Raw genomic sequence first — 1,153,433 nt, forward strand, 5'->3', positions numbered from 1 at the left:
ATCAGAGCAGCAGATGAAGAGAAAGAAGCTCATGGTCACAGGAACAGCACGAGGATTGCGCTCGTGAAAGTCAAGGATACAAAGGCCTCTATCCAGCATCACAGCTGATTTTCGACGGTAGATTTGGGAAGAAGGCACACCTGCCCAGCCTCGACGACGCTCACAATTGTTTTTGGGCTGATGAATGAGTCACTGAATTTGAGCTTCAACTAGTTCCAGCGACCATGTGTGTGTTACTATGCAATCGCCCCGAAGAATGCAGGGGTCCCTTGAGTGAGCTGTCCATCATAGTGGGTAAATGGCGGGAAGACGGTGCACACCGCGAGTGTGTGAGCGGGGCCAAACGGGCGGGGCTTCCATGCGAGTTCACATGCCTCTTGTGTGTATAAAAGGTCAGAGACGGATCAGAGCAGCAGATCAAGAGAAAGAAGCTCCTGGTCACAGGAACCGCAGGAGGATTGCGCTCGTGAAAGTCAAGGATATAAAGGCCTCTATCCAGCATCACAGCTGATTTTCGACGGTAGATTTGGGAAGAAGGCACACCTGCCCAGCCTCGACGACGCTCACGATTGTTTTTGGGCTGATGAATGAGTCACTGAATTTGAGCTTCAACTAGTTCCAGCGGCCATGTGTGTCTTACTATGCACACCGATGTGCGCAGGGGTCCCTTGAGTGAGCTGTCCATCCATCATCCTGTAACTATTTTAGGATGGTGCCGGCAAGCTGCCAGCGCCATCCTAAAATAGTTACTAAATTAGCTTCACTAATAGATATAATAAAGCAGGTGCTCGAGCACCTGCTTTATTTTATCTATTAGTGTTCCTGTGCTTCCTGTTGAAGCTGACTTAGTAACTATTTTAGGATGGCGTTGGCAGCTTGCCGGCGCCATCCTAAAATAGTTACAACAACAACTTCAAGCTTGAAGGCTTAAACTTTTTCCCCCCGAATCCGCCACTCGCGGATTCGCGGATTTTCGGTAAATTTGCGGGAGTTCACGGATTGCGGAGTTACCGAAAATCAGTGGAATCCGCGAGCGGAACGGATTTTGCACTCACGCTTAGTGCACATGGGGGGTACCTATGGTACCCTCCTGCATTTCAAGGAACGTGGCAGGCACCGCGCGGTGCCTGTCACGTTGTGCTTTGAAATGCACAAGATGTATTCTTAGCATTGTTGCGGGCATTGCTTTCAGCACCGCCCGCCACAATGCTAAGAATACGGGATGCGCCCGCCACAGTCTAATACCCCCCACGGGACCCCCGCCACTAATGGCGGACGGTCCCTTCACACGATGGGATGGCGGGCGGACTAAGTCCGCCATTCATCCTAATGGACCCCAAAGTTTGAGCCCTTCTATTGCTGGTGCAGCAGTTTTAAGCTCTTCTTAGAGTTTTTTGTTGCTTAAATGCGCGTAATATCTGTTATTTATATGTTTCCCTGGTTTTCATTGCTTGTTTTTGCTTGAAAAAAGTGTCACTCCAAGTTTCAGACATAAGGGGCAGGGTAGGGATACTCTTTTCCCAAAGGCCACATGAGGGGGACCCACAGGGACCCACCTTGGGGCCAAAATGAAAAACAAAATTGCAAAAAATGCCACAATCCCTCAAGACTCTGGATGGATTGGAAAAGAAAGGTAGCCAGACCGCTTTTAGTAACCGTATGTTCCGGGAAGTCCACCCCGGGGCTGTGTTCATAAAGTGGAGGGGAGTTGCATGGCCCCCTCCATGAGCCTCCAGAGGCCCTGGTGAGCCAACCCCGAAATTACTTTATATGGGTAGAAGGGCTGAACGGCCCCCTCCCAGAGACTCCAGAGGCCTACGACAACCCACCCCTAGGGCCGGAATTTCTTTATACATGGGCCACGCTGCCCCCTTTTCCAAAACTCTAAAGGCCCCAGTGTGCCTACACCTGGCGCTGAAACTGTACAAAATGGGGATGGGTCCGCGTGGCCACCTTTCCCAAGCCTCAAATGGCCCCGGGAGCCTACACCTGGGGCCGAAATGTAATAAAAGGGGAGAGGGGCCATGTGGCTCCCCTCTTTGAGCCTCAAAGGGCCCTGGGGAGCCCATCCCTGGGGGATGATTATTTTAAAGGAGGGGAGCAGCCAGACCCCCTACCTGAGCAATGAATGGCCTGGGGTCTGCTCGCATGCTATGTCCCAGGACGCCCAAACCAGGGACATAGCGGTTTCCCTGCCTACGCTGGTGCGGGCAAGGAACCCTGTGTGTGCTCTTGCTTGTTGGGAGCATTTTTGAAGTTCAAGCAGAAGTAAACACCAAGTCTGCTCCAGAGGGGGCAAGAGTTTAAAAAATGCTATCACCTACTGAGAGCAGACTTTTAATCTGTTTCCCTGCCAGCACTGAAGAGGGCAGGGAAACATATCAAAAGAGTGCTTCCACCTGAATGGAGAAGCATTAGGCGCTCCTCCCTCTGGGCGGGCTCCTGCTGTATGCAGAGAGGTGGTTAGGACCATGGGGGTCTTGGGGTTCCCCTCGCAGTCCCCAACGAGAGTGTGGTGGATGCCTTGGGTCAGCACCAGGGCACCTACCTTTTATTGTCCAGGGACCCGGTTGATGTGGGGCTGAAATCAGCATGGGGATATGTGCTGCTTCCCCCCCTCATCCTCAAAATCACACTTGACCCCTGGGGATGGAGTCCCCAGGTTGAAATCGGCCCGGGTTTGGGGCCACGCGCTCCATCTCAAACTAAAAAGAATGCTGGGCCATGGGATTGGGGTCTCCTGGGCAGAAAACAGTACAGGGAAGGCCAGGCTCGGCGGCCAACCCCCGCTGTGCAGGACCAAAGGCCCTGAACAGTGTGGGATTGGCTGCCTTTATGCGGGTTGGACTTATGCCCCTGCCCCAAAACCCTAGAAATGTACTGAAAAAGATTAAAGTAATTTTATAGTTAGGTATGATAAAAAGATCTGTTACGTCTAAAAAAAACCTTACCAACTCACTTAAAAATCTAAAGGTTAAAGTAATGTTATAATTAGGTGAATTTGTCAGTGACAACCTTAATGTTGTGTGCACAAAAACACAGAAATTCACTGGTTGTGTTTAGTAGAGCTAACTATAACTTGTGTCTCTGCCATGCCTTGCTCATGACCGTTTAAAGAGAAATGTGTACAAAAGAAGTTTGGATGATATCAACAGGGATGCCATCAATTATGTCATTTGAGATGTCATCAGTGATGTTATAAATGATGTCATAGAACATGTCATGAGTGATGCCATCTATGAGGCCATAAGCAGTGCACAAGTTTTAGTTAGCTCCCCTAATTATTACTGGTGCATTTATGTGATGTTTTCTGTATAGAACATTAATGTTGTCACTGACAAATTCACCTAACTATATTGTTACTTTAACCTTTGTTTTTTTCAGTGAATCTCTAAGGTTTTTTTTAAACAAAACAGATCTTTTTATCACACCTAACTATAACGTTACTTTAATCTTTTTTTTTCCAGTGAAATCTATCTATCTATCTATCTATCTATCTATCTATCTATCTATCTATCTATCTATCTATCTATCTATCTATCTATACTACTATTATAAAGCGAGAACTGGGAACCTTTGAGGCGGGTAAACTTCAGAAGTACACCATCAATCACAACACCCAATACAGTGTTGGAAAGGGGAGGTCCAGGAGATGGACATAGGCTATAAATTTCTACAACATATACATTACGAAGGGCAAACAACATTCGGGAGAAAGTAGTTCCTTGTGGGCGTTGTTCACATAGGCGTGTGAAACTAATGTGGGCGGTAACATTGGCAGAGGGGTATGTCCCAAAATACATCACATTCAATTAGTTACAGCAAACACAGCCCCTTCAAGCACTCAAGCAAACACAAAACACAGCTTCAGCAAGCACACACAAGGAAACACAGCCCCTTCAAGCACTCAAGCACACACAAAACACAGCTTCTGCAAGCACACACAAAACACAGCGACTTCAGCAAGCAAGGTCTAAGTGGACACATAAACACCGTTTAATACACGTCGACTTCAGGAGCATTACGGTTCACAGTGGTGAAATAAACAGCGTTTTTCGCATCTGTGCAAATAAAGAAGTCGCTAACTTTGGCCTGTGCAATGGGCAAAGTACTCACTGAATACGCGATACATTCATCACGGATTGGAGCCAACATAAACAAAGGGGCGCGGCAGGGGCGTGGCTTCGGGAGGAAAAGGATACTCCGGGCCGCGCCTTCCACAAACAACCAATGGCGAGACACGCATTAACCAAACAACCAATCACACAGCATTACATTCAACTAACACATTAAATCAAAAGAAACGTATGTAAAACCTTCTGCCATTCGTCAATCGCGGACGTGATACATTAAAATAAACACTTCTACAATTATTGCTGTCGGAGCTACAAACGCGGTCAAAGAACTGAGCAGTACAGGGAGAAACACATTATCAAAGGGCAGGGTAAAAAATAACATGCTGAATTCCACAAGCCTCTTTAGCATTCCAGAACGAGGCATGATGTACGGATTTTGAGGCTGATTTCCACATTAACAAACACACTTCAAAAGACACTTCTTACGTGGTTGCAAGGGGCTGCACAAAATACAGACAATTCAACAAGCCTCTTTTACATTACAGAAGGAGGCATGAGAGACGCTAATTGACGGCGCTTTTCACACGTCGAACGTCAATCTCCATATTAGAAAGAAGACATAGCCTGGCATGTGACCTCTGTAATTGAAACGCAGTAAACATGACAAGAAAAACACAGAATTTAAAGGCTTCTTCATTTATTGCTTGGACTTTCACGACCCAGCAAAAATCGTAGTGTAAAACTTACCAAAGAAGACCGCAGGGTGACATCTGCCATGTAGATGGCATCTTTTCTCTGGGGTTCAACGTTCATAACATGGACAATATGCTTGATCATTTAATACACTATACTCAAATTGAATTGTATTCAGATTGTTGAGTGGCCCAACCACTTTCTGTCAGTACCCACCTAATTCAGACTTCCTGGCTTCTCCCATAGGCTCACTATGGTCAGCTGTGAGTGCACAGCGCGAGAGAGTTAGGAATGATCTACGATTGTGACTGAGATGCTTGGTGATCTGCTATTGACTCAAACGGTCTGTGGCTGTGTGGAGGAGGTGACAACAAGCCTTGGGGCCACGGAGATAGAGTGTTGCTACTGTCTGTCTTGCGACGGGGTGTATTTTACTATTCTCTGAGATCTGCACCCTCCTCGGCATAGGGTGCAGTCGGTGTGTCTCTTCCTTTTTGGATCTGGATCAGTGGAGTGGAGCACAGGGATTTCTATGGGGTTGTTGTGTTGCATGCCATCTGTGGTACTTATGAGGTGGATGGGATCTCCCATCTGGCATGTTCCCTCTGCATCTTATTGCAATCTGGGTTTTACCGTTCCGTCTTCTGGCATTGCTTTCCCATTTCCCATATGTGCTCTGCCATATCTGGGCTTCAAATGCAGGGCCCAGGAACAAGCTGTGCTCGGACCAAGCTTCATTTACATTACAGAAGAAGGCATTACACACACTAATTGACGGCGCTTTTCACACGTCCAACGTTGTTGCAGGGGCCAGGAAAAAGATGTGCTAGGACCACACGCTGTCATTGGAAAAAGTACGGCCACATAGCGCTTTACACACGTGTAACGTTGTTGCAGAGGGAAACTAAAAGACGTGCTCGGAGCCCTCACTCTAATTTATACTACTATAATAAAGGAAGAACTTTCAGCCTTTGAGGTGGGTAAACTCGGGAACCACAGCACCAATCCACAAACCGGATACACTGTTGGAATCGTCAGGGTGTGTAGATGGTTATAGGCTATATAAATAAAAAAAAACGTTATTTAAAAAAATTTACAGTAAAAAAAAAGTAGTCCCTCCGAAGCAGCGCCGGCCGTGACGTGCGTGCTCACGTCAGGAGTGCAAGGAGGAGCGGCGTCCAGGAGCGCGACGAGGAGCGGAGGACATGGCGCGGGGGAGGAGGGGTGACGTGAGGACCAGCGGACAGGCCAGCGGCGGTGCGAGCAGCGGACAGGCTGGAGGAGCGGCGGCTGGGGTAAGGGAGCGGCGGACATGGAGCGGAGGAGGAGGGTTGACGTGAGGAGCAGCGGACAGGCCAGCGGCGGTGCGAGCAGCGGACAGGCGAGAGGAGCGGCAGCTGAGGTAAGGGGACCCATGTCGGGGCAGGCGGGGGACAGGCTGGGCGGGGGCCCGGGCTGCAGGAGAAAAGAGAATGATCCCGTGTTTTTATGGTGAAACAGCAATCATTAACACACCTCTAGGCCAAAAAGATTAGCTATGATGTAAGCTTTCCCAGCCAATGTACACTCTGTAGAACAGATTGGTCAGCTGTACACCTCTGCAAAGAAGAACAGACATATTTAAAGCAGTATATCAGCAGCGGACAGGCGGGAGGAGCAGCGGCTGAGCTAAGGGGACCCATGTCGGGCAGGCGGGGGTAGGGGCAGGCGGGGGTCCGGGCAGGCGGGGGACGGGCCGGCCGGGGGGCCCGGGCTGCTGGACAATGTTGGGGCGGGCGGGGGGCGGGGAAGCCTGTTGCTCCCGGAAAAGGTCGGGACGGACTGCTAGTCTATCTATAAAGCACAAATAAATAAAAATACTGGATCACCACCTTAAGGAGTTAAGCGTACCCCTATTAAGGTGGCTCTGCACATGTGATCAGGCAAAATGCTGTCACTCACAATGCAAGCCAGCAATAGATGAAGTGGGCTTGCCCATTGTACCATGCTTTATACTGTGGTGGGTGGAAGAAAAATGTGAATGACACTTGAACAGACCAATTACTGAAGAGAGATGATCAAAAGCCCCAATATGTGTGTATATATGTGGTGGAGTGCGGATTTCTGAACCTCAGTCTCTTAGAGAAATCATCAAATATATTTCCCCATTGGTCATATGGACCTTTGTTAGCCGACTTGAATTGTTGTAAAGGAGGAAACATCAGAAATACATTTCCAATTTGTGAAGCCAAATATTACTCCACAATGAAGACCAAGAATCAATTAATTAAATTATAAGGGTTTATTTGAGAACATTTATCCACCCAGTACTTATGCAAAACAGGAATAAATGTAGAAGATAAAGTAATACGATTTGAAGACCAAAATGTTACAGTAAATTAAGTTGTAATAAAATGAGATACAAGATAGTAACAGCCTCAATGTAAAGAACACAGATTGTTGCAATCAGGTGGTCCATAAAGAAGCTTTCCTTTTCTAATTTAAACATAGGTCAGGGCCAAAGTTCTCTAAGGATAATGCCTACAAAGGAGCATAGAAGGTGCCAGCATAAAGACGAGTTTCAGTAGAAGTTTGGGAACTAGGAAGAGTGTTCAGCATGGAGCTTACACTCAGGAAAACAAAGCAACAAGATCTGTTCCCTCTCAGAGTCAGAATAAAAGTTTGTCGAACTAACTATGATAAACCAATTAAAAACACAGACAGTAGTTTCTGTAACATCCATATCTCACTCCCACCACTGAAAGCCAAGCCAGTAGCCTAATTTAAGGGACGTCAATATACTCCCTAAGTTCCCATCTCCACGTAATTAGATACGCAGCTGTTAACTTTGAATGTTGCATCTTCTTGGTGCACCCTGGACAGGAGGACAGTCTCCCTTACAATTTGTTGCCAACTTTCTCCTCCCAGGCCTCACTATCAATAGTCTAATCCAGAAAATAAGCCTTTCACTAGTTAAAAAGACTTATGATAACGCAACTGCAGAAGAAGGAAACAGCATACTAGCAGCGTTAAAACAAACATTCTCAGTCAAGGCCTAATGTCAAGCTAAGTTAGTTCGAGAGCCAAAATGAATGCATGTTATCTCCCGAGGTGCTGGTGCGACCGGAGGATTGGTGTGGTTTCGGGTGACAACATACGCCTGGAATCTTACCAATGGACCGTACCATGGTCAGATGTAGAGTATAAGATAATTGGATCGGGAGGGACATCCCCTGTGCCAAACAGATTGAAGCATCTATCCGAGGGTCGTGATACTTTGTTAATAATATATGATTCCATCAGTGCAGGTACTCTATGAAGGTTGATGTGACCATCTGTCAGAATATTTTAAAATCAAGCCCTGAAGAAGTCCCAAGAGGGATGAAACGCGTTGGCGGCAGGCAATTATGTAATGTTTTAAAGAATTTTGAATAATAAAGAATAAAATAAACCTTGAATCAAGTTTCTGGAAATGCTTATCTTTGGGAAGTCATCCACAGTTGTATTGTGCTGTTTTTTGAGATTTTTTTGTATTACAACATTGACATAGATAATATATGTATGTACTTTGGTGTGGGTCATCTTTTGTCTTTTTCTCATTGCGAGTGGTCGCATATGCTCATGAAACTACCAGTCCGCGTTGAGAAAGCTGCTGCTCGAGTAAAAATCAACTTGAGCGGCAGAAAACGACAGCTCGCACTGTGCAAGATGCTTGCACAGTGTGGACAGGCATCCGGCACTTTGCAATCATCGCGAACAGCGCGCTACGCAGTTCACGTAGCGCTACGCATATCTCCCGTATTGCAACGTGCGCTTTGCGTAGCTACGCGTAGCGCCACTTGGCGACCTACGCCCAGGGTTAAATAAAAGCAAAAAAATTGAATGATTGCATACTAATACATTGTTTAAATATGTCTCACATTTTAGTGAAGTTAGACCACACTTTGAATATAGAATTCGTATATAGGCACATAAATGTATATATATGGCATATACAGGGTGGAGCCTAAATTAGGCTGCTCCATTTGTAAATATATATATATATTTTTTTTTTTTTACTTTTTAGAAAACATGAGGCTGGCGAGACAGCTAAGGCTGGTTCTAGGCCAGACCTAAGAAGGGTATTTCATGTCTATGCAAGAATTTTTTGGATGTTTTTTATCTAGACTGAAAATATGTATAAAATATGTATATGCTGAAAAAGTTTACAAGCAGTACAAAATTCTTATTTCAGATTAGACAAGAGGCTCTTTATTGATTAGTTGCTAGAGCTTTGCGTGTCATTTGCAAGCATGGATATGGGTTTGACAGATGCAGTGATGCAGTCTACTGGAAGTGCTCAGACTAGGTTCCAGTTAACTGGCAAGCCCAGAGCTGCTGTTGAGCACTAGAACGGATCGTCTGAAGACCAGCATGCACCACGGTACACAACCACCGGATGCTCAGCGGGCACCAATATTCCCACAGATATCCATTTTTTATCACAGCAGTGGAACACACTATGGAGCGAATAACTCATGAGATGGCAGCAAACCATTTGACATCTCACAGAGTTTGTTGTCTCCAGGGAAAGTGTCTATTTCAGTCTTTCCCTTTACTTTGAGGACTATTTCTTCATCTGTAGGTGAAGGGAGTGAAACATTAAATTGAGAACTCACAGGGCAGGCTTGTCTATCTTATGATAAATGTGCATGGGTACATTTTCAGTTTAAATCCCTAGCATGTAGTCCTAAATGCTTTTGGATTACAGCTGCTAGGGGACTTGCTGTCCCAGTCTGCAGCCTGCCATCACCAAGGAGGAGGGGTTGCTGCAGCAGATAGCTCGCGCCATGCCATTGAACATATAGCTCCAACATATAGGTCCAATGAAAACATTTAAGACCCGCCCGACGAAAAATCAGGAGGTGTGGTTTTCAGAGGACCTGAGGTCCATGAAGCGTAGAACTAGAAAATTAGAGAAAACCTGGCGCACATCCCATTTGGAGTCAGATAAATTGGAGTATCAGAGGGCGTTAAAATTATATCACAAAGCTATTCGAACAGCTCGTAAACATCATATTACCTCACAGTTAGAGGCGGTAGGAAATGCACCGAGGATGCTTTACCAAATACTGAACTCCTTCCTGAAGCCGGCAGCATGTGAGAGTGTTGACACTTCATCTCAACAACTTTGTAATGATATTTCTTGCTTCTTTACGAACAAGATGGAAACCATCTATGAGAAGATTCATGCCTCCATTGCGTCCATTGGACATGTTACTCTTCCCACTGTTGTCCCAGCGAGTAAAAAGATCATCGCTTCCACTCTGTCGAACTTTTCTAACATCACCCTGGCTGAAGTGGAGGGACTCATTACAACTATAAAGAGTGGGAGTCCTATGGATCAGCTTCCACCGAGAGTGATGGTTTCAGTAAGGAGCACATTAGCACCAGAAATCCAAAGTTTGGTCAACCTCTCTCTGGACACAGGCCGTGTCCCACTAGAGTGGAAGAGAGCCCAAGTGCGACCCATCCGCAAGAACACCGCCACTACGTGGGCTGACATGACCAATCTGAGACCCATTTCCCTTTTACCATTCATGGGAAAGCTCATAGAAAAGCACGTCAATAAGCACTTGTCTAATCACCTGGAACACACTGGTGCCCTAGATCCATCTCAGTCGGGCTTTAGACCAAAATACAGCACGGAAACAGCATTGCTGTCGATTACCGATGATCTACGCATGCTCCAGGACAAAGGAACATCAGCTGTCCTGGTGCTGCTAGATTTATCGGCAGCTTTTGATACCATCTCACATGAGATTTTGGTCGAGCGTCTGACTGGGAGTGGACTAGGGGGCATGGCACTGGCTTGGCTAAAGAGCTTTCTTTCGGATCGGACCCAATGTGTCACCATGGGCGATTTCCGATCCGAGGAGACCAGGATTACTAAGGGGGTGCCACAGGGCTCCTGTTTGAGCCCTACATTATTCAACATCTATGTGGCCCCCCTGGCTAATATCCTGAGAGCCTTTGGCTTTTGCCCAGTGTCATATGCTGACGATACCCAGCTGCTCTTTCCCTTTGACCATCTAACTCCAGAGGTATTACATTCTTTCTCTGAGGGGATGAGAGCAGTTTCCCAGTGGATGTCTTTGAATATGTTGCAGTGCAATGTCTCAAAGACAGAGGTCATGCTCTTCCGTGAGGCTAAGATCTGCTGGGCTCCTGACTGGTGGCCTTTAGATCTAGGCCCAGTCCCCGAGCCTAAGCAGATAGTCAAGAACCTAGGGGTCCGTCTGGAACAAGAACTCAGCTTGAAGCAGCATGTTACCAACCTTGTTGGGTCTTGCTTTCGGACCATTGGATTGCTGCGCAGAGTTTTTCCATTGCTTCCAGACACCATCAGAAAGACCCTGGTCCAGGCGCTGGTTATCAGCCGTCTTGACTATTGTAATGGTCTCTTGCTGTCAGCTAATGAGGAGGATCTGGATAGGTTACAGGTCGTGCAGAACACCGCAGCCAGGCTAGTTCTAAATGCTCCTCCGAGAACATCTTCAAAACCTCTTCTTGCCAGGCTTCATTGGCTTTCCATCCGCCAGAGAGTTGTTTTTAGGATCTGTTGTACGGTCCACAAAGGACTTCATGGTTTGGGTCCCTCCTATCTGGCTGACAAGTTTGTGCCGTATGTTCCTTCTCGTGCTCTACGGTCCAGTGACCAAATGCTTCTCACGATTCCTAGGATCAAGCGGGTAAGGCAAGGGGGTAAGGCTCTGTCTGTGAGGGGACCGAGGATATGGAATGGTCTCCCTCTCCAGCTTAGGCAGCTTGAAAATCATCTGGCCTTCAGGAAAAAGCTGAAGACGTTCTTGTTCCAGGTCTAACCATACAGTTTAAGAACTAGATTGCAGCCATGTAATTCGATCTCCTGCAGGTTCAGCAGTCAGCTAGCGCGGAGATACTCCTCTGGGAGTTTATTCAAGCGCTCTATAAACACGCAAAATAAATAAATAAAAAAATGCTTCCCCCTGCAGCGTGGGGCACCTTCGGATTATGGCCGCTGCTGGACTTGCTGTCCCAGCCTGCTGTCTGCCATCACCAACGAGGAGGAGTTGCTGCAGCTGATAGCATGTGCCAGCCTACAATGAGTGCCTACCACCTCCTGTTGCGCGGTGCCTGTCAGAGCCCAGAGGAGGCTGGGCCCACCCCCTTGGCTCTAAGTCGGAGCATAGTTGACGGGTTTCATCTTCAAAAGAAGCATGTGCATTGAATGTCTCCACTTCCTTAAAATTGTGATCTGTTTGTGTCATCTGGAGGATCCGGTAGGGCTTGTATTTCTCATTTATTCTCCCTTGCCACTTTACCCTCTGGACGTGCTTTTTGGGCCACTTATCCATTTTAAGCGATATTATTTTATATTGCTTCTGTGGATTGCCATATTTTTATTGCACGGGGCATTGGGGGGTCTATCTCTATCCCATAGCCAATAGGGCGCAAAGTGAGTGCTGTGAAGGCTATCTGACTCTTCACGACCAGCTAGCTGGATATTGTGCTTGTTTTTGGACTCAGGCTAGCCTCTGGACTTCTATGGGGAAGCGCAAATACTCTTTGGTTGCCCCTAAGGCAACTATGCAAACGATTGCCACCATAGATGCCTTCTTGCAGCGTGGCGCTAGGGACCTTGATGAGGAAATAGAGTTGGTCGCTCGTTGACTTTCCTGTTCTTCTCTCCCTCTTTCATCTTCTGGTGCATCCGGCGACCCACTGTCTGTCCCCTCTGTTCAGTGTCCGGGACCATCAATATCACCCCCTGTGCTGGATAATGGTTGGGAGGAATTCATGCCCACAAGATATTTTGGAGACCCTGTTTGCCATGAGTATTGATAGACAAAAACATTCCTTTATCAAGGTCACTAATCACTCCATTATCACACGCAAACCTTACACATGCAACTTTACTTACTCTATCTCTTGATGTTATGTTATGTTATGTTACGCCTTTCTTTTAGAGCGCACGGCTACCCCAGGGGGTGTCCCGGCGCTTTGACAAAGAGGCCTGAAAACCAAGAAACATAAAGGCTGCAAAACGCTACGATCTCAGGATTTAAACAAAAAAGAGCGTGGTCTTTTGCTCCTTCCTGAAAGCTAGGAGGCTATTGGCTTTACGAAGAGTGAGAGGGAGCTCATTCCAACGGCAGGCGGCCACATATTGGAAAGACCGACCACCCATCCGGGCACGTCTAATAGACGGTACATCCATTTTAGCCAACTCAGCTGACCGTAACATCCTCCGCGGCGCATAAAAAGTCATGCGCTTCCTGATATAATTAGGACCAACAGAGTGAAGGGCTTTGAAAGCCAACGTGAGGATTTTAAACATAATTCTTCTAGAAATAGGAAGCCAATGCAACCTATGTAGAAGCTCAGAGGCACTGGCTCTCCTTGGCAGGCCAAATATGGCTCTAGCCGCAGAGTTTTGTACAATTTGCAGTCTAGCCAATAAATACTTGGGCAGTCCTGCATATAGCGCATTAGCATAGTCTAAACGAGACCCTACTAGCGCCTGAACGACAGTCTTTCTATATTGCAGGGAGAGCAATGGAAGAAACTTTCTGAGCATCTTTAAGATGCCGAAACATTTCCCTGATAGCCCCATAATGTGGGGTCGAAAAGAAAGGTCGTCGTCGCACACTACCCCAAGATTTTTAGCTTGGGAGGACACCTTCTCCGGAGGGAACATGTCCTGGGGCCACCACGACTTCCAGCCGGGGTCAGGGGCACAGCCAAAGAAAAGCAGCTCAGACTTATCCGAGTTGCATTTCAGGCTGTGCCGCTGAAACCACGCAAAGACCGCACTCAGACAGTCTTTGATCCTGTCGCCGTCAAAAACCTCTCCTTTCCTGCAAGTAAACAGGAGCTGGGTGTCATCAGCGTATGATATGATCTGGGCCCCGAAAGTCTTCGCTACCACCGCCAGAGGGGCCATATAGATATTGAAAAGGGTGGGGCTCAGAATGGACCCTTGAGGAACCCCCACCTCTAGCGATGGCATTTCAGCAGAGAACGGTGGAGCCCAGATCACCTGTCGACGGCCCGATAAAAAGGATTTAAACCAATCCAACACCGACCCACGCAGTCCGATCTCCCAGAGTCTTAAAAGGAGACCTTCATGTGGGACGGTGTCGAAAGCCGCCTACAGATCCAGCATGACTAACATAGCCTTTCCCCCACGATCGAGCGTCTCCCTGATGGCTTCGGTCACCTCCAAGAGGGCTGTCTCCGTGCTGTAGTTAGCACGGAAACCAGATTGAGAATCATGGAGAATGTTGTTACTCTCAATAAAGTTGGTAAGTGTGTGCTGTACATGTTTCTCAACCACCTTAGCCAGAGCAGGAAGCAGGGAGATAGGTCTATAGTTAGCCTGCATCAAGGGATCTAAAAGAGGTTTTTTGAGCAGCGGCAGAATCAGTGCGTGTTTCCATTCCTGAGGCACCACTCCGGAACTCAGGGACAGATTGAGCAGGGGGTTCAGCAAGCTGTTTACTGCCGACGCCACTCTACCCAAACATTTTGCTGGACATACATCCAGAGGTGAGCCAGATTGAAGCCGGTACAGCAACTCAAGAGATGTTGCACAGGACATCCGTGGAAAGACCGATAGTGTAGGCCCAGGCTCTTCCCCTGAAGATGGTACAGGCCTCCATTTACATGCCCACGCATCAGTGTCCGTGGAGGGGTCCACGGAAGGGAAGGATTCCTGAATAGTTTTGATTTTTGATACAAAAAAGTCAGCGAGCTGCCTAATCCACCCTTCAGTATGGGAATGAGAACGGGCACATGCGGCAGGATCAACAAACTCCTTGACAATTCTAAAAAGTTCCCTACTCATATTATCCGCTTGATCTATTCTGCGCTCAAGATATTCTTTTTTGGCTTCAGAGATAAGTTTATGGTACTGTTTTATGGCATCGCGGTATTTTATTTTCTCCTCTAGATCGTATTTACGACGCCACAGTCTTTCCGCCTTTTTACAATCTTGGCGCATTTTTCGTAATACAGAAGTAAACCAAGGAGCCGACTCGTGGCTGGGGACTGTTCTGGCTGGCTTCACTGGGGCTAACTCCTCAAACCTTGTTTGCAGCCATTTCTGAACCAAAACCAGGTCAGCGTCTAGATCACCTGTAAGTTTACAAGGATGTCGACAGAGGGCATCTGACAGCATATCTGCTGTAACTAAATGAAACGCTCTAGACTGTCGAGTCACACCCTTCTGTACTCTCTGGCTGATGTATTAATAGTTTTCCTGAAATCTTTACACACACATGCAAAATGCCCCATTCATCCTCATTTGTTGTATCCCTTGCCAAAGGCAGGACACTGAGGTGATGAAGCAATATGATTAGAACTTCCACACCAATAGCAGTGTCATGTGGTTTGGTTTTGTCTTTGCACTGCGTTATGTTAGCATGAGCTTATTAGAAGTTTAAACGCCATTTTCCTTTTCTGCAACCTCTGCACACCACACATTTTGTTATTACAGCTTTTCGCCTAGTTGAACATTTTGCTTCACACGAGAATATGTGTGCTTATAAAATCCGCCTTGCTTGGTAAGCTTTGTCTGTACAGTGAGTGCCGAGGCCTTCAAGATTATTTCAACACAGCGCTTGTTGTTCAGTTTGATCAGCGCACTGGCTAGACATAATACATATGCAGCTGTGGCCAAGTTTGGGTTTTAGGTGCGTTTAATAATGCACTGCACAGAGCATGAAACACACTTGATGAATATCCGCATGCAGAGAGTTGGTGCAGAAGAGATGATGTGATCCATTTCTGGTAAAACCAAAGGTATGGGCCCGCCCTTCTGAACCCAAAGAGACCTTCTGTAGATATAATATAATATACTAGCAAGGGAGGGTAAACTGAGGTTCTATTTAGAGCTTTTCCCTTTAGCATTTTAACATACTTTCTCCCTTTGTATTTTATGGAATAGTAACTATGCTGTTAACCTTGTTCCTTATAATATGTTTGCTTGTATTATCTAAGATACTGCGTTTGAGAACACTGCATTAGAAATAAACATTTCAAACTTGCACATGTCCTCATATACTCCTCGTTCTGGATTGATATGTTAGTATAACGAAAGAGTGTTCATGTGTTCCAGGTTACCTGAGGTGTTCTAAGTCTATGTTCTGGGTTGTCTAAACATTGGGGGGTGTAAGAACCAATGACACACCGATTGCTAGTCTGGTAGGGGATTTTGGATACTAAGGTGAGTTTTGGCACACCCTAATTCACTGAGGTTCCGAGTTTCTATGCACAGTTCTGTGTGGGAGCAGAATCCCTGCTACATGGCGCCAGATCGTTAGTGGTCTTATTACACGACATTTGAGTAGTACTTGTATCGGTCCTTAACACCCTTCACTATTGTTTCCGGAAGACAGTGGTGTCGGATAAACCTACCTATACTTACATAGGTCTTTTCAAGCTTGAATCTTTTAAAACGGTTTCCTTGAATTACTACCCAGTTGTTCTACGTAGTTTTGTATGGTATCTTTTCCTTTCTGTGTCACTATGGCTGCGGTGGACATTCCGCAACATAGTCGCATTGCGGTGCACAATCACTTGCAGACTTATAATGTCCCTGTGGATGGCATGGCTGTGATCATGGTAGTGAGTGCGGAAGTAGCTTACCCATACAATTTTTTTTATTCGTGTGTGACCTTCCAGGCTGTGAACTCAAATACTAATGTGTTCGACACATACACTCCCACGGCTGTGCCACAGGAATATGCTCCGTATAGGACACAGGAGGTTCCGATTAACGCTTGGCAGCACCGAGTTTGGTTTAATGGCGCCCTACCCCACTCCTTACAGCACCGAGATTAGGTCCTTTGTCCATTCCAGGCTCTACATGGCCTGTATTGGCTGGATTTACACTGCATCCTCGACATGGAGCGGTTGCCGTTGCTGATACATTACCCGCAATCTCCCGGGAGGGGCCCCAGGTGGTGCGGCGCTTCCAGCCGAACAGGGCGGAATGAAACTTAGTCCTATGATGGTCAACACAGTGATGGGTAAGCGCCCCCAGAATAAGGATGATTTTCCTTTCTGGTTTGCCGAGAAGTTTGACCAGCTGGAAGCGGTATTTCCTAACACGACTCCTGGTGAGAAGCACAGGATTCTGACTATTAGAATACCTAAAGACTTGATCCCAGAAGCTGGTGACTGTGAGTCATGGGGTAAGATCTTTGCGGCAGTGTATACGAGGTGCTTCGGCACACCGTCAATGACTGTCCTTCCGACGGTCGATAAGCGTGTTCAAGATGAGCACGGACCTGAGGCAGTGGTTGAATTGGGTATGCGCCTCTGCGGCAGCTTTGACGTAGTTTCCGATCTCGTTCTTGCGAATCTCAAGGGAGATGCTGTGAGCTTTCAGGTGTCTAATGCTTTGCAGGCTGTACCCGATGCCAACAAACCCGACAGTTACCAAGAATTATTGTGGCGGCTTATAAGACCGTGGGCCGCAATAGTTTGGGAGTCAAGCCATTTTCCACTAAAGAGAAAAAGCAACCCCAAGGGCCGAAGTCAGAGACTGACGAACAGCCCAAGGCTAAAAAGCAAAATAGGCCGAAAAATCAAAAATATGGGTAAACAACAACAGCAGAAACAGGAGTCTCGTCCTGCATCTCCAATGCCTGCGCCTACGGAACGTATTTATGACTTGCGCGATCGCGCAACGATAAAATCACCTGATCGTTTTCAGGTTTCTGAACAACGCTCTCCTCGTTATTTTCAGGACTCATCGGCCTCATCGACCGGTGGTGGCAGAGGTCGGGGTGGCCAGCAGAAACGCGACCAGCCCCGCCCAAAAGACAGTAAAGGCAAGCAGGACGATTCAACACCGAAAAGACCCCAGTTTCAGAAAAAGAAAGTTGCTGCTTTAACAGCGAGATTTGCCACAGATAGTGAGAATGCTGCTTCGGAATCAGACATGGGCTCTAACCTTGCTGGACAGCGCGGCGGAGATTACCATAGTGCGAGAGGCCCTGCGTCCGCTACTGAAGGTGACAGCGACTAACCAATATGTTGTTGTGGAGACAGCTGATACTAGAGTAGCTCCCTCTGATAGACTTCATAACATGGTCCTTTTAATTGAAGGTGACATACAGCGTAACATCAAAGGGGTATTTTGGGAGAATCTTACGACTACCTATGACATTTTGTTAGCGGGGTCTGACTGGCCCCCACCTTTTGTGCTCGCAGCTCCGAGAGGGGAGGAGGTAATCCTCCCTAGTTTTGCGCACAGGGTCTCGAAAGAGCATGCGCTGAATTTTGCAGAAGAGTGGGCTAAGGCTCTTGCGCCGGCTCTGTACCGTACACAGAGTGGTTGGGATAAATTTTCCCCACACCACGAGATTCCTTTGCGGTCTGTGCCACAGCCTCAACCTCAATATCCCATCCGACGTGAAGCTAAGACTTCCGTTGCAGACATCCTTGAACAATTGGAATATCAAGGTGTGATTGAGACTTGTGTGTCACCGATGAATAACCATCTTTTTACTGTGACCAAGCCTGACGGCTCGTACCGTTTGGTATTGGATTACCGGCATTTAAACTTTCACATTTTTATACTTACTGGTGCAGGCCATGAGTGCCCTGACCTTCTATCTCGTGCTTCATAAAATAATGGTTTGGTTGTAGCTTTTTACTAGGCTTAAAAAGAAAGGATAGCAACTATTGCGCTAAAACCTTTAAGTGCAAAATAAATGACATGAAATGTGTATGGTTTCTTACAGTAAATACAGCTGGAGGCCTTGCCCTACAAATTTTGTGATGAACAACAAAAAGTGTTTGCATAAATCATTGAGTATTAAAAGAATAAATATAATTTATATTAATTTGTTCAGTCTCAGTGGGTGAATCCTCTTCCGGTCCCCAGTACATCAACAGGAGCAGTCTGAAGAGAGAATTCATCAACATTTCTCGAACTTTCTACGAGTTTCAGTAACTTTCTTACCATTGAGATCAGGGCTATTTGCAAATGCCAGTTAAAACCGCCATAAGCGCCTACATCATAGGGTATGAAGTGGTATGGTAAATGGGGCTCTACTGCGAGTTTCCCTTACCCTAGAATTTCTGATTGCTAAGTGGGACTGTGGGAATTTTTTTACTGGAAAGCTGTTGGGACTGCCTGGGCTCGCGGGGATAATTCTGTGGGTGTAACTTTGGTGGGGACTTACTGGAATGTAGGGGATTGGAATGTATGCTCTCAATAGTGGGCAGTTAGTCGGTTGCTGGCTGCCCTGCTTGTTGTACAAGACTTACTTGGATTAAACTCCTTAATTCTACCTTGGCTCCTGTCATCTCTGAAGTGGTACATCCCTGCAGTGGCGACAAAGATGCCCAAAGTATGTGTCCTTGAAAAGTGTGCGGAAAGTGAAGGTGAAAGGGGGAGATTGGGTTAGAGTTAGATTGCCTGGTATAATTGCCAAGGGAAATTCGAAGTTTTCTGACCTCAAGAAAGTAGTGTGTGTGAAGGAGCATGTGTTTAACATAGAGGATGGTAAGTGGTAGAACAAGGAGAAATTAGAAGTAACAAGGGATCTAGGGTGCACACACATTTTGCATGATTTAATGGTAGGAGAGAAACAAACCACAGGCAATCGGGTTTGTACTAGAACTCCATGGGAAAGGAAATCATCAAGGTGGTTACAAGATTAAACTCCTCATTTCTACCATGGCTCCTGTCATCTGTGAAGTGGTACACCCCTGCAAAAGTATAAACTGGGTTAGCAGATTATAAACAAACTGGGAGGTTAAATTCCCATTCAATTACATCCTGGCCCCTAGACACCATGGTTTCTGCTAGTTGCAGTGTCCGACTACAACAGCTGCAGATGCATGCACCAGTTCTAATAACTTCTGTACATGCAACGGAAATGGCAGATAGAAACACTGCCAAAGAGAACATTAGGTTGTGGGTTAAATGGTCTACAGTCATTTTCCGCTGCATTGACCAAAGAGACCATCCTGTGAGTCACTAATAATTATGCAAGCCAAAAATCTTGGCTTTGCCAATATTTGCATGGTGCCAGTGTATATTTTGCTCCTGCACAATGAGGTACCGGGTTTTTTTAGGACCCGGTGGTGCCAGGGGAACAACACCCAGAGACCTCTTGAGTTCTTCCTGTTCTGGACCACAGAAACACAGAGTCTTCTAGGTGATGTCAAAGATCGAGTTTTATTGGCTGCAACCAAGTAACAAGCGTCCTAGAAGTACAACAGCACGGGTCGTATATTCTCAGGAGACTGTTCGTTTTTACAGAGCCAGCCTTCTCTTTTTATACACAATATTACACTTCAGGCAAGAATTCTTTGTTTTATGATGCAACCATATACATATTTCTACAACAAAGAAAAAGCAAAGTCATGATGGCCAGCCTACATTTTCGTATGTCCAGTTTGTGATGGATTACCCGGCCAGGCCCAGAACTACCATCAGATATCGATGAAACCCCAATAAAATCGGGCACCACCTCCTCGTAAAACTAACCATGAAGAAGAAACAGGGACAGGTGTGTGTATGATAAGCGTGGTTTGTATGCAGTGAATGGTTTATGACATGTTGTGCCTTGATGTTAATCTCGCTCGGCCAGTGGGTTGGGGACTGCCCGAACAGGTTTGGCTGGAGGCAATGGAGGCAGCTCGCCCAGGTCAGAGAGGAGTCAGCAAAGGTGGACGTGTCCTTTCAGCTCGAATTTGGCCTTGGTCAATTGACTATGTAAGGGCAACCCACAAGATGGATGCCGCTTACAAGATGGAACCTCGAGGGTTCAAGACAGAAACTACTGTTCTAAGGTGATTGCATTGCTCGATCACAACGCAAATGCACAGGTATAATGTCCAAGTCATTACCGGTCTGCCGATACCAAATTCGTCATGATTGGATGATATTTTGTGACACGAGTGTTGGGCCTCGATACCATATCATAGGAGGGTCCATAATTTTCAGAACCACAACAACCTTAAGGGAGTCTTCCATCATCTGCATGGTGGGTGATTTCATGGAGCAAGTGGACAAACGCTGAATCAATTCTATGAGCTCTTTTTCAAAATATAAATGTTCTTGCTCTTCTTCAGTGTGAGACTCTCCTGCCAGCCCCTTCCGACCTTTAGCTCCATACAAGAGTTGTGCTGAAAGTCCGGAGATTTTACAAGACAACTTGAAAAACGTGAATACCAATATATACGCGCTATATTCACCAGCAAGGATTGACATCTTTAAGAGACACGGACTCTAACTGCGCTATACCAAAGACAATGTCCCACTTTGCAAGAAAAAAAGACAAGAAATCTGTCAGTTAGTCCTTATAGAATAGAATAGAAGCCATTTGTAGAGCGCCTGGTTACTCAAAACAGAGTGTCCCCGCGCTGAAAACTGCAAAGGAACCTGGCGGAATGAATACAGGGGAAAAAGAACAGGGCCAGGGGAGATAGAGGGGGATCAGATGCGGGGGAAGAGGAGAGTTTTCAGTTTTCCTCGAAATCTTGTTTCAGAAGGTTCCATCCGCATCTCGATGGGGAGTTCGTTCCAACCTTTGGCAGCCAGGTATCTGAACGAGGAGCCGCCCATCTTGGCTCTGGTTATTTTAGGAATTTTAAATATCATCGTCCCCGAAGATCTAAGATTCCGGGTAGGGCGATGTATTGTAAGTAGACTGTGCAGATAGTCTGGGCCAGTTCCATGGGCGATGCGGTGGGCGAAGCACAGGGCCTTGAATTTAATTCGCTCCTTGATGGGGAGCCAATGGAGTCTAGTTAAGGCCAGTCTCCCTGAGGCTCTTTGAGGTAGCTTGAGCACAAGGCGCGCAGCGGCGTTTTGTGCACATTGGAGCTGGTGTATGCTCTTCTTGCTCAGACCCAGTAACAAGGCGTTCCCATAGTCCAGATGGAGGGTGACTAGGGCATGCATGATTGTCTTTCTTGAGTCTAATGCAAGAAGATCAAGGACCTTCAGAAGAACCCTCAGTATGCTAAAGCATCTTGCTGTGACTTTGTTCACATGAGATTTGTATGACAGGTTGGAATCCAACGTTATGCCCAATTTCCGCACCGAAGCCACAGGGCAAGGTAGACTGCCTAGTTCCGTTGGTCACCACATGTGGGACCATGCGGAGGAGGATTTTCCCACCACCATCAACTCAGTTTTGTCGCCATTGAGGCGGAGGCAGTTGTTGTTCATCCAAGCTGCCACGGAAGAGAGGCAGTTGGAGAAATTGGTGGCGTCCTCCCTGTGGTCGGGCGTGAGTTTGAACATCAGTTGGGTGTCATCAGCGTAGCTAACAATGCCCACCCCATAAGTCTCTACTATGCGAGCCAGGGGCTCCATATAGATATTAAATAGGGTAGGGCTCAAACTTGAGCCCTGAGGGACCCCGTGGCTCGCATTTCTCAGAGAAGACTTGAAGGGGGGGCAGTGTAGCTGAAAGTTTCTGTTGGCCAGAAAAGACTCCAACCACGCAAGGGCTGGCCCCTTAACTCCCATTCCAGACAGCCGAGACAGCAGCGTTGAGTGCAGCACGGTATCAAAAGCTGCACTTAGATATAATAATATCAACGCTGCTGTCTCTCCCTCATCCGCTATGCGCCTAAGACTCTCTGTGGAGAAAAGTAGGGCTGACTCAGTAGAGTATCCGGCTCTAAACCCAGATTGAGTTGGGTGTAAGAGTGAGTGATCTTTCAGATAGCTCATGAGCTGTATGTTCACTACTTTCTCCACAATCTTGGCACAAAAAGGGAGGAGGGATATGGGGCGGAGATTCTGGAATTGGGAGATGTGAATGTTGGCCTTTTTCTTTAAGGGGATAACTTGGGCGATTTTCCAGGTATCTAATACCTTACATTCCTCGAAGGACAGGGATACAATTTGGTGGATGTGGTTGATGACCGTAGACTCCATGACTCCTCTGCAGCGAGTTGGTGGGCATACGTCACTCGGGGAACCAGATTGTATGCTGTTAACAATGCTGAGAAGTTCTTGTTTCTCCGGGGTGATAAAACACGTAAGATCACAGGTCCTCGTGTTGCAGTTGTTAACTTCTGTCGATTCACTAGATCTAGACTCCTCTTTTATAAAGGTGGCATGGATTTTGTCAATCTTGTTGACAAAAAAATCAGCAATGGAGTCACATATCTCCTTCGAATATGTATCCTGAGCTTCCAATCTAGTAGGAATAGTAAGTTCTCTATAGATTGAAAATAACACATCATCTGCCTAGCAGAAAGGCTAAAACAATGCATGACCATGACTGGACTAGCATGAACACAAAAGTTTTTCTCGAACCACAACCAAAACATATGGGTCTGTCTGGATCGAAGTTATCCTCATGATTTACTGTGGCATACTGGAAACGTGCCTATTGTTCAACAACTACATGCACCTCCTGGCTCAGCTTTTTGAGCAATATTAAATGACCTTCAAAATGTACTACAACATTCAAATTTACTTCAGACTGAAAAACACACCTGAGAATCAGGAAAACGTTACTTCATGCCTAACCATGTATTTGTCATGATGAGGGAGGACATTCTCTTCCTGTATCTAAACATGGGAACCAAGTCAAACAACATACGTTTCGGAAAAAAACTTGAAAAGCAAACTTCTCAAACTCACTAAGTCATGGCGGAATATGGAGATAAAATTAGGAATAGCAGGATAAATTCTTACCCCACCAGATCAGAATCTAACCTTCTAAATTCCTTCTAGAGCACACTGTTCTATCACATCGACGTCCAATGCTAGGAAGCATCCAAAAAGCAACCTGTAACGTTTTATAAAACTACAAACTAAATAACTTGTCCTCAGGAAGAGCCCAATATACATTGCTCTACCATAGTCCTGTTATGTGACTGATAAACCTTGTCCAATCCGTCAAGATGCTGCTAAAGTTGTGCTCCTGCTTTCTGGACCAATAAGTGATTAAATAGCGTCCCAACCCTGACATATGGCCTGCCCGATATAGGTAACCCTTGCCATGTGACACTTTTTTAGTCTGACATGTTACTAACCTTGCTCCGTGCCTGCCTCTGACATCGCATATGCTCATTCTCTTAAGTCTTCACTAAAACTATGGAAACACAAATCGTGCTTCTAGGATTGAAGTGGCCTATTTGCGAGCAGCAGTTAGGTGACCAGTTCACATCGATAACCATGTTGTTGGTGTAGTGATGGTAGGGTAAAGTTGGGTAGCACAACGCCTCACCAGAAGTAAAAAAATCTCACTTCAAACCACTCTAAATCCCTATCTGGCACAGTCTCAAAACAATCTATAATATATTACACTTAGTTTATCAAAGCACTAAAAGTATTACATAATGGCACATTATACCAGTCAGCCTGTGACAAGGCTTAGTGTGCAACACAAACCACTTTAAGGCATACCTTTGACGTTTAAACAAGAAAGAAAGAGCCAAGAGTTTCACACATCTATGTATGCCAACTAACTCCTGCAGGCTCATGGCTCTCATAGTTAAAGTGTGCACTTGTTACTGCCATAAATAAAACACCCAGGAAAAGAGGCCAGAGCCCCAGTGAATCATTTGTAGGCTTCCTACATTTCTTATCTTAATAAAGCGCAGCTGTGGGGTGTTTTTTGCGCCTTTGTTAACGTTTTCATGTTAATGGCAGCGTCCATGAGCTGCAATTAACATGAACACTTTAAAAAAAAGAAAGGCACAGAATCACACCCCACAGCCCAGCTCTTTTAAGACAAGAAATGTAGCAAGTCTACAAACACAGCGTTTGCTTTTCGGTGCTTCTAAAAGCACACGCTGTGTTTTGGTGCTGCATTTCTTTTGCTCTCCAGAGTGTGGCTGAACGGCATATCGTGTGCTTTTGTTTAAAGCATTCCTTTTAATGGCAGCTCGTGTTGGGCTCTGCAATTTACACAAATGCTTTAAACAAAAGCACACAATGAGCCCCACAGCCACACTCTAGAAAACAAAAGGAATTTAGCAGGAGGGAGCACTTGCTAAATACCTCTTACTCAGCAAGTTACAAATGCCGGTTTTTCGCGCTGCTTCGGTGGCGCGAATGCTCCAAGAGATGAGTGTGCACGCCACACACACAGCAGTGCGCGCTCAGGGGCACTGATGTGCGCGGGCGCCAGCCACGCGGCTTCCAGGGAACACTGGTCATAAGAGACTTGCGTGTCTTTGTAGGGATTTTTGCCTGTGGTACCTTCCATTTGGATCAGGGTCCGGCTTTCGCCTCTAAGGCGTATAAGGATGCCATGACTTAGTTGGGGGTCCTAGTCAAGTTTTCGTCTCCATACAGACCTGAGGGTGATAGTGTTGTGGAACGGAAGAACCGAGATTTAAAGCAGTCTTTGACGGCTCGAGTCATAGGCACTGGCAGGAACTGGCTGGCCCACCTCAATAGCGTGCAGCATGCTCTTAATAATCTCCCTAGAAGGTCTCTGGGTGGGCTGACCCCATACAAGATGCTCTTTGGTATCAAGATGTATGTCCCGGACCTTGACGGTCTAGACTCGGTGGCTCTGGCTGCCTCCTTTGACTTAGATGAACATTGCAATGTTTTACAGGATCTAGAAAAGACAAGAGACAGTCTTGCCAAGGAACATTTGCCCTCCTCCTCGGATGATGCGTTGAAGATCTCGGTAGTTGGCTGGCTACCCCAAGTTGGAGAACGGGTTCATGAGAAGATCGAAAACAAGAAAGAATTTGGTCCCCCTTCGAGCTACGGTTCCAGTGCTTGGTGTGAAGGGCACAAGAACAGTCATTTTACCACCACTTCCAGGTCGTAAGGAGAACAGGTATATCTCCATTGACAATGTCAAGATATACAGAGTGGTCGATTCTTCTTAGTATGACACCGGCAGTCTCATGTCCATCGATTTTGAGAAATTCTGTTTTGGCCCCGGTTTCCAATCCTGTAGCTGATGTTGCTCTCGAGAGGCCTGCTATTTCCAGTCGTTTATTGAGTATACTGCCTAGTACTCAACATGATGAAACTGACTACACTTACCCAACTGACTTATCGATGCCTGATTTGCAAACCTGTTTAGCTACAGAATCCAGATTTTCATTTGACACTGATTCCCACACATCAAAAAATCCTTCAAAGATTTCTGTTCTGGCAAAACTGTTTAAAAGACATTTTTTGATTCCCCCTTGGATCTATATTTGGATGGTGCTTTTTTCGATTTATCTTTTTATGTCAATTGGTTTTGTGTATTATTTTTTCCGTCTCGTCAATAGACACTATGTCGAGGAGAGAACATGCATTCGACATGTCAATGGAACATTAGCTCCCCATTCCTCATCACACAGATTGAAGAGGGACTTGGCTTTTGTTAATATCACTACTTGGCCTGTCTTAGATGGGATTGTATGGGATGCTGTTCGATTTCAAATCCATGGGCCCACTGAGGTTATAAATGTCCCTAATGTGCTTAGAGTGTCTATCTGGGATGTAGTTAAACAAAATATACGTTCTGATGATTGGGAGGTTCAGCCCGTAGAATCATTCTTTTCTGACTTGAAATATTATGCTGCCTTTGATGCTGAAGATTTGTACTTGGAGTCTGCTAATTACGGTGATTTGTATTGTTATCAACATTTTGGCAATCACTACCTGCATAAAACGAATACTAGGAGGCTCACTGTAAATTACACCCAGTGGGAACACTGTCCGGCTCCTATACAAGGCAGTTTCGCTACCTTTTTGAAAAGGTTCACTTACTTTACGGATTGTAATCAGTCTTATACCAATGCATTTTATTTTAAAATAACTGAAAAGTCCACATCCAAAGTTAGACTTACCGATGCTAAAATATTGTATTCGAAGTCCTTTCTAGACCAGTTAGCTGTTGGGGGCTACGAGTTGTGGAAGGATACAGTTGACCTTAAATCAGTTTGGGGTTCTAAAAGCTGGCAAGTGTAAGGCACTGAGGCTTTGCACCGTGCCTGCCTCATCCCGAACTATATGTTGTTTTTTAATTCTACAATTTCACAGACAACATGCTTTGGATTGGCGACTCCTAAAAGATTAAATGCTCCTTTTTTTCCTGACTTAGAGGAATTTTACGGTTGGAGTAATATTACTAAATTTTCCATGAGAGAGTTACAAACTCTGCTATTGAATTCCTCCTTTAACATATCCAGTTTGGATCTCGAGGGCTGGTTGCTCTGGCACTAAGGTGCTGACTCATGCCAGCATCGTTTTCTGGGTTTAGCTCATGGCTTTACACAGGCCAGGGTAGAACCCCGTTTTGAAAGTGGCCATTCTGTGACTACCTATTCTGTAGGCAAATTATGTCAGAACTGGCTCAGACATTCTGCCTTGGCGTCAGTTAAACTGCATTTATCTAAACTGACTGACGATGTTGATCTGAATGATTTTATAAAAGGCCTGGTTAAAGGTAGATCTAAAAGATGGATATATGCTGTTTATAACGAATTCTGGAAAACATCCCAGATTGAGGCGGCTACCCGCCTTAGAGCTATAGATCAAGCAAATTTAGAAAAAGTGCTAGCAGTTGTAGATAACAGCATTAACACGCTCTCTTCCCGCATTTACACATTAGATAATATTGTGTCATCTGTTGTAGATATTGTGCAAGATGAAGTGCCTGTTTTGTACCATGGTAAAAATCAGTTGCGTTCCGTTATGCAGTTTGCATGGACATTGCAGACCCTTAAGGCAAGTAAAGTGCAGTGGCATTACATGAATACTACATCATTGTTTGCCCCGTTTAATTTGACTGACAAGCAGCGCTTACTGTCGATGATGGATGCTTCTTTTTCCATGTTACACATTGAAAGGTTGGAGCCTTTACCGTTTTCTGTGGCAGAGGCCAATACTGCAACATGGCTTATTCACGGTTTAATAACTCTCCCGTTTCCTTTGTTTGAGTTTAAGAACTGTATGAAGTACTTTACCATTGGTAGATACGAGCCTCTTGGAAGTTCTTATCTCCATGACGCTTGGTCACTTCCGTTTACTTATAGATGCCTTAGGGAGGGGAAGAAAGTTTATTTGAATGGTGAAGAATGCACTGAAACACCGGATCATTCATTAATGTGTAGACATATCCAATTACATGGCTCCTGTAATCAAGACGTGCCTAATTTAGCCTGTGTTTTGAAAGGTACCCCCGTGCCTGCAATCGTTCCCACATTCACATTACTGGCAAATGGGAGTTATTTACTTTAAAACAATGAAGATTGCTGTGGGTTAATAAAAGGAATTGCTTATGTTGTTACCGTCAGTAAGCGCGTAGTTTGCTGCAAGAATGTAATGTATCCTGTAGGAAGGAGGATATCTGACTATGGTTACCCCCAACTTTTTGCCTATTGTTTAGCTGGTTTTCGACTTAGTTGACCTGGGGCCCTGCTATTCAGGACCCAAGGCCCTCTGCTCTCTCTGTTAAAATTGATTCCGTGTACTCTAGGTACATACCAATTGGAACCTGGATCACCTTGTGAGCCCCTGTACATTGTACCCTAGGTACCCAGGGCATAGGTGCATCCAAGGCCTACCAGGGGCTGCAGCACGTATTGTGCCATCCCTGGCCTGGCATTACTATTTGACACAACTGGCTGATCCAGCCCTTCTGCCTGGTTGCTGCTCGCCACGTTGTCTGATCACTTGCCGGCTTGCTAGTGGCCTCCTAGATGACGAACTTTGAAAACTACACCTCTGGTCTGGTTGCTCCAGACTGGCCCTTGCTTCCTTCCAAAAGAGAAGTACCCCGAACCCTCCTGGCCCGCACCAGACGCCATCTTTACTCACTGCGTGGGTTGCCTTTGTCAAGGCCTGTTGACTCCGATCTCAGAACAGATACCGCTGACAGCGAGAGCCTGCATAGGACAGCTGGTGCCTCCATCCTGGTTGTCAAATACACCTTCTGGTTCACGTGGCTGCAGAGTCAAGCGTCACCTCTTCACCTGATCGCGACATCATCCGGTTCTTTCCTGGTTCCACTCCGGTCACTGGCTAGTGACTGTGAACATTGTCCCCTCTGCTTTCAGGTCTCCATCTTCCTCTATCCACCCTTGGATTACTCCGGACATCTTCCTCCTGGTCGCCTGCAGCATCTTTCTCCAAGGCTCCATTGACTTCAACACGGAAACCCGACACACTTTCACCTATGCACCCGCAGCCTGTGGGTGAGGTAACGAGAGCGTTTCGGTGCTCATAGGTAGATTGAGGTAGATTGACTCTCCTTGTGTCCAGGTATCCTGTAGTTTCAGTCTCAACCAGTTGGAACTGTCTTTACTTACCTATTTCGTAATTTGTTCATGCCCATTGACTTTGCATTGAAACCCGCGTGTGTGTTCTAACACTGCACACACGTCCTGTGGGCCTCCTGCTCCTTACCTAAGGTTAGGGTAGTGTAGCCCCAGCGATTCTACAGCCTCTGGGCATCCTCATTTCTTCTATCGTTTTACTTATACCATTTACTTAGTGTATGGTTTGCTGTGCCCCTAGGGCACCATTGTAATTTGTGTGAATTACTGTCTTTTTCTGAAGAGTATTGTCATGTGCTTAGCCCTCTGATCTCATAAGGAGTTCAGAGGTGTTTGTTAGTAATAAATATATTGTTTATTTTCATAACAACCTGTGTGGTGTCCTTTCATCTGGTATTCAAGGGGTTATATGTGGTAAAACAGCTGGCTTCACATGCCAAAAGAGTTTAACCTAAGACTACTTTGTTCATGCTACCATTTGGATAGCTGGTCTATAAGGTTGACTTACAACAAATCCCCATAAGGGTTGTTTGGACTGATACAAGGTGATCACTAGAACTAGTGAGGATCATATATCAGGCCAACTTCTCACATATCCACCCACGCATGGGAAACTAGGGGCCCGATGTAGGTAAAAGTAATTTACCGATTTTTAAATACCGATTTTTACCGAATCGGTATTCAAAAATCGGTAAACGAGATGTAGGAAAAAAAAATCGGAAAAATACCGAAACGGTAAAAATCGGTATCGGGTTTCGTTAGTTACCGATTCGGTATTTACCGCTTCGGTAAATACCGAATCAGTAATGGCAATACAACCCTATGGGGGAATGCATTGGAAATGACGAATCGGCAAGCAAGTAAAAGTGAAACTAATGAAAACAGCCAATCAGGTGGTACCACCCTCCACCCACCCTACCAGGGAGTGGCTACCCAGGCAGCTGCAACTCATTAGAAGTTTCTGGAGAGGCAGTCAGAGCTGAGCAGTGAGACAGAGCAGCAATGAGAGTGTTTGGTGATTTTGAAGACTGTGGAAATGGCAAGCAGCACAAAGAGCCAGAAGGCTGAAAGGAAACACAAACTGAAGTTTAGCAGCATGGAGCTGCGAGTACTGGTGGAGGAGGTGGTGAGGGTCCACAGACAGCTCTTTGGGAGGCAGTCCCTCACAGTTCCAGAGTCTGCCAAAAGGAAACTGTGGACTGCCATAGCAGAGAAGGTGAATGCTGTGGGTGTGACCCCCAGGAGCCTAGAGGACTTAAAGAAAAGGTTGTATGACATCCGCAGCCTCACTAAGAAAAAATTGGCAGAGCTCCACAAGCAGGCTGGTGTTTACGGTGGAGGCAGGAACCCCGTGCCCCCCCTGACTGACCTGGAGGAACTGGTGGCCACAACCATCGAGACGGACAGTGTCGTGGGAGTAGGGGATGTGGACAGCTCAGCCAGAGCTACTACAAAAGGTAAGAGGCTTGCGCAGCATGGCACACCCAAGCAGACACCTCCCCTTTAGCCTCAGTGTACAGCCAAACCCCAGTCCAGTACTGCTAGCACCATACATGAGCAATGCATTGTGGGAAATGTAGTCAGCTAATGTAGGACCATTTGTCAGTGCACATAAATCAGCAAGGCACAGAAAAAAAATCAGAGTAATGAAAGTGATATGTGCAATGCTTTTATTGTAGTGACTGTAAGACATTTGCACTCAGTTTACATACGCTTCTTTATACCTAGGGGCAACATCAGGCAGTGGAGCATCAGCTGCACAAGGGACAGCACCAGCGACGGCGGAGAGTGTGGTGGCAGGGCCAAGCACCATAGATGCCTCGCAGGAGGCGGAAGACAGCAGTGCCATGGTCCATGAGGACGACCCTGTTCATGCCCTCTTGTTTCCCCACTCCCCACAACTATCACAATCCCCCCCATTGGTGTTCTCACCTGAGAACTCCCCGTCACGGTCCCAGCCAGCACCTGCAACATCACCAGCCAGGAGGAGTATTGTGGCCCCAATGACAGTCATGGCGGGAGCTGTGGGTCAGGCACCAGCACCCACACCAGTCACTCCTGTAGCACAGCAGTCCACCCAGCAGGCCAGCACCAATCGCCGCCGCCAACGCACTCCCAGCAGTGCAGGTCCAACAGCAGAGGGCACAGTGTTCCATGGCCTTGATGGGAGCATGGTGCGCATCCAGCGCATGCAGGCTAAATCCATTCTGGCATGCCACCGCCAATTGCGGGCACACAATCTGCAAATGGGAGAAATGGCCAAGGGCATATGTGAGTTGGTGGCAAGCAACAGGGAGGTAGCTAAAACCAACAGCAACATAGCTACTGGAATGGCACGCATGACCACCGCCATCACCCAGCTTTGTGCCAAAATGGAAACAACTGAGCACACAAGGCGCAGGGATGCGTGTGTCCACAACAGGGCAATGAACCGGCTGGCCGCGGCGACTTCCCAGCTATGCCGCAGAGGGGTGTACATGCAAGAGAGCCTGACTCAAAACACCGCAGAGGTGACCAGGGGCATGGCCAGGATCACCAGTGCCATGGAGGCCATGATCATTTCAAATACTGTAGTCAATCCTGCCCTGGACGTGGCTGAGGCTGAGGACAGCAGCAGCCGCAGCAGCCCGGCTAGCGCTGTTTTAGAGCCGCGCAGGAGCACCAGGCGCTCCGCAGAGGCTGCAGGGCATGCTGAAGGGGGTGAGCAGCATCCCAGTGGCACTGTGAAGCGCAGCAGAAAATGACTTTGACAGTGTGGGTGAGGCAACCCGAGGCATTACCAGTCCCCACCTTTAAATTAATGTTTTCATTTGTTGCACATCAGTGCTTGAACGTTGTGGCAACATTAAATTATTTTTTTTCACATCCATAACCTGTCTGTTCATCTGTACTCACTCAGAAATAGTTTTCAGTTATCTCCTCAAGCTGTATCTGCCATCACTTGGTGTAGACACTCCAGCAGGTTGTGTTTGTGGAACAGCAATGTCGTCGTCATGGTCCTCGTAGTCTGACAACTCCACCTCAGTGCCCTTCTTCACCGCAAGGTTGTGCAACATGGCACAGGCAGCAATGATCTTACAGCAGGTGATGGGGGTATACTGCCTTGCACCTCCACTCTTGTGCAAGCATCTGAACCTGCTTTTCCAGATGCCAAAGGTCCGTTCTACTACATTCCTCTTGCTTTTGTGGGCCCGGTTATACCTCCTTTGGCTGGGTGTTGAGGGGTTGAGGTAGGGGGTGAGTATGAATGAGCGGAGGGCATATGCACTGTCGCCTAGAAGGAAAAGGGGTAACATTACTCACATGCATACATGTACTTCACAGTGCTATTTTTGTTATGGGGGTCTGACGATGTGTCTCACCTAGCAGGTATCCTTCACCAAATTCCCCTGCCGTCAGCCGTGCATAGATGCCGCTGTTTTGGAAAATGTAGGAGTCGTGGGTACTCCCTGGGAATTTTGCCACCAGGTCAGTGATGGCGCACTTTGCATTGCAAATCACCTGCACATTGATGGTGTGCGTAGACTTCCTATTGCGGTATATGTATTCGGTGTCAGCAGGGGGGCAAATCGGAATGTGCGTGCCATCAATGCAGCCAATGATGTGGGGGAATCGTGCCATCTGGTCAAAGTCTGCTTTTGTTTGTACCAGTTCCGCATGGGTTGCAGGGAAAGAAATGTATCGGTCCATGCTCTGTATCATGGCGTCAAGGAATTTGTGGAAAAACCTTGACAGGCTGCTCTGGGTCACCCCTCCTACCACAGCAACTACACTTTGATAGCTGCCAGACGCGAGCAGGCGTAGGCTGCATAGCACCTGCACGTGCGGTGGGATAGCGTGTGCCCTTGGGGTGGTGTGCTCCAACAGTGGTTGTAGGTCCCTGATGAGCTACAAAAGGGTGTCTGAGTCCAGCCTGTACCTCTGTAGGTTCTCTGCCTCTGTGAGCATGAACAGGGTGATCCTCTGTCTGTAGACCTGCTCCTCTCTCTGCCATTCCCTCTCTCCTTCCTGCTGTAGCCGTAGCCATCTTGCAATGACATAAAATGCCGCCATTCTGCAAGTTGCATTGCATTTTGGGTCTGATTTTATAGGTTGCAGTTGGTTACCACCTGATTCCAATACATGGTAATTACCGACTCTTGAATACCGATTTTGAGGCTAAATCGGTATTTCTGTGCTTCCCTACATCTCTATCAGAGTTTTTGCCTCATCCTATTGTCCGAATCTGTATTTTACCGATTCGGTAACTGTACCGAATCGCAGACTATTCCGAATCGGTATATTTACCGATTCGGTAACTCTACCGAATCGGTAAATGGTCCGATTCGGTATATTTACCGATTCGGTATGTTAGCGAATCGGTAATTTACCGATGCTGTGTTTTTTCCGAATCGGTATTTTACCGATTCGGTATCTTTACCGATTCGGTGAAATTACCGATTCGGCCGGATTTCGGACTCCTACATCCCGATGGCTCGATACCGCTCGGTAACGGCCGAAAATCGGTATTTTCAGCCGTTACCGATCGGTATTGGGCCACCTACATCGGGCCCTTGATGTTTTCATCTGGCCTAAGATTCCGACCTTGAAAGCAGAGTTCAATAAGATGAGTCGCATAAGAGCTCTATTGTCCCAAAAAGAAGTTGCCCTCACATCTGCTCGTGAAACATTTGTCCTTCACGTGGCTAACACCCGCAAAGAGGTGCATGCCTTATTAAATACTGATTTGCCCTTGCACTCCAGTGAATTAATTCACACAATCTTTAATGCATCCTCCACACCGGGGCTGGCTCACTTTTTTAAAGTTGTAAGCAGTGGCCTGGTGACTTCCTTTCAAATGATTTTCGGAGTCTTTCCAGCTTTCTTCCATTCTGTTTTTTCCAGCCTGTTCGGTGGATTTCCCTTACTACTGGCTCTTGCTGCTGGCGTACTATTGCTGTTTTGTTTATTTCAAAATGGATGCACATCTTGTGTTACAAGACGAGCTGTCTCGGCTAGGGCTGCTTCGGGCCCGGATGCCTGAGTACTATGGAGCACTGCCTCTTGCTACATTGAGTGCAGCTTATGGATTATCGTTTCGATTTTCCTACTTTACATGTGTTTAGCCTGTTTTCCATTGCCTGAGTTGCGACTTCGAATGGGCCCTGGATTTGTGTCTCTGCAATACGGTGTCTCCCGATGCGGATTATAATCAACTTATGAGCCCCTTAGTTGCTCATGAATTGCTTTGTTCTGATGGAGGGATTATGGCCTTTGCAGCGTTGCATGGAATACTGGGTCGTTGGAATGTGTTTGCAGCGGCGCAAGATTTCTTGGCTTGTAGCTTCCTCGAAAACCCACTGAGTTGTCCTCTGATGGTGCAAGAGGCTCCGGTAATTGAAGAACATGTATGTTCTTTCCCTTTGTTAAATTGGATGATTGAATTTTTTTCGGATGATAACAGTGACTTCCTGTTGGAGGCTGTTGCTGCATATTTTGCATATTTATTCTTAGGATGAACTGTGTTTGCAGTCTCGCTTTCTTGACCGACACTTGTCATGGGATAATTGGATTTGTTTTTCTCTAGCAAATTTTTTATTTTTAGCCCTAACCTATTGACTTTATCAATGTCCAAAGGCTAGATTTTTTTCTCTTCACAGTTATGTTTATGTTATCTCTGCTCTTGAGGTACCAAATTGGAGACTTTTGTTCGAACTTTTGATCTTGAACTCTGCATTCCTAAATTTGCCCCTTTTACTTTTCTTATCCGTGCTCGGATCACAGGGAGGGTGTCATGTGGTTTGGTTTTGTCTTTGCACTGTGTTATGTTAGCATGAGATTATTAGAAGTTTAAACTCCATTTCCTTTTCTGCAGCCTCTGCACACAACACATTTTGCTATTAAAGCTTTTCGCCTAGTTGAACATTTTGCTTCACACGAGAATAATATGTGTGCTTATAAAATCCGCCTTGCTTGGTAAGCTATGTCTGTACAGTGAGTGCCGGGGCCTTCAAGGTTATTTCAACACAGCGCTTGTTGTTCAGTTTGATCAGCGCACTGGCTAGACATAATACATATGCAGCTGTGGCCAACTTTGGGTTTTAGGCGCGATTCATAATGCACTGCACAGAGCATGAACTACACACTTGATGAATATTCGCATGCAGAGAGTTGGTGCAGGAGATGATGTGATCCCTATCTGCTAAGACCAGAGGTATGGGCCCGCCCTTCTATACCCAAAGAGACCTTCTGTAGATATAATATAATATACTAGCAAGGGAGGGTAAACTGAGGTTCTCTTTAGACCTTTTCCCTTTAGCATTTTAACATGCTTTCTCCCTTTGTATTTCATGGAATAGTAACTATGCTGCTAACCTTGTTCCTTATAATATGTTTGCTTGTTTTAGCTAAAATACTGCGCTTGAGAACACTGCATTAGAAATAAACATTTCAAACTTGCACATGTCCTCATTTACTCCTCGTTCTGGATTGATATGTTAGTATAACGAAAGAGTGTTCATGTGTTCCACGTTACCTGAGGTGCTCTAACTCCATGTTCTGGGTTGTCTAAACCTTGGGGGTGTGTAAGAACCAATGAGACACTGATTGCGAGTTTGGTTTGGTGGCGCCCTACCCCATTCTTTGACCGCTCCGAGGTTAGGTTCTTTGTCCATTCCAGGCGCGAGTTGGCCTGTTTGGCTGGATTTACTCCTCATCCTCTACATGGCAATTGTAACCTAGCTGAACTTCGTAGACTACATGTAGTCTCTATTACCGTGATTAGAGCCTTAGTGCACTACAAAGGCCGTAATCTTCCGGGTGGGCCCCCGGGGGGTGCGGCGCTTCCGGCCGGACAGGGTAGTTTGAAACTCAGTCCCGTGATGGTCAATGCTGTAATGGGCAAGAAACCCCAGGATAAGGATGATTTTCCTTTCTGGCTTGCCGAGAACTTTGACCAGCTGGAAGCTGTATTTCCTAATACGACTCCTGGTGAAAAACACAGGATTCTGACGCTTAGTTTGCCGAAAGATTTGTCCCCTGAACTCCTTGACTGTGAGACCTGGGGTAAGACTTTTGCAGCAGTCTATGCGAGGTGCTACGGCACTCCGTCTATGGCTGTCTTGCCTACGGTCCTTAAACGTGTTCAAGATGATCACGGACCGGAGTCTGTGGTTGAGTTGGGTATGCGCCTGTGTGGCACCTTTGATGTGGTTTGCGATCTGATCCTTGCTAATGTCAAGGGGGTTGCAGTGAACTTTCAGGTAGCAAACGCTTTGGCTGCGATTCCTGATGCCGAAAAACGCCGACAGTTAGCGAGGATTATTGTGGCGGCTTATAAAACCGTGGGTCGCAATAGTAAGGGTCTTAAGCCTTTTTCTGTTAAGGAGAAAAAGCAACCCCAGGGTCAAGCTTCGGAAACAGACGTTCAGCCCAAGTCCAAGAAACAGAATTAGCCTAAGAAACAAAAACAGGGAAAGCAACAGCAACAACAACACTCACAGGTTTCTCGCCCTGCGTCTCCATTGCCTGCGCAATCGAAACGTGTTTATGACTTGCGCGATCGCGTGACGATTAAATCTCCTGATCGATTTCAGGTTTCTGATCAACGCTCTCCTCGTTCCTTTCAGGACTCATCGGCCTCGACAACCGGTGGTTGAGGGGGCGGCAGGGGTCGACAAGGAAGTGACCAGCCCCGCTCGAAAGACGGTGCAGGAAAGCAGGACGGCTCGACGCCGAAAAGACCACAGTTTGCTAAGAAGAAAGTTGCGGCTTTAACAGCGCATCAATATGCCACAGATAGTGAGAACGTGTCTTCGGAATCTGACGTGGGCTCTGACCTTGCTGGACAGCGCGGCGGAGATTACCATAGTGAGAGGGGCCCTGCGTCCACTACTGAAGGTGACAGCGACTGATATTTATGTTGTGATAGAAACATCTGATACAAGAGTTGCTCCCCGATTGACCCCCTCCCTATCTCAGTATTAAAACTTCTTGACACTTCACAACTTTCTGTGATATGTCAGACCCTAAACTTATCCCTATCCTCAGCGAAGGTTCCATCTTTGTGGAAACACACAATGGTCTCGCCACTGTTAAAAAAAACATCAGCAGACCCCAAAATCTTGGCCAATTTCCGTCCGATATCACTGCTACCTGCCTTCTCCAAAATCCTGGAGACACATGTCCACGGTCACCTTGCCAAATACTCGGAGAAAAACAACTTACTAAATCCTTCCAAATCAGGTTTCTGCCCTGGCTTTTCGACCGAGACTACATTGCTCGGGGTGACGGAAAATCTTCGCCTTTTGGTCGACAGAGGGGAGTCTGCTGCGCTGATCCTTTTGGATCTCAGCGCAGAATTTGACACCATCTCCCACCCTATTTTGCTAAACTCTATCTCGGCCATGGGCATTAGGGTAACTGCATTGGATTGGATTGCATCTTTTCTTACTCTCAGGACTTTTCAGATTGCTTCCAATGCCTCAACCTCAAAAACCCATCATTCCCCCTACGGGGTCCCTCAGGGATCAGTTGTGAGTCCCCTGCTTTTTAATCTGTATGTAACCCCTCTTGCCCAGATTGCGGAGGAAACAGGTCTAAATATGTATACATACGCAGACGACTCTCAGATTATTTTCTCACTTTCGAAAGGTGAACAGGACGCCCCCTCTTGCCTTCAAATTGGCCTCAGAAAGATTGCAACTTGGATGAGCAATAACCTACTCAAGTTGAATGGCAACAAGACGGAGGTTCTAGTCGTGGGTCCAGATCACTACTCGTGGAACCCCAGGCACTGGCCCTCTGAAATGGGCCTTCTACCTACCCCGTCAAACCAAGTACGTAATCTGGGTATCATCATTGACAATAAATTAAACATGGAGCCACAAGTCAACAATGTCACTGCCATCTGCTTCACCATTCTGAGATGGCTCAGAAAAATCATTTGGATGTTGCCAGAAGACACGCAGAAGTCAGTGGTCAATGCTCTGATCACCTCCCGATTAGATTACGGGAACGTCCTGTACCTGGGATCAACACAAGCAGTCAAGAGACGCCTCCAACTCATCCAAAATGCCGCAGCTAGATTACTTTGCAAGTGTCCCAGAAGGGCAAGAATATCTGGACACATCAAGGCGCTCCACTGGTTAAAAATCGAAAACCGCGTGAAATTCAAGACTCTGAGCCTTATGCACAGAATCAAATGGGGGAATGCCCCCAGATATCTACAATCCCTTGTGCAGGCTTATATGCCGGCTCGCTGTCTTAGGTCGGCATCTCAAGGCCTCTTTTGCGACCGAAAGTGCGCAGAGCTATGATCGGAGGAAGGTCTTTTTCACTGCTGGGCCCCAAACTATGGAACACTCTCCCATTGAACTTATGTCTGGAAACTCGCTACGACCACTTTCACAGAGCAACAAAAACGTGGCTTTTTAATCAGTAAATTGCTCTAGCCTCCCCCTCAGAGTTATACATCTTGCTCTGTAATTTAGTGTCTCTCAGCGCCGGGAAACCCTTTTTGGGTAGCTGTCGCGCTTTAGAAAACTAAAAAATAAATAAATAAATAAATAAATATCCCATACGATGTGAAGCCAAAGCTTCCGTCGCGGTAATCCTTGAACAATTGGAATATCAAGGTGTAATTGAAACATGTGTGTCACCGATGAATAATCCTCTTTTTACTGTAAACAAGCCAGATGGTTCGTATCGTTTGGTGTTGGATTACCCGCATTTAAACTCGCATTGCCGTAACTGTGCAGTACAGAATACTCACGGCTCTGCTCTAGTGCATAGTCTTGTGCGTAAGCGGTTTAAAACCACGCTTGACATTTCCAATGGTTTTTATGCCCATAGATTGGATGGTCTAAGTTCCCAATGGACCTCCTTCACGTGCGGCGGTGTCAAAAAACAGTTTCGGCGTTTGCCTATGGGCTATAAGAATAGTCCTGGGATTTTTATTGCCCGCATTGTCTCTCTTTTGGAGAGAATTGACCCGGATGCATGTTCGTATGTGGATGACATATGTGGATCACAGACGACGAACTTTGGGAGCATCTGTGCCGAGTCAACGGAATTACTTGTACCTTTGCAAATATGGGTTACAAATTTAACTTTTCAAAATCGCACATTGCAGAGTACACAGTGTTGTTTCTGGGCTATGAGCTCAACAATGAAGGTAAAGGTTTGGCTCCTCACTTCCTGGAGAAATGCGCACAGCTGCGCGCTCCGACGACACTGAAAAAATTACAATCTTTACTGGGCTTCTTGAATTTCGGAAGGACATACATTCCGGAATATGCCCAGCTTATCAAGCCTTTGTATGCTTTGATACAACCATCTTTTTCCAAATGATGCTGGCTGCCTGAGCATTCTGCTATACTGCAATCTTTGCAAGCTGATCTGCTCACTTCTAAATTCTTACAGACTCGTGATAACCAAACCAACCTGGTGATAAGAATTATCCCTGGGACGGTGGGTTTCACGTACCTAACTTTTAATGAGGGAGACACAGTACCTATTGCTTACAAGTCACACTTGTACACTTTCCACTGTGGAGAAGGTTTTAACGGCTGTGCAGATGGCAATTCTTAAAGAACGTGCCCTGTCACAGGGAAAACGCATGTTGGTTGTTACCCCGTGTCCTGCCTTAAAGGCAGTTACGAAAGCCAGTGTACCAAATTCCAAGGCTTTGCACCCTCGGTGGATTCAATGGGCTGCATCCTTGACGTCCCAGGATGTCATGTTTATTTTTGACGCCTCATTACGGTCGTAGGAGTACTTACAGTATGAATTTGTTCATCCGGCTCCTTTAGCAATGCGACCTTTGGAGGATTTCCATTGCATCATTCACACTGATGGTTCGGCGCAGGTTGCGCATAGCTCTAAACATGCCTACGTTTCCGCATGCGCCATTGTGGTCGGTGTCATGGTGAACGATGAGTTTAAGTCCAGGGTCGTGCACACGCAGACACTAGGGGACTGCACCGCACAATTAGCGGAACTTCGTGCTCTGATGCTTGCATTGGAGTACGCTGAGCCTAGTGTGACGACTTGGATTGTAAGTGATTCTTACTACTGTGTCTAGTCTTACAATGAGAACTTGTTCTTTTGGATTCAGAATGACTTTCGTGATTCCAAGGGTAGCACAGTAAAACATAAGATGATCTGGGTCCGGGTGGCTGAATTTAAGGAGAAGTTGCCACTTGTGTTTGTGATTCATACTTTTGGCCATCAGCGTGTTGGAGTCCACGCTGTCGGTAACTCGCTTGCTGATGAAGAGGCGAAATCAGCGGTATCGAAATATTTAGTTGCAGCAGTTACACGGTCCAAAAGTAAAATAGATGATGACATCTTGGCGGGTGTAGCTGCCACTGAGAAGGGAGGTAAATATCCTGCGGGGTTCCCTTCGAAGTACACATACCACTTAAGTCCCGATAGGGTTCCTTATGTGAAAATACCTGATGTTGGGGAACGTTTGATTCCCAACTTGGATCGCAGGGCTACGTTGATTACAGCGGCGCATGAAGGTGTGGCGTCTGCACATGCAGGCGTCTCGGCCACTGTAACTCAGCTACAACAACGTTTCTGGTGGCGGGGGCTGTACAAACATACGTGCGACTATGTCCTTCAATGTGACATTTGCCAGCAGATTAAACCTTCAACTGCTGCGCGTCCGCCTCAGACACAGTTGTACATATCTAATAAGCCACTGGGTTGAGTTTATTAAGATCACTGCGGTCCTTTTTCTTCTGATACTGCGTATAAGTTCATCTTAGTAGCAGTTGATTCAGGCACACGCTTTGTGTGGTCTGGCCCCATCGCAGCGCTGATTCACGGACTGTCATAAGAGATTTGCGTGTCTTTGTTGGGATTTTTGCCTGTGGTACCTTCCATTCGGATCAGGGTCCGGCTTTCGCCTCTAAGGCGTATAAGGATGCTATGATTTCGTTGGGGGTCCAAGACAAGTTTTCGTCTCCATACAGACCTGAGGGTAATAGTGTAGTGGAACGAATGAACCGTGACTTAAAGCAATCTTTGACAGCACGAGTTATAGGCACTGGCAGAAACTGGTTGGCCCATCTCAATGGCGTGCAGCCTGCTCTTAATAATCTCCCTAGAAGGTCTCTGGGTGGGCGGACCCCGTACGAAATGCTCTTTGTATCAAGATGTATGTCCCTGACTTCGACGGTCTAGACTGCGTGGCCCAAGCCACGGCCTTCGACGTAGATGAACATTGCAATGTTTTACAGGATCTACAAAAGACCAGAGACAGTCTTGCAAAGGAACATTTGCCATCCACATCGGATGATGCGTTGCAGATCCCGGTAGTTGGCTGGCTACCCAAAGTTGGAGAACTGGTTCGAGAGAAGATCGATAACAAGAAAGAATTTGGTCCTTCCTATCGAGCTCCATCTAACGTTCTTGGAGTGAAGGGCACAAGAACAGTCATATTACCACCACTTCCAGGTCGTAAGGAAAACAGGTTTATCTCAATTGACAATGTCAAGATACACAGGGTGGCCGATTCTTCATAGTATGACACTGGCGGTCTCCTGTCCTTCGATTGTGAGAAATTCTGTTTTGGCCACTACTTCTAATGCTGAGCCAGGAGTGGCCTTGAGATGCCTGCTGTTTCCAATCCTTTATTACGTACTTTACCTGTTAATAACATTGATGACCTAGATTACACCTATCCAGCTGATTTATTGATGCCTGATTTGCAAACACGTTTGGCCACAGAATCCAGATTCTCATTTCACTCTGTTTCAGTGAATTCGAAAAAACCCTCATGTTTTGCAGTTTATGCCACTTTATTTAAAAAAAAAAATTTGATCCCACCTTGGACATATGTTTGGCTGGTACTTTTTTCAATATACCTTTGTATGTCAATTGGTTTTGTGTTTTATTTTTTCTGTCTATTCGATGGACACTATGTCGAGGAGAGAACATGAATTCGGCATCTTAATGGAACTTTGGCCCCCCTTTCCTCGTCACATTCAGCACACAGACTGAAGAGAGACTTGAATTTTGTTAATCACTGCTTGGCCTGCTCTTGATGGGATTGTGTGGGATGCGGTTAAATTTCAAATCCATGGCCCTACTGAAGTGGTTAATGTTCCTAATGTGCTCAGGGTGAACATGGGAGATGTGGTGAAACAAAATATATGTTCTGATGATTGGGATATTCAGGCCGTAGAATCATTATTCTCTGATTTGAAATTTTATGCTGCCTTTGATGCTGAAGATTTATATGTAGATTCTGCTAATTATGGTGAATTATTTTGCTTTCAACATTTTGGTAACCATTATCTGCATAAGACGAGTTCCAGAAGGGGTACTGTAAATTATACACAGTGGGAACATTGCCCGGCACCGTTACAAGGCAGCTCTAGTACATTTTTGAGAAAGTACACTTATTTTACCGACTTTAATCAATGAATTCCTGAGTCCTTTTATTTTAAAATGACACAAAAGTCCATGTCCAAAGTTAGACTTACTGATACTAAATTGTTGTATTCGAAGTCCTTTCTAGACAAATTAGCTGTAGAGTGCTACAAGTTATGGAAGGAAACCATTGACCTTAAATCAGTTTGGGGTTCTAAAAGTTGGCAGGTACAAGGCGTTGAGGCTTTGCACCGTGCATGTCTCATCCCAAATCATATGTTGTTTTTAAATTCTACCATTTTCCAGACAACGTGCTTTGGATTGGCTACTTCTAAAAAATTAAATACCCCTTCTTTCCCTGATTTGGAAGAATATTCCGGTTGGAATAATTTTACACAGTTTTCCATTCGAGAATTGCAAACACTGTTGCGCAATTCATCCTTTAATGTATCCAGTTTGGAACCGAAGGGTTGGCTGATGTGGCACAGAAGTTCTGATTCTTGCCAACGTCGCTTTCTGGGTTTAGCTGAAGGATTTACACAAGTCAGGCCTGATCCGCGTTTTGATACTGACCATTCTGTCACCACTTACTCGGTAGGCAAATTGTGTCAGAATTGGCTTCAACATTCTACATTGGCTGCAGTTAAATTACATCTATCCAAGCTGACTGATGATTTGGATTTGAATGATTTCATAAAAGGCCCGGCTAGTGGTAGGTCTAAAAGATGGATTTATGCGATTTACAATGAAATATGGAAAACTTCACAGGTTGAGGCTGCTAAGCGCCTTAGAGCAATTGATCAAGCTAATTTGGAAAAGGTGCTTGCAGTTGTGGATAACAGTATTACCATGCTTTTACACGTTGAATAATATTGTATCTTCTGTTGTTGATATTGTACATGATGAAGTGTCTGTGTTATACCATGGTCAAAATCAATTGCGTTCTATTATGCAATTTGCGTGGACCCTGCAGACACTTAAGGCTGGTAGGGTGCCTTAAAATTACATGAACGTGTCCTCCCTCTTTGCCCCTTTTAATTTGACAGACAAACAAGGCATGCTTTCAATGCGTGATGCATCCTTTTCCATGTTACACATTGAGAGGTTGGAATCTTTACCGTTCTCTATGGCTGAGGCCACTGCTGCAACGTGGCTTATCCACGGGTTAATCACTTTACCATTTGCCTTGTACAAATGTACAAATTGTATGCAATATATTGCGATAGGAAGATATGAACCATTAGGTAGCTCGTTTCTCCATGAGGCATGGTTGCTTCCGTTCACTTATAGGTGCCTGAAAGATGAGAAAGAAGTTTATCTTAAGGGGGAGGAATGCAAAGAGACACCTGATCATTCATTGATATGCAGACACATCCAGTTGCACGGTTCTTGTACCCAGGACCGTCCGAATTTGTTTTGAAGGGTACTCCGGTTCCCACAATCGTTCCAACTTTCACATTACTGGCAAACGGCAGTTATTTACTGTTGAATAACGAAGACTGTTGTGGTTTAATTAAAGGTATCGCTTATGTGGTAACAGTATCATAATGTGTGGTGTGTTACAAAAACGTTCTGTATCCTCCTACACATGGGAATTCAGATGTTTCCATCTGGCCGCGCATCCCAACCTTGAAGGCAGAGTTCAATGGTATGAGTAGAATAAGAGCCCTTTTGTCTCAAAAAGAGGTGGCCCTGAGTTCGGCCCGAGAAACATTTGTCCTTCACATAGCTAACACTCGCACAGTGGTGCAGGCACTTTTAAATACTGATTTGCCATTACATTTCACCGAGCTGGTTCATCAAATCTTTAATGCCTCCTCCACTTCTGGCCTCGCACACTTTTTTAAATTAGTTAGCAGTGGTCTCGTGACTTCCTTCGAGAAAATATTTGGAGCCATCCCTGCATTTTTTCCTTCTATATTTTCAAGCCTGTTTGGTGGCTTCTAAGCATGGGCGGAAAATCCATTACGCTCGCGGATTTTTCAGATTTTCGGTAAATTCATAATCCGCGAGATTCGCGAATTTCCCGCAAAATCCGCAAATTCGCACGCAGCGGATTTTTTTTCTTTGCGGTGTAAGTTCGCAATTGCGAACATGTAGGTGCGGCGGGCAGAAACAATCTCGCACTCGCGAAATTACAAAAATTGCAATTCCGCACAAGAAATCTACTAGCAAGCAGCATAGACCTTCTGAAAATGATTATTTTTATCAGAATAACTCCTCAGGTTGACATTTGCCTGCACTTTTTTAGATTTGAGGCCTTTTGATTTTCTTTGGATAACTTTTGGATTAGAAATCAACTTTCTCATATAAGCTTGGTGGGGCATTAAAGTTGCTGTAATGCTGCTCTGCAGAAAAACGAGTTTTGCAAAAGTGAAAGCAGGTTCAAAAGTTCAAACTCATCATTAGTAACCGTTCCCTGTAGTGCTTCCGGACAAGGGCCCCTCCAAAGTTCAGTTGCTAGTTGCAACAATTGTATGACCCTGCTCTGACCCTCACAGCAGGCTCATAGAATAGCTACAAGTAGGCCACAAAGGTCCTGGAAAAAAAATTGCACTGCAACAGAAAGCAAATTACAGATAAGGATGCAGGTGCCAGACTGGAATTTTAAAACAGTGACACATTAATAAATCAACCCCAAATTAATTAATGTCAGTTGAAGCAGGCAGGTGTGCTTGCTTTTTCCCCCCATAATCTACAGTGATGATGAACCAGAGGGTGGCATAAGGCATTGATGTACCAGAGGGTGGCATGGGTAAAACAGAGGGTGGCAGGGGTGAAACAGAGGGTGCTGGGAACCTATGATGATGAACCAGACGTAGAAACAACATAATCGTGACCGTTGCGAGCCGACATGTAAGTTCGCGATTGTGAACTGTTACAAAACCCTCGCGAACTGTCAGAAATCCTTGCGAACTGGCAAAAATCCTTGCGAACACACTAAAAAAAAAAATCCGCAAATTCGCGAGAATTTGCGGATTTTGCGGATTGCGAGTTCGCAAATTCGCAAAATTCGCGAACGCCAGATTCACAAAATTCGCCCATGCTTAGTGGCTTCCCTGTTTTGCTAGCATTGGCTGCAGGCGGTCTGGTTATATTTTGTTTTATTAAACATGGATGCCCGTCCTGCGTTAGAAGCCGCACAGCCCCTCCTGCCACTGTTTCGCAACCGGATGCTTGATTACTATGGCGTACTGCCGCTTGCGACTTTAAGCACGGCATTTGGATTATCGTTTCGGTTTTACTATTTCACATGTGTCCAGCCTGTGTTTCATTGCCTGAGCTGCGATTTCGACTGGGCCATTGATTTGTGTCTCTGCAAGACGGTGTCTCCTGACATCGATTTTAATCACCTGATGAGTCCCGTAGTTGCTTACGAGTTGATTTGTTCTGGCGAAAGGATTATGGCCTTGGCAGCGATGCATGGACTAATGGGTCATTGGGACATACTCGCAGCAGCGCATGAGTTCTTGGCACAGAGTTTTCTTGAGAACCCACCGAGTTGTCCTCTGATAATGCTAGAGGATCCAGTGCTGGATGAGCACGTATGTTCTTTCCCGTTGATAAATTGGATGGCTGAACTGTTTTCGGATGATGACAGTGATTTCATGCTGGAGGCTGTTGCTGCATATTTTGCATATTCGGTCCTATCCTGAGAGGCCTTCGGAACTTTTGCTAATAGCACATTACTGATTGCATTGTTTTTGGGTCCTTTTTGCGTACAAATTTTTTTCTTCTCCCTCAAACCTCAGCCTATTGACTTGAGTGAAAGTGGAAAAATTTAATTAAAAAAGTTTAGAACTTTTTAGTTTGACCGCTGTAAGGTCATCGCATCTGCTTTTGGAAATTACCTTAGCTCATTATTATTGAACTCTGCTTTCATGTTGTGCCCCTATTCTGGTCTTTCCTTACATTGCCTTGACCATGCTCGGATCATTGGGGGGGGGGTGTCATATAGCTACTTCTTTTCTATATACTGTGTTAAGTTAGCATGAGCTTATTAAATGTTTAAACAACATTTTTCCTTTTGGTTTATTTTGCACACAACACATAATTGTTATTTTAGCTTTCAACCTAGAAGAGCGTTGTGATTTACTTGAGAATAATATGTTATTACTCTGAAATCAGTTTTGCTTGGTACACTGTCTGCACAGTGAGTGCTGAACCCTCCAAGGATAACTCGCACATGTTGTTGTGAGGTCTGATCTTCGCACCTTCCTAGACATAAAACAAAAGCAGCTGCTGCCAAAATCTGGCTTTAAGCGGGTTTTATATTGCTTTGCCAAAAACACATGTAAAACACTTGATGGTGCTTCGCATGCAGAGAGCTGGTGGAAGATGATGTGATCCTCTGCCACTGAGATTTTGAGGTATGGGCCCGCCCTGCTAAAACCCAAAAGAGACCTTAATAGATATAATATAATATGCTAATTAGGGAGGGTGAGAAATAGGTGTTGTTAATTCCTATTAATTTCAGCATCTTAGTATGCTGTCACCGTTCTCTTTTTATGGACTAGTAACTATGCTGGTAACTTTGTTTCTTATAATATGTTTGCTTGTATTATATAAGATACTGCGTTTGAGAACCCTGCATTGGTAAATAAATATTTCAAATATGCACGTGTCCATATTTACTCCACGTTCTGGTTTGAAATGATTATATAGTGAAAAAGTGTTCATGTGTTCCACGATACCTGACGTTCTCTAAGTTCATGTTCTGGTTTGTCTAAACATTGGGAGTTTGTTATGACCAATGAGACACTGTAGCTAGCTCGGTAAGGGGATTTTGGGTACTGAGGTTAGTTTTGGGCCATCCTAATTCACTGAGGTTCCAAATCTCTATGCACAGTTCTGTAGGAGAACGGAATTCCGGCTACAACACTCTATAAGGATAATAGGTTAAAGTGATATAAATACAACATCATCCAATAAAAAAGATGGTGAAGTGGCTGTGCTTCAGGGGAGGCATGAAGAGAAACACCCGCTATCTAATAAGATGCAGATACATGAGAATAGCAATAAATCCAGCAAATGGCATGCAATGCATGGGCCCTAAGCCCATAGTAAGTGTTTGGAATGGTTCACAAGATGTTTTCGCCTACAGACAGCTAAAGGCTGTTTGGAAGGTAAGGCTGAAGCTGGTGACGCTTGAGCTCTCTGTCTCCCTGCTTGCGGGATAGCCAATGAAAATGCAGTCTTATATAAACATATTTTTAAAACAATATCCTTCAGGTGGCATAATATGGGAATGGCATAAGTACCACAACACTTGAGTAATAATTTCCCTATCACAGGTGGGAGCAACTTTAATAACATTGTGCAAACATTGTCTTTTGGCTGTAAAGTTTTGCGAAGTTCCTGATTTTCACTCTAATGTGGCTCCATCACGAAGAGCTGAGCTGTTTCAGCCCAAAGCTGAGGGCCCTTTTTTTGCATTTGAGTTATCCACAGTTAATACATATTACTCATAATTTCCCTGAATTAATGCATATAATGCAGACCTCACAAGTCAGCAATGAGTGCTGACTACTGACATCACAGGAAATGGCATTACATTGTCTAGGACAATCCGGATAATAGGAAAGGGTTACCTGTAGTCTGCCTCATAAGAAATAAATGGAACAGCATAAATGAGTCCGCGCTTCAATGTACTCGCACTACTACATGTCTTCATCAGCACACATGCATGTCAGTCAGTAAATCTGGCCGCATGCGAGACTTGCATTTCAGAACACTGCATGGATTTCAGAGGGTTGCTGGTCCTTCTCCTGATGCTCAAAGAGCTGGGTGGCACCTCTTAACAGATTGAGTCCAAAGCTTCTGCAGCAACCCAAGAGAAGTCATCTAGGCCAGGTAGGCAGAGGACAGATCCCTTGATCGTGTCAAAGGCTAAGACAGCATTGGGCAACGGGGAAGCAGGACCAAGAAAAGCAGCCACTGAAGACCCTCTACAAAAGCGACCCCTTAGTAAGAGGGAAAAGAAAAGACTCCAAAAACAGTGCAATAAGGTCAACCACTCTACCCAAAAAACAACATGCCATCCCTTCCCAATCTTCAAAGGCAAAACAAGATCTTAATCAACTGGTAGTGAAAGTAGCTCCTCACTGCAGCAACCAACCATTAGGCGGATGAAGGTAGTAGCTGAACCACTAGGTGCCACGTCGCAAGTTCAAGTTCAAGTTCAGTAATTTGTATAGCGCACTACTCACCCAGAGGGTCTCAAGGCGCTGGGGGGGGGGTCCTTTATTTATCAAATATCCAAGTTTTTAGTTGCTTTCTGAAGGAGAGGTGGTTTTGTGTAAGGCGGAGGTGGGTGGGGAGAGAGTTCCAGGTTTTGGCCGCTAAGTAGGAGAAGGATCTTCCCCCCATGGTGGATCTATGGAAGTGCGGAATTGCGGCGAGGGCTTGATTGGACAAACGTAATTGGCGGGTGGGGGTGTAAAAGGACAGGCGCGTGTTGAGGCATTCGGGTCCTAGATCGTAGAGGGCTTTGTGTGTGTGGGTGAGGAGACGGAACGTTATTCTCTTGTTGATGGGGAGCCAGTGGTGGTCTTTCAGGTGGTTGGAAATGTGAGCTTGGCGGGGGATGTCTAGTATGAGTCTGGCTGAGGCGTTTTGGATGTGTTGGAGTTTTTTCTGTAGTTTGGCTGTAGTTCCAGCGTAAAGGGTGTTTCCGTAGTCCAGTCGGCTTGTGACTAGTGCGTGGGTGACCGTTTTTCTTTTTTCGGTGGGGATCCAACGGAAGATTTTTTTGAGCATGCGTAGGATGTTGAAGCATGATGAAGAGACGGCGTTGACTTGTCTGGTCATCGACAGGGAGGAGTACAGGATGAAGCCCAGGTTACGTGCGTGGTCCGTAGGTGTGGGTGCGGTTCCCAGGGCCGGTGGCCACCATGAGTCGTCCCAGGCAGAGGGGGATGATCCTAAGATGAGGACTTCCGTTTTGTCCGAGTTCAGTTTTAAACGGCAGTTCTTCATCCACTCGGCTACTTCTTTGATCCCTTCATGTAGGTTGGTCTTGGCGGTGTATGGGTCTTTGGTGAGGGAGAGGATCAGCTGGGTATCGTCTGCGTAGGAGATGATGTTGAGGTTGTGTTGGCAAGCGATAGATGCGAGGGGACTCATGTATACGTTGAAGAGGGTGGGACTGAGTGATGATCCTTGTGGTACGCCGCAAATGACTTCGGTGGCCTCTGATCTAAAAGGGGGGAGGCGGACTCTCTGGGTTCTTCCTGCGAGGAACAAGATGATCCAGTCCAGTGCTTTTCCTTGTATTCCGACGTTGCTGAGGCGTTGTATAAGGGTGTTATGACAGACTGTGTCAAAGGCTGCGGAGAGGTCAAGTAGGATGAGGGCAGCTGTTTCTCCATTATCCAGTACTGTTCGATCGCGTCTGTTGCTGCGATGAGGGCGGTTTCGGTGCTGTGTTTGGCTCGAAAGCCGTTCTGTGAGGGTTCGAGGGATTTGTTGGATTCGAGGAAGGCGGCGAGCTGACTGTTGACGGCTTTCTCAATGACTTTGGCAGGGAATGGAAGGAGCGAGATGGGACAGTAGTTCTTAAGTTCGGTGGGGTCTGCTGTGGGTTTCTTCAGAAGGGCGCTGAGTTCGGCATGTTTCCAGCTTTCCGGGAAGGTCGCGGAGTTGAGGGTGCAGTTGATGACGTCTCGGAGATGGGGTGCGATAATGGAGTCTGCTTTGTTGAAGATGTGGTGGGGACATGGGTCGGTTGGCGAGTGGATGGAGTTCATCAGGTGGATGGTGTCTTCGGTGGTGATTGGGTTCCAGGTGCAAAGGTTGTTAGAGGGGGGTTTTGGTTCAGTGGTGGGTGGGTTGGACTGGTCTCCGGGTTGGTTTTCAAAGCTGTTATGTATGTCGGCGATTTTGTTGTGGAAGAATGAAGCTAGGGAGTCGCAGAGGACTTGAGATGGAGTGATGTCGTTGGTGCCGGCGGTGGGGTTGGTAAATTCTTTGACAATGTTGAATAGTGCTTTGCTGTTATGGGCGTTGTTGTCAAGTCGATCCTTGAATGCTGATTTCTTGGTGGATCGGATCAGTTGGTGGTGTTTGCGGGTGGCGTTCTTGAAGGTGGCCAGGTTATCAGTGGTTGGGTTTTTTCTCCAGACTTTCTCGAGGGTACGACAGGACTTCTTGGATTTCTTAAGGTCATCGTTGAACCAGGGGGCTATTTTGCAAGGGTGCTAGTTCGTCGGCGCTGTGGGTGATCCATTGTGTGAGGTTGATGGCTGCTTGGTTTGGGTATGATGATTTGGCAGGAGTGTTTTTGTGAAGCGATGTGAAGAGCTGGTCGGTGGTAATTTTGTTCCAGTTTCTTCGGGGAATTGGTTGAGGGAGGTTGTGGGTTGTGGTCTTTTTGTAGTTGAAGTGAACGCAGCTGTGGTCCGTCCAATGGAGAGCTGTGGTGTGGTTGAAGGAGATATGCTTGCTGGTGGTGAAGATTGGGTCGAGCGTGTGTCCGGCATAGTCGGTGGGGGTGTTAACTAGTTGTTTGAGTCCGAGATTGGCGAGGTTGTGCAGAAGGGTGGTGGTGTTGCTGTTGTTGTTCTTTTCCAGGTGGAAGTTGAGGTCTCCCAGTAGAATGTAGTCCTCGGAGGGGAGGGCATGTGGGCTGATGAAGTCAGTGATGTCTTCGCTGAATTGTGTGCGGGGTCCTGGTGGCCTGTAGATGAGTGTAGTCTTGGGGTCGGTGTGGATCTGGAAGTGAAGGTGTTCGGCGGATGTGAGTTTGTCGTCGGAATTGGTAGTGTTCTTGTGGACGATGGCGATGCCTCCTCCGGTTTGGTTGATGCGGATTCGGATGATCTTGTATTCTTCCGGGATGGCTATGGCGATGTCGGGCGTGGAAGAGGCGTTCATCCATGTTTCGGTAAGAAAGGCGACGTCCGGCGATGTGGTGTTGAGTAGGTTCCAAAGTTCAATGGCGTGTCTGTGGACCGAGCGGGTGTTGAGTAGGATGCAATTCAGGTGGTTAGTGTTGGAGTTCTGTGTGGAGTCTGTGGGTTTGGTGTGGGTCCTGATGCAGTCGAATTTGCAGGAGTGGCAGGTGAAGGGTCCATGGGTTTGTCCTGGGACGGCTAGGTTGCAGTTTTGGAGTCTGCCGGGATTGAGTGCTGAGAGGGTTGCGGCGTCATACGTTATGCGGGAGGAGTGGATTTTGCGGGAGGCAGGGGGTCTGGCGCTGGGCGTGGTCCAGGCGCGGACGGGCGCAGACGGGCTTACCTTTGGCGCACCTTCAGCGCGCATAGGGCGCGTCCGCTGCGCGCGAACGCTGCGCGCAAAAGCATCTGTCATAAGTGTATGGTGGAGGGGGGAGGGGCGAGGGAGGAGCAGCTGGGAGGCGGGAGCGGGGTGGAGAGCCGGGCAGGGAGGCACAACAACAAACACCAAAATGGCTGCAAGCCAAAAGCGAAACTGGATTGGGGCACAACCTAATAAGCGCTATGTAGTGGGCAGTGGCACCGGCACAATCAGGCACAAAAGAATAATACAGGCAAAGGCAGCAAAGCACAGTTGAATGCTAGTGAATGCGCGCTTCCGCAAAATAGCGCTACGATACAAAAGTCACAGGAAGTAATGACCTACGACACCCCGCAGTCCAAACGGGGGGAGGCTTGGGGGAAAAAACAACACAATTTGATTTCAGCAAAGTCATTTAAAGAAGCCTGATTCCACCACCCCCACATCCATCCAGAGCGGAACAGGACCTCCAACAAGTAATACTGACAAAGGGAGCATGAGTACCTTATGCTCGAGTCCCATCAGAAAACTTGACATAATCTTAACAAAGTACTAAGTAATGATTCAGCACTGTGCCGCATTGACAGCATCTGAATAATGGTCACAAAAGATCTGGTCGATCCGAAAGTGCATGAGGAAGAACCGTCTAAAACGAATCCTTCGCAACATGAGCAACAAGAGGAGTAGAAGCAAGGACCAACAACAGACCCAAGAAGGAAGGAAGAGGTCCTTAGATGGACCAGGGGCAACAATTCAGAGTTTGATCAGGAGTTGATCTCCACAAATGAAATAGCTAGAATAATTTTCATTCCAGAGTACCCCTCTCAAGGTTCCCATGACACCTTAAATAGGGGGAATACACTCAGGCTGTTTAAATCTATCCCTGAACTGTTCAAACTGGAGTCCAGCGACATTGTAGCTATAGAATTTCTACCGCCCAAAGGCCAACAAGCTTCATAGCCCACATCAGTCACACAAGCATTGGTAGCAATTACAGAGCAAATTCTACTTAGAACTGAGCAATTCACCAGGCGGGGAATCAAAATACTCACCCAGAAAGACCCAGGTTATCCCACGGTGCTAGCAAAGCCATTGGTTATTATAAATATCGACAGGAACAATCCATTTACAATCTTAAAAAATGCTCAAGGTCACACTGTCACGGAAACCAAGGTTCAATAGGTGCAGGGCTCAGACCACACGAGAGGCGATTGGGCCTGGCTGTCAGCAGCATTAACCAGAGGAAATCATGACTGGATTAGTTCTCGAACAGATGCTGAAGCTGATACACACTAATTATCCATGTGCTCCTGGAACATTACTGGTCCCATATAGAAATTTTCCTCCAGAAATAAAAATTATCTCATCCACTGCATCCTTCATAAAGGAAGTTGAATCGATCCTCCACTTGAACATAAAACTTTGGAAATACTATTTAACTGTTTCTCTTTCCCCTGTATTACATTGTTTTTGTCTTCTCATATCTATGTAAAGCGCTCTGATATCTGTAAGGATCTTGTTCGCGCTATATAAAACCTTAAAAATAAATAAAAATAAATGAAGTCATACTTTTCTAGGGAACATGGGCTGAGACAAGCCAACCACTAGAAGGCTACCTGGAATCTGCAATGGATAAATGCTCCCCTTGATTACGAATTACTGCATTGCTGTGCAGAGGGAGAGCAAACACCATCCACAAATATTGTCCTAGTCATCTCACCTACCACTTCAAGCAACAGCAAGACCCACAACCTATAGGAAGAATCTCAAAAGCTTAAATGGACAACCTCTACCATAAATACTATCACGACTGTATGCAAGACATCCTTAAGGGAGAACAGTACAAACAACGTATCACCAATGATTGCATGGGAGAGGTTTATAGAACACATGGGGCATATTACCAAGCAATAGCGATAATTATCGCTATTGCTTGGTTAGAGACAAAAATTTATCGCTGAGCTGCGGCGATTTGTACCGCAAATAAACCTTGGTATTACCAAGGTTTATCACAAATGTGATAAAAATCGCCGCAATGCATGAATATCGCTGAAAAGTCCGCAATATTCATGCATTACCGAGCTAATGCTCTTAACCATGTTATCCACCTCCCATTGGATAACATGGCTAAGAACTGCTCAGGGCAGGTGTTAGCTTTTGGAGATATTCGCGCTTAGCGTGATTATCTCCAAAAGTTGGTAATAGGAGATAGCGATGTTAGCGACTGTTTCCAGTCGCTAACATCTTGGCACGCCCACTTTGCATGTCATTAGTGATAAATATCACTGACATGCAAAGTGGGGCCCAAGATGGTCGCTATCTCCTACTAGCTGTCGCTAACTGGTGTTAGCGACAGCTAGGTAATAGGGAGATAATTTTATCTCCGCTTTCTTGGCTTTTTAAAGCCAAAAAAGCGGAGATAAACCCACTTGATAATATGCCCCACATGTTTCTCAAATGTGTTCACTGCACCCTAGGATTTATTAGAGGCAACCAAATTGTTACCACAGCTAAGATCAAGAAACTCAAGAACACATGCAACACAACACTGAGGCGAGTCCGGAGGTGCCCGGGGGCTGAGCTGCTGCTTAACATCTACAAGCAAGTTTAGAGAGCCCTAAGGCAAGCACTCTCTGTAGAGAAATGCAAACGTTCAGAGCAATTTTGGCTAAAACTACTTCATGCCAGTAAGAACCCCAATTCAAAGGGTTCATTGTCTCTTGTGAATAGCAATTGAATGGTCAGAGGGGACAAGGCAGTGCCAACATCCCAGAAGAAGAATGGGAATTGTTTTTAATGAGCCATTTTGAAGCCACAGGTAAGGAGGTCAGTCCTGCTGCCAATGTGGCACAAATGATGCCTTCAACTGAAATACATTCTCTGCATTAATTACAGCCCATCACAGGTACGACTGCTCCGGAGGAAGGAAACTGACACCTGGACAGCACCACCAGGACATTACATACAACAGACAATGAAGTTTCCACCTGACTACGGGACTCACAGTATCTGGTCAATAATGCTCTGGACGTCTTGGCATCTCGAATAGCACACTTTATAACAAACGGATGATCTGATGGGACGCCTGGACCAAACTGGCTACTGCAGGCTCTATACAAACAAGACATCTTGGGGCATATTTCCAAGCGACGATAATTCCATCGCCCCATTACCAAGCTGTCGCTAACACCAGTTAGCGACAGCTTGTAGGCGATAGCGAGCGGTTCGGGGCCCGCTTTGCATGTCAGCGATATTTATCGCTAATGACGTGCAAAGTGGGTGTACCCAACCCGTTAGCGACTGACAGCAGTCGCTAACATCGCTATCGCCTATTACCAAGAAAGGCAAAGCGATAAAAATATTCGCGCTAAGCGCCAATATTGCCAAACGCTAACGCCTGCAAATACCAGTTCTTAGCCATGTTATCCAATGGGAGGTGGATAACATGGCTAACAGCATTTGCACGCTAATGCGTGAACACCGCTGGTTTTCCAGAGATATTCACGCAATTTTATTGCTTTTGAGATAAGCGTTGGTAATAGGATGTTATCTCAGCGATAATATTGGGCAAAGCGCGGCTTTAAAAAAACTAACGCTAAGCTCGTTTAGCGATAAATATCGCTAACTGTTGGTAATATGCCCCCTTGTTCTGGGTGGAACAGTTCGCAATGCTATTTGACTATTGTGAGACCACATCACTGACACCACCATCATGCTATGAGGCTATAATACATCCAATCTATAAAGAGGCACATGATCTGAACCGAAAAAGTACAGGTTGATAGCCCTTCTTGACATCGATGCCAAATACTATGCCAGCCTGTTATGGGAAGATCTGACGCCTTTTACCGGACTGGATTTGTGGCCAAAGAATGAACGCTATCCAATTTACTTACAATATCATTCCTGATGGACAAAGCAGCAGTTGCAAAATCCCTAATACAGTGCTGCTTTGCCGATGTTAAGGCAGTTTTTGATCTTGTGCCAAGGGGGTTACTGTGGTCCCAGCCACAGAAATGGGGGATACCTCGCCCCCTTTTGGAGGCCATCATCCAGCTTCACACCGGCACATGGATCTGCATAAAATTGGGTGAAGGAGCATATATCTTGCGAAAAATACAAACATCACGTGGAGTGAAACAGGGGTGCGTGTTGCCCCTCCTGCTCTTTAATCTCAATGTTGCATTTCTATCACGATCCCTCAATGACATCAATAGTCACTCCCCAAAAATTGGTGGCACCCAGGTCAGTAACCTCCTTTACGCAGATGATCTAGCACTGTTCAGTTACATGAAGGCAGGCCTACAGTGGCTTCTTGCCCAACTATGTACTTACACAACTGCGAATAATCTGGAGGTGAACCTGACGTAAACCACGGTAGTACCTACAGGAGAAGAAAATATCAAGGAGGAGGATGGTTATACAAAGGCCAAAGCATTCAAACGGATCACTCCTACAAATATTTAGGGGTCCATATATTCACAAAACAACGGCAAGAGGTTGGAGCAAAAGCCCTGATGTTACAGGTGGCATTTGCAAAACAAGCTATATATATATATTGGGCCCAAATCTATCTCCATTAATAACAGTCATGAGGACAAAAATGTCCCCCTCCCCAACTCACGGCCAGGAAATCATGTTAGGAAAATATTCCAGCTAGTTGAATAAACTCATTGTAAGAATTTACAAGCGAGCACTTAGACTACCGTAATCCTTATCTCCCACTCACGTCAGACTTGAATTTGTCCTTTTAGATCAGCGGGCGGTAGGCTCTGGTGCTTACCTTAAACTGTGTAAGAAGTTACGAAAGGCCAGAGCAGGCAGCCGGAGGCAATGCTGTGGCTGGAAATAAGCCATAGTCAATCAGGTCAAACACATTGCCGCTTCCTAGAAGACTGTCTGCAGCTCTTCGAAGCAGGGACACTGATCCAATGTAGCAATATTTTAAAACATATATTAAGAGGAGCATACGTCTCTGGTCATTTCACTCGGACAGAGCAACACTGGTAAAACGCCAACATCCCTGGTCAATCCAGCCAGCCAGCTACCATGGCACCCTATTTGCCTTGTACATATGCAGTTTATTGGAAAAAAAGATTTATGGAAATCAGGTTTGAGGAGTGGCCTTACCTTAACAGATTTAGCCAATTGGCGTCGCCCCAGGAACAGTATAACCTGCAGGGGATACGGAACCTGTAAGGAATCACTTGAACATGTAGTATGCCTCTTCCCACCACTGTTTAAAGAATGCAGCATCAACCTACAAGGAGAATTGAACAAACTCAGTGTCCACAGCAGTCGGCAGGCTATCATGTAAATGTAAATGTATGTGTCTTGTAAAGCGCACTGCTGCCCTGAGGCGTCGTGGCGCTGTAGACCGCTGGGGAACCTGTCCTGGCTATCCCTGTGAGATGGTCCCTACTGGGTATCTCCAAGGTGAAACCAGGCATCCCCGGTGAATGTGGGGGGCCATTGTAGAGATGAGGCAAGCTAATGCCCAGAGTTGCAGAGTGTGATCCCTGGTTAGAGGAGGCGAGAATTATCGAGTCCGCTGACCCTGGTCCACGACCATGCCGTGTCGGGATTTGAACCCTGGTCCCGGGCCGTTCTCTGCTTCCGGGTCTGCCGCCTCTAACCAGTGAGCCACACCACTCCACGCGTCCTAGAATCTAGACAATACGGTGCCCAACATTTTGTTCACCAGGTTTGCTATGACCACTGCCAAAAGGTTTCGCTAGCTGGAGGACCAAGACGTTGACCTTTGCAACCCAGACGTGAGCACCTTTCAATCAGCACTTCGAGAAGTCGCCTACCTGTACAAACAAAGCAGTTTCATAGTACTTTGCACTTTATTGTCATCACCCAAGTAAACCTTTGAGTTTGCATTCCTAACAGTTTACAAATTACAGAAACCAGAAGTTTTTTATTACCTAGCACTTTATTGGCATTTCAAACTGACTTGAAGAATTGACCACTTGTAGAAATTAGTAGCTTCACAATACTCTGCACTTTATTGTTATTCCCTGCTGCCATAATCAAACATCCCCAGTTAATATAGGCAAAAGTATTTTTAAACTAGTGGTGGCTACCCTTATCACCTAATCCATGAATCATGTAACAGATTAGAGAGACAGCACTTGCTTTAACCTTGAAATGTACATGGATCACTGTCAGATGTTTATTGGAGACTCCAAAACGTGAGTCGCTTTTTTTTGTTAACTCATTATTAAATATTCTTGATTTTTCTCAGTATTTACAGAAAGATTTTTTAAATATGTTATTTATACCTGCTGTTCGAACATTGGGAAGGTTGCTGAAACCATAAACAATAAAAGATTACTATGCAAATTTAGAACAGGAACAGAATGCAAATTATAAATGTAAAAATGACAGTGTGTGTCTGGTATTACACACTAATATTCCACTTCAATGCAGAAGCTTGCGAATAATAACTTCTCAATTCTTAACACATTAAGATATGTGTTACTTTGAAAGTTGTGCTCTGGTGGGTGCGAAGACCTCTCATCTCAGCACATGCACCTTCTTGTCTTTAGTGAGGAAGGAACTGTATTTTTCACTGGTTGTCCCTCGGTTACCCGGGGATTGGATGGGGGCAGATTCTGTGCTCTTGCGTTTGGTTTTACCACACATGAGTTGTCATCACTTTACTTTGTACACATTCCAGAAATGAAACAGATCCACACATTGTGAAGATCCATTTTAAAGTTTTATTTGTCAAACAACCGTTTTTGTTTTGCATGAAAAAAATAAATAGCAAATACATATATCTATAGATGTATGTACATAGCCCTGATATGCATGTGAGCTACATTCCACAGACACCAGAGTGCATGCAACGAATTAGCATTTTAAATAATGTGTATTTTTTGTACAATCATGAACAGTACGTTTTGTTTGCACCAGCAAGGATAAGCAATCTGTTACTCTATAACCAGAAATTTGTACTATAACTTTTACTTTTCACACCAGTTCTCAAATACTTTAGTATAAGTTCTCACGTTCCCCTTTGAGTGTAATTTGTTTTTACAGAAAAAGCCTTAATAACGAAATACATGTTTGATGAGCTGATGTAGGGAATACATAATTGCTTAAAATCACACGTTATATCGCAGACAATACCTTATAACTCATCCTAGTAAAGTATATTCATCGAATCTAATTGTAAGCCGTCTCCATTCCTCATCTATATGCGATTCCCACACTACCCGAAACATCTTGTTACCCTAACTTGAACCATAACCCATGCTCCAACCTTTTTTGAAACATTTACCTTATGTTTTAAAAAAAAAAGAGTAACTGCAAAATATATGTGTTCATTATTGTAACTTAAAAATTGATTGGAGTTTGCTATTACTCTACATTTATGTATATTTTTATCGAGGTTTGCTTTAATAAAAAGTTCTCTATAATGACTCGCTGAGGTCTTATCTCTTGGATTGGAGCAATCCTGCAACTACAATGGAGACGTATAAAGGGGACAACACTTCTGTGCTGAGGGACATTTGACTTGATGAGTTACAAAGGCTTCTACTGGATACACCTTTGTACATTAGAATTCGAGATTTAACTAGAAGGGAAGGATGGAGCTATGCAGATATCCTAGGCCTTCTGCTTGAGGTGTTAGCCTTGCTAATGAAAAGTGTCCGGTCCTCCATAATATACCCTAACCAAGATGTTGGACTTTGTTATAGTCACTGTCATTCCTACAAAGTGTACTTTGATGCATAAAGAACCAGAAAAGTATAGTAACATAGTGGTAGGACAACATCAAGACAAAAATACCTCCATGTCGGTAAGTGTCACTGGTCTGTGATTGGAAAATTGACAATTTCCTCGAACGTATAATATGTCATTAACATGCATACAAATTCCCCCACCGCTTGGGATCATCAATTTACCTTAACTGTGTTTGGCAATTTGTGTTCATAAGTGGTAATATCGTTGGGTCCTTTGAGACAACTCACATTCAGAGTATAAAGGTCAATGGCTTTGCAGTTCTAAGATGTCTGCAGATCTTTTACAAACACTCTGCTCCTTCTGGGTTCAAACTAACATAGATCTTCAATTTACAACAAATGCACTTACAATTTTCAAACAATCCATCAAGCATACATTTAGAAATTTAAGCACGGTAATGTCCATAGTGCTGAAAGAAGCTGTTACTTAGTTCAAGATTTCAAAAATATATATGTGTTTCATAATCAGAAATATTAACAAAGAAAGCACACCAAGAATTTCAACATTACAAGTGGAATTTTATGTAGATCCACTTTAAGTTAGCAGCACAAAATATTTAGCAAAGCTGACATTTCAATGCGCGGCATTTGTATGGAGAAGATGCTTGCCAAATATCTTTCGAAATAAGTGCATTCTGGGGAAAGTGCATTCCTCAATGGCCAGTGTGAGTCGCGCAGCCATGGAGTAAATCCGACCGCGTAGCAGCAAGCCAAGCATCAAGAGAGACAATAACCTCTTGACATTCTCATTTGTAAATGTAGCATCTAAACTGGTAAAGTGCTTGTTGGACCAGTGAAGAGAGAAGACAGTTGATAGGCAGGTTTATGGGTGCGTGTGACAGGGGTGTTCTCTTACTGTTGGATATAGAATGTGAGTCATTAACATGATTCCTAAATGTAAGGTAACATTTTTATACCAGATTGACTATGGTTGATCCGAACACATTTAACATCGGAAGACCAGAGATAGTGGGAAAGTGAAGTGATATTCGTTTACTCCTGAAAGATTATTAATAATATAACGTTGTATTGTGATTCCAGAGGAAACCAATTTAAATCTCTCAAAATAAAATTAAATGAGATATAGTCTTAAAAAGTCAATATATCTACTTGGGATGTCCTATAGTCTTGTGTCCATTTGCATGATCTCCTGTTTAGCTACTGAGCTGTACAAATCCAAATATCAACATTTTCATGTAATTCGGATTTGTGGGTTGGAATGAAGTGTATTAATGTTTTTTTGTATTTATGTTTAATGATTTTATCATTTATTTCCTTAAAGCATATTGTTTGTATATGCGCAGCAGCATTCAAATCTTTACTGGGATTCAACTCACCGGCAGCACAGTGTTTAATTTTAAAAATCCCACTGACTCTAATTCATGCAATGGACCAATAAATGACTATTGTTTGCTACATTTAAAATATGTAGATAACAAATGACATTTTTTCTTCTATGTCAATGCTCTCATAGAAGAAAGTTTGCTTTTGTATTTATTAGAGATGTACAGCACATATATGCCAAAGGTTCATAGTGCATACATAAAAACAAAACTCAGCAGACAATACAATCATAAAATAACAGAATTAAACTATGAAACTAGCAACAAACAATAGATTTTAGGTCTAGAACAATGAAGGTCCCCAGAGCTAACCTCTTGATAAATGCTTAAAGAAATTAAGCAGAAAGATATAATGGATCCTGGGGGCAATACGTTCCATACTGCCACACAATTCAACTAGAATCCCATCTGGTAGAAACCAAGGGGCACGTTTCACACAACACAGGGCAACAGGCAAAGTTGTTGCACTGCGTTGTTTGAAAGGAAGAGTATAGTAATGTCATATCTATTAAGGTATGGCACACTTGTGCTCCCTTCTTCTGCTGGTGCACTGTGTGCTACCTAGTGCCAATGCACCATGGTGCAAGGGTGTCTGTGTTACAGGCAGGATTGTTTTTGCGCACAAAGGGATATCTTTCAGCACAAAAGCAATCCTTAGAAGCATGTGTCTCTTTCAATTTGTCCTGCAGAATTGAACTAATGTGGAAAGAGGAAAAAACCAAGGGGCATATTACCAAAAACTAGCGATAATTATCGCTATGTTGGTTTAGCGGCGATATTTTTATCGCTGAGCTGCGGCGATTTTTATCGCTTAGAAACCTTGCTATTATCAAGGTTTGTCTCCTAAGCGATAAAAACCGGCCGCAATGCATGAATATCGCTGAAAAGTCAGCGATATTCATGCATTACCGAGCTAATGATCTTAGCCATGTTATCCACCTACCATTGGATAACATGGCTAAGAACTGCTCAGGGCAGGTGTTAGCTTTTGGAGATATTCGCGCTTAGCGCGAATTTCTCCAAAAGTTGGTAATAGGAGATAGCGATGTTAGCAACTGTTTCCAGTCGCTAAAATCTTGTCACGCCCACTTTGCATGTCATTAGTGATAAATATCACTGACATGCAAAGCGGGGTCTAAGATGGTCGCTATCTCCTAGTAGCTGTCGCTAACTGGTGTTAGCGACAGCTAGGTAATAGGGAGATAATTTTATCTCCACTTTCTTGGCTTTTAAAGCCAAAAAAGCAGAGATAAACCCCCTTGATAATATGCCCCCAGGAGATGTAAAGATATTTCTTATCATAACGCCTCTTTGTGGTAAGTGCCGGTTTTGTATAAATTCCAGGTTTACTCTTTTTAATAAATGGGGGATTGTGTTAAATTTCAAGAGTGAATGGATCGGAACGCCAATGCTCCTCCCACAGAATGCTTACCACTGTGAACTCTAACGTGTGGCACTACATTTCTGTACAAAGTCCTGCAAGGCAGGTCAAATCACCCCTCACGTGGCTTTGTAAATCTTTCTCAAGCCTTTGCTTTGTCCTTGCATCACTTGAGTTTCTGGGCAAAGCTGCCCGGTATGTGCTCGGTATGTTTTGTACCCATTCGATACTTAGGGCTCCGAGCATGACACATTTCCAAATAATAAAAACAAAACTCTATAGTGGGAATGTCTCCTTAACCCCTTGCCTGCTGATGACGGAACCGCTCCGTCATCAGCTGCGGTGGCGCTGTGCTGATGACGGAGTGGTTCCGTCATGGCCCGCCCAGCGCTCCTGCGCGGCGCGAATTCCGCGCCTGCGCTGAGCGTTCCATTGAGCGGGGCAGGCCATGACGGAACAGCTCCGTCATAAGCACAGCGCAAACGACGCTGATGACGGAGCGGTTCCGTCACCAGCATGCGGCCGCCACGCGGCCGCCACACCCCCTTAGCACTGCGGCGGAATAGAAGCCGCAGTGAAGGGGTTAATAGGCAATTAGGAAAACGATTTTTCTGACAGATGATTTAGTTTTTTGAGCACACCACCTACGCTAATTGCGCAATTTTGACTAGTAGCTTATTCTAATTGAATTTAGAGTGCTTATATAAATAGCAAAACAATGCAGTCCTCTGCAGAAAATAACAAATAATCAACTATTACAAATAAGATTGCGACTCTTTGATAGACTGAATAGGCGAAAGTGTACAGCTTTAATCACAGCGGTGGTTTAATCACAACGGATAATGTTGTGTCAGCTAATTCTGCTAGGGTCCCAGCTGCCTAAACAGGCTGTGATAGGCCACCGACTTTAGGGGGTCAAAACTCATGTTTTCTTAAAGCCTGACAGTAGAATGTGTATCTTGCTGGTTCAGTCATCTAATGTCTAATTTCTTAGCCATGACGTGAGTTACAAACTATTGAAGAAATCAGCAGGGACGTCCATTAAAATGTGTATATCATTGGCATATATTTGATACCTCGGGCCAAGAGACTTGATCACATTTTCAAGTAAACATTAAATAGTAGGGAGGAGAGAAGAGCCTTGGGGAGCACCATAGGTAAAGACCAGGAGACCATCTGAACACATGTCCCGCTTATTGTGGCAGGAAGTGAACAACAAAACAAACACAAACGTCAGCTCCTGCTTAAACAGCGCTATTGCAGAATTTGGTATAACACCAATCTGGGAAACCACAATTACGTCGGAGAGCTTCAAAAAAACAATAAACAAACTCACTAACTACCTCTCCATGATTATGGATAAAGATATTCTGGTCAAGCGTAGCCACGCATGGTCAATTGTCTCTGGATATAAGAAAAAAAAGGTTCAAACCTATCTAGAAACTGCATGGTCTAAGAAAAATAAACACATTTTTATTAATGCCAGATTTGGCTTCTATCCAGGCACATGCCACTTACCACCATGGAAGAGACCACAAGGAAATAACATATGCAGGCTTTGTAACCTAGGAGAAGAAAACATCTTACACCTATTGTGTCTTTGCCCGGATCTGGAAATTGAAAGAAAAACTACAATTAAAAGAATGTTTAACATGCGTAGTGTAAGGACATGTAGACAGGCACTGATCGCAAGTCTTAACCCAGAAGATTTGCCGATGAGTTCTGCGCTTGTTAAATTCCTTCGTGCGGTACAGAAGAAATTGGATGCTTTTGATTGACCAAACAATAATCTACGTGAATATGGATTTTATACAATGCAGCTTTTTTTCCTTTTTATGTGTATAATATATATCTAACTTTTGAAAACTGATTGAAAATCCAATTGTTTTATAATTTTAAATTTGGTAAAGTTTTATCTGCTTTTTTGTAAGATTTTAATTAATCAAACAAATAAATAAAATACAAAATACATGCAGAAGAACGGATCCTCTTTAGGGGTCTGCCTCTCACGCCCACAGCTGACGTCAGCAGCCCCTCGTCCACAGTAACAAATGCAAGGGATAAATCCAGCAGGTTTAGAACAGCTGAATGGCCGTGATCACTCAGACTGAGGGGCATATTTATGAAACAGTAGAGTAGTGCAGCACAGTGCAGCACGTCACCTTTCTGGGCTGGAGTGCGTCACGGGGAAAGGGCAGGAATACACCATATTTAAGGCATACAACGCATTCCTCCCCCCCCTACGCTGGTGCGCAATGGGCAGCCTCGTGCCAATGCAGGCACCCTCGCACTATGATGCACGGGTGCCTGTGCTGTATGCAGGATTGCTGCTGTGCGCAAAAGCAATCCTGGCAGGCATACATGGAAAGTAGAAGAAATGAGGGGAAATAAAGGTATTTCTCCTCGTTACGCCTCTCCTGGGAAGGTGTATCTTTTTGGTGCATTCCCAGGTTGGCGCGGTCCTGTAAATCTGGGAATGCCGCAAAAAACATGGATGTTGCATGGGAACGCACACGCAATGCCCATGGGACGCCTATCCAGGGCAGAGTAACACAACTCATCGATTTTCGCAGCGTTGCATTACTACCTCCGATTTTTGGATCCTCTCAAAGCCATGCAAAGATGCTTTGCGTGAGTTTACAAATCTGATGTAAAGTATTCGTGGCTCTTGCACCACGTTGCGTGGTGGAAGAGTGACGCATAGCTTGTATCCAGCTCACCTGTTTCATTCCTTCTCAATGAGTACAAAGACTCCGACTGGAACTCAGAGAAAAATGAGTAGATGAATTTGAAATAATTCTGCCATTGCTAAACTAACAGTTTCAGTGATCTTGGTCACAAAAAGAAGAGCTGCGATAGGCCTGTAATTCACTAATGTTTTAAAGTCAAGGGTATTTTTTTAACTATGAGGTCACTACAGCACTTTTTTAAAGGGCACTGATGAGGCCAATAGGGCTGGCCTTTGAAATAATTTACACAATGGAGAAAACAACCTAGGCGGAAGTCTTAGAGTGACTACACAATGGTCACAGGACAAAAACTGAGAAAGGGGCAGTTTCCAATAAAAATTATACTACTTTTATATATACTAAATAGATTATATTTTTAAACAAAACAGTATAAAAATGCATATATTTCAGTACAAAGTAAAATTGCAATTCATAGACAGAAAAAACGCAATAAAAAACACATAAAGATTTCTTTTACAAATTCCAAAAGGGTGGTGTGTCAAGTTGAATGTCAACGCGTTTCGGCGTCCAGCGCCTTTATCAAGACAGAAGACACTCTCTATAGCTGAAAGCAGCTCAGAAACGGCTTGTGAAGCTGATAGTTTCTATATGGATCGTTTAAAATGATGAAAGGAATCTAGTATCTATTTAGTTCTCATCTGTTATACGTCATTGATATATTTTTTCTTTATTTTGGTCCAAACCTGATATTTAAAAACAATGTGACGCCGCCTCCACGGAATATAGCGACTCGAAATGAGTTAAAAACGGGGTCTCTCAGTTGCACCCAAAATATTTAATTCCCGGTTTTTGAGTAGCCAAGGATAAAGGCTCCTCAAGTTGTTGAGATTAATACGATAGTCGAGTTGCTCTGCTCACGGTCCAAAACGGCCAGCACTCGCGAGCAGAATTGCTTCTGAGGCGTTGTCTTGATGTTGACAGACGCTGTGCGGACTGAATTGTTCTCGCTTTGCTTTTTGAAGCGTCGTCTCGTAATTGACGAACGCTAACGCGCCACAATCCGAGAAAACATCGAAAGAATCCGAAGACCCAACGCCTTAGCGTTCGTCAATTACGAGACGACGCTTCAAAAAGCAAAGCGAGAACAATTCAGTCCGCACAGCGTCTGTCAACATCAAGACAACGCCTCAGAAGCAATTCTGCTCGCGAGTGCTGGCCGTTTTGGACCGTGAGCAGAGCAACTCGACTATCGTATTAATCTCAACAACTTGAGGAGCCTTTATCCTTGGCTACTCAAAAAACGGGAATTAAATATTTTGGGTGCAACTGAGAGACCCCGTTTTTAACTCATTTCGAGTCGCTATATTCCGTGGAGGCGGCGTCACATTGTTTTTAAATATCAGGTTTGAACCAAAATAAAGAAAAAATATATCAATGACGTATAACAGATGAGAACTAAATAGATACTAGATTCCTTTCATCATTTTAAACGATCCATATAGAAACTATCAGCTTCACAAGCCGTTTCTGAGCTGCTTTCAGCTATAGAGAGTGTCTTCTGTCCTGATAAAGGCGCTGGACGCCGAAACGCGTTGACATTCAACTTGACACACCACCCTTTTGGAATTTGTAAAAGAAATCTTTATGTGTTTTTTATTGCGTTTTTTCTGTCTATGAATTGCAATTTTACTTTGTACTGAAATATATGCATTTTTATACTGTTTTGTTTAAAAATAAAATCTATTTAGTATATATAAAAGTAGTATCATTTTTATTGGAAACTGCCCCTTTCTCAGTTTTTGTCCTGTGACCATTGTGTAGGCACTCTAAGACTTCCGCCTAGGTTGTTTTCTCCATTGTGTAATTTCCCTGACCTAGGGGTATGTTTCATTTGTGTGTACAGGGAACCCTTGTTTGAAGCAAGTCTTTGAAATAATTTAGCCAACCTTTTGGCCTTGCCATTGCTTGTTACTGATACTGAAGAGTACTGGCAAAAAGAAAACAAGTGATTGTTGCCGGTGCCAAACACTATTAACCACATCGCTGCGGCGGCTATTCCGCTCGGCGGCCGCATGCTAATGCCGGAACCGCTCCGTCATCAGCCGCGGTTGGGCTGTGCTCATGACGGAGCGGTTCCGTCATGGCCCCTCCCGCTCAATAGAACACGCCGCGCAGGCGTGAAATCAGCGCCGCGCAGGCGCGGCGGCAGGGCCATGACGGAACCCCTCCGTCATCAGCACAGCGCCACTGCAGCTGATGACGGAGCGGCTCCGTCATCAGCATAGAAAGGGTTAAAAAAAATGGCTGGTTCCTGCATGATGATGTCACAACACTGTGGGAGCCATTTTTTTTAGCATGGCGATATATACTTGCACATTTGTCACCAAGCATGTACATGTATGAGCTAATCTTTGAGTATTACATTAAAAAATATAAAGTTCATGAGAGTGCAGTAAAAAGAAGGAGTGGCCTAGAAGCAAATTGCCACAATTGGGCCCGTTGGAATAGATGACAAAATACAGAGCCAGGGAGGCGCGCAGTAGAACAAAAGAGTAGAGTTGGCGGCATGGGAAGTGGCGATGGAAGGTATCGATGAGCTAAACGGAAGAGTACCACCCGGAGCGTGAAAGAGCAAGGATATGAGAGGGAAGCAGTACACAGGCGAGAGAGCACGAAAACATATGGATGTCTAGGGAGTACTGAGAGAAAAAGAAAACAAGAGTCCACTGAATGTAAGCAGTGAAAGAATGCACCTCATCCAATTGGAAACACTGTAAAACTGCTATACTCCATGGGAGGGGCCAACACTAGATCAGCGAGGAAAGCAATTGACCAGGAAGCAAGCTAGCGAGACAGTGAGCTAAGATCCTGGCTGTGTAAACAAGCTGTGGTATGCCACATCATTTAAGAGGCCAAAGCTCCACTTCAGTTTGCTTAAACCCTGGCAGTAGAATGTATATCCTGCTGGCATTCATCATGTCTTGTCTGATTTTTCTTTGATTCAATTGGTCATTAGCCATTGACAAGAAACTACTAAAGCTGTCTGTAGGCCAGAAACATCTTCTCTTGAAAGCAGAGATTTCTGTTTATTTACAATAGCTTCCATGCCCTCTTGAAAAATCAAACCACATTTCCTAAACTCTTGTATTGCAGATGTAGTTGGCCTTGGCTTATTTGAGTCTAAGTTTATAACTCTGCCTTTTACTTCACGTAAAACCACTGATTGGACTCTACCAAGTGTGCCAACCGACACGTCAGAAGGAAAAAAATACATGTGATCTGATAACTCCTTGGTGTAGAAATGTCATGCTGAATACTGTGGCTTCCAAATACAGGCCTTGCATCCGTGCTTGTTAACCCTAAGACATTTGAGCCACGCCTTTCTTTTCACATCTTTTGTCGCGGGTGGTGTTCCACCCAAATCGTGGATTTATATCACTCCATTTCCTCTCTATCCTTTTCAATAGATCTGGTGACACATGTTGGCAGGAATCCTCGCTTTGAAACCCAGATGTTTGAGATCACCTTCTCCATGAGAACTGCAGCCCAGGCCACACCCCCATGCAGAGGTGGCAACCCTCACATTCGCCTGCCATACTGTGGATGGCAGTGCACCAGTCTGATGGGACTGCCTTTTGTATAAGGTCTAACGTCTTCACTCGCTTGCTTCAGGTGACAACGATAACTGGACAGTATTGAGCCAAACCTTTAAATAACCAGCTAATGATGCTTTGATTGGAAACAAAGTGAATGTAAACTCCAGTAACATTCCTTCTATCGCCACAATTTACATCAGTGTTGGCTCTCTGGAAGAATCACAACTGACTAGCCTTACGGAGAGGAAACCTTTTTGAAAATTCACATTTATCGCTGCTAGACATAACCCTGTATCCTGAGTACAGACATAGATGCTGTTTTGTGCATTAGGAACCAAAACATGCAATCACAATGTCCTCAGTGCAAGAATGTATGGATGAAGAGGCTCCTTCCCACTGGAGACAGGTGGAGTCATGCCGACGTCCGGCTGTAGGCGGGATGTTGGCGAGGTTGACCATGCATTGTTGATATGCGGAAGTTGCCTCATGAATAAACTGCCTTCTTTGATGGTTATGAGCATAACTGAAGATACTGCCTCTCGGTGACCAATGGCTTAAACGCTGCTCCCGACAGTGCCGCCACTGCTGATGCTGTGGGTCTGGCACTTCAGCGGTCTCATGCTGCTGTCTCGCGGGCTGTAGGCATGCGACAGTCGCCAGCGTTTCCACTTCTTCTGGAACTCCGCCTGAACCTGTGTCAATCGAGAAAGAAGATATGCATGAGGCGCCGCTACCGTAAGAGACTTACCATCATCCAGTGGTTTCTCGTGAATATCCTTGATCAATATGAGTTAGCAATGCATACTTTGAAAATGGGTTTCAGAATCCTGAGTATGCCATATATTGTGCATGCCCATCCTATAAATGGACAATAATGAATATTGAATCAACAATATCGATGGGACAGAACATCAAGAACAAATCATCAAAAATAAAATATCGACAGATATTATCAATATGCCCCATATTGATGGGGCATATTCTCAGAAGCGGTCGCTCCTCACGCTGCTCCCTGCCCTGGTATCGTAGCGCTTACTGCCAGACTGATCATTGCATTTGATTCCAAGTGCGCACTGCTTGCTGCGATTAATTGTGCCTGATTGTATCGTTTCCGTAGCGCTTGACTGCTGGACTGCTGCTCATTTGTTAATCATCTGTGCGCTGCCCGCTTTGCCTATTTTAATTTTGTGTGCCTGATTGTGCCGGTGCCACTGCCCATTTAAATCGAGATTTTCAGGTTGTGCCCCAATCTCGTCCTGTTTCACTTTTCGCTTGCTGACATTTTGTTGTTTATTTGTTGTGCCTCCCAGCCCGGCTCTCCACCCCGCTCCCGCCTCCCAGCTGCTCCTCCCTCGCTCCGCCCCCTCTACGATCCATTTATGACAGATGCACTTACGTGCAGCGTTCACGCGCTGCGGTTGCGCCCTATGCGCGCCGAAGGTGCGCCAAAGGTAAGCCCGTCTACGCCCGTCTGCGCCTGGACCGCGCCCACCGCCAGACCCCCTGCCCCCAACAAAATCCCCTCCTCCCGCATAACGTACGACGCTGCAACCCTCTCAGCCCTTAACCCCGGTCGACCACCAAACTGCCACCAAGCCGCCCCAGGACACACCCATGGACCCTTCACCTGCCACTCCTGCAAGTTCGACTGCATCAAGACCCATACCAAATCCACAAACTCCAAACAGTGCTCCGACACTAACCACCTCAAGTGCATCCTGCTCAACACCCATTCGGTCCACAGACACGCCATTGAACTTTGGAACCTACTCGACACCACATCGCCGGACGTCGCCTTCCTTACAGAAACTTGGATGAACACCTCATCAACGCCCAACATCGCCATAGCCATCCCAGACGGCTACAAGATCATCCGAAAGGACCGCATCAAACAAACAGGAGGAGGAATCGCCATCGTTCATAAGAACACCATCCGCATCACAACCAGCTCCAATGACAACCTCACAACCGCCGAACACCTTCACTTCCAGATTCACACCGACCCTAAGACCACATTCAGAGGCACCCTCATCTATAGACCACCCGGACCCCGCACACAATTCAGCGAAGACATCACTGACTTCATCAGCCCTCACGCCCTACCCTCCGAGGACTACATTCTACTGGGAGACCTCAACTTCCACCTGGAAAAGAACAACAACAGCAACACCACCACCCCCTTGGACAACCTCGCCAATCTCGGACTCAAACAACTTGTTGACCCACTATGCCGGGCACACGCTCAACCCAATCTTCACCTCCAGCAAGCACATCTCCTTCAATCACACCACAACTCTCCATTGGACGGACCACAGCTGCGTTCACTTCAACTACAAAAAGACTACGACCCACAACCAATTCCCCGGAGAAAATGGAACAAATTTACCACCGACCAGCTCTTCACATCGCTTCACCAAAACCCTCCTGCAAAATCATCGGACCCAAACCAAGCAGCCACCAACCTCACACAATGGATCACCCACAGCACTGACGAATTAGCACCCTTGAAAAACCATCAAATCAAGCAAGGCAGCAAAAGAGCCCCCTGGTTTAATGATAACCTTAAGAAATCTAAGAAGACCTGTCGCACCCTCGAAAAAGCGTGGAAAAAAAACCAACCACTGACAACCTGGCCACCTTCAAGAATGCCACCCGCAAACACCACCAACTGATCCGATCCACCAAGAAATCAGCATTCAAGGATTGACTCGACAACAACGCCCACAACAGCAAATAACTATTCAACATCGTCAAAGAGTTCACCAACCCCACCGCCGGCACCAACGATATCACTCCCTCCCAAGACCTCTGTGACTCTCTAGCCTCGTTCTTCCACAACAAAATTGCCGACATACATAACAGCTTTGGAGACCAGTCCACCCCACCCATCTCCGAACCAAAACCCCCCTCCAACAACGTTTGCGCCTGGAACCCAATCACCACTGAAGACACCATCCGCCTGATGAACTCCATCCACTCAGGATCGCCAACCGACCCCTGCCCCCACCACATTTTCAACAAAGCAGACTCCATTATCGCACCCCACCTCTGAGACGTCATCAACTGCTCCCTCAACTCCGCTATTTTCCCGGAAAGCTGGAAACATGCCGAACTGAGTGCCCTCCTGAAGAAACCCACAGCAGACCCCACTGAACTTAAGAACTACCGCCCCATTTCGCTCCTCCCATTCCCCGCCAAAGTCATCGAGAAAGCCGTCAACAGTCAACTCGCCGCCTTCCTCGAATCCAACAAATCCCTCGACCCTTTACAGTCCGGCTTCCGAGCCAAACACAGCACCGAGACCGCCCTCATCGGAGCAACAGACGACATTCGAACTCTACTGGACAACGGAGAAACAGCTGCCCTCATCCTACTTGACCTCTCCGCAGCCTTCGACACAGTCTGTCATAGCACCCTTATACAACGCCTCAGCAACGTCGGGATACAAGGAAAAGCACTGGACTGGATCATCTCGTTCCTCGCCGGAAGAACCCAGAGAGTCCGCCTCCCCCCTTTCACCTCAGAAGCCACCGAAGACATCTGCGGCGTACCACAAGGATCATCACTCAGTCCCACCCTCTTCAACGTATACATGAGTCCCCTCGCATCCATTGCGCGCCAACACAACCTCAACATTATCTCCTACGCGGACGACACCCAGTTGATCCTCTCCCTCACCAAAGACCCAAACACCGCCAAAACCAACCTACACGAAGGGATGAAAGAAGTAGCTGAGTGGATGAAGAACAGCCGTTTAAAACTGAACTCGGATAAAACGGAAGTCCTCATCTTAGGATCATCCCCCTCCGCCTGGGATGACTCATGGTGGCCACCGGCCCTGGGAACCGCACCCATACCAACGGACCACGCACGTAACCTGGGCTTCATTCTGGACTCCTCCCTCACGATGACCAGACAAGTCAACGCCGTCTCATCATCATGCTTCAACATCCTACGTATGCTCAAAAAGATCTTCTGTTGGATCCCCACCAAAACAAGAAAGACGGTCACCCATGCACTGGTCACAAGCCGACTGGACTACGGAAACACCCTTTACGCCGGAACCACAGCCAAACTACAGAAAAAACTCCAACGCATCCAAAACGCCTCAGCCACACTCATCCTAGACATCCCCCGCCAAGCTCACATTTCCGGTCACCTGAGAGACCTCCACTGGCTCCCCGTCAACAAGAGAATAACGTTCCGCCTCCTCACCCACGGACACAAAGCCCTCTATGACCTAGGACCCGAATACCTCAACACGCGCCTGTCCTTTTACACCCCCACCCGTCAACTTCGATCGTCCAATCAAGCCCTCGCTGCAATTCCGCGCATCCAAAGATCCACCATGGGGGGAAGATCCTTCTCCTACTTAGCGGCCAAGACCTGGAATTCTCTCCCCACCTACCTCCGCCATACACAGAACCACCTCTCCTTCAGAAAACAACTAAAAACTTGGATATTTGATAAGTAAAGCTCCCCCCTCCATCAAGCGCCTTGAGACCCTCTGGGTGAGTAGTGCGCTATACAAATTTAAACTTGACTTGACTACATTATCGCCCCTTTTATCGGCAGGAAACTGCCGCTAAAGCGGCGATAATGGGCTTGATAATATGCCGTAGATAATTCTCATAGAAGCCCAGGTTCACACCAGAACCTGGGCTTCTATGGGAATTCCCAAGGACATATTACCAAGCCCATTATCGCCGCTTTAGCAGCAGTTTCCTGCCTATAAAAGCAGCGATAAAGTTGTTGATAATATGGCCCTAGATTTTCTATACCTAACTCCACATCTATGTACCTAAGTGCCACATAACTATTCAAGGTACATAGAGGTGGAGTTAGGAATAGTAAATCTATGCTTCGCTATATTTAGTTACCTTTTAATTTTCCCCTCGATATTCTGTCCTTGATATTAGCGTGTCACGTTACTGTTGGTGTCGATATTCAGTAGTGCAATCAATAATGAGGCATTTACAAGTGTAGCAGCTGCTACCCATGCCTTGCTCCTTGCTACCCATGCCTTGCTCCTTGCTACCCATGCCTTGCTCCTTGCTATCCCATGCCTTGCTCCTTGCTACCCATGCTTTGCTCCTTGCTATCCCATGCCTTGCTCCTTGCTACCCATGCCTTGCTCCTTGCTATCCCATGCCTTGCTCCTTGCTACCCATGCCTTGCTCCTTGCTACCCATGCCTTGCTCCTTGCTACCCACGCTTTGCTCCTTGCTACCCATGCCTTGCTCCTTGCTACCCATGCCTTGCTCCCTGCTACCCATGCCTTGCTCCTTGCTATCCCATGCCTTGCTCCTTGCTACCCATGCTTTGCTCCTTGCTATCCCATGCCTTGCTCCTTGCTACCCATGCCTTGCTCCTTGCTACCCATGCCTTGCTCCTTGCTACCCATGCCTTGCTCCTTGCTATCCCTAGTCGCAGGGATCCTGAAGGCAGCGACAGAAACAGAAAGTGAACAGACCTCTGTAGTTTCCACTCCGTGCCCGACTCAAGCCACGCTGATTCAAGTGGGGATTTGTCATGGGGCTTGATGAGGCTCAACAGGTCAAAAGGCAAAGGTTGCTATCCCTGGAAGTTTTGAGAATCTACAACATTGAGTCTCTACAAAGTATACAAAATACAATTGATGGAATTTGGGGGGAGATTTACAAAAAAGTCACGCAACGCAGCACAGCCCCTGCAAGGCTGTGCTGCGTTGCGTGACAGTGAGGGAGCAGGTGAGCGCCATATCTTCAAAGATATGGCTATCTCCTCCCCTTTCCCTTATGCCGGCGCTGATTACAGCTGCCATGCACCAGGCAAACACCTTAGCGCTGCAGCGCTCGGGTGTGTGCATGAGTCCAGCATAGGCTTTGTACAGGAAAGGTACCCATCCTGTACAAAATACCATCCATGCCAAGTCAAAGTTTCCAAAATAGCAACTATGTAAATTATTTATGTTTAGTGTAATTGTATGTAAATTTATCGCATGGGAATAGAATGGAAATGTGGCATGATCCAGCTCTCGTGGACGAACACTGGACACCTCTGCTTTAGATCACTGGATGTTGTAGGACTCATGTTTTATGGTTAGTACAGACACTGGGCCCGATTCACAGAATGAACTTAAGACTAAATCCTAAACTTACTACTATTTGGTATTCACAGAATGCACTTACTACTTTCGGGATTCACAAAGTGAACCTACTACTTTCGGGATTCACGGAATGAATTTACTACTTTCGGTATTCACAGAATAGATTTAAGACTACTAACTTTACACCCGCACTCGGGCCGGAAATCTAAAATATTCATGATACACTATTCATTCGTTTGGGATCTGGCCCTGGAACCTCCTACCCTCTCACATCCTCCATATGCAGACCTTGTGCAATACTTTTCTAAGTAAGATATACATAAATTAGATATATTTCACTACTGCGTGCTTAAACTACCCAGGACGGAAAAGCACAGCTGGGACCACCACCAAAATGGCCCCAGCACAGTGCTCTGTTTGGTCAGGTCGTTTGTTAAGGACTATGCCTTACCAGACCATTGCGTGGACCTCTTGGATGCTGGGACCACCACCAGCACAGTAGCACCGGTGCGTTGCCTCTGCTTGGTCAGGCCCTCTTTTACTGCTCCTTTATGGACGGCTATGCTTAACCATCTTTCTACGAATGTATGACATTACAGCGCATACATTTACAACGCATGCACTTACAACGCAGTTTTTACATCGCAACATCCACTAAAATACATTCCATTACATCGCATGACACTACATCGCATTTTAAAAAACTACCTTTACAGCGCATTCCATTACAACGCATACTACCTTTACAATGCATACCATTACAATGCATACCATTACATTGCATTTAAGGTAAGTATTGGATAGTAAAGGGGTCAAAATTACTATTCTAACTCCAATGGTATGCGTTGTAATTGTATGAGTTGTAATGCCTGTGTTGCAGTGACATGCGATGTAGTGTCATGCGTTGAAATGGTATGCGTTGTAATGCTTGCATTGTAGTGACATGCGTTGTAAAGGATGTTGCAATGTAATGACTGTGTTGTAAGTGTAATGGTTGCGTTGTAAATGTTGTTTCCCCTTTTTACACACCAGACATGGCGTGGACTTCTCAGATGCTCACACTAGAGTTTCCAATCAGTAAGTAATGGAAGAAGACTGCTTCTATCCCCTGAGTGGCAGCGCGCTCTGATAACTCGATAGCAGAGATGTCAACAAGTGGCACTGCTCAGCGAGTATTAAAAACCCTAGCCTGGAGTGTGTTGTTTATTAAATTAAAATAGTGTTACAACAGGATTTCAAAATCCATCGTGGTGGGTGTGAGATAACACCTGACATCAATAGAATACTGCCTGGAGTCTTAAAAATAATGAAACAATAGCTGGGTTATCAGTCAGAAGTAGGGGAGATGCAGGCGGGCGGTAATGCTGCAAGTGTGTGGCGCGAGAAGGCAGTGAAAGTGTAGAAACCTACATAACAATAAGTACTGACTCCATCGGCTCATATAATGAAAGAGGAAATGCATTATACGTGCAGCCCGAGGACAGTCAGCCTCACAGCCAAGTGTCCGAGTAGCAGAAGTTCCATGCAAACTTTTAAAACGGATGGGTACGGAGAAATCTAGGAATCGTTTATTTGACTTTTGAGTTTTGTATGTACAATGTACTGTTGTTTGTGCAGCATAAATATGTATATATGTTTATAACAAAAAGATTAAAAAGAAATGTGAAAGAATTGCGTGAGACTGCGTGAGACTCCGTGAGTGGGTTAACGTTTTGAAGCTACACTTGGGGCCCCACACAAGGGAATAATAGATTTTTGCCTGAGTTGAAATAATTATTGTATATCCATCCCCAGACATTGTGCCTCTTTTTTTGCTTCTTCTTCTGTCTGCCCAGATGTGCTGGGGTCATTAGGGCATAACCCACGTTTTTGAAGGCATGTGGCTGTGGGGTGGTCATGAGGCAGTCTGGAGGCCGAGTGATAGTGTTGTCTGCCAGGGCCTCTGACCCTGGCAAGGAACTTGCTGTTGGCGGGGGACAGTAGAGATGGGAAATGAGTGGAGAGATGGGGGGCAGGATGTAGAGTCTGGGGGAGTGTCATCAGCTTCCCCTCTGCATGCAGAGGTCAGGCAGGGGTGGGCTGCGCCTCTTCCTGCAGCCTCTGCCCCTGTGCAGCCTGGATTCAGAGTCACACGAGGGTCTGCTTCCAGACCTAGGGGCAAATTTGCAAAAGAAGTGAATAACCGCAGCCTTGTTGGCTACACACCTGCTCCAGGGCCTTGTTGGCTTAATGCCATGCTCCACCACTCCTGAAATGCAGGGCTGCATCGTATTTACAAGAATATGGTTCAGTCATGCGTTTCTTCCTGCGCTGGCGCTAAACTTTGCAGCCTAGCACCAACGCAGGCCCCCTTGCACTATAGTGCAAGGGGGCCTACGTTGAGGGGAAGGATTGATTATGTGCAGGAAGGTGGACCTTCCTGCACATAAACAATCTGAAATGGCATTTTGTAACTTCTATGTGTGCTGCTTTCTGCAACACACACAATTTGCAACTTGTCATATTGTTTAATGATTGTTTATGTGCAGGAAGGGACACCTCCCTGCACATAAACGATCAATGGTGTTTTGCTGTTCATATGTGTGCTGCACAACGCAGCACACATTAAAACAGCAAACATGCAGAGAAATAAAGCATTTCTCCTCGTTTTGCCAGGGTAAGACTAGGTTTTCCCAGGTCTTAATTTTGAAGCTGTCTCATATTTACGCCACCCTTGTAAATATGGGACAGCGTTAAAATCAATGTGTGTTGTAGTGAAACGCCCACCGCAACACCCACTGCCTGCCCCATTCATGTGTGAAAGGGTGCTTTATTTACAAGGCAGTGTTAAGCCACATTTAGTGGCTTAACGCTGCCTTGTAAATAAGGCAAAGCCCATATCGCAACAGGAAGGTCACTAACAGTGATATTCCTGTGGCGATAGGGGCCAGTAAATATGCCCCTTAGAGTTACAGAGGGGCCTAAAGTTACAGGGGGACCTTGAGTTACAGGCGAGTCCAGAGTTACAGGAGGCCTAGAGTTACAGGGAAGTCTAGAGTTAAAGGGGGACCTTGAATTACAGGCGGGGGGTGTAGAGTTACAGAGAGACCTACAGTTACAGCGGACCTAGAGTTACAAGGTGGTCGAGTGTTACAAGGGGACCTAGATTTACATGAGTACCTAAAGTTACAGGAGCACCTGGAGTTACAGTGGGCCTGGAGTTATAGGAGGCCCTAGAGTTACAGGGGGAGGGCTAGAATTATAGCGGGGCATAGAGTTGCAGAGGGGCTAAGAGTTACAAGGGGGGGCCTAGAGTTTCAGGGGGGCTAGAGTAACAGTGGCACCTAGAGTAACAAAAGAGCATAGTAATTTGGATCCGGAAACACAAGCCACTCAGGTACAGGTGGAACAATATCACCCTGCCGATAACTTGGAATAGGGCCCAAGGTATTAATGTTTTATGGGATTAAGTAGCCTACAAACTATTTTATAATATTAACACTTGCCAGGGACAGATCATGCCCTAATTCATTGAACTGGTTGTGGGTTTGCAGCTGATGGTACTGTTGCGGCCCCGCCATGAAGTGGGATCCTGTGACGTGCAAATACGGACCCTGTCCCAAGGCCGAGGACAGCGTGTTTTTTATTACATTTGTGATTACACTAATCTGGAAAACAAGGTGTTTATTAATAATAAAAAATATAATTAAACTCTTGACTCAAACTAAAGGGCACTCATGTGCTTAGCATCCAACTCATCTGCCTGCCTCCACACCACACGCATGCTCTGAAAGAGGTTCAGGTGGCTCCCAGTCAACACCAGAAGGACCCTCAACCAGGTGCTCATCAGCATCAGTCTGACTACGCCAGGCGTTCGGTGTACTCATGTGCGGCGCTTTGCTTCGAGGGCCACTTCTCCTTGAGCAGAACAAAGCAGTGACGTCCGTTCAGATAGATACATTTCAGAGGCTGTCTGCTTTTGGGAAATAGAATGGTCTAGAAATCACCTTAAAGCTACTGGCAAGCTACTGAATGCATTCGGACAGAGACAGATGCGTTTCAAATATTGTTCTTGCTTTAGGACCCCTTGGGAAGTCTTTCTGGTGGTACAGACGTGATACAGTGCCACTCTGCCAGCCTCAGCTAAAGAGAGACTCTCACCTCTGTCACTCCTCTTCGCAAACATTTTCCCCGTTTCTTCTGGCTTTGGACTCTTGCGCACACTGAAATCAGGGAGCAAGACCGCCAGCGACATGAACCATCTGTCTCTGTGTAATATTCTGCACCATCCTAGATTTTTCTGGAAGCATTAACTTTTAAATCCAAAGTCTTTTATGTCACCAGCCTTGAGACAATCCCAGACCACCTCTATTATTTCTCTCAACAGGGCGCCATGCAGCAGGGGTGGGGTTATGAGAGAACAGTATTGACAAGCTTTTAGGTATGTTTGTAATCCAGTTCTCTACTAACAGCTCCACACTCAAACTTTCAGCTCCCAACAGCACCTCAGCCTTTCAAATATTGTTCCGTAGGGACCTTCCCTCAGAGTCTTCAAGGCATACTTGAATTATTTTGGTCTCTGACTGAAGTTTTATCACTGATAAAAGAGCAATTGGGCGACTGACATAAAACCTATGACTGTCTCTTGAGTCTGCCCCACTTTTACGAAGATCAGTCCTTATCAAGGTTAGTTCTATTTTCATGGTATTTATTTTATATTCAAGAACTGTTGTTGGCACTTTCACAGCTAATTGCACCTCTTTGAGCCTGGGTTCTGAGGGTGAGGTAAGAGATTGTTCCACCTTCAGCTGAATTGCTGCAGCAAGTCCTATTTCTCTCATTTGTTTTGTACTGCAGGTTTTACCGTCTTGCTGTGCCCTATAGCCCATTCTCCATCTGCACAGGAAGTGATATCACTGGACTTTTGATCATCTATCTGGACAGGAAGTGACATTGCTGATTTCCCTCTCAAAATTTCTTTAAAAGAAGGAGCCGGCAAGAAGACGAATTTGCAACAGAAGTGACATTACTGGATTTTCCATCATCTAGTTGCACAGGAGGTGACATATTGGTTTTCCCATCATCTATCTGCACAGGAAGTGACATCTTGATATTTCCCATAAACGTTCTCCTGCAATTCCTACAGGTTTACATGCACTCACCCACACATAATGCCCACTGCACCCCCATCAACAGCACCCAACATACCTACTCTCTCACACTCACACATTCCTGCACCCACCCACACAACACTCCACATTTGCGTGTGTGCTTCTCAACACCAGCTCACTCACTAAACACTTCACTGAGAACTGGGGCCCACTGCACAACAATGCCCCAGGTCTACTTTTCCTTACTGAAACATGGCTGAACCCCACATCAGCACCTGACATTGCCACATCCATTCCCTGCCAGCTACAAGATGGCCAGGCAAGACAGACTTCCCAAGCCCTGAGGCAGAAACACAATATTCCACAAGAATGCTATCAGCTATCAGCTTCACCACCTCCATGGACACATCACCCTCCACCATGGAACACCTGTCATTCAAGCTGCACATCACAGTCAACTTCACCTTATGCGGCACTCTTATCTGCAGACAACCTGAACAGCGCACCAACTTCACCCACACCTTCAGGCACTTTGTCGCACACTCTCTTTCTTAGTGCTAGCAATTACATCCTACTTGGAGACCTGAACTTCCACCTGGAAGACCATGCTGACCTCAGCTCAAAAGCTCTCAAAGTCCTTGGAATATTGGGCCTCACTGACTGAGTTAAAGGACCTACCCACTTCGCCGGTCAGCTGTTGGACCCTATTTTCACCATGTTTCACAAACATCACAGTAAACAAGCCCTCACTATTCCCCTGGACAGACCAACCCCTCATCGAAGTTCAACATCCCTGTCCCGGTCCAATGCACATGCACATGCATTACTGCCAGACCAATCCGTCAAATTTGGAACAGAATTACTGGCATGACTAGCACACCGCTCTCAACACCCACTGACCCGAACACAGCAACAAGCTCCCCAAAGCCATCAAGAATTTCAGCAATTGGACCATGTCCTGCGTCGACTTCCTGAGACCCCTCAAACACAGTAGTACAACAAGATCTAGACTTCAGGCAAGTTGGTACACAGAGGAACTCAGACTGATGAAGCACTACTGCAAACAACTGGAGTGCAAATAGAGAATGAGCCAGGACAATGTAGACAGCAGCACATTCAAATCTACCATGAGTTACTGCCACCAAACAATCCAGACCATCAAACATGCCACTCTTTGCCATTGTGAAGGATTTCATCTAACAAGCGCTGCCTTCAGCTCAGTTCATCCCCTTGCAGGACCTTTGCAACAGTCTCTCTCAATTCTTCAGCAACAAAATCAATGCCATTTACAGCAACTTCAACCCACAACTGGACTTGACATACGTCGCCAAACACCTCCCAATCTCATCCAAAGAACAAATGCTAACCACATACAGTGTCATCACCCCAGACAAAACTGTCTCCAAAATGAAGTACATCCAATCAGGGGTCCCATTGGACCCTTTTCCCCAACACGTCTACTGGACTGCAACCCTCCAGCGCCATGGTCATACTCAATCTGAACACCTTCGCCTCTTCCGTGGCCTTGCCAGATGTTTGGAAACAAGCAACAATCCTCTCACTGCTGAAGAAACCCTCCACAAACTCTTCAACGCTTGCTACAGATGGATCTCCCTGATACCATTCCCAGCCAAGGTCTTAGAGAAAAAGAATCAACATATGTCTCACCAGGGGGCGTGGCCAACCGGTAAGCGAGATGGCCGCTCTGTGAGTGAGCTCCGCCGGCTGCATGAAATAATCCTCAATAATCCTACACCATGGCTTCGGAGGGGCCTGCTCCACAGGTGGTTTGACTGCAGACACCTAGCTGATCCTTCGGCTGAATCCTGGCACGAACCGGAGGTGGGGGGAGTGAGATACGGCTTCCGATGATTTGGCCGAGCTGAGAACTTGCGGAAGCCCGCTGCTGCGGAGCCCTGGCTGGGAGCAACATCCGACTACAGCCCGGGGATTGTCGGGCCTCCGGAAGCTAACTGAGTGGGGCGGTGCCGACACCCTAACAGACGCTACGCCCACGAGGTCCGTGCCGGTGATAGCCGCGGCACCGGCGAGAAGATACTGCCATCAGCTGACCGTGACCAAGTGAGTGGCCACGCGCTGGGCTCCCGAGGGCGGAGCTCGGAAAAGCGCCTTAGGCGGAGCCTCCATTTTTCCTCGAAGCCGAGGAGCTGGGCGGGAGACGCAATAAGACCCAGGCTAACAAACTGGGACCCACGGCTGCAATTTACGCTCGTTGAGCCTCCATAGCGAGCTGACCCTGTCAAGGTGAACCGCCCCCTGCCATCGCCTCACACGCTGGGGCGCTGCGACTGCTGATGACACTTTACACTTTGCAGCAGCCGCCTCCAGCAGCAGTACTATCCTAGCGCTACCGGCAGCCAACCATCGGGCGGGAGTCCAACCATCTCTCTGCCACACTCCTGCACACGCAGCTCTTGGGCAGCGCTGATGCGCCTGGTCACTGGCAGGTCCCGCCATTTTTTGAACTGACCCTGTTCGCTGGGCCGTCCTCTGGCTGAAACTCGGTCCTCCCTGGCATCCTCGGTCGCCCTACGCAATTGCCAAGGTGTGCACGGCTCATACTGCTAAGACTGTGCCTGACTAGTGTGGAGGGGTAGCCCTGTTGGGCATTGCAGGAGGACCCATGCTGCGGCTTGCACTGGACACCCCACTGTGTGGCACGCATCTGAATCCAAGATGGGAGGGAAGAACGACGCGAGGCAGCCCAGGCTAAACTTCGAGCAGAAGCAAAAAGCCAAGCAAAGCACGACGGATCCGGAGACGGAGGCACCTTCCTCGCAGGGACCTGCTGCAGACATTGACTTTGGGGCGCTGATGATGGAAGTTAGATCGAGCCTAAAAAGTATAGACACCAAATTGGATGCCATGTCCTCGCAGCTAGAGTCTGTTAAAACCAAGGTGGATGCCCACGAAACTAGATTAGACTGCCTGGAGAATAGGAACACTGAGTGCTGCGAGTTCCAACAACACACCAAACAACATATCACCAACATCGAGAGGGAACTGGAGTCCCTGCGCGCCAAGGCAGATGATTTGGAGGCACGTTCCCGGAGATCGAACATTCGCATTACGGGAATTCCGGAAACGGCGAACACTGGCAAAATGGAGGTGTTTGTGGCAGACCTCCTGCATGAACTCTTTGATCCGGACCTTTCCCAAGTTTTCACGGTTGAAAGGGCGCATAGAGCACTTGGCAAGAAGCCACCGCTGGGCACACCTCCTCGCCCTATACTCGCCAAACTTCTGAATTTCCAGGACAGGGACCTCATCCTGCGACTCGCCAGAGAGAGGGGTAAGATCACCCACAAAGGTAATCATATCTCCTTTTACCCTGACTTTACCCCCCCTAGTTCAAGCGGTCAGAAAAGAATTCATGCCGGCCAAGAAACTGCTAATGCAAGCCGGGGTTCAATACTCGCTCCTGTATCCAGCAAAACTTAAGGTAATGCATGAGCACACCGCGCACTTTTTCACGGATGCGCAATCGGCACTGAAATTCGCTAAGCACATTTGCGGTCCTGGGGCAAGACGGAAATCGCCGAGACTAGGGGATGACTCTGTCAACTAAGTGATAATGACTGAGCATGCTGTGGATACAGACAATGGGATGTCACCTGATCGGGCCCTTCTCATTTGGCCCATGTGAACTGCCTGCCCCTGTCCTTCTAAGTGCTTCGTTTGCCCTGATTTGGTCTGATTGTGGGCACTGAGGGTGGGCACTCTGTTGTATGTGAGGCTTCCGGTTCGTAACAATTTCCCTATGTTCTGCTGGGACGCCTGTGTTCGCCCCGGGGGGCGGGACGCCCTTCGAGTTGTGGAAGTTTCCATTCATGTGCAGCCACCCTGTGCAAACAGGGGTGTATGCTGGGAGCACCACGCCCCCATGGGGTATCTCCCACTGTTTTTGCTTCTAGTTTGCCAGAGCATTATATGGGACTCTGGTAGGGATTTATCACAACCTGATTGGGGGGTTGGTGAGGGCGGGGGGTGGAGGGGGGTGTTGGGATGTTTGCTAGTTTTTATGAAATGGTGCGATAGAGGACGTCATATGTCATATGCTATGTTCAGGGCATTGCTGTGCTTACTCCGAGTTGGAATGCTGATAGATGCGGCGGTGGGTACCGGGCGGGACCTGGCAGCTCTGCAAGAATCCCGAAATGGGGGGAGTTTAATTGTGGACATGGAACATTCGGGGTCTAGGGGACTACAAAAAAGCTAGGCTGATGCATGGGATGCTTGCCAGGCACAATGTGGACATATGTTTTGTACAGGAGACGCACATCAACTCCAACCCCTCGCCTAGGTTGAAGCACTCTCGGTGGTCACACGTGTACTCTGCTATCTACTCTACGCTAGAGGTGTGGCGATACTTATCCGCAGGGGTTTGGATTGGAGGGAACATGCCAGTATACTAGATAAGGAGGGAAGGTATGTTATTGTGCACGGCTCATTGCAAGGTAGGCCGCTGGTACTAGCAGCCATTTACGGCCCAAATGTAGACGATCCGGACTTTTTTCGAAATGTTTGGGCTCAGATCATGTTGCTGGATTGCTCACAAATTGTTTTGGGGGGCGATTTTAATGTGGTACTGAATGATGAGCTGGACCGCAGAGGCGTAGGGAGACCCACGCATACTAAGGCGCGTCAGGCGATTCTTGATGTGATGGATGAGGGCTTGCTGTCTGACGTGTGGAGATCTAGACACCCCGAAGACATGATGGGGACATGCATAACGAGCCATCATGCAGCCTGGTCCCGTTTGGACTACTGGCTTGTATCTCCTGATGTGGCGACTTGGGTGATGCAGGTAGATATACAGGCCAGATCGCTCTCAGACCACGCCCCCTGCCTGCTGGAACTGCGGGTACCCAGTGCTCCTAGGAGGGCATTTTCCTGGCGCCTGCCCCCCCATGCACTCACAGACTCTGCCTTCACTGAAGACATTAGGACAGATATAGTTAAATACTTTGAGGAGAACGAGGGCTCAGCATCATCAGAAGCTATAGTATGGGACGCATTCAAAGCGGTGATTCGAGGCCAATGTATTGCTAGACAGGCCGGGGTGTTGCGGGCTATCCATCATACACTTGCCCAGCTTGAACGAGAGTTAAAAGAACTAGATCTAGCCTTCTGCCGGGACCCTACACTGGAATTAGCAGGACAGATGAAATCCAAACTGATTGCATTTAATGAGGACGCTCAGCGGGAGGTGAAATTCCTGGAGAAGCAGGCGGAGGCCCGCAGATATGGAGAGGGGGACAGGCCGAGTAGGACCCTGGCACGACTGATCTCCCCTCGCTCACAAACACATTACATACACGCCATTCAGAATAGTGCGGGGACCCTGGTCGTTGGTCAGGAGGCTGTACTTGACGCATTCGCCGAGTTTTACACATCCCTATACACCACTAGACAGCCCACGATCCCAGCTTCCCTGGACAGCTTCTTAGATTCCATTGCTATCGTATGGTTCAATGACCTCCACCGCCGGTACATGGATGTCCCCGTCACTGTCCAGGACATAACCCAGGTGATTAAGAGCATGCCCGCGAACAAAGCCCCGGGCCCAGATGGCCTGACGACAGCCTTCTATAAGGCGTACGCTGAAGAACTGGCCCCAAAACTTCACTCTGTGTTTGCCGAGGTCCTGGAGTTGGAGTCCCTTCCGGACTCGATGCGCGAGGCCTTAATTATGACCTTGCTGAAACCAGACAAAGACAGCCAGGTCCTCGACTCGTATCGCCCCCTTTCCCTAATAAATGTTGACGTAAAAATTTATGCCAAGATCATTGCGGATAGACTTCAACCCCTGTTACCTTTGGTGGCACTTCCTGATCAATCCGGGTTTATTCCTGGCCGCGCCACCTCACATAACCTAAGAACGATCTTTTCCATTCTGCATTATCTACATCCCTCTATACAGGCCGCAGTGATTTTTCTAGACGCCACTAAAGCGTTTGATTCGCTCGAATGGCCCTACTTGTTCAGAATTCTAGGCAGAATGGGGTTTAGCCGCAACTTCATAACCCTTATTAGGTTGCTGTACGACGCACCCCGAGCACGAGTCAGCGTGAATGGGCTCATATCTCAACCTTTTGCCATATCTAGAGGGACCAGACAAGGTTGCCCCTTATCCCCACTGCTCTTTGCCATTGCAATGGACCCCCTTGCGGCCAGAGTACGCCAACATCATACTGCGAGAGGGATAGGCTTCAGTTCCCGAAGTCTGCTGATCTCCCTATATGCAGATGACGTCACACTATACGTCAATAACCCTGCTGAGAATTTGAACCCCCTACTGCGCGAATTTGTCCGCTTTGAAGGCTTGGCTGGTGTGTCCATTAACTGGTCCAAATCCGTCGCGTTTCCGTTAACCGACACCACCAGGGAATCACCATCTGACTATCCCCTGCGTTGGGAAACGGACGCAGTTAAGTACCTAGGGATATGGATCAGCCGCGACATACAGGAGCTGTGGACCCTAAATTTTGGCAAAGCAGTCGACTGGCTGGAGGGAAAGGTGGAAATCTGGAATAAACTCCCTCTGTCTCTGGTCGCGAGAATAGCGCTGGCAAAGATGGTGGTCCTCCCAAAATTCTTATATCTGTTTGTAAATATTCCGTTGCCCTTGCCAGCGCACTTTCATGCGCGTGTACGGTCGCTGTTGCTGACACTTGCGTGGGCTGGGGGCCAGGCGAGGACGTCTTGGGCGTTACTCACGCTCCCGCTGCGCCAAGGCGGCCTGGGAGCACCCGACATGAAATTGTACTCGCTGTGTGCGCAAGCACAATTCTTGCATTTCTGGGCCTTTCCCACCCCCTACCAGCCGCATGTCGCGGTGGAGCTGGCCGTAGCAGCCCCATCGCCACTGAGCGTAGCACTGTATGGCAAGGTTTCACGCCCGTCGGAAGACGTGGACACTGTGGACATGCTCCGCTGGTCATGGCGCGAATTACGTAATAGGGCGAGGCTCCCCCTACTCTACGCACCAGCCATTCCGCTACGTGGTAACCCAATGATGCCGTGCTTGCGCGATAGGGGCGGTGCCCTCACACTTCGAGGTCAAAGCCTACACACCTTCGCGGACTTATACCCAAACGGGACCTTCAGAGACCTGGGCTTACGCGCGGAAGGTCAATCTGAGTCATTCTCGGACTTACTCCTGTATCACTCCCTCAAGGAATCCTGTAAGGCATTGTGGCTCCAATTCCCAGAGGAACCACCGCAGCTCCTTGCCCTTCAAAACTTGCTTTCGAGACCCTCTCCTAAGAAGCTTGTGTCTCGGTTGTACAACTGCATGCAAGAGCAATTCCCAATCACTGTGCCCTCCTCTATGCAGGCCTGGAGCGCAGACCTGGAGACGCCCCTAACGGAGGAGCAATGGGAGTACTGTTGCAGACAACTCACTGCGCTATCGCCCAATTACAGATTGAGATTGGTGCACTTCAAATTCCTACATAGGTACTATCGCACGCCACTGTTACTGCACCGCATGGGCATCAGAGAGGACGCCACATGCTGGAAGTGTGGCAGCGCTGATGCATCCTTCCTGCATGTATCATGGAGCTGCCCTAAACTTGAGGAGTATTGGTCCAGCACCTTCACTGCCATTAATCAAATCCTGCACAGAACTGACGAGCCATCCCCACTTCTGGGTCTACTGGGATATGTTCAGGACACTTTGCCCAGGCATAGGAAGTTGCATGCGCTGTTGCTCCTTTATGCCAAGAGACAGGTGGCGGTAAACTGGGGTCGTAGGGTATTGCCTACATTTACTGCGTGGGTACGGGATGTAACATATGGAAACGCGCAGCTTGAGCACTACTGGGAGACGATGCCCACCGCATCCCGGCCTAAAGACATATGGGAGCCATTCACGCAGTGGTCACGGGAGCGTCCAGATTCCACCGCCTCTGGGCACTCGCCTGCAGGGGAGATCTCTGATGATATGGGTTGACATATCTGATACTGCACCTAGGACCTCATGTTGGGGTGGGACCTGAGTATGATAGTACTCCATGGATGTGAGTTGGAATTGACGGTGCCCTGATTGAACCTTTATGTTGATGTGTCTCCACATTTCGCGGTACCCCTCCCCTGGCCAGGTGATCCCTTGCGAGAGTCTGCTCCCCCCCCTCCTCCCCCACACAGTTGAGCGCTGCCGGCCCGTTGTGCTTCCTGCTGCTGCCTGCACTTCTGCAGCGTGGCGTCTTGCCCGGATGCATAGATCCTTCCACGCTAGTACCGCTATGCCCGTTCGATACTCCTCCTCTGCACCTGAGTTGGTTCTGTTGTTGTTTTTTTGGGGGGGGGGAGAGAAAACGGGTCTGTAGATTTAGACTGATCCGCACTGGAGGTTATTTACATCAAATGCCAGTATACATGCCTTGTTGCCTCGCTATTACCTCTCATTCGATAGCGTTCTATTTGTCTATTGACCCCAAAAATGTGAGACAAGTTGCTTAGCTACTGTTACATACGCTTGCTGCACGCTGAACACCGCCATATATAAGGTCACTACAAGGTACATTGAAAGGTGTGACACTTTGTTTATGTAATAATTCAATCTAATAGCGGCCAGCCTCCGGGTTGTTAGCGTGACGCTGTGTAACTTTTATAATCTCTAATAAACGTCTTACACAAAAAAATAAAAATAAACATATGTCTCACCAAATACCTCAAGGACCACCTACTCCTCAACACCAATCAATCTGGTTGCAGACTCAACCACAGCATGGAGACTGTCCTCATCATTGCCATGGATGACATCTGCGTGACTTTGGAAGGAGAAGACACAGCGTTCCTCAATATCCTGGACCTCCTTAAACCTCATGCAAGTGATGCACCAGTGTGTTCCACACAGGCCACAGTACAACCATCACCCTTTGCACCAAGCCCTCAGGCATACAGGAATGCAATGCAAACCGCAGCGCCTCACAGCTCTATCAGTGGGTATGAAGCCAAAGTCCAAAATACAGAAGTAGAGTAGCTACATAACCCCTCTGAAGGGGACCTTACAAGGAGTTGGGAAAGGATAAACAAATACCAATACAATAAAATACAGTGCTGCTAAAAACTACCGATTTTACATCCCTACATGAAGCTGCTGTAAACCTTTGTACACACAGGATCTTACCTCATTGTTGATGAAACAGTAAAGAATGGCAACCATCAGTCCCTGGAATAAAAAAAACAAAAACATGAATTTGCCTCCAGAGCTTCACAGAGAGCTGGAAATAAAATAAAATAGAAATTGGTAAAAAGCATATATTGGAGCTTGAAGTTTGAGTTTAAAGTTAAAACTTTTGGTTACACAGATATCTCTCGGAACCTAAATCTACCTCGGAGTCTGCACCCACGTCTGCCTCAGGGTCTGCTCCCATATCTACCTCGGAGTCTGCACCCATGTCTATCTTGGGATCTGTACCCATATCTACCTCAGGGTCTGCTCCCACATCTACCTCGGAGTCTGCACCCATGTCTATCTCGGGGTCTGCACCCACGTCTGCCTCAGGGTCTGCTCCCACATCTATCTCGAGGTCTGCACCCACGTCTGCCTCAGGGTCTGCTCCCACATCTATCTCGAGGTCTGCACCCATGTCTGCCTCAGGGTCTGGGACTACTTCCATGTCTACCTCAGCGTCTGCACCCAGGTCTACATCAAGGTCTTTTTGAGCATCCTTAGTGAGAGACAAGTATGTAAGAAAGTGTTCTCTTTAATGTGACAATAGGGGCTTGTAAATTTTCCCCTATGACTCTAAGTTGCATACTCAGGAAACATACATGCACTTTTGCAACAGTGAACTGTATGTTCACTGTCGCAAAGCAATCTCAGTGCTCTGGAAAAAAGGAAAAATAATGGACAACCGTTGTGTAAGAAATACCGTTGAGTAAGAAATGCACCTAATACAAATGTAGTACCTGTGATAAAGGAAAATGCAAATACAATAATTGTGAGAAAAGCAAATACCAATACAGTGCTAGTGAATCAAGCAAATGCAGTGTTAGTAATGAAATGTAAGCAAATATAGTAGTTTTGGGAATAGCAAACACAAATACAGTTTAAAAGACTGAAGCAAATTCAGAGTTTGTGATTGAAAGAAAAGCAGTGCTTGTGAGGAGAGCAAATGAAGTGCTTCAGTGTGAAACAAATGCAAATGTGTTACTTGTGAGTGTAGCATGTGTTATGTGCATTTGTAAAGTGCACTATCGCCCGTCAGGGTATCCCGGTGCTGTGCAGGTGTGTGTGCCCAGTCCTGCCTATGATAGATTGGATAATTGAAAAGCCAGGTCTTCAGCTTCTTGCAGAATGCAAGAAGAGAGGAAGGGGCTTTGATGTGAAGTGGGAGGCTGTTTTACACCTTAGCAGCGATGTAATAGAATACCGTTCTCCTGATCTAGTTTTGTGTATGCCTGGGATATGTGTTAGTAAGAGTCCTGCTGAGCGTATGTGTCTGGAGGGTTGGTGGAAGGAGTGGTGCCTGTTCGGCTAGATGGGCCTAAGTTTTGCAGTGCCCTGAGTGTGTGTGTGAGGAGTTTGAAATGAGTGCGTTTGTGTATCCGAGCTTGCTGATGACTAGGGCGGGTGACAGTTTTCCTAGTGTTGCTTGGGAACCATTTACAGATCTTCCTCAGCATCTTCAGAATGTGGAAGCAGAATGCAGTGACGGTGTTGACTTGTTTGGTCATGTCCAGTTTGCAGTTGATGATTAAGTCAAGGTTTTCTGGCTGGGCTGCTGGATGTGGGGCTGGCACAGGCAGGCCACCAGTTGGAGTTCCATGGTGAGGTGTTCTTGCCAAAGATCACAATTTCTGTTTTGTCAGTGTTGAGCTTGAAACAGTTGACTTTCATTCAGTCAGGAATTTCGGTTATGCAGGCTTGTGAGTGAAGCAAATGCAAATATTGTGCTAATTAAGGAGGCACATGTAGCACTTGTGTGAGAAATCCAATCAGTGAAACAAACAAAATGCAATTCTTGTGAGTGAGACAAATACAAGTGCAATGCTTGTGATTGAAGCAAATACGAAAGCAATGCTTGAGAGTGAAACAAAGGCAGCAATTTTAAAATAAATAAATGTAGTGCTTGTGAATGAAAGAACTGCATATGATGTGGTTGTGAGTGGAGGAAATGCACTGCTTATGAATGAAGCAAATGTGTATGAAAACAATAAATGAAAAAGCTTTGCTTGTTGTGAGTGGAGGAAATACAGATTAGGTGTTTGTGAGTACTGAAACTACAAACGTGTTCACAAACACACTTGTCAAAATAATTGACCTTGTCCAGAAAGAGTATGACAGTTCTGAGCATAAATGCAAACAGAAAAAAAGTCTGAGGGGACAGAAAAGGTCGGATTAAAACCTGGTGCATTTTATGGGAAGGCTGAGCAAATCATGATATGAGATTACCAGTGGTGCATTTACTCAGAACGCATAAACTCTGAACATATCTGCAGCATCGGGATCACGAAGCATTAACCCGTAGAGTGCTCATGACGAGCTCAGCTCGTCATGAGGCACGGTTGAGCTGCACTTATGACGAGCTGAGCTCGTCACAGCCGTTGGAACGTTCGCACGCGGGGATAATTTTCCCGCTGTGCTGAACGTTCCAAAACGGGTGTGGTCGCGACAAGCTCAGCTCGTCATGAGGGCAGCCCCGCTGTGCCTCATGATGAGCTGAGCTCGTCACAAGCACAGACACGCAGCGCACGGCCCCCCTCCCCCCGCACAGCGGGGGGAAAACACCCCGCAGTGAAGGGGTTAAAGAGCGGAAACCGAGCTTTGATTCCTTCTGTTTGAGCCAAGCACATATGTTTCGCTACCGAATCTACTTTCCAAAATGTTCATACCGTAAAAGCCTGGTGGGCAGCTACTGAAGCAAGTTATGGAAGACTTCACAACCAAGCACTCCCATCTCTGTCCTAGAACAAACACTGATCAGCATATGTACCGGAGGATTGTGCCGCCAGAACGCCACTATTTCCATCTCCCTGGTGGCACAATGCCCTGCTCCATATTTACCAGGCATATTTACCAGGCAGAATTAAGCCACTTTGGGTGACCTTGTAAATATGGCCCTCCTCTGCACCGTTTTCTGCATGAAAGAAGTGTGCACTGGGTGTTGCTGTGGGTGTTGCAGTGGGTTTCCACCGCAACAACTATTTCTTTTTGATGCTGCCCCAGATTTACAAGGTTATGTAAATCTGAGGCAGCGGCAACAACTAACACCACGCAAAAGCAGGCATCAGATTGGTTCAACCACGAGAAATACTTTTATTTCTCCTCGGTTTTGCTCTTTCTACGTGTGCTGCATTCTGCAGCACACGTAGAAAGTGCAAATCACCGTTAAAGATTGTTTATGTGCAGGAAGGTGTTCCTTCCTGCACTTACAAAATAATTCTCATCAACAAAGTCACCCTTGTACCAAGGTGCAAGGATGTCTGTGTTGCAGACAATCATCCCTGCAACGCAGGTACTCTTGCACTATGGCACAAGGGTATCTATGTTGGCGCTAGGAAGCTATTTTTAGCGCCAACGCAAGGGAAAACACAGGGGTGCGCCGTATTCTTCTGAATACGATTCTTCCCTGCGTTTCTTAAATGATGCACCAAGGCGCTGCAAAATGTGCCGCAGTGCACCAATTCCTTGTGAATGTACCCTGGAGTGTGGCTTAGAAGATAACAGCCCCTTCCACAAGCCTCAATCACAGGAGAAGTCATGGCCATTTCTGCACCACCTGGGAGACCTATCCCTTTGTCTTTTGTTGATCACATCTTTAAATAATGAGCTGGATTTACAAAACTCAGGACAAAGTACAAGGAGGAAGTTTACTACATTATGGTTATGCCCACACCTGGAGTACGCTTCTGACTGTTTTGGAATTTAAAAAGAATTCTAGGAGTACTTCTTGATGGATACATGAGTCGTAAACATAAAAGTACTCAAATAAATATGTAGTTTCCAGTGAAGAATGATAGGTTTACACTTCCATTTCATGAAAAATGAGACAAAGGTGCACCCGTTTTTCGCATCAGACAGAGAAAATGCTTCCCCTCTTTAAAATCCCCACTCCTCCTCCAATCCCTGCCACCAACCCGGATTCGCGATATTCTCATTGGTTTGGAGTGATACCCTTCCATGATTTAGTTGGAAACAAAGTTACTTCTGTCTTTGGAAACTGCAGGTAAATATCCAGAAACGTGTAGCTTGCGGGCCTTCACCTGGTTTCACAGGAACCAAGGGACACTCACAAATATTGGAAATTGCACCATGATTGCAGATACCAATTGTAAGGGCTAATTAACGCCATCAAACAATGAGGAATTGGGAACTAAACATTCATGGGACTCGTTTATAAAAAGTGTTGCAACGCTGCTGTAAAACAGCGATGCAAGACTTTTCAGTGCGCCATCCCTGCGACACCTTGGATGTGCAGTATTTACCGTTAGCCGCTCCATGTTACAAGGATGTACAGAAACCTCAGGAATCTTGATGTAAAAGTGGCGCATTGCTGGGGTGTGTCTGAAAACAGACGCAACTCCAGCAATGTGTCCTTTCACATGGGGCAAGCCCCATCCCATGTGAAAGGGCCTGTGTCAGTCTTACGCCTGCTGCGAAGTAGATGTAAGATATTGACGCATTTGCATCCTAGAAGTGGCGCCGTGAAATCTCATAGATATAACTGCTCCACTTCTACGATGCTTACTTGCGGGGGATGCCCACTCTGCATGCATTAAACCTGATGCAGGTACAATGTAACGCAGGGGTTTACAAAGTGATGCATCTGTCTAGTGTTCATCATTTTGTAAATATGGTGCAACGTAGCGCATGATTTACTTTGCCAGTGCATCAACAAACTGACGGATCGGCGGCATAAAAGTGCTGCACGGGGCTCAGCCCCTTATAAGTTTAAAGGACTTCTAAAGTGCAGTATGTTTTACACTAGGGGTCAAAGGTTACATGGTACGTGAATTTCTCACAGGAATCCATACTGATATAATAGAGAGCCTAAATTTTTGAGGCGGGTAATCTCAGGAACCACAGCACCAATCACAACACCCAATACAGCGTTGGAAAGGGCAGTTGCAGCAGAAGGACATAGGCTATGCAGACGCCCACCATATACATTTAAAATGTAAAAGAAGCGTGCCAGCAAAGTAGTCCCTTGTGGGCGTGTCTGCATTGTGCTGTGGGCGTGTGCTGGGGGCGTGACAAATGCTGGGGGCGTGTGGTTCGTTCCGCCCTTCATGCCATGTATCATATCGTGTGCTGTGGGTGTGTGCTGGGGCGTGGGCGTGTACGGGGCGCGGGATTACGGAAAAAAAAGCGAGCGTTTTGCCCAATATTTCAGTTTTTTCTTCCCAGGTTCTGTACATTCCAGCTCTGGGTGTCCACCCTGCTCCCTTTAAATACCCCTGCACCCTTTAAATACCTCTGCACCCCATAATCATAACCCACCCTTACTCCTTAAAATACCCCAACACCATTAAACACTAACCCATCTTAACCCTATAAATATACCCTGTACTCCAAAACCCAAACCTATCCCTAAACCCTAAAAATACCCCTGTGCCCCAAAAGCCAAACCTAGCCCTGAACCCTATAAATACCCCTGTACCTCAAAACCCAAACCCTGAACCCTAAAAATACCCCTGTACCCCAAAACCCAAACCTACAACTGAACCCTAAAATGCCCCTGTACCCCAAAACCCAAACCTACAACTGAACCCTAAAATACCCCTGTACCCCAAAACCCAAACCTAGCCATGAACCATAAAAATAACCCTGTACCCCAAAACCCAAACCTACCCCTTGAGGTTCCGTGACGATCGTAAGTGGTGTTTTCGACTCGCACAAATATGGTCGAGTCTGGTATCTATGAACCGCAAATGACGAGTTTAGTGGGTGTACGCAGTTTCGCTGTGTTAACCTAAACCGTTCGTTTGTTTCGTGGGTTTCTATCTGTACCCACGGGTTCCATCTTAGATATGGCATCCATTTTGTCTCTTGCCCTCAAGTAGCCAGCGAACAGACGCTGTCCGCTTCGCGACCCTGGGATTCCCAAGACTCTTGCGGAAGACACATTTCCTTTGAAAGTGTCTTTATGACGAGGGGGATGATACTGTAAGGCAGATGGCCCCGCTCGAGGCTCATCTTGCCGTGCCGGACTATTGTCTCAGCCGTGCATCTCATTAGGCACGTCCCTTTGATGCCTGTAGCTCGTGTTTCCCGATACCACCCCTTTTACACCCTTTCCGATCTCCCCACTGTTTCTGCCTTCCTCTGCACCTGTCTCTGTTCCTTCTTCGATCTGTTTACTGCCGATTGGAATGTACTAATGGTGGGAAGATGGGTTTTTACAGTTGGGAACCACCGAATGTTTCTGTACTTATGTTCCGGACCTTGAATACATCAAAGCGACCCCTCTTGGGGATAATGATGGGAACCAAGTTGTAAACCTTTGTGTACCATGTTAACCTATGAGAGAAATGTGTATAAAAAGGAGCGATCCACAGTAGCAAATCGAATCAAATCCCGCGAACATACCTGCTGTGTACTTCACGTGACTTCTGTGTTCCCTGCAGTAAATAAACCTCGAATCTTTGACGCCGAAGGAAGTGTCCCGTGTCTCTGTCATTTGTACGCCGGAACAGGTTACCCACGAAGGTTTCAGGTGTTGTCCCCTGGCACCGCTGGGTCTTAAATAACCCAGTCCTTCAGTTGGCGCCCAACGTGGGGCTGCATCAGTGGTACCGGTCCAAGCCCGACGATCGTGAGGAACTTCGTGTGAAATCTCCGAGGGAAGGTGCACCCCGCTTCATCGATCCTGTTGTCGAAATAAGTGGCCCGACGACTTTTCCCGCGAAGATTCCCGCCTCCTGACGGCTGCGACGGACTGCTGCCCTGACTGTAGACCTGTTTTGGCGCCTGGCGTAGACCTTGGTACAGCGAGACGATTGACGGGCCTTCCTGGTGACGCCATCGATCTTTGAGTTAAGTATTTGTGGGTCGCTCCCAGAGTCCTTGGTTGTGGTTGCTTAGTTGTTGCATGGTTCCATTGCATTTGTGGTTCTTCGTACTTGGTTCTTTGTTGTGATATTTGACGACTGCAGACGCCAAAAACCGAGGGTTTTTGCTTTTTACTGGGACTTGGTAAATCCCGTAACCCTTGAAGTTTGTGAAACTCGGCTAGTGTGCAAGATGCCTGGTCGTAGTAATTTGTTTAGTTGTTTCAGACGTTGTGGTACGGATTCCCGGCTGGAGGACTCATGTCCAATACCTCCGGTTGGAACTCCCACTTATGAGCTCTATAGTAAGCACGGTTTAGGTCCGATTACCTTTAATGAATATTGGATTCGTTACACCAAAAAAGATGGTGTCCTTAGTTGGCCACCTCATGGTAGTTTTGAGACCCCGATTTTAGATAACTTCGAGGCTAAATTGTTCAAGAAAAAGTCAAGGCCGGCCATGTTTGATGCCTTTCGGTTATGGCGCAAAGAAGCCAGACAGAAAGAGATCAGACAGACAAAACGTAATCAGAAAGATGGTGTTGCTACCATTGTAAAGAAAGCAGAGCAGTTTCAGCGTGATAAGGAGGAAAAGGAAAAGGAAGTTTTTGACAGGCTTCAGCGTATGACTATAGATAAATGTTATCCTGCTTTGCCAACGGAGTCGGATAAGAAGGAGGAATTAGTTGAGGATCCTTTAATGTCCTATCTTATGAAGTCACCACCTCCGTACGCACAGGGTACCACAGCTCCTGTGGTTCCCCCTGCCCCTGCTCCTGTGCCTGTTCCCCAACCTGTTCCTCAACCTGTACCCGTTCTTCCGACTGTTCCTACTCCTTTGTCTACTTCTGTTCCTACTGCTCCTCCGCTCGTACTTCCACATACTCCTGCTCCCGCTACTGCTCCTGTTCTACTTACTCCTACTGCTTCTTCTGTTCCTACTCCTTCTCTTGTTACTACTCTATCGTATACTTCTCCAACTACTCGACGTCGTACCCCTTCAATGGCTGCTAATTTTGCTAATTCTCTTGGACCTATTTCTGAATCCGCTGATTCGGACGGTCCACAAAGACGTAGTCAGCTTCCTGGTAATAGGGAACGTGCCGCGATGTATAACATGGCAATGTCATGGATGTTGCATCCTTATAGAAATCCTCCACGTTCGGTGTTGAATACGTTTAGTCAGTTCAATATACCGACGCAGAGGTATGTTTTTGAAGAAATGTGCAAGGTTTTGCGCGATCAAATATCGTCGGATGCATCGGAAGATGTATTAACTGCCTTGACCAACTTACAGCTTCAGTTTTCGAGTGGAATGGTAGTGGGTACCAATGTTCGACGTGCCATCGAGCAATTATTGGCCCTCCGTCCCTCTCCGATACCTCAAGCATTGTTCGTTGAGGATGTTGAGAGACAGTTAGATGCGTCTGGTCAGTATCCCATGCGCGAAGTTCCTCCAGTATGGATGCCAGCTAATCCTCAGGCTCAACCTCCGGTATTGGCACATTTCCAGAGAGTATGGATACATCTCCCATGGAAACGGTCAGAAGTGTTACAGGTGAAGCAATCTTTGCCTGACCCTCGCAAAAATCCTGCAGGGTATTATAAGGAATTGTCGCAGCTCGTAGACGCTACGATAATGAATCTTGCCGATATTGATATGCTGTTTGGCAACGTCGTACCGCAACCGGTATGGGCCAAGATTCGTCACGAAGACCATGCAAACGAATTAGGTGGTGATTGGGCTGCTCTTACTGCGGCAGATGCACGACAAACTGGTGGGGCTAAGCCTGAACAGATTATTGCTGCTCTCCCTCAGAGAATTATTACCCTGATGAAAACGCTTATGCCAGCTATGAGGGTGAACTGGGACAAGTTGTCAGCTTGTAGACAGAAGAAGGACGAGAGTGTCTCTGATTTCTTTACGAGATTTGAGGAGGCATTCATCGATCATAGTGGTCAGGATATGGGTACCGAGGGTGGTCAGCGGTTGTTTGTGGATAAATTTGTCTCAAACTTATTGCCCGACTTGAGCAATAAATTAAAAAATTCTGAGAGTGCGTGGGCTGTCTCTACATCTGCTCAAATATTGGCTACGGCACAGTATTATGAGAATAGGGAGAAAGAAGAGACTGACCGTGCCGATAAAAAGACGAAAGAACTCAAGACTAAGGTGTTGTTGCAGCAAGCGTATCCTCCGCGTTCGAATCAGAATGATTCGCAGCAACGGAATCGATCGCAGTCGCAATCTAATAGGTCGCAATCGCGAAATGACTCTTCTTCGCAAAGATCTTCGTTAGGATACAATCAGTGTGCCTATTGTAGACAGGAGGGTCATCTGAAATTCAACTGTCCTGTTCTAAATAAGCGTAATAGTGGTAACACATCTAGGGGAGGTCGTGGTGGTTCTCAGCAGACATCACGTGGTAGGGGTCGTGGTGCTCCCAATGATCGTTCAGACAATTCGTCAAATTCCAACAATTGTTTTGATCAACGTGGATCATCGCAAGGACGATCTGCGCAGTACAATGTAGATGATTATTACGTCGATCAGGGAACTGACGACGGTAATTACTAGGACAGCCATAGACAAGGAGAGGGAGTAGTATCAGTTCCGGTTGATCAGAGAGGGCCTTCCGTTGCAGTTGCCACATCGGGCGTCGTTGAGCCTTTTCTGTTGGACACTGGTGCAGCGAAAAGTTCCATCATGCACTCGAAACTCCCTGGCGCACCTTTGTCTGGCTTAACCAATGTTTCCGTTGGATTCTCTGGCGCCCCTGTTAGCAATCCGGTTTCGTGCCCTTTGCCACTTACAATTGGGCCTCATGAGCTGAAAGCTCCGTTGATTTTGACCACTGGTTGTGGTGAAAATCTTTTGGGCCTGGATTTGCTAAAACGTTTGTATGCGACTTTGTACTGTTCTCCTGCGGGAGTAAAGCTTACTTTGGGAGAGAGAGTTATCTCTCCAATGTACTTGTCTCTCGATAAACTTCCACCGGAATTGAGTTCTCTTCCTGCATCTTTGTGGGCAACAGGTCCCAATGACGTGGGCCTGCTTGACATCTCCCCTTATGTTGTTCATGTGAAATCTAATGTGCGACTGCCACGTATTCCCCAGTATCGAATCTCTCTTGACGGTGAACGGGCGCTGTTGGCGATCATCTATGATTTGATCGAGAAAGATGTTATTGAGGAGACTCAGGGAAACGTGTGCAACAGCCCTGTACTGCCTATCTTGAAACGTACCGATCCTTCCAAACCACCTGTTTATCGTTTTGTTATCGATTTGCGGGAGGTAAATAAAATTGTGATTCCTCAGTTCCCTGTTGTGCCTGACATCACGGCGTTACTGACTCTAATTCCAGCTTCGGCATCATGGTTTTCAGTGATCGATCTGAAGAATGCGTTCTTCAGTATTCCGATTGCTGAGGAAAGCAGAGACCTGTTCGGTTTCTCTCTTGGTGGTCGTAGCTTCCGGTTCAAACGTGCTCCTCAAGGCTACTGTGAGAGTCCATCGATATACAGTCAAGCCTTGAAGGGCCAACTAGATGCATTTGTGTTGCCGGCTGGTGCGGCCTTAATCCAATACGTTGACGATTTATTGGTGGCCGCAGATACTCAGGACATTTGTAAAATTGCCACGGTGTCGTTGTTGCAACATCTCTGTGACTTACATCACAAGGTGTCACCTTCTAAACTTCAATATTGTTGTCAAGAAGTAACCTATCTAGGTCACTTATTGTCAAAGGAGGGAAGAAGGTTGACCCCAGAGAGAATTGCAGCCATTGCGCGCATATCTGTGCCAACAACCCAAAGAGATGTGCGTGCCTTTCTAGGTATCACGTCATACTGCAGACAGTGGATTCCAAATTTTTCATTGTTAGCGAAACCATTGGTGGCTCTTACGTGCAAGGATGTTTCAACTCCTTTACCATGGACGGAAGAATGTCAGAAAAGTTTTTCTGAACTACGTGATGCATTGTGTTCGGCTCCTGTGTTAGGTACTCCTGACTACAGCAAGCCGTTTACACTATACGTTCACGAGAGGGAAGGTTGTGCGTTGAGTGTTTTAACGCAACCTTTTGGTGATAAGCAGCGTCCATGTGCATATTTTTCCTCGACCTTGGACCCGGTAGCTAGAGCATTACCGAGTTGTTTAAGAGCAACAGCGGCAGCTGCGGTGTCCATCCGACAATCAGCAGGATTGGTCATGGATAATATGCTTACGGTGATGGTGCCACATGCAGTTGACACTCTTTTAAATCGTACGAAAACTCAGCACTTGACGAGTGCGAGGTTGTCTGGGTACGAGTTGACGTTGTTGGCAAGTCATATTCAGATAAAACGTTGCAATGTTTTGAACCCGGCGACTTTGTTGCCAATTAGTGCAGAGTCAGATGAAGTAACAGCGCATGACTGTTACTTAAGGACTGAGGAGGAAACAAAAGGTCGAGTGGACCTTAAAAACACTCCTTTGGAAGATCCCGATGGAACTTTGTATGTGGATGGTTCATGTTTTAAATTGCCAAATGGTGATGTGACTACTGCGTATGCTGTGGTAACGTTGAATACTGTTGTGGAAGCTGCGAGATTGAATCAGAACTCTGCCCAGGCTGCAGAGCTGATTGCTTTAACTAGAGCGTGTGTGTTGGCGAAAGGGAAACGTGTGAATGTGTTTACCGACAGCCAATATGCTTTTGGCGTCGCTCATAGCTTTGGACGATTGTGGAGAGAGAGAGGTTTTATGACGTCGCATGGTACGAAGATTCAGCATGGACAGCTTGTGAATGATCTTTTGGAGGCACTTACGTTGCCTAAGCAGGTAGCGATTGTTAAATGTAGTGCGCATCGTAAGGTGACGGATGATGTTGGTCGTGGTAATGCGTTTGCGGATGAGACTGCTAAGGAGACTGCCCGGAACCTTAGCACTAGAATGTATGTGACGAGTTCGGTTAGGTGGCCTACAGAGACTAGTATGTGTGAGGACACTATCGAGAGTGTGAGAACAATTCAGAATGAGACTGAAAAGACGAAGTGGAAAGAGAGTACGGGAAAGTTGGATGCGAATGGTTGTTGGGTCGATTTGTCGGAGCACAAGAGGTGGATGTTGCCAGATGCGTATGTGCTGGCTGTTGTGACAATGGCACACGGGTTAGCACATATTAGTGCGAAAGGTATTTGTAAGTTGTTGTCTCCTGTGTGGAAGAATGACGGTATTACGAAATGTGCTGAGAGATTGGTGAAGAATTGCATGATATGCATGTTGTACAATCCTGGTAAGGGGACCCCCACACCTCCTGGCCATTTTGCTCCCCCTTCATATCCCTTTGAAGTAATCCAGCTAGACTTCATCCATATGAAGCGATGCAATAATCTGAAATACGTTTTAGTTGTGGTTTGCGCGTTCTCCCGATGGATTGAAGCCTATCCTCTTAAAGACAATACAGCCCTGTCTACTGCGAAAATCCTGCTGAAGGAATACTTTCCTCGGTATGGAATGCCCCGAATTGTATGGTCTGATAACGGAAGTGAGTTTGTAGGGAGTGTGATGAAGAGTGTGTGTAAGGGCCTTGGAATTAATCAAAAATTCCACAGCGCCAATCATCCCCAGTCAGCAGGTTTGGTTGAAGGGTATAATGGCACCCTTAAACTCAAACTGGCTAAGATTCAGGCTACGACTGGTCTTTCGTGGCCTGACGCTTTGCCCCTTGCCTTGTTGTCAACAAGGGCGACAGTACACTCCCGAGTAGGGCTCAGTCCCTATGAAATAGTGTTCGGCCGTCCTGCGAATGTTTGGGGGGTCCCTAGACCAAGTGTATTTTCCAATCTTGAGTATCCAATGTTGATTGATTATCTTCATGATTTGACTGCTAAACTGAGGTTAATTCACCAACAGGTTTACGAAGCACTGCCGACGCAGACGGAGGGTCCAGGCCACCAGCTCCAACCCGGAGATTGGGTGGTTACTCGCAATTTTGCTCGCAAGAAGAATTTGGAACCCCGCTTTACTGGACCCTTCAAGGTCCTCCTTGCCACGAGAACTGCCGTCCGTTTGGAAGGGCGCAAAAATTGGGTGCATGCCACCCATACGAAGAAGGTTCCTATACCTTTACCGGCAGACTCGTGGGTGAGGAAGGGCATTGCTTCATCTGAAACCGAAGGACTACAGACCTTTGTACCCTTTAGCGACGCACAGCCTGCTGGAGAATCCTCAGTGCAGCAGAAAGACATTGTTGAACATTTGCCATCACAAAACTCAAGATCGGAACAATCGACTGATCAGCAGAACTCTGTTCCCTCATCGGATTCTTTGTTTGACGAACAGACACGTCCTGGGAAAACTCGATACTTTTTGCGATCCAGCACCAGAGACTAATAAAAGTTCCCGTTTTGTCCCTCGACATCTACATTATCCCATTTGCCATGAGCAGTCTAAAACACTCGTATAACTGTGATTATTCTTGTAAATATTGAGTTTCGTTCCACATGTGTTTTTACTTCCACAGCTAAGAGACTTTTTGTATATATTTGTAAATAAGATACCTTGCATCCAGGTGTACCGTAGGGCCGCGCGTGTACTTCCTTCTGGTTAGTAGGTCTTGGCGCTAGGTCAAAGACCGTCGGTTCCTGGGAACTCCTAGGGATTGACTACTGCTACACAGAACGAAGTGCGTCAAGAAACGTTGCGGACGGTCGTAGGGGATGGCGTTTTCAAAGCTGATGGACTTGGAAGAAGCTCAGGCGCAAAGATTTAAACTGCAACAGATCACTCGTACCAAATGTTTTATGTTTCAAGTGTTCCTTCTGTTTTTGGTTCTTTCTTCGCTATTGGCGGGTGGGGTGTATTATATGATACCGTATTTCCTACTCTCTGCCTTACCTAATCCTACTCCTGAACCCAAACTTATCTCCACTGCATCCCCTCATTCTTTCCATATCTTACCCGAACACGAACAGGCTAGACGTGCAGAATTCAGAAATAATTCCTTTATTCAGCTCCTTCATCAGCATCAGTTGGTGGTTAACACTACTAATTGTTGGGTGTGTGGGTTAATGCCACATACCACGGATAAGGGAATTCCATATCTGGTCCTACCTTATAGTACCCAGGGTTCAGCTCGAGCATTCCAAACAATGTTTCGAAGCGCACTAGATTCCTACCCCAATCGAGAGCCACGTTCTCCCTACTCTGGTCCTGGCTCGTATCAGAAGCCTTTGTCTATTGCGATAGAGGACTTAGATAGAGATATCTATGAACCGTCGCTCATTCCAGAAGAAGAGGTACAAGCCTATAGGGTCCTGAGTAAGGTCGAGTATAGTGCGCTTACTAGTGAAAAGCAGCTTAGGAGCTCGCCTCCTATATGGGTCGTACCCCACCTTGGTAATTTCTGTCTAATGGGTCGTGGCCGAAGATCGAAAGCTCGTCTTGGAGAGAGTGCTTGCTCCGAGACTTATATCCTGCCGATGGTCTCGTCCCCTGTGTTTCTGGCTGCCAAGGGTACATACTTTGTCTGCCATGATCGTGCGTATACATGGTTGCCCTCCGACTTTGTGGGCTCATGTTTCATCGCAAATCTGTTGCCTCCGACGTTTACTGTAAATGCAGACTATCACAAGACTAGAGTTGTGAGAGGCGTGATTAGCGAAGAGGACACTGCTGGTCAAGAGGCAGGAGACTTTTTCAAGGGTTTCCTCCCGTTTTGGGGACCTATGGTCAATAGTAGGAACCTGAGACAATTGACTCGAGTGGTGGAATCGACAGCTAATATTACTGCCAGTGCCCTTGGTAATATCACCACAGAACTTCAGGCGGATAGGCTTATGACGTTACAAAACCGTATGGTTTTAGACGTGGTCTTAGCAGATCGAGGTGGAGTATGTAAGGTGATCCATTCGAGCTGCTGCATTTTCATTCCAGATAACGCTCCGACTGTCTATCAAGCCATCTCAAAGTTGCATAAGATCTCTGAGTCCATACACGTGGACGTAGGGGATTGGACGTTGCTTGGGTGGTTTTGGGGCCTGATGTCGACTTGGGGTTGGAAGATTCTGATGATCATCGGAGTTGTTGTGGCGTTTCTGTTCACGTGTTGCCTTTGTGTGCAGTGTGGTCCTGCCTTATGTGGCCTCTGTGCTACGACGTGTATAAGACAGCCGCCTGTTACCAAAGGAGCACGGTTGGACAGAGCTATGTTACAGCAACATCTAGATGGTCTGATGAATATCGAGTATGATTCTGACTAGTGCTTGCCTACATGAGGGCAAAAGGAGCGTCTGAGGTTCCGTGACGATCGTAAGTGGTGTTTTCGACTCGCACGAATATGGTCGAGTCTGGTATCTATGAACCGCAAATGACGAGTTTAGTGGGTGTACGCAGTTTCGCTGTGTTAACCTAAACCGTTCGTTTGTTTCGTGGGTTTCTATCTGTACCCACGGGTTCCATCTTAGATATGGCATCCATTTTGTCTCTTGCCCTCAAGTAGCCAGCGAACGGACGCTGTCTGCTTCGCGACCCTGGGATTCCCAAGACTCTTGCGGAAGACACATTTCCTTTGAAAGTGTCTTTATGACGAGGGGGATGATACTGTAAGGCAGATGGCCCCGCTCGAGGCTCATCTTGCCGTGCCGGACTATTGTCTCAGCCGTGCATCTCATTAGGCACGTCCCTTTGATGCCTGTAGCTCGTGTTTCCCGATACCACCCCTTTTACACCCTTTCCGATCTCCCCACTGTTTCTGCCTTCCTCTGCACCTGTCTCTGTTCCTTCTTCGATCTGTTTACTGCCGATTGGAATGTACTAATGGTGGGAAGATGGGTTTTTACAGTTGGGAACCACCGAATGTTTCTGTACTTATGTTCCGGACCTTGAATACATCAAAGCGACCCCTCTTGGGGATAATGATGGGAACCAAGTTGTAAACCTTTGTGTACCATGTTAACCTATGAGAGAAATGTGTATAAAAAGGAGCGATCCACAGTAGCAAATCGAATCAGATCCCGCGAACATACCTGCTGTGTACTTCACGTGACTTCTGTGTTCCCTGCAGTAAATAAACCTCGAATCTTTGACGCCGAAGGAAGTGTCCTGTGTCTCTGTCATTTGTACGCCGGAACAGGTTACCCACGAAGGTTTCAGGTGTTGTCCCCTGGCACCGCTGGGTCTTAAATAACCCAGTCCTTCACCCTGAACCCTAAAATACCCCTGTACCTCAAAACCCAAACCTAGCCCTGAACCCTAAAAATACCCCTGTACTCCAAAACCCAAACCTAGCCCTGAAACTATTAAATTACCCCTGTACCCCAGAACCCAAACGTACACCTGAACCCTAAAAATACCCCTATACCCCAAAACCCAAACGTAGCCCTGAAACCTAAAAATACCCCTGTACCCCAAAAGCAATACCTATCCCTAAACCCTAAAACTACCCCTGTACCCCATAACCAAAAACAATATCTGAACCCTTAAAATACCCAAACACCCCAAAACATATACCTCAGTACCCCAAAACATATACCCCTATACCCATACTTACCTTATCCAAACATTAAAAAAAACATGTTTTTACCATTCATGCATTTACAACGAATTTTGTTGTAAATGTATGCGTGGTAAAAGTATATAAAATGTAATGCCATACGTTATAATGGATTTGCGAGTCATGGTACTTTCGTAATGAAAGTATGCAGAGTGATGGTATGCGGAAAGAAAGTTGCGGAATAATGCGTGTTTACCCTCCCCTGGTAAGTACATTGGTGGCACGGCAGCCCACATCTCCAGCAACATACTCATATTTTTCCACCACCCATTTGAAAAATGCAGAGGTCTCTCTCATTGATGGCCAGCACCGACATACACTTTTAGACACACCTCCCGCCACAAGTTCTAGAATTGCGAACTTTAGAGCTGGGGAGCTACGTTCGAATCTCGGCATCAGCTCAACATCCTGTGATTCCAGGCAAATCGCTTTGCCTCCCCGTGCCTACCACAAATGAATGTGTTCTTCTGTAATGTAAATTGTGCTCATGCCATGTTGTTGAGTTCGCGCTATATAATATTGCAAGGAAAAATAAAGTAGGGAAACTCGAGTTCACACACTACTGAACGCGCACTCTAAAGTGCATCAGCAGTGCACTGTGAATCGGAGCATTTCACAGGCCTGTCACAGATAAGAAATGCTATCAAAATGAAATCCTACAAAACAATATACTACTGGCCGGCAGCAATACCTACCCGGACAACGTCGGGACGGGATGCTGGTTCTAATATAAAGTGAGCTTGGAAATCCATTGCAAAGAGTTTTTGGCTAGTTTTGCAGCTGAGCTGATGCAAACAGTAACTACCCCCTGCTGCAGTGCATTGATGTCTGAATACTCGATGGGAGACTGTGCCATGCCCCCCAGTGGCCCGCAAAGTGATATGTCAAATAAAATCTGTTCATAGGCATGGATGTCAATTAGGGATCACAGCTGAGACCCCTGGCTTCTCCCTTGTGACCCCTGGGACTGTCTTTGTGACCCCAGATCTCAGAGGTGACAAAATCAGTGCCAGGAACGCAGTGGCAGCTCATCCTTATGGGCATCGGTTGGGGCTCCACTCTTTGTGTTTTCTCATATTTTTTATTGCACTAATAGTGAATATTGGGGTGTACAATTCAGTAGCAGCTGCTACCGGGTGGGGGTGGTAGCGCGGGGGTATTTGAATGGAAAAAGAGAGGAAAAAAAGAACATACCTGGAATGGCCGGCTGCCACCCCCTCTCCTCTTCCATCTTCCTTATTCCTCTGCCTCCAGACCTGGCCGGCAACAGGAAGCATCTGGGCACACAGGCTACTCATGGCTAATCTCAACCCTGCAATGCAGCCTTGTGATTGGTCTGAGCTCCATGGTTCAGTGCTCTGGCGGGGACAGGGAGGCTGTTCATGTTCCCTGCCAGGCTGTGTAATGCAGCCTGGTGAGGAAAAGGCAAAGTGCGCATGAACTGTTTTGCCGGTCCAAGAGGTCAGGCCAAGCAGTCATTCCCACTTAGGGAGTGTACACCACTCCTCCCCCTGCTCTGCACAGCTCCTCCCAACCACTGACTGCAAAACGAAAAATAAATGATAATAGTGATATGTTATTATCATTTGATTTTTCCTTTTGAGCAGCGGAGGATCTGCCACTAGTACAATTAGCTACAATATGACCTTCCCCAGCAGCTGCGACAAGTAAAACAAAGAGTTTGAAATGTGTGTTGAGTGCCTGCTTGCGGGCGAGTGCATGTTGTAGTGAGAGTATGTGCAAGTCTGAATGTGTGTGTATGTGTTAGCATGTGTGTGAGAGAAATTAAAGGTCAAGAGGCATCTGATGTCACTTCCACTACCCCTGGCATTTTGGTGAATTGACATTTATGCTCATATGCCAAATGGAGTCTGAGAAAAATGAATCTATGAGAACACAGATTCAACCGGCCAGGGGTTCCCCATCAACATTTAGGGAAGTAAGATCATAGACAGAAGGCAGGACTCAAATATATACCCTACGGCCCTAGCGTCGAGTACTAATCACATGCTTAATTCCTACAACAAACAAAAACAGACACCTAGCCTGAGATCATGGCCACTAGAAAGGATGGGCTTCACACAACAGCTGAAGTCTAAAGGGCCTCATTTATGAAAAGTGACGCATCGCTGCGTGAAAACAGCGATGCGTCACTTTTCATTGCGCCCTCCTTGCGACACCAATGATGCGCCATATTTACAGTATGACACATCATGGCGCAAGGAGATACGTCAGTATTTCTGACGTATCTGTATGGCTCAAACGTGGCGCATTGCTGGAGTGTGTCACAAAAGTGACGCAACTCCAGCAAAGCGTCCTCTCACATAGGGCAAGCCCCATGTGAAAGGGCCTGTGTCAGTCTTACGCCTGCTGTGAGGCAGGCGCAAGAAATTGACGCATTTGTGTCCTAGAAGTGGCGCAGTGAAATCTTATAAATTTCACTGCGTCACTTCTACGATGCTTACTTGTGTCAAAACGCCCCCCTTGCATACATTATACCTGGCGCAGGTATAATGTGGCGCAGGGGTTTACAAAGTGACGCTTCTACCTAGATGCGTCACTTTGTAAATATGGCGCAACATTGCCTTCAACCTTCCGAAAGGACACTGCGTTTGGACTCGGAGACGCAATTTTGGGGATTACATGATCGACCCCGACAGGTAACTACCATAAGGTGACTTTGCATTGGGTCTTGACAAAAGAATAAGAGGTGGGACCACTGGACTGTGCCACGTGTATACGCCATTCTAACAAGGCAAATACGGTGTTGTATACTTAATAAATAAGTGAGAGTCTCACTTGTACAACTGTAAATACACAAGAGCCTGAGCTCACCCTAGCAGGACCATTCGATTAGAGGAAATGGATACAATTTGAAACGACGATCTGGCTTTGAAAATATAAACGCTTGGGGACATCGTTTTCGCCCTGAAGAAGTTCTGCTTGACAGAACGAAACGCGTTGGCTGGTTTCTAAAAATGGATTATTAAAAAGAACTTTGAACTTTTGCAATTACGATTCAGCGTCTCTATAACTGGACAGTTCAACGATTTATTTTCCATACATGGTGGAGACTTATTTCTGAAGCGGTGCTTTTTCAATTTTTGATAAACATGGCGCAACAAGGCGCATTTTTTACGCCACTGGTGCGTCACGAAAAGTGACGCACCGCCGGCGTAAAAGTGAAGCACAGCCTCATAAATGAGGCCCTAAAGAGTTTTGGCTGTGGAAGTTCATCTCAGTTTTCATGTTGCAGAGGCAAGATGCCACCACAACTTCACGTCAGAGATGGGCACAATGATAGTGTCAGCAAAATCAGTGGATCGAGTAGGTAACGGTTACAGTAAGGCGAGATAATACGGTTTAGGTTTTCACAGGTACCCAGGATGTGGAAATGTCCACTACCTTGCCACACTATGTCTGGAAGGATTACTAGCAATGCCACACTCTGGCAGTATGGCCTGTGGTAGTGTAGAACTGCTTCGGGATTGTAGCACATGCCTGAAAGTAGCGTCACTTTAACAACCAACTGCAGTTACATGGCGTCTATCCGAGCTCGGCGGCGATGGGTAGGTCTCCAGAAAGGAACGCAGGCTGTTAGAGCTACATCGTTTACTTACCGCCGAGGACTCATGTAGTACATAATCCCTGACCCTTAGGCATAGGATATGACTACAGAGGTCATTTAAAACCTATATTGCTTGCATTTAACACATGACACTAGCATGATATTAAATGACTGCATATTCCACAATCTCTACACTTTTAAGGTCCTGATGAATCGCGGATAATTCCTTAGGCGAGAAACATGTTGACCAGTTTTTCATCCATCTTCATCTAGTGCCACCATACCTAACTAGGTGGTACCCAGTGAGTTGGATTCACGTTTTTAACCGTAGCGGGAGACAAACAGAATAAAGTAGTACTTTTTGGTACTCCCTACTACATTTTAATCACTCTATAGGCTATTGATTCCATCTTCCCACATACCCGCACTTCACCATAAGGCAGTTGGATTAAAAGATCTCCGATAAAGAGCCTCTCTTAGAGGTGAGCCCGTCGGGGATTGCACCGCCTCCCCGACGAGGAGCAACGCCAATGATGAAGCATGACACCCATTCGGGTGTGTGAGGCAAATACATCCAACAAAATGGATGCCCTAGGGTGCCACATGTACACCCCCGGTCACGCCAAATACACATAACTCTTTTTCAGGAACGGTTTAGCTACCCATTTTGTTACAGTCGTCACTGGTGTGCCATTTCCAAGTGTGCTACAACTGGAGCACACACGTTTACAGCAAATCTCACTTGAGCGCTGTGAGACATAGCTCACCTCTGATGATGAGGCCAGGGCCAAGCAGCCTGAAGTGGCTAATGGACCCTGCTGGTGCACCTCACAAGGGGCTGCCATCGAAGAGCGCACCATCCTTGTGGGCGTCCCTTCCTCCTTGCCAGCTGCGAGTACAAAAGACAATGTACAGGGGGTGCTAGTGAGTGATGCTATGTCCTTGGACGCGTTTGTGAGCATTGAATTAAAAGCAGCAAAACACATGCAAACACAGAGAAGAGGCAATGAGGAAAGGGGAATCAAAAAGACTCAATCAGCTGAACAAATACACAGAAGTTTATTGATTGTTTTTCTCTTTGTATACTGCATTGAATACCCCAAAGAGAGTTGCAGCAGAAACCACTAAATGAATTTCAAAAAGAAGGAATCCGATTAGAGCCAGGTCTGGGTCTGCTGCTTACAAACATAGCAGATACTCCTTGTCCCTGAAGAGAGGAGTGCTTTGAAAATTTATCTTCTCCTGGCATGAAGCTAGTGACGCTTCTGAAAATGGCAAAAACCCGAGCAGGAGCAAAAGTCCACCAGGAATATCCTGGACCATACTGAGCCTTGAAAGACCCTGGTTTGGTTACCAGATGAAGGGGCATATTCTCAAGGACTTATCGCTGAGTTATCTGCAATTTTTCGCAGCCAAAGTGGCAATACATTTTTCGCCCCATTCACAAGCTGCTGCTAACAGCCCATATCACCAGTTTCCCTGCGTTACTAGCTGCAAAAAACATGGCCACAGATGAGCCTGGCAACTATCGCTAATGAGATGCAAAGTCGGTGTTCCCATGCAAAAAGCCGCAACAACACCACTCTGCAAAATTCTCAACGGCCAGCCAGATCGGCGATAAGAACCCAAAAACGGCAAAAAGGCGCATGAGCAGCAGGAATTTAACACCTGCTCTGACCTGGTGTAAAGTCGGATGACAACCTGCACCATAAAAAGGGAGCCCAGGCAAGAGCCACACCTGAAGAACAACAGATGCCATGGAGCTACCGATCATGCAGCTCGGACACCCAAGAGGGCCACAACACCCACCGCCATCACCCCCAGGATCACCTCCCCCAGACAAAGATATGTTATGAAATCATGAACAAAACAATTTGCCTGATGTCACACAAGTACAACAAGTAACATGCATGTGTTGTCACAAAAAGGAGAATCACTCATTCATCTTTGAATTACCCCAAAAAATATTTTATTCAAATAAACTCAATACAACAATTTTGAAGACTCATGACAGGTCTCCTCAGGACAATCTGTAGGTCACAGTCTGCAAGACAAAAATCCAGATAAGAAGGTGTGACATGCGCTCATCAAAGGACAGAGAGAGCGAAATTAAGAGAGAGAGAGAGAGAGAGAGAGAGAGAGAGAGAGAAAGGCGGAAAGAGAGGGGGATAGAGAAAGAAAGAGAGAGAGAAAAACAGAGAGAGAAAGAAAGACGGAAAGAGAGGGAGAGAGAGAGACAGTGAAAAGAAGAGAGGGATAGGAAGAGAGAGTGCCGACACTGAGCACCCAGGCCTCACTGCTCACCTGCTGGCACCGGTGTGTCTCCACCCACCTGCCGGTATGCCCTGCAGTTCACCAGGTCCCTCATCTGAAACAGAGTCCAGATTTATGAATGGCAGAGTGCATAGGATTGCACACGCCATCATAACTTGTCCGCCCCTGCGCACCCAGGCTGCTGCATGCCAGCCCCTCCCGCTGCCCAGCGGTGACTGCCCGCCGCTGCCCTCCCAGGCCTCACTGCTCACCTTCCACCACCGGCGTATCTCCAAGAGGGCCCGCCACGTACCAGTGCAAGCCTGGGGGCCACGAACAAGGCACCTTCCACATCATGTAGCCCCGCTCCACGTGCCACCAGGTCTCACACTTGATTCTGGGTCTTGATTAGGCGATGGCAGAGTTTATATCAGTGCACACGGCATCATCGCAGGCTGCACACCCGTTCAGCCCTTTAGATGGTACTAACTCTGTGACCCGTGAGGCAACGTCACATGGCGGTAGGCCAGCACTGCCTGCTGGCTCAGGCCTACGCTGCGGTCCAGAAGATCTCACACTAATCCTCACCTTTCTGGATTGCCAGGACAGGGCATCATCGCAGTCTGTACACCCGCTCAGCACTTACGGTGCCCCTACCTCAGTGCACCGAAAGTCACGGTCCCGTGGCGGTGTGCCTGTCGCAGTGTATCCGGTGCCACCAAGTCTATGCCCCGCAAGTCATAGGCCATCTATGATTGAATATCATGGTGCAAACGCCATCATGACACCTCCGGCCCTGGGGAATGTGATGTGGCAGGGCCCTAGGCCCTCATGCATATATAATAACCACACAGATACACCCAGAAGGACAGTGGAAATGGCATCAAGCACGTGCACCCAGCCCTTTTTATTGGCAGGGTCACATGTCCGATGTGATGTGGGTGTAAATCAGCCATGAGGGAGTGACTGTGGCATGCTGACAACTAGACCTGTGATAAGCAGATCACTACATGGAAGACCTGGGACATGTAGCATTGTCCCCCCCCCCCTGTGAGCATAAGCAGAGTGGGCTGGCCTGGCATATGCCAGTCCAGCAGAAGGGTGTGAACAATGACCCCAGGGCTCTGGGTGTGGTTCCTTTCTGGGCCGGACAAGGAAGCAACTAATACGTGTGTCACTGTTGTAGTGTGGGCGCCACCCGGACCGCAATCTGCAATGTTTCTCCCTGTGACCCAAGTCTAATGACATGAGCAACATGGACGTAAGGGGAAATCACTGACCCTATATTCATCCATACTTTCACACTTGACAGATCATAGATATGACACATCTGTGTCAATATGAATGTTTAATGCACATTAAGTGGAGTGTTGCAGCTGGAGCAGTACAGGGCCATGCAAAACCCACTACACATTGTTGGAATTTGGAGGGCCAGCCAGCGTCCTTCAGGGAATGACAAGTCCAACGGAAGAGGAAGAGTTAAGTCCGTAATCTGATTGCTGTGTCATTGGTGACCAAACAGAATATGGCAGTCCATGTCGAGGTCCCAGGTGAGTGTTGCAGAGTATATCGGGGGTCAGTGGAAGGTGATGATGCAGAGGGCAGAACCAAGCAGAAGCAGGCCATATGGCAGAGATGAATGCTACCGCGTCCTTCTTACTATGAAGGCAGGTTTATCCGCATCTTCGTCCTCTGTTGTTTCATGTGCCTTACGTGTGGGTGGTGGTGTTCTGTCACCAGCACAGTGCGGCAGTGACACATCAGGGGCCGGAGGTGGAATGTTTGCCGCACTGTGTGGCACTGAGACTTCAGGGGGTGGAGATATGGATGTAGTGGTAGCAGCAGCAGTCATCAGCGCCAGGTCTTGTGGCAGCATTGAGGAACCCAGCTACCTCTCGCTAGTGTGCAGCCATGACAACCGCTCTTTCCGCCTGCGTCCGCTCCATGGTCTCCACTATCCTCCGCATGTGTCCCAACTCCCGGGTGACATCGCTAGAGCCACTCTGACTGGACAGTTGTTCTTGTCTCTGAGTCAGGACTCCAGCAATGTCAGCCATGGTCCATTGGAGAGCATGGAGCAGACTGTGGGTGTCCGTTAGGGACTGTGAGTGGCCCCTGATGGGACTTAGACACCCATGTATGGCATCTAGTTTGGCTGCCATGCGGTCGAACCCCACCTGTACCTGTTGACCCAGCTGCTCCTGGCGTGGAAGGGTAAACTCAGATGTGAGTCCCTTGCTCATTGCACCATCAGGATTCAAGCAAGCCGGGCCGAAGACGGCTGTAATGCCAGAAACCGGTCCCCGGAAGCTTGTTTCCTTCCCAGTATAAGAATTGGCTTGATAGTTTGGTCTGCCCTGTTCCCATGATGAACTGGGCCAGGGACAGACTAATTTGCATGTAGCCAGGTTCTGAGCTGGGATGGTGCAGTGAGCTAAAAAACGGTGATGGAACAAGCCCTGATCTGTTGACTGGGTATGAGTGTTCTGTTTCATTCAGATACTCTGTCCATCACCACCCCCTTTTCTGAATCGTTTTGTCCACCATAAGCGTGGAAGGGTGTACTCAGATGTGAGTCCCTTGCTCATTGCACCATCAGGATTCAAGCAAGCCGGGCCGAAGACGGCTGTAATGCCAGAAACCGGTCCCCGGAAGCTTGTTTCCTTCCCAGTATAAGAATTGGCTTGGTAGTTTGGTCTGCCCTGTTCCCATGATGCACTGGGCCAGGGACAGACTAATTTGCATGTAGCCAGGTTCTGAGCTGGGATGGTGCAGTGAGCTAAAAAACGGTGATGGAACAAGCCCTGATCTGTTGACTGGGTATGAGTGTTCTGTTAAATTCAGATACTCTGTCCATCACCACCCCCTTTTCTGAATCGTTTTGTCCACCATAAGCGTGGAAGGGTATACTCAGATGTGAGTCCCTTGCTCATTGCACCATCAGGATTCAAGCAAGCCGGGCCCAAGACGGCTGTAATGCCAGAAACCGGTCCCCGGAAGCTTGTTTCCTTCCCAGTATAAGAATTGGCTTGGTAGTTTGGTCTGCCCTGTTCCCATGATGCACTGGGCCAGGGACAGACTAATTTGCATCTAGCCAGGTTCTGAGCTGGGATGGTGCAGTGAGCTAAAAAACGGTGATGGAACAAGCCCTGATCTGTTGACTAAGTATGAGTGTTCTGTTTAATTCAGATACTCTGTCCATCACCACCCCCTTTTCTGAATAGTTTTGTCTACCATTAGCGTGGAAGGGTATACTCAGATGTGAGTCCCTTGCTCATTGCACCATCAGGATTCAAGCAAGCCGGGCTGAAGAAGGCTGTAATGCCAGAAACCGGTCACCGGAAGCTTGTTTCATTCCCAGTATAAGAATTGGCTTGGTAGTTTGGTCTGCCCTGTTCCCATGATGCACTGGGCCAGGGACAGACTAACTTGCATCTAGCCAGGTTCTGAGCTGGGATGGTGCAGTGAGCTAAAAAACGGTGATGGAACAAGCCCTGATCTGTTGACTGAGTATGAGTGTTCTGTTTAATTCAGATACTCTGTCCATCACCACCCCCTTTTCTGAATCGTTTTGTCCACCATTAGCGTGGAAGGGTATACTCAGATGTGAGTCCCTTGCTCATTGCACCATCAGGATTCAAGCAAGCCGGGCCGAAGACGGCTGTAATGCCAGAAACCGGTCCCCGGAAGCTTGTTTCCTTCCCAGTATAAGAATTGGCTTGGTAGTTTGGTCTGCCCTGTTCCCATGATGCACTGGGCCAGGGACAGACTAATTTGCATGTAGCCAGGTTCTGAGCTGGGATGGTGCAGTGAGCTAAAAAACGGCGATGGAACAAGCCCTGATCTGTTGACTGGGTATGAGTGTTCTGTTTAATTCAGATACTCTGTCCATCACCACCCCCTTTTCTGAATCGTTTTGTCCACCATTAGCGTGGAAGGGTATACTCAGATGTGAGTCCCTTGCTCATTGCACAATCAGGATTCAAGCAAGCCGGGCCGAAGACGGCTGTAATGCCAGAAACCGGTCCCCGGAAGCTTGTTTCCTTCCCAGTATAAGAATTGGCTTGGTAGTTTGGTCTGCCCTGTTCCCATGATGCACTGGGCCAGGGACAGACTAATTTGCATGTAGCCAGGTTCTGAGCTGGGATGGTGCAGTGAGCTAAAAAACGGTGAAGGAACAAGCCCTGATCTGTTGACTGGGTATGAGTGTTCTGTTTAATTCAGATACTCTGTCCATCACCACCCCCTTTTCTGAATCGTTTTGTCCACCATAAGCGTGGAAGGGTATACTCAGATGTGAGTCCCTTTCTTAATGCACCATCAGGATTCAAGCAAGCCGGGCTGAAGACGGCTGTAATGCCAGAAACCGGTCCCCGGAAGCTTGTTTCCTTCCCAGTATAAGAATTGGCTTGGTAGTTTGGTCTGCCCTGTTCCCATGATGCACTGGGCCAGGGACAGACTAATTTGCATGTAGCCAGGTTCTGAGCTGGGATGGTCAGTGAGCTAAAAAACGGTGATGGAACAAGCCCTGATCTGTTGACTGGGTATGAGTGTTCTGTTAAATTCAGATACTCTGTCCATCACCACCCCCTTTTCTGAATCGTTTTGTCCACCATTAGCGTGGAAGGGTATACTCAGATGTGAGTCCCTTGCTCATTGCACAATCAGGATTCAAGCAAGCCGGGCCGAAGACGGCTGTAATGCCAGAAACCGGTCCCCGGAAGATTATTTCCTTCCCAGTATAAGAATTGGCTTGGTAGTTTGGTCTGCCCTGTTCCCATGATGCACTGGGCCAGGGACAGACTAATTTGCATGTAGCCAGGTTCTGAGCTGGGATGGTCAGTGAGCTAAAAAACGGTGATGGAACAAGCCCTGATCTGTTGACTGGGTATGAGTGTTCTGTTTAATTCAGATACTCTGTCCATCACCACCCCCTTTTCTGAATCGTTTTCTCCACCATAAGCGTGGAAGGGTATACTCAGATGTGAGTCCCTTTCTTAATGCACCATCAGGATTCAAGCAAGCCGGGCTGAAGACGGCTGTAATGCCAGAAACCGGTCCCCGGAAGCTTGTTTCCTTCCCAGTATAAGAATTGGCTTGGTAGTTTGGTCTGCCCTGTTCCCATGATGCACTGGGCCAGGGACAGACTAATTTGCATGTAGCCAGGTTCTGAGCTGGGATGGTCAGTGAGCTAAAAAACGGTGATGGAACAAGCCCTGATCTGTTGACTGGGTATGAGTGTTCTGTTAAATTCAGATACTCTGTCCATCACCACCCCCTTTTCTGAATCGTTTTGTCCACCATTAGCGTGGAAGGGTATACTCAGATGTGAGTCCCTTGCTCATTGCACAATCAGGATTCAAGCAAGCCGGGCCGAAGACGGCTGTAATGCCAGAAACCGGTCCCCGGAAGATTATTTCCTTCCCAGTATAAGAATTGGCTTGGTAGTTTGGTCTGCCCTGTTCCCATGATGCACTGGGCCAGGGACAGACTAATTTGCATGTAGCCAGGTTCTGAGCTGGGATGGTCAGTGAGCTAAAAAACGGTGATGGAACAAGCCCTGATCTGTTGACTGGGTATGAGTGTTCTGTTTAATTCAGATACTCTGTCCATCACCACCCCCTTTTCTGAATCGTTTTGTCCACCATTAGCGTGGAAGGGTATACTCAGATGTGAGTCCCTTGCTCATTGCACAATCAGGATTCAAGCAAGCCGGGCCGAAGACGGCTGTAATGCCAGAAACCGGTCCCCGGAAGCTTGTTTCCTTCCCAGTATAAGAATTGGCTTGGTAGTTTGGTCTGCCCTGTTCCCATGATGCACTGGGCCAGGGACAGACTAATTTGCATGTAGCCAGCTTCTGAGCTGGGATGGTGCAGTGAGCTAAAAAACGGTGAAGGAACAAGCCCTGATCTGTTGACTGGGTATGAGTGTTCTGTTTAATTCAGATACTCTGTCCATCACCACCCCCTTTTCTGAATCGTTTTGTCCACCATTAGCGTGGAAGGGTATACTCAGATGTGAGTCCCTTGCTCATTGCACAATCAGGATTCAAGCAAGCCGGGCCGAAGACGGCTGTAATGCCAGAAACCGGTCCCCGGAAGCTTGTTTCCTTCCCAGTATAAGAATTGGCTTGGTAGTTTGGTCTGCCCTGTTCCCATGATGCACTGGGCCAGGGACAGACTAATTTGCATGTAGCCAGGTTCTGAGCTGGGATGGTGCAGTGAGCTAAAAAACGGTGAAGGAACAAGCCCTGATCTGTTGACTGGGTATGAGTGTTCTGTTAAATTCAGATACTCTGTCCATCACCACCCCCTTTTCTGAATCGTTTTGTCCACCATAAGCGTGGAAGGGTATACTCAGATGTGAGTCCCTTGCTCATTGCACCATCAGGATTCAAGCAAGCCGGGCCGAAGACGGCTGTAATGCCAGAAACCGGTCCCCGGAAGCTTATTTCCTTCCCAGTATAAGAATTGGCTTGGTAGTTTGAGCTGCCCTGTTCCCATGATGCACTGGGCCAGGGACAGACTAATTTGCATGTAGCCAGGTTCTGAGCTGGGATGGTGCAGTGAGCTAAGAAACGGTGATGGAACAAGCCCTGATCTGTTGACTGGGTATGAGTGTTCTGTTTAATTCAGATACTCTGTCCATCACCATACATCTACCTTGTGTTCACCACTTATCTCCTCGTGGCACTTTAGTACAGGGCTCTCAACTCCTTGTCGAGAGGTGTACAGCGGAGTTTAGCGCTGCCGCCATTCCTGGCGTCGATTGAGGCCACGCCCCTTTTGTGAGGCCACGCCCCTTTACCGAAGCAAAACAACAACCTCGGAGCATATATAAGGTCGCTGACTACAAGCGCCGGTTAATTGCTTTTCTAGGTCTCCTGAGGCGGAAGCCGGGAGGGTGTTTCTAATACTATTTTTTAAAACCTTTTAAAACTATTTGAGAGTCACATTTACCTTGTGTTCACCACTTATCTCCTCGTGGCACTTTAGTACAGGGCTCTCAACTCCTTGTCGAGAGGTGTACAGCGGAGTTTAGCGCTGCCGCCATTCCTGGCGTCGATTGAGGCCACGCCCCTTTTGTGAGGCCACGCCCCCTTCACTACATCTCCCGCCACTATAAAATATGTGTATATTCCGGAGGCGCAGCGGACGGGCGCAGCGGGGGCTCCGTTTGCGCGCCGCAGGCGCGCCTAAGGCAAGCCCGTCTGCGCCCGTCCGCGACGGGACCGCGACGGGACCGCGACCAGCGCCAGCCACGCTGTAGGTAAGAGTAGGGACGCTACGCGGATCGTTTGGTCCAGGTCTGCATTACTAGCTCTGAATACAGACAATCACTGTCATGCGCTCAGGTATGACCTGGCCAACGTTACACCACCGCGATCATGTCCAGTGTGCTATAAGACACTTCGGGACGCTCCGCCCCCTAAAACAGCATTTTTAAATTCCAAAACAGGCTCCCCGATTAACCACCCTGATATCACTATTAAAGCCGCCCTACTAAATTGCAGATCCCTCCCTAGGCATGCGGATGATATCTGGCTGCTACTAGAGGACTCCGATTGGGACGCCCTATTTCTTACAGAAACATGGCTGTCTGTGGATAGTGTAGCTTCTATCTCACTGGCTGTCCCACCAGGCTACAAAATGAGCGTCTCAAATAGAGAAAATGATAAAAAGGGCGGTGGGGTAGCGATTATTTTTAAAGACAAATATACACTGTCATCCTCAACGCCTACCTCCATCCCAGGCATTGAGGGGCTTCATTTCTGCTTTCAAATAAACCCCCATTTGTCCCTAGCCGGCCTGATTATCTATCGGCCTCCGGACTGCCATACCAACTATACCGCCGAGCTGATGGACCTTATAGTCCAAAGCTCAATAGTTCACCCCCATTTTATTGCAGTTGGCGATTTTAATGTTCACATTGACAGTCCAGACTGCCCCCTAGCCACCCAACTTATTTCTACACTGGAAGCGGCGAACCTATTCCAAATTATCTCGGAACCAACGCACAAGGCAGGCCACACGTTGGACCTGATATTTTCCAATATCCCAGACTGTTCAGCTAAAACCGCACAACCATTGCTTTGGACGGATCACTTTTTAATCCCTTTTTCTTTCTCCCTCCCCTCCCACCACCAGACAAAAGGGAGACGATCCTATGTTCGCAGAAACTGGGCTAACATATCAGCAGAGACTCTCTGCCCTGCTCTCTCAGCTACTACTCCAACTCTGTCATTAGATGTGAACACGGACGCTGTGGCTCTAAATCTTTGGATAGGCAATACGTTGGATACCATCGCGCCTGCAAAAATCGCTACATCACGCAGAGAATCCCCTTCGGCCCCATGGTTCTCGACTGAGCTATTGGCTGAAAAAAGTCATTGCAAAAAACTAGAGCGTCTCTGGCGTATAAACTATTCCATATCAGCAAAAATTTGCTACAAAGAAGCCCTGCATGTTTTCCACAAATCCATAAAAAAAGCAAAACAATTGTTCTTTGTGTCCTCCATTCAGCAAGCTGAGCAATCTAGCAAAGAAGTTTTTAAAATTGTTCAATCCTTCTTTAAACCTCGGGCAATTGAAACTGAAGTGACTCCGTCGGAGAAACTCTGCGAGGACATCTCGGTCTTCTTTGATAAAAAGATCGAGAAAGTCTACGACACCTTCACCAGTCCCGAGCCCACAATCATGTCCGACACAAATGATAATGTGGCATCCCTCCCCGCCTTAGCTCAATTCCATCCTATTTCCCTCGCCGAGGCCAAAAGGGAACTACAAAAATGTAAATCAGGGGCTCCTGATGACCCATGCCCGCCCAAGCTCTGGAAAATGATGTCGGACTCAATTACCACCTCACTGTTGCATATCTGGAACACATCCATTGCAACAGGTCTATTCCCCGATTGTTGGAAACATGCCACACTCCTGCCTTTAAAAAAGAAACCAAACGGTGCCCCGGATGATCTTAGCAATCTCCGGCCAATCTCCCTGTTGGCAGCCCCCGGCAAAATGCTCGAAAAACTGATACAACGCCAACTAAACAGGTTCATAGAAGAAAGAGACATACTGCATGAAACCCAATCAGGTTTCAGGGCGGGCTTTAGCACCGAGACCGCTCTGATAGAAGTGGCTGAGTTGATCAGGTGGTCTTTAGATTCAGGAGCATCGGCTATGTTGGTGCTCCTGGATCTATCTGCCGCTTTTGATACTGTGGATCATGGGAGGCTAGTGTTAAGGCTAAAAAACACAGGCCTGGAAGATAAGGCTCTGGGCTGGCTACAGTCTTATCTCACTGATCGTACCCAGAAAGTAGCCTTGGGCCCCCTTTCTTCAAAACCCAAACCCCTCTGGTGTGGTGTCCCTCAGGGCTCGGCCCTCAGTCCATTACTTTTTAATATTTATCTGGCTCCACTCTTTTCTCTTATTGCTAAATGGGGCGTCAAGGCGATTTCATACGCCGATGACACACAACTAATTTTCCCCTTCTCGGATGTTTCAGAGGCAGCCTTCAGCAATATGAAGGGATGCTTGCGAGATGTTGCCAATTGGATGAATGCAAACAAACTCAAACTGAATGCGAGTAAGACGGAGGTCATCTTCTTTGGCAAACATACTCGGCCCCCCCCAAGCCTGTGGTGGCCCTCCGAAATGGGTTTCCCTCCTCTACCCAGCACCAATGCGAAAAATCTGGGAGTAAGATGGGATGAGAGTCTTTCCTTCTCTCCACACATACAGCAGGTCTCTGCGTGCTGTCTCCATAAACTAAGAAACCTACGCAAATTTCTGTCCCTTCTGCCTGAAGACTGTCGCAAGACGGTGGTCCATGCTACAGTCACTTCCAGACTGGACTACGCAAACGGCCTCTACCTTGGCCTACCCAAATATCTGGTGCAACGATTGCAGATCGTGCAGAACGCGGCTGCGAGACTGCTAAAAAACATCCCTTTTAAACAGCATGTCTCTCCGCACTTGCGCGATCTGCATTGGCTCCCTGTAGCCTGCAGAATCAAGTTTAAGGCTCTAACTCTGGCATTTAGAGCCCAAAAGGGGACCTGTCCCAACTATTTAAAGCTTAGACTCCCCAGATACTATCAGGAGAGATGCTTGCGCTCTAATTCACGACACCAGCTTTCTATCCCCCGCGCCAGGAGAGCCAGACTCGGAGGCAGATCCTTCTCTGCCTGCACGGCGACACTCTGGAACGCCCTACCGGCCAACATCCAATTGGCTCCAACGGAAGCCAGTTTTAAGAGGCAGCTAAAGACTTGGCTCTTTTCCCAGAATAACTAAACACTCCCTCCCCTTTCTCCGCCCATTCTGCCTGGAAAAATGATCACTCAGCGCCGGGACACCTCCTTGCGAGGTAGCTGTTCGCGCTATATAAATATCGGTATTATTATTATTATTATTATCACCACCCCCTTTTCTGAATCGTTTTGTCCACCATAAGCGTGGAAGGGTATACTCAGATGTGAGTCCCTTGCTCATTGCACCATCAGGATTCAAGCAAGCCGGGCCGAAGACGGCTGTAATGCCAGAAACCGGTCCCCGGAAGCTTGTTTCCTTCCCAGTATAAGAATTGGCTTGGTAGTTTGGTCTGCCCTGTTCCCATGATGCACTGGGCCAGGGACAGACTAATTTGCATGTAGCCAGGTTCTGAGCTGGGATGGTGCAGTGAGCTAAAAAACGGTGATGGAACAATTCCTGATCTGTTGACTGGGTATGAGTTTTCTGTTTAATTCAGATACTCTGTCCATCACCACCCCCTTTTCTGAATCGTTTTGTCCACCATTAGCGTGGAAGGGTATACTCAGATGTGAGTCCCTTGCTCATTGCACCATCAGGATTCAAGCAAGCCGGGCCGAAGACGGCTGTAATGCCAGAAACCGGCCCCGGAAGCTTGTTTCCTTCCCAGTATAAGAATTGGCTTGGTAGTTTGGTCTGTCCTGTTCCCATGATGCACTGGGTCAGGGACAGACTAATTTGCATGTAGCCAGGTTCTGAGCTAGGATGGTGCAGTGAGCTAAAAAACGGTGATGGAACAAGCCCTGATCTGTTGACTGGGTATGAGGGTTCTGTTTAATTCAGATACTCTGTCCATCACCACCCCCTTTTCTGAATCGTTTTGTCCACCATAAGCGTGGAAGGGTATACTCAGATGTGAGTCCCTTGCTCATTGCACCATCAGGATTCAAGCAAGCCGGGCCGAAGACGGCTGTAATGCCAGAAACCGGTCCCCGGAAGCTTGTTTCCTTCCCAGTATAAGAATTGGCTTGGTAGTTTGGTCTACCATGTTCCCATGATGCACTGGGCCAGGGACAGACTAATTTGCATGTAGCCAGGTTCTGAGCTGGGATGGTGCAGTGAGCTAAAAAACGGTGATGGAACAAGCCCTGATCTGTTGACTGGCTATGAGTGTTCTGTTAAATTAATATACTCTGTCCATCACCACCCCCTTTTCAGAATCGTTTTGTCCACCATAAGCGTGGAAGGGTATACTCAGATGTGAGTCCCTTGCTCATTGCACCATCAGGATTCAAGCAAGCCGGGCCGAAGAAGGCTGTAATGCCAGAAACCGGTCCCCGGAAGCTTGTTTCCTTCCCAGTATAAGAATTGGCTTGGTAGTTTGGTCTGCCCTGTTCCCATGATGCACTGGGCCAGGGACAGACTAATTTGCATGTAGCCAGGTTCTGAGCTGGGATGGTGCAGCGAGCTAAAAAACGGATATGGAACAAGCCCTGATCTGTTGACTGGGTATGAGTGTTCTGTTTAATTCAGATACTCTGTCCATCACCACCCCCTTTTCTGAATCGTTTTGTCCACCATAAGCGTGGAAGGGTATACTCAGATGTGAGTCCCTTGCTCATTGCACCATCAGGATTCAAGCAAGCCGGGCCGAAGACGGCTGTAATGCCAGAAACTGGTCCCCGGAAGCTTGTTTCCTTCCCAGTATAAGAATTGGCTTGGTAGTTTGGTCTGCCCTGTTCCCATGATGCACTGGGCCAGGGACAGACTAATTTGCATGTAGCCAGGTTCTGAGCTGGGATGGTGCAGTGAGCTAAAAAACGGTGATGGAACAAGCCCTGATCTGTTGACTGGGTATGAGTGTTCTGTTTAATTCAGATACTCTGTCCATCACCACCCCCTTTTCTGAATCGTTTTGTCCACCATAAGCGTGGAAGGGTATACTCAGATGTGAGTCCCTTGCTCAATGCACCATCAGGATTCAAGCAAGCCGGGCTGAAGACGGCTGTAATGCCAGAAACCGGTCCCCGGAAGCTTGTTTCCTTCCCAGTATAAGAATTGGCTTGGTAGTTTGGTCTGCCCTGTTCCCATGATGCACTGGGCCAGGGACAGACTAATTTGCATGTAGCCAGGTTCTGAGCTGGGATGGTCAGTGAGTTAAAAAACGGTGATGGAACAAGCCCTGATCTGTTGACTGGGTATGAGTGTTCTGTTTAATTCAGATACTCTGTCCATCACCACCCCCTTTTCTGAATCGTTTTGTCCACCATAAGCGTGGAAGGGTATACTCAGATGTGAGTCCCTTGCTCAATGCACCATCAGGATTCAAGCAAGCCGGGCCGAAGACGGCTGTAATGCCAGAAACCGGTCCCCGGAAGCTTGTTTCCTTCCCAGTATAAGAATTGGCTTGGTAGTTTGGTCTGCCCTGTTCCCATGATGCACTGGGCCAGGGACAGACTAATTTGCATGTAGCCAGGTTCTGAGCTGGGATGGTCAGTGAGCTAAAAAACGGTGATGGAACAAGCCCTGATCTGTTGACTGGGTATGAGTGTTCTGTTAAATTCAGATACTCTGTCCATCACCACCCCCTTTTCTGAATCGTTTTGTCCACCATAAGCGTGGAAGGGTATACTCAGATGTGAGTCCCTTGCTCATTGCACCATCAGGATTCAAGCAAGCCGGGCCGAAGACGGCTGTAATGCCAGAAACCGGTCCCTGAAAGCTTGTTTCCTTCCCAGTATAAGAATTGGCTTGGTAGTTTGGTCTTTCCTGTTCCCATGATGCACTGGGCCAGGGACAGACTAATTTGCATGTAGCCAGGTTCTGAGCTGGGATGGTGCAGTGAGCTAAGAAACGGTGATGGAACAAGCCCTGATCTGTTGACTGGGTATGAGTGTTCTGTTTAATTCAGATACTCTGTCCATCACCACTCCCTTTTCTGAATCGTTTTGTCCACCATAAGCGTGGAAGGGTATACTCAGATGTGAGTCCCTTGCTCATTGCACCATCAGGATTCAAGCAAGCCGGGCCGAAGACGGCTGTAATGCCAGAAACCGGTCCCCGGAAGCTTGTTTCCTTCTCAGTATAAGAATTGGCTTGGTAGTTTGGTCTGCCCTGTTCCCATGATGCACTGGGCCAGGGACAGACTAATTTGCATGTAGCCAGGTTCTGAGCTGGGATGGTGCAGTGAGCTAAAAAACGGTGATGGAACAAGCCCTGATCTGTTGACTGGGTATGAGTGTTCTGTTTAATTCAGATACTCTGTCCATCACCACCCCCTTTTCTGAATCGTTTTGTCCACCATAAGCGTGGAAGGGTATACTCAGATGTGAGTCCCTTGCTCATTGCACCATCAGGATTCAAGCAAGCCGGGCCGAAGACGGCTGTAATGCCAGAAACCGGTCCCCGGAAGCTTGTTTCCTTCCCAGTATAAGAATTGGCTTGGTAGTTTGGTCTGCCCTGTTCCCATGATGCACTGGGCCAGGGACAGACTAATTTGCATGTAGCCAGGTTCTGAGCTGGGATGGTGCAGTGAGCTAAAAAAGGGTGATGGAAGAAGCCCTGATCTGTTGACTGGGTATGAGTGTTCTGTTTAATTCAGATACTCTGTCCATCACCACCCCCTTTTCTGAATCGTTTTGTCCACCATAAGCGTGGAAGGGTATACTCAGATGTGAGTCCCTTGCTCATTGCACCATCAGGATTCAAGCAAGCCGGGCCGAAGACGGCTGTAATGCCAGAAACCGGTCCCCGGAAGCTTGTTTCCTTCCCAGTATAAGAATTGGCTTGGTAGTTTGAGCTGCCCTGTTCCCATGATGCACTGGGCCAGGGACAGACTAATTTGCATGTAGCCAGGTTCTGAGCTGGGATGGTGCAGTGAGCTAAAAAACGGTGATGGAACAATTCCTGATCTGTTGACTGGGTATGAGTGTTCTGTTTAATTCAGATACTCTGTCCATCACCACCCCCTTTTCTGAATCGTTTTGTCCACCATTAGCGTGGAAGGGTATACTCAGATGTGAGTCCCTTGCTTATTGCACCATCAGGATTCAAGCAAGCCGGGCCGAAGACGGCTGTAATGCCAGAAACCGGCCCCGGAAGCTTGTTTCCTTCCCAGTATAAGAATTGGCTTGGTAGTTTGGTCTGTCCTGTTCCCATGATGCACTGGGTCAGGGACAGACTAATTTGCATGTAGCCAGGTTCTGAGCTAGGATGGTGCAGTGAGCTAAAAAACGGTGATGGAACAAGCCCTGATCTGTTGACTGGGTATGAGGGTTCTGTTTAATTCAGATACTCTGTCCATCACCACCCCCTTTTCTGAATCGTTTTGTCCACCATAAGCGTGGAAGGGTATACTCAGATGTGAGTCCCTTGCTCATTGCACCATCAGGATTCAAGCAAGCCGGGCCGAAGACGGCTGTAATGCCAGAAACCGGTCCCCGGAAGCTTGTTTCCTTCCCAGTATAAGAATTGGCTTGGTAGTTTGGTCTGCCCTGTTCCCATGATGCACTGGGCCAGGGACAGACTAATTTGCATGTAGCCAGGTTCTGAGCTGGGATGGTGCAGTGAGCTAAAAAACGGTGATGGAACAATTCCTGATCTGTTGACTGGGTATGAGTTTTCTGTTTAATTCAGATACTCTGTCCATCACCACCCCCTTTTCTGAATCGTTTTGTCCACCATTAGCGTGGAAGGGTATACTCAGATGTGAGTCCCTTGCTCATTGCACCATCAGGATTCAAGCAAGCCGGGCCGAAGACGGCTGTAATGCCAGAAACCGGCCCCGGAAGCTTGTTTCCTTCCCAGTATAAGAATTGGCTTGGTAGTTTGGTCTGTCCTGTTCCCATGATGCACTGGGTCAGGGACAGACTAATTTGCATGTAGCCAGGTTCTGAGCTAGGATGGTGCAGTGAGCTAAAAAACGGTGATGGAACAAGCCCTGATCTGTTGACTGGGTATGAGGGTTCTGTTTAATTCAGATACTCTGTCCATCACCACCCCCTTTTCTGAATCGTTTTGTCCACCATAAGCGTGGAAGGGTATACTCAGATGTGAGTCCCTTGCTCATTGCACCATCAGGATTCAAGCAAGCCGGGCCGAAGACGGCTGTAATGCCAGAAACCGGTCCCCGGAAGCTTGTTTCCTTCCCAGTATAAGAATTGGCTTGGTAGTTTGGTCTACCATGTTCCCATGATGCACTGGGCCAGGGACAGACTAATTTGCATGTAGCCAGGTTCTGAGCTGGGATGGTGCAGTGAGCTAAAAAACGGTGATGGAACAAGCCCTGATCTGTTGACTGGGTATGAGTGTTCTGTTAAATTAATATACTCTGTCCATCACCAACCCCTTTTCAGAATCGTTTTGTCCACCATAAGCGTGGAAGGGTATACTCAGATGTGAGTCCCTTGCTCATTGCACCATCAGGATTCAAGCAAGCCGGGCCGAAGAAGGCTGTAATGCCAGAAACCGGTCCCCGGAAGCTTGTTTCCTTCCCAGTATAAGAATTGGCTTGGTAGTTTGGTCTGCCCTGTTCCCATGATGCACTGGGCCAGGGACAGACTAATTTGCATGTAGCCAGGTTCTGAGCTGGGATGGTGCAGCGAGCTAAAAAACGGATATGGAACAAGCCCTGATCTGTTGACTGGGTATGAGTGTTCTGTTTAATTCAGATACTCTGTCCATCACCACCCCCTTTTCTGAATCGTTTTGTCCACCATAAGCGTGGAAGGGTATACTCAGATGTGAGTCCCTTGCTCATTGCACCATCAGGATTCAAGCAAGCCGGGCCGAAGACGGCTGTAATGCCAGAAACTGGTCCCCGGAAGCTTGTTTCCTTCCCAGTATAAGAATTGGCTTGGTAGTTTGGTCTGCCCTGTTCCCATGATGCACTGGGCCAGGGACAGACTAATTTGCATGTAGCCAGGTTCTGAGCTGGGATGGTGCAGTGAGCTAAAAAACGGTGATGGAACAAGCCCTGATCTGTTGACTGGGTATGAGTGTTCTGTTTAATTCAGATACTCTGTCCATCACCACCCCCTTTTCTGCATCGTTTTGTCAACCATGAGCGTGGAAGGGTATACTCAGATGTGAGTCCCTTGCTCATTGCACCATCAGGATTCAAGCAAGCCGGGCCGAAGACAGCTGTAATGCCAGAAACCGGTTCCCGGAAGCTTGTTTCCTTCTCAGTATAAGAATTGGCTTGGTAGTTTGGTCTGCCCTGTTTCCATGATGCACTGGGCCAGGGACAGACTAATTTGCATGTAGCCAGGTTCTGAGCTGGGATGGTGCAGTGAGCTAAAAAACGGTGATGAAACAAGCCCTGATCTGTTGACTGGGTATGAGTGTTCTGTTTAATTCAAATACTCTGTCCATCACCACCCCCTTTTCTGAATCGTTTTGTCCACCATAAGCGTGGAAGGGTATACTCAGATGCGAGTCCCTTGCTCATTGCACCATCAGGATTCAAGCAAGCAGTGGCCGAAGGCGGCTGTAATGCCAGAACCCGGTCCCCGGAAGCTTGTTTCCTTCCCAGTATAAGAATTGGCTTGGTAGTTTGGTCCGCCCTGTTCCCATGATGCACTGGGCCAGGGACAGACTAATTTGCATGTGGCCAGGTTCTGAGCTGGGATGGTGCAGTGAGCTAAAAAACGGTGATGGAACAAGCCCTGATCTGTTGACTGGGTATGAGTGTTCTGTTTAATTCAGATACTCTGTCCATCACCACCCCCTTTCCTGAATCGTTTTGTCCACCATAAGCGTGGAAGGGTATACTCAGATGTGAGTCCCTTGCTCATTGCACCATCAGGATTCAAGCAAGCCGGGCCGAAGACGGCTGTAATGCCAGAAACCGGTCCCCGGAAGCTTGTTTCCTTCCCAGTATAAGAATTGGCTTGGTAGTTTGGTCTGCCTTGTTCCCATGATGCACTGGGCCAGGGACAGACTAATTTTCATGTAGCCAGGTTCTGAGCTGGGATGATGCAGTGAGCTAAAAAACGGTGAAGGAACAAGCCCTGATCTGTTGACTGGGTATGAGTGTTCTGTTTAATTCAGATACTCTGTCCATCACCACCCCCTTTTCTGAATCGTTTTGTCCACCATAAGCGTGGAAGGGTATACTCAGATGTGAGTCCCTTGCTCAATGCACCATCAGGATTCAAGCAAGCCGGGCTGAAGACGGCTGTAATGCCAGAAACCGGTCCCCGGAAGCTTGTTTCCTTCCCAGTATAAGAATTGGCTTGGTAGTTTGGTCTGCCCTGTTCCCATGATGCACTGGGCCAGGGACAGACTAATTTGCATGTAGCCAGGTTCTGAGCTGGGATGGTCAGTGAGTTAAAAAACGGTGATGGAACAAGCCCTGATCTGTTGACTGGGTATGAGTGTTCTGTTTAATTCAGATACTCTGTCCATCACCACCCCCTTTTCTGAATCGTTTTGTCCACTATTAGCGTGGAAGGGTATACTCAGATGTGAGTCCCTTGCTCATTGCACAATCAGGATTCAAGCAAGCCGGGCCGAAGACGGCTGTAATGCCAGAAACCGGTCCCCGGAAGCTTGTTTCCTTCCCAGTATAAGAATTGGCTTGGTAGTTTGGTCTGCCCTGTTCCCATGATGCACTGGGCCAGGGTCAGACTAATTTGCATGTAGCCAGGTTCTGACTGGGATGGTGCAGTGAGCTAAAAAACGGTGAAGGAACAAGCCCTGATCTGTTGACTGGGTATGAGTGTTCTGTTTAATTCAGATACTCTGTCCATCACCACCCCCTTTTCTGAATCGTTTTGTCCACCATAAGCGTGGAAGGGTATACTCAGATGTGAGTCCCTTGCTCAATGCACCATCAGGATTCAAGCAAGCCGGGCCGAAGACGGCTGTAATGCCAGAAACCGGTCCCCGGAAGCTTGTTTCCTTCCCAGTATAAGAATTGGCTTGGTAGTTTGGTCTGCCCTGTTCCCATGATGCACTGGGCCAGGGACAGACTAATTTGCATGTAGCCAGGTTCTGAGCTGGGATGGTCAGTGAGCTAAAAAACGGTGATGGAACAAGCCCTGATCTGTTGACTGGGTATGAGTGTTCTGTTAAATTCAGATACTCTGTCCATCACCACCCCCTTTTCTGAATCGTTTTGTCCACCATAAGCGTGGAAGGGTATACTCAGATGTGAGTCCCTTGCTCATTGCACCATCAGGATTCAAGCAAGCCGGGCCGAAGACGGCTGTAATGCCAGAAACCGGTCCCTGAAAGCTTGTTTCCTTCCCAGTATAAGAATTGGCTTGGTAGTTTGGTCTTTCCTGTTCCCATGATGCACTGGGCCAGGGACAGACTAATTTGCATGTAGCCAGGTTCTGAGCTGGGATGGTGCAGTGAGCTAAGAAACGGTGATGGAACAAGCCCTGATCTGTTGACTGGGTATGAGTGTTCTGTTTAATTCAGATACTCTGTCCATCACCACCCCCTTTTCTGAATCGTTTTGTCCACCATAAGCGTGGAAGGGTATACTCAGATGTGAGTCCCTTGCTCATTGCACCATCAGGATTCAAGCAAGCCGGGCCGAAGACGGCTGTAATGCCAGAAACCGGTCCCCGGAAGCTTGTTTCCTTCTCAGTATAAGAATTGGCTTGGTAGTTTGGTCTGCCCTGTTCCCATGATGCACTGGGCCAGGGACAGACTAATTTGCATGTAGCCAGGTTCTGAGCTGGGATGGTGCAGTGAGCTAAAAAACGGTGATGGAACAAGCCCTGATCTGTTGACTGGGTATGAGTGTTCTGTTTAATTCAGATACTCTGTCCATCACCACCCCCTTTTCTGAATCGTTTTGTCCACCATAAGCGTGGAAGGGTATACTCAGATGTGAGTCCCTTGCTCATTGCACCATCAGGATTCAAGCAAGCCGGGCCGAAGACGGCTGTAATGCCAGAAACCGGTCCCCGGAAGCTTGTTTCCTTCCCAGTATAAGAATTGGCTTGGTAGTTTGGTCTGCCCTGTTCCCATGATGCACTGGGCCAGGGACAGACTAATTTGCATGTAGCCAGGTTCTGAGCTGGGATGGTGCAGTGAGCTAAAAAACGGTGATGGAAGAAGCCCTGATCTGTTGACTGGGTATGAGTGTTCTGTTTAATTCAGATACTCTGTCCATCACCACCCCCTTTTCTGAATCGTTTTGTCCACCATAAGCGTGGAAGGGTATACTCAGATGTGAGTCCCTTGCTCATTGCACCATCAGGATTCAAGCAAGCCGGGCCGAAGACGGCTGTAATGCCAGAAACCGGTCCCCGGAAGCTTGTTTCCTTCCCAGTATAAGAATTGGCTTGGTAGTTTGAGCTGCCCTGTTCCCATGATGCACTGGGCCAGGGACAGACTAATTTGCATGTAGCCAGGTTCTGAGCTGGGATGGTGCAGTGAGCTAAAAAACGGTGATGGAACAATTCCTGATCTGTTGACTGGGTATGAGTGTTCTGTTTAATTCAGATACTCTGTCCATCACCACCCCCTTTTCTGAATCGTTTTGTCCACCATTAGCGTGGAAGGGTATACTCAGATGTGAGTCCCTTGCTTATTGCACCATCAGGATTCAAGCAAGCCGGGCCGAAGACGGCTGTAATGCCAGAAACCGGCCCCGGAAGCTTGTTTCCTTCCCAGTATAAGAATTGGCTTGGTAGTTTGGTCTGTCCTGTTCCCATGATGCACTGGGTCAGGGACAGACTAATTTGCATGTAGCCAGGTTCTGAGCTAGGATGGTGCAGTGAGCTAAAAAACGGTGATGGAACAAGCCCTGATCTGTTGACTGGGTATGAGGGTTCTGTTTAATTCAGATACTCTGTCCATCACCACCCCCTTTTCTGAATCGTTTTGTCCACCATAAGCGTGGAAGGGTATACTCAGATGTGAGTCCCTTGCTCATTGCACCATCAGGATTCAAGCAAGCCGGGCCGAAGACGGCTGTAATGCCAGAAACCGGTCCCCGGAAGCTTGTTTCCTTCCCAGTATAAGAATTGGCTTGGTAGTTTGGTCTACCCTGTTCCCATGATGCACTGGGCCAGGGACAGACTAATTTGCATGTAGCCAGGTTCTGAGCTGGGATGGTGCAGTGAGCTAAAAAACGGTGATGGAACAAGCCCTGATCTGTTGACTGGGTATGAGTGTTCTGTTAAATTAATATACTCTGTCCATCACCACCCCCTTTTCAGAATCGTTTTGTCCACCATAAGCGTGGAAGGGTATACTCAGATGTGAGTCCCTTGCTCATTGCACCATCAGGATTCAAGCAAGCCGGGCCGAAGAAGGCTGTAATGCCAGAAACCGGTCCCCGGAAGCTTGTTTCCTTCCCAGTATAAGAATTGGCTTGGTAGTTTGGTCTGCCCTGTTCCCATGATGCACTGGGCCAGGGACAGACTAATTTGCATGTAGCCAGGTTCTGAGCTGGGATGGTGCAGCGAGCTAAAAAACGGATATGGAACAAGCCCTGATCTGTTGACTGGGTATGAGTGTTCTGTTTAATTCAGATACTCTGTCCATCACCATCCCCTTTTCTGAATCGTTTTGTCCACCATAAGCGTGGAAGGGTATACTCAGATGTGAGTCCCTTGCTCATTGCACCATCAGGATTCAAGCAAGCCGGGCCGAAGACGGCTGTAATGCCAGAAACCGGTCCCCGGAAGCTTGTTTCCTTCCCAGTTTAAGAATTGGCTTGGTAGTTTGGTCTGCCCTGTTCCCATGATGCACTGGGCCAGGGACAGACTAATTTGCATGTAGCCAGGTTCTGAGCTGGGATGGTGCAGTGAGCTAAAAAACGGTGATGGAACAAGCCCTGATCTGTTGACTGGGTATGAGTGTTCTGTTTAATTCAGATACTCTGTCCATCACCACCCCCTTTTCTGCATCGTTTTGTCAACCATGAGCGTGGAAGAGTATACTCAGATGTGAGTCCCTTGCTCATTGCACCATCAGGATTCAAGCAAGCCGGGCCGAAGACGGCTGTAATGCCAGAAACCGGTTCCCGGAAGCTTGTTTCCTTCTCAGTATAAGAATTGGCTTGGTAGTTTGGTCTGCCCTGTTCCCATGATGCACTGGGCCAGGGACAGACTAATTTGCATGTAGCCAGGTTCTGAGCTGGGATGGTGCAATGAGCTAAAAAACGGTGATGAAACAAGCCCTGATCTGTTGACTGGGTATGAGTGTTCTGTTTAATTCAAATACTCTGTCCATCACCACCCCCTTTTCTGAATCGTTTTGTCCACCATAAGCGTGGAAGGGTATACTCAGATGCGAGTCCCTTGCTCATTGCACCATCAGGATTCAAGCAAGCAGTGGCCGAAGGCGGCTGTAATGCCAGAACCCGGTCCCCGGAAGCTTGTTTCCTTCCCAGTATAAGAATTGGCTTGGTAGTTTGGTCCGCCCTGTTCCCATGATGCACTGGGCCAGGGACAGACTAATTTGCATGTGGCCAGGTTCTGAGCTGGGATGGTGCAGTGAGCTAAAAAACGGTGATGGAACAAGCCCTGATCTGTTGACTGGGTATGAGTGTTCTGTTTAATTCAGATACTCTGTCCATCACCACCCCCTTTCCTGAATCGTTTTGTCCACCATAAGCGTGGAAGGGTATACTCAGATGTGAGTCCCTTGCTCATTGCACCATCAGGATTCAAGCAAGCCGGGCCGAAGACGGCTCTAATGCCAGAAACCGGTCCCCGGAAACTTGTTTTCTTCCCAGTATAAGAATTGGCTTTGTAGTTTGGTCTGCCCTGTTCCCATGATGCACTGGGCCAGGGACAGTCTATTTTGCATGTAGCCAGGTTCTGAGCTGGGATGGTGCAGTGAGCTAAAAAACGGTGATAGAACAAGCCCTGATCTGTTGACTTGGTATGAGTGTTCTGTTTAATTCTGATACTCTGTCCATCACCACCCCCTTTTCTGAATCGTTTTGTCCACCATAAGCGTGGAAGGGTATACTCAGATGTGAGTCCCTTGCTCATTGCACCATCAGGATTCAAGCAAGCCGGGCCGAAGACGGCTGTAATGCCAGAAACCGGTCCCCAAAAGCTTGTTTCCTTCCCAGTATAAGAATTGGCTTGGTAGTTTGGTCTGCCCTGTTCCCATGATGCACTGGGCCAGGGACAGACTAATTTGCATGTAGCCAGGTTCTGAGCTGGGATGGTGCAGTGAGCTAAAAAACGGTGATGGAACAAGCCCTGATCTGTTGACTGGGTATGAGTGTTCTGTTTGATTCAAATACTTTGTCCATCACCTCCCCCTTTTCTGAATCGTTTTGTCCACCATAAGCGTCGAAGGGTATACTCAGATGTGAGTCCCTTGCTCATTGCACTATCAGGATTCAAGCAAGCCGGGCCGAAGACGGCTGTAATGCCAGAAACCGGTCCCTGGAAGCTTGTTTCCTTCCCAGTATAAGAATTGGCTTGGTAGTTTGGTCTGCCCTGTTCCCATGATGCACTGGGCCAGGGACAGACTAATTTGCATGTAGCCAGGTTCTGAGCTGGGATGGTGCAGTGAGCTAAAAAACGGTGAAGGAACAAGCCCTGATCTGTTGACTGGGTATGAGTGTTCTGTTTAATTCAGATACTCTGTCCATCACCACCCCCTTTTCTGAATCGTTTTGTCCACCATAAGCGTGGAAGGGTATACTCAGATGTGAGTCCCTTGCTCAATGCACCATCAGGATTCAAGCAAGCCGGGCCGAAGACGGCTGTAATGCCAGAAACCGGTCCCCGGAAGCTTGTTTCCTTCCCAGTATAAGAATTGGCTTGGTAGTTTGGTCTGCCCTATTCCCATGATGCACTGGGCCAGGGACAGACTAATTTGCATGTAGCCAGGTTCTGAGCTGGGATGGTCAGTGAGCTAAAAAACGGTGATGGAACAAGCCCTGATCTGTTGACTGGGTATGAGTGTTCTGTTAAATTCAGATACTCTGTCCATCACCACCCCCTTTTCTGAATCGTTTTGTCCACCATAAGCGTGGAAGGGTATACTCAGATGTGAGTCCCTTGCTCATTGCACCATCAGGATTCAAGCAAGCCGGGCCGAAGACGGCTGTAATGCCAGAAACCGGTCCCTGAAAGCTTGTTTCCTTCCCAGTATAAGAATTGGCTTGGTAGTTTGGTCTTTCCTGTTCCCATGATGCACTGGGCCAGGGACAGACTAATTTGCATGTAGCCAGGTTCTGAGCTGGGATGGTGCAGTGAGCTAAGAAACGGTGATGGAACAAGCCCTGATCTGTTGACTGGGTATGAGTGTTCTGTTTAATTCAGATACTCTGTCCATCACCACCCCCTTTTCTGAATCGTTTTGTCCACCATAAGCGTGGAAGGGTATACTCAGATGTGAGTCCCTTGCTCATTGCACCATCAGGATTCAAGCAAGCCGGGCCGAAGACGGCTGTAATGCCAGAAACCGGTCCCCGGAAGCTTGTTTCCTTCTCAGTATAAGAATTGGCTTGGTAGTTTGGTCTGCCCTGTTCCCATGATGCACTGGGCCAGGGACAGACTAATTTGCATGTAGCCAGGTTCTGAGCTGGGATGGTGCAGTGAGCTAAAAAACGGTGATGGAACAAGCCCTGATCTGTTGACTGGGTATGAGTGTTCTGTTTAATTCAGATACTCTGTCCATCACCACCCCCTTTTCTGAATCGTTTTGTCCACCATAAGCGTGGAAGGGTATACTCAGATGTGAGTCCCTTGCTCATTGCACCATCAGGATTCAAGCAAGCCGGGCCGAAGACGGCTGTAATGCCAGAAACCGGTCCCCGGAAGCTTGTTTCCTTCCCAGTATAAGAATTGGCTTGGTAGTTTGGTCTGCCCTGTTCCCATGATGCACTGGGCCAGGGACAGACTAATTTGCATGTAGCCAGGTTCTGAGCTGGGATGGTGCAGTGAGCTAAAAAACGGTGATGGAAGAAGCCCTGATCTGTTGACTGGGTATGAGTGTTCTGTTTAATTCAGATACTCTGTCCATCACCACCCCCTTTTCTGAATCGTTTTGTCCACCATAAGCGTGGAAGGGTATACTCAGATGTGAGTCCCTTGCTCATTGCACCATCAGGATTCAAGCAAGCCGGGCCGAAGACGGCTGTAATGCCAGAAACCGGTCCCCGGAAGCTTGTTTCCTTCCCAGTATAAGAATTGGCTTGGTAGTTTGAGCTGCCCTGTTCCCATGATGCACTGGGCCAGGGACAGACTAATTTGCATGTAGCCAGGTTCTGAGCTGGGATGGTGCAGTGAGCTAAAAAACGGTGATGGAACAATTCCTGATCTGTTGACTGGGTATGAGTGTTCTGTTTAATTCAGATACTCTGTCCATCACCACCCCCTTTTCTGAATCGTTTTGTCCACCATTAGCGTGGAAGGGTATACTCAGATGTGAGTCCCTTGCTTATTGCACCATCAGGATTCAAGCAAGCCGGGCCGAAGACGGCTGTAATGCCAGAAACCGGCCCCGGAAGCTTGTTTCCTTCCCAGTATAAGAATTGGCTTGGTAGTTTGGTCTGTCCTGTTCCCATGATGCACTGGGTCAGGGACAGACTAATTTGCATGTAGCCAGGTTCTGAGCTAGGATGGTGCAGTGAGCTAAAAAACGGTGATGGAACAAGCCCTGATCTGTTGACTGGGTATGAGGGTTCTGTTTAATTCAGATACTCTGTCCATCACCACCCCCTTTTCTGAATCGTTTTGTCCACCATAAGCGTGGAAGGGTATACTCAGATGTGAGTCCCTTGCTCATTGCACCATCAGGATTCAAGCAAGCCGGGCCGAAGACGGCTGTAATGCCAGAAACCGGTCCCCGGAAGCTTGTTTCCTTCCCAGTATAAGAATTGGCTTGGTAGTTTGGTCTACCCTGTTCCCCTGATGCACTGGGCCAGGGACAGACTAATTTGCATGTAGCCAGGTTCTGAGCTGGGATGGTGCAGTGAGCTAAAAAACGGTGATGGAACAAGCCCTGATCTGTTGACTGGGTATGAGTGTTCTGTTAAATTAATATACTCTGTCCATCACCACCCCCTTTTCAGAATCGTTTTGTCCACCATAAGCGTGGAAGGGTATACTCAGATGTGAGTCCCTTGCTCATTGCACCATCAGGATTCAAGTAGGCGTGGGCGGAAAATCCGTTCCGCTCGCGGATTTTGCGGATTTTCGGGAAATCCGCAATCCGCGAGATTTGCGAATTTCCCGCAAAATCCGCAAATCCGCGAGCAGCGGATTTTGCTCGCACTGCTCGCACTGTTCGCGTGAGTTCGCGCCCCGCGAATAAGTGCAAAATTGCAGAAATACGATCTTAGCAAAACTGAAAGTAACTACTTACCAGGTTCAAAAGTTCAGGCTCATCATTAGTAGCCATTTCCTGGAGTGCTTCCTGAGGGGCCCCTCCAGAGTTCAGTTGCCAGTTGAAACTAGTATGTGACCCTGCTCTGAACCTCAGAATAGTTACACATATGCCACAAAGGTCCTGAATTACAGCTAAGGGAGACAAGCAGGAGCCAGGCTGGAAGTTAAAATCAATTAATCAGCCCCTAATTCATTATTGTCAGTTGGGGCAGGGCAGGTGTTGTAACTAATTTTGCAACAATGAAAGCACTTAGCAAGTGCAAAAGATCACTAATCAGGGCGCACTAAGGAAGCAGGTGCCAGCTAAAAAAATATTCTGTGACACATGAATCAGCCCCAAATTAATTCAGGTCACTTGAGGCAGGGAAGGTGTGCTTTGCTTTGCCGAAAATAATGTACACTGGACAACCAGAGGGTGTGGTGATGAAACAGAGGGTGGCATGGGTGGGCCAGAGGGTGGCATGAGTAGTCAGAGAGTGGCAGTGGTGACAGAGAGTGGCAGTGATGAAGAAGAGTGTCCCAAACAGGCTGGACACGTAGAAACAACAAGTTCGCGAAACTTGCGACCCGACAGGTAAGTTCGCAATTTGCGAAAGTGTACAAAACCCTCGCGAACTGGCAGAAACACGGGCGAACACAAAAAAAAAAAAATCCGCAAATTCGCGGGAATTCGCGGATTTTGCGGATTGCGAATCCGCAAATCCGCAAAATTCGCGAACGCGAGATCCGCAAAATTCGCTCATGCTTAGATTCAAGCAAGCCGGGCCGAAGAAGGCTGTAATGCCAGAAACCGGTCCCCGGAAGCTTGTTTCCTTCCCAGTATAAGAATTGGCTTGGTAGTTTGGTCTGCCCTGTTCCCATGATGCACTGGGCCAGGGACAGACTAATTTGCATGTAGCCAGGTTCTGAGCTGGGATGGTGCAGCGAGCTAAAAAACGGATATGGAACAAGCCCTGATCTGTTGACTGGGTATGAGTGTTCTGTTTAATTCAGATACTCTGTCCATCACCACCCCCTTTTCTGAATCGTTTTGTCCACCATAAGCGTGGAAGGGTATACTCAGATGTGAGTCCCTTGCTCATTGCACCATCAGGATTCAAGCAAGCCGGGCCGAAGACGGCTGTAATGCCAGAAACCGGTCCCCGGAAGCTTGTTTCCTTCCCAGTTTAAGAATTGGCTTGGTAGTTTGGTCTGCCCTGTTCCCATGATGCACTGGGCCAGGGACAGACTACTTTGCATGTAGCCAGGTTCTGAGCTGGGATGGTGCAGTGAGCTAAAAAACGGTGATGGAACAAGCCCTGATCTGTTGACTGGGTATGAGTGTTCTGTTTAATTCAGATACTCTGTCCATCACCACCCCCTTTTCTGCATCGTTTTGTCAACCATGAGCGTGGAAGAGTATACTCAGATGTGAGTCCCTTGCTCATTGCACCATCAGGATTCAAGCAAGCCGGGCCGAAGACGGCTGTAATGCCAGAAACCGGTTCCCGGAAGCTTGTTTCCTTCTCAGTATAAGAATTGGCTTGGTAGTTTGGTCTGCCCTGTTCCCATGATGCACTGGGCCAGGGACAGACTAATTTGCATGTAGCCAGGTTCTGAGCTGGGATGGTGCAATGAGCTAAAAAACGGTGATGAAACAAGCCCTGATCTGTTGACTGGGTATGAGTGTTCTGTTTAATTCAAATACTCTGTCCATCACCACCCCCTTTTCTGAATCGTTTTGTCCACCATAAGCGTGGAAGGGTATACTCAGATGCGAGTCCCTTGCTCATTGCACCATCAGGATTCAAGCAAGCAGTGGCCGAAGGCGGCTGTAATGCCAGAACCCGGTCCCCGGAAGCTTGTTTCCTTCCCAGTATAAGAATTGGCTTGGTAGTTTGGTCCGCCCTGTTCCCATGATGCACTGGGCCAGGGACAGACTAATTTGCATGTGGCCAGGTTCTGAGCTGGGATGGTGCAGTGAGCTAAAAAACGGTGATGGAACAAGCCCTGATCTGTTGACTGGGTATGAGTGTTCTGTTTAATTCAGATACTCTGTCCATCACCACCCCCTTTCCTGAATCGTTTTGTCCACCATAAGCGTGGAAGGGTATACTCAGATGTGAGTCCCTTGCTCATTGCACCATCAGGATTCAAGCAAGCCGGGCCGAAGACGGCTCTAATGCCAGAAACCGGTCCCCGGAAACTTGTTTTCTTCCCAGTATAAGAATTGGCTTTGTAGTTTGGTCTGCCCTGTTCCCATGATGCACTGGGCCAGGGACAGTCTAATTTGCATGTAGCCAGGTTCTGAGCTGGGATGGTGCAGTGAGCTAAAAAACGGTGATAGAACAAGCCCTGATCTGTTGACTTGGTATGAGTGTTCTGTTTAATTCTGATACTCTGTCCATCACCACCCCCTTTTCTGAATCGTTTTGTCCACCATAAGCGTGGAAGGGTATACTCAGATGTGAGTCCCTTGCTCATTGCACCATCAGGATTCAAGCAAGCCGGGCCGAAGACGGCTGTAATGCCAGAAACCGGTCCCCAAAAGCTTGTTTCCTTCCCAGTATAAGAATTGGCTTGGTAGTTTGGTCTGCCCTGTTCCCATGATGCACTGGGCCAGGGACAGACTAATTTGCATGTAGCCAGGTTCTGAGCTGGGATGGTGCAGTGAGCTAAAAAACGGTGATGGAACAAGCCCTGATCTGTTGACTGGGTATGAGTGTTCTGTTTGATTCAAATACTTTGTCCATCACCTCCCCCTTTTCTGAATCGTTTTGTCCACCATAAGCGTCGAAGGGTATACTCAGATGTGAGTCCCTTGCTCATTGCACTATCAGGATTCAAGCAAGCCGGGCCGAAGACGGCTGTAATGCCAGAAACCGGTCCCTGGAAGCTTGTTTCCTTCCCAGTATAAGAATTGGCTTGGTAGTTTGGTCTGCCCTGTTCCCATGATGCACTGGGCCAGGGACAGACTAATTTGCATGTAGCCAGGTTCTGAGCTGGGATGGTGCAGTGAGCTAAAAAACGGTGATGGAACAAGCCCTGATCTGTTGACTGGGTATGAGTGTTCTGTTTAATTCAGATACTCTGTCCATCACCACCCCCTTTTCTGAATCGTTTTGTCCACCATGAGCGTGGAAGGGTATACTCAGATGTGAGCCCCTTGCTCATTGCACCATCAGGATTCAAGCAAGCCGGGCCGAAGAAGGCTTTAATGCCAGAAACCGGTCCCCGGAAGCTTGTTTCCTTCCCAGTATAAGAATTGGCTTGGTAGTTTGGTCTGCCCTGTTCCCATGATGCACTGGGCCAGGGACAGACTAATTTGCATGTAGCCAGGTTCTGAGCTGGGATGGTGCAGCGAGCTAAAAAACGGTGATGGAACAAGCCCTGATCTGTTGACTGGGTATGAGTGTTCTGTTTAATTCAGATACTCTGTCCATCACCACCCCCTTTTCTGAATCGTTTTGTCCACCATAAGCGTGGAAAGGTATACTCAGATGTGAGTCCCTTGCTCATTGCACCATCAGGATTCAAGCAAGCCGGGCCGAAGACGGCTGTAATTCGAGAAACCGGTCCCCGGAAGCTTGTTTCCTTCCCAGTATAAGAATTGGCTTGATAGTTTGGTCTGCCCTGTTCCCATGATGCACTGGGCCAGGGACAGACTAATTTGCATGTAGCCAGGTTCTGAGCTGGGATGGTGCAGTGAGCTAAAAAACGGTGATGGAGCAAGCCCTGATCTGTTGACTGGGTATGAGTGTTCTGTTTAATTCAGATACTCTGTCCATCACCACCCCCTTTTCTGAATCGTTTTGTCCACCATAAGCGTGGAAGGGTATACTCAGATGTGAGTCCCTTGCTCATTGCACCATCAGGATTCAAGCAAGCCGGGCCGAAGAAGGCTGTAATGCCAGAAACCGGTCCCCGGAATCTTGTTTCCTTCCCAGTATAAGAATTGGCTTGGTAGTTTGGTCTGCCCTGTTCCCATGATGCACTGGGCCAGGGACAGACTAATTTGCATGTAGCCAGGTTCTGAGCTGGGATGGTGCAGCGAGCTAAAAAACGGATATGGAACAAGCCCTGATCTGTTGACTGGGTATGAGTGTTCTGTTTAATTCAGATACTCTGTCCATCACCACCCCCTTTTCTGAATCGTTTTGTCCACCATAAGCGTGGAAGGGTATACTCAGATGTGAGTCCCTTGCTCATTGCACCATCAGGATTCAAGCAAGCCGGGCCGAAGACGGCTGTAATGCCAGAAACCGGTCCCCGGAAGCTTGTTTCCTTCCCAGTATAAGAATTGGCTTGGTAGTTTGGTCTGCCCTGTTCCCATGATGCACTGGGCCAGGGACAGACTAATTTGCATGTAGCCAGGTTCAGAGCTGGGATGGTGCAGTGAGCTAAAAAACGGTGATGGAACAAGCCCTGATCTGTTGACTGGGTATGAGTGTTCTGTTTAATTCAGATACTCTGTCCATCACCACCCCCTTTTCTGCATCGTTTTGTCAACCATGAGCGTGGAAGAGTATACTCAGATGTGAGTCCCTTGCTCATTGCACCATCAGGATTCAAGCAAGCCGGGCCGAAGACGGCTGTAATGCCAGAAACCGGTTCCCGGAAGCTTGTTTCCTTCTCAGTATAAGAATTGGCTTGGTAGTTTGGTCTGCCCTGTTCCCATGATGCACTGGGCCAGGGACAGACTAATTTGCATGTAGACAGGTTCTGAGCTGGGATGGTGCAGTGAGCTAAAAAACGGTGATGAAACAAGCCCTGATCTGTTGACTGGGTATGAGTGTTCTATTTAATTCAAATACTCTGTCCATCACCACCCCCCTTTCTGAATCGTTTTGTCCACCATAAGCGTGGAAGGGTATACTCAGATGCGAGTCCCTTGCTCATTGCACCATCAGGATTCAAGCAAGCAGTGGCCGAAGGCGGCTGTAATGCCAGAACCCGGTCCCCGGAAGCTTGTTTCCTTCCCAGTATAAGAATTGGCTTGGTAGTTTGGTCCGCCCTGTTCCCATGATGCACTGGGCCAGGGACAGACTAATTTGCATGTGGCCAGGTTCTGAGCTGGGATGGTGCAGTGAGCTAAAAAACGGTGATGGAACAAGCCCTGATCTGTTGACTGGGTATGAGTGTTCTGTTTAATTCAGATACTCTGTCCATCACCACCCCCTTTCCTGAATCGTTTTGTCCACCATAAGCGTGGAAGGGTATACTCAGATGTGAGTCCCTTGCTCATTGCACCATCAGGATTCAAGCAAGCCGGGCCGAAGACGGCTCTAATGCCAGAAACCGGTCCCCGGAAACTTGTTTTCTTCCCAGTATAAGAATTGGCTTTGTAGTTTGGTCTGCCCTGTTCCCATGATGCACTGGGCCAGGGACAGTCTAATTTGCATGTAGCCAGGTTCTGAGCTGGGATGGTGCAGTGAGCTAAAAAACGGTGATAGAACAAGCCCTGATCTGTTGACTTGGTATGAGTGTTCTGTTTAATTCTGATACTCTGTCCATCACCACCCCCTTTTCTGAATCGTTTTGTCCACCATAAGCGTGGAAGGGTATACTCAGATGTGAGTCCCTTGCTCATTGCACCATCAGGATTCAAGCAAGCCGGGCCGAAGACGGCTGTAATGCCAGAAACCGGTCCCTGGAAGCTTGTTTCCTTCCCAGTATAAGAATTGGCTTGGTAGTTTGGTCTGCCCTGTTCCCATGATGCACTGGGCCAGGGACAGACTAATTTGCATGTAGCTAGGTTCTGAGCTGGGATGGTGCAGTGAGCTAAAAAACGGTGATGGAACAAGCCCTGATCTGTTGACTGGGTATGAGTGTTCTGTTTAATTCAGATACTCTGTCCATCACCACCCCCTTTTCTGAATCGTTTTGTTCACCATGAGCGTGGAAGGGTATACTCAGATGTGAGCCCCTTGCTCATTGCACCATCAGGATTCAAGCAAGCCGGGCCGAAGAAGGCTTTAATGCCAGAAACCGGTCCCCGGAAGCTTGTTTCCTTCCCAGTATAAGAATTGGCTTGGTAGTTTGGTCTGCCCTGTTCCCATGATGCACTGGGCCAGGGACAGACTAATTTGCATGTAGCCAGGTTCTGAGCTGGGATGGTGCAGCGAGCTAAAAAACGGTGATGGAACAAGCCCTGATCTGTTGACTGGGTATGAGTGTTCTGTTTAATTCAGATACTCTGTCCATCACCACCCCCTTTTCTGAATCGTTTTGTCCACCATAAGCGTGGAAAGGTATACTCAGATGTGAGTCCCTTGCTCATTGCACCATCAGGATTCAAGCAAGCCGGGCCGAAGACGGCTGTAATTCGAGAAACCGGTCCCCGGAAGCTTGTTTCCTTCCCAGTATAAGAATTGGCTTGATAGTTTGGTCTGCCCTGTTCCCATGATGCACTGGGCCAGGGACAGACTAATTTGCATGTAGCCAGGTTCTGAGCTGGGATGGTGCAGTGAGCTAAAAAACGGTGATGGAACAAGCCCTGATCTGTTGACTGGGTATGAGTGTTCTGTTTAATTCAGATACTCTGTCCATCACCACCCCCTTTTCTGAATCGTTTTGTCCACCATAAGCGTGGAAGGGTATACTCAGATGTGAGTCCCTTGCTCATTGCACCATCAGGATTCAAGCAAGCCGGGCCGAAGACGGCTGTAATGCCAGAAACCGGTCCCCGGAAGCTTGTTTCCTTCTCAGTAGAAGAATTGGCTTGGTAGTTTGGTCTGCTCTGTTCCCATGATGCACTGGGCCAGGGACAGACTAATTTGCATGTAGCCAGGTTCTGAGCTGGGATGGTGCAGTGAGCTAAAAAACGGTGATGGAACAAGCCCTGATCTGTTGACTGGGTATGAGTGTTCTGTTTAATTCAGATACTCTGTCCATCATTACCCCCTTTTCTGAATCGTTTTGTCCACCATAAGCGTGGAAGGGTATACTCAGATGTGAGTCCCTTGCTCATTGCACCATCAGGATTCAAGCAAGCCGGGCAGAAGACGGCTGTAATGCCAGAAACCGGTCCCCGGAAGCTTGTTTCCTTCCCAGTATAAGAATTGGCTTGGTAGTTTGGTCTGCCCTGTTCCCATGATGCACTGGGCCAGGGACAGACTAATTTGCATGTAGCCAGGTTCTGAGCTGGGATGGTGCAGTGAGCTAAAAAACGGTGATGGAACAAGCCCTGATCTGTTGACTGGGTATGAGTGTTCTGTTTAATTCAGATACTCTGTCCATCACCACCCCCTTTTCTGAATCGTTTTGTCCACCATAAGCGTGGAAGGGTATACTCAGATGTGAGTCCCTTGCTCATTGCACCATCAGGATTCAAGCAAGCCGGGCCGAAGACGGCTGTAATGCCAGAAACCGGTCCCCGGAAGCTTGTTTCCTTCCCAGTATAAGAATTGGCTTGGTAGTTTGGTCTGCCCTGTTCCCATGATGCACTGGGCCAGGGACAGACTAATTTGCATGTAGCCAGGTTCTGAGCTGGGATGGTGCAGTGAGCTAAAAAACGGTGATGAAACAAGCCCTGATCTGTTGACTGGGTATGAGTGTTCTGTTTAATTCAGATACTCTGTCCATCACCACCCCCTTTTCTGAATCGTTTTGTCCACCATAAGCGTGGAAGGGTATACTCAGATGTGAGTCCCTTGCTCATTGCACCATCAGGATTCAAGCAAGCCGGGCCGAAGACGGCTGTGTAATGCCAGAAACCGGTCCCCGGAAGCTTGTTTCCTTCCCAGTATAAGAATTGGCTTGGTAGTTTGGTCTGCCCTGTTCCCATGATGCACTGGGCCAGGGACAGACTAATTTGCATGTGGCCAGGTTCTGAGCTGGGATGTTGCAGTGAGCTAAAAAACGGTGATGGAACAAGCCCTGATCTGTTGACTGGGTATGAGTGTTCTGTTCAATTCAGATACTCTGTCCATCACCACCCCCTTTCCTGTATCGTTTTGTCCACCATAAGCGTGGAAGGGTATACTCAGATGTGAGTCCCTTGCTCATTGCACCATCAGGATTCAAGCAAGCCGGGCCGAAGACGGCTGTAATGCCAGAAACCGGTCCCCGGAAGCTTGTTTCCTTCCCAGTATAAGAATTGGCTTGGTAGTTTGGTCTGCCCTGTTCCCATTATGCACTGGGCCAGGGACAGTCTAATTTGCATGTAGCCAGGTTCTGAGCTGGGATGGTGCAGTGAGCTAAAAAACGGTGATGGAACAAGCCCTGATCTGTTGACTGGGTATGAGTGTTCTGTTTAATTCTGATACTCTGTCCATCACCACCCCCTTTTCTGAATCGTTTTGTCCACCATAAGCGTGGAAGGGTATACTCAGATGTGAGTCCCTTGCTCATTGCACCATCAGGATTCAAGCAAGCCGGGCCGAAGACGGCTGTAATGCCAGAAACCGGTCCCCAAAAGCTTGTTTCATTTTCAGTATAAGAATTGGCTTGGTAGTTTGGTCTGCCCTGTTCCCATGATGCACTGGGCCAGGGACAGACTAATTTGCATGTAGCCAGGTTCTGAGCTGGGATGGTGCAGTGAGCTAAAAAACGGTGATGGAACAAGCCCTGATCTGTTGACTGGGTATGAGTGTTCTGTTTAATTCAGATACTCTGTCCATCACCACCCCCTTTTCTGAATCGTTTTGTCCACCATAAGCGTGGAAGGGTATACTCAGATGTGAGTCCCTTGCTCATTGCACCATCAGGATTCAAGCAAGCCGGGCCGAAGACGGCTGTCATGCCAGAAACCGGCCCCCGGAAGCTTGTTTCCTTCCCAGTATAAGAATTGGCCTGATAGTTTGTTCTGCCCCGTTCCCATGATGCACTGGGCCAGGGACAGACTAATTTGCATGTAGCCAGGTTCTGAACTGGGATGGTGCATTGAGCTAAAAAACGGTGATGGAACAATCCCTGATCTGTTGACTGGGTATGAGTGTTCTGTTTAATTCAGATACTCTGTCCATCACCACCCCCTCTTCTGAATCGTTTTGTCCACCATAAGCGTGGAAGGGTATACTCAGATGTGAGTCCCTTGCTCATTGCACCATCAGGATTCAAGCAAGCTGGGCCGAAGAAGGCTGTAATGCCAGAAACCGGTCCCCGGAAGCTTGTTTCCTTCCCAGTATAAGAATTGGCTTGGTAGTTTGGTCTGCCCTGTTCCCATGATGCACTGGGCCAGGGACAGACTAATTTGCATGTAGCCAGGTTCTGAGCTGGGATGGTGCAGTGAGCTAAAAAACGGTGATGGAACAAGCCCTGATCTGTTAACTGGGTATGATTGTTCTGTTTAATTCAGATACTCTGTCCATCACCACCCCCTTTTCTGAATCGTTTTGTCCACCATAAGCGTGGAAGGGTATACTCAGATGTGAGTCCCTTGCTCATTGCACCATCAGGATTCAAGCAAGCCAGGCCGAAGACGGCTGTAATGCTAGAAACCGGTCCCCGGAAGCTTGTTTCCTTCCCAGTATAGGAATTGGCTTGGTAGTTTGGCCTGCCCTGTTCCCATGGTGCACTGGGCCAGGGACAGACTAATTTGCATGTAGCCAGGTTCTTAGCTGGGATGGTGCAGTGAGCTAAAAAACGGTGATGGAAGAAGCCCTGATCTGTTGACTGGGTATGAGTGTTCTGTTTAATTCAGATACTCTGTCCATCACCACCCCCTTTTCTAAATCGTTTTGTCCACCATAAGCGTGGAAGGGTATACTCAGATGTAAGTCCCTTGCTCATTGCACCATCAGGATTCAAGCAAGCCGAGCCGAAGACGGCTGTAATGCCAGAAACCGGTCCCCGGAAGCTTGTTTCCTTCCCAGTATAAGAATTGGCTTGGTAGTTTGGTCTGCCCTGTTCCCATGATGCACCGGAACAGGGACAGGCTAATTTGCATGTAGCCAGGTTCTGAGCTGGGATGGTGCAGTGAGCTAAAAAACGGTGATGGAACAAGCCCTGATCTGTTGACTGGGTATGAGTGTTCTGTTTAATTCAGATACTCTGTCCATCACCACCCCCTTTTCTGAATCGTTTTTTCCACCATAAGCGTGGAAGGGTATACTCAGATGTGAGTCCCTTGCTCATTGCACCATCAGGGTTCAAGCAAGCCGGGCCGAAGACGGCTGTAATGCCAGAAACCGGTCCCCGGAAGCTTGTTTCCTTCCCAGTATAAGAATTGGCTTGGTAGTTTGGTCTGCCCTGTTCCCATGATGCACTGGGCCAGGGACAGACTAATTTGCATGTAGCCAGGTTCTGAGCTGGGATGGTGCAGTGAGCTAAAAACGGTGATGGAACAAGCCCTGATCTGTTGACTGGGTATGAGTGTTCTGTTTAATTCAGATACTCTGTCCATCACCACCCCCTTTTCTGAATCGTTTTGTCCACCATAAGCATGGAAGGGTATACTCAGATGTGAGTCCCTTGCTCATTGCACCATCAGGATTCAAGCAAGCCGGGCCGAAGACGGCTGTAATGCCAGAAACCGGTCCCCGGAAGCTTGTTTCCTTCCCAGTATAAGAATTGGCTTGGTAGTTTGGTCTGCCCTGTTCCCATGATGCACTGGGCCAGGGACAGACTAATTTGCATGTAGCCAGGTTCTGAGCTGGGATGGTGCAGTGAGCTAAAAAACGTGATGGAACAAGCCCTGATCTGTTGACTGGGTATGAGTGTTCTGTTTAATTCTGATACTCTGTCCATCACCACCCCCTTTTCTGAATCGTTTTGTCCACCATAAGCGTGGAAGGGTATACTCAGATGTGAGTCCCTTGCTCATTGCACCATCAGGATTCAAGCAAGCCGGGCCGAAGACGGCTGTAATGCCAGAAACCGGTCCCCAAAAGCTTGTTTCCTTTTCAGTATAAGAATTGGCTTGGTAGTTTGGTCTGCCCTGTTCCCATGATGCACTGGGCCAGGGACAGACTAATTTGCATGTAGCCAGGTTCTGAGCTGGGATGGTGCAGTGAGCTAAAAAACGGTGATGGAACAAGCCCTGATCTGTTGACTGGGTATGAGTGTTCTGTTTAATTCAGATACTCTGTCCATCACCACCCCCTTTTCTGAATCGTTTAGTCCACCATAAGCGTGGAAGGGTATACTCAGATGTGAGTCCCTTGCTCATTGCACCATCAGGATTCAAGCAAGCCGGGCCGAAGACGGCTGTAATGCCAGAAACCGGCCCCCGGAAGCTTGTTTCCTTCCCAGTATAAGAATTGGCCTGATAGTTTGTTCTGCCCCGTTCCCATGATGCACTGGGCCAGGGACAGACTAATTTGCATGTAGCCAGGTTCTGAACTGGGATGGTGCATTGAGCTAAAAAACGGTGATGGAACAAGCCCTGATCTGTTGACTGGGTATGAGTGTTCTGTTTAATTCAGATACTCTGTCCATCACCACCCCCTTTTCTGAATCGTTTTGTCCACCATAAGCGTGGAAGGGTATACTCAGATGTGAGTCCCTTGCTCATTGCACCATCAGGATTCAAGCAAGCCAGGCCGAAGACGGCTGTAATGCTAGAAACCGGTCCCCGGAAGCTTGTTTCCTTCCCAGTATAGGAATTGGCTTGGTAGTTTGGCCTGCCCTGTTCCCATGATGCACTGGGCCAGGGACAGACTAATTTGCATGTAGCCAGGTTCTTAGCTGGGATGGTGCAGTGAGCTAAAAAACGGTGATGGAAGAAGCCCTGATCTGTTGACTGGGTATGAGTGTTCTGTTTAATTCAGATACTCTGTCCATCACCACCCCCTTTTCTAAATCGTTTTGTCCACCATAAGCGTGGAAGGGTATACTCAGATGTAAGTCCCTTGCTCATTGCACCATCAGGATTCAAGCAAGCCGAGCCGAAGACGGCTGTAATGCCAGAAACCGGTCCCCGGAAGCTTGTTTCCTTCCCAGTATAAGAATTGGCTTGGTAGTTTGGTCTGCCCTGTTCCCATGATGCACCGGAACAGGGACAGGCTAATTTGCATGTAGCCAGGTTCTGAGCTGGGATGGTGCAGTGAGCTAAAAAACGGTGATGGAACAAGCCCTGATCTGTTGACTGGGTATGAGTGTTCTGTTTAATTCAGATACTCTGTCCATCACCACCCCCTTTTCTGAATCGTTTTTTCCACCATAAGCGTGGAAGGGTATACTCAGATGTGAGTCCCTTGCTCATTGCACCATCAGGGTTCAAGCAAGCCGGGCCGAAGACGGCTGTAATGCCAGAAACCGGTCCCTGGAAGCTTGTTTCCTTCCCAGTATAAGAATTGGCTTGGTAGTTTGGTCTGCCCTGTTCCCATGATGCACTGGGCCAGGGACAGACTAATTTGCATGTAGCCAGGTTCTGAGCTGGGATGGTGCAGTGAGCTAAAAACGGTGATGGAACAAGCCCTGATCTGTTGACTGGGTATGAGTGTTCTGTTTAATTCAGATACTCTGTCCATCACCACCCCCTTTTCTGAATCGTTTTGTCCACCATAAGCATGGAAGGGTATACTCAGATGTGAGTCCCTTGCTCATTGCACCATCAGGATTCAAGCAAGCCGGGCCGAAGACGGCTGTAATGCCAGAAACCGGTCCCCGGAAGCTTGTTTCCTTCCCAGTATAAGAATTGGCTTGGTAGTTTGGTCTGCCCTGTTCCCATGATGCACTGGGCCAGGGACAGACTAATTTGCATGTAGCCAGGTTCTGAGCTGGGATGGTGCAGTGAGCTAAAAAACGTGATGGAACAAGCCCTGATCTGTTGACTGGGTATGAGTGTTCTGTTTAATTCTGATACTCTGTCCATCACCACCCCCTTTTCTGAATCGTTTTGTCCACCATAAGCGTGGAAGGGTATACTCAGATGTGAGTCCCTTGCTCATTGCACCATCAGGATTCAAGCAAGCCGGGCCGAAGACGGCTGTAATGCCAGAAACCGGTCCCCAAAAGCTTGTTTCCTTTTCAGTATAAGAATTGGCTTGGTAGTTTGGTCTGCCCTGTTCCCATGATGCACTGGGCCAGGGACAGACTAATTTGCATGTAGCCAGGTTCTGAGCTGGGATGGTGCAGTGAGCTAAAAAACGGTGATGGAACAAGCCCTGATCTGTTGACTGGGTATGAGTGTTCTGTTTAATTCAGATACTCTGTCCATCACCACCCCCTTTTCTGAATCGTTTAGTCCACCATAAGCGTGGAAGGGTATACTCAGATGTGAGTCCCTTGCTCATTGCACCATCAGGATTCAAGCAAGCCGGGCCGAAGACGGCTGTAATGCCAGAAACCGGCCCCCGGAAGCTTGTTTCCTTCCCAGTATAAGAATTGGCCTGATAGTTTGTTCTGCCCCGTTCCCATGATGCACTGGGCCAGGGACAGACTAATTTGTATGTAGCCAGGTTCTGAACTGGGATGGTGCATTGAGCTAAAAAACGGTGATGGAACAAGCCCTGATCTGTTGACTGGGTATGAGTGTTCTGTTTAATTCAGATACTCTGTCCATCACCACCCCCTTTTCTGAATCGTTTTGTCCACCATAAGCGTGGAAGGGTATACTCAGATGTGAGTCCCTTGCTCATTGCACCATCAGGATTCAAGCAAGCTGGGCCGAAGAAGGCTGTAATGCCAGAAACCGGTCCCCGGAAGCTTGTTTCCTTCCCAGTATAAGAATTGGCTTGGTAGTTTGGTCTGCCCTGTTCCCATGATGCACTGGGCCAGGGACAGACTAATTTGCATGTAGCCAGGTTCTGAGCTGGGATGGTGCAGTGAGCTAAAAAACGGTGATGGAACAAGCCCTGATCTGTTAACTGGGTATGATTGTTCTGTTTAATTCAGATACTCTGTCCATCACCACCCCCTTTTCTGAATCGTTTTGTCCACCATAAGCGTGGAAGGGTATACTCAGATGTGAGTCCCTTGCTCATTGCACCATCAGGATTCAAGCAAGCCAGGCCGAAGACGGCTGTAATGCTAGAAACCGGTCCCCGGAAGCTTGTTTCCTTCCCAGTATAGGAATTGGCTTGGTAGTTTGGTCTGCCCTGTTCCCATGATGCACTGGGCCAGGGACAGACTAATTTGCATGTAGCCAGGTTCTTAGCTGGGATGGTGCAGTGAGCTAAAAAACGGTGATGGAAGAAGCCCTGATCTGTTGACTGGGTATGAGTGTTCTGTTTAATTCAGATACTCTGTCCATCACCACCCCCTTTTCTAAATCGTTTTGTCCACCATAAGCGTGGAAGGGTATACTCAGATGTAAGTCCCTTGCTCATTGCACCATCAGGATTCAAGCAAGCCGGGCCGAAGACGGCTGTAATGCCAGAAACCGGTCCCCGGAAGCTTGTTTCCTTCCCAGTATAAGAATTGGCTTGGTAGTTTGGTCTGCCCTGTTCCCATGATGCACCGGAACAGGGACAGGCTAATTTGCATGTAGCCAGGTTCTGAGCTGGGATGGTGCAGTGAGCTAAAAAACGGTGATGGAACAAGCCCTGATCTGTTGACTGGGTATGAGTGTTCTGTTTAATTCAGATACTCTGTCCATCACCACCCCCTTTTCTGAATCGTTTTTTCCACCATAAGCGTGGAAGGGTATACTCAGATGTGAGTCCCTTGCTCATTGCACCATCAGGGTTCAAGCAAGCCGGGCCGAAGACGGCTGTAATGCCAGAAACCGGTCCCCGGAAGCTTGTTTCCTTCCCAGTATAAGAATTGGCTTGGTAGTTTGGTCTGCCCTGTTCCCATGATGCACTGGGCCAGGGACAGACTAATTTGCATGTAGCCAGGTTCTGAGCTGGGATGGTGCAGTGAGCTAAAAACGGTGATGGAACAAGCCCTGATCTGTTGACTGGGTATGAGTGTTCTGTTTAATTCAGATACTCTGTCCATCACCACCCCCTTTTCTGAATCGTTTTGTCCACCATAAGCATGGAAGGGTATACTCAGATGTGAGTCCCTTGCTCATTGCACCATCAGGATTCAAGCAAGCCGGGCCGAAGACGGCTGTAATGCCAGAAACCGGTCCCCGGAAGCTTGTTTCCTTCCCAGTATAAGAATTGGCTTGGTAGTTTGGTCTGCCCTGTTCCCATGATGCACTGGGCCAGGGACAGACTAATTTGCATGTAGCCAGGTTCTGAGCTGGGATGGTGCAGTGAGCGAAAAAACGATGGAACAAGCCCTGATCTGTTGACTGGGTATGAGTGTCATGTTTAATTCAGATACTCTGTCCATCACCACCCCCTTTTCTGAACCCCAACATGAGGCGTTAGAAGGCCATGTGGTCTTCGTGGAGGTCCTGTGAGGCAGCCGTGGTGGTGAGTGCTGCCTGCTGTGTGGTCTGTGCAGGGGTTGTGGTCTCCTTGTAGCAGCTGGGCTGCCCTGCTCCTGGAGGTGAGATGCGGAGGCTGTCCACGAGCTGTTGGAATGATAGGGGCCGAGGTGTCGGGTGCGTGGTGGTCCTCTTCGTCATCAGAGATTTCCCTCTGCAATGTGAAGGGGAGATGCAGTTTAACATTGTGTTCACATGTATGTTGATGCATTGTACATGTTTACATTCAGAATGCATGACAGTGTACATTATGACTGTTTGGGAAGAGCTGCCTATTTGATGCAGGCAGTGGACATTTCGACACCATCACGATGTGTGTTTGTACTTGTAGTCAAGTCAAGTCAAGTCAAAAGATTTGTATAGCGCGCTACATACCCAGAGGGTCTCAAGGCGCTTGAAGAAGGGAGGGGAGTTACTTGTCGAATATCCATGTTTTGAGTTGCTTTCTGAATGCTAGGTGGTTCTGAGTAAGGCGAAGGTGAGTGGGAAGTGAGTTCCAAGTTTTGGCTGCTAGGTAGGAAAAGGATCTACCTCCCATGGTGGTTTAGTTGATGCGAGGTACAGTGGCAAGGGCTTGGATGGAGGATCGTAGCTGGCGGGAGGGGGTGTAGAAGGATAGTCGTGTGTTGAGGCATTCGGGTCCGATTTCGTAGAGTGCTTTGTGTGCGTGGGTTAGGAGCCGGAAAGTGATTCTCTTATTGACGGGGAGCCAGTGGAGGTTTTTCAGGTGATCAGAGATGTGTTCTTTACGCGGGATGTCTAATATGAGCCTGGCTGAGGCAATCTGGATGCGTTGTAGTTTTTTCTGGAGTTTTGCGGTGGTGCCGGCGTAGAGGGTGTTTCCGTAGTCCAGTCGGCTCGTGACCAGAGCGTGGGTGACTGTTTTTCTAGTTTCGGTAGGGATCCAGCGAAATGTTTTTTTGAGCATGCGAAGAATGTTGAAGCAAGATGAAGAGACGGCGTTGACTTGTCTGTTCATCGAGAGTGAGGAATCCAGGATGACGCCCAGGTTCCGTGCGTGGTCCGTCGGGATGGGTGCTTTTCCAAGGGCCTCTGGCCACCAAGAGTCGTCCCAGGCGGAGGGGGAGGTACCTAAGATGAGGACTTCTGTTTTGTCCGAGTTCAGTTTCAGACGGCTGTGCTTCATCCATTCGGCTACTTCTTTCATTCCTTCGTGTAGGTTGGTTTTGGCTGTGTTAGGGTCTCTGGTGAGTGATAGGATCAGTTGAGTGTCGTCGGCGTAGGAGATGATGTTGAGGTTATGTTGGCGTGCGATGGTCGCGAGGGGGCTCATGTAAACGTTGAAGAGGGTGGGACTGAGTGAGGACCCTTGAGGTACGCCGCAGATGACTTCAGTAGCCTCTGACTTGAATGGTGGAAGGCGGACTCTCTGGGTTCTTCCGGTGAGGAACGAGGTGATCCATTCCAGTGCTTTTCCTTGGATTCCGACGTTTCTGAGGCGCTGTAAAAGGGTGCTATGACAGACTGTGTCAAAGGCTGCGGAGAGGTCGAGGAGGATGAGGGCGACTGTGTCTCCATTGTCCAGTAGAGTCCGAATGTCGTCTGTTGCTGCGATGAGGGCGGTTTCGGTGCTGTGCTTGGCTCGGAAGCCGGATTGTGAGGAGTCGAGGGATTTGTTGGTTTCGAGGAAGGCGGCGAGCTGGTTGTTGACAGCTTTCTCGATGACTTTGGCCGGGAATGGAAGGAGTGAGATAGGGCGATAGTTTTTGAGTTCGGTGGGGTCAGCTGTGGGTTTCTTCAGGAGGGCGCTGAGTTCGGCATGTTTCCAACTTTCCGGGAAGGTTGCGGAGTTGAGGGAGCAGTTGATGACGTCTCGGAGGTGCGGTGCAATAATGGAGTCTGCTTTGTTAAAGATGTAGTGAGGGCAAGGGTCTGTGGGGGATCCTGAGTGGATAGAGTTCATCAGACGGATGGTGTCCTCGGTAGAGATTGGCTTCCAGTCATTGAGGATGTTCAAGGGGGGTGGAGGTCCTGCAGAGGGTTGGGTGGGTTGGTCTTCGGGTTGGTTGTCGAAGCTGTTGTGGATGTCTGCGATCTTGTTGTGGAAGAATGAAGCTAGGGAGTTGCAGAGGGCTTGAGAGGGGGTGATGTCGTTGGAGTTGGCTGATGGGTTGGTAAATTCCTTGACGATGTTGAATAATTCCTTGCTGTTGTGGGCGTTGTTATCTAGACGGTCCTTGAAGGCTGCTTTCTTGGCATTTCGGATTAGTTGGTGGTGGATGCGGGTGGCGTTTTTGAAGGCGTCCTTGGTGCTGGTGGTTGGGTCTTTTTTCCAGGCCTTCTCGAGGGAGCGACAGAATTTCTTGGATTTCTTAAGGTCATCGTTGAACCAGGAGGCCTTCTTGCTGCCTAGTTTGATTTGTCGTTTTTTCAGTGGTGCTAGGATGTCGGTGCTGTTGGATAGCCATAGGGTGAGGTTGGTGGCTGCTTGGTCGGGGTTAGAGGATTGGGCGGGGGGCTTTTGAAGAAGCGATGAGGAGATCTGGTCGATGGTGATTTTGTTCCAGTTTCTTTGCAGTGTGGGTCGGGGGTGGTTGTTGGATGTAGGCTTGTTGTAGGTGAAGTGAACGCAGCTGTGGTCAGTCCAAAGGAGAGTTGTGGTGTGGCTGAAGGAAACATGCTTGCTGGAGGTGAAGATGGGGTCGAGTGTGTGACCAGCGATGTGGGTGGGGGTAGTGACAAGTTGTTTAAGTCTGAGGTTTGCGAGGTTGTCCAAAAGGGTGGTGGTGTTGCGGTCGTTGTTCTTTTCAAGGTGAAAGTTGAGGTCTCCCAAAAGGATGTAGTCCTCGGAGGGGAGCGCGTGTGGAGTGATGAAGTCCGTGATGTCTTCACTAAATGGTGCGCGGGGTCCTGGTGGCCTGTAAAGGAGGGTGCCTCTGAGTGTGGTCTTGGGGTCGATGTGGATCTGGAAGTGAAGGTGTTCAGAGTTGGCGAGATTGACGTCTGAGCTGGTTGAGATGCGGATGGATTTCTTATGGACGATAGCGATGCCTCCTCCTGTGTGGCCGGTGCGGTCCTTGCGAATGATCTTATAGCCTTCCGGGATGGCAATGGTGATGTCTGGGGCTGAAGAGGTATTCATCCATGTTTCTGTTAGGAAGGCGACGTCCGGAGAGATGGTGTCGAGTAGATTCCAGAGGTCAATGGCGTGTCTGTGGACCGAGCGGGTGTTGAGCAGGATGCATTGTAGGTGGTTGGGATCGGATATCTGTTGTGTGTTCGTGGATGAGGAGTTGTTCTTGGTGCCGTCGAACTTGCAGGAGTAGCAGGAAAAGGGTCCATGGGTGTGTCCAGGAGCGGCTTGGACGCAGTTGGGGGAATGGCCGGGGTTAAGGGCTAGGAGGGTGGAGGCGTCGTAAGTAATGCGGGAGGGGTGGACAATACGAGGACCAGGGGCTCTGGCGCTGGGCGCGGTCCAGGCGCGGACGGGCGTAGATGGGCTTACCTTTGGCGCACCTTCGGCGCGGCCGTAGCGCGTGGACGCTGCGCGTGGAGGCATTGGTCATAAATGGATGTTGAAGGGGGCGGAGCGTGGGAGGGGCAGCAGCTGGGAGGCGGTAGCGGGGAGGAGGGGCGGGCCAGGGAACTGCAACAAAGAAAATGGAGGGTGAAAGTGAAAGTGAGGCAGGGGCAGCAAATGGACCAGCAGGTCGGTTTACAATCTCTCAAAGAACGAGCTGCCAAGCGGGCTAACACAGCGCTATACAGGGGGAACACAGTTAAAGAGCACAGCGCTAGTCAATTCCCTGCAATGCCAAATGTGATTGGCCAGTTTCTACACACAAGTGTCCTCTGTTCTGTTGTGGACATGTTGCGGTTTGTACAACATTGTTGTCAATGTTGATGTGCTCTGCCTGTTATGTGTGTGTGCGGCATTTTGGGGGAGTCACCCCTGCAGCTCTGATTTTGCTACCCCTTTCATGTGGTGTGCCTTTGACTTCTGTGCTTATGCATATGCAGTGCTGAGATGTTGCATGCTTGGGTACATTGGTATCTTTGTGGGAGTTGGGGGCCTGGGGCATGGTTTGTCCGCAGATGTGCTCCACTTAATTGTGCCTGTGTGCCATTGTGCCCAACTCCCCCCGTCCCCCAGTCCCTGGTTGTTACTCACCCTGGTGCTGTTGTGTCCGGTCATGTCGAGCATTGTCTGGTCCCCCAACTCCTGCCACCGTCCCCCCACTGATGACTGTGGACACCATTTCCTCCATCTGGTCCAGCTCCTCCTGTGGCGCTAGACTCCCACCTTCAGTCTGCATTGCTGCCTTCCGGTTGTTGGCGAGTTCCTGCTTGGTTCTGCGCTTGACATCATTCTAGCGTCTCTTGACCTCTTCCATTGTCCTCTTCAGCACTCCGACTGCATTCCCCTTGTCCACGATGGACTGCCATATTCTATTTTTTGTTGCCAATGACACAGTGGAGGCTACGAACAGTAGTTGATGCTGTTCTATCACCTCTGTTATCAGGATCCTGTTTTCCTGCGGACTGAACCGCGTCTTCCTCTTCTTCTTGTCCTTGTCCTTCTCTGACCCCGAGGTCTCAGGCTGGTCCTCCGGGGGGCTTGTGGGGTTCTGGTTGTCCTCTGTACTTGCTCCGGCTACCTCCATTGTGCTTCGCTGTTGTTTGGCTTTTGTTTGTATGTTTTTTTCTACTTTTATAGTGATCTTTCCTGCCTGATGTGTGTGAATTGCAGGCCTGAGGAAGATTATCGCAGATTTTTTTCATCGACGTTGGGTCCATCGCAACTTTTTTCACGTTGGGTTTTACTTTTTTATCGCCATCCCAGCGACTTTATCACGATCATTTGACGCATTATCGTGAGACTATTGCATTGTACCGCCGTGTTGAGAATACAACGTTGACAGAGCGTTATTTTCCCGCAATGGATTGCGATATGAAGAGTTGCATTAAGCTAATTCTGCGGTAATTATCACACGTTCTTGAGAATATCCCCTGAATAGTATTCTTTTAGTTGGGGGTTTGATGTCTGGGTGGCACCATCTCAAATATCAGGCAGGTTGAAAAAGCCCCTCCTAGGTTTGATGTTTGGATGCAGGACAACTATTTAAAACTCAGTGGAGTTCAAACTGAGGTGCAGCTAGTTGGTAAACCAAGGTATTACTAGTCCTCCAGGTGAAACGTGTCAGCCCACTTCTATCACCAATCATCTACAAAAAAAGAATCTGGGGGTGTCTACTAACAATGTCTGTTTGTTAGGGTCACAATTTTGTGCACTAGTCAAATCCTGGCATGTTCACTGACGGTTCCACTAAGGGGGTCACCCAATGCTGTCTTATCCACATGGGACGTCAGATGCTGCTCAAAGTTCAGTTCCCGCCTTAATTAAATCAAGGGGTTCAAATGCGCAGGGTAAAATGCCAGGAACTGAAAGTACACAGATAACGTGGCAAAATGGAGTGTTCTGGATCAAAGGAAACACAACACTGTGCCCAGTAGGGAAAGGAAGGGGAGAGAGGTTTGTGGCCCAGAGATTGGCAGGTGCCATGAGCCGGTCTCCAAGGGACATACTCTTTGAGCGAAACACAGCACCCGTCCTTTAACCCATCCTGTCCTCAACTGCTCATCTTCAGGAGCCAATAATGTGCACCTAGCCGCACTCCTTGCTGCTTGTGTTATCAAATCAGATGGAATCCATTATCATTGCAAAATTAAAATCATTGCACAATCATCAGTGAAATACGTGGAAGCAGCACCGCCCAGTGTGCAGGAGTAAAAGTTTGTTCAGGTAAGCAAATTGACAGATTTCATTTGGAAACATTTGGGACTAAAATAGAATTCACAGTAGAAGTAACTGCTATACAATATACAATATTCCTGTTCCTATTTGATAAACGTTCAGCAAAACGAAAATGTTTCGGCAGATTTGATAAAATTACTCATTAATGGGCGACAAATATTTGCTTGTTAAAATGTTTAGTAGCTGCAGCAAAGTGTTTCACTAGCCTAGACAGGGCACAAGAAATATCTCAATTAAAACAAAATTGTATTGCTTAACAAAAACGTTCTTGACGCTGCTGAGCCCTCATGACTCCGAAAAAACTTTGTCTAAATGCAAAAATATGTATTTGAAGTGTGGCTCAATGATTAGAGTGGCAGACCCTGATGCAGAGGTCTAGCCCGGGACCAGGGTTCAATTCCCGAGGCGGGTCTTGGGCTCAAAAAAATTCCACGGACCTGATAATTCTTGCCTCGGTGCCTATTCCAATCATGGAGTCCCACTCTGCAACTCTGGGCAATAGCTTGCTTAATCTCCACAACGGCCCCCACAACGCTGAGGATGCCTGGCCTCCACCTTGGGGGTGCCCAGGAGTGGACGCCTCACAGGGAAAGCCAGGATGGGTTACACAGCGGTATTCGTACAAGCGCCTTGAGACCCTTGCGGGTGAGTAGTGCGCTATACAAGTATCAATTAACAATAAAATGCCTGCATTGCCGATATATTCTCTGGAACTACTTTTTTTGTGGAAGCACACCATGTGAAAGAATAGAATGCCTTCACTCGACACTCGCACTGAAGTTAGCCAAAGTCTGAAGGGGCCTGACCCACATCCCCATGCTGTATGCTGTAGAGAAGAAAAATGTAAATGATGCAGCCCAATAAAAGAAGCGGACTCACTGAAAGCCAGCATAAGTAAATATGTTATACATATAATTGTTTTTAAAACAAAAAGGTTGTTGCGAATGCAATGCCTAAAACAAGGCCGTAACCGACACCGTCTTTCATTCTCCAAGGGCTTACAGCTACATAGAATATTCAAAGAGTCTTTTTTGTAGTTTGTCCATCTGTATGTGATACTGTAGCTCCTAAGCTCCGTATTAGGAAGTTGCAGAGACAAGGAGGTGTTATTCTAGGTCCAGTTCACGGCTTATTGTTACCTCAAAATAATGTTGTTGCACCACCTACCTCTTACGCAGAGTACATAAGCCGAATTCAGTCTAATCTTCTAGTTTCAACTTTATTAGCAACTGATTGATTCTTCTTTTTTGTTTTAGTCCAGATATGTTTCACTTTCGCCTGTGTTTGAACTAGGCCTGGGAAAAGCACTACGCTACGCTCGCGTAGTTTGCGAAGTTTGCGCTACGTGAACTGCAAGTAGCACAGTGCAAACACGCGTAGCGCAGTGCAGCGGTCATTTTTTGCTTGCTTGCTGTCCTCAATGTCAAGTTGGCGACCGCGAGCAAGCAAAATGACATCCCGGCGAGACTTTTTCCTCGTTCCCGATCAGCAACATCAAGTTGCTGATTGTGAACGTGAAAAATAAACCTCCCAGCGAGATTCTCAATGCGGGGAGGTCAGGTTTCTCATTGCGACCGCTCCCGATGAGAAACTACCAGTCCGCGTTGAGACAGCTGCTGCTCGAGTAAAAATCTACTCGAGCGGCAGAAAACTACAGCTCGCACTGTGCAAGATGCCGTTTTCAATGATTGCACAGTGCCGGATGCTTGTAACTGTGTAATCATTAAATATGGCATCTTGCACAATGCAAACAGGGTACTACGCAGTTCAAGTAATGCTACGCGAAGCTCGCGTAGTGCGAAGTGCACTTTGCGTAGCTTCGTGTAGCGCTACTTCGCAAACTACGCCCCGCCCTAGTTTGAACAGCATCTAAGTATCCAGGTCAAGTGTTAGTCACATCAGATCTGTTGTGTTGTCTGTAGCATTTAAGTAACCAGGTCAGGGGTTAGACGCATCACATCTGTTGGGTTGATGTAGCATTTAAGTATCCAGGTCGAGGGTTAGTCACATCAGATGTGTTGTGTTGTCTGTAACATTTAATTATCCAGGTCAAGGGTTAGTCACATCAGATGTGTTGTGTTGTCGGTATCATTTAAGTATCCAGGTCAAGAGTTAGTCACATCAGATGTGTTGTGTTGTCGGTAGCATTTAAGTATCCAGGTCAAGGGTCATCAAGCCAATTCTCAAAAGACCAAACCCTGCCTCGATTGGGATTGACTCGTGCATTGTGAAAGGTTAAAGATTTCTCTATTGAAATTACGCTCGGCTTTATCCAACTATAAATCGAGCTTTCTTGGAAACACCACCTGCCCCTTGGTGGAAGAAGGAAGGATCGTACCTTTAATGAACTTCATAATGAAAGAGGTCTGGGCCCGATTCACAGAACTAACTTAAGACAAAATGCTAAACTTACAACCATTTTCGTATTCACAGAAGGCACTTATTCATTTTGGTATTCAAAGAAGACACTTACTCATTTCGGTATTCACAGAAGTAAGGACTCCTAACTTTAGGACTCCTAAATGCCTTCTGTGAATACCGAAAGTCTTAAAATTAGGATTTTTCTCAGTTTAGTAGTAGTAAAGTTGAGAAAAATCCTAATTTTAGGACTTTCGGTATTCACGGAAGGCATTTAGGAGTCCTAAAGTTAGGAGTCCTAACTTCTGTGAATACCGAAATGAGTTAGTGTCTTCTTTGAATACCAAAATGAGTAAATGCCTTCTGTGAAAACCAAAATGGTAGTAAGTTTAGGATTTTGTCTTAAGTTAGATCTGTGAATCGGGCCCGAAGACTCTAACTTCAACTGCACTTTCAATCAATCAGTAGATTTGTAGAGCGCTTCTTGTGACCCCTGAGGGTATTCAGGCGCTGCAGGCACACACTGCACGTCTCGTCTCAGAGGATTGGATCCAGGCAGCAGAGATCAGATCAGAGAGATGCGGTAATCAATCAATCAATCAATCAATCAATCAATCAATCAGTAGATTTGTAGAGCGCTTCTTGTCACCCCTGAGGGTATTCAGGCGCTGCAGGCACACACTGCACGTCTCGTCTCAGAGGATTGGATACAGGCAGCAGAGATCAGATCAGAGAGATGCGGTAATCAATCAATCAATCAATCAATCAATCAATCAATCAATCAATCAGTAGATTTGTAGAGCGCTTCTTGTCACCCATGAGGGTATCCAGCCGCTGCAGGCACACACTGCACGTCTCGTCTCAGAGGATGGGATCCAGGCAGCAGAGATCAGATCAGAGAGATGCTGTAATCAATCAATCAATCAATCAATCAATCAATCAATCAGTAGATTTGTAGAGCGCTTCTGGTCACCCGTGGGGTTATCCAGGCACTGGCAGGGTCCAGTTGATTAGCCGAATAGACAGGTCTTCACGAGTTTTAAGAATCTGGAAGAGATGAGTCGCTACGGAGATGACTTTCCAATGGCCATAATTTAATAAAAATTATATGAGCATAAACTGTTAGTCTTTAGTGGTCGCGCAACCCCAGAACTTTGCAAACTCTTCTCACGCTGCAAAATGTTGTCAACAAAAAATATTATCTTTTTTCACTTTGAAATGTACATTCCTCTGTTATAAACTTTCTCAGACTTTCAGTAGGAGGGAGAACAGCATAATTTCAGTCTTAACTGCTAAACACATCACCAGAAAAAAATGGCTCTAGAAGGACCCAAGTTTGCCTAACTTTGAGGACCGCAAAGTAAATGTCTGGAGGACATCGCAGTGTATATGCACTTGTTTTTGTAGCTAGTACGTTTGCAGCAGTCACGATGTCTAAATTCACTGTACCCTACTACGCCATGATTGCAGCTTCCGCGGTCTTCGATTGTTTCTGCCTGTCTGTGAATTGATGGTCTGGGTCTGTTGCTGTCACTTCGAAGGGCTGTAATAGGTATGTGTAGAAACTGCAGTCAAAATAACAATTCAAAACTTGTAATGACCCCCCATCTAAGGAACATTTCAGAGCTCGACAGGTCTATCTGTGGGCTGAGGCAAGCGCATGACTGTGGGGGTGGAGACATCCAATTCACAAAGGAAACTCGATCAGGCGTGAGGAGGACGTGGCGGAAATATGGGGGGAGAACGAAATCAACTGTGCGCGAGGTGGAACAGATATACCTCGGAGAGAAGCAACACGGGGCTACCACAACTCTGAAGCCAAGCAAGAGAAACTTGTGCAGAACCACAGACATGAAATATTCATAATCCTCCATTCCATTATGGTATTTGTAATCTGATCAACTCTCAGGCTGTCATTTCATCAGAGACATCTAGACCCAAATCAACAGGCTGGGGCAGGGTTTGGTGAGGCGTGTGCAGGAGGTCCCCTGCTCACTGCTGGTTTGTGGTAGGGAGGGGAGTGGTGAGACATGGCTACGAGGTCCCCTGCTCACTGCTGGTTTGTGGTAGGGAGGGGAGTGGTGAGACATGGCTACGAGGTCCCCTGCTCACGGATGGTTTGTGGTAGGGCGGGGTTTGGTGAGGCGTGTGTAAGAGGTCAGCCGCTCACTGATGGTTTGTGCTAGTTGTGGGTGTGGTGAGGCATGTGTAGGAGGTCAGCTGCTCACTGATGGTTTGTGGTAGGGTGGGGAGTGGTGAGACAGGGCTACGAGGTCCCCTGCTCACGGATGGTTTGTGGTAGGGCGGGGTTTGGTGAGGCGTGTGTAAGAGGTCAGCCGCTCACTGATGGTTTGTGCTAGTTGTGGGTGTGGTGAGGCATGTGTAGGAGGTCAGCTGCTCACTGATGGTTTGTGGTAGGGTGGGGAGTGGTGAGACATGGCTACGAGGTCCCCTGCTCACTGCTGGTTTGTGGTAGGGCGGGGTTTGGTGAGGCGTGTGTAAGAGGTCAGCCGCTCACTGATGGTTTGTGCTAGTTGTGGGTGTGGTGAGGCATGTGTAGGAGGTCAGCTGCTCACTGATGGTTTGTGGTAGGGCGGGGAGTGGTGAGACATGGCTACGAGGTCCCCTGCTCACTGCTGGTTTGTGGTAGGGAGGGGAGTGGTGAGACATGGCTACGAGGTCCCCTGCTCACTGCTGGTTTGTGGTAGGGAGGGGAGTGCTGAGACATGGCTACGAGGTCCCCTGCTCACGGATGGTTTGTGGTAGGGCGGGGTTTGGTGAGGCGTGTGTAAGAGGTCAGCCGCTCACTGATGGTTTGTGCTAGTTGTGGGTGTGGTGAGGCATGTGTAGGAGGTCAGCTGCTCACTGATGGTTTGTGGTAGGGTGGGGAGTGGTGAGACATGGCTACGAGGTCCCCTGCTCACGGATGGTTTGTGGTAGGGCGGGGTTTGGTGAGGCGTGTGTAAGAGGTCAGCCGCTCACTGATGGTTTGTGCTAGTTGTGGGTGTGGTGAGGCATGTGTAGGAGGTCAGCTGCTCACTGATGGTTTGTGGTAGGGCGGGGAGTGGTGAGACATGGCTACGAGGTCCCCTGCTCACGGATGGTTTGTGGTAGGGCGGGGTTTGGTGAGGCGTGTGTAAGAGGTCAGCTGCTCACTGATGGTTTGTGCTAGTTGTGGGTGTGGTGAGGCATGTGTAGGAGGTCAGCTGCTCACTGATGGTTTGTGGTAGGGCGGGGAGTGGTGAGACATGGCTACGAGGTCCCCTGCTCACGGATGGTTTGTGGTAGGGCGGGGTTTGGTGCGGCGTGTGTGTAAGAGGTCAGCTGCTCACTGATGGTTTGTGGTAGGGTGGGGTTTGGTGAGACATGGCTACGAGGTCCCCTGCTCACTGATGGTTTGTGGTAGGGCAGGGTGTGGTGAGGCATGTGTAGGAGGTCCCCTGCTCACTGCTGGTTTGTGGTAGGGAGGGGAGTGGTGAGACATGGCTACGGGGTGCCCTGCTCACTGCTAGTTTGTGGTAGGGAGGGGAGTGGTGAGACATGGCTACGAGGTCCCCTGCTCACTGCTGGTTTGTGGTAGGGAGGGGAGTGGTGAGACATGGCTACGAGGTCCCCTGCTCACGGATGGTTTGTGGTAGGGCGGGGTTTGGTGAGGCGTGTGTAAGAGGTCAGCCGCTCACTGATGGTTTGTGCTAGTTGTGGGTGTGGTGAGGCATGTGTAGGAGGTCAGCTGCTCACTGATGGTTTGTGGTAGGGTGGGGAGTGGTGAGACATGGCTACGAGGTCCCCTGCTCACGGATGGTTTGTGGTAGGGCGGGGTTTGGTGAGGCGTGTGTAAGAGGTCAGCCGCTCACTGATGGTTTGTGCTAGTTGTGGGTGTGGTGAGGCATGTGTAGGAGGTCAGCTGCTCACTGATGGTTTGTGTTAGGGTGGGGAGTGGTGAGACATGGCTACGAGGTCCCCTGCTCACGGATGGTTTGTGGTAGGGCGGGGTTTGGTGAGGCGTGTGTAAGAGGTCAGCCGCTCACTGATGGTTTGTGCTAGTTGTGGGTGTGGTGAGGCATGTGTAGGAGGTCAGCTGCTCACTGATGGTTTGTGGTAGGGCGGGGAGTGGTGAGACATGGCTACGAGGTCCCCTGCTCACTGCTGGTTTGTGGTAGGGAGGGGAGTGGTGAGACATGGCTACGAGGTCCCCTGCTCACTGCTGGTTTGTGGTAGGGAGGGGAGTGCTGAGACATGGCTACGAGGTCCCCTGCTCACGGATGGTTTGTGGTAGGGGGGGGTTTGGTGAGGCGTGTGTAAGAGGTCAGCCGCTCACTGATGGTTTGTGCTAGTTGTGGGTGTGGTGAGGCATGTGTAGGAGGTCAGCTGCTCACTGATGGTTTGTGGTAGGGTGGGGAGTGGTGAGACATGGCTACGAGGTCCCCTGCTCACGGATGGTTTGTGGTAGGGCGGGGTTTGGTGAGGCGTGTGTAAGAGGTCAGCCGCTCACTGATGGTTTGTGCTAGTTGTGGGTGTGGTGAGGCATGTGTAGGAGGTCAGCTGCTCACTGATGGTTTGTGGTAGGGCGGGGAGTGGTGAGACATGGCTACGAGGTCCCCTGCTCACGGATGGTTTGTGGTAGGGCGGGGTTTGGTGAGGCGTGTGTAAGAGGTCAGCTGCTCACTGATGGTTTGTGCTAGTTGTGGGTGTGGTGAGGCATGTGTAGGAGGTCAGCTGCTCACTGATGGTTTGTGGTAGGGCGGGGAGTGGTGAGACATGGCTACGAGGTCCCCTGCTCACGGATGGTTTGTGGTAGGGCGGGGTTTGGTGCAGCGTGTGTGTAAGAGGTCAGCTGCTCACTGATGGTTTGTGGTAGGGTGGGGTTTGGTGAGACATGGCTACGAGGTCCCCTGCTCACTGATGGTTTGTGGTAGGGCAGGGTGTGGTGAGGCATGTGTAGGAGGTCCCCTGCTCACTGCTGGTTTGTGGTAGGGAGGGGAGTGGTGAGACATGGCTACGGGGTGCCCTGCTCACTGCTGGTTTGTGGTAGGGAGGGGAGTGGTGAGACATGGCTACGAGGTCCCCTGCTCACTGCTGGTTTGTGGTAGGGAGGGGAGTGGTGAGACATGGCTACGAGGTCCCCTGCTCACGGATGGTTTGTGGTAGGGCGGGGTTTGGTGAGGCGTGTGTAAGAGGTCAGCCGCTCACTGATGGTTTGTGCTAGTTGTGGGTGTGGTGAGGCATGTGTAGGAGGTCAGCTGCTCACTGATGGTTTGTGGTAGGGTGGGGAGTGGTGAGACATGGCTACGAGGTCCCCTGCTCACGGATGGTTTGTGGTAGGGCGGGGTTTGGTGAGGCGTGTGTAAGAGGTCAGCCGCTCACTGATGGTTTGTGCTAGTTGTGGGTGTGGTGAGGCATGTGTAGGAGGTCAGCTGCTCACTGATGGTTTGTGTTAGGGTGGGGAGTGGTGAGACATGGCTACGAGGTCCCCTGCTCACGGATGGTTTGTGGTAGGGCGGGGTTTGGTGAGGCGTGTGTAAGAGGTCAGCCGCTCACTGATGGTTTGTGCTAGTTGTGGGTGTGGTGAGGCATGTGTAGGAGGTCAGCTGCTCACTGATGGTTTGTGGTAGGGCGGGGAGTGGTGAGACATGGCTACGAGGTCCCCTGCTCACTGCTGGTTTGTGGTAGGGAGGGGAGTGGTGAGACATGGCTACGAGGTCCCCTGCTCACTGCTGGTTTGTGGTAGGGAGGGGAGTGCTGAGACATGGCTACGAGGTCCCCTGCTCACGGATGGTTTGTGGTAGGGGGGGGTTTGGTGAGGCGTGTGTAAGAGGTCAGCCGCTCACTGATGGTTTGTGCTAGTTGTGGGTGTGGTGAGGCATGTGTAGGAGGTCAGCTGCTCACTGATGGTTTGTGGTAGGGTGGGGAGTGGTGAGACATGGCTACGAGGTCCCCTGCTCATGGATGGTTTGTGGTAGGGCGGGGTTTGGTGAGGCGTGTGTAAGAGGTCAGCCGCTCACTGATGGTTTGTGCTAGTTGTGGGTGTGGTGAGGCATGTGTAGGAGGTCAGCTGCTCACTGATGGTTTGTGGTAGGGCGGGGAGTGGTGAGACATGGCTACGAGGTCCCCTGCTCACGGATGGTTTGTGGTAGGGCGGGGTTTGGTGAGGCGTGTGTAAGAGGTCAGCTGCTCACTGATGGTTTGTGCTAGTTGTGGGTGTGGTGAGGCATATGTAGGAGGTCAGCTGCTCACTGATGGTTTATGGTAGGGCGGGGAGTGGTGAGACATGGCTACGAGGTCCCCTGCTCACGGATGGTTTGTGGTAGGGCGGGGTTTGGTGCGGCGTGTGTGTAAGAGGTCAGCTGCTCACTGATGGTTTGTGGTAGGGAGGGGAGTGGTGAGACATGGCTACGGGGTGCCCTGCTCACTGATGGTTTGTGGTAGGGCGGGGTTTGGTGAGGCGTGTGTAAGAGGTCAGCTGCTCACTGATGCTTTGTGGTAGGGCAGTGTGTTGTGAGGCATGGGTAGGAGGTCCCCTGCTCACTGCTGGTTTGTGGTAGGGCAGGGTGTGGTGAGGCATGTGTAGGAGGTCAGCTGCTCACTGATGGTTTGTGCTAGTTCTGGGTGTGGTGAGGCATGTGCAGGAGGTCCCCTGCTCACTGATGGTTTGTGGTAGGGCGGGGTTTGGTGAGGCATGGCTACGAGGTCCGCTGCTCACTGATGGTTTGTGGTAGGGAGGGGTGTGGTGAGGCATGTGTAGGAGGTCAGCTGTTCACTGATGGTTTTGGGTAGGGCAGGGTGTGGTGAGGCATGTGTAGGAGGTCAGCTGCTCACTGATGGTTTGTGGTAGGGAGGGGAGTGGTGAGACATGGCTTCGAGGTCCCCTGCTCACTGATAGTTTGTGGTAGGGCGGGGAGTGGTGAGACATGGCTACGAGGTCCCCTGCTCACTGATGGTTTGTGGTAGGGCGGGGTTTGGTGAGGCGTGTGTAAGAGGTCCCCTGTTCACTGATGGTTTGTGGTAGGGCGGGGTTTGGTGAGGCGTGTGTAAGAGGTCCCCTGCTCACTGATGGTTTGTGGTAGGGTGGGGTTTGGTGAGACATGGCTACGAGGTCCCCTGCTCACTGATGGTTTGTGGTAGGGCAGGGTGTGGTGAGGCATGTGTAGGAGGTCCCCTGCTCACTGCTGGTTTGTGGTAGGGAGGGGAGTGGTGAGACATGGCTACGGGGTGCCCTGCTCACTGATGGTTTGTGGTAGGGCGGGGTTTGGTGAGGCATGGCTACGGGGTCCCCTGCTCACTGATGGTTTGTGGTAGGGCGGGGAGTGGTGAGACATGGCTACGAGGTCCCCTGCTCACGGATGGTTTGTGGTAGGGCGGGGTTTGGTGAGGCGTGTGTAAGAGGTCAGCCGCTCACTGATGGTTTGTGCTAGTTGTGGGTGTGGTGAGGCATGTGTAGGAGGTCAGCTGCTCACTGATGGTTTGTGGTAGGGCGGGGAGTGGTGAGACATGGCTACGAGGTCCCCTGCTCACGGATGGTTTGTGGTAGGGCGGGGTTTGGTGAGGCGTGTGTAAGAGGTCAGCTGCTCACTGATGGTTTGTGCTAGTTGTGGGTGTGGTGAGGCATGTGTAGGAGGTCAGCTGCTCACTGATGGTTTGTGGTAGGGCGGGGAGTGGTGAGACATGGCTACGAGGTCCCCTGCTCACGGATGGTTTGTGGTAGGGCGGGGTTTGGTGCGGCGTGTGTGTAAGAGGTCAGCTGCTCACTGATGGTTTGTGGTAGGGTGGGGTTTGGTGAGACATGGCTACGAGGTCCCCTGCTCACTGATGGTTTGTGGTAGGGCAGGGTGTGGTGAGGCATGTGTAGGAGGTCCCCTGCTCACTGCTGGTTTGTGGTAGGGAGGGGAGTGGTGAGACATGGCTACGGGGTGCCCTGCTCACTGCTGGTTTGTGGTAGGGAGGGGAGTGGTGAGACATGGCTACGAGGTCCCCTGCTCACTGATGGTTTGTGGTAGGGCGGGGTTTGGTGAGGCATGGCTACGGGGTCCCCTGCTCACTGATGGTTTGTGGTAGGGCGGGGAGTGGTGAGACATGGCTACGAGGTCCCCTGCTCACTGATGGTTTGTGGTAGGGCAGGGTGTGGTGAGGCGTGTGTAGGAGGGCAGCTGTTCACTGATGGTTTGTGGTAGGGCAGGGTGTGGTGAGGCATGGGTAGGAGGTCCCCTGCTCACTGCTGGTTTGTGGTAGGGAGGGGAGTGGTGAGACATGGCTACGGGGTGCCCTGCTCACTGATGGTTTGTGGTAGGGCGGGGTTTGGTGAGGCGTGTGTAGGAGGGCAGCTGTTCACTGATGGTTTGTGGTAGGGCGGGGAGTGGTGAGACATGGCTACGAGGTCCCCTGCTCACGGAAGGTTTGTGGTAGGGCAGGGTGTGGTGAGGCATGTGTAGGAGGTTAGCTGCTCACTGATGGTTTGAGGTAGGGCGGGGAGTGGTGAGACATGGCTACGAGGTCCCCTGCTCACGGATGGTTTGTGGTAGGGCAGGGTGTGGTGAGGCATGTGTAGGAGGTTAGCTGTTCACTGATGGTTTGTGGTAGGGCGGGGAGTGGTGAGACATGGCTACGAGGTCCCCTGCTCACGGAAGGTTTGTGGTAGGGCAGGGTGTGGTGAGGCATGTGTAGGAGGTTAGCTGCTCACTGATGGTTTGTGGTAGGGCGGGGAGTGGTGAGACATGGCTACGAGGTCCCCTGCTCACGGATGGTTTGTGGTAGGGCAGGGTGTGGTGAGGCATGTGTAGGAGGTCAGCTGCTCACTGATGGTTTGTGCTGGTGTGCAGCCACGGCCCGTATAGGGCGTGCCACCGGGCGGTGACGTGGGGCGGGGGAGGGTGGAGGGTTGTAAAGTGCGGCATACAGACGATTTCAGGTAAGTAACGAAAAAATAAATAAAACGGATTTTGTTGCGCGCGCTGCCTCGCATTCGGCCAGGCAGCGCGCGCAATTAATTTTTTTTTTTTTCATTTGGTGAGGTGTGTGTAGGACAGCTTCTCACCGACAGTTTGTGCTAGGGTGGGGTGTAGTGAGGCGTATTTAGGAGATCAGCTGTTCACTGACGGTTCACGCAAGGGCGGTGTGTGGTGAGGCATGTGATAGAGGTCAGGGACTCGCCAATGTATTTCAGGAGGTCAGCTTTTCACTGATGGTTTGTGCTAGTGCAGGCTGTAGTGAGGTGTTTGTAGGAGATCAGTTGTCCACCGACGGTTTGAATTCCGTCACTTCAATGATTCTATTGGGCATATTTACGAAGAAGTGACAGAGTGCGGTATTAGCCTTCTTGGCTTAACGCAGTGCTCCGCCACTTCTGAAGCACAGGGCTGCACCGTTTTTACAACAATATGGTGCAGACCTGCGCTTCCCCTTGCGCTGGCGCTAATTACTACTGCTTAGCGTCAATGCAGGCACCCTTGCACCATTAGGCAAGGGTTTCTGTGGTGAGGGAATGATTTAAGATTGTTTATGTGTTGGAAGGGACACCTTCCTGCACGTAAACAATCTTAAATGGTGATTTGTAACTTCCATGTGTGCTGCTTTGTGCTCGTGAGTTTTAAAATGATGTGCATGATTGTTTGTGACACTTTCCTGCATATAAACAGTCATGCATGGCGTTTTGCTGTTTCTATGTGTGCTGCATAATGCAGCACACATAGAAACAACAAAAACAAGAAGAAATAAAGCATTTCTCCTTGTTGTGCCATCTTAAGACCAGGCTTTTTTTGTTATTAATCTTGGCGCTGCCTCATATTTACGCTACCCTTGTAAATAACGGACAGCGTCAATGAAAATCAATGGGTGTTGCAGCAGAACACCCACTGCAACACCCATTTGCAACCCTTTTTCCACTAAGTATAGGGTGAAAGGGTGCCTTATTTACAAAGCAGAAGCGTTGAACATTCAGCGCCCAGTGCTGAACGTTCGGATAACGAATGCTGGCCCGTCGGCCTACGGTCGTGCGCAGCACTGGGGAGGTAGTGCTCGTGACGACCGTTGGCCGACGGCAGCAGTTAAGGGGTTAACACTGCTTTGTAAATAAGGCAAAGCCCATATCGTCACAGAAATATCTTTAAAATGACCTTTCTGCGGGAATAGGGGCTTGCAAATATGTCCCTATGTTGTTGATATTGTAAACTGAGGCAGTGTCACTGAACTCCGCAACAGGTACAGCTGACCCATGGGTTCTACAAAGAAGACACTGTGGACAAAACTAATACAACTATGGTTGTGTATGCGGAGCCCCGCAGATACATCCCCTGGTGAGGCACACCAATATGGATCACACAAGAGTGCTTCGCTTTCGGTTGTATATATCTTCGTTTATTTCATTTCAGTTGTTATACGTATATGGTCCAATTAAGGATGATTGACTCAGATATTAAACAGCATATCAGACAGTCGTAATCCGTAACATTTAAACATTGACCTCCAATGCATTTCGGGTGTAGGTGCCCTTGGTCACGGAGAGCTGAGGAGGAAGCAGAAAGGGGCGGTAGTGAGAGACTATATCGCAGTGGAAGAGGTCGGGGAGTCTATTGGAGTGATATAGTGTGTGGGCTGATGAGATATCACTAGTGCGCGGGACTATGGTGAGGGATGGGGGATGTGATGGGAAAGTTACCGCCAGTGGAAACAACAAAATGTGAATGTCTAAAACTTGGTTTCTCATCATCTTACTTCAAAGTTACGCGTAGCGTCCTTAGACGTTTTCAGTCTGTCATCCGTTCGCTGTCCCGAATGAGTGTGAGACAGCCTGCTTAAAAATTACATGAACCGTGATGACAAACTAGCGCCCGAGAGTAACGGGGGCCATCTTGGAACGGTGAAAACTAAAGGGAAATCGAATAGTGCAAAGTGAATACTATATATACAAAAGGATAAACAAATAAACATATGTGAATGGAACAGGAATAGAGAGGAAGGTGAAGCAGCAACATAGTACAATACAGGTAATGTTACAAGTAGCAGCTAAATTCTGTACGATCATTGAGTCCGTGGGGCTTCAGAGTTTGCAGAAGGTAAATCCACTCAAGTTCTCTCTTGAGTAACAGTTTAGTGTTGTCTATGCCTTCTTTCTTGGACACAATCTCTAGGACCAAGAATTTTAATTGAGCAATGGTATGGCGTGCTTCTATAAAGTGGCAAGCGATGTTGGATTTCTCGGTTTTAAGTCTAATGTTAGACTTGTGTTCATTAAGTCGGGTTTTGATTTTTCGTTCAGTTTTCCCTATATATAGTTTGCCACATGGGCATTTGATGGCGTAGATCAAATTGGTGGAATCGCAGGTGGCGTCTACATGGAGTTTAATATTGTGTCCTTTCATGGGGTGTTGTATTTCATTGCCCCTGATTACACTGTTGCAGTGGCCACAGTTCAGGCAAGGTTGAGTGCCACGGTGACGTTTGGTTGACTCAGTGGGTTTAGCCAATATTTCTTTAATGTTTCGGCTCCTGGTATGAGCGAATATTGGCGGCTCATTGAAGATGCCTTGAAAGTCGGGTTCATTTTGTAATATTGGCCAGTGCTTCCAGATAATCTTTTTGTACGCTGCACTTGCAGTGGAAAATTTGGACACAAGGACCATGCGTTGTTCTGTGTTCTTGTGAGTCTTAGTTAGGCAGTCCTGTCTGGATATATTAGCGACGCGGGATTGTGCATCTTGCAGGATAGTCTCTGGGTAGCCACGTGCTCGGAATCTGCCTGACATTTCCATCATTCGTTTTTGAACCATTGTCTCATCGGATACAATGCGCTTGATGCGCAGCATTTGAGAGTACGGGAGGTGTTTTTTCAGTGAGCCTTGGTGAAAGCTGGTGAAGTGGAGGGCATTATTTCGGTCTGTACTCTTTCTGTGGAGATCCGTGACGATTCCGTCAGCCGTGTTCTTGATATGGACATCTAAGAAGGCGATGTCTGTTTCACTGATTTGCCACGTAAGTTTGATCCGCGGATCTTTAGTGTTAGTCTCCATCAGGAGGTTGTGGAGAGATTCTTTGGTGTCTGCCCATAGGAAAAATAGGTCATCAATGTACCGTAGGAATAGTTTCGTGTGTTTTATGAACCTTGGGTTGGTATATAGGTATTTCGTTTCAAAATTCTCCATGTAGGTATTGGCGTAGGACGGGGCGGCACAGTTTCCCATCGCCATTCCTGAGAGTTGCAAAAACCACTGGTTGTCGACTGTAAAGTAGCTGTGATATAGGGTAAATATCATTAATTCCATTAGGAACGTTTGCATGTCAGGATGAATAGTGCTTTTGAGTAGGGCCTGTTCTATTGCCTCAATGCCCCCCGCGTGGGGTATTGATGTGTATAGTGAGCTCACATCAGCTGTGCAGAACACTAGAGGTTCATTACAGGAAGTTTGGATGCACGATAATTTGGTGAGAAACTCTGTGGTATCTTTGATGTAACTCAATGATTGAGTGACCAGAGGTTGTAGATATTTGTCTAGGAATTTACCGGTGGTTTCATGGATCGATCGTTTGGTGGACACTATCGGTCTGAATGGGGGGTCCATAAGGTTTTTATGAATTTTTGGGCACATGTGGATCGTTGGGCTTTTGGGATATTCCACTAGCAAGTACCTTTTAGTGCGTTCTTCTATGATTCCTGATTGGTGTGCTTTATTTACAATTTCTTTGAGTTGGTTGTGATACTCATTGGTTGGATTGTAATCCAGGGCCATATAGGTGTCGGTATCTTGGATGTGTTCCAACAATTTTTTCGTATACATTTCACTGTCAAGTATAACAAGGGCCCCGCCTTTGTCTGCTTTGGTGAGTTTTATGCTCGGATTGTTGGCTAAAGATTTCAACGTGTCGCGGTTTAATTGGTCAAATTATAGGTTTTTCTGGGTGCCTTGAAGTTGATGTTTGCTGAATCTTTGCGAACCAGTGTTTCAAACAAATCGATACATTTGTGGCTGGTGGGTGCCTGGTAGGTACTTGAAGGTCGTAGACCCTTAAGTTCATCTGTTTTCTCTGTAATGGGTGGAGGTAACACATTGTCGAAAAAATGTCTTAGTCTCAATTTACGGGTGAACTTGAAGGTGCTAACCTCAAGTTCCAAGAGGTTAGTAGATGTCGTGGGAATAAATGATGTTCCTTTTTCTAAAAGGTTCATTTGGTGATTGTTTATTTGAGTTTTTGAAATGTTGATTACGAGACTGCTTTCTTTGGTTTCTGGTCTTTTTTGGCAACTGTACTCCTTGTGGCCGGTGGACTTTTGTCTCGTTCTTTTGATCTTGCTCCGCCTGGGTCTTCTGGAGGGTCTGGGCCGATCTCTAAAAAAGGAGAAGAGCTAGCTATTGTTTGTTCTTCACTAGTGCTGGGAGCACTGGCATTGGTGCTGGTGCTGGCCTGCTGTTTGTCAGGCACATTTCTAGTGCTTGGGGGTCTTCTTGCTGGACGAGTAGTTGAGTCAGTGTCAGATGAAGAAGTATCCGTTTGGGGGTTAAATGGTCGATTGCGGCGTCTCTGGGCGTAGACATCAGCCCACGAGTAGACCTCATCAAGCTTGTAATCAAGCGTATCACGCCGGAACTTCCTGACTTTGCGTTCGTGTATTTCTTTTTGATACTTATCGAGTATGATTTTGGTTTCATCCAGCATGGTTGCAAGTTCCTCCGATGTGAGTAGATTCTTGATTTCATTATCAATCTCTTTCATTTCCGTCTCCAATTCCTTTAGTATCCCAGCTAGCTCTTCAACAATTAATAATATGAGGTCAAGACTGCATTTATTCAATATTCCATTCCATTTCTCCAGGAAGGTCTTAGAATTTGAGATGGTTTTAAAGAGATGCGTAATCCGCGTGGGATTCTGAGTGCCCGGTGATAGCGCAATAGCGTGCTCGCATGGAGCCCCCGTTACTCTCGGGCGCTAGTCCGTCATCACTGTTCATGTAATTTTTAAGCAGGCTGTCTCACACTCATTCGGGACAGCGAACGGATGACAGACTGAAAACGTCTAAGGACGCTACGCGTAACTTTGAAGTAAGATGATGAGAAACCAAGTTTTAGACATTCACATTTTGTTGTTTCCACTGGCGGTAACTTTCCCATCACATCCCCCATCCCTCACCATAGTCCCGCGCACTAGTGATATCTCATCAGCCCACACACTATATCACTCCAATAGACTCCCCGACCTCTTCCACTGCGATATAGTCTCTCACTACCGCCCCTTTCTGCTTCCTCCTCAGCTCTCCGTGACCAAGGGCACCTACGCCCGAAATGCATTGGAGGTCAATGTTTAAATGTTACGGATTACGACTGTCTGATATGCTGTTTAATATCTGAGTCAATCATCCTTAATTGGACCATATACGTATAACAACTGAAATGAAATAAACGAAGATATATACAACCGAAAGCGAAGCACTCTTGTGTGATCCATATTGGTGTGCCTCACCAGGGGATGTATCTGCGGGGCTCCGCATACACAACCATAGTGATAATTTAAAGTGTTTCAGACGGATAACACTACCCTACGAGTGCACCCAGAATTCAGAAGCTCCCATCGACTAACTAATTTACCTCCTCGTTGTGCACCCCTCCTCTCCCACTATTTGTTCAAAACTAATACAAGCCATTACTGGCTGCTGGGAGACCGCATCAAACTTACCGAAAGGAAATCCTATTTTTTGAGCATTGAATGTTTTCTTCCCTGTTTTAGTGCAGAATAATTGGTTGTGCTGAATCGAAGTATATTGAAGTAGACACCTCGATTGAGCATTTGACAGGTGCCGGGCTATGAGATGGTCTCAACGGGGCGGGTTCTTTACCTGCAGCCCGCGTATTCATGACCCGGTACTTAAGATGGAAATATGCACAATGCCTGGACAGGACTCATCTGTGGTTCAAATGTAATCAGTTTAAGACTAATGAGGCTTCATCGCCTTGCATAGTAACACCTATCCTCAGGGCTTACATCTATTTATAAGCACTGCGAAGTAGTTGGGAGGCGGCATCCGTAGGTGCCATGCAAATCCAACATTCATACATTCATAAACATATCTAATGGGGCTCACACCAGTCCCTCAAACATGTCAAATGGCCTGACAGAAGGTGTGTTCTGGCCTCAAGCCGGTTTCCATCAGATGAAACGTCCGTGAAACTCCTTACGCAGGTGACCCCTTCATGTTGTAAACTCTGCATAAACATCCATACCAGCTGTGGAGGAATATTGATGGTTTAATTACTTAAAAATTAATGCAAAAAAAGTAATATGTTATATTTTTAGGTGATGCATATGCATTTCAGCAGTTCCGGATGGACACCTGCCCGGAGCAGACATCTCCACTTAAACATCTTATTTTTTCAGAAAATTGCATGTGCAGTGACCTCATGGGCACACAAAACAGTTTTCACTGAATAAAGTAAAACTATCCATGAACTGTCATAATAAGGACATTAAGAGGGCAGCTCGCCTCATCATAGGTGCTAAAATCGGGCCCACTTCCCCCAATTCTGCGAGAGCTTCGCTGTCTCCTTGAAGCCAGAAATTACTTAAAAAAACCTTAATCACCCCTAACGTGCTCCATCTTGAACACCCAGCTACCTGAAAAAACCTCAGCAGGTCAAAGAGCTCCCCAAGGCACATCTTCCCTGCTACTCGACATCTCAAGGAGCAAAAACACCAAGATATTCAAGTGTTCGCCTGTCCAGCACCAAGAATGTGGAACCACCAACCCAAACATCTCAGACTCAACCCAAATCTGTCTGCATTTCAAAAGGACCTACACACGAGTGCAAGTGATGTTCCTGTAACTCTATTTCAGAAGGGACGGTTTATTGCAATGCACAAATGTTTTCAAGCTAGCCTGGCTTATGAGGGGTGATACCCTGAAACCGAACCCAGGATGCATGTTTACTGGTCCAGGGAGGACCTGGCCTGGCAGTTCAGGCTCGATTGTTCCTATGGGGAGCAGGGTCAAGACTGCTTGCAGGTGAGGCCGCTCCCCACGCCGCATAGCTCCACCTGTGCGTCCGCGCCTCTGGTGCCCTGCTGCTGCCGCTCCGTAGGTTTGCCGCTCCTCCTCTGCCCTCTGCTTGCCTGCCCCTGACAATTTTTTACCCTACTAATTGTGTTTCTGCTTTTGATAAAACTGTATTTGTGTTTTAATTTGCCTCTTTACTCTGTAATTTAACCTTTAGCCCCGTTTTCCGTTTCCTCCCTCTTGCCTTCTGTTCCCAGTTCCCGCCGCTGCATCCCCACGGCCCGCCCCCTGAACACGCATTGGCCACCCGCTCCCGCCTCCCAGCTGCTCCTCCCTCCCACCTACCCCTATGTGGCGGCCGCCGAAGGCGTGCTTAAGGCAAGCCCGTCTGCGCCCATCCATGCCTGGACCGTGCCCAGTGCCAGAACCCCTGCCCCCTGCAAATGACACAACATCCAACTCCGCTACAACTCTAGCACCCTCAAACGCACTCAACACCGGACGATCACACACCTGCTTCCTGGCTGCCCGAAGCGCACCCACGGACCTTTCACGTGCCAGAACTGCAGCTTCACCAGCATCCACCCCGCCATGCCGCCGACCAGGAAAGAACCCAACTACCTCAGATGCATCCTCCTCAACACCCGCTCCGCCCACAAACATGCCGTCAAACTCTGGGACCTACTCGACTCAACCTCCCCATACGTCGCCTTCCTGACGGAGACCTGGCTGAACCCTGCCTCGGCACCCGATATTGCCATAGCCGTCCCCGAACGCTACAAGATCACCCGAAGGGACCACACCAACGGATTAGGAGGAGGAATCGTCATCGTCCACAGGAACACTCTCAGAGTCTCGACCAACAACGATGACACCCTCAGCACCACCGAACACAGGCACTTCCAGATCCACACCAACCCGAAAATCCCCCTCAGGGGAACCCTCGTCTACAGACCCCCCCGGACCCTGTCCAAAGTTCAGCGACTCCATCGCCGACTTCGTCAGCACGCACGTCCTTGCCTCCATGGACTACATCCTCCTCGGTGACCTGAACTACCACCTCGAGAAAAACAACGACACCAACTCCACCACCCTGATCGACAACCTAGCCAACCTCGGACTCAGAGAAACTCATCACAACACCCACCCACGCCGCCGGCCACACGCTCAACCCCATTTTCCCCCCAAGCCCCCATGTCTCCTACAACCACACCACCAAACTCCACTGAACCGATCGCCTTGGCATCACTTCACCATGAATAAGCCCATCACGCACCTCCTCACCAAACAGATGCCTCGCCGCTGCTGGAGCAAAGTCACCGTAGACCAGCTAACCACCACCCTCACCCAGGGCCCACCCGCCGACCCCACCGACCCCGACACCGCTGCCCGCAAACCTCAGACAGTGGATCAACGACTGCACCAACACCCTAGCCCTGCTCAAGAAACCCTCCACCAGTCACACCAGCAAGAAAGCCTGCTGGTTCACAGAAGACCTTCAGGCCTCCAAGCAAACCTGGCAAAAAATGGAGAAGAACTGGCTCTGCGAACGAACGACGGACAGCCCACAAGAACGCCACCCGCAGACACCACCACCTCATCAGAACCACTAAAAGGGCCTACTTCAAAGACCGCCTAGACAACAACTCACACAACAGCAAAGAACTCTTCAACATTGTGAAGGAACTCTCCAACCCTAGCTTCAACACCAACGACATCCCACCCTCACAAGACCTGTGCGACTCGCTGGCCACCTTCTTCCACCGCAAGATCGCAGACATCGACGACAGCTTCAATGCCACGACCGCCCTGACAACCACGAAACCTCTGTCCCCACGACCACCACCCCCACCAACCACATACTATGCTGGACCAACATCAACAATGACGACACCATCAAGATCATGAACACCATCCACTCCAGATCTCCATCAGACCCATGCCCACACTACATCTTCAACAAAGCCAGCACAGCCATCGCACCCCATCTCCGGAAAGTCATTAACATCTCCTTCAAGACAGCAACCTTCCCGGAGAGCTGAAAGCACGCCAAGATTAACACCTTACTCAAGAAACCCAAGGTGGACCCCAAGGACCTCAAGAACTTCCGGCCCATCTCCCTGCTCCCGTTCCCGGCGAAAGTCATCGAGAAGACCGTCAACAAACAACTGACCCACTACCTCGAGGAGAACAGCATCCTGGACCCTTCCCAATCCGGGTTCCGCAGCAACCACAGCACCGAAACTGCCTTCATCGCCGCTACTGATGACATCAAGACCCTACTAGACAACAGAGAAACAGTGGCCCTCATCCTCCTGGACCTGTCAGCCGCCTTCGACACAGTCTGCCACCGCACACTATGAACACACCTCCACGACGCCGGGATCCAAGATAAGGCCCTGGAGTGGACTTCCTCCTTCCTCTCCGGCACAACACAGAAGGTCCGCCTTCCCCCCTTCCGCTCCGAAGCCACCAAGATCATCTGTGGAGTACCAAAGGGCTCAGCCCTAAGCTGTTCAACATCTACATGGCACCACTCAACCACGTCGCATGACTATACAACCTAAACATCATCTCCTACGCCATGACACCCAGCTGATCCTCTCCCTCACCAAGGACCCCCTCGCCGCCAAAACCAACCTACACGGAGGAATGAAGGCCGTAGCCGAATGGAGGAGGAACAGCCCACTGAAGCTGAACTTGGACAAGACGGAGGTCCTCATCCTCGGATCCACCCCGTCAGCCTGGGACGACTCCTATTGGCCGACTGCACTGGGAACAGCCCCAACACCCACCGACCACGCACGCAACATAGGGGTCATCCTCAACTTCACCCTCACCATGACTAAGCAGGTCAATGCCGTCTCTACCTCCTGTTTCAACACCCTCCGCATGCTCCGCAGGACTACAAGTGGATCCCCACCGAAACGAGAAGAACGGTCACCCAGTCCATCGCCAACAGCAGGTTGGACTACTGAAACGCCCTCTACGCAGGAGCCTCACCCAAACTCCTGAGACCGCTTCAACATATCCAGAACGTCTCGGTACGCCTAATCCTCGACATCCGTCTTCGCAGGAACAAGGAACTGTTTAAAACTAAATTCCGATAAGACGGAGGTAATGACTTTCGGCAACTTCTCTCCAGGGTGGTCCCCTACCTGGTGGCCCAACGAGATGGGCCCCCACCACAACCCGTCCCCAAGGTCAGAAATCTTGTGGTCCTGTTCGATGATAAGCTCCTTTTCAATCACCACGCAAATGCTGTCGTCTCCTCCTCTATTTTTACCCTAAGAAAAAATAAGAAACTACTCCCATATCTCCCAGCCTCCGCCGGCAAAACTCTGATCACCACCTTAATCTTTTCGAAAACTGACTATTGCAATGCCCTCCTGCTTAATGCCCAAGAAAAGGTCCTTAACAAGCTCCAGTTGGTGCAGAAAGCCTCAGCAAGAATTCTACTTGGCATCCCCAAGTTTAGATCCATCACACCGTTCATTCGCCAACTTCACTGGCTGCCCATCAGAAGCCTGGCCAAATTCAAAGCATTATGCATTGCTTACAATGCTATCAGCAACTCAGGACCTCAGTTCTTAAAAAAGGCCTTCAGCCTATACACACCCATCAGATCGCTATGCTCTTCCTCAGCATACCTTCTACCTGTCCAACGAACCAAGAAAGCCTCCTGGGGAGACAGGTGCTTCCTAGTCTCCACGGCCAGACTCTGGAACTCCCTCCCGCTCCTCATTAAAACCAGTCCCACCCTCACCTCCTTCAGGATACAACTAAAAACATGGCTGTTTAACCAATAACCTCCCTCGGCAGCGTCTCCTTGTCTGATTCTAAATCTGTAAGTGCCGAGACACCCCAGGGTATTTGTGCGCTAAACAAACCGCCCAAACATAAACATAAACATAAACACAGCCACATCACACCCCACCTGAGATACCTGCACTGGCTCCTCGTCAACAAGAGGATAACCTTCAAGCTCCTCACCCACGCACAAAAAGGCACTCCACAACACCGGGCCAATGTACCTCAACAGACAACTCAGCTTCTACACCCTCACCCGCCAGCTCCGCTCCACCAACCTCGCCCTCGCCACAGTCCCCCGCATCCGAAGAGCGACCTCAGGCGGCAGATCGTTCTCCCACCTCGCAGCCAAGACCTGGAACACCCTCCCCACCCACCTATGGCAGACCCAAGACCTGCTGACCTTCAGAAGACTCCTCAAGACCTGGCTCTTCGAGCAGTTGCAGAACCCTCTGCCCCCCAGCACCTTGAGACCCTCATGGGTAAGTAGTGCGCTTTATAAATGATATGATTGATTGATTAACTGATTTACATTAGGCTGGGTCCACACTGGAATGGAGTGGCGAGCAAAAAACCGATGGATTTAGATTCAGATCTGTAACTGGGGGTCAATGCATGACAATGCTCAGCATTCTGTCCATCATCTTTTGGTGTTGCAATGAGAATAGTTTACCTGCCCCAAGAAGACAACACATCCTGATTGGTCCTCACAGTTGGGGAACTGGTGGGAAGCAGTGTCGGGTGAAATTAAATGTTTTACTTGTATGTTCTCAGTAATAAGCGCACCACCACTGGTGTCCCCAGTTTCATTTCCCTCCTGCACCAAGTCAATGAACACAATTTTTATCTGCCTACCCTTTATGGCCATCGAGAAGGGCCAGGAGTTCCTGAGCTGCACTTTCTAGGGTAAGTAGTTTGTTGTGGTTCCAAAGTACCATAGGAGTACAAGTAATTGAGGAAGGACTGAGGCATGTCCTCCTACCCTTACCTGAAAGGACGTGAAGGACAGCTCGAAGAACAGCTTGACATATCGAAGCTTGCCCTTCGCGTGCTCATCCGTAATGAAGGCGAAGATTACTTCATGCGTACCCAGGAGAGGGATGAGCGTCAGCGTGGACTTGGCCAATCTAGAAGAGCGAAGAGACAGCAAACATGAAACGATAGAAGATGCTAAACCCAATACAAACTGCAATCAGAGTAGCTCAATCAGTGTATAACGGCCTCCAATCAACAAATATGTAAAGAAACAACCACACCCAATAGAACGCTTCCTTCGTTTACGACAAAATGCAAAGCTTGATTTGTCCATAGGTAACTTTCCAGAGCTTTTCATGTCCTCTCACTCCGGTTCTAACTCATGGGGAACAAGTTCAGAGATTCTAGTGGAATAATACAATCACAAATGCCATTTTTGAAACCAGAAATATCAATTTCTCCACTAGACACGCTTGCCATGACAGTGCTTAGGTAGCTTGCTCTCTGGTACAGGCGCGGAAAAACAGTGAGGGTGGTTGACAATCCTGTTCTCTGCCTTACATTGGTCAGGACTTACCTTGATGCCCAGAGGTCTTTTGTTAGTCCATCCTTGAGTAGTCTGTTCATCTGAGGGCATCATTTCATTATCACCACTACATGTCTGCGAGACATTGGGTTACAAGTACACGGTGGCCAATATGGGAGTAAATGAGAGTTTGTCTATGGAAACAGTTACGTAATTCAAAGAAGTTGTCATGTACTATGAAGGAATCTTTGGCAAAGCTCAATGCGGTCCAGGACCTACAGGACAATGCAGTGAGAACAGTGAAAACATTCACAAATATGTGTGATAGAAATGAACTTGGCTATGAAGAATACTTAGACATCTTTGCAATTATATAGTGACTTAGTTCAAGTGAGACCAATCTTAGGCCTTTGGTCTAGTTTTTCTTGCTCACCCTATGCAGGATGCATTGAATTCTATTTTATTGCAATATATATTAGGGGTGGGTGTTATATTCTGCTCCGCCGGCGGAACTGGAGACGTTTCGGCCACTCACACTCAGCGTTACACATGTAATGTGGATTTCCGGCTAAATTTCCCCAACTGTTGCGTGGAGGAGTTTTTTCTTGTGTGCGGCTCGAAAACTGTAATTTGGTGAGTGCCAGCGAGATTTAGAACACAACACGATTTTCAGTCGCTAGGAGAGGCACCCAGCGAAATTCCTCCAACACAGGCGATCGCAGTCAGAAAGCTGCTGATTGAGAAGAAAATCTACCCGAGCTGCAGCAAAATCAACTCAAGAAGCTGTGCCCTCTGGCATGCCGCGTGGTGCCCCTTGTGCAGATTTTTCAGTGTGGAACGAGCTCCTGCTCCTAAATCACAGTGTGAGGAGCGCGCCATTCCTATATTTGCCCATTCGCGGAATTCTGCAAAATCTAGCTGTTTTTTGTAACTCCGCAGAATTCTGCAGAATGAAACTCTGCGAGTTCCACCCCCATGCCTTATATATATATATATATATATATATAAATATATATATATATATATATATATATATATATATATATATATATATATATATATATATATATATATATATATATATATATATATATTGGGTTATTAAGCAATTCATATACATATATATTTCTTAATAACCCTATGTGGAATGCTGATTCACTTGCCTGCGTGAGTATCATGCTACACCGTGAAGGATGTGTTGTTAGAAGAATGTTGCCTTTGCTCTGAACCTATGTGCGAAGTGTTTCCATGTCGTGCGTGATGACCACGGAGGTGCGGTTATTGTGTTATAGGAAACAAAGATCTGAGATGTCTGCAAAGATGACAGTCTTTGTCACCTCACTGTGACTTAGCTGGGGCTCAGTAAGACTGGAGGAGATGTGCTGGTCCTTGTTTAAAATATGAGCAATGAAGAATTTGCCTACCCCCACGTGGATGATTATGTAAAAAAATTTGGAAAAACACAAACAAAGGAAATATCTTCTGCTTGTGCAGGTATTTTATTTAAACCTGTTTCAATTTTTTACCAAGTTTCTTTTTATATTTTCATGGAAGAGAAAGGTACTTGTGAACCACATTTATACATAACATTTATACATATATACAACTATTATACAATGAACATATATACAAATATAGACAGTTTTTAAACAATCTTCTTTTTCAAAAGCTACGTTTTCACAAATATTAACTCTTTGTGAAGTATTTCGCACTTGTGATTACCACAAAATGAGACAAGAAAAGGCAACCAAATTGTTATAAGAAAGATCAATTATCAATTTTAAGGAAAAGATCAAAGCAATTAGTAATGCGATTAGCAATAAATTCCTGTTCACTTTCTTTGAGACGCGTTTCGAATCTGAAGATAAATCACAGATTCTCATCAGGGCTCTTTCATTGGGGGTAATCTGAATGGAGAATGCAAAAGAAGATCATTCAGTAGCTAGATCGGATTAAGAATAACTTAATCTCCCCTTTGTGAAAAACTGATGTCACCAAGCCTGTTACCTTAAACTGTTGGCAACGCGGTCCCGCGGGTCCAATACATGTAACGAAGCTAATGACTTCCTGGGTCCTTTTACTGTGACTGTGGACCTAATGTGCAAAATGAGGGATATTTACTATTTACATCACTGACCGACCAGGTGACAGTCTGATGAACAGACAGAAAAGCAAATAAATCCATACCTAAATTGGTGAAGCCAGTGTGAGGGGGTATTTTTATTTTGAAGTTGTTGGAAGTGTCCTCCGCGGTCACACGGGGATTCCAAAAACCTGTAAGGTATGAAGAATAGCGCTTGTAAAAGCCCATTCTTTGTTTTGACTTTCTACTCATGAATGTTCGAAGTAAAGTCAAACGTACCTGTGTTGTTTTCTAGCAGGGTGCGTGTTCCGATCTTCTCAGATCTCGCACGTCTCCATTGTTTTAATTCCGCCTCGTGGGACCGTTATTCAGCGTCCTCAGCGGTATTGGAGGCAGCGTTTCTAATCGCGCTGTACACCTGCAAGGAGGTATTACGGTTTTAGTTGGAAGCTAAAATGTGGGTTTGCAACAAAGCGGTCTCCCCCATCTTCACTCACCTTCCTCTCGCTATGGGTTTCTTCTCATTGTGAACCATCCACCAATACCGTGGCCACGGATTGGCTCTTCCACAATATTAAGCCGCCGCCAAGCATTATGGTACCTGTAGTTTACGGGTCGTTTGTTGAGATTCCAAGTGCTTCACAGCCTCGAAATCTCAGACAACAAGTTCAAGCCTGTTTGGGCGCTGTTGAATTTTAAAATCAAATATGCCTCCTTTCTAAGCAACACTTGTTCTATATTTATGCCGGGTTTCATTTGGTTCAAGCTATACAAGACAGTCCACTGGAAATCATTATCCGCATGATTTTTCTCAATGAAGTGTTGTACAAGGGGTGCAGTCTGCACTTTATTTTTGAGACGTGATCGGTGTTGTGTCATGCGTGCATTCACTTGTTGGGTCGTTTTCCCTATATACACTTTTGGACAGGGACAAACAATGGCGTACACAACATTTTTAGTCCTGCAGTTCGAGAAGGCAGCGTGTGGCCAGCTCAGGTTGGCATGTTGAAAGGTATTACCCTCAATGGTGGAATCACATGCCACACAATTCCCACATCTGTGGTGGCCTCCGATGGGTTTTAAACCCCATTGTGATAACAAGTCACTTTTGGGTTTGTTTAGCCTTATGTCCGCACGGACAATTTGTTGTCCAATGCTTTGATTTTTCTTATACGCAAAAATCGGTCGTGGAAAGGGTACTTCTAGTTCTTCAAGAAGATGCCAATGTTTGAGCACCATTTGTCTTATGTTATGTGTTTCTGCGCAGAAGGTAGTTACGCACACCAGATTCTCTAGGTCTCGTTTTGCTTTGGTTTCAAAGAGACACTCTCTAGGGGTATAACATGCTCTTTTGTATCAATGTTTTAGTAGCTTACTGGGGTAACCCCTTTGGCACATTTCCTCACAGAAGATCTGTCCATGTTGATCAAAGTGTTTAATTTCTGAGCAATTTCTTCTAATGCGAAGAAGTTGTCCATATGGGACATTTGCCCTTAAATTCCTTGGATGTGAACTCCTATAGTGGAGGATGGCGTTTTTATCTGTTGCTTTCTTATGTAAGGAGGAACTCAGTCTGCCGTCCGTATTTGATATATCGACATCCAAAAATGTCATTTTCAAATTGCTTGAGTCTACAGAGAACTTAATGTCCTTATGTCTAGCATTGAGCCAATTGTGGAAGTCAATCAATTCGGTGTGGCTCCCCTGCCACAGGAGCCACACGTCGTCGATATATCTGTACCACTGAATTATGTGATGTTGAAAGGGATTGTTTTCTTCCACGTATTTTTTCTCGTACTCGGCCATAAACAATACGGCTATCTCAGGCGCATAAGGGCACTCCATCGCGGTGCCCTTGATTTGCATAAAAAAATCGTCATTAAAACGAAAGTAATTCCTTTTTAATGTGATTTCTGCTAATTTCAGGATAGTGTAGTGTGCGTAACTACATTCTGCGCAGAAACACATAACATAAGACAAATGGTGCTCAAACATTGGCATCTTCTTGAAGAACTAGAAGTACCCTTTCCACGACCGATTTTTGCGTATAAGAAAAATCAAAGCATTGGACAACAAATTGTCCGTGCGGACATAAGGCTAAACAAACCCAAAAGTGACTTGTTATCACAATGGGGTTTAAAACCCATCGGAGGCCACCACAGATGTGGGAATTGTGTGGCATGTGATTCCACCATTGAGGGTAATACCTTTCAACATGCCAACCTGAGCTGGCCACACGCTGCCTTCTCGAACTGCAGGACTAAAAATGTTGTGTACGCCATTGTTTGTCCCTGTCCAAAAGTGTATATAGGGAAAACGACCCAACAAGTGAATGCACGCATGACACAACACCGATCACGTCTCAAAAAGAAAGTGCAGACTGCACCTCTTGTACAACACTTCATTGAGAAAAATCATGCGGATAATGATTTCCAGTGGACTGTCTTGTATAGCATGAACCAAATGAAACCCGGCATAAATATAGAACAAGTGTTGCTTAGAAAGGAGGCATATTTGATTTTAAAATTCAACAGCGCCCAAACAGGCTTGAACTCGTTGTATGAGATTTCGAGGCTGTGAAGCACTTGGAATCTCAACAAACGACCCGTAAACTACAGGTACCATAATGCTTGGCGGCGGCTTAATATAGTGGAAGAGCCAATCCGTGGCCACGGTATTGGTGGATGGTTCACAACGAGAAGAAACCCATAGCGAGAGGAAGGTGAGTGAAGATGGGGGAGACCGCTTTGTTGCAAACCCACATTTTAGCTTCCAACTTAAACCGTAATACCTCCTTGCAGGTGTACAGCGCGATTAGAAACGCTGCCTCCAATACCGCTGAGGACGCTGAATCACGGTCCCACGAGGCGGAATTAAAACAATGGAGACGTGCGAGATCTGAGAAGATCGGAACACGCACCCTGCTAGAAAACAACGCAGGTACGTTTGACTTCACTTCGAACATTCATGAGTAGAAAGTCTAAACAAAGAATGGGCTTTTACAAGCGCTATTCTTCATACCTTACAGGTTTTTGGAATCCCCGTGTGACCGCGGAGGACACTTCCAACAACTTCAAAATAAAAAGACCCCCTCACGCTGCCTACACCAATTTAGGTATGGATTTATTTGCTTTTCTGTCGGTTCATCAGACTGTCACCTGGTCGGTCAGTGATGTAAATAGTAAATATCCCTCATTTTGCACATTAGGTCCACAGTCACAGTAAAAGGACCCAGGAAGTCATTAGCTTCGTTACATGTATTGGACCCGCGGGACCGCGTTGCCAACAGTTTAAGGTAACAGGCTTGGTGACATCAGTTTTTCACAAAGGGGAGATTAAGTTATTCTTAATCCGATCTAGCTACTGAATGATCTTCTTTTGCATTCTCCATTCAGATTACCCCCAATGAAAGAGCCCTGATGAGAATCTGTGATTTATCTTCAGATTCGAAACGCGTCTCAAAGAAAGTGAACAGGAATTTATTGCTAATCGCATTACTAATTGCTTTGATCTTTTCCTTAAAATTGATATTTGATCTTTCTTATAACAATTTGGTTGCCTTTTCTTGTCTCATTTTGTGGTAATCACAAGTGCGAAATACTTCACAAAGAGTTAATATTTGTGAAAACGTAGCTTTTGAAAAAGAAGATTGTTTAAAAACTGTCTATATTTGTATATATGTTCATTGTATAATAGTTGTATATATGTATAAATGTTATGTATAAATGTGGTTCACAAGTACCTTTCTCTTCCATGAAAATATAAAAAGAAACTTGGTAAAAAATTGAAACAGGTTTAAATAAAATACCTGCACAAGCAGAAGATATTTCCTTTGTTTGTGTTTTTCCAATTTTTTTTACATAATCATCCACGTGGGGGTAGGCAAATTCTTCATTGCTCATATTTCATTGGTCCAGCCTCCCCTGCATCCCGGGACCAAACTCCTTTTCTTTACAAATTGTTGAGCGGGTCCATACCCGCGAGAGTTTGAAGGGCACTAAGATTCTCTCAATGCTGTAGATCCATTTTTGAATTAACGGCAAGGAGTGACATCTTGTCCCTCCTAAGTTATGGGAGAGAAAGATACTCTATCCTTTTCCAAGAGCCATATTCAAAATTTGTTGGCCACTTCCCCCTTTTCTGATGTCACACTAAGTTCTTCAGCCCAACAGCAGAACGAAACAGATAAACTTACTAGACTTCGTAAAAAGCACATCCGCACTGAACTTCACGGGCATTTTCTTCTGAAGCACCTAAGGGGTGGGACCATCCCATGGGGGCTTCAGGTCAAGAATGTCCCAGTGATTTTCACTGAGGATGCAGATTATATGAAAGGCTTCAGTTGCATTAATACTAAGTGCAGCAGGGACCTGATGGTCCATACTATTGAAACTGCCCAGAGACTATGTGCTAAGGAATTACAGGAAATTGAGGAACTAACTCAAGCGACCAGGGACAGCGAGGTTATAACAGACTCCAAGGCTCTCTTAGAGAAGCTAGACAAAGAAATTCAGATCTTCAAAGACAATACCATTAACGGTAAATCAGCCCAGTACGAACGGGATTCCAAATCTTTCACGTTAGAAAGGGCTTACCCCTTTTTAAAAGACGATTACTATTCTCAAACGGATTCTCGTGGAGCACTGACTAACTTTCAAGGGAGGTCACGAAACAGGTTTAAAACTTTTTCAGAAACTTCATCTTCTGAATCATCAGGGTCAGACTCAAGAGGGAATAAAAAACAAACTCCTTTTTTAGACAAAGGCCAACAGCCAAAAGTCCGGTTCAAACCACAATGGGAGATGAGAACGCGGCGAAACTTTTACAAGTCGTAGGAGGCTCTTCCACTATTGTTAACCTTTCGACCAGAGCATTATCAAAAGATGAGGAATCGGTCCTCAATCTGGGTCTTAAATTTGTTCCTTCTAGGCAGACGGATTTTACCAAAATCAAGCTGGAAACAATAGAATTCTGCCGCAAGATTAGACTCAGAGCATTCTTTGCTAACCAACCACCCAATACCATCACTGAAACCACTGGACTCAGGAACAAATCTTCGTTTGTTCCTAGTCACAACATCCCCAAACAAATACATGCCTTTGAGCAAATCATGTTGTCATCCATAAACAAACTGGAAAATAAGAAAAAGTTTGTACAACGTAACATCACTAAAGGACAACAGGCCGCACTTAAGACTCTTAAAGAAGATTCTTCTGTGGTTATAAAACAGGCCGACAAAGGCGGTGCAGTTGTGATTTGGCCCAGGGAAAAATATTTGGCAGAAGGGTTCTCCCAAGTCAATAATCTAGAATGGTACAGAAAGTTGAAAGAAGACCCATTACAACAAATTCAGGCCTCAATTTCGAATATCGTCGAAATAGGAAAGGAGAGTGGGTTTCTAGGCCCCAAAGAGGGAGATTTTTTAATGAAAAAATTCCCAAGAACCCCAGTGGCATATTTTTTGCCCAAAATACACAAAGACCTGGCCAATCCCCCGGGACGTCCAATAGTCTCGGGGTGCGAATCATGTCTTGAGCCCCTATCTAAATACGTGGACTTCTTCCTTAAGCCATTTGTGACTAAAGTGAAAGCGTATTTGAGAGACACAACAGACTTTTTGACAAAAGTTGAAGGAACCTTGTTTGATCAAACCACCCAATTGATGGTGACCATGGACGTCACTTCACTTTATACGCAGATCCCACAGGATGAGGCGTTGGAAGTGATAGAACTCTACCTGGACTCTAGAGAAAGACCTCATAGAGTCCCCACGTCCTTTATCCTGAAATTAGCAGAAATCACATTAAAAAGGAATTACTTTCGTTTTAATGACGATTTTTTTATGCAAATCAAGGGCACCGCGATGGGGTGCCCTTATGCGCCTGAGATGCCCGTATTGTTTATGGCCGAGTACGAGAAAAAATACGTGGAAGAAAACAATCTCTTTCAACATCACATAATTCAGTGGTACAGATATATCGACGACGTGTGGCTCCTGTGGCAGGGGAGCCACACCGAATTGATTGACTTCCACAATTGGCTCAATGCTAGACATAAGGACAGTAAGTTCTCTGTAGACTCAAGCAATTTGAAAATTACATTTTTGGATGTCGAAATATCAAATACGGACGGCAGACTGAGTTCCTCCTTATACAAGAAAGCAACAGATAAAAACGCCATCCTCCACTATAGGAGTTCACATCCAAGGAATTTAAGGGCAAATGTCCCATATGGACAACTTCTTCGCATTAGAAGAAATTGCTCAGAAATTAAACACTTTGATCAACATGGACAGATCTTCTGTGAGGAAATGTGCCAAAGGGGTTACCCCAGTAAGCTACTAAAACATTCATACAAAAGAGCACGTTATACCCCTAGAGAGTGTCTCTTTGAAACCAAAGCAAAACGAGACCTAGAGAATCTGGTATGCGTAACTACCTTCTGCGCAGAAACACATAACATAAGACAAATGGTGCTCAAACATTGGCATCTTCTTGAAGAACTAGAAGTACCCTTTCCACGACCGATTTTTGCGTATAAGAAAAATCAAAGCATTGGACAACAAATTGTCCGTGCGGACATAAGGCTAAACAAACCCAAAAGTGACTTGTTATCACAATGGGGTTTAAAACCCATCGGAGGCCACCACAGATGTGGGAATTGTGTGGCATGTGATTCCACCATTGAGGGTAATACCTTTCAACATGCCAACCTGAGCTGGCCACACGCTGCCTTCTCGAACTGCAGGACTAAAAATGTTGTGTACGCCATTGTTTGTCCCTGTCCAACAGTGTATATAGGGAAAACGACCCAACAAGTGAATGCACGCATGACACAACACCGATCACGTCTCAAAAATAAAGTGCAGACTGCACCCCTTGTACAACACTTCATTGAGAAAAATCATGCGGATAATGATTTCCAGTGGACTGTCTTGTATAGCATGAACCAAATGAAACCCGGCATAAATATAGAACAAGTGTTGCTTAGAAAGGAGGCATATTTGATTTTAAAATTCAACAGCGCCCAAACAGGCTTGAACTCGTTGTCTGAGATTTCGAGGCTGTGAAGCACTTGGAATCTCAACAAACGACCTACAGGTACCATAATGCTTGGCGGCGGCTTAATATAGTGGAAGAGCCAATCCGTGGCCACGGTATTGGTGGATGGTTCACAATGAGAAGAAACCCATAGCGAGAGGAAGGTGAGTGAAGATGGGGGAGACCGCTTTGTTGCAAACCCACATTTTAGCTTCCAACTAAAACCGTAATACCTCCTTGCAGGTGTACAGCGCGATTAGAAACGCTGCCTCCAATACCGCTGAGGACGCTGAATCACGGTCCCACGAGGCGGAATTAAAACAATGGAGACGTGCGAGATCTGAGAAGATCGGAACACGCACCCTGCTAGAAAACAACGCAGGTACGTTTGACTTCACTTCGAACATTCATGAGTAGAAAGTCAAAACAAAGAATGGGCTTTTACAAGCGCTATTCTTCATACCTTACAGGTTTTTGGAATCCCCGTGTGACCGCGGAGGACACTTCCAACAACTTCAAAATAAAAAGACCCCCTCACGCTGCCTACACCAATTTAGGTATGGATTTATTTGCTTTTCTGTCTGTTCATCAGACTGTCACCTGGTCGGTCAGTGATGTAAATAGTAAATATCCCTCATTTTGCACATTAGGTCCACAGTCACAGTAAAAGGACCCAGGAAGTCATTAGCTTCGTTACATGTATTGGACCCGCGGGACCGCGTTGCCAACAGTTTAAGGTAACAGGCTTGGTGACATCAGTTTTTCACAAAGGGGAGATTAAGTTATTCTTAATCCGATCTAGCTACTGAATGATCTTCTTTTGCATTCTCCATTCAGATTACCCCCAATGAAAGAGCCCTGATGAGAATCTGTGATTTATCTTCAGATTCGAAACGCGTCTCAAAGAAAGTGAACAGGAATTTATTGCTAATCGCATTACTAATTGCTTTGATCTTTTCCTTAAAATTGATATTTGATCTTTCTTATAACAATTTGGTTGCCTTTTCTTGTCTCATTTTGTGGTAATCACAAGTGCGAAATACTTCACAAAGAGTTAATATTTGTGAAAACGTAGCTTTTGAAAAAGAAGATTGTTTAAAAACTGTCTATATTTGTATATATGTTCATTGTATAATAGTTGTATATATGTATAAATGTTATGTATAAATGTGGTTCACAAGTACCTTTCTCTTCCATGAAAATATAAAAAGAAACTTGGTAAAAAATTGAAACAGGTTTAAATAAAATACCTGCACAAGCAGAAGATATTTCCTTTGTTTGTGTTTTTCCAAACATTTTTACATAATCATCCACGTGGGGGTAGGCAAATTCTTCATTGCTCATATTTCATTGGTCCAGCCTCCCCTGCATCCCGGGACCAAACTCCTTTTCTTTACAAGGTCCTTGTTTAAAAGGCACCATACCTCAGGAACCCTATTTGAGAAAACGTGGGCTGGGAATATGCTGGTGGTTTATTCGTATGAACGGGCATTAGTAGACACAGGTTTGTTCATCTGCACTGTAGGGTCTGGAAGGGAAATATGATGATCACACAGCTCAGATTTCTAAAGAGAAGGGGAGGGTTCCGAGATATTCTTCTTCATATCCTCTGTGTTATATACTGGGGCTCAGGGTGTGATACCTTGAACCAGCTAGGCTAGCTGTCTTGTGGTTGGTTGATTTATTCTGAGACTGGTTATGATGTCATCCAGATCACCACTGAGGTCACCATGTTCAGCTGAAACAGGACTTACATAGCAGATGATGCTGTTCACCCCAGTCCACATCTGGCACCAGTGTTTACCTTTAGCAAGCTGAGCCAGACCCTTCAACTGACACCCAGACATGTGCCTAGGATGGGAGGAAGCAAGACTTGGAAACATATTCTCATGCTGGGTCACACTTTCATCCCAACCTGTTTGGACCACTAGCAGCAAACCTGCTTCAGAAAGAACATGTGAAGGGGATAAATGAAGTTATTAGGATGGCTCAAGACTGCTCTTCAGTCACATACATGTCTGTGTTCCATAGCCATCGCTCACACTGACCACACCAAAACACTACCGCTTTCAAAAGTGAAGCGGCCATTTTGTTTACGAAATCTCAGGGAAAAGTGTATATTGCACACATGAGAGTCAACATAACCTGTTTATTTCACAATTGTTCATTTCTAAGCACACTTGTCTCAGTACAGGACACAAGAGGTTCATAAAAGGTGACAGATATCAAAATGCACTTTCAAACAAAGTATTGGGATACATTATTGTTATATTCTGGTCTTCTCCTTCCCTGCTGCTCAGCCTGTGTGTGTGATGTCATCAGAATGTTTGTGAATGCTTGGTTTGAATGAGTGGTCAGTTTGAGTGAGTGGGGCTGAGCTGCTGGACGCTGCTCCCGGTGGGGCCTTCTTTACTATCTAACCTATGACTAATACATCTACTTAATTACACCAACGGCTATTGGATTTGCTTACCCCCCAAAGTACTTTCTTCAATGTAACAATTATTCTGTGTGTGTTGCTTTTATATAGCACTGAAGCAGTTAGCAGGCTACTTCAAAGCACTAATAATGACAACAAATATATTCTCAAATCCCATGTATCCGAAATCCATCTTGTTGCTTGGTTAACCCTGCGTTTTTGGTGGCATTTGAGTTCTAGACCGTTAACTCCCCCCCCCCACCAAGCAACTCCCAAGGGTCTGTGTCATTGCATACACATGGCATATACCAGTCTCAGCTCTGATGTGCATACATTTGACACAAGGTACATGAAACTCAAATCCCAAATGTTTCCTTGGGGAGACCTCAAGACCTGTCTTAGAGTTTGGCGGGCAGAGGTATGTCTGTCGGCATGGAGGAGGGTTTTACCCCCGACATACGAGGTGACCTGGCTAAAAATTAAGAGTTAATCACCACCAACTTTAAACATTGGTGGAAACTCCTGCCATGGGGTTCCTGCCAATGTTGTACACATTTCACGGATCTCTTCATCAGACATGAGCATTTCCCTCCACTTTTAACATTTTTTTATATTTTTTTAAAACAAATTCTCAAACAAAAGCTAACAATCCCGACACCATGGGAGTTGTCTCCAAAGGTGATGGGGGGGGGGGTTCAACTGTCCCAAGCTGCCAGGTTTTGCGCAGTGGGGAATGTGCAAGTGCCTTAGCTGGATTCACTTTGGAAATATCACTACTCAGAGTTGAGCACAGACTTTACAAACTGCTGTAACCATCTGCAAGGAGAGAGCTGAGCAGAAAAGGAGAAGATACAACTGCCTGTCTGGTAGCGTTCACACAGCTGCACTGCCATGAGCAACGAACAAAGCAGAAAGCGCTACAACTCTGACACAAACAAGCGTGGACCACCGAAGCGCAGTCGATCAAGGATCTAGGGGGCGCCACACCAGCTCCTAGCCAAAAAGTCAAGATGTTCCATCAAAATTATCTTGACTTATAAACTACTAACCTGAAAGTCTCTCAAAACCCTGCAATAATGACATACTAGGATAGGATATCTCTCCATAAAACATCTGACGAATGGGTGGAACACAGCAGTGAACCTCCACCTTGGAGGTGACAGAGATTATGAAGGGACTTTCCTCCTTAAAGGCTCCAGGCTCGAATGGATACACTCCACCATTGTATTTGAAACTCCCCCACACAACACAGACCTTTCAGAGCTTCAGACACACTCTGAACTACTGAAACACCTGTCACCAACAACATGGCTCAAAGATCTAGCAACAGCAGGAAAGTAACCATTGGCCCATATCTCTCTTTGATCTTTGACTATAAAATCTTATTAAAACTGTTTTCAACCAGAATCGATAGACGCTTACCCCGCCTGATTCCCACACATGAAAGAGGGTGTATCCTGGGTAGGATAGGAGGGGGTGATGGGCTGGTTCAAGCCTGAGCAGAGAATGTTTGGGAATCAAGGGTAGTGATGCCACTTGGAGCTGAGAAGAGAAAGTCTTTGGCTGTGCTGAGTGGCCTTTTATTTGTGTGGTGTTAGCTGAGATTGAGTTTCCTATTTACCATGTCATTGCTAAACTACACACTTCCCCTAACTTCTCAAAAAGAGCTTTCTCTCCTCTCTCTGTAATTTCCAGAATTTCTATTCATGTTTATAGTTTTGTCAGACTGGTCTGGTCCCTGTGACTCCCTTCTGGGCCTCTGTGGTGCATCATGAACACCCTGCCGGATGCCCTTTCTTCTGATCACCCTGTGGGACTCTCATGGGATTCCGCAAACGTTGCTCTTGCACGGACACCTCCTTCTAAAGACCTGGCTTGTCTTGTGGCTCGGTACCAATTTTCAGGCCTTTCATCAGACGTTTCAAGGCTCATTTTACGACTCCTGGGCATCTGGCATTAAAATGTCCCATAAGAAAGCCTGGTCAGGCGGGGTGGCGAATGCATTGGAGGGAGGATCCCTTTGTATTCATTCCTTCACAGGTAGCAAACTGCTTGGTATCCCTTCATGTATAGGGTATTTCTTATCAGTCGCTAGTGATTTCCTCCGGGCACCCTTCTCTGGATACTATTCCCAAGCAAGACTTATCCTGTCTGTAGGCTGCTGAGGGGAACAGAGCTCGGATGTTTGACGTTACCACGCAATTTAAATGATCACGGTACACCACAATGTAGCTTTTACAACGTAAGTCGTTACCACGACTTGCGCTGTAGGGTGCTGGACTTAGGAGTAGTATAATTTACTATTTTAACTCCAGACTACGTACAGTAGGGAATAGTAAATCTACTATTTCTTAGTCTAGAGCGCCCTCCAGTGCAAGTCGTGGTAACGACTTGCGTTGTAAAAGCTGCGTTTTGAATGTTTTGCAGTGTTTTGACCGCGTTGTAAAGGTTGTTTACCACAGAGCTCTCCTGTCGTACTCACCTAGGTTCCTTCATTTTGAACTCCGCCACCTCATTCTTAAAAAGGTCCCTGTTAAACTGACCATATTTCTAAGCCTCATTCCTACAAAGGAATCTCAGACATATTCTGTGTATCCCTAGGAGTACCTAGAGAGATATCTTTTCACTGTGATGTGCCCGTTGTACAGGCTGCCCCATCTTATGAGTTGCTAGTCATCTCAAAGAGCGTAAGAGGCAAAGAGGTTTTAATTCCTGCTTGACTTCTAAGCTCCTGGTCTCTTTCATGACACCATCTACCGCCGCTTGATAGCGCCATTGGACCATTGCGAAAGCCAGGCTTGACATACCCAAGTTTGGGGAGCAGTCAACCTGGAATGACATGACATCGAAGGCTGTGGGCTTTCAACATCCTGAAAACAGACAACAGGTCCAAAGCCTCGACCTACAATTACAAGTGTACGGTGTTGGATTAGTGTGAGGGAGGCCATGACATTGCCATAGAGGAGTGGCGAAACAACCTTTACAACGCAGCCATTACATTGCACTACATTTACAACGCAGTCCTTACATCGCAACATCCTTTATAACGCATGTCACTACAATGCAGCCATTACATTGCACTACATTTACAACGCAGTCCTTACATCGCAACATCCTTTATAACGCATGTCACTACAACGCAGCCATTACATTGCACTACATTTACAACGCAGTCCTTACATCGCAACATCCTTTATAACGCATGTCACTACAACGCAGCCATTACATTGCACTACATTTACAATGCAGTCCTTACATCACAACATCCTTTATAACACATGTCACTACAACGCAGCCATTACATTGCACTACATTTACAACGCAGTCCTTACATCGCAACATCCTTTATAACGCATGTCACTACAACGCAGCCATTACATTGCATGTCACTACAACACATGACACTAAACGCATGTCACTACAATTCAAACATTACATCGCATGTCATTACAACGCATACGATTAGAACAGATAGTACCCCTACACTATCCAACACTTACCCTACTGTTGCACCCCCTGGAGTTAGAATAGTAATTTTGACCCCTACACTATCCAACGCTTTCCCTACTGTTGCACTCACTGGAGTTAGAATAGTAATTGTTTCCCCTACACTATCCTACACTTACCCTACTGTTGCACCCCCCTGGAGTTAGAATAGTAATTGTTTCCCCTACACTATCCAACACTTTCTCTACTGTTGCACTCACTGGAGTTAGAATAGTAATTGTTTTCCCTACACTATCCAACACTTTCCCTACTGTTGCACTCACTGGAGTTGGAATAGTAATTTTTACCCCTTACGCTATCCAACACTTTCCCTACTATTGCACTCACTGGAGTTAGAATAGTAATTGTTTCCCCTACACTATCCAACACTTACCCTACTGTTGCACTCACTGGAGTTAGAATAGTAATTGTTTCCCCTACACTATCCTACACTTACCCGACTGTTGCACCCCCCTGGAGTTAGAATAGTAATTGTTTCCCCTACACTATCCAACACTTTCTCTACTGTTGCACTCACTGGAGTTAGAATAGTAATTGTTTTCCCTACACTATCCAACACTTTCCCTACTGTTGCACTCACTGGAGTTGGAATAGTAATGTTTACCCCTTACGCTATCCAACACTTTCCCTACTATTGCACTCACTGGAGTTAGAATAGTAATTGTTTCCCCTACACTATCCAACACTTACCCTACTGTTGCACTCACTGGAGTTAGAATAGTAATTGTTTCCCCTACACTATCCAACACTTTCCCTACTGTTGCACTCACTGGAGTTAGAATAGTAATTGTTTCCCCTACACTATCCAACACTGTCCCTACTGGTGCACTCACTGGAGTTAGAATAGTAATTTTTACCCCTCACGTTATCCAACACTTTCCCTACTGTTGCACTCACTGGAGTTAGAATAGTAATTGTTTCCCCTACACTATCCAACACTTTTCCTACTGTTGCACTCACTGGAGTTAGAATAGCAATTGTTTCCCCTACACTATCCAACACTTTCCCTACTGTTGCACCCCCTTGGAGTTAGAATAGTCATTTTTACCCCTATGCTATCCAACACTTTCCCTACTGTTGCACTCACTGGAGTGGGAATAGTAATTTATACCTCTACGCTATCCAACGCTTTCCCTACTGTTGCACTCACTGGAGTTAAAATAGTAATTTTTACCCCTCACGCTATCCAACACTTTCCCTACTGTTGCACTCTGTGTAGTGGGAATAGTAGTTTTTACCCTTATGCTATCCAACACTTACCTTAAAAGCAATGTAATGGTATGCGTTGTAAAGGTATAATGCGATGTAATGGAATGCATTGTAAATGTAGTTTTAAACAATTTGTTGTAATGGCATGCGATGTAAATGTATGCGTAACATCATACATTCGAGGAGTGCAATTTGCTTTACAGAGAAGATCTAACTTCTATTCACACACACCCAGAAACCCCTGGTACCTGTAGTTTCCACCTTCTTTAACAGGAATGCTGACCTTTGGCCTCTCAGCTGTTATTTTGTCTCTCTAAGGCAGCCTTGTTGCCGCCATCTTTGATATGACATGACTATGCCACGCTGGTTGTCTACTTGTTCACTCCAGTTTTCCTCCTGTCTTCCTAGGGCTCTCTTCCTTTTCTTTAAGTCAGCGACCACCAGGAGGGCCCCGGAGCATGAGAGAGTCAAGCTGAGAGAGGGTGGGATGATGTCGGCAGGGGCGTGGTCTCAGGCGGATGTTAGGCACTCATTAGTTGGTTGTTGGTCTATCCTGCCTGGCCCATGTGTGATGGGCTGGGGCATTGTCAAGGCTAGCCGGTGCCTCTCAGAACCAGGCTGGCCTGAGCATCATAGATATTTTGTTTCACAGTTTGACTGCCTCCCTTTCCTAAGCCAAGGGTAGGGTGCGGCTAAAGCCTTCGGACTACCCTCTACCCAACTACCACTGGGCACACATGTGCACAGCTGCTGTGTGTGTGTGTGTGTGTTGTCTGCATCTACCTGGCCAAGCTATATGTGATAGATGTCTGTACATATGTCCCTGCCATATACAAAAGCCAGACCTATGTGATTTACCAAGTCTTGTTTGTTTATGTTACAAAGGGTTGTCATTTTTGCTCCATCTCTAGATCTGCAGTCAGTGCTCATCTGAACCTGATCTGCCTCTGCAATCTTCCACATATTATAAATCTATCCGCGCCTTATGTTTCGATGACAAGTCACCCCAACAATATTATGATGCTAAGATATTGGCGGTCACAGCCCCAAGCGCCTTCCAGATTTACACTGACAGCTTTTAATGCCAGAAAGCAATACAAGAAGGCTCCCTTGCGTTGCATCTGTGTTGACACATATATTTATAGTTCTTCAAAGTAAATTCAGTTCCTTAAAGGTTAATGCGACAAAAATGGTCTATTTTCCCCAGGGCACAGCACACAGTTCATCTCTGCATCTCACAGGGTGGGTGAGTGCCTCTTGTTTGTAGTTTCTGTCAGTGATGGAGTTTTCTTTGCAGTACAGATACCATCTCGGTTCTTGTTATTAGTCCATTTCTGTGTCTTGTGCTTCCACTCCTGTGCTGCTTTTGTAAACTTTAAATGAGTAATACCAATACGTTATTCAAATTAAAATGAACATCATAAACCTGTCAGAATCATGAGCTAATGCGGTGGTCACCAGATGAAGTAGCTAGCCCCCCTCCCACTGAAGTCCAGCCAGGAGAGGACTGTATCTTGGGGTAAAGGGGAAAGGGGGGTGAGAGACACTGGAGCTCGGTACGTCCAGGTTGAACTTCACACCAGTTTGGGCTCAGGTCTGAGGAAGCCTGCTTGGATCATAACAAAAAAGAATCAATGTCCAACATGCAAACTCCGCCCCATTCCGGTCAAGGTTTCTGGGGCAAGCTTCCTGACGCGCCATGGTGTCGCTGCCATGACTAGCCCCAGCAACCAGGGCCAGCCGGAGTATTAAGGGAGAGACCTCAAACACTGGAGTATAGAGGGAGAGACCTCAAACACTGGAGTATAGAGGGAGAGACCTCAAACACTGGAGTATGGAGGGAGAGACCTCAAACACTGGAGTATAGAGGGAGAGACCTCAAACGCTGAAGTATGGAGGGAGAGACCTCAAACACTGGAGTATTGAGGGAGAGACCCCAAACACTGGAGTATTGAGGGAGAGACCCCAAACACTGGAGTATTGAGGGAGAGACCTCAAACGCTGAAGTATGGAGGGAGAGACCTCAAACACTGGAGTATTGAGGGAGAAGACTCAAACACTGGAGTATGGCGGGAGAGACCTCAAACACTGGAGTATAGAGGGAGAGACCTCAAACGCTGAAGTATGGAGGGAGAGACCTCAAACACTGGAGTATTGAGGGAGAGACCTCAAACGCTGAAGTATGGAGGGAGAGACCTCAAACACTGGAGTATTGAGGGAGAAGACTCAAACGCTGGAGTATTGAGGGAGACACCTCACACACTGGAGTATAGAGGGAGAGACCTCAAACACTGGAGTGTGGTGGGACAGACCTCAAACGCTGGAGCATTGAGGGAGAGGACTCAAATACTGGAGTGTGGAGGGAGAGACCTCAAACACTGGAGTGTAGAGAGAGAGAACTCAAATGCTGGAGCGTTAGGGAGAGGATTCAAACACTGGAGTATGTAGGTTGAGGACTCAAACGCTGGAGCGTTGAGGGCGAGGACTCAAACACTGGAGTTTGAGGGAGAGGACTCAAACAATGGAGTGTGGAGAGACCTCAAACACTGGAGTATAGAGGGAGAGACCTCAACACTGAAGTAGAGGGGGAGGGACCTCAAACACTGGAGTGTGGAGGAAGAGGACTCAAACGCTGGAGCGTTGAGGGAGAAGACTCAAACGCTGGAGCATTGAGGGTGAGGACTCAAATACTGGAGTGTGGAGGGAGAGACCTCAAACACTGGAGTGTAGAGAGAGAGAACTCAAATGCTGGAGCGTTAGGGAGAGGATTCAAACACTGGAGTATGTAGGTTGAGGACTCAAACGCTGGAGCGTTGAGGGCGAGGACTCAAACACTGGAGTTTGAGGGAGAGGACTCAAACAATGGAGTGTGGAGAGACCTCAAACACTGGAGTATAGAGGGAGAGACCTCAACACTGAAGTAGAGGGGGAGGGACCTCAAACACTGGAGTGTGGAGGAAGAGGACTCAAACGCTGGAGCGTTGAGGGAGAAGACTCAAACGCTGGAGCATTGAGGGTGAGGACTCAAATACTGGAGTGTGGAGGGAGAGAACTCAAACACTGGAGTTTGAGGGAGAGACCTCAAACACTGGACCTCCAGCCTAATGTGACCCAAAGGAACAGGAAGAAAACACACCTCCAAAAGAACATGCCAGCATATTACAAGGCTCTAACGCGACCGGAGTGTCATGTTTCCGATGCTCCAGTGGCATTGTCCATATTTACAAGGTGGTGTTAAGCCACTTACCATGGCTTAACGCCACCTTGTCAATACGCACCTTACCGCAGCCGTCTGCTGCAGCAAAGGGTCGGGCAATGGGTGTTGCTGTGGGTTCCACCGTAACACCCATTGCTTTTTAACGCAGCTGCATATTTGCAAGGTTGGGGCATCGGCAAAAACTAAGACCAGGTAAAACCTGGTGCCAGGAAGGCAATACGAGGAGAAATGATCAATATTTCCTGGTACTTTGCTTTTTCTCTGTGTGCTGCATGCTGCAGTACACAGAGAAAAAGAGAATCGTCTTTAAAGATTGTTTATGTGCAGGGAGGTGTCCTTTCCTGCACATAAAAATTCATCCCTGCAATGCAGGCACCCTTGCAACATGTCGCAAGTGTGCCTGCGCTGGCGCGAGGCTGGGTTTTAGCCCCAGCACTAGGGGAAATGCAGGGGTGTGACTTATTTTTGTAAATACGGTCTCATCCCTTTTATCCTGGTGGAACTTCATTGACTCCCCTTGCCAACACTCATTTCTAAGGCAGCTGCATGATTTACAAAGTCATCACAGCCAGCACCCATGTTTATCTTGCATACAAGCTCACCATCTCTGGTGATACTCAGCACAACCGCAGCCGGGACACCATCCGACTGCAGATGAAGAAGTGTAAAAAAGAAAAAACAAGTCAGCAAGCCTTTGGCGTTTAAGCACCCCGGATCTGGAACAACATTTCTGTATCCATCAGGGCCGCCCAGTGCAGCTCCAATGTAGGAAAGAGGTAAAGAGCATAACTTCACACCGCATCAACCTGGGAATGTGGCCTAACGGCTAGGGCGGTCGACCTCGGAGCTGGGGAATCGGGTTCAAGTCTCGGCAGAGAAGCTCAACATTCTGTGATTCTGGGCAAATCCCTTAATCTCCCTGTGCCGAACAAGAATGAATAAATCCGTATGTAACATAACTGATGCTCATGTAAAGTGCTCAGATACCTCCAGGTCTAGTTAGCACTATAGAAAATTCCACAAAAAAAATCGCATCTTATTTGTTGACTTTGTCATTGATCCTGTACAGCACAACGCTGTATTTCCGCTAGGTTTGCGCTACAGAAATACAATGTACATACATACATACGTACGGAGGAGGCAAAATGCTTTACGATACCAAGGATAACAATCGGAGCAGTTAATTGCATTTATTGTTGGAGTAACAGATATCCCATTGAACCACCCCAGGGTCAAGCAGGAGAAGGTTTGGATTTAGGCTTTGGTTTTCTTGGCCTCAGGTTGTCTCTAATAATAAGCAGATTTTGTTTTTTGCTGTATTAAGTTAAGGGAGGTTAGCACAAGGGCTTTGATGGTTATGGAAGCTATTTTCAATTAAATGTAATTCTAGGTTCCATTGAGGGCAGTACGGGCCTGGTGAGATGGGGGTGATGTGAACTGATTTCTATGTTCTTGAGGGTGAACCAGTCGCAGCATGAAGGACAGCGGTGAGAAGAGGAAACAGTAGCAACCTACAAGTGCTGCCTTTCCTTTTCCTGCACCCACATTTGGTAGCCCTAGTGCATTTCCCCTGACACGAAATACAGACAGGGATGGGAGGCTTCACTTTCCTCAGTAGGTGAAGCTGAATCAGGCAGTTTTTGTTATTCTATGGATTTGATCAGACATATTACGATGTTGATAAATAATCAAGTCAATGTCTCCGAAGTACAGGGAGAGCTGCAAATTCTCCTTTCTTTTAGAAAGTGATCTTCGGAGAGCTGTGGTGGGTCCTTAGGGTAGGCGCAGCAGCCGGTGACTGGGCTCCACACAATCGTGAAACTGAGCAAGCACCACAACCCCGGCTTCTATGAGGCACGCTACATCAAGTCGTTTCTTTCCTCCTTTCTACAATTGGACGAAAGAACACCTGACCGTGAGTACATGGTTAGGTTGTAGTGATCAAGGGTAGGGAACACCTTAGCGGGTGTATACCCCCCGGGTCACGTTCACTGGCCTTGACGAAAACCTGGTATTATCATCCTCAGGTTGAAACATGTAGACCATTTATATGCACTTTTTATGCACATTTTGTCACTACAAAGATACCGGAGGTCAATCTACCCGAGAACGGCATCTTACCAACATTTTTAATATTGTCCAGTTGCTCCAGAATAAAAACAAATGTAGTGAGTTAAATATGGCCAATTTTTAGATCACTATTGTTCACTCACTTGCACCAAAAAATTACCTGTATTCAGGAGTCGAAGCACACCCGGATAGCATTTGGCTATTCGGGTGGGACCCCAATGATGAAGCATGTCACCAACTAGGTTGTTGAGTGAGGGGTCTTCTGAAAGAAAGGTGAATTTCCCTTCCAGTGCACCTCTCCCAGTACTTCTGAGACATTGAGTGGTCTCCTGGGTGTACTCCTCCCACAGTATTCCCTTTAAACTCGTGAAAATCCCTTTCTCTCTCCTGTGTTTTTTGTGTGATAAATAATCAAACCAAGAAATCTGAAATAAGGCCCTAGAACTGGAGAGACACCCAGAGAGATACACAGCATTCTTGAATTGGGTTCAGCACTGAGGTAGAGAAGGAATTCAGCTTTAGTTATTTTCAGTTTCAAGAAGAATGTGCTCATTCACTTTAGCAATACATATTTTTCAGGCCATATAAGCAGACTTTGTTGGATATACATTGTAGATGTGAGAAGTATGTTAGGCAGAGAGCCAGAGTGAGGTGTAATAGGACTAGTAGGGAGGCATGTCTTTCAGGCATCATTTTGAGTGAGTCATCAGGTGTCTGAAGGGTTGTGATGTAAGTGCAATATTTTAGAAGGATCCTTGCTGATATGTAATGTAATGTAATGTAAATGTAATTTATAAAGCGCAAACTCATGCTTGGGGGCGTCTTGGAGCTATAGAAATCCGATTAGGGCAGCGGCAATGACAGCGGCAGGTCAAGCAGGTGCACAAAGTGCCTTCTAATCCTGTGTGAAGAGTCAGGTTTTAAGGCTTTTCTGAAGGTGAGCAAGGAGGGGGCTGTTGTTAGAGCCAATGGCAGGCTGTTCCAGAGCATCGCAGTGGTCCTGGAAAAACTCCCCCCGCCCCCCCAGGTGGCTTTCCTAAATGGAGGAATCATCAGGTGCCTAGCAGAGACTGAGCAAAGCATCCTTACTGGTGCATACCATTTGAGACAGAGGGCCTTGAATGTACAGCGTTGCCTAACTGGCAGCCAGTGTAACTTCCTGATGGCTCCTCTGGCCGATTCATATTTGAGAATTATTTTAAGGCAACGAGCAGCAGCATTGTGCAGTGTCTGGAGTTTCTTCAGAAGACCTGATGCAAGAGTAAAGTAGACACTATTGCAATAGTCAATCCTTGTGAGAACCAATGCCATGGTTACTGTTTTCAGAAGTTCGGGAGGCAAGAATGTTTTAAACTTTTTAATAAGCCTTAAAGAGCAGAAAGAGGCAGATGTCATTTTGTTAACTTGGTTATTGAACTTCAGTTGGCTGTCTACCAAGAAGCCTACATTTTTACTCTATTAGAGGGTGTAGGCAATGAGTCCAACTCTAGAGGCCAGAGGGGTTATTGCAGAAGATGATGACCTCAGTTTTTATGGCATTCAATTTCAGGCAGTTGCAATCCATCCAGTTGCTCACCTTACTAAGGCATGAGCTGAATGCTGCACCTGAATTGTTTTCAGGATTTGGTAATGACACCACAATTTGGGTGTCATCAGCGTAAGACGCTGAGGTAAAACCAGAGACTTTTATAATTGATGCAGGTGGCGTAACATAGAGGTTAAATAAAGTTGGGCTCAGTGCAGAGCCATGGGGTACTCTGCAGGGCAGTGAAAAATTCCTAGAGACAAACTTGCCCATTGTCACATTATGTTGTCTATTTGCCCTGAATGATTGCAGGAGATCCAACTTGGTGCCCTCTATCACCAGGCCAGGCATACGGTCAGCCAGGATCTCATGGCTGACCATATCAAAGGTTGCAGAGAGATCAAACAAGATCAGCGTTGTCATCCCCCACCCCCTGTCAATCACTTCTCGTATATCCTCAGTCGCTACCACCAGGGCAGACTCTGTGCTTTGTTTTTTCTGTACCCATGTTGTGTATCGTCCAGCAGAGAATTTTCCTCTAAATATTCTAAGAGCTGATGAGTTTGATAAACTCACTTCAGATGTGGAGGCTGCAAGCTGACATGAAACTGATTTCCTAGTGATCTTGCTCAGGAATGGCAGCTTGGATACCAGTCTGCAAATCTGTAACCTGTTAGGGTCGAGCTTAGGTTTCTTGAGAAGGGAGTGATTTAGCCTGACTGAAGAGGAGGTATTGATGATTTTTAACATTATTCAAGAGATCTACAGAGCCCACATTTTAATCAGGGTGTCTGGGATTGTATCTTTGAAATGTTTCAAAAATAACATTGCACCAACTGGCAGCAGCCAGTGTGACTAGCAGCAGCAACATTGTCCTTAGCAGATGTACATGCTTGTAGGCCTAGCAAAAAGTTCTGCACTCAAACCGCCAAAGTCAGTGATAGATTACTGAGGGATGCAAGCTGAGGATTGCTGATGGGCAGGATTAGGAGATCCAATGCTCCAGGGATAAGTCAGATAGCAGTCAGAGGAGTTAGATAGCACTGAAGAAGAGCAGAGCTATCTACTCATACTACTGAAAGAGTCTCCACTCTCCCTTCCCACTCACACATCTGTCTGCAAGCAAGGGTGATGATGTTTAGCCTGTTCCTGTCAGTGACTGGTGGATCCTTAGAGGGAAAAAAACTGCACAAAGAAAACGAGATCTCACATAATTCTTAAAAAATATGACATAACTTTATATTTTATTTTCAATTTCTTTAGCTATTTATTTTTAAAAAACTCTCAGACTTATCAGAGTTTGGAAAGCAAGTTAGTTGGATGGCCAGACTTGTTTCCTTGATAGAAGTCTGAGATCACAGGTGGCACAGTTCACCCAAAGCTATGCTATAAGTATAAGGTACCGTGTTCTCACACATGTCACTCCACTGTGAGACTGAGACCTACCCATAACATCTGGGAGGTTGCTGTTCCCATAGCCCATGAAGTCAGTTGCCAAGGTCCATTTTAGCGGTTTATTTGTCATTATAGTTTTTAAGGGCCCAGACATAGCTATAGCACCCTCCTTTTATTCAGTAAAGACATTTGCACCATAGGGCACCCAAGGGCTCCCTGTTCCTCCTATTGGGTACATTTGAGACGGTAATACTTTCGGAGTCATTCATCAGCGAACAACTCTTACTGTCTTTGAGCCGTGGCATCATGGTTTTGGGTCTCAGAGTACAGCCATTCACGCTTTTACCCGTTTATTTGGGTGCCTTGGTTCCCCACGGGTCTCCAACCATTTGACTTCTTTTCACCTCCTGTTCAGCTGCATGTGTGGTTGGAGTTAAAGTGGCATAAGTGACCTTCGATGGCTCATCCCCTGTGGATTTGAACTGGAGTGGTCCCCCTCTGTGTGGATTTAAACTGGAGGGAGGGAGCCTTATATGGATTTGGGCCCATTGAGTGAATGTGTGGGTGGCCATTATTAGTGTGTTCTACTCTGCTTTCACTAGAACCTTTTTTAACTCTAAGGGAATGGAAGTTGACTTCTTGATGAGCAGATGTTGACTTTGTTAACCTTGTCTGAGATGTACTTGGCCTTACGGTTGTCCTCCTTGAAGTCAGTCACACTGATTGACGTTGTAGTTCTAGCTCTTCAAGCCTCTCATATGGTTTCTAATTTCTAGTTTTAGAGATTCAACTAGAGCCAGCAGTTCTCTACAAGATGGCAGCAGAGATGGTGACTCTGAGGAGAGGCAGTGTTGGTATTTTGAGCTAGCATTATAGAATGACTGTGAAATCCCTCTCTTTTCTTCCACAGCCAGGCCCAACATTCATTGCTGATCTTCCAAGAATGCTGTAGCCTATGTTGTCATTTAAATCAAACATATCAGTCCCTGAAATATGGCTCTCTTAGAGGGCTAGATTTTGACTGATTTGTGATATCTTGCTGTCCTGATTTTCCTTCATTGATGACTGATCCACCCCTGATATTGCCTCTTTTAGGCCTATCTGCACGGCTAGCGTGCTAATAGTAGGCATGTTTAATGGGATAGAGGATGGGTTTACGATAAGCACCTGGGGTTAATTTGCTTTAGTTGCTTGTCTTTCCAGATGTGGGTCCCTTGCTCACTGTACCACTGGAACCACACTACACCTGGCTCAAGAAGCCCAAGCAGTTGAAACCTGCTGTTGGGTTGCTTTTGTTTCAGCTCGGAGAGGACATGGCTTGGCAGGTCGACTGGACTGTTCCTATGGGAGCAGGATGAAGATTGATTTGCGCAGAGCTGGGTATAATCTGAGGTTTTACAATGGGCAAAAGAACGAAGGGTTGGAATGCTACCCCGAGCAATTGCCAGTGCATTCATTCCTACCAACACCTTTTGTGTGTTTGATGTTAGTTGCTAGTCCCTCTGGTCCCGGCATGTCACTCTCCTCTCTCTCACCTCTCGACATACCCACAGTTAGGACACCACTAGACTCGAAATGAAGAAGAACACAACAGAAAAAAACGACAATAGACATTCTCCATTTATGCACCCATGATCTGGAACAAAATCACTGTATACAGCAGGACTGCCATGTGCACAAGAAGAGCAGATGCTTCTATTGGGAGGGATTGGTAACGTGTTTCAAGATAACCGTCACAGTGAAGTTCAACGTCGCTTATTTTTTTTTAATTGTTTTATTTTATGGAGTTTTATATAGCGCTCTATGACGGCCGCCGCCGCCATTTTGTTTTTTCGTTTTCCAGCGACGCGTTTACATACGCGATATTCTCTTGACCCCAGTAGTTTTTCAAGATGCCTGCAACGATTCCCCTCATACAAGGTGGGCTGCTTTCTACTCTCTACTGACTTTTTACTAACTTCTGAGGCTCCCCTCCTCTTCAATGACGCTATTTACTTCTTCCTCAGTTTTGGCGGCCATTTTATGCTCTCTGAATCCTGTCACCTGGACCTATCGCCTATAATGTCTCTTTTTTCTACGCAGTTTAGTGGCTGCTGTTAACTCCTCTTTCTGCATGGTGGACTCTGCTCTTTTATTTTATCCTCCTGTTGCTATTTACATATCTCAATGCACGTAGAGCTCTTTTTGGCGAGCTATTTCTTATTCTACTCAGTGGTGGTTAATACCTAATGGGCAGGATCACGCCGGACTGTGATAACAAGGCCCCGAAACGCAACTATATTAAAAACTCTAAGCTGTTCTCAGAATTGGCTCATTTAGAAGCCTCTCAACCACCTCCCATCAACGCGATGCAGTCTACGATGGAACATCCTACGCAGCCCCCAGGGAAAACCACCACTAAAAGGCAAAAAAAGGACCCTCCCTCGCCGTCTAAATTCACTTCGGCCATATCTATGGAACTATTGCTGGAGGAGATATCAGCCCTCCGCCCTTTCATGGAGGAAACTAATTCTAAGCTGCAAACTTTAACCGACAACTGGTCTTCGATGGATGCAAGAGTCACAACTGTGGAGCAAAGTATCTCCTCTCTTCAGGAATTGGCTACCAAGGTTTCCTACATGCACTCACAGATTTCCTCTCTCCAAAAGCAGGTGGAGGATCTTGAAAATCGAAACCGATGTAAGAACCTGTGTCTCTACGGCCTGGTGGAGGGTTGCGAGGGGAGCAACCCCATTGCGTTTTTTAAATCTTTTCTCCCTAAACTCTTCCATTTGCCGGAGGACACCATGCTCAATATTCAGCGGGCTCACAGACTTGGTCGGGCTCCCTCATCTGTTTCTACTTCAGCGAGGCCTAGAGGTGTGATCATGTACTTTCTAGAATATACTGACCTTCTAAAAGTTCTCTCAGCAGCCAGAGCCTCTCCTCGTCTCACTTGGTCGGGGTCCTCCTTGTTTTTTGCGCAAGACTATGCTAAAGCCACTGCTAGTCGCCGTAAAGCCTTCCTGGATATGAGGTCTGATCTCCATTGCATTGGTGCCAGATATGGCCTCTTTCACCCCTGTCTCTTCAAAGTTACCTACAATAATAAAACTACGACCTATGAAGATCCTGCACGACTCTGAAGTTTCTTGAATTCCTGCAGACCTGCTGATATGGATTTCTCTGGTCCCTCCTCTTCCTTCCCTCCATGACTTTTTTGAGCTGTTGATTGTTCTTCCAGTTTGATTATCCTACCAGTTACTCAAGTTCAATTGTTTCATACCATGTTCTTGTTTTTTTCTTATGCACCTTTTTCTGTCAATTTTGTTCTGTGACAATTTTTCATGTCTACCTTCTCCTTGTTCATTGTATCTGATTTTATACACCTCCTTGTTGTTTTTATTAATTTGTTCTCCTGATGTTCTCCTCATGTTTTCACAGATCATATTTCGCGTTCCGTGTTGTTCCCCCGGTTGGACAGTTCACCTACCCTGGACGCCTTGCCTTCTCCAGTTGGCCCTCCCCTCCCTCCCTTCACGTCCGGGCCTCTTCCTGATTGTGCTCCTTCACATCTCTCCCTTGTAAGTACGTTTCCTTCCCAGCTTGATATGTTTATCCTTTCTTCCTATTTCTCTCCCTTGTCATTTTCCTTATCTTTCTCTTGTTCAAAGGTGTCACTTCTTTATTTGCTTGCATTTCTCTGTTTCTTCCTCTTTCTTCTCCCCTTATTTACTTACTGGGTTTACTTACCTTGTTCTTCTATCTTTGTATTTTTCATTCTGATACTCTTTACCTCCTTTTTTCACTCTTGTTCTCACTCTTTTTCCATTTCTTTTTCTATTCACTGTCTTGTTTATTCTTTCATTGCTTCGTATCTGGACAATATCCTTTTCTGCTGGTTTATAGGTATTGCTATTCCTTGCTCATGCTGCGGTCTTGCTCTGTTCTTTTTACCCCTACTACGTTTCTCATTCTCTAACATACACTCAGTTTCTCTTCCATCCTTTATTATGTCTTTCACTTCTACTTTACTATTTCCATTCTTCCTTTTCTCATTTTTCTTTGATTTTATACGTTTTGAGGCTCTTTCTTATTGCTTTGTTATTTTCCATTGTTATATCCTTTATTACCTATAATGTCAGTGCTTATTGTTTCATGGAACGTAAAAGGTCTTAATTCTCCTATTAAGAGACAGAGAGTCCTATCTCACCTAGCCAAACTTAATGTAGACCTTGCTTTTTTGCAAGAAACTCATTTGTCTGAAGCTGAGTCTGTCAAACTTACGAGAGGTTGGGTGGGTGATGTCGTTTTTGCTGCCGGTGATGGAAAACGCAATGGTGTAGTTATTTTAGTTCGTAAATCTCTTTCTAATTCTTTGATGGTTTCTGAATCAGATCCAGATGGTAGGTGGTTGTTCGTCAAACTTTCCTTAAGGGGTGTTCCTCTCTCTCTTCTCAATGTTTATGCTCCTACAGGAGGCGACCTTACCTTTTGGCATACGATGGCCACCCGTATCACCAACTTCATTGATGATAACTTTATTATGGCAGGGGATTGTAATCAAACTCTTGATCCTTTTTTGGGCAGACACTCTAAAGTCTCCTTCATCCCCAACAAACCTCACAAACTCTTTGTTCAAGCAGTTTCACAGCACGAACTTGTTGATGCTTGGCGTTTGTGTAATCCAACAACTAAAGTGTTTACTTTCTATTCACCCTCTCATCATTCAAAATCATGAATTGATTACATTTTTGTTTCTCATCACATTTCTCAGACATTCACCCACGCAGAAATTGGCCCTATTTTGTTATCTGATCACGCTCCCGTTTGGATTAACATTGATATCTTGCCTAAACTTACTGGGCTAAGAGATTGCGTTTTAACAATACTTTACTTCTAGATCCTAAATTTACTGCCTCTTTTATTGATTTTTGTAGTGATTTTTTTTATATTAATGATACACCTTCTATCTCCAAGCACACTATTTGGGATGCATTTAAGGCCACAGCTAGGGATTTTATCATTGGTTACGTGGCTAAGAAATGAAAGATTGCTCGAAAGTTTACTAGTGATCTTCTCCAAAAAATCAAGAGTTTGGAACACTCCTATTACACCTCTCCTTCACAGGAAAGTTTGACAGCTCTTATTGATGCCAAGATGAAATTTAATAAGCAATCCATTGAGGATGCCTCTTTATATCTGTTGAAATCTAGTTCGAAATTTTATGGCGGAAAGAATAAAGCGGGAATAGTTTTAGCTAATTATTTAAAAATCAAACACAATAAGTTGAATATTGAATCTGTTTTTAATGTTAATTCCGTTCTTAAGCATAAGGATGTTAATATTTTAGATGAATTTTCCCACTTTTACACTACCCTTTATTCCTCTGAGACTCACCCTACTGCTCATTCTCTTTCTAATTTTTTCTCTAACATACAACCTCACAACTTTCCTGTTGACTTAACCTCTCTAGAATTGCCCATACCTCAACAAGAATTACTTACTGAACTTCAACTCCTCAAAAAAGATAAAGCTCCTGGACCAGACGGGTTCACAGTTGAATTCTACCTTCACTTTTCTAAATTACTTTTACCTAAATTACATTTCCTCATTGATTCATTCATTGCCCGCGGTAGCTCCTCTGGCACTTTCTCTGATGCCCACATTTGTGTTATACCTAAAGAAGGGAAAGATACCCGACATTGTAAAAAGTATAGGCCAATTTCTTTGGTTAACATTGATTACAAGATATATGCTAAGTCACTTGCTGCACAGTTGGATCTCTTTCTCCCTGACTTACTGGGTCCTGAACAATCTGGGTTTGTTAAGGGTCGCTTTATTACTGACAATACCAGACTTTTGTTTAACGTTCTTTCCAAGTCCTCTAGCTTTCAAAACTCTCTAGCAGCAATTGCTTTAGGCGCAGAGAAAGCGTTTGACAGAGTGGAATGGAATTATCTTTTCTCTACCCTAAAATGGTTTGGTTTTGGTCCCAATTTTTTTTTCTTAATTTCCTTTCTTTATTCAAACCCAAGGTCTGCGGTTTGTGCTAATGGCTTAGTTTCCTCTTTTTTTGACTTAGGAAGAGGGGTTTGACAAGGTTGTCCCCTTTCCCTTTCCCCTTTTCTCTTTACCTTAGCTTTGGAACCATTTCTCTCCAAGCTTCGTCAAAATCCTAACATCCATGGTTTCCAGACATCACATTCACACATTAAACTTGCTGCTGATGCAGATGATATTTTACTCTTTATGTCCAACCCTACTGATTCCATTCCGACCTTCCTTGCTGAAGTGCACGAATATTCACAAATTTCTGGATATAAATTGAATAATGACAAATGCGAAATTTTACCCTTAACAAAATTCACTTTCAAACCTGACTTTGCTGCTTCCAACTTCACTTGGAGCCCCTCCCATATTAAATACCTGGGTTTGCACATTACCCCCTCCCTTGCTGATACAGTCTCGCTCTGTCTTAATAAATGCACCCAGAAACTTTCCGATCTCACAACTAGATGGCACCCTCTTTATCTTTCATTAAAATGATGCTATCCCCTATTGTTGTCTACATCATTTCCAATATTCCAGTCCCTATTCCCACGAAATTTTTTAGGAAAATTAACACTGTTCTTTCTTCCTTCCTTCGGTTGGGCAAAAAACCCTGCATGTCTCTTTTTAGACTAACACGTCCCAAATCAGGAGGCGGGGTCAATTTTCTGGATTTTCCAACTTACCACAAGGCCTTCCTTTTGCGACAAGCTTTTTTTTGGTTACGAGACCCTGCTGATGCCTCCCCTTTATGGGTTACAGTAGAACGTCTCTCATTATCCCCTTTTACTTTTGCTGAATATCTTTCTTTTTCTCGTAAACCACAGCTTCAATCCACTCCTATTCATTGATTTACTACTTTTACTTCCTCTCCTGACCCTCCCTCCACTGTTGCTAATTTTCTAAACACTACCATTTGGCATAACAAGAGTCTCCTTATCAACGACAAGCCCTTCCATTGGAAGTCTTGGAGACAAAAGGGATTAATTTGGGTCTCTCAACTTTTCTCTTATTCTACTTTCTTATCTTTCCCAACACTCTGCCAATCTTTTAATCTTCCTGCTTCTTTTGCCCGTAAATTCCTTATACTTAAAGAAGCGGTTTTGTCCACTCATGCCCGTCTCCTGCACTCTCCTGCTCCACCTGCGCCTCCTAATCCAACCTCGAACTCCACTCCTTGTTATGTACTTCTTCTAAAGCCTCTTTCATTTACGAATCTCTTCACACCACCCTTTCACCACAACCAAAATCTAAGGTAGAGGGCCAATGGGAATGTGATTTTGCTACTTCCTGGCCCATTTCTCTTTGGGATAAATTATGGACCAAACTTCGCAAATCTTCTAGAGCTGCCACTCTCACACAGACACTTTTCTTTATTTACAACAGGCTTCTTTTTACGCCACACATGTTGAATACAAAATTCTCCTCAGTTTCTGATCTCTGTTGGTCCTGTTCTTCACCAAGTGCAACTCTATCTCACATTCTTTTTTCTTGTACTGCCATTCATACTTTTTGGAAACAAATTTGGTCCCAAATTAATGATATATTCCACACCCACATTCCATTTTCTTTTACTCAAATTTTTTTAGGGAGTCTTTCTCCTTGTTGGGCTGATATTACATTCAATGCTTAGATCATTGATTTACTGATAGCAGTTGCTTTTCAACAAATTACTGTTAATTGGAAGAATTTTGCGAACATCTCTTTCAGAGCATGGTGGTGCAATGTAAATCACAATCATAGACTGGATACTGCCTTTGTTTTTCCTCCTCATATGGCAGCGAAACGTACCAATTTATGGCTCCCTGTAACCCTGTACCTTGATGTGTGTGCTAAACGATCATCTCATTTACCTCCCACTCAGCAAGAAGTCTCTAAACCCCCTTGATTGACCTTACAGTTTCATATGCATTTTATTTTTACTATGTTTTAGTAGTATTTCTTTTTTTAAATCTTTTTATTATATAGCCTCATTTGCTTTTTCATAGTCTATTCTACTTATTATTATTGCTGCATTGCTTTATTTGAATATCATTATTTCTGTTAAGTTTAACACGTTTTCTTGTATTGAAACCTTTTCTTGTTTAATAAAATTCTTTTGAACTCAAAGACTTTCGGTATTCACAGAAGGCATTTAGGAGTCCTAAAGTTAGGACTCCTAACTTCTGTGAATACCGAAATGAGTAAGTGCCTTCTGTGGATACCAAAATGAGTAAGTGCCTTCTGTGAATACCAAAATAAGTAAGTGCCTTCTGTGAATACCAAAATGAGTAAGTGCCTTCTGTGAATACCAAAATGGTAGTAAGTTTAGGATTTTGTCTTAAGTTAGTTCTGTGAATCGGGCCCTACAAGTTTACAGCAAAATTATATGTGATTACACAGAATTACATTGGGTGCGTAGCATTTACGCAAAATACTCCCTTGAGTCCAAAGTGGGCTCGGGGAAGCATTTTGCACTAAGAAAATAGCACTAAATGCTACAGAACACAAACGGTGCACAGACAAAATATCGACTCCAAAATATCGACTGGACATAATATCAAGTTTTAAATATAGACTGGACAAAATATCGACTGGACATAATATCGACTACAAAAATATTGTTTTTCAGGTAAGTGAAGTAATATCGACTGTATAAAATATAGATAGCAAAAATATCGCATTTTTAATAATATATAATATTTTATAGTGTATTTTTATGTAATAATATGTGTGAAAAGTGTGTATTAATGTTATAAAATATTTTATTAAATGAATTTTGTTTTTTTAATAATTGCGTAATGTAATTCTGTAGCGGGTTGTGAGTTTATAGGGGAATAGGGTGGGAAGTAATTTAATAATAATTAATTAATTAACATATGTTTGTAAATATTTATAATTAATAATTAATTGATAATTAATTAATAATAATTAGTTAATTAATTAATATAATTTTGTACATATTTTGTATTAGTAATTAATTGGTAATTAATTAATTGTAATTAGTTAATTACATTAATTAGAGTACATTTTAATATATATAATTTTGTGTTATTGTTAAGTAATTAATTGGGAAAAAATAATATTAATTATTAAAATAATTACAGCTAATGTGCTAATATATTTACTTTATTGTTATTGTTAATTAATAATTATTTGGTAATTAAATAATATTGATAAATTTTGGGTAAAGGAGTATTTTTAGGGTTCAGGGTCAGTTTTCAGTTTTTGGGTAAAGGGGCATTTTTAGGGTTCAGGGTCAGTTTTTAGTTTTTGGGTAAAGGGGCATTTTTAGGGTTCAGGATCAGTTTTTAGTTTTTGGGTAAAGGGGCATTTTTAGGGTTCAGGGTCAGTTTTCAGTTTTTGGGTAAAGGGGCATTTTTAGGGTTCAAGGTCAGTTTTCAGTTTTTGGGTAAAGGGGCATTTTTAGGGTTCAGGGTCAGTTTTTAGTTTTTGGGTAAAGGGGCATTTTTAGGGTTCAGGGTCAGTTTTCAGTTTTTGGGTAAAGGGGCATTTTTAGGGTTCAGGGTCAGTTTTTAGTTTTTGGGTAAAGGGGCATTTTTAGGGTTCAGGGTCAGTTTTCAGTTTTTGGGTAAAGGGGCATTTTTAGGGTTCAGGGTCAGTTTTCAGTTTTTGGGTAAAGGGGCATTTTTAGGGTTCAGGGTCAGTTTTTAGTTTTTGGGTAAAGGGGTATTTTTAGGGTTCAGGGTCAGTTTTGGGTTTTTGGGTAAAGGGGTATATTTTAGGGTTCAGGGTCAACAAATAAGATTGTAAAAAATTATTTTTATTATTTTCATTTATTATTTAATTATTATAATTTAATTTAAGTATTTTTAAGTATATTTTAGTAATTAAAATTTAATATTAATTTAATTTAACACTGTTTTTAATAAAGTCGATATATTTTACATCTATGTTATTGTTAACGATATTTTGTACTCGATATTTTTGTACTTACCTGTTTGTAGATACAAACTCGATATTTTGACTGCCGATATTTTGTCCACGATATTTTGGCAAGTCGATATTTTGTCCCTCGATATTATTTCAGTGATCCAACACAAACAGCAGCATTCAGCAGCCTCTCACGGCTGCTAAATTGGTTGCTCCTGTGCTCCAGAGGTAGGACTTTTGTGCCAAATCATTCATAATTACACGAATGATTATAATCATGTACTTTTGGCAATTTTGTGTCATAAAATGAATGTAAAATTACCAAAATTACTAAGATTACTCCTGCAATATTAACATTTCACACATCCCTACTTGGAAACATGACGGTCTGCCGGACTCTTAAAACAGCGGGCAGACCATTAATTTGAGGGCAGCGTACTCTATATCTTCTGTGGCAGAGTACTCTATCTGTCAAACTCTAAATTAGGCCTTTGGTGTCTCCAATGACATATTATACGATCCTCTCAACTGCTCTTTAGGCTAATCAACAATATGTATGTCACAAGTGCTGAAATAAAACCTGGACAGTTTTTTCCGAATAAGGGGAAGCAAGTTGCATCTCTGCCTCCTGTGAAACCCAAAGCCATCAGGCAACAGGAATTATCGTTTGAAAAACGTTTGGAAGAAATTCATGTGAAATAAAAAATACTGAAGTCGTTTTGTTCTGATGTTAAACATATCTAAAGAGATCTAGTGAAGCCAACTATGAAATTATCAGATAATGAAATTAAAATTAGAGATAACAACAATTAATCATTTAAATCTATGGTCAGTCAGATTACAACTCAGAAAAAATTACTGCTTAATTTAGAAAACAGAACGTTGCTACTGTTAATACAATTACCTGACAGATTTGAGGTTGATTGATGTCCTATCCCTTCACAAGTAAAACTGAACCAATCTAAGCCAAAGCAAGCGTTATTTAAAGGTATGAGACATTATTATCTTGTGCTCATTTGGATAGTATTTAGAGAAATGTCGGGGCATACCAACAAGGCGACGTTAAAAAATTATCGCCGCTTTTGCGGCCGTTGTCGGCCAAAAAGCGGCGATAATTTTTACGCCCTTTTAGCAAGGACACGCTAACGCGTGAATCCATGCTTCTTCACACTGTCCCTCAACACCCAGCTTTGCATCTCTAATGAGATGCAAAGTGGGCGTTCCTGCCCAGGATAACGGGAGAAATGTTTCTGCGTGACATTTCTTCTATTATCAAGCATCACGCAAAGCAGCATAGCGACAGGAGAAATAGCGATAATCTCTGTTAGCGCTGCTTTCCTTACGCCTGCTTTGACACTGGAGAAGTGGAGAAGTGTGGCTCAGGGGTTAGAGGCGGCAGACCCGGAAGCTGAGATCGGCCCTGGACCAGGGTTCAATTCCCCGCCCTGGACCAGGGTTCAATTCCCTGCCTCGACGGGGCTTGGGCTCAATAATTCCACGGACTCGATAATTCTCGCTCCGGTGCCTACTCGACTCACGGGTTCACACTCTGCGACTCTGGGCAATAGCTTGCTTAATCTCCACAACGGCCCCTCGCGGCGGGATGCCTGGCTTTCACCTTGTGGATACCCTGCTGGGGTTATCTCACAGGAGAATACCAGGATGGGTTCCCTAAGCAAGCGCTTAGATGCCTGCGATGTGGGCGGTTTGCGCTATATAAATACATGTACATTTACATTTACACTGGCTTAGCCATGATATCCTATGTAAGGTGGATATCATGGCTAAGTATGTGTGGCCCTATCTCCTAAAGTTGTGCGATTATCGCTGGATCTCCAGCGATAATCACACAGTTAGGCAGCTTGCACTCTGAATTTCATTGCTGTGGAGATAAGCGTTGCTGATAGCACGCTATCTCTGTGATAAAATTCAGAGTTGGGTGGCGATAATTATCCTAGCGCTAAGTGCGCTTAGCAATAATTATCGCCCCCTCTTGATGATATGCCCCGTCATCCTTGATGGTAGAGGGGAATAAAATCTGTATTCATCAAGACTTTGAGAAAGAAACTGTGGCCATACACGATCAATTTGCAGAACTATCACCTAGGGTACAGGAAGGTGTTCACAAATATAGGGGCAGATTTACAAGCCCCTTGCACTGCCAGTACGTCACTTTTTGTGACGCGCTGGCAGTACATTTCTCTGCCCCATATTTACAAGGACAGGAAAAGCCACCCTGAGTGGCTTTTCCTGTCCTTGTAAATATTGCCCCTTTATACGCAGCACTTTGGGTGAAAAGGGCGTTCCATGGGTGTTGCTGTGGGTGTTTCCACACAATTCCCACTGAACCAGACACATTTCCAGATTTATGAGAAATCGTAAACCTGGAAATGTGTCAGTTTGCTGCCCCACCCTAGGGGTGGCATAGCCAGGCGCAACAAGGATAAATGTTTTCATTTCTCCTCGTTTCTTTCCTCTTTTAATGCGTGCTGCATTCTACAGCACACATTGGAAGAGGATAATGCCTGTAGTGATTGGTTTTTTGCAGGAAGGGGCAACTTCCTGCACAAAAACAATCTCCCCTTGGTGCAGGCAGCTGTTTGTGCGCCAGTGCTAGAAAGAGCACAGGAATACAACAGATCATTGTAGATATGTCGCATTCCTGTCATCCTGTGCTCTGAAAGTGCCGCAGCATGCGCAGCCAAAGGGCTTGCGGTGCCACGTTGCGGTACTTTCTTGTAGATCTGCCCGATAGTCTCTTTGATCTTTTAACAACGCAGATATGGAGAAATGACACTGCCAAGGCCTTTTTAATCTCCTGTGAACCTACATGATTACTATAACATTATTCTGTATTCAATTATGTTTCCATGGATTCTCTGGTGTCTGAAAGGAGTGAATGAAGTTTCTAAACAGATTATTATTAATGTTTTGATCTCATTTAGAAGGTTGCTGAGATGTGCTGGTTCTTGGTACATACTCTGTTCTCTGTGTTGCTTTATGTGGTTCCTCCTTAGCAACTTTATATGTTGTGCATGCTTTGTTTGTCTGTTTCAATAGGCTACCTGATTGTATGTTCTTTATATTTGCTTTTAGTCTTTTACCAACCTCTATCTCCCATATTATGCATTCATTTTTATATGGATAATTATAGTTTAAAAATTGGTTTTATGAATGTTTCAGGAGTACGTCATTCTGTTTAAAGGTGAAAAATGTTACACTATTAAAGCAAACATGAAATAGAAATATGATTAATTAAAAAAATTCAAATGTTGATACGGTTTTGGCTTTTATGACTAATAGATGGGTTGGCAGTTTAATTTCTTTACCAGCAAAAAGTGCATAGATATTAGGGACATAGCTATTCTTTAATGTCAGAAATGATAGTTCAGCTTTTTAAACCATGATAGTGTTCCCAAATTTACAAATTCTAACGTAATTTAGACAAAGTGTATTGCCCTACACATAGGAGCCCTACCTTTTGGAGAGAAATGTCCTCAATTATCAAATCGTTCAGATAGGAAATGTGCCACTTTTTGTGGGTAGTGATTTTAATATCGCTTCTGGTAATAGACGTTTTACAGTTACATCCCATCCACATAGTCCTTTGCTTTGTTTAAGACCTTTGCAAATACCAAGCTGATGGCTCACAAGAAGACAACAAATCCAACTGGCAAATTATTTACTTCTCCATAAATACCCATTCTACACATTCTCAAATTGATTATTTATTCACTCCTAGAAACATTTGGCAGATGATTTCTAATCTCATTATTGAACCTATTGTAATATTAGATCATTCCTTAATCTCATTTTCCTTTCTTTGTAAGATGTTCCATAGCACAGACCTGAAGAATTAACATTGACAACATACTAATGGGTGATAATTGTAACAAGCTACTATCATCAGATTTTGATTTTCTCAGTCATAATAATAACAGAAGACAACTCTAAAATAATTTGTTGGGATGCCTTCAACTATTTTATAAGAGAGGACACTATTTCTATTAATTCAGGGATTAAAAAATCCCAAAAATCTCACTAGACCTGCAGGTCTGGTAACTTCAAAAATCTACTCGACCTAACTGTAATCCACTTGACCTCTATGAGCAAATGTTACAAATGAACTGGATTTTAAGGCATTTTTATTGCTCATGCGCTATATGAGCAACAAGGATGCATGTAAATCTTGCTATCTTGTCACATTTGCTCTGCTTTCAGGGACAGAGGTAAAATGTCAGTCTACTCGCCAGAAAGGCCGAGTAGGACCTAAAAATAGCTCGTCCTAATTAAATCTGGCTCGCAAATGCAAGCGGGCGAGTGGATTTTTCAAGCCATGATTGAGGCGCATGAGAACAAGGTTTTTAGCAAAACAAATTGCCAAAACTGATGGGCTTTTCATATCTACTTTTGGTGTTAAATATATATTTCAACTACAAAATCTAAACAAGCACTGGCAAACCAATATAGTTGAATTGGTCCCAGCCTTCTGGTAATTCTTGTTTCGGTTTGTCAAGGTTTTTGCAAAACTTTGTTTGGGAATATGCTATGCCCTCATCAAGCTAAAAAAAAATATCATTTACTACAGGCAACATTTTGTAGGTTTCCACAAAACCACACATGACCATAGTATTCTTTGGCACCGAAGGGTATACTTAGTGTGTGGATGTGTTTCTTGTGAAAGGACAACATGCTGTAACTGATAGTGAAATCAGCCAATGGCTGTAGTGGTCTGATACACTGTCCATTAATGCATGCCGGAGTGGATGGGAGCAAAAACGTAATAACACTAACCACAGACTAATAGCTGCAGTCTGGCTGAAACCCCTATAAGTAAAGAACCCCACAAGAAAGAAAGTGAGAAGGAAAGAGGAAAAGAAAGAAAGAGGGAAGGAAAGATGGCAGGAAAGAAATAAAGAGAAGGAAAGAGGAAAAGAGAAAGAAAGAGAAGGAAAGAAGGGATTAAAGAAGGCAAAAATATAAGAAGGCAAGCAAAAGAGAAAAAGAAGGAGAAGACTGGAAGAATGTGAGAAGGAAAGAGTTAATGAAAGATGAATAGAAACAGGAAGGGCGGAAAGAGATGGAAAAAGAAGAGAAGGAAAGAGAAGAAGGATAGAAAGAAAGAGTAAAGAAGGAAAGAGACTGAAAGAACGAGAGAATGAAAGAAAGAAAGAAAGAAAGAAAGAAAGAAGAGGATAACTTAATACAGTACAGTTTCACATGGACACAATCTGGTCTGGTGTGCTGTGAAATAGCAGCAGTCAGAAAAGCAAAGCATTCCAAAAGGAACTTACAACATCATTGTAGGAGATGGGATCTGATAAAGATGGAATTTGCATCAGAAGTGACCTGTTATCCTATCTTGGCTCTAAAGACAAAGGCAACACTGAAGTAATTATTAAGTAAAAACTAAAACACTGGCGCTGAAGGGAACTAGCTTGTGTGCAAATGTGCTCTTTGTGAGAGAGGAAAATGCAGTCACTCAAAGTGAAGCTAACCAGTGGCTTAAGTAGGCTGACCCACTGTCCCATGACATATACCATGGTGGGAGGAAGCAAAATGTGAATGACACAACAACAGACCAATGGATGAAGAGAGGTGGCCGAAAGCCCCTATATGTAAGCATATTTGTACCTATTTTAGTAAAATCAAAAGGTCTTCATCACCTGCAGACCTAAAAATGAATATATGCTGTACTTAGAAAAAAGCAGGTGTATCCATTTCTAGAGAAAAAGGTTAATTACTACTTTAGTGTTAATCTGGGCAAATGTTTTCGAATTACTTATGTACTAAAAAAGATAAAAATCAAATGTTTCTGATTGGAGGAGCTGGTGATACATTAGTTATACCTGCTACTGATCTAGCAAAAGAATATAGAGCATTTCGTTCTAATCTATATAATAAACCATAAAGTATTCAGGATATCTCTGCTGGACAATGTGTACTTATTGCAGCCTCCCTCCTCTATCTAAATCTGATTAGAAATAAGGGGATGTTCCTAAAAAATTAGAAAATATTAATGCAGCAATTAAATCTTTAAACTCAAGGAAAGCTCCTGATCAGGATGGCAATCAAACTGAATTTTATGAAACATTCCAAACAAAAGTATCTCTTATTTTACTTTGGTCATGTCATGAATTGTGCTAATAATGCATTGGTTGAAATGTCCTTTAGAGAAGAAATAATTGCTGATTTGCCCAACCCTGATAAGGACCACACTTTTTGGTCTCCAAATATTGCCCAATATCACTAAATCAGCAGCGTAAATTTTATGCCCAAATTCTGGCAGCCAGATTATTCCCTATTATGAATTCAAGTAAAAACATCCAAATCAAACAGAATGTATGAAAGGCAGATTATCCTCTCACAGTATTAGTTTTTTTTGTCATGCACTCTCTTTGAAGCATAACATTAAGGCTTCTGCTGTTTTACTTGCTATAAATGCTGATAAAGTACCCGATAAAGTGAATTGGCAATTTCTATTTGCTTATATTTTCATTATGATCCTATTTTTAATTTTTAGTTAAGGCATTATATGCTTCTTCTCCTGCAAACATTTATGGTAACAGTAACCCCTCTTGACCTTCTAATTTATATAGAAGAACTAGGCAAAGATATCCCTTCTGCACTCATTACAAGGCATTAGTATGAATGATGTCATTTTAAAAGCATCTGCATATGCATATGATGTCTTAATCTTACTATCAGGATTAAAATCATACTCCAGATTATTAATAGATAAGATCTTGTCTCTGATTATACACTAAAGATGATAAAATTAATTTTTTCATTTCATTTTTATTTTTTACTCCGAATATATGACTTAATATTGACATTCTTTGGTGCCCATCTCGCTAGGTTCACATTGCTTTCTTTTATTACTTCTATGAAAAAACTGTAGATTTAAATTGTGGAAAACTACTTTCCAGAGTTAAGGAAAAAGAGTTAAATGGTTCCCTCTTTATTCATGCTGGTGAAGTAGCATGGAAACTATTAAAAATATAATTTCCTTCTAGTATGTATTTGCTATCAACACTCCCAGTATGTATTCCGTATAATTTGTTCAATAATTTAAACACAATATTTGTGAATTGTATTTGGAATAAACTCTTGAGCATTTACTGTTGATCCTTGCAAGCTATTAAAAATGATGGTGGTGTAGGTATTCCATATTTTAAAAAGTATCAGTTGACCTTTTTAGTTGCACAAGGTGCGGTATGGTTTCAAACTCTTGACTTACCTTTATTACCTAAAGGGTTTTCAAATGCGCTAAGTCTACACAAAATCCTTCCTTTACCTACGAGTGTAACTATTACTAATAGAAACGTTAAAGAAGATATTTTCTGTAGTTGCAGCTACAAAAAAATTCTTCACTTGAATTTGATACTAAATTTCACACCAGCATAAAAACTTCAAAAAATATCCTCATGGCAAAGTTTCTTGTTTACCCAGAATAAAACGCTAAAGTTTTTGAGAGTTTGAATTAATACTGATATTTTCTATATCCGACTATCATAAATATGAATCATTATTTAGTTCTATTCTTAATAGATATATTAATTCTGCTACGTGTGCAAACATTTCTGATTTAGAGCTTTGTCTCAGTATTTATAGAATGGTTGGCCCTCTTGCCTCTACGGTCGGTTATACAAAATAATTTCCACCAACTCAACAGATTTACACTAATGCAACGAGTGTTTGAATACTATCCTTAATGGTCATCCTTACATAGATCAATGGAGATAGATATAATCATGTACTATTTCAGGTTGACTCCAAACATGTTTTTGCCATACTAATTAATGTATGTTAAATAGTTATTGTTAAACCCCTGTTAAATCATTTAAAGCAAAAATGCTGAATGTGCCTGATTGGTGGTAGTGCATTAAAGAGATGGGTACTCTAAAACAACCACTTTTTGATTGTCCAATTATTTTTAAAGTTTCAAAAATATTTAATCTTACTCTTCCAATTTCCTATAATTTCACTATATGTAAAGTTTGAATTCTTAATTAGGCATTATAATATATGACAAAACAATACCCTTTCAGCCATAGAGTGATGCATAATTAATGCAAAAAAGAAGCAGAGGACTCTTGGGAGTTCTCGAGTGTTGGTGGAAAGCAGCTCTTGTAGAGAGCACCCTCAACACCAGCAACACTCTAGTTCTGCTCAACTCAAATGCCTGCTTTTCTACCAAAGTCTTTAAGCATAGGATTAGCACAGTGCCTTCCACGCAGAGATAGAAAGGGACAAAGTATTTTGCCATTTCTACAGCAAAGTCTTTAAGGATAGGACTAGCACAGTGCTGTCCATACCGAGCTGTAAAATGACAAAAACCTTATTCAACTCCAGGCACAGTATTACAGCTTCAAATAGTTAAAATACCAACCATGCCACCCTGAAGTGAATAAAAGCAACCTTTGACACATGTTTCGCTCTCATTAGATCTGTTTAGAGTGGTATAGTTTTGTCCAGACACAAGGAAGCACCCAGTATAAGCCAAAACAATACCCTTTCATGCAATAAGTAATGCATACATTATGCAAAATAGAAGCAGAGAACTCTGGGTAGCTCTCAAGTTTTGGTGGAAAGCAGCTCCTGTATAGAGCACCCTCAACACCTGTAACACTATAGATCTGCTCACCACGTGTCAGGGGTTGCTTTTATTCATTTCAGGTTGGCTTGGTTGGTATTTTACCAATTGGAAGCTCTTATCCATAACTTTAATATGTGCGTCAAGCTGAAGTAAGGATTCAAAAGTGAAGCCAAAAGCCAGCTGTAGTAACAACACCAATTTTAGGGTATGTCCATATAGAATTTTTGTTTCTTTAACCAATCAGAAGTAGACTTGCCTTTATTAACTTTCAAGCACAATTCTGACATTCAGCCCTCGCTGGTCGCAAGCAAGAAACAGGCACAGTCTTGTAATGAGAGCAAAGTGAGAGCAAAGTGTCATCAATTCCATCAACAAACCTTGACTGCACGCCAGCATCCTGAGGCTCTTCGACGACGGAGGCACTGGGAAGGCCAGACAACAGTCTACATCAGTGCTTGGGTCCAAATTCCGGTGTGATGGGTAAAGGGAAGCAGTCCTCTTCTTTGAGGCAAATGCTAAATCCAAAAATTTCCTCTACCAGACGATTATCCCTAAAGTGGATGAAATTCCACAGGTGGGCTCTTCATTGCCCCTAAATTTTAAATAAGGTTTTTTCAACTCCCATAAGTCTTTCCAGTGGGGTCAGACAGACTAAGTCATCCAGGCTACAGATGTGTTCGGAACATATCCAAATTGTGACTACCTTGAAGGCGCTTGGATGGCTCCTGATCCTGGCATCAACCTTCATTGTAGGATTTAACCCCTTCGGTGTTCATGGCGGAATGAGTCCGTCATGAGAACCAGTGCTACTGTGCTCATGATGGAATCATTCCATCATGAAGACAGGGGCACGATATCCCAGAGGGATTTCCAATTTTTTGCGGGGGCTCAGGAGTTGGGGAAGAGCTTTCCCAACTTCCTGAGGCCCTTCCCTGGTTTTCAATCTAATGCCGATCGCGCTCATGGCGTGCTGTCGTTATTAGATTGAAAACAAAACTGAAACTTAGCATCAATTTTAGTGTTTCTGTCAGGGTTTAGCCTTTGCGCCTGCCTAAACTACAGTTCCCAGGTCAAAAGAGCCTGAAACTACAATACCCATGAGCCTTTGTTGCCGACCGGATTTTGCGCGGTCAGACTGAATCTGCAGCGCTCGTGATTTGTTGTTCGTCAGCAGGAGCGGCTGCTCTCATTCTTCGGATTTCCCAGTAGCGGTTTCAAGGGGAGCGTCTGCTGCGACAGGCGTTCTGCGTTTGGGTATCGTTAAGAACAATTTTGACTCGCTCTTCTGTTTGTTTATAGGAGCGCTAGTCACTCGTGTTTTTGGTACCATTGAGACAGTCCTTGCTCCATTGGGGAATCGTGTTGTTTCCTCGTCTTCCCTGGCTAGGGAGGAACTATTTGTTTTTTCTTAGCTCCTGGATTGAAGGGTCATTCGAATTCAAGTGGCGGAGTGCAGGGGGAGTCCTCCGCATTGCCGTCATGAAGATATGACGCTGTTTTGATCTTACTGTTGTGGATTACAAATGCCAAGGCGGGCGGCAGTGGCATGTACGCTACGCCCGACTGTATTTTGTTTGCATTAGACCTTGAAGGATTGTTTAAGGCATTCATTTGTGTAGATGACGCAATCTATACCGGTTGCTTTAAAATAGGATGCAGCACTTTATTTACTGTTAGTCTCGTTTTCTTCCTGTGGTATTCTAATAAGAAGAATATTGGCCAAAACTCGATTGGCTATATTGATTACTTTGAGTGATCTCACTCTGGGGGTATGTTACTTCTATGTGCAGCACATACATTGGGTAGTGTGTTGATGGATGCTATGTATGCTAAACTGTGCTTCTTATGTTGTTTAGGGAAAAGAAGGAAAGGAGAGTACCATCGTTTGGATGCTAGAGTCATAGACAGCACAGGTGACAACCTACTTTAGTGAGACTTTAATGTTTATTTTGTTTTACAGCTTCCTTTCCCTGCTGTCCCTTCCTTTCCCTCCCTGGGTTTTCCCCTGTTGGGGTTTTTCCCTCACTGTGTCGCTCAAATACCCTGTGTTTATACGTTCAGGGTGTTTGGGACGTCCGGAGGTGGAGCTTATCACTGCGAGCGAATCCTGCAGAGTGCTGATCCGGACAGTTTCAGTGCTTGTGGGGTTATCTCAGCCTCCCGAGCACTGAAACACTTGGGAGAGGTAGTGTTAGAAAGGGGAGAACCTCCCCTTCCCTAGTGGATCCCTGCTTGGGGATCAGCCCAGGAAGGAGATCCCCAAGCAGGGATCCATCCACTAGCACCAGGGAGGGGGTGCGGCCCCTTGGGCAAGGGCCTTTTCTCCCACCATATTGTTTGTATTGTCTTTCGCCCCCCCCCCCCCTCGAGGCAGATAGGGGCAGTAGCCGCCAATATGCCCCCCGGGGGGCAGAAAGTTCACTAGAAGCCAGGGATTTTTTTATTGATGTTGGGGCCGCCCAAAAAAGGCATGACAATGCCCCCACCACGCAGAGAAATGTCAGTCTTTCTGCCCCCGGGGGGCAGATAGGGACCGTAGCCCACAGTCTGCCCCCCGGTGGGGCAGAAAGCCCATTAGAAACCAGGGATTTTTTTATTGATGTAGCAGTGGGGCCTGAAGAAGATGGGCAGGCCAATGCCCTCCCAATAAATGCAATAGTCTTTCCGCTCCCCTTAGGGACAGATGGATGCAATAGCCCCTGATCTGCCCCCGGGGGGCAGAAAGCCCACTAGGCACCAGGGATGTTCTTTTTATATGCAGGGGTGGAGGCTGCCTAGCATGATAATGCCCCAACCCCAAAAACAATTACCACAGTCTTTCTGCCCCTCCCCGGAGGCATATTTTATCTGCCTACCCGAGGGGTGGGGGGGCAGAAAGGCCACGAATTTTTTTTAATTCAGGGGTGAGGTCAGCCCAGAATGGGCATGCCCATGCGCACATCTCCCCCAAAAACATGCCACAGTCTTTCTTCCCCCCCCCTTGGGGGAGGGCAGATGGGGGCAGTGGCCCCTGATCTTCCCCCCGGTGGGGCAGAAAGCCCATTAGAAACCAGGGATTTTTTTATTGATGTAGCGGTGGGGCCTGAAGAAGATGGGCAGGCCAATGCCCTCCCAATAAATGCAATAGTCTTTCCGCTCCCCTTAGGGACAGATGGATGCAATAGCCCCTGATCTGCCCCCGGGGGGCAGAAAGCCCACTAGGCACCAAGGATGTTCTTTTTAGGTCTCGGCTCAACGCGCGGAAGCGCGTCTCCGCCGAGATCTTTTGTCAGCGACTGTGCTTCCCAGGAGACAGTTTCGGCCACGCGCATCCTTGGAGCCGATTTGAAACGTGACCGCGCGCTGTGGCCAGGCGCTGTCTCCTGGGAAGCTCAAGCACCACACACGCATGCGCATACACACACACAAGCGCCCATGCACGCACGCACATACATACATACAGAGACACCCCCCCCTGACACATACACACACACGCGCACACACACAAGTGCACCGAGGCCCCCCTCCCCCCCCGCCGTCACCGTCGCACACATACATACACACACGAGCATACACGCGCACACACACACACACACCCCCAGCCTTTTGGAACTTACCTGGGCAATGTCGGGGACTCTGCTCTCAGCACGCGGCGCCCAACCTCCTGCTGGCGCGGCCCCGGGGCTCCACACCGCTCACAGGACCCCGGGCGCGAGACGCATTTGACTCCGCCTGCCTCCTCTTCCGGTCTGGACGTGGCCCCGCCCCCGTCACAGGCAACCGTGCCTGACTTCCGGGGCGGCCGCGGCGGGATTCCACCCGACCATGCTACGCCACTGCTTGTTTGTGTTTGCTCTCTCACTCTCTCAATGGGACATATTACACTGCATTAATCTTGATAATATGAACCTAAAAAATACTGCACCCACTGCATCGTCAAGGTAAGTACATAATCACCATTCTTGACTTCCCATCTGCTTACTTTGAATTACATTGTGATGTAACTATTAAGTTGATGTAGTGGATGTAATATTTTTGTCATGTGATATAGCATGTGGATGAAGCGGTTGTATCCTGCTCTGTCATATGGATACTTCATTACATATATTGCGTTAAGTTAGCATGAGTTGGAGGATTTCCACTGTATCATTTACACGGATGGTTCGGCGCAGGTTGCGCATGGCTCTAAACATGCCTACGTTTCCGCATGCGCCATTGTGGTCGGTGCCATGGTGAACGATGAGTTCAGGTCCAGTGTCGTGCATACGCAGACGCTTGGAGACTGCACCGCACAATTAGCGGAGCTCCGTGCTCTTATGCTTGCATTGGAGTACGCAGATCCTAGTGTGACAACTTTAATCGTAAGTGATTCTTACTACTGTGTCCAGTCTTACAATGAGAACTTGTTCTTTTGGATTCAGAATGATTTTCGTGATTCCAAAGGTAGCACAATAAAACATAAAATGATCTGGGTCCGAGTGGCGGAACTTAAAGAAAAGCTGCCACTCGTGTTTGTGATTCATACTCTCGGCCACCAGCGCGTGGGAGTCCACGCTGTTGGCAATTCGCTTGCTGATGAGGCAGCGAAGTCTGCGGTATCAAAATATTTAGTTGCAGCGGTCACGAGGTCCAAGAGCAAAATAGATGACGACATCTTGGCGGCTGTTGCTGCCACATCGAAGGGAGGTAAATATCCTGCGGGGTTCCCTTCGAAATACACATACCACTTAAGTCCCGATAAGGTTCCTTATGTGAAAATTCCTGAAGTTGGAGAGCGTCTGATTCCCAACTCGGATCGCAGGGCTTCTCTGATTACAGCGGCTCATGAAGGTGTGGCGTCTGCGCATGCGGGCGTCTCAGCCACTGTATCACAGCTACAACAGAGGTTCTGGTGGCGGGGACTGTACAAACAGACACGCGATTATGTCCTTATGTGTGACATTTGTCAGCAGATTAAGCCTTCTACTGCTGCGCGTCCGCCTCAGACAAAGTTGTACATTTCTAATAAACCGCTTGGTTGTGTTTATTTGGATCACTGCGGTCCTTTCTCTTCTGATACTGCGTATAAATACATCTTAGTAGCAGTCGACTCATGCACACGCTTTGTGTGGTTATGGCCGCATCGCAGCGCTGATTCACGGACTGTCATTAAGGATTTGCGTGTCTTTGTGGGAATCTTTGCTTGTGGTGCTTTCCATTCGGACCAGGGTCCGGCTTTCGCTTCTAAGGCGTATAAGGATGCTATGGTTTCGTTGGGAGTACAGGTGAAGTTTTCAAGCCCCTACAGGCCTGAGGGCAATTCTGTGGTAGAAAGAATGAACCGCGACTTAAAGCAATCTTTGACAGCCCGAGTTATAGGCACTGGTAGAAACTGGCTGACCCACCTCTATGGCGTGCAGCGTGCGCTTAATAATCTCCCTAGAAGGTCTCTGGGTGGGCGGACCCCATACGAAATGCTCTTTGGTATCAAGATGTACGTCCCTGACCTTGATGGTGCAGACTGCGAGGCCCAGGCCGCGGCCTTTGACGTAGATGAACATTGCAATGTTTTACAGGATCTACAAAAGACCAGAGACAGTCTTGCAAAGGAACACTTGCCCTCCACGTCGGATGATGCGTTGCAGATCCCGGTAGTTGGCTGGCTACCCCAAGTTGGAGAACTGGTTCGAGAGAAGATCGATAACAAAAAGGAGTTTGGTCCCTCATATCGAGCGCCAGTTCGGGTCCTTGGAGTGAAGGGCACAAGAACAGTCATTTTACCACCACTTCCAGGTCGTAAAGAAAACAGATTTATTTCTATTGACAATGTCAAGACACACAGGGTGGCCGATTCTTCATAGCATGACACCGGCTGTATCCTGTCCTTCCATGGTGAGGCACTCTGTGCTGGCTATTACATCTGGTGCAGATCAGGAGGTGTCCCTCGAGATGCCTGCCATATCAAGTCCTTTATTAAATACTATTCCTGTTACTAACATTGATGAGGTGACCTATGCAGATCCTGCTGATTTATCCATGTCCGATTTACATGCACGTTTGGCTAACCAGTCCAGATTCTCTTTTGACTCTGTTTCGGAACTTTCAAAGAAACCATCAAATATTGCAAAATATGCCACGTTGTTTAAAAAACATTTTTTAATTCCGCCTTGGACATACGTTTGGCTGATACTATTTTCGTTTTATCTTTTTATGTCAATTGGTTTTTTGTTTTATTTTTTCCGCCTGATTGATGGCCATTATGTGAAAGAAAGAACAGGAATTCGGTACCTTAATGGAACATTGGCCCCTCACTCCTCCTCGCATTCAGCACACAGACTAAAGAGAGACTTACATTCAGTACAAATTACTGCTTGGCCTGTCCTTGATGGGATTGTGTGGGATGCGGTTAGGTTTCAGATACATGGCCCCACAGAAGTTATTAATGTTCCTAATGTGCTTAGAGTAAACATGGGAGATGTGATTAAGCAAAATATTCGTTCTGATGATTGGGATCTTCAGGCAGTAGAAGCATTGTTCTCTGATTTGAAATATTATGCGGCCTTTGATGATGAGGATTTGTATTTAGATTCTGTCAATTATGGTGATTTATTTTGTTACCAACATTATGGAAATCATTTCTTGCACAAGACAAGTTCCAGGCGGGTTCCTGTGAATTACACTCAGTGGGAACATTGCCCTGCTCCTTTACAGGGGAGCTCAAGTACTTTTCTGGGAAAATACTCTTACTTTACAGATTTTAATCAATCAAATCCTGAGTCTTTTTACTTCAAGGTGAAACAGAAATCCATGCCAAAAGTTAGACTGACTGACACAAAATTGTTGTATTCAAAGTCCTTTCTAGAAAGGTTATCTGTGGATGGCTATGAGTTATGGAAGGATGCTATTGACCTTAAATCGGTTTGGGGTACCAAAGATTGGCAGGTACAAGGCACTGAGGCTTTGCATCGTGCATGTCTCATCCCGAATCACATGTTGTTTTTAAATTCGACTATTTCCCAAACAACATGTTTTGGATTGGCTACATCTAAAAAATTAAATACCCCTACTATCCCTGATTTAGAAGAATATTCAGGTTGGAGTAATTTCACTACATTGCCCATAAGTGAGGTACAAGCACTTTTGCAGAATTCCTCCTTTAATATTTCCAGTTTTGATCCGGATGGGTGGCTTTTATGGCAAAGAAGCTCTGATTCTTGCCAAAGTCGTTTTTTGGGTTTGTCTGAGGGTTTTACACGCATCAGGCCAGATCCCAGGTTTGACTCAGATCACACTGTTACAACTTATTCAGTAGGCAAATTGTGTCAGAACTGGTTACAACATTCCACTTTAGCTGCAGTTAAACTGCATCTGTCCCAGTTGAATGAGAACATAGAGTTAAATGATTTTGTAAAAGGCCCGACTATGGGTAGGTCTAAACGCTTTATTTATGCTATTTACAATGAAATTTGGAAATTTTCAAGAGTCGAAGCAGCTAAACGCCTGAGGGCTATTGATCAAGCCAATTTGGAAAAAGTGCTTGCAGTGGTCGATAATAGTATTAACACGCTTTCTTCCAGAATTTACACATTGGATAATATTGTTTCTTCTGTTGTTGATATTGTACATGATGAAGTGTCCACGTTATACCATGGTCAAAATCAATTACGTTCTGTAATGCAGTTTGCCTGGACTCTACAGACAATTAAGGCTGGTCGAGTTCCCTGGACCTCATTGAACGTTTCATCACTTTTTGCCCCTTTTAATCTTACTGATAAACAGCGCATGCTTTCAATGCGTGATGCATCGTTTTCTATGTTACATATTGAGAAGCTAGAATCCTTACCTTTCTCTGTTGCTGAAACCACCACTGCCACGTGGCTTATTCATGGTTTAATTACATTACCATTTCCTTTATATAAATTTACTAACTGTATGCGGTATATTGCTATAGGACGATATGAGCCACTAGGCAATGCATTCCTACATGAGGCATGGTCATTACCATACACATACAGATGTCTGAAAGATGGAAAAGAAGTGAATCTTAATGGTGAGGAATGCACACAGTCACCTGACCATTCATTAATATGCAGACACATTCAGTTACACGGTTCTTGTAATCAGGACCGCCCAAATTTAGCATGTGTTTTAAAAGGCACGCCAGTTCCAGCAGTAGTTCCCACATTTACTTTATTAACAAATGGTAGTTATTTGCTTTTAAACAACGAATTATGTTGTGGTTTATTAATTGGTGTGGCTTATATAGTTACTGTATCAGAGCGTGTAGTGTGCTGCAAGAACGTCCTATACCCACCCACGCATGGCTCTTCAGATGTCTCCATCTGGCCACGGATCCCAACCTTGGAAGCGAAATTCAATGGTTTAAGCAGAATAAGGGCTCTTTTGTCTCAAAAACAAGTGACCCTGAGTTCGGCCCGGGAAACTTATGTCCTTCACATAGCTAACACCCGCACAGAGGTGCAGGCGCTTTTAAACACTGATTTGCCATTTCATTTCTGCGAGCTGGTACACCAGATTTTTAATGCTTCTTCAACGACTGGGCTGGCACATTTTTTTAAACTAGTAAGCAGTGGCCTCGTGACTACGTTTGAAAAAGTTTTTGGTATCATTCCCACGTTTTTCCACACTATTTTTGGGAGTTTGTTTGGTGGAATACCTGTATTGCTGGCTGTAGCCGCAGGCTTCCTGTTGGTGTTTTTCTTCATAAAACATGGATGCCCATCCTGCGCAAGACGCCGTTCAACGCCTCCTGACACTGTGCCGTAATCGGATGCTCAATTACTATGGAACATTGCCGCTTGCAGCATTAAGCACGGCCTATAGATTGTCATTTCGGTTCACCGACTTCACGTGTGTCCAACCTGTGTTTCACTGCCTGAGCTGCGAGTTCGATTGGGCCATTGATTTATGCCTATGCTTGAGGACTGCTCCTGACGTCGATTTTGATCAGCTAATGCGTCCCGTTGTGGCTCACGAGCTGATCTGTTCTGGCGAGAGACTTATGGCCTTGGCAGCGATAAATGGAGTTCTGGGACAATGGGAGATCTCTGCAGCGGCGAATGCCTTTCTGACACACAGCGATCTGGTGAACCCACCGAGTTGTCCTCTGACGTTGCAGGAGGATCCGATGCTGGAGGAGCACGTATGTTCTTTCCCATTGCTAAATTGGATGGCTGAACTATTTTCGGATGATGGCAGTGATTTCATACTGGAGGCTGTTGCAACGTTCTTTGCATATACTTTCCAATCGTGAGATGCCTGGGAGGAATGCTTTGTGGTGAAATATGACTTTCCCCTCGCTGAATTGGAGAGATGAACTATGTTCAGCTGATGGAAAGTTCACTCATGTGATGTCGCTGGAGATAACGTCTAGGTGGCACATGACTTTGGATATCGGATAAGTGCCTTGGTTTTTCTCTTACAAACATTTGAAAGGATGAGACCAGGTTCTACATTTCGTAATTTTGAGACCTGGCGGATGACTTTTGATTCAAGGGTTTTTTTGTGGTTTTTTTTATTTAGAATTGAGGCCACTGTAGGCATTTATACATATTCATTCATACATATTCATTCATAGATATTTTAGCTTAATTTTGCTCAAAATTATTGAATTTTGCTTTCAATTTTTGTATCTGATTTAGTATTGCCTTTTCCCTTATGATTGGCGGTGCTCGGACCAATGGGGGGGTGTCATATGGATACTTCATTACATATATTGCGTTAAGTTAGCATGAGTGTATTACATGTTTAAACAGCCGTTTTGCCTTCGGCTTCAGTTTTGCACACGACACGTACTTGTTGTTGTAGCTTTCACCCTAGAAGCGGCGAGTTGCTTTATTTGAGAATAATATGTTATTTCTATGCTATCAGCTTTGCCTGGTACACTTGGTACAACTGTCTGCACACTGAGAGCTGCACACTCTAAGATTAACCTAACACAAGGTTGCTAGGAGGTCTGATCCTCGCACCACATTAGACATTAGACATAACACAAATAATGTTGATGCCAACATTTTGGGCTCTACGCGGGTTTAAGATAGAGTTACACGGAATGAACACAGACACTTGGTGCTGCGCAGGAAGAGAGCTGGTAGCTGCTGATGTGAACTGCTCCTACTGACATTGAGAGGTATGGGGCCGCCCTGCTAAAGCCCTAATGAGACCTTCTTAGATATAAAATAATATGCTAGATAGGGTGCGCGAAATATAGGTGCTATAGATTTCTATAGGTTTTGCATTATATCATGCTAGCACCTTTTGCTTACTATGGATTAGTGACTATGCTGCTGACTATGGTTTTTATAATCTGCATTTTGGTATTATACAAGATACTGCGTTTGAGAACTTTGCATTGAATAATAAATATTTCAAACTTGCACTTGTGTTCTTTTACTCTCAGTTTTGGTTTGAAATGATTATATAACGAAAGAGTGTTCATGTGTTCCACGACTCCTGAGGTATTCTAAAGATCATGTTCTGGTTTGTCTAATACATGTATCATTCCATAATGATCCATGAGACACTGTAGCTAGCTAGGTAACGAGATTTCTGACACTGAGATGAGTTTTTGGATCATCCTAACTCACTAAGGTTCTAGATCTCTATGCACAGTTCTGTGGGAGAACGGAAACCCTGCTACAGCTCGGTGCCTGCAACTATCCCTTTGCACTGTGAAAATTGGCCTTAATAGATATCTTGAGGATTCCACATAGGCATCCACGTCATGAGTATAGTACATTACTGCTGCAATACTAAGCATTAATACATGACTTGACTGAGTGTGGCTGTCTGTTTTTCTTAAAACATCCCCGTGATACGTGTATGAAGCTCTCAAGACTGGTTCCCCATAATTGTAGAGCTCGGGTATCATGCTGCACCACAAATACACCAGCCATATTTATTTATTTTATTTGCAGTTTTATATAATGTGAACTTGGCTTAAGGGCATTAGAACACTTCGTGGACCAGATTGCAGTCCGGTTTTTTTAAGGCACAGGGAGATTTCGTATTTTGCCTGATAAGAGAAACTTTGGGCTGAAAGTCGAATAGTCCCCAAACGACTGCATGGATGAAAATGCTCTCGAGTTTACACTTGAATGTTGATCAGACGAACAAGAAAAGAGACTGACTGCTGCTTTTAGTTGCGGAAAGTCAGCTCGGGAATTTTAAAGACCCATATGTGGACTGAACGTTGTGTAAGGCATTTTTAATGCATAATTTTAACAGTTCTCACTTTGGCTGCAGTGTCTACCTTGATGGCTTCCAGCGGCAAGAAGTGCTAGTATTTATCTCCTCAGAAATTCTAGTGCTTTTAGATGGTGTTATTACCTGTCACATCGTTGGCCTTATTGTCAAAGACAGTTGAATCAGAGCAAACGTGCTAAGGGCAATTTTGCACCAATGTGAGTGCAAGAGTTTAGCATTATTGCGGATTCTTAAAAATGCCATGCCCCAAATGATCACTACTTCTTTCGTAGGTGTGCATTTTTCGCTTAAGATGCTCTTGAGCTAAATGCACATTTTTCGCTGGTGTGGTGCGCATATTAAGCAAAGGCAAAGTACACTTTTTTGGGAGTAAGTTAATTATGAAGGAAATATCTCTTTAGGAATCAGGTCTCTTTTCTTGAAAAGTCCTGCCCAGCATAGTCACATCTAGCGCAGAATGTGGCGATTTTATGGTACATAAAGTTATTCTCCAAGTTACAGCTGATGTACGTATTTTTGGCACTGAGAGTAGTGAGTGCAGAGTAGTGAGTGCAGAGTAGTGAGGGCAGAGTAGTGAGTAGTGAGTGCAGAGTAGTGAGTGCAGAGTAGTGAGTAGTGAGTGCAGAGTAGTGAGTGCAAAGTAGTGAGTGCAGAGTAGTGAGTGCAGAGTAGTGAGTGCAGAGTAGAGAGTGCAGAGTAGAGAGTGCAGAGTAGAGAGTGCAGAGTAGAGAGTGCAGAGTAGAGAGTGCAGAGTAGAGAGCGCAGAGTGCAGAGTAGAGAGTGCAGAGTAGTGAGCGCAGAGTGCAGAGTAGTGAGTGCAGAGTAGTGAGTGGTGAGTGCAGAGTGGTGAGTGCAGAGTGGTGTGTGCTGTTGAGTGCAGAGTGGTGTGTGCTGTTGAGTGCAGAGTGCTGTGTATTGGCAATGTAAATAACAATGCCATTTATTTATGATTTAAAGAAAAAAAAAGAAATGTCATGAGCAATGCCAATAGCTCTACCTTTAATGATGCCGAGACCATTGCATTGTAAATGCTTGTTATATGCAGGGGTGGGGGCTGCCCAGCATGATAATGCCCCAACCCCAAAAACAATTACCACAGTCTTTCTGCCCCTCCCCGGAGGCATATTTTATCTGCCTACCCGAGGGGTGGGGGGGGGGCAGAAAGGCTACTAATTTTTTTTAATTCAGGGGTGAGGTCAGCCCAGAATGGGCATGCCCATGCGCACATCTCCCCCAAAAACCACAGTCTTTCTTCCCCCCCCCCTTGGGGGAGGTCAGATGGGGGTAGTGGCCCCTGATCTTCCCCCGGAGGGGGCAGAAAGCCCACTAGGCACCAAAAAAATCCACAGTCTTTAATATCCGGGCAACCCCGCGCCCTCCCGATTTACTCCCACAGTGGCTGAAAGCCCACTAGGCACAGACTTGTTTTTAGCAATGTGCCTACCTGTGGATTTTGGGCCCTAGCGCAGTCGGCACATAGGAAAACCCAGAAAAACTGTACATTTTTTAAAACTAGACACCAAGGGAAATCCAGAAGGGGGTGACTTGTGTGCCTCTGACCAGGTTCTGTTACCCAGAATCCCTTGCAAACCTCAAACTTAGTTTAAAAAAACAAAATTTTCCTCACATTTCAATGATGGAAAGTTCTGGGATCAGCGTGGATTCACAAAATTTCACTAACCCCGCATTCTCCAAAATCTTTTGAGAAAAATATTACCTCACTTGTGTGCATAGGCTTAGTGCCCGCGACAGGAAATGGCCTAAAACGCAACGTGGACACACCACATTTTCCTAGTGAAAACTGACCCTTTTTTGCAAAGTGCCCAGCTGTAGATTTTGAACCCTAGCTTTGCCGGCACCTAGGGAAACTTAGCAATCCTATACATGTTTGAAAATTAGACACCCAGGGGACTCCAGCATGGGGTGACTTGACTGGCTGTCACCAGGTTCTGTTACCCAGAATCCCTAGCAAACCTCAAAATTTGTCAAAAAATTCCACCCACCCCGTATTCCCCAAAGTCTTCCGAGAAAAAATGGTACCTCACTTGTGTGGTTAGGCCTAGTGACCGCGACAGGAAACGGCCTAAAACGCAACATAGACACACCACATTTTACAGTGAAAACTGACACTATTTTGCAAAGTGCCTAGCTGTAGATTTTGAACACAGGCTCTGCCGGCACCGAGGAAAGGTAGCAAACCTATACATTTTTAAAACTAGACACCCAGGGGAATCCAAGATGGGGTGACTTGACTGTCTCTCACTAGGTTCTGTTACTCAAAATCCCTTGCAAACCTCGAAATTTGTCCCAGAAAAAAAAACTTTCCTCACACTTTGGTGGTGGAGAGTTCTGAAATCTGCATGGATCCACAAAATTGCACCCACCCCATATTTTCCAAAGTCTTCAGAGAAAAATGGTATCTCATTTGTGTGGGTAGACCTAGTGGCCACGACAGGAAATGGCCCAAAAAACAATATGGACACAACACATTTTCACTGTGAAAACTGACCCGTTTTTGCAAAGTGCCCAGCTGTAGATTTTGAACTCTAGCTCTGCCGGCACCCAGGGAAACTTTGCAAAGCTATATATTTTGGAAAACTAGACAGTCAGGGGAATCCAGGATGGGATGACTTGTCTGGCTCTCACCAGGTTCTGTTACCCAGAATCCCTTGCAAACCTCAAAATGTGTTCAAAAAACAAATTTTCTTCACATTTCTGTGGTGGAAAGTTCTGGAATCTGTGTGGATCCACAAAATTCCACACACCCCGTATTCCGCATATTCTTCTGAGAAACATGGTACCTCGCTTGTAAAAAAGTTTGTCTTTCTAACAGAAGTTTGCTTGTTCCTGAAAGCTGGGAAGATGATGATTTCAGCACCACAACCCCTTTGTTGATACCAAATGCAGGGGAAAAAAACAGATGCTTTCATCTGTAGCCTTTTTTCCCATTTTCTAATTTCTTGGTCCCCTCCAGAGGAATCCACAAACTCTGGGTACCTTTAGAATCCCCATGAAGTTGGAAGAAAAGGACGCAAATTTGGCATGGATACATTATGTGGTCAAAAGTTACAGGAGCCTAAGCACAAACTACCCCAAATAGCCAAAAAAAAGGCTTAGCACAGGGGGGAAAAGGCCTAGCAGCGAAGGGGTTAAAGTGCCAAATTCTAACTCCAGGAACAAATCTTTACAGTCCAGGACATCCATCTTGGGATTCTCGGCTGCCTTTCCTGTCTGGTAATCTTAGTAGCTGCTGCAAGAGACAAACATTCAGAGCCATCACAACAACGGTGCCGTCTTGCCAATCTTTGTTTTTATCCTGAAGTTAGTTCATATTTTTTTTTTGCTTTTTGGCAGATTTTTTAGGAACTGAATCTATCAGAAACTCTCAAAAGGCAGATTTGGTGCTCCTCCTGGACACTAAGATGGGGAGCTCTCCATTGGTCTCTCTAACCTATAATCTTAAATGGGTAGCCCCCCTGCATCCCCTTTGCACAAGCCAGGGATGGTTGCCTTAACTTGGACATGTAGACTGGTGATTGCTTCCAGCTTGTAGGACAAATGTAGGATGTGGACCATTGAGGACCATGCTGCTCTTGGTGATTCTGGTTTGTGGCGCTGAGTGCGGGCCACTTCCACTTGGCAGGAAACATGCCAGAAGGGCTCACTGGACCACAGTACCTATCAGCCCTCCCTGTCCCCACTAGAGAGCAGAAGATGGCGGCCCAAGAATTATACAGCTAAAAAATGCAGACAAACTGAGTGGTGATTGGCAGGCACACTCTCAAACTGCACAAGCTGTGGTTATTTTGGGCAGATTCGCAGTTTTGTTAAACACACTCTCCCTTTTGATCCAACTTTTAAGGTTCCTGATTTTCTTTCATGGGGCACAGGGTTGAATCCCGGTGTGGGAAGATTCACAATTCAAAGGGAGTGCATTTTCTCATGTTCTTTCACTTCTGCTAAATGTATAGTATCTTACAAGATTTTAACTTCCTTTTTCTTATGCTTCCTATATGTGTCCAGTGGGTGATGCCCTTCTCTAAGCATAACTAACTAACCAACTGGCTTCTACTGTGGTACCTAACTTGCTGCACTGCGTCCCTAGACTTCTGGCTCAATATTCTCTGCTTTTATGCCTCATCTTCCAACAGCTCAAGCAGTCTGGTTGTAAATTACATTTTGCGGGCTTATTAGAAACTTGCAGTTGGTTTACTGCACCCCCCCCCCTTGTATTCTCAAACCTTCAAACTCACACAATGCCACAGTGCATCACACAATATCACAATATCAGCTCCCTTCTCATGGTCACCCAGCAGTAGAGCTTTGTACTCTCTACCAGTCCTATGTGACTCTTAGAGTATATCCATTTGTATCTCTTCCTTGAGTGACTTTACTATCTGTACATTTGCCTTTTTTCTTTCTGTTTGTATCTCTTTCTTGTGTGACTTTACATCTTGTACATTTTTCTGTTTGTATCTTTTATGTAACGCATGGGATCCTAAGTCCTTATGTTTTGCAACTGGTTCTTTTGTAAAGAGCTCTGACAACTTCGGGTAAAGTTTGCGCTTTATAAAATCACATTAAATAAATAAAATAAAAAATAAATAAAATATTTTACTTGTTTTTTAGTCAATGGCCGCTTCTGCATTTGCCCCTCTAGGCTGCAGGAGAATATCCTCTTTTTTTCTCAAGAAACGTTATTAGTTTTTAATAATGAAAAGCAATACAGAGGAAATGAGGAGGGAGAAGAAAAAGACAACATCTGACATCCGGAAGTTGCATAATGTGTACATTAATGTGATACACAAAATGAGTGATGCTAATTGCATAAGATAACAGTAGGCATAAGTCCAGTACTTAAGATGTAACAGAAGCATTTGACACCATGGGCATCAAATAGGACTGGATGAAGTGAAGCAAGTAGAAGTGTCAGGTGTACACCTTTCGGGAATGTCCCCGGGGTAGGAGGGCAGGGAAGAGAGGGGAGGGGGGGAGTCGTGTGACACTGTCAATGGGAGGAATTCGGGATTCAAAGAGTACGCATTAGTGGTCAACAGGTGGTTGCAGAGATTCCCTTGCAATGAATGAGTCACAAATAAAAAGGTCAAGCGTATTCTATTTGCCCTGAGAGGGGGCTGGGAAACCTCTAGTATGAGGTTGGTTTATGTGCGAACTTCAGAGATAGGTTACCAGGTCTACCGGGTATGATAGGATACATTATTGGTGGATTTCCAATCAAGTAGGATAATATAAATTTGAGGCGGTGTGACGTTGTGAAAGAAACTGTTGTAATTTCCGTACTAGACGGGAATTAAAGAGAGGACTCATTTTAAAGATCTTTGCCTTGAATTTGAGAACATTGTTACCTCCACCCTCCTAATTAACATGCTGTTGGGGAATTGTTATCATTCTATGCCTCTGTATGCCTACCGTCATGTAAGAAAATAAATGCAACTTTCCCATGTATAATTTTATGTATAATTTAAGGTATAATTTATAATCTACTTAATTTATTTACAACGTTGATACGACTCATGTGTACTCTCCATATGCCAACTTCATTTATTGTTTTGTTTACCCTATATGTGTGTTTTTTTTTTCAATTTCTTTCTTCTGTTAATAACTTTTGTACAGCTGTGTAGCTCTTAAGCTCCTAATAAAAACTTTTGAACACGAAAAAACAAAAAGTCTAGGTAAGACAGGTTACGATTATGTTGTAAGAACGCGAACTGTAACAGACCAGAGTTGTCATATAATTCAGAACTCATTGTTCTTCATTTGGTAGCCCCGAGATGGCTGAACTCACGACAGATAGGAGTGAGTAGGTTCTTATTATACCATAAGAATGACAGAGTTGAGTTACGGATGCTGGTTTTCAATACCAAGTTGATGGAGAGGGGCTACAATGTCACTAAAGATTGTGTGTGACTGGGAGTAGTTGTACTGTGACATTGTCAGTGTGAATGAGAGTTGAAAGGGGTGGTATATAGTGGGCGCGAGCTAGATGGGTTTAAGTAGATGATATGGTTCAAACCACCTAGCGCCCCGGGACACCAAGTAGGACGTTTGGTAAGAAGCCCAGTCAAGGAACATGCAGCCCCCGGCCTTCCTGGAAATTCCCAATTTCTGGAGGCTAATGTGTGGGTTTTTTATTGTCCCAGAGGAAGAGTTACACAGCCTTATCAATATTGTGGAAAAACTCTGGGGAAAAACGAGTGTGTAGCATGCTCAATAAAAAGTTAACTAGCGGTGACACCACCATTTTGATGGATTCAAATCTGCCCTACCAAGATATGTTGTTCGGGGACCCTGCCGCTAGAAAGTTTTTTATTTTGTTTCAAGTTTATCTTGATTGATAGAGACAGATTCTCTGAGAGAACCATATACCAATGTATTTGAGGGTACACTTCTATTAGAAGTTAGATGTGCCACCCATTGCAGGATGACAATGGATATTGAGTGGTAAAATCTCAGTATTTTGCCTATAATAACTTGATACCTTAGAAAAGATGCCAATGCAAGATAGGGTGCCGGTAATGGCAGCTCTGGGGACTGAGTGAATATTACAATGTTGTTGGCATAAGTAGCCATTTTATACGAGGTATCATTAAAAGGAATTCCTGGAAGGTCCTGTGATGCATTTATCGCCAGGAATAGGGGATCAATGGCTAGTAAAAACAATATTGGGTATAGGGCGGCATCCATGACGTGTACCCTGATGAAGGTTAAAGGGTTGAGATAAGGATCCGTTAATTTTAATCCTTGCAGAAGAGTTGGAGTAAAGAGCCTTTGTAATGTTAATGAAAGCCTCACCATGCGCGCGCCTCAAGAGGACAGGTTCAATATATGACCAGGAAACTTTGTTGAACACCTTTTCTGTGTCCAGGGCAATGGCCATTGCCGGAGGAAAAAGTGTGTCAGACGCCTTCCTGATAATGTGAGAAGAAAGGTGGATGTTATCATTAGCGAGATTACCTTTGATAAAGCCCGTTTGAGTAGGGAGAATTAGTCTGAGAATCAGGGGGATAATCAAAATCTAGAATATTGGCATAGATTTTTGCATCCATGTTAGTAAGTGATATAGGCCTGTAATTGTTGGGGTCGGAATGGTCCGTGCCATCTTTGGGAATAACCACAATAGAGGTCTAAGAAACAGTCCCTGAAACTGCGCCAGAGGTGGCAAAATGGGGAAGGGTTGATTTTAATTGGGGCATAATTGCATTGAGAAAGGTTTTGCAAAATTCAATGGGAAGGCCACCTGGTCTCGGTGCTTTACCGGCTGGGATAGATTTGATGGCCTGTACCATCTCCTCTCCGTAGATTAGGCTGGCCAGTCGGTCGGCATGCGAGATTTGCTTAATGGGCAAGGAGTCCAAAACGTTCAAGCAGGCTTTGAATGGTCAATGGACTGAGGGATTGTACAAGTTTGAATAAAAACACTGGAAAGTTTTAAGGATCATGACAGTCAAGGAGTGCAGCATGTTTGGTTCATCTTAAATTTTTGGGGATGATAGTAGAATTGCGCTTAAACTTTAGATATGCTGCCAGGGCTTTACCAGCTTTATTGAGATAGAGCAGCCTTTCCCCTTTTTGGGCATGAACCCAAAGGTGGGCATGTTTGCAGAGGATGACATTGAGATCATACTTGAGGCGTTTTAATATTGCCAGAGCGGCTGGGTCATTATTTCGACTGTATCATAGCTCTGCCGCCTTGATTTCTGTGGTTAGTTAGTCAACAGGTGCCTTCATGAGTTTGTGCGTAACATGTGGCTGTTAACCAGCCCCTACAGTAGCATGTCATGGAATCCCATAGAGTAGCAGGTGAGGGGACAGAGGTTCTGTTTAATTCAATGAAATGCAATCGTTTGTCATGTGTTTCTCTAAATGCCTGGAGATCCTCTAGGATTTCTAGGTTCATGCAAGCAGAATCTGTAGAGAGACTGCCGCGTGATCCTAGATAGGTATGGGCTCAATAGAAGCAGTGCTAGAGGGTGGGCGGAGAGTAGGGTCATGCAAAAGGTAATTTCAACATTTTGGAATGTCACTGTTTGGGGTGTATTCACAGGGCTTAATTTCTAACAAAATGAGTGCCAGGGCTCGTCTCAGAAGGCACCACCCATCGCCCGCTGCCAATGACAGGACCAACACAACCACTAACCATCACACTCCGACGAGTGTGACAAATCAGACTATTGGAGACCCCTAAAGCTATATGTATGGCTTGGGAAGCAGGTTTTCATCCTTTTTAATGTTTATTGAATTAACAAACTACTGGTGTTGTGCTCATCTCTAAGTTAGGCATTCAGCACCACCATGGTTCAAAGTATCATAAATGTTGACAATTAAGTGCTGGTGCCGAGCACTGGAAACCACAGGCTGAAATTAAGCACCGATTCTTTACCATCTTTTTCATTGGCTGACTTGTATCCCTCCTCTGCTCACCTTTAAGTGAAGTGAAGTGGTGTGGCTCACTGGTTAGAGGCGGCAGACCAGAGAGCAGAGGACGGCCCGGGACCAGGGTTCGATTCCCGGCGCGGCAGGTTTCTGGACCAGGGTCAGCGGACTCGATAATTCTCGCGCCTCGGTGCCCACTCTGATCAGCGATCACACTCGGCAACTCTGGGCATTAGCTTGCCTCATCTTCACTAACGGCCCCACCAGACCGCCGGGGATGCCTGGTCTCACCCTGGAGATACCCATTAAGGGACCATCTCTCAGGGAAGCCAGGAAGGGTTTCGCAGCGGTCGAAGCGCCTTGGGACCCTACGGGTAAGTAGTGCGCTATATAAATGCCTATACATTTACATTTACCTTTAGGGAACTCATTTTTTTTTCAGTTAAGCTCTCCATGAAAGCGCTTGTTTTTGCCAGCTCTCTCCCTCATTTCCTCTTCCCCCTCCAAATTCTCGCCCACACTCTGTGTTGCTCTCTCCCTTGTGTGCTTCTCCCTCCTCTGTATTGTTTTCTCTCTCTCACATGCTGTTTTCCCCTCCTTTTCCTTTCTCCGCCCCCCCCCCCCCCCAGCTTTATTGTTATTCTATCTCTACCCCCTGCCTCCTCGATTCTCTGTGGCATCAGTCATCTCTCTCTTGCACTCAGTGGCAAACATGCAAAGAGTTCAGTGTCACACCAGAACAAATGTCACAAGCGCTCCAGGGAGCAGGCGAGCTGCAGAAACTGAACCCACGTGGTCATTAATCAGAGAAATGCTGTGCGCAGTGAGTCCAGGAGACCTGTAATATCATGAAAAGATTACAGCCCAGAGCCCCTTAGGTCAGGAACAAACAAGCGCCATATGTTTGTGTGCTCGGTTTCAAGTCTTCTGCTGGCTGCTGCCCTGGAGCAGACTCATGTCCTCCCAGTCCGGTACAAAGGCAGTCAGACTTTTAAAGAAAGGAGTGAACATGTAAAGTTACATGTGAAGGACTGTAGCATGCAAACAAAGCGCAGACTGGCTTTTGGGCGCTACGCAGCAGCCCATTCCTTGAGCCAGGTAGGTCTCAAGTTACCCAGTTCCATGTGTGAGCAGCTTATACAGTCCAGCTTTTTGTGTATTGCATGCTGGGATTTGTAGTCCTGTACTGGGGGCCTACTCCCACATGGAACTGAGAAACCAGGGAACTCTTTGGCGAGTGTTGAAAATGGGAAAAATTGAATCACCCACCCCAAAACACGGATACTCCTTCACAACAAGTTACATTTGGGGTGGTCCTGTGCCTTTTCTTGGGCTCAGACAGTGATCCGGATAGCTCCCCCTGCATTTGAAGTGCCCTACCCATGGTGCCAAGACCTCGGAGTAGCAGACGATCCATACTGCCATCACCAGCGACCGACCACTAACCATGAACCCAAGGAGCTGGCTTACCTTCTTGGCGCTATAAACACACTCTTCAAGACCTCATCCCCTTAAGTTGCAGCTTACTCAGTACCTTTGCAATCATTTGCCATTTTTTTCCTATTTTTATTTTGTTTCCACAGTTTGCAAACATTTGGGTCGTAAACTGTAAAGTGTAACCCTTACTGGCTCCTGTAACAAAGTAACCATTTTGGCGGGAGGAAGCGCAATGATCCAATGCTTGAGAACAAAGTTTGACCTTATAAATGTTCCATAACTATTACCTAGATGCTTTGGGTGTTATGCATGTTGACACAGGATTCCCCCTGAAATGTGTGGCTGACTATTAATCAGTGTTATTAAAGTCTGCATTGCCATGGACCCTTATTTATTTACTGCTATACCGTTTGCCACTGTTAATTGTGCATAGAACACTCCTTATTCATTGTGCAGTTTCTGTCATTTGATTTACCATTTGTAATGTGATATATTGATATATGCATGGCTTTAAATTATGTTGTAGTATCATGTGCAGAGGATTTGTAGAGCACTGATTATCAGGCGCCAGGAGGGTGTTTTGTGAGGACGGTGGAGGGACTAGCATGCTAGTCGAAGAACCAGGTCTTCAGCTTCTTTCGGAATTCCAACAGTGGCTTGGCGGTCCTTATTTGAAGCGGGAGGTCGTTCGCGAACTTCACAGCAAGGTAGGAGAAGGATCAGTCTTCAACTCTGCTTCTGCGTACGCGGGGTGCATGGGCGAGTGAGAGAGAGGCAGAGCGGAGGTGCCTGGCTGGTTGTTGGAAGTGAAGACTGTGGGTGAGATAGGAGGTTCTGGTGTTGTGCAATGCAGGGAGCCAGTGCAGCTGCCTGAGGTGGGGGGGGGGGGGGTGATGTGGGTGTGACAAGGGCAGTCAAGAATGAGTCTGGCAGAGGCGTACAGGATGGTCTGGACTCTCTGGAGGAGGAGGGCTGGTATTCTTACATAGAGTGCGTTGCCGTAATCCAGTCTACTTGTGATGAGGGCATGGGTGACGGTGTTCCTTGAGTGCAGGGAGCCACTGGAAGATCTTTCTTAGCATGAGCAGGATGAAGAAGCAGTAGGATGTGACAGCATTGATTTGTGATGCCATGGAGAGTTTGTTGTTGATCCTGAGGTTTCTGGAGCGCCCAGTCAAGGTCGGTCTAGGGTCGAGTGCTGAGAAACACCATCAGGAGTCCAGTTGGGATTTCTTGCTTTCGAAGATCAGGGCCGCCATCTTGTCGTGTTGTGACCTGGGTGGTTCCCCTCCGTCCAGTCTGCGATGCTGGCCATGGAGTCGTGGAAGCTGCTCCTAGTGTTGGTGGGGATCAGTTGCGTGTTGTCAGCATAGGAGATGATGTTAAGTGCGTGGGAACTGGCCATGGTGGCTAGTGGAGTCATTTAGGTGTTGAATTGATTGGGTTTGAGAGACCATCTATGTGGTATTCTGAAGATGATTTCCTTGGGTTCAGTTTGAAGTGTGCAAGTCGGTTTGGCTGGCTACCTTGCTATGGTCAAATTGACATGCGTAATTCAAACTCTCCAATCCAGCTGGCTTAGACAACTAGGTCAGAAAGCAGGCGCAGGCTTCGATGCTTTTCGGAGCACTGAGCCAGCCTGTTCAAACCAATCTAGATGCTTCACTCTTGAGAGTTGCGTCCGGATTGGATGGACCTTGCACTCCAAGTAGTCTGGAGCCAGGAACATCGAGGACATGCTGCAGGCAGTGTGGTAATTGAAACTTTTATTTACCTCTCAGCTGCCCTGTAACTGCGCTGGGCACTATAGCAGCATGCTGCAGTCCTAACACAGGCATTTGTACCACAGTGCTTCTCACCCGTGATCCCAGAAAGCGAACTGTGCATTTATGTGAAGGGAAAATGTTTGGCGAGGTTGGTGCACTAAGCGTAAGGATGGAAACACTTCAAAACCTTGAGTGATGCCAATCCATTGTACTAAAAGCCCCCCATTACTCAGTTATCAAATGAAAGTGACCTTCCACTGAGGCTATGTCCATCAATGGGGCAAAATGTGTGCTGGACAACATAAATCAAACCATTTTTGAGCAGACATGTCCATTTCTCTTCTTGTAATAAGTTGGTTTAGCCTTTTTGCCTCAGATACCATTTGTCAGTTAAAGATGTCGACAAAACGTATGTGTAAAGAACACAGCATAGGACGGGCACATGCCAGAGAATAAACCGTTGTGTTTGCACAGCTTAGTGAGGAGATAGGCGGCGACTTACCGAAATATTGCTACAGAGGGTGCATAGGTGATAGCCAGGGGACAGGTGGGCATGGTGGTGAGAGAAGCACCCAGCCGGAAACAGTTTGCACATAGTGTGTGCAGAGAAATGGTGACAGACGGGGCTGGGGTGGGGCTTGGGGGGCAGGGTGACTTTCGGTTTGTTATCTTTTTGTACCTCGATTGTTTGCTACCAGAACTTTGAGACAGGATTCAACAACCCCCTATCCCCTCCCCCGCTGATGCTGTGCCCACCCCAAAATAGAAGGCCTACTTGAAAATGACACTACAGGATAACTTAACAGGTATATTTCTTAATGGTAGGTCACAGACTGAAATGTACCTGTTATTGTTAGAGAGTGGTTTCATACATTTTTTGAATGCATTGTTCACCTGTCCACCTCTGCCACCTCTAACCCCATGTGGGCCCAGATGCAACGCTCTTCTGGGACCAGACAGGGATCAGGAAATGTCTGCGTGTGGTGAGGGGAGGGGAGGCTCCCTGCTGCTGCTCCTGGTGGGGCTCAACCTTGTAACATCTTGCTTCTAATAAACGTACATGGAAAACTACCTGGACTGCCTATCTTCATTCCAACGGGAGAGTGTGCCATGGTGCCACTCTGTAAGGTGCCAGGAGCGCCGGCACCAGTGGAAGGAAGCAGCACCTTAACTCCGACAGGGAATTCCATCAGAAACCGAGAGTAGTGAGGAGAGCTGAGGGTCAGACCCCACAAGACAGCAGGAGGAGAAAGCAACAGTCGCAGAGAAGCAAGGCCAATTTCACTCAAAAGAGAATTGAGAGGGGCATGGCCAAGATGGCGACCTGATCGGACACAGGTCTCTGTGGCTCCCTGCCCCGTTCTCCTCCAGAGACCCTAACAGCGCTGCTTGACCCCCCCAAGCACCATATACCTCAGCTCCGTGGGGAGAAAATTGATTGGCGCTCCTGGGGCGCTGCCACGGGGCCGGCGCTGCCTGCGAGCCAGCCTAGGAGGCAAGAGATTGCCGGACCAGGAGCGGTGTAATGGCGGCGGGCCTGACGCGGTAACTAGTGTGGTCCCGACCTCTGGCTGCTGGTGTGACCCTCTGAAGCCGGCGGAGCACGAGCCGGAGGTCCGCTGCCCTGAGCCCTGGAACCGGCACTAAGAGGGGCGCTAATCACCATTTCCACAGCACTTCCGGCGGGCAGAACCAGATCGGGCCGAGAGTCACGAAACTCGAGGCCCCGGTCCCGGCCCTACATGAGGGGGCGGCCGAGACCCACGCCGTAGCCCTGCCTGTCGGCGACCCCCCAGTGGGCGAAGTTAGCACCCGGAGCACACTGCCCTACTGCGACCTCCCGGCGGCGTGAGGAGGAGCTGCCCGGAGTCGCGAAAATCGAGCCTCCGGCTGAGGGCCTGAGTGAGCGGCGCATCGAGTGTGGGCCCAGCACAGAGACCTGAGCGGCCCCAGAGGAGGCCTTGGCGTGACCCTCCTGCCCAGCGGAGAGCAGCTAGGCCTGCCAGGACGCACAGCGGCCGGGTCCCTGGGCCCGGTACCTCACAGCGCCTGAGGCACGCGCCCACCAGCAGACCGGGGCAGGTGCTGGAACCACTCGTGGACTCAGGCAGACCGGTGAGCGGCAGGAGGTGGCAGAACGACGGACAGAGGTGAGGAGGCGTACCAGTGGCAGAGGGTGGCAGCTCGGGGGGCATAATCGAGCCCCCGGCGAGGGACTTGCGCAGGCCCGTGGGCCGCTACACGCTGGTGAGGTGGGGGTGGGGCTGCACGCTCTCCCAGGGGTGCTTGCTGGCACCGAGGCCCCGTCCCCTGCTTGCCCTGCACGCGTGGTGTTGCTGGATGAGCCCCCGATGGCCCGCATTGTGAACTGAGTCAGGAAACAGCAGCGGTCCTTGCTGGTGAGCGCGCTGACCCCAAGACAGGCCTCTTTGTCGTGAACCCTGGGGGCTGAGTCCTCTTTTCCACCTGAGCGGCGGTGGCTGCCCACTGGTTGGTGTCCCCCGGGAGCGCAGGGAGAGACAGGGAGGTGCTTCGGGGAGGCCACCCACAGACCTGCCGCCCCTTGGAGACTGACGCGACCGAGCCTTGGCCCCCCAACGGCGCGGACACCCGAGGTAATACGGCCCAGCAGTGCACCCGGGAATCACAACCCCCCGCTGGTAGCCCGCAGGTTCCCGGACTGTCGCCGCGGGGACTGGACAGAGAGGGAGACGTGCCATGGCGGGCCTACGAAAGAAAGGGAACCAGACGCTCCCCGAAATGCTGGCAAAGACACAACCTAAGACCGACAAAGGGCCACCCTCGCCTGAAGTCACGAAATCTCCGCCAGCCACATTGGAGGACCATGTGCCTATCACCAAGTCCTTTCTGGAGTCTTTGTTTAACTCCCTCAGGGAAGATTTAAAATCCCTCAAGCAGGAAGTGGCAGGGGAGGTCAGGGAACTTAGGAGAGAGGTGGATGGCCTAGGCGAGCGCGTGGTAGCCATTGAAGAAGCCGATCAGACGAGGAGCACTGAGATTGAGCAACTCCAACAGGAAGTCCTGCGACTCACGGAGCAACAATTGGACCTTCAAGCCCACGCAGAAGACTTGGAAAACCGGTCCCGCCGCAACAACATACGGGTCCGGGGGTTGCCTCAGAAAGCAGAGGAGACAGACATTACTGGTTACTTACAGAGCCTCTTCCGAGATATTCTAGGGGAGCCGCCCACTTCATCATTAGAATAGACAGGGCGCATATAGTGTGGCTCCCTAGGTGCTCACCTGCCCCACCTCCGGACATTCTGGCCTTTCTCCCCGACTTCCCGCTCAAGGAGAGGATTCTCCGAGAAGCTAGACGGACCCAACCCATATAGTTTCGGGGGCAGCCCGTGGCTCTGTATCAAGATCTTTAGGCCATCACCCTCCAAAAACGGAAGGCATTCAAGGTGGCGACGGATTTCTTACGGCAACACAAGGTCCCGTACTCCTGGGGTCATCCGTTCTGTCTGATATTTAAATGGAATGGGGCCCTCCATCAGTTACGTTCCCTCAAAGACACCTGCGCACTGCTGGGGATACCCGTGGAGGACGATACACCGCCGGTGGGACCCTCACAGAGGCCTCCCGGAGGGGGCTGGCAGATGATGGGCCGCAGGCGATCTCCGGCGCTACGCTCGAAACCCGAGGCACATGTCATCACACAAGAGAGGGCCATGGCAGTTGCTGAAGTGGCCCGGGAAACGTCAACTTCGGATTGAGTTCAGCATCCTGTGGGGGGGGTCACTTAGTGCATGCTCATAGAATAAAGGGGAGGGGCGGGAGGCCGCGATGGCCGCTGCTGGACACGAACCTAATAGGTAACTTTACCGCAGTCCTGTGTGGAATGACAGGTCTGAGACAATGGACTCAAATGGTTGGGGGCTGGGAGGAGGGTGGAGGGAGGGAGCGGTTGGGCAGTGGGAGGTGGGGATGGTTGGGACTGGGTGGAGGGCGGGGGGGGGGGACCTGGGGTGAAGTTGCAAGTTGGGGTGTGGGAGGGGGGATAGGGGTTGGAGGGAGGATGGTTGGGGTTGAGGGAGAGTTCTTGGGCTTGAGAGTTTTGTTGGGGCTTGGGGTTGAGCAGGGGGGGCGGGTGGACTCCGATGTGGCATTTCACAAACAGCACAGTGGTGACGACAGGACTAGGGATGGCTAAGTCAGATGGGTCCCCTAGATGCAGTCCTCAGAGGCCAGACACGACAATGCAGGTTCTCTCCCTCAATGTTAAGGGACTCAACAATCCCATTAAACGTAGGGCTATCCTGTCCTTCTTAGAAAATTCGGGGCAGAAATTTGCCTACTACAGGAGACTCACTTAATATCTAAAGACTGGCACCGCATGCACTGTAGGGCGTTTCCGATACAACACTACTCTTCCCCTGCTGACAAGAAGGCAGGGGTGGCCATCCTATTTGTGCGCCACTTCCGGCGCGTGGTGGGGGACAAAGTGGCAGTAATAGGGGGAGACTCCTCGCCTACAAAGTTCAGATAGGAGGGTGGTCAGCTGTGATAGGCTCAATATATGCTCCCAACACCAAACAAGAATACTTTCTCACCGGGGCCCTTGCGGACACGCTCGCCCACAACGTCAAATCTACCCTTATTGGGGGCGACCTTAATCTGGTAATGGACACCCACAAAGATAGGCCCGGGCAGAGGTTCAGGTTCACAGGAGCGATTTCTAAAGAGGGGGGACAATGGCTGGAGAGCAGGGGGTTTGTTGACATCTGGAGGGCACGACATACAAGCACTCCGGGGTACACGCTCTTTTCCCATACAAACCGCACGTATGCCAGAATAGATCACTTTCTGGGCTCCACAGAGGTGGCGGCCCTGGTCATGGACACCGATATTGTACCCGCTGCCTTATCTGACCACGACGCATTGATGGTGCAGGTTCGGATCCCCAGACCCAAAGTACAGTGGGGCAAGTGGCGCCTCAAGGAGGCGCTTCTACAGCGCAAGGGGGTGACTCAACACTTGAATGAGCGTATAGTGGAATACCTAGCTACGAACGACACACCTGACGTCTCCCTCGGGCGCTGTGGGGAGCTTTGAAGGCAGGGGTTCGAGGAGAGCTGATAGCGATTGCTGCAGAGGAGGCTCAGGAGCGTCGGGAAAAGAGGCAGGCGCTGTCCGACCAAGTACTCGAGCTGGAGCGGGTCCACAGCAGAACTGGGGCGCCAAGAATTTGGCGTCAGCTCAAAAAAGCCAAGGCCCAACTGGCGAGCCTCGACCTAGACCGCGCTGAATACGCGGCCCTACGCCTGCGCCACACTTACTATATGGGCGGCGACAGGACAGGCCGTCTCCTGGCCATCAAGCTCAAGGCCAAGGTCTTAAGCTCAAAAATCACGTCCATCAGTGACACTGCTGGGCGGGAACACAGTGACGAAGACGGGATAGCAGCCACTTTTCGGACATTTTACGAATCCCTATACACCACGGAGCCCACCCGAGTGGGGGGGGGGATGTTGAATCCTATCTCGGCGGGATAGCTGTCACGGCCCTTAACGAGACACACGCGAACTCCCTGGAGACCCCGAGAAGAACGGAGGAAGTCATCTCCGCGATATCACGTCTCAAGCCGCTTAAATCCCCGGGACCAGATGGCTTCTCGCCTGGTTTTTATAAAGCGTTTTGCCCCCTGATAGCCCCGGTCCTTGCCCGTCTGTTTAACTCGTTTGAGGGCCCGGGCTCCATCCCACGCGACATGCTGGCAGTGGACATTATTGTACTACCAAAACCGGGGAAGGACCCTACTACATGCCGGCCCTACAGACCCATATCACTGCTCAACCTAGACCTAAAGCTATTTAACGGCATCCTGGCCGCAAGATTGGGCCCTTGCCTCCCTGGCATTATCGAACCAGACCAGGCGGGCTTTTACCCACCCGGCAGTGCGCAGACAATACAAAACGGCTATTGCATGTTATAGACAAATCCCACTTCAACGACTCGGACGAGGCCTTGCTGTCGGTGGACGCGGAGAAAGCGTTCGACCGGGTCGATTGGGGATATCTGGATGCCACTTTGGCGCGCTTTGGCATAGGAGACCTCTTCCGGGCCCGGGAGGCCGGCTGTTACTCTGCCCCGCAGGCGACCATTAGGGTCAACGTGGTTTGTTCCCAACCATTTACCATCCAGAGGGGGACGAGACAAGGTTGCCCCCTCTCACCACTGCTTTTTGCGCTCTATGTAGAACCCTTCGCACAAAAGGTCAGGGACAACCCTGCGATCACCGGCGTCAAATTTGGGGGTGAATCGCAGACCATAAGCCTTAATGCGGACGATATTCTGGCAGCCCTGCAGGACCCTGTCAAGTCGGTCCCGGCCTTTCTGGCGGAGATGGAGTTGTTCGGGAAGGTGTCGGGGTTTAAAATGAATGTTGGAAAGTCGCTGCTCCTCCCGTTGGGTCGCAACGCGCGCACGTCCAGTCCGCTTCCCCGAGACCTGGGGGGGCTTTCCTACAGTGTGTCGGTGGCGTACCTAGGCATATCTCTGACGCCGTCAACGGCCCAGACGGTAGAGCAGAGCCCTCTTTACCCAGTTGACGGGTGACCTCGCGAGGTGGCGACAGCGCTCCCTATCCTGGCTGAGGCGGGTGGCGGCAATCAAAATGTCCCTGCTGCCGAGGGTGCTATATCTGTTCCAGACACTGCCGGTTACCCCCCCCAATGGGAATGCTCACAAAACTCCAAGATGCCATCAGGCAATTTGTCCGGGCGGGCCAACGGCCGCGCTTACACAAGGACCTCACTCGCCGCACCACGGCCCAGGGGGCCTGGGGTCCCGGACCTCCTACGCTACTTCCAGGGGACACAGCTCAGATACCTTTTAGAATGGAATCACCCTGAATCCGAGAAGAGATGGCTCTTTCAAGATCGTGCAATGGCTCAGATGCCACTGTGGCGGATTCCCTTCCTCCGACGTCAAGACAGGCCCGCGTACATGAAGCGCTCGCCCATCACACGCACTACCCTGCAGGTGTGGGACAGAGTGGCAGTGACCAGAGGCCTTACCACATACCCCTCACCTCTGACGCCCCTATTCGATAACCCGGCCTTCCCACCGGGCATGGTGCCAGGGTCCTTCCCCCAGTGGCGGCAATCCGACTGCACATCAGCCAGACATCTCTTTGATCTCAAGGGCTTCATGACACAACAAAACCTACAGGAAGCCTATGCGCTCCCCCAACTCCCACGCTTTGAATATTTCCAGGTCCGTCATTGGCTCCTGGGGAGAGACATGTTACCACAGACCACCAGACGCCTTACCCCCTTTGAAAAATGGCTGCATGTCAAGAAACCAGATAAGCAAGCGATATCGTAACTACACACAATGCTTTGCCCCCCTCGCCCTCCCTCGGTGAGATCCGCGGGCCAGAAAAGGTGGGAAAGAGAGCTAGGCAGATCTCTCACAGACAAAGAATGGCAAGACGTGTACTACAGGGCACACCACACCGCCAAGAATGTAGCTAGCAAAGAAGCGGCAGTTAAGATCGCTTACTACTGGCACCTAACGCCTGCGAGACTGCACCAGAGTAACCCGCGCCGTGACCCTTTGTGCTGGGGGGGTGCGGCCAGCCTGGCACCATGACACACATACTATGGGACTGTGTAGAGGTTCAAGGCTATTGGGACTAGGTCCTCGGGGACATAGACAAACATTTAGACACTGAAATACCTCGCTTCCCGGCATACACATTGCTCGACCTGCCCAACAAAATCACCTTCCCACTCAAATCACCAAGGGGCAAACAGATGGGCCTAGCGTTAGGGGCGGCGGCACACCACATATTATCTCTCTGGGGCACCAGGCGGACACCCACACATACAGGGTGGCTTCATAAACTCTGGTACACAATGGGGATGGAAAGGATATAGGCCTCCTTGACGCAGACACAAGAATCCTTCCTTGAAACCTGGCAACCTCTAGTTGACCTATTGACCGGCGAATTCAATGAACTCACATGCCCGAAATACCTCAGAGTCCTACGGCTTGCTGATGAGTTCCGGAACGCATCAGGCGCCCCGGTGCCATGAACTCCAGTCTGATGCGCTAACACATAGTTCATTTACAAATGCCCACATCGGAGGGGGGGGTTTGGGGAGGTCGAGGGGGGGACGGGGGAGGGTTGGGGTTGTTGGGGTTTCTTGGGACTAGTTCGGAATACGCCCAATCCACACTCGCCCCCATGGACACATTGCTTCGCATAGCCTACACCATCCTGTGTGGGAGTGGCGGGACACCTGAAATTGCTGGAAATGTGTATTTCTCTTCTGATGTAATGTCCCTTTTGTTTGAAAACAATAAAAACGATTTAAACAAAAAAAAAAGAGAATTGGGAAAATAGAGTCCGCGGGCAACCGAGAACCCCAGGCAAGAGCAAACCGAGGGCACTGAGGCAAGTTGTACTCATTATGACTAATGGAAAAACATAAACTCAGAGGGGGTGGGTGAGTTTGCTAAAAAACTGTTCTTTTTTTTCTTTTTTAGTTCAATAAGTTTATTAGGATTTAAAGAGTATACAAGAAAATTTGAATACCATAAAAGGTGATACATATGAGGAAATAAATGAATTCAACATGAGATATTACTGAGATAAAATATAATATGGAAACCAAAAAACCATAATCCAGATCAGAGGTATCACCAAGGGTAAAAAAGAGATTTGAGAGAGAGAAGAAAAGAGAGCAGAAGCTGTTATAAATATGTAAAAGTTGTTGATAAAAACACTGTTTAGATTTGCACTGATCCGCGGGCCAGTAGTGACCGGTGCTATAAGCCCAATCTGCCTATCAGTGCTGCCCTTGGTTACCATAAAACATCCTTGAGAGAGAACAACCCTCTTTTACATCTTCTTGAAATCCTACAGAGTTTTTCATGATCTTGCTATATGAATTGGTTTTCTGTTTTTTAAGATGCTTCTATGCCAGGCATCCTGTCCAGAGACCGGCCCAAAAAGATATGGCTTAATGGCCAGAGCTGCGGATTTTGGAGTTGAGGAACCAGGCTCAAGTTCCAACATCGACTCAACATCCTGTGATTCTGGGCAAATCACTTAATTTCCCATTGCTCCAAAAAATGAATGTGTCCTTGTGGAACCGAACTGGTGCCCATGTAAAGTGCTCCGATACCCTCAGGTCGAGTTAGCTCTATATAAAACTGCAAATATATTGGCCAAAATAAGCAATAAATGAGGGGCCAATAAATAGGAGGAAACATTAATAGAAGACCCATGCTTCTAAGGCTTTGCTAAAGGAGGGTAGCAAACATTAGGCACTTTCAGCCATGGCCCAAGAGATATTTAGATGTGCATATCAGTTGGCAAATAGTCCATGTCCCCTCTTTAATAGTGTGCAACATGTGCATTAACGGGCCTTGCTATTCTCAATTTGTTAAATAGATTTTCCTGTGCCCCACCAATTCCATATGTCAGAAACCGCCACTGTGATCCACTTAAGTGCTGTTTCTCGGATTTCACTGTGATGGAGTTGGGTTCCGAGGATCGAATGCTGCTGAGAGGTAGAGGAGGATGAGTGCAGCTGTCTGCCTAGGTTGAGTAAGGCGCAGATGTTGTCTGCCGCTGTAATGACGTCCGCTTCGGTGCTGTGGTTGCTGCGAAACCTGATTTGTGAGCTGTCAAGGAGTAGGTGGTGTTCCAGGTGCTTGGCGAGTTGCTGGTTGATTGCTTTCTCCATGACTTTGGCTGGGAAAGGGAGTAGTGAGAGGGGTTGTTTTTGAGGTTGCTGGGGTCAGCCTATGGTTTCTTTAGGAGGGTGTTGACCTATGCGTGTTTCCAGTTTTCAGGGAAAGTGGTGGCGCACATTGAGGCGTTGATGATGTTCGTAAGTTCAAGGCTCATCTTGGGTACACTGAGGTTGAAGATGTGGTGAAGGCAGGGGTCAGTGGGAGACCCTGAGTGAACTGTCTTAATGATGGCGGATGTGCCTTGGTGGGTGAGTTTGCTCCTTTCAGCCAGCTGGGGGTCTGTCATGCTGGTGGTGTGATGGGGTGGTTAATGAAGTTGGGTGGCTTGGGTTAAAGTTTGATATTTCCCTAGAGCTTGGCTATCTTGTTGTGGTGAAATCAGAGAGGTTGTAGCAGAAATCTTGCAAAGGGGTGAAATTGTTTGCTGCGGATGAGGTGTTGGAGAATTCCTTCACAATCGTGAAGAGTTTCTCGCTCTTGTTGGGGATGGTTCCCATTTTTGCTGCAAGGGCTTTTTTCCTTGTTTCTCATAGTTGGTGGTGATAGTGGTTGAGTGCCGTTTTGTATGTGGCCCTATCGTTGAAGTTTTTGCAGGTTCTCCATCTCCTGTCTAGTTGTTTGCAGTGGCAGTTTGAGTTTCTGAGATCTTTGGTGCAGGAGAACAGGTAAGGAGAGGGGGAGGTAGGAGAAGAGAGCGGGTGAAAGGACGTGCGGGCAGTAAAAAGGGGTGAGGAAATCAAGAAGGCAAAATATGCAAAAAGGGGTAAAAGAAGTCAAAAAGCTGCACAAGTCAAAAGTCGAAATGGAGGCGAAAGCTTAGAAGCGCAAGAGTGAGGTCCATGAAAATACGAGTGAATGGGAAAAAAGTGGCACAGAGAGACAAAGAGAGGCATAAGTTGGAATGAGCAAAGAAAATAGGAGTAGAACGGCAAAGAGGGGCAGAGAGCGGAAAAGTGGAAAAAAGAGATAAAGTGAAAGGGTGAGGGAGAGAGAGAGATTGAAAGAAAGAGTTCAGCAGCATGAATGCAGAGCCGGCTATGAAAGGCCCTTTGACTGGTGGGAGGAACAGTCAGGTAAGTGTGGAGCTGGGCCTTGGCACCTGCTCAATAGGGACATGCTCCAGCTGCCAGGAAGTAGGTCCTGTGGGGGAAACAGCCTTTACAACGAAACCCTTACAACGCTGTACCATTACAACGCAGGTTTAACAACAAAAAGCCGTTACAACGACTTTCGCTGGAGGGCGCTCTAGGATTGGGAATAGTTTAATTTACTATCCAACACCTTCCCTACTATCCACGGGGACTGGAGTTGGAATAGAAAATTAAACTATTCACTATCCAGCGCCCCCCAACGCAAGTCGTTGTAACGACTTGCGTTGTAAAACCTGCGTCATAACGGTATGCGTTGTTAAAGCACGCGTTGTACCGTCATACATCCCTGTGGGGTGGGTGGGGCGTGGAGGATATGGGGGTGGCTTGCGATGTGCGAAGAAGAGGCAGGAAGATGCGCAGAAGAACAGGTAAGGAGCGGCGTGAGGAGGAGCGGGTGAAAGGTGGTGGGAGCAGCAAAAAGGGAGGAGGAAAAGTAAAAAGGCAAAATAGGGAAAATGTGGTGAAGGGAGAACAAAAAGCTGAGAAAAAGGCACGAGTGAAGACTTGCCTGAAACCTGTTCTCCTGGCCTGAACCTCAACCGCTGACTAAGGACCATCCGGAGACTCAATGAGGCTACTTTCCATCACAGACACAGGATCAGGGTCCCAGGTCACTATGGATATCCACATTTATCCCTTTCCAGAGCGGTATGCTCCCTGTAGTTGCTGCCTAAAGAAAAGGCCTGATGCATTCAGTAAAACAGAAATAAAATAACATTGCTTCTAGCCCTGGCTGATTTATGGGTTGGGTCTGATTGTTTTTCTTATCATGTACTTGTTGTTCTTTCTCTTTGGCAGAGTGTTAGTTGGTTTTATCTAAATTGTTCTTTTTTTTATTGTATGCTGTTTTTGTGAAGCACAAAAAAAGGGGGTTCCTTTCTGTGGTTCTTAAATAGAAGCTTGAGTGTAATTTGTAAAGCAAGACACCAGCCTATAGAACTTTTCTGTCCTCAATTGCATATATACTAAACATAACATAAATTATATCAAAAGAGATAATATTCATTAAAAAACATATTTATTAAAAGAATATCCTTTATCCCAATACTGGCTATTTTTAACTGTTTTTCTACATGTTGATATATTGAAATATATTGAAATGTGCTTATGATTTATTATGATATATGTAGGAAATTTTTATGTACAAGACTTTGTCTATATTATGTTATCTGATAAAGGATATTCTTTTAATAAATATGGTTTTTAATGAATATTATCTCTTTTGATATAATTTATGTTATGTTTAGTATATATGCAATTGAGGACAGAAATGTTCTATAGGCTGGTGTCTTGCTTTACAAATTACACTCAAGCTTCTATTTAAGAACCACAGAAAGGAACCCCCTTTTTTTGTCATAATATGTCCCAGTCCTTTCTGGGTCTGTTAGGGAAAACTCTCTCTTTTTCTAGTTTTTGTGAAGCACCCCAGTGCCTCAGAACTGGTCAGAGGTAAATAAATCAGCTAAATAAAATAAAATGAATGCTCTTGTATTATAGAGCAAAGGAAGAAACATTTAGGTGACGTACACAGATTTACAGCTGCCCGCTAGCTTCGGACTTGTCCAGGAAAACCTTTGAGAGATTGACAGCTCTGTCAGTTTTAGGGGGAGATCATGACTTTCATAAAGATACATGATCACTTACTGCATCAACACCAATCCATCCACTAAGGCTTTGGCTGGGCTCAGGGAAAGAAGGCGTGAACCAGGTAGAAAAGGGACTCCTCTTTTCAAGTCCTTGCAAATATGTGTCCCTCTCATCCAGAAAACTGTGTGAAAGGGGCGTTCCATGAGTGTTCCCAAGCAACACCCATGGAATGGGAGGAATTCCCAAATTTACGATGAATCGCAAACCTGGGACTGCGTCAGAATCCTATGCTTTCCCAAACGAGGCGTAGGAGTGGTGCAACGAGAAGAAATATTTGTATTTTTATACTCGTTTTTTCCTCTTCCTAGGCATGATGCATTCTGCAGCACACACAGAAAGAGGAAAATTTCATTAATGATTGTTTTTGTAGTGGAAGGTATTCCTTCCTGGACAAAAACAATCACCCCCACAACACAGGCAGCCCTGCAACATGGCGCAAGGGTGTCTGCAGCGGCTGCTGTGTGTGTGCCGTACAGGGGAGAAGGACAGCAATGCATTGTAGCTTATAGATATGGCGCATTCCTGCTCTTTTCGTTTGATGCACTGCAGCGCGTCATGCGGCAAAAGTTTGTAAATGAGGTCCCTTGGGCTGCCCAGGAAGACTCTCACAATATGTGAATTCCACAGATGAAAGCACTCTACACAAGCCTTCCCAGGAGACAGTACATCAGTCTCTGTAACTGCACTACAGTACCCATGACCAGTGTGGCTAGCATGGCCAGGGTGTGGGACAGCGGCTGTGCGGTGTGTGGCACATGCACAGAAGGGTCCGCAGCAAACATGCTTTGGCATGATGCTTTTGTAAGGGCACTTGGTCAGTCCCTCTGGCCAAAACTCAAGAAGATGGAAAAGAGGGTTGTTCTCTCCCAAGGATGTTTTATGGTAACCAAGGGCTGCACTAATAGGCACATTGGGCTTATAGCATTGGCCACTACTGAGAAATATGTAACTCCTATATTACAGGAGTGATAAAAAAAGACTATTGCCTGCAGCCTACTATCAATGGTGCAGTGAGCTAAGCATTCCTTTTGGGACCCACCAGTGCCAGGTCGAGGAGCCAGCAGGAACATTCCGGATTAAGTCACACACTACTCATATTCAGTGAGTGTTGGTGCATTGCACATGCATTGCACATGCATGGAGAAGTGTGGCTCAATGGTTAGAGCAGGCAGACCTCGATGCAGAGCTCTGGCCAGGGACCAGGGTTCGATTCCTGCCCCGGCGGGTCTCGGGCTCATTAATTCCCCTGACCGGAAATTCTTGCCTCAGTGCCTATTCTGTTCATGGGTCCCACGCTGCAACTCTGGGCAATTGCTTGATTAGTCTCCACAACGGCCCCACAATGCGAGGGATGCCTGGTCTGCACCATGGGGGTGCCCAGGAGTGGACACTTCACAGGGAAAGCCAGGAAGGGTTCCCTTGCGGTATTCGTACAAGCGCCGGGAAACCCACTGCGGGTAGCTGTGCGCTATACAAGTACAACAAACATTTACATTTTCCAAAGACAGGCCTCAACATGTCCAGCTCCTTGTCTATTGCAAGAGGCAGTTCGCCCATCTGCCCTTCCACCCCCCAAGAACTGCACACAGTGGTATTTCCCTCCCAGACTACTTCCTCCTCCCATAGTTCAATCCCCTCACTCCACAAACACAACAGTTGGCTCTCACTGGTGAGCCATTTCTACAACGTCATCACTCAGGCCTAGTGATCAGTGCGTGGCCTGGCAAGCTACCCATCCGGCTCTGCACCCTGGCCCCCTCCTGGTCGGCCAACCCAAGATTCCTGCCCTAGCGTGGAGCTGCCCAACTCCTCTCAACACCTTCAACCGAGCCCTCAAAAACAGCCTCCTCACAGCAGAGGAGCCTTGACAGCTGACCTAGTCCCTCAGAAAGCAGCAATCCCAGGCCATGGCACGTGAAGCGGCAGGAGGGGGGTGCAGCCTTTTTACCCCATGATCAGTGGGCTCTGTGATTGGTGCACAATGAGCCCCTTCTGGGCCACTATGAATTTCTGTTATGTTGTGCTGGATTGCCAGGTCAAAACACCCTCCTAATTAAATACAGATATACATAGAAATTTGAATTTAGCCAGCACTTTCCTCTCTGTTTAATTTTCGCCACGTGGTACCCTGAATGCATGTTGTAGGGTGGAAACTCAGTTGCTGGGGCAGCCATACTCTTTATAAGTCTTTTTAACATAACATAACATAACATAACATAACATAACATAACATAACATAACATAACATAACATAACATAACATAACATAACAACTGTGCCTTTACATTGTGTAGAACAATGAGTTTGCTGGTAAAACTTTGCATAAGACCATGCACTTATTTAAAAAAAAGTTGGAAACATCAGTGTCGCAGTCCATGTGCAGAAACGCCGGTCGGGTCGATTCGTTCTTCCCTTTGATTTCTCATATTTTATTAATTCAATATCTTGCTGTGATTCATCAGTTCTGCTTCTCTGCGGTGGTGACAGGTCCTCCAGTAATTGCTGGATCTCGCCTTCCACCTCTCACGATAATCCATTTACCGCCGCGTGGGCGGAAGCGTGGGCCGTAAGACACATGGACACATGTCTTGACACATGTTTCTCTCAAAATATGGGCTAAAAGTGTATTTTTAAACTCAGAAGTCAACTTTCCAGACAATCAGTTATGGGTTTGAGGCTGTGCCTAATCTGTAAAAGAATACGTGCCAGGACCCAAAGTTTTGCTCAGGAATCTGCCAGAGCTGATTTCAGAGGTCTGGGTATCGAATACCAAGGCTGTGTAGTCTTGATCCCACCTCATGCCTCTTTCATCCACCACCAGACCCTCCCTACCCTTATCCATACTGAATTCCGACTATACACTCTTAGAAAGATCTTGTAGACTGCATTCACGTACACCAGCACCACCAGAGGCTTTTGCGCCTGCGGTGCTCCTGGTGAACGAGATGCATATTCCAAGCCTCGCTCTGCATGGTGCCAGGCGGGAACCAGGCGTGGCTGCACTCTCAGAAGGAAGCCTGGCAGAGCAGCTCAGGAGGGTACCTGTGCAAGAGGAATGCTGCTCCATCTGACAGACAACAGCGGTAGGCACAATCTGCACCTCATGGCAACAGTGGTAGGCATGAAAGCTACTCTCACAATCTGCACCTCATGGCATCAGTAGGTGCACGACCACATCAAGCCGCCTCTCACTCACCTACATTTTGTGTCCGTCTTGCACATGAGGTTCGCTTGTAGCTTGGAGACGATGATGCATAGAACTCTGATGAAGATCAGAAAATTTAGCTAAGGGAAAAAACAGAAGAACAGATTATCCTGTGTTGTGCAAAGTTTACTACAATACAAGCCGGTAAGCAATGCACATCTGTAACTAAAACACCTGGGGCCAGATGTAGGTAATTCCGATTTACCGACTCTTAAATACCGACTCATACCGAATCGGTATTTAAGAGTCGGTAAATTGGAAGGAGGCAGATGTAGGTAAAAAAATTACCGATTCTGTAAGAGTCGGTATTTACCGATTCTGTAAATACCGAATCTGTATTTCCCATTGATTCCTATGGGCCTTGAAGCCCATAGGAATCAAGTGAAATACAGAGGGCCCGATGTAGGTACCAAATACCGGTCGGAAACGGCCGATTTCGGCCGTTTCCGACCGGTATTTGGCCTACTGAGATGTAGGGGACGTTTTTTTGTCCGAATCGGTATTTTACCGATTCGGTAAAATTACCGAATCGCAAAAATACCGAATCAGTAATTTTACCGATTTTTTAAATTTGGGATGTAGGTGGGACTACTTTCAGTCCCACAGGCCCTTCAGATTCGGTATTTTAACACCCAATCCAATTGGGTGTTAAAATACCGAATCCAGGTGTGCATGCACATGTGTGCATGCACACCTATGCCATGTGACAGACAGACATGCCCTTAGGGCATGTCTGTGTGCCACATGGCTCACATGCCTTTTTTTGGGGTGCTGGAGGGTGTCAAAGTGACACCCCCTGCACCCTTGCACAAATCGGTAATTACCGAATCGGTAATTACCGATTCGGTAATGCCCATTGATTCCTATGGGCTTCAAGGCCCATAGGAAGCACTGGGGGATACCGAATCGGTATTTACAGAATCGGTAAATACCGAATCTTACAGATTCGGTATTTACCGAATCTGAAATTCCTACATCTCCCCTCCTCTAATTTACCACTTCATAAATACCGATTCGGTATGATTCTGTATTTACGAAGTGGTAAATGTAGATTTACCTACATCGGGCCCAGAATCGGTATTTACAGAATCGGTAAATACCGAATCCTGGCAGGGGGAACGGGGTGTCACTTTGACACCCTGTAGCACCCCAAATGCAGGCTTGTGTGCCATGTGGCACACATACATGCCCTAAGGGCATGTCTGTGTGTCACATGGCATAGGTGTACATGCACAGATGTGCATGTACACTGGAATTCGGTATTTTACCACCCAATAGGATTGGGTGGTAAAATAAGAAATCCTAAGGGCCTGTGGCACTGCAAACTGTGCCACCTACATATGGATTTACAGAATCGGTATATTTACCGATTCGGTAAAATACTGAAGTGGTAAATTTACCGAATCAGTAAATATACCGATTCTGTAAATTCTGACCCACCTACATCTCAAAAGCCAAATACCGGTCGGTAACGGCCGAAATCGGCCGTTACCGACCGGTATTTGGCTACCTACATCTGGCCCTTGGTCTGTAAAACTGGAGTTAAGCATCCATACAAGTTTGCTCTGTCGTACAGTTACACGACTTTACAGTACTACAACTATATCTCAACAGACATTTCATTTACAAATCAATAATCTCATCTACCCATTTCATTCAAAATTAGACTACAATATTTAAAGTATTTACATCTAAAAAATCAACTATTTTGAAACACCAAATAGTAAATAAATACACCTATCTTAATCGTCGCAAGCACTTGTTACACCCTTGGGTGCCCAGAGCGTCATTTACAAACACCAAGAATACTTTGTTGTGCGGCAACTTCTTATTAGATACCACAATAATAGGGGCAGGGAACCTATTAAACCTACAATTCAGATCCATTTTCCGGTCCTCCATTCTAGACAAATCTGTTAAATAGGAGATGGTCCTCCTTCCAGTCCAAACACTAATCTGTCAACAAGATGGCCTCTCCGGCCTCTGCGCATGCTCAGTCTTACAGGGGACTGAATCAAGATCTGGGCACAGGGTTAGGAGAGGGCCTGGAATACAGGCTCTGGGGTGCCCACGTGAGTCAGAGAGTGGGAGACGGATAAGAACAGAGATGGATAAGAATCACTGGAGCTGGGCCTCCACGCCGCGTGTTCTGAAGGTGGCGTCCTGCCCCTTCAACGAACCGCTGGTCAGGTAACAGGCCAGATGGGGAAATAAATGTCTTTATCTCACACCAGGGACGAGCTTGAACATTCTTACCCATGAATGCCTCTTCCTCACTCACTGCACTTGTTAAATCTACAACAGTCAATTTATGGCAATCAGGAGACAATTTAGTTGCTGGAACTACATAGTTCACATTGAACTAGGAACCCTTGTATTTCTGATAGACTAAAGACGGCCCCTTTATTGCTCTGGCACATGATCTAGGATTGAACATATGAATTCTCAGTGATGCTCCTAAATAAGACCACGCGTTGCAAATCCCTGGCTGAGATATGTCAAATCTATATACGAGGGGATCGGCCTACCAAAACCTTGTACGAATCCTCCAATCTGTGAAACATTGGACAAGGATCAGTTGAAGCAACGTGCCCAGAACAATTTCATGGGAAAGAGAAGGGTGGGCGAGGGTGCAAAACAGACTCGTGGCACAGGAGGGCTTGAAACTGCATCTGACCCTGGAATGCAACGACCAACAAAGGTTGATTCTGACCTGATTCAGGGCAAATATGCTCCAGTTAATGGTGGGGTTCACAAATAACTGTCACTCCATGTCGGAGTTAGCGACACAGTGACGCCCATAACCAATTTGCACATAGTATTTGTTAGACAGGGACCCGGAGGGTCGGCCGAGTACAGGGGGAGAGGCCTCCGGTGAGGACCGTCTCCAGCGATTGTACAGACAAGTAACTTCCCCCCCACAAATGGACACCACACAAGGATGGGAGCTACACACTTTATATAGGATTCTTGAGGCAAGGTTATCAACGATACAGTGGGGGCAGGACACGAGGATCCTCCCAATTCTAGTCTCTGTAGGGTAAGGGGTAGCGGGACAGTCTTGGTACCGGTCCGGTACAAGGGCGGCCAGAAGGAGCTCACAATCCTCGAGCTCGGAGGTCTGAAAGGTCGGGCCGCGGCAACGCCAGCAGGCTAGAATGAAAAGTCTTGGCAAGGAGGGCCGCGGCAGCGCCAGCAGGCTAGGACGATGGTTCTCGGTACGGAGGGCCGTGGCAGCGCCAGCAGGCTACGATGATGACTTCTTTGCAGAGGGGCCGCGGCAGCGCCAGCAGGCAACAGCGATGGTTCACAAGGATGGGCCGCGGCAGCGCCAGCAGGTCCAGACGAAGATGCACGTTGCAGAGGGTCGCGGCAGCTCCAGCAGGCTTCGGAGATGGTTCACAAGGCAAGGCTGCGGCAGCGCCAGCAGGTCCAGACGAAGATGCACGTTGCAGAGGGCCGCGGCAGCGCCACCAGGCTTCGGAGATGGTTCACAAGGCAAGGCTGCGGCAGCGCCAGCAGTCCGTCAGGGATGAGTTCTTCAAGGTGTCTCTCGACTCCAGGATACAACTGCCTTCCTGCTCTGGAGCTGCCCCAATTATAGGTCTGGCCTCCTTTGATGTCCGGACCCTCGCGCTTGGAGGTCGGGAGGTCCGGGATGAGGGAGTCCAGACACCCAGCAGGGCGGTGGAGCCAGCGCCCGGGGAGACCGGGGGCGATCGGCACCTGGCGGGGGAGAGCCATCGACACTCCTCTCTCCCATTGACCTGCCAAGTGGTCTCTTCACCTCCTGGGTGGATGGTGGTGCCTCGATGTCGGGGCCTGGCCAGGCCCAGGGTTGGGGTCGAGCTGAGGCCACGCGGCCTCGTGGTGCAGTGTCCAAGATGGCGGCTGGGCCGGGGCAAGAGTGCTGACGGGGGCCCGGGACAGCCGATGCTGGGATGTTCGGGAGCAGGCGTCCCGTTGGGGACGGGTTGCGGGTTGCTTCGGTGGGTTGCCGGGGTGGTTCTTCGGGGGACACCGGGAGAGCCGGCGTTCGGGCCTTATCGTGGGGGGAGGGAGCGGCCCCTTCCACGAGGCCTGTCCAACATGCATCCCCCCCAGCTGAAGGCATTGAGAGTCACCCATCCTCTTGGGTACTCTCCTCGCCGAGGCGGAAAAAGCGTGACAGGCCGTCCCCGTTGGCGTGGTCCTGGCCAGGACGATGCTCCACAGTGAAGTCCATCCCCTGCAGGGAGATGGACCATCGCAACAGTTTTGGGTTCTCCCCCTTCATCTGCATCAGCCATTGCAGGGGTCGGTGGTCTGTCTGTACCCTGAAATGGGTACCGAAGAGGTAGGGCCGGAGTTTCTTGAGGGCCCATACTACTGCGAAGGCCTCCCGCTTGATGGTGCTCCAGCGCTGTTCTCGAGCCAGTAGGCGTCGGCTGATGAAGGCCACTGGCTGAGTTGAGAGAGGACTGCCCCAACGCCATGATCTGAGGCGTCCGTCTGGACTATGAATTCCCTGCTGTAGTCGGGGGCCTGGAGCACGGGGGCGGTGCACATGGCGGCCTTCAGCTTCTCGAAGGCCGTTTGACAATCCGAAGTCCAGTTGACGGTTTTGGGGTTTTTCTTGGATGTTAGTTCTGTGAGGGGCCCCACAATGCTGCCATAGTCCTTTAAAAACCGCCGGTAGTATCCGGTGGGCCCTAGGAAGGCCCGGACCTCGGTTTGGGTGACAGGTGGTTGCAAGGACTGGATGGCAGCGATCTTGAGCTGAAGGGGGGCCACCAGACCGCTCCCCACTTGGTGTCCGAGGTAGGTCACGGACCCCTGGCCAATCTGACATTTGCTGGCTTTGATGGTGAGGCCAGCCTGCTGGAGGGCGTGCAGGACTTCTCGGAGGTGGTGAAGGTGGTCTGCCCAGTGGCGACTGTACACAGCGATATCGTCCAGGTAGGCGGCGCTGAATTCTTCGAGGCCCGCCAGTACCTGGTTCACGAGTCGTTGGAAGGTAGCTGGAGCATTTTTCATGCCGAATGGCATCACTTTGAAGTGGTAGTGGCCATCCGGGGTAGAGAAGGCGGATCGTTCTTGGGCCCTGGGGGTGAGGCCGATTTGCCAGTAGCCCGCTGTTAGATCGAAGATGCTCAGGTAGCGGGCAGCCCCCATGCGGTCAACCAGCTCATCCGCCCGGGGGATGGGGTGAGCGTCGGTTCTGGTAACAGCGTTCAGGCCCCGATAGTCTACGCAGAACCGGAGCTCTGGGGCAACGCGCGGGGCGGCAGCCTTGGGGACCAGTACGACTGGGCTGGACCAGGGGCTGTCGGATGGCTCGATCACTCCTAGGGCCAGCATCTTGGTGACTTCGTTCTGGATGCAGGCGCGCACCCGATCTGGCACTCGGTACGCCCTGTGTCGAATAGGTGGACTATCCCCAGTGTCCACATCGTGCAGGCACCAGGGGGTGACCCCGGGGGTGAGGGAGAACAGGTTCGCAAATTGTAGCAGGAGAGCCCGACAGTCTTGGCGTTGTTCTGGGGACAAGGCATCAGAGAGTCTGACCCCTTCCACTGAGCCATCTTTTTCACGGGTCCTCAGTAGGTCAGGGAGGGGCTCGGAGTCTTCTTCCGTCCCACTATCTGTTGCCATCAGTAGGCTGAGCTCCGAGCGTACGAAGTGGGGTTTGAGTCTGTTGGCGTGGAGGACTCGCAGGGGGTTCCGGGAGGACTCCATGTCTATTAGGTAGGTGACAGGGCCCTTGCGCTCTATCACCTTGAAGGGTCCTGTCCATTTGTCCTGCAGGGCACAGGGTTCGACTGGAGACATCACCCAGACTTGCTGGCCCGGTTCGAACTCGATGGAGGAGGCATGCTGATCGTACCATTTCTTCATGTCCTCCTGACTGGCCTCAAGGTTGGCTTTGGCGAGTTCCCTGAATCGCCGGGTCTGGTTGCGGAGGGTCAGGAGATACTTATAGACGTCTGGAGGGGTCTTCTGGGGGGCCATTTCCCATCCTTCCTTGACCAGGCTGAGGGGGCGCCGGACGGGGTGTCCGTACAGGAGCTCAAAGGGACTGAAGCCAAGAGATTTCTGGGGAACTTCTCGATAGGCGAAGAGGAGGCACGGGAGCAGCACGTCCCATTGGCGACGTAGGGGTTCTTCCAGGCCCATGATCATTCCCTTGAGAGTGCGGTTAAACCGCTCGACCAGTCCATTTCCTTGCGGGTGATAAGGGGTCGTGAACCGGTAGGTGACCCCGCACTGTTGCCAGAGAGACCTCATGTACTTTGAGATAAAGTTCGTGCCCCTGTCGCTGACGACTTCCCGGGGGAAGCCCACTCGAGAGAAGATCCCCATCAGGGCTCGGCCTACCACGGGTGCTGTCACGGTCCGAAGAGGAATGGCCTCGGGATAGCGGGTGGCGTGGTCCACCAGGACTAGGATGAACCGGTGCCCCTGGGCCGTTAGGGTGTCTAGGGGCCCCACAATGTCTATTCCGACCCGTTCGAACGGGGTGGTGACGACGGGAAAGGGTTGCAAGGGTGCTTTAATCTTTCGGCCGCTCTTCCCGCTGGCCTGGCAGGTGGGGCAGGCCCGACAGTGGTTGGAGACATCATTACGCATTTTGGGCCAGTAGAAGTGGGTCACCAGGCGGTTGTAGGTTTTGTCTTGCCCCAGGTGCCCAGCAAGGGGGACATCGTGTGCCAAGTTCAAAAGGAAGTCTCTGAAGCGGAGGGGCACCACCAGCACCCGGCTGGCCCCCAGCTCAGCAATTCTTTGCTCACTGTAGAGCAGGTCATTGTCCCAATAAATCCAGTGGGCCCCTGCGGTGTCTCCTGCACTCTGGGCGAGGGCTTGCTGCCGGAGTCCCTCGAGGGAGGGACAGGTCCTCTGCTCTTGTCGGAACTGCTCCTGGGTGGGACCACCCTCTTGCCGCCACTGGGCCAGTTCGGAAAGGTCCTGGAGTTGAACGGGCCCTTCTTCATTTTGCTCTGGGGCATTGGCGCTTAGGGCGGCTCCCTCCGGGACGATCGGGGGAGGAGGTTCTGGCCATTCTGGTTCTTCGGGACTGGAGAAGGTGCGGGCGGCAATGGACCGGGCCGTTATGCAGGCCCATTCAGGGAGGCCCAACATCCCCAGGTGCTCTCTTCTTTCGACGGCTGCCCGGGGGAACTTTCGAGGTCGTTCCCCAGGAGGCAGTCCACTGGGGCATCATCGCGGACAGTCACCTTCAGCATTCCGGACACTCCTCCCCACTCGAAGGGGACGCAGGCCATCCGACACAGGCTTTCTGAGTTGTCGGCTGACCGGACGGGGCAAAGGACGTTCGGCAAGATCTGCTCCGAGGTCACCAGATGACAGCGGACTGCCGTCACACTGGCCCCGGTGTCGCGTAGGGCTTCAGCCTGGCGCCCATTAATGTTGACCCACTGGCTGTATTTCCGCGTATTGGCGGGTAGGGGAACCCGCGGAATCATGTCTCTTTCCCCTAGGCAGACCAGGGACATGGCGGCTGGTTCCCACTCGGGCTGGTCGGCCTCGTACTCTTCAGAAACTTCTGGGGTTTGCTCTTCTCCCAGGGCGGCGGCAGCGACCTGGCGGGGCATAGAGTTCTGGTTCTTCGGGCAATTAGGGTCGTTGGCATAGTGGCCGGGTCGCTGGCATCGGTGGCAAGTAACATTGGCTCGGAACCCTGGACGCATCGGGGGGTTTCCCCTGCCGGCCGGGGGCGGGGCGCTGCTGGTGGGAGCCACCGGAACGGCATCTCTGCCCCGACCCTGGCCTCCTCCTCCCCCTCGGGGGGGATGGGGTCCTTGGTTGGTTCTGTTTGGTTCGCTGGGCCCGTTCCGGGCAACTCGGGTGTTTTCCCATCAGTCAGCTTCGGCGGCGAGTTGCCGAGGTTCAGTTAGTTTACTGTCGAGGAGGTGCTGCCTGAGCTCGACGAAGCAGTTGTTAGAGAGGTGCTCCCACACAATAAGGTCAAAGAGTTGCTCGTAAGTGGTCACCTTGCTGCCCTTGATCCACCCCTCGAACGCTCTGCTGAAAAAGTTCACGTACTCCACCCAAGTTGTACCCGGGATCCGTTTGCAGTCGCGGAACCGCTGGTGGTACATCTCGGGCGTGAGTCCGTATCGAGTGAGGAGGGCGGCTTTCATGTGGTCGTAGGAGGTCATCTGATGGTCCGGGAGTTGCAGCAGGGCGTCTCGCCCTTCGTTGACGAACCTCCTCCATAACCCGGCTCCCCAGTCGCTTCGGGGAATCCGGTGGGAGGTCATGGCTACCTCGTAGGCTTTGAACCATTGCTGGATATCGTCGTTCCGGTAATATTCTCTGACGACATCCTTGGGGATGTGGACTTTAGGGTCTGTAGTGGCAGGAGTGTTCGGGCGCTCGGGCACCCCGAGATCTTTATTCTGTTTCCGAAGCTCTATTTCTTTTAGGTTGCGCTCATGTACGTAGGCTAGCTTTTTCTCTTCTAACTCTCTCTGTCTTTGTTTTTCTTCCCGCTCCTCTCGGAGCCGCAAGTGTTCCAATGTTATTTTTTGTTCCGCCAACTTCAGTTCTCCATCCAACCGAAGTCGAGCCAGCTCCAATTCATGGAGCCTGCTTTTTTCCCGTTCCCGGATCTCCTCTGGGGAGAGACCCGATCTTCTTTCTTCCGTCGGAGTGGGGTTCGTTTCCGGTGCCTCGAAGCTTTGGTTTTTGGGGTACGGCCGTACCCGTCTCTGCCCAAGATTCCAGGGCCTTTTTGAAGTCTTCTTTCGTGCTCAGTCCTGTGGTAGCAATGCCTAGTTCTATGCAGAACTGCTTTAGTTGTCTGTGGTTATACTCTTCTAATTTCTCCATCTGGAATTTCTCTGTGGTTCCGCTCTCTTTTGTGGTCATTGTGGTTGTGTCGTGGGGTGAGTTACTCTCTGTACGATTACGCGTTGGTTCGGATCACGCCACTGGCCACCAATGTTAGACGGGGACCCGGAGGGTCGGCCGAGTACAGGGGGAGAGGCCTCCGGTGAGGACCGTCTCCAGCGATTGTACAGACAAGTAACTTCCCCCCCACAAATGGACACCACACAAGGATGGGAGCTACACACTTTATATAGGATTCTTGAGGCAAGGTTATCAACGATACAGTGGGGGCAGGACACGAGGATCCTCCCAATTCTAGTCTCTGTAGGGTAAGGGGTAGCGGGACAGTCTTGGTACCGGTCTGGTACAAGGGCGGCCAGAAGGAGCTCACAATCCTCGAGCTCGGAGGTCTGAAAGGTCGGGCCGCGGCAACGCCAGCAGGCTAGGATAAAAAGTCTCGGCAAGGAGGGCCGCGGCAGCGCCAGCAGGCTAGGACGATGGTTCTCGGTACGGAGGGCCGCGGCAGCGCCAGCAGGCTACGATGATGACTTCTTTGCAGAGGGGCCCCGGCAGCGCCAGCAGGCAAGAGCGATGGTTCACAAGGATGGGCCGCGGCAGCTCCAGCAGGTCCAGACGAAGATGCACGTTGCAGAGGGCCGCGGCAGCGCCAGCAGGCTTTGGAGATGGTTCACAAGGCAAGGCTGCGGCAGCGCCAGCAGGTCCAGACGAAGATGCACGTTGCAGAGGGCCGCGGCAGCGCCAGCAGGCTTCGGAGATGGTTCACAAGGCAAGGCTGCGGCAGCGCCAGCAGTCCGTCAGGGATGAGTTCTTCAAGGTGTCTCTCGACTCCAGGATACAACTGCCTTCCTGCTCTGGAGCTGCCCCAATTATAGGTCTGGCCTCCTTCGATGTCCGGACCCTCGCGGTTGGAGGTCGGGAGGTCCGGGATGAGGGAGTCCAGACACCCAGCAGGGGGGTGGAGCCAGCGCCCGGGGAGACCGGGGGCAATCGGCACCTGGCGGGGGAGAGCCATCAACACTCCTCTCTCCCATTGACCTGCCAAGTGGTCTCTTCACCTCCTGGGTGGATGGTGGTGCCTCGATGTCGGGGCCTGGCCAGGCCCAGGGTTGGGGTCGAGCTGAGGCCACGCGGCCTCGTGGTGCAGTGTCCAAGATGGCGGCTGGGCCGGGGCAAGGGTGCTGACGGGGGCCCGGGATAGCCGATGCTGGGATGTTCGGGAGCAGGCGTCCCGTTGGGGACGGGTTGCGGGTTGCTTCGGTGGGTTGCCGGGGTGGTTCTTCGGGGGACACGGGGAGAGCCGGCGTTCGGGCCTTATCGTGCGGGGAGGGAGCGGCCCCTTCCACGAGGCCTGTCCAACAGTATTTTTTTGTAAATTCTATGAAATTCCGAGGAAGAGATATATCTTACCTGCACTCAAAACACTTAAGGCAGTGCAGACCAGCACTTTTATTTTTAGAACGTTGCCATGCCCCTTATGTGTGCTGCATTATGTCCTCTCACTTATGGCAGGTATTAAAAATAAGGATACGTCTGAAGGGGGTCCTTCCATAAGTAACGCACACCACACGTCTACCGTTGCACTTTACATGAGTTATGTGAATGGATGAAACGGGTTCTTCCTTTAAGAGGTCACTTTCCAGATCGTTCATAAGTAAATTGTTCACATGAATAGTTATGTTTTTAATATTTAATGTTTTTTTAATTATGTTTCTATTGCACTTTTAAGATACTGAAAAGTACCGAATAAAGTTAAGATGATGATGATCTGAACACACTCCGGATAACTACTCCATCACATAACACCCTGTGTAGAGGAGACTGATCCATCTTAAAGGAAGAGCAGGCAGCGATCAGAGTGCTTTGACTGGCACAACCAAACTAAACTTACTGGTACACTGCCTATATCCCAATAAGACACTCTTCTGATGGGTACTCTTACAAGGATAAGATGTTAGTTGCTTTCTTGCTGTTTCGGTGGGGATTAGGTTGTATTTTAATAATTTACAAACTGTAGCTATTTTACTGATAAATATATTTGTTTGTCAGTTTCAGTGGAGTGCATTACATTTCTTCACTTAAATATTGAATGAAAAATCAAGAACAAAGGGATTTTAATGGATAACATTTAAGACCTGGGGTGTCTCGATCAGTGGCGTAACCAAAATGATGGGGGGGGGGGGGGCACTGCAAAATGTGATGAGCTGACTGAGTCTCCCATAGCTTAAAAAATATTAATTCACTGAATTACTGGGGGGTATATTGAGGGGTTGTGGGCCCCCCATGGTGCCAGGGCTGCATGGTACTGCCTTATGCCCCTGCACTCGATGGCTTCTATATTATATGGGATACATGTCTTTCTAGTTCCTGGGTGTTTGCTTGCATTATAAGAAATATGTTTGTGGGAGGGGAAGGTGGGCAGTAACTTTATGGAATAAGAATGACAGATCATGTCCAGGCCTCTTTATTGGGAAAAGTATATTTTCAATGTACCTATCATCTGATCTGATTTTGGATGTGATCCGCCAATAGTATTGCGGCTGATGCAAAGAAGAAAGCTTTTGCCTTCTCTGTAGAGTTTGCCTTTCCAGAAATCAAGGCAGGGATGTCTAATCATGCAGATGGAAATTGTCCTTATGTATATAACTCACCATCAGCAATAAATAAAATACTACACAACTCCTTTTTTCCGCAACAAGAACTTTGCATTTGATATACAAGTTATAGTTTGCACGGCAAGTGTGCAAGCTATGGTTTGCATATATAGTTATGGCTTGCACATTTTAGTGTTCTTTTGGTTAACTCCACAACCAGTGCTCTATTTTAATTGCAGTTTTAAGCACAATTCTGAAGCTTTGTGAAAGGTGTTAACATCAATCCTAACAATAGCTTCACTTTAAAATTGTTTATTTATGTGAAAACACATATACTATGTGTATATATTAAACAGTAGCAGCAATAGGTACCTCCGAGTTTCCATAGGAACAACCTTTTTATTTAGCAAATAACTTTCAAACCATTTGATGAATGGTATTGAATTGAATTGAATGACTTGTCACAAACCTTCTGACTAATAAGTTCATCCACCTAGGCTCCTTCCTGAGAAGCTTCAGGGTGCTCTGTCAGCAGAGGCCAAGGAAAAAGGAGGATCCTAAAATAATTCCCCATAGTAATTCCGATAGGGAAATTTTGGAAACAATATAGAAAAAAAAGCTCAACGAAATTACAACAAATTTGGCAGAAAATTAGAACCTTACTTAGAAAGTCTGCTTTTTATTAGTTGGTGTAAGTCCGTCCAGCCGGTCATGGGCGCGTTAAAAATGTAAGTATAATAGGACAGCGAATAACACAAACATTGATTGAGAAATATCGTGTGACGTGAATATTGTGTCAAAAATATTGTCACTACAAAAATTCTCTGGAACAGAATATCAAAGGTAAGAATATCTTTTTGTATATAATAGTTTTAAGTATATTGTTCTATAGGATATTGCAGTCCAGTGAAGACCTGGCTTGGCAGTTCGGGCTGGAGTGTTCCCATTGTGTTTGCTATAATATCACTGTAACCTCTTTTTCAGTGAATTTCTAGATTTTTTACGTTAACGTTATTACTATACCTATCCCATACCAAATCTCCGGTGGGAAAAACACGTTTCAGCCAGAAGCATAACTTCAGCCCTGATTACGAGTTTGACGGTCCGACTGTCATACTGCCAAGGCAGCGGTGCGATGAAGACCACTGCGGCAGCGGTCTGCCCTCTGAGGTATTGTGATGTTCACAATGGGCCTGCAGCGGTCTTTCTGACAGCAGTGAATGTTTTTTCATATTCGTCAATCCATGCGTGTATATTTTGACTGCACAAGTATATCATATACAAGTATATACATGACGCTTGTAAAAAAATACCTACTGCCCTTTGCTGGAGTTTGGACGATATGGGCCAAGTAGAGTTACCTGGATTTAGACACCCAAATGGTTGTTTTCTTTGGGGTCAAGATACTGCTGTGAAGGGGCGACCTGGAGAAAGGGAACCACATTAGAGAATGAAGGGAAGAAAAGGAAATGCGTGAGTATGCGCCACAAAACCTTAGATTCCGCTGATTGAAGCAGGTGGTCCCACCACCACAGTCAGCTCGTTCAAAAACCAACTTGCAATTCAAATGGCAGTAAAACTTCTCAGTACGGCCCTATGACAGCTGCTTTCCCCCAACCGCCATCTAGGTGGTCTGTGAATGTCTGTCAGTGTCAGCGGTGGTCTCTCACTCTGATATTTGACAGCATCGTGATATGGCAGGCAAACTGCAAAGTTGGCGACGGTGAACCGATGCCACGGCGGCAGGCGGACCACCAAACTCATAATAAGCCCCTTAGATTTTATCTGTGATTTCTTTCAGTGAATTTCATTGGCTTTTTACGAAGTGCTTAGTTATCAACTCCTGGAATGTACACACTTCATGCAGACTCTACAGTCACCCTTTTGATGGTTGCCAAACCCACTTTCACTGCCTTTGGTCACGTGCAGCGGGGATGTCACCTGAGACCAGGCCCTAGTCCGAGCCTGGCATGGGCGCCCGACCATCCACCGAATACGGCATTCAGCTGTGTGTGTGTTTGTATGTTGATTGTGCTTTTTTATTTTCTAATATTTTTTATGGGACTTGTATTTTAAAGCAATTTTTTTATTTTCATGTATCTCTTTTTAATGATACGTAAACAGTGGTTCATTATGGACTTGGTCAAACATTGATGGCAAGTGTCCAATTACCCATTTTTTCATGCTATTGTAACTTATCTTTGATTCCCGATTGGTACAGCATGTAACCCTTGTTTTCTTTAACCTTGCATGTTTGCCAACTTTTTATTGTGGAAGTCTGTTCATTAATGTGGATATGATTCTGCCTTTTTCCCCTCCAGAACAGAGTATCTTTTTGCATGTCCTACAACAGGAGGCAAACACGGTCAGCGGTGGATCATTTACCCAAAGAATGTCCGCCGGAAGACATTCTTGTTCTTCCTGCTCATGACTACTTGTTATTCAGGCGCTTGCTCATGCTAGTAGTAAGGGTGGGCGTAAAATCCGTTTCGCGGGCGAATTTGCGGATTTTCCGCGATTTCGCGATCCGCGAATCTCGCGAAATCGCGGTAAATTCCGCGAATCAGCGGGGACGACTTTTCAGCCAAGCAAGGGTTACAGCAGCAGGTGCAAAAGTTGAACCTAATTTCTTTGTAAACAAATTAACTTCAACTTGGACACCTGCTGCTAATTGCTTCCTGGCGCCTCGTTGCCTACTTGCAACTATTCTCTCACCCTGCTCTGACGCTTGAAGCAGGGTCAGAGAATAGTTACAAGTAGGCAATGAGGCACCTGTCCAAGGAATTAAACCTCATCAGGAAGCACTTACAGATATAAAAAACAGGAAGAAGGGAGAGGATGGCAAATACACCCATTTTGAGTTGTCAGGAGGGGTTAAACTAAAAGAGACCTTTACAGCACAATTTTCATATGCATTTTGCTAAAAATAAAAAGCTGTATGTTCTGTAGGGGCAACTCAGGAATCTGGCCCTTCAGAGATCCGGCCTCTCTCGTTCTCTCTCTCCCTCTCTCTTTCCCTCTCTTTCTCTCTCTTTCTATCTATCTATCTATCTATCTATCTATCTATCTATCTATCTATCTATCTATCTATCTATCTATCTATCTATCTATCTATCTATCTATCTCACCCTCTCCCATAAACGACTGCATGGGTAACTTCGCTATGCAAGCGGCTCGCGAAGACGCAAAAATCCCAGTGAACACGCAAAAAACCCTGCGAACACGCAAAAAACCCCACGAATACGCAAAAAAACAAAAATCCGCAAATTCGCACAAATTCGCGAATTTTGCGGATCGCGAATTCGCAAATCTGCAAATTTGCGGATTGCGAATTCGCAAAATTCGCCCATGCTTAGCTAGTAGTTCCAAACAAGTATAAGCCAGAGAGTCCCCCCTGCTGCACTTGGTCACAAAATGTGCACATCACCTTATGTGCTTTCACTCTTTTTTCTCACCTTGGGTGCCTGATCAATTTCCAGGTAAATGACTCCCTGGTTTTCTGAGACTTTAGAAAGGTAAGCTTTTTCAACAACATGTTTTCCTTCTTTTTGCCAATTGTGGAGGTTGTGTGCTTCAGCTCACTCCCTTTTCAATTAAGGTGCTGACTAGTCTGGAAGTAATCCTTCTTGTGGAAAAGGAGGTGGATGAGCTGATAATGGTATGTTCTTCACAGAGTGAAACCCCAACAGGTTATTAAGAAAAGAGGTCTCCTTTTGCAGAAGCAATGGACTTGTGGAGTATAAAACCTAGCAGATGCCTCCTTTCATTTATTTTGGTTGTCAAGGATTCACGGAACGCTCCCCGCCTCCTCCGTTAGGCACACTACTATGATACAGAGAACCTCTTTATAGGTCCATGATTCTCCTGCAATCACCGAGGCAGGACTACCCTTCCGAGTACCACAAATCCAAAAACTGGCTCTGAGACCCCTATAAATTGTTTAATCAGTTGTCATTAGGAAAACAAATTGACATACATTGTTTAAGGGTACAAATTAGTTATAATAATAATCCACATTTGTAAAGCGCACAATCACCCATAAGGATCTCTAGGCGCTGGGGGCCATTGGGAAGATTAAGCAAGCTATTGCCCAGAGTCGCTAATCTTCCACAGGAGCCGTGGATCGAACCGTGATCCCCAGATTCCGGAGTCAGTCGCCCTAGCCGCGGCGCCACACCTCTTCCCTTTACATGCAAGTAAAAAATCACAACTTTAGTGGTACATTTCAGAGTTTTCATCTTTTAAGCCCTCTACGATTCTTGGCGGACTGGACCCAACCATGTACCATGGACCAACCATGAACCCACGCAAGGATCGTGACCCCTGGATTCTTGCGGTCAACTACAGAGGTTTGATTGATTCATGACACTGCATTGTTCCACTTTCAAATAGTTCTTGACTTTCTTGGGTAGACCATTACACTCCCTGACACAGAGCTCTGTAGCAAAGGAGACAGATATTTTTTTTGGCACTCGTTTTTGTTTTGGTGAAGCAAAGTTTTTCAACTTTTCTGATGGCTTATGGACAGTAGGATATGAGATACTGAGAGGATGAAAGCGAAAAACCAAATGAAGGACAAGAAGATCTGCAAACTAGGGATTCCAGGCTCCCATCTGAATCCATCGTCTGAAAACTGTCACCATTCGACCGGGTGAAAAACAAATGTGGCCCAAATCTGTGAAGTGCATTTTGTGCAATCAAAAGCTCAGCAGGATTAGCTGAAGAAAATACAGCTTCAAAGTCTCAGTGATGCAGAACCATCCAAATGCTGGTCTGGAAGGGCAGCCCACTGCTGAAGAGGTCAGTAATCCCTCTGCAACCACTATGAATGCATCATTTTACAGGAGGCGCAGGGAGCCTTCAGTCCTTGTCACCAGTCTTAGCGTTGCATGGTTTGCTGTCTAGCATGGTGTTCTTCTGCACTAAGCACACCTGAGATAAACAGAATTGCTTCAAAAAAGTGATTTCTTTCTAATAGCACAATTTTACGCTCTCTTTTTATATTTTTATTGACAAATACTTGTATTGGTAATCCAGATCTGTTTTTCTTTTTTCCACAAAATTAAAAATCACAAAAAATATATGTCTATAAAAATGTGGTCGTTCTCGGAATCAACTTAGCTGGTATGAAAAAGAGATGAACATATGTGAATATATAGAATGTATGTTGTTTGTTTTCTATATCAGTGAATGTGAGTCAAACCCACCAAGGGGGTGGTGAGGCACCTAAAGGGATGGTGAAAAAAGAAGCATTTCCTATTTTATCTTGCAAAGGAATCTTTGCTACAGAAAGAAATCCTGAACACAATGCTAGCCAACTTAGCATGAAACTAACTTTAGTCAGCAAACTTCCGTTCCTTAGTTTCGTGTGAATCTGTTCAGAAATTTTCAACAACTTTGCGTCATAGTTATGTATCAGTAGACTTCAAAGGGCTAAAAGTCAGAGATATCCGGGGCCTCATTTATGAAAAGTGATGCATCGCTGCGTGAAAACAGCGATGCGTCACTTTTCACTGCGCACTCCTTGCGACACCAATGATGCGTCATATTTAATGTATGACGCATCATGTCGCAAGGACTTACAGATACGTCAGTATTTCTGACGTATCTGTAAGCGCAAAAGTGACGCATTGCTGGAGTGTGTCACAAAAGTGACGCAACTCCAGCAATGCGTCCTTTCACATGGGGAAAGCCCCATGTGAAAGGGCTTGCGTCAGTCTTACGCCTGCTGTGAGGCAGGCGCAAGATTTTGACGCAACAGCATCCTAAAAGTGACACAGTGAAATCTCATAGATTTCACTGCGTCACTATTACGAGGCTTTTTGCGGGGGAACGCCCCCTCTGCATACATTATACCTGACGCAGGTATAATGTGGCGCAGGGGTTTAAAAAGTGACGCATCTACCTAGATGCGTCACTTTTTAAATATGGCGCAACAAGGCGCATTTTTTACGCCGCTGGTGCGTCACAAAAAGTGACGCACCGGCAACGCAAAACTGACGCAAGGCGTCATAAATAAGGGCCCCGATTCTTAAGTCTGCGCACAATTCTCGAACCCGATGTGTGCACAGTTCCTGGACCGAGATTTAAAAAAGTTAAAGTCTTTCAAGTTTTAGCTCCCGTTGTCAATTTTGAGCTTGTGGTACCAAAGTTTGGTCCACAAACCCCTCATAATATGGTCCACAAACCCTTAAACAATATTTTTTTAAATACCTTGCCAAGCGGCCACCCCCTGCTTCTTTGATTGAAGCCCCGTAGTTTGAAGCAGGTGAGCAAATTAACACCTTTTACTTCCCCTGGATCTGGGCTTCCAGTTGACGAATGTGCATGAAACTCCATATACTAAGGGTAGGCTAAACATACTAAGGGTCTAATTTATGAGAAATGACGCATCACTGCGTGAAAGCAGCGATGTGTCACTTCTCAGTGCGCCCTCCTTGGGAGATACCTGATGCATCATATTTAATGTATGACGCATCATGTCGCAAGGAGTTACAGATACGTCAGTATTTCAGACGTATCTGTAAGCGCAAAAGTGACGCATTGCTGGAGGGTGTCACAAAAGTGAGGCAACTCCAGCAAAGCATCCTATCACATGGGCAAGCCCCATGTGAAAGGGCCTGCGTCAGTCTTACGCCTGCTGTGAGGCAGGCGCAAGGTTTTGACGCAACAGCATCCTAGAAGTGATGCAGTGAAATCTTATAGATTTCACTGCGTCTCTTCTACGAGGCTTTTTGCAAGGGAACGCCCCCCCCTGCATACATTATGCCTGACGCAGGTATAATGTAGCGCAGGGGGTAAACATCGTTTACCACCAAGTTTTCACAACGAAGTACCTTTAGCACGCATCCCTTACAACGCAAGTCGTTACCACGACTTGCGCTGGAGGGTGCTAAAGGATAAAAAATAGTTAATTTACTATCCCAACACCTTCCCTAGGGTCCACGGGGACAGGTATTAGAATAGTAAATTATACTATTCGAAATCCGCACCCCAAACCCAAGTCGTGGTAACGACTTGCGTTGTAAGGGAAGCGTGGTAAAGGGATGCGTTGTGACGGTACGTGTTGTACCGTCATACATCCAGCGCAGGGGTTCACAAAGTGAAGCATCTGCTTAGATGCGTCACTTTGTAAATAGTGCGCAATTGGAGGCATGTTGAGTCTGCTGAATTTCGTACCAGTCTGGGATACACCAACGAAGATATTAGGAAATTAACACATTTTGACACACCCCTCCCCCTTTAACTTGGCTGACTTTGTCAAATACGCCGGAAGCCATAGATCCCTGGACTGGTCGTAACTTGCTAATTCTCTGACAAATATTATGTTCATGCATTAATTTGTGCCAATGGTACTAGAAAATTAAAACATTTTGGGCCACCCTGTTTAACTCTGCTCCTCCTTGATGGATTTTCATTAAGATAACTATATGAAACGTAAGATAAGCATGGCAGGGTCTGTCACATTATGTCAAATCTGTGATAAGGCAGCAACGTTGTTAAAATGTGCAAGGATGTTTGACCCACTCCCTTTAAATTTGCAACTCCTTGATTGATCTGCATAACTCTTGACACGCCAACAGAACCGTAAACACGCCATACAGTTGCCACATTTGATGAAAATTCATGCAGAGTGAACTCGTGGATGTGGTATTAGATCAAAACAAAATCACTGAAAAACCAAAGGTTCAAGTGAGTTCTGGTAAGCTTCGGTTTGAGCACTTCAACGTATGTGTTTTAAAAATCTCAAAAATTCCCCTAAAACACAGTTTACGTGCCATCATGGTTACAAATTAAAACAGAAAACCACTGAAATGTACACGTTATGTTAGGAGTACAATCCATAACTCACACAATAGCCATGCAAACCATAACTCGCACACTACATGCATTGCCTCTCAACTAACAATATCACACCAAAACATAACACAGAACAAAAGTAAAATATAATTACACAACAACAACATAGTATCAAACCAATAAATAATGCTACAGACTTGTCTTTGGGAAGCGGTGAGAGTAAGGTGACATTACAAAAAAAGAGGGGATTTGCTATATCCGATCTGCACATCAACACTTGTCTCTTTCCTATCCAAGAACAACACCATATAACTATAAACAAAGACCAACTTTTGAGTGCAGCCTTGATGTAGAATGCTTATCCTCCTTAAGCATTAGCCATTGACAATCTGCCCACCAATGGTGTTACAGAGTGTCACATCCATATAAAAAGAACACACCAGTGCACATCTTTTATAGTCACTATACTCCATGTGCATTCAACTACATTTTTCAGTTTGATTTTCTGCATGTGTATTTCAATCTAGTTGCACGCCAGTAGCAGTCGTCCTCATTTATTGTATTTGTGGAGACATGATAAGTTCCATCATAAAGCACCAAACATTTCTCCGACCAGAAATTCCTGCGACCAAGTTCCGTGAACACAACTTGGTCGCGGGAATTGAAATACACATTGGGCGAAGTTTATTCTAAGGGATATTGAATTGTATAAGCGTTGGTAGATACAGTGCGGATCAAATTGGATTTTGGCCTTGAGGATGCCTGTGAGGGGAGAAACCCGCGTCGGCTGTGAAGCACTTTGTTTTAAAAGAAATAAAATCTGAATTTTGTCTACACTACATGATTCCTTTGGATTGAGAAGGAGTGTCTGTGCAGAAATTCAAACTGAAGAATGGTGCTGAATGCACATGGAGTATAGTGACTATATAGGATGTGCACTGGTGTTTTCTTTTTATAGAGTAAGGTGACATGTACCCTAATCTTTAAGATGATTTATAACATTTGTAATTGCCCTGCTTCATTAACCCTTTCCGTGCTGATGACGGAACCGCTCCGCCATCAGCCGCGGTGGCGCTGTGCTGATGACGAAGAGGTTCCGTCATGGCCCGCCCGACGCGCCTGCGCGGCGCGTTCTATTAAGCGGGCGGGGCCATGACGGAACCGCTCTGTCATGAGCACAGCTCAACCGCGGCTGGTGACAGAGCGGTTCATCACCAGCATGTGCGCGCCACGTGGCCCACCCGCCCCCTTAGCGCTGCGGCGGAATAGCTGCCGCAGCGAAGGTGTTAAAGGTGATAATCATAAGCATTGCATTTGCCATGAAAGTGATTGTTTGCATGCCTGCCCTCCTGCTCAGGCTATGGGAACGCCATTTGTTGCACAAATGCTGCAGGATTTTGACAGATCAGCCCTTGCACAAAAAGAGCCCTGCTGTACCCCTATTGAGGCTCCTGCCTCAGTCACAGCCTGAGGGATCATTTCTTTAAGAAAAGGCAGAGGTGGGGAACCAAGCACCAGAGCCCCCTCTCAATACTGAGGCACAAGAGAGTCAAGCAAGCCTCTATACAATGGTAGCTTTTGAAGCATTTTAAAGCTCCATGAAGGCAAATCAGGGACAAAAAAAACACAGGTGTCCCAAAGTTAGCCACAAAGACCGACACACATGTTTTCATTTTCTATCAGCCTCTAAGGCAGTGAAACAGCACGTCACCAAAAAGAACTAACTCAGTTTGCCTCCTGATCGAGAGAACCACTAATACTCATGTCCCAGGGAGGCAGGAAAGCAGCTGGGATAGGATGTGAACACTTTGGTATAATAGTGATTGTGTAAAAGAATTCATGTGCAGGGTACTTGTTAATAACTAACATTTTTCAGTTTTTGTTAGCAAGAGAATGATATGCTTTGTGTTATGAAAATGTAAAAACAGTCAAACACAGACAACATACAAGTATTTTGTTGCTTTTTAGGTTGCGCTTAGCGCGCATGCGCTGCTCTAGGAGATGACCTTTTGGAATCGGTCTGCACTTTTCCTCACACTCGTGCTTGTGGCGGCATCCACTTACCGGGAGCGTGGAGCGGCGCGCAGGGGCCATCTGTTTGCAATTAGCGCGGCCGAGCGCGCTTGTTTATATTTCTCTACTTTCCCTTCCACTGCCTATCTCACCCTCGGCCTCCCTTGTTTTGATTGAGATTTGAAACCTAATAATCTAGTTCCAATGTCTGCGCCCCAGTCCCCTCAGACATAGTGTTACTATTGCATCCAGAGCCGGGCCCTTACTCAGAGTGAGTGAGCCATGGGCTAAAATAAAAAAAAAAAAAAAAGTTGCCGCCCTTGTGGCAAAATGAGGCAAGGGGCTTTGCACAGGTCCGTCACTGGCTACGCTGGCTGGTTTACATCAAATCAGTGACTTGCTTCCAATGACAAACAACTTTCACCTCCCCCCAACCCATCTAAATTGCTCACAACTTAGTTCCGGCAGGCTGGTGCCAAGTTGTTTTTAAAAGTCGAGCTTAGGCAGCGCATGCGCTGTCTCTCTAAGCTGTAGTCAGTCAAGCGTTCATCTTGATCGTGGTGGCGCTCACTTCGCTTCTGCTGATTGCGCCTCTGTTGCATGTGGTCCCACTATTGGCGGAGGCAGTGAACTGCTGTAGGAGGGGCCGCTTTGAAAGCAGATGCCCAATGACTGATAGCAGCAAAGAGTGTGGAATGTTTAGTTTGTATATTTTATTCTTCTCTGAATCACCCTAAGACATTAACAGGAGCCTGGACTGCTTCTTTTCTCCATACAATAGAGTTCGACTCCTCAGACATGCCCTGAAGCGGGGAAATGTAAAACCCACAGAGGAAGTCGAGTGACAATTGAATGCAAATGGTAGACTCAGGCTAGGACACCCGTAAGCTGCTTTCTCCCTAACTTACACTGACCTGCACATGCAACTTTGCATTTCACAGCCTGGGAGGGGTGCTGCTGTCAAGGGGCGCTCAAAACTCGACCCCGAGGACACAGGGGTCTTTCTCACCAGCCACAAGACAATGTGCTCCTGGGACCTGGTGCTTTGCATGCCATGATGCAAGCACACTGCCCCGGGGGAGGCACAGGGACCTTGCGGCCCCTGCTAATGTTACACTCATGTCTACAGTGGTGCCCGAAGGAAAATGAACTAAGACACACAGAAATAATGATGCACCCAGGATCACACAATAAGCACTTCAGCGCCTCGTCAAGGGTTATGTGTGCTATATAAATGCAATTACAATATAAGACAATTTAGCTATGCGTGAGATTTCTGGGTGTATACCGCATTATTTTTCCTTATGTGTGAAGTTAAACAATTCTATAAAACGTTTTAGCAAATTCAAAGTTTGCTCCGTGCTAAAGATTCAATCTTAGATGAGTTAATACTTGCATTGTTTGTTTTTATTTGTTGACTGAAAGGCGAACTTCAACCGGGTGAACAGAGAGAACACTCTATTCGCACTTAACTTGCAGCCCCACTACAGTAGGCTTAGGGGCCTAATGTTGTTTATTTCCCGTCCTGTTTCATACACATAAGGCACGAAACCGTTCATAAACGTCAGTAAGCGGTAAATACTCTGCAGCCGAGTGAAGATATTCTAGAACAAGCATTGGCATAGCCAATAGGTCTCGCCTTTGGGACCTTATAAGTATTTCATTATGCAGCACAATATCCTTGGTGCAGCAACATCAACTGTTGCACGGCTAAACACTTAAAATGTCCCAAAGGCGAGACCTATTGGCTATGCCAATGCTTGTTTAACAAAGCCTCTGTGCCTACGTGTCTTTATCAAATAGCTGTAGGTGAGTAACCTTTTGGCACACCTTTGAAGAAGCCTATGTGCCGGCAAGTATTCACTTTCTGAAAATAATAAAAGTTAACTCCAACAGGACAGCAAAGAAAAACAAATGAATACTGAAGGGTGATTAGTGAGTAACACTGTTTCTTTGGATCAGGCTGAGGCATTCATGCAGCTCCCACTTTCTAAACAAAACTGCAATAAATCAGTAATTACATTGTTCATGTGCCAGAAAACTAGGTACATCAGAAACCCCACACTGGGCTTCAATTACAAGCTGCATGTCATGTTGCATCTGCAGTCTGACAATAGGACAACTTGATGCTCCATCACCAAAACCAATGGGGACACACATGGCACAACCTAACCAGCCCTGGAATGTCATGGCCTTGATGGGCAGCCCATCCAAGCCTTGCAACCCAGAAAAGGCTTTTGGGGAAAACATGATTTCATGAGGCTCCAGACAGCAAAAGGTGTTTGCAGCCAGAACTAAGCCACATGTTTCTGTGCTTTGAAATGGGAGGAGCCATTGGCAGAATAATGAGGTTCTTTTTTCTGCGGATCTAATTGACCTCTTCTGTCTGCACCTAGGCTGCATTAATGATGATAACAGCAGAGTGCCTCATTGCTCTTAACTTGTGAGTGTTTGATTGTGTGTGCGTCCGCCATCACTCACCCCAATGGCTGCGAGAATCGGGATTCGGATGATCAGCCAGTAGTTCATGTTGTGATTACGGGTCCAGCAGCTGAGAGGGAGAGACAAAAGTAAAACATGTTACTACCTCAGGGAGGTGCATCACACCCTCCTGCTCCTTTTCAGACAAAAGCCCTCTCCTAGACAGGTGTGGCTGAAGACAAGGGGCTTCATGACTCTATAGGGTCAGCTGAGAGCCTCTATCCTCAGGGGACCTTCAACACAGGGCCCAGCACCAAGCACTGCTTCCTCTCTAACTTGCTGTCTGCAGAGGAGCTTTCAGTAGTAAATATGAGTCTTACATCACCCTCCAGGTATGTTCCCTTTACCAGTACCTGGACCTTCATGAGACGCGGACCACCACGCCCAACGCCTGGGTAGGGAACGGGTTGGAGGTGAGTGGCATGCTCAGAATATGACCTGCTGGTGTATATTCAGTAAATCAAAGAAGCATGCTTTAATATTGAAAGAATACATTTCATATATCTGTATGAAATACATGCATATAATGGTCTGAGTTACTTTCAACAACCTGAACGAGGCTCGTTCATCTACACTAAAAAAGAAAGTCACCTGAACCCTTTTACTCATCAATAAAACATTTATAATTGAGTTTCAATCCAACCCACAAACAACCGTCCAAACAAATATCTACAGAAGACCTTCAGGCAAAAAATAACGAATTGTGGCAGTGGATCCGCCAGAATTGCACTCGCTCCAAGATGGACACACAACTATTAGTCTCTTGGTCTGTCTTTCTGTCGGCAGAACGCTCGGGTTTCTTGGTGGGGATCAAAAGATTCACGAACTCACATTCAGTAGCACTCTTTCTGATGGATACTCTATCAAACCACAGGTTCTTTGCCTTTAGAATAGTCAGAAGACTAGATCAGGAGAACTTTAGCAGCAGTGCTCGCGCACTCCAGCAATTGGCTCCAAACAGCCCTAGTAGTGACAGAGCCGAGCCGCATATAAACAGTATCCTTACATTCTTGCATTTTCTTGCCTCTCCCATTCCACACCTTCAAACACAGCGAGTTGAACAATTCTTGGTGACAGTGTGCAGATCTCTAACTTGGGTTCTTTTTAGATGGTAAAGAGGCCACTCCACAGAACAGGAAGGACAGCGAGGGACGTGTGGCATCCACTAGAAAGAGCATTATCTTTCAAAAGATACTACTAACCGAAGATTCCTCACCTAGATACCAAAGCAGTGCCTTCCAACGGCAAGGGCCTGGGAGTCGATACAGACAAAATATTCCTGATTTGCCACGAACCAAGTGACGTTTTCATCTGACCTGGCTGTCAAGGCAGTAGTGCTTTGTGAACATATGTACTGACTCCCATATAGTACTTTGGCAGATGTCAAGAACAGGCATGCCTTGTACCAACACTGTTATATGGACCTTGGCCCTGGTAGAATGGATTCTCAGGCCCCTGCGGGACGGATTGTTTGCAAGTGCATAGCCGATCCTAATGCAGATGACTATCCACCTTGACAGGGTTCTGTTTAATCCCCCGCCATGCCCTTATTTGCAGAAGCTGATGAAGAGCTGATTGTCCACCAAGTGATCTTTCCCTGGTCAGTGTAAAAGCTCAACCCTCTCTTTGGATCAAGGCAATGGAGCCTCTCCTCCTCTTATGAGGGATGAACCAGAGAGAATAAATGCAGTCAAGGTGATCGATAGGAAAAAAAAATAACGGGCCTGTACTTGCCCCAACCCGTGGACTATATTTGCATGGGATGGCGTCCTGGCAACTCATTAAGTGCAACCACACCCACTAACATCAAGATTAAGATGTCCTAGGCAGAGCTTGGGAGGTCGCGGTTAATGGGGCTACCTCCTAGAAGCTACAAGAGGGGGGCATAGATGGACTCCCCATTCTCAGAATACACCTGAGATGTCCCTGGGAAGCAACAGAAGTGCAGTTTGTGGTGTCCATATGCATTAAAACCCCCAATCTCAGTTGAACCCCAAAATCCAGGTAAACATGTCTGGATGAAAATGTCAGGGATGTCCCAGGTATGGAGATGGTTGTGGAAGAGAAGGGACCCTAGCCACAACCATCCTCGTGCCTTCCCACTGAAAGGACAGCTGAGCTCCCTTTTAAGAGCCAGGTAGCGGAACCCTCCATATATCTTTATGAGAGGCAAGCACCATACCAGCATACCTGTGATGTGTAGTTGAAGCCCCTCCCCCACTCTAGAATGCTGCTCACAGGGTTCCCATGACTCTCATTTCCGCCTTCAGGGGTTCAGCTCCTGGTTGGACTGTCGATGTCCGTGGGAGGCCTCCTAATGAGTGGTTTAGATTTTGCACCTTCCTGCAGATGTTGGAGCCTGACCTGGGCAATGTTATACCAAAAGGCTTGCAACTTCTCAAGCAGAACTTCTCTCCTTTGCCTTGGGCATGCCCAGATGCCAAGGAGTGTATGTTCTATTTGACTTCCTGAGAGATCCCCTTGTAAGGACAGCATGATGCCCCAGCAGGGCAAACAGCTAGTAGTGTTGTCATGCAGGGGTCACCTCTTTGGTAACAAGACCCTCTGTGCAAACGTCAGGGCACTTTGAACCCAAGCACCCTCGGGTGAGGAGTTAGAGTTGTACTCAGCAGCTTGTCACCCACCCACTGCTGTTCCCCACACAGGGCTCCCTGAAGAGGGGAGTGCATGCTTCTTTCAGGGATCAGGAGTCCTCGTTTTGAAGGCGCTGCACAGACGCAGTGTAACAAACCTGTAATCGCAGTGTAACAAACCTGTCACTGCAGAGTAGCCCCATATGCTTCATAGATGCCTCAGTACCTGGCAATAGACTATTATTGCTGCCAAGCTGATTCCCAGCCTGGTGGACTCCTAACAGAGGAGGCCTGCAAGCCATAATGCTGAAATCCAAGGAACTTAATGGAGGAGCTCAGGGCATCACAAGATGCAGGAACACATTTATGATGATCCTTAAATATTAATGTAAGATTTATTGCTCTTCAATCCAGAGATCTGCAGAAGGATGGCCCAGCTTTGAATGCACAGAAGTTGTGACACTAGAGTTGTGTAGTACAACACACTACTAAGAGACACACTGAACAATACAAGTTGGGGTGACTTTTACTAAACGTCTGCAGTCTGTCTAGAATTGCAAGATATTAGTCTTGGGCATGTTGGGGCACATTTATGACAGCTTTGCATCATCCTCGAACCACGCAACATGGTACATTTGTGATGCAAATCTCAAAGTCCGATTTATGAAGCCACGCAAAGCCACTTTGTGTGGCCTAAAAAATCTGAAGTAAAGAAACGCAGCGCAAATCAATGTGTTGCATGAATCTGCACAGGGAAGGCATTCCATGGGCGCTTCCGTTGGGTGTTTCCCACACAACACCAACGCGTTTTGACGTATTCTCAGATTTATAAGGACTTGTAAACCTGGTAATGCACAGAAAATAAGATGTGTATACCCTGGAGAAGGGTTAGAGCAGAAATATGTTTATTTCTCCTCGTCTTTTCCTGTTTCTATGTGTTTTACATTCTGCAGCACACATAGAAAGAGCAATGTTATGTTATGTTATGTTATTTGGGTTCTTCTATAGCGCAACGGCTACTCCAATAGGAGTGTCCCGGCGCTTTGGCGAAGAAGTCCTTTAGGGAAAGGAAACATAACTGCAGAATAAAAGGAACAGCGAAGTTAACTGGTAAAAAGCCAGGTTTTTAATGCCTTTCTGAAAGACAACAGACTAGGGGCCTGTCTGAGAGAAATAGGAAGCTCATTCCAAGCGCGCGGGGCCAGGTAATGAAAAGAGCGCCCCCCTTGTCTGGTTCGCTTGATGGACGGAACGACCATTTTAGACAAGGAGGCAGATCGCAAAGCTCTGCTCGGCTTGTAAAGAGCAAGGCGCTTCCTAATGTACCTAGGGCCTGAGTCATGAAGGGCCTTGTAGGTCAGCATCAGGCTTTTGAAGAGAGCCCTCTTGGCTATAGGAAGCCAGTGCAGTTCCTTCAACAAGTCAGAAGCACTAGCTCGTCTAGGGAGTCCATAAATAGCCCTGGCAGCTGAATTTTGGACTACTTGAAGTCTCCTCACAAGATATTTAGGGAGTCCTAGATAGAGGGCATTTGCATAGTCTAAACGCGACCCGACAAGTGCTTGAACAATGACCCTTCGATGGTTCATAGAAATCAAGGGGAGGAATTTCCTGAGCATCCGCAGGATCCCGAAACATTTCCCCGAAAGACAGGATATTTGAGGCCCAAAGGTTAACTCATTGTCAACAATAATACCTAGATTTTTAGCCTTGGTACTTGCATTAGCAGGTGGAAACAGGTCTTGTGGCCACCAACTTTTCCAGTTTGGTTCAGAGACACATCCAAAAAAGAGCAGCTCCGATTTATCGGAGTTGCATTTTAAGCCGTGTCTTTTGAACCAATCAAAGACTGCTTCTAGGCAGCCTCTGATGCGGATCCCATCGAACACCTCATTCTTGTCGTATGTGAACAAGAGCTGGGTGTCGTCAGCGTAAGACACGATATGAGCGCCAAACGACTCCGCAACCTCTGCAAGGGGGGCCAGAAAGATGTTAAAGAGCAGGGGGCTAAGAATAGACCCCTGAGGGACCCCCACTTCCAGAGTTGCCATAGCTGCGGAGTGAGGTGGCGCCCAGATCGTTTGTCGACGGCTAGCTAGAAATGATTTGAGCCAGTTCCACACCGTCCCCCGGAGACCACAATCCCAGAGTCGAGTTAGGAGGGTATCATGGGGAACGGTGTCGAACGCCGCCGACAAGTCCAACATGACCAACATGGCCTTTCCTCCAGTATCCAAGACCTCTCTGATGGCGGTGGTGACTTCAAGTAGCGCGGTCTCTGTGCTGTAATTCGCACGAAACCCAGACTGAGCAGTGTGCAACAGATTGTTATTCTCGATGAAATCAGAGATAGATCTGTGCACATGTCTTTCCGCCACCTTCGCCAGAGCGGGGAGGAGAGAAATAGGCCTGTAGTTGGCATGTATGATGGGATCCAAAGCTGGTTTTTTTATGAGTGGAAGGATGAGAGCACTCTTCCAAGCCTGGGGGACTACGCCAGAAGACAGTGAGGAATTAAGAATGGAATTGATGGGGCCATTTAGCACAAGGGCTATTTTATTGAGGCAAGAGACCGGGCAGGGATCTAGAGGAGAGCCCGACTTCAAGCTTGTCAGATGGTCTAATGAGGCAGCAAGGCTCAGCTGCGGAAATTCCCAGAGGGTGGGTTGTGAAGAGGAGAGGGCACCAAGAGCAGCATTCTGAGGCTGTTTAGAGTAAACAGCAAGAGAGGCTTGAATAGATGTTATTTTATCTACAAAATAATGTGCCAGTTCAGTCAGCCAAGGTTCTGAGTGAGACTGAGCAGAGATGCCTAGGGACGGAGAAGTAAAATCCTTAACAATTTTAAAGATTTCCTTACAGGAGTTTTCAGATTCGTCTATCCGACGTTCAAGATAGGATTTTTTTCCACTCCAAATCATCTTGTGGTAGGATCTAGTTAAGTTTTTATATTTTTCTTTCTCAAGAGGATTGTAGTCTTTCCTCCAGGCTCTTTCTGCTCTCTTGCAGTTTTGACGGGCTTCTCTAAGCTGAGAGGTGAACCAAGGGGCGGAAGGCCGTTTGTTTCCGGGTTTAGCGGCTTTCTCGGGCACAAGATCCGCCAGTATAGTCGTGAGCCATTCAGTGTAATGAGCTAGATCGATTTCCACATTACCTGACAAGGTGCAGGGTGAACATGACATGGCCTGTAGTAGCATCTCATTAGAGAGCATATGAAAAGGCCTGGAAAGTCGTTTAGCAGAGGTAGTGGGATTTGGTCTAGGGGGAGGGGCACTTAATAGGAAAAAGGAGATTAAGTAATGATCCGACCATAATACTGGCTGAGGAGCAAGTACATTAATAGGGACGGTGGAAAAAACTTGGTCCAGAGTATGGCCCTTATTATGCGCGGGATCATGAATGAAAGGTGTAAGTCCTAATGCTGTTGTGACCTCCATGAGTTTCATTGTGTCAGGATTTGTGGCCTCATCCATGTGTATGTTTAGGTCGCCTAGAAGTAAACAATGTTCCGATTTAAGACATGGGACTGAAAGTGCTACCTGTAATTCATCCAGGAAAGAGCCTAAGGGACCGGGAGTTCTATATGCGAGAATGCCGGTACATGCCTGGTGGGGAGACAAATGAAGTGTGAAGCCGAGCACCTCGGTGTCCTGAATAATGTCTATCGGGAAGGTAGTGCAGTGCAGCTGGTTGTTGACTATGATAGCCACACCGCCCCCGCGCCCAGATGTTCTGTCCCTCCTGATGATGGAATAATTAGGTGGGATGGCGTTGACTAAGTCAGGGGCCGAGGTATCACTAAGCCAAGTCTTTGTGAGAAAAAGGCAGGATATATTAGAGTTATCGAGCAAATTCCAATTATCTAGCGCATGACAGCCTAGGGAACGTGTGTTAAGGAGTAGGCAAGTGGTAGTGATAGGTTGATGGATCTGTTTTGGCTTGTTGTGTATAGGAAAGCGCCATCCGCACTCAGTGCAACCTTTTCTAAGGGCACGGCAACCAGGAAAGACAGAGTGGTAGCGACCTACCGGAGGACGGAGATTTAAGAGGGTCTCTGACGAGTAAGAGAAACACATAGCTAAAGCCGAGAAGAGTAAGGCACCAACCAAAAGTAAATGCCAGCCAGCCGTCCTGCCCCGTCTGCTGCCGGAACGCTGACGGGCGCAGACGGGCTGACTCTGGCGTGACTCCGGCGCTGAGGAGGCGCGTCCGCAAACGCGACCGCTAGCGCGGAGAACGACCGTTTCCTTAAGTAAAGGAGACTGGAGCGCTCTCACCGCTCTTGCCCCCTCACCCAATATGGCCGCCGTAGAATCTGTTTACTCTGCACCTCGATCTTCAGCCCTAAAGTCGGCTGGGATCGTCAAAACAAGGCGAAAATGGTGCCAAGTGGGTGCCAGGTGTGCTGAGTGCAAGCAGTGTGGAAATTCAGCAATTTAGAAATAAAATTCGGCGTTTTTTAAAAGAACAAACACGTTGCACGCAGTAGCTCTAAATTGCTCCTAGCGTGTTCTGAGAACAAACAAAGTATTGGCAAGGCGCTGGAAATATGCCCCTAAGGATTATGTTTGTGCAGAAAGGTGTATCTTCCTGCACAAAAACAATCCTGCCAACAACACAGGCACCCTTGCACTATAGAGCAAGGGTGCCTGCATTGAACTAGGCAGCCAAAATGACACTAATGCTGGTAGAAAAGACACAAATGCACTGTATTGGATAAATATGCTACATTCCTGCCCTTTCCCTGTGGTGCAGGGCAGCGCAGCAAGTCTGAGCCACAAATGTCATAACTACGGCCCTTGGTGCACAGTAGGGAAACCAATATTGCCATCTTTCACCAGGACCCTAGTATTTGGCCTTCCCATGGTTAGCGGTTTCCCCGCAAGCTGACCGCATGCCCTGCTGTGCGCCAGCGGTGCTGAAAATGGATGCCCCCATTCTCCCAAGAGAAGGACGTTACATCTTCACAGCCCCAGCCAGCGTGCAGTGAACACGTTAATGCACGTGCTGCTGCGCCTCGTGTGCAGCATTTCAGATATCATTTAAGCAGCATTAGCCTTCGAGAGGCCCCGCCATGACACAGCACGAAGCGGAGGCTCGCGTTTGGTGCACGTCTGCACTCACTCGAGTGCACGGATGGCAGTAACACTGAGGCATATCACAGCGCCTCACGGTGGTGCGTGCAGTATAGTGCTTGGCTAAAGGCAGTGCACTCTGGGTATTACTCTTCTAAACCATTATGTGGGCTCCATTTTTTGTAAGACTCATGCATACACCTCTCAGGCCAGGGTCAGGGCTGGGCACTGCCAGCATCCCTCAAATAGACCAATCATGTCCTGGAGTAAAATGCTGTGCAGCATGATCCATGCAGAAGAGAGGTCACTCCTACAGGGACAGTTCTCAGTCTGAGGGGGGCGGGGTACTACAAAACGATAACGAAGAAGGAGCTAGAAATGCAATGGGGGCAATCCGGACTGAAGGGTGCAGGGGGCAGTGGAGTGGAGGAAGGAGGCAACAAAGGACATCAACATGATGGATGAAACCAACCAAGGACCTGACAGGGGGCAGTGGGAACCAGGGCCTGACAGCATTGCAGGCCAGATGTGGCCTGATGTCAGTCACGCTGGGCCTGACACCATAACAGGCCAGATGTGGCCGGATGTCAGTCAAGCTGGACCTGACAGCATAACAGGACACCTGTGACCTGATGTGAGGCACATGGGACCTGACAGCATAACAGGACACCTGTGACCCGATGTGAGGCCTATGGGACCTGACAGCATAACAGGACACCTGTGACCCGATGTGAAGCACATGGGACCTGACAGCATAACAGGACACCTGTGACCCGATGTGAGGCACATGGGACCTGACACCATAACAGGACACCTGTGACCCGATGAGAGGCACATGGGACCTGACAGCATAACAGGACACCTGAGACCCGATGTGAGGCACATGGGACCTGACAGCATAACAGGACAACTGTGACCCGATGTGAGGCACATGGGACCTGACACCATAACAGGACACCTGTGACCCGATAAGAGGCATATGGGACCTGACAGCATAACAGGACACCTGTGACCCGATGTGAGGCACATGTCATGACAGGACACCTGTGACCCGATGTAAGGCACATGGGACCAGACACCATGACAGGACACCTGTGACCCGATGAGAGGCACATGGGACCTGACAGCATAACAGGACACCTGTGACCCGATGTGAGGCACATGGGACCTGACAGCATAACAGGACACCTGTGACCCGATGTGAGGCACATGGGACCTGACAGCATAACAGGACACCTGTGACCTGATGTGAGGCACATGGGACCTGACAGCATAACAGGACACCTGTGACCCGATGTGAGGCACATGGGACCTGACACCATAACACAACACCTGTGACCCGATGAGAGGCACATGGGACCTGACAGCATAACAGGACACCTGAGACCCGATGTGAGGCACATGGGACCTGACAGCATAACAGGACACCTGTGACCCGTTGTCAGGCACATGGGACCTGACAGCATAACAAGACAGATGTGACCCGATGTCAGGCATATGGGACCTGACAGCATAACAAGACAGCTGTGACCTGATGTGAGGCACATGGGACCTGACAGCAAAACAGGACACCTGTGACCTGATGTGAGGCATATGGGACCTGACAGCATAACAAGACAGCTGTGACCTGATGTGAGGCACATGGGACCTGACAGCATAACAAGACAGCTGTGACCTGATGTGAGGCACAAGGGACCCGGCAGCATTGCAGGCCAGATGTGGCCTGATGTCAGTCACACTGGGCCTGACACCATAACAGGACAGATGTGGCCTGATGTGATGCATATGGGACCTGACAGCATAACAGGACACCTGTGACCTGATGTGAGGCATATGGGACCTGACAGAATAACTGGACACCTGTGACCTGATGTGAGGCATATGGGACCTGACAGCATAACAAGACAGCTGTGACCTGATGTGAGGCACATGGGACCTGACAGCATAACAGGACACCTGTGACCCGATGTGAGGCACATGGGACCTGACACCATAACAGGACACCTGTGACCCGATGAGAGGCATGTGGGACTTGACAGCATAACAGGACACCTGTGACCTGATGTGAGGCATATGGGACCTGACAGAATAACAGGACACCTGTGACCTGATGTGAGGCATACAGGGTCTAACAGCATAAATGGACACCTGTGACCCGATGTGAGGCACATGGGACCTGACACCATAACAGGACACCTGTGACCCGATGTGAGGCACATGGGACCTGACAGCATAACAGGACACCTGTCTCCCGATGAGAGGCACATGGGACCTAACAGCATAACAGGACACCTGTGACCCGATGTGAGGCACATGGGACCTAACAGCATAACAGGACACCTGTGACCCGATGTGAGGCACATGGGACCTGACTGCATAACAAGACACCTGTGACCCGATGTGAGGCACATGGGACCTGACAGCATAACAGGACACATGTGACCCGATGTGAGGCACATGGGACCTGACAGCATAACAGGAAACCTGTGACCCAATGTGAGGCACATGGGACCTGACAGCATAACAGGACACCTGTGACCCGATGTGAGGCACATGGGACCTAACAGCATAACAGGACACCTGTCTCCCGATGTGAGGCACATGGGACCTAACAGCATAACAGGACACGTGTGACCCGATGTGAGGCACATGGGACCTGACAGCATAACAGGACACCTGTCTCCCGATGTGAGGCACATGGGACCTAACAGCATAACAGGACACCTGTGACCCAATGTGAGGCACATGGGACCTGACAGCATAAAAGGACACCTGTCTCCCGATGTGAGGCACATGGGACCTAACAGCATAACAGGACACCTGTGACCCGATGTGAGGCACATGGGACCTGACAGCATAACAGGACAACTGTGACCTGATGTGAGGCATATGGGGCCTGACATCATAAATAGACACCTGTGACCCGATGTGAGGCACATGGGACCTGACAGCATAACAGGACACCTGTGACCCGATGTGAGGCACATGGGACCCGACAGCATAACAGGACACCTGTCTCCCGATGTGAGGCACATGGGACCTAACAGCAAAACAGGACACCTGTGACCCGATGTGAGGCACATGGGACCTGACAGCATAACCAGACACCTGTGACCTGATGTGAGGCACATGGGACCTGACAGCATAACAGGACACCTGTGACCCGATGTGAGGCACATGGGACCTGACAGCAAAACAGGACACCTGTGACCCGATGTGAGGCCCATGGGACCTGACAGCATAACAGGACACCTGTGACCCGATGTGAGGCACATGGGACCTGACAGCATAGCAGGACACCTGTCTCCCGATGTGAGGCACATGGGACCTAACAGCATAACAGGACACCTGTGACCCGATGTGAGGCACATGGGACCTGACAGCATAACAAGACACCTGTGACCCGATGTGAGGCACATGGGACCTGACACCATAACAGGACACCTGTGACCCGATGAGTGGCACATGGGACCTGACAGCATAACAGGACACCTGTGACCCAATGTGAGGCACATGGGACCTGACACCATAACAGGACACCTGTGACCCGATGAGAGGCATATGGGACCTGACAGCATAACAGGACACCTGTGACCCGATGTGAGGCACATGGGACCTGACAGCATAACAGGACACCTGTGACCCGATGTGAGGCACATGGGACCTGACACCATAACAGGACACATGTGAGCCAATGAGAGGCACATGGGACCTGACAGCATAACAGGACACCTGTGACCCGATGTGAGGCACATGGGACCTGACAGCATAACAGGACACCTGTGACCCGATATGAGGCACATGGGACCTGATGTGAGGCACATGGGACCTGACACCATAACAGGACACCTGTGACCCGATGTGAGGCACATGGGACCTGACAGCATAACAAGACAGCTGTGACCTGATGTGAGGCACATGGGACCTGACAGCATAACTGGACACCTGTGACCTGATGTGAGGCATATGGGGCCTGACAGCATAACAGGACACCTGTGACCCGATGTGAGGCACATGGGACCTGACACCATAACAGGACACCTGTGACCCGATGTGAGGCACATGGGACCTGACACCATAACAGGACACCTGTGACCCGATGTGAGGCACATGGGACCTGACAGCATAACAGGACACCTGTGACCCGATGTGAGGCACATGGGACCTGACAGCATAACAAGACAGCTGTGACCCGATGTGAGGCATATGGGACCTGACAGCATAACAAGACAGCTGTGACCTGATGTGAGGCATATGGGACCTGACAGCATAACAAGACAGCTGTGACCTGATGTGAGGCATATGGGACCTGACAGCATAATAAGACAGCTGTGGCCTGATGTGAGGCATATGGGACCTGACAGCATAACAAGACAGCTGTGGCCTGATGTGAGGCACATGGGACCTGACAGCATAACAAGACAGCTGTGACCTGATGTGAGGCACATGGGACCTGACAGCATAACAAGACAGCTGTGGCCTGATGTGAGGCATATGGGACCTGACAGCATAACAAGACAGCTGTGGCCTGATGTGAGGCACATGGGACCTGACAGCAAAACAGGACACCTGTGACCTGATGTGAAGCATATGGGACCTGACAGCATAACAAGACAGCTGTGACCTGATGTGAGGCACATGGGACCTGACAGCATAACAAGACAGCTGTGACCTGATGTGAGGCACATGGGACCTGACAGCATAACAAGACAGCTGTGACCTGATGTGAGGCACATGGGACCTGACAGCATAACAAGACAGCTGTGACCTGATGTGAGGCACATGGGACCTGACAGCATAACAAGACAGCTGTGAACTGATGTGAGGCATATGGGACCTGACAGCATAACAAGACAGCTGTGACCTGAAGTGAGGCATATGGGGCCTGACAGCATAACAGGACACCTGTGACCCGATGTGAGGCATATGGGGCCTGACAGCATAATAGGACACCTGTGAGAGAGCGCAATTTGAAAATAAAGTATATCGTAGCCATATTTAGACGTATATGTTATAAACGTAGGAATGAAACGCATATCGTAATGTAAAGTTGACAACTATAGCATAAAGGTCAACTGACGTGATAACATGGTATAGGAAATGTAAATGTATTCATATGTTAAATATGCATTGGATTTAGAAGGTCCGTATACATGATGGGTAAATATAGAAATGTGTAGAAATGCTTACGAAATGTAGAACGTGCACAGTAGAATTCGTATACGTGTGTAGCTTTAGATTGGAGAAGCGGCGAGAAATATAAACGTGGAGGAATATAACGTGGAGTAATGTAGAGAATGTACGTGACAATGTAACCAAGGAAAATGCATAAGTTATATTCTATGCAGTCGTATTCTATGTATTACATATATTCGATGTAGAACGTATTCAAGTATAACTAAGACTTTGCTAAAGTACGAATATATAAATGTATGCCAAAGGTTATACTGTGTAGAGGGTTTCTGTAGGAATGCTGGAAGAGCTTAGGTCATTTGTGATTGTAACCTAACTGACCAAGAGTTCGCAGGAGCATAGTCAAATGTATGTAATTTAGAGGGCTTGTAAAAGTCGTAAATAGCTTGATGTGGACGTGAGAGCCGAGAAGTCTAGCACTTGTTAGATTTAAGGTGACAATGCCGGACGGAGCTTATTGCTTGAACGTGAGGAGAGACACTTTTGAGGTGGACTATGTTTTGATAAGACCATTCACAGGATCTAGAAGGTTAGAAAGTTGTACAGATAAGTTAAAGCCTTGTCTAAGTCATATGACATTCGATCTGAAAGAGTCAATAAAAGTCGACGATGAGATGATGAAGATGACATCTAAAGGAAAAAGGTCAACTTAACGAACGACGCAAGGAGTGGACCAATGGAAGAAGCAGGAAGTTGACATCATCGGGGAAAGTCCGTGGTGGGCGTCAAGGGGCGTTCCACCCACACTGTGATTGTGTATTTTAGGGACAGCACCCCGGGGAGGAGAGAGCAATCAGAGGAAGTAGCAATGAGCAAGTGGCAATTGGGAGATTAGGAACAGCGAGACGAATTGCTCAGAGCAAAGGCAAAGGGGTAGATGCCTTGAACAGATGCGCTGAGACATCAGAGCGCAAGGGAGCAGTAGGCCGAGGACCCTTAAAGAGAGCGGATGGGTAGGCAGATAGGGTACTGCTTCTGAAACTTAAGAATTCCTTTAGAGGCTAAGAGAGTTTGAACTTCCTTAGAAGTCAAACTGCTGACACCTTTTTAGGGAAGAAACTTGCGAAGTAGGGTTGTCACGTAGTATAGAGTAGGGACAGATTAACTTGATGATTTTATCTTACTGCAGATGACGCAGAAGGAACCACTTCACATCGAAGCTTAAGCAGCTGATATTGTAATTGATTTTGTATTTTGTATACTTTGAGATTTTATCCTGAGTGGATTGTATTGCATTCAAAATTAACTTTATATAAAACTCTTAAAATTTTATCAGTTGTAAGTGGTTCTTCAGAGTGGCGTCAGTTAATGGGGTTTGTCTAACCAATGCGGGGGTGGTCCTTTCCTCAATGACAGATACGAGCGGTCCAAAACAGATGAATGGGATTCTTTATTAAATTTATCATAATCATAAATTGATATCAAAATCTCATTCCCCGCAGTTGGTAGCAGAGGATGGTTATCTTCTTGAGGAAGACGACCTAGGCCAGGTTAGTTTACCCCAAGGTCCCTAGTCATCGTCGACCAGAAGAAGAATTTCAGCCGAAGACGGTGCTGATGGTGCGTCGAGAGAAAAGCAGCAGAGTCGGTCGAGAGTGAGTATAAGGGTCATGCGTTGTAAGATTGCGGTGTTTTATGTTGTTCCTGTGTTGTAATGTCAAGCGGAGTTGAATGCCTGTAGTGTGATTGGGGGAAGGTTGTGAGCGCGCGCAACCGGATGAAATCTTATGTCCAGAGGACTTAAGTGGTTCGGGTGTATCAAACACCCAGAGTAATTTGTCTACCATTGAAAGGGGGTCATGAGGTACCATTGATTTCCCGACAGACCGATGATAGGGGGAGCGTATGTGTGAGTGAATGAGTAGCGGACGCTGGTCGTACGTTTACTGTGTGTAAGTAACCTATCAGTTGAGGTACGTGTCCGACCGTAAGAGGAAAGACGCTGTGCCAGTTGAGGTAGCAATTACAGTTAGACTGTGGCCGTACAGTCAGAGAAAAGTGATCGCTTGGACGGAAGTAGTCATTTTTCGATGTATGAATGAAAACGCATGTGAGATCGTGAAACGAGTTAAGAAAACGAGGGAAGCTGCTGAAGAAAGAAGTGACATCAGCGTAGAGCCGCGCTGAGATTGGTCGGTTGGCATAGAACCGTGCTGAGATAGGCTGATTAGCGAGAGTCGTACAGGGATTGGTGGTTGTTATCAAGACGCAAATAAGGAAAAGAATTAGCAAGGACCAAAATGAAGTGTTTCAAGGGTTTAGGAAAAATCTTTAAAAGAAAAAGGAGAAATTTATATGTCGGAGAAGAAGCTCCACCAGAAGGCACACCAGCATATCATATGGCAGTCAATGTAGGCTTACATTCGATATTATGGATCTCCGAGTGGCACAGGCTAACTGAAAGGCATAAAGAACTGGCGTTTCCGAGATTTGGAACATTTAAAATAGAAGTATTGAATCAGCTGAAAGCGACGATGCTTTCAATGAGACCACTACCGAGGCCAACACAATTTGAAGCTCTTGGTGTGTGGTTTAGAACAGCACACGAAAGGGGCGTAAAGAGGCGCCAAGAAAGAGTGAGAAGATCGGTAAAGGCAGTGCAGGATGCTAAATGGGACGAGGAAGCTAAAAAATGGAGGGTGCAGAAGATAGAAGCGGACAAACTGTTCACCATGATAGAGGCCACGGGAGAAAGGAAACCTCTAGAACAAGAAGATGAGGAAAGCGAACAGGAGGAGGATCTAATAGAAAGGTTGTTAACAGATAGACCGCCTCCATACAGCGGTGAACTTGCGAGTCCCATATTACCGCAAACAGACGGAGCTAGGTGGGGGGAATATAAGTCGATCCCGGTAACGGAGTGGGACGCTAACAAGACTGAGGAAATACCCCAAACTAGTTCTGAACAGAGAGTAGTGGGAAGATTTGTGGTCCAGAAGGTTCCAGAGACGCAATGCGCTAGGTCGTACCAAATGCCGGACGCCTTGCAGGTTCCGGTTACCATAGGCCCTATTGTGTCAATCTATAACCCAGAAGGGGTTCAGCAGGAGGAACAGGCACGATGGGACAATGAAAGAGCAGAAGTGGAGAATAGGAATGCCACAATGAATTCCCACAGGCAAATACGAGCACCAATAAGTCGGAGTACCCCATTAGATTCTGCAACGGGTCCCAGGGTAGAACAGGGAGGTCGAAGAGGACCAATGGATTTGAGGGGTCCTAAACCGAAAACCCATAAGGAATTAAGGGAATACCTGAGAGAATGGGACGCTGCCGAAGAAGCTCGGAATAGAAGTTTAGAAACGGGATCCGAGTGGAGAGAGCAGGATAACAGGATTCTCTCTCATTGTGGAGCTGGCGAAAGCAGTCCCGAGTGGGAGAGAGGAAGCCAAGAGAGCAGAAGAGATACTTATCCTACTGATAACAGCAATAGGCCAATGTGCGAAGACAGAAGTGCAGGGTGTGGCGAAGTGCCTCACGTTACCTTCAGTGAAGGGGAACGTAGGACACAGGAGTACCGGAATACCTTTAGGTGCACACACCATGCCCCAGGTGAGGATGTGAGACATTGGAATCGCGGAAACATGGAGAGTCGCGAAGCGTCTCGACATGCATCCGGTGATAGTGGAAGGAGTCATGAGAACCTAGGGAGTCGCGAAACGTCTCGCCATGCATCCGGTGATCACGAAAGAAATCACGGGAACACGGAAGACCGGCGAGGACCTTTCATTTTATTAAGCGACACCAGACAGCAAGCAAGTTATAATGGGTTAGAACAGAACGGTGGATCCTATCTCACATCTGGAGAAACCGAGCCTAAAAATCGGAAAGTAGGGTTGGGGGACGGAGCTTTATTCCACCATACCCCACGCGAAGATGGAAAGGCTTGGGATCTAGAGGGGTGGGAACGAAGAGAAGAGAGGAAGACTCCTCATAACTCACCTGTGCTCAGGCGTAGGGCGCATAGTGGAGGTGAGAGGGATATGAGAAAAGAACACAGAGCTGAAATGCTGAAAGCTGAAATAAAAGCAAAACGGCTTGACGTAATGAGTTTGAAGGCAGATCTGGATGAATTGATTGATGGTACAGTGTCATTAGAGAGATTAGCCTCGTATACACCAGATGAGATACTGTTCCTATCCAAAGATATTACTCGAAGAGCGAGGTCAGCTCATGAGAACTTATCTAATTTGGCAAACAGGTACATGGTAGACCTGTCACGAACTAAGGCTTTACAGAGTAACCATAGGCTAACTTGCACGGATCAGGATTTGGATGATCGCAGAACGATCGCGCTGAAGGTACACATAAGGGAACTGATCCTAAGTATCAGAATATGGAAAGATCTGGATAGATGGGAGGAAAGATGGTCCAGAAAGGGCTCCGTTAGACGGAGTGTGCTTGAGGAGTCCCAGGACGCAGGGTTGATGCGAATGGAAGCCTTCCCTTTGCGAGAAATCGCGAATGGAAGCTACGTTCATGTGCCCTGGAGTAGGGGGGATTTGGCGGCATTTACCAATTCCTTCCCAAAGCTAAGAGATAATCCCGTCGAGTGGTATAAGCAGGTAGAAAGATTCGTGAAGATCTCGAAGGTACTGTGGATCGATTTGAACACACTGTTCGATATCGTAGTACCCGGAGACTTGTGGACGGCATGCAAGCTCAGTGTTGAATGGCCTACTTGCGAGCCGCCGAGAAATATTCGGACAAATGGTCCATCAGTTAGAGTCATGGAAAAATATGAGAGAGTAATAACATGGCTAAAGGAGAAAGTGCCGGTGCAAGACATAGACTGGGTAAAGATAGATCGAACTACTCAGGAGCCGAAAGAGACAGTTCATGAGTTTTACGAGCGACTGCTGAAAGCATTCAAGCAATACAGCGGGTTAGATGTGATGGATCCCAAGGATATAGGACAGTTTGTTTCAAAGTTTGTCCTCGGATTGAGACCAGAAATATGCCTAATGATCCAGCAGCATCTGATCTGTTGGCAGAACAAACCGTTAGACGAGATTCTGAGATACGCAAGGTACTGTAGTGACGAGATAGACTCTAAGGCAAAGAAGCTTAAAGAAAAGTTAATGCTAGTGCAAATGCAAGCTGCTGGAAAGGATAAACAGCGGCAACAGGGAACAGGAACGCAAGCGAAGAAACAGAATAATCAGAGCAGGGATGAGGAAGAAAGACCGAGACCGAGAATGGATATCGCGACACTGAAAAAGACAACGAGATGCCATCAGTGTAATGAAGTGGGACACTGGCGACGCGAATGTCCTTACAATGTTGAGTCAGGGGAATTAGAGCAGGAGGAGGAAGAGGTTCAGAACAACGTGGTTAAGGGAGCCGCAGCCCCGAAGGGAAAGTTTATCAAAGGGGGGACTCAGACTCCTCGAGCCCCGTTTCCTCAACCACCTCGCATCTCAAACGGAGGGAAAACCTACAGACAGATGCCATTATTTGTAGGAGGAGAGGAATGCTACTACGTTGATCCTCTTACAGGGCAGCGGGCGAATAGGGAGGAAGATTGTACTCTAGGAGCCGCTTTGGAGGTAGATCAGAGAGGACCATACGTAGAGGCTGAAATAGCGGGATGTCCTACAACCTTTTTGGTGGATACGGGGGCCACTCGATCCACGTTGAGATCTGCGGTCGTCCCGGGTCTGCCAATATCAGGAGAAACGGTTCAGGTGGTAGGAGTCGCGAACAAAAGGATGACAAATCCCTTGACCGAACCAGTGTCAGTAAAGATAGGGAATTACAGTGACGAACACCAGTTTGTGATCTGCGATTCTAGTCCTGTGTGCTTGTTAGGGAGAGACTTGCTGTGCAAACTGAATTGTACGATACATTGCACACCAGAAGGAGTAGAAGTGCAGACCAATGACGAAGATGCAGATTTTAAAGTCGTAAACTCAAGAGAGTGTGTGGAACTATATCCTACCTTAACAGTGGAGGAGCTTCCGCAGGACTTGAGGGAGAAAGTCTCAGCTGAGGTATGGGATTTTACTGGGGAAGAAATAGGATTGATCAAAGGAGTGGAACCGGTAAAAATCTTGGTAAGACCCCATGCTGAGTATCCAAGAACACCACAGTATAAGCTAACGCCAGAGACGATTGCAGGAATAAAGCCTGTGATTGAATCCATGATTAAGCAGGGAATACTGAAAGAGATCGTGGGTAGTCCATGTAACTCCCCGATCATGGGTTTGCAGAAGCCTAGTGGAAAATACAGAATAGTGCAGGATCTTCGAAAGATTAATAACATTGTTGTCTCATGTTGTCCAGTGGTACTGAATCCATCAGTGATATTGTTTCAGATACCGTTCCAAGCTGAATGGTTCACCGTGATAGATTTGTGCCAGGCTTTCTTTTCGATACCGTTAGATGAAGAGAGCCAGTATCTTTTCGCTTTCAAACTGGAAGATCGCGTCTTAACATGGTGTCGTATCCCTCAGGGGTATACAGAAAGCCCGTCGATCTTTAACCAGTTATTGAAACGAAATCTTGAGAGTCTAGTACTGCCCAAGAAGTCAGTTCTGGTCCAGTACATAGACGACCTCCTAGTTGCGTCAGAAACTGAGGAAGCTTGCAGAGAAGACACCATCACCTTGTTGAATCACTTGGCCAAGAACGGACACAAGGTGTCTCCAAGTAAGTTGCAATATTGTAAGACTGAGGTGCAATACTTGGGCCATAGGATTGAAAAGGGAAAGCGGAAGGTGTCTCCAGACAGAATAGAGGCGATTATGAAAATGAACGCGCCTACGACACAAAGAGAAGTCAGGATGTTTCTAGGCATGGTTGGTTATTGTCGACAGTGGATAGCAAACTTTTCACTGAAGGCCAAACCGTTGCTACAACTGACGCACAAAGGAGTAAGTGATCCGGTACCATGGGACAAAGATTGTTTGATGGCATTTTTGCAGCTGAGGGAAGACTTATGTCGTGCCCCGGCTTTAGGAATGCCAGATTACACCAAACCATTTTTGCTTTACTGCTGCGAAAGAGAGGGATGCGCTTTAGCAGTTTTAGCTCAGGTCCATGGAGATGCGCGCAGGCCAGTGGCGTACTTTTCGGCTACATTAGATCCAGTAGCCGCAGCGTTGCCCGGATGTCTCAAATCCGTAGCTGCAACGGGTGTCAGCATTGAACGATCTGAAAGCGTAGTTATGGGTCATCAGTTAGAAGTGTATGTACCACATTCTGTAGAACTGTTAATGACTAGGACGAAGACTCAGCATCTGACGAATAGCAGGCTCACACGCTACGAGCAAGTCATACTGGCTGCCGAGAATGTGACCCTAAAGAGATGCTCTGTCTTGAATCCTGCAACTTTGATGCCACTTCCGAATGAAGTGGACGATGAAAATTGTACAGATCATGACTGCCTCGATGTGACTGAACTATGTACCAAACCAAGACCTGATATCGTAGATGAGCCATTGACAGACCCAGACGAAATTTTCTTCGTTGATGGTTCATGCGTAAGAAACGATGTCGGTCAGCTGAGAGCAGCTTATGCAGTATGCACGATTACCAGAGTTATAGAAGCCGCTTGCCTGGAAGGAGTACACTCCGCACAGGTAGCTGAAATCGTGGCTTTGACTCGCGCTTGCTTAGCGGGCGACAGACTTCGAGTCACCATATACACCGATAGCCAGTATGGTTTCGGAGTAGTTCACGATTATGGGCAGTTATGGTCTCAAAGAGGTTACATGACCTCCTCGGGTTCTCCTATTAGGAACGGAGAATTCGTGAAACTACTGTTAGAAGCTTTGCAAAAACCTATGGCCATAGCTGTGGTCAAATGTGTTGCGCATACCAGAAATGTGGATTTTGTATCACTTGGAAACAGATACGCAGATGAAGTAGCGCGTTACTGCGCAGAGCAGGGATATTCTCACACTGATGCAAAAGTGGGGGGAATCCAGGAAAGAACTGAATTGACTATGTTACTAGATACTGTAGATACATGGGATGAATTGAGAACAGTACAGGAAAATGCACCAGATGAGGAGAAAAGGAGCTGGGAAACAGCAGGTTGCGGGAAAAGTGAGATGAACTTTTGGATTTCTGCCGACGGAAGGGCAGTTTTACCAAATGAACTCATTAGTCCAATGGCAAGGAAATTGCATGGATCAGCACATATAGGAAGAGATGCTATGGTGAGAGTATTCAGACAAACGTGGTTCAATCCTAAGTTTAGAGTAGCGGCAGAAGCAGTGTGTCAGCGATGTACGATCTGTCAGCAACTAAATGTGGGAAAGAGAACACCAGTTACCTTGAGTCACATAGGAAGGTCTGGGGGGCCTTTCAATAGGATGCAGATTGACTTCATAGAAATGCCTCCATGCAACAGACTCAGATATGTGTTAGTGATTGTCTGCATATTTTCTAGATGGGTTGAGGCCTACCCTACACGTAGGTGCGATACACTTACAGTAGCAAAATTGTTACTTAGGGAGTTGATACCGAGGTTTGGGGTGCCATCCTCTTTGGAATCGGACAGAGGAACTCATTTTAATAGCGAAGTGGTGAAGATGCTGTGTTCAGCTTTGAATATCGATCAGAAGTTACACTGCAGCTATCGATCAGAAGCTTCAGGGATTGTAGAGCAAATTAACAGTACTATCAAGTCCAGACTGGCTAAAGTTTGTTCATCGACATCCCTGAGTTGGCCAGATGCACTTCCAGTAGTTCTTATGAGCATACGTAGCACACCTGATAGAAGAACAGGCCTCTCTCCACATGAAGTGCTAATGGGGAGAGCTATGAGATTGCCATCGGTTCCGACTGCAGCGCTAGTGAACATCACAGACGATTTGATCTTGGACTACTGCAAGGGACTATCTGATGCCGTTAATTCTGTGTCCCTCCAGGTCCAGGCTGCAGAGGTTCCATCAGTACAAGACTTGTGCCATGACCTGAGTCCAGGAGACTGGGTCCTGGTGAAGAAGCATGTCAGGAAGAACTGCTTAGACGTGCGTTGGCGAGGACCGTTTCAAGTCATACTTGTAACGAATACCGCAGTGAAGTGTGGAGGTCTGCCAAACTGGATACATGCCTCACACACCCAAAGAGTGCCAACACCTCCAGAAGGAACAGCTCCTCTCTCGGACGGAAATCCGACAGGAAGCGGAGAAGCCATAGAGGGGGAAAGCCAAGTTGTGGAGGTGACCGAAGAAACTGAAACTGTGTTGGAACAGGACGACGAAGGTCAGGACACTAGTGGGACCGAAGTCGCCTCAGGAGAAGAAAGTAATTGGGAGTCCGACACAGATATCGAGCAAACTGAGAGTGACCAAGAGACAGGTCCTAGAACAAGGAGCGGAAAGAAAAAGAGTGAAGAAGCCAGTTGGCCGGAGAGAAGGAAAAGGCCAAGTTCGGAAAGGAAGAAGGAAAGAACTCTTGCCCCGATCGCTGAAGGATCGGATCAGGAGGAAGACACGACAGACTCAGGAACGGAGAGTCCACGAAGATCGAGAAGGGTACGTGTGCCCTGCAGAAGGTACGCCACCCCAGAGTGGACTTATCTAGCAGATGTATTGGGGACAGAAATCTGGGAGAGTGAAGAGCGTGAAAGTAATCGATCTCGATCCATTTGTGGCAGTGGAGATATGGATGTTGGCGCCTGGACTCGAGATTGAGGGGTTACTGACTTTCACACTTCCCATACCCCCACGTTTGAGTCAAATTCAAGATCTAGTGCTAAAAAGGTTACAATTTCCAACAGTTGGTCAGCAGATGACAGAGGAAGAAGAAAAAGTTATTCGCTTTGAACTATTAATAATTGTTGTGAAAGCTGCAGGTCCGAAAATAATTGTTGATGCATAAAAGACTTTTGTACGTATGTTATAAAGAAGAAGATAACCTAGCACCGAGTGGAAAGAAGAATAAAATTAGGGATTACATTTAGAGGACGGAGAAGGGCTAGGGTTGTCTGCTGCTAAGAAGAGAAAAGACATTGTGGTGAAAAAGATACCTGTTGATAAAGAGCACTTTAAAGACTGTGAAAGCAAACAAACAACCAAAGACTGGAAAGAGAAATTTCGCTAGAGAACGAGGTACGCTGTTTGATGACATGGAGAACGGCAACCCAAACAGAAAAGCTAGATGTATAGTAGGTACACTAATAGCAATGGTGATATTTCTCATAATCATAGTAGTAACGATATCTTACCTGACAGGAGATGAGAATGATAAAAGAATAGCGAATGTAAAAATTGTAACGACCTTGAAACCTGCTCTTGTGGGAAAGAAGGAGGAGAGCACTGTTATACGTGAAAAGGCGTTACTTACAGAAGAAGCTCGTAGATTACATACAGACGAGTCACAGGGAAACTTTAGGTCAAATGCATATGCCAAATTATTGTATGAGTATATCGATGCCATGGAGGCCAAAGATTGCTACGTTTGTATGCAATTGCCGGCTTCTGTAGACGAAGGCATTAGATATCACCATCTCCCATTGACTTATGGGATAACATGTAGTTTACTGCTTAGTATATTCTATGGTAGAGAAGGATTTGAGTACTACTTTTCAAATTATGATTCGGTACTGCCTGAAGTTCCGAATTATAAGCAAATGAATAAGTGGGACTATTACAAAAAGGAGGATAGACTGGCTAAATTCTTTCTTCCTTGGGACACATTAGATACATCATATGCACGTAGAAATAATCTGACTTGCAAAGTATCAGAAGTAGAGAAAAGGTTTATAGCACAAGTAGATGACCGATGCAGACGGCAGAAGATTCTAAAAATGTCAGGACAATGGAAAATAGATTGGACAGAAGAAGAGAAGGCACATAAAAAGAAAGGTAGCAATGGTCCAATAGCATTGGATAGAACGCAGAAAGGAAAGTTATGTTTAACTCGAAGCAAGACGTATTATGAGAGTGAATTTGTAGGTGAAGTTAGTTGCGAGCACTCTTTTAGACTGGAGTACTACACGAAAGATTTTATGAAAGGGATGCAAGCTATTCCGAATGTGTATTTTGTATGTGGGAGAAATGCCTATGTAAAACTTCCAGACAATTGGTATGGTTCGTGTTACTTGGCAATTGTCTTCCCCAAAATATATCATGCAAAGGATTTAGCGATCATAGAAGGAAAGGCTTCGAGGAGAACGAAAAGGGAAGTAGGAGATGCAGAAGTAGTAGGAGATGTATTTGGAGCGATGTTTCCGTTGTTAGGTTTAATTCTTAACGATGTTAAGATTAGAAGGTTAGCGACAGTCGTGGATAGATTGTCTGCTAGTACTGCAAGATCATTAATGTTAATAGAAGGGGAAATGCAGTCGATTAGAGCAATGGTTTTACAGAACAGACTTGCTTTAGATGTGATATTAGCAAAGGAAGGCGGAGTTTGTAAAGCTTTGAAAGTTCAGGAATGTAGTACTTATATTCCTGATAATTCAAAACCACTTGAGAAAGTCATACGGAACATTACACAGATTCATCAAGAAATTGAAGATTTATCAAAAGTAAATGTTTGGGAAAAAGTAGGAAATGGAGTGGGAAAGGTTGGAAGTTGGTTTGCTAATCTTGGCAAAAGTATAGTTTGGTATATATTTAAGCCTGTATTAATAGTATTAATTTGTATAATTACATTATTAGGATTAGTAAAATTGTTTAAGTGGTATAGGTCGAACAAGTTACAGAGATCGATGAGAGACCAAGAAAGGAGACTAGCTGTTCTACAAGATCAACAGTATAAAAGTCTGAGAACACTTGAATCGATGAAAAGAGGAGCTGATGTAACGAGTTCTGTATAAAAGATGTATTCAAATTGCTTTTAGTGATGACTCCTAAAAGTCATCAAAGGGGGGAACTGAGAGAGCGCAATTTGAAAATAAAGTATATCGTAGCCATATTTAGACGTATATGTTATAAACGTAGGAATGAAACGCATATCGTAATGTAAAGTTGACAACTATAGCATAAAGGTCAACTGACGTGATAACATGGTATAGGAAATGTAAATGTATTCATATGTTAAATATGCATTGGATTTAGAAGGTCCGTATACATGATGGGTAAATATAGAAATGTGTAGAAATGCTTACGAAATGTAGAACGTGCACAGTAGAATTCGTATACGTGTGTAGCTTTAGATTGGAGAAGCGGCGAGAAATATAAACGTGGAGGAATATAACGTGGAGTAATGTAGAGAATGTACGTGACAATGTAACCAAGGAAAATGCATAAGTTATATTCTATGCAGTCGTATTCTATGTATTACATATATTCGATGTAGAACGTATTCAAGTATAACTAAGACTTTGCTAAAGTACGAATATATAAATGTATGCCAAAGGTTATACTGTGTAGAGGGTTTCTGTAGGAATGCTGGAAGAGCTTAGGTCATTTGTGATTGTAACCTAACTGACCAAGAGTTCGCAGGAGCATAGTCAAATGTATGTAATTTAGAGGGCTTGTAAAAGTCGTAAATAGCTTGATGTGGACGTGAGAGCCGAGAAGTCTAGCACTTGTTAGATTTAAGGTGACAATGCCGGACGGAGCTTATTGCTTGAACGTGAGGAGAGACACTTTTGAGGTGGACTATGTTTTGATAAGACCATTCACAGGATCTAGAAGGTTAGAAAGTTGTACAGATAAGTTAAAGCCTTGTCTAAGTCATATGACATTCGATCTGAAAGAGTCAATAAAAGTTGACGATGAGATGATGAAGATGACATCTAAAGGAAAAAGGTCAACTTAACGAACGACGCAAGGAGTGGACCAATGGAAGAAGCAGGAAGTTGACATCATCGGGGAAAGTCCGTGGTGGGCGTCAAGGGGCGTTCCACCCACACTGTGATTGTGTATTTTAGGGACAGCACCCCGGGGAGGAGAGAGCAATCAGAGGAGGTAGCAATGAGCAAGTGGCAATTGGGAGATTAGGAACAGCGAGACGAATTGCTCAGAGCAAAGGCAAAGGGGTAGATGCCTTGAACAGATGCGCTGAGACATCAGAGCGCAAGGGAGCAGTAGGCCGAGGACCCTTAAAGAGAGCGGATGGGTAGGCAGATAGGGTACTGCTTCTGAAACTTAAGAATTCCTTTAGAGGCTAAGAGAGTTTGAACTTCCTTAGAAGTCAAACTGCTGACACCTTTTTAGGGAAGAAACTTGCGAAGTAGGGTTGTCACGTAGTATAGAGTAGGGACAGATTAACTTGATGATTTTATCTTACTGCAGATGACGCAGAAGGAACCACTTCACATCGAAGCTTAAGCAGCTGATATTGTAATTGATTTTGTATTTTGTATACTTTGAGATTTTATCCTGAGTGGATTGTATTGCATTCAAAATTAACTTTATATAAAACTCTTAAAATTTTATCAGTTGTAAGTGGTTCTTCAGAGTGGCGTCAGTTAATGGGGTTTGTCTAACCAATGCGGGGGTGGTCCTTTCCTCAATGACAGATACGAGCGGTCCAAAACAGATGAATGGGATTCTTTATTAAATTTATCATAATCATAAATTGATATCAAAATCTCATTCCCCGCACCTGTAACCCGATGTGAGGCACATAGGACCTGACACCATAACAGGACACCTGTGACCCGATGTGAGGCACATGGGACCTGACACCATAACAGGACACCTGTGACCCGATGAGAGGCACATGGGACCTGACAGCATAACAGGACACCTGAGACCCGATGTGAGGCACATGGGACCTGACAGCATAACAGGACACCTGTGACCCGATGTGAGGCATACGGGGTCTGACAGCATAAATGGACACCTGTGACCCGATGTGAGGCACATGGGACCTGACAGCATAACAGGACACCTGTGACCCGATGTGAGGCACATGGGACCTGACAGCATAACAGGACACCTGTGACCCGATGTGAGGCACATGGGACCTGACAGCATAACAGGACACCTGTGACCCGATGTGAGGCACATGGGACCTGACACCATAACAGGACACCTGTGACCCGATGTGAGGCACATAGGACCTGACAGCATAACAGGACACCTGTGACCTGATGTGAGGCACATGGGACCTGACACCATAACAGGACACCTGTGACCCGATGTGAGGCACATGGGACCTGACAGCATAACAGGACACCTGTGACCCGATGTGAGGCACATGGGACCTGACAGCATAACAAGACAGCTGTGACCTGATGTGAGGCATATGGGACCTGACAGCATAATAAGACAGCTGTGGCCTGATGTGAGGCATATGGGACCTGACAGCATAACAAGACAGCTGTGGCCTGATGTGAGGCACATGGGACCTGACAGCATAACAAGACAGCTGTGACTTGATGTGGGGCACACAGGAACCTAACACCATAAAAGGCCAGCTATGACCTGACCCTGGACAGCTTTGACCTGACCCTGGACAGGTGTGACCTGACACTCAGCACACAGGACCTAAAATCATTACAAACCAGCTGTGACCTGATTTGGGGCACCAGGGCCTGATCTGGAGAAAGTCACAGCTTTTGTCTCTCCACAGACAATGCACTGATTCTCTTCTGGACTAGAGGTTCTCTTTTAGATGTTCAAACGCTCCACCAATCCTGCTTGCCTACTCTAACCACCTGGATGAAGAATCCTTCCCTCTCTCTTGAAAATCAGCCCTCTCCTTCCTCTGGCCTGCAGGAAGCTTCTGGCCCAATCATGAGTCTTGAGCAGGTTGGATTATAAAACACAGTGGTTTTCCTGCGTCCTCGGTGCATCCACTTTAAGCCTTGAAAAATGCAACACCCCGAACGGAAGATTCAAGAGCCCCTCCACTGTGTCGACATGTATCATCTTTTAACGCAGTGTGCATTCGTCATAAGGCGCTGTCCCCCACTCCATCCATATCCTGCATCTCTCCTCTGTTCGCTTTCGATAAACCTCCCGCGTTCTCAGGGCTTCGCATCCCTTTCACCTCGGCCATCCCTACCTTGAAAACTCTTGAGTGGATGGACACGTTTTTTCGGCCATCACGGCATTTCTCTGGAATCGTGTCCCGGTAAAACCCCAGTCAACCTCATTTGTTGTCCTTCCGTTAATTACTAAAGACTCGTGTCTTCCCTCAGTGACTTCCTCCTTTCCCAGTCTGTCACCTCTCCTAGCGCCAGGAAGCCATAGGGTATTTGCGCGCTTTAGAAACCAATCAAGAAGGGGCTGTTGTGTAGGGCCTTTTCTTTACTTGCCCCAGTCTGTTCTTTTCTACTGCTTGGACGGCCTCGCCCGCCCTTCATGATTTGTTATTTTGCTTTCTTATTTCAGTTCTCGCAACGGATGGCCATGTTTTGTCTCGTTTCTTGGCAGCTGATGCGCTCTGATCGGAGGATGGCTTTGATTCCCGTGTTCCCTGCTCAGCGGTCACACACGGAAAACAAAAGAATCCCAGAGTTTGGTAAATACCTCCTATTTGAGTTTTTTAGAATTACAAATGAGATTTAACATGCCGAATCTGCGTTTACCACACCGAAATTCACGTTTTGCATTTTTTTACAGGCCTTTCCCCCCAATAAATAGAAGCAGGTTTGACCTGCTGAAATTTATTAGGGGAAAACTTTGAAGGTGTGATAATGATCATATATCCTATCCTTGTGCACACACATGTTCCCACTGGGATTGGAATTTAGCCTTTAATTTGTAAGAGCCTATGAGAGTGATTTTGAGTTTTTGGAATCCAGGTGCTTTTTATCACACCAGATAAATCATGATATATTGAGTTTCTGGGAAATAATGTGCAGATTAAGGTGAAAAATCAGCATGAAACGGTAAACACTGTACATGTAAAACATTCAGGCAGATTAGACCTGCTGAAAGTTAACAATCAGTGAGATATGGAACTCCAACCCAGTAATTACCAGGAATGGTAGATACCCTCCAAGTCATAATTCCGACCCCTGTGCAAAGAGGGATTTAAGCCAGGGTTGGAAAACGCCGATCCACTGTTGATCAGGCCGATGTGTCTCTTGCCTGGGAGGTTAGCCCAGTTGGAGCAAGGTGAGCACTGAGGGGGATACATGCTTCTGTTGTTGTTCTACACTGAAAAAGTGATGGATGAATGCGTGAATGAATCTCAGCCACTGTTAATTACTCGGGCCACATCCCAGTCCATTGTTATTTTGCTCACCATGCCACCCCAGGTTGCACCCAGCCATATGCACATCAGCCTTGACCCTGCTCTATTGGGAACATTCCAACCTGCCAGGCCAGGTCCTCCTGAACTGGAACACAAGCGACCCAAGGCCCGTTTTACCTCTATTAGGGCTCATTAGTCGAGTATAGCTCGATTCTAGTGGCACTGTGAGCCTGGGACCTACTGCATGTGCCCGTCCCACTTAGGGCATTAAACAAAAGTATGTAAAAAAGTGATGGATGGAATGCTTGAATGTATCTGGTGGGAGTTGTAAGTGAGCAATGGAGTGGCGGCTCGATTTCAGTCCTGGAGGATCAATGGTGGAATCATACACATCACTTCTGGGCATCCCATGGCTTCCAGGGGAATGGGCATTGGGCTGGTGGACACTTCAAGCAGGATGCGGCCCTCTCTCCAGGGTTTGTGTCTTCAAGGTAGACATTTGCCAGATTGTGTGAATGTTTCAGGGCTACCTGTGTAGACCTCTTTGCCATAAACCTGCTTCCTCTGTTGTGCTCTTGCTTTTCAGAACTGATTACCTGGTGGGTGCTCGCTCTCCTATGCCCTCGTCAGTGTCTCTCCATGGTCCCTGGGATTTAATTCTTCACTCCTGGAAATGTGGGTGAATAAACTGTGATTTCAGGCCGCATACAGAGTCTGTCTCTGTCTTGCCAACTCTCTTTCTATGTTGGTTGCATTTTGTATTCTAGTCTGGTTGTCTATTTGTTTATTTCGGGATGGCGAATAACCTTTCTTTGGAACATCCACACATTTGGACTGGGATGTGGAGGTAAATGAAGAAGTAAGTTTTGATTTAAATTGGTAACACATTTTCGGTGTTTCTCTACACATGTTGCCTTCCTTGACCGGTCATGACTAGAAGCCATATTGTGGAAAGTTTGTTGCAAGTTGGTCAAGAAGATCTGGATATAAGCTCTCAACATGTGATCTCACATTCAAATATGTCAAAAGGAGCAGTCTTAGACGCCCGCTTATAGCCTCACAAGTCCAGGTGAGGCATCAGATGCTCAGGAACTGCCATTTCATGTGTACATGGTATCACTCATTGCACATTTGCTGCACCACATGTCCAAGTATTATTATCAAATTCCAATTTGTACATGGCTAAGTACAGGAATGTCTAGGCAAGAACAGCTATAATGTTCCCTTCAGATGCAGTCGTATTGTAGACATTGGTCTCAAATGATGACACAATGTGAAACACCAGGTCCAGGACCATCCGCGCATGTACAGCCTCGCATGCCAAGCTGCATCTTTACATGCTCAAGCAATCCCATCATTGTCTTCGTTCTTTTACAGAGCTGATACTGTCTTTGGTACTCCTGAGTGCCCGAACCAGCAGTGTGTATTGGCTTTCTATGAAAATGATAGTAACTAGTAACATAATTGTAATCTTCTAAGTATTACTGTGGGTGCCACTACTGCAGTGACCTCTTTTACAAGCTATGAAAACACATACAGGTGCACACAGGTGCATGCATGTGCGCAAACACACACACTAATACCCTAAGAAATGCACACTCATCTGCAGATACACACAGGCACAACACATACAGTCACTTGTTTGCTCACTCAATATTGGGCATGTGCACATGAGGGTGAGTATCACCTCTCACTCACCTTTCACCTGACTCACCTACTTTATATGTGTGTGTGAGAGTAAATGTTCCAGTGAGTGCTAATGAATGTGTGTTATTGAGCATCATGTGACTGAGTACATGCCTGCATGTGTGTGAGAAAGTAAGTGTGTAGTTTGTGTGGGAAGATTAGAATGAACTCATATGGTAAGCAGGGCATGGACTTTTCATGGTCCTCACCTGTGCTGCCCAGCAATGTCCCCCTGAATGTTCCAGATTTGTGATGCACACTCAGGGATGTGGAGGGGGCACTAAACACATGTGTGTGGTGCAGCAGGGGGGTGACAAGAGCTGGATGAGTGTTGGCAGGTAAGCACGGTGGCCACAGTGTTGTAAGCAGGATATTTGGGACATGAAAAGATGTCTCAAGGTGAATTTTCCATTAAAAGGTATTGGTCCGGATGATATTATAAAGCATTGATTAGTTTTATTTTTAATTCCATACAAAATATGGCTGGAATTTAGAATGTCGAACCCCTCTGGCAGAAGTGTAGGCTCACTGCCAACTTTTCAGAGGATTATTAGCGTCTGAATCTCTTCTCACCATGAATAGACACATTAAAAAATGCACAGTAAAGATAGATTTTATTAACATCAAGGTCCTATCCTAGTGCATAAAAATGTATCGTTATTAATACAAAAATGAATGAGACAGAGATAATGCAAATTATTGATAAACAATATAATAAAAAGAATTGCAGTTTGCAAGATTGTAATGGCGGTCGAGAATTCAGAGTTCTCTCGCATGGGCAGATGGATTCTATCTGTCTTCTTCCATCTCTTCCTTCCTGCCTCCAGCTGAGCTGTCTTAGCAATAAAAGGGCAGCATGCCAGATGCCTCAGTTGAACAGCAGAGGTCTTGGTTTATGTGAAGAAGGTCTTGTCTCTCTCTGCTCGAGAGCTATGGTAGGGCCAAGCTGGCTCCAAGATACTAGCCTGTGGCCTTCTCAGTGGGTGTTCTCTCACTTGATCTGGTGTCCTAGGAAGGCAAAGACTTTCCCTCTGCCTTCCACTTGTTGGTACCCAACTTAAATACACATTTATCATTATTTTAAACATGGCAGGCCTCACATTAAATTATGTCAAATGCAAGAATTAACATATTACTCTCGTTGCACCGTCACATAAATTATCGAATGCATTATAAATCATCTGAATGTATTTATGAAGTATTGCTGAACTGTAAACTATTTAATGCAAATGTTATATTGTTTACAAATGCAAACATATTATATGCCATGTGCATTTATAAATGGAAAATATATATTCAAATAAATGAATATGGGAAATATGGAAGGCAACGGGGAGTACATCAGCAGAGAATGCAAAGATGACGTCAGCGACCCAGTGGAAGAAACCTGTCGTGGGCCTGGATGAGTGTGGGAGGAGCCCAGCTACACAGAGTGAGCCAGGTTTGATTCAACAACCAGGTGCAGGGATGCAAGGGACCACCATTGAAGGGAAGGCTACACCGGAACTTCAAGAAGGGGAGACAGAGGAAGCCAGGAGACACAAAGAAACCAGGAGTGGAGTGCAGAAGGGGAGTTGTGAGTTTGACAAGTCCCGCAATGAACCGGGGTATCTGTAGGTGTTAGAACTGGGGGTCTCTAGTTGGCAGAGGTAGGTACCACCATCCAAATAGGGACCCTTGCTTCTAGTCAGGACAAGGAGATAACCCTCTCAGATAACCCCTGCTCGCCCTCAAGGTAGCTTGGCCTGAGCAGTCTAGGCTAACCAGAGGCAATGCATTAAGTATTTGTACCAACACTCACAGTAACACAGTGAAAACACCACAAACTGATTCCACAACAGTTTAGGAAAATAAAGATATTTATTCTAAACTACACAAGACCAAAATGGCAAAAATCCAACATACACAATGCAAGGTTACGGTTTCAAATGAGTTCTTCAGGTTGTAATCAAAGTTCTTTAAGTTGTGATCAAATGATCCACAGATGCGTGAAAAGCTCACAGTTGCGCCACGTTGGTTCACAGTACCTTTTAGTTGCAACAAAGTTCACAAGCGGGAAGCTGGTGCGGTGGAAACAAGCGATGCGTTACTCCTGAGACCCTGGGGAGGCGATGCGACAGCCCCGCTGCAGCAGCGGGCGTGCGGCGACGAATCCGGTCTGTAAGGGGAGGAAGGCAGCTTGCGTAGATTCCGGTGCGTAGGTTCCGTGGGAAGTCTGTTCTCGCAAAGGCACGATGCGATGATCTCGGAGGGGCTGCGACGATCTCCGGGGCGACGATGCGCGGTCCAGCGGTGACCCTCTCTCTCGCAGCTCCTCGATGTGATGTTTCTGCGACGATGTTCGCAGCGACGTGATGCGGTCCGCAAGCAAGCAGTGCGGCGATCTCACCCAGGCGACAGGCTCTGCGACGACACTCGCAGCGATGTTCGATTCTCCCGCACCGGTCTGGTGCGTCCCGCAAACGAAGGGTGCGACGGCCTCGGCAGCGATGTCAGGCGCTGCGCCGATCTCGACCTTCGTAGCGGCGGGAAACTTCTCGCACTGTCGGGGATGCGCTCCGCAAGCGAGCGATGCGACACTTTTCAGCTTCACAAGTTTCTCAGCTTAGTCTCAAGCTTCCCAGCTCAGGTTCAACTTCTAGAGGCCCCACAACTGGATCAAGCACTCTACGAAGGACAGAACTCTCTCAGCAGAGTTCAGGGAGACTGGGGGTGAAGTCCTTTTGTTCCTGGGACTTCGGAAACAGGGAGCCAGCTCTTCTCAGGCCCTTGGAGATCCCTTCAAGACAGGGGACACAGCTCACAGCAAAGTCCTTCCCCTCTCCTTGGCAGCAAAGCAACAGCAGGTCAGTCCGGCAGAGCAACAGCAGGACAGTCTTCCTTCTTCAATGACAGCTTTCTCCTTGGCAGAGGTTCCTTCTTGATTTCCAGGATGATCTAATTTTCTGTTGTCAGGGGTCCTGTACTTATACCCCTAAAGTCTTTGTTCTCTCAGTGCATGTGGGCCCTGAGCCCGGTCTGAACCAGTTCTGGGTGGATCCTGAGCACTTTGTTTTGCTGGCTGCATTTTTCCTTTCAGAGTGAGGGGCAGGGTCCTCAGCCGCCCAGCAGGAGGTGGAGCCAGCATTGTGGCAGGCAGGCACAGCCCTATTCAGCCCAGGTGCAAACTCCGCCCACCACTCAGGTAGCAATTGCTCCACTCAGCCTAGCGCTGACTCATCCAGCCTCTGGGGCATTCCCCAGCCCCTGTCACTCACAAACCAGACAGTCAATACACAAACAGGCCCAGGCACACAGAAGGGTCAGACAAGAGAACAGCAACTTTCTAAAAGTGCTGTTCTCAAACACAGGATTTAAAAACCACCTTTCCTAAAAGATGTATTATTAAATTCTGAGTTCAGGGATACTAGATACTTATGTCCTATCTTGTTCCTGTGGGAAGAAATGCTGTTAACCACTGTAGCCAGCATCCCCCATGTTAACCTATGGAGCAAGATAGCCTTACAATAGTGAAAAACGAAAATGGCTGTAATTCACTACCAGAGCATGTCACCTGCACTAGTACATGCTCTACCTTTCACATACACTGCACCCTGCCCAGGGGGGTACCTTGGGCCTTCCATAGGGGTGACTGATGTGCACGAAAAGGGAAGGGTTAGGCCTGGTCAGCGGGGACGCGGACCAGGAGGACATGGCAGTTCTAAACTGCCCGTAGGCGCTGCAGTGGCAGGCCCGAGACACCATTTTAGAGCTACTCCTGTGGGTGGCACAATCAGTGCTGCGGCCCACGAGCAGCATTTGTCATCACCGGCCCTGGCACACCCAGTGCACTTTACGAGGGACTGCATGGTGATACAAATATGCCAAACATGTATATCCAATCAGAATAACAATTTACATAGGGAGCACTTACACTCTGGCACTGATCAGCAGTGGCAGAGTGTTCAAAGCATCTAAACCAGCAAAAACGAATCCAGCACAGCATCGAAAAATACAGGAAGCAGAGGCAAAAAGATGGGGGTAATCACGCCAAAGATGCCAGGTCTAACACGTGTCCCCTCCAGCTGAAAGTGGGGAGAACTACCCACCCTCTTGGGAGTTCTCTTCACTAAGGCGGAAAAACCTGGACAGACCATCAGCGTTGGTGTGTTCTGTACCGGGGCGGTGTTCCACCGTAAAGTCCATTCCCTGTAGGGAGATGGACCACCTCAACAGTTTTGGATTTTCACCCCTCATGTGCATTAGCCACCTGAGGGGCCTGTGGTCGGTCTGAACACGAAAGTGAGTCCCAAACAGGTAGGGCCTCAACTTTTTCAGAGCCCAGACCACAGCAAAAGCCTCCCTTTCAATCGCACTCCACTTCTGTTCCCTGGGGAGTAGCCTCCGACTAATGAAAGCTACTGGCTGGTCTCCATTCTCCTCAGTGGCTTGTGAGAGTACTGCTCCCACACCATGCTCTGAAGCGTCCGTCTGAACTATGAACTCACTGGAAAAGTCAGGTGCCTTGAGCACCGGTGCTGTGCACATCGCAGTCTTCAGGGCCTCAAAAGCAGTTTGGCAGGCGTCAGTCCAGTCAACTCTTTTGGGCAACTTCTTGGAAGTGAGTTCTGTCAAGGGGGCGACAATGGTGCCATATCCCTTGACAAACCGTCTGTAATACCCGGTGAGTCCTAAAAAGGCTCTCACCTCTGTCTGGGTCTTGGGGGGCTCCCAAGCCAGAATGGTATCTATCTTTGCCTGTAGGGGCGCCACCTGGCCGCTCCCCACCTGGTGTCCCAAATACACCACAGATCCCTGCCCTATCTGGCACTTACTGGCCTTGATAGTGAGGCCTGCCTTTTGCAGAGCCTTCAACACTTCGCAGAGGTGTTGCAAGTGTTCCTCCCACGTGGGGCTGAACACAGCAATGTCATCCAGGTATGCGGCGCTGAATTTCTCCAGCCCGGACAGTACCTGGTTAACCAATCTCTGGAACGTGGCAGGGGCATTCTTCAACCCAAAGGGCATGACACGGAACTGGAAGTGCCCCTCTGGCGTTGAAAATGCTGACCTCTCTTTGGCCCCATCAGTTAAGGCAATCTGCCAGTACCCTGAAGTCAAATCAAATGTACTGAGGTACTTGGCAGCTCCCAACCGATCCACGAGCTCATCAGCTCTGGGGATAGGGTGTGCGTCAGTCTTCGTGACCGCATTGAGCCCACGGTAGTCCACGCAAAACCGGAGTTCTGGAGGGCCACCGGGGGTAGCAGCTTTCTTGGGGACCAAGACCACTGGGCTAGCCCAGGGGCTGCTGGAGGGCTCAATCACCCCTAGCGCCAACATCTTGGAAACCTCTTCCTTGATGCTGGCCCTGACCTTGTCAGCTACCCTGTAAAATTTTTGCTTCACGGGCAGACTGTCTCCAGTGTCCACGTCATGGACGCACCAGTTGGTGACTCCTGGGGTCAGGGAGAACAGAGAGGAGAACTGACCCAACACTTGGCGACAGTCATTCTGCTGTTCTGGGGTCAGGGTGGGCGAGAGGACCACACCATCCACTGACCCATCGTGCTCCTTAACTGACAGGAGGTCAGGGAGAGGATCGCTATCCTCTTCCATCCCTGCATCTGTAGCCATGAGCATGGTTACTTCAGACCTCTCAAAGTGTGGTTTGAGGCGGTTCACGTGCAAAACTCTCAGGGGCTGCCTGGGAGTCTTCAGGTTAACCAGGTAGGTTACCTCACTCTTCCTTTCCACCACCTCGTATGGCCCAGACCACTTGTCCTGAAGCGCGCAAGGCTCCACTGGCGCCATCACCCACACTTTCTGCCCAGGTTGAAATTCGACCAGAGTGGTATTCTGGTCGTACCATCTTTTCATTTCTTCCTGGCTTGCTTCCAGGTTCGCCTGAGCGAGTTTCCTGAAGCGTTGTGTCTGGTTGCGGATGGCCAGCACATAGCTGAACACATCCTGGGGGGTTTTCCCACGGGACTTTTCCCAACCCTCCTTCACCAGCGAGAGAGGTCCTCTGACAGGGTGGCCATACAGGAGTTCGAAGGGACTGAACCCTAAGGACTTCTGAGGCACCTCCCTGTAGGCAAACAAAAGGCATGGCAACAAGACGTCCCACTTACGTCTCATGGGCTCCGCTAGGCCCATAATCATACCTTTCAGGGTCCGGTTGAACCTTTCAACCAACCCATTTCCTTGAGGGTGGTAAGGAGTGGTGAACTTATAAGTTACCCCACACTCCTCCCACAGAGACTTCATGTACCTAGAGATGAAGTTGGTACCCCGGTCGGAGACCACCTCTCTGGGGAACCCCACACGGGAAAAGATCCCCATCAATGCACGGCCCACCACGGGTGCTGTGATTGTCCTGAGAGGGACTGCTTCCGGGTACCGGGTGGCATGGTCCACCAAGACCAGGATGAACCTGTTGCCTAAGGCTGTCTTGGGGTCCAGGGGCCCTACGATATCTATGCCCACCCGCTCGAAAGGGGTGCTCACCACTGGGAAGGGTTGAAGGGGAGCCTTCAACTTCATTCCAGTCTTGCCACTAGCTTGACAGGTTTGGCAAGATCTGCAAAAGGAACCGACGTGCTTCCTCATCTGGGGCCAGTGGAAGTGGGTGACAAGCCGGTTCAGGGTCTTGTCTTGCCCCAGATGTCCTGCGAGAGGCACGTCATGAGCCAGACCCATTAGGAAGTTTCTGAAGCGCTCGGGTACCACCAGCACACGGGCTGCACCGGGCTCAGCAAACTTAGGCTCGCTATAAAGTAGGTCACCTTCCCAGTAAACATAGTGATCTTTGACTGCTCCACCTGCTGCCTGATCTACAGCCTGTTGCCGCAGACCAATGAGGGAAGGGCATTCCTTCTGCTCCCTGCAGAACTCCTCCCTGGAGGGACCACCTTCTTGCTGCCAATGGGTCAGCTCAGGTAGGTCTCCCAGTTCGGCCACCTGTTCCCCTGTAGGTTCCAGGGCATCCCCCTCAGGTTCTGCTTCCTCCTGGACCGTGGGAATGGCTGGGGCTGGTTTCCCGCGCCCTCTGCCTCTTCCTCTCCTGGCAGGTCTCGGGGCCACTGTTTCAGGCTCCAGTTCTGCTGATTCACCCTTACTGGCTGCCATAGCACGCGTGGTCACGCAGATCCACGCAGGCAGACCCAACATCTCCAAGTGAGTTCGGTGTTCTATGTCTTTCCATGGAGAACTCTCCAGGTCGTTGCCTAACAGACAATCCACAGGCAAGGCATCACTGACAACTACCTCCAAAAGACCAGAGACTCCTCCCCATTCAAAGGAAACCTTCGCTAACTTGCAGAGGCGCACTGAGCTGTCAGCGGCCACTACAGGGCGGAGTACGCCAGGGATGATTTGCTCGTCAGACACCCACTGACACCTCATGGATGTCACACTGGCTCCAGTGTCTCTCAGAGCCTCCACCTCCCTCCCATTGATGGTCACCTTCTGCCCATATTTCTTAGTGATAGAGGGCAGTAAGGTTTCCTGGACCACCTCTTGGTCTCCTAGCGAGACAAGGGTCATAACTGCTAGCTCTCCCCAGTCACTAGAAACCAAATCCCCACCCAAAGCTACACTAGCTAACGCTGGGGCGGGAGCGCCAGTGGGTGCGGGCTTCTTCTTGGGACATTTCGGAGCAATATGGCCCACCTCGTTGCAGTGATAGCAGGTAGGGGGACCCTGGTTATTTCTCTTGTCCCGCCTACCCTTAGAGGGCCATGGCTGTTTAGGCTTGGGGGTTTGGGAATCCTTTTCCGGGGAACTACTTTGGGGCCCTTGTGAGAACTCCTTTTGGTTACCCTTGTCCCCCCCACTCTTCTGCTGGGGACCCTGCCCACCTTTGGCTGTGGTACCCACAATTCCTTTGTGGACCCTGGTACTGGTCCAGCGGTCCGCCTCCTTAGCAAGCTCAATGGGGTCGATCAGCTTGCTGTCTAAAAGATGCTGGCGCAGCTCTGGAACACAAAGACTACTCAAGTGCTCCCAACTGATTAAATGCAACAACCCCTTCAAATCAGTTACTTTACTGCCCTTCATCCAACCTTCCAGTGCACGCGAGTACCCATTCACACACTCCATCCAAGTCTCAGACTCTTTCTTCTTGGAGTTTCTAAACTGCAGTCTGTACTGCTCTGGAGTAAGGCCATACCTGAGACATAAGGCCTCCTTCATATTGGGGTAGGTCATGGCACCTGTCAACTCTAAGGGCTCTAGAGCACTCCTCCCAGACGCCTCAAAATGTTTCCACAGGCCCGCCCCCCAATATTTGTCAGGCACATCATTCATCTTCAATGCAATTTCATACGAAGTGAACCAGGCATAAATATCCTCACTCCTATGGTAATTCTGTACCAGGTCTTTGGGAATATATACTTTACCCCCATGCACTGGCTGCGCGCTGCCACCATTAGAACTGGCATCCACCTCCTTGTTTTTCAGATCCAGCTCTTTTATTCTCAATTCATGAGCCAAAAGCAATTTCTTTTCCTCCAAGGCGCGGGCATCCTTGCTCTCCTCCAAGTCATATTCTCTTATTCTTTGATTTTCCTGTAACTCTTCTGGGGTGAGGCCCCTACTGGAGTGGTTGCTGCCAGCTCCTGAGCCTACTCTGCCCACTGGCAGATCGTTGCCTTGAAAAGCATTTTCTACATCCACATCATCATCTCCCTCTTGTGCCTCCCAATGGGCTTTCAAGATTCTCTGCAGCTCCTCTTTCCTGTAGGCGCTTTTTATGGGGCACTCAAACTCAAGGCAGAATTTCCTAAGTTGCTCAACTTTGTATGAATACAAATCTCCAATGGCAAACTCCAATTCCACTTCTGCCCTCTCACTGGGTGCCTTCCCATTCTGAGACATGATGCTTTTCGAAGAGTTACTCAAAAATAGAATTCAAAAAACTCAAAAACCAATAGTATGCGGTGGCGTAGTGGTCTGCACTCACTAGTGATGTACACCAATTACTGTGGGTCAAGTACAAATACAAGTTCAAATCCCACCGCCTGACCACCAATGTTAGAACTGGGGGTCTCTAGTTGGCAGAGGTAGGTACCACCATCCAAATAGGGACCCTTGCTTCTAGTCAGGACAAGGAGATAACCCTCTCAGATAACCCCTGCTCGCCCTCAAGGTAGCTTGGCCTGAGCAGTCTAGGCTAACCAGAGGCAATGCGTTAAGTATTTGTACCAACACTCACAGTAACACAGTGAAAACACCACAAACTGATTCCACAACAGTTTAGGAAAATAAAGATATTTATTCTAAACTACACAAGACCAAAACGGCAAAAATCCAACATACACAATGCAAGGTTACGGTTTCAAATGAGTTCTTCAGGTTGTAATCAAAGTTCTTTAAGTTGTGATCAAATGATCCACAGATGCGTGAAAAGTTCACAGTTGCGCCACATTGGTTCACAGTACCTTTTAGTTGCAACAAAGTTCCACAAGCGGGAAGCTGGTGCGGTGGAAACAAGCGATGCGTTACTCCTGAGACCCTGGGGAGGCGATGCGACAGCCCCGCTGCAGCAGCGGGCGTGCGGCGACGAATCCGGTCTGTAAGGAGAGGAAGGCAGCTTGCGTAGATTCCGGTGCGTAGGTTCCGTGGGAAGTCTGTTCTCGCAAAGGCACGATGCGATGATCTCGGAGGGGCTGCGACGATCTCCGGGGCGACGATGCGCGGTCCAGCGGTGACCCTCTCTCTCGCAGCTCCTCGATGTGATGTTTCTGCGACGATGTTCGCAGCGACGTGATGCGGTCCGCAAGCAAGCAGTGCGGCGATCTCACCCAGGCGACAGGCTCTGCGACGACACTCGCAGCGATGTTCGATTCTCCCGCACCGGTCTGGTGCGTCCCGCAAACGAAGGGTGCGACGGCCTCGGCAGCGATGTCAGGCGCTGCGCCGATCTCGACCTTCGTAGCGGCGGGAAACTTCTCGCACTGTCGGGGATGCGCTCCGCAAGCGAGCGATGCGACACTTTTCAGCTTCACAAGTTTCTTAGCTTAGTCTCAAGCTTCCCAGCTCAGGTTCAACTTCTAGAGGCCCCACAACTGGATCAAGCACTCTACGAAGGACAGAACTCTCTCAGCAGAGTTCAGGGAGACTGGGGGTGAAGTCCTTTTGTTCCTGGGACTTCGGAAACAGGGAGCCAGCTCTTCTCAGGCCCTTGGAGATCCCTTCAAGACAGGGGACACAGCTCACAGCAAAGTCCTTCCCCGCTCCTTGGCAGCAAAGCAACAGCAGGTCAGTCCGGCAGAGCAACAGCAGGACAGTCTTCCTTCTTCAACGACAGCTTTCTCCTTGGCAGAGGTTCCTTCTTGATTTCCAGGATGATCTAATTTTCTGTTGTCAGGGGTCCTGTACTTATACCCCTAAAGTCTATGTTCTCTCAGTGCATGTGGGCCCTGAGCCCGGTCTGAACCAGTTCTGGGTGGATCCTGAGCACTTTGTTTTGCTGGCTGCATTTTTCCTTTCAGAGTGAGGGGCAGGGTCCTCAGCCGCCCAGCAGGAGGTGGAGCCAGCATTGTGGCAGGCAGGCACAGCCCTATTCAGCCCAGGTGCTAACTCCGCCCACCACTCAGGTAGCAATTGCTCCACTCAGCCTAGCGCTGACTCATCCAGCCTCTGGGGCATTCCCCAGCCCCTGTCACTCACAAACCAGACAGTCAATACACAAACAGGCCCAGGCACACAGAAGGGTCAGACAAGAGAACAGCAACTTTCTAAAAGTGCTGTTCTCAAACACAGGATTTAAAAACCACCTTTCCTAAAAGATGTATTATTAAATTCTGAGTTCAGGGATACTAGATACTTATGTCCTATCTTGTTCCTGTGGGAAGAAATGCTGTTAACCACTGTAGCCAGCATCCCCCATGTTAACCTATAGAGCAAGATAGCCTTACAATAGTGAAAAACGAAAATGGCTGTAATTCACTACCAGAGCATGTCACCTGCACTAGTACATGCTCTACCTTTCACATACACTGCACCCTGCCCAGGGGGGTACCTTGGGCCTTCCATAGGGGTGACTGATGTGCACGAAAAGGGAAGGGTTAGGCCTGGTCAGCGGGGACGCGGACCAGGAGGACATGGCAGTTCTAAACTGCCCGTAGGCGCTGCAGTGGCAGGCCCGAGACACCATTTTAGAGCTACTCCTGCGGGTGGCACAATCAGTGCTGCGGCCCACGAGCAGCATTTGTCATCACCGGCCCTGGCACACCCAGTGCACTTTACGAGGGACTGCATGGTGATACAAATATGCCAAACATGTATATCCAATCAGAATAACAATTTACATAGGGAGCACTTACACTCTGGCACTGATCAGCAGTGGCAGAGTGTCCAAAGCATCTAAACCAGCAAAAACGAATCCAGCACAGCATCGAAAAATACAGGAAGCAGAGGCAAAAAGATGGGGGTAATCACGCCAAAGATGCCAGGTCTAACAGTAGGAATCTGGAATCAGTATGCAAAATGGAGTACCATCACCAAGACGTGACTGCAGTAAGGTTTGGCAAGAGGAGAAACTACATGTACCAAAATGCACCAGATTGGTAAAAGGAAATCCAGGACTACAACTCAATATTGAACAAGGTGCACTGTGTGTTGAAGAGTGTACTGGCATGGTCAGATGTAAAGGAAGGCCATTACACAGCCTGCATCAGTGACTGGATGACGGAATCCTAACAGGCAGAGAAAGAAATACAAACAGAGAGTGAAAGAGAATTAGAGATGTTGTGTTATGTTATGTTATGTTATGTGAACTTATTTCGCGCACGGATACTCAACAGAGAGACTTGCTGCTTGAGAAATGTCGGGTAACAGATGTGTGAGAACTGTAACTTCAGAAGAGCAGGATTCACAGCTGGTGGAATAGTTCTAACCAAGTGAAATATACTGAGTAAACACTACTGATGGAAGAGCACACCGATATATCCTTCATGGGTACTATCTGGGCTATTCCCACATGTAAACACACAGGAAAATAAAAATCATGGAACTCTGAACGAACCCTTCATCTTCATAGAGGTACTTCACGATGCCCCAGGGCACGACAAACAGCACCGGCACACCTAATGGAGAAAGAGACAATAAAGATATGTTTACAGAGAATATATTTTTGAAAAAAGACACAGCAAAAAGTAGAAGAGTAACATGTGGACTTTCATAGCATTGAACTAGGTCTCCTTAGCAGTACAATGACAGACATTATTACCAAAATATAAATTACTTATTTTGTACAATTTGAAAATACTGGGAATGTGGGACCTCATTAAAAAGCTAGAGGGCTGCTTGCCAGCTCACCAGGTAAAAGATAAGCTATGGCATCCACTCCAGTGGTGGAGGACGACCCACCAGGTTTCAAGATTCTCTCCTAACTGGAAAGGATCCTGTGCCTTCAGTTGAGCCTCTGCTGCTGAGGCACCACTGAAGACACTGAGGATTTAATGAGCCGGCACAATGTTTGTTGCACCAGCCCAGGATAGCATTTTGTTGTTCAATAACAAACACCAACATCAGGAGATTGTTTGTGCAGATTAAAATAATTCTGGCCCTCAGGCGAAAGGATATTGCGCGTGTGCTTCACAGCATTTGTGCAATTTCCCCACCCAGTACCAGGGACAGGAATAACCCTGCTCCAGTGCTCGGACACTAAGACCCAGCATCCTCTGGTGGATGAACCGCTGGGTCAAGGGTGTTATGGTACAGCCGGCTGAGGCTCCACCCTTGAACACCCAGTGGCTTCCCTTACTCTGAAGGGATCAGGGGACAGTGTTTGAGATAATGGGGTAGCTGCTGCGCCTCGAGCGCCTTGAGGCCCTCACGGGTGAGTAGCGTGCTTTACAAATGTCTTGATTGATGGAGTGATTGATGGTGGATGTACTGTTCTGCCAAACGCCAAGTGATCTAGATAGTCAACCCTGCCAGGCTTTGACCCGGCACCTGCACATATTGAATTTGCAAATGAGTGAACTCAGCCTTAAACAATTAGTGAGCTCTGGACGTCCATTTAGACAGCAACAAACAGAAATATTTGTGAGTAAACAGAGCCTGGATATAGTTATGTTATGTTATGTTATATTATAGGGCATTTGTATAGCCCATTATCACCAAAGAGGTCTCTAAGCGCTGTCCGAGAGGAGTCCATGAAGATGAAACGGAAAAGTCAAGAGGGGTGCTTTAAGAGGAGCTCCAGGCTTCCAGGAAGAGAACAGTTTTTAGTCTCCTCCTGAAGGTGAGCAGATTGGTTTCCTTACACAAACTTTCCGGAAGTCTGTTCCAAACTGGCGGCATTATGGTCGAAAAGGCTCTTCCCCCCATCAATGACCGCTTGAAACGTGGACATACCAGGAGACATGTTTCTGTTGACCGCAGCCTCCTTCTAGGTACGTATTTGGCCAGTCTATCCTTGATATAGCTCGGGCTGAGCCATAGATGGCTTTGTGAACGATACAAAGACTTTTAAATTTAGATCTCTGTGATATCGGTAGCCAGTGTAAGTCCTGCAACAAAGGGGTGACATGGGATCGCCTAGGTTTTTTAAAGATTAATCTGACGGCGTCATTCATAACGACTTGAAGCCTGGCCAAAGATTTTTTCTGCAGCCCAAAATATAGGGAATTGCCATAATCCAGACAGGCCAGGATCAAGGCTGAGACCGCCAGCCGGATGGTGGGAAAGACAGCAACGAGGACAGTTTCCGAAGTTGTCGCAAAAGTCCCACACAGGTTCCTACCACTGCCAAGACCTGTTGGGACATTGACAGCATAGCGTTGATTTTGATACCGAGACTTTTTACTGCGGACGCTGGTTCTGGGGACTGCCCCAGTTCACTAGGCCAAAAAAGCTCATTCCAGGGATTCACTGCTGTGGTGACCGCCAGCACCTCCGTTTTATCTCGGTTCAATTTTAATGAATGCGCCAACATGCAGTTCACAGTAAATTTCAAGATGTCTTGCATTCCCGCCTGTGATGTTGGGGACTGGTCAATTTGAATAAGGATTTGGGTATCATCCGCATAGTTATATACCCTACATTCCAACTGGTTTAAAGCGGTGACCAAAGGCTGTAAGTAAACATTAAAAAGCAAGGGGGACAGTGCTGAGCCCTGCGGTACTCCACATGTCAAGGTCGCTGGGTGGGATACCAGGTCTGTTAATTGGACTCTTTGAGAGCGATCTCTAAGGAAGGAAGCTAGCCAAGCACTGGCTGTGCCCTGGATCCCCAGGTCAGTAATCCGCGACAAGAGTTGACCATGATTAATCGTGTCAAAAGCCATGGATAGATCTACAAGAATCAGAACACACAGCTTTTTACTATCCGCTCTCATTCTCATCTCATCCAGCATGGAAAGGATAACTAGTTTCGTGCTGTGATGTGGCCTGAAACCCGCCTGGTTGGGTTCGAGGAGATGATTGACCTCCAGGTGACGGGCAAGGGACTGCAGCACATGCTGTTCTAATATTTTTTGCTAGGAATGGCAGCTGTGAGATCGGTCTGAAATTTTTCAGGGTCTTCTCATCCACGCCGGGCTTTTTTAGTAACGGAATCACCCGAGCCTCCTTGAAATTACTGGGGACCTGTCCAGTTTCCAACGAGTAATTAAGGAGAGAGAGCACCCTGTCCTTAATTCCTGGTAATGCCATTTTAAAGATCTTGGATCAGCTGGTGAGCCTGATTTCACCCTCCCGGCTAGCATAATCAGTTGTTCCTCTGTAAGAGTGGGAAAGGAAGACAGAGTATCACTCACGACTGGTGGGAGAAAATTTGGCTCAATTGTGCAGGGAAATGTTGGAGTGTGCTGGATTGCCGCCAACAGATCGCTAATCTTTCCCGCAAAGAAAGATTGACATTTTTGGCAATCTACTTGTGTGAAAGCCGGTTTTTGCACCCTTTCTTTCCTGAGTTCATTTAGGATCCAAAAGATCTCTTTCTGGGGATTTACAGCCTCAGTAATCATAGCCTCATAAAATTCAGCTTTCCGGGTTAAAAAAGCTTTTTTATAGGCGGCAAACTTTATGGTGTAAGCTGCATGTGTGGTGGAGTCATAGGTTTTCCGCCATGCTCTTTCGTACTGGCGAAAGGATTGTTTTTGTTCCCAAACGCATCATTAAACCAAGGGGTCGCCTTGTTCTTGTCAGCCATTCTGACCTTGCGAGCAGGTGCTACAATCTCCACCGCCTCCTGAAGCTTTAGCATTAAGGCAGAACTTTCCGTGTCTAAGGTACTATTCTTGGGTAGGGCGCGGTTGGAATGAGATAAGATAGCCATCAAATCATTGGCGTTAACCTAGTTCCAACTGCGCCGCATGATCCACTTCGATGGGACATTGGTTGTCTGTTGGGTGAAAGAGAAATGTCCTTGCAGAAAGATCCGACCAGGAGCATGGGGAGATGGCCAGGGGGCTGGACAGCGAAGGCGATGCCCAAATCAGGTCTAAGGTGTGCCCTTTCTCATGGGTGGGGCCAACCACCATGTGGTTCAGTCCCAACACAGTTAGGGCCTTCTCCAGTTGTTGCGCCTGACCTTCCTTTGGGATTACTTCCCAATGGAAGTTAAAATCTCCAAGTACCGGCATTTCCTTGTACCGAGAGCATAAGTCCTGGACCAGCTCCAGGAATGATTCCATAAACCCGGAAGGCATATGCGCGGGGCTATACACTATCAATGCGACCAGGCAGTCCCGCGAGGAGCAGAGCTTGACACCCAGCACCTCTGCACCCCGCAATGTGTGCCGAGCATAGGGTTTCCATTTTCAATGTTTGATTAAACAGGAATGCAACCCCCCCACCCCTAATGTTACTTGTTCTGTTAAGATAAATGGCGGAAAAGTCGGGAGGCAGCGCTGCCACCAAATCCGACGTGGAGTGCTCATCCAGCCAGGTTTCTGTTACACACAGCAGATCGAGATCGTTCTTTTGTAAGAGTGGGAAGACCTCTAGACTATGTTTATTCAATGAGCGAGTGTTAGCAACGCAAACCTACAGTTCATAGGGCAGGTCACCTTCCCCGGCTTCCCGGTTTGAGGCTTCACAGGTCCATCCCTAGAGATGGGGCTGAGTTGTGACATCAGCAACCCTTGTCGTTTAAGTTTCATAATAGTATGACGCTGTAAGGAGAGACTATCTTTATTCATGGAGCACAGCTCCTGCTTTGAGTAACAAAGGATGGGTCCAGGGGTCCTGAGCCCTGGTCCCGGCCTGGTCCGGAAGTGGGAACAATAATGCAGCTACTTGTGATCTTATTGATAAACGGAAATGCTGTCCTGTTGAATGAAACAATAATATGTCCAGATCAGTGGCATAGCACAGTCAGGTGGTACCTGGTGTGGAAAATATCTTGTCACCCCCCACCCCCACATTGAAATTATTAAAGAAAGTAGGAAAAAATAAGATACTTACAGTTGAGAGTGTAATTTTCTTATTTTAAAAACATATTTTTGCCATTTTGTCACCCCCTTCAGTGATGACACCCGGGCAGCCTGCATCCACTGCACCCCCTTCCTATGCCGCTGGGCCAGATGGAGCAATATTAATGGCATTTAAAATGCTTAACCATGTTTTCATAAAAACTAGTCAATGACTTGAAACATTTCAGACTAACAGGGTCAGTTCAGTGGGTAGCCCATCGGGCAGAAGAGGACTAGCCACCGACGTTAGCCCTTATGAGTTCCCAACTTGGTGGAGCCCCTTCAGCCAAATATGTGGCTTGAATGTGGACAGGATCCTGTGATGAAGCATGCCACCAGCAGTAGGCGTGGCTCTACGTATCCAACAACAGTGATACTGTTGGAGTACTTGTCACACCCATGATCCTATTCTGCTTTCCCTTTAGAAGGTTACAGCTAGGAGGAAACACCAACAAAGAAGAAAATAAAATCTTTTGTCAATTGATGTAGTTCTTGATTGACAATTTATTTATTTGTTTACTTATTTCAGTTTATAATGATTTATTTGTGTTCAAAAGATTTTATTGAGTTTTCATATTAAGCAAAACATAAAGACAATACAGAAAAATATTATTGAACGAAAATACCTAATCAACATATAGATATACAAAAGCATCAAATGGATTGCAATAAGTAACAACTTTACAATTATTCAAGGAAAAAATAAAAAGGGGACGGGAAGAAAACATTTATAAAATTATTGCCTTAACTAGCAAATATAGAGCTACTATAGCGAAAAACATTTGTCTATTATAATGTCTGTAAAACCAGATACAAATACATAATTAAGAAGATACATATATATCAACAGGTTTCCAAAGAGAATGATAAGAATTTGAATTATGACCAATACTGGAAAAAGATAACTGAGCTCCTCTTCTTGTAAAAATCACCCATGACCACCAAGCATGTACCGATAATACCAAAACATCTTTCCAACAGAATGTAATGGATTTTAAAGTAGCTGATATTAGAAAAATAAAAAGTTTACCTTCTAAGTCATTTAGGGGCATATTTACAATAAGTTGCGCATCCCTGCATATCAGCAGGGATGCGCCACTTATTGTGCGCCATGCCTACGCTAACATGGTTGCGCTGCATTTACAATGCGGCGCACCATGGGGCAAAAACGGCACAGATGCGTCACGCATCTGTGCCGTAAAAGTGTCTCATTGCTGGAGTTGCGTCGCAAGCACGACGCAGCTCCAGCAATGCTCGGGGGGCCCTATTCTTCTAATGCTGCGTCAATCCTTACGCCTGCTTCAAGCAGGCGCAGGGTTTTGACGCAGCATGGGCCCCAAAATGACTGAATAAAATCTTGTAGATTTCACTCAGCCACTTTCAGGAGGCGTTCCTGCGCCGGAACGCCCCCCCCCCCCCTGCGCAAGAACGCCTCCTTCTGGCGCAGAGCTTTACAACGTGACGCATCTCCCAGATGCGTCACGTTGTAAATACCCCGCACCATGTCGCATCTTTTGTGCCGCTGCTGCATCACAAAACTGACGCAACGGCGGCGCAAAAGCGGCGCAAGGGGCTTGTAAATATGCCACGTAATTTCTGTGTCAAACAGCAGATTTGCATATTACCATTTTAAATGAAACATTATCATGAATAGTTAATATCTTTTTTATAATATCCCAAACGTCCGTCCAAAAATTAGCAACTAAAGGACAATCAAAAAGCATATGTTTGAATGAACCCGAATGTAATTTACAGTGCCAACAAGTTGAAGATGGAAGAAGTTTAGCTTGAAATAAACGTAATGGAGTCCATAAACAGTTAAATAAATTATTAGAATTAGTTAGATTAAGTGAAACAGGTAACCAACCAGAAATATTACTAAGCCAATATCTTTCCATATATCAACAGATAAGGAGAGCGAAAGTTCATTATTCCAAAATACTGAAATCATATTAATGTTGATTCCTAGAGAATTAGATAATTTTTTATATAATATAGAAACACCATGAGGTGTCACGATCTGTCAGACACCACCCCCTTTTCTGAAACGATCTGTCAGACAGCACCCAGACTGATGAGGGTAAAAAACACTTGGTTTGGAAGAAATAGGAAGGGGCGGCACAAGAAGATTAAACTACGAGTAACCAAACTCTTTTTGAAAAAATGTATCTTGACCATTCAGAATTCACACATGGCAGCAGCTGATGCCCACCGAGAAATGCGGCAGCAGTCTAGTTATTGTGGACACGCGCCTGTCCAGGTGCATAATGCGCTCGTTCCAAATAGGAGCTGCGCACTTTAACCATCTGTGTGATGGAGCAAGAAGCTTCTGTCTTAGCGCATTCCGGTTTTCTCGAGTTAAGGCCTTGTAAAATTTAGTTTAGGATATTTACAGTTTAGAGGCGAGTGGCGTTATCTTTCAGTTTCAGGTTATTTGTTTTCTAAGTTGATTTCTGAACGCATGCACAATGTGGGAGCACACACGTCTGCAACAGCCAAGAAGACTGGAGCTTTGTGAACTTCCTTCGAGCAGTAACCAGCCTAGAGAATTAGCTCCTGAGTTGCGGTGCTGAGAGGTGTCATTCACCAATAAGTCTACCCGAGGGTTCTTTATTATGACAATTCTGAGACAAAAAGGCTTAAATTATTTCTCGACCAAAGCAAAGATTCATACTAGCTCCTTCTAGTTATTTTGACAAAGGGATAAAAAATGAATGTAGTTTTTTCCAGCAAATTAATGAATTGTAGAGGTAATTTTTCAGCATAGAACATAAAATAACAGAGTTCCAGTAAGAGTTCATAGCAATAGATTAATAGTGTGGTCTTCTAATTCTAGATACAGAAGTTTATCGACTACACCTCATCATATTACAGAGATGCAATAGTCTGGACCTAATTGGTATGAAATGTATTTAAAAAAATAAACACATTTAGTACTATGTAAAATGTGATATGCATGTTTATGAGGTTTATTTATCCACCGTAGGCACAGCGACCAGCTCAGCTGATCCAATCGGGTGTTCTACATCTTCAATCACTCCAGACTGTCTCTCTTGTCTCTCTACTTCCCCTTTCCCCCCTGCTGGTGCACTGCCTAGAGGAGTTCTAGTTCTTCGGGTGGTGGACTAGTGGGTAGGCGTTGGGTTCATCATCGACTCCGGTGGTCCTGTCTTGGTTCCTGTCAGATTGAAGTGCCCTGACTAACCACCCGAGTCGATATGGAAGAGGGTTTAAATTTTAAGGGCTTAGCGGGCATACTAGATGGACTGCAAAATCAGTTGACTCAGTCAGCTGAAGAAAATAGGAATCAAAGAGAGGAAATTAAGAGGTCTCAACAGGAAACCCAACAGATTAGGTTGACAATGGAGGAGTTAATTTCAGGAGCCTCCACTTTGCCCAGATTAGGACCTGATCGGCGTTCAGCTTCAGAGGTGGCGACTCAGGTCATACACTCGGTAGCACCAATAGTTCCATTAGCTACTCCTGAAAGATTTAGTGGTGATCCACACAAAGCACAGATCTTTCTCACTCAATGCTCACTACATTTCTTATGCCGATCTGCAGTGTTCACGGAGGATCAAACTAAGGTTGCATTCATGCTGTCCTACATGAGTGGTGATGCGGCCGCCTGGTCAATGCCCATGATAACACGCAATGACCCAGCTCTATTTAATTTTGAACTTTTTAAAAAGAAGTTCCTGAGAATTTTTGACAGAAGAACGGCAAACCAAGCCACAGATAACGAGTTGCTAGACTTAAAGCAGGGGAATAAGGATCTTGTAGGGTATATTGCTCTGTTTAACAAGTTAATTGTTGAAACTGATTGGCCAGAGAGCAAACGCTCAGCGATTTTTTATCGTGGCCTAAAAGATGAACTAAAAGACGCCTTAGCTCAGATTCTTAAGAGACCGCAGGAAATATCCGAATTAATTGATTTGGTGCTTCAAATTCAACATCGTCTTTTTAAAAGGAAATCCGAAAAGAAAAAAGATTACATAAGTTTTGTTCCTCGTTTTGATCGAACCAAACAAGAGTACAATAAGTCTGAAATTTCCTCAGGTGAAGAACCCATGCAAATTGGTTCGGTTTGTGGTCCGCTCACTAAGGATGAGAATGAAATGAGGCGATTAAAAAATGTATGTATGTAATGTGGTGCCTCAGGAAATTTTATCAGAGACTGTCCAAAGAAACCCAAGACTCCTCAGGGTTTAAAAGACAAATCCCATCAGTAGAAGGAGTTGCCCTGATGGGAAATATTACAGAGTCAACTCAGAAATCTCAGCAGCTGGCAAACACATTACAATCAGCGGCTCCTCACCTGATTGTGTCCTTTACCGACAAATTTGGGTCTTTCGAAGTGAAAGGTGTGTCGGTTATGATTGACTCGGGGGCCACCGGCAATTTTTGCGATCTGAAATATGCCAAGGGAATTGGAATACATGCCGTTAAGAAGAAGCAATGTGAGATGGTGAAGGCGGTAGACGGTTCTAATCTCACTTCTGGCCCCATTACTGAGGAGACAGAAACCTTAGAGTTGATTGGCTTGCAAGGTCATCGAGAATTCATTAGATTTAATCTAATTGATGCGCCACAATTCCAGTTAATTTTGGGGTTGCCTTGGTTATCAGAACACAACCCTAAAATTGACTGGGAAAAAAGAACAGTTGAAATGACACCCTATTTTTGCAAAACAAATTGTTTCACTCATGTCAAAGAAAAATATGTGGAATCACCCGCCACAAGATTAGCTCAAGTTACTAATCATTTGTGTGTTGTAGAATTGAAGGAGGTTCCAGAAGAATACCAAGACTTGGTCAGTGTATTTGACAAAACAAATGCGGAGCGCCTTCCTCCACATTGTGAATACGATTGCAAAATAGAGTTAGAGCCTAGAGAAAATCTTCCGTGCAGCCGTATATATGCTTTGACTGAAGCCAAGAATGTGTATCTAAAGGATTTTCTAGAGGAGTATCAGAGAATTGGGTTTATCAGGCCCCCACAGTCCCCAGTTTCATCGCCTATATTTTTTAGACCTAAAAAGGATTGAACTCTTCGCGCTTGCATTGATTATAGGGCACTGAACTTGGTGACCATTAAAAACTGTTACCTTCTACCCCTGATTTCACAACTCCTGGATCAGATCAAAGGGGCAAAAGTGTATAAAAAACTTGACCTCCATGGGGCTTTTCACTTGGTGAGAGTAGCCGAAGGTGATGAGTGGAAGACGGCTTTTCGCACTAATTATGGTCTTTTTGAGTACCAAGTAATGCCTTATGGTTTGAGCAATGCACCAGCAGCATTTCAGCATTTCGTCAACGACGTCTTTTCGAGAATTTCTGGACAGAGTGGCGGTGATCTACATCGACGACATCCTAATTTTCTCAGATTGCATAGAAAATCATGTGGAACATGTTGGCGCCATTCTGAGAAAACTACTGGACAATCAGCTTTTTGTGAAACTGGAGAAGTGTTCCTTCCTTACTGATGGTGTGGAATTATTGGGTTTTGTAATATCAGCAGATGGGGTGGCCATGGACCCCACCAAGGTCCAAGTGATTCAAGATTGGAGTTCTCCCAGAAATGTGAAAGAAACTCAAAGTTTCCTTGGCTTCGCTAATTTTTATCAGAGATTTATTCCTAATTTTTCCGCTACAGTTTCTCCTATTACACAGCTTTTAAGGAAAGGTAAAAAATTTGAATGGTCAGAAGGTGCCGAAGCAGCGTTTCAATTCCTTAAACAAGCTTTCACTACAGTTCCAATATTGGCGCATCCTGATCCTGACCAACCCTTTTTTGTGGCGACTGATGCTTCAGACTTCGCCACAGGAGGAATTTTCTCTCATAGGAACGTTTGAACGGGTCAACTTCATCCTGTAGCTTACCGTTCCAGGAAACTATCTGAACCAGAGATAAATTATTCGATAGCCGATAAGGAATTATTGGCCGTCAAAGAGGACTTTCAAGATTGGCGTCACTATCTTTTAGGAGCCAAACAGTGTGTGACAGTGTTTACAGACCATCGTAACTTACAGTTTCTAAAATTGGCAAAAACCCTAACTCCTCGCCAATTGAGATGGTCTTTATACTTCTCTGAGTTTGACTTCGTAATCATGTACAAACCCGGAGCAAAGAATGGGAAGGCTGATGCGTTGCCAAGAATGAACATGCCAGAAGATGAGAGAGTCCTTCTGATGAGCCAATCATACCATTGAATAAGATTGTTGGAGTGATACATTTTAAAGATTTTGCAAAAGAAATTCATGACAAGTGTTCGCTGCCAGAGTTGAAGGAATGTGTCAGTGACGATGAAAGAAAAAACCTCAAGAATGGTCTTCCATATTATGATGAGGCTTTGTATCTACCGACAAAGAAATTACAAGAACAGGCTTTGATTGCCTGCCATGACAATCCATTGGCAGGTCATAAAGGAATTAAGAAGACTTTAAAACTGGTTAAAAGACATTTTTTGTGGCCAGACATGGCGGCTCATGTGGCACAGTATGTATCCTCCTGTGAACTCTGCATAAAAGGGAAACCTAATAGACAAGCCCCGCAAGGACTATTACAACCTCTTCCAGTTGCACCGCATCCATGGCACACTGTGACCCTAGATCTGATAGTAGACCTTCCACCTAGTCAAGGGTATTCTACTATATTGATTCTAGTTGACACATTCTCTAAAATGAGTCATTTTGTCCCATTGAAATCTGTTCCTACAGCCGGTCACTTGATTCAGTTGTTCAATCAACATGTCCTACGGGCTCACGGAATTCCGCGGGTTCTAATCTCAGACAGGGGATCCCAGTTTGCGTCCAAATCCTGGAGAAAATACATGCAGGGATTGGGAGTTGACACTCGTTTTTCTACCAGTATCAATCCTGAAACCGATGGTCAGACAGAGAGAGTCAATCAAGAGCTAGAGCAGTATTTGAGACTCTACTTGTTGGAACAGGAGGGAAACTGGTCAGAACTGCTATGGACAGCTGAGTTTGCGTACAATAATGCAGAACATGATTCCACAGGCTACACACCGTTTTATCTAAATTCAGGAAGACATCCTCGTTTATTGGTAGGGAAAAAATATGATACCGTGCCAGTAGTTCAGGATATGCTATCGCAACTAGAACACTCACACAAAAAGGCTCAGGAAAATTTACAAAGGGCTAAGATAACGTATAAAAGACAAGCTGATAAAAAAAGAAGAGTTACTCCAGACTATAAAATTGGAGATCAGGTCTGGTTGTCTACCAAACATTTGAGGTTAAAGGGGAATAGAAAGTTTCAACCCAGATACATAGGCCCCTTCAAGATCAACAAAAAAATCAACCCAGTGGTGGTAAAATCGCAACTTCCTAAGCAGTTAAAGATCCATCCTGCTTTTCATGTCTCGCTTTTAAAAGTAAAATCCACCCCACGTAAGACTAAAAAAGGTTCCTATGCCTATACGAATAGAGTCAGAGGAGGAATTTGAAGTCAGCAAAATGCAAGATTCTAAAAGATCCATAGGGGCCTTGTTTTATTTGGTCGATTGGAAGGGGTTTGGTCCTGAGGAGTGTTCGTGGGAACTACCCATTAAAACCCTAAGGAGAGGAACTTCCTTTGGAGGGAGTTACTGCCACGATCTGTCAGACAGCACCCAGACTTTTGAAGGTCTGGGTGCTGATGGAATAAATAGGAAGGGGCGGCACAAGAAGATTAAACTACGAGTAACCAAACTCTTTTTGAAAAAATGTATCTTGACCATTCAGAATTCAAACATGGCAGCAGCTGATGCCCACAGAGAAATGCGGCGGCATTCTAGTTATTGTGGACACGCGCCTGTCCAGGTGCATAACGCGCTCGTTCCAAATAGGAGCTGCGCACTTCAACCGTCTGCGTGACGAAGCAAGAAGCTTCTGTCTTAGCTCATTCCGGTTTTCTCGAGTTAAGGCCTTGTAAAATTTAGTTTAGGATGTTTATAGTTCAGAGGCGAGTGGCGTTATCTTTCAGTTTCAGGTTATTGGTTTTCTAAGTTGATTTCTGAACGCATGCGCAACGTGGGAGCACACGCGTCTGCAACAGCCAAGAAGACTGGAGCTTCGTGAACTTCCTTCGAGCAGTAACCAGCCTAGAATATTAGCTCCTGAGTAGTGGTGCTGAGAGGTGTCATTCACCAATAAGTCTACCCAAGGGGTTCTTTATTATGACAATTCTGAGACAAAAAGGCTTTAATTATTTCTCGACCAAAGCGAAGATTCATACTAGCTTCTTCTAGTTATTTTGACAAAGGGATAAAAATGAATGTGATTTTTCCAGCAAATTAATGAGTTGTAGAGGTATTTTTTCACCATAGAACATAAAATAACAGAGTTACAGTAAGAGTTCATAGCAATAGATTAATAGTGTGGTCTTCTAATTCTAGATACAGAAGTTTATCGACTACACCTCATCATATTAGAGAGATGCAATAGTCTTGACCTAATTGGTAAGAAATGTATTTTAAAAAATAAACAAATTTAGTACTCTGTAAAATGTGATGTGCATGTTTATGAGGTTTATTTATCCACTGCAGGCACAGCGACCAGCTCAACTGATTCAATCAGGTGTTCAACATCTTAATCACTCCAGACTGTCTCTCTTGTCTCTCCACTTTCCCTTTCCCCCCTGCTGGTGCACTGCCTAGAGGAGTTCTAGTTCTTCGGGTGGTGGACTAGTGGGTGGGCTTTGGGTTCATCATCGACTCCGGTGGTCCTTTCTTGGTTCCTGACATGAGGTGATGAGGAAACAGTTTGACTATAAATTGGTAAGTCAGCTTTAACACTAGAAGGAATAACATGAGGAAATGAATCTAAAACTGAATTACATAAATATTCATATTTGGTAATATCGGACTGAGGTAAACTAAATTGTGTTTGTAAAGCATCAAATGATATGAATGCATTGTTGCAATAGACATCTTTAAGATAAAAAATTCCAGCATTAATCCAGTAATACCAAAAACGTATATTTCTATTTAATTTAATGACTGTGCTATACCATAATGACTTGTCTTCTGTAGTAAACATGGGATATTGAAAAATTGAGTCTAAATCATTAAAAATCAATTTAGTGGATTTAAGAAAAAAACTGATTTTTGGTGATTTATTAGACATGGTTAACAAAGTGGGTAATGGAAATGGAGTAACTATTGACTTCTCTATAAGAAGCCACTCAGGTGGATTATTTAAAGAGAAATGGTTAAACTATATGGAACTTTGTTTTAAAATGAAAGCTTTGTGATAATGAAAAAAGTAAGGTAAATCAAAACCTGCTTTACATTTGGGTATTTTTAATTTTATGTAACTAATATGTGGTGATTTTTTATTCCATTTATTCCAGAAATTTGGAGAGAAGTTTATCCACATCTTTGTTAAATTTTAATGAAAATTGGCTAGGAATCATAGCTTACGTGTAGAAAATTTTAGGAGCAATAGTCATTTTAATACAATCCATTCTTCCCCACCATGAAAGACGAAGTGAACACCATTTGGATATTTTATCTTTAATATAATTTAAGATAACGTCACAGTTCAAAGTTATTGTAGACTTTATGGATGAAGAGAACAGAATACCAAGATATTTATCTTTTTGCCAAATAATTTCATTCATAGGTAACATATCAGGAGTACAATAAATATTTAAAGGAAAACATTCTGGTTTATTAGTATTCAATTTGTAGCCAGATATCATGGAATATTTCAAAATAATCTCTAATAGGGGAGGGAATGAGCATAAAGGATCACTAATAAATAAAAGTAGAGCATCAGCATATGCTAAGGTTTTAATAATGATGTCCTTAACCCCTTCCCTGCTCATGACGAGCTCAGCTCGTCATGCAGTACACTGCTCCTGTGCTCATGACGAGCTGAGCTAGTCATGAACAATGGGAAATACGGAGGACCAGCACAGGAGGAAAATCTCCCTAGCAGCAATAAGGTTAATATTGATTCCCTTAATATTATCACAATTTCTTATAGAAGTAAGTAAGGGTTCAATACCTATAAGGAACAAAAGTGGGGAAAGGGGGCAACCTTGTCGTGTGCCTTTGAAAAGGGAAAATTGGTTTGATATTTGGCCATTGATAAATAAACAAGCAGTAGGAGCAGAATACAGAGCAGAAATCATGTGAATAAATATGTCAACAAAGTTAAATGATAATAATGTATGGAATAAGAATTGCCAGTGAATTTTATCAAAAGCTTTCTCAGCATCTAATGCGAGAATACTTAATGGTAGAGATATATTGGAAGCTTGTTCAATGACATGTAACAGAGTACTTGTATTATTATCAGAATATCTATTCTTCATAAAACCAGATTGGTCTGGATGAATAATAGAATCTAACACAGGGGACAATCTAGAAGCAAGTATTTTAGCATATAAATTACAATATTGATTAATTAAAGAGATCGAGCGATAATTTGATACACGTGCTGGATCTTTATCAGGTTTGGGAAGTACAATAATGAAAGCCTCAGTAGAAGAACCTGAAGTACTTCCAGTAGAACTAAAATAGGTAAAAAGTTGAAATATAAAAGGAAAAAGCTGTAATTGAAATTCTTTGTAAAACTCACCAAGAATACCATAGGGACCAGGAGACTTATTTTTTTAAGAGATTTTATGGCTGATAGAATTTCATCTTGAGTAATGGGAGAGTCAAGCCTATTTTTATCTGATTGTGAAATCTTGGGTAAATCACATTTAGTTAACAAGCATTTGCAATGCAATAGGTCTTGCATTTGCGAGAGTTGGAGCTGTTGGCATTGTAAATGACAATGCCTTTTATTCATTTGTTTTGAAAACCTGCAAGTGGTGCATAAACACGCACTTTGTACATATAGTCTGTGCTTATGAGAAGCAAGGCTGGCAGTAAAAGAGACTCCCAGTCTTGCTTCTCATAAGCATGGACTATAAGTACAACGTGCTTGTTTAAGCACAGCTTGCAGGTTTTCAAATGCATAAATAAAAGGCATTGTCATTTACAATGCCAATAGCTCAAACTTTCACAAATGCGATACCTATTGCATTGCAAATGCTTGTTTTAAATACCATGCAACCTACCTTGCAGGCTACCAGGCTTACACAAGCTGAACTACATTTAAAAGAGTATTTTTATCTGTCAAAGGGTCATGCAAACAGGTTGCACTGCAGGTTTTCCACTGCAGTAGCCCAGGTACAAAAGGTAGGACTGAAGCCATGTTTTTTCAGCTACTATAGTGGATGGCACAACAGGTGCTGCCCTCCACAAGCAACATTTAACTTCCAGTCCTAAATACACGTTCTACACCATGTACTGGGGGCCTACAGGAAAGTTAAATGAGCCAATTAGGAATATGCCAATTTAAGTGTGTTTAAAGGGGGAGCAATGGGACTCCATTTCTGGTTAGCAGGGGTAAAGAGCACAGAGTTCTAAAGCCAGCACAAATATAGGGTCCAGCAAAAGACGAAAAATCTGGGGTGACTATATAGAAAAGAAATGTTTCCTACCGGCTTATAACATTGTTCAAGAGTCAACTGAGGCCTAGTTTTGTACCTAGTTAAGCAACACGACAGAGCAATAACTGGGAAATATTTATTGAATATTGTTAAGCAATGCAATTCATGCTTATTATTGTGCAAGGTCATACAACACACATCAAGCAATGACGGAAATGTAAACATGATATTGCTTAAGTGTAGTTTATGCATGCTATGGAATTAAGCCATTGAAATTTCCCAAAGCAATGACTGTACTTTTTATCCAGTAGACACAGGTTTGCTATAGCAGCATATGGTTCTTACCCGATACGATGACACTTATAAACCTAGTAACACCACGAATAAGTCCAGCATATACCAGGATCAAAAACCAGCAAAAGGTACAGCTAATTTCATTTGAAAAGGAAACTTTTAAAAATCTGCGACATGTGTAGATGTTACCAAATAATGTAAATAGTATTATTGTATTTACATTTATACCCTACTACAGTACGTCCTATTGTTTATACAAACATCTCTGAGTTCAGCAGAAGCAAAATACATTTGTGCTGAAAACAGGTGGATGTATTTCTCCTAGGTACTTGTTATACACTAACAATGCCTGAAGAAGAAAAGTATCAACGACTTAAGGGACTTTCACTAATTTGAAGGATCTACCACTAGAAGCGCTGTGCTCCTCTCGTGGGGGAAATATTATGTGCCAATGAATTTTGCCAACTATTGAGTCATTCATTTTATTTCAATGGTTGATAGTACATAACATAAATGGATGCAGAATCCGACACTCGTCTCCATGTGGTAAATCATAACCTAAGCTATAGCCCCACCTCTGGCTTTCTAAAACTAAGAATTAAGCCACATCAGGGGTATGTTTTTTTGAGGGGTCAAACACTTAAATACGCTCTGTTTGCTGATTGATACACCCTCCTGATTTGAAGTATGTTACGATTTGTTTTAATAGCTAGGAACCTTCTGGTCCTTCAACTTATTTTTGTTTAGTTCGCTAATTGCCTAGACTGTATGTCTGCACGTGGCCTTGATGTATTTGGGAATGTTTTATCTTAAGGCCACTCATGTACACACCTTGATTTTCAGGTTGTAGCACGCTCTCTGACAGTAGGAGCCTACGGGCCCAACCTTCCTTTATTGACTCAGCCCCACACTTATGGTGGCTTTCTGGTAATTATACTATCCATTTATGCGTCTTCCTAAATAGGTGTAATTTCGTCAGTTTATTTTATTTTCTCATTAACCCTAGGTGCCCCTTCCCACTTCACTTCACGTTCTAGTCCTGAAGAAGACCCCACAGTAAGGTGGAACTCAACCTACACCATTCAGGGCTCGAAACGTCGACTTTTATTTCCACACCTACCCATGAATAGTAGACTATTGTTACTGTGTTTTAGCATATAGGATAGATCTACAAATGTTGTTTAGGTGGCTCAAAAACCTGCCTATGTGATGTCAACTCTTCATTTTGTGACCAGATTTGACCTTTGAAACTTTTCACTTAACCCCAATCCTCACAAACCACTTTCTTACCCCACCTCTTCCCCCGCCATTCCTTGGGCACAATGTTTTTCTATATTCATTGAATACGCTTTTGCATAAATGTGCTTGGATGATGATGTGATTAAATTTGTATTTGTATTTGTATTGGTTATTTGTAGAGCGCGACTATCGCTCCGAAAGGAGCATCCTGGCGCTAATAAGACAATGTGCATACAGTTACAAGTACACAATTAAATAACATCTCTCATTCCAAATTGTGTAATTATTTTTACAGAGAACAGTAATTTCTTGTTTGTCTAGAAGCGCACTTACTGGGACCCCTTTTCCCCGTAACAGTCTTTCTAAGCAGCAAACTTTCTATGCAGTTGCAATTAAATATATGCCTGCTACCCCAACAAAACTGACAGACGGACCTGCAATTTTACAGAATACAGAGTAACCCAATTTTTGATGGCTGCCACACCGGCGTATTGGACCTCTGTCAGAGTGGTCCTCAGTTTATGCCCATGGTCAGTGCATTGTGGAGTTACCGGTTGAAGACGCTCTATTCGCTGCTCCATTCTCTATACCCGAACCGGACTCAGGTGACGCTGGACAACGAAGATGGCGGCAGGAAGCAGCAACTATTGGGAAGGTGAGGTGGCAGCGTCGGGAAAGGGGGTCAGACGTTAGACAGACGAGGGATATTGAAGGGTTACCAGGAGAGAAATTGTTTGCTGAGTAGCAGTTAGTGGAGACCTACAGATAAACCTACAGATAAACGAGAGATGACAGCTTCTGCAAAGAGTTAACAGAACCTGGCACCCTACCCAATATGCGCCCAATCGCAGAGGAGCGCGCGCATCGTAGAGGAGCCGACACCGGAATCAAAAGCAGTGCTGCGCACCACAGAGGAGCGGGGGGCGAGGGAGCCTGTCATCTGTGCCACACGCTGATGCACGTCCAAGACACGACGGGAATGGGCGGAGCAAAGGCGGTACATGTGTCCGCCTTTGCCCAATCGCGTGCTGCATTTTTAAAAAAAAGCAAGCCAAAGCCAATGGCAGATGGGGAAAGCAAACCCACACACACGAGCGTGTGGGTAGCTTTTTGAAGCCCGTACAAGAGGTCTCACTCTCCTATGTTTGGCTATGAAGTTTGTACAGAGGAACTGCCATATGGAATATGAAGTATAATGTCTGAATAAGAGACACTAGAAATCAACGTACAATACAAACTTGGACTTGATTTTTGGAGTGCTTGGAGCTTAATGTAAATTTCAAGGAAAAGACTGTTGTCTATTTTCCCATTGAGGAAAATGTGGTGGCTCTACCTCCTCCTTAAGCACCATCTGTAATGTTTAGGTCTAGGCTAGCGTGAGACTGCGCACATGCGCAGTCTCGCTGGCGAGATTTAATGAGATTGAGTACATTTCACTTGCGAGGTTAAGCCCTGCCCCTCTTTTCCATTGGCTGGCGTCACCGTTCATGCTAAACGATGGCCAGACATTGGAAAAGATGTGTTAGTGACGTACTCTTTTCTCTTTTGAAGCCGTCCCACATGGACTGGCTTTCTTGACTTACGTGTGTGGTAAAAGCTTTCTTATCGTTCTCTATGGGGTGAAACAGATGGCCCCATAATGAATGAATGAATGAATGAAATAAGTTTTATCATGCGCAAACTTTGCCCAATGGGCGTCAAGAAGATAAGAAAGCTTTTACCACACACGTAAGTCAGGCCAAGCTCGTCCAAGTGGGAGGGCTCTTAAAGAGAAACTCCTTTCATTTTTGTATAATCGCGGCACCCGCGCTTTACTTTTAAAATGTTACAAGTAAAGCACGGGTGCCGCGATTATACCAAAATGAAAGAAATAGGAAAAACATCTATTTCATTCATTTTGGTATAATCGTGGCACCCATGCTTTACTTGTAACATTTTAAAAGTAAAGCGTGGGTGCCGCGATAATACCAAAATAAAAGAAATAGATGTTTTTTTCTATTTCTTCTTTAATTTTGGTATAATCGCGGCACCCGTGCTTTACTCTTAAAATGTTACAAGTAAAGCGCGGGTGCCGCGATTATACCAAAATGAAAGAAATAGAAAAAGCATCTATTTCTTTAATTTTGGTATAATTGCGGCACCTGTGCTTTACTTGTAACATTTTAAAAGTAAAGTGCAGGTGCTGCGATTATACCATAATGAAAGTAATTGATGTTTTTTCTATTTCTTTCATTTGGTATGTGTGCCACCTCCTCCCCATTCCAGCACTCAGAGTTGTCACGTAAAGTCAGGAAAGAGTAGCGCAACGTGAGAGCATTAGGGCCCGATAGAATTTCTCCTTTCATCACAATGCACAAAAGCCGCCCAATAGATACCTTGGACGCCAGAGAAGAGGCGGGATCTGCGTCTGTGAATGCCCAATGGAAGCCATGGTTCAATTTTTTTTGATTGTGACGTCAAGAGCCATCGATTAAACAGGTATCCGTTTCCTTGAGAGCCTGGAGGCAGCAGGGTGGGGAGGCTCGGGTCAGCAGCCCTCCAGAGCCGCAGCGGCTAGGCAGACGCCCCGATCGGCCTCCAGACACACACTCTTCTACCGGTGTGCCATGCCCTAGTTGCCTGCATTTTACGTATTGTCTTCAATATTGGCCACTCTATTAAAAGGAGTATAAGTGAGTTAAAAAAAGATATATGATTGGTGTAACTTTAATATTTCGTGAATGGGGAGGGGCGAGTGAGTGAGTTGTAGGCAGGGGTGTTCTACAATCATTGCCTGACATGCCCTGGCAGAGGGGCGTTGTTTAAGCTCCACTGACGGCCTCCTTTCCACCCCCATGTTGTCATTCGAAGAGAAATCTGTGCGGCCTGCTCAAAGCCCAAACTCTTCCTTATTGTCTCCGTGCACAAGAAGCACAGGAAGCAGGCGGGAGGAATGTGTTGTGATAATGGGGATGCGAGTGCAATTAGAAGGGAACATGCTACATGTATTAGGGGGTTCCGAGCGGGCGCTACCACTTGGGTTCCAGCATTGTGCTCCTCCTACAGGGCGTGCAATATCTGATGGGAGCAATCCTTGCGTCTGACAGCGGAACTAATCATTTGTGATGTGCTCTGTCTTCTTACCTGCCTACCCCCCTCCGATCCTCAATTTCTAAAACATCCTCCATGTCCCCCCTCCTTCTCAACTGGTTGGCGCTGGTGGCATTAATATCCGTGTCACTGGGACGCTACAGAATGATTAGACGAAGGGGCAAAGCAGCCAACCCTGATGTTGCAATAAATATGGGCATTTCATGTTCAACTCCATTACGTTGCGTAATCGTATATCACCTGTTTTGTAGTGTGCTTAGAAACTACAGAAGTGTGGTATGAAGCATTGCGTTTAACAACCTATCGTTATTGTTTGTTCTTAAGTGTCTGGAAGCTTCAGGTGCCGTTGTGATGCTGAAGCCAAGCTAAACCTGTCTGCATTTCTGACTCGTGGGGTTTTCACTCTCCCTCCGCCACTGTTTGCAATTTTAAAAGGCTTTTGCAAGTTTGCAATAAATATGTCCAAGACCAGACACGTATTTGTATTAGTCCTTTATTTTCGGGGTGCCCAGAGTTGTGACTTCCTTGCCTTGCTTCCCCTCCTCAAGGTGACCTCTGAAAATTCCATAAACACCTGAAGATCAAGTGGAACAGACCAACAATGCCTTCTGTCTCAAAACTGCCCATCACCTCTCCCAATTCATCTAGTGCTTTGAAGCATCCTTTGGCTGCAAAAGCAATCTATAAACAAATGTAAATGTAAATGTAAATATGTAAATGTAAGGTATTTGTAGAGCGCACTGCTACCAAGCGGTTTCGTGGCGCTATTACTCATGCCGCTGTGGAACCCTTCCTGGCTTTCCCTGTGAAGTGTCCACTCCTGGGCACTCCCAGGGTGAAGCCAGGCATCCTAGCGCTGTTGGGGCCATTGTGGAGATTAAGCAAGCTATTGCCCAGAGTTGCAGAGTGGGGCACATGATTGGAATAGGCACCGAGGCGAGAATTATGAGGTCCAAGGAATTTTTTGAGCCCGAGGTGGGAATCGAACCCTGGTCCAGGGCCAGAGCTCTGCATCAAGGTCTGCCGCTCTAACCATTGAGCCACACTTCTCCACTCCACATAAACAAGCACTGGCGAAGCCAATAGGCCTCGCATGTGTGACCTATTGATTTTGTCAAGACAAAAAATCATATGAACGGAGACAATAATAATCAGAAGAAGTTCATTGTTAAACCAATTATGTCTGTATGAGAAAGAGAGAGAATGAAGCAGAGAGGAACAAAGTGAACGATACAAGAAGTGAGAGGGAAAGAAGGAAAGAGCAAAAGAAAGAGTGGAAGAGGGCAGAGAAAGAGAGGAGGTGAGAGAGGGGAGAGAAGAAAAGAGCAGTGAGATTGGGACAGAAAGGAGACATGTAAAACATAAAGAGAGCCAAAGACAATGAGGGAAGAGAGACAGAGAGAAAGAGGATGGGAAGAGAAAAGAAGAGAAATGGCTTTAACTACTCACTCTAATCACTATCTAATACTCACTCTCTACTATCTAATACTCTACTATCTACTACTCACTCTACTACCTACAAGTCACTCTACCACTCTCGATACTATCTACTACTCTCTACTACACTCTAGTACTCTCTAGTACTAACTAACTACTACTCTCTAGTCTGTACTCATTCTCTTCTACTCATTCTCTACTACTCACTCTACTACTCAATATACTATTTACTACTCACTCTACTATCTACTACTAACTCTCCACTGGTCACTACTACCCTCTTCTACTCTCTAGTACTCTTTACTACTCTCTACTACTCACTCTAAAATACTCACTCTCTACTACTCAGCTACCTACTACTCACTCTCTACTACTTGCTATCTCCTACATACTCTCTCCTACTCACTCTATACTACTTTACTACTCTATACCACTCACTATTCACACCTTCCTGAACATAAACAAACCTTGGCATTTTGCTTTTTCCATGTGGGCTGCACAAGGCAGCACACATGGAAAAAGCAAAAACGAGGAGAAATGAAGCATTTCTCCTCATTTTGCCACCTTAAGAACAGGTCTTTCCTGTTCTTAAATTTGGCGCTGCCACCTATTATCGCCTCTCTTGATAATAGGTGGCAGCGTCAAAGTGAATGGGTGTTGCGGTGGAATGCCATTGCAACACCCACTGCACGCCCCCTTTCACGATGAGTTTATCGTGAAAGGGGCCCTATTAACAAGGCAGCGTTAAGTCAATTAACGTTGCTTTAAGCCACGTTAATTGACTTAACGCTGCCTTGATAATAGGGCGATGCACAAATCGCCGCGTTATCTGCAAAAAAGTGCCGATGACGCGGCGATAAGGGGCTTGATAATATGCCCCTGAGTTTTTTTTGGTTTTGTGATTTTAGATTAAGATTTTTGTTTGGTTTTGTGTTTTAACTAAACGTAGGTGCGACTGCTGTGGCAAACAGCTACTTATAAACTCCAAACAAAGTTGTTTGTATTGTTTAATCGTGGTATTTTGTAGTGATCTTCCATCACATGGTTCCCAATTCTGGGCTCTTTCTCTGGACACTGCCTTGTGTTGCATTCCATGCAGTACAAGGAGAATATTTCCAGGGGAGGATTGTTCTCCTGTTCTGCTTGTTTTGGCATATATCCATGAATATCGTGTGGTGTTGCAGCTGGGACTAGGGTTTTTTGTTTTGCTTTTCTACTGAAATATCTAATAATCCTTTGACATAACATGGCTGGTTATTGTCAAACTTCCAAAAAATACAGCTCTCCATGTCTTTCAAACAATTTCTGGTTGCAAAGGCTACATGTTAAACTTCTGGCATTGATTTGTTTTTTCCCAGAGGAATATGAAAATAAGTCCCACACAATTGGGCCCATGTGCTTTATTACACTCTCTCCATTCTGTATAGAACACGTGATGTCTTCCTTTATGGGTGCAGCCAATGGTCCAGGAGGATTCTAATCAGCTGTGCCAGCCAAGGTTTAGCTGTGGAGTGCAGCAGACTAATGGAGACATTTCTCGGATCTCCTGTTCGTCAGAAAATGGTGACTGTGGCCAGAGATGTTGTAAGGCATGGGCAAAGTGGCAATTGCCCAGGGCCCCCATCTTCCAAGAGGTCCCCTGAGGAGCTCAACATTCTCATTATTTGACCTCTGTTTTTTCTATTTTTCTTTGTAAGCCTCTCTTCCTGTCAGCAAGCAGAGCAGCCTAAAAAGCAAAACTAAGAGAGAACCAGAGTGGGCCCAGAAGGGAAATCACCACACTTCCTTTACCTCTGAATCTCCCTGCCAGAGTCATCTGAAGGATTTTTTGATTTTCACACATGACACACATCAAATTCTTTTCAAGTTTCTAAAAGTTTAACACATACTTCAGTACTTTTTGGTACCACTTGTATATGAGTTAGAAGGAAATGGGTAATAAAATTCAAAATTGCTCTGAACAGGGGTCCCTTTAATAGGTCATGCCCAGGGCCCCCAAAATCCTTAACTTGACACTGCCTGTGGCTCCTATCGCTAAGAACTTTTCTTTTTTGTGGAATATACAAATTGTAACAAATAAAAACGACAGAAAGCCTTTAAACTTGTCAAAAATTCTTGAGACTCGACCACAAGGTGGAAGACTCTCGAAGACATCCTGTCTTGATTTATGTAGGGTTCAAGTCTGTGAACACCACGGTTTTTCTTTTTAAATCATCTTCATTTACTAAGAACACACTTCACAAAACACAATCTGACCTGAGCCCGCTCATAAACAAATAAAAAAAGGTAATAATGCATTCCTTAAATAAGTCTTGAAATTCGCAGAGTTTAAAAGGAGCCCACAGACTCTCCCAATTGGCAAATGTAGACCTCAAACTCAGCTCATAAGGCCATATTATAAAGAAAGGGCGATACATTATCACCGCTTTTATGGGCAGGAAACTGCCGCTAAAGCGGCCATAATGGGCTTGATAATATGCCCTTGTGAATTCCCATAGAAGCCCAGGTTCTGGTGTTAACCTGGGCTTCTAAGATAAATTACAAAAAGATATTAGGTATTATACCAAAGAAAAAGCCTATCCACATTTAGCAGAAGACTTCTACAAATATAATCACTATGCAAATAAAGACACCACTAAGCCAACTCGTGTACACACTTTTTCTGAAACTTCAGAATCAGATAATGAAAACACTGCTCAACAATATGACCAATCAGGCCCACTAAGAAATTTTAATACTAATTTTAATGCCCCACAGCCTTTTTTAGGGCACACGGAGAGGTAGATCCAAAGTAAGATTCCAGAATCAAACTTGTGGAAACTATCAAAATGCCTACCATCCTTACAACAGCAATCAGATGTTGGAAACTCGCAATGCGCAATATTGGAGAAGGGGAACATGATCCCCATCTTCAACCTTTCCACGCATCTCTTGGACACTGCTAGCATTAATCTGTTATCAAAAGGTCTATCAGTTGTACCCCATTCCTCCGCAAATTTGTTTTAACTGTATCAGGATCTCATTTCTTTTTTTCGTAAAGTGAGACTTCAATCTTTCTTTAGAAATAAAGAAGACACGCGTGAACCAGACTGCAACCTTTCAGGCGTGTCCAATCCCTCCACTTTTACTCCAACTCTAGATATGCTTAGTCCTGAAATTATGGTATTTGAACATTCTGTGCTTAATCAACTTAAAAAAGCAACCAAATACATAAAAAAACACCTTATAATCTGGAACGGGAAGAGTTTCAATCCCTACAAAAATTATCTACTGATAAAAGTATAACTATCAAAAGTTGTGATAAAGGAGGAGGAATTGTCATAATAGATACTGCAACTTACAAAGAGAAAATGAACTGCCTCCTTAGTGACACACAATTCTATTCCCTTCTAAAGAAAGATCCAAAACCTAATGTTCAACTGAGAATTCAAAATATAACTAAACGCGCTTTTGATGATGGATATATTAGCAAAAAGGAATATGAGTATTTGAACCAACCGAGTCCTACTATGCCTTGTATTTATGGGATTCCGAAAATCCATAAAAACACAACGGATCCCCCGTATCGATCAATTGTATTCACGATTGGATCGCTCACAGAACCCTTGTCTAAATACGCAGATGCCCTTTTAAGACCGTATATTCCAAAAACACCGGCCTACATCAGAGATACCACCAAAATAATTAAGAAAGTTGAACATCCACCTTTCAATCAAGCTACCAATATTTTGGTTACGCTTGATGTGGAAGCGCTATACAGTAATATCCGCCAAGATGGGGCACTCTCAGCCGTTCGGTGGTTCATTGACACCTATAAAGTTCCATGTCCTAAAACTTTTCTTCTCCAATGTCTAAATATAATATTGACAGAAAACACCTTTGAATTTGGAACCAATCTATATAAACAAATCAAAGGGGTCAGTATGGGGGCCTCTGTAGCCCATCAGTGGCGAAAATCTATATGGCACATTTCAAACTAGTGCATATCTATAATGAAATGGCCCCCTTTTTTGAATCTGTGTCCATGTGGTCCAGATTTATTGATGATATTTTTTTTCTATGGACTGACACAGAAGAAAAATTGACTGAATTCTTGGAATGGCTCAATTTATGTGATAGTAATCTTCGATTTACAGCACATCAGAGCACACATCAAGTAGAATTTCTGGATCTATACATCAGGCACAAAGAAGGTGCTTTAGAGGTGGATTTATTTGTAAAGCCTACAGCTCGTAATACATTGATGCACTTCGACAGCTACCACCCAAGGACACAAAAAGAAAGGATTCCCTTTAGTCAATTTTTGCGCCTTAGGCGCAATTGTTCAAATATAAAAGACTATGATAAACAAGCCAGCCTACTAAAGGAAAAATTCTTAGTTCGAGGCTATCCTCACAGACTAATACGTGAGTCATTCAAATGGGCTCCTTTTTTATGACCGTGATGCCTTACTTACCACAAAATCGAGAACCCCAAAAAACCAATTAGTATGTGTCACCAGACACTCCACATTGAATAATCTGGTACGACACATAATATCCTCAAACTGGCATATTTTAAATAGTGGCCTAGAAGACAATGAAAAAATAGCAAAACCGATGTTTGCCCACAGGAGAAACAGAAACATTAAGATCACATTGTCCGGTCAAGATTTAAAGAGGGTCATTCCTTCATTCAGAAAAGCATTGATGGAAGTTCCCATAATCACTGGCACCTATAAATGTAACACATGTTTGGCCTGTGATTCAGCTATAATAGGAAATCGTCTCACTTATCAAGGAACCAAAATTAATTCAAAAAAGTTCTCCAACTGTAAAAGTAAAAATGTAATCTACCTACTCCTATGCCCTTGTGGCTTAGGTTATGTAGGAGAAACAGCAAGATCTTTCTGTACCCGGTTGACGGAACATCGTTCAGCCATCAAAACCTCTAAAACTTCTTCCCCTTTAGTAAAACACTATCTAGATCATACTCATAATAATTCAGAAATCCGATGGTTTATTTTAGAGAACTGTAACTTTGAAAACAATGCAAACACTGATTCCTTTTGAAAAAAACGTGAAGTTTTTTGGATTTTCACTTTGGCCACATACCCGAAGGGATTAAACAACGAAATACCCTGGGAAAACGCCATAAAATATAACACAAAATAAATGAGACCCCCAATATAAGATTCATTAATATTCAAAACCCAATAAGGTCATTTATTCCATGCATTGTATTTCTGTTTACACTAGATAGTTCTTGATTCATTTTAGTCAGCTAGAAATGACGGGCTACAAATCATTGCTCATATTTACCCTTTTATTCTCAGGGAAATGGAGCTTCAACTATTTATCATCTTCCATTTAATCTACAATAGACTAAGTTAATATTATATATTATATATAATGTAATAATGTCTAAACTAAACATAGCTTTGTCAATATTACCCCGTTTCTCATTATAAATAAAGAACGTACACCAGGTTCGCGGTCTAGTTGACATTCGGAACACACAATCTAGTACTTCCTCTATTTCCATACCTACTGACGCCTTGAATATGATGTCATCATTAGGAACCTCCCTTCCAAACAATCAAGCCTTCCCGCCAAACCACAACATTTATAGCAGCTACTTACCCCGAAACTTAGCTCTTTTGTGTGGGACCGGACGGAGTACCCGGCTCCCTACTGGATCGACCTTAAGTAAAATCGGCAATTATATCACGGGCTTAAATCTAAACTCTTTCGTTTGTTAAAACCTCTAGTAAGTAACGCTCGTATGCGTAGCTGCTTACAACATTGTCTCTTGTGCTGGATTATTTCTATTACAGTTCAACCTAGTTTGGCGCCAGCAGAGAACCATTGAGCTTACATCACTATTGGAAATTCGACCCCTTCAAAGCATTTGTCAGGTAAAATCAAAATGAAATTAGGCTAGAACCCACTGCCCCTCTTTCCTGTTTAAAATATTTCAAGATCAAGCGGAGATATTATGTTCTTGTTATTTTACAGGCTGCCCGATCAAAACCAATCAAAAAGATCGTTCGGAAAATCCTAATACCCTTTTGGCCTCAAACATGATGGTTCCAAATCTCGGCAATTTATAATGAGAATCATGCAATCTATTTACACATATAAAGGTTCTATATTCTGTAGCAAGCTATTAGACCTTTGTGGTGAAGATTATTTGAACTCAATAGATGATAATTGATCATGGACTTATTTTTCATCCACAGAGATGAAACTATAACCGCTAAACCTTCTTAAAGTCAAGTCACCATATATCTTTGGAGACCACAAAAAATTGGACAAATTTAGGTATTTTAGTGCCTCATTTACCCATATAAATCAGTCTATTTTTAATACATCTCTAAAGTTTGACTTATAATGTATCATGTCACTTTTCTCCAGTTCCTTGGCGCATTACTCCGTCTAGGAAGTGCCTGTACCATTCGATCCATATTCTACCCTGACTCTGCCCTCATGCTCAATACCCTTAGGTGAAACAATTATTTTTTAACTCACAGAAATAGTTTAGCATGTCTAACTTTAAAGCGACTCACATTAAGGCATTCGTGAAAACACTTGGTATTGTGGGCCCCCCTCTCTTTCTCTTTTCGTTCACTTGTCTGAAATCACTATCTAGGGTGTGGCTTTTTTCGCTATTCTTGATTGCTCAATCTTATTCTTCTTGAGCTAACACCAAACAGTTTTCCCTCGCACGTTTAGTTTAAAATGAGCAGCTTAACTCAAAGTGTACTGGAATATATGAAATGATGTTTTCTCGTTTCCTTATTAGGATCATCCAGTGGTTTTTCCTGAAGAAGGCGTGCAAGACGCCGAAACGCGCGTAGAAATCAACATTAGAACCACTATACAGATCTATTGTGCTACAGCAATTTTTTATTGATATCCGATTTTAATACTATGAACGTATTGTATCTTTCTAATTTTTAATGTAATTGATTGTTTTGATATATGTTGATATCATTTTTTATGATGATTTATTGTGGCATTGAAATAATTTATATGTATCCTGTGTATAATAAATTTAATACTCATGTTTAATTAATTTGTCATCATCGATTTTCAGTACACTTGTGTTCATTTTTACTCATTTTGTTGCTGGATTTGCCTATTGGCAAACTGAATAGTTGCCTAGGAATTGTCTATTGCTGAAATACTATTGCCCTGTCCTAGGAACATTATCCATTTTCAGGGGACCCCTTTTTACGTATTGAAGCACTCTGATACCTTCAGGTCATGTTTGCACTATACGAAACTCAAAAATAAATAATTGTCCACTTGGCCTGCAAGGATGCAAGCCCTCCCCCCCCATATCAGAGTGCTGGGGCTCGCAGGGTCATGGCCTACCACAGACTCCCCCCTCTTGCTTTTCTGGGGGAATCAATCAGAGTGGACTCGGCCACCAGGGAGGAACACACTTGGGACTGCTGCCGATAGACTGCCGCACTCCAGCAGTGAACAAACTACAGCACAGGCACAGGAGGGCCCACCATGCCCGAAACACACTCAGGCCCTTCAGTGGGTGAGGGCCTGGTTGGAGGAGGGGGGAAGATAGCAGCCATGGGCCATGCGCACAGTGTGGCACCGAGGGATGATTGTGCCAGGGGAGCCTGGACACACAAGCTACACCTAAGGCCTGCACAAGCACTGCTAGGATATGACACCAACGCCCGCCCTACCAACCTGATTGCCTCAGCTGACCCCATAGGATCTGAGCCATTGATGGGGTTGCTCATGATCGCCCCGCCTGGTACCCCGGATTAACTCCTGAACTACCCTCTGTCAGCAAAATGTAATTTGCCCTCTGTCCTGGGCTCGTTCTCCACCTGGGTCCCCTTTGGATAAAGGCAAAACAAATAGTGCTGGTGCAGCTGCATCCCGCCACACCCCAAATGAGGACATAATGGCACTTAAGGCCTTATCCAGGGACTTCAATTACTCCTCTGAACCCATCTACTTCACTGCGTCTACCCTCGAAAAACTAGATCTCATCCTCACAAAAATAGGTGAGTCGGCAGCCACCCTACAACTCAAAATAAACACACTGGCCTTGGGCCTTGGCATGCTGTCAGAAGAGCAGTGGAAACTGTGAGAAAAATTCAGCAACATATATCCACCCTAGAGGACAAAGGGCCAGATGTAGGTAGCCCAATACTGGTTGGTAAAGGCCGAAATTCGGTAATTTTGGCCATTACCGACCAGTATTGTGAAATTGAGATGTAGGAGCCCAGAAAAAACCGATTCGGTAAATACGAATCGATAATTTCCGATTCGGAATTTACCGAATCGGAAAATACCGAATTCATATTTACCAAATCGGAAAATAATAAGTGGTAAAAAATGTGAATCGTGATGCAGGAAATTCCCAAAATACCGAATTTCATGAAATTCGGTAATTAAGAGTCGGTAATTAATATGGAGTGAAAGCAGGTGGTAACCAGCTGCAGGCTATAAAAAAGACCCCAAAATGCAACAGTGTGACCAGAATGGCGGCATTCTACGTGATAACAAGGTGGCTACGGCTACAGGCAGCAGGAGAGAGGATATGGAGATGGGAGGAGCAAGTCTACAGACAGCGGATCACGCTGTTTCAACTTACAGGCAGAGATCTTGGAAAGGTACAGGCTACACCCCCACACCATCCTGGACTTGATTAGGGACCTGCGCCCACTCCTGGAGCACCCAACACCAAGGGTGCACGCCATCTCACCACATGTGCAGGTGCTCTGTAGCCTAACACCTGCTTGCATCTGGGAGTTATCAGGGGGTGATAGCTGCGGTAGGTGGGGTGTCCCAGAGCTGCCTGTCCCGTTTCTTCCGGAAGTTCCTGGAGGCAATGATGCAGAGAATGCATCATTACATTAGCTTCCCTGACACACATGCAGAAGTGCTCAAGACCAAGACTGACTTCTATCAACTGGCACAGTTCTCTCACGACATAGGCTGTATTGATGGGGCACACATTCCAATCTGCCCTCCTTTAGCCACAGAGTACATCTACAGGAACAGAAAAGTCCACCCACTCAATAAATGTGCAGGTGATATGCAACGCTGGCAACATAATTACAGACATTGTGGCCAAATTCCCTGGGAGCACCCACGACTCCTACATATTCCAGAACAGTGGGATCTACACACGCCTTGCTGCTGGAGAATTTGAGGAAGGATACCTGCTAGGTAAATCAGTGTGACACACCCTGATAGGTACTGCAGCAGAATGTATTTTCAGTATGTAACTGATGGCACTCTCTTTTCCACCTAGGCAATAGCGCTTATGCTGTGCGGTCCCCCTACCTGAATCCATCTACCCGGAGTGAGAGACGTTACAACGTGGTACACAGATCAACAAGCAACGTTGTGGAACGCACCTTTGGACTATTGAAAAGCAGGTTCAGCTGCCTCCACAAAAGCGCCCATCATATGCTGTAAAATCAGTGCAACCTGTGCTTTGCTGCACAACCTTGCCACAAAATGAGGTACAGAAATTGAAATAACTCATCATGAGGACATTGATGATGGCCCTGAACAGCCAGAGCCCGACGCAGCAGGAGCATCGTCAGCAACAGATGGGAGACTGAGACGGGCAGAGATCACACGCAACTATTTTTAAGTAAGTAATGAGACACAGGCAGGCATTGCATGTGCATGATGTAATTTAATAACTGCGCACTACGTCACTCTGCAAATGACACACCATGCCAGTCAAATTTGCTTCAACCATAAATGTAAGTCACGGGTTACTTCACCCAAAAAATGTTGATGAAGGTGTGGGCAGCAATAATGTCTGCACCCACGCACCACAGTCCTCGATGTCTGCAGCTGGCTTAAAACACTGGCTGGTGATTCTGGGCCCGCAGAATGGTGCCTGCTGCTCCTCCGGGGTTCAGGTACAGGTGTACTATTGCTGGTCCTGCTTGTATTCTCTTCGCTCTCACCCGCACCTACAGAACCAGTGTTTGCTGATTGTGTGGTCAGCAGCAGTTCCATTGCAGATGTCACCTTCGCCATCCCCCTGATGACATCAGTGCAGCAGTGCGAGAGCCCCTCCTGCATTGACACAGAGCGCCTACATAGCAGGGAAGTGGACGTTGCTAGACGGTTCACCGTCTTCATCAAGTTTGTCGCAGAGTGCCATCATGGAGTGGGACATGTCCCGCATTCCCTCTGCCATTTCCCTCATGATCTCCGCATTGGAGCTGATGCCCCGGTCTATGTTGCCCATGTTTTGATTCAAGTGCCGCATCTGTCTCTGCACTGATAGTATGTCCTTTCCCTGGAGGTGCTGCACTTTGAGCATGGTAGCCTCCAGCCAGCAGAAGACCCTCACCCTGCCGACTGGTGCTGCTCTCCCGGACCCTACGGCGTTTTGCACCTGTGTACACACCCTTGGAGGTGGACTCCAGCCCAGCATTGGTTGACTCCAGTGGAGCGGTTTTGGTGTCACCCTCCCTTTCGGCATCAGAGACGTCTCCATGACATGGAGAGTGGGTACCGCATGCCTCCTGGGCCTTACCACTACTGATGAATCTGAGGCTGGTGAGGCAGACTGTGCTTGGGAATCCTGCTGTGGAGATTCATGCAGCAGTGATGATGCTGGCTGTGCTATTGAGGCTTGCTCTGGTGGTGAAGCTGCCTGTGGTGTTGGCACGGGTGATTGTTCAGTGCTGGGACCTGGACTCGTGCAGGCATTCTCACTCCTTCCCTTATGGGGTGCCCTTCCCACCTTCTCCTGCGCTGTCCTGCGCGATGACTCTCCTGTGGACAGATACGGACAATAGCTCAGTGGTGCTGCAAACCTGTATTTCACTATTAAATTACCATCCTGTCACACTATCTCAATGTCCTCAACTGCTTCTGGATTATGTGTGTGGCATGCCTTGTTTTTTTGTGTGATGACTGCATGATGGGTGTTTCAATGACTACCTCTCCCATGATGCATTGCTGGTGTATCCCAAAACCTGGACTGGAGTGTGAGTCACACAGCCACATTGGGTAAGGGGGACGGGGAGGGGGGCGGATTGCTGGGCATGCTCCTTACTCTGTTTTGTTGCAGCTCTGGCTGAGCTGTCAGCATCCCCGATCCCAAATACGCTCTCGGGCTCCAGGGTGGACTCCACCAGCAGCTCCAGGTCTGTGAGGGCAGGTGCCCTGCTCTTTCCTCCCCCAATGTCACTGGCCTCTTTCTTTGGTGCTGCCAGCTTCTTTTTGGTAATGATCCTGAGATCCTACCAGCGTTTCTTTAAATCATCAATTTTGTGTGGGCTCACCCCTATGGCATTCACCTTCGCCTGGATTTCCAGCCAGGTCTTCGTTTCACAGCCTCTGCTACCTGCAGGGACTGTTTCCCAAAAAGCTGGGTGTGGCTTTGGTCAGCTCCTCCACGAGCACCTGAAGCTCACTTGTGCTGAACTTCAGTTTTCTTTTCCTATCTGCTCCTTCCCTCTGTGACTCCTGGGATGCCATCCTGCAGTTCTGCTCAGCTCAGTATAGCCAGTAGCTCAGTTGCTCACAGCTCTCCAAAATGTTCTGATTGTCTGCACCTGCATGGGTGTGGCCACTTCCTGGTAGTGGGTGGGGTGGATGCACAGGATTGGTTGGTTCCTCAGATGCTTGGTTGTGGGGTGAAGTGGAAGCACATGATTGGTTGAATCGTCAATTGCTTGTATTTGGAATTTCCGATTCGGTATTTACCGATTCGGTATTTACCGATTCGGTAAATACCGATTCTGAAAAATTTACCGATTTGGAAATATTTACTGAATTTTTCCGATTCGGTAATTTTTACCGACTTTTTCCCTACATCTCATTTACTGATTCCGAAATACCGAATCGGTAAAATTTGGTATTTAGCAGTCGGTAACTTTGATTTACCTACATCTGGCCCTAAGTCCCTAAAACGTAGACCACGCAGCCTGCCTAATGGAGTTGACAGACCACATACAACTCCTTGAATACCAAGCAGAGAGCAGAGCCAGCCGAAACAATATTTGAGTGGGGGTTTGCAGGAAGGCAAGTAGAGTAATGACCTCACTACCTTCCAGGAATCCTGGCTGCGGGAACTGGTCAGCCAAATTGGGCTGTCAACAAAGTATGCGGCCCCTCGACCAATAGTGGCCAAACTAATGAACTTTTTGGACAGCAACTTATTTCCCCAAAGGCCAGGTCCCAATAGCTGTTGCCACCTCCAGAGTCTTACTCTTACCTGACTTCACCATAGGTCTACAGAGGGACAGTGTGTAATATTTTAATTTTAAAAAAGCTCAGAAACCAAATACGTCCTACTCTTTCTCTCATGAATACGAGTGGTGGCAGATGACGAACACACATTTTTGAGCAGTCTACGGAAGTGTGGACCTGGCTGGAACTACAATTTGTCCAGACGGGCCCATAGAGTGTCCGAGACCCCCACCCGCATGGGTTGGGGCCAAGATGGCCGCCCTGCATGTGGTGGTTGCAGTCCCCACAATAGACCAGGCCTCCAAAAGCCAAAGGAAGGCCTTGCGTTGGAAGCAGTAAGATATGCCTTGACATCTCCATGCAGCAGGGATCTCCCAGACACCTTACTGAACAAAGGACAGACAAAGTCAATGCTGGGGAGGCCACGAGTCATCCTGCTAATGGTGGAAGAACTAATATTAACAATTTCAGACACTAGGTCATTTTTAGTTTGCTACATCATATGAACCTGGGTTGAGCACAGGGTCTGGCCCCCCTTCACCTGCCAGATTTCCCCTATGCTCTCCTGTAGAGGAAAAGACTGCTGCTGTTGTCTCTTTCACCCCATTGGCCCGGCAAGCCACAAGCTTTGACAAGATGGCCTTAAACTGCTTGACACATAATACCTACAAAACTGAGGTCCTTCTCTTTGGAGGCAATATATCATTGTGGGTACCTTCATGGTGGCCACACGTATTAGGATCTCTCCCCACACTTGTGAGTAAGGTAAAGAATTTAAGAGTTAACTTGACCTTCTACTCTCATTCGAGGGTCACGTCAATACTGTCACCTCAGCCTCCTTTTTCAAGCTTAAACTTCTCAAAAAGATCTTCCCATTCATACCTTAACTCATATATAAGTGGTAAAGTTGGCATTGGTTTTATCCAAGGTCGACTATTGCAATGCCCTTTTCATTAATATCAAAAGAAAATGCCTGACCAAATTACAAGTCGTTCAGAATACAGCTGCTTGCCTACTTCTAAGCATCCCTGAGCAAGAATCTGCCTCTCTTTGCGCTAAAACATCTTCACTGATTACCTACCAGAAAGCGCATTATCTTCAAGGCTTTGTGCATTGCTTTCAAAACACTCCACAGAACTAGCCCAGAGTTCCCTAGGCAGAGTTTTCAATGGTATACCCCAGTCAGGCCACTTTAGTCCACCTTTGCAAACAGTCTGGTAGTGCCCAAATACAAAAATGCCAGTTGGACAAACTCCCACCTCTAGCAATTGGCATCATGTTTTTGCTTTGGGTTGGTTCATGGTTGTAGTTAGACGATGGTCTGTTAGCCCCTTTCCTTTCAGTTGAAGGGTTCTGATTTTTCTATCTATGAGACCCCCATCAGCTTTCACTTCCAGTTAATCTACTGGTGCCATAGGGTCTTCTAACGGACCCCTCCACCTGGGTACAGCTCAGCAAAGGCGCGTTTGTTGAAATGGAGTGAGGTAAACACAGGGGAGCTGTAGCATGGGAGGAGGGAGCTGCATCTTTGTTTACATACAGCTCAGGTGGATTTCCCATGGCAGTTAGCTCCATTAATGCCTTGAAATAAATGATTGCAAGCTCTGCGGATCACAGACACATGTTATTTAACCAATTTACAGATCAGAGACTCTGCGGTCTTAGGCTTTTTAATTAAAAACTCAATGCAGTATGTTACATTTTTCAGCCGTGTGTCGATTTAGGTTTACTCGCTGTACTCTTGTTTAGAATGAAATTTCATACCTATGATGCAAATTAAAATGCAATGATTTTGCGGCACGGTGTCTTCAGTTTCCTCACCTTCAAGTATTTGCTGAGGGAAAAAGCAGGAAACGTACACGCCGGCTTTGAGAGGGTGTTATGAAATAATTTCAAAAGCTGTTTTATTCTATTAAGAGACAGGCTTTCATATCAGGAGCTGAAGCGCTGCTTTTCTTCCCAGCACCGCTTTATGGTCATTACAAAAGACACGCAGCCAACTGAGCCGTCCGTGGTTCAATTGAAACAAGAACACTGCCTCAAAAGAAGCGAAACTGCTGCTGTGCACGCGCTGGAAACTGATAATAATAACCAGCACGGCTGCTGCACCTACACCACCGTGCGCCGCAGCCATCAAAAACAAAGCACAGCTTCATTCACTGATCTGCCTCATAAAGATAAAGCCGGTATTGTGGCCGTGTTTGACTGCTTATTGTGTGACTTGGCCCTTTGTGGCTAAAGTTCCCTAAACTTTTTGCTTCCCTCCTAGACCTTTTTTCTGACATGGTGTTGCCAACTTAGATGCTTTGGATACTTTGCCACTGCTAAAAAGTGTCAAAGTGTAAATGTTCCCAGTATAGAGTAATGGTAATTGGTTGTCCATGATTGGTATGTTTGCCTTACTAGTACAAGTCCCTTATAAAGTGCACTGTGTGTGCCAGGGCTGGTAATGCAAATGCTACTAGTGGGCCTGCAGCACTAATTGTGCCACCCACACAAGTAGCCTTAACCGCATGCGCGCTAGCGGTTTTCCCGCTGTGCACTGAAAATGTAAAAAACCTGCGTTATGTGACAAAGCCAGCTCGTCATGCGCGTAGCTCAGGTAACGCCCATGACGAGCTGGCTTTGTCATCAGCACTGAAGGGGTTAAAGATAGAACTCAGGCCTGCCACTGCTAGGTCTGCATGCAGTTTGTTAAACTGCCATGTGTCCTGACAAGTGCACCCACTTGCCAGGCCTTACCCTTCCCTTTCTATGCACATCAGGCACCCTTATGGTAGGTCCAGGGTACCCTCTGGGCAGGGTGCAGTGTATGTTAAAGGTAGGACATGTACTGAGGTGTGTACCATGTCCTGACAGTGAAATAATCTCCATTTCGTTTTTCACTGTTGAACGGGCATCTTGCCCACAGGGCAGAATGGGGAGGCTGTGTAATATGTTTTCCAGCCTGATGTAGAGTTCTCACTTCTCTGAATAAGAATGTTATTCATGTTACTAGGCTACGCTCTCTAGAATGTGGAATCAGCATCTTATGAATAGATTGTAAGCAGCTGTTCAGTTGGCAGCTGCAGGGCTTAATGCTGGAAGATGAGGTTTTATGTACTTCCTCATACTTAATAAATCTTCAAGTTACATCATCTACTACTGCTGCCCTCCTTCTTCATTACAATTGGCGACGATTAGAAGAAGAACCAACCCGATGCGTTCTGTATTTCTGCTCCACATACGAAAACCTCAACACATCAAGATTACCTTGCTTTGTACTTTATGTTGTCACCTCCTCACTCAGTCTCAAGATAGGAGCCAAGCACAAAGGCACTTTGTCCTCCTGTTCAACCGACGTGGGCTGCTGTGCTCCTCCCATGCTCCTGCTTGATTACTCACTGCTATTCTGCTCCTTTCGTCTCCTGGAAGTATTTCACCACTGCTGCTCCGTCTGCCAGGTTCGGTGAGTAGAAGTATCTTGTTCAATCTCAATTTTTTAAAATTTGAGACAGAGACGGCCTGTCTCGAGGTTTGGCGCTTCCGCACAAGCTCCGGCGTGAGGCCTGGCATGAGCCTTCGCCTGTGACCAAGCGGGAGGACGCTGCACATACGCTCGCATTCACAACGCACGAGCTGGTGCAATACTGACCCTTTCTTACGTCAGCTTCTTGGAGGCTTCTTCTTGCTGCGCGAGCCTTCTCGCATGACGAAGTGCAACCACACTGCATGAACGCTCACATTCACAACGCGTCTCAGCTGATCTTTATTACAGCGGGGATACGCACAGCCAAAGTCAACTTCTCGCTGCTTACAAACGCGTCTCACCTGATCTGTATTACAGCGCTGATACGCACAGCCAACGTCAACCTATCGCACACTTTCTCCTGCGTCGCTGACACGGACAGCTGTTTCCTTAGCAACGCATCCCAGCTCGTCATGAGCCACAGCGCTCCGGTGCTCATGACGAGCTGAGCTCGTCATGACCGCGCCCGTTCCATGGAACGCTTGCACGCTGGGCTGATTCCCCTGCTGTGCTGAGAGTTCCATGGGAACGGGTGTGGCCATGACAAGCTCAGCATGTCATGAGCCCCAGATCGCCGTGGCACATGATGAGCTGACCTCGTCATGAGCACCGGGGCGCTCTGCGCAACGCGGCCCCCAGCACAGTGGGGAGAAACACCCCCGCACGGAAGGGGTTAACATAATGTCTCATCGCTGATACGCACAGCTCTTTACTAGTTAATGCGTGTCAATTCACCTTACTCACAGCGCTGGTACGCACAGCTTGCCTCATTAATAAATCGTCTATTTTATTCTACTTTCATCATCGCTGACACACACAGCTCTGTTATTTTGTGTGTCGCACAGCTGATTTTATTACGAGTGTCAGTCTATTTTATCAAATATTTCTGCATTTAAGTCTTTTTTATATCACTTTACTCACACCTTTTGTTATAAGTGCTATTAGTTTTTTTCTTCACTATGCAAAACATCCCTGATCCAACATTCTTTCTGTCTTCTCCTGGCGAACCTAGTTTACCATGGCTGAAATGTAAAAAGGTTTTCTCTGCCTATGCCAGGGTTTGAGGTACTTCTCTTAGCCCAGAAAGAAGAACCTCTTTGTTAATGCATTGTCTGGGAGCAGAAGGGCAAGAGGTTTATGAACACCTTCCTAACCTTTCTGATAATGAATCATCCACCCTCAATGAGTTTGAAATTGCAATAAAGAAGTTAGACTTACATAATTTACCAAAGCTAAGCACAGTTCTTGAGAGGTATCACTTTGGTTGACGCATGTAATGAGGAGAAGAAATGGTGGAGTAGTATATTACAGAACTTCGAAAATTGGCCTCTACATTCAATTTTGGAGCATCCTCAGAAGAACTTCTTTGTGATCAAATGATGTTGGGACAAGGCAAGAGACAATCTCTGGCAGAAAGACAATCCTTTACATGCAGTGATTACAATTGCGAAAACATATGAACACTCTAAAGTTTGTTTAGATACTATACACAAAACCTCCCAAACTGGAAAGGAACATGCTTCTGTAATGAAAGTAAGCAATGTCAAGGAGAGAAACGACAAAAATATAAGAGAAAAGAGAGTTATCCAGTCTCCAGCTCAACCCAGCACTTCAAAGAATTTCAAGAGTAAAAATGAAATTCAACCTAGTGTCATGAAACATTTTCCTGGCAAATGTTTCAGATGTGGAAATTCAGGCCATATAGCAAATTTCAAAGATTGTCCTGGTTGGAAGGCGTCCTGCTCCTCTTGTGGACGAAAATGACATTTCACTAGATGCTGTAGATCTGGTAAAAGTAAAACAAATGTAAGGGAGGTAGATCTGTTTGAAGAAGACATTGAAGAAGGTAATATCTATCAAATCAAAAAATCAGGAGGTGAGGCTCCAATAGATGTAGTACTGATTAATAATGCTCCAATTAAGATTTATTAAGTATGAGGAAGTACATAAAACCTCATCCAGCATCAAGCCCTGCAGCTGCCAACTGAACAGCTGCTTACAATCTATTTATAAGATGCTGATTCCACATTCTAGAGAGAGTAGCCTAGTAACATGAATAACATTCTTATTCAGAGAAGTGAGAACACTACACCTATCTTCCCAAAGGCTTAAGATGGAAAGGTGAAGTTTAGTATGCCTGAACTCACAACATCTGTCTATGACGGTGGTTTTTGCATTGTGTGCTTATAAGCCAGAAGAGGCTGTGTTTTGTGCTCTAACATTTCTGTGTATCTCTGCCTGGTTGTGGATTGACTGTCTGGTTTTGAAAGCGATAGGATCTGGGGAATGTCTTGCCCCAGGGGAGGAGGTGAGACAGCAACAGGCTGACCTGCATCTGGAGTGTAGGGGGAGGAGTAGCCCCTAGAGGTGAAGAGGCCTGGGTTGCTGCTATAAAACAATTGTCCCATCTTCTGCTGAGTGATTAAGAATTCAGACCCCCACTAATCAAAGGAAGAATGTGTCACTGGCAGGGAGGACCCCAGAACTAGTTTGAACAGGGGTCAGTGCCACCTGCACACAAAGACTTCAAAGCCATTGAAGGGTATAACTATGAGAGCTGAAGCCCCTGAACTTTGAAGAATGGCTTGATCAAGATTGAACAAGACTGGATCTACTTCGTGGTCAAGAGGAACCTTTGCCAAGGAAGAAACAACTGAAGAGACTGAAGGAAAGGACTGACCCTTGCTATGTGTTCTGGGGCTGGCCTGCAGTTTGCTGTTTTAACCAAGGAAAGGCTGAAGGGACTTTGCTGTGTGCTGTGTCCCCCTGCTTGAAAGGACTTTGCTGTGCTGTGTCCTGAAGTAACTTATCTCCAAGGGCCAGAGGTGAGCTGGCTCCCTGTTGCCGAAACTCAGGAACACAAACGTTTCCAGGAGAGTCTCAGCCACACTGTGTGCGTGTGTTTGTGCGGCCTGATACCCTTGTAAGCTGTGCCCTGTGATTGTGTGCACCTGGAGTCCAAGCGAGGATCAGCAGCGCTGTGTGTGTGTGCTTTTTGCAGCCCGAACCTTTTGTGAAGATTGTCCAGTTATCGTGCACTGGAATCCAAGTGAGTCTCAATGGCGCTGTGTGCTTGTGATTTGTGCAGCATGAGACCTTCGTGAGGATTACTTTGTTATCGTGCACCTGGAATCCAAGTGAGTATCAACGATGCTGTGTGCGTGCACTTTGTGCAGCGTGAGACCTTCGGGAGGATTGCCTTGTTATTGTGCATTTGGAGTCCAAGTGAGTCTCATTGACTCTATGTGCGTGTGCTTTGTGCAGCGTGAGACCTTCATGAGGATTGCTTTGTTAACGTGCACCCAGAGTTAAAGTGAGTCTCAGCGACGCTGTTCATGTGTGCTTCGTGCAGCCTGAGACCTTCGTGCGGAGTGCCCAGTGATCGTGCACCCAAAGCCCAAGGGAGTCTCAGCGACGATGCGTGCGTGTGCCCTGTGGCCGCCTGAGATCCGCGTAGCAGTAGCGGCCTGTACCGGCAGCCCTGGAGGAGCTGATCTACCGTTCCGAGCCCGCCGTTGTCAATTCACAAAGATTGCATTGGGGACCCAATCCACTGGACGTGGAGAGGAGAGTGAGTTTGCGCCCCCCAAGTAACGTGTGTCAACTCCTGGGGCAGGGTGCGGGCTCGGAGGGAGACGCTCTCGGCCTCTCTCTCATTCCGACAGCACGAGCCTCTGCTTCGGCTCGAAACGCGGTCCGAATTGCCAAGGGAGTGGCGGTACCAGGGCCGGAGTGCAAAGCTGCACTTTTTGTTGCACCATACCGTGTTGGGGACAACTGTTGACAGAGGCTGACTGTGAGTCAGAAGGAGTGGCGGAGAGACCGCCTACGGCACCGCGGTCAGTGCTGGAGTGTATTGCGCATTATCTTATTTCTGCATCACGGAGTACCTGATTGTTATATTACACATTGCATCATTTCTGCATAACGGAGTACATGATTTGAGTACTAAGCATTGCATTATTCCTGCAAAACGAACTACCTGATTAGTGTATGACGCATGGCATTATTTTGCCGTAACAAACTACCTGATTGTCGTATGACGCATTGCATTGTTTCTGCATAACAAACTACCTGATTAGCGTATTACGCATTGCATTATTTTTACATTGCAAAGTGCCTGATTGTTGAGTTATGCATTGCATTATTTTTACATTGCAAAGTGCCTGATTGTTGCGTTACGCATTGCATTATTGTTATATTTCCAAAGTGACTGATTCTAGCATTACGAACTGCATAACTTGGTATGGGATTACAGTGGAATTTAAAGAAGTGCTCATTAATAACGTCAGAACTTACAAGGGCTGGCTGGCCTAACAACGAGCCAGGACAAAGATACACATACTCATATGTTGGATTTATATTGTGTGGTCTTATTGTATATCTTTTCATATGAAATGTACACTCGTTTTCATGTCCTGCTATTGGGGGCCACACGCCTTCTTTAATACAGACTCCAGCATTAATTGCTATGTGCAAAGTCACATTAGTCGCATCAAGTTAGCTGATCCTAACAACTTCCATCCGATCACCAGCATCATGACTTTAGCTAAATTGCTCGAGAAATGCATACACATGCAGCTCTGCAACCACATAGAGAAATTTCAGCTCATTGACCTATACCAGTAGGGTTTCAGAGCGGGGCACAGTACTGAAACAGCACTAACTCACATTGTTGATGATGCCTTGAGATCTCTTGATCAAAATGTTCCTTGTCTTCTGATCCTTTTTTTTACCGAGTTTTATATAGCCTGAACTTGAACCGAAGGTATAAGAATGCTTTACATGTGCACCAGTTACATTACAGACACATTTTTTTTTTAGGCACAGGATGATTACGTGATTTGTCCAGAATCACAGGATGTTAAGCGTCCCTGATGAGACTCGATCCCGGGTCCCCAGCATCGAGGTCGACCACTCTAGCTATGAGGACATATCCTCTCCCCTATCCTTCTTGACTTGTCCTCAGCATTTGACACCATCAAACATGAAAACCTGATTGCTCTTCTTCAATATATGATGGGGTTATAGGGCCCTGTCTTGAATTGGTTTGCCTCTTTCTCACATAACAGCACCCAAAGAATCAAAGTTAACCAATCCCTTGCAACCAGCACCCCGGTCACTATTGAAGTACCTCAAGGCTCCGCACTTTCGCCCACATTTTTCAACCTTTTCATGGAACCTCTCTCCTATATTCTGAACTGCTCTAACATTCACTACCATATGTATGCTGATTAAGGGTGGGCGTAAAATCAGTTTCGCAGGCGAATTTGCGGATTTTCCGCGATTTCGCGATCCGCGAATCTCGCGAAATCGCGGTAAAATCCGCAAATCAGCGGGACGAATTTTCAGCCAAGCAAGGGTTACAGCAGCAGGTGCAAAAGTTGAACCTAATTTCTTTGTAACCTTTTACAAAAGGGTTACAAACAAATTAACTTCAACTTGTACACCTGCTGCTTATTGCTTCCTGGCGCCTCGTTGCCTACTTGCAACTATTCTCTGACCCTGCTCTGACCCTTGAAGCAGGGTCAGAGAAAAGTTACAAGTAGGCAACGAGGCACCTGTCCAAGGAATTAAACCTCATTAGGAAGCACTTACAGATATAAAAAACAGGAAGAAGGGAGAGGATGGCAAATACACCCATTTTGAGTTGTCAGGAGGGGTTAAACTAAAAGAGACCTTTACAGCACAATTTTCATATGCATTTTGATAAAAATAAAAAGCTGTATGTTCTGTAGGTAACAACAAGGGGTGGTGATGGACAGAGTTTCTGAATTAAGCAGAATACTCTCACCCAATCAAGAGATCAGGGCTAGATCCAACACCGTTTTTTAGCTCACTGCACCATCCCAGCTCAGAACCTGGCTATATGCAAATTAGTCAGTTCCTGTCCCAGTGCATGATGGGAACAGGGCAAACCAAACTACCAAGCCAATTCTTACACTGAGAAGGAAACAAGCTTCCGGGGACCGGTTTCTGGCATTTCAGCCGTCGTCGGCCCGGCTTGCTTGAATCCTGATGGTGCAATGAGCAAGGGACTCACATCTGAGTATACCCTTCCACGCTTAGGGTGGACAAAATATTTAACAACAAGGGGTGGTGATGGACAGAGTTTCTGAATTAAGCAGAATACTCTCACCCAGTCAAGAGATCAGGGCTAGATCCAACACCGTTTTTTAGCTCACTGCACCATCCCAGCTCAGAACCTGGCTATATGCAAATTAGTCTGTTCCTGTCCCAGTGCATGATGGGAACAGGGCAAACCAAACTACCAAGCCAATTCTTACACTGAGAAGGAAACAAGCTTCCGGGGACCGGTTTCTGGCATTTCAGCCATCATCGGCCCGGCTTGCTTGAATCCTGATGGTGCAATGAGCAAGGGACTCACATCTGAGTATACCCTTCCACGCTTAGGGTGGACAAAATATTTAACAACAAGGGGTGGTGATGGACAGAGTTTCTGAATTAAGCAGAATACTCTCACCCAGTCAAGAGATCAGGGCTAGATCCAACACCGTTTTTTAGCTCACTGCACCATCCCAGCTCAGAACCTGGCTATATGCAAATTAGTCTGTTCCTGTCCCAGTGCATGATGGGAACAGGGCAAACCAAACTAACAAGCCAATTCTTACACTGAGAAGGAAACAAGCTTCCGGGGACCGGTTTCTGGCATTTCAGCCGTCGTCGGCCCGGCTTGCTTGAATCCTGATGGTGCAATGAACAAGGGACTCACATCTGAGTATACCCTTCCACGCTTAGGGTGGACAAAATATTTAACAACAAGGGGTGGTGATAGACAGAGTTTCTGAATTAAGCAGAATACTCTCACCCAGTCAAGAGATCAGGGCTAGATCCAACGCCGTTTTTTAGCTCACTGCACCATCCCAGCTCAGAACCTGGCTATATGCAAATTAGTCTGTTCCTGTCCCAGTGCATGATGGGAACAGGGCAAACCAAACTACCAAGCCAATTCTTACACTGAGAAGGAAACAAGCTTCCGGGGACCGGTTTCTGGCATTTCAGCCGTCGTCGGCCCGGCTTGCTTGAATCCTGATGGTGCAATGAGCAAGGGACTCACATCTGAGTATACCCTTCCACGCTTAGGGTGGACAAAATATTTAACAACAAGGGGTGGTGATGGACAGAGTTTCTGAATTAAGCAGAATACTCTCACCCAGTCAAGAGATCAGGGCTAGATCCAACACCCCCAAGCCCTGATATTTGGACTGGGTAAGAGTGGTCTGCTTAATTCAGACACTCTGTTCATCACCACCCCCTTTTCTGAATCGTATGTTCTGTAGGGGCAACTCAGGAATCTGGCCCTTCAGAGATCCGGCCTCTCTTTCTTTCTCTCGTTCTCTCTCTCCCTCTCTCTTTCCCTCTCTTTTTCTCTCTTTCTATCTATCTATCTATCTATCTATCTATCTATCTATCTATCTATCTATCTATCTATCTATCTATCTATCTATCTCTCTCTTCCTCTCCCATAAAGGAATGCATGGGTAACTTCGCTATGCAAGCGGCTCGCGAACACGCAAAAAACCCCGCGAACACGCAAAAAACCCAGCGAACACGCATAAAACCCCGCGAACACGCAGAAAAACAAAAATCCGCAAATTCGCACAAATTCGTGAATTTTGCGGATCGCGAAATCGCAAATCCGCAAGTTCGCGGATCGCGAATTCGCAAAATTCGCCCATGCTTAATGCTGATGACACGCAACTGTATTTGAAGATTTCCTCTCCAGATGACAGAAAAACTCTAAATGGTACACTCCTAAAAATGCAACAATGGCTAACTGATAATCATCCATTGTTAAATACTCTCAAAACAGAATTCCTTCTAATTGTCCCCAGCAACCACTCTGCACCTTCTCAGGACTGGCTTAAACAACCTACTGCTCTTAACTGCACCCCTCATGTTGTGGACTCTGCAAGATCTTTAGGCATAACCCTGGACAAATACCTATATATGCAAGATCACATCAGTGCAACTATTAGGGGAGCCAAACTTCAGCTCAACTCTCTAAGGAAAATCAAGCCAATCCTTCCTTCCAAGGACATACAGTCTGAAGTCCAATCCCTAGTTATCTAACGCTTGGAATATGGGTCGGTGACCCTTGCTGGGCTTCCTAAAGCTAGTTTGGCTCCGCTTAGAGCCACTCTGAACTCTCCGGCCAGACTCATCACAGGATCCAGAAAACGACCACATCACACCAGACCTAAGTCAACTAAACTGGCTGTCCATTGAAGCTATGATCCAGTTAAAGATAGTTTGCCTGATGCTCAAAGATATTCATTACAACACCCCCATTTGCCTGGAAAAAAAACTTGATCTATCTGGCTTGAGTCGCAACTTAAGAAGCTCTAATATCCTACTATTGAAACCTTCCAAATTCAATAAGAAAAGGACTTACAATTGTGCTTTCTCTGGGCTTGCTCCAAGAGATCAGATCCAACGCACCTACTGCCTCTTTCAAAAAACATATCAAATGGCTACTCCTAAATGACCATCAACAACATTAGCCCTGATACCATCTTTATCTACTTCTGTACTCCCTACTGTTTGGTACTCTCGTATACAATTTGTTCCAAGTGTATTATGCTTCTTCTCACGTGTCCTTTTGATTTATTGCTCTGCTGAAACTTTACAGGTCCCACTTGATTGGCTGACTACCATGGGTCACCTTTATTTTTTTTGAGGATTGTTTTCCCCTTGCCCCACATTGGCCCTGTTGTTGTTAAGGTACCTCAGTTGTTTCGATTTGTTGTTGTACGTATGCTTTTTTCCTTTCCTTTGTACAGCGCTTTGATACCTGTATGGGTCATGTTCGCACTTTATAAAACTTTTCAAATAAATAAATAAAGTTTAGTTCTCACCAAATGCTAACTACAGACCATGGAAAAGGGGGCTGCGCATATTCCACCAGATAGGGTTCCCTTTGACTGACAAAGGCTATGTCAACCCAGTGGTAATCATTTCCTGATATTGCTCTTTTCTAACCAGTGGCACAGTGAGTGAGATGGCAAAGTAAAAATACCTCTTTCCTATACATCCTTTTAACTTGTCAGGCAGTATAATCTAGAGTGCTGATTTGCTCTCTCTACTTTCAGTTTTTGGAGAATGTCTTTGTATCTGGAGAAAGGCCGAAGATTAAGACGAAATAGAATTTTTGAGTAGGGGTGAGCTCCAAGCGAAGTGCTAAAACTCTGCGAACTCCACGGCAGAGCAGAGTTTCCCACCCACCCCTAGGTACGAGTTGATTTCTAAACATTGCTATGTCTCAAGCACAGATCGAGACCTACAAGTTTCTAAACCAGAACGTTAGGGACATGACATCAGCCTCCAAGCATTATAAACTGTTCTCCCAGCTTAGTTGCTTGGGCCCACAATCTCGCCCAGATCTGTAGGGGTCAGCTCTTACACACCTCTGTGGCAATTTAGATCCAGCCTGGCATCCCCTTCCATGCCGAAGAGTTCCTAATAGACAAAGATGGCCGGTACCTTCTGCATTGGGGAAGCATAGACAGTCAGCCTGTACTACTTGGTAGCCTCTATGGCCAGTTGCTAGGCTTTCTTTCCACACACCTAGTTTACTGGGATGAACTCCAGTGGCTCCTGGGAGGTAACTACAACTGTGTGCTTGATCCCTCCTTAGACAGGTCCCACCCTCCCCTCCATGGTAGCCTAGTGGCCTGTAATACCGCAGCCCTGGTTGAGTGGCTGCAACATTGGTCCTTGACTGACATGTGGCATGCCCAACACCCGGTAACAGGGACTACTCCTTTTCCCCAACCCACAAACTCCATGCTTGCTTGGACCACATAGTGTGCTCTGTGGACATAATAGCACAGACCTAGACCATGTGCACGTCCTACCTAGGTAAAACTTTCTCTGACCATAACCTGCTATATGGGGACGTGCACTGGGGAGAATGACTACTTTAATTCCGACATGCAGATTACAACCCCTGTGGTTAAAAGGCACTGCCTTCAAGTCCAACATCCAAGTCACAATTACTTTCTAATTTGCACACAACGTAAACACCGCCTCCTCCCCGCTAGTGGAGTGGAAGGCTTTCAAAGCGGTCCTGCGAGGGACATGTATCTGCACTGTCATAGAATCCCGCTGAGCTATAGTCAACAAATTCAGAGAAGTCCCTGGGGACTCAGGAGATAGGGGCTGTGATGGACCCTACACGGGGAGACAACCTATAGAGTGAGATAGAGAAAACCATCCTACTCTGACAGAGCACCTCTGCTGCCTGGATTGGACAGCACACATAGCCTGCACCCATGGTCAGGCCAACAGACAGTTGGCTTCTAGTTGCATGCTTTTCAAGTCCGAAACACTGACACTGTGTGCACCTTCAAATGAATACTAAATTGCACTATACGGTCCCACGCAGGATCACTTATCTCACAATCAGATGATCTTGGGCAGCATTGTGGGCTCTGCACAATTTCACATAACATGCGGTTAACACACAGGCTCAGGTTGTCTGTTCCTCCAAGTTCTGAGGAGGCCTTTACTGACTATGGCCAAAATTTATCAACCTTATATTTGGAGGGTCTAACAAAATATATTTGGGCATATTTTCAAGAACGGGATTAAAATGATTGCCGCTTTAGCAGCCGGAAACTGCTGCTAAAGCAGCAATTATGGGCTTGATAATATGCCCTTGTGAATTCCCATAGAAGCCCAGGCTATCACCAGAACCTGAGCTGTATGGGAATTCTCAAGGGCCTATTCGAAGCCAATAATTCCAACGCTGTTTCTTGATAATATGTGTTTTAAACCGTACAGGCATAAGGAGAAAGCAAGGGGGCATGCACCGCAGGACTCCCTTCAACCAGTGACTACCTCTGAGTGGACTGAAAGCTGGACTCATTATGCAACCACCTTTTTTCTTTAATAATAAGGAAGCAAGAAGGAACAGATGGTCAATGGGCTTTCCCGTTTTTCTCTGGTATTTGTAATATGTGTAATAGTTAAGTCTTGTTTTCTTATGTAGTAATTAGTTTTTGTCCTCATTTTCCCATCAGAGATCTGGAAATATTTAAAAATGATGGAATGTAGACAGATGTACAGATAGGTTCATGTAATTCATTAACAAGGGAATTCATGATTGATTGTGCCAAATTCCGGGTGGAAATTAATTATTTATTTGTGGCATGAGTGCTTGCCTATGAATTAATCCCTTCGGTATACCCCCTCTTCTGTTTTGAGTGAGTATTTTCTAACCAAGCCAAGTGAGGTTAGAAGGGAAAACTCCCTTTTTTCCTTTCATGAGGACATCAGGCCAGGAAGACTCTTAGCCAGGCGGGTAACGCCCCACATGCAAGGAACACCCATCCACACTATAAGAGACCACAAGGTAGTAAAACACAACACATACAGCAGCATTCATGCAACCTTCCCACTTATACTACTCCAAGCTGTACTGAGGGGGCCCCCAGGACACGCAAGACACAGTACCTGTCCCTAGCAGATATACACCTATCCCCTGGTACCACAAGACCATCAGCCCATTCTAGAGGGCTCAATTACTGAACAAGATATAAAGGAAATGAACAGAACCATCCTAAGAGGCCAATCATTGGGTCCGACAGAAGACCCCTCAAATTCTTTGCGACCCATGCACATCTTACAACTGTTCCAAACAACTGAGAACTCACCCACTCTGAAGGAAGCTCAGTGGTAATCCCAAAACGTGTCCGCAATCCCTCTCTTCTGTTCTGCTACAGACCATTCTCCCTCCTCTAGTCAGTTTCAGTTTCAGTTTGGAAAGCTTTATTCGATCATTAAAAACAATCATAAAAGCACATAAAAACACTGCAAGTATAACATGACGATAAAATAGGGGGGCATCAATCATGTGCAATGACCATTGGTTAATTATAAGAAAAGACCATGCTTTTCCTAGCAGCCACAGATTTCAGGACATATACAGCTGTAAAAAAACACACACCAGGTTCATCAAGTGCAAATAGCAGCCTCAGTCAAACAATAAAAATCTCAGCAGAATAATCGCAGACCAAATACTCCCTATCCAGACAGAATTGATCCATAATATTCAGAATTGCTTTATTAATCACTGTAATAACTCATTAAATGTATGACGTCTGCATGCGGTCATAGAACAGGCTCCCCAATCTTGGCCCCATGCAACCTGCCTTTCCCTTGACCGGTAACAGGCGTTTGACTCACCAAACTGGGATTACATGTTCTGGGTCTTCAGTAATACGTCTTTGGCCCTCAAATCCTTGGATAGATACAGCTAATTCACCCAACCCAACCGCTAGGGCCTGGGTGGGCCACCAAATATCAGAAAACTATCCCATATTTAAGGACCCCATGTCTCCGTTATTATTTGACAAGGCAGTAGAACCCCAAACTAGGGGCTGGAGATGGGGCATACCTCCGGTAACCCAGATGCATATCGTCTCACTCTCTGCAGATGACATGATATCTACCTCTGCAACGTTTACAATGATATGCCCAACTTACTTCAATTCTGCACACCTTTGGCTAGATCTCAAGCCTCAAAGTCAACTCTGCCAAAGCCCTTGTCTTCCCGATTACTGAGCACCTGCCCGCATGGAGAGTCCAGCTGGGAAATGAGAGGCTAACCAGGTCCCCACAGACATTTAAATATCTGAGGATTCAAATATATTATAAAGAGGCAGAGCTCCTGAAGGGAAACCTAAGCAAACCAGTATGGTCCTTATTGTCACAAATCTGCTTCTGGGCAACTTTCCCATTGTCAGCGGAGGGTCGTGTGGCTCTGTCGAAAATCGTGATGCTGCCCCAACTCCTTTACTATTTTACAAATCTCCTGGTTGCGATCCCTTGGTATAACCTCCACCACTTGAATTCTTTATTACTCGATCTGATTTGGGACACAGGCAGGAAGAGAGTTCTGCTATGTATACTGCAGCTCCCTTCCTCCACTGGCAGTATGGGTGCTCCGAATACCACACACTACTACCTAGCGGGCCAACTCCAATAGGTGGTCCTTCAGCTGGCGCGCCACCACACTGACAAGACAAGGATTCCCTGGGCTAGCATCTTTGACCTTGCTACTCGCAGGCCATTGTACAAGGCCCCCCACCCACTTCTTTTATGCACAGCCCAAACAAGCCTACAGCAGGGTTTTAAACCATCCAGAACCATTTAATGCTATTCCCACTGCTACCGCTCTCCCGACTCCTTTTGAAGGGGGGCATGCTCTTAGTAGATGTCAGCTGGAGGTATGGGAGGAAGCCGGCATCACAAACGCTAGGTGACCTGTTTGCAGACGGTATGCTATCGACTTTCCAAGATCTCCAGGACCTCCATGGGTTGCACAGCGAGCATCCCTGACCTATGGAGAACTCAGTTTGCTTCTGCAACAATACTGGGATTTCCATGACCTAGAACATGCCCAGAACTTGCTATTCCATGTATTAACTCCATGTGACACAGTAGACGCCTGGTGACCCGAATATGTTGAGACTTCTTGCGGGACCCTTTTATGACACTGACACGCCTGTGGTATCACTTCGAAAATCAACACATCTTGAAACATAAAAATTGGGACCCATTCCTCTGTTCGTACCATCGGTACATTGATGATATCTTTCTAGTTTGGAAGGGAAACGAAACACAATTGAACAATGCTATTGAAAATCTCAATTCTATTAATGATCGCATTCAATTTACTCATACTTACAGAAGAACTGAAATATCTTTCCTTCATGTTCAAATAAAATTTATCAACAATCAATTTGTCACATCTGCACGCTATCTGGTCTATTTTACTTAGTGTTTAGCCTGACCTTGCTTGATATTGTTTGACATGTTTTAATATATTCCTTGCTCTTGTATATCGGCGATCTACATCCAGTGTTGTTATTTGTTTTCTTGTAGATACTTATTTCCCCCTGAAGAAGTGCTTTTTGTAGCACGAAATGCATCGGGGTCTTAATTTAAACGGAGAAGAATAGTGTAATGGATCGTAACAAATCTATTCATGCTCAAAATTCAAACAACATATGAAGCAAATATGTCATAACGATACCTTTTGGATTTATCTGAAGTACTTGAAGAAATAAATCAATCAATAACATTTGGAGGATTTTTGTCACATTTCTTCAGCCACTACTTAGTTACGCACTGTTTGTGCACCAAGAGTGCTCTGGGTCAGTTCTTACCTCCCGTAAGACTTCCTATATAACATTAGGTTTGTGCCACGTGCCAACTTAGCCAAGGGTCAGAAGTTGAACGTCAGGTCTGCACCACGAGCCAAGGGTCAGAACATCAGATCTGCACCGCGAGCCAAGGGTCAGAACATCAGATCTGCACCCCCTCAGGCACAACATTTAGCACAGCTATTGTTACAGCTTTGAGACAGCTAAAGAAGGAGGGTTTCCCACAGCTCGGATACAGCTCCTCCTACAGCTTGGATCACTTCTTATGATAGGTTCCATAACAGCTCTTTCACAGAGGACATATTACACCTATGGAACAGTAAAGACCTGGGTGTTAATAGAAAATACTCCTGCTTGAGGAGAAAATGTTCATCCGCAGGAGAATTTGCAGCAAAATATCTTCTCCTTTATTATCCCTATGTTAGGGAACATTCCACCTCCAAATTATCCTTTGGATTGATCATTTCCAAATCAGACGATTCTCTGTTACAATCCAACTCTAAGTCTGGCCTTGGTCGGTTTTCTTCTATTTGCTGCATTGTGAATCAGTGATTCACGCTGCAACAATAAAATGCTTCAAGCCTTCAGTGGCAAAGAAATGTTCTAGTGAATGAAGCATTCTCCGCTAGATGCCAGAACCAAGGAGCTAAGACTGGAGGGTTAAAATCCTGTATCCTTGTTGAAATTAATCAGGAAGCATTTGTAGAAAATGAGCAGGTTTAATGTCCAGCACAGCATCAGCAAGTACACAGATCAAAATCCAAGGTACAACTGACTCATTACACTCAACCTTCTAGAATTCCAGGTCATGTTGGAATCATAACATAACATGCAGGGAAGACATCAGAAGAACAGAGTGATGTCATACAAGCATAAATAAATAATTAATAAGAAGTAGAAAGACAGGATGTAACACATCCCCCTTTTTTCATAACAAAGATACACTAAACATAGTCTCTATATTTCAAAGGTCTATTGGTAACCCGCACATCACGTTTGATCCTTGAGGCGATGGTGTCTTGATTACCCTGCCCTGAAATATCAGAACACTGTAAATTCTTGGCACAGGCACCATGAGCAGCATGGTTACATTTTGCAATTCTTTTAGTGTTCCATAACTTACCATCCTGAGTAATAACAGAATTAGAGAACACTTTTTTTACTTGTATAGGTCTACCAAACTTAGAGGAACCTTTAGTCATTAAACCAGGTTTCTTAATCCGCACCCAATCCCCTACAACAAAATCATGCATTTTGACATTCCATTTTTTGTTGTACCAACACATGGTCTTGTTCTGTTTCTCTTCGACTCTTTTAGCCGTATCATGTACACATTCCCTAGTTGATAATTTGTCTTGACATTTATCCATAAGCCACCATGGACAAATTTTGGAGGCTGGATCTCTACCCTTCAATAATTTGAAAGGACTAATTCCAGTCGTGGAATGAGGCGTAATTCGATAAACCCACAACCTCTCTCTCAACTCACTCAACCATTCTCCTCGTGTATTAATGACATCAGCAATGTAAGATTTCAACACCCTATTGAACCTTTCTACTTGACCGTTTTCATGCGGTTCATACAAAGATGTACATTTGTGCACAATACCATGTCCCTTCAGAAAGTTTTCCATCTCTAATGATTTCAACTGGACACCATTGTCCGTTACAAGAATAAAAGGGCAGCCTTCTCGAGCAAAAATCTCTTTGAAAAACAAAATAACAGCATTAGTGGTGGCAGAGGGAACAAACTTCACCTCTGGCCACTTTGAATGGAAATCAATTAACACCAATGCAAAACGTGAATTCTCTGGTAAGTTCTTGAAAGGTCCCGCAATGTCGAAAGCTAATTTTTTCCAAGGCACCTCTGGCCATTTTGTCACTTTTAAAGGTGGAACATTAGTTCTAAGCATCTTTTCACTAGATATACACTCAGTACATTCCCTTACAGTTCTGTCAATGTACGCATCCATTCCTGGCCACCAAAAAAAAGTCCTTATCAATCTCTTCATGGACGATATACCTGGGTGTGTCTTGTGAGCCAATTTAAGAATCATGTCATGTATACCCTGCGGTGGAACACATTTGCCAGCTTTAAACAAAAAATCATTCTCCATTTCCAACTCATCTGCAACCTTAGCAAAAGGCAATAACTCCTCCATAATCACATTTTTCTTGGGCCAACCCTCCATCACAAATTTTTTGAGGGTGCTCCACTTATCGTCTTCACTAATGCACTTATTCCACTTCTCCTCAGTAATCTCTTGAAACTGATCACCCAATACATCAGTAATTGATACAGAAAAATCAACCTCTCTAATGACATCAACATCATCTTGTTTACATGGAAGTCGAGAAAGAAAATCCGCTGTGACATTTTTTTTTTCTGGGACATATTCTGTACTGAAATTATACTCCTGTAACTTGGATGACAATCTTGCAATTCTGGCAGTCGAATTCCATCCACCACCAGTAGATAGAATATTAACTAACGGCTTATGATCCGTTCGCAGAACAAATCTACAGCCCCAGACATACAAACGAAAATGTTCAAGATTGTCATCCAAGTTACAGGAGTATAATTTCAGTACAGAATATCAATTACTGATGTATTGGGTGATCAGTTTCAAGAGATTACTGAGGAGAAGTGGAATAAGTGCATTAGTGAAGACGATAAGTGGAGCACCCTCAAAAAATTTGTGATGGAGAATGATTTTTTGTTTAAAGCTGGCAAATGTGTTCCACCGCAGGGTATACATGACATGATTCTTAAATTGGCTCACAAGACACACCCAGGTATATCGTCCATGAAGAGATTGATAAGGACTTTTTTTTGGTGGCCAGGAATGGATGCGTACATTGACAGAACTGTAAGGGAATGTACTGAGTGTATATCTAGTGAAAAGATGCTTAGAACTAATGTTCCACCTTTAAAAGTGACAAAATGGCCAGAGGTGCCTTGGAAAAAATTAGCTTTCGACATTGCGGGACCTTTCAAGAACTTACCAGAGAATTCACGTTTTGCATTGGTGTTAATTGATTTCCATTCAAAGTGGCCAGAGGTGAAGTTTGTTCCCTCTGCCACCACTAATGCTGTTATTTTGTTTTTCAAAGAGATTTTTGCTCGAGAAGGCTGCCCTTCTATTCTTGTAACGGACAATGGTGTCCAGTTGAAATCATTAGAGATGGAAAACTTTCTGAAGGGACATGGTATTGTGCACAAATGTACATCTTTGTATGAACCGCATGAAAACGGTCAAGTAGAAAGGTTCAATAGGGTGTTGAAATCTTACATTGCTGACGTCATTAATACACGAGGAGAATGGTTGAGTGAGTTGAGAGAGAGGTTGTGGGTTTATCGAAATACGCCTCATTCCACAACTGGAATTAGTGCTTTCAAATTATTGAAGGGTAGAGATCCAGCCTCCAAAATTTGTCCATGGTGGCTTATGGATAAATGTCAAGACAAATTATCAACTAGGGAATGTGTACATGATACGGCTAAAAGAGTCGAAGAGAAACAGAACAAGACCATGTGTTGGTACAACAAAAAATGGAATGTCAAAATGCATGATTTTGTTGTAGGGGATTGGGTGCGGATTAAGAAACCTGGTTTAATGACTAAAGGTTCCTCTAAGTTTGGTAGACCTATACAAGTAAAAAAAGTGTTCTCTAATTCTGTTATTACTCAGGATGGTAAGTTATGGAACACTAAAAGAATTGCAAAATGTAACCATGCTGCTCATGGTGCCTGTGCCAAGAATTTACCGTGTTCTGATATTTCAGGGCAGGGTATTCAAGACACCATCGCCTCAAGGATCAAACGTGATGTGCGGGTTGTGAAACAGGAGCCCATAATTCTATCGATGCCCAGGCCGCTGGCGCAAACCGCCTCTTAGTTCCCATGTTGAATAGTTACCAAATAAAGAGACGGGCGCTGGAAGCAGGAATCAAGAACAGAGTTTATTTCTCATGAGGAGAGCCAGTCATTTCGGACATGAAACACGGTGTCTTTCAGGAGGTGCTCTAACAAGTGAGCTGAGACTCCTTCTTTTATACCTTACAAAACACTTGATAGTACAATCAGGACAGTGTGACGCAAAGGAAAAGACATCCCTATAATCCTCGTGTCAATCCTACCCCACATATGTTCACAATAGAGACCCTTGACCTGCTGATAAGAGGGGAGGGCAATCACGCAGCTGAGTGTTCCGTCAACAGTTTAGGATGTGCGCGCCTGATCATAGCCAGGGGGTGGGGTGGCCAGGATCAATAGTGGGTCCTTTGAAGAGGAGTGACTTCATACAATAAGGGCAGTAAATGGTATCTCCTGACTCAGGCGATGGCCTCGGACATGTGTGGTCAGCCGGACCCAGGGGAAGGGGTCATCAAAGGAGTGGTATTCATGTCGCAAGGACAATCGAGCGCGGAGGGAAGGCTTGTCAACAGAGGGGCATTCATGGAAAGGAAGGAGGTGTTGGTCAGGCGCGGCCGTGGTTCCCAAGGACAGGGTCTTGCAGAAGAAGAAGGTTTACGGCTTGCCCATGTGAGGAGAAGGGAGGGGTAGCCAGGGTGGACACAGGGACAGAGTCACATAGAGAGAGAGAGATCTTATGACCCGTACATGAGAGAGCGGGGGCAGTCAGGTGCAGCTGGGGAGGGCTATGTCAGCTAAGGCGAAGGATGCCTCTTCAAGAGGGAATGGGGGGGGTTTGTGCGGGTCAAGCAGGAGAGTTGCCTTTCGCAGCAGGGTCGCGCAGAGGGAGAGGGTTTCATGGTCTATGCATGAGATACGCGCAGGAGGGAAGCCGGGGATTCCAATGGGTAGAAGGCCATGGTGCCAAGAATGGCTGTACATATTCATATGGGTACGGGCTCTTACTGGCAGAGTGATACGGTCAATAATTTACGGTCTTACAGGGAGAGGAGTGGGAGAAGAAGGGAAATGAATGCTGTTTATGTACATCAATTTCTTCAACTTCCACAGTCGCCCCTTTTTACATTACAGCGTTCATTTTTGCAATTGATGGGGTTACAGATAGACAGGCATCGTTGAAGAATTAGCATTCGTTGATACTAGCATTTGGCGTACAATCATAGACAGTTGAGGTGATGGGCAGAATGTAGCACATAAGAAATTGCATTTCGTTGAGTTCCTAACAATTAAGCACACTTCATAGCATAAGTGTTTCTGACTTAAAAATGTGACCAATGAACAGTTTTGACCAAGCAGTTGAGAGCGGAATTCAGTTCAATACACAAGATCTCTTCGTCACAGTGTCTTTTTATCAGTGAGCCATCACTGGTAGGCTCTAGTCCGTGTACTTTCGTTGGCGCTGTTGAGCACCGGCGGTGGAGCTATAGGTCCAGCTCGGTTCTATCCTTACGCGTTGCAGGGTGCGGTCAGTCCTCTGCTGTTAGACCACAGTCCTGTTCCCTAAACAATCCGTTTGGTGGCGCCTTATGCTCGGCACCTATATTTCTGTGGCAACACCCTATTCCCACTTGAATGCAGTTCTTCCCTTTGGCAGAAAGTCACGTGGAAAAGAGGGTGAGTGTGGTTCAAATAGTCGATAGGAGGGAGGGCGGAGTTGGGTCAGAGTTCCTGGGACACACAAAAGGGACCAGGGGAGCAAAGGATAACAAGCAGGCAGGCCCATCAATCGGGCCCAAAGAAGGGGAACAGAGACTCCAGGCACACGTGGGTCGGCAGACGAAGGGCTTCAGGGCAGCCCATCATTTTTCATTTTCCACGTTGAAATGGCGGTCTCGTCCCGTATCTAGTTGCTCTGCAGCTCCATCTTTGGTCGAGGTCACACGTGTCCCAAGATCTGCAGCCGGGCTGTACGTTCACATCTGACCCTTCTCCTTCGGCGATCGTGAATCTTTAAATAGGTACAAAACAAGCTTTAGAGAACTGGTAAGGGGAAGACATTTATGCATGTGAATTCCTCCCTCACTCCAACGCACTTGGGAGATACGCTCATTGGTCACAGTCAGAAGTTCATTTACCAAGCAGTGCATATGTCGGCATTCCTACTGAGTTCATGCCAAGTTTTATTCATTGTCTACACAGGTCACATATGGAGGAAAGTCAGACTCTTATCAACTGTGTATTTCATCAAACTCTACATTTCGGAGCCTCCAGGGAGACTCGTCTTTCTAACCTGAGCCGTAACAGTCTAACATTTCCCTTCAAGGCTGGCTAACTTTTTCAAACAGGGCGGGGGCGCTATCATCGAGAGTCAGGGTAAAACAGTTTTTCCTTTTTCGTGGGACAACAGTTGCGCATGGTCATTGTGTTTACATCCGGGACAGTAGCTGGGGGTCGATCAAAAATGGGGCGGGGATGCATCGGGTGCTCGCGCTTGGGTGAAGAAGGGGGTAGGGCAATCTGGGCGTTCGGGGGTCAATCTAGACGTTGGCGTTCGTCTCTGAAGAACAGAAATGAGGTGCCATTGACATACAGTTCCCCTATAAATGGCCAGATTTGGGGGACCTTAGTCGTCTTACCTGTCCTTTCCTTCTCAGCCAATTCAAGTCCATTCAGTTTGCAGAAAGGAGAGGTAGTAATATGGCGAGATACAATTATTTTAGTTTCGGTCAATTTCGCCGAACACCTTCGTGTTCAATAAGTATCCAATCAGACTGGTGCCGGTGGGGCACAATTTTACCACAAAGAGGGAGAGAAAATAGGGAGACTCTCATAGAGAGTGAGAGTCGTCCGCAATCCAAACGAGCCATTCGGTACACGTATGACATGTAGAGAGAGGAGAGAGAGAGAGAGAGAGAGAGAGAGAGAGAGAGAGAGACGTGTACGAAAATAGGTCATTTAGTGCGCTCACAACACAGAACAGCAAAGGTCAGGCAACACGCAAATACAGACAGAGGGAAGACATAAATCCGTACATTACATACACACAAACTCAGACAAGGAAGACAGCACATGTGTTACATATATAAGACATTTACGACAAAACAGAAAACGACAGGTGGCCAACAAAATTCATATTATATCCTACGTATCTTTACTATCCTATTTATCTACGTGCTTAGCTCTTTCTACCCTTCCCTCCTTTTCCTTCTCGCTTGTTATGTCTGCGAGCGTTCTCAATTGCCAATACTTACACCTCGGTTGGTCGGTCAGAAATTTGCCTGGTCGTGCTATTTACCCATGGTTGGATCTTAAACCTTTTTTTCAGTTCCTTCCTTTGGTGGGAAGTTCTCCAGGCTGAGGCAACGGCAAGTATTGATCGGGAGAACAGTCGGACAGCTTGGCTATATCTATAAGAGTGTGAGAAAGGGGGCAGTGCATTTTGAACATCAGCAACATTTCTAACTTTCCAGACGGGTGGTGCCGTGGTAGCCCTTACCCACACACTTTTCCTTGTCCTTACCCTACCTAGTCAAATGTCTAGTTACAGTGTCTAACGTGTTATTTCTTAGTCAATTGTCGTCATACAGTACCCGTCAAGTTTCTATGTCAGTCCATCCTCCCAGTCGCTATGTTCTAAGGAGGAACAGTCATGTTTAAGTCTACGTCTTTTAAAAACTTATCGTTATAACGACTACACACATATTCCCTCTTTCCCTTTTCGTCGGTGGTCCGACCATCGCTCTCCCACACTTCAGCCGACGTTCTGACGTGACCTGCAGAAGGGAGGAGAAAGAAGGGGTGGGGGAGGGCAGCATTCAAAACACATCAGCGCGCATAAATCCGAAAATGCTTTTACCTACCACATACTCGACCTATCTCCACGTACTGCATTTCTTTACCATCTTGGCGTTTAAGCCCAGAGGCACCAGTAATGTCAGACATATAACCATTAATGACCTGTGTATCTACATGAGTTACTTGGTCACAACCCCTCTAGTTGGGTGCAAGGGTAGCGGTCAGGTGGCATTTCTGTGGTGTCGATTTAAGTGCGTCTAAAGCATTTTCCCAGCCGCCTGTGACACATAATACAGTTTGTTAAACATCTGGTCCTCTTTAACCTTCAACTTTCATCATACTTATTCTTCGCTCGTCGTAGTAAAACATCCAAAACTCATTAATGCAATTGCTACAACCATGCTCTCTTTTTCAAAATACTTTTAATAAAGAGGGTTGGTGTATAAATACAGGCCTATAACCCAGTGGACCGGCCACGGAGCAGATCGGAACTGTACATAAGAAGAACGAAGTTGGTGGCAGTTCATCGCGTAAAGTGCAGCAGTGCAAACAAATCGTATCAAACTTCCCTACAGAGCAAGCATGATGCATGTCAAGAATTCAGTTTTAATTAATTCATAAATTCATTATCCAATACTCATTCTTTATCTAAATTACACCAATTCATTTCCCAAATCATAATCTGTACCCACCCTAAGTCAGTTCTTTGTCCAATCACATACTCAATATCCTTCGTATCTACTTTCATTATCCAAAAAACTACATACATATCTCGGGGCAAAAAGCTGCGTGGTCAGGGTGCAACAAAGTTTATTCAAAAGTCTCATTTTGTGTCGGCGCCATTTTGGGTGGGGTCAGGCGAGTTCCAGCACAGTCAGAATATCTCCAATGACTCGTGGTTGGACCAGAACCTTCCGTTGGAAGTTCAAAAAGTTTTGCACAATGTGGTAACAGTCCAACAACAGTCAAAGAGTGGAGAGGGCGGCAACAATTTTCCTACCGGGTCATTCTGGTGTTCCTCCGGAACTGAACAAGTCTGTGCCGTGGCTCAATTTTAGCCATTTCCAATCCGAGGCTGGCGCCGGCAGGAGTTGCACCGATGTCGCGGTTCCCAGTGAGGGGGGCGGGGGCGCCCATGTGGAGGGATCGGGGTGCCCCCCGGCTCTCATAGAATCTTCAAGGTTGAGGAGAGAAGGCATGGGGTGCGTGCCCGTCCTGGGCAAAAGACCGCTTTTTGATGTTGATCCTCTTTAAGTAAGAGCATTGGGGTGTCGCTGGAAGCCTCCACCTGGAGGGAGGTGGGGGAGGCTCGTTCGCGCCGCCTCCCCCTTCCAGCGACCCCGCGCCGTTCTCCGGCTCCAGCGTTTCGGTAAGGCCGTGTCAGGCGATGAAGACGGGGGGGGGGGTGGTCGGCGGCTGAGGCAAGACAGCCCCCCCCTTCCTTTTTGACATGTGGCGGGACTACCTCCAACTCTCCAGGAGTGGACACGTGGCGGGGCTACTTGCTCTTGTCCAGACGTCGGCATGTGGCGGCACTACCTGTAACTATCCGGGCGATGGCATGTGGCGGGACTACCTGCAACTGTCAGGCGTTGGGTGTAGTTGCGGCCATTATAGCACAAAGGAATGCCGCCATCCTCGCTTTGGCTTCGCCCTTCAACGAAAGCCGGATCGGGTGAGAGAGAGGGGTGGTCGGTGGCCGAGGCAAGACAGCCCCCTCTCTCCCCGTGGCCTGCAGGGCGGCAGAAGAGGAGGGATGGAGAGGTCCCTGTCATTCTTTGGACCGCCTGCCCAACATCATCTCCTACTGACCGCGGCCAGGCGAGCCCCCTGTGCCTCGAGGCCTCGCCTTCCGGATGGGCGTAACCGCGGACCTGTTGCACTTCGGGAGCTTCCGGAATGGGGGTAGGTACCTATTGAATTGTTTCTATTTCATGTGACCGTTATTTGGGCGTGGCGGGCAATGAGGCAGACATGTTGGGAGCAGGAATAGGCAGTAGAGCCTAGCTACCTCGTGGCTATTTTTTGCTGTCCAACTTTTCGCCATTTTATATTTCTTATTACAAACTATTTCTAATGTTTCTTATTTTTAGTGAAGTCAAAAGCTCATCAGGGGGTTACTGACTTAGCCTGATTTCTTTTTATTTTTCTTTCTCTTCCTTAGCGTGTTTCGAGCTAAAGTTTTCTGTTAGTAGGGAACGGTGATCACTTCATATTTTTATGTGTCCTTTTCACTAGGGGTACTTCTGGACGGACCAGACGAGTTCCCTCCAATAAATGGTCCGGGGTGGAACGAGATTATCGATCAAAAGGGGAACATATATTCCTTCATTAGGGTATCATCCTGGACAGACCGAGCGATGTACTTCCACTTACTAGGGTAGCCTCCTGGACGGACCAGATGGTCTACTTCCACTAAATGGCCCATGAGCGGGGAGCATATGTCCTCCATAAGGGTAGTCTCCTGGGCGGACCATGCGAGCTACCCCCCAAATAACCAAACAGTGGGGAGTGGGTAGGACTGACGAATTCACAAAGGGGCATAACCTACCCTTTACTACTTGCAAAGACTAGACAGAATATTTCTATTCCACGTTGTTTGCAGGCAGAAAATACCTCAAACGAAACAATTCCTGGAACAACGATGTCCAGGCAACCAACCAATCAGTGGGGAGAAAAACAGGCATGACGGATTACAACGGGGACAAATGTCTGCATTACCTGCCCTTCGTTATCCATAAAGGAAACAGAATATTCCTATTCGTCTCTGTTTGTGGACAGGGAAGATCTCAAAGAGCAACAATCGATTATTAATCGATTTCAAACAATCAGTGGGGAGAAAGGTAGGCATGACGGATTACAACGGGGACAAAAGTCTGCATTACCTACCCTTCTCTATCTGCAAAGAGGGACGAACGTTCCTATTCACCGCCGTTTGCAAACAGAGAATGTCTCGTTCTCAAGAAGAGAACCAATATGTCAAGTAGCATTCAAAGCTAAATGAACCAATACCAACAATATCAGTATACAAATACCGATTTCAATACAATCAATCAATCAATCAGGTGGATAGAACCACCCTACCAATCAGGCGTAAAAACACCCTACTTAATCTTACCCGGACCGGACCATACGGACAGTTCTTCGTGTTCCTCCTCCAGCGCCCGATCGTTCTCTTACTCCATGTAGCATTCCTGTGGGATTCCAGTCAGGACAATAGGTCACTCAAGAGAGGTCCGTTCAGAATTGGTGAAGTTCTTTTCGATCGGCAGCCGGGCTAGGGCCCTCTCAAGGCAGGTATACTCCGATCATTTTAGATGTTCACTTCTTCGTCTGGATCTCTCTTACCGGACCTTATGTCACTGATGGACCCCGCGTTGGGACGCCAATTGTGAAACAGGAGCCCATAATTCTATCGATGCCCAGGCCGCTGGCGCAAACCGCCTCTTAGTTCCCATGTTGAATAGTTACCAAATAAAGAGACGGGCGCTGGAAGCAGGAATCAAGAACAGAGTTTATTTCTCATGAGGAGAGCCAGTCATTTCGGACACGAAACACGGTGTCTTTCAGGAGGTGCTCTAACAAGTGAGCTGAGACTCCTTCTTTTATACCTTACAAAACACTTGATAGTACAATCAGGACAGTGTGACGCAAAGGAAAAGACATCCCTATAATCCTCGTGTCAATCCTACCCCACATATGTTCACAATAGAGACCCTTGACCTGCTGATAAGAGGGGAGGGCAATCACGCAGCTGAGTGTTCCGTCAACAGTTTAGGATGTGCGCGCCTGATCATAGCCAGGGGGTGGGGTGGCCAGGATCAATAGTGGGTCCTTTGAAGAGGAGTGACTTCATACAATAAGGGCAGTAAATGGTATCTCCTGACTCAGGCGATGGCCTCGGACATGTGTGGTCAGCCGGACCCGGGGGAAGGGGTCATCAAAGGAGTGGTATTCATGTCGCAAGGACAATCGAGCGCGGAGGGAAGGCTTGTCAACAGAGGGGCATTCATGGAAAGGAAGGAGGTGTTGGTCAGGCGCGGCCGTGGTTCCCAAGGACAGGGTCTTGCAGAAGAAGAAGGTTTACGGCTTGCCCATGTGAGGAGAAGGGAGGGGTAGCCAGGGTGGACACAGGGACAGAGTCACATAGAGAGAGAGAGATCTTATGACCCGTACATGAGAGAGCGGGGGCAGTCAGGTGCAGCTGGGGAGGGCTATGTCAGCTAAGGCGAAGGATGCCTCTTCAAGAGGGAATGGGGGGGGTTTTGTGCGGGTCAAGCAGGAGAGTTGCCTTTCGCAGCAGGGTCGCGCAGAGGGAGAGGGTTTCATGGTCTATGCATGAGATACGCGCAGGAGGGAAGCCGGGGATTCCAATGGGTAGAAGGCCATGGTGCCAAGAATGGCTGTACATATGCATATGGGTACGGGCTCTTACTGGCAGAGTGATACGGTCAATAATTTACGGTCTTACAGGGAGAGGAGTGGGAGAAGAAGGGAAATGAATGCTGTTTATGTACATCAATTTCTTCAACTTCCACAGGGTTACCAATAGACCTTTGAAATATAGAGACTATGTTTAGTGTATCTTTGTTATGAAAAAAGGGGGATGTGTTACATCCTGTCTTTCTACTTCTTATTAATTATTTATTTATGCTTGTATGACATCACTCTGTTCTTCTAGAATACAGGTGAGGTTGGAATCATAACATAACATGCAGGGAAGACATCAGAAGAACAGAGTGATGTCATACAAGCATAAATAAATAATTAATAAGAAGTAGAAAGACAGGATGTAACAATCCTCACAGTGAAGCCTTAGTGGTTTCTATAGTATAGAACACGGTCAGCCCATTCATCACATACCAAGCATGCAAAACTAGATAGGTTTAAGTATTTTGGTTACCTACGGATAAGATTTATTGAGAGCATGCATTTCACATCACATTCTACTGTAGCTGCATTGAAGTAGAAGTTTGCACACTCGATGAGGAGCCAAGTGACTTATAGGTCTGTCTCTAGTATTGCGCTAACCTCCATGGCTAGATATCATTAGGAGTGGGGTGTCTGTTTTTATTGTTTTGCTTGACCATGGTAGAAAGGTGTGGTATACAGGGAGCTGAAGTGGGTGTAAAAGTGTTCCGCCCAGCCTTGCAATGGGCAGTGGGTAAAGCTGATGGGATAAGCTTCAGGGCTTGGTTTAGAACTTGGCGTTAATGGTTCCGCCATCACTTTTTCGATGGAATCAGCACCCGCCTACCTGGTGGTTCATGGAGGGTCCATGGATGAAATACCGCCAGAGTCCCGCCGACTCTGCCAGGAATTCTTACCCGCTTCAACAGCGTCATAGGCAAAAGCAGCAGTGGGCGGGAGTCCAGCCAAGATGACAGCAGAGCTAATCACAATTTGGCTTTCCATCGAGGCAATTGTGGCAGGAATACCTCCTACTTTGAGTTGACTGTATTGTAGGAAATGAGGTAAGAACCTACCTTTTTTACTGTTTTCCACCTCCGTTTCTGGCTTGCACCCCATTATCCAGGTCCCGTCTTAGCAGCTCTGACTCCGTTGTCATCATGTTCTAAGGTAAGCAACTTTTACAAATGTCTTACTATGAATTGTGTTGACAATTGTGTACCCTCGTGTATTTTTGCAATGCTCTTACATACAATGTTTCCTTATCTGTAATGCAGTAATGTTCCTTTTCCAACTTGTCAAGGTAAAATAAACACACCTGTTTTGACAGTCAAAAAAATCTATTTTTGGTTTTGTGGTAGTTGTAAGTGTTGTGCTTGTGGTGTCTATGGGGTGCATTCAATAGTGTGTGTATGTTGTTTGTGTGACATGCAATATGTAACAAAAAGGGGCATAACACATTACCTACGTATGTTTTTCAGGCAAACAAAACATATCTAGATTGACATGAGAATAAATAGTACTTACCGATCTGCACTCCACCAGGGTTAGGACAATGCCAGCAGAATAGGGTCATTTAAATAGATTTGGTGGAAAACCGCCGGCTTCACATAGCCAGCAGAGCCAGCGGGTCTCCATCAACTCAATGGAGTACTTTAAAACGCCACTATGGAGGAATAGCAGGAGTATCATCACCATGTTCTAAATCAGGCCCATTGTTTGTGACATTTGTAGTGTGTTGGTTCGGTGACATGCAACTTTATGTACAGGTTTTTGGCAAGTGAACATAACGTGTATTTTTAAAGTGCACGTTGACCTGATGGTATTTTGGCGCTGAACAACAGATGTTTATTGTTACCCAACACAATATGCTCATTTTATCAACTTCAGAAGGATGAAAAGCTGAATGAACCCGTTGGGATTTGAACCTTTGATCATGAGGTCGAATACAAGACCCTAAAGTGGATGCATTGTCCACTGACCCTCCAGACCCGAGAATAGAAATATTCATTCACTGTGTTTGTCCTAGAGTCTCTGGGTAAGTTAAACAAAATATATAGAGAGAAGTGATGAAGTCTGGGATTTCTTCAATGAAGTTCTTTATGGGTTCTGTAGATAGGATGGAAGGAGCCAGTCTGAGATGAGTGGAGGGATACGTCTTTTAAAGAGCCATGACTGGTTGGCAACAAGCAATGTCACTAAAGAGGCTGCTGCACAACATAAGACAAGGTTCTAAAGTCTGCAACCTGTGATTGGCCAATTTCAAGGCAATGTGGATGGTGACATTCTTTTGCATGTCTGGAATTGGCTGGCCAACAGGATGGCACAAGCTCTGCCTTCCTAGAAAGAGCTGTGTAGAGCTATGGCCAGACTCTGTGCTCAAAGCCAATGGTGTAGCGGGAATTCCATTCTCCTACAGAACTGTGCATAGAGACCTGGAACCTCGGTGAATTAGGATGACCCAAAACTCACCTCAGTACCCAAAATCCCCTTACCGAGCTAGCTACAGTGTCTCATTGGTCATAACAAACTCCCAATGTTTAGACAGACCAGAACATGAACTTAGATTACCTCAGGTATCGTGGAACACATGAACACTCTTTCGTTATATAATCATTGCAAACCAGAACATGGAGTAAATGAGGACACGTGCATGTTTGAAATATTTATTTACTAATGTATGGTTCTCAAACGCAGTAGCTTATACAATACTAGCAAACATATTATAAGCAAAAAAGTTATCAGCATAGTTATTAGTCCATAAAAGGCGAATGGTGACAGCATACTAAGATGCTGAAATGAATAGGAATTAACAAACCCTAATTCACACCCTCCCTATTTAGCATAGTATTTTATATCTATGAAGGTCTCATTTGGGTTTTAGCAGGGCGGGCCCATACCTCAAAATCTCAGTGGCAGAGGATCACATCATCTTCCACCAGCTCTCTGCATGCGAAGCACCATCAAGTGTGTTACGTGTATTTTCAGCACAAAAATATAAAACCCGCCTAGAGCCAGATTTTGGCAGCAGCATGTGTGTTATGTCTATGGAGGTGCGAAGATCAGACCTCACAACAACATCGTGTCAAGTTATCCTTGCAGCATTCAGCACTCACTGTGCAGACAGTGTACCGAGCAAAACTGATATCAGAGCAATAACATATTATTTCTCAAGTAAATCGCGAAGCTCTTCTGGGTTGAAAGCTAAAACAACAATTATGTGTAGTGTGCAAAATAAGGCAGAAAGGTAAAATGGCGTTTAAACGTTTAATAAGCTCATGCTAACGTAACACAGTATATAGAAAATAATTAGCTATATGACACCCCCCAATGATCCGAGCATGGACAAAACTAAGGCAAGGTAAAACCAGAACAGGGGCATAACATGAAAGCAAAGTTCAATAATAATGAGCTAAGCTAATCTGAAAAGGCATACAGGAAGGCCTATAGTGGCCAAAATAAATGGACCAAACTCTCCAACACAAGGCCCTAAAATATAATGTTAATAGGCCAGGGGGGTATAAAAAGAATTGAGTTCAATAAAAATGTACCTTCAAAAATATAAGGTGGTACTTGCCTAAATAATAAAAAGTCTCCGAGGCATCTCAGGATAGGACTGTATATGCAAAATATGCAGCAACAGCTTCCAACATGAAATCACTGTCATCATCCGAAAACAGCTCAGCCATCCAATTAAGCAGCGGAAAAGAACATACGTGCTCCTCCAGCATTGGATCCTCTAGCAGCATCAAAGGACAACTCGGTGGGTTTTCAAGAACGCTCTGTGCCAAGAACTCATGCGCCGCTGCGAGTATGTCTCAAAGGGATTGGTGTCACTACAACGCATGCTTTTACATCGCATGCCTTTACAACGCGGTTTTTACCACGCAGTCCATTACAACGCATAATGCTTTTAGGCGCTGGATAGTGAATTATTTAATTTACTATTCCAACTCCAGTCCCCATGGATAGCAGGGAAGGTGTTGGATAGTAAATTAAATATATTCCCTATCCTAGAGCACCCCCCAGCGCAATGCGTTGTAATGGTATGCGTTGTAATGGTTGCGATGTAATGGTAGTGCGTTGTAAAAAATGCGTTATAAGTGATGTTCCCCGTCTCAAAGACCCATTAGTCCATGCATCGCTGCCAAGGCCATAATCCTTTCGCAAAACAAACCAACTCGTGAGCAACTACGGGGCTCATTAGATGATTAAAATCGACGTCCGGAGACACCGTCAAGCAGAGACACAAATCAAGGGCCCATTCGAAATTGCAGCTCAGGCAATGAAACACAGGCTGGACACATGTGAAATAGGAAAACCGAAACGATAATCCAAATGCCGTGCTTAAAGTCGCAAGCGGCAGGGTGCCATAGTAATCAAGCATCCGGTTGCGAAACAGAAGTAGGAGTGGCTCTGTGGCTTCCATCGCAGGACGGGCATCCGTGTTTAATAAAACAAAATATCACCAAAACGCCTGCAGTTAATGCCAGTATAACCGGGAAGCCACCAAACAGACTTGAAAATATAGAATGGAAAAAGCTAGGGATGATTCCAAATATCTTCTCGAATGAAGTTACAAGACCACTGCTAACTAATTTAAAAAAGTGAGCCAGGCCAGAAGTGGAGAAGGCATTAAAGATTTGATGAACCAGCTCGCTGAAATGTAACGGTAAATCAGTATTTAAAAGGGCCTGCACCTCTGTGCGCGTGTTAGCTATGTGAAGGACGAATGTTTCACGGGCCGACATCAGGGCCACTTCTTTTTGAGACAAAAGAGCTCTTATTCTACTCATACCATTGAACTCTGCTTTCAAGGTTGGGATGCGCGGCCAGATGGATACAGCTGAACTCCCATGCGTAGGGGGATACGGAACGTTTTTGCAACAGACAACACGTTCTGATACAGTTACCACATAAGCGACACCTTTAATTAAACCGCAACACTCCTCGTTATTCAACAGTAAATAACTACCATTCGCCAGTAACGGGAATGTGGGAACTATTGCAGGAACTGGAGTCTCTTTTAAAAAACAGGCCAAATTAGGGCGGTCCTGATTACAGGAACCATGTAACTGGATGTGCTTGCATATCAATGAATGGTCAGGGGACTCTGTGCAGTCTTCTCCATTAAGATACACTTCTTTCTCGTCTTTCAAGCATCTATAAGTGAATGGAAGAGACCACGCCTCGTGGAGGAATGAGTTCCCTAATGGTTCATATCTCCCTATCACTATGTAACGCATACAATTAGTAAACTTGTACAAGGCAAATGGTAATGTGATTAATCCGTGGATAAGCCACGGTGCAGCAGTAGCTTCAGCTACAGAGAACGGTAAAGATTCCAACCTCTCAATGTGTAACATGGAAAATGAAGCATCACGCATTGAAAGCATGCGTTGTTTGTCAGTTAAATTAAAAGGGGTAAAAAGAGAGGAAACGTTCATGTAACTCCAAGGCACACGACCAGCCTTAAGCGTCTGCAGGGTCCATGCAAATTGCATAATAGAATGCAATTGATTTTGACCATGGTACAAAACAGACACCTCATCATGTACAATGTCAACAACAGAAGATACAATATTATTCAACGTATAAATGCGGGAAGAAAGCATGTTAATACTGTTATCGACAACTGCATGCACCTTTTCTAAATTAGCTTGATCTATTGCCCTTAGGCGCTTAGCAGCCTCAACCTGTGAAGTTTTCCAGATTTCATTGTAAATTGCATAAATCCATCTTTTAGATCTACCATTAGCCGGGCCTTTTATGAAATCATTTAAATCCACATCATCAGTCAGCTTGGATAGATGTAATTTAACAGCAGCTAATGTAGAATGTTGTAGCCAATTCTGACATAATTTGCCAACCGAGTAAGTGGTGACAGTATGTTCAGTTTCAAAACGTGGATCAGGCCTGACTTGAGTAAAACCCTCAGTTAAATCCAAAAAGCGACGTTGGCAAGAATCAGAGCTTCTGTGCCACATCAGCCAACCCCTGGGATCCAAACTAGATACATTGAAGGATGAATTGCGCAGTAACGTTTGCAATTCCCGAATGGAAAATCGTGTGAAATTATCCCAACCGGAATATTCTTCTAAATCAGGAACAGAAGGGGTATTTCATTTTTTTGAAGTAGCCAATCCAAAGCATGTTGTCTGAAAAATGGTAGAATTTAAAAACAACATATGATTTGAGATGAGACATGCACGGTGCAAAGCCTCAGGGCCTTTGCAACGTATGTTGTACCTGTCAACTTTTAGAACCCCAAACCGATTTAAGGTCAATGGTTTCCTTCCATAGCTCGTAGCCCTCTGCAGCTAATCTGTCTAGAAAGGACTTCGAATACAACAATTTAGTATCGGTAAGTCTAACTTTGGACATGGACTTTTGTGTCATCTTAAAATAAAAGGACTCAGGACTTGATTGATTAAAGTCGGTAAAATAAGTGTACTTTTTCAAAAATGTACTGGAGCTGCCTTGTAATGGTGCTGGGCAATGTTCCCACTGTGTGTAATTTACAGTACCCCTTCTGGAACTTGTTTTATGCAGGAAATGGTTACCAAAATGTTGAAAGAAAAATAAATCACCACAATTAGCAGATTCTAAATACAAATCTTCAGCATCAAAGGCAGCATAATATTGCCAATCAGAAAATAATGATTCTATGGCCTGAACATCCCAATCATCAGAACGTATGTTTTGTTTCACCACATCCCCCATGTTCACTCTGAGTACATTAGGGACATTAACCACTTCAGTTGGGCCATGGATTTGAAATTTAACTGCATCCCACACAATCCCATCAAGAACCGGCCAAGCAGTGATGTTTACAAAATTCAAGTCTCTCTTCAGTCTGTGTGCAGAATGGGACGAGGAAAGGGAGGCCAAAATTCCATTAAGATGCTGAATGCATGTTCTCTCCTCGCCATAGTGTCCATCGATCAGACGGAAAAAATAAAACACAAAACCAATTGACATAAAAAGATACACTGAAAAAAGCACCAGCCAAATATATGTCCATGGAGGGATCAAAAAATGTTTTTAAATAACGTGGCATATGTTGCTAGACGTGAGGGCTTTTTCGAATGTACTGAAACAGAGTCAAATGAGAATCGGGATTCGGTAGTCAAATGTGTCTGTAAATCAGGCATCCACAAATCAGCAGGATAGGCATAGTCTATGTCATCAATGTTATTAACGTGATAAGTATTTAAACAAGCATTGGAAATGCAATAGGTCTCGCACCATTAGAGTTAGTGCTTTTAGAATTGTTTATGGGTTTTTTTGTAAATGTTTAGCATTTTTGTTTCCTGTAGCCAATGCTAAAGTATTACAAATAAAAAAAGCCATAAACATTTCTAAAAGCTCTAACTGAAATGGTCTGAGAACTATTGCACTGTGTGAGGGTGAGGGTGAGTGAGGGTGAGTGAGGGTGAGGGTGAGTGAGGGTGAGTGAGGGTGAGGGGTTGAGGGTGAGTGAGAGTGAGGGTGAGTGAGGGTGAGTGAGGGTGAGTGAGGGTGAGTGAGGGTGAGTGAGGGTGAGTGAGGGTGAGTGAGGTTGAGGTGTTGAGGGTGAGTGAGGGTGAGGGTGAGTGAGGGTGAGGGTGAGTGAGGGTGAGTGAGGGTGAGTGAGGGTGAGGGTGAGTGAGGGTGAGTGAGGGTGAGTGAGTGAGGGTGAGGGGTTGAGGGTGAGGGGTTGAGGGTGAGTGAGGGTGAGGGGTTGAGTGAGGGTGAGGGGTTGAGGGTGAGGGGTTGAGGGTGAGTGAGGGTGTGGGATGAGTGAGGGTGAGTGAGTGAGGGTGAGGGGTTGAGGGTGAGTGAGGGTGAGGGTGAGTGAGGGTGAGTGAGGGTGAGTGAGGGTGAGGGTGAGGGGTTGAGGGTGAGTGAGGGTGAGGGTGAGGGTGAGGGGTTGAGGGTGAGTGAGGGTGAGGGGTTGAGGGTGAGTGAGGGTGAGGGTGAGGGATTGAGGGTGAGTGAGGGTGTAGGTTGCAGTACTGCGGAAGAGCAGGGCGCATTGATAGGTCACGAGACCTAAAGAGAGCCTCTAAGAATGAAAACAAGTGTCAGAATAGCCAGCCAAGTAAGAACTATCCACTCTAGAATGAGCTGTGCCTGTCAGCGATGTAGAACTGGCAGGCAATTACATGAGTAAGGTAACTTGACCGTGCTGCAGGTCGAAGAAATCGATAATGATTCAGTGGCTCAGGAACTCGTGACTGCCACTTGAAGAAATATGCTCCAGCTGCGAGGAGAAATAGATAAGATTATGTGGCCTAAGAACTCGTGACTGCCTTTGAAGAAATCTGAAAAACAGAGCTCCCGCTGTGTGCAGAACACCGCTCTGCACGGGTAAAAACTCAGTCCCAGAAGGAAGACAGCGGGTAGAACGTTCGCTGAGGCCCAACAGCTGAGCGCACACTAGGCGGGAGGCCGCCAGAACGCTCTGGCAAGAGAGTTCCCGCTGAGAGGAATCACTGTGTGGAGATGTGAGCTGGGGGATGGGGCGGAGCGGGTAAAAAAAAAAAAAAAAGAATGAAAACAAGCCCTCAGCTGTAACGGAAGGCAAGATTGTTTTTGGAACCGCCTCGCACTGAAAAGAAAAAGAAACTGCATCCTTGTGGAAGTGTCTTGCGATAAATGAAAATAATGGAAAACAAGCTTGAGAGAGAAAGAGCAGCGCAGGATGGGAGAGAAGAAAATGGACGAGAGAGAGCAACACGGGAGGGGAGAGAGGCATGTAAGAGGTCTGGGAGGGAGCGTAAGGGGGTGTATCGTGACAGGAAGCAAACAAAAATGTTTACTACCTTAAAAATGTATGATTTTACTACAAATGTACGTAAGTGAGCTTTTGGGTGTCAGGGTTGCCCCTGTGTTTGTGCATATGGTCTGTGCTCGAGAGGATGAAACACAGCTGTCCGGCCTCGTTGAGCGCTAGATTGCAGTATTCCCGAGGCGCTAGTGCACAAAGCTTTTGGCGCCAACATGTCTAAATGAACTGAGTGCCGTATTTATGATGTCACACCTATTAACCCGCAGTCGCTCCAATGAATAGAACGTAGGGATCGTTTCCTCTAAGGGCACTATACAGATGTTTTCATTTATCTACTATGCTTAGTGCCTGGAAACTTCCCTGGCAATGTGAGATATATATCGACGAGCAGATCCCGTCACTGCGAGTGGAATGGTTCACTACGAGTCTGAACAATAACTTGTCTTTTATAGCGCTGCATACAGCCGTTCGGAGCGCTATTCCGTATGAGCTGCAAACAGCGCGTCATTATTTCCATATTTAATTGCAAGTCATTTACGGAAGTCGGCAGAGAGAGTGGGTGATACTGGCATTCGAACACTCGACCGTCAAGCCCATGATCGGAATACAACGGGGACACGTGTAATTTCCTGAACCCTTTTGCCAACTGTAACACACTTCCTATTACGTTCTTGTTATGTAGGATTTGCATCTTCAAATAGGAGGCCGTTATTTACGTCTAGTTGCGATTTCCATGGATTCTTTTTCAAACTAAACAACACGCAATAGTGTTACACGGAAGCGCTAAGATTTTTGAGCACTTTAGAAAAAAAACACAGTACAATAAAAGAGATGCTAATTTCACGGATTCTTCTTCGATCTGTGAAGCGACCTGGTTGATTGCAGGCTGTGCAGACAACTCTACACAACCTCATGGTGGCCGCGGGATAGGGTGTGGCAGCTGACAAATTCAATGCTTGCGTGTTTCCGGAAAGGCTGCTGAAATGAGGAGTCCCCGTGCCAGCGACTAGTCTAGGGGAACATCTGGAGATAGGATGAAATGTCCATGCATCGGAATGGCCAGCAGGGCTGGGGCACAGCCAGTCGTGTGACAGGTATGCTGTGGGCTCGATGCCTCCTGAAAGGTTAGTGGATCTGAGTTAAAACTGGACAGCCAACTCAGTTGGTTGACGTATTGCTGTATCAATGATGTGGTAACCTGCAAAATCAACGATTTCAATCCCAGAGTTTCTGACTCAGCCTTCCATCCATCTTAATGTAATAGTAGCGTGTTACCAGCTGCTTAGAAGGACGAGCCATTGTGGTAAAGGCAGCAGCGAAAAAAGCAACATATGGCTGGGGAGTGCAGGGGAGGGGGCGGAGAGGGGAGAGGTGCGACACGGCATGTAATAGTAGCGTGTTACCAGCTGCTTAGAAGGACGAGCCATTGTGGTAAAGGCAGCAGCGAAAAAAGCAACATATGGCTGGGGAGTGCAGGGGAGGGGGCGGAGAGGGGAGAGGTGCGACACGGCAGGCAGGCAGGGGAGGAGAGTAGGAGGAGGAGGGAGAGGAGAGTAGGGGAGGCACGGCCTAGCGGCCGTGCAATCAAGAAGTGAGGGGGCGGAGCTGGGGGAGGCTGTGAGAGAGAGAGTAGGCAAGGCAGGCGGCTGGGGGCATGTGCACGCACATTTAAGCTCAATGCGCATGCGCATTGAGCTTAAATTTCTCGTGCACTGCAAGGAATCGCCACGATTCCTTGCAAGTTGGATAAAGAGTGGATAAGCCACCATAGACTCGCAAGCTCGATGCGCATGCGCATCGACAGGCGAGACCTAAAAAGGATTGGAAACTGCAGGCATCTTGAGGGCCACCTCTGGCTCAGCAGTAGAAGTAGTGGCCAATACAGAATTTCTCACAATCGAAGGACAGGAGACTGCCGGTGTCATACTATGAAGAATCGGCCACCCTGTGTATCTTGACATTGTCAATTGAGATAAACCTGTTTTCCTTACGACCTGGAAGTGGTGGTAAAATGACTGTTCTTGTGCCCTTCACTCCAAGAACGGGAACCGGCGCTCGATAGGAAGGACCAAATTCTTTCTTGTTATCGATCTTCTCTCGAACCAGTTCTCCAATCTTGGGTGGCTAGCCAACTAATGGGATCTGTGTAAACGAGTAGGAGAACATACCCCTCGGGAATGGTGGAGCCCGCGCCCTTATGATTGTTCATTTCTGACATCTCCACAGACTCACGAGTGGGAGCACGGAAATGAGACAGATAGCGAGTATGAGGAGAGCGGCCCCTTTAAGTGGGCATCAACAACTACGGAGGAAGCCCTGGCACTACAGGACGTCACGGAGACCGCATTGGTGAAAAAGGAGGAAATCCTGTATGCGGGGTGTGGAAACACTGTGGAGGAGAAGACGGGAGCAGAAGAGACGAAGAGTGGACGCCGATTTGAGGAAGGAGACCGAGAGAACCGAACGGAAGATTGCGGAGGAGCAGACGGAGGAACCGAGTCCAGAGGCGAGCCAGGAGGCCAACGACCCTGCAAACCGCCGTGCCACACTCCCAAGGGAGGAGTGTGGCTGTCACAGGTACGGCGGCGTTGGGCAGCCTGGGTGGGAAGACGAAGCGCTAGTGATTAGTGTGTGCATATCCCTGTTTGTCCATTCCCTTTAAACCATTCCTACCCTTCCAATACCCTTCTCCCTCCCTCTTTCCCTACTCATACCCACCCCTCTATATGTCTTACACGGTGCACTGTTAAACTGATAACTTGAGTCACCGGGTTTTCTCCTCACACTCCCTGGGTCCCTTGGTGCAACCCTATTAGAGGACTGTGACCTAACGGCCTTCCTTCTTGTTGGTCTTTCTTTGCATGTGGCGAGCCCATCGGTACCTGGAGTGAAGACCCCTATTCTGAGTGAAAGGAAACCGGTAGAAGACCAGCGCCACGGACCCCAGTACCTTTCCCCGGGAAAGACTGACATTTAGGACCAGAAAGACGTTCATTTCAAAACCCCTTAGAACCTTAAAAATAAAACCCTCTTTAAACCCTACACCTGGTGTCACGGTCGTCCCTTCACCCACGTCCACAATCTGCAACGCAAAATCCAATGTGGAGGGCAAATGTTCCTTTGCAAGACTGTCTCTGGTCTTTTGTAGATCCTGTAAAACATTGCAATGTTCATCTACGTCAAAGGCCGTGGCTTGAGCCACGCAGTCTAGACCGTCGAGGTCAGGGACATACATCTTGATACCAAAGAGCATTTCGTACGGGGTCCGCCCACCCAGAGACCTTCTAGGGAGATTGTTTAGAGCATGCTGCACGCCATTGATATGGGCCAACCAGTTTCTGCCAGTGCCTATAACTCAAGCTGTCAAAGATTGCTTTAAGTCACGGTTCATCCGCTCCACTACACTATTACCCTCAGGTCTATATGGAGACGAAAACTTGACTTGGACCCCCAACGAAATCATAGCATCCTTATACGCCTTAGAGGCGAAAGCCGGACCCTGATCCGAATGGAAGGTACCACAGGCAAAAATCCCTACAAAGACACGCAAATCTCTTATGACAGTCCGTGAATCAGCGCTGCGATGGGGCCATACCCACACAAAGCGTGTGCATGAATCAACTGCTACTAATATGTATTTATACGCAGTATCAGAAGAAAAAGGACCGCAGTGATCTAAATAAACGCAACCCAGTGGTTTATTAGATATGTACAACTGTGTGTGAGGCGGACGCGCAGCAGTCGAAGGCTTGATCTGCTGGCAAATGTCACATTGAAGGACATAATCGCGCGTCTGTTTGTACAGTCCCCGCCACCAGAACCTCTGTGGTAGCTGAGTTACAGTGGCTGAGACGCCCGCATGCTTAGACGCCACGCCTTCATGCGCCACTGTAATCAAAGTAGCTCCGCGATCCGAGTTGGGAATCAACCGTTCCCCAACATCAGGAATTTTCACATAAGGAACCTTATCGGGACTTAAGTGGTATGTGTACTTCGAAGGGAACCCCGCAGGATATTTACCTCCCTTCTCAGTGGCAGCAACTGCCACCAAGATGTCATCATCTATTTTACTTTTGGACCGTGTAACTGCTGCAACTAAATATTTTGATACTGCTGATTTTGCTGCCTCATCAGCAAGCGAGTTACCGACAGCGTGGACTCCTACGCGCTGATGGCTGAGAGTATGAATTACAAACACAAGTGGCAACCGCTCTTTAAGCTCCGCCACTCGGACCCAGATCATTTTATGTTTTATTGTGCTACCCTTGGAATCACGAAAGTCATTCTGAATCCAAAAGAACAAGTTCTCATTGTAAGACTGGACACAGTAGAAAGAATCACTTACTATTAGAGTCATCACACAAGGATCTGCGTACTCCAATGCAAGCATCAGAGCACGAAGCTCCGCTAATTGTGCAGTGTAGTCCCCTAGTGTCTGCGTGTGCATGACACTGGACTTGAACTCATCGTTCACCATGGCACCGACCACAATGGCGCATGCGGGAACCTAGGCATATTTAGAGCCATGCGCAACCTGCGCCGAACCATCAGTGTAAATGATGCAATGGAAATCCTCCAGGGGTCGCATTGCCAAAGGAGCCGGATGAACGAATTCATACTGTAAGTACTCATGCAACCGTAATGAGGCGTCAAAAATAAACGTGACATCCTGGGATGTCAAGGATGCAGCCCATTGAATCCACCGAGGGTGCAAAGCTTTAGAATTTGGTACACTGGCTTTCGTGACTGCCTCCAAGGCAGGACACGGGGTAACAACCAACATGCTCTTTCCCTGTGACAGGGCACGTTCCTTAAGAATTGCCATCTGCACAGTGGAAAAGCGTAATTCAGCCGAAGTGTACAAGTGTGACTCGTAAGCAATAGGTACTGTGTCTCCTTCATTAAAAGTCAGGTACGTGAAGCCCACCGTCCCAGGGATAATTCTTATCACCAGGTTAGTCTGGTTATCACGAGTCAGTAAGAATTTAGAAGCGAGCAGATCAGCTTGCAAAGACTGCAGAATAGTCGAATGCTCTGTCAGCCAGCATGATTTGGAAAAAGATGGTTGTATCAAAGCATACAACGGCTTGATACGCTGGGCATATTCCGGAATGTATGTCCTTCCGAAATTCAAGAAGCCCAGTAAAGATTGTAATTTTTTCAGTGTTGTCGGAGCACGCAATTGTGCGCATTTCTCCAGGAAGTGAGGAGCCAATCCCTTTCCCTCATTGTTGAGCCCGTAGCCCAGAAACAACACTGTGTACTCTGCAATGTGCGAATTTGCAAAGTTGAATTTGTAACCTAAGGCGGCAAAGGTACAAATAATCCCGTTGACCCGACACAGATGCTCCCAAAGTTCGTCGTCCGTGAGATATATGTCATCCACATACGAACAAGCATCTGGGTCGATTCCCTCCAAAAGGGAGACAATGCGGGCAGTGAAAATCCCAGGACTATTCTTATAGCCCATAGGCAAATGCCAAAACTTTTGTTCGACACCGCCGCAAGTAAAGGATGTCCATTGGGAACTTAGAGCATCGAATCGATGGACATAAAAACCGTTGGAAATGTCAAGCGTGGTTTTAAACCGCCTACGCACAAGACTATTCACTAGAGCAGAGCCGTGGGTATTCGGTACGGCACAGTTACGGCAACGCGAGTTTAAATGCCGGTAATCCAATACCAAACGATATGAACCGTCTGGATTGTTTACAGTAAAAAGAGGGTTATTCATTGGTGACACACATGTTTCAATTACTCCTTGATATTCTAATTGTTCAAGGCTAGCCGTGACGGAAGCCTTTGCTTCACGCCGTATGGGATATTGAGGTTGAGGTTGTGGCTGAGACCGTAAAGGAATCTCATGGCATGGGGACAATTTATCCCAACCAGATTGATTGCGGTACACAGCCGGCGCTAGAGCCAGAGCCCACTCTTCTGCAAAGTGCAGTGCATCCTCTTTCGAGACTGTGTTCGCGAAACTGGGGAGGATTACCTCCTCCCCTCGCGGAGCTGCGAGCACAAAAGGGGGGGGGGGCAGTCAGCCTCCGAAAGCAAAATGTCATATGTAGACAAAAGATTTTCCCAAAATACCCCTTTAATGGTTCGCTGTATGTCACCCTCGATTAACAGGACAATTTCAAAAAGTCTATCAGGGGGAGCAACTCTTGTATCAGCTGTTTCAATCACAACGTAAGTATCAGTCGCTGTCACCTTCAGTAGTGGACGGAGGGCCTCTCTCACTATGGTAATCTCCACCGCGCTGTCCAGCAAGGCCAGAGCCCACGTCAGATTCCGAAGCCGAGTTCTCACAATCTGTGGCATATCGATGCGCTGTTAAGGCTGCGACTTTCTTCTTTGCAAACTGCGGTCTCTTAGGCGTAGATCCATCCTGCTTTTCTGCACCGTTTCTCGGGCGGGGCTGGTCACGTCCTTGCTGGCCACCCAGACCCCTGCCGCCCCCTCCACCACCGGTTGTCGGAGCCGATGAGTCCTGAAAGGAACGAGGAGAGTGTTGGTCAGAAGCCTGAAACCGATCAGGAGTTTTAATCGTTGCGCGATCGCGCAAGTCATAAACACGTTCCGACTGCTCAGGCAACGGAGACGCAGGACAAGCATCCTGGGTTTGTTGTTGTTGCTTTTGCTTTCCCTGATTCTGCTTTGTAGGCCAATTTTGTTTTTTGGATTTGGGCTGAACTTCCGTTTCCGAAGTTTGTCCCTGGGGCTGCTTTTTCTCCTTAACAGAAAAAGGCTTAAGACCCTTGGCATTGGGACCCACGGTTTATAAGCCGCCACAATAATCTTCGCCAACTGTCGGGGTTTCTCGCCTCGGGAAGCGCCGCCAACGCGTTAGCATCCTGAAAGTTCACTGCATCCCCCTTGACATTAGCAAGGATCAGATTGCAAACGACATCAAAGGTGCCACACAGGCGCATACCCAACTCAACCGCAGACTCCGGTCCGTGATCATCTTGAACACGTTTAAGGACCGAAGACAACACGAACATAGACGGGGTGCCTTAGCACCTCGCATAGACCGCTGCAAAAGTCTTACCCCAGGTCTCACAGTCAACGAGTTCAGCGGCCAAATCTTTCGGTAAACTAAGCGTTAGAATCTGGTGTTTTTCACCCAGAGTCGTATTAGGAAATACAGCTTCCAGCTGGTCAAATTTCTCGGCAAGCCAGAAAGGAAAATCATCCTTATCCTGGGGCTTCTTGCCCATGACGGCATTGACCATGACGGAACTGAGTTTCAAACCATCCTGTCCGGCCGGAAGAGCCGCACCCTCCGGGGCTCCACCCGGAAGATTAGGGCCCATGTAATGCACTAAGGCTCTAATCACGGCAATCGCGACTACATGTAGTCGTCGGAGTTCAGCCACGTTACAATTGCCGTGTAGAGGATGAGGAGTAAATAATAATAATAATAATAATAATAATAAGGCATTTATTGAGCGCCTGGCTACACAAAACTGTGTGTCCCCGCGCTAACTGCAAATGCAAACTCGTCCGAGGGATAGTTCGAAGAGATGACAGAGGTTAAAGTTTAGGGAAGAGGTGAGTTTTCAGTTTTGCTCTGAATCTCGTTTCGGAGGGCTCCATCCGCAAATGGATTGGTAGAGCATTCCATGCCTTAGTGGCTAGGTAGCGGAAGGATTTTCCACCCATTTTGGCTTTTGTGATGCGAGGTATTTTGAATAGCATCATGCCCGATGATCTCAGATCTCTGATCGGGCGGTGAATAGTGATGAGGTTTTTCAGATAGCTAGGGCCTTTGTTATGGGCAATGCGATGAGCATAGCAGAGAGTCTTGAATATAATTCTCTCTCTAATTGGGAGCCAGTGAAGTTTGGCAAGGGCATTTTTAGTGGATGTTTTCCGAGGGAGACCGAGCACCAGTCGGGCTGCTGAATTCTGTATACATTGTAGTTGGTGCAGTCCCTTCTGATTTAGGCCTAGCAGGAGAACATTCCCATAGTCCAAATGAGGGGATATCAAAGCGTGAACTATGCTTTTCTCGCTTCAGTTGGCAAGAGGTCTAGTACTTTGCGAAGAATTTTTAAAGTGCTAAAGCATTTGCTTGTCACTTTATTCACGTGGGCTTTGCCTGAGAGGTCGGCGTCCAGCATGATGCCTAAATTTTTCACTTTCTCCACTGGCATAGGTAATTCTCCTAGTTCACTAGGCCACCAAGCCTGGGACCATGCAGATATAGCTTTGCCTACTATTAGTACCTCTGTTTTGTCCCCGTTTAAGCGGAGGCAGTTATTGTTCATCCAAGTCCCGATCGCTGACATACAGTTGGAGAAGTTGTTCGCTAAGTCTCTGCTGTCTGGAGTTAGTTTGAATATCAACTGAGCCAGCCAAGCCCAGCCAAAACAGGCCAACTAGCGCCTGGAATGGACAAGGAACCTAACCTCGGAGCGGTCAAAGAATGGGGTAATTTGTGAATTTGCGTTCCGGAATTCGTACGAAATGGCAAAAATAAATCCGTGAGTTCGGGAATTTCCCCGCAAACTTGCGGATTTTTGTGCCATTTGCACAAATATGTGACCATGTGTGCCTGTAACTTTGCCAGCGCGCCAAAAGGCGCCGAGGTCCCTTGAGTGAGCTGGCCATTATAGTGGGGACGGGCGGGAAGACGTTTCATACCGCTAGTGTGTGGTGGACGGGGCCAAACGGGCAGGGCTTCTATGCGAGTTCACATGCATCTTGTTTATAAAGGGTCAGAGACCGAGCAGAGCAGCAGATGAGGAGAAAGCAGCCTCCTGGTCACAGGAGCTACACAGGGATGGCGCTCGGGAAACTCATGGATGCAAAAATACGTTTGGTACAGGACCCCAGAATCCTTCAGATGTCCAAGGTAGCTCTGCTGCGCACGTTGGTACAAAGCCATTCTGATCCTGCTCAGTGGGTTTAGGCGCATGCAGCTGCTGCTGCTGCTGGACAATGTCCCATCTCATACTAAACTGCCCCATACAGGTATATGCTGGCGCTGGGCAGTAGGGTGCAGTGGCATGCGGGTGCTCCACGCCTGGTACATGCGCATAACGGTGCCAGGGGGGACACAGGTTTATTGGTGCTGTGTAGCAAGTTATGACTTTACATTTTGACTGCACCAGACGGTGGTACCACCTACACTGATCAGGAGCATCCAGGCACCAGACTTCATGGTGCAAGAGCATAATGGTGCTGTGCGGTACGGGTATGTATATACTGGGGGTATATATATACTTGTTTGCTTTCAATTCTTGCACAAGTGCCACCATTGCCTACGTAATGTTTGTTTTTGTGTTTGAGTGTCCTCCATTTATTGACGCTTTTGTAACCTGCACACATGTCACTTTTTTTTTTCTCCTGTAATGCACCGTTTGCTACCTCTTGTATTTTGTTGGCTCACGTAATGTCGCTTTTGCCTCATGTAATGTAACGTTTGCGTTTGTAATTTGCTCCCTTGTAATGTTCTCATGTATCAGTTCTGTTCCTATTGTGAAGCGCTCTGACACCTTCGGGTATAGTCCGCGCTATATAAAAATGCATAAATGAATAAACTTAGCACAATGTGTGCTCACACCCAGAGGGCTCCCAGGCAATTGAGCACAAATGATTTTCACACTGAGAGGGCTCCGGGGCAGTTCAGCAGCATGGAGGCTCACACCCACTGGGCCCTGGGGCAGTTCAGTAGCGCGTGGGCTCACAACCCCTGGGCAGCTCAGCAGCGCGGCGCTCACACCCACAGGGCTCCCAGGCAGTTTAGCAGTGCCACCCTCTGGTTCATCACTGCCACCCTCTGGTTCATCACTGCCACCCTCTGGTTCACCACTGCCATCCTCTGGTTCATCACTGCCACCCTCTGGTCCACCACTGCCACCCTCTGGTTCACCACTGTCACCCTCTGGTTCATCACGGTCACCCTCTGGTTCATCACTGCCACCCTCTGGTTCATCACAGCACCCTCTGGTTCACCACTGCCACCCTCTGGTTCATCACTGCCACCCTCTGGTTCATCACTGTCACCCTCTGGTTCATCACTGCCACTCTCTGGTTCACCACTGCCACCCTCTGGTTCATCACTGCCACCCTCTGGTTCACCACTGCCACCCTCTGGTTCATCACTGCCACCCTCTGGTTCATCACTGCCACCCTCTGGTTCGCCACTGCCACCCTCTGGTTCGTAACTGCCACCCTCTGGATCATCACTGCCACCCTCTGGTCCACCACTGCCACCCTCTGGTTCACCACTGTCACCATCTGGTTTATCACTGCCACCCTCTGGTTCATCACTGCCACCCTCTGGTTCATCACTGCCACCCTCTGGTTCATCACTGCCACCCTCTGGTTCACCACTGCCACACTCTGGATCATCACTTCCACCCTCTGGATCATCACTGCCACCCTCTGAATCATCACTGCTACCCTCTGGTTCATCACAGCACCCTATGGTTCATCACTGCCACCCTCTAGTTCATCACAGCACCCTCTGGTTCACCCCTGCCACCCTCTGGTTCATCACTGCCACCCTCTGGTTCATCACTGCCACCCTCTGGTTCATCACTGCCACCCTCTGGATCACCACTGCCACCCTCTGATTTATCACAGCACCCTCTGGTTCACCACTGCCACCCTCTAGTTCACCACTGCCAACCTCTGGTTCACACCTGCCACCATCTGGTTCATCACAGCACCCTCTGGTTCACCACTGTCACCCTCTGGTTCACCACTGTCACCCTCTGGTTCATCACTGTCACCCTCTGGTTCACCACTGCCACCCTCTAGTTCACCACTTCCACCCTCTGGTACACCCCTGCCACCCTCTGGTTCACCACTGCCACACTCTGGTTCATCGCTGCCACCCTCTGGTTCATCACTGCCACCCTCTGGTTCACCACTGCCACCCTCTGGTTCACCCCTGCCACCATCTGGTTCATCACTGCCACCCTCTGGTTTATCACTGCCACCATCTGGTTCATCACTGCCACCCTCTGGTTCATCACTGCCACCCTCTGGTTCATCACTGCCACCCTCTGGTTCATCACTGTCACCCTCTGGTTCGCCACTGCTACCCTCTGGTTCATCACAGCCACCCCCTGGTTCACCACTGCCACCCTCTGGTTCATCACTGTCACCCTCAGGTTCATCACTGCCACCCTTTGGTTCATCACCGCACCCTGTAGTTCACCACTGCCACCCTCTGGTTCACCACTGCCACCCTCTGGTTCACCACTGCCACCCTCTGGTTCATCACTGCCACCCTCTGGTTCATCACTGCCACCCTCTGGTTCACCACTGCCACCCTCTGGATCACCACTGCTACCCTCTGATTTATCACAGCACCCTCTGGTTCACCACTGCCACCCTCTAGTTCACCACTTCCACCCTCTGGTTCACACCTGCCACCATCTGGTTCATCACAGCAACCTCTGGTTCACCACTGTCACCCTCTGGTTCACCACTGTCACCCTCTAGATTATCACTGCCACCCTCTGGTTCATCACTGTCACCCTCTGGTTCACCACTGCCACCGTCTGGTTCACCACTGCCACCCTCTGGTTCACCCCTGCCACCCTCTGGTTCACCACTGCCACACTCTGGTTCATCGCTGCCACCCTCTGGTTCATCACTGCCACCCTCTGGTTCACCACTGCCACCCTCTGGTTCACCCCTGCCACCATCTGGTTCATCACTGCCACCCTCTGGTTCATCACTGCCACCATCTGGTTCATCACTGCCACCCTCTGGTTCATCACTGCCACCCTCTGATTCACCACTGCCGCCCTCTGGTTCATCACTGTCACCCTCTGGTTCATCACGGTCACCCTCTGGTTCACCACTGCCACCCTCTGGTTCATCACCGCCACCCCCTGGTTCACCACTGCCACCCTCTGGTTCATCACTGTCACCCTCAGGTTCATCACTGCCACCCTCTGGTTCATCACAGCACCCTGTAGTTCACCACTGCCACCCTCTGGTTCACAACTGCACCTTCTGGTTCATCACAGCACCCTCTGGTTCACCACTGTAGATTATGGGGAGAAAGCACACCTGCCCAGCATCAACCGGGGGCTGGTTAATGTGTTACTGAATTTGAGCTTCAAGTCCGGCACATGCTTCCTTATCTGTAATGCTTCCTTTTGTGTTTCATTTTTGTGACAGCCTGGAGCATTGTGCCATACTTGTAACTATTCTCTGACCCTGCTTCGAGCGTCAGAGCAGGGTCAGAGAATAGTTGCAAGTAGGCAACAACTCTGGAGGCGCCGCTCAGGAAGCACTTACAGGATTACAGCAGGTGCCCAAGTTGAAGTTAATTTCTTTGCAACCATTTTGTAAATGGTTACAAAGAAATTAGCTTCAACTTGGGCACCTGCTGTAACCCTGTAAGTGCTTCATGTACTTCAGTTTTTAAAAATCCGTTCCGCACGCGATTTCGCGGATTTTTCTGCAATTTTGCGAGATTTGCAGATCGCGAAATTGCCGAAAATCCACAAATTCCGCGAATGGAACAGATTTTACGCCCATGCTTAGAAATAATACACAAAATATTCTATTGTAGAAGAACCATAACTTGTGGTACACTGAGATACAGGCAGTAGATCTGAAATAATACACAAAAAGATTGTATCATAAAGGGTCCATCAGTTCTAGTGCACTCAGATAGCCACATCAATAGCATTCAGCATGTGCACAGCCAGCAATGATGCGTGCTGCGGGCGGACCATACTAGGAGCAATGTCTGTTGCCCACAGGACACTGCTATCTATAGTGTAGGCCAGAGAGAGCGGTCAGCAAGGGCCCACAGCCAGGTGGCGTTGACTTGAGCTGCCCAGTTTGCAATACACGAAGCAACAAAAAGCGTGTGCGGAGCCTGCCATGATGCGTATGCATGGTGCGGACAGAGCGCACTGGAGCAATATCTTTTGCCTACAGGACTGCGTCATCTACAATAGCGACTTGATCTGAATTGTGAACACTGCTGTCTGCAGCGTAATTTTAGGGCAGTAGTCAGCACAGACAACCATGACTACTTTTTCTCACTTCCTCTTCACAAATACAACAACATAAATTGCAAAAAACTCTGCAATAAATAAATCAAACCAATTCGAATTGTGATCTCTGCTGTTCTTTTCCACTACCAAGAAGAATTTGGTCATTGTACTAAACCTGTAACTCATCTTAAAAAAGTTCTTCAGGCAAGTATACTAAAAGGATATTGTGTATATTTCAATAGACGTTGTAGTTAGTTGCCTACTGCATTCAGCAATTAAACAATCACCACTCGATCTGAATTGTGAGCCCTGCTGACCGCAGTTTAGGCCAGAGGCAGTGGTCATTCACGCCTCACAGCTACGTGCCGTTTGATTCCGAAGCACGGAGTTGGTTGCACCTGATCGGAGGGGGTACACAGAAATCATCACACACTTTAAATTCTGACATCGTCAATCATAGAATCAAGACCCCGTTTCACTGTTCGGACCTGCTGTACCACGGTGTACTCCACCGACTGCTATCAATCAAGCACAATAATCATGTGCAGCAGTCAGCTACAGAAGCACAGAGTCTGGTGCACCTCAACGGAGGGAGTTGTGTGAAAACCAAGCAGCAGGTAATATCGGACATCGTCCATTGTGGGATCAAGACACCATTCCACTGTTGGGACCTAGAGTTGGTTGCACCTGGTCGAAGGGAGTACCTTCATCTCCACTCTCAGATGCAGTTCTAACATCATCCATTGTGGGATCAAGACACCGTTCCACTATTGGTACCTGTTGGACTACTGTATTAGTATACAGAGCACTCCACGGTGCTGGACCTCAGGCTGGGCGCTTTGTGCCTGTGTCGCGGTAGCCAGCGTTGGTCTCAGGAGCCTTCCGAGCTCGCAGATCTCGGCACAGGAGCTTCCGCCGGCACATGGTGTGCCCTCTTTCACATACGGCGGTGTCAAAAGGTGAACTGAGGGGCATATGTGGGTAACAGCGGCCATGACGGTTTCTGGGTACCAGCAGGCTGAGATCATCATTCACGCAGCCACCTTCCCTCACGGGGTCAGCCTTGTGGCGGTGTAAGCTGTGCAGATCTGCCAGACACGTTTGCCATTTCGGAAGAGAACCACCCCCAGAGAAACGTACCCCTAAGCTAGCCTTGCGTACGCCGAGCCAGCCCACTACGCTAAACATTTAGGGTTTCTGGGCAAATCACTTAATACCCCCGTGCCTAACAAAAATGAATGTGTCCTCATGTAATGCAACTGGTGCTATGTAAAGCACTTTGATACCCGATTCTGGTCAAGCTCGCACTATATAAAACTCAATTTTTTTTTTAAATGCCATGTTTGGTTTGTGTACATGGCTAGCCATGGTTCCCACAGTATGTAGTGTTGTTGTGTCTGCAGGTGAACATGTTGTTTGTCATGTTGTATGTGATTATTTCCACCCACACAAAGTAACTCCCAAAGTTCAACTTGGCCTTCAATACCTATTTTGAAAACAGATTTAATTAAACTGAGCAAACTGAAAGCGCTTTTGTTTCAAACAGAAGTGTCCCTCACTTCTGCAAAATAAATGTATCGACTGCAGATAGCACGAACTTCAAGTAAAATACAGTCCCTTTTAAATATGAACCTTCCATTACACTTTCTGAATTGTTATACAAGGCTACAGGTCCAACGGGTGAACACAATTACCCCAAATTTGGCAGGGAGAGGGGTTACAGTGCTCCTACCCTCCTCTTTCCTACTTGTTTCACCCTTTTTTCCCCTTACTTGCTTCAACAGAATTTTTAAATACGAAACTCCCATTACACTTTGTGAATTCTTAGACAAGGCTACACGTCGAAGGGGTGAACGGAATTACCCCAAATTTGGCAGGGAGAAGGGTTACAGTGCTCCTACCCTCTCTTTCCTACTTTTTTCACCCTTTTTTCACCCTTACTTGCTTCAATTGACTCACAAAATAGCTGCCAACACTTCCTAGTTGCAACCGCTCGCAGCCAATAAGCAGCAAGCTCGTGCTTGTAATGCCTCAGCCAATCAGATGGCAGAATTCCCAAATATCGATATCTGTAAATTTAGATATTTCTCCAAAACTACTGAACGGATTTACACCAAATAAACACAAGCAAGCTTTCTAGACCAAGACCCTTCTCCCTGTCAAATTTGGGGTAATTCCGTTCACCCGTTCGACCTGTAGCCTTGTCTAAAGTTTCCGACGGAAATTAACATGGAGAAAACACGTTTTGGGACCCCCCTTTTTTCTCAGCCCCCCCTTGACGAATCGCCCACAAATCTTTCAACAAAGGAGCTGATATGAACAAAGAATTAGTTTGGAAATTTTAATGAAGATTCATCAAATGACGCCAAAGTTATCAGCAAAACAATAAATGTTCTTCCTATGGAAACTTGGTCCTAACTATAACTACCTACTGGTGACTGCCAGTGAATTTCAAAGGTTTTTTAAATGCTAATTCCTAACTATAACATATCTGAAACCTATGGTTTTTTTTCAGTGAATTTCAAAAAATTACAATTTTTAAATGTATCAATTGTTATATTTATTTTTTTGATACTGATTTACTACATTTTTTTAAACTATTTATTTTTAGATATTTTACTTTTTAAATTACAATATAATTACATTATACATAACATTACAAAATATACTTTCTCAGAATGAATTACTTTAGTTTAAATACTTTGCAAATAGGCAATATACTTTTAAGTACAGTAGTTACAGTTGTTGCAATGGGCAACACAATTTCAAACACAATGCAACATTGTGCTCAATGTGAATTTCTAGTTAAATTCAAATTAGTTACTTTATGGATTACTTTTCTAACCACAGGACTGGATCCTAGATTCAGTCCTGGGACATCTCCTGTATACAGCTGAGTAAAATTGTTTTGGTTACAGTAGTGATTTTTAAGGAATATTATTGTATTTTAAAAGTTGGCAAATTTTTTCACATAGAATCACCAATGTTATCCTATGGGAGAACATTCACTGAGCAAGTAAATGGTGTTATCGTTACTTTTTCTTACTCAGACACTTAGAAACTTTTCTAGTGAAAACCAGACAATGGAAGGAAAAACAAGTTACTGGCAAGTAAGGTTAGAATTGTTTTTCAGGGTTAGTGCTGGGCTAAAAGATGCAGCACTGGGTTCTCTCCTAATAACAGATGAGTAAATTGGCATTCGTTGTTTGGATGATTTTAGGTGAATATTTTAAAGTTCCAAAACTACACAGAGGAATTTTCAAGTCAATGTTAGCCTACGGAACAAAATTCACTTAACAGGTAAATAGTGTTATTGTTACTTTTTCTTACTCTGTGGTGGATCCTGGATCAAGCACTGGTGCATCTCTTGTTTAAGTCATACATGCGTTTTTTAAGGAATATTTGTAGTTTGTGAAAATAGACACTCAGAAACTTTTCTGGTGAAAACTAGACAATGGATTCCTATGAAAGGAAATTCAAGTTACTGGTAAGTACGGTTAGAATTATTTTTCAGGATCAGTACTGGGCTCAAAGATGCAGCACTGAGGTCTCTCCTGATAACAGGTGAGTAAATTGGAATTCGTAGTTCGGCTGATTTAGAGGAATATTTTAAAGTTTCAAAACTACACACTTAGAAGAATTTCCAAGTGAAACCAGTCAATGTTAGCCTATGGAAGGAAATTCAAGTTACTGGTAAGTACGGTTAAAATTACTTTTCATGATCAGTACTGGGCTCAAAGATGCAGCACTGAGTTCTCCTGATAACAGGTGAGTACATTGGACCACCCACGGTCCCCAACAAAGAAGGTCAGCCCTGGGGGATGGGGTCCCTCGGGCTACAAGTGGCACGGGAGGGGGTCCCGCCAGCTCCCCGCCTCTTGCAGGAGCCGGCATTGCTTTTCCACACGGGGAGCAGCTAACATGCTGCTCCCCCTGTGTAAAAGCAATCTGCTTTACTATTTGGAAGAGAGAGCAGGTTTCCTGCTCTCTCTTCCAAATAGCAAAGCAGTTTGCTATGGCAGGGTGGGAGTCGCGAGGCTCCCGCCATGCCATAGCAAACTACAGTGTCCCGGGGGTGGGCACCCTGGGACACTGCAGGAGCTGGCCCTGGGGGGTGGCGGTCCCCAGAGCCATCAAGGGCCTCCCACCTTTTTTAAAGCCCCTGGAGGTCATGGGCTCCGGGGCATGTGAGGGGTTCAAGCCCCCCCACACAGATTTAAAAAAAAATGTAAATAAAAAATAATCCCCGGGGGTGTCGGTACCCGGGGCGTGTGGGAGGGTTCAAGCCCCCCCACACAGGGTTTAAAAAAGAAAATGTAAATAAAAAATAAATCCGGGGGGTTGGCGGTCCCTGGGAACTCGGGGGGGCCTTAGAGGCCACCCATAATTAAACTTTTAAGCCCCGGGGGTGGCGGTCCCCAGGGCTGCAGGGGGCCGTGCACCCCCACAATAACAATCAAGTGGCCGTCCCCGGGTTTCGGGGGGCCTTAGAGGCCCCCCAAATTATACTTTTAAGCCCCAGGGGTGGCGGTCCCCAGGGCTGTGGGGGCGTGTGCCCCCAAGCTTTTGACCCGGGGAGTGGTGGTCCCCGGGGCAGTGTGGGAGGGATTGACCACCCCACACTTTATTTTTATAAACATGCCCCCAGTATTTGGCCCCCAGGGGCTAATTATCATAGAAGCGCGGGAGCCCGTGCTTCGTGGTTTTTTTTTTATCGGCAGGATCTGCGCATCCTGCGCTGATTTTGCTGATTATTACTTTATTTTTTATTTTTTTGGGGCCTTGGTGGTCCTTGTGGGACCCCCTGAACAGGCCTGGGGTGTCAGGGTGTTTCTACCCTGCCCCCTTTTGCGTTTTGCTTGTTTGTTTTATAGGTTTCTTGTGCATCGGTTTTACCTAAGCACAAGATGGCTGCCAACACTTCCTGATTTGGAGTGTTGAAAGCCAATTAGAATACAGCTTGTGCACGGCAGGGTGCGCTTAGGGTGAACAGATCCTGCGCGGCCATAGATATATATGTACGTTTAAATGTCATTTTCTCAGGAACTATTAAACGGATTTACACCATTTAAGCAAAAGGCACGAGTCTCAACCAAGGACTACCTGATTACCAAATTTGCTGTAATTCCGTTCAGCAGTTCGGGCTGTAGCAGCGATGAACGGTTCCTATGGAAAATTGCATGGGGAAAACACATTTTGGGACCCCCCTTTTTTTTTGGCCTCTGCTTGATGAATCACCCCAAGACTTTCAGGATAGGAGCAGACCGGAGTGCCCCACCAGTTTTGAAAATTTCGTGAAGATTCGTCAACCGGTGCCAAAGTTATCCCAAATAGAATGTTGCTGATTTCTTATGGAAAATAGGTCCTAACTATAATGCATCAGTCACTATGGCATCTAATTTCATACTGTCTCATTCCACAAGCCATATTTACAATAATCAAAGCCAACATTTTAGAATCTTCACAACTGTGTAAATAAACATACAAATTCATGTTGACATTCGGTAATATATCTAGTTCACCAGATGCTTCATACCCGGTATCAATACCACAAATCATGCTGTTGGCACGAGTGGCAGAAAACTTTACACATTATCTCTGTCATAGACAGAATCGTCATTAAACCGTACCTGCATGCACCTACAGTGGCGCATAGGTGCGCTGGTGTGCTGGCGCCGACCCTGCTCGCCTCTTATGTGATTTCTCAGCTCACCAGGGTAAGAACATGGACTATTGGCATGAAGCCCAAGTTGGCGTATGTCTAAGATTTTACTTCCAAAGCACTCCCCCTCCCCTTACATGTAACAACTCTCTGATACCTTAAAGTGCTTAGACTGGGGAAAGTATTTGGATAAGTAGGAGCCTATTAAAAACTGTTAATTTCATGGGAATGCGCAGGGTTATATATATTCTGTTACCATACAATATTGATCCTGTAAGTTGAGTCCTTTTTTTCATTTTCCCATTCTGACACTGTAAATATCTAGCAATTATGTTTGCCAAATCACGATCGTGAGCAAGACCCAGTGTGGTTGAAACGCATCAAGGAATTTGGCAAATAAATTCATTTGAGTGTGCGTTTCTCTCGTCTTTTGAGATATTTAGATTTGAGGTTCTATCGGCAGCCCCGGCAATGAAAGCCCCACCATCCACCGGGGCATGGAAATCAGGAGCAGTTTGTGTTTGGATATGGAGCTGAGGAAATGCCCAAAATCTTTTACCAAATGCTGGGTGCTCCCTTATATCTGGACATTGCTATATCTCTTTGATGAGCGCTAACTAGCCTGACATGTGGTAGGAGTTTCAGTTGTTTATTGAAGTTAAAATGTTACCTTGTCCCCGAAAGTTTATACAACTATAACATCACTTTAACTTTTGTTTTTCCAGACTATATACATACATCCATACGCACACATGCACTTATATATATATGCACATACACACATATATATCTTCGCAAACCTCAAGTCTTTACTAGATTTCTCTCTGGAACCATATGCACAATCGTTGAAATGTTTTAACGCAGCAGCAGCTCTTCAAGAGAGGTCCCTCCAGAGTCAGATGGAAAAACATTCTGGGCGAGATTTACTAACAAGTGGCGCACCGCAGCGCAGCGCAGCAAGCAAAGTTTGCTGCGCAGCATCGAGTCACCTGGAGAAAGCAGAACGGCATTGAATCTTCAAAGACATGGGCTGGCACACTTTGAGCACACTGTTGGCGCTAGCACTCGTTGTGCTGCCTAGCACCAACACGGGCACCCTTGCACCAGAGTGCAAGGGTGTCTCTGTGGTGGTCAGGGTAGTAGCTGTGCAGGAAGTGGTCCTGCACTAATGCCCTTGAGCCAGGTTGGCGCTATATAAAACGAAAACAATAATATACATAAATGCAGGCCACGCAGCGAGTCACGCAGGAAACCAGCCAGGAGGGGAAAAAGAGAAGGAAAGAATCACAGTTTTGGCAGCCCTGTTATACAACTTAAATGTGACTTCGCTCCAAATACGTTTCCTTTTCTCGTGCTGTATAAATGTAAATGCTGCCTCCTGGCCCTCCATGTATCCTGTGTAATGAGATGCTTGCGTTGCTGTGCACGGGTTGTCGCGCGCGCGCAGATGGCTGTCCTGTGTCCATGCTGCGCTCCAACATCTGTCCTGCGCGCGCGCCGCTTGCGTCGTGAGTGATGCGGCGCCGCGCAGTGATTTCTCATTTGCAGCTGGCTCTCTTCCGCCGTGTGCTGCGAGACAGATAGTCCTCTGGCAGCGGGGTTTTCATTACCACAGTTAGCGCTTGGTGTCTCGACGCTCACTGCTTCCATCAAAGTTGTCTTCAACTGAGACCGCTCTGTTCTTGTGCCTGCCGGCTCTCACACGATCACAATATTTGTTACAGATTGATGGGATTGCAAAATATTTGAATAATGTGTGCCAAGGCTTTCCTTCTTGTTTACGCAGCATGTTGGCTGTTTCATTTCATGTGTGAAGATTCATCAGCGCCGCCACTCTGAATTATTATTCCGTCAACACAGTATAGCAACACAATCCTACAGTAGCCATTCTGTGAATTTTCTTGGTAAAAGTCTCAAAAACGGACACAAGAAAATGCTGCTTTAAAACAACAAATGATTTCATATAACATATTAGAAGGGAGTAAGGGTTTGTTCCGCTCTGCACGCCGGTAGCGACATTGAGCTGCTAACCTAACTCTCATCGCGCGAGTGATAAACTAATTAGCCTGCTGCGAAATTAATTAATTATAATTGAACCTGCCTGCTTGCACACTTAGAGGTGCCTCTGCCCACGCTTATTATTTCATTCCCCACTTTTGCCGATCTATTGGTGCTTCGCGCTGTGTTGTTTGCGGCCATTTTCTCTGTTGTTGTGCCTGCCAGCCCGCCCCCCACCCCGAACACACCTCCCTGCGGCCCCTCCCTCGCCCCTCACCCTCCACCATCCGCATATGACAGATGCTATCGCGCGCAGCGTCCGCGCCCCGGTCGCGCCGAAGGTGCGCCAAAGGTAAGCCCGTCTTCGCCCATCCGCGCCTGACCGCGCCCAGCGCCTGACCCCCTGTCCCCCGCTCCACCCACCCCATCCGCATTACATACGATGCCACCTCCCTCTTAGCTCTAAACCCCGGTCGACTCCCCGACTGCGCCCAAGCCGCTCCTGGACACACCCATGGACCCTTCTCTTGCAACTCCTGCAAGTTCGACGGCACCAAGAAAAACCCCTCACCCACGAACACACAACAGGCATCTGACTCCAACCACCTAAAATGCATCCTGCTCAACACCCCCTCGGTCCATAGACACGCCATCGACCTCTGGAACCTACTAGACACCATTTCTCCCGACGTCGCCTTCCTAACAGAAACCTGGATGAACACCTCATCAGCCCCAGACATCACCATTGCCATCCCGGAAGGATACAAAATCATCCGTAAGGACCGCACCGACCAAACAGGAGGAGGCCTCGCTATCGTCCATAAGAACTCCATCCGCATCTCTACCAGCTCAGACGTCAACCTTGCCAGCGCAGAACACCTTCACTTCCAGATCCACACCGACCCCAAGACCACACTCAGAGGCACCCTCGTCTACAGACCACCAGGACCCCGTGCACAATTCAGCGACGATATCACTGACTTTATCACCCCACACGCCCTTCCCTCCGAGGACTACATTCTACTGGGAGACCTCAACTTTTACCTGGAAAAGAGCAATGACAGCAACGCCACCTCCCTTCTGGACAATCTCACCAACCTCGAACTCAAACAACTTGTCACTACGCCCACCCACATCGCAGGTCACACACTCGACCCTATCTTCACCTCCAGCAAACATGTCTCTTTCAGCCACACCACAACTCTCCATTGGACGGACCACAGCTGCGTACACTTTATCTACAATAAGACCACAACTCCCAACCATCCTCAACCTACTCTGCGAAGAAACTGGAACAAAATCACCATCAACCAGATCTCCTCATCGCTTCTTCAAAGCCCCCCTACCCACTCCTCAAACCCCGACCAAGCAGCCACTAACCTCACCCAATGGCTATCCAACAGCGCCGACATCCTAGCACCGTTGAAAAAACGTCAAATCAAACTAGGCAGCAAAAACGCCTCCTGGTTCAACGACGATCTTAAGAAATCGAAGAAACTCTGTCGCACCCTCGAGAAGGCCTGGAAAAAAGACCCAAACACCAGCACCAGGGACGCCTTCAAAAACGCCACATGCGTACACCACCAACTAATCCGGTCTGCCAAGAAAGCCGCATTCAAAGACCGACTAGATAACAACGCCCACAACAGCAAGGAACTATTGAACATCGTCAAAGAATTTACCAACCCCTCAGCCAACTCCAACGACATCACCCCCTCCCAAGCCCTCTGCGACTCCCTAGCTTCGTTCTTCCACAACAAAATCGCAGACATCCACAACAGCTTCGACAACCGACCCGGAGACCAACCCACCCAACCCTCTGCAGGACCTTCACCCCCCTTGAACATCCTTAATAACTGGAACCCAATCTCCACTGAGGACACCATCCGCCTGATGAACTCCATCCACTCAGGATCCCCCACAGACCCTTGCCCTCACCACATCTTCAACAAAGCAGACTCCATCATAGCACCGCACCTCCGAGACGTCATCAACTGCTCCCTCAACTCCGCCACCTTCCCGGAAAGCTGGAAACACGCAGAACTTAGCGCCCTTCTGAAAAAACCCACAGCGGACCCCACCGAACTCAAAAACTACCGCCCCATCTCGCTCCTGCCATTCCCGGCCAAAGTCATCGAGAAAGCCGTCAACAACCAGCTCGCCGCCTTCCTCGAATCCAACAAATCCCTCGACTCCTCACAGTCCGGCTTCCGAGCCAAACACAGCACGGAGACCGCCCTCATCGCAGCAACAGACGACATTCGAACTCTACTGGACAATGGAGACACAGTCGCCCTCATCCTCCTCGACTTCTCCGCAGCCTTCGACACAGTCTGCCATAGCACACTCATACAGCGCCTCAGAAACATCGGAATCCAGGGAAAAGCACTGGAATGGATCACCTCGTTCCTCACCGGAAGAACCCAGAGAGTTCGCCTCCCACCATTCAAGTCAGAGGCCACTGAAGTCATCTGCGGCGTACCACAAGGATCCTCACTCAGCCCCACCCTCTTCAACGTATATATGAGCCCCCTCGCGACCATCGCACGCCAACACAACCTCAACATCATCTCCTACGCCGACGACACTCAACTGATCCTCTCCCTTACCAAAGACCCTAACACCGCCAAAACCAACCTACATGAAGGAATGAAAGAAGTAGCCGAGTGGATGAAGCACAGCCGTCTGAAACTGAACTCAGACAAAACAGAAGTCCTTATCTTAGGTACCTCCCCCTCCGCCTGGGATGACTCTTGGTGGCCAGAGGCCCTTGGAAAAGCACCCATCCCGACGGACCACGCACGGAACCTGGGCATCATCCTGGACTCCTCACTCTCCATGAACAGACAAGTCAACGCCGTTTCATCATCGTGCTTCAACATTCTTCGCATGCTCAAAAAAACATTTCGCTGGATCCCCACCGAAACCAGAAAAACGGTCACCCATGCACTGGTTACAAGCCGCCTGGACTATGGAAACACCCTATACGCTGGTATCACCGCAAAACTCCAGAAAAAACTCCAACGCATCCAGAACGCATCAGCCAGACTCATACTAGACATCCCGCGTAAAGACCACATCTCTAGTCACCTGAAAAACCTCCACTGGCTCCCCGTCAACAAGAGGATTACTTTCCGCCTCCTAACCCACGCACACAAAGCACTGTACGAACTTGGACCCGAATGCCTCAACACACGACTTTCCTTCTACACCCCCTCTCGCCAGCTACGATCCTCCAACCAAGCCCTTGCTACCGTACCCCGCATTAACAAAACCACCATGGGAGGTAGATCCTTCTCCTACCTCGCAGCTAAAACCTGGAACTCACTCCCCACTCACCTTCGTCTCACTCAGAACCACCTAGCATTCAGAAAGCAACTCAAAACTTGGATCTTCGACAAGTAATTCCCCACCCTTCTACAAGCGCCTTGAGACCCTCCGGGTATGTAGCGCGCTATATAAATCCTTTGACTTGACTTGACTTGACTCTGCAGTTGGTTGATGCAGACGGTATCCAGCGCCATGGCGCCAAGTTATCCAAAGTCTGCTGGCTGTGCGCTGGGTGTTACACCTCTCCATGTAGAACAGCGATTTCTTGACGGTAACAGTTGTTAGCAAGTAAAAGAAATAATGTTTAAAACTATGTTATAAAACATAATCATGTATTCCTATTGCTTTAACATTAATGTCCCCTCCATTTCTGTGTGTCACATCTACAATGTGCACTGCTGTGTTTTATAACAACATATGGATGTTGTGTTCTATTAATCTGAAGTGTCCTTTGTAGTGTTGTGTGAGTTGGGAATGACAGAGCGTAGTGAAGTGAATGCAAGGTTAGAATGTCGAGCACGAGGTTACACGTAGAAGTATAAAGACGTGTTATACTATGCTCTGTGTGTGGCATAGTCATTGGTGGGTACCCAGGCTGGGGCGGATGCTACAACTGGTGACGAGACGGGGGATTAGTAACCCGAAGATTGACGGTGCTCTCCCGGAGAGTTTGCTGTGGTCTAGAGAACTGCACATGCGTGCCACATGTGCCTCCGTCGAAGTGCGGAATCAACAATTGGCGTATGTGGAGTCAAAGCTCAACTCCAGGCTGTGTAAAGCAGTTGAAGATTACAAAGTTTCACCGAGAAGTCCACCTAATGTTGGCCAAGAACCTGCTTTTAAGCCTGTAAAAAGAGGTCCACGCTACAAACAATTTACAGCTATTCATCACATGAAGTGATAACGTTAAAGGCGGATACAACCAGGTTTTGAAAGAGCAGCAAATTACAATAGCAAATTGCAAGATAACAAACGCTCAGTGCTTTAAATGGGCCGGTACTTACCAGTACTGAGTACCGGCACTTCCTATTTTAATCCCTTCAAGTACCGGCACTTCTCCACCTGCCAAGGAGAGTACCGGTACCATAGTCTGATGCATTGCTCAGGGTGGTGCCTGCCTCTGATATTCTGACAGCCAAAGTGCCCCTGTAGCCCTGTGCTGAGCCGCTGCGGAACCGAAAACGTTCATCAGCAGCTCAGTTGCATTATGTCTTTGAGTTGAAGGTGTCGATAATTTCACATTCACGCTGAACTTGACAGAGCAGTGTCCATACCATTCAGACACTGCTCTGTCAATCACATTTACACTTTGATGTGCATTGTGCGCACCCTGAAATCCAGATGACCCACTGAGAGCGGCAATTAAGGAAGCCACGGGAGGTAAGAAGGTAAAACTGTCCTTTATCCTGTGAGCCATTTGTGGGAGTGTGTGACGGATTGTTAGTGTATAACGGCTTGTGTGTGCCGTTAGGTGTAAGGGAAAGAGGAAGATATAGAATCTGGGTAGAATGGGTGACATCATTATTCCAGAACTAAAGAAACTGCAACAGTTGGAATTTAAAACTGAAATTTTGGAAAATAATTGAAGACGCAGTAATTTGAGGTTTATTGGTATTCAATAAGGAAGTGAGTCGCAGGGGGAGAATCAGAGCGCCCCCAGTTGATGAACTCTCTTCTTAAGAAATTCATATTGCCAAATGCCCTGAGTGATTTATCCATCATGAGAGCACATTGGGTCCCGCTCAGTATCCTGTCAATGCCAAGTACCCTTGGACAATATCAGTTAATTTTGCAGACTTCCTTATTAGAGAACAAGTCTTGACTACGGCAATCCATCAAAAATTGTTCCTTATTTCTGAAATGGTCCATACGAGGGCTTTCCAAGATCTGGCTGCAGTAACTTCCAGATGCCACAACGCTATCCTGGGCCTAATCCAAGAATTCAAAAGCCTGGGGGGGGGGGGGGGGGGGGGGGGGGCAAGCCTCCAAGGTACAACAAGCTAAACTAAAAGTGTTGGTGAAGGGTCAATTTAATTACTTTTTGTCAGTACAAGATGCAAAGGTTTTTCTATCAAACTTATCTCAAGATAAGATCTAATGCATGAGTGGTCACATAATCTTTGATTATTATTGTAGGAATTTACTTTTTTCTTCCTTTTTTTTCTTTCTTGGTGGGAGGGTAGCATCTTTGAGGACAGGTGTGCCACCAAGGCATCAATAGATGAAGGGAGGGTCTATGGCTGGGTTGGTGTGGAGTCCTCCAGCGCTGGGAAGAGGGCGGGGGAATGTTTGGGCGTATGGAGGAGGAAGGGGGGAATGGCACACGAAAAATGAGCAGGGCAAGAGCTAATGTGCTACAATGCACATCCAGTAGAATAGTAAAAGATAGTGAGAGTAAAGATGCAATCCGGCAGTTAAAACTGATGCTAGTCCATGTAAAGGTGATGCTCTTCTGAAATGGTTAGTGTCATTTGCCCCGGAAGTAATTTTTCTGCAAGAAACTCATTTTAGCACTATTGTTCCTAAGATTAGCCTGCAAAAGCAATATTCAATATAAGCTTACTTCTCTTCTGCTACTAGTCCGGTTCAAGAAGGTGTTTTAAAGAATGTGTGTGCACTGCTTTGTACATGCATGTGTGCTCAGGCCTGTGTGAGTGTGTGCTCGGGCCTGTGTGAGTGTGTGCTCGGGCCTGTGTGAGTGTGTGCTCGGGCCTGTGTGAGTGTGTGCAGTGTGTGCTCGGGCCTGTGTGAGTGTGTGCTCGGGCCTGTGTGAGTGTGTGCTCAGGCCTGTGTGAGTGTGTGCTCAGGCCTGTGTGAGTGTGTGCTCAGGTCTGTGTGAGTGTGTGCTCAGGCCTGTGTGAGTGTGTGCTCGGGCCTGTGTGAGTGTGTGCTCGGGCCTGTGTGAGTGAGTGCTTGGGCCTGGGGAAGTGTTCCTCAGACCTGTGTGAGTGTGTGCTCGGGCCTGTGTGAGTGTGTGCTCAGGCCTGTGTGAGTGTGTGCTCAGGCCTGTGTGAGTGTGTGCTCGGGCCTGTGTGAGTGTGTGCTCAGGCCTGTGTGAGTGTGTGCTCAGGCCTGTGTGAGTGTGTGCTCAGGCCTGTGTGAGTGTGTGCTCAGGCCTGTGTGAGTGTGTGCTCGGGCCTGTGTGAGTGTGTGCTCGGGCCTGTGTGAGTGTGTGCAGTGTGTGCTCGGGCCTGTGTGAGTGTGTGCTCGGGCCTCTGTGAGTGTGTGCTCGGGCCTGTGTGAGTGTGTGCTCAGGCCAGTGTGAGTGTGTGCTCGGGCCTGTGTGAGTGTGTGCTCAGGCCTGTGTGAGTGTGTGCTCAGGCCAGTGTGAGTGTGTGCTCAGGCCTGTGTGAGTGTGTGCTCAGGCCTGCGCGAGTGTGAGTGTGTGCTCAGGCCTGTGTGAGTGTGTGCTCAGGCCTGTGTGAGTGTGTGCTTGGGCCTGTGTGAGTGTGTGCTCGAGCCTGTGTGAGTGTGTGCTTGGGCCTGGGGGAGGGTTCCTCGGACCTGTGTGAGTGTGTGCTCGGGCCTGTGTGTGTGTGCTCGGGCCTGTGTGAGTGTGTGCTCGGGCCTGTGTGAGTGTGTGCTTAGGCCTGTGTGAGTGTGTGCTCAGGCCTGTGTGAGTGTGTGCTCGGGCCTGTGTGAGTGTGTGCTCGGGCCTGGGGGAGTGTGTGCTCGGGCCTGTGTGAGTGTGTGCTCGGGCCTGTGTGAGTGTGTGCTCAGGCCTGTGTGAGTGTGTGCTCAGGCCTGTGTGAGTGTGTGCTCGGGCCTGTGTGAGTGTGTGCTCGGGCCTGTGTGAGTGTGTGCTCGGGCCTGGGGGAGTGTGTGCTCGGGCCTGTGTGAGTGTGTGCTCGGGCCTGTGTGAGTGTGTGCTCAGGCCTGTGTGAGTGTGTGCTCAGGCCTGTGTGAGTGTGTGCTCGGGCCTGGGGGAGTGTGTGCTCGGGCCTGTGTGAGTGTGTGCTCGGGCCTGTGTGAGTGTGTGCTCGGGCCTGTGTGAGTGTGTGCTCAGGCCTGTGTGAGTGTGTGCTCGGGCCTGGGGGAGTGTGTGCTCGGGCCTGTGTGAGTGTGTGCTCGGGCCTGTGTGAGTGTGTGCTCGGGCCTGTGTGAGTGTGTGCTCAGGCCTGTGTGAGTGTGTGCTCGGGCCTGGGGGAGTGTGTGCTCGGGCCTGTGTGAGTGTGTGCTCGGGCCTGTTTGAGTGTGTGCTCAGGCCTGTGTGAGTGTGTGCTCAGGCCTGTGTGAGTGTGTGCTCGGGCCTGGGGGAGTGTGTGCTCGGGCCTGTGTGAGTGTGTGCTCGGGCCTGTGTGAGTGTGTGCTCGGGCCTGTGTGAGTGTGTGCTCAGGCCTGTGTGAGTGTGTGCTCAGGCCTGTGTGAGTGTGTGCTCGGGCCTGGGGGAGTGTGTGCTCGGGCCTGTGTGAGTGTGTGCTCGGGCCTGTGTGAGTGTGTGCTCAGGCCTGTGTGAGTGTGTGCTCAGGCCTGTGTGAGTGTGTGCTCAGGCCTGTGTGAGTGTGTGCTCGGGCCTGGGGGAGTGTGTGCTCGGGCCTGTGTGAGTGTGTGCTCGGGCCTGTGTGAGTGTGTGCTCGGGCCTGTGTGAGTGTGTGCTCAGGCCTGTGTGAGTGTGTGCTCGGGCCTGTGTGAGTGTGTGCTCGGGCCTGTGTGAGTGTGTGCTCGGGCCTGTGTGAGTGTGTGCTCGGGCCTGTGTGAGTGTGTGCTCGGGCCTGTGTGAGTGTGTGCTCAGGCCTGTGTGAGTGTGTGCTCGGGCCTGGGGGAGTGTGTGCTCGGGCCTGTGTGAGTGTGTGCTCGGGCCTGTGTGAGTGTGTGCTCGGGCCTGTGTGAGTGTGTGCTCGGGCCTGGGGGAGTGTGTGCTCGGGCCTGGGGGAGTGTGTGCTCGGGCCTGTGTGAGTGTGTGCTCGGGCCTGTTTGAGTGTGTGCTCAGGCCTGTGTGAGTGTGTGCTCAGGCCTGTGTGAGTGTGTGCTCGGGCCTGTGTGAGTGTGTGCTCGGGCCTGGGGGAGTGTGTGCTCGGGCCTGTGTGAGTGTGTGCTCGGGCCTGTGTGAGTGTGTGCTCAGGCCTGTGTGAGTGTGTGCTCAGGCCTGTGTGAGTGTGTGCTCGGGCCTGGGGGAGTGTGTGCTCGGGCCTGTGTGAGTGTGTGCTCGGGCCTGTGTGAGTGTGTGCTCAGGCCTGTGTGAGTGTGTGCTCGGGCCTGTGTGAGTGTGTCTGCACACGAGAATTTGAATACTAAGCACAATGCAAATAAATAATAATAATCAGAGCCACTGTAATTATGCATCAAGGTTGATTCATTTATTCAGCAAGAAAAGGCAACTTATGCTGCGTGATGCAGAATAGTTCCTGATTGTATTACGTCATTATTTTGTAATTTGACTTGTTAACACTGTCTGGGCATAGGTTGCACTTCAGTTTAAACATTGCAATAAGCAACAGGAAGGTGAGAAGTCAACTTTTGGAAAGGGCCTTCCACTGCGCAGAAGCACGTGTGGGTACGATTTTACTAAGTTTTGAACTGTTAGTGGTAGATGATGTGGCAAATGCGGTAGATCCATAATTTATGTGAAAAGGAATCACATAATTCACTTTCCTGACAATAATAGTGTGGCATCAAGAAGCTGCACTAAATAAACAAGTATTGGCAAAGCTATTAGCTGTGGTCTTGGTAACGCTGGTCCAATTGTTAAGTCAAAAAAGATTGTTGCGCTAATATGCCACAAAAAAAGAAAACATGCCTCCTATATGCGGTGAGCTTAAGCATCCAAAAATATATTTACATTTAAAATGATTTACCATTGCATATAATTTAACAGTATCAGTGCGCCCTATCAGGCATGTGACTTAGAATTGTTTTTTGATTGGGGCAGGGAGTTTTATACAATGCAAACTAGGCTCCAAGGTATTAGAGCACTTTACATGAGCACCCGTTGCGTTACAGATGGACACATTAATTCTTCTGCAAGGCACAGGGAGAGTCATTTATTTGCCCAGAATCACAGGATGTTGAGCATCCTTGTCGATACTTGAACTCGGTTCTTCAGCTTCAAGGTCAACTGCTCTAGTTTTTCAGCAACATCCCCTCCTCAACTGGTTTAGAACCCCTTTTTAGTTTTAATACACATCACATGGAAGTATGATTCTTATTGGTGCAAGAAAAAGCTACATTGGCCCTTAATTACTGTGACTTGGAGACCTATTTTAAACAAACACAATGACTAAAAATGGATTAAAACTGGAAAGAAAATAAGAATTGCCAAACTAAAGTCCTGGCCCACCAGCCTGGCAGTGAAGTGCACTTTTTAAGGCAAATTTGCCCATGTGATTAGGAACAATTTCGTCACTCACAGTGCAAGGTGGTTAGTCGCCTTCATGGGCTGCCGCTGTCCCCCATGCTATTTGCTGTGGTGAGTGGAAGCAGAATGTGAATGATAGACGAACAGACCCAGGGATGCAGGTGACTGAGTGAAATTCCCCTCTACATGTGTATTTTTTATTTATGGAAATTAATTTCATAAGGCTGATGAGACAGCTAAAGCGGTCTCTGACCAGACCTTAAAAAGAAAAGGGGGTTAGCTGGGATTCATTTTTCTGCAGGATCTGAAAGAGGACAGATCTGTGATGTTCTTTTGTTGCATTAATTGTTTTCTATTATCCCGAGTTAGGATGAGAGGACTAGGGGCGTATGTGTGTGCATGTGTGTGTGGGATGGTGGGTAGGGGACAGCAATTAATAGAATCTGGCATGGCTGCATAAAATGCATTCAAAGGATTCAGTAGGTTGTAAGAGAAGGATACTCTGCTCTATATTATCAATGTACCAATCTTTAAGATGGGAAAAGGATGAATTGGGTATAATTCCAAGACATGTCCAGCAAGCAGAGAGACCTGCAGAATCCATCCGTTGTACTTAGTGAGTTCTTTTAGGCTGTCTTTTCACTGTAGCCAACACACCCCTGTTAAATCACAAATCTGAAAATGAAATGTGGGTTGTGAGCTGAGATTTCTTCAGATCCAGAAGACACCAGAAGCCAGCCAGTCTTCATTATCTGAGGCCTCAAACATATTTTCATGTGTTACGTGGGATAGGTAGAACCAGGACCCCAGAAGTTCCTAAATGCTCATTGCTTCAAGCAGAGGGTGGCAGATGCTGAGTATTCGAAAGTGTGGTGGCTGTAATGCATGAATAGTAATACTGTTCAAAGAATGTAATGTAATCTTTAGGAATAACTGAGCTAAAATAATGAGATGTGCATAGTGTTACAAGGAATCTGCCCTAGAATATTTATCTACTCACCTTCTGATACTAACTAACAACGATGTAAGAAGACGAGGTGTGAGGGACACACGATTGCACATCTGCTGATTGCACATCTGCCTTCATGCTTGGCTGTGCCACACCTGAGCTGGAGGATTCACGACTCATAAAGAGGGATGGTTGAGATGTTTGACATCCCCCTTCCAGACGCTAAAAATGTTTGTCATCAATTTGTTTCCATAGCGCTTAAAAACCATGAACTAACACAGGTCCCACCCATCACTGCCTCTTCTCTGCTCCGCACACCCGCGGCAGACCCAGTATGACAGTGCCCAAATTAGCATACTAAAGTACCAACACCCAGTATCCCACATTGCTGATATCTCATTGCATATAAGAGGAAATGAGGATGAGCCCTTTAAATGAGGATCTCTTGAAAAGTAGGGTGCTAAAGGAGGGTCGATGCCCAGGACTGTACAAATACGGTTTGGTGTTACCTAGTTTAAAAGAAAAAAATGGTAAAGCAGTAGTCCAGGAGTGTGTATATTGATGCTGCTGTGCCAGGGTTTTCCCCTGCAATCTCCTTTCATGTAGTAAAGATAGGTGGAAGGACCATGGCCACTTACATTACAGACCACCAATGTATACATGTCAACATATTGGGAAAACCTAATAGTTATTAGAGAGATACATTTCAATGTTATTTCCTGTTAGCTTTCTTGAGAATGAAAGAAAAAGGATGAGAAAGTTAAATTATAATTTACAGCTAAAAGTCTCCCGTTTCACAGGTTTTTGCATGCATGCCATTATGAACTAAGTGCTATTCTTTGTGAGCTCATCCTGATCTTTTCGTAGTCTGTGTTCTCTGTGAAAAGCAAGGTACCGAGCAAAGATCTGAAAGTTCAGAGGCAAGGTCTAATAGGGCTGAACCAGGACCCCACATCACTGGCACAAGATAGTACAGTGGTGGCCCAACATCACTCAGTGCTGGCCTAAATCACAGCAATGGCTCATGATCAGACAAGGAAGGTTAAAAAAATTACAGTGTTGAGCAGTGTGAAAAGATTTATGGCCAAGGACCACACAGAATATGTGAAGAACACTTTAAGTGCAATGGGCTGCTTACTTATTTAAGTGGATCATAACAGCAAAATGCCTATTAATTACAAAGCATGTATTATGTCACATTTGCAGAAGGAATCTGTACATATGGGGAATTTAAGATTACTAACAAGGACAATGCAAGTACAAAATGAATACACATCAGATGGAAGAAGTGCCAGTGTATCATATCCCATCCCTAGCCCCGCCCTAGCTCCGCCCACTAGCCACACCCCTAACTCAATTTGATGAGTACTTGCACTTATTTTTTTCCATTTAAAGCACTGCGAACGCTCTGATCAGAAGTGCTGCGAGACAGAGTGCAATCAGGTGTCAGACAGTAACAAGAGAAGCCCAAAGGCAAAGCAAGCCAAACACAAGAAACGGTCATCTGCCTAGCAGAACTCAGTAATGAGAATCATCAAACCACTGTGTTGGGTGGAGTGACCCCAGATGAAGTACTCAGGGTTGCCCTTACGGAGTTGTCCATACACGAAGCGGCACAGCACCAAAGCTGCCGGGTGGCGGCTCAGAACAGCTTCAGAGGTCTCCAAAAAAGTGAAGGGCTCCCATGTAGACCAAGAGGGAGTTTAAGGTTCCAAGATGACCCAGAAGCCAGTACATCACAGGGCCTTAGACATGGTATGGAGGAAGCTGGTACTAGTGGGCGGCAGACAATGTTGGAGAGGACTCCACCCTCAGGGTCAGCCAATCTCATAACTGGTTACAATGCCGCTGTCTTCCTGAAACCACCACTGCCATTCGATACCACTAAAAAGCTGAATATTGGATGAAATTCTTGGACAGAGACATCTGATGATTTCATTGATTCAACAGAAGAAATCTTTCATCTGGACTGAAGGATCTGCTTTGCTCCTCACCTCCGGGTAACAAGGCACCGTGTGCGTGTGCTTGTTATTAATTTCACTGACCCACTAACCTAAACTGATATCATCATTGGGTAAACGAAAAGGTCCCAGTGAACAACCAGGGAGTGGTTTAGTGGTGACATTGGACGCTTTCTTAACGAAGGGTGAGTTTGTACTCACGCATGAGATAGAGATAACTGAACAACGGCTTTCCTTGGGGTCTCTGATTTACCAGAAGCGCTCATCCCTTGGTGGTAATCCCATGGATGGCATTATATTAAATACCCCTCAGACCATTGAAACATTGCCAACAGCGCCTTTGGCCCCCGCACGTGAACCAGCTCCTTCTTCCATATTGGTAGTAACAGCTCCTAAGATAGTTACTAGGGGCAAGGTGGCAAAATCCCAGCGTGACAATAACGGTGAGCCACCGGTCAAAAGGAGAAGAGCTGGTGGTTTACAAAAGCAAAAACCCCTGAAAACTGTGCAAGTTTGTAAAGTAAAAGGACACAGAGAAGTCGGGCTGGGTCATGGGTCCACGTTATCCATTACTTTATCCCCAACACTGGTGCCAAGGATGACTGGCGACAATGCATGGAAAAGACTTGAGAGTATGATGACTGTGCTCCTGAACCCTCTATTACTTAAGCTAACATGTATTGAGGACAGATTAAAGAACATTGAGGGCCTTAACACAACTAACTCTCCTCTAGGGGCTGAGTGGGATAATGTTATACTTGTAGAAACAGGGTAAATGGCAGAGTTAAGACTGGGCGCTAGTGAGGAACTTACCCGCATGGGAAATCCCTTATGCAACAATGCACCCGCCCCTGAGTCTGCCCCAACAATCCCCTCCCTCACTACTCAATATTCATCACACTAATTTTCTTAATCCTACTGGTGTATGGGGAGATACAGCGTCATGCTCAGACCGTAGAATTATTTCAAGTAGGTCTGCCACCAACACAGGAACAAACTCATTAGGGGATAAAGGAAAACCTAACCCGTTAAGACACCAAGGACCTAACTTGGCGACAACTGTGGTTTTACCTGCCTCCTCCTGCTATCAGACTTTGCACCACCCTCCGGCTAGTAGGGTAAAGAGTGGACAGCAGACTATAGACCTCCCACTACTGGGTAGGAAAAAACGGTTATCAATTTAAATGGGCTCAAATAGATTAGCTTAAGCTAGTCCCAGAAATAATAACATCTGCCCAGACTAGCATTGACACATGCCTAGACGTAGGAACCACCCCAAGTGTCATAGTTTCTTCCTTTATGGATTTATTAGAACATATCAAGGTGGCATTGACTCTTCATAGAACAGATAAAAACACTAAAGTCAGAGGATGGTTTATTATTTATTTATTTATTTAATTTATAGAGTGCACTATCACCTAACAGGCATCCTGGCGCTTAGCAAACTCAAAGTACAGAGTAAGAAGGTGCCCAACGCAGAACAGCCAACTATGTCATTGGGAACAGCCAGGTTTTTAGTCTCCTTCTAAACGGAAGGAGATCCCTGACTTGTCTAAGCTCCGCCGGGAGTTCGTTCCACAGTTTAGCGGCTGCCACACCAAAGGATCTACCACCCAACCTGACTCTCAGTACCTTAACCAATCTCACCAAGGAGGAGCAGAGACTTCTCGCAGGAACATACCACTCAAACTTTATCCACATAAGCGCAGGCCCCAGCCCATGGTTTGACTCCACCTGTTCAAGGATCAGGAAGGCACTTAACGCTGCTATTAAAACTCAACCAAGAAACCAAGGCCAGATAGCATTACTCTGTACTCAATATAAACTGGCTAGAAGGGAAAGGGAGAGGACATTGAGGGAGGAGATTTGGGAAAAGCTTGGCCACGCAAGTTCCTCAGGTGACAGTCAAGAGTTCTGGGTATATTTAATTCATCATACTTCAAAACTCAGAAGGACCCCATGCCAGATTCAAATGTAGGAGAAGATGAATGGAAGGAACATTTTGTTAATATGTTTTTGCCCATCACCTCTATTGCTCAGCCATCCATCTTAGCACCCCTAAAAACGCAGGATACCTTATTATTTTCACTTATTGAAGTGAGAAATGGGCTACTGGCATGTAGTGCTGGGAAGGCTGATGGACCTGATTGCTGCCATGGACAGCCAGAGCGCTGATCATTGGAAGTATCATCCTCAGTAGGTTAAATTATTGCAACACCCTACTATTGGAGGACTCAACATTTTTGATTGAACGTCTTCAAAGAGTCCAAACCTTGGCGGCCAAATTGGCACTGATGAAACCACGTCGCTCATTAGGCTCTTTGGCCCTTGCAGAGCTTCATTGGCTACCAATAAGGCAGAGAGTTCAGTTCAAGTCTCTCTGCCTGGTTTTGAAGGCCCTTCACAGTTTGGGACCCAAACCCCTTCAGGAGACCTTTGCAAGGTATATTCCAACAAGATGCCTACACTCTTCCACTGCTTGTCTGGCGAGAGCCCCCAGAATTCGAAGAGTCAAATCAGGAGGTAGGGCGTTTAGCTCAGCTGCTGCCAAACTCTGGAAAACCTTCCTGTTGAAATTAGACAGTCTCACGACCTCCTGCAGTTTAGGAAAAAGGTAAAAACGTGGCTGTTCTTCAGAACCTGACAGCTCTCAGGACCTCCTGTCAAACCCACTTCCGCTGCCTTCCACTAATTGATGATTCTTGTATTATAGCGCCAAGATACTCGTTGGGAGATAGTTGCGCTTTATAAATACCACATACAAATACAAATCAAATACATTTGACTGTGTTTCCCATCCTAAACTCTGGCATACTATGGAAGCGATGGGGATCGATCAGCCCATAATTGACTTCATCCAGCAACTTTATACTGATGCCTCCGTGTTGGAGGAAGAATTTTTAGCTGCACAGCTATCCAAGGACACACCTGTCACCTGCACAACATGACCCCTGTGTGGGCCCTGCTGTTTGGAGGTTACAGGCCGCAGTTACGTTGCCCTGAGCACTGCCATTTTCTCTTAGCTTAAGCAGAAGCAGAAAGCAGGTCTGACCCAAGCTTCACCCAGCTGCTCTTGTCTGCAAGGACCCACACCCCTACCAGGCCCCACCTCATTGTATATTTCGCACACACTGTAGAAGTCAAGTTCCTCTATAAATCTTGCAACATGCCCCACGTCCCCCACCTAAGCCATGAATAGAATAAGGGAAGTTCCCACCACAGCTACGTCAAGCAAGATATCCGATAAACTGAGGATAACTGTGGCGAAATATTATCACAGACTGCCTGATTGACACATGAATAGGACCCTTCAAAGCAATAATAACACATTTCTGATTAATGACAAACTTCCAGTCAGAATGGCAGGAACTCAGTCTAGGCTGGTGTACGTGCCACACAATTACGAGAAGGTAGTCACATCTACACTAATGATGGGAAAGTCACCAGGCAGGGGCGTGAGAGGCGATAGAAGGATATGTGGTTCGAGGTGACATCATATGGCGTGACCATAGGCCCCTCACCCCTGAACAGTATATAAGGGTGGTCCGCCAGATTATCGTTGAACTACTCCCCGTCAGCACATTGGTGGCGGACAAGAGTTTTTCCCAGGGGTTACTCGAGATAGCCCTTGTTTCATGTACTTAGGTTTCATGTACTTAGATTCTGCTCCATTGTATATTCTGCTGTAATGAAATGCTTTTTCCTCTTTGCATTTAAAGTTATATTTCACTATTTGAAATGTTATGTTTTCTCTGACTTTGTTTTATCCCCACTGCATTTAAAGTCTTTTAACTTATACTTTCAGGACATCTTACATGCAGTGGTGAGTGTGCCCAATAATATGTGCTTAACCTTTTCTATGCAATCTGCCTCAGCTCAAAAGTGTACTTAAAGCAAAGCCTCTCTCCTCTCATAGCTGCTGTAAACTGTACTTTGTAATCTCAAACTGGTCCATGTGACTTTCAAGAGAATGCTGGGTACAGGGCCAAGTACTATGTGGTTTTTATGCTATCATTGATTATTTCTAGAAGCTGTGTCTCCAAATAAATTGTACAACTCTCAAGCTTCAGTCTCCAAAGCTCATATGTATGTTTTTTCCTGTTTTAGTGCAAGAGGTCCAGGACTGCCCCGGTGCAAATTAAGCTGTCCTATTTCCCTTAGTTCTCTCTCACGGTCTCCCCAGCGCGGCTTCTTCTGAGCTGCTGCACCAAGACCCCTGGCCCCTCCCGTTCCTAATTAATCATCCCCTCCGTCATCCGCATCAGTCAGAAATGGGAAAAATGGGGAATGCACTCGCCCATGCAAAATCTTGAGGGGGGTGAGACAGGGCTGTGTCCTCGCACCGTTCCTTTTTCCATCTACACGAACGGCATGGAGAAGGCCCTGCTCGGTGCAACCCCAGACCTTCCTGTATCTGGGTCTATTCAGCTGCCAATCTTGGCTTATGCTGACGATGCAGTACTGATCACCAGAACAGGGATAAGGCTTCAACATCTCATCACTGCCTAAGTGGCCTTCATGAGTACATTAGACTTGAAGATTAACCCTACAAAGTCATTTGCAGTTATAGCAGGGTGTGGGAGGGTGCTCCCGAAAAATCATCATATCTTCACTTGGAAACAGGGAAAATAGAGGTGGTTGAGTCCTTCCCTTCCCTAGGGGTACTATTTGAGAACAAACAAACATGGTCACGACTAGTTGAGGGGAGGGCCCTGGGAATGGAAAGGAGCCTAGTGGCAATAAAAGCATTCATATCCAGGATGGGTGCGAAACTATTTGCTGCCATTAAACATATTTACCACGCTAAAACTAAGTTTGCGGCCACTTATAGGGCTGGGGTCTGGTGTATGGCCCAAGTGGATCAACTCCAATCTATTGAGAATAATTTTTTTTAAATCACTGATGTCTCTTCCACAATCTTCCACAGATTATATACAACACATGGAGTTGGATTTACCCTACATCACAGATGTAATCAGACTAGCCCCGATATTATTGTGGCATTCCATCTGGCGTAGGGACACAGTGTCCTTAACCCAATATATAATAAGGGACTGTCTGAGATTAGAAAATTATAAAAGGATCAAATGGTTAAACCATGTTGACTAGAACTCAACGCGATGGGGATGAAAGATTTTTTTTAAGGACCCAGCAGTGTATAGACTGACGTCATGACAAAGGTTAGTAGTTACATTTACATTGAAGGCTCAATCTAACCGTAGGGAGAAGAACTACAGCAAAAAGTCCGTTCTCACCTACCAATTAGTTCCTTCCATCCTAGAGGGAGGATACTTCTATCTAAAGGATGTTTCACTATCGCAACATAAATTCATTTTATTGCGTCTTCGCCTAAATGTGATTCCTTTGATGCCAGGAATCCCAGCAAAAAGGTTTAACCACTCAGAGCTGTCCCTCTGTCCCTGCGATATGAACTCTAGTCAATCAGACCTCCATTTAATATTATTCTGTGGATTTTAGCAGAGGGAAAGGAAAAAGGACATCATGCCAATCCTAAATCCCCACAATTTTAAACAATGTAGTGTGGCATTGTATTTTTTAAAATCACTTCCCGACCCTCTAGCTTATGTTGCGGTAGCGTCATTTTTATCGGCCTGTGTGAAAACAAGAAAGACTTTGGGATCATAATAGGCCTTGGTGTTTACTGTTTTAGATTCGCTTTATTTTTTAACTATAACCGATTTTTACTTACATCTTAACTTGATATCCGTGTAAGTACATACTGAATCTTATAATGAATTTATTATCTTTTAAATCATTTTTGTTTTCTTGGAACTTATGAAATGTCACAGCATTCTGGTTATGGGTGTAACTCTAAGCTTGTTCCTGCTTTTATGCATTTTTATGATCTTATTTGATATCGATCAAATACATTTCTGATCTGATCTGAACAGAAGAAGCAGATAACAAGAAGATTTCAAATACCTTGAGAATCTTGCTAGAAAGTGTGGCAAGCTGACAAACTTATATACTGTCAAATGAAAGCAGCCTTGAATTTCAAATTCAATGCAATGCCAAATATAGATTATGAAAAATACATCTTCAGTCAAGTACAACAAACTATTGGTGAAACCATCGTCAAATTTGTTGAGAGACTGGATACGCTCATCAAACACTGTGAGTTCAATCAATTTATTGAAGCATGCAAATCAGAGTTATTGACGGAAGCCTGTCAGATTTATTCAGATGATTAATGTTGAGAGAAACTGGTAGTCTTGGGCATGTTCTCATAGATGCCTAAGCTAAAAAGCATGCTGATTGACTAGCTGCTGACATGGCGGCCGGATGTGTCCAGATTGAGTCAGTCATGAACATGAAAAGTAAGGCAGATGGACATTGAGTGATTTCTCCATAGAAAAACAAGTGTTTAGGGTGTGGATTTTCATTTCTGCATGAAAGAAAATGTCTCATCATTGGACAGGTTTGCAAAGGCTGTTGGAAGGAGAACCATTTCGTAACAGTTTGCGAGGCAGAGGGAAAAAAAAGTGCATCACAGCACGAAGAGAAAATGGCCGCCCGAACATTTCAAATGAGAAGTTAGACGCACTCCCACAAGGTCAAGTGATCAAGCCACTTGAGGCAAAATGACACCAAACATAGTTGATCGTCATCTAAATCATTGTCAAACAGTTCTTCAGTGTCCATGTGAAGTGAAAGTGAAGACAATGGTTGTGCAATGTTGTTATTAACCTCTGGAAAATGTGTGCATGTTGGACAGATCACATCTGAATAGAAATACAGGTCAAAGAAACATTGACATGAAAAAGCACCAAAGTCATTCAAATATTGTCCAACGATTACACTAAAAGTAAACAGTTGCTCAATACCTTTTATTATCGACAGTGGTGTGTCGATAAACATAACGCCTGAAGAGAAATACAATGAACTATCTCCCTTACTACCACTTACGCCATCGAAAACTAAAGTGTACACATGGGCTGCAGCAACGTCATTAAAATGTCAAGGTTCATTTGTTGCAACAATGAAACACAAGAAAACAAAAGTACAAGCACCCATTCATGTACTTCAAGGTTGGGCGTCAAGAGCCTTTCTACTCAACCTTAGCACAGCTGCTGATATGGGACTGATATCAGTGAACTATAACATTAATGCTCATCACGAAATAGTAAGCCAATTTCCTTCATCGTTTCATTTGTTAGGAAAACTCAAAATTATGAAAGTACAATTACATATTATTGAGGACGTTCATCCTATTGCTCAAAGACACAGACTAACTGATTTTTATTTATAGGAAGCTGTTGATAAAGAACATGAATCCTTACTCAAACATGATATCATTGAGCATTTCACTGGTCCAATGCCATGATTTTCTAAAAAGGACAGTGAAGGATCTGTGCGCATTTGTGTTGATATGCATCAAGCGAACAAAGTAATTAAACGAGAATGACATCCAGGTCTGCACATTGCCGACATGGCAACACCATTGCATGGTGCGCAGATCTTCTCTCGCCTTAATTTAAAGAAAGGATATTATCAGTTTGAACTTTAGGAGAAGTGCAGGTACATTAAAACATTTCTACACATATTGGTCCGTTCTGATACCAAAGTCTCAGTTTTGGTGTGTCATCAACTGCAGAGCTGTTTCAAGAAGTCTTATGACGTATCACACAGCTTATCATGAATGCGTTAAATTATAGTGATGACATATTGGTTTTCGGAGCTACACAGAAAGGGCATGATAAAGCTAGCACTCAAGTGTATCCTTTAATTGCAGATTCAGGTTTGACTTTGAATGCTGCTAAATGTGAATTTCATAAGACAAAGATAAAATTCTTTGGCCATTTCTTTTCTGATGGGGGTATGACACCCTATCCAGCTAAAGTGCAAGCGTTGTCAATTGCCAGTCGCTCACACAATGTTTCCATGCTACGTTCAGTCCTTGGCATGGTCAGCTACTGTTCTAGATACATACAAGACTTTGTCACTGAGAGCGGTCCGTTGAGAGACATGACAAAATATTTTTTTAATTTCATTGGTTACATGAATGTGAGCAAAGTTTCAAGAGAATCAAACAAGATATTGAGTAAGCATGGGCGAATTTTGCGAATCTGGCGTTCGCGAATTTTGCGAATTTGCGAACTCGCAATCCGCAAAATCCGCGAATTCTCGCGAATTTGCAGATTTTTTTTTTGTGTTCGCAAGGATTTCTGCCAGTTCGCAAGGATTTCTGACAGTTTGCGAGGGTTTTGTAACAGTTCGCAATTGCGAACTTACATGTCGGCTCGCAACGGTCACGATTATGTTGTTTCTACGTCTGGTTCATCATCACAGGTCCCCAGCACCCTCTGTTTCACCCCTGCCACCCTCTGTTTCACCCATGCCACCCTCTGGTTAATCATCACTGTAGATTATGGGGGGAAAAGGCAAGCACACCTGCCTGCTTCAACTGACATGAATTAATTTGGGGTTGATTTATTAATGTGTCACTGTTTTAAAATTCCAGTCTGGCACCTGCTTCCTTATCTGTAATTTGCTTTCTGTTGCAGTGCAATTTTTTTTCCAGGACCTTTGTGGCCTACTTGTAGCTATTCTATGAGCCTGCTGTGAGGGTCAGAGCAGGGTCATACAATTGTTGCAACTAGCAACTGAACTCTGGAGGGGCCCTTGTCAGGAAGCACTACAGGGAACGGTTACTAATGATGAGTTTGAACTTTTGAACCTGCTTTCACTTTTGCAAAACTCATTTTTCTGCAGAACAGCATTACAGCAACTGTAATGCCCCACCAAGCTTATATGAGAAAGTTGATTTCTAATCCAAAAGTTATCCAAAGAAAATCAAAAGGCCTCAAATCCCAACAAGTGCAGGCAAATGTCAACCTGAGGAGTTATTCTGATAAAAATCATCATTTTCAGAAGGTCTATGCTGCTTGCTAGTAGATTTCTTGTGCAGAATTGCAATTCTTGTAATTTCGCGAGTGCGAGATTGTTGCTGCCCGCCGCACCTACATGTTCGCAATTGCGAACTTACACCGCAAAGAAAAAAAAATCTGCTGCGTAAAATTTGTGGATTTTCGGTAAATTCGCGAGCGTTCGCGGATTGCGAATTTACCGAAAATCCGCAAAATCCGCGAGCGTAACGGATTTTCCGCCCATGCTTAGTATTGAGCGAGTTCTACTGAAATGGCACACTTTGATCCAAAGCATCATACAGATGTAGTTGTTGATGCTGGCCCCATCAAGTTAGGCACAATCCTTGCACAACACAGTAGACACCCGAATGCTCGAAGATGTATTGTGGCATATGCAAGTAGAAGTTTGCCCCTCACTGAATGTGCATATTTACAACCTGAGACAGAAAGCTCAGCAGTGGTGTGGGCTTCTGAACATTTTCACATATTCTTATACGGAAAACCTTTCACGCGTGTGACAGATCATCAAGCATTGTTGTACATCTTTGGCAACCCAAAAGGAAAGTTGCCTTCTAGCATTGAACGTTGTGGTCTGCAATTACAAGAATACAACAACACAATTATGCACTGGCCCGGGAAAGATCAAAACCCTGCTGACTACTCCTCAAGAGTATCTCTGCAGTGCCATGGTACCCCTTCCAACACAGCTGAAGCCAACATTAATTGTATTGTGAAATCAAGCACACCAGCTGCCATTTAGTTGGAATAAATTGTCACTGCCACAAGTCAAGATATTGACATGCTAAAACTGAAAGACAATATTACACATCAGTCTTTGAACCAGCACACGCAACCTCTTACCAGTTCCAGTGAATACCAGAAGTTTTAAAATGTCAAAGATGAACTGTACATTACTCAAGAAAGCATTATACTGAGATGTTCAGGAATTGTTAATCCCGGAAATTCGGCGACAACGGATAATTGATGTGGCACATGAAATACATTGTGCCACAAAATAAGCTTTTTGAGACCGAATCTGGTCTCCCCATCTCGATGAGAGAGTTGCAAGAGAATTGAAGGCCTGTCATCTATGCAACTGCCTTTCATCGAATACTACTCAACACACCATAAACATGTCAGAGTTGTCAAAGCAAGTATGGGAAAGTATCCACAGTGTAATTTTTAGAAATGGGGTGGGGGGTCTGAAGAATATGTGGAGTCCCTTCCCTTTTGACAGCTACTCCCAGCCAGGATACAAATGACAAAAGATGTTAGTGATGGCCCATTGCAGAGCGACTTGCGCTCATTTTGTTCAGCTGAAAACAAAGCACTTATCAGCATAATGCTTCTTTTGGCTAAATCTGGTTCCCCCCCAGGGATCGCTTAAAGCCCTCCTAGGGTGGGCTGCCCCTTAGTTTGAAGACCCCTGCTCTATGTACATGTGTGAGGTTGTTGGTATCTTCACACTGGGGTCCTGCGTCAGACCCGGCGCCCCTAGTTTGTTCACTTGAGTGGTAGGTTCTGCTTTTTTCAAGGGGGGGTTGTGGTAGCACGTCCTACTCTAGGGGCCCTGCTCTTCAGGATTGGATTATTTCCCTGAAGTTAGACATATTGTTGTGTATCAATTTAGATTCTGTATGTATTTTACCCAATTCATGCCCTTATATAGGTATAATTCACATTGCCCTCCCTTATATAGGCATAGAAATCCAGTCCTTATTTAGGCATAGCCCATGTTACCCAAATACAGGCATGGCTTCTTCCATCCATTCATCTACGTCACAACAAGTTCTAGGAAAACCCGACTCTTAAGCCTTCTGCTTGAATATTGATTTGTCCAAGAACTCAGCTATTATGTATGAACATCTATTCCTTAGGGGTTCATTTATGATGTTCATATACCCGACTTATAATGCCAATACTGGCATTCCTAACCACCTTCAAGGTATAAATATACCTTCACTTGCTATGGCAAAGTACGGTGTGGTTCGGTGCAGTTCGACTACCTCCTTGCCCGACGTAGCTCGCCACAGAAAGTGCCGAAGGAAGCCGACTCTCCAGCTGACGCACTGATCAGCAGTTCTGAGAAAACCAGCTCCAGTGTTTCTGACTTCCCTTGCAGGGTGTTGGGAAATCGAGTCCAGGGAAAGAGATACCCAACTCTCTCATTCTGAGGTATGTAGCTGATTAGAACCTAGAGAAAACTTTAGCAATTCTTGGCAAAATTAAACTATAACTAAAAGACAGCACCTACTTCCTCCCTGGTACTAGACCTAGGTTAGGTACATTGGGGTAGGCGTATTTTAGAAGCACCAGTTGAGTACTTTAGCCTGTGTTATTTATGTATGTATTTGTATATGTCAAATCAAACAGACAATGCTATTATTGTATTATTTTATATTATTGTTCACGCTGTACACATTATACTTCTCATTCTGTCTAATGATTGTAGCAGTTCACCTCTCTTGCATGAGAAAGAAGACTGTTTAATAAACCCTTTTATTGAAAACGCCCGTCTCACTATTTCTCTGCAACTCTGTAGAAGCAAAGCATGCACGATTGACTGAGTAAAATAGTTATCCCACCCTCCTGTTCGCTGACGACATCCTCCTCATCTCAAAGACCCAGAGGGGCCTGCAGAGTCTTTTGGATAGCTTCCAGTCATTTTGCACTAACAGAGGGCTGGTCATCAACTCGGAGAAAACAAAGTATTTAGTGCTGAATCCCCTAAAAATCTTAGGACCCCACCTGTAATAAATTCTGTTCCATTAGAGAGGGTAACCATGTTTGATTATCTGGGTATTCGCATCTCCGATTCTATGCTTTGGGTTCTCACATGCAAAAAATGCACCTGAATCATAAAAGGGTAGCGGGGGAAATACTTAAAGAGCATCACTCTTCAATAAGTAGACCTATTGCCCACGCTATCGATATCTATAAGGCCAGAGGAGTCAGTTCGGCCCTTTATGGTGCCGAACTCTGGGGTTTTATCAATTTGGACCAAATTGTGAGATCATAAAATAAATTTCCAAAAGAGCTCATGATGCTTCCCCACAGGACACCAACTAAGCCTTTACTGCTAGATCTAGGGTGCCACTCATTCAGAGATTTAGCAAGACTTCGCCCACTCCTGTTGTGGGCCCGCTTTTGGCGGACACCAGAACTGTCAAAGTATGCAGTGAGGCTAAGCGAAATAATGAGTATGGATGGGTGGCATAAAATCAAATGGCTAAAGGACCTAAAAATACTATTGTATGATCTTGACCTTAAAGAGGCATGGACAAACAGAACAGCCCCACCAAAGGCAGAACTCAAGAAGGAGTACTGGTTCTGGGTTAGCAACAAGGGTTTCCTTGACCCCAAAATAGGTAGGCTGACAGAGGAGTTCATGCAACAGAAGCACTTTACTCGTTATGAACTTTACCTAGATGTCATACAAAAACCTTACGACAGAGCTCTGTTCTTTGAGCTCAGGGTAGGTTCACTCCTTACATGAGAGCTGACTGCGCAATGAAAGGCTCCCTACCAAACACCAGCTTCCTGTCCAAACTGTGAGGCTAAATCCCAGTCAACTGTGCATGTCATGTTCGTCTGTCCAGCCTACAAAGCGCTAAGGGAACTTTGGCTCAAACCACTCTGCAGAGAGATGGTAACTCGCAGTCACTCTGTTGCGCTGCGTATGTTAAGATCTGATGCACGAGCCCTTTATGCGTGTGGTCTGGCCAAATTCCTGAGATGGGCATGGAATATTAGATCAAGAACCTTGAATGCTGATCTCTGAGTATCTTTGCTGCTATGTGTTTTCCGCCCTTTGCAAATTGCACTTTCCTTCATTTTTACGCTGAAAATGTTATTTTTCATTATTTATTATAAGGTCTTCGATGAATTTTGTCAATCAGATGATTTGGGTACATCTATTACTTGCTAAAATGTATTCTGTTTTTAATAGTATAGCTTTTTTATTCTTCTTCAACAGCTTTTTAGATGTGTTTTATAGAAATAAAGCTATTATGACTGACTGAAGTTATCTATTGTTTCCACGACTTTGAAGATTGTTCCAATATCACGGCAAACAAAGTTGTCATGTTATATGGTTGTCAGAGACTAATCCCTTCTTGTTTACTTGAGAAAGTTTTTAGTGATCTCTGAGCTAGCTGGCACACACAATTAAGTTTAGTATACTCGATAGAGACATACTGACCTCAGTCCTATGTCAAATCTATCGTGTATATTATTCTAATGCACAGAGGCTATTGGGAATATAGGAACTACACTACATGGCGCCCAATGGTTTGGTAAAGCACTAATTTAATGATTGGTTCTAAAATAACTCAGTTGTACTTTTCTCAGAGACCCTTTACTCATAATACTCCAGTAGAAGTCTGGAGTGGGTGAAGGATAATATCCGCCATAGCTGAGTAGGACGAAAATCCTATGTACTAGCTTTTTGGTTTGTTCAACGTTGAAGGATACAGTGTTCCAAAATATTGTGCACCTTATCTTTGTTCCCTTGAATCTTGCTCAGCAATTTTCATTAAACAATGTCAGAAAACGGCGACAACACCGAGACCGGTGGAGCTACGGCTGATGGAGCCGATGCCCTTTTAACGTTACAGGTGTCCAAGAAACCGACGTGAATGCTATAATCATTCCTCAAAATGTAAGGAAAGCCATCACTATAAAACTTATAAAACATGACCTAACATTGAGAAGTGGTAGGGCAGTTTTTGTGATAGAGGCACGCGAATATCACCAGACAGAGCTATTCTATTCATTGATAGTCTTCCCTGAAGCAAATCCAGTGACACATACGTTTCATGTCTACAAAGAAGATGAACCACCAGAGGAATATAAGCCTTTCGAGGATATTGAAATTCCACTCACATATCAGGAGCATGAGCTCTGGTTTAAAGGCACCCTAAAACATTTAAATCACATTACCAGGCACGGTCCACTAGGTAGACCAGGAGCCGCATGGCCGGTTTTAGCCAGCTATACACCTGACCCCGATATTGAAGCAATGTTGTCCGATGAATTACTTAGTAATATACAAAGATTAATAGAATTATACAACTAAAGCCACAACTGTCCGAAAGACCTGAAAAGGTATTTTCTAAAAATACTCCAACCTCTTCTCAAAAAAAGTGGGAAAATAGCAAACAAACTTCCAAAGAGAAGCGTTCTCAATCCAGAGGTAGGTCTCCTCAAAAGGAGCCCTCTGAAAGGAGGTATAACCTCAAGAATAGAAAACCTGATAGATATCAAGATACTGATACACGTTCCTCTCGTACCTTTCAGACTTCGTCACAGAAACCTGAAAGAAGAGGGCGATCAGCACGATCAGAAAAACAAAAAAAACTCAATTCATCAAAAAGAAGGTAGCGGGTCTAAAAATCAGACATGCCGAGGATCTTGAGGACACAACTCAAGAACAGAGAATGGGCTCAGACAATTTTGGACAGTGCAGCAGAAGTCACAATAGCTCTCCAGAACCTGAAGGGTCTTCTGGAGACAGTGGACTTGAATGAAGACATTGAAGTTGAAATTGCAGATACCAGGGTTATTGCTCCACATAGGTTATATAAAATAACACTCCGGATGGAGGGAGACATACCTAGAAAAGTGAAAGCACTCTTTTGGGATCGACTTTCTAAGGATTATGACATACTTCTAGCTGAAAAAGACTGGCCACCAGAATTTGCCAGGGAGTGCCCACATGGCGAAGAAATCACTATTGCAGCCTTCTCTAATCACATTCCGATTCATTTAAAGTATACATATGCCAGGAAATGGGCAATTGCCCAAGCCCCAGCATTATACAAAAATCATGTAGGATGGGATGAGGACTCGCCTCACAATAAAATCCAACTAAAAAATCAACCTACTGCACAAAGGCAGTACCCAGTTAAGCAAGAAGCTAAACAACAAGTCAGGGGGATATTAGATCAACTTGAATACCAAGGGGTGATTGAAACATGCACCTCGTCAATGAACAATCCTTTGTTTCCTGTCTCCAAACCAGACAATACATATCGTCTAGTATTGGATTACAGACATCTAAACTCTTGTTGTAAAACATATGCAGTGCAGAATGCACACAATACGGCACTAATGAATAACATTGTGTGTAAAAAATATAAGACCACATTAGATATTTCCAACGGTTTCTTTTGTCAAAACATTGCACCAGAAAGTGGGTATTTGACCGCTTTCTCAATTATGGGGACACAGGGTCATTTCTGTCATCTCCCTTAAGGATTCAAGAACAGTCCTGGGTTATTTTCAGCCAGGGTAACAGAGTTACTACACACTTATGATGATGACGCATTGTCATATGTGGATGACATCTATCTAAAAGACGATGACTTGGCTAGGCAGTTCAAACAGGGTGAATACCATTATACTTGGATTCGCCTCTGAGGGTTATAAATTCAACTTTAAGAAATAGAGAATTGTCCATCTCAATGTCCCTTTTCTTGAATATGAGTTATCAAGTGAAGGCAAAAGCCTTGCAGCAAACATTTTAGAAAAGTGTGCGCTGCTCCAACCTCCAAAAAACGCTGAAAAACTTACAGTTGATTCTAGGGGCCTCATTTATGAGAAATGACACATCGCTGCGTGAAAGCAGCGATGCGTCACTTCTCAGTGCGTACTCCTTGCGACATTCCTGATGCGCCATATTTAATGTATGACGCATAATGTCGCACAAGGAGTTAGAGATACGTCAGTATTTCTGACGTATCTGTAAGTGCAAAAGTGACGCATTGCAGGAGTGTGTCACAAAAGTGACGCAACTCCAGCAATGTGTCCTTTCACATGGGGCAAGCCTCATGTGAAAGGGCCTGCATCAGTCTTACGCCTGCTGTGAGGCAGGCGCAAGATTTTGACGCAACAGCGTCCTAAAAGTGACGCAGTGAAATCTCATAGATTTCACTAAGTCACTTCTACGACCCTTCCTTGCGTCAATACGCCCCCCTTGCATACATTATACCTGGCGCAGGTATAATGTGGTGCAGGGGTTTACAAAGTGACGCATCTACCTAGATGCATCACTTTGTAAATATGGCGCAACAAGGCACATTTTGCACGCTGCTGGTGCGTCACAAAAAGTAACTCACCAGCGGCGTAAAAAAGACGCACAGCCTCATAAATGAGGCCCCTGGATTCCTAAATTTCGGAAGAACTTACATTCGAAATTACGCAGAAAGGGTTAAACCTCCCTACGAATTAATTAAACCTGATTTTAAAACAGTAAATTGGACACAAAAAAACAGAAATTTTGCGTTCACTACAAAAAGACATGTCAGCAACTACACATTTGCAAACACGCGTAAACGTACGCAACTTAGTGATCCGAATCAATCCGGGTCAATGCGGATTCACCTACTTAACTTTTAACGAAGGTTAAAAAGTACCAATCGCTTACAAATCACATTTGTACACACAAGCAGAAAGGCAATTCACTTTACAGAAAAAAATTGACAGCTGTTTAGACTGCTGTAGCAAAAGAAAGAGCCCTAGCGCAAGGGAAACGCATAATGGTCATAACTCCTGTACCTGCCTTAATGGTAGTGACAAAAGGGAACATCCCAAATGCAAAAGCTTTACATCCGAGATGGATACAATGGGTTAATTCTCTTACTGCAACAGATGTTGAATACGTGTTCGATCCATATTTGAAAACACAAGCATTTCTACAATACAAACAAGATTGTCCTCTGCCTACTGAAATTCCACCTCTTTACAAGTATGAATGTATAATTTATACTGACGGATCAGCTCAACCCGCTACGGGGGTAAAGAAGCCTAAAGTGCTTTGTGCGCGATCGTTAAAGGTCGTATGTGCGATGGCAAATTTAGACCAATGGTCACAAAAACGCAATCTCTAGTAGATTGTACAGCTCAGCGAGCTGAACTACAAGTATTCAAAATGGCACTTGAAAATACAGAATTCCCCACACTCATAGTGTGCGATTCTTTCTACTGAGTCCAGTCTTTTTTTTTTTTTTTTTTTTTTGGTGTAAGACATTTATTGTGCACAAACGAAATAGAAGAATTACACTGCGTCACGCCAACAACCCGGAGGCAGGCCGCTATCAGGTATAGTATTCACAAAGTCCAGGAAAAACGGTTAGGGGCCTCATCTGGCCGGTTCAACATCCAAATGTAGACAGTCAACACAATAACATCTGAAGCGTATGCAGTGCAACTTCAGCGAGTAAACGGTCTTACTTTTCTCTCAGTGCTGTAGACATTTAAAGGCATCAGGAATCAATTAAGCCGCCTCAGGGCAAACAGCGGTCAGCAACCCGCTGCAGCGGCCTGTAGAAAGGATGTGCCTATCAGCACCGTTTTTCTCCCAACATGTCCCTCCAACAAACAAAACCAAAAACATCAATCATAGGTGCAAGTACGTAGAGAAAACAGCCATACAACACCTCAGCCAACAGTAAGGTCTCATGGACCCGCGCCGGGTCGTCCCGAAGGAGGGTAAGCTATGGTTAAGGCGGGCGTGTGACGGCATCTAGTATGTGCACGTATAGGCCAGAGGGCGTGTGGGGGGGGAGGGGCGACAATGAGGTCGCAAGGTGGTCAGCGGGAGAGGGGGGCTAGTGACATACTCGGGGGCAGTGGGGGCCGCAATCGCAGATCGTGCGGCAGAGCAGGGCCGGTCCGCGTCAGCGCGGGTCCATGGGGCTACAATCACTCAGTCACTCAGTATGCTCATTCAGCCCATATCGTCTGAAACGCTCGTATCAGGCGAGGTACCCGGGGTGTCCGAACTTGTGCGTTCTCTAGTCCACTGTATAAAGGGGTCCCAAATGTCAGTAGGTCTGGAAGCGGTGGGCATGGTCTCCCAGTAATGTGTCAGTTGAGTATGGCCGTATGTCACATCCCTAATCCAACCCTTGAAAGAGGGGAGAGCTGGCCTGCCCCAGTGCAGTGCAATCTGTCGCTTAGCGTATAAAAGGAGTAAGGCATGCAGTTTTCTGTCGCAGGGTTCAGTGTCTTTAACGTATCCTAGCAGGCCTAGCAGTGGGGTCGGCGTGTCATTCCTGTGTGTGATTTGATTAATGGCTGTGAAGACCTCAGACCAGTATGTACCCAGCTTGGGGCAACTCCAAGCCACATGGATAAAGGACGCACCCTCCCCTCCGCACTTCCAGCAAGAGGCGTCCACACGGAGGCCCATACGGTGTAGTAGTGTCGGCGTGCGATAATACCGGTGTAGGAATTTAAAGTGGATGAGCCGTAGCCGATAGTTCGGGGAGAGGGCCGTGAGTTGCTTACAGCAGTACTCCCATGTGTCATCCGACAGCTGGTCTCCCAGGTCCGCAGCCCAAGCTTGTTTGGCAGTGGCTACCGTCAACGGGGCCTGTTCCTGCATGCAGTTATATAGTCTAGACACCAGCTTCTTGGGGGAAGGTCGTGAAAGCAAGTTTTGGAGGGCGGACAGTATGCACGGCTCCTCCGGGAAATGCGGACCTAACTTCTTGCAAGATTCCCTAAGGGAATGATACAGTAACATGTCTGCAAAAGAGTCGGGCTGGTCGTCCCCGCCTGCGGCCATCTCAAAAAAAGTGCCGTCAGGATACAGGTCTGCAAAGGTGAGAAGTCGATTTCCACGGATCGTGAGGACGTCACCTCTAGCCGTTAAGCAAGGGAGCATCGGGTTACCCCTCAGGGGGACAGCCGGCGCATAAAGTAAGGAGAGCCCGGCTCTTTTCTGAAGCTCGCGCCAGGTCCAGCGGACCATTTCCACTGTGTCTACCTCACGCGCCGGGCATGTGACTTTCCCGTATAGTGCCACTCGTAGTGGCAAGGGGGCGACCACTGCCAGTTCCACCGCCGCATGTGGCTGGTAGGGAGTGGGGTAGGCCCAGAAATGCAGGAATTGAGCCTGCGCACAGAGGGAGTAGAGCTTCAAGTCCGGGGCACCCAGGCCCCCCTGTCGGAGCGGAAGTGTAAGCAGGTCCCAGGAGACCCTGGCTTGTCCACCGGCCCACACCAACTTCAGCAGCAGCAAGCGGACGCGGGCGTGGAAGTGCGATGTCATTGGCAGTGGTATGTTTACGAACAGGTATAAGAATTTGGGGAGAACCACCATCTTTGCCAGTGCAACCCTCGCCACCAGGGAGAGAGGTAATTTGTTCCAGACCTCGATCTTCCCTTCCAGCCAGTCCACCGCCCTCCCGAAGTTCAGCGACCACAACTCCTGCACATCCCGGCTGATCCAGACACCCAAATATTTGACCGCTTCCGTCTCCCATCTAAGGGGGTAGTCCGGAGCAGGGCGATCAGTGCTCTCCGTCAGGGGGAAGGCTACAGATTTTGACCAGTTGATGGATACCCCCGCCAGGCCTTCAAACCGCACAAATTCTCGGAGTAGCGGACTTATGTTGTCTTTGGGATTTATGACGTACAAGGTGACATCATCCGCGTATAGCGAAATCAGCAAGCTCCTAGCGCTGAAGCCGATGCCCCTGGCGGTATGGTGTTGCCGTATTCGAGCCGCAAGCGGCTCCATCGCTATTGCGAAGAGGAGCGGGGACAGAGGACATCCCTGCCTGGTACCTCTTGATACACTAAATGGCTTGGAAACGAGCCCGTTAACACTCACCCTGGCCCTGGGTGCCGTATATAGGAGCTTGATCAGAGTCATGAAGTTTTGACTGAAGCCCATCCACCCCAGGACACTAAAAAGGTAAGGCCACTCTAAGGAGTCGAAGGCCTTAGTGGCGTCAAGAAACACCACCGCCGCCTGTACTGAGGGGTGTAAATAGTGAAGTACAGAGAAAATAGTTCTGAGATTATGTGATGTCGCGCGGCCAGGGATGAATCCCGATTGATCTGGGAGCGCAATCATAGGCAACATCGGTTGCAATCTATCCGCAATCACCTTCGCGTAGATTTTAGCATCTACGTTTATAAGATAAAGGGGCCTGTAGGAGTCAAGTTGTTGTTCATCTTTATCCGGCTTGAGTAGTGTGATAATTAGGGCCTCGCGCATGGAGTCTGGAAGGGAATTCAATTCAAGAGCCTCGACAAAAACGGAGTGTAGTCTCGGCGCCAGTTCATCGACATAAGTTTTATAGAAGGAAGTAGTCAGGCCATCAGGGCCAGGGGCCTTGTTTGCTGGCATGCTTTTAATCACCTGGGCGATGTCTTGTATTGTGACAGTGAGGTCCATGTATTGTCTGTGGTTGTTGTTAAACCATATGAGTGCGATCGAGTCAAGGAAGTCTCGCAGTGACGCCGGTGTCGTGGGTTGTCTCGAGGTGTAGAGGGTTGCATAAAAATCCGCGAACGCGCCCAACACAGCCTCTTGGCCCATCACTAGGTGTCCGGATCTATCATAAATAGTGTGGATGTAGTTGGATTGTGTGCGAGGAGCTATCAGCCTAGCTAGTGTCCTGCTTGGCCTGTCCCCTTCCCCGTATCTGCGCGCCTCAGCTTGCTTCCCCAGGAATCGCACCTCCCGCTCCGCTTCCTCATTAAAGGCCAGCAGTTTTGTTTTTAGTTCACCAGCAACCTTCATCGACGGGTCAGAGCTAAAAGCAATATCAAGGTCCCTCAGTTCCCCCTCCAGTTTAGCCAACGTGTCCCTGAAGGTGCGTAGGACCCCTGCTTTCCGCGCTATACATTGGCCTCTGATTACAGCTTTAAAGGCATCCCATACAATGGCTTCAGAGGAGGCCGACCCAGCATTTTCACTAAAATATTTAATGATGTCTTCCCGTATCTCCTCTACAAACACCGGGTCTGTGAGTGCGTGTGGGGGAAGGCGCCACTGGAACGCCCTGTGTATAGTGTCGGGGGGGCGCAGCTCCAACATACACGGAGCATGGTCTGACAATGATCTAGCCATGATATCAACAGTCGACACCCATGTCGCCACTTCAGGAGACACCAGCCAGAAGTCTAATCTGGACCAGGCAGCTTTATGACAAGTGTAGCAGGTCCCCACTTTGACCCCCGGATTCCTGGCTCTCCACACATCCGTAAGCATACCTTCACTCATAACATCCAAGATCGCCTGTCGCGCTTTAGTATGCTGTGGTCTGCTCACACCTTTGCGATCCATGTCATCATTCAATACAATGTTGAAATCACCCCCCAGTACGATCGTCTGGCAGTCCAGCAACGCAATCTCCGCCCAGACACTTCTGAAAAAGTCAGGGTCATCTACATTGGGGCCATAGATTGCAGCCAGCACAATGGGTCTCCCTTGCAAAGAACCATGCAGTAGGACATACCTCCCTTCTACATCCCGCACTTGGGAGTGCTCTCGCCAATCCAACCCCCTGCGTATGAGTATGGCTACGCCCCTCGCATAATTGGAGTAGATGGAAGAGTAGACGTGAGCCCACCGGTAATTCTTCAAGCGGGGTGAGGGGGTTACGTGTAAATGTGTTTCCTGTAAGAAACAAATATCGACATTGTGCCTAGATAATATACCGTGCATCAAACGGGCCTTTTTGAAGTCCCCAAGGCCTCTAATGTTCCAAGTCCAGAGCTTGATACCCCCCATCTAGAATGTTTGGTAGTGTCGAAACCCTCCCTCGCACCTCCATCCCCAAAGGCCAAAAGGTCGCCTAGACGCCGCGGCTCTAAATACAATCCACAAATGTATAGGCATGCGTAGCAGTACATTGCACCAGTTCAGAACTAAAACTCGCAACTTATGAAACCCCCCCCACCACCCCCCTCCCTCAGCAACCCCCCAATCAGGTCGTGACATATCCCAGAAGTAGACACGCATAGCGTGGAAAAACCCCAACATCAGCAACAAAGGGAGGCACCCCATGAGGCGTGGTGCGCCCGGCTAACACCCCCGTTTGCGCGGGGTGGCTACAGTCAAACTTTAGAGCTCCTGTGCTCTAACAGTACCCCCATCCCTTGTCCACAAATTCCGTATGTAACCAAAGTCCCAAAGGAAGCGCGAAGGTAGCAGCTACAGTTTGGCGCTCGAGAGCGTCTCAGTGACTTACCCCCAGGGAATCAGTTCGAAAGTAACAGACCAGTGTTCATGGCTGCTTCAGGCTCCCAACTGTGAGTCAAAGAGGCGAAGGTGCATCTGTACAGGGAGAAAGTTGTAGTTTCATCAGTCATTGTCACTGAGGTGGTCTGAAGCTTCCTCAAGTCTTGGCGATTTTCTTCTGGCTCCAGCACAGATGTGTTTAGCGAACTTGAGTGCAGATTTGGCGTCAGTGAAGAAGTGTGAGGTGTTTTCGTGTTGAACCTTCAATTTCGCCGGGTAGAGGAGAGAGTAGGGCACACCAGCTTGTATCAAAATTCTCTTTGCCGGCAGGAATTCCTTACGGGCCGCTTGCACTAGTGGGGTGAAATCCGGGTAGAAGGAGATGTGGTTTCCTTGGTGCGTGATCTTGCCCTTCTCTCTCGCCAAACGCAGGATGATGTCTCTGTCTTGGTAGTTGAGCAGTTTAGCCAGGATGGGACGCGGAGGGGCGCCCGGCGGAGGTTTTTTCCCAAGGGACCTGTGCGCTCTTTCCACCGTGAAAACTGGGGATAGATCAGGGTCGAACAGTTCATGTAAGAGGTCCGACACAAACGATTCCATCTTGCCCGTGTTTGTGGTCTCCGGAATGCCTGTAATGCGGATGTTGGACCTTCTGGAACGTGCTTCCAAATCGTCCGACTTGGCGCGCAGATTGTCGATTTCCCGCTCCAGCGACGTGATGTGTTGTTTGGCCTGCTGCTGGAATTCACAACATTCAGTTTGTCTATTTTCAAGACAATCCAGCCTCGTTTCGTGGGCGTCCACCTTAGTTTTCACGGACTCGAGTTGTGTGGCCATGCTATCCAGCTTAGCGTCAATGCTCTTCAAGCTGGTCCTCACCTCCATAATGAGGGCCCCAAAGTCAATGTCTGGAGTTGTACCCTGCGACGACGATGCGCCACTATCCGACTCCGTCGCCGGGTTCTTCGGTGGTCTCTTGTTGTCAAAGCTTATCTTAGTTTGCTTGGCGTCGTTTTTCCCCATCTTCGCAGTCTGATAAATTCCGCTGATTTCGCAAAGGGTCAGCACCTATCTAGCACCTCGGTCAACAGGTGTACAGCCCGCGTGTAATTGTTCAGGTGGTGCCAGGGCGCGCCAAGCGTAGTTATGAGTGTACTGTGACCCAGGCCAGCCGTGTTGTAGATAGCTGCAGGTGCCCGGTGACTCCCCCGAGCCGCAGCGCACAGAGGGGGCCTCGGCAGGGTTCAAAATGGCGGGCTCCCGTACTTCCAATTGTGAATCCGCTCAACAGGCGGGGAGACCGCAGCCCAGGAGTTCCCGGGGACCGGAGCCGCAATGCACACAATCGCGCGGGCGGAGGCCCTCTCCGCTCAGTGTATGGGCCAAGGTAGGTCCCGGCGTGGTGGCGGAGCGGGCGGATCGCCAAGCCGTCCATGCTTCGCTGCAGCTAACCAGCACCTCCTCTCCGGTCTCCGCAGCAATGCAGACGGTGGCGGAGCGACTCCTCCGACCACCACCGGGGCACCCCGCAGCCCAGCGCCACTTCGGGCGGACGCCAGATCACCCCGCGGCTTCCTAGATGGCGTCCCTCAGCCGCGCCGGTCCCCGCAAGTGTCCCACAATCTCTCACCCGCTCAATGTCTTTTAGGCTGCAACGGGGACTCACCGGGACGACCCACGCAGCAGTTCCACGGCAGGCGATGTTCCGCTGCCAAGTCCGCCAGAGCATCAAAGGCCTCCGCAGCCTCGGCCCACAGTACCTCGCGGCGCCCAGTGAGAGGCACTTCCGGCAAGGGGCCGGACAGACGTGCTGGTCGGCGAATATTCAGGCCGTCGCCGCTTCCAATGGATGTTGCCTCCGCACCCCAAACTCGGGCCGGAGGATCGCCTGGATGTTCTGAGCGGAGCCCGTGAAGAACGGGGGTCTGCAGGCACCAGAAGTAGGATTCTTGGAGGATTAATTAGAGTAGCCGGCGGAGCTCACTCAAAGAGCGGCCATCTCGCTGCTCGGCTAGCCACGCCCCCACTGTGTCCAGTCTTTTAATGAATATTTACAGAATTGGCTTCAAAACGGTTTTAAAGATGCAAAAGGAGGCACAATTAAGCATAAAGCGCTTTGGGAACAAGTAGTTCAGTTACAAGAAGGACTACAAAACACTCATATGATACATACGCTGTCATATAGATATACATTGCCTATATGCTGTGTTAAGTTAGCATGAGCTTATTACGAGTTTAAACGCCATTTTACCTTTCTGCTGCTTCTGCACACTACACATAGCTGTTGCTTTAGCTTTGAGCCTAGTAGAATGTTTTAATTCATGCGAGAATAATATGTTGTTACTCTGATATCAGCCCTGCTTGGCGAGCTGTGTCTATACAGTGAGTGCAGAAACCTTCAAGGATATCTAAACACAGTGGTTGTTGTGAGGTCTGATCTTCGCACGTTCCTAGACATAACATACATGCAGCTGCGGCCAAGTTCTGGCTTTAGGTGCGTTTTGTATTGCTTTGCACAAGAGCATACACACACACTTGAAGGTGCTTCGCATGCAGAGAGCTGGTGGCAGATGATGTGATCCCTTACCACTAGGATCTTGAGGTATGGGGCCGCCCTGCTAAAACCCAAAGAGACCTTCTTAGATATAATATAATATACCAGCTAGGGAGGGTGAGAATTAGGTGTTACTAAACCCTATTCCTTTTAGCATAATACCATGCTTTCACCGTTTGTGTTCTACGGACTAGTGACTATGCTGATTACTTTGTTTTTTATAATATGTTTGCTAAGATACTGCGTTTGAGAACACTGCATTAGTGAATAAATATTTAAAATATGCATGTGTCCTCTTTTACTCCTTGTTCTGGATTGGAATTATTGTATAATGAAAGAGTGTTCATGTGTTCCACGTTACCTGAGGTGTTCTAAATCCATGTTCTGGTTTGTCTAAGCATTGGGAGTTTGTAATAACCAATGAGACACTGTAGCTAGTCTGGTAGGGGATTTTGGGTACTAAGATGAGTTTTGGCACACCCTAATTCACTGAGGTTCCAAGTCTCTATGCACAGTTCTGTATGAGAACGGAATCCCTGCGACAACGCTGAGTCATCAACGTGATGGCGTTCACGTTGAAGGGAATTCATTGGCAGATGAAGCTGCGAAGGCAGCTGTGCAAACGGCTTCCGTAGCTGCAATCACTCGTTCAAAAATGAAAATAGACAGTAAAATAAAAATAATGCTGGCTGTCAATGCTACCTGCAAAGGCAGACGCGCAGCGTTACCTCAAAAATATCCACTCAAGTACTCATATATGCTTTACACTCTCCACTCTTGAGGCGGAAGCCGGGAGGAAAGAGGCACGTTTTGTATATGATGTTCTAGCTGACTGTCGATTTTAAGACTTTTTAGCTTGTATAAATTGTGTATTTCGGCTGATAGTCAATTTTAAGACTTTTTAGCTTTTTAAATCTGTATTGTGGCTGATAGTCGATTTTAAGACCTTTAGGCTCAATAATTGTGTAATTACTCACTGTGCACGCGCTCGGAAACCACTGACCTCAGACCCCTGCTGGCCCCCCCCGCAGCCGATTAAGGCGCTGCTAAGGGGCAGAAAAACCGAGCAAACAGCCGCCATCTTGGGGAAGGTGTGAGGGGAGCGATCCTGCTGCCTGGCCACTCCCACCCTCTGGTGAATCCCATAAATACGTCACACGTGTAAGCGCTGGGTAAATGCTTTAAACTCTCCACTCTTGAGGCGGAAGCTGGGAGGAAAGAGGCACGTTGTGTATATGATGTTCTAGCTGACTGTCGATTTTAAGACTTTTTTTTAGCTTGTATAAATTGTGTATTTCAGCTGATAGTCGATTTTAAGACTTTTTAGCTTTTTAAATCTGTATTGTGGCTGATAGTCGATTTTAAGACTTTTAGGCTCAAAAATTGTGTAATTACTCACTGTGCCATTGCTCGGAAACTACTCACCTCAGACCCCTGCTGGCCCCCCCGCAGCCGATTAAGGCGCTGCTAAGGGGCAGAAAAAACGAGCAAACAGCCGCCATCTTGGGGGAGGTGTGAGGGGAGTGCTCCTGCTGCCTGGCCACTCCCTCCCTCGTCCACTCTGCCTCAAATGTCCGGCCCTCACAGGAGGCGCAGCGGACGGGCGCGCCGGAAGCGCTCCGAAGGCGCGCCAAAGGCAAGCCCGTCTGTGCCCGTCCGTGACCGACCGGGGCCAGGGGCAGGAACCCCTGTGGGTTTCAGCCTCCGTAAACACTATAGTTCCTTAGAACTTCGAAATTTATGTCCTCCCTTAGAAAATCCCTGTCTGCACAGCTTAAACATTAAGGATGGAGGAAAAAAGTGTGCACACTGCTCCTTCATAGTCAACAGACAACTAGGGTCTAGACACAAAGGTACGATACTTAATCTTGCCCTTCTAAACTGTCGCTCCCTAGGAAAACATAAGATGGAGGTACATGACTACCTAATGGATGGTCAGGTGGATGCCTTATTCCTCACGGAGACGTGGCTGAACATTACATCGGCACCTGATATACTGGCGGCCCTCCCACTGGGATATGACATCAAGAAAATAGACAGGCTAAAGGGAAAAGGGGGAGGAATCGCTATAATACACAAACAAGATTTGGCTTGCACTTTAGAGGGAAGGGATCTTGCTAGCAGTGAAACAGGTTTCTTTTCCATCTCAGTGCACCAGGGGTACTGCATCAAGGGCTTCCTGATATACCGCCCCCCGGGACCTGGAGCCAGTTTTGCCACCCAACTGATGAAAACCCTTACACTCTCCGCTCTCAAACATGAGAGACTCCTCCTCCTAGGTGACCTAAACTATCACTTTGACGACCCTAAGAACACCGAAGCTCAGGAAATTAAACAGGAGCTAGCCGGCATACAGATGCTGCTTAAATCAGAAAGACCCACTCACTGTCAGGGCCATCTCCTAGATCCTATCTTTGCCAATTGGGATACCCTAACCGTAGAGCCCCCCACCACGGTAATATGGTCAGACCATTTCTTTGTCACTTTCCGGGTGGCGGTCCCGGATAATGGACCCCAGAAGGAACCTAGCTCCACTAATAAACGCAGGAAATGGGCAAAATTCTCCAAGGAGGCTTTTAATAAAATCATAACATCAGGAGGCCCCCCAGAGGGCAAAGAAACAGAATCCGCCTGCTTAGAATTGAATCGACGAATTCTAAAGGCGCTATACTGCACAGCGCCATGGACTCATAAGGCTCCGGCGAGGAGATCCAAATCCGCCCCCTGGTTCAACACTGAACTTCGAGACCAAAAAGCAAAATGTAAAAGCTTAAAGAGGAAATGGTGGAAACATTACTTCAAGACAGAAAGAGCTGATTATAAGAACAATTTAAAGATATACCACGCACTCATCTGAAAAACTAGGAAATCTTACTTCTGTACTAGAATCAAAGAAGCTGACAATTCCATGAAGGAAATGTTCCTAGTATATAGGGAACTCTCTGATCTCACCCTACTAGCGGCCCCCATGACTGGATCAGCTAAAACGTGTAATTTAATAGCCGAGTTCTTTGCTAGCAAAGTAGACAAAATCTACGCTGGCTTCCCAGACACTGCCAGAGTAGGTGAGGGGAAGGCAGACAGCATCCTGAAGATACAGGAGAATAATTGTCTCTCGGCATTTCTAGTACCTTCTCAGGAAACTATATGCCACATAGCAAGTAGCATTAAATCAGGATCACCGAGCTATCCAGCAACCCCTAAAAGACTCCATGGCAGCATAACCACCCTGGAGCCATACATTAGTCATCTCCTTGCTCTCTCCTTTAGTACAGGTCAAGTCCCTATCTCATGGAACAAAGCGATTGCCCTTCCCCTGAGACAAAAACCTAACATTAGTTTAGAAAAACTGGACAACCTTCGACCTATCTACCTCCTCCCCTACTTTGCAAAAATTGCTGAGAAAGCAGTGAACAAACAACTCTCGGCATTTGCTGAAACCAATGGACTGCTCCACCCCTCACAGTTGGGATTTCGAGCTCTTCACTCGATTGAGTCAGCCCTGCTGTCTTCAACAGAAGCTCTACGAAGGTATGCAGATGAGGGCCAGACGGCGGCACTGATTCTCCTCAATCTCAGTGCCGCTTTCAACACTGTAGCTCATCACACACTGCTACAGTGTCTTAAAAAGGGAGGGGTGAGAGGAAAAGCTTGGGAATGGCTTCAATCATTCCTAACAGATCGAACCTTTCAGGTCGCTCAGGGCCAGTTCAGGTCCAAAGAAATAAAACTAAATCAGGGAGTGCCACAAGGCTCCAGTCTCATCCCCACCCTATTCAATCTTTATGTGGCCCCAGTAGGAGGAATCACAGATACATATGGGGTTGAGATAGTATCGTATGCTGATGATACGCAGCTGATTGTGACCCTAATGCAAACAGAGGAGCAAAGCGCTAACAACTTCGCATCTTGTATGCAGAAGGTGGCACTGTGGATGGCAGACAACTGCCTCCGCCTTAATGGAAATAAGACGGAGGTATTGATTATAGGTAAATCCCCATCAGTGTGGACCTCAGCCTGGTGGCCGGAAGAACTGGGTGAACTACCCACACCCAGTAATTTAGTAAAGAACTTAGGGGTCTGGCTAGACAAAAACCTAACGTTCGACCACCAAACCAAACAAGTGGCAGGTACCTGTTTTGGGATACTGCGGGTCCTTAGGAAAACGCTGGACCTTATGCCCATACTAGTACGCCAGACCCTAGTCCATAGCCTTATAACATCTAGGCTGGACTATGGAAATGTACTGTATCTAGGGGCCAGCGAAAAAAGCCTCTCAAGAATACAACGAATACAAAGCGCAGCGGCCCGCTTGATCCTACAATTACCCAGAAGAGCATCATCAAAAAAAGCACTGAAAACCCTTCACTGGCTCCCGATTAGGGAACAGGTGACTTTTAAAGCCCTATGTGTAGGACATCGCATCCTGCATGGTAGAGGCCCAAGATATCTTTATGGGCTTCTGAAATGGTACAAACCCACCTGCCAGCTTAGATCATGCGGCACAGGGCAAGTACAAGTCCTGAAGGTCAAAACAGCCAGAATGGGTGGAAAGTCTTTTAGAGTCAAGACTGCCAGGATATGGAACCAGCTGCCAGAAAAACTGCGTTTGGAACCCTCTGAGCCAAACTTTCGAAGAGACCTGAAAGCAGTCCTCTTCCCCAAGGACTAAGACCGGAATTAAGCTCTTTTCGCAATCATGCCATGAACTCTTGGAAACATCTGTAGCATTTTCAGCGCGGGGACACACTTGCTAGTGTAACCATGCGCTTTACAAAATACAAATAAATAAATAAATTAAATATATAATTGATGCAAACAACATTCCATTTGCTTGAATTCCTGGAGGGGGGGATAGAGTAATTCCAAACAGGGAACAAAGAACAGCTTTAATTTACGAAGCACATCTGGAAGAGGGTCTAATACATCAGGGGATCTCTGAAACAATATTACATTTAAAAAAGAAGAACTGGTGGCCAGGAATGAATGCACACATTCACACATTTGTAACTAACTGTTAGACTGCAATAAAGATCGCAGCACAGAACGCCGCCAGATACTAAGTATGGGCGAATTTTGCGGATCTGCGGTCTGTGAATTTGCGCAAAATTGCCAAATAAATCTGCGAATTCGCAGATTTTCCTGCGAAATTGCGGATTTTTTGCAATTTGCACCATATTTAACTGGAGTACTTTCTACTGGCTAATCAGTAAGTGCTACCTTGTTGAGTAAATGTATAGTGCTTTTCCTACACTGCAGCTGCGTAAAGGGCCAGATGATTTGTCCCCAGTGACCATGTGTGTCTGTAACTTTGCCACCGCGCCAAAAGGCGCCGAGGTCCCTTGAGTGAGCTATCCATCATAGTTGGGAAAGGGCAGGAAAAACGTTTGATACTGCTAGTGTGTGGTGCGGGACTTCTATGCGTGTGCACATGCCTCTTGTGTAAAGGGTCAGAGAGCGAGCAGGGCAGCAGGTGAGGAGAAAGCAGCCTCCTGGCCACAGGAACTACAAGGGGATCGCGCTCGAGAAACTCATGGATGCAAAGACCTCCCAAGAGTATTACGGCTAATTTCCGATGGCAGGGATGGGGTTAAAGCACACTTGCCCAGCCTCGATGTGCTCACTAATGTTTTGGCTGATTAAAATGCTATTGAATTTCAGCTTCAACTCGGGCACCTGTCTGTAAGTGCTTCCTGTTGAGGTTTAATTTTTGTCGCAGGAGCCTCGTTGTCTACTTGTAACTATTCTCTGACCCTGCTTCGAGGGTCAGAGCAGGGTCAGAGAATAGTTGCAAGTAGGCAAGGAGGCGCCGCTCAGGAAGCACTTACAGGGTTACAGCAGGTGCCCAAGTTGAAGTTAATTTCTTTGTAACCATTTTGTAAATGGTTACAAAGAAATTAGCTTCAAGTTTGGCACCTGCTGTAATCCTGTAAGTGCTTCCTGGAAACAATTCGTCCTGCTCGCGGATTCGCTGATTTTTCCACAATTTCACGAGATTCACGGATCGCAAAATTGCGGAAAATCCGCAAATTCCGCGAGCGGAACACATTTTCGGCCCATACTTACCAGATACCTGACTATAGCATAGCCAGCCCAGTACAGACGCCATTGTTAGACAACAATAGACTTTCTACACGCAGACGTCCTTTTGGACGAATGCAGTCCCACAAGCACAAAATCAAGGTTCATTTGGATGTGGTCTCAGTGCTCGGCTGACGCTCGCACTGTTATAAAAGATTTGCGAGTCTTTATCGGCACACACGCAATCAGCACACTACATTCTGACCAGGGTCCTGCGGTTAGCTCTCGAGCTTACAAAGAAGCAATGGCCAGTTTGGGCGTTACATTGCGGTATTGTAGTCCATTCCATCCTGAGAAAAATTTGGTTGTGGAGAAAAAAAAAAGGGACATGAAGCAATCTATAACAGCTAGGGTATTAGGTTCGGGTGACGGGTGGGTCAAACATTTAATAAGTGTCCAACGTAGTTTAAATACCTTGCCAAGAGGTTCTCTAGGGGGTTTCACTCCATATGAGGTCCTTTTTGGGGCAAAAATGTTGGTCCCCGACCTTGATTGTCAGACATCAGTGGTGGAACAAGAATATTTGACATCAAAGATCGTTTGGCTGTTTTACAGGACTTAAATGAATTAAGAACGAAACAAAGCAAGGTGTTCCTGAAGCCAACCACCACTGAAGAAAAACCAACCGTCCCAGCAAGGCCTGTCTGGATCCCAAAGCTTGGTGATCTAATCAAACAACAGATCGCGGACAAGAAGGAATGTGGGCCTTCTTACAGACAACCAGTACCTGTCCTAGCAATCCACAGATCCAGAACAGTTTACTGCCGCCCCTTGCTGGTAAAAAGGAGAACAGTTTGTATCCATGGACCTGATCAAACCACACTATGAGGCCGATACTAAGCAGTAGGCCAAGTTGACTTCGACCAAGTAGCAGATGCACTAATCTAGCTACTATCCAAGAGGTTCAAACTGAGAGACTCATCACCTTTGAAGAATCTGCAGTGAGAAATGAAGGACTATGCAACAAAGCCATGGAACTTGTGCCTCTTGAGACCCAAATAACAGTTTGTGAATAAACACCTGTCTACAACAAAGTAACAAGTGATCAAGGGTTCCAGTGATTTCAACGAATCCTGATGCTATCCCAACAATCGACAGAACTGCCTCTGTTTTTTTCATTAACTTTGATACGTTTTCTGAGGATCCCAGTGAACCTGAAACTATGCCAGCAAAAAGAACTTTCAAAGAACAAGTGAATGACTGTTTTCATCAACTGGAAAAGACTTATCTGGTTTCACCATGAATTGAACTTTGGATTGTGTTGGGAATATTTTTTCTTCTACTTTGGTTTGACTCTGGTAATAACTTTGGGAATGCTGATAAATGGAAGATATGTCAAAATGGACAAAGCAAGTAAGAACATCAACTTACTCCTCAAACCACACAAATCATCTTATCCTGAAAAAAGAGACTTGTCAGCAGTGAACATCACAGCCGTTCCTGTACCTGATGGTATAGCTTGAGACAAAACAGACTATGACATTTCTGGCCCGTCGGAGCTGTTGAAGATTCCAAACCAGTTCAAGATTTCATTGAAGGTTCTTCAGACTATGAACAAATGTATTGTTATAGTCATTATGGTCATCATTTCTTGCACAAATCAACAATGCCTAGAAATGTATTAATATATAACCAATGGGAACATTGTCCTACACCACCAAAGGGTAGCTTAAAAACTTTTGCTAATAAGTTTCCATACTTTTCAGGGTTCAATGTATCCAATCCAGAATCATTCTACTTTAGAAATGAAAGCAAAACAGGACTGAAAACTATGTTAACAAACACAAAACAGATTTATTCTGCAACCTTTTTTGCCCAACTGTCTGGATTAGGTTTTGACTTTTGGAAAGACAACATTGAGACATAAACTGTCTGGGGTACAAACGATTGGCACGTGCAGGGAGTAGAAGCTTTATTTAGAGCCAGTATCATACCTGAGCAAATTATGTTTTTGAATGACACTGTCCAACATACGTCTTGCCTTGGGTTAGTCAAGATCAAAGACATGAACAAACCGTCCATACCTACACCTACACCTGATAGTGAAGACACTTCAGAAGGGGAGGTCGACGTACATTCTATTTTGTATCACAACAGAACAGATCCAGATTGGAAAAAATTGTTAATCTGGCCCACAGACACAAACAACTGTCAAGATAGATTCCTGAACAAAACACAAGGGGTTAAATACAATAGGCCAGACCCAAGATATGTTCAAGGACAGCATCCTGGAATAGTTACAACATACAGTGTAGGGAAACTCTACCTTGATTGGCTACAAAGATCTACACTTAAGGATGTAAAGCAACACTTATCTTTACTTAAAGATGGCGCTGATCTTAGGGAATTCTTGCCTGGACCAAGAAAACCGCGTCTGAAATTTTTACATATGCTGGTATCTATGCTGATTATAATGAAGCATGGAAGATTAGGCAAGCAGAGACTGCAGAACGAATACGAGAAATTGATCGTATTAATTTAGAGAAATCTCTTTCTGTAGTTGACAATGGGTCGTCCAGGATATATTCATTGGACAGCATAGTGTCTTCTGCCATAGACATCATGGAACAGGACTTGGTCATGTTGCAACATGATCAGTCGCAATTACGTTCTATCATGCTATTAGGCTGGACATTGCAAAACCTTTGTTCAGGTTATGTGCCTTGACGTTTAATCAATACTACGTCACTGTTTTCAGAATTCAATCTCACTGATAATCAGATCAAATTGGCACAAAGGGGAGTAGACTATATGGTGCTGAGCATTGAAAAACTGGAAACATTGCTATTCACAGTCGCTGAAAAGCCAGCTACTGAGTGGATAATACACGGAACAATCACTCTGCCGGTTACAATTTTCCATTTTCGGTATTGCCTAAAACACATACCAGCAGGCACATATGAAAGGTTAGGTAAAGAATACATCAAGACATCCTGGGAATTACCATACACACACAGATGTTAGAGTGGGGGACGTGAAGTGTTTCTTAATGGTAAAAAGTGTGAAAACACACTAAGCGGTTTTCTCCTTTGTCAAGGTATAAATTTACACGGAGCCTGTTATGGTTCCTCTGACAACTTATCCTGCCACCTGCAAGGTTCACCAGCTGCAGTGATTGATCCAATATTTGGACAACTTTCAAATGGGAGTTACCTCATGTTGAACGATCACAGCTGCTGTGGCATGTTGCCAGGCATACCATATCTAGTGACTGTGTCAGCCACGGTCACTTGCTATATGCAAGTATTGTTTCCTAAAACTAAGACCGCCAGGGAGTCACCTTTGTGGCCTTCACTGAACATCTCTTCTATTCAAATTGATACTCTAAGCAGAAAGAAAGCCATTCTTTTGCAGAAAACTGTGCCACTGACCTCGGCCAAAGAGACCTATGATCTACAAGTTGCAAGGACTTCTGCCAAGATACATGCCTTATTGACTACAAACTGCCCTCTACATTTCTCAGAATTGTGAAGACATATCTTAAACATGTCTGATACAAGCGGTATTGTACACATATTTGAGAACGTATTGTTAGCACATTTTCAAGCAGTCCTAGGAATATTTCCAAACTTCATGCGCTCTGTGTTTGGCGGACTGCCCCTCCTTTTGGGACTCATTGCAGGGATACTATTTTTGCTCCTTCTGCTATGATATGGCAAGCCAAATCACCAGCGCCACTCCAAGCATCGTAGAGAGAGCTCTTGGAGATGAAGTGTTGTGAGCACATCGTCCACATTTTGGGATTAACTCGTCTACGAGAATTAAATACCACATGGTTTCTGTCATTCAGACCAATCTAGTAAGATTGCATCTTACCTGTTCTACGCTGCCTGCTATGCGGAGAAGAACGCGTGATAGACATCTGTCTAACACTACCATCAGTCATGCCAACGGATGTTAATACTTCGCTTTAACCGGTAACGGCCCATGCTGTGTGTTGTCCCCAGCGGCTACCAATCCTGATGACGGCATTCATTGAGATCTCACAGACGCAAAATGCTGATGCTGAGGTACGAGAGGAAACTACAAGCACGCAGGTAACATCTAAAACGAACATTGCTAATGCGACCAATGCTGAAAGCGAAGCTTCACATCTATGTGCGGTTAATCTTCTAAATGAGGAGATCCAACTGTCACCTACTATGATAGATGATTTTTTTAAAGACATAGAAGATATCATGTTTTCTCCAAGCGCTAACACTGGCTTTTGAGATTGGCACACAGTGTTCGGAGAGACTTTGAATTTGACCTTCATTTTTTGAAGAACAACAAACTTTTTCCTATGATAATTTTTTTTCTCCAAATTTGTATTTTTCATTTTTGGCACAAGTAATCTGCTTAAAGTAGAACTATTCTTAGAGAACAAGAATTCTTTTAATACTTCCAAGAGACAATATTTGACCTTGTCCACACACAAACAGTTTATGTAATCTGACATGAAATGGTTTCAACAAATGCAAAAATGTGGAGAGGGTCTAAGGGGAAACTAAATTTATAGACCAGCTTGCACCCTGTCCCCCAACTGAATAATCAAACAACACTAAAGGGGATGCTAAGGGTCTCAGACAATACTGTGGAAAAAGCGAAACACTCAAATGTATTGTAAAGTAAAAGAGTAAGTGGACCAAACCAGAGGAGAGAGAGAAAGCACAAGAAAGAATACCGATCAGCCCACCCGTGGGCGGAACCTCATCATCTGGGTTTTTGAAGATGTAAACTGGTATCCTCTAGATCCCTGCTTGAATGTTTTTGATCCACCAGTGAGACGGACAGCCGACAGAAAGTGTTAGTGGGCTGAGGGAGAAAAAGTGGTGAAGGGTTGCAGTGCTCAAAAAGTGAAGAGTTAAAAATGCCTGTTGTGATGCTACAGAATAACTTTATTGAAGGTGACCATCATAAAGGCATGATTAAAAGCAGAGTGATGATAGTATGGAAGGAATTACTATCAGTTGAGGATATTCCCCTCGGCTCAGTAGACAGAACAGAGGCAACGACGGACAGAGTGTGGCCTCTTTTGACCTGAGCGAGTGCCAGGCGAGGTGGGGCCTTCTCCATAAAATATATGGAAGAGTGTCTGTCACATAAGAATGAGACTGCCATAGAGAAAAAAAATGTTGTTCTATCGGTAGGTCTACATTGTTCATTATTATTTTTTCACTTGTGGTATTTTCAGATCCACTGTTGCAGTAGTGTATTTCTTAGGTCCTGATGAAAGCCCGCTGAGGCTGAAACATGTTGACCAGTTAATATCCTCAACTGACTTTTTCTCCACTTACTCTTTTACTTTACACTACATTTGAGTGTTTAACTTTTTCCACAGTATTGTCTGAGACCCTTAGCATCCCCTTTAGTGTTGTTTGATGAAATGGTTTCAGCCTTTTTTCTTCTGTATTCACGAGCAATTTCATAAATGTATATTTTCATGGTTCATTCACTTAGCATTCAAATGTAATATATGCTTAGAATGAAACATTGCTTTAATGCGTACAGCACCAATGCAATTTTTATGCTTACAACCAGTTCTAATGCATTTGTATGTATTTTGGAGGGGTTTAGCACTTCATTTGTAGATGTGTTTTAGATATGTTAAACATGTTTAGTAACATCATATAAACGAAAGTGGAGCTGGTGTTGTGTATCGATTTAGATTCTGTATGCATTTTACCAGATTCATGCCCTTATATAGGTATAATTCACATTACCCCTATATAGGCATAGAAATCCAGGCCTTATTTAGGCATAGCCCTTGCTACCCAAATACAGGCATGGCTACTTCCATCCGTTCATTTTTGTCACAACGAGTTCTAGGAAAACCCGACTCTTAAGCCTTCTGCTTCAATAGTGATTTCTCCAAGAACTCAGCTATTATTTATGAACATCTATTCCTTAGGTGTTCATTCATGACGTTCATATGCCTGACTTATTACGTCAATACTGGCATTCCTAACCGCCTTCAAGGTATAAATATACCTTCACTTGCTATGGCAAAGTACGGTGTGGTTCGGTGCAGTTCGACTACCTCCTTGCCTGACGCTGATCACCACAGCAAGTGCTGAAGGAAGCCGACTCTCCAGCTGGCGCACTGAACAGCCGCTGACATCCTCCTGCCGAGAATCCAGCTCCAGTGTTTCTGACTCCCCTTGCAGGGTGTTGGGAAATCGAGTCCAGGGAAAGAGATACCCAAATCTCTCATTCTAAGTTATGGAGCTGATTAGAACCTAGAGAAACCTTTGGCAATTCTTGGCAAAACTAAACTATAACTGAAAGACAGCACCTACTTCCTCCCTGGTACTAGACCTAGGTTAGGTACATTGAGGTAGGCTTCTTTAGAAGCAACAGTTGAGTATTTTAGCCTCTGTTATTTATGTATGTATTTTTATATGTCATAGCAAACAGACAATGCTATTACAGTATTATTTTATATTACTGTTCGCGCTGTACGCATTATACTTCGCATTCTGTCTAACTGTCGTGTTTATATCTAGGACCCTAATTCGATATTCCCGATTTATGCCCTTGTGAGGTTATAATCAATAATATCCTGAAAAAGGCATAAGAATCAGATCCATATTCAGTAATAGCCCATGCAGTCCAAAGCACAGCACAGCTACTCCCATCAACTCCTAGAAAGCACAATGCGTTCTTTAAACAAACCAAGTCTCCAGCAGCCCGGGAAATCCCCCCTGCTTTTGTTTTGATTTGAACAAGAACTCCTGAAGTCCAGAAAGAACTGTTAGTTCTCAGTGACGTCTTATGTCCAACCTTACGTCAAACCCGGCACATTCCAGGTATAAAATACCAACAGTTGCATTAAGCAAACACACAGTGGTTTGGAGCAGAGCGGCCATCTACTTGCCCGAGAGCCTAGCTGATGCGAGAGCCCACGGAAGCCGCCCCTCCCGTTTGGCGCACTGAGAGAGACGCTGCCTTTTTCTCCAGCCGAGAAAATTCAGCTCCGGTGTTTCCAGCCTACCCTTGCGGGTTGCTGGGATATCGAGTTCTGAGGAAAGAGATACCAGACCTCCCACACAAGGTACGGAGCTGACTAAACCCTTAAGAGAATTCTTGATGCAGATTCTTGGCAAAATAATCTTAACCAACTTAACTTAAACTGCTACTTACTCATCCCTTCCCAAGTATTAGGCTTAGGTTAGGTACACTGGGGTAGGCTTAGTTAGAAGCAGCAGTTGAGTACGTTAGTCAATGTATTTATGTATGTATATATTTTATCCATTTTAAAGTATCATATGGCTAAGAAACCATATCAATGCTTTTACAGTATTATTTCCTAATACTACTTTTACTGTACGCACTTTACTTTACTTTAAGTATTGCAATTGTGGCAATTAATTTCTCTTGCATGAGAAAGAAGACTGCTCAATAAATAACACCTTTCATTGAAAAAGCCGGTCTCTCTATTTCTCTGCATTCTGGTGAAACTAAGTATGCACTACTGACTGAGTGAAATAGCTGTCTATTGTTTTCACACGACTCTAGAGATACACTCTTATTCTGAGGGAGCAAAGTTGTCACGTTTATGTGGTTGTCGGAAACTGAATCCCTTCTTGTCTGAGCCAGGGAAGAAAGTTTCCAGTGACATCTGAGCTAGCTGGTGCAAACCTAAATTAAGTTTAACATAGTCAGTAGAGACCTAGATGACTTCAGTCCTATGTCCACACTGCTGTTTATGTTATTCCAATGCGCAGAGCCTATTGGGAAAATAGGAACTACACTACATAACGATTGTAGCAGTTCACCTCTCTTGCATGAGAAAGAAGACTGTTCAGTAAACCCTTTTATTGAAAACACCCGTCTCACTATTTCTCTGCAACTCTGTAGAAACGAAGCATGCACGAATGACTGAGTAAAATAGTTATCTATTGTTTCCACGACTCTAAAGATTGTTCCAATATCAGGGGAAAAAAAGTTGTCATTTTATATGGTTGTCAGAGACTAATCCCTTCTTGTTTACTTGATAAAGCTTCTAGTGACCTCTGAGCTAGCTGGCACACACAATTAAGTTTAGAATACTCGATAGAGACATACTGACCTCAGTCCTACGTCAAATCTATAGTGTATATTATTCCAATGCGCAGAGCCTATTGGGAATGTAGGAACTACACTACAATATTTTGCCCTTTCTTAACATGAATTGAATCTTTGCAGGGCTGCAAGATCCCTTGGCGCTAATTACAATGACATGGCTGGTGAGGAGCAATTAGAAACAAGAAGGCGAGATGTGCACAACAGATTAGACTCAATAATCCGGAACTGGCAACAAATGTTGCTCCCCAGAGGTGGTGTCTTTTTAATGGGGACCTTTGGCAGTAACGATCGTTCCCTGCTGGTACTTTCATTTTCTCTATTTGTCTACCATGCCAACATTCTGTCTGCAGACACATGAGGGCCATTCTACTGAGACGAGGGATTTAGTTCCCTCTGTCTTTGTTATACTGCTCCCCTACACACAGATCTAATAATGCACATCACCCTGGTCATGTGACCCTGCTCCTACACGTATAGCTCAACCAATGCACCGTCACTCCTGATCTGCAACACTGCACCACAACTCTGGCCTGCCTTTCACCAACTAACTCTCATACACAGCTCTGTTCGATTCTCATATGCATCTCCTGTTCCCATACACAGCTCTGCAAATCCACCCAGCTCAGTCATTCATTCTGTTGTACACAGCTCCACCAATGTACTTTAGTCCATACTTTCATTCTGCTGCTCTTACAGACAGCGCTACCTTTGCACCTCTACCCTGTCCTTAGGACCACAACTCCACACAGCTGTACCAGTGCACACTAGCCTTGGCCTACATACTCCAGCATACAGCTCTACTCAAGACCTGCATTTCTCAGATCAGACACACATCCCCAATAATGCACCTCCACCTTGATCTATCTAACCGTGCCCCTACACACAGCTCTACTAATAAACCTGTAACCTGGGCCTGCATTATTTATTTCTACGCCCAGCATTCAGTGATGATTTGCAGCAGTTTTGGCACTGGGTTTCCTCAGCTCTGACAATGCATCTCTGACCCAACCAACACTCTCCTTTGCCATTCAAGCAACCAAACATGGACATAGTTTTGATTGGCTCTCACAGTTCTGATGGTGCATCTCTGCCCTGACCAGCAGCCTCTCTTGCCATTCAAGTGCCTGAACATGCACAAAGCTCTGATTGGTTCTCACAGCCCTGATGGTTCATCTCTGCCCTGAGAAAAACCAAAGGAAATGATGGACGGAGCGTTGACAATACAAGCACTTACCCCAAGTCAACTGATCTGGGTTTAATCCATCACCGTTCTTTAGCCCACTCTGCCACCCCAGTTCAGACATGGCCATATGCAAATCAGTCTGACCCTGTGCCTCATGGGAACAGTCCAGCCCGAACTGCCAAGCCATGCCTTCCCTGGACCGGAAACAAGCTACAGAGGACCGGTTTCTGGCATTTCAGCCTTCTTCAGCCCGGCTTGCTTGAATCCAGTGGCAAAGTGAGCAAGGGACTCACGTCTCAGCATACCCTGCCAACTTAGGGCGAACAAAGAAAAACCAAAGGAAATGATGGACGGAGCGTTGACAATACAAGCACTCAACCCCAGTCAACTGATCTGGGTTTAATCCATCACTGTTCTTTAGCCCACTCTGCCACCCCAGTTCAGACATGGCCATATGCAAATCAGTCTGACCCTGTGCCTCATGGGAAAAGTCAAGCCCGAACTGCCAAGCCATGCCTTCCCTGGACTGGAAACAAGCTACCGAGGACCGGTTTCTGGCATTTCAGCCTTCTTCAGCCCGGCTTGCTTGAATCCAGTGGCAAAGTGAGCAAGGAACTCACGTCTGATCATACCCTGCCAACTTAGGGCGAACAAAGGAAATGATGGACGGAGCGTTGACAATACAAGCACTCACCCCCAGTCAACTGATATGGGTTTAATCTATTACCATTCTTTAGCCCACTCTGCCACCCCAGTTCAGACATGGCCATATGCAAATCAGTCTGACCCTGTGCCTCATGGGAACAGTCCAGCCCGAACTGCCAAGCCATGCCTTCCCTGGACCGGAAACAAGCTACCGAGGACCAGTTTCTGGCCTTTCAGCCTTCTTCAGCCCAGCTTTCTTGAATCCAGTGGCAAAGTGAGCAAGGGACTCACGTCTGAGCATACCCTGCCAACTTAGGGAGAACAAAGAAAAACCAAAGGAAATGATGGACTGAGCATTGACAATACAAGCCCTCACCCCCAGTCAACTGATCTGGGTTTAATCCATCACCGTTCTTTAGCCCACTCTGCCACCCCAGTTCAGACATGGCCATATGCAAATCAGTCTGACCCTGTGCCTCATGGAAACAGTCCAGCCCGAACTGCCAAGCCATGTGTAGCGATTTCCTGGCGTTGTAAGAAACATCATCACCGTTATTCTGTGCAAAAACGCAATATTGGGGAAAAAGTGCACAAAACTACATGTCCCAGCATCCCTAGGCTTGACTTGGCGAAGAGTGAAGGCGGTGCACACTTAAGGGCCGCCCAGAGAACAGGAGAGTGCTTGTCAATTTTACCTCGAGGTTTTGGAATGGCGGATGGTGCTCCCCGCCGGAGTTCAGCTTGAAGAAAAGAAGAAAAGCCATGTCCTAGTGATTCTCGACCTGTTGAACTGTGTTTCCTGGAGGTAGAACTTGTTTATTGCCAGGTATTCGAGTCGGAAAGAAGCTTCATGAGGAAGCAATCATTTTTGAAATAGTTTTGCAACTGACAAAGGTCTCGAGCAGCCACTGTGCTTTGAACGCAGAAGAAGCGTTTTAAAAGGGCAAGTGAGAAAATAGTGAAAGTGTTATCAGAGGGGCGTCTGAGGCAAAGACGCCTTCTGTTGCTTTTCTTAGTGGAAATAAAACATATTCAGAACTGCAAGGCAATTAGTACCGTGGCAGACTTTGTTTGTTTAAGTTAACTAAAACATTATCTGGAAAGAAGATTTTTGTGCAAGTGAGAAAGGCTTCAGCAACACCAAAAACTGTTTAGTGTGGTATGAAAAAATACCATTGATGAAGAAAGAAATGCTGTTAGTCTATTATGCTGATTAATGACTGTTCATGTTTTGAAGAATTCGAAGAGTATATTTCTGAAGTTGGATTAAGTGGAAGTCTTCTGGTCCTGAATATATATATAGAACAGAGAGCATTATTCAAGAGACAGTCTGTGAGCTATGGGTGAGTAGGGAGAGGAGAATAGAAAATATAGAAGTCCAGTGGTTTTCCTTCACATTACTTATACCCATTATTTGTCATCCTCCTGTAGTGTGCACAACTTTGGGGTCTTCGCTGATGATTGGCCAGGACTACAAGTGATACACCAAGACCACAGCTACTTTATTATTTTTTCCCTTTTTCCCTTCTTCCCTGGGGGCACGAATTCACGCAGAGGTATTTATTTTGCCTTTGTTGGGGGTCGTGTTTCGGGGGATTAGGGGACTTTCATTACACGTCGTCTCCGATTGGCGTTTGGAAAAGGTTAGTGGCTATTTGTTTATTCTTGAGCTACAGCCAATCCTGATAGATTGACAAGCCCAAGTATATATAGCCAGCCTGGACGATGGCTATGACCTCTGTGGTGGAAAGCTTAGCGGCCTTACAGCTAGAGGTGAATGCTTCCAGATCAGAGAATCAGGCCTTGTATAAAGAAGTAGGCATTCTCCGGAGGGAGGTAGCAGGACTTTCTCGAGAAAGCACTGGGGGGGTTCCCTATATAAAGCCTGCTACGTTGCCTCCTCCAGTATCCGCAACGTACCCTGCTCCGCTAGGTGCAGAAGGGGGCGGGTTTTTTGTAACGCCGCAAGTAACATCCTCTCCCACTGACCCTGCTCAGACGGTACATGTAATTCAAAATATGGGAATACCCTTGGCTCCTCCTGAACGTTTTTTTGGGGATGCACGTAAATTTGAAACCTTCCTGAATCAGTGTAGGTTACATTACTTATGCAAACCCGGGGTATTCCAGGATGACTCTGCCAAGACTGCCTTTATGATGTCCTATATGGGAGGGAACGCTGCAAGTTGGACGATACCCTTACTAGAAAGAAACGATCCAGTATTGCATAGTTTTCCTAATTTCTGTTTGGAGCTTCGAAAACTTTTCGATAGGAAATCCCACATGTTGACTTTAGACAGGGAGTTGATTACCCTGAGGCAGGGAACACAAGATCTACTTTCCTATATTACCACCTTTAATAGGTTAGTGGTAGAAACCGAATGGCCTCCTGCAAAAAGGATTTCCTTGTTTTATCAAGGATTGAGGGGAGAGTTGAAGGACGTCCTGTCTCAAGTAGTCCAACTTCCCAATACCTGCGAAGAATTGATAGATCTAACTGTTCAGTTAGATCATCGTCTCTTAGAACGGAAAGGGGACAGAAACAGAGGGGTTCTGTCACAACGCCATCCTGTGTCAGGTCAATTACATCCGGTTGCCTTTTTCTCAAAGAAACTCACTCCTTGTGAGGCCAACTATTCCGTTTCCGACAAGGAACTCTTGGCTATAAAAAGAGCTTGTGAGGAATGGCGTCACTACCTTTTGGGAGCTGTGCATACCGTTGAAATATATACTGACCACAGGAACTTGTTGTTTTTAAAAACAGCCAAGGCCCTGACTCCCCGGCAATTAAGGTGGACCCTGTTTTTTTCTGATTTTGACTTTGTAATTAAGTACAAACCAGGACCCCAAAATGGGAAGGCGGATGCTCTCTCCTGTATTGGTGAAACAGGAGAACAGAGAGAGATCAAAGACTTGGAACCTCCCCGGATACTAACTGAAGTGGAGGAGCCTTTGCAGTCAGTGGCCTTGTTATCTTCCCATGAATTTCTGGAAGATGTACGAGTGGCTGTGGCAGAGATGGATGTCCATGAATGGATACAGGAGGATCCAGAACATCGTTCAGAAAAAGACAACCTTGCATATCATCACACTGCCATTTACGTTCCGACTGATACTCTTCGGCAACAAGTATTGGCTTGGACCCATGATTCCCCCTTGGGTGGACATCTTGGAATTTATAAAACTATTGCCAGTATGGAGCGTTCTTTCTGGTGGCCTCAACTCCGTGAAGATGTTCGGCTGTACTTTAAGAACTGTGCTATTTGTGTGCAAGGAAAAGCTCTCTACATGAAACCTGTTGGACTCCTCAGACCATTGTCTATCCCTCCTCAACCTTGGCACACATTGTCCATGGACTTTATAGTTGAAATGCCACCCTGTGATGGAAAAATAGTGATTCTCGTTGTGGTTGACCATTTGACGAAAATGGGGCATTTTATTCCTTTGATTGGCTTACCGACTGCAGCTGAACTAGCGGCAGTCTTCCTTCAACACATAGTGAGAGCTCATGGTATTCCTTGTGTGCTGATTACGGATCGGGGGTCCCAGTTCACGTCCCGGTTTTGGAGGGCTCTTTGCAAGACCTTGGATATTGATGCCCGTCTGTCCACCAGCTACCACCCTCAGACAGATGGTAAAACGGAACCCCTGAACCAGACGCTGGAACAGTACCTTAGGTGTTTTACTCAGCAAAACGGATTGGAGTGGACTATGTTGATATGGATGGCTGAATTCGCCTACAATAATGCCCAACATTCCACATTGGGTTGCTCCCCTTTTTTCTGTTTACACGGCTATCACCCTAACTCACTACCCTTTGATATGCCTGTTCGTTCCCCTGTGCCTAGCATACATGAGCATCACGCACATCTAAGGGCAGTACTGATTGCAGCCAAGCGTAGTTTGGCTGCCGCACAAACATCTCAGAAACATTTTGCTGATAGGCACAGAACAGAGGAACCAACCTACAGGGTGGGGGATAAGGTTTGGCTCTCCACAAAAAATCTCCATATCAAGGGGGTATCCAAACTCAAACCTAGATATGTGGGTCCCTACAGTATAGTGGAGGTCATTAACTCTGTGGCAATGAAACTATCCCTTCCGGCGTCTTGGCAAATTCATCCTGTGTTTCATGTTTCTCTTCTCCAACCCTGTCTTCCTGGTATGAGACTACAGGAAAAACCTCTTCCAATTGAAGTTGATGGTGAAGAGGAATATGAGGTTCAGTCTATCCTTGATTCCCGTATGGTGAGGGGTAGAGTTCAGTATCTGGTGGAATGGAAGGGATATGGGCCTGAGGAATGGACATGGGAACCTGTGGGTAACTTGCATTGTCCTGAGTTGGTGGACAGCTTTCATGCTATGTATCCTGGTAAACCAGGTCGACCGCCGGGTCGGCAGTCCTCAAGAGGGGGTTCTGTAGCGATTTCCTGGCGTTGTAAGAAACATCATCACCGTTATTCTGTGCAAAAACGCAATATTGGGGAAAAAGTGCACAAAACTACATGTCCCAGCATCCCTAGGCTTGACTTGGCGAAGAGTGAAGGCGGTGCACACTTAAGGGCCGCCCAGAGAACAGGAGAGTGCTTGTCAATTTTACCTCGAGGTTTTGGAATGGCGGATGGTGCTCCCCGCCGGAGTTCAGCTTGAAGAAAAGAAGAAAAGCCATGTCCTAGTGATTCTCGACCTGTTGAACTGTGTTTCCTGGAGGTAGAACTTGTTTATTGCCAGGTATTCGAGTCGGAAAGAAACTTCATGAGGAAGCAATCATTTTTGAAATAGTTTTGCAACTGACAAAGGTCTCGAGCAGCCACTGTGCTTTGAACGCAGAAGAAGCGTTTTAAAAGGGCAAGTGAGAAAATAGTGAAAGTGTTATCAGAGGGGCGTCTGAGGCAAAGACGCCTTCTGTTGCTTTTCTTAGTGGAAATAAAACATATTCAGAACTGCAAGGCAATTAGTACCGTGGCAGACTTTGTTTGTTTAAGTTAACTAAAACATTATCTGGAAAGAAGATTTTTGTGCAAGTGAGAAAGGCTTCAGCAACACCAAAAACTGTTTAGTGTGGTATGAAAAAATACCATTGATGAAGAAAGAAATGCTGTTAGTCTATTATGCTGATTAATGACTGTTCATGTTTTGAAGAATTCGAAGAGTATATTTCTGAAGTTGGATTAAGTGGAAGTCTTCTGGTCCTGAATATATATATAGAACAGAGAGCATTATTCAAGAGACAGTCTGTGAGCTATGGGTGAGTAGGGAGAGGAGAATAGAAAATATAGAAGTCCAGTGGTTTTCCTTCACATTACTTATACCCATTATTTGTCATCCTCCTGTAGTGTGCACAACTTTGGGGTCTTCGCTGATGATTGGCCAGGACTACAAGTGATACACCAAGACCACAGCTACTTTATCATTTTTTCCCTTTTTCCCTTCTTCCCTGGGGGCACGAATTCACGCAGAGGTATTTATTTTGCCTTTGTTGGGGGTCGTGTTTCGGGGGATTAGGGGACTTTCATCACACGTCGTCTCCGATTGGCGTTTGGAAAAGGTTAGTGGCTATTTGTTTATTCTTGAGCTACAGCTGTGGAATTTTAGTTTGCGATCTGAACATCATCTGCGCCAGCTTGTCACCTATGTACTACACGCACGGCAGCCATTTTAGATATCATGGTCTCCCTGTCCACGACCGATCGCCAGCGCGCCCCTCTGACCCAGCAAGCATCCTCCGCGCACCCTGGCTCCCCCCTCCCTCCTCCTTACGAGCATGACCCATCTGCGTGACCCTGTCCTTGGAAGTCATGCCAGCGCCTGACCAACACCTCCTCTCTTCCCATGAATGCCCCTCTGTTGATAAACCTCCCCTCTGCGCTGGATTGTCCACGCAGCATGAATACCACTCCATTGATGGCCCCTCACCCGGTGTCCGACTGTCCACACAGGTCCGAGGCCATTGCCTAAGCCGAGAGATACCATTTACTGCCCTTATTGTATGAGGTCGCTCTCCTACAAAGGACCCTCTATTGATCCAGGCCTCCCCACCCCCTGTGACATGATCAGGCGCACACATCCTAAGACTCGACGAAACACTCAGCTGCGTGATGACTCTCTCTCTTATCAGCAGGTTGAGGACCTCCATTGTGAATGTATATGGGGGTGGGATTAACACGAGGATTACGGGGATGTCTTTTCCCATGCCTTACAAAGTTGTGATTGTATTAAAAGAAGGTCACATGCCATAAACCAGTGTATAAGAGGCCAGGCCTCTGAGTGGCTGTTAGAGCACCTCGAGACGATACCTTGTTGTCTGATCTGATGTGTTCTGCTCCGTCGGAATAAACTTCTGTTTCCTGCCTTCTGGTCTCCGGCGCCTGCCTCATTGCTTGATAAACTTGAATGGTACAAGGGCGGTTAGCGCCGGGCAAATCTTGAGAAAGGTCCTAGCCCTACCTTTTTCTACAAATTGGCGTCCCAAAGCGTGGGGCCCATCAGCGACACGTGGATCCAGTGGGAGAGGTCCCGATGACAGAGTGAACGACTGCAACGATCGGGAAGAGCTCGTGTCCGATAGACCCTCGTCTGACAGCCGATCATCCGACCTTCACTAGTTCTGAACAGACCTCTCTCGAGTGATCTACGGTCCTGACTGGGAACCATCAGGAGTGCCGCGAACATCACGAAGGAGAGAGGACGATCGGGCGCTGGATCCAGAGGACAGGAAACCGTCCATGCGGTCCGGGTAAGGTCGTGTAAACACGACGAATTAAGGAAAATTGTTTGTTTGGATAATACTAGTATTACGCTTTGTTGAAACCTCTGGAGATTCGCTGTCTGCAAACGGGGAAAAACAAACAGGCTCTCTCTTTGCAAACAGTGAAGGATAGGTAACGCAGACTTTTGTCCCCATTGTAATCCGTCGTGCCTATCTTTCTCCCCCACTGTTTCCCGAACTGTCGTTCGTGGATTATTGTCTGGAGATTCTTTGTCTGCAAACAGGGAAGAACAAGGTCTCTCTTTGCAGGTAGAGAAAGAGGGGGTAGCGATAACTTTTCGTGCCCACTTATTCTCCCCACTGAATTGTTTGATTGGCCGATTGTTCGGCATTGGTTCGTTTGAGGTATTCACCGCCGCCAAACAACGGAGAATAGAAATATTCTGCCTAGTCTTTGCCCGCTGTGATAAGATAGGTAGTGCAGATTTTTGTCCCCGGTGTAAACCGTCATGCCTATCTTCTCCCCACTGGTTGGTAGCCTGTTTAGCCCGGACCGCTTATTAGAGATGAACCATCCAGCTCCACTGGAGGGCACCCCTAATAAGGACATGTTCACTAAGTATGGACTAGTCGCTATAGCTTACACTAGACTATGGCATAAATACACGAAAAAGAACCCTGAAAGTCAGTGGCCACTGATAGGTTCCTTTAGTGAAAATAAAATAAAAACATTAGAAATAGCGCTCCAGAAGAATAAGACCACGCCCACTATGCTCGACAGTATCGGCATGTGGCGCAAAGAAACGGAACAACGAAGGAAAAGAGAAGAAGCAAAAATAGGGAAAGAATTACGAAAGGCAGCCCACCTAGCCGCAAAGCAACTAGAAGAGGAAATAAAAGAAAGAAAAGAAGCTACACAAAACCAAGAATTAGGGTCAACAGGCCAATGTCCTGTTAGGACCCCCTCTGCGCTCTATCCTGAACTACCCTCCAAACAACGGACAAACGATGAGCTATTGCTAGGTCCACCGATCATCTACATGCCCCCTCCATATGCTCCCAGCCAACAAAACTTGCAAGCCCCGAGTGTGAGTGAAAGTGACCCTAGTGCTGGTGCACCGGCTCTCACGGCCTCCGCACCAGCCACATTAACAACTTCGTTAGGCGACCCCGAGGCTAGCAAACAATCATCAGCCAGGTTAAATAGGTTAGGCAAAGATGAGCGGGATGGGATCGACAAAATAGCAAAGACATTGGTAGAACGAAGGGAGAGCGAAGAATACACAATGAGCGTATATAATTCACACGCCGACAGCCATAAACGGCATTTCATTTTACGATTCAGCTACCACACCCTGAACGCGTATGAAGATAGGTATCAGAGTAAGGGTCCCGCTAAACTCACAACACTGTATAGAAAGATTGATGTTGGAGATGGGACTGAACGTGAGGCGACGGAACTCTTCATGCAAATGCTCGAGGTCTTCCGCCACCTCGCGGAACAGAAACCAGAAACCAAGGTTACGGTCCCTGAAACAACCTCGGCAGAGGTAGCCAATACTATGATGCCTATCAGAGAAGCGGCTCCTTACTGGATCCCGCCACGGGGCCAGGGAACGAGCGATGATATTAATAATGAACATGCAAAGGGAAGGGTTGTGTACAATTGGGTTTACCAACCATGGGACCGACAAGACATCCTAACCTTCAAGCAAACCTTGCCCGACTTAAGAAAGAACCCGACGGCATTTTATACTGAATTAGGCACAGCCTTGGGTTCGACAATAATGACTTTAGCAGATATTGACTTGTTCTTTGGGTTATGCCTGCCAGCTGATGTGTGGAAGCAAATCCGGAAAGTCGACCACACGGATCTGTTTGGACATACCTGGGACCAACTCGGTAAACTAGATAGACAGCGAGAGCCGGGGAGTAAACCAGTGAAGGACATACTGGAACTCCCAGACAAACTGGTCCAGAAGTTAAAAACACTGGTCCCGGAAAGAAAAGTAGACTGGTCGATAGTCACGGCCTGTCGACAGAAACCCCAGGAGGATGTGTCAGAATACTTCTCCCGATTCGAGACAGTGTTCTCCGATTACAGTGGCCAAGACATGACCACCGCAACCGGACAGCACCTGTTTGTGCAAAATTATGTAAAGGGACTAACGCAAGAAGTCTCCCAAAAACTGCAGACGAGTGAGAGTAGTTGGGGAGCCTCCAAACCCGCAGCCATCCTTCAGATGGCTCAGTATTACGAGCACCAAAAGAATGAGAATGATAGGGCGTCCGAGAAAAAGAAGAAAGATTTGAAGGAAAGGGTAATGATAGCCCAGATACAGGGTATAGCACTAGGACGGGAACACCAAAGGGGGAACTACCAATCAACCACCCCCAGAGATCTACCTCCTAAAGATCACACCCCAGCACCCCACACTGGACGTAGAGACGTTAGCAATGACCAATGCGCCTTCTGCAAAGGGCTCGGTCATTGGAAATTTCAGTGTCCAGTTCTGATAGAAATGAACAGAAATAGGGAGTCCAGGGATGTGGCGGGTGGTCCGAGGAATAGAATACAGGGACGAGGGAGCCCCAACGACACCAATAATGACAGATCAGGAAGACTGAACACATTTGACCGTCCCCGACAGAACCAATATCAGCTATCTGAAGGTGAACATGCCCCCGACTTTGCATAGGACTGCCAGGGGCAAGGGGGGGATCCAGTCGAGCTCTGTGTTGACCAGCAAGGTCCTTATGTCACCGCTAAGGTCTTGGGTACAGAGTCTCCATTCTTGGTAGACACTGGGGCGACACGTAGTGTGTTATCAAAACGACTGATTCCAAGGGCACCCTTGTCTGGCCCACACATAACGTCGATAGGTTTCGATGGGACGCCCTCCACTAACCCCCTGTCCGTACCTATTACCTTTGACCTAGAAAACAACACTACTGACGCGACATTTCTCCTCTCCTCCAACTCCCCTGACGCCATTATGGGCATTGACTTACTGAAGCATTTTCGAGCTACCATTAGGTGTTCCCCAGATGGAATACGAGTCATCCTGTACGACAACCCAGACATGCCCAGATCCCGTCCCCCACGACACATGTGCTCTATAACTGACGCTGACCTATCCCTGCTTGACACCCTACCTTCGTACCTGTGGGCCAAAAATGACTCTGATGTGGGGCGAATGATGATTGACCCTATTCACATAACTGTACGACAGGACGCTATGCTCCCGAAACTCCCGCAGTATCGGATATCGCCAGAGGGTGAGAAGGCACTGGTAGCGATCATTCAGTCTCTGGTAGACGCAGGAGTGGTTGAAGAAGTGGTTAGCAACGTCTGCAACAGCCCAATTCTACCTATTGTTAAGAAGCAAGGTGAAGGAGATGAGAAAGCGTACCGCTTCATCATCGACTTGCGAGAGATTAACAAAGTAGTTGTACCCCAATATCCTGTGGTATCTGATATCACCACCATTCTAACCCTCATCCCGTCCACTGCCACCACCTTTACTGTTATCGACCTTAAGAACGCGTTTTTCTCTATCCCCATCCATCCAGACAGCCGTTACCTCTTCGGCTTCACTCTAAAATCCCGCTCGTACCGATTCTGTAGAGCTCCCCAGGGGTACACTGAAAGTCCCAGCATTTACAGCCAGGCCCTCAAAAGACAGCTGGATGCCTTCCAGCTACCAGAGGGAGTGGTGTTGATCCAATATGTCGATGATATCCTTTTGGCGGCTGACACCACCCCCCTTGCAACAACAGCCACCGTTCAACTCCTACACTTTCTTGCAGAAAATGGCCATAAAGTCTCCAAAAAGAAGTTCTGCCAGCCACAGGTAACTTACCTAGGCCATCTCCTGTCCAAAGAAGGGAGGAAACTTACACCCGACCGAATCCAAACCATCCTAGACACCCCCATCCCAAAAACACAAAAGCAGGTCCGCTCTTTGGTTGGCCTAACCTCTTTCTGCAGACAGTGGTTGCCTAATTACAGCCTCATTGTGAAACCATTGCTTGCCCTACTGACCAAAGATGTCCCCTCCCCGCTTCCTTGGACCGCTGAGTGTCAAGCCTCCTTTAAGGAATTACGGGATGCACTCTGCTCAGCGCCCGTCCTCGGAACGCCGGATTACTCCAAACCCTTCTCCCTCTTCACCCACGAAAGGGAGGGATGCGCATTGTCTGTCCTAACTCAATCAATTGGTCCTAAGCAGCGCCCTTGTGCCTACTTCTCCGCCACTCTTGATCCTGTAGCCAGAGCTTTGCCTGCCTGCCTTCGAGCAGTAGCTGCCGCTGCTGTCTCTATCCGTCAGATCGAGGGAATCGTACTTTCCAACTCCCTCACAGTGCTAGTACCCCATGCAGTCGACACCCTCTTGAACCAGACCAAGACCCAACACCTGACTAGCGCACGACTGACAGGGTATGAACTGACGCTACTTGCACCCCACATCACCCTAAAAAGATGCACGACTTTGAATCCTGCCACATTGTTACCCCTGCCTGAAAATGACCCTGACATTCCTCCCATCCACGACTGTGTGACCCTCACGGACGAACAAACTAGGAGTAGGATTGACCTCCGAGACACTGCTTTCCCTGACCCCGATGGAGAGCTATGGGTAGACGGCTCTTGCATCAAACTCCCAGATGGCACCACTTCAGCTGCCTATGCAGTAACGACAGCCCGAACAGTAGTTGAGACAGCCTGCATCACACAACGATCTGCCCAAGCAGCAGAGCTGATAGCCCTCACTCGAGCATGCATCATAGCCGCAGGGACCACCACGAACGTATATACGGACAGCCAGTATGCCTTCGGAGTGGTCCACCATTTTGGGCTCCTGTGGAGGGAGAGGGGATTCCTGACGTCCCACGGCACCCCGATCCTCCACGGAGATTTAGTCTCCGCCCTGATTGAAGCAGTTCTCCTCCCCAAACGATTAGCGGTGATAAAATGTCAGGCACACAAAAGGGTGACAGACTTAGTTGGACAAGGGAATGCATTGGCCGACATTACTGCACGAACCACAGCCGAGAATAGGACGGTGACACGCATGTACGTGACCAGGTCACAAGCAGAAACATGGAGTGACACAAGGATAATGATCAGAGACATACAATCGGCCAGCACCCCTCACGAGCTGACTAAATGGGCAGGGGTGGGTTTGAAGGATGAGGAAGGCTGTTGGCGAACGAAGGATGCAAGCAAATGGATGCTGCCCGACTCATATCTGATTCCCATACTGACCATGGCCCACTCCCCCGCACACATAGGATCTGCACCCATGATCGAACTCATTTCCAAAGTCTGGCATAACGACAAAATCCCTGACTCAGCCAGACGCCTAGTTCAGCAGTGCCTTATCTGTCTGCAACACAACCCCGGGAAAGGGACTGTAGTGCCCCGGGGAGGGTTTGGGACCCCCAATCACCCCTTTGAGGTCCTTCAGATGGATTACATCCAACTAGAGAGATGCCAAAGCCTGAAGTATGTACTAGTCATCGTATGTGCCTTCAGCAAATGGGTAGAAGCCTATCCAACCCGTGACAACACTGCCATGACTACTGCCAAAGTACTACTGAAGGAATTCTTCCCTCGCTATGGCCTTTGCCGAATTTTATGGAGCGACAATGGCCCCCACTTCATAGCTGAGGTTATCCAGCTAATCCTGAAAGGGTTGGGGGTGAAGCAACGATTCCATGCGGTCTTCCACCCCCAATCCGCTGGTCTAGTGGAACGCCACAATGCCACACTCAAGCTGAAACTGGCAAAAATAGTGGCCACCACTGGACTTAACTGGCCGGATGCCCTCCCACTGGCTTTGTTATCAATGCGCTCCACTCCCACCAAGCACCATTTGACCCCCTACGAGGTTGTGTTCGGGCGGCCAATGAATCTCTGGACTGCTCCCAAACCGACCTCCATTCATGACGTCCCAGACGTCCTACTATCTGATTATTTGTGCAAGTTAACTAAAACGTTGTCTGTCATTCATCAACAGGTGCAGCAGGCCATCCCCGATGCTTCCAGGGGCCCCGGTCACGACATCCAACCGGGAGATTTCGTATTGATACGAAATTTCCAGCGAACCAAGAGTCTGGAGCCTCGGTGGACGGGCCCCTGGCAAGTGCTGATCACCACCCGAACGGCACTCCGAGTGGAGGGGAAGAGGCACTGGCTGCACGCGCATCATTGCCGGAAGGTCTCTGCAAACCTGGCCACGACAGAAAGCATCAACACCCAAGAAGAGCTCCTGAGCAAAGACCGACCGATATTGGACTGTTATCCAGATACTGAGGCACTCGAACTTGCAAAATTCTCTGATCCTACTGTGCCATCCAGAGAAGGGTATTTCCTGCGTCGAAAGGAGGGAGTCTCGGCTAAGTAGGCCACGGACTAAGTTAAAATCTCAGAACGGTGACCTACACACAATCAAGGGTTGCCGGAAGAGAAGCTAAACGAAGTCTGTGGTTCTGCCCACTACCGAGCCCCTTGAAGGTGATGGAAGCGCCAAATAAGAAGATGATGGAAGCGCCAGATAAGAAGATGATGGAAGCAACGGGAAATACCCAGTATAGAAATCCAAAGACTGACAACCTGCACAAATCAAAGACAATTGCACTCTTCATTGTCTTCCTTTTCTGCCTCCTTCTCATGACCTCCTTCTGGATTCTGGAAGAGAGCACACCAGCTCATGAGACATTGCTACCTACTGCACAGCCAACACCCCTGAAAGAGCATCACCTAATCTCTCTGTCGCCTCAGCTCCGAGAAAGGCGCAGGGAATTCTGGAACAATTCCTTCGTGCAACTGTTGCACCAACATAACCTTGCTGCAAATGCTACGAACTGTTGGATCTGTGGGTTGCTCCCGCATGCCACTGGACACTCCATCCCCTTCATCCCTTCACCCTTCTCAGTTCACGGCTCTTGCCTCGCCTGGTTGATCCTCATGCAAGAGAGCCACAGGGACAACGCCACCTCCAGTCGGACAGTGTCACTCTTCTACTCTGGGTTCTGGCTGAACAAAACAGGAAAGACTCCAGCTGCCCTGTGCCCTGCACTCGCAGGCACCACCTTCATCAAAGACATTCCAGCCAAAGAACGAGTCGAAGTACAGGTGCTCCACAATCCAGCCAGAACCACCTTCTCTCATCTGCAGAAACAAACTACCGCCACCCTGACTGTGGCTCTGTCCGTGATCGATGTTACTGGCCTTGTGTGCCTAGAAGGCCAGGGAACGCAGCTGGTGGGTTACAGCGCCTGCCGAGTCACCAGAACATTGGACTCAGCTGAACCCCCTTCTTTTGTTGCTTCTCCGAATATGTACTTTGTGTGTGGCACCAAGGCTTACACCTGGCTCCCGAAAGGCTGGAAGGGCACCTGTTATATTGCCTTCGTTCTTCCACCCACATATGTAGCCCCTGCCAACCACCACCGGCAGAGGCGTGCAGACGACCTTGGACAAGCCGACTCCACCGGAGCACAGTTCCTGGATGCAGCAAAGGGACTTGTTCCTCTGTGGGGTCCAATGGCAAACAGCCGTGCTATCCGACATCTGACCCAGGCCGTAGAAACAACGATCAACATCACGGCTGGCATCCTCGCTAATAACACTGCGGAACTTCAGGCGGTCCGCCTTGTGACCCTTCAAAATCGACTCGTCCTAGACGTAGTCCTAGCCGACCGAGGAGGAGCATGCCGCATCATCGGATCCAGCTGCTGCACCTACGTACCTGACAACTCGCCTTCAGTCTACAAAGCCATTGAACACCTCCACAGACTGTCCTCAGAGGTTTACCAAGAGCAGGAAGGATGGTCGCTTGGGAGCTGGTTTTGGGACACTTTGAAAAATTGGGGTTGGAAGTTGTTTTCCTTCGTGCTGATACCTATTGTAATACTATGTGGGTGTTGCTTAGGTATTCAATGTCTGCCACCATTGTTCGGCCTTCTTTCTAGCTATATGTGCCCAAAGACTTTGGACTTCCGAAATGAGCACATGAGCCCCCTCTATGAAGTAGAACTACGTGGCCTTATGGGGATAAATCCGAACTGACAAGTTGGCGAGACATGTTAAAAGGGAGGACTGTGGAATTTTAGTTTGCGATCTGAACATCATCTGCGCCAGCTTGTCACCTATGTACTACACGCACGGCAGCCATTTTAGATATCATGGTCTCCCTGTCCACGACCGATCGCCAGCGCGCCCCTCTGACCCAGCAAGCATCCTCCGCGCACCCTGGCTCCCCCCTCCCTCCTCCTTACGAGCATGACCCATCTGCGTGACCCTGTCCTTGGAAGTCATGCCAGCGCCTGACCAACACCTCCTCTCTTCCCATGAATGCCCCTCTGTTGATAAACCTCCCCTCTGCGCTGGATTGTCCACGCAGCATGAATACCACTCCATTGATGGCCCCTCACCCGGTGTCCGACTGTCCACACAGGTCCGAGGCCATTGCCTAAGCCGAGAGATACCATTTACTGCCCTTATTGTATGAGGTCGCTCTCCTACAAAGGACCCTCTATTGATCCAGGCCTCCCCACCCCCTGTGACATGATCAGGCGCACACATCCTAAGACTCGACGAAACACTCAGCTGCGTGATGACTCTCTCTCTTATCAGCAGGTTGAGGACCTCCATTGTGAATGTATATGGGGGTGGGATTAACACGAGGATTACGGGGATGTCTTTTCCCATGCCTTACAAAGTTGTGATTGTATTAAAAGAAGGTCACATGCCATAAACCAGTGTATAAGAGGCCAGGCCTCTGAGTGGCTGTTAGAGCACCTCGAGACGATACCTTGTTGTCTGATCTGATGTGTTCTGCTCCGTCGGAATAAACTTCTGTTTCCTGCCTTCTGGTCTCCGGCGCCTGCCTCATTGCTTGATAAACTTGAATGGTACAAGGGCGGTTAGCGCCGGGCAAATCTTGAGAAAGGTCCTAGCCCTACCTTTTTCTACACAGCCAATCCTGATACCATGCCTTCCCTGGACCGGAAACAAGCTACCGAGGACCGGTTTCTGGCATTTCAGCCTTCTTCAGCCCGGCTTGCTTGAATCCAGTGGCAAAGTGAGCAAGGGACTCACGTCTGAGCATACCCTGCCAACTTAGGGTGAACAAAGAAAAACCAAAGGAAATGATGGACGGAGCGTTGACAATACAAGCACTCACCCCCAGTCAACTGATCTGGGTTTAATCCAGCACCGTTCTTTAGCCCACTCTGCCACCCCAGTTCAGACATGGCCATATGCAAATCAGTCTGACCTTGTGCCTCATGGGAACAGTCCAGCCCGAACTGCCAAGCCATTACTTCCCTGGACCGGAAACAAGCTACAGAGGACCGGTTTCTGGCATTTCAGCCTTCTTCAGCCCGGCTTGCTTGAATCCAGTGGCAAAGTGAGAAAGGGACTCACGTCTGAGCATACCCTGCCAACTTAGGGTAAACAAAGAAAAACCAAAGGAAATGATGGACGGAGCGTTGACAATACAAGCACTCACCCCCAGTCAACTGATCCGGGATTAATAAATCAACGTTCTTTAGCCCACTCTGACACCCCAGTTCAGACATGGCCATATGCAAATCAGTCTGACCCTGTGCCTCATGGGAACAGTCCAGCCCGAACTGCCAAGCCCTGCCTTCCCTGGACCGGAAACAAGCTACCGTGGACCGGTTTCTGGCATTTCAGCCTTCTTCAGCCCGGCTTGCTTGAATCCAGTGGCAAAGTGAGCAAGGGACTCACGTCTGAGCATACCCTGCAAACTTAGGGCGAACAAAGAAAAACCAAAGGAAATGATGGACGGAGCGTTGACAATACAAGCACTCACCCCCAGTCAACTGATCCGGGATTAATAAATCAACGTTCTTTAGCCCACTCTGCCACCCCAGTTCAGACATGGCCATATGCAAATCAGTCTGACCCTGTGCCTCATGGGAACAGTCCAGCCCGAACTGCCAAGCCATGCCTTCCCTGGACCGGAAACAAGCTACCGTGGACCGGTTTCTGGCATTTCAGCCTTCTTCAGCCCGGCTTGCTTGAATCCAGTGGCAAAGTGAGCAAGGGACTCACGTCTGAGCATACCCTACCAACTTAGGGCGAACAAAGAAGAACCAAAGGATATGATGGACGGAGCGTTGACAATACAAGCACTCACCCCCAGTCAACTGATCTGGGTTTAATCCATCACCGTTCTTTAGCCCACTCTGCCACCCCAGTTCAGACATGGCCATATGCAAATCAGTCTGACCCTGTGCCTCATGGGAACAGTCCAGCCCGAACTGCCAAGCCATGCCTTCCCTGGACCGGAAACAAGCTACCGAGGACCGTTTTCTGGCATTTCAGCCTTCTTCAGCCCGGCTTGCTTGAATCCAGTGGCAAAGTGAGCAAGGGACTCACGTCTGAGCATACCCTGCCAACTTAGGGTAAACAAAGAAAAACCAAAGGAAATGATGGACGGAGCATTGACAATACAAGCACTCACCCCCAGTCAACTGATCTGGAGTTAATCCAGCACCGTTCTTTAGCCCACTCTGCCACCCCAGTTCAGACATGGCCCTATGCAAATCAGTCTTACCCTGTGCCTCATGGGAACAGTCCAGCCCGAACTGCCAAGCCATGCCTTCCCTGGACCGGAAACAAAATACCGTGGACCAGTTTCTGGCATTTCAGCCTTCTTCAGCCCGGCTTGCTTGAATCCAGTGGCAAAGTGACCAAGGGACTCATGTCTGAGCATACCCTACCAACTTAGGGCGAACAAAGAAAAACCAAAGGAAATGATGGACGGAGCGTTGACAATACAAGCAATCACCCCCAGTCAACTGATCTGGGTTTAATCCATCACCGTTCTTTAGCCCACTCTGCCACCCCAGTTCAGACATGGCCATATGCAAATCAGTCTGACCCTGTGCCTCATGGGAACAGTCCAGCCCGAACTGCCAAGCCATGCCTTCCCTGGACCGGAAACAAGCTACCGAGGACCGGTTTCTCACATTTCAGCCTTCTTCAGCACGGCTTGCTTGAATCCAGTGGCAAAGTGAGCAAGGGACTCAAGTCTGAGCATACCCTGCCAACTTAGGGCAAACAAAGAAAAACCAAAGGAAATGATGGTCGGAGCTTTGATAATACAAGCACTCACCCCCAGTCACCTGATCTGGGTTTAATCCAGCACCGTTCTTTAGCCCACTCTGCCACCCCAGTTCAGACATGGCCCTATGCAAATCAGTCTGACCCTGTGCCTCATGGGAACAGTCCAGCCCGAACTGCCAAGCCATGCCTTCCCTGGACCGGAAACAAGCTACCGTGGACCGGTTTCCGGCATTTCAGCCTTCTTCAGCCCGGCTTGCTTGAATCCAGTGGCAAAGTGAGCAAGGGACTCACGTCTGAGCATACCCTACCAACTTAGGGCGAACAAAGAAGAACCAAAGGATATGATGGACGAAGCGTTGACAATACAAGCACTCACCCCCAGTCAACTGATCTGGGTTTAATCCATCACCGTTCTTTAGCCCACTCTGCCACCCCAGTTCAGACATGGCCATATGCAAATCAGTCTGACCCTGTGCCTCATGGGAACAGTCCAGCCCGAACTCCAAAGCCATGCCTTCCCTGGACCGGAAACAAGCTACCGAGGACCGTTTTCTGGCATTTCAGCCTTCTTCAGCCCGGCTTGCTTGAATCCAGTGGCAAAGTGAGCAAGGGACTCACGTCTGAGCATACCCTACCAACTTAGGGCGAACAAAGAAGAACCAAAGGATATGATGGACGGAGCGTTGACAATACAAGCACTCACCCCCAGTCAACTGATCTGGGTTTAATCCATCACCGTTCTTTAGCCCACTCTGCCACCCCAGTTCAGACATGGCCATATGCAAATCAGTCTGACCCTGTGCCTCATGGGAACAGTCCAGCCCGAACTGCCAAGCCATGCCTTCCCTGGACCGGAAACAAGCTACCGAGGACCGTTTTCTGGCATTTCAGCCTTCTTCAGCCCGGCTTGCTTAATCCAGTGGCAAAGTGAGCAAGGGACTCACGTCTGAGCATACCCTGCCAACTTAGGGTAAACAAAGAAAAACCAAAGGAAATGATGGACGGAGCATTGACAATACAAGCACTCACCCCCAGTCAACTGATCTGGAGTTAATCCAGCACCGTTCTTTAGCCCACTCTGCCACCCCAGTTCAGACATGGCCCTATGCAAATCAGTCTGACCCTGTGCCTCATGGGAACAGTCCAGCCCGAACTGCCAAGCCATGCCTTCCCTGGACCGGAAACAAGCTACCGTGGACCAGTTTCTGGCATTTCAGCCTTCTTCAGCCCGGCTTGCTTGAATCCAGTGGCAAAGTGACCAAGGGACTCATGTCTGAGCATACCCTTCCAACTTAGGGCGAACAAAGAAAAACCAAAGGAAATGATGGACGGAGCGTTGACAATACAAGCAATCACCCCCAGTCAACTGATCTGGGTTTAATCTATCACCGTTCTTTAGCCCACTCTGCCACCCCAGTTCAGACATGGCCATATGCAAATCAGTCTGACCCTGTGCCTCATGGGAACAGTCCAGCCCGAACTGCCAAGCCATGCCTTCCCTGGACCGGAAACAAGCTACCGAGGACCGTTTTCTGGCATTTCAGCCTTCTTCAGCCCGGCTTGCTTAATCCAGTGGCAAAGTGAGCAAGGGACTCACGTCTGAGCATATCCTGCCAACTTAGGGTAAACAAAGAAAAACCAAAGGAAATGATGGACGGAGCATTGACAATACAAGCACTCACCCCCAGTCAACTGATCTGGAGTTAATCCAGCACCGTTCTTTAGCCCACTCTGCCACCCCAGTGCAGACATGGCCCTATGCAAATCAGTCTGACCCTGTGCCTCATGGGAACAGTCCAGCCCGAACTGCCAAGCCATGCCTTCCCTGGACCGGAAACAAGCTACCGTGGACCAGTTTCTGGCATTTCAGCCTTCTTCAGCCCGGCTTGCTTGAATCCAGTGGCAAAGTGACCAAGGGACTCATGTCTGAGCATACCCTACCAACTTAGGGCGAACAAAGAAAAACCAAAGGAAATGATGGACGGAGCGTTGACAATACAAGCAATCACCCCCAGTCAACTGATCTGGGTTTAATCCATCACCGTTCTTTAGCCCACTCTGCCACCCCAGTTCAGACATGGCCATATGCAAATCAGTCTGACCCTGTGCCTCATGGGAACAGTCCAGCCCGAACTGCCAAGCCATGCCTTCCCTGGACCGGAAACAAGCTACCGAGGACCGGTTTCTCACATTTCAGCCTTCTTCAGCACGGCTTGCTTGAATCCAGTGGCAAAGTGAGCAAGGGACTCACGTCTGAGCATACCCTGCCAACTTAGGGCAAACAAAGAAAAACCAAAGGAAATGATGGTCGGAGCGTTGACAATACAAGCACTCACCCCCAGTCAACTGATCTGGGTTTTAATCCAGCACCGTTCTTTAGCCCACTCTGCCACCCCAGTTCAGACATGGCCCTATGCAAATCAGTCTGACCCTGTGCCTCATGGGAACAGTCCAGCCCGAACTGCCAAGCCATGCCTTCCCTGGACCGGAAACAAGCTACCGTGGACCGGTTTCTGGCATTTCAGCCTTCTTCAGCCCGGCTTGCTTGAATCCAGTGGCAAAGTGAGCAAGGGACTCACGTCTGAGCATACCCTACCAACTTAGGGCGAACAAAGAAGAACCAAAGGATATGATGGACGAAGCGTTGACAATACAAGCACTCACCCCCAGTCAACTGATCTGGGTTTAATCCATCACCGTTCTTTAGCCCACTCTGCCACCCCAGTTCAGACATGGCCATATGCAAATCAGTCTGACCCTGTGCCTCATGGGAACAGTCCAGCCCGAACTACCAAGCCATGCCTTCCCTGGACCGGAAACAAGCTACCGAGGACCGGTTTCTCACATTTCAGCCTTCTTCAGCACGGCTTGCTTGAATCCAGTGGCAAAGTGAGCAAGGGACTCACGTCTGAGCATACCCTGCCAACTTAGGGCGAACAAAGAAAAACCAAAGGAAATGATGGACGGAGCATTGACAATACAAGCACTCACCCCCAGTCAACTGATCTGGAGTTAATCCAGCACCGTTCTTTAGCCCTCTCTGCCACCCCAGTTCAGACATGGCCCTATGCAAATGAGTCTGACCCTGTGCCTCATGGGAACAGTCCAGCCCGAACTGCCAAGCCATGCCTTCCCTGGACCGGAAACAAGCTACCGTGGACCAGTTTCTGGCATTTCAGCCTTCTTCAGCCCGGCTTGCTTGAATCCAGTGGCAAAGTGAGCAAGAGACTCACGTCTGAGCATACCCTGCCATCTTAGGGCGAACAAAGAAAAACCAAAGGAAATGATGGACAGAGCGTTGACAATACAAGCACTCACCCCCAGTCAACTGATCTCGGTTTAATCCATCACTGTTCTTTAGCCCACTCTGCCACCCCAGTTCAGACATGGCCATATGCAAATCAGTCTGACCCTGTGCCTCCTGGGAACAGTCCAGCCCAAACTGCCAAGCCATGCCTTCCCTGGACCGGAAACAAGCTACCGAGGACCGGTTTCGGGCATTTCAGCCTTCTTCAATCCGACTTGCTTGAATCCAGTGGCAAAGTGAGCAAGGAACTCACGTCTGAGCATACCCTGCCAACTTAGGGCAAACAAAGAAAAACCAAAGGAAATGATGGACGGAGCGTTGACAATACAAGCACTCACCCCCAGTCAACTGATCTGGATTTAATCCATCAACGTTCTTTAGCCCACTCTGCCACCCCAGTTCAGACATGGCCATATGCAAATCAGTCTGACCCTGTGCCTCATGGGAACAGTCCAGCCCGAAATGCCAAGCCATGCCTTCCCTGGACCGGAAACAAGCTACCGAGGACCGGTTTTGGGCATTTCAGCCTTCTTCAGCCCGGCTTGCTTGAATCCAGTGGTAAAGTGAGCAAGGGACTCACGTCTGAGCATACCCTGCCAACTTAGGGCGAACAAAGAAAAACCAAAGGAAATGATGGACGGAGCGTTGACAATACAAGTACTCACCCCCAGTCAACTGATCTGGGTTAAATCCATCACCGTTCTTTAGCCCACTCTGCCACCCCAGTTCAGACATGGCCCTATGCAAATCAGGCTGACCCTGTGCCTCATGGGAACAGTCCAACCCGAACTGCCAAGCCATGCCTTCCCTGGACCGGAAACAAGCTACAGAGGACCGGTTTTTGGCATTTCCGCCTTCTTCAGCCCGGCTTGCTTGAATCCAGTTGCAAAGTGAGCAAGGGACTCACGTCTGAGCATACCCTGCCAACTTAGGGCGAACAAAGAAAAACCAAAGGAAATGATGGACGGAGCGTTGACAATACAAGCACTCACCCCCAGTCAACTGATCTGGGTTTAATCCATCACCGTTCTTTAGCCCACTCTGCCACCCCAGTTCAGACATGGCCATATGCAAATCAGTCTGACCCTGTGCCTCATTGGAACAGTCCAGCCCGAACTGCCAAGCTATGCCTTCCCTAGACCGGAAACAAGCTACCGAGGACCCGTTTCTGGCATTTCAGCCTTCTTCAGCCCGGCGTGCTTGTATCTAATGGCAAAGTGAGCAAGGGACTCACGTCTGAGTATACCGTGCCAACTTAGGGCGAACAAAGAAAAACCAAAGGAAATGATGGACGGAGCGTTGACAATACAAGCACTCAACCCCAGTCAACTGATCTGGGTTTAATCCATCACCGTTCTTTAGCCCACTCTGCCACCCCAGTTCAGACATGGCCATATGCAAATCAGTCTGACCCTGTGCCTCATGGGAACAGTCCAGCCCGAACTGCCAAGCCATGCCTTCCCTGGCCCGAAAACAAGCTAAAGAGGACCGGTTTCTGGCATTTCAGCCTTCTTCAGCCCGGCTTGCTTGAATCCAGTGGCAAAGTGAGCAAGGGACTCACGTCTGAGCATACCCTGCCAACATCTCTGCCCTGACCAACAACCTCCCTTGACATTCAAGCACATGGCCATCCACACATCTCTGATTAGCACTTACAGCTCTGATAGTGCAACTCTTCCCTAGCCAATAGCATCCTTTACAGTTTATGCCTGTGGCCTTGCACACAGGTCTGAATATGCACCTGGCACCTGTCTGTCAGCCTGCCTGCTTTTCAAGAGTTGGCCCCACATACTGATCACCTGGTGCACCTCAACCCTAACCTAAATCACTGTTGCCCTGTACACGTCCATGAATGCTCTTGCACCAGACCTAGCTCGAGGGGAGCCCTTTTCATGACAGGGTAAGAACAGATAAGAGAAGCTTGCAGAGATCTTTGTGTGGCTGCATTTTTCAGGAGATAGCAATGACGTGATAACTCTGGTGTTAAATGCACTTGATGGAGAGATCTGTGATTTGTCTAGTCTCAACTTTGACTCTTGATAAGACAGCACAGAAGGTTAGTGTTCTCGCTGCAACGCACAATTTATAACATTAATACCATAGATTTGGATTTTATGTAGACAGCTCAGAGTGTTACTGCTTGTTTTAAAGAGACTCTTTGGTTACTTGGAGTTCATGAGATGCAATCCTAATACAGCACTTTAGTCTATGAATGGGCATCAAAGAGCTGCATGCAAATTGCAAGCACAGGCTTAGAATCGTATTATTTTTTCCTCAATCTTTCATTATTCTACACTTGCTTAAAAGGGTTCTTTTGATTAGAAATACAATTTTGTTATTATGTCACCCCCATTCAGTGAGTTAAGTTTCAAACCCTTCATTTGTGGGGTAGATTTACTGACATGTTGCGCCTGGTTTATTTCACAAAAGTGACACAAACCCGGTGCAAACTGTTGTTTTAGGGTTTTCTTCCAAGTGCAAATCCTGAATTATTTTGGAAAAAGCCCTAAAGAAACACAAATTCACACTATGCGCTACTTTGAGCCAAGGAGGCACACCATGGGTGGTACATAGGCGTTCCCGAGCCCCTACCCATGGATTTAGATGCTAATCGCTATCTACTAACTTTGGTAAAAAGCGATGTGCATAAAACATTGCACCTCCTCAAAGCAAGCATAAAGTTTTCCAGAAAAGATGTATTTTCACCAATTGTTCCCAAATTTGCATGTGTGCTGCACTGTAGAGCCCCCAAAGACAGTGGTAAAGAGTTAAACTTTCTCAGAGCATAGAATTGTGTGCTGGAAGGGCACCCTTCCATTATAGCACCAATGTTTGACATCTTGCACAGACATTTGCGGCGCTATAGTGCAAGGGTCTGTGCACACGCGCCAGGCAGCGAAAGGTACACTAGCACTAGAGGAGAGTGACACCACTATATGTGAGTAGACGTGGAGCTGGTGTACTCTCTTCTTTTCATGCAGTGCTGCGCAGCAACCGTGGTTACTGCGCAGCATGAACTCTGCCACTTTGTTTCTCCAGACAAAGCACTCTTCACATATAATGCCTGCCAGTGTGGATGACATGTGACTCCTACACCTTGTAGTCCTCATTGCCTCTAGTAACATTCCCAATGTTTTAGATTTACACACTTGTATGATTCAATGTCTCTGTATAACATATTTGTGATATAAAGCGATTGAGAGTAGGGCTATAAAATAAATAAATGTGAGAGAAAGTCTAAAGCAGAATGAGGGTCACCATTGGAGGGTGGTAGTGGCGGAATCCACGAAGGAGGTAATTGCACCAGGTACCACCAATACTAAATGCGGCTCTGTTTTAATCAAACCACTGTCATTAGAACATTGGGGACCCATACAAAGCTCTGATGATGCACCTCACTTCTGACCTGCAGCCTCCACTACTATTCAAGGACTTGATACATCATAAAGCTTCAATGATGTACTTCACTCTTGAGACCTTCCCAAGCACCTCAGTGCTGACCTTTATTTTTAGTGCTCGACACACATATCCTTGATGCTCTTCAATTCACCTCAAGTCTGACCTACAACTACCCAATTGTACCACTACAGGGAACCGTGCACCTGCACCAATGTGCCTTATTCCTCCCTCACGGAATTCATCCTGGCTGAACTGTATGAAATCACATGACGTAGAGCAGGACATAAGCTCTGGCAAAGCCAAAGAGGTCTTGCTTGTTTAGAAAATCATATGTATATGCGTTTCTCCTTCTCTGCCTTTTTATCCCCCGGTGCTGCACCACTTGATATAGTGGGTGCTGCGATTTGTGGGGAGTGGATTCCCACATAACATTAGTTTTGCATCCAAATTATTGCGCACTCACAGAAATTTGCTAAATATTTTGAATGAGCCAGTTCATGCAACGCAACTCCATCAAACGTGACTCGGTTTCTAGTCTTTGCCTCCTGATAACATATTGTGGTGATAGAGTTAGTTGTTTTCTTTTTATCATCCTGTCTACTTTGTAGTTTTTTCTCCATATTGATGAGATTGGTGTATATTAATCTGTTTTAGAATTTGAAATAAACAAACTAATCTGAATTTTGTTATCGACCTAAGTTCTTATGAGACAATTTGGATACTTTGTAATTTAGATATTGTGAAACAAGATTTCTCTTTACCTCTGTGTGGTATCCTCAGGTCACGTCATTCTGTTCTCTGTACCTAGCTGCTCAGCCAGTGTGAGTGTTCCGGTTAGAATGTTAGTGTGAGTGAGATGCTTGGGTGCCTGGTGAGTGTTGTCAGTTGGGAGATGGGTTGAGCAGCTAGGAGGCTGCTCCTGGTGGGCCTTGCTGTATCTACTTAATAAACTTCATCTACTTCTACCTGGCCACGTCTACAGGGTCTGCTTGTGTCTCCTGTACGCGTGGGGACAGCCTACTACATTTTGGCGACAATCTTGTTGGGATTTTTCTTCAACTCAACGTGCCAAGTAAGAGAGGTTATGAAAAAGCTGATGGCCCAAGAAGCAAGCATTTTCAAACAAGTAATAGGTAACTCAAGCATGAGGAACCGTTCAAGCACGCCTTACTGCCCGCCCCACCAGTGTCCCCTACATTGGACAGCCCCAGCCCAGGCGTGCCCTCCTGTGATCTCTCCGCCTACAACACCGTTAAATACGTCAACAAGGCTGTCTACATCTTGCCGAAGATCCTATGCCACAACATATGTCTACACTGCCTCAACAAACGTCTATGGTGCCACTACAAACGTCTTCAAGTTCAGTGCCTCAAGCATGGTAATCAGTGGCTGTTTCAGTGTCTGCCTCCAGTGTATAGTTATGTTATTCTGTTTGATGTAAGGTTTCATTTCCTTGAAATATTTATCCGTGACTGTGTAATAGCTCTTCACCTTTCTTTGTGTGGAGAAGTGTGGCTCAGGGGTTAGAGGCGGCAGACCTGGAGCTTGAGTTCGGCCCGGGACCAGGGTTCAATTCCCCGCCTCGGCGGGTCTTGGACTCAAAATTCCACGGACTTGTTAATTCTCGCTCCGGTGCCTTCTCGACTCACGGGTTCACACTCTGCGACTCTGGGCAATAGCTTGCTTAATCTCCACAACAGTCCCTCGCGGTGGGATGCCTGGCTTTCACCTTGTGGATACCCTGCCAGGGTATCTCACAGGGGAATACCAGGACGGGTTCCCTAAGCAAGCGCTGAGATGCCCCAGGGTAATGTCGTGCGCTATATAAGTCTCATTCATTTCATTATTTTTGTGTCTCCAAGTAAGCACACCCCGCTGGGAACTCTACTGGAACTGTGCTTGTACCAGTTCATTTTCAGCTGCTGGCGTTTATAAAGTTATATGGCTGTTTTTCACTTATATGACCTGTCTCCCTGCCTGCTGCTAAGGAAGGTGCCATCAGGGTGAGATTTGTACAGTTTTCTGGCTTTACTTATTTCCCTACAATGAGGCCACTAAGATCAACAGTTGCCCTGCGATTCAAAATTCCAAAATGGCTTACGCACACTACCTTGTCCATGTTGTCGCACGGAGCTGATCATGAACCCTTCATGACGTCCAGCCAACCTTCATCTTGCCATCTGATGCTTTGCAGCAGGAGCGTGCCGTGAGCCACTCGGCGTACATCTCCTGAACGTGCCGCCATCTTGGTGTTGGCGGATCCAGCCCTACCAGTTAGCTTTCACCCTCAGTGATGTACGTTTTCTTCTGAATTCACCAACTACATTTTTGCTCATTTAATAAAGTTATCCTGCTGTGGAAGCCTGCTTCACCCTCAGAGTGTGTGGATCTCTACACGCTTCTCTTCACATGGATTTTTTTTTCAAAACAGATTTTATTGACAGATTGCACATATGGCGCAGCAATCCAGAGAGAACTGCAAATCAAGTACACAGCATCAGATGATTGGCAATCTATGTATCATTTGAATCAAATAATAACAGTAAAACCAACCAATTCTACACCCCCCGCTCCTTATCCCACCCCTACCCCCAACTCCCCCCTCCCGGATCCCTCCCTTCCCCGCCGCACGATATCGTCTCACACTTTTTATAGAACATTCTCCTAATTGATAGTGTACATACACTTTCCATCTTGGCCCTCTCATGTAGTCCCCGGGTAATCTTCTTGTTCAACTGGTGGCTCTATCAACAGGCCCCGATAATCCGCCCAGTTGATTCCATATTTTGTAGTGTTTCCTTGGGCAACCTCGGGCCTCAAAAATTGGACGCTCCAACACCATCCAGAAGTCAAGCCCCTTCTTCCGCATCTGCACGGAGGGAGCCTGGGGACCTTTCCATGCCTTAGCCACATCTCTCTTGGCAATGGTGAGGCCTAGCAACAATAGGTGCCTTTTATACACGTTACCCCCACCCCCTCTAGCACATGTAGTAGGCCTAACTGTGGAGTACGAGGAAGATCCCATCCCAGGACCTCAGACATACAGTCCCACACCCCTCTCCAGAACCTGATCAAGGAACTACAACTCCATACTGTGTGGATCAATGTCCCGACCTCCCGGCCGCATCGGAGACAGTCTGGGGACGCAATCAGGCCCGCCCGCCACAGTCTCTCCCTTGTGAAGTAGACTCTATGGAGGTATTTGAATTGGATGAGTCTCAAGCGCATCGCAATGGCCGCACCTCTGGGGGCCTCAAGGGCCTCCCGCCAATCTTCTTCCTCCAGTGCCCCAACATCCCTTTCCCAGGATTCCCACAGTTTTTGCTGTGATGTGGAGCAGTGTGTAACTAGTGTCTGATATATGCAAGATATCTTCTTGTCCCCCAGGTCTCCCATAAATACCTTTGCCTCTAGCGGGCTAAATTCGGGTAGGGAGACAAGGCCCTCCAGTTTCGGTGCAATGGCGTGGCGGAACTGTAGATACTTAAAGAATTGGGACCAGGGCATGCCATATTCCTCACTCATATCTTGAAATGATTTAAGGGTCGTCCCTGACATCACATCCCCCAGCATTGAAATTCCTATATTGTCCCAGCCTCTGAAGCCCTGAAGGGACGCCAGTGCAGGCAGACGTCCATTATGCCACAGGGGTGTCTCCTCAGTTAATGTGCCCCACCATCCCATGTGACGTAAGGCCTGCCTCCAAATCTGAAACACTACCTGGGTAGCCTGTGGCAGCCTCTTCCGCAATTGCACCGAGTATAGCATTGTATGTAGAGTGTTGGACCCCATAAGATGTCGCTCCAGAGCATACGCAGGGTCCACCCTGTCCCCATACCACCAGTCGTTCAGGAACAGGAGATGGGAGGCTTGATAATACGACAGGATGTCAGACGTTGCTAACCCTCCACAGTACGTTGACAAAAAGCAGGTGCACAACGCAACCCGTACTGCGCCTCCCGCCCAAAAAAACTGTCCCAACGCCGAGTCAACCTTTCGGATCCAGTGGGGTGGGATCGGTTAAGGGTGGTTCTGTAGTTGATATAGCAGATGTGGGAGGGCCACCATCTTAAATATGGCCGACCGGCCATAGATAGTGAGGGGCATGCGGGACCACGTCTTCATCTCTGTTCGAACCCGGTCCCAAACTGGCGCTAGGTTTTGCTCCCAAGAGACTGTGGGGGTCTCGGACAAGAACACTCCCAAATATTTATGTCCTCCCACCGCCACCTGCAGCGTGGATGCCCATGTCCCAACCCCCGAGCGCTCTCCCAGCACCCATAGAGTTGATTTGCGCGGGTTCAGGTAAAGCCCGGAGACTTCACCGAATATCCGCATAATCTCTAGGATACACGGTCCCGACCTAGTGAGGTTGGTAATGAAAAATAGTACATCATCCGCGTAGAGCGCGATTCTATCCGATGGTCCGGTCTCCCATTCAAAGCCACGCAGTTGCGCATCAATGCGCACCCATGCCACCAGCGGCTCCATGGCAAGGGCAAACAAATACGGCGAAAGGGGGCAACCCTGCCTAGTACCACGTCCGATGGAGAATTTATGGGATATGGCCCCTGCCACCCTAACCGGGGCCGTTAAGTCTGTGTATAAGAGTCTCAGATACGACAAGAAATGGGGCCCAAGGTTAAGTCGAGGCAGGAGTGCGAACAGGTAGACCCAACTCAACGAGTCAAAGGCCCTGTCTATATCAGCTAACAGGAGTGCTGCCTGCTCCCCGGTGCCTCTAACTGCTGCCACCGCTACATGTGCGCGTCTGATATTGTTTGTCGTCGCCCTGTGGGGCATGAACCCGGCCTAGTCCGGGTGGACCAGCCCTGCTATGCGGGGTAGGAGGCGGTTGGCCAGCGCCTTGGCCAATATCTTAGCCTCTACGTTCAGGGAGATATTGGTCGGTACGACGCATGTTGATCTGGGGGCCTGCCGGGCTTGTGGAACACTACCACTTCCGTGTGTCTCCAGTCTGCCGGAAGGCTACCTCGCTCTCAAGCCTCTTCCAACGCCTCTCTATAGTGTGTACCTAGTTGTAAGTAGTATTTCTTAAAAAATTCACTCGGGAACCCATTAGGTCCCGGGGCTTTCCTGGTATTAAGCTCCCCAGGGCCGTGCCCAGCTCCTCCTCCGTCAATTGAAGTTCAAGGCGCTCTCGCACCTCATCGGATACCGCACGTGGTGGTAGGTCCGCAATAAATTTATCTACCGCGGCCGCCGGGAGGCACTCCCGTGGGGCATATTGAGTGGCATAGTATGTTGCAAAACTGTCCGCCAGCTTCTTTGGGTCCGTGATGGGGGCCCCGGCAGCATCTCTAATCCCCGGTAAAGTCGGTGCTTGGAACGTATTTTGGCATAGCCGATGTAGCATAGTACCCGATTTATCCCCCCATTGATAGATCCTGCTGGGTGTCGCCAGCCACACCTGTCGTGCCTCGTCCAGTAGCAGGGATGCATAGGACTGCTGTGCCAGTAGGAGTTGCCCCACCACCTGAATTTCCCCATCTACGCTGCAGCATCCCTCCAAGGCCTCTATATCTGCTGTGGCCTTTACTAAGTCCTCTCTGCGCTTCCTTCGGGCTGCCGCACACCAAGTGATGTCTACTCCTCGAAGTGTGGGTTTCAGAGCCTCCCACACCGTCACGGCATCTGCGACCGAACCAACATTCTCCACCAGGAAGTGTGCTATGGCCTCCCCCATGTGTTTCCTATAATCCTCCTGCTGAAGATGCCATGTGGAGAGGCGCCATCTAAAGGGTTGCCGCCCCCTATCTAACAGAAGTTCTACGGCAACCGGAGAATGATCCGATAGCCCACGCAGCAATATGGCCGCCGACTCCACCCTGCCTATAACTGCATGAGGGACGAACATATAGTCCAATCTAGAAAAGGATTTGTGGACCGCTGATAAGAATGTATATTCCCGGCTATGTGTATGTAGATATCGCCATGTGTCCACCCAGCCCATCCCCCTAATCATGTCTCCTAGTTTGGTGGGCATATCGGCTACCTGACCACCCCCAGGTCGACATCAATCCACACGGCAGTCCATAACATCATTCCAATCTCCCCCAATCACCGCTAGTGCCTCAGGAATATCCGCCCATACTGCAAACAATTTCTCTACCAGTGACCACTGCAGTGGAGGGGGGGGGGGAACACACTCCAAACACCAGGGGTTCCTCTCCAATCATCTCTTTGATAAATATGTATCAGCCTTGTGGGTCAATCCACTGAGTCGAGTGAACATAGGACAGTCTGCGATGTACCAGTACGGCTACCCCCCGGGAGCCCCTAACAAATCCTGCATGATAAACCTGTTAGTAGCCATAACACTGTAAACATGTTGTTTTGTTGCCTAATAGATGAGTTTCTTGTAGTAACAAGACATCCACTCTCTCTCTTTTTGCCTGCTGCAGGACTGCCCCCCTCTTTACCTTGTCCTGCACTCCCCGCACATTCCAGCTAAGGACATGTATGGATGCTCTGGGGCTCAGCGGCCTAGTTCCCTCAGCAGCCATCCGGGGGCATGTATGGTAAAAGCCCAAAAGATGGGCAACGAAGGTGCGTACACACAAACCATTGAGACCTCTTAGCTATCGTTCAACTCAACCCAAACACACCCTCCCCAGAACCCACCCCCCCTCCTCCCCCACCCCCCCCAACACCCACCCCCATACCTCAAGAACACTGAAGTACCTGTCACGGCATGGACAACCCCCGGTCCCAAACGCAGGACCTATGGCCGTCCACACCAATGGATGCCAAGCAAACAGCCCATTCACCCAACTCCCCCCCCAACAAGCCCTAAGCAAGGGGAAAGGTCCGCCCCTCATACAACTCCCCCACCCCCGCTGCCCCATACAATCATAATCACTGTAGTTCAAGAGTCACAACCGTCCCGTCTCAGCCCTATGACTACACAACTGTGGCACCCCAAGCCTACCAATCACTGTAAGGGTACGTGTACTCCAAAGTTCCGCTGCTTGCAGGCCGAATGTTCAAGGATCCGTCGTCGGAGGTTCAGGGGCAGTCATCTTTCCTTCTGCAGCCCCACCCAAGGAGGAGCGCCTCTCGGATCTAGACATCCTATTCCCTCTGCTCCGCGACCCCGGGTGGTCTGCGTTTGCGCTCCGCTCGATGAGGAATCTGAGTCTTGGCCTAGCAGGGTATGCACCCTCACTTTCACTGTCTCGTCAGTCCAATTGAATACTTTCCCTGGGGTGTCAAAAAAGTGGATGCGAGATTGAAGGACCTCCCGCAGGCGGGCCGAGAGAGCATGGCATAGGGGACCTTAAGGTCACGAAGGCGCGCTTTGGTCGCTGTGAATGATTGCCTCTGTTGTTGTACTAGTCTGGTATAGTCCGGGAAGATCAGGATGCTCTGATTTTCATAAAGGAGGGGTCCCTTCGCCCTTGCCTGCCGTAGGATGGTATCACGGTCATGATAGTTCAATAACTTGGCTATCACAGGCCGGGGACAGGCCCCCACTGGTAGCTTTTGTACCAGGGCTCTATGCACCCGCTCTATCACGAAGCATCTTGAAAGGGATTCAGGTGGGAGCCAACTCTCCAGCCACTGGGCCAAGAAACTCTCCATGTTGCCCTTCTCGCAGCCCTCCGGGAGCCCAGCGAATCTCAAGTTGTTCCTCTGCTCGGAGCGCTAGGCCTTTCTGGACACTCTCCATGCTGGCCACCTTGCGCTTCAGAGCTGCCACATCGTCCTCCAATCCCGATATTCTGGTTTATGCCTCTGTGATGCGGGCCATGGCATTACGTAGATCCTGGCGCAGTAATGTAACATCTGCACCCACGGATCCTATTTTCATGTCCAGCATATCCCTGGATTGGGTTATAGCTGCCATCAGTGCTGCATTGTCCGGCCCCGGGTCGTGGTGACCCCCCGTGGCCCCAGCGCTTCCACTCGGCCCCGTGTACTTATCGATGGGCCCATGTTTCGCCGTCCCTCCGCCGCTCCCACCTCTGGTCATTATGGACTGTGGCCGGAGACACTCACGAGGGAACCAGCCGCCTATACCCTAGGATATCGTCTCTAGTACCGTCGGCTGGCGCCGCGTACTCAAGCCCCGTTTACTTCCTGAGGTCGGTCACCGTTTCTTCCCTGCCGAAGATCCATGCAGGAGAGCGACCCCAATCCTCACTGGCCACTTGCTGTGAGAATCCGTCCAATGTCACTTGGTCTCTCGCCACAGCTCGTGGCCCCTGATACTCTCGCTGGTGCCTCCATCCACCTTGTTGATTCAGAAAAGGGGGTGATGATGGACAGAGTATCTGAATTAAACAGAACACTTGCTCAGGGCCCCAATAAAGCGATAGACTCCCTCCAGGCCTGACGCACTCCCGAGCAACTGTCTAATACTGCTGGTCCCTACTTCAGGCCGTGCACACCCCTGTAGCACCCTCCAAGGGCCGATCTGCCCCCGATCACCTGCCGATTAAGTCCGCTGCAAGGTCTGTCCTCTCGGGTGGCGCGAAACTCCAGTCCCCGGCTGCGCCACAGGTCGCCAGGCCTCGCTGTGTGAAAGCCCCAGAACCACTGTCGAGAAAGGGGGTCTGGCCCCCAGTGGCTGCCTGCCGCTAGTAGGAGTCTCTTAGGGGCCTTGTATGTCACCCAGGGTAGGTTGGGACGCACCCACACCCCTGGGCCTCACTCCGCTCCTCGCAGCCGCCACCAGCACGCCGGGCCCAGAGGACACGAAACTTGAGGCCCTGGCTTCAACTTCCTGGACCAGGCCACAGGCTGTCACGCTTCTACCCACGGTGTCCGGAACCCACAGCGCTCCGCAAATGCCACCGGAACGTAGAAACTCGGTTCAATGCACTATTCCTTCCTTCTGGGCAGCAGGTCAGTCAGGGGAGACAGGATAGTAGACGGATAAAATGCGGGCAGGACGGAGCTTCACTAGTGTACGTCCGCTATGATGGCCCGCTTAGCCATGCCCCCCTTCACATGGATTTTGATGCCACAGTCTGAGGAACGGTCCGCTCCACACGACTTCTCCAGCCATGCTCGTGATGTAAGCTGCGTTCGTACTGAGCATAATTAAGTTGTTGCCAGTCCCTATGGTAAGGGTGTGAGTGTGAGTTTTATAGGCTTTGGGACACTCCTAGCAGACTGGACCATGCCAGCACTTCAATGGTGAGTTCTTTCTTCCTTACAAGCCCTTGTCCTCTTTGGTCTCCACTCGTCATCTTCTGCCCATTATGGAACTTCTCTTTGGAGACTTTTGACTGACTGTTTCACAATTGCGGTGACAGGCACACCTGTGACATTTTTTGTTATGATAAGCTTACAGTACCTACTTAAGGTTTACAATGCATATTCAATGGTCGTTTCTAGTTGCTCTCTTTCAAAAAGTGTCATGCATTTTATTGTTGGGTGTACTCACCCTCACGACTGAAGTACTTTTTGCATGTTTTTCTTACAGATGTCATATACCTGCGTAAGGGATGGGAGTGGGTTTTAGTCCCATGTCTCTTCTTAACGTATATGACACTCTATATTCAAGCCTTTGCACCTTTACACTAGGGGTTGGCTTAAGGGGTGTGTTCCCTTGCTATGTCTGGTATGGGTGTCAGCCCCATAACCACGCCTTTTGTCTCTTCATCTATGCAGTTAACCCTCTCGCTGTTTGGGTTATGGGGTGTTGTCCCTATTAATGTATGTAGGACACTTCTGTACTTCTTGGGAGTGTTTTGGGTGTCAGTCCCACCAGCTCGTTGTATGTCTTGTTGTGTATAAGTCGCTCTGCGCCTCACCTTCCTGTGTCCTGTGTGTAAGCCACCTTGTGTGCCACCTTACTGTGTCCAGTGTGTAAGCCGCCCCGTGCCTCACCATGCATTTCTTATGTCGTGTGTAAGTCACCCTGTGCTTCACCTTGACGTAATGTGTGCGTGTGTCACACTGTGCTGCCTTTGCTGCACAAGTTCTTGGGTGTCAGTCCCATGCATCTTTACCTGCTTCACTTCGATGTTAGTCCCATGCAACACTATGTGTTACACTGCTTCTGTTTTGGGTCAGTGTCACTCATATGAGGGGTGGCGTTTTTCCTTTCGCCACACTCTCCTCACGTGGGGAGTACTTCCTTGGGTGTCGTTCCACTCATTGTACTCTAGTCTGGGGTTACGTTTTCCCCTTACTTCTGTCACGTGTGTCTTGCTCACTTGTTGTCTGTGAGCTCTTCTTTCAGTACTTACATTTTTTTTGTTCACTATTAAAGGAGGAGAATGGTGTTAGTGTATTTTTCTATCCTATCATCCTTCTTTGCTCCTTTGTGTGTCTGTTTTCCCTCTCACAGTGTGTTCCATCATGCATCCCTGGGGTTATGGACTGTTTTCATCTCTTGTACTTTATTGTGTATCGTTGTTTTCATTTTAGTTTGGTTCTTTTTATTTTTCAGTATAAAAGGGATGGGATATGTAGTATCCTCAGGTCACGTCATTCTGTTCTCTGTTCCTAGCTGCTCAGCCAGTGTGAGTGTTCCGGTTAGAATGTTAGTGTGAGTGAGATGCTTGGGTGCCTGGTGAGTGTTGTCAGTTGGGAGATGGGCTTAGAAGCTAGGAGGCTGATCCTGGTGGGCCTTGCTGTATCTACTTAATAAACGTCATCTACTTCTACCTGGCCACGTCTACCTGTGTCTCCTGTACGCGTGGGGCCAGCCCACTACACTCTGATGCTGCATAACAAGAACAATCACCTAGCTTGTTGAGGAGGGTAGGTTCCAGCTTTCCCAATGGGGTCTAGTCTGAATTACCCCATACCAAATCTAGCAGGACCCAGACACCATGGCTGCCTGGGACAATAAGTACATGAAAGAGTACAACCATCAAGAGGCCTGGGACGTCTGCACCAGAGCACAAAACACACAAGGCAGATGTTGTCTCTCTCTCTCTGTCTGTCTCTTTCTGTCTCTCTTTTTCTTGTTAGGGGTTCATATTTAGTTAGGGTTCTATTTTGGATATAGGGTCAGCTGTTTTAAAATGGTAAACTTTGGATTTTACTTCAGCCAGCATCATAACGATGATGCTTGTGACTTGTGTTGGGCTGGAAATAGGTAGACACCCTGACTTAGCCGAGTGGGTTAAGGCAGTGTATTTATTGCACAGCAGGTGACACTTGATTGCAGATATATCTCACTTTGCGGTCTATTTACAGTTCCGCATTGACCTCCTCTACGTGTCTACTCATTGGCTTTATGGACACCTGTTCAATAAAATGTTAAGGGTGGCGGAAGTGAAAGGAAGGTGGAGGGGGTGAGGGTGGGTAGACGAAAGGCAGAGAGCCGGGCAGGTGTGGGATAAGGGGTGGGCGAGAGAGACAAGTTGTTGGGGTGAAGGTAGGCTGTTGAGGGACTTTTGATAGGGGACTGCGGTGAAAGAGTTGAGGTAGATGAGGGCAGGAAGTGAAAGAGTTGGGTTGAAGTGATTTGGCTTGTGGGTTACCTGGAGTAGGGACAGAAAGGGTTGTCAGCAGAGTTTGTGGGGTATTGTCTGGAGCGGGATGGTTGTGAGTCAGCGGAGTAGGGAAGAGATACTCAACCATGATGAAGGTTGTGTTATCTGCTTCGAACATAATTTTCCCATTGTTAAAGATGTATATCAAAAGGTTAGCATTTAAGATGTAGGGTGGTAGATATGTTAGGTTATCTCCAAAGGGAATATATGTCGATGAGGAGATGAGCAGATTCTTTTGTAAAGAACTGGAGTATAATTCTGGGTTGTGCGTGAAGAAGAGGAGTTTGGTTTTGTGGGTTTCTTATGCAATGATATTGGTCTGCCAAAAATGGTTTTGGGGAATTCTCTCAGGATATTGTTTTTAAAGCTTTCATCAAGTATTTTGAGAGAATTGGGGGATGGTTGATGCTGAATGTACTGACTTTGGATTTGGAGTGACGATTTGCGAGCAAGGTGAGAACAAAATGGGTCATCGTCATAGTAAAGGGGCGGGAGTCCTGGTACTAAGAGCCACCTAAGAAAGCAGGGAGAAGAGAAAGATCCAGACCTGGTGCCCTACTTTTCTCCTTTTTATCTCCCAGCCCCATACTACTTTTCCATATCAAAGAGATCTTTTTTCCTTGCTTCTGTCCTCCTCACCTCTGATGGCACTGTATCGGAGTAGCGTTTTGGGAAAGGAAGCACCCGCTTAAGAGGAGTGATTTCCCAAAGCACCTATCTTGTTTCTCCATTCAGACTCCTGGGTGGGTTCCCTCTCAAAAGGGCACTGAGCGTCAGCCAGCCTAGGTGACCCCCCATGAAATCATCCTCCACAGGTTCTTGTGGACTCAAAGAAGCATTATAGAAATGATCATGCAAAAATATTATCAAGAGTCTTTTATCTGTCATGGATCATAACACTGTAGATGGGAAGTGGCCACAATAAAGATGTCCACTGCTATTTGTGAATTGTAGTCCTCTTTCTAGGACATTTGCGGATTCCAGATTCTTGGGCTTTGGCACTATTATTTGTTTCTGCTTTGTTTTCCTTCATTGCCTTTGGTGCTGCAGCTTTAAATTATCTTGTGCATGTAAGGCGCGGGCGGTGGCACCTTGGGGCAGGGCTGTAGCTCTTTCACTCCTTTCCTGAACAGCACGCATAGAGCTGACTGACAGGGCTGAAAGTTTCTTCCTCGAGGTGAATACTATTTTTGGTTTGTTCCGCAGGCAGCAGCAGTTACTTCTTGAGGGCAGGGGAGCGTCGCCTCACTGCCCACTGTGAACTGTGGTAAATGTGAACAATAAAACGACAATGAAATGATTTCACGAGGCGCACTGCAGCTGCTAGTCAGCCTGCCTCTGAGGGAGATGGAGAAATGGGGGTGCATCCTGTCCTCTGCTGCCGATTGGCAGCATGGAGGATTAGCAAAAGACTGACCAGACACTGCAAAGTACGCATGACAGTTTGGCCGGCTGTCTTGTGAATGCCAGCCTGAGATGCACACTTCTCCAGCAAGCTGTCTTAGACAGATGGGTTGAGACCAAGCACAGGCCTCCAGGGCCTGATTGAGAGTCTAACCAGCCCGCTCCATCCAATCCTGGCGCTGCTGTCATGAGTAGCATCAGGATTGCTCAGGGAAGTTTGCAGAGTAAATCATGCTCGAAGCGAGACAAGACACGGAGGACAGAGCCCGGGTAAGTACATTTATTTGATTTTTAATTTTATTGCAATGCATGCCAGTATGTTTTTTTTTTGCATGCTTGTTTTTTTTTTTGTCTGTTTCGGGAAGCGGTGGGGTACGTCACTCGCCCCACCACTCATATATTACCGGCGCCTCTGTCGGCAGGTGGCAACAAAACAGCATTTAGGCTTACACCAAGCACTGCCAGCACTAGGAAATTAGTGTAGGGAACTGCACAGCAGATATCCTGTTGACAGGACCTGCTTGCACCCGGTACCAGCGAATACCATAGCTGTCGTTGGGTCAACCACTGATACGACATGGTGTTTGCAGCTGACAAAATTAGCTGTAGCAGCCCAAACAACTACGATATGTCCATAACTCAGCACAAGCCTTTTTAAAGTAAAACACCCTGGGGCAGATTTATGAAGGACTTGCGCCGCCGGTGCGTCACTTTTTCCCATGTTAAAAATGACGCACCAGTGGCGCAAGGCCTTCATAAATCTGCCCCCCTGCTTCTTTAAAGCTTTCTACAAGCATGAGTCGCATGTAGATCCGGTAGCTTGGAATTTCCTGTCACAGTAATGCACCGGCGCTATTTTAGTGTACAACATGCAGTCGTCAGGAACCGCCGCAATAGCGCAGGCAGCACAGCGCTGCATGCTGAAATGCAGCTCGAGCGGTCTTCTATGTGTTTAACAACAAATATGCAGGGGAATCATTAAAAGCTCTTGCACCTAAATTTCGACCCATGTGCTATTTGCACAGATGATAGGCTGATCCTGAATTTTGAGCAAGTGTCACAATGTTAGGATTTCTCCATGAACTATGTTTGACCTTTAACCACACACTCTGAATGAGATTTGAACTCATGCTGAAGAGAGAGAATATGGAATATTTCTGCACAAGTCAAATTGAGTACATTGGTTGTGTATGGATAATCCTCATAGCAAATAGAGAAATATGTTTCTGTAGCTATCTGCCTGTTTGTGGCTGTCTGAAATACCTGGGATTTTAGATGCATTGGGTAATACAATGTATTTTTTTTATTTTTTTTTATTGAAGTTTTGTATAGCGCTAGCTGGACCCGAGGGTACTAGAGCGCTTCACAGTATGTACAGTTATGAACAAGAATTTTGTTTGGGCGGCAAACAAGAACACGAAAACAATAAGAGCAATAAAAGTCTGCAGATCGTCCACTTGAGAGCAACGAGAAACAGTTCGAGAGCGCCTGGTTTCAGGAGAGGGAGAAAGCTGTCCTGCCCCCAGACGGAAGCGAGAATCTCGTTATGACATGTTAATATTCTCATTTCACACATATTGTCACGGCTAGCACTAGAATTGTTTCTGGACATAAATGTACCTTGAGAATACGCACACCACATGGACAACCTGAGCCCAAGTTTAACAAGCATTTGCAATGCAATCAGTCTCGCATTTGTGACAGTTAGAGCTCTTGGCTTTGAAAATGACAATGTTTTTTTTTATTTGCAGTGGAGTGATCATATTCGCATAGTGCTGTTTCCATTTGTATGGCCTTGTGGCGCTGGAGAACTAGACAATGAGAAATAGGTTATGAGGAAGGGGAGATGAGTAATATGCTGCCTGAAAATAAAAGTAACAACATCCTGGAAAGGCAAACACTGATACGAAATGCCAGATAGGGTAAAGCATGTTAAATGTAAGCAGAAACAACATGGTTACATTGGCGTTTTTACACTTATTAATTAGAAATCAATGAGTGTTTTTACCTGAAAGTTATGGACATGACTACAGGGCCTGGAAAGGACCCGTTTCAATGTCCATTGCTTATATCCTTACTAGTAGCGGCTGCTACCAATCTGGAGTGGTGAGTTGTGGGAGTGTGGGGGGAGTGGGGTGCGGAAAGAATGAAAAGAAAAAGAAAACACTTACCTGGGCCGGCCTCTATTATTAAGATTATTAAGGTTTTATTGACTGCACAATTAATTAAAATCTTTACAGTAAAAGAGTAAGTACAAAGATCAATAATTCTAAAAATATCCTTCTAAATAAAATAAAGAGTAAAGAGGTATCTATAAATTCTCCTTTCTCTGATTCCTGTCTCTGCCTGCTGCAGGACGGAGCAGGAAGCAACCGGGCTCCCAGGCTCTCCGTAGCCAATCACAATGCAATGCAGTGTTGTAATTGTTCTGAGTGCCAAAACACAACCCTCAGACGGGGACTGGGAGCAAAGTGCGCAGGACTGTTCAGCCGGCGCAAGAGGTCAGGCCAAGCAGTCATGTGCACTTAATGAGTGCAAACCACTCCTCGCCCTGCTGTGGCCAGACCCAACCCGAGAGCCACTCACTTCAATACGAAAAATTAAATGATAATAACGATACGTTATTATCATTTTATTTTTCCTGTTGAAGTCAGTGGGTCGATGCTCCTCCGCCATAAAACATGAAACATTTTCCACTGTACGCACCAACTAGCTATTGCAGTACCTGCAGGAATGGTGCACTTCCTCACCCAGGGAAAACAATGTTCAAAGAAAGATGAGAAACAAAAGCAGCTCTTCACTGGCAAAGTCTGTAAAGTGGCCCTAATATGTGTGGGTGTGAATAAAACCAAGCTGGCTACTTTGCAACCACTCTGTTTTGCATTAATTATTTATTATTTTTTTTCCCTTTTTTTAATGTATGTTTTTCTCCGTCCTGAAACAGAAAAATGTCTGGAAAAGAGGGCATTTTGGAATCATTTTACAGGATAACAAATAAAGGAAAGGCGAGGAAAGAGAGAGTAACAGTCGTTTGTTGAAGTAACATTGTTTGTTCAGCAAGTGATGAGGAGCAAGACAGACAGAATCACTTAAGACAGCGGGTTCATTGCTTTTACTTCCACACTTCTACTTCTCCCAAGACCCAAGTGTCATAAAATGTGGACACTCGCTTGCCTGCTCAACATGATAGGATCCTTTTCGATTGTAACCTAATTTCCAAAATCTCCAAGCAAGCTAGAAATAATCGAACTGGAAGCCATATCTGATTAATGAGCTTTTCCAAGTACTCTATAATCCCATCCGCCGGGTGCTTCGAAGCGCAGTGTGAAACTGATGTGATGCAGACTCGCGAGTCGGAGGTGACACATGGTCTGGCTCGCGAGTTTGGTGCAAAGTAATTCGTGCCACACAAATAATCTGATTGTGACTGTGAAAGCACTCTCAAGTGGAGCGCTGTTCTTTGTTTTCCAATGCACAGTGACACCTTTCTTCTGAGAAAGACGTGTACATATGCACAGCACAGCCAAGTTACTGACCATCTGCCAATCGTCATGGACTGCAGAAGGATTAAATAAAAGAAAAGGTCAACAAAGGAATGGGCCAACTTTAAAAAAAGAAAAACCTCAACACTCACCCTGCATGTGATACCCGTCACGTAAGCGACTGGATTTTGGAGTGGGAGGCTAAGGCCTCTCTACCTGGCACACTGGGATCCACGATTGGGTACACACACACACACATATGGACGCAATGGGAGAATAAAAGAAAATAAACCTTCGGCCATGATCGCAGCTCGGAAGTAGTGCTGTGCACGAGCCCTGCTAGCCAAGTGGGGAAAGAGAAACAAAAGCAACAATTAGAAATAATTGTCCTCCCAAACAAAAAAAAAGACTGAAAGCACATGGAAACTGTACTTGGCTGGTTCTCCTCAGCCTTGAACAGAAGTAAGGTATCGGTTGCTGTAGCGACTTAGGAGGCAGCAAAAAAGAGCGACACTAGAGTGAACCTAAGGTAAGCAGCAGGCGGGATCAAAGTCATTTAATACAACAGGTCTTGCAGACAGCGCATGCACGCTGACTAGGCTCGACCTAAAAACACGAGGTTGGAGTCCCATAACATTTGTGAAATAAAGTTCCTGCTTCTCTAGAAATGCCTTGCTAAGTAGAAAGTAATTAACACAAGAGCCAAGTCATAATATTATGAGTACCACAAAAAATGTGTATAATATTTGCGAACTAACGTAGATTGATAGCTCATTGACTATGTATAAAAATGTTAATATCTGCACAAAAATCTTTCAGATGACGTTGACATGTATTAAAAATGATAGAGAGAATAGATGCTGATGAATGTTCTATTCCATTGTCTAAACTGGTTAATGCACAAGGGTCCTTCAAAGCATGCATAGCAGAGAAGCTCATGTATTACAGTTCATGCAGATGGTCGATACAACAGATGATTTGAAAGACATGGACAGAATGGCGGCTAAACTGTGGAGAGTTATGATCGTCAACTACTTTTAAAAATACAGCAAATATTTGGAGACTCAGCCTTTTATCCTCTTCACACTGATAAAACGAGCACATTTGGTTGGAGAAATAGGGACACCTGTCACTGACCACAGTAAAAATGATTTTGTGAAGATAATTCTAGAATAAACTAATGGTATTATGAAATCTTGCGATGTTGATGATTATTATTATTGCTATATATTACAATTATTGTTATAATTGTGATGTTGTATGATGTTGTCTTAATTGTATTAATATTAATAACTAGCAGCCCGTCCTGACCTTGTCCGGGAGCAATACGCTTCCCCGACCCCCACCCGCCCCGACATTGCCCAGCAGCCCGGGCCCCCCGCCCGGCCCGTCCCCCGCCTGCCCCGACCCCCGCCTGCCCCTACCCCCGCCTGCCCCGACATGGGTCCCCTTACCTCAGCCGCCGCTCCTCCCGCCTGTCCACTGCTGATATACTGCTTTAAATATGTCTGTTCTTCTTTGCAGAGGTGTACAGCTGACCAATCCGTTCTACAGAGTGTACATTGGCTGGGAAAGCTTACATCATAGCTAATCTTTTTGGCCTAGAGGTGTGTTAATGATTGCTGTTTCACCATAAAAACACGGGATCATTCTCTTTTCTCCTGCAGCCCGGGCCTGTCCCCCGCCTGCCCCGACATGGGTCCCCTTACCTCAGCCGCCGCTCCTCCCGCCTGTCCGCTGCTCGCACCGCCGCTGGCCTGTCCGCTGCTCCTTACGTCACCGCTCCTCCCCCGCTCCATGTCCGCCGCTCCCTTACCCCAGCCGCCGCTCCTCCAGCCTGTCCGCTGCTCGCACCGCTGCTGGCCTGTCCGCTGGTCCTCACGTCACCGCTCCTCCCACGCACCATGTCCGCCGCTCCTCGTCGCGCTCCTGGACGCCGCTCCTCCTCGCACTCCTGACGTGAGCACGCACGTCGCGGCCAGCGCTACTTCGGAGGGACTACTTTTTTTTTACTGTAAATTTTTTAAATAACGTTTTTTTTTATTTATATAGCCTATAACCATCTACACACCCTGACGATTCCAACAGTGTATCGGGTTTGTGGATTGGCGCTGTGGTTCCCGAGTTTACCCGCCTCAAAGGCTGAAAGTTCTTCCTTTATTATAGTAGTATAGATTAGAGCGAGGGCTCCGAGCACGTCTTTTTTATTCCCTCTGCAACAACGTTACATGTGTGTAAAGCGCTATGTGGCCGTACTTTTTCCAATGACAGCGTGTGGTCCTAGCACATCTTTTTCCTGGCCCCTGCAACAACATTGGACGTGTGAAAAGCGCCGTCAATTAGTGTGTGTAATGCCTCCTTCTGTAATGTAAATGAGGCTTGGTCCGAGCACAGCTTGTTCCTGGGCCCTGCATTTGAAGCCCAGATATGGCAGAGCACATTTGGGAAATGGGAAAGCAATGCCAGAAGACGGAACGGTAAAACCCAGATTGCAATAAGATGCAGAGGGAACATGCCAGATGGGAGATCCCATCCACCTCATAAGTACCACAGATGGCATGCAACACAACAACCCCATAGAAATCCCCGTGCTCCACTCCACGGATCCAGATCTAAACAGGACGAGACACACCGACTGTACCCTATGCCGAGGAGAGTGCAGATCTCAGAGAATAGTAAAATACACCCTGTCGCAAGACAGACAGTAGCAACACTCTATCTTTGTGGCCCCAAGACTTGTTGTCACCCCCTCCACACAGCCACAGACCGTTTGAGCCAATAGCAGATCACCAAGCATCTCAGTCACAATTGTAGAACATTCCTAACTCTCTTGCGCTGTGCACACACAGCTGACCATAGTGAGCCTATGGGAGAAGCCAGGAAGTCTGAATTAGGTGGGTACTGACAGAAAGTGGTTGGGCCACTCAACAATCTGAATACAATTCAATTTGAGTATAGTGTATTAAATGATCAAGCATATTGTCCATGTTATGAACGTTGAACCCCAGAGAAAAGATGCCATCTACATGGCAGATGTCACCCTGCGGTCTTCTTTGGTAAGTTTTACACTACGATTTTTGCTGGGTCGTGAAAGTCCAAGCAATAAATGAAGAAGCCTTTAAATTCTGTGTTTTTCTTGTCATGTTTACTGCGTTTCAATTACAGAGGTCACATGCCAGGCTATGTCTTCTTTCTAATATGGAGATTGACGTTCGACGTGTGAAAAGCGCCGTCAAGTAGCATCTCTCATGCCTCCTTCTGTAATGTAAAAGAGGCTTGTTGAATTGTCCGTATTTTTCTTCCCTGGCCGCCCCCTTTGCAGCCCCTTGCAACCACGTTAGAAGTGTCTTTTGAAGTGTGTTTGTTAATGTGGAAATCGGCCTCAAAATCCGTACATCATGCCTCGTTCTGGAATGCTAAAGAGGCTTGTGGAATTCAGCATGTTATTTTTTCCCCTGCCCTCTGATAATGTGTTTCTCCCTGTACTGCTCAGTTCTTTGACCGCGTTTGTAGCTCCGACAGCAATAATTGTAGGAGTGTTTATTTTAATGTATCACATGTGCGTTTGACGAATGGCAGAAGGTTTTGCATACGTTTCTTTTGATTTAATGTGTTAGTTGAATGTAATGTTGCGTGATTGGTTGTTTGGTTAATGCGTGTCTCGCCATTGGTTGTTTGTGGAAGGCGCGGCCCAGAGTATCCTTTTCCTCCCGAAGCCGCGCCCCCTGCCGCGCCCCTTTGTTTATGTTGGCTCCGATCCGTGATGAATGTATCGCGTATTCAGTGAGTACTTTGCCCATTGCACAGGCCGAAGTTAGCGACTTCTTTATTTGCACAGATGCAAAAAACGCTGTTTATTTCACCACTGTGAACCGTAATGCTCCTGAAGTCGACGTGTATTAAACGGTGTATATGTGTCCACTTAGACCTTGCTTGCTGAAGTCGCTGTGTTTTGTGTGTGCTTGAGTGCTTGAAGGGGCTGTGTTTCCTTGAGTGTGCTTGCTGAAGCTGTGTTTTGTGTTTGCTTGAGTGCTTGAAGGGGCTGTGTTTGCTGTAACAAAGTGAATGTGATGTATTTTGGGACATGCCCCTCTGCCAATGTTACCGCCCACATTAGTTTCACACGCCTATGAGAACAACGCCCACAAGGAACTACTTTCTCCCGAATGTTGTTTGCCCTTCGTAATGTATATGTTGTAGAAATGTATAGCCTATGTCCATCTCCTGGACCTCCCCTTTCCAAAGCTGTATTGGGTGTTGTGATTGATGATGTACTTCTGGAGTTTACCCGCCTCAAAGTTTCCCAGTTCTCGCTTTATAATAGTAGTATAGATAACAACAATTACCTTTTTCCTTAATAGATATCCAGAGTACACCGCAGTGGTTGATGGGAGTCCCCATGAAGTTGAGTGTAGGTTAAGGATGAGGTCCAGTAACACTCACTGAAGATGCTTTAGCAGAACTGAGGTGTTTTTTTTGTTAAAATGAGTCGAATTGTGCCAACATACCACTGCAAAGTTAGCATCAGGGTGTAAAGATGAGACATTACTGGGCAGTAAAGAAGAGGCAGGAGTTCAGGAACTCCTACAGTTTGAGAGTTCATTGGAATCCAAAGTAGGTTTTTACAAATGGACAGGATTTCACCTTTTTGTAGTGACATTGGGACTATTCAAATATAGAGGGAGGAATTAACAATTCCAAGGACAGACGTAAGGGATTCAGGAGCAAAGAAGTTTGACGACCAAGTAGGGGAAGTCAGTAGGTGGTTGCCTTTAAGGAGGATTTTCTATGTGTACATGAGGGTTTAGGACGGTTTATTGAAGCCAGCTACAAGTTATAAGTAAAGCCTACCAGGAACCACAGTATGGAAAGGGTGCAATGTGTGTGACCTCACTATGGTGCACTTTTAAACGGTACAGTGCACCCTATTACAATGAAGGTACAAAAGGGGGTGGTGATGGATGGAGCATCTGAATCAATCAAACACTCACACCCAGTCAAAAGATCTGGGTGTAATCCATCACCGTTCTTTAGCCCACTCTGCCACCCCAATTCAGACATGGCTATATGCAAATCAGTCTGACCCTGTGCCTCATGGGAACAGTCCAGCCCGAACTGCCAAGCCATGTCTTTCCTGGACCGGAAACAAGCTTCTGGCATTCCTGCCGTCTTCAGCCCGGCTTGCTTGAATCCAGTGGCAAAGTGAGCAAGGGACTCACGTCTGAGCATACCCTGCCACACTTATGGCGGCCAAAAGCGGTACAAAAGGGGGTGGTGATGGACGGAGCATCTGAATCAATCAAACCTCACACCCAGTCAAAAGATATGGGTTTAATCCATCACCGTTCTTTAGCCCACTCTGCCACCCCAGTTCAGACATGGCTATATGCAAATCAGTCTGAACCTGTGCCTCATGGGAACAGTCCAGCCCGAACTGCCAAGCCATGTCTTCCCTGGACCGGAAACAAGCTTCCGTCCATCACCACCACTTTTGTAAATGAATATAAATTGTTGTAGTAATCAATTTGGTAACTAGTTAGGTAGATAATGATTTTTTAGTAGTCATAAGTAAGATGGTACAAGAGAGCCCCACTGGGAGCAGCGTCCAGCTGCTCAGCCCCACTCACTCAAACTGACCACTCATTCAAACCAAGCATTCACAAACATTCTGATTACATCACACACACAGGCTGAGCAGCAGGGTGAAAGGAGACACAGAAGAGTACAGAATACAACACAATAAGGGGGTCATTATGATCGCGGACGGACTTGTGTCCGTCTGCGACCATAGAGGAGGAGGGAACCTCCGCATGGCCTGCGGAGTTCCCTCCTGTGCAATTAGGATGTGACCGCCACCCTGGCATTCACATCCTCTATTTTTAACATTGCGGCGGGTGCTGCTTCTAGCAGCACCCGCCGCAATGTTAAGAATAAAAGCTGTGCATTTGCATGCACAAAGCGGCAGGCACTGCGCGGTGCCTGCCGCTCTGTGCACGCAAATGCAGGGGGGTACCATTGGTACCCCCCATGTGCACCCCCCCTGCACCCCTGGGGGCCCGCAACGGGCCCCCAAACAAGAATCCGTATGCCTTTGCGCGGCAGACATGCCGCTGTGTAAAGGCATTGAAATTCAGACATCCTAATATGGCTGGCGGTGTCTGAGAGACACCGCCACCATATTAGGCCTTTTCCGCCGCGGTTGTAAGCCAACCGCGGCGGAAAAGCAGCGGACCTAAACCAGGACCCACCGGCCATCCTAATGTGGCGGTGGGTCTTTGGTGGGTCCGCAGAGGATTTTCCCCATCCGCCGGGCCGGCGGTGGCTTCCGCCGGCCCGGAGGAAGCGGAAAATCCTCCATCATAATGTGCCCCTATGTGTGGTACATTGTCAGGTGATGTCTCTGTGATATCTGAGATGCTTGTTATATTTAGTGCGAGTACGAGTTGTGGTGTGTTGTTGACGTTTCTTTTCTCTGCATGGTGTGATGTTTTCATCATCATTCTGCATTTATCTTCACTATCCGATATTCTATTTTAACACTGCATTGCCACTTTACAATTTCCATCCATTTTATTCTGCACTGTGTCAAAGCTGCTCTTATATCTCTCCTTTGTTTACTCAGCTTGCAGTTTAGATTTGTAATCATCTAATCCTATTTCCTGTTGATCTGAATATTAGGAAATTCTTTCTTCGTCCTCGTTTGGCATACTGTATTTCTTCCCTCAGACTTTCTTTTGTTTCTTTTGTTTTGAAGGAGGAAGATGTGTTGTATTCTGTACTCTTCTGTGTCTCCTTTCTCCCTGCTGCTCAGCCTGTGTGTGTGATGTCATCAGAATGTTTGTGAATGCTTGGTTTGAATGAGTGGTCAGTTTGAGTGAGTGGGGCTGAGCAGCTGGACGCTGCTCCCTGTGAGGCTCTCTTGTACCATCTTACTTATGACTAATAAACTTACATAATCTACCTAACTGGTTACCGAATTGATTACTACAACAATTCATCCTCATTTACAAACAGCCAACAAGGAGTGTGAAGTCTAAACAATCTCAAGACTGGGAGGGAGCAAGTGCCGAGGACAGGCCCATCTGGGGGATGGATATCAGCAGTGCTGGATGGTTTATGGAAAGAGCAGAAGCCAAGGAGATGTGGGGTACCGGGTCTGGAACTGACTCAGAGGACCTCACTGTGTTATGTTATGTTATGTTATTTGTACGATACCCGAAGGTGTCCTGGCGCTATGAGAAGACCTACAGTGAGCTGAGCATGGAAACATCCTGTTAATTTGTGGCGGTGGCGTAGCAAGGTCAGGTGGTACACGGTGCGGAAAATTCCTTGTCATTCCCCCACATTGAAATTATTATAAGAAGGAAAAATAAAATACTTAACGCTTTGCCTTTCTGTTTTTATCTTTGCTGCGCACCACTCGTTTTAAATAATATATATATTTTTTATAAAGTGTTTTGAGCCCCCCAATTTTTTCTTATTAAAAAAAACATATTTTTTCCATTTTGTCACCCCCCTCAGTGATGACACCTGCACCCACCGCACCCCCCTTCCATCGCCACGTCTTTGTGGTCTATGAGTATTGGGGAGTCAGGTATCTGCTGAAGGCCTAACCTCAAAATATTTTGGACACTGATGTTTCACTTATTTGCAGAAATCAAATGAGATGTCATGATCCTTTCAACCAGCAACTGCATATATTTACGACATTTATGGTCTCCTGTTCGCTCACATCACAACGTACATTTTCGGTAATTTTACCGAATCGGTAAAATTACAGAATCGGTAAATTTACTGATTCTGTACATTTTACCGATTCGGTAAAATTACAGAATCGGTAAATTTACTGATTCTGTACATCGGCAGAGTCGGAGGCCGCACCTTCTCATACCGCGCATGCAAGGCCAGAAACGATCACCCCGAAACATCGAAGCCTCCCTAGTCCTTGAATTCCGCAAGAAACTGAAAACCGACTCTTCACCTGGACCTCACCTTGGCAGAACCTTCATTGTCTAGCGCCTGGTTACTCTCCCGTGTGAGATGTGCGCTCCACAAATAGACATAACTTGACCATATATGGAACTTACACTTACCACTGGAGAACAGATTGTCTGTAGTTAGAAGTTTAGGGTTGAGTGGGACCGAGCAGCGCTTAATTTGTAACAAATGAAGTGCCAGGGCCCAAGGTATTACTCACTGGCCCACTGCAGCTGGCGCAACCCATGTCACTTTAAACTGCAGGCTTAAGTTCAAGTTGCCTGGATTTTTTTAGAGATTTATTAAATAGTTTAATGCTTCACTAATGAATTTTGCTTAAAAATAAACTCACAGTGCCACCTCGTGTTGGTTTGTCATAAATATATGGGGCCCGATTCACAGAAGTAATCTGAGACAAAATCCTAAATTTACTACTTTTGGTATTCACAGAAAGCATTTAGTAGTGGTAAAATTAGAATTTTGTCTTAAATCTGTCTTAAGTCTGTCTTAAGTCTGTCTTAAGACTGTCTTAAATCCGACTTAAATCAAACTTAAGACAAAATCCTAACTTTACTACAATTAAATGCCTTCTGTGAATACCAAAAGTTAAGCCCTGGAAACAAGGGTACTACCACAGGAGTAGGAGGGGTTAGCTTTGAGAAAAAGTTTGAGGGTATTGATAAATAAATCCAATATGTTTTCCCATCATGTTTCACAACTAAAAGGATTGCAAAAATGTTAGGATCAGTGCGTTGATAGTGTTTTAGAAACATATATAAAAAGCCCCAATATCCATTAGGGGAGCGGGCATGGGCGCTCCTCAGCCACGAAAAAACTGACCTCCAAACAACAATAAAGGTATGGTGTATTTGCGCCTTAAAAATGTAAATAAAGAGGTTTTCTACCTCAAAACACCTCCGATTTAAGATATTGTGAGCAGACAGAAATGCTTTGTGATTTTTGTGATCTCAAATGTCGTAAATCTATCAAATTGTAGAACCAATCCTACAAGAATCAAAATACGATTTTTAAAAATATCTATGCCGAGAGGAACGATTACTTTAACTGAACCATACTCGTAACTGAGTGAAAGAGGAAATATGTAATTTATTTTCAAATGACATTCACGCGGCTCAGTAGAAAACATGCTTCTTCTTGCCAGTAACCTTGGCAGACACCTCCACACCTTTTAAATTGCCTTTCTGGACCCTGCCACTGACTTGATGTGAACCAGCAGGGCGAGCCCCGCTCCCTGCACGAGGCGCTTTTCACACTAGATATTTATCATTTATTTTTTTAGGACACCACAAGACGTATTTCTATTTGAAGGCGCAGGATGGTTAAGCACCTGAAGCACCACCCGCCATTCCTTAAAAAGATGAGGAATATATGCTGAACTTTGACCCCCTGTAATGCTAAAATAAAGAACGACAGCAGAGTTCAGTATTATCAAGTCATCCAGAAATGTTGGTTTATTTAAGGCCAGATAAAAAGTGATGTTAATTCTTACTTCGGCTTAATCTTGTGTCTTATTTTTATAGTTGGTTCCATTTGTTCAAGCCAGGCCGGGAAACACTGCATTGGGAACTCTCCAAAGTCACTAAGGGCCGAGTAGAGCGGTCATTTACTGCCATACTTGCCGTGGCCCACTGGTGGCGCTTCTGCGTCCGTCCTGTTCCAAGGCGGTTTCGTGGATCATCCACCGCTGCACCGGCTGCGCTGGCTGCAATAGGGTACCACCATTCCCTGGCGGTGGCGCATCGTACAGGCCTAAATAATATGCAAGGCTGGACCGCCACCGCCCCCAAAAATATTGAGGGGCAGATTTATGATAACTGGCGCATCCCCAGGGATGCACCAGTTATTTTGCGCCGCTGCTTCGCCACCCATGGTGGGCCGCATTTACAATGCGGCGCACCATGGGGCAAAAATGGCACAGATGCGTGACGCCTCTGTGCCGTAAAGGTGGCGCATTGCTGGAGTTGCGTCGCAAGCACGACGCAGCTCCAGCAAGGCTCGGGGGTGCCCTATCTGTCCAATGCTGCGTCAAGCTTTACGCCTGCTTCAAGCAGGCGCAGGGTTTTGACACAGCATTGGCCTGAAAGTGACTGAGTGAAATCTTGCAGATTTCACTCTGCCACTTTTGCGAGGCGCACCTGCCCCGGAACGCCCACCCTGCGCCGGAACGCCCACAAGTGGCGCAGGGCTTTACAACGTGACGCATCTGCTTAGATGTGTCACGTTGTAAATGGGTCGTAGGGATGCGCCACGTTTACGCCGCAGTTGGCTCACCACCATGAAAAGGCTGGCGTAGGGGAAGCAACCAGCATGGGGATTTATTTAGGGGGGCACAACATATGCCCCCTGTTAGCATGCACCCCAAGTTCCAGCAAGGCATGCAAGCAAGGCATGGACTTCGTAGTCCATGCTGGAACTTTTTCCTGTTCTCATTGCGGTGCCAGTTTTCAGGGCACCATCATAAGAATGGCAAACAAAAAGACAGGAAAAGCCGACCAGACACAAGTTCAACTCATAATCAGGCACAGTGCCAGAGTAGCACCGCCAAAGTCGTAATTGACCCCCATACCATCCAATGGTGCAGGCTACGATCCAATTATGGTCCAGACCAGGTTATGGCCTCTTTTCTTAGGGCTGGACTGTCCTGATCGGGCACTGGTCGTTTCCAGAGGAGGCTGGAAGGGCGAGGGCCAGTTTTACAACGCTGGGGGGCGGTTTTGTTACTGGGGACAAGTTAACAAAAGCAACCCACAAGCGTTTCCAGCCTCTGGGGGCCAGGCAGCGCTTCCCCGGGGCTGGTCCGAGGAAATTGCTATATCAATAGTAGGCAGCAGGTTTACTGAACATAGTAAACAAATGGCTGCTAAGATTTCTGACTGCTTCTATGTGACATTTTCTTGTTTCCAATGTGTTTATGTGAGGCATTTCCACTCCAGACACTCTGCTGTGAGTAGAAGCAGCTATGCTCATGTAGTGAGATAGATTCCATACATTAGACCCTTTTGTGAAAGGGACTAGAAACAGCGCCTCTAACCGCTGCAGTGCTTCTATGAGCCAGGGCCCTCAGCTCTGTGTGTGAGTAGCACGTCCAGTCAACGTTGTTTTTGTTTATCTTTGCATCCTGGATATCGAGGAGATTGGCCTCCAGAAGCAGGCTTGCCTGCAGGACAGCAGCGGTAAGTACTGCCCTGAGCCACGTTCCACGTGAATATACAGCGCCAAGTTACGAACAGCTGCACAGATGAATATACAGCACCCACCGTATGGGCATTTCACAGACACCCCCCCCACTAACAATCAGATTCAGAACAGAACACAAATCACTTTCCAGAATAAAAGCTGTTCCACTCTACAGTCTCTCTAGCCCTGGGCTGCATAGAAACACACATACTAGGTGCCACTCTAACAACAGGACTACAAATCCCAGAATGCAAAGAGGAACTTTGACTGAATGAGATACTCAGGGCACACAACATACTAATTGCAGGTTATAGTATTGTGGGATTTTTGTAAAAGTAGATCTGTAACATGTAAACATCCTGCTCAGCTAATTCCATAAGTGGGCACCACACTCCCGCAGTGCCACCGCTCCCCCAATGAACAATGTTCTGCCAGCCCTAGCTGCGATCAACGCTGGACAGTGTCCTGACGCCACTGACAAGTTTTCAAAAGGAAAGAGAGGCACATTCTTAATATCCTCTCTCATAAGGTGAATCCTATTGTATTGCAGCATTTATATAGCGCCTACTACCCCTATGGGAGCGCTGAAGCACTTGCCTACATGAGTAGCACGCTACACTGTGAAGGGTGTGTGGCTGGAAGTGTGTTGTCTTTGTTTTGAACATATGTGTGAGTGTTTCCATGTTGTGTGTGATGACCCCCGGTGTGTTTATCATGTTATATGCAGTGTGGTGGATGCTGAGGCGTGAGAGACAGGCGCACAGTTTTATGGTTTTCTGTTTGCTTGCAGCTTTGAACAGCTCTGCAGCTCACTTTATAGTATTTCTGAAGATCACAGTCTGCTTAGCTGGTTACGGCACCAGGGTGGCCAATCTGAAAGTGTGTGTGTAGTCGTGGTCGTGAACTGGCATGGTTGGAGGAAGGAAGAAGTGGCGAGATGTGTTGGGATGGGTATTTTTATTATCATGCAATCACACTGAGAGAGATAAAGGAAAAAACTACAAGCACGCCCTCCAAAACAAACTATAAATTCACAGGTTCTTGAGATGAGCTAAAGACCTAGGGCCAGATGTAGGTAAATCTCATTTACCGATTCATAAATACCGAATTTTACCGATTCGGTATTTATGAATCTGTAAATGAGATGTAGGTAAAAATTCGGTATTTTTTACCGAATCGGTAAGATTCGGTATTTACCGATTCGGTAAATACCAAATCGGTATTTGCTATTGAATCCTATGGGCCTTGAAGCCCATAGCATTCAATAGCAAATACCGATTCGGTATTTACCGAATCGGTAAAAATACCGAATTGCTAAGGGGGACAGGGTGTCACTTTGACACCCTGTTGCACCCCTGTAACTGGCTTTTGCGCCATGTGGCACACAGACATGCCCTTAGGGCATGTCTGTGTGCCACTTGGCACAGGTGTACATGCACAGATGTGCATGTACATAAGAATTCGTAATTTACCATGCAATTGTATTGTATGGTAAATACCGAATTCTAAAGGGCCCTGTAGCACTGTTAGAAGTGCTACCTACATCACAAAATACATTTTCGGTATTTTAACCAAATGGTAAATTTACCGAATCGGTAAAATGTACAGAATCGGTAAATTTACCGATTCTGTAATTTTACCGATTCGGTAAAATTACCGATTCGGTAAAATTACCGAAAATGTACGTTTTTTTGGCCCCTACATCTCCATAGCCCTTTACCGGTCGGAAACGGCCGAAAATCGGTATTTTTGGCCGTTTCCGACAGTAAAGGGCTACCTATATCTGGCCCCTAGAGTAGAAGCTGCTTCCGAGGTGACGTCCTAACCGAGGGAATCAAAGACCTGAGAGGTCACCTCACCCCCAACTAATCATGTCATGCTCCATCCTCTGCAGCAAATAGGTTGTGGGGGTTACGTGGATTACAGGTGCTTGACTACCTGGCTCATGTCGGTAAGTCTGTCCAAACTTGTACTTGTCATTGGGTTTTCGATGTCTAAAATGGGGTTATATTGCTGGGGAACCTGCATAAATGTATCATGTGGTACTTATGGGGTTTACAACCGGTTTAAGGTGGGTGGCTGTAGTCATGGGATTGGGTTTTAAATTGTGTGTGGGACTTCTTGTGACACATATCACATATCGGAAGTACACGTTTTGCAATAAAAGTCATATCTGTTGGATACAATTCGGCGGTGAAACCTGACAATATTAATCAGGCAAAAACTGTCCAGGACATGAGAAATGTGATGTGAGATGCACCAAATTCAATGCTGCTCCCCATTAATGTGGAAAAACTCATAATTAAGTAGTATTTATTGCACCCAGCAGAATCAGATTTTATCAGGCGCAATAATGATCCCACCACTTACTGAAGTGCCAAGTTAGCATGTGAGCCTGTGAGCCCAAGCGCGCTCAGATTCTAATGGCTCTTACACACTTGGGACTGGAGCTTGGGAAAGGGACACTAAGTTGGTTTACCTTCCCCCAGTACCTCAAGTGGACACTAGCAACAGAATGACTACTTAAATGGCACGGGGGGGGGGGGGGCATTATGGACTTGGATCTAACCTTGGATAATGCTGTAGATGGCCACTGATAGGCATCTGGGTAAATTTGCTTCACAACTTGAAGTGGTCGACATGTCGAGAGAAACACATCTGGGGGGCAGACAATATTTCTATTACATGGGAGCACCCAACTCCTTAAAATTTACTAATTTCTTGTATCACAATTGAAACAACATAGGTCTAGGAATATAAGGATTCTTGTTTGAGGCACTTCAGTTCACTCTGCTGTGTGGTGGCGCGGGGGTTATGGTGTGCTGTAGAAGGCATAGAAATATATGTTGGTGTTTCGAGGCCTGAAAACTCAAAGATAGAAAACTGGTAAACAAGTTGAGGGATACTTCAGAGCACTATTTGATTGGTTCAGTTGAAAGTAGTGATATGGGAGGCATGCAAATTAGTTTTTCGGTGCCAAAAACATAGAATCAGCACCCATCAATTGTATGTACATTTAGAGTTCATTAAACATTATTTGTCCATGATGATCTGAAGAATATGACCAATGGTTTTGACCATGCACAGCCTCTTTTCAAACCGAATTCTAAGAGTGTATCGTGCTCCAAGGAATACCTCCCCGCTCAAGAGAGAATATATAACAAATAGTAGCAACAACACTGGTGTATTGATGTCTCCCTGTGCACAGATGTGGGTGCTGTGGATTACAGCTCGACTTTAAATTAAACAACCGAAGTTCTTTTTTTCAGCCGTAAGTGATTTTATTAATCATTTACTGCATCCAAGTAAGTAAGTAATTGTTCATGTTAATTACTCATAAGTATCCATATTCCATATTATTTTTTATCCCAATGCATTTCGGCTACTGCCTTCATCAGGGAAATATCTAGTAAAGAAATAATATAGTGTACATCACTATAAATGAATACGTCACTGAATATTATCAAAACACAAAATGTGTATGTGAGAGGGAACCTGGCGGGACTCGTGCGGATAGGACGCCACCGAGGTAATCACATCCAGCTGGATGTAAAGGAAGAGACACCCACCTCTCGTCACTCTTCACAGCGAGGTCAGGAGTCAAGGGGAGGAGCAGGAGACCGGGCACCAGTTAAAACGGACGTCAACCAGGAAGAAGAGTCGCGGACCATTGTGAGGGCGGAGCTGCACACAAAAGAAGCTGACCACGCGTGGAAGGAAGCCGAATCTCGGAGCCGGGAGCCGGAGCTGAACGCCGAGAGTCAAGACAGCGTTCCTGACAGCGAAGAGGCGGGAGAAACCGAGGACCACTGAACGGAGGAGTGGTGGTGTCCCCCGGAGGAGGCTGGAGAGCGTGCCGTGACTCTGGAGAGTTACGGCAGTTCCGGTGAGTGAAACCGGAACGGGTTACTGTTGTTGGGTTGTTGTGGGAGGCGGGCGGTGCAGAGCGTTATTGAGGGAGGAGGGAGGTAAAAGTACGATAGGGAGGGGCATTTCAAGAGTCAAATGCACATACGTGGTTATTGAGCACATCAAAGAAGCACGTTCTGATTCTTGGGCACTATTTTGCTGCACAGGTTCTGTGACACAACGGTTTACAGTATTGTTTGGAGTGCTAGCAGTTTTTGATACTACTCTGGGCTATCCTCAAACCCTGTTCTTCACCCTGGGCCTTACTTCACTCCCTAAACCATTCCTAATCAACCCCCCCCCTTAATCCCTCACTCATCCCCTTCCACATTTCTGTGCACTATCGGGTGTCGGAAAAAGGGGTACAGTATCAGAACTGATGCATTGACGGATTCCCTTTCTCTCTTCTCGGTGCCCTCCGGGTAAACCAACGCCACAGATTCCACATCACCCCAAGACCTTCGTCTTCAGCTTGAAGAAGGAAGAACAGCTCTAAGTACATCAGCCGGCCTTCCAAGAGAAGAGAAGACACCTGTAGAAGAAAGAACTTTAGAACCTGTAGTTAAATCTAAGTCTGTGCCATCTGACAATAATGAAGGCCCTGTTCGACAATATATTCAGCCTCCGCGTCTGTATATCCGACCTGCCCTCCCACTATGTATTACCAAGCAAGTGCTGATGTTCAAGCAAGATCGTGTGCATAGTTATAGGTGTGTCAAAACATACATGAAAAGATAAGTGTAAACAAAACGTTTAAAAAATGTGACTATTCGATCTGAAAAATATGCCAGGTCCACTTTTTTTATGATCTTAAACAGTCCTTTATTGATGAACATGTAAAGTTGTTAAAAATCACATTTCAATATTAATTTAGCCAACGCGTTTCGTCTCAAAAGAGACTTCTTCAGGGTTCAAAATTATGAACATGTTATATGTTTGTATTCTAGCAACAGAGAAAAGTCCTAAGACACAAATAAGTATAGTGTGTTTACAATCATCTTGATACGTTGATAATTATGCAAACGTTAACATTGAAAGGCAGTGTGGCCAGGAGTAGTCGTCTTCGCGTCCGTATGCGAAGTGTAGAAAGTTTTTCGGTGCAATGCAATTTCTGCAATGATGAGGAAAAAGAGGGAGAGGCTGAAAAAAGTGGCGGATCATGTGAAAGAGCATCTTGAACTAGATAAGGGACACCTAGATATCAAAGTCCAATAGTGCTCCATAGATTGCAAGTTAAGATGTAGGAACATGGGTCTTGCTTAAATAATGATGAACATGCCCACTATACTGCTGTTCACAAATGACTATACAAGATTGGGAGCAAAGGACTGAAATTAACAGCTTGACTCAGTAAGTACGGAAAAAATAATTGCCAATGGGTGTAGTAGCAGATGAAGCTGGAATACTGATGATAGGGATTTTTTAGATTGCTCCAACATTTGTCAGATATTTTGACAAACTCTATGCAACCAAGACAGATGCTGAGAAAATGGACCGGTTGGGCTTCATCCATAATTTACAGATGCCAGAAATTCACTTTGAAGATTCGATGGCATTAGCAGAACTCACAGTACAGGAGACCCTGATGGTTATTGCCATGACGGAATCTGCAGGATCCTGTGCCATAGCTTCCTATCAGAATTCTTTAAAAGAGTGTCATGGGTGTTTGGTCTCGTAGTGCATGGAGTGAGACGTGCGCCTGGGAAGCTCCGGGCTGCCACTGCCATTCAAAGCTAATATCACGGCACAGGGGCACTGGAGGGCTCCCACCGACAACATGCAGGACCCTAGAAGTGTCAGAGAGCAGCCTGCCCGCGTTCTGGCCCGAGAGCTGCGGACGCGATCGAGAGGCCTGCGGCCGGGTTACGTGACCGCCATCTTTGATTGCATGAATCCCCGAAGGCTGCAGGCAGAGTGTGTGCCCGCGGGGAGATCTGTGGCTTTGAGTGAGACTTCCAAGGTGGAGGAGAGGAGGATCGGGACCGGGGCCTGGAGGCACGAAGGTATGGTGCACTGTGGGGGCAAGGCCTGAAACTGCCATCTTGGGGACTGGCAGAGTTGGAAAGATGGCACACCGCACCACTCCCGGGGTTCTCAACACGACACTGGGGCGCTAGAGGGGCTATCGGAGGGGCAGGAGAATAAACCATAGGCATTTGTGGGGTCGGGGAACGCGGGGACCATTGGTGTCACAGCAGGCCTAGGGTCTACACGCACAGCTGCCTCTCCCGATTTCCCGATCCACTATGAGCTGTAGAACCTCAAATGAGTCTGCCACTGGTCTGTGTGATCCTGAAGGCTGAGGAGAGGGGGTCGGGGATCATCTCCTGAAGGTGTAGAAGAGCGGCGCCTCTCTAGGGGAAAGCCTGTGACTGCCATCTTGGGGCCTGCTGGTCTGAAGATGCCACGTATCCTTCCATATTTGGATCCATATCTCTGGATTTTGAAAAAAAGTGGAAAATCTGTCTCCATAGATTAAAAACAGAATATAACAATGTATTAATCAGTTCCAGGGAATGTGAACACAATTTTCTGATAATTGGGGGTTGGGGACTGAAAAGGGGAACTGATCCAGTATTTCCTGGAGTCTATTACATTTGTGAAAACAAAGCTTATTTTAAGCTGCCGGATCATTGGTATGGGAGTTGCTATTTCGGAATAGTATTTTCGAAAGTATACCATGTAAAAAGAATCACTGGAAGCAATAAAAACGATAATGAACTAACACGACATAAAAGAGCTATTTTTTCAGAAATTGTAGGTGATATATTTAGTGCATTGATACCTTCAGTGGGAGTAATTCTGAACACTCAACACATTTGTAAAATATCTACAGTGGTGGATCACTTATCGACTGACACTGCTGGAGGATTCTTATTGATCAATACTGTATTAGTTGGGATCAGATCAATGGTTTTACAAAATCAACTTGCTCTTGATATATTATTGGCAAAAGAGGGCGGAGTCTGTAGAATGTTGAAGGCGCAACATTGTTGCACTTACATACCTGATAAAAGTGTTGAAATTGGAAGGTATGTCAGAAATATTACTCATTTGGAAGAAGAACTGGAACCACTTGAGGTTGATAGTGCATGGAAGAGACTAACTGATGGTCTCTCTTCAGTAGGTAGTTGGCTTTCTAATGTAGGTAAGAGCATTGCAGGTAAAGTACTGATACCAATAATGGGGATATCACTAATAGTTGTGGTGATAATGATTTGGTGCAAATGCTGCAGAAACAGAAAGTTGTATGTAGTAAATGAAAACAGAAAGAAGCGAAAATTTGAGGAGATTCAAATAGAAGAATTGAAGGGGGACATTTACAAGAGAATGAAAGGATTTCAAAAGAAACAGGATAAAGGAAATCCTAAAGAAATAGAAGAAATAGAATTGGGAGAGTGCTAAAGTTGGCATCTGGTTCCGTAATTCGTGATGGTATAAAATACGATCATAGAGGGGATTGATGGAGCAAGGTTTCATACGTACAGAAACTTGCTTGGACTCAGTCCTCTCGAAATAACATGTAACTAATGAATCAACATGTTTTGTTTACTAATATTTGCATTACACAACATTATTAGTAAGATGGGGAAGCTTGCACATGTGCTTTTACTAACAGTAACCAGAGTGTCTTAAAATGGCCGCCGAAAACGCGGGAATCTTTTTGCGCATGCGTCTGCTACATCTATGTGCTGTGACGTCTTTCGCTTCTGGTGGGAAATCTTTGCAGCTGCGCTTTAGTGCCGCTTCATGTCTCACACATTAATTCACCTGCTACTGCTTCATCTAAACTTTGTTTGTTCTGCTTAACTATTAATGCTATAGTTAAAAAAAAGTAATGGGGTTAGAGTAGATATAAGTGGCATACAGTGCATTCATTTATTTTTGTAATCTAATGTGTCTCTCTCTGATTTTATTGATAGCTCGTCTTTGGGCCTAATGGTGACATGAACAGCCATATTCAAATCCCACTGCGCATGGTCGGGAACTGATGCCAGTGACTGTCTTTCCGGCAACGCGCTTGGGAACCACAACCCATAACCTCAGAAAGGAAATGAAAATTACCTCATCTTAGTATGGTGTGATGACCTCTCCTCATCTTTCATACCAAACAAATGAAGGGAACACATAGAATTTGCAACATTTAGGGGTGGTACATTGCCCAGAAAATGGTGTAACTAAGGTAGGCTTAGTTAGTTAATTTGTCCAACTTGTCACTGACCTGTCACTGACCTAATGTATTCTGAAGGAGAATCGAGAGCAGAGGTGCTGGTGGAGCACTCTTTCAGAAGAATCGGGGTGTGCTTTGTGAGAAGTATCGATTACCCAGTCGGGGTACCAAACTGCCATAGAGAGGGGTGTGACGCTGGCATTACATTTAGTGGAGGTCATCTGTCCTGATCTGCACCTGTCCTGTCACGTTGGCACCTGATTAGTCGGGAGCCCTTTTCTTTGCCCTAACCATGGTCACAACATTCTAGGTAAATGTTGCATGTGGTATGTCCTTGTGCTATTTCCCTTTCTCACCCTTCCCAGGAACCAATGTCTAAAGGTGTTACTATAATTTCTTGCTGATTCTATGTCTTATTAAGTGCATTCTTATTTGTAAAATTTCTGGTCAATCTGTTGTGGTCTCTGACTCATCAAATTATGCATAGATAAAGTGTTTAAAACTTCACCCGAGTCTGTGGTTATTACAGGAAAGCTAAATTATTAAATTGCTACCTTTTCGGCCCCTAGGACTTACAGCATAGGTGACAAAGGTTTGGTAAGTCATGGTGTATAGGTATAAGTCCTAAGAAATAAAATCCTGATAGGCAGTAAGTAAAAGCAGGATTACCGGTTCAAAGGTGGGAATGTTTAAGGGCCCCAGGTGAGTATGATTAATTAAGCTGGTAATCCCGTGCGCTATCACTATACCTCCATGTGCGGACATTTACAGCTATGGGGTGGATATCTCCACACAGAAAGTATCTCTCTTTCTGGTTAGAGTATTCTAAACCACATTTTGGAATATGTAAAGTAGTAAAACTTAGATGCACGTTATGCACTCCAAAATAGATTTTCTAAACAGGGATCAATATATTTTGGAAGTGCAACCATGTTTTTCAAAAAAGTAGCACTTCTTCATGGAAATGCAGTTCAGGAAGGAAGAAATGGAAGAAATGGGAAGAGGTCCAACGGAACTTAGGACATGTCCAATAAAAAATGTTGGGGTTGATTTACAGAAGCCTTTATGATTTCGGGAATTAGTTCTACAGAAGTATTATTTTATATACCTTTGTGAATAGGCCCCAAAAAGTCGGGAGCCTGTGTTATTAGTAAAAGTACTAAATCCTTACTTGAGCCTATTATCATGGCGGGCGGATGACCACCGCCCTACCGGCGGTGGCGATCCGCCCGCCAAAACTCCCCGCAGGACTGCCATTCACCTCCACCCCATTAGCATGGCGGGGGTACCGCGGCGGATGGAAAAACTGCTTTTCTGCTGGCAGGCAATCGTTACAATTGCCTGCCAGGCGGAAAAGGCCCATAATATGGTGGCGGTGCATTGCAGGAACCGCCATCCATATTATGATGTGTGCAGTGGAGTGACTTTCCATGGCGGAGACTCCGCACAACATGCATTTTTAACATTGTGTCGGGTGCTGCTTACAAGTTACAACACCGCCCGCCACAATGTTAAATATGCGGGGTGCGACCGCCAGGGTGGCGGTCGCATCCTAATGGCACGGCGGGACCACCGCTCCTCTGGCGGTCTGTCTCGTTTACCATTACGGTTGTAATGGGCCCCTTTGCATTTTATTTGTTTATGAATATTCGCTGAATATTCACATATTACTCCCATTTCAGATGTCTTGGGGCTAATTCACAAAGACATGTAAGAGTACATTAACCCCTTCCGTGCGGCCGCGATTTTTCACGTGTGCGGCCGCCGGACGAACACGGGCGGGCCATGACGAACCCCAGCCGTCATCAGCACACGAGCACCGTAGTGCATGACGGCTGGGGTTCGTCACCAGCATGGAAGGGGTTAAAGTGTATTACAGGAGAATACTTTACTTATTCCAAATGCCTTTGTGAGGAAACTCATTTTTTTCAAGGTGAGTAGTGGGTGTCTTTAATATGAGTTTATAGTGTGGACCCTGGATTGAGCCAGAGTATTCATTCTGAGATACTTCCCAGGTATAGTGTGGTTTTGATGGGGAGAAATTCAGGCTCAGAACAGAAAAAGGGAAAAATAAGATGAAGTGTCGTCATCATTTGTGAAACTCGGTTCCAATTACTTATATTTTGCAATCCAGACTTACATTTTGATGTACAGAAACATTACCAGCGCTTAATTTTGTTCCTTAAAGTTGTGGTCTTTGACTCAGCAATTTAGTCAAGTTAGTATAAAAACAGAGAAACATGTATTAAAATATACCTTACAACCTGCTCCTTCGAGGTCATCTTCTGTCGATGAGAGGTTGAAGCACAACCAGAAATGTTCCAGCAAAAAAGAAAACCCTACAAGTCTGGCTGAACCTTTTTGGCTAAAACATTTCCAGCTGGGCTCCACTCATATCTGTAAAAGAGGTCCTTTGAGTCTTTCTGTGTTTACACACCCATTGTGCAGCCTGGCACATTATCCGTCAATGACCGTTGATTTGCGTCCCCAATTGAGAATGGCAGGAATTACTATGAATTCATTTTAAGTTTTCTCACAGCGAAGACCTTATTAACCAAAATCACTCTAGTTTTTAGTCGTAAAAGTGAGTGGTTCTTAGGCCTTCGAGATCAACACAAACCCCAGAACCCATGATCAGGTTAGAGTATCGAAGATGCATTTAACTTCTTAACATAAGTGCCCACTATATCAACACCATCATTTATGTGGACTAATACAATAATTATTTCAACCTTAATAAAACCAACATGCACCCACAATGTGTAGGTGCAGCAATCCATCACAAGCACATAGGTGTTCACAAAAATTAAACCAACATTTTGGAGATACCCTTATACAGTGACTTCAGAAGAAAATATGTAAATGAGTGGTAAGAAAAGCACCTTGTTTCAGCCATTCAAAACAAAGGTGGCCTTCTTCATAACATCAATAAATTTGTAGTACATTTTGTTGAGTATGTCCCATTTTCTGAAATTGTTATAAAAACTAAATTTAGTTTATCTTGTGTTGCCAAATTAAAAAACTGATGAAATCAAAAGACTATTGGCATGCTGGATGGGATGTGGTGTTTCCTTTTAAATGAGGAATATCTGTGCCCAAGGTGAAACACCATATTCCTGCTAACAAAATACAGGGCAATTGCATTACACATTTTTGAAATCACAATCTTAAAAAAATAAATTGCAAAGTTTAACAGTCATTTTAGTAACTCTAGTATTACATTTAGGAAACATTGACTATTATCCTAAGTCATTTTTTCATTTATACTTTATTGTTTGATTACTTAAAATCTTACAATATGTAAACAATAGTTCCTATTATAAAATCTAGTTTTAAAGGGGAAGAAGAAAGGTTATTAAAAACATGATTAGATATAATAGTCTTTCATATTATAAAATAAGTTAGACTTAATTACACTGCTTTCATAATACAAATTAAATAATATATTCATCATACATTACATTCTATTTGATTTTGGTAGTCTAACTTTGTTCTTAATTGCATTAAAAACTTTACAAAAGCTGTGGTTAATATTATGCTTGTCAACAACTTCGTATTTTTCGAGCACTAAAATATCTCCTAAGTATAGATATTCTTTCAAGTTTCAGTTTCAGACATATACAAAGCAGGTGAATGATGTTCTCTTCTCCAAGATTACATACGCGGCAGACTGTCCCTTTCTCTGTTCTTAGCCATGGCATTAAGTGACATAAGCCTGGAAATACTCCAAAACAAGCTTTTATAAATATTTGTTTATGCTTCAAGGGCCATGGGATCTCAAGATATGGTTGAACTTTCACCTTGGTATACCCATTCATTAAAGGCCATGCATGTTTTCTTTTTACAAAAGAGTCTTTATCCAAAAGAAGTAATACGTGTTTTGTTATAATATTGATGGCTTTTTTTAAATGAATCTATGGTTATTGTCATTTCCCAGATAGAATTCGCGGAATATTCATCTAATGAAAGTAAAGATATTTCCAGGCCTGGGCTTTCGGTTTGTGTTTATTTCCTGTCACAGAAGTTTGGACATTTGGTTTACAGTATCCATTTTTATTCTTTTCCACACTTTTATAAATTGGCCTTTTCGTGCAAGTAAAATGTTAGTTATCCCAAATTCTATTTGTATCTGTGCAGGGGTTGCATTATGCGGCAAGTGTAAGAGGGTTTTAAAATGTTTTATATCAGCATTATTAATTGTTACCGATTCTTTACCACACAATGCTTCACTACCATACGTTAGGTTTGGCAGGAGTTTTGCTGATATTACTTTTAGAAATGGTCAGTAACTCAGCTCTCCTAAAGATTTCTGCAAGGTTATAAAGGCAGATAACAATATATTTGCTTTCCTTTGCATATCAATTTTATGTGGATGTCATCAAATAATACTCCCAAGTATCTATATGTTCTTACTTGCTCTAGTTGCGAATTGTCCAGGATCCCTTTATACTTATATATATGTTTTGACCATACATTTTTGTTAACCTCCAGGAATCTTGTTTTATTGGCAACATTCCCTTTTCTTTAGAATATCTTGAGATCCTGTTTATCAGGCGTTGCAGCCCGACTTTCATTTGGCTAAGTAGGATAACATCTTCTGCATATAGCAGGTTTGATATCAAAGCATTGGCTAATTTAGGTGGATAGGCGTTCACCTTATCCAGTGCTTGAGTTAAATCTGCTAAGAACAAATTAAAAAAGGAGTGGGGCCAGTACACATCCTTGCTTTAGGCCTGCAGTAGTTGGATTTTCCTTCGTTACAGGCGATCCATCTCCTATCCGGACTCTGACCCAAGTGTTGGAGTAGAGGAGTTGGATTGGTGTTGAGAGGGAGAGGGGTATACCTTGTTCGTTCACCTTTTGCCAAGAGAAATTTCTATGAACACAATCGAAAGCCGACTTAAAATCCACAAAACACAAATACAGGGGTTGTTTAAGTCCTTCTAATTGAATATCTATGAAATCGTGACTTTCTTCCTCTTCTTAGCATAGGAGTACTGCAATACTATTTGCAAAAACGTGAGTTTGGATTTAAAAATGCTATTTTTGAGTATGATGTAAAGTAATAAAACTTTACATGCCACAAAATGAGAATTACAAACCTCTTACTCGAGATCTCTGCCTCTTGTATCATTTCTGTATGAAGATCTCTACCCCAGTAGCAAAGATTTCCACGCACAAGTACAGGATTCAGTAGTAAATGTAGGAAATTGGAAAATGGAGGAAAAATTACTACAAAATGAGTGGGGTTAGGAGAATTTGAAGGAGGGATTTCAGAATATACTCTGACATTTTAATAAAATGTATTGTAAATGATAATCTATTTTTTAATAACATCACAAATAACACAATATGTAAATGGCAAACAAGTCTGAGACACGAGAAAAAATTAGCATTTAATAAAGATTTGAAAAATAATTTAAATATAACTAAAAATAACTAGTTATGTTAAAATGAAATAATTTGTTTGTTAAGTTTTACTGCAGGTGTCCTATTGCTTGTGACTGTCATAGTCCTAGGTCAATAGGAGTTAGGGAAATGTGTTTTAATATTTTTAATTAAAATAAATAAACATTTGTGTAAAATGTAAAATTATTTTTGTTACCATCACATATTACTTTCTCCATTGGCAGAAATCCCCACCATGTAGATGGATATTCCCATAGACAGAAAGCAGCATAGTAAATTCAGTCATTATTTGGAGGTGTGGATGTTTGTAAGTCTACTTCTATCTGCAAATACATTTTACGATACTTTTATTCATGTGCAGATCTACTTCAATACTTAGTGGTTGATTACGATGCAGTTCAGAAAGGCTTCAAATCTGATTCGGGTCTGCCGACTCCGAATCTGAACCCGTCTTTCTGACGGATTCAGAAAGGTTTCTGAACGATTGATTACAATGCTCCGAAGGCATTTGGACTTTCCTACTTGGTTCCAAATCCAAACTGGAAAGTCTGAGTCATTCGGAGCCGAAACGTATGTGTCTACATGCTGCGTTTCCAAACGACTCAGAAGCTTTACGAATAACGTATTACGATGTCAGATTCAGACAGCCTTTCCAAATCGGTTATTCCGACTCGGATCGGCTGCCAGATTCTGATGTTGGGGGCCCGTAGCAGGACGCCCTTCACCCGGGGCCCTCTGAATCAGGCCCGTGGGGGTACCCATAGGTCCATCTTTCCAACAATTCACAGTGTGGCAGGCACCAAGGGGTGCCCACCACAGAGTGCTCGATTTCCCCCAACCACCCCTTTCTTCAATGGGAGCCTGTGTATTCGGTAGGAACACAGGGTCCCATTGAAGTCAATTGGAGTCCGACCGAATTGTATCCAGAACCATTGTAATCAGTCGGTTGGCTGCCCGAATGCGATTCGGTCAGAAACCATTCCGAGACCAATTCGGTCGGAATGCTTACCGAACTACTTCGTATTCGAGCCCATAGGTGTAACTCTACACTCATTTGCTATTCAGAATTTCCACATCAAAATTCCCACCCAGGTGTAGATTTACATACAGCCACCCCTCAAAGGCAGGGCTGAGGCCTACTCGGCTGGAATTTATGAGTGACTACAAAAACCAATAGCAACTACCAGTAACTATTGACCTGTTGGTGAACATCCACCATCAGGATTGAGATCACTCTAGCAGAAAGTATAGAGAAATGTAATAACTTTTATTAATATTGTTTTTTATTAAAAATAATATATAACTCACATGTGAAATAATGTCAAATATTTATTTTTACCTGGAGATAATAACATAAAATATGAAAGCACATTAACTTATCAAACTGTGTATTAAATATAAACAAACATTAGATATATTATTTAAGTTATAAATATCTTTTTAAAATATTTTAAATAATATCCACGCTCACTAACAATTCTATTTTCATAAATGTTTTTGTAATCTTGGTTAAGAGTTATGCATTTATTTTAATTGAAAAGTTTAATTTATTTTTTAATTACGTTTTTTATTAATTAAAAAACATGTTCAGGAATAATATCCATGTATTTACTTTTAAAAAACGTAAAAATTCACTGAAACAATCAAAGGTTAAAATTACGTTATAGTTACAATACTTTATTATATTAGTACAAGGCATAACTATAATGTCACTTTAACCATTCTTGTCTTCAGTGAATTTCTAGAGTTTTTTAAAATAAAGTTAGATATTATCACTATACCTAACTATAACATCACTATCACATTTGTTTTTTTAAGTAATTCTTTTACATAAAGTAACATCTTATTACCATACCCAACCGTAACATCACTTTGAACTTTGTTTTTTCAGTGAATTTCAGTTTTTGTAATCATATATTTACCCAACTCCCTCAGTAAGCGTATTTTTTGCAGTGCATGGCGTTAGGTACTTTATTTTTTTTATTGACCCAGCCACATGGACCAGGGGGTCAGGGTAATCGTACCCTGTCCCTTATGTAAAATATTTCAGACAAACTCAGTACACAGGGACTAAGTTCCTTGTTCTGTAGTGGCAGGGACAACATTTCTTTCAACGTTGCAGCTAGCCAATCCGAACACTTGGTCCCATGGGACCAAAGCAGCTAACAGGAAAAAAAGGTCTCTCTGCCAATCAGATTGCTCTACTTTGATAATTTGCAGTACAGTGGGACTTCCCCGGGGCCAACTGTCAAGATATCCCTAATTGTTTTAATTTCATTTATCAAGTACGCATTTACACCAAATCAGAAAAAGAATGCATTCTAAAAAAAATTGTTGTTTCTGTTCAGCTGGATTTTCTGTACCACTGTCTACAATTCCCATGGGAAACACCATAGAAAAACACTTTTCGGGACCCTCCCCTTGTTCTTGACCTTACATACATATATGGATGAAGGATCACAAGAATACACAGCTAGCCAGGGGAAAAGTCAGGATCCCAAAAGATACAATGAGCAACAAACAATTAAATATCCAAATAGCGACTCAAATGATGGGCTAACAAAGGAACAAAAATATACTTCCACTACAACGTTTCGGCTTCCATCTTCCTCAGGTACTACAAGATTGTTTGATCAGTGACTGCACAGCTGATACTGCTGAATTTTCAAAAAGCATCATGAGTGATGGTTCAATTTGGAATGTTGAATCAATGCAGCCCTGAGATATGCAGTAATCAGTTGGTATTGTCAGAGATGTTCAGTTAATTTGAATGCAAAAATGTTAAATGGGATATTCAGACATTTTCTCTGAAGTACAGCAGTTCTTCCTCTAACACATGTTGCACAGGTAAATTCTTCAAATCTGGTTGCAAATGCTCCACAAGGATAACATGGTTGACTACAGGCTGATGAATTTTCTAAATAATTATTGCGGTTTGTGATTATTGAATTGTGCCAAGTAGTCATTCCCTATTGGGCAACCATATTGTCATTTATACTTTTGGCGCTGGCTCTCAATCACATAAAAAATGCATGTTAATCGATTTGTAAGATGCTGTCTTCTGCCATTGGTTCTTCTTGTAACAGAACTTGATACTAATGATGCTTGTAAGAGATATTCCCATGAGATGCACCTTTCCAATTTACAAGCTCTTACAGTGAAAGCTGACCTCACAACAGTGAGGTCAGCTTTCACTGTAAGAGCTTGTAAATTGGAAGCTTTGTGATAAGTTGCGACTGTATGATTTTTAGAAAGAGGAGTGGAGCCGCGGCCAGGGCGACTTACTCCGGAATGTGGGGATCACAGTGTGATCCCCGGTGCCGGCGGCAGATTAGCCCAGGACCATGTAACTCTGGGCAATAGCTTGCTTAATCTTCCCGACGGCCCCCAGTGCCTAGAGACCCTTACGGGTGATTGTGCGCTTTACAAATGTGGATTATTGTTATTATTATAGAAAAACCTTTTCTAGCTTTTTGCAGGTGGATAATACTTTATACTTTAGCAGCTGATGGTTGATAGGCAAATGGCAGTCTGTCATTATTGTTTCTGTTGTTGGTATTCCAAATAAGTACTTCTCTGGTTAACTGCAAAAACATCAATTTGTTGCTGTATTATATGCAGAGGACAGCCTCGCATTTGAAATAATTCAGCAAGTCCCTATTGATGTTCTTTACAAGTGCCTTCATTGCTGCAGATGCCACCTATTCTGAGCATTGGACTGCAGATGGTGCTGAGTTTAGTTTAGTGTGGGTGACACAAAGTCCAGTTTAGGTACAAATAAGCAACTGTAGGGTGTGGTACAGATCAGTTGCAATTTTATGTTTGTAGACGGTAAGTAGCACATATAGAAAAGGAAGATGATTCTTACGCTTATTTTATTTTTTTATTTTTATTTTGCGGTTTTTATAGAGCGCATCAATCATCCCGAGGGATATCACGGCGCTAAGAGCCAGAGAAGCTACTGAGGTGAAATGCTGGAACTTATGGCTTGGTGAAGAGATACGTTTTGAGATTTCTTCTGAACTGAAGATAGTTGGAGGTGTGTCTTAGGTTGGGGGGGAGCTTGTTCCATCTTTTGGCTGCTAGGTGGGAAAAGGAACGTCCACCCGTTCTGACCTTATGAATGCGTTTAGGCTTTGCTAATGCAGATTGGCAAGATCGCAAATTTCTGTTAGGTCTGTAGAATTCGATCCTTCCTTGAAGTATCAAAGGGCCTGTTCCATGTAGAGTCTTGTGGGCATGGCTGAGTAATTTGAAGGCAGCCCTCTGACGCATTGGGAGCCAGTGAAGTTTATTTAGGCACTCTGATGCTGAGTCACGCTTACTTTTGTTGAGGATGAGTTTTGTCCGCCTGGTTTTGCACAATCTGTAGACGTGAGAATAGGTGGTCGTTCATACCATTGAAAAGTGCATTGCCATAATCCAGGCGGCTGACCAGTAGGGCCTGGGTGACGGACCGTCTGCAGTCCAAGGGTAACCAGGGGAATATTTTGGCAAGGAGTTTAAGTATGGCGAAACTTTTTCCGCAGAGTAATCTGACATGATCTTTCATGGAAAGTGCATCGTCCATGATGATTCCCAGGTTCCTGGCGTGTTGACTGGGAGAGGGGGCCGTTCCCAGTGAGGGAGGCCACCACGTGGCATCCCACACATTTTTTGCTCCCCCAAACAGTAGGATCTCTGATTTCCCGGCATTCAGCTTCAAGGAATGCTTGTGCATCCAATGGGCCATTTCTCCCAGGCAGTTGTGTAGTTTGGTTTTAATGACCTCAGGGCCTTCATCCATAGTCACCACCAGCTGTGTGTCGTCTGCGTATGAGCAGACTCCAATGCCCCACTTCCTCCCAATGTCGGCTAAGGATGAAACATAGACATTGAAGAGGGTGGGGCTCAAGGAGGTGCCCTGTGGTACCCCGCAGCTGATGGTGCTTGGTTTGGAGTGAAACTGTCCCATATGTACAGCTTGGGTACGGTTGGATAAGAAGGAGTGGAGCCAGCCCAAAGCTTTAGATTGTACTCCCTTACTTCGAAGTATGTGAAGCAGGCGTTCGTGGGAGACCGTATCAAACGCCGCTGACAGGTCGAGCAATATCAGTGCCACCGCCCCACCCTGGTCGGTGGTGGATCTGATACTGTCCGACACTGCCAGCAACGTTGCCTCGGTGCTGTTGTTGGCTCTAAACCCGGTTTGAGACGGGTCTAGGAGGGAGTTGGTCTCCAGGTATCTGGTCAGCTGTATGTTGACCAGTTTCTTCAGTGCTTTTGAAAGAAAAGGAAGCTGTGATATTGGTCTATAGTTCTCGGGGTTTAGGATGTCGGTTCCTGCTTTCTTTAGTAAGGGGGTGACAGAGGCGTGCTTTCAGGCATGCGGGAAGGTGGCTGTGGTTAGTGATTTATTGAACAGTTGGGTGATGAGGGGATAAAGCGTGGATGCAGTTTTTGAAAACACAAAATGGGGGCAGGGATCTGAGGGAGATCCAGATTTAATTGTGTTCAGCACTGCAAGGACCTCCTCGGTTGAAAATGGCTCGAAGCTGGTGAGATGGGGCCCGGTGTCTAGGTCTAAGGAGTCTAGGGAGTCTATGCAGGATTCTGACGGAGGGACATTTATGGAGGAAGAGTCGAGCGAATTAATGTTTTGGGGGATGAAAGAGGAGTAGATCTTTTTGATTTTATCCGAAAAGAATGTACTAATACGTTCACAAGCCTCTGTTGATGGGGTGAGAGTTTGTGACGTACTGGGGGGTTTGCCGAGTTCTTTGACTATTTTGAATAACTCTTTTGTTGAGTTACAGTTGTCTTGGATGCGTTGTGTGAAGTAATCCTTTTTTGCTTGTTTTATGGCAAGGATGTATTGTTTCCGAGCGTTGACGTAGTTTAATCTAGCTTCACTATCTTTGGACTTTCTCCATAGATGTTCCTTTATTTGGTCGGTTTTTTTTAGGCTTTTTAGGTTGGGAGTGTACCATTTCTCAGATATGGTTTTGGTTCTGGCTATTCTTAGCGGGGCTAATGCATTAAGTGTTTGCAGTATGCCCTCCTCGAGTAGAGCGGCATTCAGGCAAATAGAAGAGTCCTCCGGAAATATGACCTTGTCTTTAGGGAAGTTGGAGTCAGCTTAGGAGTGTGGCTGGTAAATTTGATTGTAGGATGGATACTGTTGATAGAAGCTGTAAATTCTTCCAATTTTCTACTCCCTACATTCCATACTACAAATATGTCATCATCATATCTTAGCCATACCAGTAGTTTGATGCTGGCAGTGGCAAATATATGGTGCTCTAGTTTGCCAATGAAGATATTTTCATATGATGGAGCCATCTGTGTGCCCATGGTAGTCACTTGTATCTGCAAACAGTGTTTACCATTGAAGGTAAAATTGTTGTATTTAAGGATAACTCTAGCAAAGTTGGTAAGCACTTTGGTTGATGGCTTCTTCATAGTTCTTTCATTAAGAGCTTAAGATTGGGCAAAAAGGCCATCCTTATGTTGTATGTTGGTGTATAATGATGTAACATCAAATGTAGCCAGGAGTGTGTCATCATCACATGTGTGGGTTTTGATTAATTTTTCAATAATTAGAAATAAGTGATTGATATTCCTAACAAATCATGGAAGTTCTTAGACAATCAGCTGGAGGTGAAGATCAACAAATAAATTTAGTATCTCAGTGGCGGCATCATTGAGAGAGATAATAGTATGGCCAGGATCAACAACAAATAACGAAAGATATTCCGACGCAATCTCTATTCCCTAAAACTGCTTTTTATTCACCAGGCAATGGTCACAAACACTAAGGGCCTGATTACGAGCTTAGCGGTATCATGCCGGGTCTGCACCGCTGCCGCACCACCGAACCTGTGGGTGGGCTGCCCCCCAGATTACAAGTGATTCTCGTGTCTGGCAGACTTTTTTATATGTTCCCACAGCAGTGCCCTGAAAATGGACACCGCATGTTACAACTACTGCCTCCAGATAGTGAATGTTGACATGGGTTCTAGGCCCTTAATCATTACAGTTCCTACATTGAACCTTATCAAGGTATCACATTTTAGTCCTTTACCTATTTTTAAAGGCCAAGTACAAAAACATACAAAGAAGACTTTGTCTCTCTCAAGGAGATATATAAAATATTTCAGATCATCTTGGTTTCATAATTCTATCACAGTTGTACAGTAAAAACTCTCCCTCATATGTACAAGTTTCACACATCTGCTGAAAACATTAACTTTACAAAATACTAATTTATTTTCTTCAATCAAGACCAAATGGACATTATAGTGTTTCATCTGAAACAAAAGTAGAGGCTTCACTCCATGAATGATTCGGTTATATCAATTGTGCCTTATTGGGCAATTCTGAATATTTGTCGTTGATTAGTCTTGATGTCGTATTCCATCTGTTTGTCTCCAAATTCTACTTACATTACATCTTCAGACTTCTCCATTAATTAATTACTTCATCATCATCAAAATTATTTATTTAGTTAAAATGACTTAATCATAAAGTTCCATGAAATACAGAACCCATAAACAGTTAATGATTTAACTGTGGAATCCTGTCAGTGTCTCAAAAAAATAGATCCATCAGCAATTAAATATAGTGCAAGTGCAATTTTACAACTCTCTGGAAAAGGTTGCAGATAAACGAGAAAAAACAATAGTTGCAGATGTAGTGTCAGCTTTTCATTTGAGTTGTGACCTCCTAGGTCCTTATTCCTTAGGTCAATAATATACCTGGACTCTACTCTGCGAAGATGTAGTGTTCTGTCTCCTCCTCTTGGATACCTCAAAACTCTGTCAATGCCATAACATTTTTCATTGTTACTTTACAACTGTAATAGAATTATGAACAAAATATCCTAACTTACAAATGATGCTATTCCTACAATGAATTGTGCCAGCTTTGGCAATGGATAATTTATTTGAGGTTTTTTCTTTATCTCCATGATGGAGAAAATGCCCTCTTTGTATGTTTTTACAATTGATTCATAAACATAGTTAAAGGTCTAAATTTCTAACACTATGATCAAAGTTCTGTGAAGGAATCTACTTGGGTTGATGTTTGTGAGAACTGATCAGTGAATAAATAGCAATTTTTGGCAATAGAGTGCATGTCTGGATAGCTTTAGCTATACGTAGTTTCCAGCCTCCATTGTTTTCAATGGAAGTGTGCTGCAGTACCATGGTTGACCATGTGTGGTGCTTGACTTGTTCCAAGGTTGAACCAGTGCAGCTTAAGCCTGTTTTGGTCTTTTTGGGCTTTAGTAACTATAGGAGTGTATTTTGCAATGGACTTACTTTCTTTTGGGTGTGTGTTTTGTATTACCACGTCCTGCCCAAACCACTCCATTAATTTCCCTTCGCCACAATAATTTCTGAGTAATTATTGCCCATTTTGCCACCACTCCCCCGGTTACTTCGACATTTATTCCAAGTAGTATACATACATGTGCCAAGATCTCCGAACAGAAAAGATAGGAGAGGCAGCAATGGAGATCTCCGGTCTTAGGTTTGTGTAACATGTGATTAGCACTACTGGAAAACTACTTTACATCCCATTAAATGCAGCCCAACATGCAGTTTGTGAATCAGGCCTTTGGAAATGGGGAATTCCATCCATGAGAAGATTTACGCCAAGATGCAGTTCTACATTTGAGGAGATATACACATAAAAACGTACCTTTTTATTTAAATATAGTCTTGTGTGTTGAATGTTTGTAAATGCCTTTGTACAATAACATGTGTTCAAGCAACTATTCTTAGAATTTTCTTAAAACATTTGTTCTTGGAAAATAGTTAAGTGCTTATCTTATTGCTATAATTTCACTGTGAAGTGTGTCTCACATAAATGGTTGAATGTAAATGTAGTCTTAGTTGGTACAAATGATGGTAATTATCTGCTTCGTTATGATTCACTGCATATAGGGCCAACTTGCTCTAAAATATGTACCAAGTCATAATGACCACTGTATTACAGGTAAGAGAATGGCAACCAAGAAAAGTTCAACTGCAAATTCCTGTGCATTGTAGACTCAAGTGAAACAAGAGGAATTCTTGTATATCCCTATGTATGCCATACATGATGTTCCAGACACAAGCAGACTAATCAGTCTCGTCCACTGGTGCCACTTCCTATGTCACTGCCCAAACAACTGTACAGAAATTAAATAGGTAAAACAACTACCACTTAACAGGGTAACTGTAATGTAAGTAGACTAACATCCTGGAGAAACTGCTGCTAAACAAAGATTACAGTACTGTGTACAGTTGGGATGGAACTTCTAACATAAAACTGCATTTTGTGCAATAGTTTATGTAAAACGAAGTCCAAATCCAAAATGTATGAACAGTTTGATAATGGAAATTGAACTGCTCTGCCCTTTACATAGACAAAATCATATGTTCTTCCTGTATGCAATATAATTGGTTTCATTACCAGATGCTTTCACCCAAGGATATGTCCAGAGCACTGAAAAACACATGGCTTAACTCTTTGCTTTATAAAATAAAGTGGCATGGTTCTCTTTTGAAAATAGTGACTCTTGAACCCATGAAAGGAAGCATTGACTAAGAATATGTTCAGTTATCTAGCCTCCAGAACCAAACAGCAGCATCTGTTTTTTCCTATACATTAAAATAGAGACATTTGGTAGACCAAGGGCCACCTACACCAATCTAGCCATGCGACGGCTTGCAAAAATAATGTACAGCTACAAGACACAGTCTAAATATTAGCAACACCAATGGTAAAGTACTCAATAATCGACTCCAATGCATCATTTGACTCTAATATTACAGTCAAATATCATTTTTATTATTAATGACCTTATTATGAGTCTGGTGGTCCACGAACCACCAGACTCACGATGGTAGTCTCCCGACCACCCTATTAGGACTAGGACGATCCGGTCTTCCTGGGACCAACGCAACCGCAAGGGAACTACTGTTCCCTAGGGGTTGCGCAGCGTTCCTGAGGCCACAATATTCTTGGCGGGGGCTGCTGTGGCCCCACCAAGCATAGTACGAGTTTCCTCACTGCCACACTTTTCATGGTGGTGTGAAAGCCATGAAAAGTGTGGCAGTGAGGAAACTGGTGCCTTACGCAATATGGATGCACACAGGGGGCACAGCATGTGCCCCTATGTGTGCATGTACATCAGTATCTGCACAGCATGGACTGCAGCAGTCCATGTGGTGCAGGTACTGATTTTGACATTCCGATTGAGCTGCCTATTTCATAGACAAAGCTGTGCAATGCAAAAAAACAGCTCATCAGACAGGAGAAAACTCGTAATCTGGCAGGCAGTTAATACATGGGTTTAGTGGTGCGAGAGCAGGGTGGTCCAGCTCCCGAAAAACCAAGCCCTTAATAAGACCCTAAGCGTTAAGAATCATTTATTCACAATTTTTTTAAATACATTTTTAAATTTGTTTACATTTTTACAACCAATTGGGGTTCATTTATTTTCGGCTGTATAGCTCATATGTGTAGCATAGGTTGTGGAGTTTATTGGGGTTTAGAGTTGAAAGTGTTTTTGGGAGTCAAATTCAATTATGATATATTTATTGAAGGTCATATTTTTATATAGTATCATTTCATAAATTATTATAATTGTTATACTTTCTTATTTTTTTATTGATATTTTTTAATGCTTGGGTTCATTATGTTTTTGGGTTTGTTTAATTTAATTTTTTATATTTGTATTACAGGCTACATTGTTTAATGGGGATTGGGTGGATAAAGATTAAATGTAAATTCTATTTTTTATATTTTTATTTTTGTTTTGTATAATGACTTCTTTTAACTGTATTCAAATGATAAAAGTGGTGCACATTTATTTATAATGTTTACATTTCAAAATTTCAAAAATATACATTATTCGGTTATAATGTATCTGACTTGGGGTCGTCGCCTGGCAAGAAGGTTGGTCAGGAGCAAATCTATGCTGCTCCGATGCTGCTGTCAGAATCTAGCTAAATCTGCCTTTGCACCAACTCATAAATGCCCTGGAAGGGGCCCACAACCAACTGTTTACGCAGCTGCACCCAATTAGAACAAAATATTTGTGACCTGACCTCTGAGGCAATGGTGGGCAGCCGACACTGGAGGCCGAGCTTTGATGTCAGGATCTGAGCCTGCCAAATTGAAACATGGTGAATTGGCACTCATCTGAGACTCTGTCTACTGGCTCAATGGCTGTGGCCTTCTCTTTTCTTATTGTAATAAGAATCAGAAACTTTACCTTATTCTAGCTAGCCTGGCTGATGAATGGTGTTACCATGAAGCTGGTCCCAGGATGCATGTTTCTAATCCAGGGAAGACCTGGCTTGGCAGTTGGGGCTGGGCTGTTTCCATGAGGCACAGGGTCAAGCCTGATTTGCATATAGCTGGGTCTGAACTGTGGTGTCGAAGTGAGTTATAGAATGATGATGGATTCAACCCAGATCTGTGACTTGGGGTGAGTGTCTGAAAAGTTTCAGCGCTCCGTCCATCATCTCCTTGTGTTTACTTATAAAATAATTAACTTATCTTTCATGATGAACAAATGTTTTCTTTCAAAAGGAGCTGCAATATAAAGGACAGATTAGTAAAAGCATACACTTAGCCTATAAAAAATACCCTACCACAATGACTAAATCTGCCCTCAATTATTGAGCATTATCACTGTGGAAACTGCACAGCATGTGATATCAGTGAAGTACTCATAACTTTCTCGCTGAATGGACTTAATTTTCCCATCAAAAACTATTCAAACTGTAATACTTCCAATGTTATCTACTGAATTCAGTGTCCTTGTGGCCTACCTTACCTTACCTGTGGTTTTGTGTAAGAGTACACAACCAATACTCAAAGGATTTTACAACATCAATCATGTATTAGGTGTAGGATTGAGCATTCCCCTAAAGTTGAGCATTGCACCAAATTCAATCTTTCAAATATAGACATGGCATAGTGGGGTATCGATGTGATCAAACCGAATGCTAGAACAACCAACACAAACAGCTTGTTAACAATTCACAAAAAATTATTGATCCGCAAAACTGATAGTGTGAAATGTGGTTCAAACAATGCAGTAGAATGGGCCACTTCAGCCACTCTTTAAAAAAACTAGATCTGATCACTTCATGTATAATTTTTTTAGTCTTTGCATGTTTCTATTATAGCCTTATAGCCCGCCGTAGCGAGCTATACCAGCTATTAAAGGCCAGCTGAATCGTTAAAGGCCCGAGCCGAAGGCGAGGGACTTTAACGAGACAGCGGGACTTTAATAGCCAGTTTAGCCCTGCTACGAAGGGCTATAAGGCTATTAGAACATTCTGCCACTAGAGGGCAGAATGTTCTGGGCCCTCAGGCGGATCTAATAACACTGAGTGAGGTCACTGCTGCTATTTCAGGCCTGGCTTCGGGGAAGGCGCCTGGACTGGATGGGCTACCGGGAGACCTGTTCAAGCAGGAGCCCACCGTCTGGGCGCCTTACCTCGCTGCTCTTTTTAACGGTATCCTCGGTGGGATGGAAATCCCTAGTACTTGGCTGGGGGCTGAGGTGGTCCCGATTTTCAAAAAGGGATCCCCCCTCCTCCCAGCCAACTACAGACCGATTAGTCTGATAGACGTAGCGCAGAAGCTGTTCGGCAGGGTTCTCCTGAATAGGCTTCAGGAATGGATAGAGGAGGTGGGCGCCCTCAGTCCCTATCAGGCAGGATTTAGGAAAGGGGTATCGACTGTGGACCAGGTCTTTAGATTGAATCTGGTCTATTGGAGGACAGTGAGGTTCGAGGGCGGTAGTTTGTACACGATTTTCGTGGACCTACGGGCCGCCTTCGACCTCGTGCCCAGGGGAAAACTTTGGATCATCTTGGCAGGGATGGGCGTACCACCAGATATTTTATTGACCTTGCAGAGGTTGCATCATAACAATTATGCCCAGGTGAGGTGTGGGAGGTCGGGGGAACTGACTGATAGATTCCCCGTTGGCAGAGGGGTAAGACAGGGCTGTGTGCTGGCGCCGACCCTGTTTTGCCTCTTTGTCAACGGGGTAATCGCCCATCTTAACGCCACCGACTACACAGATGCCCCCAAATTAAACGGCAACAGTGTGCCCGCAATAATGTTCGCGGACGACACATTGTTAATATCTAAAACACCCATGGGCATCCAAAGGATACTCGATGCCTTTGTGGCCTTCTGCCAGGATAGAGGGTTGGAAATCAACGCCACAAAAACCAAATATATGGTATTGAATCCGAGCCCCAAACAGCGCCCGAATCCCCAGCTGGGAGCAGTGCGGCTGGAAAGAGTAGCCACGTTTGAATATCTCGGCGTGACGCTCAACGAAAATATGACCTGGGGGACCCATCAGAGCAGGGCTAACCTTAAATTAGTGCAAATTACCGGGGGTATATCCCGAATGATGACTGGTTCGACCTACCGCCCATTGGGGGCCTTAATTCAGATATATAAAGCCCAGGCCAGGGGGGCGATCTTGTACGGGGCTGAATTGTGGGGCCACATTCCATGTCGGAACCTGTCTTCCACGGAAAATAGGTTTATAAGACAAATAACCGCACTTCCCCCTAGCACTCCACTCCTTCCTCTGAGGCTTGATCTAGGGCTACGGCCACTTGCCGACGAGATAAGTCTAAGACCCATTGCCTTCTGGCGCAGGCTATGGAGCGGCGATGATCTCGCCGACTATAGGGCGGAACTGGCCGAACTATTAAAGCACCCCAAGGCGCTCAGTATTCCCTGGGTCAAAAACATCCAGTCAATTTGCACCGATCTGGGGCTCCATGAATTGTGGACCGAACCAGCGAATGCAGCACCAGGAATCTCTAAGAGTGAATCTGTATTACGAACACAAAAGGGCAAGGGCCTTAGCTACCCAGACAGAGGGGTCCCTTTCTTCCATATTCCTGCAAACTAAGGATCTCTACAGATTTGAGAAGGCTTTCGATCCCATATATCCCATACTCGCCAGAAAGTTATTTCTCCAGTGGAGATACGGTACATTGCCTTTTCGGTCCTTCTCAAGCACCTGGTTACAAGTCCCTTCCACCAAATACTGTCCTCTTTGCGTTGATAAAGAGGAAAATTATTTTTCTGCCCAGCCTACAAGGCAGCCAGAAAGCATTGGCTGCTTCCCTTGATTAAGAATTTGGGTGGCAGGGAATTTACACCTATGTACAGGATTTTAAAATCCGATGTTTCTGGCCCAACCGTTTTTGCACTTTCCAAATTCTTTACGAATGTTTGGTATACGGGTATTCGTCTTTTAAAAAATGCTGGGTAGACTTTAGAATCGCTTCAATTCTTAATAACTGTTTTTATTGTCTGTGTTGATCTTAAAATCATGTATTGATGTTTTAACAAATCTGACAGAATTCATGTGATTTTATTGTATGTGCATCTTTTATGACCAAATGGTCGAAATAAAGATTGGAAAATGAAAATGAAATGATAGTGTGAAATGTGGTTCAAACAATGCAGTAGAATGGGCCACTTCAGCCACTCTTTAAAAAAACTAGATCTGATCACTTTATGTATCATTTTTTTAGTCTTTGCATGTTTCTATTATAGCCTTATAGCCCGCCGTAGCGGGCTATACCAGCTATTAAAGGCCAGCTGAATCGTTAAAGGCCCGAGCCGAAGGCGAGGGACTTTAACGAGACAGCGGGACTTTAATAGCCAGTTTAGCCCTGCTACGAAGGGCTATAAGGCTATTAGAACATTCTGCCACTAGAGGGCAGAATGTTCTAACAAATTAAACAAAGGGTTCTCGAAGCTCGAGGGGATATAAATCCCCTTGAGCTTCGAGAAGCCTCTGTAGAACATTGGAATGTTGCTCTGCGGGCCTTTACCGGCCCGTAGAAGCATGGAGCACTCAATTGCCTGCAATGGAGCTCCCAACATTCCAATGTTCTAATTTGATTTAAGAATCTTTACCTGTCTTGCAATGTAACATTGTATAATTATTACTAGTTGGAAACATTGTAACAACTGGATATTCTTACAATTTTGGATTCTATTCAATGTGGATATCAATTTATATTGCACAGACATTTCTTTGGACATATAATACCCTCATGTGCTGTTGATGTGTTTTTATGTATAATGGAAACACATGTACTTCATAGATGGTGTCAAAATCATGGACACATTTTCACAAGTAGTAATTTTATATATAATTGATATGTGAACAACCTGGCACTTGTTTCCATATGATTACCAATGTATCAACCTAATGACATTATTGATCCTCTGAATGTAATATGATTTTTTGGTTCTTTTATATTTTATGCTTTTTAAATATTTTTTGTATGTTCCCGATATAAGCCACCCTACATACCGCCTCTGATATGAAGTATGTTGAGAGGCTTGTTAGGGAATTACCCATATTATATCTTGCATTTAATTGTACAATTGAACTTTTTGGGTTATCATCTGAGTGCACCCTGACATTATTTTTAATGCTGCAAATTATTAATGATCTATGAATCTATCACCTATAATTTCCTGAATTACTATCTTCCATTATATAGCAGACATTTTTCTTACCTCGTCTTACGCCTTTTTAAGATGGACGCCAGCTCACTTTATCACGGTGTGATCAAATATAAGCTACCATGCTCGGTGCTTGAGTTAGATTAACCTTTTAGGCATTTTACGATGAATGGTAGAAATTATTGATTGATGGGAATTTATGTTTTACCACCCCAATCCACCCACGCAGTTTGCTTGCCACTCTGTTAACTTTAACCTTTTTGGCAGAGTAAGGTGAATACTATTCATTATGAAGCAAAAAATGATAATTTAATTTTTTTACGCCATTCGTAGTTATAAATTATACATTTTTAAGGACTACCCGATATTTTAGACCGCGCCCTCCATCGAGATGGCAGCCATGGTTATCGGTCTAGTTACTTATAGTCTCCTTTGGTGCCATACGTGCATAAAAACTGAAGTGTTCTCTGTGCTTTGTTTGATTCGTTCTAAGTGCATGAGATGCAGCCGATGCTGATTTATTCAGTGTTGGTGAGTTGTTCTGAATATTTGTAAATGTTAGGCAATTCATGTAAGCCAGAGACTTACCTTATTGATCATTTATACCTCTACTCATTTTTCAGTTTTACCAATTGCCTTCCCATTTTTGAGGATTTTCCCAACTTTACAAATGATTTACTCAAGGTTAGAGGTGAGTTGTGGCATTAATGATAGCAAATGTTTTACATTGATTTATGGCTTTTGATAATTTTTTTGTATGATTCACAGATATCCTTAGACCCTGTCTTTCATTGTTAAGGCTATCATGATTAGTCATTTAAAAATAGGTGATAGTTTCCTTGTTGGACCTTTTGGATTTAGGATCTTTTTTTCTTATTTACTTCTATATCTATGAGGGTGCACTTGAGCACATTCACTTTGATTCTTTTCTTGTCATGTGTATTAATTGTACCTTACGATCGCAGACGTTATTAACATTTAGGCGCATACATGAGTTCGATTTTGTTTATATTGTTCAATACTTTTCAGTTCTTGTGGGATCTTTATTGCATTTCCAATGTAATTTGGTTGTTCTAAGGATGGTCTCTTGGACTGTGAGCAATAGACACTGAAAAGTCATCGAAGAGTCCAACTCATTCGACGTACAGTTACTGAATATTCACCATTGAATTAATGTATCTTTTTAGATATATTGAAATGAATTAGAGCGGACTTTACATACATTAATCTCTGACTTCTTCGGTTTCATTTATTCTAGAAGATTAATGTTGCTGTGGAATTTCAAAATTTGTACCCCTAATGTATTCATATTGAATATATAATGGATTTGCTCCCATTCTATGAACACATACAGGGTTTTATTTTGATGTATTCTCTGCTGTCACTACTGGGACAGATAATTTAAGTAAATCACTTGGAAACATTCCCTCTCTACAATTGATTCCATTGTTAGCCCTTTACCTTTAAGACACATTGATAGGCATTGCCACTCAGTCATGAGTAGGCTTGGGCTGCCACGGCCCACTACACAAGCACTGCTGGGGTCCAGACAGAGAAGCGAAATCTCAGTAGAACAACCTGAAATCGAACATGAAGGTAAGACATGGCGTCTCAAAAACAGGACAAACTGGACATTATGTTTAAAGCAATCACATACCTGTGAAGCCCTAGAGAATAAAATAGACACTGGGGCCACGTATCCCTCCCTCATGTCAGTTGACCAGTAGAAATTATCAGAGAGTTTAGAAATTGTCCTTTATGAGCTGTGGTAAGTGGCAACAGACCTGCATGAACTGGAGATCAACATAATGGAATAGAGAGCAGAGGAAGCTGAGGAACACTTGGGGAGGCACAATATTAGAATTACATGACTGCTTGTAAAAGTGGAGGGTTCAAACACAGAGTTGTTACTGGAGAAATGATTCTTGATGCAGGTTGTCTCTAATCATCTATCCAAGTTCTTCTCTGGTGAGCGGGCGCACACAGTTCTGCCCAAGCCAGTTGCACCAGCTGCCCTGTCAGCACCACAGGGTCCGTCTTTTTAAGTACAGAGAGTGATACTGTCTGCTGAAGAGGGTACCACAAGACGGGCTGTATGTGATCCAAAACAGCAAAGTCTTTCTCTTTCCAGACTACACAGCTATGGTAGAACAATAGAACGGATTTGGAGAAATTAAAAAATTACTGCATGCCCTTAAACTTAAATTCATGCAATTTTTCCAGTAAAACTCAACACAGTAGACAGAGAGAAACCCCACTTCTTCTTGGATCCTATGGAAGCAGAAGAATAGATGGCAAGATGGGTTGCTGAACACTATATTTCTGTTCCAAGTCAAAAGGGGCCCAGGCCTGGGTGAAGGGACCGAAATGCAAAACCCAGCATGTCCAAAAAACCTTCTGCTGAACAGGCAACAGTTGAAGGCACACATCAAGGACTTGGCATGGGGTAGAACTCTATGCAGGGCAATGTAGAGTCCTTGAACTCAGACATCTGGCAGCGGTGGCTGCAACGAGTCGAGCATGGGCGAAATTTGCAAATTCGCGTTCTGCGAACTTGCGGATTTCCCGCGAAATCGCAAAAAAATCCGCGAATTTTCCCGCAAAATCACGTTTTTTTTGCGATTTGCACTGGAGTACTTTCTACTGGCTAATCCAGTAAGTGCTCCCTCATTGGGTAAATGTATAGTGCTTTTACTACACTGCAGCTGCTTAAAGGGCCAGAAGATGTGTCTCCAGTGACCATGTGTGCCTGTAACACAGGCACAGGCACACATGGTCACTGGAGACACATCTTCTGGCCCTTTACGCAGCTACAGTGTAGTAAAAGCACTATGGGGCAGATTTACAAGCCGCTTGCGCCTCTTTTCCACCGCAATTGCGTCACTTTTGTGACGCAGCGGCAGCACAAAAGATGCACCATGGTGCTGGGTATTAACAACGTGACACATCTGAGAGATGCGTCACGTTGTAAAGCCCTGCGCCATCAGGAGGCGTTCCTGCGCATGAACGCCTCCTAAAAGTGGCTGAGTGAAATCTACAAGATTTCACTCAGTCACTTTTAGGCCAATGCTGCGTCAAAACCCTGCGCCTGCTTGAAGCAGGCGCAAGGCTTGACGCAGCATTGGGGAGATAGGGCCCCTCAGAGCATTGCTGGAGCTGCATCGCGCTTGCGACGCAGCTCCAGCAATGCTCTGCTTTAATGGCACAGATGCGTGACGCATCTGTGCCGTTTTTGCAACATGGTGCGCCGCATTGTAAATGCAGCACACCATGGGTGGCGGAGCTGCAGCGCACAATAACTGGCGCATCCCTGGGGATGCGCCAGTTATTGTAAATCTGCCCCTATACATTTAGCCAACGAGGGAGCACTTACTGATTAGACAGTAGAAAGTACTCCAGTTGAGTAGAGGTATTGCACAAAAAGGTGGCATCTTCGTGGACAAACACGCAGGGCGGGATTCATTCTGCCCCCTGTTAGACTCGTTATTTGTGCCCTTCTGCCCTCTGTTAGACTCGTTTTTCCCTTGTTTTTCTGCCCTTCTGCCCTCTGTTGGACTCGTTTTTCCCTTGTTTTTCTGCCCTTCTGCCCCCTGTTAGACTCGTTTTTTGTGCCCTTCTGCCCTCTGTTATTCCCTTGTTTTTGTGCCCTTCTGCCCTCTGTTAGACTCGTTTTTTGTGCCCTTCTGCCCTCTGTTAGACTTGTTTTTGTGCCTTTCTGCCCCCTGTTAGACTCGTTTTTTGTGCCCTTCTGCCCTCTGTTAGACTCGTTTTTCCCTTGTTTTTCTGCCCTTCTGTCCTCTGTTAGACAGGTTTTTTGTGCCCTTCTGCCCTCTGTTAGACTCGTTTTTCCCTTGTTTTTCTGCCCTTCTGCCCTTTGTTAGACTGCTTTTTGTGCCTTTCTGCCCTCTGCATCACCACATCATCACTCAGCGCTACCCCAGCATCACTCAGCACCACCACATTATCACTCAGCACCACCACATTATCACTCAGCACCACCACAGCACCATTCAGCACCACCACAGCATCACTCAGCACCACCACAGCATCACTCAGCACCACCACAGCACCACTCAGCACCACTCAGCGCCAACACAGAATCACTCTGCGCCACCACAGCATCACTCAGCGCCACCACATTATCACTCAGCGCCACCACAGCATCACTCAGCACCACCACAGCACCAATCAGCACCACCACAGCACCACTCAGCGCCACCACAGCACCAATCAGCACCACCACAGCATCACTCAGCACCACCACATTATCACTCAGCACCACCACAGCACCACTCAGCACCACCACAGCATCACTCAGCACCACCACAGCATCACTCAGCACCATCCAGTATCCCTCAACACCACCACAGCACCACTCAGCATCACCACAGCATCACTCAGCACCACTACAGCACCACTCAGCACCACTACAGCACCACTCAGCGCCACCCCAGCATCAATCTGCACAACCATTCAACAACAACTGGTTCAAATATGTTCTCTCAATGTTTCAAGCTTTATTACAAATGTCAAAATAAGATGTTAATATTTCACTTCTGTTCTTGGATTTTCGTCACAATAAAATACACTGAACATAATCTTCACAAAAGTTATTTACAAAAGTTTAAGCTATTGCCATTATAAATTAAAATCACTTTTATTTAAGTATTAACTATTTAAAAAAATTAAAAGCCATTGTAATTTGTAATATCAATACATCTAAGTCACGTAAATACAAAACATGTTGCATTACAAATGCTATAGCTGTCACATTTGCGAAAGTTATAACTATTGGCATTGTAAATGACAAAGCTATTAATTTAGCTATTTTCAAAACCAACACATAAATAAAAAAAATTGTCATTTACAAGACCAATAGCTCAAACTTTCCTAATGCGAGACCTATTGCATTGCAAATGCTTGTTTTTATATCTGTTGGTGCTTCCTGTTGAGGTTTAATTTTCGTGACAGGCGCCTCATTGCCTACTTGTAACTATTCTCTGACCCTGCTTCAAGGGTCAGAGCAGGGTCAGAAAATAGTTGCAAATAGGCAATGAGGCGCCAGGAAGCACTTACAGGCTTACAGCAGCAGGTGCCCAAGTTGAAGTTAATTTCTCTGTAACCCTTTTGTAAAAGGTTACAAAAAATTAGCTTCAACTTTTGCACCTGCTGCTGTAACCCTGTAAGTGCTTGGCTGAAAATTCGTCCCCGCTGATGCGCTGATTTTACTGTGATTTCGCGGATTGCGAAATCGCGAAAAATCCACAAATTCCGCGAGCGGAACGAATTTTCAGCCCATGAGGATTCAAACCAACACCAATTCAAGTGAATGATTTACTCCATAATAAAGAAGAAATGGGTTTCTTTGGGTGATGTTTCTGTGTAGTGGTACCATGACACCAGCTACTGTTAATGTTATGTGATACTTATTGCTTTTGTGAGATTTGGCTTTAGACAGCTGAGCAAACATGAGGTAACATCCCATACACACCCCTCAAATATATACTTCCACTCCACGAGAGCTGTCTAGTTCCGACAGTGGTGGATATAATGTCTACACTGTTGGGTTGGACTTGGACAGTTTGGAGCCGAGCCCTGGATTGGAATGTAATGTTTACATTTAATTGGAGACTAGCAAATGACAAAAGGTGGCGAGATAACTTAACACCTTGGCTGCTGTGACTTTTCCCCTCCTGTGCTGACGATCTGTAAATCCCATTGTTCATGACGAGCTCAGCTCGTCATGAGCACACGAGCAGTGTACTGCATGACGAGCTGAGCTCGTCATGAGCATGGAAGGGGTTAACTAATGGAATCATTATGATGATGGTGAAAGTTAGGGGAGCCATGGATGCACAGTAAGTTCTGGCTTTTACATCATATCATTGCATTTTCATGCACTAATGATGCAGGCTAGATATAGAATGATGACCTGGAAATAAGTAAAACGGAGAATACAGTTAAAAGGCACAGAATATGCTCCTACATAAGACGACATAAGGTAGATATTGTATGCTTGCAGGAAATACAACTGACATCATCTGAAGGAGCTGTAAAGGATAGGAGACAGATGTTCTTCACAACGTACTCTGTATACACAAGAGGTACACTGACCTGGATCAAGCCGTAAGTACCTCATGTATTGCTCGCTGACAAGATATATCCAGAAGGCAGATATGTAATGCTGGACAGTACATTGATGGTAGACCTCTCATAATAGCGACTTTGTATGCCCTCAAAACAGCCTAAACAGAGTTCTTGGATGAGCTGACCCCACACGTATTGAAGGTGATGCTATCCCCGTCCAGATAGAGTGGGAGCTATAAATGTGTACAAGACCCAATGTAAGATAGATCCTGATCCCACTGCTCAATGCCTTAGAGCCTAAAAGCACAATGGGATTTCAGAGATGGTTCAAGAATTGGAGGCTGGTAGATAGACCGATAGTCATATGGAGGGAGTGAAACTAAAACACACAGGATACACACATCACTCTCCCCTGCACAACTTGCACTTTAGACTGGACATGATAATACCCTCTGATTTATGAGTGGGTGCTGTACATTACACGTTGAGCACCTTGGGAGGACTAAATATGGACCATGCATTCCTACCTGGTGATTGCAACACCCAATATCATGCATGCGTCAAAGTACACATAGGACAGTACTTCAAATATAACAGAGGAACAACTCCTGACATTAGAATAGAATGAAATGCATGTATTGCTTTCTGAGAGGAATATGTATTCAGACTGTGTATAGGGTGACGATAACACTTGGTAGAGGCGCTATACGATTAGAGCAGGATACGCCACCTAGTAACTGCAGTAAGTAAATATGATCAGATGAGGCAGTACCTAATTCAGACTAGGAAGACATACTATGGTACAATAGAACCCCTGTGCTTACCCGCTATAGAGAATATACTGTCCAGCAACACAGCGAGGCAGACAAAACAGGCAAACTGCCTGCATGGCTGGTTAAAAATGACCCCCCCATCAACCAATCATGTCTCTACAAGCCATGAATGGGGAAAAAGTCAATAAACGCACGCAAATAAATGATTTTATGTGAGCATTCTATAATGATTTATATGAATCACATTATATGCATACGCACCTACTGATACAGACTGATATTGTCAAAATATTACCCTCCTGAGGTCGACACCAGCGCAGGTCACAAGACTTCAAGAACCACTTCATTTACAAGAAAAACTAAGAGCCATAAGTAACTGGAATCAAGCATAACACTGGGAAGCAATAGCTTCCCCCCTACATTTTATGCCACATACATTGGTTATCCTGGCACGTAAGACCTTAAACATGTACCTAGTGTTAAAACTAAGGGTCAACTTCCCACATGTAACAATGTTCTGCTTACTCCCCAGCTAAAGTATCATCTACCCCACTTAGAGGTAGCCCCATTCTGACCCCTGTTACTACTGAACACTGGCAGTAAGATTTTGAGCAAGTATTAATACATCTGGACCAGTTGGGATTCATACCACAATGAAATGTAACCTAAACATTAGACAGGTCTTCCATGTGGTGTCTGCCAGTCCTACTGCGCAGGGTATTCCAGCAATAGTTGTCATAGACATGACCAAGGCCTTTGACTCCTGGGACTGAGGGTACTTGTTTTTCAGAATCTGGATTTTCGCCCGACATACTAAAACGCATCAAACTACTCGACGCAGATCCAACAGCTAGAATAAGCACAGGAAAGTTGATTTCTGAAGAGATGCACTTAAAGAGGCACACATGTCAAGGCAGGCCTTCTCCTGTATCTTTCTTTTCATTAACAGTGGAACAGCTAGCAACTGTGTTACATGACATGAGGTTATTATAAACAAACGGTTCATTCCCAACTGGTTGGGAACTGACGAAGGGAACACTTGCAGCGAGGAGCACTGCCGGTTAGAGCGAATCTCGCCGCCGGTCTTTTGCATTCTTGAAGGATTACTTGAATCGCTCTCGCAGGCTGGAAAATGGATACCGGTTAATCAGACACAGCTCTCGTTGGCAAATACAGACACCACCGAGAGGACTTGATATTACTGGAGTCAGTTACCAGCAAATACCAATCTCCACAGGCTGCCTCCCACCCCCACCTACCCCATACAGTCCTGATGAAGACCCGCATAGACGCCTCAAGTGCGCTAGTACAAGTTTGAAACGTAGACACAATATCTCGTTGAACCAGTTCTCTAAGTAATCTGTACTGAAGACTAATGATTGTAGTGTACAGATAACATTTGTTTTGATAGAAATATTGGTCACACCCCTTTCCCCCCCTTTTTTGTCCCACAACATACTGGAATTGTATATATCATATAAATGCACTGGCACAAATTTCACTGACCACCAATTGTCACATATTAAACACCTTGTCCACCACTGTGTAGTATTGACAGCCTGTACTTTTTCAAATGAAATAATTTATAAATTAAGTCAATTTATAAAGTATCTTGCAATATCGCAAATGGTTTGGATTCTCATCTTCTTTCACTTTAATTAATAATTGAGCTTTGATTTTGTCTTTTTGCAATGATTGAATAATATTGTGTGCAATAATAGGAGATAAGTAAAGGAAATTTAGTGCGCCCGAATGAACCGTTTGTTTATAATAACTATATTACTGCCCAGGTTCATAGGAATCTGGCGTTACCCCATTTTGTAACTTAACTTTACATGACATGAGGCCTGGGTGGCAGTTATACAGGTGAGGAAACATACACTATAACCCTATAGGCAGATGACACGTTATACCCAGGGACACAGAGAGTTTTAGTAAAGCCTCAGTGCATGAACAAGAGGATGCAGAGGAAGTCCTGGTTATTTCCAATAAAATCAAAAGAAGAGTTAGGAATCTTACAATTGCCAAAGCTGCTGATGGTTTTGGTACAGTGAAGGGTCACATTCTATTGGAGGTGGTCAACCAGTGATGGTGCAGAGTACTAAAGAAGACAGCATCCACTGGAGCACTGGAGCATTTACACCAACACGCCCTTATGGTGTATTCCTGAACTTACGTAATTGGCTGCACACAAAGACACATGGGTTGGTTGGAGATAGGTATCTTTATATGGGAGGCATCTATAACATAACGTGTATTTGTAAAGCACATGTTCATCGCCAAAGGGGCATCTTGGTGCTGAATACCAGATGTTCCTTGTTATCCAACTCAATAGTACTCATTTTATCAACCTCAGAATGGATGAAAGGCTGAGTAGACCCACCAGTCCAAGCCGCTCCTGGACACACCCATGGACCTTTCTCCTGCTACTCCTGCAAATTCAGCGGCACCGACAACATCTCCACTACGACCACACCACTGACTCTCAACCCCAACCACCTTCAATGCATCCTTCTCAACACCCGCTCGGTCCACAGACACGCCATTGACCTATGGAATCTACTAGACACCATCTCTCCAGACGTCGCCTTCCTAACAGAAACATGGATGAACGCTTCCTCCGCCCCAGACATCACCATTGCCATCCCTGAAGAGTATAAGATCACACGCAAGGACCGCACTGACCACACAGGAGGAGGAATCGCTATCGTCCATAAGAAATCAATCCGCATCTCAACCAGCTCTGACGCCAACCTCGCTAACTCCGAACACCTTCACTTCCAGATCCACATCGACCCCAATACCACACTCAGAGGCACCCTCCTCTACAGACCACCAGGACCCCGCGCAAAATTTAGTGAAGACATCACGGACTTCATCACCCCACACGCGCTCCCCTCCAAAGACTACATCCTTCTGGGAGACCTCAACTTTCACCTCGAAAAGATCAACGACCGCAACACCACCACCCTCTTAGACAACCTCGCCAACCTCGGACTTAAACAACTGGTCACTTCCCCCACCCACATCGCAGGTCACACACTCGACCCCATCTTCACCTCCAGCAATCATATCTCCTTCAGCCACACTACGGACCTCCTCTGGACTGACCACAGCTGCGTTCACTTCACCTACAACAAGCCGAAACCCACCAACCACCTCCAACCAACTCTGCAAAGAAACTGGAACAAAATCACCACGGACCAGATCTCCGCCTCGCTCCTTCTAAACGCCCCAGCCCACTCTTCTAACGCAAACGAAGCCGCCGCCAACTTCACCCTATGGTTATCCAACACCGCCGACACCTTAGCACCACTGAAAAAACGCCAAAGCAAACCTGGCAGCAAAAAGGCCTCATGGTTCAACGATGATCTTAAGAAGTCCAAGAAACTCTGCCGCTCCCTTGAAAAGGCCTGGAAAAAAGACCCAACCACTAGCACCAAGGACGCCTTCAAAAACGCCAACCGCACTCACCACCAACTAATCCGAAAGGCCAAGAAAACTGCATTCAAGGACCGACTTGACAACAATGCCCACAACAGCAAGGAACTTTTCAACATCGTCAAGGAATTCACCAACCCTTCGGCCAACTCCAACGACATCACCCCCTCCCAAGCCCTCTGCGACTCCCTAGCCTCATTCTTCCACAACAAGATTGCAGACATCCACAACAGCTTCGACAACCAACCTGGAAACCAACCCACCCTACCATTTGCTGAACATTCTCCCCCCGTGAACACCCTTAACGACTGGAACCCAATCTCCACTGAGGACACAATCCGCCTGATGAATTCCATCCACTCAGGATCCCCCACAGACCCATGTCCTCACCACATTTTCAACAAAGCAGACTCCGTCATAGCACCGCACCTCCGAGATGTCATCAACTGCTCCTTCAACTCCGCCACCTTCCCGGAAGACTGGAAACACGCTGAACTCACCGCCCTTCTGAAAAAACCCACAGCGGACCCCACCGAACTCAAAAATTACCGCCCCATCTCGCTCCTTCCATTCCCGGCCAAAGTCATCGAGAAAGCTGTCAACAACCAGCTCGCCGCCTTCCTCGAAGCCAACAAATCCCTCGACTCCTCACAATCCGGCTTCCGAGCAAAACACAGCACTGAGACCGCCCTCATCGCAGCAACAGACGACATTCGAACTCTACTGGACAATGGAGACACAGTCGCCCTCATCCTCCTCGACCTCTCTGCAGCATTCGACACAGTCTGCCACAGCACCCTTTTACAACGCCTCAATAACATCGGAATCCAAGGAAAAGCACTTGAATGGATCACCTCGTTCCTCTCCGGAAGAACCCAGAGAGTCCGCCTCCCACCATTCAAGTCCGAGGCCACTGAAGTCATCTGTGGAGTACCTCAAGGATCCTCACTCAGCCCCACCCTCTTCAACGTATACATGAGCCCCCTCGGGGCCATCGCCCGCCAACACAACCTCAACATCATCTCTTACGCGGATGACACTCAACTAATCCTTTCTCTCACCAATGACCCCAGCACCGCCAAAACTAACCTACACGAAGGAATGAAAGAAGTTGCCGAATGGATGAAACAAAGCCGTCTGAAACTGAACTCAGACAAAACAGAAGTCCTCATCTTAGGTACATCCCCCACTGCATGGGACGACTCCTGGTGGCCGGAAGCCCTCGGAAAAGCACCCATCCCGACAGACCACGCACGGAACCTAGGCGTCATCCTGGATTCTTCACTCTCAATGAACAGACAAGTCAGCGCCGTATCCTCTTCCTGCTTCAACATTCTTCGCATGCTCAGAAAAACATTTCGCTGGATCCCCACCGAAACAAGGAAAACAGTCACCCATGCTCTGGTCACGAGCCGACTGGACTACGGAAACACCCTCTACGCAGGCACTACCGCTAAACTCCAGAAGAAACTCCAACGAATACAAAACGCCTCAGCCAGGATCATATTAGACATCCCACGCAACAAACACATCTCTGGTCACCTTAAAGACCTCCACTGGCTACCCGTCAATAAGAGGATCACTTTCCGACTGCTAACCCACGCACACAAATCACTCTACGACATCGGACCAGAATGCCTCAACTCACGACTGTCCTTCTACACCCCCTCCCGCCAACTACGATCTTCCAGCCAAGCCCTCGCCACGGTACCTCGCATCAACAAGACCACCATGGGAGGCAGATCCTTCTCATACCTTGCTGCTAAAACATGGAACTCACTCCCCGCTCACCTTCGCCTTACCCAGAACCACCTAGCATTCAGAAAGCAACTTAAAACGTGGATATTTGACAAGTAATCCTCCTCCCCTTTCTAAGCGCCTTGAGACCCTCCGGGTATGTAGTGCGCTATATAAATTCTATGACTTGACTTGACTTGACCAGGAATTGAACATGTGACAATGCCGTCGACCACAGGCCCAAGCAGAAGATGCATTAGTCCACTAAGCCACCAGACCCAGTCTTCTACAATGACAGCTGACTCAATACTTTCCAAATCCTGCAACAAGAGTTTCCACTTCCGGCAGGTCATCTTCGGATGTCCAATGCTGTAGAATGCACTATATAAGAGATCTAGCCACATAACACTGAAAAATAGTCTAGATGGGAAACAGCCATTGTAGCTATGCTTTTACCACACAATACCTTTATTATGCAATGCCTTTACCACACATGCCTTTACCACACAGGTACATATTTGTGCCTTTACCATGTATTGGTAATATCTATATAAAATCTAGTGGCTGTCTCCACTGGGTAGTTATAGCTAGGTCTGCATTTCCATAGGAGGGGCGTTTTTTAGTTTGTTATGTTATGTTATGTTATGTTATCCGGATTTATTACGCGCGCAGATGCCCCAGCAAAGGGGCGTCCTGGCGCGAGAACAGAACCAAGGGGACCGGACAAAAGGAGAGAACACAACACAACAACAACGGAGCTAAGGTGCCAAGGGGAAAAGGAAGGTTTTTACCGCCTTCCTAAAAGCGAGAAGCCCCTCGATGGCCCGGATATGGACAGGCAAGGAATTCCATAGCTTGGCAGCAAGGACTTGGAAGGAACGTCCGCCAATCCTAGATCTCTTAAAACGAGGAATTGTGGCAAGATGGAGAACAGAGGACCTCAGAGTGCGAGTAGGCACATAGGGAGAGATAAGTTGCTGGAGAATTGGAGGGGAAGAGAATTTAAGGATTTTGAAAGTCAAAATCAAAGATTTAAACTTTATTCTCTGTGCCACCGGGAGCCAATGGAGATTATAAATAGTTCTCCTAGCTGAGCAGAATTTGGGCAAGCCAACCAGAGCCCTGGCGGCAGCGTTCTGAACGCGTTGAAGGCGGGAGAGCTCAGCCTGGTTAACTCCAAGAAAAAGAGAGCTGGCGTAGTCCAATTTGGACAGGATCATGGCTTGCACGATAAGTTGGCGAGTGGGAGCGTCGAAATATTTAAAAGTGGACCGAAGCTGACGCAAAATCCCAAAGCAAGATGCAGCAGTCTTTTTAGTATGGGTGGAAAAACTCAATTGGGAGTCAAACCACACCCCGAGATTTTTTACTTCAGTAACGGGGGTAGGAGTGGAGCCGAGCTCTTGAGGCCACCAGCTATCGCCCCACAAATGAGTTTGTTTTCCCACAATGAGCACCTCAGTTTTCTTAGCGTTCAATTGCAGGAAATTGTCATTCATTCACTGGGCCACGGATATAAGTCCCTCGCGGAACTTGGCTGCCTCGAGATCGGAAGCCCCACTAATCGCAACAGCCAGCTGAGTGTCGTCTGCGTAGGACACGATGGAAAGGTTCCCACGCATGGCGACATCAGCTAGCGGCTGGACATAAAGATTAAATAGGGTGGGGCTTAAAGCCGATCAATGTGGAACTCCCTGGGCAATCGCATGTGGTTTGGATTCGAAGGGGGGAGTGGTGACCCTGAAGGAGCTATCAGATAAAAAAGATCTGAACCATTCAAGAGCCAGCTTATCCACCCCAGCCTCAACCAGACGTTGGAGTAAAATGTCATGGGAGACAGTGTCGAAGGCGGCACTTAGATCGAGAAGCACAAGTGCCGCCGGGTGACCCGAATCCACCAACATGCAAAGGTGTTCAGCCATGTACAGGAGCGCAGTCTCAGTACTGTGACCGGGCCTAAAGCCATTCTGCGTGGGATCTAAAATATTCGCAGAATGGAGATGGTTTGCTAGAATGGTATTGACGTGAGCCTCAGTCAATTTGGCAGCCCACGGGAGGAGAGAAATGGGGCGGTAGTTTTCTGCTTTTTTGGGATCCAGAGCAGGTTTCTTCAGAATTGGGACCACCTGCGCCTGTTTCCAGGCATGGGGTACCGAACCCGAAGTCAGGGACAAATTAATAAGCTCACGAAGAGGGGGGAGGCAAAAGGAAGGGGATTCTCTAAATTGTGCGGGCCGCAGAGGGTCTTTTGGAGAGCCTGATTTCACTCTGATAACAAGTTTATCAAACTCCTCCATGGAAAGCTCTGAGAGATAGGATAATGACATAGAGGTTTTAGAAGTAGCTGTGGTACTCTGTCGAGGGTCAGTAGGGTTAGGAAAGGCGCGATAAATACCTTCCACTTTGTCAACAAAGAAAGTGGCCAAATCCTCACAATGGGAGGGAGAGCAGATCGCAGTAGTAGAGGTTCTACAGGTGGCAAGGTCTTTCAATGCTTTAAAAATAAGTTTGCTAGGGTTGTTACTAGCACTGAACTCACGAGAGAAGTAAGAGGCTCGGGCCCTACAGATGGCTCTGTGATATTTCTTGGTGGTGGCGCGGTACAAGGCTTTCTTGACCGGATCATATGACTTGCGCCACAGTCTTTCGGCTTGTTTACAAGATTTTTTTAGTAGCCGAAGAGTGTCATCATACCAGGGGCTGGAATGAATGCGCTGTTGTTTAGTCAGGGTGAGAGGAATAAGCTTGTCTAACGCATTGGTGAGCCAGCTACAATAAAAGTTGTAGCCGGATTCCACATCTGTAAAAGGGGCCAAAGGGACCTCGTCTAGCAGCTGATGAAAATCATTGAGTTTCAACTTTTTCCAGGAGCGCCTGAGAATGGCAGAAGTAGGGGCGACTGCAGGAGGGTCCTCAAGTAACAGATGGCATTCAATTAGGTGGTGGTCTGTCCAGGCCATAGGTCTAGGGGGCAATACTTTGGCCGATGTTATGGAAGTAAAAAAAGGATCTAGGATATGACCACCAATGTGCGTATTATGTTGAACTAATTGAAAGAGTTGGAGAGCCTCCAAGGCAGCATCGGGGCCCGGAGGTCGGTAAATAAGTAGGCCAGAGAAGGTAAAATGCGGATTGACAGAGACTGAAAAGTAGGCGCTGTCGCATCCCGCAATATCCATAGCCTTCCATGTGCATGGATATCTAGTTTTAATAGCGGCAGCGATGCCGCCCCCTCTAGAGTCACGATTAAGGGTATAGATAGTATACTCTGGGGGGAGTGCAGAGTTAATAGCAACTGATGCGTCGTTATGGAGCCAGGTTTCAGACATAAAAAGAATGTCAGGGGACTGATCGAGTAGGTCGTGGATGTCAAGATGGTGTTTAACCAATGATCTAACATTTTATTTTTTTTTTTTTTTTTTTTTGGGGTTCAATTCTGCTTTATTAAGAGAAAGATGATAGGATACACAGCTTGGAGCGCCTACAACCCGGAGGCCGGCAGCAATGCAGCATTAACAATACACAGCCTGGTTGCCGGCATCCCGGGGGCCCGGCGGCACATGATCGAATGTCGCTGTAACTGTCCGGTACTCGGCAGGGGCCAACCAAGCAAGGATGAGCAGCAGCTGAACAGGTTTTTGTGAACGAGAGCATAACCTCGTTGCTGTTTTGATGTCCGTGAAACAAGAACCATGAACCTTCCCAACAGGTTAACAAACTGAGAGGCGTTACATGACTATGTCGTAAGAGTGTATGGCAATGGTGTGTCGTGGCGGTCCTGGCAGGTGGCGCTGCGCGGGGAAACCTAACTGTCCTGATCAGGATGGCTAGTGTGAGTGGAAGTCCGTGGGGTGCAATCTGCAGGAGTAGCTGGATATGAAGAACAAAGGGCACTCGGAGGGGGACCTCCTGATCATGCAGCGGGGAGGATACTCAGGCATCGAAAGGGGTAAGAGGGCCTATCTGTTTATCCTAGGTCATAGGTCTAGGTCCACGTAAGTGTCAATGTAGCTGGGGAGTGTCGGGTGCATCGCTTGACTGCTCCTCGCCCGTTGAGCGTTTAAGCAAATAGTGTACCAGTGGTTGCCATATGTCCCCTGGGCGGCATGAGAGAGGCAAGAGCTCTGCAAAGGTGGTGTGTTGGTCTTGGCAGTATGTTAAGTCAGTCAGCCAGTCCTTGAATTTGGGAGCCCTGCCCCTACTCCAGCGGCAAGCCACACGTCTCTTGGCCAAGAGCAATGCTATGTCAGTAAATTTTCTGCATTCCCTAGCAATGTGCTTGGTATAGCCGAGGATGGCCACAAGAGGGTCCGCAGGGACCTCCGCATCGACCATGTCCGCAACGGCCTCAAGGACCTGTCGCCAGTAGTCAGCGATTCGGGGGCAAGACCATGCCAGGTGGAGAACATCTGCATGTTCAGCATGGCATCGTTCACAGCGATCATTATCGGCCAATCCAAATCTGAATTTCCGGACCGGCGTGTAATATATCCTCTGAAGGAATTTATAATGTATCATTTTCAGTCTGCAGCTGGCTGAGATGCGGGAGGTCAGTACGCAGCAGTATTGCCACTGGTCGTCTGAGATATCTGTACCTAGTTCCGCCGACCAATGCAAACTGGCAGCAGAAACCTGTAAGGGAGCAGCCCCGCGAATCTGGCGGTAGAGCCCCGAGACCAAATGGGTCCCAGCCTGTGACTCTAAAAGATGGTGTAGCGGTGGCAGGGTCGCAGGCTCATCAGGATAGTCAGGTAGGATGTCTCGCATCCCAGCGCGTAGCCGGAGATAGTAAAAGAGGTCGAGAGGCGATTGTTTATGCGCGCCGAAAAATTGATCAGCCGATTTAAACAGTCCATTGTGGAACAGATCTCCCCAATAGGCAATAAGAAGCTTGCTACAAAGACGCTGGAACCCTACTTCCGAAAGCAAGGCAAGCCGGGGATGATAGGTAAGAGGTAATTTAGGGGAGTAGGGCAACACGCAGAGCAGCCGCCTAGCAATGCGGCGCCATGCATCCAGCGTGCAAGAAACCGAGGTGTTCGAGGTGGTGATGGAAGTCTCAGGGCAATGCAACAGACCATTCAGCGGGAGGGGATGTACTATCCAGTCCTCCACCGCGATGTGTGGCATGAAGGGAGTAGGAGCCATCCAATGATAGGCGTAATGCGCCTGCGCGCATAGATAGTACGCTTCGAAATCAGGGATATCAAAACCCCCTTGGTCATAGGGTAGGGTTAACGTCGACCATTTCAACCGGGGAGATTTCCCGCCCCAAAAAAGTCTGCGCAACTCCGCATTAAGTGTCTTGAAAAAAAAAGCACCAGGGTAGTAGGGAATATTGAGAAAAAGGTACAGAAAACGGGGTAGTATCACCATTTTTATAAGGGAAGCTCTGCCAGCCATGGAGAGAGGTAACGTGATCCACCTATCAACAGTGGCTGTCAATTTGGTCACGGCCACCCCATAATTGGAGCGGAGCGTCTCGTCCTTGGCGCGCGCGACACGGATCCCAAGGTAGCGAAGGTCATCTCGGCACCATACCAGTGGGTAGTCTAGTGGGAAATCGTGCACAGCATCAGTGAGAGGGAAAAATTGCGATTTAGACCAGTTAATGTGAACACCTGACAGTCCTCCGAAAAGGACAAACTCACGAAGCAGGGGATTAAGGTGTTGATCCGGGTACTTGACGTACAGCGTTATGTCATCCGCATAAAGGGATACATCGATTTGCCGCTGTAGGCATTGTACCGCTCCCACTCGGTGTAATTGGCGCAGGCGACAAGCCAGAGGCTCCACAGCAATAGCGAATAATAGAGGCGAGAGCGGACATCCCTGGCGGGTGCCTCTCGTGAGATTGATGGATGGCGACAATTTCCCATTTATCAGCACTTTTGCCGTGGGCTCTGTGTACAGGAGGCGCACCCAGGCCAGAAACATTTTAGGGAAACCCATGCTGGCCAGGACCGAAAAAAGGTAGGGCCATTCGACAGAGTCGAACGCCTTGGTGGCGTCTAGGAACACAGCTGCCACAGGGACATCAGGGTGGACTGTGCGGAGTAGGGAGAAGAGGGTACGGAGATTATGAGAAGTAGACCTGCCCGCCACAAACCCAGACTGGTCAGGTAGGACAAGTCTGGTCATGAGCAGCGAAAGCCGTGTGGCTAGGATCTTGGCAAGAATTTTGACATCGCAGTTCAAAAGGGAGAGTGGGCGGTAAGAGTCACAGGAGTTGGAGTCCTTGCCCGGCTTCAAAAGTGAGGTGATGACCACCTCCCGCATAGAGCGGGGCAGAATCTCATCAGCCAGCGATTCAGTAAAGACTTCCCGAAGCACAGGCGCCATGATGTCAATATAGGCCTTGTAGAATTCAGCCGGGATGCCATCGAGCCCCGGAGCTTTACCGTTTTTGAGGGACATGATGGCCTCACGAACCTCATCAAGCTCGAAAGGCGCCGCAAGGAATTCCCTATCTCCATTGCTAAGCCAGCAGAGCGCTACTTCACTCAGGTAGTCGGCGTAGGGAGCATCCACCTCCGCCTTGGATGTATACAGTGCCGAGTAGTGCGCCGTGAATGTAGTGAGTATCGCATCTGTGTCCCTAATGGTGACGCCAGTGTTATCTGTGAGCTCTAGGACAGTGTTGTGGTCGCGCGGCGGACTTTTGAGTGAAGCTAGCACTTTCCCAGGTCTATCCCCTTCGCAGTACCTACGGGCCACCCAGTGTTTCCCCCTATATTTCGCCTCTCTGGCAGCCTCTTCCTCGTATTTGGATAGCGTGTCCCTAAAGGTTACCTGCAGGCGCGGATCATCATCCACCGCCATACGGAGCTCCAGAGTCCGCAGCTCCCTCTCTAGTGTGGTGATAGTACGCAGGATATCGCAGAGGACCCCATGACATTTGGAAATGCAGAAACCCCTGACAGTGACCTTGAAAGCCTCCCATATGTGCTCTACGGACTCCACCGAGTCCCTGTTCCTAGGGAAGAAATCCGCAATCTCTTCGCCCAACTCTGTGCGAAAGAGCTCGTCGAGGAGCACATCGGGGCCTAGCTTCCACTGAGGTCTCGGAGTGTCCCAACCAGGAGTCCGGAACTGCAGTTTCACCGGGCTGTGATCTGAAAGGGTCCTGGGCAAGTGGTCAACCCCAATAAGCTCCTTAACAATGTCTCGGGTTACCAAAAAATAATCCAAGCGCGCCCATGTCCCGGTGTGAGGTGTGAAGTGGGTGCCTTCCCGCCCGAGGGGATGCAGGTGCCTCCAGGCATCAACCAGACCGCCCTCCTCTACCACCCCCTCCAAAACCTCCCTGGCTCGGGGCTTGTAGGAGCCAACTCCATCCGCCCTGTCTAAGGGGGGCGCCAGCGCCAGATTAAAATCACCACCCCAGATGACATGTCGTGCCCCAATGGCAACAATTCTACCCCACAGTGTGGAAAAAAAGGCAGGTGAGTCAATATTAGGTGCATACATAGAAACAAATAGGTATGTGTCATGTCCCACCCTACCCCACAGTAAAACATACCGCCCCTCCCTGTCCACCTCCTCCCCAAATCGATGGAAAGGCACACCCCGGGCAATGAGAATCGCCACACCCCTCGCATAAGTCGAATAGGAGGAGAAGGCACGGGCACCAGCCCATTTAGACCCAAAGGAGTTGTCCCTGCGCATGGGCATATGAGTCTCCTGCAGCATGGCAACATGTATGTGATGCCTGTTCAAGTAAGCAATGACATTTCTGCATTTTTTAGCATTGTTTAACCCCCGGACATTCCACGAGAGACACGTCAGCCGTGCAGTTGAGTTCATAGCGGCCATGGACATAACAACAGCATAGAAGTAAGCGCCCGAGAGGGCCAAACAATGAATCGCCCGCCACCCCCATTGGACCAAGTCGCACACCAGGCGAAGAAAGATACACACAGTACATGCAATGTTAACCTCTCAGAAACTGTCCCCCCCCACCCACCCCAGCACCCCAAACATGCCAGGAGCCATGGATCCCCTTAAAGTGAAACCCCCCCTCCACCCTCCCCCCCAACTTTAGAAAGGCAAACAGCCAAACAATCAGCAAATCAGTGGGGAACACCCAATCGGGGTACATCAGGAAGTACGCGCTGCCACTACCCGGCCCATAGCTCCAGACTGTGCCGCCCTCGGTGGAGTCTAGGGCCGAGGGAGTGGTCCTTGGTATACGTTACCACTGGGGTGCAATGTCCAGACGGTCGCCGCTCAAGCAGCTCCTCAGCTCGCAGGTGGAGTAACAGTGCCAGCTAGAGGGATTGCCTGATGCATATGGAAGTTCGAGCGTGCAAGAGCCGTCAGTCTGCATGGTGCTCTGGAGGCAGGTCTGCATTCTCGTGTTCGTCTGCAGGGGCCTGCTCATCCCTGCGCGCTCCGCGGACCGACTTAAGGAAATCCTCAGCCTTCTGCGGGTTGGTGAAAAAGCGTTGCTTGCCTTGGTGGGTGATTCTCAGCTTCGCCGGATACAAGAGAGCATAGTCTATCTGGGCCTCCCGCAGTTTTTTCTTCACCGGGAGGAATTTGCGCCGCTCATCTTGAACCATCGGGGTAAAATCAGGATAAATGGAGAAGGTGATGCCCTCGAACCGCAGTGATCTTTGTGTCCGGGCAGCTCTGAGGGCAGTATCACGGTCCCGATAATTCAAAAGACGAGCTATGATAGGTCTCGGTGGCAGACCAGGTTGAGGCATAGGCGCCAGGGAGCGATGGGCCCTCTCCACTATGAATTGGGACGAGAAAGCGTCCTCCCCGATTGAACCCTTGAGCAGCTTCTCCACATAGAGCTCCATCCTGCCCGTAGCAGTGGACTCCGGCACATTCGTAATGCGGATGTTATTCCGGCGGCTCCGCGCCTCCAAGTCCTCATTCTTCGCCGCTATAATGCGGAGGAGGTTGTCCATTCGTGCCAGTTGCGTCGTGTGGGATGCGGCGGCATCAGCGTTGTCGGAGATCCTCTGTTCTGCAGTGGTAAGGCGCTCCTCATGGCGATCCACCTTATGGACTAGGGCGTCCAGCCGAGCTGTGACGCCGTCCACTTTTTCCACAACGGTGGCGAAGCCGTGTCGCATCTCCTGTATCAGGCTGGCAAGGTCCGCAGCAGGAGCGACGGGTGGGGCAGGCTGTGGAGGCGGTACGCTGGGCCCTGGGTTCATCTGCGTCGATGAGCTGCTTTTGCGCGTGTTGTCAAAACTCAGCTTAGGCTGGCGGGTCTCAGGCCGTCCCATGATCGTGGCTGAGGGCAAGACAGTGGACGAGAAGGAAAGAATAGGCTGGCAGAAATACAGCGGGCAAGGAACAGCCAGGAGCGGGAGCTCGGGTCCCAAGTCCGGTGTGATGGAGTATGCCGCAATGCGGCCAGTATCACCAGCAGTGCTTATTGGTCATCTATCGTCCAGCGGTAGTGGTCTCCAGCCCAGTCCCGGGCACCCGGCAACGGTAGCAGGTAGCCGCTGTGTGGGAGACAGTTAGTGCAGGAGCTAGGAGCATCGGCCCCCCAGACGGGCCGCAGGGTCAGAACCAGGGAGGCAGGCCAGTTACGGGAGCAACGCGGCACACAGGGTTTCGCCTCTTAGAAATGGCGGCCGTGAGATGCGTGTGCAGGCTCCAGCGCTCGAGATCTCGCACTGATCTGTAGGCTAGCAAAGTAGGGGAGTGCCAGGCAGGTTCCGCGTGGTGGGGCAGCCCCTCCGCCCGGTAAAGGATTGCAGGCGGGCAGCGCAGGACAGGTGCGGGGCCGCGGCGCCAAAAGAATCAGGCCCGGCAACCCGGGAATATCACAGCAGTGGGCGTTGTGGTCGGGGGGCCTTTCCCGCGTGGCAGCGCGGTGTCGGTTGGAGGGGGGACCCAAAGCGAGCAGGTAGCGGTCTCCTACCTGCTCCATCTCCACCGTGCGCCGTCTCAGCTGGGACTTGCAGGCGAGGGTCCGATGCGGCCTGTGAACCTCGTGGCAGGCACCGGGATCGCGTAGCTGCAGCGGCCGAGCTCCCGCCTCAGGCAGCTCCAGAGCAGGTGCCGGGCAGATTTCCGGAGCCCGTATCCGCGGCTCTGGGGATCACAGCTTCCCCAGACTTGGCACGATTGTGGGCAGCACCCCACAGAAGCGGAATCCGGTCTCCGGTGGGCACCGCAGCACCCCGTGGCAGAGGATTCCAGTAGGATAGGTGACCAAGGAGCGGGAGCTGCAGGACTAGGCAGCCATTCCGCAAGCGCGCCCTCTAGCGCCCCCAACCAATGATCTAACATTAAGATGAAAGGCCTTAAAGGTTGTAGGCTCTGATGACACACGGGGGGCAGGACAAAGAGTAGAAATAGGGGTCGGTGGCGGAAGCGTAAAAGAACAATCGGGACATCTGAAGGGGCCATGCAAAGGGTGAATAGAATGGGGCAAACAAGGGGCAGGGGTAGGACGAAAATGAAATAGGTCGGATCTAGAGTACATGGCTGCAGCAAAGCTGAAAAGAACAGCTATACATACCGACCAAGTGCTGAGCCCTGCCCTAGCGCTTCCTCAGCGCTGACGGGCGCAGACGGGCAGGACTCTGGCGCGACTCAGGCGCAGAGAAGGCGCGACCCGCAGCGCGTCACCGCTGCGCGCTAGAGCAGGGCTTAAGTAGGGCGGGCGGAGGAGGGCCGCAAGGCTAGAGCGCTCGGTCCGGCGTCTCTAGGACGGCACGTCCTCACCCAAGATGGCGCCTATGCATTTACCGGCGAGCTAGGAAACCCACGGAAACCCAGACCCGCTAAGTAGCGGTGCGGGAGCCAATTATGTGCAGTGAGGGCCAGGAGTCCCTATTAAAATCACTGTATTTAATATGTGTCAGGCAACATCAAGGAATGCCCCCTCAGGACTGGGTGTATTATATGAAAGGTGTGGACATATATACTTGCAAACCTATATGTCCTTATAGTGGCATTCCCTATTGGAAACTACTATAAGTGTTTGGGGTCTGAAGGATAACATGAGCTGCCTACTAGGCACTCTCAAGTTTGGGCACTCCATTATAGAACCACTAAAATATGTAATGTTTGGCATCAAGCAATCTGCCTTCTCAACCCTCACATGATTCTTATTCCCTGGGTGATGTGGCATGCACCCAGGTGGCACCTTAGATGTTGTTAGCCTTGTTGCCACAGCTTCACTGTGCTCTGGCTAATCAGCCTGTGCTTTCCCGCGCCTCTTGCAGCCAACAAAGGATCCTGACCTCCTACCAGGCAGTAAGATCTCTCCCAGCAGTCAGGAACAAAGGCTTGAGCAGGAAGAAAGTCACACCTCCCTCCTCCCAAGCAGGCTAGTGAATTGCCATATCAGGGTGGTGAGCTTAAAAGGCTGATATGCATCTGGATTTTCCCCCTGAGGAGGACTCAGCCCTCCTTTGCCCTAGGCCCTGCTTGCACCCCGCATAAACGAAAAGATAGAAAGGGTAAAGAACCACTCTTCAACCCCTACTAGCTATATTGAAACAACAAAAGAGTGATTAGGGGTGTGCATTCAAACCAAGTTACAGGATGTACTCCCCGAAGGTAAGCTACGAAAGAAATAACAAAGGTGGGGATGGGTTAGTGAGGGAACACTTTTTTGTTTAGTATGTTTGCTTATCATTTTGTCGCCGTTTGCCAAATCTTCACGTTCAGTTTTCTCATCAACAATTTCATTGCAAATGTTGCAGAGATATTATCAATGGCATGAGTAATATGTGGGGTAATTAGCAGTGCATGATGAGGGAGGGAGATATAGCTACCTTAGGGCATGAGGGCCCACTCCTGGGCCCAAAATGTGCACACTTCACCTCCCGGAGTCTCTTTTAGCTCTGGGGACCTTATCCCCTTGCATTTTTTATTAAAGGGGAGGGAGGGTGTGTGGCCCCCTCCCTGAGCCTTATTAGCCCCCCACACCCTCTGCCAGTGCACTCACATGGTTTAGCCTGGGCTGTAGGGGGTGATGTGAGAGAAAAGTGTGGTGTGTGTATGTGCCGGCACACTAACCATTCCAATACCTGTGGCTCTGTCTCAGTGCTGGGGAAGAGCAGCTGCAGCACCATTTTTAAAAAAATTCTTTTTTATTAATGCACACAAAATAAATCATAAAACACAAACAAAAAATACACTGGGTTCCATCTCAAAACACAGTACAAATAAAGATGCCTTCCTGATCAATTAAAGTACGGCGAATAATAATAACATATGGGTTCAGGGATCCTCCGACAATGCCGGATCTTCCATTGCCTCTGGGGGAGTGCATATATCGCCCCTATACAGATTCCAGGGCCCCATTTCTTGGGTCTCCCTCTGGCCACATACACTGCCCGCTCTCTGAACATACACCAGTCCAAGTCTTCCAGCCATTTTCCGATCGTAGGCGGCAGCACCATTTTAATAAATCGTGATGTGTGACATCATTTTAAAGTGGGGCTGCGAGTGCTATGCACAGTGCATGCTTTTGATCAGCTGGCAGCCATTATTATGATGTGACTGCTGCAGAGCTGTTCTGCTGATGCGTAGCATGGACGGGTGACAGATAGGTGTGTCCAGTGTTTAATTTGAGCCAGTGGTTTCTGGTGCTGGCACAACACTTAATTGTTACCACCGGCTCTAGTGACAGTCCATCACATGATGGCGCTGTCTTTCCAGTTTTGAGATTCGCACAACAGTGCTTAATAAGTCAATATACATTAAAAAGGAACCCTAGCTTCCGCTCACACCATTATTATAGCTTTGGGGGGCCTGTAATAGTCTGAATTGTTACACTTGCAGGATTGCGATGCTTAGAAGTTGTGTTGATCTTGTCATTGGTAGAGCTAACAGGGGCAAGCAATGTTTGGTGCAGGCTGCAATAGTCTACCAAAAAGGGCCCTGGCACTTATGTTTTACAAATTAAGCACTGTGTCACTAGTCCACAGTCCCACAGCGGCTGCACAATGTGTCTTCCCTGCTGCTATTGTTGGACAGTTACAGACTTCAATAGGCGAAAGAGCTAAAGTAGTCAAGGTAGCCCATCTTTAGATTATCCCACTCCTCTGGGGGTGCCTAACCTTTTTGTATGTTACCTACGACCTGTGGTATGAGAATGTCAATGTCAGAATATTGTCTGACATAAATATTGTGTCCTAAATATCACTTCAATAGTATCACCACATTGGAGTTAATAATAGAAACTTTACATACACAATGTGACAAAATGAAATGGGTGATTTGAAATAGGCAGTTAAAAGCAAATGATCAAATAAAATAATTTAAACATAAAAACATGCAAAGCATCAACTGTGTAGTCAACTGCCACATGAACACTTCCAGGGCTGATGTTACATGGTGGTGGTGACCTGTCACCTCTGGCCCGGTCTACCACCTTCTGAGTTTGATAAAATTAGTCCCATTGAGTTGGATGACAATAAATATCTCTATTCAGTACCAAGATACCCCTGGGTGTATGTGCGCTTTAAAAATACTTATGTTCTGTTGTTAAGTTACATATTATACTTTGACCTCTTTATTGCTATACTTTTAAGAGACACAATAAATGATTTTGTTTCTATTATCAGAGAAAGAAATTAGCAGAGCATCTGGTTCTAAATGTGATGACATAAGTTCGCTTGTAAGCTGCATAAATTACCACAGATAAGGCAATGTTTATCACTGATGCGTCAATTAAATTCCAAAGTCAACACATTCCTGATTGTGGGTCACTTTAATCTTTGGGTAAGTCAGCAAGCTCAAAACATACCCCAAGCTAGCTGAAGAATGCAGGCACTCGGCCACCAACAAGCATCCGGCAGCTGGAGGCTCAGCACTGGTCACATCTTAGATCTTATATTCACCCATAAACTTGAGACATCTATGATCTATATGAACAGTGCTCTCAATGTACAGCTATACCTGCCTGTCGAAGCATGCTCCTTCAATGCACTGGGGACAGTGTGTCTTAACACGCTTTACCCTGGGAACCTGACACTCTTCTTTGCAGGTCCAAGCCAACACCAACCAGTGGCCTCTAAGGGGGGGGGGTTATATTTGACCTGGCTCCACGCTATGCCCCATCACCACAGCTGCTGTGTGTTCCAGTAGGTGGCACAGAAAAAAAATACCTTGCCTTGCCAGACGCATTAGTGTGTCCTGCCACCTATCACTGCAAAGCAGTGTTTGCTTAAATTGTCTAAATCTGACTTTGTATATATGGGTTAATTTATCTGTATCTAAATGTACCTACATAGAGATAAAGACACATACATACTAAGTCAAATTAAATATTTTAAACAAATACGTATTTATGTACTTGTTTCCCGTCTTCCTAAATTGCTTGTGTTATAGTGAACTGTGATGTGGTTATCCAGCTGGGAAGAAGTTGGGAGTTTGTATCTTGTATCATACATATATACATACACCCCCCCCCCCCACACACACACACATATAGATATATACACACATATATATATATATATATATATATATATATATATATATATATATATATATATATATATATACATATATATATATATATTACTCACACACATAAACACATATGTGTATATATGTATATTTAAATATAAATGTGTCTGTGTGTGTATATATGTTTGCATGTAGATATATATATTGTTACTCTAGCCTTGGGGACGTGGACCATTCCGGCACAATGTCTACAACTCTTTGGGCAGGAGCACTCATGGACCTCCGCCCATGGAACGCCTCCCTAATGTACAGTAACGCATTCCGCTGCATTACTTTTTTATATATAAAGATACAAATCGACATTTGCGTTGCTTTGTGAATACCAAAATGGATTTTGCAACGAGTCTACTTCAAAAAATTGACACAAAACCTGTGTACATCTGGCTGACATTTAGTAATTCAGCATCTGGAAGCTTCCAAAACAAAACTGTACTTTTAAGCTAGAAAGTTTGTTTAGCTGTGGGTGGTGAGAAATTACTTTGAAGTTTTACTATTCCACAATTGTAGTTATTAGAAATTAATTTAAATTGATAAGAAACATTATTAAAGATGACACTGATTACAGTTTCCCTGCAGACTGCGCAGTTTACAAATAAATATTGTAAATATTGCTTAAGCATTTTAATTACAAGCAGTGTCACCAGCATGAGATAATTACCAAGATTGTTTGATGAAATCAGATTGATCATTTATTTATGTCATACACTACTGTGGGGGATAATGAATATAAAATATAAATATATATGAAGCTGCGAAATGCAGAGCATGTTTTTTTCATAATTAGGGGGCGCGTTCCAGCCCATGAGTACATATGCCTTGTGTGTATTCAAGGGTAGGCTTTGAGGAGAGGCCCAGGCTAATTGATTTAGGTTGAAAGAGAATTTTCCAAATTTAATTGAGCCAAAAAATAAAATGCACGAGTTATGGCCCAGAGTCCCCTCTTTGACAAAACTGCAAGTTAACCCGTCTCCCACAAAAGATGATCATGGCAATCTGAGCGAGATTTTAAAAAGTAAACAAACTGGTTCGCTACAAGCATGAAGCACAAATGTATCTTCAATCCCGTCCAACGTCAGCAGTGGGTGACACTATATTTTACCAAACAGTTCATTTTGAGATCATTGCCAAACTGCCAGGTCCGGTCAGAGGTTTGGGAGATATTCTTTTTCAGGTGTGTCTTCTGGAAAATTGATGTAGAGATGGGAAGATGGGAAGTCCTTCTTCCCGGGACCAGACAGGTCCTTAATTCCACTGGGAATTTTACCAGTGGGCTGGAGCCCCTGGAGTAGGTTTTAGGGCCACTCCTGGTGCCTCTGTCAGGGGGCACGGTGAGGCTTCAAGGGAACCAGAAAGAAAGGGAGGGCGGGGAAGGTAGACCCGAGAAAGAGCAAGCGAGGGAAAGAGCGAGAGAATGGATGGATGGAAAAAGAGTGGGTCTGGTTTGAGAATTATTGCCAGGGCTTCTTTGGTGCCTCAGTTCGTCCGCACTTCTTCCTACAAGTGTGGTAGGTCTAGCAAGTGCTAAGGGCTTCACCTGTCTCTGCATCCTCCTCAACGTCTCTATGAGCCCCCTATGTGGGGGCTCAGCTTTGAAGGTTATGCCAATGAACTATAGCTGCATTGGGAGTCTTGGAGCACCTGCCAAGAAACCAACACTACTTTTGTTCAATGGCATCAGAAAAGGAAAAGTGCAAGCAGGCTATGTTAATGTAGAGTTGTAGTTGTGGGGTCCAGATATTCCTTTGTCCGCTCCTCCATCAGTGTAAAAATATCTGTGGGTCACGTGCAGCTTAAATTCTGGGGTTCCTCGAAGGCAACCCTGCGTGTCCTTTTCCATGTGTTAATACACGGGTCTTACGAGGCTACTTGGTCGGAATCCTTTCTCACTCTAGTCCATGTCCATGTTCTGTCCAGCCTTCATGACTAGAATAGCAGGTCAGAAGCCTTGCATGACTGCAGGACTTATCAGATGTTTTTGTTTATGAGGGTCCAACTTCCTGTCCAAGTCCCTGAAAAAAATTGATATGTCCTTTCAGAAGGAAATTTTCACTTCTGATTTCTGAAGGGGATATGCTTAAAATGTGTTATTGAGTGTTATTGTTGTCTTATTGTGTTAGCAACCCTTGACACTTCCAGGTAGGTCACTCCCCCTCCGCACAGCACCACCTGTGCCCGTTCTCTCCCTCGCTGCCCCCGTGTCTCTCTGCCCGGTTTCCCTTCTGCTCCCCTTGTTACCCCCGTGTCTCTCTGCCCGGTTTTTCCTTCTGTGCCCCTCGCAGCCCCCGTGTCTCTCTGCCCGTTTTTGCCTTCTGTTGCCTAGCTGCCCCTGCATTTCTGTGACCTTTCTGCCTCTGTGCCACTCGTTTCCCCCCGATTTTTGTGACCTTTTCTGCCCTTTCTTGGGTCCTTTCTGCCTCTGTGCCACTTGTTTCCCCCCGTTTTTTGGGACCCTTTCTACCCTTTCTAGTGACCTTTGTGCCCTCTGTGCCACTCATTTCCCCCTGTTTTTTGTGACCTTTTCTGCCCTTTCTTGTGACCTTTGTGCCCTCTGTGCCACTCGTTTCCCCCCGTTTTTTGTGACCTCTTCTGCTCTTTCTTGTGACCTTTGTGCCTCATTGCCACTCTTTTCCCCCTGTTTTTTGTGAACTTTTCTGCCATGCCTCCCGCCTCCCAGCTGCTCCTCACTCCCACCTCCCCACACATGCCGGGCGCGCGGCAAGCCTGTCTGCGCCCGCCTGCGCCTGCACTGCGCCCAGCGCCAGAACCCCTGGCCCCCAAAACCGCCACCACTACGACGCCAGCACTCTGCACGCTCTCAACCCCGGACGGACTCACAACTGCTTCAAGGCTGGCCCGAAATACTCACAAGGTCCCTTCACCTGCCGGAACTAAGTTACACCAGCCACAGAGCCGACAAACCACCCGCCAAGAAAGACCTCAACCACCTCCAATGCATACTACTGAACACCCGCTCCGCAGGAAAACACGCCGTCGAGCTCTGGGACCTGCTCAACACAACCTCCCCAGACGTCAACTTCCTGACAGAGACCTGGTTGAACAACTCCTCCGCACCCAAGATCGCCAAAGCCATCCCAGATGGGTACAATATCACCCGCAGAGACCGCACCAACAGAGTCGGAGGAGGAATCGCCATCGTCCACAAGAACAACATCAGGGTCTCGACTAGCACCGAAGACGCGCTCAGCACCGCCGAACACATGCATTTCCAGATCCACACAGACCCCAACTCCACCCTCAGAGGCACCCTCGTCTACCGACTCCCCGGACCCCGCCCCCAGTTCAGCGACTCCATCGCCGACTTCATCAGCACGCACGCCCTGACCTCCACCGACTACATCCTCCTTGGAGATCTGAACTTTCACCTTAAGAACAACAACGACAACAACTCCACAACCCTGATCAATAACCTCGCCAACCTCGGACTGAGACAACTCGTCACAACGCCCACCCACTCTGCGGGCCACACGCTCGACCCCGTCTTCTCCTCATACCTGCATGTCTCCGTCAGCCACACCACCAAACTCCTCTGGACCAACCACCGCTGCATCCACTTCACCTTCCAGAAATCCACCACACACCACTGAACCCAACAGATCCCAGCCGCTGCTGGAGCAAAATCACCGAAGACCACCTACATGCAAACATTGCTCTCAGTCCACTCACCGAACACTCCAGCACCAACGTAGCTGCCCACAACCTCAGACGCTGGATCAAAGATTGCGCCAACACCCTCGCCCCGCTGAAGGAACCCCCCCACAGAGACACCAGCAAGAGGGCCAGCTGGTTCACCCCAGAACTCCTAGATTCCAAGCAAGCCTGCTGAAAACTAGAGAAGAAATGGCACAGTGAACAATTTCCGGACAGCCGTGCAGCACACAAGGACGCCGTCCGCAACCACCACCACCTCATCAGGGCTGCCAAGAAGACCTCCTTCAAAGACCGCCTCGACAACAACGCACATGACAGCAAGGAGCTCTTCAACATCGTGAAGGAACTCTCCAACCCCAGCTCCAATAACAACGACATCCCGCCGTCGCAAGCCCTTTGCGACTCCCTCGCCACCTTCTTCCACCGCAAGTTAGCAGACATCCATGACAGCTTCAACACCCAGACAGCCCCAACAGACAGCAACACAACATATCCTCCGCACACCTTCGACCACATCCCCTTCCTAGCCTGGACCAGCGTGAGCGTCGATGACACCATCAAGACCATGATCACAATCCACTCCGGCTCACCGTCAGACCCATTCCCACACCACGTCTTCAACAAAGCAAGCAGCTCCATCACACCCCACCTACGCAACGTCATCAATCTCTCCCTTGAGACCACGACCTTTCCAGAGAGCTGGAAACACACTGAGATCAACGCCCTAGACAAAAATCCCAAGGCAGACCCAAGAGTCCTCAAGAACTTCCGACCCATCTCTCTGCTCCCCTTCCTGGCCAAGGTCATCGAGAAAATCGTTCACAGACAGCTAACCCGATACCTCGAAGAGAACAGAATCCTGGACCCTTCCCAGTCAGGGTTCCACAGCAACCACAGCACCGAGACCGGCCTCATCGCCACTACCGACGACTTCAGGACCCTGCTAGACAACGGGGAGACTACAGCACTCATCCTCCTAGACCTCTCCGCCACCTTCAACACCGTCTGCCACCGCACACTACAAGCATGCCTCCACGCTGCAGGGATCCGAGACAAGGCTTTGGAATGGACCACCTCTTTCCTCTCCGGCAGAACTCAGAGTGTCCGCCTCCTCCATTCTGTTCCGAAGCCTCCGAGATCATCTGCGGCGTACCTCAAGGATCCTCCCTCAGCCCGACACTGTTCAACATTTACATTGCCACGTCGCCCAACAGCATGACCTCAACATAATCTCCTACGCCGACGACACTCAAGTGATCCTCTCCCTCACCAAGGACCCCATCACCGCCAAAGCCAACCTCCATGAAGGAATGAAGGCCGTTGCCGACTGGATGAAGATCAGCCGTCTAAAGCTGGACTCGGACAAGACGGAGGTCCTCATCTTCGGCTCCAACCCATCAGCCTGGGACGACTCCTGGTGGCCAACGGCACTGCGGGCAGCCCCGACCCCCACCGACCACGCACGCAACCTGGGAATCATCCTCGACTCAATGCTCTCAATGACCAAGCAAGTCAACGCCATCTCCTCCTCCTGCTTCAACACCCTCCGCATGCTCCGCAAGATCTACAGATGGATCCCGACAGATACAAGAAAGACAGTCACCCAGGCCCTCGTCAGCAACAGACTCGACTACGGAAACGCCCTCTACGCGGGAGCCCCGACCAAGCTCATCAATCGACTACAACGCATCTAAAACGCCTCGGCACAACTGATCCCCGATGTACCACGACACGGCCACATCACCCCCCACCTGAGAAACCTACACTGGCTCCCCGTCAACAAGAGGATATCCTTTAATCTCCTCATCCACGGTCACAAGGCACTCCACAAGACCGGCCCAGCCTACCTCAACAGACGGCTCTCCTTCTACACCCCCAACCGCCAGCTACCCTCCGCCGTCCTCTCACTCGCCATCGTCCCGCGCATTCGAAGAACAACCACAGGTGGGAAATCCTTCTCTCACCTCGCCATCAAGACATGGAACACCCTCCCACTGAGCCTACGACAGACCCAAGACCTGGTGACCTTCAGGAGGATACTCAAGACCTGGCTGTTCGATCAGTAGCAGCCCCCACCCCATCCCCCCCAGCGCCTTGAGACCCTTGCGTGTATGTAGTGCGCTTAACAAATGACTGATTGATTGATTGATTACAGTCCGGTTTCTTATCTTAAGTCAACCCCACCAGGAACATTGGGTCTGCCGCTCTTCTCCTGATCCTACAATGAAGCAACAATAGGAAAAAAAATTGTTTTTTCCTGATTTGTACTAGGCCCCAAGATGTAGAACACCCTGAATCCCCAGGGTAGAGGTGTGCTAAACTACCTCTCGTTAGGAAACGTCTTCAAGCTGAACTTTGAGTAATAATTTGCTTGAATCCCTTTTTCAGGTATCTCAATTAAAGAATGAGGGCTGGTGGATTTCACCTTATCCACTGGACTCCAATGTCACTCAGCAAACCCATTTAGTATTTTGTTTTGCTTTGTCTTTTGTACAGCTCAGCACTATGACCTTATTGTAGGATGAGAACCCCTTGTTAACTATCCATATACAATAAACGTATATTTGATCAAGTATTCATAAAAAAATCAGAGAAGAGAATAAAGTGGATCTTCATAAGCTTGGGGTACCTTGTGAAGGCCAGACTCAGTACTCACCCCATCCAACACAGAGATACAGCCTAAATATTCTTTGCTCGGAGAAGACAGAGAGAACCAGGAGTGTGTGCAGGTAGGCGCCTTCCACCAGTAACCAGTAGTAATTGGCCGCCACACAGTACTGCATCATCATGAACACCAGCCTGCAGCTCAGGGACTCCTGGAAGGGAAGAGAGAGGAGACTGTAGCAGGGGCTGGGCTGCTCTGTGACTTGCACCCTCTCCAGGCAGGCATTCTAGGACATATTGCATGGTATAACTAGCAGATGACACTCTTAAAGTTGGATCATTCAATTCATGCTGCCTTGAGGTGCCTGTGATATATTGCCACATACTAATTTGCGCAAATAAATACATTGAAAAATGAATACACATTGGTTTTGACTGAAATACAAAGATAGATAGGCAGTGAAAATTTTACATTTAAAATAAAAAATGTATATAAAACATATTAACTATACATTTGAAACAAAATTGCACCCTCTTTGTTTTAGGAACCAAAAAGGCCTCTATGGATACTTTTTGAAGATAAACACCTCAGCGTTCAAAGCCCTCTATGCCTGGTTCTGGGGGGTAGTGTAGTGTACTTCCTATATTCCCAATAGGCTCTGCGCATTGGAAAAATATATCCTATAGATTTGACGTAGGACTTAGGTTGACTAGGTCTCTATCGAATATAGACTCAATTGTGAGTGCCAGCTAGCTCAGAGGGCACTAGAAACTTTCTCGGGATTCGTTTCTGACAACTGTATAAACATGACAACTTTGTTTCCCCAAGATAAAACTGATCTTCAGAGTCGTGGAAACAATAGATAGATATTTCACTCAGTCAATCGCGCATGCCTATTTTCACCAGAGGTGCAGAGAAATAGAGAGACAGGCGTTTTCAATAAAAGTATTTATTGAACAGTCTTCTTTCTCATGCAGAAGTAATGAACTGCTACAATCGTAATACTGGCTGTAAAGTATAATGCGTACAGCAAGAAGAGAATTATAAAATAATACTGTAAAAGCATGGCATGGTTTCTACGCCACAAAATACATACATAAATAACAAAGACTAAAAGTACTCAACTGGTGCTTCTAAAATACCCCTACCCCAATGTACCTAACCTAAGTCTAGTACGAGGGAAGAAATAAGTATGTGTTTAGTTTCTTTGCCAAGAATCTATCCAAGATTTCTCTTAGGGTCTAATCAGCTCTGTACCTTGGTTTAGAATGAAGGAGGTCTGGTATCTGTCTCCGGACTTGATTACCCAACACCCCGCAAGGGGAGCCTGGAAACACTGGAACTGGATTCTCAGTGAGAGAAAAGGCAGCCTCTCTGACATTGCGTCAGCTGGAAGGTTGGCTTCCTTCGGCACTTGCTGTAGCGAGATGCGTCACGCAAGTATATAGTCAAACTGCTCCAAACCACCGTGTGTTTGCCAGAGCAAGCGTAGGCACATTTATACCTTGAAGTTGCCAGGATCGACGTAAAGTCAGACATAATAACGTCACCAAAGAACAGTAGTTCTTTGAAAACGCCATGATTTCTAGGACAAATCAATATTCAAGAAAGGGGATGTTCCTGACTGCTAAAGCAAAGTTTTCCAAGAAATCGTTGTGGCTTTTTGGAACTAGTGGAAGTAGCCATGCCGTATTTGGACTGCAAGGGCTATGTCTAAATATGGGTATGATTTCTTTGCCTATATAAGGGTAAGGTGAAATATACCTATATAAGGGCATGAATCGGGAAAATCACACTAGGGTCCTAAAACGCTATACAACACCCACTCCACTTTATTATGTTTAACATTACTAAATACTAAGCAAAAACATATCTAAAGCATGTGTTTACAATCCCACCCAAAATACATAAAATGCTGTACGCATGTAAAAAAGCATTATTTTCATTCAAAGCATGTAGTGTGACATTGGAAAAAGCTTATCAGAATGAATCATGAAATCACATTTATGAAATGGCTATGAAATACAGAAGAAAGGTCGAGACCATTTCATGACAGAATATATAAACTGTTTTGGTTGTGAAAGAGGTCAAATATTGTCTCTTGGAAGTGTTCAAAGAATTCTTGTTCTATAAGAATAGTTCTACTTTAAGCAGATTACTTTGTGCCAAAAAAAAATAATTCAATTGGAAAAAGTTGAATCCAAGAGAGTTCAAAAGTTAGAAGTTTTGTTTTGAAAAGTGAAAGTCGAATTCAGAGTACATCAGAACGCTGTGTGCCAACTCAAAAATCACTGTCAGTGTTTGGAGAAAACATCAAATCTTCTAAGTTTGAAAAGAATTTGTCTACTATTGTAGATGAAATTTGGTCTACCTTGTTTAGCAGATCAATTGTACACAGATGAGATGCATCGATGTCAGCGTCAGTCGCATTAGCAATGTTCGTTGCAGATGGTACCTGTGTGTCTGTTGTTCCACTTATCTCACCGCCAGCTGGCTGCACTGGTGAGACCTCCATGAATGCCGTCATCAGGATTGCTAGCCGCTGGGGACAACACAATGCATGAGCCATTACCGAACCAAGCAAAGCGTCAACATCCGTTGGCAGTGCTGATGCAAGTGTTAGACAGATGTCTATCACGCATTTTTCTCCACATAGCAGGCATCGTAGAACAGGTAAGAATGAAAGAAACCATGTGGTATTTAGATCTCTTAAACAAGCCAAGCCCAAAATTTCGATTATGCGCTCACAACACTTCATTGCCAGGAGAATGTCCTCGATGGTACTCTGGGCGTCGTTGGTGGATTGGCTTGCCATATCGAAGCAGAAGTAGCAAAAATAAAATCCCTGCTGTGAGTCCCAAAACGAGATACAGTCCGCCAAACACCGAGTGCACAAAGTTTGGGAATATGCTCAGGACTGCTTCAAAGGGTGCTAGAAGTCCCGAAAAATTTGTCTTAAATACATGTACAATACCACTGATATCAGACATGTTTAAGATAATATAAGAACACACAGGGAAAGGGGGATCCAAGGGATATTTAAAGACCTGCCTTGGTTCGTATCCCCATTCAACAATCGTAATACAACCAGAGAACCAGGGGTCTAAAAGGGATGGATCTATTCATCCATTCGATAGGCACTACTGTAATTAAATCAGTGAAGAATACAGAGATTCCTATTGAGCCTAAAAATAAAGTACGCGACAATGAACTATGATCGTGAACACAGGTGATTATAAGTGAGACTCAGTGAAAATGGATTGCCATCAAATGTCTTGTGTTGATCTATATTCTCATTTGGTCATCCATGGCCGTGGGGCGGTCTGTCTCTAGATCATTGAGACCATCTCCACTCCCACTTTCTAAGAGGAATTCGTGAGTCTAGCCCACAATCACTGTGCTGACTATGAAGTAGATAGAATAAATACGGGAATCAGTGCAGTGCAAAGAAAGAAGTATGTGGTGGGTTAAAATAGGGTGGCAACAACAGAAAGAAAGGACATTTTATTCTGTAGACTGTTTTGCCATCTAATTAAAAACAAGAACAGTGCAAAAAACAGTAGTCTCGAACAAATATTTGACTACCAAATAGGGCCAACATGTTTCAGCCTCTGGGGGAAAAAGTATCCCTAGGCTTTCTTCAGGGCCTCTGTTCGTATAATTTGCTACTGCTGGTGTGAATGCAGAAAATAAAGATGAGATATTATTATTATTTAAATATAAAGGATATAGATGGACAATTTAGTCCATTATCATTCTCCTCCGTGTCAAAACTGGTGTGTCTCACATCTAGAAAAAACAATCACGATAGTCTCAATCATATGTACAATGTACGCGTGACACATTTGTAAGTACAATTATAAATTAACAATTAGCACTCACCCAGATTGACCGGGGACTAGACCTCACCTCTCCTGGACCCTGGTCAGGAAGATGGAGGCCCCGCTCTAAGAAAGAGAAGTGTAAAGTGCCTTGAGTGAAAGAACTTTCTATCTGGCAATGATGTAAGCTCAAGTAAGAGTGGCGTAATAGTACGAGAGTTCGATTTTCGACGATATGCCGTGGGCCAGCCTCTGATCATCTGCACCATAGCCCTCTTCTAATACTGCGCTCTGATGACATCAGATAGTAAAACCATCTCTTTTTTCAGTATCACTGATTTTTCTTGATTTTTTCTGAACAAGACTCAAACTCGAGGTATCCATTGTACAAGTTTGCAGATATAAATCATTGCACGTTATACTGATACTTGTTTAAAAAAATACGAAGCTTTTCGCAAGAGTCATTTTATTGATTGAACACATGCTTAAGCTTTACATGTTTATAAGAGTTTCGAGACATACATTACTCGTACTTTTATTTCTCCACGCTATACTATCTTCACAATAATTTCGAGATACATAACAATCAAACTCTCGTACTATTAGGCAACTCTTACTTGAGCTTACATCATTGCTAGATAGAAAGTTCTCCTAGTCTTTCTATTTCAATTTGCCATGTCACATGATGGTTCTACTTGATTAAACTTCTGTGTGGTACTTTGTTGTGAAGCTTTATTAAATTACCCCCTTAACATTGACAGCGTCTACAGTGGCCATTGAACTACAGAGCGAGTACTAGTGACGTCGTTCTGTAGTTCTAACAAACATCGCTAGAGTTACCTTAACAGCCGGCGGCACCGGAGATTTAAGATTAAAGTGAATACGGGGCTCTGTTCTTTCTACACCTTTCAGCCTCTATAGTTACTATGGCCTTTAGTGTATTACTAGCTACATATGCCAGAGACATGGCATCTTAGACCCGAGGTAGTACGAGGGATATAAGGCGATTAACGAGACTCAGACCCCAAACTCTGGAATTGCTTTTACTTTCGGGACAGAGCCTAAACAGACACCTCCCCCCTGACTCGGCGTCTGCAGAGAGGTAATGACGGACAGGTCATCAGATGCTTTATCCCTTCTCTCTGTACATTTGGTAACAGGACTTACTGCTTTTCTTTAAGAATAGGAGTCTCTGTACATACCAGAGGACAGAGATAGAGTTGTTTTTAAGGGCTATACTATCCACAGCTTTAGTGGTAATAGATAACCATGGAGCCTTTCCTGTAACAGATTAGTAGAGCACCCTTGTATGAGAGGTGTAGAATGAGTTTGTTTTGGGGTACATAAGGCATATGTGTTCACAGAGCTAGCTCTTTCACTCAAGACACTTTACACTTCTCTTTCTTAGAGCGGGGCCTCCATCTTCCTAAGCAGGGTCCAGGAGAGGTGAGGTCTAGTCCCCGGTCAATCTGGGTGAGTGCTAATTGTTAATTTATAATTTTACTTACAAATTTGTCACGCGTACATTGTACATATGATTGAGACTATCGTGATTGTTTTTTCTAGATGTGAGACACACCAGTTTTGACACGGAGGAGAATGATTATGGACTAAATTGTCCATCTATATCCTTTACATTTGAATAATAATCATATTTCATCTTTATTTTCTGCATTCACAACAGCAGTAGCAAATTATACGAACAGAGGCCCTGAAGAAAGCCTAGGGATACTTTTTCCCCCAGAGGCTGAAACATGTTGGCCCCCCACTCCAGAAAGTGCAACAGGAGGGAAAGCGTTGGATATTGTAGGGGTAAAATTTACTATTCCCACTCAAAAGAGTGCAACAGTAGAAAAAGTAAATACTTCATATATGAATAAAAATAAAATAAATATTAATAGCAAATACAAATTAATTAAAAGTAATACAAATTTTTATATAATATAATAATTATTCAAAATAAATACTAAAAAATATGTATTACAAATCATTACCTATTAATACAAATTATTTACCAATTAACAATTAATTAATTAACAATTAAATATGTATTAAAAATTACAACAAATCAAAACCAATAAATAAATAACAATATGTATTTATTCACAATTAAATTACTTCGCACCCTATTCCCCTATAATCCCATAACCCGCTACAGAAAATACATTAAGAAAATTAACATAATTATAAATTAATCAATTAATTAAATTAATTAACAATCAAATGTTAATTAATTACCAATTAATTATCAATTAACAATTAATTCTAAATAAATACAAAATAAATTAACATATTTAATTATTTATACTTAAATTACTTCCCACCCTATTCCCCTATAAACCCACAACCCGCTACAGAAAATACATTAATAAAATTAACATAATAATCAATTAATCAATTAATTAAATTAATTAACAATCAAATGTTAATTAATTACCAATTATTTATCAATTAACAATTAATTCTAAATAAATACAAATAAATTAGCATATTTAATTATTTATAATTAAATTACTTCCCACCCTATTCCCCTATAAACCCTCAACCCGCTACAGAAAATACATTAATAAAATTAACATAATTATCAATTAATCAATTAAATAAAATAATTAACAATTAAATGTTAATTAATTATGAATTAATTATCAATTAACTATTAATTCTAAATAAATACAAACAAATAAATTAACATATTTAATTATTTAAAATTAAATTACTTCCCACCCTATTGCCCTATAAACCCACAACCCGCTACAGAAAATACATTAATAAAATGAACATAATTATCAATTAATCAATTAATTAAATTAATTATCAATTATATTTTAATTAATTACCAATTAATTATAAATTAACAATTAATTCTAAATAAATACCAATAAATAAACATATTTAATTACTTATAAATAAATTACTTCCCACCCTATTCCCCTATAAACCCACAACCCGCTACAGAATTATACTACGCAAAACAATACTATAAAATTAATTAATTAAAATAAATTATAAAATAAATATACACTTTTCACACATATACTAACATAAAAAATACTTAAAAATTAATATTAACTTACTTATCTCAAATTCGATATTTTTGTTGTCTATATTCTGTCATTCTATATTTTTGTTGTCTATATTCTGTCATTCTATATTTTTGTTGTCTATATTCTGTCCATTCGATATTTTGTCCATTCTATATTTTTTAATTAGATATTCATGCTATTCTATTCGATATTTTTGTAGTCTATATTCTGTCCATTCGATATTGTGTCCATTCTATATTTTTTACTCGATATTAATGTAACTCGATATTAAAAACTCGATATTTTGACTGTATACCGATCAGCACAGTGATTGTGTGCTAGACTCACAAATTCCTCTTAGAAAGTGGGAGTGGAGATGGTCTGAATGATCTAGAGATCCGCCCCACGGCCATGGATGACCAAATGAGAATATAGATCATCACAAGACATTTGATGGGAATCAATTTTCACTGAGTCTCACTTATAATCACCTGTGTTCACGATCATGGTTCACTGTCACGTACTTTATTTTTAGACTCAATAGGAATCTCTGTATTCTTCACTTATTTAATTACAGTAGTGCCTATCAAATGGATGAATAGACCCACCCCTTTTAGACCCCTGGTTCTCTGGATGTTTAAGATACTACCTAACATTTCTGCGAAATGTATGGGGCAGTTTTTGATAATAAGGAATGTATCTCCGCAGAGGACCTGGCAACTTGCAGATCATACGTCTCTTTAGACGAGGTCAGTGGCACAGTTTTTTGTAAAGGAATGGCTTTCATTCTGCTTAAAGTATCAATTCGAATAAAAGAGATGTTCATGAAGGCCATAGCAGCGACTCCCCTTCTTTGCTTTAGGAAACAATACTTGCATACAACAAGTGACTCTGGCTGACACACTTACGATATAGGTAATTCCTGGCATCATTCCACAACAGCTGTGATCATTCAACATTATGTATCTCCCATTGGAAAGCTGCCTAAAAATTGGATCTATCACTGCTGCCGATGAACCCTGCAGATGGCAGGATAAGTTGGTCGAAGAACCATCACAGTCTCTGTGTAAATGAATACCCTGACATAAAAGTGTACTGCTTAGTGCGCTGTTACATTATGTACCACTAAGAAATACTTCTTTTCCCCCACTCCAATATTTGTGTGTGTATGGTAAATCCCAGGTTGACTTGATGTATTCTTTACCCAACCTTTCATACAGGCCTGCTGGTATGTGTTTCAAGCAATACTGAAACTGGAAAATCGTCACTGGCAATGTAATGGAGCCATGTATTATCCATTCAATGTCTGGTTTCTCAGAAACAGTCAATGGTAATCTTTCCAGTTTTTCTATGCTCAGCACCGTATAGTCTGCTCCACTTTGTGCCGAAGAGATTTGTTTATCTGTGAGGTTAAATCCAGTAAACAATGACATGGTATTGTTTAGACGCCAAGGCATATAGCCTGAACGAAGATTTTGTAACGTCCAGCCTAGCAGCATTATAGAACGCAATTGAGACTGTCCATGTTGTAACATGAGCAAGTCCTGTTCCATTATGTCTATGGCAGAGCATACAATCCTGTCCAAAGAATACATTCTGGATGACTGAGTTGTTAACCTATTATCAACTACAGAGAGAGCTTTCTCTAAATGAATACAATCAATTTCTCGTATTCGTTCTGCAGTTTCCATTTGCGTGACTTTCCATGCTTCATTATAAGCAGCATAAATACCGGTGTATATGAAACGTTTATGAGGCCCTAGTAAGAAGTCTTTCGAATCAACGCCATCTTTAAGTAAAGTTAAGTGTTGTTTAACCTCTGTCAGTGTAGATTTCTGTAGCTATTCGAGGCATAGTTTTCCTACACTGTATGTTGTTACAATCCCTGGATGTTGTCCCTGGACATATCTTGGATCTGATGCTAACTACATGGACCACAATGCTTTGGGGCAACACGCTGATAGGACAAGCAGTGTGCGACCAATTGGACTTTCATTTATATTCAAGCTCCCTTGAGCTGGTGGGGCTGACGAGCCGGGTTACGCACCTGCGTGCCACGAGTGGTACCGGACCTGAGGATATTTTTTGGCAGCCTATGCAGCACCCCTACATATATGCCTATTCCCTGCTGACGAGAGGTAACAACCTCGAAACACGTGTCCAGGGATGGCCAACGCGACTTGGATTTTTTGCTCAAGACCCTGGCAGAGGCGCACCCGCTGATGCTAACTACATGGACCACAATGCTTTGGGGCAACACGCTGATAGGACAAGCAGTGTGCGACCAATTGGACTTTCCTATCTTGGATCTGGCCTAGTTACTGTATACCCTTGTGTCTTGTTCAGGAATCTATCTTGACAGTTATTCATGTCTGTGGGCCAGATTAACCATTTTTTCCAATCAGGATCAGCTCTGCTTTTAAGTAAAATAGTTTTCACGTCGACCCCTCCCTCTGAAGTGTTTTTACTATCAGCTGTAGGTACAGGTATGGAGGGTTTGTTTAAATCTTTTTATCTTTGCTAGGCCAAGACAGGATGTCTGTTGAACAGTGTCATTTAAAAACATTATTTGTTCAGGAATAATGCAGGCTCGAAATAAAGCTTATATTCCCTGCACTTGCCAGTCTTTTGAACCCCAGACAGTTTTTGTTTCTATGTTGTCACTCCAAAAGTCAAAGCCTAATGAGGACAGCTGGGCATAAAAGGCTGCTGAATAAATTTGCTTTGTGTTGGTTAACATACTTTTAATTCCTGTCTTATTGACATTTTTAAAGTAAAATATTTCCGGATTTGTGGTATTAAAACCTGAGAAGTATGGAAATTTGTTATAGAATGTTTTTGAGCTACCTTTTGGTGGCTTTGGACAGTGTTCCCACTGATTGAAAGTCTAAACATTTCTAGGGATTGCAGATTTGTGCAAGTAATGATGACCAAAATGATTTTAACAATACATTTGTGCATAATCTGATGCATCTTCTAAGTATTCATGTTTTATAAATTTTGCAGACATCTCTAAATCTGACATCATGTTATTAACAGTCTCAAAGTCCCAATCATCAGAAAATTTGCTGGGTGAAATAAAGTCACTGAGGAAAATCTTGAATTGATTTGGAATGTTCAGCAGCTCGGCCGGACCACAAATGTCATAATCAGTTCAGTCCCATGCTATACCACCTGGTATAGGAACGGCTGTGATGTTCACTGATGACAGGTCTCTTTGTTCAAGATGAGATGATTTGTGTGGCTTCAGGAGCAAGTTGATGTTCTTACTTGCTGTGTCCAATTTACTGTATTTTCCATCTTTCCCAAACTTAATACAAGAATGAGCCAAAGTAAGAGAAAAAGTATGCCTAACACAATCCAAAATTCAACCCATAGTGAAACCAGATAAGTCTTTTCTAGTTCCCGAAAAAGTTCTGTTATTTTGTCTTTAAAGGTTTTGTTTGGTCGCGTTGTTTCCGGCTCACTGGGATCCTCAGAAAATGTATCAAAGTTGATGAAAAAGCCAGAGGCAGTTCTGTCAATTGTTTGTATTGAATCCGGATTACTTGAAATCGCTGGAGCTGCTTGGTCCCTTGTCATATTAGTGTAGTCAGATGCTACATCATTGTAGACAGGGGTATCTTGACAAACTGTTATTTGGGTTTTAAGAGGCACAAGTTCCACTGCTTTATTGCATAGTTCTTCTTTTCTTACTGCAGATTCCTCAAAGGTGATGAGTCTGTCAGTTTGAAACTCTTGGATAGTAGCCCGATTCGGTCGTCTGCTACATCTTTGGAGTCCACTGGGCCTACTACTTATTATCAGACATGGCTATATGCAAATCAGTTTGACCCTGTGCCTCATGGGAACAGTCCAGCCCGAACTGCCAAGCCATGTCTTGCCTGGACCGGAAACAAACTTCAGAGGACCGGTTTCTGGCATTCCAGCCGTCTTCAGCCCGGCTTGCTTGAATCCAGTGGCAAAGTGAGCAAGGGACTCACGTCTGAGCATACCCTGCCACACTTATGGCGGCCAAAAGCGGTACAAAAGGGGGTGGTGATGGACAGAGCATCTGAATCAATCAAACACTCACACCCAGTCAAAAGATCTGGGTTTATTCCATCACCGTTCTTTAGCCCACTCTGCCACCCCAGTTCAGACATGGCTATATTCAAATCAGTCTGACCCTGTGCCTCATGGGAACAGTCCAGCCCGAACTGCCAAGCTATGTCTTCCCTGGACCAGAAACAAGCTTCCAGAATTGTTCTGTTGAGGTGAATTTCATTTCAGCTTGTATGTACAAGTGGGATTTGTAAGCAATTGATACTTTTTCCCCTTCATTAAAGGTTAAGTACGTGAATCCGCATCTCCCTGGGATGATTCGGATTAAAAGGTTGTGTACGTTTACCCGTGTCTGTAAATGTGTTGTTGCTAACATGTCTGTTTGCACTGAACGCAAAATTTCTGTGTGTTTTTGAGTCCAATTAGTAGTTTTAAAATCAGGTTTGATTAATTCGTAGAGAGGTTTAACCCTTTCTGAGTAGTTTAGAATGTAAGTTCTTCAAAATTCTGGAAACCTAGAATTGACTAAGTTTTTCAGCGTTTTTGGAGGTTGGAGCAGCGCACATTTCTCTAAAAGGTTTTTCTGTCAGGCTTTTGCCTTCACTTGAAAGTTCGTATCCTAAGATCAGGACTTTCGAGGTGGGCAATTCTTGATTTTTCTAAATTGAATTTGTACCCTTCAGATGCAAAACCAAGTATTATGGTGTTCACTCTGTTCAAGTGCCTGTCCAAGTCATAGTCTGTAAGATAGATGTCGTCGGCATAAGATAATGCCTCATCATCAAACGTTTGTAGTAACTCTGTTACTCTGGCTGAAAATAAACCTGTACTATTCTTGAATCCCTGGGGGAGACGACAGAATTGACGCTGTGTCCCCATAATTGAGATAGCGGTCAAGTACCTGCTTTCATGTGCGATATTTTGACTGAAGAAACCATTTGCAATATCTAATGTAGTTTTATACTTTTTGCGCACAATGTTATTCATCAGTGCTGCACTGTGTGCATTTTGTACTGCAAATGTTTTGCATCAAGAGTTTAAATGTCTGTAGTCCAAAACTAGACAATATGTATTGTCTGGTTTGGAGACAGGAAGCAAAGGATTGTTCATGGACGAGGTGCATGTTTCAATCACACCTTGGTATTCGAGTTGATCTAAGATCTCCCTGACCTGTTTCTTAGCTTCTTGCTTAACTGGATACTGCCTCTGAGCAGTTGGTTCATTTTTTAACTGGATTTTATGGTGAGGAGAATCCTCATCCCATTCCACATGATTTTTATATAATGCTGGAGCCTGGGCTACAGCCCATTGTCTGCCATAAATATATTTTTTATGATTCGGAATATGATTTGAAAATGCTGGCATAATGATCTCTTCCCCATGTGGGCACTCCCTGACAAATTCAGGTGGTCAGTCTTTTTCAGCTAGAAGAATGTCATAACCCTTAGAGAGCTTCTCCCAAAAGAGTGCTCTTATTTTCCTAGTTATGTCCCCCTCCATCCGGAGAATAACTTATGGGATACACTAACTCTGGTATCAGCAGTTTCAACTTGAATGTACTCATTCAAGTCCACTGTCTCCAGATGATCCTTCAGGGTCTTGCGAGCTATGGTAACTTCTGCTGCGCTGTCCAGCGTTGTCTGGGCCCACTCCCCGTTCTTGAGCTGTGACCTCAAGATCCTCAGCATGTCTGATTTTGAGACCTGCTACCTTCTTTTTGGTGAATTGGGTTTTCTTTTTTTTTTGGAACGTGTTGATCGTCTTTGGACTTCACACGTTCTTCCTTGTGTTCTGACCGTCCTCTTCTTTCCGATTTCTCTGTTCTGTGAGTAAGTCTGAAAGGTACAAGAGGAACGTGTATCAGTATCTTGATATCTATCAGGTTTTCTCAAATTGTCCCTATTCCTGAGGTTATACCTCTTTTCAGAGGGCTCCTTTTGAGGAGACCTACCTCTGGATTGAGAACGCTTCTCTTTAGGAAGTGTCTGTCTAGTATTTTACCACTTCTTTTTAGGAGTAGTGAGAGTGTTTTTAATAAAAAACCTTTTCAGGATTTTTTGTTAGTTCGGGCTTTACTGATTTCCCACCTAAACTATATCTACCTAGTTCTTCGTGGGATTTTTCTATTACTCTGGCCAGTTCATATGGTTGCTCAGTTACATCAAGTTCTTTTAATTTTTGGCAGATCGCCACGGATGCTGCTTAACCTTTAATATTAGCTAATATTAAAGCTGAGACCTGTTTGAAATCTTTAAGTAATTTCATACTTAGATTTAAAGCAGGCTCTGCCCTGTATTAATTTTGAATCTGTTTCAGGACATCTGGTATTACCGCCATTGATGGAACGCCATGTGTTTTTGTGTAGATTGCAGCAAAGACTGTACCCCAAGTGTCGCAGTCTTCCAGGTGTGGTGCGATCCCCATTGGTAAACAGATTGTTAAAATCCTGTGTTTCTCATAAGGTGTACTATCTGGAGTGATTTTCTGAGCTAACCAGAATGGAATTTGTTCCCGTTTTGTGGATAATTTACCAATGACTGATTGTATAGTCTGTGGTGTAATTTTATTTGTGTTCCCTGGTGAGAGGTTTGCTGCAGAATCCTGATAGCAGGTTTGACTGTTAGAGTCCCCATGACAAATTGAACCAATTGTCTATGTATTTTGATTAATTGTTTTAGTTGAACTAATAGTTCTTCACTTGACATTTCTTCAAAGTCAGGATGTGGTGTATAGCTGGCTAGTACCGGCCATGTTGCTCCTGGTCTACCTAGTGGACCGAGCCTAGTAATGTGATTTTGATGTTGTAGGGCGTCTTTAAACCAGAGTGCATGCTCTTGGTAAGTTAGTGGAATTTCAATGTCCTCAAAACAAACGTATTTCGTTGGAGGTTCCTCTACTTTGTCGAAGTGGAACACATGTGTTACTGGATTTGCTTCAGGGAAGAGAATCCATGAATAGAATACCTCTATCTGCCGATATTCATGTGCCTCCATGACAAAAAGTACCCTACCACCTCTCGATGATAGGCCATTTGTTATAAGCTTTATAGTGATGGTTTTCCTTAAGTTTTCTGGAAGATTATAGCATCCGGGTCATTTTGTTGGAAACCTGTAACGTCTAAACCCTGGTTGGTTTGCATTTACTGCATCTCCACCGTTCTCGTTTTCAGTCATTTTGTTGATTTGTAGTTTTCAGAGCAAGTTTCAAGGAAACAAAGATAAGGTGCACAATATTTTGGAACACTGTATCCTTCAACATTGAACAAACCAAAAACTAATACATAGGATGTTCGTCCTACTCAGTTCTGGCGGATATTTTATCCTTTAACCCACTCCAGACGTCTATTGGAGTATTTTACGGGAGAAAGGGGTCTCTGTGAAAAACACAACTGAGTTACTCTAGTATCTAGCGTTAAATTAGCGCCTTACCAAATGTTGGGCGCCATGTAGTGTAGTTCCTATATTCCCAATAGGATCTGCGCATTGGAATAATATATCCTATAGATGTGACGTAGGATTTAGGTTGACTAGGTCTCTATCGAATATATTAGACTTAATTGTGAGTGCCAGCTAGCTCAGAGGTCACTAGAAACTTTCTCGGGATTAGTTTCTGACAACCGCATAAACATGACAACTTTGATTCCCCAAGATAAAACTGATCTTCAGAGTCGTGGAAACAATAGATAGATATTTCACTCAGTCAATCGTGCATGCCTTGTTTCACCAGAGGTGCAGAGAAATAGAGAGACAGGCGTTTTCAATAAAAGTATTTATTGAACAGTCTTCTTTCTCATGCAGAAGAAATTAACTGCTACAATCGTAATACTGGCTGTAAAGTATAATGCGTACAGCAAGAAGAGTATTATAAAATATACTGTAAAAGCATCGTATGGTTTCTAAGCCATAAAATACATACATAAATAACAAATACTAAAAGTACTCAACTGGTGCTTCTAAAATACGCCTACCCCAATGTATCTAACACAAGACTAGTACAAGGGAAGGAGTAAGTATCAGCCAGATTCATCATTGAAAATTGCGCTTGCAAAGGGCCAGATTCTGAGAATCTGGCCCTTTGCGAGCGCAATTTTTGCATTTGGGATTCATCATCCCAAATGCAATAATCGCTAATAGCAAAATCGCTAAATTGTGAGGAATTGCATTTAAGGAATCTCTATTTGAGATTCCTTAAATGCAATTCATTAACCATTTTTTAATTGCGAATTCGCAATTTTTGGCCGCTATTTACCGCGAAGTCTGACTTTGTGGTAAATAGCGAAAACTTAGATAAATGCACTTTTGGACATGTGTGTGCGCAACATCAGTCTGCATTTTCATTTCAGGGGTGCTATAGGGTGTCCTTTGGACACCCCTGGCACCCTTGAAATCACATCCTTATTTGCGATTAGCAAATTGCTAATCGCAAATAAGGAATAACTCCCCATTCATTCCTATGGGCTGTAGGAATCACAATTTATTTTGCGATTCCTACATGAATCCCGTTTTGCAAGTCCTTAATAGCGATTCCTTAATAATCGCTATTAACCTCTTCCATGCTCGTGACGGAACCGTTCCGTTACGAGCCACGGGTGGGCTGTGCTGGCGACGGAACGGTTCCGTCACGGCCCTGCCGCCGAGCCTGCGCGGCGCGAATTCCGCGCCTGCGCTAACGTTCTAACGAACGGGCAGGGCCGTGACGGAACTGTTCCGTCACAAGCACAGCTCACCCGCGAGCCGTGACGGAGCGGTTCCGTCACAAGCACGGAACCGCCGCGCGGCCGCCTCACCCCCTTAGCGCTGCGGCGGAATAGCCGCCGCAGCGAAGGGGCTAAGGACTCGCAAAACGGGACAATGATAATTCTGGCTGTATGTGTTTACTTTCTTTGCCAAGAATCTATTCAAGATTTTTCTTTGGGTCTAATCAGCTCTGTACCTTGGTTTAGAATGAAGGAGGTCTAGTACCTCTGTCTCCGGACTCGATTTCCCAACACCCCGCAAGGGGAGATTGGAAACACTGGAGCTGGATTCTCAGTGAGAGAAAGGGCAGCCTCTCTGTCAGTGCGTCAGCTGTCGGGTCGGCTTCTTTCGGCACTAGTGTAGCGAGATGGGTCGGGCAAGTAGATCGTCGAACTGCTCCAAACCACCGTGATTTTGCCAGAGCAAGCGTAGCCATATTCATACCATGAAGGTGCCAGGATTGACGTAACGTTGGACATAATAACGTCACCAAAGAACGGTAGTTCTTTGAAAACGCCATGATTTCTAGGACAAATCCATATTCAGGAAAGGGGATGTCCCTGACTGCTGATGCCGAGTTTTCAAAGAAATCATTGTGGCTTTTTGGAACTGGTGGAAGTAGCCATGCCGTAATTGGACTGCAAGGGCTATGTCTAAATATGGGTATGATTTCTATGCCTATATAAGGGTAATGTGAATTATACCTATATAAGCGCATGAATCGGGAACATTACACTAGGGTCCTAACACGCTATACAACAGTAGGAGTGATAAAGCCTGGTGCCAGGTTGAGTATAGATGGGCGATGGAGTTCTATGCCTTGTTGTGTTCGGAAGAAGTGATTAAAATCTATACCTGGTTTTGTATGGGAGGAGAGCTAAAAACCTATGCCTGGTTGTGTACAACAGGTGTGATAAAGTCCTATACCTGTTTTTTTATGGGAGGAGAGCTAAAGACCTATGCCTGGTTGTTTACTAGAGACATGATAAAATAAAATCCTAGCCCTGGCTGTGTACAGGAGGAGTAATAAAAAGCTATGGCTGGTGGTTGTCCTGCACTGTGGATTTAACACTCTCCAGGCAGGCAATCTCAGAGATTTGCATGTAATAACTGTCTCCTTTCAGCTTATATATTATAATATTGACACTGTACTTCGCTTCAGAGGTGTTGGTGACCCGTCGGCGCAAACCCTAAACATTTACAATCAACGTCACCACCTTCTAGTTGTTAGTGTGTTTTCCCCTAGGGATCATATATTGTTAATATGTATAATATAATATTAACAGTTATGCTGATCTCAGTGGAGTTCATGACCCGTCGTCACAAAGAGTAAAGATATATAAGCAACGTCACCAGCTTATGTTTTTAGTCTGTTCCCCCCTTTTGCTCATATACTGTGAATATATATATATTATAATTTTCACAGTCATGATCTCAGAGGAGTTTATGACCCGTCGCCCCAAAGATCAAACTTTTTGACCTCCCGGAGAAAAAAAGCTCAGAAAATAATTACAGCTCGAAAGTATTTCGTTATGGATGTTCTGTTAAATAGATAACTTTATTTTCCTTTTCTTTTTACTGTAATAATGGTATCAATCGTTGTATTGTAATAGATTGTCCTATTGTTACAGATGAGGAATAGGAGATTTTTCTGCACCATCTGTAATACAGCTTACAAAACATTAGAACGTACTTGATCAGATATTTTGTTCAGGGAGCATATTTTTCGAAATTGCAGAATAAAAAATATAGCTTTCATACATACTTTGTTACTTTAAATATTTGATAAACCCTAGATTTCTGAATGTTATTTTCTAATTTCTATTCTTCTCATTTGCAGTTCCTATTCACCTTCTCCCTAAAGGATATATAGGACCAATTCTGTATATTATAATAGTACTATCCTATATATTCTTAAGTGAGTATGTGATTTGTTAGCGGAACAGTGTGCGTCCTCTAAACACTACGACAGAACATTGCTGAATTCTACAGAATACAAATTAGAAAAATAATAATGCATACATTTCTATGTAATATGAAGTCAATTGTATTTAACTGTTTTTTACTTTTTCTCTTGACCTCGGATAATGTAGTGGGGAGTGTTTGTTGTAGCACTTCTATTCTACTTTATCTAAAAGTAACTGATGTCCTCTTACATTATCAAGAATATGGGGCAACACTTTTACAAACTATAGCAGAAAAAAGGATGGTATGGGGACACTTAACTGATATTTTATGAAATTCCATTTTTAATTGTCACCCCTTTCATATATACTGCGTCAGTTTCTCTGAAGAAAGTTTATTTGTATTTGCTAAATAAAAACTGTTTCAAACCTAGACTGAAATTTTTGCTGCGCAACCACACCTCCCCATCAGAAAAGTAAACACCACATTGTAAGTAAATAGTGCTCCTGGGAAGTATCCCACCCGCAAACCTGATAAAAAAAACACTGCAAGACACTGTAATTTTTTTGCCGTGATTTGTACACCACACAGCAATTATATAAATGACCCTTAAAACATTTAAAAACTGTTTTTACCTTCATAATCCCTGTCCACCACCTTGTGACCACTGTACAGAGGTAATAGTGTTCCTAACCTCCCCTCTATTACTTTCTTTTCCCATATTCCTTTGGAAGTGCATCACAAAATCACCGACAACAGTGAACCGTTCCTACCCAATAAAAAGCAAACTTGTGCTCAAAACACTTTAGCCAATAAAATGTCCATGTTGTTCCGCAGAGGAGGAAGGAATGACTTTCAAAACTTCTACTTTTAATGATTCATAGCCAATGAACATTAAGCTTTGTAAGGTCCCGCTTGGAACACGTTTCCCAATGAAATGTCCCTAATACTCCGCGAAGAGGGAAGAAATCGCTGAAAACACTTCTACTTTCAACAGTTTACAGCCAATCAACATTAAGCTTGGGAAAGTCCTCTTTGGAGCACGTCAGCAAATCAGACGTCCCTCCTACTCCGCAGAGTGGAAGTGAATGGCTGGCAACACTTCCACTTTCAATAGTTCGCAACCAACCAACATAACGCTCAGGAAAGTCCTCCTTACAACATGTAAGCCAATTAGATGTCCTTGCTACTCTCCAAGGCAGAAGTGAATTGCAGAAAACACTTCTACTTTCAATACTTCGCACCCAATGAACATTAAGCTTGTTGTTGGAACACCTTAGCCAATTAAACGTTAAATTTGTACCACGCACACATACAGAACACGCCGTCCTACATATTAATACATTTCCTGTATCAAAGTGATTCTATCCACAACAAAAGTGAACACTGCCTAATAAATAAACATTATTCCACATTATATTAAAGAGAAGCTGCAATAAGCTGCATTGTTGTTTTCCCGATATAATTTCCACAACCTACTGCACCCCCCTCCCAACATGAGTGAAGCCCCGGGACTGTGGGGGCACCAGCAAACCCCTGCTAATATTTTTATTATATTTTCCACTGACTTCTTCTACAACTAACGGTTTGGATTAGCAAAATTGTGTGGTGAACTTGTGACCTGTATGCTCACTTAAGTGTTCCATGAACTGTAACTATGGTAACAGGCAGTAAGCAGTTTGGAGGTAGGGTTGAAAAGTAGTAGCTGTACAGAAACTGTTATATTTACCCAGGATCCTTTACATACAGAAAGAAAAGCAAAGTAAGACAGAACACTGTGTAGCAGATTTACAAGCCCCTTGAGCCACTTTCGCGTCACTTTTCCCATCTTAAAAATGATTCAACAGTAACACAATGAACTTGTAAATCTGCCCCTATGCACATTACGAGCAAAAGTTTTCTCTTTCAATTGTTTATCGATCACAATTAGACAGTGTTGCTTCAAGATTCACAATGCACTTCAATAAATACTTTGTGCCTATTTAAATGGGAGACGGGATTGTTGACATTACAAAACTTAGGGGCATTTTTACGGCGTTAAAATTGTCGTTGCTTTAACGGCAGCAAACTACAACAAAAATGGTGAAAATGGACTTAAAAATCCTTTGTTATCTTACCAGAAGAGTTTTTCAACATTGCTGTTTGCTATGCAAGAGTGAGAGCCACCCTCCGGGGCTATAAAATAAATGGTGCCTACCCCCGGGACACTTCTGTTTCCTATGAGAGGGCAGGAGTCTTGCCGCTCCCGCCCTCCCACAGCAAAGTTAGTTTGGATTTTGAAAGAGAGAGCAGGGAAATATGTTCTCTCTTTCAAAATCCAAACTAGATTGCTTTTCCACATGCATGTTAGCATCTCCCCATGTGGAAAAGCAATGCCGGCTCCAGGAGGATGCGGCGAGCCTCCTGGACCGTGTGGGCATTTTGGATCCCCTCACGGTCCCCAACATTTTTTATAAGACCAGGGGGATGGCGTCCCCGGGGATATTAGAAATTACTGATAGGGGCTATTTTTTTACGGGCTCAGTGCGGCCCCCTGGTGAGCACTCGCTGGATGCACGACTCATAATCTGTAGAGTGCACGACTCCAGCACCTTTTGTGCACAGCTTCTATGCGTTTGGGAGCCGGCATTGCTTTTCCACAAGGGGAGCTACTAACATACAGCTCCCCATGTGGAAAAGCAATCTGTTTTAGATTTTGAAAGAGAGAACAGATTTCCTTGCTATGGGAGGGCGGGATGGGCACCCCGGGACACTGCAGGAGCCAGCCCTCCCACAATACATAAAGCCCCGGGGAGTGGTGGTCCCCGGGGCTTTGGGGACCTTTGAGCCCCCCAATCCATTTTTTTAGCCGCGGGGGATGACAGGCTCTCGATTGTAATGATCCCCGGGGCTGGGGGGCCCCTCTGGGCCCTCCATAAAATGTAATAGTTTTGTCCCCGTGGTTTTACAGCAGAGTCCGCGCACCCAATGCCACTTGCCTTTTTTTCGACAAAAATAAATAAATTTAGTAAGCAGGTCTAGAGGGTCAAACTAGTTCTATCCTGCCCCCTTTCTACGTTTTGCACACTTGTTCCACTGACTTCTTAAGCCTCGCTTCTACAGAGCCACGAAATGGCTGCCAACAGTTCCTGGTTTTGAATGTTGACAACCACTTGACAGCCAATTAGCATTCAGCACGTGATCGGAAGGGTGCGCTTATGATACACTCACGGTTTGCTCATAGTCCGCTGATCCATCGCACCCATTGATATATATATGCTTTTAACTGTAATTTTCTCAGGAACTACTGAACAGATTGACACCATTTAAGAAAAAGGCACAAGTCTGAACTGAGGACTACATCTCTGCCAAATTTGGCATAATTCCATTCAGCAGTTCGGGCTGTAGCCCTGGCTAAAAGTTCAATGGAAAATTGCATGGGGAAAACACATTTTGGTACTCCCCTTTTTTCTCAGCCCCCACTTCACGAATCACCCCGAACCTTTCAGGGAAGGAGTGAAACTGAGCAAGCATTAGTTTAAAAAATGTTGCGAAGATTCATCAACCAGTGCCAAATAGAATGTTGTGGATTTCCTATGGAAAATAGGTCCTAACTATAAATACCTACTGGCGACCACCAGTAGGTAATTTATATATATATATATATATATTCACTGAAAAAACCAAAGGTTTCACACCAGTTATAGTTACCTGGAAATTTTACTGACATAAAACCATTGAAATTCCACGTTATAGTTAGTTGGACTCACTATAACTTGCACGCCTGCAATGCACTGCTAATGACGTCAAATATTACATCACTCATGACATGGTCAGTGACATCACTCATGACATCACTCTAATTCTCATCAAAGTGCTATATTCTTAAAAAAATGAAAAAGAGTAAGTGAAGTGGAGTGCATTGATAATGGAAAGGAAAATGAGTAAGAAAGAACAGAAAGGTATGAGAGGAGAAAAGAAGTGAAGTAGGAGGACTGAAAGAAGGTGAGTGTTGGGAAGGAAAGTAAGGAAAAGGAGAGTGAACATGGGGAATGTGGATATTCAAAGAAAATGTTGAAAAGGAACGGGGGTGTGGAAGGGTAAGAAAAGATGCATTGCTGGAGTTGCATCATTTTTGTGACACACTCCAGCAATGCATCACTTTTGCGCTTACAGATACGTCTGAAATACTGATGTATCTGTAAGTACTTCGGAAATAATACGTCATAAATTTAATATGACGCATGACTAGAAGACTGAAGGCCTCATTTATGAGGCCATGCGTCACTTTAACGCCACCAGAGCGTCACTTTTTGTGTCGCACCAGTGCTGTAAAAAATGCACCTTATTCAGTCATATTTACAAAGTGACGCATCTAGGTAAATGCGTCACTTTGTAAGCCTCTGCGCCACATTATACCTATGTCAGGTGTAATGTATGCAAAAGGGACGTATTGACGCAAGAAAGGGTCGTAGAGGTGACGCAGTGAAATCTATGAGATATCACTGCGTCACTTTTATGACGCTGTTGCGTCCAAATCTTACGCCTGTTTCACAGCAGGCGTAATACTGATGCAGGCCCTTTCACATGGGGCCTGGCCCCATGTGAAAGGATGCATTGCTGGACTTGCATCATTTTTGTGACACACTCCAGCAATGCATCACTTTTGCGCTTACAAATACGTCTGAAATACTGACGTATCTGTAAGTACTTCCGACATAATACGTCATATATTTAATATGACGCATGACTAGAAGACTGAAGGCCTCATTTATGAGGCCATGCGTCACTTTAACGCCACCGGTGCGTCACTTTTTGTGACGCACCAGTGCTGTAAAAAATGCACCTTATTCAGTCATATTTACAAAGTGACGCATCTAGGTAGATGTGTCACTTTGTAAGCCCCTGCGCCACATTATACCTACGTCAGGTGTAATGTATGCAAAAGGGAGTATTGACGCAAGAAAGGGTCGTAGAGGTGACGCAGTGAATAAACTGGGTTTTCCCCGTGCTACGCTCCCCGGTCCGTTTTTTTTTTCCCCCCCCGCGGGGCCCTTTTATAGCCCCCACATCAAACCTAGGGGGTTGGGGGGGTCTACTCTGCCCCCTTATGGTCATTTCCCCATTTTTTTTTGCCACCTCTTGTGTCTCGATCCTACCGAGACACAAGATGGCAGCCGCTCCGGACTGTTTCGAATGTTTACAGACACCCGTGAGCCAATCAGCTTTCCGTGCGCAGGTTGCGTAGCACGCCCGGTGCACTCCCCGGTGCGCGTACCGGGGCGCGCCTATAGATATATATATTATTTTGAACCTAAATTACTCAAAATCCACTGGAGCACATATCTTGAGACATAGCAAAGGCACATCGGGCTACCAGTCCCTACAATTTTGTCAAGTTTGGTGGAAATCCATTCATCCGTTCGGGCTAAAAGTGAATTTGACCGCCCTATGGAAATTAACATGGAGAAAACACGTTTTGGGACCCCCCTTTTATCTCAGCCCCCGCTTGACGAATCCCCCTCAAACTTTCAAGGAAAGACCGGAGCTCCGCGAGGCAAATTTGAGGAAATTTTTAGGCAGATTCGTCAACCGGCGCCAAAGTTATTCACAATAGAATTTTGAGATTTTGCATTGAAAAAATCCTAACTATAACTACCTATATATATATATATATCCATTCAAACAGGTTGCCATGTGAAGACGCCACAGTCCAGGGAGTATAAACATCTTTAATTGCAGACTTCAGCATACAGAGTGACAGTCTCCCACCAAATTTCATCAGTAGCCCAACGCGTTTCAAGCACTCCTGTGCTCTTGTTCACGGGCGAAATGGAGAAGGGAAACAGCAGTCCTTCAATAGGGAACACCTGATAACTTCACAAAGTCCCGCCCCAGTGGGCGTGTGCATGCGAAGCATGCTGGTACTTGAAGTTCCCCTTGAGTTTAACCCTTGTGGGTGTCGCCGCCTCTCTTCCAATAATCCAAATTAAAAACCCCAGTGGGTCCAGAGGGAGCTGAAACAAACCGCCAGGCTGACTTGTAAATTGTCTGACAACACGGCTGTCCCTGGTTCCAATGTGTTTGAGTGTTCAAACACCGGCTCTGCACCTCGCAGCAGGATGTCTTTGCGACCGAGCTAGCCGCCACAAAATCCATTCAAACAGGTTGCCCATGTGAAGACGCTACAGATCAGGGAGTATAGACACCTTTAATTGCAGACTTCAGCATACAGAGTGACAGTCTCCCACCAAATTTCATCAGTAGCCCAACGCGTTTCAAGCACTCCTGTGCTCTTGTTTTTTTTCAATTTGCGCGGGGGGAGCGCCCGGTACGCGCACCGGGGAGCGGACCGGGGAGAGTACCATGGGGGAAAAAGAATGACAGAGTTTTTTAAAAAATGTAGCCTTCTTTTATAAATTGGAGGTACTTCTGAAAAGAACTGTTTTTTCTACTTTTTTTTTTTTTTTTCATTTTTTTTGAACATTTTGTACTTTTTTTGGCTTTTATGAACTATTTTATATTTTTTTTGTTATTTTTCTGGGGAGAAACAAAAAAAAAGGAATTGAAAACGGCTCAACTGGAGCAAAAAAAACCAGGAAAAAATGATGGATTTTTGGGGCATTTGTGGTTGTCACCAGCACGGTTGATGAGCTTAATGCTTTGCTCACCATAGGTGATGGTTTTCCCACCAAAAATACAAGTGATCTTGTATTTCCCAAACTGGGGTTGAATGTTTGGGACCATCTCTCTTGTCTCTGGGCCCAATGGAGTGGGTTGTTTTCTTTTTGAGGTGCTGGGTGAAGATTGGGGAGGGTTACTGGCCAGTTCTCTCACCTCTGCCGCTGCATGTGGCGAATCATAGTGTTATTGCCAAATGAGTATTTTTTGTTAGGGTTCCCCCTTGAAAGTTCCATGTTACAGATTAGGCAAGTCACCTTTGGTGCATTCGCCTTTTTTAGGCCACTTGGGATGGAAAAAAACTCCCATACAATGTGTGGCTTTGACCTATATGGGTATTGTCTTCTAGCAGGAATGTCCTCCTCCCCTCCTCTTCCTCCTCCTCCTCTTCCTCTTCTTCATCTCCACCAGTGTGGTGTTGTGGTGGTCCTCTTGGTGGTGGTGGTGGCTGAGATGCTCCTGCTGCTGCTACTACTAAAGCCATTTTTCAGTCCAAAAAAGTACAGAGAGGTCTTTCAACAGGTCTTCTTCACTCAAAGTACAAAGTGAGAATGAGGATAACATGTGGGGGCTTTCATCAATAGGAAAAAAAAACTGTCCTGAACCAATGAAAAGTGTTAATTTCAGGTCACATGACCAGGGCTTTCATCATTTAGAAACCAAAACTGTCCTGCACCAATAAAAAGTGTTATTTTTAGGTTACATGACCCGACGCCCTTACGCTACGCGCCCCCGGGCGCGCCCAGGGGCGCGTCACGTAAGCGCGTCGGATGCTTACATTGCGCGATCGTATGCGCTCGAGTGCTTCCGGGTGCGTTTACGACGTGCGTATCACGCGGACGCGGCTACGCGATACGTCACGATGATGTTTTCGTTCGCCTGCAATGCACTGCTGATGATGTCACATATTACATCACTCATGACATGGTCAGTGACATCACTGATGACATCACTGATGACACCATCCTTGTGACAGAATGACAGACCTCCTTTCAGTGCAATGTAACCCTTGAAACACATATTCAAAAATAGAAACTAACATTTACAAAAAAATGGAGATACGCATACAAGTTACAACAACCAATTCAGTAATACCACCATCTATATACACATCCATTCATTCAGCAACAGTTCTATATAGCCACTCATACATATACTCACTCATCATATGTAGTGATACACATATACATCCTGTTACACACCGACAGTCTTCCAAAAGTTACTCACACACATACTCACACATGCAAATAAACTATTGAACATCCATTTATTAGCATATACAACTATACACACACTACCACCTTACTTCTAAGGAAACATACACATACTTACTCTCTTAAACAATCATTTATAGAAACACATACTTATTTAAACAGGAACTCTTACAATCTCTCACTCTCACATATACTCACTTATATACATCAATACTCACATATACTAGATTAAAACATATGTAGTTACTCATAAAGACACTAGTGAGGCAGGCATTCACTCACTAACACACACATATACACACTCAGCCACCCATACAGTCCTGCACATATGCTGTCTTCAAAACACATACAAACAGTGAGTCAGTGACCAACCCATACAGCCACTTATACACAAAGTGAAACACTGATACATATATTTAAATATTTAAAAATTACTCGCTAATATATGTATTTACTAAAATACACTTAATAAGCCAATTAACCAATCAATATTTTATTTAAAAAACATCCATTTACACACTTATTTAAACATTTATTCTTCCATCGACCTTAACAAATACATATATAAAACATATTTATTTTTCAGAAAGACACACGTTCAGTGGATGGTGTCATCAGTGATGTCATGAGTGATGTCACTGACCATGTCATGAGTGATGTAATATGTGACGTCATCAGCAGTGCATTGCAGGCGCGCAAGTTGTAGTGAGTCCAACTAACTATAACGTGGAAATTTCAATGGTTTTATGTCAGTAAAATTTCCAGCTAACTATAACTGGTGTGAAACCTATTGTTTTTTCAGTGAATATACATATATATAGTGCTCTATGGATCATTGTACACTATGTAGATAGATTGAATTGTCTCTGCACTTCACTGCACTTTATTCATCCAACATTGTACATTTGTGCTTGTTTTCTATGAATTTAGTGTTGATTTTGTGCCTTGTCTATTTAACTTGTAAATATATAGGATATAGTGTTTTTTATATATATATACCCGTTTTTAGCTTTTTTGATACACTATTTTTGATACTAGCTTTTACCATTTATGACTTTGAGTGCCATTATTTATTATATTTATTAGCCCTTTATATTCAGGGATCTGAATTTCTGTGCTCATTTATATTATGTATGGCATCTCTGGTCCGGTAATAATGCGGCTTACATTGCACTGTGACACTTTTTTCGCCACAATCACTTTTTTTGCACTTTATCTATTTACGCACTTTAAACGTCCTTTTGCTGCTATTCAATCTTGCTATTTTGCACATGACAGTCAGTTGTTTACACTTTCTTAAATTTGAGCTTTTTTAGCTTGGAAATGTTAAATAATATATACCTTCTATATATCTGTGATGGCAATCTACGTTATTGGTTAAGAAGATCTTCATGTTTTCATGTTATTAGAAATAGTTGCACTTTTTAGAGTCATTCTGGATTTAACCAGTCATTTGTAATTCTATGTGTGCTTAAATGCCATCACTTTGTAACTTTTGGATTCAACCTATGACTGTTATTTAAAATGTGCTGTTTACTTGTAATCTATGCAGCAAAAGTCTTTCTTCACTGTTGTTACCCATGTGACACGGGAGGTTACCACCAGGGGGTGGTAACACAGTGTTAGCATACCATTTTAAAAAGGCTTGTGATTGTTTCATTTTAACTGCAGCGTGAACAAGGGCACTCGTGCTCGAAACGCGTCGCTGGTTTGGCTTCTGTGGATTTAAAATAGACAAGATCTTTGCTGACTTGGTGGTCCGTATTCCCTTTTGTTGATGGCGTGGAGGCTTTGACCACGAACGCAGATCTCGAAGAGGGGGAACTTTGTGCTCTTATATATATATATATATATATATATATATATATATATATATATATAGAGAGAGAGAGAGAGAGCGAGAGAGCGAGAGAGAGAGAGAGAAGCGATTATCTTGGTGGATGGGTTACTCAATCACCACAGTGATGGATATCCCGTCCAGCAAAATATAAATCCCACAGGATACAATGAGATTTATATTTCATAGGATGGGATATAACCGTCATCGTGGTGACGGAGTACCCCGTCCACGGAGATCTAAATCAGGCCCTTGCTGTTAATAAAGGGTATGTTTTCAACAGGTTGAAGGGAAATTGAAATAATGCAAAGTGACAGTTGAAATCAAGTCAGATACAAGAGTGGGCCACTTGGTTAGTATGTTCAAAGAATGACTTTTTAATTAAGTAAAAAAAATGTTCAGTTTTTTAAAGAAAATGTACTTTACCAATAATGCTCAGATCAGAGTGAGAGATGGCTTTCCATTACACACCATCCACATACCCTTCTATAAGTCACATTTAACTCAGTTTTAAGTTCTCAATCAGACAGCCTTCCAGTAGTTTAACCAGCTGGCTGAGAGAGCGGAAAGGCTCACAATTCAAAATGCAGCCCTGTCCACCAGGCCCAGCGCCTTGGGCATTGAAATGATACAGATATGGAAAGGAGAGAAGGGAAGGAGACAAGAAAGGAGTGGGAAAGGACTGGAGATTTACCTGGTATGAAATGAGTCCATCCCACTGGCGGTGGTGGGTGGCTGTGCTGTACATCCACTTCAAGACAGAATCCTTGATGAAGACCGACAGCGCTCGAAGGATGAAGGAGGTGAAAAGATTCAGGTGGATATAGTTCCTGGTGCAGTGTAAATGTCTACAAAAAAGATACAGAGAAACAGCAGCTGATGAATGTAAGGTTTACTATAAGGAGATAATTTACATTTTGTCAAATTGTTTGATGAAACAATGGACTGCAAGAAAAAGTTTCATAAAAAACTAAAATAGAGAAAATATTATTGGTGTTTCTTCTCAAACGTGTTCTGAACACGAAGGCCTAAATTACTTACCGATAATTCCATTACTCTGAGTTTTCTCTTTCTCATTTCAGTTGTGAGATGTGTTCTCCTCCACAGACAATCAGTGCCTCTAAATTGAAACACAAAACTAGAAATCTAAACATTTTTACTTCCTACTCCCACCAGTATAATATTAATGCTACCTACCCCAGCACGTCTTGAATATAATTAAGCTGACTAAAAACCTCCTTTCTCCCGCCAATTCAGCCCGGCTGTCCTACTAACGGGAACGAAGAAGGAAGTGATGATTGAAAAGAAGAAGAATGAAGTTAGAGTAATGCAATTATAGCCTCCCGGATATCCTTGCAAATGAGATTAGTGAACCATCCTCTAATCAACCTGTCACCCCTTAATTCATCACGTCCCCTCTTGAAGAGATAGAATGAAAGTTTTATCCGCCCCTCAACGTTCAGATCCCAGGCTGTAAAAATAGCAAATACTAGTAAGAATATCATTCCTAGCTCTAAGAGTTCATCTCTAATTGGGCTGAGCTCTCCCGGTAGTGCCTGGAGGGAGTTAGACCAGGTGTCAGGACGCATTATTCCTATGGTCAGCCTGTCCCTAGATACACATCCAATGTCATGCACTATCACAGTTCAACTTGGAATATTGCGAGACTAAGATCCGTAGCTCTGCTAAACCAGCGATTAGAGCATTACATTGGTTGCCCGTGGAGCAAAGGGTGCATTTCAAGGTCTTGTGCCTAACCCACAAAATCCTTCATGGAAAAGCCCCGTCAATCCTTAAGGACCTTGCTGTCCCGCATACCACGTCTAGAACTCTCCGATCTTCGAACGCCCATCTAACCCAAATTCCCAGGATAAAGAAAGCTCGCTCCGGAGGGCGGCGCTTTTCCTATCACCCGTCCAAGAAGTGGAACACCCTTCCGCTTGACCTCCGGGCCCAACACAATCTGCTGCCTTTCCGAAAGCTACTAAAGACATGGCTGTTCCCATAACCATCTGCTGCGCAGTCGGCTGATCTCTCTGGTGCATCTTTTAGCGCTGGGACGCTCACGGGCAGCCATGCGCTCTAGAAATCTCATTACAATTACACAATTACAATTACTTAGGAATAGGGGTGCCGATCCTGATTGAAAGAATTTCATAGAAAAGTTTGACATCTGTACCTTCCAGGAGACCTGGTCCATGGAGCCCCTCTACCACCCTGGATATTTAAACTGTTTTATCCCGTCTACCCTGGGTGTAAAGGTCGACCATTGGGGGGCCGTACACTCTGGATTAGACAAGACATCGGTCTTAAGATCTTAGTAATTACCAGTAGAGAGTAATGATATTCTTGCAATTAGGTTGGTATCCGGCTCATACGGAACAATTGTCATCTTAAATGTATACGCTAGAGGCCTCAGTGGGGGTGGAGATCTGATACCATCGATCCTCTGGGCAAGCTTCTAGATAGGATCTCAGGGGAAGCTACAGTAGTCGTAGCTGGGGATCGAAACATGACGTTTGAACCCTTTGATAGTGTGATAGAAGGGACTAGGACGAACAATGGGGTGTACCACTCTTGGAGTTAACCTCCTCAGGGCTGGAACTTTTTAAAAACATCTCATAGAACGTCTCTGAAATTAGGTGCTCCCATTGCTGAGACCAATTGGCTGTGCCAATGCTTGTGTTTATAAGCAGAGGCTGTTTTTAGATACGTAATTCGAAGGTTGAGATCCTAATATTTTCGGCCACTGTCTTTGTGCAATTGAACATTAAATTTGAGTTTTTGAGCACAGATGAGATTAATAGTTTATTATTCTTTTTATGGACAGACTGTTTATGCTTCTTAAGGGTAGAAAGTGATGTGGCACAGTAGTAAGCACAGTGTGTAGATCTGCAGGTAGCTCATTGTGGTTACAAGGTGTGCACTGGGGCAATCTCACTGGATAAGCTGACTAACATAGCAGTTAGGTCATCAAGCGTGCACTTCAGTCAAGTTTCAAAACTGCTAAACTGCCTTCTTAAAATTGGAGATTAACAGGACCTCTATGGTGAAACCTTTTGCCAGATCGCGTGTCCCTGGAAGAGATACAGGAGAGATCAAATCCATGGAAGAGGTATAGAAGAGAACTGGTCCAAGGGAGAGATATAGCAGAGATCTGATCCATGCAAGAGATTCAGGAGAGATGAGGTCCATGGAAGAGATTCAGGAGAGATGTGGTCCACAGAAGAGATACAGGAGAGATGTGGTCCTGTCACGCCTGCCAGCTCATGACCCTCAACAAAGATGGCTGCGCCGCTTTGCGCATGAGCAAGTGAGCCAGGCAGACGTCAAAAGCCTGACTTCCCTAGACACCGACGCTTCGCTCTCTAGTGTTCGTGCACCCTATGCGTCGCTTCCGCCCTAAGCCCGTTCCGAGATTTGTTCCTGCTTGCGTGCGTTTCGTGCCGGTGCTCTTTTTGTCCAGCAAGTCATCGGTTCCTCCGGTAATCCGAGCCCCTCGGTACTCTCTCTGATATTCAAGTGGGTATCTGTTTGTTTCTGGTGAACTGTCACTATACAAGAAGACGCTCCCACTCTGAACCCTTTATAGTGGGTTTAGCGTCTCTTTGCTCCTTGTTTACCCCTCAGTGCCAGCTAGAAGCTCTTCCTTGCTTCCAAAAGGAGGACTCCCGTTTGTTGCTCCCGGTTCTGCTCGTCAGCCAGACTTAGTTCCCATTGGACGGCCGGACTTCGGTAGAGCAGGCGTGGAGTCTTACTGGGGCATTGTGGAACTAGTAGTCCGCCTGAGTTATCCTGTTATTTTCCCCCGAGCCATTATTTTTATTATTGATTTGCGGCATCATTGGACCAGCCATTGAGATTGTCAAGATTGGCAGGGGTTACAGCTCTGGATGCACTGAAGATCTGGTACAGGCGCCTGGCGCTATTTATCTGTTATTGTTTATGGTGTCTCTTTACACAAATGTTATTAGTGGGTTTTCTCTTGGCGCAGATACCACCATCAGACCAACACCTCTTAAAGCATCAAACACCATCACTGCCATTACACCTCACACTAGGGTAAGTCCTGTATGAGTAGATGCATTATTCATAGAATAGGAACACACCTCTATATCCCATTGTTTGTCTCTTTCCTTTTAGATCAACCCATAGAGACTAGTGATGAGAGATTAGTTGTGGCAGATAACGAAGGAAACGTGTGGTGTGCAAGGGAGGACTTGTTATATTATCTATAGGTAATATAGACAATACAGACAGGGAGGTGAAGAACAGACAAACAGGGGCTGTTGGGGTTTTCTTAACCTGTACACTGTTCATTGCCCTCTTTTACAGTGCCTGTGTCCGACCTGCTGAAGCCTCCGGTCCAAGGTGTCTTCTCCCCTTCTTTCCTCGTTTTGTTCCCTCCTTTCCCTCTTTTCACCTTCGCGTGCTATGGTCTGATAGACGCGTTGGTGTGAGAGGGAGGGGTTGGGCCTATCATCGGTTCCTGGCACTCCTGCGGAAACAGCTTGTGGATCCTTACAGGTCCATGGAAGAGATATAGGAGTGATCTAGTCCAGGGTAGAGGTATAGGAGAGATCTGGTCTATGGGAGAGATATAGGAGAGATCTGGTCCATGGGAGAGGTATAGAGGAGATCTGGTCCATTGGAGAGATATAGGAGAGATGTGGTCCATGGAAGAGATATAGGAGAGATCTAGTCCATGGAAGAGATATGGAAGAGATTTGGTCCATGGAGGAAATTCAGGAGAGATGTGGTCCATGGAAGAGAGATAGGAGAAATCTGGTCCATGGAAGAGATATAGGAGAGATCTGGCCGATGGAAGAGATATAGGAGAGATGTAGTTCATGGAGAGATCTAGTCCATTGAAGAGATATAGGAGAGATCCAGTCCATGGAAGAAATATAGGAGAGATCTGGTCCATGGACGAGATATAGGAGTGATCTTGTCTATGGTAGTGGTATAGAAGAGATCTGGTCTATGGGAGAGATATAGGAGAGATCTGGTCCATTGGAGAGACATAGGAGAGATGTGGTCCATAGAAGAGATATAGGAGAGATCTGGTCCATGGAAGAGACATAGTAGAGATCTGGTCCATGGAAGAGGTATGGAAGAGATCTGGTCCATGGAAGATATATGGGAGAGATCTAGTGCATGGAGAGATCTAGTCCATTGAAGAGATATAGGAAAGATCCAGTCCATGGAAGAGGTATAGGAGAGATCCAGTCAATGGAAGAGGTATAGGAGAGATCTAGTTCATGGACAAATCTATTCAATGGAAGAGATATAGCAGAGATCTTGTCCATAGAAGTGATATAGGAGAGGTCATTAAGAAAATGAGTTGGATTCAGCTGGAGAACCGACCCGTAACTTAAAGTCGAGTAAGAGATTAAAGTTTCCTTTCTGAAGGGTGAACGCTGCAATTTTCTTTGCCTACGTGGAGAGATGGCTAGCGGCGGAGTGAGGTGGCCTATTGACTGAGATAAAAAATAACTATGTCAGACCAACTTTCATCCCTACTACTAATAACTCGCAACCCCAGCTAGGGATTCAGGATTTGGAAGAAAACCAAAGGGCTAGAGATCATAAGTTAGAAATGGTGAGGCTTTAATTGAAGCTGAAGCAAATCGAGAGAGAAACAGCGATGGAGGAGAGAGAAAGGGCGGAGGAGGAGAACAAGAATGCCCGTGCCCTGGAGGAATTGAAATTGACCTTGGCCCATGAATTGAGAATGAGGGAGCTTGATTTGGAGCTCGAGAGGCTTGAGACCATGAGTGTCTCAGCTGAAGAACAAACATGGGTAGCCCAAGAGTTGAGCTTTGCTGAGTTGGAGGTAGAGTCCGGCTCAGATGGTGGCAGCAAGAATATAATTTCCAGTGTTGAGAGAAAGGTACAAACACCCAGAGATATGGCACCTGACTTGAGGGAGGGGTTGACATACACCAGGGGGTTCAGGTTTATGATGTAGTTCCAGTGGCGTGCAGTGTCCCTGAAGTAGATTGGGGGACTGGCACAGGGGACCATATTCCTAGTGATGGGAGGGACACTCTACTGACTCTAGATGAGAGGTACAGGGAGAGGGGTTCCCCCATGGTAGAAACCTTGGTGTGTGAGTGTGCAGACCAGCCAGAATAGTGTGGGTTGTGTGACAGAGACAGTAGTACACTGTCTTGCCAATTTCAGGAGAGTGGTGTGGGGTACTTGTGTGAGGCACTGGAGGGTGAGGCAAAGGGTAGCTTGGTTAACACATGTTGGGGCTGTGTGATTTATTTGTTGGAGAGCATATTTTAAGTCCCTGTTTTCCAGAGTTATGTCAACACCTGGTGGAGTGTGAGTTCTCTGATTCAAGGGAGCTTGCAATGGAGGCAGACCTCTTGGTGGATTACAGAGAGTCTGAGAGGCATTAGGGAGTGATCCCAAAAGGAGTGGCACAGATATCTTCCAGACCTGTGAGGTGGAAGAGGTTCAGTATAGCCTGGTTAGGTCCCAGTGTAGTGGGAGGGGTGTAGGGGCAAATGTCCGGTCTCAGTGGAGAATGAGTGAGTATGGGACGGTGTGTCTCACGGTGCCCGAAACCCAGTCTCAGGGCCTAGAGGGTTCCTTAAGGGAACACCAGGTTGGGGACCCAGACTGTACTTGTAGGCCATTTGAGGAGGATCTCCTAGTGTCTTTTGAACGGGGAGTGCCTGTAACCAGGCCTCCATCAGTTCTGGTGTCTAGCAGTGCCACTCCAGTTGGGAGGGTGCAGAAGTCCAGACTGAGGGGTGAGAGGGGGAAGGAGTCCCCAGTGGGAGCCCCAGTGGGTCAGAGGCCAACCAGAAGGGCTGAGTGTCCCAGGAGTGGCCATGGTGACACCACTTCTGTCCTGGGGGATCTTCCCGCGCTGTCAGATGGACAGGGTTTGGGGGATCTGCGCCAGGCAGACTGTCACAGGACACATGAGTCATGTGTCACCCTCAAGGGGGTACTGTGTGGGTCCCCAGAAGTTCTGGCATGCCAGGCAAGTGCACAACCGCAGGTATTGGTCCCTGGGTTGGGAGACCAGGTTCAGTATCTGCCTGACCTGGAAGGAAGGACATCTGTAACCAGTGTCCTGACCAATTTGGCTTCCAAGGGTACCCCTCCAGTCGGTAGAGTTCAGCGCTATGGAAGGGGGTACAGAGGGAGTGAGCCCTTGCCTCTGACCCTGGTGCAACCTGAGGGTTTAGATCCTAGGTTGGGAGACCACTTGCTGGAGAGAGGTTCTGAACTGTGTTCTGAGGGCGACTCTCCTGGGAGGAGAGGCCAGGACCCTAAAAGGAAAGGTAGAGGGAGGAGAGCCTCGCCCGTGACCTCTGGTCAGTCTGAGGGTACGGGCCCTGGGCTGGCGGGCCAGTGTCAGGATGCCCTACCTGACTTGGCGAGAGGGAGAGTGGAAGGAAGGTGCCAGGCACCTGGGGCTACTGCGCCCCACTCTCTGACGCCATAGAGGCTAGAGAGGTCTGACAGGCATGCAGCCTGGATCTCATCACTGACAGATGTCAGTGGCCCCTGTGGCTGGTTGTCCTGGTGGACAGGGTTGCCCCAAGAAGGGGGGCAAGAGTCTCACCCTGGGGTGGACTGAGCCACACCATTGTGTTGTGTTACTATCTACCAGTGTGGGCACATCTGTGAGTGAAGTCCTGGTGCGCCGGGCAAATGTTCCACCGCAGGGGTTGGCCCCTGGGTGGGGAAGCCAGATTCAGGTGTTGTCTGACTTAGAGGCTTTGGAGCCTAGGTTTGAGGGCCAGGTCCGGGGTGTCCCCCCTGACCTGGGATACCAGTTGCAGGAGAGCCCCAAGGAAGAGGAGGACCAGGTGTGGGGAAGCCACCCCAGCCTCTAACCAGCCGCCGGATACAGGTCCGGGCTGGTGGTTCAGTGTCAGGATGTCAGGCCTGACCTGACAGGAGGGAGAGTGGACAAAGGGTGCCAAGCACCTGGGGCTACTGCCCCCCACCCTCTGATGCCACAAGGGTTTGAGAGCCCTGAGAGGCATAAGGCCTGGGTCTCATCCCTTACCACTGTCTGTGGCCACTGTGGCTTGCTGTCTGTCTGTTGGGACACACCTGTGAGAAAGTTAGGTTTAGGTGTGGCACAGATGGTGTCCACAGGTGAGGAGAAGGGTTCCACATGGACTGGCGCGGTGGACCCTGAGAGTATGGATAGAGTGATCTAACTGGGTTCAAGACGGCGTAGAACAGGAATAGTGCCCTGCAGTTTGTGCCAGTTTCCGTGTTCTATCGCCTCAAGCAAGGAATCCCATCAAGGTATCGTTTGATCTACCCTGGCTTTAGGCTGAAAGGGGGTTGTGTTAGAAATGGCCCTTTTTGGAGGGATATCCCCAAACTTTTTGCTTCTTCCTCTCTTATTTTTCCTGACCCCTAGCTGTTGGCAATAGGACTCGGGCACTTTACCACTGCTGATCAGTGCTAAAGTGCATATGCTCTCTGTGTAAATTGTTTTTGTAATTGGTTATCCATGATTGGCATATTTGTATCACCAAGAAGTCCCTAGTAAAGTGCACTGAGTGTGCCAGGGCTGGTGACACAAATGCTACTAGTGGGCCTGCAGCACTGATTGTGCCACCCACATGAGTAGCCCTAAAATGGTGTCTCAGGCCTGCCACCGCAGTGCCTGTGTGCAGTCTGTAAACTGCCATGTCCGCCTGGTCAGTGTCCCCACTGACCAGGCCTAACCCTTCTCTTTCTGTGCACATTGGTCACCCCTATGGAAGGCCCAAGGTACCCCCTTGGGCAGGGTGCAGTGTATGTGAAAGGTAGAGCATGTACTAGTGCAGGTGACATGCTCTGGTAGTGAATGACAGCCATTTTCGTTTTTCACTATTGCAAAGCGACCTTGCCCATGGGCTATCATGGGGAATGCTGGCTACAGTGGCTACCAGCATATCTTCCTATAGGAGCAAGGTAGTTCATAAAAGTCTGGTATCCCTGAACTCAGAATTTAAAACACATTATTTAGGAATGGTTGTTTTTAAATCCTGTGTTTGAGAACATAACTTTTAGAAAGTTGCTGTTCTCTTGTCTGACCTTTCTGTGTGCCTTGGCCTGATTGTGAATTGACTGTCTTGTTTGTGAGTGACAGGGGCTGGGTGGCTCCCAGAGGCTGAGTGGGCCATCCTGGGCTGAATAGCTCTATCTGCATCTAGTGTGGTGGGAGGGGGTAGCACCTGGGCCTGAATAGGGATGTGCCTGCCTTCAATAATGCTGGCTCCACCTCCTGCTGGGCGGCTGATGACCCTGCCCCTCTCTCTGAAAGGAAAGGAGAGGTCAGGAAAACAAAGTGCTCAAGGAACACCCAGAACTGGTTCAGACCGGGCTCAGAGCCCTCCTGCACAAAGGGAACAAAGACTTTTAGGGGTATAAGTACAGGACCCCTGACTATAGAAAATTTGATCATCCTGGAATCAAGAAGGAACCTCTGCGAAGGAGAAAGCTGAAACTGAAGAAGGAAGACTGTCCTGCTGTTGCTCTGCTGGACTGACCTGCTGTTGCTTTGCTGCGAAGGAGAGGCAAAGGACTTTGCTTTGTGCTATATCCCCTTGCTTGAAGGAATCTCTAAGGGTGAAGAAGAGCTGGCTCCCTGTTAAGAAGTCCCAGGAACAAAAGGACTTCACCCCCAGCTTCCCTGAACTCTACGGAGAGAGTTATGTCCTTCCTGGAGTGCGTGGCCCATGCGTGGTGCCTCTGGAAGTTGTACCTATGTTGGGAAGCTGGAAACCAAGATTTAAAGAACTTTCTGAAAAGTTATTGCATCGCTCCCTTGGGGAGTGCATCCCCGTCAGTTTGAGGAAATTCCCGCCGCTTTTAAGGCCGAGATCGACGCAACGCCTGTTGCCGCTGCCAGAGCCGTCGCATCCTTCGTTTGTGGGACGCACCAGTCCGGTGCTGGAAGAGTATCATCGCTGCGAGCATCGTCGCAAAGCCTGTCGTCACTGGGTGAGATCGTCGCACCGCTTGCTTGCGGATCACATTGTCGCTGCGAGAGTCGCGCAGAGCCATCGCATCGAGGGGCCAAAAGACTAGAAGTTCGCCGCTGAGCCGCACATTGTCGCCGCACCGGAGATCGTTGTCGCCCCAAAGATTGTTGCATCATCCCTTTTATGAGCCGCTTCCACGAAAACCTGTGCACCGGAATCCACGCAAGGTATCGCATCCCTCCGCGTACAGACCGGAGTCACCGCAACACGCCCGCTACATCAAGCGGGGTTGTCGCATCGCCTCCCCAGGGTCTCAGGAGTGACGCATAGCTTGCTTTTCATCGCTACAGCTTTTCACTTGGAACTTTGTCGCATTTAAATGTACTGTTTACTATAACGTCACGCAACTGTGAACAATTCTAACGCAACCTTAAGAACTCTTTTGAAACCATATTCTTGAACTGTGTATGTTGGATTTTTGTCGTTTTGGTCTTGTGTAGTTTAGATTAAAGATACCTATATTTTTCTAAACTGTTGTGGAGTCAGTTTGTGGTGTTTTCACTGTGTTACTGTGAGTGTTGGTACGAATACTTTACACATTGCCTTTGATAAGCCTGACTGCTCGTGCCAAGCTACCAAGAGGGTGAGCAGGGGTTATCTAAAGAGTGTTTCCTCCTTTCCCTGACTAGCAGCAAGGGTCCCTATTTGGACAGTGGTACCTAACTCTGCCAACTGGAGACCCCCAGTTCTAACAGTAATTATGATAGCAATATCAGCAGTTATTAAATAAAATATTAGGAAAACCCAAAACATTTCACATCACACATCCCTACTTCCACTGATAAATTAGTCTAATCAAACCCTGCACACCTCAGAAAGCTGTCAGGCCTGCAGTCACAACATTGTGGCCTGGCATGTCCCCTCTAGTGATCAGTCTCGGTAAATACTCTGAGTCTACCTCTCGCATGTTCCTTGGTCTCTTTATAGCTAACCTCCCCAATGATTCTCTATGGAGAGGGGAGGTGCAGCGTCTGTGGAGTCTCTTGTGTCTACACTTCAGAACATGTGTGTTAGAACCTGGGGTAGCCTGGCCTAGGGCAAGACATATATTTCAGAGGCACAGTGTGAAGGTTGCAGACCACCCAACAGTAAAACCACGCAATAGCACACAAAAAGAAAACGCTACACCAAAATGTGGAAAAATAAGTACTGCTTTATAAAAATAATATTCTCTTTGTTTTCAAAATATACAGCTTAGGACATTTCAGGATATTTTAGAATCAGCAATTATACCTCTTAAACTACTAAGCAACTTCTCAGTTAGATTCCAAATTACATTACATTTGTCAGGAAATCAATAATGGCACCTTCAAAAGTATCAAATCACCACATTAAACAGTATTAGCAGTGCACCTTATTAAGCTCTATACTTATTTAAACTTTGCTATTATGACTTCCTTTTAGAGATGATAACTCAATCCAATAAAGACAGGCAATTGATACAGTCCCGGCAGGAATACCAGCTAAAATTATCAGCTTCACAACACTAGTACTGTAGGTAATTTTCCCCACAACAGGAAGACAGCCCTAAAGGGGGTTTATGAACTCAACTTTGTATGAAAGCACCCACACTTTCTATGAAGATCTGATGTCTCTTTCTGGAAGGCAGGCACCAGCAATATTAGTTACAACACTTGTACCCTCCAACTACTCCCCACTTCCTGTTCACGGTTGAAGGGAGGTGAGCAAGTTAAAAGTTATTGACTGGCCGGTTCCACTCTTCCCCCTTTCTACACAGAGCCCTCAAGGACCCCTTCTCCTTACTGTTGTGATGAGACGGCTTTACCAGTCACCGCGCAACTCTGTTGACCGGTGGCTCCTCACAGGTCTCGTTTGCCCAATTGACCTTCTTCCAGTCAGCTGCTCAGTTTGGGCTAACGCAGAGGCAAAACGGGGTACACAATCCTTCCTTCCCGCTCGCGCCGGCCCCTTCATGAGGCGCTCGAGCGGGGAAGACGATGACACACGCCACAGCCTCTGCTCGGCTCTCGGCGCCTCCCCGCCTGGTCCCGCCTCCGCCTTCCTGAAGGGAAGCGGTGCGACCGGGCATGCGCGAGTGAGCAGTGGCTTCGGCTGGAGACTGCTCGGTTCTGTTTCCTCCGGCCCCGCCCACAAACACTGGCTCTCTCGCTACTCGGGTCGGGTTAGCGCTTAAAGGACTCAGGGCGGAGAAATCGACCTACCACCACAGCGTCCGCCGCCACTACAGGTCACAGGCACACAGGCGGCCCGATCACACAACCAGTGTTCCACGAGGCACTTCGAGGAGAGCACGCTCCCAGCCCCCACTGCAATCACAGGAAGCTCACTTGAGCAAGGGCAGCCCAGGTACAGGGAAAAAGGGGGGAATAACTTGTGATTCGAGGCGATAAACTCCTCACCAGTTCTCAATCCTTTCAGCCCCTGTAATAATATTCTGGGGATCACTTCCCTTAAGGTCCTTTTCTGGGCAGAGGACTGCGCTCCGCAGCGCTGCAGTCTCCTTCTCCTGAGAACTTCCCCTGTATGGTTTAGACAAGGGGCAAGCTAGGCGCCCAGGGTCTCCAGTAACCCTCAACAGCAGGGTCAGGACAAGTAACCTAAAGGGGGCAGTGTGGTGATTCAAAAAGGCAGCTTCCCAGTCCAGGAGGTCAACCCTATGACTAGCCTCTTCCCACCCTTAGCTACAGCCTGTCCTCCAGCTGACTCTCTCTCTGGCAAGACAAAATGGCTGCCCCGCATTCCGCCTTATATAGGCTGACCCTCAGTGGTCCAGAATGGACCAGAAGGTTCTAGAACGCCCTATGCTAGGCTATGGCCAAGTTCTGAGTGTGACAGTTAGGGCAGTTGGTGGCCACCATTTTGTGTGGTTCCAACTTTTCCTGTCAGAACAGGCCTCTGGGCCTGAGGTGAAAAATTATGAGGGACAAAAGAACACCTATCCCCCTGGCCAACACCTATAAAAAGTCAGTGGACAAAAATTATCAAGGGAATGAGGGGCAAAAAGGGGACAAAATAAATAATAAATAGGAGGGACTACGTCAAAAAGCCAGACAGGTCTAACACGCGTCCCCCCCAGCTGAAAGTGGGGAGAACTACCCAACCCCTTGGGAGTCCTCATCACTAAGGCGGAAATACCTGGAGAGACCGTCTGCATTGGCGTGGTCCACTCCAGGCCGATGTTCCACCCGGAAGTCCATTCCCTGTAGGGAGATGGACCACCTCAACAGCTTGGGATTTTCCCCCTTCATTTGCATCAGCCAACGAAGGGGTCGGTGGTCAGTCTGAACCAGGAAGAGCGAGCCAAAGAGGTATGGCCGCAGCTTCTTCAGAGCCCACACCACCGCAAAAGCTTCCCTCTCAATGGCCCTCCACTTCTGTTCCTGGGGAAGCAGTCTCCTGGATAAGAAGACTACAGGCTGATCCAGGCCCTCTTCATTTAGTTGTGATAACACTGCCCCAATGCCATGTTCTGATGCATCTGTTTGGACAATGAACTCCTTGGAGAAGTCTGGGGCCTTCAGGACCGGTGCCGCACACATCGCCTGCTTCAATTTCTCGAAAGCTTGCTGACAAGCTCCCGTCCAAACTACCCGTCGAGGTTGTTTCTTGGAGGTGAGCTCTGTGAGGGGCGCTACAATAGTGCCATACCCCATCACAAAGCGACGGTAGTAGCCTGTGAGGCCCAGGAAAGCTCGGACCTCAGTCTGTGTCTTGGGGGGTTCCCAGGCCATGATTGCCTCAATCTTCGCCTGCAGGGGCTGCACAGTCCCCCTACCCACCAAGTGTCCAAGGTACACAACCGACCCCTGCCCAATCTGGCATTTGCTGGCCTTGATTGTCAATCCAGCTTGTCTCAGGGCCTGGAGAACTGCTTGCAAATGCTGCAGATGGTCCTCCCAACTGCTACTGAAAACAGCAATGTCATCTAGGTAAGCAGCAGAGAAACTCTCCATTCCAGAGAGGACCTGGTTCACCAGCCGCTGAAATGTGGCAGGGGCGTTCTTGAGCCCAAAGGGCATCACACAGAACTGGAAGTGTCCCTCAGGCGTGGAGAAGGCTGACCTTTCCCTTGCTCCATCTGTCAAGGAGATCTGCCAGTACCCTGAAGTGAGGTCAAAGGTACTCAGATATTGGGCAGCTCCTAGCCGGTCAATCAATTCATCCGCCCTAGGGATCGGATGAGCATCAGTCTTTGTCACTGAGTTCAGTCCTCGGTAATCCACACAGAACCTCAGTTCAGGTGTGGTGCCTGGTGGTGCGGCTTTTGGCACGAGCACCACCGGACTGGACCAAGGGCTGTTGGAAGGTTCAATAACTCCCAGCTCTAGCATCTTGGCAACCTCTCCATGGATGCTAGCCTTCACCTTGTCGGACAGCCTGTAGGTCTTCGACTTCACTGGTGGGCTGTCCCCTGTGTCCACGTCATGGGTACACAGGTGAGTCCTTCCCGGGACAAGGGAGAACAACGAAGAGTACTGCTCCAGGATCTGGCGGCAGTCCTCCCGTTGCTCAGGAGTTAGAGTAGGAGAGAGAATCACTCCCTCCACTGACCCATCCTTCTCTTGAGACGAGAATAGATCTGGGAGAGGTTCGCTTTCCGCTTCCTCTTCCCTGTCAGTCACCATCATCAACATGACTTCAGGCCTCTCATGGTGGGGCTTGAGACGGTTGGCATGCAGCACCCGTAGGGGCTGTCGAGGGGTCTTAAGGTCCACCAGGTATGTGGCCTTACCCTTCTTCTCCAACACCTCAAAGGGGCCTGTCCAGCGATCCTGGATGGCACTAAGCTCTCCAGGCTCCATCACCCACACTTTCTGGCCAGGCTCCAATTCCACCTGGTGAGCATTGTGGTCATACCACTCCTTCATGACTGCCTGGCTGGCCTCCAAGTTGTCGGAAGCTTGCTTCCACAACTTCACCATTTGGCTCCTGAAGGCCAGCATATAGCTCACCACATCCTGGGGGGGTTTCCTGGGAGACTTCTCCCAACCTTCCTTCACCAGGCTGAGAGGACCGCGTACAGGGTGCCCATACAGAAGCTCAAAGGGGCTGAAGCCCACTCCCTTCTGGGGCACTTCCCTGTAGGAAAAGAGCAAACAGGGTAGGAGGACGTCCCATTTCCTCCGCAGGCTTTCGGGCAAACTTCTGATCATGCCCTTCAAGGTCTTATTAAACCTCTCAACCAGTCCATTCGACTGGGGGTGATAAGGAGTGGTGAACCGGTAGGTCACTCCACACTCCTTCCACATTGCCCGCATGTAATCTGACATGAAGTTGGTCCCCCTGTCGGACACAACTTCCTTGGGAAATCCCACTCGGGTAAAGATTCCCAGTAGGGCTCTTGCCACTACAGGTGCAGTGACTGTCCTCAGAGGAATTGCCTCTGGGTACCGTGTGGCATGATCCACCAGAACAAGGATAAACCTGTGACCAGCTGTTGTTGGTGGATCTAAAGGCCCTACAATGTCGATGCCCACCCTCTCAAAGGGTGTGCTAACGCCTGGAAGTGGTTCCAGGGGAGCCTTTAGCTTCACCCCTGTTTTCCCACTGGCCTGGCAGGTTACACATGTCCGACAGTAAGTGTTGGACGCCACTTTCATCTGAGGCCAGTAAAAGTGGAGGACAAGCCAGGCAAAGGTCTTGTCCTGGCCTAAGTGTCCTGCCAGGGGTATGGCATGAGCCAATTCCAAAAGAAAGGCTCGGTACTGTTGCGGGACTACCAAGGCCCTTGATGAACCAGGCAAGGGTACCTTGGGTTCACTGTAGAGGAGTCCTTCCTCCCAGTAAATATGGTAGTGTCCCGTAACATCACCTGCTGCTTGGGCTTCAGCCTGTCGTCTCAGTCCCTCAAGGGTGGGGCACTCCCTCTGCCCCTTACAGAATTCCTCCCTGGTAGGACCTCCCTCCACATGCCACTCAGCAGGGATGGGTAAATCCTCCAGAGAGTCTACTTCCCCCTCCACGGACTCCTGGTCCACCACCGCAGGTGGCCGATCTGTCACATGGGGTGTGGAAGCCGGAGCAGGCTCTCTCTGTCTCCGGGTCTGTCCCTTCTTAGCAGCGGGTTGGGCCATTGTTCCAGGCTCCAACTCAGGCGAACTCCCTCTCCGGGCAGTCGCAGACCGTGTGCTTGCACAGGCCCAGTCAGGTGTACCCAGCATCGCAGAATGCGTCCGGTATTCCACCTCTCTCCAAGTGTTGTGTTCCATGTCATTCCCCAGCAGACAATCGACTGGCACGGCAGGGCTTACGGCAACTCGAAGTGAACCTGCAACCCCCTCCCACTCAAAGGGAACCTAAGCCACTGGATAGTGGCCCATTCTGCTGTCAGCCATCACGGCGGGGTGGAGTACATTAGGAACAACCTGCTCTGGAGACACCAGTTGACTTCTCACCATAGTCATACTGGCTCCTGTATCTCTCAGAGCCTCCCCTCTCTGGCCATTGATGGTGACCCATTGCCCATACTTTGTAGTATTTGGGGGCACCTGGATCTTTGGAACCATCTCCCGCTCTCCCAGGGACACTAAGGTGAAACCCGCCCACTCACCCCCCTTATCTAAGGGCAACTCCTCCCCGAGCGCTACACTAGCTACTCCCGGTGACTTTCCTCCGGTGGGAGGGGGTGGTCTCTTTGGGCCTCTGACATCCCCCTTATAATGTCCAACACCACCACATTCGAAACAGTGGAGAACCCTTGGCTGCTGGCTTTGGCCAGGATTAGGGTTTCTGGGCGGGTTTGCCCTAAGGGGGGAAACCTGCTCCCTTCCCTTGGAAGTTATTTTGGGGACCTTTGGAGAACTCCTTCTTTTTATCTCCCCCCTCCTTCTTCTGGGGGGCGCCCTGTCCGGCTTTTTGAGAATCCCCTCCAGTCTCTCCGGAGGCGTGGGTTCGAATCCCACCGCTGCCACAATCTGTTAGAACCTGGGGTAGCCTGGCCTAGGGCAAGACATATATTTCAGAGGCACAGTGTGAAGGTTGCAGACCACCCAACAGTAAAACCACGCAATAGCACACAAAAAGAAAACGCTACACCAAAATGTGGAAAAATAAGTACTGCTTTATAAAAATAATATTCTCTTTGTTTTCAAAATATACAGCTTAGGACATTTCAGGATATTTTAGAATCAGCAATTATACCTCTTAAACTACTAAGCAACTTCTCAGTTAGATTCCAAATTACATGACATTTGTCAGGAAATCAATAATGGCACCTTCAAAAGTATCAAATCACCACTTTAAACAGTATTAGCAGTGCACCTTATTAAGCTCTATACTTATTTAAACTTTGCTATTATGACTTCCTTTTAGAGATGATAACTCAATCCAATAAAGACAGGCAATTGATACAGTCCCGGCAGGAATACCAGCTAAAATTATCAGCTTCACAACACTAGTACTGTAGGTAATTTTCCCCACAACAGGAAGACAGCCCTAAAGGGGGTTTATGAACTCAAGTTTGTATGAAAGCACCCACACTTTCTATGAAGATCTGATGTCTCTTTCTGGAAGGCAGGCACCAGCAATATTAGTTACAACACTTGTACCCTCCAACTACTCCCCACTTCCTGTTCACGGTTGAAGGGAGGTGAGCAAGTTAAAAGTTATTGTCTGGCCAGTTCCACTCTTCCCCCTTTCTACACAGAGCCCTCAAGGACCCCTTCTCCTTACTGTTGTGATGAGACAGCTTTACCAGTCACCGCGCGTCTCTGTTGACCGGTGGCTCCTCACAGGTCTTGTTTGCCCAATCGACCTTCTTCCAGTCAGCTGCTCAGTTTGGGCTAACGCGGAGGCAAAACGGGGTACACAATCCTTCCTTCCCGCTCGCGCCGGCCCCTTCGTGAGGCGCTCGAGCGGGGAAGACGATGACACACGCCACAGCCTCTGCTCGGCTCTCGGCGCCTCCCCGCCTGGTCCCGCCTCCGCCTTCCTAAAGGGAAGCGGTGCGACCGGGCATGCGCGAGTGAGCAGTGGCTTCGGCTGGAGACTGCTCGGTTCTGTTTCCTCCGGCCCCGCCCACAAACACTGGCTCTCTCGCTACTCGGGTCGGGTTAGCGCTAAAAGGACTCAGTGCGGAGAAATCGACCTACCACCACAGCGTCCGTCGCCACTACAGGTCACAGGCACACAGGCGGCCCGATCACACAACCAGTGTTCCACGAGGCACTTCGAGGAGAGCACGCTCCCAGCCCCCACTGCAGTCACAGGAAGCTCACTTGAGCAAGGGCAGCTCAGGTACAGGGAAAAAGGGGGGAATAACTTGTGATTCGAGGCGATAAACTCCTCACCAGTTCTCAATCCTTTCAGCCCCTGTAATAATATTCTGGGGATCACTTCCCTTAAGGTCTTTTTCTGGGCAGAGGATTGCGCTCCGCAGCGCTGCAGTCTCCTTCTCCTGAGAACTTCCCCTGTATGGTTTAGACAAGGGGCAAGCTAGGCGCCCAGGGTCTCCAGTAACCCTCAACAGCGGGGTCAGGACAAGTAACCTAAAGGGGGCAGTGTGGTGATTCAAAAAGGCAGCTTCCCAGTCCAGGAGGTCAACCCTATGACTAGCCTCTTCCCACCCTTAGCTACAGCCTGTCCTCCAGCTGACTCTCTCTCTGGCAAGACAAAATGGCTGCCCCGCATTCCGCCTTATATAGGCTGACCCTCAGTGGTCCAGAATGGACCAGAAGGTTCTAGAACGCCCTATGCTAGGCTATGGCCAAGTTCTGAGTGTGACAGTTAGGGCAGTTGGTGGCCACCATTTTGTGTGGTTCCAACTTTTCCTGTCAGAACAGGCCTCTGGGCCTGAGGTGAAAAATTATGAGGGACAAAAGAACACCTATCCCCCTGGCCAACACCTATAAAAAGTCAGTGGACAAAAATTATCAAGGGAATGAGGGGCAAAAAGGGGACAAAATAAATAATAAATAGGAGGGACTACGTCAAAAAGCCAGACAGGTCTAACAATGTGCAATAGCAATGTTTCTAATACAGCTGCACTCTAAAAGGCAAGCAACTGTAAATAAAACTCAGCCTCTTCCTTATTTCAAAGCTTCTTCCTTGCAAGGCCGGATGGGCTGCAGTGCTAATCACAACATACAGTGCTCCAGACTGGACAATGGAAGATGTCTTTATGCTGTGTTAGTATTATTTGTGTTACTGTGACTAATGGCAATCTCCAGCTAAATTAATGGGGCGATCTTGCACAAGTTAGTAAGCATTACCATTTAGTATATTATTTCTCTAGGCCCTAAGTCTTATGCATACACACTCTAAAAAGTTAGTGTCCTTCATGCTGGCATACAAGTAGGTCTGGTTCTTTTTGTTTCACAATTCTTTATTGGAAGTTTAAAACAAAACAATGTATAGGGGAAGAAGGGACAGGGAACATAAGGTACAATATGTGAAACAGTAATACTGTACTGAACAACACAATGCAACATGAAACAAAGTTCTAGGTATAAAACATGTGGTGTTCACACGAGACAGGAGCACTTAAATGTCAAGGAAGGGCAATTTCAAGGAGGTCTTTACACAGGGGTCAGCGGGTTGAAGGGGGGGGCTAAGAAATGTAACATGGCAAAAAGAAACAAATAGAGGGAAAGCAAACATGGAATCCATACTCACATCCTCACGCCCGGGGGAGGGAAGGAGGGAGGGAGGGAGGGGAGAAAGGGAGAGAGTCGAAAGAGACTGGTAAAGAGATGAAAAGGATGTAAGGCAACGATCAAGTGAAATTATGAAAATCGGGAGTGGGGTAGGAAAGTGGGGAAAGTAGGCACACACCCTCAAGGATCATGGCCAGATGGATATCCAGGGAAGTGTCAGTGTGATATAATATCTGGTCAAACTTTGAGGACAGGGGCACTCTCAATTAAGGGCTGGTGGGCTTCATCCAAAATAAAAGGTACCAGGTGAAGATGAAGGGCTTTGCCTTTTCCTGTAGTTTAAAGATGACCCGGTGCACACACAAAATATCGAGATTTAAATTTCGATAAACAATTATATGGAAGTTTAAATATCGAAGGGACTTAATATCGAAGGTAAGTAATATCGACACTCTTAATATCAATATTAGTAATATCGAAGTTTTAAATATCGATGTCAGTAATATCGATGTAAATAATTTCGATGTTACTAATATCGATTTTTAAATAATTTTGTGTATATTATATTGTATTTATTATGTTTTTAAATTTTGTTTCATGTAATTTAATTACATTTTGTATTTTAGGGCCCGATGTAGGTAAACTCCAATTTACCACTTCTTAAATTCCGAGTGGTAAATTGGAGGGGGGGAGATGTGGGTATTTCAGAATCGGTAAATACCGAATCTGTAAAAATCCCCCATTGATTCCTATGGGCCTTGAAGCCCATAGGAATCAATGTGCATTACCGAATCGGTATTTACCGATTCGGTAATTACCGATTTCTGCAAGGGTGCAGGGGGTGTCACTTTGACACCCTCTAGCACCCCCAATACTGGCTTGTGTGCCATGTGGCACACAGACATGCCCTAAGGGCATGTCTGTCTGTCACATGGCATAGGTGTGCATGCACACATGTGCATGCACACCTGGATTCGGTATTTTAACACCCAATTGGATTGGGTGTTAAAATACCGAATCTGAAGGGCCTGTGGGACTGAAAGTAGTCCCACCTACATCCCGATTTTTTAAAATCGGTAAACTTACCGATTCGGTATTTTTCCGATTCGGTAATTTTATCGAATCAGTAACATATCGAATCGGAGAAAACAAAGTCCCCTACATCTCAAAAGGCCAAATACCGGTCGGAAACGGCCGAATTCGGCCGTTTCCGACCGGTATTGGCCACCTACATCGGGCCCTTAGTACTGTAGCGGGTTGTGGGTTTATAGGGGAATAGGGTGGGAAGTAATTTAATTATGTTAAATTAATTATTAATTAGTAGGAATAATTAATTAATTTTAATTAATTGGTAATTATTTTTAATTACTTTTATTTAATTGATTAATTGATAAATATGTTCTGTAGCGGGTTGTGGGTTTATAGGGGAATAGGGTGGGAAGTAATTTAATTATGTTGAATTCATTATTAATTAGTAGGAATTATAAATTAATTTTAATTAATTGGTAATTAATTGTAATTAAATCATTAATTGATAAATATGTTCTGTTGCGGGTTGTGGGTTTATAGGGGAATAAGATGGGAAGTAATTTAAATGTAATTAAGTAATAATGTTTTTAAATTAATTGATTTGGTAATTATAGTATTGTTAATTAATTATTAATTGGTAAATAAATATTATAAAATGGTATTTTTAAATAATTTTTTGGGGTTAAATATATTTTGCTAATCAAGTTTTCAATAATGATGTATAGGTATTGTAAATGGTTTATATTTATTTAATAGTTCATATTTTGATTATTAAAAAAAAAGCATTTATTTATAAGTATATCATTTTAACCCCTATGCTATCCAACACTTTCCCTACTGTTGCACTCTCTGGTGTTGGAATAGTAATTGTTACCCCTACGCTATCCAACACTTTCCCTAGTCTTGCACTCTCTGGAGTTGGAATAGTAATTGTTACCCCTACGCTATCCAAAACTTTCCCTACTGTTGCACTCTCTGGAGTTGGAATAGTAATCTTTACCCCAACGCTATCCAACACTTTCCCTACTGTTGCACTCTCTGGAGTTGGAATAGTAATTGTTACCCCTACGCTATCCAACACTTTCCCTACTGTTGCACTCTCTGGAGTTGGAATAGTAATTTTTACCCCTACGCTATCCAACACTTTCCCTACTGTGGCACTCTCTGGAGTAGGAATAGTAATTGTTACCCCTACGCTATCCAACACTTTCCCTACTGTTGCACTCTCTGGAGTGGGAATAGTAATTTTTACCCCTACGCTATCCAACACTTTCCCTACTGTTGCACTCTCTGGAGTGGGAATAGTAATTGTTACCCTTACGCTATCCAACACTTTCCCTACTGTTGCACTCTCTGGAGTGGGAAAAGTTATTTTTACCCCTACGCTATCCAACACTTTCCCTACTGTTGCACTCTCTGGAGTGGGAATAGTAATTTTTACTCATACGCTATCTAAAATGTATTTTTTTTCATTCATTTTATGTTGTTATTAATTGTTATTTATATAATTATTTTATGTATATAAATTTATTTGTAATTTATTATAATTTTATTTATTTATAAGTTATTAAAATAGTTAATTTGGAGCTATTGTTAATGAAAAATATACTATGTATTATATCTTTATTATTATTCATTTGTTTTACATTATGTATTAATTTTAAATATTAATATTTTTAAATATATTTATTACATTCTTAAGTATTATTTTGTTAATATTACATTTTTATATTAATAAAATAAAACAATATTTTACAAAAAACGATATTTTTGACATTCTATATTTATTTCCGATATTTTTGTACTTACCTTGTTAGATATAGGATCCCGATATTTTTGCCATCGATATTTTTGTTCCGATAATTTTCTATGTCGATATTTTTGTATTCGAGATTTTGTCATAGATTCGATGACCCACTCATAGAAGGCTGTCTGAGCCATTTGTTAATATTGATATCCATATACGCAACAATACGTGTATGTTCAAAATTGAGATTGAATCACTGTTGTCAAAATCTCACAAGATGAACTCTTCATCAACCCCGAGTGAGAAATACGTTCTCCGGCAGGCTCTGTGACCTAGGTCTGAGACTACTGATTGACAGATCACAGGTGGTGTAGCACGTAACCAGTTGGACAAACGCACAAACAAGAAAAACCCAGATTAGTACTACAGAAAGGCAGTATCACCACATTGGTTCCCGGAGATTGGCCCCGATAAAGCACATATGGCCACAGGGGTGCGCATGGTTTCCCATAGCACCATAAAGTTAGATGGCACAAGCAGTTAGGAACACTAAGCCAATCAGAACACAACACACATAATACATGCAGTGATCATGAGCTCCTCATGCCGAACCTCCAGCCACTTCACCTACTGTCCCTCATTGTGTCCATGCAAGTTTGAGACCCACCTGCATTCGCTTTTAGGTGGCCTGATTTACGGCTCCATGACTAGGCCCACATCCCTTTTTCTAAACTAAGATCTAAATTGCTTTATGGTGCTCCAAAGACTCTATATAATGACACTCCTCAGAATGAATGTATATTGAAACAGTCCTCAGACCCGTTTCTGTAACTGTTTCCTGCCCGCAGTGTTTCATTCAACCAACTGTTCCTGTTTTGCCAAACACCTCTGTCTTTTGGTTCTTCAAACTTAATTCACATTCCAACGACATTTTGGTGAGCCAGCCAGGAGATATTGGTTCTTCTAGCCTCTCTGCAGTGGAAGGAAAGGACCCCACCCGATTCACATCTGCAGAGCAAAGAAGGTGGGCAGATGTCGCAAATGATTGAAAGTCCTGCTGCATCCGTGGGGTGGAGGTCTGTCCTGAAGCCTCCGTCATTGGGTAAGAGACTACATCTGATCCTTAGTGCCAGCATTTGGTGTATGGTAAACTAGGAAGAAAATCAAAAATTAAAATTGAATGCCCTGTCACTAACAGAAATCTGACATATTGCCTATTTTATGTGTTGGAACTGAGTAGGTGCAAGGCGGCCTCAGAGGCAATCCCAAGGAAGTCACCTTTTTACGATGGTCAGCACGCTAGGAAAGTTGAAGGTTGTTTAGTTGTTTGACCGCTGGGGGTGATACAGAAGGTACGCTTGTCCCTGGGTGTGATACAGGGTTGAGGCCCCACTGCTTGAACCACTGGGTGTCAGACAGAAGGTATGCCTAGGCCCTGGGTGTGACGTGGGCCAACACCTCGATCTTGTTTTTTAGTTTAAAAGGGTTTTTCTCAGTGACACGCATTCAGATTAAATATGTAGGGCAGCAGAAGGATTGAAGAGAGACACTGCTAGAAATGTAGGCCATCTTTGAGGTGGCCCAGACCGACAATACCGTCCCAGAACACGCAAGCAAGGCATCTGCACCCCCCCCACCATATACAGCTGCTCCTGCAATGGCATACACTAATCTGCTGGTTGTGGAAGCCAGAGGACCCCCACTGGGCAACGAGCTGCTAGATCTAGGACTGGGAGGCTATCAGAATGGCAAGCCCAGGTGATTCCAGGCTCACCCGAGCTCTGTGCTACGGTTCCCCGAAGTTCGACCCCTCCCAACCATTGTATTCGACCCATCAAGCCCCAGTGGCACGGAGAACCTGCAGGCCAAACTATTCAGTAGAACACTCTCAGGTGACTGGGAGGTTCATAGCAGTTCTGGACAGTGGCAGTACTAGTTGGGGCGAGGAAAAAGGCCCCAGTCAGCCGGGGTCTGACATTGAGGGGGTAACCACAGGGTATACTCCCCAAGGTATGATCAGACAGCTTTAGAGACAACAGAAAGTGAGTCTGATCCCAAACTCCTAACATGAGTCTCTAGACTCTCTAGAAAAAGGGCATGGCCAGGACACCTTGCGCCAGAGGGAGAATCACACTGCACACCGTGTGCCAGAGCTAGAGGGGCAAACAAGTGACTTCAGAGCATGTGCGATCATTAATAAACACCGAATTGTGACACCCCACTTCTACATCGCCCCATGCACACATAGGTCAAAAGACACCGCCCGCATTGATAAATTACCCCCACGTACATTATAAAAGGTTGGAGACTAGAAGACCGATGAAGCTCATAAAACAGCAGCTAAGTAGACAAGATCAATCGCTTACTAAAACTTCCTTTCCAAGCCATGGTGAAGAGGGAGAGACAATGACCCATGAGTAAAGACCCAGGTGACCCACGAATAACCACTCAACACTGTGTTTCTTTTTAAATAGCTGCCCCAGTTGGGGCCACCTTCAGGTACCCCATTAAAGTTGTGTGAATGAAAAAGAGCAAACTCCCAAAAGGAATGGCACAGATCCCCCAAGGTTGATTTATGATGATATATAAGGATGCACGTTTTTCTAAGCTAACCCACAAATGACAGTTCTTATCCAACAGGTCTGCAGGCAAGCCACAAATGCACCACCTCTTCAGCAACTACTTTCAGAACCTCAACAAGTCCCGAGTGTGCAAGTTAAAGCCCACAGACAGTTTTTTTTATGGGCATTTGCAAATTATCTATTTCGCCAGAAGACTGCTGATGTCTTCTCTGGAAATCATCCAAAGACCTGGTATGTTTTAAAAGTTGTATGTATTATTGTACCATCGTATACCCTCTGTGTAGTATGGGTGTGGCCGCATCTATCCTATGAGGCATCGGGTCCAAATCTAGTTAAGGTTACGCCCCCAGGCTACTCTTGCTATACCTTAAATAGGCCGTGGAGGAAAGGGGGGGGGGGTCTCGCAGTTATTTACCACACCTCCATCAATGCGACTTTTGGAACAGCAACCATCCCAGATTGCGAGGCATTGGAGTTCTGCCTATACTACTCCCATCAGGCTACTTTCAAAGATACTCTCCTCTATAGGCCTCCTGGCCTTAGGAGACCTTTTTAATCATCTGTGGGTATTCTGGTTGAAAAATGGCTGTGTGCCAGCTCCTACACCATACTGGGAGATTTTAACTTCCATTTGGAGGCACACACAGACCCAGATGTGGCGACTCTTTTGGACTTCATGAAAATCGTTGACTTTAAACAGCATGTGGTGGGGCCTACTCATACGGCAGGGCACACGTTGGACAGGATCTTTTCCAACAACCCGCAGCTTACTGTTACAGGTCTGCTGCCCCTAGTCTGGTCAGACCTTGCGGCAGTATGCTTTGAGCTAGCTCGTTCCTATCACCATGAGATGGGTAAACTAACTAAGAAACAAAGGATCTCCAGAGCATGGAATAAAATTGATGCTAAAGAACTAGAAGACCTGTTGAACTCCACCTTATTCTATCCGTCTGTAGACATTGAAGAGGCGACTACTCAATATTCTAAATGGCTCGAGGAAGCCAGCAATAAGTTAGTCTCAAACTCTAATAGAGAACGGCCCTCCACCCCATGGTTCTCTCAGGAGCTGAAAGATCATAAACTAAAGTGTAAACTGCTAGAGAGGAAATGGAGGAGGGGAATATAACATCGCAGAGAAGGAGGCATATAAACAAAGCCTTGTGGCTTATAAACATCTACTTTTTACAACTAAGAAAGATTTCTTTGCCAACCAAATTAATTCTGCAATAAACTAGGCTAAAGAACTCTTCAAAATAGTCACCAGCCTAGCGTACCCTGGTACACCTAGTGTCTCGCCAAGTCAGGGGCTTTGTGAGGAAATAGCCAACTTTTTCTACAGCAAGGTGGAGGCTATTTTTACCATATTTAAAGGGCTGGGACAGATGGATCACTGGGTGTCGGGGAGAAATATATAGCTCGGTCGGGTCTTCCGAGTTTTAATGAGTTCCTACCTCTCTCCATCAAGGACATTCGTAAATCATTGATGTCAGCTAAATCGGGTTCCCCCTATGACCCTTGCCCGGTGGTGGTGTTAAAACTAACCCCTGAACCCATTGTAATAACACTAACTGCTATGATGAACTCAATGTTTAGGGAATTATATTTTCCCAAAGCCTGGAAAACTGCTTCAATACTTCCTCTACTTAAGAAGTGGAATCTGGACCCGAAGGATCCCAATAACTTTCTGCCGATCTCACGCATCCCCCTGCCAGCTAAATTGATGGAGAAAGGCATGAATGCACAACTAAGTACATTCTTACAAGAGGTACAAATTCTGGATCCAATGCAATACGGGTTCAGAGAGGGAAACAGTACTGAGTCCGCTCTCTACAGAGGAAATTAGGGCCGCGCTTGACCAGAGAGGCAAAGCTGCAATGAATATGTTGGACCTGTCTGCGGCTTTTGACACAGTCCACCATGACTTGCTGCCTGACCGTTTGTGTAAATTGATACTTGTATAGCGCACTACTCACCCGCAAGGGTCTCAAGGCGCTTGTACAAATACCGCTGTGGAACCCATCCTGGCTTTCCCTGTGAGGCGTCCACTTCTGGGCACCCCCAAGGTGGAGGCCAGGCATCCTTAGCGTTGTGGGGGCCGTTGTGGAGATTAAGCAAGCTATTGCCCAGAGTTGCAGAGTGGGACTCCATGATTGGAATAGGCACTGAGGCGAGAATTATCAGGTCCATGGAATTTTAAGCCCAAGAGCCGCCGAGGAGGGGAATTGAACCCTGGTCCCGGGCCAGACCTCTGCATCAGGGTCTGCCGCTCTAATCATTGAGCCACACTTCTCCACTGTGGGATTGTGAAATCCATAGTAAAGCTTGGGATCTCCTAAAGTCCTTCCTCTCGTACAGAGTACAAACAGTTTCGCTCTGCGCATTCTGTTCCAAACCCTTCTATCTGCCCTGCGGAGTGCCGCAGGGGTCCTCGCTTAGCCCCACGCTTTTTAATGTCTACGTCTCCCTGCTGGCCCCCCTGATCAAATCCTTAAAATTTGCTCTGACATTGTATGCAGATGACTCTCATATTGTGGTGTCCCTGCTGCCTGGGCAAGAGACTGAGACTGCTAAACGATTTTGTGATTGTATGGAAGCAGTGGGTAAATGGATGACCCAAAATTGTTTAAAACTCAATTCTGGTAAGACAGAAGTCATTCTGTTTAGCAATGACCCCAAGTTCAGGACCCCAAGTTGGTGGCCAGACTCATTGGGGGTGCTTCTGATCCCTACGAGGAAAGTAAAGAACTAGGGTGTCCTGATTGATGATAAACTCAACCTTGAGAACCAGGTCAATGCAGTGGTCTCGGCAACCTCATTTGCTCTTAGAACATGCAAGAAAATCTTGCAGTTTCTACCCAAGGAAAACCAACGTACAGTAGTGACGGCACTAGCTATGTCGCTGTTGGACTACTGCAACAGCCTTTACCTAAATATTCAGGAACAACTAATGCATAGACTCTTACAAAACTCGGTCGCCAGATTGCTCACAGGAACAGTAAATATGCTTTGATCTCCTGAGATATCAGAAGACTTCACTGGCTGCCCGTTAAGAAACTGGTGCAGTTCAAATCACTCTGTGCAGTTTACAAAGCGCTTCATGGTATCAGGCCAGAACATTTGAAGCAACAGTTTCGGTGGTATGTCCCCAACAGAGTACTTCTGACTCTGGAAGCAAAATTGGTAACGGTGCCTATCTCTAAAAAAGCCAGTTTGGGAGGTTGGAGTTTCATAGCTGGTGCAGCCAAGGCAAGGAATTCTCTACCACTTCATCTTAGAAACAGTCCTGATTTACTGGCATTTAGGGAAGCCTTAAAAACGTGGCTTTTTGACGCATAATTCCGGGCTCTTTATCTATATCTCGTTGGGCTGCATATTGACAGTGCCAGGACACCTTCGGGTAGCAGTTTGAGCTTGAGCTTTAAAAATATTTTAACATAACATAACATCCGTAGCCAGAAATATGCCTAGTCAAATAGAGCCTCTCCCGACATTTCTACAGCAATTGAACTGGGGCCTCTCCCACACCATTTACAATTACACTGAGCCCAACGCTTGTATTCCACATGCACTACACACCACACTCTTACACTCAATCAATCAATCAATCAATCAATCAATCATGGCATTTATAAAGCGCGCTACTCACCCGGGAGGGTCTCAAGGCGGTTGGGGGGGTATGTTACTGTTCGAACAGCCAGGTCTTGAGCTGTTTCCTGAAGGAGAGATGGTCCTGGGTTCGCCGAAGGTGGGTGGGGAGGGAGTTCCAGGTCTTGGCTGCCAGGTATGAGAAGGATCTTCCTCCGGCGGTGGCTCTGCGGATGCGTGATACGGTGGCGAGGGCATGGCTGGTTGATCGTAGCTGGCGGGTGGGCGTGTAGAAGGTCATGCGGTCGTTGAGGTACTTGGGGCCCAGGTCGTGGAGAGCCTTGTGTGCGTGGGTCAGGAGTCTGAACGTGATTCTCTTGCTGACGGGGAGCCAGTGCAGGTCTCTCAGGTGTCCAGTGATGTGGCTGTATCGGGGGATGTCCAGGATGAGTCGTGCGGAGGCGTTCTGGATGCGCTGGAGTCTTTTTTGAAGTTTGGCTGTGGTTCCGGCATAGAGGGTGTTCCCGTAGTCCAGTCGGCTGGTGACGAGTGCCTGGGTGACGGTCTTCCTGGTTTCGGTGGGGATCCATCTGAAGATCTTGCGGAGCATGCGCAGGGTGTTGAAGCATGAAGATGAGACGGCGTTGACTTGTCTGGTCATCGACAGGAGGAGTCCAGGATGAAGCCCAAGTTGCGTGCGTGGTCCGTTGGTTTGGGAGCGGTGCCCAGGGCCGGGGGCCACCAGGAGTCGTCCCATGCGGAGGGGGATGATCCCAGGATGAGGACTTCCGTCTTGTCTGAGTTCAGTTTAAGGCGGCTGCTCCTCATCCAGTCGGCGACGTCTTTCATCCCTTTCGTGTAGGTTGGCTCTGGCGGTGGTGGGGTCGTTGGTGAGGGAGAGGATCAGCTGGGTGTCGTCGGCTTAGGAGATGATGTTGAGGCCATGTTGGCGTGCGACGGCTGCGAGGGGGCTCATGTAGACATTGAAGAGGGTTGGACTGAGTGAAGATCCTTGTGGAACGCCGCAGATGACTTCGGTGGCCTCGGATCTGAACGGGGGGAGGCGGACTCTCTGGGTTCTTCCGGCGAGGAACGAGATGATCCACTCCAGTGTTTTCTCTCTGATTCCGATGTTGCTGAGACGCTTCACTAGGGTGCGGTGGCAGACTGTGTCGAACGCTGCAGAGAGGTCCAAGAGGATGAGGACCGCTGTTTCCCCGTTGTCGATCAGGGTTCTGATGTCATCGGTGGCTGCGATTAGGGCGGTCTCGGTGCTGTGGTTGGCCCGAAACCCGGACTGCGAGGGGTCGAGGGACCGATTCGTCTCGAGGAAGGCGGCCAGCTGTCTGTTGACGGTCTTCTCGATGACTTTCGCCGGAAATGGAAGGAGCGAGATGGGGCGGTAGTTCTTGAGGTCGGTGGGGTCCGCCATTGGTTTCTTCAGGAGGGCGGTAAGTTCGGCGTGCTTCCAGCTCTCCGGGAAGGTGGCGGTGTGGAAGGAGGAGTTGATGATGTCCCGGAGATGGGGTGCGATGATGGTGTCAGCTTTGTTGAGGATGTGGTGTGGGCAGGGGTCGGTTGGTGATCCGGAGTGGATGGAGTTCATCGTGCGGGTGGTGTCTTCGGTGTTGATCGGGGTCTAGTTGCAGAGGGTGGTGGTGGCGGGCGTTGGTTCGGCGGTGGGGTGCGTGGTCTGTGCGTCGAAGCTGTTGTGTATGTCTACGATCTTGCTGTGGAAGAACGCGGCGAGTGAGTCGCAGAGGTTTTGCGAGGGAGTGATGTCGTTGTTTCCGGCGCTGGGGTTGGAGAACTCTTTGACGATGCTGAAGAGTTCCTTGCTGTCGTGGGCGTTGTTGTCCAGTCGTTCTTTGAGTGCCGACTTCTTGGTGGCGCGGATCAGCTAGTAGTGTTTGCGGGTGGCGTGCTTGAGGGCGGTCCTGTTGTCTGTGGTCTGGTCGAGCCGCCAGGCTTTCTCGAGGGTGGGGCAGTTCTTCTTGGATTCCTTGAGTTCGTTGGTGAACCAGGGGGTTTTCTTGCTACCGGTTCTGCTGGGAGGGTTCTTTAGTGGTGCGAGGTCGTCGGCGCAGGTGGTCAGCCACTTGGCGAGGTTGCTGGCTGTTTCGTTTAGGTCCGCTGTGTTGGTGGGTGTGTTCTGGCTGAGGGAGGCGGTTAGCTGCTCGGCGGTGATCTTGCTCCAGCTCCGGCGGGGAACCTGTTGCGGGTGGTGGTGGGTCGCAGTTTTCCTGAAGCTGAAGTGGACCCAGCTGTGGTCGGTCCAGTGGAGTCCGGTGGCGTGGCTGAAGGAGATGTGCTTGATGGATGAGAAGACGGGGTCAAGCGTGTGGCCGGCGTAGTGGGTGGGAGTGTTCACCAGTTGCTTGAGTCCGAGGTTGGCGAGGTTGTCCAGCAGGGCGGTGGTGTTTCTGTCGTTGTTGTTTTCCAGGTGGAAGTTGAGGTCCCCTAGGAGGATGTAGTCGGCGGAGGGCAGGGCGTGCGGGCTGATGAAGTCTGCAATGTCTTCGCTGAATTGTGTGCGTGGTCCCGGTGGTCTGTAGATGAGGGTGCCTCGGAGGGTGGTCTTGGGGTCAGTGTGTATCTGGAAGTGTAGGTGTTCGGCGGCGGTGAAGGCTTCGTCGGCGTAAGTCGAGATGCGGATGGTGTTCTTGCGTACGATGGCGATGCCTCCTCCCGTCTCGTTGACGCGGTCCTTCCTGGTGATCTTGTATCTGTCCGGGATGGCTATGGTGATGTGGGGCGCTGAGGAGGCGTTCATCCAGGTTTCGGTGAGGAATGCGACATCCGGTGCTGTCGCGTCGAGCAGGTCCCAGAGTTCTACGGCGTGCCTGTGGACGGAGCGGGTGTTCAGTAGGATGCACTTCAGGTGGTTGCTGCTGATGCTCGACTTGGCGGGGGTGGTGCAGGTCCGGAGACAGGTGAATTGGCAGACTTGGCAGGCGAAGGGTCCGTGGGTGCGTTTCGGGGTGGCTCGGTAGCAGGCAGGGTTCCGGCCGGTATTGAGTGGGTTGAGGGTGGCGGCGTCGTAGGTCCATCGGGTAGTCTTGCATTGGCGGGGCCAGGGGTTCTGGCGCTGGGCGCGGTCCAGGCGCGGATGGGCGCAGACGGGCTTGCCTTTGGCGCACCTTCAGCGCACAATCGGCGCGCCCGCTGCACGTGACCGCTGCGCGTTCGCTCGGTCTCCATATAAGGCTAAGTGGGAGGGAGGAGCAGCTGGGAGGCCGGAGCGGGGAGGATACATGTGTTACACAACACATGTTATCAGCACATGACTGCTGTGCTCGCCCGGACATCAGCCATGGCATATTTTGTATGTTCACTGTTACCACACACAGTAGGCCCAGGCAAGCTTCATTTACCTCAAGAGGTAGCCACCGAAAGAGTCAAATGTCTCCTCCACCTGTGCCTATATAGAATTAGGCTCAAGAGTAGAACCCCACAGAGTAGAACCCCGCAGAGTAGAACCCCACAGAGTAGAACCCCGCAGAGTAGAACCCCACAGAATAGTAGTAAACATAATTTGATGTGAGATCAATCCCACAGCACTGTACCTTTTCATCAAGCCTAGCGAGTTTCAAACAGAGGTAGATAGGATGCGCAGGCGAGGCACCATAGTGTTTCACCCCAAAACTTTCCAGAAGTGAGATTCTTGGAGGTAGCACAGCCAGAGCACCAGTGCACAAACACGTCTGCTCCGGCTTCTGTCTGCCAATCCAAGGTGGCCCTCAGCGAGTATGGTGCAGTCTTCTTCAATAACAAATGGACGCCCGGCATGGAGTTCCAGTGGAGGACCATCCACCTCGATGATACGAAGGGAAATGAGAGACAATGGGCATCGCAGACCATAAACAACAGTCCTAGTGGCAGCTCAGCAGTGGTTGAGGGATCTCAGCTGTTCCCAGAGCTGCACGGGCAGACGACTGATACCCAGTTAGCAGTAATGCAGAATGGGTAGTGCTACAAAAGTGAAAAGAGCGTTCCATCAGCCGTCAGAACACCTGCTTGATTCTGCTTCGGGCCCTTCAAAATTGCCTCTCTGTGGTGCTCCCAGAATGATCTGGTGCACCTGAAGACAGAAAGGCAATCAGAAAACCAAATGAAACTCGGGAAATCGAGCTAACAGTACCATTCAGAGACATTAAATAGCCACTAGACCGCCTGACAAGACAGAGGCCGCAGTTTTATTTCAGGAGATTGCAGGGGGATGTGTGATTGTTGCACCATTTGTCACACCCACTCTCTGCAGATCAGTGGGCGCCATCTTGAAGTGTGTTGCACAGGTTTGATATTACTTCCCATCATACCACAGTTTGTGTAGAGAACATGGGAAGGTTTGAGGGGTTTTCCAACTATGTTGTTATTATTAACAAATAAATATTACAAAATGTAAGGGTAATGTTAACTTTATTTTGTGCAGACAGCCAGAATGTTTTCTGTTCTGCTTTGCTTGAGCTGAAGGGGAGTGTTTCATTTTCCAGCAGAATGTTAGCACAAGCAGTGCAGCGGGAAAGCTCTTAAAAAATAACCTTGTAACAGGGTCTGAGCTCAGCGCTAAGGTTCAAGGTTCAAAAAGTAAGAAAACCTAATGCACTTCCGCGTACTTCAAATGAAAGAATTGTCTTACCTGGATATTGAAAACATGGGGGTTCCCAGAGAGTAATCCCACACCTGGCCACTTGAAATACTACGGAGGAAAAGGTATATAAAGTCTCGCGATAAGTGAGTAGTAGACAGGGAGGTCAGCGGCTGAGAGCAGTGCTTTATATGGGCAGGGGCTGCCAGAGTACTGAGTTCCTGCACTTTTTACATTTGAAAGGGAGACTACCTGCACGTTTTTCGCAGGGCAGTGACACTTTTAAAGGGAGATTACCAGCAATTCTGAGGAGTAAGCAGGTACTCTTGGATGGTGAGTACCTGCTCTACTAAACTCCCATTCAGACACCTCTTAAGTTAGTTCTGTGAATCGGGGGTGTGAGAGCTGGAACAACCAAACCTCTCACATCTCCAGTGTTACAGGTAATTTTGGAGCACGGTATGGGTAAGCGTGCAGTAACACTACTATATAGCGGCTTGTTGGAACTTCACATCTGAATCTCCATGTTTTCAGGAGAAAGTGGGCTCTGTCTCTTGGCCAGGATCTTGCAGATGGACAATGGTCCCGTATGTTGGAGCAGGTATGGGGTATTTCTAGAAACTCCCATTTGAAATATTCCCAGTTCAAATATGTGCAGCAGACATATCTGACCCCTTTGCGACTCCATCGCATCTTCCTGGGTATAATTCCAAAATGTCTTCGGTCCCCCTGTCTAGGGGCCTACTTTTTTCATATGGTGTGGGCTTGTCCAGAGATTGAATGCTGTTAGAGAGAGGCCATATAGATCTTGTCTGGCATAATGGGCCGTCCCTTACAGTTCGATCCCCTCCATTGCCTCCTGGCTCTGACCACTCACACATGTAGGAACAAATACATTGCTAAGTTTTTCAACCTGGCATCAGTTCCCCTGAAACACCACATTGCCATGGCCTGGCCTGAAAGTCTGCGGTAACGCCTTTGCTGTCACTCTGGTTGAAGGGCCCTCTGTGGAGACCACAGGGTGGCGTTTGCTCCCTCTGGGACGTGTGGCGGTGCCTTCAGTGGATGCTTGGGATACATACCTTGGCAGGTTGTTGGTTCGGACGGATGAGATACCCCCCTTAAACTCATTGTTTTCTGTCTGGCACTCCATGCCAGGCTGGGGGTCCCCTGGCAGAGGGTCTCTTTCTACAGCTGCTCACCAGGCCCAGACTGGCCGTTGCAGGCACTGGGCAATCCCCTGGTGCGCCACAAGGGTGGGGGCCGGTTTTGGGCCCTGGGGGCCGTTTTTGTTACAGGGCCATTTTTGCAGCACATCGGCCATGTAACAAAAACGGACGAAAACCGGCCCAGGCAAAGAGCTTGGTCGCACCCCCAGGGGGCCGGCCGAGCACTTTGCCTGGGCCGATTTTGGTTCTCAGTCCGGCCCTGCTACTCACTCATCTTTTGATGTTGGGGTTGTTTCCCTGCCCCTGCTGCTTGTTACCTGCGCTCACTGTTGGGATACTTAGAGGTTTTTTTATCTTTTCCTTTTGCCCCGGGCTTCCTTTTTTATTTTTTTATTTAATGCGATTTTATATAGCGCACACATTACCCAAAGGTGTCAGAGCGATTTACAAAAGAACTAGTTGCGTTACATAAGGACTTTGGATTACATGCGGTACATAAGAGATATAAAGAGGAAAACAATTGCAAATGTACAAGTTGTAAAGTCACTCAAGGAAGAGATATAAACAGATAAACTCCTTCATGGGACTGGTTGTTGGTTACCCTTCTCCTCCTCCGATGGCTGGGACACACAAAGTCATGGCGTTCTCTTGTGAGGCGCCAACGGGCAATCCTCAATCCACCGACATGATCGTTTTTTTCTCCACATTTGAGACTTGTTGCCATATTTTGTTCCTATTCTGTGCACTCAACTTCCGGTCATTACACGTGGACGCTTCATCCTCGGACCTGTTTGGGGACTCTTCTGGTCCATGGCCTATCGCACTGGGGACCTTTTATATATGCGGGACGTGTCATGTTTTTTTGTTTTTTTAAAGGTGATGATACCCTATGGTCCCAGGCCATGTTATTTACATTTATTGTTTACTCCTGGTGTCCTTGAATGTCCATACTGTGTTCATTATATTCAAAAATTTCGTAAAGAGCTGTCTTGAAAAAAAAAACACAACATCCCCATTTCCTTAAATATTCAAGCTTGGAAGCGTGGTCAAGATGGCGGATGGATAGGACATGTTTTATTGTCCCTCCGTGCCCACCGCCGGGAAACATGGACTCTAGCCCAAAGTGCTGACCACATTCAGCCCCAAAGTACCTCATTAGCTGTGGAATCTTCGGAGCCCCTGGGGATGGTCGAAGATTCGAGTGGCGTGCCCCGGGGCCAGTGTGCACGAGAACTGCCCGAGCTGTGGTTGGCCTGTTGCTTCTAAGATGGCAGCGGCCACGAGACAGCAGGAATAGTTTGCCACAGAACACCTGCCGCTCGCTGCTAAAGACCAACTCTGTCCACAGGACTTCTTCAACACCCTGAGAAACGCTGTAGCTGCAAAGTGAGTCTCCTGGGGTCAGCAGCTGAAGGATCAATCCGCCCCATGGATTAACCCCAACGCCACTTAAGATGGTGGTGGCCATTCAGTGGAGGAGGTAGCCCATTGGTGTAGAGACTGGGAGGCCCGCTATCTCAGTCGTTGGCCTTGGTCACCTACAGAGTTTGGGGCCTAGCCTGGTTGTCTCGCTAAGAGATGCCTCCAGTTCATACCGCCAAAGGAAGTTGTCATCCGTGGTGAGTTTTTGGCAGCTTACTGGAAGGATCTCCAGCCCCAGGTGGTGTCTTCTGCTGGAGTTGAGCACCCACCCAGACGGTGAGCGCCTGCATCGCATGTCCTCGGAGTGCATGGACCTGGAGGGGCAGCCCCAATGACCAGCCCTGCATTGCAACCGCTGGAGATGAAAAGGAGGTAAGTGTTGGCGTGATGTGCCTGGGGCTCCACAGAGGACCGCACTTGACTGAAGATCCTTCGAGGTCGACGGCTGTACTGCAAGGACTGTCCTCAGCCCGTGCTGTCCAAAGACTTCATGCATAGAGGAGCTTGCTCCGCGCTGTCCCTTGGGAGGAAACCCTCCAACGGAAAGAGACATTACTGCGTTGGGCTCGCAGGGAGTCTGCCTCGGCCCCCTCTCTCACTCCCAGCCTTGCAACGCCCGTACAGGTTGGTTGCCTGTGGGGCCCTTATGTTCTGGAGGAAGTTGGTTTCACCCCTCTGGTGGCTAGCAATGGGGCCTTGGGGACATGCCACTGACATCAACCCCCCCTTGATTAGCCCCCCGAGACTGTTTAGTGAGTGCCTTACACTCCTGACAGTGGCCCTCAGTGACTTCTTGGATGCAGTAGTCTCCCAGCTTTTTCAACACTGTGCTGCGGAGCTGGGAAGGGCTCACTGGGCGAGTCTTCGAGTTTTGGGACCACAGAGAGTTGTCTGGAGAGGTGTATTGGCCCGAGCAGGAGCATGCCACCAGGGACCAGGGGTGCCTGCAGCAGCCTCACAAAGTCACTGCAGCACACCATCAAGAGCTGCTGTGCCCACATCTCCAGGGTCTCCCAAAGGAGGGAGATAGATGTGTCTGTTTATATCCAAGTAGCTCATGATTGCTTGGGTAATCTTCTTGACCACCTCCAGTCTCTGGAGCAGGCCCCCGAACTCTTATTAAGATACCCTGTGATAAGAGGGAGCAGCTGAGCCTGCAGGTTTCCTAGCTAGAGCGCATACACAAACGCACTGGGGCTACACGGGTCTGGCAACAGCTAGAGATGGCAAGAGCACAGCTGACAGGGCTGGACTTGTATAAGGTTGAATATGCAATGCTTACACTTCGACACTCCTTTTATGTAGGGGGTAATAAGTGCGGATGACTGTTAGCCAACCATCTTTGGGCACAGCAACACCCTGCTGGGATGGAGTCCACCTTGGCACAGAATGTAGAGGAGATCATGGGAGATGGACCCATCACACCCTCCTTTTGTGATTTCTATGAGGAACTCTACTTGAAGCAAACCCTTTCAAGGCCCAGACCTCTACCTTGGTAGAGGTGTGGCACAGCGGCCAGAGTGACTGACTGCGGAGCACAGGACTCACGGGTCAATCCCCGGCGCCGGTAGCAGCTCAGCATCATGTGACTTTGGGCAATAGCTCACCTAATCTCCCCGAAGGCTCCCAACGCCATGAAACCTTTGAGAGGTGATATGTTTGTGCATTACAAATACTAATTATTATTATTAGAGATGCGCACACTCCGCGCCTGACCGCAGACCAAGCGGACTTGCTTGACCGTCCGATACGGATGGAATAGGTAATTTCTGCATGACAGAAACTTCTTAAATCACAGGGCCCTGTTTTACAAGACCTTCTGCACGATGCTGGCCCCAATTTTGACTTGGCTTTTCAATGCGCTAACTGGACCTGGTACTGTCCTGGCATCCATGTTGAATGTCTCCATTATAGTCATTCCCAAACCCGGCAAGGATCCCAACAGTGCGAGTCCTACCTAATCCCTTCCTAATCTGGATTTTAAGTAGTTCACGAGCATCTTTGCCGCATGGCACAGCCTACATATGCCGGACTCATTGATTTTGATCAGACAGGCTTTGTTCCGCATTAACAATGTAGTGATAACACAAAGTGGATCATACACTTACTTAATAAAGCTGAATGCTCCAAGCGAGAAATCGTGCTTTTTGGACACAGACGCTGAGAAAGCGTTTGACTGGGCACATTGGCCATACTTGGCGGCTACGCTTGACCATTTTGGTGTTGGATGCAAAAACAACAATTGATGTACAGAATGCAAAACAACTGGGGTGGTGTGGAGTGCAAAAAAACGATGGATTTGGGCCCAGATCTCTATACTGGGGTGAATGTATGACATTGTTCTGCATTCTGTCCATCAACTCTTGTTTTTGCATTTGTCACCCCGAGTGGGATGGGTATGCTCAGACGTGAGTCCCATGCTCTCCACACCTCTGGAGTCAAGCTATCCTGGCTGAAGACGGCTGATAGCCAGAAACCGGTCCTAGGATGCTTGATTCCGGTCCAGGAAAGACATGGCTTGGCAGTTCGGGCTGGACTGTTCCCATGAGGCACAGGGTCAAGGCTGATTTGCATATGGCCATGTCTGAACTGGGGGGGTGTGGAGTGCAAAGAAATGATGGATTTAGCCCAAGATCTCTGTACTGGGGTGAATGTATGACATTGTTCGGCATTCTGTCCATCAACTGTTGTTTTTGCACTTTGTTGTTGGACCCTGGTTTTGCACGTGGATTCTCAGCAATTATTTCCAACCGCAAGTGACGTACAGATGAATGGTCAAAGCTCGGTCCATTTCATATCTGTAGAGGAATGAGGCAGGGGTGTCCGCTTTCACCCCTGCTTGTCACCCAGTACATGGAGCCGTTTGCCCAAAGAATTTGGGACAACCTACGCATCACTAGAGGTATGTTTGGTGGGGATCTATTTAGCGTCTACACTTACAATGTAATAGTAGCACTACACAATACTGAGGAAGCTCTTCAAACCTTCGTTGATGGAATAGATGCCTTTAGCCGAGCTGCGGGATTTTGGGTGAATAGCCACAAATCGCAGGCCCTTAACCTCTCAGTTGCCCCAAGGACTGAAGCTCTCTTTGCTTGGCGATACCCAATTCAATGGTAGCCCACTTCCATTCCCCACTTGCAAATCCAGTTAGTCTTGACTATTAGAGCGACTGCGGCCCTTAACTACCAAACCCCCCCTCAGGCAAATCAAGAGGGATCTGGCGCTTTGGAACCTATATCCTCTCTCTTGGCTTGGCCGGAAAGCCACATTAAAAAATGACCACTCTCATGTGGTTTCTCTTCCTTTTCCAGACGCTTCTGATTGAACCTTCTGCTGGTATGATCAAGTCCTTGCAAAGGGAGTTGCATAGCTTTGTTTGGGCAGGGTGCAACCTTGCATGAGCTGGGAGCAGAGCTACCGGCCACCAATAGAAGATGGATTGAGGATCCCCAACCTTATGAACTATTACCAGGCATACATGGTGGAATGGTCCAGGAGGAATCCGAAAAACATTGGCTGCTGATGGATCGCGCAGTTGCAGGGACTGCTCCATGGAAAGTCCTGTTTCTACCTCATCTTCAGAGAGAATGGGGACTTTATTCCTCCCCAGTTATTAAACCTGTCTTTGGTATATGGGACCGAGAAGCGAAACGCGCAGACCTATCATATTTCCCCGCTCCGCTGACACCGGCTGTAGGCAATACTGATTTTGTGTATGGCCTTTATCAGGGTGCATTTCACTTCTGGCAACACGTCGGCTGCTGTTTGTTTGGCCACTTCACTGATGAGGGCCTATCCTGTTTCAGCATTTACAAGCAGATTATGAGCTCCCGGAGTCAGAGCTGCTGTGGTAATTGCAGGTCCAGCCCTGAATCCCGCGTCTCACGGTCCTCCCTGGAACACAACGATCCCTTACTATATTCGAAAAATGGCTGATAACAAAAACCACAGACAAACGCCTTATTACCAAATTAAACGGCATACTGCAACAGGCTTTCGCCAGTCCCTACCACCCCAGGGCAGAAACGTTGGGAATGGGAACGAAGGAGGCAACTGACAGCCAAAGAGTGGGAGGAAGTGTACAATAGAGCATGACACATGGCACGTAAAACAGCCAGCAGGGAGACGGCCATGAAAATGGTCACATATTGGTTTCTTACACCGGTCCGCCTACATAACGGAAATCCCACACAGAGTGCTGACTGTTGGAGACACTGTGGATCCCCCAGGACATTAGCCCATTTCCTATGGGAATGCCCCAAACTCCAGCCATATTGAGATGGGGTCCTGAATGATATCAACGCTCACATCGACACTCAACGACATTGATTCCCTGCCTACATTATCCTGGGTCTCCCCAACACGCTTACCTATCTGCTTGAATCACACAAGGGGCAACACATTAGCCTAGCGCTGGGGGCAGCCCTTCAGAGCATCCTTACTCACTGGGGCACCAACAAGCTCCCAACATATCTGGAGCGGCTCCACCGCTTATGGCATGAGCTGGGAATGGAAAAGCTTGCTCTGGTCTTGACTGCTCAGGGTGACTCATACAGGGACCTATGGCACCCATGCATAGCTCTCCTTTCTGCAGAGTTCTGTGAACGGACCTGCCCCAAATACTTGAGATTGCAACGCTTGACAGATGTGAGTGACCCCTCATAGGCTGTGTGGGGACTCAGGGTAATTATGGGGCATTGGTAGTGCCATATCCTGATAAGTCTTTTGCTGTGCGTACTCCTAGGAGGGTGGGGTGGTTGATGGGCTTGATTTATGTTGTCAATGTTCTTCACTCGCCTTGGGGTCACTGCGACGCTCACTATTACTGCCTTGTTTTTCTGTACCACCTTGCAATAGTAACAATAAAATGATTTGAACCAAAAACATTCAAGCTTGAACAGGAGATATGGCCTCCTGGGTAGTTGCTCTACCCTTCCTCCTAAAGCACAGCAAATTCAGACAGCAGTGTGAAAAGCCACTGCAGATGCCAGTATCATGGCCATGATGAGGTGCCAAGCTAAGGGAAGCGCCCAGCTTCCAAATGCAGTCCAGGAGCAGTCCACCTCCACATGGATGTACAGAAGACAATGCTGCCCAGGAATGGCACGGACCACAACCCGTTCCACATCCAAGATGCTAGACCTAACTACAATCCAATCCCAACATCACCACCAGCTTTCCTTTACATATACTAGTCCAGCACATACCCACAGGAGCAAGTCATAAACTAATCCAAAGCGCATTACAAATACACAATGAACATGCCTGCCGTTATCTCAAACCCCAGCTCGATTCAGTGACGCCTACATCTACACACAAGCAATATCAAGCAATGTGGGACACTTAAAGAGTAGTGAAGTATTGCAAGGCACACTTAAGGATATATGACTAAACTCATGAACTCAAGGGTAGTCCCACCTTCTGATTGAGATATTGGGTGGAAAGACAGATCCCACAGGATGAATGTGCAAGTAAACCATGAGACTCAGGGTAGAGAAGGGGAGGGGACAGACAACTGCAGGAACTGGAATGCAGAGGGACAACGAGGAGAAACCTCAGAGTGACCACACAACAAGCATGTCCCATCAATGCCATACAATGCCTAAATCATTCAAATAGCCTATTTACACTCATGAACTGTTCACCAATTTTCATTTTGCAAAAATACCTACAACATTAAGATATCTATTACGGACTCCCCGGGCCTGCCGACATGCTTTAAGGACAGTCTTTCTGTTTCCATCAGGAGAGCAGGTATAACAGTATCGGCAGATATAGTAACATCAGAGGGAGTTATCCCATGGGAGGTCTTGAGAACGAAGATAGGGGATTCTTTCTCTAGATTCATATATATTCAGATCTGTTCTTGGTTTGCCGCTGAGAGAGAGAACATCGGTGGGAACTGGGATATCGAGTCTGCACTTCAATCCCCTAGCCCAATAAAGAAGGAAGTGGGAATGTGGTATGGGAAAATGTTGCAGGAGGAGGAAACAGCGTCCCCCCCAATGTATCAAATCTGGAATGCCTCGGGTTGGAGGAGACATCGGTTGCTCTTTACGACAGATCTCTCAATACCTTGTATAAATATGTCAGATCAGCCTCCCTGAAGAAGAATCACTATTTTACCATCAACAGGCTCTACTACACACCCCAAAAAATTGCAAAGTTTGAGTGGAAGCAGATGACATACATCTCTTTTATGACTGTCCTTTTCTGGGTTCCTTCTGGTCTATGATTGAGAAGGCCTTAGATGGCATTTTTAAAACACAAGGGTCCTTGACGTTAAATTTAGTTAGAGTCATTTTCGGGATGGATATTCAGCTTCTTAGTTTATTAAGGGGGGCACAAGTGGCTTTATTTTTTAATCTTATCATAATAGCGCGTAGGGAGATCTGCCAACTCTGGAAAGACACAAGCCCTCCCACATATGAAAACTGGTTACGGACGGCTTTGAGCACTGCACGGTTAGAATTTAGTTTGGCACAAAAAGTAAATAGCGCGATATGGGATCCTCTATAAGACTGGGGAAGACAAATGAGGCTGGTCTAAGGCCTGGCTGTCCTATGATTACACCAGGCCTCGGTATAAAGAGGCAGGGCGGGCATGCCCAGGCCCTTGCAAGAACGCCAACCCCTGGTGCCCACGACGACGGAATGGGTTGAGAAAGTTTATTTGCACAAGCTTTTGGTGGAAGGAGGACAAAAAAAAAGATATCTATTACAAGCCGACACATGTCTATAACTTATGTAATAAACATACCTGTATGTAAATCTCTTGCACTATAACATACTGCACAAAAAGAACATGATTAACCAATCCAGCCCCCGTCAGTGTGAGTACACAATGGATCCAACCTCCCTGTGTACTATCTTCTCATTATTAACTCACTGAGTCAGGAACAGTTGAGCAGGTTTGTTTAACCCTGGACAGTGGAAGCCAAATTAGAAGGAATAGCTGTGGTTTAGGTTTACAGCAAGTCTTTGTTACAAGGGCCATAGTTTGGGTCTGGCCTCCAGACATACCACTGACAGAATATCAGAAACAGAAATATTATGTGGACATAATATCGTGTCAAAAATATCGAGGACCAAAATATCAAGAAGGTAAATAAAAATAGGTAACTATAGATTTACTATTCCTAACTCCACATCTAGGTAACTTGAATATATTACCTACTGGCGGTCGCCAGTAGGTATATATAGTTAGGATTTTTTCTCAATGGGATTTTTGAAAATTCTATGTCTAATAACTTTGGCGTTTGCGGACGGAATTGGCTGAAATTTTCAGGAAAATCGAACATTTTGTTTCTGAGCAGCCCCTGACAATTTGGGGGGGTTTCATCAAGGGGGGGCCGAGAAAAAAGGGGGGTCCCAAAACGCATTTTTCCCATGTTAATTTCCATAGGGCGGTTGGCCTCACTTTTAGCTCGAACGGCTGAATGGATTTGCACGAAACTTGGCAAAATTGTAGGGACTGTTAGCCCGATGTGCCTTTGCTAGGTCTCAATATATGTGCTCCAGTGGATTTTGAGTAATTTAGGTTCAAAAAAAGATATATATCTGGGCGGAGCCTAACCACACATCTGATCTGATTGGCTGTCAGCACTTCATCCAAGAAGTGTTGGCAGCCATCTTGGGACCAATATACATGATAGCACCTCATTAAAAAGCATTGTAGTTAATAGAGGGTTTTAGGACTTTAGTTACATTATAAATCATTTGTTGATGGTACCATACTCGTTTTAGAATTTGTGGTGGGTTCTAAGGTGATTTTACCATGTGAAAAACCTCCTGCTGTGATATCATGAATATTGTTTGAAAGAAAACTAATATCTCATGATTTTCCCACAGTGGTTTGGAAGGGGATCTATAAGCTAAACTGAAAGCATATTTTCTGTAAATTCACATTATCTTTCTCAGTCATGTGAAAATGAAGTCTGACATTCTCAGTAAAACATGTACATCCAACAAGGACAGAGACTGTCAGTTGATTCCTTTGTGTTCTACTGCAGCCTCCTAGAGTGTTCTAAAGAACAACTAGAGCGCTAACAGTCCTACTTATTACAAAGGTATGGCACACCTGAAGCCATCTTGATTGGAATAAAGTGGTAACTCTTAAAACATTTAATTTAAAAAGAAACAACATGAGGGGGTATATTTTGCCATAGAAAGTATGATTAGTGCTGCAGAATGAAAAATTAGGGCACATTTTGAGTGACTTCTCAAATCCTTTTCTATTTCATTAAAACATTCTGGCATGCAGTCTCCCAAAATGGCCACCAGAGACAAAAGAGCCCAAATGTAGCCCAAATATCACCCAGATGTAGCCCAAGTATAGCCCAATGACAGAATGTCCCAGAGTGTTCTAAAGAACAACTAGAGCGCTAACAGTCCTACTTATTACAAAGGTATAGCACACCTGGAGCCATCGTGATGGGAATAAAGTGGTAACTCTTAAAACATTTAATTTGAAAAGGAACAAAATGAGGGGGTATATTATGCAATAGAAGGTATTATTAGTGCTGCAGAAAGAAAAATTAGGGCACATTTTGAGTGACTTTTCAAATCCTCTTCTATTTCATTAAAAAATTCTGACATGCAGTCTCCCAAAATGGCCACCAGAGATAAAAGAGCCCAAATGTAGCCCAAATATCACCCAGATGTAGCCCAAGTATAGCCCAATGACAGAATGTCCCAGAGTGTTCTAAAGAACAACTAGAGCGCTAACAGTCCTACTTATTACAAAGGTATGGCACACCTGAAGCCATCTTGATTGGAATAAAGTCGTAACTCTTAAAACATTTAATTTAAAAAGGAACAAAATGAGGGGGTATATTTTGCCATATGAATTATGATTAGTGCTGCAGAAAGAAAAATTAGGGCACATTTTGAGTGACTTCTCAAACCCTCTTCAATTTCATTAAAAAATTCTGACATACAGTCTCCCAAGATGGCCACCAGAGACAAAAGAGCCTAAATGTAGCCCAAATATCACCCAGATGTACCCCAAATATAGCCCAATGACAGAATGGCCCAGAGTGTTCTAAAGAACAACTAGAGCGCTAACAGTCTTACTTATGACAAAAGTATAGCACACCAGAAGCCATCTTGATTGGAATGAAGTGGTAAGTCTGAAAACACTCAATTTAAAAAGGAACAACATGAGGGGGTTAATTTTGCCATAGAAAGTATGATTAGTGCTTCAGAAAGAAAAATTAGGGATCATTTTGAGTGACTTCTCAAATCCTCTTCTATTTCATTAAAAAAATTCTGACATGCAGACTGAAACATGCACTTTAAATACCAGCAGCAGACGTCCCTGGTGAGCAGTAGCTTTACTACAGTGATCTAATGTGCAACTAGAGTGCTAACATTCAGAATTTATGGCAAATGTGTGACACATCTGAATGCCTTCTTGATGGAACCAAAGTAAACAAGCATTGAAAATGCAATAGATCTCGCCCTCGTTTAAGTTAAAGCCATTCTGTTTGTAATGAGGTGGCTTTTTAGCTTTGCTTTTATTAGTGTTTTTTCAACTTTCATGTAAATAACATGCATCTGTATGCATATAAGTATATGTATGCATGCATTTATGTTTGTATTTATATAGATATACAGATGATATATGTTTATATATGTATGTATATATATATATATTCACTGAAAAAACCATAGGTTATAGACCATATATAGTTAGGAATTAGCATTTACAAACCTTGAAAATTAACTGAAAAAACCATAGGTTATAGACCATATATAGTTAGGAATTCACATTTACAAAACCTTATTTTACTCACACAAAACCATTGAAATTCCATATATAGTTAGTTGCACTAACTATATATCGCGCACCCGCAATCCACTGCTGATGATGTCACATATTACATCATTCATGACATGGTCAGTGACATCACTGATGACATCACTGATGACATCTCAAATGACATCACTGATGACATCACTGATGACATCACTGATGACATCTCATTTGACATTACTGATCACATCACTGATGATATCATTCATGTGATAATACGATGAACCTCTTCAGACTCTAATATAACCTTAGATACAATCAGTGTAAACAGACACTCACAGACTGTCACTCATCCATGGAGTTACTCACACACCTAGTCAGTCATGCAAAGAATCAATCACACCTCCATTTCCTCAACTATACAGTTATACAAACTTTACTTATTCAAACATATACTAACACATATTTACTCTCTTATACAATCCCTGATACAAGTTCACAATGATCCATACAGCCACTCACACATTCACTGGCTCTTATGCACAGTTATTTATATATGTCAACTCTCACATGTACTGTGTTTTACATATGTACTTACTTTGACATGTAGCACTGAGATATCCATTCACTCACCAATACACTCATGCACACAGTCAACCGCCCATACAGCTGTTTCCACATGCACTTTTGAAACCATCCATCTAGTGAATCAACTGCTCACACATCTATGCACAGAGTCATACACCTCCCAGCCACCCACACACACACTCAGTCTCCCATACAAATACTTGGGCAACCAATCAATAACCCATATAGTTACTCATATAGCTACTTATCAACACATGCAACAGTTTACAGAACAACAGACATAATGATGCACACATTAAGACAGTTTAGTCACTAACCCATGCACTCAGTGAGACACATTTAATCACTCACTCATACAGTCAGTCATGCACCTACTAAATTCTTCATCCAGACACTTATACATCCACTCATTCTTCAATATGTAAGACATATTTTAACTTTACAGAAACATACAGTCACTGGATGTTGTCATCAGTGATGTCATCAGTGATGTCATTTGAGATGTCATCAGTGATGTCATCAGTGATGTCACTGACCATGTCATGAATGATGTAATATGTGACATCATCAGCAGTGGATTGCGGGTGCGCGATATATAGTTAGTGCAACTAACTATATATGGAATTTCAATGGTTTTGTGCGAGTAAAATAAGGTTTTGTAAATGTGAATTCCTAACTATATATGGTCTATAACCTATGGTTTTTTCAGTGAATATATATATATATATATATATATTCACAGTACATATATGCAGGAGTGACTGTTACCGGACCGGGTGGTGAGGCGGGGAGGGAATGAAAAAGAAGAAAAAAACTATTACCTGGCTACAGCCAGCTGGCCGCCACCACTCTTCTGTCCTCTTCTTATCTTCTTGATGTCTGGAGTCCAGCAACAGGAAGCACCCAGTCTACCAGGCTTCTCTAAGCCAATTACAACACAGCACTGTAGCGCTGTGATTGGTCGGAGTGCCGTGGTTCAGCGCTCAGATAGAGAATGGGACCCTGGGCATGTTCTCCATCCAGGCTGTTAAACAGCCTAGGTGGGGAACATGCAAATTGCACATGAATGAGACGGCGGGCCAAACATTCATGAGCACTTTGAGTGGGCAAACCACTCCTCCCCCTAGCCCCTGCTCTGACAGCAGAACAGCCCACCCTGCATCAGGAAACTGAAAACTACAATGAGAACGTTAGTTATTATCATTTCAGTTTTCCTTTAACTGGTGCTTGCAGAGCAGTGGGGCGACGCTGCTCCGCCTTAGTGGAGGAGCCGCTGCTTGGATATACGTGGAGCCATTTTTACTAAAACTGAAACAGACCCTCACGATATTTGTGTCCACAATATTCTTGACGCAATATTTTGGTCCAAGATATTTCCATTTCTGATATTCTCTCTAAATACCGAGCTACCAGAGGTACCAATATCAAGCTTTCATTGTCTCTGGCTGCAGAAACCTGCAGGAAGGTTTGCTTATTCCTTTCACCAACACACATTTTGGTGGGAACTTCTGGTCCTTTAGGAGGTTTTTATTTTTAGAGATACCCTTATCTGGAAAGGACTCCCCGTCACTTCCATTTTACTTTATGATTTGACCACTCTGCAACCAAAAATCACCGGATTTGACATCAGATTATAATGAAGCAGGTGTGTTATGTGTGGGAAATTATTTATGATTGGCTAGTTATATGCCTCAAATAGGAAAGCTATTTTTTCTTCAACTAGGCCAGCACCACTCTTTACTGTTCTACAAAACTTGAAGAAATCCTCTTGCTGGAAAGGACATTCTTCTTCGAGAACTGGTCCTCTGTGGTACTTGCACTGGTGTCTGTTGTGAACAGTATGCTTGTTTTCTTTGGACTGTTTGCTTCAGGAAGCTATAACCTGAGTTTCCAGAAGAAGCCGCTTACCTCTGAGGGGTTTCTAATCAGCCCCTGTGCTGTGACCCTATCACTTATCTGCATAGGAAGTGACATCTTTGCATTTGGAAGTGACATTAATGATGTCCCATCGAAATAGAAACTAAAATAAGCCAGCAGGAGAACTACATTTCCCATCCCCCATCAGCACAGGAAGTGACACCACTGCATTTCCCTTTATCCATCAGGACAAGAAGTGATATTACTGGATTCCAACCAAAACCATCTTTAAAAGAAAAAGCCGAGCAAGATGATGTAATTTCTCATCATCCATCTGCATAGGAAGTGACACCAGTGGATTTCTCATCATTCATCTGCCCAGGAAGTGACATTACTGGTTTCCTGCCAAAACCATCTTTAGAAGAAGAGGCCAAGCAAGAGGAATTCATTTCCCATTATTTATCTACACAGGAGTGTCACCTCTGCATGTCCCATGATCCATCTACACGGGAAGTGATATCAATGGTTTGCCACCAAAACCGTCATCAAATGGAAAAGCTAAGCAAGAGGACATCATCTCCCATCATCATTTGGCACAGGAAGTGACATTATTGTCTTTCATTATACATCAATACAAGAAGTGAAAACACTTCTGCCTTCTCCATAATTTCATCAACTTTTCGGGGGCTCCAATCGTCCTGGCATTCCCAGAAAAGGTCAAACACAGACAAATGTATCACCTGTTTGGGTCTAATGGAACCAGAAAGGGCTTTGGGTCAGAACCCCTGCCCTACAGAGACTCACAAGGTAAGATAAAATCACGTGCCTCACCCAGCACCAGATACTGCTAATCCATAAACTCACAACCAGAATTCAGACGACCCAAACACCTACATAGCATTTGCACACTACGGGCCCAATTCACAGAACTAATTTAAGACAAAATCCTAAACTTACTACTTTTGGTATTCACAGAAGTAAGGATTTTGTCTTAAGTTTGTCTTAAGACAGACTCAAGACAGACTTAAGTTAGGATTTTGTCTTAAGTCTGTCTTAAGACAAACTTAAGACAAAATGCTAACTTCTGTGAATACCAAAAGTAGTAAGTTTAGGATTTTGTCTTAAGTTAGTTCTGTGAATCGGGCCCGTAATAGGCCCAATCTTGCACTATAGCACTAATTACCGACCACACATACTCTGAAACTACATTACACACAACCCAACTCATGCTCATTAATACTTACTCTGCGGTACTCCACCCACCAGACATTGCAGAGCTTTTAACCTAGAGCACGCTTAATGCCCTCTTCATCACAGAAACATGCTTCATACCCAGATCTTTACACTTTGACACCCTCTTCAGCCTCATTAATGCACTCTACATAGTACAGCTTATCACACAAGCAACACACTCTAAAGCCACATCCTCAACATTTTCTTAACATCACCAGCCACAAAGTAAGATTAACACAAAAGAGAAATTCAAACCTTCAGATCCTTCGAAGACCTCTCCATAGACAACCTAATTCTTGAACTCATCTTTCACCCTCCACATCTGACACCTTCCAAACAACTTCAAGAACTTTTCAGAAAACTATGTAAACATTCACAACCCAATTACAGCACACAAGTGCAAGTCAACGCTATTAGCATCCTGGTAATCTAAAACCTTTCTGACAATAAACAATACATTCGCAGACCGGAAAGAAAATGGAAGGAAAACAAAAGTCTGGGAGATCTGTTGATACTGAAGTCCCTCTTCTCAGCACACAGGCAGCTCATCAAATCAGTCAAAGCAAATTACTATTCCAATACCACCAACGAAGACACCTCCAGAAGCATAATGATGTTCAAGAAAATCAAGCACTGCATCAACCCTCTGCCAGACCCACGTATAACTCATTCTGAGAAAAGTGCAATCCATCGACTTCGCTTCTGTGAAAAAAATACAGAAAATCCAAAAGAGCACCAAGCCGTCTGTATCTGTTACACCCAACCATTCCTGTAAAACCTAGCAATGGTCAGTCTTCAAAATCCTATCGCTCCCAGATCTCACGGACATACTCAACTCCCTCGAAGCCACTTCATATGAAGATTACGTCTTTCCATCATCCTTCTGCTTACCAATGTAAATGACTCCCTCACTCAGAAGCTCTCAAAATTGTCCAGATCCTCCCACTCCTAAAGAAACCTACACTAGATCCTGATGACCTCGCCAACTAATGGCCATCACTCTCCCACCATTCATCAGCAAGATCATTGAAAAAGTAATGTATGTTCAACTCCAAGACCACAGCAAAGTGAACCATCTTCTGCACGACTACCAGTCGGGCTCAGATCACACTGCAGCAATGAGGCTGCAACCTTATGCATCGTAAGTGATGCCTTCCTGACCCCAGTGATGAAGACGGCCTTTGTCTCCTGATATTGCTGGACCTCTCACACAGTCAAATATCCCACTCTCTTACGCACACCCTGGAGACTTGAATGGCATTCACTGGCCGCATCCTTCACTGGTTCTCCTCCTATCTTTCCAACCAGTGCCAGTTTTTTTGCATGGGCACCTTCAGGTCACCAAAGATTGCTATCACCTGTGCAGTTTCCTAGGGCTCCATAGTGTCTCCTGCCATCCTGACAGTAACAACAAACAAGATGCAGTAGAAGCCTGGCTCAATGACATGAATCTTGACAGCTTTGAACCTCAGCTGTCACTGAATTCAGCCTGGACACCAACATCGCCCTCACAACCTCTTTCACGGTCTCCAAGGAGGGCCTTGTTGCTCAGGACAAGATACTAAAGCTGAGCCAAGTTTGTACTTTGTCACCTCCTTACCCATGTTGACCAGACTGCTAGGCATGCACTCACCTACGAAAAGTTCAATGTTAACAGAGGGGTTGGCAGACAAGTCATGATATTCAAGGATTCCGAAGGAGCAATAGAAGATGTTTGTTATTCTCCTTTCCTTGTGTGTACCTCTGGGGATGTTCATTCTATAAATGCTCACAAGTTCTGAACAGCTGAGTAGGTGAGTATAGTCACATATATTATACATATTTTATACAAATGCACATGAGTAACTGCAATGCTGCATTCCAGGTGATAAGTGTCCCAGTCTAGTATCCAAAGACCATACATGCTAGCTTCCAACATGCTCCACTGGTACCTGAACGCCAGCAGGATCACCGTTGCTATGATAAGCGCCGAGAAGGAGAGTGCATAACCGATGGTGTAGATGACAGAAAGGGAGAGCAGCAACTCTTCAGGAGGCTTCTGAAACAACACAAGAAAAGACAAATGGTTATTCAGGGCTCTCCATTCTTGAACCTCCAATGCTGACCAGTTGTGTTCATCGCTACAAAGGGATCTTTGAGGCAATAGGTTAAATAAGGCTGTTGTGGAAAAAGGACAGAACTACTCCAGGCAGCTTTGCCACCCAAGGCACATTTTGCTTTTATCTCATGGCTCAACTGTATGTTTGCTTGTGGGAAACATTTGTGCAGCCCCTAATCTCTAGGGATCCCTCGAACTGTAGATCTGGTGTGCCTGGAGAAGGAGATATATCCTTTGATATCCCCACCCTAGAGCCTCAAAGGTGTGGCCTTGCTTTGACCCCTCTTTTGATGCCCCTGAGTGGTGGTAGCTTTTTTGGTCATGCTGTGTAGGTGCAGATGAGCTCAATTGTGGCCCTGCCTGGTGAGCACACGCCTCTTTGCACCAACTTTCATTATTTTGCTACTTCATTAACCAAACTGCTAGTGCAGTGGTCGAGAATGAGGATGATTCGCCAAGATGCTGGACCAGGCAAGGCCTGCTTAGCCTGAGCAGAGGTTTTTGTGCTTGTCATCTTGCACCGATTTCTGTTCCCCTATCATCACGAAAGTGGGACCTGCATGATTGGGGAAATGTTAAACCAGAGCCTATAGTGCCCATAGGGAGTGCAATATCTCCATTTTGGACACATACACGACTAATCCTATACTGAACTTCAACCGTCGTACAGAACGTTCAAGGCTCTGATAATGTGCCTACGAAGATGTGTAAATGTAAGCAAAGTTATTTCATACCACATTGCCCGTACAAGCTCGCAAGCAAAAAAGTGTGTCAAGTGTCAACGTTCAAACAAAGATGTCAAGCTTAAACGTGAGAATGTAAAATGGTGGTGTTCCTGCCCAGGCCTGTGACCACATGACACCACCTTCCATCCTGTGGCCAATAACTGGACACACTGGCCCTTCCTTTGCATGTAACCCAATCTGCACATATCATTAGCTTCTGACTTGTTCTTTCTCTTCATTGCTCTAGGTGTACACGAACACCAAACACGAAACACGTCCCATGATTGACCTCAGCTACAATTTCTATTTGTTCTCCCTCCTCCTCTAGGGCATGAAGTCCCTCTGTACGTTCTGCTGCTTCCCTGCCGGGTTTTGGTCTATCAGTGTTTGCTGTCCCTGCTCTACCACTTCAAGCTTTCTTTTTCATGCTGCCCCTACTCTGTCCTAGCTGACTTCCATTAATGCACACAGAAACGCACACACATACACGCATGAAGCATGCGCACACACACATGCCTGAAGAATGAGCTCCTGCTGCCACGCTGCACCTCTTCTGCTGGGTGTAATGAAGCTTGCGAGTTGCTCTCTCTGTTTTACTTATTCTGTGTGTGAGGGACACTCACGCTGAGGCTTCAACCTGCCCTGTGTCTCTCTCCGTCTTACAGAAGCTTGCACCTCTGCTGCCCCCGCTGCACCTCTTCTGCTGTGTGTAATGAAGCTTGCAGAGCTGCTCTCTCTGTTTTACTTATTCTGTGTGTGAGGGACACTCACGCTGAGGCTTCAACCTGCCCTGTGTCTCTCTCCGTCTTACAGAAGCTTGCACCTCTGCTGCCCACGCTGCACCTCTTCTGCTGTGTGTGGTGAAGCTTGCGAGTTGCTATCTCTGTTTTACTTATTCTGTGTGTGAGGGACCCTCACACTGAGGCTTCCACCTGCACTAGGTCTCTCTCTGTCCTAGAAAAGCTTGCATCTCTGCTGCCCACTCTGTACCTCTTCTGCTCTGTGTGTTGAAGCTTGCAGAGCTGCTCTCTCTGTTAAACTATAGTGTATGTGAGGTGCCCCCACACTGCTGCTGCCACCTGCCCTGTGTCTCTCTCTGTCCTACAGAAGCTTGCACCTCTGCTGCCCCCGCTGCACCTCTTCTGCTGTGTGTGGTGAAGTTTGCTCAGCTGCTATCTCTTTTTTACTTATTCAATGTGTGAGGGACACTCGCACTGCTGCTGCCACCTGTCCTGCGTTTCCCTCTGTCTTAGAGAAGCTTGCACCTCTGCTGCCCCCGCTGCACCTCTTCTGCTGTGTGTAATGAAGCTTGCGAGTTGCTCTCTCTGTTTTACTTATTCTGTGTGTGAGGTGCCCTCACACTGAGGCTTCCACCTGCCCTGTGTCTCTCTCTGTCCTAGAGAAGCTTCCACCTCTGTTGCCCACACTGCACATCTTCTGCTGTGTGTGGTGAAGCTTGCAGAGCAGCTATCTCTGTTAAACTGAAGCTTGCACCTCTACTGCCCACGCTGCACCTCTTCTGCTGTGTGTGGTGAAGCTTGCAGAGCAGCTATCTCTGTTAAACTATAGTGTATGTGAGAGGCCCTCACACTGCTGCTGCCACCTGCCCTGTGTCTCTCTCTGTCCTAGAGAAGCTTGCACCTCTGCTGCCCCCGCTGCACCTCTTCTGCTGTGTGTAATGAAGCTTGCGAGTTGCTCTCTCTCTTTTACTTATTCTGTGAGTGAGGGACCCTCACACTGAGGCTTCCACCTGCACTAGGTCTCTCTCTGTCCTAGAGAAGCTTGCATCTCTGCTGCCCACGCTGCACCTCTTCTGCTGTGTGTAAGGAAGCTTGCGAGTTGCTCTCTCTGTTTTACTTATTCTGTGTGTGAGGGACCCTCACACTGAGGCTTCCACCTGCCCTGTGTCTCTCTCTGTCCTAGAGAAGCTTGCACCTCTACTGCCCACGCTGCACCTCTTCTGCTGTGTGTGGTGAAGCTTGCAGAGCAGCTATCTCTGTTAAACTGAAGCTTGCACCTCTACTGCCCACGCTGCACCTCTTCTGCTGTGTGTGGTGAAGCTTGCAGAGCAGCTATCTCTGCTAAACTATAGTGTATGTGAGGTGCCCTCACACTGCTGCTGCCACCTGCCCTGTGTCTCTCTCTGTCCTAGAGAAGCTTGCACCTCTGCTGCCCCCGCTGCACCTCTTCTGCTGTTTGTAATGAAGCTTGCGAGTTGCTCTCTCTGTTTTACTTATTCTGTATGTGAGGGACCCTCACACTGAGGCTTCCACCTGCACTAGGTCTCTCTATGTCCTAGAGAAGCTTGCACTTCTGCTGCCCACGCTGCACCTCTTCTGCTGTGTGTGGTGAAGCTTGCAGAGCAGCTATCTCTGTTAAACTGAAGCTTGCACCTCTACTGCCCACGCTGCACCTCTTCTGCTGTGTGTGGTGAAGCTTGCAGAGCAGCTATCTCTGCTAAACTATAGTGTATGTGAGGTGCCCTCACACTGCTGCTGCCAACTGCCCTGTGTCTCTCTCTGTCCTAGAGAAGCTTGCACCTCTGCTGCCCCCGCTGCACCTCTTCTGCTGTGTGTAATGAAGCTTGCGAGTTGCTCGCTCTGTTTTACTTATTCTGTGTGTGAGGGACCCTCACACTGAGGCTTCCACCTGCACTAGGTCTCTCTCTGTCCTAGAGAAGCTTGCATCTCTGCTGCCCACGCTGCACCTCTTCTGCTGTGTGTAATGAAGCTTGCAGAGCTGCTCTCTCTGTTTTACTTATTCTGTGTGTGAGGGACACTCACACTGCTGCTGCCACCTGCCATGTGTCTCTCTATGTCCTAGAGAAGCTTGCATCTTGGCTGCCCACTCTGCACCTCTTCTGCTGTGTGTAATGAAGCTTGCGAGTTGCTCTCTCTGTTTTACTTATTCTGTGTGTGAGGGACCCTCACACTGAGGCTTCCACCTACCCTGTGTCTCTCTCTGTCCTAGAGAAGCTTGCACCTCTACTGCCCACCCTGCACCTCTTCTGCTGTGTGTGGTGAAGCTTGCAGAGCAGCTATCTCTGTTAAACTGAAGCTTGCACCTCTACTGCCCACGCTGCACCTCTTCTGCTGTGTGTGGTGAAGCTTGCAGAGCAGCTATCTCTGCTAAACTATAGTGTATGTGAGGTGCCCTCACACTGCTGCTGCCAACTGCCCTGTGTCTCTCTCTGTCCTAGAGAAGCTTGCACCTCTGCTGCCCCCGCTGCACCTCTTCTGCTGTGTGTAATGAAGCTTGCGAGTTGCTCGCTCTGTTTTACTTATTCTGTGTGTGAGGGACCCTCACACTGAGGCTTCCACCTGCACTAGGTCTCTCTCTGTCCTAGAGAAGCTTGCACCTCTGCTGCCCCCGCTGCACCTCTTCTGCTGTGTGTAATGAAGCTTGCGAGTTGCTCGCTCTGTTTTACTTATTCTGTGTGTGAGGGACCCTCACACTGAGGCTTCCACCTGCACTAGGTCTCTCTCTGTCCTAGAGAAGCTTGCATCTCTGCTGCCCACGCTGCACCTCTTCTGCTGTGTGTAATGAAGCTTGCGAGCTGCTATCTCTGTTTTACTTATTCTATGTGTGAGGGACCCTCACACTGAGGCTTCCACCTGCCCTGTGTCTCTCTCTGTCCTAGAGAAGCTTGCACCTCTGCTGCCCACTCTGCACCTCTTCTGCTGTGTGTAATGAAGCTTGCGAGTTGCTCTCTCTGTTTTACTTATTCTGTGTGTGAGGGACCCTCACACTGAGGCTTCCACCTGCCCTGTGTCTCTCTCTGTCCTAGAGAAGCTTGCACCTCTACTGCCCACCCTGCACCTCTTCTGCTGTGTGTGGTGAAGCTTGCAGAGCAGCTATCTCTGTTAAACTATAGTGTATGTGAGGTGCCCTCACACTGCTGCTGCCACCTGCCCTGTGTCTCTCTCTGTCCTAGAGAAGCTTGCACCTCTGCTGCCCACGCTGCACCTCTTCTGCTGTGTGTTATGAAGCTTGCGAGTTGCTCTCTCTGTTTTACTTATTCTGTGTGTGAGGGACCCTCACACTGAGGCTTCCACCTGCCCTGTGTCTCTCTCTGTCCTAGAGAAGCTTGCACCTCTACTGGCCACGCTCCACCTCTTCTGCTGTGTGTGGTGAAGCTTGCAGAGCAGCTCTCTCTGTTAAACTATAGTGTATGTGAGGTTCCCTCGCACTGCTGCTGCCACCTGCCCTGTGTCTCTCTCTGTCCTAGAGAAGCTTGCACCTCTGCTGCCCACGCGGCACCTCTTCTGCTGTGTGTGATGAAGCTTGCAGAGCTGCTCTCTCTGTTTTACTTATTCTGTGTGTGAGGGACACTCACACTGAGGCTTCCACCTGCCCTGTGTCTCTCTCTGTCCTAGAGAAGCTTGCACCTCTACTGGCCACGCTGCACCTCTTCTGCTGTGTGTGATGAAGCTTGCAGAGCAGCTATCTCTGTTAAACTATAGTGTATGTGAGGTGCCCTCGCATTGCTGCTGCCACCTGCCCTGTGTCTCTCTCTGTCCTAGAGAAGCTTGCACCTCTGCTGCCCCCGCTGCACCTCTTCTGCTGTGTGTAATGAAGCTTGCAGAGCAGCTATCTCTGTTAAACTATAGTGTATGTGAAGTGCCCTCACACTGCTGCTGCCACCTGCCCTGTGTCTCTCTCTGTCCTAGAGAAGCTTGCACCTCTACTGGCCACGCTCCACCTCTTCTGCTGTGTGTGGTGAAGCTTGCAGAGCAGCTCTCTCTGTTAAACTATAGTGTATGTGAAGTGCCCTCACACTGCTGCTGCCACCTGCCCTGTGTCTCTCTCTGTCCGAGAGAAGCTTGCACCTCTGCTGCCCCCGCTGCACCTCTTCTGCTGTGTGTGATGAAGCTTGCGAGTTGCTCTCTCTGTTTTACTTATTCTGTGTGTAAGGGACCCTCACACTGAGGCTTCCACCTGCCCTGTGTCTCTCTCTGTCCTAGAGAAGCTTGCACCTCTGCTGCCCACGCTGCACCTCTTCTGCTGTGTGTGATGAAGCTTGCGAGTTGCTCTCTCTGTTTTACTTATTCTGTGTGTAAGGGACCCTCACACTGAGGCTTCCACCTGCACTAGGTCTCTCTCTGTCCTAAAGAAGCTTGCATCTCTGCTGCCCACGCTGCACCTCTTCTGCTGTGTGTAATGAAGCTTGCAGAGCTGCTCTCTCTGTTTTACTTATTCTGTGTGAGAGGGACACTCACACTGCTGCTGCCACCTGCCCTGTGTCTCTCTCTGTCTTAGAGAAGCTTGCACCTCTGCTGCCCATGCTGCACCTCTTCTGCTGTGTGTGGTGAAGCTTGCCGAGCTGCTCTCTCTGTTTTACTTATTCTGTGTGTGAGGGACCCTCACACTGAGGCTTCCACCTGCCCTGTCTCTCTCTGTCCTAGAGAAGCTTGCACCTCTGCTGCCCCCGCTGCACCTCTTCTGCTGTGTGTAATGAAGCTTGCGAGTTGCTCTCTCTGTTTTACTTATTCTGTATGTGAGGGACCCTCACACTGAGGCTTCCACCTGCACTAGGTCTCTCTCTGTCCTAGAGAAGCTTGCATCTCTGCTGCCCACGCTGCACCTCTTCTGCTGTGTGTAATGAAGCTTGCAGAGCTGCTCTCTCTGTTTTACTTATTCTACGTGTGAGGGACACTCACACTGCTGCTGCCACCTGCCCTGTGTCTCTCTCTGTCCTAGAGAAGCTTGCGCCTCTGCTGCCCACGCTGCACCTCTTCTGCTGTGTGTAATGAAGCTTGCGAGTTGCTCTCTCTCTTTTACTTATTCTGTGAGTGAGGGACCCTCACACTGAGGCTTCCACCTGCACTAGGTCTCTCTCTGTCCTAGAGAAGCTTGCATCTCTGCTGCCCAGGCTGCACTTCTTCTGCTGTGTGTAATGAAGCTTGCAGAGCTGCTCTCTCTGTTTTACTTATTCTGTGTGAGAGGGACACTCACACTGCTGCTGCCACCTGTCCTGTGTCTCTCTCTGTCCTAGAGAAGCTTGCGCCTCTGCTGCCCACGCTGCACCTCTTCTGCTGTGTGTGGTGAAGCTTGCAGAGCTGCTCTCTCTGTTTTACTTATTCTGTGTGAGAGGGACACTCACACTGCTGCTGCCACCTGTCCTGTGTCTCTCTCTGTCCTAGAGAAGCTTGCGCCTCTGCTGCCCACGCTGCACCTCTTCTGCTGTGTGTGGTGAAGCTTGCAGAGCTGCTCTCTCTGTTTTACTTATTCTGTGTGTGAGGGACCCTCACACCGAGGCTTCCACCTGCCCTGTGTCTCTCTCCGTCCTAGAGAAGTTTGCACCTCTGTTGCCCACACTGCACCTCTTCTGCTGGGTGTGGCGAAGCTTGCGGAGCTGCTATCTCTGTTAAACTGAAGCTTGCATCTCTACTGCCCACGCTGCACCTCTTCTGCTGTGTGTGGTGAAGCTTGCAGAGCTGCTATCTCTGTTAAACTGTAGTGTATGTGAGGTGCCCTCACACTGCTGCTGCCACCTGCCCTTTGTCTCTCTCTGTCCTAGAGAAGCTTGCACCTCTGCTGCCCCCGCTGCACCTCTTCTGCTGTGTGTAATGAAGCTTGCGAGTTGCTCTCTCTCTTTTACTTATTCTGTGAGTGAGGGACCCTCACACTGAGGCTTCCACCTGCACTAGGTCTCTCTCTGTCCTAGAGAAGCTTGCACCTCTGCTGCCCCCGCTGCACCTCTTCTGCTGTGTGTAATGAAGCTTGCAGAGCTGCTCTCTCTGTTTTACTTATTCTGTGTGTAAGGGACCCTCACACTGAGGCTTCCACCTGCCCTGTGTCTCTCTCTGTCTTAGAGAAGCTTGCACCTCTGCTGCCTACGTGGCACCTCTTCTGCTGTGTGTGATGAGGCTTGAGCTGCTCTCTCTGTTTTACTTATGGTGTGTGTGAGGGACCCTCACACTTCTGCTGCCACCTGCCCTGTGTCTCTCTCTGTCCTAGAGAAGCTTGCACCTCTGCTGCCCACGCTGCATCTCTTCTGCTGTGTGTGGTGAAGCTTGCAGAGCTGCTCTCTCTGTTTTACTTATTCAATGTGTGAGGGACCCTCACACTGCTGCTGCCACCTGCCCTGTGTCTCTCTATGTCCTAGAGAAGCTTGTACCTCTACTGCCCACGCTGCACCTCTTCTGCTGTGTGTGATGAAGCTTGCAGAGCAGCTATCTCTGTTAAACTATAGTGTATGTGAGGTGCCCTCGCACTGCTGCTGCCACCTGCCCTGTGTCTCTCTCTGTCCTAGAGAAGCTTGCACCTCTGCTGCCCACGCTGCACCTCTTCTGCTGTGTGTGATGAGGCTTGAGCTGCTCTCTCTGTTTTACTTATGGTGTGTGTGAGGGACCCTCACACTGCTGCTGCCACCTGCCCTGTGTCTCTCTCTGTCCTAGAGAAGCTTGCACCTCTGCTGCCCACGCGGCACCTCTTCTGCTGTGTGTGATGAAGCTTGCAGAGCTGCTCTCTCTGTTTTACTTATTCTGTGTGTGAGGGACCCTCACACTGAGGCTTCCACCTGCCCTGTGTCTCTCTCTGTCCTAGAGAAGCTTGCACCTCTACTGGCCACGCTGCACCTCTTCTGCTGTGTGTGATGAAGCTTGCAGAGCAGCTATCTCTGTTAAACTATAGTGTATGTGAGGTGCCCTCGCACTGCTGCTGCCACCTGCCCTGTGTCTCTCTCTGTCCTAGAGAAGCTTGCACCTCTGCTGCCCACGCGGCACCTCTTCTGCTGTGTGTGATGAAGCTTGCAGAGCTGCTCTCTCTGTTTTACTTATTCTGTGTGTGAGGGACACTCACACTGAGGCTTCCACCTGCCCTGTGTCTCTCTCTGTCCTAGAGAAGCTTGCATCTCTGCTGCCCAGGCTGCACCTCTTCTGCTGTGTGTAATGAAGCTTGCAGAGCTGCTCTCTCTGTTTTACTTATTCTGTGTGTGAGGGACCCTCACACTGAGGCTTCCACCTGCCCTGTGTCTCTCTCTGTCCTAGAGAAGCTTGCACCTCTACTGGCCACGCTCCACCTCTTCTGCTGTGTGTGGTGAAGCTTGCAGAGCAGCTCTCTCTGCTAAACTATAGTGTATGTGAGGTGCCCCCACACTGCTGCTGCCACCTGCCCTGTGTCTCTCTCTGTCCTAGAGAAGCTTGCACCTCTGCTGCCACGCGGCACCTCTTCTGCTGTGTGTGGTGAAGCTTGCGAGCTGCTATCTCTGTTTTACTTATTCTATGTGTGAGGGACCCTCACACTGAGGCTTCCACCTGCCCTGTGTCTCTCTCTGTCCTAGAGAAGCTTGCACCTCTGCTGCCCACGCTGCACCTCTTCTGCTGTGTGTGGTGAAGCTTGCAGAGCTGCTCTCTCTGTTTTACTTATTCTGTGTGTGAGGGACACTCACACTGAGGCTTCCACCTGCCCTGTGTCTCTCTCTGTCCTAGAGAAGCTTGCACCTCTGCTGCCCACGCTGCACCTCTTCTGCTGTGTGTGGTGAAGCTTGCAGAGCTGCTCTCTCTGTTTTACTTATTCTGTGTGTGAGGGACACTCACACTGAGGCTTCCACCTGCCCTGTGTCTCTCTCTGTCCTAGAGAAGCTTGCACCTCTGCTGCCCACGCTGCACCTCTTCTGCTGTGTGTGGTGAAGCTTGCAGAGCTGCTCTCTCTGTTTTACTTATTCTGTGTGTGAGGGACACTCACACTGAGGCTTCCACCTGCCCTGTGTCTCTCTCTGTCCTAGAGAAGCTTGCACCTCTACTGCCCACGCTGCACCTCTTCTGCTGTGTGTGGTGAAGCTTGCAGAGCAGCTATATCTGTTTTACTTATTCTGTGTGTGAGGGACCCTCACACTGAGGCTTCCACCTGCCCTGTGTCTCTCTCTGTCCTAGAGAAGCTTGCACTTTTGCTGCCTACACTGTACCTTTGTTATGTCAGGTGCTTGGCAAAACCTTCATGGAAAAAAGATTCAAAAGGATTTAAAGCTGATTATCGGTAGAGAAATCTTTCATATTAAGTGTTTTGAATTGATATCAAAATTAACATGTACGAAATAAATGGATTTATTGTGCACTATTTACATGTAATCTTATCATAGCTAATGTAGGTCTGTATTTTAAAAGGACTAACATCAGGTGGTTTGCCATCATCACACGCCTGGCTGTATTCTAGGAGAAGCTGAGACCGCGATTGCAACACAACGTGTCCTAGTTCATGTTCTCTTGAGAAATGCTTTCTTTTTCCTGGTGTCCAGATCTGCCTTATATGTGATCGATGCGCAGGTCTATTAAATGTTAAAATTGTGGAATTCAAGATAATGTTCAGGTTCTTGGTATCACATGTATTCAGGTAAAATGGCTGTTTCAAAATACAGCATTATCAATTAGTGGAAGGACAATATCTCTCAAAGCAAAACTGACAACAATTCCAAATACTAATTAGGGGAATGTATATTCAGGTGTCCCTCAGAACATGATTTATTTTATGGAAGTAGATGCAGTAGTTTGAAACTACTGTAAATGTGTTTGTGTTGTTTCGGTGCCACCGCCCCTGTTATTCTGGCCCATTAGTAAGTGACCCATTAGTTCATCCACGTAATAGTGTCTATAGACGCGTCAAATTTAATATTTTTGATCTGAATTGGGTCTATGCCAGTGTGTCCATCTTCCTTGCGACAGACAGGAGACAGACAGCCACTCTTGGCTCGATAACTGTAGTGAGTGTTGGATTTTGTATTTATTTTTTATTTTCATTTGAAGAATCTGACCTAGTGATATATTTGGTCAAAAAAGCTTAGAAAATAAATTCGTGGAACAGAATAATTGACCGTTTTCTTCCTTTCTTTGGAATAAATAGAGGTTATTGAATTGATCAGACTGGAAATTGTGCCTTTAAACTGGTGCCTTACTTCCTCAGGGGTGTGGTCAGGGAAGATTTCAGGCGTTTTTTCTAGCTCAGAGTCTGATATTGTTAAGGAGAGTTGGGAGGCTGAAAGGTCTACAACATTTGGAAGACTGCGCCTATTGTTGCCTAGTGAAGGTTGAGGTTGAGTACTCTGTGTTTCTGGGGTTCTTGCTACCGCTAGTAGACCCATTGATGATCGCCTTGCAATAGCAACATCGGTAGAGACTCTACCCTCAATCAGGCTAATGCTTTGATCGATGAAAGTATTTGCTTTAGTAATAAAGTCATCCATTGGTCCTAAAAGCTGTTCTCCAACCCCAGCTTTTTTTTAGCTTTTTTAGTTTGCTACCCCTCGTGTTCATTTTCAGAGAGTAAGATATACTAAATGTTAGTGGATGGCAGGAAGAGTAATCTGTTTCGTGGCGGTGATTTTGATAAGTACCTGCGGTAATGGTTCATTAGTGGAGAGCTTAGAGCAAGGTCCCGGTCCGGTCTCTCACGCTCTCGAACGGCCTCAAACGGCCCGCCCTTTGCCCGGGCTTCGCTCCGCGCTTCGTACCGCGCCTGTCCCGTGAGCGCGGGCCTGTGCCAGTTTAAGAACGTGTACGTTGGGGGCGTGGCTACCAGGGAGAGCGGGCCAGGTGTGTCCTATTGGCCTTGCAGGGACTCCTGGTCAATGGAGTCCCTGCCCTTCTTGCTCGCAGCCCCGTTGAGCCAACAGCCCACGTTCGATTCCTCCCTGAAGCGGGACCCTCAGAGCGGGTCCGGCGAACTGTAGCAGGTGCTGGAAAGATGCAGGAAACAGAAATGCCGGGTAGATGTAGGTCCAAAGTGCCTCTAAATCGCCTTTGAAGCAACACGCAGTGCACAGAGCAAGCAGGTCCCACCAATTACACTCAGGAACACTGCTGAAATCAGGTCCGGTTCGTTGGGGGCGTGGCTACCGAGGAGAGCGGGCCAGGTGTGTCCTATTGGCCTTGCAGGGACTCCTGGTCAATGGAGTCCCTGCCCTTCTTGCTCGCAGCCCCGTTGAGCCAACAGCCAACATTTGATTCCTCCCTGAAGCGGGACCCGCAGAGCGGGTCCGGCGAACTGTAGCAGGTGCTGGAAAGATGCAGGAAACAGAAATGCCGGGTAGATGTAGGTCCAAAGTGCCTCTAAATCGCCTTTGAAGCAACACGCAGTGCACAGAGCAAGCAGGTCCCCTCAGTACACATCTGGACCTGTGGAAGACTCAGAGGAATGACTGCTGTGCCTCTCTGCAAGAAGGACTGCCCTGCTGCCTTGCTGCCTGAGTAAAGGATTGGACCTGCTTCTTGAAACCAGGACCACCAGAGTGACTCCAAGGCACAGTCGGCAGGCCTCCTGATCAGAAGTCTCAGGGAAGGAACAGGCTTGCTCAATCTTCTATCCCGCACCTGGATCTTGCAGCTGTGAGTCCTACCCTTCCGAGTTGTACCATCCCAGTCCTGGATCCTTCGAAGCAGGCTTGGAGGTGCTCTACCAGCTCCAACTGTGGTCTTTGCAGAACCGGCGCGTCGAAGTCACAGTGCAATGCATCACTGACCAGAAAATCTGCATCGAAGCCACTGCGCAATGCACCACCTCAACAAACTCCACATCGGGACCACTGTGTGGTTTGTCTCCGCCACTAGCAGCCTTTTCAGGAACTGCCACTGTGCAACGCATCTTTGATGCAGGCCTTTGCATCGCAAGCCCATCAATGGCAGCATCCTCGATGACGATGCAGAACACCACATTTCAAACCAGCAGCTTCTTTGGAACCAGGCAGTGCATGATGCATCTCTATAGAGGACTTCACATTACAAGCCCCTCATCGATGGCATCCTCAATGACAACACAGGAGCTCTCAGCCTCGCAGTTCCTAGGAATCGCCAAAGCATGACACATCCTCGAAGAAGAACTCCGACACCAAGTTACTCTTGTTCAGCAGGCCTAACTGGGTCCCTGTGGGCGGCCCGCGCTCCATCTTGGATGGTTTGAACTTGTGACTTTGCCCCAGGCCAGTACAACCAGATATCCACAGTTGGAGCTTTGTGTTTTTTGGTGCTATTACAACCTACAACTTTGAAATTGCATAACTCCGGTTCTACTGATTAGAATGGTGTCCTTTTGGTTTTAAATTGTCTATTATACTTTATAATATGTTTCTAAATTGTTGTGTAATTTTTCTTGTGTTGTTTTTAACTTTATTACTGTTAGAAGGGCTGCATAAATATGCTACACATTGCCACTAAGTTAAGCCTGACTGCTTTTGTGCCAAGCTACCAGAGGGTTAAGCGCAGGTTAATTTGGGGGTGCTTTGTGACTTCACCCTGACAAGTATTGTAACTGCTGCTTAAGAAGGATTTTACCTATCTCAACCAGTAACCCAATTTCATACATAATGCATCAATGTTTTTCAACCTAAAGGCTTGACGTACAAAATATCTATTTTCAAAAAGTGGTTGCAAATTGTGCACTGATTTTTGGCAAATTGAATAGTATTTTGTGAACCGACCTTTGTAGAAAAAGATCAGTTCACAAAATACCAAATCATGGTAGGTCTCAAAACGACCTACCTCATCAATATTCATGAAGCAGGTTGTGAATTGCGACTTGTTATAATTGGATGACATCACAGCAATGGTGGTCTGCTGGGGTCAAAGACCATCATGTCTGTGATCACATTTTAATATAGACAACTTTTTTATTTAATGAAGCCCTTTTTCCTTAAAGGAAGCAAGACTGCTTTTCTAAACATAAAAGATTTTTATTTTTTTATTTTGTATGAGAGTTGGCAGTGGTCCCCTAGACCACAATCTGCTCCCAAACAACACTCTTTTTTTACATTCACAATGGGGAAGTGGTCCTAGGAGTATCTCATTACCTTTGTGAATGTGTTGCCACCTGTTGGGTTCATAAACAAGATGTAACCCAGTAAGTGTAGAACTACTTAGTTTATTAACTACAGTGAAGCCGCGAAGCAGGAATTGCCTCCTCTCATCTGTTTGCTCACCAACTATCTCACATAGAATGCCTCACCCCAATCTAAACATGCATTCCATGCGAGACACAACCACAAGCCAGACACGAGTGTGTGATGATCACATCACATTTGGATACAACACCTCCTCTCCCCAGAAAATAAAACAAAACAAACAAAAACAAAAAACAAACACATTACCTTTCACTTTAAATCTGATTGGTAAAACAATTCTCCTACCAGATCTAAAAACACAGTCACCGGTGCTTTTCCCTCATTTTGAACAGTGTAGTCAGAAACATTCTAAGCACTTGACCTACATAAACTACTGGAACCTGCTGTACGAACCGGATGCTCATGTCCACTTTTCCCCACTTCTCTTAATATGTGTACTTGAGTAGCATCAATGGTGATAACCTTGTTTATGTTGCACCAGCCTTTGGTCTTTGGTCTTCAAAAATACCGAATTTTTCCCCACCCTCTCGACAAGGAAGGGTTTTCTGTATTAGTACTCAATCACCAATCTGAATATTATTCTCTTTTAGGCCCTCGTCACCAGCCGACTGGACTACGGCAACACCCTCTACGCCGGAACCACCGCCAAACTCCAGAAGAGACTCCAGCGGATCCAGAACGCCTCAGCACGACTCATCCTGGACATCCCCCGTCGCAGCCACATCTCCGGACACCTGAGAGATCTGCATTGGCTTCCGGTCAACAAGAGAATCACCTTCCGTCTCCTCACCCACGCACACAAAGCCCTACACAGCCAAGGCCCAGGATACCTCAACAGCAGCCTCAACTTCTACGCTCCCAAACGCCAGCTTCGATCGAACAGCCATGCCCTCGCTGCCATCCCCCGCATCCGTAGAGCCACCACAGGGGGACGGTCCTTCTCCTACCTCACCGCCAAGACATGGAACTCCCTCCCCACCCACCTCCGCCTGACCCAGGACCACCTCGCCTTCAGGAAGCAACTCAAGACCTGGTTGTTCGAGCAGTAGCAGATCCACCTCCCCCAGCGCCTTGAGACCCTCTGGGTAAGTAGTGCGCTATATAAATGCGATGATTGATTGATTGATTACATTACATTTCTTGTCATAGTACACCTTTCTCTTAGTCTGAGGTTCCTCAACAGGTTTCCTAACCTCAGAAATATCCTTAACCACACTGTTCTGCGAATCCATCCATGGAGGAAATGTTTTAGAAAAAAAACTTTCTTGCATAGCATTTCAAATGTTGTTGCCCCAGTCGTGGAGTGAGGTGGATTATGCTAGTTGTTAATTTTACACCCCAAATACTCATTACTGCCTATATCACTGCCTCCTTCTGTCTCTGTTATTTATTACTTTATTGTTCTTATCTTTATTTTGTCACCACCGGATGGGGAGGGAGGGAGGTGGGGGGATTCTGTTGGTTCTGAGGGGGGTTACTTGTTTAGGAAATCAACATCATTCACCCTGTACGGGACGGTGACCGGCTTGGAGACTTTGCGAAGCTGAACCCATCATAGCTCCTTATGTTGCCACCCGGGCAGTTGCGCGCCCTATGTATTAGTGAGATTGCTGTCTTTGATATTTGGTCATGTTTGGTGCTCAATAAAAAGACAACTTTGAAAAAGAAAAGTACACATTTTTGTCAAGACCAATTGTGTGCCATTGTCCACGCCAACATTTTAGGAACACCCTCCAAGGAAAGCCTATTTAAAGCTCCCCTCTACGCGCAGCGGGATCGCGCAGCGGGCGCGCCTTCGCTGCGCCTGAGTCGTGCCAGAGTCCTGCCCGTCTGCGCCCGTCAGTGCTAAGGCAGCGCGGTTCGCGGCAGGACTCTAAGCTTTGCAGCATGACCTCGCCTATCTTGAGGTATCAAAGGTTGGTCGGACCATTTTTTAACCCTTTTTAGCATTACCCCTACTGACTCTAAGCCGTCACTTTCTGCTCGGCCCCCAATTCTTATGAGAAATTGGAAAAGGTTAGACCTGTCCGAGTTGCAGAATGCACTAAAAATTCACCCCCCCGTCTTGGGCACCGATATGGAAACGATTGCGCGTGAAGCCCATACCTGGCTGGAGAGAGCAGTCGATATCTGTTTGCCCGTTACTAAGTGCAGAGGCAATGTTCATCGCCCTCCAGCCCCTTGGTACAACGATGAATTAAAGCTCGAAAAAACCAAGTGTAAGGCATTAGAGCGAAAGTGGCGCAAACATTACGATCCTTTAAAAAAGGAAATTTATTGTAGTGCCAGAAACCTCTACCACAGAGCCTGCACTAGAGCCAAGGCTTGCTACATAACTGAGACTATCAACACAGCCGCAAACAAAGCACTGACTCTTTTTAACACTGTTAAGGAACTGGCCGGAGCAAATTCTATGGCGGCCGCACCTCCCCTGACCCCTCAAAAATGTCAAAATCTTGCCACGTATTTTGTGGAAAAGATAGAGAATATTATTGCCAATATTAATCCTCTGATGAGGGATGACGGGGAAGTTCCGTCCCCACCTTTGGTAAATCAAATAGGACCACGGCTTGACTCTTGGCCACCTATTTCCTTGGACATTCTGAAATCCTTAGCTGCGTCCATTAAATCAGGCTCTCCCTGTGATCCTCTCGCCATTAACATCCTGAGGCAGCTGGACGACTCAGCCCTGGGGACTATTGCTGATACATTAAATGCCTCCATTCATCTGGCAACTGTTCCAGCGGCTTGGAAGCATGCCATGGTCAGCCCTCTATTGAAAAAGCCGGCGGCTGATCCTGAGGTGCTGGCCAATTACCGCCCAATTTCCCTGTTACCTGCGTTCTCTAAGATCTTAGAGAAGCACATTCACGTTGTACTCTCAATATACACGGAGAACAATAATCTACTCCATTTTACTCAGTCAGGTTTTAGGGCAGGCCATTCCACCGAGTCCGCCCTCTTGGGAGTCACCGAAAAGATTAGGGGACTTTTGGATGAGGGGCAAACAGTTGCTCTTGTCTTACTTGATCTTAGTGCGGCCTTCGACACCATCTCACACAACAGACTACTTGCTAGGCTGAGTGATGATGGTGTCGGAGGGAAAGCGCTTGACTGGATCGCGTCCTACTTGAGCAACCGGACGTTTCAGATCTCGTCCTCGCAAGCGCAGTCAGACACCTTTCTGTCTCCACATGGCGTGCCTCAGGGCTCAATCTTGAGCCCGCTGTTTTTTAATCTGTATCTCCGCCCACTCGCCGATCTAGCTGAGCGAGTTGGCCTAGAACTTATGTCTTATGCGGATGATTCGCAGATTATTTTTTCTCTCACCAACTCAAAGCCTTCATCCCCCTCTGCGTTGAAAACAGGCCTTCAGGAAGTCTTCAGCTGGATGTCAACTAATCAGCTGAAGCTTAACGGGGAGAAGACGGAGATTCTTCTCCTAGGGAAAAAGAGAGATCTATGGCATGATACCCATTGGCCGCCCTCCCTGGGTGCTTTCCCCTGCCCGGCCACTCAAGTCAGAAACTTAGGGGTATGCATTGATGACTCTTTATCAATGAAACAGCAGGTAAACAAAGTAGCTGGTACGTGCTTCACCATCCTGAAATGGTTACGGAAGATCATCTGGATGCTGCCTATGGATACCCAGAAGACCGTAGTCAATGCACTGATTACATCTAGGCTTGACTACGGTAACATCTTATACCTGGGCTCCAATTTAGCTGTGATTAGGCGGCTCCAACTGGTCCAAAATTCCGCCGCCAGGCTGCTTTGTAAGATCCCTAGGACAGCTAGGATATCAAAGCACCTAAAGGACCTGCACTGGCTTAGGGTTGAGAACCGGGTCCGGTTCAAAGCATTGACCTACATGTTTAGGATCAAGGCAGGGACCGCACCAAAGTACCTGCAGAATCTGGTTAGGCCCTACGTTCCTGAACGAAACCTCCGCTCTTCAAATGGAGCCAACTTTGTGGTTCCTAGATTTAAACTGGCCCGTATGGGGGGAAAGTCTTTCTCCCATCTGGGACCAGTTCTTTGGAACTCTTTGCCTTTAGCCCTGCGAAAGGAGGTAAATCTCGCCAGTTTTAAGAAAGGTGTAAAAACCTGGCTCTTTGATAAATAATTGCAGGCTTCTAATAGGTTGTTTTTCTGCGCTTTTGGTGTTTCTCAGCTCTCACATCTTCTGCGCCGGGAAACCCTTTGTGGGTATCTGCGCGCATTATAAGTGCAAAAAATAAATAAATAAATAAAAAAATAAATAAAAGGGGGGATCTGTTGGCTTTTCGGGGTCGGCTTACTACCTGCGATCTCCCGCCTGTGGTCCCGGTATGTGGTCCCTATCGCTGCACTTGCTGCGGCTGGGCATTAGATACTCCTTCCCGCATTCGATTGATGGACTCGTCATCTCTGCGTAAAAGCACGGCAGTAACACGTGATCTGCACATTTGGAATTTGAATGTCAGATCTCTGGTAAAGCACCATCAAGAAATATTTGATCTTCTTAAAGATGAGTCTCCTGACGTGCTCTTTTTGACCGAAACCTGGTTGCAGGACTCGGATTCTTCCATACTTACTTTGGCCCTCCCCCCAGGTTATTCCATCTTCACTCTCAATCGTGCTACCAGGGGGGGTGGAATCGCTATGGCCATTAAGCGGTGTTATCCATGTGAATGAAAGGCCTTAACACTCCCAGGATGTGAAAGTGTTCGTTTTAACATCTCATTCAGCCATAACTTCTCCTTTTCTGGCATATTAATATATCGCTCTCGTGGTTGAGACTCTGCTTTTAGGGCTGCTCTCCCGGATTTAATTAGCACGGAGGCATTAGGATGCGCTAATTTTAATGTTCTCGGAGATCTCAATCTGCATCTAGATTGCCCGTCGTCGCCCCCTATTAGGAGCTTTTTGGCTGACTTAGAGGCTTTGCAGTTTTCCCAGCTGGTCACTTCCCCCACCCATAGAGAGGACCACATCCTTGACCCTTTTTTCACTAACTTAGAGGGAATCAGAGCACTCTGTCCCACCCAGATGGCTTGGACAGACCATATGTTGGTGAAAATGATTTACCCCTTATATGAACCTCCTTTTATATCTCAGGACAGATTAGTTTTCAAACTCCACTGGAACAAACTAAAATTGGAGGACTTCTATCATTTGTTGGAGGAGGCACCATTAGGCCCATTTACGGATGTTGATCGTGGATATGATTCCTTTTGTGAGTGGATCTCCCGCGACCTCGATTCTTTGATACCATCACTATGGTCCAAGTGTTGTTTGAAGGAGCCTAGCCCATGGTACGATAGTACCTTAGCGTCTCTGAAAAGAGCCTGCAGACAGGCTGAAAGGCTTTGGAGGAAATCGTTTGATCCTGAATTAAAGGCTTGCTACCTTGTAAAAACTCAAATTTACCACAGGGGGGTGTGCAGAACACGAGCAGCCTTTTATGCCCAAGAGCTTCAGAACAGCTCCAATCCTTCGAAACTCATATTTAAGGTGTTAAAGGATCTCATGGCTAAGAGGACAACGGCGGCAGCAATATGTTCGGACTCCCATTGTGAGGGTCTGGCCTGCTTGTTTCTCGAGAAGGTTCAAGCCATCTACCGTTCCTTTTCGTTGGGCGTTACTAACCCAGAGCGGGTCAGATGCATCTTGGGAGACAGTGAGTGTCTTACTATCCTGCCGTCCCTATCTAGCGAGGGCTTTGATTCCCTGAGCCTTAAAATTAAGTCAGGGTCTCCTGCAGACCCGCTGAAACCGGCTCAGCTTAAGAACATGTCGCCACTATGCCGTACTCCGGTGTTGTCCTTGATCAATCTGTCACTTTCTTCAGGTGTAGTTCCCATTAGATGGAAGCAAGCTGTAGTTACACCTATTTTGAAGAAGCCCACCCTTGACCCCCTTAAACCTGAGAACTACCGCCCTATTTCCTTGCTTCCTTGGGCCACGAAAGTTGCTGAGGCCCATGTGAATCGCATTCTTGCAGACCATCTCACCAGGGCTAACATTCTTGACCCTACCCAGAATGGGTTCCGTGCGGGCCACAGCACGGAGACGGCCCTACTTTCTATGGTCGAACATCTGCGTTCTGCGCTTGATGCGGGTCAGATGGCAGCACTTCTGTTATTAGATCTTAGTGCCGCGTTCGACATGGTCTCGCACAGGATTTTGCTTCAGCGACTTGAGGAAGTGGTTGTCAAGGGCTCTGCCCTTTGCTGGTTCCGATCTTTTCTCGCGGAAAGGTCCTTCCAGGTAGCGATTCCACCAGGCAAGCCCAAATCCTATCCGCTGGACCTGGGGGTCCCACAGGGTTCATCATTGAGTCCCACTCTATTCAATCTTTACGTGAGGACATGGCTGCGGTCGTCAAGCAATGGGGCTTGACGATGGTCTCATATGCAGATGACACGCAGCTGGGGGTCACGTTGAGTGGGGAATCCGATTTGGAGGCTCCCAGGTTCCGTGACGGGTTACGGGCAGTGGCCAACTGGATGAATTCCAACTGTCTCACGTTAAATGCCAAGAAGACGGAGGTTATGGTGGAGCTGTGGGGCGACAAGTGGTGGCCCTCTGAACTAGGTGTGACCCCCTCTCCGGCATCAGAGATAAAAAATCTTGGGGTCTAGCTTGACCCAACACTTAGTTTCATCTGTCATACCAAGAAGGTGGCGGCCTCTTGTTATGGCATTATTAGAGGACTTAGGCTTATCCTTAAATTTGTTGATGCCCCCACCCGACAACTGGTGGTTCAAGCATCAGTGTTGTCCCGGCTTGATTATGCCAGCTCGCTCTTGGCCGGGATCAATCAGTCAGAACTTACCCGGCTGCAGCGAGTTCAAAACGCTGCAGCCAGAGTGGTGATAGGTCTGCCTAGGCGGTGCTCGGTCTCCAAATCTTTGCACTCTCTACACTGGCTCCCTGTAAATCAGAGGATTAAATTCAAGGTTCTCTACCTTGCGTTCAAAATCCTCAAGGGTACATCTCCTCAAATTTTGGAGAATTTGGTGGCACCGTATGTCCCCCAGCGAACCCTCAGATCCCTGGGTCAGAATCTGGCGGTGGTGCCACGTTTCAGGTTGAGCAGAATTGGTGGCCGCTCTTTTTGAGTGCTAGCGGCGAATTGGTGGAACTCTCTCCCTTCTCATATCCGGGCGATTGATGACCTATTTCAGTTTAGACGTGCCATCAAGACCTTCTTATTTGTTTAGCTCCCATGTTGTTCCTGTGGCCCCTTTGCTTTTCAGTGTTGTGTTTGCCTTGTCAAAGCGCCAGGACGCCCCTTCGCTGGGGCAGCTGTGCGCGATATTAGTAAAAATAACATAACATAACATAACAAAGCACATCTTTCATAAGTTCAATTGTCGAATCAGTTGTGATTTCTGCAACAGCCTTAAGATAAATCCACTTTGAAAAGTAATCAATTAGGACTATGAAATACCACCAACCATCTCGGATAGAGTGCCCCACACGATGATTGTAAACAAACATTACATGTGAGACACAACCACGAGCCAGACAGGCGCAAGCCTGCGATCATCACAACACACTTGGATACACCTCCATCCCCTCTCAAGAGTCTATACATTTGTATGTTTTGTGACCAGATTATGGTCACAAAAGCTGGTCATAAAACATTGATACATCCCTTAACGAATAGATATTTGGAAGGGAAATTAGAGAATACCCTAAATTTAAATTACAATGGAACAAACAAATGACACGAGGTATAGGATGAAATTTAGATGATCTGTGCGTCCAACTCTAGATGCCTGTTAGGAATCCCATTGAAACCAAAACTGGGTCAGGGCTCAGAACAGCAAGGCAAAGCCTCATAAATTTAAACAACAAAATAACTGCCAGTACTGCCACTCTATTTTAATATCTTTTTCAAGGGAACATATTGATTAGAAACAACATGCACCATGGACTTCTTTTTTAGTCTGAAAATAAATCAATTTCTTTTATTTAGTCCTGCCATGGTATGTTACAATCACTGACATTCACCCACCTTCCTTGTGTGGCAGCGCGTTGTAAAATCCAGTAGGAGTCACCAGGCATGTACAGCGCTCTGCAGCCTTTTGACTAGGTTCACGCTGTAGATACCATATACATACATACATACATGCATGTACCTTTAGCTATGACACTACGCATAGAACATGGCGTTCATTTTCTCTGCCTCTCTCTTTGAAGCTCACGTCGCCACTTGATGTTTCCCCCTTTGCCGTGCCCGGTTCTCTAGGCATGTTCAGTACTCACCTCAAGGGAGAACCCTGAACACTGGGGTGCAAAATCGGACAGGGGAGTCCAGGGCCAAGAGCTGAGCAGCACAAGAGGCGAAAGATAAAGGCAATAAAATGAGCAGATTATGGTGACATTTGACATTGGCTGTATTTGCTGCTCTAATTTATGTGTCCAATTCCCAGACACTGAGTTTTATGGAAGTGTGAAATGTTCCAATTAGCGGATTGTGTCATTATCCAGCTGTCTCCTTGCCTTCCCCTCCTCGGTGACATGTCTATTTATTTCATGACTCACTCTATCGCATCCTTCCGAGTCTGTGACGGGTCTTGAGCAAATAATGCCCAATATTTCAAAGAGGAAAGAAAACCTGGACAGACGTGAAGACGCAAGAGGTGAACTCGTGCTCAGAATGCGTAATCTCGTCACGACCCAGGGCCTGTTCGGGATTATCTGTAGGTGTGTAAACCTATATATCCACATACATGCTGACCACGGGACAGGAATGAGTAGCAAATGTTAAATTAATGTTATTAATTAGACGCCTGCAGATGGTACAAAATGCGGCTGCGAGACTGATTAGACGTGTGCCGGTCCGTCATCATGTCTCTCCGCATTTAAAAGAGGCTCCCGGAGGCAAAAAGAATTGAGTTCAAGGCTCTGACTCTGGTATTGCGAGCTATGCATGGTACCTGCCCCAGCTACCTGAAACAAAGGTTATGCTGCCATAAACAGACTCGCTGATTGAGGTCCGATTCACAGAAGCTGCTCTGTACCCCTTGCTTTAGGAAGGTTCGCATAGGCGGCAGATCCTTTCTGGAACTCCTTGCCAAGCGACTTTCGTCACATTGATTCAGAGCCTCTTTTTAGGAAAGCGGTTAAGACCTGCTCTTTAGGTCAGAGTAGCGGTTAGGGTCTCTGCTATGAGATTTTCACCTGCATACTGCCTACTGCCAGAGCGCCGGGACACCTCTATTCGAGGTAGCTGTTTGCGCTTTATAAATGTTGGTATTATTATTATCATTATTAATAAAACCAGCACAAAAAATAGATTGGCTGGGAACCGAGGAATCAGGTGAAGAGACATGGTCGATTCCAGCCACAGGCTCACACACCTTTTCTCTCGCAGACACCCACGTGTAAATTTGTGAGTATCATTTACGTGGCCCCCAGCAGCAATATTGTGCCGCCGGAGCGTCACTATTTCATCGCTCCAGTGGCACAATGTACTGCAGCATGTTTACAAAGCCACTTCACATGGCTTTTCATGGCCTTGTAAATATGTTCCCCTTTCACGCAGAGCACTGCGTGAAAAGGGGGTTCCATGGGTGTTACTGTGGGTGTTCCCACACAACACACATGGAATCTGAAGCATCCCCAGATTTACGAGGAATCGAAAACCTGTTAATGCGTCAGATTGTAATGCTTCCCAAGGGGTGGCGTTAGGGAGGCGCAACAAGGAGAAATATCCATGTTTCTCCTCGTTTTTTCCTCTTTCTAGAGGAAAACACCTCTTGTGATTGTTTTTGTACAGGAAGGTGTTCAGTGTCCCTTCCTGCACAAAAAAACCTTTGCGTAAGGGTGCCTGGGTTGGGGCATAGCAGCCCGGTGTGCACCAGCGCAGGGGAAAAGGACAGGAATAGGTACCATACATTTCTGCCCTTTACTTTTGACGCAGGGCAGGGCAGCAAGATTCCTTCCATCACTGCCCTGTGCAAAATCCTTGTAAATGAGACCCTCAGTTTTAAGTTAATTTGACATTTTTGACGACATGAGCCTTTCATGCACCAGTTAATAAAAATCTTTAAACGCAAATAACTTACTATTAAAGTTTAAGATTTTGGAAAAAGACGTTACATTCACCGTTGACTCCTATTTGTGCTTATGAGCGTAACACAGGCCCCTGCAGCCCCAGCGATGCAGATGGGGCCCCACATCTTCAGGGGCCCCTCCACCATCCAGGGGAGCCCAACGTACCCCAAGACTAATAAATATCTGTGAGGAATAGGAGAATTTAAGGTGGCAATTGGAGAATTCAATATCAATTATTAAGGCTAATGATGAGAAATAAATCTATTTTTTTAATGACTATTTTATGTGGCTGCATATGACAATGGTTGTGGTCTGTTTTTAAATATACAGCACTCAATCTTGAAAGGCATACAGGGGTACCACAAGGGCCGGCTTTTACCATGGGGAAGCTGGGCCCAGGCTCTGAGCGCCAACTTTTGCCTTCGCTAAATTACAGCCGTGAAATATTGCAATCCTCTCAAATATATTGTCTCTATTGGTAACTCAATCTAACCTCTTCTGGGGTATTTTCTCCCTTCCACTTTCTACATCTCAAGCACAGTTATGAGCACAGTTACGGCTGCTATTTTGCTTGCTTAGGGATTCTTGCAAGATTCACGCATAATTACCTTTTGGCACGAATGTAAAACCACAAAATCAAATTCATTAAAGTAATTTTTATGGCTCCATCTTGAAAATGTGGATGAACAAGCAGTTGCAACCATTTTGTCAAACTCCACATGGCGCTAAATAATTTAAATTTGCAAGAAGTGGGGAAAAAGTGGCAGCAGTTTAAATGAATTTGAAAGAATCAATGCTTGCCTTTCCATCGAAACAGACTCAAACTCCTGGCCTTTGTTGAAACATTGTGGTGTATTAGAACATTGGAATGTTGGGAGCTCCATTGCAGACAATGGAGTGCTCCCTGCTTCTACGGGCCGGTAAAAGCCCGCAGAGCAACATTCCAATGTTTTACAAAGGCTTCTCGAAGCTCGAGGGGATTTATATCCCCTCGAGCCTCGAGAACCCTTTGTTTAATTTGTTAGAACATTCTGCCCTCTAGTGGCAGAATGTTCTAATAGCCTCATAGCCCTTCGTAGCAGGGCTATACCGGCAATTAAAGTCCTGCTGTCTCGTTAAAGTCCCTCGCCTTCGGCTCGGGCCTTTAATGACTCAGCGGGCCTTTAATAGCCGGTATAGCCCGCTACGGCGGGCTAAAAGGCTATATTAATATTTCCTTATACCAAAAACAGGTATGGCCAGATTTATCAAAGGATTATGTCGCCCTTGCGTCACACAGGGTATCCCATGGGCAGCACAGTCCTTAAGTCAGATTTACCAAGCCGCGCAAGGGGACGCAAGGGCAATGCAAAACCTAAATGAAACTTAATAAGCCACGTAAGGGGGCGATGCAAAACCTAAATGAAACGTACCAAGCCGTGCAAGGGGATGCAAGGGCGATGCAAAACCTAAATGAAACTTACCAAGCCGTGCAAGGGGACGCAAGGGCGATGCAAAACCTAAATGAAACTTACCAAGCCGCGCAAGGGGACGCAAGGGCGATGCAAAACCTAAATGAAACTTACCAAGCCGTGCAAGGGGACGCAAGGGTGATGCAAAACCTAAATGAAACGTACCAAGCCGTGCAAGGGGACGCAAGGGCGATGCAAAACCTAAATGAAACTTACCAAGCCGCGCAAGGGGACGCGAGGGCGATGCAAAACCTAAATGAAACGTACCAAGCCGTGCAAGGGGACGCAAGGGCGATGCAAAACCTAAATGAAACGTACCAAGCTGCACAAGAGGACGCAAGGGCGATGCAAAACCTAAATAAAACGTACCAAGCTGCACAAGGGGAACCAAGGGCGATGCAGAACCTAAATGAAACTTACCAAGCCGCGCAAGGGGACGCAAGGGCGATGCAAAACCTAAATGATACTTAGCAAGCAGTGCGAGGGCGATGCAAAACCTAAATGAAACATACCAAGGCGTGCAAGGGGACGCAAGGGCGACGCAAAACCTAAATGAAACTTAGCAAGCAACGCGAGGGGACAAAAGGGCAATGCAAAACCTAAATGAAACTTACCAAGCCACGCAAGGGGACGCAAGGGCGATGCAAAACCTAAATGAAAAGTACCAAGCCATGCAAGGGGACGCAAGGGCGATGCAAAACCTAAATGAAACGTACCAAGCCGTGCAAGGGGACGCAAGGGCGATGCAAAACCTAAATGAAACGTACCAAGCCGTGCAAGGGGATGCAAGGGCGATGCAAAACCTAAATGAAACTTACCAAGCCGTGCAAGGGGACGCAAGGGCGATGCAAAACCTAAATGAAACTTACCAAGCCGTGCAAGGGGACGCAAGGGGGCGATGCAAAACCTAAATGAGAGGTACTAAGCCGTGCAAGGGGATGCAAGGGCGATGCAAAACCTAAATGAAACTTACCAAGCCGTGCAAGGGGACACAAGGGCGATGCAAAACCTAAATGAAACTTGCCAAGCCGTGCAAGGGGACGCAAGGGCGATGCAAAACCTAAATGAAACTTACCAAGCCGTGCAAGGGGACGCAAGGGGGCAATGCAAAACCTAAATGAGAGGTACTAAGCCGTGCAAGGGGATGCAAGGGCGATGCAAAACCTAAATGAAACTTACCAAGCCGCGCAAGGGGACGCAAGGGTGATGCAAAACCTAAATTAAACTTACCAAGCCGCGCAAGGGGATGCAAGGGTGATGCAAAACCTAAATGAAACGTACCAAGCCGTGCAAGGGGACACATGGGCAATGCAAAACCTAAATGAAACTTACCAAGCCGCGCAAGGGGACGCAAGGGCGATGCAAAACCTAAATGAAACGTACCAAGCTGCACAAGAGGACGCAAGGGCGATGCAAAACCTAAATGAAACGTACCAAGCTGCACAAGGGGAACCAAGGGCGATGCAGAACCTAAATGAAACTTACCAAGCCGCGCAAGGGGACGCAAGGGCGATGCAAAACCTAAATGATACTTAGCAAGCAGTGCGAGGGCGATGCAAAACCTATATGAAACTTAACAAGCCATGCAAGGGGACGCAAGGGCGACGCAAAACCTAAATGAAACTTAGCAAGCAACGCGAGGGGACAAAAGGGCAATGCAAAACCTAAATGAAACTTACCAAGCCACGCAAGGGGACGCAAGGGCGATGCAAAACCTAAATGATACTTAGCCAGCAGTGTGAGGGCGATGCAAAACCTAAATGAAACTTACCAAGCCGTGCAAGGGGACGCAAGGGTGAAGCAAAACCTAAATGAAACATACCAAGCCGTGCAAGGGGACACAAGGGCGATGCAAAACCTAAATGATACTTAGCAAGCAGTGCGAGGGCGATGCAAAACCTATATGAAACTTACCAAGCCGTGCAAGGGGACGCAAGGGCGATGCAAAACCTAAATGAAACATACCAAGCCGTGCAAGGGGACACAAGGGCGATGCAAAACCTAAATGATACTTAGCAAGCAGTGCGAGGGCGATGCAAAACCTATATGAAACTTACCAAGCCGTGCAAGGGGACGCAAGGGCGATGCAAAACCTAAATGAAACATACCAAGCCGTGCAAGGGGACGCAAGGGCGATGCAAAACCTAAATGAAACATACCAAGCCGTGCAAGGGGACGCAAGGGCGATGCAAAACCTAAATGATACTTAGCAAGCAGTGCGAGGGCGATGCAAAACCTATATGAAACTTACCAAGCCGTGCAAGGGGACGCAAGGGCGATGCAAAACCTAAATGAAACATACCAAGCCGTGCAAGGGGACACAAGGGCGATGCAAAACCTAAATGATATTTAGCAAGCAGTGCGAGGGCGATGCAAAACCTATATGAAACTTACCAAGCCGTGCAAGGGGACGCAAGGGCGATGCAAAACCTAAATGAAACATACCAAGCCGTGCAAGGGGACGCAAGGGCGATGCAAAACTTAAATGAAACATACCAAGTCGTGCAAGGGGACACAAGGGCGATGCAAAACCTAAATGAAACATACCAAGCCGTGCAAGGGGACGCAAGGGCGATGCAAAACTTAAATGAAACATACCAAGCCGTGCAAGGGGACACAAGGGCGATGCAAAAATTAAATGATACTTAGCCAGCAGTGTGAGGGCGATGCAAAACCTAAATGAAACTTACCAAGCCGTGCAAGGGGACGCAAGGGCGATGCAAAACCTAAATGAAACATACCAAGCCGTGCAAGGGGACGCAAGGGCGATGCAAAACCTAAATGATACTTAGCAAGCAGTGCGAGGGCGATGCAAAACCTATATAAAACTTAGCAAGCCGTGCAAGGGGACGCAAGGGAGATGCAAAACCTAAATGAAACATACCAAGCCGTGCAAGGGGACACAAGGGCGATGCAAAACCTAAATGATACTTAGCAAGCAGTGCGAGGGCGATGCAAAACCTATATGAAACTTACCAAGCCGTGCAAGGGGACGCAAGGGCGATGCAAAACCTAAATGAAACATACCAAGCCGTGCAAGGGGACGCAAGGGCGATGCAAAACTTAAATGAAACATACCAAGCCGTGCAAGGGGACACAAGGGCGATGCAAAAATTAAATGATACTTAGCAAGCAGTGCGAGGGCGATGCAAAACCTATATGAAACTTACCAAGCCGTGCAAGGGGACGCAAGGGCGATGCAAAACCTAAATGAAACATACCAAGCCGTGCAAGGGGACGCAAGGGCGATGCAAAACCTAAATGAAACATACCAAGCCGTGCAAGGGGACACAAGGGCGATGCAAAACCTAAATGATACTTAGCAAGCAGTGCGAGGGCGATGCAAAACCTATATGAAACTTACCAAGCCGTGCAAGGGGACGCAAGGGCGATGCAAAACCTAAATGATACTTAGCAAGCAGTGCGAGGGCGATGCAAAACCTATATGAAACTTACCAAGCCGTGCAAGGGGACGCAAGGGCGATGCAAAACCTAAATGAAACTTACCAAGCCGTGCAAGGGGACGCAAGGGCGATGCAAAACCTAAATGAAACTTACCAAGCCGTGCAAGGGGACGCAAGGGCGATGCAAAACCTAAATGAAACTTACCAAGCCGTGCAAGGGGACGCAAGGGCGATGCAAAACCTAAATGAAACATACCAAGCCGTGCAAGGGGACACAAGGGCGATGCAAAACCTAAATGATACTTAGCAAGCAGTGCGAGGGCGATGCAAAACCTATATGAAACTTACCAAGCCGTGCAAGGGGACGCAAGGGCGATGCAAAACCTAAATGAAACATACCAAGCCGTGCAAGGGGACACAAGGGCGATGCAAAACCTAAATGATACTTAGCAAGCAGTGCGAGGGCGATGCAAAACCTATATGAAACTTACCAAGCCGTGCAAGGGGACGCAAGGGCGATGCAAAACCTAAATGAAACATACCAAGCCGTGCAAGGGGACGCAAGGGCGATGCAAAACCTAAATGATACTTAGCAAGCAGTGCGAGGGCGATGCAAAACCTATATGAAACTTACCAAGCCGTGCAAGGGGACGCAAGGGCGATGCAAAACCTAAATGAAACATACCAAGCCGTGCAAGGGGACACAAGGGCGATGCAAAACCTAAATGATACTTAGCAAGCAGTGCGAGGGCGATGCAAAACCTATATGAAACTTACCAAGCCGTGCAAGGGGACGCAAGGGCGATGCAAAACCTAAATGAAACATACCAAGCCGTGCAAGGGGACGCAAGGGCGATGCAAAACCTAAATGAAACATACCAAGCCGTGCAAGGGGACACAAGGGCGATGCAAAACCTAAATGATACTTAGCAAGCAGTGCGAGGGCGATGCAAAACCTATATGAAACTTACCAAGCCGTGCAAGGGGACGCAAGGGCGATGCAAAACCTAAATGAAACATACCAAGCCGTGCAAGGGGACGCAAGGGCGATGCAAAACCTAAATGAAACATACCAAGCCGTGCAAGGGGACACAAGGGCGATGCAAAACCTAAATGATACTTAGCAAGCAGTGCGAGGGCGATGCAAAACCTATATGAAACTTACCAAGCCGTGCAAGGGGACGCAAGGGCGATGCAAAACCTAAATGATACTTAGCAAGCAGTGCGAGGGCGATGCAAAACCTATATGAAACTTACCAAGCCGTGCAAGGGGACGCAAGGGCGATGCAAAACCTAAATGAAACTTACCAAGCCGTGCAAGGGGACGCAAGGGCGATGCAAAACCTAAATGAAACATACCAAGCCGTGCAAGGGGACGCAAGGGCGATGCAAAACCTAAATGAAACTTACCAAGCCGTGCAAGGGGACGCAAGGGCGATGCAAAACCTAAATGAAACATACCAAGCCGTGCAAGGGGAGGCAAGGGCGATGCAAAACCTAAATGAAACTTACCAAGCCGTGCAAGGGGACGCAAGGGCGATGCAAAACCTAAATGAAACTTACCAAGCCGTGCAAGGGGACGCAAGGGCGATGCAAAACCTATATGAAACTTACCAAGCCGTGCAAGGGGACGCAAGGGCGATGCGAAACCTAAATGAAACATACCAAGCCGTGCAAGGGGACGCAAGGGCGATGCAAAACCTATATGAAACTTACCAGGCCGCGCAAGGGGACGCAAGGGCGATGCAAAACCTAAATGAAACTTACCAAGCCGTGCAAGGTGACGCAAGGGCGATGCAAAACCTAAATAAAACTTACCAAGCCGTGCAAGGGGACGCAAGGGCGATGCAAAACCTAAATGAAACTTACCAAGCCGTGCAAGGGGACGCAAGGGCGATGCAAAACCTAAATGAAACATACCAAGCCGTGCAAGGGGACACAAGGGCGATGCAAAACCTATATGAAACTTACCAAGCCGTGCAAGGGGACGCAAGGGCGATGCAAAACCTAAATGAAACATACCAAGCCGTGCAAGGGGACACAAGGGCGATGCAAAACCTATATGAAACTTACCAAGCCGTGCAAGGGGACGCAAGGGCGATGCAAAACCTAAATGAAACATACCAAGCCGTGCAAGGGGACACAAGGGCGATGCAAAACCTATATGAAACTTACCAAGCCGTGCAAGGGGACGCAAGGGCGATGCAAAACCTAAATGAAACATACCAAGCCGTGCAAGGGGACACAAGGGCGATGCAAAACCTATATGAAACTTACCAAGCCGTGCAAGGGGACGCAAGGGCGATGCAAAACCTAAATGAAACGTACCAAGCCACGCACAGGAAGAGCACATCCATCCTTGTATTCTGGCACATTCCGAGGTTTACCAAGAGTAGTAAACCTGGGAATGCTTCAGAATTGTAGGCCTTTGTGATAGAGGTGGAATGAGGAGAAATATCTTTATTCTAAATTCATAAATAAAGCTCCGAGGAAGACGACTGCAAATACTCCGGAATCAAAGCTTCCCCTTTAGCGGATTGTCTTACCCATATGGTTTAGGAGCACTGTTTACCATCAGCATGAGATTATTTAACAAGATTTGAGTGTCAGTTTCATATTTTTATTTTAATTGCTCAAATATTATTATGCCCAACCCAAGGCGCCGCAGCAGCTCCACTCCCCACTAGACCTGGGGAGTGCAGTGCAGCCCGGGGATTCAAGCCAAGAGCTGCTTGCTCTCCCCGCAGGTTTCACTGCAGAGCTGATCTGACCTCTTATTTCCAAACTTCATTCAAGTCCTCTGTCATCTACTCAGCTCTTTCCTCCTGCACAGGAGGTTTTCAAGGGTGGAAGAGGTCTTCACCATTGGTGGTACTGTTCATGTGGATATCGATGCATTTATCAATAAAAATTAACTAACGTCCTTAGTAGTAGAATCGGCCACTCTGAACTCCTCATCTTCCTCGACAACAAGTATGTAGTCAGGCTGGCCCTGCAATCTAGGCCCGGGATTATTGATTGATGGCTCACAGGTGGGAGGGTGCAAAGTTGGCAGGCAAACACACGGGCAGGAAACTCTTGATCAATCCCACAGATAGGCGCAGCGACATTACATAGGTAAGGGGAGATTCCTCCAATAAAGCACAAATGGACAGAGGAGGTGCGAGCGTTTTGACAACACCATAAAGTCAGATGCCACATCAGGAACTAGCACATGTACTACTCACGCACTCCCCATACCGGACTATACCCTACCCAATCTAACTCTGCAACCTCATGCACCCTTCTCTATTCTTCACTTGTAGAAGCCAAAATATTAGGAACCACTGGTATAGAGCGCAGCCTCGGGTCTCTGTACTCTGTGCCAATCAGAAAATATAATGTAACCATATGTTGCCATAAAGTGAATACTGCTTGTACACTGGATTCAGTACACTTTACACAACAGGAGTTTTCAACTTAAATGAACTATGAGGAACAACCATCCCAATGCATTAGGTCCAGACTTTAAAAATTATAAATTTAGAAATGGTCTCATTTGACACAGTACTATCTTTGTGTAGATCAAAGTCTGAGTCAGACAAAAGTCATCCTCATTGTGTATTTGTGTGTTACATGTGTCACCCATAAGCCATTTGCTTAGATGCTTATGGTCATGTGTGTTAGACCAGACATCCTTTGCGTGGTATTCACCCAAACCTTTTGCCTTCAACACTCTTGTTTTGCTGTATTTGTTTTAGTTGGCTTTATTACTCTATGCACTTTACCACTGCTAACCAGTGCTAAAGTGCTCTCTCCCTAAGACATACATCGTAAAATTGGCCTACACCTCATTGCACATTTAAATTACCCACAAGTCCCTAGTGTATGGGACTATGTGTATCCAGGGCCCTTAAATTAAATGCTACTAGCGGGCCGGTTGCACTCATTGTGCCACCCAATAAAGTAGCACTTTAAAACATGTCCCAGGCATGCCATTTTAGTGCAGTTTTAGAATACTCTGTCAACTTGGCAAAATAAACCTTTTGCCATGCCTAAACCTTCCTTTTTAGTACATATACGTCACACCTAAGGTAAGCCCTGAAGAACCACAGAGATGGGTGCATGGTATTTAAAAATGAGGACATGTGGGTTTACGTTTTACAAGTCCTAATGATGAAAAGCTCTTAAAATAGTTGTTCCCTACTGTAAGGACTATCACTAACATTGACTAACACTGGGTAACCTTATTACATTTAATTAGTGCTAAAATTGGATTGGGAGAAGGTTGAGACGTCATGTTTGACTCAAATAAATTGTAAATTGAATTTCTATGTAATGGTAAGTCTGATTTTAAGTCACAATTCTGAAAATGCCACTTTTAGAATGTTGGAATTTTCTTGTCATAACCATGTGTGCCTTCTGCTATGACATCACTGTGAATGGCTCTGCTGTTCGACTTTGTATATTCCTCTCAGACATTGACACAAAAGGGGATTAAGTGTGACAAGGATTGGCCATACTGTCAGGGTGGTTGGGGAGCTGTTACCTCCCCCACTTACACTCCAAAGGGATTGCCTCCAGCACAGCAAAAGGACCCTGACAATAACCTTTTGCCACCCAGAGCTCTTGTAGCCTTGGCAGAGAAAATGTAGCCTTGGCAGGACTTTCCAGAGCCAGATGTGGGGGTAGGATAGGGTGTTCCCACACACAAAGTTTGGCACTAGGCATAAATATTGTACCCCCTCAGAAAAACTATTCACTACACTCCTGGACCTGCAGAAGGCTTCAGAAAGACTGCCTTGTCACAAGAGGAATGCCCTGCTTCTACTCGAGGAGTGCCCTGTTGCTTGAAGGAGAACTGGGCCATCTTCCTGAACCCAGGACCCCCAAATGTGACTACAGGGACTATTTAGCTGGCCTCCTGTGTGAGTTACAGGGACGTCACAAACTCCTGAGGCCTTAAACCCTGCATTTGGCCTCAGCTGGATTGAGAGCAAACCCCCCAAGTGGAGCCCCCTAGGTCCTGGACCCTTGGAGCAGTGTTAGAAGTGCTGCTACTGCCTAACCATAAAACCTGGAACTTAGGACAATTTTCACAAAAACTTCCCGGGGGAACTGACAAAAGATCAAGATCTACTTGGCAGCCATTCCAACCAAGGTGCATCTCTGGTAAACCTGACTTCGCGGTAGCTCCTGTTACGTTCTTCTTCTCAGCAGCAAATCCTGTTCAGTGGGACCTTTTGACGATAGTATCGAGCTTTGTTGAGCCCTCTTTGGCTACAGCCTTAAGCTTTGTTTTGCTGGATGTTTTTGACTTCCAAAAACTTGTCTAAGTCTGAAGGTAAAAATCTTCACCGGTTTAGAGGACTCAGTTGGCACATTTTTGCTCAAAGGTTTTCTCACCATCATCGACTGCTTCACCGAGACCTTCCCAGGCAACTTCCTTGCGATGACGACTTCTCCTCTAACACAGCCTGCTTTCTTGCCCTGCTGAGCTCTATCATCTCCTGGACTTTTTCTTCAAAATTCTTCTTAGTCCGAAAGTAGACCAGGCCTAGTCCAAACCGAGTATCCTACTCTATTGTAGTCAGCCTTATCATTGACTTTGCTCCGGTCTCGAGCGACCAGATACATGTGGCTGTTTTCGCTTTATTACTGTTTGGGTGCTGCATGGATTCTCTACACAATGCCTCTAAGTTAAGCCTGGCTGCTTTTGTGCAAAGCTACAAGAGCTTTCAGCACAGATTCATTAAGTGAATTTTGCGCTTCAACCTGACAAGGACTGTGGTTGTTGCCTGAGTAGGGTTTTCTCCCCTCTCAGCCAATAACCCAATATCTTACATTTATGGATTGCGAACCATTTTGTAAAAGGTAGGCACTGTAGGTTGGTCCTCAAAATCCAATTTCAACCGAGCACTACAGCTTGTGAGACTCCATTGGGGAATCTCAAACTACAGCAAGGGTAAAAGCAGATGTTCAAAAGCAGAAACACGTGGTAAGCTGATCACAGAATGGTGGATCACCTGGTCAATAATGTACCTTTTAATCACAAGGAGACATAAGTCAAGTTGACCCCCTTTATGTTATATCTCATATAATGACTTCCATTGAACTAAGCTATGAACATCACAGCTTCTAATATGTAACATGCTTATTTCATATCATTATTTTTCTATGAATGCAGCAGCTGGAAAAGATATAGCTTTCAGCTAGAGCTTCAGTAAAGCATCCGTGTTCCTCCTTCCTTATGGATGGGGCTCACAGGGTCAGGGAAGGATAGCGCTGCACACATGCTGTGCGGCTAGAAGCCATAGAATGAACAACAATAGTTGTATGACTATGTTTTCGGAAAACATTTCTTGACCAGATAATTTCGCCTAGTAAGTCAGATCACTACCTCCTGTAGGTTGGTTGTCTGTGACTTCTCCTCCTGCAGAAGATGAAGGGTCCATAACCCTCCTGCTTGAACATGTATTCAGAATCACCTTCTGCCCTTCGGCTAGGGTAGGGATGTCCAACTTAGGTCCAGGAGGGTCAGATCTAGGCCAGTTTTAAGATTATGCACATGAGATACATTGACACGTGATGGATGTACATGGAACTCACATACATGGTCAGTGGTTATCTGATATAGGGCAGGCTCTCCTAGTTCTGCTCCACTAGGCTAGCACAAACCATTGATTTTTATTTAAAAAATTGTGAAACTATGACCGTATTCAGCACAGTGGTCTTGGACCCCTGCTGTCAGCTTTGGTGGTTTTGGGGTTGGTAAGAAGATATTCAGGTATAACAGTGCAATAAACATTTGATAAATAAACAAAAAGTAACAGCCCTCATTTCAAAGGTTTGTTATGTCTATATGTAAAATACCAACAAGGGGGTAGCCCAGGGCCTAACCATCCTTGCATGTCATGGCATGGGCGTGTGACCTCCCCTCATGTATGTCTGCAAGACTTGTCTGACCCCTGCTGATCTCACACGGAAAGATTTGAAAATAGACACGCAGGACAGAATTCTATCAGTTTGCATGCATACAAATATAGTTTCACTTTATTTTTCATTCTCTCCTTTATTTTAATGTTATCTAATATGTATGCGTTGATATATAACCATCGGAGTCTTTGTGAGAAATCCGGTTGTGGGGTACCTGGGCAATCAGAAGTCACTGGGCACCAGTGTATCCAGGGGGGCCTCTGGCCACAAGTCCTCAGACTGAAGACGAAATACCCATTTCAGCATTTGACTCTCGTGACGTCGAGGCAGAGCAGTCCAATGCTGTCCCCGGGGAGGGGGTGTGAGCTTGAAATTCAGAACTAAGTCGTGCGTACAATAGCCCTCAATACATCAACGTTCAGCCAGTCATTTTATTGAAAAAAAAAATGAAAATAAAACTACTTTAATGCACACATAACTAAATACTACACAACATATTACAAATATATGCACATTTTCTGCGAGAAATGATCCAGGCATGATGTATGTATATGGTGACAAGGGTATGACAAATGCATGTGTCTATAGAAGAAATCCTCATGGTGGGCCCAGCATCTTCAGCTTCTCTACAGGTGGGGCACCCTGAATGGAATAATCTCCCACTCTTTGAATGGTGCCACAATGACTCCATGTTCCAGCAAGCATTGGCAAAATCAATGGGTCTCGCCTCTGTAACCTATTGTTTTGTCAATGTATTTTGCTGATGCTGTACTACATTGGTACGATGCTGTGCAGCATGGCCAAAAGAAAAAAAACACAGTGATGTTGCTCTCCTCCTTTCGTAGGTGCAGGCATGCATGCACATTTGTGTGTGCACGGGTCATTACGCATGAGCACCTACACAACTAAACAAGCAGTCACGGTTTGTGTTATTTACCTATCAAAGATAGATTAGTAAATAAAAAAAGAAATAGGTCGAGTGATAGACCAAGAAGCTGACCGCAATTTGCTGCCTGCCCCCCCCCCCCAAAAATAAAAAAATATAAAAATGTAAAAAACGGTGGCTGTTGAGAACGATGGGAAGAATCAGGGAGTTGCAGGGGAGGTGAAAAGTAGAATAGGAGAGAGATCAACATGGGGCGTGGGAGAAGCACACAGGCAAGAAAGCAACACATAGTGCAGGGGTGGAAGCTTGACCGGGAGAAGCACACGAGAGATAGCTTTGAGGGAGCTAGCAACTAAGAGCGTGGAGGTGGGCGTTTGGGAAGAGGAAAAGAACACACAGGAGAAAGCTGGAAAACACAGGCACTCTCATGAAAGAAAATAAAGCCCTTCAAAAGTGAGTTGTAAAGTACAAAAGCCAGTCAATCAGAGAGATTGTAAAGAAGGCATGCTACCGGGGAAGGACAAACACAAGATGAAGAAGCGGGGACTGGGGAAGCCATCAAAAAGAGAAGCAGGAAATTGAGGATCAATAAAGCCAACCAATGATCAGCGGAGAGCAGACTGTGAGTGCCTGTAAGTTCTTGGTAAGCCCACAACAGGTCTTTTGCAACCAGACAGCTTGTGTATGGTAGGCTTAATATAAAGCGGCAATGTAAATGAGCCCACACATTAACATGTATTCATTAAAGAATACCACTCAATACATTCTGTCTTGATCTGTTTTGGAAAGGCTCAATGAGTGGTCTGCTGATAAATGCCTGATCCCTCTGGAGCAAGCCTGATTCCAACCTGTTCAATCTACAAGTGAGCAGTTCTCCATCGAGCGCTGTCGATTATAGTCCAATATAGGGAGCAGGAAGACTTCTCCTGCATCGTGTCAATCGTCCGCCGGCTTCTACTCAGGTCATTGGGCGAGAGTGGAAGTCTAATGGGCAAATACTGTTTAGAAATGGTCTCAAACAGGGCTGTCCATTGGCCATTTCATTGTTCCGTCTATTTTCGAATGCTATGAGGCGATACCGCTGTACCGGTCAAATCCCACTCACTCTTACCCTCAAAGTGAAAATGTGATCTTTTCCTACTAGATCAAACTCTAAAAGGACTCCAGAGAAAAACGGATGCTTTAAACCGCATATGTGACATCAAGGAACCGAGAATCAGAAACCACACAACAATAACTATATTCTACTGTCAAAAACAGATCTTGTGCTCGTGATGGCAGTGGGAACCAGTATGAAGACTGTTAAGGAATATTCGGGGCTGATGGAGCTCACCCAGCAGGAAAACAAAGCTAAAGGCCTCTATCTCCTTGGTGGCCCTGTCTCGTTTCGATAAGCTCTATGTAAGCACTGGTAAAACCAATTGCAAGGAAAATTGTTCCAATGGTGTTGTCGGTCTGTTATTTTGAATGCTGGATGGGTGGGTAAAATATTCTGAGGATGAAGACATGGTGCTAAAAAAAAGCCAAGCTGTGCAATGAGAACACGGTCAGAACTGAGAGGGTTTATGCTCTTAGGATACTTAGCAGTGTCCAGCTCAAGAATTCCTAAGAAACATTACGGAATCTGCTGGAACTAAGCTCTGCAGGATTAGTCTTCAGGGCATCTGCGAGTACTCTCTGCTAATTTATTGTATTTGTGCAAGGAGTTCGAATTTTAACGTGTATTTAATATATGCAATGGCTTCAATTAGTCAAGCATAACAAACATGTATCCTTTATCCTTACTCTCTGATGGGGGAATCGATCCTAAAACATAAGCAGCCCTTTCTATAATTGTCTACTTTTACCCCAGCAATGACCACGAGTGGAAGGGACAATGGGGTCAAAAATCTACTTCTTTGGAAAGCCTGAGTCGAATTTAAGTACCTGGGCTTGGCAAACACTGCACAATATATGGTCTTCCCTGGACCGGAAACAAGCTTCCGAGGACCGGTACCGCTTTTGGCCGCCATAAGTGTGGCAGGGTATGCTCAGACGTGAGTCCCTTGCTCACTTTGCCACTGGATTCAAGCAAGCCGGGCTGAAGATGGCTGGAATGCCAGAAACCGGTCCTCGGAAGCTTGTTTCCGGTCCAGGGAAGACATGGCTTGGCAGTTCGGGCTGGACTGTTCCCATGAGGCACAGGGTCAGACTGATTTGCATATAGCCATGTCTGAACTGGGGTGGCAGAGTGGGCTAAAGAACGGTGATGGATTAAACCCAGATCTTTTGACTGGGTGTGAGTGTTTGATTGATTCAGATGCTCCGTCCATCACCACCCCCTTTTGTACCGCTTTTGGCCGCCATAAGTGTGGCAGGGTATGCTCAGACGTGAGTCCCTTGCTCACTTTGCCACTGGATTCAAGCAAGCCGGGCTGAAGATGGCTGGAATGCCAGAAACCGGTCCTCGGAAGCTTGTTTCCGGTCGAGGGAAGACATGGCTTGGCAGTTTGGGCTGGACTGTTCTCATGAGGCACAGGATCAGACTGATTTGCATATAGCCATGTCTGAACTGGAGTGGCAGAGTGGGCTAAAGAATGGTGATGGATTAAACCCAGATCTTTTGACTGGGTGTGAGTGTTTGATTGATTCAGATGCTCCGTCCATCACCACCCCCTTTTGTACCGCTTTTGGCCGCCATAAGTGTGGCAGGGTATGCTCAGACGTGAGTCCCTTGCTCACTTTGCCACTGGATTCAAGCAAGCCGGCTGAAGACAGCTGGAATGCCAGAAACCGGTCCTCGGAAGCTTGTTTCCGGTCCAGGGAAGACATGGCTTGGCAGTTCGGGCTGGACTGTTCCCATGAGGCACAGGGTCAGACTGATTTGCATATAGCCATGTCTGAACTGGGGTGGCAGAGTGGGCTAAAGAACGGTGATGGATTAAACTCAGATCTTTTGAGTGGGTGTGAGTGTTTGATTGATTCAGATGCTCCGTCCATCACCACCCCCTTTTGTACTTCTATTCCACTGGGCATTTCTCTGGTGGACTGGAGCCCTTAGCAGCCCTTTTTGAAAGCCCAGCTCCCCAGCTGGCCAACGTTAATTAAAGCGGGATCTGGAGGCTTCAGGGGAGAGAGAGAGGGAATGGGAAGGTAGAAAGAAAGTGATCATGATGGGAGGAGAAAAGAGAGGGATGATGGATGGACAGATGGACGGTAGGTGTGGCAGATAGACGGGCAGGCGGATGGACGGGTTGGGTCGGATAGATGGGTTGGGGCTGGATGGATGGATGAGTTGGGGCTGGGTGGGTTGGGTAGGTGGATGGATGGATAGAAGGATGTATGGATGGATGGATGGCCCGACGGACGGACGAACAGACGAGTGGATGGATGTATTGGGGTTGGGTGGGTTGGATACATGGACGGATGGATGGGTTGAAGTTGGGAGGTTGGGTGGATGGATGGATGGGCTGCGTGGATGGTTGGATAGATGGATGGATGGATGGATGGTTGGATAGATGGATGGATGGATGGATGGATGGATGGATGGATGGATGGATGGATGGATGGATGGATGGATGGATGGATGGATGGATGGATGGATGGATGGATGGATGGATGGATGGATGGACGGACGGACGGATAGATGGGTTGGGACTGGGTGGGTTGGGTGGATGGATGGGAGCGGGGCTGGTTTGAGCATTTTTGCCCGGGGTGCTTTTGGTAGCCCAGTCTGACCCTGATAACAGGCAAGTAAACCAAATGCATTTTTCATCTTTCCGATTCCTAATGTCCCTCCCTGGCGATCTGAAATGTCCTTTTTGTGGCTTTTGGCTGTGATGGCCTCAGCAGCAAATTTACAATAATCTCTGTCAGAAGGTTGTAAAGCAGAATGGCTGTGTTGGCCCACCCCTAGGCGCTCATTTAAATTCGCATTTCTCCTCTTTATCTGTTTTATTTATGTGTCTGGAACGTCATTTCCTCTGCTCTCTTCCTCAATCACCAGATGGCCTGGCAGCAATCTTTACAGACAGCTTGACAGACTGAAATGTTCTTAGAAAAAGGAAAACAGAAGGTTTCCCCTCGGAACCTTTCTGTTCCATTGGCACAGGTTTTGTCTGGACGGGCCCATATTTAGGAAGCCTTTGTGTTGTGCTTGCGTCACGCAAGGTGACGCACAGACAACGCAAAGGCTTCAATAATATGAACAAAGCCACGCCAGGCCAGATTTGCATGGCCTTGCTTGGCTTTGCAAAGAAATGTAAGACAAGATAGCTGCTTGCTTTGTGTTATGTGGCTCGCTGCTCAAAAATCACCCTGCCTGTAGTGGGCACACTTGTGCGCTACAGTACAAAGGTGCCTGCGTAGGCGCTCGGCTGCACACCGTGCACCAGCGCATGGAGAGAGCACAAACGTGGCATATCTTTGTAAATATGGAGCATTTCTGCCCTTGCACCAACTTTGCTTGCTGCCCGGCGTCGCATGTAAGTTTAGTCAATCTGCCCTGCCCCACTCCCGGTCTGACTGTGACGTGGGCAGTGGATACGTCACTTGACCTGCTTAGGGTGCACCACACACAAGATTCTTTTGTGTGCAGCTCAACAAAAATCAGTTCACAGCAAAGCAAGCGAATCGTCTAGTTCCTGGGAGACCTGGAGGCTCAAACGCTGATTTTACTGGTATGTCCAGCTGTGCTGAGCATTTTTATAGAACAGGCCCCCTTTTTCCTAAACTCCCATCATAAATAGTGGTGTTTTTTGTTAGTCTTCCTTCCAAGGTCCCCGTGTTTTAAAATACTGTATGTTCCCCATCCACACACCCAACCCAGCCTTACAGGTTGGAGACGACGACTTAAGACAGCGCCATCGATGAACATCCACACCCAGCTCACGCGCTGTAGGACTGTTGGCCTGTTTTTATGTTTGACATCAAATGGCACATGCACCTTTCATGGCAAACACATTGTACTGTATACTCACTTTAATGGGACATTGGATCAGTCTCTTCACCCATTGGCTTGCAATGTTGTCAATCATGTCTTGGATCGTCCCCTCAGAGTATTTTAGTCCCACAGTTTTTTTTCTGAATGTTTGGGTGTGTCCTTCTGCCTCCATTGTGTTGCATCGGAAACTGGCCAGCGAGCGGCCGGTGGCACTGGGCAACGATTGATGGCACAAGTGTCTGAAATATGGATGCTATGTCAAAAATATGACTTTGTTTTCTGTAGCATCCATTTACAGATTCCGTCCTGCACTCACACCTCAGTGCTGCCAGCCAAACAAGCATTGGCAAAGCCAATAGGTTTGGTATTTGTATGGTGTGGACACCTGATCAGCTCTTATGTAACCAGACAATGGAAGTGCAAATGAAGATGGCCTATTTTCCGTGATATGTTTTTAAATTTTCAAGCTTGCCTAATAATGTCTTATACAGAGTATGACTGATGTAATTATGTACTTTTATATAATGGAGTAGAAAGCATGTTCCATAGAAATGAACACGTTAGTTCTACCTAGAATATCATGTTTACATATGACTGAGTGTCTAATCTGCATAACGTAGACCTGACAGCGTTACCAACCCCTCCGTGTCTTGATTCAAACAGGACCTCAAATCTCTACTGCTCAACAACTAATTCAACTCGCCCACGAGCTGAACCACGTTTACCAAAGATCCAACCTCTTTCAGACTAGTGCAGTCTATAATCTGTCATTAACTCCACTACCCTAAAGCTGTATTGGTATTTACTTTTTTCTTTGACTATTTGACTACCTTAATCCATGTTCTTTGGTCAACTGATGCGACCCACAGGAATCCTCACGTGTAATTTTCTTTGCATGACATGTAAAGCGCTCTGATACCTTCCGGTCTAGCTAGCGCTATATAAAACTCAAATAAACAAATAAAAATACTAAAATAAAAATACCAGCTCCACCCTTTATTTACTTGGCTCATGAGTGATTCCCAACTTGTACTCAAGACGTGGAGCTGTATTCTGCTACAGGTCTGTAATGCTGTTAGGTACTCCTCTATATCTACAAATACAATAAAAAGCTTAGCACGTGAGAATTACTTTCCACATTATCTAGGATTTCTCTTCTGTATTTTTAATTTTAATTGTATGAGTGTAAATTTATTATGATTGGAACACATTACTGAGTAGTCAGTTTTTTAAAATAAATTAAAGAATGTATATGTTAACAAAAGGCATAATAGAACAAACGTGATCATGTAAATTTGCAGTTTACCGTGTTTGAAACTCAACCACACTGAAAATATTATTGTATAAACTGTGAGTACTCATGTAATTATTGGGGGTGGGCAAAAAATTCCACTCCGTCGGCGGCGTTTGCTGAGTTTTGCCCACTCGGCGTTCCGCTTGGAGCACAGAGTTCTGGCAAAACGACGCCAAATGCCACTTGGCAGAGTTTTTTCTCGTGCGTGTCTTGCCAAGCACGAGCGAGAATGTGTGCCCCTTTGTGTGATTTTCGGGTGCTAGAACGACTCCCGGAGAGATTCCACAATGCAGGCCGTTGCTTTGCGAAAGCTGCCTCAAGTGGTAGAAAAAAGCCACGCCCTCTGGCGTGCTGCAAGGTGCAGTTCGCACTGATTTCACAGCGCAGAACAAGCTGCCGGCTATATAATTGGGCACTACCAGAACAATGTGGCAAATTCTGCCTGTTCGCAGAACTCTGCGGAATATCACTGAGTTTTTATGTAACTTAATAGAATTCCGCAGAGTGAACCTCAGCGACTTCTGCCTACCCTAGTAATTAGCATTAACATACTTTTTATTTTTAAAACAGATGTATTGTAATTTTGAGATGCATTAGTGGAGCAATAGGGTTTTTGAGACAACTTTCTCTGCACTTGTTCAGGCCACTAAAGATAGCTCGTCCTTGTAGGAAAGTCATCTCTCCTATCTCACCAGCCCCAGATTTGTTACCTGACTGCAGCCTCAGACTGAGGCCATTAAGTTTCTGCTTAGCATCAGGGTCAGCTTTAGGGCAGTGCGGCTGGTGCAGCCACACCTGGTACTGAGCTTGGGGCGCTGTGTTTCGAAATAACTTATGGGTTTAAAAGCACCTGCTGCAGAGTTCCTTCTGTGTCCAGCAGTTTTCAGGCAATAAGAACAATGTCAAGATAACTTGGGTGACTGATGTTCCTGCTGTGGAGAGATCAGAGATTTGTCAAGCGGCAGTTTTGCCTCAACATAAAGTAGCACAGAAGGTAATATGCATACTATAAAGAACATGTTCCATGCAGACCAAAGAACTGTATTGTACAGCCTAGTGCTTTTTTTTACAGCTTTTGTCAAATATACTTTTTGTACTTTTAGCGCTAAGTTACAATCCTACTATAGCACAATGACCTATGAACTCTCTTCGAAGAGCTGCATGTAATCTGCATGGAATTAGCTAGAATGCTATGTTTCTCCCCCCCCAGTCTTTCTTTTTCGTAACATTGCAAAAGAGGGTTCATTTGGGTAGAAATACATTCCTATTAGTAAAGCCAACCTCAACTACTGTGGTATGTTTTAAATCCTGAGTTTGTGCTTCTCCAGACCAAACACCCTTAAAATATACTGTCTACTTACTGGTATAGAGGACATGTGATTTCTAAATCTCGTAATCCTTATTGATTTATGTAACAATTCCTATAGACTGATTTACACATGTATAATTCATACTCTGTGTACTGTGAGCGTGATGCAAAGTGCTTTGATACCCTACACTGGTATGAGTAGTGCTGTAGAAGAAATGAAATGTATGTGAGAGAGGGGCTGTGGAGAGATGAGGAGCACTGTTGGAGGGAGGCACAATGTTGCTACAAGGATATCATGCGTGAAAAATAGGTACCAAGGAAACATATAAATTTCCGAAATTAGAACAAAATATAGAGTTTAGAAGCAGTGGTTATTTGCACATCTCGAAATTGTGGGTACCCATACAAACGTGACTTAGAGGACATTTTTCAAAATGACTTCTTTTTTACACATTGTCTAACATTTGAAAATACAAAGAAAGTCAATTGGTAATAACACTTGTTCTACTATTCTGTGTTCTCCTAAGTCTCCCAATAGGAATGGTACCTCACTTGTGCTTGTAGGCCTAGTGCTTGTGACAGGAAACAGCCCAACACGCTACATGGACACATCACCTTCTTCTAGTGAAAACTGACCATTATTTTTGCAATGTGCCTAGCTGTGAATTTTGGATCTTAGCTCAGCTGGCACCTACAAATACCTATCAAACCTATATATTTTTTTAAACTAGACATGTAGGGGAATCCAAGAAGGGGTGACTTGTGAGCTTCTCACTAGGGTTTAGTACCCAGTATCCCTTGCAAACTTCAAACTTTGTCAAAAACACATTTTCCTCACATTTCTGTGATGGAAAGTTCTGGACTCTGCAGGGAGCCACAAACTTCTAGCCATCCAGCATTCCCCAAAATCTCCCGATAAAAATGGGACCTCACTTGTGTGGGCAGGCCTAGTGCCCGTGACAGGAAACAGCCCAAAACATACTGTGGCGACTTCAAAATTAACGATTAAAAAAAGACCTGGTTTTGATCCCGGGCTCAGCAGCCATCTAGGGAAACCTACCAATCTCAGACAGGTGTTACTTATGTGGATCTCCCAACGTTTTGCTACACAGAATCACCTGGAAACCTCAAATTTAGCAAAACAAAATGACATTTTTTCACACACTTCTGTGTGGGAAAGTTTTGTGATCACCAGCCTGACAAAAATGTCCTAACACCCAGCATTCCTCCAGGTCTTCTGGTAAGAATGGTACCTCACTTGTGTGGGTGGGCCAAGTACCCGCAACAGGGAAGGCCTCAAAACGTTTTGTGGAGACATCAACATTATTTATCTCAAAACAACCTGGTTTGGCAAGGGGGCCACATGTGTTTTTCGTCCTGGGCTTGGCAGCCATCTGGGGAAACCTACCAATACCACACATTTCAGAAACAAGGGAGGTGTGACTTGCGTGGATCCCCCAATGTTTTCCTACCCAGAATCCCCTGCAAACCTCAAATTTAGCTAAAAGAAAACACATTTTTCTAACATTTCTGAGTGGGAAAGTTTTCGGATCACTGGGCTGACACAAATTTCTTACCAATCAGCGTTCCCTCAGGTCTCCTGATAAAAATTGTACCTCACTTGTGTGGGTGGGCCAAGTAACCGCGGCAGGGAAGAGCCCAAAACGTATTGTGGAGACATCAAAATTATCTATCACAAAACGACCGATTTTGCAAGGGGGCACCTGCATTTCTGGTCCTGAGCTCGACGACCACCTAGGGAAACCTGCCAATTCCAGATATTTCTGAAAACTAGACACCCAGGGGAGTCCAGGGAGGTGTGACTTACGTGGATGTCCCAATGTTTTCCTAACGAGAATCCCATGCAAACCTCAAATGTAGCTAAAGAAAGCAAATTTTCCTCACATTTCTGTCTGGGATAACTGTGCTGGCAAAAATGTCCTACCACTCAGCGTTCCCCTCAGTCTACCAATTAAAATGATACCTCACTTGTGGGGGTGGGCGAAGGGCCTGCGACTGGGAAGGGCCATACAGATAGGGATTCAGGTGATAGCCCAGCCAAATCTAAGTGCTATATTTTTTTAAAATACGTTTTTAGGTGATTCTACATTTGACTCCCACACAAGTGAGTTATCATTGTTATCGGGAGACCAAGAGGAATGCTATGTGATCGGAAGTTTGTGCCGGCACTGTGATCCCACACAGAAATGTAGGAAAAATGCGATTTTGTTTAATTTGAGGTTTGCAGGGGATTCTGGGTAAAAAAAACACTGGTGGATCCACACAAGCCACACCGCCAGTGCACGCACACCCAGGAACAGCCGGTGTGCTGTACGAGCAGCGCGGTGGGCAGAGCTGGCGAGGGGAGGTGGGGAGGGCATAGGTGTCACGGGTGGGAAAAATAAATGTTAAAACATAAATAACTTACCTGCAGCCGGCCGGTGTCTCTCTCTTCTCTAGGAGGTACAGGCTCCCAGAATTCCCTGCAGTCAATTCTGAGGTGCAGCTTCAGGATTGGTTTGAGTGCCCTCGATTGGCTCTCCGGAACAAACTGCGATCCTGTGCCTGCTCTCTCCAACCCAGCTGTGTTGCTGCATTGGAGACAGCTTTCACTGTCCATTGCTGTTTGGCCGGCCTGAGATAGCAGGCCAAACTGTCATGCGCAGTGAAGGGAGTGCTTCTACCACTCCCCTCAGTCACCCCCCCTGGCCCACCCCAAGACTGGGCAAGAAAGAAATAATCAAACAAGTGTTTATCCCTGGTGTCTAGTGGGCTTTCTGCTGAAGGACCGGGTTTTATAACCCAGCGGCGTCAGGGAGAACGCCTGATACCTTCGAGTTCCCCTGCCTTGGCAAACAGAGACACGGGATACTTCTTGATGACGTCAACGACCAAAGTTTATTGGCTGCAACCAGGGACAGAGGTCTACGAAGCACACACGGGTGGTTCGCTAGTGACTGAGGCTGGCCTATGCCTATCAATGATAATGACAGGTCAGAACCTGCCTTGTGAACAGGAGGGGTCCACCAAGCATATCATCACAGAAACAATGGACTAATAATATTAATTGTTTAGCTAGGTGTTTTCTCCATGCCAAAAAAAGTGTGGTCTACTCACTCCTCTCGTATAAGGTTCTGCTGTTATGTGAAATTCAGGTCCTTGTACGCACACCCCATGTGCATGTCACATGAATGTAGCTCTTTACTGTGAGTGTGTGATACCTGTCTGGTAGTACGACACAATGCCTACTCTAAGTGAGTCTGAGTACTAAAGCCAATGGGATTCATCTTAGAGGCCCCTGGTTGGGAATGGCACAAGATGGAGGATGAGGCCAGCTTTCCTGGACAGTGTAAGTGTATTGCCTGCACTCCTGGCGGAGATACAGACAGGGCCCCCTTTAAAAATTCCATGAGAAGTTTAGGGGTTGCTGATTCCTGAGCACCGCCATTTGGTAGGTGTGAGTGGTGGGCCTACAGTTTTTGTTCAAGGTGAGGATGTTTCTAGGTCTGTATTGGGATGGAAAAGTCCTCTGTATAGTAAAGAACATGCACCGCACTCTGAGTGCCCAACGGTACTGTTGCATGGAACCCTAATGTTGATTTCTGTTGTCATAGGCAAACACGGATCATGTGTGTACACCATGACATAGGCCTGTCCCACAGATTGAGAGATTGTTGGACCGGGAGAGTTTCCCAAAGCACCACCCTCATGTAGTGGAAGGATGCTGCCTTCGCCAGGAGTTAAGCAGCATAAGTGTGGCGGTGGCAGCATACCGTATAGTGATCCGTATGAGTGACCAAGTACTTTGTATCCTGCATCACTGGCGTGAGGCCCACAGACTCACTCACTTTTTAAAGTTCTGCTGCTGTGTCCTTAATTCACCTTTGACTACATAAGAATGGTGTGCAGTGCTGTGCAAAGCAGAAGTGGTGTATCTGCGCTGAGTGAATGTTGGCCTATAAAGGGTGCAATACAGGGATAATGCATTACAGAGTAGAGCGTGCATGGTGTATGCATGCACTGAAGGTGCAGGTGAGTGGTACAGTACCCAAAGGACGTAGTGCTGTGCAGGGAGTGCAGGATAAATGCATGTGCTGAGTGTATGTGTAGCTGTGAGTGGTACAATACATGAAGGAGGCAGTGTGTGCATGATAGTTGCACATGCTGGGTGTATTTGCACCCAGGAGTGGTACAGTACATAAAGGATACAGTGCAGGGCAGTGCGCACATGTTAAATGCAAGTGCTAGATGTATGTGTGCCTCTGAATGATACAGTACATGGAGGATATAGTACTGTGCAGTGCTTTTGTACAATATATATGCACAGGGTGTATGTGTCTCTGGGTGTTACAATACATAGAGGGTCCTGGGTTCTATTTTGGGAGACTAAGGCCTGCATGGTGAAACATGTAGAGGAGGTAGAAAGATCCCCCAGACAGATTTGTGTATTGCTGCATTCCTGGAAGCTGAGAAAGTACGCTTCGGAGGGTGCTCTCTGATTCAGTTGGACGTCACAAGGATGGGGCCTGGGCACATCTCATGAAAGAAATGGGAATGATAAGAGAATTATATGGAGTGGGGCTGGGAGCCCTGGGCTAACTTTTTGATGCAGCTATCACTGTGGCTGACATCCAGGTCTGAACTCTAGTCACACCGATGGCCTGTGTTGTAGGACGGTCAGCTTTGGAGACGTCCCTGCTGTGACCGGCTGCTTTTTAAGAGGTAAAGGGAGCAGAGGAGTATGCACTTCAATGGAAGCAGAACCACAACATAAAACTTCAAAGACTCAGACCTAAATCACATTTGGTGTCTGGAAATGGACTACAAGAAAGGGTGTTTGAGACCCTGACAATTGTCATCTGCCAAGCAGCCAGACGGGCAGTGTGAGGAGGGGAGCTCGGCTATACTTCTGCCTGTGGCCAGGACTTGAGCCAAGGTCTGCTAGCCTCCCTGCTGGGTGAGGGGACATCGCCCAGGGAATCCATTGCGCCTACCCTGGAGCCTGATGCATCAGTATTTGCCTGCTTGCTAAGACACGTGTGCATTGCAGGGAAGAGGAGAAGGTCCAGTGGAAAGCTATGTTGAGCGGACTCCCTGTGCAAGGTGTGAAGAAGCAGCTGCTGCACGGATCGGGTCATTGCCCGGTTGCAGGTGCTTAATTTATAAAAGAAATAGGTGCCAGGGCCCTCATCAGGAGACCACTGCAGCTTGCACAACAGGTTGCACCTGCCAGTGTTGCCAATAAAAGTACCAAAACTACAGTTTAGGCCCAGCTATATGCATATCAGTCTTGATCCTGGTGACCTTGAGAACAGTCCTGCCCGAACTGCCATTCCAGTTCCTCCCAGGACTGGAAACAAGCATCAGCCAGGATAGCTTGACTCCAACGGCCTGGAGAGCACAGGACCCACATCTGGGTATGCCCGCCCCACTCAGGGTAACAAATGCAAAAACAACTTTTGATGGACAGAATGCTGAACAATGCCAAACACTCACCCCGTACAGAGATCTGGAATTAGCCGGTTAGTGGCACGAGGAGAGTGCAGCTGCATTCAGCTGGTGAGAAGACCTTCTGTGAACGTCCTCAGTAACTAACCTTCTACCACTCATTGGGATCATACTTCTGAGGCGAGCATGATCTGACTAGGCTTTCCTTGCCGAGAATAGAGTCACCCGACAGTGACACCACTATGGTGGGTTGGTCCCCCTGTGGCTCTAGCTGTTGTGTCTAATGCAACTCTCAAGTTAGATCAGGAAAGAAATGGTGTGTGGCACAAGGGTTGGTGAACTCCCATGAAAGGTCTTGTGCCACTGTGTGGAAAGAGGTGGCTGGATGTCCAACTTGGCAACAACCTGATTGGATTGCTCAGGAAATGAAACACCTACTGGAAGTAAATATTCTCCTGATAAATACCTAATTGGAATGAACTGCCTACTTCCTCGAGGTGCTTAAAACACTCCAGAGTTGATGAGAGCTGCCTGCCTAGGTCCTCTGGACTGAAGACTGCTTCCAGGAAGGGTTATCAAGTCCCCAAATGCTGGCCCAGGAACATTTTTTTTAAATAATAACAAGGGAACCCAAAAGGTACCTCGGGACCATGGGCAAACTATCTTTTTATGAAAACAACGGTCCTTAGGATGAACAGCATGAACAATACAATGAAATATAGACTGGAATCAGTACTATATGAAACAATTTCAGTGCCCAGCCGGGCCTGAAAAACTGTATTCAAATATATACACAGGTAAGCAAGACCACCAGGGGGGTCAAGTTCACTATCTGATAGGGTACAAGCCTGCACCTATCCAGAAATCAATCAAAAAAAGGATTCAAGAGTGGGGGATAGAAAAATAGAAAAGGAAGAGACAAAGAATATCAGGCAAGAAGGACGTGGGAGCCAACTGTCCCTTGCATTCGCATCAACTTTAAGCAAGTTCGGACAGACAATTACTGTAATAAAATAAACACAATGGAAAGAATTACAGAATTGCTAAAAGTGTCGACGGCGTTTCGATCCCTGGCTCCTAGTGAACTGGGATCATCATCAGGACTTTGTGTTAAGTTGCCTGTTTTGCTATTGGAGCGCCTGTCAAGTTCTCTTTCAATGCGAGAGTCAAGGATGGTGGTGACGTTGGCGCTGGACGAATTGAGGATGTTTCCTCAGAGACTGTGAGTCGGGACCTCAGGCTAATAGTTGTAAGTCGCTCGACTGGGTTGATGGAAATTATTCCAAGTGGGGGCGTGGGCTGAAATTAATCCACACGCTCTGTTCGACAATCTTATCAGTCTTGCTCATGGATCGAGCAGTGATCAATCGGCAGGCTCGATGGCACTGTTCCGACGGCACGGGAATCTGGATTCCTGTGCCGTCGGAACAGTGCTCGATCCATGAGCAAGACTGATAAGATTGTGGAACAGAGCGTGTGGATTAATTTCAGCCCACGCCCCCACTTGGAATAATTTCCATCAACCCAGTCGAGCGACTTACAACTATTAGCCTGAGGTCCCGACTCACAGTCTCTGAGGAAACATCCTCAATTCGTCCAGCGCCAACGTCACCACCATCCTTGACCCTTGCATTGAAAGAGAACTTGACAGGCGCTCCAATAGCAAAACAGGCAACTTAACACAAAGTCCTGATGATGATCCCAGTTCACTAGGAGCCAGGGATCGAAACGCCGTCGACACTTTTAGCAATTCTGTAATTCTTGCCATTGTGTTTATTTTATTACAGTAATTGTCTGTCCGAACTTGCTTAAAGTTGATGCGAATGCAAGGGACAGTTGGCTCCCACGTCCTTCTTGCCTGATATTCTTTGTCTCTTCCTTTTCTATTTTTCTATCCCCCACTCTTGAACCCTTTTTTTGATTGATTTCTGGATAGGTGCAGGCTTGTACCCTATCAGATAGTGAACTTGACCCCCCTGGTGGTCTTGCTTACCTGTGTATATATTTGAATAAAGTTTTTCAGGCCCGGCTGGGCACTGAAATTGTTTAATATAGTACTGATTCCAGTCTATATTTCATTGTATTGTTCATGCTGTTCATCCCAAGGACCGTTGTTTTCATAAAAAGGCCCAGGAACATTGGTACATTTCTACCTAGTATTGTAGATTATCTATCCAGATTACTACAGCCCAGGAGATGGAGAGTCTGGTGGCAGCAGTACAAGGTCCTCTGGGATGTGAAGGAATTGAAAGGATGCTAGCTTAGCCTGGTAGGTCTGTGACGGCAACGTCACATGGTGGTCCGCAAAAGTTTATAACTGAAGTATCAAAATCGTATTCTCAGGGCAGATATGGAATTGACATTTGGCAAATCAGTCAGAGACATTTCTAAGTTTCAAGAGGGAGACACAGGTCTGTTTATGGGGACGTCACACAGTTCAGCACAGCAAATCATCTTAATGCTCCGTATTTAAGGGAATACAACACATTCTATTCCTTTCCCTTGCGCACTTTTGGCTACCTAGAGGCAACACAGGCACCCTTGCAACTTTCTGCGCACAAACTATCCCCCGAGGCATTTTGCTCTTTCTATGTGTGCTGCAGAATGCCTCACACGTAAAAAGAGGAAGAAACGAGGAGGGATTGAAATAGTTCTCCTTGTTAGGCCTTCCCTGGGAAGGTGTAAGATTTTGGCGCATTCCCAGGTATACAAGTACTTGTAAATCTGACTATGTGTCAAAAACCATGGGAGTGATTTGCGCCAGATTTTTGGAGTCACTCAGAGCCTCTCAAAGTGGCTCTGCATGGCTTTAAAAATCCGTTTAAAGTTTTGCGTCACTATGACGCCACATTGCCTGAAGTAAGAGCGAAGCAAACAGCCTCATAAATAGGTCCCTAAGCATTTAGAACTGTGTGAAACAAAATGTATTAAAACTCTGATTTTTAGGAGGAAAACTCTTTAGAAACCTAAGGTTGGGATATAATCTGTGCAGCCAAGAGTTGGAGACAGCCCTCTTGCGAGTTGCGACCAAGGACGTTTCACCTATCTTGGCTCTTGGAAGGGCCCCCTCCATCTCTGTACACAGTAGTCCTTCTCTGCTGCCCCAAACAGACCTAGAGATGTCGAACACAGGGCTAAAAGGAACTTCTAAACTATAAGATAACGTTTTTGGCTGGGATACATTACATATTTGACTGACTTCATCAACTCGCATGTCCACAAATCTCAGCTAGTTATTCTACAATGTGTTTATCCTTTCATAGACTTAACATGGTGCTCCAGAGGATCAGTCTTATTTTAAACACACATTTCTATTGGACAAGCAGTTTCCAGACACTTTCATGAAATAACACTAAAAATAAACCTACAAGGGGCTTTCTTTGAGCTTTGGGACCCTGTGAACACAGACCTCCTTTGTGCAGTAACAGATCAGTGCATTGTTGATTGAGCAGTGTGAGAGACTACAGAGCAGTGTCTGAAGGTGCAGAGAACAGCCTCTGCAGTACATCAGGCCTGTGATAAGTCAGATGCCTCGCCGGAAGCAGTGCATTAATAAAAGATTAACATTAACACTCGTGTATTTTATCTGCACACTGCTTGCTGTTCTTTCAGCGCCGCCCTTCAGCTCACTGGAAAACTAGACCCAGATTTACTAGGCCCTTGCATCACGAAAGTCAACGCCAGGGCGTATTTGATATTTACTAAGCCATGGAGAGCCACCTTCCATCGCTCTGCAAGGCTTAGTAAATCTAGATCAGCGCAAATTGCTGCCTTGCGGTACGCTGCATCGAGGTCCTGGATGAAACTGCTCCCATCCGTAGATCAGTGACCAACAAGAAATTGAGGAAACCTTCCCCATGGTTTACAGCTGAACTTCAAGATGCTAAAACCGCCTGTAAAAAACTGGAACGAGATTGGCGTGTTAATTTCTGCCCCAACGCCAAAGCCCATTATAAAAAAGAGCAAGCAAAATACTATAAATTGATCCGTTCCGCTAAAGCTCTACACTATAAAACACGTATAGGTGAAGCAGAAAACTCCTCCAAGGAGCTTTTTAAAATTTTTAAGGAAATCTCAGTAGTCACCAACGAGAGCAATACCCTTAATGATTCGGTGGCGAAATGCAATGATATTGCCAAATACTTTGCTAATAAAATTACTACCATCTATTCTAACTTCTCCACCGACCTGCCTTCAGGTTCTGATTTTACTGAAAATTTGGAGCTCATCCATACAAAAAAATGTCTGACCAGTTTCTCTGTTCCTCACACTACTGCTCTTACCAGCATCTGTAGGAGCATCAAGTCTGGCTCGCCCCGGGACCCTGCTCCCCCCAAGATACTCACAGCCAGTTTAGAAGTCCTCGAGTATCACTTCAGGCACATCCTCCAACTCTCTTTCTCTTCGGCTACCCTCCCTATGGAATGGAAAAAAGCTATTGTGCTGCCGATAAAGAAGAAACCCAACATCAGTCAGGACACTCTGGAAAATCTCCGGCCCATCTCGCTGTTACCCTACTTAGCGAAGGTGGCTGAGAAAATAGCTAATAGCCAACTTATGGCCCATTTAGAATCCCATGGCGCGTTTCACAGCTCCCAATCAGGTTTCAGGGCAGGCTACTCTACCGAAACCGCCCTACTGAGAGCGACAGAAACCCTACGGGCAGGGGTAGATGCAGGACAGACCATGGCACTTATAATGCTGGACCTGAGTGCGGCGTTCGACACTGTAGCACACTCCATCTTGCTACAGTGTCTGAACAAAGCCGGGGTCACCCAGGAAGCTTTGGGTTGGCTAAAGGCTTTTCTCACCAACCGCTGCTTTCAGGTTCAGAGAGGTGCTTATCTCTCTGACAGCATTGCCTTGGAACAGGGGGTGCCTCAGGGCTCTGCCCTGAGCCCCACCCTCTTCAATCTGTATATGGCCCCTCTGGCGGAAGTTGTTCAATCGTTCGGCATTGAACTAGTCTCATATGCCGACGATACCCAACTTCTCATCTCCCTATCCCAAGCTCCCTCTGTTTCTCCAGACAACTTTAAATCCTGCATGCAAGCTCTGGCGGTTTGGATGACCCAACACTGCCTGAAGCTGAATGGCTCGAAAACAGAGGTTCTTGTTATGGGAGGTAGTGAATCTAGCTGGACCAAGGAGTGGTGGCCTTCTTGTCTGGGACCGCTACCCACCCCCTGTGAAGCAGCCAAAAATCTGGGGATTTGGGTTGACCCTAAACTCTCCTACGACTGCCACGTGAACAGGGTGGTCGGTAAATGCTACGGGGTCTTAAAGACCCTTAATCGCACCCTGGATCTCCTCCCCCTTGAAGCAAGGCGCACCATGACCCAAGCGCTCGTGACTTCCAGAATAGACTATGGGAATGTGCTTCTGCTCGGAACATCGCAAAAAAACATCAGGAGACTTCAAGTCCTGCAGAACACAGCAGCACGTCTAGTCCTTAGGCTTCCCAAGAGAGCCCCTTCCAAACCATCTCTAGATACCCTCCACTGGCTACCCATAAAAAAGAGAATTCTTTTTAAAGCTTTATTAATATGCTATAGGATCATCTCCCAAAAAGCTCCTTCCTACATGAAAGACTTAGCCATTCCCTATGAGCCCAATAGAACTCTTCGCTCCAGGGGAACTGGCTTGCTCACAGTACCCCGTATCAGGAAGGCCAGAATGGGTGGCCGCTCTTTTCGGGTTATGGCCGCCAAAGAATGGAATGCTCTCCCTATGGAGATTAGACTAGCGGACTCGGAGACTGCTTTCAGGAGAAGCTTGAAAACTCACCTGTTCTCCCTGTAACTCCATCTATGCACCTGACTTCTTTCCACAGCGCGGGGACACGCCGAGATGGCGTCACCAGGCGCTTTATAAACTCCTTTGTTGTTGTTGTTGAGGTGTTCCACTGATTGATTTTGAGCGTTCCCACACATCCACCTATGGATCTTGGCACAATCCCATATTTACTAAGGGGAGTAACCCTGGGAATGCGTTGACATGCTGCACCATCCCAACAGAGGAGTAATAGGGATAAATATGCGCTTTCCTTCGTTATTTTCTCTGCAGCACTCATAGGAAGAGGAAAATGCCTCAGGGGATTGCTTTTGTGCAGGAAGGTGTGCCTTACCGCACAAGAAACATTCCTGCCTGGGAAACATCCTTTACAACGAAACTTTTACAACGCAGTGCTATTACAACGCAGGTTTTACAACGAAAACCATTACAACGCATTGTGCTGGGGGGCACTCTAGGATAGGGAATAGATTTAATTTACTGTCCGACACCTTCCCTAGTGTCCACGGGGACTGGAGTTGGAATAGTAAATTAAACTATTCACTATCCAGCACCCCAAAGCACTATGCGTTGTAAAGGTTTGCGTTGTAAAAGTGGCGTTGTAACAGCATGCGTGGTAAAAGCATGCGTTGTAATGTCATACATCCATCCTGCCTGTAACGCAGGCACCCTTGCACCGGTGCAAGTGTGCCTGCATTGGCACTCACAGAACTCAGTGCGCCAGTGCAGGCGATGAGCAGGAAAACCCCATGTATTGGTAAATACGGCGCATTCATGCTCTCTCTGACAAAGCGCAGCTAATTGTCTTCCGCTCTGTCAAATGTTAGTAAATCTGGCCCATAGAGTGACATCAAAAACATAATGCACAGACTAATGAAGAGCGCCCCCACATGATAACATGAGTCTGTGCAAGCCCAGCATATCTGCTGCAACAGAGAGTACCAACATCCTCCACAAATACCCTGCTGCTGTGGAGAGTTGGACAGAGCCAGCAGTGTATCCCAAGTCACGATAGTCGTGACAGTCTCCAGCTTCAATGGCTTTTGAGCCCACATCACCTCTGGCTTAGGACCCTGTACTCCGACGTTTCATCGTAAGCACACCCCTCATTGCCTCATAGAGTGCCCATGACTAAAGAAACACAAATATCTGAAGTTCCTCACAATAAATGGCAGAATAAATAAATAGAGAATGGAAATTCACCTTTCCGCTGTCTTCATCATTCATATTGGATGCCCTGGGCTTTGAGTATTTTAGCCCATGGGCTAGCTGAGCTCTGATAACCAGGCTCCCACTTGAGGAAGTAGAAATTTTATGTGGCCAATGTGTCCCCTACATGCACCCTATATATGTACATGTACCCTATGTATGTCCATGTCACCATGCACTTCCCCTCTCATGCCTATAATAATAATGCCTCTGCATTTCCGTCCAATGTTAGCATGTCAGTTACCAAGCCCTCCATGAAATAAACGTTAATTCTGCACTGAGGCCTATGTTGCCAATGTATTTGCATGGTGCACGTTTAAAAGTCGAGATGAACCCGTCTTGTGGCTCAGCCGAGCCAGGACCCGAATTCAGGCTCCATGCCTCCTGACACTCTGAAAGTTGCAGTTTAGCTATGTATCCCTGACCTCTCACATACTTTCTGCTCAGCCGAGAGGTGCCCAGCCCGGCCTGCCAAGACAGTATTTTGCTTACGGTTATCTGCTCTGCTCCACAGAAATACATTCCTGCTTAATGAAGAAGGTAAACATAACCCGCCTGCAGAAGATAGGGCCTAGCCTTCCTGTCTCCATTCAAGTGATTTACAGAACTCGCATCCATAGACGGCCCATGGCCCCACGCAATGCACGGAGAAATATATGCACACACTAGCATTTAGTGATGAGCAGCCTTTGCTCGAGCGACCTTTAATTCAGATAATACATCCTCCAAACTCAAGATATCAGATAATACCAGAAGTGCAGGTCGTCCTGACATCCAAAGTTTCTCTACTAGCACGAAAGTCAGCTCCCCTCAGCTTCCCCCAGTTACACGTCAATTCCACGTCATGATCAAGTTGCGCACACAAGTAGGGTAAAGGTTCCTGCTGACCATGCAGACCCCGTCCATGTATCCACCCACCTATGACACACCTATGACACCTCAAGGGAACACCCACGTGTACGCCTTCTTACACGCCCTTTTCACGCCCATGTGCTCTTATCTCTCTCCTTCGCTTGCTCCGCCTGGAGCGCTCCTCCTTCTCTATGCAAGTTAATTTATGTTTAAAGTATAAATAATGTACTCTGTGAATAAAGTTCAGATGACGATCCCTCCTGATCCTTAGTGGTGATGGAACCCGATTCTCCCTTAACTCGAGTTACTGAATTAAAGCCCTTTTGAATCGGACACCACGGACTCTGCCTCTCATTATATGCATGATCCTTGTTAATGTATAGAAACTCCGACAGGGTAATATTTTTATTTACCACATAATCTGGCGCCCGAATAGGGACCAGTCCCCTTCCCCATGCGCCGGAGATGTAGGTCCAGCCCCTGCCCCCTTCTACAGCCATGACGGACTTCAAGTGTACACGACAGCGGGACTTCCTGCCTACTCCCTCAGGCCCACGGAGGAGACGGAGACTGCGACCAGGCATCCACACGAGGCGGTGAGGATTGCGGACCATCCCAACCATAGCCCAAGCCGTGAGAGAGCAAGGTCCGAGGTATCCCGAGGCCCACCTGTTCCAAGGCGCATGCGCAGTAGCAGTAGCAGCACAGTCACGCAGTATCGAGTTTCCGAGGCCTTCAAGTTCTGCTTCCCGGTGAGTACCGTTATTGGGAACGCATAAAGACGGGTTCATTTATTTGAGCCCGGTAAAGACGTGTCTGGGTACACAGGCACGGTAAAGACATGTCTCTTTATGAGACCGGTATGGTTGTACTGTAGTGCAGTACATAAAGTCAACAGTTTTCAAGTTCATGTTTTTCCCCATGTACTAGTTAGGATGTATCTGTTTTTAATGTTTTAGTATTGTAGTGTGAATGGTTGTTTTTCAGTCTATTTTTTGTGTATATTGTGTTTTTGTTAAGTTAGTTCCAACATGCCACTGTTTTCGAAATTACGTCAGATAGGGACCAGGAAAGGGATATTCGAAGAGTCAGTCCCCGTCCCGCCTAGAGACACACCTGGTCATTTTATGTATCAAAAGCACGGGCTAGATGCCATACTGTTTTTAGACTTATGGGTAGATTACACGAAGGATCTAGAAGAGAAGTATAGATGGCCTGCCTCAGGAACATGGGATGCTGAATGCATTATGAAAGTAGAGGAAGCGCTATGGAAAAAGAAAGTTAGACCGTCCCAGAAAGATGCCATTGAGTTATGGCATAAAGAAGCGCATAGGAGAGCAGAGAAAGAATTCCACAAAGCAGAGAGAAGTAAGGAAGCAGCGGAAAAAGCCAGAGAAAAAGAGCTAAAGGAAGAGGGGGAACGGGTCAAGGCAGAACAAGCAGATAGAGAAAGAAATGCCCTCATTGCAGGTATTTATCCCGTACACACAGAAGAACTAGCTAAAGCGACCCCCTCAGAAGTACCCAGTAAGTTGCCACCACCACTAGTACCCTTTAGAGTACGTAGACAGAAGCAGACAGAAGCTGAGGCTTTTATTTCCTCCTATCTAGAAGAGCCCGCTCCGGATTATGTAAACGCAGAATTCCCACCCTTCCCTCCGCCCCTATCACAGGATCTGCTTCTACAAATGCGGCTTCCGCAGGCCGTGAAAGACGACGTAGGACAAGGGGCAGCGGGAGGGGGGCCACAAACAACGCCACGAACACCGCCAGCAACACGAGCACTGCTGGGGTTAGGGCTACAACGAACGCCACAAATGACAGCATCACCTTTTAAGCATAATGTAACTATTTCACATTGTATATATGATCCAGTACCAGGTGAGGGTGCAATGCTCGTGTACTCACTAAGATTAAGACACGCTGTAGACTACTTGATCACCCTACCAGGCATGAAGGAAAATTTAGATAAAATATACCATTTCATTAGAACGGGGGAGGGACCCGAGAGTATAGAAGAGGCCATGGAACAAAGAACGGTGGAGGTTAAATGCATGATTTTACGTTTTTTGAATAACTGTCTGATCAGGGAACAAGACCAACCAGACAAAGGAGTAAACAAGGGTCTGACTGATTGGAGTGACAACATAGCTACCGGTCGGCATGACAAACAGGGACAGACAGAATGTATGTACAGGAAAATACGGAAAGAGATCTTAAAATTACACAGGAAAGAGTCTGACGGGAAAGATGAGTCACCATCAGAAGATGGAGAGCTCGGAATTGAGGAAGTGGATAAAATAAATTATGCAGGCAAAGCACAACAGTTTGACAGACCCAAGTGCCTCGACTACCGCAAACAGGGACCTCCTATAAAAGAAAGATATTCCCTCGAAAATCTATTCCAAGCTACTGAGAACGCACTAAAAAGACGGGTAGAGTGCGATAGACCCCACACCACACACGAACAGGAATTAGCCCGGTCAGCCGTTCAATGGGTGTCTAATTCCAACATATATAACAGTGATGTAGTGGCTCAGACCTTTTTGAGCCTTCCTCCGAACGGACAGCGTTTGGCTGGTATTTACATGGTTCAATGTTTGATAACGTTGTACGAAAGTCAATATTCTGATCCCGGTCCCTTGTATAAATTACTGGACGATATACTTCTAGAGAGATGGATAGACCTAGGTACTGAATTAATTAATGTCATTCTGGACCAACGACATAAGTACTTGACTTCTCTGACCACATGCATGATTCCTGCCACACACAACGACAGAAAGAGCTTACACATAGACAGACAGAACCCCCTACGAGAGGTACATCCCGTCAAAAATGCAGCGGGTAACCTTCAGCGAGTATACGTTTACACACCCTTGACGAAACTAGAAATACTAGAAATGAAAAAGATGCTGCCCTGCCATGATAAAGACCCGGGGGGGTTCCACCGTGAATTAAAAGACATCCTCCGCATAGGGGATTACACGTACGCTGACATTATAAAATTATTGAAAGTACTGTTGCCTGCTGGTATTTATGAAAAGCTTAAAGAGAAAGACTGGGAGGTGGGGGAGAAAAAGTTAAGTTGGGCAGAATTGGAAGCCGAGGATAAAGACAGGCACCCTGGTGTTGGTCTAGGGGACAAAGCTAAAGTCCTACCTGAACTCCTGATACAGGTCCTGCCGAGATTATTGATTACTAAAAAGGAAGATTGGGATGCTATTTCAGCCTGTAAACAGAAACAAGACGAGGACACCAGTGATTTTTTTTCCAGATTCGAGAAATGTTTTTCTATTAATAGTGGCCTTAAGCCAAGTAGTGAATGTGAGAAGTTGGCCTGGTATATAATGCTCACTAATTCTAGTGATCACTTTGTACCATGCCAAGCAACCCTTATGATGATGGTTGTAATTCAACCTTGTAGACCAGTTATCCTAGTGGTAACGTGGACAAAGCAGTCTTAGGCTAAACTCTGAAAGGCATGTGAAGCCAGCTGTTATACCATACACAACCCCCTTGAATACCAAATGAAAGGGACACCACACAGATATATATTGAAAATATATATTGATTTATTAACTATTAAAATCCCCTGGACTCTTTATGAGCACAGAAGCACAAGCGTTAAATCACAAGACAGTTTAAAATACACAAAAGTTGCACAATATGGATGAGCCCTAGGGGCCACCTAAACCATATACTAAGAAAGTGGTATAAGAGATACCAGGAGGAAAGTGAAGAGGCCTAGGGCCTTGGGAATCGCTGGAGCTATTCGAGACTGGAGTTAACTAAGTCGGGAAAGGCCCACGGGACTCGGGTGCAGTGTTCAAAGTGCACGCACTTCTCAATACAAAGTCTATGGTGCGTAAAAAGCACAAAGTTAGAAAGTTAGGAACCTTCCGAGTGACCTACGGAGCTGAAACTTAAACCACAGGCCCTTGGGATGTGTACCAGTGCAGGAGCACCGGCGGAGCTGAGTTACCTCACCCACAGGAAGCGGGTGCACAGGGTCGAAGATGTGTCGGGTTTCGTCACGCTGGTCGATGGTGCTTGGAGCTGAAGATGCTGCAGGCGGCTCGATGAGAAGAGTTCCGGTGGATCCAAGGGTGGATCTGAAGAGTTGAAGACCTGAAAGCAGAGGGGACAGTGTTCAAAGTCACTAGCCAGTGACTACCGTGGAACCAGAGTGGAACCAGGCGATGTCGGGTGCAAACAGGCGTTGCCGGGTAGCTTCTTTCTGCAGCCACGTGGATACCCGGGATCGAGGACGTCCAGGAGTCGGTCACGAGCTGTCCCACGTAGGCTTCTCGCTGTTGGCGGTGTCGGCGACCTGATCGGAGCAAACAAGCCTTGGCAAATGCAAGCCACGCAGAAGGTGAAAGATGCTGTTCACTCGGACCAGCAAGGTCAGAGCGAGGGCTCCTTTTCACAGGAGCTTGGGTAGGTCTGGAGCAACCAGACCTGCTGTTTAAATCTTCGGGTTCGTCGCCAAGATGGCCGCTGGCCGCGTGGCTAGTGGCCGGGATGGCGCGTCAAGTGGCACAATGCAAAAGGGCCCCACGCAGATCGTGGAGATGCTGGAGGGCTGATCTTCGGTGCAAGGGCTGCTCGGTAATTGGGGTTCTCAATCCCCAAAGCACAACGTCGAGGATGCCTCAGAAGCTGCGCAGTCAGCTTCTCGGGTGTCTTTCAAGAGGTCCGGTCCCACGTCACTCGGTGCCTCCACGGGTCCCTTCTTCGCAGGGACTGTGGATCGGGCTCTGAGAGGTCTGGGAGTCTGGTTCTTGTCGGTCTCTGGGCTCGGTCTCCGGCGGGAGGCGGCGGCAAAGCAGACGTCGAGTTGCTGGTTGGTACCTGTGTTCACAGGGTGGTCACTCCTTGGCCACAAGGGAGATTCTTCTTCAGTCTTCTGTGCAGCAGAATGTCGAAGTCCAGTCTTCTTCTTAGTTTTAAGTTGATTTCGGGATGATCTGCTGTGCAATGGCACTGCTCCCCCTCTTATTCCCAAACTGGGGGTGGATCACCTACTAGGTCCCTCCTCTGGGAGGAACCAGGAAGGGGGGCGGTTACACCCCCTTTCCTTTGTCCAGCTCCGCGCCAGGACTGGGGCTGGAAGGCCCCAGAACCGGTTTGGACTGGCCTATGCACGGGGACACCTTGTGTGCCCCGGGCATGTCTGATTCTTTTCAGCCCTGTCCTACCTAATACACAAAATCCTGTCTGGGGTGGTGCTCGCACCTCCCAAGGCAGGAAACCCTTTGTCCAGGCCACCATCTGCCGAGTTTCGGTCAGCAGCAGGAGGCCAGACTTGTGTCTGTGGTGGCAGCGTCCATTTTGTGAAGCTGAGGCTCTGTTTAACTTTAACCGGGGTTAAGGCTACACACATGTCGTGTCCCTCTAGAAGGGTGGAATGCTATCCCCGTCGCCAGAATTGGCGAGGGGATAGTATTCCAATTCGTATGACACCTTACTCGACATGTTTTGATAAAGCCAAACCAAAGATAGCATTTAACCGCGAGGATTATAATGCACTTAAGAGTATATGGTATGGCAATATCCCGGAACGGCTTAGGGAGTTGTTCCCGACAGCTGCAGACAGGCTCAGCTCATGCCAGAGCACCATCTCACATATTTCCAAGCACTCTGCCTCCAGGATTGATGAGGCCTTCCATAGGAGTGGCTGATAGGAACATATGTGTCCAGTTTAGGGTTAGGCACAGACATACTGTACCTAAGTAAGAGGTGGTTACACCGACTTACCCCAGCTGAGTGATCAGCCAGTTGTGTCAAATATGGAGGCCAGGCCAGGGGTGGCATAATACATGCTGCAGCCCCTGGTAGGCCTTGGATACACCTATGCCCTGGGCACCTAGAGTCCAGGGGATTTTAATAGTTAATAAATCAATATATATTTTCAATATATATCTGTGTGGTGTCCCTTTCATTTGGTATTCAAGGGGGTTGTGTATGGTATAACAGCTGGCTTCACATGCCTTTCAGAGTTTAGCCTAAGACTGCTTTGTCCACGTTACCACTAGGATAACTGGTCTACAAGGTTGAATTACAACCATCATCATAAGGGTTGCTTGGCATGGTACAAAGTGATCACTAGAATTAGTGAGCATTATATACCAGGCCAACTTCTCACAGTGAATCATATCCACATCTCTTTGTGAGCAAACTAGTAGAGAATTCCTTACCCCCGATCAAGAATAGAGTACTGAAGGTTGAGAGTACCTGGCAAGCAAATAGCTCTTCCCAAATGTTGCAAATGTTACAGTATCACCAGAACAGAATTAGAGAGGAACAGGATCATGAAAAGAGACGCATGAAAGATACGAAAATGAAAGTGCTGGTTGCACAATCGGTACCAGCTAATGCGAATAAAAAGGGCACGACACCTGTTAAAGGGAACTGTAATTATTGCAAGCAGCCAGGTCACTATGTAAATGAATGCGCTGTCCTGAAACACAATATAGCTACAGGCAAGACAAAAGAACGACCGCATCCTCCTAGACAGAATAGCACCCCACAGAACACGCAACAGACAGTAGCGACCTTTCCACCCCCACCAGCAGCTGCCACACAACAAGTCACACAACAAATGTACCAGTACACACAGTCGGACTATCCAGAATTCCAACAGTTCTCATGAAACAGCCTAGAGAGGGAGGTTGGCTTGCCCCTTATTGAGATTCCTGTAGATCAAGAGGGTCCCTATGTACATAGTCGTGTATTGGGAAAAGACAGAAAATTTTTGATTGACACAGGGGCGAGCAGAACTACCATCAGTCAGGACGAGGTTCCAGGGGCACCCCACTCAGGCTCACAGAATGTTTCCCTGGGATTTTCAGGAAAGCCTATTGTTAACAAAGTGTCAAAGACATATAATAATAATGCCTCTGCATTTCCGTCCAATGTTAGCATGTCAGTTACCAAGCCCTCCATGAAAGAAACGTTAATTCTGCACTGAGGCCTATGTTGCCAATGTATTTGCATGGTGCACGTTTAAAAGTCGAGATGAACCCGTCTTGTGGCTCAGCCGAGCCAGGACCCGAATTCAGGCTCCATGCCTCCTGACACTCTGAAAGTTGCAGTTTAGCTATGTATCCCTGACCTCTCACATACTTTCTGCTCAGCCGAGAGGTGCCCAGCCCGGCCTGCCAAGACAGTATTTTGCTTACAGTTATCTGCTCTGCTCCACAGAAATACATTCCTGCTTAATGAAGAAGGTAAACATAACCCGCCTGCAGAAGATAGGGCCTAGCCTTCCTGTCTCCATTCAAGTGATTTACAGAACTCGCATCTATAGACGGCCCATGGTCCCACGCAATGCACGGAGAAATATATGCACACACTAGCATTTAGTGATGAGCAGCCTTTGCTCGAGCGACCTTTAATTCAGATAATACATCCTCCAAACTCAAGATATCAGATAATACCAGAAGTGCAGGTCGTCCTGACATCCAAGGTTTCTCTACTAGCACGAAAGTCAGCTCCCCTCAGCTTCCCCCAGTTACACGTCAATTCCACGTCATGATCAAGTTGCGCACACAAGTAGGGTTAAGGTTCCTGCTGACCATGCAGACCCCCTCCATGTATCCACCCACCTATGACACACCTATGACACCTCAAGGGAACACCCACGTGTACGCCTTCTTACACGCCCTTTTCACGCCCATGTGCTCTTATCTCTCTCCTTCGCTTGCTCCGCCTGGAGCGCTCCGCCTTCTCTATGCAAGTTAATGTATGTTTAAAGTATAAATAATGTACTCTGTGAATAAAGTTCAGATGACGATCCCTCCTGATCCTTAGTGGTGATGGAACCCGATTCTCCCTTAACTCGAGTTACTGAATTAAAGCCCTTTTGAATCGGACACCACGGACTCTGCCTCTCATTATATGCATGATCCTTGTTAATGTATAGAAACTCCGACAGGGTAATATTTTTATTTACCACACACTGCATGGGCTCTGCTTGAAACAAGAAGTATTTTTTTCTTCAGGAAAGTTGCCATAGCTGACACTTTGATAATTCATTGCATACAACAGTTTTCTGCAGTTTAATTCTAGGATAGAAGAATGAAGGGAGTATTTTCCCACCTGTGGCTACAGAAGTTCCATGCTTAAAAGCCAATGCTTACTGCAGCAGGCTGTACAAACCTGCTTTTAAATGGATAACAGGAATAAAGAACACCCTACTTCACTATGTTAGGAGCACACTACTGTCCTCAGATTGGGAGCAGACAGGCAATGCGGTATGACAGAACCTGCAGAATCCTGGGATGTCGATAGCCCATCTTCATCACACATGTTTAAATCATTAAATATAGCTCCTTGTAGTCTTGGTTTGCGCGCAGATCCATGGAAAGGCAAAATGGAACATAACTTTCCACCTATTATTGACAGGGTCCATTGCATCAAAATGGACAGAAGATGTGCAGCGATAGGCTGTGGCGGTGGACCTATGGGTGCTTAGGACCAGGGCGGGCCCTGGAGTGGATGTGTAAATAAATACATGAAGGGAGCTGATGAGGGCGCAATTGTTCCCCAGATGCTTTAATAAGCTAAGACGTGATATTGACAGTTTAAGGCTGTCTGATAAACAATTGGTTGTTTAATAGCAATGCCACTCAAAGAAAACACTACTATTGTTAATCTAAGACTCAGTTGTACCTGTATTTTGGTTTTGAATATCAAAATAGTAAAACGCTATTAAAATAGCTTACCTGACCTTTAATCTATGAATTGAGCAAAAGGTCATTTACATTCGTTATAGACCTTCTGCCTGCTGGTCACACCTAATCTCCCATCAGTTGTCCGGCTTCAAAGGCAAGCCCAGACATTGACTCAGGAAAGGGAGGGGACCTGCCTTCATTCTTCCAGGCCAGACATCCCATGTATATGGTGATGCCAGGGACCAGGTTTACTAAAGGCTTGTGTTGGCCTTATGTCAGGCAAGGTGACGCAGAGCAACGTAAGCCCTTAAGTGAGATTTACTATGCCATGCAGAGCCACCCTGCGTGAGTGTTCCCACCCATGATTTTTGGTGCATTTCCATATTTACTAACAATAATAAATGGGAATGTGTCAATATGCTACGCCTTCCTAGTGAGGCATAGCAAGAAGAAGTATGTTTATTTCTCCTTTTTTTAATCTCTTTTTACGTGTGCTGCATTCTGAGGAAAAAGCCTCAGAGGATTGTTTTTGGGCAGGAAGGTGCCTGCGTTGGTGCTAGGCAGCCGAAATCTTAGTAGTTACAGCACAACCCTGCCCTCTCCATTTGACGCAGCGCAGCAAGTTATCTCTCTACGTAAAACTATTTCAAATGTTAGTAAATCTACCCCCAGGTTTCTTTAGAGAACGTCTATCCTCATATTAGCAGAGAAAACCACAGCACGGAAGCAAACCACAGCACGGTAGCAAACCACAGCACGGGAGCAAACCACAGCACGGGAGCAAACCACAGCACGGAAGCAAACCAAAGCAAGGGAGCAAACCACAGCACGGGAGCAAACCACAGCGCGGAAGCAAACCACAGCACGGGAGCAAACCACAGCACGGGAGCAAACCACAGCGCGGAAGCAAACCACAGCACGGGAGCAAACCACAGCACAGGAGCAAACCACAGCACAGGAGCAAACCACAGCACGGTAGCAAACCACAGCACGGGAGCAAACCACAGCACGGGAGCAAACCACAGCACGGAAGCAAACCACAGCAAGGGAGCAAACCACAGCACGGGAGCAAACGACAGCGCGGAAGCAAACCACAGCACGGGAGCAAACCACAGCACAGGAGCAAACCACAGCACGGGAGCAAACCACAGCACGGGAGCAAACCACAGCACGGGAGCAAACCACAGCACGGGAGCATGGTCAGACAACGGCTGGGAGGTGGAGATTCAGAACCAGATTCTAGAGGGTACCATGTAAAGTATCAAAAGACTTTACTTAGTTCACCTTCTTTGTGTGTTCCACTTTAGAAAGCATCTTTCAAAATGTAGGGTTCTATGTCAGCATGAGTGCCCAATACAGACACAAGCATTGGAAACGTCACTTGCATAAACGTGCTTTTTGTTCAATTTAAAAAATGTATTGATGAAATATAGCCACACAACAAAAAGGCGATATTTCATTAATAAAATGTTTACATTTAAATAAAAACATAACTATCTCATATGATTTTAACAGAACAGTATTGGTGTTTTCTAACAGGCAGGTATACTTAGAACAGGTGTTGAAACTCATTTAAGCAGCTGCGGCCCACGCAGATAAGCGTGGTGGGGCCGGGTGGGGGTGGCTTTCGACAGACGGCGAAGAGGGGAAAATAAATCAATAATTAATTTAACCTCGGCGGCGTCTGTCAAAATCCCCCCACCTGGCCCAACTGCACTTACCTGCATGGCCGAGGCTGCTTTTAAGGTCTAATGCCAATCAGAACGAAATATGATTCTTATTGGAGAAAAGAAAAGGTACCATTGGCTTTGAATTACGGTAACCTGGAGACGAAGTAAATACACACAAAATAACTATGGGCCAGATGTATCAAAGGTTTTTACTCATTCTGTGTCTATAGGAAAATGTCTTCATACCTATGGCCCTAAAAGACATATAGAAAAGGTAAAATGGAAATATATAAAAGAATGGTAAAGTAAAGTTTTGGCCTACCAGCCATGACACTGTCATTGAAATGTACTTATTTTAGATGTGCACTTGTGATCAGGAAAAATCCCATCACTCACAGCGCAAGACAGCCTGAAGTGGGCTGATGCATCCCCTCAAGCTGTATGCGGCGGTGGGCAGGTGCAAAATGTGGTTGATATGAAATGGAAGAATGAATGAAGAGGGCTGACTCAAAGCCCTTCTCTGTACACATGCATGCAAGTATTTTTCAAGACCAGACTTTAAAAAAGGATTGCTTTCTGAATGGAATATATGTATGAGATAAGAAATTGAATGTGACAGAAGAGAGTCATAGTTGACATAGCTTGGATATAAAACAGTCCCTCTGCACAGAATGCAAGCGCTGCATAGGAGGTGGAAGGGCATACCCAAACAGCCAACGGCATGACTGTGAGACAGGAAATTTCACTGAGCTGACTTTTGTCTGACAATGGAGAAGTGTGGCTCAGGGGTTAGAGGCGGCAGACCTGGAAGCTGAGATCGGCCCTGGACCAGGGTTCAATTCCCCGCCTCAGCGGGTCTTGGGCTCAAAAATTCCACGGACTCGATAATTCTCGCTTCGGTGCCTTCTCGACTCACGGGTTCACACTCTGCGACTCTGGGCAATAGCTTGCTTATTCTCCACAACGGCCCCTCGCGGCGGGATGCCTGGCTTTCACCTTGCGGATACCCTGCCAGGGTTATCTCACAGGGGAATACCAGGACGGGTTCCCTAAGCAAGCGCTTAGATACCGACCGCAGTCATTGATTTGCGCTATATAAATACATGTACATTTACATTTACAATGTCTCAATCAAATTTCTGAAAAAAGTTGATTTATATAAGCCAATGGTCGATGAGGGCTGTCTCTCTGCATATTGTAAACAGTATGTCTTTCCTACATTTAAAGCCTCAGGCAGGCCAGAACTTCTATAAATGGCAATTATATTTGGTATCTAAAAAACAGTCATGAAAAGGTGTGTGTTTGTGTGTGTGTGTCTGTAAATCTTTCCCCAGTAGGAAGTGGGCGTTGACGTGTGGAAATACCCAGGAAAGTTTGATAAGAGCCTCTTTAAAAATGTTAAATTTGAAGCAGAGAAAAGCAATCCTTACCTTTAGAGGCCTGTCCTCACATTCAGAAAGATTCCTCCATGGTTTAGTAGAATTTTCCTTCAGCAGCCATGTTCCCTCCACAGTACAGAAGCGGTAGACGCGTCCGCGGAGCACTGCGAACACAAGAGACCAGATATTGGTTCACCAACTTCACATGGAAACCAAGAAAATCAAGGCTAGATGAGCCAAGGTTCAGTTGTCATAACCACTATTTATAGTCCTTCTCTAAATAGATTTAATGCATTCTTACTGAGAATGTGGAATACCAAAAATACTAAATATTTTTCACTTTAAAATATATTTTGCAAGTGGTCCATCCACAGGAGCACCTGGAAGATAATTTGTTCATTATTACATTTGTTATACATTTGTATGCGTACTGATCATATTTAGAACCTCATTCTAGTTGAGAGGAAATTGAATTCGATAAGTAACAGGCATTACTAGTCAAATCAGGATTACGAGAAGGGTGGTACCGTATTTGGTATTATTGCACTTGATTTTCTAAGGACGCGAATTATGTCAGTGATTTTGTTCCTTTTGTGCTTTGAAGACGCAGATACGCACAGAGAATGCCATAATGTAGTTTTAGGTTTGAGGATCTGTCCAACTTTTTCTCATAAAAGCCTAAACCTCTGCAGGCAACAATCTAAGAGGCAAAAGATGTTTAGTGGTGCCTATTTATTTCAGGAAGTCATCAACTTACCCTTTGGTATAATCCATTCTGCTTTCTCTGTTCCTTAGTTTTCCAGGAAGAGACATAGATGGACTATATCAATATTCCTAAACCAAGATGGTACTTGCAGTGGATTCTTAGGGCTGCATCCTAATCCAAGATGGCCCCTGTATTTCCTGTGATGTCACTCTCTGTACCTTTAGCATAAAATCATGCTACAATTAGGGGAAGGAGTGCTGCACCACAGCCAATAGTACTTTTCACCACTGTCTTCTCCTATTGGTTTAAATTTTTGTCTCATTGTTTTTCCCTCAACATTTCTCTTTGATTAAAAAATGTTGTGCAAGCCTTACCCTTTCATTCAATTCATCCTGTGAGTAGCTGGGTCCTAATACTCATCTTCAAGCATTTACTTCTTCCTTTGTCTCTGGAGAATGTTTGCCTTTTGAGTATTTCCTCCTTTGCAACGTTTCTTGAGGGCCCCTGCTTAACACACCTTGTTTGCTATGTGTAGGTGGCACTGTGGCTAGAGGAGGGGGCTGTGCTACACCAGGCAGCGCCACAGCCAAGATACAAAACCTGCAGCTGCTGGAAAATCCTGTGATATTTGGGAATTGTTTGCAGAAATATGTGTAATAAAATTGTATTCCATGGATATTCCCCATTTCATGAGTAGTATTAGCAGGATACTTTTACACCCTGGAATTACCAATACATGTGGTATTGGTAATGCTTGATGCAAAATGACAGCATCAGAATTCCTTACAGCTTTACAGATGGATTTTCTATTTGATAAATTATCTATTTCTAAATCATTTTTTTTAAATTTATTTATTTATTTATGTTTTAATCCTCATCTGCCCGACACTCGTTCCATAGATGCAAAGAAAACACACCAACCACCTCTCTGCCATCGGGAGCAAGGCCCTAGTAATTGAGCCGCTTCGCAAACTGGGCAGAACTTATTAGGATTGGCGGGAGATATGGTGCACCTTGTTGATACTCCTCTAGGCAACTTCATGCCTGTTAGGCCAGTAAATAAATATCGGAGTCGGGGCAAACCACTAGACTGAGCCATGCAGTAGATGGACATAATCATCGGACCTTTGGGGGGGGGGGAAAAAAAAAACCAACGAGCCGGAAAAAAGGTTCACTTCCAATCTATCAAGAGTTTCCAAAAGGTGAGGCTTTCGATACTACAGGATCTAGCCAAATCTATCTTGGATGTTTCATAGAGAGACGTTAGCCAGGCGGAGTGTGTGGGAGGGATGGTATCTACCCAGTGTATACAAATCAGCCGTCTTGCCAGAAGGATAGCGTAGAATAAAAAAGACCGCAGAACCCCGATAATATTCTGATCTAAGCCAAAAATGACTAATGATAGCATAAGGGGAATGTTGGTCTTAAGAATTGAATCCAGGGTGACTTTAACCTCTTTCCAAAAAGCAGTTATGTGGGGGCATTCCCAAAACATGTGGGTATCTGAGGCTGCTGGAAGTTGACATTTGTTACAGCATTTCCCTTCCTGATATTTAGATAGACGTAAGGGGGAAAGGTATGCCTGATGTAAAGTGAACAAGTTATTTCGTCTCAACCAAGCGGGTTTGACAAGTCTATACAAATGAGAAAAAGAATTTATCCACAAATCCTCGTCCAATAACTGGATTTCACTTCCCCATAGCTCCATCGGGAGGTTGAAGTCTGCATCTATCTCCTCCAGGATGGACCAATACCAAAAAGCAACCTCCTTACCTCCTGTCTGTTTTTCAACTAAGTGCTGTTCAAGGGGACTAGGTCTCCCGATATTAGGGTTTTTTCTAGTTAGTTCTCTGGCCCAACTGCTGATTTGGATGTACTTAAATCTTGACAAAGTTGGCCCTACTTTCTCCTTAAGCTCCTCCCACTCAATCAAGACACCTCCAAATACCAGCTCACCCCATCTTGAAAGCCCCGCCTCAATTAGGGGGGCTGCCAGGCAGTCTTGCAAACACAGTGGGAGCCCAGGAGGGTCCCATATCTGAGCGTAGTTGGAGAAATATGCCAGCCCCACTCTATGTTTAATTTGCACCCAGGACTTCAATATTGTTAAAAGAGTCTCAAGCCTCACCTTTTTAAAAAACTTTCGGTCCCCGAACTTGAATAGAAACCCATCTAACGGAAGGTTTGCCCCCACCTGCATTGCCTTAAACAATCTCCCATTTGAAGAATTATCTGGTGACTTCAAGAGCATTCTTGTGTGGGAAAGCTGGAATGCCCACGCATAATACTGCAAGTCTGGCAGAGCAAGCCCTCCTTTTTCCCTCCTCCTCCTTAATTTTTTCCAGGCCAACCTTGTAGCCTTATTGCCCCAAATAAAGGAATTAATTTCCTGTTGACATTTATGAAGTTGCTTAGAATCAAAAGCCAAAGGGATGGAATTAAAAATAAAGGTCAGTTTCGGGAGGATAGACATTTTCACTATATTGACTTTCCCAAAAATTGACAACCGAAGACCCGCCCAGGATTTCAATAAGGCCCTGCATTCTTGGAAGACCAGATCTAGGTTAGCCTTAGCCAAGGTGTCTATATCTTGCGTGACTTTAACTCCGAGGTAACGAATTGAGGGTGTCACCACAACGCTTGGATTAGCAGTATTCCACGTCATGAGCTCAGTCCTCTCAGCGTTAATATCGTAGCCCGATATATGTCCAAATTCTTTGGCTATTTCGACTGATATGGGAAAGGCAGTTGCTGGATCACTAGTGTAAATTACTATGTCTTCGGCGTAAAGCCCTACCCTTTTTTCCCACCCTCCATATTCAAATGAGGAGATTCTTTTTTTTTTTTTTGGAAAACCTTTATTTACTAAAACCAAGTACACCGCTATTCAGCCATACATCCCGGAGGCTAGGCAGCATTGTAAAGCAGTTCGGAAATGTGTACAAAACAGAAAAAGGAGCAATCAGGTTTAATTTTATGAATGTTGAAGATGAACTCAATGAACAAGGGAAACCAGAGAAGGACAAGAAAAAGAAAGAAAAGGGGAGAAAGAAAAGGAGAAAAGAAGAAGAAGATAAAGATGGCAAGGCAAAGGAGCATAGAAAAACGGTAAGGCACATATCCAGGGGGAGAGGCGGGAACATTGGCATCATGAAATAACCATTTCAAGAAAGCAAACATATGAAAGGGGAGCAAAAATACAGGATTACTTCACGTGAAACCTGGGTAGAGGGGAAGCTATGGAGAGAGACGGACCTCCGGTTGAGTTGCCTCTGGGGGCACACAGATGCCTCCTCTATACGAGTTCCAGGCACTCCAGACCAGACCCCACATCTTGGGCTTACCCCGGGCTACGTAAACAGTTTTCTCCCGGAGCATGCACCAATCCATATTGGTTTTCCAAAGACTAACAGTGGGGGGGGTCGGAGCACCCCATCTCTGGGCGATGTCCCTCTTGGCAACCATATTACCCAGGGTGACCCAGCGGGTCTGAGCAGTATTATAGTCAGTCGGACCCCACACATTCAGCAGGCAGCGTTGAGCCTCCGCAGGCAAAGTCACACCAGTCACAACCCTCATGACCGCATGCACTCGCTCCCAGTAGGAGGCAATGACATGGCACTCCCAAATAGTGTGCATGAAAGTGGCCGTCGCACCACACCCTCTCCTGCAAAGGCCATCCTGGGAGAGCCCCATACGAATCAGCCTGGGGCCAGTGACATAAACCCTGTGGAGCACTTTCAGCTGGACCAAACGCAACCTGGCCGAAATGGCCACCTCCTTAGGGGAGGAGACCGCTGACTGCCAGTCCTCGTCATCCATCTCAATCCCATCATTCAACCAGAGGTCTCGCACTTTCGCCAGCAGGTCCGTCCCTACATTTATAAGTTTCTTGTAGGTCAGGGAAATGGCACTGTCCGGCATGTGGCCGTCCAGCACTCTGTCCTCAAGCGGGGATGACTCGGGAACTTTTTCACCCACAGGCAAGGAAGACGTGAGGGCGTGCCTCAATTGTGCATACCGAAAATACTCAGTGGCCCCCAATTGGAATTCTGCCTGTAGAACAGCAAACGTTTTGATTTCCCCCTTGGCCATCACATCCGCCACTTTGGAAATACCAATGAGGTCCCACCGGTCAAACCCTTTAGAATGCCACAATTTCCCCAGTAAGTCGGAATCATAAAGGGGAGTAGCCATGGTGAGCCTATCCTTCCACCCCAGAGCCTTTGTCACCGCCCTCCACAAGTGCACCGCAGTCCTGGTGGGACCAGTCAATTTCCGGTCCGGAGATCTAGAGTACAGCGCTCTGTAGTACATCCCGTCGTTCATGAGCCAGCGATCCATGGCGTATCCCGATTGACCGCCGGTCCATAGAAGCCATGATTAATGGCCGCTAACTGAGACGCCCAGTAGTACCGGCGTACGTCAGGCAAAGCAATACCACCGTCATACCACGGAATGGTCAGTTTGACGACGGCAATGCGCGGTCTACCATCCCACAACAAGCTGCGCTGCAGGCTCTCAATCTCCCCGAAATATTTAGATGGCACTGGGTCCTGCGTGTTCTGAAGCGCATATAGGAACCTCGGCAGGGACATCATTTTGAACAACGCCGCTCGGCCCAACAGAGACAGCGGCAATCTTTTCCAACCCTCCACGTCACGCCGAAGGCGCGCCAGAGGGGGGAGCAAGTTGTTCGCATACCGTGCCCGGGCATCCGTTGAGATATAGATGCCCAGGTACTTGAAGCCCTGTTGCGAGACCTGTATGGCACAGCCTCTAGGGAGACGCGGAGTGTCTCCGCACAGCACATAGAGGTAGGACTTAGACCAGTTGATGACCAGGCCCGAGTATCTACCAAAGGTACCCAGCACGTCAAACGCCACAATTAAGGATCGACAGGGGGAGGCGAGATAAAGAAGAATATCGTCCCCATAGAGCGAGACGCGATCCTCAAAGCCGGGCGACCACTTGATACCAGTAATATCAGGGTGAGTGCGGATCCAAGCGGCCAGCGGCTCCAGCGCAAGGGCAAAAAGGAGCGGCGATAATGGGCATCCCTGTCTGGTACCTCTGCGCAAAGCGAAGGAAGCTGATAAGCGACCATTGACCGTCACATTGGCCATCGGGGAGGAATAAAGGAGCCGAACCCAACTAATGAAGTCGGGGCCGAACCCAAATTTAGAAAGCACCGCCCAGAGGTAGTTCCACTCGAGCGAGTCGAACGCCATTGTCGCGTCGAGCGAGGCCAGGACTGTTGGTTCACTGAGCATGTGCGCTCGCGCCATGACAGCATGAAGCCTTCTAAGATTAAGGGCTGTGTTCCGATGAGGAATGAAACCAGACTGGTCCGGGTGGACCAAGTCCGCAATCACGCCCACGAGCCGATTGGCCAGCAACTTTGCCAGGATTTTGGGCTCGGCGTTTAACAAGGAAATAGGACGGTACGACCTACAAAGGTCTCGAGGCTTCCCCTCCTTGTGGATGACCACTATGGTGGCCAGGCGTTGATCCAGCGGGAGTTCGCCGGCATCTCGAGCTGCCAAGAACATATTCCGCAGGGGCGCGGCGACAGTGTCCGCCTTGATTTTATACAGCTCTACTGGGAGACCATTGGGTCCCGGAGCCTTCCCGGAGCGCAACGACCTTATTGCTAACGCCACCTCATCAACCGTTATGCCGCGGTCCATGTCATCACGCTCAATGTCAGACAGACAAGGAAGCTCAACCTCCTCCAAGAAGGAGGCCGAGTCCGATTCGGTCAGAGCGGAGACCGATGTATAAACCGTCTCAAAGTAGTCGGCAAACGCCGCGGCAATAGCAGGGGGGCCAGTAACCACCAGTCCATCGTCGCCTAGGATCTCAGGCACCACACGAGAAGCCAATTCCTTCTTGTCCAACCAGGCAAGAAGCTTGCCCGCCTTGTCTCCGGCGTCGTAGATCCTCCCTTGCTGTTCCCTGCCCATCGCCTTGGCCGCATCCGTGGCAGTGGCACTGTATTCCGACTGCTTCAGGGAGAGAGCATGGAGCAGCTCTGGTGTCGGTCCCAGCGCTAACCGGGAATTCAGGTCCGCAATATCCGACTCCAACCGCACCATGTCCTCATCCCGTCGTCTGCGCACCTCGGCTATCAAGGAGAAAGCCTCCCCCCTAAGGACAGTCTTGAAGGCCTCCCAAAGGGAAATGGCCGACGTTACCGAACCCGTATTCTCCGTGAAATACTGATCGATAGCTTTAGCAAGGAGGTCTCGAGTTTTGGGGTTGCGGAAATACCAGGGGTTGGCCGGCGCCACCCTAGTCGCCGCCGCGATGCTAAAGTCAAACGACACCCAAACCGGAGAGTGGTCCGAGATACCCCTGGCCATGAGGCGAGCACCAGAGACAGACTGTGCCTGAGCCGAGGGCGTCAGAATGTAATCGATGCGAGAAAGACTACCATGAGCCCCGGAATGGAAAGTATACTGTCGCTGGGCGGGATGTAGAAGTCGCCAGCAATCAATGAGGCCCATGGTGCTCATGAAGTCCGGGAGCCACGATTGTGCGCTGCGAAGATCTCTGGACGGGAAACGATCCAAGGTGCCTGAAACCACAGAGTTGAGGTCCCCACCCAGTATCAACAGCCCCTCAGGGAGACCCAAAATGGCGCCTCCAAGATCTTGGAAGGTGGCCGCTTGCAACCCCGGGGGGACATAAACCGAAACCAAAACCAGGGTGCGCCCCTCCCATCTGCTCACCACGGCTACATAACGGCCCCTACCATCCACCAGCGTGGACTCCACCTCCAGGGGAAGAGACATGCGCACCATTACCCCCACCCCACGGGATCCCGTAGAGAACCCGGCATGGGCCACCATTTTGAACCCCTTCCTATTCAGAGCCTTACAAGTGTTGCCAATAAGATGAGTTTCTTGCAGGAGAACAATATCCGGAACACAACGTTTAAGCATTTGTATCACAACACCACGTTTAATACGATCCCCCAACCCATTCACGTTCCAGCTGAGTACATTTAAAGTCTTACCCCCCATCATCAATGATGTCCCGTCCCAGCCATCCCACCCAGAAAGCAGCCACCGAAATGATGAAAGCAAAACAGTAAAACCTTAGCCATGAGAAAAGTAGGAAAAGAAGAGCAAAAGAAAAGCACACAACCCAACTAACCCCCACCCTGCACCCCTGCATTAGACTAAAAGCCACCCCAACTAGCAGTGTGCCTGTCGCCCCTTAGAAACTAACCTACAAAAAGCCTCCAGAGGAGAAAGGAGACATCCTATCACCCCCCGTTACCCTCCAAAGTTGAGAAAACAGGAGAAGTAAAAGAAGAAGAAACAAATGTCAATGAATGATGCCGTCCGCAGCATCCCTCCCAGAGAGAAGGCCAACATTATAAAGTTTATTCCTGGGAACCTGGACCTCCTGACGCCCCCTCCGACTGGTCCTCCGGAGTGGTCCGACGCTTAGGCAAAGTGTCCAACCAGTCCCCTGCAGCATCCGGTAAATCAAAGAACATCGTCCGATCGCCATGTTCGATGCGCAGTTTCGCTGGGTAAAGCATAGAGTACCTTAACCCCATCTCCCTCAGCCTCCGTTTCACACCCATAAAGCTTTGACGGCGTTTCTGGACGGCCTGGGTGAAGTCAGGGAAGAAGTTAATGTCCGCGTTCTGAAACCGCAGCGGGCCGCCTCTTCTCGACGCTTGTAAAATGGCGTCTCGTCCCGGTAATTGAATAGTCTAGCAATGATGGGGCGCGGGGACGCACCTAACTTCGGCTGGCCACCAGGCAGTCTGTGAGCTCTCTCAACCGAAAAGAATTTACTCAAGCCACCCGGCGCCAAGTGCTTCTCCACCAAGTCCTCCACGAACAAGTCCACGGCTTCCTCCTCCGCTCCCTCTGCACACCTGTAATACGAACGTTCTGGCGCCGTGCCCGTCCCTCAAAATCGTCAAGTCGGCGAGCAAGTGCCACATTAGCTGCCTTCAGGTCCCGTACCTCGGTCTGCATGTCCGACATATCAGAAGTCAAACTTGACGTCTTAATGTCGAGTGACTTAACCCTGTCGTTGGTTTTGCCGAGGTCGGCCCTGATGAGATTAAGCTCGATCTTGAGGGTATCCACTTTGTTGGACAGCGCTTCGTGTTGGCTATGCATCTCGGCCTTCACGCCAGCAATGGCTCCCATCACGTCCCGGAGGGTGGGTTCCGTATCTTCTGGGGACACGTCTCGTTGCGGGTCCTTGGTATGGCCCGATGCTCCCGGCGATCCCATGGAGTGGGAGAATCGTTCAGGGATGGTGGATTGTGAATGGAGGGGTTTTCTGCTGACCCTCGGGGGCTTCCCTTTGTCTGGATCTCCTCTGCCCGCCATGTTGGGCAACGGGAATAGTACGATCCAAGAGGGGGCAGGCCGACAACACCACCACCACTCGATCAAAGCACACAAGTCGCTCCACCTCCCGCAGAAAAAGGCAAGCTGCCAGGGAGACCAACAGGGCCACCGGACCCAGCAATTCTGTTAGTCCCGCTCAAAGTGCTCCGAAGCGGGGCCCCGTCACAGCCCCAACAATGCCAGGCAACTATGGCGTCGTCGCCATCCGGCTTCACGACGGCGTAACTCGGTCCAGGAAACTCGGATCTTCAATCTGAGACCGGGCGCCTCGTCAGCATCATCACCGCCGTTGATTCCCACCGTCGTGGGACAGGATAGTTAGCAGGATCAGTACGGAGGATCGGAGGGTCTTCGGAGCTCCGAGCTTACGCGGCCATCTTGGTTGCCCGCGAAGCTCCTCCCCCACGCCAATGAAATGAGAAGATTCTTGGGTCATCCCTCAGAGATTGTGCAAAAGGTTCAATATAGATATTAAAAAGTAGGGGGGATAGGGGGCAACCCTGTCTCATTCCCCTACTAATCTGAAAGGGCTGAGTACATGTACCATTCACCAAAATACTCGCACTGGGATTAGCATATAAAAGACCTATAGCCCTACGGAAGTTAGATCCAATTGCGAATTTCCTCATGACATCAGCTAGATATGACCAGTTTACTCTATCGAACGCTTTTGTTGCGTCGAGGGTCATAATGGCCAAAGGAAGGGAGAAAGTTGAGGCGATGTCCACTGCCCCAATTAGATCATAAGTGAGGTCTGAAAGCTGTCTACCTCGAATGAAGCCCTTCTGGTCAGTGTGGATAATTGAGCTAACTTCACGTCACAGCCGAGTCGCCAACACCGCCGCAAAGAGCTTATAATCACTATTCAGAAGTGAAATTGGCCTATAAGAGCCACATTTGGCCGGATCTTTCCCGGGTTTTGGGATCAGGACGATTGTTGCCTCCCACCATGATTTAGGTGGGGTGGCTCCCTTTACTAAGATATCATTAAAGAGTCTAGTAAGTACTGAAACAATTTCGGGTGACAAACCCCGAAGTAGCTCACCGGGGAGACCATTGGGGCCAGCCACCTTACCCCGCTTCACCTTTTTGATAGCTTCACTCACCTCTATCTCAGAGATTGGTCTGTCAAGCCGGTCACTTTGTTCTGGGGTGAGAGTGGGGAGAACTATCTTCTCTAACCATCTGAGCCTAGTCAACGGGTTGTCCGAGATCTCCTCCTTATATATTTGTTGAAAAAAGTCAAGAAAAGCATCCCCGATGTCTATGGTGGAAGTTCTTTCATTAGTCTCCCCCTCTACACTAATAAGTTTGATATGTTTTTTGGCCTGGTCAGATTTGATTTTCCAGGCTAGGACCTTGCCCGAGGATTCCCCGTATTCAAAATTTTAAAGTTTGCTAGCTGCCCATCTCTCTTTGCGACCCTCTCTTGGAGGATGCTTTCTAGCTTTCCCTTTAATTCCTTCCTTTGTTTCTGATCTTCCTTAGTACCAGTTCCGGAACCGATACGTTGATCAAAGAGAACGATTTCCTGTTCTATGTTGGCGATCATTACCCTGTACACTTTCCATCGATGAGAGGCCCTGTTGGTGATGTGACCTCGTAAATTTGCTTTATAAGCCTCCCACACAATGTCCAACTGAGCTGAATTTATGTTAATGTCCATAAAAAACTTGGTTTCTTGGATAAGGAGGTCAGTTTCCTCTTCCTCTAACAGAATAGTACGATCAAATGACCAAGACGTATGAGGGATTTGCTGACCTGATTTAAAGGAAAAGAAAATGGCCGAATGATCTGAAAGATGCGAGGGCAAGTAAACTAGTTCCTCCAGGGGATCTCTTAATGAGTAGCTAAATAGGGCATAGTCGATTCTAGACTTATGTTTGTATTTGAAGTTATGATAAGATATACCAAGTGCGTTACCCGCTCTCTCCCTCCACGGGTCTGCTAATCCAAGCGTTGACATAATCGCCCTAAGCGTTTGCCTGGATTTCTCGTGAGTCGAGGCCCTAGAGTTGGGGGATTTGTCCAATTTAGGATTTAATACTAAATTAAAATCTCCCATTCAAATTATTGGATCGTGAGTTGTTAAAAGGTGGTTTTGGATTTTATGCAGGTATGAGGGGTCGTTGTGGTAATCACGTCCTCACACAGTAGATGTAGATAAGTGGTTTATTAGAAGTTAGGTAGATAAGATAGTATAAACCGTAAAGACCCCAACAGGAACATCCTGCCAGATGCTCAGCCCCAAGCCAACTGCCGGCCTCAGCCCACAGACTCCCAACATTCCACTGCGCATCATAACTAGAACATTCTATATTAAATGAGCATAGTGCAAGGATACTACATTATCCTCTCCCTTTAATAATGGAAAACAATAAACCTAAAGGGAAAAAACAAAGCACAGAAATATTATATAAATTTTAAGAAATCTGTAACCCGGGGATGGAGTTAAAATAACATCACGAGAGGGAAAACAGAAATACAAAATTATTAAAGAAGAAAGAAAGTGAACAGATAGAATAAACCTCACCATCCTCCTCCTCTAATATTGAACAATTTTAAAATATGTAAATTTTGAGCTCTCATAAAATAACCCACATCTCAGAAAAAACTGCGATGAGCTCACCAAAACTCAAGAAAGTGCTTCAGACATGAGCAAAATAATGCCACTCCTGTAATAAAGGACACAAAAGGACTACAACCCACGCGTATTAGAAAGAAAGAAATAAAATGAGGCTAATAAAGTAATCCCTCTAATAGGAATAAAATGCCTTCTAAAATGGATAAAGACTATCGGGCAGATTCACGAAAGACCCGTTTTGCGAGTCTGAAATAGCGATTCATAAGGAATCGCTATGACAGACTCGCAAAACGGGATTCATGTAGGAATCGCAAAATTAAATGTGATTCCTATAGATTCCTTATTTGCGATTAGCAAATTGCTAATCCCAAATAAGGAATGAATGGGGAGTATTCCTTATTTGCGATTTGCAATTTGCAATTTGACCAGATTTTTTCTACCGTTCCTATCTGTGTCGACCCTCCCATGCCAGTTTTGTGGTCAGATCATTTTCTCATCACTTTTTCCATCTCTGTCATGGCTCCATCACGGTCCCAACCAGCAGGGTCGCTAAAGCATCTCTCTAAATCTTTCCATCTTCTTACTAGAGAGATGCTATCAAATGTTCTAACTAACTTCCCGTGTCCCACCTCTAACAATGTAGAGGAGTACATCGATCTCTTCCATAATTGGTTCACAGACCGTCTAGAGAGCTTGGTTCCAGCCAAGAAACATACTTCTGCAGACAAGAGAACATCTGCTCCTTGGTTTACCCCTCACCTAAAAAAAGCACGACAAGATCTTAAGAAAGCAGAAAGAGCATGGAGGCGATCCTATGATCTTTCTGAGAGGTTAAATTTTAAGACGCAGACTCGAGCCTACCATAAATTAATTTGGGAAGGTAAAAAATCCTATCTGGAATCCAGAATCAATGAAGCGGAGCATTCTAGCAAGGAAATTTTTAGGGTGGTTAAAGACTTCACCTCTCCCTCTGCTTATACTCCGACCCATGTTCACTCCGAAACTTGGTTGAAGGAATTAGCTGTCTATTTTGTACAGAAAATTACCTCTGTTCAATCTTCCCTCCAGGCCACTTTCCAGCAGCATACGACAAGTCTAGGGTGTCCCTTGCCAGATCATGGCCCCTTTCTGTCCAATTTTCCCCCATTAGATCTAGAGAGTTCTCTTGCTATTCTGACAAGTCTCAAATCCGGATCTCCACAGGATCCTTGCCCTGCCAAGTGTCTAGCAAATATGGCACCTGTTCTTAATGACTTGATAAATCCCATCTTGAATCTGTCACTCTCTTCCGGGGTAGTTCCCAAAGCTTGGAAGAGTGCCATGATCTTACCACTTATAAAAAAATCGGCGCTCGACCCTGCAGTTCATGCAAATTACAGACCCATCTCCTTACTCCCTGCTCTGGCGAAAGTGACTGAAAGGTTTGCTCACAGATCTATTTCCAATTTTATCGAGGAAAGGGGTCTGTTGCATGGTACTCAATCCGGCTTCCGTGCAAATTTCAGCACGGAGACCGCGCTCCTTGAAGTCACAGATGCCATCAGGGAGGAGTTGGATGCTGGTAAAAAAGTGGTACTGATTATGCTGGATCTGTCGGCGGCGTTCGACACCGTTCCCCACGCACTTCTTCTCTCCAGACTCTGGGACTTTGGTCTGCGGGGAACGGTGTGGAACTGGCTTAAATCCTTCTTAGCCGACCGCCGGCAGACAATCTGGGCGCCACCCTTCTCTGCTGAAATGTCACCACTTGAAGTGGGGGTCCCTCAAGGTTCCATCTTAAGCCCCCTCCTGTTTAACATCTTTATGGCCCCCCTGGCGGTGACAGCGGAGTCTTTTGGCGCCCGGATTGTCAGCTATGCTGATGACACCCAGCTCCTCTTTGTAAGTAACAGGGATGGTCAGTTTGATGGTGTCCAGGTCAACGGATGTTTGAGTGCTATTTTTGAGTGGTTTGGACGCCATGGGCTGAAGTGCAACGCCGACAAGTCGGAGTTGCTCTTCTTTGGCTGTACATCTGAACCCGATTGGAAAACCTGGTGGCCGAAAGACATGTCTCCTCCCACTAGCTCGTCTGTGAAAGCCAAAATCTGGGAGTGGTGATTGACAACAAGCTATCTTTCGGACCACATATTTCATCTCTCACTGGGAAATGTTTCGGCATCCTGCGGATGCTTCGCAAATTTCTCCCCCTAGTCTCTATCCAGCACAGAAAAATTATTGTCCAGGCACTGATCTGCTCCAGGCTGGATTATGCAAACATTCTGTTTCTGGGACTTCCCAAATATCTGGTCAGGCGTTTGCAAATCGCCCAGAATTCTGCAGCCCGAGCCATTTTTGGCCTTCCAAGGAAAGCCAGAGCCACGGATCTTCTCGCCACATTGCATTGGCTCCCAGTTGCAAAAAGGATTTTATTTAAAACATTGACCACGACTTTCAAGGCCTTGCATGGCATAGGCCCCAAATATATCTCCAAACGACTGTCTTGGTATACCCCTCTCAGATCTCTTAGATCCTCGTCCTTATCAAAAATGAGTGTTCCCACTATCAAACGGGCAAGAGTAGGAGGACGGTCTTTTCGGCACTTAGCCCCTCATGCCTGGAATGATCTTCCAATCTCTTTAAGACAGACTTCCAGTCTTCTGTCTTTCCGCAAGGCCCTTAAGACTTGGCTCTTCCCGTAATCTTGATGCTGTTTTTATGTTTGTATGCCCTTCTGGTGTTATGTTTTTTTCCCCATCTTCGGTTGGGAGTCTTCGTCAAAGCGCCGGGATACTCCAGTGGAGTGGCCGTGCGCTATAGAAGTGTACAAATAACATAACATAACATAACATAACTAATCGTAAATAAGATAGCGATTTGAAGGGTGCCAGGGGTTTCCAAAGGACACCCTGTAGCACCCCTTAAATGCACATTTCAACAGGTGTTGCGCAGACACATGTCCAAAGGACATGTGTGTGTGTAACATGCAACTTAGAAAAATGCTTTTAAAAGCATTTTTCCAAGTTTTCGCTATTTACCATGAGGTTTGACCTCGCGGTAAATAGCAGCCGAAATTTGCGAATTCGCAATTTTAAAATGTTTCAAGAATAGCATTTAAGGAATCTCTAATAGAGATTCCTTAAATGCTATTCCTCGCAAATTTGCGAGTTTCTAAATAGCGAATTTTGCATTTGGGATGATGAATCCCAAATGCAAAAATTGCAACCCTTTGCGAGCACAAATATGAATGATGAATCAGGCTGTTAGACCCGTATCTTGCCCCAAAAAGTAAGGACCAAGAGTGTCCCAAAAACAAGAGACCAAGAATGTTAAACAAGGATAATCAAACCATTAACTAGGGTAATGGGACTCGTAACCCACACCAAAGTGCTTCTCACATGAGAAGACTGTGACGTAGCCAAAAAAACACCACCCCTCTCTTAAGGGACACTATGGGACTCAAACCCTAGTGTAACACTATTTAGGTGGGACTGACACCCCCTTACAAAAACACAAAGGTGGGACCAAAACCCCCTCTTATAAAACTAATTATTTCATTTTTTTTTTTTTTAAACTAGCGTAAGCCAGGGTAATGGGACTAAAACCCATTCAAAAATAAAACACCTCTCATCCAGAGTAAAGTGAACAAAATATCAAAGTAGGATATGGGACTGCCTAAATAGGATATTAATCCAAAACCCACTCCTAAGGATCACGGGACTAAAACCCACTCCTACACAAAGTGCGTGTCATCACAAAAAGAACTGCATTGAAACACAAAACGCTACTAATGCGTGTCATCACAAAAAGAACTGCATTGAAACCCAAAACGCTACTATTTTAGATCACAGCCAGTCACTCACACAAAACCGCAACATACTACTTTCTCTATTATAAAATGGCCAGCAAAATACAATAAGAGTTAGTCTATGCTCCGGTGAGCGGTCTCTCACCCGAGGTCTCCAAAGCAGATCGTTGATCTTAATCTCGTAGTAACTGTAATTTTTGCGACTACAAGATGTAACTATAATTTTTTTAAAGATTGGACTTCCAGATCGTCACCGACATTTTGTTTTGATCCTCCTCGACGTTTCCATCAGTCCACAAGAAGAACAAACACTCCGCCTGTTCGTTATGTCACATGTCTCTCATTTTCCTTGAAAGATCCAAAGTCAAAAATGGCGTGCTTCTCCTTGTATGATAGTTTCCATGGTGACAATGAACTATTAGACTCTGTTCACAAAATGGTGTCACGTTTCCTACGCTGCACCGAGTGGCTCTCCGCACAGCGTTGCTTTAAAACGTGAAGATGAAGCATATTCCCATAACGTCACAAAGTGTTAAGGAGCAAAGGTAAGCATTGCGTGTTTCTCGCGCACATCATCAAGATTTGAATTGACAGTTAATATCTCGTGCACATCGCATGGCGCAGTAGAAAATAGTGTTTTCATTAAAAACAACGTTTACGATGCATAATTAACACTTCCAATTCCTCCAGTGCCCACTCATGTTCTTCTTCCCGAGACAGTTCAAGGCACAGCTTCACACACCTTTTAAACGCTATTAATGTGACTTGACTAAACCGCTAAAACTTTAATTGTTCATTTCTCTGCCAATCCCCAGTTAGACGTTACGAGATGTAAACAGTGCTTCCAAAATAAACTCACTCCTTCCGCTTGGTGTCAACTTGCGATTAATGTCTTTTAAGCCATTTAAAATCATACGATGAATTTCAACACGTCTATGTTAAACTTGCGCTCGTGAAAGTACCGGTTTTTTCATGTACACAAGCAACCCAAAAAATAAAATAAAAATCTGTGTAGACAGTGTACTACATGCTCTAGCCGGCACAAGATTTTTTTTTAAATGTCTCATTGCAGGTCGCACTGAATTTCTAAGAGCCAAAAACAAGTAAAAATAACATCATGCTTACTTCTGATGCATATGATGACCATATGTACAAGGAAAACCACTCACAGCACGTTTTGGCAAAGGCCGTCCGATCTGATGGACACTGGTGGGGTCGTTTTTTCTTACTGAGCTGATGTTCCTTTAGTGGCTCCTTACTCTGAAGCATCTTATGTTTCTTAATTTCTTCTTTTCGATGGTATCTCTCTTGTCATGTACATCTTGTGGCTTTTGTTCCTATTGTCTTGATCTTCTTGTTTGCGCTCGTCATTTTCTCTCTACTGAAGGATTTTTCTAACTTATTTTTGAAGACTACATCTGGTTTTTTTCATGCTGCATTTTACTTCGCCCAGTGCGTGGGAAGATCCCATCCTCGTCGCCATAAATATTGTGGTAATCACGTCCTCACACAGTAGATGTAGATAAGTGGTTTATTAGAAGTTAGGTAGATAAGATAGTATAAACCGTAAAGACCCCAACAGGAATATCCTGCAAGATGCTCAGCCCCAAGCCAACTGCCAGCCTCAGCCCACAGACTCCCAACATTCCACTGCGCATCATAGCTAGAACATTCTATATTAAATGAGCATAGTGCAAGGATACTACAGTCGTCCTGATTGGGGCCATAATAACCCACCAAGTTGTACGGTCTGCCCTCTAAACTTACTTTAGCATATAGCCACCTACCGCTAAGATCTTCTTCATAATCTATAATCTGCACTCTGACTTGCCTTTTAAAGATGATAAGGATGCCCCGAATATTAGCATTGTGGTTAGTACAGATAAAACTATCAACCCATCTAATATTCCTCAACATATCCTTCACTTCTTGCTGAAGAAGATGTGTTTCCTGGATGACGATGACCTGCGCTGGGGAGTCCCTCAAATACTGTAATATTCTATGCCTCTTCCCCCTTACACGCAGGCCATTGACATTCCAGGACAAAAATGTTATCCCCGGTATCTAATGTCGTTCCCCCTCAACCAACTCATCAGATCAATAAAGAGTACACTACTCCCAAGGCAGATTAGACGAGACTGGATTGCATTTAGAGAAAATAGTAACTTTAGAACGATGTCTGACAAATGAAGATTTTTTTCGATTTTACCCCCCCCCCCCCCCCCCCCTCTCCCACTCCCTGGAAAACCCTCCCTTAGTTAACCTGGCCGGTGATGCCAGATTTGTCTCTCTGGGACCCCCCCCCCAACCCGGTCCTGTTGCGTGTAATTAATATGAAAGGTGTAATCCGACAAAGCCGACAAAACCAAGGTTAATATCTTTGGAGGATTCTAAGAGGAAAAATATCCTGTATGAAGAAGTGCAGAAAGTGCAGAAAGTGATGAAAGTAAAAGTAAAAGTAGAAGTAAATAAACCTCGGAGAATTCTTCCCTTTATTAAGACTTCACCAATAAGTCCCAACCCCCCCACCCTGATTCCCGACCCGTGTCATTGCTTTTTTTTTTTTTTTACTTTTTGAAACACCCTCCCGTGTTTTTTTTTTTTAATTTTACTTTTTTGCTTTTTTTTTTTTGGTTATGCTCCTATTATACTATATCAAATGGCGTTATCAAATGGAATTATCAAAATTGAGTTCACTAATCCAAAACGATAATACTGTCATTGGCACGTACACGCAGAAACTATAGAGTAGTAAGGGGAAGGATGTTATAGGGAACATAATCTCTTAATCTCTTAGTCTCTTAGTCACTGTTGGGCTCCCTGCTGATGATCGCTAATAGAGGCTAGGAGTTCATCCGCCTCCAGAGGGGAATGGATGTTATGCATTTTATTATGATACATGACCCTCAGGAAGGCGGGAAACCTCATCTGAACAGTGGCCCCAAGACCCCTGAATTTCTCCATTCTCTGGCCTAGCTCCCACTGTCTGTCGAGGGTTGTTTTAGACAGATCGGACCTAACAACAAAGGAGAAGTCTGGGGCTTTTAAAGATGTAGCTTTAAGCGCCAAGTTTAATAGTTTCTCCTTGGTGGAGTAGGTTAGAAAGTTCACTAGAATCTTTCTGGGTTTTGATCTCCCCGGCTTTAGGCGAAATGGGTCTCTGTGGGCTCGCTGAATATCCCTCTCCAACTCTTCAAAAGATTCCCCCAAATTCAGGGTCTCTTTAAGCAAAGAGGCAATGATTTTTTTCATTTCTCCCCCCTCCTTTCCTTCCGGAACCCTCAGGAGTCTAATATTGTTTCTCCGTGAGTAATTTTCCAAAGACTACTCCACTCTTTCCTTTGTTGCGTTTCCGTCGCGTCTTAGAGATTGTATCTTTTCCTCAGCGTATTCCAATTTAGCTTTTAATTCGCCAACGGTACTTTCTAGAGTATCTGTCCTCTCGGCAAGCAGGTCTACTCTCTTGTCAAGTGCGTCGAACGCCGCTTTGATCTCATGCTGGTTGCGTTTAGATTCAGCAAATCCACTCTTGATTTCATGTAGGAGTATCTCCAGAGATATCCCTTCCCGATATTCACAATCTGAGGGTACTGGCTCATCACTATTTCCTCTGTCAAGTAAATTTAGAGACCCTGGCTCCTCTGAAATATTTTCAGCAGATTCCGAGACCACCAGTGTTGGGGACGCGGTCGAAATCATTTTTGTTACCTTTTAAAACAATGTATTTTCTACATTTCACCAGGCAATGTGCATCGGCAGGATTTTAATTTTAATCACCTGAAATATCATTCCTAATAATACCATTCCACTGTTGAGCCCAAATTGTCTCTGTTTTCCAGCAATAACTTGCCAAGGCCTTGTTCTGGTTTCCATAATGTCACAATTTCCCTTATTAGTTCCTGCTTTTCACCCCCCTCCCAATCTATTACTGATATTAGATGTAGTCGACACGCTACATGCCAGACACATTCCCAAGGTCTAACATGTGTTCTAGTAACGCCACAAGCTGATAAAAGATGGCAATCAAGTCACTTTTTTGACTACTAAAGATTAATAAAGCCTGTATGTCTGGTACACAAATGCTGAGACCAACAGATCCCGGGCGGGTAGAGGATAGATCCCTCTGTCAAGAGGATAGAAAGGGCACGTCCTCCCTATTTTATATACTTTTCACTACTAGAATGTCCTATCCGTAGTTTAGTTGTTGCTTTCTCTACAGCTAGAAGAAGCAACAAAAAGATTACCAACATCGGATGGGGGTTCCTAAGTGTGTGGTGGTGATCCCTCCAGATGTTCTCGAGAGAAAATCTAAATATGACCAACCCGTTGTTACGGGTGGGAAGGGGAAAAAAACATTTTTTGTTACTAGCCCTCACTCACTCTAATAGTGACATGCTTCATCATAGGGTTCACCCCGACTGCTAAAAGTCGGGGTGGGCTCAACCATATTTCAGGGAGCACTTAAAGATATTGTGTATGGGGGCGTGCTGTTAAAGATAAAATTCCTCACCCACTCCTAAAGAATTCTTTAATGATGGAGTGGGAGGGAAGGTTAAAATATATACAATAGGGTGTCTAGGATGTGATGGTCACATGACCCTAACTTTAGCACCAACATGTTTTAGCCCTTACTATCTGGCATTAATAGGTCCTGGGCTTTCATCAGGGTGGGATGTAAAGAAGTTAATTCCCCCAAAGAAGTGAGTGTGTGTGAATTAGTTGTCTCAGGAACTCTCAAGTGATTAAAAATGGAACAAGCCTAATACTTGCCACTGGTGTCAATGAGGATTTACCTATTCAGAGAAAAGAAACATAATATATACATTTGTTATCATATACATTGTGACTGACATTGGATCACCAACTTCACACTGACCCCTAAGAGCCCTTGTCATGGAGGTGTAGGCGTTCTCACCAAAAATCCCAATGTTTACCAAGCATCACGCTGTTGTGGTTGTATCAATTGTATTTCAAGTTTACTATGCCATATGCATTCCTGTGACTTTCACACGTGCTATGGGTTTGAGCAAACATGCATTATTTCATTCACAATAGGCTCTCCATCTGTCCATCAATGTATTTCCCATTTTACTTCACATTCATCCTCATCCCTATTGTTGTGTGACAGTTTCTAAAGCGCTCACCCCTATAACTCAGGGAAATGGATTCCCAGATGGAGCGCAGGAGGGAGGTCTTGTTGTCACACTCTGTGGGTGACAAAGATTTGCAAAAGTTTTAGCGCTATGACAACGGTTATCGTCTCCCCAAGGTAAAAGTGAAAGGAAAGTTGTGACAAAGTCAGGCAATATCGTATAGAGTGCCCGCTCCTTCCTCCCTTCGGGCATATTATCAAGAACGGAGTTAAGATTATCGCCGCTTTAGCAACAGGATACTGCAGCTAAAGTGGCGATAATGAGCTTGATAATATGCCGTAGAGCAGTGGTTCCCAAACTTTTGACTCCTGAGGACCCCCATTGACTCCCCACTGGAACCCGGGGACCCCCAGCAATTTGTATGATTTAAATTAAAAAAATGAAAAGAGTAATAAAAAAAATAATAAACACACATGCATTCAAAAGAAATACTCGAATTACTAAGGATTTTAGTATTTTATATTGAAAGAGGTTGAAAAAACAGAAAGTTTTAATGGGAAGGTTGGTGCTGCATCTCCGTGATTAACTTTTAAATAGTTTGGGCCCGATTCACAGAACTAACTTAAGACAAAATCCTAAACTTACTACCATTTTCGTATTCACAGAAGGCACTTACTCATTTCGGTATTCACAGAAGTTAGGAGTGCTAACTTTAGGACTCCTAAATGCCTTCTGTGAATACCGAAAGTCTTAAAATTTGGATTTTTCTCAGTTTAGTAGTAGTAAAGTTGAGAAAAATCCTAATTTTAAGACTTTCGGTATTCACAGAAGGCATTTAGGAGTCCTAAAGTTAGGACTCCTAACCTCTGTGAATACCGAAATGAGTAAGTGCCTTCTGTGAATACCGAAATGAGTAAGTGCTTTCTGTGAATACCAAAATGGTAGTAAGTTTAGGATTTTGTCTTAAGTTAGTTCTGTGAATCGGGCCCTTTGTTTTATTTCACAGTACAAGGCTCCTGCTCCTGCCAGGAAACCCAAAGTAGCCCATACAGTGCACACCAAGTGCAGTGAGTGAGCCTGACCATTACAAAGGGGGCTTTGGGAGGCTCTCCCACAAAAAAAAATTAGGATACAAAGGTGCATTTTACAACACATTTATCATTATATATTGAATTGTATCAGCTTTTAAAGAATAGTAAATGATGACCTTACTATGCACCAGGATACTACAATCTTTGTTGGGGTTCTTCAATGATTCCCTCATTATCACCCTCCAACAGTGCCGCTCATCTCTCCATAGCACATCTGTCACATGTATTTCATTTGTTTTATAGCATCTCTCATACCATTGTGGGATGTCAGAGCACTTTACATCACACACATATAGAGACAATGAATCATACGTGCAAATCAGTGTAGAGAAAATGTTACATAATGCTAAGGGGACTACAAGGTATAGGAATCATATGTCTTTATACTGGTAGGCATTTATAAAGAGTGCTTGGTTTGGAAAAGCACAACCTCAGGATTCAGAACATAACTCAGTGGTTAGCATTGACTAACCATCGAAATGTATTTCCACACAAACAAACCCCTTTAGCAGCATCAGGATAATGAAATACTGGGAAAAAACGTAAGTTACTAACTTGTACCATGCAGTGTATAAGCAGCTCCTTGATGACAGTTTATAGGTCACTGTGCTAGATTATGATTGTCTCTTGAGAGCTGAAGAGTAACAAAAGAATATCTGTGACAAAATAAGTAATGCCCTGACCAATGCACATAAAATACTGTTTTTTAAAATGCATGGCATGCGTTCTTTGCAGCAGGCATATTAACCCTCTGTGCTATAATAGATAGGTCAAACCTGCCACTGGACAATACTCCTCTCTCTCCAGCAGCTACTTTAATCACTGGTGTTATCTTGACACTTTTATTGTTGCTCGAGAACTGTAATTCTACAAGGAACTTTGCAGTGCTTTTAAAAGTGCTGCCTGAGGACCCCCTGGGAATGTGTCAAGGACCCCTGGGGGTCCACGGACCTCAGTTTGGGAATTCCAATAGAAGCCCATTATCACACCAGAACCTGGGCTTCTATGGGAATTCACCAGGGCATATTATCAAGCCCATTATCGGCGCTTTAGCTGTAGTTTCCTGCCGCTAAAGCGGCAACAATTTTAACGCCGTTTCTTGATAATATGCCCCTTCGTTTGCAAAAGTTATAGCGTTATGACAAAAATGACCATTTCTCAAGGTAGATGTGAAAGGAAAGTTGTGTCAGAGTCTGGCAATATCGTAAAGAGGGCCCGTTCCTTCCTCCCTTCGGTTGGGTAGCCGCCGCATTTATGACCGGTCCCCTGCACTTACTTCGCCAAAAGTCTTCCCTGCTGGGACCCACTGATCCCACACACTTAGGAACCCGCCATCCACTGTTAGTCATCTTTTTGTTGCTTCCCCTAGCTGCAGAGAAAGCAACAAATAAACCAAGGAAACGACATTCCAGTGGTGAAAAGATGAATAAAGCATCCTTGGATTTTAAGAAATTGAAAGCGGGATGGCTACACCTGGCCATGCCTAGCTGCGCATGTGTTTACCAGTTACGGAGTGGCAGGGGTGGTGCAGGGCGTGGCTGAGGTGCATTAGCATAGCTGAAGCGGATGACTCAGGAACGGAGTAGCAGGGGTGGTGCAGTGCATGGCTGATGTGCATTAGCCTAGCTGCGCATGTGTTTACCAGTAACGGAGTGGCAGGGGTAGTGCAGTGCCTGGCTGAGGTGCATTAGCATAGCTGCGGCGTATGACCCAGGAACGGAGTGGCAGGGGTGGTGCAGTGCATGGCTGAGGTGCATTAGCATATCTGCTGTGTATGACCCAGGAACGGAGTGGCAGGGGTGGTGTAGTGCGTGGCTGAGGTACATTAGCATATCTGCGGTGTATGACCCAGTAACAGAGTGGCAGGGGTGGTGCAGTGCATGGCTGAGGTGCATTAGCATATCTGCGGTGTATGACCCAGGAACGGAGTGGCAGGGGTGGTGTAGTGCGTGGCTGAGGTACATTAGCATATCTGCGGTGTATGACCCAGTAACAGAGTGGCAGGGGTGGTGCAGTGCGTGGCTGAGGTGCATTAGCATATCTGCTGTGTATGACCCAGGAACGGAGTGGCAGGGGTGGTGTAGTGCGTGGCTGAGGTGCATTAGCATATCTGCGGTGTATGACCCAGTAACAGAGTGGCAGGGGTGGTGCAGTGCGTGGCTGAGGTGCAATAGCCTAGCTGCGCATGTGTTTACCAGTAACGGAGTGGCAGGGGTGGTGCAGTGCGTGGCTGAGGTGCATTAGCATAGATGAGACGGTACACAGACAAAATATCGAGTTGGAAATATCGACCTACCATAATATCGAGTCTGAAATATCAAAGGAGCATAATATCGAAGTCAAGAATATCGTTGGACAGAATATCGACCCTAAGGTAAGTAATATCGAAATTCTTAATATCGATGTAAGTAATATCGAAGTTAGTAATATCGATAGCATATATATCGATGTTACTAATTTCGATGACACTAATATCGATATTTGTATTATTTTATAGTTTTTTATTATGTATGTGTTATATGTTTAACTTAAGTATTTGAAATAATTACTATTATATGTGTATTAATTTTATATAATAATAAATTAATTTATAAAAAAATTGTATATTTTAGTACCGGAGCGGGTTGTGGGTTTATAGGGGAATAGGGTGGGAAGTAATTTAATTATGGTAAATAGATTATTAATTAGTAGGATTTATTAATAAATTATAATTAATTGGTAATTAATTGTCAATAATTGGAAAATAATTTTAATTAATTTATTAATTGATATATATGTTCTGTAGCGGGTTGTGGGTTTATAGGGGAATAGGGTGGGAAGTAATTTAATTATGGTAAGTAGATTAATAAATAGTAGGATTAATTAATTAATTATAATTAATTGCTAATTATTATTAATTAATTGTAAAAAATTTAAATTAATTGAATAATTGATATATATGTTCTGTAGCGGGATGTGTGTTTATAGGGGAATAGGGTGGGAAGTAATTTAATTATGGTTAATTAGTTAATAATTAGTAGGAATTATAAAATAATTTTAATTAATAGTTAATTAATTTAAATAATTTGATAATTATTTTTCTTTAATTCATAAATGGATAAATGTGTTATGTTGTGGGTAGTGGTTTTATAGGGAAATATGGTGGGAAGTAATGTAAATTTAAATAATTAATAATGTATTAAAACTAATAGTATTGTTAATAATATAAATGTTAATTAATTATTAATTGGCAATTAAATATTATTAAATGGTATTAATTTTAAATTTTTGTAGGTTAAATATATTTAGCTAAGCATGTATTTTATATTTATGTATAGGTATTGTATATAGTTTATATTTATTTATTTGTTTATTTTTTATAATTAGAAAAATCGTTTATTTATAAGTATGTTATTTTAACCCTTATACTATCCAACACTTTCCCTACTGTAGCACTCTCTGGAGTTGGAATAGTATTTTTTACCCCCACGCTATCCAACCCTTTCCCTATTGTTGCACTATCTGGAGTGGGAATAGTAATTTTTACCCCTACGCTATCCAACGCTTTCCCTACTGTTGCACTCTCTGGAGTGGGAATAGTAATTTTTTCCCGTACCCTATCCAACATTTTCTCTACTGTTGCACTCTCTGGAGTGGGAATAGTAATTTTTACCTGTACGCTATCCAACGCTTTCCCTACTGTTGCACTCTCTGGAGTGGGAATAGTAATTTTTACCCGTACGCTATCTAACGCTTTCCCTACTGTTGCACTCTCTGGAGTGGGAATAGTAATTTATACCCCTACACTATCCAACGCTTTCCCTACTGTTGCACTCTCTGGAGTGGGAATAGTAATTTTTACCGTACGCTATCCAACCCTTTCCCTACTGTTGCACTCTCTGGAGTGGGAATAGTAATTTATACCCCTACGCTATCCAATGCTTTCCCTACTGTTGCACGCTCTGGAGTGGGAATAGTAATTTTTACCCCTACGCTATCCAACGCTTTCCCTACTGTTGCACTCCCAGGAGTGGGAATAGTAATTTTTACTCCTACGCTATCCATCGCTGTTGGACAGGCCTCGTGAAGGGGCCGCACCCTCCCCGCATAGTAAGGCCCGAACACCGGCTCTCCCGGTGTCCCCAGAAGAACCACCCCGGCAACCCACAGAAGCAACCCGCAACCCGTCCCCAACGGGACGCCTGCTCCCGAGCACCTCGACATCGGCCGGCCCGGGCCGCCATCAGCAGCATTTCCGCCCCAGCCGCCATCTTGGACACTGCACCACGAGGCCCCGTGGCCTCAGCTCGACCCCAACCCTGGGCCTGGCCAGGCCCCGACATCGAGGCACCACCATCCACCCAGGAGGTGAACGGACCACTTGGCAGGTCAATGGGAGAGAGGAGTGTCGATGGCTCTCCCCCGCCAGGTGCCGATCGCCCCCAGCCTCCCCGGGCGCTGGCTCCACCCCCCTGCTGGGTGTCTGGACTCCCTCATCCCGGACCTCCCGACCTCCAAGCGCGAGGGTCCGGACATCAAAGGAGGCCAGACCTATAACTAGGGCAGCTCCAGAGCAGGAAGGCAGTTGTATCCTGGAGTCGAGAGACACCTTGAAGAACTCATCCTTGACGGACTGCTGGCGCTGCCGCAGCCCTACCTTGTGAATCATCGTTCCTGCCTGCTGGCGCTGCCGCGGCCCTCTGCAACCTACACCTTCGTCGGGACCTGCTGGCGCTGCCGCGGCCCATCCTTGTGAACCATCGTTCCTGCCTGCTGGCGCTGCCGCGGCCCTCTGCAACCTACACCTTCGTCGGGACCTGCTGGCGCTGCCGCGGCCTATCCGTGTGAACCATCGCTCCTGCCTGCTGGCGCTGCCGCGGCCCTCTGCAACCTACACCTTCGTCGGGACCTGCTGGCGCTGCCGCGGCCCATCCTTGTGACCCATCGTTCCTGCCTGCTGGCGCTGCCGCGGCCCTGCTCAAACGAGACTTATCATCCTAGCCTGCTGGCGCTGCCGCGGCCCGACCTTCCAGAACTCCGAGCTCGAGGATTGTGAGCTACCCATCTTGCCACCCCCGTACCGGACCGGTACCAAGACTGTCCAGCTACCCCTTTCCCTGCCAGAGACTAGAATTGAAAGGACCCTCGTGTCCCGACCTCACTGTATCGCTGATAACCTTGCTTCAAGAATCATATATAAAGAGTGTTGATCTCATCCTTGTGTGGTGTCCATCTGTGGGGGGGAAGTTACTCGTCTGTACGATCGCTGGAGACGGCCCTCACTGGAGGCCTCTCCCCCTGTCCTCGGCCGACCCTCCGGGTCCCCGTCTAACAATCGCTTTCCCTACTGTTGCACTCTCTGGAGTGGGAATAGTAATTTTTACTTCTACGCTATCCAACGCTTTCCCTACTGTTGCACTCTCTGGAGTGGGAATAGTAATTTTCACTCCTACGCTATCCAACGCTTTCCCTACTGTTGCACTCTCTGGAGTGGGAATAGTAATTTTTACCCCTACGCTATCCAAAGCTTTCCCTACTGTTGCACTCTCTGGAGTGGGAATAGTAATTTTTACCCGTACGCTATCCAACGCTTTCCCTACTGTTGCACTCTCTGGAGTGGGAATAGTAATTTACCCCTACGCTATCCAACGCTTTCCCTACTGTTGCACTCTCTGGAGTGGGAATAGTAATTTTTACCCGTACGCTATCCAACGCTTTCCCTACTGTTGCACTCTCTGGAGTGGGAATAGGAATTTATACCCCTACGCTATCCAACGCTTTCCCTACTGTTGCACTCTCTGGAGTGGGAATAGTAATTTTTACCGTACGCTATCCAACCCTTTCCCTACTGTTGCACTCTCTGGAGTGGGAATAGTAATTTTTACCCCTACGCTATCCAACGCTTTCCCTACTGTTGCACTCTCAGGAGTGGGAATAGTAATTTTTACTCCTACGCTATCCAACGCTTTCCCATACCGTTGCACTCTCTGGAGTGGGAATAGTAATTTTTACTTCTACGCTATCCAACGCTTTCCCTACTGTTGCACTCTCTGGAGTGGGAAAAGTAATTTTCACTCCTACGCTATCCAACGCTTTCCCTACTGTTGCACTCTCTGGAGTGGGAATAGTAATTTTTACCCCTACGCTATCCAATGCTTTCCCTACTGTTGCACTCTCTGGAGTGGAAATAGTACTTTTTACCCGTACCCTATCCAAAGCTTTCCCTACTGTTGCACTCTCTGGAGTGGGAATAGTAATTTACCCCTACGCTATCCAACGCTTTCCCTACTGTTGCACTCTCTGGAGTGGGAATAGTAATTTTTACCCGTACGCTATCCAACGCTTTCCCTACTGTTGCACTCTCTGGAGTGGGAATAGTAATTTTTACTCCTACGCTATCCAACGCTTTCCCTACTGTTGCACTCTCTGGAGTGGGAATAGTAATTTTTACCCCTACGCTATCCAATGTTTTCCCTACTGTTGCACTCTCTGGAGTGGGAATAGTAATTTTTACCCGTACCCTATCCAACGCTTTCACTACTGTTGCACTCTCTGGAGTGGGAATAGTAATTTTTACCCCTACGCTATCCAACGCTTTCCCTACTGTTGCACTCTCTGGAGTGGGAATAGTAATTTTTACCCGTACGCTATCCAACGCTTTCCCTACTGTTGCACTCTCTGGAGTGGGAATAGTAATTTTTACTCCTACGCTATCCAACGCTTTCCCTACTGTTGCACTCTCTGGAGTGGGAATAGTAATTTTTACCCCTACTGTTAGACGGGGACCTGGAGGGTCGGCCGAGTACAGGGGGAGAGGCCTCCGGTGAGGACCGTCTCCGGCGATCGTACAGACAAGTAACTTCCCCCCCACAAATGGACACCACACAAGGATAAGATCTGCACACTTTATATAGGATTCTTGAGGCAAGGTTATCAACGATACAGTGGGGGCAGGACACGAGGATCCTCCCAATTCTAGTCTCTGTAGGGTAAGGGGTAGCGGGACAGTCGTGGGTACCGGTCCGGTACAAGGGCGGCCAGGAGGAGCTCACAATCCTCGAGCTCGGAGGTCGGAAAGGTCGGGCCGCGGCAGCGCCAGCAGGCTAGGATGAAAAGTCTCGGCAAAGGGGGGCCGCGGCAGCGCCAGCAGGCTAGGACGATGGTTCTCGGTACGGTGGGCCGCGGCAGCGCCAGCAGGCTACGATGATGACTTCTTTGCAGAGGGGCCGCGGCAACGCCAGCAGGCAAGAGCGATGGTTCACAAGGATGGGCCGCGGCAGCGCCAGCAGGTCCAGACGAAGATGCACGTTGCAGAGGGCCGCGGCAGCGCCAGCAGGCTTCAGAGATGGTTTCACAAGGCAGGGCTGCGGCAGCGCCAGCAGTCCGTCAGGGATGAGTTCTTCAAGGTGTCTCTCGACTCCAGGATACAACTGCCTTCCTGCTCTGGAGCTGCCCCAGTTATAGGTCTGGCCTTCTTTGATGTCCGGACCCTCGCGCTTGGAGGTCGGGAGGTCCGGGATGAGGGAGTCCAGACACCCAGCAGGGGGGTGGAGGCAGCGCCCGGGGAGGCCGGGGGCGATCGGCACCTGGCGGGGGAGAGCCATCGACCCTCCTTTCTCCCATTGACCTGCCAAGTGGTCTCTTCACCTCCTGGGTGGATGGTGGTGCCTCGATGTCGGGGCCTGGCCAGGCCCAGGGTTGGGGTCGAGCTGAGGCCACGCGACCTCGTGGTGCAGTGTCCAAGATGGCAGCTGGGCCGGGGCAATGGTGCTGACGGAGGCCCGGGTCAGCCGATGCTGGGGTGTTCGGGTGCCGGTGTCCCGTTGGGGACGGGTTGCGGGTTGCTTCGGTGGGTTGCAGGGGTGGTGCTTTCTGGGGACACCGGGAGAGCCGGCGTCCGAGTCTTCCCATGCGGGGAGGGAGCGGGCCTTTCACGAGGCCTGTCCAACATGCGTCCCCCCCAGCTGAAGGCAGGGAGAGTCACCCATCCTCTTGGGTACTCTCCTCGCCGAGGCGGAAAAAGCGTGACAGGCCGTCTGCGTTGGCGTGGTCCTGGCCAGGGCGATGCTCCACAGTGAAGTCCATCCCCTGCAAGGAGATGGACCAGCGCAACAGTTTTGGGTTCTCCCCCCGCATTTGCATCAGCCATTGCAAGGGTCTGTGGTGTCTCTGCACCCTGAAATGGGTACCGAAGAGGTAGGGCTGGAGTTTCTTGAGGGCCCATACCACTGCGAAGGCCTTCCGCTTGATAGTGCTCCAGCGCTGTTCTCGAGCTAGCAGGCGTCGGCTGATGAAGGCCACTGGCTGGTCGACTCCCTCGGCGTTGAGTTGAGAGAGGACTGCCCCAATGCCATGATCTGAGGCGTCTGTCTGGACTATGAATTCCCGGCTGTAGTCGGGGGCCTGGAGCACGGGGGCGGTGCACATGGCGGCCTTCAACTTCTCAAAGGCCGTTTGACAGTCCGAAGTCCAGTTGACGGTTTTGGGGTTTTTCTTGGATGTTAGTTCTGTGAGGGGCCCCACAATGCTGCCATAGTCCTTTACAACCCGCCGGTAGTATCCGGTGAGCCCTAGGAAGGCTCTGACCTCGGTTTGGGTGACAGGTGGTTGCCAGGACTGGATGGCAGCGATCTTGAGCTGAAGGGGGGCCACCAGACCGCTCCCCACTTGGTGTCCGAGATAGGTCACGGACCCCTGGCCAATCTGACATTTGCTGGCTTTGACAGTGAGGCCAGCCTGCTGGAGGGCGTGCAGGACTTCTTGGAGGTGGTGAAGGTGGTCCGCCCAGTGGCGACTGTACACAGCGATATCGTCCAGGTAGGCGGCGCTGAATTCTTCGAGGCCCGCCAGTACCTGGTTCACGAGTCGTTGGAAGGTAGCTGGAGCGTTTTTCATGCCGAATGGCATCACTTTGAAATGGTAGTGGCCATCCGGGGTAGAGAAGGCGGATCGTTCTTGGGCCCTGGGGGTGAGGCCGATTTGCCAGTAGCCCGCTGTTAGATCGAAGATGCTCAGGTAGCGGGCAGCCCCCATGCTGTCAATCAGCTCATCCGCCCGGGGGATGGGGTGAGCGTCGGTTCTGGTCACAGCGTTCAGGCCCCGATAGTTTACGCAGAACCAGAGCTCGAGGCAACGCCCGGGGCGGCAGCCTTGGGGACCAGTACGACTGGGCTGGCCCAGGGGCTGTCGGATGGCTCGATCACTCCTAGGGCCAGCATCTTAGTGACTTCGTTCTGGATGCAGGTGCGCACCCGATCTGGCACTCGGTATGCCCTGTGGCGAACGGGTGGACTATCCCCAGTGTCCACATCGTGAAGGCACCAGGGGGTGACCCCGGGGGTGAGGGAGAACAGGCTTGCAAATTGTAGCAGGAGAGCCCGACAGTCTTGGCGTTGTTCTGGGGACAAGGCATCGGAGAGTCTGACCCCATCCACTGAGCCATCTTTCTCACGGGTCCTCAGTAGGTCAGGGAGGGGCTCGGAGTCCTCTTCCGTCCCACTATCTGTTGCCATCAGTAGGCTGAGTTCCGAACGTACGAAGTGGGGTTTGAGTCTGTTGGCGTGGAGGACTCGCAGGGGGTTCCGGGAGGACTCCATGTCTATTAGGTAGGTGACAGGGCCCTTGCGCTCTATCACTTTGAAGGGTCCTGTCCATTTGTCCTGCAGGGCACAGGGTTCGACTGGGGCCATCACCCACACTTGCTGGCCTGGTTTGAACTCGATGGAGGAGGCATGCTGATCGTACCATTTCTTCATGTCCTCCTGACTGGCCTCAAGGTTGGCTTTGGCGAGTTCCCTGAATCGCCGGGTCTGGTTGTGGAGGGTTAGGAGATACTTATAGACATCTGGAGGGGTCTTCTGGGGGGCCATCTCCCATCCTTCCTTGACCAGGCTGAGGGGGCCCCGGACGGGGTGTCCGTACAGGAGTTCAAAGGGACTGAAGCCGAGGGATTTCTTGGGAACTTCTCGATAGGCGAAGAGGAGGCACGGGAGCAGCACGTCCCATTGGCGACGTAGGGGTTCTTCCAGGCCCATGATCATTCCCTTGAGAGTGCGGTTAAACCGCTCGACCAGTCCATTTCCTTGCGGGTGATAAGGGGTCGTGAACCGGTAGGTGACCCTGCACTGTTGCCAGAGAGACCTCATGTACTTTGAGATAAATTTCGTGCCCCTGTCGCTGACGACTTCCCGGGGGAAGCCCACTCGAGAGAAGATCCCCATCAGGGCTCGGCCTACCACAGGTGCTGTCACTGTCCGAAGAGGTATGGCCTCGGGATAGCGGGTGGCGTGGTTCACCAGGACTAGGATGAACCGGTGCCCCTGGGCCGTTCGGGGGTCGAGGGGCCCCACAATGTCTATTCCGACCCGCTCGAACGGGGTGGTGACGACGGGAAAGGGTTGCAAGGGTGCTTTGATCTTTCGGCCGCTCTTCCCGCTGGCCTGGCAGGTAGGGCAGGCCCGGCAGTGGTTGGAGACATCATTACGCATTTTGGGCCAGTAGAAGTGAGTCACCAGGCGGTTGTAGGTTTTGTCTTGCCCCAGGTGCCCAGCAAGGGGGACATCGTGTGCCAAGTTCAAAAGGAAGTCTCTGAAGCGGAGGGGGACCACCAACACCCGACTGGCCCCCAGCTCAGCAATTCTTTGCTCACTGTAGAGCAGGTCATTGTCCCAATAAATCCAGTGGGCCCCTGCGTTGTCTCCTGCGCTCTGGGCGAGGGCTTGCTGCCGGAGTCCCTCGAGGGAGGGACAGGTCCTCTGCTCTTGTCGGAACTGCTCCTGGGTGGGGCCACCCTCCTGCCGCCACTGGGCCAGTTCGGGAAGGTCCTGGAGTTGAACGGGCCCTTCTTCGGTCTGCTCTGGGGGATTGGCGCTTAGGGCGGCTCCCTCCGGGACGATCGGGGGAGGAGGTTCTGGCCATTCGGGTTCTTCGGGACTGGAGATGGCGCGGGCGGCCATGGACCGGGTCGTTATGCAGGCCCATTCAGGGAGGCCCAACATCCCCAGGTGCTCTCTTCTTTCGACGGCTGTCCATGGGGAACTTTCGAGGTCGTTCCCCAGGAGGCAGTCCACGGGGGCATCATCGCGGACAGTCACCCTCAGCATTCCGGACACTCCTCCCCACTCGAAGGGGACGCAGGCCATCCGACACAGGCTTTCAAGGTTGTCGGCTGACCGGACGGGGCACAGGACGTTCGGCAAGATCTGCTCCGGGGTCACCAGATGACAGCGGACTGCCGTCACACTGGCCCCGGTGTCACGTAGGGCTTCAGCCGGGCGCCCGTTAATGTTGACCCACTGGCTGTATTTCCGCGTATTGGCGGGTAGGGGAGCCCGCGGAATCATGTCTCTTTCCCCTAGGCAGACCAGGGACATTTTTTTTTTTTTTTCTTTTCTTCTATAGCGCAAGAATAGACCCCCGGAGGGGTATCTCCGCGCTTTGCCAGTAAGTAAGTCCTCAGATGTTAAATGAAGAGGAGAATGGTGCAATTAGAGAGAGAGATCAGTTAATGGGAAATAGATGTGTTTTCAAGACCTTACGAAAGGTCAGATGATTGGTCAGTGTCCTTATCTCAAGAGGCAGAGAGTTCCAAAGCTTTGGTCCAAGGTGGGCCAGGGCTCGCCCCCCTTGTCTGGCCTTTTTTATTCTGGGCACCTGCAGAAGTTGTTGGTTCACAGAGCGCAGGGTTCGCCCAGGGGCATAAGGCAGGAAGATGTTGGCCAGATATTTGGGGCCTTTGCCTATCACACTTTTGTGAATTGTGCATAGGGTCTTAAATTGCACTCGTTTCCTCACTGGTAACCAATGAAGTTTGGTCAGCAGGGGAAGGGAGGGAGTCCTGGGGGGGGGCGTTGAGGACTATCCTAGCTGCCGTATTTTGGATTACTTGCAGTTTTTTGATCTGCCCTTCATTTGCTCCCAAAAGAAGGCCGTTGCAGTAATCCACTCTGCTGATGATTAATGCCTGCACTAGTGTTTTTCTGTGGCAGTCTGGCAGGTAGGGAAACACTCTCCTTAGCATACCGATGGCTCGGAAACAGGTGCTTGCCACCTGGTTTACGTGGTCCTTGTAGGTAAGTGTTTGATCTATTAACACTCCTAGGTTTCTCACTGTGTTTTTAGGGCTAGGAACGGGGCCTAATTCCAGGGGCCACCAGTCCGGTGTCCAGTGTGTTATTGCTTGCCCAAACAACATGACCTCCGTTTTTCCTATATTGCATTGGAGGCAGTTTGCTGACATCCAAGCAGATATTGCTCTCATTCCCTCTGCGAAGGATTTTTTTATCGCAGGTGTCAGATCTTTAAAGGGAAAGAGGAGTTGGGTGTCGTCAGCGTACGACACTGGTGTAAACCCAAATGATCTTGCTAGGTTGGCTAGGGGAGCCACATACACGTTGAAAAGTGTAGGGCTTAAGCAAGAGCCCTGTGGCACTCCCTTATTGAGCTCCCTGTGGATGGATTTGTGGGAGCCCAGCCTAACCTCTTGAGAGCGTCCTGACAGAAAGCTTTCCATCCATGCCAATGCCGTACCCTCCAAACCTACGTCTTTTAGTCGCTCAAGAAGCACTTTGTGAGACACCGTATCGAAAGCGGCGGAGAGATCCAACAGCACCAGAATCATAGAATTGCCCCCATCCAGTGCCATTCTGATGTTATTGGTCACTGTTTGGAGGGCAGATTCGGTGCTGTGGTTTGGCCTGAACCCAGATTGGGAATAGTCCAGGCCCTCCGTCGCTTCTAGATGTTGTGACAGATAGGTGTTCACATGCTTCTCAGCTATCTTACTGATGTATGGTAAGAGTGAAATGGGACGCAGGTTGGAGAGGTCGGTCCATGGGGAAGCAGCTTTCTTACGTATTGGGTTTACTACTGCCCTCTTCCAGTCTGCTGGGACTTGTCCCTTCGTAAGAGATGTATTGATGACATTCTGTATGAAGGGGCCCAGGAGAGGGAGCAGAGGAGGAACCATCTTAGCAGGGAGAAGGTCGTTTGGAGACCCTGATTTAATGTGGGTAATAAGGTGAGGGAGATCTGCACTTTCAATAAGGGGGAAGTGTGATATAGGACTTCCGCTGTCTTTGTCTTTGGGCAGGTTTAGAGGTATAATCCTGCTAGCATCATTCGTACTATTATTGGCAGCCACTATTTTCTCGTATATAGTGTCAATTTTACTCTCAAAAAAGGACGATATCTCGTCACATAAAGTCTGTGAGAACTCCTCTGAGCTTTCACATGCGGCAGGATTAACAAAGTTTTGGAGGATTTTGAAAAGCTCCTTGGGACAGTTAGTGGCTTCTTCTAGTTGTTGCAGAAGGCGATTTTTCCTAGCCTGTCTGATGTTTTTGTAGTACTGAGATTGAGCATGGTGAAAGATCGCTCTGGTTTCCTTGGTCTTATGTTTCCTCCATTTTTTTTCAGCTTGCCTACATTTTTGTTTTTCCTCCCTTAACTCCTTAGTGTACCAGCTTTCTTGTTTGGAGGCAGGATGTTCTTTGTGTAGCTTTAAAGGGGCCAAAGTGTCAATGGCTTGTTTGATTGAGCCTGTAAGTTTAGCCAATGCTACATCCACTGTATCTTCTGCTGATATGGTGGGTTGTACCCACGTTTCCTGTAGATTGCTTAGGGAAATTTTGTGCCATTGACGGCGCCAAGAAGGAAGGGAGGGTCCTTTATTTATCGATCTTTTAGGGGTTGAGAGTGTGAATTCTAGAAGAAAGTGGTCTGTCCATAAGATTTCTCTGGCTGGAAGACAGATGACCTTAGGACCATTGGAGAAAACAAGGTCTAGCGTGTGGCCACCATTATGCGTGGGTCCAGTATTTTTGTATCTCTAAACCTATGTTTAGCAAGTCAGTGATTAGGGTGTAAGATTCAGGTAAAGTGGGTAAGTCTACATGAATGTTGAAGTCCCCTAGAAGAATGAAGTCTTCATTGGATTTAAGTTGGGGAGCTAATAATTCTTGGAGAAGGAGAGAACAATCAGGGTTTGGTCCTGGTGGGCGGTACACAAGGGCTCCTTTCCAGAAGGTGTGGCTAGTAAGGGCAATTTTAAAAAACATAATTTCTAATTGCAGACTTTGATATTGTGAAAATATGGTGACCTTTAAATCATCCTTATGTATGATTGCTAGTCCACCGCCTGTCTTCCCTTCTCTGTCTAGATGTTTCAATTTGTATCCGATTGGGATCCCCAATGTTACGGCTGTGATGGTGTGGGGTTTCATCCAAGTTTCAGTGAGGAAACATATGTCTGGTTGGATGGAGTTTACCAGGTCCCATACCTCATGCTGGTGTTTAGGCAGGGATCGTACATTTAGGAGGAAAGCCTTCAGCCCGGTAACAGGGGCTCCTGCGTTGGGCGGTGCGTTGTTACCACGTAGTCGGTGATGACATTGGAAACATGAAAATGCTCCTTCTACGGTGTGCCATGGTATTTTAGAACCACATGCTGTCTGTGGTTTTAAGTCTAGTAGAGCGTGAGAGGTGTAGGTGATACGATGTGGACACATACCTAAACGTGGCAAGATGAAGGGAGCAGTGTCCCTGGCCCCTATGCCCCGTCCTGTCGCGGACGGGCGCAGACGGGCAGCTCTTTGGCGGGTCTTCGGCGGGGCTGCGCGCAATCGCTGCGCGCTCGGGAAGGCGCGAGGGCTATATAGCGCTGTGAGGATCCACTAAAGCGCTAACCGCTCCCAGTGGACCAGGAAGTACACAGGAAGTGAGTCAAAGACCCTACCACCCCCTTGTGAGCGAGGGAGGCGGCAGCCTAGCGTTTCCCCAAGCGAGGAGGGCTGGAAGCAAAGCTGCTTTTAGTGGATGCGTGGGTGCAGGTAATGCGCTCCAATTTTAAAAACACACAAATACAATACAGTGTATTTCAATTTAAGTAAAATGTTGCTCCAATTCGGTTTAAAATAGCTACCATTACATGAGCGTTCTCCTGGTCGAGGTAACCGGCAAGCAGGTTAGAGACACGGCCACTGTCTCCTTCCCACCACATGGCGGCTGGTTCCCACTTGGGCTGGTCGGCCTCGTACTCCTCAGCGTCTTCTGGGGTTTGCTCTTCTCCCAGGGCGGCGGCAGTGACCTGGCGTGGCATAGGGTTCTGCTTCTTTGGGCAATTAGGGTCGTTGGCGTAGTGGCCGGGTCGCTGGCATCGGTGGCAAGTAACGTTGGCTCGGAACCCTGGACGCATCGGGGGGTTTCCCCTGCCGGCCGGGGGCGGGGCGCTGCTGGCGGGAGCCACCGGGACGGCGTCTCTGCCCCGACCCTGGCCTCCTCCTCCCCCTCGGGGGCGATGGGGTCCTTGGTTGGTTCTGTTTGGTTCGCTGGGGCCGTTTCGGGCAACTCGGGTGCTTTCCCATCGGTCATCTTCGGCGGCGAGTTGCCGAGGTTCAGTTAGTTTACTGTCGAGGAGGTGCTGCCTGAGCTCGACGAAGCAGTTGTTAGAGAGGTGCTCCCACACAATAAGGTCAAAGAGTTGCTCGTACATGGTCACCTTGCTGCCCTTGATCCACCCTTCGAACGCTCTGCTGAAAAAGTTCACGTACTCCACCCAAGTTGTACACGGGATCCGTTTGCAGTCGCGGAACCGCTGGCGGTACATCTCGGGCGTGAGTCCATATCGAGTGAGAAGGGCGGCTTTCATGTGGTCGTAGGAGGTCATCTGATGGTCCGGGAGTTGCAGTAGGGCGTCTCGCCCTTCGTTGACGAACCTCCCCCATAACCCAGCTCCCCAGTCGCTTCAGGGAATCCGGTGGGAGGTCATGGCTACTTCATAGGCCTTGAACCATTGCTGGATGTCGTCGTTCCGGTAATACTCTCTGACGACATCCTTGGGGATGTGGACTTTCAGGTCGGTAGTGGCAGGAGGGTTCGGGCGTTCGGGCACCCCGAGATCTTTATTCTGTTTCCGAAGCTCTATTTCTTTTAGGTTGCGCTCATGTTCGTAGGCTAGCTTTTTCTCTTCTAACTCTCTCTGTCTTTGTTTTTCTTCCCGCTCTTCTCGGAGCCGCAAGTGTTCCAATGTTATTTTTTGTTCCGCCAACTTTAGTTCTCCATCCAGCCGAAGTCGAGCTAGCTCCAATTCATGGAGCCTGCTTTTTTCCCATTCCCGGATCTCCTCTGTGGAGAGACCCGATCTTCTTTCTTCCGTCGGAGTGGGGTTCGTTTCCGGTGCCTCGAGGCTTTGGTTTTGGGGTACGGCCGTACCCGTCTCTGCCCAAGATTCCAGGGCCTTTTTGAAGTCTTCTTTCGTGCTCAGTCCTGTGGTAGCAATGCCTAGTTCTATGCAGAACTGCTTTAGTTCTCTGTGGTTATACTCTTCCAATTTCTCCATCTGGAATTTCTCTGTGGTTCCGCTCTCTTTTGTGGTCATTGTGGTTGTGTCGTGGGGTGAGTTACTCTCTGTACGAATATGCGTTGGTTCGGATCCCACCGCTGCCACCAATGTTAGACGGGACCTGGAGGGTCGGCCGAGTACAGGGGGAGAGGCCTCCGGTGAGGACCGTCTCCGGCGATCGTACAGACAAGTAACTTCCCCCCCACAAATGGACACCACACAAGGATAAGATCTGCACACTTTATATAGGATTCTTGAGGCAAGGTTATCAACGATACAGTGGGGGCAGGACACGAGGATCCTCCCAATTCTAGTCTCTGTAGGGTAAGGGGTAGCGGGACAGTCTTGGGTACCGGTCCGGTACAAGGGCGGCCAGGAGGAGCTCACAATCCTCGAGCTCGGAGGTCGGAAAGGTCGGGCCGCGGCAGCGCCAGCAGATTAGGATGAAAAGTCTCGGCAAAGGGGGGGCCGCGGAAGTGCCAGCAGGCTAGGACGATGGTTCTCGGTACGGTGGGCCGTGGCAGCGCCAGCAGGCTACGATGATGACTTCTTTGCAGAGGGGCAGCGGCAACGCCAGCAGGCAAGAGCGATGGTTCACAAGGATGGGCCGCGGCAGCGCCAGCAGGTCCAGACGAAGATGCACGTTGCAGAGGGCCGCAGCAGCGCCAGCAGGCTTCAGAGATGGTTTCACAAGGCAGGGCTGCGGCAGCGCCAGCAGTCCGTCAGGGATGAGTTCTTCAAGGTGTCTCTCGACTCCAGGATACAACTGCCTTCCTGCTCTGGAGTTGCCCCAGTTATAGGTCTGGCCTCCTTTGATGTCCGGACCCTCGCGCTTGGAGGTCGGGAGGTCCGGGATGAGGGAGTCCAGACACCCAGCAGGGGGGTGGAGCCAGCGCCCGGGGAGGCCGGGGGCAATCGGCACCTGGCGGGGGAGAGCCATCGACCCTTCTTTCTCCCATTGACCTGCCAAGTGGTCTCTTCACCTCCTGGGTGGATGGTGGTGCCTCGATGTCGGGGCCTGGCCAGGCCCAGGGTTGGGGTCGAGCTGAAGCCACGTGACCTCGTGGTGCAGTGTCCAAGATGGCGGCTGGGCCGGGGCAATGGTGCTGACGGAGGCCCGGGTCAGCCGATGCTGGGGTGTTCGGGTGCCGGTGTCCCGTTGGTGACGGGTTGCGGGTTGCTTCGGTGGGTTGCAGGGGTGGTGCTTTCTGGGGACACCGGGAGAGCCGGCGTCCGAGTCTTCCCATGCGGGGAGGGAGCGGGCCTTTCACGAGGCCTGTCCAACACTAGCTGTGCATGTGTTTACCAGTAACTAAGTGGCAGGGGTGGTGCAGTGCGTGGCTGAGGTGCATTAGCATAGCTGAGGCGTATGACCCAGGAACGGAGCAGCAGGGGTGGTGCAGTGCATGGCTGAGGTGCTTTAGCCTAGCTGCGCATGTGTTTACCAGTAACGGAGTGGCAGGGGTGGGGCAGTGCCTGGCTGAGGTGCATTAGCATAGCTGCGAGGTATGACCCAGGAACGGAGTGGCAGGGGTGGTGCAGTGCGTGGCTGAGGTGCATTAGCATATCTGCGGTGTATGACCCAGGAACGGAGTGGCAGGGGTGGTGTAGTGCGTGGCTGAGGTGCATTAGCATATCTTCGGTGTATGACCCAGTAACAGAGTGGCAGGGGTGGTGCAGTGCGTGTCTGAGGTGCATTAGCATATCTGCTGTGTATGACCCAGGAACGGAGTGGCAGGGGTGGTGCAGTGTGTGGCTGAGGTGCATTAGCATATCTGCGGTGTATGACCCAGAAACGGAGTGGCAGGGGTGATGTAGTGCCTGGCTGAGGTGCATTAGCATGGCTGCGGCGTATGACCCAGGAATGGAGTGGCAGGGGTGGTGCAGTGCATGGCTGAGGTGCATTAGCATATCTGCGGTGTATGACCCAGTAACAGAGTGGCAGGGGTGGTGCAGTGCGTGGCTGAGGTGCATTAGCATAGCTGAGGCGTATGACCCAGGAACGGAGCAGCAGGGGTGGTGCAGTGCGTGGCTGAGGTGCTTTAGCCTAGCTGCGCATGTGTTTACCAGTAACGGAGTGGCAGGGGTGGTGCAGTGCCTGACTGAGGTGCATTAGCATGGCTGCGGCGTATGACCCAGGAATGGAGTGGCAGGGGTGGTGCAGTGCATGGCTGAGGTGCATTAGCATATCTGCGGTGTATGACCCAGTAACAGAGTGGCAGGGGTGGTGCAGTGCGTGGCTGAGGTGCATTAGCCTAGCTGCGCATGTGTTTACCAGTAACGGAGTGGCAGGGGTGGTGCAGTGTGTCGCTGAGGTGCATTAGCATAGCTGAGGCATATGACCCAGGAACGGAGTAGCAGGGGTGGTGCAGTGCGTGGCTGAGGTGCATTAGCCTAGCTGCGCATGTGTTTACCAGTAACGGAGTGGCAGGGGTGGTGCAGTGTGTCGCTGAGGTGCATTAGCATAGCTGAGGCGTATGACCCAGGAATGGAGTGGCAGGGGTGGTGCAGTGCATGGCTGAGGTGCATTAGCCTAGCTGTGCATGTGTTTACCAGTAACGGAGTGGCAGGGGTGGTGCAGTGCGTGGCTGAGGTGCATTAGCATAGCTGAGGCGTATGACCCAGGAACGGAGCAGCAGGGGTGGTGCAGTGCGTGGCTGAGGTGCTTTAGCCTAGCTGCGCATGTGTTTACCAGTAACGGAGTGGCAGGGGTGGTGCAGTGCCTGACTGAGGTGCATTAGCATGGCTGCGGCGTATGACCCAGGAATGGAGTGGCAGGGGTGGTGCAGTGCATGGCTGAGGTGCATTAGCATATCTGCGGTGTATGACCCAGTAACAGAGTGGCAGGGGTGGTGCAGTGCGTGGCTGAGGTGCATTAGCATATCTGCGGTGTATGACGAGTGGCAGGGGTGGTGTAGTGCGTGGCTGAGGTGCATTAGCATATCTGTGGTGTATGACCCAGTAACAGAGTGGCATGGGTGGTGCAGTGCGTGGCTGATGTGCATTAGCATAGCTGCAGCGTATGACCCAGTAACGGAGTGGCAGGGGTGGTGCAGTGCGTGGCTGAGGTGCAATAGCCTAGCTGCGCATGTGTTTACCAGTAACGGAGTGGCAGGGGTGGTGCAGTGCGTGGCTAAGGTGCATTAGCATAGCTGAGACGTATGACCCAGGAACGGAGTAGCAGGGGTGGTGCAGTGCGTGGCTGAGGTGCATTAGCCTAGCTGCGCATGTGTTTACCAGTAACGGAGTGGCAGGGGTGGTGCAGTGCGTGACTGAGGTGCATTAGCATAGCTGAGGCGTATGACCCAGGAACGGAGTAGCAGGGGTGGTGCAGTGCATGGCTGATGTGCATTAGCCTAGCTGCGCATGTGTTTACTAGTAACCGAGTGGCAGGGGTGGTGCAGTGCGTGGCTGAGGTGCATTAGCATAGCTGAGGCGTATGACCCAGGAAAGGAGTAGCAGGGGTGGTGCAGTGCGTGGCTGAGGTGCATTAGCCTAGCTGCGCATGTGTTTACCAGTAACGGAGTGGCAGGGGTGGTGCAGTGCCTGGCTGAGGTGCATTAGCATAGCTGCGGCGTATGACCCAGGGACGGAGTGGCAGGGGTGGTGCAGTGCGTGGCTGAGGTGCATTAGCATATCTGCTGTGTATGACTAAGGAACGGAGTGGCAGGGGTGGTGTAGTGCGTGGCTGAGGTGCATTACCATATCTGCGGTGTATGACCCAGTAACAGAGTGGCAGGGGTGGTGCAGTGCGTGGCTGAGGTGCATTAGCATATCTGCGGTGTATGACCCAGGAACGGAGTGGCAGGGGTGGTGTAGTGCGTGGCTGAGGTGCATTAGCATATCTGCGGTGTATGACCCAGTAACAGAGTGGCAGGGGTGGTGCAGTGCGTGGCTGAGGTGCATTAGCATAGCTGAGGCGTATGACCCAGGAACGGAGTAGCAGGGGTAGTGCAGTGCATGGCTGATGTGCATTAGCCTAGCTGCGCATGTGTTTACCAGTAACAGAGTTGCAGGGGTGGTGCAGTGCGTGGCTGAGGTGCATTAGTATAGCTGAGGCGTATGACCCAGGAACGGAGTAGCAGGGGTGGTGCAGTGCATGGCTGATGTGCATTAGCCTAGCTGCGCATGTGTTTACCAGTAACGGAGTGGTAGGGGTGGTGTAGTGCATGGCTGAGGTGCATTAGCATATCTGCGGTGTATGACCCAGTAACAGAGTGGCAGGGGTGGTGCAGTGCGTGGCTGAGGTGCATTAGCATATCGGCGGTGTATGACCCAAGAATGGAGTGGCAGGGGTGGTGTAGTGCGTGGCTGAGGTGCATTAGCATATCTGCGGTGTATGACCCAGGAACGGAGTGGCAGGGGTGGTGTAGTGCGTGGCTGAGGTGCATTAGCATATCTGTGGTGTATGACCCAGTAACAGAGTGGCAGGGGTGGTGCAGTGCCTGGCTGAGTTGCATTAGCATATCTGCTGTGTATGACCCAGGAACGGAGTTGCAGGGGTGGTGTAGTGCGTGGCTGAGGTGCATTAGCATATCTGCTGTGTATGACCCAGTAACAGAGTGGCAGGGGTGGTGCAGTGCGTGGCTGAGGTGCATTAGCATATCTGCGGTGTATGACCCAGGAACGGAGTGGCAGGGGTGGTGTAGTGCGTGGCTGAGGTTCATTAGCATATCTGCGGTGTATGACCCAGTAACAGAGTGGCAGGGGTGGTGCAGTGCGTGGTTGAGGTGCATTAGCATAGCTGCAGCGTATGACCCAGTAACGGAGTGGCAGGGGTGGTGCAGTGCATGGCTGATGTGCATTAGCCTAGCTGCGCATGTGTTTACCAGTAATGGAGTGGCAGGGGTGGTTCAGTGCGTGGCTGAGGTGCATTAGCATAGCTGAGGCGTATGACCCAGGAACGGAGTAGCAGGGGTGGTGCAGTGCGTGGCTGAGGTGCATTAGCCTAGCTGCGCATGTGTTTACCAGTAACGGAGTGGCAGGGGTGGTGCAGTGTGTCGCTGAGGTGCATTAGCATAGCTGAGGCGTATGACCCAGGAACGGAGTAGCAGGGGTGGTGCAGTGCATGGCTGATGTGCATTAGCCTAGCTGCGCATGTGTTTACCAGTAACCGAGTGGCAGGGGTGGTGCAGTGCGTGGCTGAGGTGCATTAGCATAGCTGAGGCGTATGACCCAGGAAAGGAGTAGCAGGGGTGGTGCAGTGCGTGGCTGAGGTGCATTAGCCTAGCTGCGCATGTGTTTACCAGTAACAGAGTGGCAGGGGTGGTGCAGTGCCTGGCTGAGGTGCATTAGCATAGCTGCGGCGTATGACCCAGGAACGGAGTGGCAGGGGTGGTGCAGTGCGTGGCTGAGTTGCATTAGCATATCTGCTGTGTATGACTCTGGAACGGAGTGGCAGGGGTTGTGTAGTGCGTGGCTGAGGTGCATTAGCATATCTGCGGTGTATGACCCAGTAACAGAGTGGCAGGGGTGGTGCAGTGCGTGGCTGAGGTGCATTAGCATAGCTGCACGCATGTGTCCCTGTAATGGAGTAGCAGGGGTGTGCTGTGCATGGCTGTGGTTCTTTATCAGTATTGGGGTGCATCATCACAGCTGTGTGTGGATGCTGGTGCTGCACCAGTAACCCGGCCTGCGGTGCAGGGTTGAGATGCATTGAAATGTGTAGGCTTTGGTATTTGAATAATAAGTTGATACCGGTCAGGATTTGGGTGAACTCAGAATGCTTCTCGGGGCACTGGAGCTGCAGGTCGGGACACTGATGGAAATATGTGGGTTCCGGTAATGGCAGTGCTACCTGTTACAACTAAGAGGCTTCTGCTTTGTGTCAGTAGGGGGCGCTGCAGGACGCTGTCCTTTAGCAGAGCTGCAAAGGACATTGTCTGGCAGTTGGCCCAGCTGTTGTGGATCCTTGTACTGGATGCACTTTACAACAGGACTGAAGGAAGGGGTGCTTTGGCAGAGCAGCACAGGGGTATCCGAGGACACTCCCTTGCAGCTGTAGGGTGCATTTGGCCCAGATATTGTGGATCCTTGTACTGGATGTGCCGCACATCAGGGCTGAGGTGCTCTGACAGAGCTGTGAAAGTGCCCAGGTGCTGCAGGCCAGTAAAGAGAAGCATTGCTAGAGCTGAAGAGGATGCTGCTTCCAGTACAGCTTTAGCATAGAGTGTTTATGGACACAGTTGAGGTGCATTGATGGAGTCATGCTTGAGCTCAGAGTCGGGCATTGAAAGTTGTTTTTGGGGTACCAGACCGACTTATGTTGTCTCTAACCCCTATGCATTAATACTGCTTTCCTATTTTTGGAAAACGTGATCAATGGGAACGTACAGTGTGTGAATCTTAAAAGAGGTATGAATGATGTTATAGTTAAGATGTACAGAATAGTATAGCATAGAAATGATAATTGAAGAATTGCAGTCACAATGACATGGTATACTGGATTGCAGTGCCTGTTATGATCCCGCTCCAGATGTTTTTCTCAAAGGCCAGACACAGCTTCTTTCGCTCTGCCATCTGAGGGTTGCCTCATGTGCTGTGGGTTTAGAGAGCGCTTGTCGCCAATGGCTGACTTCCGGTCACCAGGGGCGCAGCTTGGTCTGTAAGATTAGTGGGGGTAAGAGCTTCAAATTTCCCAACAATCATGCTGGCATATCATGGTAAAATGCATTATTTGAGCAGGAGGGGCTTTGAGGGCCGTGGGAATGGACAGCAGTGCTGACTGTTAGGATTACTTAAAAGACAATATGTTGTAAAATAACCAACACTTTTAAGAACTTATAAGAACCTCAAAACAGAGAGGAGAGAGGGTCTGTGTGTGTCTATGTTTTTGTTGTGTGTGCATGAAAACAATCTAGGTGAATTTCGACAGCCACCCACCTCACCATACCCAACTGAAAGCACCTCTACCCAACTATTCACAAGAGAATACATTTATTCAGGGGGTAACACCCCAAACCCCACACCCTAGAAGCTTTACCCCTGCCTGTCACTGCCCATGCTGACCAAATACAGTGGCGGACTCCCTAAACTAGATCCTTACCGGTACAAAGGGGTGGGTGCCTCAAGTCAGGGGTGTAGCTTGGTCAGTAATATTGCTTCAGATTTCCAGACAATCATGCTGGTATAAAATGTTAAAATACAATATACACCAAGCAGGGTGCATGAGAGGGGCAGTGGACAAGGAGAGGAATGCAAATTTGTATGCGTACTAAGTGTGAGAAAAACGTTAGTACTTTCAAAACAGATGAGAGAGTGTGTGTGTGTTTGTCAGTGTGTGCATGCAAACATTCCAGGTGAAATCTGACAGACACCTCACCAAACCCGATTGAAAGCACCTGAACCAAATTATAAAATACGTTTATTAGGGGGACTAACACCCCAAATACACCCCCTTGAAGCTACCCCTCTGCTCCAAATGCTTCCAACAGATGCGTTCCTAATAGAATGGGGAGCACATATGGGAAATCTAAAGATAAGGGGATTATGGACACCACAAGATGCGGTGAAACACATCCATATCTTGGAACTCAAAACAGTGTTCTTAGCCTTAAAAGTCTTTCAGAAAGAGCTATACGGGAAGAAGGTGTTGATTCAGACAGACAACATCACAACTATGTTCTACATAAACAAACAAGGAGGGACCCACTCTGTTGCACTCTCGAATCTAGCACAGCATATGTGGAGATGGGCGATTCCCCACAGAATAGATATGTTATACACCTACCAGGGAAGGACAATTAGAAGCAGGCAGACTGAGCAGACAAACACCAGCATCCCACGAGTGGGAACTGAACCAGACAGAAGTCCAGAGAATTTTCAAGAAATGGGGACTCCACAGATAGACTTATTTGCAACACCCCAGAATGCCAAATGCCAAAACTTCGCATCCAGGCGAACCTGCAGCCAGTCGCTAGGGAATGCGCTATGGATTGACTTCCTGCAAACAGAGGCTGTCCCTGGGTGACCTGTCTGCTCAAGGCGCATCCGACTCTAGAGCAGCTGGATACTCGGTGGTGGAGAATAATGCGTGGCTGACTGATTGTGAAGCTCTCTGGGCTGGGGCCATGTCCTTCTGGCTCCCAGGCCAGGAAGAATCCTGCTCATGGTCGGATCTGGCAACAGAAACAACTCTACATGCTCGATCAGAAGACAGGTGCCCGGAACAGTGTCCCTGAGCAACCATTGTAATGAACGATGCCACGGGCAGAAGAGGGCAGGCTGGGCTGCGAGGCTGCGAGGTCCCAACAGAGAGCTACACATAGCAACCCACCTGTCCTGGGACCGGCTCGCACCCTGTCTCCTGAACAGCACCCTTTACCTTTATACATACGAGTTTACATGCACTTACTTTCAAATGCATCACACACTTGCCTGCAACCCAATACAAGATGGCCACCACCCTGTTATTGCCTGCGGACTTTCTCTCATTTACAGCTCAATAAAGACATCTTTCACAGCATTTATTGGGATGCTGGTCAAATAGTAAATAATTTCTGCAATTTAGCCTGCTGCGGATAACAGTGAAGGTTCAGATGTTGATTTGGCGCCTGCTAAATATCAGGGGCCTCATTTATGAAAAGTGACGCATCGCTGCGTGAAAACAGCGATGCGTCACTTTTCACTGCGCACTCCTTGCGACACCAATGATGCGTCATATTTAATGTATGACGCATCATGTTGCAAGGACTTACAGATACGTCAGTATTTCTGACGCATCTGTAAGCGCAAAAGTGACGCATTGCTGGAGTGTGTCACAAAAGTAATGCAACTCCAGCAATGCGTCCTTTCACATGGGGAAAGCCCCATGTGAAAGGGCTTGCGTCAGTCTTACGCCTGCTGTGAGGCAGGCGCAAGATTTTGACGCAACAGCATCCTAAAAGTGACGCAGTGAAATCTCATAGATTTCACTGTGTCACTATTTCGAGGCTTTTTGCGGGGGAACGCCCCCTCTGCATACATTATACCTGACGCAGGTATAATGTGGCGCAGGGGTTTAAAAAGTGACGCATCTACCTAGATACGTCACTTTTTAAATATGGCGCAACAAGGCACATTTTGTACGCCACTGGTGCGTCACAAAAAGTGACGCACCAGCGGCGCAAAACTGACGCAAAGCCTCATAAATAAGGGCCCAGCGGCGCAAAACTGACGCAAGGCCTCATAAATAAGGGCTCTGGGATTATGTACTACTTTGCTGCCCGCTGTGTAATGGCAGATAGTATAAGTATTTGGCCGACAGCCGGATAAAAAGGGACCTTCCTTTTCGTATTCGTGCTGCGGCAGGATGTGCGGCAGGAGGAGAGCTTCCATGGGACGCCCTCAGTACTCCACCGGTACAGCTGCAGTGCAGGCCTCCCTGGAGCTGGTAAGGTACTGCTGTCGTGCAGTGTGAGGCCAGTGTGGCGCATGAAACCTGGGGAGTAGAAGCACCAAGATGAAGCCCCAAGTGTGAGGTACAAATGGAACGAGGCTGGAGGGGAGGCGAGAGAGAGTAAGGGACAGAAATACATGAAGGGTACAAAAAATCCAAGAGTGGAAACAGCCAGGGAGACTCAGATCTATGCAATCGTTGACATATATTTATGTTGCACGAGATCCACCTTTGAATGCATTTGCATATTTATGGATCCCCCTTTTATTTGAAAATATATTTTTGGATTCAGTGCCCAGAAAGGTTAATAAAGCACTGATCTCAGTTACTGTCCTGCCTAAAATATTCTTCACAATATATGCCATAAATACAGGTACAGTATCAGCCTCCCCCCGTTTCCCAGATGTCTTGTTGTATAATTTATTATTTCGCTTCATTATTTTAAGAATGAGAAAATAAATTTGTATTTTCCTGGGTGATTATGCTCAGGTTTACGGTTCGCATCACATTTGTCAATTTGTCTTGGAATCTCGTCTGTCTGTCCACAGCAGAGGTGGGCTGCATACATTCACTCTCGCTGTCTTCCTTAATCAGATTTCATGAGTTACTATTGCCATTGGGTATTACTGTTTCTGACCCCTGACCCCGCGAGAGATTTGCATAATTGGGAGCAGGCCTGCAGCATGTGGACTGTGATTGGTGGAGCCGAATGCATCTAGTTCAAAGGACCAATGCCATGAATAATTGGGTGCACATTGGAAGGAAGGATTAATGCGGGGGAGGTGGGCGTGGCTTTAAGCAATCACATCTTCCCGGAAGGTATGAAACTGTGTGTTTCTAAAGATTAATTCAGCTACTGCAGATTATAAAGACTCTTCGGTTGTTTTTGTAGTATCTGTAATTCATATCTGCTTACAGGTGCCATCTGTCAACTAAAATTATTTGCATAAGTATTCATATGTATGTATGTATGTATTAATACCAGTGCTTTAAATGGGAGAAGATAAGTGCAGGTACTCTTAAAATAAGCTGAAAGTAGCGAGTGGGCGGGGCTAGGGGCGGGGCTAAGGACAAGTCATAATACACTTCTACAATGTGGCCGATTACTTATATATTCTTTAGTGCGCACTCACAGAAGCCAGCAGCAATGCTCACACGAAGCATTCCAAGAAGGTCCTTTAAAATACCTCCCGAGTGTCTGGATTCTCTCCCTCTTTCACTCGCTTTTCTCTCACACACACTCACAAACATGGGCACACAAGCAGGCAAACACCCAGATACAAGCAGACAGACACTCATTCAAAAGACTCATGTGGGATAAAGGCCATCTCTCTCTGGCAGCAGAGAAGTGCTGGTACTCAGAGCGGTAAAAATGAGAAGTGCCGGTACTCAGAGCGGTAAAAATGAGAAGTGCCGGTACTCAGAGCGGTAAAAATGAGAAGTGCCGGTACTCAGAGCGGTAAAAATGAGAAGTGCCGGTACTCAGAACCGGTGAATACCGGCCCATTTAAAGCACTGATTAATATTCTATCACAACTAGGAGATTGGAGATAAATATTGGCAGGTCAACCCTGCCGATATTTATTGGAGTAGAAATGCCTGGTATTACCTGCAACATGCAGATGTTTGTGTAGTAAGCAGCAAAATATGCATTCCCAAAATCTTGTGATTGGGTGGTATTTATCAGGTGCAATAAATACCACACCAATTACTAGTCACTAGTAATGATTGCCAAAGTCCCTTACGTAATTTACTACTTTATCCCTTATTGGTATGAAATAGGAGCTAATTTCCGATCCCTGCTCTCAATTATGAATTATGTCATAATTATCACAACTTCACAGTTGCCTCTGAACCATTCCAGTACAAAAGGGGGTGGTGATGGTCGTGACTGGGTGTGAGTGTTTGATTGGTTCAGATGCTCCGTCCATCACCACCCCCTTTTGTACTGCTTTTGGCCGCCATAAGTGTGGCAGGGTATGCTCAGACGTGAGTCCCTTGTTCACTTTTCCGGGTTGAAGACGGCTGGAATGCCAGAAACCAGTCCTCGGAAGCTTGTTTCCGGTCCAGGGAAGGCATGGCTTGGCAGTTCGGGCTAGATTGTTCCCATGAGGCACTGGGTCAGACTGATTTGCATATAGCCATGTCTGAACTGGGGTGGCAGAGTGGGCTAAAGAACGGTGATGGATTAAACCCAGATCTTTTAACTGGGTGTGAGTGTTTGATTGATTCAGATGCTCCGTTCATCACCACCCCCTTTTGTACCGCTTTTGGCTGCCATAAGTGTGGCAGGGTATGCTCAGACGTGAGTCCCTTGCTCACTTTGTCACTGGATTCAAGCAAGCCGGGCTGAAGACGGCTGGAATGCCAGAAACCGGTCCTCGGAAGCTTGTTTCCGGTCCAGGGAAGACATGGCTTGGCAGTTCGGGCTGGACTGTTCCCATGAGGCACATGGTCAGACTGATTTGCATATAGCCATGTCTGAACTGGGGTGGCAGAGTGGGCTAAAGAACGGTGATGGATCAAACCCAGATCTTTTGACTGGGTGTGAGTGTTTGATTGGTTCAGATGCTCCGTCCATCACCACCCCCTTTTGTACTGCTTTTGGCCGCCATAAGTGTGGCAGGGTATACTCAGACGTGAGTCCCTTGCTCACTTTGCCACTGGATTCAAGCAAGCCGGGTTGAAGACGGCTGGAATGCCAGAAACCGGTCCTCGGAAGCTTGTTTCCGGTCCAGGGAAGGCATGGCTTGGCAGTTCGGGCTGGATTGTTCCCATGAGGCACTGGGTCAGACTGATTGGCATATAGCCATGTCATAACTGGGGTGGCAGAGTGGGCTAAAGAACGGTGATGGATTAAACCCAGATCTTTTGACTGGGTGTGAGTGTTTGATTGATTCAGATGCTCTGTCCATCACCACCCCCTTTTGTACCGCTTTTGGCTGCCATAAGTGTGGCAGGGTATGCTCAGACGTGAGTCCCTTTCTCACTTTTCCACTGGATTCAAGCAAGCCGGGCTGAAGACGGCTGGAATGCCAGAAACCGGTCCTCGGAAGCTTGTTTCCGGTCCAGGGAAGGCATGGCTTGGCAGTTCGGGCTGGACTGTTCCCATGAGGCACAGGGTCAGACTGATTCGCATATAGCCATGTCTGAACTGGGGTGGCAGAGTGGGCTAAAGAACGGTGATGGATCAAACCCAGATCTTTTGACTGGGTGTGAGTGTTTGATTGGTTCAGATGCTCCGTCCATCACCACCCCCTTCTGTTCTGATCCATTCCAGCAGGTTAAACCAGCCAGTCTTCATCAAGGGAAAAGGTTAATAAAATAAGCAAAACATGCTGAATTTGGAGTGTTAAATACCGATTCTACAAGTCTTACTGCATTTTAAAGTTGTATACTCTGAAAATGAAGTATTTACCACACATAGTAAATGCCTCATCATGGTGTAATGTTTTTTACCATGTGTAACTGCTGTTACTGAACTATTGAACTATTGCAACAAGGATATTTGTGATCAGCATTGGCCTGTCCACCCTCCCAATATTTATTGGAGGAAAAATACCCAGTATTTACTGGAATATGCAGATTTTGGTCCAGTAAGCACAAAAATATGGATGTTATCCCTAAAAACTAATTGGGTGGTTTAGGAAGCTGATTCTATATATAGTGTCCCAAAAATAAGTGCACTGTGCAGAGAGTCCAGTGGGTCACAAATTGGTTTACACATTCTAAAGTAGATAATACTAACGCTGTCTTTTGTGGTAGTGTGGGCAAGAAGTTAGGCGTATCAGAGGGTAGTGATAAGCATTTGTTGCACTCACAGAGGCAATAAATGACACACACACACTCAAGAATAAATCTGAGACCAATTTAGAAAAATAGCACTTCTTGTTATATATTCAGAAAACAAGAACTTCATTCACAGGTAAACATAGTTTTCGATAGAAATATTCACAGGTAAATAAAACGTTCAAACCTGTGCGCTTTTATGCACAGTGAAATTCTATGGAAGGAAAAGCCAAAGATGCAAAACCAATGAACAGTTGATTTCAGGGGTTTACCTTCTGGAATGTGAATAGCAGGGGGCCAAGATTCAATTACTACCAGCATTTCTTTGGGATCTGCCCGGGTTTTACAGGGCGCAAGATCCTGGTGATGCTGGTAGCTGGCATGCTATGGATAAGGGAGGCCACCTGAAAGAGGTTGCACCAGGGGACTTGCGGGCAAGTCTGAGGGCTCCCAAAGGGAGACTCAGTTCGCAAGGGTATTGGAGAATGCGGGCACCACCGGTTCATCTGGACTCGGGCTGGGGGGGCTCTAGAGGAGAGTGTTTAGGTCGGCTGGGCTGGTGCACAGAGATGCACAGCGCAGTCAGGGACAGACAGCTGAAAGAGGAGCATGAAAGGCCGCTTTCGAAGTGTGTCTTTGTGATACTGATGTCCCTCAATGGCTGCTTGAGTGAGAATCCGGACTGGACTCTCACCGTTAGTGTTTGTGCAGGGGTTGGTACTGCACGGCTCCGGTTGGTCCTGGGGTCTTCACACTTGGCGAGGAGACAGATCTGACCTTTCAGAGCATATGTGGTTGCCGGTTAAGACAAGAATAAAGTTTAAATCCCTCTTCCTGGCCTATAGGGCCGTCAACAATAAAGGCCCACTTAAACTGTTGTCCAAGTACACCCCGACCAGGCATTTAAGGTCTGCACAGCAACAGCTTCTCAGGACTCTCAGAGTCAAAAGAGGTAGGTGGGGAAGCAGATATTTCACCCATCTGGTGCCAAGGATGTGGAATACCCTCCCATAGGATGTCAGAACCCTACCTAATGAAACCTCTTTTAAGAAATGCCTTAAAACTCTGTTGTTTCCCTTGTAGGCTCTGCCGGTCAGAGTTCTGCGCTGGGAAACCTTTGGGCAACCATGCGCTTTATAAATCTAAAACATAAACATAAACATGTGCCTTGAAGGCTCTCACCTCAGGAGTTCAGAAACCTGTCTATGATGGTTGGCTGGTTGAGACCAGTCAGTCAACACACTAGTAGTACAGTAGGTTTTCAGGGGGCACCTCTAAGATGTCCTCTGGGTGCATTTATTAATAAAACCAGCACTGGCGTTCATTAGGACGAGGTGCTTGGTATCAAACACCTTGGGGTACACTGAAGCCATCATGTAGCTGGATGTTGGAACTGGCAGTGTCTAATTTGTGTAAGGGATGCCGCCAGCCAGGGAGAACTACCTCTCCCATCAAGGGCCAGTGATTAAACTCGCTGTATAACCCGTGCTCACCCTTGGGTAGCTTGGCACTGAGTAGTCATGCTTAATACAGAGGCAATGTGTAAAGCAAAGGCACAGCAGCCACTCATGATAAATGCACTCAGCGTCACAAAAGAGACTTCACGGGCGTGGCCAAGATGGCGGCATGAGCAGTCGGAAGACCTCTGTGCTCCCGCTGACAGCCTGATTAGCACCGGCTTCTGGCCGCCTTAGCAAGCATCGAGCATGGTGGCCGAGGTGGCCTGGTCTGGGGAAGCCCCTGGGAGACTTTGGCGCAGTTAGTGGACACTGAGGTGAAGTCCTGGGCCCGGGAATTGGAGAAGCCAGTGCTACGGCCTCACAGCGGCCTGAGCGCCATTGGACGCGAAGCAGGGGGCCCGGAGGAGAGGAACAGCGATCGCCTGGCTCGGAGTAGATGGGGTGGCCCCCGAGAGGAGCTCCTTTGCCTGGGGAACCTGAGGGGTCACAGATTGCCTGGCGCCACTGACTGGGGCCGGGAAAGTAGCTCCGGAGAGCCTCCCAGGCCGCCATCTTGGACTCTTCGCGGCCCGGGACTTCTGGCGCACAAGAGAGACGACAGCGGAGACCCTTCCCCCTGGTGCCAGAGGGTGCCTGTGAGCCATCCCATGTCGGCAGCGGTGCTCCAGGACCAGACAGACAGTGGCAGGTGAGCGGAGGGGGGGCCCGATGGGCCCTCATGGTGGTTGAGGAGGGGAGCAGACGGCCTAGCTTTGGGGGGCCCTCCCGCGCCGCGATAACGTCTTGAGCCTAGCGGTAGCGGAGTGGATGAACGGAGGCGGTGGTCCCTGGAGAGCGGCCTGGGGGTTGCCGGCTAGAGTGGATGCCCCCTGCAAGGCTTCAACTTTGGGACTGAGGGGACACGTCCCCAGCCGAGCACGAGAGCGACTGGCCCCGCTCCACGATTGGGAGTGAGGAGCTTGGGAAGTCAGAGGGGCCTGAATGAGCTGGGAGTGTGTTCACCAGCGGCATAGATAGGATGTCTGAGACGCTGGGCTCTGAGAGAAGAGGAGACCGGGAGTGGTGCCAAGTGGTTGCTAGGAGGAGCCGGCTATGGAAGAGCGGGGCACCACTCGTGGAAGGACAGCCTGGAGCTCAGTGCTGTGGTGGTCTGCCAGGGGGCTCGTGGCTGGGCTCGACTGTCTGGCCTTCTTGGGCATTGCACAAGACAACAGGACTTTGCAGGGGCTGTACAGCTTGTGTCGATGGCTATGCTGGCGCACTGAAGGCCTGACGGGGAGAGTGCGCTAACTGGCGATACTGCCTGGAGTGGGATCGGTGTCTCAGGCTTTGCCCCTGCCGCAGAGGGTGTACAGGCAGTTACTAGAAGACTTGTGGCCCGCTGGTGAGCGGAAGCCCAGGCTGGTGGAATGGCGCAGGGGGCGGCGGAACGCGATCTATGGAGGGCATCAGAGCTGGAGCTGGGCGATGTCCAATATTAGTGGACGCAAGGATAAAACCGTGAAGGATCTCTTTGCCAAGGTGCAGGCGAACCAGGAGCTTGGCACCATGGCGCAGGCGAGCCAGGAGCTTGGCGCCATGGCATCCGCTTCTTCACAGGCGCTTCGGAGCCGGGGCCGGATCGGAACCCATCACCAAGGCCTTTTTGGAGTCCCTATTCACATCGCTGAGAGAAGACATCCACAACCTGAAGGCGGAATTTACCAGTGAAATCAAGGTGTGGTGGGATGTGGATGGTCTCAGAGAGCGGGTGGCCGAACTGGAAACTAAAAGTGATAGCAAAGACTCTGAGCTCGCAGACCTACAGCAAGAAATCATACAGCTCCATGATCAGCAGGTTGACCTTCAAACCCACATGGAAGATTTGGAAAACCACTCAAGGCGCCATAATATTCCCATCAGGAATGTGACAATGACTGAGGATACAAAAGATCGGTTTCGTTTTGCTGTTCAACCACATTCTGGGGTGCCCGCTGGAGTCGGAGCTTCGCCTGGACAGGGCCCATCGTGCTGGGCCTCCACGGGCCTCGCCGGTGCCCCCTCCAGACATCTTGGTTTACATTTAGGATTTCCACACAAAGGAGGAGATCCTACTGAAAGCCAGACAAATGGATCCGCTCACCTTTTAGGGTCAATCACCATTACTGTTCCAGGACCTCTCGGCCCTAACGTTGCAGAAACGCAGACTTTTTAAACTGGTCACGGACCATCTGCAGCAGAGGAAGCTTCCCTATAGCTGGGGTCACCCATTCCGCCTGGTCTTTAAGCTGGACAATAAACTTTATCAGCTGCGGTCGGTCTCAGAGGCATGTCGCCTGTTGGGCATCGACCTGCTTACCGAAGAAAGCGAGGGCCCGAGTCAGGTCACTGGCACAGAGGTCTCCGGACTTCAATGGTGCCAGCAGGGTAGACTGTGTCGGGTGAAGAAACCTCCAGCAGCAGTAATTGCATCGGGCAATAGCCCTGCCCAGATCGGCTGATTCTACCCGATCATTGCAGTTTGATGGCACTACTCACATGTTGTTTGGTCGTTGGCGGGAGGGAGGTTACACGGACGTACACTGGAATACCTTGACTTACTACCTTACCGATCATTTGGGGATGATGGACTACTTGGATTTGGGTTTCTTGGTTGGTTTTGGGATTTTGTTTCGAGGGAAAGGGGTTGGTTCAATGTCCACCACATGCCTAGGTCAGCGCTAGATTCCCACCCCTGGACTTTCTGGGGAGATAGGTTGCGAGTGCCATAATGTCCCTGGCTGTTCGAGCGCCTATCACGCTGGTTTCATACTCCCTAGATTAGATGCCTGTCACAGAGCTTAAAATACTCACACTTAACGTGCGAGGGCTTAATAACCCAGTGAAGCGTAGAGCAGTCTTGCTATATTTGGAACAATCCCAGGCCGATATTTGCCTTTTGCAGGAGACGCATCTATTGCAGAAAGACCGTCACCGGACGTTTCCCCTACAATTTTTCACCTCGAATTCCACCAAGACGGCAGGGGTGGCTGTGTTGGTGGCCCAGAAGTTTAAGGGTACAATCAAATCAGCTGAGATTAGGGACAGATTACTGTTTTATAGATTTTCTATGGGGGACACCTCGTTCACAGTGGGCTCCATTTATGGCCCTAATGAAGGTCAGGAGAGGGTTTTTCATTGGGCTCTCACAGAGGTTACGACCACACCTGACCGCCACATTGTGCTAGGGGGTGACTTGAATCTAGTGCTTGATAATGTCCTGGATAGATCGTGTCAGCGCGCTTCCCTAACTGTTGCTCTCTCAGCGGAGGGTTTGTCCCGTTTAGCTGAGCTTGGATTCAGGGACCTCTGGCGTAGCTTCCACCCACAGGAGAGGGATTATTCTTACTACTCTAACGCACATAAGACATATGCGCGCCTAGATTACCTGCTTGCATCCGCACCTACGCATGAGCTCGCCACCAAGGCGGAGATGGGGTCGCCTCACTCTCTGATCATGCCCCAGTGGTGGTTGTCCTATCCTTTCCTGCGCTGCAGCGTGCGCTGCGGACCAGGGACCTCACAGAGTTGTTACTACATAGGAAGGAGCTGACTACCCGGATACAATGAACCATCTCAGACTATCTTTCCCATAACAGTAACACAGACACTACACTGGCTACGCAGTGGGCTGCCTTGAAGGAGGTCCTTAGAGGGGAGTTCATTGCGATCTCTGCCACAGAGAACACCAAACAACAGTGCAAAAGAGATGACCTCACACAGCGGACAAGGGAACTAGAACAAATACATCGGAGAACGGGGCCCCTAGGATCTGGAGGCAGTTGAAGGCGGTTAGGCAGCAGATCGAAGCCCTCGACCAAGATCGGGCGGAGTTCGCGGTTCTGCGGTTGCGTCATGCGTACTACACCGGAGGGGATAGATGTGGACCTCTAGTTGCGCATAAGCTGCGGGAGGTGGGGCAACAACAGGCGGTCCAGGAGATCCTTCGGGAAGATGGCGGGCGGGTTACGGAGGATCAGGAGATTGCGGGTGCTATCAGCGACTTCTATGTGAGTCTCTACTCCACCAACCCCCCTGAGGACCTGAACGATGCTACCTTTTTGGCCTCTGTCCCTCCCCCGGCACTTACACAGGACCAGGCAGAACACCTGGAACGCGACATCCGGCCGGAGGAGGTTATCTCTGCCATTTCCCGCCTTAAGATAGCGAAGTCACCGGGTCAGGAGGGCTTTCCGGCGAGCTTCTATAAAACGTTCTGTGCTCAGATTGTCCCCCTACTTGCACGCCTTTCCAATTCCTTTTCGGAGTTGGGAGCGATCCCAGTGGACCTCTTGGAGGCCTCCATAGCCGTCATTCCTAAACCAGGGAAGGACCAATCGCTGTGTGCGTCATACGGCCCTATTTCCCTACTCAACGTAGATCTTAAGCTATTTACAGGGATTCTGGCCACCCGACTGGCTCCACATATCGGTAGCCTGGTTGACCCGGACCAAGCCGGGTTCATACCGGAGCGCCAGATCTCCGATAATAGTAAGCGGGCCTTCCATCTTCTTGAAAAGGCAGTTCACACTAATGGGGAATACATGATGTTGGCTATCGACGCTGAGAAGGCATTTGATAGGGTCCGTTGGCCCTACTTGGAAAAGGTGCTGGAGAAGGTGGGACTTGGCTTGAAGTTCTGTACGCGAGTGATGAACTGCTACAAATTCCCAACGGCCACAGTACGGTTTAACAGCTATACATTCCCCCGGTTCGCCATTGAGAGGGGTACGAGGCAGGGGTGTCTCTTATCGCCCATACTCTTCGCTCTTTATATGGAGCCATTGGCGCAGCTCATGAGGCGGGACCCGCAAGTAGAAGGGATTACATTTGGGGGCTATGTCCACACAATCAGCTTATACGCCGATAATGTCTTAATCTCACTGTCCCACCGAGGCATTCCCTGCCTGCATGCCTCGCGGATCTGGAATCATTTGACGTGTGTCCGGGTTCAAGGTCAACATGAGCAAGTCGGTAGCCCTCGATCTGTCCCTAGAACAACCCTTACTGCAGGCCTCGTTCCCCATCCAGTGGGGGACAGTAGCGATTCCCTACTTAGGGATCCAACCAGCTCCTTCCCTGTCGGAGGCGGTTAATATCAATTATGCTCAGTTAAGACAGAATATTCGGCGTGAGCTGGGGTGATGGAGGCACTACCCGCTGTCTTGGCTGGGCAGAGTTGCAGCAGTCAAGATGACCATTCTCCCCCAGATTATATACCTTTTTCGCACGATTCCTCTCCGCCCACCTTTTGGCTGGATAAAACAGACACAGTCTGAGTTGGCACAGTTTATCTGGAATGGGAGGAAGCCACGCCTGAAGCTGCGATTGGTGATGTTGCCCCCCGAACAGGAAGGAATTGGAATGCCGGACCTGGCGGCGTATTTTCAGGCCGCTCAGCTGCGTATCTTGATGGAATGGAGTAGGTGGGAATCAGAAAAACATTGGTTATTTCAAGACCAAGCCGTTGCTGGTAGACCACTGCAAGAGATCCCGTCCTTACGCCGGCAGCATAGACCCCCTAACTTGTATGCCACCCACATCACGAAGTTCCCGTTAGAGGTTTAGGACCAGACGAACGTAAGCCATGAACTCACTACTTTCCCGTCTCCTCCTACTCCCATTGTGGACAACCCAGATTTTGCACCGGGGAGAGACTCTGTGGCCTATGCGAGGTGGAGGCCTGCAGGGTGCAGGTACCTCTTTCATATGTACACGGTGAAGGGCGTTATCCCCTTTTTCCAGTTTTGGCAGGTTTATGGGATGGCAGAGGCGGAGAGACTGTGATATCTGCAGGTGAGGCCCTGGGCGCTCAATGAACACGTACGCCCTACAGCAGACAGACATCTCACCGCTTACGAGCACTGGTTGATTACACGCAAGACAGATAAACAACTGATCTCAGATCCTTATAAGATGCTCCAAGGCAAACACACTCACACCTATGGTGCAGGCAAAGCGCGCTGGGAGAGGGAACTGGGCAGGACGCTCAATCACAAAGAAAGAGAGGGGATCTACTACAGAGCGAGACACTCGGCATACCACATTGGGCTTACAGACACCCTTACGAAAGTAGCGACTTACTGGTACTTCACCCCGGAGCGCCTCCATGAGATGGACCACACTAAAGATGCACGGTGTTGGTGAGACTGTGGAGAGGTAAGCACGCTGGTGCACTTACTCTGGGACTGTACCCAGCTCCAGGGGTATTAGAAACAGATATTGGATGAGTTGGACACCCATTTCGATACAGAGATCCCGCGCTTCCCATCGTATGTTCTGCTGGGACTCCCAAACCCCTTAACTTATCTGCTGTGCTCCCGCAGAGGCCGCTTGATAGCAATTGCATTAGGATCAGCGACGCAGAATATACTCGCACACTGGCGCACCACACACATTTTCGCAGATGTAAATCTTCAGTTTTTCCAATTTTCACAAAAATAAATAATTCAAACTGTTCCAAAGTTTTTCATTCATTTATTTGATGTTCTTGTAATGACACACGTAAGATACAGGTGTTTCTCAACGTTGAGAAACACCTGCATCTTACGTGTGGATTTAGCAGAACCTGGTATGCAGTAGTAATATCAAGTTTTTATTATCGGCCTACACTAATATCGAGTTTTAAATATTGTAGGGACAGAATATCGAAGTCAAGAATATCTGTGACTAGTTACACCACCTACACTGGGGGCCTGGCAGAAAGACATGGATTGGAACATGGTGCAGGAAAAGACGGTATACGTGGCAAGGGGGTGCCCAAAGAAGTGGGTAGCTATATGGACTAAATGGAATGAGTATAGAGGTACTATCTGCGAACCCCCCACGATCAGCAATGTTGACGAGCTAATTGATTAACAGCTATAATACTGTATGAATTTGACCAACTTTAACGATACATATAGTAACACCGAACGCCTTTCTCTACTTCATGTGTACTCCTGACAATGTTAACTAATGATGCTGTAATGCCCTGAATGTATGTGATCCCTGCTGTTTTATTTTTCCTGATTTGAAAATAAAAAGAATTATAAAAAAAAAAGAATATCTGTGACCAGAATAACGACTTTAGGGTAAGTAATATTGCTTTTTTTAATATCGAAGTAAGTAATATCGTTAGCAAAAATATGGCTGTTAATATTATCATTATTTATATTTGTGTTATGTATTTTAGTATGTATTTTGTATGTATGTGTTTAACATTTTTTGTAATGTTTTTTAATTCTTTTTAAATATATGTATTAAATGTTTAAAAATGATTACGTTTCTTTAAAGTAAATTTTGCGTTTTAGTATCAGAGCGGGTTGTGGGTTTATAGGGGAATCGAGTGGGAAGTAATTTAATTATAATTAATTAATATATTTTTTATTTTTGTATTGATTATTCATTTAATATTACTTTATTTATAATTAATTATAAATTGGTAATTAATTTTTAATAATTGATAATTAAATTACATGTGTTTTTTTAATGTGTAGTAGGTTGTGGGTTTATAGGGGGAATAGGGTGGGAAGTAATTTATTATAAGTAAGTACATTTTAGTTTTTATTAGTTGGTATTGATTATTAATTTATTGTTAATTAATTAATTGGTAATTAATTTGTATTAGTTGATTAATTGATAAATAAATTGTGTTATTTTTTATGTGTAGTGGGTTGTGGGTTTATAGGGGAATAGGGTGGGAAGTAATTTATTATAATTAACTACATTTTAACATTTATTAATTGGCTTTGATTATCAATTTATTATTAATTAGTTATTCATTGGTAATACATTTGTATTAATTGAATAATTGATAATTTAATTATTTGTGGTACTTTTTATGTGTTGCAGGTGGTGCATTTAAATGGGCATAGGGTGGGAAGTAATTTAATGTTAATTTTATTTTGTTAGTATTTAATATTAATGTATTTGTTAATTAATTATTAATATGTTGTTTATTTAAAAAACAGTTAATAAGTATGTTAATTTAACCCCTACGCTATCCTACATTTTCCACACTGTTACAATCACTGGAGTTGGAATAGTGATTTTAACTCTAACGCTATCCAACACTTTCCCTACCGTTGCACTCACTTGAGTGGAATAGTATTTTTTACCCCTAAGCTATCCAACACTTTCCCTACTGTTGCACTCACTGGAGTGGGACTAGTAATTTTAACTCCTACGCTATCCACCACTTTCCCTAATGTTGCACTCACTGGGGTGGGAATAGTAATGTTTACCCTTACTCTGTTCAACACTTTCCCTACTGGTACACTCACTGGAGTGGGAATAGTAATTTTTAACCCTATGCTATCCAACACTTTCCCTAATGTTGCACTCACTGGAGTAGGAATAGTAATTTGTACCCCTACGCTATCCAACACTTTCCCTACTGTTGCACTCACTGGAGTGGGAATAGTCATTTTTACCCCAACGCTATCCCCCAAAATGTCCTACTGTTGCACTGTTTGGAGTTGGAATAGTAATTTTATTCCCTCCACTATCTAATATTTTTTGTATTATTTTAGTTAATGTAGTATAGAGTGAACTTTAAAAATAATTGCATTTTTTTATTTGTTATATATATATATATTTTATTTTTATATATATTATTGTTTTATGTGTTGAGATATATTTGTAATTTATAAGATATTTTTTAACAATTTTTAAGTTATTAAAATATTTATTAAAAAACATTAAGTATATATGTTATATATTATGGGCTGGATTCTGATTCAGGAAACAAATACGTACGCCAATTCAAATTCGTAGCCGTTTCTGTATGAATCGTACAAATCCGTCCGAATCTCGTAGTATGATACGTAGTAAAAAAATACGTCCGAATCGTTGTGAAAATCGTACGAAAAGCAAGGGAAAATCCGTGCGATACAGACCCTGAAAGTGAACCGTACAAATTTGTCAACATGCCGTACCACCCGACAAGTACGATCCGGACCGGGGAATGAGTACCTGATTTGTACGGTAAATGTTGCATATGAGCAATTCGTACGGAGAGCCACACAATCACATAGAGTACGGTTCGTACACCCCATGATCGTAGGGGTACGGTTTGTACACCTACGAACATAGGGTACGGTTCGTACACCCAATGATCTTAGGGGGACGGTTCGTACACCTATGATCATGAGGTACGGTTCGTACACCCCATGATCGTAGGGGTACGGTTCGTACACCTACGATCATGTAGTGTACGAACCGTACCGGGGGTCTGTTTTGCATGAATTTCGAGTCGAATTCTGCTTTTCCGGACGTTTTGAGCTCTCGTAAAAAAAAGATTTGTACGGAGTGTTGACTGGACAAATCGTACTTGCTGGGTCAGAAAATGATGCTTCGATCCGTACGGACATCGCGTACTGCGCGTTCCGAATGCGATTCGTACGGATTATTGAGTCGTACGGGCTTTGGTATGATTCGGACGGAGAACTGCTTTGGGTATGCATCGTACTACATCGTACGTACGGGGACGTTCGAGGATACGATTCGTACGGGAAAAAAGCTCCGTACGGCTATTAGTACGGGATTTTACCGAATCGGAATCGGCCCCTATATGTATATGTTTAATTTATTTTTACATTATATATATTAGTTATAATTTAAAACATTTAAAAATATTTTTAACTATGTTTATTTTCATTATATGTATTATTTACTTTCTTTTACATTATTTTTGTAACTTAAATAAAACACGTAATTTACAACAATATTTTTTACATCAATATTATTTTTCCAAAATTTTGGGAGTTACCATAACGTAGATAGGATGTCAATATTCTTGACTTCGATATTTTTGTGTCAATATTTCTGTAGATCGATATTCTGACTCTCGATATTCTGTCAGTGATTCGTGGAACCCAAGGTGTGCACTTCAGAGGGCACTGCTCTCCAGATGTCACAGGCAAATGGTGTAGGTCCCTTGGGAGAAATCTTTGAAGTCCCTGAGATCTCTGAGAGAACAGGAGGCTCACCATCAGGCCCTTGGAGAGTACACTTCAGGGCACCACACTTCAGCAGGTCCTTGGCCCCGGCCAGTCTGTATTTGGACAGTTATTCTTCATGTGCACAACAGTGTCCTTTGACAATGTAAACCACGCAGTCCGGGATCCTCGGTCTCCTGTCCTCACAAGCATATGGCTTCCTTTTCTGGAGGATGGCACCCGCATTATGCTGTTGTTTATCTTTGAAGATGTTTGCTTTGGGGGTTTTCTTTGAACCACAGATGTAAATTTACATAAAGAAATTGTAGGCTTGTCTGCCATGAAGCCTTGGAATGCAGATCTTAATCTTTAGTGGGGTCATGATCAGGCCCCTAGAGGCTAAGGGGTCTATTAGAATGTTGGGTAGAACCGCTCGACATTCTCCTCCGACCGCATGCCATTTCCCCCTGCCATATTAGTATGGCGGGGGGGGGACCCCGTGGACGGAAAGACCGTCCACCGGTTTTCCGTCCAGTTACACCGATGACCAGGTGGAAAAGGGGCCTGATATGGTGGCGGTGTCTGCTAGAAACCACCATCCATATTTTGATGGCAGCGGGAAGCAGCCTTTCCGTGGCAGTGTTGCAGCCACGGAAAGGCATGCAGATTTCGCAGTTGGGGACCTGTTGCAGGCCCCCAGGTTGTTGGTGGGGTGGGGGGACACATAGGGGGTACCTATGGTACCCCCCTACATTTGCACGCACAACATGGCAGGCACCGCGCGGTGCCTGCCACATTGTCCATGCAAATGCACAGTGTGCAGCAACAGTATTGTGGCAGGCGGCGCTGTGTGCACCGCCCGCCACAATGATGTGGATGGGGGATGCCACCGTGGCTGTGGCATCCTAATTGCCAGTGCGGGACCGCCGCACCACTGGCGGGCGGTCCCAGTACCGCAAGGGTGGCGGGCGGACGTGAGTCCACCCGCCATACTAATAGGCCCCTAGTGTCACATCACAACCTCTATCTCCAATCTAATCCATTCCGCCCACAAATGGCAGGGTCTGCCATTCTCGTGGGATGCCCGCGGTTTATGGCTGTTGATTGAGAAATGCACTGATGTGCTCTTACCGACACCTGGCATCCACTGGAGCCAGACACCCCGGTCCCTGAGACTCCTGGAGCATTGTAATGTCCATATTCCATGAGTAGCATTTCTAAGCGAGTTATGCAAAACCTCCTTACCAATGGGAAGGGTTTGGCACTGCGAATCCATTGGTAAGAAACATTGAAAGGCTGCTCCACTGCAATCCACAATTGCAATGCGAAGTATTGTCAACCATTTCCCCATATTAACTTATGGTCCGAACAGGCCTTGCAGGTAGTGCAAACACACATAGGTATTCCTCACTATCTGGAAGCATGTGCACTTTTGTGCACCCGACCTGTGATTGCAGGAGGGAGACACAGTTACCAGCACCAGTGGTGCCAGTGAGCCGGCCCGACTCTGCACAGCAGACTGGACACAGGTTTAACCACTAAGTGTGTCTTTGCAAATGCACTAACGTTTGTTGGCAGGCAGCACACACAATCACGGGCACCATAGATGCACACTCACAGAGGCCTACACTGGCAAGCTGCTCATGAGTTTGGGTGCACATGGTAGCTACAAGTGTGCACCCGCTGGTCTGCAATAACAGATTGGTCCATTTCAGAACCCAACACCGATAGGAAGGGTGTCCGTACCTGATGAGTATCAGATCCAACACTACGGAACTCAAAATGACGAGTGTCCAGCCCATATACCCGTTATGGCTTCCCTGTGCACTTGTAATATCTAAGGGTGAGCTTAGATACCACAGTAACACATGTGCTCATTCAGATATGCCCACAAATTGGTATATTGCACCTTACCTTTAGGCTGTAAGGTCTGCCATCGGGGTGAATTGCCAATACCACATGCAGTGTTTAGCTGGCATGGCACACTGGGATGTGTGCCATGTTGAATCCTCTGGTTTCTCTGCACCACAACATGCAGGCAGCAATAGCAGTTTGCATGAGCTTGGTGAGGGTTCTCCTAGGGTGGCACTATTCGTTCTGCAGCCCTTATGGGCCCTCTTTAGGCCCACTGCTCTAGGTACCAGGGATACCTCCTACTAGAGACTTACAAGAGGTTGCTCATTTGTGGAACAATCGTACAGTTTAGGGAAAGAACACAGTGCTGGGGACCCGGTCAGCAGGAATCCAGCACACCTTCTCTCAAACTTGCACCAGATACCAAGCAAAAAGGGGGTGGGGGTGCTGCACCTAAAACCCAGTTTCCTATAGTTCACACCCGATAAATTCTGACCGTGGAGTCAGATTTACATGCAGGAAATACTCAGTCTGTTCTAACTATCTTGTAATGAGGTCCTTTATGACTATTTACAGACATGCCCTAAGAATCTGTATGTACAAGATGTTGTCCTAATTTAGACATGTATGTGTATAGTATTGAAGTACAATAGTGACTTAGATTAATATTTATAACCCTGCAATTGTACGTATTTTTGCAATACATTCGATATGCCTGCGTAATTAAGGAAGAATGTGGAATTAATTTCCTTATCTGAAATCCTGATAAGCTGAGGTAATGTGGATTAGACTTTGTTCTGAGTGAAACTAGATTGTACCTGTTCCCTCCTGTATTCACTTAGGCCCTTATTATGAGTGGGTCGATAATTTTTGATATGTGCGGTAACTCCTCTTTTGATTAAGAATCTTGTGCTTTTATCGCATCCAAAAGATACAAGATGTGATAAAAGCTGCATTGCCGCATACATTTGCAAAGGTGAAAACTACCAATATGTATCAGGGAAAAAATGCCCAGTAAATACCAGGACACGCTGCTTCTGATTTGGCGAGTGAAGCCCCAAAATCTGCTTGTTATTCCCCATTCAAGGGGGGAAGGCATAATAAGTGCAATTTATTGACCTCGACAAAGAATGTTATAGGGCCCGATTCACAGGAATAACTTAAGACAACATCCTCAACTTACTACTTGTGGTATTCACAGAAGTTCGGATTTTGTCTTGAGACAGACTAAAGACAGACTTAAGTTAGTATTTTGTCCTAAGTCTGTCTTAAGACAAACTTAAGACAAAATTCTAACTTCTGTGAATACCAAAAGTAGTAAGTTTAGGATTTTGTCTTAAGTTAGTTCTGTGAATCGGGCCCATAAATATTGCACCTAATACGGGCCCATTCCTAAAGAGGGCCTACATTTATTTTATATTCTTGCTTATTTACAGGGGCGTAACACAAGGCCCCGCAGCCCCCGCATTGCGGGGGGGCCTCCGAGGGCCACTGGCTCCGGGGGGCCCCCCAGGGGCCCCTCACGTAACATGCTTCTTTGCGCACACACAGTAGTAGGGCTGTGACAAAATGAGCAGCGTGGGCCGGCCGGGCCCCTGCTGCGAGTTTGAAATGGTGGCGTACCTGGCTGTGCATGGCGGCGGGGGCCCCGACAGGGGCCAGGGGGCCCCCTGCGAGTCTCACTCTCACTCAGTCTCTTTCATCTTTATTATGGTGCGGGGCGCGGGCCGGCCGGGGGCCCCGGCACGGCCGCCGGGGCCCTGGCCATCCGTAGTGAGTGACTTCGTTCTCTTCTGTACTTGACTAGTGTGAGGGAACAGAAGGCGAGGCGAGGCGGGCCGGCAGGGGGCCACCACCCCGCCCGACTCGAGTCAAGTTAGTCAGTGTCAGTGACAGAGACAGTAAAGTAAAGTCCGAATTTCGGGGTGGGGGCCCGGGGCCCGGCCGTCTGTCCGATGATGCAGGGCAGGGTGCAAGTACGCGGCAGTGTGTGGCAGGTTGGTTGTTGCAGCAGTGTGCAGTGGCACGCCACTCTCTGATGCAAATAAAATATAAATGGAATTGAAATGGTGCTAGCTGATTGCTGGATCGATCGATCAATCATCAGGCCAGGCGGGACGGGGACGGACAGACTGTGGAGATGCGCGGCGCGCACACACTTGTTTACTCCCAGCAACAGTCGGTCCTGTCCAATCCTGGCTGACTAGTCTTAATTCTTTTACTTTCAATTCCAATTTCCGCCGCGTATGCGCGTGCCGCGTGTCGTGGGGTACGAGGGGGGGCTGGGGCAGGACTGATTGGCTGGCTGGTGAGTTACTGAGTAGAGGTGACCAATGATGCCCTGCCCTACATTTGTCGGCACACACAGCACATGCGCAATCGCCGCCGGCGCAATTAACACAAGGTGTGGCATCAGGCGCCAGAGGCGCGCATAGCCCGCTCACCCCAAGAGGAGCCAGGCCAAGCAGTCGCCCATAGCCATAGTCCACTCAAACTCAAGACAACTTACAAGAGATCGATTCGATTTACGAAGAAGACAAAAGCCAGCCAGGCCCACCCCGCCAGCAGACAGACTGTCCGATCAGTCCGAAGACAAGTAAGTTTGTCCCAGTCCTGACCCTGCCGGCACCCACATCTGACTCCTGACAGTGACACTCACTGACCTGTCCTGCTGCGGGGCCTAGTAAAAAGGGCCTTATAATCCTGTCCAGGCTGTCCTGATTTAAATTGCCCGGCGGCCCCCGGCCCTGCCCTCGAGTTCTGTGTCCTGCCCTTGGGCCTGGCAGCTGGCTAGCTAGCCTCCTCTGGCCCGGGTGTGGCGCATTGCCATTCAGGATGGCATGGTGTGTAAAAGAGCGAGCACCGAGCAGACTAGCTGGTAGAAGAACTTTAAATGGGCTGGCTGCCGCTGGGCAATTAATTCAATGGCGAACGGGCCGGGGCATAATATATATGGGCGGGACGGGTGACTGAGGTGTGGTAGCGGGCGCGATTAGCCGCGGTGTGTGGCTTGTTCAGGGTGATGATAATAACGTGATTAGCCGAAGCCGCGGTGTGGTGGATACTTTAATGTCTCTTCTGGGTGGCTGCAATGCGGTTCGTGGTGGCTTAACGAGTGTTTTAAAGATAACCATAACTCTTCAGAAGATGCAATCGGTGGACTGTCCCGTGACGTGACCGCTGAGTGTCCCAGGCCCCGGGGTGATCCGTTGCTCCAGTCCAGGGCAGGCCTCGTCTCTCTGCCCTTTTAGGGTTGTGTTCTCCAGCTCTGAGTGTTAAGGCCCTTCAAACATACTGTATAATGCACGCTCATCATGTATCAGTTTTGTTCCTATTGTGAAGCGCTCGCCTTACACTGCATGATGACTCGTCACTTAATTTAAGCGTTTTTGAGCGCGGACTTTGCGGTAAAGTCCGCGCTCATAAACGCATAAATAAATAAAGTGACGAGTCATCATGCAGCCCACCACTACTCTCTTAATGCTGCTGCAATCCATCCACTTAGGTTGCCCCTCTCTGTCGCTGGTAAATTAAATAAGCAATATAAATGGCATCGGAACTTGTGAGCAGCAAGCACATACACCTTTCTACAACGGCCCTCCTCCACCCGTGGATTCCACTTGGCATTCTGGTAGTGGTAGTTTTATTTGTTTGCATGATACAAGTACCAGAATGCAATGAAAGTTCAGGTGTTACTGTGCCTGGCTTGGGGCAGTATAATCCGTTTGGGTGGCATTTTCTAGTGGTGTGGGTGGCAGGTGTAGGTAAGGTTCTGTGCTGGGAGGAGAGGTGGCACGGCAGAGTAAGACTTCAGGGGTTCTGGGCATGGGGCGTCTTTGATGAGGATTATTGGGCACAAGATAATTGTAAACCGGCCCTTTTGCTTATTACACGAGTAAAATGAGTTTGAAGTTCAGCTGTATCAGAAATGAGCCTGCACACCGAGAGAACCTGGCAATCCCATTAAATGTCCCTCGTCTTGGTATCGTCCTTTAGCAACCCTTAGCCCTGCCCCTTAAGCCTTCCTGGTTTTTACGTTTGGTGAGTGCCAGCACTTTTTTTTCCCATTCAAAGCACTGGCGCCGTGGAGTGTCTCCCCTTAGAGAGGCAGCTCTTGGGCCTCTTTGTAGATGCGCAGAGGGGGGCGCGGGGGAGGGTCAGTGAACGAGTACATTTCGGACATGTTGAAGGTCAAGGTCATGAGGTCAAAGTGACAAGTCCCAAAGCTCCACTGACGATTTACTTAGATTAGAACAAAGAGGAGGAAAACAAACTGGTGGGTATACATATGGCTTTTGTTTATATTCTTAGTAATTTATTTTAATTTTGACAAAACGCTCGTGTTTTCCATCTGGGAAGGAAGAGTACCTGTCTTTCAAGCGGCGTATCCCTCAGTAGCGGCAGCTGAGAGGTTAGTTTGTCACCTTATTTATTTATTTCTTTTTTTTATAACGTTTTATATAGCGCGAACTTGACTCAAGAGGGCATCAGAGTGCCTTAGCTGTATAATCACCCAGTAAAGTGCTTTACATCGAATTCGTGTTTATAAGTTAATTGAGATGCTTCTTTAGCGCGTGCATCAATACTGCGCCCTTATGTCTCTTAACTAGATTCTTGTAGCGGGTTGTTTTGTAGCCGATTATTCTTGATAATTAATATACCATTGTTTATTTTTCCTACTAAGTGTTTTGTATCTGTCTAATAACTGTAAAGTGCGCCATTAAATGTGCTATGCACTCCACAAAGGAAAATGTTTTCCAGGCGCTTCCCCAAGGCCGTGCGTTCATGGGCATGAAAACTGAAAGCTGGCGGTATTTTGGATTAATTGGGTGTCTGAGATGGCCATTGGGAAGAGCGAAACCTCTGCCCTCATAGTTGATGCCCCCACCACCTTCGGAGATATTCCTGCCAGTTCAAGTGTCTGGGCCGGCGATCCGTCCTTCTGGGCGCATTCTTCGCCTCGGCCCCTACCCTCAAAGAAGGCTTTCTCTGGAGGCCTCTGGGCATGTCTACGGCTGCGTTCACTCAAGTCTGTGGGTCTCACTGCCTCAGCATGGATGAGCACAGGGGCCCTCAAGCTCAAGGGGGCCCCCTCAACACTGCTCTTCGGCCTGAGAGCTCTTAATAGAGTCCGGAGGGGGGCCCTCCACGGACCTTGCAGGGGGGCCCCCTCAATTATCGTTACGCCACTGCTTATTTAGTGCACTCTTGCAGACGGGTGCGAAGCTACTGTGCAACTATCAGGTTTATATACAGCAATAAATATCAATTAAGAAAAAATACAATCTCAAATACAATTCAAAAAATAAAAACGAGGAAAAGAATGTAACCAATGTATGGCTAGACAACTCAGCACACTTTCAGCACCCATTTTTAGGATATATACATTTTATTTCTTGGTGTATATGTTGCATCACTTCCTAGTGCAGGGGAGAGTGGGGTGCAGAGATGAGGACGAGGGGAGGGTAGAAGTGGTGGCTGCAAACACCTGTGGCGTTCCTGGGTCTTGAAGTTCATGCAGTGAGGCTGAAAAGAGAGCCCACAGTGGTGGGGGAAGGGGGGAGCAGAGAAAGGTTGGTTCACCTCGGGGACCAGAGTGATTTTTTGTAAACCTGGAAACACCTGGGAGCATGAAGATCTGAGCACCCTGGGTGGATTGTTTCTGTTGATGCTTGAAGTGATGTGAGAGGACACAGAATCTGACGCACCTTACAGCTGGGAGTCAGGATAGATGTTGGTACAACATCATGTTGATGGAGGGCTTTAAGTAGAATGAAAAAAACTTGGGGGGGGGTCTCCCAAAGGGGCGTGGCCAATGTAATTAAGGGCATGGCTTAAAACACGTAAGCTAAAAATCTGTGCTTAGCATAGTGTGCCACCGACTTGTATTTTGCTGTTTCTGTCACTGCATCCAGATATATGATACAAGTAACATCATACCTACAAGTCACGACTATTGGCTTTGTCAATGGTTGTTAGTTGCATAAGATAAATATGCAGCAACTATGGCTTGTATATAATATTGAAAAAGCTTAGACATAAAGCCCTGGTCACACCACGACAATGTTGCTGCTCCTGAGTTTCGAAAAGAGAAGGGAAATTGTCGTAATGTAAAATAATTCCATTGAAGCCGAGGTGTAGAAGGAGATGGTATTTATTGAAGATAGTAATATTCAAGTAATCAAGAGTCCTGTAGAAATCCAGGGAGAAAATGACTCTCTTTAAAATGTTTCCCTTCCCCTACAACGGTCACCACGCGCACATCGATGGGCCTGCTGTCACTACAGTCTGCCTGTGAAAGGGCACCAAACAGAGCCCGATAGAGACCCGCTACGAGGCCCTCTTAAAAAAAGACTGCCGGTGCTCAGACCCGGTGAGACCCGGCCTACTTAAAGCCTTGCATACATGTCTAACATAAAGTGAACAGAACAGTCGTGAGTGAGACACTCTGAAGAGCACTCCCCTTCCAGTGATATTTAATTCATAGTTTCACAATTTCAATATTGAAAAGCTCTCAATATTTGCAAAAAAATAATTGACAAAGCCAACAGTTCTGGCTGGTTTTAGGAGTATGTTAGTTGTGTCATATATCTGGATCAGATAACTAAAAGCACAGAGTGAAGCCATAACATTAGGTGTTAAGCCACACCCTTATTTACATAGACCACGCCCCTTTTAGAGACCCCCCCCCCTCGTCCCTTTCCTCACCTAATAAGAAACAGGTTACTCACTATTAAACAGTCTAAACGTCCTGCCTTCATGACAAATGAAACGCCCCTACAATCCTCCCAGGCAGAGTTACGAGGAAGGTGCGTGTCTGTCCAGCAGCCTGCGACAGAGGGAGTCAGCTGGAATGAAGGGGGTCTTACAGGAGGATGCTTCTAGCGTTGGAAGTGTCTTTGCTTCTGAGCGCTGCACTTCTTTAAAGGTGCTGCTGAGGTGTGGCATAGTAAAGAGTTATGCATAATGACAGCCAATTAGATCAGCGGAGCATCCCCGCTGCTAGGCAACGAGGCGCAGGGAGAGCGGAGGCCGCTTGGACCAGCCAGGAGGCACAGAACTAAATAAACCATCGTGTGGTAACTAACCCAGACCGCTGGTTTTGATCCTTGCACTTTATCAGCTCTGATTTAATTTTCCACGGAAAAGCCCTCGCGGGGCCACGTTTATTACTTAATGAGGTTTCACTGCGCATCACGTGCGTTCCTGGCGCGCGGCCTGCTCTTCACTCACAGCCTGGGCTGTGGAGCATCATTTACTCAGCACGTCGAAGATTAAAATTGTAAAAAATATAAATAAATCAGCACCAAAGCAGCATGTGAAAACAATCAGCGTATTTTTTCACAATAAAGAAAACAAAAGGGACCACGAAAAGTTGACACCTGCTAGATGGTTACTGTGCCATCGAAGAAGCAAGCACAGGAACCGACGTGGGGCAGGTGCTGCTGGCACCTGTAATACCCCGGGAGCGGGGCGACCCCGCCCTCCTGTCGCCCTCGGCTCCCAGCTCAAAGTGGCAGCTTCTCTTTTAAAATACTGCGTCCATTTCTCACACCCGCTGTAATTTCTTCGTTTTCACATCCAATATTTGTTTGCAGCACGACATGGGAAACCGTCCGACCTCTCTTTGAGTGCTACAGTAAGAGTCAGGAGTTTCAATCAGGAGTTTGTTAAAGCGCAACTACTCACCCGTAAGGGTCTCAAGGCGCTAGGGGTGGGGGGGTGCAGGTTCCATTCCATCAAGGAGGGGGTCTGTCGAAGAGCCAGGTTTTGAGGTTTCTTGCTAAGATGGGGAGCGATGTTGTCTGTCTCAGGAGGAGCGGAAGGGCGTTCCATGCTTTGGCCGCGAGGAAGGAGAAGGAGCGGCCTCCCGATCTGGTCTTTCTGGTGCGGAGGACCTCGGCGTAGGAGAGCTGGGCTGATCGTAGGGTCCTTTGGGGTGCGTGGAATTTGAGCCGGCCGGTGCCGTGGAGGGCCTTGTGTGCGTGGGTGAGCATCTTAAAGGTGATTCTCGCCTTGACGGGGAGCCAGTAGAGTGTGCGCAGGTGCTGGGAGATGTGGCAGTGTTTTGGCAGGTTGAGGACCAGTCTTGCGGCGGCGTTCTGGATGTTCTCTAGCTTGCGGATTAGGTTTTTGTTCATTCCGCCGTAGAGTGCGTTGCCGTAGTCTAGTCTGCTGGTGACCAGGGCGTGAGTGACTGTCTTACGGTGTTCGAGGGAGATCCATTTGAAGGTCTTACGAAGGAGGCGGAGGGTGTGGAAGCAGGAAGATGAGACAGAGTTGATCTGGCGGTCCATTTTGAGCTCGGAGTCCAGGATGATTCCAAGGTTGCGTGCGTGGTCTGTGGGAGTTGGCGGGTTTCCGAGGGCGGTGGGCCACCAGGTGTCGCTCCACGCGTCGAGGTTTGGGCCCATGATGAGTACTTCTGTTTTGTTGGTGTTTAGTTGTAGGCAGCTGTTTTTCATCCATTTGGCGACGGCTTCCATGCCTTCTCGAAAGTTGCATCTGGCGGTGTTGCGCTCGTTGGATAGGGAGAGGATGAGCTGGGTGTCATCTGCGTATGAGACGATGTTGAGTCCGTAGGTTCGGACGATGAGGGCAAGTGGAGCCATGTAGACGTTGAAGAGCGTCGGGCTGAGGGAGGAGCCCTGGGGGACTCCGCAGGTGGTAGGTGTGGGGTCTGAGAGGAAAGGGGGGAGTCTGAACCGTTGCGTCCTGCCGGAGAGGAGGAGCAGATCCAGTCGAGGGCCTTGTCCTGGATTCCTGCGTCGTAGAGTCTGCGTATTAGGGTGCGGTGGGAGACTGTGTCGAACGCCGCTGATAGGTCTAGGAGGATGACTGTTTCTCCTTTGTCCAGTTTGGGTGCGGATGTCGTCTGTTGCGGCGAGAAGGGCGGTTTCCGTACTGTGGTTTGTTCTGAAGCCGGATTGGGAGGAGTCGAGGATGTTGTGTTCTTCAATGAATGTGGCGAGTTGGCTGTTGATGGCTTTCTCGATGACTTTCGCTGGGAAAGGGAGCAGGGAGATGGGTCTGTAGTTTTTGAGGTCGGTGGGGTCGGCTGAGGGTTTATTTAGGAGGGGGTTGACCTTGGCGTGTTTCCAGTCGTCGGGGAACGATGCGGTCGCCAGGGAGCAGTTGATGGTGTGGTGGAGCATGGGTGCGATGGTGTCGGCGGCTCTGTTGAAGATGTGGTGGGGGCAGGGGTCCGTGGGGGCCCCTGAGTGGATTGACTTAATTGTCTTCAGTGTGTCTTTGATGGTGAGGGCTGTCCAGTCAACAATCGCTGGTTTCCGGGTGTCGGGGGTGGTTGGTGAGGGTTCAGTGTGTTGGTTGTCTTCGTCGAAGTTGTCGTAGATGCTCTTGATTTTGTGGTGGAAAAAGGTGCTGAGTTTGTCGCAGAGGTCTTGTGAGGGAGGGATGTCGGTAGACTCGCTGGTGGGTTGGGCGAACTCCTTGATGATGCTGAGGAGTTCCTTGCTGTTGTGTGCGTGGGTGGAGATTCTGTCTTCAATCGCTTTTTTCCTCGTTTCTCTGGTGAGTTGATAGTGGGCGTTGGTGGCGGCTCTGAAGTTGTTGTGGGCTTCTGTGGATTAGGTGTTTCTCCAGGCCTTTTCGAGGCGGCGGCATGTGCGCCTGGACTCTCGAAGTTCGGTGGTAAACCATCTGGCTTTCTTGGCACGGGTATTGTTGTTTTTCTTGAGGGGGGCTATGGTGTTGGTGCTGTCCGAGATCCATCTATGCAGGGTTCGGGCTGCGGTAATGGGGTCGTCGTTTTCCGCGATGGTTGGGGTGGAGTTGTTGAGTGAGTAGGTGAGCTGGTCGTCGGTGATTTTGGTCCAGTTTCTTTGTGGAAGCAGGTTCTGGTGTCTGTGGATGGTGTGTGTTCTGAAGGTGAAGTGGACGCAACGATGGTCGGTCCATGGGAGTTCGGTGGTGTGGCTGAAGGTGATGGAGTTTCCTGTAGTGAAGAGGGGGTCGAGGGTGTGTCCTGCTGAGTGAGTGGGCTCGGTCACCATCTGGCAGAGTCCAATGTTGTGGAGGTTGTCCAGGGGCATGTGGTGTTGGGGTCCAGTTGACTGTCGAGGTGGAAGTTGAGGTCTCCCAGCAGGGTGTAGTTAGTGGATGCGATGGCCTACAGGGAGATAATGTCCGTGATGGAGTTGGCGAAGGGTCCGCGGGGTCCAGGGGGTCGGTAGATGAGGGTTCCTCGGAGGGCGGCGGTGGGGCTGGCCAGTATCTTGAAATTAAGGTGTTCCATCAGTTTTGTGGACTCGTCAGGGAGTGTGCTCAGGCGGAGGCTGGATTTGTGGACGATGGCGATTCCTCCTCCTGGGTGGGTGGGGCGGACCTTCCTGGAGATCTTGTATCCTTGGCGGATGGCGATGGCGATGTCCGGTCCCGAGGTGGCGTTGGTCCAGGTTTCGGTGAAGAATGCTACGTCCGGGGTGGTGCTGTTGAGGAGGTCCCAGATTTCTGTGGCGTGTTTGTGGAGGGATCGGACGTTGAGGAGGATGCATTGCAGGGTCTTCGGTTCGGTTGTGTTCTTGTGGGCGGGTTGTGCTGGATCCGTGTTCTTGGCGGTGCTGCAGGTGTGCCGGCAGCGGTGACAGCTGAAGGGTCCATGGGTGTCGGCTGGTGATGCTAGCTTGCAGTTGTTGTTGCAGCCTGGGTTGAGTGCGTGGAGTGCTGCTGGGTCGTAGCGTTGGCGGGGCGGAGGTCCAGGGTTCCTGGTGCTGGTCGCGGACGGGTCGCGGACCGGCGCAGACGTGCTTGCCTTTGACACGCCTTCGGTGCACCAGCGGCGCGCCCGCAGCCCGCGGCCGCGTAGCGGCCGCGCGGTGGCCGCCATTAAGTAGGGGTCGGGGAGGGCTGGACAGCTGGGAGGCGGGAGCGGGGAGAGGAGCTGGATTGGGCCGGTCGCGCTCGGTGGGGAGGGTCCGCGGGAGCAGCAGCGGCGGGGAAAGGTAAAGGGAGGAAAGAAGGGATAAAGAAAAAAGGGAAAATAAGCAGAAATAAGGCACAAAAGAGCAGAGATGCAGACAAGGGCAGAAAGGTGAAAGATGGAAAGGGTAGAAAAACGAGTGAAAACGAGTGAAGGAGCAGAGGGAGAGAAAGGGAACATGGGCAGAAATAACGCACAAAAGAGCAGAGATGCAGAAAGGTGAAAGATATAAAGGATAGAAAAACGAGTGAAGGAGCAGAGTGAGAGAAAGGAGACAGAGGTCCACTGGACCTCCAGGGATGAGGCGCAGGGAAACCTGCGGGTGGAGGAGGGCCTCGATCACTAACACTCAAGAGTGCAGGGGCTGGGGCACCTCACATAATGGTAGAGCTGCGAGGGTGGGAGAGCAATTTCACTGACAATGTGTGGAAATTAGAAAAATTAGTGTACATAAGCGGCGTTCATTTGCCTTTTTCCATTCCCTTCCCTGTAGGCACCATGAACACCGTGAAACACTGACCGCATCACTCCGCCAGTAAAGGCCCGTGCCCCTATGTACATGACAGCCATTTTGGGCACCATGGCCTCTTTGCCCGCTCATTTGGAATCCCCGGCTCCCCTCCTGCACGCATTTGAACACCCCCACCCACTCTCGAATAACCCTCTCCCTCTGCGCGACCCTGCTCTGAGAAGTAACCCTCCTGCTTGACCCACGCACCCCCCCCCCATCTCCTCTTGAAGAAGCATCCTTCACCTCAGCTGACAAACCCCCCCCCAGCTGTACCTGACTGCCCCCCGCTCTCTCATGTACGGGTCATAAGACCTCTCTCTCTCTGTGCGACCCTGTCCCTGTGCACACCCTGGCTCCCCCCTCCTCCCTCACATGGGCAAGTCATAAACCTTCTTCTTCTGCAAGACTCTGTCCTTGGGAGTCACGCTCGCGCCTGACCAAACACCTTCTTTCCTTTCATGAATAACCCCTCTGTTGGTAAACCCTCCCTCCACAATTGACTGTCCACACAGGTCCGAGGCCATCGCCTAAGCCGGGAGATACTGTTTACTGCCCCGTATTGTATGAAGTCACTCCTCTTCAAAGGACCCACTATTGATCCTGACCTCCCCGCCCCCTGGAATACGATCAGGCGCACACATCCAAAGAATTGGTGGAACACTCAGCTGCGTGATTGCCCCCTCCTGATGTCAGCAGGGTGAGGGCCCCTATTGTGGATATATGTGGGGTGGGATTGACACGAGGATTACGGGGACGTCTTTTTTTTTCCCCTTGCTTCACAAAGTCTTGATTGTAATAAAGGAAGGTCATATGTCATAAACCAGGGTATAAGAGGCCAGGCCTCAGAGAACTTGTTAGAGCACCTCCCGAAAGACACTGTGTTTCGTGTCCGAAATGACAGGCTCTCCTCATGAGTAATAAATCCTGTTCTTGTGATTCCTGCTTCCAGCGCCTGTCTCTTTATTTGGTAACTATTCAGAATGGGAACTAAGAGGCGACTTGCGCCAGCAGCCCGGGCATCGATAGTAATTTGGGCTCACTTTCCACAATTGGCGTCCCAACGCGGGGTCCATCAGTGACATAAGGTCCAGTAAGAGAGATCCAGACGATGAGGTGAACATCTAAATGATTGGAGTATACCTGCCTTGAGAGGGCCCTCGTCCGGCTGCCGATTGAAAGAACTTCGCCGATTCTGAACGGACCTCTCTCGAGTGACCTATTGTCCTGACTGGAATCCCACAGGAATGCTGCATGGAGTAAGAGAACGATCGGGCGCTGGAGGAGGAATACAAAGAACTGTCCATATGGTCCGGTCCGGGTAAGATTAAGTAGGGCGTTTTTGCGCCTGATTGGTAGGATGGTTTTATCCATCTGATTGTTTGATTGATTGTATTGGAATCGGTATTTAAATACTGATATTGTTGTTGTTGTTCATTTAGCTTTGGTTGCTACTTGAAATATTTGTTCTCTTCTTGAGAACGAGACATTCTCTGTTTGCAAACAGCGGCGAATAGGAACGTTCGTCTCTCTTTGCAGATGGAGAAGGGTAGGTTATGCCCCTTTATGATTCGTCAGGCCTACCTTTCTCCCCATTGATTGTTTGAAATCGATTAAATAATCGATTGTTGCTCTTTGAGATCTTCCCTGTCCACAAACAGAGACGAATAGAAATATTCTGTCTCCCTTTGCAGATAGCGAAGGGCAGGTAATGCAGACGTTTGTCCCCGTTGTAATCCGTCATGCCTGTTTTTCTCCCCACTGATTGATTGATTGACTGGACATTGTTGTCCAAGGAATTGTTCGTTTGAGGTATTTGTCTCTCCTTTTCCCCTCTTCTGCTGCAATGGACGACTATCCCTCCTACACTATGGCCCGATGTGTTCGGAGAAATTCCCCCCCCAAAACGCGAAATCAAGACACTCGGGGTGTGGCTTGAACCACAGCTCACGATGAAAACCCAAGCAACCAAAACCTCGGGCACATGCTTTGGGCTCATGCGCACGACCCGTAAGATCCTGCCCCTACTTCCACCTATGTCCACGAAGCTCCTCATCCAGGGACTAGTGCTGTCCCGCTTGGACTACAGCAACCTGGTCTACTTGGGAGCCCCCGAATCTACTATCACGAAACTCCAGCGGACACAGAACGCGGCAGCACGCATGCTTACTAACACTCCCTCCAGAACGTCCGCCAAGCCAGCCCTCAAAGCCCTGCACTGGCTCCCCGTGCGCCAAAGGGTGCACTTTAAAGCAATGTGTATAACACACAAGCTTTACAACGGATCTGGTCCAGCGATTCTCAGTAAAATGATTACACCTTACACAGCAACCAGATCCCTACGATCTCAAAATGAGAACTTAGTCAGCACCCCCAGATTCAAAAGAACCCGCACAGGAGGTCGACAATTCTCCGTTCAAGCGGCTAAGGGCTGGAACGCACTCCCTTGCTCCCTCAGACTAGAATCCAACTACCTGGCTTTTCGCAAAAAACTAAAGACCCATCTGTTTCCTAAATAACACCCTTCTGCCGCTCTCCCCCCTCTCTCCCCCTCATCAGGATTTCAAGTTACATAGCGCGGGGATGCCCTTGGGTCACCAGGCGCTTTAGAAATCGCTAAAATAAATAAAAATAAATAAAATAAAATTTTCTGTTTGCAAATAACGTGGAATAGAAATATTCTGTCTAGTCTTTGCAAGTAGTAAAGGGTAGGTTATGCCCCTTTATGATTCGTCAGGCCTATCCACTCCCCACTGATTGGCTATTTATTGGGGGTAGCCCACCTGGTCCGCCCAGGAGGCTACCCTAATGAAGGGACATATGCTCCCCACTCATTGACCATTTATTGGAGGTAGGCCATCTGGTCCGTCCAGGAGGCTACCCCAGTAATTGGAGGTACATCATTTGGTCCGTCCAGGATGATACCATAATGAAGGGACATGTGTTCCCCACTGATTGATAATCTAGTTCCACCCGGACCATTTATTGGAGGTAACTCATCTGGTCCGTCCAGGAGTACCCCTAATGAAAGGACATATAAAAATATGAAGTGATCACCGTACCCTATTAACAGAAACTTTAGCTCGAAACACGCTAAGGAAAGGAAGGAAAAATAAAAGAAATCGGGCTAAGTCAGTAACCCCCTGATGAGCTTTCGACTTCACTAAAAATAAGAAACATTAGAAATAGTTCGTAATAAGAAATATAAAATGGCGAAAGCTTGACGGCAAAGACAGCCACAAGGTAGCTAGGCTCCACTGCCTATTCCTGCTCCAAACATGTCTGCCTCATTGCCCACCACGCCCAAATAACGGTAACATGAAATAGATACAAATCAATAGGTACCTACCCCCATTCCGGAAACTCCCGAAGTGCAACAGGCCCGCGGTTACGCCCATCCGGAAGGCGAGGCCTCGATGCGTGCAGGGCAGGGCCTGGCTGGCCGCCATTGGAAGGGGAGGCTGTGGGCGGACGGCCCGAAAATCGTAATGGTCTCTCCTTTTCCCCTCTTCTGCTGCCCTGCGGGCCACGGGGGGGGATGTCTTGCCTCAGCCACCGACCCCCCCCCCCCTCCTCTCTTGCCTGATCCGGCCATCATCAAAGGCCGAAGCCAAGGCGAGGTCGGCAGCCTTTTTTATCAATTATGTCTTGGACAACCCTTGAGAGTTGCATGTAGTCCCACCACAGCGACAACCCTTGAGAGTTGCAGGTAGTCCCGCCACAGCGGCAACCCCTGATAGTTGCAGGTAGTCCCGCCACAGAAAGGGGGGGATGTCTTGCCTCTGCCTCCGACCCCCCCCCATCTTCATTGCCTGGCACGGCCAATACCGAAGCGCTGGAGCCGGAGAACGGCGCGGGGTCGCTGGAAGGGGGAGGCGGCGCGAACGAGCCTCCCCCACCTCCCTCCAGGTGGAGGCTTCCAGCGACACCCCAACACTCCTGCTTGAAGAGGGTCCATCTCAAAAAGCGTTTTTTTGCCCGGGACGGGCACATGCCCTGTGCTCCTCAACCTTGAAGATTCTAAAAGAGCCGGGGGGGCCGACCTCTCCACAAGGTGCCCCCCGCCCCCGTCCTCCGATGGAGCCACGAGACGTCGGCGCACTCCTGCCGGTGCCAGCCTCAGTTTGGAAATGACTAAAATGCAGCAAAGATACAGACTTGTTCAGTTCCGGCGGAACACCAGAATGACCCGGCAGGAAAGATTGTTGCCGCCCTCCCCACTTTTGACTGATGGTTCATGTTGCTAGTCTGTTACCCCATTGCGCAAAAACTTTTTGAACTGCCAAAAGAGGTTCTGGTCCAACCACGAGTCAGTGGAGGCATTCTGACTATACTGGGACTTGCCTGACCTCGCCCAGAATGGCGCCGATACAAAATGAGACTTTTAAAATCCCTTGTCGCACCCTGATTGCTCAGCTTTGATGCTCCAAGATATGTATGCAGTTTTGGAACAATGAAAGTAGATAAGATGGATATTGATTATGTGTTTGGAAAAGAAAGCGATATAAGATGGATATTGATTATGTGCTGGGACAGTGAACTGATTTAGGGTGGGTACTAATTATGTTTGGAAACAATGAATTGGTATAAAATAAGCACTGATTGAGCATTTGGACAATGAATTGATAAACTTTGGGTCTTGAGTGAATGGTTGGACAATGAGCACAGTTCCAGTCTGCTCCGTAGCCGGCCCCCTGGGTTGTAGGCCCGTATTTGCGCGTCAACATTTTCATTAAAGTTTTTGAACACGCAAATATAATCGTAGTGTTTGTATTGATGAATGTTGTCAAAATGTATGGCTACTGTCACCGACATAAGTAAAATACATGCAGCATGATTAAGGTTGAAGGTTAAAAAGGCCCGATACTTAGCAGCTACATTATGTGTCACAGGCAGCTGGGAAAGTGTTTTAGGCGCCCTTAAGCGATACTAAGGAAATGCTACTTGACCACCACCCTCGCACATGACCTAAAAGGCCACGATCAGGTGATTCATATAGATACGCGGACCATCGACGATTATCTACCTAAACACTACTGGTCCCTCTGGGCTTAAACGCCGAGATGGTAGAGAATGCACCCCGTGGAGATAGGTCGAGTATGTGGTAGGTAAAGGCATTTTTGGATTTATGCGCGTTGATGTGTTCCGAATGCTGCCCCCCACCCCCTTCTTTCTCCCCCCCTTCTGCAGGTTGCGCCGGAACATCGGCTGAAGTATGGAGGAGTGATGATCGAACGACCGACGAAAGGGGAAGGAGGGGATCTGAGCATAGTACTTATGCTAACGAGTTTTTAAAGACATAGACTTAGATATGACTGTTCCTCCTTAGAACATAGCGACTGGGAGGATGGACTGACATAGAAACTTGACGGGCTAGTACTGTATGACGGAATTTGACTCGAACCAGCACACCAGATAGTGCACCTATGACGTTTTAATTAGATAGAGAAAGGACAAGGAAAAGTCCCGGGATAAGGTTTACCTAGGCACCACCCGTCTGGAAATGTAGGAATGATGTTGATGTTCAAAAATGTACCACCTCCTTCTCGCACTTTTATAGATATAGCTAACCTGTCCGACTGTTCTCCCGATTAACGCCCTCTGTTGCCCCAGCATGGAGGACCTTTCCGCCAAAGGGGGAAAAGGAAAAATGACTCAAAGATCCCACCGTGAGTAGTAGCCCAACCAGGTTAATTCCTGACCAACTGACCGAGGTGTAAGTATTGGCAACCGAGAACATTCGCAGAGATAGCAAACGAGAGGAAAAGGAGGAAAGGTAAAAAGAGCTCAGCACGTAGATAAATAGGATACTAAAGATGCGCAGCATGCAGAAAGATCTTTTTGGCCAATAATTGTTTTATGTTTTGTCATGAACCTTTTTTGTATGAGATACATGTACTGTCTTTCTTTGAATGAGTTTGTGTGTATGTAATGTATGGGTTTATGTCTCCCCTCTGTTCGCTTCTCTGCGTTACCTGACCCCTGCTGCTCTGTGTTGTGAGTGCACTAAAAGACCCATTGTTGTACACGTCTCTCTCTCTCTCTCTCTCTCCCTCTCTATCTCCCTATCTCCCTATCTCTCTCTCTCTCTCTCTCTCTCTCTCCCTACATGTCATACGTGTACCGAATGGCTCGTTTAGGTTGCGGACGACTCTCACTCTCTCTGAGAGTCCCCCTGTTCCATCTTCCTTTTTGTGGTAAAATTGTGCCCCGCTGGCACCAGTCTGATTGGATACTTATTGAACGCGAAGGTGTTCAGCGAAATTGACAGAAACTAAAACGATTGTAACTTGCCATATTGCTGCCTCTCCTTTCCGCAAAATGAATGAACTCGAATTGGCTAAGAAAGAAAGGACAGGTAAGACGACTAAGGTCCCCTAATCTGGCCTTTTATAGGGGAACTATATGTCAATGGCACCCTATTTTTCAGTTCGTTAGAGACAAGCGCCAATGTCCAGATTGACCCCAATGCCCAAATTGCCCCACCCCTTTTTCACTCAAGCGCGAATGCCCGAAGCGTCCCCGCCCCACCTGATTGACCCCAGCTGCTATCCCCGATGCATAACTAATGACCATGACCAACTGTCGCCCCCCGAGAAAAATGCGTTAACACTGTCCTTCGATGATTGCACTTCCGCTCTGCTTGAAAGAGTTAGCCAGCTCTAAAAAGGAAATGTAAGACTATTAAGGCTCGGGTCGGAAGGACGAGTCTCCCCTGAATGTTTATTTTTGAGTTTTTGATGAAATACGCAAGTGATAGGAGTCTGACCTCTGTCCATATGTGTCATGAATGAACGCCGATTACACTTGGTGTGAACACAGTAGAAATACCCATATACTTACTTCATGTTAATAGACTTCTGACTATGACCAATGAGCATGACCCCCAGGTGCTAGGATTGCGAGTGGAATTCAAATGTAAAAATCTCTTCTCCTGCCAGTTCTCTAAAACTTGTTTTTACCCATTCAAAGATATACGATCATCGGAGGAGAAGGGTTGGACGTGGCGCACAGCCTGGCTGCAGATCATGAGACACATGCGACCTCGACCAAAGGTGGAGCCGCAGCGCAACAAGATACGGGACGAGGCAGCACTCTCAAACGCGGTAAACGAAAGGATGAAGGGCTGTCCTGAAGCTCTCTGTCCACTAACCCACGTGTGCCTGAAGCCTCCGTTCCCCTTTCAAGCCCGATTGATGGGCCTGCTTGCTTGTTATCCTTTGCTCCCTTGGTCCCTTTGGTGTGTCCCAGGAAATCTGACCCCACTCCGCCCTCACTCCCATCGACTATTGAACAACACACCCTCTTTTCCACGTGACTTTTTGCCAAAAGAAAGAACAGCATTTAGGTGGAAATGGGGTTATGCCACGGAAATATAGGTGCCAAGCATAAGGCGCCACTAAAAGGATTGGTTAGGGAACAGGACTGTGGTCTAACAGCAGAGGACTGACCGCACCCTGCAACGCGTAAGGATGGACCCGAACTGGACCTATAGCTCCACCGCCGGTGCTCAACAGCGCCAACGAAAGGACACGGACTAGAGCCTACCAGTGATGGCTCACTGCTAAAAAGACACTGTGACAAAGAGATCTTATTGGACTGAATTCCTCCCTCAACTACTTGGTCAAAATGTTCATTGGTCACCCTTTTTGAGAAAGTCGGAAGCATTTATGCTATGTAGTACGTTTGCAAATGCAATTTCCTACGTGCTGCATTCTGCCAATCACCTCAACTGTTCATGATTATATGTAATATGTTAGTATTGACAAATGCTATTTCATCAACGACACATGTTTATATATACACCCATCGATTAGGACATGAACTTTCTTATGTAAAAAGCGGCGACTGTGGAAATTAGAAAAATTAGTGTACATAAGCGGCGTTCATTTGCCTTTTTCCATTCCCTTCCCTGTAGGCACCATGAACACCGTGAAACACTGACCGCATCACTCCGCCAGTAAAGGCCCGTGCCCCTATGTACATGACAGCCATTTTGGGCACCATGGCCTCTTTGCCCGCTCATTTGGAATCCCCGGCTCCCCTCCTGCACGCATTTGAACAGCCCCACCCACTCTCGAATAACCCTCTCCCTCTGCGCGACCCTGCTCTGAGAAGTAACCCTCCTGCTTGACCCACGCACCCCCCATCTCCTCTTGAAGAAGCATCCTTCGCCTCAGCTGACAAACCCCCCCCAGCTGTACCTGACTGCCCCCCGCTCTCTCATGTACGGGTCATAAGACCTCTCTCTCTCTGTGCGACCCTGTCCCTGTGCGCACCCTGGCTCCCCCCTCCTCCCTCACATGGGCAAGTCATAAACCTTCTTCTTCTGCAAGACTCTGTCCTTGGGAGTCACGCTCACGCCTGACCAAACACCTCCTTTTCTTTCATGAATAACCCCTCTGTTGGTAAACCCTCCCTCCACAATTGACTGTCCACACAGGTCCGAGGCCATCGCCTAAGCCGGGAGATACTGTTTACTGCCCCTTATTGTATGAAGTCACTCCTCTTCAAAGGACCCACTATTGATCCTGACCTCCCCACCCCCTGGAATACGATCAGGCGCACACATCCAAAGAATTGGTGGAACACTCAGCTGCGTGATTGCCCCCTCCTGATGTCAGCAGGGTGAGGGCCCCTATTGTGGATATATGTGGGGTGGGATTGACACGAGGATTACGGGGACGTCTTTTTTTTTCCCCTTGCTTCACAAAGTCTTGATTGTAATAAAGGAAGGTCATATGTCATAAACCAGGGTATAAGAGGCCAGGCCTCAGAGAACTTGTTAGAGCACATCCCGAAAGACACTGTGTTTCGTGTCCGAAATGACAGGCTCTCCTCATGAGTAATAAATCCTGTTCTTGTGATTCCTGCTTCCAGCGCCCGTCTCTTTATTTGGTAACTATTCAGAATGGGAACTAAGAGGCGACTTGCGCCAGCAGCCCGGGCATCAATAGTAATTTGGGCTCACTTTCCACAAATGAGTCAGTGGTCTTGCTCGCCTGTCCCCGCAGTGGCCGCCATTAAGTAGGGTTCGGGGAGGTCTGGACAGCTGGGAGGCGGGAGCGGGGAGAGGAGCTGGATTGGGCCGGTCGCGCTGGGGGGGAGGGAGGGGCCGCGGGGGCAGCAGCGGCGGGGAAAGGTAAAGGGAGGAAAGAAGGGATAAAGAAAAAAGGGAAAATAAGCAGAAATAAGGCACAAAAGAGCAGAGATGCAGAAAAGGGCAGAATGGTGAAGGATGGAAAGGGTAGAAAAACGAGTGAAAACGAGTGAAGGAGCAGAGGGAGAGAAAGGGAAAATGGGCAGAAATAAGGCACAAAAGAGCAGAGGTGCAGAAAGGTGAAAGATAGAAAGGGTAGAAAAACGAGTGAAGGAGCAGAGGGAGAGAAAGGGAAAATGGGCAGAAATAACGCACAGTTAAACTGAGTTAAACTGTCCGCCATCCGTGGCTGCTCCCACGTTCCCAATCAGGTTTCGAGCAACTGGTGCTCAGTCTAGGGTGACCAACTGGCATCGGTGCAAATTCAGGACCGTGATTGTAACAATTCAGGACAAAAATTCGGGACAAAAGCACGTTTTACAGACACATCAGAGGAGGTCACGCAATAGTATATAAGTATCCCATCTATATCTAAACATATTCATCCATTTGCAAACCTATCCATCATGTAGCCTTCCATCCATCATTTCACTCATTCATCCCTCCATCCACCCTTTCACCCTATCCATCCGTACAATCATCCATCCACTCTTTCACCCATCCTTTCACTTACTCATCCATCCACCCATTCACCCTTTCAGTCATTCATCCATCCTCCCTTTCTCTCTCTATTGACCCTTTCACTTAGCCATCCTTCCTTCCACCCATCCATCTACTCATCCACTCATGAATCCATCCATTGACCATATCACTCATCCATCCACCCATTCATTCGCCCATCATCCACCTTTTCTCTCATCCATCCATCCACTTACTCATCCATCTATCCTTTCGGTCATTATCCATCCATTCATCCATTCACCCTTTCACTAATTCATCCAGCCATCCACCCATCCCTTCACTTACTCACTCGCCCACTTTTTCATATTAATATTGAGCTGAGCCTTTGCCTGCAGACTTGCAGACAGAAGAGATCCAACAAAAATGTCACCCTCGCTGTAGTTCCTAAAGCAAGGGATGGGGAGGGTTCACTATGCCCCTGCAAATAGGCAGTTTGAAAAAGTTGAAGTCATGAGTCATGCATGATGCACAGTGCCATGAGGTGAGTGTGACATGGTGCTTCCAGGGCTTTAAGCGGGATGAAAAAAAGGGGGAGGTTCCTCCAAAGGTGGTTTGATGTAATTAAACCACCTCCAAAGGGTGTTTGATGTAATTAAGGGCGTAGCTTAAAACACCTAAGCTAAAAATTTGTGCTTAGCATAGTATGCCACCGGACTGGTATTTTGCCTCTTCTGTCATTGAATATAGATATATAACACAACAAGTAACGTTACACCTACTAGAAGCCAGAACTATTGGCTTTGTCAATGGTTGTTAGTTGCATAAAATAAAAATGCAGCAACCATGGCTTCGTTGAATATAATATTGAAAATTCACTTTTCTAAAATGATGATACTGAAAGAACTCTATCTAGCCCCTTATTTTTACTTGTTTCACCAGCTTCTTTTCATGAACTGGATTCTGTAGCAGCATTGGTGTGTTTGCAAATTTTTTTTATAATGCAGATTTAAATATCAAGAACTCGACCCGAAGGTATTGGACCGGTTATGTTCCACAGGAACACATAAAGGCCCGGGGAGATTAAGTGATTTGCCCAGAATCACAGAATGTGGACGCGACCCCGAGGCTTGAACCCTGGTTTCCAGCACCAAAGTCGGCAACCTTGCCGTCAGACCACATCCTCTCCCCTCATTTTGAGAACATTCCCTTCAATCAGGGGTATAAAAAATACAACATTACATAAGGAACCCATTAGCATCATCAGCAAGACCTTAACTAAACTAAAGAAACAGGTGCACCTACCAACTCCCTGAACATTATCCCTAGTGCAATGAAATACTTACATACTGCATGCAACCCGTAACGTGCTACATCCAACCAAAAGTCTGTGAGCTACTAACCCCTTCAGCCCAAAATGAATCCTTATGAAAGAAAACAAAACAGTGGCCGTGAAACCCACCTTTATATAATACTAGCAGCCCGCCCCAGCTTTGCCCGGGGCAGAAGGGGGCTGGGGGCAGCATTTTAAGCCTCTGTGCACCCCCCCCGACATTGCCCAGACCGCATCCCTCCCGCCTCCCGCCCCGACATTGGCCATGCCGCCTCCCGCCTTCAGCCTCCCGCCCGCCGCCCGCCCCGACATTGGCCATACCGCCTCGCGCCTCGCGCCTTGCGCCTTGAGCCTCCCGCCTGCATTTGCCTTACCGCCACTCCTCGCCACAAGTCCACTCCTCGCCGCAAGTCCACTCCTCGCCGCAAGTCACCGCTCCTCCCCGCATATCGTCATTACGTTACGTGTCGGTTGCGATCAGCGCTACGTCGCGGCCGGCGCTTGTTTTAGGGGACTACTTTGTTTACAAATTAAATTTTTTTAATTTACGTTTTTTTTTAATTTAATGTCGCCTATGTCCATCTACACACCCTGACATTTTCATAGATGTATCGGGTGTGTAGATTGGCGCTGTAGTTCCCGAGTTTACCTGGCCAAAAGGTGCCAGTTCTTTCTTTATAATAGTAGTATAGAAAATAAAACTTGCAGAAAAGACAAGCTTAACCGGTGCGTGAAAACCACTTACGACTGCATATTTGCAAGTGACACCCTGTGTCTCAGACAAGACAGCCCATTAACCCAATTTCCGATAATGTACTCGCCGATTCTTGTGCTTCACTACACTCGTGACTCAAAATGGAGCGATACAATAAAGTCCAGTCTTATTCGTTCCATCTGACAGAATGCGCTGCCCTGGGCCGTGGCTGGAGGAGGCCACCGCATGCAGCAACACTCCAAACTAGCCCGTTGTCATTCTGTATGTGGCAATCAGCCCGCAATGGGCGGGGTGCGGCTGCTCTTGTGCGGCATGGAAGAGTGAGCGGCGGCCCCATTAGGGTGCTGAGGCTTCATTCAGGGAGCATTGCTGTTCCCTGCAATACCCAAAATTACGGACAAAAGGCGTCCGTAAAAGGGATCCTCACGGACAACGGACAGAGGTCCAAATTACAGACGGTCCGTGAAATTTACAGATGGTTGGTCACCCTAGCTCAGCCCGCCACCTTTGCCAGCAACATACCTGGGACTCACACGCTACTACAATGTGACAAACAATATCGCTCCCATCACACGGTCAGTCAGTCACACGGTGAGGAGCCGATATCACACGATGGGAGGCAAGCTGAAAATCCCTGTAAAGGGTGGTTTTCCAGCTCGTTGTTGAGAGGCCAACATCCATAAGGGGAGTGAAAACACCCCAGGACATAGGCACTAGCCTGAGTACGTTTATTTTTCGGGGAAGGCGCTTGGGGGCCGGGTTGGATTCAAAAGTGTCTCATTGGTACTTCACGGCACGAGGCCCCGCCCCTCCTCACTGTGAGTTTGTTCTTCAAGTTGGCAGGTATGCAGTATGTGAGCGCACCTTTACTCAGTTTCCCGTACTTGGATAGTCTTAAACTAGCGTGTAGTGATGTGCGTTTGGGGGACATTGGCCCTAGCCTCAGACCAAGCTGGCGGAGTCCCTGAAGCAAGCGGCGTTGGGTGGGAATTAAGAAAACACTGCAACCTTACAAGGCTTTTGTCCTTCCATTCAGCCACGGCCATGGGAGTACCTGCAGGGCGGTGATGTGGAAAGGGGGAGGGGCAGGGTGGGGATAGTAATGTATGGATTACGGAGTTTTACAGGTAAGTAAACATTTAAATAAATAAAACGAATGTCGTAGCGCGCACTGCATCGCATTTGGGGATGCAGTGCACTCAATGACATTTGTTTTATTTATTAAAATGTTTACTTACCAAGGAAGCTCCGTAATCCATACATTACTACCCCCACCCTGCCCCTCCCCACGTCACCGCCCTGCAGGTACTCCCACTGCCAGCTGCGACTGCTTCCACTGTCTGCCATTGGGACAGGGCGGTATGCAGCGCTGAGAACGCAAGCATTACCACGGAATACCTTTACAACGCGGGCGTAACAACGAAAGTTGTTACCACGCATTGCACTGGGGGGCGCTCAAGGATAGTAAATGATTTAATTTACTATCCAAACACCTTCCCTACTATCCACGGGGACTGGTGTTGGAATAGTAAATTAAATTAATCAATTTTGCGCCCCCCAGCGCAATGCGTGGTAACAACTTTTGTTGTTACGAACACGTTGTAAAGGTACGCGTTGTCAATGTATGCGTTCTAACGTCATACATCCGGACAGGGCGCACTTGCAGACCCACCTGCAGGACCCGGAAGTAGACACTGTAGGGCCCACCCCCTAGAGGAAGAACCCTGTGCAGCTGAAACAAACTCCTCCTGAGGCAAGGAGACCAGGCTGCCAAGAGAATCTGATGGCCGGCACATACCTTTCCACGTGGTATACATGGGTTATAGCAACTCCCAAGTGTTAGAGTCCCTCGGTTGCCAAGACAACTAACCAAGCTAGTAAAGTGGAGAATGGTTGGAACCTGTTTGAGGCTGTGATGCAGGCTATCTTGCAGATTTTCAATTCTAATCTGAGACCTTTCACTCTACTTCTGAGTGGGTACAGAGTCTAAATGTTCATGTGCCACTTGCGCCCAGTTTGCCCTCAGGATCAAGTACAAGTTTGGTTGCCCTTAAACCAATATTAGCAAAATGTTCACTCCAACGGCATACGTACGATGAGTTAGGAAAGACTGGGACTGGATTCATAATTTTTCCTACTGTTGTTTCCTTACCTAAGACCTATGGATCTGCAAAGGAGTGCTAATAATCCAACTAAGACTATTGTTATTGTAAAAGACTCGCACCCACCCTATTAGTAGCATGCCTCATCATCAGGTCTCATCTTGGGACACTAGATACCCAGATGGGCTCGCACTTGTACATTTCTAATTGTTTGGGGGAATGTTTAGAATAAAAGTACCTAGGAACTACTCTGGTTTCCCATCATTTAAGCATGCTAAGGTAAGATTAAAAGAAAGATAATGAGGATGCCACATGACATAATTATCCAAGCATCTTTTGTGTCGACATGTTTCAGCGGGAGTTGAGAGACCTCTCGGGCTTCACAGCTTTCACACCAACTACTTAGTGACCCCTATCTAAAACATGGACACTATGAGGACTCTCAACCGGCAAGAAGCAGTGCTCCATCTGGAGGCCTCGATTCAGAAAAGGGGGTGGTGATGAACAGAGTGTCTGAATTAGGCAAACCACTCTTACCCAGTCCAAAGATCAGGGCTTGATCCATCACCGTTATTTATCTCACTGCATCATCCCAGCTCAGAACCTGGCTATAAGCAAATCAGTCTGTCCCTGGCCCAGTGCAACATGGGAACAGGGCAGACTACATTACCAAGACAATTCTTCACCAGAAAGGAGACAAGCTACCGGGGACCGGTTTCTGGCATTTCAGCCTTCTTCGGCCCGGCTTGCTTGAATCCTGATGGTGCAGTGAGAAAGGGACTCATGTCTGAGTATACCCTGCCACACCTATAGTGGCCAAAAACGATTCAGAAAAGGGGGTGGTGATGAACAGAGTGTCTGAATTAGGCAGACCACTCTTACCCAGTCCAAAGATCAGGGCTTGATCCATCACCGTTATTTATCTCACTGCACCATCCCAGCTCAGAACCTGGCTATAAGCAAATCAGTCTGTCCCTGGCCCAGTGCAACATGGGAACAGGGCAGACTAAACTACCAAGCCAATTCTTCACCAGAAAGGAGACAAGCTACCGGGGACCGGTTTCTGGTATTTCAGCCTTCTTCGGCCCGGCTTGCTTGAATCCTGATGGTGCAGTGAGAAAGGGACTCATGTCTGAGTATACCCTGCCACACCTATAGTGGCCAAAAACGATTCAGAAAAGGGGGTGGTGATGAACAGAGTGTCTGAATTAGGCAGACCACTCTTACCCAGTCCAAAGATCAGGGCTTGATCCATCACCGTTATTTATCTCACTGCACCATCCCAGCTCAGAACCTGGCTATAAGCAAATCAGTCTGTCCCTGGCCCAGTGCAACATGGGAACAGGGCAGACTAAACTACCAAGCCAATTCTTCACCAGAAAGGAGACAAGCTACCGGGGACCGGTTTCTGGCATTTCAGCCTTCTTCGGCCCGGCTTGCTTGAATCCTGATGGTGCAGTGAGAAAGGGACTCATGTCTGAGTATACCCTGTGTAGGAGAGTAGGGTCTGCTATCCTATGGTCACCCCAAATTTTTGCTTTTTGCTTCACTGGTTTCTGACTTAATGTGGCTGTGGGCCTGCTAATCAGACCCACAGCCTGCTGTTCTCTCTCTAAATTGATGCCAATGCACTTTAGGTGCATTACGAATTGGAACTGGTTCACCTTATGAGCCCCTGTAATAGTGCACCCTAGGTGCCCAGGGCATAGGTGTATCCAAGGCCTACCAGGGGCTGCAGCACGTATTGTGCCACCCCTGGCGTGGCCTCCATATTTGACACAACTGGCTGATCACTCAGCTGGGGTAAGATGGTGTAACCACCTCTTACTTAGGTACAGTATGTCTGGGCCTAACCCTAAACTGGACACATATGTTCCTATCAGCCACTCCTATGGAAGGCCTCATCAATCCTGGAGGCAGAGTGCTTGGAAATATGTGAGATGGTGCTCTGGCATGAGCTGAGCCTGTCTGCAGCTGTCGGGAACAACTCCCTAAGCCGTTCCGGGATATTGCCATACCATATACTCTTAAGTGCATTATAATCCTCGCGGTTAAATGCTATCTTTGGTTTGGCTTTATCAAAACATGTCGAGTAAGGTGTCATACGAATTGGAATACTATCCCCTCGCCAATTCTGGCGACGGGGATAGCATTCCACCCTTCTAGAGGGACACGACATGTGTGTAGCCTTAACCCCGGTTAAAGTTAAACAGAGCCTCAGCTTCACAAAATGGACGCTGCCACCACAGACACAAGTCTGGCCTCCTGCTGCTGACCGAAACTCGGCAGATGGTGGCCTGGACAAAGGGTTTCCTGCCTTGGGAGGTGCGAGCACCACCCCAGACAGGATTTTGTGTATTAGGTAGGACAGGGCTGAAAAGAATCAGACATGCCCGGGGCACACAAGGTGTCCCCGTGCATAGGCCAGTCCAAACCGGTTCTGGGGCCTTCCAGCCCCAGTCCTGGCGCGGAGCTGGACAAAGGAAAGGGGGTGTAACCGCCCCCCTTCCTGGTTCCTCCCAGAGGAGGGACCTAGTAGGTGATCCACCCCCAGTTTGGGAATAAGAGGGGGAGCAGTGCCATTGCACAGCAGATCATCCCGAAATCAACTTAAAACTAAGAAGAAGACTGGACTTCGACATTCTGCTGCACAGAAGACTGAAGAAGAATCTCCCTTGTGGCCAAGGAGTGACCACCCTGTGAACACAGGTACCAACCAGCAACTCGACGTCTGCTTTGCCGCCGCCTCCCGCCGGAGACCGAGCCCAGAGCCCAACAAGAACCAGACTCCCAGACCTCTCAGAGCCCGATCCACAGTCCCTGAGAAGAAGGGACCCGTGGAGGCACCGAGTGACGTGGGACCGGACCTCTTGAAAGACACTCGAAAAGCTGACTGCGCAGCTTCTGAGGCATCCTCGACGTTGTGCTTTGGGGATTGAGAACCTCCACCACCGAGCAGCCCTTGCACCGAAGATCAGCCCTCCAGCATCTCCACGATCTGCGTGGGGCCCTTTTGCATTGTGCCACTCGACGCGCCATCCCGGCCACTAGCCACGTGGTCAGCGGCCATCTTGGCGACGAACCCGAAGATTTAAACAGCAGGTCTGGTTGCTCCAGACCTACCCAAGCTCCTGTGAAAAGGAGCCCTCGCTCTGACCTTGCTGGTCTGAGTGAACAGCATCTTTCAACTTCTGCGTGGCTTGCATTTGCCAAGGCCTGTTTGCTCCGATCAGGTCGCCGACACCGCCAACAGCGAGAAGCCTACGTGGGACAGCTCGTGACCGACTCCTGGACGTCCTCGACCCCGGGTATCCACGTGGCTGCAGAAAGAAGCTACCCGACAACGCCTGTTTGCACCCGACATCGCCTGGTTCCACTCTGGTTCCACGGTAGTCACTGGCTAGTGACTTTGAACACTGTCCCCTCTGCTTTCAGGTCTTCAACTCTTCAGATCCACCCTTGGATCCACCGGAACTCTTCTCATCGAGCCGCCTGCAGCATCTTCAGCTCCAAGCACCATCGACCAGCGTGACGAAACCCGACACATCTTCGACCCTGTGCACCCGCTTCCTGTGGGTGAGGTAACTCAGCTCCGCCGGTGCTCCTGCACTGGTACACATCCCAAGGGCCTGTGTTTTAAGTTTCAGCTCCGTAGGTCACTCGGAAGGTTCCTAACTTTCTAACTTTGTGCTTTTTACGCACCATAGACTTTGTATTGAGAAGTGCGTGCACTTTGAACACTGCACCCGAGTCCCGTGGGCCTTCCCCGACTTAGTTAACGCCAGTCTCGAATAGCTCCAGCGATTCCCAAGGCCCTAGGCCTCTTCACTTTCCTTTAGGTATCTCTTATACCACTTTCTTAGTATATGGTTTAGGTGGCCCCTAGGGCTCATCCATATTGTGCAACTTTTGTGTATTTTAAACTGTCTTGTGATTTAACGCTTGTGCTTCTGTGCTCATAAAGAGTCCAGGGGATTTTAATAGTTAATAAATCAATATATATTTTCAATATATATCTGTGTGGTGTCCCTTTCATTTGGTATTCAAGGGGGTTGTGTATGGTATAACAGCTGGCTTCACATGCCTTTCAGAGTTTAGCCTAAGACTGCTTTGTCCACGTTACCACTAGGATAACTGGTCTACAAGGTTGAATTACAACCATCATCATAAGGGTTGCTTGGCATGGTACAAAGTGATCACTAGAATTAGTGAGCATTATATACCAGGCCAACTTCTCACATTGGTGAGCAGCGGATTGGGATCTGAGCTTGCTGTTGTTTTACCATTACAATCTTTGAGATTATCATTTGAAAGATCATACAGGTACCTGCTAGGTACATATAAAACAAGACTAGTATACTTAAGTTCTACTGAACTTAGTTGTTGTAGAGCAAAGGGAGTAGCACACCCTAGCTACAACTACTAGATAGGTTTAGTAGGTAAACACCAGTGTAGGTAGATTGCAACACATCCACCCACACTAGAGCAATGTCTGGAGCAGAGGGGTCCAGTGGACTTACTCCTGTTGAGAGTGACCCTCCAAGGGCACCATCCAAATTTGCTATTTTTTCCTTTAAGGAATTAAGACAGCTTTGTGTCTTAAGGGGTCTGAAGACAGGGCCTTCCCCTACTACAGACCACCTAAGAGAGCTCTTAGACCAGTCTGAGACTCTAAAGCCCTCTAAGGCAAACCCAACAGGGGATGCTGAAGGAGGCCATCCTTCAGAGGATGACACTGTAGACACCCCTGCCCCTATCATCCTGGTAGATGAGGAAGCCTCCACCACTGGAGCTCCTCAAGTAGATGTAGAGGAAGAGGAAGAAGAAGAGGAGGAGGAGGTGGAAAGCAGTGAGTCAGATGATGACAGAAATAGTCAGGTGCTGGTCAGTAGGCTGAACCAGGCTAACTTAAGTCAACTTGGGAATGAATCAGGTAACAACCCATTCAGACCCCCAGGTGGACTTAACCAGGAGCCCAGGAGGAGAAGGATTCACTCAGGTGACTCTGACAACTCCTATGCTTCTAGAGGTTCTCATGGTCACTCCAGAAGGAGGATGACTAGCCCTCAGAGAAGGGAACATGAGACCAAATTGAGAGAATCTCAAATTAGAGAGGCTGAATTGAGAGTCCAGAGACAAGAGTTAGAGATTGCCCTGGCCCAAGAGAAACTTGCTAGAGCAAGACAGCCTAGAGAGAGTGGGGTAATAGAACCCACTGGTGGCAGCAATATCCACAAGGATAAAGACAGGTCTTTTGATAATAGAAACCTGAGTAAGATTGTGCCCCCCTACAAAGCTGGGGATGATATCCATAAATGGATTACTGCAATGGAGAGAGCCTGCCGAGTACAGCAGATCCCTCAGGAGCAGTGGGCAGCAATCTTGTGGCTCTCCTTTGAAGGTAGAGGCCGAGACAGACTCCTCACAGTTAGTGATGGGGATTCTAGAAACTACCTGGTCCTGAAGAGTGCTCTGATTGATGGGTTAGGCTTAACCACTGAACAGTACAGGTTAATGTTCAGAGATACCCAGAAGACACAGACTCAGGACTGGTCTGAATTTGTTGAGTGTGCCACTAAGGCTCTGGAGGGATGGTTGCTGGGAAGCAAGGTTACAGACTATGAAGGATTGTATAATTTGCTGATGAGAGAACAAATTTTAAATAATTGTCAGAACCAGCAGTTGCATCAACATTTGGTTGACTCAGATTTGACCTCTCCCCAAGAATTGGGAAAGAGGGCAGATAAATGGGTAAGAACCAGAGTTAAGCAAAAGAACCAGAACCAGAACCAGGGTGGTGACCAGAAGAAAACAGACCAGAAGGGTGGGGAGCAGAAAACTAAAGACCAGAAGTCTTCAACAGGGCCCCAAACTGAGACAGAGGGTGGGTCCCAAACTTCCAAGAAGAAGAAGAAAGAAGGTCAGAAGAAACCCTGGTGTAAAACTTGTAAAAACACCTCTCACTGGACAAGTGAGTGTAAAAAGGGTGGAGCCCCCAGCACTGCAGCCCCTAAGGCACCTGCACCCACTAGTACAGTTAGCAGTGCTGGTCCTCAAGCCAAGGGTTTAGTGGGAATCACTTTGGGAACTGAAGGAGATTCTGACCTAGTCAGAACCCTTACCCAGGCTGTTCTGGTTTGTGAAGGGGACATAGATTTGACCCCTGACATAAGTCCCAGTAACCTGGGCAAATACAGACAGACACCTTTGATTAACAACAAAGTGGCTCAAGCTTACAGGGACACATGTGCCAGTGTCACTATGGTGACACCTAACTTTGTGGACCCTGGACAATACATGCCAGGCGATGATTACCTGGTGACCAATGCCAGCAATGTCACTACTACACATAGTGTGGCACTTGTTAACTTTTCCTGGGGAGGGGTAACTGGCCTAAAGAAAGTTGTGGTTAGTGCTGATCTCCCAGTAGAATGTTTGTTGGGCAATGACCTGGAGAACTCTCTATGGTCAGAAGTTGAGTACAGGACTCATGCAGAGATGTTAGGGATATCATCACATGTCCTTGCTGTGACCAGGTCACAGGCCAAAAAGTGCCTCTCTGAACCTCAGGTCTTGGATCCTGGAACAATGGACCAAGTACCTCCCAAGAAGAAGAACAGGAGGGTTAAGGCTGCGCCTTCCCAACTGCCTACAAGTGAGGATCAGGCTTCACAGGAAACTGATCTTGAGACCCCTGAAGGAACTGTCCCTGAAGAACTTGAACCTGATCAGGTTGAGTTTCTGGGGACAGGGGGACCTTCTAGGGCAGACTTGGGGCAGGCTCAGTTAACCTGTCCTTCTCTTGAACCCCTCAGACAGCAGGCTGCTGCTGAGGCTGCTGGGAATGCTCAAGGTGCCCATAAAATATATTGGGACGATGGACTCCTTTATTCAGAGGCTAGAGACCCCAAGCCTGGTGCTACCAGGAGGTTGGTTATACCTCTGCAATTTAGGGGCTTCCTACTCACCTTGGCCCATGATATTCCTTTAGCAGGACACCTAGGCCAGAACAAGACTTGGGACAGGCTTGTCCCTCACTTTCACTGGCCTCACATGTCTGAAGACACCAAGGAGTTTTGTCGCTCCTGTGAAACCTGCCAAGCCAGTGGTAAAGCAGGTGGAACAACAAAGGCCCCCCTGATACCACTACCTGTGGTGGGGGTTCCCTTTGAGAGAGTGGGGATTGATATTGTTGGTCCAATGGATCCCCCTACAGCATCTGGGCACAGATTCATACTGGTGGTAGTGGATCATGCCACCAGGTACCCAGAGGCAATTCCCCTTAGGACCACAACAGCTCCTGTTGTGGCCAGGGCCTTACTTGGAGTTTTCTCCAGAGTGGGGTTTCCTAAGGAGGTAATATCAGATAGAGGTGCCAACTTCATGTCTGGATATTTGACAGCTATGTGGAAGGAATGTGGTGTAAACTACAAGTTCACCACTCCTTATCACCCACAATGCAATGGGCTTGTTGAGAGATTTAACAAGACCCTAAAGGGCATGATTAAAGGATTACCTGAAAAGCTCAGGCGAAGATGGGACATCCTTCTGCCCTGCCTTTTGTTCGCTTACAGAGAGGTCCCTCAAAAGGGGGTTGGTTTCAGCCCCTTTGAATTGTTGTTTGGGCACCCTGTAAGAGGACCCCTGTGTCTTGTGAAGGAAGGATGGGAGTTACCTCTCAAAAAGCCTAAACAGGACATAGTGGACTATGTACTTGGTCTCCGCTCCAGGATGGCAGAGTACATGGAAAAGGCATCCAAAAACCTTGAGGCTAGCCAAGAATTACAAAAAGCTTGGCATGACCAAAAGGCTGTCCTTGTTGAATTTCAGCCTGGACAGAAAGTATGGGTGTTGGAGCCAGTGGCCCCAGCAGCACTCCAAGACAAATGGTCTGGACCCCATACAATTCTGGAAAAGAAGGGAGAGGTTACCTACTTGGTGGACCTAGGAACTCCCAGGAGCCCCCACAGGGTGCTCCATGTGAACAGATTGAAGGCATATGTCAGCAGGGCAGACATGGGCTTGCTCATGGCTACAGATGAGGGACAGGAGGAAGAGAGTGACCCTCTCCCAGACCTGCTCACTCAGAACCCTGAGGATGGCTCAGTTGATGGTGTGGCCTTAGGTGGCAGCCTCACTGAACATCAGCAACATGACTGCAGACAAGTTCTACAGGCATACAGGCATATGTTCTCCTTGACACCCAGTCAGACTAACTGGTGTACACATGTGGTGGACACCGGTGACAGTCTTCCTGTAAAGAGCAAAATTTACAGGCAACCTGACCACGTCAGGGACTGTATAAAGACTGAGGTGCAAAAGATGCTGGAATTAGGTGTCATTGAGCCTTCAGAGAGCCCCTGGGCTAGCCCAGTGGTTCTGGTCCCCAAACCTCACACCAAAGATGGCAAGAGAGAGATGAGGTTCTGTGTGGATTACAGAGGACTCAATGCTGTCACCAGGACAGATGCACACCCTATTCCAAGGGCAGATGAGCTCATTGACAAGTTGGCTTCTGCCAAATATTTGAGCACGTTTGACTTGACAGCTGGCTACTGGCAAATCAGGTTAGCTGAGGAGTCTAAAGCCAAGACAGCATTTTCTACCCCTAGTGGGCATTATCAGTTTGTGGTGATGCCCTTTGGTTTGAAAAATGCACCTGCCACCTTCCAAAGGTTGGTGAACCAAGTCCTCACTGGGTTGGATGACTTTTGTGCAGCTTATCTGGACGATATTGCTGTCTTTAGCTCCACCTGGGAGGATCACCTGATCCACCTGAAGGGAGTGCTTGAGGCTCTGCAGAAGGCAGGCCTCACTATCAAGGCAACAAAGTGCCAGATAGGGCAGAGCAAGGTTGTATACCTGGGCCACCTTGTAGGTGGAGGCCAAGTTCAACCACTGGAGAGTAAGATCCAGACCATCAAGGACTGGTCCCCTCCAACTACCCAGACTCAGGTCAGAGCTTTCTTGGGCCTGACTGGGTACTACAGGAAGTTTGTTAAGAACTATGGGTCCATTGTGACTCCTCTTAATGATCTGACATCCAAGAAGATGCCCAAAAAGGTTCAGTGGACAGAAATCTGTCAAAAGGCATTTGATGACCTGAAGAAGGCCATGTGCTCTGCACCTATCCTGAAGAGTCCTGACTACTCAAGAGAGTTCATTGTCCAAACAGATGCTTCTGAGTTGGGAGTGGGAGCAGTGCTTTCACAGCTTAATGTAGATGGCCAGGACCAGCCCATTGCTTTCATTAGCAGAAGGCTGACCCCCAGAGAGAAACGTTGGTCAGCTATAGAGAGGGAGGCCTTTGCTGTGGTGTGGGCCCTGAAGAAGTTGAGACCATACTTATTTGGCACTCACTTCAAGATTCAGACCGACCATAAGCCCCTCCTATGGCTTAATCAGATGAAGGGTGAAAACCCCAAACTACTCAGGTGGTCCATTTCCCTACAGGGGATGGACTTTACAGTGGAGCACCGCCCAGGGACTGACCATGGCAACGCAGATGGTCTCTCCAGGTACTTCCACTTAGAACATGAAGACACAACTGGTCAAGGTTAGTCTAATGTCCCTGCGTTTGGGGGGGGGGTTATGTAGGAGAGTAGGGTCTGCTATCCTATGGTCACCCCAAATTTTTGCTTTTTGCTTCACTGGTTTCTGACTTAATGTGGCTGTGGGCCTGCTAATCAGACCCACAGCCTGCTGTTCTCTCTCTAAATTGATGCCAATGCACTTTAGGTGCATTACGAATTGGAACTGGTTCACCTTATGAGCCCCTGTAATAGTGCACCCTAGGTGCCCAGGGCATAGGTGTATCCAAGGCCTACCAGGGGCTGCAGCACGTATTGTGCCACCCCTGGCCTGGCCTCCATATTTGACACAACTGGCTGATCACTCAGCTGGGGTAAGATGGTGTAACCACCTCTTACTTAGGTACAGTATGTCTGGGCCTAACCCTAAACTGGACACATATGTTCCTATCAGCCACTCCTATGGAAGGCCTCATCAATCCTGGAGGCAGAGTGCTTGGAAATATGTGAGATGGTGCTCTGGCATGAGCTGAGCCTGTCTGCAGCTGTCGGGAACAACTCCCTAAGCCGTTCCGGGATATTGCCATACCATATACTCTTAAGTGCATTATAATCCTCGCGGTTAAATGCTATCTTTGGTTTGGCTTTATCAAAACATGTCGAGTAAGGTGTCATACGAATTGGAATACTATCCCCTCGCCAATTCTGGCGACGGGGATAGCATTCCACCCTTCTAGAGGGACACGACATGTGTGTAGCCTTAACCCCGGTTAAAGTTAAACAGAGCCTCAGCTTCACAAAATGGACGCTGCCACCACAGACACAAGTCTGGCCTCCTGCTGCTGACCGAAACTCGGCAGATGGTGGCCTGGACAAAGGGTTTCCTGCCTTGGGAGGTGCGAGCACCACCCCAGACAGGATTTTGTGTATTAGGTAGGACAGGGCTGAAAAGAATCAGACATGCCCGGGGCACACAAGGTGTCCCCGTGCATAGGCCAGTCCAAACCGGTTCTGGGGCCTTCCAGCCCCAGTCCTGGCGCGGAGCTGGACAAAGGAAAGGGGGTGTAACCGCCCCCCTTCCTGGTTCCTCCCAGAGGAGGGACCTAGTAGGTGATCCACCCCCAGTTTGGGAATAAGAGGGGGAGCAGTGCCATTGCACAGCAGATCATCCCGAAATCAACTTAAAACTAAGAAGAAGACTGGACTTCGACATTCTGCTGCACAGAAGACTGAAGAAGAATCTCCCTTGTGGCCAAGGAGTGACCACCCTGTGAACACAGGTACCAACCAGCAACTCGACGTCTGCTTTGCCGCCGCCTCCCGCCGGAGACCGAGCCCAGAGCCTGACAAGAACCAGACTCCCAGACCTCTCAGAGCCCGATCCACAGTCCCTGAGAAGAAGGGACCCGTGGAGGCACTGAGTGACGTGGGACCGGACCTCTTGAAAGACACTCGAAAAGCTGACTGCGCAGCTTCTGAGGCATCCTCGACGTTGTGCTTTGGGGATTGAGAACCCCCACCACCGAGCAGCCCTTGCACCGAAGATCAGCCCTCCAGCATCTCCACGATCTGCGTGGGGCCCTTTTGCATTGTGCCACTCGACGCGCCATCCCGGCCACTAGCCACGTGGTCAGCGGCCATCTTGGTGACGAACCCGAAGATTTAAACAGCAGGTCTGGTTGCTCCAGACCTACCCAAGCTCCTGTGAAAAGGAGCCCTCGCTCTGACCTTGCTGGTCCGAGTGAACAGCATCTTTCAACTTCTGCGTGGCTTGCATTTGCCAAGGCATGTTTGCTCCGATCAGGTCGCCGACACCGCCAACAGCGAGAAGCCTACGTGGGACAGCTCGTGACCGACTCCTGGACGTCCTCGACCCCGGGTATCCACGTGGCTGCAGAAAGAAGCTACCCGACAACGCCTGTTTGCACCCGACATCGCCTGGTTCCACTCTGGTTCCACGGTAGTCACTGGCTAGTGACTTTGAACACTGTCCCCTCTGCTTTCAGGTCTTCAACTCTTCAGATCCACCCTTGGATCCACCGGAACTCTTCTCATCGAGCCGCCTGCAGCATCTTCAGCTCCAAGCACCATCGACCAGCGTGACGAAACCCGACACATCTTCGACCCTGTGCACCCGCTTCCTGTGGGTGAGGTAACTCAGCTCCGCCGGTGCTCCTGCACTGGTACACATCCCAAGGGCCTGTGTTTTAAGTTTCAGCTCCGTAGGTCACTCGGAAGGTTCCTAACTTTCTAACTTTGTGCTTTTTACGCACCATAGACTTTGTATTGAGAAGTGCGTGCACTTTGAACACTGCACCCGAGTCCCGTGGGCCTTCCCCGACTTAGTTAACGCCAGTCTCGAATAGCTCCAGCGATTCCCAAGGCCCTAGGCCTCTTCACTTTCCTTTAGGTATCTCTTATACCACTTTCTTAGTATATGGTTTAGGTGGCCCCTAGGGCTCATCCATATTGTGCAACTTTTGTGTATTTTAAACTGTCTTGTGATTTAACGCTTGTGCTTCTGTGCTCATAAAGAGTCCAGGGGATTTTAATAGTTAATAAATCAATATATATTTTCAATATATATCTGTGTGGTGTCCCTTTCATTTGGTATTCAAGGGGGTTGTGTATGGTATAACAGCTGGCTTCACATGCCTTTCAGAGTTTAGCCTAAGACTGCTTTGTCCACGTTACCACTAGGATAATTGGTCTACAAGGTTGAATTACAACCATCATCATAAGGGTTGCTTGGCATGGTACAAAGTGATCACTAGAATTAGTGAGCATTATATACCAGGCCAACTTCTCACACCCTGCCACACCTATAGTGGCCAAAAACCATTCAGAAAAGGGGGTGGTGATGAACAGAGTGTCTGAATTAGGCAGACCACTCTTACCCAGTCCAAAGATCAGGGCTTGATCCATCACCGCTATTTATCTCACTGCACCATCCCAGCTCAGAACCTTGCTATAAGCAAATCAGTCTGTCCCTGGCCCAGTGCAACATGGGAACAGGGCAGACTAAACTACCAAGCCAATTCTTCACCAGAAAGGAGACAAGCTACCGGGGACCGGTTTCTGGCATTTCAGCCTTCTTCGGCCCGGCTTGCTTGAATCCTGATGGTGCAGTGAGAAAGGGACTCATGTCTGAGTATACCCTGCCACACCTATAGTGGCCAAAACGATTCAGAAAAGGGGGTGGTGATGAACAGAGTGTCTGAATTAGGCAGACCACTCTTACCCAGTCCAAAGATCAGGGCTTGATCCATCACCGTTATTTATCTCACTGCACCATCCCAGCTCAGAACCTGGCTATAAGCAAATCAGTCTGTCCCTGGCCCAGTGCAACATGGGAACAGGGCAGACTAAACTACCAAGCCAATTCTTCACCAGAAAGGAGACAAGCTACCGGGGACCGGTTTCTGGCATTTCAGCCTTCTTCGGCCCGGCTTGCTTGAATCCTGATGGTGCAGTGAGAAAGGGACTCATGTCTGAGTATACCCTGCCACACCTATAGTGGCCAAAAGCGATTCAGAAAAGGGGGTGGTGATGAACAGAGTGTCTGAATTAGGCAGACCACTCTTACCCAGTCCAAAGATCAGGGCTTGATCCATCACCGTTATTTATCTCACTGCACCATCCCAGCTCAGAACCTGGCTATAAGCAAATCAGTCTGTCCCTGGCCCAGTGCAATATGGGAACAGGGCAGACTAAACTACCAAGCCAATTCTTCACCAGAAAGGAGACAAGCTACCGGGGACCGGTTTCTGGTATTTCAGCCTTCTTCGGCCCGGCTTGCTTGAATCCTGATGGTGCAGTGAGAAAGGGACTCATGTCTGAGTATACCCTGCCACACCTATAGTGGCCAAAAACGATTCAGAAAAGGGGGCGGTGATGAACAGAGTGTCTGAATTAGGCAGACCACTCTTACCCAGTCCAAAGATCAGGGCTTGATCCATCACCGTTATTTATCTCACTGCACCATCCCAGCTCAGAACCTGGCTATAAGCAAATCAGGCTGTCCCTGGCCCAGTGCAACATGGGAACAGGGTAGACTAAACTACCAAGCCAATTCTTCACCAGAAAGGAGACAAGCTACCGGGGACCGGTTTCTGGCATTTCAGCCTTCTTCGGCCCGGCTTGCTTGAATCCTGATGGTGCAGTGAGAAAGGGACTCATGTCTGAGTATACCCTGCCACACCTATAGTGGCTAAAAACGATTCAGAAAAGGGGGTGGTGATGAACAGAGTGTCTGAATTAGGCAGACCACTCTTACCCAGTCCAAAGATCAGGGCTTGATCCATCACCGTTATTTATCTCACTGCACCATCCCAGCTCAGAACCTGGCTATAAGCAAATCAGTCTGTCCCTGGCCCAGTGCAACATGGGAACAGGGCAGACTAAACTACCAAGCCAATTCTTCACCAGAAAGGAGACAAGCTACCGGGGACCGGTTTCTGGCATTTCAGCCTTCTTCGGCCCGGCTTGCTTGAATCCTGATGGTGCAGTGAGAAAGGGACTCATGTCTGAGTATACCCTGCACACCTATAGTGGCCAAAAACGATTCAGAAAAGGGGGTGGTGATGAACAGAGTGTCTGAATTAGGCAGACCACTCTTACCCAGTCCAAAGATCAGGGCTTGATCCATCACCGTTATTTATCTCACTGCACCATCCCAGCTCAGAACCAGGCTATAAGCAAATCAGTCTGTCCCTGGCCCAGTGCAACATGGGAACAGGGCAGACTAAACTACCAAGCCAATTCTTCACCAGAAAGGAGACAAGCTACCGGGGACCGGTTTCTGGTATTTCAGCCTTCTTCGGCCCGGCTTGCTTGAATCCTGATGGCCTGGGCTCCAGGTGTAGCAGGTGCTTGATGTTGGAAAGCTTGACTGAGTCCTTCAAGTTACAAAGATCAATGCAAATGGCTTCTCTGAAATACCAAAGGTGCTCTAGCATGACCAAAGGGTATGCACTTAAATGCATACGTCCCTATTTGAATTCAGATTTACAGTAACACCCAACAATGTTTGGTGTAGCCATCCAATTAAATCATTACTCTTAAGTAAAACATAAACTTTTCCCACAAGATATCTATCTTGTAATTTGTCATGCTTCAAAATATCCCAACATTTTAGTATTACATCTTTTTATTGAAATTTTACATATATAAGTCCATCAGTGCTCAAATGGGTCTGTGCCAATGTACAAAAGCCTTGTATATACTACAAATGACAAGAAAAAAACAGAACAGTACGAAAACCCCTAAACCCTTCCCTAACCCCTTCCCGCCCACCACCCGTGTTCCAAGTCCACCACCTGAGCTATCTAGATTATTCATGATCTCCAGCCCTATGTCATCTGTTTTGTATCAGAGAGGCGCAGTAAGCGGAGGTATCGAGGGCAAGTAATTTCCCAGAATTCAGAGGCCAACAGGGACTAAAAGGGTTGCCACAGTTCGATATATTTGGATCCCTCCCCTGGTCAATGTTAGCTTCTCCATTCCAAGTATCTGCCACAAACGGTGCAGCCAGCCCGTAAAGGTTGAGATGTGGGCAGTACGCCAGTGTGTGAGTATATTTTGCATTGCTGTGCCCAGCGCAATCGCTATCTGTCGGCCTCTACGAAAGCGCAATGGATCGGTCGAAGGATTTGGGAGGCCCAGAAGGACATATGAGGAAAGTCGTGGAATTTCTGTGTCAAAATGTGTATCTACTTCGTCCAGTACTTGTTTCCAATAGGATTGGAGGTGAGAGCAGTCCCACAGTAGGTGTACTAGTGTGCCTACTTGTCCACAGCCCCACCAACATGTCGCCTCTGTAGTGTGGTCCATGGCATGGATACATTCAGGAGTATAATACCAGTAGGTTGCTATTTTTGTGAGGGTGTCAGTGAGTCCAATGTAATAGGCGGAATGCCGTGCTCTATAGTATATTCCCACTCTTTATGACTGAGCGGCCTTCCTAGTTCCCTCTCCCATCGTGCCTTTCCGGAGCTATAAGTGTGAGCTTATCTGGCCTGTAGCATCTCGTTTAAATCGGATATTAGCTTTTTGTCTGTCTTGAGTGTAATAAGCCAGTGTTCATAGGGAAGAAGGTGCCTATCAGCCATGGAACGGACTTGGTCATTGAGCGCCCGATGTGACGCTTGCAGATATCGAAGTCTCTCTGTTTCAAGCAACCCATGTTCTTGTTAAATTGGTAGAATGGGGTAACTCCCTCAGCAGAATACATGTGGTAGAGGTATCGGCACCCAGAGGGTCGCCACCTCGCAAAAGCTGTTGTGTCCATACCGGGGGTGAAGTCCGGATTGTCCATCAATGGAGTGAGTAGGGACGGAAAAGTTGTAAGTTTGTGTTTAATATTGGTTTGATCCCATATCTCCATTGGGACCCTCGTGATATACGAAGCGCATAAGTTAGGGGGTCTGTGTTGTTTGTGAAGAAATGGGATTTGCTGCTGGGGTCTGCCCGCTACCGCCTGGTCCTGGAATAACCAATGTTTCTCTGATTCCATCGACTCCACTCGACCAGTAAACGTAATTGTGCAGCCTGGAAATAGAGCTGTAAATCGGGGAGTCCGAGTCCCCCTCCCTCTAAGGAAAGCGTTGCCAACCTCTGTTTCAGGCGTGGCTTCTGACCATTCCATATGAGCTGAGCAAGTTCTGATTGCGTTTGCTGTATCCAGACCGAAGGAGGACCGAGAGGAATGGTACGAAACAGGTATAGGATCTGTGGAAGAATGGTCATCTTGACTGCGGCTACTTTGCCTAACCACAACAAAGGGTAATGTTTCCAATGCCCCAGTTCCCGCCTAATTTTCTGTCGCAGTAGGGTGTAGTTAGTAATAGCCGTTTTCGAAAGCGGGGAGGCTAACTGGATCCCCAAATTTGGAATGGTGTTTGCCGCCCATTGAATAGGGTGTAAGCTTTGCAAATATTCCCGAGTGGGCCTCTCAAGCGACAGGTCCAGGGTAACTGACTTGTCCATATTCACCTTGAACCTGACAGTTTGACCAAAGTTCTAAGTCCTCTAGGCATGCGGGCAGTGCGTCTCGCGGGTTAGATAGTGAAATCAGAACGTCATCAGCGTAAAGACTAATCGTATCGACGTAGCCGCCAAATTTGATCCCCATTACCAACGGGTTGAGCCGCATCCTTTGGCCCAGTGGCTCCATGTAAAGAGCGAAAAGGAGGGGCGACAAGGGCACCCCTGCCTTGTGCCTCTCTTAATGGTGAACAGGGGAGATGTGTGTCCATTGACTCGAACTGTAGCCATCGGAAACTTATAGCAGTTCAAGACATATGTGCGAAAGTTCACTCCCAGCCCCATTCTTTCTAGAACCCGCTCTAGATAGGACCAGTGGACCCTATCGAACGCCTTTTCGGCGTCGATAACTAGCATCATGTATTCCCCCTGCATGCGCGTGGCTTTTTCAATAAGATGTAAGGCCCGTTTCATGTTGTCAGAAGTTTGGTGTTCCGGGATGAAGCCCGCTTGATCTGGATCAACCAGACCAGTCATGTGAGGTGTGAGGTTTGAAGCTAGAATCCCGGTATATAGTTTACGATCCATGTTAAGAAGGGAGATAGGCCGATATACCCCACATTGAGTCTTATCTTTGCCCGGCTTTGATTTTACTGCAATAGAGGCCTTCAGTAGGTCTCCTGGGATCGCACGAGCTCCGAGAAGGAATTAAAAAGTCGGGTGAGGAGAGGGGCGACTTGGGCACAGAAAGTCTTATAAAATACAGCAGAGAATCCATCCGGCCCGGGTTGTTTTCGATAGCTTGAGGCGCGAAATGGCGGCGATAACTTCTTCTGGCCAAATGTCTCTGTCGAGGTAATCAGCTTGATCTTTAGTTAAAGCTGGTAGAGGGATGGAGTCAAGGAAGGTCGCCCCGATTGAGCTCTCTAGTGGGAAGCTAGTGTAGAGGTCGGCGTAAACATAACGAAATGCTTCCGCAATGTCGCTGTCCTCCAAGACATGTCTACCGTCTCTCCGGAGAATCTCCTGCATCCTTTCTTTTGTCTAGTCTTGCGCAATTTATGGGCAAGAGCCCGCACCTATCCCCCCCGGTATAATAAGCGTGTCTCAGCCGCAAGGCTGCAAATTCTGCCCTATCTTGGTCAAGAGCTGCAAGTTGTTGGTGCACGGCTTTAAGTTGCCTCCTCACTCGAGGGGCTCCTGTTCTCTGGTGAATCTGCTCCAGTTCCCTAGTCTGTTGGGTGAATTCTTCCCGCTTACGTCTGCGCTCGACATTGTCTGCAGCAGAAATGGCTATTAGCTCCCCCCTAATGACTGCCTTCAGTGACGCCCACTGCATTGCAAGAGTGGTGTCCGTGTTACTGTTGTGAGAGAGGTAGTCAGTGATGACTCGCTGTATCCGTGCAACCACATCTTTGTGGTGTAATAGTGTCTCTCTGAGGTGCCATGTCCCAGTGGGTTGGTGGAACGGAGAGAACAGCTGTCACTGGGGCATGGTCTGAAACGGAGGCGACCCCTATCTCTACCTCTGTCGCAAGCGCGTGTACGGGCGCAGATGCCAACAGGTAATCCAACCGTTCGCATATTTTGTGCGCATTGGAATAGTACGAGTACTCGCGGTCCTGGGGGTGGAAACTACGCCATAGGTCGCGGAACCCTAAATCATGTAAACGGGTCAGACCCTCCGTGGAAAGGGCGCCTGTCTGATGTGTACGTTGACATGATCTATCTAAGGTGTTGTCAAGAACCAGGTTTAGACTTTCCCCCAGAAGAATGTGGCAATCGGGTGTGGCTGAGGCCTCTGTAAGAGCGGAGTGAAAGAATCGCTCTTGGCCTTCATTAGGAGCGTACACTGAACCAATAATTAACGTGGAACCACCTATGGCAAATCTATAAGTCAGTAGCCTACCATTTATCTCGGCCTTTTTGTACAAGACCTCCCCCCTAAACCACTTGGCCACCAGGATGGCAACCCTGGCCGTTTTAGTGGAGCTCGAGGAAAAGAACTGAGTTGGGAACGTCTGGGACCGGAGGCGGTGACAATCCTTCGACAAAAGGTGTGTCTCCTGTAAGCATGGGCGTAAAATCCATTCCGTTAGCGGAATTTGCGGATTTTCTGCAATTTCGCTGTCCGTGAATCTCGCGAAATTGCAGAAAAATACGCGAAATCACGTGCGGGACGGATTTTCAAAAACTGAAGTACATGAAGCACTTACAGGGTTATAGCAGGTGCCCAAGTTGAAGCTAATTTCTTTGTAACCATTTACAAAATGGTTACAAAGAAATTAACTTCAACTTGGGCACCTGCTGTAACCCTGTAAGTGCTTCCTGAGCAGCACCTCCAGAGTTGTTGCCTACTTGCAACTATTCTCTGACCCTGCTCTGACCCTCGAAGCAGGGTCAGAGAATAGTTACAAGTATGGCACAATGCTCCAGGCTGTCACAAAAATTAAATCACAACAGGAAGCACTTACAGATAAGGAAGCAGGTGCCGGACTTGAAGCTCCAATTCAGTAACACATTAACCATCCCCCGGTTGACGCTGGGCAGGTGTGCTTTCTCCCCATAATCTACAGTGGTGAACCAGAGGGTGCTGTGATGAACCAGAAGGTGCAGTTGTGAACCAGAGGGTGCTGTGATGAACCAGAGGGTGGCAGTGATGAACCAGAGGTTGGCAGTGGTGAACCAGAGGGTGCTGTGATGAACCAGAGGGTGGCAGTGATGAACCAGATGGTGGCAGTGGTGAACCAGATGGAGCTGTGATGAACCAGAGGGTGGCAGTGATGAACCAGAGGGTGGCAGTGGTGATCAGAGGGTGATGTGATGAACCAGAGGATGGTAGGTATCAACCAGAGGGTGGCAGTGGTGAACCAGAGGGTGGCAGTGGTGAACCAGAGGGTGCTGTGATGAACCAGAGGGTGGCAGTGATGAATCAGAGGGTGACAGTGATGAACCAGAGGGTGATAGTGGTGAACCAGAGGGTGGCAGTGGTGAACCGGAGGGTGGCAGTGATGAACCAGAGGGTGGCAGTGGTGAACCAGAGGGTGGCAGTGATGAACCAGAGCGTGGCAGTGATGAACCAGAGGGTGGCGCTGCTAAACTGCCTGAGAGCCCTCTGGGTGTGAGCCCCGCGCTGCTGAGCTGCCCAGGTGTTGTGAGCCCATGCCCTACTGAACTGCCCCGGGGCCCAGTGGGTGTGAGCCCCCATGCTGCTGAACTGCCCCGGAACCCTCTTAGTGTGAAAATAATGTGTGCTCAATTGCCTGGGAGCCCTCTGGGTGTGAGCACACATTGTGCCCCCCTGCCACCAAGACATATATACCCATACCGCACAGCACCATTATGCTCTTGCACCATGAAGTCTGGTGCCTGGATGCTCCTGATCCGTGTAGGTGGTACCACGGTCTGGTGCAGTCAAAATGTAAAGTCATAACTTGCTACACAGCACCAATAAACACGTATCCCCCCTGGCACCGGTATGCGCATGTACCAGGCGTGGAGCACCCACATGCCACTGCATCCTACTGCCCAGCGCCAGCATATGCCTGTACGGGGCAGTTTAGTATGAGATGGGACATTGTCCAGCAGCAGCAGCTGCATGCGCATGAACAAACTGAGCAGGATCAGAATGGCTTTGTATCAACACGCGCAACAGAGCTATCTTGGACATCTGAAGGATTCTGGGGTCCTGTGCCAAACGTATTTTTGCATCCATGAGTTTCCCGAGCGCCATCCCCGTGTAGGTCCTGTGACCAGTAGGCTGCTTTCTCCTCATCTGCTGCTCTGCTCGGTCTCTGACCCTTTATAAACAAGATGCATGTGAACTCGCATAGAAGCCCCGCTTGTTTGGCCCCGTCCACTACACACTAGCAGTATGAAACGTCTTTCCGCCCGTCCCCACTATAATGGCCAGCTCACTCAAGGGACCTCGGCGCCTTTTGGCACGCTGGCAAAGTTACAGGCACATGTGGTCACATATTTATGCAAATGGCACAAAAATTCGCGAGTTCGCGAGAAAATTCGCGAACTCGCAGAATTTTTTGCCATTTTGCATGAATTCGCGGACCGCGAATTCGCAAATTTTGCCCATTCTTAGACTCTCCTGCAGCAAACAGATATCTGCTTGGGAGTGCTCTAGACAAATAAAAACTGCTGTGTGCTTCACCCGGTTATTAAGACCTCGCACATTTAAGGTGAGTATTTTAAGCTTGGTAGCAGGCATTCACTCTGGTAGTATTACAGCAAGCAATGGTGGGCATTGAATCTGATACTATCAAGACACAGGATGTATTTCCACTCTAGGGAGCTCGTGTGATGTTGGCCTATGCTAGCTCTGAGAGGAAGGTGGACATGGAACACCGGAACCCACCCCAAAACAACCCCCCCATCTCAAAAAAGGCAACATTTGGAAAAAAGAGTACAAAGACATATTGTCCATCATCCGTAGGTGATTGGAAATGTGGTGAATTGGGGCAGTCTGTCCAGATCCAAAAAGCCCCCCTCCCGTCAACGGCCTAGAGAAAAAACAAACAATCAGTTGGCCCAATGATATCATATGGTTCAGCCAGGATGGGATGTAGTCAGCTCCGTCGATGCTGCTTCAAGTGCGGCTTGCTGGCCCTTCATGATTTCTGCTGCAGGAGGTTTCCTAGCACGACGCCTTCTGCCCTGTTGACGCCACTGGGGCTTGGAGTCGTCCAGTTCCGCTGCATGGCTCACCGTGTCATTCTCTTCTGTAGGAGGATCGATGCCCAGCAAGCGGCAGGCTTCCGTTAAGGAACGTAGCTGGTAGAGTTTGTTGTCCATTCGGAACACCAGACGGAACGGGCGGCCCCAGCTGCAGGAGATATTGCATTGTTGTAAATGAGCAGTGATAGGTCTAAAGGTTCTACACTTTTGCAGGGTGAGTGCTGACAAATCCTGGAACAGAACCAGTATCTGATCGCGGAACGTCAAAGGATGTAGCTGTCGAGCTTTTTAGAGAATATCTTCTTTGGTGCGATAATCTTGCACACAGACCAGGATGTCCGGTGGCGGACTTGAAGAGGCTCGTGGGGGGCCCACCCTGCGCGCCCTGTCCAGACAGAGTTCCATTTCCAAAGGCCTCCCTAGGATGTGTTGAATAGCTCCCTAGTATACCTGAAAAGGTCCTTCATATTGTCTTCAAGTTTCACTCCCCGGATCCTGATATTATGGCGCTAGGAGCGATTTTCTAGATCTTCAAGGTGAGTCTGAAGATCAACTTGCTGGTCATGGATCCGGAGAATTTCCTGCTGTAGTGCTGCGATTTCTGTGTCCCTTCAGTCGCTTTTGTTCTTTAGCTCGGCTACTTGCTCCCCTATGCCATCCACTTGTGGGACACCCCCGCGCCGCACGGCCACCAGCTGCTGCGTGTGCTCCTGTGCCTGCCTCTGCCTCAGCGCCGGCCTCGCTGCCGTCTTGAGCGCTCCCCTTTGTTTTTGCCGGTTTCTGTCGGAAATTTGTGCTTGTTTTTTTAGTTGCCGTCAGAGCGTTTGTCTTCTGTTTTTGCCTCTGTTTTGACCTGCATTGTTGCCTGTACCCAGTGCCCCGTTTTTCTTCGTGTTTTTTTTTTTCCATTTGTGCCTGTCTCCTTCCTGTGTGCCCGCCTACCTCGCCGCCCTCCGCTCTCCCTCCCCGCTCCCGCTTCCCGCCACCGCCATCAAGCCCCGCCCCTTTTCTCTTCTGTTCCCTCCCCGCTCCCGCCTCCCAGCTGCTCCGCCCACCCGCGCACTTGGCCTTTAAATGGCGACCGTGCGACGCAGGTGAGTGTGACCCACTTGTGGGACACCCCCGCGCCGCACGGCCACCAGCTGCTGCGTGTGCTCCTGTGCCTGCCTCTGCCTCAGCGCCGGCCTCGCTGCCGTCTTGAGCGCTCCCCTTTGTTTTTGCCGGTTTCTGTCGGAAATTTGTGCTTGTTTTTTTAGTTGCCGTCAGAGCGTTTGTCTTCTGTTTTTGCCTCTGTTTTGACCTGCATTGTTGCCTGTACCCAGTGCCCCGTTTTTCTTCGTGTTTTTTTTTTCCATTTGTGCCTGTCTCCTTCCTGTGTGCCCGCCTACCTCGCCGCCCTCCGCTCTCCCTCCCCGCTCCCGCTTCCCGCCACCGCCATCAAGCCCCGCCCCTTTTCTCTTCTGTTCCCTCCCCGCTCCCGCCTCCCAGCTGCTCCGCCCACCCGCGCACTTCGCCTTTAAATGGCGACCGTGCGAACGCGCAGCGGTCACGCGCAGCGGGCGCGCCGATTGTGCGCCGAAGGCGCGCCAAAGGTAAGCCCGTCTGCGCCCGTCCGCGACCGGATCGCGACCAGCGCCAGGACCCCTGGCCCACGAAGACCCCGACCGACCCGCCTGACGTACTCCGCCACCACCCTCATCGCTCTCAACTCCGGCCGACTCCCTGAATGCCATCAAGCCACACCACGACACACCCACGGACCTTTCAGCTGCCATGCCTGCAAGTTCTCCTGCATCCGGACCAGCCCCGCACCAGCACCCGCCAAGTCGAACTCCAGCAGCACCCACCTCAAGTGCATCCTGCTCAACACCCGCTCCATCCACAGACACGCCATCGAACTCTGGAACCTTCTAGACGCCACAGCCCCTGACGTTGCCTTCCTCACGGAGACCTGGATGAACGCCTCTTCAGCTCCCGACATCGCCATCGCTATCCCGGAGGGCTACAAGATCGTCCGGAGGGACCGAAACGCCAACCAGATGGGAGGAGGCATCGCCATCATCCACAAGAACACCATCCGTCTCACGACCAGCACCGACAACACCCTGACCAGCGCCGAACACCTGCACTTCCAGATCCACACCAACCCGAACACCACCCTCAGAGGCACCCTGATCTACCGACCCCCGGGACCACGCACGCAATTCAGCGAGGACATCGCCGACTTCGTCAGCCCGCATGCCCTCCCCTCCGCTGACTACATCCTCCTGGGGGACCTCAACTTCCATCTGGAGAACAACAACGACCGCAACACCAGCACCCTGCTCGACAACCTCGCCAACCTGGGACTCAAGCAACTGGTGTCCACCCCCACCCACCTCGCCGGACACACACTCGACGCCGTCTTCTCATCCAGCACAGACATCGACTTCAGCCACGCCACAGAGCTTCAATGGACGGACCACAGCTGCGTCCACTTCACCTTCAAGAGAACGACGACCCACCAACACCAGCAACACACCGCCCGCAGAAGCTGGAACAAGATCACAGCAGACCAGCTCGCCACCTCCCTGAGCCAACACCCTCCTGCCAGCTCAGCGAACCCCAGCCAGGCCGCCGATAACATCACGAAGTGGATCAGCAACTGCGCGGACGAACTCGCCCCGCTGAGGACCCCGCCTAGCAGACCCGGCAGCAAGAAGGCCCCATGGTTCACCGACGAACTCAAGAGCTCCAAGAAGAACTGCCGAGACCTCGAGAAAGTCTGGAAAAGGGATCCGACACCGGACAACAGGACCTCCTACAAACTTGCCACCCGGAAACACCACCAGCTGATCCGCGCCGCCAAGAGAACAGCATTCAAGGACCGGTTGGACAACAACGCACACAACAGCAAGGAACTCTTCAACATCGTGAAAGAGCTTTCCAACCCCAACGCAGGAAACAACGACATCACCCCATCGCAAGACCTCTGCAACTCCCTCGCCTCCTACTTCCACAACAAGATCACAGACATACACAGCAGTTTCAACAACCAACCTACGCACACCACGACCGACCAGCCACCCCCCCCCACCACCACCCTCCACGCCTGGACCCCGATCAGCACAGAAGACACCATCCGCACGATGAACTCAATCCACTCCGGATCACCAACCGACCCCTGCCCTCACCACATCTTCAACAAGGCCAACGCTGTCATCGCACCCCACCTGCGAGACATCATCAACACATCCTTCGACACCGCCATCTTCCCCGAGAGCTGGAAACACGCCGAACTCAGCGCTCTACTCAAGAAACCAACAGCGGACCCCACCGACCTCAAGAATTACCGCCCCATCTCGCTTCTCCCGTTTCCAGCCAAAGTCATCGAGAAGACCGTCAACAAGCAGATGGCCGCCTTCCTCGAGACGAACGGATCCCTCGACCCCTCACAGTCCGGCTTCCGAGCCAAACACAGCACCGAGACCGCCCTCATCGCCGCCACCGATGACATCCGGGCCCTGATGGACAATGGAGAAACAGCGGCCCTGATCCTCCTAGACCTCTCCGCGGCATTCGACACGGTCTGCCACCGCACCCTGGTACGGCGCCTCAGCAACATCGGAATCCAGGACAAGGCGCTGGAATGGATCATCTCCTTCCTCGACGGAAGAACACAGCGAGTCCGCCTACCACCGTACAAGTCAGAGGCCTCCGAAGTCATCTGCGGCGTCCCCCAAGGATCATCCCTGAGCCCCACCCTCTTCAACGTCTACATGAGCCCCCTCGCGGCCATCGTACGCAAACACCACCTCAGCATCATCTCCTACGCCGACGACACCCAGCTGATCCTCTCCCTGACCAACAACCCCGCCGCCGCCAGAGCCAACCTACACGAAGGGATGAAAGAGGTAGCCGAGTGGATGACGACCAGCCGCCTGAAACTGAACTCGGACAAGACGGAGGTCCTCATCCTGGGCTCCTCTCCCTCCGCCTGGGACGACTCCTGGTGGCCTCCCGCCCTGGGCACCGCACCCAAACCGACAGACCATGCACGAAACCTGGGCTTCATCCTGGACTCCTCCCTCTCCATGACCAGGCAAGTCAGCAGCGTCTCCTCGGCGTGCTTCAACATCCTACGCATGCTACGGAAGATCTTCTGGTGGATCCCCACAGAGACCAGGAAGACCGTCACCCAGGCCCTCGTCACCAGCCGACTGGACTACGGCAACGCCCTCTACGCCGGGACCACCGCCAAGCTCCAGAAGAGACTCCAGCGGATCCAAAACGCCTCAGCCAGACTCATCCTCGACATCCCACGATCCAGCCACATCTCCGGACATCTGAGAGACCTTCACTGGCTCCCCATCAACAAGAGAATCACCTTCCGCCTCCTCACCCACGCACACAAAGCCCTACACGACCAAGGCCCGAGCTACCTCAACAGCCGAGTCAACTTCTACGCTCCCAAACGCCACCTCCGATCAGCCAACCACGCCCTCGCCGCCGTCCCCCGCATCCGAAGAGCGACTACAGGAGGAAGGTCCTTCTCCTACCTGGCCGCCAAGACCTGGAACTCCCTCCCGTCCGACCTGCGCTTGACCCAAGACCACCTCTCCTTCAGGAAGAAGCTGAAGACCTGGCTGTTCGAGCAGTAGCGGCACCCCCCCCCCCCCAGCGCCTTGAGACCCTATGGGTATGTAGCGCGCTTTATAAGTGTCACTGATTGATTGATTGATTGATCCATGTCTCTGAGAACCTCTGAGAATCTTTCTTTAGCGTGTGGATGTCCTCTCTCAACGCGACAAACATGGATTCCAAGAATGCCTTGGTAATCGGTTCCGCTCCATTATCCTGCTCAGATGTGGGCTGGGTAGAGCCTGAAGCCATGCTGGTGGACTGCTGACTCACTTGGGCCTTGGCGAACAAATCCTTCAATGTCTTATCTTTACGTCCTCTGGAAGTGGACATATCGCCCTCAAGTGGGTGCCGGAGAAGCTGTGAGCTGAGCGTATGCCCCCGGGGTAGGAAGACCACCACTGTAAAGAACACAAGGGGCAAAGATGTCTGGCCTTTTTGCTGTATTTGGCGCTATTGGTCAGTAGGCAGTAATGGTTGGTGGGGCCGGGTGGCCCAGAGGCTGCGCGGACACTCAGGGTGGAGTCCCCAGCGTCTCTTGCTGTATACTTCCTCCAGCATGCTGGACCTCTCACCCTCGCTCCGACTGACACCCCGATCTACCGGTAGTTCACTGTTCTCAAAGGCCAACGTCTTCGCCTCTCAACTTCACCCCAAAGCTGCACCCGCAGTGTGGCATTTGACCGAAGTGTCAGAGATCCCTGCCCTTCAGCACTTGGCTTCTAGTGGCCGGTCCATCTTTTAGTAGGCTTCCCCAGGCATGCGCCCTAGCACGGAGGTCCCTCCAGGCTCCCAGGGCCCCAATCCGTCCCGTGCCTGTCTCACTGGCCAATTGTCCTGCGACTGGACTATAGAGCTATATACTCGTTTCAGGATGGGTCCTCAGCTCTCACTCTCACGCAGTAGGTGGCCGTCCAACCAAACAGTTCTACCCCCACATTAAAGCCTCCAGTTCAGGTCTTGCCCCCTCACATCCAGGTGGTCACCATGCGGCAGTCAGTAACCATGCAGGGTTTTCAGGTGAGACGTTGGTTTCTCAGCAAGTCCTTTCAAGGCTTTTCGACCGTTTAAGCACAGACAGATCATTTTATTTTTGTGCCTCACAGATTCTATCTAACATTCCCAACTCAATGGTACTCATTTTATCGACCTCAGATGGATGAAAGGCCCCGCCAGAATTTGAACCTGTGTCTATGAGATCGAACACAAACCCCTGCAGTGGATGCATCGGTCCACTGAGCCACCAGAACAGGCACAAAGCACTTAGTAATCTCTTGTTTTCCAGAGGAAGGACGGTGTCGGCCTCAGGGCTCGATGCCGCGACATGTCCTTGAACCGTGGGTCTGATGTTTGCTTTCCCTCTGTTTCCTTTGATTCAGAGGTTTCTGGTTTGGGGTCCGAGGGAGGGGGCTCAGGTTGTTCTCGTGGCTCCAACACGGCCCGCTCTGTCTTTTTTCCTCTGTTGATGGAGATGAAGGTGGGTCTGGAGTGGTGGTTTCCATTGGTTGCGTCTCCCCTCAGGTTTCTGATTCTACTGGTGCTGTCGCTGGCGAGGCTCTAGTGAAGGAGGGAGGCTTGTGTTGCCTGGTCTGTATGCTTCTGTCTCCTCTTCTTTGGAGGCATCTAGGCGTTTGTCGAGCAGGTCTTCTTATGCTTGGCATTGACGGTGTTTCTGGCTTGGTGTGATGGAGGCAGGTGGCTCCAACTTCTCTGCCTCAGGTGCTGGAGTTTCTTCAGGCTGGTTTGCAATGGGTGATGATTAAGGCTTTCCAGTCCCCTTGCGGGGTTTGGTCGACAGTCAGGGTCTGTTCTCTTGAATCTTCTAGAGTTTGCCAATCTCCGTCCTGTTAGTCATATTCTGCATGTTTCAAACCCTAATGTATGAAATATCCTCGAATAAAGTATATATCCTTGCAGCTCTTCCTTACACCCCACAAATCTTATCCAAGTTCATAAATTACCCAACAGGGCTCTCTGCGCTTAAATTTACCATACTCTCTCTATATCTTGCCTGCCAGGCGACTGGCAGCTGGATGAATGCCCGTCATGTCCGCTTGTCACAGATTTCCAGCTCAATACTTTCTTGTCACCCCCCCCCCCCTTCACCCACGTTGAAATTATTTAAAAAAAGTAGGAAAAATAAGATACTGACAGTTGCAAGTGTAATATTTTTATTTTAAAAACACATGTGTGCCAATTTTGTCACCCCCTCAGTGATGACACCCGGGGCAGCCCGCACCCACCGCACGCCACTTCCTACTCCGCTGACCATTAGCTCATTCTAACTTGAAAAATTGTATAACAAAATATTTTCTAAGAGAAAACACAGTGTCTCTCCATGTATTCTTTTGGTCCCGAAGGTCTGCTTCATTTGCAACAAGAGTGAAGTGCAGGGGCTACGAAGTGCCGAACTGAGTGCACTCTTCCAGTTACCTGAAAAAAGGTAAAAGCTTGGAAGGTCACTCTTATGACAATATGGTGTAAGCATCCTTGTGTCACGACTTCATGGTATAGTAATTCAAAGCCAGTAGTACCTTTTCTTTCCTTGCAACTGAAATGATTTGCGGTTTCTGTTCTAAGAATACCTGGCCGCTAGGTGGCACTAGTAGTGTCCCTTCAAAATCATATGCATTGCTCCCGTTTTTTATTGCAATCATATGGCAGACATGACTAGGTGGCATATGTTCATTTAAAAGGTTTTTTTGCATTTACTTGCAATACATTAACAAAAATGTAACCATGGCACTAGCTTGCTAAGACCAGACCAGTTTGCTTCATGAATGCATATATGTCTGTAGGCTGCGTTTGCTTGCGCTGGTCTGCCTTCAGACTGAAGATGTTCATGTCTTGGACATCCCCGTGTCTCATTTTGGGCGGGGTATGGCGACTCTCCTCCCTAGGCAGAGGGCATTACAATCACTGGCATGTGCTTCCTTCATAATGGAGCCGAGGACTCCAGCGGTGAAACGTTCATGCCTTTGCGGGGTGCGGAGGAGTCAGGGAGCAGTGAGAAGCAGATGGACCTCTGACCTTGCACCAATAGCCGCGCTGGGGCAGCTGTTGTGTTAGCCAATGGGAAGCCAACACTGCAGGGTGAAGCTTTGGCGCACTATGGGCCTCATTTATGAAAAGTGACACATCGCTGCAAGAACACAGCAATGCGTCACTTTTCATTGCACCCTCCTTGCGACATGCTGGATGCGTCATATTTACAGTATGAGGCATCATGTTGCAACGAGTTACAGATACGTCAGTATTTCTGACTTATCTGTAGGCGCAATAATGACGCATTGCTGGAGTGTGTCACAATGGTGACGCAACTCTAGCAACAGGTAATTTACACATGGGCAAGTCCCATGTGAAATGTGCCTGCGTCAGTCTTACGCCTGCCATGAGGCAGGCGTAAGATACTGATGCATTTACGTCCTAGAAGTGGCGCAGTGAAATCTTATAGATTTCACTGCATCACTTCTATGACTCTTTCTTGCGTCGCAGCGCCCCCTTGCATACATTATACCTAGCACAGGTATAATGTGGCGCAGGGATTTACAAAATGACGCATCTACGTAGATGCGTCACTTTGTAAATATGGTGCAACAAGGCGCATTTTTTACACCACTGGTGCGTCACAAAAAGTGACGCATCGGAGGCGCAAAAATGACACAAGGGCTCGTAAATAAGCCCCGGGGGTGAGTCCAATGCCCTTGTTGTGCATGCCGTTCCACAGGCAGACGGAACGGTTCAGAAGAACCCGAGTCACGTATCTATTCCATAACACATATGGGATTATTTACGAGCCCTTGCGTCATTTTTAATACTGGTGTGCTGGAGGATCAGAGAGCCGGCACCCTTGGCATCTAGAACTGTTCCATTATGTGCATAAGTACAGTGTGGGATAACCGCTTCATTTATTGTACCATGATCGTCAGCGGTTGAACCATTTCTCCTGCCCGCTGGCACCTTTTGTTCCATGCTCACAAGTCTGTGTTGTAAATGCCCTGCTCTGAAACCTTGATGGTCTTAGCACCTGTTGGGCGGGTTCTCGATGGTGAGACCATGCCCCGGGAGGTTCATGAAAGGAGCCTCCTGGGCTGTGGTTTCTAGGGGCCTTGTTCTGGAGTACCACCACCACTTGGCTGGTAATTGGGGATGTGGTATGCCACTGATGATTGTTATTGGTCAATGCGAGCGCGGGTAGGTTTTGACTGATGTTTTTGTTCTTTATATATTTATGGAGCTTGAACAATGGGTTCACCTTATGTACGAATGAAGCTTTGGGGAGGATGTGGCCTAACAGAGAGAGTGTCGACCTTGAAGCTGGGGGACCGGGTTCCAGTCTTGGAAGGGACACTCAACATCTGTGATTCTGGGCAAATCACTTAATCTCTCCATGCCCAACTAAAATGAATGAGCCCGTCTGTAAGACAACTGGTGCTCATGTGAAGCGCTCTGATACCTTTGGGCCGAGTTTGCACCGTATAAAACTCACCCCCCAAACATAAAGTTTGAGCACTGGCAGCAGTGAGACAAGGCTGGAGTGACTCGCAAAGGTTGGCGGGTCATGCAGAGGTGATTGCTGCACTGATCATGCGGATAAGTGTATTATGGGGTCCAGGGATGTTGGAATTCTTCCTAGGGTCTTTGGTGCCGTTGGCCTCCATCTTATTTATTTCATACCCTATGGTATAACAGTATCGAAGTAAGATCCTATGGGTGACTCACTAACTATCTATGTCCCTAAAGCTGATTCTCCAGAGTACTTGGAAAAAGTGGTTGCTCGGTTTCACCAGGTCCATGTATATAGTGTTCTATAGGGCATAAACCTCAAAACAATCCTAAGTGCAGATAATAGAGTCGACCAACAACCCAGGCAACATTGAAAATCTCTGATGTAATGGGCTATAGTGATGTGGTGGATGTCTGGCGTCAGGGGCGGCCTTAGGCATGTGCAAGCTGTGCACCTGCACAGGGCTGCCAAACCCCAGGGGCCACCACGCCAATATATATCCTTAATATAATAATCCTCTGAGGATGGATACATATTTGCGTGGCGGCCCCAGTGGCAGGGATTTGGCGGCCTCCGGATCTGTTCCACTTCCAAACACCCTGACTCCCCCCCCCCCCTCTTCACTGGCCTCCGCGCCTCTTCCGGGGCCTCCTCTTCCGGGGCCCTCTTCCAGGGCCCCCTACCTACGCTCCCTGCCCAGGGCTGCCATGAGCCTAGATCCGCCCCTGCTGGCGTCACTGTAATCCAAGAACTAATAGCCATATATTCTATTCATATGTTCACAAATTGTGTTGCAGGATTGTAATTTTAAGTGTAACAGCATTTAAGTATATTTTTTATTTTCCCTATACTTTACTATGTAGAGGTCTCCGTCCTAACTGTGGCGTCTCCCTATAGTAAACTGCCACACTAGTAAATTAATTTTGATTTAAAGCGTTAACAGAAATATATAAAATTCACATAACTTTTTTTTCTGAAGTTCGTTAAAAAAAATTAGTTCCCACCTAAAGAAAAAATTATTTTTAATGTACATTAATAATTAGCAAAAGTGTGATGAAAGGAATGTATTAAAATGTAATTAATTATGTTTAATAAAATGTTTTTAATATTTTAAATATTGTATTTAATGTAACATCAATTCTTGTGGGCTATTATTTTAGTCCCTACCTCCATTATTTTCTATATGAGGGTGTTGCTGTAGCAGTGGTTGGCCATGTATAGGGCTTAACTTACTAGTGTTTTTTAGGTCGAGGGCCGAAGGCTGCGCTTGCGCAGTCTCCGGGAGAAGATTTAGTGTTTTGGAGTATGGGGGCTTGAACACGCCTCTCTCCTCCATTGGCTGGCTTCCTAAACCGAGGCCAGCCATTGGATGAGAGGGGCATCACTCAGTTCAAGCCCTGTCTCTTTCGGATTCGGGGGCGTGTTTTTTTGCGTTCTTTCAACTGTGACGTCATCCGTCACTCAAAACGCCAAAAACACGCCCCCGAATCCGACATTTTCAGACTTGCGGCCGCCATTTTGCTGCTCGTTAAGATGAGGTCGTCCGCTCCCGCTGTCCTCGTTCCCGCTCCCTCCCGCTGTTCGTGTCTTTGTTCCCGCACCCCTCCCGCTGTCCGTGTCCTCGTTCCCGTTGTATCCCACCCCCTTCCCGCTGTCTGTGTCTCTGTTCCCGCCCCCCTCCTGCTGTCCGTGTCCTCGTTGTGTCCTCCCGGGGTTTTAGGTCACCGAGGCCCCAGGCTTCCTGCCGGTGAGGATCGTGAGTGGGCACCCGGGTCCGCCGCCCCACACTCCTGCCACTCACCGCCGCGAGCAGGGAGCAATGGTTCCCCAATCATCCACCCCACCTATGCTGCTCTGCTGAAATTAGACGGGGGATCCCACACACGGGGTTTCCGTCCGGTGAGATCTCTGAATGAGCAGTCTCAGTTCCGAGCTGGACCGGGACAAGCAGCGCCAGGCAGGAGCTGTCATCAATGGGAGAGAAGAGTTCCCAGTGCGGCGGGGGCGCGGTGCCTGCAGACCCCCACAACTGGCAGGGGCAGCACAGCTGGGCCCCGCACAGCCCCCAGGTACACACGCGGGGCCCCCGGTCATGCTCAGCCAGGAAGCTGCAGCAACGCTGCAGATGTGCACTGCCGTAAAAAAGTTCAGCACTGACATCCTCAGCAGGACATCACCACCCCATCCCCACGAGCCCTCAACCCCGTTAAAAAGACACACGTGCACTCCAGTGGAGAGCGCTACTTACTGCTGGGAGTCCTCTTGTGCCTACACTTCGTGCGCTGCCGTCGCCGCGGGAGGGAGTCCAGGCATGCACAGTCCTCTTCCCGGGTGCAAGGTGCTCGTCCCACTGGATGCCGATTTTGCAGAAAAGCTTCACCAGGGACCCAATTTCAAAAGGGGAAAAAAACAACACAAAAAAACGTGCGTGTGCGCCAGAGAGTGAGGAAGCAGCTCTGCCTGTCGGTGCTGCTGGCTGTGATCAGTGACTGAGCTGCTGCACTAGTCTCAGAAGACTCCTGGCAGCTCACACGGACAGGCACACTCCACACTGCATCTATTAACGAGCAGCGAGGCAGCTCGGGAAATGGAGTCCAGGCCAAGGGGCGCTCGCAGCTGCGGCTGGAATCAAGTGCCTAGCCCTCCAGCCGCCCGCTTACACACACACGGGCTTCTTAGTCTAAGAAGAAACATCCATCCCTCCCCCAGCACCACCGTCAGACTTGAGGCTTCAAGCTCTAACTTGTGCATTTGAAATATTGACCACAGCGCCATGAAACCGCCCAACTCTGGAGTGACAGATCTGAATATGGAACCAGAGGCAGTTCATTTTATGTGTATGTCTTTTTTTAAGAGGTAAAGAAGGAAATGTTCTCTGTGCCTCCCCTAGCATCCCTTTCCAAATGTCTGGTGAGTACATCTTGTGAAGCTCGGACAGTAACATCCAGGAAGCCGCTCGAGGAACGACTGCAACGCCTGCCTACTCAACAGCAGCAATTTCACATTCTTACAAAATATTTTATACATACCACAGAGTTTGTTCAGGAAGGCATACTTAGGCATTACTTACTGTTTTTACAATCCAGAACTGGCTGCATGCCAGCAAGCCTGACAGGTGAATAGTTCTACCACCACCCTATGGGCGGCAGGTACTCGTCACATGACCAATTATTCTCCAACTCTCCCAGTCTTTCACAAATGAGTCTGACATGAGACTGATTCTGGTCCAGCCCAACCGACCTTTTAGACGTGAGCCTCATATGCGACTGATTTTGCTCCCTCTCTACCAGCCTTTCAGAGATGCGTCTGACAAGTGATGGATTCTGGTCCAGCCATACCAGCCTTTCAGAGGTGAGCTGAAGGACTGGGTTTTTATAACCCAGCGGCGCCAGGGAAAACGCCCGATGCCTTCGAGTTCCCCTGCCTTGGCAAACAGAGACACAGACGCTTCTTGATGACGTCAAAGACCAAAGTTTATTGGCTGCAACCAGGAACAGAGATCTACGAAGCACAACACGGGTGGTTCGCTAGAGACTGTACCATCTTAAACCTGGCTCTGCCCCATATCAGCATGCATATCATCAACTTAGTTAACACCTCGCTTGAGTCAGGTATGGTACCGCAAGACTGGAAGTTGGCCATGGTCAGGGCCCTGTTGAAAAAACCAAACCTCGACCCTGACGATTTTTCCAACTACCGCCCCATCTCCCTTCTCCCTGGCATCAGTAGGCTTACCGAAAAATGGGTGAATAAACAGCTGGCATCTTTCTTAGAGACCCATGATTTGCTCCATCCAACTCAAACAGGAATCCGGAGAGGACAGGGAACCGAGACAGCACTGTTGAGGGTGGTCGAGGACTCCAGGAGGATTCTGGACGCGGGTGGCAGCGCGGCCATTATCCTCCTGGACCTCAGCGCCGCCTTCAACGCGGTTAACCACCGTGTCCTCCTATCTCGCCTTGGAAGGATTGGGGTCACGGGCAAGGCCCTTATGTGGCTCGAGTCTTTTCTTAGCGATAGAGTTTTTAAGGTTTTTTCGGAGAACAGCTGCTCCCTTCCAGTACCATTACAGTGTGGGGTGCCACAGGGCTCCTCCCTTAGCCCCACACTGTTTAATGTGTACATGGCGCCCCAGGCAGAGGTAGTGGCCCCCTTTGGAATCCAGTTAGTAAGCTACGCTGATGACACTCAGCTAGTTGTCTCCTTAAATCAGGTGGAGCCCCTTCCGACCAATCTTTGCAGCTGCCTGGAGGCGGTTGCGAAATGGATGGACTCGTCCCATCTGAAGTTGAACGGGGGGAAAACTGAGCTGATGTTACTAGGGAAAAAGCCACATTCAATAACTTGACACATTGGCCTTCCTGCATGGGGCCTGGGCCCATTCCAAAGACCGAGATTAAAAGCCTCGGTTTCTGGTTGGATACGGAGTTGTCATTTAAAATCCAGGCAAGAAAGACAGTGGCTACTTGCTTTGGTTTGCTGAAGACAATTCGCAAAATCCTTCCTCGGCTACCCGAAACAGCTAAGAAAACCATAGTCCAGTCCCTTATTCTATCTAGGCTGGACTATGGAAATGCGCTTTATCTAGGAGCCCCTGTTTCGGTTACCCGGCAACTCCAGGTTGCCCAGAACTCCGCAGCGAGGCTACTTACGGGTACCAGCCACATCACATCAGCTGCACCCGCGCTGAGCACCTTGCATTGGCTTCCAATAAGGGAGCGGGTTCACTTCATAACCCTTTGTCTGGTCCACAAAACACTCTATGGGAGGGCCCCCCCCCATCCTAAATGACATGATTAGGCCATATAAACGATCTAGGAACCTTCGCTCGAACCAGCAAAACCTTTTAGTAATTCCCAGGATTAATAGGGCCCGCACAGGGGGCCGTCTTTTTTTGCAAAATGCGGCTAAGTTATGGAATGCTCTTCCTCCACTTCTCCGTCAAGAGCCTAACTTACTTGCATTTCGAAAGAAGTTAAAAACTGTCCTGTTCCCCAAGATCTAGACGAGTTAGGCTTCCGCACCTTCTGCAATCTATTTCCCTTTGGTTAGTCCTAAGCGCTGGGATGCTTCTGAGTAGCCATGCGCTATAGAAGAGCCTTTACAATTACAATTACAATTACAATGGTCTTTTATGCTAAAAATCACATTCCAAAGTTGTATTGATTACACACAGACGGACCAATCAGTTTGTGACATTTCAAAAGTAGCGCATGACGACAATCCCCTTTTCCGTTGTCCAGCCCACCAGAAATGACCAAGCACATTCCATTTTCCTGTTCGATCAGGCCGGACAAACCCACCATAAAACCTCAACCCAAATCAGTGATTATGTCGTAAAGGAAGGAGCAGAAACAGATTGGGAGCAAGATAGAAAGGTGGGTGCAGTGTGCTGTAAACTTCGGCATGTCCTGCTCTTTGATCTTTATCTGACCAGCTGCTTAACAAGGAACTGGCTCAGCGAGGTCAGCCTCGGGCAAGGGAGTCAGTTCGGCCAGGTCACTCAGAAGTCAGCTAAGGTGTACGTGTCCCAAGGACTCGTTCGGCCGCAGTCATCGACCTATGTGAGGGCAACCACACAAAATGGCTGTCGTTCACAAAATGGAACCCGAAGGTTCAAACGAAATCCCTTAATACATAGGGTTCTCATTGATCGATTAATGCGAAAACACTCGTACATACCGCACTCATGATTTGCAGTCCGCTGACACCAAAATCGTCTATTTCCGACGATCTTTATTGAACGGGTTCGAAACCACCGAACCTCAGACCCTCAAACTACGGAACTACAGAGCCTGTCATTTGGCTGATTCTGGTCCGGCCCTACCAGCCTTTCTGTGTGGATCTCACCGGAGCTGGTCCCGTCGCTGGCACGGTCTGGGGGAGACAGCGGTCGGGTGGCCATAGACACCCTCCCGCTTTGTGCGTGTGTGCATGAAGGTAAGAAGCCCCCATTCTCCTGACCTGGCTTGAATATAGGGGTTGGGGACAGTCACTGCATCCAGAATGGGATGTTTTTGCAGGTGGGCCCTGTCGCCTGTCTCCGCCCCCTCCCGTCTCCCGCTGGCCCCCATTATTTGCACTGATCCCACTCAGAGCTCGCACAAATCCCTTCTCCGTATCTCATTACTCTGTGCACTCGCGCTAATCCCCAGATTCTTGCTTCCTTTATCCGTGTCTCTTCCTCTCGCTCGTGTTTTCCCCGCTCACTCTTCTTTCCACTCTTTCCTGGCCTTCCCTCTTTTCTCTTCAATATCCTTTCCCTTCCCTCTCCCGTGCACCCTCCCCTCTTCATGTCTCACTCTGTCACCTCCTCACGGTCTCCCACCCCCTCAATATGCCGGGGAGCCCTGTCGCCTGTCTCATCTCCCTTATCTCACTCGCTCCCACACCTGTCCCACAGCTCATCTCTTTTTCTCTTTCTTAAACAGTACAGGACCCCATTCACCAGTCTGTTCCCCCTCACCAGCGTTTGTTGCTTAGTGTCCACCCCTCCCCCAATATCTGTCCCTCATACCAGTGTCTATCCCTATGCATGTCCCTCCCCGTACATCTGTTGCCACCTACACTCATTTGTCTCCCGCCACCAGTGTCCACCCTCACCGCTAATGTCTGCCCCAACACCAGTGTCTGTCCTCACACAGGTGTCTGTCTGTTCCCATACACTAGTACCAGTCCCTCTGCAGCGGTCTCTGTTCCCCTTCACCAGCGTCTGTTCCCCTTCAGCAGCGTCTGTTCCCCTTCAACAGCGTCTGTTCCCCTTCACCAGCATCTGTTCCCTTTAACCACTGTCTGTTCCCTTTAACCACTGTCTGCTCCCTTTAACCACTGTCTGTTCCCTTTAACCACTGTCTGCTCCCTTTAACCACTGTCTGCTCCCTTTAACCACTGTCTGCTCCCTTTAACCACTGTCTGCACCCTTTAACCACTGTCTGCTCCCTTTAACCACTGCTGCTCCCTGTAACCACTGTCTGCTCCCTTTAACTACTGTCGGCTCCCTTTAATCACCCTTTAACCACTGTCTGCTCCCTTTAACCACTGTCTTTTGCAGACTGTAGACATGTGAATAGGTCAGCAGCTGTTAAGTGTCTGAGAACCACTAGGAATCCATTTCAGAAAGGGGCCAATGCCACCAGGAAGGCAACATTTTCCCTCTAAATCCCTCCACCAGGCATGCCCTCCACAGACATTTAGGAGCAGTTAGAAGTGTAAGTGCATGGAAATGAATGTGGGATCTGCCCCTTACGGACACCAACTGCTGGAGTCGGTATCAAAGGGTCACTTCTGCCCCGCTTTCCAAGAAGCAGACTCAGTTATAGGTGAGACTCAATGTGTGGGTGGCTCTATGTGTGTGTGTGGGTGGCTCTGTGTGTGTGTGGGTGGCTCTGTGTGTGTGGGTGGCTCTGTGTGAGTGGCTCTGTGTGAGTGGCTGTGTGTGTGTGTGGCTCTGTATGTGTGTGTGTGTGTGGCTCTGTGTGGATAACTTTTTGTGTAGGTGGCTCTATGTGTGGATGGCTCTGTGTGAATTACTCTGTGTGGGTGGCTCTGTATGTGTGTGGGTGGCTTTGTGTGTGTGGCTCTGTGGGTGTAAATGCAATAGGTCATGTATTTGCAAGCAATTAAGCTATTGGCATTGTAAATGACAATGCCATTTATTTAACGATTAAGATATTGGCAATGTAAATGACAATGCCATTTATTTATGATTTAAAAAAAAAATGTCATGAGCAATGCCGATAGCTCTACCTTCAATAATGCCGAGACCATTGCATTGTAAATGCTTGTTTTATTAGTAATTTACACTCTCAGTTTGTAAACACGGAAAAGTTGTAAACGTGCTCAAGTGTAAACTTAGCTCAAAAATGTAAGTTACCTTTGTGAATCAGGCCGTAGTAATATGGAGCTGGCATTACAGACTCAAGAGGTTCAATACTTGAAGGCCCTCGTTCAGTCCTCGTCTTCAAATGGCAATTCCAAATATCACATCTCCAGCTCTCTCGAACCATGGCTTTACACGTGCACAAGGAATGCTAGGGTGAAGTCCCAATGGGACCATTACAACCATCTCACAACAACACTCAAGATATCATTTGCCTGTCACTTTGTGATGATATATCCAAGGGAATGTACAAGGATGAGCACAATTCATCTGCACACCACAATGAAAAGTGTGTCTTGTCTATTAACAAACTATGCTAGTTACCCCTCAGATGCAAGTCGTACCAAGAACAGTGTGCGACCTCCTATTTTTAGAAGCAGATGTTTGAACTTGTACCACATTCATTAAGAGGCATAATGAAAGCTCGGGTGACTTGTTTGTTTACTTATATATTTACTTCTTTTGCATTTTTTTATGTAGCACGAACCAGACCCAGTTGAGTAGCAGACCCACCGACATAGGAAGAAATGAACCAAGATATTCTTTGTTTGTTTTGTATGTTCTTATATAGCGCTCGATCACCTGGGGAGGTATCTCGGCGCTTGCCTTGGGAACCTGTCCTGGCTTTTCCCTGTGAGATAGCCCCTACAGGGCATCCCCAAGGTGAAAGCCAGGCATCCCGCCGCAGGGGGGCCGTTGTGGAGATTAAGCAAGCTTAATGCCCAGAGTTGCAGAGTGTGAACCCATGATTAGGTCAGGCACCGAAGCGAGAATGATCGAGTCCGTGGACATTTGAGCTCAAGACCCTGCTGCGTCGGGAATTGAACCCTGGTCCCGGGTCTGACCTCTGCTTCGGGTCTGCCTGCTCTAACCAGTGAGCCACACTTCTCCATATTACTTGTTTGACTATAGGGGAGTACCGTCTAGGGAAAACAAAACCCCAGGACTTCACCTGAAAACGTTTTCCAAGCAATCAAAAAACAGGAATAAAAGTGCCTTCCACTGATTCAAGGAATTTAGGATTCAAAATACTAGTTGACTTTGGACATTTTCTCGTTCTGAGTTCATGAGTGGAATTAGCTTTAGGAAAGTCAAATGCATGTGCTTTTTTGAAGATATCATGGGAGGTGTTTACCCTTGACACTAGGAACAATTGAGTTTTTGGACTTGGTCCTCTCTGCTGCTTCACCTCCAAAGGTTTTGCCTTCACCCCTCCTGTTTTCTGAACCCGCTTTTGTAGGCTTTTAGGACTCTGCTCACTTCACCACTACTAACCAGTGCTAAAGTGTGCGTAGTCTAAAGAATTGTAATTTAATACCCTCTTTAATGGTAAAGTATGATTTTAAGTCACAATTCTGAAAATGTCACCTTTAGAAAGTTTATATTTTTTGGTCCCAACTACTTGGTTCCTGTATCCTGGGTCACATGACCAGGTGTAGTTGTCTGTTAGCCTTTGTGCGTTCTGTTGTATCTATGCCTTTAATTATGTGCATTCTTTGTTGAGAATGCAGCCAAACTACCAGGATAAGTACAAACGCAGATTTGACGTCTTGAAGGGGGCGAAGGATTCTTTTTGGAAAGTAGGTCATTTTGTTTTTATCAAAAAGGCTGTTTGGTCCCCTAAGGGTGAGTCCAAGTTCTTTGGGCCTAGGCGTATTGTAAAGGTCATGAAGAACGTGGTTATGCTTGCTGGGGGAGATGTCTGGAGCATGTCACGTTTGTCAAGGTGTGTGGAGGGGGATGATGGTATTGTGAAACCTGCTCCAGTGAAGTCTGGTCCTGTTCCTGGAAAATGTATTGTGGAGACTGCTCCAGTGGAATGCTCAGATCTTGTACGCTCGTTCCAACTTCCTCAAGGTGAGCATGTACTTCCTCAAGATGAGCGTGTCTCTTCTCGTGGGACACACTCTAGAATCAGGAGACCTCCTTTGTATCTCCAAGATTACTATTCTGAATGATTCTTTCCTTTCACAGGATCTTTGTTTTTTTTAATTTCTTTTTCTTCTTCTTTCTCCTTCTTGTTTTATTCTGTTATTATAATAAGGGAGATGTGTTGTAGCTATGCCTTTAATTATGTGCATTCTTTGTTGAGAATGCAGCCATGTCATCCTAGAATGTAACATGTATCAGTCAGTTGCTTCATGGTCTCGGATGTTGATGACTTGCCTCCCTGTTGGGCCAATAAACTACTTCTTTCCTGATTACTTAGTATTGCATCTTTACAATACGTTCCTTCCAGACAGTGCCACAAAGAGGGAGTGGGTGTTGGCAGGATGGGCCAAGATGGGTGGGGTGGATCTGTCACCTACTACACTTGCACTTTCACAGGGGCTGCCTCCTTCACTCACAAAGAAGTTTACCCCAGACATCCTGGGACCAGGGAAGTGAGTAAAGAATTTCCAGAACTAGCTGTGAGGGGAAATCTCCAGAATTTTCTTCCACTTCAAAGCTGGCACCAGGGCGGAAAAGGACCCTCAGATCCACTGCTAAGTACACTTCTGGATCTGTGGTTACTACAGAAGAAGGGCTGCCCAGCTGTCAAAGGACTGCCCTGCTCTCTGAGAGAGAAAACAGGACAAGCTTCATTCATACCCATCACAGTGACTACAGGGGTCAGGTGGATGGCCTCCTGTCCTGAACTATGGGGACACAACAAGCTCCAGAGGCCTCCCTGCAACTGCCTAGCTGACCTGCTGCGCTGGGCCTGCCTGGATCTGCACAGGAACTGCCTGAGCCATGCTGGCGTCTGCTGGAGTGAGTTCCTGATCCCCAAGTCATGCCGCCCCAGGTCAAGGACCCTGGATTTGCATCAGAGAGAACTCCTCCTGGCCTAACTGAAGGTTCCATCAAAACCGCAGTGAAGCGACTTGAAGCCCTGCAAAGGCTTGCTGCACAGCTTCATCGGAACAGACACCGAGCGACGCAAGCACCGCAAAGCCTCTCCACACAGCTTCAAATTTCATCTGACGCAAGGCCCTACAAAGCCTCAGCGCACAGCTTCATCAGAACCAAAGCCGGGCAATGCAAAGCCTCACAAAGCAATGCTGTTCAAACCTCAGTGGGCCAACCTTGGTCCTGTGCCCAGACTGTGCCCCACCGCTGCTGTCCTGAACATGTGACTTTGTACCGGTCCAGCATGACCAGATATCCTCAGTTGGCGCTTCCCGCCTTTTGGCGCTACCTTTATTGAAATCTTTAAAATTGCATACCTCCAGTTCTACAGATTGGATTTTTGCTGTTTTGGTCTCAAATGTTTTATTAAATGACAATCTATTTTTCTAAATTTAGTGAGCTTTTGTGGCTCACCCTGACAAGGTCTGTGGTTGTTGCTTGAGTGGGGCTTCACCCACCACCCCTAGCAATAACCCAGTTTCTCACATGAGTTCCTTGCAAAACCTTGTCATAAAGGTTTGGAGTTTTGGAAGTATTGAGTTTCAATTCGAAGCCTGTCGAAACTCCTAGCTTCTTGGACACGCACAATATTTCCCATGGGCAGTTCAACACTAACATATAACTCAGCCTAATAATTTCATCCTCTCAAGAGCTTTAAATTGAAGCATAAAATTCCTTTTTGATACCCTGATGGAAAATAATAGTTTTATAAGCTGTGCTCTGTCCAAGTGGAAAACTGAAAATGTCAAATAGATAAATTTTCTTGTGCAGCAATTTGAGCTTCCACCGGACTTTCATCTGTAAACGGACAGTAAAAGTGTATAAAAGCTTTGCTTTCCAAAAACCAGCAATGGCAAAGACAATCAATCTGACCTTTTTGTATTTGAGAGCGTTTGACATACTGAGACGCCGTTCACATAGACAAAGATAGTCATAGAGACACACACACTGACCCTCGTACTGGGAGTCTAGGGAGACAACAAACTAAAAATGCACTAACGGGATCTATAATGACCGTGCTCTCTGGGTCTAGTCTCACAAATAAAGCCATGGGCATCTGGGCACACATAGACAGGTAAACGGTGTTTGAAGCTGAAAGGAAGCTGCAGGGCAGGTTTGCAACGGCGGACGCCTGATTTAGACGCAGCAATTCGGTCGATCGGTGGTGTTAGGAAAGAGAGAGCCGTGAGCCGCAATCCTTTGCCAGAACCCTGTTTCTGCTTGTAGGGTCCCTGGAATGGAGCACTGCTCTGCATTACAAGTCTCATATTGAAGGCACTGGGCCTTTTAGAACTAGCAGAGGGACATTCCAGGTTTGGAGAAAAAGGGAAGCAGTGACCGACTCCTTATAACTGTGCTAAATGTCCTATAAGTAGTCGGAACGATGAAGGGATGGTCCTCATTTGAGTGTTGAATTTCAGCCAATGTACTACTTTTCAGTATTCACAAACTGCACTTTTGTAGTAAGTCCAGCACTACACATGGACAACCACCCGCACTTCAACAGCCTCCCATAGAAAAGAATGAAGGCAGGAACTGCTGCCCACGCCCATCCCATGACAAATGGAAGGATCTCAGACACAGATCGGATAAATACTGGATTTTAAAATGAATAAGCACTGCTCTGTGCTCAACCTGAAAAGACAGAATGACAACAACACACACACAGAACCTCTAAGCACAAACATTTGCAATGCAATCGGTCTCGCATTTGCGAGAGTTTAAGCTATTGGCATTGCAAATGACAAAGCCTTTTATTGATCTGTTTTGATAATTGGGACATTATCGCTCCTGAGGCGGAAGCCGGGAGCTAGTTTATGAGTAGCTGTTTTTAAAAATTGTATTGCTGTGATTTTAAACTTTGCACATTGACATTGCTAATTTGCACCTTACATTCAGACCCCTTCTTGAGGCTATCTGTATCGACCTACCTCGCGCCTCGCTCGCTCAGGGACTCTCAGCTCCCACTGAGCCGAGTTGGGCATTGGGTTCACGGGACCCACAGGGGCCGATTCAATATAGCGGCCATCATGAGCGAGGACGAGGTTGCCGCGCTAGTTGTTGCGAGGCAGGGCTGGTCACGCGGCGCTGAAGCGCATATATTGAAATGGTTACTCTACGCGCTAGCGTACGCGTTTGCGGACGCGCCCTACCGCGCCAAAGGAGCGCCTAAGGAGAGCCCGTCTGTGCCCGTCCGTGCCAGGACGGGCTAGGACGTGGCTAGGGGCAAGACCCATGGATCCTCCCCCTCATACCAGCGTCAGTTACAGTGGAGAATTGCTCAGAGCATTTAGAGGAAGGGCTAGGGGTATCTGCCCTGGGGAGACACTTTCAGAGGAGGTAGCGGTCCCATGTCCCTACTGCAAGCCTCTAAACCCCAGGAGCTGCAATATAGATAGCTTTTCACTTGCCTTGATTAACTGTCGCTCTCTTCCGAGGCATACCACTGAAATCAACTTGCTCCTAGAGGAACGAGATTTTGACGTTCTATTTTTAACTGAGACAAATTATGGTTCATTTATGAGTTGTACACATGTAACGAACTCTCATGCATCCACTGGATAACTGTCTTACTTTAACTGTACCAAATAGATTGATGGAAGGCGGACAAAAAATATAGAGCAAGAATCTTATTAAGTGTTCAAAAAAGGTTCTCTTTATATTATAACCAAAGTAGGGAGACAAGTACAAATCAAATGAAGCAAAAAAGCCATGAACAGAGGTCAATCAAATTATAACTACAGTTCATAACTCAATACATCAACTCCAGATAATCAAAGACACAACCAAAATTAGTTAATAAAGATGGATTGTGAATTGGTGATAAGACAACTCAACGGGAGATGATGGAGTGTCGACGTTTCGGTCTAGGTAGCAGTCGTCTGTTAGACCATCATCAGGACGGTGTTTTTTATGCAGGAAAACTCCCTTGAATCCTCAAAATGATTTTGATGGGGACACGGAGAATGCTGTTACATATGGCAGAGGTCACATATGGGTTTTGTGAGCAGCAATGGCGTATGGAAATGATGTCCAACGCGGATCTCTGGCTTCAATTAAATTTAAAACGCGTGGAGGCTGCTTTTCCAGTTTCTTGCCGTCACCAATTTTTGGAAAAGGTTGTGTGAGCTGGCAGGAGGCGTCGTCATCGGTTGTTTGTTAACAAACAACCGATGACGGCGCCTCCTGCCAGCTCACACAACCTTTTCCAAAAATTGGTGACGGCAAGAAACTGGAAAAGCAGCCTCCACGCGTTTTAAATTTAATTGAAGCCAGAGATCCGCGTTGGACATCATTTCCATACGCCATTGCTGCTCAAAATGATTTTGATGGGGACACGGAGAATGCTGTTACATATGGCAGAGGTCACATATGGGTTTTGTGAGCAGCAATGGCGTATGGAAATGATGTCCAACGCGGATCTCTGGCTTCAATTAAATTTAAAACGCGTGGAGGCTGCTTTTCCAGTTTCTTGCCGTCACCAATTTTTGGAAAAGGTTGTGTGAGCTGGCAGGAGGCGTCGTCATCGGTTGTTTGTTAACAAACAACCGATGACGGCGCCTCCTGCCAGCTCACACAACCTTTTCCAAAAATTGGTGACGGCAAGAAACTGGAAAAGCAGCCTCCACGCGTTTTAAATTTAATTGAAGCCAGAGATCCGCGTTGGACATCATTTCCATACGCCATTGCTGCTCACAAAACCCATATGTGACCTCTGCCATATGTAACAGCATTCTCCGTGTCCCCATCAAAATCATTTTGAGGATTCAAGGGAGTTTTCCTGCATAAAAAACACCGTCCTGATGATGGTCTAACAGACGACTGCTACCTAGACCGAAACGTCGACACTCCATCATCTCCCGTTGAGTTGTCTTATCACCAATTCACAATCCATCTTTATTAACTAATTTTGGTTGTGTCTTTGATTATCTGGAGTTGATGTATTGAGTTATGAACTGTAGTTATAATTTGATTGACCTCTGTTCATGGCTTTTTTGCTTCATTTGATTTGTACTTGTCTCCCTACTTTGGTTATAATATAAAGAGAACCTTTTTTGAACACTTAATAAGATTCTTGCTCTATATTTTTTGTCCGCCTTTATCGGTTGTTTGTTAACAAACAACCGATGACGACGCCTCCTGCCAGCTCACACAACCTTTTCCAAAAATTGGTGACGGCAAGAAACTGGAAAAGCAGCCTCCACGCGTTTTAAATTTAATTGAAGCCAGAGATCCGCGTTGGACATCATTTCCATACGCCATTGCTGCTCACAAAACCCATATGTGACCTCTGCCATATGTAACAGCATTCTCCGTGTCCCCATCAAAATCATTTTGAGGATTCAAGGGAGTTTTCCTGCATAAAAAACACCGTCCTGATGATGGTCTAACAGACGACTGCTACCTAGACCGAAACGTCGACACTCCATCATCTCCCGTTGAGTTGTCTTATCACCAATTCACAATCCATCTTTATTAACTAATTTTGGTTGTGTCTTTGATTATCTGGAGTTGATGTATTGAGTTATGAACTGTAGTTATAATTTGATTGACCTCTGTTCATGGCTTTTTTGCTTCATTTGATTTGTACTTGTCTCCCTACTTTGGTTATAATATAAAGAGAACCTTTTTTGAACACTTAATAAGATTCTTGCTCTATATTTTTTGTCCGCCTTCCATCAATCTATTTGGTACAGTTAAAGTAAGACAGTTATCCAGTGGATGCATGAGAGTTCGTTACATGTGTACAACTCATAAATGAACCATAATTTGTCTCAAATAAGTCCCTTGTAGCACCCCTTGACCTTAACTACTTTGCGCCCAAGCCTACAAGGGTAAATTGGGTTTCCCCTGCCTGTAACACTATTTTTAACTGAGACATGGCTGACCGATGACTCAGACCCCCACATAGTGCAAGCGCTACCACCCAAGTACTCCATTGCTAGACAGGATCACATGTCCGGTCGAGGAGGAGGTGTGGCGATTATTTATAAAAACAATTTCAGATATAGAACCTCGGAGAGTCCACTCATGGACTGTGAGAGTATTGGTTTCTCTATATCCTTTTCGCCCACCTGCACCTTTTCTGGGATCCTGGTTTATAGACCCCCAGGCGATTCCCATGATTTCTGTAACAATCTTTTAGATAAGATCTCTCTTTCCATCAGTAGTACCCCTAATTTTACCATCTTAGGCGACCTTAATATTCACCTGGATGAAGTCAATGCCGTGCCATCGCAATGTCTGTTGGATACCCTGAGAGTGGTGCACCTGGAACAAATCGTGGCCAGTCCCACTCATATAGGTGGGCACCTATTAGACCACTTTTTTACTAATCTTGGAAACATAGTGTGCGGTCAGCCTAGTTTTGTACCATGGTCGGACCATGCACTACTGTCCTTTATGTGGTCCCCAGTAACACAGATCCACAAGGCTTCCATTCTAAAGAAGGTTAGTCGAGTATGGTCTAGACTACCAGCTGAAAACTGGGAGGCAGCCCTGAAAAGTTGCCCGCCCGCCCCCCATGAGGACCCGGTTGCAGCCAATGAAGCCTTTGATCAGTGGATCAACTCCACACTAGATCCCATTCTGCCAAAAAAAGATCTACGGCACAGAGATGGTCCCAATAAACAACCACGGCACTCCAGGGAACTTAAGGAACACAAACAACTGTGTAAACGTGCGGAAAGGAAGTGGAGAAAGAACTACGCAGTTGCCGCAAAAAATGAATATAGGTCATCTCTGAGATCCTACAAAAAGCTATTAAAAACCACACAAGCCGCATACTATCAGAGCAAAATTGCGGAAGCAGCTAACGCCCCCAGGGAAATTTTTAAAATCTTTCAATCCCTGGCAACCACACCCAGGACTATTAGTCCTGTTCTGAACCCACAGAAACACTGTGAGGAGTTAGCTGTCTTTTTCGCATCCAAGGTGTCTAATATCTATTCCGGCTTTGCACCAGTGACAGATACCCCAGATAATTGGGAGAGTGGAAAAAAGGGGGACCTGGAAGTAGACCCTAACCCATCTGCAGATCTCAAAGTCTTCCCCCCATTGGATCTGGCTGGAGTGGATAGTCTCCTTGGCAATCCTAAATCTGGCTCCCCGTTAGATGCTGCTCCCCCGGCAGTTCTTAAACAGGTATCAGGGACAGTATGCCCTGTGATAATGCAGGTCATTAACGCGTCTCTGGCCTCCGGTGTAGTGCCCCCCAATTGGAAGAAGGCTAAGGTCAGAGCCCTGCTAAAAAAAAACAGCTTGGATCCTGAAGACCTGGCCAACTACAGGCCCATTTCACTATTACCAACCATCAGCAAAATAGCTGAAAAACATGTGAATCAGGTTCTCTCTTCCTTTATTGAATCCACGGATGGATTACACTCCACCCAGACAGGGTTCAGAGCAAAACAAGGAACAGAGACAGCTCTGGTGGCGGTAGTGGAGGCAGCTAGGGGTATAGTGGATGCAGGAGGCTGTGCTGCGGTGGTCCTGTTGGACCTCAGCGCAGCCTTCGATACAGTAAACCACTCTCTCCTGCTGCATCGGCTGCATCTTACAGGGGTCTCTGGAGTGGCCATCAAATGGCTCCATTCTTTTTTATCAGACAGAAGCTTCTCCGTCTTTGAGGGAGAGGTGTCATCCAGCCAGCTGCAACTGAATCACGGCGTTCCCCAGGGATCATCCCTCAGCCCCACTCTGTTTAATATTTACATGAGACCTTTGGCTGAGGTGGTTCTTTCCTGGGGAATCCAACTTGTTACCTACGCCGATGACACGCAGCTGGTTGTATCCTTGGTGAGGAACGATGCTTTAAATCAGGGGATCAACAATCTGACCCCGTGTCTCCCCAAGGTTCTGGAATGGATGACCTCCTCCTTTTTGAAGCTAAATGGGGCCAAAACGGACATTATGCTTCTGGGTTACAAAGCCCCAATTAACCTTGACCCTTGGTGGCCTCACTGCCTAGGACCCCCCCCCAGCACCTAAGACCCATATAAAAAGCCTGGGGATCTGGCTAGATTCCTCCTTTGGATTTCACTACCAGGCTAAGAAGGTAGCCGCAACCTGCTATGGGCTGCTGAGAGTCTTAAAAAAGTGTTAAACCTCTAGCCATTCGAAGCCAGACGATTGCTGGTCCAGTCGCTGATTATGTCGCGGCTGGATTATGCAAATGCAGTCTATATGGGGGCTCCAGTCGGCACCATAAAAATTCTGCAATCTGTACAGAATTGTGCTGCTCGGCTGCTCATGAAAGTCCCCAAAAGATGCTCAGCGAAAGCCGCACTTAAATCCCTCCACTGGCTATCCATCAAGGGAAGGATTATATTCAAAACCCTGTGCTTGGCGCATAAGTCCATCCATGGTGCTGGCCCGCCTATTCTGGATCCCCTCTTTCGCCGCCATCAATCAGTGAGATCTCTGAGATCCAACCAGCGGAACTTGCTGGTAGTCCCCAGGATGAAGCTGGCCCGGATGGGTGGCCGTCGGCTTTCTGTGCACGCAGCTAAAGAATGGAACGTACTCCCAGATGACATCAGGCACGAGTCTAAGCACCTCGCTTTCAGGAAGCGTTTAAAGACACACTTGTTCCAATAGTGTCTTTCATGTCCCTTTGTCTTACAGCGCTGGGATGCTCAAGAGTAGCCATGCGCTATAGAAGAAGGTATTCATTCATTCATTCATAATTAACACATAAATAAAAGGTATTGTCATTTACAATGCCAATAGCCCAAACTCTTGTAAATGAGAGACCTATCGCATTTCAAAGAAGCAGCCGCCATCATCTCGGTCTCCTTGCAAAGCTAAAGCGTGCATGATGCGCTGAATGTTGCAGGAAAGCATGTCCTGCCTGCAGCAAGAGAAACTCATTAAATAAAATAGTGCTTACAGACTTAAAAACTACATACCCTGTAACAACAGAAGTAAAAGGGCCAGTGTTCATGGGAGGTTACAAATTAAGGCAAGGTGGTACCAAGGAGGGGCTAACAAGCCTATCAACGAATCAGAAGCCAGCATTTATAACGGAAAATGACACAAGCCAATGAAAAATATGGGCGGAGTTTCAAGTCCATACTCTAATACAGCATGCCTCGCAGAACAGCGCATGCGCTGTCCAGGCTCGACCTAAAGAAAAGGAAAAGGGATGGAACAAAAAGTTAAATATTTGTCCGCGTCAGCATAACCTAGAGAGGAAAGTTGGCCTGTCTGCTGAATTAGTTAATGACTGGTGTGATATCAGGTAGAGCCACATAAATGTACTGCTGCAACCTGCTGTATTTTGGAAATGTGACAGTGCAGCTCGGCAAGGTGGTATCTTTCTGTAACACATTTTGCGGAATGATCCCTTTTTTACGGGATGCAGCTTCATTTTATGGGCTGTGCTTTCAGTTCCGGTTTCTTAGAGGCACATTCAGACAGATACATCTTGTCACCATGATCCTCCAATCTTCTGCCTTGACCGATGGCTGGGGATAAATCAGATTGTACTGCACACCTAGCGGGAAAGACATGAGTGGAGGCTATTGATATATATCAAAAAACGATTAAGGATGATGGAACGAAGGAGCAAAGAGCTGTGTCAAACGCTGGTCTTCAGTGATAGAAACGAAGGACATCTGAGGCAATACTAAACCCTGCTGCTTGTCTTGTGTTCGGAAAACAGGCTCATGTGTTTCTTTTTCTGCTAAAGTTATGTTTTTTCCAGTAATTAATTCCCCTAATGTAGCTAAAAAGGATTTGTTTGGGTAGAAATACATTATTTTTTGTGAAGTCAACCCTAAATACTATGGTACGTTTTGAATCCTGAGTTTGTGCTGTCTTAAAAAATGCCTCCTAGGATTGATGACGTGAATCCTACACCTTGTAGTCCCTTTTGTGTTATGGAACATTTACTATACACTGAAGCCCCAGGTACTTAGCTCTCTGTGTGACCCACTCAAATGTGAATGTATGTTCAAGTTGAGCCTGATCATCCCTAGTAACAGTAAGGTTAAGGGCCTGGGTTTTCTGGAGATTCATTTTCAAACTGGAGACTTTCCCGAATTCTTCCATTTCGAGCATGAACGGGGCAGAGGAGAAAATGACTGTGTCATCACTGTAGAGCGCCAATTTATGTTATCTGTCCCCCACTGGTATGCCCACTATGGAAGGGTGCTGTTGCACGCTTTTGCTGAAGGGTTCCATTTAGTGGGGGAATAGAAAAGGGGACAATGGACAACCCTGATGGGTGCCCCATGCCACCCGAAGGATTGAGACAATATCCCATTGACCTTAACTCTAGCCTCAAAGTCTGGATGGTTACACTCTATCCAGCGTCAGAATTGTAGACCCAAACCAAATTTGGCAAGCGCATGTTGGAGATATGGCCAGTGCACTCAGTCGAACGCCTTCCCCGCATCAACTGATAAAAGAAGTATCGGTTATCAAGGCGATGACATATGCGTTTGGTGTTGTCACTACAGCCTCTCCCAAGTATCAACACGGATCGATATAGTTCAATAAGGCCTTGCATGTAGGGAGCCAAGCAGGATGCTTGAATACTAGAGAAAATGTTCACATCTGCATTTAGCAAAGAGATTGGTCGATATGAGGTGCAGTACGCTGGGTCCTTATCAGGCTTAGGGAGGACTCAGAAGGTGGCCATCCTCATGGAATCCGAGAGCACAAGTATCACTGAAGAGGCATAGAGGCCCACTAAAAGAGGGGCAAGACTGGCTGTGAACACTTTATAAAAGTAAGAGGCGTATGAGTCCTCTCAGGGTGCTTTGTATGGCTTGAGAACTTCATCATGGTGGATATCTTTATGCAGCTTGGAAGCCTTACCTTCAGGAAGTCAGGTCACGGGGGCTCGGGCCAGGTACGCTGCGCCTGCGTCGCGCGTCGCTGCTGATAGAGGGTGGAATAGAATCATTCAAATTCCTGTGCTCTCCGTTTGTCCCGGTAAACTCGATTCCCCTGTGGCCCTAGGATCTTGGACCCCCGTTGCTGTATGGCTTGGGCACAAAGCCACTGTGCAAGGAGACGGCCCGCCTTGGTACCCCCTGTATAATATTTCTGTCTTGGGCGTAGTATTGCATACTCTGCTTTATCTATATCCAAGGCCTTAAGTTGCTTGCAGACAGCGGTAAGTTGACATCTCCCTTTGAGGGAGCCAATATGTAAATGGACCGCTTCCAATTCTTTCATTTCTCCCTCTAGATGCAAGCACTGACGCTCCTGTCCCTACTGAGTCTAGTCAATATAGCAATGAAGGGGTCACTGACAACTGCCTTCAAGGTGTCCGACACTAAAGCTATAGGGGTTCTCCTGTGTATCACTGGTGTCCAGATAGTCATGGATCATATCAGTGATTGCAGAGATGTTAGACTCATATGTAAGCAGTCTATGATTTAAGTACCAGGTATGTTGGCGAGGTGTCGCTTCGGGGCAGTTGTAATATAAGAGTGATAGACGAATGGTCGGAGGGGGGCGCCACACAAATGCCCACTGAAGCAGTGACAAGGGTAAAGCGTGGAGAGGTTAATAAAGTTCTATTCGTGCATAAGTCTGGTGTACAGCAGAAAAGAATGTCTTTGGATTGCGTTGTCACCACACCTCTACTAACCCCATTTCTGGCTCATCCCCGACAGAGCTCCTGACTGTCCTGCTCTTTGTGTTGACCTGTCCAGTAAAGCATTGCAAATATATTAAAATGCCCCCCCCCTTAGTATGTCGACGTCTGTTGTGTCCACCACCCGCCCAATTACGTCTTTAAGGAAGGTCTCCTGATGGTCATTCTGGTCATATACTTAGGCGACCGTGAAGTTATAACCCCCCTCCGCTCCACTCCAGTCGCAGGAACATGAACCTACCAGGCAGCTCCGACTGTGTTTGCAGTACCATCCATGAAAAATGTGAGACTGCCAATATGGTACTCCCGCCCTCTTCCAGAGCCCAGAGGAAAAGAACTGATGGTCAAACAAGCGCAAACGTAAAGGTTTCCTGTAGCAAGTAAATGCCACACTTAATATCCATAAGGAAAGAGAGAAGTCCTAGCAGCTTTGCCGGTGCATTGAGAAAATAAAAGCTTAGTATTTTAACCATCTGTCAGTATGAAGTGGCATTCTAAGCTGTTAGAGGCTGGCTAGAAGAGAAATGTTGTGAAGCCCTCTGCATATTTGGGCAGGTGGTAATGTGTATGGCATACCTGTCAATAAAAGAGGGCTGTCGAGTAGGGAGAGAAGGGAAGAACACAGGGAAAAAACACAATACTGAAAAGTTCCCCTCCTGGGAACATAACAATCAAAAACAAGCATTGCCATAGCCAATAGGTCTCGCTTTTGGGACCTTATAAGTGTTTAGCCATGCCTTTCTTTTCCGATGAGTGATGGTGATGTTACCTGGGTCAAAGCGCTGGGATGCCTTAGGGTAGCCATGCGCAATACCAAGTACATTTTCATTCATTCAACAGTTGATATTGTTGCACCAAGTATATTGTGCTGGATAACTAAACTCTTATAAGGTCCCAAAGGCGAGACCTATTGGCCTGAGCAGCTCATCCAGACAATCCTGTTGGGGTAGGCAACATGTTCCAGAACTAAAGTGAAAAACCGATCTCCTTTCTCCGACCTCCCTCCAACGCTTCCATTAACACCACAATTATACATCAACCCTGTTTGACTTACACCAGTGCTTTATATACCAGTTTCCATCATGTGGCATTTTCAATCTCCAGGAAAAATACTGATGCCTATTTCACAACAACTAGGCAGGGCTATGCCAATACTGTGACCAACAGCAGTTGCTCTTATGCTGTACAGACTTTAAAGAGTAGGCATGGTGGCCACATGCCATTAAAAGGAACTGTTAGCACGTGGCTAAAGACAACTGAATAGACTTCCCCTTCCAGACATTGACTTCAAAATACTCTTTCAAACCTACAAATGCCTGTCGGGCACTGTACCCCTTTCTTGTTACATCCCCATTAGACCCACTACAAAATTCAAACAGGGGCAGAGCAGGCACTTAACCAACCTGCACAAGTGAAAGATCATGCAACAAACACTCTTTCGGGAAATGTATGTATGTATCCTCGTCTGCCATAGAAAGGTTCAAGAAACAGCCCTTGAAGCAGGAACCCAGCACATACCATAGCATATTCTACAAAAGCTGAAAGAAAAAAACGTGATCCGGCGAGAGAACTCCTGAATCTTAATTTCTACAGTCAAGTTTCTAAAACTTGCTATTGATATTGCAACCTTTATCCTCAGAAACCCAAGATGAACAGTACAGTGATCTCACTACCTTCATTTCTAACAATAAGGTCCTCATAATAACTTAAGTGATAGGCCTAGTCCACACTGATGGCCCTATCTTAGATTCTGGTTTCAAACCTTCCTTGCTTGAGAAATGAGGAGTGCTCCAAAGCCACCAGGCAATGCAGGAAAAGCACAGGCAGCGCGAGCCTACGAGCAGGAGGTCGTTTTCAGCTGGGAACACATGTGCCAATTCCCTGCTTCGATTGCCTCCCAACCCTTGTGGCCTGTTCTGCTAGCAGTTGTCCCTAGCGGACCATGCGTCCATCTACCTCACACCGTCACCAACCTTTCCAGTCACCGCCAAGTGGTTCAGGGCCTCACAGGTGTCATCCACCAGTATTGTAGAGGAACCACTGCCTTACGCCAACCACAAACTGTGGGCTGCAGGGCGAGGAAAGGGGCCAATATCGGTACTCTGGCAGTTATTGGCAGGTCTCCAAATGATAGGGGTCAATTTTGGGGCCCATGGTGAGCCTCAACTGCCCCTGAAATAGTGTAGCAGCAGAGCTACAAGGATAAGCTGCTATTCAGGTGCCATGTTTGCCACAGCCCCCTTTGAGTAGCCTTTCAAACATGTCACAGGCCTGACATTGCACAGCCTGTGTGTGAAGCTTTAAACTGCTATGTTGACCTGGCAAGTTAACCCTCATTCCAGGCCCAAACCTTCCTTTTTCATACATATAACTCACCTATAAGTCACATGCAAGGTAGGCCCTAGGCAGCCATAAAGGTGGGGTTCAGTGTTTTCAAGAAGTTGGGCATGCACTTTTAAGTTTTACATGTCCAGGTAGTCAAAAACGCTAACATTTCTTTTTCACTACTGCCAGGCCTATCTCGCCAATAGGTTAACAGTAGGATTACCTTATTCCATGCTATAGACAGCGCGGGGACACGCTCTTGCGTAACCAGGCGCTTTATAAATCTCGCTTATTATTATTATAGATGTAATTTCCAATTGTGAAAAAGTTTGATATTTCAAGTTTGGTGTCTGTGGACTCACAATTTAAAATCAGAATGTATGGTAAAGTTGGATTTTAAGTTTCAAGTCTGAAAATTCCACTTTTAGAAAGTTTTTTTTTTTTTACTTAAACCATTCTGTGCCTTCTACCTGTCTCTGAATACATGTCTGGGATTGGTGACAGCTGGGCCTTGCACATTCCCTATAAAAAACCATACAATGGGGGCTTATGTGTGACTTGATAGGCCTTAATGGGCCATTACCTGGCTTCATGGGGGCCGAGCTATGCACAGCCCCACTAGCACCTGATTAGGTGCTGCCCTATCACTATACAATAGGCCTGATGACCCTTTATTGTCTCTCCAGCCAGTTTGGAGCCAGGACAGGGGGAAGGGTATTCCTTGCACTTCAAAACCAGTGCCTACAAGTTTCTCCCATCTTCCAGAACCAGGGCACCAAAGTATGAATACTGGATCTCAGACACCAACACTTCAGTAGACTTCTGTACCTGTGGATGCTCTGCCAGGAAAAAGGACTGCTGTGCTGCTAAAAGGACTGCCACTCTGCTGGACTGCTACTTTGTTGGACTGCTGTGTTGCTGTGCTGATCTGTGCCTGGGAGTGAGAAGGACTGGGCCCACATCTCTACATCCCAGAATCCAAGAGCCAGCTGACTGGCCTCCGGTTTTCTGAAGTATCTGGGTCACAACAGACTTCCAACCAACCTGCTCCTGTACATGGACTCTGCCATCTGTGAGTCTTGCCATGCCAAGTGTTACAACCCCAGTCTTGGACTTTTGTAAGTGGGCCTAAGGTGTTCTGCCCTCTGTGGTCCTCATCAAAACCGCCACAAAGACTTAAAATGCCACGCAGGCCACGCTCCAGGACTTAAGATTCTGTGTTAATAGGGCTCAAGAGGGTTCCTGAAGCCTGCTCATTGTCCATCTTGGTCAGCCCGAACTTTTGACTTTGTGCCGGTCCGGTGCAACCAAATAACTACAGTTAGAGCTTTGATGCACTATTTTCACCTAAATCTTTAAAATTGCACATATCAGAATCTGCTTATTGCATTTATGTTGTTTTGGTCTGTTTTATTTATTTAACTAGATTCTATTTTTCTAACCAGGGGTGATATCTTGTTGTGTGGTGTTTTCACAGTTTTACTGTTTGAAGTGTTGCAAAAATTCTTTACACATTGTCTCTTACTTTAAGCCTGACTACTTTGTGCCAAGTAGCCAGAGGATGAGCACAGGTTAATGTAGGGTGTGCATCCGACTTACCCTGACTAGGATTGTGGTTCCTGCTAGGACAGGGTGTATACCTTTGACAACCAGAAACCCACATTTTAACATTAACCATTGTGGTGGAGGGATCTTTTGATAGCGATAGGATGAGCTGGGTGTCACTGGCTCAGGGTATGATGTTAAGTCCATGGGTTCTGACGATGTTGTCCAGGGGAGTCATCTATTTGTTGAACAGTGTAGGGCTGAGGGACGAGTCTTGAGGGACGACTTAAATTATGCTCTATGTTCTGAGGTGAAAGGTGGAAGGCGGATTCTTTAGGTTCTTCTGGTGAGGAAGGAGGCAATTCATTTATGGGCGTCTTCTTGGATTCCAATATGGTGGAGCCACTTGATAAGGGTGAAGTGGGATACGGTCTCCGACGCAGCTAAGAGGTCAAGGAGGATCAGGCCCGATGTTTCTCCCTGGTCGAGGAGGGTTCTGATGTTGCTGGTGGAGTGCTTTACATAAGCACGTTACTTTACAAAAAGACACATTCTTTTTTTTGGTAAGCACGAGGAGATTCATTGATTTGTCCACAATCACAGGATGTTGATCCGACACGGAGACTCGAACCTGGTTCCCTGGCTCCAAAGGCGCCAGCTCTGACCGCTACTCCACATCCTCTCCATGGCCACCAGACATGTGCACTGTTTGAGCTCAGCACCACACGTCTTGTGGCCATATTGGACTATAAGCCCTTTCTGCTCCATTTCTATAGACAGCAGTGCCGTGTCATTTATTTGGACAGCGGTATCATGTAACGGCACCGAATGCCACTCCTCCTCTGCAGCTCGGGACTTGACACCAGACCTGTCAAGCTCCAATAAAAACTCACTGGATGTGAGGAGGGGACCAAGAGGGGGGCAGGGCCTGGCAAGGGGGTGGGATTGTGAGCCTGTTAACCCTCACACCATGAAAGTGCCTTGAGGCGGCATGTTCGTTGTGAAGGTCACTGTCCTGCAGCCACTCTAACCTTGGGAAAAAAGAAAAAAAAAACAAGGCTACAAAGGCTGCTGCCCGTGTCCTGGGTGTTTGCCAACCCTTGCTGGACATCAGATGTGCCCAACCGCCACACATTGTGAGGTAGAAACACTCTCTTCATGGGTTTCCAACTCATATGGCCTGTCTCCGTGTGATATCGGATGTGCCTATCACCCAATTCATGGTGCTCGGCATAGCCAGCCGGCTAAGACCTGAACAGGGTCGGAATGGTAAGGTGGGCACTCGGGCGATGGGCCGGTCTCTGAGTTGCAACTGTGGGTCGCATTTTTGGGCAGCAGTGGTCGATTGGGCTGTGTCAGTGCTGTTCAGATGCTGCCAGCGGGCCAGTGGGGCCTTAAAGGAGGAGGAGGAGCCCCCTTTTACCAATGGGGCAGAGGTGTTCCCAGTCTCTCGCTGGGATGGTCCATTAATGTTTGCAGATTGAGCAGGGGGGGCCTGAGCAGAAGTGGACTCACTTATTTTCATGTGTGGTTCACTAATGTAAACTCATTTGTTCACAAAGAGTTCTGGCAACAGTTACATTTATTTAATCACAGTGAAGTTAAGAAACCATGCCTCTCTTAGAGAATCCCCCCCACATCCTTATTTTCATAATACTCAAAACACATTAGCAGTATTTTGCAAAAAAGCGCAATCCGCAAATGTGGGCCACTTTTTATAGGGTGCACAGGCCTATTGTTGACCCTAATCCAACCCTGCCTGTCAATTACCATTTTGTGCAGTGATGAGTATACAACTAATTAAACATCTGTCCAGCAGCTAACAGCTTCACAGCAGGGAGAAGAGTGCAGCTGACTCAGCCCAGATATATAAATAACACCACTTTGCTAAACAGCACATTATATCGGAAACCCGCTCTGAAACATTTCCAGCATATGTCTTTGAAATCATGACGTTTCCTAAACACTTATTTACACTCTGCCCTTCGAATCCGACATGAGCCCTTGAGCACTACAATACATTCACAAAATGAGAAAGTCGTCCTGGAAAATATTATGATGAAAACGTGCAAGAGTGTAGCCTTGCAGCAACTTGCACGATGAAGGCTGTACTTCTAATTACTTTTCAGAAAGACAGTCAGCCACAGCCAGGCTAACCATAAATGTATTTTAAACACTACAACTCCCAGAATGCACTGAGGTTGTAAGGTGGCACAGCTATGTAAAGCCGAGGCCAGTTGTCTTTGCCAGTGCTTGTTAAATCGTAGCCTTGATGGTCTGGTGTTTGAAGCGGTGACCTTTGGGGTGAACGGCGTGGGGAAGCTTTGCAGCGTCGGCCGGGGCTGTTGCTGGGGGCACCTCGAGTTTTAAGGGTGTTTAAACGACCCCCTGCTGTGCTGCTGCGTCACTCCGAGGGACGAAGAGGCCTCCGAAGGAGACCCTCAGCTGGGCCCAAGACCCCCGCCTCCTCAGCTCCATCACAGCAGGGTGAAGAGGAGAGGGCTTGTGTAATGGAAGCACCAGTTTTCACTGTTTGTTTGAAATATGAGCAAAGCTGGCCCAGCTTTAATGCTGCTCATCTTTCCAAAAGAACCCCGTATGTTTTCTTTTTACTCGTATATGGTAAATGAGGCAAATACCTTTATTGTGGATTCCAGGTTTTTATACACCACCTTCAGTCTAAATGGGAGACATTTGTTCATTCTTATGATGTTGTGATTTTATCATTTGCTTTCTGCACTTCCAGTTTTGTTTCTACCTTTATACACACAAAACTGCAGGTCCCAGAATGCAAAGAACACTTGACCGGGCTACTCCTGGGGGCCACGTGAGGCCTCTGATAAGTCTTCTGTGGCTAGCAGAGCTCTCTGAAGTGGAGCACTGGGGGGCATCGCTTCTAAAAGGCCCAGCTTGTCCTTTCTACCTTATAATGTGTCCTATAAGTTTGTGGGAAGCACCCGTGCTGTCCTGCTCTGGGGGTAAATGTGGTGGTAGTTAGGGCGACTGGGAGCCCCGGATTCGCAGAGGCCGCCGCACCCCCCGCAGGGGGGGGGAGGTTTAGAGGCCAGCGCCATAACCCACGGGGTGCCCACCGGTGGGGAAACTGGTTCTGGGCGCCTTAAAGCGCCCAGGAACCAGCGGAAGCGGAGTGCGCACCAGCCCACTCCGACCGGAAGTGACCCGTGACCTGGGCGCCCCTAAAGGGCGACCAATGGTCACCCTGGCTTATTTTGAACCCCCCAATCAGGGGGGTCCACCTGAGGTCCCTATGGAGGGGTCAAGGGGATTTAAGTCGCCGCCTCTCCCAGCAAGGACATAACTTCTTCGAGGACCTGGGAGAGCGGCGCAACAACAACAACAATTGCAGCGGAAGGCGAAAGGCGGAAGGCGAGGCCCTGTCGGTGATCACCGGGTCGCGGAAACGAAGAAGAGTCAACAGCCAGCGGTGCGCCGAAGCTTCTCCCCACCTCCTCGGGTCAGCAGAGACAGCCTTGCAGCGCGCAGAGTGCCGCCCCGAGGCAGAAATTGCTGCGTAGCGTTATTGCGAAGCCCCGCTCTGGCCTTATAAGTTATGGGCGCCAAAAGGACGCGGTCACGACACCCGCCACAGCCAGACGAAGTCCGGAGCCGTTTACGGAGGCGAGAGCTGCGATAAGAAGTACACACGGTGAGGACCCCACGAAGAAAGCAAACGTGTCCGCCCAACCCAGACCTACCTCTGTCAGCTCCCTCGGACATAGCGCGCACTGGGCCGCTACGAGGAAGGGAGAACAACCTTACAGGGCAGAGGTGTCTGGGTAGGCCGAAAACAGGCACCGGTGTGGAGCGAAGCACTGCGCCCGCTCTCCGGCGCCGCCAGAAGGCGCGGTGCTTCCTTCCCGCCTCAGCGACCCCACCAGACGAAAAGGGAAAGAAGCGAGCAGAGAGCCTACCTGACCCCCACAGTCCTGGGTCAGGACATCCACCTCTAACAGCTCGAGCAGCACTAGCGTCGCATGGCAGCGGAGTGAGCCCGCATGGACTCCGCCCCCCCAGCTTCGACCATGTGGGGATCGGAGCGCGTAGGCAGTGCGCGCCCCCCCCCCCGTCGGAGCTCACGCATCGGGCGGAGCGCGATCATAGAAGGAGCGGTACGCTCAGGCCCCGTTAAAAGCACACGCATCGGGCGGTGCCCCACCAACGGCCTGACGCAGGTACTCTGGGACGACAGAGGCAAGCACGCGGCAAGTCGAGGGGTCGGGTACAGAGGCTGAACGGCCGGCGTGCGTGGGGGAGCAACAGGAAAGGTCAGCCCTGCTCCTCGGGCATCCAAGAGACAGACGGCAGCTACACTAAGGAACCATGGCAGAGGGTCAGCCTGAAGAGGTTGCAGAGCTGCTGAAAAGGATACGTGAGGTATCGGCCATCCACGGAAACGACTGGCTGCAGCCTCACTTGGACCTGGGGAAGGAGAACAGACCGGAGGACCTGGCAGAGGAGGAAGCGGGCCCTTCAGCACCCAAGAAGCGCAAAGGCACGCCACTGAGTAAGGCTTCCAAGAAGAACCCACCGAAGAAAGAGCGCCAGAAAGCCCCTCCGCCACGGCTCGAAGATGGGGATCAGAGCGAGGCGACTGGCAGCAGAGCGAATGGTGAGCATATCAGTAACATTGTAAAAGAGTGCTTAAAATCACTGGCGCCAGCATGGCTTAATGGCACAGGGCAGGGGATAGCGGGGCCCAGGGAGCAGCGCGCAGAAGAGGCGGCAGGCATGTCATGGCATATGGTCGACCCAGGGTGGGCGCGCCAGGCAAGGGTGCAGGAGCACGTGGGTTTGTCAGCACAGGGTGAGCAAATTTCCCCAGTATCTGGTTGGGGGTACGGAGCCACGTCAGGGAGCCCAGCGCTGGGTGGGTTAGTCACTGACCCTTACACCAGGCCATCCCCCGGCCCGGCGTCCTTGACAACAAAGGCCACCGGCCTAGCATGCCTCATCCCCCTTGCAGTGAAGGAAAGGATATGGCGCACGGAATTCATAGACATATTTTCACTACTCGAGATACAACTCGAGGGCCTGGACCTCACCACGTGTGACAGGAAAGAGGAGGACAGGAAGGAGCCTAACTTTGAAAATTGGTTGGATGCATTCAGAATTATGGCATGTATTATAGTGGAGAAGTTCCCCCGCTGCGCTGCAGATTTATGGTTATATGAGGCCAATATCCATTTAGCACAAAGGCAGTTCCCTGGGGAGGCGTGGCTGGAATATGATAAAGGTTTTAGGCTGAAGATGCAGAGGCATCCTGAGATAGAGTGGAACGAGGAGGATGTCTCAGGTTTCATTCACAAAATGCTCGCAGCTAAAGAGGTGAAATCTTGGGCAGGTAGAAACGACCAGTCCTTTCGGAGTTCTTACCAAAAAGGTCGGGGCAGAACATATCAGAGGCAGAACACAGGGAGATCTCACTCACCAAACAAAGCCAAAGCCATCTGTTGGAGATATGACGCGGGGGATTGCTCATGGGGCTCTTCATGTAAATTCCACCACGCATGTTCTAGCTGTGGAGGTGGGCACGCTGCGGCATCATGCAAGGGGGGTAAGCGTGAGTCAAAGAGAGACAAAAAAGAGAAGAGCAAGAAGCATTAGCCGCAAGGCAAGTAGGGGGGGGTGACCTGGTAGACATTCAAGATTGCCAGCTGGCCAGATCCTCTATTAATATACAACAGCTGCGCATATTGGCAAACAAATATCCGAACAGAGCAGACGCCAGGGTGCTGGTGGAAGGATTTGAGGAAGGGTTTGTCAACCCGTTTCAGGGCCCATTACCACTAGAGGGGGCAAGCAACCTAAAATCAGCAATGCAGCACCCGGAGGTGGTACGCGCCAAACTAGCAAAAGAAAAGTCCTTGGGCAGAATTGAGGGCCCTCTTCCAAAGGAACTACATGGAGGCATAGTGGTCTCTCCCCTGGGGGTGGTCCCCAAGAAGGAACAGGGTCAATTTAGATTAATACATCACCTCTCATTTCCTGAAGGATCATCCATGAATGACGGAATTGCTCCTGAAGCCTGCTCAGTGGGTTATGCATCAGTGGACGACGCAATTGAGTTAGTAAAAGCGACAGGAAAGGGATCCCTCATGGCCAAGGCAGACATCAAATCTGCTTTCCGCCTGCTGCCCGACCACCCCTCCAGTTTTCATTTACTGGGTTTCCAGTGGGAGGGAGACCTATTCATTGATAAGGCCATGCCCATGGGCTGCGCCATATCATGTGCCTATTTTGAGCAGTTCGCTACCTTTTTGGAGTGGGCTCTCCATGACTGTCACCAGGAAGGCGGCAAATTGCATTACCTGGATGATTTCCTGTTCACGGGGCCAGCGGGATCCCCTATGTGTGCTAGCACGCTGGCAGCTTTTGAGGGGCTGGCCAGGACCCTTGGGGTCCCCCTGGCAGCAGAAAAAACGACAGACCCAACCACGAGACTCACTTTCCTAGGCTTAGAACTGGACTCCATTGCAGGGACAGCCAGGCTGCCCGCAGACAAAGTGAAGGAATTCAGGGAGGAGGTGGGCAGGTTGCGGGGCCGGAGCAAAGTCACCCTCCGTGACATTCAAGGGGTGATAGGAAAGTTGAACTTTGCAGCCAGGGTGATCCCCACGGCCAGGGTGTTCTCCAGGCGCCTGACACAGCTGACATCAGGCGTCACCCACAGACACTACCACATCCGGTTGGGTGCGGGTGTAAAACAGGACCTGCGGATGTGGGACGAGTTCCTTCAGGACTTCAACGGGGTGTTGATCTGGAGAGAGGGATGGGTGACGGCCAATCAGATAGCCCTCTTCACTGATGCAGCCGGGAGCCTGGGCTTCGGGGCAATCCTGGGGAAACAATGGTGTGCGAGCCAGTGGCCAGACAGGTGGCATGCGCAAGGGGTCACCAAGAATATCACATTCCTTGAGCTTTTTCCAATAATAGTGGCTCTGACAATCTGGAAGCAGGAATTAAAAAACATGAAGCTAACCCTATGGTCAGACAACAAGGGGGTAGTGCAGGCCATTAACAGAGGCGCAGCGAGATGCCCTGACACGTTGAGGTTAATGTGGCAGTTAATTAAATTACAGCTGGAAGGGAACTTGGAGCTGAAGGGGCAGAGAACATGGAGGCGGATGCACTGTCTCGGTCCCAAATGAAGCGATTCAGAGAGCTGGTCCCTGGGGCAGACAAGGAGATGACCCCTTTCCCGACATACCTTTGGGACCTGGGGGGTAGATCTATCCAGACTGGTAGGGCACTCACTCACCCCGGAAGCAACCAGGAGATACAAGAAATGCGCAAGTACAGCAATGAGAGTGGGGGGCATAAAGTCACTTGAGGACAAGGCATGGACACGTACAGCAGTAGAGAAGTTCGTGCAATGGGCATTCAACGCCAAGAAGACAAGATCATGGGCTCAGGCACATCTGTCCGCCATTGCCCATTTTGCCAAGCTCCACACGGGGGAGGACCCCACGGCCTCCCCATATCTAAAGACAGCCTTGAGGGGTTGGAGGAGAGTTGAGGGGACAAAGAAAGACAACAGGCGCCCCATTGACTTCGACAAACTGGGCCAGCTCCTGGGTGCTTTAGTATGAATCATTTCAGGCAAATATGAGCTACTGCTATTTAGGGCAGCATTCACCACGGCCTTCTTTGGCACTTTTCGCATCAGCGAGATAGTTGCGCCCAACAAGACAGACCCGGCACAGCGATGCCTACAGGCTAGGGACATCAAACCAATGGCAAGGGCCGTGGAGATCACATTGAGGCAGTCTAAGACAGACAGGGCGCGAAAAGGGGTGACGATACGTCTGCATTGCATTCCAGAGGCTGGGCTCTGTGCGGTATGCTGGCTATTCAAATACATGGTGGCCCGCCCGGCTGGCGAGGGCCCCCTGTTCAAGCATCAAGATGGAAGGAACCTGAGCAAGTTTCAATTCACGGCCGTGATGCGCCAGGGTCTCGGAAAAGCCGGGTTTCACCCGGCGTCTTTTGCCCCCCACTCTTTCAAGATCGGCGCGGCGACCTCGGCATCGCAGCATGGCATGCTGGAGGACAGGATCCAGGCCGTGGGCAGATGGCGATCCAGGGCTTACAAGTCTTACATACGCCCACATCTGGTATAAAAAAAAAAAAATGGAAGAAAGGGGGAGGCAGTCACTTTGGGATGCCGCACGGCAGGGTGCTGGGAGGCCAACCTCCTCCTACACGCCCCCACATTACAGACAGCAAACCCGGTGCGCAGCATGCCACCATAACTGAATTCTTTCTCTCAGCCAAACCCGGTGCGCAGCAGGCCGCCTTAACAGAATTCTTTCTCTCGGCAGGGGGACGCCCGCGGCTGGTTTGGGTGGTGGGACATTTATTTGTGTCCAGAATGGAGTCTTGGTGGCGGCGGTCGGGGCACAAAGCGGGGAGCAGACCCAAAGCGACGTACATCCGTTGGATAGGGCAACCAGGGATGAGATGGGAGCAACTACTGCCAACATTGGACAGCCTCCTGGCAGACTCGGCGTGGCATCCTGACGTCCTGATCATTCACCTCGGAGGCAACGACCTTACGCGGCTAGGGCGCAAAGCGGTGGGGCAGGCCATCCAAAGGATCTCACCAAGGCGACGACATGGCTAGGCCCCACAACGGTGGTCTGGTCGGAAATGATCAGCAGGAGGCACTGGAGAGGTGCTGACTCCAACAAGGCGGTGGATAATGCAAGGAGAAAATTGAACATTGCAATGCACAAGTTTTGCTCCACCAACGGCCTGGAATCAATCAGGCACGGCCTCATCCACCCCGGATGCCCGGAGCTTTATGGCCAGGACGGGATGCACCTCTCGGACAAAGGGATGAAGGTCTTCTGGGATAACCTATGGGGTGCAATGGCGCTCGCAGGTTGTAGATAAAAAAAATTTTTTAAAAAAATAAAAAGGGGGGGGGGGGCCGCAGAAAGACGTGAGCCTCCCTGCGGCGTGGCGGAAATCCTACAATGGTTGGCTAAGGAAACACACCGGCGGGCGGTGTGTAGGAGGAGGGCCACTCACTTTTGAATGCCGCACGGCAGGGTGACGTGGCCGCACCAAGGAGGGGAGTAGCAGGAGGAGACGGCACTCGCAGCCCAGACCCGGCCGGACGGCAGGGCGCAAATGGTAGCGAGCTGGGGACCTAACTCCAGAGAGAAAAGCTCCCCTCCATGACACGCAGAAGGCGTAGGCGACCAACCACTGGAACACCAATGGACTGACAAGGAACTGGTTTTGTACAGTGCCATTTACGAACTGAGGAGTACACAAAAGACTGACACCTGCTATCACAAGATGGTGTCATGGATTGTATGTGACATGTATGATTGATGGGTACAGTTCGCAAATGGAAAATTGCATAACCAGTATGTGTTTTAATATTAATAAAACTGCGGCCAACAACGACCATCACTAATAACCGGTATTGTCGGCTGACATTATTTTAAGAATGGCATGCAGGCATTCAGGGGGGGAGAGGCCGGGGAGTTGCTGTTGGGTACCCACGGAATGGGCACGTGCAGGGGTTATTATAACCACAGCCCAGTTTCCCACCTCGATCGGCATGGCCCGGGTTACAGAGAGGGGGAGTGAGGCAGGTTTCAAAAGTAGCCTCATCAGGAATTAGATGACACAGCTCATGACTGCTTGTGTGCGGTGATCGGCGCTGCTTCTACACACGCACGCATGTACATGCATGAACCGCCCACGCACACACGTTTTCACATGCCTGCGAAGGTTGTTTTCAGATGGGGGCTCAAGGGTGCTCTCCACAAACTGAAACTGGCCCCAGAGCTCAGAGAACACTTGTCTGGCCTGTTGAGCTGAGAGGTGGGACTGCAACTAAGGAAGAAAGGGGGCGGAGCTCGTGTGTAGCCCCCGCCTGTGACAAAGCACCCGAGAGATCTGAAAATGGTGCCACGAAGCCCCAGGTGAAAGGGGGAGGCCTTGAAAGGTTGGGGGTGAGGCCACATACAACCAGAAGTGGGCATGCTGGGCACAAGCTGGTGTTGACATTCTGAGACGTGGACATTTTGCACAGCACAGCATTTGGTCACTGTTCCCGCATGGGCATCCGCAGAAATGTTTCCAGGGGAGGGGCAACATTTTAACTTCATCACCATCCTCCGACATGATTGAGCACAAGTATTAAATACATTTAAAAAAATCTAATAAGACAAAGAGCTTAAATAAACAAAAAAAGCCATAGGGGGAAGAGAAAAATCTTGTGCGGCGCCACATCAGACAACCTGGCAAGTAATAAAACAGAGGGAAAACTAAAAATGACCGGAAAAAAACTAAAACATTCTAAATCAGGTTGATGCGGTTCTAGAGCATGGGTACTCACAAACTTTCTCTCAGGGGCCAAATTTACAGTGTGGTTTGTGGCCGAATGCCGCACTGGTGGGGGCGGGGTCAGGGAGGGAGGGGGGTGGGCCTAGAGCAACAAAAAAACTATGACCATGAGGTTGAACACAGGTCCCTGCAGCGGACGCCTTCCTCTGCTGAGCCACCAGACCCGGCATACACACATCTTTCTTTCTCTCTCTCTCTCTCGGTCTGTCTCTCGGTCTCCCTTCCTCTCTCTCTGTCTCCTTCCCTCTCTCTCTGTCTCCCTCCCTCTCTCTATCTCTCTCTCTCCCTCCCTCTCCCTCTCTCTGTCTCCCTCTGTCTCACTCACTCTGTCTATCTCTCTCACCCTCCCTCTCTCTCACCCTCCCTCTCTCTCTCCCTCTCCCTCTCCCTCTCTCTTTCCCTCTCTCTCTCTCCCTCTCTCTCTCTCCCTCTGTCTCTCTCCCTCTGTCTCTCTTCCTCTGTCTCTCTCCCTCTCCCTCTCACTCCATCCCTCTCTCTGTCTCCCTCCCTCTCTCTCCCTCTCTCTACCTCCCTCCGTCTCTCTCCCTCCCTCCCTCTCCCTCTGTCTCTCTCCCTCTATCTCTCTCCCTCTCTCTCCTCCCTCTCTCTCCATCCCTCTCGCCATCCCTCTCTCTCTCTCCATCCATCTCTCTGTCTCCCTCACTCTCTCTCCTTCCCTCCGTCTCTCTCCCTCCATCTCCCTCCCTCCCTCCCTCCCTCTTTCTCCCTCCCTCCCTACCTCCCTCCCTCTTTCTCCCTCCCTCCCTCCCTCCCTCCCTCTTTCTCCCTCCCTCCCTCTTTCTCCCTCCCTCCCTCTCACTCCCTCTCTCCCTCTCTATCCCTCCCTCTCCACCCCTCCCTTTCCATCCCTCTCTATCCCTCCCTTTCTTTCTCTCCCTCCCTCTCTCTCCCTCCTTTTGTCCGTCTGTCTCCCTCCCTCTGTCTGTCTGTCTCCCTCCCTCTGTCTGTCTCCCTCCCTCTGTCTGTCTGTCGACCTCCCTCTGTCTGTCTGTCGCCCTCCCTCTGTCTGTCGCCCTCCCTCTGTCTGTCGCCCTCCCTCTGTCTGTCACCCTCCCTCTGTCTGTCTCACTCCCTCTATCCCCCTCCCTCTGTCTCCCTCCCTCTCTCTGTCTCACAGTCTCGAGCCCTCTGTCTGTCACCCTCTGTCTGTCTGTCACCCTCTGTCTGTCTATCGCCCTCTGTCTGTCTGTCGCCCTCTGTCTGTCTGTCGCCCTCTGTCTCCCTCCCTCTGTCTCCCTGTCTCTCTCTCTGTCCCTCCCTCTGTCTCCCTCCCTCTGTCTCCCTCCCTCTGTCTCCCTCCCTCTGTCTCTCTCTCTCTGTCTCCCTCCCTCTGTCTCCCTCCCTCTGTCTGGCTCCCTCTGTCTGTCTCCCTCTGTCTGTCTCCCTCCCTCTGTCTCCTTGTCTCTCTCTCTCTGTCTCCCTCCCTCTGTCTCCCTCCCTCTGTCTCTCTCCCTCTGTCTGTCGCCTCTGTCTGTCGCCTCTGTCTGTCGCCCTCTGTCTGTCGCCCTCTGTCTCCCTTCCTCTGTCTGTGTCCCTCCCTCTGCCTCCCTTCATCTGCCTCCCTCCCCCTGCCTCCCTCCCCTCCCCTGCCTCCCTCTATCTCTCTCCCTCTGTCTCCCTCCCTTTGTCTCCCTCCCTCTCTGTCTCCCTCTCTGTCTCCCTCCCTCTCTGTCTCCCTCTCTCTATGTCTCCCTCTCTCTATGTCTCCCTCTCTCTATGTCTCCCTATCTCTATGTCTTCCTCTCTCTATGTCTTCCTCTGCCTCCCACTGTCTCCCTCCCTCTGTCTTCCTCTTTCTCTGTTTCCCTCTCTGTCTGTCTCCCTCCCACTGTCTGTCGCCCTCCCTCTGTTTGTCTCCCTTCCTCTGTTTGTCTCTGACTGTCTCCCTTTATCTGTCTCCCTGTCTGTGTCCCTCCCTCTGTCGCCCCTTCTTCTTTCTGTTGCCCTGTCTCCCTCCATCTGTCTCCCTCCCTCTCTCTCTCTCTCTCTCTCTCGCTCTCCCTCTGTCCCCCGCCCTATCTGTCCCCTGCCATATCTGTCTCCCTCTCTCTGTCTCCCTCTCTCTGTCTCCCTCAGTCTCCCTCCCTCAGTCTCCCTCCCTCTGTCTCCCTCCCTCTGTCTCCCTCTGCCTCCCTCCCTATGCCTCCCTCCCTCTGTCTCCCTCCCTCTGTCTCCCTCCGTCTCTCTCCCTTGTGTGTCCCTCCCTCCCTGTCTCCCTCCCTCTGTCTCATTCCCTCTGCCTCCCTCCCTCTGTCTCCCTCCCTCTGTCTCCCTCTCTCTGTCTCCCTCGCTCTGTCTTCCTCGCTCTGTCTTCCTCGCTCTGTCTTCCTCTCTCTGTCTTTCTCTCTCTGTCTTCCTCTCTCTGTCTCCCTCCCTCTGTCTGTCTCCCTCCCTCTGTCTGTCTCCCTCCCTTTGTCTGTCTCTCTCCCGGTCTGTCTCCCTCCCTCTATCGTCCCCCTCCCTCTGTCTGTTGCCCTCTGTCTCTCTCCCTCTGTCCCCAACCCTATCTGTCCCCGCCCTATCTGTCTCCCTCTCTCTCTGTCTCCCTCTGTCTGTCTCTGTCTCCGTCCCTCAGTCTCCCTCCCTCAGTCTCCCTCCCTCAGTCTCCTTCCCTCAGTCTCCGTCCCTCAGTCTCCGTCCCTCAGTCTCCGTCCCTCTGTCCCCCTCCCTCTCTGTCTCCCTCTCTCTCAGTCTCCCTCTCTCTCGGTCTCCCTCTCTGAGTCTCTCTCTCTCTCTCGTTCTCCCTCTCTTTCTCTTTCCCTCTCTCTCGATCTCTCTACCTCTGTCTGTCTCTGTCTGTCTCCCACCCTGTATCTTCCTCTATCTGTCTCCATGTCTGTCTGTCTCCCTCCCTATGTCACCCCCTTCCCTCTGTTGCCCCCTTCCCTCTGTCTGTCTCCTTCTGTCTGTCGCCCTCTGACTCCCTGCCTCATTGTGCTTATCTATAATAATGTCCCCCCCTCGCCTCTTTCACTATCTTCTCTCGTCAATCATTTCTCCCTCTTTCCTCTCCCCCTCTCCGTTTGTCTCTACTCCCCACTCCGTCTCTTATTTTTCCTTTTGGCTCTGTCTCTCTCTTTTGTCTCTCCTCTGCTCTTACGTCTCCCTTAGCCTCAACATGGAGGGTTAGTTACATTTTTCCACTACAACATTGTCAAATTCCATTTTAAGTCATATTGTTCTTTAAATGTAGTTATTTCAGTCCTTGGTGTTTTTTCCGGAGTATTTCCACTCTTAGCTTTATTATCACTCTCCCCATTGCACAAATTCATGACCGGACAATGAAACTTTCAATTTCAATCCGGTCTGTCACTTCACAGTTTTTAAACTAAGAATGTTGGCACTAACCCCGCTCCCCAAACGACGCCCCCACCCACTCCCCTTAGCTTTGTATCTGATCGTTGTGGCCTGCTGTGAGGGACTAAAGCTCACGGCCCCTGCTAATTGTGCTGCTTGAAAGCATCAGCAGCTCCCCAAGAACTCAGCGTCATCTCCTGAGGCCTGGGATGGGGGGAGATGCTCCATGCGGTGTCTCCTCTGCCGGCCCATTGTCATACTGCCCATGACAATGGAACGGCTGCCTCCGTGATCTGCTGGGACTCACACTCGGGCTGTACTGTAGCAGCCTTTCAGGTGTCCCCCAGCAGGAAAGTCGGCCCAGGTATGTGGACCCATCCTCTTGAACCGGGCCTGGATCCAGGGGGGGCAAGCGCCCCCTCTTGCCCTCCCCCCTGCGGACGCCCATGGTTCCCCGGGTGAAGCGTTGTCGAGCGGGTGGACGTTCCTTCCGTTACTTGGCGGCCAAGTTATGGAACTCCTTGCCGGCTCATATACGTGGATTGGAGGGTCTGTTGGATTTTAGGAAAGCTATCAAAACACACCTCTTTCCTTTAAAATAGTATTCTGGTCTTTGTTTTGTTAGAGCTTCCAGTTGTAGTAACAAGGTTCGTTTCTCTGCTGTTGGAAGCGCCAGGACGCCCCTTTTTTGGGGCAGCTGTGCGCTACATAAGCCGCTGTATAAGCTCCGATAACATAACATAACATCATCCTAGCCAGGGTAGGGAGGGCCGTGATCTGATGAAGGCCTGCACAACCATTCAAAACAACAACACAGGTATAGAATAGAAAGAGGTCTGCAGTCGCGAGGGCATACCACAGATCAGAGATTCACAAATTGTGGGTCAAGACCCACTGAGGGTCGCAAGCCAATATTTGGTTGGTCGCCAAAGTCCAAGCAACACATAGATGCCTTTAAATTCTGGATTTATCTTGTCACGTTTGATGCGCTTCAAAGACAGAGGTCAAATGTTAGGCTGTGTCTTCCTGCAATTTGCAGGGTATGCTTTTTAACACGGGGATTGTTGTTTACAAACTCCTCCCACTTTGCAGTCAGAGAAAGTATAGTACATTATGGGCCGATTCACAAAGGGCCTCCACACTCGTGGGGGATGCCCCGCTGTTCTCACGCCCCCCGCACTCCTGGTGGGATGCTGTGAGTGTGAAAGGAAAGGCTGTAGGATGTCATTTTTTTAACAACAGAACACAATGTAAATACCTGTAAATGAACTGTACACATTCAGCAGTTAGGAAAGCAAAAATGAATCTTTTTTTTGTAATTCTAAAGTGCGATGGAAAGAAGGATTTTAATAAATCAAACCAAACCAAGACCCTTTACTTGGTGATTCACAAATGATAAATTTTCACAGAAACCCGATTATTATACATTATCATTTGTGTGCAGTATAGTTTTATCAATAAAACTGCATTGCATTGTGATTATATAGCGCTTACTACCCCTGACGAGGTGCTGAATCACTTTTTTGGCAAGTAGCACGCTACTCCGAAACTCACAAAGGATTAGTGGTGAGTTAGTATAGTGAACAAGCATTTGCAATGCAATAGGTCTCGCCCTTGTGAGAGTTTGAGCTATTGGCGTTGTAAATGACAATGCCTTTTATTTGTGTTTTAAAATCCAAAACGTAAATGACAATGCCTTTTATTTGTGTTTTAAAATCCAAAACGTAAATAAAAGGTATTGTTATTTACAATGTCAATAGCTTAAAGTCACGTAAATGAGAGACCAATTGCATTTCAAATGCTTGTTATCGTTCCAGCATTTTCTGAACCCCAAACCTTTTTTTTGAGATGCTGCAGCTTCCCTACTTCCTTTGCCCATACCTAGTGTACGTAGCTTAAGCCTGCTCTGGAGGTGCCCCCTTCACAGTTACACGCAGCAGGCACCTCTCTTTGCTGTCACGTTAGAGTGTTACAAGGGTCCTCTGCTCTCTCTTCCTTAAGGCTAATTCACTCCGTCTCCTGCTCTGATACATAATTACTTTGCTTTCCTGCCTCAGTGCCGTGACGGTCACTGTCTGAAAACCATTTAGCTCGGCGGCATGCTCTACTGTGTTCTTCAGCACTCACAGGCACGCACACTGCTCTCGTCTCGTTGGTGCAGCACTCGCATTCTATTCCATGAGCCTCACTTTCCTGGCCCTTGGCTGTTGCGCCAGCTCCTCTCTGTGACTGGGACCCCACGGGGAGCTTCTGCTGATGCGCTAATCGCATGCCGCAAAGATGCTGCTTGAAATGTTCCAACCATTGAAAAGTAAAGAGTGGTAGATTGAAGAGTCAATAGTGTTAAATGTGCAATATAGAAAGGTGGTCAATATATCAAATTGCAAAATTCAAAGCAAATTAATGAAAAATAACTGATTAGATTGAACGTCCACCCTATTTTCTTCTTCCCGCCACCTCTCCTGCCCCCAAACCATGGCCTGTGCACCCGTGCCTGTACTGCAAACTTCTCTTTTGCAAGCTCAGCTTTTTATTTTATAGATCATAACGTGCCACTTTCCCCACAGGTGCATCACTAGCGATTGCTACTGAAACAACCTAAGTAAACGTCATTGTTTGCGACCAAAACACTTTTCACATTGTGGGCCGAGCCGAGTTCCAGCCGAAAAATCTGGGTGCCCTTACAAGACACACTCGCAGAGGATGGATTGGCCATTTATATCAGCAGGCATTTCCCGGCTGGTGGGGTGTGAGTGGGGTGGAGTCTGGGTCACTGTAGGCCAGTTTTTGGAGGCCGACGACCGGTGCCTCTGTCCACAGCTCCCCGGGGTATAGGGCAGCCGGCAAAAAAAGAAGGCGCAGTAAAGAAACAGGAAGAGAGAAAAAGACAGGAACAGAGAGAGTAAAAGACAGGAACAGAGAGAGTAAAAGACAGGAACAGAGAGAGTAAAAGACGGTAACAGAGAGAAAAAGACGGTAACAGAGAAAGACGGTAACAGAGAAAGACGGTAACAGAGAGAGAAAAAGACGGGAACAGAGAGAGAAAGATGGTAACAGAGAGAGAAAAAGACGGTAACAGAGAGAAAAAGACGGTAACAGAGAGAAAAAGACGGTAACAGAGAGAAAAAGACGGGAATAGTGAGGGAGAAAGGCAGGAGCGGAGGGAGAAAGGCAGGAGCGGAGAGAGAGAGAAAGGCAGGAGCGGAGAGAGAGAGAAAGGCAGGAGCGGAGAGAGAGAGAAAGGCAGGAGCGGAGGGAGACAGAGAAAGGCAGGAGCGGCGAGAGAGAGAGAAAGGCAGGAGCGGAGAGAGAGAGAAAAAGGCAGGAGCGGAGAGAGAGAGAGAAAGGCAGGAGCGGAGAGAGAGAGAAAGGCAGGAGCGGAGGGAGAGAGAGAAAGGCAGGAGCGGAGAGAGGGAGAGAAAGGCAGGAGCGGAGAGAGAGAGAGAAAGGCAGGAACGGAGAGAGAGAGAGAAAGGCAGGAACGGAGAGAGGGAGAGAAAGGCAGGAGCGGAGAGAGAGAGAGAAAGGCAGGAACGGAGAGAGAGAGAGAAAGGCAGGAACGGAGAGAGGGAGAGAAAGGCAGGAACGGAGAGAGAAATGCAGGGAAAGAGACAGGAAGGCAGAGTCGCAGAGCTGTAGTGCCAAGTGTTTGAAATTCGGAAGACACTGTTGGAAAACAGACTCTTATTGTGAGTGTCCACACACGAGCGTGGCACTACAGAGCTGTAACAGGAGCAGAGAGTGAGGGCCCACGGAAATGAATTCCCACATATTTAAAAGACATGCTTGTGATCACTGCAGGAGCGCGCACCACAGAAACAAAACATACCTGATTCTGAAAATGTCTAAGGAGGAAGAGCAACGCTCTGAAAAAACACATTCCCGCATTGGACCCCAAAACTCCTGAATGTTCTAACGGAGGAAATAACACTCAACAATAACTCACTGCCATGCAGGACACACTTGAAGGCAAGGCACTCATCTTAGGCAGATATTGCCAAGACAGGTGAATAAATATGACGAATACACGGTAACCCTTCTCCCCAATGCTGAGAATATCAGACACTAACCAAACAGTCACAGTGTAATGCACTGTGCTCGTTATCCCACCTTACCAGGCTGTAACCCGCCCGAAGCCCATGTGGTGCGGCCTGAGGAACAGCAATGCATTTAATATATGAATACATTTAAAAAAAAGATTGTGTGCGGGGACTCATCACAACTCAGATGGGCAAGCGTGGCATCATTATCGGCGCTCTCTTGGGAGCACCATCTGGGCTCGCTCGGTGCAACATGGGGAATAAAAATATATAAAGCTATAATCAAAGGTTCAGAAACTTTGCTGATTGTAAATGACTGCTAAATCATATACAATGCTACAGTGACACTCACTTGGTCTGACCTCCGCTGGGAAATCTCTTTTCTGGTTTTCATCCTTGTTTTTCAGTGTCGAATGTGCAAGTGGTTCGGAGATGAAGAGATATAGAACAGAGCAACAAAGCTCCTTAAAACTGCACAGAATGGAAAAAAGCCCCTCACCAAGACCTTGCATTTAACGATCCTTAGAGCGAATCATTTTTTGGTATCGGACTCTAATCTTTGTAGAAAATCAGATTTAGCTGAACAGGAATCGCTCATGCTCGGCGGAAAGACGTTAGTGTTAAGAGCGAACTCGCAACTCTCCTTCTTAGACTCCGAGGCGAGACACTGGTCTTTGTGGCATGCTTGCACTTCCAATCTTCTGCGCAGGAGCTAGCTCAGAGACTCCTTTTACTGCAGTATCTTTCTAAGAAGAGTTTCTTCGTCTTCTCTGCTTTATCGTACACATTCAATCTGTATTGAAATCAGTGTTGTGATCAAAGCAAGGTCGAAGCAAAAAAAAGATAAACAAGTTCCCGCTGGGCCGCCGCGCTGCCTGCGACGACCCGGAAGCGGTTGGGCAGCCGGCCAATCGCAGCGCGGCCCCAACCGGAAGTCCCGCCCCCATCGCGGCGCAAAGAGAAGAGACTGTTCGAGGAGCCCCGAGGGCTCCTGATCGAGTCCCGGTCCCGAGATGGGGGACCGGGTGAAGAGCGGCCGGGCGCATGAAGAAGGCGGGTCTCTCATGTGGTGAGAGTGCCCCGCAAAGCGCAACCGCCGCCCGAGAGGCACGCCGAGCACCGCCAGAACAGGTGAGTGTGTTGCGGAGGAGGAGAGGTGAGTGGGGGTGGGGTGTGCGCGTGTGTCTGTTGTAGTGTGTCTGTGCGTGCGTGTGTCTGTTAAAGGGGGGTGCGTGTGTGTGTATGCAGTGTGTGTATGTGCGCATGCGTGCGGGAGCCTTTGTGTGAATGCGAATAGCAGGCAGGGCGACGCGACGTGCGCGCTCACGAGCTGCAATCTCCAGGAGGACAGGCTCGTCACAGTCTGGGGGGTGCGTGTGTGTGTATGCAGTGTGTGTATGTGCGCATGCGTGCGGGAGCCTTTGTGTGAATGCGAATAGCAGGCAGGGCGACGCGACGTGCGCGCTCACGAGCTGCAATCTCCAGGAGGACAGGCTCGTCACAGTCTGATGTCCACAATATTCCCAGAAAAGCGGCAACATAAGTTGTCTCGCATAGACAGCAAAAGCTTCGCTTTTGCTTTCGTCTAGGCGAGACCTAAAAATGAAAGTCATTTGAGTGGCGGATATCTTTGTCAGTTATTTGGATTGAGAAGGCTCTGAATGTTTGTGCATCTTTAGTGCCTATTTTAATGGAATATAAACTGTCTGAAAATGACAGTTCGCTACCACACGACGCTTTAGTTCCATTAACAAAATCACCTGTCTCGGTTCATTAAAACCAGGTTCGTTGCAAACGTTTGTCATTCTAAAAATTGGGTTGTGGTTTTAAAAAGTCTGAAAAGCAGTACCGTAGATAGACTTCAAAGTGGTACAATACATAGACAACAATCCCTTATGTCAAGGGAGGTTTCTGAAAAAGCAAGAAGTGGTCCAAACTGGTGCTATAGGGCAGTCCCAAAATGTACTCATTTTTCAGAAGATTTTGCTTAGTGCAACAGAAGAGCTTTTTTCCTACCCTGGTCCAGCCATATTCCCACATCACACACCTCCTCTCTGTTCACACAAAAAAATAACCCGAAGAGATATGTTGTCGTTTTCCACACAGATAATTTGTAATGATTTCTTCTTAAGGGTGATTGGAAGGAGCGCCTTCCACAAATGTGTTTATCCAGATGCAGCAAAAATGCGGGCAGAAGATTTAATTTGTTAGAAAAGGTATTAAATGTTGCTATTAGCAGAAGAATAAGTTTCACTGCGGCTAATAAAGTATTTGTAGAGCAATTGGCTGGCGATAACAGGTTTTGCTCTCTGGACATCGCCTTCCTTATGCGTCCCATTGCGTGATTTTACGGTTTGATGAATGGCGTCATTACCGTCGTCTCTACCTATTGACCTCACTGCGCGCGCCAGCTGGGAGCGCCATATCTTTAGAAAGCAAAACTAACCAGCCAGGGTAATTGGAAACGACTTATCCGCTAATAGGCTAATTCAAAACATTCTTTCAGGCAAAAATGGCTTTGAGAAGCAATTATTTCAGCACAAATTTCTCCACGCTTGCCACACAAACTTTAATTGAATGCGACAAAAGAACTCTTTATACTGCGAGCGGTCAAGATCTGAACAGGGACAATGGTGGCTCTGGCGGGATCAATGATGGCGCCTCGTCCACCCATCACCTATGGAAGGATGTCTTGTGGGGCTGGTTGCGCTTCGTCAGCCTGTTTGCAAGCGCATTGATAACACCGCTGACAGCAATGCCAGAGCAGAGCGTTTCAATTGCATGATGTTGACGAATGTTTGAATAAAGTTCCAGTTTCTGGAAGGAATGCTGCTTAGTTGCTGTGGGATCCCGCTGCGCGCGGGCTCGTTTCAGGTCGAACCTTTTCACGCTGTAGCTCAGATGGAAGCCACCTCATTAGGTGCCGTAGACTCCGGGTCACACCCTCACTCGTCCGGTGGGCTCCATAATCAACCTTTCTGAGATGAAGACGGTATCCACCTGAAGAAGACTTGAGTCACCGTGGGGCACATCTCATCCACAGTGCCTGCAGTGCCAGCACGCCTTGATTCCACCAGGGTTGAAAGATTCACAGTATAGTGCAGGCATCAACCCTCAGGAACTTGTTTCAGAAGAGCAGGCTCCTCCTCGTCTGCCCTTGATTTCTTGCTTTAGTGCCAGAGGCAAGAGAACTAGGGTTAGACGGAACCCACAGTTTTCTGTCTGCACAATTCAGATGTGGATCGTCAGAAGGAACCCCGATGTTCGAGACCAACATTAGAGATAAAAGTTACAGCATCACTCAGGGACTTAAAGCGTCCTGGGAGAATGGAAATCTTGCTTCCATCTCAGTGGAGTGGCGAAACCTGCCTTACTTGATGTACAAAAACAACAGGTGATGGACCGAATGTGGATCAATGTCACACATTCAACCCAGTCAAAAGATCTGGGTTCTAATCCATCGTTTTTTTGCACTCCACACCACCCTGGGTTAGACAATGGCGATATGCAAATCAGCTCTGACCCTGTGCCCCATGGGAACAGTCCAGTCCGAACTACAAAGGCCATGTCCTTCCCAGAACGGAATCAAGCATCCGAGGACCGGACCGGTTTCGAGGTAACACCTCTCATCAGCCCGGCTAGCTTGACTCCAGTGGTGTGGAGTGCCTGGGACCCACGTCTGGGCATCCCCAGCGCACTTAGGGCGGAATATGCAAACACAACAGGTGATGGACCGAATGTGGATCAATGTCACACATTCAACCCAGTCAAAAGATCTGGGTTCTAATCCATCGTTTTTTTGCACTCCACACCACCCTGGGTTAGACAATGGCGATATGCAAATCAGCTCTGACCCTGTGCCCCATGGGAACAGTCCAGTCCGAACTACAAAGGCCATGTCCTTCCCAGAACGGAATCAAGCATCCGAGGACCGGACCGGTTTCGAGGTAACACCTCTCATCAGCCCGGCTAGCTTGACTCCAGTGGTGTGGAGTGCCTGGGACCCACGTCTGGGCATCCCCAGTACACTTATAGCGAGTTTGCAAAAACAACAGGTGATGGACCGAATGTGGATCAATGTCACACATTCAACCCAGTCAAAAGATCTGGGTTCTAATCCATCGTTTTTTTGCACTCCACACCACCCTGGGTTAGACAATGGCGATATGCAAATCAGCTCTGACCCTGTGCCCCATGGGAACAGTCCAGTCCGAACTACAAAGGCCATGTCCTTCCCAGAACGGAATCAAGCATCCGAGGACCGGACCGGTTTCGAGGTAACACCTCTCATCAGCCCGGCTAGCTTGACTCCAGTGGTGTGGAGTGCCTGGGACCCACGTCTGGGCATCCCCAGTACACTTATAGCGAGTTTGCAAAAACAACAGGTGATGGACCGAATGTGGATCAATGTCACACATTCAACCCAGTCAAAAGATCTGGGTTCTAATCCATCGTTTTTTTGCACTCCACACCACCCTGGGTTAGACAATGGCGATATGCAAATCAGCTCTGACCCTGTGCCCCATGGGAACAGTCCAGTCCGAACTACAAAGGCCATGTCCTTCCCAGAACGGAATCAAGCATCCGAGGACCGGACCGGTTTCGAGGTAACACCTCTCATCAGCCCGGCTAGCTTGACTCCAGTGGTGTGGAGTGCCTGGGACCCACGTCTGGGCATCCCCAGTACACTTATAGCGAGTTTGCAAAAACAACAGGTGATGGACCGAATGTGGATCAATGTCACACATTCAACCCAGTCAAAAGATCTGGGTTCTAATCCATCGTTTTTTTGCACTCCACACCACCCTGGGTTAGACAATGGCGATATGCAAATCAGCTCTGACCCTGTGCCCCATGGGAACAGTCCAGTCCGAACTACAAAGGCCATGTCCTTCCCAGAACGGAATCAAGCATCCGAGGACCGGACCGGTTTCGAGGTAACACCTCTCATCAGCCCGGCTAGCTTGACTCCAGTGGTGTGGAGTGCCTGGGACCCACGTCTGGGCATCCCCAGTACACTTATAGCGAGTTTGCAAAAACAACAGGTGATGGACCGAATGTGGATCAATGTCACACATTCAACCCAGTCAAAAGATCTGGGTTCTAATCCATCGTTTTTTTGCACTCCACACCACCCTGGGTTAGACAATGGCGATATGCAAATCAGCTCTGACCCTGTGCCCCATGGGAACAGTCCAGTCCGAACTACAAAGGCCATGTCCTTCCCAGAACGGAATCAAGCATCCGAGGACCGGACCGGTTTCGAGGTAACACCTCTCATCAGCCCGGCTAGCTTGACTCCAGTGGTGTGGAGTGCCTGGGACCCACGTCTGGGCATCCCCAGTACACTTATAGCGAGTTTGCAAAAACAACAGGTGATGGACCGAATGTGGATCAATGTCACACATTCAACCCAGTCAAAAGATCTGGGTTCTAATCCATCGTTTTTTTGCACTCCACACCACCCTGGGTTAGACAATGGCGATATGCAAATCAGCTCTGACCCTGTGCCCCATGGGAACAGTCCAGTCCGAACTACAAAGGCCATGTCCTTCCCAGAACGGAATCAAGCATCCGAGGACCGGACCGGTTTCGAGGTAACACCTCTCATCAGCCCGGCTAGCTTGACTCCAGTGGTGTGGAGTGCCTGGGACCCACGTCTGGGCATCCCCAGTACACTTATAGCGAGTTTGCAAAAACAACAGGTGATGGACCGAATGTGGATCAATGTCACACATTCAACCCAGTCAAAAGATCTGGGTTCTAATCCATCGTTTTTTTGCACTCCACACCACCCTGGGTTAGACAATGGCGATATGCAAATCAGCTCTGACCCTGTGCCCCATGAGAACAGTCCAGTCCGAACTACAAAGGCCATGTCCTTCCCAGAACGGAATCAAGCATCCGAGGACCGGACCGGTTTCGAGGTAACACCTCTCATCAGCCCGGCTAGCTTGACTCCAGTGGTGTGGAGTGCCTGGGACCCACGTCTGGGCATCCCCAGTACACTTATAGCGAGTTTGCAAAAACAACAGGTGATGGACCGACTGTGGATCAATGTCACACATTCAACCCAGTCAAAAGATCTGGGTTCTAATCCATCGTTTTTTTGCACTCCACACCACCCTGGGTTAGACAATGGCGATATGCAAATCAGCTCTGACCCTGTGCCCCATGGGAACAGTCCAGTCCGAACTACAAAGGCCATGTCCTTCCCAGAACGGAATCAAGCATCCGAGGACCGGACCGGTTTCGAGGTAACACCTCTCATCAGCCCGGCTAGCTTGACTCCAGTGGTGTGGAGTGCCTGGGACCCACGTCTGGGCATCCCCAGTACACTTATAGCGAGTTTGCAAAAACAACAGGTGATGGACCGAATGTGGATCAATGTCACACATTCAACCCAGTCAAAAGATCTGGGTTCTAATCCATCGTTTTTTTGCACTCCACACCACCCTGGGTTAGACAATGGCGATATGCAAATCAGCTCTGACCCTGTGCCCCATGGGAACAGTCCAGTCCGAACTACAAAGGCCATGTCCTTCCCAGAACGGAATCAAGCATCCGAGGACCGGACCGGTTTCGAGGTAACACCTCTCATCGGCCCGGCTAGCTTGACTCCAGTGGTGTGCAGTGCCTGGGACCCACGTCTGGGCATCCCCAGTACACTTATAGCGAGTTTGCAAAAACAACAGGTGATGGACCGAATGTGGATCAATGTCACACATTCAACCCAGTCAAAAGATCTGGGTTCTAATCCATCGTTTTTTTGCACTCCACACCACCCTGGGTTAGACAATGGCGATATGCAAATCAGCTCTGACCCTGTGCCCCATGGGAACAGTCCAGTCCGAACTACAAAGGCCATGTCCTTCCCAGAACGGAATCAAGCATCCGAGGACCGGACCGGTTTCGAGGTAACACCTCTCATCAGCCCGGCTAGCTTGACTCCAGTGGTGTGGAGTGCCTGGGACCCACGTCTGGGCATCCCCAGTACACTTATAGCGAGTTTGCAAAAACAACAGGTGATGGACCGAATGTGGATCAATGTCACACATTCAACCCAGTCAAAAGATCTGGGTTCTAATCCATCGTTTTTTTGCACTCCACACCACCCTGGGTTAGACAATGGCGATATGCAAATCAGCTCTGACCCTGTGCCCCATGGGAACAGTCCAGTCCGAACTACAAAGGCCATGTCCTTCCCAGAACGGAATCAAGCATCCGAGGACCGGACCGGTTTCGAGGTAACACCTCTCATCAGCCCGGCTAGCTTGACTCCAGTGGTGTGGAGTGCCTGGGACCCACGTCTGGGCATCCCCAGTACACTTATAGCGAGTTTGCAAAAACAACAGGTGATGGACCGAATGTGGATCAATGTCACACATTCAACCCAGTCAAAAGATCTGGGTTCTAATCCATCGTTTTTTTGCACTCCACACCACCCTGGGTTAGACAATGGCGATATGCAAATCAGCTCTGACCCTGTGCCCCATGGGAACAGTCCAGTCCGAACTACAAAGGCCATGTCCTTCCCAGAACGGAATCAAGCATCCGAGGACTGGACCGGTTTCGAGGTAACACCTCTCATCAGCCCGGCTAGCTTGACTCCAGTGGTGTGGAGTGCCTGGGACCCACGTCTGGGCATCCCCAGTACACTTATAGCGAGTTTGCAAAAACAACAGGTGATGGACCGAATGTGGATCAATGTCACACCTCGAAACCGGTCCGGTCTTCGGATGCTTGATTCCGTTCTGGGAAGGACATGGCTTTTGTAGTTCGGACTGGACTGTTCCCATGGGGCACAGGGTCAGAGCTGATTTGCATATCGCCATTGTCTAACCCAGGGTGGTGTGGAGTGCAAAAAAACGATGGATTAGGACCCAGATCTTTTGACTGGGTTGAATGTGTGACATTGATCCTCATTCGGTCCATCACCTGTTGTTTTTGCAAACTCGCTATAAGTGTACTGGGGATGCCCAGACGTGGGTCCCAGGCACTCCACACCACTGGAGTCAAGCTAGCCGGGCTGATGAGAGGTGTTACCTCGAAACCGGTCCGGTCCTCGGATGCTTGATTCCGTTCTGGGAAGGACATGGCTTTTGTAGTTCGGACTGGACTGTTCCCATGGGGCACAGGGTCAGAGCTGATTTGCATATCGCCATTGTCTAACCCAGGGTGGTGTGGAGTGCAAAAAAACGATGGATTAGGACCCAGATCTTTTGACTGGGTTGAATGTGTGACATTGATCCTCATTCGGTCCATCACCTGTTGTTTTTGCAAACTCGCTATAAGTGTACTGGGGATGCCCAGACGTGGGTCCCAGGCACTCCACACCACTGGAGTCAAGCTAGCCGGGCTGATGAGAGGTGTTACCTCGAAACCGGTCCGGTCCTCGGATGCTTGATTCCGTTCTGGGAAGGACATGGCTTTTGTAGTTCGGACTGGACTGTTCCCATGGGGCACAGGGTCAGAGCTGATTTGCATATCGCCATTGTCTAACCCAGGGTGGTGTGGAGTGCAAAAAAACGATGGATTAGGACCCAGATCTTTTGACTGGGTTGAATGTGTGACATTGATCCTCATTCGGTCCATCACCTGTTGTTTTTGCAAACTCGCTATAAGTGTACTGGGGATGCCCAGACGTGGGTCCCAGGCACTCCACACCACTGGAGTCAAGCTAGCCGGGCTGATGAGAGGTGTTACCTCGAAACCGGTCCGGTCCTCGGATGCTTGATTCCGTTCTGGGAAGGACATGGCTTTTGTAGTTCGGACTGGACTGTTCCCATGGGGCACAGGGTCAGAGCTGATTTGCATATCGCCATTGTCTAACCCAGGGTGGTGTGGAGTGCAAAAAAACGATGGATTAGGACCCAGATCTTTTGACTGGGTTGAATGTGTGACATTGATCCTCATTCGGTCCATCACCTGTTGTTTTTGCAAACTCGCTATAAGTGTACTGGGGATGCCCAGACGTGGGTCCCAGGCACTCCACACCACTGGAGTCAAGCTAGCCGGGCTGATGAGAGGTGTTACCTCGAAACCGGTCCGGTCCTCGGATGCTTGATTCCGTTCTGGGAAGGACATGGCTTTTGTAGTTCGGACTGGACTGTTCCCATGGGGCACAGGGTCAGAGCTGATTTGCATATCGCCATTGTCTAACCCAGGGTGGTGTGGAGTGCAAAAAAACGATGGATTAGGACCCAGATCTTTTGACTGGGTTGAATGTGTGACATTGATCCTCATTCGGTCCATCACCTGTTGTTTTTGCAAACTCGCTATAAGTGTACTGGGGATGCCCAGACGTGGGTCCCAGGCACTCCACACCACTGGAGTCAAGCTAGCCGGGCTGATGAGAGGTGTTACCTCGAAACCGGTCCGGTCCTCGGATGCTTGATTCCGTTCTGGGAAGGACATGGCTTTTGTAGTTCGGACTGGACTGTTCCCATGGGGCACAGGGTCAGAGCTGATTTGCATATCGCCATTGTCTAACCCAGGGTGGTGTGGAGTGCAAAAAAACGATGGATTAGGACCCAGATCTTTTGACTGGGTTGAATGTGTGACATTGATCCTCATTCGGTCCATCACCTGTTGTTTTTGCAAACTCGCTATAAGTGTACTGGGGATGCCCAGACGTGGGTCCCAGGCACTCCACACCACTGGAGTCAAGCTAGCCGGGCTGATGAGAGGTGTTACCTCGAAACCGGTCCGGTCCTCGGATGCTTGATTCCGTTCTGGGAAGGACATGGCTTTTGTAGTTCGGACTGGACTGTTCCCATGGGGCACAGGGTCAGAGCTGATTTGCATATCGCCATTGTCTAACCCAGGGTGGTGTGGAGTGCAAAAAAACGATGGATTAGGACCCAGATCTTTTGACTGGGTTGAATGTGTGACATTGATCCTCATTCGGTCCATCACCTGTTGTTTTTGCAAACTCGCTATAAGTGTACTGGGGATGCCCAGACGTGGGTCCCAGGCACTCCACACCACTGGAGTCAAGCTAGCCGGGCTGATGAGAGGTGTTACCTCGAAACCAGTCCGGTCCTCGGATGCTTGATTCCGTTCTGGGAAGGACATGGCTTTTGTAGTTCGGACTGGACTGTTCCCATGGGGCACAGGGTCAGAGCTGATTTGCATATCGCCATTGTCTAACCCAGGGTGGTGTGGAGTGCAAAAAAACGATGGATTAGGACCCAGATCTTTTGACTGGGTTGAATGTGTGACATTGATCCTCATTCGGTCCATCACCTGTTGTTTTTGCAAACTCGCTATAAGTGTACTGGGGATGCCCAGACGTGGGTCCCAGGCACTCCACACCACTGGAGTCAAGCTAGCCGGGCTGATGAGAGGTGTTACCTCGAAACCGGTCCGGTCCTCGGATGCTTGATTCCGTTCTGGGAAGGACATGGCTTTTGTAGTTCGGACTGGACTGTTCCCATGGGGCACAGGGTCAGAGCTGATTTGCATATCGCCATTGTCTAACCCAGGGTGGTGTGGAGTGCAAAAAAACGATGGATTAGGACCCAGATCTTTTGACTGGGTTGAATGTGTGACATTGATCCTCATTCGGTCCATCACCTGTTGTTTTTGCAAACTCGCTATAAGTGTACTGGGGATGCCCAGACGTGGGTCCCAGGCACTCCACACCACTGGAGTCAAGCTAGCCGGGCTGATGAGAGGTGTTACCTCGAAACCGGTCCGGTCCTCGGATGCTTGATTCCGTTCTGGGAAGGACATGGCTTTTGTAGTTCGGACTGGACTGTTCCCACGGGGCACAGGGTCAGAGCTGATTTGCATATCGCCATTGTCTAACCCAGGGTGGTGTGGAGTGCAAAAAAACGATGGATTAGGACCCAGATCTTTTGACTGGGTTGAATGTGTGACATTGATCCTCATTCGGTCCATCACCTGTTGTTTTTGCAAACTCGCTATAAGTGTACTGGGGATGCCCAGACGTGGGTCCCAGGCACTCCACACCACTGGAGTCAAGCTAGCCGGGCTGATGAGAGGTGTTACCTCGAAACCGGTCCGGTCCTCGGATGCTTGATTCCGTTCTGGGAAGGACATGGCTTTTGTAGTTCGGACTGGACTGTTCCCATGGGGCACAGGGTCAGAGCTGATTTGCATATCGCCATTGTCTAACCCAGGGTGGTGTGGAGTGCAAAAAAACGATGGATTAGGACCCAGATCTTTTGACTGGGTTGAATGTGTGACATTGATCCTCATTCGGTCCATCACCTGTTGTTTTTGCAAACTCGCTATAAGTGTACTGGGGATGCCCAGACGTGGGTCCCAGGCACTCCACACCACTGGAGTCAAGCTAGCCGGGCTGATGAGAGGTGTTACCTCGAAACCGGTGTGGTCCTCGGATGCTTGATTCCGTTCTGGGAAGGACATGGCTTTTGTAGTTCGGACTGGACTGTTCCCATGGGGCACAGGGTCAGAGCTGATTTGCATATCGCCATTGTCTAACCCAGGGTGGTGTGGAGTGCAAAAAAACGATGGATTAGGACCCAGATCTTTTGACTGGGTTGAATGTGTGACATTGATCCTCATTCGGTCCATCACCTGTTGTTTTTGCAAACTCGCTATAAGTGTACTGGGGATGCCCAGACGTGGGTCCCAGGCACTCCACACCACTGGAGTCAAGCTAGCCGGGCTGATGAGAGGTGTTACCTCGAAACCGGTCCGGTCCTCGGATGCTTGATTCCGTTCTGGGAAGGACATGGCTTTTGTAGTTCGGACTGGACTGTTCCCATGGGGCACAGGGTCAGAGCTGATTTGCATATCGCCATTGTCTAACCCAGGGTGGTGTGGAGTGCAAAAAAACGATGGATTAGGACCCAGATCTTTTGACTGGGTTGAATGTGTGACATTGATCCTCATTCGGTCCATCACCTGTTGTTTTTGCAAACTCGCTATAAGTGTACTGGGGATGCCCAGACGTGGGTCCCAGGCACTCCACACCACTGGAGTCAAGCTAGCCGGGCTGATGAGAGGTGTTACCTCGAAACCGGTCCGGTCCTCGGATGCTTGATTCCGTTCTGGGAAGGACATGGCTTTTGTAGTTCGGACTGGACTGTTCCCATGGGGCACAGGGTCAGAGCTGATTTGCATATCGCCATTGTCTAACCCAGGGTGGTGTGGAGTGCAAAAAAACGATGGATTAGGACCCAGATCTTTTGACTGGGTTGAATGTGTGACATTGATCCTCATTCGGTCCATCACCTGTTGTTTTTGCAAACTCGCTATAAGTGTACTGGGGATGCCCAGACGTGAGTCCCAGGCACTCCACACCACTGGAGTCAAGCTAGCCGGGCTGATGAGAGGTGTTACCTCGAAACCGGTCCGGTCCTCGGATGCTTGATTCCGTTCTGGGAAGGACATGGCTTTTGTAGTTCGGACTGGACTGTTCCCATGGGGCACAGGGTCAGAGCTGATTTGCATATCGCCATTGTCTAACCCAGGGTGGTGTGGAGTGCAAACAAACGATGGATTAGGACCCAGATCTTTTGACTGGGTTGAATGTGTGACATTGATCCTCATTCGGTCCATCACCTGTTGTTTTTGCAAACTCGCTATAAGTGTACTGGGGATGCCCAGACGTGGGTCCCAGGCACTCCACACCACTGGAGTCAAGCTAGCCGGGCTGATGAGAGGTGTTACCTCGAAACCGGTCCGGTCCTCGGATGCTTGATTCCGTTCTGGGAAGGACATGGCTTTTGTAGTTCGGACTGGACTGTTCCCATGGGGCACAGGGTCAGAGCTGATTTGCATATCGCCATTGTCTAACCCAGGGTGGTGTGGAGTGCAAAAAAACGATGGATTAGGACCCAGATCTTTTGACTGGGTTGAATGTGTGACATTGATCCTCATTCGGTCCATCACCTGTTGTTTTTGCAAACTCGCTATAAGTGTACTGGGGATGCCCAGACGTGGGTCCCAGGCACTCCACACCACTGGAGTCAAGCTAGCCGGGCTGATGAGAGGTGTTACCTCGAAACCGGTCCGGTCCTCGGATGCTTGATTCCGTTCTGGGAAGGACATGGCTTTTGTAGTTCGGACTGGACTGTTCCCATGGGGCACAGGGTCAGAGCTGATTTGCATATCGCCATTGTCTAACCCAGGGTGGTGTGGAGTGCAAAAAAACGATGGATTAGGACCCAGATCTTTTGACTGGGTTGAATGTGTGACATTGATCCTCATTCGGTCCATCACCTGTTGTTTTTGCAAACTCGCTATAAGTGTACTGGGGATGCCCAGACGTGGGTCCCAGGCACTCCACACCACTGGAGTCAAGCTAGCCGGGCTGATGAGAGGTGTTACCTCGAAACCGGTCCGGTCCTCGGATGCTTGATTCCGTTCTGGGAAGGACATGGCTTTTGTAGTTCGGACTGGACTGTTCCCATGGGGCACAGGGTCAGAGCTGATTTGCATATCGCCATTGTCTAACCCAGGGTGGTGTGGAGTGCAAAAAAACGATGGATTAGGACCCAGATCTTTTGACTGGGTTGAATGTGTGACATTGATCCTCATTCGGTCCATCACCTGTTGTTTTTGCAAACTCGCTATAAGTGTACTGGGGATGCCCAGACGTGGGTCCCAGGCACTCCACACCACTGGAGTCAAGCTAGCCGGGCTGATGAGAGGTGTTACCTCGAAACCAGTCCGGTCCTCGGATGCTTGATTCCGTTCTGGGAAGGACATGGCTTTTGTAGTTCGGACTGGACTGTTCCCATGGGGCACAGGGTCAGAGCTGATTTGCATATCGCCATTGTCTAACCCAGGGTGGTGTGGAGTGCAAAAAAACGATGGATTAGGACCCAGATCTTTTGACTGGGTTGAATGTGTGACATTGATCCTCATTCGGTCCATCACCTGTTGTTTTTGCAAACTCGCTATAAGTGTACTGGGGATGCCCAGACGTGGGTCCCAGGCACTCCACACCACTGGAGTCAAGCTAGCCGGGCTGATGAGAGGTGTTACCTCGAAACCGGTCCGGTCCTCGGATGCTTGATTCCGTTCTGGGAAGGACATGGCTTTTGTAGTTCGGACTGGACTGTTCCCATGGGGCACAGGGTCAGAGCTGATTTGCATATCGCCATTGTCTAACCCAGGGTGGTGTGGAGTGCAAAAAAACGATGGATTAGGACCCAGATCTTTTGACTGGGTTGAATGTGTGACATTGATCCTCATTCGGTCCATCACCTGTTGTTTTTGCAAACTCGCTATAAGTGTACTGGGGATGCCCAGACGTGGGTCCCAGGCACTCCACACCACTGGAGTCAAGCTAGCCGGGCTGATGAGAGGTGTTACCTCGAAACCGGTCCGGTCCTCGGATGCTTGATTCCGTTCTGGGAAGGACATGGCTTTTGTAGTTCGGACTGGACTGTTCCCATGGGGCACAGGGTCAGAGCTGATTTGCATATCGCCATTGTCTAACCCAGGGTGGTGTGGAGTGCAAAAAAACGATGGATTAGGACCCAGATCTTTTGACTGGGTTGAATGTGTGACATTGATCCTCATTCGGTCCATCACCTGTTGTTTTTGCAAACTCGCTATAAGTGTACTGGGGATGCCCAGACGTGGGTCCCAGGCACTCCACACCACTGGAGTCAAGCTAGCCGGGCTGATGAGAGGTGTTACCTCGAAACCGGTCCGGTCCTCGGATGCTTGATTCCGTTCTGGGAAGGACATGGCTTTTGTAGTTCGGACTGGACTGTTCCCATGGGGCACAGGGTCAGAGCTGATTTGCATATCGCCATTGTCTAACCCAGGGTGGTGTGGAGTGCAAAAAAACGATGGATTAGGACCCAGATCTTTTGACTGGGTTGAATGTGTGACATTGATCCTCATTCGGTCCATCACCTGTTGTTTTTGCAAACTCGCTATAAGTGTACTGGGGATGCCCAGACGTGGGTCCCAGGCACTCCACACCACTGGAGTCAAGCTAGCCGGGCTGATGAGAGGTGTTACCTCGAAACCGGTCCGGTCCTCGGATGCTTGATTCCGTTCTGGGAAGGACATGGCTTTTGTAGTTCGGACTGGACTGTTCCCATGGGGCACAGGGTCAGAGCTGATTTGCATATCGCCATTGTCTAACCCAGGGTGGTGTGGAGTGCAAAAAAACGATGGATTAGGACCCAGATCTTTTGACTGGGTTGAATGTGTGACATTGATCCTCATTCGGTCCATCACCTGTTGTTTTTGCAAACTCGCTATAAGTGTACTGGGGATGCCCAGACGTGGGTCCCAGGCACTCCACACCACTGGAGTCAAGCTAGCCGGGCTGATGAGAGGTGTTACCTCGAAACCGGTCCGGTCCTCGGATGCTTGATTCCGTTCTGGGAAGGACATGGCTTTTGTAGTTTGGACTGGACTGTTCCCATGGGGCACAGGGTCAGAGCTGATTTGCATATCGCCATTGTCTAACCCAGGGTGGTGTGGAGTGCAAAAAAACGATGGATTAGGACCCAGATCTTTTGACTGGGTTGAATGTGTGACATTGATCCTCATTCGGTCCATCACCTGTTGTTTTTGCAAACTTACTTGATGTACAAGCATCCACTTTTAACATCTTAACCTGATTGTACTAGACCTCTCGGCCTCTGGCAGTCGAGGGTGACCCTGATCTCCTGGTTCTGCGTGACCTCTCGGCCTCTGGCAGACAAGGGTGACCCTGCTCTTATGATTATGCTAGACCTCTCAGCCCCTTTTGACACCTCTGGCAGACAAGGGTGACCATGCTCTCCTGATTCTGCTAGACTTCTCGGCCTTTGGCAGTCAAGGGTGACCCTGATCTCCTCGTTCTGCGAGACCTCTCGGCCACTTTTGATACCTCTGATAGACAAGGGTGACCCCGATCTCCTGGTTCTGCTAGACCTCTCGGCCTCTGGCAGACGAGGGGGACCCTTCTCTCCTGGTTCTGCTAGACCTCTCGGCCACTTTTGATACCTCTGATAGACAAGGGTGACCCCGGTCTCCTGGTTCTGCTAGACCTCTCGGCCACTTTTGATACCTCTGGTAGTCGAGAGAGACCCTTATCTCCTGGTTTTGTTAAACTTCTCAGCCTTTGACAGTCGAAGGTGACCCTGCTCTCCTGATTCTGCTAGGCCGCTCAGCCTTTGGCAGTCGAGGGTGACCCTGATCTCCTGGTTCTGTGAAACCTCTTGACCACTTTCGATGCCTCTGTCAGTCAAAGGTGACCCTGTTCTCTGATTCTGCTAGACTTCTCGGCCACTTTCGATACCTCTGGCAGTCGAGTGTGACCCTGTTCTCCTAATACTGCTAGACTTCTCGGCCACTTTCAATACCTCTGGCAGTCGAGGGTGACCCTGCTCTCAGATTCTGCTAGACCGCTCGGCCACTTTCGATACCTCTGGCAGACGAGGGTGACCATGCTCTCCTGATTCTGCTAGACCTCTCGGCCACTTTTGATACCTCTGGTAGTCGAAGGTGACCCTGTTCTCTGATTCTGCTAGACCGCTCGACCACTTTTGATACTTCTGGCACACGAGGGTGACCAGGCTCTCCTCATTCTGCTCGACCTCTCGGCCACTTTTGATACCTCTGGTAGTCGAGGGTGACCCTGTTCTCTGATTCTGCTAGACTCCTCGGCCACTTTCGATACCTCTGGCAGTCGAGAGTGACCCTGTTCTCCTGATTCTGCTAGACATCTCGGCCACTTTCAATACCTCTGGCAGTCGAGGGTGACCCCGATCTCCTGGTTCTGCTAGACCTCTCGGCCACTTTTGATACCTCTGGCAGTCGAGAGAGACCCTTATCTCCTGGTTTTGTTAAACTTCTCAGCCTTTGACAGTCGAAGGTGACCCTGCTCTCCTGATTCTGCTAGGCCGCTCAGCCTTTGGCAGTCAAGGGTGACCCTGATCTCCTGGTTCTGCGAAACCTCTTGGCCACTTTCGATGCCTCTGGCAGTCGAAGGTGACCCTGTTCTCTGATTCTGCTAGACTTCTCGGCCACTTTCAATACCTCTGGCAGTCGAGGGTGACCCTGCTCTCAGATTCTGCTAGACCGCTCGGCCACTTTTGATACCTCTGGCAGACGAGGGTGACCCTGCTCTCCTGATTCTGCTAGGCCGCTCAGCCTTTGGCAGTCGAGGGTGACCCTGATCTCCTGGTTCTGCGAAACCTCTTGGCCACTTTCGATGCCTCTGGCAGTCGAAGGTGACCCTGTTCTCTGATTAGACTTCTTGGCCACTTTCGATGCCTCTGGCAGTCGAAGGTGACCCTGTTCTCTGATTCTGCTAGACTTCTCGGCCACTTTCGATACCTCTGGCAGTCGAGACTGACTCTGTTCTCCTGATTCTGCTAGACTTCTCAGCCACTTTTGATACCTCTGGCAGTCAAGAGAGACCCTTATCTCCTGATTTTGGTAGACTCACAGTCTTTGACAGTCGAAGGTGACCCTGCTCTCCTGATTCTGCTAGGCCGCTCAGCCTTTGGCAGTCGAGGGTGACCCTGATCTCCTGGTTCTGCGAAACCTCTTGGCCACTTTCGATGCCTCTGGCAGTCGAAGGTGACCCTGTTCTCTGATTAGACTTCTCGGCCACTTTCGATACCTCTGGCAGTCGAAGGTGACCCTGTTATCTGATTCTGCTAGACTTCTCGGCCACTTTCGATACCTCTGGCAGTCGAGACTGACCCTGTTCTCCTGATTCTGCTAGACTTCTCAGCCACTTTTGATACCTCTGGCAGTCAAGAGAGACCCTTATCTCCTGATTTTGGTAGACTCACAGTCTTTGACAGTCGAAGGTGACCCTGCTCTCCTGATTCTGCTAGGCCGCTCAGCCTTTGGCAGTCGAGGGTGACCCTGATCTCCTGGTTCTGCGAAACCTCTTGGCCACTTTCGATGCCTCTGGCAGTCGAAGGTGACCCTGTTCTCTGATTAGACTTCTCAGCCACTTTCGATACCTCTGGCAGTCGAAGGTGACCCTGTTATCTGATTCTGCTAGACTTCTCGGCCACTTTCGATACCTCTGGCAGTCGAGAGTGACCCTGTTCTCCTGATTCTGATAGACCTCTTTGCCACTTTGGATAACATGGGCTACTCATTCAATGTACACAGACATGAGTGAGTGGCCAGGGTGCTGAACTGGCCAGAAAATGTTACAGTCATTGGCGAGTGATCAGCATGATAGGCATAAGTGGGCAAATATTTGTCCCCACAGGAAAGGTCTTTAGGGAATGCCTGGAGTCTTCTTTAATGTATACATCAAGTCATTCTAAAACTACTGCATTCACTGTATGTGGCATGCCACAACCGTGCTGATGACAAGAAAGAAGAGTTTCAGTATAACGAGAAACCTGAGAAAGGTTTGGGACTAGCGGGCAAGACATTTCAAAAGGATCCAAGATTGGGAAGATGTCATGAGTTAAAAGCACAGCGGTTGCCCCTAAAGTTGAAGTGGAATCCTCAGGAGCCTGCTTTGACTCCTGGATGGCAGTGTATAGAGAGGTAAATGCAAAAGTGTCGTGCAAAGTTCCCTCAACCTGTTGAGAGGAGCCTGCCTACCACCTGATGGGCATTCTAGAGGCATCATTGGTGCCAAATGTGATGATAGCAACCCTTTGCCAGTGGAGGATCTCACTCAAGATGCCATCTGCAATCTTCAGGTCCTGCAACAGTCTGTTGCATGGGGGCCACCACCCAGGCATGGGTACCTTGCACCACACATGCTCTATGAGGTATGCCCGGGGTACCAGGGCATACTATTGTTCTTTTCATGGTCCGTAAGCTTTTCATAAACCACTGTATTTTATCACAACAAAGTACCAAGAATCCATCACCAGTCTTGGATGATGCTAAGAGCTTGTAAGATGGAGGCCAGACCTGGCGCGAGTACAGTTCCCGCAGGCAAGCATCCTCTGGAATAAGCTACTGAAAGAACAAAAATTGCAGCTTCCATTTATCAGAAATATGAAAAATGCTGTTTCGTGTACTTGGAAACGGTCCTGCTGCTCTTGCGTTTTTTTACGGCATTAGGTTGCCTACTCAGGGAAAAGGATAGTGAATAAATGATAAGCAAGTAATGGGTGCCATAAATTACAGGTGGAGCCTGCTGCAGGACACCGACCACACCAGGGATCATAGATTCTCACTGTCTTCCTCTTTCCTTGTGGATAAAATATTCTTTCACAACCTCAAAGCAGCCAGGAAGCATCACTGAGTCCCAGGCATCGATTGGCAGTCTGGCAGCAAATTACACGGTCAACAATCCTAATATGTTAAATGACGGCTAATTTGAATGTCTGAAAGACCAATTGTCTCACGCTTTCCCATTGGACGCCTTTCACTCAATAGTAGTAAGTCCCTGAGTGTTTACATTTCTAATTTGCCGCTGGGTGTTACATTTTTGATTGGCCACAAAGAGGCAGAGGAAGTTTGTATGACGGAACCCGCTTGCATTTACCACTCTTGCCTTTACAACACAAACTGCACTCCAACTGCAACGTTACTATACGTTTCTTTACCTCGCAAGTTGTTACAATGACTTACCATAGGGGGTGCTGGACTTTGGAATAGTATTATTTACTATTCCAACTCCAGTCTACGCAACAGTAGGGACGGTGTGGAATTAAAATCCAACAGCAGTCCAACAATGCGCCACCTAAAGCAAGTCGTCGTAACAACTTGCGTGGTAGAGGAACGTGTGGTAACATCGCAGTGGGGGTAGGGACTGCGTTGTAAAGGCAGATTGTGGTAGTCATGCCCGTAAATGGTGGGTTCACTGAATTCCAGAAAAACTGTGAATTCTGAACCTCCGGTGAGATGATGGAAATGGCACATGCCACCGTATCTGCATTCCAGGAAAATATTCAACTCATCTCCCAAGAGAACTCCCTTTCCGGTCCACTAGCAAATGTGGCAAACATTATTCGAGCTGGAATGGGTAAAATGCCAGACAGACCTCTCTCCTTTACCCATGTCCTTTCTCAAAACACCCGTGACTTGAACGTTCACGTTTATAAATGCAGTGATGTGAGGGTTGAAAATTCAAAACCGAGAAAAGCTGGCTCGGTCCTTCAGTTGGAAAATTAAGTACCATGGGCCTCATTTATGAGAAATGACGCACCGCTGCGTGACAGCAGCGATGCGTCACTTCTCAGTGCGCACTCCTTGCTACATCCCTGATGCGTCATATTTAATGTATGACGCATCATGTCGCAAGGAGTTACAGATACGTCAGTATTTCTGACGTATCTGTAAGCGCAAAAGTGACGCACTGCTGGAGTGTGTCACAAAGTGACGCAACTCAAGCAATGCGTCCGTTCACATGGGGGCAAGCCCTATGTGAAAGGGCCTGCGTCAGTCTTACGCCTGCTGTGAGGCAGGCGCAAGATTTTTGACGCAACGGCGTCCCAAAAGTGACGCAGTGAAATCTCATAGTCAAATCCGTTTCCTAGTTCTGGAAATTGTACCCAAACCAGAGGGCACTGACCCCAAAAAACATTTACTACAAAGGGAACTATTCTGGATTTTCAAATTGAGAACGATTGCGCCACAAGGCCTCAACGAACGTTTGGAGTATAGTAGCTTCCTTTGATACGACCAATTTATATTGATTATGTGCTGTTTGCTGGCTGATCAAACTTTTGTGCATGCCTTTACCCTTTCAGGCTTTTAAAAAATGTGTGTATTGATCCTATTCCTTTCCATGCACTAGCTTTGGTTCATTTTTTCCTTCTTTTCTTGCACGCAATCTTAATTTCCATTTCATATTCTTTTCCCAGTTTTGTTCCCATATTATTCCTGTGACTTCATTCTTCCATTTATTTTTTAACTCCTATGCCACTTTGCTTAGATTTTCTGTTCCGTTTAGACTCTTTTCATTTCGTCTTTTTATCCACTTTGGCTACATGTTCCACCTCTGGGCACTCTTTCACCGCTTTTAACTATGTCTATTAACTTTCCCGGAAGGCTTGTTCACCTCAGTCCTTTTTCGGTGTTCACCTATGCGGCTACACTACGCAGTCCGTTTTCCATTGCCCTCACTATCTTAAACTTCATCGCGTCTGCCGAGACCTTCTACACCCGCGGGTTCTGGCGTTTTCCGCCGTCGTTTCACCTGGTCACACCGGCGTTTGTACTTCTTCACACATCTTTCCTCGGTAAGTGCACACGGACTCAGAGTTAAATCCATGAAGGTATAGGCGTAGTTTAAATGGGTGTTCAGATGTTTGGTCACATCACCATGTTACTGCGGTGCACCAACGGATAACGGGAACCTCATAGAACACACCGGCTATCCTTTCCACACTTATAAATCTTTTGATCTGTGGGTAATGTGTACTCTTTAATTTCTGTGCACCAACGGTCACCGTAAAACATCCGACGACTTTTTATCTCAATTCACTTCTTCGTATTTTCATAGCACCTTCTGTTTATAGCATGCGCCCACGCTCACTCACCTTCTTTTATTTTTTATTTAACGTGCAAGCACAACACGGTATCCGCTAAGATTTCTTTTCTTTTCCCTTTCTTCATACTTGTTAGTAGACACTCACCTCCGGCTCCTGACTTATACCTCTTTTTTTACTTATTTACAGTATGTACCCCCTGACGAAGAGCCCCTCGGCTCGAAATGCATCGGGGTGAGGACATATGTATTTGATGTCACCAAATTGAACTTGATCTACTTTGGAAAAGTCATATGATTTGAAAACATGATCTTCAGTTCTTACTACTTGCTGAACATTTTGAACCTTAATATGAAGATATCTACATAAATGAAAAAGTGAATAAAACTTTTTTGCATTTCTACTTTGGATCACTCTGTGCTCATTATAGCATATAGGTGTGCTCAGGTCCACCACCTTGTGCCTACAAGGTTCCCCCCTCGCAAGCTGGAAATGATGTCACAGTCCACCTCTGCCGTGTTTTAGTGATGGCAAGCTGGAAATGACGTCACGGCCCACCACTGCCGTGTTTTAGTGATGGCAAGCTGGAAATGACGTCATGGTCCACCACTGCAGTGCTTTAGTGATGGGAAGCTGTAAATGACGTAACAGTCCACCTCTGCCGTGTTTTAGTGATGGGGAGCTGGAAATGACGTCATGGTCCACCACTGCCGTGTTTTAGTGATGGGGAGCTGGAAATTACGTCACAGTCCACCTCTGCCGTGTTTTAGTGATGGGGAGCTGGAAATTACGTCATGGTCCACCACTGCAGTGCTTTAGTGATGGGAAGCTGTAAATGACGTCACAGTCCACCACTGCCGTGTTTTAGTGATGGGAAGCTGGAAATGACATCACAGTCCACCACTGCCGTGTTTTAGTGATGGGAAGCTTTAAATGACCTCACAGACCACCACTGCCGTGTTTTAGTGATGGGAAGCTGGAAATGACGTCACAGTCCACCACTGCAGTGTTTTAGTGATGGGAAGCTGGAAATGACGTCACAGTCCACCACTGCAGTGTTTTAGTGATGGCAAGCTGTAAATGATGTCATGGTCCACCACTGCAGTGCTTTAGTGATGGGAAGCTGTAAATGATGTCACAGTCCACCACTGCAATGTTTTAGTGATGGGAAACTGGAAATGACGTAACAGTCCACCTCTGCCGTGTTTTAGTGATGGGGAGCTGGAAATGACGTCATGGTCAACCACTGCCGTGTTTTAGTGATGGGAAGCTGTAAATGACGTAACAGTCCACCTCTGCCGTGTTTTAGTGATGGGGAGCTGGAAATCACGTCATGGTCCACCACTGCCGTGTTTTAGTGATGGGGAGCTGGAAATGACGTCATGGTCCACCACTGCCGTGTTTTAGTGATGGGAAGCTGGAAATGACGTCACGGTCCACCACTGCAGTGTTTTAGTGATGGCAAGCTGTAAATGACGTCATGGTCCACCACTGCAGTGCTTTAGTGATGGGAAGCTGTAAATGATGTCACAGTCCACCACTGCAGTGTTTTAGTGATGGGAAGCTGTAAATGACGTAACAGTCCACCTCTGCCGTGTTTTAGTGATGGGAAGCTGGAAATGACCTCATGGTCCACCACTGCCGTGTTTTAGTAATGGGGAGCTGGAAATGACGTCATGGTCCACCACTGCCGTGTTTTAGTGATGGGAAGCTGGAAATGACATCACAGTCCACCACTCCCGTGTTTTAGTGATGGGAAGCTGGAAATGATGTCACAGTCCACCTCTGCCGTGTTTTAGTGATGGCAAGCTGGAAATGACGTCACGGTCCACCACTGCCGTGTTTTAGTGATGGCAAGCTGGAAATGACGTCATGGTCCACCACTGCAGTGCTTTAGTGATGGGAAGCTGTAAATGACGTAACAGTCCACCTCTGCCGTGTTTTAGTGGTGGGGAGCTGGAAATGACGTCATGGTCCACCACTGCCGTGTTTTAGTGATGGGGAGCTGGAAATTACGTCACAGTCCACCTCTGCCGTGTTTTAGTGATGGGGAGCTGGAAATGACGTCATGGTCCACCACTGCAGTGCTTTAGTGATGGGAAGCTGTAAATGACGTCACAGTCCACCACTGCCGTGTTTTAGTGATGGGAAGCTGGAAATGACATCACAGTCCACCACTGCCGTGTTTTAGTGATGGGAAGCTTTAAATGACCTCACAGACCACCACTGCCGTGTTTTAGTGATGGGAAGCTGGAAATGACGTCACAGTCCACCACTGCAGTGTTTTAGTGATGGGAAGCTGGAAATGACGTCACGGTCCACAACTGCAGTGTTTTAGTGATGGGAAGCTTGAAATGACATCACAGTCCACCACTGCCGTGTTTTAGTGATGGGAAGCTGGAAATGACGTCACGGTCCACCACTGCAGTGTTTTAGTGATGGCAAGCCGGAAATGACGTCACAGTCCACAACTGCAGTGCTTTAGTGATGGGAAGCTGGAAATTACATCACAGTCCACAACTGCAGTGTTTTAGTGATGGGAAGATGGAAATGACGTCACAGTCCACCACTGCAGTGTTTTAGTGATGGGAAGCTGTAAATGACGTAACAGTCCACCACTGCCGTGTTTTAGTGATCAGAAGCTGGAAATTACGTCACAGTCAACCACTGCCTTGTTTTAGTGATCAGAAGCTGGAAAGGATGTCAGAGTCCACCACTGCGATGTTTTAGTGATGGGAAGCTGGAAATGACGTCACAGTCCACCACTGCTGTGTTTTAGTGATGGGAAGATGGAAATGACGTCACAGTCCACTACTGCGGTGTTTTAGTGATGGGAAGCTGGAAATGACGTCACAGTCCACCACTGCTGTGTTTTAGTGATGGGAAGATGGAAATGACGTCACAGCCCACCACTGCGGTGTTTTAATGATGGAAAGCTGGAAACTCTCTCACAGTCCACCACTGCAGTGTTTTAGTGATGGGAAGCTGTAAATGGCGTCACAGTCCACCACTGCAGTGCTTTAGTGATGGGAAGCTGTAAATGACGTCACAGTCCACCACTGCAATGTTTTAGTGATGGGAAACTGGAAATGACGTCACAATCCCCCACTGCAGTGTTTTAGTGATGGGAAGCTGGAAATGACGTCACGGTTCACCACTGCAGTGTTTTAGTGATGGCAAGCTGGAAATGACGTCACAGTCCACCACTGCAGTGTTTTAGTGATGGGAAGATGGAAATTACGTCACAGTCCACCATTGTAGTGTTTTAGTGATGGGAAGCTGAAAATGAGGTTACAGTCCACCACTGCCGTGTTTTAGTGATGGGAAGCTGGAACTGACGTCACAATCCACCACTGCAGTGTTTTAGTGATGGGAAGCTGGAAATTACGTCACAGTCCACCACTGCCGTGTTTTAGTGATGGGAAGCTGGAACTGACGTCACAATCCACCACTGCAGTGTTTTAGTGATGGGAAGCTGGAAATTACGTCACAGTCCACCACTGCCGTGTTTTAGTGATCAGACGCTGGAAATGACATCACAGTCCACCACTGCAATGTTTTAGTGATGGGAAGATGGAAATGACGTCACAGTTCACCACTGCAGTGTTTTAGGGATGGGAAGATGGAAATGAGGTCAAAGTCCACCACTGCCGTGTTTTAGTGACGGAAAGCTGGAAATGATGTCACAGTCCACCATTGCAGTGTTTTAGTGATGGGAAGCTGGTAATGACATCACAGTCCACCATTGCAGTGTTTTAGTGATGGGAAGCTGAAAATTACGTCACGTTTCACCATTGCAGTATTTTAGTGATGGGAAGCTGGAAATGATGTCACGGTCCACCATTGCAGTGTTTTAGTAATGAGAAGCTGGAAATAATGTCACGGTCCACCATCGCAGTGTTTTAGTGATGGGAAACTGTAAATGACGTCACAGTCCACCACTGCAATGTTTTTGTGATGGGAAGCTTGAAATGACGTCACAATCAACCACTGCAGTGTTTTAGTGATGGGAAGCTAGAAATGACGTCACAGTTTACCACTGCCGTGTTTTAGTGATGGGAAGCTTGAAATGACATCACAGACCACCACTGCCATGTTTTAGTGATGGGAAGCTGGAAATGACGTCACAGTCCACCATTGCAGTGTTTTAGTGATGGGAAGCTGTTTATGACGTTACAGTTAACCACTCCAGTGTTATAGTGATGGGAAGCTGTAAAGGACGTCACAGTCCACCATTGCAGTGTTTTAGTGATGGGAAGCTGTCAATGACGTTACAGTCCACCATTGCAGTGTTTTAGTGAAGGGAAGCTGTAAGTGACTTCACAGTCCACCATTGCAGTGTTTTAGTGATGGGAAGCTGTCAATGACGTTACAGTCCACCATTGCAGTGTTTTAGTGATGGGAAGCTGGAAATTACATCGCAGTCCACCATTGCAGTGTTTTAGTGATGGAAAGCGGGAAATTACATCACAGTCTACCATTGCAGTGTTTTAGTGATGGAAAGCTGATAATTACGTCACAGTCCACCACTGCAGTGTTTTAGTGATGGGAAGCTGTAAATGACGTCACAGTCCACTACTGCAGTGTTTTAGTGATGGGAAGCTGTTAATGACGTCACAGTCCGCCACTGCAGTGTTTTAGTGATGGGAAGCTGTAAATGACGTCACAGTCCACCACTGCAGTATTTTAATTATGGGAAGCTGTAAATGACATCAAGGTCCACCTTTGCAGTGCTTTAGTGATGGGAAGCTGTAAATGACGTCACAGTCCAAGACTGCAGTGTTTTAGTGATGGGAAGATGGAAATAACCTCACGGTCCACCACTGCAGTGTTTTAGTAATCGGAAGCTGGAAATGACATTACAGTCCACCATTGTAGTGTTTTAGTGATGGGAAGCTGTAAAGGACGCCACAGTCATCCATTGCAGTGTTTTAGTGATGGCAAGATGGAAATTACGTCACAGTCCACCACTGCAGTGTTTTAGTGATGGAAAGCTGGTGATGATGTAACAGTCCACCACTGCAGTGTTCTAGTGATGGGAAGATGGAAATTACGTCGCAGTCCACCATTGCAGTGTTTTAGTGATGGGAAGCTGAAAATGACGTTACAGTCCACCACTGCCGTGTTTTAGTGATGGGAAGCTGGAACTGACGTCACAATCCACCACTGCAGTGTTTTAGTGATGGGAAGCTGGAAATTACGTCACAGTCCACCACTGCCGTGTTTTAGTGATCAGAAGCTGGAAATGACATCACAGTCCACCACTGCAATGTTTTAGTGATGGGAAGATGGAAATGACGTCACAGTTCACCACTGCAGTGTTTTAGGGATGGGAAGATGGAAATGACGTCACAGTCCACCACTGCTGTGTTTTAGTGACGGAAAGCTGGAAATGATGTCACAGTCCACCATTGCAGTGTTTTAGTGATGGGAAGCTGGTAATGACATCACAGTCCACCATTGCAGTGTTTTAGTGATGGGAAGCTGGAAATAATGTCACGGTCCACCATCGCAGTGTTTTAGTGATGGGAAACTGTAAATGACGTCACAGTCCACCACCGCAATGTTTTAGTGATGGGAAGCTTGAAATGACGTCACAATCAACCACTGCAGTGTTTTAGTGATGGGAAGCTGGAAATGACGTCAGTTTACCACTGCAGTGTTTTAGTGATGGGAAGGTTGAAATGACATCACAGATCACCACTGCCGTGTTTTAGTGATGGGAAGCTGGAAATGACGTCACAGTCCACCACTGCATTGTTTTAGTGATGGGAAGCTGTAAATGACGTCACAGTCCACCATTGCAGTGTTTTAGTGATGGGAAGCTGGAAATAATGTCACGATCCACCATCGCAGTGTTTTAGTGATGGGAAACTGTAAATGACGTCACAGTCCACCACCGCAATGTTTTAGTGATGGGAAGCTTGAAATGACGTCACAATCAACCACTGCAGTGTTTTAGTGATGGGAAGCTGGAAATGACGTCACAGTCCACCACTGCATTGTTTTAGCGATGGGAAGCTGGAAATGACGTCAGAGTTTACCACTGCAGTGTTTTAGTGATGGGAAGCTTGAAATGACATCACAGACCACCACTGCCGTGTTTTAGTGATGGGAAGCTGGAAATGACGTCACAGTCCACCACTGCATTGTTTTAGTGATGGGAAGCTGTAAATGACGTCACAGTCCACCATTGCAGTGTTTTAGTGATGGGAAGCTGTTTATGACGTTACAGTTAACCACTCCAGTGTTTTAGTGATGGGAAGCTGCAAAGGACGTCACAGTCCACCATTGCAGTGTTTTAGTGATGGGAAGCTGTCAATGACGTTACAGTCCACCATTGCAGTGTTTTAGTGAAGGGAAGCTGTCATGAGCAGGACTACGGAGGGGCTGCCACCTCTGATGGAGTACACCTATAATAGGAACTGCAACTACCAGAAGGCTTAGCAGGAGGGAGGAGTCATAGTCTATATAGTAGCCTGCCTCCTGAGGCGCTGTGTACGTGATTTTGTTTGTTACCCGGAGTTCGGAACCTGTGGATTCTCGCTTAGGCTGTAATCAGTCTTGGGCGGAGCTCTCTGTCGAGAAGAAGGGCGTGCGGCGGCTGCCGTGTGCCTCAGCTTTGTTGCTGTGTTAATTGACATTCCTAGTATCGCCGGGTGAAAAGTTCCCGGCGTGAAAGGCGGGGAACCGCGGCTGAATCCTGTGGCTGCCTTACCTACAGGTCTTTGTTCCCTCGGCCGAGAGAACATGAGCGGGGAGTTGCGGCTCTCCTTTAGTGCGTTCAGCGGCTGCTGAACGCGGTTCTGACACCGGCTGGTGTTCAGGAGTCCTCGAGAGGAGTGACGGATCGGACTTCTGTTGAAACCCATGGATCCGTGAGTTGTGTACATAGTGGGAACTTGTGAGCGCAAGCGCGTTAATGAAAAAAACGCAGAAAAGCATTTGGAACTTGTTTTGCTGCAATCTGGGCTATAGCGTTTTCTTTGGATCTTGGAACTTTATCGGAAGACCTGGATTGTAGGACAGTGAATGCAAGACTGTGTTTTGCCTAGTTTCATGTGAGAGACTGTTAAAGACTATTCAAGTCGTTTTTTGGAGCACTTTATCTTTTCATACTTGGATTCACGAAGGGTTATAGGGAATATTAGTTTGGTGCTGACCCAGGAAGGCTGGAAGGTGTGTGTGGGTAAAACCGCATTGGAGGAGTGTTTGGGGTGTGAAGAGGTTTATTTAATGCTGACCTTGTTCATTGCTTTCCAGAGTGGTGCATTTAAACGGAAGAAGGCTTCCACACTACCTACCGGGAGGGAGAAGAAAGTATAGCTAGTGCCCGTGGTAGGTGGTGTTCTAGCGAGAAATACTGAGAGTGGTTAGTAGTATGGTGTACTAATGAATGTTTGTTTTCTTGGTTTTTCTCTCTTTACAGCCTCCTGTCCCGTTCCAGTCCCTTCCTGGTCTTTTTTCCCTCACCTGATTTCCTTATTCTCTGTTGATTCTGATTTCAGAGGATAGGGCAGTCTGCAGGTGGACCCCTATATAGCAGCGCCCTGATCCTGAGGATACGCTGTCGTGACAGAATCACGTACCCACGTATTAATATCCTCCTGGTCAGGGGGTTCTGTAGGGATGGCCATTCTAGACGATGTGTTGCATGCATTGGGTGTGGTTCAACATGAACTTGAGGCTTCTAGAGCGGAGACTGCAGCATTGAAAGAGCGTTTAGATAGACGGATGCGCAACCCCTTTGATGTTACTCGGGGGGGTTCGCCGATACAGGTTACGGTGTTTCCACCTATACCGTTGGCTAGTCCAGAGAGGTATTCCGGGGATCCGGCCACAATACAGACCTTTTTGACCCAGGTAGCCTTACACTTTTCGTGCAGGCCTGCCTCCTTCCCTACTCGCATTTCCCGGGTGGCCTTTGCTATTTCCTATCTAACAGGGGACGCTGCCAATTGGGCAGTACCGCTAGTAAGATCTGACGATGCTCTTTTATCTAATTGGGTAGAGTTCCGTGTGGAGTTTGAGAGGGTCTTTGATAGACAGGCCGCTACCTTGAGTGCGGATAAGGAGTTGTTGGGGTTGCGTCAGGGGAAGAAGGAACTCGTCACCTATATGACGGCCTTCAATAGATTGGTGGTGGAGACATCTTGGCCTGAGGCAAAACGGATGGCCTTATATTATCAGGGCTTAAATAAGGATCTTAAAGATGTGCTTGCACAGATAGACCCCCAACCTAAGACCTGCATCGATTTGATCAATCTCACTTTGAGATTGGATCATCGTAAATGACGTAGGAGAGGTGATCGATACGGAGCCGGACCACCTTCAGTGAGTCGGCCTAGTATCAAGGAAGCGGGATCAGAGCCCATGGAGTTAGGGGCGATTCGTCCACCACTGACGAAAACTGAGCGGGAGAGTAGAAGAGCTATGGGTCTCTGCATGTATTGCGGAAAAAAGGGTCATTATGTTCGGGACTGCACTATGAGACCTAAAAAGACTAATTATTTCCCTCCAGCAAAACAGTTAGCGGTGACTAAGAGAGCAGTCAGTGATGTGAGGTACACCGATACGGAGGGTTTGTCTGTGGAAAGGAAGCCATCGCTTGAGTGGAAGATACCGTCTTTGGAGGTGCCCACATGTAAGAAGTCTGAGACCCATATCCTGTTGTCTATGTTCTTGAACAATAACCATGAGAGTCATCCGGTAGTGTCTATGATTGATTCTGGTGCAACGGGCAAATTTATAGATCAAGGGTTGGTTGACAGGCTGGGGTTGGTGAAGGTGCCAATCGAAAAACCTGAAATAGTGTTGGCCGTAGATGGCACGCAGTTGAGGTCTGGCCCGGTTACAGCCCATACTGAGAATATCGAACTGGTTATGCCCAGGGGGATGGGTAGTCACTGAGAAAGGATTGTGTTGAACATTATTGAGGCTCCTCAGTATGAGGTAATACTGGGGATGCCCTGGTTGTGGTAACACAATCCTTCCATCGATTGGAGAGCACGAACAGTTGGTTTTGAGTCCGAGGAATGTGAGGCGTGTTGCTTGTTATCATCGGCTTCACATGTGTCCTCTTTGGCCGCAGGGTTCACCATAGCTACGGCAGTGGGGAAGGATGTGGAACTGCCCTCCGCATACCATCGTTTCCAGGACGTCTTTAGTGAGGTGAAGGCGGAAACATTACCCCCGCATAGGGATTATGATTGCCAGATAGACTTAGTAGAGGGGGCAGTGGTACCATCATGTAGAGTGTATGCCCTTTCAGTGTCAGAAACCGAGCATCTGAGGAAATATATTGAGCATTTTAGCAATCTTGGGTTCATTCGTCCTTCACACTCCCCTGCTGCCTCGCCACTTTTTTTCATTGCAAAGGCCAATGAAGAGTTGAGGGCATGCATTGACTATAGACAGTTGAATAAGGTGACGGTGCGAAACAGGTATCCGCTTCCTCTCATTTCCGTCCTTTTGGATCAGGTCAGGGAGGCAGGGATTTATACTCGCCTAGACCTAAGAGGGGCTTATCATCTGGTTAGGATCCGGGCTGGCGATGAGTGGAAGACGGCGTTTAAGACCTGTTTTGGCCTTTATGAGTATCTGGTAATGCCGTTCGGGCTATGCAATGCCCCGGCGGCATTCCAGATTTTAGGTCTCGCCTAGACGAAGCAAAAGCGAAGCTTTTGCGTCTAGGGCGAGACAACTTATGCAATCACTTTTGGGGGAATGTGGACAGCAGACTGTCACGAGCTTCTCCTGCCGGAGATTGTAGCTCGTGAGCGCGCACGTCGCCGTGCCTCATATTCCCATGCAAAGAAAGGCTCCCGCACGCATGCGCACATACACACACTGCATACACACACACACGCACCCCCTCCCTTAAAGAAAGGCTCACGCACGCATGAGCACATACACACACTGCATACACACGCACCCCCCCTTAAACAGACACACGCGCAGACAGACGCACGCACGCACAGACACACTACAACAGACACACGCGCGTACACCCCACCCCCACTCACCCCTCCTCTCCCTCAACACACTCACCTGTTCTGGCGGTGCTCGGCGGCGGTTCTGCCTCTCGGGCGGCGGTAGCGCTTTGCGGGGCTCTCTCACCACATGAGAGCCCCGCCTTCCCCATGCGCCCGGCCGCTCTTCACCCGGTCCCCCATCTCGGGACCGGGACTCGATCAGGAGCCCTCGGGGCTCCTCGGACAGTGGCTTCACTCTCGCGCCGCGATGGGGGCGGGACGTCCGGTTGGGGCCGCGCTGCGATTGGCCAGCTGCCCAACCGCTTCCGGGTCGTCGCAGGCAGCGCGGCGGCCCGGCGGGAACTTGAAGAAACTCGTGGGCTGCGGTGGTGAATTAAAGGCACACGAGGGGTGAGCTCCCTCCCCTTTTGTGATTGCTTTTTTTGTTTGCTTTGGGAAGTATGGACACATTTTCTTTCTGTGACAAATATGTATTCGCTAGAATTAATGACTAGCCCCCTTAATGTTAACTAATTAGTCTTCCTATAGATAGGTTAAGTTGGCGCGTGCACAGTATAAATCACACAAATAAATAAATAAAAACATGACTACTTAGTCTGGAGTTCACGCCTTTCCAGGAGTCCGGCCCCTGCGTTGGTAGCAGGGGTGATTAAATATTAAGGGTAACCCTGCTCCGGCGCCAGCGAGCCCTGACCCACATAAGAGCCGGAGGAGCCGATCTCACTTCGGAGGGTCCGAGGAGCCGGAAATGGACCTTCAGCAGGTGAGTGCGGCAGCCCTGTCCCGTGCGGATCTGTGTCTAGCGAAGAAGGGACGCTGTACTTTATTTTATGTGATGATGCTGTATCAGACTACTAGCATTATACTTATTGCGTTGTTTGTTTTGTGAGGGGCTGGACTACGCGTACAGGAGGATATTCCGAGTCAAGCCAATGCCTTTGAACGGCTGACACGCGGTTGGGGGTCGAGGCAGTGACACGCAGGGCTGTGCACCCGAAAAGGAGGTTGAAGCTAGAAACCAGGCATATTTAAGGTTACTCTAGCAGCCAATCAGGGGAGATGACCGGGCTTCTAATCTTCTAACATCCCCATTGGCTAAATGATATTGACTGGCCAAATGCACGTGCGGGTCCGTTAGTCTTTCACTTGCAAAGGAAATATTCTTCTGAGTCCTTTACACGTAATGCAGCTGTTTGGAAAAGTCTGAAGCACTCATCTTTTCTGCTTTCCTTTCAGGCCGTGCGGTAGGCTGTGTGAAAGCAGCCGTGATCCTGCGTCAGGGTGAAGGTATAGTGTGTGACGTGAGGTACTGGGTGCTCAGCACGTGGTGTTTTAAGAATGAACGATGTATGTATTTAGCAGTTTTGGGGAAGTCTGCCACTGTTAGGACAGCGGGTAGAGCGCTACAGAGCAAGGCATGCAGACCCTACTTTCTAGAGTTCGGCGAGCACTGAAAGCTCGAGCCAGGCTCGAGCCGGAAGCCTTGCTTTGGCTCATTACGGGCCCATAGCGAGCCTCGCTTTTATGTGGCTTCTGACTGACACCGTCTCTCCACCCTGTGATGGGCAAAGAAGTAAAAACACAGCATTAACATTTGAGGCATTAATGAGAGAAAATTAGATACCAATTTAGGGGCCCATTTGTACTGAAACGAGATGACCTGGCTGCTCCCCCCGTAAGCAAACTATGTGAGAAAGATTTTATTTCACCTAGCATACTTTTTCTTCTTTATGGCACAAAAAAGCATCTTCAAATATCAGAGTTCGGCATATCAGCTGTACAAAAAGATATTGTGTTTGAATTAATACACTACATTGTTGGTCTATTATAATCTAGGGTACAGTGTTAACATGACAACTGTCTTGCCTCTCAGTTCACTAATTGTCCTGTCGCCATATTGCCATATTTGGGCGGGGACAGGAATGGCTCTAGGTTCGTGTTTATAAACCTTCACTTCTGATAAGTAGTTCTCGCTGCAGTGTTATAATATGATCTACAAATGTCAAAGCGCCACATAATAATGAAATACACATTTTTAAAATTTGATGAAAAGTTATCATATTTTACTTGATGTTTGTTGTATGATTTACATGGCAAACATTTCCAGGGGTTGGCTCGGACCACCACATCACTCAGATGCACCACTGAGGGGCACCACCACATCACTCAGGGACACCACCACATCACTCAGGTACACCACCACATTACTCAGGGACACCACCACATCACTCTGGGACACCACCACATCACTCAGGAACACCACCACATCACTCTGGGACACCACCACACCACTCTAATACACCACCACATCACTCAGCCCAACCACATCATCACTCAGCACCACAACAGCATCACTAAGCACCACAACAGCACTGCCCTTGCTTGCTACCAACAAGCATTGCCATAGCCAATAGGACTCGCATTAGGACATTGTAAGCTATTGGCTTTGTGAATAACAATGCTATTAATTTATATATTTTCAAAGCCAACACATATTAAAAAAAATTGTCATTTACAATACCAATAGCTCACACTTTCCTAATGCGAGACCTATTGCATTGCAAATGCTTGTTCATAAATGACATCATGAAAGAGTACCTGGATAGGTTTGTTATCATCTATATTGATGACTTATTGATCTATACAGTGACGCCAGCTCAACATGTGGGTCATGTGTTGTTGATCTTGCAAAAACTGCAGGAGCATCATTTATTCTGCAAATTGAGTAAGTGTGAGTTCGGTGTGGAGGAGGTGGAATTTCTGGGGGTGATCCTTAACCGTCGAGGGTTCAGAATGGCTGACAGAAAGGTGAAAGCGGTTTTGGAGTGGCCGGTCCCTTTGAATATACGTGACATCCAGTGCTTCCTGGGGTTCTCAAATTATTATAGGAGATTTGTGTCACATTTTTCACAGCTAGTCTCTCCTATTACTCGCTTGCTACGAAAGGGAGTACCTTTTTTGTGGACACAAGAAGCCACGGAGGCATTCGAACAGTTAAAGGTTGCGTTCAGTTCTGCTCCCGTTTTAAAGCACCCCCAGGTGGATGTACCGTTTATAGTTGAGGCAGATGCCTCCGACGTGGCAATAGGGGCTGTACTATCTCAGCGTGATCAAGCAACGGGATTGTTTCACCCTGTCGCTTTTCTCTCGAAAAAACTGAATCCGGCTGAAGCGAATTATACCATCGCCGAAAAGGAACTGTTGGCAGTGAAGAAGGCGTTTCAGGAGTGGATGCACTACCTGTGGGGGGGACAGCATCCAGTGACAGTGTATTCTGATCCCCGTAACCTGGTGTACTTGAAGACTGCCAGACACCTGTCACAACGGCAGATGAGGTGGATGCTGTTTTTCGCGGAGTACGAGTTTACTATTACTTTCCGGCCGGGGGTAGAGAATAGAAAAGCTGATTCCTTGTCCCGGTGTTTGAATACGGACTGTGATACGAAGATGGCTCCCAAATCTATACTATCGCCAGAGGTGGTGGTGTGTTCGATCCAGGTGGAACATTTTCTGGAAGTGGTGGCTAAGCAGCGTACTCCGCAGCAATGGGAGGAGTGGGCAGCCGTGACGGCTCAACGGTCCCTTAAACACGGATTACCCATGGTACAGAACAGGTTGTTCCTTCCGACCCATGCGCTCCGTTTGATGGCATTTAACTGGTGCCATAATGCTTTGATGGCTGGACATCAGGGACATCAAAAAACTGTACATGAAGTGCAAAGACATTTCTGGTGGGATGGCCTGGTACGGGATGTAAGACAGTGGGTAAACCAGTGTGAAACCTGTGCGAGAGCCAAGAACACTCCATCGAAGCCAGCAGGGCTACTCATGCCATTGCCGACTCCATCGAGGCCGTGGCAGGTCATCAGTTTGGATTTTGTGGTGGGATTGCCCATGGACAAAGGGAATGACGCCATATTGGTTGTGGTGGATAGTTTCACAAAAATGGGACATTTCATTCCCTGCAGGAATCTTCCATCCGCTTCTCAAACAGCCCAGTTGTTATTAACCCAGGTGGTTCGGCTTCATGGGGTTCCGCAAGTCATCATTTCGGACAGGGGTCCGCAGTTTGTGGCCAGGTTCTGGCGTACTTGGTGTAAAGCTTTGAATATCTCTGCAGCCCTGTCGACCAGTTTCCATCCCCAGTCTGATGGTCAGACAGAGAGACTGAATCAAACTCTGAAAAAGTATCTTCGCTGCTATGCAGATGAGGCTGCGGATTCCTGGGTGTCTCTGCTGTGGCTAGCGGAACTGTCTTATAACAATGCTTGGCACTGTTCTACTGGGGAAACACCTTTCCGGGCGAATTCTGGTTTCAATGCTAACATCCTACCTGTGACCATACCTTGTGATGTGGCCAATCATCCAACAGTGGCTAGCCAAGTGAAGGCGCTTTTGAGGATCCATCGGAAGGTGCAGGCCTCTTTGGATAAGGCAAAGGTGTCTTACAAGAAATGGGAAGACAAGCATCGGAGGGAAGGGCCAGAGTACAAAGCAGGTGATAGAGTATGGCTCTCAACAAGAAACATCCGTTTCCGATATCGGAGCGTCTTTCATCCTTGCTACATTGGGCCCTACACTGTGGTGAGACGGGTGAATCCGGTGGCCTACAAACTAAAGCTTCCTGCTTCATTACGGATTCATCCTGTCTTTCATTGCAGTTTACTAAAGCCTGCCCTCGCTGCTCGCAGGAAAGCAGTTCCTCCTGTGCTATGCGATGGAAACCTGGAATATGAAGTTCGCAAGATATTGGACTCTCGTTTCAGGCAGGGGAGGCTATGGTTTCTTGTGTCCTGGAAGGGGTATGCAGCTGAGGACGATTCATGGGAACCTAGTTCTGGGGTTCATGCGCCTATTGCTGTCCGTCGCTTCTTTGCCAGCCATCCGGGGAAGTCTGGAGCAAGTAGGCGCTGGTAAGGAGGGATATACTGTCATGAGCAGGACTACGGAGGGGCTGCCACCTCTCATGGAGTATACCTATATTAGGAACTGCAACTACCAGAAGGCTTAGCAAGAGGGAGGAGTCATAGTCTATATAGTAGCCTGCCTCCTGAGGCGCTGCGTACGTGATTTTGTTTGTTACCCGGAGTTCGGAACCTGTGGATTCTCGCTTAGGCTGTAATCAGTCTTGGGCGGAGCTCTCTGTCGAGAAGAAGGGCGTGCGGCGGCTGCCGTGTGCCTCAGCGTTGTTTCTGTGTTAATTGACATTCCTAGTATCGCCAGTTGGAAAGTTCCCTGCGTGAAAGGCGGGGAACCGCGGCTGAATCCTGTGGCGGCCTTACCTACAGGTCTTTGTTCCCTCGGCCGAGAGAACACGAGCGGGGAGTTGCGGCTCTCCTTTAGTGCGTTCAGCGGCTGCTGAACGCGGTTCTGACACCGGCTGGTGTTCAGGAGTCCTCGAGAGGAGTGACGGATCGGACTTCTGTTGAAACCCACGGATCCGTGAGTTGTGTACATAGTGGGAACTTGTGAGCGCAAGCGCGTTAATGAAAAAAATGCAGAAAAGCATTTGGAACTTGTTTTGCTGCAATCTGGGCTATAGCGTTTTCTTTGGATCTTGGAACTTTATCGGAAGACCTGGATTGTAGGACAGTGAATGCAAGACTGTGTTTTGCCTAGTTTCATGTGAGAGACTGTTAAAGACTATTCAAGTCGTTTTTTGGAGCACTTTATCTTTTCATACTTGGATTCACGAAGGGTTATAGGGAATATTAGTTTGGTGCTGACCCAGGAAGGCTGGAAGGTGTGTGTGGGTAAAACCGCATTGGAGGAGTGTTTGGGGTGTGAAGAGGTTTATTTAATGCTGACCTTGTTCATTGCTTTCCAGAGTGGTGCATTTAAACGGAAGAAGGCTTCCACACTACTTACCGGGAGGGAGAAGAAAGTATAGCTAGTGCACGTGGTAGGTGGTGTTCTAGCGAGAAATACTGAGAGTAGTTAGTAGTATGGTGTACTAATGAATGTTTGTTTTCTTGGTTTTTCTCTCTTTACAGCCTCCTGTCCCGTTCCAGTCCCTTCCTGGTCTTTTTTCCCTCACCTGATTTCCTTATTCTCTGTTGATTCTGATTTCAGAGGATAGGGCAGTCTGGAGGTGGACCCCTATATAGCAGCGCCCTGATCCTGAGGATACACGGTCGTGACTTCACAGTCCACCATTGCAGTGTTTTAGTGATGGGAAGCTGTCAATGACGTTACAGTCCACCATTGCAGTGTTTTAGTGATGGGAAGCTGTCAATGACGTTACAGTCCGCCATTGCAGTGTTTTAGTGATGGGAAGCTGGAAATTACGTCACAGTCCACCTCTGCCGTGTTTTAGTGATGGGGAGCTGGAAATGACGTCATGGTCCACCACTGCAGTGCTTTAGTGATGGGAAGCTGTAAATGACGTCACAGTCCACCACTGCCGTGTTTTAGTGATGGGAAGCTGGAAATGACATCACAGTCCACCACTGCCGTGTTTTAGTGATGGGAAGCTTTAAATGACCTCACAGACCACCACTGCCGTGTTTTAGTGATGGGAAGCTGGAAATGACGTCACAGTCCACCACTGCAGTGTTTTAGTGATGGGAAGCTGGAAATGACGTCACGGTCCACAACTGCAGTGTTTTAGTGATGGGAAGCTTGAAATGACATCACAGTCCACCACTGCCGTGTTTTAGTGATGGGAAGCTGGAAATGACGTCACGGTCCACCACTGCAGTGTTTTAGTGATGGCAAGCCGGAAATGACGTCACAGTCCACAACTGCAGTGCTTTAGTGATGGGAAGCTGGAAATTACATCACAGTCCACAACTGCAGTGTTTTAGTGATGGGAAGATGGAAATGACGTCACAGTCCACCACTGCAGTGTTTTAGTGATGGGAAGCTGTAAATGACGTAACAGTCCACCACTGCCGTGTTTTAGTGATCAGAAGCTGGAAATTACGTCACAGTCAACCACTGCCTTGTTTTAGTGATCAGAAGCTGGAAAGGATGTCAGAGTCCACCACTGCGATGTTTTAGTGATGGGAAGCTGGAAATGACGTCACAGTCCACCACTGCTGTGTTTTAGTGATGGGAAGATGGAAATGACGTCACAGTCCACTACTGCGGTGTTTTAGTGATGGGAAGCTGGAAATGACGTCACAGTCCACCACTGCTGTGTTTTAGTGATGGGAAGATGGAAATGACGTCACAGCCCACCACTGCGGTGTTTTAATGATGGAAAGCTGGAAACTCTCTCACAGTCCACCACTGCAGTGTTTTAGTGATGGGAAGCTGTAAATGGCGTCACAGTCCACCACTGCAGTGCTTTAGTGATGGGAAGCTGTAAATGACGTCACAGTCCACCACTGCAATGTTTTAGTGATGGGAAACTGGAAATGATGTCACAATCCCCCACTGCAGTGTTTTAGTGATGGGAAGCTGGAAATGACGTCACGGTTCACCACTGCAGTGTTTTAGTGATGGCAAGCTGGAAATGACGTCACAGTCCACCACTGCAGTGTTTTAGTGATGGGAAGATGGAAATTACGTCACAGTCCACCATTGTAGTGTTTTAGTGATGGGAAGCTGAAAATGAGGTTACAGTCCACCACTGCCGTGTTTTAGTGATGGGAAGCTGGAACTGACGTCACAATCCACCACTGCAGTGTTTTAGTGATGGGAAGCTGGAAATTACGTCACAGTCCACCACTGCCGTGTTTTAGTGATGGGAAGCTGGAACTGACGTCACAATCCACCACTGCAGTGTTTTAGTGATGGGAAGCTGGAAATTACGTCACAGTCCACCACTGCCGTGTTTTAGTGATCAGACGCTGGAAATGACATCACAGTCCACCACTGCAATGTTTTAGTGATGGGAAGATGGAAATGACGTCACAGTTCACCACTGCAGTGTTTTAGGGATGGGAAGATGGAAATGAGGTCAAAGTCCACCACTGCCGTGTTTTAGTGACGGAAAGCTGGAAATGATGTCACAGTCCACCATTGCAGTGTTTTAGTGATGGGAAGCTGGTAATGACATCACAGTCCACCATTGCAGTGTTTTAGTGATGGGAAGCTGAAAATTACGTCACGTTTCACCATTGCAGTATTTTAGTGATGGGAAGCTGGAAATGATGTCACGGTCCACCATTGCAGTGTTTTAGTAATGAGAAGCTGGAAATAATGTCACGGTCCACCATCGCAGTGTTTTAGTGATGGGAAACTGTAAATGACGTCACAGTCCACCACTGCAATGTTTTTGTGATGGGAAGCTTGAAATGACGTCACAATCAACCACTGCAGTGTTTTAGTGATGGGAAGCTAGAAATGACGTCACAGTTTACCACTGCCGTGTTTTAGTGATGGGAAGCTTGAAATGACATCACAGACCACCACTGCCATGTTTTAGTGATGGGAAGCTGGAAATGACGTCACAGTCCACCATTGCAGTGTTTTAGTGATGGGAAGCTGTTTATGACGTTACAGTTAACCACTCCAGTGTTATAGTGATGGGAAGCTGTAAAGGACGTCACAGTCCACCATTGCAGTGTTTTAGTGATGGGAAGCTGTCAATGACGTTACAGTCCACCATTGCAGTGTTTTAGTGAAGGGAAGCTGTAAGTGACTTCACAGTCCACCATTGCAGTGTTTTAGTGATGGGAAGCTGTCAATGACGTTACAGTCCACCATTGCAGTGTTTTAGTGATGGGAAGCTGGAAATTACATCGCAGTCCACCATTGCAGTGTTTTAGTGATGGAAAGCGGGAAATTACATCACAGTCTACCATTGCAGTGTTTTAGTGATGGAAAGCTGATAATTACGTCACAGTCCACCACTGCAGTGTTTTAGTGATGGGAAGCTGTAAATGACGTCACAGTCCACTACTGCAGTGTTTTAGTGATGGGAAGCTGTTAATGACGTCACAGTCCGCCACTGCAGTGTTTTAGTGATGGGAAGCTGTAAATGACGTCACAGTCCACCACTGCAGTATTTTAATTATGGGAAGCTGTAAATGACATCAAGGTCCACCTTTGCAGTGCTTTAGTGATGGGAAGCTGTAAATGACGTCACAGTCCAAGACTGCAGTGTTTTAGTGATGGGAAGATGGAAATAACCTCACGGTCCACCACTGCAGTGTTTTAGTAATCGGAAGCTGGAAATGACATTACAGTCCACCATTGTAGTGTTTTAGTGATGGGAAGCTGTAAAGGACGCCACAGTCATCCATTGCAGTGTTTTAGTGATGGCAAGATGGAAATTACGTCACAGTCCACCACTGCAGTGTTTTAGTGATGGAAAGCTGGTGATGATGTAACAGTCCACCACTGCAGTGTTCTAGTGATGGGAAGATGGAAATTACGTCGCAGTCCACCATTGCAGTGTTTTAGTGATGGGAAGCTGAAAATGACGTTACAGTCCACCACTGCCGTGTTTTAGTGATGGGAAGCTGGAACTGACGTCACAATCCACCACTGCAGTGTTTTAGTGATGGGAAGCTGGAAATTACGTCACAGTCCACCACTGCCGTGTTTTAGTGATCAGAAGCTGGAAATGACATCACAGTCCACCACTGCAATGTTTTAGTGATGGGAAGATGGAAATGACGTCACAGTTCACCACTGCAGTGTTTTAGGGATGGGAAGATGGAAATGACGTCACAGTCCACCACTGCTGTGTTTTAGTGACGGAAAGCTGGAAATGATGTCACAGTCCACCATTGCAGTGTTTTAGTGATGGGAAGCTGGTAATGACATCACAGTCCACCATTGCAGTGTTTTAGTGATGGGAAGCTGGAAATAATGTCACGGTCCACCATCGCAGTGTTTTAGTGATGGGAAACTGTAAATGACGTCACAGTCCACCACCGCAATGTTTTAGTGATGGGAAGCTTGAAATGACGTCACAATCAACCACTGCAGTGTTTTAGTGATGGGAAGCTGGAAATGACGTCAGTTTACCACTGCAGTGTTTTAGTGATGGGAAGGTTGAAATGACATCACAGATCACCACTGCCGTGTTTTAGTGATGGGAAGCTGGAAATGACGTCACAGTCCACCACTGCATTGTTTTAGTGATGGGAAGCTGTAAATGACGTCACAGTCCACCATTGCAGTGTTTTAGTGATGGGAAGCTGGAAATAATGTCACGATCCACCATCGCAGTGTTTTAGTGATGGGAAACTGTAAATGACGTCACAGTCCACCACCGCAATGTTTTAGTGATGGGAAGCTTGAAATGACGTCACAATCAACCACTGCAGTGTTTTAGTGATGGGAAGCTGGAAATGACGTCACAGTCCACCACTGCATTGTTTTAGTGATGGGAAGCTGGAAATGACGTCAGAGTTTACCACTGCAGTGTTTTAGTGATGGGAAGCTTGAAATGACATCACAGACCACCACTGCCGTGTTTTAGTGATGGGAAGCTGGAAATGACGTCACAGTCCACCACTGCATTGTTTTAGTGATGGGAAGCTGTAAATGACGTCACAGTCCACCATTGCAGTGTTTTAGTGATGGGAAGCTGTTTATGACGTTACAGTTAACCACTCCAGTGTTTTAGTGATGGGAAGCTGCAAAGGACGTCACAGTCCACCATTGCAGTGTTTTAGTGATGGGAAGCTGTCAATGACGTTACAGTCCACCATTGCAGTGTTTTAGTGAAGGGAAGCTGTCATGAGCAGGACTACGGAGGGGCTGCCACCTCTGATGGAGTACACCTATAATAGGAACTGCAACTACCAGAAGGCTTAGCAGGAGGGAGGAGTCATAGTCTATATAGTAGCCTGCCTCCTGAGGCGCTGTGTACGTGATTTTGTTTGTTACCCGGAGTTCGGAACCTGTGGATTCTCGCTTAGGCTGTAATCAGTCTTGGGCGGAGCTCTCTGTCGAGAAGAAGGGCGTGCGGCGGCTGCCGTGTGCCTCAGCTTTGTTGCTGTGTTAATTGACATTCCTAGTATCGCCGGGTGAAAAGTTCCCGGCGTGAAAGGCGGGGAACCGCGGCTGAATCCTGTGGCTGCCTTACCTACAGGTCTTTGTTCCCTCGGCCGAGAGAACATGAGCGGGGAGTTGCGGCTCTCCTTTAGTGCGTTCAGCGGCTGCTGAACGCGGTTCTGACACCGGCTGGTGTTCAGGAGTCCTCGAGAGGAGTGACGGATCGGACTTCTGTTGAAACCCATGGATCCGTGAGTTGTGTACATAGTGGGAACTTGTGAGCGCAAGCGCGTTAATGAAAAAAACGCAGAAAAGCATTTGGAACTTGTTTTGCTGCAATCTGGGCTATAGCGTTTTCTTTGGATCTTGGAACTTTATCGGAAGACCTGGATTGTAGGACAGTGAATGCAAGACTGTGTTTTGCCTAGTTTCATGTGAGAGACTGTTAAAGACTATTCAAGTCGTTTTTTGGAGCACTTTATCTTTTCATACTTGGATTCACGAAGGGTTATAGGGAATATTAGTTTGGTGCTGACCCAGGAAGGCTGGAAGGTGTGTGTGGGTAAAACCGCATTGGAGGAGTGTTTGGGGTGTGAAGAGGTTTATTTAATGCTGACCTTGTTCATTGCTTTCCAGAGTGGTGCATTTAAACGGAAGAAGGCTTCCACACTACCTACCGGGAGGGAGAAGAAAGTATAGCTAGTGCCCGTGGTAGGTGGTGTTCTAGCGAGAAATACTGAGAGTGGTTAGTAGTATGGTGTACTAATGAATGTTTGTTTTCTTGGTTTTTCTCTCTTTACAGCCTCCTGTCCCGTTCCAGTCCCTTCCTGGTCTTTTTTCCCTCACCTGATTTCCTTATTCTCTGTTGATTCTGATTTCAGAGGATAGGGCAGTCTGCAGGTGGACCCCTATATAGCAGCGCCCTGATCCTGAGGATACGCTGTCGTGACAGAATCACGTACCCACGTATTAATATCCTCCTGGTCAGGGGGTTCTGTAGGGATGGCCATTCTAGACGATGTGTTGCATGCATTGGGTGTGGTTCAACATGAACTTGAGGCTTCTAGAGCGGAGACTGCAGCATTGAAAGAGCGTTCAGATAGACGGATGCGCAACCCCTTTGATGTTACTCGGGGGGGTTCGCCGATACAGGTTACGGTGTTTCCACCTATACCGTTGGCTAGTCCAGAGAGGTATTCCGGGGATCCGGCCACAATACAGACCTTTTTGACCCAGGTAGCCTTACACTTTTCGTGCAGGCCTGCCTCCTTCCCTACTCGCATTTCCCGGGTGGCCTTTGCTATTTCCTATCTAACAGGGGACGCTGCCAATTGGGCAGTACCGCTAGTAAGATCTGACGATGCTCTTTTATCTAATTGGGTAGAGTTCCGTGTGGAGTTTGAGAGGGTCTTTGATAGACAGGCCGCTACCTTGAGTGCGGATAAGGAGTTGTTGGGGTTGCGTCAGGGGAAGAAGGAACTCGTCACCTATATGACGGCCTTCAATAGATTGGTGGTGGAGACATCTTGGCCTGAGGCAAAACGGATGGCCTTATATTATCAGGGCTTAAATAAGGATCTTAAAGATGTGCTTGCACAGATAGACCCCCAACCTAAGACCTGCATCGATTTGATCAATCTCACTTTGAGATTGGATCATCGTAAATGACGTAGGAGAGGTGATCGATACGGAGCCGGACCACCTTCAGTGAGTCGGCCTAGTATCAAGGAAGCGGGATCAGAGCCCATGGAGTTAGGGGCGATTCGTCCACCACTGACGAAAACTGAGCGGGAGAGTAGAAGAGCTATGGGTCTCTGCATGTATTGCGGAAAAAAGGGTCATTATGTTCGGGACTGCACTATGAGACCTAAAAAGACTAATTATTTCCCTCCAGCAAAACAGTTAGCGGTGACTAAGAGAGCAGTCAGTGATGTGAGGTACACCGATACGGAGGGTTTGTCTGTGGAAAGGAAGCCATCGCTTGAGTGGAAGATACCGTCTTTGGAGGTGCCCACATGTAAGAAGTCTGAGACCCATATCCTGTTGTCTATGTTCTTGAACAATAACCATGAGAGTCATCCGGTAGTGTCTATGATTGATTCTGGTGCAACGGGCAAATTTATAGATCAAGGGTTGGTTGACAGGCTGGGGTTGGTGAAGGTGCCAATCGAAAAACCTGAAATAGTGTTGGCCGTAGATGGCACGCAGTTGAGGTCTGGCCCGGTTACAGCCCATACTGAGAATATCGAACTGGTTATGCCCAGGGGGATGGGTAGTCACTGAGAAAGGATTGTGTTGAACATTATTGAGGCTCCTCAGTATGAGGTAATACTGGGGATGCCCTGGTTGTGGTAACACAATCCTTCCATCGATTGGAGAGCACGAACAGTTGGTTTTGAGTCCGAGGAATGTGAGGCGTGTTGCTTGTTATCATCGGCTTCACATGTGTCCTCTTTGGCCGCAGGGTTCACCATAGCTACGGCAGTGGGGAAGGATGTGGAACTGCCCTCCGCATACCATCGTTTCCAGGACGTCTTTAGTGAGGTGAAGGCGGAAACATTACCCCCGCATAGGGATTATGATTGCCAGATAGACTTAGTAGAGGGGGCAGTGGTACCATCATGTAGAGTGTATGCCCTTTCAGTGTCAGAAACCGAGCATCTGAGGAAATATATTGAGCATTTTAGCAATCTTGGGTTCATTCGTCCTTCACACTCCCCTGCTGCCTCGCCACTTTTTTTCATTGCAAAGGCCAATGAAGAGTTGAGGGCATGCATTGACTATAGACAGTTGAATAAGGTGACGGTGCGAAACAGGTATCCGCTTCCTCTCATTTCCGTCCTTTTGGATCAGGTCAGGGAGGCAGGGATTTATACTCGCCTAGACCTAAGAGGGGCTTATCATCTGGTTAGGATCCGGGCTGGCGATGAGTGGAAGACGGCGTTTAAGACCTGTTTTGGCCTTTATGAGTATCTGGTAATGCCGTTCGGGCTATGCAATGCCCCGGCGGCATTCCAGATTTTAGGTCTCGCCTAGACGAAGCAAAAGCGAAGCTTTTGCGTCTAGGGCGAGACAACTTATGCAATCACTTTTGGGGGAATGTGGACAGCAGACTGTCACGAGCTTCTCCTGCCGGAGATTGTAGCTCGTGAGCGCGCACGTCGCCGTGCCTCATATTCCCATGCAAAGAAAGGCTCCCGCACGCATGCGCACATACACACACTGCATACACACACACACGCACCCCCTCCCTTAAAGAAAGGCTCACGCACGCATGAGCACATACACACACTGCATACACACGCACCCCCCCTTAAACAGACACACGCGCAGACAGACGCACGCACGCACAGACACACTACAACAGACACACGCGCGTACACCCCACCCCCACTCACCCCTCCTCTCCCTCAACACACTCACCTGTTCTGGCGGTGCTCGGCGGCGGTTCTGCCTCTCGGGCGGCGGTAGCGCTTTGCGGGGCTCTCTCACCACATGAGAGCCCCGCCTTCCCCATGCGCCCGGCCGCTCTTCACCCGGTCCCCCATCTCGGGACCGGGACTCGATCAGGAGCCCTCGGGGCTCCTCGGACAGTGGCTTCACTCTCGCGCCGCGATGGGGGCGGGACGTCCGGTTGGGGCCGCGCTGCGATTGGCCAGCTGCCCAACCGCTTCCGGGTCGTCGCAGGCAGCGCGGCGGCCCGGCGGGAACTTGAAGAAACTCGTGGGCTGCGGTGGTGAATTAAAGGCACACGAGGGGTGAGCTCCCTCCCCTTTTGTGATTGCTTTTTTTGTTTGCTTTGGGAAGTATGGACACATTTTCTTTCTGTGACAAATATGTATTCGCTAGAATTAATGACTAGCCCCCTTAATGTTAACTAATTAGTCTTCCTATAGATAGGTTAAGTTGGCGCGTGCACAGTATAAATCACACAAATAAATAAATAAAAACATGACTACTTAGTCTGGAGTTCACGCCTTTCCAGGAGTCCGGCCCCTGCGTTGGTAGCAGGGGTGATTAAATATTAAGGGTAACCCTGCTCCGGCGCCAGCGAGCCCTGACCCACATAAGAGCCGGAGGAGCCGATCTCACTTCGGAGGGTCCGAGGAGCCGGAAATGGACCTTCAGCAGGTGAGTGCGGCAGCCCTGTCCCGTGCGGATCTGTGTCTAGCGAAGAAGGGACGCTGTACTTTATTTTATGTGATGATGCTGTATCAGACTACTAGCATTATACTTATTGCGTTGTTTGTTTTGTGAGGGGCTGGACTACGCGTACAGGAGGATATTCCGAGTCAAGCCAATGCCTTTGAACGGCTGACACGCGGTTGGGGGTCGAGGCAGTGACACGCAGGGCTGTGCACCCGAAAAGGAGGTTGAAGCTAGAAACCAGGCATATTTAAGGTTACTCTAGCAGCCAATCAGGGGAGATGACCGGGCTTCTAATCTTCTAACATCCCCATTGGCTAAATGATATTGACTGGCCAAATGCACGTGCGGGTCCGTTAGTCTTTCACTTGCAAAGGAAATATTCTTCTGAGTCCTTTACACGTAATGCAGCTGTTTGGAAAAGTCTGAAGCACTCATCTTTTCTGCTTTCCTTTCAGGCCGTGCGGTAGGCTGTGTGAAAGCAGCCGTGATCCTGCGTCAGGGTGAAGGTATAGTGTGTGACGTGAGGTACTGGGTGCTCAGCACGTGGTGTTTTAAGAATGAACGATGTATGTATTTAGCAGTTTTGGGGAAGTCTGCCACTGTTAGGACAGCGGGTAGAGCGCTACAGAGCAAGGCATGCAGACCCTACTTTCTAGAGTTCGGCGAGCACTGAAAGCTCGAGCCAGGCTCGAGCCGGAAGCCTTGCTTTGGCTCATTACGGGCCCATAGCGAGCCTCGCTTTTATGTGGCTTCTGACTGACACCGTCTCTCCACCCTGTGATGGGCAAAGAAGTAAAAACACAGCATTAACATTTGAGGCATTAATGAGAGAAAATTAGATACCAATTTAGGGGCCCATTTGTACTGAAACGAGATGACCTGGCTGCTCCCCCCGTAAGCAAACTATGTGAGAAAGATTTTATTTCACCTAGCATACTTTTTCTTCTTTATGGCACAAAAAAGCATCTTCAAATATCAGAGTTCGGCATATCAGCTGTACAAAAAGATATTGTGTTTGAATTAATACACTACATTGTTGGTCTATTATAATCTAGGGTACAGTGTTAACATGACAACTGTCTTGCCTCTCAGTTCACTAATTGTCCTGTCGCCATATTGCCATATTTGGGCGGGGACAGGAATGGCTCTAGGTTCGTGTTTATAAACCTTCACTTCTGATAAGTAGTTCTCGCTGCAGTGTTATAATATGATCTACAAATGTCAAAGCGCCACATAATAATGAAATACACATTTTTAAAATTTGATGAAAAGTTATCATATTTTACTTGATGTTTGTTGTATGATTTACATGGCAAACATTTCCAGGGGTTGGCTCGGACCACCACATCACTCAGATGCACCACTGAGGGGCACCACCACATCACTCAGGGACACCACCACATCACTCAGGTACACCACCACATTACTCAGGGACACCACCACATCACTCTGGGACACCACCACATCACTCAGGAACACCACCACATCACTCTGGGACACCACCACACCACTCTAATACACCACCACATCACTCAGCCCAACCACATCATCACTCAGCACCACAACAGCATCACTAAGCACCACAACAGCACTGCCCTTGCTTGCTACCAACAAGCATTGCCATAGCCAATAGGACTCGCATTAGGACATTGTAAGCTATTGGCTTTGTGAATAACAATGCTATTAATTTATATATTTTCAAAGCCAACACATATTAAAAAAAATTGTCATTTACAATACCAATAGCTCACACTTTCCTAATGCGAGACCTATTGCATTGCAAATGCTTGTTCATAAATGACATCATGAAAGAGTACCTGGATAGGTTTGTTATCATCTATATTGATGACTTATTGATCTATACAGTGACGCCAGCTCAACATGTGGGTCATGTGTTGTTGATCTTGCAAAAACTGCAGGAGCATCATTTATTCTGCAAATTGAGTAAGTGTGAGTTCGGTGTGGAGGAGGTGGAATTTCTGGGGGTGATCCTTAACCGTCGAGGGTTCAGAATGGCTGACAGAAAGGTGAAAGCGGTTTTGGAGTGGCCGGTCCCTTTGAATATACGTGACATCCAGTGCTTCCTGGGGTTCTCAAATTATTATAGGAGATTTGTGTCACATTTTTCACAGCTAGTCTCTCCTATTACTCGCTTGCTACGAAAGGGAGTACCTTTTTTGTGGACACAAGAAGCCACGGAGGCATTCGAACAGTTAAAGGTTGCGTTCAGTTCTGCTCCCGTTTTAAAGCACCCCCAGGTGGATGTACCGTTTATAGTTGAGGCAGATGCCTCCGACGTGGCAATAGGGGCTGTACTATCTCAGCGTGATCAAGCAACGGGATTGTTTCACCCTGTCGCTTTTCTCTCGAAAAAACTGAATCCGGCTGAAGCGAATTATACCATCGCCGAAAAGGAACTGTTGGCAGTGAAGAAGGCGTTTCAGGAGTGGATGCACTACCTGTGGGGGGGACAGCATCCAGTGACAGTGTATTCTGATCCCCGTAACCTGGTGTACTTGAAGACTGCCAGACACCTGTCACAACGGCAGATGAGGTGGATGCTGTTTTTCGCGGAGTACGAGTTTACTATTACTTTCCGGCCGGGGGTAGAGAATAGAAAAGCTGATTCCTTGTCCCGGTGTTTGAATACGGACTGTGATACGAAGATGGCTCCCAAATCTATACTATCGCCAGAGGTGGTGGTGTGTTCGATCCAGGTGGAACATTTTCTGGAAGTGGTGGCTAAGCAGCGTACTCCGCAGCAATGGGAGGAGTGGGCAGCCGTGACGGCTCAACGGTCCCTTAAACACGGATTACCCATGGTACAGAACAGGTTGTTCCTTCCGACCCATGCGCTCCGTTTGATGGCATTTAACTGGTGCCATAATGCTTTGATGGCTGGACATCAGGGACATCAAAAAACTGTACATGAAGTGCAAAGACATTTCTGGTGGGATGGCCTGGTACGGGATGTAAGACAGTGGGTAAACCAGTGTGAAACCTGTGCGAGAGCCAAGAACACTCCATCGAAGCCAGCAGGGCTACTCATGCCATTGCCGACTCCATCGAGGCCGTGGCAGGTCATCAGTTTGGATTTTGTGGTGGGATTGCCCATGGACAAAGGGAATGACGCCATATTGGTTGTGGTGGATAGTTTCACAAAAATGGGACATTTCATTCCCTGCAGGAATCTTCCATCCGCTTCTCAAACAGCCCAGTTGTTATTAACCCAGGTGGTTCGGCTTCATGGGGTTCCGCAAGTCATCATTTCGGACAGGGGTCCGCAGTTTGTGGCCAGGTTCTGGCGTACTTGGTGTAAAGCTTTGAATATCTCTGCAGCCCTGTCGACCAGTTTCCATCCCCAGTCTGATGGTCAGACAGAGAGACTGAATCAAACTCTGAAAAAGTATCTTCGCTGCTATGCAGATGAGGCTGCGGATTCCTGGGTGTCTCTGCTGTGGCTAGCGGAACTGTCTTATAACAATGCTTGGCACTGTTCTACTGGGGAAACACCTTTCCGGGCGAATTCTGGTTTCAATGCTAACATCCTACCTGTGACCATACCTTGTGATGTGGCCAATCATCCAACAGTGGCTAGCCAAGTGAAGGCGCTTTTGAGGATCCATCGGAAGGTGCAGGCCTCTTTGGATAAGGCAAAGGTGTCTTACAAGAAATGGGAAGACAAGCATCGGAGGGAAGGGCCAGAGTACAAAGCAGGTGATAGAGTATGGCTCTCAACAAGAAACATCCGTTTCCGATATCGGAGCGTCTTTCATCCTTGCTACATTGGGCCCTACACTGTGGTGAGACGGGTGAATCCGGTGGCCTACAAACTAAAGCTTCCTGCTTCATTACGGATTCATCCTGTCTTTCATTGCAGTTTACTAAAGCCTGCCCTCGCTGCTCGCAGGAAAGCAGTTCCTCCTGTGCTATGCGATGGAAACCTGGAATATGAAGTTCGCAAGATATTGGACTCTCGTTTCAGGCAGGGGAGGCTATGGTTTCTTGTGTCCTGGAAGGGGTATGCAGCTGAGGACGATTCATGGGAACCTAGTTCTGGGGTTCATGCGCCTATTGCTGTCCGTCGCTTCTTTGCCAGCCATCCGGGGAAGTCTGGAGCAAGTAGGCGCTGGTAAGGAGGGATATACTGTCATGAGCAGGACTACGGAGGGGCTGCCACCTCTCATGGAGTATACCTATATTAGGAACTGCAACTACCAGAAGGCTTAGCAAGAGGGAGGAGTCATAGTCTATATAGTAGCCTGCCTCCTGAGGCGCTGCGTACGTGATTTTGTTTGTTACCCGGAGTTCGGAACCTGTGGATTCTCGCTTAGGCTGTAATCAGTCTTGGGCGGAGCTCTCTGTCGAGAAGAAGGGCGTGCGGCGGCTGCCGTGTGCCTCAGCGTTGTTTCTGTGTTAATTGACATTCCTAGTATCGCCAGTTGGAAAGTTCCCTGCGTGAAAGGCGGGGAACCGCGGCTGAATCCTGTGGCGGCCTTACCTACAGGTCTTTGTTCCCTCGGCCGAGAGAACACGAGCGGGGAGTTGCGGCTCTCCTTTAGTGCGTTCAGCGGCTGCTGAACGCGGTTCTGACACCGGCTGGTGTTCAGGAGTCCTCGAGAGGAGTGACGGATCGGACTTCTGTTGAAACCCACGGATCCGTGAGTTGTGTACATAGTGGGAACTTGTGAGCGCAAGCGCGTTAATGAAAAAAATGCAGAAAAGCATTTGGAACTTGTTTTGCTGCAATCTGGGCTATAGCGTTTTCTTTGGATCTTGGAACTTTATCGGAAGACCTGGATTGTAGGACAGTGAATGCAAGACTGTGTTTTGCCTAGTTTCATGTGAGAGACTGTTAAAGACTATTCAAGTCGTTTTTTGGAGCACTTTATCTTTTCATACTTGGATTCACGAAGGGTTATAGGGAATATTAGTTTGGTGCTGACCCAGGAAGGCTGGAAGGTGTGTGTGGGTAAAACCGCATTGGAGGAGTGTTTGGGGTGTGAAGAGGTTTATTTAATGCTGACCTTGTTCATTGCTTTCCAGAGTGGTGCATTTAAACGGAAGAAGGCTTCCACACTACTTACCGGGAGGGAGAAGAAAGTATAGCTAGTGCACGTGGTAGGTGGTGTTCTAGCGAGAAATACTGAGAGTAGTTAGTAGTATGGTGTACTAATGAATGTTTGTTTTCTTGGTTTTTCTCTCTTTACAGCCTCCTGTCCCGTTCCAGTCCCTTCCTGGTCTTTTTTCCCTCACCTGATTTCCTTATTCTCTGTTGATTCTGATTTCAGAGGATAGGGCAGTCTGGAGGTGGACCCCTATATAGCAGCGCCCTGATCCTGAGGATACACGGTCGTGACTTCACAGTCCACCATTGCAGTGTTTTAGTGATGGGAAGCTGTCAATGACGTTACAGTCCACCATTGCAGTGTTTTAGTGATGGGAAGCTGTCAATGACGTTACAGTCCGCCATTGCAGTGTTTTAGTGATGGGAAGCTGGAAATTACATCGCAGTCTACCATTGCAGTGTTTTAGTGATGGGAAGCTGTTAATGACGTCACAGTCCACCACTGTAGTGTTTTAGTGATGGGAAGCTGTTAATGACGTCACAGTCCACCATTGTAGTGTTTTAGTGATGGGAAGCTGTTAATGACGTCACAGTCCACCACTGTAGTGTTTTAGTGATGGGAAGCTGTTAATGACGTCACAGTCCGCCACTGTAGTGTTTTAGTGATGGGAAGCTGTTAATGACGTCACAGTCCACCATTGTAGTGTTTTAGTGATGGGAAGCTGTTAATGACGTCACAGTCCACCACTGTAGTGTTTTAGTGATGGGAAGCTGTTAATGACGTCACAGTCCGCCACTGTAGTGTTTTAGTGATGGGAAGCTGTTAATGACGTCACAGTCCACCACTGTAGTGTTTTAGTGATGGGAAGCTGTTAATGACGTCACAGTCCGCCACTGTAGTGTTTTAGTGATGGGAAGCTGTTAATGACGTCACAGTCCGCCACTGTAGTGTTTTAGTGATGGGAAGCTGGAAATTACATCGCAGTCTACCATTGCAGTGTTTTAGTGATGGGAAGCTGTTAATGACGTCACAGTCCACCACTGTAGTGTTTTAGTGATGGGAAGCAGTTAATGACGTCACAGTCCACCATTGTAGTGTTTTAGTGATGGGAAGCTGTTAATGACGTCACAGTCCACCACTGTAGTGTTTTAGTGATGGGAAGCTGTTAATGACGTCACAGTCCGCCACTGTAGTGTTTTAGTGATGGGAAGCTGTTAATGACGTCACAGTCCACCATTGTAGTGTTTTAGTGATGGGAAGCTGTTAATGACGTCACAGTCCACCACTGTAGTGTTTTAGTGATGGGAAGCTGTTAATGACGTCACAGTCCGCCACTGTAGTGTTTTAGTGATGGGAAGCTGTTAATGACGTCACAGTCCGCCACTGTAGTGTTTTAGTGATGGGAAGCTGTTAATGACGTCACAGTCCACCATTGTAGTGTTTTAGTGATGGGAAGCTGTTAATGACGTCACAGTCCACCACTGTAGTGTTTTAGTGATGGGAAGCTGTTAATGACGTCACAGTCCGCCACTGTAGTGTTTTAATGATGGGAAGCTGTAAATGACGTCACAGTCCACCACTGCAGTGTTTTAGTGATGGGAAGCTGTTAATGACGTCACAGTCCACCACTGTAGTGTTTTAGTGATGGGAAGCTGTTAATGACGTCACAGTCCACCACTGTAGTGTTTTAGTGATGGGAAGCTGTTAATGACGTCACAGTCCACCATTGTAGTGTTTTAGTGATGGGAAGCTGTTAATGACGTCACAGTCCACCACTGTAGTGTTTTAGTGATGGGAAGCTGTTAATGACGTCACAGTCCGCCACTGTAGTGTTTTAGTGATGGGAAGCTGTTAATGACGTCACAGTCCACCACTGTAGTGTTTTAGTGATGGGAAGCTGTTAATGACGTCACAGTCCGCCACTGTAGTGTTTTAGTGATGGGAAGCTGTTAATGACGTCACAGTCCGCCACTGTAGTGTTTTAGTGATGGGAAGCTGGAAATTACATCGCAGTCTACCATTGCAGTGTTTTAGTGATGGGAAGCTGTTAATGACGTCACAGTCCACCACTGTAGTGTTTTAGTGATGGGAAGCTGTTAATGACGTCACAGTCCACCATTGTAGTATTTTAGTGATGGGAAGCTGTTAATGACGTCACAGTCCACCACTGTAGTGTTTTAGTGATGGGAAGCTGTTAATGACGTCACAGTCGGCCACTGTAGTGTTTTAGTGATGGGAAGCTGTTAATGACGTCACAGTCCACCATTGTAGTGTTTTAATGATGGGAAGCTGTTAATGATGTCACAGTCCACCACTGTAGTGTTTTAGTGATGGGAAGCTGTTAATGACGTCACAGTCCGCCACTGTAGTGTTTTAGTGATGGGAAGCTGTTAATGACGTCACAGTCCGCCACTGTAGTGTTTTAGTGATGGGAAGCTGTTAATGACGTCACAGTCCACCATTGTAGTGTTTTAGTGATGGGAAGCTGTTAATGACGTCACAGTCCACCACTGTAGTGTTTTAGTGATGGGAAGCTGTTAATGACGTCACAGTCCGCCACTGTAGTGTTTTAGTGATGGGAAGCTGTAAATGACGTCACAGTCCGCCACTGTAGTGTTTTAGTGATGGGAAGCTGTTAATGACGTCACAGTCCGCCACTGTAGTGTTTTAGTGATGGGAAGCTGTTAATGACGTCACAGTCCACCACTGTAGTGTTTTAGTGATGGGAAGCTGTTAATGACGTCACAGTCCGCCACTGTAGTGTTTTAGTGATGGGAAGCTGTTAATGACGTCACAGTCCGCCACTGTAGTGTTTTAGTGATGGGAAGCTGTTAATGACGTCACAGTCCGCCACTGTAGTGTTTTAGTGATGGGAAGCTGTTAATGACGTCACAGTCCACCATTGTAGTGTTTTAGTGATGGGAAGCTGTTAATGACGTCACAGTCCACCACTGTAGTGTTTTAGTGATGGGAAGCTGTTAATGACGTCACAGTCCGCCACTGTAGTGTTTTAGTGATGGGAAGCTGTAAATGACGTCACAGTCCACCACTGCAGTGTTTTAATTATGGGAAGCTGTAAATGACATCAAGGTCCACCTTTGCAGTGTTTTAGTGATGGGAAGATGGAAATAACGTCACGGTCCACCACTGCAGTGTTTTAGTGATGGAAAGATAGAAATGACGTCACAGTCCACCTTTGCAGTGCTTTAGTGATGGAAAGCTGTAAATGACGTCACAGTCCACCACAGCAGTGTGGAAAATCCGTTCCGCTCGCGGATTTCGCGGATTTTCGGTAAATTCGCAATCCGCGAGATTCGCAAATTTCCCGCAAAATCCGCGAACGAAACGGATTGGGTCAAAAGTTCAAGCTGACTTTTGTAACTCTTTTAGGATGGCGCCGGCAAGCGACCAGAGCCATTCTAAAATAGTTACAAAAGTCAGCTTCAACAGGAAGCTCTAATAGATAAAGTAAAGCAGGAGCTGCTCAAATTCAGTTACACAGGAGCTGCTCAAATTCAGTTACACAATCATTAATCACCCCAAACTTTGGGTGATTAATGATTGTGTAACTTAATTTGACCTTCAACTGGAGCACCTGCTTTACTTTATCTATTAGTGCTTCCTGTTGAAGCTATTTCTAGCTATTTTAGAATGGCGCTGGCAGCTTGCCGGCGCCATTCTAAGTGGGGCTGAGGGCAGAAGGGGACAAAAAATGAGTGGGGCAGAGGGCAGAAGGGCACAGAAACGAGTGGTAGAGAGGGCAGATGTGCATAAAAAATGAGAGGGTGGCAGTGATTAAGCAGGCAAAAAAAAAACCCCGCGAAATTGCAAAGCGCCTCGCGAACACCCGCGAACACGCAAAGCGCCTCGTGAACACCCGCGAACACGCAAAAATAAAAAAATCCACAAATTCGCGCGAATTCGCGAATTTTGCGGATTGCCAATCCGCAAATCCGCGAATTGCCAATTCGCAAAATTCGCCCATGCTTACTTCTCTCAGTATACAAATTATTCAATTTTCTACCTTTTATTGAGTTGTATGGATCTGAAGGCCAGTGGAAAATTGTCAGAATATTGTTTAGAAATGTTCCTTATGTCTTTTCATTGAATGGCTCGAGCCTGCACAAACACATTTTAAAACAACAGTTGGCAATTTTTACTCAAAATGCAACGCGATGTATTCTTTGACAATCACATAAACATGATTTTTTTTAATATACCCAAAAACATATTGAAGTGGTGCACTTGTACCTTTTGCAGGTGAAAAAGACACGTGCATCAGCCTGCAACTCGGCGCCATGTTAGTTGTGACTTGTCCTCGCTGCACATAGCTCTTTTTACATATTTTTGATACCTTCTTATCATTTGTTGACTGTGTAGGCAGCTAATTAAGCCAAGAAGTGTGATCAGCGCCACCTGTTGGTTAACAGTTTCAATGCTACTGTTGATTGGGATCGGTGGTAGGCACTTTGTGTATGCTTCTTGGTTTTTGTAATTACCAGGTATGAATTGTGATTTGTTTAGTTGATGATTGGGGCTGAATGCCACCAGTTTATTTTCTTTCATGATTATTCAGCTACAAGGTGCCAGAATATCTCCCTGCCTTCGCAATCATAGAAACAGAGGCTGCTGGGAAATTCGTATCCCCACCTATCTCGTGACATCAAACCCCTTTTGCAAGCGATAGGTCAATAAATGGTTTTCAGGAGCACGCGGTTCCTGACCACAGCCTCTTTAGGTCAGTTCCAGCCTTCTTTGGCTGACCGGTCGTTCTACCCACTTCCCTTTGGTCCAGATGGTCAGGGTGACACTCATGAATTCCATCTTGGTCATGGCATCTCTGATGCGTAACACACTGTCTGTGATGCATAAAACACTGTTTTTTGTGATGTTCTCCAGGTACGACGCCACCTAGACAATGTGATCTTGAAATGACTGATACAGGTGTAGAGTCTTCCCCAGCCCTGGAGAGTGTAGATGAATCACGCCACACAGGAGCTGGAGTCAAACAAGTCTTTGTTACTCAATATACACTCATGCTCTGCGCATTATCTCATGCTCAACATTAGCCACACCCTAACACCTCCCCGTATATGACATAGTTCCTGTTCTACCCCAGAACCACGAGGGTCCCAGTCTGTACAACATCAATTTGCTACAACGGGCATACGTAAAAATCAGGGATCGCACCAGCCTATCAGGGCAGCTCCCTGATCCGCGAGCTAAGCAGTGACTATGAAGTGGTTTGATTGGTTCAGGGAATCTATAACATGGACTGCATCTTTATCTCACAAGTCTTGGATAGGTCATCAAGTTCACAGACTGACCCTCGGATGACTGAGAGAGATGTCTTGGAGCCACCTTAAGACCACCACAACCCTTCCGCAGACTCTATCCATTACACATCAGGAACTAGTGAACTCCTGTTACCAATACCAACCCACTCCATGCATCTCTAGACAAAGCACAGCAGAGAAATAAGGATTTTTTTCTAAAGGAGGTAAAGAGCAGAACATAGTGGCACACGAGCCAGTACATTCACATACTGGTTGTTATGTTCTTCTACAGCTACAAGTTTGGGGGAGACGCATGTTTTTCAGACATATTACTCCCATCCTGAAAAAGTCCCACTGACTCACTCCAGATCAAATCGAATTCAAAACTTCCTGCATGACAGGAATGAAGCTCCTTGGAGTGAAGGATCCCCATCTCCAGTGGACCATGCACCACACCGGCCCTCTCCTGCAAAGACTGAAAAGGATCACAAAACAGAGCATCACTTCCCCTGCTTCATGTCTGTCACATGTCCTTCCACTGCACCCAAGCGCTTCAGGAAAGACCACAAGACACACTTCTTCCACGGGGGACAGGCAGAAGCAAATCAGACCATAGCTGGTAAATAGTGCCACCCGAGGACTGAATCCCTTCCGCCTGCCACCCATCCCCTCTTGGCTGTGTACATGCTCTCCCCAACTGTCTACGTGCACCTGCTTGAACTCTGTGATCCTGCACACAGGTCATACATCCTTGTTGGTATGTAAAGCTTCCCCTCAAGGCCATGTCTGCACTACATAATATGTGTTGACTAAGCCAATAGGCCTGGCTTGCATATTGAGTTCTGACTAAAACATTTAAAAAAGCGCGGAGCAGTGAATAACACGAAACAAAAAGAAATTGCATACTATATAAAATGCATCATATGAGATAAAGTATTTAATGTGTGATGCTTCAGGAGCTACAATGGCACAACAGACTGCCAATGTTGTTGCGTAACTTGGGACCCCGGGACCCTGGCCCAAGGCTACAAGGTCTACAAGTTTCAGGGACGTAGTAGTGCTTTAGATCCAATGTCATTCCTCAGAACAGCAGACTCAAGCACTGCACTAAGAGAAGACACTATATACAATTAAAGGTTTTTTATTTCTCATTCAGTTGCTCAGTACATGAGTAATGCCCTCACAGAATATAATTAAAACATCACTAATGCAGGTTGCTAGTACTAAGAATAAAAGGAACAGTCTCATATAAGTAGAGTGTTCCTAGCAGCCTACCACCCAAAAGCCTCCTTCTATGCGCTATACTATGGAATTATGGAGTAACTAACTTGTCTCAAGAGTTTCACTCCATACCTACTTTCAGCAGATCAGCTGTGGTTTACAGACTTCAGCCGGGAGAGAGAGTTCCCTCAGAAGGAAAACACACGACCGCCTGGGTTCAACTCCTCTCCTCTCTGTATCAACTCTCAGCATGAGACTGGATACTGCAGCGATCTGGACCTCTTGGGACAACCTGGTGGGAAGGTCTCTCGAAATCAGTGTTCAATTCAAGGGGATGACATAGGGTTGAATCAGCCACCATTGGGGGACTTTTAAATAATCCAAGGCATAACCGGTCCAGTCCAGCATGATGAAAATACGTTAACTCAGACTATATGTTTCTTCTACATTCTACTCTAAAATCTTGGAACGCAGATAACGCGTAGCTTGTACCAGACGTTTGCCACCTTACATGAGAGCAAAGTCACTATTTTGATGAATTGACACTTTCACAAGTTCTGTGCAGGATAATGACCTGCAGAATGTGGACCAAAGCCAGAAAGGGTAACCTAATGTGCTCAAAATGGAGTCTGGCTTTGGGATTTTCCAACATTATCGTGAAGTGAGATGTTAACACTCTTCAGGGTGGAGCCAAAGACTGCTCTATGTATATTTTAAAGAATTGGTAACAATAGGTCAAAAGAAAGCAGCGTTAATACCTTTGGTAAAGGAAAAATAAAGACTGTAGAGAAGCAAAGCTAGGGCTTTGAATAGAGTAGCAGTCGGTTTGAGGGATCAGGCAAGAAGGCCTAAAGGAGTCCAGTTGTCAGGGAGAAACTGTCAGCAGCCATCGAGCTTTATTTCCTTGAGATAGAGAATCAGTGGCTTCAACCCAAACTCTTTGAGAGGCTTTCAAAGCGGTTATTAGGGGACAGGCACTCTCCCTGATTACAGGATTGCGTAACAAAAAGATCAAAGACTTAGTCAGGTTAGAAGAAGACATCCTCCACATAGAGGAAGACGCAGAAGAGCTCATACAGCAAGACACACTCCACACGCTATCACTTAAAAAATAGGAATATAAAACTATTGCTACAGATATGGCCAACACTTTGAGCGGGTAGGCTGTACGAACTAGGAGACAAGGCTGGGAAGTTGCAGGCCTGGCTAATTAGGAAGGATTTAGCAAACCGCCTGATACCTGAACTAACCACAGAATCGGGTACGACAATAGTAGACTCACAAGAAATATCTGATGAACTCGCTCACAACTACCAGATACAATTTACCAGACAGCTACCTCTTTTCAGGAAACAGACTGCAGATCGGCTTTCCGACATAGCGCTCCCGACTTTGGAGACCAAAGATAGGGAGCTACTCGAGAGTGCCCTTACTAATGATGAAGTGGCCCAGGCGATACGGAGTCTTCAGTCGGGGAAAGCCTTGGGCCCTAATGTAATGGACTGCCAATCGAACTTTAGAAATTGAAACCTGACAAAATCCCACCACTCCTGAGAGGCATGTTTGAGGAAAGTTGAGATATAGGGGTGCTCCCGATAGACCAAAGGGTGGCCACCGAGGTCACTATACATAAAAGAGGTAAACCCAGAAACAAGTGTTCCTCGTATAGGCCTATCTCGTTACTAAACGTTGAACCTAAAGTCCTGGCCAAATTACTAGCGGGACGCTTGGTAAAAGTGATCAATAAACTGGTACACCCGGATCAATAGGGCTTAATCACCAGGAACACAGCGCTTAATCTTTGGAGACTGCATGGAGTCCTGGGACGACAGGGTTTTATAAGGGAGGATGCAGTAGTGGTGTTCTTTGATGCCACAATGCCCTTCGACACCTTTGAATGGGCGTACCTCTTTGCAGTATTGAGTAAGATAGGATTTGGGCCTAATTTCATTCAGTAGGTACATCTACTATACACAGAACCCCTGGCGCAGGTAGTGGTAAACAACAAAAAATCATCTGTCTTTGCATTGGAATGTGGAACAAGACAGGGGTACCCGCTGTCCCCATTGCTCTTCGCCTTGTCCTTGGAACCACTTGCAGCCTGGATCCGTAGGGACCTTGTCATCTGTGGCCTGAAATAGGCAGATAGTTGGAAGGACCGAATCTCACTATATGCTGATGACATTCTGTTACATCTGGCATCCCCCAAAGCATCAATTCATATGGTTCTCAAAACATTCCCATCTTTAGACAAATATTCCGTATATACCAAAACTGGAGTAAATCCATACTACATGTCCTTTACGGACAGCCTCCATCCCTGCTCAGAGATTGTACCATTCAGGAGGCAAAAGACGGAGTTCAATTTCTAGGGATCTACATTACAGCGGATCCTCATGCTAGGTTCGAACATAATGTGCTCCCCCCATTACAGCAACTTAAACGCAATGTTGCAAACTGGAAAGCGATTCCTCTGTCGCTGTTGGGTAGAGCGGCATAATTCAAAATGATGTCACTGCTGCGCTTCCTCTATGCCCTCCAAAATTATCCATACCCAGTCCCTGCGAAATACTTTAAAGAAGTAGTAAGTGTACTGAGGGAATTGCTTTGGGAGGGACGTCCCCGTATAGCCTTTTCAAAACTAGTGAGGGGCTGGTACGATGGAGGTATTGGACTCCCTGATATAAAAAAATTACTACTGGGTGACTCACTTGGCAGCCATCAACCACTGCACATACCGTTACTGGGAGGACCCGGCTACAGAATGGACAAATGGTTGCTGTCAGGTGGCAATTTTAACATGGCCCTATACTCTAAACCTAACAATTTTTCCCTGACCGGACTAACTAGACATTCAGTACAAGTGTGGCATGGTCTGGTTACTGAAACTAATGAAGGCCACTCCCCTGTGGGATAACGAGCAACTGGGTACACTTAGGAAAATAAAGGGATTTGACTGTTGATATATGATAGGGATCGCCAAAATAGGTGATTTATGGAAAGGGGGTGAAGTAATAAAATTTGCAACTTTTCAACAGGAATATGAGATGGCTGACATTTGAACGCTATAAATACTCACAGGTGAGACACACACGGCCATCGCAAATACCGAGGGGTGAGACCATCGCGGAGGCCTTTCCTCTGGAGGATAGACTCCTCGATGGATACATGCAAACAAAAGCTGTCTCTCATATAAAAAGTTGATCAATAGTGCCCCAGACCCCCTTGAAACGCTTTGACTGCACTGGGAAAGAGACATCTCAGAACTAGACGAGGAAGAGTGGCAAGAAGCGTTGGCCTCCCCTAAGGAGGGCGCAATCTCCGCCTGCCTAAGACTGGTTCAGCTTAAGATCCTTCATAGGATATATATTACGTGACCAAGACTAGCTAAGATGGGCCGAGCAGATGATGCGGAGTGTAGGAGATGGTGTGGCCATGAGGGCACGTTCATACACATACTGTGGGACTGTATACATATTCGGAAATATTGAGCAGACGTCCACCAATGTTTCAGGGAAGTTTTTGGAATAACTATAGACATTGATGCTAAGAGGAGTCTACTAAACATCTGGGAATCCTCGGGTCTAAATAGTAAGGATAAGCTGTGGGCGACATTGGGTTTGATGGTAGCGAAACGGAACGTGGCCAGGCTATGGGGTGCCAGTACAGCTCCCACAGTGGCAGGCTGGAAGACTGACATGGACTGGTGTATGATGCGAGAAAAAACTGTCTATATGTGCCATGAGACTCTTTGGACGTGATATGCGCAATATAAATATCCTGACTTGACTTGCAAGAGGCTGCCCCGAAAAATGGACACAGGTGTGGGGAAAATGGACCGAATATCGGGGTAATATCTGTATCCCACCCAGTGTCCCCTCTCCGTCAGAACCATGTACATCATAAGAAATGTAATGTAAATGTTGTTTTAGAATGATACACTGACCTCTGAAAAACTGTATTTGTCACATCGAATTTTATACTTAATGTTAACAGTAAATGTCGCATTTACGTTGTTCATAAAAAATAATTGATAAAAAAAGAAGGCCTAAATAAATCTATAGGAATTATACAGAGAACTCAGGAAAGATAATATTAATTTTGAATGTAAGGAGACAAAAGAGGAGGAAGGGGAGACTAGGTAAAACCGATTTCCTGAGAGAAACCACAGCACTCGACTGTACAGTACAGATATATGAAGCAGCAACTTAGGTTCTGGACTGGAAGCTGAGACTGCGTACTAGTTAAAAACCAGAGTTCAGCCTCCGGCGGTGCACTGCCCGGACACTGGCAGGGCAAAGGGGCATGGGCTGGTGCTTGAAAACAGTGGGGCCAATGTATCGGCCCAGAGATGCCCAAATAGAAGCAAATATGCGGCCTTGGTAGGAACATTTATCAGCTGAGTATAAAACAAGTGACGGCTGGTTTGTTGTGGCGCCTTGAAAGACACTGACAGATACCTGGAAGATTATGATTAAACCATATTTGAGAACTGGTATCGATGAGATCTGATGCCAGGAATCCCTTTGCTGCAGGACAAGCATTCTCAGGCACTGCTCTGGTCTGCAACGTCAACAGGTCTAAAACATTCTTCTTTTCTCTCACTTCTTCAAGCTGACTTTTCTTCTCCCACTGTTTCAGAGCCCCCCCTTCCTTCTCCTCAATTTCGTCCTCTAGACAAATAAAACATCCTTTTCGTGTCAATCATTAAGGCTAAGCCAGAACAAGCTGACAAGAGGAAAGCTTCAGGATAGTGCATCCTTTGTGGTGGGTTCCTGTGTAGCCCGGCCACTTGCTCAACATAATCTGTCATTGTATTTTAACAGCTTCACTATGCATTTAATAGAAACACACAAAGCAGAAAATGTCGGCACCTCGTGGACTAGTCACTACATAAAGCAGCCTGGAATGGTGCTAAAAACCCTGGATCTGTGGCAGACATCCGGGACATCCACCCTGGATTCACATAGCTAATGAATCTCAGTGAGCATAACTTACACAGTGAGTGATTATCCTGAAATCCTGGCATTGATCCGGCCTTCATTCATTAAAAGTGGCCCTAGCACAGCAAAGTCTATTGACCTGTCTCTCATGGGTCAGCGTGGATCAGCCCTGTCTTAAAATCTATGTAGATCAGGAAGAGTGGTTGGTGGCAATGATACAAACGGCTTTACATGAACGCACAATTTATAATTTACAAGATCAGGCTTCCATTTTTCTCCAAATTTGGTCCCCTTTCTTGGAGACTACTGTGGATGATGACTCTACATCCATTCCTTCCTCTTCTACACATACTGTTTCGGCTTAATTCTATTCCTTCTCTATCACTTTACTGTGGGTACCCTTCCCCCTTCCTTTCTTCCAGTTTATTCCCTCTCTGTTTCTGTTGCTCTTGTACTCTTCTCTTTTCTTTTCTTTCTGTCTTCCTTTCTCTTTTCCTTTTCTTGTCTTTTCCTCTCCTTTTATATTATAATTTACCTATTATTCTTTCTTATTTTATCTTATATTGGAATATGGAATATGTTATTCTTTATCTCCTCATATTTGCTATATCTTATGTAAGTTTCATTATCACTTATATTTTCATCTGTTTATCATTATATCATTTTACTTTGTCAACACATTTGTATTTCTATCTGCAATTTTCAATAAAAAATTTCAACAACAAAATCTATGTAGACTTAGGACAGGATTCATTCAAGATGTTCTTTTGCTGCCTTTTACACTCAGCTGTTAATGAGGAAGAATGAGAAGCTTTAAATATAATGGGGCTTATTTATGATCCCTTGCGTCACTTCTACGCCACCGGTGCATCACTTTTTGTGACGCTCCAGCAGGGCAAAAAATGTGCCATGTTGCGTTATATTTACAAACTGACTCATCTAGGTAGATGCGTCACTTTGTAAACCCCTGCAGCACATTATACCTGCGCCAGGTATAATGTATGCAAGGGGGGCGTTCTGACGCAAGTAAGCCTCTTAGAAGTGATATTAGCAAGGAATTGCGATATTTATTGCAAAACTCACTTAGCGTGTTTTTTTTTATCACTGCGTATCGCTGGATATGTTAGCGGAGAAAACATGCTATTAACAACGTTTTTCTCCATTGTGCTAAAATATCCAGTGATAGCGGCGAAATGCGTGAATATCGCTGGAAATCCAGCGATATTCACGCGTTAACGCATTAACGCCAATGGGGGCTTAACCTGACAATCCACCTCCCATTGAATACACAGGTAAGTCATCCTATTAGCAGGCGTTAGAATGTAGCGATGATCGCGCTTAGCACAACTTTTTTTATCGGTAAGCCTGTGTTGCTAATAGGTGATAGCTTTGTTAGCGACTGCTTTCAGTCATACGCCCACTTCACATGTCATGAGCCATAAATATCGCTGACATGCAAAGCGGGCCCCAAACCGATCACTATTGCCTAAAAGCTGTCGCTAACTGCTGTTAGCGACAGCTTGCTGATAGGGCGATACAAATATTGCTGCTTTAGTGGGAAAAAGTCCCTCTAAAGCAGCGATATTGCCCTTGCTAATATGCCCCTACGAGATTTCAGTGCGCCACTTCTAGGATGCAAATGTGTCAATATCTTACGCCTGCCTCACAGCAGGCGTAAGACTGACGCAGGCACATTTGAAATTAGACTCGCCCATGTGAAATGACCCATTGATGGAGTTGTGTCACTTTTGTGACACACTCCAGCAATGCGTCATTTTTGTGCCTAAAGATACGTCAGAAATACTGACGTAACTGTAACTCCTTGCGACATGATGCATCATACTGTAAATATGACGCATCCAGCATGTAGCAAGGAGGGAGCACTGAAAAGTTACGTGTTGCTGTTTTCACGCAGCGATGCGTCACTTTTCATAAATTAGACACAATATGCGCTAATTCAACCAAAATGAAACGCCTTTGCATCAGCTTTTCACTAGCGCCAGCATCTGAATATCTTTGCAAGGCTTTTCTTTGAATTACCTGCAGTCAGGAACACCAGCATATTTACATTTTCTGTTACTTTAGAATGCACAAAAAGTGCCCACATTCTTACAAGATAACATATTCGTACATTAAACATCCAATAGTTAAAATGCCCAAATAAAAGGAGGCCTCGTTATTCTGCAGCCGGAACACCCAATGCTCTTTTTAAATGCATGTGGTATAAGAAGTACAAATGAACAAACATTTGTAAGACTTTAGCATCCGCTCCAGACAGGCGAGCCAGCTCCATCTCCGGCTACTAGTCAGCAATGGGTTGGAAAACAAACATTGATTTAGGCACTGGCAATAAGAGAGCTAATAAAAACTACAGAACCAGAAGGAAATGCGTTTGATTATACTATAAAAATAATGTGCTTAATCTAAAGTGCAATTGCAGAAAAAATTGAGATAAAGAAAACAAAGCAGGTTTATAATATTACAAAACCCCAAGTAGATGTAGAGAAAGCAATCATTCAGACGCAGCGAGAGAATATGCCTACAATAAATTGACAAAAGCAAAAGGAACAAATGATGGACAGAATGCTGAACAATGCAAACATTCAACCCTAGTCCCAAAGATCCGGATTTAGTCCATCGTTGTTTTGCTCATCTCTCCACCCCAGTGAAAATCAGTCTTGGCCCTGTTCCTCATGGGAACAGTCCAGCTTGAACTGCCAAGTTTCTCCCTGGACCGGAAACAAGCATCCTAGAACCGGTTTCAGGGCATCACCCCTCATCAGCCGAGCTAGCTTGAATCCAGTGGCGCAGTGAGAATGGCACCCAATTCTGGCCATACCCTTTCCATTTAGGGTGACAAAAGCAAAAGATGGACGGAATGCTGATCAATGCAAACCTTACCCCCAGTCATAAAGATCAGGGTTTAATCCATCGTTCTTTTGCTCACTACACCACACCTGTTTGGACCTAGCCATATGCAAATCAGTCTTAACCCAGTTACTCATGGGAACAGTCCAGCTCGAACTGCCAAACCAGGTCCTCCATGGACCAGAAACAAGCATTGTGGGACCGGGGTCCAGGAAATAAATTGACAGCACAAATTCAAACAAGCATTGGCAAAGCCAATAGTTTGGTTTTGGGTTAGTAGAAGTGTGTGGTAGAGGTAGAACAACTGTGTGTGTGTTGGTCCCCCCTCCACTCTGCCCTACAGTGATGCCTGGAGCAAAATGTTGGGCGACAACAGTGTGGAAGTTGGGGATAGTGCTCCTTTGCAGAACAGACTGCAGTTCTGGAGTTAGTCTTTACCCGAAAATGTGTTTTGAAAATGAGTTTTAAGATGAAGTTTGTAAAGTAAAAGTTGAATTGAGAAAGACATAAACAGCATACTACTGTATAGTAGGTACTTTCAGTGGAGAGGTGTGACTCACTGGTTAGAGGCGGCAGACCCGAGTGCCGAGAACGGCCCGGGACCAGGGTTCGATTCCCGACGCGGCAGGGTCTTGGACCAGGATCAGCGGACTGATAATTCTCGCATCGGTGCCTACTCCGACCAGGGATCACACTCGGCAACTCTGGGCATTAGCTTGCCTCATCTCCACAACGGCCCCACACAAACGCCGGGGATGCCTGGTTTCACCTTGGAGACCCCCAGGAGGGACTATCTCACAGGGAAAGCCAGGACGGGTTCCCCAGCGGTCTATAGCGCTACGAGGCCTCCGGGTAGCAGTGCGCTTTACAAGACACAACAATTTACAATTTACAATTTACTTTTGACAAATTTGCACTATTTTCATAATTTTTCAGAAAGAAATGAGTGTGCATTCCTTTACTTTGTGAACGAAAAAGTTGTTAATATTACAACATGTTATCACCACAGAAAATATTAAAAATCAACATGGAAAGCTGACTAGGGAAGAGCGCTGTGACTTTATCAAAAGGGAACACATTAAAACTACAAATACTTCCTAAACCAAAAATAGCATAAGCCAGCAATTGAAATATCAAAGTGCCACTAAAGAAGATATACGAAGGAACGCGAACTGGCTATAGTCCAACAAAAGGACGACTCCAACCCACATTACCAACACCAATAGGCGAAGCGAACGATCTATAGCTAGCCGTGGTCTTGATGGACAGCACATGCGCTCAACGGCAAGCCATGAAACACACATGAAAGCCAATGGCTGAAGGGCTGACCCAAAGCCCGCCCTCCTTCTCTCTGCACTTCTTGTTTCACATTGTGAATCGCTGCCAAGGTCAGTGGGGGTAAGCAGGACCTGCATCAAGCGACTGGTGAAGGCAGCACGAGCTAGAAATGCAATCAGTCAATTGATGGCTTGAGGGTCTGTGGCCAGCAAAAGTCTTCTATCCTTTGCCGGGCATTGGGTTGTGTCCATTATAATTACTATACCTTCTTGCCATGGCGTTGGCACATGGCTTTTATATGATGTGTACAAGCTTCGACCAGTCTTGGATATTGCATATATTTGACCTTCTCCCTGAGGCGGGGCATGGGGAATCCACAGTAAATGAGGTCCGCTACTGCACGGTGTACAAGGCAGTCAAGGCCACACCCCAATGATACCTGCGAATCCAAGGTCATGACCTCTAGTGGGATCCACACAACTCAAAGCAGTTGCATCACCAGACTGAGAGCGAGGCCATTCAAGAAGAAACATGTAGTGCCCTGTGTTTATGTGCATGAAGACTCTAGTGGTCCTTGGCAGGCTCCTTACCAGTATTGCGTAATCTGAGGGGTGTAACTGGCTGTGGTTAATAAAGTCTGTTAGCACTTGGATGCTGAAGAATAAAGACATGCAAACCAGAGCTCCACGTGTGGCGTGGTCTGTTATATGCTCCCATGCTGGGAAGGATGCTTAATTTGTGACTTCCTAGCTACGGATATATTTTGAAATATGTACACAAGTCATTTACAGATATTCAATGAGTGTTAGAAGAAAACTGACTCACAGCATTTCTTTTTACACTCCCTCTACCCCATCACGTTCGTCCTACAGATCCCTAATCCAAATCCTGTAATTTTGCAGTCAGAAAAAGAAAAGTAACCACCAATCTAAAAGTTAAAAGAATAAGCAGCAATATGCCAGAAGACATAACCTGACTGTTCACCTCTGTCTTAGAACGCACACAAATGTGATAGTATAAAAACAACATTTAAAGCCATTTTTATTGTCCATTTACCTTCTGAACTCCAGCATCTTTATTTTAGGGGTGCTGCAGAACTCCACACACCCCTCTTTTCATCACCTATGGAACGAACTAAGCAGAGATGCACCCATTCATTCCTCATGCCTACTAAGAATACACCAATCACCCAAGGAGTTAAACAGAGCTGAAAAGGCATTCAAAGTTCCCTCACTCTGGAGAGCTGAGAACCACAGGAGCACAGACTGCACCAGTTGAGAGAAAACTATTCCTGCCCCTTATGTACAGATTCCTTGAAAAACCTCTGACATTTGAGTGAACTTTCATTGGTCCCACCTAAGACCAGAGTGAGGCTGCCCTCCAGTAGTCAGGAAAACCAGCTAAAGCCCGACCTATGCCACCAAAGGAAACATATTCTAAGGGGCGAGAAGGCAGCAACGGGCCGCCCCTTCTATGGGAAGACAGCACCAAGACACAACTGACAGAATCCTTCAAGCCAGAGGTATCCAAAGCCTTAGGATCTTCGGTCGGATATGTAACGGATACTGCGCTGATCGAACAGCCTATGTACAGAAATCAAATTGGCAGATGCAGACACTGCTGACCCGGAACCGTAAAGTAAACTCAGTGATTACTGCTGCACCTGGTAGGTCCACTTATAGAGGGAGTGCAGTCTCGAAAGAACTAACGATGCAACCCACTGGCGAGCAGAGTTCGTGCAATATAAAAGCTTATGGTGCCGCAGAAGACCAACACAAGCCTTCAAACATTCAGAAAACACACAGAAATTGACTCACCACTGCAGAGTGGCATCAGTGATTGAAAACAGAGGCTGGCTCACACAGGCAAGCCGATGATGTCACTGTCTGATGGCTCACACAGACCAGCCCATGATGTCACAGATTGAAAACAGAGGATGGCTCACAAAGACCAGCCGACGATGTCACAGATTGAAAACAAAGGATGGCTCACATAGACCAGCCCATGATGTCACGGATTGAAAACAGAGGATGGCTCACACAGACGAGCCCATGATGTCACTGACTGAGGACTCACACAGACCAGTCCATGATGTCACAGATTGAAAACAGAGGATGGCTCACACAGACGAGCCGACAATGTCACGGATTGAAAACAGAAGATGGCTCACACAGACCAGCCAATGATGTCATAGATTGAAAACAGAGGATGGCTCACACATGTAGCAACCGTGACTGTAAGGTGACAGTGACCACTGACGTAGGGCACTAGGACCGTGTGGATCACAGGGCAGTGACCAGGTCACTGGACACCACATCCTGTAGGGGACAGGAAGTGGACAGAGGACGACCGACAACGAAGAGGACAGACGTGCTGCAACACGCTCCCACAATAGTAATAAAGGAAGTGACCACCCTCACCTGGCGTCCTGTGTTTCCTGTGCTGACCGCAGTTACTACAACACGACATCTGGCGACGAAGGGTGACGAATTCACATGTGCAAGAAATCCGACGTGTGCTCGAGAAAGAACAACGTCAGCGGCGAAAGAAAGACGCAAGGAGCTACACGGGAGCCCACCCCGACAGCGTCCAACGAAAATACATCTGAGCGCGGTAAGAGGCGTTCAGTGAACAGCGCTAGTGCCCGAAATTAGAAGCGCGAGGTCCTCGCGCTCGAAAATCAAAGCGCGAGGTCTCGCGAGAGGAGCACATCTCTGCGGCCATTGCAAAGTCAGGCGGGGAAAGCCAATCAGGGCACAGAAGCAACGCGGCGGCCATCTTGAGGACAGGCAACACGAGATTTCGATCGCGAAGTCTCGCGTGAATAAGGGCAGCCATTTTGGATGTGACAAGAAGATAAAAAAACTGTGGAAAATACAGGGCAGCCATTTTAGGGGCAGGCAAAAGACGAAAAAGGAAAGGAATAAAGAGAAAATAGAGAAGAGAAAAAGGAAAGGGACACAGAAGGATCCCCATAACAAGGAACAACAAATAATAAAGTAAAAAAAAAAGAGTAAGTGACAAGAGCACTACAAAAAAAAAAGTCAGAGAATTAAAAGAAATAAAGAGAGAACAATATAAAAGAGGGCAAAGATGCCAGAAACAAAACAAAGCGCACAGTATCGCAGACCAATGCCCTTCAGCGTATGAGAGCCACAACTGGGAATAAGATGGGAGAAGTGGATTGTGAAGTTTGAGCGATACATGAAGGCAACAGATGTAGAAGAAGGAAAGAGACTAGGACTATTCCTGAATTTGGTGGGGGATGAAGTGGATGACCTTCTGATAACACTCCCAAAGAGCGAGACGAACACATACGAAGGACTAATAAAATGTCTAAAAAATACGTGCGATCCTCAAAGAAACGTCGACTTTGAAAGATACAGCTTCAACATAGCTTTTCAACAGCCAGAGGAGTCAATGGATGATTTTGCAACAAGGCTAAGGAAATTAGTAGCTCATTGCGAATTTGAAAAATACGACAATGAGCAGGCCATCCGCCTAAGACTGATAGAAGGCTGTCGTGACACAGACTTTCGTACGAGAATACTAAAGAAACCAATCACTCTAGAAAAAATTCTAGATCTAGCGAGAGCGGAAGCGAGGGCGATGGTGCATGCAAGACAGATGGACCGAAGAGAGGAGCAAGTCCACAGAATGACAGACACGAGCAGAACTGGAAATTGGAAGAAAGGGTCGAAGGAACAGGCGACAAGGAAACAAGGGTCCCAGTGCTACAGATGCGGGTTAGAGTTTCCACATCGAGGAACATGCCCAGCATTTGGCCAAACATGCCGAAAATGTAACAGAAGCAACCATTTCGCCACCATGTGCCAAGGAATGCAATTCAAGAATGAACGGGGAAGGCCAGGGAGACCGAGAACAACAACAAACTGACATGTGCGACACATGGAAGCAACCACCAGGAGCTCGTCGCTGGAGTCGGGAGAGGAAGAAGAAGAAACAGCAGAGAAAGTGGAACGCCTATACCTCATGTCCACAGATGAAGGGCACGAGGAAGAGCACATCAGACTAGTGGATAAGCAATCAATAAAGAAGACAGACTGGGTGACCATAGACGTAGGACCACACCAAACAGAATTTGTGCTAGACAGTGGGGCCACGTGTAACATTATGTGCGCCACTGAATACGAAAAAATGAAGAGAAAACCACACCTACAACCATCAAGTGTACGAGTATTTACCTGGGGTGCACAAAATCCAGTATCAAACATGGGAAAATTCACGGACACCATGACACACAAAGGTAAGACCGTCACTGAAGAAATTCATGTGCTACGAGGAGACATTCCCGCACCATGCTTACTAAGCAATGTCACAGCGAAAGTCATGGGCCTATTACAGATGACATATCATGTATCGGACAAAGAGAACATTTTACAGGAGTACCCGAAGTTAACGAGAGGACTTGGAAAGCTGAGGGGACGACAGATTACACTGCACATTAACGAATCAGTCAGACCGGTCGCCCAGCATCACCGAAGGGTACCCATCCATCTACAACCTCAGGTGGAAGAGGAAATAAAGGCACTGCTAGAACAAGACATCATCGAGCCAGCTGAAGGGCCAACACCATGGGTGTCCCCAATAGTGGCTGTACCAAAAAAGGACACTGCACAAATTAGAATATGTGTGGACATGAGAATCAAAAACAAATCAACAAAAAGAGAGGTAGGGAGAGTAGTAAACACTCTTAGTCCCCAAGGTTACTAGAAAACAACAACAAAAGAGTGTTCCTGTATTAATTAGGTACAGATGTAAAAGGAGCACAAGAAACCAACAAAGCCCATTAGGTTTGTTATGAAAGCCCTCACTCACCGACCTGGTCGGTGACTTGCTTCATCATCGGGCCCCACTGGGTGTGACCGAATGTCACCCCAGTGTGCTGCAACGCCAGATTTGCTGCGGAGCTGGTAATGTGAAGAGGTGAGGGCTATGTGGTGAGTTATGTGAACAGAGTGAGGTGGTGAGTTAAAATTGCCTTGTATGTATCAAAAATTGTTTTAATATATGATCATCAAGGGCAAGGTTAAAAAATGTGTTGGTAAGCAAGGCCAACTAATTGGATGGTCTGCTTCCAATAACATTAGGTGAAGAAAAGATTGGTCAACATGTTTCAGCCGGTATGGTATAATTAACCTGGCATTCGTCAGGACCTAGAGTGAATAAACCCCGGCGGTATGGGCACGCGTCGGTGAGTGAGGGCTTTCATAACAAACCTAATGGGCTTTGTTGGTTTCTTGTGCTCCTTTTACATCTGTACCTAATTAATACAGGAACACTCTTTTGTTGTTGTTTTCTTGACATGAGAATCCCCAACACAGCCATTGAACGAGAACGACATCTGGGGCCACATCTAGATGACATGATTAGCTGCCTGACGGGAATGAGAAGATTTTCCAAGCTAGACCTATGTAAGGGGTACCACCAACTGGAGCTGGACCAGCAGTCCAGATACATAACAACCTTCTCAACACACCTAGGTCTATTTCGCTACAAGCGGTTAAGCTTTGGAATATCATCAGCAGCTGAGATTTTCCAGGAAACGATCAGACAGATCATTAGACCAATCAAAAATAGCCTGAACTACAGTGACGATATCCTGGTATTTAGCAAATCAGATAAAGAACACGACAAAGCATTGAGAAAAGTATGCTCACAGCTCGAAGAAGTGGGCCTAACAGTAAATGAAAAGAAATGTGAATTAGGAAGAGAAGAACTGGTGTTCTTCGGACACATCTTCTCGAAGAAAGGAATGAGACCAGATCACAGTAAAGTGGACACCCTCGAAAAGGCAAAAGAACCAAAAGAGGTAGCTGAAGTGCGCTCATTCCTCGGCCTTGCCAGCTATTGTGCGCGATACATCAAGGACTTCGCAACAGTGAGCAACCCACTGCGAGAACTAACGAAGCAGGGCTAAACATTCGAATGGACCACAGAATGCAGTAAGGCATTTGAAGAAATAAGGGTGTCAGTAACGGCAGTAGACCACCTGGCATATTTTGACCCGAGCCTATGCACTGAATTGACAGTGGACGCCAGCCCGGTAGGTCTTGGCGCAATACTGGCACAACATAAGCCTGGAAAGGACTCACCACGACGGATCGTAGCATATGGAAGCAAGAGCTTGTCGGACATTGAGAGAGCATACTCTCAACCAGAAAAGGAGAGTTTGGCGGTAGTATGGGCATGTGAGCACTACCACATGTTCATCTATGGGAAGCCATTCACGATCATAACAGACCACCAAGCACTAGTTACCATCTACGGAAACCCGAACGCCAAAATACCACCAAGAATTGAACGATGGGGGATCAGACTGATGGACTACAACTTCAAGATTGTCCACAAGCCTGGAAAGGACCACAACCCAGCGGATTATATGTCACGACACCCGCTTCCCCATCGAGAAAGTGTCACCACCATGGCAGAAGAATACCTAAACTTCATTTTAAAACAGAACACTCCGGCGTCAATAACGATTGCAGAACTAGAGCGAGAAACAAAAAGAGATCCGACAATGCAGGCAATCGGGAACGTAGTGCGGCAGCAGAGATGGAGACACATTAACAATAACAGCCCCGCAGGAGAAGGGGTCATAAAAGAAGAACTGCTGGCCTTCAAAAAGATAAGTGAAGAACTGTCCGAAACTGAGAACGGAATTCTGCTGAGAGGTTCAAGAATTGTGGTACCTTATCGACTAAGAAAGAGAACAATTGAACTAGTTCACGAATCACATCGAGGCATTGTAGCGACAAAGAAGATGTTGAGAGAAAAAGTATGGTTCCCAGGACTGGACAACATGGTGGAAGAAGAAGTAGCACACTGTCATGTCTGTCAAGTGGCGGGACCACCTGCCAAGCCAGCACCGTTGCAAATGTCAGAACTACCACCGGCAGTATGGACTGAGTTGGCAGCAGACTTTTATGGACCATTAGAGACTGGAAAGTACCTGCTAGTGGTCATTGATGAATTTTCAAGATTTCCAATCGTGAGAGAAGTATCGTCAACTTCAGCAAGTGCCACATTACCAGCGTTAGACGACATATTTGCCGCCTGGGGCTCCCCACAAACATTGAAAACAGACAATGGCCCTCCGTTTTCTGGAGAAGAATTCCGTCAATTCATGGAATATTTGGGGATCAAGCATCGGAAAATAACACCCCTGTGGCCACAGGCCAACGGAATGGCAGAACAGTTTATGGGGACTATAAAGAAAGCCATCCAGCGAGCAAAATTGACACAAATATCGATTGGACAAGCATTATGTCAAGTGCTAAGAGATTACAGAAACACCCCTCACAGCTCCACTGGTCGATGCCCAGCGGAACTGGTGTTGGGATGATCAAGTAAAACAAGACTGCCTCAAATAGATGCAAAGGCAAGCACTGATCGAAGCGACATGGTAGAAAGAGATCATGAAGCTAAGAAGAAGATAAAAGAATATGCTGATAAGAGGAGAAACGCATCAGAACATCAGCTAAACGAAGGAGATCTGGTGGTAGTGAGACAGAGACAACAACGGAAGTCGGACAGCCCATTCTCAAAGGATCCACTAGTAGTGACCAACGTAAAAGGATCAATGGTGACGGCAGCATCCGACCATCAAAGAATAACAAGAAACAGTTCCCACTTCAAGGAGCTCAAAGTGGAAGAGGAAGGACCAGTGGCAACACCACCGAAGGTGGAAAAAAGAGAGCAAGGAACTAGCAGTGAGACAAAATCACCGAAAGTGGAAAACGGAGGGCAAGAACCTATTAGAGAGCCAAGACCAAGCAGAATGTGCAGGAAGCCAAAAAGACTGGTTGAAGAAATGTACAGAAAATCTCTCTCTCTCTCTCGCTCTCTCTCCCTCTCTCTCTCTCTCTCTCTCTCTCTCTCTATCTCTCTCTCTCTCCCTCTCTTTTTCTCCCTCCATTGCTATCTCTATAATGTACTAAGACTTTGTGCATGTGACAAAGAACTCTTGTTTGTGACAAGGGGGGAGATGTAGCAACCGTGACTGTAAGGTGACAGTGACCAATGACGTAGGGCACTAGGACCCTGTGGGTCACAGGGCAGTGACCAGGTCACTGGACACCACATCCTGTAGGGGACAGGAAGTGGACAGAGGACGTCCGACAACGAAGAGGACAGACGTGCTGCGACACGCTCCCACAATAGTAATAAAGGAAGTGACCACCCTCACCTGGCTCCTGTGTTTCCTGTGCTGACCGCAGCTACTACAACACGACAACACAGACCAGCCCATGATGTCGCAGATTGAAAACAGTGGATGGCTCAAACAGACGAGCCCATGATGTCACTGACTGATGGCTCACACAGACGAGCTGACGATGTCACGGATTGAAAACAGAGGATGGCTCACACAGACGAGCCCATGATGTCACTGACTGATGACTCACACAGACCAGCCCATGATGTCACAGATTGAAAACAGAGGATGGCTCACACAGACCAGCCGATGATGTCACGTATTGAAAACAGAGGATGGCTCACACAGACCAGCCCATGATGTCACGGATTGAAAACAGAGGATGGCTCACACAGACCAGCCCATGTTGTCACGGATTGAAAACAGAGGATGGCTCACACAGACGAGCGCATGGTGTCACTGACTGATGACTCACACAGACCAGCCCATGATGTCACAGATTGAAAACAGAGGATGGCTCACACAGACCAGCCCATGATGTCACGGATTGAAAACAGAGGATGGCTCACACAGACGAGCCCATGGTGTCACTGACTGATGACTCATACAGACAAGCCCATGATGTCACAGATTGAAAACAGCGGATGGCTCACACAGACCAGCCCATGTTGTCCCGGATTGAAAACAGAGGATGGCTCACACAGACCAGCGCATGATGTCACATATTGAAAACAGAGGATGGCTCACACAGACCCGCCCATGATGTCACAGATTGAAAACAGAGGATGGCTCACACAGACCAGCGCATGATGTCACATATTGAAAACAGAGGATGGCTCACACAGACCAGCCCATGATGTCACTGACTGGTGACTCACACAGACCAGCCCATGATGTCACAGATTGAAAACAGAGAATTGCTCACAGAGACAAGCCAACAGTGTCACGGATTGAAAACAGAGGATGGCTCACTCAGACGAGCCAATGATGTCACAGATTGAGAAACCAGCCTATCAGGTCACCAAATGACAACAGAGGCTGTCTCACATATCACAGAGCAGTGGCCCAAGGGCAGTGCTTAATTTGTGCCGGTATTTGACAGTGCTCGGTACTGTCCCCTATTTGGGAACACCGGCATATATTTAAGACCATCCACCACAGAGTGTCGCTGTGAGTCTGATTTAAAAAAAAGCACTTGATCAAAGTGTTTAAAAATTCAATATACGATTACAAAAATGTTAATACTAGTCCGGATTGTCACATTTATAGGAATGTAGCTGTGAGTAGATATCGTTGGTACTTGCATATGGTAGCGCTAGCATGGACGGTGGGTGGTGCAAGCTGCAGTGAGCTCCTCAGAAATAGCTCAGGCCCTGGCGCCTATAATTTTACAAATTAAGCAGTGCCCAAGAGTTCTCAGTCTGCCAACCGAATTATCGAGGAGAAGAGACAGAGAGACACTCTCCCCCACTCTGAGCAGTATGCAAAGCCATTTGAAACCCTTTATTCACATACTCGGAGAGAAAAAAGATGACTTGAAATAGACTTACTGATACTAAAGTTTCTTGTCATGCCAAGGCCATGTGTTACACTAAATTGTTTAATGAGCCATTATAATTACAAATAATAAGGTACACAGACTAATTGTCGCCACTCCATTAGCCTGACATATAACATGTATACACACGATTCCACCTGTATGTAGTTGTGCAATAATAATTTGCCACTTATCTTCCTCACAATGGCATTAAAGGTTTTATTCCCATCATTCCTGGCGTTCTTATGTTTGCTAAGGGTTCAGGGTGAAATATGAAAGCTGCTAGAACCACCCAATGCTGTCACTCTCATTATGTAGGAGTGACATGCCTCAACCAGTGACTGCCTTCTCACTCCATAGAGTGCATTCATGGTGTGAGGGGGCTGCAGGGGCTAAGATGTTACGTGGTGGACGCCCTTCCTTGACTTGTCAATCAGAGCAAGGTCTGGATGTTGTAGGCGGGGCATCTTGAGTTTCCTGTTCTAAGGACATGGGGTGGAAGCTGCTTCAAGGCTGACAGACAGAGCAGAGGAATGACCCTCCCGGTGGTTCAATATTGGCCTCTACGTGACATCACACACAAGAGTGCATTAGATAACGCGCTGTTGTGGTCCGATCCAAGATACTGGGGCCTCATTTACAACAAAATGACGCAGCGCGGTGTTGCACGCCGTTTTGCTTTGCAGAGCGGCGTCATTTTAAAAGAACAGAGATGCGTCACGTTTCCAAAAATATGACCCATCCCTGTGCTTTACCCTCTGCTGGCACACATTTGGCTGCCATGCGCCAACGCAGGCACCCTTGCACCACGGTGCAGGGCGCCTGCGTTGTGAGGATGATTGTTATTGATGGTGTTTTCCTCTTTCTGCGTGCAGGGCCGTTTCTAGGTGTTTTGCCGCCCTAGGCGAGAATTGAAAAATGCCGCCCCCTCCCTTTCACTCATCAGCTACAAGTTTGTAATCCTTGCTAAGCACACTCGCTCTTCCATCCTGCCGAGGTAGGTAAATAGAGCAATCGTGAAACCTGTTATTTGCAGCCTTTGGAAACTGTATACGCATCGTGTAAAGGCTATAGGAAAATAACTGTATTATTTTTGTTTGCGGGTGGCGAAAGGACGGAATGGGGATGGTTGGGTGGGTGGGGGTAGCAGCGTTCTTTGACATCACATGATATAGTCTTCGCTCGATCAAGTGACCAGAAAGAAGAGCCTCAGTCAGTGCGCTAGTGCATGAGATGCTAGTTTGCAGGGCCTGAACTTGGGTTTCATGAGGCGCTTTCTAAAGGTCTATCTGTTTGAGCTATGAATTCACCGACTGTAAGATGCACTTGGTAAATAGATTGATGCAGTAAAATGTAATTTCAATATTCTACTTGGGAAGGAGAAATGTATAAAGACGAGCATGAATAATTAATTATTATTATTACTAATAATTCAGGCTGTATATACATTAGTGAATATTATATTTATTTACACACTATGCCTACTATCAAGCATTCAGTAGTGAATATCTTCTGCTCCTTTAAATGAAAGTGGAATTTCACTTTTTTGTGGCTCTTACAAAAATCCTGCCTTCCCATTTTCTTTTCGCCTGTTTAGTAGTATGCCAATAAAAGTATCACCCACCTTTGTCATTGGTCTAGGCATGGGCGTAAAATCCGTTCCGCTCGCGGATTTTGCGGATTTTCGGTAAATCCGCAATCCGCGAGATTCGCGGATTACCCGCAAAATCCGCAAATCCGCGCGCTGCGGATTTTTTGCTTGTGTTCGCACTGCTCGCGGCCCGCGGCGCGGGCAGCAACAATCTCGCACTCGCGAAATTACAAAAAAAAAAAATGGCGGAGGAGTGAAGGAAGGAAGTGGCCCAGTCTCCAACTTCCTGTTCCTGTCCAGCAAGTTCCTCCATTGGGGAGGGGTGAAGGAAGTGCCCCAGTCTCCAACTTCCTGTTCCTGTTTCCTTTCCTGGCCATTTTGGATTCGATCTTGACTGGGAGGGATTACTTTTTGTGGATGCTGCTGGATATTTGGATTTGAGGCCTTTTGGATTCAAAATTTGATTTCACAAGTAAGTTGATAAGTTGATGTTGTTTGTGGTGATTTTTGTGTGTGTTTTTCGACTTTTGGGGTGGTGTTGGGGGCTGGCTATGTTGCAAAAGGAAAAGCTATGAGCAGGTGCAAAAGTTCAACCTCATCATTTGTAACCATTCCCTGTAGTGCTTCCTGAAGGGGCCCTCCAGAATTCAGTTAGGTTCCTGTTAAAAAAAAATTACATTGCAACAAACAGGAAAAGGAAAGGAAAGGGAGCAGACAAGCAGGTGCCAGCCTTCATTAATGTCAGTTGGGGCAGGGCAGGTGTTGTTGTAATTTAATTATGCAAAACTTAAGGCACTTAGCAGGTGTGCTTTGCTTTGCCACAATAATGTACACTCACTGGTCAACCAGAGGGTGCTGTGATGACACCGAGGGTGGCATGGGTGTGACAGCCAGAGGGTGGCATGGGTGAACCAGAGTGCCAGTGTTGACAGAGGATGGCAGGGCTTTGTTTGCCCCAATAATGTACACTGGTGAACCAGAGGGTGCTGTGATGACACAGAGGGTGACATGGGTGAGCCAGAGGGTGGCATGGGTGAACAAAGAGAGTGCCAGTGGTGACAGAAGGTGGCAGTGATGAAGAAAGGCTTGCAAACAGGCTGGGCACGTAGAAACAACAAGTTCGCAAAACTGGCGACCTGACAAGTAAGCTCGCAATTTGCGAAATTGCACAAAACCCTCACGAACTTGCAGAAACCCGTGCGAACACCCAAAAAAAAAATCCGCAAAATCCGCGAGGATTCGCGGATTTTGCGGATTTTCGCAATCCGCAAATTCACGGATTGCGAATCCGCAAAATCCGCCCATGCCTACATTGGTCTTGTGTTAAAGTTACTACAATCGAACGTACTTTCACATTGTTATTTGTATAACTCTCGCCATAATAAAATACTTTGATATTTTTGTTAGAAAATTATTTACAATAAAAAAATATTTAATTTCCCTTTTTTTACACTATTTTTAAAATAAAAGTAATAGTTTACTTAGTACTGGGGATGTGATAAACATATTTAGATAAAGTGTTATTACACTGTTTTTTAAATGAATTAACAAAACGTGTTTTTACACTTTTTGCATTCCTTTGTAATTAATATTATGATAAAAGTACCATAACACGTTATTTAATAATTGTTATAGCAATTATCATGTTTTTACGTGTATCTATTGTTTCTCATCACTCTGAAGGTACCTTAAAACACTATTGCTCCATCACATTATATGTGAAAATTACACAGTTGGTAATTTTGGGTGCTACCTAGAACAACACTATAAAAGTTACTTTACTTTAATCATAGCACGAACAATCTCCACCTAATGCAAAAACTACAATACTTGGCAAAAGTGTGGATAAGCACTTACTTGCTAAAACCATTTGGGAATTAGTAACATGTGATTAACATCATTAACAGCGCCACGAAACCAGAAAACACCAGTAGCAAGTGCCTGACTCACTCCTGATCCACTGATATAATCTTCTTGGCGCACTGAATTACTGATGCTGCGCAGCTCCAGGGAGGAGCAGAGCTCTTTCCTCCCTGTCTGTGCCGAGCCTGATGTATGGCACCTCTCCCGGCCACCGACCCACTTTTGCTGCCGGATTTCTGACACATTTATTTCCGGCGCCATTTAACAATGAATGCGAATAACTGAGACAAAAGAGGGACCCCGGGCTGAGAGCGTGCACAAGGAGCATGACCGAAGGAAGACCTTTGCCAAGCACTTAGCCACCCTGGCCGGTATGAGAGTCCCTGCACTCTGATAGTGGCGTAATTGATGAGCCCCTTACTGCGCCTCTCATGTACACTCCCTTGGCAGTGCTCGGAAGGTGGGGGCTTAATGACAGTGACCCCTTCTGCACCTCACGCAGGGCCGTTTCTAGGTTATTTTGCCGCCCTCCTCCTTTTGCCGCCCTAGGCGGCTGCCTAGTCCTGCCTAATGGTAGAAATGGCCCTGTCTTCGTGTGCTGCAGAATGGGGAGGTCTGGATTCTGGTGTATTCCCAGGTTTACAAACTCTTGTAAATCTGAGCATGCGGCTGAATCCACGGGTGTTGCATGAGAGCACGCATGGCACGCCCCTTTCACGCAAAGTGATGTGTATTTACAAGGCCATCAAAAGCCAAGAGGATTGCTTTGCATAGACTTCTAAATATGGACCAGCACTGAGCCGCCAGTGTGCTAAACAAAGTGACGCAATGGTGGCCCGAGGAGCTTGTAAATTGTATGTTGAGTGAATTGGCCAAGTGCAAAACCTCAGCTATGTAAACATTGTAAAAAAGTAAAAAGCAAGTCCATTTGGCTTGCTGCCCATGTGTTGACAATCAGTCTCCATAAAGCAATCATATTGGGAAATTCCTAGCATGGTCCATTCAGTCCTTGGCAGTAAGGAGAGCAAAGACAGAGGGCTGGGATAGATGTTCTAATATAAAGTGTCTTCAGCCCTTGGCGTGCAGGCTGAAACGCGCCCTGCAACTCTGCATAAGAAGGGTCTCTAAATAATTTTGCAGATAGCTGCAAGAGACGTGGTTTGTGAATCCTCTTCGTGTCCCTTCCAAGTGGTGGCTGGTGACATTTGAAAGTGGTGCAATTGTTTTACAGCACTGCGACGAACAAGCATAGCGTGCACAAACAACCTGGGGGCGTGGGGTCTCAGGGTGGGTCTCCCCCGCAAACATTTTGAAAAAGAGTGGACAAATGGTGCTTTTTAAGCAAATTTGGGAAAGCAGAAAGGTTAATAAAGTAATTGTTAATTGCCTTGCTATTTCCCTGTCAAGCAGCATAACACCCCAGTACATCTCCCTTCTATGTTCATTGCCTTGCTATGATCCTGTCAAACACTCGCACAACCTTGTATGTCTCTCTTCTATGTTCATCGCCTTGCTATGTCCCTGTCAAACACCTGTACAACCTTGTATGTCTCTCTTCTATGTTCATTGCCTTGCTATGTCCCTGTCAAACACCTGTACAACCTTGTATGTCTCTCTTCTATGTTCATTGCCTTGATATGTCCCTCTCAAACACCCGCACAACTTTGCATGTCTCTCTTCTATGTTCATCGCCTTGCTATGTCCCTATCAAACAGAAGCAAGGTCCTGCATATCTCTCTCTGTTCTATTCATTGCCTTGCTATTTCCCTGGCAAGCAGCAGCACAGCCCTGTACATCTCTCTTCTATGTTCATTGCCTTGTTATGTCCCGGTCAAACAACACTTATCAAGCATTTGTTTATAGGTTCATATCATCTTTAAAACATGCACAAATACAATTTTACATCTTTTACATTCCTGGAAAAAGAAAAGACATTGTTCACGAAATTCATGTAGATATGACAATAAGGAAATTCACATAAACAAAGCCTGAGCAATAGCATTAAAAAAGAAACAGGCCATACCAGTGGAGTCTGCAATATTTAACACATATTGAAATTACAAAAGTCAGTGTTTGCGATTCGGAAGGGGGACACGCGAAGTTTGAATCAGACTCTCTGACTTTTTATCCCCAATTAACTACCCAGTTCCTATCACCCCACCTCTCTCTTGATCGGGTTCAATTATACAATGATGCATAGTTCTTATCTGAACAAGTATTCAAAATTTCAAATTGCAGCCACTCAATCAAGAGTAAACCTCGGCAGCACATAAAAAATTAGCAAGCAACGCTTGAGAATCATGCACGAAACTAGGCCTATCAACCCCGGGAAGTCACGTACTCTTTTAAAGACACATATCCTTAAAGCGCAAAGGATGGGGAAAGGTCGGCTCTGCTAGTAATGCAGATTTTACCCTGTCGTGACCCTGATGGATGTTCTCGAGAGTCGTAAATTTGATTCAAGCATCAGTTTTGCTGAAGGTGATGGAAAATGAAAGGAAAACTTTGGGTGAGAAAACGTTTTCCATTTGACGATAGATTAAGAAAGAAATGTTGTAGATTAATATCGAGCGTCTGGGAAAACTATGGATTCCATGTAAAACAAGCATTGGCATAGCCAATAGGTCTCGCCTTTGGGACCTATTAAGTATTTAGTTATGCAGCACAATATCCTTGGTGAAACAACATCAACTGTTGCATAGCTAAACACTTATAAGGTCCCAAAGGCGAGACCTATTGGCTATGCCAATGCTTGATTCTCTTGATTGATCTCAGCTGGTCAGCTGGTCAGTCCTTTGTTCACATACAGTATTCCTTTGTGTGCCCCACAGTTGAGGGGTCATCCCATGAAGAACATGGCAAACAAACTGCCGGAGGCCTTTAAGCTGCAAACAACAGACTAATCCCTTTACGGAATGGCCTTCGGCTGTTGAGAAATGACCAGTTGCTGCTGTTGATGTCAGCCCTTCTGCTTTGGTCGTCTTCGGCTCCAACAGAAGCCTGGCGTTCAGCTGCTAGGCGCGGTGTGTGCCTGCCAGTACCTCACCGTGTCATTAACGTTTCTTAGCCCGAGCAGAGGAATCATAAGTCTTGGCTGTGGACACACACAGTTGTGAGGTTCTGGCATGGGTCACTCTGCCACCCCAGGATTCACAATTGCCCCCAAAGACAAATCTTAGAGCGCCTGTATATGTGTTAACATGTGTTTTTGTAGTGGTAATGTTCCAATTCAATTGCTAATCTCTACAGAGCTGGGGAAACCAATGCCCAATCCTTCCCTATTTTTGTTAGTTAATCCGCACTTCCTTTTTCCATTGGCGAACGGTTAGTTAGCTGTTTAATAAATGTTAGTTAACATTCAGTTTCAACGTGCTACAGAGGTCTTACTGGCACATTAATTGTTTTTCTTCCCAAAGACACACAGGAGCAACTGAAAGGAACTGAAATCAAGCACAGACGCGAAAGTGAAAGCGACCACGCTGGGTTAATTAATAACATGATCCAAGAATGCAGATGGCACACTGCGCCCCGCTGCTTGTTTGGCTCGCTCCCGAGACCCATATGCCATGGGAGTGAACGTTTACAGAAAATGAGAGAAATACACCCGCCTTTGGCCATTTGTGTGCTTTCATTTTTGAAGGCCACATCCAAAGGCCAATGGAATGTGTGAGAGGAGTGCGACCAACACGGAGAAGTCTCTTGGAAGTCTGGAGTGATTCTAAGAGGCCCTTTCCTAGAGCAGCGCATGCGTGCTGCGCTAGCCTCAACCTAAAAATGAGACTATGAGGTAAATATTTTTATATTTTTATATTTTTTCAGACTACATTTTTGCTGTTTCTGTATGATTTAAATAACAAGTCTTACCTTGCTCCAACTTAATGGTATGACGGAGCACCTGGCTGTCATTAAGACACGTATGCTGCTTGTCGTCCTCATATTATGACATCCTACTCTCTCCCCAACTGAAAAGGAAGCAGACAGCCTTGTCTGACTGAAGCAGGGTCTGCGCACGAGCCAGACCTTAAAGTCAGTGCCTCAGAATCCACAGACGATGTGATGTTTCCTGCCTTGGGACCATTCTAAGTCAGCATTGGGCTGCAATGTGGCCGCCAGATGACCTAACAAAGGGGCACTCTCAGGTACTCACCAGACCTACTAGGACACAGGCATGTTGTCAGGCAGGCTGTCTATTTTAAATGATGGGAAATGGGAAATGACCTCACAATGGAAACACGGGACCAGAGCTGAGCACACCTGACAATGTGCGCTCTTCTGGCGGTGCCCCAAGTATAAAACCTCCCACTTGGAACTGTACTAATGAGCTCTAATGGAGGCACTTGAACCAGCGAGTGGATCCACATTCACTCTCTGCTTTTTCTGTAACCTACATCCTCCCTCCTTCAGTGCAGATACAACAGATCAGCTGACACACTCTCCTGGGTCTCATGCAGGAAAGTATTATAAAGGAGGAAAAGGGCACACTGTTCTCAGCTGAGACAGGCCGATGTTTTGTAATGAAGGTCAGGTACAAATAGTCACTAGTTATAAGAAAAACACTGATGTAGGTCGATTACAGTTTTTTGTTCATGCAATAGTGAAGAGGATAGGTTAACACAAACTCATAACCCATACTTAACTACACAATTAGAATATTTCAGTTACGGTACCACAGTAGCTAATATGTTTAGAACCCATTTTAGATTAACTAAGTGGTAAAGAAAGTCTGGGACACTAGCAAGGTTTGATTGAGAAGCCTGGGAAATGCCATGAGTTGGAAGAACCTTGTCCTAGGCAGTGTCCAGTCTTAGTGGTTTCATACACCCAAAGAAGGCGTAGGAGGCTCTGTCGCGACAAGACTGTCGACTGATGGTGGAGAGTGCATACACAAGAGGTATAGATGATGCTCACAGAGCTCCACTTCATAAAGGAGGAACAATTGGGATTCATGCAGACTGAATCCATCCTATGGAGTGCTCCCTGTGGCAGGAAGGGGTCTGAATCAACACATTGGGAACGCAGTCATGTCTGTGTAAAAATACAGAGACTCATGCCGAAGGCGCCAAGCCAGCAATAACAAAGCAGCTTCTGGCTCAGCAAGAGCCATGTTAGCAGCCAGACCACATCCGTGGCAGATTACAAAGAGCAACACCCAGCAATGGCTGCTGGGAGAGCAGCCTTAGCACCTGTCAAACCCTTCAGGAGGAGTCACGCCAGCGACCGGCGGAGCCTGCTGGAAAAGCCGTGTCAGCACAAGGACAACATCCATGGAGTTCCCTGAAGAGCTATATCAGAGCCATATGACATCCTCATCCGGAGCCTCAATCCTAAGCAGGTGGGTGCAGCGAGTGACTGACTCTGCGCCACCTATATGTGGCGCATAATCAGGGCGCTTTCCGAAAGCTTCTTTTCTCTGTACCCGAGTTTGTAAATCGGCATTGGTGCAAGGGCAAAGGGTTCTCTCATTTGCACGGGGACATGCCCCCAAGCAAATGTGGGAAGGCCTGATGATAATCCTGCTGGGGCATAGTTTGCGCTGTTCCAATCCGTTTTACAGAAAGGACAGAACAAACATCTGAAGCCCCTCTAGGATAATAAAGATACAATTAAGGAGCAATTAACTGGCGATCGCGCCAGCTTAGCCCCTTCGGCATTCTACAACATGGCCTCTTTTACACAGACTGAACCGGTTAGACACACAAAAAAAACTTTTAGTAGGGAGACGCCGCCTTGCAGGGTAGAAGCTACACCAGAATCTTCTTGCACAAACAGCTTCAACCATTGAACACCTCTCAGCGCAATCCAACACTACCAACTTATCTGAAGAAAGCTCGGCCAGATTCCTACGGAGTACAAAGCTAAGAGTGGACACTTAGGATACAGCAATTGTGTCAGTATGGGAACAGCAGACAGCACCCCACAGGGCAAAGAGCGATTGTCACAGGACTGGGGATTATGACAGCGCCTGGACAACTTCCTAGCCGGCACAAAAACACTTTCTCTGGACAGTAATTTGTTCGGCACCTGCGGACAGCTTACTGCAGGTCACAACATTCGGAGCCCATACTGCCGAGGCCTGTCAGCACTTGGACAGCTCCCTGCAGGGCCTGAAACTATTTTCTCCTAACCTGAACGTATTCCGAACCGGAGGACAGCTCTCCACAGGAAGCAGGGCTCCGAGTTCACAGCACCAAACTCTTTCAAACCTTGGACAGCTCCCTCATGCTGACTCCGCTCGGCTTCAGCCCAGGACACTGCAGCGACCTTCTGGACAACAAGCACAAGCGCTGCAGGCAGCAAGGGGAGGGTCGTGCACACGGCAGCAGGGGGAGGAGGAGGGCTGCGCGGTTCCCTTGGAAGAGCGATAATTGCTACCATATGGCGGCGCTCGTTCCCGCAAGGGAATTGCCACACGTGCACGCGTTGCCATAGAAGGCAATGGAACGTGTGCACGTTTTAGCCTGAAAAAGGCAATCGGTGGCTATAGGTCTCTTTCCTATGCACCCCATGCGCACTACATAGGCTAGACCTAAAACACTGCATACTCAAAATGTACGTGCATGCCATCTATCATTATGTGGACACAGTTCAAAAGTCACAGCTAGGGTAGGAGCATGCCTGCGAGATTCCTCAAACATGTAAACAATTCTAAATTTGGAAACATGCATCTCTGCATCAATAAATTAGCATTCCTTTGTGACATTTCGCTTACAGTTTTAAATTGACTTCTGCTCAATATCCACGTCAGTAGTCCGTATTTTAGATATGGTGTAGTAAACGAAGCCCGTTTGCAAATTGATCAGGACGTTTTTCTACATTATTTTATATCAGTCGCGACTCGCATGAATCGCGGGTGAGGGGTTCACGGGGGGGGAGGACAGGTTCGCTCGGGGGTTTGATTTTTTTTTTTAAACTTACCTTACCGGGTTCCGTGCCACCCACGGTCCCGGCCGGGTGACGGGTCCTGCACCCACGGTTTCCTGGAACAGAAAGGAAGCATGCATCCTCCCTCACTGTCCCTGAGTCAATCACAAAGCTGCAATGGCGGTGTTGTTATTGCTGCGGACAGTGCCCAGCCGGGCGCCTGTAGGGAGACCTTTTCTCTATACATAGAGAAAATGTAGAGTGCGCATGACTGGTTTGGTCGGCCCCAGAGGGCCGACTGAACAGTCGTGGGCCCACAACAGTGGGCCAGCCACTCCTCCCGGACCTGCCCACCTTCAACCACACATACCCTCCCACCCGCCCCCAACCAGGCATACCGTGCCTTCTGCTGTCTCGCAGCGCGAGAAGCAGAAACATAAAATGGTATTTAAAATACCATTTTATGTTTCTGCTTCTCGCACTGCAAGGAAGCAGTGGGGCGACGCTCCTCCGCCCTAATGGAAGAGCTGGCCCTGTCCCTTCCTGTCTTGTTCATATCTCTGTGGGTGTTGTTGTCACTGGGTAGTATGTGGGACATGGATGTGGGTGTGTTGTTGCCTCTTGTAACTTGAAACCTCATGGGCTGTGTGAGCTTTGGCAGCTAGGTCATTGTTTGTGTACACATGATGGTAGTGAGGGAAAGAACACCTTAGTGCAACGTTCCACAAACTGTGGGTCATGATAGTCTGAGTGATAAATAAAGATGGCTTTAGTTTCGGTGTGCATTTACTGGTGCTTCAAAGACAGTGGTCAAATGTCAGGCTATGTCTTCTGATAGACTGCTGGTTACTCTTTTAACATGGGGATTGGTTTCTACTTTTTTTTTCTGACTACAAAGTGAAAGGAGTTTTTAAAGTGAACGATGTGACCACCTGGCTGGGGTAGAGGGAGTATGAAAGGACGACAACATTTAAATACCTGTAAATTAACTGCATTAAGCAGTTAGAAAAGCAAAAATTAAGCACATTTTTTAATGAAATGAAATTCTGAAGTGTGCTGGAAAAAGAGATTTTAATAACATCAAAAGAAATCAAGACTTACTTGGTGATGCACAAATTATAAATATTCACAGAAATCCAGTTTTCAGATGTTATCATTTGTGTGCAGTATGATTTTATTCTTTAAATTGTATGTCTGTGGAAGTTTAGTGGCCATTTCGATGGAAAATGTGCTCTCTTTGAATGGCAATGAGCTACCACACAACACTTTAGTTACTTGCAAAACTCGCCCGCCTCAAGTCCATGAAAATGTTAATGCTCTAAAAATTGGGTTGTGGTTGTAAAAAATTTGGGAAAGCACTGCATCAAAGAGAGATACCACGTCACACCTCTGATGGATAAATTCACAATTGGAAGAGAAGCACGGATTAGTCCTGACGTTTTGAAAAAAATCATTTTTATGGGGGGGTGGTGGTGTTATTGAGCGAAAAATCAACCGCTTGACATGAGCACCAGGGGACTCATTTATGAGCCCTTGCGTCACTTTTACACCGCCGGTGCCTCACTTTTTGTGACGCACCAGTGGCGTAAAAAATGCGCCTTGTTGCGCCATATTTACAAAGTGACGCATCTAGGTAGATGCGTCACTTTGTAAACCCTTGCGCCACATTATACCTGCGCCAGGTATAATGTATGCAGGGACGCTCAACATCCTGTGATTCTGGGAAAATCACTTCATCTACCCGTGCTTAGCAAAAATAAATGTGTCTGTCTGTAACGAAGCTGGGGCCTCATTTATGAGAAATGACGCATCGCTGCTTGAAAGCAGCGATGCGTCACTTCTCAGTGCGCACTCCTTGCGACATTCCTGATGCGTCATATTTAATGTATGACGTATCATGTCGCAAGGAGTTACAGATACGTCAGTATTTCAGACGTATCTGTAAGCGCAAAAGTGACGCATTGCTGGAGTGTGTCACAAAAGTGACGCAACTCCAGCAATGCGTCTTTTCACATGGGGCAAGCCCCATGTGAAAGGGCCTGCTTCAGTCTTACGCCTGCTGTGAGTCAGGCGCGGGATTTTGACTCAACAGTGTCCTAAAAGTGACGCAGTGAAATCTCATAGATTTCACTGCGTCAATTCTACAACCCTTCCTTGTGTACACGCAACAGAAATTCTGATGCATCTGTTGATGGAAAAGTCACGCATTGCTGGAGTCGTGTCGCAAGCACGACGCAACTCCAGCAATGCAAGTTGTGGCCTATTCACAATACACTGCATCACTCATTACGCCTGCGTCAAGGTCCTAAAAGTCACGCAGTGAAATCTTGTAGATTTCGCTGCGTCACTTTTACGAGGCTTTCCTACGTGGGAACGCCTACCCTGTACACATTATACCTGACGCAGGTAGAATGTCACACAGGGCTTTACAACGTGACGCATCTCCCTATTTGCGTCACGTTGCAAATGGGCCGCAACATTTAACCCGCCGCTGCGTCACAAAAGTGATGCAACTATGGCGCAAAAGTGACGCAAGGGGCTTGTAAATCTGCCCCTCAGTGTTTAACTAAAGAACATTATTGTTGCTAACACAAACATGCGTATACACAATAATAAATAGGCATTCCTGTACAAGAAATCTTGCCATGCCACTCCTTCTTGTAGAATTAGAAAACAAGAAGACATTGTTTATATCGTAGATATGCAGCGGCTGGGGCAGTAGTGCTACCTACTCTCTGCAGGATGGACCCTATAGGCTGCGACTGGCACTGTCTCCTCCTCCTCGAGTATGACTGGTCAGCAGAAGACCGCAGCTATGGTCTCCATTTTTTGTAGGTGTGGTCGAGCCGCTGTCTCCCACCGGTGACAGCAAGATGATGGCTCTGTAGCCAGGTCTCCAGCGTGTACAGCAGGATGGTCTGCGGGAGAAGGCAAGAACATGAACTGCATAACCCACTGCAAGCACGTGTTGGTCGAGTCAGACACACTGTTAAGTTAGCTCTCTAAGGCAAGAGGAATTGTTTGTGATTCTGTGTCCTTGGGTTTTTCTTTTATGCACATAATTCACATACTACTAATAATGCATTAAATAACCCACAAGCATAAATAACACATTTTGTTTTACTAAAATGGGTGAAAAATGTCATTTCAATGAATTCATAGGGACACTTAATGTGTGTTTAAAAAGAATGTCTAAAACGCAAAATGATATGATCATGGAAAGTAATGGTAAATATATATATATATATATATAGCATATTAGAACATTGGAATGTTGGGAGCTCCATTGCAGACAATGGAGAGCAACATTCCAATGTTCTACAAAGGCTTCTCGAAGTTCGAGGGGATTAATATCCCCTCGAGCTTCGAGAACCCTTTGTTTAATTTGTTAGAACATTCTGCCCTTTAGTGGCAGAATGTTTTAATAGCCTTATAGCCTTCGGCTCGGGCCTTTAACGATTCAGCGGGCCTTTAATAGCCGGTATAGCCCGCTACGGCGGGCTATAAGGCTATAATATATATATATATATTATGCTACATTAACTGAGTTAACCTGGACTACGGAAATGCCCTCTACGCAGTAGCCTCATCCAAACTCCTGAAACGGCTCCAACGCATCCAGAACGCCTTCGTACGCCTGATCCTCGACATCCCTCGCCGCAGCCACATCACAGCCCACCTGAGAGTCCTGCACTGGCTCCCCGTCAACAAGAGGATAACCTTCAGGCTCCTCACCCATGCACACAAAGCACTCCACAACCTGGACCAGCGTACCTCAACAGCTGACTCAGCTTCTACACCATAAATAACAAAAGGGGAGAGAGAGAAGTAAAAGGTGGATTCCTTCTCCCAGGCAATATAAATAAACAACAAGAATCCACCTGATCAGGTAGTGTGTTCCCTACTGTGGTGGGGAGCACATAGCGTTTTTTAAATACCCCTCACACACCAAAAGGACCCTTGGTGTCATGCTTCATCATTGGGGTCTCCGGACCCCTCTACGGGATGCGGCGTTCTGCGACCTACGACTACGCGGGAGCACTGATTATAAAGACTATGCGTGGTGCGTGTGAGGGTTTTTGTGTGAGTGCGTGGAGGAGCAATGTAAGTGAGTGAATGTTTAAAAAGTGCCTGGCTCTTAGGGTAAGTCAAAAGTAATTTTAATGAGCCCCCGGGCTGGTAATGTTAAAAAGGTGCAGGACGAGGTGTTTTTATGTGATATTAAGCACATCACCTCTTGGGTGCATAGAAATGTTTCGGAGATCAACTCCTTCTTCAGGACAGGGTGCACCACACCCCACCTTACTCAAGTTTTCTAAGTAAAAAAGTGTATTTACAAAGAGAGTGTTATGTTATGTTATGTTATTAAAATATTTCTAAAGCGCGCTATCACAGATTGGTTTCTTGGCACTGTGATCAGCAGTAACATGAACATAGAGGAGGGTTGAGTTATTGAAATGCTTGTCTAAAGAGCCAGGTCTTCAAGGCTTTAAGGAAAGAGAGGAGATCTTGACAATTCCGGATCTCCAGGGGGAGGGAATTCCACAAGCAGGAGGAAAGGGTGGCGAACCTACGGCCTCCTGCGCGCTTAAGTTTGAAAGAGGGCGTCTGCAGGAGGCTCAGGTGGAGTGAGTGTAGGTTGCTAGATGGAGTATATCTGGAGATCAGTTGGTTAATGAATGAGGGGCTTTTACAGTAGAGGGACTTGAAAATTATGCAACCAGTTTTAAAGGCACAGCGCTGGGTTACTGGAAGCCAGTGTAGTTTCCTTAGTAGGGGGGTAGCTGCATGTCGCCTTGGTTGGTTCAGGATTAGCCTTGAGGCATGGTTCTGTACCATCTGGAGTCGCTTAACTAGGTAGTTGGGAAGACCTAGGTAGCTAGCATTCGCGTAGTCCAGATGGGACAGTACAGTTGAGATCACAACCTGGGTGATTGCCTCGGGTGTAAGCAGACGGCGTACCTTCCGAATTTTTTTTAGTTGGAAGAAGCACTTGGAGACCACCTGACCTACTTGCGCTTTCAGTGATAGGTCGCAGTCCACGGTGACTCCAAGTGTTTTGGCTGACAAGGAAGGTGTTGGAGCTTGGCCCAGTTCAGAAGGCCAGTAGTGTGGGCCCCAATACTTGGAGCTGTCGCCGGTCAGGACTAACTCGGTTTTCCCCGGGTTTAGTTTGAGCTGGTTCTGGTCCATCCATATTTTAATAAAGCTCATGGTAGACTGGAAGTGCAGTATGGAGTCTTCAGTGTTGTCGATGGTAAAAAGCAGTTGTAAGTCATCTGCCTAATTTAAGACTCTCACCTGTTTGTCTCTTAAGGTCTGAATCAGGGGAAGTATGTAAAGATTAAATAGGTGAGGTGACAGGGAGGAGCCTTGTGGCACTCCGCAGGTGATGGCCTGTTTAGCACCCATTAGGTCACCAAGGCGTAGTGTTTGGTTACGGTCTGACAGAAAGGATCTCAGCCAGCAGGCTGCTAGGTCCCGGACGACGGCCTGTTCGACACGGTCGACCAAGATGTTGTGGTCGACCATGTCAAAAGCGGCAGAGAGGTCCAGGAGCACCAGGGCCTGTGGGGAGCGTCTGTCGGCGCAGTCACGCAGGGTGTCCAGAACTGTCGTGACTACTGCTTCAGTGGAGTGTGCAGGCCGTAAGCCTGCCTGGTGGGGGTCAAAGCAGGAGGATTCCTCAAGAAAGTTAGAGAGGCATTTGGCCACGTGCGCCTCCAGAACTTTTGCCAAATAGGGCAGCAGCGAGATGGGTCGGAAGTTGGCTTTACAAGCTGGGTCTGCCCCAGGTTTTTTTAGCAGCGGAATGACTATGGCCTCTTTAAACGGGAACTATGCCAAGAGTCAAAGAATTGTTCAGGAGTGTAAGGGCAGGGGCTGGGTGTGTCAGGAAGCACTCTTTTAAGATGTGGGGCGGGCAACTGTCCGAGGGTGCACCGTATTTTACTCTTGACAGTAATTCCCGAAATTGGTCCTGGGTAATAGGTGGGAAGCTACTAAGGATATTGTGGTTAGGCTTGATTGTCATACCAGACGTGAGGGGGTACACCCGTTGAGGAATACTGGCTTTGATGTCCAGTATTTTATCAATAAAGTAGACGTTGAGTGAATCACAAAGAGGCTGGGTGGGAATGACCTTAGGGTGAACAGTATCTAAATTTGTTAGTTCGTTAAGAATGGAAAAGATGTCCTTGGATTTGTTTGCGGATTCCAGTATTTTGGAAGAAAAGTAGGACGCCTTTGCAGCAGAGATGGCGGTCATATACTCCTTCCTTGCTTTTATGAAGGTCCTTTTTAAGTCAGGGTCATAATTGCGACGCCAGTGACGTTCTGATTGCCGTAGGGCCAGTTTCCTCACTTTTAGATCAGTGGAAAACCACCGGTTGGCGTCGGCACGTCGTGCCAGTCTGATTTTTTTAAAAGGGGCATGGAGATCACTGGCCGTGTTTAGCCAGTTGGTGAGCATGGATACTGAGGAATTAATCTCATGTTGAGGGGGGGGGGATGGTGTTGGCTAATGACTCTAGGAAGGCTGTTTTGTTCATTGTATTCCAGTTCCTGACTAACCCGCCTCCGCCTAGTGCGGTAGTAGTGGCAGGGGTGATGCATAGTTTAAATTGAAGGAGTGCGTGATCGGACCAGAGGCAAGGTAGTATGGTCGGGGCAGTTGTACAGGTGGTATTGGACCACACCTGGTCTAGGATGTGGCCCTTGCAGTGGGTGGCGGAGGAAACTAATTGATTGAAGTTTAGGTTGGATAGAAGGTCAGTCAATTCGGCCGATTGTGGGCCTTCCAGGGGGTCTTTGTACCAGTAGTTTAAATCTCCTATTAGAAAAATCTTAGGATGTTCGAGTGCTAGATTAGCAAGTTGGTCAGCCAGATTCATAGGAAATGATGGCATCGGGTCGGGGGTCTGTACAATAGTACACACGCAATTGTCGAGTGGGAGGTAGTAATTTTCAGAACAAGGTTGTCTGTCCCATCCAGTAAGAGGCCAGTGAGGGAGGTGACAATCAAGTTGGAACAGATGATAGCTGCAACTCCTCCCCCTTTCCCGCTGATACGATCTGCGTGGATGATATAATAGTTGGGTGGGAGCGCCGCTATTATATCAGGGGCGGAGTTGGGAGTTAACCATGTCTCCGTGAGTAGGAGAATATCTGGTTTCTCCGTGTCCAGCAGAAGGAAAAAATCCAACTGATGTTTTGGCAGGGAGCGAGTGTTTAAATAGAAGATAGTGAGCGATGGAATTTGTGGGTCTCTTTGAGTGTGTTCTAAGGCAGGAGTAGTCAAATGACAGCCCTGAGACAAAATACCAGATGCACAAAGTCGATTAAGAGTGTCCCTTGGTAACAAGCCCTGTTCCTTGTTTCTGTAGCTCAAGAGGACGGACCTGGAGTAGACAAAAGAACAGGCAGCATGGTCTGCCCCTGGTCCCGGCAGGTCGCGGACGGGCGCAGACGGGCTTGTCTTAGGCGCGTCTTCGGCGTGCCGTCGACGCGCCCGCTGCGCTAGTCCGCTGTGCTTCCTGGGGGGGGTGGTTCATTAGTAGCCGTAGAGGTGGGAGGGGCCGAGCACTGTGCCGCTCGCCTGCTCCTCACCTGATGGTGGTTACCGCTAGAGTCCCCGGCAGCGCCTGATCGGCTGCGGTAGGGCGGGAACAGAGGAAAGAAGGTGAAGCCCAACAGAGGCGTAAGCTTTCACAACAAATATACTTTTAAAAATTAAATCTTTTAAAAGCGATCTATGTCACAGTTTAAAAATCAGTTTTAGCTTTGCATCAATAGCTCATTCACACCAGGTCCCGGCTTCCGCCTCAAGACCTCAACGTTGCATGCACACTGACAAGAGTGGAGATGTAGAACTATAATGTGCCTACAGATTTAAATGGAGTTCTCTGCCAATATGCAAATAACTTTTGGATCTTTTGGTACAATGCCTCATGAGCCTCCGAATGTTGGAGGTTGTTGCTCAGGCCCAATAGTCCGAGTTACAGCACTAGGAATCTCCTTGATCCCCCGAATGCGGCTCCGCTGTGAATCATCCTAATCATCCAGTGAGGGCGGTGCCCCGCCTTCTGACCATCCAGTGAGGGCGGTGCTCCGCCTTCTGATCATCCAGTGAGGGTGGTGCCCCGCCTTCTAATCATCCAGTGAGGGCGGTGCCCTGCCTTCTAATTATCCATTGAGGGCGGTGCCTGCCTTCTGAACATCCAGTGAGGGCAGTGTCCTGCCTTCTGAGTATCCAAAGAGGGGCGGTGCTGTGCCTTCTGAACATCCAGTGAGGGGCGGTGTCCTGCCTTCTGAACATCCAGTGAGGGTGGTGTCCTGTCTTCTGATCATCCAGTGAGGGCGGTGCCCCGCCTTCTGATCATCCAGTGTGGGCGGTGCCCCGCCTTCTGATCATCCAGTGAGGGGCAGTGCCCTGCCTTCTGAACATCCAGTGAGGGCGGTGACCCGCCTTCTGAACATCCAGAGAAGGCAGTGTCCTGCCTACTGATCATCCAGTGAGGGGCGGTACCCTGCATTCTGAACATCCAGTGAGGGCGGTGCCCCACCTTCTGATCATCCAGTGAGGGGGAGGCCACGCCTTCTGATCACCCAGTGAGAGGCAGTGCCCTGCCTTCTGAACATCCAGTGAGGGCAGTTTCCTGCCTTCTGAACATCCAGTGAGGGTGGTGCCCCGCCTTCTGAATATCCAGTGAGAGGCAGTGCCCTGCCTTCATAAATACCAGTCAGGGTGGTGCCCTGCCTTCTTAACATCCAGTGAGGGCGGTGCCCCGTCTTCTGATTATCCAGTTAGGGCGATGCTCTGCCTTCTGAACATACAGTGAGGGCGGTTTCCTGCCTTCTTAACATCCAGTGAGGGTGGTGCCTTGCCTCCTGATAATCCAGTAAGGGCAGTGCCCCGCCTTCTGATCATCCAGTGAGGGTGGTGCCCCGCCTTCTGATCATCCAGTGAGGGCGGTGCCCCGCCTTCTAATCATCCAGTGAGGGCGGTGCCCTGCCTTCTAATCATCCAGTGAGGGCGGTGCCCTGCCTTCTAAACATCCAGTGAGGGCAGTGTCCTGCCTTCTGAGTATCCAATGAGGGGCGGTGCTGTGCCTTCTGATTATCCAGTGAGGGGCGGTGTCCTGCCTTCTGATCATCCAGTGAGGGCGGTGTCCTGCCTTCTGATCATCCAGTGAGGGCAGTGCCCCGCCTTCTGATCATCCAGTGAGGGCGGTGCCCTTCCTTCTAATCATCCAGTGAGGGCGGTGCCCTGCCTTCTAATCATCTATTGAGGGTGGTGCCTGCCTTCTGAACATCCAGTGAGGATGGTGCCCTGCTTTCTGATCATCTAGTGAGGGCGGTCCTCTGTCACCTGATCATCCATTGAGGGCGATGCCCCGCCTTCTGAACATCCAGTGAGGGGCGGTGCCCTGCCTTCTGACCATCCAGTGAGGGCGGTGCCCTGCCTCTGATTATCCAGTGAGGGTGGTGCCCTGCCTTCGGAACATCCAGTAGGGGGCGGTGCCCTGCCTTTTGAACATCCAGTGAGGGCGGTGCCCTGCCTTCTGAACATCCAGTGAGGGTGGTGTCCTGCCTTCTTAACATCCAGTAAGGGCGGTGCCCTGCCTTCTGATCACCCAGTGAGGGCGGTGCCCTGCCTTCTGAACATCCAGTGAGGGCGGTGTCCTGCCTTCTTAACATCCAGTGAGGGCATTGCCCTGCCTCCTGAACATCCAGTGAGGGCGGTGACCCGCCTTCTAATCATCCAGTAGGGGGCGGTGCACTGCCTTCTGAACATCCAGGGAGGGCGGTACCCTGCCTCTGATCATCCAGTGATGGCGGTGCCCCGCCTTCTGATCATCCAGTGAAAGGCGGTGACCTGCCTTCTAAACATCCAGTGAGGGCAGTGTCCTGCCTTCTGAACATCCAGTGAGGGCGGTGCCCCGCCTTCTGATCATCCAGTGAGGGCTGTGCCCTGCCTTCTGATCATCCAGTGAGGGGGTGACCCGCCTTCTGATCATCCAGTGAGGGTGGTGCCCCACCTTCTAATCATCCAGTGAGGGCGGTGCCCCGCCTTCTGAACATCCAGTGAGGGCAGTGTCCTGCCTACTGATCTTCCAGTGAGGGGCGGTGCCCTGCCTTCTGAACATCCAGTGAGGACGGTGCCCCACCTTCTGATCATCCAGTGAGGGCGGTGCCACGCCTTCTGATCACCCAGTGAGAGGCAGTGCCCTGCCTTCTGAACATCCAGTGAGGGCAGTGTTCTGCCTTCTGAACATCCAGTGAGGGTGGTGCCCCGCCTTCTGAATATCCAGTGAGAGGCGGTGCCCTGCCTTCATAACTACCAGTGAGGGCGTTGCCCTGCCTTCTGAACATCCAGTGAGGGTGGTGCCCTGCCTTCTGAACATCCAGTGAGGGTGGTGCCCTGCCTTCTGAACATCCAGTAGGGGGCAGTGCCCTGCCTTCTGAACATCCAGTGAGGGCGGTGCCCCATCTTCTGATTATCCAGTGAGGGAGGTGCCCTGCCTTCTGAACATACAGTGAGGGCGGTTTCCTACCTTCTTAACATCCAGTGAGGGCGGTGCCTCACCTCCTGATAATCCAGTAGGGGCGGTGCCCCGCCTTCTGATCATCCAGTGAGGGTGGTGCCCCGCCTTCTGATCATCCAGTGAGGGTGGTGCCCCGCCTACTAATCATCCAGTGAGGGCAGTGCCCTGCCTTCTAATCATCCATTGAGGGTGGTGCCTGCCTTCTGAACATCCAGTGAGGGCAGTGTCCTGCCTTCTAAGTATCCAATGAGGGGCGGTGCTGTGCCTTCTGTTTATCCAATGAGGGGCGGTGCCCTGTCTTCTGATCATCCAGTGAGGGTGGTGTCCTGTCTTCTGATCATCCAGTGAGGGCGGTGCCCCGCCTTCTGATCATCCAGTGTGGGCGGTGCCCCGCCTTCTGATCATCCAGTGAGGGGCAGTGCCCTGCCTTCTGAACATCCAGTGAGGGCGGTGACCCGCCTTCTGAACATCCAGAGAAGGCCGTGTCCTGCCTACTGATCATCCAGTGAGGGGCGGTACCCTGCATTCTGAACATCCAGTGAGGGCGGTGCCCCACCTTCTGATCATCCAGTGAGGGGGAGGCCACGCCTTCTGATCACCCAGTGAGAGGCAGTGCCCTGCCTTCTGAACATCCAGTGAGGGCAGTTTCCTGCCTTCTGAACATCCAGTGAGGGTGGTGCCCCGCCTTCTGAATATCCAGTGAGAGGCAGTGCCCTGCCTTCATAAATACCAGTCAGGGTGGTGCCCTGCCTTCTTAACATCCAGTGAGGGCGGTGCCCCGTCTTCTGATTATCCAGTTAGGGCGATGCTCTGCCTTCTGAACATACAGTGAGGGCGGTGTCCTGCCTTCTTAACATCCAGTGAGGGTGGTGCCTTGCCTCCTGATAATCCAGTAAGGGCAGTGCCCCGCCTTCTGATCATCCAGTGAGGGTGGTGCCCCGCCTTCTGATCATCCAGTGAGGGCGGTGCCCCGCCTTCTAATCATCCAGTGAGGGCGGTGCCCTGCCTTCTAATCATCCAGTGAGGGCGGTGCCCTGCCTTCTAAACATCCAGTGAGGGCAGTGTCCTGCCTTCTGAGTATCCAATGAGGGGCGGTGCTGTGCCTTCTGATTATCCAGTGAGGGGCGGTGTCCTGCCTTCTGATCATCCAGTGAGGGCGGTGTCCTGCCTTCTGATCATCCAGTGAGGGCAGTGCCCCGCCTTCTGATCATCCAGTGAGGGCGGTGCCCTTCCTTCTAATCATCCAGTGAGGGCGGTGCCCTGCCTTCTAATCATCTATTGAGGGTGGTGCCTGCCTTCTGAACATCCAGTGAGGATGGTGCCCTGCTTTCTGATCATCTAGTGAGGGCGGTCCTCTGTCACCTGATCATCCATTGAGGGCGATGCCCCGCCTTCTGAACATCCAGTGAGGGGCGGTGCCCTGCCTTCTGACCATCCAGTGAGGGCGGTGCCCTGCCTCTGATTATCCAGTGAGGGTGGTGCCCTGCCTTCGGAACATCCAGTAGGGGGCGGTGCCCTGCCTTTTGAACATCCAGTGAGGGCGGTGCCCTGCCTTCTGAACATCCAGTGAGGGTGGTGTCCTGCCTTCTTAACATCCAGTAAGGGCGGTGCCCTGCCTTCTGATCACCCAGTGAGGGTGGTGCCCTGCCTTCTGAACATCCAGTGAGGGCGGTGTCCTGCCTTCTTAACATCCAGTGAGGGCATTGCCCTGCCTCCTGAACATCCAGTGAGGGCGGTGACCCGCCTTCTAATCATCCAGTAGGGGGCGGTGCACTGCCTTCTGAACATCCAGGGAGGGCGGTACCCTGCCTCTGATCATCCAGTGATGGCGGTGCCCCGCCTTCTGATCATCCAGTGAAAGGCGGTGACCTGCCTTCTAAACATCCAGTGAGGGCAGTGTCCTGCCTTCTGAACATCCAGTGAGGGCGGTGCCCCGCCTTCTGATCATCCAGTGAGGGCTGTGCCCTGCCTTCTGATCATCCAGTGAGGGGGTGACCCGCCTTCTGATCATCCAGTGAGGGTGGTGCCCCACCTTCTAATCATCCAGTGAGGGCGGTGCCCCGCCTTCTGAACATCCAGTGAGGGCAGTGTCCTGCCTACTGATCTTCCAGTGAGGGGCGGTGCCCTGCCTTCTGAACATCCAGTGAGGACGGTGCCCCACCTTCTGATCATCCAGTGAGGGCGGTGCCACGCCTTCTGATCACCCAGTGAGAGGCAGTGCCCTGCCTTCTGAACATCCAGTGAGGGCAGTGTTCTGCCTTCTGAACATCCAGTGAGGGTGGTGCCCCGCCTTCTGAATATCCAATGAGAGGCGGTGCCCTGCCTTCATAACTACCAGTGAGGGCGTTGCCCTGCCTTCTGAACATCCAGTGAGGGTGGTGCCCTGCCTTCTGAACATCCAGTGAGGGTGGTGCCCTGCCTTCTGAACATCCAGTAGGGGGCAGTGCCCTGCCTTCTGAACATCCAGTGAGGGCGGTGCCCCATCTTCTGATTATCCAGTGAGGGAGGTGCCCTGCCTTCTGAACATACAGTGAGGGCGGTTTCCTACCTTCTTAACATCCAGTGAGGGCGGTGCCTCACCTCCTGATAATCCAGTAGGGGCGGTGCCCCGCCTTCTGATCATCCAGTGAGGGTGGTGCCCCGCCTTCTGATCATCCAGTGAGGGTGGTGCCCCGCCTACTAATAATCCAGTGAGGGCAGTGCCCTGCCTTCTAATGATCCATTGAGGGTGGTGCCTGCCTTCTGAACATCCAGTGAGGGCAGTGTCCTGCCTTCTAATCATCCAGTGAGGGTGGTGTCCTGTCTTCTGATCATCCAGTGAGGGCGGTGCTGTGCCTTCTGTTTATCCAATGAGGGGTGGTGGCCTGCCTTCTGATCATCCAGTGAGGGTGGTGTCCTGTCTTCTGATCATCCAGTGAGGGCGGTGCCCCGCCTTCTGATCATCCAGTGTGGGCGGTGCCCCGCCTTCTGATCATCCAGTGAGGGCGGTGCCCTGCCTTCTAATCATCCAGTGAGGGCGGTGCCCCGCCTTCTGATCATCTAGTGAGGGTGGTGCTCCGCCTTCTGATCATCCAGTGAGGGCGATGCTCCGCCTTTTGAACATCCAGTGAGGGGCGGTGCCCTGCCTTCTGACCATCCAGTGAGGGCGGTGCCCTGCCTCTGAACATCCAGTGAGGGTGGTGCCCTGCCTTCTGAACATCCAGTAGGGGGCGGTGCCCTGCCTTCTGAACTTCCAGTGAGGGCGGTGCCCTGCCTTCTGAACATCCGGTGAGGGTGGTGTCCTGCCTTCTTAACATCCAGTAAGGGCGGTGCCCTGCCTTCTGATTATCCAGTGAGGGCGGTGCCCTGCCTTCTGAACATCCAGTGAGGGCGGTGTCCTGCCTTCTTAACATCCAGTGAGGGCGGTGACCCGCCTTCTAATCATCCAGTAGGGGCGGTGCCCTGCCTTTTGAACATCCAGTGAGGGCGGTGCCCTGCCTCTGAACATCCAGTGATGGCGGTGCCCCGCCTTCTGATCATCCAGTGAGAGGCGGTACCCTGCCTTCTGAACATCCAGTGAGGGCAGTGTCTTGCCTTCTGATCATCCAGTGAGGGGGTGCCCCGCCTTCTGATCATCCAGTGAGGGCGGTGCCCCGCCTTCTAATCATCCAGTGAGGGCAGTGTCCCCGCCTTCTGATCATCCAGTGAGGGGGTGCCCCGCCTTCTGATCATCCAGTGAGGGCGGTGCCCCGCCTTCTAATCATCCAGTGAGGGCGGTGCCCCGCCTTCTAATCATCCATTGAGGGCGGTGCCCCGCCTTCTGATCATTCAGTGAGGGCAGTGCCCCGCCTTCTAATCATCCAGTGAGGGCGGTGCCCCGCCTTCTAATCACCAATTGAGGGAGGTGCCCCGCCTTTTAATCATCCACTGAGGGCAGTGCCTGCCTTCTGAACAGCCTGTACTGAATCTGCAGAGATTACTTCCTTATTCAGCTCACGTCAAACACCAGACAGATTCTAAGGTTGATTCTGAAGCCTTCTTCACCACAGAGTGTTTTTGACAACATATGTCACAGTTGTACATGTTAATCTAGCATTTCGAGCAGAAGTGACATGCAATCCCTTTATACAATACAGTGAAGAAGTAAAACAGCGACTGAAACAAATGCATTCTCTCAATTCACCTGATATTCTTATCAAAGGTATGTTGCTATATACGCGTCAAATGTTTAATATCAGAATAGGGTCAATAATAACAGGGGGAACAAAGTTTTTTTTAACCTTAGGCAAGGTGTATAAAACTTTAGAAATCTAGCATAGTAGGGGAATATATTTACTAAAGGACAGCAGCAAGAAAATCGAGACTTTTGGTCGCTGGACATAGCATGCAAAGCTTGTACTAATTTGCACTTTGCATGTAGAACAGTTCCAATACTGTGCTTAATCTCATTGTTTAGCAGTTAAATAAACAAGATTCCCAAATGCTTTGAAAAAGCAATTATACCTGCTTTAAAACATATAACCAATTCAGAAAAGTGACTTTTTACAATGAAAACATTAGGCAATGAGAGAGCTGATGATGTTGGGGTCCCCCCTAACCTAGGGGGAGGACTAAGCAGATGCCTTGATCACCAAGAGCATAAACAAAAAACACATTTTGTTGAACTTCAGTGGTGGTCCCATCCTCTTAGGACCACCCCAAGCACAGTTATTGGCAAAAAAACAATCCCAACCAAAGGTCCTGCAAAGCATTATGGGACGAGATTAGCAGTGAGCAGTGAATATTATAGTATCCAATATCAAAATAATTCTACAAAGAGCTGCAGTTCACCTAGTCGGTACCAGATGTCCCTCACGAGTCAAATGCAAAACCATTGAAACCCTTTCATCAAGCATTTGCATTGGACTCATGAGGGACATCTAGTAACCAGCAGTTGAACTGCAGCTCTTTGTAGAAATATTTTGATATTGGATACTATATATTATTCACTGCCCACTGCTAATCTCATCCCATAATGCTTTGCAGGGCCTTTGGTTGGGATTGTTTTTTTTGCCAATAACTGTGCTTGGGGTGGTCCTTAGAGGATGGGACCTCCACCGAATCGTTCAATAAGATGTGCTTTTTCTATGCAAGGCATCTGTTTGGTACTCCCCCTAAATTAGGGAGGATCCCAAAATCATCACCTCTGTCACTGTGTGCTAAGTATCCAGTTTCACTTTAGAGTAAGTACTGTATGCACTTTAGCATACAAACATGTAACTATGTCGCACTGTATGGTTTTTTGCAGAGTGTATTGATGTTGCAATGAGTAGAGTGTACTTATGTGGAGTTTGATTATGTGGTATTGAGTGGTATTATGTTGAGTCTATTTCTGTTGGATTGAGAAGAGTGTGGCATGTAATTATGTGGCACTGAGTGGTAATATGTTGAGTGTATTTATGTTGCATTGAATAGAATGTAATTGTGATGTGTGATTATGTGGTATAGAGTGGTATTATGACATTAAAATGACGCAAGAGACATCATTTTCTAAATATCTCGTGGGGAGTTCTTTCCACTCCAACTAGAACTCGAATTATGAATACGGGCTTGGATGAGATTAAATGGCGGATTAGCAGAGCACAGGGCATGGAAAGGATTCGAGGCAGGCATTCCTGCCCTGAATGTGCTCAGTGTTTGCTGTAGAAACAGTCATTACTTGTAGTTTTCGTGAAATTGTGGGTAAGTAGCACGTTACCCGTGGATTTGGCCTAACGCTCGCATACTTGCGTTTTCGCTGCAAGCATCGTATAGTTGATCATAGCCATAAGAATGAATTCACTTTAGGATTGTATTGTAGTGGCACATCCCGTCAGCATTCGGAAGCGGGGCATCTGACACCACCAATAAGGCCGCGGGTCTCCTGTACAAGTACAACAGGTGAGACCGACTTGTCCAGAAGCGTGGCTGTGTGTGTATTAAAAAAAGAGTCGAAAATACGGGTGTATTGGAAGAGTTCGGGAACGGAAAGAAGTAAGCTGAGGTCTTAATGCCCGAGCGTCAGGAGCAGCTCTGGGAGCACGCCGAGTGCTGCCGAGTGCGTCTGGAGCAGGCTGTACTCGGGAAGGAGCCCTTGTCTATTGGGGAAGGGTCCTGTCACTTACCTACTGGGCGGCTCCATGCAAATCCACTATCTGCCTTAAGCAGTCTACGTCTCGTTTAATGATAAACGGCACCTGAGATTAGGACACCCTCGATATTTGGGAGCGGGATCCCTTCTGGTCGGGGAGGGGGGTCTCCTATTTCATTGTGGGTGAAGAGCGTCGGGCGGGGCTGCTGTTCTGCCCAAAACACTCCCTCCAAACGTAAAGTGAATTTAGGGAACACAGCATGTTACATGAAACATACATGCCAATTGAAACATATACTCGTTACACTGCAGACTCATTGTTAGGTATGCACACAGCAGGCAGGATCCTGGAAGAAGCGCTGACCTACTTCCGGCTGCAGATGAAATGGTCATGTCGACAGATGTTAATTTTCTAATCACATTTCATTTAAGTCAGACCCCAGGATATTGCGGCATAGATTTGCAAATCTAGCGGCACAAAAATTGAAATTTAGCAGCACAAATATTGAAATTTAGCGGCATTAGTGCGGCACTATATTGTACTCATTATCATTCCTTTTCAGTCCTAAATCAATGGAAACTGTTTTAGAAGAGTATTCCAATTTCAAATAGGCATGTCTAAAGTGTCTGAGAGTATTTGTTTGCTATGCTAAGTAATGAGACATGTAATGGCTGGCAGCAACATTTTTCGCATCTCTTAAGTACCTGTGAAGAGATAACAAGCTGTGGGGCATATTATCAAGCCTGTGCGCTAAAATTATCGCCGCTTTATTGGCCGAAAACGGCCGATAAAGCGGCGATAATGGGCTTGATAATATGCTCTGTGGAATTCCAATCGAAGCACATGTTAGATGTGAAGACATCTAACATGGGCTTCGATTGGAATTCCACAGAGCATATTATCAAGCCCATTATCGCCGCTTTATCGGCCGTTTTCGGCCAATAAAGCGGCGATAATTTTAGCGCACAGGCTTGATAATATGCCCCTGTGTTCTTTTGTTTCTCCTCTGTTGTATTTGCATTTAAGTGAGGTTCCAGGCCTAGTCAAGTCAGGATTCTTGATCAAAAAGGAACGCCTGACTGATGGCCCCTTATCTTGGTCATTAGGTTTGACACGGCTGTAAGTGACAATTAAAAAAAAACCTTGCTGGCTGCACATTGTTTCTGAGACACTGCACTGGAGGAGCTGAAGTGAGGCCTAGTGAAGGCACACCGGATCACTGCACTGGAGGAGCTGAAGTGAGGCCTAGTGAAGGCACACTGGATCACTGCACCGGAGGAGCTGAAGCGAGGCCTACTGAAGGCACACTGGATCACTGCACCGGAGGAGCTGAAGTGAGGACTAGTGAAGGCACACTGGATCACTGCACCGGAGGAGCTGAAGTGAGGCCTAGTGAAGGCACACTGGATCACTGCACCGGAGGAGCTGAAGTGAGGCCTAGTGAAGGCACACTGGATCACTGCACTGGAGGAGCTGAAGTGAGGCCTAGCGAAGGCACACTGGATCACTGCACTGGAGGAGCTGAAGTGAGGCCTAGTGAAGGCACACCGGATCACTGCACTGGAGGAGCTGAAGTGAGGCCTAGTGAAGGCACACTGGATCACTGCACCGGAGGAGCTGAAGTGAGGCCTAGTGAAGGCACACTGGATCACTGCACTGGAGGAGCTGAAGTGAGGCCTAGTGAAGGCACACCGGATCACTGCACTGGAGGAGCTGAAGTGAGGCCTAGCGAAGGCACACTGGATCACTGCACTGGAGGAGCTGAAGTGAGGCCTAGTGAAGGCACACTGGATCACTGCACCGGAGGAGCTGAAGTGAGGCCTAGTGAAGGCACGCTGGATCACTGCACCGGAGGAGCTGAAGTGAGGCCTAGCGAAGGCGCATTGGATCACTGCACCGGAGGAGCTGAAGTGAGGCCTAGCGAAGGTACACTGGATCACTGCACGGGAGGAGCTGAAGCAAGGCCTAGCGAAGGCACACTGGATCACTGCACCGGAGGAGCTGAAGTGAGGCCTAGCGAAGGCACACTGGATCACTGCACTGGAGGAGCTGAAGTGAGGCCTAGTGAAGGCACACTGGATCACTGCACCGGAGGAGCTGAAGTGAGGCCTAGCGAAGGCACACTGGATCACTGCACCGGAGAAGCTGAAGTGAGGCCTAGTGAAGGCACACTGGATCACTGCACCGGAGAAGCTGAAGTGAGGCCTAGCGAAGGCACACTGGATCACTGCACCGGAGAAGCTGAAGTGAGGCCTAGCGAAGGCACACTGGATCACTGCACCGGAGGAGCTGAAGTGAGGCCTAGCGAAGGCACACTGGATCACTGCACCGGAGGAGCTGAAGCGAGGCCTAGCGAAGGCACACTGGATCACTGCACCGGAGGAGCTGAAGCGAGGCCTAGCGAAGGCACACTGGATCACTGCACTGGAGGAGCTGAAGTGAGGCCTAGCGAAGGCACACTGGATCACTGCACCGGAGGAGCTTAAGTGAGGCCTAGCGAAGGCACACTGGATCACTGCACTGGAGGAGCTGAAGTGAGGCCTAGTGAAGGCACACTGGATCCCCTCCTGGACCAACCTCCTCCGACCGGCCTGCTCTGATCTCCCCTCCTGGACCAACCTCCTCCGACCGGCCTGCTCTGTCCTCCCCTCCTGGACCAACCTCCTCCGACCGGCCTGCTCTGTCCTCCCCTCCTGGACCAACCTCCTCCGACCGGCCTGCTCTGTCCTCCCCTCCTGGACCAACCTCCTCCGACAGGCCTGCTCTGATCTCCCCTCCTGGACCAACCTCCTCCGACCGGCCTGCTCTGTCCTCCCCTCCTGGACCAGCCTCCTCCGACCGGCCTGCTCTGATCTCCCCTCCTGGACCAACCTCCTCCGACCGGCCTGCTCTGTCCTCCCCTCCTGGACCAACCTCCTCCGACCGGCCTGCTCTGATCTCCCCTCCTGGACCAACCTCCTCCGACCGGCCTGCTCTGATCTCCCCTCCTGGACCAACCTCCTCCGACCGGCCTGCTCTGATCTCCCCTCCTGGACCAACCTCCTCCGACCGGCCTGCTCTGTCCTCCCCTCCTGGACCAACCTCCTCCGACCGGCCTGCTCTGTCCCCCCCTTCTGGACCAACCTCCTCCGACCGGCCTGCTCTGTCCTCCCCTCCTGGACCAGCCTCCTCCGACCGGCCTGCTCTGTCCCCCCCTCCTGGACCAACCTCCTCCGACCGGCCTGCTCTGTCCTCCCCTCCTGGACCAGCCTCCTCCGACCGGCCTGCTCTGTCCTCCCCTCCTGGACCAGCCTCCTCCAACCGGCCTGCTCTGATCTCCCCTCCTGGACCAACCTCCTCCGACCGGCCTGCTCTGTCCCCCCCTTCTGGACCAACCTCCTCCGACCGGCCTGCTCTGTCCTCCCCTCCTGGACCAGCCTCCTCCGACCGGCCTGCTCTGATCTCCCCTCCTGGACCAACCTCCTCCGACCGGCCTGCTCTGTCCTCCCCTCCTGGACCAACCTCCTCCGACCGGCCTGCTTTGTCCTCCCCTATAGGACCAACCTCCGCCCCAACGCAGCCGTACCACACTCTGATCTGTCTTCACACTGTTCGTGGTCTGCCCCCTCCCTGTCCGTGCTGCACTGCCCCCTTCAGGCAAGGACCTCCCTTCATGAGCATGCCTCATGCATGCCTGTTACAGGGATACAGTGGGGCAGATTTATGTCGGATTTGCGCCACATTTACGCCGCCGTTGCGTGACGCAATGGCGCGTAAACGTGGCATATCCCTGCGACCTATTTACAATGTGATGCATCTAGGCAGATGCGTCACGTGGTAAAGCCTTGCGCCACATGGAACCTGCGTCAGGTTTCATGTGGGCGTTCTGTCGCAGGGTGGGCGTTCCCTCGTAGGAAAGCCCTGTAAAACTGACGCAGCGAAATCTACAAGATTTCACTGAGTCAGTTTTACGACGCTGCTGCGTCAAATCCTTACGCGTGCTTGAAGCAGGCGTAAGGAGTGACGCACCATGTTATGTATGGGTGGCCTCTGTACATTGCAGGAGTTGCGTCGCACTTGCAACGCTACTCCAGCAATGCGCCGCCCGTACACCACAAGATGCGTCACGCATCTGCCCTTCCTTGCACCATGGTGCCGCAAAGAGGAAATTGCAGAGATGAACCAGAACTCATAAATCTGCCCCAGTGAATTTAACCCAGTCTATAATTAAAAATTGCCTGGATTTGGACAACACCCATAAAGTTCCTTGGCTTCAGTATGTGAGATCTTCATCGATGGCACTGGATTTAGAGGAACTATTTACTACCCCGAGGGCGTGGAACGAGATAACAAAGGAAACATGTAAGTCTATTTATTTCGCGAAAGTGACCCGTGAGCGCCAAAATGTAAATGATTCCAAGGATACAGTGATGTTGTATCATCACTCTCCAACGATATTACAGGGGGAATATTCATCTTTAGAGGATATAGGAAATACATAGCACATATTTATTCTGATTAGATTTCGTCTAAATGTAATCCCCCTTATGCTGGGTTTCCTGTGACATGACGCCCTGTTGCCCTGCCTCTGTGACCACGGATCGGAGCAGTCTGATCTCATATACTTTTCTAATGTGGGTTTTATGTGAAGGAACAAATTACATTTTTACTCCCAATTTTAAAAGAACGAATATTAAGCAATGTCATCCTGCATTATATTGTTTAAAGAAACTTTCGGATCCGTTTGTATCTTTTTATTGGCATGCCTAAGGAGAAGGACAACTGTGGAGTTTAGTCTTGAGCTGGCTCGAGGAGGCGGATCTTGTACAGTCATTTTCGCCCATTTACATTAATATGTAATGGTAGCTTGAGGTTGTTTACGGGTTAGTTATCACTCTATATGTGCCCTTCACACTAGAGATGACATCGTTTGGTTGGGCTTGGATGCCGCGCAAGATGGCCGGCTAGGTACGGAGCTCCGCCGCATCGATCACCTCACGGCGTATTTTTCCCGATGTAACGGGACCGCTACTGAGCACCGTCGCTGGATTTGGCTGGCGGAACATTAACGGAATAAGCGGAGCAGCTTTTCACCGCTTGTGGAGCCGTTTTCGCCCCTCTCCGCGATGAATTCCCTGCCCCTCACGGAGCCGCCATTTTGAAGCTCTTCCGAACCTCGGAGCCTCTGCTGACAGGAGCTGTCAATACACGACGTGTCACTGGACACCAACGACCTTTCAAACGCCGACTTCACTTCAGGGGTGAGAATTATATATATTGTGTAAGACTCTTTTACTGCATTTTTTCTTTCCTCTTCCACACTAGAGGAAACGTCCAACTACGCAGTTTTACGGCGCTTCACCCCTGACAGCTGGGTTTTTTCACACCCTAACATGCTCAATGCTCTGAAATACTTTTTATCCTAAATTTCTTCCTCATGGCGCTATGACAACAACGTTCTCTGAGACTTTCTGCTCATCTCTCCTGCGCCTCAGCTACTTCAGGATGCCCCTCCATATGCTCCCATTTTAGTCATCCTCCTTTTTGTACTCGCTACCTATTTCACTCTAATTCCCTGCCGCCTTTTCAAATTAGTTACGTCTTGGTGCTTCACCCTCTCTTTGGAGATACTTCTGGAACATTTCATACGCACCTTTAGTTGTCTCTCAGGGAATTGAGACTACATTGTGGCACGTTCATTTCTTTCTATGGTCAGATTACGCAAACCTCAGTTTGTCTTCACACCATCGGGGAATACTTCAGGAGCTTCTTCATCTGGTACGAATAGAGCCACTGCATCTACGAAAATGACGACTCCAAAATCATCATTGGCTCATACTAACACCAGTAAGTCTTCCCCACCTGCTCCGGCGGGCAAACGCCTTAAGCAAAATTCTCCTACGCCAGAAGACAATCCTTCACATTCTTCTACTGACCAAATTCTAGAGGAACTGTGCGCGCTGCGCCCATTTATTGAAAAAACGAGTACAGATATGCAGCTTTTAAAGGATAAATGGGAAAATATGGATGCCCGCCTTTCTACTGTTGAACAGCACCTTCCTGAAGTTCAGTCCAATACACAACGTATAGACTCTTTAGAAAAAACGGTCCTCTCACTCCAAAAACATACAGAGGATTTGGAAAATCTAAATAGGAGGAATAACCTCCGTATTTACAATTTGCCGGAAAATCTTGAGGGGGACAATCCAGTATCTTTCTTCACCACTTTCTTGCCGAAACTTCTGGACCTACCACCTTCCACCTCCATTAGTATACAAAGAGCCCATAGACTTGGCGCCAGAACGGGCTCCTCCTCAAAACCTCGTGGAGTCATCATTTTATTTCTGAAATACACAGATCTTTTATTGATTCTCTCAGCTGCGAGGAGTAAAAAACAAGTGTCTTGGCAAGGTCAACGTGTATATCTATCTCAGGATGTCTCTAACGTCACTGCCTCCAGACGTAAGGAATTTCTGGCTATGCGTCCTTCTCTGCGCTCCCTGGGAGCAAGATATGGCTTGTTTCATCCTTGTACTCTCAGAGTTACCTATCGAGACAAGACTTGGTCATTTCAGGAACCTGGAGAATTAAGGAACTTTCTTCTTCTACACAGTGAAGAAGGGATGGACGCCTCCTCTTCTGCTTCGACCAGTGGCTGAAATTGGACTTTTATTGTCTACATGTTTGTTCTCCTAATGGCTTGTCTTTGAATTCATGTATTCTCCTTACTTCTCATCTCAGTTCTTATACTCTCTTCTCGTATATTTTTTCTCCTTTATCTTTTTCTGGCACCTCTTAGATATACCTCTACTTTCTTTCTCTACTTTCTGGACTTCTGCTTTTACGTTTACATGTTCTGTATGTTAACATTTTTCCTTTTTTCCTCCCCAGACGGACATATATCGGATACTCCTCTCAACACCTTGTCCCATTCCATGTTCCTTTTGTGCGGTCTCGATGTGGTTCTCCTCCTGATCCTGGTCCGTACGTCTTGTAAAGCATCACCACCTCCCCACCTCCCCACCTTCCCTATGTGTATTTTTTCTCTTTCAGGTATGTTTAACACAGTCATCCTTTTGGATTTGTACTATCTTCTATGCATTCTCTCTTTTCTTCCTTCTTCCTTTCCCACTGCTTTTCTTTCCCTTTTCCCACCCCTTTCCTCCTCCCTTTTCCTTTTTCTTCTTCCTTTTCTATCTGTTCTTCCTTCTTCCTTTTTGAAGAGTTTTATGGTTACTATTTTTATACTGTTGGAATTATTGCATGTACAGTATGCTTTTGCAATTCTCGGTTTAGATCAGTTTAATAAGCTTTCACCTTCAAAGTTGTTTCATGGAATGTGAAAGGATTTAATCACCCTATCAAAAGGCAAAGAGTACTCTCCCACCTTTCCTCTTACAATCCAGATATCGTCCTTATTCAAGAAACTCACCTATCTGACATTGAATCCTTAAAGCTAAAGCGACTATGGGTTGGAACTGTTTTATTTTCTCCTGCTTCTCAAAAAAAGAATGGGGTAGCCATTTTGATTCATAAGCGACTCCAGTGTAAAGTAGTTCTAGAAGAAAAGGATGACGAGGGGCGCTGGGTTTTAGCTAAACTAATAATTAACAATATCCCACTTACGATATTCAATGTTTACGGTCCCACATGTTTTGACTCCTCTTTTTGGCCCTCCATTACAGCAAAATGTATTCAATATAAAGATGATGCTTTTCTGTTAGGTGGAGATTGTAACCAGATCATTGACCCATTTTTAGACCGTAGATCCTCTGTTCGTTTTTCTCCTCATAAACCACATAAGCAATTCCTTGACACTATTGCCCAAACTCATCTTGTAGATTCATGGAGACTCACTCACCCAGACGTTATGGATTTCTCCTTTTTCTCTCCTCCTCATGCTTCTTTCTCCCGCTTAGACTATATCTTTCTCTCTTCATCTCTTTCTCAACACCTTATATCTTCTTCTATTGAACCGATTGTTCTCTCTGACCATGCTCCTATTATTACTGTTTTTGATCTTCTTCCTCATACTCCTAAATCTTCTCGCTGGCGCTTCAACCCCTCTCTTCTTACTGACCCTCTTTTTTCCTCCTCTTTTCGTTCTTTCGCTTCTGAATTTTTCCATCTTAACTCTACACCTGATACCCACCCTCATATTCTTTGGGATTCCTTCAAGGCCACAGCCCGAGGTTTTATTATTGATTTTGTCTCTAAAAAGAAGAAAAAATTCCTTCAAAAACGTAAAGTCACCCTTGCACATATTAAATCACTGGAACATCAATTCTATACTTCCTCTGCTAAGATTATGTCTCCTGAATTACTTAAGGCTAAAATTGCCTTTAACAAACTTACCACAGACTCTGCTTCCTCTTTTCTCCTCCGAAGCAGCGCTCGATACTATGGAGGTCGAAATAAATCAGGTAAATTGTTAGCTAACTATTTAAAATCCCGTAAAGAACGTACTAATATTGATTCTATTTATTCCCCCTCTAATGTGCTTCTTCATACCGATGCAGAAATTTTGGAACAATTCCATTCTTTTTATGAGACTTTATATACTCCGGAAAATCCTCCCACCCCAGAGCTTATTCAATCTTACTTTGACAATATACCTCAACCAGATACTTCCCACCTTAATATTTCGGCCGTTGATTCTGACCTTACTATTTCGGAACTATCCTCTGCTCTATCCTCCCTCATTAAAGGGAAAACTCCAGGACCTGATGGCTTCCCAGTTGAATTTTACCTACACTTTTCAGACCTCCTTTTACCCAACCTTCTATCTCTCTTTCAGTCTTTTTGTTCTACTGGATCAGCCCAAGGCTCCTTTCAAGACGCTACCATATGCCTTATCCCTAAAGATGGTAGAGACCCTAAGTTCTGTAAAAATTATCGACCTATATCTCTAGTTAATGTTGACTATAAAATTTTTGCGAAACTATTAGCTCTTCGCCTTGACCCGCTCCTACCACATCTTATAGGGAAAGAACAATGCGGCTTTGTTAAAGGCCGTTTAACATCGGACAATTCTAGACTCTTCCTTAATGTTTTAAGTAAAGCCCCTTCATTATCAATTCCCCTTGCAGCCATTTCAGTAGATGCTGAGAAAGCCTTTGACCGGGTCGACTGGTCTTTTCTCATGGCCTCTTTAAAATGGCACGGCTTTAATCCCAAATTTATATCTTATATTTCTTTGATATATTCTATGCCCAAAGCATCTGTTCTCGTTAATGGTCAACTCACCTCCCCATTCACACTCCAACGTGGAGTTCGTCAGGGCTGTCCTTTATCACCTCTTTTATTTATTTTGGCGCTGGAACCCTTCCTTACTTCCATACGCAATAATCCATCCATCTCTGGCTTCCCGTACGGCGAACGTCATCTTAAATTGTCTGCATATGCTGACGATATTCTTTTATTTATTTCTGACCCGCCTACCTCAGTCCCCGCTTTATTAGATGAATTTCACAAATTCTCCTTGGTCTCCGGTTACAAAATAAACTCTGACAAAACAGAGATCCTTCCTTTAACCAAATTTTGTCTCCCCCACTTTTTCACGGCCACTGACTTTGCTTGGAATTCTACCAAAATTAAATATCTCGGTGTTCTTTTTTCTAGCTCTATTTCTTCCTCTATTCAACTCAACATGAATGCAGTCATATCTAGAATAGACTCATTACTCACATCTTGGAATCCACTATTTCTTTCCTGGTGGGGCCGCCTTGACTCCATCAGAATGATGATTGCCCCTATTCTGATTTACTTGTTATCCATGCTCCCACTTCGCATTCCAACCTCATATTTCCGTCGCATTGATTCTGTGCTGTCCAAATTTCTCTGGAAGCAGAAAAAAGCCCGCATATCGCTTTTCAACTTACGTAAATCTAAACTTAATGGTGGTACCAACTTTCCAGACTTTCGCCTATATCATAAGTCCTTTTCCCTTCGACAGGCTTCCCGCTGGTTATCTCAGGAACCCTCCCCTTTCTCTCCCCTCTGGCTTTCTGTTGAACAGGAATTACTGCTTCCGTACTCTTTCCAAGAAGTAATTCGTTTTACCTCTAAAGCCCCATGCCTTAATCCCCTTTTATTCAAGCACACTTCCTCTCTTCTACGCCCTTTAGTTTCACCTACCTCAGTGACGCAGGAATCCTTCCTTCTATTGCCTATATGGTACAACTCACTTCTATTAATTAACAATAGACCTATTGCATGGCCCTCATGGAGAGCGAAGGGTATCATTTGGATACGTCATCTTTTTGATGGGTCATCCCCTTGCTCATTTCCTACATTTCGTTCTCAATTCCACTGCCCTCCTTCTTTTGCAAAGAAATTCCCTATCCTTATGGAAACCATTCTAGATCGCTATTACTCTCTCCCCTCTGAAGACCTATCTGCCTCATCTTCCTCTCTACTCACTGTCCTTTCTACAACTCCTAAAGCTTCCATCATTTACCGTTACTTCTCAGCCCCCAATCCAGATCGTCTCAAATCAAAATTAGAATTGTCCTGGGAAACAGATTTACACTCTTCATGGCCGACTTCTCTTTGGGACAAAATATGGGCCCGATCCTTGAAGATTTCCCGTACTGCTTCTCTCACTCAATCCCTATTTTTCTTTTACCACAGACTATATCTTTCTCCTCTTTCTATCTCTCGCTTTCAACCCGATGCTGTCTCTAATTGTTGGACCTGTAATGCCCCTTCTGCAGATCTTTTACACCTCTTCTTTTTCTGTCCTTCAACTCGTACTTTCTGGTCTCAGATATTCTCTCGCCTTTCTCGCATTTTCAACATCTCTATTCAATTCTCCATTTCTTTGGTATTTCTTGGTAGCCTTTCAGAAGATTTAGACCTCCCCCCACATTCTCGCGGTCTTTTTGACCTTATACTGGCTCTGGCATTACAACATATCGTCTCTAATTGGAAATCTTTGAACAAATTATCTCTCAATTGTTGGTGGAATCTTGTATGTCATTCACACAGACTTGATGTTGCCTTTGCTTCCTCCTGCAAACCTTCCCGAAATGTTGAACTTTACTGGCTACCTCTTACTATATACCTCGATCAATCCGCCAAAAAGAGTTACTCTCCACTTTCTGCAGATAATTTCAAGCCCCCCTGAACATATGTACTCTTGCCTGCAGTTTTTTCATGATATTTTTCAGTCTCAATATTGTAATTATTTAGCTTTATATTGATCTCCTCTACTGCATCTTCTTCATTCACGCAATTACTAATATGATGGTTTTTTACTGTACTTTTTGATTGACATTTAACGTCTTTCCTATTTTTGCTTACCCATCTTCTACGATAAATACCATGTTTTTGTTTTCCTCTCTCCCCCCTCCCCCCCCTCCTCCCTTCCCCATAATTCAAAATGCTTTGTTTTTCATTGTGATATTGGCTGCTTCCATTTACTTTATCCCATTGTGTACCTTTTTTCTCATATTTGCTGATGTCACCTTATTGTAATATCTATTCTTCTCTAATAAAGCTTTCAAACATAAAAATAAAAAATAAAAAAAATAAAAAGAGATGACATTGTTTTATCAGATTTATCAAATTTAATGTAATATGTAATATAGAGGTAGTTAATGGGACATGTTTTATTTTGTATATGCCCTTGAGACTACAGATGAAATGGTTTGTATTAGCTTTATTACATTTGAATGTAATATTGATAACCAGTATCAATGCAATGAATTTTACCGTTTTGTATATGCAAGCCTGGTGTTACAAGCTTAAGGGAAACTGTGTTAATTGATTCAGATTTAAAGATGTTTTTGTACTTTTAGGACCTGCATTTTAAACGGATCGAATAACGTTTTTCTGGTTGATTGATTGATAGATTGACTGGATGGGATGGATTGGAGAAGGGTGGATTGAAATGGGGTGAGGTGGATTGGATTGGGGTGGACTGGATTGGGGTGGATTAGATGGGTTTGTGTGGAGTGGGATGGATTGGGTTACAGTAGGGTGGTTTGGAGTGGGATGAATTGGAGTGGATGGGGTGGGTTGGAGGGGGCTGTAGGTGGGTGGATTAGATTGAGTGTGGTGGACTGCATTGGGTGGGTTGTACTGGGGTGGGTTGGACTGGAGTGGGTGGGGTAGGTTGAGGAGTTTGGTGGGCTGGATTTATTGGATTGAGTTTTGTGGATTTATCTGGGGAGGGGTGGATTGGCTTGGGGTAGAGTGAGGTGGATTGGGGTAGAGTGGGGTGTATTGGAATGCAGTGGAGTGGGGTCTACTGGAGTGGGTGGACTGGATGGGCTGGATATAATTGGAGGGGGTGGATTTGGGTGGGGTGTATTGGATTGGGGTGGTGTGGTGTGGACTGGAGTGGGGAGGAATTTCCCCTCTGCATCGTCCCTCAAAATCCCCCCTTACCCGGCCCCACCGCAGTTATCTGCACGTTTTGTGCCTGCTACCTACCTTTCTAAAGCATGGGCACTGTAAGAAAGTGTCCTGAACCCCTTCTCTCCCAGTCTGCCAGCGAGTTCCATGGGGTGAAGTGCAGCAATACAGCTGCTGCTCTGCCTTCGCATGTGATGGCGGCCTGGGGGTTTGTGGGAGAAGGCACGCAGTGGGAGGAGCACCCATGGGGGAGTGGGCCAGGGTACTAGTGCTCTCAGCCTTGTAAAGATAACACCGCAGGGACTTTCTCGTGTTTTGATTTTTTCGTTTAATTTGATTCGATTAAAATATTTGTTTCCATCACACCCCAGATTTATAAAACAAAATGTGCTTCATTTGTGCCTTTATAACTGCTGGTGTATGTTGAAATATTTGCAGTTCGTTTACAGGTTTTATATTTTTTTGAATTAGAAACAGTTTGACATTCTACTGTATTTCTTTTGATGCTCCTTGTACACAATGCTACTGAAATTATGCAATTCCGTGGCATCTGCATTTTCCACATACATATGAATTTGCCTCATTTGCCACATAATCCACATCTCCTGCATAATCTGCAGAATTGAACAATAAACACATTTTGTTTCTAGCTCAAACAGATCAAAAGTTACTTAAAATGCTGCAGCTCATGCTGCTGTGCAGAGGAAGGTCCTTCGCGGAGGTTGACTGGCCACCTTCCAATTACTAACAGCTGTATTTGGATGTGGAACTGGTACTAATGAAGTGTGATGTTTTCCCAGACAGTGTAAAAAAGCCAAATAAAATGAATTGACGCTATCACAAAATGTGCCACATTAACCGCATAATTTGTGGTTACTTGCCACATAATTTAGTCAACATTGCTGCATAATTTGGGCTTCTGCCGCATAATTCCACCTGTCCTGTCTGTACCCCAGGGAGATGGACACATAGTTCACTTTACAAAATCCTCTCGCTTTGAAGTAAAAGGAAGAAAAGTAAACAACATCTCCACATTAAAAGAATAAACAGCAATTTGTCAGAAGACACAGCCTGACTTTTAACCTGTCTTGGAACATTCAGCAAATCTAACAAGATAAAAAAACTAAAGACATTTTAATTCCTCATTCACTTTCTGTACTCCCCAACCTCTATACTGTGCCAGGTGCTCCAGTAGTTGGGGGGGGGGGGGGCAAAGATTATTATGGGCAAAGGGATGGTTTACTTCCAGAGGACATACATGGTTGTTCAGTTGACAGTGAAGGGAACATAGGGTTAGCCAGAGTAACAAACAGGGTAGGATGGTATAGCACTCCCAAGCCATGCCAAGGACTCTCCTCCTATTAATTCAGATCTTGGGAGTGCAAAGAAAGAATCACATTCCTTTCCTTCCTCAGTCACAACCTCGCATGATAATTATTAGAAGATTTCTATGGGATCCCCCAGTACATTCTTTTTTAACACCACAAGTAACAACACTGGCGTAAAGGTGGAAGAATAGTTTCATTGCCGGTCTATGGGATATAGGAAGAGGCCTGTTGAAAGATTGTATGTACATTATTTACATGCAGAAAACATAAGAGGTGCTAAGACTCAGTGGCAGGACATCTTGTGGCTCCACTTGTTGACTCTGTTGTAATAGCTGTTTGAAAACAGTGCTTCACTATAGCCTTATAGCCCGCTGTAGAGGGCTATACCGGCTATTAAAGGCCCTCTCCAGAGTTAAAGGCCCGAGCCGAAGGCGAGGGCCTTTAACAAGGGAGAGGGACTTTAATAGCGGTATAGCCCATCTACGAAGGGCTATAAGGCTATTAGAACATTCTGTCACTAGAGGACAGAATGTTCTAACAAAAAAAACAAAGCCTTTTGGGAGCGTGAGGGGATTGGAATCCCCTCAGGCTCCCTGAAGCCTTTGTTCACAGCCAGAGCTGTGAACAAAGAAACATTGGAATGTTGGAGCTCCAGGCTTATACCAGCCATTATAAGCCCAGAGCACTCCATTGTTTTCAATGGAGCTCCCAACATTCCAATGTTCTAATATGTGTTAAAAACAAATGCAGTATTTTACAAGGAAATAATTCATACCCACAAGCTTGGAACAGGAAATACGTCAACAGGTCTATGAAGGTAATGCATAGAGGCTGCCTTTTAAGAATCACATATTTGGAAATCGCAGTACAATGATCTATCCTTGATGTCCCGACACTGCTTTTTAAAGGAATTAGACTCTATGTCAAAGTCGTTACCAACCACCCAGTCATTTAGTCATATATATTATGTACTCATATGTATGTATGTATGTATGTATGTATGTATGTATGTATGTATGTATGTATGTATGTATGTATATAGTATTTCTATAGCACAAACCAAGCCAAAACGCAGGGGAGTGTGGTACATGATCAAAAGCAAGCTTAAAGTCCACAAGAACTATGAGAGGAAGCTGAGTTGTGGATGGTTAATGCTCTTTTGAGGGTGTCTTCAACTCTTTCCTAAACTGGAGCAGTGTTGGCGCAGTCCTGATGGATACGGAGATGTGTTTTTTCCTTTTGTACACTCCTGAGTCTGCAGTGCGTGCTGAGAACCACCACAGATCAAGAGCAGGTCTGAAAGGTAAGATGGGATGCTGGTTGTGATGGATTTGCAAATGAAGGAAAACCAAAGGGGATGATGGACGGAGTGTTGAACATTGCAAGCATTCACTCCCAGTCAACTGATCTGGGTTTATTCCATCATCATTCTTTAGATCACGCTGCCACCCCAGTTCAGACATGGCCATATGCAAATGAGTCTGACCCTGTGCCTCATGGGAACAGTCCAGCCTGAACTGCCAAGCCATGCCTTCCTTGGACCGGAAACAAGTATCCTGGGACCGGTTTCTGGCTAATCAGCCATCATCTGCCAGGCTAGCTTGACTCTAGTGGCAAAGTGAGCAAGGGACCCACGTCTGGGCATACCCTGCCAACTTAGGGTGATCAAAGCAAAACCAAAGGGGATGATGGACAGAGTGTTCAACATTGCAAGCACTCACCCCCAGTCAACTGATCTGTTAAGTTAAGTTATGTTACGTGAATTTGTACTGCGCACAGCTGCCCCAGCTAAGGGGCGTCCTGGCACATGGCAAGGTAACACGCAACAGCCACAGGAAACACAACAGCTAAAGAAAAGGAACCAAGTTAAAATAAGAAGGTTTTAATAGCCTTACGGAAGGAGAAAAGATCCTCCAACAGCCGAATCTCCACCGGGAGGGAGTTCCACAGTTCGGCTGCTTTGACCCGGAAGGAACGACCACCAACACGGCACAACTTGTATCGAGGGGTGATAGTAAGAGCTTGGCCCAAAGATCTCAAAGGCCGAGTGGAGACGTACCAGGACAGGAGGTCCGTAAGAATTTGAGGGGCCGTACCCTTTAGAATCTTAAAGGCCAGGCACAGTACCTTGAATTGAATTCTGGCCCTGACTGGCAGCCAGTGCAATGCTTTCAAAGTACTGGAAACGGGGCAGGATCTAGGAAGACCATCGATTGCTCTAGCGGCAGCATTCTGCACGCGTTGGAGGCGGGTGACTTCAGCCAGGTTAGCCCCCACCAGGAGAGAGCTGGCATAATCCAGACGCGATATAACAGTCGTCTGTATTACCAACTGCCGGGTGCGGGGGTCGAAGAACTTCAGGACTGGTCGCAGAGCCCGGAGGATTCCAAAACAACAGGCAGCCGTTTTCTTTGTGTGCCCCACAAAACTGAGAGTGGGATCCATCCACACTCCCAGGTTTTTTAATTCCGTCACCGGAAGAGTGGCCGACCCAAGCTCCGAAGGCCACCACCTATCCCCCCAGAGATCCGCCCTTCTACCGACGATCATGATCTCGGTCTTCTTCGCGTTGAGCTGGAGACAGTTGGCCTTCATCCAGCTTGCCACCGCCCTAAGTCCACTCTGAAATCTGGGGGCATCCTGGTCTGCATCCCCGCTGATCGTAACCGCTAGCTGGGTGTCATCGGCATATGACACCATGGTCATGCCCCACTGCCTGACCACCTCAGCCAGTGGTCTCACGTATAGATTGAACAACGTGGGACTCAGCGAGGATCCCTGCGGCACTCCCTGTTTCAGAGGATGGAACTTGGACTGGAACGGTGGCACCGCAACGCTGAAGAAGCGGCCATCGAGGAAGGACCGGAACCACTGGAGGGCGGACCCACCCACCCCAATCTCCTCCAGGCGATGCAACAGGATGGGATGAGAGACAGTATCAAAGGCGGCGCTTAGATCTAATAATACAAGCTTGGTTTTAATCCGTCAGTCTTCTTTTGCTCTCTCCGCCACCCCAGTTCAACATGGCCATATGCAAATCAGTCGGATCCAGTGCTTCATGGGAACAGTCCAGCACGAACATTTGCAAATGATGCAGCTGGTTTTAAGATGGTGCGGGCTGGCAAGGAGAGTCAATGGAGTTCCTTCAGGGTAATGGTGATGTGATCATATTTCAGTGCACAAAAGTGGGAAAGCATCACAACTGATGAACTCCTAACATTTTAAGAGGTCAAATTAAGTAGTCTCAATATATATCAAAGAGGAAAGGGATCTGCCCCCAGGTAAATCGATGCGACTCTTGCATTACATGGATATGTTAGTAGGATCCTCACCAACTAGTACCACCCCCCACACACGTGTCCTTTTCTCCACCAGTAGGTGACCTTGAGAGTCCTTCACCAAACTCTTCCCTAGGTAACCAGGGGAAATTTGAAAGCGGGACAACATTTCCCAGCACTCCTGCGTGCCAGCACCAACCACGCCTCCTTTAGGGAAAATGTGACTGGTCACATGAATTCCTCCCTCGACATAAAAGACAGCCTAATTCAGGGTCGGCCATTGTCGGAGGGGTACGGAGACCTGAATAGGTGCTAGGGAGGACGATGTCCCTTGATGTAGTAAGTGCTGAGGGAAGCAGGATAATTGAGACCTCTCTTTAGGAAACAAAGGGTAAACACTGTGTTTTCTATTCTCTTAAAGAGTGTGACAGAAGGGATCACCCCACCCCCACTACCTCATGGAGCCTGAATTTTTAGGAGTCATATAGGTGTCGTAGACATGACAAATTTTTTTAAATACACTAGCGTGTGCATCCTCAACGCTACTGGCTATTATAATTTTATTTACCTTTATGTGTGTGTATACATATAAATAAATCTTGTCTGTTATCTGGGAGCAAACTCATGTGTTTGCATGCCCCGTTTGGCACACAATAAACTAAGTGTGCACAAGCATTAGACAATTACATGATCAGGGGTGCCATTCATCCTTTAACAGAAATGCTTTTGTGTTTTCTATTTTCAGAGACCACTCGAGGGAAAAGGTCCTAAAAAGTCTGTATGACTGCATGCTTCATATTTAGCTTACTGAATAACACAGCATTAGGAATTGGTATTTAACACAATCTGTAGAAAATCTATGGATTTAGTTTAGGCTGAAACATGTCGACCTTACTGAGCTAAAGATGTTAAGGCTCATTGGAAGAGGTGTGGCGCAGCGGCCAGGGCGACTGATGCTGGACGCTGGGGATAACGGTTTGATCCCTGGCACCGGCGGCAGGGGTCTGTCCAGCCCCATGTGACTCTGGGCAATAGCTTGCTTAATCTTCCCGACGGCCCCCAGCGCCAGGAAACCTACGGGTAGCTGTGCGCTTTACAAATACAGGATTATTATTATTATTATTGCACTCATAGAACATCCCAACGTTTTTTATCCCAGCTAAATGATCTTATTAATAAACAAGAATAAGGATCCTGAAGGCTTTTTTAACTTGCACTTAGGTGTTAGTAAGAGCTCCTCTTACAAACCGTGTTGAGCCCACCCACTCACACTAGGGGGCCTATTAGGATCACGGGAGGATCGCCACCGACAAACCGGCGGTGGCGATCCGCCCTGCAAATGTCGCTGTGACACCACCCGCCATATTAGTTTGGTGGGGGAAAGACCGTCTCGCTTTTCCGCCAGTCGGATTGCCAGCCGGGCGGAAAAGGCAGATAATATGGTGGCCATCCATATTATGATGCATGCGGAAATAGTCCTTTCCATGGCTGCAATGTCGCCATGGAAAGGCAGGTGTTCTTTGATATTGGAGGCCTGTTGCGGGCCCTCAGGGTGTTATGGGGTGGGGGGTGCACTTGCGGGGTACCTATGATACCCCCCTTCATTGGCACACACAAGGTGACAGGCACCACGAGGTGCCTGTCAAGTTGTTTATGCCAATGCACAACATGCATATTGTGCATTGCAGCAGATGTTGCTGACAGCATTGCCCGTCACAATGCATAATATGCGGAACGCGTCTGCCAGGGTGGCGGGCGCATCCTAATTGGCATAGCAGGACCGCTGCACCACTGACGATTGGTCCCATTTACTGTTACGGTGGCGGGCGGACAATGTACATCCGCCATCGTAATGAGCCCCCAGGTGTAGTGGGTGAGGATTCGAGTATGCACTTGTGAGGCGTGGGTGCGGTTGAGGGTGAGCCGGTTGGGTGAGGGAGCCGGGGTACGGAGGTGGGTGAAGGTGAGGCAGCAGTGAATGCAGGACAGCGGGCCGTGGGTGTTGGTTGGCATCGAGAACTGGCAGTTGCTGTTGTATCTGAGGTTGAGATCGTGCAGGATGCTGGCATTGTAGTGGTGAGATAGGGTGAAGATACCTTCAAGGGATTTTAGTAAAACAAGAATTTTGGAATCACTTAAGGAATGAAATCGTGTGGGCTTAGTGATTTGAGCCCACTAGTGCTGGTTATGCAACAACAGAGAGTGATGTATATTCAAGACTGTCACTTGTTAGTGATCAAAAAAAGGATAGAGCAAAAAGGGATTGAAAGACGGGTGTATATTTAAAAAACTATTTAATCTTTTATCAAATCAAGTTAAAATGTTGGGTACAAGATGAACAGCAATGACGCAGAAGGGAAAATACATTGCATCTACTGCTGAAGCAACTACAGCGTGAGGACGGACTCTGACTCATTTTTCCAGAGCAAACTACCTGACCGAGCACTAGTGGGCTCAAATCACTAAGCCCTTCCTTAAGTGATTCCAAAATTCTTGTTTTACTAAAATCCCTTGAAGGTATTGTCGTGTTGCGTGACTAGCAGGAAAAACACAGGACACAGATTGCATGCAAAGGTACTTCTTTATTTTGGTATCTCGTCCGTCCGTCTGGGCACGTCCGTCCTCGTCCTTGTCCTGCTCTCGAATGCCTTTCCTGTCCTGTGCACAGGAAGTAGTGTCCGGTGACCTGGTCACCGCCCTGTGACCCACAGGGTCCTAGTGTCCGTCGTCTGTCGTGGTCATCACATCTCCCCCCCCTGTCACAACAAAGTCTTTTCTACATGCACAAATTCTTGGTATACTGTCCATACTGTGAAGAGCTGATGAGAGAGAGAGAGAGAGAGAGAGAGAGAGAGAGAGAGAGAGAGAGAGAGAGAGAGAGAGAGAGAGAGAGAGAGGGATAGTCTTTACATTTCTTCTATCAGTCTCTTTGTCTTTTTGCACTCTCGTCTTGGTCTTTGTTCTCCGCTCTGTGCTTGTTCTCCGTCTTCTTCTTTGTGTGTTGTCATCTCTCCGTTTGTTCCTTGCTCTCTTTCTTCCACTTCCGGTGTTGTTATCGCTCTTTCCCCTTCTTCCATCTTGAACTCCTTGAAGTGTGAGCTGTTTCTCGTTATTTTCCGATGGTCTGAGACCGCAGTCACCATTGACCCTTTTACTCCAGTCACTACCAGCGGATCGTTTGAAAAGGGGCTGTCCGATTTCCTTTGCTGCGTTTGCTTCACTATTACTAAATCCCCTTCCTTTAGCTTGTGTTTGGCTGCATTTCTCTTCTTGTCAGCATATTCTTTCATTTTCTTTTTCTCTTGGTTGTCTCTTTCTGCAATTTCTCTTCTGTTGGTGTCTGCTATGGCCTCTGTTTGTGGTAGCCTTGTCTTGCTTGCTCTTCCTAACACCAGTTCTGCTGGACACCTGCCCGTGGTGCTGTGCGGGGTGTTCCTATAGTCTCGTAGCACTTGACAAAGCGCTTGTCCAATTGAGATCTGTGTTAATTTTGCCCGCTGGATGGCTCTTTTGATGGTCCCCATAAATCGTTCTGCCATTCCGTTGGCTTGTGGCCACAGAGGAGTTATTTTTCTGTGCTTGATTCCCAGGTAGTCCATGAACCTGCGGAATTCTTCTCCTGAGAATGGAGGCCCATTGTCTGTTTTCAGTGTTTGTGGTGAGCCCCAGGCAGCAAATACGTCGTCTAACACTGGTAGGGTGGCACTTGCCGATGTCGATGACACTTCCCTCACTATTGGAAATCTTGAAAATTCGTCAATCACTACTAGCAAGTACTTTCCAGTCTCCAGTGGCCCATAGAAGTCTGCTGCTAGTTCAGTCCATACTGCCAATGGCAGTTCCGACATCTTCAACGGTGTGGTCTTACTAGACGACCCTGTTACTTGACAGGTGTGGCATTGTGACACTTCTTCCTCCACCATGCTGTCCAGTCCTGGGAACCACACTCTTTCTCTCAACATCTTCTTTGTCGCTACAATTCCTCTATGTGACTCATGAGCGATCTTAACTGTTCTCTTCCTTAGCCGATGTGGTATTACAATCCTTGGACCTCTCATCAGGACTCCGTTCTCTGTCTCAGACAGCTCTTCGCCTATCTTTTTGAACGCCAGTAGTTCTTCTTTGTTGACCTCTTCTTCTGTGACCGTGTTGCTGTTAATATGTCTCCATCTTTGTAGCCTCACTATCGTTCCTATTGCCTTCATTGTCGGGTCTCTTTTTGTCTCTCGCTCCAGTTCTTCACTTGTTATTGACGCTGGAGTGTTTTGTTTCACAATGAAGTTCAGATATTCTTCTGCCATTGTGGTAACACCTTTCCGATGTGGGAGCGGGTGTCGTGACATGTAGTCGGCTGGATTTTGGTCTTTGCCCGGTTTGTGTACTATTTTGAAGTTATAGTCCATCAGCCTGATTCCCCACCTTTCTATTCTTGGTGGTATTTTCGCATTGGGGTTGCCATATATTGTCACTAGTGCTTGGTGGTCCGTCACTATTGTGAACGGTTTTCCATATATGAACATGTGGTAGTGCTCGCATGCCCATACTACTGCCAAACTCTCCTTCTCTGGTTGGGAGTATGCTCTCTCGACATCTGACAGACTCTTGCTTCCGTATGCTACTATCTGTCGAGGTGAATCCTTTCCAGGTTTGTGTTGTGCTAGTATTGCACCAAGGCCTACCGGGCTACTGTTAGTTTAGTGCATAAGTTCGGGTCGAAGTACGCTAGGTGATCTACTGCCGTCACTGACGCTCTTATGTCTTCAAACGCCTTTTTACACTCTGTGGTCCATTCAAATGTGTGTCCTTGTTTTGTTAGTTCTCTCAACGGTGTGCTCACCGTCGCGAAGTCTTTTATATATCTCGCACAGTAGCTGGCGAGGCCAAGAAAAGAGCGCACGTCAGCGACGTCTTTTGGTTCACTAATTTTTCAAGCGTGTCTATCTTGCTCCGGTCTGGCCTCATTCCTTTCCGTGAGAATATGTGTCCGAAGAACACTAATTCTTCCCTTCCCAGTTCACATTTCTTCTCGTTTACTGTCAGGCCTACCTCTACTAGCCGTGAGCACACTTCCCTTAGTGCCGTGTCGTGTTCTCCATCTGACTTCCCAAAGACCAGAATGTCATCGCTGTAGTTTAGACTGTTCTTTATCGGTCTTATTATTTGCCTGATCGTTTCTTGAAATATTTCTGCTGCTGAAGATATTCCAAAACTCAGTCTTTTGTAACGAAACAATCCTAGGTGCGTTGAGAATGTCGTTATGTATCTGGACTGTTTGTCCAACTCCAATTGGTGGTATCCCTTGCACAGGTCTAGTTTGGAAAATTTTCTCATTCCTGTCAGGCAACTTATCATGTCGTCCAGATGTGGCCCTGGATGCCGTTCTCTTTCGATGGCTGTGTTTGGTATTCTCATGTCCACACAAATTCTTATCTGTGTGGTGTCTTTTTTTGGTACAGCCACTATTGGGGACACCCATGGCATTGGCCCTTCTGCTGGCTCAATGATGTCCTGTGCTAGTAGGGCTTTTATTTCTTCCTCCACTTGAGGTTGTAGATGTATTGGTACCCTTCGGTGGTGTTGTGCTACTGGCCTGACAGCTTCATTTATGTGTAGCGTTATTTGTCTACCTTTCAGCTTTCCTAGTCCTTCCGTTAGTTTTGGGAATTCCTGTATTATGTTCTCCTTTTCCGACATGTGGTACGTCATTTTCAGTAGGCCCATTAGTTTTGCTGTTACATTGCTTAGTAGACACAGTGCGGGAATGTCTCCTCGTAACACGTGTATTTCTTCCGTGACAGTCTTGCCCTTGTGCGTCATGGTGTCCGTGAATTTTCCCATGTTTGTTACGGGATTTTGTGCACCCCACGTAAATACTCTTACGCTTGATGGTTGTAGCGGTGGCTTCCTCTTCATCTTATCATATTCCGTGGCACACATGATGTTGCACGTGGCTCCGCTGTCCAGTACAAATTCTGTTTGGTGGGGCCCTACTTCAATGGTCACCCAATCCGTCTTCTTTATTGACTTCCTGTCTATTAGCCTGATGTGTTCCTCTTCATGCCCTTCATCTGTGGTCATGAGGTATAGGCGTTCTACTTTTCTTGTTGTTTCTTCTTCTTCCTCTTCTCCTCCTGACTCCCCAGATGAGCTCCTCTCCGTCGCGTCCATGTGCCGTACATGTCTTGTTGTTGCTGTTCTTGGCCTTCCGGGCCTGCCACGCTCATTTTTGAATTGCCCACCTTGGCACATGGTAGCGAAATGGTTGCTTCTGTTGCATTTCCTGCATGTCTGACTGAACGCTGGGCATGGGCCTTTGTGAGGGAATTCCAGACCGCACCTGTAGCATTGGGAACTTTGTTTCTTCGCCGCTTGTTCCTTTTGTCCTCCATTCCAGTTCCCTTTCTTGCCTGCGTCTGACATTCTATGTATTTGTTCTCCCTTTCGGTCCATCTGTCTCGCTTGTATCATTGCTCTTGCTTCCGCCCTTGCTAGGTCTAGAATTTTTTCTAGGGTGATCGGTTCTTTTAGTAGCCTCGTGCGAAATTCCGTGTCTCGGCAGCCTTCTATCAGTTTGAGGCGAAGGGCCTGTTCATTGTCGTATTTTTCAAATTCGCAATGTGCTACCAGCTTTCTCAGCCTTGTTGCAAAGTCATCCATTGACTCTTCTGGTTGCTGATATGCCATGTGGAACGAATATCTCTCAAAGTCGACGTTTCTTTGGGGGTCGAACTTGGCCGTTAGACATTTTATTAGCTTCTCGTAGGTCTCTAATTCACTCTGTGGCAGTGTTATGAGGAGGTCATCCACCTCATCCCCCACTAGGTTCAGGAATAGATCCAGTTTTTTTTTCATTCACCACATCGGTCGCCTTCATGTATCGCTCAAATTTTATGATCCATTTTTCCCACCGGATGCCCACTTGTGGCTCCGATACCGTGAAAGGCACCGGTCTGCGGTATTGTGCACTTTGCTTTGTTTCTGGCATTTCTCTTGTTTCCTCTTTGCACCTTTGTCTGGCTCCTTTATTTTGAGCTATTTTATGTTAATGTCTTTCCTCTTTATTTCTCTTTTTGTATTCCTGTCTTCTGGTGACAGTGTTGCTTCTTTACTTCTCTCTGGGGTGCTTTCCTTCGTGTTTTGCCTGCCCTTCTAATGGCTGCCCTTTATTTCTGTTGCAGTTTATTTGCTTTGTCCCCCACAAAATGTCCGCCTTGTCTCTCGCGAGATTTCGCGATCGAAATCTCGCTTTTGCCTGACTTCAAAATGGCCGACTTGTTATTGCCGCGTTTCTATTGGCCCCTCTGCCTCTTTTCAACATGGCCGCCGAGTTTTTCCTCTCGCGATGTCACGCGCTTCAATTGTGAGCGCGCGACCTCCCAGCGCGATCTCCCTGTTGTCTCCGGCGCTGCCGCTGCTTACGGGGCTCCCCTTACCGCTCGTTGCTCGATTTGTTGGACGCTTATATGGGGTGGGCTCCTGTGTAGCTCCTTGCGTCAGCGCTCCTCAACCTGATCCCATGCGCGTTCACACGCAGTGGTGTTGCCGTTTTCCATCCCATTCTCATCGCCAGATGTCCTGTTGCGTGTTGCGCGACTAGCAGGAACCACACAGGACACAGATTGCATGCAAAGGTACTTCTTTATTTTGGTATCTCGTCCGTCCATCTGGGCACGTCCGTACTCGTCCTCGTCCTGCTCTCGAATGCCTTTCCTGTCCTGTGCACAGGAAGTAGTGTCCGGTGACCTGGTCACCGCCCTGTGACCCACAGGGTCCTAGTGTCCGGCGTCTGTCGTCTGTCGTGGTCATCACAGGTATCTTCACCCTATCATACTTTTTGCCCAAACCCTCAAGGGTATACTGGGTTGCCCACTATTAACTCTCATATCAGGCATTGTAGTGGTGGCAGGTCAGAGGACCAATGTCTGCAGCGCTGGGCGCAGTCGGGTCACGGACAGGCGCAGACGGCTTGCCTTTGGCGCTCCGGTGTCTCGGCTGCCATTAAGTAGTATGAGGGGGAGGGCTGGTCAGCTAGGGGACAGGAGGCAGAGAGGCAGGGAGTGGGAACAAATGGCGTGGTGGAAGGTCATGGGCGTCAGCAGCGGCGGGAAAATGGGAAACCAAAAAAGAGGCAAAAGAAATAAAACAGAGAAAAAGACAAGCAGAGAAAAAAGCCACAAAGAGAAAGGGGAAAGAAAAAGAGAGATCAAAGCAAAGACAGAAGCATCAGAGGGACAGAGGGCAGAACAGCAGAAGAGCAGAATGCTCTCCCACTGGAAGACCAGGAACGAGGCGCAGACAAGAGCCTGCCGGTGGAGGAGGGCCTTGAACACCACACTCAGAAGGGTCAGAGCCCCCTCAGGGGCAGCTAGTTAGTGGTGGAGCTGCGCCGGGGAGAGCAGTGACACTGAACAGGTCAGTGGGCTTGCTCTCCTTGTCGCGTGGCAGCTGCCATTAAGTAGTGTGAGGGAGGAGGGTTGGTCAACTGGGAGGCAGGAAGCAGGAAGCGGGTACAAACAGCACACTGGAAGGGGGTGGGGCTGCACTTGTCAGCAGAGGCGGGAAAACGGGAAAGTGCTGGAGGGCAAGAAAAAGACGCAACAGGAGTAAAGAGGCGAAAGGAAAATAACTGAAAAAAGAAAGAAGAGAAGAAAGGCACAAAGAGTAGGTGTAAAAGAAAAAGAGAGAACAAAGAAAAGAAAGACAGCGCACTGTAATGGAGAGGGGTCGCAGGGTTCATCAGTAATGGGAAAATGGGAAAGCGCTGAAGGGAAAAAAAGGAGGCAATAAGGGGCACATGCATCATTGTAGGAATTTGCATTTCCTAAATTGCGAAAATTAAGGAATCGCAATTTAGGAATTGCAAAATCCTATGCATCAAGAAATCCTAAAATTTTTAGGGATTTCTTAATTTTCGGAATTTGCGATTCCTTAATTGCGAATCGCAATTAAGGAATGGCATTACATTGATTCCTATGGGCCTAGAGGCCCATAGGAATGAATGCCGTTTTGCATTTCTATTTTTTGGAACTAGCAATTTGTTGATGCATTGCAAGGGTGCAGAGGGGGGTCCAAAGGACCCCCCCCTGCACCCCTGAAATGTATTTTAAAGTGCATGTTTCACACACACATGTCCTAAGGACATGTGTGTCTGTAACATGACACTTTCCAAAATGCATTTTTGTGCTTTTTTAAAGAATTTCGCAAATTAACACGAGGGTCAACCTCGTGTTAATTTGCACTTCCTATTTCAAAATTCGCATTTTTAAAAAAATTGATGCATTGCATTTAAGGAATCGCACAAGCTTACCTTCATACTGCATGGTCAGTCCAAAGTAAGCGAACATTTATAGGAGCACGCTTTGGCCTATGGCCAGGTTTGTGTCATCTTCCACCGTGGAAGTCAAAAGAGGGCCATACGTTATGTAGACTTTGCAAGGGGGGAAAAGAAGACATTGTGCACTTGGTATGTCTGTGCCCTGCCATAGACTCAGAAAGGAGACTAATCCTCAAGAGGTTGTTTAATGCACGAGATATAAGAACCAGTAGACAAGCAATAATGGCGTGCTTAAGCCCGAATGACCTACCAATGAATGTTGCTTTTGTAAAAATTTTAAATGTGATTGCCAAAGGTCTTAAGGAAAATTTTATCTCGTTTTTTTTTTTAATGACATTTACTATTTGCACGATGTTTTAAATGTGTATTGATGCTGATATTTTCTCTAAGGTCACATTTTTGTAAGATTTTAATTAATCAAACAAATAAACTTAAACTTGAAACTTGAAACTTAAATGTATTCGCATTATTAGGAAATGCAAAAAAAAGCCAATTTTGAAAAATTGTTTCATGCATCCCAAAAACGTATTTAGGAAGCGCAAACGGCCGAATTTACCGATTAGCACCGTTTGCACTTCCTAAATAGGTTGATGCATGTGCCTCTAGGAGTAAAGAGGCAAAAGAAAAAACACACAAAAGGCAAGAAGAGAATAAAGACAAAAAGAGTAGGTGGAAAGAAAAAGAGAGAGCAAAGAAAAGAGGAAGTAGCAGAGGGACAGAGAGCAGAAGGCACAACAGCAGAAGAGCAGAATGTTCTCCCATTGGACCACCAGGGATGAGGCGCAGGGTCAGAGAGCACTCAGGGGGCAGCTGCTGGGCGGACAGCAGTGACACTGACCAGGTGCATCACATGTAAAGAATGGCACAAGCGCCTTTAAGCTTGAAATCTAAAATGCAATGCCAGGGAACCCAGGGGGCACATGCATTATTGGAAACTGTGGTCACAAAGGGGCAGATTCGCAGAATCTGTCCCTTTGCGAACGCAATTTATGCATTTGGGATGCATCATCCCTAATTCAAAAATTGCTATTTAAGTAATTGCTAAATTTCCAATTCCTTGAATTGCAACTACATTTAGGGAATTGCAAATTGCAATTCCCTAACTGCAATGCAACATAAAAAAGGAAATTGCTCTTTCAAATTTAAGAAACGCAAATTACCATCAACTCAAAGTTCTATGTTGCACACCTACATGCCCTTGGGGCATGTGTGTATGCAGCATATTTTAAAATTGCAATTGCAGGGGTGCATCCTTTTGGCACCCTTGTACCGGTGAAATTCCATGCGCAATGTGCGAATACCTATAAGGTACTTGCAAATTGTGCATGCAATTCCCATTGATTCCTAAGGGCTTCTAGGCCCATCGGAATGAATGGGAAGCAATTCTTTATTTGCGATTCGTAATTTGTGAGTCGCAAATAAGGAATGTGTAGGAATCACACATTTGTTTTTGCGATTCCTATATTGTATTGTATTGTAATTGCATTTATATAGCGCTTACTACCCCTGATGAGGTGTCGAAGCGCTATTTCTGCATGCTACTCCGGGACCCATAGAGGATTAGTGTTGAATTAGTACAGTGATGCATACGGAATCGCAATTCCTAACTTTGATGCATGTGGCCCCCAAATCTTCAAAAGAATGTATTCGAAAAGGGATCTCTGTGACAGTGGGGGATTGAGTTTCCCAGAATTCGCGATAGGAGTCAATAATAGGAATATCAGCCCCATTGGTATTTGCACGGTCTGCAGAAATCCTGAAGGCCTGTCGGGCTTCCCTAGCGGATTTGGGCTCCTAAAGTGGCTGAAATGCCCAGGAGAAAGAGCGGGAAGGACAGAGGAATTAACGTTGTAATCAGACCCGGAATTACTGATTCCCCCGTAATCCCTCATTAATTAGTGCTTCTTTAAGGGTGATTACAAACTCCCCGTTATGTAGCCACCTTTGGAGTCAACAGGCCCCGTAGTGTCATTCATTTGGGGGACACAGTGTTAACTTTCCCCACATTAGCGCTTCGAGGCCCTTGCCGGTTGGAGGCGAGGAGCTGCTCCCACAGATCTTGCTCCCTTCTTCGCCCCCTGCTGAGCTTGCTGGTCATATGAGTTCAGTATTGTTTCTCCAGCAGTGTGTGCCACATTTCATGTACTAGTTGGCGTTCAGTGCACAATATGAACAGGCCTAGTTGGGATTGTTCTTTTCCATTGTTCCTACAGCAGTTGCCTCTAGATATATTGGATAATTAAATACATAATAAACCTCCTTGATTTTAATGTTTATGAAATGCTCTGAAGACTAATAGGCAACATTTGACCAGGACAATGCTAAACAAATGAGCATTTATTTATGCCTATGTGATAAAGTATGCTGCTTTTGTACTGTTTGTGTCTATATATTTTTGCAGAACTACAGTTGAGAGGAAAGACCTCTTTATTTATGTAATAATGCAATGAGTTGTTTGCATATAAAGCAAGTTGGGGACATAATGAGGGCACGGCTTCATTTAATTCCTTCCGCATGAGACTGCGTATTGAGATGGTCGCTATCAGGGAGGTCCAGGTCACTCTACAATAAAAGTGAATTAAAAGCAGGCGCGTCCTCGCATACAAAGTGTGGCGCTGCACTTTTGTAAAAAAGATAAAAATGGATAGTCAGAACTTTGCAAGGCAGGAATATAGGTCATGAAAACTTTATGGAAAGTAATACCATCTGGGTGAAAGACACTGCAGGGCTGTCACAATAGAGGGAGCAGCCGGGGCTGTTTGCCCCGGACCCCCCATTTCAAGGGCCCTGCGCTACAAATATATTGAAATGCAAAACTGGGAGAGGAGAGGGCACTGAAGGCGATTCCTCCACAAGAGTGTCCTATGAGGGGATCTTCTGTGGCCTAGGAGAGGGATCTTTAGTGGTCTACGAGAGGGATCTTCTGTGGCCTACAAGAGGGATCTTCAGTGTCCTATGAGAGAGAGCTTCAGTGGCCTACAATAGGGATCTTCCATGGCCTACAAGAGGGATCTTTAGTGGCCTACAAGAGGGATCTTCTGTGGTTTATGAGAGGGATCTTCAGTGACTTACGAGATGGATCTTCTATGGCCTACAAGAGGGATCTTTAGTGGCCTGCAAGAGGGATCTTCTGTGGTTTACGAGAGGGATCTTCAGTGGCCTACAAGAGGGATCTTCTGAGGCCTACGAGAGGGATCTTCTGTGACCTACAAGAGGGATCTTCAGTGGCCTACGAGAGGGATCTACAGTGGCCTACTAGGAGGATCTTCCATGGCCTACGAGAGGGATCTGCAGTGGTCTACAAGAGGGATCTTCTGTGGCCTACAAGAGGACTCTTCTGTGGTTTACGAGAGGGATCTTCAGTGTCCTACAAGAGGGATCTTCTGTGGCCTACGAGAGGGATCTTATGTGGTTTACGAGAGCGATCTTTAGTAGCCTACGAGATGGATCTTCAGTGGCCTACGAGATGGATCTTCCACGGCCTACGAGAGGGATCCTCTGTGGCCTACGAGAGGGATCTTCTGTGGCCTACGAGAGGGATCTGCAGTGTCCTACGAGGGGGGTCTTTAGTGTCCTACAAGAGGGATCTTCAGTGTTCTATGAGAGGGATCTTCTGTAGCCTACAAGGGATATCTTCAGTGTCCTACTTGCGGGATCTTCCGTGGCCTACAAGAGGGATCTTCTGTGGCCTACGAGAGGGATCTTCTGTGGCCCAAGAAAGGGATTTTTAGTGGCCTACGAGAGGGATCTTCAGTGTCCTACGAGAGGGATCTTCAGTGGCCTACGAGAGGGATCTTCAGTGTCCTACGGGAGGGATCTTCAGTGTCCCACGAGAGGGATCTTCAGTGGCTTACGAGAGGGATCTTCAGTGTCCTATGAGAGGGATCTTCAGTGTCCTACAAGAGGGATCTTCTGTGGCCTACGAGAGGGATCTTCTGTTGTCTACAAGAGGGATCTTCAGTGTCCTACAAGAGGGATCTTCAGTGGCCTATACAAGGGATCTTCTGTGGCCTACGAGAGGGATCTTATGTGGTTTACGAGAACGATCTTTAGTAGCCTACGAGATGGATCTTCAGTGGCCTATGAGATGGATCTTCCACGGCCTACGAGAGGGATCCTCTGTGGCCTATGAGAGGGATCTTCTGTGGCCTACGAGAGGGATCTGCAGTGTCCTACGAGAGGGATCTTCAGTGTCCTACGAGAGGGATCTGCAGTGGCCTATGAGAGGGATCTTCTGTAGCCTACAAGAGATATCTTCATTGTCCTACTTGAGGGATCTTCTGTGGCCTACAAGAGGGATCTTCTGTGGCCCAAGAAAGAGATTTTTAGTGGCCTACAAGAGGGATCTTCAGTGTTCTACGAGAGGGATCTTCAGTGGCCTATGAGAGGGATCTTCAGTGTCCTACGAGAGGGATCTTCAGTGTCCTACGAGAGGGATCTTCAGTGGCCTACGAGAGGGATCTTCAGTGTCCTAGGAGAGGGATCTTCAGTGTCCTACGAGAGGGATCTTCTGTGGCCTACAAGAGGGTTCTTCCGAGGCCCAAGAAAGGGATTTTTAGTGGCCTATGAGAGGGATCTTCAGTGTGCTACAAAGGGGGTTCTTCTGTTGTCTACAAGAGGGATCTTCTGTGTCCTACAAGAGGGATATTCAGTGGCCCAAGAGAAGGATCTTCTGTGGCCTACGAGAGGGATCTTCAGTGTCCTACGAGAACGATCTTCTGTGGCCTTGCTACAAGGGCTCGCTCATGAGTGGACGAGCCTCCTTTTCCTTTATCTGATCTTTATTGCATGGCTTTCCACCCTAATTCTTGTGCCTGCTGCGTCCCTGGTCATTATGTCTTCTTTTGTTGACTTTTCATCTCCTTCTGTACTCCATGGAGTGTATGTTCTGTTCAGTCCTCTCTGCATAGAGCACGCTTAAGCTCTTTTCCCTTTTCTCCAACCCACTTCTCTCCCTGTCTACTCACGGTACGTATGCTGCTCCATCCCTGCGATTTCTTCTCTTTACTACAGTTTTTGAGCGTTTGTTTTCATGCTTTCCCTGTTACTCGACCCCTTCCTTTTGCTGTTTCCCACCGTCCAGTCTTGTTTTTTCCATCGTCTCTGACACCGAGCACTACTGCAGCTCAGTTCCTGGTCTTCTGTCCTTTTCTCAGCTTCTCTCCCCTCTTCCACGTCTCTCCCAATCTGGTTTTAAAGGAATGTTCTACGGTAATATCCAGAACGGTGACATGGCTAGAGGAGGGAGACATCCCGACACACCTACAAGTGGGATTTAGGCAGAAGGGCGGCACAATAGACCAAGTCTTTAGATTTACAGCGATATATTGGAAAACTGTCTCCGTTGGTAAAGGCTCATTATATCTGGCCTTTATAGACTTGAAACCCGCCTTCGACCTTGTCCCGTGCATTAAACTATGGCAGGTACTTCAGGATATGGGCTTCCCACGTTATCTACTCGAGCTGGTAAAAAGATTACACAATGGCACATATGCATGGATCAGATGCGGGAGTGAGGGTCAATTGACTGATAAAATACCAGTGAACAGGGGGGTCCAGCAGGGCTGTGTGATGGCCCCCACTCTGTTCTCCCTCTTAATAAATGGGGTGGCAGACCACTTGAGGGAGGACCCAGCGGATGCTCCCACCCTGGCGGAAGAAAAAATACCAACCCTCCTCTTCGCGGACGATGCGCCCTTAATGTCCAAAATCCCCTCTGGTCTCCAGAAACTTCTGGATAGGTTTGATATCTTCTGTGAGGAACGTGGGTTAACAATCAACACTACAAAAACAAAACTAATGGTATTGTCCCAAACCAAGAGACCCAGGAAGATCAATGTGGCACTCAATGGATCTTTATTGGAAGAGGTGGACGCTTTTGACTACCTGGGATTAAGGGTAAACGGCAGAATGAAGTCGGACTCCCATCTAGCAAAAATGCTCCTAAATCTGAAAAGAGTTACGGGAGCCATCTCTAGAGAGCATCGAGCCTCCAACAGTAGGCCCATTGCCCCTGCTCTTGTTGTCTACGAGGGGAAAGCACTGGCCGCAGCAACTTACGGGTCAGAACTATGGGATTTTGACAATATCCAAGAATTAGTAAAAAAAGGAGAACAAGTTTTTAAGAGACCTGGTGGGCCTTCCAGTTTCTACCCCTTTGAAACCATTATTTCATGACATGGGCCGCCGCTAAATTAAAGATATTGTCAGCCTCCGTCCATTACTATATTGCGTACGACTGAGAAGGACACCGGACTTGGCACACTATGCAGTAGCCTTAGATGAACTTATTACCCTGAATAGGTCGGCAAAGATTGTATGGCTGAACAATTTGAGGGAATTGACTATCAACTTGGGGCTAAGTGGAGCATGGTCGTCCCAATCACCGCCCCCGAAAGAAACCATCAAGAAAATATAATGGGATTGGGTTCAAGCCAGGGAGCTCGAAAAATCAAATTGGGGTGTTCTAACTGATCAGTTTCTAGAGAGTAAGCCGGTGAGGAAGTTGGATCCTTTTTTAGATATTATCAAAGTACCCAGAGACAGAACCCTGTTTTTAAGACTCAGACATGGAACACTTCCCCTGAATGCATTTACCAGGTGCTGGAAGGCTTCTCTGTCCAATCATGCTAGCTGCCCGGGATGTGCAACCCCCACCGAGTCCTTAGCCCACTTTTTGTTTACTTGTAAAGCATATAGTGGGCCCAGGAGAAGGTGGTTAAAACCAGTTTGCAGAGAGCTGGGAGTCAGGCATCACGTGACAGCACTCCGTATATTGGTAACGGACACAACATCTATGATTGATTGTCGTCTGTGGAGTCGCAAAGTTCCTGGGGAAAGCTTGGCAGATACGTTCAAGGCTAGTAAAATTGAGAATGGGGTAGGAAACTGTGTATGAAATTTAATTTAACTACCAAAAGAAACAAATATTTGTAGTTCTCTGTCTTAAGGTTTTTTTACTCATATCTTATTCTTAACTGTTATTGTTTTTATATGCTGAATAAGGATTTTTTAATGATTTTATATTCTTTTATGATGAAATTGTATGTACTTTTATGATACTTTTTATCGAAATAAAGTATTACAACAACAGCATTGGATGCAAAAAGCTGAATAATAATATTGGTGTACATTAAAAGAGCAGGTGATATTTGCACCGTCTAGTCAGACCTAAAAAGCCTTGGAGGTTAATGACTGCCCTCCACTCATCTGAGCTGCCACATGAGAAAAAAAGAAATCTAGTTGTGCAAGTTTCATTGCAGTCTAATGTCCTTAATGTGCCCTTGAAAGTTCAAGTTTAGGAGGATGGATACATAAACAAAATGATCACAGCTGCGCAGAGGGCAAGCACTTTTTTGGTGGAAGCAAACAACTTCTGCCCAATCAAAATATGTACTCCTGACTCCCAACATGAGGGTGGAGCAATACCACCTCCCCAGTGATGCTCACATAATTGTCTGGTGACGACTGAGCTGTCAAGCTAGCCTATAAATGTAATTCAGATTAGATGTAAGTAACTGGTTACAAAATATAAATTACGTTTATTAATCTGTACAAAGCAACACAGAAGAGTCGCAGGAGACTGTAAACAAGAAAAAGAAATGTCACTAAGGCACTTATAAAGGATGGAGAGTGATTTTTGAGACAATAGTTAGTCGCATCTTTAACAGTCCTTGCATTTGGCCTGTTAAAAAAAGAACAATAGCGTCAACCCCAAAGCATTGGCGAAGGAAGACCGATTGGCATGACTAGAACTTGTACTTATATACTGTGGTCCTGCGATCTACAACTAGAGTGTAGGAAGCAGCAACACTCAGCCTTGCCTACGTCACTGGGCCACAGGGTCTTTAACATGGGCCCGTCAGCCCCTCCCTGCTAATGTTTGTATTGTTCTGCATTCTGCCCCTCTTTTGGTCCTTTTGCTTTTGTAATGTAATGTAATGTAAAAAGAATTTATAAAGCGCAACTAACACCCAACGGTTTCTTGGCACTAAAGCAAAAGGAGACTGGCAATCCGAGGGGCTAGAAACGTTAATTATAAGCATTACAAAACAAGTGGGTTTTGAGAAGGGACATAAAGTGGATGTAGGAGGGGGTTTGTCTCAGGCCTAGCGGGAGGGCATTCCAGTGTGATGGGGTGAGGAATGAGAACCTGAGTCTACCCCGTTTTTTACGTTTAAAGGTAGGGGTCCGGAGTAAGGCCAGGTGAGAAGAACGAAGGTTACGACAGGGGACATATGGGTGAAGTAAAGATGAGATGAAAGAAGGGCCTATGCCTGCAAGTGATTTAAAAGTGATGCACCCCAATTTAAATTTACAACGTTCGGATACCGGGAGCCAATGGAGGGATTTTAACAAGGGGCGGACATGTTGGTGTTTGGGCTGATGGTAGATAAGCCATGCCGCCTGGTTTTGTACGAGTTGTAACTTCTTCAGTTGATAGGCTGGGATGCCAACATAGAGCGAGTTGGCATAGTCTATCCTGGAGATGACTAGGGCCAGCAAGACCAAGGTAAGAGCCTCGGTGGTCAGGAAGCGTGCAATCTTTCGGATTTTCCTTAGCTGGAAAAAACTAGAGGAGACCACCGCATTAATCTGGGGCTTCATGGTGAGGTCATTGCTGACAATGATCCCGAGGCTCTTTACAGAGTTGACAGGGTTAGGGGGAAGACCCAGCCTTGCGGGCCAAAAAGTGGATTTCCAGGGGTTAGAGGCTCCCTCGACAAGCAATAATTCTGTCTTGTCGGGGTTAAGTTTCAGATGGTTCACCCCCATCCAGTCACTAATGTGACAGAGGGTGGTTTGGAAGTTGTCGATAGAGTGGTCCGAGGAACTGATATCGAAAACCAACTGAATATCGTCTGCGTAATTAAACGCGGTGACGCCACAGCCGCGTAAGGACCGAATGAGGGGAGTGAGGTATAAATTAAAAAGAAGGGGAGATAAGGAGGAGCCCTGTGGGACGCCGCAGGTTAGTTCGACCTCATCGGCAGCAAACTGAGAGAGCCGAACCACTTGGCGGCGATTGCTCAGAAAGGAGCGAACCCAGTCAAGGGCGGTGCCCCGGATGCCAGCCTCCCTGACACGGTCGACCAGGATGTTATAGTCGACTGTGTCAAAGGCGGCCGATAAGTCCAGGAGCACCAAAGCCTGGCTAATGTTGGAATCAGCCCCTCTCCGCAGCTCCTCCATAACTGAAAGAATAACCGATTCCGTAGAGTGGTTGGGTCGAAATCCAGCTTGTTGAGGATCGAGGAAGTGAGAGTCTTCAATAAAAACGCTCAGGATGTTAGTAACATGAGACTCCATGACTTTACTGAGGTAGCGAAGGAGGGATATAGGGCGGTAATTACTCATAACCATGGGGTCTGCCGTGGATTTCTTCAGAATGGGCACAACCTCTGCCCTTTTAAACGACCAAGGGACTAGGCCAGAAGAGAGAGAGTTGTTCAACAGCGCCAAAGGGGGGGAAGGGCAGGCTGTGAAGACCTCCCGGAGGATCAGGGGAGGGCAACAGTCCGTGGGGGATCCGGAGGAGACCTTTTTTAAGTGGGCGAGAAGCTCCGTCTCCGAGATTGTCACCCTAAGTTGGCAGTGTATGCCCAGCCGGTGGTCCCTTGCTCGCTGTGATACTGGATGTAAGCTTTTCTGGCTGATGAGGGCTGATTAGCCGGAAACTGGTCCCAGGATGCTTGTCTCCGGTCCAGGGAAGGCATGGCTTGGCAGTTCAGGCTGGACTGTTCCCATGAGGCACAGGGTCAAGACTGATTTGCATATCGCTGGGTTCAAACTGGGGTGGCGTAGTGGGCAAAAGAACAATGGATTTAGCCCACATCTTTGTGACTGGGGGTGAGTGTTTGCATTGTCAGCATTCCATTTATCAATTGTTCCTTTTGTTCAGCAGCACAACTGGTGACTGCACGTGGGGAAAAGGGGGAACATGGGGCTGAGTAAAGAGCAATAGGGATAGTCAGGGGACTAGGAGAGCAGGGGAGTTTGTATGTCAATATGTGCCATCTGTATGACGTGCAGTGTTGTATGTTGGTGAAAGGATGGCTGTGGGTAAGTCAGCTTCAGGCAGTGATGTGTTGTGAACTAGTGGTTCATGGCTCTGTAGCCCTTGTGGCTTCATAGAGCCCTTGTGGCTTTCAACCTCAGCCCAGGACACATTGCACAATGCCAAAGCAACACAGTAGGAAGCTGTGGGGTTTCCACATATAAATCAACGCACAATGAGTTAATATGAGGCCTAGAATAGGATCCGATTTTGCAAATATGGAGTTTTTTTCTTTTCTACGAAATATTCTGTGCCTGGTTTTATCAAATGGCATTTATGTCTGTGCTTTTTTTTAATCTTTATTGAATGCTGTATATAGGTGGAAAAGTAAGGGCAAACTAAGCCCTGTAGGGATAGTGACCAGTGGAAGATGGCACAGTATGTTCCAGTGTGGAAACCCCAAATTTTATTTCACAGCAACGCGTGATATAAAACATAGCTGTAAAAAATGTGAAATGTACATTACTGGTGGAGCAGACAGATGAGAATGTGCTACAGGCCATGTGGGTGTTTCTGACAAAGGTTGTGTCTTTCTTTGAGGGCCTCGAACAGTCTAACTTGTCACACTTGGTGCAGTGTAATGGTTAGTGGTTGTGTAGGTACTGCCATTGGCTGTGGCAATGGGTGGTGCGAGGCATGATGGCCTCCTAACAAGGGACCTGGCACTTGTGGCTTTTACAAATTAAGCTCTAGCTATATCTCCATCTCCTATTCCATCTTCCTCTCCTCTTAGGGGTCTCCTCACCTTTATCCCCCACTACCCAGCACCACCCTCTCGCCGGACCCACCGCTGGTGACCAGTCACAGCGGTTTAATGGATAAGGCAAGTACACATTGTAGGGCAGGGCACTCCCACCGCCATCTGCAGCCGCCCTGCCTGCACAGGAGATACAGTCAGGCTTTGAAAGGGAGCTAGGAAGCAATGAAACACCCTTTCTTGCTGCCTCCTACTTGGCCATGTTTCAGAATTAAAAAATATATTAAACAAATGCAACTTCCTTATTAAACTTCCATCCAGCTTGCTGAGTTCCTTCAACTGAAGAGCTACAACGTAAATAACTGAAATTCAGTATAATAGAACAGTATTTACTGATATCTTTCCCTGTGGAGGAGACACCAGCCAGCCTGAAAAGGACTGGGGCATTGAATTTCATTAATAATGAACAGATTTTAATAACTAAGGGGCATATTACCAACAACTAGCGATAATTATCGCTAAGTTGGCGTAGCGGGAATATTCCTACCGCCGCCCTTCACCTGTTTTTATCGCTGAGATACCTTGCTATTATCAAGGTTTATCTCAGAAGCGATAGAAAACGGGTGAAATGTGTGAATATCGCATTCAATACAGCGATATTCAGGCATTACCGTGACAATGCTCTTAGCCATGTTATCCACCTCTCATTGGATAACATGACTAAGAACTTGTCAGAGCAGGCGTTAGCTTTTGGAAATATTCGCGCTTAGTGCGAATATTTCCAAAACTACGCCTGTGTTGATAATAGGCAATAGCGATTGCAGCGACTGTTTTCAGTCGCTAACATTTTGGCATGCCCACTTTCCATGTCATTAGCGATAATTATCGCTGACATGCAAAGTGGTCCCTAAATGCCCGCTATCGCCTACAAGCTGTCGCTAACTGGTGTTAGCGACAGCTTGGTAATTGGGCGATAAAATTATCGCCACTTTAGTGGGAAAAAGTCCCGCTAAAGCGGCGATAATGGCCCTTGGAAATATGCCCCTTAATTATTTGTCACACGAAGACCATTGAAGATAACATTTTTGAGTTCATTCTGATTTTTTTTTCAATTTAAGATTTTTATTTTCCGCCAATGCACATTGATTTCCGACCTATGTCACTTACGATTAGACACACCCCTTTCTCATCCCTTCCTTTCTCCTTTTGCTGTACACTTTCAGAGAATGCCCTGTTCACTGTGACCCATGTTTTATTTCCCTTGCAGGAGCCTGGAATCCCCTTTGAGACACCCCCAATTAAAACTGAAATGATGGAGTCTCCTCTCGCCCTCTTCTGGGGTGGAGGGGTGATTGAACTAGGGACTGCTTTATATTATGGGGCAGATTTCCAAGCCCCCTGCACCACCAGTACACCACGTTTTGTGACGTACTGGTGGCACATTTCACTCCTCCATATTTACAAGGACGGGAAAAGCCACCCTGTGTGGCTTTTCATGTCCTTGTAAGTATGGCCCTTTACACGCAGCACTTTGGCGCTCCATGGGTGTTGCTGTGGGTGTTCCCACGCAACACCCATGGGACGATGGAACCCATGGAACCTTTCCAGATTTACGAGGAATCGTAAATCTAGAAATGTGTGTCAATGCTACGCCTCCCCAGCGAGGCGAGGCGCAACGAGGAGAAATATTTTCATTTCTCCTCGTTTTTTCCTCTTTCAATGTGTGCTGCATTCCACAGCACGCATTGAAAGAGGGAAATGCCTGTAGTGATTATTTTTGTGCAGGAAGGGGCCTCTTCCTGCATAAAACCAATCTCCCCACGACGTAGGCATCTTTGCACCATGCAAGGGTGCCTGTGCCGGCGCATGAAGCTTGTGCGCCAGCGCAGGGGAAGGTCAGAGATGCGACATATTCTTGTAAATATGCTGCATCCACGTGCTTTGAAAGTGCTGCAGCGTGGCGCAGCAAAAAGGCTTGCGTTGCCGCGCTGTGGCACTTTTCTCGTAAATCTGCCCCTTAGTGTGCCCTTTGGATTACAAGGCACACTTAGGGATGTTTCTGCTTATGTATAAAATGTCTAAAAAGCAGCTTTTTACACAGCAAACCACTATTCTTTCAGAGTGTCACTGCAGTGGCTGTAGAGTGCAGTCCAACCTTAGATCCACGCTGATCTGTGGGGTCATACACTTTAGTCATACATGTAGGATGTGTAAATGCACACTGCAGCCCATATATGACATTTAACGTGTATACACTGGTGCATTATCTTTGCAAGTTACCATGGCCGTACTGGAAAGTGAAATAAACCATAGCCGGTAAACGGTCATATCCTAAAGGGAACAGCATATGTGCTGTGACACAGATTAGTAGTTTCATAGCAAACAGAATCCTCGCGCCAGCAAGACGAAGCAGGAAAAGGAGGCAACCCCTAAAAAATGATGTCTTCCATACAAACCCCATCTGTTCTGTGCCTTGTCATGTCCACTCTACCCACTTTCTGCTCTTACCACTATGTGCCCAGCCAGGGGACAGCCTTTACAACGTGGCTTGAACCATGCTGTGCCTTTACAACACGGTCCGCACCACAAATGTGTCTTTACAATGCATTGCTTTACCATGCAAGTAGTTACAGCAACTTGCATTAGGTACAGTGCTGATGGACTTAAAGTCCAACACTTTCCCTAGTGTTGCGCGAACTGGAGCTGGAATAGTAAATTATACTATTTCAAAGTCCAGCGCGTTCCCTAAGGCAGGTCGTAACAATGTATGCGGTAAAGGAATACGTTATAGAGACGCATTGATGGTATGGAGGGCGTTGTACAGGCATGAGTGGTAAATGCATGGGTGGTTCCATCATACAACCAGCCACCCGCCCTTTGTTGTTTCACGTCTCTCCCCAGAGGGGGGCGCCCCTGGCTGCATCTGTCTCAGATATCCAGCGCCACGTGGGTGCTGAGGGGGCATCGCTTGGGTGCATGGAGGAAGGGGGTGCTCTTCTCCACTGTCGGCTCTTAGACAAGGCAGGAGCAGGACAGTGGAAGCCAAAGATTGCTGTAACATGGCGGGCAGATGCTCCCTGCAGAGTCTGCCCTGGGCTCCACTCCACCGTGGAGATGCCCGGTGGAGTGAAAGGCCTGTCCAGCCGGCAGCTATCCCTATTCCAGGCTCAGACCTGCAGACAGCACAGCACCTCTCTCTATTGGGAAGAGACAGCACCGTGCACACCCCAGCCTCTTTGTAAAGCTGCCAGACACAAAAATAGAAATTAAGAAATAATGGCTCTAATTATCTTTCGAGACGGTAGTGATTATCGCACTAATGCGTGTAATTACGTTCCTTGTCAGCCCCCAAACATGCCCCCTGACACCCATCAGTCAGTTCTCTGCAGGCCTAACCTGTACTTTTCCTCCCACTCACGTGGGCTTCTCTTCCGGTTCTGTGATGTTTAACAAACTGGGCACCATCACTTGTGTCTTCTCTTTTCTAGCACATGAGGTAGGCTGTCATTACTGTCACAACGAGAATGAGTCCTTCTGTTACAAAGCATGGCGAATCTGCACAACTCACCCAGAGAAACACAGGGCCTGGAATAGACACGAGGCGCTATGGTGCTAAGATGCCACATAGGCAAGAAATTCATCATTTGTGAATATTAAAAAATGTGAATTCTTCAAATGTGCAATACAGCCACATCTATCAAACACATAAAAGTTGTGATGGGATATAAATACGATAAATACATGTTGTTGGCCTAATATATACAATACAACCCTATAACCGCACGTTAGCCTGGCATTATTTACACTGCATTATTATAGTAAGGAACAATTCACTTTTGTGTTGCCTAAACCTATTGGTATGACCGGAGCCATCTTGTTTCGTTTCTCAATGTCAAGTACTGTTTCCCTGAAATCACGTGATTCGGCTTTCTGCACGAAACCACGATGGCAGACTTAGCTGTCTGCTCCACTCGCTAGTTTGTTGCTCGGGGAAACCCAAGGTCACACCTGCCCTTCTTGTGGGATGCGCACATTCTAGCAGAGCCCGTTCCTGTACTCCCCGAGCTACAGATAGAAAGGGAGGCACCTTACTGACCTGCCCCCGGAATAGCTTAGGCCTAGCTGCTAGCAATCAATTGTGCCTTATATGGGTCTTCCTGCTGGCTCACTAACAAGTTGTATCTTTCCTAGTAAGGTGACATTGTGCTGTGTGTGAAACGTATATATGCTTTGCCCTGTTTGTATGTAGTCAGTCTCCTCTGCGTACCTCCGAGGGTCGTGTAGACTGAGGCTCCCCTGTCAGGGCTTGTATCTGCAGAATAAACGATTGAATCTTCTCCATTGCCGACTGACTTATTTATGTATATGGTATATGGGCTTTTGGTGAATATAGTCCATTAGCCTAATATTTTGATTCCTTCAGTTGACGACTCCGCCGGGACTCCGCGATAGGGTCGTCCCCTCCTGTAAACAGGAGTAGAAGGGACAGGGAGGAGTTCTGGCCGAGTGGGTGGACGGAAAGAGAATCCTGATTTGAAACACCCGTTTTGTGGTACGAAAACAAGAAATTCCACTCTTGAGCCCAGTATCCCTCCTAGCTGCTGAAGACCCTAAGCCGGAGTCCTACGGGCTTAACCCGAGAGAAAAACAGACTGTGCCAGTCTGTCTAGGAGTCGGCAGTGGAGAATTTGCAATCGACCTGAGTGCACCAGGTGAGTGAATTGTGATTGTATTGGATGAGAAACACTTGGAAGAAGTGTCTCCTTGGTAGCGGTTAACTGCTTTTGAAGGTGGCCGGGGAAGCCGGACCACGAGGGGATCTGAGGGTCTGACGTTGCGGCGAAGTGGCTGCGCGGGTAGATACCTCACTGACTTGTTTGGTGAAAACTTGAGACAAACACCTGGTGCCTTAGCGGTGTACTGAGTTACTCACTCGGCTGAATCCTCTTCGGGAAAGCCCTGGGAGCAACTGGGTAAGCTAGGGTTCTGGAGCTACGTGCCCAGACGCCCGGCCCAACCAGAACAGGACCATGGGATGGCTTGTAAGAGGGTTCATCGTTCGCCTACGAGGTGATCTCAGAACAGTCTAACAACTGTTCCTTTTGTAGTTGAATTTTGTTGGTTCGGAATTCTTTTGAATCGATTCCCCGAACAGGAGTCGACGGGCTCTGTTCGTTTTGAAGACATGTCATTTGCATAGAACAAGTAACCAGTACTGAAACGTTATTGCCTTGCGACGCTTTACAGCACTTTATTGCGAGAAAACAGAAGAATACGAGAGCTTGAGTGGTGAGAAGGACGCGTTCGAATGTGAATGATTTCTCGAGTATATGAATAGAACTGTGTGAACGTTACAATAATGTCTTGTTTTAGTAAAATATGTTTTGGGTGCTGCTGTCGGCGAAATAAACATCTGGAAGAAAGACAGCCTGCCCCTCCCGAGGGCAGCCCCATGTATGTGAAACACGGTCTTACACCGATTTTATTTAATACAATTTGGAATAAGTACACCAAAGAAAATTTTGATTTGCAATGGCCTCTAACGGGGCCGTTTGACGAGAAAAAGATTAATTACATCCAAAACAAACTCTTTATGAAGAAAAGCCGCCAGTCGATGTTTGACTCCTTGAACCTATGGTTGAAGGAGGCAAAACGACGACGGATAAGAGAAGAGAAATTGGGAAAGCCTAAATCTGGACAGACAGTCACCCAGAAAGCTATAGCTTATAATAAAGGGAAGGTGGAAGAAAATATCGCACAAATGGATAGACAGTTCCCTTTAGAGACGGACAAAAGTTTTATGACTCGACCTGAGACCGGAGATGAAATAGAGGATTTATTAGAAGCCCGACCACCTCCTCCTTATGCCCCACAGGGATTGTACCCAGCCATGCCTTTGTTACAGGCGGGCCAAATTGGAGCAGCATCGGCCGCGGGAGCACCGGTAATGGCTGCCACGGCCCCTGCTGACGGATCAGTACGAAGTGCGTTACTCCCCCCTCCCACTCTCCGACCAACTACCTCACCTTTGATATCCCTACAGCCGGACGCGGCTGCCCCCTCCCCTTTGCATCCTGTATTTCTCTCCCCTCCGACTCAGACCGCCACAGATCCCCGATACACGGCGTGTCTAGATACCACGCCCAAATGCCTTAGACCGGACTTGAGTGATCAGCGAGTCTATACTAGGTCATCATTGGGTACAATAGAAAGGAAGGCCATAGTGATTCAGGCATCCCAGTGGATGCGGAACGCCATTTACACCTTGGAGGACATTTGGAGTACCATGAAAGATTTTGAACCGGTTGCACAGCAACTGGCTTTGGAGAATATGGCAATCCGATTGATTTCACTATGGGAACAGTGTTTCGAGGAAGGAATACCTCCTCAGATACTGCGTGATATAAGAGATCAAGCTTTTAAATTCCAATTACAGGCTGATGAAGTACATCATAACGTAGCAACTCTGGTGCATTATCGCGAACGAATGCACCGAAAGTGCGCCGATTGGGGAGCGCAGCACCCCATGAGAGAGGTGCATCCCCTCTTCTATCCTGAACTACCTGAATTAAGGGATGGCGGTGGCGTAGTCACTAGGGCCCGTGTGGACGCTAGGCTTCAGGAACAATGGGTTGATACCCCTTGGAAACGAAGCGAGGTCCTCACTCTAAAAGCTCAACTCCCCGACCCCGTAAGAATCCCACCACTTACTATAAGGAATTGACTGAGGCCGCTAATTCAGCTATCATGACAATACCTGATATCGAACTGTTCTTTGGCCTTTTGATCCCGGTAGACATTTGGCGACAAATACATGACACGGACCATGCCCCCGAGTTGGGAGGCACATGGGACCAACTAAAAACCTGGGACAACGAATGAAAGCCTGGAGAAAAACCTAGAGATGAGGTACTAGCAGTACCAGCTAAGATTATTACTTATATGCAGACTCTCCTCCCTCCTAGAAAAGTTGATTGGGACAAATTGACCGCCTGTAGACAGAAGAAGGATGAAAGTGTGTCAGACTTCTTTACCAGGTTTGAGAAAGTCTTTATAGACTTTAGTGGGCAAAACCTATCCACGGAAGGTGGGATAAGGTTGTTTGTGAATCGGTTTGTTACGAATTTGCTCCCCGAAGTTATGTCCCGTCTCCAAGCAGCCGAGAGCACGTGGACTACGGCTGCCCCGTCAGTGATTCTCAGTATGGCCCAATATTATGAACATCGAGAGAATGAAAGTAAAGAGAAGTCAGAAAAGAAGACTAAGGATTTGAAGACTAGAGTTCTGTTGCAGCAAGTTAGCAGAGGACAGAGCACAGGACGGGGAGGGCGTGGCTCATTCCAGAGGGGTGCAATGGCAGGAAGAGGTAGAGGAGGTCCCCAAAACATTGGTATAAATCAATGTTCCTATTGCAAACAGGAAGGGCACTGGAGGGCAGATTGCCATCTGTTGCTGGCAAAGAATGGTCCTAATAGAGGACGAGGAAGGGGTTGAGGGAATATAGACCGAAATAGTATGAGACGAGAAGAGATGCAACATGAGGATTCCCGGAAAAATTACTTTGACAATCCCCAAACTCATATCTCCTACTGGCCAATTCATGTCTTTTTCCACAATTGAGGTCAGATAGAAGTCTCCAGGAATGGAAGCAAATGGAGATTAAGAGTATCGAAGATGTAATGGAGGGAGATAAGATCAGAGGGTTTGAGGACCTGCAAAATCTTTATAACATTCCACGTACTCACTGGCTTCTATATGAATAAATAGCCCGCACTTTGCGAGGCCTAAGACCTAAATTAAAGCCCAAAATAGATATTACGGTACTGGAGGTATTGGACAGAGGCTGCAGAAAGATTAAAACAATATATAATTTACTAATAGATAAGATTCAAGATGACATCGAGAAAACGGAGAGCGGTTGGGCCAGGAAATTGAACAACCGCGATGTCAATCTTGATCTCTCCATAGAACTGAATAAAAAGCTCTTTCGGACCTCAAATCTACGGGCTCAGCACTTTAAGACAATATTTAAGCTGTATCATACCCCGACAAAATTATTTGAGTGGGGTGTTAGACAGGACGACTGCTGCCCTAGATGTGGCTCACATCAAGCGGGCATAATTCATATGTTTGTCACATGTGTTAGATTGGGCCCTCTTAAAGAGGAAATATCCAAATTTTGGGAGGGGCTGCTAGGTCATAAGATCGATCTATCCCCGACATTGGTATTAATAGGCACGGATTCAAAACTGAGGAAGCCCTTGTCTTTCTGTCAGTAGCGGTTATGCGAATACTGATCACTGCAAATTGGAAAGATGAAAACGCCCCCTCCTTTCAGATGTGGCTATCAAGACTTCTTTGCATTCATAATATTGAGTCCTGTCTGTATGAATTTAAAGGAGCTAAAAACGTGAGATGGGAAGACGTATATGGGCGCCCATTCTGAATTGGAGGGAAGACAGAACCATTATATGAATAGAACTTGACTAAATTTTAACATTGTATCTGTATTTAATTGCCCTAATTGTATTCCAGCCACTTATTATTATTATTATGAATTGAACTTTTATCTATTTGGAATAATTTATCTATATATGTCGTCTTATGTATATATCTTATTTTAATGCTCTATTTGTGTTTACTCAATTGCTTAAGATGTATATTGCAATGAACCTTCAATAAAAATAAAAAAAACGAAAAAAAAAAAGACAATCCCCAAACTAGACAGTACTACAACGAAAATTATAGGGATGATGGGTACGACGGACAGGATTATGCATGAGACAGCCGAGGACAGAGCGGGGGCCACTTTACAGTACCAGTTGACCAGGAGGGACCTTATGTACAAGGGGAACTGTTGGGAACATCGGGAAAATTTCTAGTGGATACTGGGGCAATGAATAGCTCAGTTGCCCATACACTGGTCCCAGGGGCTGCTCTGTCTGGCCAAAATAACGTATCAGTGGGATTCTCTGGAATACCGGTGGTAAGCCCCGTTTCTAAACCTTTGCCTTTCACTGTAGGCCCCATTTCCATACATGCACCTTTTCTTTTAACTTCAAATTGTGGAGAAAACCTTTTGGGTCTGGACATTTTGAAAAAGTTACATGCACAAATTTATTGTTCCCCCAATGGTGTCTATTTGACAATGCAGAATCCACACCCGAATGCAGCCCAATATTTTGCCAAAAATGAAAGCCTTCCCCCTGAATTCTCTACGATTCCTCAGACACTGTGGGCTACACGAAATACCGATGTTGGTCTGTTAAGAATAGCCCCTGTGTCAATAATCTTGAAACCTAATGTCCAGCTGCCCCGCATTCCACAGCATAAGATTTCACCAGAAGGTGAACAGGCCATGTTGCACATAATTCATGAAATCGTGACCTCATTCAGAAGGGGGTGGTGGAAGAGACAGCTGCTAATGTTTGTAACAGTACGATTTTACCTATTTTGAAGAAAACACCAATTGACAGTGCCCCGGATTATAAAAATACATATTGTTTTGTAATTGACCTTAGAGAGGTCAATAAAATTGTAGTCCCACAATATCCGGTGGTACCTGATATAACTGCTATTCTGACAATGATTCCCCCTACAGCTCAGTATTTTTCAGTAATCGATTTAAAGAATGCTTTCTTTAGTATTCCGATTCATCCTGATAGCAGACATATCTTCGGATTCTCATTAGCTGGCCGAAGCTTTAGATTTACACGTGCCCTTCAAGGCTATACAAAGAGTCCTAGCATTTATAGCCAAGCTTTGAAAGCAGTTCTCGATGAATTAATTTTACCAGCAGGGGATACGATCATCCAGTAAGTGGATGATATCCTAGTGGCCTCCGACATGCAGGAAGGCTGCAAGGAAGCCACAGTTAAATTATTGAAACATTCGGCTGAAAAAGGTAACAAAGTATCCCTTTCTAAATTCCAGTATTTTCGACAGGAAGTTAACCTACCTAGGCCACTTACTGTCGAAAGCGGGGAGATGATTGACTCCAGAGCGAATATCTGTAATAACTAACATGTCTGTCCCTCGTACTCAACGTGATGCTCGTGCTTTTCTTGGCATAACCTCTTCCTGTCGCCAGTGGATTCCTAACTATTCACTTCTCTCTAAACCCTTGTTGCATTTGACAACCAAAGATGTGCATGAACCCTTACCCTGGACGGATGAATGTCAAGAAGCCTTTGATTCTTTAAAGTCTGCTCTTTGTTCTGCACCTGTCTTGGGTACTCCAGATTACCGGAAGCCTTTTTCACTTTATGAGCACGAGGTGGACAGTTTTTCACTTTCAGTTTTAACACAGGGTTTTGGTGGAAAACGGAGACCCTGTGCATTTTTTTCATCAGTCTTGGATAATGTTGCACGAGCCCTCCCAAGTTGCCTGAGGGCCACGGCTGCAGTAACGGTGGCCATCCGGCAATCAGAGAGAGTAGTTTTGAATACAGACCTCACAGTCATGGTACCACATGCTGTGGATATCCTTTTGAACAGAACTAAGACCCAGCACCTTACGAGTGCTAGATTGACAGGGTACGAGCTGACCTTGTTTGCACCTCATATCACGATCAAAAGATGTGCCACTCTGAACCCAGCCACATTACTACCTCTCCCTTCAAATGATGAAAAGGACGACGTCCATGATTGTATATTTAGAGCAGAAGAAGAAACGAAGGGACGTGTAGATCTTACCGACATCCCTTTAGCTGAACCTCAAGGAGAGTTGTATGTGGATGGCTCTTGTTTTAAGTTACCAGATGGCACTGCGACAGCTGATTATGCTATTACGACATTGAAAACAGTGGTAGAGACCGCAAGGATCTCTCATCACTCAGCCCAGGCAGCTGAACTAATAGCATTTTTAAGAGCATGCGAATTGAGAGAAGGACTGAGGGTGAACATTTTTACGGACAACCAGTATGCCTTTGGGGTAGCCCATAGTTTTGGAAGGCTGTGGAGGGAGAAGGGTTTCTATACCACACATGGCCAGAAAATTCAACATGGCCCCTTAATTGACCGATTGGTATTTGCTTTGACATTACCAGAGAAAGTGGCCATCATTAAGTGCAGCGCCCATAAAAAGTTGTTGATTCCACTGGAAAGAGAAATGCTTTTGCTGATTCAGTAGCGAAAGAAACAGCCCAGACTAGAATGAACCCCATGTTCCCTAGCACATCGGCCCGGTGGGTAGCAGAAACATCCCTGTTTGATAATACTATTGAAAGTGTGTGAGAACTACAGAAAGAAGCAACAATAGATGAAGTACAGAGATGGGAACAGGAAGTAGGAAAACTAGACAAGAATGATTGTTGGATAGACCTATCTGAAAAGCAGCGATGGTTACTGCCCAATGCATTAGTATATGCTGTAATGACAATGGCCCATGGCCCAGCCCACATAGGCGCAAAAGGTATTTGTGCTGTATTAGATCCAGTATGGAATAACCGAAACATTTCTAAAACTGCAGCACATATAGTGAAATATTGCCCGGTGTGTTTACGCCACAATCCTGGAGGTAGAGAATCTGTTTTGAGTGGAAATTTTGCCCCACCGTCCTTGCCTTTTGAGGTAATACAAATTGATTACATCCAGATGGAAAGAGTAAATAACTTAAAATACATATTAGTGGTGGGGTGTGCTTTTAGCAAATGGGTTGAAGCCTACCTTACTAAGGAAGCCACTGCAGTTGCAACTGCTAAAGCCCTGGTTAAAGAATACCTGCCCCGATATTGTTTGCCGTGTGTCATCTAGTCCGACAACGGGCCTCATTTTAATGCTCAGCTAGTACAGAGTGTTTGTAAAGGATTGCAGATAAAACAGAAGTTCCATGCCGCCAGACATCCTCAGTCGGCTGGACTAGTTGAAAAATATAATGGCACACTGAAATTAAAAATGGCTAAAATCTGTGAAAGTACTGGATTAAATTTGCCAGATGCACTTCCATTGGCACTACTATCTCTAAGAACCACCCCTCACACTAGAACTGGATTGTCTCCTTACGAGGTGATCTTTGGCAGACCTGCCAATGTGTGGGGAGTCCCCAGACCCTGATCCTTTAGGGATATTGATTACCCTTTGATGACAGACTACCTGTACTCCTTGACTAAAGATTTGCGTTCCATTCATCAACAGGTATCGAACACATTGCAGCCACTGCCGGAGGGTCCTGGACATCGATTGGAACCTGGCCAGTGGGTACTGGTGAAAAACTACCAACGGAAATCGAGTTTGGAGCCCAGGTGGTCGGAACCCTATCAGATCCTCCTGGCAACGAGAACTGCGGTGAAATTGCATGGGAGAAAACACTGGATCCACGTCAGTCATTTAAAACGCCTGCCGCTGCCTTTACCGTTTGATCTACAAAATCGAGAAGGAATTCCGAGCCAGGAAGGAGAGCTGATTCAAAGCTTCGTGACTTTTTCAGACGCCCAAGAAGTAGGGCAACCGAGTGAGGTGTTGCCCACTGTTGAAAGTGAGACAGCCCAATCAGCGGAGGATGTCATTTCCAAGGCACCATAAGTTTTGCATGCACCAGATGCCCTTGCAGCAGAATTGTTTTCTGACCAGGAACAACCTGGCCGTTGTAAATACGACCTGCGGCCCCGAAAACAGCGCGGTACCCCAGTTTCCAATGGTAGGAGCTAGACAGAGACTAGAGTTGAGGAACATCGGATAGAATTACTGGGGTACTGAGCGAGACACTGGACTGAACCCGTTGAGAGCTTGGAACAATGGGGTAAATAGCTCTGTTCAGAAAGAAAGACTGAGTTAAGGGCCGCGGTCGTACTACTGGAATATAAAGTTTGTTCTTTTTGATGAACGATAGGAGTCTGCCTGTGAGGCTCTAACGGACACAGGGAGAAGATCCCTCAGTGGAAAGAAGAACCCTCTGGTGGTGTGCGTGCTTTGTGGATACAAAGATTAGTTTTTGGACTTTTAGAGAGGATCCGAGTTAGAATTTGGACTTTTAGAGAGCATGTTTCCTTTTGCCCGATTTGTCATGCAGGATGAATGACCAATTGCCCCTCGACGATATATTGATAATACGCAATCATTTTCTGGATGGACCACCAGAGTGAAGGTGGCATTCGTTGCTTTTATTGTTGTAATCACAGTAATTTTAATGTGTGTATTTGTGTATCTAGAATTTCAGCATCCTGTACAGAAACTGCTAGGAACTACCCCTGCCCCAGTAGAACATCTCTTTTATTCCTTACCTCTACATAAGGCTAGACACAGAGAAACTTATGCTAAAAATGTTTTTTATTGAAATGTTACATCAGACCCATAGCACTACCAACAAGACGAATTGTTGGGTCTGTGGGCTACTCCCGTCAGTAATGCATCAGCATGAATTATTCATTTCCCTGACCTTGTCCCACTTAGCTAGCTGTGAAGCCTGGTTTCAAATATTGTCATTGATGTATTCCCACTATGTAGCAGAACCTAAAATATACCGAAAAATACTATGAGGCCATTCTGAAATATATAGAGCGGCACCAAGGATTTGATGCTGAAGGAAATGGAGGAGAGGGATCCTTTAACCCAAATGCTTGTATGATTGTATACACTGAATATGAAAATGCTACCTGGTTACAAGAGGAAAGGCAAGATTTTGAACTTTTCAACTCCACCATGTATTTTCAGCATTTTAAAGAACGAAATGTCACCAATGACAAAGCTTTGCCAATTCCCATCATAAATAGCACTTCCCCCTTTTACGCACAGGGACAAGGTCATATTAAGGTAGGACACAGTAGATGTAATTATACTTACACCGAGCATACATTCAGTACTCCTCCTGTGATTACTCCCCCTAATGTATATTTTGTGTGCGGGGAAAACGCATATACCTGGCTTCCCCGGGGATGGGCAGGGCGGTGTTACCTCTCATTCCTCTACCCTCCAGTTTATATTGCCCCATCTGATTATCATAAGACACATCAACTAGCTAGACGAGAGATAGAATCTAATAGAAGCATTAGGAGCTTTGATACTGATAGTACTGATCAGACTGACAACTCCTTGCAATAGTTTGAAGATATTTCCAAAGGTCTCACTCCCTTTTGGGGACCGATTTTTAATAGTCGTAGTATATGACGCCTGTCGAGAATAGTGGAAAACGTGGTTCAAACCACAGCTGGGATTCTGACCAATATTACTGTTGAGCTTCAGGCTACGAGGCTTGTTTCGCTCCAGAACCGAATGGTTCTTGACGTCATCCTAGCAGATAGGGGTGGAGCCTGCCGCGTGATCGGCAGCTCTTGTTGTGTTTTCATTCCTGATTCAGCACCTACCATACACCTTGCAACTCAGAAACTACACCGGTTAGCTAGTGAAGCACATGTCAACAATGGTACTTGGTCCCTTAGTGGATGGTTCTGGGGTCTTTTATCTACCTGGGGTTGGAAGATATTCAAGATTCTTGCTGGAGCCTTTGGAGTCATATTTACTTGCTGCCTGTGTCTCCATTGTGGCCCGGCTTGCTGTTCTTTCTGTGCAGCTAGAATAACGCCTTGAAAATCTCTCGACAGGCTAAGGTCGATAAGCAAATGATCCAGAAGGAGGTCTCAGATCTTATGCAGATTGATGAGTGAGTGTTTGTAGAATGAATCTAGTTATTTTGGCTATAGTAGGCCAAAAGGGTCGTCTGATGGCATATGAATACGATAAATACATGTTATTGGCCTAATATATACAATATAACTCTATAACCGCACGTTAGCCTTGCATTATTCACACTGCATTATTATAGTAAGGAACGATTCACTTTAGTGTTGCCTAAACCTATTGGTATGACCGGAGCCATCTTGTTTCGTTTCTCCATGTCAAGTACTGTTTCCCTGAAATCACGTGATTAGGCTTTCTGCACAAAACCACGATGGCAGACTTAGCTGTCTGCTCCACTCGCTAATTTGTAGCTCAGGGAAACCCAAGGTCACACCTGCCCTTCTTGTGGGATGCGCACATTCTAGCAGAGCCCGTTCCTGTACTCCCCGAGTTACAGAAAGAAAGGGAGGCACCTTACTGACCTGCCCCCGGAATGGCTTAGGCCTAGCTACTAGCAATCAATTGTACCTTATATGGGTCTTCCTGCTGGCTCACTGACAAGTTGTATCTTTCCTAGTAAGGTGACATCGAGCTGTGTGTGAAACGTATATATGCTTTGCCCTGTTTGTATGTAGTCAGTCTCCTCTGCGCACCTCCGAGGGTCGTGTAGACTGAGGCTCCCCTGTAGGGGCTTGTATCTGCAGAATAAACGATTGAACCCTCTCCATTGCCGACTGACTTATTATTTATGTATATGGTATATGGGCTATTGGTGAGTATAGTCCATTAGTCTAATATTTTGGTTCCTTCAGTTGATGGGAGGCTGTTTGCAATAAGTCTAACAACTGTCAATCGCTTGGGGTAGCATTCCAATCCATCGTTCTTTGGCTCACCATGCCACACAGCCATCAGTCTTGCCCCGGCTTCAATAGGAACAGTCCAGCCCGAACTGGTAAGCCATGTCCTCCCTGAACCAGACCGAGAGCGACCCATGAAAGGTTCCCCCTGCCTGGGGCTCCTCATTCGGGTGTAGCTTGGTTCCAATAGCCCAGCAAGCAAGGGCTCCATCTATGACAGCAAGAACATACAATGCCCACAATACCGCCTGCGCTCTGTTAGCATCTGTCCCTGCCTCGATCTTTCCTTCATTGTGAAATAATTTGTATCCACCTCTTCAGAATTACCTGCAAAGCATGTCTTTCTAATCAATTTAGTTGAGTATTCTGCTATAAAATGGACCATTTGGTCTCATTTGCTTTCATAACTTTCTTCTAAACTGCTCTGGCAAATGTTGGTCTCACCCACCGTACCTGACTGCCAGGTGCAATCCAGGGCAGCTGTTTATGCACCACCACTCTTCACAGTTATTCCGGCTCCAGTGGGAAAGGGGAAGTTGGTTGTCAGAGGGTGTGAGAGGTTAGCCTGGCATATGGTGTCTACTAGTTCTAGTGGGCACCGTGCACCAGTCTAATCGACCCTTATTGATGGTGGTTGTAAAGTCAACCTTATAGAAAGCTATCCTAGTGGTAGCATGTACCAGCAGTCATCAGGCTAAGACTTTGTAGGCGATGTTAAGCAAGTTGTTTTACCAATTATAATCCCTTGAGTACCAAATGAAAGGACACCACACAAGGTATATATCAAATATATATGTATTTATTCTAAACACAACCCCTCTGCACTCTTTATGAGGTCAGAGGTAAAAGTACAATACAGGTTACTTCATTAGCATACAATAAGTTGCACACTATACGTTTTGCCCTAGGGGCCTCACAAACCATATACTAAAATAGTGGTATAAGAACCATGTGAGAATTAGAAAGCAGGCCTAGAGCCTGTGGAATCGCTGGGGCTACTCTAAACAACCAAAGGTTAGGAAGCAGGAGGCCCACGGGAGACGCGTGCGATGTCTAAACACAGCAGCGGGTTACTATTGACTTTCTATGGGAAACAAACAAGTTACAATTTTACAGTTTAAGGATACTTCCGGATGGACTACAATGGAACCCTTTTAGACTTAGACACTAGGAGGGCCAATACCCTCGAGACTACCAGAGTACTCGTGTTACCTCACCCACGGAAGCCGGGTGCATAGGTGTCTTTTGATGTTGGGTTTCGTCGTCGATGTCAATGGAGAGCTGCAAAGAAGTGCTGCAGGCGACCAGAGGAAAAGTGTCCGGGTGGATCGAAGGGTGGATCGAAGATCTGAAGAACCTGAAAGCAGAAGGGACAGAATCTGGGTCACTTGCCAGTGACCAGGATGGAACCAGGAAGGAACCAGGCGATGTTGTGTGATTTCAGGTGAAAAAGGTGAAGTTTGTCTCTTCAGCCACGAGGTCCAGGAGGCATCGATGACAACCAGGAGCTGGATTCGAGCTGTCCCACAAAGGATCTAGTTGACTGCGGTGTCGGTATTTGGATTGAACCCAACAAGCCTTGGCAAACGCAATCCACGCAAGATGTTGAGATTGGCTTCGGTGAAGACCAGCAAGGTCTGTAGCGCTACTCCTTTGTAGGGAAGGTGGAGCAACCAGGAAAGCAAGTTAGATTTAAAAGGAAGTCTTCAAGGGGCTCACTAGCTAATGGACTAGGAACCGGGAAGACGTGTCAAGCTGAAATGCAAGAGCGGGCCCCACGGGACACTCGTGGAGTGTGGAGGCCTGAACTTCAATGCAAATGGTGCTCAGGGCTGGGGCTTCTCGTACCCCAAAGCACAACTGCGAGATACCTCAGGAGTTGATGCAGTTAGCAAAATGCAGGATGTCCAGAAGTTCCGGTGCCACGTCTCCCATGTCCGCCACGGGTCTCAGCTTTGCTAGGAACGTCGAGCAGCATCACAGATGTCTGGAAGTCTGTGTCTTGTGTCGCAGATTCTTCAGGATTCGGTGGGAGCCTCGAAAATGCAGACTGGCAAAGTTGCTGTTGGCGCCTGTTTGCACAGGGTGTTCACTCTTTGGTCACAATGGAGATGTCTTCCATCTTCCAGTCGACAAGGAATGTCGAAGGTCCAGGATATATGTTTCAGAGTTTCGTCCAGGGTAATCTAAAGTTCTAGGGACTGGGATCCTATACTTATACTAAGTTTAGGGGCTGGACTACCTTTAAGGTCCTTCCTATGGGTGGACGGGGACGGGGAAGGGGATGGTTACACCCCTTTCCCTTTGTCCAGTTGTGTGCCAGAGCTGGGACAGAGTGCCCCAGCAAACGGTTTGAACTGGGGAATGCATGGAGCACCTAGTGTGCCCCAGGCAGTGTCTGGAAAGCTTTCACTGAATGCAGCCCTCCCTGCCCCAATACACACAAACCTGTCTGGGGAGGTGCCTGCACGCTTTAGGAAAATAAAAACCTACAATCTGGCTTTCACCGGGACCGCACCAAGAATAAGGAACTCCCTCCCAACGATATCAGAAGAATCCCTTCCCTGGCACGCTTCAAAAAGAGACTAAATCCTTCCTCATGGGTAAATTCCTTGGATAAACCCGTTCCACAGTTACCCGAGAGACTATTGCTTCATCCTGGGTCCCTGTACAGGACTCGTGTATTAGCCTGCCTATTATATGACTCTGTTCTCTGTAATATGACCGGATGTATAGTTTTCCCTATACCTATCGTACTGTACCTATGTGATATCCTGCCTTCCCCTTGACCCATCGTCCCTGTAAGCTCTCTGATACACAGGTCCCCTCTTTCTGTATTACGCTATGAATATGTAAAGCGCTCTGATACCCTCACGGGTCAAGTTCGCGCTCTATAAAACCTTAAAATAAATAAAATAAAATAAATAATAAATAAATACCTCCTTGCACAGGAAACCTATTGTCCAGGCCTCCCATGCTGGAGTTTCGTCCAGCAGCAGGAGGGCAGACTCGTGTCTGTGGCAGCAGCATCCATTTTGTGATGCTGAGGCTCTGTTTAACTTTAACTGGATTTACCAGTAACTACATGTCTTCTCGCTCTAGAAGGGTGGAATGCTACCCCCGCCGCCAGGACTGGTGGGGGGGGGGGAGTAGTATTCCAAAGTATTTGACACCTTACACAACATGTTTCAATAAAGCCAAACCAAAGTTAGCATTAACCCGCGAGGATTATAATGCACTTAAGAGTATATGGTATGGCTATATCATAGAACAGCTATAAGGAGATTGTTCCGAAAGCTGCAGAGAGGCTCAGCTCATGCTAGGGCACCCTCTCGCATAAAACCAAGCACTCTACCTCCAGGATTGTCGAGGTCTGCCTTAGGAGTGGCTTATAGGTGTATATGTGTTTATATAGGTATATAGATATAGGTATACTATAAGTAAGGGGTGATTACACCACCTTACCCAGGCTGTGTGAACAGACTTGTGGTGTCAGTTTGGAAGGCAAACCAGGGGTGGCATAATACATGCCGCAGCCCCTGGTAGGCCTAAGGTGCACCTATGCCCTGGGTGCCTAGGGTACACTATACAGGGGCTCACAAGGGTGACCCAATAACCAATCTGGTATGTACCTAAAGTACATGGAGTCCATTTTATAGAGAAAGCAGATAGACTGGGGCCATGAATAGCAGGGTCCCAGGCCGACTAAGTCGAAAACCAGCAAAACAACAGGCAAAAAGTGAGGGTATAAATATAAATACACAAATAGGGTCAAAGGGAATATTTATTGACCAAGCATTGCTATCATCCCTAATGATTTATACAAACTAACTACTAAGATAACAATGGGTCAGAAAATGAACTGTCTATCAAGATCTGTGTAGTCCGATGAATGCAGCCACGGAATCTACAGAGGATAATTCGTGGCGAAAATAATATTTCCCATCAGATTCCCATCCTGTGCCGCCCTACATCATTTGGGATCCTTCACCCCGAAGGAAAGTGGTGTTTATCCACTGTAGATTAGGTGGATTGTGGCCTAATCTGATGGAAGGGATCTCTAGTGTAGTTGCGAAATTAAATGGCATCAGGGGGTAAACTGACTAGCAGTGCAAGAAATGTGAGAAAATAACAGTGCTGAGTGCAAAGAAAGGATAATTAAGATTGGGTTGTGGAAGTGGAAAAAGCAATTTTTAATAGGGTCCTATCCACACCCAAAGATAAAAACAGTGCATAGTAGTGTTGAGCAAATAACTACTAAGAATGGTTGTAGGTCGACATGTTTCTGCAGTGGATATAGAGTCAAAAGATCTCCTCCTGCTTCATCAGGACCTTAATACAATGCTACTGCTAAATGTGTGAAAAGGTGAAAAAAGTAAACTATATCACCTGGAATTCGCCCAATTTCTGGGGAATACACGCCCCACCTCACCTGGCTACAGCTCAGGTAAAACGGAGCACCGCTCTGTCCGTCGGTACTCCGGACATCCGTCTAGGCTGTCTTGGAGGGAGGTGTCCGGAGTACCGACGGACAGAGCGGTGCTCCGTTTTACCTGAGCTGTAGCCAGGTGAGGTGGGGCGTGTATTCCCCAGAAATTGGGCGAATTCCAGGTGATATAGTTTACTTTTTTCACCTTTTCACACATTTAGCAGTAGCATTGTATTAAGGTCCTGATGAAGCAGGAGGAGATGAATGAATGAATGAATGAATGAGTAATGAATGAATGAGTAAAATTTATAATGTGCAGACAATAACCCGAAGGTATCAAGGCGCCTAACAGAACAGGGCAAAAGGAAATTTGCTACATCGCTACAGGTAAAAAGGTGAGTTTTCAGGGCCCTTTTGAAAGCCTGAAGGGTGGGCAATGATCTTATTTCCAGAGGAAGAGCATTCCACCACGTAGGGGCCAGGGTGGAAAAGGCCCTGCCACCCCATTTCACTCTCCTGAAACGGGGGGTCGCTAGCAGAAGTCTACCGGAGGACCGTAGATTCCTAGTGGGAGAATAGCGGGACAGAATAGAACCTAGACCAGAGGGACTATTTCTGGCCAGAGCCTTGTATGTCAGGCATACGATCTTAAAATGGATCCGTGCCTCGACAGGGAGCCAGTGTAGCAGTTTTCTAGCCGCTGTGGCTGAGGAGCGCTTGGGAAGGTCCAAGACGAACCTGGCAGCGGCATTTTGGACTACCTGCAAGCGTTGCAGTAGGCTCTTTTTCAGACCCACATACAACGCATTGCAGTAGTCTATTCTTGAGCCTATAGAGATCTTTTGACTCTATATCCACTGCACAAACATGTCGACCTACAACCATTCTTGGTAGTTATTTGCTCAACACTACTATGCACTGTTTTTATCTTTGGGTGTGGATAGGACCCTATTAAAAATTGCTTTTTCCACTTCCACAACCCAATCTTAATTATCCTTTCTTTGCACTCAGCACTGTTATTTTCTCACATTTCTTGCACTGCTAGTCAGTTTACCCCCTGATGCCATTTAATTTCGCAACTACACTAGAGATCCCTTCCATCAGATTAGGCCACAATCCACCTAATCTACAGTGGATAAACACCACTTTCCTTCGGGGTGAAGGATCCCAAATGATGTAGGGCGGCACAGGATGGGAATCTGATGGGAAATATTATTTTCGCCACAAATTATCCTCTGTAGATTCCGTGGCTGCATTCATCGGACTACACAGATCTTGATAGACAGTTCATTTTCTGACCCATTGTTATCTTAGTAGTTAGTTTGTAAAAAGTGAGGGTAACCATATAGTCAGATATCCATCTTCGTACGGAGGGTCAGACCCTACTCTCCTCCCCTGCCATCAATCTAAGGCCACCCTTCTTACTTATAATCACCTTACCATATGTCAAAAGACCCTACACAAGAGGGAAAAGATGTCACATGCCTAGGATACAAAGTGCCCAAAAACCACAACCAGTTGCCAGTGCTGCTACAATTTCCTAAAGTGAGCGTGTTGCATGTCAGAATTAACAGATAACAAACAAATATACCAAAAAGGGAACAGAAAGATATGTAAAAGAACCAACAGAAATGTAAAGCTGTAAAGAAGTCAACAATGCTTTATACAAAAATATTGTATTAAAGGTAAAGAAATATGTATATATTTTCAATATTTTTTAGAATGTTTTTACATATATCATAGTACAAATCAATTAAAGTAAGAATGTGAATTCTTCTTCAGAATAAACCCACAAAAACAATAATATATCACAATAATGCCCCCCATTCCCAGTGGATCAAGACCAAAACATTAAAACCATCAACAGCATTACACATCACCATTGTCTCATAAAGTCAGTCATACTACACTCATGCCCATGAATCTGCCATACCTTACACCACGCCCGGCTATCCTTTCGCTGTTCCATCTGCTGAAAATATGTCCCTTCATATCATACTGTGGGGATAACAGTTCTGAACTTTAGAACATGACGAGGAACATGGAAGAACAGCATGTGGTTCCGGGGTTATCTCCACATGGAGGAGCAGCATGTGGTTCCGGGGTTATCGCCACTGGTTTTATCTCCACGTGGAAGAGCAGCATGTGTTTCCGGGGTTACCTCCACGTGAAAGAGCAGCATGTGCTTCCGGGGTTACCTCCACGTGGAAGAGTAGCATATGCTTCTGGGGTTACCTCCCCGTGGAAGAGCAGCATGTGCTTCCGGGGTTACCTCCCTGTGGAAGAGCAGCATGTGCTTCCGGGGTTATCTCCACGTGGAAGAGCAGCATGTGCTTCCGGGGTTACCTCCACGTGGAAGAGTAGCATATGCTTCTGGGGTTATCTCCACATGGAATAGCAGCATGTGGTTCCAGGATTATCTCCACGTGGAAGTGCAGCATGTGCTTCCGGAGTTATCTTCACATGGAAGAACAGCATTTGATTCCGGTCACAGGATATGCAATTGGGCCTACTGTAGTGGATGGCCTGAGTCTTATATATCATAGGGGACTTCCACTCCCCACTGCAAACAGGGTAAGTGCCTACATCCTGATACACTTCCTAAGGGATTTCATGGACAATTAAAAGGTCAGTCACAGGAAACCCTTCACATTCTCAGGCCACACTAAACCCTTACTTCCTAAGGCCACTGTGCCCACTGCCACTCCTGTTCTTTATTCCATGATGAACTTGATCTCCTGATTGGCCTGAATTCTGACTGTTGTCTTCATGCCTACATCCTAACACCCACCCTGGGGGACCTCACAGGCGTATGTTTTTGTTTTTGAATTACTCTTGAAAAATGATGATACAACTATAATGGCCACCACATGAAACCCTGTTCTTACTCAGGCCACTGTGCTCGCTGACGCTCCCGATCCGGACTTCCTGATTTACTGAATCTCCGAATTGACCTGACTCCTGACTGCTGTTATCTTACCTACTTCCTGCTTTGCACCTTTGGGATTTCTTGAGAGATTGAAAGAAGACTCATTTCAAACAAAGACACTTCTAAAATGGTTTAAACCATGAATACCAGTCTATCTGTAGGCCCATTGACTTTGTTGTTGAACCCACTAGCCCGCAGAGCCCCTGCTATGCTTTCTCCCCAACCAGACTTATATGTTTATGACTTAGCACTGTTCTTTCCTTTTCTCGATCTACAATTGTAATTGTTCCTTCCCAGACCGTCTAGACAATTTTATTTTGCACTCCTGTGGAGGCCATATTTTTACTTTTACTCTCTTGGTTTCATGTTAGTGCTCAAAATTGCAGCTGATTAGGAACACTTGCCGGAAACACATAGGCTGTAGATCACCATTGCGGTTTCCCTCCCACTCCCCTCCTCATTCATTCTCTTACCCGTACCCCTAACTGCCCTCACGACCTTCCTCTGACTCTCCACTTTTCAGCCCCATCCCAACATGCCCCCCTCTTATCATGCACACATCCCCCATGACTACACTCTCACCAGATATGGCCCTAACTCCTGGACCATCCTTTACCCCCCAATCTGTCTAAAAACGCTAAGAAAAACTTCAAACATAAACTACTCATTTGTAACCCTGAAACACTTATTGTTGATAACTACCTCAGCCTCTCTGCCCCATAAAAAACAACTTCATCTTCTTTTCCAAATGCCCCTCCACATTGAAAAGCATTTTCCTACATCAGCTCCCAGTCACTCACTCAATCAAAATTCCCATTGGATTTAAATTATCCACTACTCCCTCCCCCATCTTTGCAGGTGAAATCGACATCTCATCTTCAAAACGGGTAACATCCTCATACAAGCCGCCGAATCACACCTCACCATCTTTGAGCACCACTTCAATACCTTGTCTCTCCACCTAGACAAAATTAACCCTAATACTCTGAATACCCAATCGCTCAACACCCCCACTCTCTCCCTTTTCCCCCTACAGCTCTCTCCCTCTCCCCTGTCTTCACTCCTACCAACACCATACTCCAAACTCCTATTCCCCCCTCCCCTGTCATCTCTACAGCCAATGCCATCTACCAACCACCGTCACCCAAACTTTCTCTCCCTCCGATGATCCCCCTCTTCCTGACATCCCCACTGCACTTACATTCTCTAACAATCTGTCCCCCTCAACCTCTTCTAAAATAACTAACACCTCCCTTCCCGCCTGTATGCTACAGCCTGAATTCCTACCCCTCCACCCTGACTCTCCTATCGCACCACCTCTTGCCCCACCTTCAGCCTCTCCTAACCCTCCTTCACAACCACTGAATTTCTCTCCACCGTTTAGCCCCGATGCAGTTCTACTTCACACTCTTTATGCCCTCATATCATCTCTATTCACATCCCGAGTTCTCAAATCTTTTGCCCTCCATAATGCCACCACCCACGCTTAATTGCCTTAACTCTAGTCATTCCAACACCATTGACCACACACACCTTACAACCAATTGCCCCCTGTCTACAACAAACACTATCCACTCCCTCTCACCCTCATCCTTCCCTTTATAGATCCCCCACTCCCCTATAACCGTGACCCTACACAACATCGAACGCATCCTCTCTTTATTGACGAATGAACACTCCTGACTTAGAGAAGATGTTAATTCACTCAGCTCAGGAACCCGACTCTCGCGTGCAAATGCCCACCACCCCAACCGTAAAATCCCCGCCAACTTCAATCTTAACCAACCCACTCCACAACCGTATGTCTAGTCCTCGCGGCACCTTGAGCCACCTCTCCACATCCGACCTCTCCGACCTATGCAATTCCTACCATTCTAGTACTGCAGTCAACAACCCACCTCCCCCCTAATCCTACATCCCTGTCATTCTAGGGACCAACAGAATTCCCCTCCATCCGCCCCTCCCCCAGGCCCACTCCTCAACTCACCTCCATCCACTCCTGCCCTCCCTCCCAAAATAACCCCAATCCACTTGCCTGCATGCTTGTTAACAGCCGATCCACCGCCCGACACACCACTGAAATCTCCGAATCTATCCTTAGTGAATCCATTGACATCGCATCCCTCACAGAAACTTGGCTCAATGAACACTCAACGAGCATGCTTGATCTACTCACACCCCTGAGCCTCTATCCTCAGAATAGACAGACCTGACAGAATAGGAGGTGGACTGGCCATAATCTTCAAAAACAAACTTCAGCTCTCCCTTGTTAACAACTCTGGCCACTCCACCTTGAAATACCTTGAAGCTGAACTTAAAATTCCAGGCGCCCACTCTATTCGCTTACACACTATCTACCACCCTCCTGGTGATCCACACCCTTTTATTGATGAACTTTATTGATGAACTTTCTGACTTGATTAGACAATCCTCATTATCCAACTCAAAAAATCTCTTCCTTGGATACCTCAACCTCCACTTGAACAACACTAATGATCCCACTACCACCCTCTTCACCAACCTTCTCGAGATCAATGACCTCAAACAACTCTGTAAGTCCCCCACCCACACCAAAGGAGTCATCCTGGATGCCATCATTACCAACAATGACTTACCCTTCTTGACGAACATCATCCCCATTGACTGGTCCAACCACCACCTCATACTGTTCACCGTTTCCATCACGCCACCTCCCCTCCCCTCGAAACAAATGAAATCTTTGAAATGGCCTAGAAATCTAAAACGAATTACTCCTGGCGAACTTGAGTCCAAACTACATGCTCAACTGCTCCTCACTCCTCTCGCACAAAACACAAATGAGCTTACTGATCACTTTAATAAAGCCGTCAAGGATGTCCTAGACCAATTGGCCCCTATTAAACTTAAAACTCTAAGAAACATGCCTTCCAAATCTTGGTTTAACCTCGAACTTAACAACGAAAGACGCTCATTAAGACTAATGGAAAGAACCTGGAGACAGCATCCCTCCCACTCTAACCTGACACTCCTCAGATCAGCTAGATCTACATACAAAAAACAAATATTTACCGAACAGGCATCCTTCTTCCGTACACAACTCGATTGGGCCAAAAACAGACCTAAAGAACTGTTCAAAATTATCCAGCACCAAACCTCCTCAGCTCCGCCTGACCCAACAGCATCAACCGCTAGATGTGAAGAAATTGCCCACTTCTTCTCGGAAAAAAATGCCACAATAGATCAATGCTTTCACTCAACGCAGATCCCAACCAACCCCCTTCTTTCTCCTGACATCTCCTCTAATTCACACTCCACACTCCTGCCACCCCTAGGCCCCCCTCATACTCTCCCACTACCTCACCTCACCCTAACCCCTCATCACACACTTCTTCTCCTATTCCCTCCCTAAACTACCCCCCACCTCTTCCCACCCCTACTCCTCTTGTACCCAACCTCCCATACTCACGACTAAAAAACAATGCCTCCTGGCATAATTTCCTCCCTGTAACTGAGCACGAAGTCCACAGTATTATTACTAAACTAAAACCATCCTCCCAAACCAAAGACCCCCTCCCTTCTAACCATGTCCAAGACCTAAAACACTTCATCGTCCCATCCTGGACCACAATCATCAACACCTCCCTTGCTATGGGAAGTGTCCTTAGCTCCCTCCAACTTGGTCAAATTTCCCCCATTATCAAAAATGGTAATGCTGATCCTAATGACTTAAACAATCTCCACCCCATCACTAACCCCCCCTACTTTCTAAAGCCCTCGAAAAATGAGTGTTGCTCCAATTAGACAAACACATCGAAAAAAATCAACCTTCTGAACCCCTACAATCAGGCTTCAGAAAAGGCTGCAGCACTGAAACTGCCATACTAAACATTTTCAATGACATCCACCACTCCCTTGATAATGGTGAGACATGTCTTCTTATCCTCCTTGATCTCTCTGCACCATTTGACACTGCTAACCACTCTGCCCTACTTAATGTGCTCAAAGACCGCTTCGGCCTCAATGGTACTACCCATAAATGGTTTGTCTCCTATCTTCAACATCGAACCCAACAAATTAAAACTGAAGACTGTCTATCTAAACGCACTCCGGTCAACCTAGGAGTCCCCCAGAGATCTATTCTCTCACCCTCACTCTTTAACCTCTTTATGGAACCCCTCACCCTCATTCTAAATCATGCTGGTATCAACTACCATCTTTATGCCGATGACACCCAACTCTATTAGAAGATCAAAACCCACGCTGACATCATACACCTTACTAACACCCTCACTAAAATCCAACCCTGGTTCCACCTTAATCATCTCAAACTCAACCCCCAAAAAACTGAAATCATCCAACCCTCTCCCCATTCAAACTTGGATCTCCGACCTTAATGCCCTCAACTGCTCTCTCTCCTTGTCCAACTCTGTAAAATCTCTTGGTATCTCCATCGATAACAGTTTGAACCTCAATGTCCACATCAAAAATTCGGCTAAAGGAGCCCTCTTCACTCTCCGTCATCTAAAGAAAATAAAACCCTTTCTCCAAACTGAAGATTTTAAATTAGTGGTTTAATCCCTGGTACTTTCACAAATCGATTACGGCAATGCCATCCTCACCAGAATCCCCAAGGTCCATCTAGCTCCACTCAAATCTGTACTCAACCTTGCAGCCAGGCTCATCACCGACTGTAAATGGTTTGACCACATTTCCCCAGCTCCCAAAACTCTAAAATGGCTCCCCATTGAAGGCAGGTCCGCCTACAAAAACGCATGCATCACACGCAAAGTCCTCCATCAAAATGCACCACCATACCTTGCCAATAAACTCTGCAAAGCGGGCAGTACACGACGCCTAAGAAGCACTAAAGCTCTCCTTGTCGCACCCCTGTTAAAAAAAAATCCACTCAATCCGGCTCCTTCTCCGGAAATGCCACCTACATCTGGAATGCCCTCCCCAAAGACCTACGATGCAACCCTTCCTACACCAGCTTTAAAAAGATCTGCTTTTTCCATATCTTATAGGTATTTCAACTCTTTTCTCCGACTATCTGTTTACATGATATGTGTAACCTCCAGCCTTTTGTTATGCTCTGTCTTACCTGCTGTTTATCCCATAATGATGTTGTAAATGTTTTAATTTTGTTTTACCATATGTATCTCAGTCTTGTAAAGCGCTATGATGTTTTTGTTGTTCTTTTATGCTGTAATTTGTCTCTTACCATAGCTAGCTCTATCATGTAAAGCGCTCTGATACCTCTGGGTCCAGCCAGCGCTATATAAAACCTCTAAATATAAATATAATATATAATATTTCCCTTGAAGGAGCCTGGTCTCCCCTTTCAGATGCACCCTAACTGAAATAAGGGAACCACCGCTCTCCCTGTTCTGGCATCCTGTGTCCCCCCTGCTGTGAACACAGGCGGATGTCTGTGGGGCTTGCGGGTATGAATGGTTTCTTTTACTGAGAGCCTCACTTAAAATCCATGTCAGCTGTTGCGGCAACCCCTGTGCATTGACATCTTTTCTTGTCCCCTCCCAGATGTTTCATTCCTGCTAAGTGGTCACTGTTTACACCACTCAAGAGAATGATAAGCTGGCTAGTAGTGGAGGCAGCCCTAGGGTGCAGAGAGGAGTTAGCCTATAGCTGGCAGGATATACGTGGAGCAGACCCTTGACACCGCAGAGGCCCCAATGCGGTAAAAAGCCAGAGGCACGAAGGATGGAGATCAAGGTGTCAATCAATCAATCAATCAATCAGAAATTTATAGAGCGCGCTTCTCACCCGTTAGGGTCTCAAGGCGCTGGGGGGGAGGGGGCGCTGCTACTGCTCGAAGAGCCAGGTCTTGAGGTGCTTTCTGAAGCTGAGGTGGTTCTGGTTCAGTCGTAGGTGGGTGAGGAGGGCGTTCCAGGTCTTTGCTGCTAGGTAGGAGTAGGATCTTCCTCCGGCGGTGGCTCTGCAGATCCGCGGGATGATGGCAAGGGCGAGGTTAGTGGAGCGGAGCTGGCGGGTGAGTGCGTAGAACGTGAGTCGGCTGTTGAGGTATTCCGGGCCCATGTTGTGAAGTGCTTTGGGGGCGTGGGTGAGCAGTCTGAAAGTGATCCTTTTGCTGACGGGGAGCCAGTGGAGATTTTTAAGGTGGGTTGAGATGTGGCTATGGCGGGGAATATTGAGGATGAGTCGTGCGGAGGCATTTTGTATGCGCTGGAGACGGTTCTGGAGTTTGCTGGTTGTTCCTGCATAGAGGGCGTTCCCATAGTCCAGTTGGCTTGTGACGAGGGCCTGGGTGACCGTTCTTCTGGTTCGGTGGGGATCCATCGGAAGATCTTCCGGAGCATGCGCAGGGTGTTGAAGCAGGAGGATGAGACGGCGTTGACTTGTTTGGTCATTGTGAGCGAGGAGTCCAGGATGAAACCCAGGTTGCGTGAGTGGTCCGTGGGTGTCGGTGCCCAGGGCAGGGGGCCACCAGGAGTTGTCCCAAGCTGAGGGGGTTTGTCCTAGGATGAGGACCTCCGTCTTGTCCGAGTTGAGTTTGAGACCGCTGTGCTTCATACAGTCTGCTACCTCTTTCATACCTTCCTGGAAGTTCGATTTGGCAGTGGCTGGGTCCTTGGTGAGGGAGAGTATCAGCTGGGTATCGTCGGTGTAGGAGATGATTTTGATGTTGTGTCTTCTTGCGATGGTGGCGAGGGGGCTCATGTAGATGTTGAAGAGTGTTGGGCTGAGTGAGGATCCTTGGGGTACATCGCAGATGAGTTTGGTTGCTGTGGAGCGGAAAGGGGGAGGTGGACTCTCTGGGTTCTGCCGGTGAAGAATGAGGTGATCCATTCCAGGGCCTTCCCCTGGATACCCGTGTTGTGAGGCGGTGTACTAGGGTGCGGTGGCATACGGTGTTGAAGGCTGCTCAGAGGTGCAGGAGGATGAGGGCTGCTTTTCTCCGTCGTCCATCATGTTTCTGATGTCGTCTATGGCTGCGGTGAGGGCGGTCTCTGTGCTGTGGTTTGCTTGAAATCCGGACTGGGAAGGGTCAAGCGAGTTGTTGTCCTCGAGGAATGCGGTCAGCTGTTTGTTGACGGTCTTCTCGATGACTTTGCCCGGGAAGGGGAGGAGTGAGATGGGCCGGAAGTTCTTGAGGTCCCTGCGGTCTGCGGTGGTTTTTTTCAAGAGAGCGTTGATCTCCGCGTGCTTCCAGCTCTCAGGGAATGTAGCTGACAAGCAGGAGCTGTTTATGATGTTCTGTAGGTGTGGTGCGATGATGGTATCGGCCTTGTGGAAGATGTGATGTGGGCATGGGTCGGTGGGGGAGGCGGAGTGGATGGTGTTCATGATGTGGGTGGTTTCTTCAATGTTGATGGGGGTCCAGGAGTTGATGGTGGTGGTGGGGGTCGTTGGGCTGGTGTCCGGCGGTGGGTGTTGGTGTCCGAAGCTGTCGTGTATGGTGTAAGGTGTGGTTGCAGTCCCTCAGAGGAGCAGGTATTGGAAGAACAAGCCAAGGTTGTGCTGAGTATCTACCAGTAGAGGTCCTTGTGGTATTTATATAATGTGTATACCCTTTCTTTATCTTTACTTGGTATGGAATTTATTGAGGTCAGTCGGAATGACCAGAAGAAAGTAGTGGGAGAAGGCAGAAAGCGGCTGAGGTGGTGGATGAGATCTCCTGTATCTGCAATAAACCAATTAAACTTCACAACTACTGTAACTTCTTGTTATTAAGGAGTATCCTCATTTTAATCTGGCAACAGGGATGAATAGGACCTCTTCACATCAGATACTGCCACAGACCAAGAAGCTGATCCTGACACTCAGAGACCATCCTTTCCTTCGCATTGCCCCTATTAGGGCTTTTCCCTCTGGGGTTGATGACGCTGGCCTCCATTATGACACAGGCATTAAAACAACATGCCAGTAACATACATGCTCCCAATTCAGAAAAGGATGGAGCTGGTTCAATTATAAAATCTGCACTACCAACAGACAAAGTATGTAACTTTGCTCTCTGCGTTCAGTTCGGCTCACCTTTTTTTCTGCAGTTTTATATAGCGGAACTCGACCCGAAGGTATCAGAGCGCTGTACATGAGCACCAGGTGCGTTATAGACAGTCACGATCATTTTGTTAGGCAGGGGGAGATTAAGTGATTTGCCCAGAATCACAAGATGTTCAGCATCCCCGTCAAGACTGGAACCCAGTTCCCCAGCATCTAGGTCAACCACTGTAGCCCTTAGGCCACATCCTCTCCCCTACCCCTAGATCCATGTAGTGCCAGTATCCATCATATGACTATAGCGAACATAACACCAACTGCTTATTCCTAAGTGCCATTCTCCTGAGAGGACAAAAAAAAAACACTCTCCTTGCATGCAAGATATTCGCAGTGTAGGTATGTACACTGGAGCCACCGTGGATTACTATGTTGGGTGTGCGAATAAAATTAGTTGAAACCAACCATAATAGTGTGATTGGATTGCTGTTACTAAGCTGATGTGCTTGTGCAGGGTTACGTCAGCCCCGCTGTGGGTTCGTTGACCTCTGCCTATTCTGGCCTTTGATAGTCCACCTGGTAATATTCCTGCGGCCTCCCTGCTCACAGTGTACAGTGTACAGTGTACAGCTGGTAGAATCTCCAGAGAAGGTCATCATTTGCCTCTCTCTTGGTGTTCTTTACTCCAACGATTTTAATCGCCAGAAGTGGTAGACAAATTGAAGCCTATAATCACCTCTGATGTGGTTAGAAAAACTGTCCTTAAGGAACTGTTAATCAAATACCGAAACGCTGCGTCGACAACTGTTTTCCCACAATGATAAATACTTTTAATGAAATGTTTTTATGATATATGTACATAATTGTTTTTAATACATTTTTCCATGTAACATATGATTTGTTATTATTAATTTTTAGTTGTTTCTTTAATTGCAGTGTTGATTTTTTGACATTGTAGCATTACTAGTTCCTTTCGATTTGGGCACTCTCATGACTACCATCTTTGTCTAATAGACTGTCTTACATTTTGACAGAACGTCACTCTTATTAGGGACTTTCTTTGTTTCCAATAAACTAAATATGCAGAAACACATCAGCACTGCAACTAAAGGAGCCAATTTTTAGATGAACACCCTGAGAAAACTGAAACCCTTCATACCCGGGAATGACTTTAAACAGACAGTTCAAACTCTAGTAATTCCCAGAGTGGACTATGGGAGTGTCGCTCTCTGCTGCCTTCCCAGATCAACGACCGCTCCGCTAAGAGCCTCAATCAATACAGCACTAGACTAATCACAGGCTCCAAAAGAAACTGCCACATTTTCCCTGACCTTCGTGCCCTCAACTGGTTACCTTTTGAGGCCAGAATCCATTTGAAAATCGCCTGTATGACACATAAGGCATTGCACCACAAAACCTGGAGATACATTGGGGAGAAACTATTACTATCGGGTGGTAACAGAACTACAAGGAGGTCTGATAATCTTCTACTCAAACCACAACATTTCTCTTAGTTAACACCTCCCAATCATGGTCCACTTCATAAAAGTCACTGGTGTGTGGACACAGAGCGAGGACATGGCCTAGACTCACTTAACAGGGCTCCCATCTCGGAACTATTGTTTATTAATTTGGAGTGGCCAAAGCGGAATGTTTCTTAAGAATTACACAACGGTAATTCCTAATCAGCAGTAGACGTACATTAACAAAAAGTATTGACACTCTGACCCTTACTGCCTTGGGGGCGGAGTCAGTGAATGTAGAAAGTTTAGTGCGTCACCCAGGGGCATGAAAGCGATGAGGAGCAGTCAGCAGAGTGGAAAAGCAAGCACTGTGCTGCAACTTAAAGAGTGGCGCCTGTGTTGTGGTTAATGCTGAAAGTTTTGCGTCGTGCCCGGGGCAGGTGGCGTCGCCAAAAAAAGAATGGAAGCGGAGCAGCGGCTATAGTTGAAGAGTGCTGTGCTTGCAAAAATGTTTTTTTATTTAAATAATGCAGATTAAAGTAGCATGTTGCGAGGAAAAGAAAGGAGCAAGGTCTCCATAGTTAAAGCGTACTGCACTGCTAAAATAACAAGCATTTGCAATGCAATAGGTTTCGCATTATTAAAGTTGGAGCTATTGGTGTTGCATTATTTAGCAATGCCAATAGCTCAAACTTTAATAATGCGAGACCTATTGCATTGCAAATGCTTGTTTCAGTTTTGTCTCCATCTCACTTAAAAGATGTCTCACCCAAAGGGTATTTCTTGAAAATGATTCCCATTCTCATTGCCTACTTACTTTGACGGGGCTGGCTTTTCAGGGCAAGCCTTCCCTCTACTAAGAACTTTAGTCTCATTTTGTGACTCCCTGTACGTATTAACTGATAGTGACTAAGTTACAATTCGAGTATGAGCTAGATACACTATGGTCCCGGTAAACATACCCTTAAATGAGTTAGAACAATTGTAAAACTTACAATAAAGGTCCACAGCTTCAACAAAGACTACAATTTATCGGCGACAACAAAATTAGGGCACACAAATACTCCTAAATCTATCTCTCTAGCATGCCAAAGATACTTAACAGATGCCATTACACAGCAAATTTTAAATCACTATCTAAGCTATCGACTCAGTTACTCTGAAAAAAACAATGGTGGGTAGGCTTGGTAGTCTAAAGTCTACCTGCGTATTTGTGGGATTAGCCAGGTGTTTTTAAGCCCTTTCTGTGTATCTCTCTGACTGCTATAACAAAATGTTTTCAAACTCAATGTTTAACCTGTACTCAATAAATTATACTTGAGGCAGCATACTTTTTCCGTCTTCAAGGCCATGTGATACAGGTTTGTAAATGTGCTGTGAAATTCACTGACTTATTATCTCATACCTATCAGCATTAGAAAGGATAGTATCAGCAATAGGGGATTCTGACCTGTTAATTGTAAATGTTTTAAATTATAGACTTTTACCCTTTAATAATGCGCAATTCATTATGGTAGCCGTTGACCTGAGTCCACTTGACTTGAAAACAAATACGTGTTGGGGTAAGCTTAGTGTTTGCACTGGATCAACACCTATATCCCTCACTTTAACCATGGCACAGGCTGTCACCTATCGGTTGGGTTCTGGTGAATTGGACCAGCCATGTGTGTAGTTTGATTCTGACATTTGGGCCTTCCCGTTCGACTAATTCGATTTGGTGGCCTAAAAAAGTGGTTTGCCTGGCATTCCTGTGTTCTAATCTCTTCAACTCTTGCTTTCGAAGCTTCCAGGTCACATGCTGGGGATTTAAATGCTTCACCCTTACAAGTGCATTTTTGAGGTGGGCAAGTCACTTAAGGCTTGAGCTAGGCCTAAGACAGACTCTGACTGGCTCAGTTCGAGGCATTTGGTCCCATGAGTCCAAAACGAGCTGAGCTTTAACGTGGCTTCTACCTGCCATCGTGCACCAAGAATTATTAAAAACAAAGCATAAACGTTTGGTGTTAATGTTAAAAAGGAGAGAACGTGGTAGTCATCTAGTGAGTGAATTGCATATTTGTGAAAACAGAAAACATTGGACATTCCTGACTTCCCCGAGATCCCACGTGACCAAATTGCGTGATCCTAAGCAAACATTTCATTTTGCAAAGCCCCTTTTTTTCGTTATCACATATCAAAGCACATTTCAATGAGTGAGTACAGTGAACGCTTCTGCATGTTAAATACCTTTTTTTAATCGTAAAGAGACTATCATATTTTCACATGACGTTTTTTTGCATTATTTAGATGCCAATGGTTGCCAACTATATCCAGGTCTTGGCTCGTGCACGGGCTCTTAGAGCCCAGTCAGACCCTTGGCTCGGCTCTCCCTGCTAATTTGTTGGCTTGCCCAACTCAATGCATTGTATTGCCTTTGTTCAAAGTAGGTATTATGTAGTGAATGCAACACAGTAAGTGACAATGTCTATAATTAACTTTAATGAAGAAAAACAACAATATTCGAGTTGACCTTCATAACCCTGCCTCCTTCCCGGCACACGGCTCAGATAAATATTACGATTTCTACTTGTAAATAATTCCTATTAAAATAGGACCTGGGAGTGGGGTCCGCTGGGCGCACTCTATTGTACACAAGTGTTTAACTTGGATAAGGCATCCATACAACTTGGATGGTCACTCAAAGCAGAAGTTTCAAGGATCAGCAGTGTATGGGGGCGCAATGTGCTAACTCATCTCAAATGATGTTCCCGCTCGGTGCGGCACTGCTCTCCCCGCATCAGTGAGAAACTTTCAGGTCACAATTTCCACTCCCTGTGAAACAGACAGCTCAGGTGCCTAATGCACCCGCTGCATGAATGTGTGTGTGTGTAACTTAATGGACATACAATGTATACAGTGATATGTATAAAACTCGCACGCCACTGGTTTGAACCCCACCTGGTTGATTCAAGTTTTCATCTTGCCTGTCAATTGAGTCCCTTTTCGTATAGTAACAATACCACGCTTACAACACTGTGAAGCTTCTGGACTTCTAAAAAAAACTGAAACATGCCTCACGGAGTAAAACCAAAATACGACTGTCACTTTCGTTAACATTAGAAAACACAGGTGTATACTCAGAATAGTTCCAATCGACAGGTTGGGAGTAAATCTTAGACTTGAGGTTAGGAAAGACAAAAACAGTACGTGACGTGACTGTCAATAATCGGACTCTTTCCCAACCCCACCGGCGTTTGGAAGCAAATAGTCCTTCGACTTTTAAACAAAGGTCCCAATATTTGCTGCACTTTGCAGGTACATTGACGAGGCATCGTGACTAAACCTGGGCACTTGTTACAAAGCAGACTACGGCAGGTGGGTCTGTTAGACTAACAGACCCACCTGCCTTTCAGTGACTAAGGTTTACTTGAGAGCAACTGCCTTCGTGAGTGTGTAAACTCGATCAACGATAATTATTGTACAGACCAAAGCAGACAGTGACATGCGAGAATAAGGCACTTTCAAAGCTCCAGCTGCAACTGCGCCAAAATGTCGGGGAAGAGACGAATAGAGTTCATCTTTAACCTAAACCAGGGCACAAGTTCTAAACAAGTCAGGTCCCGGGCCGGCCAGCCAATCACAGCGCGGCCCGGGGAATGACATCACGGGGGTGTCCCGGGCCGGCAGCCAATGACAGCGCGGCCCGGGACAAAGGGGCGGGACTTAAAAAAAGTCCCTGAAACGCCCCCGAATCGCGTTTTCATTAGAAAGCGTGATTGACAGCCTCTGTCTCCCAATGGCTAGCCTCCATTTATGGAGCTAACCAATGAGAGGCAGAGGCGGGGCCGACGTCCCTACTGAAAACAAAAGTTTTCAAACTGGGAGGGGCTGTGCCCCTCGCCAGGTTCGAAACCTAAAAAACAATAACGTAGATGAAAGGGTGCAAGCAAAGTAGGCGATGTTGCAGGAAAGCATTTTGCGCCTCCAGTAGGAGAAAATCATTAAAGAAAAAAATGCTCACAGACTGTCAATAAAACATACCATGTAATAACACAAGTAAAAGAGCCACTCCTCATGGGAGGTTACAAATGTAGAAAAGTCGCCAATAAGGAGGGGCTAGTAAGCCTATTAACGATTCAGGAGCCAGCATTTACCAAGGACAATGACACAAGCCAATGAAAAATATGGGCGGAAAGTGGGCGGGCCTTCAAGTCCATACCTGAATACAGCTTGTCTCGAAGAGACAGGGCAAGCGCTGCCTAGGCGACACCTCAAAATGGCAGTCGTCTCATGGGACCTGACAGCTCAGAATGTAGTACCTAACCCTACAACCTCAATGGCTGGGGAAAATCAAGTAATGATGCAATTGCTGTCCCGAGGAGATAGGCATGGAATTTTCCCGAGGTTAGTGGACATTACCAGATATTGCTGGGGCGCCACTGCTTTGAACAAAAACCAGAACAGCTTATACACCCGATGCTGAGGCTGTGGGTACCAGGCGGCATTGTTAGCCTGGCAGAGTGAGTAGAACAGACTATCTGGGAGGCAGTAGGGGTGACCACATTAGGGGCCCTGATAAATAGGGACCAACTTTATACATTTCAGACCCTGAAGCTAGAAAATGCTACATCAGCCGGACAATTCCTGTTATTCAGAGCATTGCTTGACCTGTTTAAAAAACGATGGGGTTTATACGGATCGCTGCCACAATCACCCATGGGCTTCACAACATTACTGATGCTTTGCAATGGCTGGAGGCAGTGATCCAAGTGCACAGCGCCCTGTTAACCATGGGCATCCCTGCATGAGGAGTGGGCTGCTAACATTGGCGGCGGCCTGACTGATACTGACTGCTTGCGTATGGTGGGTTACCCATGCGATCTATGGGTATGCTAGGGTCAATGCGACCCAATAATACATCCGACACAGCACTAACCTTGCACCCAACCACCTGCACACAATGTCCCCGATGATGCCCAGTGTGCAGCTGAGGTGCCATGTGGTTGAGGTTGGCTTAATGCACATGTTCTGGTTCATCCCTTTAATGGGGGAGTCCCCTTAGCTTCACGGACCAAAGGATGGGATTAAAGCCCCACAATCCATCTTTTAGAATTGATGAGAAGATCTAAAAAGAATACACTACCCTATGGACTTGTAGACTTAGCGCTTATATTATCAATGCAGTGTGGAACCAGAGAATGGAAGCAACACGCAACTGAATGGGTCACATGACCCTCAAGCGAACTGGGAAAGAGTAGAATGTGTGCTGTTGATTGGCCGTAGAGCAGTACGGGAGTCCACCGGGGTAAGGCGGGAAGGTGGAGGCGAGCCTGCACCACCTACCCGGGTGGGCATCATAGGAATGGGGGGGCTGGTGGTCCAGAAATCGTGAGGGAGCCCCTCCTGTAACATAGATGAGTTAAGTTATCACACCAGGCGAGGATGCAGCATAACTGTTGTATTGACTACTGAAGAGCAGTATGGGTTGACATAGCGCTACATTGACCCCGTATAATATGTCGCAGTAGGACTTTGACAAAACGCTGCAGAAATTCTGAAACCAATTGCGAAATGTTAAAAGAATGCGTATCTCGCTAAGACATACCCATTCTGTAAGTGCTGGTCACTAAGCCACACCACAAGCTCCTTTGTAATCAAGCGCCCTGAAGTGGCAGCAAGGCCATAAATCCACGCTATTCAAGGCACTACAAATAAAGAACAAATAAGAAACGATTAATACATCTATGGCTGACACACACCAAGAAGAGTGCAGTGACCTTGAGAAGAACCACACTTACATAATGTGTACATCTGTTAGAACGAGCAGGACCCAGTGTCGTCTCATTTATCAAACGTCTCATCAATTATGGAACTGAATATTCATAGGTTACATGCCCCCCCTTTCCCCCCCCCCAGTGCCCTATTCATTCTCATTTATTAAAAAAAGAGGTGGGCATTGCACATTTGTTTAAATCTCTTCCTTTTTCCATCAGTACTGTAGATTTGCTCTAAAAGTATTATTCATGTATTTTAAATATTCATAATTTGTATTAAAACGACCTTGCCTTAGGGGGAAATACGGATGTGTTAAACATATCATTTGGCTGATAATTGATAGTGCAGAAAACTGAACAAAATGCCCTTGCTGGCTGCAGATAATACACTTTGATTTCTTGGTGTAAAAATACTTTGTGAAAATGATTGAGTTAATTGCTGGGTTGGCGGAAGAGATATCACGCCCTTTATGATCCTTTAAAGGCCATCGCCTTTTCCACCGCCTTGTGGGGTGCGGAGGGGGGAGGGGCACTTGAAGGAGTGGGTCTAATATCTCGACCTGCATGCATTTTACAACAATTGGGCACAGTTCACAAAGTCGTTGCACGAGTAAGTTCAGCTTGAATGTCCATCATCTCGCAGCGCCTATTCAGAAAAGGCGACTCTGTCATCGTCTCACTCCTACTATCACCCCTGCGTGGTGTGCTATGACGTGGCTGTAACTTGCTGCGATGGGGGGGGGGGGGGCTGCAGGGGGTGGGGGGGTGCTCTAGAAAGTTTGTGCTCACCCACAAACTGGTGTGCCTGTTGGTATTGCAAAGTGTACATGACCTGTTCACACCAGAAACAAAGTCCTAGATTTACTTCTGTCAAGGGCAGGAGTAAAGTTGATTCTAGGATAGGTATGGGGAGGGAACACCCACCAAATTGGCGAGATTTAAGGCAATAACAGGAAAAAGTGCACTTTAACAATGCAATTCTATGTTCTCATTCATGATTGTGCATTACCTACAGCTACACATGCACAAATGGCTTCACTTTAACATAAATGAAAAGCCACACATGTTTTCAGTTCTCTTGAAATGTTTTTTTGACCTCCCAAAATGTCAGAATCTACACCCAAACATAGTTGCATATGTAGAGGTGCAGTTTGTTGAATTTACACTCTTTACAGTGTAACACCAAAATATCGAATTAGTAACTTCGACCTTCAACATTAGCGTCTCCAGAATATCGACGTAAGTGTAGGGAGGTAATCGTACATTTACTATCCTTAAATCCATATCTATGTAGCGTTATAAGATATATTGTCAAAGAAACTTTGGGGCATATTATCAAGGGATTTATCTCCGCATTTTTGGCTTTAAAAGCCAAGAAAGCGGAGATAAAATTATCTCCCTATCAGCAACAGGGTGTTAACACGGAAATTTGCATGTTAGCACCCTTTTTCTCAAAGCTTCCCCTTGTATCTCTAATGAGATGCAAAGGGGGTGTTCCAGAGAAAAATAATAGAAGAAATGGCGTTAAGCGACATTTCTCCTATTATCAAGGATTTCGCTAACCCTGTTAGTGATAAAAAAAAGCAGCGCTAACCGCGGTTAGCACTGCTTTTTTTACACCTGTGGGCATATTACAAACGTTAAGCGATATTTATCACTAAGGATGCTTAGCAACTAATTTTTTAACGCTACGCATCGCCGAAAATTATCACAGAGATAACTTGCTATTAGCAAGGTTTATCTCAGAAGTGATAAAAATCCTCACGCTAACTGCCAATTGAGAGATTATCACTGGAAAACCAACGATAATCTCTCGAAGTTTGGCGTTAGCTTGATGATAGGGGCTCACAAACTTAGCCATGATATCCACCTTCCATAGGATATCATGGCTAAGTCAGGAAAATACCAGGGGGCATATTATCAAGGGGGTTTATCTCCACTTTTTTGGCTTTAAAAGCCAAGAAAGCGGAGATAAAATTATCTGCCTATTACCTAGCTGTCGCTAACACCAGTTAGCGACAGCTAGTAGGAGATAGCGACCATCTTGGGCCCCGCTTTGCAAGTCAATGAAATTTATCACTAATGACATGCAAAGTGGGCGTGCCAAAATGTTAACGACTGGAAACAGTCGCTAACATCGCTATCTCCTATTACCAACTTTTGGAGATATTTGCGCTAAGCGCGAATATCTCCAAAAGCTAACACCTGCCCTGAGCAGTTCTTAGCCATGTTATCCAATGGGAGGTGGATAACATGGCTAAGAGATTTAGCTCAGTAATGCATGAATATCGCTGACTTTTCAGCGATATTCATGCATTTCGGCCGATTTTTATCGCTTAGGAGATAAACCTTGATAATAGCAAGGCCCCTAAGCAATAAAAATCGCCGCAGCATGGCGATAAAAATATTGCCGCTAAGCCAACATAGCGATAATTATCGCTAGTTGTTGGTAATATGCCCCCAGGTGTAAAAAAAGTGCTAACCGCGGTTAGCGCTGCTTTTTTTTATCACTAACAGGGTTAGCGAAATCCTTGATAATGGGAGAAATGTCGCTTAACACCATTTCTCCTATTATTTTTCTCTGGAACGCCCCCTTTGCATCTCATTAGAGATGCAAAGGGAAGCGTAGAGAAAAAGGGTGCTAACATGCGAATTTGCGTGTTAACACCCTGTTGCTGATAGGGAGATCATTTTATCTCCGCTTTCTAGGCTTTTAAAGCCAAAAAAGCAGAGGTAAATCCCTTGCTGGTATTTTCCTGACTTAGCCATGATATCCTATGGAAGGTGGATATCATGGCTAAGTTTGTGAGCCCCTATCATCAAGCTAACGCCAAACTTTGAGAGATTATCGTTCTTTTTCCAGCGATAATCTCTCAATTGGCAGTTAGCGTGAGGATTTTTATCACTTCTGAGATAAACCTTGCTAATAGCAAGTTATCTCTGCGATAATTTTCGGTGATGCTTAGCGGTAAAAAATTCGTTGCTAAGCATCGTTAGCGATAAATATCGCTTAACGTTGGTAATATGCCCCTGGATGTAGTGTTACCAATAAGTATATATTTAGACAAGTAGAAGTTTACTATTGTTAATTCCAAATCTACACCTGTTGCCGATACATGTCTTCAAGGTACATAGAGGTAGAGTTAAGAATGAATTTATTTAGGCAAGTCTAAGTGCACTATTCTTATCTCCAAATCTACACGTGTTGGCGATACATGTCGCCAAGGAACACAGACGTAGAGTCCCGGATAGGTTTATTAAGATAAGTATAGGTTTGGTATTCTTATAGTTATTCTAAACTCCACACCTACACATGTTGACAATATAAATCTTCAAAGTACAAAGATAAAGAGTTAAAAGTAGTAAGTTCTACTTACCTATATATACTTTGACAATACAGTGGTATTTATTCCCCTGATCGCCAGTCACCCAATGGAGACAGTGCAGGGAAGGTTGTTTTATCCACTTTCTCACCCCTTGAGAGTTCACAAATTGTGGCCTGAGGCTTCCACAGAGTCGCTGCCAGTATGCCACCGGTACGTTTCTACCATATTGAGTGCAGAGAGAGCAGCATCAGGTGGCGACGGAAGCAGAGACGCAGAGAGTACTGGAGGCGGTTAATGGCAGGTATATGTTTTATTTTAAGGGGGTAATGTTTTGATTTGAAATGGAGGGTGGCAGGATGTCAGATGTAAGCTTTTTTTCTGGAGTGGGTGAGGCAAGCAAGATGCCAGGATTTTGCTAAATTTACTTATGAATTTTGTATCTTTATTTATTTATGTGTGGTTTTATAATGCCTGTACCAGACCCGTGATGGGTGTCCAATTGTGCGCTTGCTTGAAGGGTGGCCTTCGGAGGGAATACCTACCAGCTACACTTCACCAGAATCAACCCTAGAAAGCACCATTGTAACGTCACCCTAGGAGACTAGGACGCTGACACCCCAGCTGGGAGGAGGGTTCAGTGAGCCAAGAGTTCACTGCTGACAAAATGACATATTTCAAAGGTTATAGGTTTGAGTCCTGGGAAAGAAGGCATTTTAAATTCTCTGGTAGTTAAAATGAATAATATGAATTGGGTAGTAATAACGTTTGTTATTCACAGCACAAGGATATGGCAGAAGTGTGATATTTAGGTCTATATGAAAGCAAGCTATAATGCTATCATCCTCAAGAATGAAACCTTTAAACCCTCTGTAGTGCACTCGTATCCCTCCCTAAAGGTATGCAATGCTGCCTGTTACCTGTCACAGCACTCAATCACATTATTGTCAGACAGATGTAAAAGGTACTTGGTGTTGCGGCACCTGGGCATCCTTTCCTTCTCCTTTCCAGACAGCCTACTGCTCCTCTCCCCTGCATCTTCCTTCCCTCAGTCTCCGAGAGTGCTGCACCCACTCTCTTCCGGTTAGGGACCAGGCATCGCGCTGAGACCGCGCGGGCGGAGCGCTCTCTATTCTACCATCAATGTCCAATCCTCATCCAGTTGCATGTCAGATTATTGTTAGCAAAAGTATTGTCTGGCAGAAATACTGCGTCCTAAATATCGTATATATATATATATATATATATATATATATATATATATATATATATATATATATATATATATATATATATATATATATATATATATATATATATATATATATATATATATATATATATATATATATATATATATATATATATATATATATATATATATATATATATATATATATATATATATATATATATATATATATATATTGTCTTATTGAGAACACATTTCCAACCATTATTTTTCAAGCAATTTTGAAGACACTTAAGACGATATTTTGGTTACAATATTCTGGTACGACGCCCCCCAGGCACAACGTATAAAATCCACATTCGAGACAGGTTAAGCTTGTGGTTCCTTAACAACATCCTGTTTGCAACCCGCCCATAAGGAACATTTGGAAATCCATCTGTGGCAAATTGGTGCAAAAACAGAAATGCAACTGGATCCACTGAGCAGTGCTTGTTTTCTGGTCTTTGTCAAAGCAAGTTTTCTTCCATAATGGGTCTATTTTAGGCATGCAGAAACCCTGGCATTCTTCCCTCTTAATCCGCTGCAGCCATGATAGGGTTGTCTTGATATCCATTCTGGACATGACTTAGCAACACAAGTAGGGTTGATGGAGTTGACGATAATCACATTTTGTGGTACAAATGCAAACCCCAAAACGCCCATGGTGCACATAGTAAGCTGAGGTGGTGAAATAAACACCTACCTGTGTTGGCCCAGGGCAGGTACCAAGGGCAGCTGACATTCACGTAGTTCCCGGGCACCCCGTCAGGCCAGCAGGCATAATCATCAAATGTCCTGTTACAGAACCTGCCTGCGGGGAAGAAACAGTGGATAGTAAATTAGAATCCATCATGGAGACAGTAAAGTTTCAATATGGAGGTTAAAATAATGGAAGATGCATCAGTAAAAAAAGAGCAAAATGGGCTGCTGGGAAAGAAACAGGTTGGAGAAAGGATTCTCTGTCTATCCATCTCAGTAACCGCCCCAGGTCTTTCCCTTGTTGTTCTCATTGTCCCACTGGAGTATCCTCTTCTGGTCTTTCACAGATATCCCTCATCTTGAGGCTCAAGAATCACTCTTCAAACAATGAATAGTTCCTGTAGTAACTTGAGAAATTTGAATGGCTCTTTTTGGCAGCTGATCTGCCGACCTCTACCTTAGGGATATCCATCGTCCTGCAAAGCGGGGATAGGAAGGTCAGCTACCTGCTATTCTACATGGCACATAGTAAGACACTAGCACTAAATGAACTTCAACCCGGGAAACAACAAACACAAAGAAGTAGCACATGGTGCGGCTAAAAGATGGAATTTTTAACCCACTCATACTTTGATGCAGAATATACCATCCTATTTACAAAAGGTCCCCGTGAATATGGAACGGTATTGTACGGTTTCCAATTTTTCCAGTATGAGCTGTGCGTTTGTGGGAGAACATAAACATTAGAACTGCTGCCAGGCTGATATGTTGGCCTATAGACCCGCTAGCTCACAATGCCACCATAAGTACCCCTAAACCTAAGAACGTAACCTCAGAACATGACAACCTTGATCCCTCCTAGGAATTGTGGTAAGAGATCTTTCGCTCATTCACTCGTGGCCTCTCAGAGAGATGTACACGAAATACACAAAGGGTGTTTTCAATATTTATTGAGCCAAAGTGATTCTTGTATAAAATATGTGCGCTACAATGATTCATAGACAGAAGCAGGTAAAAGCAGGTAACAAGGATTAGTAAAATGGTGAACAAAATAAACAATTCTACCATTGTTCAAGGTGTCGTGATAGTGTACTTTGATAGTGTACTTTCAAAGTGGTTTTGTAAGTAATGTGGTTTCAGAAAACCTAATCCTGCACTGTCACGCAGGCAAATGCGTGTCAAGAGTGAAAGAGAAGGCAACTTAGAAAACGTGTACATGTTCATTGTGGCAGTGTTTCTTCCCGGCCTAACTGAGCCATATGACAACACCACACTAGCACCTGCTCTTGCAGAACTCAGAGGAAGGGACGGTGCACACAGGCCCCTTCCTGGACGAGACTCGGAGCCTAAGAGGGCAAAAAGCAGTCAATCAACAACAAATACTGATATTATGATCTCCGTCTTGCGCCAATTAACTGTACATTGGTATATTTCCCATAATCATACCACCGCTTAGAAATTCACCTATGTTACTTAAAATGTTATCTAAAAATTTGAAAATGGAAAGCAAAAAAGTTAGCTACCTCTCCTGGTGGATGCCACCTCAAGAAATGCAAAAAACACAGTTGATGGACAAAATGCAGAACAATGTCTTACATTCACCCCAGGGCCAAAATCCATCGTTTTTTTGCACTCCACACCACCCTAGGTCAGACACTGGCTATATGCAAATCAGCCTTGACCCTGTGCCTCATGAGAACAGTCCAGCCCGAACTACCAAGCCATGTCTTTCCTAGACCGGAATCAAGCATCCAGGACCGGTTTCTGGCTATCAGCCTTCTTCAGCCTGGATAGCTTGACTCCAGTGATGTGGAGAGCCTGGGACTCACGTCTGAGTATACCCAGTACACTCGGGGTGAAAATTGCAAAAAACACAGTTGATGGACAGAATGCAGAACAATGTCTTACATTCACCCCATGTTATGGCTGGATTTTCCGTTGAAATGGGATCAGCCCCCAGGGGCCCCTATGGCCCAGCCAAAACGTACTCACCTTCCCTGCTTAGACAGTATTCACAATGGATAGATGTACGGATATATATATATATATAGGTCGTACCTAAGGATGGGGAATATACATAGATTTTCTACAATATCTTATTCACATCAGTTGGTCTCGCGGCCACCCCGACCCAGACCGGTCTACCCTAGGGCAGATCTGACACACAATCCGGTGCGTCTACACATGGGCCTGCAGAACCCAATGCTCCCTTTTCCAGACTGTTCGCAATCCTGCGAAACTACACGCCAGTGTCCTTCCTGGCGTTCTCACTTATTCAAGCCACAATCCTGTGGGTATAGGCGTTGGTCTCCCACCCAACGTTCTCACTAACGCCGCATATCAACGACGACCACATTCCTATGAACTATTATCAGGACAATATCTCAGTTACCTACTCGGGATAAAACTATAATAATTACTTTTGATACGGTTCCCAAATTATATGGTGTACCTCCTATTCTTGGCATCAAAGGTCCACTCACTTCCTCTTTGTTCGATCACTATTTACCTGATCGGGATTTCACATCCGCTCACATAAACAACGTTCCACTAGGAGATGCATTTACCAAGATTGAACATGAACACGAGGCACACGATAATTCCATAAGAATTAGGATATTTATTAACAGTAGACACAAATCACATTACTATGCAACATAACTTCTGCAAAGAAAAGGTAAAGATTAGAGTGCACGTTCTATGAGCAATGGACGGACATCACCTGGTTAATATGAAGTCTGGGCTCGGCAGTCATCTAGGTTCCCTTCTCGTCTCTGTGTCCTGGCTCGCCTTGCAGTCACACCCCAGCCGTCACAAGTACACGTCTGCACCGCTAGGCTCAACCTCGTCTGCTTCCCTCCAGGGCACCGGAACCTTGTTGGTTATTAGCTACCGTCTCTCTCTCTCTCTGTATCAGTGCGCTCCGCGCTAATTCTCCTTCAGTCTTTCTCAGAGAGTTTCGGTCTTAAATCTTTCTAGGACTTCAAAGATGGCGACTGTCCGCCATGAGATAATTAATGGCAGAGATGCTAACGGCTAGATGCCGCCTACGGACTAACTGAAAAACTGACTAACACCTTCGCTAATATCAAAGCCCGTTCCTTCATGGAAAGCTACGGCCAGTAACCTGCCGCCCACCAAATTCTTGTACCTCCCCGTACCAAGGACACGTTCCCAGCCGGCCGGCCTGAAGTTGTGTCTTCGGTGTGGAGAAAAATACATTCCTTCGATAAGGGTCAGCCTGAACCGGTTCTCTCCAAGCGAACAACAGCTTGAAACTAAAACATTACACTTCACCTAGAAAGCCTTCTCGAGCTACCAGGCAGAAAGCAAAATGGAGTCTGTCTCGTTTAAGGCCTACGGAGCCCACAATATGCATAACTCCATGGAAAATATCCTAGCATGTTAGCAAATGGGCAAATCATGACTAATACTTATATATCTATCCCCTATCTTAAATTCATAAGCCCTACATTAGGGAAAGTGACACGAAAATGCCCTAATATATGTGAGACAGGGGCCCTGTCTATAGTCCTAACCCCTATGCTATGGGGGTGATAGGCTGGAGTCACTCTCCATCATTCTCCCTCTCCAAAGAGCCAGCAGAAGGGCAGCCATTACACCCCAGTACAAAGATCTGGGCCTAAATCCATCATTTTTTTGCACTCCACACCACCCTAGGTCAGACACTGGCTATATGCAAATCAGCCTTGACCCTGTGCCTCATGGGAACAGTCCAGCCCGAACTACCAAGCCATGTCTTTCCTAGACCGGAATCAAGCATCCAAGGACCGGTTTCTGGCTATCAGTCTTCTTCAGCCTGGATAGCTAGACTTCAGTGATGTGGAGAGCCTGGGACTCACGTCTGAGTATACTCAGTACACTCGGGGTGAAAATTGCAAAAAAAACAGTTGATGGACAGAATGCAGAACAATGACTTCCATTCACCCCAGTACAAAGATCTGGGCCTAAATCCATTGTTTTTTTGCACTCCACACCACCCTAGGTCAGACACTGGCTATATGCAAATCAGCCTTGACCCTGTGACTAATGGGAACAGTCCAGCCCAAACTACCAAGCCATGCCTTTCCTAGACCGGAATCAAGCATCCAAGGACCGGCTTCTGGCTATCAGCCTTCTTCAGCCTGGATAGCTTGACTCCAGTGATGTGGAGAGCCTGGGACTCACGTCTGAGTACACCCAGTACACTCGGGGTGAAAATTGCAAAAAACACAGTTGATGGACAGAATGCAGAACAATGTCTTACATTCACCCCAGTACAAAGATCTGGGACTAAATCCATCGTTTTTTTGCACTCCACACCACCCTAGGTCAGACACTGGCTATATGCAAATCAGCCTTGAGCCTGTGCCTCATGGGAACAGTCCAGCCCGAACTACCAAGCCATGTCTTTTCTAGACCGGAATCAAGCATCCAAGGACCGATTTCTGGCTATCAGCCTTCTTCAGCCTGGATAGCTTGACTCCAGTGATGTGGAGAGCCTGGGACTCACTTTGCCACTGGATTCAAGCAAGCCGGGCTGAAGACGGCTGGAATGCCCCACCCCCTTTTGTACCACTTTTGGCCGCCATAAGTGTGGCAGGGTATAGTCAGACGTGAGTCCCTTGCTCACTTTGCCACTGGATTCAAGCAAGCCGGGCTGAAGACGGCTGGAATGCCAGAAACCGGTCCTCGAAAGCTTGTTTCCGGTCCAGGGAAGACATGGCTTGGCAGTTCGGGCTGGACTGTTCCCATGAGGCACAGGGTCAGTCTGATTTGCATATAGCCATGTCTAAACTGGGGTGGCAGAGTGGGCTAAAGAACGGTGATGATCAAACCCAGATCTTTTGACTGGGTGTGAGTGTTTGATTGATTCAGATGCTCCGTCCATCACCACCCCCTTTGTACCACCTCAAGAAATGGTCACATACGATTTCCAGAATCTAATTAATGGTGTATATGGTTTGTGTTTGTTAATTTGGAGCTTCTTATGTGATGGGATGAACTTTAAGGTCAACAGCAACCTGTGATCTATTAAAATTTATAGTCAGAAAGTAGCATTTTGCATTGCCTTAAGAAATCACTATTTTGTACTATTCAGGACAGTGCCACGCACATGCATTTTTAACACAGAACAGAAGTGGACTACAGACTATTTTGTTCACGAAAACCTGATACTGCCTCCCACTAGCTCATCCTAGTGCTATTGAGATATGACACTATTCTTATGATTTAGATTATCAGTGTTTTACAGACATATGATAAAGAATGTATTGTTTTAGTTGGCTCAGAGGTCCTGTTATTCAAGGTTGTACATTCATACATTTCTGAGAAGCATAGCCTCAATTTTAAACCTGGCAAATGGAAGCAAGATTTGAGGAGAACAAATGCTCAGTAATATTTTGCCACAATGGGTTTTCCACTGCTCTCCGCCAGCGTCGTCGGCGTGCATCATTTCTGAAGGGAACCCAGACGTTTGCGTCGCCTCGTCCCAACCAGCCAATCAGTCTACTTCTCTGCTTGCGTGGCCCCCAACCCCGCCTCCTGAAAGGAGAAGTCCGTTGTCAGTGATCTCTGCCTGCCATCTTTCCTGTAATAAGTTGTCCTTCTTTTGTTTCAGGTGCCCTCGATCATGGTATGCGGAGGATGGGCGCTGCGGTCGCGTTTATTGGGTAAGGAGAGGGTGAAGGAGGGGGTCCCTTCAAATTTCTCTAGGAGCCGGTTGAACTAGGGTCGAAAAGCAACAGCTACCCGCATTGGAAAGAAAGGGTCAGTTTTGAGTAGAAAAATGTGATGCATCCATGCTGCATTTTGGGCCATTTCCTGCTGCGGGCACTAGGTTTACACACAAGAATGAGGTATCATTTTTAGCAGGAGACTTGGGTAAATGCCAGGGGGAAGAAAGTTTGTGGCTCCTCACAGATTCCAGAATTTTCCATGTCAGATATGTGAGGAAAATGTGTTTTTTAGTCAAAGTTTGAGGTTTGTATGGGATTCTGGATAAAAAAGCCAATTGAGAGCCACGCCAGCCTCCCACCCTGGATATCCCCAGATGTCCAGTTTTAAAAAAATGACAGGTTTGCTAGGTCTCCTTGGGTGGCAGCTGAGCTAGTATCCAAAATCTATAGCTACCCACATTGGAAAAAAGGGTCAGTTTTCAGTGTTAGAATGTGATGCGTCCATGTTATGTTTTGGGCCGCTTCCTGTCGTGGACACTAGGCCTGCCCAGACAAGTGAGGTACCACTTTCACCGGAAAACATGTGGGAGCATAGAATAGCAGAACCTTTGTTATTATCAGCTGCCTTTCAATTATAGGCCAGTGTACAAGAAAGAAAACTTTTTAAAAATACCTCCTAAATCATACGCTAGAACGGGTACCCACAAATTCAGAGATGTACAAATAACCACTGCTCTTAACCTCCATATTTTAGGCCCATTTCAGAAATATAATTTGTGCTTGATACCCATTTTTCACTCTACATGTTTCAGCATTTGAAGTGGTTTATATTCGATATACAGTGAAAACCATTGCACGGTGCAGCTCAGTTGTTGGCTCTGGCTTTCTTGGGTCCCTGGAGAACCTACAAACCCTATATATCTCCGCAACCACAAGTGTCTAGCAGACGTAATGGTATATTGCTTTTGTAAATTGGTCATTGTGACAAAAAGTTACTGATAAAAACGTCACAAATTACTGTTTATTCCTAGTCGTTTTCAATATTTCTTTGTTTCACCTGTATTTTGGAGGGGAAAGATGGACTAGATCTTTGAAAAATGCCAAAACTGTGGTACAAAATTAGGTTTTTTGATTCAGCTCTGCATGTTCTTGAAAGCCGGGAAGATGGCAACTTTAGCACAGCAAACCGTTCATTGATGACATTTATAGGAAAAAGCCCAGACACTTTTATGCAGAGTAGTTCTTTCCTATTTTTCTCAATAATCTCTGAGAATAATTCAATTAGATGTGATTGACTCTTTGTGATCCAGAGAGTGCACTCTCCATTTGGAGATCCAGCCAGGGGTGTAACACAGGCCCTGCGGTGTGGGGGGCGTCCAAGCTCCAGGGCGCCCCCTAAGCACAGCTCTCTGGCCAGAGAGCTCCTGGGTGAGCCCAGAGGGGGCCCCTCCTCGTACATTACAGGGAGGCCCCCTCAAGTTTTGTTACGCAAGTGGAATCAACTGAGTAGGCATCTTTTAGGAGTAATATAGATGGGATCCTCCGAAGATCTACATATGGCACAGATTTAACTCTGGAAAAGGTCCCTCTTCACCCTGCAGAAACAGCGGCAGTCAATAAACATATGCACATATCCGGCACCAGCTTTGCTGCATCCACAACAACACCTGTTATCTTTTAGCTGTAGTTTACAAAGTTTCGCCTCTGTGATCTCAAGAGTGATCTGGTTGTATCAGAAGGAGGAGATGGTCTGGGTTAGTCTTTGTTAAAAGATCGCAGCACACTTGGCGAGATTGCGAAGATCCACATTTAAGCTTTAAGAGGTATTTGTGAGACATCTATCCCAGATGTACTAAGACCTTGAATTGGCATTGTGTAACGCAAGGTAACGCAAGGGTTTAAGTGATATTTACCAAGCCACGCAAAGCCACCTTGGTGGCTCTCCATGGCTTAATCAATTGTAACGCAGAGTAGTGCAAATCTTCATTGATAAGGCGCTCAATGGGTGGAGCGTTGGTGTTCTCACGCTTCCACCCATGGATTTGTGCGCATTCCCAGATGTTCCAAAAATGGTAGACCTGGGCATGTTTCAAAAAAGCGACCCCTCCTCAGGTGAGGTGTAACAAGGAGAGATATCTTTATCTCGTCGTTATTTGCACACGTTGAAAAAGGAAAATACCTCTGAAAATGTTTTTTGTGCTGGAAGGTGTTCCTTACTGTCCAAAACCAATCCTGTCAATAATGCAGGCACTCTTAGACCATGGTGCAAGGGTGCCCCTGCTGGCGCTAGGCTGCACTGTGTGTGCCCGCGCATAGTGAGCAGGGATGCTCCATACCCTGCTCTCTCTATTTGACACAGCACAAAAAGAAGCATTATTCGGTTTCCAATCTTTGTTTAACTGAAAGAGACTGCTCTAATGATTTGTCAATGTGTATTTAGGCTGAAGAAAGAGTCCTTTCCAGTTTCTTTTATTTTTATTTACAGTGAAGGTTATTCCAAATATACTTCCACTAGTAATCTGGTGAACTATCCATGTATTATACTGTACACACAGCAGTGGTGGCGTCAACAGACTAAAACATTCCACAGGCGCGCGCAGCTCAGGAGGGGAGGAGCATGCCCGGCACGTGAGGAGATGGACATTCCTGAGAATTGTTGATGGTTGGCCACTTGGCCTGTTATCATCAAGTTGTCAATGTATCAGTTACAATGTCATCTATTCCAGTCCAAAAGAACACAGACTATCTATCCACTCATGGGACTTATTACTGCAGGTTGGGCCCTGACTGCTGCCCTATGGTGTAACCCGCCCACAGTGACCATGAGACCCACGCAGGTGTTCCACGCTCCACCCAGACGCGCCGCCACCCAGACGCGCCACCACCCAGACGTGACACCACCCAGACGCACCGCCACCCAGACGCGCCGCCACCCAGATGCACTGCTACCCAGACGCACTGCCACCCAGACGCGCCGCCACCCAGACACACCGCCACCCAGAAGCACCGCCACCCAGACACGCCACCACACAAACGCACCACCACCCAGACGCACCGCCACCCAGACGCACCGCCACCCAGACGCGCCGCCACCCAGACGCACCGCCACCCAGACGTGCCGCCACCCAGACGTGCCGCCACCCAGACGCACCACCACCCAGACGCGCCGCCACCAGGCTCCTCCTCGCGGTTATTATGGATGACTCTCTTATTTCCCAGATGAAACATGTTACAAAACTATCAACTGAGAAAATGCTATTATGAGAAATATGTGAAGTTTGAATCGAATCTCAGGCACTGAGTGCAATAATGCTGCACGCTGAAGGTGACTGATCTCTCAATCTTTGGTCATAAATTAGAAAATGTAATCGAGGGAGGGCATAAATGGCAGCTTTCCTAATGTGTTAAATATTGGACGCACCCCTTGATTGCACTCCCTCTGATCTGCCCAGTCTCCGGCCCCCGAGCAGAGTGAGGGGGAGGGCTCTGCATCGCTTCTCAGAGGCCATGCCACCGTCCTTACCCCACAACGAATCCAACACTCTAGCGCTGCATTCTCAAGAAACGCCTCTTACCGCTCTCATTTTAACATTATTCGTTGACTGACAGGCCCCACAGCCCGTGCATTCAGACATTTCAACAAGTTGTTGGTTGTAAATATTGAACAATTGCTTCTGGTTGTTTTACTCCCACCTTGTTGTGCAAATAAAACTTGTAAGCAAGTAAAATCAAGGGCATCCGTAATATTACGACTTTCCACCACAGACACAACTAAAGCTTAGATTTCTGATTGTCATCCTCAGTTTTCTATGCTGTGTGCAGCTCGTTTTCAAGTCAGAGCTTCGCTTTACTTAATTTGGGACGGTGTTCACTGGGTGGCCCCACCAGCAGTTCATTCAGGAGGTCAGGACTCATTTAGGACCAGATTAAAAAACACACACGCGCACAGACACTGAAAAAACACGAGAGCTCCCGGAGGCGTGACCTTTGCCCTCTCCTTTACTTAATTCGGTCATTGTTCTCGTCGGGGTCTAACATTGAAAATCCTTACCTCAAGAACGCAAGATCTGCCGGGTGGACATGAATGAGGGGGTGGGCAGAGGGGGTGGCTAGCCGGTGAGATTGTTACGAAGGAGGCCGCAAGCGGTCAGAAGCAGTGGGATGACACAGGGACATCTGAAGGATTTTGGGGGCCCTGGGCCAAAAGTATTTTGGGGGCTCCTGTTAGGAATATCTTTGAATATATGATCACTGACTGAGAGTGCACAGGCATTCATGTCCAAGTGTGTTTGCATCTAATATTCAGGGATAGGGACGCGTGTTTTCAATATTGTAAAAGAGTAGCAGCTCACGAACATTACTGCAAATAACCACTGTGACCCCCCCCCCCCGTTCTCATATGTAAAATCCTGTTTGGATCTAAAAGGGGCATGTTTTTTTATGGATGGCGCATGAAACATTAGTCTGCAAAATGTCTGTAATAGACTCTCACACTTCACCCTCATTGACAATAAATTAAAGGAAAGTGGAATTTAAAACAATCCCTTTCAGAATTATTAAAGGTCACCAGGGAAAGACTCTCTGCTGGCAGAACAGAGCTGGCTCCATCAGGGGCCCCCTGAAAGGCTGGGGCCCTGGGCCAGTGGTCACTTCGCCCATGCCTTCAAACGTCTCTGGGATGACACAGGAGGTCAGTGAGAGTCTGGCCCGCGAAGAATGGGCTGGGTCTGCGCTACCATCGAGCCTTTGGTGGGTGCGAGCGTGCGCGTGCGCGTGTTTGTATGAATGTTGGTGTATTTTCACATTCATGTAATTCATGCTGTGAATGGGTGTGTACATATGTATGTGTTGGGTGTGACTATGTGCGTGCACATGTGAAAGAGAATGTGTGCTTGTGCACGTCCCACCCCTGCTGAAAATAACGGACCGCCACTGCCTTCCTTTACAGAACTTTACTATGCTTCAAGGCATTTTCCTCTTGTTTGTGAGCTGAACAATGCAGCAAACATGCGGAGGGAAAAAAGAAGAGACATGAAAACACTTCTCCTCTTCATACCTGCCGCTGGGAGGGGGGGGGGCACAGGGTTTTGGTGCAAATCCCTGTCTACGGTTCTTTGTAAATAGAGATTTGCGTATAAACCCATGAACGGATGCAAGAGAACACCCATGCACCACCTATGGAATGCCCACTTGACGCAATATAATGCCAGGCAGCAATTTCACGATTTGCATTGGATTGTAAATCCCACCTGTAGACTTTGCGTCAGATCTGCGTTAAATAAGTAGCGCACACCTGACGCAGAGGCTTTGTACATCGGGGGACTTTCCAATTGGTGTATTCAAAAATGGAGTACAGTCAGCTGGAATGTGACATTCCCTGGGAGCTGAAGTAAGTATAAAAATACTTTTAAATGTTTGTTGGGTACGTGCTTGCTCTTCAACGTTTACATGAGTCCACTCGCCTCCATCGTGCGTCAACACAACCTTAACATCATCTCTTACGCCGACGACACCCAGTTAATCCTTTCCCTCACCAAAGACCCTTACACCGCCAAAACCAATCTTCACGTAGGCATGAAAGAAGTAGCCGAATGGATGAAACATAGCCACCTAAAACTCAACTCAGACAAAACGGAGGTGCTCATCCTAGGATCACCCCCCTCTGCCTGGGACGACTCTTGGTGGCCTTCCGCTCTGGGCACAGCACCCACACCCACAGACCACGCACGCAACCTGGGCTTCATCTAGACTCCTCCCTTTCGATGTCCAGACAAGTCAACGCAGTCTCATCCTCCTGCTTCAACGTACTTCGTATTCTCAAAAAGATCTTCCGCTGGATCCCCCTCGAAACAAGAAAGACTGTCACCCACGCACTGGTCACAAGTCGACTGGATTATGGTAACACACTATACGCCAGAATCACAGCAAAATTACAGAAAAAACTCCAACGCATCAGCGAGACTCATATTGGACATCCCTCGCCATGATCACATCATCGGACACCTAAAAGACCTCCACTGGCTTCCCGTCAACCCGCCAACTTAGATCGTCCAATCAAGCCCTCGCCGCAGTCCCGCGCATCCGAAGATCCACCATGGGTGGCAGATCCTTCTCCTTCCTGGCGGCCAGGACCTGGAACTCACTCCCCACTCACCTCCGCCTTACTCAAAACCACATCTCCTTCAGAAAAGAACTTAAAACCTGGCTATTCGACAAAAATTGAACCCCCCCTTCCCCAAGCGCCTTGAGACCCTCTGGGTGAGTAGTGCGCTATATTAATCCCTGAACTTGAACTTGTTATGTGAGAGAAAGTGTTTGTATGTGTTAATGTGTGTATATGTGTAAGTGTGTGTGTGAGTGAAAGTCGAAGGGTATGTGATGTCACTTCCACTACACCTAGCATTTTGGTGCATTGACGTCAATGGAACGATGAGGTCGATGCACATTCCTACCTGGAGACCCTACACAGACAGAAGGATGCCCTGTATCTGCTCTTGGGTGTGGGCCAGAGGCAGTGTCAGTTTTTCCCATCACTTCACAATGGATAATACACAATACGCATTACAAGGGCTGTTGATTCTCCCTTTGCAGCCAATGCTCATTTGGAGTGCCATTCACACCTAGGTTCAACCAACGGAACAGTGTGCACAGCGTAGGGTAACGGGTCAGCCACCTTCAGCCTTTGGTTTGTTGGAAGTGTCATTAACATTCTGGATCAGTTGTACGACAGCCTTCAGGTCACTGGCGTGTCAGTCATTGTGAGTGGCAGCCAGTGGCGGCTCCTCCTTTATGGCGGAGGAGCGTCACCCCACCTTCTGCAGGCGCAGCAGCTACACATTAATAAATGGTAGTAAATATCATTTTATTATAATGTGTCGCTGGCTCGCGCTGGCACACCGCAAGGGCAGAGGGCTGGACGGATTAATGCAATTACACTATTAATTCAGCCACCTGCCAGTGCCCATTTTTGATTGGCCAGGTGTCTAGAAACTGCCAAGCTGACAATCCCAGGGCTAAGAAACAGCTGAGGGATTGCAGGTGCGGGCCCCCAGCCTCGAAATGAGATGGCAATGCAATGAAAGTAGATTTCATACATCACTTCAAATACACACATTAACTTAGAATTTCAGCACAAGGGAGATGAAGTCATTTGCTCGGAATCACACAATTGTCTGGACAGGTGCCAGCGCTGTGATCTGACCCTAGGTTTCCAGAGTCAGGAAATTAGCACCTGTCTCTCACCTCTTCCAGAGCACCAGCAGTGTTTACAGCACCATGCTTTGTGTCTCTTCTCATCCAAAGTACTGTATGTCCTGTCAGCAGCGCCATGCCTGTACTTCATTTTAGAGCCATATAGTAGCTCAGTGAGAGATGCCGCAGGTCACCAGCACATGTATGATTTGCAATGATTAATCTGGAGTCTAAAGAGAATCTGTACTGTTAAAGTCTGTCTTATTATTTGGACGTGTTATTCTTAACCACCTCAATAGAGCTCGAAAGCAGCCACAAGGCACTATACCAAGATAATTAAGGGTTTCCTCCCTCTAATAACAAAGATTAACACCATATTCAAATATAAATCAAAGTTCTAAACTGACGCGGCATTAAAAAGTCTTAAATTATTACCAGCACCTCAAAGATGTCTCTTTCACTTGGATGGTTGATGATTGCAAGCTGCCATCTCGATGACACTCACACCGAAGTACAACTACAAGGCGGTCCCCACATCACAGGCTACGTTTTTACTTCACTATCTCAACGCCACATTAAATAAAAAGGTTCTCAATTAGTATCGTTTATAAAGCCACTACCCTTATTTTTTCTAAAATATTTATTTTTTAAATAACTAACTCTAACTATAACCCTTGATTTAAGTTATAATTAACTTTACCCAACCAGAAAGTCACACTTTAGTCAAGTTCTCTTATACAAATTTCATTTCAATTAAATTAAATCTAACCCTTCATTTTTGATAATTAGATTGAGCCATAAACCTAACCCTTAAATCGCTTTATTTGATTATTTTTTAATGGTCAATGCTAACCCTTTATTAAATGATCTTAGATTATTTACCAACTAATTAAATTCATAATGCTTGCCCTAGCCTTCACATACAATTAGTTATTTTCAACTTAATGTGTCGCAAATAAACCACACATATGATTTTATTTTAATTTAATTTAATTTTTATTTGTAAATAAAATTTGCTTTAAATTAAATTAACTAACATTTTAGTAAAATTAATTGGAATAAATAATAAGAGATCGATTTAAATTACAATGATTTACCACTTTATTTTTAGCTTAGCCTACCCCAACCCATACTTATTGTTTGCTACGGTCAAGAAAAATACATAACGAATCCTAACCCTTTTTGTATAATTATTTTAAATGTAATTAAAATATATTGAATAAGATATATTCACACTATCGCTTTTTAGGTTCAGTTAAAATAAATGATCTCACCTTGATTTTCCTTATTATACTTACCGCCAATGGTGAGGTGGCAATCGATGTAGAGGTCACACCGATGTAGTGCCTCAATGTAGCGGGAGAGTCTTTTGCAATGATATCCTATTGCAGAGCTCCCTAGTCCTGCCGAGAGTCACACCCCTTGCATTTGCTTTCTTTATTTGATGGTCTTTGTAAAGCGCTGCAGACCACTTTTGGTAGCTTCAGAAAGCTTTGGATAACATACATAGAAGAATGAGAATGGATGATGAGTTGAACTATCGTGCTGGCTCTAGCAGTTATCAGTTGTTGGAAATTGTGTTACTGGTTGAGGAGGGGGAAGCCCCACTCAGGCAACAACAACAATCCATGTCAGGGTGAACCAAAAAATTAACTAAATTATCCTGTGCTTAACCCTCTGGTAGCGTGGCACAAAAGCAGTCCGGCTTAACTTCGAGGCAAAGCGGAAAGTATTTATGCAGCACTGAAACAGTCATAAAGTGAAAAGACAACACAAGAAAAATCTCAAACCAATTTAGAAATACAGAGTACATTTTACTAAATAAATTGATACCAGAATGACAACAATCAAATCGATAGAACCAGAAACATGCAATTTTAAAGGTTTTAGTGAAAATAGTGCCGAAAAGCACAAAGCGCAGCAACCTGCACGCCAGCCATCAAGTGAGACGTACCGCAGAGCATTTTCCATTTGGAAAAGCTCTTGATGCAAACCCTACTTTGAGCCTCAATTTATAGCTGCATATGACTGATAACTATTGACATCCCCAATCAGGGTTAATAGCCTTGCACCCTGTAACAGCTCATTCATTGGACGTCCTGATTGTTCCACGCCCCTCTACAACACCTGATCTCATAGTAGTTGCACCCCCATGCATTCTATTTCACAGGTGTAGTTCTTGATGCACCGCTCTGTGTACCAATCCTACTTACTCCCAGGTTGAATTGCCCACCTGTGGTTACTTTAATTACAATTGGAGTCCTGCCAGCCTGTTTATTATCAGCACCCGCTGAACTATTGTGTAATCCTGTACTGATGATGACTTGAATTTGAACAGGTCGAAACGCCATCAACTACTCCGCATACTCTTTGGTGTCTTTGGTTCTTAACATGTTTTCCATTAATTGTTTTCTCACTGCCCATGTTATGCACCCATTTAAAACTTTTGCACCTCTTCAGCTGTTTATCTAACTTCACCATTTGTCTCTCCTGGGCCGTTCACCTTCGTATGTGCACTTCTGTCGACACTTTTCCCTCAATTACACCTCCACACAATATAATAATGCTGAAATAACTAATACATTTGTACTTAGTAATTTCAATAGACTGCATTTTTCAAAAATTGTCGTTTTCCTGTTTCTGTTCTGTTGTAATTGATTTTGCACCTTACCAATTGCCTTGCAGTACTACCAGTTGAGACGTTGTTGTTTGTTACTAGATTCACCCAGGACTCAACTGTGTCTGTGGGTTTTCTAACATAGCTTTTCTGTAGAAGCACAAAGGGCCACAAGTGATCATCTGGCTGCCCAGACTGGGGGGAAGTCACAAATTCAGGTCAAGTGTAATGGAGTGCAGTTTGTACAAAGCAACCAGGTTAGTCCAGCTGAAAAGGTACCTTCTATGTCCGGCACAAAGAGTTCAGTTTGCGGTGGAGAAAGCCGGGAGGATCAGGAAGTGTGTCACAAGTGGTCGTTGCTCTAACTCGAAGAAACAGTCAGGATTCACGGATGGTTGTTGCTGTAGCTTTGCACTGTTGGTCACCACCGGCTGTTGTTCCTGTTGCACCAAGTGCAGTTCTCGTGTTGCGAGTTTCCGCTGCTGGTTACTGTAGGGCAAAGAGCAAATCTCATCTGAGCTTTGCGGTGGCGGTTGTAGTCGGTGGAGACTCTCTTCACGAATGGTTGCACTGATGAAGAGCCCTAACTTCAGGAGTTTAACATTTTGCATCAATAGGACTACAGTCCGATGCTAGTCAAGGGTCCTGGAGCTAGGAAGGCACCTCTTGGGGATCAAGGGCTCATTCAAACAGAGCCCAGCAGGGCTTCAGCAGTTCCAGTTGATGCTCCAGGCAGGTCCAATTACAGCTAGTCAGTTGGGTGGTTGCAGGGAGGCCTCTGAAGCTTATTGTGTCCCTGTAACTCTCATAGGAGGTCGGCCAACGGACCCTTGGGGTCCCTCTAGTTTAGTTTGGTATGTCAGGCCCAGTATTCCTTCTCAGACAGCAAAGCAGTCCTTCAAAAGTGGCCAATCTTCTGGTAGCAGGGCAGTCCTTCTTCTGTATTGTCCACAGTTCCAGCAGTGTTTTGAAGAGTGGTTCTGAGGGTCCAGTATTTTTTCCTGATGCCAGCCTTTTTGTGTGTGGTGGGATACCCTGTCCTACACACACATCTGGTTCTGGAAAGTTCTTCCCATCCCTTGTCAAGGTTCCAAACTCTTTGGGGTGACAAAGGTGGGAGTCAGGTTCCTTTGTGTGTGCTGGAGGCAAAGCCCTTTGAAGTATAAGTGTGGCAGGGTAAAGCTCGGTCCCCAGTCATCCTGGCAGGATAGTCCCAGCTGCCCACACCTAGTCTCTTTTAAGCCACTGTATGTGAGGAATACACAAACCCCAAGAGCAGAGCCATTCACAGTCATGTTATCCAGGACAGTGGCAGAAGGCACAAATGGGTAAGACAAGAAAATGCCAACCTTCTAATAGACGCATTTTTAGAGATGTGACTTTATCATTAAAAAGGATGATGAATTACAAATCATTTGAATCTAAATCGCATATCTGCTCCCCTTCTAAAGTTAGTACTTAATAATGAAATAAGGTAACCCAGTGTTAGTTAAAACGTTTTACAATACCAGCACATGTATAACTTAGACCCACATGTCCTACTTTTTCAATAACATGTACTTTGTCTTGTAAGGATTTAGGGCCTACCTTAAGGGTGACTTATAAGTATTAAACAGGGTGGTTTAGGACTGTCAATAAGGTTTTTTGCCAGCTTATAATGGCAGTTTAAAAAAAAACTGCATTACAGGCTGCACTGGCAGGCCTAAGACAGGTTTAAAAAGTGCTAGTTTAATGGGTGGGACAATGAGTGCTGCAGACCCACTAGGACCATTTTGGTTACAGGCTCTGTACCATGCACTAGGGATGTACAAGTAAAGTAAATGTGGCAATTAGGTGCAGGGCAATTTTCCCATGTTTGAGGAAGAGAGAACAAAGTACCTCCGCAAAGGTTAGCAGTTGTGATGTGCACAAAGTTCTAAGGCCAATACAAACAAGTTCTGCAAAACCAGAGGGGTGAAGGCAAAACCTTTTGGGGGAATACCACCCCAAGACTATCAGGTCCAATATAAGTGATTTATAATTCAATGTTATTATTAATGAAATAATACATTCACTAATAAAATTGTGGATGCTATTCACCAACAAATAAATACATTGTTCTGAAAGAAACACAGGTCGACCTTTTTGATACAGACCCTGCAGTTCCCAAAGTAAAATAGTTTGTGGGAAACATGCAGAGTTACACTCAGCAAAAGTCAAGCTTGCTGGTACACACTTCTTCTAAACAGGGCTTTAAGTGGGCTGGGTCCTATTGGGTCTGAACACCATCAAGGGCAACTGAAACAAGCCCCTTCGTAGGTCTATATTTAGCACCTTCATTTACACAGATGAAAAACGCAGACTGCCTCAAGTGCAGGGGCAGTTTCTCCATTGCGACTGTGGGGCTGCTCTTTCTTACAATTCCTACACATGTACATAAAAATTATTAAATAGATCGATTTATTTAGAGATACCATTGTATCTATAAATACATTGATGAATTTAAGTCTGGGTTGTTTGTTTCAGGTTGCCTCCCCCTCCTCGCTGTGAAGCAGGGGACGGAAGACTGGCAGTAAATTAACTTTCTTAAGATGAAGCTTGACGCAGTGCTTTCTGTTTTAAAGCCCTTCATTGCCATTGGGGTCTCTGGTTGTATGCACACTTTAGGCCAGTGACGCAATTAGTGTCATGGTTTCGGGCGTTGGAGACTTCATTCCTGCATGATTTCAGACATCCGTCATTCAAAGGCGTACATCCTACCCTTTCGTCAATCATCATACGTGAGAGTAGATGCAACCACATCTGATCCGGTGCCTTGTTCTCGGTAATGATAAGTGTTTGCTAGCTAATGCTATGTAATGTATATTGTGCCAAGACCCCTCATCATGCTAACCTCCCCCACTGTGACACCGCAGGCTCTCGCTGCACATTGCTCACTCCTTTATAAGTGGAGCTGCAGCATTTGTTCCCATGTGAAATGGATCCAAACAAGGAGCAGGGTTCACTCTTGTTCCCTTGTACAATGGATCCAAACAAGGAGCAGGGTTCGCTCTTGTTCCCTTGTACAATGGATCCAAACAAGGAGCAGGGTTCGCTCTTGTTCCCTTGCACAATGGATCCAAACATCAGAGTCAGGCCCAAAGTGAGAGATATGGGCTTACTGTGGAACATGTGCTTACAGTGTCTGGTTCTCTGATGTAGGACATTGAAAATGGCCCTGTTGTATGCCCCTCAGTGAAGACTGATGCCAAAAACATGGATTGACTTGCAAACAATACATGTTAAAAATTTAAAGGGAATGCATTTCAGCGATTTAGTTTTTCTTTTATTTTATATGCTTTACTTAATCTTGCATTCCCCAAGAGTTGGCTATTAAATAATGTTGTTTTTCTGTATTTTTTTTGGTGCGTTCTTTGAGGCTTGACCCATGCCAGGTGTTTATGAGGGGCTTTGATTGAGCGGGCAGGCGCTGAGGCTAAAGCAAAACAAAGTGCCTGTCAGTGGCTTGGCCTCTCTAGCAGAGCACACAGAACAATGTTTGTGTATTCCATTTGTCCAACTGAAATTCTGTGGATATGTGTGCGAATGGGGTACACTGATGTAAACATATTTGCAATAAAAAGTAGGGGAAATTGTAGTCCTTAAATTTGAGGGACTGCAGTGCATGTTGGGGCCAGTGAAGTGACAGAGATGCGAAGAAGTGCTTTCGAGGAAGAGTGAAAAGAGGGTGCTGAAGAGAAAGAGAGGGGGTTGAAGATGTGCAGATGGACAAGCTATGAAGAGGATACATATCCAACATAAAGCACACACAATTGAAGGCCAAATCTCCTTCCACAGACTAACTATTTAAAACTTGAAACATTTCCAATGTTAATTAGTTATAAGAAATCATTGTTGTAACTCATTTATCTTAAACAGCTAATACCCAGTGACAAAGACAAATATACTGACAGGCTTTAGGTGTGTGTCAGTTGCTGTGCCATTTATCTGGATAATATTACATCTCAGACTACCGTTCTGGTGGCACACTATGGGAATCACATAAATATATGTGACATGTTTCTTTATAGAGAGCTCCCACTTTTTTATCTCACTTAAAGAATTGTCTGCACATAGTTCTATATGACCGGTTACAGCCAGCATCTGTGGGTGCTTCGCGAAGTCTGGTTAGAGCATATTTTTCCATCCAAAGTTAATGCTTCATGCAGTGTAAGACATCAGGCAAGCATACATTTTAAAGGGCTAAAGTTGTCAGGCAGAACAATTTACACATTACAGTAACTATTAAAAAAATGAATGCAAGAAGATGTGGTGCAGTTTTTAATGTGTTTAATATGTCAAGACTATTCGTTCCCACTGCTTAATAAGCCTTGCTTTATCACTACATTCATTTGCGTTATAATGCACCATTTGCCAATCTTTGTTTCATTTATTTCTCATAGAAAAAATGGTCCTAGACATTAATTCAACATACACAATGTCAACATAGATTACTTGTTCATTTCACTTCAAATAACGATTCGAATGAATCTGTAATGGTAGATATCAATCAAACTGAAGAACACATATTAGCCCAAAGTATTTGTTGATGCAAGAAGGCCACACCTGAAAAAAAGGAAAAGAACAACTGTGTCTCATCCAGTCCGAGAGACTGTATTATTTAATATACAATTAGAAAAACAGCATACTAGGCTTTCTTCAAACTAAAAAATCACAGTTATTTACATAGGGGGTTCATTTGTCAAAAGACGTGCATAGAAGAGAGTGATAGTAAGTGCTCATGTGTGAAAGCGACCAAAGAGGTCAGTGAAGAGATAAAAGTTAAAAATACAATTAGGTTTTTAAAATTCAATCCTTAGTATAGAACATGGGTGAACCTGCCCTCCACATTTGCAAAAAATTTAATTCTTTCTTGCAGGTACGTGATTGAACGATCCTCCGTATTCTGTTTGGCACAGGGGAGAGGGACGTAGGAAAAATACAGGTGCAGGCTCGGGGAGAATATGTTGCCGTTTCGACCCAAGGGTAAACCGGGTAACTGATTTCCTCAGGGGCGGGTCTTTATCAGGACGAGGGCAGTAGAGACTCAAAAATGCACGTGAAATAAAGTAACCCCAAATTGAATGGGCACCCTTGAATGGTGTGCCACTAAATGCGCAATCAGTCAGCGCATAACAGCCTTGGTATGACTCAGGCAGTTTCAACGTGCCAAACAGCACCACGATCGATTTCACATATGAAGTTTTCAGGGGTAGATATTTAAAGATGTAACTTTAAATTACGCGTACGCTGACACAGCTCCAGAGGCAGCGTTGTGTGAACAGAGCAAGGTGGACGTTTCCCGTTCCCTTGATTGTAATCATTGCTCCTGGCCGTCCAGCACAGTTTGACAGACCTGTCCGGGAATATGGACACGATGATGAATAATCGTTTGGATTTTTTAGTTCATAAAGTGGACAAGCATGATGGGCAGATTAAGGAAGATGAACGTTGCATCTCGAAAAATGAGGGACACCATGTCTCAATTACAAGAACAAGTCGCGAGCATGGATACATTTCTAAAAGTCATTGCAGCGAAAAATGAGGACATTGAAGCGTGCAGCCGCCGCAACAATATCCCCTTAGTAGGTATTCCGGAAATTACCAACACCGGTCGGATGGAGGACTATGTGGAGAGGCTCCTAAAGCACACGTTTGGGGCAGACTCCTTTTCGCCTCATCTTGTAGTGGAGCATGCCCATCGCTCACTGGGGCCACGTCCTCTGCCCGGAGCCCCCCTCGTCCAATTATCGCCAGTCTTCTTAATTTCAGAGACCGAGACATATCGATGCAGAGGGCCTGTGAAACGAAACCGCTGCAATTTGAGGGCAATTCCTTTTCTGTTTACCCAGACTTTACCATCAAAGTTCAGGAAGCATGTCGAAAATGACTTTCCGCTAAACAAAATCTATGCAAAGCCAACATAGAGTACGCCCTTCTATATCCTGCGAAGCTCCGGATTTTCCATGACGGCAAATACATCATTTGTACAACTTCACAGCAGGTGAATGATTTCCTGAAGAAAATAGCCAAAACCTCGCTGAGACGTGATTGAGATTCCAGATCTTCCTTCTGGGAGCTGATCTACAACTAGACTGTGGTGATTCAACTCCTTGTGGGTCTACGCTGTTATTTATGGACATGAGAACTGTACGCTGCATTCTGATGACACCTGTATTGCTGAGATTCTGTTGGAATTATCGTCTGGACTTCACAGATAAGTGACCTGTGGGCTTAGATTGTTATGAACATTAACATTATTTCTTAGGCTATATAGTTTCTGCACCATTGGTAGATGCTTAGCTACTTCACAGGGTGCTCCCCCCCTACATTGCTGGTCCTCTCCTCCCCTCCCCCGGGAGTCCTCCTTTTTCCTGTTTGCTTCCCCCATGGGATTGCATTCCAGCAATGATGGGCTATGAGAGGGTTTTGTGCCTACTTGGTGCCCCCCTTATGGGTGCTCCCCCCTGCTTGTTTGACTTTTGGGTTGGGCTTTTCCTGCATAACATGATCCTATCCCAGCCTTCCTAGGTTGGTGAACCTTTACTTACTTTCTGGGGTTCATTGGGTGGGTGGCTGAGTACCGGCATGATTGGGGTGCTGTTTTGGGTGGGTGGGGAAGTTTCTGCGAATCGTTGGCTGTTTTGCTGTCACATCTTTTGAGGTTTTTTTGGGGGGGAGGTGGGTAGGGTAGGGGGAGTGTTTTACTGTTCTTTCAAGCGCAAGATGCATATCTTTCACTATGTTATTTGTGGCATGCACACTAGCAACACTGCTTAATAACCAAGCTCACGTCATTTACTTTTGTCCCTGTTCCCTATGACATTATGAATGAATGAATGAATGAAGCAGAATTTATAACTGCGCAACTTAGCCCAGTGGGCGTCAAGGCGCCTATCTCAATATAAAGCTGAAAACACCAGATGGACAGAGACTTACTGATAGGCTTTAATGAAGCACCAGGTTTTTAGCGCCTTCCTGAAAAGATCCAATGAGGGCTGTGATTTAATCTCCAGGGGGAGTGTGTTCCATACTTGGGGTGCTAAAATGGAAAAGGCCTTGCTCCCCCATCTGGCCTTCCTAGAGCGCGGGACTACCAGTTGGTTCATCTCTAGAGAGCGTAAACTTCTGCTAGGAACATACCGAGTGAACAAGGATCCAAGAGCGTCGGTAGGGCCAGCCATAAGGGCACTATAAGTGAGGCACAGGAGTTTAAAGGAGACTCTGGAGGTGATAGGGAGCCAGTGGAGACTCTTCCTTGCCATGGTAGCGGAAGACAGCCAAGGCAGGGCCAGCACAAATCGCGCCGCCGCATTCTGCACGACCTGCAAACGTTGCAGAAGCCCCTTGTTGGCCCCGGCGTAAAGTGAATTGCAATAATCAAGCCTTGAGCCAACAAGGGCAATTACAGTCTGCTTGCGTGCCTGTGGGGAAAGATAATGGAGGATTCTTTTGAGGGTCCTGATGATGCCCCAACAGGTGGCCACAGTCCTATTAACCTGAAGCTCCATGGAGAGCAGGGTGTCAAAGATGACTCCTAGATTCCTGGCAGATTGTGTGGGAGTGGGGCAGATGCCTAAAGATGAAGGCCACCACTCACCTGACCACATGTCCTGGTCTTTACCAAAGACCAGGACCTCTGTTTTGTCACCGTTCAACTTTAGGGAGTTGAGAATCATCCACTCTGCAACAAGTTGCATGCAGGACCTAAAGTTGAGGGCGGTAGTACTCACAGAGTGGGTCAGGGACACCATAATCTGCGTGTCGTCGGCGTACGACACCACCTCCATCCCCTGAGATCTTACTAGTCACGCAAGGGGGGCCACGTAGATATTGAACAGGGTCGGACTCAATGCCGACCCCTGTGGCACCCCATAGTGCAGAGACTTAACAGGGGAGAGGAAATCTCCAAGCATCACACGCTGCTCTCTCTGCTGTAAAAAAGAGTTCAGGAGACTGAGGGCCGGTCCTGTTACCCCTGCCTCCCTTAACCTAGATGTTAAAGTGGAGGGAGACAGGGTGTCGAACGCTGCTGTAAGGTCCAACAGTACTAGCACGGTGGTTTGGCCCAGATCTACTTTCCGGCGAATGTTATCTACAACCTTAGTCAAAGCAGACTCCGTGCTGTGGAGCTTTCTAAAACCATGTTGGGACCCGTCCAAAAACCCCGAAGAATCCAAGAAGTTGGATAAATGGCAGTTCAAATGAGCCTCCAACATCTTAGCAGGTGCCGACAGAAGAGATATTGGCCTGAAGTTCTTCAAGAGACCAGGGTCCAAGGTGGACTTTTTGAGAAGCGGTTTCACTATGGCCTTCTTCCATGCCATAGGGAAAATACCCTGTTCCATAGCTCCATTCATTATTTCCAGCATAGGAGGAAGAATGCTGTCCCTACAGTCCTTAAGTACTTTCAAAGGAACAGGGTCCAGAGGAGAGGCTGATTTCATTCTATCTAATGGAAGATTAAGACCATTTACAGTAAGCACCGGGAAATGAGTAAGGATTTGGGAGGGATCACCAATCCGAGATTCACAATGATTAACTCGAGGGGAAACCTCGTCACTCAAGGAATTCCTCTGAGATTGGAGAGCCAGATAGATGTCATCTATTTTTTTATAAAAGAAGTCCGAGATGTTATTACATAGCTCCTGTGTGGCTATTACGGGGTCAGGTGCCTGAAGAGAGCAAAGGGAGTCCACGATCTTAAAAAGCTCTTTAGATGTAGTAAGGGAGCTGGTCAGGTTGTTGAAGTAGTTCTGTTTCTCCTTGATAACTCTGCTTTTATACTCTCGCAACAGGCACCTGTATGCCTCCCGATCTATCGAATCCCAGGATTTGCGCCAGCCTCTTTCCTTCCTCCTACATTTTTGTCTAAGGAGCCTCAATGTTTCAGTAAACCAAGGGGCTGTCGGCTTTTGTCGCGCCACATATCTGAGTGAGGCAGGGGCTAGCACATCCACTGCTCTAGTAATAGAGTCAGAGAGTTCCTGTGCCGCCTCATCAACTGACACATATGATGAGGTACAAATGTACACATTACAACCTAAGCCCCTTAGTGTAAAACTGCTTATATGGAATGTCAGGGGTCTGCGGGATCCTCGAAAGCGGAGGCAATATTTATGTTTTATGCGACATTCCTGATGTTTCAACCAGCTATTAAGGTGCTTCAAAATTTAATAAGTATATAAACTCGACTTCTATATTATATTATTGTTATCTTGGGAGTCTTTATCAAAGATAACTATCCATTAAGTACATCTTTGATCATCACAGTATCATTATGTATTTTAATTTTACACAGTTAATCTCATCCTTTCCTCCTTAGAATTTAAACCATTAATCATGGTATTGAGGACAGAAATATACCATTGTTCCCTATTTTTCTCTTGACATCCATATTGCCTCCTCTGATATTATGTGTGATTTTCTCAATAATGAACCACTCAATTTCAGTCCACTTGTGTCCAGATTTTATATAATGTTCTAAGGGTGCATTGATTGTATTGGTTTTAATGGCTGTTCTGTCTTCTAACATACGTAGTCTAAATTCCCTCCCTGTTTCTCCAACGTATGCCAGACCGCAGGGACAGCGTAAAAAGTAGACCCCATTGCTACTGGTGTGGGTTCCTTCCATAACAGTCTATTGTAGTATTATGTAGAATTTACTGCCATTACATGTATGTTTTTTATTGTTTTTTTTTATTGTTTTATAATTATGTCTACAACACAAAATACTGTGTTAATAATGTTTATTAAATGTGAGTTACTGTGATCCTATGATCATTTTTAATAATGCATATGCTGTGCTAAAAAATACATGTTGATATGTTTTTTATATAATTGTTGACCTTTGGAGTTGTCCCATAAGCTTGATGTGTGGATGTGTGGTATGATTGAGTATATATAACTAAGAAATCCCAAAGGTAAATTCTTTTTAACTAAAACTGTTTTCGGGTGCTCCATCCCTTCGGATTTAAAGAGCCCCTCTCCTTGTTTTCAAGACCTAATCAGGATGAACGAAATTACTTCACTACTTTGTGGGGACGCATACTGGACAAAGGCTCCACACATGTGCTTTAGGGGGGTGACCTCAACACAGCCTTGTACCCTGCAGTGGACCGCTCTAAACCCTTGCCTCATCATTACACTACTAGACGCGACACTCTCTTAGGGATATTGGAGGAAAATGGGCTCATAGATGCCTGGAGATACATGCATCCAACTGGAAGAGAGGGCACATAATTCACATCGGGTCATGCCACATGGTCCCGCATTGACTACTGGCTCTGCTCACGGGGCACGACTCCCTGGATTCAGTCTGCTACTCATTTCGCCCGTACCTATTCTGATCATGCCCCGGTGTGCCTTGAGATAGCTCTCCCCAACACAGTGGCCTCCCCCGTTGCTGGCAAGTGATACCCAAGACCCTTCTAGATAAGGTCTTTCAAGCTGAGCTCGGGAAGAAATCAAAGATTTTTTCGACAGAAATAGGGGCTCGGTGGACCAGATGGCCACACTGTGGGAGGCCTTTCAGGTCACTGTCCAGGGTATAGGCATGTCAAAGAGCTTTTGGGGTCCTTTGTGACATCAGACGCAATTTGCAGCGTCTAGAGGTTGAGATACGGTGTCTTGAGGCTGGCATGTGAAGGGATAGGGTTGGCACGCATAGAGCTCTGCTCCGAGAAAAACGTACAGACTGCATGGACACAGCGAATCGTGAGGTGAAATTCCGAGGCAAATACTTCACTGCTCGCCGCTATGGAGAGGGTGAGAGGGCAGGCCTTGACTAATGCTATTAGACAGCCTCGATTTTCTAACTACGTGCTAGAGGTGGTCGACTACGAGGGCGTGCGGCACAGAGATAGTCAAGATATACTTAAAACATTTACCTCCTTTTACATGAATTTGTGTAAAAAGCAACAGGCGTCTCCCCCAGACTTCACCCCGTTTTTTGGTGACATTACCTTAGGCTGGCTAGGAGATACGCAACGTAAATTCCTGGCTGCACCATTCGAGGACGACGAGCTGCGTGATGCCATTATGCATATGAGGTCAGGCAGAGCTCCTGGTTCGGACGGCTTACCCATCAATTTTTACATATCAATTATTGATCAACTACTCCCAATACTAAAATAAGTTTTTCTTGAAGCCCAGGGATTCTTCCGCCCTCGATGAGGGAAGCCCTTATTACGTCACTGCTGAAGCCGACTAAATCTGCTGACCGATGTGATTCATACAGACCCCTGTCCTTATTGAACACTGACACTAAGATTCTTGCTAAATTGTTGGCTAATCATTTGTCCATTCTCCTAGATAAATTAGTTCTCCCGGACCAGGCGCGTTTCATATCAGGAAGAGCAACGTCCATAACCTTTGTACCTTGTTTTCCATCTTACAGATAGTCGATCCCAAGTTAGCACTTGCAGAACTTTTCTTAGATGCCTCTTAGGCTTTTGACTCAGTGGAATGGGATTACTTATTTAGAGTTTTACAGCGCATGGGGCTCCCTATTGGCTTTCTCTCCTGGGTTCGACTGTTATATACTTCACCTACGGCCAGAGTCTTAATTAATGGGCACACCTCACCATCCTTCTCCCTATCCCGAGGCACTCGCCAGGGATGCCCCCTCTCCCCACTCCTCTTTGCCCTGGTAATGGAGCCATTGGCGGCCAGAATTAGACAATATTTCAATCGTGTGGGTCTCCGCCGCTGTTTCCTGCGTCCTGTCCATATATCCCTCTATGCGGATGACGTTACTCTTTATATCAAAGACCCTAGTCAGAATCTGAATCTGCTCATGCGCAAATTCGTTAAATTTGGTGGCTATTCTGGCATTAATATAAATTGGACGAAATCACAAATCTTCCCGCTCACCAGTGCTGCCATCCCCTTTGAGATAGACTATCCTATTGAGTGGTGTGACAATGAGGTCAAGTATCTGGGAATACGGGTCATGGGCTCATGGCAAACCGCGACAAACTTATGCGCCTTAACTATGGTTGTGCTATAGAGCATATCACTGGCTGTATCGACCGGGCGTTGGATAGTGCTGCCTCTGACCATGGCTGGTTGTATATCTCATATAAAAATGGCTATACTACCGAAGTTCCTTTACTTATTCCTCAATATTCCCTACGACCCCGGGCATAATTTTTTTAATACTCTCGGGTCAGAATTGATTAGGCTTGTCTGGGGCGGTAAGCAGCCCCGCATCCAATGGGACACACTGACACGACCATACGAACCGGGGGGTTTGGACAATCCGAACTTTGAGTTATATAACGTAAGTTCATTACTGGTTAAGGTTCCACCCCTCAAGTCGCCACTGAACATTGGCTCTCAGACCCGAACACATTGGATGGTGTTATACTCTCCAGTGCAGAACCCCGGGGGAAGGATTCGACCTCAATGGACTGCACAAAAAATGATTGGGCCCGCATTCTGGTACACACGGCATCACCTAATGTATAGTCCCCTCTTCCTACACTGACTTACCACCCTGATATGGTGCTGCTACAGGAAGGTATATTTAGAAACATGGCACATACTCATAATATTCACACCTGGGGGGATCTCTATGTTAAGGGTAAGTTCTGTACTCTTCAGCAGTTATGTCATGATCCCCAACCGTCTACCATGGACACCTTTCTGTATGCACGACTTAGGCATGGTGTGCGGGCTTGCTACTCCACGTTCCCCTCTGAACCGGCCACCTTGGCACCTTTGCATCACCTTTTACAGGCAGATCCCGCTTCCCACTTAGTATCCACGCTTTACCGGTCACTGTATGTAGATACCGACTACCCGCCTTGTACCTCCTGAGTTAGATGGGGGCAGACTTGGGCCAGGAGTTAACTGATGAACAATGGTCCTTCTGCTGCCAGCAGACCGAACAGGTCTCGTCGAATAGTCGTCTGCGTATTATTCATTACAGATTTCTCCAGCGCAGGTATTATACCCCAGCTCAGCTACACAGATATGGCCTGCGTGAGTCAGAAAGGTGTGCTAGATGTCGGGCGGAACAGGCAGACTTCCTGCCTTTAGCTTGGTCCTGCCCTGGGGTGTATGACTACCGGCAACAAGTTCTCGAGGCCCTGGACTCCATCAATCAATCAATCAATCAGATCAATCAGGCATTTATATAGCGCACTACTCACCCGGAGGGTCTCAAGGCGCTTGGGGAGGGGGGGTCCGCTACTGCTCGAACAGCCAGGTCTTGAGCTGCTTCCTGAAGGCGAGGTGGTCCTGGGTCAGGCGGAGGTGGGTCGGGAGTGAGTTCCAAGTCTTGGCGGCCAGGTAGGAGAAGGACCTTCCTCCTGTGGTGGCTCTTCGGATGCGGGGGACGGCGGTGAGGGCGTGACCGGTCGATCGAAGCTGGCGTGTGGGAGCGTAGAAGTTGAGGCGGCTGTTGAGGTATCTTGGGCCTTTGTTGTGTAAGGCTTTGTGTATGTATGTATGTATGTATGTATGTATAGGCATTTATATAGCGCACTACTTACCCGTAGGGTCCCAAGGCGCTTCGACCGCTGCGAAACCCTTCCTGGCTTCCCTGAGAGATGGTCCCTTAATGGGTATCTCCAGGGTGAGACCAGGCATCCCCGGCGGTCTGGTGGGGCCGTTAGTGAAGATGAGGCAAGCTAATGCCCAGAGTTGCCGAGTGTGATCGCTGATCAGAGTGGGCACCGAGGCGAGAGAATTATCGAGTCCGCTGACCCTGGTCTAGAAACCTGCCGCGCCGGGAATCGAACCCTGGTCCTGGGCCGTCCTCTGCTCTCGGGTCTGCCGCCTCTAACCGGTGAGCCACACTTTGTGTGCGTGGGTGAGGAGACGGAAGGTGATTCTCTTGTTGACCGGAAGTCAGTGCAGGTCTCTCAGGTGGCTGGAGATGTGGCTGTGTCGAGGGATGTCGAGGATGAGTCTTGCTGAGGTGTTCTGGATCCGCTGGAATCTCTTCTGGAGTTTGGCGGTGGTTCCGTCGTAGAGGGAGTTGCCATAGTCCAGTCGGCTGGAGACGAGGGCCTGGGTGACTGTCTTCCTGGTCTCGGTGGGGATCCACCGGAAGATCTTGCAAAGCATGCGCAGGATGTTGAAGCTCGACGAGGAGACGGCGTTGACTTGTCTGGTCATGGAGAGAGAGGAGTCCAGGATGAAGCCCAGGTTGCGTGCGTGGTCTGTTGGTTTGGGTGCGCTGCCCAGGGCGGGGGGCCACCAGGAGTCATCCCAGGCGGAGGGTGAAGATCCCAGGATGAGGACTTCCGACTTGTCTGAGTTCAGTTTCAGGCGGCTGTTCATCATCCACTTGGCTACGTCTGTCATCCCTTCGTGTAGGTTGGCTCTGGCGGTGTCGGGGTCGTTGGTGAGGGAAAGGATCAGCTGGGTGTCGTCGGCGTAGGAGATGATGTTGAGGTTGTGTTGGCGTGCGATGGCTGCGAGGGGGCTCATGTAGATGTTGAAGAGGGTTGGGCTGAGCGAGGAGCCTTGAGGAACGCCGCAGATGACTTTGGTGGCTTCTGATCTGACCGGGGGGAGTCGGACTCTCTGTGTCCTTCCTGCGAGGAAGGAGATGATCCACTCCAGTGCCTTCTCCTGGATTCCGATGTTGCTGAGGCGCTGCACTAGGGTGCGGTGGCAGACCGTGTCGAATGCCACAGAGAGGTCCTGGAGGATGAGGGCCGCTGTTTCTCCGTTGTCGAGCAGGGCTCGGATGTCATCAGTGGCAGCGATGAGGGCGGTCTCTGTGCTGTGGTTGGACCGGAAGCCAGACTGCGAGAGGTCGAGGGATCCGTTCGTCTCGAGGAAGGTGGCCAGCTGCTTGTTGACGGTCTTTTCGATGACTTTGGCCGGAAACGGGAGGAGCGAGATGGGGCGGTAGTTTTTGAGTTCGGTGGGGTCTGCTGATGGTTTCTTCAGTAGAGCGCTGAGTTCGGCGTGCTTCCAGCTCTCCGGGAATGTAGCGGTGTCGAAGGAGGTGTTGATGATGTCCCGCAGATGGGGTGCGATGACAGAGTCGGCCTTGTTGAAGACGTGGTGAGGGCAGGGGTCGGTTGGAGATCCAGAGTGGATGGAGTTCATCGTGCAGATGGTGTCTTCGGTGCTGATCGAGGTCCAAGCGCGGAGGGTGGTGGTGGGGGCCGATGGTGCGTGGCGTGCGTCGGTTGAGTGTTGAAGCTGTTGTGTATGTCCGCGATCTTGTTGTGGAAGTAGGAGGCGAGGGAGTTGCAGAGGTCTTGTGAAGGGGTGATGTCGTTGTTTCCGGCGTTGGGGTTGGAGAGCTCTTTAACAATGTTGAAGAGTTCCTTGCTGTTGTGTGCGTTGTTGTCCAGTCGTTCTCTGAATGCGGTTTTCAGGGTGGCGTGGATCAGTTGGTGGTGTTTTCGGGTGGCGAGCTTGAGGGTGGTCATGTTGTCCGGTGTTGGGTCTCTGCGCCAGGCTTTCTCGAGGGCTCTGCAGTTCTTCTTGGAGCTCTTGAGTTCGTCGGTGAACCATGGGGCTTTCTTGCTGCCGGGTCTGCTAGGAGGGGTCCTCAGAGGGGCGAGGTCGCCTGCGCAGTTGCTGATCCACTTCGTGAGGTTGTTGGCGGCCTGGCTGGGGTTCGTTGTGCTGGTGGGAGGGTTCAGGCTCAGGGAAGCGGCGAGCTGGTCGGCTGTGATCTTGTTCCAGCTTCTGCATGCAAGCTTTTGCTGGTGGTGGTGGACCGTGGTCCTTCTGAAGCTGAAGTGGACGCAGCTGTGGTCCGTCCAGTGAAGTCCGGTGGTGTGGCTGAAGGCGATGTCCTTGCTGGATGAGAAGACAGGGTCGAGTGTGTGTCCGGCGTAGTGGGTGGGGGTGGTCACCAGTTGCTTGAGACCGAGGTTGGCGAGGTTGTCCAGCAGGGTTGCAGTCGTTGTTGTTCTCCAGGTGGAAGTTGAGGTCCCCGAGGAGGAGGACGTCAGCGGAGGGGAGGGCGTGCGGGCTGACGAAGTCTGCGATGTCTTCGCTGAATTGTGTGCGTGGTCCCGGGGGTCTGTAGATGAGGGTGCCTCTGAGGGTGGTCTTGGGGTCGGTGTGGATCTGGAAATGCATGTGTTCGGCGGTTGTGAGGGCGTCGTCGGTGTTGGTTTTGATACGGATGGGGTTCCTGCGGACGATGGCGATGCCTCCTCCCGTCTGGTTGACGCGGTCCCTCCGGGTGATCTTGTATCCGTCCGGGATGGCGATGGCGATGTCGGGCGCTGAGGAGGCGTTCATCCAGGTTTCCGTGAGCAAGACGACGTCGGGAGATGTGGTGTCGAGCAGGTTCCAGAGTTCGACGGCGTGTCTGTGTACGGAGCGGGTGTTGAGCAGGATGCACTTTAGGTGGTTGCTGCTGGTGCTCGGCTTGGTGGGTGCTGGTGTAGTGCAGGGCCGGATGCAGGTGAACTTGCAGGAGTGGCAGCAGAAGGGTCCGTGGGTGCGTCTTGGGGTGGTTCGGTAGCAACCCGGGAATCGGCCAGCGTTGAGTGCGTTGAGTTCGGTGGCGCTGTAGGTCCGGCGGGTGGGCTGGTGTCTGCGGGGGCCAGGGGACTCCATGAATTACACCTTTATCCCCAAATCACCACTCCCTGTGCTCCTGGGCTATACTGCACATGTTCCTGTCACCCACAGAAAGTTTGCCTCCTTTTATCTAGATTTAGCAAAGCGCTGCATGGCCTGCCGTTGGGGTCGAGCCGTGCACCTAAATTTAAGGAATGGTTAGGTGATATGATCCTTCGGCAATAACATATTTTGTACATATGCTGAATTGCTTCCTCTTTCCTCACACCCCGCAATCTATGGGGCCCGCTGCAGACATATTTGTTGGAACACCCTGTTGCTGCCGATTCATAGGCCCATACGCTCTGTGCGCTCTTCTAATGTGCTTTTTTCTTCCATAGCTGATATACCTGCTGTGTAAAATCTCTCCCGATGTGTTGCTTGGGTCGACACAACCGGTATGCTTTTCCATCACTAATCATAACACTGCTGAATGAATGTAATGTATTTTTTTTGCTATTTTCATGCCTTTCTACTTTGTTTGTTATGGCTCCTCACTTAATGATTGCAATTATTAACCTGCTTATGATGATAATGTACTTTACTGTGCTGGTTGAAAGATTACTTGTACCTTGCTGACGGTTGTTTAAATAAAAACCGTAAATAAAAAAAAACATTAAAAAATAATAAATAACTTTAAAAAACTAGAAAAAGTCCTTCTTTTGAAGGGCCCTTGAAAACGCAAAAAACAGACCAAAAGAACTCTTCAATGTCATCAGATAACAAATCTCAAAGCCTGTGCAGGCCTCCAAAGTCCTATGTGCGAACTATGCCAATTTCTCCGATGATAAAATCACAAAGATTGAGCTCTCCCTAGACATCCACATCTGCCACCCGGACAGTAGCACACTCATTGAGACAGACGCTACCACACCAGAGCACCACCCAAACAAATGGAAATCTTTCAAAACCCCATCTCTGAAGCTGAGATATCAAGAACGATTGCTAGTTTGACTCCCTCAACTCACGTATCGGACCCCATCCCGTCCCAACTGGCCAAAAAGATCAATCTCACCCTAGCACCGATATGGACCAAGATTACAAATAGCTCCCTGAGAACTGGAGTCATGCCGGACTGTCTCAAAGTCGGACAAGTCACACCTCTACTAAAGAAACCGGACTCGGACGCCAATGATCTGAACAAATTCAGACCCATCTCCAACCTCCCTCTCCTATCCAAAACCCCGGAAAGATGTGCTTTCCTCCAACTTACACAACACATGGACTGCAATAATCTTCTCGACCCTCACCAATCGGGTTTCAGAAAAGGATGCAGCACAGAGACAGCGATCCAGAACGTCATAGATGACATCCGCAAATCTCTAGACAACGACCAATGCTGTCTACTCATACTCTTAGACCTATCGGCAGCCTTCGACGCGGTTGACCACAAGCTACTCATTAAAGTACTACAAGAAAGGGTGGGAGCAGAGGAGGTGGTCTTACAGTGGTTCACCTCCTTTCTACGGAATCGCACCCAAAAGATAAAAATCAACAACATCCTGTCGGACCTCCGCCCCGTTAACATGGGTGTACCCCAAGGATCGGTCCTCTCCCCGCAACTCTTCAACATCTACATAGAGCCCCTCACCTCCATACTAAAAAAATCCAACATCCCCTTCCACCTCTATGCGGATGACACCCAGATCTATCTCGAAACCTCTTACGTGGACGACATCCGAAGACTAAACGACACTTTAAAAGAAGTCCAACCCTGGCTATCACTCAATCACTTGAAACTCAACCAAGACAAAACAGAAATCCTCCTTATCTCCAACAAGGAACAGAACCCCCAAGTCATAGAATGGCTCAAAGCCTTGGATGCTCTTAACTGCACTCTCACCTCAGCTGACTCAGTGAAATCACTATTAATCATACTGGACCCAAAATTAGACATGACCAAACACATCAAAAGCTCTGCAAAGAACGCCTTCCTCAACTGCTCAACAAAATAAAGCCCTTCATCCCTCCAAATGACCTCAAAGAAGCTACTCAAGCCCTAGTGCTGTCCAGACTGGGCTATGGGAATGCAAACGTCGCAGGAGCAGCAAAATCCCTCCTGGCAACCCTCAGTACTACTCTGAATGCAGCAAGAATGGTAACAGGAGTAAAGAAATTTGAACACATCTCGCCCGCGCTCAGAGAACTAAAATGGCTCCCAATAGAAATGCGTGCGAACTTCAGAACGGCCTGTCTCACGCACAAAGCCCTACACACCGGAAAACCCGCTTACCTGGCCGCAAAACTCAAAAAAGCAGGCCAGACAAGGAGCCTCAGGAGTAGAAACACTTTACTCCTCATCCCTCCGAGAACTCACAAACAAAAAAACGCATCTCAATCCTTCTCTGGAAATGCGCCAAAAATCTGGAACTCCATCCCAGTCCATATCAGGACCAACCCCTCCTTTGTAAATTTCAAAAGACAACTCAAAGGCCTCTTTCTCAGCTGATCCCTTTCGATTGGATAGCCGCTCGTCAAGCGCAAACTCCTGCACTCCGCAGCACTCAGCCACCCGAGCATCAAGACTTCTACGTCACCTACCATCCGTTCGGTACCTAGACCTCCGCTCTAGAAATAGGTCCTTACTCAAATCAAGTTAGCTATGACTCACATACAATGCATTTTTATGACAAGAATGTGATATTACATTCTCAAACTGTTGATTCGCCATGACTCAATTGTATTATATTGTTTTTCTTTGACTGATTTCACCATTATTTTTGTTGTAAACTGCTCCGATACCCTCGGGCCTGGCTAGCGCTATATAAAACTCCTAAGTAAATAAATAAATAATTCCCCTGTGAATATTGCCTAGTGCCAGTTGGCACAGTGTAAATGTGTGATTATGCTTCTAATGTGTTCATGACAATACAAAGGCTATTTTTATATAACCTTGTGCGGAGTTCCTTTTGTGGTGCGCCTAGTATGTTGCTGCTATGTGTGTGTGTTGCACAAACGCTTTACACATTGCCTCCAGGATAAGCCTGACTGCTCGTGCCAAGCTACCAAGGGGGTGAGCAGGGTTTATCTTCGGCGAGTAACTCCCTTGCCCTGACTAGAGTGATGGTTTCTGCCTGGCTTTGACGCAAGCCTCAGCCAACCAGAAATCCCATTTCTAACAGTAGTATGTTCCATGAAGAATCTTGAGTTGTAATACCCTAAACCATGCTCAAATCGCTATGACCTGGCGGGCCTTGAAGTACCTCCACCTATTCCTCATCCGCTATTTCGTCCAGATCATCTGCCCAGGTCAGCCTTAGGGGGCCCAGTGGATCAGGGGAGTTATTGATTTATTTTTTATTGATCACTAAGACACCCCTGTGTGGGACCAGGTCAGCTAACAGGCAGTATTCTAGAATGGAGGAATCAGGCAGGCTCGTTCCTTCTTGTATCCTAAGGGCGTGCCCCAGCTGGTGGTAGAGGAGTGTCTGGGAGTCTGGTAAATCAAATTCTTGCTTTGGGGTATTTAAAGAAATAAAGGCTTGATTCCTCCATATATCCCCAAGATGCTCAATACCTATTTTTGCCCATCTTGAGAAGCCGATCAGGTTGGAGACCTCTGCCTGTCTATCACTGTGCCAGAGGCGAGTCATGGCTGTCAGCGCATCTCTCTCTCCCACGTATATTTCAGCTTTGGTCCAACATTCACCACAGTGATACTATGTATAGGGAGGCCCTCTCTTCCCCTATGAGTGTTTAGAATGGTTCCGTAGTTATTACTTGGCATCGCATCTCCATGTAGCCTATAGGCTGGTTCATCCCAGCCTGAGTATATCGAATCATTAATCACCAGAAGTTGCGAGGCTCAATAGTACTTTTTGATATCTGGGATTGCTAAGCCGCCATCTCTGGAGCTTCTTAAGAGCAATTTGAGGCATGCCTTCCTGCAATAGTAACGTGCGGAGCTCCTGATCTACCTGTTTGAAGAGGATCGGAGAGATGGAATAAGGAATATTTGGCAAAACATAGAGAAACCTTAGGAGGGTCATCATTTTATATAGAGCCACTCTTCTCTGTAAGTATAGAGGGAGGGTATGCCTTTGCGTCATATCCAATCTAAGATGTTCTAGTTGAGGGGTGAGGTTGCATTCTAAAATAAGAGATCTCTGGCCATGAATATTCCAAGTTATTTAAACCTACTAATTCAATTGGGGCCTCACATTGTGCTGGAAGCATGTAGGACCCAAAAGAAGGAAGACAACAGACTTCCCCAATGAATTCTGTAACCTGAGTAGCTACCGAACAAGTCATTGCTCTTCCCAACCACCTTTCGAGGGGTTCCACCACACCATTGGATCAACCCTGATCGAGGCCTCCAGAGGCTCCAGCTCTAAGGCAAAAATCAGAGGTGATAGCGGGCATCCCTGCCTGTTACCTCGCCTCAGCTAAAGGGTCTAGATACCAACAACGTACCAACTTCTAATTTGAAAAGGTTGGTTGATCAGATCTGGAAAACAGGTGGGAAACTCCATCAATATTCCTATTGCTCAAGTCGGCTCTGTGCTCAAGCACAAAATCTATCCCTTGCAAAGTAATAGACCATCTCAACATCTTGGGATTCTCTCCCTTCATAGCCATCAACCATTTCAGTGGCTTGTGATCCTTTGGCACCAAAAACTTAGTGGCAAACAAATAAGGGCAGAATTTACGCAAGGCTATGGTAAAGCAATCCTTCTGAATAGCCACCCAGTTCTAGAAGCCCCTACTAATAAAGGCTACTGTATGCTCTCTACCTTTGTCACTCTGTTGAGCTAACAACACTTCAACTCCATTGTCAGAGGCATCTGTCTGTAAAATAAAAAGTTGACTGTAATCCGGTGCTTTCAGTACAGGTGCAGTGCATGGTGACCTCTACAGATCCTCAAATTCTTTCTGACCCTCCTCAGGCCTCATCACTTTTCTAGGCTGCTTCTTGGAAGTCAAAGCAGTTAATGCGGCAACTATACTTCTGTAGTTCACCACAAAGTTCCTGTAATACCCGGTGAGTAAAAAAAAGGCTCTCGCTTCAGTCTGAGTAGTAGGCACTTTCCTCTCCATTACAGACTGAATCTTCCCATGCACTGGGTTAATCTTCCCGTTCCCCATCTCATGACCAAAGTAGAATATAGAGGACTGACACTTGGTTGCCTTGATGGACAGTTTTGCCTCCTGTATCCTAGCCAACACCTGAATTGCTGAACACTGCTATGTCATTCAGGAAGGGCACAAAGAACTCCAACTGGTACTTAATTTGTCAAATGAAATAAGTGCAGGGCCCTCTTTAGGAGGCCACTGTAGCCTGCATCACCCATTGCCCTTGACAGTGACAGTACCAACTTGTAGGAGTATGGTAATAACTACCATACTCCTACAAGTGTGACAGTTCAGACTATTACAGGGCCAAAAAGCCATTAGAATTGCCTGGGTAGCAGAAATGAGTAATGTGAACTAATAGACAACTGTTGTGCTCACCTCTAAACAAGACAAACACAGCCACCATGTGGCAGGCTGTCATGATTGCCGGTGTTCACAAGTAAGTGCTGGTGCTGAGTGCTGGCAATCACTGGCTCCACTCCCAGCCCTGCAAAAACATGGTTCACCAGGTGCTGAAAAGTGGCTAGAGCATTCTTCTAACCAAAGGGTATTGCCTTGAACTGATACAGCCCATCTGTTGTAGAAGATGCAGTCTTCCCCTTAGCATCTGGTGCTAAAGTGATCTGACAAATCAATGGGTTAGATCCAAGGTGCTTAAGTACTGTGCAGCATCTAACCAATCCACAGACTCATTCGCTCCTCTTGGGATTAGATGGGCATCAGTCTTGATTACCTCATAGGGAGCTCATTAGTCAGCATAGAACTGTAATTCAGTAAACACTTGCTTTGGTACTAAAACCACTGGGCTAGACCTGGAACAATAAGATCTCTCAATGACCTCCAGGCCCAACATTTTGGTATGTTACGCCTCAATGAATCCCTGAACCCAGTCACAGATTCTGTACATCCTGCCCTTCACTGGCAGACAATCTCCTGTATCTATGATTGGACACAGACAGGTGTCAACACTGAAGCCAACAGGAAGAGGTTGGAAAACTGTCCCAGCACCTGTTTACATTCCCTCTGCTGCTCACGTTTTAACTTAGAGGCTAACTGAATCCCTTCCACAGTGCCATCCTTCATGTCACAATGCAGAAAGTAAGGAAGAGGTTGACTGCCTTCCTGTTCTATAGCTTGACAATTACTGTAAAATGCCTCCGGAAGTAAGGCTTCAGCCTGATTACATGCAACACCCTATTGGGTTCCCTTGTGTCACCTGTGTCCACCAAGTAGTTACCCTCAGAAATCTTCTGAACTCCCTTGTATGGCCCATACTATTTGTCCTACAAAGTCCTGGGACAAATAGGCATTAGCACTAACACCTCCTGACCTTTCAGCTACCCAGTAGGCATAGCTTTCTTGTCGTTTCATTTCTTCCTCATCGCTCGACTTCCCTAAAGGTTTTTATTTGCCTGACGCATGTATTGTGCTTTCAATGTCCTAAGGCCCATCACATAGTCCACTACATTCTTCCTTGGAGACTTTGAGTCTCTTTCTTATCTTTCTCTAAGGTAAGTGTACCGCACACCCAGTGTTGATACAGAAGCGAAAAGGGACTGAACCCAACCCCCTCATCCAATGGAATCTCTCAGTAGGCAAACATGAGACATGGCAGGAGAAGATCCTACTTCCTCCTGAGGTTCTCTAGCAGAGTTACCATCATGTTCGTCAGTGTCTAAACCGTTTCACCAAACCATTTGGTTTGTGGGTGGTATGCTGTGAAGTTATATTTCATTCCAGCTTCCCCTACATCTCTCTCATGTAAGAGGAGATGAAGTTGGCTCCCCAGTCAAAAATTGCCCTCAGGAAATAGTTGTGGACATTGTGAGACCCACATTAGAGCGATCAAATGCCCCAAAAGCGTCTATCCACACTGTTAACTTTACAAAAATTAAGTACTTGGCAGCGATGGGCGAAACTTTGATAAAAAGGGCAAAACATCACTTCACGGAGCGCACTGGCCCAAACAAAATCATAAAATGGGAACAATTTACAACTTCCCTGTCGGATTACGCAACAAGGCCCAAGGCGTCGGCAAAGCATAGCAATTTGGATAACCTCTTTCGAGAATATAGAGAAAAAATTAAGGAAACAAAAACATCGATTTCCCGTTTAATGAGAGAAATTCAGCTGAAACCTAAAGAAAAAGCAAAACATAACCATCTTCAGATATTGAAATCTTCACTAAGAAAATTGAAATGGGAAGCAAACAAAACAAAGGAGGAGAACTTGTGGGCTAGACTCCATGCAGACATCAAACAGAACGACGGGGCAAGGTTCTGGAAAACCGTCAACTCCGTAACGCGTTCAGCAAACCTGGGGGGTTTCATCTAACATTACAGAAGAAACATGGGCACTCTACCTTGGTAAGCACTTCAATCAAGACCTACCCAATAATCGGGTCTAATTCAACCCTAAGATCATAACAGATTATAAAGTTGATAATGCGCAACAAACACAATTGTGCTCACATAATAAAGACAGTCATGAAACAACTGAGTGCCCATTACTGCAACACAACATCAAATGCAAAATCAAAAAAGGCAGAAGGGAAAGAGCTCCGGGACCAAACGGGATCCCACCGATCCTCTTCAAACAAGATGCGGGTTACTGGGCAGCAGCTCTCGAACCCCTTTTTTTTAAAATCAGGAACTCGAACATCTTGCCAGGCTTTTGGAAGGGCTCCATCATCACACCAATATACAAGGCAGGGGATAGGGCTCTCCCTCAAAACTACCGGCTAGTGCCCTAATTGACAATGAGGCAAAGTACTTCGCAGGTCTTCTGCTGGAAGAACTACAGGCATGGTCCAAAACAAATTCCCTGATACCGGTCAAACAAACAGGTTTTGTCAAATCTGTGGGCACAATGACCAATATACTAACTATGGGCATGCTAATTTACAAGGCAGAGACAAAAAAACTGCCCCTACACCTCTGCTACATAGATTATAAGGCGGCTTTTGATAACATCAACCGTAACCTGTTATGGTCAAAACTAAATGGCTGGGGGATCGCAAAACCACTGTTGGACTTGTTAATAAACTTACACAATGAGGCTTGGATACAGATAAAGGTGGGGGATGGCTCACTGTTGTCAAGGCGCATACAGACCAACAACGGCCTCAAGCAGGGCTGCGTCTTGGCCCCCACACTGTTTAATCTGTATTTGGGCGATCTGGCTCCAATTTTGAACAGCTGTAATTCACATTCTCCCAAACTAGGAGGGCTTAACCTACCATGCCTCTTATACGCGGACGACATAATCCTAATAAGCCACACCAAAGCAGGGCTTCAAAATCTTTTGAACATCACACAGAGCTACTCCAAGTCAAACGACCTAAGAGTAAACCTCGAGAAAACCCAAACTATGACCATCGGCAAAAGAAAAAAGAAACTTTTTTCGTGGTTCTGGAACAACTCGCGCATTAAAGGCACGTCGACATATAAATATCTAGGCGTGCAGATTGACAACGGAGGTCGATTCAGTGTGCAGAAGGTCTAGCATCAGAGGCAAAGGACTTGCATTGGCAATCGCCTTAAAAACACTGAACAACAAGCTCTCTGGCCCATCTTTAACACCTTTTTTACAAGTTATTCGTGCCAAACTGCTGCCCACATTAACTTACGGGAGCGAGGTGCAGCGTGGCAGAGATGCAACAACACTTGACAGCACAATTGTATCCGCATATAGAATCATCTTCAGCCTCCCTAAGCGAACCTCTCCATCACAGATCAGGATGGAGTTTGGAATTCAGCAACAGCTCCCGGCACGACAGGGGGCCTACATTTGTTCATGGGACAAAGTGAGGAAATCCGCTGAAGGAACCTTGAACGAATATCTGTGGAGGGAGTTAGAGCACTCTCCGACTTCACTAGCTGCAAAATACTTAGCAAAAAGTCTTGTAAATACCGGGCTGGAACAGCTCTGGACTTCCTCCACAAATCACAAAACGCTTAAAAAACTGACCAAGAAGTCGATTAAACAACAGTCGTGGGTCCAAGATAAAGCAGACTTCTCAAAAAGATCTCACGCTTGGATGATCCTGAACTCATATTCGGCAAAAGCTCCCCAGCTCTATCTTGGTCTGGGCTACGCCAAAACGACCAAAATGTGCTTCTTACGGTACAGGTTAGGACTTTTACCCTGTATTCGGCATCTTCCACATTGGCAAAAAGAGAAAGCAGGCACACTATGCCGACTATGTGGTGTAATGCAAGAAGATATGCTCCATCTGTTATGCTCCTGCGAGAAAATGCTAGAAGAGTGGAAACTCCTCTTGAAACGCCATTTCATCCGACACGGGACTCGCACACGAAGGAGTGCAGCACTTACCTGTTTCTCGTCTCAGAACCCTCAGCTGAACTGTAGCCTTGTAAAATTTCTAAAGGTAGTGGAAAAAAAAAACCCTGGACTTGATTCTTAAACTGTTTTAAAACCAAACAAAAAGCTAAATAAAAAAAAAAAAACATTTTTTAACCTGTTTTAATACCGTAATTAGATTACTGTCAAAAATGCTTGTGGGACACATGAAAGGCTAAACATGTTTACAACTAGGATGAATAGTACAGTATTGTTCACGCTAGGCTGGTTTTACAACACATCTGTTTTATACTGCGTTTTATCTTTGCTTATACTTTGTAACTGCACTGCATTGGTTTTAATTAACTGTACAAATAAACTTAAACTTAAACTTAAACAGTCAAAAATTACCATTCTTGTAAATCGGTCCCTGGAAAAAATCCCAAGGATGGCTCTTGCTACCAATCGTGCAGTCATGCTCCTCAAAGGTACAACCTTTGGGTATCTGGTGGCATGGTCTACCACACCCTTGAAAAACGTGTTGCTTGACTGTGAAGGTGGAGTTAAATGGATCAATTATGTCTATTCCCACCAACTGAAATTGAACACCTACAACTGGTAGAGGCATTAACAGTGCCTTGGTCCTCCCTGTTGTTTTACCACTACTCTAGTACGCGGGACTCGGTCATCAGAACAGCTCTGTGTCTCTGCGCATCCCTGGCCAATAGTTGTTATTGTAAAGCTTTATTTCGACATTTTTGTCTTGAAGCCATAAAACATTTTAAAAATACATTCACTTACAAAAAAAACATGATCACTAAAAGTACAATAACTACATCTGTAGTACATCAAGGGAAGTATCGTCAAGGGATATATACACTAAAAGTGGAAATACATTACTAATTCACTGTAAATATTTAACATACCAAATACAATCAATAGTCAATTACAGAACCAGATTTAAAAACATATCTACATTCTATAAATAATTAAAAAAGCCAGTAAATTAAAAAGCATATTTTTTCTTTTTTTGTAAAATTTATAAGTTTAAAAGATTTCCTATAGAAATCAGGGCTGCGGGGTATCAACTCCTATATTTTGACCCCAAATTTCTTCCTAATCAAGCAGACACTGAGGAGGTACCTACTGACTCCAAAAGCTACCAGCTGAGAGGTTGTAGATTTAAGTATCCTCTCTGCCTCTTTGTAAGATCTTAAGCCCAAATTTTTGCAAAGAGGTTAAATCCATTTCATGCGTGGGTATTTGTACACCGGGCAAAAGAAGAGGATATGGGCCTCATCTTCTTTATGTTTGAGATCACACAATTTACAAATATACAACTCATTTCCTGTGCTTTGTCCCCACCTACAGGTGTTTGCATTTATTTGTAAAACTCCATATCTATATTGTAAATATACAGTTTTAGCCAATGGTGGCTCAATTTCATCCATAAACTGCTCGAACATGGGTAAATCCTTAAATTGCAAAAACTTCAAAGTTAAGGAACCGATACCACAATCATGTAAATATCCACTATTAACATAAGACCAAAAAGCAGCTTTTGCCTGTTCTTTACAGTTAGTTGTCAGTGCCAGTGGGTTATTCCAAAAATGTGATAATCCTATTTTGGTGAACCAAGTTGATATGTGTCTCAACCATTTAATTAAATTAAATGTATCCAATTCCTTGATTTCCAGTAATCCAAGTCTATAGTCAACGAGTTCCGGGGTAGACCATAATCTTACCCAGTAAAGCAATGGCCTTAAACAACATAATAGATCTGTACGTTTTATATTATTATCCAGATATACAGGAGTTAGGGGCGTTCTTAGGGGTAATCTCAACAAGCGCCTAAAGAACGCATTTTCATCAATGTCAAAAGTCTTTTTTGAATATGGTCCCCATATCTCTGCCCCGTATAGAGCTGCGGATTGAGCTTTAGCTTTGAATACTTCCATCGCCGGGGTTATGGCTTTGGAAGCACTCCCTCCGTGAATTTTTAAAATAGGAAGGGAACTATGTTTATATATCAGCCTGCTTTTTTCTAATTGGTTCTTCCAGGATATTTTGCTATCTAGCCTAATGCCCAGGTAGTCAAAGAACTCCACATACTCTAATTGTGTGTTTTTTAGGACTAGGTTCTTCTTAAAAGTTTTTGGGGGATTAATGGCCATATACTTAGTCTTTGAGGAATTAATTTCTAGCCCCTTTACTTCGCAGTAACTATAGAATTGATTTACTAAATGTTGTAGTCCTTTAGGGGTTTGGGATATTAGAATGGTGTCATCGGCAAATAACAATGCTGTGATTGCCTCATTGCCCAATTTCGGGGAATCGTGGTTACATTGTGCCAGAAGGGGTGGGATGTCATTCACAAATAAGGAGAAAAGGGTGGGGGCCAGCACGCACCCTTGTCGTACCCCCCTTTTTACTGGAATAACCTTAGTCAATTCTCCATTTCTTCCCCACCTTACTTTTGCAAAATTATCTGTATGTAGCTTTATGAGGATTGTTAACAATTCGCCCGGAACACCCATTTTCCTCAGGGTATCCCAAAGAAGGGAGCGTGGAACAAGATCGAACGCTGCACGTAGATCCATAAATGCTACGTAAAGGCTACCCTTCTTTATTTGTACGTATTTCCAGCAGATGCACATAAACCTAAACACCTGGTCAACAGTACTTGTCTTGACTCTAAACCCCACTTGATATTTGGAGAGGATTTTAGTTTCCTCCATCCAACCTAAAAGTCAATTTAAAATATGCCTGGCAAAAATTTTCAGTAAAATGTCAATTAGACTAATCGGTCTGTAATTGGCTGGATTATAACGGTCCCCTTTTTTAAAAATAGTAACTATTTCCGCCCCCTTCCACGTCTCGGGGATCGAGGTCCCTGCCAGTATTGAATTGCACAAAAAAATGATGTATGGGCACCATACTTCAGTGTTATGGGTAAATAAATCCCCGGGCAATTTATCAGGGCCTGGTGCCTTACCCGCCTTAGTGGCGTGTATTGCACGTAGGGTCTCTTCTTCGCTGAATTGGGGAAGACCAATACACAAGGGCAGGCTATTTCCCTGTTCATTGGAACCCAAACACACATCTTCCGAGTCGTATAACTTAAGGAAATGGTCACACCATATTTCCTCGTCGAGATAATAGTCAATATTGGAACGACCTATTTTATTTTTTTTAGATATCAGACTCCAGAAGGTGCTTTGGTCATGCTTCCTAGCTGCATTTAAGAGATCTTTTCCCATTCTTTTTTTGCCCGGGAGAGAGAGTGATTGTACTCTTGTCTGCACTCTCTTATCTGCATCTGATCCTTAGACTTGACAGCTTTAATTAAATTACCTTTCGCTAGGCGACACTGTTTATTATACCATGGGGTTTCTAATTCAAGCTGCCTACACTTATCTTTACTACATGTTTTACTCAGAAGAGGGATTAGGGATTCTACCAAATGGTAGTGCATGTTGAGGACTTCCTGGGAGCCCAGACACAAATTATGATATAAGGAGATTGTGTCTGAAAAGGTATTATAAATACCAGCCAGTGTCTCTTTTTTCGCTAGGATGTAAGGCCACTTTACAGCTCTTCTATTATTGGAGACCTCAACATCACCCGCCTCCCTTGTAGGCTCTAGTTCGGCAAGCGGTTTCAAAAATAAATTAGAATGTAACCCCAGTTGTAATGGAAAATGGTCGCTTTCAGGCCTATTCTCATCTCGGAAGTCCAACAGTAGATACCACAGATTAGTAGTAACCAGCATAAAGTCAATGAGTGATTTAGAGGTTCCCTTGCTGTATGTGTAAATTGCAGGTTTATCGGAATCAAATCGACCATTACAGGCCCTTAACTCATTGGACACGGCTAGTTCAAAGATCTGTATAGCTGCCACTGAGCTTTTGACTGTTTTCACACTATCTAGTGTGGGGATACTATGGGCCCTGTCTTCATCTTCTAGTAGATTTTCAAGCCCCAGTACAGGTTCGAATTGACAGTTAAAATCCCCACCTATTATAACTTGAGGGTTTGATTCTAGTTTGTCCAAATACGAACTCAACTGTTCTACAACCAGGGATTCCTTGTTATGTGGGTTGGGCCTGTTGTAAATATTTATAATGTACACGACCCCCATTTCCTTCGTAATCACTTTTACCCCAAGCAGCTCATTAGAAGGGAGGCAAAGAGGCAGGACAACAACATTCAGGGTTATTCTTATCCAAATTATTAAACCCCCTGACGGTCTACCTCTTGTAGACGGAATTGCCCCACAGTGAAAAGCCTTGTAACAAAGTCTATGGATCATGTAAATTGCCCAGGTTTCTTGTAAGAGTATGATATCATGCTCTTCCATGAAATAACTCCAGATACTATCACAAAGATTTCTCGTTACCCCTGCAATGTTCCATGACAAAATTTTTACTTCCGACATCGTTTTAAATGATTCTGTGTTACTAGGAGAGTCATTCATGACCATGTAGACATTTGGTAGTTCCCCCCTGATTGGTCGAACCGAGGACACATTACTAATAACTAATTCTTGGCCTTCCATACATGCTGGGGAAGGCACATTTTCATCCGAGACAGTAAACACATCTACAGATGCCCCCCTTGGGCGTTCTCCAGCAATCCTAGCAGGTGATAAACCAACCCATTGGGTTTTGTTAGTTTCAGTTTCAGGAGCCACTATACATGATCTAACACACCGGCCCGGCAAAGCTTCATTAAGCGGAGAGAAAAGCTTTTCCCCGACTTGGGACTTTCCATCTTGTCAACAGCCCCACCATGACCAGTTTGTGTCCACACCCATATTCTGCGACGGCATTCCACCACCCGGTGTTGGGGGATCCAAAAACGAATACCTACTACTCCTCATGACCTCGTGGGGAAGACCTCTATTGCTTGGCATTATTTGCTTTGGGTAGAAGTAACTAAGATCACAAGTTCCAATTCCTGAATATCCTCTCCGTTGTTCTTGGCTATACACACGGTGGGCTACTGAAGGATCTTTAAAATTGACCAAAATGCAATTCCCCCTTATATCCTTTGGTCTAGTGCCCAACCAATTAACTCTTCTAACGTGTATAACCTGACAATTAATAGTATGGTGTAGAGGTCTATTTTCTCTAAGCCAATACAAGGTCTTGTTTTTAAGTTCATCATAGGACTCCTTCCTATCTTGTTTCAAAGGAGGAACCCCAGTGAGGACTACCACGTACGGTTGGCAGCCAGGAGGAAGGTCAGCATTTGGAACATGTTTTGGCCCTGTTGGACCTATGTTACAATCGGGTACTGGTTCCTTTACGTTGTTAGTTTTGTTGTTTCCGCTAGCACAGTTGGCACTGCAATTGGTGGTGCCTGCCCCTTCATCAGTTCTCAGTGCCCTTAAAGTTTCAGTGATTGTAGGCACTTTCATACTTATTGCGGGATCAGGTTTCCCTTTGCGTGGTGCTGGTCTTGGAGGGGCAGCAGTTTGTATCCCTGCAGTATTTTGCAATGCCCCAAGAGGGGCCGGTGGAGATCCCCCCTGTACAACAGGGCCTTTTTTCTGGGTCGAAGCCTTCTCTTTCCTTGGTTGTCGGATTTGCTCGGATGGATTTGTAGTTATCGGGCTTGATTCTCCCCTTGGCACATCAGCCCCGATTTTTGTGTGCAATTTAACTAACGATTTTAGTGCGAAAAAAATTATCTAGTGAGACTTGTTCGAATTTGTCCAGGCGATCCGAAAGCCCTTTCAGTCTTTCGATCACAGGAAGAATCAGAGTTGACATTAAATGTTGGATCTGTTCCATCAAGGGTTTGTCTACGGATGGATCTTTTAAGCGATTAACCTGGTCAGTATCAAATTGGCAACTGACCTGGACATTTGGAGAATCCACCTCTCGTTGGTCGCCTCCTTTCTTAGTCTCAGTCCCTATGATTTTACAAGAAACGCCCTCTTTCGCATAGTTTCTCCGTATTCTTTTGAAAGCTTTTGTTCTATGGCCCTTGCACGGAGTAGCTGGTCTTTTCCTTTTTGATGCTACACAGTTTGAGTTTACCGGGGAGGCTAGTAATTGTTGTCGTGTAGGTGCTTCATGTATCACTATCGTGGGTAGAATGGGCGATTTTACTACTGATCCGGCACCACAGCAGCACTACTTGGGCTCCTATTTACCACCTCAGGGTCGGGTAGAATGTCAAGATTTTCAGGACTTTCCCTGAGCTCGATTGCACAGGGCTGCGTATTGCCTGGTGTTGTGATTAGCATGGGTACCGCTGGGTTAATATTAACGGGAGATGTAACCCGTACCAGTGCTCCCAAAGAGGAGCGCTTATGTTCAAGATATTCACGCGATAATCTTCGCTCTGCTAAGATAATCTCCTTCTCCACAACAGAAACTGCCCTGGTTAGAAACTGGTCCATGGTGCCTATTGTAGAGTTTCCCCCTCTCCTCATGCATCTTCCAGAGCGAGTTGACATGGGTGTATAGCTAGACATATATTATTATCAACAGTTTGCCCGGTCAGTATATCTGGAAAAGTCTGCGTTTACCGTGATCTGGTGCTTAGGGGGGTGGCCCGTCCCGGCCCCTGTTGGCCCCGGACGGCCACAGACGCAAGACGGTCCCTCACCAGTTTTTGTAGGTGGGAGGGCGGCTGTGGGCGGGGCACGCAGGGGGCGCTGAGTGGATGTTGGTTGGTCACGTAGGGACTCCTGGGAGAGTGAGTCCCTGCCGCGCAACTCCCCTGCAGCCTCTCAGCACCTCAGATGAACTGGAAACACGGGGCAAACAGGCAGCGTTGGTGGGCAGTCCTCCTACGCAGTGGCTCCCGCGAAGCGGGAGCGGCAAGAAGTAGCGCCGGTACAGGCAAGACGTCCACAAGTGTCCTCACAGCGTCCCAGGGATTTTTCTGAGGGTCACATAGAACAAAGGGTCCAAAATGCCCTGAGATTTTCTAAACCGTAAGTGTCCTGCTAAGGGCCCTTCATAGGCCAGTGACAACAGGAAGTTCCTGTGTACTAGTGAAATCACTAGGGTCTGAGTAACTCCTCACTCTGGATTTACTGGCTTACTATAAACTAGGCCACTCTCCCAGCCAACATAGTGTTTTCCGACCAATCCTTTGCTGACCTCTTCCTGGGCTTCCAACAAAGTCCCACAAGCATGAGCCACGCCTCCTGTGTCTTGTAGTAATGTTCTCAGGTAGGCCCGCCAGCGCTCACAAACCCCGCTGCTCTGGAGTTGATCCAGAATTCAACAACGTTTCTGTCACTGTATGTTTTGTGACCCTTGGCACCGCTGACGTTTTATTATTTGTGAAGACAATGTGCAGCAGCTGGACACAGCTCCTTTGTCGCCAATGCGACATGTCACCACCACCCCTGCCCGCTGCTGCAGATGTTAAACCAATACAAAGACCATACGGTTAAACGCGCCCGCCGAGAGTCGTGCATCAAGATTACAGCATATTAAATGCTTTAATGTTTCAGCCTTGGATTTATTCAACTGTCCGCACTGAAACTGAAATGCCCTGCTGATCAAACATGAAAATGGTAATTTTATGGAGCAAAAGAAGATAAATGCATCACTGTGCCCTGGCGTACGCACCCTCAAATGTCAAAGTTATTGCAGCTCCGTAAAAGCCTGACAGAAGGAGCGGAGGTGAAATGAACAGCATTTGTTACAGAGAAGGTCCGCCGACATAATTTGTTTCAGACTTTTCACCGCGCACGCTGGACCTGAACTGACCGGAAGGCACACAGGTTGCAACTAAGCGAATTTCACTGTCAACACAGCAAATGGATGCCCTCAGAGACTCTTTACACTTGTCAACACAGCAGTGGCGGCTCCTCCGTTGAGGCGCAGGAGCGTTGCCACACTGCCAGGAAACAGTAAAAGAAAATAAAAAATAAAATTATAACTTTATGTTACTATAATTTTATTTTGTCCTCCTGCTGCAGCAGCGTGCGTGAGGGCATGGGGCTGCAGAGCAGGGGAGGAGGGTACAACCCTCCTAAATGCACCATGGCTGTTTGTTCGGGCCGCCCAAAACAGTCATGTACACTTTCCCTGTTCTCCATGCTGGCTGTATTACCGCCTGAACGGGAAATATTACCCACCCATGCAGCCCCTGGCTGAGTGCCCTGTCACGGTGCTCAGACCAAACACAACGCTGCATTGCAATGTTGGGATTGGCTGCCGGGAGTGTGGGAGCCCTGGTGCTTCCTGCTCCCTGTTTCTCACAAGAAGCCAGGAAGAGGACAAGACAAGACACAGGAGAGGCGGCGGTGGCTGGCTGGGAATTAGGTGATTTTATTTTTTTACCAGATCCCCCCCGCCCCTTCGCCCCCACCGCCCCACTGATGCTTCTAGGCAGCAACTGGGAGCGCAACACAGGACAGAAATAAATAAAAACAGATCCAGTGCCCATTGGTTCACACCAGTATAAATCCATAAGTGTTAAAAATGCATTTCTCAACTGCCAACCTGCTTACCGTCCCGGGTTTGAGACTTAAAACTCGAGGGGGCAAATCCCTGGCGGTACTGGGAGCAAAAGCATGGAATACTCTCCCCCCCCAGCTGAGATTACTGGACAAAGAAACAGACTTCCGCAAACACCTAAAAACCTGGATCTTTAATCTCCAAGACACAACTGCCAGAAGCCTAGTGTAATCCGGGTCTCGGTTAAGTAAGCATAGAGACTACCTAACATCTGGTGGGCTTTTTTAGGCGCCTAGATGCTCCTTGGAGCGATTTCCGCGCGATACAAATTGGCATTTACATTTACATTTCTGTCTGCCATGTCCTCCATCCCTAAAACTCCCTCTCCCCTGGGCTCTAAACCCTCTTCCGAGGGCTCTAATGGCCCTCTCCTATCCACATTTCCATTCCCCAAAAAGTACTTCTGTGTCTGTTTTTTCTCGTCCCCTATCAGTCTTTCCCGGTTCACTGATAGAATATCGAACACACAAATATCGTGTGGACAGAATATCGTGTCAAAAATATTGAGGAGAAGAATATCAAGTAGGTAAGTGCAAATAGATAGGTATACATTTACTATTCTTAGCTCCAGATCTAAGTACCTTGAAGATATATATCTCGTCAAAGTACATATATGTGGAGTTATATATATTAAAAATGTACTTACCCATGAGAAATGACCTTAATGATATTCTTGTCCTCGATATTTTTGACACGATATTCTGTCCCACGATATTTGTGTTTTCGATGTTTTGTCTACACACCCTGCAGACAAACCTACTCTGGGCTTTATGTTTACAGGCCTGCCAAATAAAAAAAAAGAAAATCACCTTGTGAGGAGGTAGCGTGGCCTTGGAAGGGAGAGGGCCTTGTGACGAGGCCTCGTGTCAAGTAGAACCTAAGAGGTCCCCCATTCTCCCACCAAATATCCTCCTGTAAAGAATAAAATAAAAAGCTTGCTGAGGCTGGTGCTGCTGTCCTGGGGTGTTTTCACATCTGTTAATGGACATCAGCTATTCAAAGCCTCGGAAGACGAGCTGGAAATTTATCCTTTGCAGTGGTCTCCAGCTTGTTTCCCCCGCCAGCATGTGATATCGGCTTCTCACCTGGTGATGGTGTGAAGGAAGCTGATATTGTGTGACACACGGTCGCCCCATGTGAGCTGGCCGGAGTGAATTTGATGGAAACATTGGGGCGGTTTCTAAAAGAGGGATGGCCTAAGAAGAAGCCTTTACAAGAGGCATAGCACATGTAATCACAGGTGTAGCTTAAACCATGAAAACTACAATGCTGTGCTTTTCATTATGTGTCAGCTGACCAGTATTGCAATGTTTTTTTGTGAGGTTTTTGAAGTTGCATCTACACATATCACATAGAAGCGGGCATGGACACAGAACTAGGCAGACGCATTGCCTTTGCCAATGCTTGTCAGCAGTATGATATAAATGAGTAAGACACAATGAACTATGTAGGGAATATTTATAATTGAAAATGTTTGAAAATGTTTCAACTCTGCAAACATCATTGTAAATTAAACAATAAGGTCTCTGGAAAGGGTAGTGTTCTTCAGAGTGACTTGGTAAAATGTAAATGTAAATCCGTATTTGTAAAGCGCAAACTACTCACCCTTAAGGGTCTCAAGGCGCTGGGGGCCGTTGTGGAAATTAAGTGAGCTATTGCCCAGAGTCACATGGGCTGAGCTGAGCTGCCCCCGGTGCCAGGGATCAAACCGTGAACCCTGTGCTTCGAAGTCAGCCGCCCTGGCCACTGCACCACACCTCTCCAGATTGGGCGCCTATGTTCTTTCCTTCACACCACCTTCCTCTGCAGTCTCTCTGTTAGACACACTCTTTCCCACACAATTGTCTGAAATCCTCTATATGCATGCCTTACACCTTATCTCGTCCTCTTCAGCATTCTCTTTTCTTCATCTACTTCCTTGCATTTCCATCACTACAACACCTCCCTCACGCACACAGCACACCCACCCACCTGTAAGAACTGAAGTTTCTTTTACTTCCTCCTTGTCATTCTTTTGGCAGCTTTGTAGCTCTTGCAAAGACCTGAGCATAGAATCATAATTAAACCTGGCTATGTCTCAATTTCTCTGTGTGAACTGCACAAAGGTGATGATTTAAAGAACATATGTATTCTGAACTCCTTTATGACACACTGATAGGCACAGTGAGGAACTGGCACTGCCATCAGCTTCAGCACCAAAGGTCTCAATCGTGGCCTGTTATAAACATCCACCCACCAGCTGAACACACAGACACACACAAGCGTAAAAGTGACTCGTGAGTGCACAGAATACAAGATTAATGTGCTGTACACAAAGATTGCAGTACAAAAGGGGGTGGTGATGGACGGAGCATCTGAATCAATCAAACACTCACACCCAGTCAAAAGATCTGGGTTTAATCCATCACTGTTCTTTAGCCCACTCTGCCACCCCAGTTCAGACATGGCTATATGCAAATCAGTCTGACCCTGTGCCTCATGGGAACAGTCCAGCCCGAACTGCCAAGCCATGCCTTCCCTGGACCGGAAACAAGCTTCTGAGGACCGGTTTCTGGCATTCCAGCCGTCTTCAGCACGGCTTGCTTCAATCCAGTGGCAAAGTGAGCAAGGGACTCACGTCTGAGCATACCCTGCCACACTTATGGTGGCCAAAAGCGGTACAAAAGGGGGTGGTGATAGACGGAGCATCTGAATCAATCAAACACTATCACCCAGTCAAAAGATCTGGGTTTAATCCATCACCGTTCTTTAGCCCACTCTGCCACCCCAGTTCAGACATGGCTATATGCAAATCAGTCTGACCCTGTGCCTCATGGGAACAGTCCAGCCGGAACTGCCAAGCCATGTCTTCCCTGGACCGGAAACAAGCTTCCGAGGACCGGTTTCTGGCATTCCAGCCGTCTTCAGCCCGGCTTGCTTGAATCCAGTGGCAAAGTGAGCAAGGGACTCACGTCTGAAAATACCCTGCCACACTTATGGTGGCCAAAAGCGGTACAAAAAGGGGTGGTGATGGACGGAGCATCTGATACAATCAAACACTCTCACCCAGTCAAAAGATCTGGGTTTAATCCATCACCGTTCTTTAGCCCACTCTGCCACCCCAGTTCAGACATGGCTATATGCAAATCAGTCTGACCCTGTGCCTCATGGGAACAGTCCAGCCCGAACTGCCAAGCCATGTCTTCCCTGGACCGGAAACAAGCTTCCGAGGACCGGTTTCTGGCATTCCAGCCGTCTTCTTCCCAGCTTGCTTGAATCCAGTGGCAAAGTGAGCAAGGGACTCACGTCTGAGCATACCCTGCCACACTTATGGCGGCCAAAAGCGGTACAAAAGGGGGTGGTGATGGATGGAGCATCTGAATCAATCAAACACTCACACCCAGTCAAAAGATCTGGGTTTAATCCATCACCGTTCTTTAGCCCACTCTGCCACCCCAGTTCAGACATGGCTATATGCAAATCAGTCTGACCGGGTGCCTCATGGGAACAGTCCAGCTCGAACTGCCAAGCCATGTCTTCCCTGGACCGGAAACAAGCTTCCGAGGACCGGTTTCTGGCACTCCAGCCGTCTTCAGCCCGGCTTGCTTCAATCCAGTGGCAAAGTGAGCAAGGGACTCACGTCTGAGCATACCCTGCCACACTTATGGCGGCCAAAAGCGGTACAAAAGGGGGTGGTGATGGACTGAGCATCTGAATGCATCACTGACATGGATTACCGTGATGGTTTTTACAGCCATTGTTCAAAAATCGATCAGTGTATGGGACATGAATAAGGGCCCGATAGGCAGGGCTGGACTGGGAATTCAACACAGCCCTGGCAATTTTGTCGGGCCAACCCAGTAGGAGGGCAGGGGACAAGTGTGAAGCACAGCTGCTTTTGTTACTGGGGGTCGATATTACAGCAGCCCTGGAAAACCAGCTCCCAGTAACAAAAGCAGCCCTCACCACTGCAAACTGACCCCCATCCTTCCAGCCTTTTGGTGAAATGCCCGATGCATGCTACGCCAGTCCGACCATGCCGGTAGGGACTGGTTCCAATGTAAGTGTTTTATATTAATGGCAAGTCTGCCACTTGGTGGGGCACAGCCCACTTAAGGCCCTAGACCTTTCAGTCTATTTTTCATCGAGCCATACATATCCTGTTGTAAGTCTGTCCGGACCAGTGGTAACTCCCGGGGTGGCGGTCTTTTCCACACCTAGACATACAGTAACTCCTGCATTTTTTCCCAGTCACTGGACTAGAGGTGTTGCATCTGAAATTGCTATTTGAATGTCTTTAATGACCAACAAAATTCACACATTCAACAAAGCTGAGCCCAAGCCTGCATATGCTGATGATTTATACAAATATCATCTTACAGACCGATTTCTTCACTGTCCATTTCTGCCTCAACAACAGGGCAAAGGTGGGTAGCCATCCCGACCCATTAGACCGAAAGTAGGATTTTTCTCCTCTTGCTGTACAGATTATATCACTTCAATGGTGTGAAATTTAATACAATATCTGCTTGTCCATGGGGCAGGTTGCTTCACAAATCTACTTATCCTGCAACAAAATCCAACAGTCTCTTTTGTGCCATGTAATGCGGCGAAAAATGATGGCAGCCATCTCATTATATGAGAGCTCTGATATAGCCTCTCCGATAATGCCCGGGCTCATACCATAGTAGAGTTTGAATACGAGCAATTCCCTTATGCTGCCATGTTTTCTGCAGATCTACATACTGGGGCTGAAGGTAGTGGTAAGCAATAGTTACAGGGTTGGAATGCCCTTTTAAGTCTGTGCAGACCTACTAAATTGCATGTTTTAAGGGTTTTCACCAACTCTTCTCTAATCTTTTCCCATACTAAGGTTGGGCATTGATTCCTGATAATGGCAGACATAAAAGTTCTTCCACGGTAGGGAAATAAAATGGTTAGAGGGAACGTGAACACGCAAACACTCAGGATTCGAAACAGCAGATCTACATATGCAGATTTGCTCATGCTAAAATGCAGTTCACAAATATTTTGCCAAGAGTATAACTTCTTGGCCTACTTCTGTAAACTCGCGTGAATTCACAAAAGCTGCATATTTGCACTTAATGGTAGGACAAATACCATGGGTGCATTTTTGAGACTTTCTTTAATAATTGGGTCCCTAATTCTGTTTGGCGTTAACCATGACCTTTTATGTTTATTAAAATTGTGTCTTGCCTCTCTCTCCCTATTGACTGACTGCACTGTGAGTGACAGCATTCCACAGTTTCAAAAGGAGCATATGGGCACACAAAGTAGTTTTGTTCAGTGCCAGGAACTGTTGCAATATATACTTTTTGAGACCAAAAACTATTTTGCTTTTGCCAATGTTTTTTATAATGGTGAGCTCCACCACCATTAAGGTTTTACAAAAGCCATGCCAAAACAAGTCACACATTGACAAAACCAAAAGACTGACCAACCATTTCTGATCTACTGGCTTTCCCATTGCTTATTTATTTTTATGTTTCCCATAACCTTATTGTAACTGGTCGCCCTGAGTTTCCATTATGTATGTTTTTGAGAAATAATAGCATACATCTACACATTTTAAAAAATGATGCTGCTAATAAATGGTACCTAAAATTTGAAAGTTGTTTAGCTTACTTTTTTTTTCCTATTTGTATTTTTTTGTGAACATTGTCACACGTTTTTTATTATTAGGGTGAGCGTAGATGTTGTAAGCTCAGACTGTCAGTAGTGCAGTTGGACTTTACAGCATTTACTTAGAGCGCTCACCTTAATAATAAAGACTTTGCATTAATGAATCATAAATACAAGTTTGAATGGCATTAACTATAGTCACAAAAATTACATTAACTGCAGACAATGCCCTACCCTGGTACATAATGTGGTACTGTAAACTGGCAACCTGTGATGCAGGGAGTTTGTATAGCGCAGCTACTCAGCCGGGGTTGGGCTTTCTTGTCCCAAGGACAAAATAAACATGAACACTTGTTGCTCTTGACCCCATACAATATGTCCTTGGTGTCGGGCTATAGGATTTCCACATTCCTACACTATAGCCAGACAATTGTCTGGTGTGTTAATGATGACCTTCTTGCTGGTTCTCTTACCCATCCCCCAATGCCTCCAGCTGCGAGAGAGGGTGCTTTCTGTCAAACTTGACATCCCTGGCATGGTGTTACTCAAACATTTTGGCTTCATCCCTTTAGTTTGCTGAATTTTCATTGCTGGCTTTAGGACTCTGTACTACTGCTAATGAGTTGTAAAATGCTTCTGCTCTTTCCTTCAAACATGGTAAAATTGGACTAATCATAATTGGCATTTACTTGTAAGCCCATAGTAAATGGTACAGCCTGTACCGAGGGCCTGTAAATTAAATGCTGCTAGTGGGTGGCAGCACTCATTGTGCCACCTACTACACTAGGCTTTTAAAGCATGTCTCAGGCCTGCCGCTGCAGCCTGTAGTGCAGTTTTAAACTGCCATTTAAACCTGCCAAAACGGACCATTTGCCAGGCTAAACCTTCCTTTATGATACTCATGAGTCACCCCTAAGGTAGGCCCTTAAGGTTCGTAGGGCAGGGTACATTGTATCTAAAAAGTGTGACTTGTGTGCGAATGAATGAATGAATGAACAATGAATGAGCAACAGCCAACACGTGTTTCACCCCTTTACATGGCCGTCCGGCCTGGGGCTTCCTCAGGGCGAGTAGAATATTTATGATGTCCCTCAACGTCGTAATTGGGTTAGGTCCTAGATTTCTCGTAATATTGGCATAATGCGCGTCTGCTTAGTCATAGTTTCGGCTGAAGTCGACACTCTTTGAAACAGAGTGTCAGAAAAATCATAATTAACACCCTACAAAAAAAAAAACCAGTGTGTGATTGGAATTTTTTCCAGAACGGAAAGGATGAATTAAATCTTGCCCAGACAAACCTGTTGAACCTTGCTTGCATTAGGGGGTTAGGAATCTTCACCCTGTCAAGGGCAGAAACCAGAAAAGAAAATCTATGCTCATATGCCGGCCAGTAAGGGATCCGGACCTTTTTACCCCTACCTCAGCGAAGTGTTTCTAATCTGGTCTGGAATATTTCATGTGTTTTTTTTCACTTAATTGCAGTGTGTGTATTGCATAAGTACTTTGCACATTGCCTCTAAGTTAAGCCTGACTCGCTTTTGTGGCAAGCTACCAGAGGGTTAAGCACAGATTTATTTAGTGACTTTAATAGTTCACCCTGACAAGGTTTGTGGATGTTGGCTGAATGGGGCTTCCACTTCCTCCAGCAATAACCCATTTTCTTCAATCTTTCTTCTTCCCAGGTCCTCTCTGTAGGATATCGTTAAGGAGTCACATACCTGCTTTACATTTGCTAAAAGTGTTTAATTATTGAACAGGACACAATTCACCAAACCTCATCATTGGCCCTCTAATTGATAAAATCATATATCATTCTCTCCAGCACCTCCATTGGCTCCTAAAAACATCCACTTCTGACTTGTCTCCAATAAACCGCCTTCTGATCGGCTAGTCCTTTCCTAATTTGGACATAAAAAACATCCTGTAAGTCTGCTACTGCTGAACTGAAGCTTGCGGTGCACGCCGTTCAGTTTGTAACACAAGCCCTTATGAATTGTCTAGTAAAATGCTTCTTTATTCCAAACTTATGATAGTTTTCAGTTATACTCTATAAATCAGCCTCAAATGACTGCAATTAGTTCAGCCTGTACATTTCACTGGATGTACAGAACTTCCTTCTTCAAGGTTGAAAAATGTAATTTAAAAAAGTCCTCAAACATTTCAAGCAAGAGAATGATCAATTCAGATTAACAACATCTAACCCATGAATTGAAGTAAAAAAACACAGTGCTAACTTTTAAGCCAAGGGGAAAGAAAAAGGATTCTTTAAAAAACACAAGTCATGAAACAACATAAATGGAGAAAAAACAATGTATCACCAATGTTGTTTAATCACATTGGGAAATGCATTTTTTGAACAAATTTGCAAATAACACCGTAACCAGGTATCACATTAAAATGTGTGGTGTGAAAGGGAGAAGGGGAGTGGAGGAAGGTTGTTAAATAGTGAAAGGGAGGTTGGGTGAAAGTGACAAGAAATCACATACAATTATGGTATGGATACATCATATACCAAAGAGTCTAAGTCCACAGTTTATATACATATTCGCCATATAAGAAATAGGAACACAGTTTATGAATCACTTTTTTCTTCTTAGGTGTCACGGCCCTCCCCCACCCCAACTCACTACTTGTCCTGAGGAAGACCCGGGTAGTAAGGTTCAAGACACCTACAGACATAGGGGTCAAAACGTCGACTTCACAGCATTTGCCAATACAGAATTGACAGTACCCAAGCAGGTGCATTTCCAACCAGAGAACCACGGGGAGATCTCCACCCGCAGGAAGATCTACAGATGGTAACCACCGAAAACAACACTTCGGAGACTGATAATAACAACCCAGTGGTCAACATCTCCTCATATCAACTAAAGGATGACGAAAAAAGAGTATTATCCAAAGGATTAGGTTTTGTGCCTACCAATCAACCCAATGTTTTCAATATCAAGACAGAACTCTATGCCTTCTTCCGGAAGATCTACCTGAAATATTTTTTAGGAACTCTGATACTAACACAAAGAAGTCATTCACAGGATTAAGAACTCCATCAAAATTCTTTCCACCGACCTATGCTATGTCCAACACCATACTAGCATATGAGAACATGGTGGGGAAAGATGTTTTCAAATTACTAGAGACCTACAAACACAATGCCCAAAATATCAGCAAATCAGAAAGGGCAGCACTTATGAGTCTTAAGAACAATAATGAGATTGTGATAAAAGCAGCAGACAAGGGTGGTGCCATAGTCATCCAAGACACTACAGCCTTAAAAAATGGAAATCCAGAGACAACTGCAAGATGGCATTAGCTATGGTCGATTGCAAACTGACCCCTCCAAAGACTTGGCCGCGGAAATTTTGATCCTCACCTCTGAGGCCTTTGAACTGGGCTTTTTAAATAAACTGGAGTTTGAGTATCTGAACCAACTACACCCACGCCTACCAACGATTTATACACTGACAAAAAACCACAAGGATCTGTCCAACCCGCCTGGCAGACCAATAGTATCAGGATGCGGCTCCCTGCTTGAACCCCTATGTAAATATATTGACTTCTTTCTAAAGCCCATTGCAGAGAACACAACTGCATACCTAAAGGATACAATGCAGACAATCACATTGATCGATCAACGCCCTTACAATCCGACACAGTAACTGCTAGTGACCTGGGATGTGGTTTCCTTGTACACCAGTATTCCGCAAGATCCGGCACTGGAAGTATCTTGATAGACGGCAGGCACCAATGGAAGTACCAACTAGATTCATCATTGATTTGCTCACGATAGCAATGAAGATTTTTTTTTCGTCTTTCAAGGTCACTACTATGTCCAGACGAAAGGAGTGGCGATGGGGGAAGCCTTCGCCCCGGATCTGGCGATTATTTATATGGACCATTTCGAACAATAATTCATTTTCTCTAACAACCCCTACCATCGGATGATAGATCTATGGAGAAGATACATAGATGATATCTTGATGATATGGACTGGAACTGAAACCAAACTCACTCTTCTGTGATTGGTTGAATCACTGTGACCCAGACATTAAATTCACTAAGCAGTCACATCCTACAGAAATTGCTTTCCTCGACATCAAGATCTGTCACGACAACGAGGAACTGTATACCACTCTCTACCGTAAACCTACGGAAAGGAATTCATTGCTTAGGTATGAAAGTCACCACCTGAAAGCACTACGAGACAGCCTACCGGTTGGTCAGTTTTTCAGGATCAAGAGGAATTGTTCCAAAAAATCCGACTACATGGAGGAGTCAGACATTCTGGGAGCAAGACTCATAGCCAGGGGATACCCTAGAAGGATGATAAGGAGAGCACAGAAGAGGGCGTGGTTCAGCCCACCAGATGACCTCTTAACACCAAGAGACCGACAAGACCCTTCTCTCAAAAGATTAATCTGTGTGACAACTTTCTCGACAAGGAGCAACACCATAAAAAAAGTAATCAACAGACATTGGAGCCTAGTGGGGGATGATATTCAGCAACAAGAACCACCCATGTAAGCATGAGCGAATTTTGCGGATCTCGCGTTCGCGAATTTTGCGGATTTGCGGATTCGCAATCCGCAAAATCCGCGAATTCCCGCGAATTTGCGGATTTTTTTTTTTTTTGTGTTCGCCCGTGTTTCTGCCAGTTCGCGAGGGTTTTGTACACTTTCGCAAATTGCGAACTTACCTGTCGGGTCGCAAGTTTCGCGAACTTGTTGTTTCTACGTGTCCAGCCTGTTTGGGACACTCTTCTTCATCACTGCCACTCTCTGTCACCACTGCCACTCTCTGACTACTCATGCCACCCTCTGGCCCACCCATGCCACCCTCTGTTTCATCACCACACCCTCTGGTTGTCCAGTGTACATTATTTTCGGCAAAGCAAAGCACACCTTCCCTGCCTCAAGTGACCTGAATTAATTTGGGGCTGATTCATGTGTCACAGAATATTTTTTTAGCTGGCACCTGCTTCCTTAGTGCGCCCTGATTAGTGATATTTTGCACTTGCTAAGTGCTTTCATTGTTGCAAAATTAGTTACAACACCTGCCCTGCCCCAACTGACAATAATGAATTAGGGGCTGATTAATGGATTTTAACTTCCAGCCTGGCTCCTGCTTGTCTCCCTTAGCTGTAATTCAGGACCTTTGTGGCATATGTGTAACTATTCTGAGGTTCAGAGCAGGGTCACATAATAGTTTCAACTGGCAACTGAACTCTGGAGGGGCCCCTCAGGAAGCACTCCAGGAAATGGCTACTAATGATGAGCCTGAACTTTTGAACCTGGTAAGTAGTTACTTTCAGTTTTGCTAAGATCGTATTTCTGCAATTTTGCACTTATTCGCGGGGCGCGAACTCACGCGAACAGTGCGAGCAGTGCGAGCAAAATCCGCTGCTCGCGGATTTGCGGATTTTGCGGGAAATTCGCAAATCTCGCGGATTGCGGATTTCCCGAAAATCCGCAAAATCCGCGAGCGGAACGGATTTTCCGCCCACGCCTACACCCATGCCTGCTTTCAGAAAAGCCAAGAGCATAAAAGATCATGTGGTCAACTCCTTCCTGCCGATTGAGGATAACCCTACAATTCAATCTATGTGGAGTTTGCCACCAATAAAGGGCCATCACAAGTGTAGTAAGTGTAAAGAGTATGCAACGACTACACAAACAAAAACTTTCACACACACATCAAACAATTGATTTAGAGGATTTTACCAACTGCAACTCATCAAATGTGATTTATGTCATCATATGCCCATGTGGCCTACTATACGTGGGTCAGACCCAACAAAAGGTCAAGATGAGGATCCTTCAACATCAAAGTAGGATACAATGTCAAGTGCAGGGAGCGCCATTAGTTGAACGTTTTGTCTAGCAAGGCCAAACACCAGACCAAATGCAATGGCTTGTATTGGAAAAGGCACAACTGAGTCCAATGGGAGGAAATATCAGTTCCGTCCTTAATCTAAGAGAATCAAAATGGATGATGAAATTGGACTCAATCATAAATGGGCTGAATGAACTTGATACAAGCAATGCACAACTGGCCTGCCTAAGCATAAGATAAATTCAAATGTATGTGACACCCACATTACCTCATTCGGTTTTTTTTTAATAACCACCCCTTTGCTCATGAGTATGATGGGAAAGTCATGTTGCAGAACATTTAATGCCACATCATAGACTATTGAACTGTGTTGACAATGAACCTTGACAAAATTGTACTACTTTCCCCAGAATTTCCTTTTTGCACATCAATCTTGGGGTTCTACCATCCTGTGGGAGACATTAATAACAATTATACGAAATGAATATTGTTTAATAGATTTGGGTTCATTAATTTATAGTGGATATTGATTCTATGTATTCGAAATAGTTGTTTCACTCATGGACCGAAGTGTACCTTGCCATGTTTAATAGATTTGGGTTCATTAATTTATAGTGTATGTTGATTCTATGTATTCAAAATAGTTGTTTCACTCATGGACCGAAGTGTGCCTTGCCATGTTGGTTAATCGTATACCTGATTTTTGGGCTCCATCTATGTCCAATTTAGTAACCATTATGTACACTGACTATTACCTTAAATTTAAGAACCAATCTCATTATTTAAGGGTAGAGGCACGTCCAATACGCTCCCATTCCAATTCACAATGTGGCCCAATCAGTGCTTTTTTCTATTTCCATGGACGCCCGGTACGTCACGCGCAGCCACTAGTGTGCATGCCTTGGGCGAATTCTTCCTTTATTAAGAGACAGCATGCCGAGTGCGGGCTGTTCCTTCCAGACGCATTCAGGAGAGTACTCTGGTAAGATGCACTCAGCTATTCGCCCGTTTAATAATCTCACGCCATTTGGCGCCAGCACAGTTTCTTTTGTCTATTAACATGGCACACCGTTACAGTCCATTAGGGTATTTATGAAATTTTGTTTACAGCACAAAGTTACTAATTAACACACTGTTAGTTAAAACAGTTTCACGGCACTAGTGTAGCGTCCTCTCACAGCACCCCGAAAGGTAGCAATTTGGCGGCTGACCATAACGTGATGCCCCGGCATTGTAATTAGTAGCACTTTATTGTTGACGATTTCCCTTTTTAACATGGCATTTACACTGCTACCACTGGGAGTATAGAGAATAGTTGATGACAGCACAGAGCTATTATTGAGCATAAAACTAACAGGACCACGGCACTAATCCAGCGCCTTTTGAAAGCACAACGACGGGCAGTAATCCCGCGGCCCGGTCAACTTTTTACCCCCTATTTAATGCCTGCAACTGTAGAATTTTTACTAGACACACCGGAACAACGCCAATTGCTCACAAGCCCATTCTGACATGACCAGGTTTTATTGAGTATACTGGCATTAACATTAGTAGTGTCAAATTAAGATCGTTTGCTATGATTCTCAACCACTATATAATGGCAATATACTGCGACTCAAGCAGTAGGTTATGTCAATCCTTAGCTTCTTCTTCTTCACTTGTAGCTTTTGTCGAGTCACACTCATGCATGTCACTGTCTCTTTTGGTTTGCCGATACATTGACTTGACTTGGGTTCTTAGCTGGTTTTTGTCTTCTCTCCTCCTTAGATTTAATCTTCGTCTATGCATTCAATTGATTTGGGCCCAGACGCTCTTGAAACTTTGGGATAAGTTCCATTCGGAAAGGATTAACTTGTAAAATAGGAACCTTGCGCACCACGCATCCAGATGCAGTAAGTGTGCAGCCCCCTCATTATTTTGGAATGATTTCTGGACCTATTTCATTTAGGGTAACTGTCACCTTTATTATTTAGGTGACGCCGCACTCCTGCCAACATATGACAAGTCCGGAGAGCCACGGAGCCCCTTTGTTCCGCAACTGACCTGTGAGAGACACCTGCCCCATTGCTACAATCTAGGTAATACTATTTAACACTGTCCAAAGTCCTGGATTTCTATCTGCTTTTTAGATACCTGTCAGGCACTTACCTATCGTCCCCCCTTTTTTCTTCTTAGGTGTCACGGCCCCCTAACCCCCAACTCACTACTTGTCCTGAGGAAGACCCCAGCAGTAAGGTTCAAGACACCTACAGACATAGGGGTCGAAACGTCGACTTCACAGCATTTGCCAATACAGAATTGACAGTGATTCATAAACTGTGGGCCCCATTCACAGAATGAACTTAAGACTAAATCCTAAACTTACTACTATTTGGTATTCACAGAATGCACTTACTACTTTCGGGATTCACAGATTAAATTTACTACTTTCGGGATTCACAGAATAAACTTACTACTTTCGGTATTCACAGAATAGAGTTAAGACTACTAACTTTACGTCCGCACTCGGGCCGTAAATTACGGCCCGGAGGCGGAGTTTACGGCTTGGGGGCGGAGCTTACGGCCTGGAGGCGGTGCTTCCGGGCCAGAGGCGGAGCTTGCGGCTTGGAGGCGGGGCTTCCGGCTCGGAGGTGGAGATTTCAGCCATGGCTAAATACCCACCTCCGAGCCGGAAGCTCCACCTCCAAGCCGCAAGCTCCGCCTCCGGCCCCAAGCCGGAAACTCCGCCTCCGGGCCGTAATTTACGGCCCGAGTGCGGACGTAAAGTTAGTAGTCTTAAATCTATTCTGTGAATACCGAAAGTAGTAAGTTTATTCTGTGAATCCCGAAAGTAGTAAGTTTAATCTGTGAATCCCGAAAGTAGTAAGTGCATTCTGTGAATACCAAATAGTAGTAAGTTTAGGATTTAGTCTTAAGTTCATTCTGTGAATCGGGCCCTGTGTTCCTATTTGTTATATGGCAAATATGTATATAAATTGTGGACTTAGACTCTCTGGTATATGATGTATACATACCATAATTGTATGTGATTTCTTGTCACTTTCACCCAACCTCCCTTTCACTATTTAACTACCTTCCTCCACTCCCCTTCTCCCTTTGACACCACACATTTTAATGTGATACCTGGTTAAGGTGTTATTTGCAAATTTGTTCAAAACATGCATTTCCCAATGTGATTAAACAACATTGGTGATGCATTGTTTTTTCTCCTTTTATGTTGTTTCATGACTTGTGCTTTTTAAAGAATCCTTTTTCTTTCCCCTTCACTTCTAAGCCAGTAACACACTGGGACCACTATTACACATGGTACCCAGGTTCCAGTGATTGCGGGTTTACCCTTTCTGCAACTAACTTTTAAGACAAAACACATAAAACAAACAAGAGCTTGTCCCAAAATCCCTTAGAATCATTTAAACAAATTATAATATAAATTCTGAGCAAACAGTGAAAGTTACCACTGCCATAAAAGAAACAGAGGAAGTCCAGCAGCACCTGTGGCCAACCACTAATACTGCAACACCCTCCCAAAGAATATACTAGAGACAAGAACTTAAAATAAAACCTCATAGGAAATAGTGTAAAATTAAAATAGATTATTCAAAATCGCAAAAAAATATAAATAAATATAGTGTTTTGTTAAACAAGAAGTACAACTTAAACATTTATTATTTATTTATAAAATAATTTAACCACCTTTTCTGAATTTAAAACGTAATGTATAATAAAATAGAATGTAGATTCTTCCTATCGGAAATTATAGGGAAATGTAAAATAATGTATTTTGAACTTGGAAAAAGTTTTTAAAAATATTTGTTTATGTTAAATTTTACTGTCAATTAATTTGAGAACTTTATTTAAATTTAGAACAGAAGTAAAACATACTACAGCTCCATTAACTTAATTTTGAGTTATATCTTTAATGAATTTAAATATATCAAATTAAAATTATTTTTCTGACATTTAATTGAAAATTATACTCTCATCTAAAGTACAGACATTATTTTTTGATATGCATTAATAATTTTTCAAAGTGGTGCATATATTTATTTAAAGTAATTTAATTATATTTCAGTACATTTAATAATTAGTTAATTTTAAATTAAAAAATGTTAAATATTTTATAATTAAATAAAAAAACGATTTTATTTTAAATATATTTGACATTACATTATAGGTATTTATTTTTGAAATAGCCATACCTGCTATTTTTTTCTATGGGAGTGCGCTACAGTACCAGATATTGGCCATGCGTTGTGTATGGGACTTACTCCAGCTTTGAACTAAAGTAATTTGCTACTCTTTGGCTGTAGTAACTTAGATGTGCAGTCTGTGAATAGCAATGTCTTACTCTTGTGGGTAGGTGCACATCCTTCCCTAAACCCATCCCTAACCATTCTTACCCCGCCTTACTCCTTCCAATTTCCATCGCCTTTAGTCATATCTATTCTACATTTTACAGCCACTCCCCTCTGTCATTCCGACTTATACTACTAAATCATATACTTACGTGTGCGGAGACTCCTTGCAGGGGTGAGATCTATGCACAGAAATATTTAGGAGAGAAGGAGGTGGAGCCACTGCACATAAGTTTATGAATAATACTTTATAGTGTTATTATAGTACTACAAACGTACTACAAAATGCAGTTCGTGAATAGACCTCATTGTCATTAAAAATGCAGTCAAAGTGATAACAACCAGCAGCGGCCCATTCTTAACCATGGAAGGGCCATGCCCGCACATTTTGACCAACTTAAAGAGTGCCTGTCAGACTCAGCGAAGATGAGCCTGACAGACACTCTTTCTTTTCAGATTTTCAGGTCAGGCAGCCAGGAGCTAGACATGTGCTAAATGCACATGCATATGGCTGCCTGATCTGAACTTTGCTGTGCTGAAAAAGCCACAGCCCTGTGGACATGGCCTCTTCAGCCGGGCAAAGCACTTTAAAACACTACACCTCGTGATGAGTGGGAGCGTCACTGATAGCATCAGACCTCAGCACTTCAGTTTTAAGCCCTGAAGTGCCCAAGGCGGAGTGTCTATTACTGACGCCTCATCAAAGAGTGGTGTGGGGTCAGTAGTATCACTGACTCCATCCCACTCTGTGAAAAGATAGGGACTCCCACCTCCCCTCATTGGCTGACCTAAGGTCAGCCAATGTTTGGAGGCAGCAGTCCCAACCCTTCTCGAACAACAGAGGCTTTGCTCCTTGAGATACTGCAGAAGCTAAGTGTTATTTTTTCTAATGTTTGGTGCATGCGTGCCTGTGTCTACGTATGAATGAATGTGTATTTAAGAGTGCATATTGTGAATGAGTGTGTGTGTGTGCTTGTGAATGGTGGGTGTAATATGTGTACACTTGAGTAAGTGCGCATGTAGATGGGAGAAGTGTCTATGTGTACATGTGTGTCCTGACCACTCCACTCCTGCTTGAATTACCAGCCACTACTGCAACATCATTAGGGACACTGCACATTAGGAAAGGAAAGTGCCAGAACTTTTACATGATGTCAGTAAATACTTATCCTGTACATGTGATCTAACTAACCAAAGTAAACGAATAATTCATAGACAGGATGATCTGGATAATATTTGGATTTTACACAAGCTCATGCTTATATTCCAGAATTTTACCATTGAGCAAGATACCCAAAACTTGATACCAATTCAAGATCCGCTATTCAGACCCTTTATAACCTGTATAAACTACATATTACAGCCACCCTGGATGTACCTGTCATTCTTTTTACAACCATTAGCTACTGGTTACAATTGTAATCCAACCACGTATATTCGGGTGTGTGAAACAGCACATATTCAGGGAAAGTTTCAGAATGTTGACATCAAAAATATTTTAAGATGCATCTTGTATATAAGATCTGTAAGAAATTGGATTATTAGTTGAGTTCCCACCTCAAGTAATAATCACATACCTCGCCATGGTGAGCCACTAAGTTCACTAAATAAGCCTGATCTCAACCCCTTTGTAGCTATGGCACAGAGCTGCCAGGCCTAACTTGGAGGCAGTGTGTAAAGTATTTCGGCAGTATTAAAATGCTTCCATGAAGTCAAAATGCAAAACAATAAAAATCTCAACATGAATTTCTTATATAGAGTAACATTTAATTTAAAAATGACCCCAAGATTACAAACATCCAATAGGTGGAATTTGATGATTTTTTATTCCAGTTTTAAGTAGAAATGTTGCCAAGGCTCACAAAGTGCCAGTGATAGTCAGTGGTTGCGATAGACCAGGATCTCGATGCGATTCAACGATGATGGCCATGGAGCACGTCCTGATCAAGGATTGCATCTTCTGACCTTAGTCCTTTAAGTCCAAATCCACCACAGGAGTTCATTCCTAAAGCACCCTACAACCTCAGTAGTGGCACTTAGAGACTCACAGGGTAACAGCCAGATGCCAACAGGAAGGGCTAGTGTAGGTTCAGTTGCTACTGTTCAGCTGGGCAGTTGCAGAAAAAAGGCCTCTTGTAGCTTGTTGTGTCCTTATAGCTTTAACAGGAAGTCAGCCTTGTAACCCTTGGAGTCCACTGTTTTATCAGGGGTACAAGAGGAAGAGCAGGTTCAGACTTCTAGGCTCTTTCTTCTCAGGTCTCAGACAGCAGGTTAAGTTCTCTTCCCCTCTTCCACAGGTCTAGGAGTGTTCTGAAGTGTGTGCCTGATGATGCCATATTTATGCCTGGCACAAGCTAGTGGGTATGAATGACCCCTGGTGACACCCTCACCAATCAGGTAAAGCTTCCCAGGGGTAACCCTATCCACTGTGGGCAGTTTCAAGAAGGCCGACGTCTTCTGCCACACTAACTTGGGCTCTGAAAGCTGCTGGGGATGTGTGTAGAGAGTGTAGTGTGGTACTCTGAGTGTCCTCATAAGCTGTGGAATCAGTGAGTCACTGGTCCCATCCTTGGGTGCACACTATAATTCCTCTATGATTCACAGAGGTTCCACACAAGATTCATTGTACATTGTTCATATTTATTTTTCTCATAAATATGCTTTGTTTGGTGAATATTCCATTTTCAACATGTTAACTTAATCCTTTGCGTCAATCCAATGCATTTCGGGGCTATAGACTGCCCCTTCATCAGGGAAAAGGTACTGTAATAAAGTTAAATAAAAAGGTATGATTGGTAATGGATATGAACGTTGTGGTTTGTGGTGAAAGAAGGACTCTAGGGGGTGTGGGGGGGGAAAGGGGGGGGGGATGTGTGTGGCAATTAAAGGGTCACCTTAAAAAACTACTGTCGGCCCGTGTTGGTAGTAAGATCATGCTTTCCATGTGGCTTACGTGTGTTGGGGATAGTCAAGATGCGCCGGTGTGCTAAAAAGTAAACAAGTGCGTTTCGTTAGACTTGGTTTAAATCAATGGTAATCAACCGTGCTGTGGTCGTTCATGCGGCACACTAACCTGGTGAGAGAGAAGCTCAGACTTCAATGTGTGTCCGCTCGTGACGCCGGTCGGGACGGGAAGCGTCTACCGCCGCGTTTGATCAGTTACGGGTATTACGGTCACGTGTGTGATAAACAAAGAAAACAGACTCGCGTGTGTGGTCTGGGTTCGTGAGCTATGAGGGTCGGGTGAAATAGAAGGATAGGAATCGGCGTGTAGAGAAAATCATGCAGTGCCGAAGGGGGTGAAGTGAAATAATGGTATTGCAGATGTGGTATATATTGGAAATGAAACATAAATAAAAATTTAGACAGTGCCCGGAGTGGACACATGTAAACTCATTGTGCAACGAGAAAATAAGAAGATTATTACATACATAAAGATTACATTTAAAATACAGTACATATAATGTGTAAACGGCAGGAAGCCTGTTAAGGCTCAATTAACAGCACTTATAAGTAGCAAGAAAGTTCGATTCTGTCATTAAGGCCCATTGGCTTTTGTGTAGATAGTCTTTGAATCCAGGTATTCTCTCGTTGAAGAAGGTATTTGGTGTTGTCTCTACCTTCAATTTTGGCGACAGTTTCCAGTATGATGAATTTTAGTTGCGAAATGTTGTGTTTTTGTTCTTCAAAGTGTGTGGCAATAGAAGATTTGCTGTTTTTCAATCTTATGTTAGACTTGTGTTCTGCCAGTCTGATTTTAATTTTTCTTTCGGTCTTGCCGATGTAGAGTTTCCCACAGGGACATTTGAGAGCATAAATTACGTTGTTTGAATCGCATGTTGCGTTAACATGAAGTTTGATTGTGTTGCCCTTCATGGGATGGTTGATAGTATTGCCCTTTATGATGCTATTGCAGTTCCCGCAATTCAAACAGGGTTTGGTGCCAGCATGTTTGACAGTCACAGTGGGTTTATATTGAACCATTTCACCTAGATTCTGCGCTCTGGTGAATGCGAATAGTGGAGGTTCCAAAAAGATCTGATTAAAATCCGGTTCCAAGTTGAGTAGTAACCAGTGTTGGTATATGGTTCGTTTGAATTTCATGGTAGCTGTAGAGTATTTGGAGACTACCACTATGCGTGTCTGTTGTTTTTTGAAGCCAGGTTGTAGGAGTTTCTGTCGATCAATATTCAAAATTTTCCGTTTGGACTCTTCAATGAGGTTCGGTGAATATCCTCTATCCTTGAATTTGGTGGCAATTTGTTCAATTCTCTGTGTGGATTTCACAGGGTTTGATACGATCCTTTTAACTCTGGCCATTTGTGAAAATGGAAG

At 46.9% G+C, this 1,153,433-nt stretch overlaps 1 protein-coding gene across 1 annotated transcript; it reads right to left on the bottom strand.

Annotated features, from left to right (window-relative positions):
• Positions 1-68,892: 68,892 nt before the first annotated feature.
• Positions 68,893-736,812, bottom strand: GLP1R (glucagon like peptide 1 receptor). The gene is made up of 11 exons (XM_086925577.1): positions 736,806-736,812; positions 736,426-736,538; positions 667,389-667,495; positions 616,999-617,152; positions 589,116-589,275; positions 329,022-329,082; positions 286,408-286,477; positions 262,661-262,749; positions 180,671-180,809; positions 88,720-88,761; positions 68,893-69,076 (listed from the first exon to the last, which is right to left on the bottom strand). The coding sequence occupies exons 1-11, from the start codon at positions 736,810-736,812 to the stop codon at positions 68,939-68,941; spliced, it is 1,080 nt and encodes a 359-aa protein (XP_086781703.1). The 3' UTR covers positions 68,893-68,938.
• Between the last annotated feature and the right edge of the window lie 416,621 nt (positions 736,813-1,153,433).

The sequence above is a fragment of the Lissotriton vulgaris genome, chromosome 6 (assembly GCF_964263255.1).
Source record: "Lissotriton vulgaris chromosome 6, aLisVul1.2, whole genome shotgun sequence".
NCBI classification, from domain to species: Eukaryota; Metazoa; Chordata; class Amphibia; order Caudata; family Salamandridae; genus Lissotriton; species Lissotriton vulgaris.

What these genes read in the sequence shown, in the direction of transcription:
- GLP1R (XM_086925577.1), bottom strand. An exon ending in ATGGACTCATTTCATACCAG is followed by an intron (nt 589,276 to 616,998) that starts GTAAATCTCCAG and finishes CTTCCCTTCCAG; the next exon opens with GAGTCCCTGAGCTGCAGGCT. An exon ending in TGTCCTTCACGTCCTTTCAG is followed by an intron (nt 88,762 to 180,670) that starts GTAAGGGTAGGA and finishes TTTTTATTCCAG; the next exon opens with GGACTGATGGTTGCCATTCT.